We start from the raw sequence: 1153433 nt of genomic DNA, 5'->3' as shown, positions 1-1153433 counted from the left end.
CCTCAGGGCCTATGCCCACCAGCTTTTGAAACCCTGGAAGAACTGGAGCACCTTGCATTATGTGCTGAGCAAACATGGTGGCCTCGAACACTTAGGTAAAGAGAGCCTGGTTCATTCTCACTGATTCTTCTCCGTTAAGTGTGGGGAAGGGCAGACAAGATGTCAAGAGGGTCAGCGCTCCACAGAGGTCTGGGGTCAGGCTAAGAAGGAGTACATGGGCCCCATGATTGAGGTTGCAGCAGGACCGTGGACTCAGCAGCAGACTGAAGGGCCCGGCACCAGGGACCCACCAGCCCCAAGAGGTGCAGGGGCCTTCATCCAAAGCCCAGCTGGACAGGACACCCCAGGTGAGCTACCACGGAGGACTCTGACCCGACCTCCCATGCTGAGGCCAGTGGCCCACACCTACCCTGATCTGCCAGAGAAGAAAGCACAGAGGCTTCCATAGACTGAATTTAAACTAAGAAATGTCTAGTCTTAAGCTGAACAATCTGCAAGAGTTTCCCCTCTAGCAGTGGAAATGAAGCCTCATGAGGAAATTTAATTCAGTTACCAAAAAATAAATCTACATTTCTCCACATCCTAATTACACTGCATATAGGTTATGTCCATTAAATGTGCACCATATTGTTCTAGAGATAACACAGGCTTGGTAAAAAAAAGCCAAGGCTACTGCCTTATTCTGAAGTCTGGGAAAAGGAAATGGGAGTTTGATGGCCTTTACATGTGGAAATACCACCCGGAAGTTTGAGGGTTGAGAGTCACAGTCTGTGCTTTATTTTTTTATTTTTATATGTTTTAATGACCAGGAGACTGAGGCTGAGGAAGACTCCATAACTCACCCAGGAAAAGGATGAATAAGTGGTGTGAGTAATATTTGAGCCCAGTTGGTCTCCAGACCCGCCTCCGCTATCCCCTCTACCTTCTCACCCCCACAGAGAGTGATTCCTGGCTCCAGCCCTACTGCAATGCCCTAGAATTACAAGTCTTTCACCTGCGGGGCCATGGCCTCCCTGGGTAGAGGGGACTCCTTAACACCTGTGCATGGCTCCACTTGGAGGGGGCCAGCTGTCCTCCTCTCCACGACCAGAGCAGACCCTGCTGTGCCCCCCACCCCCCACAAACCTGCCTCCGGCCCCCAGGGAATGGATCTTCTTGGCTTCCTGCTGGAGCAGGAAAGCTTAGGTGGAACCCAGAGCCATTGGGTTAGCCATTGGGCTAACCACGCACTCCTCTCCTGAGGACAGAAATGGGCACAAAGCCCCACCTGTTGGGGAGAACATCTGGCCTGGTTTGCCTGGAGCTAAGAGGGCCTGGGTCGTTTCGGGAACACAGGACTTTGGGTTAAAACCAGGAGGCTCCCAGGCAAACCCGGATGAGTTGGTTACTCTACTCTCTTCCATGTGGGAAAGGCCAGGTCAGGGGGGTAGGCAAGAGCGGAGATCTTTGTGCTGGCTGAGCGTAGATGGCAGGGGCTGGGAACCCTTCTGCAAGTGCCAAGTTACATAACAACAGGGAGATGGCTATGATTCATCGCCGCCACAAGGGGAAGAACATACACACACCTAAATAGAATTTACAAGTGGCTCCTCTTCATGGTATTGCACAACCGAATTAGCTCCTTTAAAAAAAAAAAAAAAAAACACACACCCACTTTAAAGCACAACAGATGATCTCTACTTATGCTCCAAAACAGAAAAGTTTGCTCTGGTGGCAGAAACGATGGAGACAAACAGGACGGGGTTTGGATTCGGTTCTAAGAGAATTGTGTTTTTATTGTACGTCACCAGGAATGAAGTCCTGATCAGCTTCCTACGTTAAATTCTGGTCTTCACGCATGCAGGGGTTCCAAGCACACAAGCTGAGTATACCTAATTCCCTGCACCCCGGGAAGGATGGATCATAACTAGGGGGGGTGGGCAGAGGTGGGAGTAGGCAGGGTTCCTGAAAGCTTGCATCTGGAATGGCAGAATTCTTGACTGTGTTTAGGAATGATTGATTCCTCCCAGGAGAAGCGGCTCATAGAGGAGGATTGTAACAGTCCACGGGGTTGAGGTTTCAAACATCTAGAACTGGGAACAGAGGCCTGGCTTGGCGAGGCAACAGAGTGCGCCCTGCTGAGTTTATTTTGGAAGTCTGTTTTGAATTTACAGCACTGCCTCTTTAGGAGGGTATTTTAAGATGCTCTGCCAACCCTCGAGGGCTCCAAGTGGCTTTTGTTTCTGTGCTCACACAGATGAGGAGCTAAACTAATTGAGAGAGTGACCCAAATTTGTGAGTGTCACAGCGTCTCACGCTTGGCCTGAATTTCCGCACCCTCTGCGCTGGTCTATAGTCATGTCCATTTGGAAGTCGCTCTTGGAACTACTGCAGACATACATCGTCAGTACATAAATTGTCGGTCCTCCGTGGTCATGTCCCAAGGTCCCAAGAAGAATCTCATGGGTTGGACTCGGCCAGGGGCTATTGCTAATGTAAACACAGCTTAGCAAAACAATGACTGTTTTCTTTCTTTGTGCAATAACCTCCATGCAGTTCCTGCTCTGATATCTTCCTCCCACTGAAATAATTTGGATGTCCTAGCGTGGATGTACCCAAAGTTGTAAGGGTAGGAGATTCACATTACAGCCTCGGAATGTTTTCATTTTTACTCCTCCAAGGATAGTTTTCTAGCCAAGAGCACCTCAAGTTGTCAACAGAATTTACTGAAGAAAAAAGGGAACAAACCCTCCTGCCCGTCTCTCCCCCACCACCCCGGCCTCTTCCCCCTTCCTCCATATATGCAAAAGAAAGGAAGGAGGCATTTCAGGTAATGGACAGGCTTGCAGGTGCTGTTGTTGGGGAGGGTGGGATGGCTGTCAGAGGGTCTTCATTTCTAATGGGCATTTTCCATTTACTTTATACATTTCTTTCTCCCGTTCCTTATTTCCAGCTTTCAATCTCCTTCATGATTAATAGATATGCCAGAAAGCTTCTTACGCTCTCTTTGGGAATTATGCTTATAACAAAGAGTAATTTGTGCAAAAAAAAAAGGAAAAGCAAGTGGCTGTGGGAGGATGGGCCAGGGATGCTTGGGAGGAGGGAAGGAGGAGCTGGAGGCAGCCCAGCCCCAGTAGGTGGGTGTCCTGCCAAGCCTGGCAGTTGGTAGGAACAGAAGGCTTCAGATGGACACCTCCAGGTCTGGGCTACAGATACACACATTTACCTGCACTGCGTCAGGCTCCATGCTGCCAAGCAGGAGTTAGTCCGGAGTCCCAGCTCCTGGTCAACTCAGCTGTCGTCCAAACCCAAACAAGTTCTTCACTCCGGGACGCTATGGTTCTTTTCATTGGTTTATTTTGTGGCCACTCTGTGGGGCATGTGGAATCTTAATTCCCCAGCTGAGGATCGAACCTGTGTCCCCTGCGTTGGCAATTCGGAGTCTTAACCAGTAGATTGCCAGAGAAGTCCAATGGTTTTTTCCCTTAGGCACAATTCAAATAGGGCTTTGGGAAAGTGGTAGTAGCTCAGTCAGGTCCGAATCTTTGTAACATGGACTGTAGCCCACCAGGCTCCTCTACCCATGGGATTCTCCAGGCAAGAATGCGGGAATGGGTTGCCATTCCCTTCTGAAGGGGATCTTCCCAACCCAGGGATCGAACCCAGGTCTCTTGCATTACAGGCACATTCTTTACCATCTGAGCCACTAGGGAAGCAATGGTAGGTTATTAGGTTGCTTTGGGAGCAGAAAAAGAAGGACTGAATCAACCACTGAATGCAGAAGTGAAAAGGAAAAAAAAAATAAAGGAAGAATGTTGACTATTTCTAGAGCTTGCTATTCAAAGTGTGGTCCCTTGACCAGCGGCGTGAACATCTGCTGGGAGCTTATTAGGAGTATATCATCTCAAGTCTCAACTCTGATCTACTCAAAAGGAATCTGTATCCGAAATCTGCACATTCCTGCTGATACATACACAGGAGAAAATGTGGAAAGGGCTGACCTGAGCCTTAAAAATTCTCCTCCAGCTCTTCTGTAGCCCCCTCTCCTGGGTCAGTGGGTCTGCCATAGGGCACAGGCCTCAGTCATTTTTAAATGCTCCTTGAATGATTTGAATGGGCATCCAGAGTTGAGAGGAGGAAATGGCAACCCACTCCAGTATTCTTGCCTGGAGAATTCCATGGACAGAGGAGCTTGGTGGGCTACAGTCCATGGGTTGCAAACGGTAGGACATGACTGAGCAACTAACACAGCTATCACTTTACCGACAATATAGTCAAAGCTATGGTTCTTCCAGTAGTCATGTACAGATGTGAGAGTTGGACCATAGAGAAGACTGAGCTCAGAAGTATTGATGCTTTTGGACTGTGGTGCTGGAGAAGACTCTAGAGAGTCCCTTGGAGAGGAGAGAGAGGAGATCAAACCAGTCAATCCTAAAGGAAATCAACCCTGAATATTCATTAGAAGGACTGATGTTGAAGCTGAAGCTCCAATACTATGGGTACTTGATGTGAAAAACCAACTCATTGGAAAAGACCCTGAGGTTGGGAAAGATTGAGGGCAAGAGGAGCAGAGGGTGACAGAGGATGAAATGGACATGAGTTTCAGAAAACTCAGGGAGATGGTGAAAGACAGGGAAGCCTGGTGTACTGCAGTTCATGGGGTGGCAGAGAGTCAGACATGACCTGGCATCTGAACAAGTTACACACTAGAACAATGATTCTCAAACTGACGTTTCCAGACCAGCCGCAGCATCACCTGGGAACCTGTTATAAATGCATATTATTGGGCCCTACCCAGACCTGCTGAATCAGAAACTTTGGGAGTGTAAGTAAGTCAGCAATCAATGTGTCTACAAACTCTCCAAATATTTATCCAGAACCACTGCCATAGAGGGCTTCCCAGGTGGCTCAGATGGTAAAGTGTCTGCCTGCAATGCAGAAGACCTGGGTTTGATCCCTGGGTCAGGAAGATCCCTTGGAGAAGGAAATGGCAACCCACTCCAGTACTCTTGCCTGGACAATTCCATGGTTGGAGGAGCCTGGTAGGCTACAATTCATGGGGTCGCAAAGAGTCGGACATGACTGAGCAACTTCACTTTCACTGCCATAGAAGGCTCCAAAACAGGAAAAACTATATATTCAACTCTACTACTCAGAAACTTACAGAAATATCCATTATCTGTGGTAGAAGGCATGACTTTTCAAGTGACACTCCAGATTCTCCATGAATTAATGCAACATGACTTACTAAACGTGTCTGCCATAATTCCCTTTAACATCTGTTACTAAAATGAATGGTTTGGGATCCAAGGTCCCTGCTAGCAATAAAACTTAGTGATTCTATGCTTCCAGAGCTATTACTTCAGCCAAGTTCATTGTCTCCCTAAATATGGCACCTTAAATGCTCAACCTTCTTTGCTTACATTGGTCTCTCTTTCTTCCCATCTTCCCTGGTCAGCTGCTGTTCACTTTTCGAGGCTGTGTACAAATGATACCTCAGCCATTAATTGGTTCTCCAGCCAGAATGAACCCCTCTCCCCACATTTCCTCCATCAGGGCTGATTGCATTTACTTTATTGTTTTCTATTAGACATTTGCCCTATGCCTTGGCTCTCAGCCATGTTTACTATTCCTTGAAACAGAACAGAGCTTTATTCTTCCTTAACTACCCCCAGCTTCTAGCACTGCCCTCCGCACCCAGGAAGTAGCACATAAATACTGATTGCACTGAAGTGAATGGGGTTGAGGGCTCTCAGAAAAATGCGGACTTAAGGTGAATCATGACTGGCTTTTCCAATATGGTACACAAGCATAGGATTCCAACTCCCTCCCGCCCCGAACAAAAGCATGGCTATCCTGAGTCTAATAAAGTTGACTCTGCTGCAAAGATTTGGTTTCAAAATAAGTCTAAGTCACATTCTCAGCTGCAATCCATAAAAAGAAGTTATGTCAAATTTTACACTGGCTGACACAGGTTAGTCATTCAATAATTATTTTGATGGATGAATATTGGTAGAAAACATTCTAGAAAAAAGTTCTAGAAAAGTAAAAATGTTTTCATTTCTAATGTGTGTGCGCGCGCGTGTGTGTGTGCTCAGTGCTCTTTGTGATCCCCAGGGACTGTAGCCCACAGGCTCCTCTGTCCATGGCATTCTCCAGGCAAGAAGACTGGAGTGGGTTGCCATTTTCTCCTCCTGGGGACCTTTTCGACCCAGGGATGGAATCTGCGTCTCCTTCATCTACCTCCTGTGTTGGCTGGCAGATTCTTTACAACCAGCACTATCTGGGAAGCCCTTTCATTTCTAATACATAGTATATTTCTAACATATATATATATATACATGCACACATATGATACTTTTTGTTGAAATTTAATTTGGTTTAACCTCTGTCAGACACATTACAAACTTTATCTGATAATCTTCATAATCCTAAGAGGGAGATATTTTTATTCATCCTTCTCTGGGTAAACTCAGACTCAGAAGGCTAAATAACTTTCTCAAGGGCCTCTGGTGAGATAAGAAGCAGGATAAGGGCCCGCACTCAGACTTTCCAAGTCCAGAACCTTGACTCTCTCCAGTGTATAGAAATGCTTGGTATTTCAAAGATCTCAGAAACTCCCCGGTCTGGGAACTGTGTGGCCAATAATTAGATAAATAAATAAAACAGGTCTCAGAGACACACTCGTCCTCCTGTGACTTTGTACACTGTGTATCTACATCTCCTTCTACATCTGTCATTGACTATATACATTTGGACGGAAAGACAACCCATAGAACTTCATGGAACGATTCTTAATGAAGTGACAGTATTAGTCCCTCAGTCATGTCCAGCTCTTTGCAACTCCATGGACTGTAGCCCGCCAGGCTCCTCTGTTCATGGAATTCTCTTGAAGTGGGTAGCCATTCCCTTCTCCAGGGAATCTTCCCAACCCAGGGATTGAACCGGGGTCTCCTGCATTGCAGACAGATTCTTTACAACCATCTGAGCCACCAGGGAAGCCTGATTCTTAATGAGCACTTTGTAAAGAAGAGATTGAAGTGGAGAGGAATAAGTGGGGTGAGAATGAGGAACAGAGCCCAAGTTCTAGGTAGAGCGTGATGGATCTGCATTTGTGTGTCTGCTATTCTTCCAAGAGCACTGTAGAAAGAGGATGTCAATTGCTTCTGGTGAAATAACTCACACACACATGCATCAGAAACCTATGGGCACATGCCCAGTGCCAAGAGCACAGGCTTCACACTGGTCTGCTGCAGGTGCCGCCACTGATGTGCTCAAGAATTCTGCAAAGTACATGATAATTTTGCCCCCAGCTCCTTTCATCAACAGCGCCATCAGCTCATCCAAAGGGTGTCTCATTTGCTCAGGCTCTGGGATACTTTTGTTTTTAAAACATCTCCCTACAGAATCAGCTTCCTTCTTGACCCTCAGCATTCCACATTTAACAATGACACTTCTGTGGGACAGATGGACAGAGTAGCACTGAAGCATATACGTTACCTTATGAAAAACAGATAGTTAGTGGGGAGTTACTGTATAACACAGGGAGCTCAACCTAGTGCTCTGTGACACCTTAGAGGGCTGGGATGGGTCCTTTAAGAAGGACGGGATCTATGTAGACCTGTGGCTGATTTACGTTGTTGTACAACAGATACCAACACAACACTGTAAAACAATTATCCTCCAATAAATTAACAAAAATAAAAATGACCCTTCTCCTCAATCTCCCACTTTTACCCAGGATTACCAGTTTGCCTTTGAGTGATAAAGTCACTTTATACTACAGAGTGGATGACTGATAGACATTCTATACTGCGGAATGCATCTGAGGGAAAAAAAAAAGACACATGATCTTAAATGAGTTTTCAGTTGGTTAAACATGTGGAATTATTTCAAAAGGTAACCTTGTAAGTATATATCTTTTGGATTGGGGGGCACTGATGTTCCCTAAATCCTTTCTCATCTAATCCTTGTTTTTCAGGGCAGGAAATTAACAACCCTCTACAAGTCAGAAGACTCTTGGTCTGACTCAGTTCTCTATGATGGGAGTTTTGTTCTAGGCTAAACCAGAGAGAATCGAGCCAAACTCATCAATATGTAAACTGAACTCAGAGAGGCTGGGGTCAAAGTCAAGCACAGTATAAAAAGAGAGAGAGGAATCGGGGATGTTGGGAAAGAAGAGCTCAGTGCCACAGAGGAGAGATGAAAGAGAGCACTGGAGTCAACGGCACCACAAACAGAAGTTGTCATGGAAACCCCGTTGGAAGGCAGGCAGTTGGATTTTGGGAACCGGATATAGCAAGACTTGATGGCACGAGAGCAGCACCGAAGCCCCAGAATGAAGTCAGACACCGAAGAGGAACACGGCCCCTTCTCCACCTCTGTGTCCAGAGGTAAAAGCGTACAACACCATTAGGAGACCGGAGCGTGACGGATCTCAAAGGCTGATCTACCCAGCTAGGAAGGCTAAGAGTAAATGTGTCAGAATCTTCCCTTTGTGGCGTTACAGTGCCCATGACTCATCCTGCAGAACAAAGTGATGGGTGGGTGGAATCTCTTTTACAAGATTTCCAAGAAGAATAGGTGGTGTGTCCATATCTAGCTAGCTTTTAGCAAAAATGATTTCTCCACTCACTCAGACGTTCAGAGTGGAGGCAGGTGAAACAACCGCTGCTATGCTTTCCTAGGCTAAACACTCCCTTTCGCCTGTGGATAGGAGGATTGTGCAGGCCTCACAAAGATTGATGCCTCTGTTTTCTGGCTGAAACAAAATCTGAAATTATATGATTACATGGACTTGTAACATTGGCACTCATAGTGCACATGGATTGGTTTGCCATAAATTCCCTCTTAAAGAAGAGTCTGTAGTACTAAATGCACACATGTGGTTACAAAAATTTTCCAGAAGAGGAAAAGCAGAGACTGAGCCAGAGCAAAGAAAGAACTCTTTCAGGAACACATAGCAACTACAGAAGGCTGATTCAAAAGCAGAGTATATGTGTATGTTTTCATACCTGAAAACGGAATAAGAGATCCTTCAGGACAGCAAATCGTATATATTGAAGAGAAAAGGTAAAACAAGCTGTCAATGTCATCTGTAGGGAAAAGAGGGTAGGTGACTTCAGCATAATGAAGAGCTGTCGTGAGTAGTTCTAACTGGTCTCTGCTTCTATGTTGAATAATATGATGTCTTTTTTTAATGACCCTAGTGACTTCTGTTTGCATTTGTGAGTTCTACCCTAACTTGAGGTTGGGTAAAACAAGACTTGAAGCACAATTAGAGGGATAGACAAGTGTTGTACTTTTAAGCAATTGACATGTTATGACTATGCCCATGACTGTCTTCCCTGAAGGACATGCTGGGACTTCAAGAACAGTAGAAGGAAAGAAAATAGGACAAAACAGACCCAGCCCATGCAAGCAAACTTGATGGCATGATTTGTCACCTGGAGAGATGAGGCAAACATCCAACCGTCAACCAACATGCACTGGAGCCAAAAAGTGAGTAAAGCATGAGAGCCGACGTTTCCAGGCAGAAATGAATATCAAAGTTGGATGATGTCAGTCCCTCGGTGCCAGGCAGGTTGTCTAGTTTGGAGCACCAGTTCAAGTGGAAGAACAGATAAAAGGACAGGGTTAAGTTCCCTGAAGTTGATTTATTTCCAGCAAAACTTAGGGCATGCCAGCCTAGTGGGCTGGGATCCACTGCAAGGATTTACTTCCTACAGAGGATTCAGAATACAACTCAGGAATGGCAGCTGAAGTGGAATCTGTGGATCTCTGCAACCATACCTGGGACAGAAGCTTGTGTATCAGTGAGCTTGCAACTGAGGCTTGGTTTGAGCTCATTTTGATACGCTGGTCATCTGACTTGTGTGAGTCAAACTTTGACCAGGAAAACAGAAACCTACACTGGATACTTCCAGAAGAAAAGGCCAAATGCAGGACGGCAAAGGCTTACAAAACCTTTGAGAGAGGAATGAGAGATAATGAAACGTGCTTTTGGAATTCAGGAAATGAGGAAGAGCAGGAATTTCAGGAAACACATCAATGACCCCAGGTGCCTGCATTCAGGTGACAGGTGACAGGTGCAGAAGCAGTCCTGGAAGTCTCACCTTGGTCTTCCAGGAAAGCTTTGAAACGTGCCCATTGCTGCTGCAAGAAGGTGTGAGATCAAATTCTCTCCTACCTTTGAATCTTGCCTAAGGTTTTCTTTCTGGAACAACCTATGTGGGAAACCTCTGGAAAGGCTTCTGGGAAATAAAGTTTCCAGTATTATGGCCCATGTGATTTGGAGAACAGCAAAAGGAGAAAGAGATGATCTGACACAAGGTCTAGGTTGGTGGCTCAGTGGTAAAGAATCTGCCTGCAGTGTAGGAAATGCAGGTTTGATCCTTGGGTTGGGAAGATCTCCTGGAGGAGGGTATGGCAACCCACTCCAGTATTCTTGTCTGGAGAATTCCATGGACAGAGGAGACTGGCTGGCTACAGTCCAAGAGGTTGTAAGGGTCAGATAAGACTTAGCAACTAAACTACTAACCACCAACCACGAAGGCCTAAGTGAGGAACACTGATAATATCCTGGTAGCTAATAGGATGTGATCCTGAAAGTAGTCCCAGAAATGGGTCAAACTGACCCATGAACTTCGTAGGGCAGAGATTGGGTGGAATTGATGCTAGGCAGTGAGGAACAGTCGCTTCTGTAGAAGTAGCTGATTGCCATGGAAGGGCTTGGAAGCATGGCCTGAAGAAGGTGTGGGAACACAAAGGGAGCTGTAGAATGGCAGGTCCAACGTGATGATCTCCAGAAGCAACACCAACCATGTTGTGTCTAAGAACTTTCGCTGGAGGATGCAGCGTAAGTGGGAAGCAGACAGCACAATTGACTGGGGGCAGCCAAGTTAGGAGGGAAATTCTAAAGTAACCCAGGCATTCATCTGATAGTTACTGAAAATGTTGTATGAATAAAATATTATTCTAGATGAAACAAAGTTGCAATGGCCTGAATTAGGGCAATGGTTGCAACTGGAAAGAAAAAGGCAGAAATGGGAGACTTTGAAAAAGAAGTCGACAGGACCTGACAACGCAGTGGAGAGCAGGGAGAAGACAGAGGCCAGAGAGAACTGGTTACCTGGTGATCAGGTAACCCTGTAGATCGGGCTTCTCTGGTGGCTCAGACGTTGAAGAGTCTGCCTGCAATGCAGGAGACCTGGGTTTGATCCCTGGGTCAGGAAGATCCCTTGGAGTGGGGAATGGCTACCCACTCCAGTATTCTTGCCTAGAGAATTCCACGGACAGAGGAGATCATCCATGTCATTGCATGACAGAGTGACCAACACTCTCATAACCCCGGGAGTGGCTTTACTAATTGCGATACAGAGCAGAGACTAAACACTGGATTTGAGGAGTTTTGTTTGGGGCCTGCTTAGTGTGAAGCATGTTACAACGTCTAAATGGAGAGGTCTAGCAATTCGCTGAAGATGGGAATGTTGTCTTAGTGGACCTATAAGGTAGGTCTTGGATATAGATGCCAAGTAGCAATGACCTACATGTGTGATTTTAGAAATTCCCCAGTCCTATTTGCTAACCCACTTTGATGTCTGAAATCTAACTATTAGCACTTCACACCATTAGCTTAAAGCTAAAGCCCCTTAAGCTTCTGCACTCGTGTATCCCTTGTAGTGTGGGGTCTGGGCAATGGCCACCTCCATCAGCCCTTAGCCTGAATATGGTCCTGAGCATGTATATGTCTGAGAGTTACTAATGCTCTCAGATCTAAAAGTATCACCAGGCAGAACTAGAAATAGAGGGACCTTTCAATCGTACACAATGCAGTGATATTCAGAGAGACAAGGAGGTTTTGTCGATAGAATGTCCCTGTGATTTCTCTTCTGTCTTCATAGGCTCCTTTCCTGCTTTTGAATTTTTATTTCTTTATTAAGAACTTGAATGCTGAAATCTCGGGAAATTCCAAGCCTATTTCTCCCATCAGAATGAGTGGAGCTCATCAGATGGAATCATGATTCCATTAACATTGAATGGAGCATCTCCATTAAACCATGATTTACATTGTAAAACAGCTGAATAAAAATGGAAGCGCTCTGCTGGAAGGAAAACGTATAAAAGAATCTTTGAAGGCTATCTAAATTACATGAAATAATATCATGAGAAAACCCAGAGAGAGAGAATTAGAGACAGAGAAAGGTACTGACTAAGAAAAAAGCAGAACTGAAAACCTGCAAGCCTGTTAAGTGGTGTGACTCATAGTCCTAGTTTTTGGTGGATGGCTGAAGCCAGAGAACATTCGGAACTGCAGACATTTACCTGAGGTGTCCTGGTAGAGCAAGGGCTCCCACATTAAAGGCCTGTCCTGTAGCTCACACGAGGTCATTATTCGTGTGTTCACTGATAAAGCTCCCAAGAGCCCCTCCCAGCCAAAAGCAATGGGTTTTACAACTGGTTTCAGGTAAACCAAAAGTATTGCTCACTTCAGTCTGTTCCAAAGAGTTCAGGAAAACATGTTAAGACCTATGTCACATGTTCCATAGAACTCTGGTTGTTTAAAATAACTAAAAAGTGGGAAGAAGTGGTAAGTAGTGATTTAAAAAGCAGAGACACCACTTTGCTGACAAAAATCCATATAGTCCAAGCTATGGTTCTTCCAGTAGTCATGTACAGATGTGAGAGCTGGACCATAAAAAAGGTTGAGCTCCGAAGAATTGATGCCTTCAAACTGTGGTGCTGGAGAAGACTCTTGAGAGTCCCTTGTATAGCAAGGAAATCAAATCAGTCAATCCTAAAGGAAATCAACCCTGAATATTCATTGGAAGAACTGATGCTGAAACTCCAAAACTTTGGCCACCTGATTTGAAGAGCTGACTCATTGGCAAAGACCCTAATGGTGGGAAAGATTGAAGGCAAAAGGAGAAGAGGACAGGAGAGGATGAGATGGTTAGATAGCATCACCAACTCAATGGACGTAAGTTGGAGCAAACTCTGGGAGATAGTGAAGGACAGGGAGGCCTGGGATGCTGTAGTTCACGGAGTCGCAAAGAGTCGGACACAACTTCAGTTCAGTTCAGTTGCTCAGTTGTGTCTTACTCTTTGCGACCCCATAGACTGCAGTACGCCAGGCCTCCCTGTTCATCACCAACTCCTGGAGTTTACCCAAACTTATGTCCATTGAGTTGGTGATGCCATCCAACCATCTCATCCTCAGTCGTCCCTTTCTCCTCCTGCCCTCAATCTTTCCCAGCATCAGGGTCTTTTCCAGTGAGTCAGCTCTTCGCATCAGGTGGCCAAAGTGTTGAAGTTTCAGCTTCAACATCATTCCTTCCAATGAACACTCAGGACTGATCTCCTTTAGGATGAACTGGTTGGATCTCCTTGCAGTCCAAGGGACTCTCAAGACTCTTCTCCAGCACCACAGTTCAAAAGCATCAATTCTTTGGTGCTCAGCTTTCTTTATAGTCCAACTCTCACGTCCTTACATGACCATTGGAAAAACCATAGCCTTGACTAGATGGATCTTTGTTGGCAAAGTAATGTCTCTGCTTTTTAATATGCTGTCTAGCTTGGTCATAACTTTCCTTCCAAGGAGTAAGCATCTTTTAATTTCATGGCTGCAGTCACCATCTGCAGTGATTTTGGAGCCCCCCTCAAAAAAGTCTGTCACTGTTTCCATTGTTTCCCCATCTATTTACCATGAAGTGATGGGACTGGATGCCATGATCTTATTTTTCTGAATGTTGAGCTTTAAGCCAATTTTTTCACTCTCCTCTTTCACTTTCATCATGACTTAGCAACTGAATAACAACAATCATAGCTATAGGATGGTATGGGGCCTAGAACATTTCCTAGTCCCTCAGTCAGGCTAGCATTGCTTTTATGTTCTTCATTTACTTATAAAAACAGGAAGACCTTTGGCCAAAAAACGATTTAGAAATCATTGGCCTGTCTGACAGAATTAGATGTTATATGGAAACAAGATGCAGAAAGAGACATGAGAAAGATCAATGGTCATATTCCCCTGGAGAGGGAATACGTCAAGGACATGCTGGAGCCAGCTCGTGTGTACCAGCTCACAAGGAACAATCATGCACAGACATCTCCTCCCAGCTCAGCATTCAGCGACTTCTCGTTAGCAGCTTGAACCTGACCATGGGAGAAGTATTTATGCCATCGAAGTTGGCAAAAGTCACCCATTAGGGCCTTTTCTTTTTCTTCCCAGAGAGCCAGTTTTAAAATATTTCTCAGCATACCACTGGAACTTAATCAAAGATGATCTGGTTGGCAAAACAGCCACAACCCTGTGAACCTCTAACCAAAGGCCTTCTGGATACTATGTTAGGGACTATGTAGAAGTTTGTAGAGAGAAGGAATGAGCTCTTCTGGGAACATGGGAAGAGTTCAAGTTTAGGCAGGCAGTCCAAGGCCCTTTAAGGAGGAGGTGAACATTCTAGATCATTCTTTCCGTGAACCTTGTGCAATAATGTATCTTACCTGAGATGTATCTTACCTTTGTTTAGGTCCTGAACTAATGATCACACAGCACAAGGTCTTACTCATGGAAATGCTTTTCTTAAGCTCTATGGTAATAATTATAATTGTAACAAATCTTGCTTGGGAACCTGTTTCTCAAGCCCTGTCCCTCTGATTACACAGTAAGAGTTATATCTCACCCAGAGATGTTGTCGGGAACTCGTTCTTCCTGGCTAATCTTGTACTGAAGTTATCTCAGGATGTATGCCTTGGGAAAGGGTCTGATGGAATTCTTTCAACCTTGAGGTATTCTTTTTATCTATTCTCAGCAAAAGCTTTGACTGTGTGGATCATGACAAATTGTGTAAATTCTTAAAGAGATGCTACTGCTGCTACTGCTGCTAAGTCGCTTCAGTCGTGTCCGACTCTGTGTGACCCCACAGACGGCAGCCCAGCAGGCTCCCCCGTCCCTGGGATTCTCCAGGCAAGAACACTGGAGTGGGTTGCCATTTCCTTCTCCAATGCATGAAAGTGAAAAGTGAAAGTGAAGTTGCTCAGTCGTGTCTGACTCTTAGTGACCCCATGGACTGCAGCCCACCAGGCTCCTCTGTCCATGGGAGTTTCCAGGCAAGAGTACTGGAGTGGGGGGCCATTGCCAGATGAGAAATTCTTAAAGAGAGGAAACTATCAAAGGCAGAATAAGAAGGCTCTGGAAGACCAGTGAAGTTTCCTTCCACTTTGAGGGGGAAGTGGATATGTTTGAATGAGTCTGGGACAAGCTGGCCTTTGCCTGAAAAGCCCTCTTTCGCGCTGTGAGTGTTTACAATGCAGGAATCAGTTCAGGCAATGAACGCACAAGGCATGGCTGGGCCATGAAGGCGGAGGTGTGGCATTGTCATCAGGCAGCCAAGCATGAGACCGCAGGCAACAGTGCTTGCTCATCTCAACCCAGGGCCCCAAGTTCAAAGGCAATGTCTTCCCCCAAAAAGCTGAGAGAACAGGCTTGTTTTCCCTAGAGGGCGGCACACTTTCCTGATGGCTTAATCTGGAGAAGTAAACTTTGCTTCCTGGAGAAAACACTGGCTTAACGCTATTAACAGAAAGGACTAGAGTACCCGAGGGCAGCTTTAAGAGCTGATTTACACAACAGATAACAAGTGTGACAGGGACAAGGACACATCAGCCCAGACGCTCACCTTAGTGCTGGGTCCTGGAGACCTGCGGGCCAGCTTTAACCTCTTAGGCGCTGGACTGTGCGGGTCCTGGAGCTGGAGGATGGGTCATTAAGTGGCAGAAGGACACCTTGGAGGAAGGGGAAGCCAGGCACTAGAGGCACCCACAATGTCCTAAAAACCCATCGAGCTGTTCCTGTACATCTGGCTATGAAAATCTAGCCACCCAGGATCAAAGGGGAACAGTCGCTTCTGGAGGTGTTTCAGTTTATATTATTGGTAAGCAAATGCCTGGGCTTCCCAGGTGGCGCTAGTGGTAAAGAACACACCTGTCAATGCAGGAGACGTAAGAGATGTGGGTTCGATCCCTGGGTCAGGAAGATCCCCTGGAGGAGGGCCCAGCAGCCCACTCCAGTATTCTTGCCTAGAGAATCCCATGGACAGAGGAGCCTGGGGGGCTGCAGTCCACAGGGTCGCAAAGACACATGACTGAGGTGACTTAGCACACACGTGTGCAAGTGCCTGACCTCGTGAGCTTTGAGCTGAAGAGCTGGAGTCTGGGATTTATATTTCTCATACATGTGTCAGATGTCATGTTGGGTTTTTATTTTCCTCTCCCTCTTAAACTTTTCCATTTTTGAAGAATGCCCTATGATGTCACGTGGATGACATTTATTTATTATCTTCTCCAACCCTGCTATGGCACTGGTACCTTGTACCTTTAGTCACAATATCCATTCGTGCTCAGCACTCTATATTTAGCAACTCTCTCAGAAAGATCTGAGTCTGCATTTAGCCCTAAATAGCTACAAATAAGGGAGTAGCAGCAAGAGCCCTTCGAAAGCTTTTGTAGGAGGTGTTGTACCAGGGGTGGTCTGACATCCCCGGAGCTACAGGTGTGCAGAACAGCTACAGACAAATGCAGGTGGGAACTGATTACAGAAACCGAGCTGTGTACTGGGAAGCACATCCCTCCACCCTTCTCTGAGACAGGTTGTAAGGAAACACTGCAGCGTGTTTTTCTGTCTGCCCAGCCCTATTTAGTGAAAAATGATTGCTCTTTGCTTCTTGTTACCATGCTCAGATGATACTATGGTAACCAGGCTGCATAAAAGGGTGGGGGGAGGAGGTAGAGGCTGCTTAGCAACTTGAAGATTTTTAAAAGGCAAGTACTCATTTTAACAGCAACAGTTTTTAAAATGCCAGTTTTGAGGCGAGGAAAGAGAAGAACATTAGAGAAAGCAAATGGGAATGAAACAGGAGAGGAGTTAAACAAAAAAAAAAAAAAAAAAGGAAAAGAGAGAGAGAGAGACATTTCCATGACACTTCTCAGAGCTCTTTCATGTTCATCCTTATGGAAATCCTGAGAGCTAAGCAGGGTCTCTGTTCGCTGATGGGGAAACTGAGGCTCCCAGGGTGAGGGATGTCCCAGGGCTCAGCTGGTTCATTAGGGGCTAGCCTGGAACTAAGATCCAGAAAAGGCTGATTTCAAATCACACATTGTTTATCACACCAGGTTTTTTTTTTTTTTAAAAAGATTCAGACAATCTGAGAAGAGGAATAAAAAAATAAAACTCCATGAAACTGTCAACAATGTGAAAAGAGACAGGCATCTGTTTTTCAGGTAGAACGCCACAAGAAGGACAAAAATACACTTAAATATATTGACAGAATTCGGCGTACACCGAGGGGCCGTTTGCTGTTTTACTTGCCTATTTAGGGCACAACGTGGCAACCAGCAGACAGTGTTGAGCTGAATGAACCGGAGGTTGCTTGCTTCTGGAAGCCAGAGCATCTGGGGAGATTCATGGACGTTGCAAGGATTCAAGTTAGCGAGGGTGGAGAGGAAGGGAAGGGAGGAGGGAAGAACTGCTCTGACTTCGGAAGAGATTGTCCAAGGAGAAAAACGGGCCTGGAAATAGATGACCACGCAGTTTGGCCCAGGACCACGTAACCAGAGAGGGTTCAAGCACCTACTCCATCCTCACTTAACCACGGTTACCAGTTCACAGCTCCTCTGCCACTCCAGCCCTCCACCCTGGGAAACACTAGATGGTTTAAAAACTAAACAGGCCTCCAGCATGGCATGATGGCGGTGTTCAGGTTGATCACAGTGCCCAGTAGCAGGTGACGAGGACAACAATGAGAAAACAACCTGTCGGGCTCACAAGCGATCTCTGAGGCAGAGCCTGCTTCGGTGTGGCGGGATGAATTTCTGTATAGTGTATTCTTTCCTTAATATCCCAGGATTTAGAGGTGCCACTCAAGACCAAGGGCTGAATCAGAACCATGCTGGTGGAAGCTTTGCCCTGTTTGGGGTGTTCCGTGGAATATGTAGATGGGGGTGGGGTGGGGGTGAAGCTTGAAAAGAGCTGCTGGCTGACTTGCCTGCTTGTCAGCCATTCGTCCATGAGCATTTCTTTTTATTTCTTTCTTTTTTTTTCAATATTGAACTACAGTTGCTTTACAATGTTGTATTAGTTTCTACAGTACAGCAAAGTCAGTCAGTCACACTAATAGAAATATCCTCTCTCTTTTAGTTTTCCTTCACATTTAGATCAAGAGCATTGAGTGGAGTTCCCTGTGCTCTACAGCAAGTTCTCCCTAGTTATCTATTTCTTCTCCCCAGTTATCTATTTTATACACAGTATCAATAGTGTCAATATGTCCTGGACATGAGCATTTCTGGAGGAATGCCATGTCCCGGGCCCCAGCGAGCTTCCCATGCTGGTTCTGCTCACTCTCACCCTCCGAGGAGAGGACCCAGAGCTCCGAGGGCCTCAGGCCTCCGAGGAGAGGCCACCGTTTCCCTTCTGCTTAATAACACGGTGCTGACAAGACAAGTGCTGTTTTGGGCTCCAGTGGTCACCACCCAGCTCCGTGCTGGCTCTTCTTGGCATTGTTTCCACTTGTTCTTAATTGAATGGATGCAGAGGCATTAAGAAACAGTAAACAGGCTTCTTTTCCCTGTCCTCTTGGTAACCTCAAGGGTCTAGGTGACTCAGAAGGCTCCTAACCAACCCGATGCCACTGAGGTCGGGTTTCTAGAGCCAGGAGTTTGAAGGCAGTGGGACCGGACAGGTGGGGCTGTCTTCCTCACAACACAGTAAAAATGCAACGAATCAACTTCTGGCTTAGTTCTAATTTTGCCATTGGCTCCACCTTCCAGTTCTTCATCACCCCTGTCCCCCTGTGGAATTTCTTAAGAGCCCCAAACAGACTTCCCTGAATCCTTTCCTACTGTCCATCAATTCATGCCGAGTCTTCTGTCCCCCGCAGGGAAATACACTTCCCATCCTGGGCGCTGCGAATGGTGACAAGTTACAATGGACATTTTACAGCATTTTCAATATACAAAATACAATTTTCAGATATACAAATCATTTTCAAATGCATTACCTCATTTATGGAAGAAACAGCTATAGTTGTTTACATAGCAACATCCCCAGTTTATAGATAATGAGAATCAGAGAGAAGTGGTATAGAGGGTCTCCTCCAATGTCAATGCAGCCACGAGACTCTAGAAAGCTAGTAAGGTTTGGGACAAGGTCCAACTCCCAATTCCCTGCTCCTTAAGGATTTGGAAGACTCCTTCTCCTGCGGCTTACCTTAATTAAACCTAAACCTGCCTTTTAGAGCAAAGCAAAACAAATATGCTTTCTCTTTCAAATACTGGCCCTCCAAATATTTGAAGGCAGCGACTGGCTGCCCTCCAGGGCCTCGTTTCTCACATTGGAAAGTGCACGGAATTCACCCCAGGGAGTTTGCGAACCTGTCCGATCTGATCTGGTAGTTTTGGGGCGTGGCCTGAGATTCTGGTTCCTAACAAGCCCTGGGTGCTCCTGCTGCTGCTGCTGCTGCTGCTAAGTTGCTTCACACGTGTCGGACTCTGTGCGACCCCATAGACGGCAGCCCACCAGGCTCCCCCGTCCCTGGGATTCTCCAGGCAAGAACACTGGAGTGGGTTGCCATTTCCTTCTCCCTACCTCCTCCCAGATCAGTTGCTCAGAGCAGGGGGGAAAACAATTGTATAAAATTAAGGAAAAGACTTTTCATATTCCTGTTTCCTGTTCCCCTGCATTTATAAAAGCTCCAAACTCACATAGGGCACTTCATAAATGTCCAATGTGTTTGGACAGAAGGGAGGCAGACGCAGTGACATAAAATACCTCCCCCTTCTTCATCCCAGCCCCATCCTTGGTTTAGAAAAAGCCTTTGCTTCTTACCCGTTACTCAACTCATCCGATTAACAATTATCCTCTCTAAATCGGGAATAACTGTAAAAATGACTATTAGGTGCCCGGTGTACAAGGAAGACGCCTAATAAATCTCAGTGATCACCCGCAAACAAAACCGAACCAAAGAAAGCAGAGACTTAGACAAGAATTGCCAAAACACTGTGTCCTCACTGGAATGAGACAGGAAAAAATGCTCCACTGGAAAGAACACGCTGCAAGGAGCGCTGGGTAGACCTCCCCCCAAGGGAAACGGCGCGGCTCGCGGGGCGCCGACCAGGCTGCGGGGGCGCCCGGCCCGAGCTCTGCTGCCCTCTTCTGGCCGGACGCCCGCCCGCGTGTCTCGTCGCATGGCCGCGGCTCCTAGGGGACCTGTATCCTCAGCTAGTAGGTTATGCAACACCAGACTGCAACCAGAGCACGTGTGAGAAAAGGAAACCACTGACCTCTTGGCGCTTCGATTAAATACAAAAGATAAGAGAAGCGGAGGGCGAGAAAATAGCAAGTGCCTTCTCAACATAGAAGGGACCGAGCAAGGATGTACTCTCTTAGAAGCAGGGGGACCACTCCTGTTTTGAATATGAAGAACCTGAAGCTGCGGGGAGATTGGGGACTGACGTTACTGAGGGAAGTATTACTAGGGAGAGACCCAGCCAGGTTTGGAAAAGGGAGGCCTTTCTGACTTCCAAATACCAGGTTTCTATACCTGGCTCTTTCATTCCTTAGCTAGGGGTCTGGACCAGATACTTGGTCATGTTGGGTCTTGATGTTCTTCATTTTTCAGATGAGGGACTGACTGAGGTGGGCTCTGTGTTGCATTTCAGTTCTCACATTCTGAGCACAACACTCCGAGAAGACCATAATTCAAACAGGCACATGTACCCCAAAGTTCACTATTTATTTACAACAGTCAGGTCATGGAAGCAACCTAGATGTCATTGACAGATGAATGGATAGGGAAGATGTGGTACATGTATTTGCTCTTCTTAAGCAGGAGTAGACTATGGGATCATCTCCCCCAGGGGGACCCTGCATTTCTCATCAAACAAAGCTACGGGGGACTAGCTTTCACACCCACCTAGTAGCACCAGCATACTGGACCCCCTGACAGATTCTTCAATTAGTCAGGTAAGTCACTCAGTCGTGTCCGACTTTGCGACCCCATGGACTGCAGCATACCAGGCTTCCCTGTCCATCACCAACTCCCGGAGCATGCTCAAAGTCATGTTCTTTGAGTTGGTGATGCCATTCAACCATCTCATCCTTTAAAGTCCCCTTTCTCTCCCTTCCTTCAATCTTTCCCAGCATCAGGGTCTTTTCCAATGAGTCAGTTCTTTGCATCCAAAGGATTGGAGTTTCAGCTTCAGCATTAGTCCTTCCAATGAATATTCAGACTGATTTCCTTTGGGGTTGACTGGTTTGATCTCCTTGCAGTCATATTCTTCAGAGGCTACCAAATTATTTCAAAGCTGTGTTCTTGAAACAAGCCTTCAAGTTTTAAATGTCTGATCACTGATGAAATTTCCCAGAGCCAGTCTTGCCCGCTCAAGATACACGGTTAATGCTGCTGAGAAATGAACATCACAAACTGAGCAGGTTCATCCATGCCTGTCAGGCTCCAGGAGACATGAACATTTTTATATTTTTTGGCACGAGTCTCTGAGGTCCCACTTAATGAGCTGGTGGAAACTTTTGTAGATATTTCATGAATACAATTTGATGTGTCTAGAGGTAAGTGTGCCCTCGAAACCATCATTATAATCAATGCCATAAATTTATCCATTGCCTCCAAAAATTTCCTCCCCCACTCTGTTTTTGTGTTTCTTTTTTTTTTTTAATCATTTGCTTCAGGCATACTTGCTTTCAGTCTGAATCAATCCTCAAGGCATTTTAGTTTGGTTCTTCACTGATAGGAAGTGGGTGGACATTTCAGTCCTGTCTAGTTTCGATATTGACTTATGACATTTTTCTAGTTCATTGTGATCTTCAGCTCATAAAATATTTTAAGGATTGCTTTGCCCACATAGGGCTGTGAAGCATCTCCGCCTCTCACACAATTTAATGGAAAATTTCAAAATCCCAAAACAAACAAACTAAAAGACACCTTAGAGATTATATGATCCCATTCTCTGATTTTATGGCAGACAGTCTGAACTATTTGTCCAAATAAGGATAGTTCTCTAGAAACAATAAAAGGAGATGGACTGAGCATATTTTCCAGGACTTTGGATGGGACCTTGCGCATATTTGGAGGAAGGCATTCGGAAAATGGAGTCAATACAGATTCAGGGCAGCTATCATAAAGTTAGGATTTGGCCTGATTATTATATTCACCAGCAAAGAAAGTTAGATCTAGTGCCAAAAATATATTAGCATCCTTCCCAGAGCTCTCCCTCTGAACATGGCGCCTGGAGGGCTACTCCAGTTTCATGAAAACACTCTCTTCAACTTATCTAAGAAGGCCCAAATGATGTCCACTCTTGAACTGATGATAAAATACCAATCAAATGCTAATCAAACCCACTAAGTCAGAGGCAGCCAAGTTGCAGTCAGAGATGGTATCTGGCAGAGTTTCCAGACTGAGAGCGCATGCCAAGCATAACTGAACATGAGTATGATAAACAACGATGGGCCTCTGACAGACTGCGATGCTGTCAGGACGAGGTTTCCAGCTATTTTGGAATTACAAGGAGATGCTTGGGAGGTGCAGCTGCATGCCCCAAATGCTGTCATCCCAGCTTAGAGAAAGTTCCTCCTCCTGTGCCTTTAAAAAATAAATAAATAACAGATTCATTCTGGTTTTCTGTTTGTCTCTTAGTTGGGTGTTTTTGTCCCATGGACTATTTTCCCTACTAACATAGAATTTCTGTGGCTTGTCTTTTATTTCATACCATGTAGAGAAATAAAAGGGCTTCCCTGGTGGCTCAGATGGTAAAGAATCTGCCTGCAATGCAGAAGATGCAGGTTCAATCCCTGGGTTGGAAAGATCTGCTGGAGAAGTAAATGGCAATCCAGTCCAGTATTCTTACCTGAAGAATTCCATGGACAGAGGAGCCTGGTGGGCTAAAGTCCATGGGGTTGCAAAGAGTCAGACATGACTGAGCAACCAACACACACACAGACACACACAGAGAAATAAAACTACACAGGAATGCACAGCTCCCCCCACCCCAGAGTGCTTAGAAGTGAGGCAGTGTGGTAAGGCTCCTTGAAGCCCCAGGATGAACTTGGCCCATGTTCCAGGAACATATTTATAACTCACAGCTTTTATTATTTTGCAGGGGAAAGAGAAAGAGATGTCACTGACGTATTATGGAGTAGTCAGTAAATTTACATGGATTTTTTTAAAAAGATAAGGCACAAGATTTTAAGGAAATTCCTTGTTTGTAGCTATTGACCTCTGAGCTGTTGGGAACTCACACATGAAAAATTTAAGATTAGACATTTCATTCCATCTACAATTTTTGCTTTGGAAATAGGATTACTACTACTGCTACCAGGACGACTTCTACTACTTACTAGTCTTACTATTAGTACAACTACTACTTCTATTATTACTGCTGCTCATAATTACAGGCATTTCCATTTTCTTATATTTTTTTTCAAGTTGGAGAAACCCCAGGTCTCCAGGAGGATAGAACTGCTGCTAAGATCTCCAGAGCCTGAAAATAGGATGCTTCCTTCCACTTCTCATCTAAAGACACATGTATATAAGAACTAATAATGGCTAAAAATAGTCAATAGTAGCACAGGCCACTCTGCCAAACTACTGGCCATCAGTGCTTGTAAACTTGTTCAAATTCACTATAGATGTCCCCTGCCAATGTCTGTGTGACACACGGGGCTGAGTGGATGAGGCTGTGCATGAAGGGTCTAACGCGGCACCTGTAAGCCATCTGTGGCACTCCAGAGCATGATCTAATTTAGCCTCCTCATGGCAGCAAACAATTTTAACAGTTTTTCAGTTAAGAAAACAGAAGACTTCTCTCTGGACTGATTAATCACAGATGTGAAGGAGCTTTTATGGGGAGAAGTCTGCACGTGACAGCGATCACACAGAAGCCTGTTGTTTTCTCTTCTGGGTTCTGAGATGCTGCTTCCCGGTGTTTCCCAAAGGTTTGTGCCTAGTTTGCTCGTCACTGGAAAAGGACATCATGGCGTTCATTTGTTCATTCCTTCAATGCACACTATGGAATTCTGCCCACGTGCTCTGTGCTCTGCTAGATCTGAGGATGTACGAGTGAACAGCCCGGACTTATTTCCTCCCTCTGAGGAGTGTTCCATCTAGAGAGGGACACAGAGACACAAGCAATGTGAAGTGAAGAAAGAGAGTGACGTGTGACACAATAAGACAGGGTGGAGGCCTGATGCCGGACATCAGGAAAGGCCTCAGGGAGGGACTGCGGCACCCAAGCTAAGGGCAGGCGGAATCAGGCAAATTAGATGAGCTTGGTGAGGAGAAGGCTGGCAGCAAAGATGGCAGCAGCAGGAAACCACCGGAAACGCTGAGGACCGGAGGTCAGGAAGATGGCAGAAGGAGGTGGAGACCCGAGTTCTGGCAAACGCGGAACTAGACTCTGCGTCGTCAGTGTGAGTCCAGTCCGTGGCAACAGGGTCACCCCCACAGCCGGGTCCGTCCTCACTACTTTTGGCTAAATAGGTCAGGCTTCGTCACCCCTGTCACTTAATTTAACTAGGCGTTGTCCTACAGACACGTTCCCAGTTGCTGGGCGTAGGAGGCTTCATGTGAATTAATACAAGTCTGAATTAATTAATCCAGTAGTTGGATTAATTAATGTTGACCACTTTCCCACCAACCTAGCCGTCCAGGTGAGTCCCAGGCCTCCAGGTGGTCACGCAGGCAGACCCAGGGGAGGGGAGTGGAGGGGAGGGTGTGCTATCCCAGCTGGGAACAGGCCTTAGGAGAAAGAAAGCAAACAGCAGGACTATGGTGCTCCCTTTACTGCTTCCTGAAATGTATACCTAGGTCTTTATGATCTCAAAAACTTATATTACAAAGTGTGTATACACATGTGTGCAGCATTTGTGGATGCGTATGCATTTATGTGGTGTGGCCTTCCAGTGTTGGGATGTACTGGGACCAGAGACACAAGAGGTTGGAATATTCCTGCTCATGTACATTCAGCTTTGATTCCGTGAAACCATAGCAGAAGCCTGAAAGCTAATTAGAGGAAATCCAGCTTGAACTGGAGCATGGACCACAGCATGCAGGCTTCCCTGTCCTTCACTATCTCCCGGAATTTGCTCAAATCCATGTCCATTGAGTCAGTGATGCTATCTAACCATCTTATCCTCTGCTGTCCCTGTCTCTTTTTGCCTTCAAGGGTCTGGCAGGGGGTGAATTTGACTACATTAGAATGCAGAACTCTTGTTCACAAAAAAATTCTACAGAGACAAAGACAAATCACTAGCTGGCACACACACATAAACCTATCTATAACTGAAGAAAGACTTAGCATCCGGAATACATGAAAACATACACATGAATCAATAAGAAAGCAACAAATAAGGAAGCATAAGATAGACTCAAAATTTTGACCAAAAGGGAAACATAAATATTCAATTACAATCTGAAAAGATTGTAAGTTTTTTAGTAGTCATGAAAATGTAAATAAAACCACAATGGGGACTTCCCTGGTGGTTCAGTGGTTAGGAGTCTATGCTGCCAAGGAAAGGGGGCAGGAGTTTGACCCCTGATCGGGGAACTAGGATCCCATATGCCATGTGGGGCAGCCAAAAGATTAAAAACATAAACAAAAACTAAACCACAATCAATTACATTTACCTACTATCAGATTGGTAAATATTCTAAGGCGTGATCGATGCCAAGTGTTGGTGAGGCTGGTGAGTTGGCAGGAGTTAATGGTACAAACAATCTGGGAAACAATTTGGCATTATCTGGACATTTTCCCTGGTGCCTCAGATGGTAAAGAATCTGCCTGCAAGGCAGGAGGCCCAGGTTTGTTCCCTGGGTTGGGAAGTTCCCTAGAGAAGGGAATGACAACCCATTCCAGTGTTCTTGCCTGGAGAATTCCATGGACAGAGGAGCCTAGCAGGTTACAGTCCATGGGGTCACAAAGAGTTGGACATGACTGAGCGACTAACACACACACACACACACACACACACACACAGACGTTTGGAGGCATATTAATATATCCCTTAGGTAGCACTATGGTAAGGAATCTGCCTGCAATGCAGGAGACCCAAGTTGGTTCCCTGGGTCAGAAAGATCCCCTAGAGTAGGAAATAGCAACCCTCTCCAGCGTTCTTGCCTGGAGAACTCCATGGACAGAGGAGCCTGGTGGGCTACAGTCCATGGGACCGCAAAGAGTAGGACACAGCTGAGCACGCAAAACTGCAAGCATCCCCTAAAATCCAGCCTTTTCATCTTTGTATGTGAGAAGTAAGAAATATTTGTGAATACTTAATTCAGGGACACATAAAAATAGTCATAGAAGCCTTATCTATAATGTGTAACACTAGAAACAATCAAAATCTAAGGTTGAATGAATAAATCAGTGTGATACACTCTTACAGTAGAATATTAGACAGTAGTGAAAAGAAATTATAGTTACAAGCATCTTTTCTCCAGGGGATCTTCCTGATCCAGGGATCCAACCCTTGTCTCCTACATCTCCTGCAATGGCAGGTGGATTCCTTATCACTGTACCACCTGGGAAGTTGTTCTGGATTACGCTTCTCAGGGAATACTGACAACATCTGGAGACAATTTATTTGGTTCCCTACTGGGAAAGAGGTCCTACTGCATCTAGTGGGTAGAAGTCAGAGATGCTGCTAAACATTCGACAATCCAGCAGCTCTTCACAGCAAAGAATATTCCACCCCCAAATGTCAGGAGGGCAAAAGTTAAGAATCTCTGGTCTTTTTTGATTTTGGCCATGCCACAAGTCTTGCAAGATCTTAATTCCCCCAAGCAGAAACTGCCCCTGCACCCTTGGTGGTGAAAGCACCGAATCCTAACCACTGGACTGTCAGGGAAGTCCCCGAGAATCTCTCGTCTTGATAGAACTGATAGGTGTGCATGCCTTTTTCTTTGTTTTGAGTAGTATCTGTTTTATAGTTTTTAAGGTTCCCTCCTAGATAACAGAAGTTTTGTTGTGATTGTGGTTCACCAACAGGGTCGAAACTATGCTTCTCAACAATCAAAGTGTCTCTTTACTTAGTAGAGTATGCCATTTGAAAACTTTTCCTTTTGTCTTACACTACTTTGCCTGTTGTCCAGCTGGGTGACCAAATTTACCTGTCTTAACTCTCCAGGAGTCACAGAGCTAAACGTGTTTCATTTTATATCACTGATGAAATTGAATGTAAATATGGAGTGTGTATCAATGTCCCAGTGACTAAAAATGTCTCCCTTTTCCTTCAAAATCCAAATGTTTCCATTTTCCAAAGCAATCTGGTTGTATTAATTCTGGAAAATGGGTGGAAAATATTCTAATTAAAAGTAACCCCCCAGTCCGTGTCCGTATCAGTATTCGTTCTTAGGCTACAAGTAAACTAATCAGAGATTACAGCAGCTTCAGAAAGGTAGTTACACTCTATGGAGCCTAAACATCAATTCTTTTATTTTAATTAACTCTTTTAGGGGGTCTGGTAGAATATTCACCTGGGTCTCAGTGAGTTGAATGCGGCAGATCATAGAAAATAGCCATGGAGAGATTTTCAGACATTGTTTTATATAGCAGCCTCCATGTTAATCCTGATAAAAATAGTATATGAAGGATTCCTGGGACAGTTTTATGAAACAAGGCAGATTACCAGACTTCACCTTGAGAGACTCAAATTACCAGGTCCAGGATGGGAGCCCAGAATACATAACAAGCCTCCCGAGGTGCTCTGATGCACGGTAAGAAAGTGTGGCTTAGAACGGCATTCTTAGACTTTTCTGCTTGACTGTCAGTACGTTATTAAAGGCATTTCTCTTTCATGTCTGCCCTTTACTGCAGAGATAAGTGATAATGAGTTCAAAGAAGTAATCTTGATTTACCACTGCTGTGGAAATGTCTGGACCTTGGCACCCTCTTTTTTGTCAAGGCAAAATGAAATTAGATGCTGCATGTGAAAATACTTTATCAATTGTAAAGGGGAAAATAAGTCTATTTTCATGCATTCAGCAAATAGATTATAGGTTGACTCTCATAAGACAAGGTGTTTGGAGGCATGACTAAGCAGAAACAAGCTACAGAATATTGAGATGTGACTCTGCGTTGTTCTCTCTCATTTAAACCTTTGAAAACAAGGAAGGATCCCTAGGGACTGTTTGCTGATGTTCAACAGCAGGAAAGGAGCCCCTGATTCAAAGAAGCTTTGAATCCTGGCAGTTTGTCAGAGTGGAAGAGGACTCAGCAGAAATACATAACCTTGCAAAGAGTACATCAGCAGATTTTTTTTTTTTTTTTTAGGAAGTCTCACACACTTGGATTTAGAATCTTCTAGAAGGCTTGGGAAGCTGGCCACTGACTGTCTTCAGTTCGACTCAGAAAATTGCTACACATCTGACCCTGACAATATCCTTGAATTCTCCAAGATGACTTTCCCCATTTGTGGCAATGAGGAAGATTTTTTTTTTACCCGAGACAGTTGGTGTGAGGATTAAAAGAAACAACATGTGATAAGAAATGTTTACACAATACTGCACCTGTTCCCCTCTGCTTGAGACCCATGTACCAGAGTATAGGATCGGGCAAGGCTCGAAAAGGACCAGGGAGCCATGCAGTGCCTCAAGTCCAGTTTATTATTACAGCCAAGTGTCATGGGAGCTTGGCATAGGGATACCGAATATACACAGTGCTAAAGGTCTGAATGGTGGTACTTGGAGTCATAGTCAATCTATCTGCTCCATCTCAATGAGTCCTCTTCCTGTACCCTCCAACACACACACACACTCAAGGGGAGAGAAGAAGAGAGGGAGAGGTTTTAGTCTCATTCTCCCCGGCAAAGGTCACTTTACTTTGGCCACAGTGCTCCTTCTACCTCTGAAGTTTTGATTACCATCTTTCAGCTTCACTGAGAGTTCACTCGTCCTAAAACTTCTCCATAAAAACCTGCACCAGTGGTCACCTCCCACCCATTCAGTCAATTATCATGGCTGCCCTAGAATTAGCAAGGCTTCATGGGTGTTGTAAATCACACATTTTTCTTGCCTGAGGGCGTGCTTTATCGGCAAAGGACAGTTGGAGTGAAGTGAAGGGTAGCACAAAGCGGCAAATGAGGTGGGTGAAGAGTCCCATAGAAATCTTGCCTTAGTCAATTAGTATGTGTTCGTGAGCCCTGGCCGTGTAAGATGGGGCTCTTCCCACCAGGAATCAGAGCTCTGACATTTATTTAAAATTACCTTCAAAAATAGTTTAAAATCAATAGGAAAAGTGAGTCTCTTCATTCTACTGGCACCTCTTTTTAAAACCATTTATGAGACTTACCCAACTTCACCCATCTTAATCCCCTGACATGGCTCCAAATGTCAGTTTTAAAAAGTCAAGTTCACCTTCACAGAATTAAAATTTGTAAGCTCTGAATATATTAAAAGAATGTGCCACAGGCTTTCAAAGAAATTCTCAGAAAGGAGTATCAGAAACGTTTTAAAATTAGAACATGTGTGTAATCTTGAAGTTAATTGCTTTGAAATGTAACATTTACGTGGAAGGGATATTTGATCTGCTTGCTTAAAGCTATCAGTTACATAATTTTGTTTTTAAAAAGAAGAATCATAGTTCTATTTCTCCAAAAACACAGCATCAGCGATTCTTTCTTTGAGCAGCACATAGCCCTTGAATATCTTCCAAGGACTTTTTTAGGCGAATTCAGGTATTAAAAGACCACTTCAACATGGCTTCTTTCTTCCCAGAGAATAAGAATGTTTGGTGTTGGATGGTGCCTGTTAAGAAAGCAGAGGAATTCAAAGAAGGGAAAGAATGTGCCTTGGAGGGATAAGAAAGGCTTCAAGGAGATTGAGATGGACCCAGAAACACGGCTTGAATTGATATCAGCAAAGGCATAGAGGAGGACTGCTGCTGCTGCTGCTAAGTCGCTTCAGTCGTGTCTGACTCTGTGCAACCCCATAGACGCTAGCCCACCAGGCTCCCCCATCCCTGGGATTCTCCAGGCAAGAACACTGGAGTGGGTTGCCATTTCCTTCTCCAATGCATGAGAGTGAAGAGTGAAAGTTAAGTCGCTCAGTCGTGTCCGACTCTTAGCGACCCCATGGACTGCAGCCTACCAGGCTCCTGCGTCCATGGGATTTTCCAGGCAAGAGTGCAGGAGTGGGGTGCCATTGCCTTCTCTGATAGAGGAGGACAGCCCTGTAAATTTACGCAGGTGGGGCTTATGAATGGACCCACCTGTTAGTACTCTGGGGGATAGTGAGAAATAAAGGTAGGATCGGGTCAAACAGTAAAATGCCTTCAAAGGTGGGAAGAGGAGTTGGAGTATTTAATAACTTAGGCTAGAAACAGTCATTATAGACATTGGTGTTTTAGTCGCTCAGTGGTGTCCAACTCTTTGTGACCCCATGGAATATAGCCTGCCAGGCTCCTCTGTCCATGGGATTTTCCAGGCAAGAATACTGGAATGGGTTGCCATTTCCTTCTCCAATAAACATTGGAGCAGGAGAAATACGGGGATAAAAGAAATGTTTTCAGAAAATTAAACAAAAAGGACATCTAGGGGTTTAAAGCAGGAAGTAGAGGAATCTATTTTAGTAATATAGGCACAAGAACGCTAGAGTAACAAGCAAATTGCTCACGGTTTCCATGCATTTTTTTTTTTTAATTTATCCTATTTCCCTCAGAATTTCTATAACATTTGTCTCTATTGTTAATGTGTTTCTTCTGTACCACCAGTGTGATTTCAAGAGCCCATGTTCCTCTTCTGCTAGATTACATATTGGGAACATATATATTTGTACTTTTAAATTAATTTTTATTGGCATATAGTTGCTTTACACGGCTTCCCTGGCAGCTCAGTGGTAAAGAATCTGCCTGCCAAGGCATGAGACCCAGGAGACACAGGTTCAATCCCTGGGTCAAAAAGATCCCCTGGAGAAGGGAATGGCAACCCACCCCAGTATTCTTGCCTGGGAAGCCCCATGGACAGAGGAACCTGGTAAGATACAGTCCATAGAGTTGCAAAAGAGTTGGACATGCCTTTGCAACTAAACAGCAACAGTTCCTTTATAATGTTAGTTTCTGCACAACAGTTTAGGTTTCTGTACAGAAAAGTGAATCAGCCATATGTATACATATATCCCCTCTTTTTGTGGATTTCTTTCCCATTAAGATCACCACAGAGCCTTAAGCAGAGTTTCCTGGACTATACAGTAGGTTCTTATTAGTTATCTATTTTATACATAGCAGTATATATATGTCAACCCCAATCTCCCAGTTTACCCCATCCCTCCTGTCCATCCTGGTATCCATGTGTCTGTTCTATACATCTGTGTCTCTATCTCTGCCTTGCTAATAACTGCATCTGTATCATTTTCTAGATGCCACACATGGGTGATATCATATAACATTTTGTTTTTCTGACTTACCTCACTCTGTGTGATAGTCTCTGTGTCTATCCACATTTCTGAAAATTTCACAATTTCATTCTTTTTTTATGGCTGAATTATATATTTATACTTTTTAATGCTTTGATATACCCCTAAAATTGCTTACTCACAGTTGGTAAAGAAAAAAAGAAAAATTATTTATGTTGACTAAATTAGAGGAATTTTAAAGAATCTTAATAAGCAATAGAGAAGTTAGGGGAGATTGTCAAGGTTCAGTTCAGTTCAGTCGCTCAGTTGTGTCCGACTCTTTGAGACCCCAAGGACTGCAGCACACCAGGCTTCCCTGTCCATCACCAACTCCCAGAGCTTGCTCAAACTCATGTCCATCAAGTTGGTGATGCCATCCAACCATCTCATCCTCTATCATCCCCTTCTCCTCCCGCCTTCAATCTTTCCCAGCATCAGGGTCTTTTCCAATGAGTCAGTTCTTTACATCAGGTGGCCAAAGTATTGGAGCCTCAGCTTCAGCTTCAGTCCTTCCAATGAATATTCAGGACTGATTTCCTTTAGGATGGACTGGTTGGATCTCCTTGCAGTCCAAGGGAGTCTCAAGAGTCTTCTCCAATACCACAGTTCTAAAGCATCAATTCTTCAGTGTTCAGCCTTCTTTGTGATTCAAATCTCATATCCATACATGACTACTGGAAACACCATAGCTTTGACTAGATGGACCTTTGTCAGCAAAGTAACATCTCTGCTTTTTAATATGCTGTCTAGGTTGGTCATAGCTTTTCTTCCAAGGAACAAGCATCTTTTAATTTCATGGCTGCAGTCACCATCTGCTGTGATTTTGGAGCCCAAGAAAATAAAGTCTGTCACTGTTTCCATTGTTTCCCCATCTATTTCCCATGAAGTGATGGGACCAGATGCCATGATCTTAGTTTTCTGAATGTTGAGTTTTAAGCCAGCTGTTTCACTCTCCTCTTTCACTTTTATCAAGAGGCTTCAGTTCCTCTTCATTTTCTGCCATAAGGGTGGTGTCATCTGCATGTCTGAGCTTACTGATATTTCTCCCGGTAATCTTGATTCCAGCTTGTGCTTCATCTAGCCTGGCATTTCACATGATGTACTCTGCACATAAGTTAAATAAGCACGGTGACAATATACAGCCTTGACGTACTCCTTCCCAATTTGGAACCAGTTCACTGTTCCATGTCCGGTTCTAACTGTTGCTTCTTGACCTGCATATAGATTTCTCAGGAGGCAGGTAAGGTGGTCCGGTATTCCCATCTCTTGAAGAATTTTCCAGAGTTTGTCATTATTCACACAGTCAAAGGCTTTGGTTTAGTCAATAAAGCAGAAGTAGATGTTTTTCTGGAACTCTCTTGCTTTTTCTGTGACCCAATGGATGTTGCCAATATCCGTTGTCAGGGTTAGCTCCCAGTTTTCTAACCTAGAACATAAAAGAACACAGGTGAGAAGTCACCCATATTTTCACTTATCACTGTCTCATTACATCATCCTATTATGACATTATTGATTACCTGTTCTGTTTCAAACATATGTTTTATCTCTGTAAATATGGCAAATGCAGGATCCATATCCATTTTATTTTTGTAGATACTACTTTATACTTTGCACTACTTTATCTTTTTCAAAATTCCTAGCACAGCAAACGATTCATGATAGGTTATCAATAAACATTTGTTATATCGGTTAGCAGATTGACAAATATTTATACGGATTTCTCAACCTCAGCGGTATTAACATTTGGAGTTGGCTAGTTCTTTGTTGTGGAGGCTGCCCTGTGTACTGCAGGATGTTTCGCACTGACGCCTGTCCCCTAGATGACAATAGCATCACATTGTCCCCTTGGGGGTGGTGACATGGCCCTGGTTAGGGAACCACTGGTTGCAACAGATGCTGGGTTAGAGATATCAACTTAGGAGTCATTTGATTAAAGATTATGCTGTAAGTCTCAGTTCCAATAAGAAACGGAACACAGGAGAGAAATAGCTGGTGACTGAAAACAAAGCCTTGGGTAATGAGTATGAAATTAGGGTTGGGGGGGTGCTGGTAGGCGGGTTTTCAAACAAATCGCTGATTCCGTGATACATCTACTTGTACCTTGTACTCAGTGTCAGTCAGCACTGTCCAGCAGAAATACGGGAACCACGATGTAATTTAAAATTTCTCAGTAGTTCTATTTTAAAAAGTACAAATAAATGGATGAAATTAATTTTAATAATTAATCATTTCATTTACTTATAAATATCCAGAATATTACCACCTTAGCATGTAATCAATATGCAAAATTATTCATGAGCTACCTTGCAGTTTTTTGTATGAAGTCTTCAAGAGGTGGTGTGTACTTTACACACGTCATAGCACATACTTGGATTGTCTATTTCAAGTGTTCTATGGCTGCATGTGATTGAGGGTTACCATATTGTGCAGACTGGGACAATTCAGTGCGTGTAAACAAATGTTTTCCTTTTGGACACCAAGGGGGAAAGGAGGGGTGGAGTAAATTGGGAGATCGGAACTGACGTATATTTACTATTGTTACTATGGACAGAGCAGATAACTAAGGAGAACCTACTATTTATCACAGGGAACGCTCCTCAGTGCTCTGTGGTAACCTAAATAGGCAGGTAATCCAAAACGGAGGAGATATAGGTATACATACAGCTGATTCACTTTGCTGTACAGCAGAATCTAATACAGTATTGTAAAGCAAATATACGCCAATAAGGTTTTTTTTAGAAAATAAACATTTTCCTGTCCCTTTAATTTACATGATTATTCTTTTCATAAAGAGAGCTACAAGAGCTAGTGATGTGTCTGAAAATTTTTATAAATTTACTTTATAAACAGTGGGTGTCATTTTTGGGGCATAGAGTTCGGTGAGTTTTGATACACACACGAGGCATGAAAACCATCACAACAGTCAGTATGGAACAGTCCTCTCACCCCAAATAATCCCCTTGTGCTGTTGTTTTGTAGTCAAATTCTCCCCCACCTTTACTTCTATTTTTTTTCTTTTTTTTCAGGAGTAAGAGTTTCCCCTTTTACCAACAACAACTATATGTGTGTGTGTAGGTATGTATACGAGCTTCCCGGGTGGCTCAGTCAGCAAAGAATCTGGTTACAGTGTAGGTAGACCTGGGTTCGATCCCTGGGTGGGGAAGATCCCCTGGAGAAGGAAATGGCAGCCCACTCCATATTCTTTTCTTGGAAATCCCATGGACAGAGGAGCCTGGCAGGTGTGGAAAAAAGATAGAAGATGAACAGAAACAGTAGAGAAGCTAGAACCCCTCGACTCTTGGTGCTGGAAGCGTATTCTTCCTAAAGCACGCTGCTCCAAGTGCAGAGAGCCTGGCTTCCCTTGCAGTCACGGGAGCCCACTCAGACAATGGGGGGCATGTGTGCTCCCCGCCCCCCATTCATCTGTCATTCCTCCGCAGGTTACAGGGAGAGGAGGCCTTTCCCAGAATACTCTGCGTGACAGATGGCAGATGGCACCAGGAGAGACCCAGAAGGGGAGCGCAGGCAAGCCCTCCACAGGTGGGAGGCCTCCTGCAGCCAAGAAAGAGGAGACCCTCGTTGCCTGTTAGCTGTTCCTGACACTCCGGTTTACGGCTTCTCAACCGCCTCCATCTTTTCATGGCCTTGCTGCTTCACTGAGGACAGAGACTCTTGAGAAGTAGCCCCTTCGTGCGTGTGCGGCTCCCATAGTGGACTGGCCGAAGCGGCTGCACTTGTCAAAGTATAGATGACCTGGGTTGTGCCAAACACCGCGAGGGCAGGTGACCCTGGGCCAACTGACAGCAGGGGCCCTGGCTTTGCCGTGCTTCTCAGCATTCCATTCCGTTCACAAAGCCCAGGAAGCAGATGGGAAGAGGCATGTGGAAGCACCTCCCTCACATACATGGCACCATTGGCCCCCGACTTGGGACGGGGAGGGCTGCCCATTTGTTTGATGTTGCTCCAGGAGCACATGCCTACTGTGTTGTCCTTAAAGTCAGGCTCCAGAAATACAGTTCCACAAGCCACTCACACACCCACAAGCACAGACACACAGCACACACATATGAGCACATTACCCATAGTTCACGTGGCCGAACATTTATCTTTGCAGTTTGCAGTTGTGCTTTTTAAGGTGTCTGTTCTTGAACAGCTCCTTAGTATTCTCCATATTTTATATACTTCTCCTAACACGTCTTTTTATCTCCTACTTTCCCTCACATAAAGTTTTGGAAAAAAAAAATCAGGAGATTGCAATGATGTAAAGGAAGGCGCTGACCTAAATATATATGCATTAACTGGCCAAGTTCTTTGAGTAATTATGTTGTAAAATTTAAGTAGGAAAGCAATGCTGTCAGAACCATAAAAATCCTTTTAGCCTCCTATCTCATCCCTCCCACAGTTTTCTAGCACTATGCTTATGCTGGAAAACCTGGAGACCATCTGAAAGCCTGCTTGTCTTCAGTGGATCTATCAGTTAGTTTACCCACATCATTTCTGCTTTACCATGTAGTTCAACAAAACCAAGTATGCTCACTGGAATGCTATGACAAATCTAGACAGCATTCTGAAAAGCAGAGACATCACTTTGCCAACAGAGGTCCATACCTAGTTAAAGCTATGGTTTTTCCAGTAGTCATGTACAGATGTGAGAGCTGGACCTTGAAGAAGGCTGAGTGCCAAAGAATTGATGCTTTCAAATTGTGGTGCTGGAGAAGACTCTTGAGGGTCCTTTGGACAGCAAGGAAATCAAACCAGTCATTCCTAAAGGAAATCAACCCTGAATACTCATTGGAAGGACTGAGACTGAAGCTCCAACGCTTTGGGGCTGATGAAAAGAGCCGACTCATTGGAAAAGACCCTGATGCTGGGAAAGATTAAAGGCAAAAGGAGAAGTGGGTGATAGAGGATAATACGGTTAAATAGCATCACTGGCTCAATGGACATGAGTCTGAGCAAACTCCGGGAGATAGTAGACGACAGAGCATTCTGGCATGGGATTGCAAACAGTGGGACATGACTCAGTGACTGAACAACATTGGTATGCACTTTAAAAGAGGGAATGTCTTATGGTCACTGGGACTTTTTAGGCAAAGAAGAAAAAGAGGAAAGTAGTGGCAGAGGTAAGACAAAGTGTTCACAAATTCCCATTTCATTTTCCTCCTGGGCTTGTGGGAAGGCCAACTATCCCCTGTATCCCCTGCCAACTGAATTCTGGCTAGAAAATGTGGACTGGAAATGACACATACCCCTTGCAGACCTAGCCCAGAAAACCACCTGCCAAAACCTCCATGTGCTCTCCTTGTGGGCCAACCCGGTACAGGACATCCCATGAGGACTCAGAGACCCCCCACAGATGGCGGAGCCATTCAGCAGAAGGAGTCTGGGTTTCTGCTTGAACTTCGCCTATTTCTCCAATTCTCAAACCCCAGTGGACTGTGAGATGAGCGAGAAATAGAACTCTGAGAGTCACTGAACTTCTGGAGCTGTTTGTAACAGCATTTTTCATTTCCTAATCCACACAGGTACCAAACACCTGATTCCCAACTGTCCTCACCTCTGGTCTCAGGGCACGTTAATCACTGTAGGTGATTAACTTGGATGTAGCTCCTTCACTTGGATGTAGCTCTGAAGGATATGATGCTTATGACTCACTGGGGACCGGGACTTGTCTCCTGCCCTGTTCAATTCTACTACTGTTCAGTTTACTACTGTCTACTGTCCAACTTTCATATGCTCGGTTCGGTCTACAGGGGAAATCACTAGCAATGAGCTGGGTCTCCTAAGATCACTGGGGCAGCGGTTACATACTTGTTAGAGCCTGATTGGTGGTGCATTGGTCAATGTTTAGCAATCAGTTCTCTGGAACAAATCATAGGCATATGTACACATATATGTATATATATACACACTATTATAAATTTTACGGATATTAATCATTTGTCACACACAATTTAATTATAAAATGTACAATAAAAAGTATTGTACATTGTATAGCCAACTGATTCTCATGGAATACTTTCTCTATTGTTGCCAAAACTTTTTTTTTTTGGCCACACAGCATGCAGGATCTTAGTTCCCTGACCAGGAATGGCACCCATACCCCCTGCAGTGGAAGCACAGAGTCCTAACCACTGGACCACCAGGGAATTCCTGATATTTGCCAAGCTCTTGCACCCACACCAACCTATTATCACAATTCAGTCCTGATTTGACAGTTACATCTTAATCTGCTAATTCATTTCCTGATACGTTTATTATTTTCAAATGTGTTATATAGCCTACTATTTCTTAGCCTCAGACAAATTATGTTCACTAAAATGAAACTTCTTTCAACTTCAGCCCTGCCTATATGGGGACTTCACTCATTTGTCAATCATGAGCAATGTTTTTTTTTTTTTTCTGAATTGCACAATAGTTTTTGACTGCTAGAAGAATATTTCTGTAAGTTTTTTTGCTACTCACAATGCAATGACTACATGCTTCACCTGTATGGTTTTCTCCATTAGTTTCTCAAATCTAGATCACAGGTTGGCAAAATTTTTCTGTAAAGGGTTAAAAAGTTTTGCATAAAATTTGTGTAAATTTTCACATAATGTCATAATCTATCATGCTGCTGCTGCTGCTGCTAAGTTGCTTCAGTCATGTCCGACTCTGTGCAGCCCCATAGATGACAGCCCACCAGGCTCCTCTGTCCCTGGGATTCTCCAGGCAAGAATACTGGAGTGGGTTGCCATTTCCTTCTCCAATAATCTATCATATCTACCCTTTTAAGTAAAGATAAATCTAGGTAATATTTTAGGCTTTGTGGTCCAGATGGTCACTCTTGAAATGATTCAACTCTGCCATTGTACAAAAGTAGTTATAGACAACACATAAACAAATTCTGCCTGGTTGTTTTCCAGCAATACTTTATAAAAACAGATCATTGGCTGAAATTGACTTACTGGCTATAGTTTGCTAAACCCCATCCAAGTAATCAGCAAAACAATAAATCAAGTCTTGATATGTAGGTTTTGCCAATTTGTTTGGAGTAAGCATTCCTACCATGGTCAGTTTCAGACTACTGTTGAGATGTTGCTAAATGCAGAGTTAGATGCAGTAACTGAGCATTATATATTTCCACCAGACAGAGTAGAAATAACTGGAAGACCATCAATAATAGTAATTATTATTAGCAACAATAAAACAATTAGATGTAATAAAATCATAATGAGTATTTATAACCTTTGCTTTTAAAAATTTATTTATTTTCAATTAAAGGATAATTGCTTTACAGTATATCACCTTTGTTTTTAATATAATTTAATTGTAATACTGGCTTCCCAGGTGGCGCTAGTGGTAAAGAACTCACCTGCAAATGCAGGAGACGTAAGAGATGCAGGTTGCATCCCTGCGTAGAGAAGATCCCCTGGAGGAGGGCATGACAACCCACTCCAGTATTCTTGCCTGGAGAATCCCATGGACATAGGAGCCTGGCGGTCTATAGTCCATAGGGTCGCCAAGAATTGGAAACGACTGAAGTGACTTAGCATGCACAAATTTTAATACCGTAAAATTTGATTTTTAATAACGGCTCTATCTAACAACTGCTCACAAAATGGCTAAAAATTTATAGAATCTCATAAGACAGTATGAAATGTTTCTACTACAGCACTCGATCCTGAAGAGTCTCTCTTCTCCATGGCTGCCGGATCAGAGTTGGAGCATGTCTCACATTGATTTATTTTCTCCTGCAGCACAGTTTGAGTTGTTGGAAGGTAAATATTGAAACAGTTGTCTTGCTCAAAAAGGTAACTTTGTCAACACTTAAAACTCAAAGCACCCATAAGTTCTTACATCTTCGGAATTATTACAGATTCATCGCACATGTTAAACCAAAAGAAGCTCAATGTTTTCCTTAAACAGAATGTGATTCTAACTTATCTGTACTTTAAAAGGTAAATATGATAGACTATGACACTCCATAAAAATTCTTATCCACAGCCTTTTACCCTTGTTAAACCTCCACCTTGAGGTGAGGAAATAAAAAACTCAAATGTAAATGCACCGCATCAAAAGATGTCCTTACACTGAATGTCTGTGCACGAGGCAACATGGCTGAACTGAAAAGGACCCCATCAGAATCAGAAAAATGTAGCCTCATATCCTCACGTTGGTAGCTCACTGTATGATCTAAGGTGAATTTTCTAATCTTTTTAAAGCCTCATTCTCCTATTCTGTAAAGTTAATCATGAGGTTGTTTTGAGGCTTAAATGAGGAAAAAATATTACCTGAATATCCTAGTGTTCAGCTCTTATAAAGCATTCAGTAAAAGGCAGCTATTAGTGTTATTCACTGATAATACTACTAATAAATAAATGTTCATCCCACCCCATTCTGCTTCAATGAAGCAATAGAAAAACCTGTAATTCTGCTTCATTGACTATGCTAAAGCCTTTGGCTGGGTGGATCACAAAAAACTGTGGAACATTCTTAAAGAGATGGGACTACCAGACCACCTTACCTGCTTCCTGAGAAGCCTGTATGCGGGTCAAGAAGCAACAGTTAGAACCGGACATGAAACAGTGGACTGGTTCCAAATTGGGAAAGAAGTATGTCAAGGCTGTATATTATCACCCTGCTTATTTAACTTCTATGCAGAATACATCATGAGAAATGCTGGGCTGGATGAAGCCCAAGCTGGAAGCAAGATTGCCAGGAGAAATATCAATAACCTCAGACATGCACATGACACCACCCTTATGGCAGAAAGCTAAGAGGAGCTAAAAAACCTCTTGATGAAGGTGAAAGAGGAGAGTGAAAAAGCTGGCTTAAGACTCAACATTCAAAAAACAAACATCATGTCACCTGGTCCCATCACCTCATGGCAAATAGATGGGGAAGCAATGGAAACTGTGAGAGACTTTATTTTTTTGAGGCTCCCAAATCATTGCAGATGGTGACTGTAGCCATGAAATTAAAAGACACTTGTTCCTCGGAAGAAAAGCAATGGCAAAACTAGACAGCATATTAAAAAGCAGAGACATTACTTTGCCAACAAAGGTTCATCTAGTCAAAGCTATGGTTTTTCCAGTGGTCATATATGGATGTAAGAGTTGGACCTCAAGAAAGCCGGGCACCAAAGAATTGATGCTTTTGAACTATGGTGTTGGAGAAGAGTCTTGAGAGTCCCTTGGACTGCAAGGAGATCCAACCAGTCCATCCTAAAGGAAATCAGTCCTGAATATTTATTGGAAGGACTGTTGCTGAAGCTGGAGCTGCAATACTTTGGCCACCTGATGTAAAGAACTGACTCATTGGAAAAGATCCTGATGCTGGGAAGATTGAAGGGGACGACAGAGGATGAGATGGTTGGATGGCATCACCGACTTTATGGACATGAGTTTGAGCAAGCTCTGGGAGATGGTGAAGGACGGGAAGCCTGGCATGCTGCAGTCCATGGGGTCACAAAGAGTCAGACACAACTGAGCAACTGAACGACAAACCCACCCCATTATGTATTGTCATCATGCAGTTGGTGATTACAGTAGTTACTTAAATGCTTATGATTATTCACACTTTTAGTAGTTCAAAATTTGGATTGGGGGCCCTGTATTTCAGGTTTCCAAATCATGCATTGGGGACCAGCAGCTGTGCTGAATGATCAAGATTTTTCAGATCTACAAGGTTGAATTGGTAGTTACCAATTATCCATGTGGGAAACCGAGCTTCTTATGCTTTTCAACTATACCTAAAAAAGCCAAAAGTGGCAGGCTACCATTGACAATAGTGTAGTGGCTTACCATCTCAATGGTTCATTTTGCTCGGTAAAGCTATCTGAGATGGCTTGCCATAGCTGATTGAATGGCCTTAGTTTCCAATCAGCTTCACCTTTCCCGTTCTATCTCACAAATGGGTCACACTAGATTTGGCCATGGTATTAAGACTGAAGCATCTGTGGCCTTTTGTGATTCTATGGGAGCATCCTAAACTATCTCTGTGGGCTTCCCCAGTGGCTCAATCATAAAGAATTTGCCTGAAATACAGGAAATGTAGGTTCAACCCCTGGGTCAGAAAGATTCCCTGGTGAAGGAAATGGCAAACTATTCCAGTATTCTTGCCTGGAAAATGACATGGACAGAGGAGCCTGGCAGGCTACAGTCCATGGGGGTCACAAAGAGTTACATACAACTTAGTGACTAAACAACAACAACAACAAAGCTATCTCCACAAACGTTCAAATAATTCTTTAGGAAGATTTCTCATATTAACTTCAATATGGGGTAAGCATGCTGCCATCATATATAATTGAGAGTTCTAACCCAGCAATTAAGGAGCAGGTAGGCATCTGTTGATATTGCTCAATATTGTCTTTCTCCAATAATCTTTTTATTTATTATAACTCTTAATGGTGACAGCACAGCCACATGAAAAATTTAATTTACTATTGTACTTTGAATCTTCCCAAGTTCCCACTGCAATGGCTAAAAATATAGAGGTGATCCTGGACCTTCAATACAATCACCTGATCTTATTGTTTTATCACAATTTAAACACCCATGCAGTGAGCAAAACTCATATCCTTGACCATTTAAGAATGGCTGATGGGGGAAAAAAAAAGAGTGGCTGATGATGTCAATCAAATGTCATCATAGTGATAGGTAAACTTGATACATTTGATGGAAGTATTTTCTCCATACTGAGTACATATAGTTGAAAAATAGCTATATGCTCATTTGCTTTGATTACTTTCAACATCTAAATAAAATATTCATCAGATCCAATATTGGTCTACGAGCTTTCTCAAAGGAAAGAGTGTGTCTTTCTTAATGATTCTTTTATTTCCTTTTTTCTTTCAAGAAATATGTACTTAAACATGACCTCTTGTTGTTGTTGTTCAATCGCTAAGTTGTGTCTGACTCTTTGTGACCCCATGGACTGTAGCACAACAGGTTCCTCTGTCCTTCACCATCTCCCGGATTTTGCTCAAATTCATGTCCCTTGAGTCAGTGTTGCTTATCTAACTATCTCATCCTCTGCCACTCTCTTCTCCTTTTGCCTTCAATCTTTCCCAGAAGAAGGGTCTTTTCCAATGAGTTGACTCTTTGCAATAAGGTGGCCAAGGTATTGGAGCTTCAGCAATCAACCTTCCAATGAACATTCAAAGTTGATTTCTTTTAGGATTGACTGGTTTGATCTCCTTGCAGTCCAAGGGACTCTCAAGAGTCTCCTCCAGCACCACAGTTCAAAAGCATCAATTCTTTGGCACCGTCTTCTTTACCGTCCAACTCTGACATCCATATTTGTTAACTGGAAAAACCATAGCTTTGATTATACGGACCTTTGTTGGCGAAGTAATGTCTCTGCTTTTTAATAAGCTGTCTAGGTTTGTCAGAGCTTTCCTTCCAAGGAGCAAACATCTTTTAATTTCATGGCTACAGTCACCATCCACAGTGATTTTGGAACCAAGGAAAATAAAACATGACCTCTGTTGGCTATATTTTGATAATCGGATACTTTAAAGCAAAGTATCTTTATTGAGCTGAGTTGTATTTTGCTGCCTGTATATTTTAGTTCTCCAACTTTGAACCCATAACAAAGCCCTTAAATATTTTCTTGCCTAAGGAATTCTTTTTTTTTTTTTCCTCTTTTTTTTTTTTATTTTATTTTATTTTTTTTTATTCTTCCAATTTTATTTTATTTTTAAACTTTACATAATTGTATTAGTTTTGCCAAATATCAAAATGAATCCGCCACAGGAATTCTTGAAGAACAGAAAGCAAAAGCCCTTAACTGTTCCTGCATTGTGTGAAAACCTGAAGACACAGAAGAGATTATCCTGGGCTTGCCAGAGGGGAACGAGAGAAAAAGCAACACTTAAGAGAGAACTTGGGCGTGGTGAGCAGAAGAAATACCTTTAGCAATGGGCTTTGTGAGGCATTATCAGAAATGTTCAGAGTGAGCAAAACTGGCTTGGTAGTTTGGGGGAAGAAATCTATTTTCACAACCCCAGAGATCATGAGAATTAAATACATGCTCATTGAGTCGCAGGGGTTCCTAGCAAGACTTGGGCAGTGGCAAACAGACAAGAAACTCTTCAACAAACAGTGGAGTTCTCTGCTGAAGAGTTTTTTTGTGGGGAGATGAAACTGTATCTAGGCAAAAAGATGGATGATACATAGATAGACAGATCTCCCCCCTTCTTCAAGGATGAAAAGATTTGAACATATGAATACATATCCAATACACTCAATATGTATTCATTTCCAAGAAGACTTATTTGAGCTCTGCATACTGGATGTACATAAGCATCTGAAAGGATAGGAAAACAAAGACAATATTATACAAGAAAAAAAAAAAAACACTGCAGTTCAAAAGAAGGGCATTATCTGAGTTGTCAAGAGGAAACAATCTGTGATGAAACACGTTTTGCACCAAGCAAAATCCAGGAGATTTTGCTTTTCTAAAATCTAATTTCTCTTCTCAATATGATTCCCTGAGATATTATATAAATGAAAAAGGAAAAAATTGAGAGCAGGGAAGATTACTTTCAGAGGGAAATTGTTGTACTAAAAGTGACAAATATAGTGGCGGACCTAAGAACAGAATGAATAGTAAATCAAGAAATTAGATAAACAGCTCAAAAAACCCTTCCAGAGCAAGAAACAAAAAACAAAACCCACAAGCAATGACTGTAAGAAAAATATAAAAGGCAAACAGAATAGATCCAGTAGAAATAAAATAGGACAGCGCTTCTCAGACATTTTCCCCCAGAGAAATAACAACATAAAATAAACATATTTGTACATATCTGTAATGGGGGTGGAGGTGTGGTAGAAAATGAGGAAGGAGAGGTTTTGACCAGGGGTAGGATATCAAGTAATCCACAGTGAGCAGCACATGTATTTTAAGTCTTCTATCTTTAAAATTCTTGCAAATGCAACTTTTACCCCCCAATATATCAAGATTCATTTATTTAACACTAGGAGGGTAAAAGAATGTTTCATAGTGCTTTTGGCTATGAAAAGAACTAAAAAAAATTGGATGAACTTATAAAGTATATTATTGAGAGTTCTAAATAAAGGCTACATTAATAAGTACCCCCAAAGTTAAGTAAGCATGGAAGATTCTTGCCTTGGTGATTTGGCAACACCAGTATACTAGAATCTTATTTTTGATGGGATTCTAAATTGGAAGAGATGGAAAAGATATCCCAGGGTCTGCACAAAATGGGTCATGCCGTAGGAGACTCTGCAACCAACTTCCTCTTCTGTCTCCCCAAAATGACTTCTGAGACTCCAAAAGGCCATATATGCATGGGTGATGGCAAATCAAAATGGCAAAGTTCGTGGAGGAATTGCACACTGGTTTCAAATCCTTTGGTTACATGAGTGATACAAAGTCTTGCATTTTGTTTAAGGATGTCATGAAATTATAGTGACCTCAGGCCCCTGGAAAAGGTAAAAGCAACTTCACTTCTTTCTGGGATGAAGTACCTTTACTGTATGCCTCAAATAATTTCTATAATTTTTTTTTTTTCACATGCAATGTAACACACAGCTCAAGTTAACTGAATACCCAAGAAAAGTAGTCTTTGAGATAACTGGATATCCAAGAGAATTAGCTTCTCCATCCGTCATTCTTCTCTCAAGTTTTACACTGGAGGCCATGTGTTCCAGAAGGTGGTATGAGATGGCAAAGGGCTGCCTAATCCACATTGAACTTGAAAGGATTAAGACACGAACCATTATTATTTTAAGCCTCTGAGATTTAAGGGCTTGTCTGTTGCAGCAGCAAACCTTGATTATCAAGACTATTACTCATATATAAAGAAGCCTGTACTCCTATGTACTAAAATATTAATTATGGTTTATATTAATATCAATAAATTTATATTAATTATAAATATTTTGAGTGAATTTCATTTTTTCTTAGTTATCATTATTTTTTAAACAAAAAACCTTTTGCATGATCTTCTCTTGCAAACCTGGGACTGAAAACAATACAGGTGTTCAGGGCTATATTAGGGTTTTTCTAACCCAGATTGAGGAAGAAACATCAATAACCTCAGATATGCAGATGACATCACCCTTATGGCAGAAAACTAAAGAGCCTCTTGATGAAAGTGAAAGAGGAGAGTGAAAAAGTTGGCTTAAAACTCAACATTCAGAAAACTAAGATCATGGCATCCAGTCCCATCACTTCATGGCAAATAGATGGCGAAACAATGGAAACAGTGACAGACTTCATTTTCTTGGGCTCCAAAATCACTGCAGATGATGACTGCAGCCATGAAATTAAAAGACACTTGCTCCTTGTAATAAAAGCTATGACCAACCTAAACAGCATATTAAAAATCAGAGAGCTGTAGGAGTTGCCTGTATATTTTTGAGATTAGTTGTTTGTCAGTTGCTTTATTTGCTATTATTTTCTCCCATTCTGAAGGCCGTCTTTTCACCTTGCTAATAGTTTCCTTTGATGTGCAGAAGCTTTTAAGGTTAATTAGGTCCCATTTGTTTATTTTTGCTTTTATTCCCAATATTCTGGGAGGTGGGTCATAGAGGATCCTGCTGTGATGTATGTCGGAGAGTGTTTTGCCTATGTTCTCCTCTAGGAGTTTTATAGTTTCTGGTCTTACGTTTAGATCTTTAATCCATTTTGAGTTTATTTTTGTGTATGGTGTTAGAAAGTGTTCTAGTTTCATTCTTTTACAAGTGGTTGACCAGATTTCCCAGCACCACTTATTAAAGAGATTGTCTTTAATCCATTGTATATTCTTGCCTCCTTTGTCAAAGATAAGGTGTCCATATGTGCGTGGATTTATCTCTGGGCTTTCTATTTTGTTCCATTGATCTATATTTCTGTCTTTGTGCCAGTACCATACTGTCTTGATAACTGTGGCTTTGTAGTAGAGCCTGAAGTCAGGTAGGTTGATTCCTCCAGTTCCATTTTTCTTTCTCAAGATCGCTTTGGCTATTCGAGGTTTTTTGTATTTCCATAACAAATTGTGAAATTATTTGTTCTAGCTCTGTGAAGAATACTGTTGGTAGCTTGAATTACATGAATTACAAAGAAAGTTTCACACAGGCTGTAATTAGATAAATACCTGAACTCAGTCGCCATGGAGATGAGAATGGGAGACAAGTTCGACATACATTTGGCAAGAATTTTAACAAAAGTCAAGACGTGACTGGATATTGGGAATGAAGAAAAATGGGTAGTTGAAGAAAAGTGAAAGTGAAAGTGAAGTTGCTCAGTCCTATCCAACTCTTTGCAATCCCGTGGACTGTAGCCCACCAGGCTCCTCCTTCCATGGGATACTCCAGGCAAGAATACTGGAGTGGGTTGCCATTTCCTTCTCCAGAGGATCTTCCCTACCCAGGGATTGAACCCAGGTCTCCCGCAATGCAGGCAGATGCTTTAAGCTGTTCACATTATTTTTCTCCAAATAGGGAGTGATAGAGCATTACAGTGAAATGAGGGTGGAGTAACACATAAAAGAAGAAAAAAAAAAAATCAGAGACATTACTTTGCCAACAAAGATCCCTATGGTCAAAGCTATGGTTTTTCCTGTAGTCAGGTATGGTTGTGAGAGTTGGACTATAAAGAAAGCTGAGCGCCGAAGAACTGATGCTTTTGAACTGTGGTGTTGGAGAAGAGTCTTGAGAGTCCCTTGCCCACAAGGAGATCCAACCAGTCCATCCTAAAGGAAATATTAATTGGAAGGATGATGTTGAAGCTAAAACTCCAATACTTTGGCCACCTGATGCAAAGAACCAACTCATTCGAAAAGACCCTGATACTGGGAAAGATTGAAGGTAGGAGGAGAAGGGGACAACAGAGGATGAGATGGTTGGATGGCATCACCGATGCGATGGACATGAGTTTGAGTAAGCTCCGGGAGGTGGTGATGGACAGGGAAGCCTGGTGTGCTGCAGTCCACGGGGTCGCAAAGAGTTGGACATGACTGAGTGACTGAACTGACTGAACCAAATGTATGCAAAGGTCAGATTAACTAAAGTTCAAATAACATATATGTTTACATTAAAGCTTTCAATGAATCAGCAGTTACTTCTTATTGATCAATGGGAAAGATCTTTACTATCAGTCGATAACTATGTATCTAAGTAAAAAATAGTAGTTGAGTCAAAATTAAGGCTCACTAATATTTATCAAAAAGTTACCACAAGCCCAGCACATCTACTAATTCATTTAGTGCTCACAATCGCCCTGTGAGATGGGTGCTGCTGTTATTGCCAGTTTCCAGAGCAGATGTAAGACAGAGAAATACAGTCATTTGCCCATGACCTCAGCCTGTCCCAACTGCCGTGAGGATGGCAGACCTGGTGGCTGGTGTCAGATCTTCAGATTTCATCTGGAATCTGCAACCTCAGCTCTCTTGTTTGTGGGCCTTCCTTTGAACTACATCACTGATTTTCCTTGGTCTCTGGCTTGCAGATGGCAGACTGTGGGACTTTTCAGTTTCTGAGATTGCATGAGCCAATACTTTATAATCATTCTCTTATACACATGCACGCATCTCCTATTGGTTCGGTTTACGAGAACACTCATACACTATGCATAGCTTGTTTATTCCCATGATGTTACCAGCCCGAGATGGTTGCCAAGATGCCCCACATAAACTTCAAGCCTAACAATGAACAGAAAGGGTCTTAAACATAGCCTAAGGAGGATAAGTCAGCAAAAGCCCATCTAAGTTCCACCCTGGGAACCCCTGATGCTGTTGTCAAAGTCGGCTACTTTGGGAGCGAGAATAGGGGTTAGGGATGGAGAGAGTGAAAGTCTCTCCTTTCTAAGACTCTCCTTGGAAAGTCTCTCCTTTCCAAGTCTATTCCTTAATATTTAGGACACTTCATTTGATAAATAACTGGTATTAAGAGTGCTATCAGGGTGATTCAGTCATGAGAGGGAACTAATAAGTAATAAATATAGACTGTTGGTAGTATTTTAACTAATCTGGCGATTCTGCACAGAGCAGTTGCCCATGTAACCTAAAGACTCTCAGGAGAAGCCTCCACAGTCATTGACTTAAATAAATCCCCTCTGCTTCTAAGTTGTTACACGAATTTCCCACAAGTGGCTGGGTTCCAAGTGTTGTCACTTCCACTCACAACTTTGATGTGGGGACCTGTGTCTGAAGATGCTTTTGGTTGCCTAGTGGGGACCTGTGTCTGAAGACGCTTTTGGTTGCCTGGTCCATGGCCTCCCTAATTCCTCCGGCCTGACTTATCCAATTCGTAGTCACATCACTTCCTTTTGGCCTCACATCAATTTCTCTGGACCACAAATCTCTAAACATAAATCTTTAACAAGCTCCTCCCCGCCCCCAGACTCTAACAATGTAAACTCCAAGTATGTTCAGGACCTGTAATTTTAATCCATCCCACTGTTATCTCCCAATTTTTATAAAATTTGGTAGCAGGTAGAAAATTGTATTTATAGAAAAATTTTCCATTAAACATGTTTATCCATTAAACATTTTGAAAAAATTACAAAGAAATATTCCCTAATATGATAAAATTGGTAATGTCTGAGTAATAGAATTAAAGATGGTTACCCTAGTTTTTATTAAATGTTAGATTACTTTAGTAATGGGAAGGTTGAATAAATAAGAAAGCAACCTAGCTTTTTTCACAGAAAGTTTTATCATTGTTAATAAATGAATTCTTAAGATTATGGCAACCCACTCCAGTTGTTCTTGCCTGGAGAATCCCAGGGATGGCGGAGCCTGGTGGGCTGCCATCTATGGGGTTGCACAGACTCGGACACAACTAAAGTGACTTAGCAGCAGCAGCAAGATTGTATTCATGTATGCATATGCACAGAAAAATGTGCTATATGTGTGTGTGTATGTATGTGCATACACATATACATATCAAGTCTTAGAGCTAGAAGGACCTTAAAAAACAATCTTGCTTCCTTCACAAAATCTAAAATTATCTGTTGTGGGCTGTGGTCATTTTAAACCTATTTATATTTTAATTTTTGTATTAATCAGCTGGTTTGCCGGGAATTGCAGAGAGGCAGGGAGTCATTGAATATCAGAGCTGGAGGAAACTTAATAGCATCAATTCAGGCCCCTGCCAGGAAAATGATGAATTTATAACCATAATAAGAAGTGACTAAGGAAATCAAGCTCAATTTTATTAACAGGTGAATCTTGGGAGTAACTGTGTCTGGGTCTAAAACCAAAGCAAGATCACTCTCTTCTTCTAAGTAGAGTCTTATGTTCGGTCCTTTTGCTGTGTTTTTGCAGCGCCAAATTGGCAACCGAACCACTTCAGTCAAAACGTCAAAATATCATGCATTTAGTTGGTCAACATGATACCAAACCATCATATTAAGAGATTTTTTTCTTGCCATAAATTGAACATGTTTTGGTATCTATTGGCATAGTCTTTCTACATGATTATTTAGGACTTCTGGAGGCTTCCTGATGGCTCAGTGGGTAAAGAATCTGCCTGAAATGCAGGAGACACAGGAAACATGAGTTCAATACCTGTACTGGGAAGATCCCCTGGAGGAGGAAATGGCAACCCACTCCAGTATTCTTGCCTGGAGAATCCCATGGACAGAGGATTCTGGCGGGCTACAGTCCATGGGATTGCAAAGAGCTGGACATGACTGAGCGACTGAGCACATTTATGACTTTCACCTTCAGATGTCCTGCACTCCCAAGTATTATACAAATCAGTTTAACTCATACAGACACCATTCAAAAGTCAATTAGTCAATTTCAGATAGCTTGAAAACTGACAATGGTGACAGATCAAATAATAAAACTTCTAAAAGATAGTATGGGGAATATTTTCATGATCCTAAGATAGGCAAAGATTTAACAGTACACATAAGAGCACTAATTAGAAAGGCAAAGATCAATAATTTGAAAATCTCTCATGTAAAGACATCATTTACAGTGAAAAGGCAAATGCAAACCACAACTAGAAGATACTTATTTCAATGGCAGAGAACTTAGATTCAAAATACTTTAATCATCTTGAAGCCTGGAACCCAAATTCTGAAAAATCCTGTGATGCCTAAGAAAGTACCAAGATTTTTTTTTCTGTCCTTGAGGCACCTAGACCTAATACAGCTCATTTTCTATCTGGAGATAACTGTCTGCCTCCAGGGTTTATAATATATCCCACATATTTGTTGCTTTGAGATTTCTGTTTTTTGGCCTTGGGCCCCAAGGAAGTTAGGGACTTCAGTGGTATTCTGATCTGAGGCCTCTACTGGTGGGACTACATATTATTATGTCATCTGTGTACTGAAGAATGGCCCCTTCTTGTAGATGTATTTCCCTTAGCTCTTTTCCTAGGGCCTGGGAGAACAAGTGTGGGCTGTCCCAAAATCCCTGTGTCAATACTGTCCAGATAAACTATTGCATTTAGCCAACTGGGGACTAGTTCACTCGAAGGCAAATAGATACTGAAATGAGAGATGAACCGGGATGGAAAAGCAGGCATCCTTGCGGTCAAGTATAATAAACCACTTGACATCCCCGGGAATCTGGACTAACATAAGAATTGGCTGCAAGGGGATGTATAGGGATTGCTGCCTCATTTCCCACCCTAAGGTCTTATACCATCCTGTATTCCCCATTTGGCTTAACAACTGGCAGAATACGGGTATTGCATGGAGACCAGCAGGACATTAAGAGGCCATGTTTTAGGAATTTATCTTTGAGGGGTTGCAAACCTTTTCTTGCTTCAAACTTTATGGGTTACTATCTCTTATTAGGATAAGTGACCCCTGGCTGAAGGCTAATTTGTACAGGTTGTAGAAATACAGGCTAATATGTACATTTATAGCTTTCCCAGGGATCCCTTTGTTCCAAACTGCAGGGTTTACTGCATGTAGAATATGGCTGAGAACAGGTCCTTGTTCTTCTAGCTGATTTGTCTTAGAGCCAAGAAAATGGGCTGCTGCAGGCCTCCTAACCATAATATGGCTCCAAGGGAACCCAGAGGGTCTCTCCCCAGAGGGGAGTAGGACGCTGAGGCACAACTAAAAAGGCAAATGCTGTTCAAGTTGACGGTATGGAGATCCCTTAAAAAACTAGGAATAAAACCACCTTATGACCCGGCAATCCCACTCCTAGGCATATACCCTGAGGAAACCAAAACTGAAAAAGACACATGTACCCCAGTGTTCACTGCAGCACTATTTACAGTAGCTAGAACATGGAAGCAACCTAGATGTCCATCGATGGATGAATGGCTAGAGCAGCTGTGGTGCATATACACAATGGAATATTACTCAGCCATAAAAAGGAACCCATCTGAGTCGGTTCTAATGAGGCAGATGAACCTAGAGCCTATTATACAGAGCGAAGTAAGTCAGAAAGAGAAAGATAAATATTGTATACTGATGCATATATACGGAATCTAGAAAGATGGTAGCAATGAATTTATTTGCAGGGCAGCAGTGGAGAAACAGACATAGAGAACAGACTTATGGACATGGGGAGAGGGGAGGAGAGGGTGAGATGTATGGAGAGAGTAACATGGAAACGTCCATCACCATACGTAAAACAGATAGACAACAGGAATGTGCTTATGTCTCAGGGAACTCAAATAGGGCTCTGTATCAACTTACAGGGGTGGGATAGGGGAGGGAGATGGGAGGGAGGTTCAAGAGGGAGGGGACATATGTATAATCTATGGCTGATTCATGCTGATATTTGACAGAAAACAACAAAATTCTGTAAGGCAATTATCCTTTAACTAAAAAAAATAAATTAATTTAAAAAAAGATCTAAAAAAAAAGGCATGTGAGAGCAAACCCTGTTCAAGTTGACAAGTGAGCGACCCCATGAAGAAATGGGTGTGAGGCTTTCCGTCAACACCAGTCACAGAGCAGCTTTTGGAGGAAAGAGGCCCAGCATGAGAAATCAAGACAGGGTAAGTGGCTCCAGTATCAGTTAAAAAAGTGATTTTCTTACCTGCCACATCAAGGATCACGCGGGGCTCCCTGATGGAGACAGACATCTCACAGTGGGCAGGAGGGGTGGCCAGACTCTCCAGGCTGCTTCAGTCAAGTAGCATCGGGAGCAGGAGCCCCCTTCCCTGGGGACAGTCCCACTTCCAATGACCTGTTCGTTTGCAGACTGTGCATGGACTGTTGGACTCTTTCATTGCTCTGGGGCCCAGTGGCTGGTTGACTTACATTTGAAGCATTCGCCCTTACTGGTTTTAGAGGACTCGATTATTGATTATCCCTCCTTCTACAGAGAGGTAAAAAATAGGCCTACTAAGTTTTTGGAGGAAATGTTAAGAGCCAAGAAACAGGAAGAACAGGTATCTGCCCCAAACTGTACCCCTGCCACTAACCCTTCTAGGTTAGGTGGGAGTTTAATCAGCTCACAGCACCACAAGGCCACGTGGTTCTTGATTAGAATGGCTGTCAGGCAATAAAAGAGACAAGACCCCTTTTTGCTGGGGGTTGAGAATAAGGATAGGGATTTAAAATGTTTCCTGTTGGTCCGAAAAATCAGGGCACTGGGGAATGGGACTTTGGACACTGACCATTCGCCAAGGGGTGCCCACTGGCCAATGGAGCCACCTGTTGTGTTTTCAACACATCAGAAAACACGTGAAGAATTAGTATCCTGCTTCTCCAGAGGCGAGGAAGTCCTTATGGACGGTGAGGAAGAGAGGACACCAAATTCTGATGTGCCCATGACTGCCGCTATGGAAAGTAAAACAGTTTGAAGAATAACGGGAAGTGGGAAAAAATGGAAACTCAGCCAAGAATAGAAAAACGGCACTTTAAGTGGATAATGGATAATGGAGACCACTATTGTCCTAAGATGCTCTCCTCAAAAAGAGTCACCTTTTAAATGATTCGATTTCACCACTAAATTGTTTGCTCATAAGATAAGTGCTCAATTAAGATAGAGAAGGGTAGAGAGGGAGTTGCATTTGAAGAGATAATGTTTCAGGCTTTTAGATCCCATGCAGAAGATGAAACACTGGGACTCAACTACTTCTTTAACCTGCCAAAATGATGCTTCCCGTCCTCCAAGTAATTGCTGCTGGGAGAGTCCAGCCTTCCTGAATTAGCATCTTGCCTGGACCACTTCCCTTAAAGCTGATTACTGGTAGGGCAGCTTTGGAGATGACCTGAAACGAACTCATAGTGTTGCCTGACAGAAGTGGTGTGCTTTGCCCCAGAAACATCAGAGGGTAATTTGTCTGTAATACTCCTTGACTGGTTGGAAATTGGTTTATTTGGTTTTTAAGCCAGGTCAGGTTCCCCAGAGTCCCGGCATCTCATCTCTGGAAAGCAAGGTCAATTTTAATGGTGAAAGTTAGAGCAAAGAGAGAAGATGAACTTCAAGGTGATGGGAAGAAGTTGTTTAAATATCTACAGCGTTTACCTTCCCCTGGAAGTTACCCAGGCATTCCTTTTTTTCCCCCTCTGGGTAGCGGATTGGCAGAAGTCTCACCGATGAGGGGAGTTGGGAGACACTGCTGCACACAAGAGTGCAGATATTAAATTCCACTTAAACACTGGCTGCATTAGTCTCCAGATTGTTCTGGGCACAGCTACTCCTGTTCCCCTGCCTCAGGAGCTCATTACGTGGAAGATCCCAAAGGAGCACGGATAGTAGTGGCTTTCCCTGGGCTTCACCCTTATCGAGTGGAAAGGCCAAAAGCAAACTGAATTTTGATGATGCCATGCATGGCCCATCAGGTTTCTGTAATGCAGGAGGAGGGCAGATGGGTTTGATGATCACATGTTCAGAGAACTGTCCAGATGCTGAGTGAACAGGTGATTTATTGCTGCAGAAGGCTGAGAAGAGATGCCTAAAGGGAACAGGACCCAGGAGAACAGTGACTCAGTGATTTCCTAACGGCCTGAGTCACTGTGCCTCCCTCCAACCCCAACGTGACAGCAGGGATTCCCTTTGGAATGATTTTTAAGATAAGAGGAAAGAGGGTTGAAGCTATGGCGAAAGGATAGCTGGGAATTCTTTTTTTTTTTTTTTTTTTTACTGATCTGATTTATATTTGTGGGGTTTTGGGTTTTTGAATCGTAGAACACTTCCTTACAAAATACAAGGTTCTGGACTCTTTAACATTCCAGGATGTGTGGATGTGTGTGCCTGCATATACGCTGTGTCGCTTCAGTTGTGTCAGACTCTTTGTGACCCCATGGACTGTAGCCCACCAGGTTCCTCTGTCCATGGGATTCTCCAGGCAAGAACATTGGAGTGGGGTGCCCTCCTCTACGGGATCTTCCTGACCTAGGGATTGAATTTGCATGTGTACACATATACACATATTCGATTTTTTTTTCAAAGGAAAAACACAATTTATTTTGCCAAATACCATGAATAAATTCATGGCACGAAGTCACATAATAATCTTAGAATTAACTACCTAATAAATTTAAAACTTAGAAATGTATAAAACATCATAAATGAAGTTAAAAGTAAACTGGAAAAAAATTCGAGCATGGCATATAAATAGAGCAAAGTGTACAAGAGATTTGGAAATTTATCAGAAAAAGATAGGAAACACATAGAAAAATGGGTAAAGGTTATCAATATACACAAGAGGAAGCCTAAACAGCAGTGTTAAAATTCATTAGCAATCCGAGAAGTGCAAGTTAAAGCAACAATGATTTATCACTCCTACCTGTTAAGAGTGGCCAGTAAGTATAGAAAGAATGCAGGGATTTAGGAACTCCCATGCGGCTGCTGGTGGGAATTCAGACTGGAATTACCATCTGGGATTGCCAAACAGAATTTATGGAAGTTAGGCTCCTCCCCTCCTACAGAGCTGGGGGTTGAGCGCCTATCTTCTGATGTTGACTGGGAACCAAAGCTAAATTCTTTTGGTAGCCTTGAGCTTTCGCAGGCAGGCACATCAGGTGGGGTTTGGGGATACGGACTTGATGTTACAAAGTGTGTTGGTGTTTATTCGTTCAAGTTTTTATAGGCCAAGGTTGAGGCATAGTTGTGAAGAGGGTGGAGGAGTCTGGCCAGCCTCAGGTTGCAGTTTCTGTGTCCCTGGAGCCTATGTCTGGCTGCCCATCTGGAAGTCTGCCCTGAGGTCCAGAGGCTGGCAGTGATGGTGATGGGAATCCAGCAGCAAGGCAGGGCTCAGACTGGAAGCCCACACATCAGATTTTACAGATAATTTCAGAGAATCTTTGTGCTCCTAAACTTACCCATTGAGCTCAGTTTAGGAAATTCTGCCTTGAATACAGTATGAGGGAAATGCTCTAAGAACAAAATTCTACCCTTCAGAAAGTTTGAAAATCTTTAATTAAAGAGGATGGGGGTGGGTATTCCTCATCAAAGCAAATAGGTAAATAGGAGACTTAAAAAAAAAAATCTCTGATTGAAGTTAAATCCCTGAGTCTTTGTTTTCAGTGCCTCTTCCAGGCTTCCCTTGTCAATTTGTCACTTCTATAATTAAATAGGAGTAAAACTTAGACATCTATTAACAAAATATGTATTTAGCATTTATAATGTGAAAACAAATATGCTGAGAGCACTGCCAAGTATGCAGAGATGAACAAGGCACATTCTAAATGCTCAAAGAGACTCTGAAAATGCTGTAGAAATGAGATACTCATCACAAAGGCAACTCTGGTGCTGCATAGAATGTGGCTACAAGACATCAATCCAAGAAGATCAAAGAGGAAAACTTTATTTCCTGATGACAAAATCTGGGAAGGCTTCGAAATTACATGCAATTTAAACTGATGTTAGAAGTGGTTTTCAAACGATTTCATCCTGAACCCTCAGTGAGAAATACATTTCATGTCACAGTGTAGCACACATACTCATATATATCAATATATTTGAATAAAAATTTCACAAAAATATTTTTTCTAGTTGTGGGTCAAAATAGTCTGTTATGTCCTGCTGCTGCTGCTAAGTCATTTCAGTCATGTCTGGCTCTATGCAACCCCATAGATGGAAGCCCACCAGGCTCCCCCAACCCTGGGATTCTCCAGGCAAGAACACTGGAGTGGGTTGCCATTTCCTTCTCCAATAAATGAAAGTGAAAAGTGAAAGGGAAGTCGCTCAGTCGTGTCCAACTCCTAGCGACCCTACTCTCCTCTATTTTGCTGTTCTCCGTTTGCTCTTGTTTAGCCCCCAAACATGATTGGAACCCATGAAGTTTATTTCACAGCCCAATTGTTGTCAATAATTTGCTAAACACTGCCTTAATGGATAGCAGGGGTCGGGGTACTTTGTATGATTAATCTTGATCTTTAGTCACTCAGTCATGTCCAACTCTTTGTGATCCCATGGACTGCAGCACGCCAGGCCTCCCTGTCCATCACCAACTCCTAGAGCTTGCTCAAACTCATGTCCATTGAGTTGGTGATGTCATCCAGCCATCTCATCCTCTGTCGTCTCCTTCTTCTCCTGCCTTCAATCTTTCCCAGGATCAGGGTCTTTTCTAATGTCGGCTCTTTGCATCAAGTGGCCAAAGGATAAATATCAACAGATATTTTCAGAAATCCTATGCTGGGTACCAGTATTATCCCTGATGAGGAAACTGGGGTTGGAGAGAATAAATCACATGTTGTAACAGGTTGGAGATCACGCAGGTCTTTGGTAGTGCAATGGGGATTGAACCAGCTCAGTGTGACTGTGTAAAAGGGCAAGATCATGAAAAGGCAGGAAGGGAAGAAAGAGTGTTCGGGGCAGTGTCCAGTTTGGCTGTAGCGTTGGGGATAAGTAGGAAAGTTAAGAGAGATGATTATAAAAGGGATCAAAGTATTATGCTTAAAAAATAATTTAAAGGAACTTACCTGGTGGTCCAGTGGTTAAGAATCTGCCTTGCAATGCAGAGGACACAGGTTCGATTCCTGATCAGGGAACTAAGATCCCATATGCCTTGGAGAAGCTAAGTCTGAGCACCACAACTAGAGAGTCTGTGGGCCACAACCTAAAGATCCCACGTGCCACAGCTAAGACCCAACACAGCCAAAATAAATAAAATAAAGTAATCTAAGAAAAATTCTTGCCTTTAATCCCTGGTCTCATTCTCAAAATCCTCCTGGAAAATCTCCCTGAAACTTTAGACTAATTCTCCTGTATTTGATTTGTGGTTACATCCATTAAGAAATACAATTTAAATTATAGGAGATAGTGGAAAACTTGTGTGCTTTATTGCTCTGAAAAACAGAAGAAAAATATATGACAAAAAGCCTATTTTCAAAAATGTCTTACTGGGCAGATAGGATCTACAAGATGAAATGACTATAGGTATATTAAACACACACATATGTAAAGTGAATTGCTATTTTTTAAAAATAAAATGTATAGACAAATTATGTGTATAATCTGATAGTCAAGAAAGGGAGAAAATATTGTCAGTTGGCTTCTAGGATACTTTAAGAAGTAGATGGGATTTAGAAAGGTAATATAAGAGGAAGGTATTCCAGGTAAGGTAATGAGAAAGTGAAAGTCGCTCAGCAATCTGACTCTTTTCAATCCCATGGACAGTCCATGGATTCTCCAGGCCAGAATACTGGAGTGTGTAGCTATTCCCTTCTTCAGGGGATCTTCCCAACCCAAGGATCGAACCCAGGTCTCCTGCATTGCAGGCAGATTCTTTCCCAGCTGAGCCACCAGGGAAGCCCAAGAATACTGCAGTGGGTAGCCTATGCCTTCTCCAGGGGATCCTCCTGACTCAGAAATTGAACCAGGGTCTCCTTCATTGCAGGTGGATTCTTTACCAGCTGAGCTACAAGGAAAGCCCATGATAAGGTGAAATCCAAAGAAATCTGGATAATGGGTGGTGGTGGGAGGCAGAGTGAGAAATGGGATGAGAGGTGGAAGGAACTGTAAGAGATTAGAAAGGTGGCAAAGAGAGTCAAGACTGAGCTCATTCTGCTGAAGACCATTAATGAGTCTTCATTAAATTATCGTCTTCTATGGGAAGAACTGACTCACTGGAAAAGACTGATGTTGGGAAGGATTGAAGGTGGGAGGAGAAGGAGACGACAGAGAATGAGATGGTTGGATGGCATTACTGACTCGACAGACATGGACATGAGTTTGAGTAAGCTGTGGGAGTTGGTGATGGACAGGGAAGCCTGGTATGTTGCAATCCATGGGGTTGCAAAGAGTCGGACACGACTAAGAGACTGAACTGAACTGAACTGATTGTTGTTGTTGGGCTTCCCAGGGGGTGCAATGGTAAAGAATCTGCTTGCCAATGCAGGAGACATCAGAGACTTGGGTTTGATCCCTGGGTCAGGAAGATCCTCTGGAACAGGAAATGGCAACCCATTCCAGTATTCTTCCTGGAAAATTCCATGGACAGAAAAGCCTGGTGGGCTACAGTCCAGGGGGTCCCAATGAGTTGGAGCAAGTGAGCACACATTGCATGTCGTGTCTGACTCTTTTGCAGCCCCATGCACTATAGCTCGCCAGGCTCCTCTGTCCATGGGATTTCCCAGGCAAGAATACTGGAGTAGGTTTCCATTTCCTTCTCCAGGGGATCTTCCCCACACGTGGATCAAACCTGCGTTGCCTTCACTGGCAGGTAGACTCTTTATTCCTGAGCCACCAGGGAAAACCATCGATCTTCTACAACTAATAGAAAATGTAGAGTATACATCTGATATAGCTAAGAATTTCATTCTTATAATAGTAGAGAGAAAAAAAATCTAAGTGTAAAAACGAAGCCCAAGCCTAGCATATGAAACCTTATTATTTTATCAATTATCAATGGATAAATACCTTATCAATTATCTATTTCATCTTTTAAGTCATCATTATTATAATTTGGAAGAGAGCAGCTACATTTTGATCTGATCTGGGGACAGTACAGATCATCTCCCTGCCGCCACCCCCCATCCCACAGTGTTTTACTAAATGCCTTCTAAAGTAACAGAAGTTAAGACCTTTGGGTAGCTGGGTTCAGGTTCTTAATTATGACTGTGACTTCAATGTTCATGCAACCACAGCTAATAATCCTCTTCCTACTCCAAAAGTAAGGATTTTATTTGTTAATGTGCTGGATTATTTGTCTTTTTAAAAATACATTGCGTGCTCAACAAAAAATAGATCTCAAAGTATCTTTTTTGATTATTTGCGCTTTACAGTCAACATCAGTATCATAGAAAGAATAATTTGTGATACGGATTCCATTTTGTCTGGTTATCTGCTGAAAGCAAAAAAAATTGAGAAGGGTATCTTTAATAACTTCCAAATTCTAAGACACTGTCCTCACTGTTTCAATTGAAAATATGTCTTCAAGAGCTCAGTACTCTCCTTCCAGAATTGATCAGGTAAAGAGAGGGAAAGAAGGTTCTTAGCTAAATATTAAAAACACCAATTTGGTTACCAGTTGGGGAGTGTGTGTGCATGTGATTTTGAGGAAAGTATTTTCTTATTTTATCTATTTTGTACGCAAACAGCTAAAAGTGGCTTGACAGTCAAGCATTTGTCCTCAAAATCCACACCTGCCTGAAATACAGTCAATTCTTGTTTTATGATAGTTATGATTTACAAAGTAGCTGTGAATACTGGTGAATACTGAATCATTGCTCCTAGGAGAAGTACAGGGTTAGGTTCCTTTTAGCTTCTGGTAACATTTTTGTCAAGTGATTAATATGTAACTGTTTTATGTGTGTTTCTGTCTGAGGACATCTTATTTTAATATCTATTACTGATTTATTAACATTGAACTTAGCCGATAGTACTAGCACTCATGCCTGAACAAAGATTAGTAACTTGAAGGGTGTCCAATATATTTAAATACTGAATAAAGGAAATTAAAGAGTAATGTGTTTAGTGTATCCTTTTCTTTTAAGAACCAAAAGCTGACAAATTTGTGTTTGCACAAACATGCAGAATAGAGTTGAAATATGATGCTAAGTCACTTCAGTTGTGTCCAACTCTGTGCAACCCCAGAGACGGAAGCCCACCAGGCTCCCCCGTCCCTGGGATTCTCCAGGCAAGAACACTGGAGTGGGTTGCCATTTCCTTCTCCAATGCATGAAAGTGAAAAGTAAAAGTGAAGTCGCTTAGTCATATCCGACTTTTAGCGACCCATGGACTGCAGCCTACCAGGCTCCTCTGTCCATGGGATTTTCCAGGCAAGAGTACTGGAGTGGGTTGCCATTGCCTTCTCCTGAAATATGATAGCACCAAGCTATTACTATTATCTTAGGGCAGTAAAGGGAGGGAGTGCAGAGAATGGTATTAACTTTTTCTTTATGCATCCTGTATTTTTTACATGAAACATAAAATAAACATGTCTTGCTAATGTGTTAAAAATAAACTAAAAAGTTTTTTATAAAATTTAATTTCAATTTATTTATTTATTTATAGAAGATAAAAGTAGAAATAAAATTAATACACCACTGGCTTCTTTAGTTAGGCAGGAGAAACCATAAATTAAAATGAGGAGGCATTATATCTGTGATTACTAATGAGGGGTTTTTAATTATTTAAATTAAATTAACATTAGACTCAAATAATGCTAATAGAATTGCAAATATTGGTAAAAGTTCAGTGTTACAGAAAATACAAATGATCAAAATGACTTGAGAAAAAATAGAAAACCTGGAAAAATAATAACTCTAAAAAATAAAAAACTCATCAAAGAATTACTTCTCCAAATAGACTAAGCCCTGATGATTTTTGCAGCCAATACTTTTAAACAGATGATTTCAAAATCATAAAAACAGTTGAGGGAAGGGAAAAAACCTATAAAAGAACCTTATTCATTTCATTGAAACAGAAATGCATATGTGTGTGTTAAACACACACACACATACACACACACTATAAAAGAGAATGCATCTATCACCTTGCGGGGAAAGAAGTGTGAAACTAGAGAACCAGAAACACTGAACAATATTTGGAAGAAAAAGCAGACTGGATCGGAAGGGTATAAAAACCAGAGGAAGAAAAATATCACACAAGGAAAAGCAATGTATGGACTAAAACCACACTTTCCCCCATTGATGCCCTTGGGCCACTTAAACTTGGAAGGGCTCACACAATTCATAGAGTAAAAAGTTGACATTGAGTTCCAGACTGAAAAATAACAACAAATTTAACCTTGTATGCATTGAATAATGCGTAGTAATACAATTTAAAGAACTAATAAAAAATAAATAATAAAAAAAGACAAATTTGTCAGGAGAAATTCAAAAGCCTTGCTAAAACAATGGAAAACTTTCCAACTCTTGAATAGACCACAGACCAAGAAAAGAAAATCAGAAAAGATACACAGGATTTAAACAATACAATTAGTAAGCGCAATCTAGTAGATATTTTGATATTACTAAAATACTCACCCACATATCTGTCAGTCGGGCTTCTCTTGTGGCTCAGCTCCTGCATTCAGCACTGCAGGAGACCTGGGTTCAATCCCTCGGTTGGGAAGATCCCCTGGAGAAGGGAAAGGCTACCCACTCCAGTATTCTGGCCTGGAGAATTCCATGGACTGTATCGTCCATGGGATCGCAAAGAGTCGGACACAACTGAGTGACTTGCACTTTCACTATCTGTCAGTCAGGAGCCAATCAAGAAAAGAGAAGCCATGTTAAATCTTTAAAACAGGGGTGAGGGGATTTAGTGCAAGAAATTGGTAACACATGTGATGGGCGAGTTGCAATGACAGATGGGTGTTCTTGAGCCAAGAGATTAGCAGCAGTAGGAAGCCACCACCACGCCAAGCTGGGATCAGTAATAATAGACAGCTTTTTCAAGCAGTTTTACCATAATTATTTGGAAAGGAATTTGGGGTCAGGGTTTGGTTTGCTTTTGCCTTTTTAAGGGAATCTCTCCCCTTGATCCTGGAAGAAGAGGTTCTGAGACTGCTCTTCATGGCTGCTGGAAGTTGGGGTCCAAAGGGAGAGCAACTTAATAAAGAGCGCATGGTGGTCCAGTCTGCTTCTTGACTTTCTAAAAAATAAAATCTAAACATATAAGGATCATTCTCTGAAACAAGTCTGCAAAGATTGAAGCAGCAGCACACTGCGTTCCAAAAATCTATAAATTCTGAAAGCTTAACACAGAGGCATATCCTGGTGAAGTGGTTGAACTTCAAAGATAAAAAATTTCTGCAGGTATCCAGACAACAGTATCGTATCACCAAAATACAGAAAGTTGTCAGGCTGGCCTCTAGCTCTCTGTGATGATGCTGCTGACTGCAGGGCTGTGTTCTCAAGGAAAGAGAGACTAAGAACTAGCATCAGGATTCTCCGGGTGGCTCAGTGGTAAAGAATCTGCCTGCCAAAGCAGGAGACCCAGGTTCGATCCTGGATCTGGGAAGATCTCACATTCTGCTGAGCAACTAAGCCCCTGGTGAGCCACAGCTATTAAGCCTGTGCTCTAGAGCCTGGACTTCCCTGTTAGCTCAGTTGGTAAAGAATCTGCCTACAATGCAGGAGACCCCAGTTTGATTCCTGGGTCAGGAAGATTGGCTGGAGAAGGGACCCACTCCAGTATTCTTGGGCTTCCCTTGTGGCTCAGCTGGTAAAGAATCCACTGACAATGTAGGAGACCTGCGTTCAATCCCTGGGTTGGGAAGATCCCCTGGAGAAGGGATAGACTACCCACTCCAGTATTCTGGCCTGGAGAATTCCATGGACTGTATAGTCCATGAAGTCACAGAGTCAGGCATGACTGAGTGACTTTCACTTTCACTAGAGCCTGGGAGCCGCACCCACTGAGCCCATGTGCCGCCACTACGGAAACGAGCGCTCCCTAGAGCCTGTGGTTCAAATGAAGAGAAGCCACTGCGATGAGAAGCCCACACACGGCAACTAGCGAGCAGCCCCGGCTCAGCGCAACTAGAGAAAAGCCCACGCAACAATGAAGACTCAGCACAGCCAAAAATAAATAAATAAATAGAATACAATTATATGTAAAAAAGAAGTAGCACACCCCAAACCCTGTCTTTCAAGCCACTAGCTACATAATTTGGGGGAGGGGGCAAGGCAAAATGAAAATGTGGAAGCCCTTATTTAAAAGAATTGGGAATTTCAAGACTAACAGCAGAGCATTAAGGCAAGCACAAGTTCCTTCTCAGTGGGACCTGTACAGTAGCACAGGTTGCACACTGATAAAGCTGGCCCTGCTTTCCAATATAAAGGAAATATGCACTCAATACATGCAAAGCACAGTGAGAATCCTCTTCAGAAAAGTATTTGATGACAAAAATCCAGAGTGAAGTAAAACAAAGAACTCAGAAATGAAGAGACTGCACTGGTGGTGAGTACTGAATTTATCTCTATGTAAAACAAATAGTAAACAACTTTGGGAATTATAGTTACAGAATATAAATATTTGACAATTAGAGGAAGGAGGAAATTGCTAATGCACTTATCTATCCCTGCAGGTAATCAGCTGATACTGCCTAAAATCGTATTATGTATTTAATGAGACATAATGACTCCACATTCTCAAGCTTTTTTTTTTTTGTATCTTTCCTTAATTTTAGAGGGAACTTTTGTAGGGAAATATCTCATGGAATGAAGAAACATGTATGTAAAGCTTAAGGGAATCTCATTGATTTTGTTCAGTTTATTTTTCTTCTATTAAATTCAGATGAATTACATTTAATACAGTTTATTGAGCAATATAATGCTATTTTTATTAAAGTCCAAGTGTTGATGATTATTCATAGATGATGGAGTATAAATATTTTACTTTCATTTTTGCCTTTTCTGCAATAACTGAATTCTTTGCATTATGTGTAAACAGAACCTAATTTGCTTTTATTTTATTTAAAAAAAATTTTTAGTCCAATATTCTCCCAACAAAAGTTCCAGGCTGGTGGATTTTATCAGTAAGGTCTAAAGCATCAAGAAACAATGTTTCTACATGCAGGTTGTTTTAAAGCACAGACAGCTAGAAAATTTCTGACTTGTTCTACAATACATCACTGGCAACAAAACAAGACGATTCATTACAAAAAGCTACCTAGCAATCATTATGAATATAAATGCAAATTGCTTTGAATGTAAATTAATATAAGAACGCTACATAAAATATTTCCAGTAGACTGGACCCCTTCCGATCTGTACATCCACGTGTGCATATGTGTAACTGACCAGCATGTCACCAAAAAGTTGGACAGTGAGACCGAAGCCTCCTTTTGCCCGAAAGTGCTGTGATGGAGGTGTTTTCTGTCCCCCACTCCGACACCCTGAAGAACCTCGGTTGGACTGAGGGATACGGGGAGCCATGGGCAACGAAGAAGTCTCAGAGATGGGCAGAACCTAGACTGGACTGATTGGATTCAAACTGTGGGGTTTTAATGATCACAATGCTTCTTGGGAGTGGGGATACCACCCAGGGTTCCTGAAGGTGGGAAATCAAGGGAGGTGGTGGGAGAGGTCCACCCAGAGTACAGGCACAGAACAGAGTGCCTTGCCTGCAGACGGTTTTAAAAAACCTGTAATGAAAACAGCTACAGTTGCAGGTTAGTCTGCTTTTCATTATCACCATGTGTTTTCAGTTCTACACAATGTCAGTGATAAAACGCTCCTCGGTGAAAAAAATCAGTTCCTTTCGGAACTAATTTTATACATATGTACATTTTAATTATCCTTCATTTAATAAACATGGCACTTTACACGGAATTTAAGTCTGAGATCTCCAAGTTATACAGTCAGCCATAAGCATGCAGAATTAGCTACCTAGGACTTTTTTAAGAGTAAGTGGTGCAATGGCTTGGAAATTTTGATCTTGCTTGGAGAACAATTTGTATCAACAACCTCAGTACTGGTACATATCCCTATGCTTTAATTAGAAATAAATAATGATAGTACCTGATGTGAACAGCTGACTCATTGGAAAAGACCCTGATGCTGGGAAAGATTGAAGGCAGAAGGAGAAGAGGGCATCAGAGGACGAGATGGCTGTATGGCATCACCGATGCAATGGACATGAACTTGGGCAAATCTGGGAGATGGTGAGGGACAGGGTGGCCTGGTGTGCTGCAGTCCATGGGTCTCGAAGAGTCGGACACGACTGGGTGACTGAACGACAATGATAGTACAATGATTATGAAGACAACGAAACAGGTTATTTCAAATTCTATCAATCATGAGAACTTTACAATTTTTTTTTCTCTGGATTTAAAACTGCAAAATAGAGAACTCACTGAAAGGTGTCATATCTTGATTTGGTAAGATAGCATCTTATTTCACATCTGAAATCTATATATTTTTCTTCATGATTATTACTAAAGATAATTTTGTAGTCCAGAGATGGGTTGGTCAAAAGGAAGCTGTCTCAGTGTGAAACACTTGCCTGATACTGAAACCCCTGTTAAAATGGTGATATGACAGAGAAATTACAGCGACAGCAGAGAAACAGAGGGGAGGAGAAAAGTCCTCAAGGCACTGAATACATTCTGGTTCTTTCTATCTCAGATGACAGGAGTCAGTACTGAGGCCTCTGGGCTGATAAGAGCCCCAAAGTATTACAAGAAGGGGATCCCAGGGAAAAAAAGAATGGATCTCTCTTGATCCGTTGGACAGAGGCTGGTATTCTTATTAATTTGAATTTTCTGTGAAGACATCTGCTTTGGCCATATATAGCAACTGGAAATGAACTTGCCTTCCCAGCAAAACAAAGTAGAAAACCACACAAAATGAACAAGGCTATTATGTTCAGAGACTGGACAACAGGCCTGTGATTAGGGAAAGAAATGAGGTGAGCCTCAGCTTTCTGTGTGGAAAGACTTTCTGGATAACAATGCAGAAGTGGGGATTGGGTTGTTGTTTAGTCGCTCAGCCGACTCTTTATGACCCTGTGGACTGTAAGCCCAGCAGGCTCTCCTGTCCATGAGATTCTCCAGGCAGGAATACTGGAGTGGGTTGCCATTCCCTTCTCCAGGGATCTTCCTGACCCAGGGATTGAATCCATGTCTGCATTGCAGGAAGATTCTTTAGTTAGTTAGTTCAGTTGCTCAGTCCTGTCCAACTCTTTGCAACCCCATGAATCGCAGCATGCCAGGCCTCCCTGTCCATCACCAACTCATGTCCATGGAGTCGGTGATGCCATCCAGCCATCTCATCCTCTGTCATCCCCTTCTCCTCCTGCCCCTAATCCCTCCCAGCATCAGAGTCTTTTCCAATGAGTCAACTCTTCGTATGAGGTGGCCAAAGTACTGGAGTTTCAGCTTTAGCATCATTCCTTCCAAAGAAATCCCAGGGCTGATCTCCTTCAGAATGGACTGGTTGGATCTCCTTGCAGTCCAAGGGACTCTCAGGAGTCTTCTCCAACACCACAGTTCAAAAGCATCAATTCTTTGGCACTCAGCTTTCTTCACAGTCCAACTCTCACATCCATACATGACCACAGGAAAAACCACAGCCTTGACTAGACGGACCTTTGTTGGCAAAGTAATGTCTCTGCTTTTGAATATGCTATATAGGTTGGTCATAACTTTCCTTCCAAGGAGTAAGCGTCTTTTCATTTCATGGCTGCAATCACCATCTGCAGTGATAACCAAGGTCTAAACAAGAGTGCAGGGGGCTCCCTGAGGTGAGGAAACAGAGATGGGAGTTTGGGAAAGATGAAGCATCCAGAATTTGTGGGGAAAATAAGAAGAAAACGCTACATGGAACAAAAGCTTGTGCAGAGGTTTCCACTGGAGTCTGAAGTTTGGGAGGTATAGGAAATGCTACAAATTGACCAAAGAATTCAGAGAGCTTTAATCTGAACAAGTCTCAGAGCTCATACAGAGTAAGGGAAATTCCAGAGCCAAACAGCCAGGGTGGAAAGCCACACACCCAGGTATTCAATAAAGACACCAGAGGAATTAAGCCTTGGTGGTGGGACTTAGCTAGACCAAGAAAAAAGACTGCTTTAAATGCACCCCAGCAAAATGCAAAAGTCTCAAAATCATCAGCTGGTCCACAAGCAACTTACGCAAAGTCCAAAATTCTCTACAGGCAACTAAGAAAACCTGGAACTCAGCAATATAAAATCCACTATGCTCAGAATTCAATAAAAAGGCACCTTGTAATTAAGTTCTCCCCATAGAAATGTCTTCACTGTTGAATTCTGTCAATTATTTAAGGAAAAAATAATACTGAAACTTCACAGACGATTTAGAAAAAAAGACCTACTTTATGAGACATACTAGCATAAACCCAAAGAGCTTTTTAAGAAAACTACAGACTAATATTCCTCACGAAAGTAGTCGCAAAGGCTTTAAAAATAACAGAAAATCAAATGCAGTAATGAATTATATATATGTACATATGTATGTATATATCAATAGCACACAATTTTATATATTAAATTTTTATAGCTTAATTGAGCTTACCGATGTGTATTATGCCTCATTTATAGTTATAAAAATATCAGATCAGATCAGTCGCTCAGTCGTGTCCAACTCTTTGCGACCCCATGAATCGCAGCACGCCAGGCCTCCCTGTCCATCACCAACTCCCAGAGTTCACTCAGACCCACGTCCATCGAGTCAGTGATGCCATCCAGCCATCTCATCAATATAAGTAATACAAATTAATTGAAAAAATTGTGACGTCTATATCTCTTAAGGGATTTGTATCTAGATTATACAAAGAACTCATAACAGTAATAAAAAGATAACCCAACTAAAAATTGGACAAAGGAGCTGAATAGCCATTTCTCTAAAGAAAAAATGCAAATAACCAATAAGCACATGAAAAATATTCAGCATCATTGGTCACTAGGAAAAAGAAGGCAATGGCACCCCACTCCAGTCCTCTTGCCTGGAAAATCCCATGGACGGAGGAGCCTGGTAGGCTGCAGTCCATGGGGTCGCTAAGAGTTGGACACGACTGAGTGACTTCACTTTCACTTTTCACTTTCATGCTTTGGAGAAGGAAATGGCAATCCACTCCAGTGTTCTTGCCTGGAGAATCCCAGGGACGGGGGAGCCTGGTGGGCTGCTGTCTATGGGGTCGCACAGAGTCGAACACGACTGACACGACTTAGCAGCAGCAGGAAAAAGAAAATCAAAACCATATTGAGATACCACTTCACATCCTCTAGGATAGATATATTAAAAAGTTAAGTAGTAACAAGTATTGGTGAGGATGTAGAGAAATCAGAACAAAACTTGTGGGCTTATACTTTATACACTGCTTGTGGGAATGTAAAATGCTGTAGACACTTTGGAAAACAGTCTGGCAGTTCCCCAAAAGGCTAAAGACAGTCTATCATTTGACCCCACAATTCCATTCCTGGATATATACCCAAGAGAAATGAAAACATATGTTCACACAAAATTGTCTTGTATACTACGTTCAGAGTGGCATTATTAATAATGGTAGAAGGTAGAAACACTCAAATGCCCATCAGCTAATGAATAAGATGAACAAACTGTGGTACACCAATATAATTGAATTGTTTTGGGGTACACTAATTCTTGGGCTTCTCAGGTGGCTCAGTGGGTAAAGAATCGCAGGAGATGCAGGTTTGATTCTTCGGTCAAGAAGATCCCCTGGAGGAAGTCTTGGCAACCCCACTCTAGTATTCTTGCTTGGAGAATCTCATGGACAAGAGGAGCCTGGTGGGCTACAGTCCACAGGGTCGCAAAGAGTCAGACAGAGTAAAGCGACTGAGCACGCATGCACACTAATGCTTACGGGGTTTCCCAGGTGGCTCAGTGGTAAAGAATCTGCCTGCCTATGTGGGAGTCATAGAAGATGTGAGTTTGACCCCTGGGTCAGGAAGATCCCCTGGAGGAGAACATGGCAACCCACTCCAGTATTCTTGCCTGGAGAATACCATGGGAGCCTGGTGGGTTCATGGGGTTATAAAAAGTCGGACATGACTTAGCAACGCACAGTAATGCTTATAGCAGCATTGCTTATAATCATCAAAAGTGGAAACAATTCAAACATCCATTAATGGATGAAATGAATAAGCAAAATGTGGCATATTCATACAATGGATTTGGCCATAAAAAGGAAGAAAGTATTTGTATGCCACTACTTGAATGAGCCCTGAAACCATGATGCCAGTCACAAAAGACTACGCATTGTATAATTCTGTTCATATAGAAATCCAGAATAGGAAATCTGTAGATGGTAGATTAGTCATTGCATAGGGCTGGGGGAGGGGATGAGGGGATGGTAGACTAAAGGGTGTGGAGTTTCTTTCTTTAAGATTATTTTGAAGAGGACCAATTTTAAAAGTCTTTATTGAATTTTTTACAATAGGATTTCTGTTTTAGGTTTTGTTTTTTTGGCTGCCAGGCATGTGGGATCTGAGCTCCCTGACCAGGGATCAAACCTGAACCCTCTGCATTGGAAGGCGAAGTCTTAACCTCTGGGCTGCCAGGGAAGTCCCTGGGCTTTCTTTTTGAAGCAATGGAAATGTTCTAAAATTGACTGTGGTTATGGTTGCATATCTGTGAATATACTAAAAAACATTGATTTGTACACATTAAAGAGGTGAACTGTATGGCATATGAAATTATATCTGAATAAAACTTTAAAAAAAAATCTGTTTTCTTAAGTCCATAATTGGAAGTGTAGCATATGTTGTCAGAGAAAGTGCCAGATTCCTAGGCCACACTAGCCCAGAAACAGCCATGCTCCTGAGAAGTCAACTTGGGACCCCAAACCACAGCCTTATATGAAAACAAGTGAGGTCAAAAGTCGAGAAACTGGGGACACCCTGACCTAGGCTCCTCCCCAGAACAACAGCTGCCAGTATAGATGGCCCCTGGTGGGGGTTGAAGGTACCCCAGGAAATGGTGAGACCAGGTCTGCTGTGCTGTCTCATTACCTGCTAGGTGGACCCAGGAGCCTCAAGGGCACCTCCCTGGGTGTGGCAGGACCCCAATTGACCTCTGGAAGGCCACACTGCACGTGTCCGGCTTAGTGGAGCCGTTGGGAGGGGTGAGGTCCCTGGCCACAGGCTCCTCTCTGGGCCGCAGGGCCCCAAACAGCATTTCCGCTTCTGGCTCCTGCCAGACCATGCCCCAGCCTCCCTATGCCCATGGCCGGCTGGGTCATGGTCACTTCCGTTCACCAGGCTTCTGCCCCCTGGCCCTTGAAAAAGAAGCTTCTCAGGTTGAGCTGCCCTGTCATATGCTCAGAGCCCAGGAGACTAGTGTCCTCTTGCAGACTCGCATCCCATGGTCCACGTCACTGGGCACATTGCTGACAGGAGGGACACCCAGCTGGTGCACTTACGCTTCCTCTCTTCCTAGAATCCAGGGCCTGGAAGAGTCTGTAAGCAATTCTGGAATTCCTGCCAGCCTCTGGGTGGTCTTGTGAGTCCCCTTACTGGAGCACTAGATGAGACATATCAGGGTTCCCAGGGCTGACCGCCTCCTACTGGACGGCCCACCCACGTGGGCACTGTGTCCAGCTGAAACGGAGGGTAATCCTCAGTTTACTCCATGGTGTCACCAGCAAAGCCTGCTAGGAATCAGAAGCATGCACGTGTGCTAAGTCACTTCAGTCGTGTCTGACTCTTTGCTACCTTATGGACTGTAGCCCGCCAGGCTCCTTGGTCCCTGGAATATTCTAAGCAAGAATACTGGAGTGGGTTACCATGCCCTCCTCCAGGGGATCTTCCCGACCCAGGGATCGATTCTGTGTCTCTTGCGACTCCTACCTTGGCAGGCGGGTTCTTTACCACTATCCTTACCTGGGAAGCCCAGGAACCAGAAGAGGGGTGGGAAGTAAGATGGAATCTCGGTGATAAGGTCGAACCTCTTCTTTTGTGCTTCGTATAGTTTCACTTACCTAAAGAGGACCGTGTGCAGAGGCCTGGCACCTAACGGGTCAGGTTAGGTTCCCAGCACAGAACCATTGTGCCTGGTACCGCAATTCAAGATGGTGGCAGCGGCAAGCCACGTGCAGAGACACTGGCTTGTGAACAACCTTTTCTTTGCTTCGGGAGTCTCAGTGTTGGGCTTGCTAGGGGGTGGGCAGACCAGCCTGGTTCTGTAAAGGGTAGAGGACTCTCAGGGACTCCAGGTCCGCCAGGACGCAGCCAGCCCAGGAAGGTAGGCTCCTCCTGGGGTCCCCCAGTTCAATGTCACCCTGGCGGCTATGCAGTGTTGCCTCCAGCCCAGGGTCCCGGTTCACCCAAACCAGCAGCTGCAGCAGGAAAGCAGCCCTGGGGTGGGTGGGTGGGAAAAGCTCATCTTCCAGTGAAATATTATTTGACTGTAAAAAGGAGGGAAGTAATGACACATACTGCGACATGGATGACTCGCAGATAATACACCAAGTGAAAGAAGGGCAGTCACAAAAGATGACATATATGCATGTGATATATGTATGAGTCTGTGTGTATGAAGCGTCCAGAACAGGCAGCTCTCTACAGGAAGTAGATTAGTGGGTGCCTAGGGATTGGGGGATGTGAGGGTTGGGGTGGGGGTGGGATGATAGCTAAAGGGTATGGGTGTTTTGGGGGATGGTGATGAAAATGTTGTAAAATGGATTGTGGTGATGGTTGCATAACTCTGTAAATATAGTAGAAACCACTGACTTGTATAGTTTAAATGGGTGAATTGTACAGTATATAAATTATGTCTCAGTAAAGATGTAATAAATACCAGAAAAGAGTGTTTAAGGATGTGGATAAAATGAGAAGTTTCAGATGCTATGGATGAGTGAATTGGAACAGTCATTACAGGAAAGCAATTTAGTAGCACATATAGCAACCCACTCCAGTGTTCTTGCCTGGAGAATCCCAGGGACGGGGGAGCCTGGTGGGCTGCCGTCTATGGGGTTGCACAGAGTCGGACAGGACTGAAGCGACTTAGCAGCAGCAGCAGTAAAATGAAAAATCACGTCCTCTGTGACTCAGGAACTCCACTTTCATGTATATGATCTGCAGCAGCACTACGCAATCCATGAGATAAAGAGCTTGCACCAGAATGTAAATAAGTGCATCACTTCCTTTCTCTAAAAAGTTTTGCTGTGAAATGTCAGGTGAAATGAAAAGTGTGCTTTGCTTCATAGTCTACCTTTTCTGTCACAGAATCCCTATCTTGCCAAGGACTATAAAATTTGTGAATGAGCACCCAGGTTGTGGACACGTTTTAAGTAGCACCAGTCTGGAGAAACTTGACCATGTGCACAAAGAAATATCATAAACAATTACAGTAGTTTATGATGCTGAAAAACTAGAAACCAACTGATAATCAGTAGTGAATGAATAAATGGATGGTGGAATATTGATTCAATAGAATGCCATCAAATCATTGAAAGGAATTTAATATGTAATTTTCAATATAAAAAAATATAATGTCATTTACATTAATAAAAAGAATCCCACACAAATCAATGTGTGGTTCCTGGAACCTTAAAAGAATTTTTGTTTTTGATAGATGGAAGATATACCTTTGGAAAGGAGAGAATTCAGACTGGGAATAGAGAGCAAAGTGACTTCAATGTAACCCATTGAATGAACCCATATAATGCTTTATTATATTTACTTTTTAAAAAATGATTTGAATAAAATATGTCAAAAAATGTTAACAACTTTCAATAGCTGGGTGGTAGGTTCATGGATACTTGATAAGTGTTATTTGTACTTTTCTATAGTTTTAAATTTCTCAAGAAAAACAGCACAAAAAGGGGGCTGTACTTTTAGTAAATGATGGTTGCATGTTACCCAGATATCTGCTCCAGTTATATTGAGAAGCAGGAAGTGTGAAACTCCACCATCTGTTCAAGAAAGTTTGACATCCATGAAAAGCATGGAAACATCAAAGACTGACGTTTATGCCAGATGACAGAGCAGATAGAGTCGAGGACGTTTGGACTACTGTAACCGTTTGAGCAACAAATCCTGGAAACAAAACTCAGATTCCTTCACAAGGAGCACTTAGATCTTCAAGATGAAGTTATCAGTGATATTAAGGTTTCATTTATGACTTTTCATTAATTTTGCTGCTGGGTAGGACCAAAGAGATTTTTTTGTTGTTTGTTTTAGTTGAATTAAACTTGTTAAAAGTGCAAGCTGTTCCAAAGAATCCTTAGGTCTATTCCAGTCGTTTATTACAGGATTAAAGTGTTAAAGTGTGGGGAGGAACCCAGCATCATTTGAAAAATCACAGCTTAAGCTCATCACCTCCCCTCCCCACTAGAAATGAATTGTTTCTGTGACTCACCTTCATGCAGATAAATGCATGCAAAGGCACTTGCATGACAGGAAGTTTATTTCTTTGCTGAACTTTTGAGCTGGAGACCTGCTGAGTATTGCTGCTGCTGCTGCTAAGTCATTTCAGTCGTGTCCGACTCTGTGTGACCCCATAGAGGGCAGCCCACCAGGTTCCGCTGTCCCTGGGATTCTCCAGGCAAGAACACTGGAGTAGGTTGCCATTTCCTTCTCCAATGCATAAAAGTGAAAAGTGAAAGTGAAGTCGCTCAGTCGTGTCCGACTCTTAGGGGCCCCATGGACTGCAGCCTACCAGGCTCCTCCGCCCATGGGACCCTCTAGGCAGGAGCACTGGAGTGGGGTGCCATTGACTTCTCCGCTGAGTACTGAGGATGGTGCAAATTTCTGAAAGTAGTGCTGGCTAAGTACTTCATTGGTAAATAACACCCCAGTTAGTAAGTAATTTGGAGAAGGAAATGGCAACCCACTCCAGTATTCTTGCCTGGAAAATTCCATGGGCTGAGGAACCCAGTAGGCTACAGTCCATGGGGTTGCAAAGAGTCTGACATGACTGAGCAACTTCACTTCACTTAGTAAGTAATTGGGCAATCCTGATGCCATTTTCTTTTGTTAACAATATCAGATATACTTATGTTCCAATTCCATCCATTGGTTTAAGGCAGACAAATCTACAAATTATGAGTCACAATATTGATTGCTACAAGCTCATAGATCTTAGAACTTTTAGATAAAAAAGTTTCGGGTTTTGTTTATTAATTCAGTTCAACCAACTTTTATTTGGTGTTTACTGAGTCCCAGATACTTTGTAAGGCATGGAGGATACAAACATGAAAATTACATTTCCTACCTTATACTGATTGTCAAATAGTGAGGAAAAGAGTTATGTAAACATACATGTAAAGTTCAGTAAGGTGGTAAAAGACAACTATGAAGACTTTTAAGCCCATAAGGACTACCTTACGTTTTTCACAGCTACACTCTCAGAACTTATCTTAATGCATTGACTATACTACATGAGTGTCTTATTTTAATGAACAAAAGTACTATAGAAGAGGAAGTGGTTATGCTGAAAGCTCTTTTATTTTTTTGTCAGATGTTATCAAGGACTGTTGGTTAATCAAAAAGTTTGGATTAAGTAGGTATTAAAAAGAGTATCTAAGAAAACATTTTATTTGAAATGAAACATCATGTGGGGGATTTTTTGTTTGTTTTTGGTCAATCCTCTAAGGAAAGGTCAAGTCTTTTTGCATGCCCACACTTCGGAAAACTTCTTGTGTATACCATGTTTCTGGAGAATCTTGGCTTATTTCCGGTTTCAGTGTATTTACAGAACAACGAATCCAAAATAACTCATCTGGAAGACCCAAGTTCCCTATCCTTCTAGATGTTTTCATGTTTTCTACTAATTTCACACTTGTTTTGCCTATTTGTTTTTGCATACTTTTTGCATTTCTGAAGACTTACCTTCAAGGAGGCCTCTCAACAGGACATTGAAATCATTTTTCAGAGAAATATATCCTTTTCTCATGCACATTTCTTGGTTTGTGTAAGCTCTAATTAAGTTACGTGATTATAATAATCCACACTGCTGGTACAAGTGGTTTGAAGTGACCCTTGGGGACGATGTGCCCTTTAACAGTGGACTTGTTTCCTATAGTTCTCCAGCTCTCCTCAAAGTAAGCTCTTTGAGCTTTCGAACTCGTGTTCTATGTGTTCATCTTCCTTGTGAAGGTTCCCCAGTCTGTGGAGCCTAATGTGTGGTTCATACCCACTGTTCTTGGGATGTCCCTCTACAGTTATGATACTCCTCCCATCTGTGGGTAGCTGATCTTGGGATAGGGCTTCCCTTGTAGCTCAGTTGGTAAAGAATTTGCCTGTAGTGAGTGTAGGAGACCTGAGTTTGATCCCTGGGTCGGGAAGATCCCCTGGAGAAGGAAACGGCAACCCTCTCCAGTATTCTTGCGTGGAGAATCTCATGGACAGAGGAGCCTGGCAGGCTAGAGTCCATGGGGTCACAAGAGTGAGACATGACTTAGCGACCAAACCAAATGTGGTGAGCACGTGCTGAGCTGATGGGAGAAACCAGCTGGAGCATAAAAGAACAGCCTTAAAGAAGGCAGCCCTGGGTACCCTGTGGGCATTTCACAGAGCCAGGGGCATGCTAGTTAATATGAAAAGCTAGGAAGTGAGACTCTTAAGGCAGACTATCTAATATCAGATGAACTGAGATCAAAGCCAAATTTAAAAGATTAAGATTTGCTAAACTAGGAAGAAAACTGTCCCAGACAAAGAGACAAGTCATGCAAAGATACAAGATTCCTAAATAAAACTATGCTTGGGGGCTTCCCTGGTGGCTCAGATGGTAAAGAATCTGCCTGCAATGCAGGAGATCTGGGTTGGATCCCCAGGTTGGGAAGATCCCCTGGAGAAGGAAAAGGCAACCCACTCCAGTATTCTTGCCTGGAGAATCCCATTGGCAGAAGCCAATGGGCTGAGTCCTGATGGGCTACAGTCCATGAAGACACAAGAGTTGGACATGACTGAGCGACTAACACTTCAGGGGGAATCTGGTTTATTGGGATGTATCCTAATAAGATTTATTTTTTGAACCAGGAATTACTTCTCTAAGAGAGATACAGCCAGGATTATCAACCACTCTTTATTAAGGTGATTAACTGAGATAATTAATATAGTTGCTATCTTCATGACCCTATTATCAAACATACCCTCTCTGTGGAGTTAACATTTGACTTGCAAGAGGGTAAAAGGAAGGAAGAAAGAGAGGGAGGGAGGGAGTATGCATAAACTGATTCAAAACAAAAATTTTCTATAAGAAAAATTCTGACTTAACACTCCTCTGTCCATGGAATTCTCCAGGAAAGAGTACTGGAGTAGGTAGCCATTCCCTTCTCCAGGGGATCTTCCCAACCCAGGGATCAAACCTGGATCTCCTGCATTGCAGGCAGATTCTAAGCTACCAGGGAAGCCCTGAAAAGGAAGGAAGAAAGAGAAGAAGGGAGAGCGTATACCTGATTTGATTCAAAATAAAAATTTTCTATAAGAGAAATTTGGACTTACATGGTACTTTACCCTGGTATCTTAATCTACGAGGTCTTTCATTTCACTAAAGTTGAAAGAGTAGCTTTAAAATTATTTTTCTTGTTCACATATATATTCATCGTTATCCACCCCCCAACACATACATACATGCATATATAAACACTCAATCCCTTTTTAGAAATATTATGTTATTTTAAAATATGACCATAAGTTCTATCATAACCTCATAATTTCAATATTATTGTATTGTAAAAAATGAGCATTATATTTCAATGCCATATGTAAATTTCCATGAAGAACCTTTCCCTCAGAAAAATGTATTTCATTATGTGGTCTCATGACATTTATAGAATTATTACTGACAAATCATTAAAGAATTACACAAGAGTGAAGATCATCCTTTAGGTGAAAGTTTTTCTTTAATTGAGAAGTTATAATTTTGTACTCCAAAGAAGAAAGCTTACAGTAGGTGGGGCAGTGGGTAAAGAATCCTCTTGGCAACACAGAAGACACACAGACCTGGGTTAGATTCCTGGGTCACGAAGATTCCCCTGGGGTAGGAAACAGCAACCCACGCCAGTATTCTTGCCTGGAAAATTCCATAGACAGAGAAGTCTAGTAGGGTACAGTCCATGGGGTCACAAAGAGTTGGACATGACTGAGCATAAATAAGAAAGGACCAGAAGATTCTTCTCTTCTGATAGTTAAATTCTTCTGTCAGAAACCTTTCTCATGTTTTGAGCATCTAATTTTATACTGGATTTTAATGGGCCCATTTCAAACTGTGCAGAAATATTTTCTCAAAAACCATGGAAACAAGTAAATAAAAACAAATATTCACTAAAACATTTTTGCTTTATTGCAGCTAGAGAATTTCTATTTTAATGCTTTCTTCAATTTTTTATGGATAAATGTGTATTTTAGTTTAACTGATACCAAAATAAAGCACACACATGCTTTTAAAAGTTAAAATTTCCAGTGTGAGAAAATAGAGCTTTTCTGTCCATATTTTCTGCTTCATTTAAAAATCTTATAGCTCCCCCCCCCCACTTTTTAGGAATTTATCTCATGTTGTTGTTGTTTTTCACTGGAGTATAGCTGATTTACAATGCTGTGTTTGTTTCGTGCTTTTGAACTGTGGTGCTGGAGAAGACTCTCGAGAGTCCCTTGGATAGTAAGGAGATTAATCCAGTCTATTCTAAAGGAGATCAGTCCTGAATATTCAATGGAAGAACTGATGCTGAAGCTGAAGCTCCAATACTTTGGCCACCTGATGCGAAGAACTAACTCACTGGAAAAGCCCCTGATGCTGGGAAAGATTGAAGGCGGGAGGAGAAGGGGATGACAGAGGATGCGATGGTTGGATGGCATCACTGACTCGATGGACATAAGTTTGAGCCAGCTCCGGGAGTTGGTGATGGATAGGGAAGCCTGGAGTGCTGGAGTGTCCATGGGGTTGCAGAGTCAGACACGACTGAGTGACTGAACTGATGGTTGATTTATGATGTTGTATTCATTTCAGTGTAAAGCAAAGTGATGCAGATACATACATATATACGTGTGTGTATCTATTCTTTTTCAGACTCTTTTCCCTTATAGGTTATTATAAAATATTCGGTATAGTTCCCTGTGCTGTACCGTAGGTCCATATTGTTTATCTATTTTATATATTATGGTGTGTATATGTTAATCCCAAACTTCCAATTTATCCCTTCCCCCTTGGGTAACCATTAGCTTATTTTCTATGTCTGTGGGTCTACTTCTATTTTGTATAAAGCTCATTTATATCATTTTCTAGGTTTCACATATAAGCAGTATCATATTATATTTGTGTTTCCCTGCATGGCTTAGTTGTCTTAGTGTGATAATCTCTAGATCCATCCATGTTGCCGCAGATGGCATTATTTCATTCTTTTCATGGCTGCATAGTATTCCATTATATATATATATATATATATATATATATATATATATATATATATATATATTAGGGTTATATATATATATATATATGATGTGGTGTGTATCTATATGTACCAAATTTTCTTTTTTCATTAATTTGTTTATGGACATTTAGGTTGATTTCGTGTCTTGGTTATTGTATATAGTGATTTTCAAAAACACACACTTTCTTTGACAAGCATATTTTCTGACTAGATATGTAGCCAAAGTTACCATTAAATTAGAAGGGAAAAGAGGGAGGACACCTCTTGTGAGTCTGGAAATAGTCACCTCACTTGAAAAGCTGCTCTCATTCGAGTTTATACTTGTAACAAACATGAGAAAGGAAGATTGTGTTACATCCCCACCTTGTGGCTATAATATGTACCGTGAGGCATAAAGAGCTCACATTCATGTGGGAGGTATATAGTTTTTCCATCGAGTTCACCTAAAAATGCATCATTTAAATCATCCCCTATCACCAGAACCCGCTTCAGGCATACCCTACACCACATGCTCACACACACACACACACACACACTAACAATCTTATTCCTCATTAATGATCTCACCTATTTATCACTTTCCCAGTTTTCAGTTGGCTAATATTTATACTTTATGCAGATTGCAATTTGGAAGATAAAATTCAAAAACTAAGGAACTCCTCCACAGATTCCCCCCACCATTTTCCCTCACCTCCACCACCCCCCAATTTCCTGTTTTTGAAAGCTTAGGATTTATCCAGTTGAGTTATGGAGTATTTCAAACTTTCACCTTCTCAAAAGCTGAATCTCTGATTTAATGCGAAATTCCTTATAGGGAGTCATACACAGGATAACATAAATTTAAATCCTGAACTCTTCAGCATTGATCGACTGCTGTGCAAATGGAACCCCATATGCAAACTTTGTCATCTCTGAGCCTCACACCATCACCAGGGTGGGGATGGAAACCACAGAGGCTCAGGCACCATCAGGCAGACAAGTCATAAAGGCTGTAGTCACGTGTCTACCAAGCTCATTGATCAATATACTGAATAAAAACAAACAGTACAGACTGTTTGCTTGAGAGAGATGTCAGAGGTTTTGAGATGCATATCATTCATGATACCCAAGAATGTGCAGATTATTGTGTTTAGAATCAGTCATAGCACCTTTTGAGATCAGCAAGAGCAGAGAGATTTATAGATAATAAAATCATCATTTTAAATCAACATGAACGATATGCCTTGGATTGTGTGGAAGTAGGGAGGGTCAGTGGTAGGCAAGATAATAATCAAAGCAGTTTTGTATTTAAAAAAGAAAAAGGAAATTGTTGTTTTGTCAAAGTAGAGACTGTAAAGCTTGAATGGAAACTTTCTGGATGGCAGCTGTGAATCTCTAGGAAGGAGCAAAGATGCTGAGATGTTCCTGTTTATCAAATTGAGCCAAGGATTAAAACTAAGATGAAATACTTGTCTAAGCATGGGAGACCTTCTTTCTTTAGGTTCCCTATTTAAAATCTTCATTAGATTGGATAGATATTAGAAGAGTGGGTTGGTGCCAGGTACAAAAAGTGCTATTGGACAATAAAAATGATCTCCTATTCATATTTTCAAACTGCCCAAGATATAATTTAATGTTTACATGGTTTCCTCTGTGTTTTGACATGTTATTATTTTAAGTTTTAAAACTCATATATGGCAATGATTTTGTGGGACAGACCCCCTTAAGACCAAAGCTGCTATAAAAAGTTATTTTAAGAAATATTTTCCATTTTGTTTTTTCACAATGAAGATTATAAGTACTTAGTATAAACAAATACAGGCTTCCCAGGTGGCATTAATGGTAAAGAACCCGCCTGCCAATGCAGGAGACATAAGAGATGAGAGTTCGTCTCTTATGGGTTGGGAGAATCCCCTGGAGGAGAGCATGGCAAGCCACTCCAGTATTTTTGCCTGGAGAATCCCATGGACAGAGGAGCCTGGCCGACCACCGTCCGTAGGGCTGCAAACAGTTGGACACGACTGATGTGACTTAGCATGCACACAGGCATAAACAAATTCAAACACTGATAAGGAGGAAAGTGAATTGATAAGGGTAAAGATGAGGCGTGAAATAAGGCTCAGAGCTTGGTGACTGAAACGCTCAGGAGTTTCACAATGTGAAACTTTACTGTCTGAGCCACCAGGAAAGCCCCCAATGTACGACAGCCTTCATCAAAAAGCCTGCGTACGAATATTCACAAGCGTGCCACTAGGGGGCAGAAAAGACTACTTATGTGATTGAGTCTTCCAGATATGGGATTGATAAATAATTTTTTGCAGATCTGATGAGGAAGCAAAAAAAAAAAAAAAAAAACAAACCCCGAAAACAAAACAAAAGACTTGTCAATTTATTAAAATAAAAAAGAAACAAAGGACAGCTTTGCTGTACATGTTTACTCAATTCAATTAAAAACACGGACAGCTATACATTTTATGTGCGTTCATAAGAGAAACATAAGAAACACACTAGTGAAATAGTACCTAAGAGTGGAGATCCCAGGACAGTCCAGGGGATTGGCTCTAGGACTCTGAGGGTACAAAAATTCTAGTGTGCTTAAGCCCTTATATATAATGTGGTTGTTGTTCAGTTGCTAAGTCGTGTCTGACTCGTTGCAATCTCATGGACTGTAGCCCACCAGGCTTTTTCATTCATGGGATTCTCCAGGCAAGAATACCGGAGTGGGTTGCTATTTCCTTCTCCAGGGGATCTTCCCTACCCAGGGATTTAACCTGCATCTCCTGCATTTACTAGAATATAGCTGACTCTTGAACAACATGGGTTTGAATGGCACAGGCCCACATACACACAGGTATTTTTCATTACATACAGTGCCTGTATTTTAATTTTACAGAGTTTTAAATTAACTAAGTGTAGAGAAAAGTTTATGTTTGATTAGTGATCATAATATGTTGGCGCAAAGGAACTGGGGTTTGAGTCCCGATTCTTTTTTAAAAAATAATTTCATTTGCTTATTTATTCATGGCCCTGCTGGGTCTTCATTGCTGCACACAGGTTTTTTATACTTATGGCAAGTGGGGGCTACTCTTTGTTGAAGTGAGTGGGCTTCTCATTGCCTGGGCTTTCATTGCAGAGCACAGGCTCCAGGATTGTAGGCTTCAGTACTTGAGGCTTATGGGCTCAATTGTTGTGGCACATGGCTCAGTAGTCCCTAGCATGTGGGATCTTCCCGGACCAGGGATCAAACCCGTGTCCCTTGCATTGGCAGGTGGATTCTTATCCACTGTGCCACAAGGGAAGTCTTTGAGTCCTGATTCTATCCAAACTGCTTCAGGTTCCTTTGGGTGAGTCATTTATCAATTCCTTGGTTTTTGAGGCAGAGAAGGCAATACCAGGATTTTGAACTGCATGGGAAGTCGGTACCCCTAACCTCCAAGTTGTTCAAGGGTCACCTGTATAAATAAACCTTTTTGAAAAGCAGATATCTTTAGCACCCCCAAATAATTGATACATCTGTGAAAGTAAAAGTCGCTCAGTCCTGTTGGACTCTTTGCGACTCCGTGGACTACACAGTCCTTGGAATTCTCCAGGCCAGAATACTGGAGTGGGTAGCCTTTCCCTTCTCCAGGTGTTCTTCCAACCCAGAGAAACCCAGGTCTCCCACATTGCGGACAGATTCTTCACCAGCTGAGCCATAAGGGAAGCCCAAGAATACTGGAGTGGGTAGCCTATCCCTTTTTTGGAAGATTTTCCCAACCCAGGAATCGAACCAGGGTCTCCTGCACTGCAGGCAGATTCTTTACCAACTGAGCGATCATCTGTAGACAATTATAATTTAAAGATATCCTATTACTTGATTATAGAATCGTTCAGAATAGTTAATGATTTTATCCTAATGTTACTGAAAGCAATGATCATGGCAGTTTTTCAGAGTAGGAGGATATTTGGGGGGGGGGTGGTGGGGGGAATGTGTAAAGATCACAGCTGTCTTTTCTGGTTGGCCAGGATTCCTTGTACCTGAAGGCAGGGTCTAGAACAGTGTGTGGTTGCCTCAGCAACCCCAGCCCCAGCAGAGGTGCTCGGAATGCTTTATGTGAGTCTCATTTCCATTGATTTTGGGACCCCCTCTCCCCCGCTGCCAATACAGAACGTTCAGCCTTTGCAAATTCCCTCCCAGTTATTTCTAGGCATTGCTAGAGAGTACCTTGCTCACCAGCAAGCTCTGTTCGCTGCCTCCCTGTGGCTCTGGCTTTGTTTTCTATCCCTCTGCTCCTCCTGGCCATGTGGAAGGAGAACGGCTGTGTACTGACCTCGCAGGAATTCCTTCCACGCATCCACAGCCTCCCTCCAGGTCCTGCCACCCCAGGTAGCAGAGGGCCACCAGGTTATCTGAAACCCACCGGGCTCTCTGTGCAAGTGGGAAACGCACTCTCTCCATCCTTGGTATGCTTCTTTGTCTTCATGCCAACGCAGTATTGGCTTGTACCAAAGACTTAGAGATTTTAGTAAAATAGCTCTCATCCCTTCCATCAAGTTTGGATGGTAAACATTCTGTGCTAAGAGGTCACAGTGACACCTGCTGGTGAAAGGAAACATTTTCAGCTACACCTTTTTTTTTTTTTTTTCAGAGTTTATGATACTTTGTAGTCTGGCCAAGATAACCCTGATAACTCAGCCGGGAAAGAATCTGCCTGCAATACAGGAGACACAGGAGATGCTGGTTCGATCCCTGGGTTGAGAAGATCCCCTGGAGAAGGAAATGGCAACCCACTCCAGTATTCTTGCCCGGGAAATCCCATGGACAGAGAAGCCATGGCAGGCTACAGTCCACGGGGCCTCAAAGACTCGGACACAGCATAGCACAGGGCACACAACACACGTGAGACGACACTGGCCGAGACAGACAGGTTCAATATCTGACTGGCCAGAAATAGTTTCTTTTTAAAGTGCTGTTCTGTGTATTTTTAATGATGAGTATATGATATTTACTATTTAAGTAACTATAGGAGATTCTAACCTATATGGGTGAACAGGTAAGGGGATAGTCTAGAAGACCTTGAAATTCTAGGTTTTTTTTTTTAACATTTAAAAATACTAATTTACCGGCTGTTTTGGAACTCTGTGCAGGGAGTTTCTACCTCCAGTTCTACAAAGACGATACACAAATGGACCTCAAACTTGTGTCCCACTCACCCAGGGTGATATGAAATGGTAATTAGATATGTGACTTTGAGAGCTACAGAGCCTGGGTTCCAATCCCAGATCTGCCACTAACAGCTACAACCTTGGGCAAGTAACTGAATTTCTCTGTGGCTCAGTTTTCTGATCTATAAAGTGAGAAGAAAGATAATAAAAGCTACCTCATGGGAGGTAGTCCTGAACTAGTACGTACAAATATGAGCAAATGTGGTCCCTGGAATATAGTAAGCACTCTGAGTTTTAAGGATTATTATGCAATTTAAGTAGTGTTATTAAAGGCTTCATATTAGTCTTGAATGATAATCTGCAGAAGAGTTGGGACTGAAAGAAATAAAACAGCTTCAGATACGTCAGATATTTTATCAAAATCAACATGAAGGCAAAATGAATCTGTCAGATAATCCTAAAATTTACAAACCTTGAAACTTTAAAACAAGAACATGTTTGCTGTTCTAAAAGTTTTATAAATTGTTTTATTTTCACTAGTCATTGAATATACTGAAAAAAAAAGTCAAGACAAAATAGAAAATCACCTTTGCATTAAAATAGAGTTCACTTGCTTTTAAAATTCCAAATGAATAGTCTTATCAGTTAAAAATTGCTTTGTACTTTATGTATTCATGGATATTAAATCCTAAATTAAATATAAGCAGATACCCAAGACTAGCATATTATTAATACATGGTATTATTTGAGTAGCGTTAATTGAAATTTTCCTAAGACAAACAAGCACTACAAGAGTGTTTCTTGATCAAGAATATTTTGTCCAGGGACTTGCCTGGTGGTCCAGTGGTTAAGACTCCACTATCCCAGTGCATGGGGCAATGGGTTTGAAACCCGAGCACAGAACAAGGACCCCACATGCCATGTGGCAAACCGCTGCCCCCCTCCCCCCCAAAAAAACAAAAAACGATGATGACCACAACAATAACAGAAATAGTTGCCCTGTGGGCAATACACATTCAGCCTATATCTCTATATTGTTTTAAAACAGAGGTTTGCACACCTTCTAGGGCCAGAACTATTTTGGAGGGACACAGACTCGAAAGAAAACAAAGCGATATCAACAATTTGGTTGTTCCCCTGCAGTGGAAGTGTGAGCCCTAACTACTGGGCCACCAGGGAAGTCCCTAGAAATCACAAACATATAAATTATAACTTTCATTGAAGGATTATCTCAATTTTCCCTACAACTGGTCTCTTGGTGTCTGACTGACGGACCATATCAGAGGACCTACCACCAGCCTGGATTATGTCTCCTTTATTCAGTCTTGATCTATTTGAAGGACTGGCCACTCCCTGAGTTGAGCTACTGACCCAGTTAAAGCCAATAGACGAGACTACAACTTTCTGCATCTATCCACTTTTATTCAGGCTCGGTTATTGATCTACAGACAGACATGCTGAGAAGTTTCTTAACAGGAGGGTTTTATGAAACCTTAATTATTTTGATAAACAGCTCATATGCACCATACCAGTTCAGTCTAACTTTCACAGTTCACTGGTGAATCCTTGGCACTGTGGGCTGAGTTCTTGCTAATTTATAGGTGGATCAATACAGACAATTTTCAAGTGGCCTTTGATATAACACACATCAGCTCAACTACTTACAGCTGTGGCCCACAAAAGATGTGTGCTAAAATATTGTCTGAACCAGGCAATTTTCTTTTTGTAGAACTGCCCTTGGCCTTAATTCATCTAGATGTATGAGATAGTACCGTGCTATTACTATCCATTAAAATGCTTTTGAAGTTATAAACATTTACTCACTCATTCCACAATCTTTTATTTGGCCAGCTATAGACTAGATGGAGTTCAAGATGCCAGGGAGAAACAAATGAACATGACAGACAAGGTCCTTGCTTTTATGGAATTTGTGTTCTAATGGAAGAAGACAAACAAGTAGCTAATAGCACAGTTTCATATACAAATCAAATATAGAAAAGAATCAGGGTAATGAGATTTACTGGGCCTGGGTGGAAGGTTAGATAGAATGGTATGGGAAGACTTCCTGTAGGAGGTGGCATTTGAATCAAAACCAAATGTGTTGTACTTTGGAATCCTGGGAAGACTGGGGAAAAACACATTTCAGGCTTTGACTGTATACCACAGGGAAGTCTGTTCAATATTCTGTAGGTTACTATATTGGAAAAGAATCTGAAAAAGAATGGATATATATGTAAAAATATATACATATATCTAAATGACTTTGCTATACGTCTGAAACCAACACAACATTGTAAATCAACTATATTTACAATATAAAATAAAAATTTGTAAAATGTTGAGCAAACATAATAAAAAAGATCAGATCAGTTGCTCAGTCATGTCCGACTCTTTGTGACCCCATGAATCGCAGCACGCCAGGCCTCCCTGGCCATCACCAACTCCCAGAGTTCACTGAGACTCACGTCCATGGAGTCAGTGATGCCATCCAGCCATCTCATCCTCTGTCGTCCCCTTCTCCTCTTGCCCCCAATCCCTCCCAGCATCAGAGTCTTTTCCAATGCGTCAACTCTTCACATGAGGTGGCCAAAGTACTGGAGTTTCAACTTTAGCATCATTCATTCCAAAGAAATCCCAGGGCTGATCTCCTTCAGAATGGACTGGTTGGATCTCCTTGCAGTCCAAGGGACTCTCAACAGTCTTCTCCAACACCACAGTTCAAAAGCATCAATTCTACGGCTCTCAGCCTTCTTCACAGTCCAACTCTCACATCCATACATGACCACAGGAAAAACCATAGCCTTAACTAGACGAACCTTTGTTGGCAAAGTAATGTCTCTGCTTTTGAATATGCTATCTAGGTTGGTTATAACTTTCCTTCCAAGGAGTAAGCATCTTTTAATTTCATGGCTGCAGTCACCATCTGTAGTGATTTTGGAGCCCAGAAAAATAAAGTCTGACACTGTTTCCACTGTTTCCCCATCTATTTCCCATGAAGTGATGGGACCGGATGCCATGATCTTCGTTTTCTGAATGTTGAGCTTTAAGCCAACTTTTTCACTCTCAATAAGGTCAAAGTTATCAACATATTTAATAAGGACTGATGCTGAAGCTCCAATACTTTGGCCACCTGATGTAAAGAGCAGACTAATTTGAAAAGACCCTGATGCTGGGAAAGATTGAAGGAGGAGGGAAAGTGGTTGACAGAGGATGAGATGGTTAGATAATATCACCAACTCAGTGGCCAAGAGTTTTTGAGCAAATTCTGGGAGATAGTGAAGGTGAGAGAAGCCTGGTGTGCTGCAGTCCACAGGGTCTCAAAGAATCATGACTTAGAGACTGAACAACAAATAACATAAGATGTATTACAGTCCTGACCGCTGGCTCCTGTGACAATGACCTTATTGGGAAATAAGGTTTCTGCAGACTACTTAAGGTGTAAAAGTAGCTGAGGTCCTGCTGGACTATGGTGGCCCCTTATTCAAAAGGACTGGTGTTAGAGAAGAGAAGGGACACAGAGTCAGATGTAGCCAAAGAGTACATCCCACATGAAGACACGGACACACAGCAGGAAGATGGCCAGGCCATGATGGAGACAGAGATGGGCAATGCATCTACAAGCCCAGACGTGTCAGGGACTGCCGGCAACACCAGAAGCCAAGAGAAAGGCATGGGACAGGTTGTCTTCGACTGGCTTCAGTGAGAGTGGGCCGTGCCAACCCCTTCATTTCAGACTTCTAGGCTCTGAAACTGCAAGAGACTGCTTTTCTGCTGTGTTGAGCCACCCTGTTTGAAGGACTTGCTTAAGACAGTCCTGTGTAACTCACAGAAGTCCCTCCTGCCTCTCACAGCCCGGCTGCTCCCCTCCAGGGGTACCTGTCGGCAGACAAAGGAGAAATGAGGTTTGTGGAGACCCATGCTTGCAAAGCAGGATAAGAAAGCATGAGCTAAGTAATGCAAATAATAGCTAGTGCAGTCTCTGAGATCGTAGATAAGTTGAAAAACTTCTACAATACTCAGTCTCTCCATGTATAAACTAGGGAGAATAATGGTATAGGGTCCTCGTATGGGTGTTGTGAGGATAAATGCACATTGTTGACTTAGTTTAGTACTTGTGGAAAGAAAGTGCTTAATAAGATACTTCTTCACATACTGAAAATCTTTAACATGAGTTGAAACTGAAGGAAAAAGTGCTTTATTTCCTGAGCAAATTTATGGCATGCCCACCCTACTTTGGGTGGGAAATAACAGCAGGATAAAATGTCAACTCGCATGACAATTAAAAAAAACCCTCTGCATTTGGAGACGGGAGAGGACACATATGTACCAAATCTACCAGGCCAGAAGATGCTACTTGGAAATCACATCCCAAATATCTGAGTTCCATAAATCCTTAATCCTTTCAGCATTTCTACTAACAAACTGAACCTGAGGGGGAAAACAGAGCAGTCAGTTTTTTAAATGTCATATAACAAGTATCAACAATGCCCATACCAAAAACACTGGACTGCTTTAGTTTTTCAAGAAGGTGCCTTCTGCTGCCTCTAACTTGTATGGGTTGGAAATTTTTATTGCTCCTGGTCACACAGCACGTTTCCTACAAAGCAAACATCTGCTGGATCATCGAAAAAGCAAGAGAGTTCCAGAAAAACATCTATTTCTGCTTTACTGACTATGCCAAAGCCTTTGACTGTGTGGATCACAATAAACTGTGGAAAATTCTGAAAGAGGTGGGAATACCAGACCACCTGACCTGCCTCTTGAGAAACTATATGCCAGTCAGGAAGCAACAGTTAGAACTGGACATGGAACAACAGACTGATTCCAAATAGGAAAAGGAGTACGTCAAGGCTGTATATTGTCACCCTGCTTATTTAACTTCTATGCAGAGTACATCATGAGAAATGCTGGGCTGGATGAAGCACAAACTGGAGTCAAGATTGCCGGGAGAAATATCAATAACCAGATATGCAGATGACACCACCCTAATGGTAGAAAGTGAAGAGAAACTAAAGAGCCTCTTGATAAAAGTGAAAGAGCAGAGTGAAAAAGTTGGCTTAAAGCTCAACATTCAGAAAACTAAGATCATGGCATCTGGTCCCATCAGTTCATGGGAAATAGATGGGGAAACAGTGGAAACAGTGTCAGACTTTATTATCTTCAGCTCCAAAATCACTGCAGATGGTGACTGCAGCCATGAAATTAAAAGACGCTTACTCCTTGGAAAGAAAGTTATGACCAGCCTAGACAGCATATTGAAAAACAGAGACATTACTTTGCCAACAAAGGTCCGTCTAGTCAAGGCTATGGTTTTTCCTGTGGTCATGTATGGATGTGAGAGTTGGACTGTGAAGAAGGCTGAGAGCCGTAGAATTGATGCTTTTGAACTGTGGTGTTGGAGAAGACTGTTGAGAGTCCCTTGGACTGCAAGGAGATCCAACCAGTCCATTCTGAAGGAGATCAGCCCTGGGATTTCTTTGGAATGAATGATGCTAAAGTTGAAACTCCAGTACTTTGGCCACCTCATGCGAAGAGTTGACTCATTGGAAAGGACTCTGATGCTGGGAGTGATTGGGGGCAGGAGGAGAAGGGGACGACAGAGGATGAGATGGCTGGATGGCATCACCGACTCGATGGACATGAGTTTGGGTAAACTCCGGGAGCTGGTGATGGACTGGGAGGCCTGGAGTGCTTCGATTCACGGGGTCGCAAAGAGTCGGACACGAATGAGCGACTGAACTGAACTGAACTGAACTGAAAGGGTCATTGCTGAATCCATTTCATTCTTTTCCAGTTATGATAACAAGCTAAGCTTTAAAATGAAAAATTAAAAGGTGAAAATAAATTTGGACATATTCTAGGAGACAACTGGAGCAAGTTTGCTCAAGTTCAGTTCAGTTCAGTCACTCAGTCATGTCCGACTCTTTGCAACCCCATGAACCATAGCAAGCCAGGCTTCCCTGTCCATCACCAACTCCCAGAGTTTACTCAAACTCATGACCATTGAGTCGGTGATACCATCCAACCATCTCATCCTCTGTCATCCCCTTCTCCTGCCTTCAATCTTTCCTAGGATCAGTGTGTTTTCAAGAGAACAATTTAAAAGGAGGTTACAGAAATATAGATTCATCTCTGTTTTCCTTAAGCATGTTCACCCTCAGAATTCACAAGAGTTTACTCCAAGGAGAGGGGCAGCATGAATATTTGGGGTCTGCAAATGTCCTGCATATATTATAGGGCAATTGTTGGGTCCTGATGATGCCTCCCTAGGTCAGACCCCATAGCTCAATTCCCACCTCCCAGCCCCTCAAATAGTAGCTCTGACTTGTTCAGTGGCCGCCATGCATCATACCCCATATCAGGCATAAGGAAAACAGAAGTGAACACAGACTTGGAGCCTAGTGGAGAAGACAGACCCTGACCAGTAATTGCATGTGTAATGATTCTTTAAGACTTCTGGAAAGCACTTGTGTTCAGGTCATCCTTAGATGCTTTAAGGCAGTGGTCTTCAACATTTTTGGCACCAGGGACCAGTTTCATGGAAGACATTTTTTCCACGGACCGGACAAGTGGGAGATGGCTTTAGGATGATTTAAGTGCATTATACTTATTGTTCATTTTGCTTTTCTATAATTATTACATAAGTTCCACTTCAGATCATTAGGCACTAGATCCTGGAGACTGGGGACCCCTGATTTAAGTGTTTTGCTTAGCCCAAACTTGTTTTTTTGAACAAACATCCAAGAGCATGGCTAAGCACTGCAGAGTGTCTGGCTTCTGCCAGCCTCCAGGGCCAAATCCCTGGCTGGATCTCAAATGTCCAGTTGCTCCAAACCTTTTAGAAATTCACCCAGGAAAGTGCCTGGCAAGCCTCTGATTTTGAGTTCCCCCCTGCTGTGATACCCTGGGGTTCTAAGAGCACTCTGCCAAAGGCAAAAACCTCTCATGGATCTCTTAGTTGCCTAAGGGTGAACATCCACTAACAAGTGGTTACCCAAACCCCAAGTTCATCTGCACAGGATTTGTGTTCAATGAAGAGCACTGGGAGCCTGATCAAACAGACCACTCACACATCAGCACCAAAACATTCACTGAAAACTCATGAATAAACTCATGAAAAAAGCCACTCAGAGAAATATCCCATTTTTCTGATATCAAGAAGAGATCTGAGAAGTTTCAGCATTACTATCTCAAGGAAGAAGTGGAAGTGGTGACAGACTTTATTTTCTTGGACTCCAAAATCACTGCAGATGGTTGACTGCGGCCATGAAATTAGAAGATGCTTGCTCCTTGGAAGGAAAGCTATGACAAACCTAGACAGTATATTAAAAGCAGTCCGTATAGTCAAAGCTATGGTTTTCCTGTAGTCATGTATGGATGTGAGAGTTGGACCATAAAGAAGGCTGAGGACCAAAGATTTGGTGCTTTTGAACTGTGGTACTGGAGAAGACTCTTGAGAGTCCCTTAGACAGCAAGAAAATCAAACCAGTAAATCCTAAAGGAAACCAATCCTGAGTATTCATTGGAAGGACTGATGCTGAAGCTGAAGCTCCAATACTTTGGCCACCTGATGCAAAGAGATGACTTATTGGAATTGACCTTGATGCTGAGGAAGATTAAAGGCAAGAGGAGAAGTGGGCAGCAGAGGATGAGATGGTTAGATAGCATCACTGACTCAATCGACGTGAATTTGAGCAAACTCTGGGACATAGTTAGAGAAGGCAATGGCAACCCACTCCAGTACTCTTGCCTGGAAAATTCCATGGACAGAGAAGCCTGGTAGGCTGCCGTCTATGGGGTCGCACAGAGTTGGACACGACTGAGCGACTTCACTTTCACTTTTCACTTTCATGCTTTGGAGAAGGAAATGGCAACCCACTCCAGTGTTCTTGCCTGGAGAATCCCAGGGGTGGTGGAGCCTGGTGGGCTGCCGTCTATGGGGTCGCACAGATTTGGACACGACTGAAGCGACTTAGCAGCAGCAGCAGCAGCAGCAGCAGCAGCTGGGACATAGTAAAGGCCAGAGGATCCTGGCCTGGCATGCTGCAATCCATGGTGTTGCAAAGAGTTGGACATGACTTAGCAACTGAACCTCAACAACCTCAAGCTCTTAAAACATGTGGCTGTGTGAAGAGTCCACTGAAATGAATACCAGATAGTCATTAGCAGAGGCAGAATTATGGGCAGGCATGTTAAAATTCTATTATTTTTACATGGAGGTGTCAGAAGCTGTAAGTGAAGATGCAGGAACCAGTGAGTTCTATCAGATTTGAAAAAGGGATGTTTGTCATTTTCTTCCACAGAGCAGCCTTCTCACTAAGACCTCTTCTCCCCTTTGCCCCCAGTTGTACACCCCCTTGATGTGTTCAAATTGCTCTTTATCATTGGACATATACTTTTGACCCTGCGAGAGCCAGAAATGCTATTGGATTCTATTTCATTATGCATGGGACCAGCATTGTTTCAAAGGAATGAATGCAAAGCTCAGTACTTTAGAGCAAAGGGGCATGATGAAAAAGAGACAGAAAGTATACCAGAAAGTATGGTGTCCTTGGCAGAAACAGACCCATGTGTGAACAGAGCTATTGGCATATGCAGGGCAGGCTTTGAGATTTCCTGGAAGATGCTTTCTCCCTCAGGCATCCATGTCTCCTGTCCTGAGTGTTCCATAAAGTCCCCCAGAAGGAGCTCTGCAGTTTAAATAGGCTCACAGATTTTGAGAGCTTCAGGGTGGAGGGGGGAGGGAGCGCATTAAGAAGGCTTAGTTTTTATGTTTAGGCTATTACTATGGCTTTTCATAAAGCTAAAAATAGGGCTCCAAGGGAAAGATACTCACAGAGGATCTTTGAAAGGATTACCATATTGATCTCTTCCATAACTAATTCTGTGGAACATTCCACTGCTACTGTCTGTAATAATGGGGGTGCTCATGCTCAGTTGTGTCCGACTCCTTGGTGACCCATGAACTATAACCCTCCAGGCTTCCCTGTGCATGGGATTTTCCAGGCAGGAATACTGGAGTGGGTTGCCATTTCCTACTCCAGTCTGTACTAAATATTTGGTGCCAATAAAAGGAGATGACATGATATCAAGGTGAAATTTGGGCTCTGAAGTTAGACATCATGGGTTTCATATAGTGGGGTTTATTTATTTATTTATTTTTTGGTGGGGGCTTTCCAGGTAGCTCAGCTGGTGAAGAATCTGCCTGCAATGCAGGAGACCCCGGTTCGATTCCTGGGTCAGGAAGTTCCTCTGGAGAAGAGATAGACTACCCACTCCAGTATTCTTGGGCTTCCCTGGTGGCTCAGCTGGTAAAGAATCCACCTGCAGTGTGGGAGATCTGGGTTCAATCCCTGGGTTGGGAAGATCCCCTGGAGAAGGGAAAGGCTACCCACTCCAGTATTCTGGCCTAGAGAATTCCATGGACTGTGTAGTCTATGGGGTCACAAAGAGTTGACATGACTGAGTGATTTTCACTACACTACCACTTAAAGAATATAACTCAGGTGCCCTACGCTGCCATGCTACTCGGAGTATGCTTTTCTTCCTTCCTCTGTAAAGCAAAGGTTTTATACTTAAGTGAGTGAGTTTCCACCTGTGTCTGCACGCAGCGCTTCTTAGAGGGAGAGCCCAGCAATGAGAACACTTCACTGCTGTTTTGCTAAAGAAAGTTGCTACTGGTGGTTCAGCAGTAAAGAATCTGTCTGCCAATGCAGGAGATGCAGGTTCGATCCCTGGGTCGAAAGATCCCCTGAAGAAGGAAATGGCAACCTACTCCAGTATTCTTGCCTGGAGCATCCCATGGACAGAGGAGCCTGGTGGGATACAATCCATGGGGTTGTAAAGAGTTGGACATGACTGAGTGACTAAGCAAAGAACTGTTGGACTTATATTTTCGGGTTTCTTTGTATTTTTAAAATTGAAATGTACTTGATTTACAATGTGTTCATTTCTGCGATAGCAGAAATAGCAAAGCGATTCAGTTATACATATGTATACGTTATTTTTTATATGTTTTCCCATTCTGGTTTATCATAGGATACTAAATATAATGCCCTGTGCTATACAGTATGACTTCGTTGCTCATCCATTCTATATAACTCCAAACTCCCAATCCATCTCCTCTCCCCTTGGCAATCACAAGCCTGTTCTGTATGTCTGTGAGCCTGTTTCTGTTTTATGGATAGGTTAATTCGTGTCATATTTTGTATTCCACATTCAGGGCATTCGTCTCTCTTTCTGAATTACTTTGCTTAGTACGATAATCTCTAGGTCCATCCATGTTAGTGCAAATGGCATTCTTCTTTTTTAGGACTGAGTAATCTAGCAGCAATACTCCATTGTATATATATAAGTACAGCTTTATCCATTCATCTGTCGATCAACATTTAGTATGCTTCCTTGTCTTGATTACTGTGAATAGTACTGCTATGCACAGAGGGGTACATGTATCTTTTTGAATTAGAGTTTTCTCCAGATGGGTTTCGTGTTTTGGATCTGCCATTTTCCTGTGGCTTCTTGACCTACAGAATTATTCCAGGTCATTGCATTTCGTTGTGTGTGTGCTCCGTTGCTCAGCTGTATCCTACTCTTTTCAACCTCTGGCCATGGGATTTCCCAGGCAAGAATACTGGAGTGGGTTGCCATTTCTTCCTGAGCGACTGAGCAGTCTTCTTGAGCCAGGGCGAGAACTTGGTCTTCTGCACTGGCAGACGAATTCTTTGCTACTGAGTCCCCAGGAAAGCCCTGCATTTCATTACCTCATAGGTAACGGGAAGATTAATAGAACCAAATTTATAGGGTGAAGTGTAGTTTGTTTTTAGCAATACATAATGTGGAGACCTAAAAGAGCTTATTTGTACCATGTACACAATCTTTCTTCCCAACTATATTGTGAGTTTCTTTCTGATAGGCATGACATCTTAGCTATTCCCCACTGCCTGGCATGGGGTTAGACACTTGCTGGTGATGCCTGACTGTTCAATAGTCTTTAACAGTTTCCTTTATGGCATCTTACTAGATGTGCAGTTTTAAAACTTGTTCAATTTTCCCATGAACCGTGAGGTAGTCAAGGAGACAGTTTCATCTCTAATTTATTATTGGGAAAACTAGCCTCCGGAATTAAATAACTTGTCTAAGCTCATTCAGTTAAGAATATCCAGAGTCAAACTCTGAACAATGGAGGTTGCTATTTCAAACTCAGTGGCCGTCCTGTCTAGGGCACTGGGATCATTTTACAGTGCTCCCTGCTAATGTCTGTGGCTGGGTGTGGTTGATGGATGGGGTCATGGGTGACAGTGAATGCTGGGCACCTGCGGCGGTCTCACAAAGAAGATGTGCAAGACACTGAGAGTGCAGTGCCGTTCTAGCACATTCTAAACTCAGCCCATGACCGACTCAATGGACATGAATTTGAACCTACTCCATGAGATAGTGAAGGACAGGGAGGCTTGGCATGCTGCAGTCCATGTGAAGATGCAAAGAGTCGGACATGACTTAGCAACTGAACACACATATATTCAGCTCTCTCCACCCGATTTCCTCAGCTTCAGGCATGATGCCCTTGGCACCCGCTCCAGCCGAAGGGAGCAGAGGTGGCAGAGAAAGAGACGGCAGCAAGAGTGGAGGAAAAGCCAACCTGGTCTTTGTTTACCCTGCACACACGTGGGGCTGAGGCCAGTGCTCAAGGGCAGGGAGGGCAAGGAGGGTCCCCTACTGCTCAGACCTCGGAACCCTGTGCCCCGTGCCCGTGAAGGCAGACTCACTCTTCTTCCACAGAGAAAAATGTGGCTGGAACGCTGCTCCCCAGAGAAACAGCGGCATCTGGCCCCAGGGTTATTTTGTTATTTCTGTTGATAGGCAAGTTCATTTTCCGAAATAGGTTAAAGAAATAAGGAATGGTTGGCAACTTTCCTGCTATGCCTGAGGAGTCCGGGTTATTGGCAGAGTCTTTGTCTCCAGTAATTTTATAAGATAAAAGCTTGAACTATGCATAGAGCCAGCTTAAAAATGTTACTTACAAACAGCTTGCTATCTCAGTCCTTGAGGAGGGACACCATGTTATTTCCTCCTCTTGCAGGTGTGTGTGTATAGGGGTGTGTATGTGTGTGTAGGTGTGTATGTATGTATATGTGTGTGTGCATGTGTGTGTATGTCTGCGTGCATGTGTGTATATGTATGTGTGTGTACTCAGTGTTGCAAGGCTTCTTTGGGGCGAGTTTGCAAAGTCCTTCTCCACAGCCCCACTTTTGTCTCTCAAGGCATTATTATCTACATATTATCCCCTTTGTGGATGAAGGCCATTCACTAAAAGCCTCTAATACATCACACATGGACAAATGCCATGTCCAAAAGACAGCATCACTCGAGAGGCCCTGAGCTGGAATGACCCAGAATAACCCAGAGGTGGGGGGTTCTGCACCTTGAGACTCAGTGAGGTGAGAAGCTGAAGGGCAAGCAGTCATTCAGACATAAAACTCTTACAGGAGCTAGAGATAATCCAGCACGTTCATAGATTATGAAATTAATTTGCGATGTAGAACAGAGCCTCCCAGGTGATGCTACTGGTAAAGAATTCGCCTGCCAGCACAGGAGATGTGAGGGACTTGAGTTCGATCCCTGGGTCAGGAAGATCCCCTGGAGGAGGGCATGGCAACCCACTCCAGTATTCTTGCCTGAGAAATCCCATGGACAGAGGGGCCTGGGGTGCTACAGTCCATAGAGCCGCAAAGAGGCAGACACAACCGAAGCAACTTAGCATGCACACAAAGGCACTTCTCTCCCGCTTTTTAAGCAAGGAGGCCCACATTTTCCCTGTGTAATGACCTTGCAAATTATAGAGCTGGCCCTGCTCAAGGCCTAATAAGTAAATAGGTCCACAGTGCAAAAGGAGGCTACATTTAGTGACCTGTCGAGGTGATGTTATCAGGAGGGAACATTTCAGGAGCTCAGCTTTCAAAGGGCAAGTAAGCAAAATCCCTGTGTACCTGTGTGAGGAAGTCTAGGCATTCTTGTGCCACGATTGGCCTGCAAGGTGGCCTTTAGGGAGAAGGTGTACATGCATTCACTTCCACCTCACACACTCTCACACCCCCTGCTTTCCACCCACCTTGGTGTCACTGGGCTGTGACCACAAAGACCAAGGAAAATCAGGTTGGAAGGCAGTTATATGAGGGAATCAAACTGGCAATGTTTATTTTTCAAATAAATGCATGACAACCAAATACAGATGTATTTCTTCAAAGAATACCACTTCGAGATTTTGTCCATCTATGGTTTTTCTAGTAATCATGTACAGATGTGAGAGCTGGACCACAAAGAAGGCTGAGAGCTGAAGAATCAATACTTTGGAACGTTGGTGTTGGAGAAGACTCTTGAGAGTCCCTTGGGGATCAAAGCAGTCAATCCTAAAGGAAATCAGTCCTGAATATTCATTGGAAGGACTGATGCTAAAGCTGAAGCTCTAATATTTTGGCCACCTGATGCAGAGAACCGACTCATTGAAAAAGACTGCTGCTGGGAAAGATTGAAGGCAGGAGGAGAAGGGGATGACAGAGGATGAGATGGGTGGATGGTATCACCGACTCAATGGACATGAGTTTGAGCAAACTCCAGGAGATAGTGAAGGACAGGAAAGCCTGGCGTGTTGCAAACCATGGGGCTGCAAAGAGTTGGACATGACTTAGCAACTGAACAATTTGCCTCTAGTTAAAATAAAACAGAAAGCTCAGATAGAAGGACTCAGAGGACATCTAAACCACAGAATCAGCGATCAATATGTTTTGATATGGGGGAGGAGGGTTACGGGAGGCTTGCAAAGGCCAGGGATAAACCACCTTTGACGACAGGATCGTGGTAAGTGAGTGAGTCACTTTTTTAGAACTATTGGTGACCCAAATAGAGCTTGAATTGTCTCTTCTATTATCACTGGACAAATGTAACGATTTCATAAAAGTCTGGGTACAGTTAAACTTACATTTGTGATTAAAGCAGGAGCTATAATTAAAGAGGATTTAAAAATGTTCAATTTAATGAAATATCAATTTGGTATAATAGGGAGGAACAATAAACAGCTTAGTGATTGTAACTAAAAATCACAAAGAGAGGACTCTTGAGGACTGTCTATGAAAAATGGAAGAAAGGAAGAAATAGCTGCTATAATTAAATTTCTTGTGTTTTCATTTTTCCCTGAAAATGAGCACTAAGACAAGCCACTCTAAGATTAGACACGATGCTATCTTTCCATCTTAGATGCGTTGCTGTGCATTTCAATCTCCTTTTATTCACACCAACTCCTCCACACGCAGAGCCTGTCCATCACAGAGATGAACTTGTCTAGCTTATTGTTCATAAAGCTCAGACTAGCTGAGAATTATTTTGGTTTCCTTACTCAAATCAGATTTCAACTTTGATTTTTCAAAGGTTAATAGGTGAGTATAGTGGTCTGTTGTGTCAACAGGGCCCTGGAAAAAAATTAATCATGAAAGCAATACCAAAAGGTCAAAGGAAGAAGTTGAAAATGCTATAATAAAGAAATTACAGAGCCTGTTATGGTGGGGTTTTTTTTTTTTTTTTTTTTTTAATTTAGAGGCATTTTAATTCAAACACAGAAGCAGGACAAATAAAATATGTATTGCTCCATGTGGTTGCTGAAAGTGAAAAGTGACAAAAGACACTGGAAGGGTGGGGAAACAGATTTCAGTAGCTCATGATCACCTAGTGTTCTCTAAGGAGAGTAAAGAAAGAGGAGAAATCCTATCAGAGGGTGGGAGGGAAAGGGATCCCTGACAAGGAATGTTTTTTTTTTAAAGTGTTAGATGATATGAATGCAATCAGTACTGTGTGCTACAGAAAATACAAACAACCATTATTTCAGCACCGAAGAATTTGAATTTCTGAACTTCCATTAGCACGTAGGAGTGATTAGTGTTCTGTTCCCATGGTGACTAGGATAAGGTGGGGTACAGAAGTTGAGGGAGACGCTGGAACAAACTTAACTGTCCTGTGCTATTGTTAGTAACGCCATTGGCATTCGTAAAATCCCAAGTTGCATTAAGGGACCCTCAGCAAAGGAGAGGGCGTGGAGGTATCTTTATATGGTGAATGGCTGTATGTGTGCATGGTGGGGATGGAGACTGTGCATTCCTTCACGATTTAGAGGATAATGCCGTGTGACAAGCTGGTATAGTCAAGTTTCCCTTCTGCTGGCAAGAGACTGGCACTGACCCCTGAATCTACTCGTCTTTCATAAAACAAGAAGATAGCTTAAGGAACCATGGGATTCTGGTTCAGCATTCTTTTTTTTTTTTTTTTTGTGGCTGTGCTAGAGATCTGTAAGATCTCAGTTCCTCACCCAGGGATCCAACCTGCACCCTCTGCAGTGGAATAGCAGAGTCTTAACCACTGGACTGCCAGGGAAGTCTCCCAACATTCTTTTTATAGCTTCAAAGTTTCAAGAGAAAAAAATGAGGAAATAGAACCTTAACCACAAGAGTAAACACCAGTTTAGTTGCCTAGTTGTGTCCAACTCTTCTGCGACCCCATAGATTGGGACTTTTCAGGCAAAAATACTGGAGTGGGTGGCCATTTCCTTCTCTAAGGGATCTTCCCCACCCAGGGATCAAACCTTCATCTCCTGTCTGTGTCTCCTAAATTGCAGGTAGATTCTTTACCTCTGAGTCACTAGGGAAGCCCAAACACCAAAAGATGAAACCTAAAAACATAAGCAAAATATAAAATAAATATAACTTGATATATAAATAAATGAGAAATATGAGCAACTAATTCTTTAAAGTAAAAACAAGAACAAAACCCACAAAGTTGGTTCTTCTTTTCAAATACTTTTCTGGGATATCTTTTTTGACTTGGTGGAATCTTGCTGAATGATTTGAACTTATCAGCTGATAAAGAATCCGCCTGCAATGAGGGAGACCTGGTTTGATACCTGGGTTGGGAAGATCCCTTGGAAAAGGGAAAGGCTACACACTCCAGTATTCTGGCCTGGAGAATTCCATGGACCACAGTCCCTGGGGTCGCAAAGAGTCAGACACGACTGAGCAACTTTCACTTCACTTCACTTATTACACATCACAGCTCAAACACTTGGCTCCCCACTGCGTTTGTAATTAAATTTGCATTTGTTACCTATTGCTACATAAATGACCACATCTCAGTGGCTGAGGAACACATGTATTTATTATTTTACAGTTTCTGTGGGTCCAGGGTTGGGAGTCCGAGCACAGCTTAGCTGGTCCTCTGCTTGGGGGCTCAACAAGCTGCTGTTGAGCTGTGGTCCAGACCTCAGTTCTTGTCAGAGGCTCAGTGTGGAAAGATCCACTTCTACTCTTCCTGGGCTGTTAGCAGAAATGGTCTCCTTGTTGGCTACGGAATTCATGATTCACTGCGGCTTGCTTCTTCAGAGCTGGCGTTGGAGAAAGGGAATTTAGTCTCTCCACAATGTGACCCCATTCTACGTTTTAGGACTTACCCATCCCCAGAACTACTCTTCTAGATGTACTTTTTCTTTAACATTCCAGCACAACTGGACCTCATGTATTACCTGAACACTTCCTTCAAATCCTTGGCCTCCGCATTTTTACATAAAGTCCTGAAAATACTCTTTAAAACATCTACCTTTGTCTGTATTTTTCTTTTTTGGGGCTTGTGGGATCTCAGTGCCCCAGATCAGAGCTTGAACCTGGACATGACACTGAAAGCACTGGATCCGAACTACGAGACCACCAGGGGACTCCCTGGCATCCTGCTGCTGTTCAGTTGTCCAGTCGTGTCTGACTCTTTGTGACCCCGTGGACTGCAGCACCCCAGGCTTCCCTGTCCCTTATCATCTCCAGGAGGCTGCCCAAGTTCATGTCCATTGCATCGGTGATGCCATCCAGCCAACTCATCCTCTGATGCCCTCTTCTCCTGCCCTCAATCTTTCCCAGCATCAGAGACTTTTCCAATGAGTCGTCTGCATCAAATGATCAAAATATTGGAGCTTCAGCTTCAGCATAGTCCTTCCAGTGAATATTCAGGGTTTATCTCCCTTAAGATTGACTGGATTGACTGGTGTGATCTCCTTGCTGTTCAAGGGACTCTCGAGAGTCTTCTCCAGTACCACAGTTTGAAGACATCAACCCTTGGGCACTCCATCTTTTTTACGGTCCAGCTCTCACAGCCGCATGTGACCACAGGGAAGACCACAGCCTTGACTATATGGCCTTTGTCAGCAGAGCAGTATCTCTGCTTTTCAACACACTGTTTAGGTTTGTCATCGTTTTCCTGCCAAGAAGCAATCGTCTTATTTCATGCTGATTTCATGTCTTGCAGTGACTTCTTGGAGCCCAAGAAGAGGAAATCTGTCACTACTTCCACCATTTCCCCTTCTATTTGCCAAGCGGTAATGCGGCTGGATACCATGATCTTAGATTTTTTTAAAATATTTAGTCTTAAATAGGCTCTTTCACTCTCCTCCTTCACCCCCATCAATAGCCTCTTTGCTTTCTGCCCTTACATCTACCTCTGTCTAAATCCCACCCAGAGTCCATCTCAAAGGTGTGCTGTATGCCTTTCTGAAATGTAATATTTTGCTGATACTTCCCATGACAGTTGGCAATCCTGCCATCTACTTTTGGTTGATTTCAGAGGAATCAACTTTAAGGAGCACTGGCTGCTGCCCGAAGATCGTTGGTCCAAGGGTTGAGGTTCAGACTCCAGAACTAGTTCACCCTCTATTGCTCCTTTTCTTTCCCTTGACTTTCCAGGTTTGTCTTGTGATGTTCCACGTCACCTTCTCAGTTTTATCTAGATGCCTGGCAGTCCAGGCTGTCATGTGATTGGTTTTCCAAATACTGATACTTTCTCTGCTCCAAGTTAGAGCTGCCCTTCCCTGCTAGGAATTGTTCTCCATACACCCTTCCTCTCTCCATTGAAACGCTTGGTTCTCATCTTCAGTTGCTCTGTTTATTCAGGAAGTGCTCTAACTCTATGAAAATCACCTGAAGAAATCTCATTAATATGCACATTCCTGGAACTCACTCCCACAGTGTCTAACAGTACATCTATTCTGGGTCCCAGGAATGAACATTTTTTTTCAAGCACCATAGGGGTCTCTGATGCAGATACTCTGAGAAAAAAGGTTATACCTATTCTACCCCATTTTCTAATTTCAAATCTTTCTCAAATTTCTCAAGTTTGCTTCTTCACAATCTCAGTCTCAATCTCAGTAGGTGATTTAGCTGAGTGGTTCTCAAACTTTTCTTTATATTATAACCACCAGGGAAGCTTATAAAAATCCCAATTGCCAGCCTACTTCCCATACCGATTACACGAAATCTTCCTTTGGGGTTAATTATTTTTAAATCAAGGTATAAATACAGTATTTATACACGGAATTTAAATATACAGTTCAACAAGTTTCAACAAACATGTTCATCTCAGTAACCGGCATCCTAATCACGATATACAGTATTGATATCTTGTTTTTATATCAGTATTTGAATGAAGCCCCAGATACAGAGTATTTACATCAGTTCCAGTACCAACCTGGAACGTTTCCTCTTGCCCATTTGGGCTAACCCTCCTCTCTTTCCAGAAGAAACCACTGCTCTAGTTTTTAACCTCATAAAAATTTTTTTTTCTTTTGCCTGACCTCGATGGAGTCAAAATGGAATCATACAAAGTAGGTTTCATTGCTTTTGGCTCTATTTTTTTTTTTTGCTCAATGTCACACTTTTGAAACCATCCATGGTTGGCAAGAGTATTCTTTAAACTTTTGGAAGTAGTTACAATGTGTAGTCAGGTTTGAGAATCAAAATGTATCCAAATCATTTTCAACTTTCTATAGAGTGTTAACCAGAAGAGCTTCAAGAAGTACCAGTATTCATGCCCACTTTCACAGGTTCTGATATAATTGGTCTGGGGTGAGAGCCAAGTATTGGCATTTTTGAAAGCTCCCCAATTGATTCTAATATTCTGCCAGCATTGAGAGTCTCTGAACTAGCCTCGGAGATAATGAAATTTCATCTCAAGTTTGTGTAGATCTTCTCCCAACCTTCTCTCCTGTCTCAGAGGAGTTGGCGGCCTTTCACTTTTCCATTTGTGCTCCTGGCCTAATCATAGCTGCTATTTTAGCAACACTTACTATGTAATATGCCAGTGACTTCCTATGTATTATTTAAGTTTTACAACAGTCATTTATCCCAGTGTGATAAATGAACAAAATAAGGTTTAGAAAGAGAAGTTCTACAGCTTATAAAGGTAGGTGCCAGAAGTCAAACACATGTTTATCATTTGCTAAGTCATAGATTCCAACTCTTATTATCACATCATGTCAAGACTAAATGGACATGCCCTGTCCATTAATTATACCTCTTCAATCTTTTCTTCTCTGTTGGCTTTTTTTCTTCCCCTGCATCTACAATAATGCTTAGGTTTTCTCTATCCTAAAATAAATAAAAATAAAAATCTTTCCTTTAAACCTGTCATCTTTGAGCTATATCCTTATTTCTTTCTTCCCATCACTCCTAACTACTTGTGACTCCCATTTTACTCTCCACCCATTGCACAAACTCGTCTCAGGTGCCTGCCATGTGACTGAGTGGTTTTGAGGTCAGCAAGGATTTCCTAATTGCCCCAGTCAATCTTTCAGCTTAGTTTTCCTTCTGTAAATTCTCAACTACTGTTTCCCCACATTCTTTTTCATATGCCCAACTTACTGGACACATGCCAGTGGGAGACAGCTTAGTCTCAACTCTAACTGAAATAACAGTATGAGCCAAGACCAATTAATCAAGACCAGTGCTGAAGCTTCAATATTTTAGCCATCTATGTGAAGAGTGGACTCAATGGGAAAAACTCTGATGCTGGCAAAGATTGAAGGCAGAAGGAGAAGAGGGTGACAGAGGATGAGATGGTTGGATGGCATCATTGCAAAAGCTGGACATGACTTAGTGACTGAATAACAATAAAGACCAAATGAGGAACCAGATTTATGGTTATAGTGATAATTGCCTAACAACAGTAGGCAGTCGTAATAGCCTACTGTGTACAGATCGATGGCTCTGTAAGTTTCAAAGAGGAGACTATAAACTCCTCTCTCTTGGGATATAGTTAGTTTTGTTGATTAGGTAAGACTCAAGTTTTAAAATCTTTGTGTTTACTCAGTCACTCAGTCATGTCCGACTCTTTGTGACCCCATGGGCTATAGCCTGCCAGGGTCCTCTGTCCATGGGATTCTCCAGGAATCTGGAGTGGGTTGCCATTCCCTTCTTGAGGGATTCTTCCCAACCCAGGGATCAAATCTGGGTCTCCTGCATTGCAGGAGGATTCTTTACCTTAATCTGAGCCACCAGGGAAGCTCTTATAATTCTATTAACTGTTTCAAAGTGAATAAATGCTGGACTGCATGGTTCAAACTACAAGTATGGTAAGTATTCAGAGAAGAGGAAATGCTTCTGGGAAAATATAACCATAGACTAGTGTTTTGGTAAGTCTTGAAGAAATTCTAAAATTCAAGCCAGAAAGATGGAAAGATGGGATGGGAAGGGTGTTCCAAGCAGGTGGCCCTCCAGGAGCAAAGGCAAAGAGCTCTTTTTCTTGATGATGGTTTTGTTAATGCAAGTTTGTGTGCCGGACCACATAGTGACCAAACAAACTGGAACATCGGAGTTTGGAGCAGAGAAAGGTTAATCGCAACACCGTGCAAAGAGATGGGTAACTCATGCCCTAAAAAACCCTGAAGGACTCCTCAAAGCATTTTTAAAGGCCAAGTGAGGGAGGAGGGGTCGCAGGATCTGTGATCAGCTTGTGCACAAATCTCTGATTGGCTGATGGTGCGGCAGCAGGGTGGTGTCACAGGGGTTAATATTATCAGTTCTTAAGCTCCAGGAGTCCTGGAGGTATGTGCTCTTGGTCAGACAGCTAACCTCTTCCATTTGTTGGAAAAGAAGGGGATTTTAACATCTGCAAAACAACTCAGGAAATCTGCATCAAATACTATTATCTAGATACTTCAGAGAGGAGCTAAAACAGGATATAAGGGCATGGGCCATGGCTTTTCTATACCACATTTTCTTTAGTTTCCAATCTGCATGTCTCCCCGCTTCCACTGGTCACCATGTACATGCATTCTAAGTTGCTTCAGTTGCGTCTGACTCTGCGACCCTGAAGACTGTGGGGATAGCCCTCTGTCCATGGGATCCTCCAGGCAAGAATGCTGGAGTGGGTTGGGTTGCCATTTCCCCTCTAGGGGATCTTCCCAGGGATGGCAACTGAGCCTCCTGAGACTCCTGCATTACTGGTGGAGTAATTATCCCATCCTTAGCTGTGCCCATCCACTCTAGCTCGGCTAGTGCCCAGCTCTTTGTCCACCTAGAAGATGCATGCTGTCTCCCAGATTATACTGGATTTGGATCTCAGGATGGAAAATCTAGTCAATCTCTTTCCTAACAGCTCTCTAACCCCAGAAGAGCCTCTTTTCAAAGAACACAGCATTTTGAAAACATTTAAAAATCATCAAAGAGTGTTCACATGGAAGCATAGCAGGGGTAGGAGAGAGGCTTAAGAGGGAAGGGATATATGTGTACTTGTAGCTGATTCACTTTGCTGTACAGCAGAAACTAACACAACATTGCAAAGCAGCTGTATATTGTCACCCTGCTTATTTAACTTATACGCAGAGTACATCATGAGAAATGCTGGGCAGGATGGAGCACAAGCTGGAATCAAGATTGCTGGGAGAAATATCAATAACCAGATATGCAGATGACACCACCCTTATGGCAGAAAGCGAAAAGAACTAAAGAGCCTCTTGATGACAGTGAAAGGGGGAAGTGAAAAAGTTGACTTGAGGCTCAACATTTAGAAAACTAAGATCATGGCGTCTGGTCCTATCACGTCATGGCAAATAGATGGGGAGATAGTGGAAACAGTGACAGACTTTATTTTTGGGAGCTCCAAAATCCCTGCAGATGGTGCTTGCAGCCATGAAATTAAAAGATGCTTACTCCTTGGAAGGAAAGTTATGACCAACCTAGGTAGCATATTGAAAAACAGAGACATTACTTTGCCAACAAAGGTCCGTCTAGTCAAGGCTATGGTTTTTTCAGTGGTCATGTATGGATGTGAGAGTTGGACTGTGAAGAAAGCTGAGGACCGAAGAATTGATGCTTTTGAACTGTGGTGTTGGAGAAGACTGTTGAGAGTCCCTTGGACTGCAAGGAGATCCAACCAGTCCATCCTAAGGGAAATTAGTCCTGAATATTTATTGGAAGGACTAATGCTGAAGCTGAAACTCAAATACTTTGGCCACCTGATGGGAAGAACTGACTCCTTTTCCAAGGAGTCACTGATGCTGGGAAAGACTGAAGGCAGGAGGAGAAGGGGATGGCAGAGGATGAGACGGTTGGATGGCATCACTGACTCAGTGGACATGAGTCTGAGTAAACTCTGGGAGCTGGCGATGCACAGGTAGGCCTGGCGTGCTGCAGTCCATGGTGTCACAGAGTCCGACATGACTGAGCAACTGAACTGAACTGAACTATACTCCAAAATTAATTTTATTTTTTAATTTATTTAAAAAAAGAAATAAAAATAAAAGCAGCATAGCGGGGACTCACTTTGCCACAGCAGTATCACACCTACTCTTCTAAGAAACTAAGCTTCGAGTTTCTCTTAAGTTTTCACAAGTGAGATCCCTTTAATCTGGAACCCACCTTGGAGAGTGACTTGTCCAACCTCTGCTTGTCCTAGATGGAACCCTAGGGAGGGAATTTCCTCTCTCAGCTAATAGAGTTGCTTTCCAAACACCACCATTCAGGCCTCAAATTTCCGTGACTCTCAGCTGTAGCATAATGTCTTCCTCCTCACTGAAGAAATATTGTAGGAATCTGGAAGGCACTGCAATAGTTGCCTAGTAGAATACAGATCAAAACCTTGCTTCATTTAAACAATGCATCTTCACCGAGCAATCCATTTTAAAGGCATTACAAAAAAAGTTAACCATTTTCTAAGAAAAAAAAAATCAAGACAATTCATTTCATGAAAGTACTGCTATCCTACCAAGACATATCAGAAGAGTTACAGAAGAGCCTGACAAAACCATGAACAGGGCTTCACATATATAGGCTTTACTACCATTCAGTGGTGGTGAAATCAACACACCAGGAGACAACTGCCATTGGAAAGGCAGTGTGTTACACTCACAGATCTCAAGAGGAAGGGTCCTCTCCCCCTCGGGAGGTCACATAGGGGAGCACCAGTACTGGTCAGGGGTAGAAGAAAAGGGGCAACTACAGCAGGAGCCCTTACTGTGGCTTCTGTGGAAAAGACCAGGCAAGGCAGGGAATCAGGCTTACGACTGGCTAGTTGGAGTAATTTCAGTGGGCTCTGTGGCACTGGGGCAGACCCTAGTAGTCTGGTACTTGGTCCTCAGATGATTAGGGATGGGGGGCCAGAGTGTGAGAGCCCCGTAAGGTGGATGAGCTCTGTATTGTTCACTGTGCATTTGACAACACACTCTCAGTTTACTTCACTCTGTATGACAGATTCTAGGTCTGCCCACATCTCTAGAAATGACCCAATTCCATTCCTTTTTTTATGGCTGAGCAATATTCCATTGTATATATATGTACCACAGTTTCTTTATCCATTCCTCTGTTGATAGGCATCTAATATCACATATTAATGCATATATGTGAAATCTAGAAAAATGGTACATAAGGATCTATTCTCAGAGCAGGAACAGAGATACAGACACAGACAGTAGACATATGGACATATGGACATGGTGGGGAAGGTGAGCGTGGGCTGAACTGGGAGATTAGGACTGACATATATACGATCACGTGTGAAACAGATACCAGTGGGAAGCTGCTGTATAGCACAGGGAGCTCAGTTAGGTGCTCCGTGATGACTTAGAGGGAGGGGATGGGAAGGAGGGTGGTCCAAGAGATGTGGCTATATGTCCACATATAGCTGACTCACTTTGTTGTACGGCAAAAACTAACACAACATTGTAAAGTGATTATACTCCATAAAAAAAAAGGTATACTCTTGGATGAGTTTATTATAGGAATTGGCCAACTCTGGGAGAGGCAGTCTCTCCCTGGTTGACAAAGTCCCAGGTGTCAAAGCATCAGAATACAGAATAGAACAGAGGTGGGTAATACAAATGATTGGGAATGATGGGGAATGATAACCAGGGGACAGTGAAATTGTAGGGTCAATATTATCACCAATTATTTGTTCTTTTCTCACTTCACTCTGAATAGGAGACTAGCATGCATGTTTAGTCACTAAGTCATGTCCGACTCTTGTGACCCCAAGGACTGTAGCTTGCCAGATTCTTCTGTCCATGGAATTCCCCAGGCAAGAATACTGGAGTGGGTTGCCACTTCCTACTCTAGGGGATCTTCCCATTCCAGGGATTGAACCCACATGTCCTGCATTCTTTATCATCTGAGGCACCAAGGAAGCCAGGAGACTAGTTGTAATCTGTATTAATATGTTAGTCCTCCTTCCTCCTGCCTTTGGAGGATGCTTCTTGAATCTGCCTTCTCTGTGGAGTCTCATACAGCTTTTTGGAGCAGGATGCTTTAAGATGTCAGTGCTTCCTAATCAGAGAAACTCTGAGTAGCCAGATTATTGTGGAGCTAAACTCCATGCCCTGCTTCAGAGGAGCAATTGCAGTGCAGTACAGGTGGTACCTGGTACTGGGTGCTCATTTTAAAGAAGAAAACACATTCTGAATGTGGGCAAGAGACCAATTTTAAGAGGAGGTTGACTTTTACCCATATATGAGTCTTTGACTTTGGGTTAGCAAAAGACTACTTCAAGATCCCAAATTTTAAGTTTAAAACATAGTCTAAATTAGTGACATCATTTGTCCAAGGCAAGTTGCTTTCAAGATATGTAAATTACAGTATTGTCTTTAGTCAGAGATGTTTAAGGTCTATTGGTTAGTATTTTATTTTCTATTTTCCTTGAAATGACAACTTTATTCCTGAGGATTTCAAGTTGTAGTAAGAAGAAATATTTACAGATAACATTAAAAGATAAAAAGACAATCGCTTGTAAAACATCTTCTTGATGGAATCAATTTAGAGTGGTGGGTTACTGCACATGGTCTTTTTCTTTTTGCCGTGCAGCGTGTGGGATCTTACAGACTTTTCAGGTGACTCAGTGGTAAGGAATCTGCCTGCCAATGCAGGACACACAGGTTTGATCCCTGGGTCGGGAAGATCCCCTGGAGAAGGCAATGGCAACCCACTAAAGTATTCTTGCCTGGAAAATCCCATGGACAGAGGAGCCCAGCAGGCTACACTCCAAGGGGTCTCCAAAGAGTTGGACACGAGTTGGCGACCAACGACAACATGTGGGATCTTAGTTCTATGACCAGGGATTGAACCTGCTCCCCAGCATTGGAAGCTTGGAGTCTTAATCATGGGAGGTCAAGGAAGTCCTAGCACATTGGTATCTGAGAGAACAGTGGCTCACATCAAATGGCCCAGCCAGCCCCAGCACAGTGCAGTCAGAACAGAGAACTGATGCCTTGGTTTAACTCAGGCCTCCCTGGCCTTGTTCTCAGGCTTGTCACTTGGACCTCTCTAATTCTCGGTTATCTCCTTTGTAAACAGAGACCATAAAAAAGGGGTTTTTAACAGAATTTTTAAATTGTGGTAAAATACATATGGCATAAAATTTACTATCTTAATCACTTTCAAGTGTATGGTTGAGGGACATCAAATATATTCACACTGTCGTGCTACCATTAGCGTGGTCCACCTCCAGAACTGTTTTCATCTTTCAAAACTGAACTCTGTACCCATTAAACAAACACATCCTGTCCCTTCTACTTCCAGACCCTGGCAACCACCACTGTATCGACATTTTCTGTCTCTATGAATTGGACTATTCTAAACATCTCATGTAAGCAGAATCATACATTTATCTTATCTAGACTGGCATATTTCACTGAATGTAATGTCCACAAGGTTCATCCATGTTGTAGCATGTGTCAGAATTTCCTTCCTCTCTAAGCTTGAATAAGAGTCCTTTGTATGCAATTACTGCTGCTGCTGCCGATGCTAAGTCGCTTCAGTCGTGTCCGACTCTGTGCGACCCCATAGACGGTAGCCCACCAGGCTCCCCCGTCCCTGGGATTCTCCAGGCAAGAACACTGGAGTTGGTTGCCATTTCCTTCTCCAATACATGAAAGTGAAAAGTGAAAGTGAAGTCGCTCAGTCGTGTCCGACTCTTCGTGACCCCATGGACTGCAGCCCACCAGGCTCCTCTGTCCACGGGATTTTCCAGCCAAGAGTACTGGAGTGGGTTGCCATTGCCTTCTCTTATGCATATACTACTTTTTACTTATTCATAATACTTTTACTGTGGATATTTGAGCTGCTTCCACATTTTGGCTACTGTAAATAACGCTGCTATGAACGTGTGTGTACCTATATCTTTTTGAAACTCTATTTTTGATTCTTTGGGGAATATATCCAGAGTGGAACTGCTGGATCATGTGGTCATTTTATTTTTTAATTTTTTTGAGAAACCATCATGCTGTTTTCCACAGCAACTGCACCGGTGTACATTCCCAGGACTGGATATTTGTAAATGTCCTTTCCACACCTAAATTTCTAGGACCCAAAACCTGTTTTAAAATAATCCCGTTAAGCCATTTCCTCTTTATCCGGACATTCTGATCGCCAAGAGCAAATGCCCAAGCATCTTTTACTTGGGAAAGCTTCTAGTAATCTTTCTCTTACAGTGGATCTGGGGCGAGAACCCTCCTGCCAGGCTGTTTCTGTTCAGTTCAGTTCAGTTCAGTCGCTCAGTCGTGTCCGACTCTTTGCGATCCTATGGACTGCAGCACGCCAGGCTTCCCTTGTCCATCACGAACTCCACTCCGGGATGCCTACTCCGGGAGCCTACAGTATAAACAGTATGAAAAGGCTGTGATTGCTCCCTTGTAAATACGCCCTTTGGGCAGTTTCGCGTAAAATAGGCGTGGAGGCTGTCCAGAGATCCCCGGGAGCAGAAGCTGATGGTCCCGCGTTGCCCATGAAAGTGGACGACCGCGGGTGGGGTCCGCGGCGGGCTGGGCAGGACCTGGGCGCGCACCTGCGGCGCGGGCTCCCGCGGTGGGAGGGGCGGGGGCGGCGCGCGGCCTCTGCTGGGACCGTCCCGCCGCCAGGGCGCAGCCGCGCTCCGACGGCCACTGGGGCGCACGGCGGCCGCGCCTGGGGTACCAGGTGAGCCGCGACCTGGGCGAGCTGGGTTCCGGGCGGGAGGGAGCCGGGTGTGGCGGGAACCCGCGCGCTCATCCGGGAATGGGGACCTGGAATGCGGGATGCCCTCACCCAGAGGGAACAGAGCCTCCGGGCCAGTCTCTGCTGCAGGACCCAGCGAAGGTGGGAGTCCCGGGCCCCCAACTTAACCGCAGGTGTAGCACCCCGCGTTGTGGTATGGAGGAGGGACGCACCTGGGGACAGTTAAAGCCTAGAATGGCCGGAGATTTGTCTCAGGGAGACCTGGAGAAGTTCCTGACTGTGGGTTTCCTCTTACCCTTTTCGAGACCAAGCGTGGGGACTCTGGGGGCAGGGAGTTCCTCTCTGACACCGATTGGTTCCCCGCTCCGGATGCCTTCTTAGCTCACACTGTGTGTTTCTGGACTTTATCGTGTTAACAAAGTCCAAAGATACTGTCTGGCAAACCCCACCACAAACAAGGGGACAAATACATTTCCCCCTGAAATGCTTTTATTATATCTTGTTTTGTTTCCTTGCTATAGATTAAGGTAACTAATACCATCTCTAAAGCTCCAGATTGTATGCAAAACTTGTGTGTGTCTTTATGGGCATTTCCATAGATTTTCTTTAATTGGGAAATATTGATGATCAAATAGCTAAAATCGCATCTTTGGGTTCCATCAGCATGACAGGTCCTCAGGGTACTGGACTTGCAGATTCTTGTCTGAAATTTTGGGTTTGTGGGAAGAGTTGGGGAGAGGGATTTCCTTCAGGGTCCAGGGCAGACAACATTCACCCTCATCACAAAGGAGGGCTAAGAGTTGGTCTGTACAAAGTACAAAGTTCAACTAGTTTATAAATATGTAGATGAGGAAACGGGGGCTTTCCAGGTGGCACTAGCGGTAAAAGAACCTGTCTGCCAATGCAGGAGACATGAGAGACTCGGGTTCGATCCCTGGGTTGGGACGATCCCCCACAGGAGGAAATAGCAACCCACTCCAGTATTCCTGCCTGGAGAATCCCATGGACAGAGGAGCCCATCCATACGGTCGTGAAGAGTTGGCTACAACTGAAGTGACTTAGCATGAAGACAGGCACACACAGATAAGGAAACCAGGATGAACCTTTGTGAATGAAAGGTGTATCCAAGGTTTCTCTCGGTAACCACATGCAACCCCAGCTGCAGGGTTTCGGAGGACTCCAAGGGAGGGTGAGAGGGCCAGGGTTCCAAGTCTGTGTCTCCCTGGTCAGCTGGCAACTTGGGGAAAGGAGGAGAGAATGGATGGTAGCTTAGCCTTAGAGCAGCACTAGGAAAACCCAGGGTGTGCTGGCGGGAGCTGCAGAGGAGTGGGTTGGGGGAGGGTTGGATAGAAGTTTACTGCAAAATTCTCAGCTACCCGAGAAAAATCACACTGCATCATTCATCCCACTGGATTTGTTCTCTCCAAGTGGGCAGGAGTCCTCCATGGATGTAAAACAGTATATGCGGCCCTGTGAGTAGACACCATGTCTGTCCTGCCTTCTTTATCCACAAAAACATGTGAGGTTCATGGGCAGGCTGGTCTTGGGCTGGAGGTCCTGAGCTGCGTGTTTTCAAAACACTGACATCCTGCAGCTAGCCTTAAACCCTTGCAATCTCTTCCCACTTTCAGAGAAAGAAAAGTAGAGGCTAAAATGATGGGGTTTTTCCATTATGAAAAAATTCCCAAATCTTTGGTGCTGGCTTTTATTTGTGTGCCATCTAGTTTGGTTGAAACATATCTATCTGGTTTTGTTGAAGCGTGAGAGATTATGATCTGTAGTTTACAGAGAGTCTGACAGTCCTACTGTAACCTCCATATGATTGAGATCCACTCTTGTGGCCAAGGGTAGGAAATAGACTGCATTATTCCACAATGTCCTTGGAATGGACATGGCTCCTTTGTGGCAGTCTGGTGCTCTGGTAGCAGCTGTGAATTGCACAGGACTCTAGGACTGATGAAGAAAGAAACTGCCTTGTTCTGCTTGGTTCATGGTCCCGACTAGTTTTCACCTCCTGTTCACACGTGTTTGGTAAACTCAAACCGTTCCTTCAGTGAAGTTTAAGGGATGGAGGTGACATTTCTCAGTCGGTCACTCTTCAATAAATCCCACATTGCACTGTTGCTTTTCGAAACAATGAGGTGGTTGTTTCTACCTACAGCCTGCCTTTTCCTGATATGATTATGCTTTAAAATGGCCCCATTAACATGGCAGGGGTTTATTTGCAATGACAGAAATTAATTTTGCTCCTTACTTTAAAGCCATTAAAAGAACCAAACTTTTTTTTTTATTTCAATAACAGTTGCTGCTTCAACTAGCTTTTTGGCACAAGATAAGTTTAGCTAATGTTACTCATGATTCTTTTATTCACAGATGTGTTTATTGAGGCCCTCTGTGTGTCAGCCCCTGGGGTAGGAGGTGACTTCTTGTTTCTCCTTTCAAGGAGTCCACAGATAGACGATGAGGTCTTGAATCTGGACTTGCTAAGAACAGATTTCAGGAGGTGCTGCTTCGGGGACTCCCTGTTTTCCTTGGGATTTAAATGACTGCCTTCTATCTGTGCATGAGTGCATTATGGCTTTTGGCCAAGGGACAGGCTGTGGTCTTCTGGCCTCACAGCATCCTTGCTGGTCAGCAGCGCCAACTCCTATCACCCCTAGTGCTGTGTCCGTGATAGTTCTGCCTGTAGCATCGTCCCCGAGGGTAAACCAACTGGACCAGGAGAAACACATTCCCTTTGGATCAGGAATACATGGTCCCAGGGAGCACTCAGGCTTCCCTGGTGGCTCAGATGGTAAAGAATCTGCCTGCAATGCAGGAGACCCAGGTTCAGTCCCTGGGTCAGGAAAATCCCTTGGAGAAGAGAATGGCAACCCACTCCAGTCTTCCTGCCTGGAGAATCCCATGGATAGAAGAGCATGGCAGGCTACAGTCCATGGGGTTGTCAGAGTTGGACACGACTGAGTGACTAACACTTTCACTTTTGGGGAGCGCTGGCTTCTCGAGTGAGGATTCTGACAACTGCCCTCCCCAACTCTGGCAGGTTTCCTATCCTTGAGCTATTCTTGCCCCAATTTATTCAAAATAAAAGTGATAGATGTTTAAATGTATTCTGAGGTTTCTCTTGAAATCCCTTGAACTCTGTCAGACCTCAGTGCCTTTGCACATGCTGTTTTCCTTGCCTAGAATGCCTTCCTCTCCTCTTGCCTGTTTCCTGAAAAGCTGAAATGTTCCCTTCTAAATGCTGTTCCTTTAGTGACCTGTCCTGTTCCCAGGTAGCTAATCCCTTTCTTCTTTGTAATATAGTGAAAGTGAAAGTGTTAGTCACTCAGTTGCATCCAACTCTTTGCAACCCCGTAGACTGCAGCCCGCCAGACTCCTCTGTCCACAGAATACTCCAGGCAAGAATACTGGAGTGGGTTGCCATTTCCTTTTCCAGGGGATCTTCCCAAACCAGAGATCGAACCCAGGACTCCTGCTTTGGAAGCAGATTCTTTACCATCTGAGTCACCAGGGAAGCCCTTGTTATATCAGTACTATTGTACAGCCTTGTTCTATTCATCTATCAAAGGACTTAGCAATTAACATGTGAAAGTCGCTCAGTCATGTCTGACTCTTTGTGACCCCATGGACTATATAGTCCATGGAATTCTCCAGGCCAGAATACTGGAATGGGTAGCCTTTCGCTTCTCCAGGGGATCTTCCCAACCCAGGGATTGAACCCAGGTCTCCTGCAATGCAGGCGGATTCTTTACCAGCTGAGCCACAAGGGAAATCCAAGAATATTGGAGTGGGTAGCCTATCCCTTCTTCAGCAGATCTTCCCAACCCAGGAATCAAACCGGGGTCTCCTGCATTGCAGGCAGATTCTTTACCAACTGAGCTATCAGGGAAGCCCCTAGCAATTAACAGCTACCATTTATTGAGCACTTATTATGTGTCCAGTGGTGTCCAAGTGTTTTTCTTGGCTTTTTGGGTGGTGGTGGTAGTGGTGGTATATTGACAGTTCTGTGAGGCAGAATTGTACTTTGTTAAAATAATTTCTGTCTATGTCCCCAAGTAGGCTGTGATAGTGGCTTGTACATCTGTGCATGTTATTCATTTGGTATCTCTAGGATCTGGCAGAGTGCCTAATTAATACACAGTGGGCACTGCATAAATATGTAAGTAGATACATTTTACCAACAGCTATTTACATCTGAATAATAAGTTAATTGTAAGTAATTCTTCTTTTAAATGAACATCATGCTGAAATACACAGTCAAAATTTTAGCAAACACTGATAAGCAAGAAGAAGAAAGTTAACGTACAACTCCCCCTCCTTCCCAGTACTGGAGAGTGTAAGCAACTTGCTTAGGGACACACAACTCCTCTTTGACTGAACAGAGTCAGGGTCAGGCCCTCTGGTTTATTGCACTCTAGCTCTTAACACTGCATGGAACTGCTGTTCTTTCTTCCCCTTCAAATGCCGAGTGCCCCCCTCCCCCCACACACAACATGAACAAATGACATTAAATGGCTTGGAAGAGCTGAAATTTGAAAATGAAATCCACCAGACACATCAAGTTGGAATGCACGAAATCTACGTTTAAAAATGTACAGTGTTCAGTCGCACCCCTTCCTATCGCACCCCTCATTTAGGGCCATCCCGACTGAGAGGTGCAGAGTGAGGCAGTTTGGAAACAGAATGCATTCTAAGTCAGACAAACGGAGGTTCGAATCCCACCTGTGCCACTAGATGTTATCAGGAATAGGTTGCAGTTTCAGTCTCTTCTGTAAAATAGAGATAAGAAGAAATATTTCTCAGCTTTTTGTCAAGTTTAGAGGTAATACTGTGGTGAAGCGCCTCATGGGTGATTATTTTGTTTTGGTGACTGAATCTTTTTTTAATTTTTATTTTATATTGGAGCATAGTTGATTAATAATGTTGTGTTAGTTTCAGGTGTACAGCTAAGTGATTCCATTGTACATATATCTATTTTTTATCAAATTTTTTTCCCATTCAGGTTATTACAGAATATGGTTCAGAGTTCTCTGTGTTATACAGTAGGTCCTTGGGGTGGGTGGGGGGAGGATCGATTAGGAGTTTGGGATTGACATGTTCAGGGGGGTGCTCAGTCACTCAATTGTGTCTGGCTCTTTGTGACCCTTTGGACTATAGCCCACCAGGCTTCACTGTCCGTGGAATTTTTCAGGCAAGAATACTTGAGTGGGTTGCCATTTCCTCCTCCAGGGCATCTTCCCAACCCAGGGATCGAACCTGAGTCTCCTGCATTGCAGGTGGATTCTTTACCCGCTGAGCCATTGGGAAAGCCTAGAATTGACATGTACACACTGCTATATTTAAAACAGATAGCCTATGCATGACTAATGGTGGATCTTGTTGTGGGTAAGTCTCTAATGGTGATACCTTAGAGCTTGCCCCAGTAGCAGCCTGGCTAAGCTGTTTTTCACAGCTACATGTAGGGTTTTCCACCCAAATCCTTCATTTTAATTCTTATGAATTGCATCATTTAATTCTTATGAAGTGAAGTGAAAGTCTCTCAGTTGTGTCTGACTCTTTGCAATCCCATGAACAATACAGTCTGTGGAATTCTCCAGGCCAGAATACTGGAGTGGGTAGCTGTTTCCTTCTCCAGGGGATCTTCTCAAGCCAGGGATTGAACCCAGCTCTTCTGCAATGCAGGTGGATTCTTGGCCAGCTGAGCCACCAGGGAAGCCCTTTTAATTCTCACAGCATTTAACTTTTATATCATTGTTAGATGTCTTTAGTAACTTGCCTTACAGTCATTTTCTTAGAAATTCAATTTCTTCTCTTTGGAGATTAAAGAGAAAGAAGTGGCCAATTGGGGCTGTTCAAGCAGTTTTTGTTTAAAAGTGGATCATTGTTTTCATTACCCTACCATTAATGTTTTCTATTTTCCTTTATCAGTGAGTTACTTTCTCTTGGTCTGTATTGCCAAACTGAACTCTCTTGTCTTCTTGCGAGATGAAAGGAGACAGCCATGAATGAGCCACTAGATGATTTTGCAAATGCCTCTGATTTCCCTGATTATGCAGCTGCTCTTGAAAATTGCACCAGTGAAAATATCCCACTCAAGACGCACTACCTCCCTGTTATTTATAGCATCATCTTCCTGGTGGGTTTTCCTGGAAATGTGATAGCCATCTCCACATACATCTTCAAAATGCGGCCCTGGAGGAGCAGCACCATCATCATGCTGAACCTGGCCTGCACCGACCTGCTGTATCTCACCAGCCTTCCCTTCCTGATTCATTACTATGCCGGCGGAGACCACTGGGTCTTCGGGGACTTCATGTGCAAGTTCATCCGCTTTGGCTTCCACTTCAACCTGTACAGCAGCATCCTCTTCCTCACCTGCTTCAGCATCTTCCGCTACTTTGTCATCATTCACCCCACGAGCTGCTTCTCCGTCCACAAAAAGCGATGGGCCATGGTGGCCTGTGTGGTGGTGTGGATCGTGTCGCTGGTGGCCGTCATACCCATGACCTTCCTGATCACAGCTACCACCAGCACCAACAGATCCACCTGCCTTGACCTCACCAGCTCGGATGACCTCACAACCATCAAATGGTACAATCTAATTTTGACCACCACCACTTTCTGCCTCCCCTTGGTGATAGTGACGCTCTGCTATACAATGATTATCTACACCCTAACACAAGGACCTCAGACGCACAGCTGCCTGAAGCAGAAAGCGCGCAGGCTCACCATTCTGCTGCTTCTCGTGTTTTATATATGCTTTTTGCCCTTCCATATCTTGAGGGTCATTCGGATCGAATCTCGCCTGCTTTCCATTAGCTGCTCCACTGAGCATCAGATCCATGAAGCATACATCGTTTCGAGACCACTAGCTGCCCTGAACACCTTTGGTAACCTGCTATTGTATGTGGTAGTCAGCAGCAACTTCCAGCAGGCCGTCTGCTCCATGGTAAGATGCAGAGCAGGTGGGGACCTGGAGCAGGGAAAGAAAGTCAGTCAAAAAAACAACCCTTGAAACACTCCATATCCTCAGCCAAATTGAAATGCTGATACTTTTATAATAACTTCTAAGAAGTCGGGACTGTCTCCCTCAGTGGGATTCTCAGTCAATATTGTGCACTCAGGTCATCATGTCCCAAAGCCATGGTGGGGCTGCTGTGAGTTCTTTGCCATCTCTTTACTGAGATCTCCCCTTGGGTAGGTATAAGAATGGGATACACACATATAAGTAAAGTATTCAGATGCCGAGTTGGAACCATGGGAACTCAGGGCCCTCTGGGAGGACATCTAGTCTCACCAGCTTTATATAAAATTACACACACACACATATTTGCACATTGTTGTTGATGTTGTTTAGTTGCTAAGTTGTATTCAACTCTTCTGCAACTCCACTAACTCCCACCAGGCTCCTCTTTCCATGGGATTTCCCAGGCAAGAATACTGGAGTGGGTTGCCATTTCCTTCTCCAGGGGATCTTCCTGACCCAGGGATCAAACCTGCATCTCCTGCTTTGGCAGGCAAATTCTTTACCACTGAGCCAGCAGTATATATATAAAAATTGAAGTTGACCTACTTGCCATAGATTTAATGCCATGATAAGAGAAAGCCAATCTTCTCACTTACATTTTTTTTTTGGCTCAGGTCTGTTTGTCATGAGCACCTAAACTACTCAAAGCCTTATTTGTGTATTTCTTAATATCCACTTTTTAAAAACCTCATGTCTTTAAATTTTTCTCAAAATTTGCTCTGAAATTACTAAACTGGTTTTCACTAGGCTTTAGTCAGTTTTGTAGATTAAAACAACTCAGTGTGATCAAAGATCTCCATGCAAATAGCTGAAACTAATACTTGTAAGATATTTGGGGAATTATGTTTTTATTGTTGTAGATCATTTAAAACATTGTTATTGAGGGTCTTCTCTGGTGGTTCAGTGGTTAAGACTCCATGCGTCCACTGTAGAGGGCACAAATTTGATCCTTGGTTGGGGAACTAAGATCCTGAGTGCTGTCCAGCATGACCGAAAAAAATTTTTTTAATAATTAAAAAAATAAAAATTCTTATTGAATTTATAAAATTTTTTTAAAGCTGTACTAGTAATTATCAACATTTCTTGGAGAAGGAAGAAGCACTTTGGGGGTAATAGAAGTACTTTAAAACATAATGTATATTTTTTCTTGTTTTTTTTGGTTGTTCAGTCATGTGTCCCTTTGTGTCCCTTTAGATATAGCCGGCCAGGCTTCTCTGTCCATGGGACTTTTCAGGCAAGAATACTGGAGTATTCATTTCCTCCCCCAGGGGATCTTCCTTACCCAGGGATCAAAACCAAATCCCTCGTGTCTCCTGCATTGCAGGCTGAGCCATCGGGGAAGCCCCATGTATATATTAGGTATTAGAAGGGGAAAACAGGATGAAATGGTTGGATGGCATCACCAACTCAATGGACATGAGTTTGGGTAAACTCCGGGAGTTGGTGATGGACAGGGAGGCCTGGCGTGCTGCGATTCATGGGGTCACAAAGAGTCGGACACGACTGAGCGACTGAACTGAACTGAACTGAACACTGTTTTGATTTCTGTGAGAAAATATTCTAGGAAATACTGATTCTCCTTAGATACCTTTTCTTTTGTGTCTCTGTTGAAAATATGTTCTCTATTGTAACAGCTGAAGCAATTTCTGAATTGTGTGTACTTAATTAGCACTAAATGTAAATATTTAAGAAAATGCCTAGCCTGGATACTCAAAACCTTGGTAAATGTGTTGATACAATTAATAAACTAATTTAAAATCACTGAATAGGCTGATAATAGTTTTCTGTGAAAATGCAGCCTTGCTGCTGCTGCTGCTAAGTCGCTTCAGTCGTGTCTGACTCTGTTCGACCCCATAGACAGCGGCCCACCAGGCTCCCCCGTCCCTGGGATTCTCCAGGCAAGAACAGTGGAGTGGGTTGCCATTTCCTTCTCCAATGCATGAAAGGGAAAAGTGAAAGTGAAGTCGCTCAGTCGTGTCCAACTCTTCAAGACCTCATGGTCTGCAGCCTACCAGGCTCCTCCGTCCGTGGGATTTTCCAGGCAAGAGTACTGGAGTGGGGTGCCTTTGCCTTCTCCAAAATGCAGCCTTACCACCATTCTATTTACTTGAAGCTTATGTTCTCCATGTTTATGGTACAAAAATAAGAACCAGTTATGGAATAAGGCTGAAGCATATGATTTAAACAAAGCAGAGTATATCATAGGAACACTTTGTGATTTTCGGGATCTTCTAGAACTTGCCATCTGACTAAGACCTAAGTGAGGATGCTTGTTGGGACACTCCAGGCAAGCAGGGGAGAAAGAGGAAGGCCAACACCTCTGCACGTGAACTTCTCTGAATGATGGTGCCTCTCCACACAGAACCTTCTGAGCCCTCTTCTCCTGGGCTTTTGGGATCTTAGTTCCCTGACCGGGATCAAACTCAGGCCCTCAACAGTAGAAACTTGCAGTCCTATCCTGAGTTGCTGTTGTTGTTGTTTTGTAAATACCACGTGGAGTGATTTACAATAGCCAGGACATGGAAGCAACCTAAATGTACATCAGTAGAAGAATGGATGGAGAAGATGTGGTACATATATGCAAAGGAATATTGCCGCCGCTGCTGCTGCTGCTAAGTCGCTTCAGTTGTGTCTGACTCTGTGCGATCCCAGAGACAGTTTATTACCAGCCATAAAAAGGAACAAAACTGGGTCATTTGTAGAGACGTGGATGGACCTAGAGATTGTCATACAGAGTGAAGTAAGTCAGAAGGAGAAAAACAAATACTGTATATTAACACATATATGTGGAATCTGAAAAAAAAATTGGTATAGACGATATTATTTGCAAAGCAGATGGAGACACAGACACATAGCACAAAGGTATGGTCGGGGGGAGAGGGAGGTGGGATGAACCAGAAGATGGGGATTGACATATATACACCATTGATGCTATGTATGGAATAGGTAGGGGCCTCCCAAGTGGCTCAGATGGTAAAGTGTCTGCCTGCAACGAGGAAGACCCAGGTTCGATCCCTGGGTCAGGAAGATCCCCTGGAGAAGGAAATGGCAACCCACTCCAGTACTCTTGCCCGGAAAATTCCATGGGCGGAGGAGCCTGGTAGGCTCTAGTCCATGGGGTTGCAAAGAGTCTGACACTTTGTCAACTCGTGCCCGACTCTTTGCAAGCCCACTTTCACTTTTCATGAAATAGCTAAGTAAGGAGAACATGCTGTACAGCACAGGGAACTCTACTCAGTGCTCTGGTGGTGGTGGTGGTTTAGTCACTAAGTCGTGTCCGACTTTTGCGACCCCATGGACTGTAGCCCACCGGGCTCCTCCGTCCATGGGATTTTCCAGGCAAGAATACTGGAGTGGATTGCCATTTCCTTCTCCGTGCTCTACGGTGACCTAAATGGGATGGAAATCCAAAAAGGAGGGAATATATGTATACTCATAGTTGGCTCACTTTGCTGTGCAGTAGAAACCAACATAACACTGTACAGCAACTATACTCCAATAAATTTTTTTTAAAAGCCCTTTCACTTGAGGCCCGACTTTTCCATCTGAGTAGCCACACAGTGTGATTTTTGCTGTTGTTGCTGTTGTTTAGTTGCTCACTCATGTCTGCTTCTTTTGATACCCCATGGAGTGTAGCCCGCCAGGCTCTGTCCATGGGATTCGCCAGGCAAGAACACTGGAGTGGGTTGCCATTTCCTTCTCTAGGGAATCTTCCCGACCCAGAAATCAAACCCATATCTCCTGTATTGGCAGGCAGCTTCTTTACCACTGTGACATTCAGGAAGCTTGAGTTGCGTTCAAATGTCCCCTGGGAACCTGGAAGCTCAGTATCTGTCCTCCCTATAAGCCCCACCCAGAGATATGCAGCTCCTCTCCTGGGCCATTACCTAAGCGTGACCAGATAGATCAGCCTTTCTACCATCATTGTTATTCTAGCTCTGGGCTCAAGCCCCTTGCCTTTCTATTTCTTATTCCAAAGGTTTCATCCACCAGAAAAAACCCACCTCAGTCTCCTTCATCTCAATCTCAACTTGTTACCGTAGCTTCTTTTATCCTTTTCCTTCTTCCCACAAATGTACAGAACAACAAATCATCTCTCTTTCTGATGCCGATTCCTCCCACTGTGTCTTTGGCCCTTATTCTGCTCTCTTAGGGACTTGCGCCAACACTCAATCCCACTTTCTCAGATTTTTAACATCTTGATTACCCCGACGAGTTGACCTTAGCTGAGGAACATGCATCATTGTCCTTTATCCTCAGAATTCCTTCGCTTGATTCAGCAGTTCTGTCATTCTCTTATCTGACCGGTTCCCTGCAGTCGTGGGTCAGGTACAGATGACTCGCTGCCCTCCAGGGTTCTGCTGATATAATGTAATCACGATGATCCTAGCTAAATTAGATTCAAAGGGTCACTTTTCTTTTCCCGAGTAAAGCGTTGTGCACAAATTGTGCCGGAGGATGCAGTTTGGAACTGAAGCCAAAAAAGAGATTGATGATACTTCTGAGACTAGAATGGGACCTGAATGCCCTTTGCCCAGTTCTCCCAGTTGTAGGGAGAAAGGGTAAGAACAAAAGAGCAGAGCTCTGGCTGTCTGCCTGGAAGGGAGCTGGCTGGTCTTCCCACAGCCTAGGGATCGGAATCTGCATCCAGACACACCTGCTCTAAACTCAGGAGACAGTAACCCCTCCACTTCATCTTCAACATGTGTGGGTGTGTGCTCAGTCGTGTCCAACTCTTTGTGAGTTGGACTGTAGAGCACCAGGCTTCTCGTCCATGGGATTTTCCAGGCAAGAATATTGGAGTGGGTTGCTATTTCCTTCTCCAGGGGATTTTCCCAACCCAGGAATCAAACCCATGTCTCTTGCATCTCTGGCCTTGGCAGGCAGGTTCTTTACCAATAGCACCACCGGGTAAGGCTTCAGATGATCACAAAAATTAGAGAAATTAGCAAGTGACCTCACATAGCCATGCCTTAATTTCACCAAGAATCAGCAATCTACCATCCTTGTTTCATGTATCCTTTCCCATAGATTTTTTTTTTTTCCTAGAACATCCAACAGCTAATCCTAGAAAACATAGTAGGCTTCCCTGGTGGCTCAGACAGTAAAGTGTCTGCCCACAATGCGGGAGACCCAGGTTCGATCCCCAGGTCAGGAATATCCCCTGGAGAAGGAAATGGCAACCCACTCCAGTACTCTTGCCTAGAAAATTCCATGGATGGAAGAGCCTGGTGGGCTACAGTCCATGGGGGTTGCAAAGAGTCAGACATGACTGAGCAACTTCACTTTCACCAATAAATTCTTCCACATTGATCTCGTTCAAAACACGTGATACCAAAACAAAATAAAAAATGATCACTTCACATTATCTAATACCTGATCCATATTTTCTCTCCCCTAGTTGCCTCAAATTGGAGAAGGCAATGGCAACCCACTCCAGTACTCTTGCCTGGAAAATCCCATGGACGGAGGAGCCTGGTGGGCTGCATACAGTCCATGGGGTCGCTAAGGGTTGGGCACGACTGAGCGATTTCACTTTCACTTTTCACTTTCATGCATTGAAGAAGGAAATGGCAACCCACTCCAGTGTTCTTGCCTGGAGAATCCCAGGGACAGAGGAGCCTAGTGGGCTGCCATCTATTGGGTCCCACAGAGTCGGACACAACTGAAGCGACTTAGCAGCAGCAGCAGCAGTTGCCTCAATGTGTCCTCTCGTAGTTTTTTTTTTTCCAAATCAGGTTCCGAACAAGGCGTATGTGTTACACTGGGTTGATATCTCTGTTAAATTTCTTTTAGTCTATTAGAGTTACCTCTCCCTTTATTTATGAACAAGTCCTGTCGTTTGTTCTCGGAAAATTTCCACATTGTGAATTTGATTGTTTGAAGTCCTTTTTGTTATTTATCAACAGTCCTCCATGCCTTGTATTTGTTTTAAGTTGGAAGGTAGAACTAGAGGTAGAATTAGATACAGGTTCGTTCTTCCCTCCTTCCCACCCTGCTCCTTCCCTCACTTCCTCCCTCCTTCTCTCTTTCCCTCTTCTACTTTTTAAAATGATATCTATTTATTTATTTGTATCAGGTCTCAGTCACAGCACTCAGGATCTTTCATTGTGGTGCATGGAATCTCTAGTTGAGGGGCAGGCTTAGTTGCTCCACAGCATGTGGGATCGTAGTTCCCCAACTAGGGATCAAGCCCGAATCCCTTGCACTGCAAGGCAGATTCTTAACCACTGAACCAGGGAAGTCCCTCTTTCCTTTCTATTTCAGACGCTCTAATCCACCAGAGGAGGTGCGTGATGTCTGACTACCTTGTAATGTGGTGATTGAGCAGGGTTTCAGGTTGTATCAGCATGGTCCTTCAATCATAAAACTAGTTTTCTAGTCATTGCTTATTGGTGTCATAATCCTTTCACCATGGTTACTTTAAAATTCAAACATTCTTCTGCCTTTGTCAGTCATGGCTTTCCTGTAAAGATCTTTGATGCCTCAACTGCCTTTACCCCTTCCACTCTGAACACATCTCTCACTGATCAGGTTTAGCTATTCCTCCACCTGTGGAAAGACATGAGGAAGGAATAAAAAGTGATATGGAAGCTTCCTCTCCAGTATTTCCTCCAAGAGAGTGTAAGTGTTGATAGAATTTCTCTCCCATATGAGAAAAAATTTTTTTGATGACCATGAATTTTAAGTTTCAATGGAGTACAATTGCTTTACAATATTATGTTAGTTTCTCCTGTACAGCCAAGTGAGCCAGCTACATGTATACATATGTCCCCTCTTTTTTGAATTTCCTTCCCATTTAGGTCACCACAGAGCACTGACTAGGATTCCCGGTGCTATCAATAGCGTTTATATGTCAATCCCAATCTCCTAATTCATCCCACCCTTTCTCCTCCTCCTTGGAATCCAAACATTTGTTCTCTAGGTCTGTGTTTCTATTTCTCTTTTGCAAATAAGACCATCTACACAATTTTTCTAGATTCCACGTGTAAGTATTAAAACACGATATTGTTTTCCTCTTTCTGACTCACTTCACTCTGTGTGACACTCCATCCATGTCTCTACTAATGACTCAACTTCATTCCTTTTTGTGGCTGAGTAATATTCCATTGTGTATATGTACCACATCTCCTTTATCCATTTCTCCATTAATGGACATTTAGCTGCTTCCATGTCCTTGCGATAGTAAATATTGCTTCAGTGAATATTGGGGTGCATGTGTCTCTTTGAACTATGGCTTTCTATGAGTCAGATTTTTGTTCTTTAACTCTTTGAGGTTTACTCATCACAGCCAAGCCTGTGATCCATAGGGTTGGAACTGTGCCCTTGGGGAAGGAGCTCATCAGAAGAGCTTTTTTACTGCTGCCAGGTTTCTCTTCCAAACCCACCTTATTGCCTTTGTGTCTCCTTTTGGGCCAGTGGAGGCCAATTTGTTTTCCCCCTAGAGGTTCTGATAAGGAGCAGAATAAGACATCATTCATAACTACAAGGCCAGGTAACACTTAGGGTCAAACATTATTTCCTGTTCTGATTTTATTCTTAAATTCTACCCAGCACCATTCAATATAATCTATCTGATGTTATACAATTAGCTCAAATTATATCATATGATAGAAGAGCAATAATGTAAAAATGACTGAAGGGTGAGAGCCATTTCTGTTACTGAGTTCCCAGGAAGAAATTAGATCCTAGTACACACTGGTGCTTCTTTTTTTTCAGTTCTGTTTCCTTTGCTATGCTTCTGTCTGAATATTTTCTATTGATTGTGCCTTGTATTCTATGCAACTTGCTATTAAGCATATCTATTGAATTCCTAATACCAGATACTATATCTTTTTCATTTATAGGATGTACATTTGTTTCTTTTAATGAACTCTACCATGTCAGTGAATTTCTTTGTCTTTTAATCTATTTTGTCCTCCTTTCCCCATATTTTCTAGAACTGAATAATCATAGTTATTTTAAAGTTCTTATCTTTCCATATCTGGGTTACCTTTGGGTCTGCTTCCATTGACTGCTATCTTCCTCATTTTTATCAACCACATGGTTCTGTCTCCTTGCATGTCTATTTATTTTTGATTGAATGAATGAACTTGCCTGTGAAAGAATCAGGCTTTCCTGAGAGGTTTTTGTTTCAGTTATTTTACTTTTCAATTGTAAAATTTCTGTTGATCTCCATTGCTCTCTGAAAGTTACACTGGTCTCATTCACTGAATAAATATTTTTTTTCTTTAGCTCTTTAAGCATGTTTAAATAGCTGCTTTAACATCATTGTCTATTAAATCCAGCATCTGGCTTGTATCCCTTTCCTCTTTCCACTTTTTCAGTTTGAGCAAACCCCGGGAGCTAGGGAAGGACAGGGAAACCTGGAGTACTGCAGTCTGTGGGGTCACAAGGAGTTGAACTTGACTGAGCGACTGAACAACAACTCTCTTTGGAGGCCAGAAATCTGAACCAAGTTTCACTGGGCTGATGTCAGGGAGTTGGTGGTCCTGCCTTACTTCTGGGAGCTCTAGGGGGGAAGTCATTCTTTGGCATGTTCCAGCCCATATGCGCCACCTGCATTCCTGGGCTCATGGCCCCTCCTTCCTCGTCAAAACAATGTGTCATCTTCAAATCTCTCTGACTTGGGCTTCTATGTGAATATCTACCATGTCTGACTCTGACTTCCCTGACTTCATTTTTTTGTAACTCTTGCAATTCTGCAGATAATTCAGGGTAATCTATTCATCTCAAAATCTGTCATTAAATCCCACCTGCAAAGTCTATTTTTCTATGTAAAGTAACATGTTTGGGACTTCCCTGGTGGTCCAGTGGTTCAGAGTCCATGCTCCCAATGCAGGGGGCCAGGGTTTGATCCCTAGTCAGGGAACTAAGATCCCACACCCTTCCATCTGTGTTTTGGGCTTTCCTGGTGGCTCAGAGGGTAAAGAATCCACCTGTAATGCAGGAGACCCAGGTTTGATCCCTGGGTCAGGAAGATTCCCTGGAGAAGGAAATGGCAACTCACTCCAGTATTCTTGCTTGGAGAATCCCATGAACAGAGGAGCCTGGCGGGCTACCATCCATGGGTCACAAAGAGTCAGACACAACTGAGTGACTAAGCACGTAGGTAAATGTTTACAGGTTCTGGGGATTAGTATGAGGACATTTTGGAAAGGTTAACATGCAGCCTATCACAGTGGTTTCTTAAAGGACAACCAGTTAAAGCAATAATAATAACAATATAAAGTGACCTAGAGGTCAATTTTTAATTGCTTTCTTTGGCTGTGGAACACATTCTTCTATTTTGTGTGTCTTGATGTTTTACTGAATACTGGGTATTGTGAATAAACCATTGTAGAGACGCTAGATTCTATTATTGTCCTTTATTCTATTATTTTCCTCTAATAGACACATCAATTACTTGCTAAGCACCTGGAAATTGCATTGACTTGGTTTTACAATTTAACAACAGATTTGTGAAAAGCCCGAGATGTTTTCCAAGCCCTTCTAAGAAGCAGAACCCAACTGCCAAATTCTGTTTTTCCTACGGTTTAGTCCAGACTTGGAGAAGGCAATGGCACCCCACTCCAGTACTCTTGCCTGGAAAATCCCATGGACAGAGGAGCCTAGTAGGCTGCAGTCCATGGGGTCGCTAAGAGTCGGACACGACTGAGCGACTTCACTTTCTCTTTTCACTTTCATGCATTGGAGAAGGAAACGGCAACCCACTCCGGTGTTCTTGCCTGGAGAATCCCAGGGACGGGGGAGCCTGGTGGGCTGCGGTCTATGGGGTCACACAGAGTCGGACACGACTGAAGTGACTTAGCATAGCATAGCAGTCCAGACTTGATTTTAGGCTTTTTCTTAAAGCATGTCTAGAACAGACAGCCCTTACTCTAGGGCATGGTCTTTACTCCTAAGGGACAGGTTTCTGTTTCTCTTCGAAAAATGAGTTAACGAGGTGTTAAGGAGGCTTTTCCTCTCTAGGTGGGTGCAAACACCAGTGTTGACCAGAAGTGTCTCTGATGCCATAACAACCTCTTCGTGGTTAATTTCAAGTAGTCTGTCCACGCAAACATGGCCCTTGGCCCAGAAGTCAAGAAATCTCCATGTATTTCTGCCCCTTCTATCTGCATCATTGGTGCTCTGCTTCAAACATTTTAGATACATCAACAATGTTAAACTCTGACCTCTGGCTCCTTGGCTCAGTGGGATTTCTGTGCTCTGGTTAGACTCCAGAACTCTGTGCCATGATCAGGAAATTATGCCTAAACAGCGAGCTGGGGCGAATGTGAGGCTCACAGTTTTGCCTTGTCTGCTGTCCCATGCCTGAAAGCCTTGGATTCACGTATTTGGCCCAGTTTTTTTTTTTTTTTTTAATTTTATGTGCTGTTGTTTCACACGTTGCTCAGTCATGAGATACTCATTTTTCTAGTAACTTTATTTATTTATTATTCTTAGCTGCGCTGGGTCTTTGTTGCTGCGTGGCCTTTTCTCTAGTTGGATGAGTGGGGGCTCCTCTAGTTGTGGTGTGAAGGCTTCTCATTGTGGTGGCTTCTCTTGTTTGCGGAGCACAGGTCTTGGGTGCTCAGGCCTCAACAGTTGCGGCACACAGGCTCAGTTGAGGCTCCCGCTCTAGAGCACAGGCTCAGGAGCTGTGACATAGGGGCTTGGTTGCCCTGAGGCATGTGGGATCTTCCAGGATCAGCACGTAGGATCTTCCTGGACCAGGGATCAATGCCATGTCTCTTGCACTGGCAGGCAGATTCTTTACCACTGAGCCACCAGACACTCTGCCCAGTTTTATTCATTGGAAGGACTGATGCTGAAGCTGAAACTCCAATACTTTGGCCACCTGATGAAAAGAACCAACCCATTGGAAAAGACCCTGATGCTGGGAAAGATTGATGGCGGGAAGAGAAGGGGACGACAGAGGATGAGATGGTTGGATGGCATCACTGACTCAATGGACCTGAGTTTGAGTAAACTCCGGGAGTTGGTGATGGACAGGGAAGTCTGGCATGCTGCAGTCCATGGGGTCACAAAGAGTCAGACATGACTGAGCGACTGAACTGAACTGAACTGAGGAGAGGCTCTCTTTGTTCTACTGTAGTCTATGGCAGGTGAGGGAGCAGGACCTACGTGGAACACTTCCTGTTTCTTTCACACCAAGAGACTGCTAAGCTTTTGAGGTTGAACCAGAAAGATTCTTGACTTGAGGACAATTTTTTGAAACCTATAATTAATACCCTCAGAAGCCTGCTTGAAACAGACAGGAGTTCAAAAGGAAATGATCATTCGAAGAACAAAGAAGAACTCTGAGATACTAAGCTGGAGGAGATTAGTGAGGTTGTATCAAACGCCCTCCATTCCCTGCCTGTGACTTGATACGTCCTTTGTACCTCTGCATCCCGCAGTTGGGCATATTTCTGGCATCTTATTTCTATTTACCCTAACTGTTTGATATCTAGAAGAAAGTCTTAGGGGCTGGTAGTATGATGCCAGTGGTGTTTCCTGATCTCAGTGCGGGTGAAGCTCTCTCTGACTTTTGTTCTTTTGTATACATTTGAGGTTTTGGAACAGTGGGACTTTTCAAAGTGTACCGAAACCACCGAGTTTCTTGCAGTTGCTTGGTTTCCTTATTTTTATTTTGTCTCTATGATTCCATATTATATGATATAGGAGTATATGGTACGTGATAATGTGACAGCATTTAATTTGTTCTCCATGATTTGAAAATGTGCCCCTAGCCTGATCATATTGTTTTTCTTTTTGGAAATGCTCGTTAACAGTACATTCATGCCTCTAAACGATGCTTTTTGGATTAATCACAATTCCTTCCAGAAACATTTGAAAACTAAATAAAGGTGCATAAACATTCTTTATTCTGTCTATATCTTTGCTTATGGAATACAGGGTTTTAAAGAACAGAGGAATACCTACATGTTTAGAATTCCTATATCATTTTAAATTTCTGTTCAGGTTAACTAACACCAGCATCTTCTAAACTTCTACTGTATGCAAAGTACTATGTTATACCCTGGAGACATAAACCCTAATAATAACCAATTTTGCTTTCAAAGATACTACAGTCTTGCAAACTAACTGTATTATACATGTGTGCCTTTTAGGTTGAGTCTTTATATTGTCTTGTAGTCAAATCTCAATAAAATGTTATCATGTTCTTTTCACCATTTCAGTTTATTATTATTCTAGTTATATCTAAAAAAATCAATCCAAAGCGCCATTTCATGAACACATATAATTATCTCAATCCCTCTCACCAATAAACCTAGGTGGTAAATCCACAGAAATTTCCAAGGGTGCTAATTGTACATGATTAAATGCCCCATTTATCTGTTTAAATCCACCTAGAAGATGAACACCATCACAGTATTTGGTATTAAATGCTTATTATTATCCCATTGTCAGAGACCACATTATAAATATCTGTATCTCACGTCACGGAAGTCAAGAAAAAATCTACAGTTTACCACAAATGATCTTCTTTGTATAAATAAACTATTCATACCTTCTTCAGCTTTTGTGAAATTTTCTCTAACCCCTCAGCCGAAGATAGCCAGTTCTACAAATTCTTTTTCTTATTTATGAAGCACTTTGGGCACTTTATCTTACAGGTCTTGGATTATCACTCTTCCGTATCCATGTGTTTCTTTTCTCCCCAGTGAGATTTTTAGCTCCTCCGACACATGGTCATGTGATATTTCCAGCTCTTGGCAATATGCTAGTAGGTGTGATATATAGAACAATAAAAGATGTGAGCCTCTTATAGAATGAGGAATACCTGCTTTTTTAATCCCAATTCTTACTCTCCCAATTTCTGGGTATAGGGGATTCATGCTTAAATTGAATCTTTGGATTGCCTTCTGATTTTGGTAACAGGCTAGATTAAATTTACTCTACAACCTTCCACTTGGAACCAGTGAAAATGGCTAAAATAAAATATTTTCATAAACACCTATAAAAATGCTCACTGAGCTGGTAAGAAACTAAAGAATCCACAAAGGGAAAAAAAAAAATATGAAAATGGGAAGCTAGAATCAGCAGACAGCGAAGCAGCCGTTTTCCAAACAGGAGCTGCAAAATCACGGTGGTTTTGAGCCTAAGTTTTTGAGCCCAAGATACCTGTGTTGGGAAGAATAAAGTGATCATACCTCCTGATTTATCCAGGACAGTACTAGTTAATGTCTGTTCCCTGGTGTAGTTATTAATTGCACCCACTTTTATTCTTAAAAGCATATGGAATGATACATGCTCATCTTAAGTATAAGAGATAGGACGTAATGTATGGAACTCAAAAAGGTAGGAGTTCTAATAGACCTTTGCAAAACTCGGCCCGTCAATGTTAGAGGGAATATTAAATAAGACTACAAAGCAGACAGGAACAGCATGTAAAATAGCCTGCATTTACTTTGACACTGGATGGAAGGAAAATGAATTTGCCCCTGAGAAATCATTGTCAGCATCAAACTCTCATGTAAATTTGTTGTTACCTGCATGTTAAAATTGAAGTTCAAGTGGAGAATTGAATTTAAAGTGATTTCCAGATGGATAGGACTACCAGGGAACTGGCAGAAAACATATGCAAGACCTCTCTGAGGGAACAGGGCTTTAACCCCGGTCTCCGAGAATTCCTATTGGTAAAATTTTCAAGGAAAATGAGAAACACATCTGAAAACAAATCAGAAGTGTCATCAGAAAGGCCCAATGGGTGAAATACATCAAAATTAGAGAATAGAAGAAAGAAATTGTCAAAGAGTTCATACGTGAGAAATATCAAACACTGATTGCAAAATAGAAGGTTTATTTTAAAAATTGAGGTTTTTTTTAAATTTATTTTTTAATTGAAGAATAATTGCTTTACAGTATTGTGCTGGTTTCTGCCAAACATCAACATGAATCAGCCATAGGTATACATATTGCTCCCGCCTGAACCTCCCTCCCGCCTCCATCCCCATCCCACCCCTCTAGGTTGTTACAGAGCCCTGGTTTAAGTTCCCTGAGTCATGCAGCCAATTGCCAAAACTGAGTCTTGGGCCTTTCCTGGTGGTCCAGAGGTTAGGACTCTGAGCTTCCAACACATGTGGCATGGGTTCAACCCCTAGTTGGGGGCCTAAATCTAGCATGCCACATGGCTCAGCCAAAATAAAAAAACAAATAAGATAAAAGACACCCCCAAACTGAGCAGCTTAAGAAAACCATTTATTTATTTACAAACTGAGTCTTGAAAAGAAGAGCGATGAAAGTGAGACTAGAATATTAGGAAGCAAAAACCCCTCAGACTTCTCGCACTAACAGACATAATAAATTAAAATAAAAATTTTGATAGGTAAAAACAGGAGACCTAACTCTGAAAAAGAAAATTGAAAATGAAATAGATAATTCTCTGGAATGCAACCCAAAGAAACAAGAAAATGAAAAATTTGAAAGAGTTCTGCCTTGAGGAGAAAGTGAGAAGGCCCAATATGTATCTGAGCAGATTTTTAGAAGGAGATAAAAAAAGAGACTGGGGAAAAAAAACAGTTCAGTAATTAGGTCACAAGTATTTACTGTATTAATTAACAAGCAAGCAAATGGATTATAGAAAGGTTTTATATAGAACAGTGATGAAAATCTGTCCTAAACTAAGGATATGATTAATTCAGTTCTGTTTACTGGGAGTTATGAGATAGAGAGATAATCAATTAATTCAAGTGAAGTCAAGAAATAAGAGGGAAAAAATAAACAGAGAAGTGGGCCAAATGAGTCCATAAAATAAGATGGAAGAATGAATACAAGTATGTCAGTGATCACAATAAATGTGATGACTAAATAGTCCAATCTAAAGTCTAGATTTTCAGCTACAATAACAAAAACAGTGTTGAACTGGCCTAAAGATAGACAGATCCATGAATGCAATAGTTTGTAAGCAGAGTGACATTACATGGTCAAACTATTTTCTAACATGGGAAAATCCCATGGACGGAGGAGCCTGGAAGGCTTCAGTCCATGGGGTCACAAAGTGTCAGACACGACTGAACCACTGAGCACACATGCACCGAGTCAAAACTTGTTTGCTTTTGTTTTGAATGATTTTAACTTTATAAAATGGTGCAAAGATAGTGCAAAGAACTCATATATTTTCCTTACTTGGTGGTTGTTGTTGTACAGTCGATAAGTCCTGTCTGAGTCTTTTGGGACCCTATGGACTGGAGCCTGCCAGGCTACTCTGTACATGGGATTTCCCAGGCAAGAATACTGGAACGGGTTTCCATATCCTTCTCCAGAGGATCTTCCTGACTCAGGGATTGAACCCACGTCTCTTGCACTGGCAACCGGATTCTTTACCACTGAGCCACCTGGGAAGCCCTTCTTACTTTGTTGCTCCTACTGTTAACATCTTATATAACTATGGTTCAGTTCAGTCGCTCAGTCGTGTCCGACTCTTTGCGACCCCATGAATCGCAGCACGCCAGGCCTCCCTGTCCATCACCAACTCCCGGAGTTCACTCAAACTCATGTCCATCGAGTTGGTGATGCCATCCAGCCATCTCATCCTCTTTCGTCCCCTTCTCCTCCTGCCCCCAATCCCTCCCAGCATCAGGATCTTTTACAATGAGTCAACTCTTTGCATGAGGTGGCCAAAGTATTGGAGTTTCAGCTTTAGCATCAGTCCTTTCAGTGAACACCCAGGACTGATGTTCACTCTTGCCATCTCCTGTTTGACCACTTCTAATTTGCCTTGATTCATGGACCTAACATTCCAGGTTCCTATGCAATATTGCTCTTTACAGCATCGGATCTTGATTCCATCACCAGTCACATTCACAATTGGGTATTGTTTTTGCTTTGGCTCCATCCCTTCATTCTTTCTGGAGTTATTTCTCCACTGATCTCCAGTAGCATATTGGGCACTTACCGACCTGGGGAGTTCCTCTTTCAGTATCCTATCATTTTGCCTTTTCATACTGTTCATGAGGTTCTCCAGGCAAGAATACTGAAGTGGTTTGCCATTCCCTTCTCCAGTGGACATTTGTCAAAATTTGAAAATAAAAGTAAAAAAAAAAGTGTAGATTTTTAGATTACATTTTCATATAACTTGTGTTAAAGGTTCCCTTGAAGAAGGAATGGCAACCCACTCCAGTATTCTTGTGTGGAGAATCCCATGGACAGAGGACCCTGGCAGGGTACAGTCCATGGGGTTGCAAAGAGTCTGACACTACTGAAGCAACTTAGCTCATACGCATGATGAAACTTATAACTTAGTGACTGAATAACAATAACAAAAATACTCTCTTAAAGAGATAAATCTAAAATGCAAAACAACTTACTAACTAAACAATAAATATATAAATAAACAAAAGAAACACACTTATAGTATTGAAAGCATTAGAAATTTTCTCAACACAATATAATCTTACTACTCATTAAATAATCAGTGCCAGTGTTCCTGGGCAGATGGTAGCTGTTGTTCACATATTCAGGGACCCAAATGCCTTTCAATTCAAGACTTCTCTACTCCCTAGAGCCTTGGAATCTTCTTAATCCCCCCCTTTTTCTTAACCACCATTCTCACAGTCCATTGGCAGTAACTGATCACAGATCTCTCCAAATGGCCTGGTTGTAGACTCATTATCTGACAATTTAGGGATTAAAAGGCTAATTTTATGGCAACTGTCCCAATCATAATACATAAAGGCAGAGCAGATCACAGATAACTGTCATATAAAAGCTCCTTCAGAAAAAGGAAAGGATTGAGACAAGAATTCTGAAATCCTACCATGTAGGCATCGTGAAGACCACTGAGCCTGAGCTGTGGTGGAAGTTTCTCTTTTCTAAAAACATTTATTTCTTACAATTCTTGACACTGAGAACTCCAAAGTCAAGGTGTCAGTAGACACCTTCATTCTTTTTTTTAAGATTTTTTTTTTTGATGTGGGCCATTTTTCAAGTCTTTATTGAATTTGTGACAATATTGCTTTTGTTGTTTATGTTTTGATTTTATTGGCTGTGAGGCATGTGGGATCTTAGCTCCCCAACCAGGGATCGAACCTGTGTCCCCTGCATTGGAAGAGGAAGTCTTAGCCACTGGACCACCGGGGAAGTCCTTGAAGTTTCTGGATTAAACTCAACTCTATTCTTTAGAAGAAACTTCCTTTGCACTGTTCCCCACTGTCCTGGAGATTCTCCTTAATTCTCTCTCCTCTGAGGCAGTGGTTTCAAGTCCTAGCAAGCATCAGAATCCCCTGGAGGGCTTGTTACAACACAGATTGATGGGCACCCTCCTGAGAGTTTTGGATAGAGTTTCTGGAGAGTTTGCATTTCTAACAAGTTCCTGGGTGATGGTGAGGCTTATGGTTTAGGGGACACACTTTGAGAGAACCATTGCCCTAAGGCTCCATCTGAAATGGGCTCGAGGAATATATCCTCTTCGAGGGCACACCATTTTCACTACCAGCTTCCTACTGGGACAAGTTTGGGCTCATGAGGGCAATCTTATAGTCACAGGCTTTTAAAAGCAGACTGCAGTTTTTAATTAAAAAAATTTTTTTTTAATTTTATTTTTAAACTTTACATAATTGTATTAGTTTTGCCAAATATCAAAATGAATCCGCCACAGGTATACATGTGTTCCCCATCCTGAACCCTCCTCCCTCCTCCCTCCCCATACCCTCCCTCTGGGTCGTCCCAGTGCACTAGCCCCAAGCATCCAGTATCGTGCATCGAACCTGGACTGGCAACTCGTTTCTTACATGATATTTTACGTGTTTCAATGCCATTCTCCCAAATCTTCCCACCCTCTCCCTCTCCCACAGAGTCCATAAGACTGTTCTATACATCAGTGTCTCTTTTGCTGTCTCGTACACCGGGTTATTGTTACCATCTTTCTAAATTCCATATATATGTGTTAGTATACTGTATTTATGTTTTTCCTTCTGGCTTACTTCACTCTGTATAATAGGCTCCAGTTTCATCCACCTCATTAGAACTGATTCAAATGTATTCTTTTTAATGGCTGAGTAATACTCCATTGTGTATATGTACCACAGCTTTCTTATCCATTCATCTGCTGATGGACATCTAGGTTGCTTCCATGTCCTGGCTATTATAAACAGTGCTGCGATGAACATTGGGGTACACGTGTCTCTTTCCCTTCTGGTTTCCTCAGTGTGTATGCCCAGCAGTGGGATTGCTGGATCATAAGGCAGTTCTATTTCCAGTTTTTTAAGGAATCTCCACACTGTTCTCCATAGTGGCTGATAATTTCACAATTTGTATGGAAATACAAAAAACCTCGAATAGCCAAAGCAATCTTGAGAAAGAAGAATGGAACTGGAGGAATCAACCTACCTGACTTCAGGCTCTACTACAAAGCCACAGTTATCAAGACAGTATGGTACTGGCACAAAGAGAGAAATATTGATCAATGGAATAAAATAGAAAGCCCAGAGATAAATCCATGCACATACGGACACCTTATCTTTGACAAAGGAGGCAAGAATATACAATGGATTAAAGACAATCTCTTTAACAAGTGGTGCTGGGAAATCTGGTCAACCACTTGTAAAAGAATGAAACTAGACCACTTTCTAACACCATACACAAAAATAAACTCAAAATGGATTAAAGATCTAAACGTAAGACCAGAAACTATAAACCTCCTAGAGGAGAACATAGGCAAAACACTCTCCAACATACATCACAGCAGGATCCTCTATGACCCTCCTCCCAGAATATTGGAAATAAAAGCAAAAATAAACAAATGGGACCTAATTAACCTTAAAAGCTTCTGCACATCAAAGGAAACTATTAGCAAGGTGAAAAGACAGCCTTCAGAATGGGAGAAAATAATAGCAAATCAAGCAACCGACAAACAACTAATCTCAAAAATATACAAGCAACTCCTACAGCTCAACTCCAGAAAAATAAACAACCCAATCAAAAAATGGGCCAAAGAACTAAATAGACATTTCTCCAAAGAAGACATACAGATGGCTAACAAACACATGAAAAGATGCTCAACATCACTCATTATCAGAGAAATGCAAATCAAAACCACTATGAGGTACCATTTCACACCAGTCAGAATGGCTGTGATCCAAAAGTCTACAAATAATAAATGCTGGAGAGGGTGTGGAGAAAAGGGAAACCTCTTACACTGTTGGTGGGAATGCAAAAAAATTTTTTTTATTGTGTTAAAAGTTACATCATATAAAACACACTATTCTACCCATATTAAACCGTACGTTTCAATGGCACTAAGTACATTCGCATTGTTATGCAATTCTCACCATCATCCATCTCCTGGATTTTTCACCTTCCTCAGCTGAAACTCTCTCCCTACTGACCCCACCTCTTGGCCCCTGGCATTTACCCACATACTTTCTGTCTCTATGAATTTGACTATTCTAGGTACCTTACTCCAGTACTCTTGCCTGGAAAATCCCATGGGCGGAGGAGCCTGGTAGGCTGCAGTCCATGGGGTCGCTAAGAGTCGGACACAACTGAGCGACTTCACTTTCACTTTTCACCCACTCCAGTGTTCTTGCTTGGAGAATCCCAGGGACGGGGGAGTCTGGTGGGCTGCCATCTATGCGGTCACACAGAATCGGACACGACTGAAGTGACTTAGCAGCAGCAGCAGGTACCTTATATGGGAAACCCTGGTGGCTCAGTGGTAAAGAATCTACCTGCAATGCAAGAGACACCAGTTCAATCACTGGAAGATATCTTGGAAAAGGAAATGACAACCCACTCCAGTATTCTTGCCTGGAGATTCCCATGGACAGAGGAGGCTGATGGGTTACAGTCCATGGAGTGGCAAAGAGTCGGACACACCTGAACACACACACAGGTACCTCATGGAAGTGGAATCAAACAGTATTTGCCTGCACCTAATGGATATTGGGCTTCCCTGGTGGCTCAGAGGTTAAAGCGTCTGCCTGGAATGTGGGAGACCCGGCTTCGATCCCTGGGTCGGGAAGATCCCCTGGGGAAGGAAATGACAGCCCACTCTAGTACTCTTGCCTGGAGAATCCCATGGATGGAGGAGCCTGGTGGGCTACAGTCCATGGGGTCGCAAAGAGTCCGACACCACTGAGCGACTTTCACTTTCGCTAATGGATATTGGAATGCATTAAAGGTTAGCTTGATACATCAGATTGTAGTTTATTTAGCAACACAGTTATCACAAATACTTAGCAGGCTTCACATCTATTTGCTTCCAGTGAACCCCATGTATGGATAACCACATTAGTGCTTCCGCTGACACAATTTTCATTTGATTCATACTTTTGCTTCCTATTCCCACCTCCCCTCGTTGCCTCTTTCACTACATTGGCAGGTACCTTGGGGCCATCTCATAAAATAACCTTGTGTTGGAAAAAAGTAATCTTAATCTGATCTTTGGCACAAGGTCTCATCCCTTCCTGTAGCTGAGAATTCCTCAAAGACCTTTGTTGCTCAAAGTTCTTTCCATTCTAATTCTTAAATCCTGGTTTAGAGTGCAGAAACAGTCAGCTTTACCATACCTTGAAACTCTAAATTTCTGGACTCTTTCCATCTCTGCTCTCAAGCCAACCACTTCTTGCTGGGACTCATTTTTCCTCTTTACACCTTGCTATAAGAAGTGAGTAGAAACCCACATATGCACTAACATTTCTAACTCCTTCCAACTGCTTCTTGCCGAGCTACACATCTGCTAGGCACTTGATCTGCTTTAAAAATTTCAGCAGGCCAAATTTTATGCCGCCAGATAACAAAGCACTGTACTTATGTCTTGCTTTATTTTTCTTGCTGCCTGTCAGCCACCCACCATGCCAAATCTGCACATTTTCAAATTTGTTAAGGCAGCTTCCCATGTCAAGATGCCAATTTCCACGTTGGTTAGGGTAATACTAGCTGATGAAACAAAATAGCCCTCCAATTTAGTGGCTAACACAATAGAAGTCCTTTTCTTCCTCGAGTGACCGTCCAACATAGGGGTTCCTGGTTGGCAGGCTATTTACCCACAGGCAGTGATTCACGCGTCTATGTTTCTTCCATCTGTGACGTCGCCACATTCAGAGTCCTTGCATCTTTGTCGATGAGGAAATAGAAGCCCCACGCTACTTCTGTAGGCACCACATCACTTCTACACATAGATCATTGGCAAGAACCAGTCATACGGCTCCATCTAAATGCAGATATGGATTAACTCTTTGCTGACTGAGCAGCTGCTTCCCAACAACAATCCTATTCCTTGGCAAAGAGCAGGGGCATGAGACCTTGGTTGGCTATTAGCTGTCTTTGAAATATGAAAGACAATTCAGTAACACTGTAGAAGGGATAGGAGCCTCTCTTTAAACCCGGGGAAGGAAAGGATCTTTAAACAAGCCACAAAAAACATACAAATCATAAAGAAAGTGTTCATAAATTCAACTACATAAAAAATTAATGCTATACAGAGTGAGTTAAGTCAGAAAGACAAAAACAAACCGTATATTAACACTTTTATGTCAAGTCTAGAGAAAGGGTATACACGAACTTATTTGCTAAGCAGAGAGACACAGATGTAGAGAACAAATTTATGCATCCAACGTGAGGGAGGGGAGAGTGGGATGAATTGGGAGGTTGGGACTGACATATGAACACTCTTGACACCATGTATAAAATAGACAACAACGAGAACACTCTGTATAGCGCAGGGAGCTCTAGTCAATGCTCTGCAGTGACCTAAATGAGAAGGAAATCCATTAAAGAGAGGATATGTGTATATGAATATCTGATTCACTTTGCTGTACAGTAGAAATTGGAAAAGACCCTAATGCTTAGAAATTTTGTGGGCAGGAGGAGAAGGCGGTGACAGAGGATCAGATAGTTGGATGGCATCACCAACTCAATGGACATGAGTTTGAGCAAGCTCTGGGAGATAGTGAAGGGCAGGGAAGCCTGGCATGCTGCAGTCCATGGGGGTCGAAAAAGAGTTGGACACAACTTAGCAGCTAAGCAAAAACAAGAGATTAACACAACATTGTAAAGCAACTTTACTCCAATTAAAGTTAATTTGGAAAAATTAAGAGCTTCTGTTCATCAAAATACACCATAAAGAGTACAAAAAGACAAGTCTGTCTCTGAAGGCTGTCTGCCAAAGACTTTGGCTATATTACCTACATATCTAGAGTAGGTAATATAAAACTCTTAAAAGTGAAAAAATAGGTAACTCAGTAGAAACATTAAATAAAAATACATAGACAGATAGTTCCAGAAGAAGCAACATGAGCAGCCAGCAGATATGTGGAAAACTGTTTAACTCGTTGGAATTCAGAGAAAAGCAAAGCTGAACTGCAGCAGACTGCCATTCCTTGTTCCTTCTGTCAGATGGGTAAGTGTTTAAAAATTGGATAATAAGAATTGGTGAGGAGATGTAGTGAAGTGGATTATCTTGTAGGACTGCCAGGAAAGGACATTTACACACTAATTTGTAAAACCTCTTAAACGGGGTGGGCAAAAGGGTATTTGCTTTTTCATTATTCTATAGTAAACCATGTGTGTGTGTGATCTATTTCACAATTAAACATTTAAAACAATAATCTTGGGGTTTCCCTAGTGGTCAGGTGGTTAAGAATCCACCTGTCAGGGTACTCAGGTTTGATTCCTGGACCGGGAAGATCCCACATGCCATGTGTCAACTGAGTCTGTGTGCCACAACTACTGAGCCTGTGTTCTGGAGCCCAGGAGCTGCAACTTCTGAGCCCACGTGCAGAACTTCGGAAGCCCGTGCACACAGAGCCTGTGATACACAGCAAGAGAAGCCTCCGCAACGAGAGCTCCACACACCACACCTAGAGGGTAGCCCCCACTTGCCACAACTAGAGAAGCCCAAATAAAGAGACGGCCCAGTGCAGCAAAAATTATACAAATTAAAAAAAATTTATAAGACAATAAACTTTTGAAATTGCACTTTAAGAATTACGGAAAACATGGTCTTGGTGGCCCCAACTTGATTACATTGGAAACATTTTGTAACATATCATCCTGCTTTTTCCTCCTGCCCACCTATTTGCAACTGGTCCGTGGTTCCATCACCGCATAAGCAGTGGGTAGCATGATTCTTTGATTGATGTGACATGCCAGTCTGAACAAATCCACTTCATCACTTGAATCTCTTGAGGATTGGTGAATAAAGGGGTGAGAGGGCAGAGCATCGAAGTCTTTTCCATCCCTACACACCATCCTATGAGGAAGCTCAGGGAGGACGCCTACCGTCTGGTGATGTCAGAGGGGTTAATTAAGAAGAGTTGGTGTCATTTCCAATAATTACTAGGGATCAGAATTTACAGAAGGCACAAAGAGGGGCTGGCAGCTGTACCAAAATGAATCTGCCCAGAACCACGCAGCCACAGCTGTTACATCTCAGAATGCATTTTTCGAATCACCTTAGCTTTTTGAAAAGTCCAACCATGAGAATAGCCTGATTCCTACAAAGTTCAGTGCACCTGAAAACAGGAAGAAGGGCCCCACAAAATGCTATATGGGCATTTCTACCCAGTGGCCTTAAAAATGGACACGAATCTATTTCTCAGAGAAGCGTATTCTGAAGCTTCATCTCCAGAATCTTGAATTTAAAGACAGAAATAGGCTCCTCTCTGTTAACTTTTGAATGGAAGTAACCAATCCTCATGGGGCTTCTCAAGAGGCACTAGTGTAAAGAACTTGCCTAACAATGCTGGAGATGTAAGAGATGCAGGTGCGATCCCTGGGCAGATTGGGAAGATCCCCTGGAGGAGGACATAGCAACCCACTCCAGTATTCTTGCCTGGATAATCCCCTGGACAGAGGAACCTGGCGGGCTACACTCCGTGGGGTTGCAAAGAGTCAGACACAACTTAGCGACTAAACAACAAAAAAAACAATCTTTATAATGAGTTATCAAGTAGTCTGAAGCAGAATTTCAAACAACCCCATGCTGGTGAGCACAGGAAAATAGGTTAGAAAAATAAAGCAAAGTCTGAATCTGTCCTTGTGGAACAGGTGGTGAAGTCCTCCTAGAATCCGCCCCCTTCCACCACTCAGAGAAGACACCCCAGAAACCACTTCCAATACTACGTGAATACACAGCTGTCTCCCTCAGGTGAACTTTGCCAGTTGTACATGACCTTGCTTCCAATGCCAGGAACGAAACAGTAACCACTAGAGGGCATAGGAAACCTTATTAGAAATCAAAGTGCCCCAGAGAAAACCATTAGCGCCTGAAAAACTGAAACCCATAAAATGTTCTCTAAGCCAAATACTGCTGGAAAAGGAAAAGGGAGGGAGAGAGGGGGCATTATTTTTTTAAATGCAATTGCTTCCTGTAAAGCCTGATTCTCCTTTTGGAATATGAATGAAATAGGTAAAATTAGTTCTTGTACCTCTTTTGCCATTGATGTGAAGCAATTTCTAACCTACCTTACAGTTTAGATTAGCCTGAAGATACCAGTGTCTTTTGAAAAAAAAAAAAATTCATCCTGAAAGGTCTTTTATGAAAAGTAATACAGTGGCTATTAAAGATTACAGCCTTGTTGGCTCACAAAACCGACACTTTCCTGACTAGCTCTGCTTAGAAAAGATTTCAGAGGTCACTTGAACCAAAGAGATGGGGCCTACTGTGGAGATTTTGTTTGGAAAATAGTATGATCTTCTCTTTTAGGAATTTGATCGTACCCTGAGCTCACCGGACTATAAGGCGATAATCACGCTGCTGGCTAATCCCTTTGACTGACTGGTTTATGGCCCTGGTTTGCACTGATGCAGGTGATGGTGGTAGCTGGTGATATTCATCTCCATCTACGTATGCCTCTTTCTCCAGAAAGTAAGAAATGCATATCAGCCTTGGAATCCTACTTTGTCAGGAAAATGGGTTGGTAGTCATGCTATGACTTCACTTGCAACCATATTTCCTCTTGTGTCTGCTGAAGTCAAATTATCTCCATATTACCAAAACCACTGGGAGTTACTAGCTAACTCTTAATAAACATAGATGCTCAAGGAAGACGAGAGCCTTTCCTGGTTCCACATCTGCCTGGGAAAGGATGGAGCAGAGGCCGTGGGCTGGAAGGAGACACTGAGGGAAGTTTTGTTTATTCCAACAGATAGTCATTAGTTTTAAACCTGCAGGAAGAATAGAAGTCAAGGGAGAAATTGTCAAGAAAGAGTAAAAAATTATCTTGTGAGTTATTTGGTTAAATGGAGTTCCTGGCAGATTAGAAGGAAAAGAAAGAGTGAAAAATGAGCCAAATGAGATTAACTCATTATAATAGAGCATATGTTGATATGGAGACTTCTGTTCTCTTTGTCTTTGGGAAGAGCATTGTGGATGAAGGGCAAACAGGAACTTTTGGGTGACACTCTCATGTCTAATATAAAGGACTCAGTCGTGTGTGACTCTTTGCGATGCTATGGACCATAGCCCGCCAGGCTCCTCTGCCCATGGAATTTTCCCAGGCAGGAATACTGGAGTAGGTAGCCATTCCATCCTCCAGGGGATCTTCCCAACCGAGGGATCAAATCTGGGTCTCCTGCATTGCAGGCAGATTCTTTATGATCTGAGCCACCAGGGAAGCCCTAGAAATAGGTATAGTTTCCAGACCAAATAATTTAATAGAATCTCATCTAAAACTCCCTGGGGTGTTAGAGGGACCCCAAGTGAATAGAAATTGTAAGAATTAAGCTCTCTCCTTAAAAGGCAGTCCTGGTGCTTAATTATTTTCTGTATACTTGGCTTGGTGTGTGCTGCAGTGGAGACATTCCAAATCAGAATTAAGAGAAACCACTAAGCCATGGGATCAGGATATGGCAGCAATGATGACGTAGGTGATGATGAGAGCAAACTCTTTGTGGTGCTTGTTTGTAAGCACCTTACGTTTGTTGTTCAGTCGCTCAGTCATGTCTGACTCTTTGCAACCCCGTGGACTGCAGCATGCCAAGCTTCCCTGTCCTTCACTGTCTCCCAGAGTTTGCTCAAACTCCTGTCTGCATCTTACACATATTAGCTCATTTAATTCTTCCAATAACCCCGTGAGTTAGTGATTATTATTAATGTCCCCATTTTATAGATGGAACTGAAGCACTGAGATTAGGAGACGGGCACAAGGTCAGAGAAGTAGTAGACAGGGGAAATGGAGTTGGACTCAATTTATCTCAGAATCTACAGTGTTAACCACTGGTCAAACATCTTCTCTAACGGATAAATACACTTTGCTAGCATTTTTATTGCTCCTTATTTTATTTTACTATATCATTGCATTCTACTATTATATTACTTTATTGTCCACTAAAAGAGAGGATCATAATATTTCCCAAACAAAATCTCCACACACTGGGCCCCATCTCTTCGGTTCAAGTGGTCTCTGAAATCTTTTCTAAGCAGAGCAAGTCAGGAAAGTGTTGGTTTTGTGAGCCAACAAGGCTTTAATCTTTAATAGCCACTGTATTACTTTTCATAAAAGACCTTTCAGGATGAATTTTTTTTTTCAAAAGACACTGGTATCTTCAGGGTGATCTAAACTGTAAGGTAGGTTAGAAATTTTTATTGTCCACTATCACTTACGATTGCATGAATGAAACGTAGGAGTGTAGTTGTCTGTACATCCATGTCATTCAGGGGTCCCAGGCCAGCTACTTGGATCCCTGGTTAAGGAGATCGCCTCATTATCACGGCAAGAACTACAGACATGTTAGGTGCAGTGCTGTAACGCAATGACCACAGGATGGAGTCTGCAGACCTGAGTCCCATCGTGACTCACCCATTTCTGAGCTCTGAGCTCTCAGCTAAGTGGCTCAGCATCCCTGATCCCCTCATGGCTTCTTTGTAAGGTGCAGAAAACAGTAACGACTACTTCTCTGACTGCTAAAAAGTTTGTATGAACTGTCACAGGTAATGTGCCTAGCCAGGAGTCTGGCATATAGTAGACAAGAAATATGTAGACGCTCCCTCCGTTTACCCAGGTGCGTTGTGTTCACTCTCCATGACATCTTATTACCGGTAAATCCTTTATTTTTCTCCCAACTGTGTAACAAAGAACACCTGTTTTCTCTTTCCTAGTCAATACTCTTTTTAAATTTCTCCTCGTGACAAAATCATCTAAAAAATTATAACTTACATTTATGTAGTGCTTGCTATGTGCTAGGCACGGATCTACATACTTCATCTATACAAATTCATGTAATCCCCACATCAACCCCCCAAATTAGGAGCTATATATGATATATTTTATACATAATTTCCACATTAATAAACTGAAGCACAGGTAGCAATTAAAATCACACAATCAGTACATGTTGGAGTCAGGACTTGAACTCAGATTCTGTGGGGCTTACCTTCTACACACGGTGCCAAAGATTCTCTGATGGCTCCTAGGGACCTCTGTCCAGGACTCTGCCGGTTCTGGGTGCATCTCGTTAATATATGACTAATAGCAAACTGACCTAATTGCATCAATATTTGCTCATTTTAGAAATGACAACACTGCCTTCTTCCCCCAGTGCAGAACAAACAGACCTGCCGTCTTTAAATAGGGTTGAACCAACCAACCCAATCCCATTCTTTCAAATGATTGCTCTTTGTGACTGCAGTTTCTTAAATGCAATTAGATAATTCCCTCTAGGAGAAACAGAAACAATCTAATATTTTCCTTCCAAATAATTGCATTTTAATTAATTGACGGAACTGAGTCCTCATAGTCAATTGCTACTCGACAGCCTGTTTCTTGCTAAGTAGCCTCAGTCATATACAACTGCTGCCCCAAGGCCTGTATGTAGCCTGCCAGGCTCCTCTGTCCATGGGATTCTCCAGGCAAGAATATTGGAGTGGGTTGCCATGCCCTCCAGGGGATCTTCCCAACCCAGGGATCGAACCCATGTTTCTTACATCTCCTGCATTGGCAGGCAGGTTCTTTACCACTAGCGCCACCTGGGAAGTCCACCTTATGTTGCTGCTGCTGCTGCTGCTGCTAAGTCGCGTCAGTCATGTCTGACTCTGTGCGACCCCATAGATGGCAGCCCACCAGGCTCTGCCATCCCTGGATTCTCCAGGCAAGAACACTGGAGTGGGTTGCCATTTCCTTCTTCAATGCATGAAAGTGAAAAGTGAAAGTGAAGTCGCTCAGTCGTGTCCGACTCTTTGCGACCCCGTGGACTGTAGCCTACCAGGCTCCTCCATCCATGGGATTTTCCAGGCAAGAGTACTGGAGTGGGTGCCATTGCCTTCTCCACACCTTATGTTGACCACTTCTAAACTGCCAGGTGTGGAGAGAATGGGATGTTGATATTTTTGCTTACATCAGCATGTTTGTGTCCACAGATTCCTGGAGACTTCTCTTTTCTAATAACATAATTATTCAAGTGTCTGCACACATTGTATACACACCCAAGTAATAATTTCAAAACACATCATATTTTTTAGAACAGATGTGCCACAACTGCCAGAAGAATCAAAACAAGCCATTGTTTGGTGCCATGAGCATACTTCTCTTAATTTGCTTTCCCCACCTCCCCTTAGGTGTTAAACGACTGTCATTATTTGCGTCGTCTCCAGAGCCTAATCAAGTTCATTCACAGCATGAAATATTTTTCCACATTAGGACATAACTTCTATTAGTTTCCCTAGGCTTGATGATATGCTTAGATTCCTAAAATATTAAAACTGAGGGTCCCTGAGGGACCACCTAATTTATCCCCCTAATTTTACAGGTGGGGAAACTCCTGGTATATGGTTCACAGTGGGGAAGAGAGGCAAGGATCTAGAATGGGGGAAGGATGCTACTTCTATTTCTTTTTCTAAATTTCCTTGCCAGCGCCGACGACTCATTTTCTTTGGAAATTTTTTTTTTCTTGCTCTGTTTTCTTTGATCTCCATCCCTCTTGCTCAGTCTTGGCATCAACTGAAGCATGGGTCACAGATCTGTCTCCTTCACACTCCGAAAGCTTCCATCATTCAGTGCTATCACCACAGGAAGGAGACTTTCTTTGGGGAGAAGTGGGAGATGCGATGGTGAAATTGCGTCTCCTGACCACATGGTAGATGCATTGAAATTGAATCTAAGATTCCTCTTTTCATGACAGCCTCCTCTGCCAACTGGACTCTGGAGATGTATGTTCCCACTTCCCACTGTGTTCCTTTTATCTCTTCAGCCCATTCCTCGACCTCTCTCCCCAGATATCTCCAAACTGTACATACTTTTTTGGAGTCACTGTCTGTGTTGCTCTTGCTAACCTGTCCCCTCAGGCGCCTTCCTTTCTGTGAACTTCAGCTTCTCCGTGCATTTTCCTAAAGAAAAACACTTCTTTCCTAACAGAAACTCTGCTGCCAACAACAAGGCATTAATACTTAAAAAAAAAAAAAACAGTTATATCACAACAGAAAAATGTTTAAAGGGCCTTTTGAACAATTAGACGAAAGCACTTCATTCCATTAGGGTAGGTTAGGTAAGGCAACGTTTGTCCTGGAAAACTAAGGAGGCAAGGTTGGGGAGGGAATCGTACTAGGCAAATAGAGCTACCTGGAGGTGGATACCTATAGAATCAGAGGCCAACTGAGGGCATGGAGGGATTTCACAGTTCCGACGGCACTGGGAGATGACGTAGAAGAAGACAGGGTCTCTTATAAGTATTTAGATGGGTACCAAGATCTGTTCCTCTGGTTCTTGAACCCCTTGACTAATCATACTTACTCTCCATCCACTCTGGTACCACCTGAGTCCAGGCTGCCACACCTTTGTCTTGGGCTATTTTGTGGTACAGATGCAAGTGAGAACATGATACATTAGGACAATGGATTGTAAACTCAGGACAGAGTAAAAACGTGTGGAGCGATAGGAGACAATCTGAGGAGATGAATAGGTGCCAAGACTATTTCCAAGGTCAACTTTGCATCTACTCAACTCTTTTAGGTCTTGGCTAACTAACAAATCTATTTTTCCAACTCCTAGGAGGGAGCATTCCACCACCAACGTCTCTCTCCCATGCCCCTCTGGAAAAAACATGAATGAATTAAGATTCTAGTAAATTTCCAGCATAGTATAAAGTTTGTTATGAAAATGAATATAAAAATAACAGTATTGTATTGATAGAGATCAAAGAAACTCGTAGCAACATTCCACATTTACAAGAATGGGTTGTAATAACATTTAGTTATTTCTGGCCATCTGTTGGAACATGGAAATAGCCTCATTATATGTAAACACATAATAACAGTAGTTATTAAAATTTGATTCCCTTTGTAGTATACTCAAACAAAATGAGAAGCAGAGATGCTAAGGTGCATTTTCTATGAATGTAGAATTAGAGAAATAATTAGATGTTAAAAAAAAGCCCTAGGGTTTGAAAATTCTTTCTAGGATATCTGAAATTTTTATTAGAAAATTCAAGATGCCCCATAGATTAACCTAACCATTAGCCTAACCTTCATCACCCAGATCTGGGTATGTCTTGTACAGGGAGGTCCACAGTCATGGATATGCTATGCCTTGCTGTGCTGTTGTACTGCTGGGTCTGTCCAAATCCTTTACATCTACTGAGGCTCTAATAAATGCTAACCCCCTGCCCTTGTTTTGGGTGGGGAAAGGGCTCTACTACCCCCACTGGATTTTTTTACTTTTGCTAGTTTTGATCTCATGTGCTTGTGTAAAGTATAGCAACAGTTTGTTGGGTCCCAAGTCTCTGCCAGGCACCCTGAGCAATATTTTTCATGTTCAGTTTCAACAACCTCAGCTATTGAATGAGTGCTCAGCACTAGAGAATTAGTAAGCTAAACTGCCAGTATTTAGTTCATCTTCTTGGTTTTCCAAAGCTAGCATTCTTCTTGTATCTTCCTGTTCTTATGCCATCAGGTTTTCCCTGTGGGACTCGTAGGCTAGTTAGAGAGGCTGAAAGCCTTTTCTTTGACATCCATTGAAAGAAAGATATCTAACACTTTGAATCAATCTAAGTTTAGGCTTTATAGTTGAAGTATTCTTACTACTCATTCATTCACGCTTGAAATTTCATTGAATACTTGAGGGCTAAGTCGCTTCAGTAGTGTTTGACTCTTTGTGACCCCTTGGACTGTAGCCCGCCAGGATCCTGTTTATGAAATTCTCCAGGCAAGAATACTGGCGTGGGTAGCCATGCCCTGCTGCAGGGGATCTTCCCCACCTAGGGATCAAACCTGTATCCCTTTTGTCTCCATCATTGGCAGGCAGATTCTTTACCACTAGCGCCACCTGGGAAGCCCCCCTTTGAATACAGGTAGTGGGAGAAGGCAATGGCACCCCACTCCAGTACTCTTGCCTGGAAAATCCCATGCACGGAGGAGCCTGGTAGGCTGCAGTCCATGAGGTAGCTAAGAGTCAGACACGACTGAGTGACTTCCCTTTCACTTTTCACTTTCATGCATTGGAGAAGGAAATGGCAACCCACTCCAGTGTTCTTGCCTGGAGAATCCCAGGGATGGCGGGGCCTGGTGGGCTGCCGTCTATGGGGTCACACAGAGTTGGACATGACTGAAGCGACTTAGCAGCAGCAGCAGCAGCAGCAGCAGCAGCAGCTGTCCTTATTTTGCAGATGCAAACTGAAACCATGAAAAGTGATTTTAATAATCAATTTTGGAAATTATGTTTGCTTCTTGATCTTTAACTTTATGTTGAAACATTAAAACCTCTCTAAGTCAGTTGTAAACATAAAGGGAAATAATGAAAATAGTAAAACAATGTGAACTTAATATACTAAAATTTAAAACACTAAGACATTGAGGGTGAAAGTGCTTCATTTTTTTTTTTTTTGTAAAAAAGTATCGAGAGTGGTTTGAACAGAGCATAGGGCTTCCCTCATGGCTCAAATGGTAAAGAATCTTCCTGCAATGCAGGAGACCTGGGTTCAGTCCCTGGGTTTGGAAGATCCCCTGGAGGAGGGCATGGCAACCCACTCTAGTATTTTTGCCTGGAGAATCCCATGGACAGAGAAGCCGGTGGGCTATCTGTCTCACAAAGAAGCCGACTCACAAAGAGTTGGACACAACTGAGTGCTCCACACTTTCACTTCTTTCTTTCACTTTACTTTCTTCGCATTGTAGAACTTAAAACCTGCATGGAAGAAGCATCTTTCCCATGTGAAGATGAATCGTCATACTCTTTTCTAAGCCTGAGTCACTTTTCAACATCCTGTTCTTGGTGCCTTCAGTGTCATGAAACATTGCTGGGTATTCTTTTAACGTGAAGCCTTTTGGCCAGCTTCACTTCCTCTGGGACATCTTTATCTTCAACAAGTTAAAAATAGACCTACCATATGATCCAGCATCTCCATTTAGGGTATATACCAAAAAGAATTGAAGTCAGGATCTCTAAGCAATACCTGCCTGCTCCTGTCACTGCAGTACTGTTCACAATAGCCAGCTTTTGGGAATAGCCCACATTCCCGTCAACATGTGAATGGATACAAAACACGTGGTTTATATTTACACAATGGGCTTCCCAAGTGGCACTAGCGGTAGAGAATCCATCTGCCAATGCAGGAGACGCTGGAGACGCAGGTTCTAGGTCTGTCATAGCTTTTCTTCCAAGGAACAAATCTCTTTTAATTTCATGGCTGCAGTCACCATTTGCAGTGATTTTGGGGCCCAAGAAAATAAAATCTTCCACTGATTCCACTTTTTCTCCATCTATTTGCCATGAAGTGAGGGACCGGATGTCATGATCTTAGTGTTTTGAATATTAAGTTTTAAGCCAGCTTTTTCATAGGTGTATATGTATGTCAAATTCATCAAGTCATAGACATTAAATATGTAGCTATATATCAATTATACAGTTGATGTTGTATATCAATTATACGGTTTAAAATTGTTTTTTTTTAACAAGACCTTCTAAGTTCAGAAAAGGAAAAGGAAATTTTCTGGGGAATCCCAAAGCCTTGTTCCTGCTTTTAGTACTATGTGAAAGAGTCATTTTTAGTCTTTCTCAACACAAATCTTTAAATCTGCTCTTCAGAGACTTATTTCTATGAACATGTATTTGCCCAGTTCTTGAAGTCAATGAAAAAAAAAAAAACCTGCTTTCACTAATATTTACTTACTGCAGTTAACAGATCTAAATGTTAAATGGCAGTCGGCCACCTTAGTATCCACTGGGAGTTTTTTATCTTCTTTTAGACATGAATTTGTTTGACTCTGTCATCCCAGACTTTCTTTGTGATAAGTCAAGATATTTGCTCATATAAATAGTTTAGGAAGAAATACAAGGAGCCTCTGAAAGAATTTTTTAAGAGGTGATAGATTTAAGTCTAGATTCGCTCTGTACTCTGGTGGCTCAGATGGTAAAGAATCTGCCTGCAATGTGGGAGACCCAGTTTTGATTCCCTGGGTCGGGAAGATCTCCTGGAGAAGGGAATGGCTACCCACTCCAGTATTCTTGCCTGGTGAATTCCATGGACGGAGGAGTCTGGTGGCCAGTCCATGGGGTCACAAAGAGTCAGACACAACTGAGCAACTAACACACTTTCTCTCCATACAACACCGTACAACACTTCAATTCCTTCTTCCTATTTTTTAAACACAGTTTTTTTTTTTTTTTTTTTAAAGATACTTCATCAGTGCAATCTCTCCAGACTTGAAGTGTCTTCTATAAAGGGCCTAAAGCAAGCCCTACTGAGGGCTGAAAGAATAGCTACCCTTTCTGTAAAATGTGGTATGTGAAGGGCGTCTGACTTTCATTGTCATTGCGCAAGGCTATATTGCAACGGAATGCAGGAGGGAGCTTTCAGAATGATTATCTTGTGATTTTTAAAGAGCGTTAATTATGCTAAAGGTGATATTTGACCAATTCTTTCAACAATGTGGAGGGGCGGGGGAGACTTTGTGTTCAAATGTCTTAGTTCCTTAATTATTTTAAAGGATCTCTGCTTGTGAAGAGGTCTTCTCCCACCTCCCCCCATGAGGGGAGCCCTTGGGCACTTTCTTCGGAGGAGGTAGTCCTGAGTTCCACCAGGCAGATTAGCCTCAAGGACCTGCTTGAATAAAAGGAACAATGGAGATCAAACTGCACAGCTGTGATTGTGAGCTTCCTGCTTCCAAACTCCCCCATGCTTTGGAGTAGATGGAAGTTCAGGGCCTGCCATCTGGCCAACAAAGAGTAATGGTTCCAGCTGTGTCCTCTCCTATACTACCCACTTATCCCTTCAAAGATCTAAGAACAGGAGTCAGATTTCGAATAAAAAGCACACAGTCCTCTTTTGATAGATCAGGACCATCTTGGCGAGGTGGAGGAAACTGTGCTTTCCCAAATGAAGTAATTCAGCAAGCCTGAATTTGTTTGGAAAAGAGCAGTGCAAACATCTTCAGGGAATTTCATTGTTAGAGGATGCTCTAAAATGGTAAAAAAGAAATTTTAAAGCAACAAAGAGGATTAGCAATAAAACTACTAGTAAGTAAACATCAAAACTAGGGACAATTAATATTAATTCAACAGACATTTAGTGAGCAAATCTTTGTGCCTGGCAAGGCTGCTCTGGATGTTCGCGCAATGTGCAGACTGACAAAATCACCTGGCTACCCACAAAGAAAGGGTTTCCTTGGTGACTCAGTAATAAAGAATCCGCCTGGAAATGCAGGAGGCACAGGTTTGATCCCTGTGTTGGGAAGATTCTCCGGAGAAGGAAATGGCAACCCAGTCCAATATTCTTGCCTGGGAAATTCCATGGACAGAGGAACCTGACAGGGTCACAGTCCATTAGGTCACAAAGAGTTGGACACGACTTAACAACTAAACAACAACTCACAAAGAAACCGTGCAGCTAGAGTTAGGAGAGGTTTTTGGGTCTCGGGATAAAATGATAACCCCAAAAGACAGTCTCTCTCCTAATAGAGCTTACATTTCAGCGGAGGATGCAGACAGATGAGTAGGCAATTATATATATGAGTGTGTCGACTGTTATGTTTGTAGAGTGCTGTGGGCACACTCACGTGGATTCTGATCCAGGTAGAGGCTCCCTAGAGAGGGTAGCCAATAGGCTGACTCCAGGAGGCAACTAGGATTTAAACAGGCCCACATGCAGACTGTGGGCAACGGGAAGGAATGGAAGTGTCAAAAACCCAACAGTGTTAGTTTGGAACTGGCCCTGCTTGAATTCCCTTCTAGTTGGAGCATCAAGGGTAAGGATAAAGCGTGAGGCTGGAGAGGTGGGCAGTCTTTCTCATGCCGAGGCCGGTTGGCCATAGTGAAACGGCTGGAGCAGTGAGCAAATGTTTTCAATCAAGAAGGGAAAGGGGCCAGGTGACGGGATCTGCATTTTGAAGAGACCATTCTGAGTACCAGGTCCTGACTGATTTTAGGAGAATGGGAGCAAAGGGAAAATATAAGTGAGACTGCTTTGAACATACCCCACATTGTGGTTTTTACTTTGAAGCCATGTTAATAGTGTGTTTCAACAACATTTAAATAAATTAAGTAATCACTTAGAGTTGAATCTAAAATAAAATGGATGACCTTAACTATGTATCTATTTGGTGACAAAACCACATGAAGAAGAGTTATTATTCCAAATGCCTTTAAAAAACAAATTGATTGTCTGACTCTGGTGAGATAGATACAGAGGCAAAAGTACTGTGGAAAAAAATTCCTATACTGTTTTCAGCAATTGTTTTATTACAGGAAATATTAATGTGATTATTCTAAGATTTTTCTGTGTGTTTTGTGAACAATATCAAACCAGTAGTTACATGAGCTTTTCAGCAGAATTGAAAGGAGATATAAAATCAATGAGGTTAGGTGAAAATTTATAGGCTTGAATTTGAACTATAAATTTATGCTACTTTTTTGTGCAGAACATAAAATTTATTTATTTACATATATTTATTATATATTTAATTTTAATATATATGTCCACTGAAAATATTAGAAACAATGGCCAACTCATTTGCCATGATACAATTAGTGCACAGAATGTTGTCTATAAATACTGAAGGGGATGAGGGATCTCTTAGGAATAAATTATCCTAGGTCTAATGCACAATGTTTACAAAATGAGCCTGGAGTATCTTTTCACACTAAAAGAGCCTGTCTGAATTAGCTCCCATCAGCCAAAGATGAGAAAACTTCCATTATAAATAAGTATGATGGATTAAAACACATATCTTAGTTTGGGTTGCTGTAACAGGAATATAGACATAGACTCGGCAGCTTATAAACAATAGAAAATTTTCACAGCTCTGGAGGCTGGAAATCCAAAATTAGAGTGCCCCATGGCCAGGTGTGTAGACCCTCTTCTAGGCTGCAGGCTGCTAACTTCTCCTGTGTTTTTACATGGTGGACAGCAGAGAGAGAAGCAAGCTCTCTGGGGAGTCTTAAAAGGGCACTAATCCCACCCATTAGAGTTCCACCCTCATGACCTTATCTTATCCTAATTACCTTCCAAAGGCCCCACCCTTTAAAAAAATTTTTTTTTCTTTTTTTCTTTTTGGCTGTGTCGGGTCTTCATCGCTGGCTGGGCTTTTCTCTAGTTGCGGTGAGCAGGGGTTGCTCTTCGTTGCAGTGTGTGGGCTTCTCATTGCGGTGGCTTCTCTTGTTGCAGAGCAGGAGCTCTAGGGCACTTGGGCTTCAGTAATTGCTGCACATGGGCTCAGTGGCTGTGGCTCCTGGGTTCTGGAGCACAGGCTCAACAACTGTGGTGCACAGGATTACTTGCTCTAAGGCATGTGGGAACTTCCCGGACCAGGGATTGAACCTCTGTCTCCTATGTTGGCACTGAGCCACTAGGGAAGCCTGGTCTCACCCCTTAATACTATCATACTGGGGAGTAGGATTTTAAGATAAGAATGATGGGGAAACATGATCAGTCTTTAACAAACTACAAACATGTTTAAATACATGAATTCACAACAAAACCAGAAAAAAACAATATGCAAACCAACAAAACAAATTCATCACTGGTCAGCACTGGGGGATGAGAATGACTGGTCTAATGACCAAAATTCCTGGAAAGTTTCAGCCATATGTAAACTCTTAGAGCAAATAGTCAGCTCCTGGATACACCTCAGATTTAAGCAGTATAGCATGTCTATGTGGTTTCTGTTTTGCAATGCTTAAAAATCTTGTTTACATGATAGGTCTAAGAGAAAGCACATTATTACTTAAAGCAATAAGCCTCACTCACCAACCTGATAGCACCTTTCTCATTACAAATGGAACTGCAGTTCTCTTTGGGCTGTTACCAAAATTTTTCTAAGGCCCTTCCATCATGTAAATGAGATTTCTTAATCAGTTATGCACAAAGAATTCCCAGCATTCTAAAGAAGCTAATTCCTCTAAGTTTAAATAAGTAAGTGTATCTTTTTAAAAATACAAACAGTGACAGCTACAGAAGTAAATATCAAACACACAAAGGCATTTCTTCCATTAAGTAATTTCCAAAGATTGTCATTTTCTTAAAGGCAAAACAAACAGAAAAAGACTAATACAAATTTTAGCTAATTGGGAAAATCTCAAAGTTTGCTAATTTATGACACCATTGTCTCTCTTTTTTTCCCTCTAAAAATGGCAGCAATAATAAGTAAAACTGTGAAGCTCTGAAAGATAAAATAAAAGTTACCATGGAGAAACATATATAGAGTGGCTAATCGTATGCATTTAGTTTGGTTAATTGATTGCTTTAATTATATTTTTTAATGCAAGAAGAGTGACATTTATATGGGGATACCATAAGACATTGGATGGTAAACCTCAGAAGTGGCCCAGTTTGTGTCCAGAATCTTACATCTCCTATCAGCCTTTGTGCTCTCTGTCTTAGGTGAAGTAGCTACCTGCAACCTAAACAGAGAAAGGACATCAACTTGCATTCTTAGTGCTCTTAATTAGTGTTTCTTACAAATCAATGAAGAAAAGCAAATGAATTAGAAAAAATGTGTGAGGGATGTGAAGTTCCAATTCACAGGACAGGAAAGCCAGTGGTCAATAAGCACATCTCATTTATAGGGAAGAAAGGAGGATTAGACAGCAATGTCATGCCATCTCTCACTGGCCTGTCAGATTGACAAAAACTACAAGTCTGACCAACAGAGGCTGGATGAGGACGTGGAGTAATGGGAACCCCCACTCAGGCTTGTCAGAACAGTAATCAACATATATTTTGAAGCAGAACTTGGCATCATCTAGAAAAGACGAGGGCTTCCCAGGTGGCACTAGTGGTAAAGAAGAGAGGCAGGTTAGATGCCTGGGTTGGTAAGATGCCCTAGAGTAGGAAACAACCCACTCCAGTATTCCTGCCTGGAAAATTTCATGGACAGAGGAACCTTGTGGGTTACAGTCCACCGGCTGCAAAGAATTGGACAAAACTGAGGACACACACATCACATCATGTATATATCTGTACACCAAATCTTGAACTTTATATAAATGATCTTATATTATATATTCCTTCCTTGGTCATGTTATTTCTGTTTTGTTTGGGCTTACCATTAGCTTTTTAGGATTCATTTATATAGCTGTGATTATATGTTCACTGTATGTTCATTTTAACTTCTTATAGTATTCCTTTGATAAACATACAGCAACTTGTTTTTCAACTCCCTATGGATGATCAGTTAGTTTTATTTTCCACTCATTTTAAAATCTATTATAAACAGTACTGCAAGAAGCATTTCTCTGTAGATGTTTCCTGTGGAAACGTGGGTGAGTTTTTCTGGGTGGACTCTAGTGTGGAGTAGATCTTTTCCATCTCCACACCTTCTCAACCCTTAATATGCACTTAACTCTTTAAAAAATGCAGATTCTGATGCAGTAGGTCTTTGGTGGGAATAGAAATTGTGCGTTCCCAGCAAGTCACAAGGTGATGACAATGTTGCTAGGCTGTGGACCACCTCGGGAGTTTGTGGAATTGTTTTCCATGTAGCTTCTTAGCATATCCCAGTGTCCATGTATCTGTGAGTTTGGAGTTTCTACCACAAATGGGATTGGCATCCTTTGCTACAGAGCCCCATGTGGCAAAAACACTGCAGGCAGCCTCTAGGAGTTGAGGGTGCCTCCCCTCCACAAGCTCCAGCAGAAAGTGAGAAAGTAAAGTCCTCAGTCCTACAACCACAGCAAGTGAATTCTGCCCACAACCACGTGAATTTGCAAGCAGATCCTTCTCCAGTCACACCTGCAGATGAGAACACAGCCCTGCCTGCCACCTGGGTGGCAACTTTGGAGAGAGCCTAGCAAAGCCAAGCCCTGATTCCTAACCCACAAAAACTGTGAGGTGATAAATGTGCATTGTTCGAATCACTAAGTGTGTAACACTGTTACACAGTGACAGAAAATTAACACAGTACTTGTCCACAAATAGTGTACATATGTAAAAGACTTATACTTTCTTTCTCCAGTCTTAGAAATGATTCAACATGGTTTTATGTATATATGGCTTCCTAGGCGGTGCTAGTGGTAAAGAGTCTGCCTTCCAATGCAGGAGACAAAAAGAGATGTGGGTTTGATCACTGGCTCAGGAAGATACCCTGGAGTAGGAAGTGGCAAGCCACTGCAGTATTCTTGCCTGGAAAATTCCATGGACAGAGAAGTCTGGCAGGCTACAGTTTATGGGACAGCAGATAGTCGGACATGACTGAACAACTAAGTGCGCGCATGCTCGCACGCACACACACACACACACACACGCACGCGCACACGCACACACACATGCACACACACACGCACGTGCGCGTGCACACACACGCACACACACATGTATTTACTGTCTTAACTTTTTAAGTCTGAGTTATATTCTAGTGATTTTGTTTCCAAATTTTATCTAACTAGTCCCATTTAATGGATTTCTAGGTTATTTTCCTGGGCCTTCAGAAGATCCCATACTGTCACTATGAAAAATAAAAGAGTGAGTTCAAATGCCTAGGAAGAGGAAACCAATTTTTAACAAACTTCTGCTTGAATTCTTGTTTACCAGTTCTTTTTGTCTATCACTTCTTCCTGCTGAGGTTTTAATCAAGGTTACTAACCTTTTGGTTTGCTCAGGACTGATGTTTTTTCTGGCATACAGGACTTTTCAGTTTTAAAACTGGGAGAATCCCAGGTGGGGGAAATGGGATAGCTGATCACCCTGTAACCCCTTTAAAAGATCAAATGAAAGGAAAACTAATCAGTTCCAACACCTGCCAGTGACTTCCTCAAAGTGACACAACTGAGTGGCTAAGCACAGCCAGTAGTGAAGAAAGGAGTTGAGAAATGGTCCTGCTCATCTCAGCTTAGAGTTCCTTCTGTGGCCTCCAAAAAATAAATATGCAGTGTCTCCTCTTTTTAACAGCATATTTTTTAATTAAAAAAAATCTTAAAAAAAATTTGGCCACACTTCAAGGCATGTGAGGTCTTAGCTCCCCAACTAGGGATCAAACCCATGCCCTCTGCTGCAGAAGCTCCGAGTCTTAACAACTGGACTGCCAGGGAAGTCCTGCAGTGTCTGTCTCTAACACAAAAATGAAAGGAAGACTGTGGATTTTCAGAATAATAATCTACTTCTTACCATCCAGAGTGATAAACCGCTCAACCTAAAAGAGTAGTATCCACACAGGGCTTGGATTAGCTCCTCACGAAACAGCAGAGTTCTTCTATTATCACTTGAAGAAAGTGGCCATCAAGCTGGAACAAATAGGCCAGGCAGAGAGAGCCTCTGAGAAAGAAGAGGATGCGAATTTTACAATGTTTGGAGTCAGACAGGCTAGAGGCCTGGAGCCAATTATGTCACGGCTCTGAATCTCAGTTTTCTCATCTGCAGGGCCTTGTAGACGGTAGGTGTTTAATACATACTGGTCCCCATTCTCTCCCTCTCCATAGCGGGGATGACAAGCATTCCACAAGGAGCAGGCAAGCAAGTTGTAACTTAATGCCGCTCCACACGGTACCTGTCCCGGGAAGCAGGCACTGAACAGAGGCTGCAGAGAGTGTGTGACCCTGCCCCCCGCACACAGACAGGTGGAGAGCAAGGCTCACTGAACGCCTAGACATGGCAGATCCAGAGACAGAGATAGGGCCGATCTCTTCAGGAGCACATCTGAGTGTTTCTGCAGGGGAAACAGTTAGGAGATGTTTCTCAGGGCTTCCCAGGTCATGCTAGTGGTAGAGAAACCTGCCTGCCAACGCAGGAGACACAAGAGACGAAGGTTTGATCCCTGGATCGGGAAGATTCCCCTGGAGGAGGGCATGGCAACCCACTCCAGTATTCTTGCCTGGAGAATCCCCATGGACAGAGGAGCCTGGCAGACTACAGTCCATAGGGTCACAGAGTCAGACATGGCTGAATGACAGTACGTATGAATGCTTTCTCATGGCTGCTGGGAAGATTTCTTGCCCTAGTTTTACGCTTCAAGTTTTGTTGTAGGCATTCAAAGCTATCCCTCTCTTTAGGAGGAGAAAAAAAAAAAAACACTCTCAGATACTGGAAGACTGTAAATTAAAGCACTTTTCAGCCTTCTCTTTCATGGACTCAAAAAACCCAATTCACATGGCGTGTCCTCAGGAACAGCAGACATATCAGTGTGGTGGCTTTGGGCCCTCCAACCGCAGCTGTCATTACACAGCTACGGTGCTCAGAGGCTCTGAGAAGAAGCTGTTACCTGGGCTTGCCAGTTCAGTAGTCAGGCTAAGTGGAAAGAAAAGGGGCCCCAGGCAACAGGCACCCTCCTTGCGCTCATGATGCTTCTAAATGGAGACATAGATGTCTGTGTTTGCTATTTTTGTTTTTGAGGGTTCTGTCTGCTGAAGAGCATTTAAAAATAAATAAACCTGCCAATCCAGGAGACATAGGAGTTGCAGGTTTGATCCCTGGGTTGGGAAGATCCCCTGGAGGAGGGCATGGCAACCCATTTACGTATTCTTACCTGGAGAGTCTCATGGACAGAGGAGCCTGACAGGCTACAGTCCAAAGGGTCGCAGAGAGTTGGACACGACTGACTAAGCACAAACATCTGTTGGGGAAGGAAAGTGAAATTATCAGTTGAGAGCAATGAAAGGCTTCTGATGATTTTTAGAATCAACAGGAATCTGGAGTCTCCCTCATTTCACATAAGGATGTGTTATCAGAAAGGGAGCTGTTGTTAAAACCACTGTTTCTGGGCCACGGGGCCAAGGAAAGGAAGCAGAAAACTTGGGAAGAGCAGCAGACGAACTTGCCTTTGGGAGTTCAGACAGCAAGGAGAAGTGAAGCTGGGGTGAGAAGGGTAAGCCATTCTGGTTCCTTCGCTATGTTTTATCCTGTTACATGGCTCAGTCCCCACTCTCACACTCTGCCTCTGAGGCCTTTTCGTGATGGGCTTCCTGACCGCGGAAACCTATATAAAGCCATTTTAGGAAGAAGCCAGGATTGCCTCCCTGAAAATGTCATTCAAGGTTTTTGCAAGAATCATTTTGGTCTCCTTGGTTACTTCAACCCATCCAGATGACATGTGCATCTTTCACAGGGACATGCAGAGAGGAGGCAGTTGAGAACTCCAAGCTTTGGGCAACAGGGTGTAAGCTACCCACATGCGATAGTCATCGCTGCAGAAAAGACATTTATGGAGAGCTGGAAAGGAACCCACTAAGGATGTGTGTTTCCACTGGGGAAGTTTTCACCATCCTAAGTCATTCATTCATTGATGAGATATTTCTTCAGCCCTAACCATTTTCCCTTTCATGTTCCCGCTTTTTGTGCAAACACCCTTAATTTCCCTTGCTCCTCCATACCAGCCTGGTCAATACCAATCCTGGAGAAACCCAATATCTACTTATTTCGTTTCTGCAGCTGAGTAGCCAAACATTGGGTTAGCAGAGCACACAATTGCATGTGTTTGTCTCACTTTAATACATGCTCATACATTTCCAGTGGGCATACAATGCTGCTTGCTAATCTCATTATAGATTCCCGGCATTCCCTTTCCCATTTCCTAAAGTGACTTTTCAACACATTGCCCTCTCTGCTCAAACATCTTGCTTCCTTTGTACCCTTTTCACTGTTGACAGAGCACCTTGCCCTAAAATTCGGAGAGAAATTACGTGCAATGAGATAAGAATTCCTTCCCCTTTTCCTCTACGAAATTCATCAACCTATAGGATATCAACCTATCCTCTTCCCCTTCCATTCAGTTGGGTGAATAATCTATTCCTGCTTCTATCAATCACATATTAACCATCCTCTTTTTCTTCCTCAGTAAGACCTTCACTCATATATGTGTTCCTTTTCTCCGGTGTCTTTGGTTTCTGTTTTGTACCAGATCATTCCAATGTAAAACAAAAGTGCCTCCAGTCTTTAATAAAATCAAAACAGAACCACAAAGACCTCTCTTGACAATTTCCCCATAGCTACCGATTCCTTACTCTTCCTTACCCTCCCCAAGCAAACATCCTTGACGAGTTGTCCTAAGTTCATATTTTCACTGCACCTTGACATCCAGCTAACACTGCTCATCAGAGTTTCCAGTGACCCTCACTTGTCCAAATTCCTTTTCTGTTGTTGCCTTACCTGATCTCTAGGTTGTATTTTGTGCAGATGGACATTCTTTCCTTCTTCAAACACATGTTCTCCTTGGCTTCTGTGATATCAATTTCTCCTGATTTTCCATTTATTTCACTGGGACCACTCACTCATACCCATCCACTCCTAGTCTCTTCTTTTTTTTTTTTTTTTGCTCCTAGCCTCTTCTGTTAACTCTTGCCCTTCTGCTTAGCTCTTACATGTTCGAATGTTCCCAGGGATATGTCCCAGGATTCCTTCTCCTCTCAATATACACTCTCCCTCGGTAGTTCCTCGTGTCTCAGTTAATTGTCATCAATAGGCTGAAAAGTCTCACATTTGTGAATATGCCAGGCTCATATATAACTGATTATTAAATACCTTTACTTAGTAACATACCTCCTAATTTTTCCCACATCAATAAGTGACACTAGAAATTGAAAGTCCAAAGGGGATGGAGTCCTTTTTGTTTTCTCTTTTCCCTCATCCCTCATACATAACCCATTAGAAGGTTCTGAGGACTCTTCCTCTAGAAGACATCCTGAATCAATCTGCTTCTCTGATTGCTATCTGTGTAGCAATTCATTATCATTAATGAATTCATTAATTCTCTGGATTGTTCCATTAGTCCCTCAAAGGTCTCCCTGCTTCCATGTAGGTATTATCTTTATTTTAAGCATGAGGAAACTAAACCTCAAAGGGGTGAAATAACTTTACATATTTCAAAGGGCTTTCCAGGTGGCATTAGTGGTAAAAAACCCACCTGCCAATATAGGAGATATAAGAGACGTGGGTTTGATCTCTGGGTCAGGAAGATCCCCTAGAGGAGGGCTTGGCAACCCACTCCAGTATTCTTGCCTGGAGAATCGCCATGGGCAGAGGAGCCTGGGGGGCTACCATCCATAGGTTGCGCAGAGTCAGACACGACTGAAGCGAGTTAGCACACACGTACACATTCATTCAAAAAACATTTCTGAGCACCTAACATGTGCTGCTGGATGCTTGCCTAGGTTGCATGATGGATAAATGGCAGTTCTAGCTCTATCTGACACTAAAGCCCTATTCTCAGTCTCATACCCTGTACTGCTATCAGGAATGTTCCAGAACATTCCCTCCAAGGCAAGAGAGAGATACATAGAAAATAATACTGGTACATTGTACATACAGACTCCAGTATGTAAATAGATCATGTGTTTCCTAAAAGTGAGAAAAGACCAACTGAGACTGAAGGCTTTGGGAAGGTTTCTTAAGGAAGCCCAACTGATCTATAGAAGTTTCTCCCAAGGAGTTTGACCTCTTTTCCTTTACCAATATGGCTTCCTCTACCCAGAATGCCTTGCAAGTCACATGCCTGGTTAACGACTACTCAACTTTGCAAAAGCATAGCTTTATCTGGGAAATCTTTCTTAACCTCTTGGTGTCAACAAAGATTCCCTTTCGGTGTGCGCCTTAGTTGTCTGAGTTCATGTTTATCGTGACACATTATGTTGTATTGCATTTTGGGTTTGTATCTACAAATGACTTAGTCAAATGCTTTTTAAAGATACTAGGTACAAATGATAAATCCAGATCTATATACTTGAAAAATCCATAGGAAAATCAGTCACCACACCAGGGTGAAAGACAAATTCAATTTCCTTAGGTTTTTCCAGTGAGTCATGTAAGACTCTTTTGCCTTTCTTAGCAAAATGGTGGTAGAGTGGTGATGGTGACATTCCCAAAGGCAAAAGATAAATCTGAAGCACCTTTTCCCTCCCCCTATAGAAAGTGGAGATCCTATAATCGAACTGCTATAGACTGAACCATCCAACTCTCAAAGGAAGTGGGAACTAGGTGTTTTGTTCTCATACACACACACATATATATTTTAGTCAGAATGACTTGAAATTTAGTTCTGGAGGATATTGAGACTCTTAATTCAACTCTTCATGTGGAATGCATCTGTATTCAAAGTTGTTTATGGGTGCTTGATGTAGCAAGTGGGACCCACACTGTGGAGAATCAAGGCCATCTCAGCAAGAGTGTTAGGATTTGGGCTCTTGTGAAGTGAGTTAGGGAAATTTAAGGAAACAAAGATACACTTTGGATAGGGCACTGCAAGAAAATAGGGGTAATTCAATAGTTGGGCTTCTTGATGAATTTTATTCAGAAGCAGAAACATGGAGTGAAATTAAAGCTTTATCTGATACAAAACAGGTAGTGACTCAAATTTGTCAGGAAGATTGCAATTTATAAGATATCCAAATATAGCTATAGATACATACATATGGTTGTTTAGATGGCCAAAGTATGTTTCTCGTATATATTTGTTCTTCATACATGGTTCCTTGGACCCCTGCAGGATGGCAAAGAAGGACCTGTTCCACACCTGAGCTTAGTGGTTAGACAAACTCCTGATGAGTGGACAGGCCTACTGGGTAGCCGCTGTGGAGCCTTCAGGGAGCAGTCTGAATTGGTCCTCCCAGTCCCCTGGGCCCTGCATGAGGCTGCCTCTAAGGCAGAAGTCTTGGGCCAACTGCCGATAAACACACTCTTGAACGTGATGTCCCAGAAGTACCATTTTTCCATGCTTCTTTCTTTCAAATGTGTACTTTCACACACAGTGGATCCCAATAAAGCCTGCAAAGCTACCACAATTTTTCTATTTTAAGAAGGCCCAGCTTCCAATTATAGGGCGGGGCTATGCATGGCAAGTGCTAATGCTGTAAACCTCAAGGATGGGTTCTGCACACGGTGACTCCTTGCTTATGAGCTTTTAATGCCTTCTTCTGTCACTGAGGAATATGTTATTTACTCTCTGCCAGAGCTTTGGCTTCTGCCCTTGCCCTGGCCATAAATGTAATAGCCACTGTTTGTGCATGATGATAAATCAGACAAGGCGAATATTATACCTCTGGTGTACAAATCTACCTGAACTCTTTTTGATCTCTTATCACAAGGTTATTTGGATATGTCAGAGTAAGAGGATTTGGTTCTGTTTCCTTATCAGTGCAAATCTTGCAAGCAAGCAGAGCAAATAGGCAAATAGAGAGTTTGATTTGAGAGGCATAGAGCTTGTCTTCTGTCCAGCTCCTTACCCTCCACAAAGTCTCTCTATCTTCTCCATCGGAAGCATTTGAAATTAGAGAGTGGATCAATGGAGGAGATAGGCTTTGTCGAGGATGGAGAGTTGCATTCAAATCGTTTGTGTTCAGTTGCTCGGTTGCATCCAACTCTTCGCTACTCCATGGATTGTATGCTGCCCGGCTCCTCTGTCCATGGAATCTTCCAGGCAAGAATACTGGAGTCGGGTTGCTGTTTCCTACTCCAGGGGATCTTCCTGACCCAGGGGTTGAACCTGCATCTCTTGGGTCTCCTGCGTTGGCAGGTGGATTATTTACCACTGCGCCACCTGGGAAACCTCCATTCAAGTCATGGTAAGAGTTTAAGTTGAAGAATCTATTATTGGTTGTGTGATTCAACAGCAGTTAGCCTGTGGTGGAGGCACTTGCTTCAGCATGGCTGATTGAGGTCAAACAGTATTGAGCTACAATTTACCACACATAGCATAGAGCATCCCCATGGACAGAGGAGCCTGGTGGGCTACCATCCATGGGGTCACAAAGAGTGGAACACGACCAAGTGACTAAGCACAGCACAGCACAGCACAGCACAGCACAGCACAGTAGGTTAGTGTCCACTTGGATCTAATAATACAGACAATTCTTTTTAGACCACATGCCCCACTGTGGCCACTACATTCTGCTTTGGCTCAGTTTTCTGCTTATGATTCAATATTAGGAGCAAAGAGCTGCCAACCTGGATCATAATGAAAAGAACTTAGTTAGAAGCTTGATAAAAAGTTAAAAATTCTAACATCCCACCTCTGAAGAACCTATGCTAGTTCCTAGGAGCACATTCCCAAAGGAGTTGACTATCAAGGAGTCTTGAGTTGGCTTTTCTAGGGCTATGTTCTAAAGGGAAGTCCGTGTTCTGACTTTGGGAAAAGAACCTGGACCAAGGTCTGCTAGCAAGCATCATTTTAACTCCAGGTGCAACTGATTGCTTTATCAAAGAATACACAGTCTGCAGGCGGTCAGTTGGCTTTATTTGAAAGATGACACATTTCAGAAGGAACCACTACATGGATTTCTAATAGCCAAACCTCAGTTGAGATACCTTGTGTTCGGTTGCATACTGAAAGTCAGAAATGGGTGTTTATTGGTGAGAAATACTGATTCGTTGACCAGTGTAAGGACTATTAGAAATGGGATCTCGTTGGTAAAATCAAAGTTTCTAAGCTATATTCGAAATATTTAGAGACATCCCTCCCACCTACTCTGCCTACCTCTCACACAGCCATAAAAGCTAGCAAGGGCTATAGCCTGTTTATGTAGGCAAAGCACCTGCGGTCCCTAAATGTCCCTTGGGCCAGTCATTGATTAGGAGGGTTTCTGAATGTCTGATTCCAGGGCCCAGAATACTGTCTCTGTAATGCTGTTGTGATTGGCTTGTTGCAAAGTAAGGCCAGAAGGCTTGAAAACTGAAAGCTGGCACTTCACTGACCTTATGAATATATTGTACATGCTTGCCTCCTTGCTTAATGTTGATTTAATAAATGTCTTGCAGGTGGATTGGCATTTATGACATACCCTCTTTAGATTCTGGTAGCGAGGTTGTGGGTGAGTGACTATTCCTTATCTACTTGAGTCATTTTTTGTAGCCACTCTTCTAACAAACAAAAACACAGTTGTATGTGATCTTTTTTTTTTATTTTTTTAAACCTATTCAAAATGTAGTTTGAAATCATTTTCTAGAAGGATAATTACATACTATGTAAGTACCTTTCTAAATATAGGAATCTATGGGAAATTTCTCTAGGGATACAAGAAACAGGCAAGGGATAACAAAATGGAATTAGAAGAAGTGTTGAGTCCTTGAAGATGGCATTCAAAGAAAAAGACCACAAGAAGAAGGCAGAGAAACAGATTTCTGCTTTGGTTCTGCCACTGGTTATCTGTGGTTAGATTTTCCTTTTGGACTTCATTATTGTCAGCTGCAAAATAAATAGAGAAAATGAATAGCAAACCCTCAAAGGTTCTCAAATTCTTTTTAAAAATTTGTTTATTTATTTGGCTGCACTGGGTCTTAGTTGCAGCATGCAGGATATATATATATATATATATTTTTTTTTTTTTTTGTCGCAGCATGTAAACTCTTAATTGTAGTATGTGGGATCTAGTTCCTTGACAAGGGATATAATCCAGTCCCTCGTGCTGAGAGTGTGGAGTCTTAGCCACTAGACCACCATGGAAGTCCCAGGAACCCCAGAGGGCAGAAGCAAACAAGACTTCCGTACTTCTTTGGCAAGTCAGCAGAAAGGTGATTCTATCCCAAGGCAACTCACCCTTCTGCTTGCCACTCAGCTATCTGGACATACACTGAGATAAACAATGGCTCCTGTGGCCCGTGTTCAAGGTCTTATCCTACTTAAGATTCTGATTCAACCAGAAGTTTCAGGAAAGAACTGAATTGTCACTGAATCCTCAAATAAAAGACGGACACAATCCTTATAGCCAAATAGTGAAAAAAGCCCAACAGTACCACTTTCAAAACCTAGGTTCAGACTGTAGATAATCCACATTTCAGAGGGACAAAATGTACCATCATGATCCTTCTGTTCACTTCCAGAAATATGAGCAGGCTGCTTCACTTTTGCCAACTCCAGAGGATCAGAGAGACCGTTTAGAATTATCCGTTGCTATCAAAAACTTTTTAGAATCTCAAGCTCCAAGTCTAATTGTACCCTATCTCTGTACCTATACTCTGTTGAGATTAATTTTCACAAGGAAATTTTTTTTGTAGTTTTTGTTTTCTTTTTGGGTATTAAGATATGAAATTTCATAATCACAGAGCAGAAAATTCTAAAGCTTTTTTGTTTTAATAGAATAGGCTCTTTTCTACTTAATAGATATATTCCTAATTGATATTTATTTCCAGTTCTAGAATTAGGGGAGTTGGTGGCAGCATGGGTGTGCCCCTTTGCCAAAAACAAAGGGTTCCTTGGGTCAAAAAGGCCAGGGGAGATCAAGAACAGAGATTAGCAGTTTGGCTGAGATTTATGGAGTCCTAAATACTGCAGATGGTGACTGCAGCCATGAAATTAAAAGACACTTACTCCTTGGAAGGAAAGTTATGACCAACCTAGATAGCATATTGAAAAGCAGAGATATTACTTTGCCAACAAAAGTTCGTCTAGTCGAGGCTTTGGTTTTTCCAGTGGTCATGTATGGATGTGAGAGTTGGACTGTGAAGAAAGCTGAGTGCCGAAAAATTGATGCTTTTGAACTGTGGTGTTGGAGAAGACTCTTGAGAGTCCATTGGACTGCAAGGAGATCCAACCAGTCCATTCTAAAGGAGATCAGCCCTGGGTGTTCTTTGGAAGGACTGATGCTAAAGCTGAAACTCCAGTACTTTGGCCACCTCATGCGAAGAGTTGACTCATTGGCAAAGACTCTGATGCTGGGAGGGATTGGAGGAAAGAGGAAAAGGGGACGACAGAGGATGAGATGGCTGGATGGCATCACAGAATCAATGGACGTGAGTTTGAGTGAACTCCGGGAGTTGGTGATGGACAGGGAGGCCTGGCGTGCTGCACTTTATGGGGTGGCAAACAGTCGGACATGACTGAGTGACTGAACTGAACTGAAATATACAACTTTCTGTCCTTGTAGATGCAATGGTACAAGAAGGAGTGCTGGAAGGGCCCTATTCTCTCTGAGTAGGAGGACTCTTTATATATCACAAGCCTGTCCACTGGGAAATCTGATTTTAGTAGGAGGTATCTTGACAACTCTTTCTCATCCATTCTCTAACTTTACCCCAGAGACACAAACTTATTAATTCCATCAAGACTAAATATTTCCATCAGGGTAATAATCTTTATATTCCATAACTGTGTTATCACACTTCTGGGAATTTAAAGGAATAATTCTAGGCAAGAAAATATAATTTTACCTGCTCTTTGTAGCAAATTGTTTATCATTGCAGGACCAGGACCATTGGTTCAACATTAAAATTGTACAAGGGGAATGCCGTGGAAACTGTGCTGCTTCCCTGATAGATCATTGACTGCAATAATTATTAAAGCCATGTGACAGTCAGAGAAAGGATTTACAGTTAAGTTTCAGTGAGAAAATAAAAACACAAAATACTACCTTTATTATGGTTGCAAAATGTTAAAGGTATTAATATGGAGCAAGATGAGAAAAGCAAAAGCCCAAATGAAAATATTTATCAGCAGTTGTTGGATGTCTGGTTGACCTTTCTTTGCTGTTTTATTTGTCCTGTGTGGTTACCGTGTAGGCTAATTCTGGAGCAGCTGCTCTACAGGGAAGCAGCTGGGACTATCTGGTCTCTGACAGTGCCACCTGGGTGTGTTTCATGGTACACTAGTCAGGTCTGGGATGTTAAGGCATCCCATGAAAACCACACCAAGCAAAATAAGAAAAGGTTTTGACCAAATGCATATTAAATCCATTTGCTATTGAACCTGTCACTATAGGGCTCCTTGGAGCCTTAAGTATGTATGCTAACACAGACTGTGAATGGCCCAGAAGGGAAATAAATATGCAGGTTTTTCACGATCTCTCAGGCTCTGATAACATCTCTCCCCTGGCACCCCTACCTGCCCCCACACGTACCCCCAGTATCCCGTATGGTCCGGGTTCTGTTGAGGAAGTCTGCTTCTGACTCACGTTGTCTCTCTGCTCTGCCAGAACTAAACAAACATGGTTGTAGTGTTCATAGCGCACTATGAGAAATTTCTTGTCATCTTTCAAGGTCTCTCTCAAGTGTCGCATCCTCTGTGAAAACCTTCGCAACCCCTCCAGGCAGAACTAATCCTCCTTCCCCTTTGTTTGCTTTCCATGCCGCCTTTTGTTAGAACACAGCATCCTCTTGGGCACGTCTTTGTGCCCGCTCTTCAGCTACAAGAGTGGTTTTCCCTCTTCGTTATGCTTCAGCAGCAGCTGGGAAGCTTAGCACAATACAGATGCCCAGTCACTGACTCAGAGTTTCAGTCTCATTGGGTCTGGATCAGCAAGATCTGCCTGGGGATCAGAGAGACTGCGTCAGCTTCTCAAGGCCAGATGTCATGAGTTCTGCTTGTTTCTGTATTACTAGTGCCTGTCACTAGTGGGCAGACACAGACTTGTGCCAAGTTAATGTGCCACTGAGAAAAAAAAAAGTGCTTAAGTACTGATTATTTAATTCCTCCTGGCGAGCTAGATTCCTTCCTCTGCCATTTTCGTAATGGAAAGATGGCGACCAAAGCCATCCACAAGATGAGGGGAGAAAGAACACAGAAAGTCAGCTTGTGGGACGTGACGAAGAGTGAGAAGTCCTTTGGTGTGAATCAAGACTACTGAGTTTTCTGTTTCACTTCAATGCCATACCTCACTGCTACTCTCAAGCTTCAAGGAATGACTACTCCTGTGAAAGAGTCCGCAGTTCAGTGGGCCAGAGCCTGGACTGGGCTGGCCTTCCAGTTACTACCCAAAGGGAAGATGGACCAGAGATATGTTGTTATTCAGTCTCTAAGTCACATCTGACCCCTTGTGACCCCATGGACTGCAGCACACCAGGCTTCCCTGTCCATCACTAGCTTCTGGAGCTTGCTCAGACTCATGTCCATTGAGTCGGTGATACCACCCAACCATCTCATCCTCTGTCGTCCCCTTCTCCTCCTGTCCTCAATCTTTCCCAGTATCAGGGTCTTTTCTAATAAGTCAGCTCTTTGCATCAGGTGGCCAAACTATTGGAGCTTCAGTGTCAGTCCTTCCAATGAATATGCAGGGTTGATTTCCTTTAGGATTGACTGGTTTGATCTCCTTGCAGTCCAAAGGACCCTCCAGCACCCTTCTCCAGCACCACAATTTGAAAGCATCAATTCTTTGGCACACAGCCTTCTTTATGGTCCAACTCTCACGTTTGTACAGGACTACTGGGAAAATCCATAGTTTTGACTACAGGGACCAGAGCTTAGACTAGGGCAAAGTGAATGTGGTACTCACTTTAGGTGCCATAATACTCAGTAATCAAGATAAATACTATTGTAAAGCCATATTTTAAAAAAATCAAAATGAAAGTAAAAAAAAAAAAAAAAAAGACTATGATGAAAAATCAACACTTTAACCATACCAGCACTTGAGGCAAAAGTAAAAATCAAATCCAAAAACATTAAATCCTCCCTTTAGAGGAGGGTTCAGGATGGGGAGCACGGGTATACCTGTGGCGGATTCATTTCGATGTTTGGAAAAACTAATACCATATCGTAAAGTTTAAAAATAAAATAAAATTAAAAAAAAATCCTCCCTTTATTTAAAACAATATTGTAAAGTTTAAAAATAAAATCAAATTTAAAAAAACCTGAAAAAGAATGTCTATATGTATAAAACTGAGTGACTTAGCTGTACAGCAAATATTGGCACATTATAAATCAACTATACTTCAATGAAAAATTAAATTAAAATATATTATGTTCATTATGGATTCTGGCATTAATTTTGATCATTTAATAGGTTGTATACACACAAACTTTGACTATATGACCAAAAGTGTAAAGAAAAAAATCCTTTGATGTATACACGTATCAGAGAGATCATTGCAAAGGGAAATACAACAGGGCTGTCATATATAGAAATGGAACTAAAGATGGCTGAGAACTAGGATATTTTATGTGAAACCTTTTGAAATGAATGAACTAGGGTAACACAAGCGATTTACAGGGATTCCTGAAGTGTTCCTGCCAGTGAAGTTAAACTAGGATGAGGGAATTAGGGAGGCAGCATTCCACCTCTGGGTCCGGAAGATCCCCTGGAGGAAGAATGGCTACGCACTCCAGTATTTTTGCCTAGAGAATTCCATGGACAGAGAAGCACGGTGGGCTTAATGGGGTCATAAAGAGTCACACACATGACTGAGTGACTAACACTTTCACTTTTTCACTTTGACTGCTGCTGCTGCTGCTAAGTCGCTTCAGTCGTGTCTGACTTTGTGCAACCCCAGAGACGGCAGTCCACCAGGCTTCCCTGTCCCTGAGATTCTCCATGCAAGAACACTGGAGTGGGTTGCCATTTCCTTCTCCAATGCATGAAAGTGAAAAGTGAAAAGTGAAAGTGAAGTCACTCAGTCATGTCCGACTCTTACCAACCCCATGGACTGCAGCCTACCAGGCTCCTCCGTCCATGTTTTTTCCAGGCAAGAGTACTGGAGTGGGATGCCATAGCCTTCTCTGCTTCACTTTCACTATCGGCTGCTTTTAGAAAAAAATCCAAAACAGCAGTCATCACTAAAAGCCCAAAGTAGCCAAAGGGTGGTCACTTCGGCTAAAATTCAGCAACAGGAGATTGTATTCCAGACACTGAGGGAAGGGGTACTATGGGAATCTCGACCTTCAGCCAGGGCACTGCCTACGGTCTGCCAGAGGTGTGTGCCCAATGAACAGGATAGCTGTAACTCATGGGAGCATCCTCCTCTCCTATTTAGGAACCCAAGTGAACAGAGTAAAAGACTGTGCACCTGTCCACCCCAGAATAGGTACACACTGCTGTATCTAAAATGAATCAACAACAAGGACCCACTGCAGAGCACAGCGAACGCTGCTAAATGTTATGTGGCAGCCTGGATGGGAGGGGAGTTGGCGGGAGAATGGTATCTGCATATTTATGGCTGAGTCCCTTTGTTGTCCATCTGAAACTATCACGACATTGTTAACTGACTATAACCCAGTGCTTCCCTGGTGGCTCAGAGAATAAAGAATCAGCCTGTAATGCAGGAGACCTGGATTTAATCTCTGGGTTGGGAAGATCCTCTGGAGGAAGAAATGGCAAAGAACTCCATTATTCTTGTCTGGAGAACCCCATGGACAGAGGAGCCTGGCAGGCTGCAGTCTATGCGGTCACAAAGAGTAAGACATGACTGAGCAACTATTACTTTCACTGCAAAATAAAAAGTTTAATTAAAAAAAAAAGAAAAAGAAAAATGTGCAGAAGCACGGGGACAGGGCTACCGGAAGCTTGTGGACTCAGTGTGGCTCCAGTGTGGACTGGTTAGGGCTCCAGGTGTGGAGAGACCATTCGGAATTCTGAATGGGGCAGATTGGCTGGACAGAGCACACGGATTACCGAGAATTGTTCTGCTGTCAGTGGGAGGCAAGGAGAGCTTCCTGTAGAGAGGGCAGCTGCCCATGCTCTGTGTGAGGAGTGCCCTTGGCTCCCAGCTCCACCTCCAAGTGGAGGTTGAACACCCACCCTTCCCTCCTGAAAAATCTGCTGGGAATTCCCCTTCTGGATGAAACCAGAACTCCTAAGAAAGAAAGAATAAAAGCTACAATAGAGAAAATCTTGGTTGCGGGTGGTTGAGAGATTCACTTCCTAGTTATGCTTAAAGTTGTTGCTTACGGTCTACAATATATGAGTGTTGTACACACATGGCTTGATGTGTGTAATCATTTTCTTTTGGGGATCAGTGAAAACAGTTATTCAAGTTCCTGGAACAAATATGTTTCCTTTCTTTCCTCCATTCCCATACATCACATAAGGGCCAGAATATGAGAATTAGATGCTCTTTCAGGGGCTGCAAAGATTTTCCTGAGAGGAGTAGGTAGCAGAAAAGAAAAAAAAAAAAAAAGGACCCCAAACAACTATTGGTATATCGCCTACTGGCAGACTTCCTTCCTACTGGGATGAGGGCATTTGGTGTTGTTGTTTGTATCAAGATACCTTGACAAACTGTTCGTGGCTTTGATAAGTGAGGGCAAACCGGAGGGACCCACCTTGCTCTGCCTTCTCAAGTGGGAGATGCTGTGAGCGTCTGAAGTCGCCATGATGGATGAGATGCCCTCGCTGGAGAGTGGAGATGAAAGGAGACGCGATAGGGAAGGCTGACTTGGGGCCAGGGGCTGCAGGGCCTGGGGACAGAAACCTGCCAGGCAGAAACCCACTCTCAAATTGGGCTGTCTGATGCTCTGTTCACAATTAATCTGCTGCACTGGGCTTCGCTGTCACCTACAGACTTGGCCTCACTTGTTACAACACCAGCGTTATCAGCAAAAAAATCTCTAAACTGGCTTCCATCAATGGTGCCTTGAAGGAAAAGCACAGCAAAACCAGAAGGGTTCATATTCTGTGTGGGGTCTCAAATACAGCGGGGTGAAAGGGAAATGAAATGAACCGTCACAGAATGGGAGCTTCAGGGGAAATTAAGAATGAAACTGAAATAAAACCTGGAAGCAAAAAGAGACGGGAAGAAACAAATGCCCTTGAAATCACCCTTGGCCCTTGGCAGGTGGGGGATGGAGGGATCAAGAATGAAGTTCCTTCCTTCTGTGTGGGTGGAGCTCCAGTCACCTCATTTCACTACTGCAGTAAAAGGGGCCCCCATAGGCTGGGGGAACTGAGGACTTACAGGTGACTGACACGGAAATGAGAGCTTAAACACCATTGCGTGTCATGCACCTAAATGGCCTAATAGACTTTCTTTCCCCAGAATAATAATAATGCATTTGAGGAAAGGCTTTTACATGAGTAAAGAGAACATAATTTCTGAATATTTAATGCAAAATTGCCATAGAATAAAATGATCATTAAATATGTAAATGCTATTTACACGTGCTTATTACTTCCATAACTCATCTCTTGCATAATCTGATCTCTGTGCCCTCATTTGTCACTTGGTCATGGGCTCCACAAATCAAAATGTGGTACAGTGTCTCAGAAAGAAGCAAGCTGATGAAATGCGGGAGGAAGATCGCTTGCGGAGCTAAGAGGAGGTTTCTACATTCGGCCTTGTTGGGCTTAATCAGAGGAGGAAAGATGGCGACCAGCCCCCTACAGAGAGCTGATGTGATGCCAGGTGGTAAAGAACTAAGTGGATCAAAGATAAGCCCAAGTACCCAATCTCAAGTACAGGCCAGTGGTCTCCATAGGCTCCTTTCATGTAGTTCTAAGAAAAGATTTTTTTTTAAATGTAAATTACCTTTTCTGTCAGCCCTGCTAAGAAACTAAGTTCATATCCCAACAGGAGGCGACCCTCTCCACAGTCCTCAGCAGGATCCCTTCTCCTTCCCCCTGGCTTCTGGGATTTTCCTGAAAGCTCCAACTTGTCCACAATTACCAAAGCTTCAGGAAGTTTCCTAGTGACTTCTTTGATTCTTCCCAGTGCACTTACTGGACTTACATCCCAGTTCCTCTCATGATTAGAACAGATTCATTTCCTAGACTAAACTGCTTGCTACATATTATTCATGGTGGTTCTGCTTCCTACATGGCACACTCATTAAGGATACAGTTTGGGAAACCCTAGTCTAGGTTGCACACATGATTAATAAGAAACACTACAAATTATCCATTTTCAGCAAGCCCACTGGCCCCACCCCTTAGAGGGTTATCTGAATGAAGTATGTACTTTTCAGTCAGTGCCCTAGGGAACGGTGGAGGTCTCTGGTAGCTGTTGGTGAACGCTCTTTATTTGCTTTATTAGAATTAGTTAAGTGGGAACAGTGGGGATTAGTTAAGTGGGGAACTTAGTTAAGTGGGGGACCTACTGAAGTCCCTTCAGCTTGGTTGAAAGTTTTAGCTCAAAAGAGGTGGAAGGTAGGAGTAAGAAGTCCCTACTTTGGACACCTCCTTCTCTGATTCTTATAAGTTTTCCTGCTGCATTTCTGGGTGATCAGCTATAAGCTCTGAGTTCTGTGTTGACTCTCTTTCGTTTGCAAACAATAGAAGCTGACTCAAGAAACTTTTGACTCAAGATGGTTAAAAATGCTGTTTTTTCCCTTGCTTAGCTGTATTTTTTTTAGAAGAGAAATCAACCAGTTTCAGGTGTGATTTGATCCAGGGACCTAATGATATCATGAGGACTGAGTTTCTTTCCATCCCTCTGTTCTGTATCCTCCTGTGTTGGGCAGGATTTCTTTCAGTGGCTCCTGGAGAGAGTTCACAGCTCTAAGTCCAGTAGAAAAAAAAAGAGAATGTCTTCTTTCTGGTCACTCAAAGACTCTGGGATTGGCCTGATGGGACCTGAAGATTGGGCTGGTGTCCTCTGTTTAGCCATGACTTCTCTACTTGGCCAAGAGAAGGTATGCTCTGACAGTCCAGGCCTAGATCATAGGCCTCAGTCCATCCTACTGGCTGCAACTGGAATATCTTGCCATGAAGTACCCTATGGTCCTGGGATTGAACACCAGTATGCAGAAGATGGTTCTTTACAGGGAAAATAAGGAACAGCTACTGTTGTTGTTGCTGAGTCTCTAAGTAGTGTCCTACTCATGGACTGTAGCACGCCAGGCTCCCCTGTCCTCCACTATCTCCCAGAGTTTGCTCAGGTTTATGTCTATTTAGTCAGTGATGCTGTCTAACCATCTCATCCTCTGCCACCCCTTTCTCCTTTTACCTTCAATCTTTCACAGCATCAAGGTTTTTCCAATGAGTCGGCTCTTCACATCAGGTGGCCAGAAGTATTAGAGCTTCAGCATCAGCATCAGTCCTTCCAGTGAATATTCAGGGTTGATTTCCTTTAGGATTAACTCATTTGGTCTCCTTGCAGTCCAAGGGACTCTCAAGAGTCTTCTCCAACACCACAATTCGAAAGCATCAATCCTTGGGCACTCAATCTTCTTTATGGACCAACTCTCACATCCATACATGACCACTGGAAAAAAACATAGTTTGACTATGTATAGATCTTTATAGGCAAAGTGCTGTCTCTGCTTTTTAATATGCAGTCTATGTTATAGCTGTAGGCAGGCACAGTCACCACTACTGGATCAAAACCAACAGATAGCTACCTCAGGCTTGCATTGTAAAACACTTAGGGTTTTTCTGCATTAGGTTTCTAGAAAGCAAATATAATAGGACATCATGGTTTCAAAAATTTTAATTCACTAAATGTTCATTGTCGAAATTTTAGAAAGTGCAGGAAAGCATAAAATAGAGAAAAAATTACAGTAATCTCACCAAGAGAAAATCATTGTAATCATGTAGGTGTGTAAACTTTTTTCCAAGTAATTTACTAAAGAATATTTTCCATATCATTAAATGTACTTCTACACCGTGCTTTTCAATAGTTGCATAGTTTTCCACTGTATGTTTCTATTTTTCAACCAGTCTCATACTGATAGGCCTTTTAATTGTTTCTAAATTACAAACACAGTGTTTAAAATACCTACATATAAATCTTTGTGACCATCTACAATGATAGCCACAGGATAAACGCCAAGCAGAAAACTTGCTGTGTTAAAAGACATGAACATTTTCCAAATTCCACTATTGGCCATCCACAAATGTTGTATCAACTTATGTTTTTTATCATATACACCATATTTTATCATATACACCACATATACACATACATTTTGCTGATTCTTCAATGACTATTAAAAGTATATTTTAAGCTTGCCAACTTGTTAAGCAAAAACAATGTCGTTGTTTCCTTGGTACTGCTTCATGAACTTAATACATTTTTTTCTGTGAACATTGGTGCTTTTATGAGGATGACAGAGGATAAGATGGTTGGATGGCATCACCGACTCGATAGACATGAGTTTGAGCAATCTCCTGGAGATGGTGATGGACAGGGAAGCCTGGCCTGCTGCAGTCCATGGGTTTGCAGAGTTGGACACGACTGAGCGACTGAGCTGAACTGAACTGGTGCTTTTATATCTTTTTCTGTAAACTACCTTTGTAGGTCACATGCCCATTTTCAAAACTAGAGTATTTATATTCCTGATTGTTCTGTTGGGTTCTTCATATTCTAGGGGTATTAATTCTCTAATATATGTTAAAAATATTTTTCCCAGTTTAGCGTATACTTTTTAATTGTTTTTAATTGAAATTTAGATTTTTCTCTTTTTCTATAGACCAAAGAATATTGCCATTTATAACTTGCCTTTAATATCATTCTTAAAAATATTTCCTTTACTCCAATATAGAAGAAAAACAGATGAAAAGAAGAAAGAAATTCCTAAGTCTCTTCCAGGCACTCTGTACTTTTAAGTAGATATTTTGTTGCTCACTTCCGGTGTGAGTTACACACCAGCTGGGGGTTCGCAGCTCCTGCAGCTGGTAAAGAATCTGCCTGCCAATGCAGGAGATGCAAGACATACAGGTTCAATCCTTGGGTAAGGAAGATCTCCTGGAGTAGGAAATGGTAACCCATTCCAATATTCTTGCCTGGAAAATTCCATGGACAGAGGAGCCTGCCTGACTCTACTCCATGGAGTCACAAAGAGTCAGACATGCTCCTGCTTGGGGCTGGTGCACTGGGATGACCCAGAGGGATGGGATGGGAGGGAGGTGGGAGGGGGGTTCAGGATGGGGAACACATGTACACCTGTGGCGGATCCATGTCAATGTATGGCAAAACCACTACAATATTGTAAAGTAATTAGCCTCCAATTAAAATAAATAAATTTATATTAAAAAAAAAAGAGTCAGACATGACTGAGTGCATGCACACACACAGATAAATTACACCATTTCTGCTGCTGTCTCTCCCAATCTCTTTACCCACTAAGGGGTAAGTTGTTGACAACTGTTTCTGATGTAATATAATGTTATTCTGCATTGTGTTTCCCAAATGAATTTGGGTTTGCTTGCATTTGAATCATTCATTTCCAATGATATGTGTGTCTGTTCTGGTCCCAGAAACACAATGTTTAATAACCACTACTTGGTAGTGTATGCTATTTTCTGCAAGTGCAAGCCACTTCTTATTATTCTGATTATGTAAAACTTGACTATTACTGTATCATTCTTTTGGATACTCTGTAGGAGTATTTTGTCAAACTAAGTTCTTCTGGGATTTTTATTGGAATAGCTTTAAATTTACGAATTAACTTTTGGAAAAGATCCTGATGCTGGGAAAGATCGAGGGCAAGCGGAAAAAGAGGCAACAGAGGATAGGATGGTTGGATGACATCGCCAACTCGGTGAACATGAGTTTGAGTAAACTCAGGGAGGTAGTGAAGGATAGGGAAGCTTGGCGTGCTGCGGTTCATGAAGCTGTAAAAAGTCAGACATGATTTAAAGACTGAACATCAAAACTTGTGGAAAAATATTTCTTCCCATACAATAGACTTGCATATCCTCCCCGCCACCCTTTTATTTTTCCTCTCCTAGAGCATCGTCCCCTATTTTGAGCCTCACAAAACCAGGTCACACCCTTCCTCTGGCATTTGGAAATCTCAGGCCTGGGGCTGACAGCAGAGAAAAGGCTCATCTTTATCCTTCCTGGCCACTCTCACCATCTTTCTGGCATTGCCAAGGCTTTCCAGTGAGGACTTGGAGCTCTCTGTAAAAATCTTCATAGCCGAATGAGAGCTGAACTTGGAACTCCAGCCCCGCCATGAGAAAGAGAGAAAACCAAGTCAGTAGGTCCCTCCCATGGTCTTTGCTCTTACAGGAAAGAAGACAATTTGCAGACGCTCAGCCTGCAGCAGGCTTCTCAAGGAAAACTGGCCAGAACTCACGGCGGCAGAACCGGTCATTTTCTTCCACCTCAGAACAAATTCTTTTAGAGCAGCAGGAAATGAAATGGTATTCACACTATCAATTACCCCAGCTGTTTACCTAATGAACTCAGCTGCCGAGACAGCCGTTTTCAAGACCAAAAGAATATAATAAGCCGATAGCAACCCTGCAGTAACAAGCACCGTGGCAAACTCAAGGTCTGAATTCAGGCGATTACAGTCTAGCTGCCAGGAAGATGCCATCCCATTATTGACTTATAATGCTATATTATTTATGGGGATAATTATGATTTTCTACCCCTCAGGGGCCCAGAATCAGAGAAAGTAAGCAATTTATGCTTATTCATTCAGCATGTGAACTAATTTCAAATTAGAATAGATCTCTCCAAGATCTATTATACGAGGAGTGGGCATCCTGCTACCCCAAAGATCACAGGGTCTAAGAGGGCATTGTGTGACTCAGTAGGAAGTTGGTTCTCCTAAGTTCAGTGAAACAAATTTCTGTTTTTGTCAGAGCAATTTTGCCTGGAACTTTCACTCCCCACCCCCAAATGTCAGCATCTTGTGCCTGCTCTCTGTGCTCCTTTATAGTCTTGTGTGTATATAAATGAAACGTTAAAGAGCATTACATATATTCCACAGAACGCAGCAAGGGCATTATTATTCCAGATGAAGAAAGAGAGGCTCAGAGTAGTTAAATGACTTCTTTGGTGGACACAAGTTAATAATTTTCATTTCACTGAACATAATTCAATTGTTTATTAACCTAATTTCCTACCAGGCTTCCAAGTCCTTGAAATCAGACATTTTCTAGTGAGACCTCAAATGCCTCAAATGCACTAGGCTCTGTTATAGTTCCTGAGAGACAGTGGGAATTTAATAAGTGTTTGTTGAATAGGGAGAAAATATTGAGCCAGTCACTAAAGTAGCCAAGTCGATAAAATGCAGGGATCCAATCTCACTTCTAATAATTATGTGCCTTTGAAAGTAGGTCTATCACTTTTCTCTGGATCTTCACTTTCCTCATCTCTAAAGTGGAGCTACTGATACCCCATACTACTGGATTGTTCTTTCTCTCTATCTCACAGGTTTGCTGTAAGAATTAAATGAAATTCAATGTGGGAAAAGGTTTGAAATATTTGGACTGCAGCCCACCAGGCTCCTCCATCCATGGGATTTTCCAGGCAAGAGTACTGGAGTGGGGTGCCATTGCTTTCTCCAATTATGAAGTATAGATAAAATTAAATCCATATTATTAAGTACTTGGTAAATACTGCATGCTGTGGTCCATGGGGTCGCAAAGAGTCAGGCACGACTGAGCAACTGAACTGACTGAAATACTTGTTAATAGGAACTGATTGGTGGCTCAGTGATAAAGAATCTCCCTGCCAATGCAGGAGATGTGGGTTTGATCCCTGGTCGAGAAGATCCCCTGGAGGAGAAAATGGCAACCCACTCCAGTATCCTTGCCTGGGAAATCCCATGAACAGAGGCACCTGGTGGGCTACAGTCCATGGGGTCACAAGAGTTGGACACAACCTAGCAGCTGAGCACAGCACAGGAACTGATTAGATAAGAAGAGACCACGATGAATCTTTTTTTTTTTAAATCCCTCTTAGCATGCAGATCAGAGTTGTTTTCATGAAATCAGTGTTTACTGAGTCTGCTCCAGTGGATCTTTTATTTTGACCATCTGATCTCTATACTCTGAATCCATTTGAGTGATGCAGTGGGAAGATCTGTGAATACAAAGGCAAAATATTCAGATTAATACTTGTTTTGCCAGTAATATAGCATGTAATCAAATTACTTAAACCGGACTTCGGTTTTTATTTTCTTTCCTATAAAACAGTGACGATGATCATGTTGGTGATGACATAAATGGAGAGAGAGAGAGATGGGAGGCTGTTGACTAGAGTACCTCTAAATTATGCTGAAACTTTATTATTCTGTGATTCTATGATTCTATGATATGTGTGCTCCGAGATTTCACTATTACAGTCAAACTAGAGTTTAGAGAAAGTGGTGTGAATATGATGGGATAGATAGAGTTTGCATCCTATGTATAAGCACACAGGGTCACTGGTGAAGAATGAATCAAGAATATAGCCATTATTTTTGTAATAACTTCAAATGGTGTATAATCTATAAAGACATTGAATCACTATGTGATACACCTGAAACTAATATAATATTGTAAATCAACTATACTTCAATAAAAAACACATAAAAAAGAATATCATGTCACCTTCTGCCCCTAAAAGAAAACATTTTACACACAGCAGTAGGAGGTAAGACCTGACCCAGGCTTGGACCTACTTTCCCTGGGGCTAGAGTTAGACTTCAAATCTATCACCAAGTACCATCTAATTGGATGGCTTCCTCCTCAAAGAACTCTTGGAGCTTTGGCAGACAGACCAGACCATCAGAACCTGAGACATTGAATCCTTCAGTGAGGGGAGGGTACTCATGGGATGTTGTCTCAGGCATCGGATGGGACTTTCTGAGGCCAGCACAAACAGTCAGCCCGAATGCTACTTTTTCCCTGCTCTGCCCACTTCTCCAGATCTTTTTCCTTCTGGAGGTGTCCCCAGCTCCAGCCTTTTCTGTGTCCCTAATGAGTATTGCCGGCTGTTGCAATTCTCCTGCAATATCTCTAAGAAATGCATCACCTTTTTCTGGCAGGCTTTGAACTTTGCTGCTTACTCAGAGGATGGGATCTAAAATAAAACTGGTTTACTTAGCAGTGGGAATAATACAAATTTCATAAAAATCAAAGTCCCATTTTCTCTGTTGTATTTCACATGAGTTTCATGCGATTCACATGAGTTGCCATATTTTACCTTAAGAAATTGATGCTGCGTGTGGGGAATAAAAAACCATGCATTTCAAGTTTTCCATGGAACCTTTTCCTATATCGACCATGTTACTGCACTTCCACGGGACTGGTTAGTTACAGACCCTGCTGAGCCCTGATTCATATTCATGGGAAGAGAAAACAAGCCTCTTAAGACATTCTTGAACTTAAGAGTGAAGAAAAATGCCTTGAGGAGATATTTCAGCTCCAGAGTACAGCTCAGAGACACCAGATCTATGAGAAAGCTGATGATGAAAGACAAAAACATTTTTTAGTCATGGATTTTATAAGCTAAACCCTGGGGATTAGTTCTTGGTGGTGGAAGACTGTGAGAAGCACATGGGCAAACAGAGTGATGAGCAATTTTAATGACCTTTCCTATGAATGAAATAGTTTTATTACTTTGTACCTTCGCTAAGGACAGGGGCTTAAGAAAAGGCAGGCAGAGCAGAGAAAGATAGTGGGCTGTGACTTCACTGGTGGAAAATGTATTCTCAAAATAATTGCACTGGGCAGTGGCGTGCCACTGGAAGGGACTAATTTTTTTTTTTTTAATTGTAAATTACTGAGATCCAAACTCAGTTGGGGTCTTAGTACCATCCAGCAGGCTTCTCAGTTTTTTTTTTCTTTTAAACTGCTATCTTTCTTTGTTCATAATGGCTATTTCAAGGTTTCTCTACTTATCTCCAAGCACCCCATGCCTCTCCGGACAGATGCCCCAGAGATGACATTGGGTCCAAGTTCAGAGTAAAAAGTAACAACCATCATGTCAGAACTCCTTTGATATCTTGCCTGCCGTGTGCAAATTTACTGCTACTTGTACCCTGTTGGTCAGTTAGGGCTGTGATAACAAAGCGCCTCAAACTGAGTGCTTTGACAACAGAAATGTATTATCTTGCAGTGCTGGAGGGCCAAAGTTCACGATCAAGGGTGGGTTCTTTCTGAAGTTGCTAGTGAAGGATCTGGTCCAGGCTTCACTCCTGACTCCTGGTGGTTTGCTGGCGATCTTTGATGGCCTCTGCGGCATCACGTTGATCCCTGGCTCCATCTTCATATGTTGCAGTCTTTGTACATGCATGTCTGTGTCCAAATCCACCTTTTTTATAAGGACGCCAGACATACTGGATTAGGTGCCCACTGTACTTCAGTGAGACTTCATCTTAACTAATTACATTTGCAATGATCTCTATTTCCAAATTATTTCGCATTCCGAAGTACTGGGGAGGGTTAGGACTTCAACATAAGAATTTTAAGGAGATGCAAGTTAATCCATAATGGGCATCCTGCCCCCATTGTTTCAGAAGTTCTGTTCCTCTTCCACGTGGCTACTCCTTCCACAGCTATTTTTGACATACAACCATTCCTGTCTCTTGAGAAACACAGGCACCTTTTCTATTTTCAATAGCTACAATTGCTCCATCCATACCAACTCTTTCCAGTCATCATGTAAACAAGTTCACTGCTCTCCCAGCTCAAGAAACAAGTGCAACAACACAAGCGTCCCATGACCTCACACCCACATCAGCTTTGCCCTTGCACTTTAATACCTCACAGCCTACGTCAGCTCTCCGCATTGCTGTCTCCTCTTGGCTCAACTCGGTGCAACCTGGTTGCCTTTCTCATAACATCACTGAAACTGTTCTCATTAAGAACAATCAATGGTTGGCTTCCTCTGTGCTCATTGCAATGGCCTCAACAGGCTTCATCTCACCTGACTTTTCATCATGACTTAACATCGGTGACCTACTCTGCAAGTGGTCGTGTGTTTCAGCTCCCCATTCTCTGGGCACTGTGTTGTCCTGGTTTTCTTCCTACCTCATGAGCTGCTACATCACAGTCCCTCTTGCTGGCTCATCTTTCTTTGTCAATCCCTTAAAATGTCAGCATTCCTCAGAGTCTCATCCTCAATACCCTAGACACCAAAGTTCCCCCATACTCCAATGACCATCAGTGTGCTGTGACTCTCAAATATATAATAGTTCAAGCTTGGAGGGCTCTCCTGAGTTCCAGACAGAAGTATCTAATTATCTGTAGTCATCTTCAGGTGGATATCCACAGCCAGCTCAAACTCAGTTTAGTCCAAATTAAATCCATTATGAATTACTCAAATCTATTTTTCTATCTATGCTCAATACTCAATCCATGGTCCTGCAATTTCCCCCAGAAGTGTCTAAGCCAGAAGCCTTGGATGCTTCTTTACTCTTTTCTTTCCCACACATCACATCCAACCACACCTATTCTTTATATCCTCTCTTGTTATCTTTTGAAATTCTCCAATTCTGCTTCTGGAAGTAGTTTATTTCAGGCTGAAAGCTGATGATTGAGATTCCAGGAATATCAGCCTGCTACCTCACTACCAACCAATCAGAGGAATGTTACACACTCTAAAGCCCTCCTCCCAAATTTTGCTTATAAAATCTTCCCTGAAACCTACCGGAAAGTTTGAGTCTTTTGAGCATGAGCCACCTGTTCTCCCTGCTTGGCCCTTGCAATAAACCATTCTCTGCTGCAAACTCTGACATTTTCATTCTGTTTGGCCTCCCTGTGCATCAGGCACACAAATTTGGGTTTAATGAAAAAACTACATTTAAAAGCTGTGCATTTTATTATGTACTTTTTTTATACCTCTATAATTAAAATTTTTTTTAAAGAAACTCCCCCTTCCCCCCCACCAATGAGGACATACAATCATAGGATCATGAATTTGAAACAATGGTACAAGAGGAACATGATGAGCATGAATCCGGCTCATAGACACAAAATCAACGATTATCCTGTCTAGTTATTTAGGGCATGTGAATATCTCTTCTCTGCTACATATAAGAAAAGGCACAGAAGTCGTGAACATTACTAATTATTGCGCAGTGGGAAACACTGAAACTTTTTAAAGTTTCTAGAGGCTGTCATGTATAGGTTCTACACATTGAATCCAAGAAAGAAGGGCTTGGGGCTGGGCAGACATGTGTCCAGCTGAGGGTTTGATGAGAAATGAAATGCAGAGCACTTCTTAGATGAGATAAACATTCTGCAGCCATTTAGCCTACAAGTATTGGCTAAATGACCACCCTCTTCTCTCAGGAGAAAGGGTAAGATATCCCTGAAGCAAAATAGAGACAGTTTGGATTTTTGCAGCCTGATAGTTACATGGTTCCACGATCAGTCGTACAGGTGTCCAGCCTGAAGTGCAAACCAGCCACCGATTCTCAGTAGTTCTCTGGAAGCTAAGGCAGTGGCTTTCAGTCCAGAACAAGGTGTTGTGTTATTAAATACTTGAGAATCACAAATAGATGTTTATGGAAGAACAGATCGGATTTGGTCACTATGTAGAACAGAATGATCTGTAACTTGCAATAAAAACAGATATTAAGAAAATATTGCATTTCCCTACAGACTTTGTTCTAAAGGTCAAATGTATTGAATCCTCATTATCCCAGCTTTGCCTCCGTGACCCTGGGCCTTCTGTAGTCAATGAGTCTCCTACGTTCTGTAGTTAATGGGAGTCAAACCCAGGCAGAGGTAAGATGGAGAAATGAGCTGGGATGTAGAGTAGAGGGAATTCTCCAGGCCTCCCGGCTGAGAGGAGATAGAGAGGGGAGACAAGGCAACCAGGGTGCAGAGTCCTGGGGCTCCAGTGCTGCATTCTCTGAAGCTTATCCTTTGCTTACAGCTACTTTCCTTACTCTTGCAGTGTGCTGGCAGCATTCTTACAATCCAGTGTTCTTTGGCACTTGCAGAAGACAAGCCCCAAAACAGCTGTCATCTTTCTAACTAATAGAATGATCACCAATACTCCACAGATGAAGAAAACAATATAATATAAATACTATGCATATAAACCCTTGTAAATCAGTGATACAGTACAAATAGCTTAGAGAAGTTGAACAAGGAAATAGGCAGATACTTTGCAAAAAACGAAATGCAAGTCTTTAATTTACACTAAATAGATCTGAGTGTCACTCATGAGAAGTCTAAAGCAAAATGAGCTAGAGCGTTTCAGGTCTCAGTTTGGAGATGATTTGGAAAATAGTCATGAGTGTACAGTAAGACAAGGCTTGCAGGACATTTGGTCCACACCCAAAGGTCTTTGATATTTGGTCCTGTCCAAAATGTCCATGAACATATGTGGTCCACATCAAGTTGTAGAAATAGACAGTGGTGATGATTGTATATTTTGAATATAATTAATGTCATTAAGTTGTACACTTAAAATAGTTAAAATGGTGACTTTTACATTATATATATTTTACCACAATAGAAATAAATTTTGAAGCATGTGGGTGAAATATGTAAAAAAAATGTGTTACAAAGTTTTGTCAGGAAGTTAATATCAATATTGTGTTACTTTTCCCCTGATTTTTGTAATGTTTGAGGTTATATTTTGTAATGTGTTGTGATTTCTCATTTTGAATAAATTTTAATATTGTTTTTTTAAAAAACCTAGATAGAGCCGACAAGTAACTGATATAGTTGTTACTCAAATGATGTATGTGTGTGCTTAGTTGCTCAGTTGTGGCAAACTCTGCGTGACCCCATGGAGTATAGCCCAACAGACTCTTCTGTCCATGGGGATTCTCCAGGCAACAATACTGGAGTGGGTTGCCATGCCCTCCTCCAGGGGATCTTCCCAACCCAGGGATCGAACCCAGGTCTCCCACATTTCAGGTGGTTTCTGAGCCACCAGAGAAGTCCATCCCCAAATGATAGGCTTGAGGAATAGCTAACCGTTCTAACTCCCTCCATCTTGTTTAATTCTGAAGCATCCTTGGGCTGTGGGTACCAATATCCTTTTGTCATGGATGAGAGAAGTGAGCTCTGGAGATAAAGGCACTTGCATCCAGCTTCTAATCAGAAGATCTCTCTGACTTAAAAGCCTGTGCCTATAGTTGTCACTGGATGATGATGCCTCTGATTTGAAACTAGTTTAGGCTATAATATGGTTGAAGAAAATAAACTCTGTGCACATTCTCTGGTTTTATTTTAAGCAAATATATGCAAAAAACTTAAAATCTTAGACTGAAAGCAGTGAGTTTTCCCTCTGAAAGAAAAACTGCCGTCCAATCCTGGCTTAACCACTGACAAGCTGGGGAGCACAGGCAAAGCCATCTAGCTGCTTTGGGCCTTGGCGACAGTGTCTGTAAAAAGCAAGTCCATAGTATTTACTGATTGCCCACAAGGCTCAAGAGTCCCAGCGAAGATCTGAAGGATGCCGAGGCAGCTCCTGGAGAACTTGGGATCTCGTTGAGGAGATAGAATCTAGTTGAGCGGAACAGACGGACCTGTAAAAGCTGGTGGAAGCCAGAGGACAGGCCGTCAATTCTGTCTGGGGAGGCAATGCCCGATGGAGTGTGAGAAGGAGATTGATAGGCGTGTAGCTGAGTCACCAGCCTTTGTTCCTTTGGGGCTCGGGGTTCGGGCTCCCAGAGGCAGTCAGTGAAATCGGTTCTTCTGGTGAGCTGGTTGGGTGAAGCCCCTGCTTTGCTCTCTGGAGTTCTCTTTGTTTACGGTGAGTGATCTCAAGTGCCTGTAGGTGATTTACAAGGGATTGGAGAGGGGGGTGTCTGTTCTCCATCCTTTAGATAGTCCATGGTCCATGGTGCTTGTGCGCGCGCGCGCACACACACACACACACACACACACACACAGACACACACACTCCAGAAAAGGTGAAGAGCTTTGCTCTCAGTTCTCAGTAGAGGAATGGCACTGTACAGAGCAGGAGACAAGTAGGAGGCTGGCGGGGAGATTCTCAGGCACAATTCAGGTCTCTGCAAGCCCTAATCCAGGGCCTCCCTGCCCCGCCATCCCGCTGCCTCCACCAGCAGACCAGCTGTGGGCCTTCTCTCCCTTCCAGAATCCAGAGAGTAACCATTAGACTCTCTCTCCCCGGTCATGGATCTGGCCCTAAACCTACTTTCTTTCTTTAAGTCCCTCCGTCCCCTGGAGTCTTGATCTCCAGCACTCTCAGGTTGGCCTTCCCTCACTGTTTCTCCTTGGTCTCAGAAAACTTGGAGTGAGCTGTGAGTCACTCTATCCCCCTTCCCCTTTGTCTCTGCTGTTGTTTTGGTGGAGGTAGTTGTGAGGGAACTTTGGGTCCTAAAAATGCAGGACGCTGAAGGGTCACTTTAAAGAAAGAGATTCTAAAAGGCAGCCTTTTTGTCTTTTCCTAATGGCACCCCACTCCAGTTCTCTTGCCTGGAAAATCCCATGCACGGAGGAGCCTGGTAGGCTGCAGTCCATGGGGTCGTGAAGAGTCGAACATAACTGAGCGACTTCCCTTTCACTTTTCACTTTCATGCATTGGAGGAGGAAATGGCAACCCACTCCAGTGTTCTTGCCTGGAGAATCCCAGGGATGGCGGGGCCTGGTGGGCTGCCGTCTATGGGGTCGCACAGAGTCGGACACGACTGAAGCGACTTAGCAGCAGCAGCAGCAACCTTTAATTACGTCCCAAGTTATATTGCCTTTATTTGCCTATTTTTAATTCTTGACTTTTTTCCCCCACAAATTTGACTACTTAAAGGACCACAGGACCATCCCAGCTCAGATACAAAGGAGAGAATGTATTTTTGGCAGAGAGAACAGACAGAACAAAGAAAAAGAGATGGAAATGTACATGGTACATTGAAGGCATGGGAACAGTCTAACCTCTGCAGTGAGTAGGGTCCTGGCAGATAGTGGTGGCAAATGAGTTCTTAGAAGTACATGAGGGTCATGCCGTGAAAGGTCCTGAGTGTTTCAGTTAGACACAGTGACTTTCTTTCTGGAGCAAATGGAAGGTGACCACGAGAAGTTTCTGGACAATTAATGATATGATTGTGTCTTTATTGATTACTTCTGATGGTTGTGTAGAATGAATTAAAGGGAGAAAATCTAGGAAAATAATGGTTTTGCTAATTAAGCAAATACTTATAAATGGCCTAGAATCTGCCAGGTACTATGCTAAGCACTGAAATAGTGAACAGAATGGACAAAAATTCCTGACCTCACAGAGTTTAAGGGCTATTGGTTGGAAAACTGTGGACTTGTGGTTTTAAATGGGGCAATGACAGTCAAAATAAATAAGGAAGATATTTTGGAAGTGCCATAAACAAAATATAGAAACTTAGAGAAGGTGATAATATAATTGACTAATTTTAACCAAGGTAAAATTCAGAGAATTATAAAGCTTTCTATAAATGTCATGTGGTTCAGCTGGTAAAGAATCCACCTGCAATGGAGGAGACCTGGGTTCAATCCCTGGGTTGGGAAAATCCCCTGGAGAAGGGAAAGGCCACCCATTTGAGTATTCTGGCCTGGAGAATTCCATGGACTGTATAGTCCATGGGGTCACAAAGAGTCAGACACAACTGAGCGACTTTCACTTTCAGACATCCTAAGTATGCGTATCTTATAAGATATTCCTTGGTGGTGTCCATAAGGCAGTTGGAAATGTGCCTGGAGTGTGGGAGATGGGTGGTAACTACAGAGGTGAGAGACATCAGAATATAGGTGATAATAGAAGCCACGGGTAGAGACGGAGTCATCCTGAGAGAATATGGACGGTGAGAAGAGGAGAACAGGAAGCTCGGAACTTTGGAGGAAACATACCTTCCGCATCAAAAGGCAAGAAATTAACAAAGGAGCGAGAAAGATTAATCAAAGAAGTAACAGGAGAAGCAGGAGAGATGGATGCCTTAGAACTCAAAGGAGGCAAGTGTTTCAGAAAGGGATGTTTCAGAAAGTGTTTCAGAAAGAGGTAAGTGCAGATGGAAGTTTAAGATGACTCAAGAGAAGATGGAGCCAGGATGAAGCCCTAAGAATGCAGGTTTGTTCGAGGAGAAAGAGGCAATGGGGACACATGATTTTATAAAAGAGGCGATAGCAAAGGGAGGCAAAGAAATACTGTAAGGCAACTCGGTATTTCTTAACTTGAATCTAGATTATTATAAAGAGTAGTTTAAGTGTTCTGTGACTTCCTCTGTGACATTTAACAATGTTTCTTTCCTATAATTTTCCCTATGAATTTCAAGAGACAAAATGTAGGGGATTCAAAAGAGTCAACTTCTTCCCAAGGCCCCCAGGGAACGTTTGAGAGTGGTCTTGCTCTCAGTCCTCACAACGCTGAACCTGGGTCCCTCCCCTGCTGTCCATAGAAAGGATGTGAGAACAGTGGTGACTTCACTGCGGTCCCAGCATCTGACGACATGGCATGGATGTGTTTCTTCTCTCACAGCAGTACAGGGACTTGGCTTCAGATGAAAGACAACCTTCCAATCAAGGCTTCTTTGCGGTCAAGACGTCCAGAAGCTTTTTGACTGCAATGCTCTTGAACATCCTACAGAAAACAGGATCCGTTGCGCATTTCAGCATCAGTATCTCTAAGGCATCATACATCAGTAACTCATCTTCTTTGGATCAGCAATAAACTGAGAGCTCTTCTCTGGACCAGGCCTGTGGGAGATTTAAGGGATTAATAACTCAATCTTTCTCCTATCCCCATGATGTCAAACTTGATGCTGTCATAGGAACACCAAGGACCTCTCTTTGTTTTTTGGTGTCAGATGCCTCTTCTTTCCTCCCATGACAGTTTTCAGTGAGTTTTGTGGCAAGCTCATACGAGTTTCGGAGAAGGCAATGGCACCCCACTCCAGTACTCTTGCTTGGAAAATCCCATAGACGGAGGAGCCTGGTAGGCTGCAGTCCATGGGGTTGCTAGGAGTCGGACACGACTGAGCGACTTCACTTTCACTTTTCACTTGCATGCATTGGAGAAGAAAATGGCAACCCACTCCAGTCAGTGTTCTTGCTTGGAGAATCCCAGGGACAGGGGAGCCTGGTGGGCTGCCGTCTCTGGGGTCGCACAGAGTCGGACATGACTGAAGCAACTTAGCAGCAGCAGTAGCAGCATATGAATTTATTTGTTCAAGTCTGCCCCCTTCAGTTTTCCACAGAGGTTTCAAAATTAAACATAACCGCTTGTCCTTTTCTATTGGATAAGTTCAGAAATTGGCCTGTTGGGGGCTCAGAGGTAATTCTGCCAGGAGCAACTGTGGCCTCAAAGAGTCAATACTGAGTAATCAGTCAGAGATCTTGGGCCAAAAAATGACAAATGTGGAGCAAGACACAAGATGTCATGTATAGAGTCAATTTAAGAGGAAAGCGAAGGAAGTGACATTTCTGAGAATAAACCTTCATCAGAAGAGGAGCTGACTGTTTTCAAGAGAACTCAGAGGGACAAATGGAAGAAAGTGTGAGGGCCTCCATTCATCCTGGGGTTTCCACTGCAAGTGCTACATCATCACAGGGGCCAAATTTATTATTTAAAAATTACTCAAAATTGTTTTCCAGTCTTATTGGATTGTTGGGTAGCACCAGCAGAAAAGAGGCCAAGAAATGCTTAAATGAATGAGAGAGAAAAAAATATAAAGTCATAATTATATGGCTTGAAAATCCCTCAGAAATGTAGTATCTAAGAGAAATAAACCAAATGGAACTGATTGTAGCTGAAATGTTCGTCATGAAAGTTCTATAAATATAGAAGTGTGTAAGAATAGAGAGTGAAAAATAGATCCTTACATCCATGGCCGATTGATTTTAACAAGGGTGCCAAGACCATTCAACAAGGAAAAAATAGTCTCTTTAAGAAATGGTGCTGGGACAGCCGAATACCTACACAGAAAAAAATTGATTTGAACACTTATCTCATGTTATATGCAAACGTTAACTTCAAATGGATCAATGTCCTAGATAGAAGAGCTAAAACTCTTAAAAAAAAAATAGGTGTAAATCTTTGTGACCTTGGATTTAGCTGGTGGCAGCTGGTAAAATATCCACCTGCAATGCGGGAGACCTGGGTTGGGAAGATCCCCTGGAGAAGGGAATGGCTACCCACTCCAATATTTCTGGCCTGGAGAATTCCATGGACTATGTCCATGGGGTTGTGAAGAATTGCACACTACTGAGAAACTTTCACTTTCAGTTTTTCACTTTCTAAGATATGATACCAAATGCACACACAAAAAGAGAAAAAATAAATAAATTAGACTTCACCAAAATTGGAAAATTTTACATCAAAGGACATTATCAAGAAAGTGAAGACAAACTACATGTGGGAGAAAATATTTGCAAATAATGTATTTGATAAAGGTCTAGACATGCAGAATATATAAAAAATACTTTACAACTCAATGGGAAGAAGATAAACAAGCTAATTTTTAAAATGGCCAAAGAACTTGAATAGACATTTCTCAAAAGAAGCTATCCAGATGGCCAGTAAGCATGTGAAAAGCTGCTCAACAACATTACTCATTCAGTTCAGTTCAGTTCAGTCGCTCAGTCATGTCCAACTCTTTGTGACCCCATGAATCGCAGCACGCCAGGCCTCCCTGTCCATCACAAACTCCTGGAGTTCACTCAGACTCACGTCCATGGAGTCAGCGATGCCATCCAGCCATCTCATCCTCTGTCGTCCCCTTCTCCTCCTGCCCCCAATCCCTCCCAGGATCAGAGTCTTTGCCAATGAGTCAACTCTTCGCATGAGGTGGCCAAAGTACTGGAGTTTCAGCTTTAGCATCATTCCTTCCAAAGAAATCCCAGGGCTGATCTCCTTCAGAATGGACTGGTTGGATCTCCTTGGAGTCCAAGGGACTCTCAAGAGTCTTCTCAAACACCACAGTTCAAAAGCATCAATTCTTCGGTCCTCAGCTTTCTTCACAGTCCAACTCTCACATCCATACATGACCACTGGAAAAACCATAGCCTTGACTAGACGGACCTTTGTTGGCAGAGTAATGTCTCTGCTTTTGAATATGCTATCTAGGTTGGTCATAACTTTTCTTCCAAGTAGTAAGTGTCCTTTAATTTCATGGCTGCAGTCACCATCTGCAGTGATTTTGGAGCCCCCCAAAATAAAGTCTGACACTGTTTCCACTGTTTCCCCATCTATTTCCCATGAAGTGATGGGACCAGATGCCATGATCTTCGTTTTCTGAATGTTGAGTTTTAAGCCAACTTTTTCACTCTCCTCTTTCACCTTCATCAAGAGGCTTTTTAGTTCCTCTTCACTTTCTGCCATAATGGTGGTGTCATCTGCATATCTGAGGTTATTGATATTTCTCCCAGCAATCTTGATTCCAGCCTGTGCTTCTTCCAGCCCAGCGTTTCTCATGATGTACTCTGCATATAAGTTAAATAAGCAGGGTAACAATATACAGCCTTGACGTACTCCTTTTCCTATTTGGAACCAGTCTGTTGTTCCATGTCCAGTTCTAACTGTTGCTTCCTGACCTGCATACAGATTTCTCAAGAGTCAGGTCAGGTGGTCTGGTATTCCCATCTCTTTCAGAATTTTCCACAGTTTATTGTGATCCACACAGTCAAAGGCTTTGGCATAGTCAATAAAGCAGAAATAGATGTTTTTCTGGAATTCTCTTGCTTTTTCATTAGATATATTAAAATCAAAACCACAAAGAGATACACCACTTTTCATTCACTAGGGTAGCTAAAATCAAAAAACAAGACCATAACAACTGTCAATGAGAACGTGAAGACACTGGAATCTTTGTTCATTGCTGCTTGGAATGTAAAATGGTACAGTTGCTGTGGAAAGCAATTTGGTGCCTCCTCAAAAAGTTAACCATAGACTTATCAGATGACCCAGCAATTTCACTCCTAGGTATATACCTAAAAGAATTAAAAACAGATAAACAGATACAGGTGGAAGCACACTCTTGGCAGCGCTATTCACAGTAGCCAAAAGTAGCCCGAAACTTGGGAAACAACCCAAATTCAGCGGATGAATGGATTAAAAAAAAGGTGGTATACACATATAAGAGGATATTAGTCAATCATAAAAATGAATGGATACATGTACATGTATATGTCTGGCTGAGTCCCTTCACTATTCTCCTGAAACTAGCATAATATGGTTACTTTGCTATACCCCAATACAAAATAAAAAGTTAAAAAAAATGAAAAGAAATGAAATATGAACATAGGCTGTAGTATGGATGAATCTTGAGCACATTATGCTAAGTGAAATAACTTGGGCACAGAAGGTTACATATTGTATGATTCCCTTTATACCAAATTTTCAGAATAGGTGAATCCATAGAAGCAGAAAAGAGTTTGGTAGTTGCCTGGGGCTTGGGGGACAGGAGATTAGGACATAACTGTTTACTGGGCATGAGGTTTCCTTTTGGGGGATGACCACATTTTGGAAATAGGTAGAGGTGGTGACTGCACCATATGGTGAGTATGCTAATACCACCTAGTGTTCACTTTAAATGGTTCATTATATTTTGTGTGGATTTCACCTCATTAGGACATAACTGTTTACTGGGCACTTTTTTATAGAGGTGGTGACTGCACCATATGGTGAGTATGCTAATACCACCTAGTGTTCACTTTAAATGGTTCATTATATTTTGTGTGGATTTCACCTCAAAAAAATTTAACTTTTTTTTATTGTGGTAAAAGTCACATAATATAAAACAGGCTATTTTAACCCTATTTAACTGCACAGTTCAGTTGTATTAAGTGCATTTGTGTTGCTGTGCAATTTCACCTTCTTAAAGAATGTTTCCGGAGAAGGCAACGGCACCCCACTCCAGTACTCTTGCCTGGAAAATCCCATGGATGGAGGAGCCTGGTGGGCTGAAGTCCATGGGGTCTCGAAGAGTCAGACACGACTGAGCAACTTCACTTTCACTTTTCACTTTCATGCATTGGAGAAGGAAATGGCAACCCACTCCAACGTTCTTGCCTGGAGAATCCCAGGGACGGCGGAGCCTGGTGGGCTGCCGTCTACAGGGTCGCACAGAGTTGAACACGACTGAAGTGACTCAGCAGCAGCAAAGAATGTTTCACCTTCTTAAACTGAAACTCTGTCTCTGTTAAATACTCACTCCCCAGGCCTCCACACCCTGACTCCTAGCATCTACCACTGTATCTTCTGACTCCAAATTTTACTATTCTAAGTATCCTGTGTAAGAGGAATCAAACAGTATTTGTCTGCACCTAATGTATATTGGCAGAGAAGGCAATGGCACCCCACTCCAGTACTCTTACCTGGAAAGTCCCAGGGATGGAGGAGCCTGGTGGGCTGCAGTCCATGGGGTCGAGAAGAGTCGGACACGACTGAGCGACTTCACTTTCATTTTTCACTTTCATGCATTGGAGAAGGAAATGGCAACCCACTCCAGTGTTCTTGCCTGGAGAATCCCAGGGACGGGGGAGCCTGGTGGGCTGCCGTCTATGGAGTCGCACAGAGTTGGACACGACTGAAGTGACTTAGCAGCAGCAGCAGCAATGTATATTGGAATGCGTTTTTAAGATTAACTTAATGTATGTCTGGGGCTTCCCTGGTAGCTCAGATGTGGGAAACCTGGGTTTGATCCCTGGGTCAGGAAGATCCCCTGGAGAAGGGAATGACTACCCACTCCAGTATTCTTGCCTGGAGAATCCCATGGACAGAGGAACCTGGCGGGCTATAATCCATGGGATCGCAAAGAGTCAGATGTGAGTGAGCAATGAACACTTTCACTTTTTCAATGTATGTCCTACAAACAGACTGTACCTGCTCCCCCTCCCCGCCCCCCGTGCTATGCAGTAGGTTCTCATCAGTTATCTGTTTATGCATAGTGACTCTCTATATGTAAATCCCTGTCTCCTAGTTGACCCCACCCCTCCCTCCTCCCTCGGTGTCCATACCTCCGTTCTCTAAATCTGTGTCTCTTTCACTGTAGCTGCGAATGTAAAGTGACACAGCCACTATGGAGAACAGTGTGGAGGCTCCTTAAAAACTGAAAACAGAACTACCATATGACCCAGCAGTCCCACTCCTGGGCGTATACCCAGAGAAAAACATAATTCCAAAAGATACACGCACTCCAATGTTCATTACAACACTATTTACAGTAGCCAAGGCATGGAAACCATGTAAATGTTCATCAGCAGAGCAATGGATAAAGAAGATGTGGTACATACATACAATGGAATATTACTCAGCCAGAAAAGGAATGAAATCGTGTCATTTGCAGGGACATGGATGGACCTGGAGAGTGTCATAGAGAGTGAAGTTAGTCAGAAAGACAACATTTTTTTTTTAATAGAGAGGTAGAGTTCATAAAATTGATATCATGAATTCCATACAGAACAACTTGGACTGTCTCTTTCAGGAAGCACTCAAGCCTTGTAATGTAAAGAAATGTATTTCCATAAAGCTTGGCCCAAGCCAATACGTCATATATTATGAAATTGCTTTTGAGACTTTTTCCTCCGCATTCCATCCCACGGAGGCTGTGGGTGGGTTCAAGGAAAATCCTTCTCTCAATTTCATCCTCTCAGGAAATCTCATGCATCTCATATGCCTTTAGCTTGGGACTCCACAGAGTGACAGCAGGTAGTAAAAGGCTCGTCAAGAATGGCAGTAAATGCATTCCCACTATAGCCACGCACTTCCTCAAGACTCTATTACCTTTCTGGGGAGCATAACAAGTGTTCCTGGGCAGAATCCCTCCTCCTCTGAGCTAGCTCAGCTTGCTCATGCTGTTAGTCTCACTGCTCTAGGCCACTTGTCAAAGGCTCAGGGCCTAGCAGAGTGGCTCAGGGCCTAGCAGAGTGGCTCAGGTGCAAGGCATACCAATGCAATGCACTTAGGTGGAAGTGCCTCTGCCAAGGGATATGCCTCACCCTCAGTACAAATGCATTGCTGTTCTTTAGTCTCTAAACTGAGTCCGACTCTTTTTGCGACCCCATGGACAGTAGCCCACCAGGCTTCTCTGTCCATGAGATTCTCCACACAAGAATACTGGAGTGGGTTTCCATTTCCTTCTCCAAGGGATATTCCCAACCCAGGGATCGAACCCGCTTCTCCTACATTGTCAGGGGGATTCTTTATCACTGAGCTACTGGAGAAGCCTACAGATGTATTGAAATGAAGTGAAGTGAAGTCGCTCAGTCATGTCCGACTCTTTGCAACCCCATGGCCTGTAGCCTGCCAGGCTCCTACGTCCATGGGATTTTTCAGGCAAGAGTACTGGAGTGGGTTGCCATTTCCTTCTCCAGGGGATCTTCCCAAACCAGGGATCAAACCCGGGTTTCCCACATTGTAGGCAGATGCTTTTACTGTCTGAGCCACCAGATGTATTAGTTTCATAATAATAGTGTGTGTGTGTGTGTGTGTGTGTGTGTGTGAGGCAGAACATATTTGCTTGCAGAAGCCTCTTCATTAACATGGATCCAATCATCTCACCAGAGAAACTCCTGTCAATCAATGCCTGTGGGCATATCAGTCTTGTGGCCACAGAACCTCTGTCCTTCAGAGAGTAGATGTATCATTCAGAAACCAATGCATTTAACCTAATTTCGCCTTTGAAATAAGTAGGTGGCCTCTCTGAGATGGAGGCAGGGAGGAGCTGGAGAAAAGTATTTGATGAACAGTGACTCACTGGTTTCTGGTGGACTGTGGCCACCAGGAGGCAAAGAAAACCGCCTACTGCTCAGCACACAACTGTGGCTCTGTCGCCCCAGACAGGCTGTGGAGGGCGTTGGGAGCTATTAGTCTCTGGCAGCATCCTTCTGAGACGGGGAACAGAGACAGGGAGTAGGGAAAGGCAATGGAGGAAATGCAACCACTGAATCAGAAATATACTTTCCTGTGCAAATCCAGAGTCAACTCAAAGACTTCAATTTTTCTCTTTGTATGAACTCTCTCTGAAAAATGTCTGATTGATCTCAAGGTAACTTCAGAACCCTGTGTGGCATGTAGCTGGTGGCGGTGGGGCTGGAAGTGTCTGTGTGTGAGCTGGGTCATTAGAGTCTGCATTCCTAGTACCCACAACAGTTTTGTCTGACTCTTTTCGACCCCATGGACTGTAGTCCGCCAGGCTCCTCTGTCCATGGGATTCCCCAGGCAAGAATACTGGAGTGGGTTGCCATTTCCTCCTCCAGGAGACCTACCCAACCCAGGGATCAATCCCGTATCTCTGGCTTCTTCTGCATTGGCAGGCAGATTCTTTGCCACTGAGCCACTGGGGAAGCCCAAGACAGAGTGAGGGTTAATTTATTTAACCTAAAATTTGAGATCTAATGTATTCCCATTTCCCCGAGCATTACTGCTGCTGCCCACAGCACACTTTGGTTCTGTGAGCGTGCAGAAATCTTGTAATTTATCTCTTCCAATAAACCCTCAGGGCAGGAGCCACTTCGCATGTGTGTGTTTTGTTAATATGTTTGTGATTGTTTTCAGTGAATACCCTTAGTGGGCCTTACCAGCTCACTAGAAATCATTTCATTGGCTTCCTCTTATCTCATCTAGTTGACTCTTCTTCGGAGGAAAGCTACCTTGAAAACAACTTGACTCAAGTTTGTGATTTTGATAAGAAAAGATGAGAAGCTGGAGTCGGGGGTGTGGGCAACACAGGGCAGTGGGAGCTGCCAGAAAGTGGGTGCATTGTCACAACACAATTTTAAAACTATAGTAAAATCAATATAAAGTCAGTAAATAGTTTATCACCATGTACCTGCAATTCTCAACCATGTCAATGTTAAAATACTCCTCCCCACCAGGGCAAATCAAACCATTGGCCTGAGTGTTAATATATGACTATGTTCAGCCTGTTCCTATAATGCTTACTGTAAACTATTTTTAAATGTAGAAACATAGAATGTGTGCGTTGTGTCCAACTCTTTGGGACCCCGTGGATTTGTAGCCCATGAAGGTCCTCTGTCCATGGGATTTTCCAGGCAAGAATACTGGAGTGCTTTGCCATTTCCTTCTCCAGGGGATCCTCCCGACCCAGGGATTGAACCCACGTCTTGTGCATCTCCTGCATTAGCAGATAGATTCTTTACCACTGTGCCATGTGGGAGACCCGTAGAAACACAGAGAGTTAAGAACAAAAGGCAGCTTAGATATGCTTTCATTCTTCATTACTTTCTTTGATGGTGTGTCCACAACTAGAGATGATGTTTACCAAGGCATGCCCTTTGTCCTTGAGAAGCTGGTACTGTCAGAGAAAGAGCAATCATGACTTTCTCAGGGTCACATGGAACATTGAAAGGCTGACTCAAAGCAGGATGGTGATCTTTTCAAATGACCTTCCTTCCTTGAGGGGTTTAGAGAAGGTAGGCCCGCACAGATGACAGGGCCCTGAAACACCTTCCAACCTTTGACCCCACACAAAAAAGTTTAACATTCTTAGTATTCTTAATGAAAAATGTGTTCCGGGTTTCGCATTTCCCCTTGGCATACAGATATTTTCTGGAACTTTGCAATGGCTCCTCCCATCCCCCACCACTCAGTATAGGGATATTTTTCCAGCAGCACATTTTGAAGTTTCTGCTTCCAAGTCAGTCCTAACAGTTGTCTCCCCAGGTGCCTGAGCTGAGTCCTCCCTCTCCCCACTACATACACCACCTCAAATGACTTTTAATTAAATCCAACTCAGTCAGTCGTGACTTACGCTTTGTGCTTCTGTTTTCTACATCTGAGGTTCTATTTATAAACCATTTAGTCATATGGGCCACTGGATCGGGAACCTAATTAGAGCTGTGTATTACGGCGTGGTGGCCCCAAACCTGGCAGCTCTTTCCTCCGAGGCAGGCTCGTCATTGCTTGTGGAGTGCTGGCTGCACTCGCCTCCCCAGGCTGTGCACTGATTGCATCTCAGAATGCACAAGATGGAATGGCTTGCTCACACCAGCCTCAGTGACTGGAGACAGGTTTTGGGAAGGTCCCAGGTCACCATGCAGGGCTCTGATACCCTAACAGTCCGCTGGCACTAATGATCTTCAAGGTTAAAGCCCATTTCTCCTCCCATTTTGGATGGAAGCCAGGATTTAAATAAAAGAAAGAATGAGAAAAAGAAATCAAATAGAAATTCAGCCACAAGAGTCAAGGGCAAGTGAAATTGATTTTAAAGGGCTGGCTTCCAGCCATAGAAACAAAGAGGGTTGAGATGGAAACTGTTGCTGTTGGTTAAATCGCAGCCATTGGGGAGGGAGAGGTCTGTAATGAGAACGTGGACAAAAATGCTTCATTTTTAGCTTGGCCGGTGTCCTGAAGACTAAGGCAGTGACGCACTCTTTGAAATTAAAAAAAAGAAAAGTGCTCCCGGAGTAGTTCTGTCTGCCTAAAACTTAAGCAAGAGGCACTAAAATCAGGACAAAATGGGAGGGTGGTGGGAAGAAGAACACAGCTTGAAATCCTTCGACTCCACATTGCTCTTCTAGGGTTTGATTTCTCTAAAATCATACACTTTGCACGGTGTAAATAGCATGTCCAAATTTAGACATTATAAACCCACTTTTCAATTGCCTGCAAACAATGTAAGATCTATGGACAGGCAACAGCCTGAATTCAAGTGTTAGCTTTGCCACTTATTAGCTGTGCGGCCTCAGGCAAATTGCTTGACCTCTTTGAGCTTCAATTTGTTCATTTGTAAAATGGGAATATACGAATCATATCTAGATAATATGAACTGAGACACGTAAAGTGGTCCAAGGCAATATTTGCACATAATAAAGTCAATATAAATGATTTGCTTTTGTTATTAAATATTAATATTTTAAGCTGCTTATCTTAAATTTTTCTCAAAAATCATCTACACAAAATATTCATGTGCCAAAAAATGAATTTTGAAGCATATTAATATAACATACAAAAATTAATTCCAGGTAAATTATAGCTATAAATAATAAAGTCACTTCATAAATCTAGAGGAAAATGAAGAAAAATGTCTTCAGTACTGTGTGGTAAGGCAAAAAAGATTTTAAGAAGGACATAAAAAGGATATACTATAAACATTATCAAAAAATTAGACTACTTTAGGATGAAGAATTTCTTTAGTCAAAAAACATATTGAAAGAGGAAAATGCAAGCTTTGGCAAGAAAAGATAGTTGCAACCATACAAAGGAGCCATATCCAGAATGTACAAAAATTCTTGCAACTCAACAAGAAAATATCAGACCATACAATAGAAAATTGGACAAAAGACTTGCAGATACCTTAGAAAACATAATTTCCAAATGCTCCAAATAAAAAGATGTTCAACATCGCTAGTCACCAGACACATTTAATTGTTAACCACATTAAAATTCTTTATGTATCTGACCAGAATGGCTAAAAAAAAAAAAAGATGCAGTGTGTACACACTGCTGTATTTAAAATGGATAACCAGCAAGGTCCTCCTGTATAGCACAGGGAGCTCTGCTCAATGTCACGTGGCAGCCTGGATGAGAGGCAAGTTTGGGGAAGAATGGATACATGTATATGTATGGCTGAGTTCTTTTGTGGTCCGCTTGAAACGATCACAACATTCTTAGGTGGCTTTACTCCAATATAAAATAAAAAGTTTAAAAAAGATGCAAAATACTGAGTGCTGGTGAGTATGCATAGCAATTGGGACTCCTATAACTACGGATTGAAGGGTACATGGAAAGAACTATTTTGGGAAATTGTTCAATAGTATCTACTAAAACTGATCCTGTGTGTGCCCTATGACACGGAAATTTCACTTCTAGATTTTTATTCATAGGGATGTTCTCCAAATGGAGAAAGCAATGGCACCCCACTCCAGTACTCTTGCCTGGAAAATCCCATGGACGGAGGAGCCTGGAAGGCTGTAGTCCATGGGGTCGCTGACGGTCGGACACGACTGAGAGACTTCACCTTCAATTTTCACTTTCATGCACTGGAGAAGGAATTAGCAACCCACTCCAGTGTTCTTGCCTGGAGAATCCCAGGGACAGGGGAGCCTGGTGGGCTGCGGTCTATGGGGTCGCACAGACTCAGACACGACTGAAGTGACTTAGCAGCAGCAGCAGCAACAGCAGCATATGCCCCAAAAGGTATGTATGACTGTTTATATCAACATTATCATTAATAGAATAAACTAGAAAGAATTCAAATTCCAACAGTATAATGAATGAATAAATTATGACAAATTGTTTATCCTACAATGAAATACTATAAAATAGCAATAAAAATGAATGAACTTTTGTTATATACAGCAATGGGGAGAAATTAAAAAAAAAATCTATAATGAAATAAGCTAGATTCATAAAATAGTAGCACTGACTGGCTCAATTTATATAAAGTCTAAAACAAACAAACAAATATATGATATTAGAAGTTAGACCTATGGCTGATTCATGCTGATGTTTGGTAGAAATCAACACAATACGTAAAGCAAGAGGCTTCCCTGGTAGCTCAGCTGGTAAAGAATCTGCCTGCAATGCAGGAGACCCCGGTTCAATTCCTGTGTCGGGAAGATCCCCTGGAGAAGGGATAGACTACTTACTCACTCTAGTATTCTTGGGCTTCCCTGGTGGCTCGGCTGTAAAGAATCTGCCTGCAATGCAGGAGACCTGGGTTCAATCCCTGGGTTGGAATCCCTGGGTTGGGAAGATCTCCTGGAGGAGGACAAGGCAACCCACTCCAGTATTCTTGCCTGGAGAATCCCCATGGACCGAGGAGCTGGTGGGCTGCAGTCCATGGGGTCACAAAGAGTCAGACACGACTAAGCATGCTGCTGCTGCTGCTGCTAAGTCGCTTCAGTCAGTTCCGACTCTGTGCGACCCCATAGACGGCAGCCCACCAGGCTCCCCTGTCCCTGGGATTCTCCAGGCACGAACACTGGAGTGGGTTGCCATTTCCTTTTCCAATGCATGAAAGTGAAAAGTGAAAGTGAAGTCGCTCAGTCATGTCCAACTCTTGGCGACCCTATGGACTGCATAGCAGAGCACTATAAAGCAATTATCCTTCAATTAAAAATAAATCAATTTAAAACCAAAAAAAAAAGAAGTTAGGATGGTGGCTATCTTTAGGGAGAGGGGTTAGTTATCAGACGAGACAAAGAGTAGGGTGCTCCTGGGATGCTAGTAGTGTTTTATTTATTCAGTGATGGTTTCAATGATGTATTCTTGAGAAATTTCATTGAATGTACACTCATGATTTGTATACTTCTTTGTAAGTATGTTATACTTCACCAAAGAAATTTACTTGAAAGTATTAAGGCTATGGAATTCTAACAAATATTAATAAATCTGCTAAACAACAAATTTAACCCTTCAGGTCTTAACATGTGGTTATAACCAATTTACCTCTAAATTGAACTGAGCGTGTTTAAGCATGTGTGTGTGCATTGCTAGAATGTAAGTTCCATGAAGACAGGGCTTCTTAACTGATGATTTATTCTTCCTGTCTCTGGCTGCTTCAACAGTGTTTGATATGTAGTGGACAATAAATATTTGTTGAATGCATGAAAAAAAATACTTTCATTTGATAAATTAGAGAAAAGTTCATTTAAAACTGTATTTGTGGACCTGGAAAATAGACAGTTTCTTCCTAGGAGGTATACATATTATGATTGATCTATTTTTATGTTTCCTCCAGCCAGTTTTTCTCAAGCAGGGTTCATAATTGGAGAGAATGATATATGAGGTACAGTCAACAGTGGGAACCAGTTTGCGAGGCCATGAAACATAAAGGAAATTAATTTCCAAGCCCACCAAGATATCTCCGTATCTATCACTTAACAGAATACATACATTCCAGTAAAGACAAGTCTAAAGCAATTGCTTTAGTAAAAGGAAATCTATTTTCCTATCAGAACTCTCAGAAGCTAAATGGATGTGTTCACAAGAAGAAGTCCTACAATAAATGAGAGTTAAGAAAGGTCTTTTAGTGGGAAAAGGTACAAGATGGGGGGTGATCAGCTTCGAGACTTACTAGGGGCTACAGGACCTACCTGTGACAGCTAGAGTTTGCTTTCTGGCTGCTGTCATTCCCACCTTGATATTTGCACAAGTTTCCCAGTCTTAGCATTCTCTGTACTCAATCAGGGAATACATTCCAGTGAGACTCTGACTTCTCCCTCTCCTCTGTACGTTTGGGTACTTTTTGTATAAAGTGAAGCTGGACTGTAATAGCATGCTTCACCTGTATCAATAATGATGTCACATTCTAGCTTGAAAACCCCTCAAGTCTGAAGTTAAAGGTTGTGTGAAAGAAATTTCTAATGTGATAGATTCAAAATCAGGTCAATCAACCTTAATTTTCCTACCGGCTGAACTTGTACCGTTTGCCTGCAGAGATTCTAAAGCAATTGATCAGAGTGCCTGAGGGGACCAATTCGTCCGAAATGGTTTCAGAGATCTTATGAGAGCAGAGGAGAGTCAGGTCAGAGTCTGAACCCACGTCTGCTACTCTTGTTGAGGGAGTGACCATGAGCTTCAGTTTCCTCATTTGTGAAACAGGTTAAAGTTCCTAGCTTGATGAGTTAGTGATTTACTGTATGTGCCCCACAGATTAGCAGCTTGGTGAGTGGTACCATCTTATTCATTAATGTCATCACTGTTTTCATCATCACCATTTTCATCCCAACAGCCAGAAAGTAGCCAAGTGCTGTGAACTCAATGAATCAGCAGTTACTGCTGATTGCAATCTGGATAGCAGGGAACTTGAATTTAGTTTCCTTCTAGCTGGCTTAGTTCAGCAGCCTGACCAGAGGCGTTAATCAGTTGAAGAGACCGGCTATGATGAAGGCTGTTTCTGGTCCTGTGGTTGAAGAGAAACTCATGACTGTGCTTCATATTTTCATCTGCAAAATGGGGATGAGCACCCACTTCCCCTCTCCCCAGCCATCATTTCAGCATTGCTCATCTTGGAAACTGGCTGTGGAATAAGCAGAATTAACAAGGCGGGCAGCAGGGAGGTAGGAAGGCCCTTGGGTTGCTGGTTGGAAGCTGAAAGCTGGAAATAATTCTCTCTGATCTATTGCCTGGAGAGCACCATGAGCCAGCTGGCCTGAGAAGATAAGAGAACTGTTCTTCTCCGGCCTGGGTGGTACTGTTACCTAACAAGGAGTTGGGCAAGATGCTTAGGGAGCAGGACTTTTACTGTGTGCCAAAGTCTGCCTGCTTTTCATCTGGATTCCAATTTTTATCCTTTGCCACATTTAAAACATTATTTTAGATGTTCCCTGGAGGAAGGGACCACAATTTCTCCAGTTCTTTTCAGACAATTTGTTCTAAGTGTAAAGGACTGAAGGTGGGGGATGGAAACAGACGTTGAATTAGCCAAATTTGAGAATGAAAAAAAAAAAATTGCTGATATTTTAAAAGCATAACTTGGAGTCAGTAGATTTGCCTAATTTCTCTAATGCCCTTCATCCCTTCCTTGGTCTGATTGTATGCTTGCTCTTGCAGTCATACTCCATCTGAATAGAAGCAGAGTCTGGAAAACTAAGAGGAAGAAGAGGAAGCTGTTGGTTTTCACTCCTGTAGGCTGGTGGCATAAGAACAGAAATGAGCAATACTGTGTCAGCTTGACTAGCGTATGGTTCCATTTGTTGGCTCCAAGACCTATCTAGATGTTTGCAGTAAAGATATTTTTCTTCAACGTGATTCACATTTAAATCAATGTGAATTGATTTAACTGACACCAATTTCAGTGTGTGAGTTTTCCAGCACCACCAAGCAATTCCCTGGTACCAGCTGAATGTCCTACAATTTAACTCAATTCTGATATTATCTACCTGGAGATAGAGTCAGATTCCATCGGGTAAGGGCTTAGTCCCACAAGACTGCTCCTCTGCGCAGAGGTCAATGGCAAGTCCACATTGTTGTCTGTGCCTCTGATCACCTGGTATAGACTGGAAGTTCCCACAATCTTCTCCTAGAATACATTTGTTAGAGCAGCTCATAGAACTCAGAGCAACATTTTACTTACTAGATTACGGGCTTATTATAGAAGGATATAATCCCGGAACAGCCAGATGGAGAAGAGATGAAGACCAGGAGGTGGGAGGGGGTGGAGAGCTCCCATACCCTCCCCTGGTGCACCCTGGCCCCTGGCAAAGGGCTCCCCAAATCTCCATGAGTTCACCAACCCAGAGGCTCTCAGAACCATGCCCTTTTGGGTTTCTAAGGAGGCTTCATGACACAGGCAGGATTGATTAAACCATTGGCCACTGGTAGTTGAACTCAATCTCTAACCCTTCTCCCTCCACCAGAAGTCAGGGTGCACGCGTGTTCAGTTGCTTCAGTCATGTCCTACTCTTAGCAAGCTTCTGGACTGTAACCTTCCAGGCTCCTCTGTCCATGGGATTTTCCAGGCAAGAATACTGGAGCGGGTTGTCATGCCCTCCTCCAGGGGATCTTCCCGATCCAGGGATAGAACCCACACCTCTTATGTCTTCTGCATTGCAGGTGGATTCTTTACCCACTCAACCACCTGGGAAGTCAGGGAGTGGGGCTGAAAGTTTCAACCCTCTAATCACGTGGTTGTTTCCTCCAGTGACAAAGCTCTCAATGTTAGGTAGCATTTAAATAGCCACTTCTTCAACATAGCGAAAGGTACCTTTATTGCTCTCATTTCTTACAGGAATCTCAAGGGTTATAGGAACCCCATGCCAGGAAGGGGTTAAAAACCAAATATGTATTTCTTATTATAAATCACAATATCACAGTAGACTTTGCGTAAATCAGATCACTCTCTATAATGTGGGTGAGCCCCATCCAGTCAGTTGGAGGCCTTAAGAGTGAAGACCGGGGCTTTCCAAAGAAGAAGGAATTCTAATACTGCAGCCTAAAGCCCTGCCCTACCAGAGTGTGTAGCCCGCTGCCCTGCACGTTTGGACCCTAGACTATAACAGCTACACTTGTTGCAAATCATCTTGTATCAGTTCTGTTTCTCTGGAGAACTTTGACTAATACTAGCATCTCACTCTTAAAGCAAAAGGGGAACATGCTGGCTCCCAGGAGGTGTGATCATAGGGGTGCCAAAAGATGGCCAATCTGCAGACATGGCCCCTCCTCTGTTTGCCCCTAGGTCTATAAGTCAGTCTGCAAATTTGTGTTGGAGAGTCACCGAGAGGGATAACAGTACCTACAGAAGGCCATAGAAGATCTTTCTCTATTAGGCCGCTGTGTCTGTGTTAGTTACTCAGTCATGTTCAACTCTTTCCAAGCCCACCAGGCTCTGTCCATGGAATTCTCCAGGCAAGAATACTAGAGTGGGTTGCCATTCCCATCTCCAGGGGATCTTCCTGACCCAGAGATCGAACCTGAGTCTCCTGTACTGCAGGCAGATTCATTACCGTCTGAACCACCAAGGAAGCCCTATTCGGCCTTTAACTTGGCAAATTGCTCAGATTAGCTACCTGGGCATTTAACCTTGTAAAGAGACACATAGTACTCACTCCTGAAAATGGAGTCCTATTCTGATAATCACAAGCCCTGAGGGTCTGGGGCAGAGAAGGGACGTCCAAAGAGTAGGAAACAGGCTTCCCTGGTAGCTCAGATGGTAAAGAATCTGTCCATAATTGAATATACCCGGGTTCCATCCCTGGGTCAGTAAGATCCCCTGGAGAAGGGAACAGCTACCCATTCCAGTATTCTTTCCTGTAGAATCCCAAGGACAGAGGAGCCTGGCAGGCTATAGTCCACGTGGTCACAAAGAGTCAGACATGACTGAGGGACTAATACTTTCACTTCACTTCAAAGAGTAGGAACAGGAATTGGAAGGGATCTCAGGAAGGAAGGTGAAGAGATTCCAAGAAGACAGTATGTTTTGTTTAGTAATATTATGAATCATCAGCACGATAATATTAATAAACCTCAGCCTGGCCATTCTGTCACTGGAGACAGATCTCAATGTGCACACATCCATACGCAGCAGTGGCGACCTGGGTACCAGAATGGCAGAGTGAAGCCCCACATCCTTGACCACTGCTAGCCCCAACTGGTCATCCAAGCAAGGAGCTGGATAACCCTGCCCTGTCAGCTATACTCAAGGATTTTGCTTTCTCGATACAAGGAAAGTCGGCTCAGAATCTTTCAACTGACCTAACTTCTCCTCCCCCGGATCTCATCCCTGGGAACCTAGACATTATACAGCAGTGAGTTTTTGCTTGGCAGTAAATGTTTTCCTCACACTTCTCAATCTTTGCTTGCATGCTCAGTCGCTCAGGAATGTCTGACTCTTTTTGCAGTCCCATGGACTGTAGTCTGCAAAGCTCCTCTGTCCATGGGATTCTCTAGGCAAGAATACTGGAGTGGGTTGACACTTCCTTTTCCAGGGGATCTTCCCAACCCAGGGATGGAACCTGTATCTCTTGTATCTCCTGTATTGTAGGTGGATTCTTTAATGCTGAGCCACTGGGGAAGCCCTCTCAATTTTTGGTCTCTTAATATTCTTCTTCTCCTTAAAAATAGTTACCATTGATTCAGTTCCTATTCTCTTATTCTCATTTCTAGCCCTTTGGTATTCATATTGCTCCATTTTGCAAAAAAGGCAACTGAAGCTGAAAAAACTTCCCAGTGTCAGAGGGCAGATGGGAGCCCAGTTGGCTGAGGGCTGCTACTTTAGCTGAGTCACAAGAGATTCCAGAAATGATGGAGAAATTCTACGGCTGAGGCACCTTGGACCTGAAAGGGACTCCACAGTCGGGCTCTGTGCACAACAGGAAGCAAGAAGAGAAAGGAGTTATTTAAAATGAAAACCCAGAGCTCTTTATTCTCTGAGTTTAAATGCAGACTTGACATTAACGGCATGATAACCCAGGAACACTGACGCATCGCTCGTAATTAGACCTTGCGAGTCTTCATACTTTGACAGATGCAGAGGATTTCAAAATATAATTAAACCTTCCAATACCCTTGTGAGGAGGCGGCATCATATTCATTTTACAGATGGGTGAACTGAGGCCAACAGAAGACAAGTCTCTGAAAGTTAACTCAGGAATTTGTAAGAAAGCATTAAGGAAACTCCGTGGTTCTTCTGCTCCTCTATACTTTAGCTCCAACCAGCCCAGAGCAAGGGCTCCAGAATTTTTAAGGAAGGAACCAAGATTCCATGTGGTTAGGAAAACTTTTGGACTTACCTGAAGGCTTAGATGGTAAAGAATCTGCCTGCAATGCGGAAGACCTGGGTTCCATCCCTGGGTTGGGAAGATCCCCAGGAGGAGGAAATGGCAACCCACCCCATTATTCTTGCCTGTAGAATCCCCATGGACAGAGGAGCCTGGTGGGTTACAGTCCATGTCACAGAGTCGGACATGACTGAGTGACTAAGCACGAAGGGAAACTTTTAACCCATATTTATCCATCAAAACATCTAAAGAAACTAAGTGACATAACAGAATGAAAGTTCACATGTATTCTAAGCCATTACAGTGGTTGCAGTAGATTTATCCAGGGTTTCTGCAAACACGCTTGGTCATAGGATTCTATCACGGTATCTGTTAATGATCTAGGTATTCTGAATTATCTGCTAGAGATTCTGATCTGGTCAGTCTGGGTGGATCCTACGAATCTCTATTTTTGAGAAGTCGCTGGGTAACATATTATAAGCAGGCACGTGTGGGAAATGCTGGATTAAACATTCTGTGGCTGCTTTGGAAGCCTATAATTTGTGTGCCTAGGACTGTGTTAGGTTCTGTAGCTCACAGTATAAGAAACAACCTCAAAAGCTCCTTTCTTCCTCTTACTCACTGTAATGGAGATTGCAACAAATGTTGAATGCACGTCTATTCTACTGAGCATGGGGTTTTTTTGGTGCCTCTGAGAGGCGGTCAGCTAGAGGGAGGTGTATAGGAGAGAGTGGTGGGAGGGTGAGGTTAAGAAGGTGGTGGGAGGCAGAGAGGAGGGGGCCTTGGTCACAAAGGGTTCTCTAGGCCATCTTACGGAGTTTTCGCTTTTATTCTGAGTGAGAAGGAAAAACACTAGAGGGTTTTAAGTAGGAGTTGCATGGTCTTATTTTTGTTTTAAAGGTGTCACTCTGAGCGCTGTGATGAGAACAGCACATAGGGGCTAAGAGCAGATGATATGAGACTGGAGAAGAGACCGCTGCAAAGATCCAGGCAAGAGACCATGGCAGCTTGGGCCTGGGTGGAGGCAATGACGGTGGCATTAATTCAGAATGGTAGAATTGATTTTGTCTTCTGAATTTGTTAAAAGGGTGGATACAGGGCATGAAGGAAAGAAGGAAGCTGAAGATCCAGGGCCTCATTCTAGAAACTGCTACAATGGCATGATTCGATCTACATTTCGGTGAAATCTTTCTGGTTTTCAGCTGGAAGGCAGGCAAAGGTTATTATAACTAGCCAGGCAAGAGATAAGAAAGGTTGACTAAGACGGGGTCTGTGAATTTCAAAGAAAGAATCATGATGAGAGAAGCTCTGGAAGAATAAGATGCAGAATTTGGTGACAAACTGAATGTGTTGGGTGTGGTTGGTTCATGATGGACAGAGTGGAAATCATCGTGGTAGAAGAGACTGTGAGTTTGGCTTTGGCTTCTTGACCTTGAGGGGTCTGTGACCATTGGTTGAGCAGTCATTAAAAGACCATGAGCAGTTTTGCTCTACTTTTTGGCAAGGAGGACATGACTGGGAAGTGGTAAAGACAACCAGTGATTTGGGATCTTACATGCTAATTTTCAGTTCAGTCGCTCAGTCGTGTCTGACTCTTTGTGACCCCATGGACTGCAGCATGCCAGGCTTCCCTGTCCATCACCAACTTCTGGAGCTTACTCAAACTCATACCCATTGATGATGGCATCGGTGATGCCATCCAATCATCTCATCCTCTGTCATCCCCTTCTCCTCCCACCTTCAATCTTTCCTAGCCTCAGGGTCTTTTCCAATGAGTTAGTTCTTTGCATCAGGTGACCAACATATTGAAGTTTCAGGTTCAGCATCAGTCCTTCCAATGAATATTCAGGGATGATTTCCTTTAGGATTGATTGGTTGGATCTCCTTGCAGTCCAAGGGACTCTCAAGAGTCTTTTCCAACACCACAGTTCAAAAGCATCAATGCTAATTTTAGATCTTGCCGAACATAGTGATTACTACAACACAGGTTGCTTGTATTTCTTAATTTAAGCATCAGGGGAGCTTAGGAAATGCCTGGAGATAGAACCATCCAGCAGCATGTCAGTGATGAGTGGAGGGGATAGTGTGGGATGAGAGAAATTCCCCAGCCTCTTTGAAATGGCCCAGCCCTACAAGCAGACTTCATAACCTGTGAGTTTTGTCTTAAGTGTAATAAACACACTCATAAATTGTCTTTGCATTTTTCAAATTTCATCCAGGATTTTTTTGTTTTACCTTTCCATTTTATATTGGAGTATAGTCAATGAACAATGTTGTGATAGTTTCCGGTATACAGTAAAGTGGCTCAGTTGCACATACGCAGGCATCTATTCTTTTTCAAATTCTTTTCCCATTTAAGTTGTTACATAATATGGAACAGAGTTCCTTGTGCTGTGCAGTAGGCCCTTGCTGGTTATCTGCTTTAAATACAGGGGTGTGTACATGTCAGTCCTACACTACCTAATTATCCCTTCCCCCAACCCATCCCCCTCTGGTAACCATAAATTTGTTCTCTAAGTCTGTGAGTCTGTTTTGTAAATATTCACTTGTATCATTTCTTTGTCTTTTTGTTTCTAAAGCATGAAATGGAGAGCCTTAGGGAAATCCCCAAATGGGCTTTGAAGTATGAGCCATATGGCATTATTTTTTCCCATTGTGCTTATAGGTTCAGAGGCTATTATTAATATTTAAAATGTTTTCTCGGTCAAGGCAGGCCAAAAGTCCGTGCCCCTTTTCCTAGCAAATGTCTTAAAGTTTACACTGGAGATAAATGAATAATATATATAAACTTCTTTCTCTGAAGTTTCTTTGTTTGAGAAGTTTGTCTCCTTAATTTGCATACAGACTTGTCCCTTGTTTCCCAAATGAGTGCGAAAAAAACATCTAATGGAAAGTTGCTGTGAGCCTTATAGGATTAAGCCACGGGGGAGATTATTAATAGATTTCCTTGTGGGCATCAATCTTTGCCCCAGGAAAGGTTATTTAAAAAGATCAGGACATCCACTCAGCTTGTGGGAAGAATTACCCATCATTACTCACAGTGGTGTGATGGTTGGTTGGAGCCAAAATCCCTTTATGCCCTCCCAGGCATTTAGCTACACCAGCTCTGGAGTCCCCATCAGTTTAAAATATCCAAGAAGTTTACTTTTGTTAGAGATCTGAAAACTGTACATCATATCTAAGTACTGAAATTTGCATCATAATATAATTAAAAGAACCAAAGCCACTCTAGCCCAGAAAGGGAGCTATCATTAACTTTGGTAGCCCTAAGATAAGCATCTCTACCCATTTGAAAGCTTTCACATGGCTGACCCATGTGATCCCCCAGGACTCTGAAGTTGGAACATGGGCAGAACTGCAGTGTGTACTGGTGACTTGAGGATCTGGAGGAAGGAAAGGGAATATGAACTTCAGTCTTGACTCTGTCCCCAGGGGCCTCAAGCACAATTATCTTGGCAGAGTCTGTGATCAATAGGGCTACTCTGTCTCACTCACAGGATGAGACTGAGGGCAATGTGAGAAAGCAGATCCAAAATCATCTGAAAAGGGACAGAGTCCTTTGATATTGTCTCAAAGTGGGAAAGAAGAAGACTTTGCTGAGAATACTTGGGAGGTAAAGGAGGTTGGAACTTGCTGAAGAATAGGGAAAGTTTTGTGCCCAGTGTGTGTGTGCGCTCAGTCAGTCATATTCGACTCTTCCACAGCCCCATGGACTATAGCCCACTAGGCTTCTCTGTCCAGGGGATTATCCTGGCAAGAATAAATGGGTTGCCATTTCCTACTCCAGGGGATCTACCTGACCCAGGGATTGAACCTGAGTCTCCTGTGTCTCCTGCATTGGCAGGAGGACTGTTCACCAATTCGGCACCTGGAAAGCCCTTGATTCCCAGAGGGAAACACAAATAGATTCACAGAAAGAGCATGCCTGGCTAATTGTGACAGGTGGCCACCTACAATGCCTTCCCAGAGTCCCTGCCTTCTGATCTTCATGGTCTTGATTGTTGATTGGATGGTGACTTACTTCCAATGCCAAGAGCTGGCCAAAGTGACGGGACGTCACTCCTGAGATGAGGCTATAAAAAGCTGTGACTTCTATCTTCCTGGCACTTTCTCACCTCACTTGCTCACTTTGATGAAGTCTGCCTACAACTATTGAGTGAGCTTAGAAGCAGATCCTGACCCAGATGAGCCTGGAGGTAACTCCACTCCCAGGAGAGACGTTGTTGATAGCCTTGTGAGAGATCTAGGCAGAAGCACCCAGGTCAGCCATGTCCAGACACACAAAAATGATTACGATAATAAGTGGGTATTCTACTAAGCTGATAAAATGTGGGATAATTTCTTACATAAAAGGTAAGCAGTTCACCAATTAACCTAGGATAACCTGGAATGGTTCTGGAGGAAAAGAAACAAAGCCTCTGATGTAAAGAAACTGCAAAGCTGTAAAACGTGACCCTGATATGGGAAGAAAAAGGGGAAAAAAGGCTCCAAGAAGAACTACGGCAGAAAGTAGAGAGAGAGAGAGAGAGAGAGAGAGAGAAAGGTAGAAATAAACAAAGGTCAATCAAATGAGACAAGCAAGGGCTATACCTTCAGTGCTTGCTGTAGCAGGCAGGCAGCCACTGTGACTTGCATTTGATAGAAACTCAAGGGCGGGCAGGAGAAAGCGATGGCACCCCACTCCAGTACTCTTGCCTGGAAAATCCCATGGACCGAGGAGCCTGGTAGGCTGCAGTCCATGGGGTCGCAAAGAGTCGGACACGACTGAGCGACTTCACTTTCACTTTTCACTTTCATGCATTGGAGAAGGAAATGGCAACCCACTCCAGTGTTCTTGCCTGGAGAATCCCAGGAACGGAGGAGCCTGTGGGCTGCCGTCTATGGGGTCACACAGAGTCAGACACGACTGAAGCGACTTAACAGCAGCAGCAGCAGTTCTCAGGATTATTATTTGTCTTCTTGAATTGTTGCTGGAGATGTAGTCGTACTTTCTACAAGTCTGACTTTGAGTTGGCCAGCCTCTGGGACTGCTTAGCTTAGATCATGGGCTGGTAGCTGCACCTTGCGGGTCAGAGTTTTATATATATGGTCTAGCCATGGTCCATTTTGGGCTTCCCAGGTGGTCCTAGTGTTAAAAAAAAAAACAAAAAAAACCCCGCCTGCCAAAGCAGGAGACATAAGAGACATAGGTTCGATCCCTGGGTCAGGAAGATCCCCTGGAGGAGGGCATGGCAACCCATCAGAGTATTCTTGCCTGGCACATGGTTAATTTGTATATTCAGTCTCATAGAAAGAAAAGTAGTTATGAGGAAATGGGGTGCTTGAACTAAATTGAGGGGATTCCACAAATGGACTTCAGACATCTGTAGACCCAGAAGGGGAAAGGATAGAGGGATCCTACTGCTTTTTCACAGACTTACAGATAAGTCTACAATGAATAACACAGAAAAAGCTTTGTCTATAACATTGCTTCAGAAATCTGGGCCCATGACAAGTCACTAGTCCAATTCAAGTACCTTGTGACCACGTTTTAGCCACACCTGTTTTTCCTTTCATTACCTGGGTCTGAAACCAGGTTTGCAAAGCCATTTCTACGATACACTTCATAGTCTTTTTATGCAGTTTTCTTTGCTCTCTGTCACGCTTCTCTCCATAGAGCTAGCATTACAATGGACTCTTACACTCCAGGTTTTTTCTTTATATTTTAGTACCAGTCCCGCGGAGAGTCTTCACCTCCGTGATCCTGAGTTGCAGTGTAGCCGTCTTTGTTGAACTCCTTTTAATACTATCTTTTCTCACAGTCAGACTTTGGGGAGATTCATTTTATTTTTCCTTTTAGATTTGCCTTTTTGCCTGCTGTTTAACTTGAAAATTACCCTCCACCTAGGAAGGTAAATGCTCTCTTCTCCTGTTGTTAGAATAAAAAATTATCTTGTAACTTTGCTCTGTCAGGCCAAACTACAGCAGATCAACATTCCCTCTTAGCAAGTGGTGACTTGCAGAAGGGGAACCCAGACCTGGATAATGACAGCAGGGCTTGTAATCTTGCCTGTGTTAATGAGGGTCACTTCCTACCTGACTTGCAGGCCTTCTCCGGAAGTTAAAGCTTCTCCTGCTCTAATTAGCAATGGCCAAAGGAGTGAGAAGGCTGCACCTTTAAAGGTACCCATCCTAGCCATTTGAACAATGCAGAGAACCATTATTTGCAGTCCTGACAGCAAAGATGGTTAATTAAAATAGTTATGATGCCGAAAAGAAGAATGACAAATGGGGGCCCCTCATTAATGAGCGTGGTCGCATTCTCTGCTCCCTTCTCCCCTTGCTCATCAGGAAATAGCAGAGTGGAGCCCCCAGGAGATTCCTGCTCAATTAGGCCCTGCAGGCAGAGGAAGCTGCCAAAGGTTCCGTGAACAGAAAATTAAACCGCCTAATTTGGGAGGGAAGGATCCAGGGCACCGGCTTTAATGCCACTGGCACTTCGAGGCCCATTGCTGATGGAACCACCACTCGAAGCGGTACCCGAAAAGGCAGACGTGCAGCATGAAGGAGAGACCGGGGTTTTGAAGTCACACAGGCCTGTGACGGGATCCTCATTCTAGTGATGTTATTCCAGCACTCAGAGCCTGGTTTCTCACTGAAAAACATGAAGATAATGACAATGACCCCATGGAATGTTGCGTGAGATGATGTGTGTGTATGTGGGCAAGTTGGCGGCAGAGGGCTCAGATCACATGGGAAAAAACTCCCTTTCCACCTTCTCATGGCCCAACACACCTGCCCTGATGGACCACCTGCCTCCCCAGCATCGCTTTGGCAACCCGCCCCTCACGGATGTGGGACCTGTTTACAATGGTCCACCCTTTGCCCCACTGTTCAGTGTTACCTGGAGGGTGGTCCTGAAGACCTTGTCCTGGGCAGTCTGTGCTATTTCTTCTAGAAGCCAGCCCTCTAAGGGCAGGTCCCGTTCCTTCTCTGTGTTTGTCATCTTCCAACCATCAGTCCTCAGTGGGAGCGATGATCCCATGGGAGTTGGACACCTCCTGTTCCCCCACTGCCCCTAACAAGGAAGGGTGACCACTTCCTCTAACAAGGAAGAGTCCTTGGACTGACTTGGGGAGCGAAAGAACCTGAATTCTCGATCCTTCAGGAGCAGGGGGAACCCTCATTGGTGCTAGCATCTGTCTCCATAGAGCAGAATCATCTTGCTATCAGAACTTTGTTCTTTCCAAAGACCCAGTGAAATTGATAGGCTGGGCAGAGATCCTCAAACTTGGCAAAAATCTAACTTTTAGGGACAGGCAGAACTACAAGCCAGATATTCCCAGGAAAAGCTGGAATATACTTCCCATTCTTCAGGAAATAGCCAATATTAGACTCTGTATCACTCAGGAAGCATGCATGCTCAGTCACTCAGTCATGTCTGACTCTTTACGACCTCATGGGCTGTAGCCTGCCAGGCAGGTTAGGATAATCTCGATGGCCTTAAACACGCCAGGTTTATTTCTTCCCCAGGAGAAATAAACATATCCATCCCAGCTTAGTTGGGGTCCTCCTTGCTCAGTGATGCCTGTAATGGTTTGCACTCTGAGGGCTAGGTGAAACAGGCAGTCTTAGGAGTATCGCTAACAGCGGGCACAGAGGGAAAGTCAGGTGGTCTTAAGCACATGGGTGGTGGCTGTTTAGTCGATAAGTCCTAGCTGACTCTTTGCAACCTTATAGACTCTAGCCCACCAGGCTCCTCTGTCCAAAAGATTCTCCAGGCAATAAACACTGGAGTGAGTTGGCATTTCCTTCTCCAGGGCTTAAGCACTTGCTTGTTCCTAAAGCATCGGCCTGAAAATGACACCTTTCACCTCATTCACGTCTCAGTGGCCAGGCTTGAGTTCAGCAGGACAGGGGGGTATGACCTTGAAGGGTGAGGATTGGACACTGCTGAGCGGTGGCACAGTCTATCACGCACCGCATTGTTCTTTGTCTCAACTCCTGGGTGCTGTTGGAATGAGGGGAGGCTGGGGGTGGTCCACTCACCTTGGATAATGATTAGAGACTAGACAGAGGACTGTGGACCCCTCTTCCTGCCCTCTTTTGAAAGCAGAGACCCAGGAAATATATCCACAATAGCGTTCACTTTGAAGGAGATAAATCAGAAGGTGATGTCTGAGCTTGACTATCAATAACATGTTTAGATCTTGGACTGAAAGTTAACATCTTAGCAGCTTTAAAAGGAGACACAGTAGGTGCTGTGTTCCCACCTCGGGCCTCTTCCCACAGGGAGTCAATCACTGTTCCAGATATAAGAGCGATTCAGAGCCTCAGGCAAAGGTTTAAGTCTTTCTCAACAATGTTCTACATTTTTGTTTGTTTGCTGGAAAAAAAAAAAAAAAGCACTAAGCGACTTGCTAGTGATAAAGGCCACATTGCCCCTCCCCGCCAAGAAAACAGAAACAGCCTTTCTGGGGCGTTCAGTATTGCCACACAGAAGACGGCCAGGGACCCCAAGCAAAGGCGAACGGCTGAGTTCTCCAGGGCCGGAGTTCTACCAGGACAGGCCACTTGGCCTCACCATTTGTATCTGCAGTGCATGGTTCCTCTTCATCCTATAAAACTGGCTTGTCTGCAACAACAAATAAAACCTCGCAGATTCTCCTTCTGGTTCATGCAGCCTCTTCTGTATGGATAAATATCAACCTACTGATTTAGACTTCATATTTCACCTACTTCTGGAAGGATTTGGGCCAGGGTCAGCTGTAAACTTCATGCGAAATAGGACAGTCGGAATGGAAACCAGAGCAGAGACTGCGGGGTGGGAGCAGAGAAGAGGTTCCCACATCTTGGGACCGCTGCCAGCCCATTGAGCACTGACTTGCCTCCGTAGGTTCTGGGCGCCGAGGCACCTAAGAACAACATTGGCCTCCTTGGGAGGTTGGTGCCACCGACAGTCCAGGTGATTATTCGGGTGAAGTGTCACTTGGAGGGCTGTCCTTTCTGGCTTTGTTAGCACTACCTGGCCCCCAGACTGGAGGCTTAGGCGAGGCTGATGGGTGACTAGGATGATGGTTTATTTGCTAAGTCATGTTCAACTCTTGTGACCCCATGGACTGTAGCCTGCCAAGCTCCTGTGTCCATGGCATTTTCCAGGCAAGAATACTGGAGTGAATTGCCATTCCTTTCTCCAGGGGATCTTCCCAATTTAGGGACTGAACCCAGGTCTCCTGCACTGCAGGCAGATTCTTTACCGACTGAGCCACCAGGGAAGCTTGATGACTAGGATAGGGGTGCAATGACATCTTAGTGCCAGCCCACCCATCAACAGTGTCCACAGACCTTTCTCCATTCTGGCCCTGCCAGGCCTCCCAGCTACCTTTCTTGGGGAAAGAAAGCCTGATCCACCTCTTTGCTCAGATGCTGACTGAGAAGACCTAAAGATAGGACTTGATCCAGGGGTTTTTGTCCAATTACATTTATCTAAAATTAAGGTATTGGCTAGCTATCAGAGCCAGGAAGTACAGAGATGAATAGGACAGAAAGTCTGAGCATGAAAACCCTTGGCCTAGGGCTTCCCTGGTGGCTCAGTGGTAAAGAATGTGCCTGCCAGTGCAGGAGTCACAGGTTTGATCTCTGATCTGGGAGGATCCCACATGTCATGCAGCAGCTAAGTCCGTCACCACAGCTACTGAGCCTGCGCTTTAGAGCCTGGGAGCAGCAACTACTGAGTCCATGCTGCAACTGCTGAAGCCTGTGTGGACTAGAGCCTGTGCTCTGCAGCAAGAGAAGCCGCCGCAATGAGAAGCCTGAGCACCGCAGCTAAAGTAGCCCTCGCTCACCACAACTAGAGAAAAGCCCGTGCAGCAGTGAAAACCCAGCACAGCCAAAAATATAAAAATAAATAAAAAATGTTAACAATTAAAAAAAAAAAACAAACAACCCTTGGCTCAGGCCACCAGGACTCCCAGGCTTAGAGGGACCACGCTGGTCCTCCTCCAGTCCTGCCCCTTCCTGGTGGGGGAAGGATTCCAGGTCCAGGAGGGATGTGTCAACTGACACCTGTGACCCTCCCTCATTTGACTCCATGTTCTGGGTACCCAGAGCCTCAGATTATCTGCCCAAACAAACAGCATGCTGGACAAACCACTCCTCAAGGTCCCACGTGCTCTGGTGGGAGTCCACCCAAGGGGTGAGTATGGCAGGGAGAGGTGGCCACAAATTGGGCTTCTGGTCTGAGATGTCCAGGGACTTGAGACCATCCCCCTCCCAAACTGGGATGGAACAAGGAATGGGAAGCAGAGGGAACCGGTTAGCTGAGCAGGTCCTCTATTGGAATGCTTGTGCTGGTCCTCAAATGTGGGGATGACCTCATGATTGGGCAATCTGGAGGGTGATGGCTGAGCGAAGGTTGGAGGCAGGAAGATCCCAAATCTAGAATGGGTTTCTTTCTACCATCAAGGAGTTAATTCACCACTGTTACCTATTTCTGATTGTTTACGGGAAGATTTGATCATGAAGGGCCAATGAAAGTGTTCAAGAGTCTGATTCTTCTTGTCTATCTAAATTACTATCTCAGGACGTAAAGCAAACCAATTTACCTGGAGGCTTTCATCAGAGAAATCCATAGACAGTCTGGGAACCACATGCTAACAAGATAGTGAGTCCTAAAGCAGGAAAACAAACTATAAAAGCCAAACTCAAACTAAAAGATATTGCTTCATGATAAACTCCCACTTGTTCAGGCTAAGGAATCTGTGGATAGCAGTATCATGGGAAACACAAATATTCTGATTAACTAAATGATAAATTAGAATTACCTGCCCTCAAAGAATTAAATAGGACAATATTAAAATTATAATCAGTGCATCTCTGTTTTGTCACTGACTCAGTAATTTTGACAGGTTGCTTTCCTTATCTCCTACCCTACCCCCAGCTTTCTTTCTTTTTCTTTTTTTGAAATGGCAATGGCACCCCACTCCAGTACTCTTGCCTGGAAAATCCCATGGACGGAGGAGCCTGGTAGGCTGCAGTTCATGGGGTCGCTAAGAGTCGGACACGACTGAGTGACTTCACTTTCGCTTTTCACTTGCATGCATTGGAGAAGGAAATGGCAACCCACTCCAGTGTTCTTGCCTGGAGAATCCCAGGGACGGGGGAGCCTGGTGGGCTGCTGTCTATGGGGTCGCACAGAGTTGGACACGACTGAAGCGACTTAGCAGTAGCAGTAGCAGCATATGTTCTTAGGGTCTCCTCCAAAGACTGGCTAAGTGTGTTAGTTGCTCAGCCATGTCCAACTGTTTGCAGCACCATGGACTGTGGCCTGCCAGGCTCTTCTGTCCATGGAACTCTTTAGGCAAGAATACTGGAACGGGTACCTATTCCATTCTCCAGGGAATCTTCTCGACCCACGGATTGAACCTGGGTCTTCTGCATTCCCAGCAGATTTATTACTGTCTGAGCCACCAGAAGTAGAAGTAGGTCAAGAGAACTTCAGTGGTCCCCTTGTTGTTATGACCAAAGACAGACCCCAAAGAACTTATCCTTAGGGAGAGTCAGTCATGTCCCTACAGGTATGGCCTCCTGCACACAGTTCATGGTTTCATTGCCATGGTGGTACCTCAATATCAGATTGGACTCTTCTCAACAATTATCTAGTGTGGCACTCACTAAAAAATTCCCTTTAATTAGAGAATTTCATTCTTCTCCCCTCTCTCTTCTGCACTGAGTATAGAGTAATAGTTGGCTACTCAGTCAAAATGGCCCCCTTGCTATGTGAGGTCCTCCACCTAAAGAAGGTCCAAGTCCCTGCTGTCATTTAACTCCCCTTCTTGTTTAACTCCATCCTTACCCATCTGATGACACGTGTATATGTTCAGTTGCTCAATCTGTCCAACTCTGTGGCCCCATGGACTATAGCCCACCAGGCTCCTCTGTCCATGGAATTTTCCAGGCAAAAATACTGGAGCATGTTTCCATTTCCTACACCAGGGGCTCTTCCCAACCTGGGGATAGAACCCATGTCTCCTGCATTGGCCGGTGGATTTTTTACCAAGAGAGCCACCTGGGAAGCCCCATCTGATGATCCCCTTAGGTATTCATTTTCCCCCCAGACAACTTGGGAGAATTCTCCAGGAATCTGTGTGACTAGCAGAACAGATTCAGTAGAGACAGATTTAGTAGAGAGCAAGATGACATCAGAGGATGTGTGGGGGGATGATGGGTCCTAAAGGCCCTGCTGCAGAGTGTTCACTTGATCCGAAGGTCAACTGGTCACCATCAACAAGATTCAGTAGGGAGGAGGACATGACCAGGTATTTGAAAAGCCAGAATATCAGGACAAGAGGAAAGGTTTTGGAGGTGGGGAGAAAATTCTCACACGCAGAACTTGGGGCTTTGGGCTGAAGCAAGTGAAAGTGAAAGTCACTCAGTCGTGTCCAACTCTTTGAGACCCCTTGGACAGGGCGGGAGGAGAAGGGGACGACAGAGGATGAGATGGTTGGATGGCATCACTGACTCAGTGGACGTGGGTTTGGGTGGACTCTGGGAGTTGGTGATGGACAGGGAGGCCTGGCGTGCTGCGGTTCATGGGGTTGCAAAGAGTCGAACACGACTGACCGACTGAATTGAACTGAACTGAACTGGACTATACAGTCCATGGAATTCTCCAGGCCAGAATACCAGAGCAGGTAGCCCTCCCCTTCTCCAGGGGATCTTTCCAATCTAAGAATCGAACTGGGGTCTCCTGCATTGCAGGCGGATTCTTTACGAACTGAGCCATCAGGGAAGCCCATAGTTGAATTCACATCCTAGTGCTAATACTTATCAACTATATATCCATTAGGTGTTTTTTAAATTCAGTTTCTTTGATCTTCAATTTCTAATTAGAAAAAGTCATAAGCCTCACAGTATTACTATGAAGATTAAATAGGTATAAGGACTTCCCACTGGTATAAAGGATGAGATAGGAGGCTGATCTAAACCAAGGCAGTGATGGGAGAGGAGATAGGTTTTCTGACAGCATCACCAGAATGGGATTTGAGGGTGACTAGGAGTTTGACCTTCAGTGACCCCCAAGTGTCCTATAGTTCATGGCTGAGTGTGGGTTAACAAAGGACAGAAGAAGAACAGATTTTTTTTTCAAGTGAAAAAAAAGCAGATAATAAGTTTCTTTTGGATAGTTAAATTGAGGTGTGAGTGGAAGCCATTTAGGCACCAGCAGTGATTAGTTCACAAAAATAGAGCTATCTAGAGAGCGTTGTCTATTTAAGACCCATCAGAATGGAGGTCCTTGTGGTCAGGATGGAAGGTGCTTGGCTTGCCAAGAGGACAAGCGGGATTCATCCTTTTGTTGATTCTTTCAGCTACTCACCCATTCATCAAACATACCCTGAGTGTCCCCTATGAGCCATGCTCAGTGATGTTAAACAGTGGTGAACAGGCGGAAGTTGTCTCTGAGCCTCAGAAACCTATCCTGTCCCAGGGCAGAGGATCTGAGGTGGCCACGGATGCCCCTGCCCTTTAGTCCTGGGTGGCCAGGACACCAAGCCTTTGTGTGGGCTGGATGCCAGGATATTGAGCAGGGCATGGAGTGGGGTAGCACTGGGCTGTGGCTGTAGGTCGTGGCACAGGGGGAGGGAAGACCGTCTAGGCAAAGAGTGTCTGAGAACAGAGGAAAATGCTGATCTGGAGTAAAGTAGGTACAACAGCGAACCAGAGAGGTGGGATAAGCAGGTTCAGATGGCTGAGGATGAAGAAATTCTCTGAGGTATTTCTTGGGAGCAGGGGCAAGGCAAGAGTCTTTTCTGGGGAACCTGCCACTTGACTGTAGATGGTAAAGGGATCGCTGAAAACAATCAGAAATCAGTGTTTTGTAACAGAAGGACCCTATTCTTTTAACTTTGGTTCCTGGCATCGTGCTTGGTAGAACACACTCAGTAACTGTTTTTTAGAATGGAAAGAAAAAAGGAACAATAAAAAGAAAAGAAGGAAAGAAACATCAGAAAGAGTTAAATTTTCCTTTTAAAGATTTTTTAAAATGTGAACCATTTTTAAAGTCTTTACTGTATTTGTTACAGTATTGCTTCTGTTGTTTATGTTCTGGTTGTTTTGGCCCTGAAGCATGTGGGGGTCTCAGCTCCCTGACCAGCAATCAGACCCGCACCTTCTGCTTTGGAAGGTGAAGTGTTAACCACTGGATCACTAGGGAAGTCCTGGAAAGATTTAAATTATCATCATTCTGGGCTCTGATTTAGATGGTAATAAAGATACTTCCGGAGAAGGCGATGGCACCCCACTCCAGTACTCTTGCCTGGAAAATCCCATGGACGGAGGAGCCTGGTAGGCTGCAGTCCATGGGGTTGCGAAGAGTCGGACACGACTGGGCGACTTCACTTTCACTTTTCACTTGCATGCATTGGAGAAGGAAATGGCAACCCACTCCAGTGTTCTTGCCTGGAGAATCCCAGGGATGGAGGAGCCTGGTGGACTGCCATCTATGGCGTCGCACAGAGTTGGACACGACTGAAGCGACTTAGCAGCAGCAGCAAAGATATTGCAGAATCTCCACTGACCTTTTATGGAGTCACAGAAATTACTATTGGGGACAAAACCCTTGCTAATCTGAGTTTGGGGACTGTTGAAAATTAATGAAAGCGTGCTCCAACGACTTTGAGTAAAATTGGTCATTAGTAACTTCAGGATGGGGGACATCATAATCCTATGAGTTAATTGTGTACCTTTTCTAAATTTCAGAATCTCACCTAGGGGTGGCTTTGTCTCCTAGAGAGAAAGAAAGTGGCATTAGCAGAAGACCACGACTCTTCAGTGGTGATCGGGATAATGTATCTTCCTTGGTGCCTTCACCTTCACGTGGGGAGTAGTGACGGGGTAGCTGGGGGTGAGTGGCCGTGGCCTGCAGCTGCATGTGTGGACAGAAGCCTTCGGGAACGGCTTCTTAGAACAGTGATACATATGCTTCTGCTTAAGACTTAACTGGCAGGCATCCTGGCAGAGCTCCTGGGCATGATGCCCTGATTGGCATGGATCTCATGACTTCTTGTCATTTAACACCTGTGGGTACACAGACAAGAGGGTATTAGTACAACTCCGGGAGAAAGCGGAGGACAGAGGAGCCTAGTGTGCTGCAGCCCATGGGGTCACAAAGAGTTGGACATGACAGTGACTGAACAAAATCGTGCCCCAGATCAAGTGAGCATCACGGATTTGTGAAGGCACTGTTTTTCCTTTGCAGAAAAGAATCCTTATGTTACATTTACTCTATAGCTGTTACTTTGATATTAACACTCACTGTTCTGCCTCAGAAATATTTTAAAATTCTATTCTTAAATTTCAAAACTTCTGTTATTAACTACAGAAGATTGTTTTGTTCCCTCTCACCTCTTTTGTGTATATTATGGATTTAGTTAGTCATAAATTAAACTTGAAAACAATTGTGCTTCTAGAGTTCTGAGAAAATTTTCACTCCTTTAATTTTTTTTTTTTTTTCTCATTGAGCAAACACATTATTCACAGGAACTGATGACATCCTGAAAGCCAGCTGTCCCCATGGCTTTCAAACACCAGTATGAGAGGTCCCGATTTCCTCTTTATCCTCATATCTTCTTATTCCACATGCAACAACTGTATGAATTATTTAAATGATCAGATATGCGAACATCACCCAGAACTGTGACGACTTTGAGTTTGAAATAGCTCAGAATTTCCAGACTAGGATAAGAACAACAGTGTGCTTAATTTACATTCTCTTATCTCTTTTTGATACAGTTATAATGGTAACTGTAGTAACACTATAACAGCAGCAATAACAGTGTACATCTCAAGTCCCAGATTACATCTAATCCTGGGTTCTTACATCAGGTAATTAAAACCAACAATTGGAAACAGGATGAGAGAAGCATGTAAATATAAACATCTTCAAGTCACACAAAGGAATGTCAGATAAATATGGTTGGATTCTTAATACTGGTTCCAAGAAAATCACTGCTTATCAGGACAACAGAACATAAAATAGAGGAGAAGCATAAGTAGTGAAATCATAAAACAAGAGAATATCAGAGGATAGCAACTTAAAAGTCATAACAACTCTCAAACTAAAAGACACAGGCTCAGACCATGTGAAGAAAAATTAAAGTGTGTGTACACTGCAAATTACAAAAAGTTGAAAATAATGTTAAAATGAAAGGAGAATTTAAAGCAGAAAATATTAAATGATACAAAGGAGATCATATTATATTGGAAATGACATCCTCATCAAAGCAAAATGGAAGTCATAAACAATAAATAACACGTCCCCAAAATATACGAGCTATAAACTATTATGGAAGGATCCAAGTACAGTTATACTGGGAGATTTTAGCAGGCACTGTGTCTTTGATAAATTACGTATTTATATATATATACATATATATGTATGCACATATATGTACATGTACACATATAATGATTATATACATGCTGTATATGCAATGATAGTTACAGTATACCTTACATATGTGTTTATATTATACATAGAGAAATTTCTGTAGATATATAATTTCATAATGCAATACATATTCTTTTCAGGTATCCATGAAATTTTTACAAAAACTGAGTACATACAAAGCCCCCAAAGAACCTCAGTATAGTTCAGAAAGTAGAAATTGTGCAGGCAGAATTACCTGACCACATGTTGACTTAAAATAGCAGGAATAAAATGTTTGTTTCAAAATAAAGAAAAGGGACCATTATAACCAACAGGGAGAAATCGAAAGAAACTTTGATAGAAAATGCACTTCCCTGGTGGCTCAGATGGTAAAGAATCTACCTGCAATGAGGGAGACCTGGGTTTGATCCCTGGGTTGGGAAGATCCCCTGGAGAAGGAAATGGCAACCCACTCCAGTATTCTTGCCTGGAAAATCCCATGGGTGGAGGAGCCTCGTGGCTACAGTCCATGCAGTCGCAAAGAGTTGAATATAACTGAGTGACTAACACTTTCACACTTGATAGAAAATTGAGTATAACAACAAACTATCTATAAAAATAAGAAGTTAAGCATTAAGAGATAGATAAAATTGGTGAGATTAATAAAAGATAAAAAGATTAATAAAAGATAAAAAGCTAGACCAATAAAACAAAGGCTTGAAAATAACTTTTTTAAATAAAAATTAAAATGAAAAACCCAAGCATAAATATAAGATTAAAAACTGAAAACAAAAATTAAGAGGTGGAAATGTAAAGTAAAATATATACAACATGTGTAGGTGGGAAAATAGAAATATCATTGAGGGAAAGAATACAAACAGGCAGGTTTTGGAAAAGATAAGCAAACAGAGGGAAAAGCCCCTCAAAGTAGAAAAGGAGGGAAAGTTAATTGTGAAAATCTGGAGTCTCAAAATAGAACATGTGATGAAGGGCCAAATAATGGAAAAGCTGTAGAAGCATAAACTCAAAGGAGATTTCAACATTTAAAAGCAGACTTGTTTCTAGGAACTTGACAAGCTGAGCCAACACAGATTCCTCTTACATCTACAAACAAGTAGAAATGTTGGACCAAATATGCCATAATAATGTTTCAAGACAGCTGAGCTCAAAAGATAGGAAGTCTGCAGGTGCTAGAACAAAGACGCCACGTGGCAGAAGGCTGCGGAGGCTAGTACTCGGAGGTCCACGGCGGGTCTTCCTTCCCGAAGAGCAGAGTCCATGTGAGGTGTGTGTCCCGAGCTGATTGGGGTCACACCTGTCGGCAGCAGGATGGGGTGGAAACAGACAGTGCCTGAGATGCTTGGCCACGCAGTCCTCAGCTGAGCCTACAGGGTGCCTTGCAGCTGAGATGTCGCCAGTCAAAAGACCTGACCTTCAGCTCCACTGCAGAGTCGTCCTATATGACCTTTCCCCAAAAGGTGGCATGACCTTGGGGGAGGCCAGGTCCCCGAGAGACTCAGCTGGGAGCTATCAGCCTACAGCCAGCACCCCCAGCATCTTTGGGAATGAGAGCTTCAATCCAGGGCCAGGAGGGTGGTTCTGGAGACATACAGATATTTTTCTTTGATTCTATGAGTAACTTTTCTTTTTTTTTTTTAATTTTATTTTTATTTATTTTATTTTTTAACTTTACAATATTGTATTGGTTTTGCCATATATCAACATGAATCCGCCACAGGTATACACGTGTTCCCCATCCTGCTCCATTTAAGTAATTTTGACCTATTTTGAATAATTTTTGAATATAATTTTGAATATTTTTTTCCTTTGGAGTCGTTGGGAAGATACAAATAATTCATCCATTGTCTTCTCTCCAAGGGGGATACAAAGATGCTGCTTGTGTACAAATATATTCATTTCAGTGTTATTTATAGTAGTGGAAAAAACTGAAAATAACCAGAATGCTCCAAAATATGGGAATGGTAAAATTATATGCTGCTATTAAAATAACGTTTTCAAAGAATGGGTGCTAAGATATTAACATATGCATTTACATTGCATAGACTGTATGGTTTTAATTTCTTAAAACATTTATTATCTAAATGTTACTGTAATTGCTAATGCGTTAAATAATAGGAAAGAAAATAGATCAAAATAATGTCTGAGTTTGGCTCTATAATTTATGAACCTTTTAATGCCTTGTATTTCCCAAATTATCGAAGTTCATATATTACTTTAATATCATAAAAAACAAATTATTTACAACATGAAGAAATAATGATATTGAATTAGTTTACTCCATTAATTTTCAAATATATATTTGATATGAAAAATGATCTGTGAAACAGTACCATATTGAAAGCATATTTTCAATAATATATTTGACATTTTTTTCAATCTTGTTTTTAACACTGTTTTCAAGGTGAATGAGACAAAGCAGTAAATCTCGAATGTTTCTTAGTCCTTCTCTTCACTTGTCTGAGGTTTTTCTTGAAAGACAAAAGTCCCCCAAATGTGTGTGTATGTGTAGATGTGCATTTAACTTCCATTTTTTGGAGCCTTTTTTATAAGCTACTGCAGTTGTTCTAGAGTCAATGTCCCTTTGCATATGATTCTCACTAGATGGAGGAACCTGGCTGAAGGACATTTTTCTAAGGCTCCAAATCGAACTAACAAGCAAGCAAGGAGGAGGTTCACAATTTCCACCTCTATAGAACAAAAAGTGAAAGTGAAAGTGAAGTTGCTCAGTCGTGTCGGACTCTTTGAGACCCCATGGACTGTAGCCACCAGGTTCCTCTGTCCATGGGATTTTCCAGGCAAGAATACTGGTGTGGGTTGCCATTTCCTTCTCCAGATAGAACAAAAAGAAAATGGTAAATTGTATCACTCAAGGGATTTTTGAATGAAGGACATTTTTCTGTCCTAGAAGTTAATTTTGTTTCTTTGTATTAGAGGAACTAGTCATTAAAAAAAAAAAAAATCTGGCAAACCATACGCATGAAAACTGGAGGGACCCATAATGGATTTCCTTACTGTTTGGGTTTTCTTCCTCTCTCTTTCTCTCCTCCTCTTTCCTCCCTTCCTCTTCTTTCTTTTCTTTTAGCTTGAATTCCAAACTCCTTTCCTTTAATCCCTGCTGTTCCTCCTCCATCATTCTTTCTCAGACCTTTGCCTCCTCCTTTAAGTCTGCGGGTTGCTTTCTGCATTTCACTGTGAATGTCAGTGTGCTGAGCGGGCACTGAACTGGGGAGCCTCACCAAGAGCCATGGTTTTAGAAGTTCACATGTTTGAGAGTCTGTGAAACCCTCCCTGGCCTCAGAGATTTGAAATTGCTTCAATCTATATTTTCTTTGTCTTTTATGCTTTTAAAGTTTCATATCCAATAACCACATTTGTATCCAAAGCATGGATTTTTAGAATTTGACAAAGCTGATCCCCTGTATTCAATTTCCACAAATCCCTTAAAGTATTTAACCAGGTCTTCTCCTTTTGCAAAAATGTCTAACAAAATCACAGAGGGAGACAGTTGTTCTTGACATCACAACAGTTTAATATGTTAACTTATTCATTAAATTGTGCTTCACATCAATGGGAATTCTCAGTTCTACAAACTATCATTTTTAAATAGCAATAAAGGTTGATAATCTCACAATACAATCTCCTAGTACCCGAGTTCATACATAGTATTGCACAGAAACATAAAGAAATATCTTAGGAGAAATCACTTACTATCTATTGGATAACTATCTTTACATCTAAAATGGGGCACCAGACACAAGTCCAGATTCTTCTTTCCACCATTTTCCACTATGGATTTGTGAAATGAAAAATAATACAAGCAAAACACAGAAGGTCTTTTTGGGGAGGGAGGTGTGGAGAAGGAAGGAAAAGAAAAGATGGTCACATGATTAAAAAAATGACAAGCTGGTGGAAATAAATGGGACAATGACTAAATCATACTGTCATTGTCACAACGACCATGACAAACAGATGCTGCTCCCTCAGTTTTCCCCAGAAAGAACTGAAGCCTTTCAGCACTGACATCTGGCCCTTTGATAAATTCCCACAAACTACAACAGAACTTGTAACCCACGGAGGCTCCATTTAATGTGCCCAAGCATGACAGCTATACTTTTGTCCATAAATGACCTAGAACACAGGCTCAAAAACATCTGTGCTCCCGTGTCCTCAGATCCGCGGTTCTGTTAGGGTACCTCCAGTCCTGGCTTGGAAGTTCAGGGGCTTTTGTCTTGCAGATGTTGCTGGTGTTCATAGTGAGGCCAGTCCTCTGGAAATCTCAGCACCTCTGCAAGGTAGGTTGGTTCTGCAGGTGTGTTGCAAGGGTGGGTCCGTATGCAGTCTGTCCATTAGGCTACAAAACACACAGGTCTCAGAACCCTGCCCATTTGCCCAGAGGGGCTAATAAGGGAGTTAGTTCAGGTGTGTCTAGGTGGATGTGGCGAGAGAAAGCACGCTTATGTCCAGTAGAGATGGAGGGAGGGGGGTGGAAGAAAAGCTGAAAGTGCCTTGGAGAAAGAACCTTTGCATGCTGCCCAGAGATGACATAAATGGGTAAGGTCATTGGACTCAGCCAGTCCCAATACCCACCTGCAGACTTTTAGCTGGAGTTCTGCTGACCAGCGGAGGCACAGTAACGACAAAAAAGAAAGATCTTAGAGACACAGCTGTGATCAGATCACAGTACCCTTTGCCAAAGTCCACCCCAGCTTTCTCTCTGATCCAGCTCCAGTTCAGTCCCTAAAATTATCTCGAATGCTCTGATCCTGTCTCACAAGCCTCAAGCCTTTTCTTGCTCTTTGCAGTGGCCAAAAGAATCCAAATGGCTCCAGACTGCCCTTGACACTGAGGATGGAAACTGTCCCCGACTCACTTTCCTATGTTTCCCCATTCCCTGGCACATCTTTCCCCCTTTTAAAGACCTGCCTGCTTTTAAAAGCCCTACTTTTCTCTGTAGCTACCCTTTCTCTCCCAATCCCCACGTCTGATCCCATGAGGATGATCCCTTCCTACAGGCTCTGCTCTCAGCTAGAAGTCCGAGTTGGAGAGGAGTCAGGTAAATCCTTGGTGGGAAGGTACTGGCTTATGAGAACTGAAAGCATTCCCTCTCCCTGGCAAATGTGCAAAGGGATTCATTTAATAGCAAATAAAAATTTTAAGAACCAAAGCAGTATGTCGCTGATAAAATTCCAGGGGCTGAGGGAAGAAGTAGAGAGGAAGGGAGATTTTTCAACCAGGGGTTCTCTTGTGCCTCTGTAAAGCATCTCTATTCAGGCTGCCACTGATTCAAAATATTTCTACCACCAAGCTTCCCTAAGGAGTACATTCCCTTGGGCTTCATCTTGAATAGTTTTTGGATTGGATGGGGTGGACGTCCAATGAGAGGTGTTTGAGTGGTGATGCTTCAAGATTTCCCTGTAACACTACCCATCTCTTGGCCGTTTCACTCTTAATAAGAGGCTTCCTCCTGGAGGCAGGGAGTTGATAGCCAACTCTACCCCTCTCCTCGGCATTTTTTGAGTCTCTGCAGTTCTATGAGAAGGCAAGGGAAGCTATAAATCAATAGAGATTGAGATTTCACAGTCTTGCAATTCTCAATCCCAATACTGATGATGAGTAGCGTAAAGTAGCAGAAAAATATGAAGTCAAAAGACTGGGGCTGTGAGTACCTGTCTTGTTAATAAACTAGAATCTTTAGGAAATCTTTCAACATCACTGAATCTCCATGCCAAACTATTGAATGGGATTAATGAGCTATTTTATATACAAGACTGTGGTGAAGATCAAATGAGATACTAGATGTAAAAATGTTTTGAAAAGCATGAAATACTATACAAAATTAGAAAATTTTAATCTTAGCCTTAGCAAAAATGGGTGATGAAACAGATGACATTGAAAAGTACTTGAAATATTTTTTCAATTCCTTTTTGTGTCAGAGACTGATAGTTTTGATCAGTATTGATTTTCACATTGTTTCTTTAATAATAGAACCTATATATTTATCAAGGCACAAGGCAACCAATAATGATGACATTTCCTGGTCTTCTTAGCAGCTAGATGTAGCTAATAGCTAGGTGTTAGCCTGTGAGATGTGACTGGAATTGATATGTGCAACTTCTCCCCGCTTCTTCTAAGCTATCTGAAATAACAATGAGATGGCAGGAGCTGCAGCGGTCATCTTGGATCATGGGTTGAAAGCTGTGTGTTAGGATGAAAGAGCAAGAGAGGGCCTGGGATTCTCGTACTATCACATGGCAGGCTAGTTTGTCTTCTAACTGAGACAGCAATTGCTTCAATCTTTTGAGGTCACTATAGTTTTCAGTTTCTCTGTTAAAGCAGCCAAATAGGAATCCTACCTAATGGACTTGTATTTATATTTTAATGATCTTTGCTCACCTCCTTGATCCCCTCTCATTCATATTGTCAGATTTTTGAACAAGTCCTCATTTCGAACCTTTGGTCAAACTATTTCTGATAAAGTTACCTTCTTTTGATGATAATAAGCATATTTTTATAATTTTTTAATAACACATGTGATAACCTTAACTGTTGCCTAACACTGATTGTTAATGTTAGCAATCATTAGAAAGAGTATTCAAATAATTCTCAGGGCAGGTTTTCTCTACTGTTGAGAGTAGGTAGCCAAAAAGTTAAAAGGAGACATAATATATAGTACGTATCTTATTCCTTAATTATAATTTAAACACACACATACATAGATAGTTAATCCCAGTCTGGTTACTGATGTTGCCATTGCCAGAGAATGAAAGGAAGGTCTACCTGGGAATTGTAGGAGTCAACAGGATGTGGAACTCCTTAGGGATTTTTCTTTTTTTTGCTTCTGCTGGGCTTTTAACACAGATGTATCTGGAATGAGTTAGTTTTGGGTCTTAATATTCATTGGCTGGACCAATGCTGAAGCTGAAGTTCCAATACTTTGGCCACCTGATGTGGAGAGCCAACTCATTGGAAAAGACCCTGATCCTGGGAAAGATTGAGGGCAGGAGGAGAAGGGGGCGAGAGAAGATGGGATGGTTGGATGGCATCATCGACTCAATGCACATGAGTTTGAGCAAACTCTGGGAGAGAGTGAAGGACAGGTAAGCCTGGCATGCTGCAGCCCACAGGGGTTGCAAAGAGTTGGACATGATTTAGCAACTGAACAACAGCAATTTAAGCAGCTGGCTACCCATGGATCCTTAGACCCAAATGCCTTCTGCTGACATCCTTTCCCTGAGCTGAGGATCACTGGGCATGTAGGTGCACCGTCAATTTTGAGAGAACAAACTGCATCCTCACCTCTTCATTTCTATCAACAGAGGACCGTAGGGAGAGGACGAGTGTGCTGCTTCAGAATGAAATGATACGAAGGAGGAAGTTCATGTCGGTCTTTTTAATTTGCTCAGCACTGGCCTCAGGCCAATACAGAGAGATGGTTTCTCCTCTGAACATCCTGATACTGGGTCTCCAGCGGAGCCTCATACATCACGCCTTCAGCAGCGAGGCCATGGAAAGCTTTTTGATAGAAACCCCGAGGCGCCTGAGGAACGGTGTGAAGTTAGCAGAGGCTGCCTTCAAGTCTCAGCTAGGCACGAATTCTCTGCCAAAAATGTAAAGTGAGTTTAAAAGAAACAATCTGAATGCTTTCTAACTTGTTTTGATTTTCCACATGACAAAACATTGGATTGTTAGCATGTGTGTGTGTGTGTGTGTATGTGTGTGAGTGATTCACAGCGACAGGCAGAACAATAATTTGCAGCTCTGCCATTCTACAGAGCATTAGATCTTAGCACTGAAACGGGAAGACAGAGAGAAAGCTGCTCATTAATCCCAGTAGCAAGCCTTCTTTCTCACTACCTTAGGAACAAATCATCAGGAAGGGAGATGCTAATATTTTGTGAGCCTAATCTCTATCAGCTAACAAGCTAAATTTTCAGCCCCTTTAACCCACCCCATCTATGGGTTAAGAAGTACAACTGCCTATAGAGCCATCAGTCTCTCAGCTCCTTGATGGATGAGTGATTTGGAGGAGCTTGGACTCACCCAAGGCAACATGGCACTGGGTCCCTGATGGCTTGGAGCTATCACACTCAGGTGGGTTAGACGCAAACTCTTCTGGACAATAATGGGTGGTTTCTAGCACGATTGGCAAGAAGCTTTTATCCCATATGGAAAACATTATGGAGACAAAAAAAGAGTTTGCCCTCTGCAGTCAGCCAAATCTAGCTCACAACCCATGAGGAAGCTACTTATTGTCTGTGAATCTCACTTTCCACATGGTGAAATTGGGACAAACAGTATCTACCTTCTTGTGAACAGATCTGAGTTATGAAAAGGGCCTCTCAAAGTTCCTGGCACAAGGGAGGTCCCAGTAATGCCTTTCCTCCCATGAGAGATGAAGCCGAGGGTAGTATCAGAAATATCTAAGCCTCTTTTCTAGAACTCTCTTTGATGGAGACACCAGGATCCCCTCTGTGCAGGCGAGTGCTCCATGAATGTGGGTTGATTAACTCTCAACCCCAGAGAGAGTATTCTGGAGGCTGAGACGCAGCTTATGTAAAGCTGGCTTAAACATCAAACATGTTGGATATCAATGAAATAGGCTTTTCAATCTGATTTAGGGGGTTCACTCATTTTGCCTTCAGCTCCTTGAAAGGATTGATCAGATCAGTCTGTTGTGAAACTTTCTACTTACTCTGATCCCCTACTAAATGCTAGGCAAAGGCTTCCTACTCCCTCTGCCATATTTCTCCCCTTATTATTCAAAGACATTGTGTTGTAGCTGTGGCTGGGAAGAGGTGAAAATAAGAAGCACTTGGCAACGCTGCATATTTTTTTGGACCACACTCTCACAACAGGTAGAGATCATGCACAGAGAAAAAAAGATTACCAGGCTATAGATATTCAAACGTTGGGAGGTAGAGTCCTTCTAAACTCCTGGAGTAAACACACTGCGTTCCATGTCTCATGGCCTAAGTCAGAGTTATTTTTTAAGTTAGTGATCTTGACTTTATTTTGCATACATGCTGGCTGAGCTCCTATACTAAAGGCCAAATTCCCTTTTAAGTGTCTTTTCCTCTATGACAGTAGAGTTTCAAACCTGGCAGTGCTGTATCAGATAAGAGGCCTGCTCCAAATAGGAAAAACTCTGAAATAGTCCTCATTAAAAAAACTAAGGTTCTGCAGTCACATTGGAAATGGTGGATAGGTAGTTATCTGCCTGCTTTTCTTCCTTCTTAATTTATCTTTTATTCCTTATGCTGAAAATAAAAACTGGTAAAGGGTGTTCTCCTTAGGTGTTTGTTAATAAGCATGTTCTCTCCCGAATGGCCTTACCCACGTTCCTTTCTCTGGGGCCACAGGCACACGTCTCCTGAATCTACTAGCCTTTCCTTAAAAGATGGGGAAGAAGCATGGCTCAGGGATAAGATGCAGAGGATGTGAGTCCGCAGTGATGGTCAATAGCAGGGTAATCGTGTTGAAAAACAACCATAACAACAAAACACGTTACACTACTTATGATTTAAACCACATTCAAATAGAGTTCAAAGATGAGAGCCAACATCTGAGAGTGTTGGCGTTAAACCCCATGGGAAGGCTGAAAAAGCCTTCTCTTCCTCTCTCTTTCAACAGCAGTATTTCCATTAAAGAGACGATATGAACTGATCAGTTTCAGCAGAACATCCAAGCCATAATTTGGCTTTTCATGTGTAACTTGGGTAGGTTCCAGTTGCGCAAACTACAACCTGGGCTCCTGCTGCTGCAAAAAAAAAAAAAAAAATCCCAAGGACTCTTTCCTTTGTTGGTGCTTTGCCCCTTGACCTTCTAAAGAGGTCTATCCCCGTTGGGTGCATTCCTTACCCTACTTAATATCACAGATTGACAAATGTCAGGAAAAAAAAATAAAAAGAACCAGATGGATCATCTCTGGCTGGAAAAAGGTGAAGACAGAGAGGAAGCCAGGGGGGCGGGTCCCAAGCAAGCCACCTACGGGCCAGACGTCCTCGGCGGGGTCCCACATTCTCCAAGGTGAGGTCAGAGGGCTGGCTCAGCTCCCCCCTTCCGCGGGAGGAGAGGGCAGGTCACCATCTCACCACCTGGCTGTTGTAGTCCTCCGTGACGGCCCCCTCGGGGTTCCCCTCCTGTTTGGGCCAGCGGTGGCCCCTGTGATCTCGCTGTAGCCTGCGCTCCCCGCGTCTCCTCTGCCGGTCCCTCTGGCGCTCCAGCTGCTTGGTGCGGTGGTAGCGCTGCTGGAAGAGATCCTTGGCGTACTCATAGAGCTGCACGTCGAGAAAGTTGAGCTCCTCGATGCGCCGGCGGGCGCCCTCGTTGATCTCCACGTTGGAAGCCCGCGTGATGTTGAACTGCGTGAAGGGGGAGATGAACTTGAGGTTGAATGTCCTCTCAAAGAGAAACTGCGTCTTGCGCTGGAACTCCGTGAGGCCGAAGAACGCCATGTTCTTGAGGTTGCTCTTGGCGCTCTGCAGCAAGATCGCGTTCCTCTCGCTCTCGTTCATGAAAGTCAAGTTGTAGCAGCCCACCAGGCTGAGGTCGGCCAGCATGCGCACCTGGCGGTTGTTGGCCAGGTTGTAGGTGCAGTCCATGAACTCCCGCAGGCTGACCCCGGACCAGTCGTCCCCCGGGTAGCAGGTAGGCAGCTCGTCCGGGGTGGGGCTCCTCCCGTCGCACATGTGGAGGGAGGTTTTCCACGTGGCCCCTCTCTGGACGTGTTTCCACTCGCTCAGGTATCGGGACACTGGATCCCGCAACATGGTGATGTAATAGAAATTCCTGGAAGAGATGAGGGGGAGAGCGTCAGTTCTCCAGAACTACAACCCTGGGAACTCGGGCCTCTGTAGCCTTTACGTCAGCACTGAGTCAATGGACTTGGCGGCCAAATGGTCACCTGAGAATTTCCTGCCGGTGCTCCCGTGAGAGGCTGTTAGGCCAGTGTTCCTCTCTGTGCATGCTTCTATAGTACCATTTGCTGCGTTTTTTTCTTTCGGCTACAGTGTGGGCGGCCTACTCCGGTATTCTTTGCCAGAAGAATTCCATGGACAGAGAAGCCTGGTGGGCTACAGTCCACGGGGTTGGCAAAGAGTTCGACAGGATTGAGCGTCTTTCCCTCACTCACAGTGTGGGGAGGGCTGGGGTTGGGAGAAATAGTTCATGCCTTCATGCAGTAATTATTCACTGATAAATTACCACCAGCAACAACACCACCTTACTTTAAGAAAACTCACCATGATTATTGATAGTTAACACCCAAATGATATTTTATCTGATCCCTAAAAGGTACTTTTGTAGTAAATATTGGGGACTATTTGATAGGGAAACGTGCAAGGGGGCTAAAATGATTTATCCAAAGTCAGGAGACTAGAAAGAGCAAAGCGGAAAGCAAGTCTCCTTAATTTTTTCTGGGTTAAGAGGTTGGTGGGGTAGGGGAAAGATGTGTTGTGTGGAGACTAATATTTACTGAGCACTTATTATGTGCTGGAAACTGGACTAGGTGCTTTGTGAGTACTGGCATAGATAACCTTCAACATAACTTGTAAAATGGGTTCTATCATGACTTAAAAAAAACCCTGAGAACACAGAGGTGAAAAATACAGCCCAAGATCCTAGAGCAAATGAATACTTGAACTGTGATAAAATTTGGGCCTATTTGATTTCAAAGCTTCTGTGCTTTCTTGGGCAGCAAATTTTAAAAACAAAAAATGTAACTTATTTTTACTGAATGCTTATTAATTGTCAGGTGCTATGGTTCCTACAATCACAGGTGTCATGTCATCTAATGGCACCTAATGGAACACAGAAAAGAGATACATTTTATAAATGGTTAGCTTCAGAATGATTAGGTAAAGATCAGGGTGCAACTGGCTCAAAAGGACAAGAGAGATGTGAAGAGGCCAGAAGGGATTTGGAAAATTGACAGATAAAGACACAGCAGTAGGCATTAGAGAAAAGCAAATATTGATTCCAAGTCAGGAAAATCCTTCTCATCATTTGAGCAGCTGCCAATGGAGTGGGCTGCCCACCCCACCTCTGTCACCAGGAGTGACACTCAGGGTTTGCCCTGGGCAGACAAAAACAGCTCTGAAAAGTTCTGAAAAGAACATTGCTTCCCCTGACAATCTAAACTGTACTAAAAAAACATTATAGCTAGTAAAAGCAGTGACAAAAATAAGGAATTGAAGTGTTAGCCACTCAGTTACGTCTGACTCTTTGCGACCCCCATGGACTGTAGCCTGGCAGGCTCCTCTGTCCATGGAATTCTCCAGGAAAGAGTACTGGAGTGGGTAGCCTATCCCTTCTCCATGGGTCCTTCCCAATCCAGGGATTGAACCCATGTCTCCCACATTGCAGGCTGATTCTTTACCATAAGACACCAGGGAAGCTGGCACTCTGCACTCTTTTTTATGCTGCTTTTAAAAAAGTAATTTATGAGGTATATTTAAAACAATACATTTATTGTATTCAGTTATTTTGAATGTCTAGCCAGTTTTGAAATGTGCTAAAGAAACTATGGTGCTGGAGAAGACTCTTGAGAATTCTTTGGACTGCAAGGAGATCAAACCAGTCCATCCTAAAGGAGATCAGTCCTGAATATTCATTGGAAGGACTGATGCTGAAGCTAAAGCTCCAATACTTTGGGCACCTGATGCGAAGAAATGACTCATTGGAAAAGACCCTGATGCTGGGAAAGATTGAAGGCAGGAGGAGAAGGGGACGACAGAGGATGAGATGGTTGGATAGCATCACCGACTTGATGGACATGAGTTTGAACAAGCTCCGGGAGTTGGTGATGGACAGGGAAGCCTGGTGTGCTGCAGTCCATGGGGGTCACAGAATTGGGCATGACTGAGTGACTGAACTGAACTGAAAGAAAATCCAAAATCTTAAGTAATACTCTCATCCCTTTAAATCAGGAAGAAGAATGTACTGAAACCACCACAGAAAGGCCAGCCTGAGCCCTGCTTTGCCAATCACCACGTTTACATTACTCTGTTGTCTTTCCTGATGACAGATTGACAATTCCATCAGTAGGGGAAAATTTCCCAAAAGATCTGAAGGGAAAGTTGAAAATGACTGACATCGTTTCTGGGCTCCACAAGGAAATGCTGACAATAAAGATTTTCAGGATATTATATGGTTGAATGTTATATGACATGTCATTATTAATCCTGCTTTGGTCCTATGTTGAAACTTATTCACATTTCAGTTCTACAAGCAGAGACTTATTTTTATTTGACAATTATATAATAAATATATAAACACAATGATGATGATAGTGGTTATAATGTAACTTGGGTGAGTTAAGGAACACAGATTTATCAGGACAGAATACCTTAAATCAGAGAGATCTTTGCTTGGACAAATAAGATCACAAATGGGAAATTTATAATTTTTCTGGTTAGTTGGATAAAATGGAAAATGCACAAAAAAGGATTTAAATCAAAAAGATGACAATCAATTGACAAGACTTAGCCCCCTTTATGCGTCTCAAATTTATACACAATCCAAATTTTTAAAATAATCATAAAAGCTGTGAGATTTTAGGGCTGAGAATGACAGATGTTTGTGGCATAAAGGGTTAACTGGAACCAGCTGCTGGAATCTGAGAAGCTGTTGTCTCACTTCGGAAAACTTGCCAAAGAATTCCCAGTGTCTTTGCTCCATCGGAAATGCACACAGTCTCCAAGCTGACTGAAACTAGCTTACACTTAAAATGGTCTTGGCTTCAAATTTTATTCAATGTAACACTACATTGAAACAACGATTAGCCAAATTGTAGGGCGATGTTTATACAAGTAAAATCGTTCTCAAATGTCTGCAGGTTCTACCAGCCAAATAGGTCAGGGGTCCATTTGTAAGTAAGACTAACTCTGACATCAAGACCCAAAAATGTACTAGTGTGACATTCATACTGATAAAGTACAGAGTTGTCCCCTCCACGGTTCTGGAGCCAAGTGCCTGAAAGCGTTTGGGTATTAAAACCAGACATATTCTCCTGTATGCTTTGTTTCATTCAATCCTGCAAAGCTGTCACGATAGAAAGCTAAAAACAATAGGATCGAAGAACGTCCAACTATTGAAGGGAAAAAAAAATCACAATTTGATTCATCAAATCATTTTTTCTCATTTCTATTTTTTTCTGTACTTTCGTTTGCTTTTCTACTCTCAGCCAGAAAACTTCAAGGTCACTGATGAAATGACGTTCACCTCCAGGCCACAGGTCCAGCCTCATATGTACAAGCTTCACTCCAGTTTCATGAATCTCCTCCCCACTCCCAAATGAGGGAAACTCATTTTCTTCTGCTCCTGCCCAATTCAGTTTCTAAAGAAAATTCTTAAAAAAAAACAAACTGAATATTTTATTTTAAAAATTTTTATTTTATATTAAAGTATAGTGGGCTACCAATGTTGTCCTAGTTTTAGGCATACAGCAAGATGATTCAGTTATGCATAAACGTGTATTTATTCTTTTTAAAATTCTTTTACCATTTAGGCTATTACAGAACATTGAGCAGAGTTCTCTGTGCTATACATTAGGTCCATGTTCATAATCTATTTTAAATATAGCAGTGTGCACATGTCAATCCCAAATTCCCAATCTATCCCAATCTAAGGAAAATTCTTAAAAATACCCTGAAATCTGCAACTTTCCTTTTCAAGCCTTTCTTGTTCAACAGCACAATGGAGGGCAAAACAGAGACCAGAGAAGGACGAGCAAGCTCCCCAGGAAAGGCCGTGTGGCCACGTGCACAGGTCCTCGCAGAACCCAGTCCCTTTTGACTTAGTCCCCTAAACAGAGGCAGAGCTCCATCTGTCAAACACTTAAACACTATTTGAACTGTTAAACACTTTTCAGTTAAACTCTCCCCAGATTTTGGCAACATTAACAAGTAAACCATTATTTTCTCCCTTCACCCATCCATTCACTCACCTAGGAATCCTCCAAACATTAATTAAGCCCCCAAGTATTTGCCAAGCACTGGCTTCCCAGGTGGCGCTAGTGGTAAAGAACCTGCCTGTTAATGCAGGATACGTAAGAGACACGGGTTCAATTCCTGGGTCAGGAAGATCCCCTGGAGAGGGCATGGCCATCCACTCCAGTATTCTTGTCTAGAGGATCCCATGGACAGAGGAATGTCTGGCGGGCTACGGTCCACAGACTTGCAAAGAGTCAGACACGATTGAATTGACTTAGCACACACCTGTGCATGGGGCTAGGGAGCAGGGACCCCAAGATCACCAAGACATGGTCCTCAAGGAGACCTCAGATACCCAGGGATTTTGGTAAAGTGGAACAGATGCTAACCACCAAGTTAAGGGACTGTTCTGCCAGTCTCCCTGGATCAGAAAGATCCCGAGGACAGAGACTTTGTCTTAATGATAGCTTGCTGCCTGCAGATTTCCTGTTTGCCACCTGCCTCTTTGAGAGTTTGGACAAATTCATGTAAGAATGTCTGAAAAGCAATTACAGCTCTTTAGAATAATTATTCTTGTGAGCCCAGGGTAAAGATGGCATAGCCTTGTGTACTCAGGAAACTTAGGGCTCTTTGGTTAGTTCAGTGATCATTTCAGCTGATGATTGTTATAGGGACCATCATGACTTACTATTGGAGAAGGCAATGGCACCCCTCTCCAGTACTCTTGCCTGGAGAATCCCAGGGGCGGGGGACCCTGGTGGGCTGCCATCCATGGCGTCGCACAGAGTTGGACACGAATGAAGCGACTTAGCAGCAGCAGCAGCATGGCTTACTATAGTGCAAAGACTAGGAACATGTGCTTTTTTCAGTCTCTTGCTCGGCTATCAGGTAATCCTGTTAAAAAATTCAAAACCCAGCACAAGGACATGACTGCCTTTCCTCAGTCTTTGACTTTACCTTTGCTCATTTGCATCCTGCTCATCTTTCCTGGCCCAGCTCAAGCCTCATCTCCATCTCCCCTGACTTTTCCAGCCTTGAGGGTTTACTGCATCACTTACTGCGCTTTTAACATGCGTATGAAAGTCCTGTTCACATCTCCCCTTTAAGTTCCTTTTTGATAACTGGACCTTAGGCCTGGTGCCCCACAGCACCTCCACAAAGTCCTGCTCACTGCAGATATTCAGTAAATGATGCTGTGGAAAAGAAATGACCTTCAAAGGAGATAAGTATATTCTAATGACTAAGGTTAATATTGCCTTTGACAAATAGGCCCTTCTTTTTTCCCCGTAAAAACTAATTGATACTATTTTTGAATGCCCAAAACATGTGAACAGAGTTAAAAGACATAAAATCTTCTAATTCATCCATCATTCAATCATGATGGTTAATATGCAGAGAGAGTCATGAGAGACTTTAGGTAAAAGGCAGACTATTTCATATACCAGATAATTATTAGAAATTAGATTTTTTAAATGCTAAACTTAGTAGTTTTCTTCCCTTCTGCTTTAAGAACCTGTATTTCGCCAAGCAGTTTATTGTATTTATAATTGCTCATTTCTTTAATTAGCAAGTCATTTAATTAACATATGGCTTATTGAGGGTTTGTGTGTATGTGTGTGTGTGTGTGTAAGGAGCTGCTCTAGGAAATGTAGATAATAAAAAAAGAATAAAATGGCCTCAAAGTGTTATAGGAGTGGTAAATTAGAAAAAAAAAAAGAGCCCTTGATTAGCAAGTCATGGAGGTAAGGAGTGGACAAAGAATACTTAAGGGAATATTTCAGTAGGTTCAGAGAGCAGAGTGGCCTAATGAGACCAGCAAGTTCATGGTGTGCATTTCACTGAACGTTTGCCAATAAATGAATGAATGAAAAGAGGGATATAAGCTCCAACTTATTGGAAAAGACCCTGATGCTGAGAAAGATTGATGGCAGAAGAAGAGGGCAGCAGAGGCTGAGATGGTGGGATGGCATCACTGAATGGACATGAGTTTGAACAAACTCCAGGAGATGGTAAGGAACAGAGAAGCCTGGTGTGCTGCAGTTCATGGGGTCTCAAAAAGTCAGACATGAATTGGCGACTGAGCAACAACAAACCAGAATAGGGGGCTTCCTAGGTGGTGCTAATGGTAAATAACCCACGATTTTGTTCCCTGGGTCAGGAAGATCCTCTAGAGGAGGGTATGGCAACCCACTCCAGTCTTCTTGCCTGGAAATCCTCATGGACTGAGGAGCCTGGGGGGCTACAGTCCACGGGGTCGCACAGAGTCAGACATGACTGAAGCAACTTAGCACCCATGCAGGCAAACTGGAACAGGATGCTGAGGCCAGTTTGTCATGAGTTCTGCATGCACCTGTGAATTGCTAAAATAGGAAAAGTGTTGATGTGAGAAGCTTCATTGAGCAACAGAATTCATGAGGGACAAAAGTAGGCAGAGACCAGGAAAGACATTGGACAGCCCTAGTGAGAAATCAGCAAGGAAGAACCCAAAACTATGGGTACTGATGAGAAAGAATCAAGGATGAATTATAAAACTATCATATGCCCCACCTTCACCGTTCGCTCCCCTTCCTCACTATCAGCCTTCTCTAAACCACCTTTTCCTCCTTCGTATGCCCTTCTTCCCTTCTATCTAATCCTTCCAATCCTTCATTTCAGTTCTGTGTTGGAAAAGAAGCATCACAGGTATGCACCCAGAAATGGTGAAGCGAGGAGAAGGCCCTGGAATCACTGTGTCTGTGCTGATTAAAAAATATTCCCTTTCATGAGCTTATGACATGCCTATCCAATAAGAACACATTTGAAGGAACCTACAAAATGCCAGGTACAAGACTGAAGGTAGGAGGAGAAGGGGACGACAGAGGATGAGATGGTTGGATGGCATCATCAACTCAATGGACGTGAGTTTGAGTAAATTCCAGGAGTTGGTGATGGACAGGGAGGCCAGGCATGCTGCAGTCCATGGGGTCGCAAAGAGTTGGACACGACTGAACTAACAGTGAGGGTTAATAAGCATATTCCTTCCACCACCAGCTTAATGCTTGTAAAATCAAGCCAATCAGTTAATATCGCCACAATCCACAATTTAAAGCATTCATAGAATCCACCTCAACTAGATACTCCTCCCTTCAACCTCCTGTGATGTCCTCAGCAGAAGGTATCCCCTGCCCCAACCCCAGCCCCGGAAACCTGTGCTGCTCAAGCTTTTATCTTCATTCTGGTGGCCAGAGAATGTCTTATCCCTTGAGCTGGCGTTATACATCATTCATCCTTCAGCCTTCAGAGCATCTGATACATGACCTTGTACGTCATGGGTGTTCAGCTGTTCAATGTTGATGGAATTAATAAACAGATACATTTTATCAGCCACCATTTTAGGAATTCTGATGGTGATTATCACCAGGAAACTGAACTTGTTGGTGCCTTAACCTGCAGAAGTAGCCCAGGCTAATGAATTCCCTTAGCCTAGACCTTATGAAATGTATAAGAAACAATTAATTTCTCTTCCTTCCTCTTGTCCTACAGACTTTCATTTTGAAACCTATTGTCCTATGTTTTCTGTTTTAATTTTTCCAATGTTGTATTCATTTCTGCTGTACAACAATGTGAATCAGCCATAATTATACATATATATATCCCCTCCTGGTTGAGCCTGGTTCCCCTCCCTATAAGGTGCCCTTGAGGACATTGAAGGAGCTCTTTGGTCCTCAGCAGGGAGCAAGCACAGATGACAAGTCCATCCTAAACACAAGCTGACATTGTAACTGACTGGGACCCCATGGGACCTTCGGGCGTGGGGGACAGGGCTTCCCCCACATCCTCTGCTTTAGCTCCTCTCTGAAGTACCTGTGTTGTTTACTTGCTAAGTCGTGTCTGACTATTGAGACCCCATGGACTGTAGCCCGCCAGGCACTTCTGTCCAGAGAATTTGATAATAGTATTTGATGCACGTTTGCTGTGTGTTTTGCAGATGTAAACAACCTCCCCTTCTCCAACCAGTGGAAGATGCTAACTACTTGATGACCTTAACAGGCTTCCTTGGTGGCTCAGAGGTTAAAGCATCTGCCTGGAATGCGGGAGACCAGGATTTGATCCCTGGGTTGGGAAGATCCCCTGGAGAAGGCAGTGGCAACCCACTCCAGTACTCTTGCCTGGAGAATCCCATGGAGGGAGGAGACTGGTAGACCACAGTCCATGGGGTCACAAAGAGTCAGACACGACTGAGCAACTTCACTTTGATGACCTTAAATACATAGCCCCAGGCCTTCTGGAACCTAAAGACGGATAAAGTTAACCCCTGTGACCCCACCTTGCTGCCTCACCATCAGCCAATCAGAGAGCTGTGCACCAGCTGATCACAGACCCTGTGACCCCTCTTACCTCCTCACCTGGCTTTTAAAAGTCCTTTGCATGCCAAGTCGCTTCAGTTGTGTCTGACTCTTTGCAGCCCTATGGACTGTAGCCCTCCAGGCTCCTCTGTCTATGGGATTCTCCAGACAAGAATACTGGAGTGGGTTGCCATGACCTCCAGGGAATCTTCCCAACCCAGGGATTGAAGCTGCATCTTTTATGTCTCCCGCATTGGCAGGTGGGGGTTCTTCACTGCTGAGCCACCCTAAAAATCCTTTGCCGAAACGCTTTGGGGAATCTGGAGCTTTGTGGGTCAGGAGTCACCCGCCTCATCCCTTTGCAGGGCCCTGCGATAAACCTTTCTCTGCTCCAGACTCCTTCATTTCAGTTTGTTTGGCCTCTCTGTACTTTGGGCACGTGAACTTGTGTTAACAATGTGTGCATTTTTAAAAAGTGAAACTTAGGTTTCCCAGCCCGCTGTGCTGTGAGCAGGAGTCATTTTCCAAAGGCTCAGAATGGAATTAATTTCTTGACTCTCTTTAGAGCGGCACGCTCATTATGGACCGCCCATTCTTCATTATCTCAGTGGAGTATTATCTGCACTGTTCTGTATCTGATAGGGGGAATCACAGCACTTAGAGCTTGGCAATCAGAATGCCCTTTGACACAGTGATGAAAAGGCCTTTTATTCCAGTCTTGAAAACAAATTAAGGGATTTAAGAATGATGTTCTAAGCAAATGGGAAATTGGGAACGATGATTGTTAAATGTTGTACTAAAGAACTCTCGGGGGCTGACAATGGCGTCTGTCAGAGCCATTGGTTTTAAGGATGTCCGGCATTGTGATGAGAAAATGGGAACATTCACACACCCTTATCTTGCCCCACACAGAAACCATGCATTCCCCCCACCCAGCTGCTGTCACCTCCTCCCTGACGGTGACTTACTTACAAAGCAGCCAGACCCTTTTGACTGAGGAATTTTTATCTGACTTATTACCCAAAGATCTTGACTCTTTTTAGTTGGGAGGATGTTGGGGAGAGGAAAGCCCATAGTTCTTCCCTCCAAGGCTCTGTGTCCTCTTTTTCCCAGGGTACTTGGTAACATTAAAGGGAGAATACTTTGGAGGTAGCTGGTCTTTCTTTTTTTTTTTTTAATCATTGATCCCCATGCCTAACCCCAGTTAGAAATGCAGTAGATTGCCATTATGGAAAATATGAGCAATGAAAAACCATAAAAACAAGAGAAGAGAATGAAAATTATTTAGAATCACGTCACTAGGATATAACCACAGTTAAATATATATTTCTTTTACAGATTTGAGATCATACTGTACATTGTATTTTTAATAAGTATTTAAAACTTAAAAGGGCATCCCAGGTGGTTCAGTGGTAACGAATCTTCCTGCTGATGCAAGAGACACAGTTTTGATCCCTGGGTTGGGAAGATTCCCTGGAGGAGGAAATGACAACCGACTCCAGTATTCTTGCCTGGGAAATCCCATGGACAGAGGAGCCTGGAGGGCTACAGTCCATGGGGTTGCAAAGAGTTGGACACAACTGAACAACTGAGCAAAACCTTAAAAATATGAGGGGAATGTATTTTCCATTTTATTTAATGTTCTTCCATAGGAGCATAGTGTTCCAATTATGGATGTACCATAATTTATGTGACCAAGCTCCCAGTTTTGGACAAATTAGCTGATTCTATTTGGAGTAGGGGCTACTAGAGACAATAATCTGATGAACTTCTTAAACCATAAATATTTGGGCAGAGAATAAATGGCTAGAATTTCTGACTGGCTTCCTAGGTGGCTTCAGTGGTAAAGAACCTTCCTGCCAATGCAGGAGACAATGGAGACTCTGGTTCGATCACTGGGTCACAAAGATCCCCTGGAGAAGGAAATGCAAACCCACTCTAGTGTTCTTGCCTAGAGAATCCCATGGACAGAGGAGCCTGGTGGGATACGGTCCATAGGGTTGCAAAGAGTCAGACATGACTGAAGCGATTTAGCATGCAGAATTTCTGAGTTAAGAAAATTGCCCCCATTGGCTTCCCTGATAACTCAGTTGGTAAAGAATCTGCCTGTAATGTGGTACACCCCGTTTTAATTCCTGGGTCTAGAAGATCTGCTGGAGAAGGGATAGGCTACCCACTCCAGTATTCTTGGGCTTCCCTTGTGGCTCAGCTGGTAAAGAATCTGCCTGCAATGCAGGAGACCTGGGTTCTATCCCTGGGTAGGGAAGACCCCCTGGAGAACGGAAAGGCTACTCACTCCAGTATACTGGCCTGGAGAATTCCATGGGCTGTATAGTCCATGGGATTGCAAAGAGTAGGACACAACTGAGCGACTTTCACTTTCATTCACTTTTCATAATCAAAATGCTGAAGTATAGCCAACCACAGTCAGCAGAGGCAAGGACAGAGCCATTCTGTGTGACCTGACATCATGGGGTGTTTGGGGACAAGTTCATTTGAAAGTAGAGGAAAAGCCATGAAACAGGCTCCTGGCTCTGCCCTCTCCCAGCTGGGCCAGGAAAGATGCCCTGTTCAGATCCTAAGCCTAAAAGATGGACATCCTAGGACAGCCAAATGAGGTTTGTGATGTGGTGCTGAGGAAACATTCTTCCAAAAAGATTTGTTTATTTTACACTTAATGAGCAGCTGGAATATCAAATTAGAGGCTAAACATTTGTGGAATCAAATCCCACTCATCAACACTGCAGCTATATTAAAGCCGACATCTAGATCAGAAAGAGGGAAGTTCCTCACCTGATTATATTCAGTACCAGGACTTCTGGACACAGCCTCCCTCTTGTGATGGAGCTTTTCTGCAAGTCTAGGTATCAACAGGGCTTCCCAGGTGGCGCTAGTGGTAAAGAACCCACTTGCCAACACAGGAGACATAAGAGACATGGGTTCAGTCCCTGGGTTGGGAAGATCCTCTGGAGGAGGGCATGGCAACCCATCCCAGGATTCTTGCCGGGAGAATCCCAGGGACAGAGGAGCCTGGTGGGTTACGGTCCACAGGGTTACAAACAGTTGGACCCAACTGGAGCGATTAAGCACACAGCACAGCTATCAGCTAACTTTAATAATGGGAAACTGCACATGTCACTAAACCAAGCAAACAAAAGCATGAAATAAGAGATTTTTGGAAGATACCGGTCATTGGTCATTTCTCTAAGAGGAATAGTCAACACCCCCACCCAGTTCACCAGAAGAAAGAAGGTAGAATTTCTCACTACGATTTCATTTTAAAGCTTGTCACATGGCTTCTTTGTATTGACACAAATCCTGGGAGCCTCAGACTCACGAAAATGCCATGATTTTCAGGTGCTTGTCATATTTGCTTTCAGTTTCCCCCAAGTGGCCGCTGCAAGAATAAATTTCAGGGAATGCATGTTCCAGGGACGTGTTTCTGCTATCTTGCTGAGTACAGTTCCTCCCAGTACAGTTTCAGATGTGCCAGGGAGGGTCCTGCTCTCATACATTATTCAGGGACTTCTGTGATTATTTGGTTCAGAGGCGCCCTGCTTTGCTCTGCCGCACTGGGGTTTGGGCAGGAGGAGTTCTCTAGGCGCTGTGCTCTGCTCTGCAAAGCTGTGGTTTATGCATGCGGGCATCCACCTGAAGCCTGGAGCAGCCCCGGAGTGAGATAAGGCCCAATTCAATCTCAGGCGCAGCTCTAATCCCCAGCTGGGCAACGCAGAACACCAGATAGTACACTCAGATTGTGTTATTAGGCCATGCGTGTTCAGTCGTGCTCGCTCTTTAGTTAATTTCTCAGGCACTGCTTTTAGGGAATGTGGGGATTTCCCGGTAGCAGCAAGGCGGTGTCTTCATTGTCATTGTTTTTTAGCAGCTGATTTGGAAAAGAGAAAAGAAGTCAATCAGGGTATTCCTTCAAGGTCAAGGCGTGCATTTTGATATTTAGGTTTATAGCTCACAGCTTGGGTACAGGTTTTCCTAAACATTGCAAGAACCAAAAATTAAATCACCTGTGTCCAGATTTTGCTATGTTCTTCCATGAAAGAGTCTTTCGTGTTAGCATTTTCCTAGATTCTGGTATTAGGTCTGGGCAATCATTTTTAACATATTTAACAAAATACTTAAGAGAGCGCCACCTGATTCCTTCCCCTGCCAGTTCTCAAAGAAAGAGTGCCTTGAAGGTCATCCCCCAGGCAACAATTTTTTTAAAAAGACTTTTTTGATGTGGACCATTTTTAAAGCCTATTGAATTTATTACAACATTATTTCCATTTTATGTTTTGTTTTCTGACCATGAGGGATATGGGATCTTAGCTCTCTGACCAGGGATTGAACTTGCACCCTCCCACCCCACCCTCCCAAATTGTAAAGCAAAGTCTTAACCACTGGACCACCAGGGAAGTGCCCCCTCCAGGCAATGATTAAAAGCAAGCTAAATGGAAAACATGGAAAGTTTCATGTGAAACAAAAATTGTTATTAATAGCAATAATAATAATGGATAACATTTATTGAAGTGAAGGTGAAGTGAAGTCGCTCAGTCATGTCCAACTCTTTGAGACCCCATGGACTGTAGCCTACCAGGCTCCTTAGTCCATGGAATTTTCCAGGCAAGAATACTGGAGTGGGTTGCCATTTCCCTCTCCAGGGGATCTTCCCAACCCAGAGATTGACCCAGGGTCTCCCGCACTGCAGGCAGATGCTTTACTGTCTGAGCCACCAGGGAAGACATTTACTGAGTACATACTATATCAAAGTGAAAGTCGCTCAGTCGTGTCCTACTTTTTGAGACCCCATGGACTATACTGTCCATTCTCCAGACCAGAATACTGGAGTGGATAGCCTTTCTCTTTGTTCTCCAGATGATCTTCCCAACCCAGGGATAGAACCCAGGTCTCCCACATTGCAAGTGGATTCTTTACCAGCTGAGCCATAAGGGAAGCCCATTATATCAAAGTACAGTTCTATATGTTTTATTTATTAAAATGAAAATTAAAATTTTTATTGAATTTTAAAATCTAATGTATTTATTGAAACAAAATTGGTACCAATAGCCATCATAATAATGGACAACATTTATTGAATGCACACTATGTCCAAGAACATTTCTAAGTACTTCTATTAATCCCAAGCCGCACTAAAGAACCTGCCTTCCAATGCAGAAGACGTAAGAGACGTGGGTTCATCCCTGGGCTGGGAAGATTCCTTGGAGGAGGGCATGGCAACCCTTTCCAGTATTCTTGCCTGGAGAATCCCATGAACAGAAAAACCTGGTGGCCTACAGTCCATGGGGTCACAAAGAGTTGGACACGACTGAAGTGACTTAGCCTGCATGCATGCATTGATCATGCAACTCAACCTTTTGAGTTACATAGGCTTTTAGATGATGTCTGACATTTCATAAAATGATGGGAGTTCCGACAGTCTCCTCCATCATCTTGTGTCAGGCTGTCGTAGAGATGCTTTGTGACTTAATGCATCGATGGTCTGGGCTTTTGTTGAAGTCAAAGCTCCAGAAGCAAAATTAGCATCTCACGGTGAGGGATCTGTGTTTGCCTGTGGGTAGATGGGAGTGAGGCAGCACATTGCAGGGGCCAGGGAGACAGGGGACCAGGCTCCTCTCAGGGTCAGAGGTCAGCTACTCAGAGCTTAGGAGCAGTCCTAAACACCGTTTTCCTGAGTTCAGCACACCCTCTCAACTGCGTAAAGAATTCACACTTGAGTAAATGATATTAGAGACAAGGGGGAATTTACTGCAGTTCCGTTCATTTTTTTTCCCTTCTTTTACCATTGTTTTTTTTCTATTAACATCTAGTTCATTTACAATGTTGTGTTAGTTTCTGCTGAACAGCAAAGTGATTCAGTTAAACAGATATATACATTCTTTTTTTATATTATTTTCCATTATGGTTGATCGTAAGATATTGAATACAGTTCCCTGTATCACTCCCAAGTAACCTGGAAGACAAAAGCTGTAGTCATCTCAGGACAATACAGCGTGGTTAGAAATAGCCATGCAAGAGAATTCAGATGAAGCCAAAGCTCCCGCGATGCCATAGTTCTTTTTCTGGTTTTAAAATAGGTCTTTTGAAACACAATGCTGCAACGGTGTTCAAAAAACATTCTGGGATCCTGACGCTGGCTGTTCTGACACCTTTATTCAGGAAGAGAACATTCAAGGAAAATACAAGTCAAGCTCAACCATCCGGATGGAACATTAGCAAACAATTTCAAACATGTTCGGAACGTCACCTAAGGTGCCATGGCAAGAAAATAGGTTTGAAGTTAGAAAGATATGGGTTTCAATGTCAGGTCCACTTCACATTTGATGTGAGCTGGTCAGCGTATACGACCTCTAGGAGGCTTAGTGTTCTCATCTAAAGAGCCAGGGTATAAATGCTTACCTCATAGGGTTGAGGGAATTAATGATTAAAATAATGACTATAGAAGGTCCGGCAGTAGCTGCTGCACAGAAGACCCTCAACATAAGTCCACACTCTCCGCTTCAAAAGCTTCCCTTCTCCCATGGATATCAGAGCTTCAGAAACTACCCAATACAGTGAAATTTTAAATATTAAACAAGCTGCATTAATAATTAAATAAATAGCTGATAGTGCTTTTCTATTTGTATAACATACTTATGGTTTTCCAAACACTTTCCTCATCCATTATTTCACTTGATTCTCAGTACAAAATTATGTCAGAGGCAGAATTTACAGATGAGGGAACTGATGCTCGCAGATATGAAAGGATGTTCCCGAGATCAAACAACCAGTGGAGCTGAGACTTTTCTTTTTCTTCTTCAGCTATGAGATGAGTTTATTTACTTACCTAAAAGTATTTGTTGATTATGTATTTGATGCTAAACACTGTGTTAGATTCTTGGGGTATAATGGTCCACAAGACGCAGCCTGACCTCAATAGCTGACTGTGAAGTCATCTTATTTTGCGCCAGTGTAGTTAAGGGTTAGAGAGAAATTATGGTATTAGCTCATTATTCTATGTTTGAGGATTCCACTGGTTTGTACATTAGCTCATGTTCTCTTTGAAAAGCCACTGAAAATGGAGAACCAGAAGAAACACTAGGATATGGATGGCTTTGTGCGTGCATGCTCGGTCGTGTCTGACTTTCTATGACAGCATGGACTGTAGCCCGCCAGGATCCTCTGTCCATGGGACTTCCCAGGCAAGAGTAATAGACTGGGTTGCCATTTCCTCCCTCTGGGGAATCTTCCTGATCCAGGGATCAAACTTGCATCTCCTGTGTCTCCTGCATTACTGGTGGATTCTTTACCATTGAGCTACCAGGGAAACCCGGATACACCTTCAGGTAATATTTGAAGCTGTGGGGAAAAAGTCATTCTGGAATAATAAATTATTGTTTCTATGTAGGCAGTTTTGTGGACTTCTGTTTGGAGGCACTAATCTGTGGTGGTTTGTCCTTTTGGGGAGCCATAGCCACTGATGATCATTGGTTAGAGCAGGGGTCCATGGACTGTTAGGAACCTGGCCACACAGCAGGACCTAAGTGGCGGGCAAGTGAGCGAAACTTTGTCTATATTTACTGATATTCCTCATCGCTCACAATACTGCCTGAGCTCTGCCTCCTTTCAGATCCACAAGGGCATTCTGGCCAGTTGTATAATTATTTCCTTATACATCGCAATGTAATAATGGAAATAAAGTGCAGGATAAATGCAGTGGACTTGAATCATCCCCAAACCATCTCCCTGCCCCCTGCCCCCCAGTCTGTGGAAACATTGTCTTTCTTGAGATCAGTCTGTGAGGATGGCCATGTTAGAGGACTGCAAAATAGTGATATATAATCTGATACTTTTTTATTCAAATATTAGCTGCCATGCTTCTATAAAGGCAAATTGTCCCAATCTCTGTAAATTATGGGATCCTCCAAGGTAGATGAATGTTTGACTCATTCTGTGTACTGGTTTGCAAAATAGCTTGCTTGCCTAGAATCCTTCAAAAGGGCTTTTTGTTATGCTGTTTGTTTGTTTTCATATCATTATGAGCTCATGAATCTAAACATATTAAATGAGTTTCAATACACTGAAGTCATTATTCTTACTGATGATCAAATTATCTAATTTTTGATCAGTAGAAACTTATGAAAGATGCAACCTGAACCCCCTGGGTGCAACCCCTGCCTGTGGCCATGTATGTGTCTTCTTCAAGAACCTTGCACCAAAGATCAAGAAATATGGTGTTAGACATGGACATTTTCTGCAGGCCCTTAGGAATGGAATGGTTTCTGCTCAGCATCTCATCCTGGCCAGTATTACCTGCACACCACAGTCTCCTTTTTTTCACTCCCCAGCAAGCCAGGTAACTGCAATTTGTGTTCATTACACCTATGCATTGAAGGGGACATGGACCAGATGCCACCTTTAACTTTCATATGTCCTATCGAGGCCTGAACAACAGGGGTTTTCTCTTTCATTTTTCTTCTTAAGCTCACAGGTATGGCATTTTCCTTGGCACTTGGAACAAAAGGCAGGGCAAGTGATTCATTTGTGACCAGATGCTAGTGTCACGATATATGCTAATCTAGGAGAAACCAAATGATGCAGCAGGAAATAAAGCAGAGCCCTAATGAGGTTCTCTCCCAAATCCACTTATTCATGATAAGAACCTGAGTTCCTTCCGGAAGCCCAGCTGACCGCATGGACACTCAGTGGCATCTTTCAGCTACTCAGCCATGGTGCATTCCAAAGCATGGCTGTAATTCTGCCTAATTAATAACACAAAGACAGAAATGCAGAAAAAAATACATGCAGGCGCATTTAAACCTCCCTGAAAAAAATCAGTTGGCTCTGTCTAAACTTTGCCTGGGGTGACCCTTCATCAATTGAAGTGCAGAGAACAGTGGCCTGAAACTGCAAATATTTTTTCTTCAGGCATGATTGAAGCCTCAGACAGGAAATAACTTTCAGTGTTCATTTCTTAGAGATTTTAAAACACTCAAACAAGGATGCTTATTTTCTCACCTTCCTCTGCTATATGTAAGTCAGGGATAATAAGCTATAAGATGTTCAAAATAATGTAGCTTAGAGCTGTGCTAGAGATGGCTTCTACCTTTGTGCAATCAATCCCTGGATTAAAAATCAGAGGAAGCATCCTTTAAGAAATGGAATAACACAACTGCAACTCCCTTGCTTTGGGAACTTCCCCAAACATATCGCCTCTGCATTTATTATTTCTCTTGGTGATAAGAATCTGAGTTTAAGAATCATAAAGAAGTAGCCTGTACTTTTAACATTGACACCAGCTACCATCTCTGCATCCTCTGTTGAAATGATGTGGAATATGCTAACATTAATCTCAAAAAAATTTCCAAACTCTAGAGCAAGCTAACAAATGTAACCGAGAAGAAAGAGGGGGAAGAATGAACGAAAAACAGCAACAATAAATCAGCTCAAAGCTTTTCATCCAGTTTTCAGGTTAGGTTTATGACAGCCACAAGAGGGCTCTCAAATCTTTCCAAATGCAAGGTAAGTGCTGAGAGATGTTTTCCTAGTAATTAATTTCCACAAATCAATATTACCTATTAATGTCCATTACAGAGACAAGCTTCTGACTTCTGACACTTTACACTCAAGTTAAAGAGAGACTTTTCTTATAAAAATTCTAGGGGCCCGCAGTGATTGTAAGTCAAAACCAGAAATGAGTTGCACCTGTGATTTCCTGTGTCTGCTCTAGCATGAAAATTCCCAACACTGCAAATTTCATCAAAGGTTAAAACTGAATTTGAAGCACTGTGTATATAATGGAATACATTGACCTCCAGTGGATTTTAAAGGCTATTCCGCCTCTTTTTGCCACATCCTGCATTCCCCAAACAGCCATGGAGGCTGACACACCAAAGTTAAAATGCAGTGACCCTCTCCTGGGGCAGTGAGAAGTTTCTGGAGCCATTAGTTTTGGAGGTTTTCAACTCCCGCTGTGAGCTTGATGCCGCTGATGGTGTTTGCAGCCTGCACCGCAAAAGACACGTGGAAGCCAGAAGGGACTTTAATTTTCTGTTCAAGCTGAAAGGTAGGGCAGAATAGAATATAGCATAATAGCTAATGCTGCACGTGGGAAGAATGGGAGGTTTCAGCAAATAAGGACAGACTGGAAACACAGCTTTCTCAAAGGTCCAGCAGAAGACAGAATAGCATCTGTCACCCCAACACAGGGAGACTGAACAGAACATCCCATCGGGTTAGTTAAAATATCAAAATCACCGGGTGCAAACTCAGAAAGCCCCTTGACACGAGAGGACTCTTCTGTGCTTAGTCGCTCAGTCGTGTCCGCCTCTTTGTGACTCCTCTGTCCATGACTCTTTGCTGATGGCCTTTTCTCTAATGGTAAAATGGTCTTAAAGACAGGTAAGGATGGGTAGCAGTTCTATTGTTAGAGGGCAGGAGTGCTTCCCTGGCACTGTGGAGATGTGGTTTTTCTGGCCAGCCTGCAGTCCTGGACCTCGGCACCAGGTGGAGGGCTGAGGAACACGGGGGTACTGGCTCGGGCCACCGTGTCACTCCTGATCAGAGTGCCCACACCTCGTGCCTTTTCATTCACTCATCTCTGAAATTAAGAATTATCATAGAGTACATTCCTAGTTCAAGAAGGTTAGCGTTCTGCCTCTGACTTGGGCACTCAAGAGAGGCGTTCCAGAGAAACAAAGTTCTGTCTTAGGAAGGCTTACACTGCTTGGCATGTGCCCCCAATACAAATGGAACCCAACCTCAGTGTAAACTATGTGGATGTTTTTAGCTAATACTTTTCGGAGTTGGTGGTTCCCCAAGTTTAATTTCCAGTTTGAAGAGCAGTAATCCCTCTTAATTTGCCTTAATCCTTCTCTTTTAGAATTCCAAAAAGTGCCTTCTAGGAAGTATGATGTATTTTTCAGATCTAATTCAGATTCCATTTAAATCCTTCCTCTTTGACACTGTGAGAGTTCCTTTCGTGTTTTCCCACATTTATCCCATCCACCATGTATACTTTTCCTCATTGACGCAGCCTTGGAATGTTGCCCTTTTGGTGGCACAAACCTTGTTAAAGCATTTTGGCCACGACCTCGGATTGACATCTAGTCTAGGGATTGTGTGCACAGACAAGAACCTTCAGCTGGTCCTGACTCAGAGTCCTGCCCTTCCAGAGTGGCAGGTAGGACTGAGACAGACCCTATTATAGAGGGGAAATCCCATCAATCAGGTAGAAACATCCAGATCCTTCATAGATCGTAGGGCACTTTAGTTTTGGACAAAGCACATCCAGTCAAGTTTAAGAATGTATCTTTGCAATACTTTTTGATCTCTGTGCTTCAGATAACTCAAGGTCATAAAGATAATTTCCCCTCCCCCCAAGAGGAGGCCAAATATTACAGGCTACATGTTTGTGTCCCCCTAAAATTCATATGTTGAAACTCTAACCCCTAATGGATGGTACTAGGACATGAGTTCCAAAGGAGGGGATTAAGTTTGGATGAGGTCATGAGGGCACAGCCTCACGCTGGGGTTAGTGTTTTCACAAGAAGAAAAAGAGACCAGATCTTTCTCTCTCTGCCATGTGAGGAGACAAGAAGACAGTGGTCTGCAAACCAGGAAGAAGTTCCTCACCACACATGGAATCTGCTGGCATCATGACCTTGAGCTTCCCAGACCCCAGACCTATGAGAAATACATTCCTGTTGTTTAGCCACCCAGTATGTGGTATCCTGTAACATCGGAACTAATTATTAGAGCAAAGGTGAGTGTTCTAGAGAAAATAAGGGAATTCTTTCTCCATTAGGCTTCTTCTCTCACAGAGCATCTGGTTACAGTAGTATGTGACCACACTAACACCAGATCTCTAAAGAAATTAAATGACTAAACAATCCATTGTAATGAAATAGTTTGGGAGTGAGGCTTGGAGGACTTGTCTTTCTCAATTTAGATATCACTAGCCCAACTGCCAGTCTTCACTAATCAACACAAATCCCATCACTGATACCTCATCAAAAAAAAAAGAAAATGTTTTAGGTTGAATTGTTTCTTCGAAAGATGGTGAAATCTTAGCTCCCAGTACCTGTGACTGGGACTTCATTAGGAAATTGGATCTTTGTAGAGAATCAGATGAAGATGAATTCATTAGGGTCGGCTCTGATTCAATACAACTGGTGTCCTTATATGCCTGCTAAGTCGCTTCAGTGGGTCTGACTCAGCAATCTTATGGACTGTAGCCTGCCAGGCTCCTCTGTCTATGGGATTCTCCAGGCAAGAATACTGGAGTCAGTTGCCATACTCTCCTCCAGGGGCTCTTCCCGACCCAGGGATTGAACTCATGTCTCTAACATCTCCTGAATTGGCAGGCGAGTTCTTTACCACTAGCGCCACCTAGTAAGCCCCGATGTCCTTATACGGAGAGGAAACTGGGACACAGAGATAGACAACGTTAAGAAGGAAGACAATGTGAAGACCTAAGGAGAATCTGGCCATCTTTAAGCCAAAGAATGTCTGAGGCTACCAAAAGCTAGGAGAGAGCATGAGACAGATAGTCACTCCAAGCCTCAGAAGAACCAACCTTGCGTGCACCTCGTTGTGGACTTCTAACCTCCACAGCTGGGAGAGAATAAATTTCTGTTATTTAAGCTTGTAGTACTTTTAACTACAGTCGCAAAACTAATGCAAAGGGAGGTTTTTATTGGAGAAACAGATGAACAGACATAATGGCAGAGGAATTCTCACTACCTGCATTCATTAAAACTGGTTTTTATTTATACATATGAATGGATCATTAAGGATGATTAAACATTTGAGGAAAAAAATGAGCAAACAGAATAACTGCCTAGAAGAAATCGGTAATTTAAGAAACAAAAATATTATTATGACTATCGAGAGAAGTGACTGCACCATTGCATAAGAATAGGATAGGAGGAAACAAAGCACAAAAGATTTCTTAGAAATTAATTTACATGTTGGGCTTGAAAATAATCAATAGTCAGAATAAACCTGCCAGATATGACAGGGAGGAGGAGGATGTGGGAAATAAGAGAAATTTAATTAGGACAAAAAGAGATAGATTCTACAAATTTAATGCTCATCTAGAAAAGATTCCCAATAGAAAGGAAAGAAAAACAAGAAAGCAAAAGGGAAAATAATAAAAGTAAAACTAGGGTATCTCCTAAGCCTGAAAATACATAAATTTTCAAACTGAAAAGGCCTGTGGAATTCAAATGGTATAAATAAAATTTTAGAAGTCTAAATATAAAGATCCAGAGAGCTTCCAGAAAGGAAGGATCTAAAAAGAATTAAGATGGAATAAAAAGCAAATTGCCAACAATTTTTAAATCAGAACTCCAATGGCTAAAATCATTGGGTCAGTGCCATTGAACTTCTGAGGGAAAATGATTTTAAATATTGAATTTTCTATCTAGTCAAATTATCAATTAAATGTAGAATGAAAAAGATACCCATATGCCCAGAAAATTTCACTCCTCTACACTTTCTGGAAAAAGAGAACTGTATTTGAGAAACTATCCCAATGTAAGTAAAAAGGAACTCAGGAAATAATGATGGACTCGAACATACTTATTTTAATGTCTTTAAAGGAAAGATTTACAATGATGACAATTCAGGCATCTCCAAGGTATATAAGGGAAAAGGGGTTCTCTTTCAACAAACACTAGGATTCTAGGATTGAATATTTTAGATAATAAATATGAAAGAGGCATAGAATTTTTCTCTCCACAGGATGAAAGAAAGGCAATCGAAATTCTAAGCAAAACACAAAGCTGAAAGACAAAGTCACAACCAGATGCAAAGCAAGCCAAAACAAGACATTATTTTAAGGACTAAATGGAATGGAATGTATGAGGGGAGAATCCACCTGACTTCAGTGGAGGTTGGAGGAATCAGTGTGCATTTCCTTTTTTTTTTTTTTTGTAAATCTGTTCACAATAGTGGATATTTTACACAGTCACATTAAGCATCTTGTTTACTGCTGTCTTAATTTTTTGTTTTTAGAATCATCCTATACAACAAGTCCAGAAGTCTATGTTACATTGGAGGATAGAGTGCAAATTTGAATTGTGGTGTTGTAGAAGACGCTTGAGAGTCCCATGGACTGCAAGGAGACTCAACTAGTCTATCCAAAAGGAAATCAGTCCTGAATATTCTTTGGAAGGACTTATGCTGAAGCTGCAACTCCAATACTTTGGCCACCTGATGCGAAGAACTGACTCATTGGAAGAGCCCCTGATGCTGGGAAAGATTGAAGGCGGGAGGAGAAGGGGACGACAGAGGATGAGATGGTTGGATGGCATCATCGACTCGATGGACATGAGTTTGAGTAGACTCCTGGAGTTGGTGATGGACAGGGAGGCCTGGCGTGCTGCAGTCCATGGGGTTGCAAAAAGTCGGACACCACTGAGTGACTGAACTGAACTGAACTGAGAGTGCAAATGTTCACAAAAGCCTTACAGGATGAAGGTGAGGCCAACATATGCTAAGGGTGAAGTGGATTGATGGGGGTGGGAGGGAAAATAATGTGCCTGAATTTCCTCATTTTCCGTAATGAGGAGTCAAGACATCTCTGGGTGATGGAGAAATAAACAAGGCATTTATTCCTTGAATGCAAGTACGTGCTGACCCCTACGGAGGCAAGAGTAGAAGCGGCATGCTAAGGCGTGATCCAGGTCCTCCTGATTGGACAGTGGCAATACCCGCGACAGGGAAGATGGGATAGATCCTTCTCGAGATGCAAAGTTGCAAGTTGATGCTTTTTGCTACCTTTGCCTTCAGTCCAAATTACATTATATGGGACAGACTTTCCTAAAGCTGAATGTAGAGTTCATACCATACCCCTTTTATCTATTTTTAACACTTTCTTTCCTAGTTTTGCTTTTATTCCTTTTTGTCAGATCCTAGAATAGCTATGAGGCAGGTAAACCTGCATTGACACTACTATCTTCCTGGAAGAAAATTGCGAAAATTTATCTTGAGACCCAACTAGCCTCAGAAGCAAAGGGTTTATATATAGCTCCTCTGCCAGACCAGAAATAGGATAAGAGAGCTGGCAGAGCTGATCTTACAGGTACTGAGCTCAGAGAAGAGGAACAGAAGGAATCAGGCCTCACCATCACCTGAATCCTAAGAAGCTGATAACCCTATATTAGATTCCTTCAGGCTCAAATCTGCAGGAGTCACTGACAACACAGAACCTTCCAGCAAACTCTAAGTCCGGTATCAAAGACACGTCTCCAGTGTCTAACACCAATGCCTACAGGGTGTGTGTGTGTGTGTGTGTGTGTGTGTGTGTGTTCGATTTTAAATACAAAGATCATTCATCATATTCAGAAGAAAAGACACCATGATTGGTTAACAACTTTATAATGATCAGTGAAAGTTGCTCAGTTGTGTCTGACTCTTTGTGACCCCATGGATTGAAGCCTGCCAGATTCCTCTGTGAATGGGATTCTCCAGGCAAGAATACTCAAGTGGGGTGCCATTCCCTTCTCCAGGAGGTCTTCCCTATGATGATCAGAGCTTCAACCAATTGTTGGAGTAATCAATATCTCAAAGCTTGAAGAATGAAATGGAATGGTTAGCAAACTAACCATTGTTATAGCAAAACCTGCCCCTCTGTGTAGCTTTTCCTTGTCCCCATGTGCTAATGAGGAAGGGAAACAGAAGGTTATCTTAAGAGTCAACCTCAGAATTCTTTGCAGGAGAAGAACTGAGTTTGCTGAGTAACTTACCTACATTGGTGTGTGTATGTGTTTACAGAGCAAAAGCTCCAGTTCTCAGCATGGAGGGGCTGGGGAGAGATAGAGTGAGGACACGGACACTTTCGAGAAGAAGCTAATATGAATTTGGAGTGAAGGGGAGTAAGAAGGAAAAAGAAGTTTCAAGGAAGAGAAAAACAATGTTAGGCCAAGCATTACGACGGAGGCAGGAGGGGAAATATTAACTAGCAGGCAGCTTCTGGAGACAGAGTGGTAGAAAGACTTGCAAAACAGAGATGACTGATTTTTTTTTTTTAATTGGAGTATAACTGCTTTACAATGCTGGGTTAGTTTCTGCTGTACAATAAAGTGAGTCAGTTATACGTATACATATATCCCCTCCCTCTTGGACATCACTCCCACCCTCCCCATCCCACCCCTCTAGGTCATCACAGAGCACCAAGCTGAGCTCCCTTTGCTAGACAGCAGCTTTCCACTAGCTTCCTATTTTACACTCAGTAGAAGGCAATGGCACCCCACTCCAGTGCTCTTGCCTGGAAAATCCCATGGACGGAGGAGCCTGGTAGGCTGCAGTCCATGGGGTCGCTGAGTCGGACATGACTGAGCAACTTCACTTTCACTTTTCACTTTCATGCATTGGAGAAGGAAATGGCAACCCACTCCAGTGTTCTTGCCTGGAGAATCCCAGGGATGGGGGAGCCTGGTGGGCTGCTGTCTATGGGGTCGCACAGAGTCGGACATGACTGAAGCGACTTAGCAGCAGCAGCAGCAGTGTACATATGACAATCCTAACCTCCCAATTTGTCCCACCCTCCTCTTCCCACCCTGGGCCACATGTCCATTCTCTCTGTTTAAATTTATTTCTGTGATTCTGTCTTGGAAGTCCTCTTTGGCACCCCAAACCATCAGTAGTCTGTTAATCTAACATCTTGCATGGGGGGAGACTGAGGCAATCTAGGAAAAGAGGTTGAATTTTTGATCTGTGCCAGAGTTGAAATCTCATTGAAGATTTGCTGACATTCAGGCTGTCAGCAAACGGTGACCTTGAAAAGAAATGAATTCCTCACTGGTCACAGTAAATTGGGGAAGGATATCTGTGCTCCTGGCTGTCCCACAAACCCCGTTTCCAATTCTAAGACCCCAGCCCATCTAGTCAACCCCAGCCTCACCTCCCAAGTACATGCACTCTCTGGTCAAGACTTCTCCATTACCTAAGTCTGTTTTGAACATATTCTTTCTGATCTAATAAAAACTGAATTTGTTACTGACTTGGACTTTAGACCCAGGTATTTCTGGTTCTTTCATACATCCGTCTTGAATTTCAAGTCTCAATATTCTTTGTATTTTCAACAAGGCTTTCTTTTGGTGGTAAAAGACTAAATTACAAAAGTAGGCACAAATAGTTATTTATTACAGGTTTTCAAATTTCTAATTTGCTTTTAATGAGGTCTCTTGTGCTTATGTTTTTATTCATTAATTCCTTCAACAGATACTTATAAGCCTACTATGTTGCTGTCCCTGTATGTTCTATTCTGTGAAGTAATCCTACCATTTTGTACACTTAATGTATTTGCTTCCCAGTATAGAAAAAGTTGAATAATATTGGCCTTTTCTTTGATATCCTTTTTACATATAGCTGTATTTTTTCCTATTTACATAAAGCTCAAGACACTTATTGAACATTTTCCAAAGATTCTTTCACACTCCAGCCAAGTGGGAGAAAAAGAATTGCTATTCTGATTCAAAGATGATTTAGGCAAAGGGCCCACATCCTATCAGAAGTAGAAAAGCCATTTAAAAATAGGCCCATTTCTCCTTGGTCTCTCTGCCAAAGCAGCACAGGGCAAGTCTCCTGACGGGGACTTATCACTTCCTAGCTTACACACTGAATGGATATTTCTTCCACAGCCCCGAGGTCAGTAACAAAAATGGCTTTTCACTTCTGCTGTTGATTTTACATGAGTAAAACTGCTCATTTTACCTCATTAACAACAAAAAAAGATTCACACCATCTAGGAGCCTGCTGCTCCTTCATCTTTGTTTCCTTATCACTTTGTTTCCTTATCACTTGTCCTAAACAGACCCGAGGGAGTTGGGAGGTCAGTGGAGAATTTGGTTTCGGATGGCCCCTATTACTAACACTTAGCATACTGTACACAGTACAGAGAGGGCTATAATTAAGCTGCAGAAAAACTTGAATCATAATTTCTTCTTTTTGAGTAACACAGGTCATAGAAAAATTACCTAAGCTCTTCAGTTACATTTTTTTTTTTTGCTGTTTTATTTTGCGTCTCATGGTCAGTTGTTCACTGGACAAAGGCAAAGCAGATTTTTTAACCCCAAGACATACACCCAAGCTTTAAGTTGGGAGCAAATTTCCCAAACTCAGGGCAACTCAGGTTTTCCCCTCATTTCAATTTAACCACTAATCCATATTTAACACTGCTCATTAGACAGGATTCAAACTTTGACACCACTTACTTGAAAAAATTATTTAACCTCTCTAAGCTCTATTTTTTTGTGTGTCTAAATGGTGATAAAAATAGTACCAACCTCACAGGGTTTCTGGTGAGGATTTGGTGAGATACAGTAGGAAGAAATCTTAGCAGAGTCGACCACATGTTGTTGTTAAGTTGCTAAATAGTGTTTGACTCTTTTGCAACCCATGGAATGTAGCTTGCCAGCCTCCTCTGTCCATGGGATTTGTCAGGCCAGAATACTGGAGTGGGTTGCCATTTCCTTCTATGGGGGATATTCCTGACCCAGGAATCAAACCTGTGTCTCCTGTGTTGGCAGGCAGATTCTTTACTACTGAGCCACCAGGGAGGCTCCCATTGACCAGCTTACAAGTACTAAATAAAGATCAGTTGGGCTTCCCTGTTGGCTCAGAGGTAAAGAATCTGCCTGCAATGCAGGAGACGTGGATTCGATTCTTGGGTCAGGAAGATGTCTTGGAGGAGGGCATGGCAACCCACTCCAGTATTCTTGCTGGGAAAATCCCATAGACAGAGGAGCCTGGAGGGCTACAGTCCATGAGGTTGCAAAGAGTCAGACACGACTGAAGGGATTAAGCACCCACCACAAGATCAGCTACTCTCATCCTTCACAAAGTTTTGTGATAAAAATAATAATAAATGATAATAACCCAACAAATACCTTTTAGGGGGCTCTTCCATTGCACTTGGTAAAGAGAGGAGACTGGTTTGCTTCCTCTTTTCCTCTTTGTCTGCCTTCCTCACTGAAGGAGGAAGAAGGAATTTCTAATAATTTTGGATAGAGTCTAGAATGTGATGGAGTTTTATTACTTTTGATAGGAAGAGCTACCAAATCTTCAAAGTGAGCCTCCATGGTGAGACCATCTTAAACTTGCTTCTCTCATGTTAGGGAGCCAGATTCCTCCAGGTCTATACCACATTTTCCAAATTAGCCTTGACTTGAATTCAGCCTTGCAGTGTATTGGATGTAGTCTCAGCCCTTCATCAAGGGGAACTCTGATTCTATTCGACAGCGCTTCCTTAGTCAGGAACCCGAATGGTAGCATTTTTGTTTGCTGGTCATAATACCATCACTTCAGTACTAAGATCCTACTCAAAACCCTTGCCCCCAGGCCCTACGCCAAGCTCCCTGGAAGCACAACCTCACTTAAGCTCCATAATCCTTAGGGAGGAAGGTGTCATTATATTCCACTTTCAGAGGACCCAGCCAGGTCTAGAGAGGTTACACACCCTGTCCCAGAGCTAATAAGTCTTGGAGCCAGCATGTAAATCCACGTCTTGCCAGTTGCAAAGCTGGCGTCTGTAAGTCTTAATATAGCTCTGCCCCGAATGTGCAGGGATTTATAATAAGTTCAGAGATACCAAGATAATGAAAATGGTGCCTCTGTTCACAGAGTTTGTGGTAGAATCTGGAGGCACAGGGTCAGTACTGTGTCCCTCCAAGTGGCACCTGCAGATGCCCTGCACACAAGAAAGACCTGGGCTACTTCTTAGCCCCCTTGTCTTAGATATTAGGGGTGCTACAACAGCAACAACAAAACCTAAACAAATGAACAACAACAACAAACCAACGACAGGAAAAAACATAGACTTGGTGGCTTAAACAATCATTTATTTCTCACTGTTTTGGAGGCTGGGACACCCAAGATAAAGGCACTGGCAGATTTGGGGTCTAGTGAGGACCCACTTCCTGGGTCCTAGAGGGCCACCTGCTTGCTGAGTCCAAAGAAGGTAGAAGGAACGAGAGAGCTCTCTGTGGTCTCTCCTATGAGGGCACTAATCCCATTCATGAACGCTCAACCCTTATGACCTGGTCACCTCCCAAAGGCTTCACCTTTTAATACCATCCCATTCAAGATTAGGAATTCAACAAAAGAATTTGGGAAGACTCAGATATTTAGTCTTCCCCTAGTCATGCTGAATCAGAATCCTTCTGAGGTGGGCATGAAAAAAGAAAGTGAAAGTGTTAGTTGCTCAGTCATGTCTGACTCTTTGTGACCCCATGGACTGTAGCCTGCCAGGCTCCTCTGTCCATGGGATTCTCCAGGCAAGAATACTGGAGTGGGTAGCCATTCCCTTCTCCAGGGGATTTTCCCAATTCAGGGATCAAACTCGGGTGTCCTGCATTGGGCAGGCAGATTCTTTACCATCTGATCCACCAGGAAACCCTTTTACTTTTTCTTTTTGAGATGATTCTTAATTAAAAGTTGAAAACTAGTTTCAAGTTTAAAAGCTAAGAGACAAGACAGAATAAGATGCAACATATTCTCAGGAAATCCTCCTAAAACATTCATCCATAACAGTTTTCTTTTTGTCAAATATATCTAAAATCTTAGCTGGAATATTTTCCTAGGGTTGCTTGAATCCAGCAAACATAATTCTTAGGAAGAATCATGTTACCATTGGATTACAATAAAACTTTTATTACTGGGCTTCACTTTAGAAAAAAGAGGACATTATTAAAGGGCTAACAAGAACCATTACTCAAATGTGATGAATGCAAAATCGGAAGTCCAAGAGCTCTTGCCTTGATTCTAAAATATTAAGCTAGTAGCTCAAAAAGTTACAGGTGAATCTATAAATTCTCCCCAGATTAGCACATATTTTGTTTTGTTCTTTTTTGAAGGAGAGTAATGCCACCAATTTGTAAAACTTTTATCTTCTCACGTCTCATCTGCACTCTGCAGTAATCTGACTGAGCTCCCTTCTTTAATTCCCATGGACTATTGCCTTCCTATGAATCATCAAATTAACTTCTCACATCTAGCTTCTATTCAAAACCAGTAATAGACTCCTGAAAGAAGTCCCCGCTTCTTACTCTGACATGCAAAGTTCTCCGCAATCTGGGCTCCCTCTTTTTTCTTTTTAGAATCCACTTCTTTTCAAAATTAAGTTTTTTCAATGGGCTGACCTACTTAAGATTCTACATTCCCATATCTGTGCTTCCTCTTTTGCCTTTTCTCCTACAAGTGCTGAATCAGTAAGAATAGGCCTGGTTATCTGTAGTAACAAAACAGCCCCTGACTCTCAATGGCTCAGAACAACAAAGGATTATTTTTTTGCTTAGGTCACATGTCTGTTATAAGCTGGCACAGGGGCTGGCCTCATCTTTCACACAACAGACTCAAGGGATGAAGTAGCCATTTTGGACATCGCTGATTGCCATATCAGAGAATGAAAACAGCTCGCTGAGACTCAGGCAATTAAATGCTTTGACCTGGAAGTGACACATGTCACTTTCACTGTCCACTCAGTCATCAGAACTAGCCACATGACCTGACCCATTAGACTCAGAATGTGCAATTCCACCAGTGACTCAAGTGGGAGAAAATAGTGGTAAATAGCATTCATGAAAGTACTGGTTCATATTCTATCAGTAATAAGGGCTAAGTTCAAACCTCTCTGTTGCTTTTCACACAGAGCCCAGCTGGATGGCAGTGGTGTCTTTTTCCCTTCACTCCTGGAACTTTTACTTTCTGTTCCATTCATTTAGTGCTGTCATATTTAAATGTATTTTGTTATTATTTCAAGCATTTATGTCTTTTCTCCTCTGAGACCAGAAACCTTGTCATTTTGGAAATCATTCACCTGAACTACCACAGTTAAGAGCACTTAATAGATGCTTAGTAGCTTGTCGAGGTATTGATTACCTTTCCAAATTACATTTAAAATACAGCATGTATCACATTATACTCGGATTTTTGTGTGTTTTGTTGCCCAGTAGTGTCCGACTTTTTGTGACCCCATGGACTGTAGCCCACCAGGCTCCTCTGTCCGTGGGATTTTTTTCAGGCAAGCATAATGGAATAGGTTGCCATTTTCTTCTTCAGGGGATCTTTCCAACCTAGGAATCAAACCCACATCTCCATGTCTCCTGCACTGCAGGCAGATTCTTTACCCACTGAGCCATTGAAAAAGTCCATTAGAACTTTGAACTCTTTGTTTAATCAGTTTAATTTTTAGGATAATCATTTCAAATACTATTTCCTTAGTTGTTTTATCAAGCACTGATATTTTATCGAATAGTTATTAAATATTTTTTAATGTTTTGTGTTCTAGCCCAAGCACATAGGATAGTGCCTGAAAAATAATAATCGCCCAACAAATATCTCATTGAATAATTCATTCTGTGTTCAAAATGATCTGATAAGAAACTATCTTCATTTTACAGATAAAGAAATTGATGCAAGTTTAGGGAAGTCTGGCAGATAATGCAGGATAGTATTCTTATGTTGCAGGCAGATTCTTTACCATCTGAGCCACCAGGGAATCCCCCAGGATAGTATTCTTAAACAAAATTAAGTTTCTTTTTTGAGCTGGGTTCTTGATGGCAATCGAGAGAAGCCAGCTTAGTTAACATTGGCAGAAAAGGAATTTTTACGGGCGGAGGGTTGAAGGGAGGAGGTAAAGGAGAGCCTGAACAGTTGATGAGCCAGTTAAATAATCAGTTCAGAAAGGAAAAGCAGGGTTTAAAGCAGCAAGACCCAGCTGCAGTCCCACAGCAGGAAGTCTGCTGAGGAAGCCAGCCCTGGTGCCCTTCCCACTGTCCCCTGGCTCCACTGCTGCTTGACTGGACACTCTGCTGTGACCCTCTGTCCATCTTCCACTCACCTTGGACCTGTGAGCCACATCCTCAAGAACGGAGGGCCTGGTACAAGCCTGGTGCAACCTCTGTACATGTTTGTGCTACAGATGCTCAATTAGGCAAGACAGGGTCCTGCCTCTCTCTCATCTTGGGAGAGATGATAAAAAGAGCAGAAAATGAACCAAAATGGCAAATTTCCAATACAGTTATGTGGGGTTAATTAGACCCCATGAGCTGGATTGGCATTCCTGACCACAAATCAAAAAACCACGATCATCAGACTGCCATATATAAAATAGAGAATGAGCAAGTACTTACTGTAGAGCACAGGGAATGATAGTCTGTATTTTGTAATAATATAATGGGAAAGAATCTGAAAAAGAATGTATATATATATGCATATATATATATATGTATATTTACAATGTTGTGTTTGTTTCAGGTTTACAGCAAAATGAATCACTTTGCTGTAAACCTGAAACAAACACAACGTTTCAAATCAACAATAAGAAGAAACAGAAAACTATAATCAACCCTTGTATCAGACACGAGAGTGCAGAAAGTGTTTGTATATAAACAATCCCTTAGGGGTGGGGAGAACTGCTGCTCTTGTTTCACGGTGGGAACACTGAGTCTTAGGGAGGTTGCCTGACCAGAACAACAGCAAAATAAACTAGTGAAGGCAGAGCCTAAACTTCAGTCTTCCTCTAACTAGACACTGTGTCCATTTTACTGCTTAGGACTATGCTGCTGCTGCTAAGTTGCTTTAGTCGTGGCCGACTCTGTGACCCCATAGACGGCAGTCCCCCAGGCTCCTCTGTGCCTGGGATTCTCCAGGCAAGAACACTGGAGTGGGTTGCCATTTCCTTCTCCACTTAAGACTATACTTCAGTCTATATTAGAATCCAGGCAAGATAAAAAGTTTATTTATAAAAGATCAAACCAAGCTTTCTTCAGTAAGAACACTAGTCCCATCTTCTTTCATGCTAAGGAACATGTAGAAAATGATCATTATCATACAACCTTCTGGGGCTCCCCTGGTGGTTCCCTGCTAAAGAATCCACCTGCCAATGCAGGAGATGTGGGTTCCATCCTGGAGTCAGGAAGAACCCCTGGATGAAGAAATGGCAACCCACTCCAGTATTCTTGTCTGGAGAATCCCATGGACAGAGGAGCCTGGTGGGCTAAGTCCACAGGGTTGCAAAGAGTCAGACAGACCTGAAGGGACTGAGCATGCACGCATGCACACGTGGGCCAAACTGAGTGATCAGGGCAGAGAAGACAGGTCCACACACACGAGGAGCTCAGATTTTCAGAGGAGTGGCAAAAAGTAAACAGAAAATTATGATGCAGTGTGGTGTGGCCACAAATCAAGGAATACTGGCAGCCACCAGAAGCTGGAAGACGAAAGGAACAGATGGTGCCCTAAAGTTTCTAATGGGAGCATGGCCCTGCCAACATCTTGATTTTGGCCTGTGCTTGTGTGCTAAGTTGCTTCAGTTGTATCCAACTCTTTGAGACCCTGTGGACTATAGCCTACCAGGCTCCTCTGTCCATGGGAGTCTCCAGGCAAGAATACTGGAGTGGGTTGCCATTTCCATCTCCAGGGGATCCTGCCAACTCAGGGATCATGCCCATGTCTCCTGCATTTGCAGGTGGGTTCTTTACCACTAGCGCCACATGGGAAACCCAATTTTGGCCCAGGGACACTGATTTCAGACTTCTGGCCTCCATATCTGCCAGAGAATACATTTCCTTTGTTTTAAGTCACCAAGTATGTGGTAATTTGTTACATCTAATAGTGTTGTCAATTTTGGATCCACATTGCTCAGAATCCCTTCCTCTGTATGGCTCTAGGTTAGAATTCCCAAGCATGAAGATAGGTGAGATTTGGGGTGTGGAAACCTGGCAACACCCCTTACACTCTGAAGTCATCACTGGGAAGAAGCTAAGATGTGTGCAGAGATGTGGTTCCCACAGGGTTCCCTCGTACCTTCTCTGTACCAACTATATCTCAGTCTCAACATCTGGCCCCACTGACCTCCAATGCCTACAAACCCACACTACATCCTCTGCCAGCAAAAGCCAACAAACCATGAGCAGTCCAGAACCCTCCATAGGCTTCTACAACACACACCTCCTGGCCCCATTATGCTAGTGACTCGTCTGTGCCTTCATGACCTCCTTGCAAGCTTCGACTCTTGCTCTATACCGGTGCTGAGCGATGAAGTTTCTTAGATTTAAAAATTCTCCCTTTCAAAATGGTACAGAGGAACTTATTTACAAAACAGAAATAGAGTAACAGACATAGGAAACAGACTTATGGTTACCAAAGGGGAAGAAGGGAAGGATAAACTGGGAGATTGGGATTGATGTAGACACACTACTATATACAAAATAGACTACTAATAAGAACCTAATGTACAGCACAGGGAATTCTACTCAGTGCTCTGTGGTGACCTAAATGGGAAGGAAATCCAAAATTGAGGGGAGATATATATGTATATATATATGGATTCCTTGATGGCTCAGCAGGTAAAGAATCTGCCTGCAATGCAGGAAACACTGGTTGGATCCCTGAGTCGGGAAGATCCCCTGGAGAAGGAAGTGGCAACCCATTCCAGTATTCTTGCCTGGAGAATCCCATGGACAGAGGAGCCTGGTGGGTTACAGCCAAAAGGGTCACAAAGAGTCGGACATGATTGAGCAATTCAGTACATGTATACGTATAGCGGATTCACTTTGCAGTATAGCAGAAACTAACACAATATGGTAAAGAAACTGTACTCCAATAAACTTTTTTAAAGAAGAAGACAAGTTCCAAACACAAGAAGTGATGGAAAGCAATAGAACAGATCATGTCCTCATCAAAGAGATGATGAAAGGAAATTAGGCACAATTTTAAATCAATATAGTTGGCATTTTGGTATAATAAATATATTCTCAACAATGCAACCTGTCAAGGCTGAGAGAAGAAGTAAAAAAAAAAGAAAAACAGCTCTAAATAATCCACTACATAGTTTCAACATTGAGTCCATAATTAAATCCTTTTGTAAAGAAAATCCCAGACATAGATTTCTTCACTGGTGAATTCTTTCATCTCTTAGGAAACAGAATACAACAATCTTACACAAAGTCTTCTAAAGGACACAAAAAGAGAGAAGAAATTTTCAATTCTTTATGAAATCAGAATAATTTATACTGAAAACAGCAACACCCTACTGAGAAAAATTAAAGATAACTTAAGCATATGGAGTAATACACCATATTGTGGCCGAGTGAGTGATAATCACTCAGTCGTGTCCAACTCTTTGCAATCCCAGGGACTAGCCTGCCAGGCTCCTTTGTCCATGGAATTTTCCAGGTAAGAATACTGCAGTGGGTTGCCGCCTCCTTCTCCAGTATTATAGCTGATAGACTCAATATTATAAAGATTTCCAATCTCTCCAAATTAATTTACATATATATTATTCAATTCCAATCAAATGCCACCAAATAAAATGCATAGTATTCCACTGTTTCTCATTATGGTGTGTTTTAAAATAATCTATCAGTACTTTCTTTAACGTTCAATACTTTTCATAGTGCATTCTGATTTTTATTCATTATTCCTTTCACTTTTAGAGTCATTTTATATTTGGAATTCTGGAATCAGTCTCTCTCTATTTATGTATGTATATGTTTCTATAAATCAATAGAAAATAAAAATAACTTAAAAATAAAAGAATGGACATATGTATATGTATAACTGATTCACTTTGCTGTACAGCAGAAACAACACAAAATTTAAAATCAACTATACTTTATTAAAATTTTTAAAAAAATTCTCCTTTTCAGATCCTTACTTTTCAGCTCCTCCCACAACTGCAGAAATTCTTATTCCTCAATAAATTCCTTCAGGCACAGTGGCTGTGCTTCTCTGAATCTTGATTGATCTGTATGCTTCAGCTGAGCTCGCCTTAGCCAAATGCATTTGGAAGGAGGGGAGATGTCAGCAAAGGTGCAGAACAATCGAGACTGGGATGGCAGGGCAGGGCGATCCCATGTGCTTGCTGAGGAAAGAGGGAGAGGGCAAAGGGGGCTGACTCCCAGATTTCTGTCTTGGTGGGGAGCTGGCGTGTATTAGTTTCCTAGGGATGCTATAACAAGCTATCCCAAACTGAGAGACTTAAACAAAAGAAATTTATTGCCTCATAGTTTGGAAGCCAAAAGTTTGAGATGGAGGTATCAGCTGGTCACGCTCCCTCTTGAAGGTGCTGGGGAAGCATCTGTTCCTACCTTCAGGATGCATCACCTCTATTGATCTCTGCCGTCAGTGCATAAGGCATTTTCCTTTTGTGTGTGTGTGTGTGTGTGTGTGTGTGTGTGTGTGTGCTGTGCACTGAGTCGCTCAGTTGTGTCCAACTCTGCGACTCCATGGGATACAGACTACCAGGCTCCTCTGTCCATGGGGGTTCTCCAGGCAAGAACACTGGAATGGGTTGCCATTTCCTCCTCTGGGGATCTCCCCAACTCAGGGATAGAACACAGGTTTCCCACATTGCAGACAGATTCTTTACAGTCTGAGCCACCAGGGAAGCCCTCCCTCTGTGTGTGTGTGTGTGCACCCAGATTTCTCCTTTTTATAAGGACAGCAGTTACACTGATTTAGGAGACTCCTCTGCTCCAGATGACTTCATTAAACTAATTACATCTGCAAAGAATCTAGTTCCAAGTAAGTCACATTCTGGGGCACTGGGAGTTAGGATTGCAATATATGGATTTTTAGGGGACAGTTAAGGAATTTAGGAAGATACATGGGGGAAAACAGAGAGCTCACTTTGTGATGTAATCGTAATAATGGCTATAATCTTTTTAAGGGCTTGCTGTGTGTCAAGAATATTATTCATCTCTTCATGTGCTTCAGCTCACTGATTCTTTGTAAGTGATTCTTGGTGGTGATGGTGGTTTAGTCACTAAGCTATGTCTGACTCTTGCAACCCCATGGACTGTAGCCTGCCAGGCTTCTCTGTCCATGGGATTTCCCAGGCAAGAATACCAGAGTGGCTTGCCATTTTCTTCTCCAGAGATCTTCCTGGCCCAGGGATTGAACCCGAGTCTCCTGCATTGTAGGCGAATTCCTTACCAACTGCATTGTAGGCAGATTCCTTACCAACTAGGCCACCATGGAAGCCCAAGTAATTCTTAACAGATGATTAAAATGAATATTTCTACTTTCCAGAGGGTTAGAAAAGACGTCACAGAGAGGTTAAGTCACTTGGACAAGGTCACACAGCTAATTAGGAGCAGAGGTTGACTTTGGACCCAGATATTTCTGATGCAGAACCCTTGCACTTAACCTTTATGACATTCCTTCTGCAGGGAAGTCCATGTAAGAGGGGGATCTAATGGGCAGTTGTGTCTGGTGAAGAAACAGATTTGGAAAATATCTGGCTTAGAAAAAGCTTGGGCATTCTGGAATCAGTCCAAATCTATATATGAATCTCATCTGCGATTGAAGTGTCAACATTTAACCTGATTCATAGTTATTTTATCGTGGGTGTACATCGATCCACTCTGTTAAGACTACACTTTACACTCTGATAACCAGGAAGACTGAAGGCATCGCAGGTGCTTCCCTGGCACTGGTTATTGTTTTAGGGAAGATTTCATAATATTTACTTTAATACGTTTTTTTCTAAACTGAAATTATGTGCCCATAACCTGATTGAATGGTAATACTCTTTTTAAATTTCAACTGAAATGCCATTTTTTTTCAGGAAAATCTTCTCTCCCATAATAAAGCAGACACCTCTTAATGATGCTCCCTGTTTGTGTACCATAAATCCATCAGATCATGGTTCTAGTGGGCTTTACTTTAATCACTTATTTAGCCATCAGTGTGGTGATGGAGAGGGAGGCCTGGCGTGCTGCGATTCATGGGGTCGCAAAGAGTCGGACACGACTGAGTGACTGATCTGATCTGATCTGATCTCTTAGTTGATTGCACACTCAGTGATGAGAGAGACTGGATCTATTTTGTTTCCATGACACCTCTAATATCTGGCACTTTGTTCTGGGACTTAGAAATGTTTCAAAGTTGTTTTATGTGGTGTGTATTGTTTCCATCCAAGGATGTTATCTGGGTGAATTTACAGAAACCTGTTTGCTTATGTGCCCTTGTTTATCTTCACCAAATTTATAAGATGGAATCAAGCCCACCTCTAGCTATGGGCTGGGTTGGAGGAGACCCAGGTTCAATCCCTGGGCTGGTAAGCTCTCTGGAGAAGAGAAAGGCAAGTATTGCAGATGTCTACAAGTCTAGGTATTTGTCAGGGAGCATAGTTTTAAAATTAAATTAAAAGCCATGAAATTAAAAGATGCTTGCTCCTTAGAAGAAAAGCAATGACCAACCTAGAGAGCATATTAAAAAGCAAAGACATTACTTTGCCAACAAAGGTCCATCTAGTCAAAGCTATGGTTTTTCCAGTAGTCATGTATGGATGTGAGAGTTGGACTATAAAGAAAGCTGAGCACCGAAGAATTGATGCTTTTGAACTGTGGTGTTGGAGAAGACTCTTGAGAGTCTCTTGGACTGCAAGATCAAACCAGTCCATCCTAAAAAAAATCAGTCCTGAATATTCATGGGAAGGACTGATGCTGAAGCTGCAACTCCAATACTTTGGCCACCTGATGCGAAGAACTGACTCATTTGAAAAGACCCTGGTGCTGGGAAAGATTGAAGGCAGGAGGAGAAGGGAATGACAGAGGATGAGATGGCTGGATGGCATCACCAACTCAATGGACTTGAGTTTGAGCAAACTCTGGGAGTTGGTGATGGACAGAGAAGCCTGACGTGCTGCCATCCATGGGGTCACAAAGAGTGGGACATGACTGAGCGACTGAATTGAACTGAACTGATAGTTTTAAAAGCTCTGAAAGAGAATATGTGGAAAATTGCTTTGGTGCTAGAACTATTCTTGTTTCTACGTGCCCTAAAATATATCCTTGGATTAAGCAAAAGCACTGAAGCCCTGAATACCTAGAACAGAAGTGTACAGATGCTTACAGAATTTCAACAAACTTCACTTGGATAAATGTAACACTGTAACAACTTGATAGTTTTTCTAATGCTATTGAATTCTTAGATTCACCAGGAGAAGATTGGGGCCTCCTTCACAGCTCAGTTGGTAAAGAATCTGCCTGCAATGCAGGAGACCTGGGTTCGATCCCTGGGTTTGGCAGATCAGCTGGAGAAGGGAAAGGCTACCTACTCCAGTATTCTGGCCTGGAGAATTCCATGGACTGTCCATGGAGTTGCAAAGAGTTGGACACGACTGAGCAACTTTCACTTTCAGGAGAAGGTAGTTGAGGAAACTGGTCGCTTTAGTTCACTGCAACTTCCTGCCGGTGATCCATGGAGCAGTATCAAGTTCCATATTCTACTTCCTTTGGAAAATCCGTTTATTTATTTATTTTCTCTTTTTTTTTCCTAAATTTTATTTTATTTTTAAACTTTACATAATTGTATTAGTTTATTTTTATCATATCATCAAGAATTGGGTTCCTTACCTGAAAAATGAGGAGAATAATAGTATCTACCTCAGAGTGTTTGAAGTGAAGTGAAAGTTGCTCAGTCATGTCTGATTGTTTGTGACCCCATGGACTATTCAGGCCATGGAATTCTCCAGACCAGAATACTGGAGTGGGTAGCCTTTCCCTTCTCCAGGAGATCTTCCCAACCCAGGGATTGAACTCAGGTCTCCCTCATTGCAGGAAGATTCTTTACCAGCTGAGCCACTAGGGAAGCCCAAGAATACTGGAGTAGGTAGCCTATCCCTTCTCCAGTGGCTCTTCCTGACCCAGGAATCAAACTGGGAGCGCCTGCATTGCAGGCGGATTCTTCACCAGCTGAGCTACTGTTTGGGACAAGATAAAATGGGGTAACACCAACAAAACGCTTACTTAGCCCAGTGCTGGGTGCATGTTAAGCAATTAGTAAGTATCATCACCATCATCAAGGTCATCATCACCATCATCATGACACCTTCACTACTTTCTTGGCATTTATGATTGGAAAGCACAAAGGGATGTTCCTGACTGTCTCAACCAAGTGAAATTTACTTGATGGACAAAATAACCTTAAGCTCACCTTCAGGCTTCCTAGTCTTAACTTTTCCCTTGAGCCAATTTTTTTCATTTACAAATTTCTAAGTGCATGTTTGTTCAAACTCTTAGCTGCTGGCTTACAATCTTTATGGAACAAACTGAGGCTTTAGTATTACAAATGCACACAGTTGTTTTCAAAGGGCAAAGACGGGCCACAGAGAGGTGAGATGGCTTGATGCAAAGTAGCAAAGGGGGAAGAATTTGAAATCTTAGCTTCAGGCACTTTTTGTCTAGAAAGCCACTGAAGGCTTTCTTTGACTTAATGTCTATGCAATCCCTTCAAAGAGTTTGATGTGTTGTTTTGCCACATTCCATGCTACTTATTGTTGAAATGAAAGCTTTCCTTCTTATTTGGCACCTTGAGGGAGGGAAGGACCCTAAGGGAACAGATCACAGTAGTTGGAAAGGAAGGAAAAAGGAAGCGTTCCTGGAGTGTTGTGTACTGCCTAGGTAACCTCAATATCAACTAGCGAACTGATATAAGCAGGGATTTTTATATTATTAATATTAATCCAGCCAGACACAGAGCCCTTGAGGATTTACAGCAACGTGCTTTTGATGCATGTAAGTTTATAAACAACATTTGTAAGCCCCAAGCTCTACCCTTCAATACATAAGGCGTCGCCTGCTTCACGCTTGATACCACACAGCCTTGGAAGCCACCTAAAGGACACTGGAGGCTGCCACCTGTCCTACATTTGCTCTACCAGGATTGAGTCTTTTCTCTGTTCTGAGCACTTTAGCTGCATATCTTTCCTGCGTCCACCACTATCACTCCCATCTCTGGCTTTTTTGCTCATATTTTCTCCATTTGTTTTTGGTAACTTGATTCCAAAGTATTGGGTTGGCCAATAAGTGTCATTCGGATTTTTCCATAAGATGCAATGGAAAAACCCAGACGAACATTTTGGTCAAATATTTGCCTTGGCACAGAGAACCAGAAACCCTTTGTGGAATGCTGACACAAGCAATTCTGCCCCTGCTCAGTCTTCATGTTTATAAGAGCACATCTTGGTCTTCAAGCTTAGCATCCCAGGTCCCCAGGATTTGTCAATAAGCATGTCCAGCGTCCTGCAGAGACAGAGGGAGAGATGGGTCCTAGATAGGCTTCCTTCAGATAAGCTGCAGCCTTTTGAAGGCAGGACCCACTTTGTTCCCACAATCTATAGGTTCTGCAGAGCTGGAATCTTGTTAAAATGTCTTTTTTGGGGGGTATGCTCTCCCCCATGCAAAGCCATCTAGAGTTATAGTCCACATGGCTTAATAAGTGCTTATTTAAGCAGATTATAGAACAGAAGCAAAATCACAGTTTTCCACTCCTGTTGTCAATGACTCCAGATAGTAGAATAAACACCCCTGTGACCCCTTCCCTCACCCCTCCCGTCACAAAACTTCTTGTCTACTCACTCTCAGTACAGGATCTTAATATGTACACAAATAAATAAATTCTGTCAAGAGCTCAGATTTGAATATAGGCTGTATGTCAGAAAATACTGAGTTCCAATCTTGGTTTTAACTCAGAGTCTCTTTTTGGTCTTTAGAAAGAAAAACAAAACAAAACACATTTCCTCATCAATTTGTGCCAAGTCATTCTCACCTGCCCCTCTGGGTACAGTGAGGATTAACGACTTCTATTTCCTAACAATCCCCCAGTCCCTCCCTGGTAGTAAGTTAGGGATATGGGCCCATTAGCTGCAAATGTTGCTCCAGTGGCCTTAAAGGATTAATGTACCTCCCAAAGCCCTTAACTTACTGGGACAAATCTGGCTCAATGAGTTAATGGGCTAATTAGTTAATTGTCAACTCTGCAAAGATGCGAAGTATTGTTATTTTGCACTTTATTAAATTCTTGAGGATTAACAAGTAGAGGGAGCAGATGTTGAGAGGATGTGAAAGAGGCTGGATGATCGTGGCGCACCACAAACTCTTGTCCAGCCTCTACTCGGGGAGAGAGCCGGTGACGCCATTAATTACGTCCTATGGGTATGTGATCCAGAGAGGTTGGAAAGAGACTGGCATCCATCATACGCAAATCCTGTGGATATGAGAGTACCTCTCCTAAAGGGTAGCAGAATAATTGTCAGCTTCGATGCTACTGAGTGAGACAGAGGTTATGCAGTGATGTGTCAACTGAAGCAAGGTCTGATCTGCAACATAACTGGATGCGTAGAATGGCGAGGTACTTTATACAGAGGCTTTATGGTGCCACTTGAAAATATGCTTTACTTCAGAGCCAAAGTAAAGAGCAAGGGGAAAGTGTTTGAAAATGTGAATATTGTATATATAAGAACTAGGTGAAATCGGCACAGGGCATCTGAGTCACAGATACTATTAACAAAGGAAAGTCACTGGAAGATGTTCCAATGGTTAGTTGTGATCAGAGATGATATAGCTCAGGCGACTTGTTTCTGAGGAGAAAACCTTAAAATCGCATGAGCCTCTGGATGATTTGGGAATGTGTTCAATCCCTCTGCATACCAGTTCATTTTGAAAAATTGGAAATCCTACACAGAACAGTCACAGACCAAATGACAGATAATTAAGCATTCCTGGTACCACGGGAAGCATGTTTTATTTAAGGCTCTTGCCAACAACGTAGCTCATTAGACTTTTGAAACAAAAGTAATGTACAAGGAACAATTGAAAAGTTGTTCTTAACAAAGTGAAGCTGTGTAGAAGGGGAAAAAGGCTTCAAAATGGAATCTACGCAAACACCAATGAGCAGTCACAGATACTGTGCCTGAAACATTCCTTGAGAGGCAGAGTCACTCGTCTGTGCAAGAGCCCTCCTTCATGATGCCCAAACCCCGATCTTCTCGTTTGCAATCCAATCTCCTTACTCATGAATCAGGCCTGGATGAGTCTAAGCCATTAGGGATGGTTCTATTGCTGCCAAGATGAGTAGTCTATGGGCACACATGTAGCCAGTTCTGTCAACAAGATTTGAGAAGATGTATACTGGTGCTTTTGAAAGTTTTCCTTCATATTAAGTTTCATAGGTAAAAACTATCTCCTTTTCTGTAGCTGGATGGTGTTCTATGTTGGTGTACTTCTGTAAGTACTTCAACCATCTTGCAATTATAAGGAAAAACAGCCTTTAGATGAAACCAACAGAGACGAACAGCAAAACAAAGAGCTGGAAGGAGCTTAGAAGCTTGAGGACATTTCTGAGCTTCTGATCTGACTGTGACTTAAGTAATGATAAGTTCACTGAGGTGATGAATTCCATTATTTCTTCCAGTTGACCTTTCTCTGTTACCTACAGCCAAAGACATTATACAAAGCTCAAAGAAATGGCCATCTCCTGACCCCAAGTTCCTGTTTGCTCTAGAAATGCAATATGGCACATGTATAAAGAACACCAGCAACAGAGTCAGACATAGGAATCTGGATAATTCAGACTCTGCCAGGGACTGTATGAACTTGGATAAGCCACTTGAACTCTAAGCCTCAAGTTTCTGTCAATAAAGGGACAATAGCCACTATTTTACAGGGCATGTGGAAAGATTCTGTAAGAGAAGGCATGCAAAGTGTACTCAGTAAATAGTAACCAAAATACAAACACACATACACTCTAAAGGCAACTCTGGCAGCTGTTTTCAAATAGGAAACAAATCAAGTGAGAAAATAAACACCATTCAAGCAGCAGGATAAATAAAACTAGAAAGGCATACGGCATCCTGGACAACATCTAAGTATAGGACTTAAAGCCTATTTTTTTTTTTTTTTTTACACTTCATGCAAGACAAAGTACAAAAATATTTCTATTTTCTTCTGATCTCTTAAGAACTTAGCATCTGAGGGGAGGATCCCTGAGGAACCCAGGATCTGAGAAGTAAGTACTCGATGTTTTAGGGCTTTGAGATTATCAGAGAAGGATCGTATAATGAGGATGAGATGGAGAAGCCGGTGATGTAGGTAGGGCAAAAATAAAATAAAATAAAATTGAATATACTGATGCAGAAGCCAAGAGAATAAAGTGTTGTTGAAAGATAGAGTGGACAACACTGTCGAATGCTGTTAAGAGGACCAAGCATAGCAAGAATAGAGATGGGAACACAGGGATTTCCATGGAGGAAGGCGATCGAAAGATGACTGGAGTGGGTTGAGCAGTAAATGAGGGTTAATAGATTGGAGACAATGACCATACCTACCTTTCACATTCTACTAGGGCAGGATAAAAAGAAACAGGGCAGTAACTGCAGGTTGCTGAAGGTGTTTTTTCCTTCCTTCCTTCCTTTTAAAATGAGAGATGCTAGGATATGTCTGAATGTTGATGCAAATGATACACTGAGGGAGAAAGTGACAGAGCAGAGAGAGTGATGATCACAAGAGTAAAGTTCTTGAGGAGAGATAATGATGATAAATCTGGCCTTAGGTAGGAGCTGGGAAACTTTCTTCATTTAATAAGATGGGAGGTACGGTGTGTGCAGACGGATGCAGGTACTTTGGTGGGTTTGGAAAGGCAAGCAGGTTTCCATCTGTTGACTTCTATCTTGGACAACAGACAACACGATATAAAAGTCAAAAGTTAAAGAATTTCCCAGAAACGGGAAAGTCTTACACATTCATCTTGTTGTGGATTTCAAAGTTTCGACCTTCCGTTAAAAGTTCAGAACTCTGAGAAAGAAGAACAGAATTCGCCTCTAACTAGAGACTACTCTAATGGTTCAGACACTGAGCTGCCTGGATGAAGGGCTCCTTTGGAGTAAGTAGAGCATAAATGCTTTGGGACAGGTAGCCATGAATTTAATAGGAAAACGATTTCTCTGACTACTATCCAATTGGTGGCGGACCAATGTAGTAGAAAGAAAACGATTTGGGGTCAGAAGAAACAAGGTGCACTCTCAGGGTTAAATCTGACACACATCAAATGTTATTGGGCCAGTATTTTACCTTCTCTTTACTTCAGTTTCTCTAACTACATGGATGATTATTTTTATGATAATTTGCATTTAAATTATTATGCTAATGTATTTGATATGAGGCTTCACAGGTGGCTCAGTGGTAAAGAATTCACCTGCCAATGCAGGAGACATGGGTTCCATCCCTGAGTTGGGAAGATCCCCTGGAATAGGAAATGGCAACCCACTCTAGTGTTCTTGCCTGGAGAATTCCATGGACAGGGGAGCCTGGAGGGTTACAGTCCTTAGGGTCACAAAAAAGTTGGACACGACTTAGTGACTAAATAACATTTGACATGAACATCAAAGTATATGGGAATACTATGAAGAATGTCCCTAACAGCAATAGGGACTATTACTAATTGGGCACCTGAGTGAGTGAGTGAAGTCGCTCAGCCGTGTCTGACTCTTTGTGACCCCATGAACTGTAGCCTACTAGGCCCCTCCATCCATGGGATTTTCCAGGCAAGAATACTGGAGTGGGTTGCCATTTCCTTCTCTAGGAGATCTTCCCAACCCAGGGATTGAACCCAGGTCTCCCACATTGTAGGCAGACGCTTTACCGTCTGAGCTGCCAGGGAAGTCTAGTATGATGCAATAATTCTAAACTCTACTTTCTGTATATTGTTATGGGCTAAATCATATACCCTCAGATTCATTTGTTAACAACCTATTGCCCAGTGTCTCAGAAGACGACTGCATTTGGACATAAAGTTTTTACAGAGGTGATTAAGTTAAAATGAGGCTGTTAGGGTGAGCCCAAATTCCATCTGTCCAATCTGAATGGTGTTCTTATAAGAATAGAAAATTTGGACACACGGAGATATGCCAGTGGTGCACACACATAGAGAAAAAGTCACGAGGACACAGTGAAAAGGTGGCCGTCTGCAAGCCAAGGAGAAGAGCCTCGGGAGAAGCCAGCCTCCTGACACCTTGATCTTGAGCTTCCAGCCTCCACAACCGTGAGAAAATAAATTTCTGCTGTTTAAGCCACCTCATCTGTGGTATTTTGTTATAGTAGCCCTAGGAATACACAGTATAGATAGATGGAGATATATGTATGTATAATACATACACATATATGTATAATAATACATAGTGTAGATAGATAGATAGATATACATGTGTGTATAATCTCTCCTTACCTCTACAAAGTAAATATTATTATCCTCATTTTATTATAAGTGAAGACATTGAATATTCCATGTTAAACCATAATAGAAGAGAATATGGAAGAGACTGTTTATATATGTATAACTGAATCCCTTTGCTGTACAGCAGGAATTAACACACCATAAATCAACTGTACATCAATAAAATAAATTAAGAAAATAAATGATGAGACTTAGAGAGATTAGGGGACTTCCTCAAGGTCACATATGTCAGGTAATTTCTTACCAAGTGCATATTGACAAAAGGATCCCTCTAAAAGGTAATTATAAAAATTGAAGTCATAGAAACAGAAATTAAAAAAAATTAATTTATCTATTTCTTATAGCCATACTGAGATCTCTAGCTTATGTGCTATGATTTCATAGTTTTTTTCCCCCATCATTATTTTCAGAGGTTTAACACCACTGTCTCTCCAAGGTTTATTAGAATTTTTAAACATCCTTCTTACTGTGCCTTTTATTGGCCCCTGGTTGCAATTCTATCACTCAAACTCAATTAAGCAGATTGTTTATTCCCTCGGCCTTTGTTCGCATCTCAGCTGGATCACGCCAGGGGGTTGCAGCATGCCAGTTCTGCCATGAGGTGCTTAGATCAGAACTCTGGGTGGGACCCAGATTTCTGGGACAGCGCTGCCATCAGATGGCGCCTGTGTCAGAGCAACCTGGGGCCTGTGGCTTTGTAAACATCTGTGCTGTCTGTTCTACTGCTGCGTTTTACTTCCGTTCCAAGTGGAGATTCGCATCTCCCTGCCTCCACACCTGGGCACTGGGTGACATCCAGTGGAAGGGTCAGTGCATATAATTAAAAGGCTTAGCCAACTGGATCTCATGCTCAGACGATCCTTCCTTGGAGGGCCAACTCTCTCCCACTCATAAATGGATTTTTTAAAGCAGGAGGGCTGTGGGAGGTTGCAGATGCCTTCAGCCTATGGATATGCATAGCTTCATGTCTCGTAAGTTGTATTCAGGGTCCTTAGGTTCATAAGGACACACCTTTATAGGCACAGTGTTAAACAGATAGTGTATTCTGCATTATTCCCTGTTTCATGGTCCCCTGCTGAAGAAATAGTCATCCACTCAGATCTAGAGAGACAAAAACAGTCATAGCTAGTTTCCTGAGCAACTAATATATGAGAGAGCATTTTTCCCCTATTCTAACATACTTCAGTCTAATTTCTTATCATAACTTGGCAAGGTGCCAATTATTATTAATGCTTCTCTCTCATTATTTAGAAGACCAAAACTTGGCAAATGTAAGTAACATATCCAAGGCCTCATAATTATAAAGTGTCTGAAACTCTCTCCATCTCCAAAGCTCATGTCTTTTCACTCTATTAAGCTTCCCTCAGTCAATCATCACTGATACTTCCCAAATATGACTTTTCTTTAAAAAGTTACTTTTTGAAAATTTATTAAGTTGAATGGTGCTTTCTTGCACCAAGAGTCTGAGTCATTCTCCTGTTTTAGAAGCCTAGATGTTCAGCGATCCTTTGAATTATTGGTTTATTGCCATATCATTCAAAAGAAATGACAGTGTGTTTCATTTAAAAAATTTCTTTTGCATCTGAGATTTTGCCCAGATCTGTTTATTGCTGTCATCTGCAAAAGGAAAATACGACAAGGCTTGAGATGTTCAAATCTGAAGTTTCCCTTTCCCCATTTAAATAAGGGCCAGCAACAAATCAAAAGGCAAGATTTCATGTTCAGTGATTGACTTAGATAAACGAAAGACTGAATAAATGCCAGATGATTTAGATGTGGTGACTGTCGCTTAAAATATGTGAATCTTGTTACTTCCGAAAGGTAACAGACTAGAAACAGATCTTCTATCAATACTAATGGTGACATCAAGGATCGTGATAATGGTAATTTGGGTTTGTGGTGCTTTTTCCTTTCCACCATCTCAAAGCTGTCCACAGATGTATCAAGGAATCAAAGACCACAAATGGACATGGACAGTGAGCACAACTGGACTGGACCACTATGCCTCATCTCCAACAAGCAACGGCCCCTTGAGGATATCCAGTTTCCTGCCATTTGATGGAGACTGCATAGGAGAATTCAGTTAGATGTTTGTTGGCCTGGGGATAAGGGTTAGGAAAAGAGCTTTTCAATGAAAACGGGTCTCCCAACATAAAACCCTTCCCTTTAGATAGGATCTTCTTTGGGTTCTCTGGGGGCCAAGCTGAACATAATTTTCAAAAACGTCAGAAAGTTGAATGAGTAAAAGTATAATCTTTAAAAAAATTTTTAGATATTTTAAATGTAACAACTTAAAAATAGTTACATTTCTACTGCATTTTTTTGTTTGAAAAATATAAGGCTGATAGAAATGAATGAAGAAGAGAAGCATCGAGTTTATACAATTCCAATAGCTGAGCAGTCAAGAGAATGAGACTGGGATTCAAAAAGACCAGCTTCAAATATTGCTTCTGCCACATGTTAGTTATATGGCTTTGGAGGTTGTCCTCAACTCTTTTCATCTTTAGTCTCTTCTACTATGTGATGGAAATAATGTTTCACTTAGAGCTGTTGGAAGACTTAAGAGCCATAATGAATATCAAGCACATTGCAAGTACCTGCCACAAAGACAACATTAAAAATAGTAGGTTTTAATATTAAAATTGGTTATTAATATCATTACAGTATTGTGATGACAAGACTAGGAAATAATGTTATCACTTAAAAATGGAGCTTTAGAATGTGCACTTCCAAAGCTAATAAAATGGATGAAAGAGAGTGAAGGATTTGAGAGATAATAGAAGAACTTGGGCTGTGATGACTTTGCTATAAACAGATTTGTTTTTTGGAGGGTGGGCTATTTTAAAAGAAGCTAAACTGCACATTTTTCAAAACTAGGTTACTAAGGTGGAAATCACAGATGAAAATCAATATGCTTTGCCAAAAATATAAACAAGAAAATTCATCAACTGGAAGAAGCATTGTTACAATGTGCATGTTGCTTCCATCTGGAAGGAAAATGCCAGAAAGAAACTTAATATTCATGACTGACACATTTTCTTTGTACTGTCAGTCAGCTGGAACCAAGATACGCAGCTGGCTGGAAAGCCCATCTCTACTTCATGTTTCCTCTGATGACCTTATACATCAAATCAAGAATTGCGGGCTGAAACGACACTCTTCATCCTCGTTTATTTTTTTTCAGAGGATGGTACAGTGACCAAAATCTGCCACAATGTACCCTGTTGCCTTTCTTCACCTTTCAAGTTCTCGTCAGAAATCAACATCAAGAATCCAAAAATAGCTGTCCACTTAATAAGCCCCAAAAATAAAAGGAAAAAAAAAAACAAACAAACAAAACTTGGTCAAATATCTTCTTTGCAGACAAAGTAATTTGTCAAATAGAAAGATTCATTTTTGTTTTCAGAGCACTGAAGTTATGTAAACATAGCTTAAATACATTTTTGAGGGGGAACTTTAACCATAAGTATTCAGAAAATCTAAATGTTAGAAAGATCTTCATTTTTAAAATATGTCTATATTTTATAGATTGTAAATTTCTGGCATCAAATTGAACCCTTCATTACACAGTTTCCTGGAACTATAATCTGCATGGAGTATTTATCAGAAAATTTTGCATAAAGTAAAAATAACTCATTTACCAAATTACAAGTTCGGGGCTATATGTTTTCACATTGAAGGAAGTGTCAAAAGTTTTACTGTTTAATCTGTCATCAGGGATTGAAACAAGCAAATTGGCAAATAAAGAATGACACTGAAGTGTCTGGTCTCCTCAGAAAAAGAATCACTGGCATCTTTCTGAGTGGAAGATGTCATAATTGCAAAATCAGTAGAAACACAAGTAGCCAGGTAAAGGCATACCTAAATCTTCCTTAAGAATCCTGCTTTTTCTTGGCATGTCATTGTATCCAGTCAATAAGAAAATATTTGGGTGATGATGAAAACCTAAAACAGAATGCATTATTACCTTTAAACAGTATTTTAGGTGGGAGGTAATTCTTACAACCATAATAATATCCTTATTCCCTCTCCAGGGGTTCCTTAAAACTAGCATACAAATCGCAGAGCACCGTAGTGGAAATAAATTCCTAGCACCCTGGCCTTCTGAGAATTGATTGCCGCTTTATATACCGTTGCTTGCTCTATGGTATAGAGCAGACTGTAAAGATACCCGGATGGTGGAACGTGCTTGTGCTTCTGTGGTCGGAGAGATTTAATTAGACATCAAATGTGCATTGTCTAATGACGGCTGTTTAAATGATCAAGAAACACACTGCAATTCTCATGCCCACAGGCCGGAAGGATGCATGAGGTAAAAATCCAGTAAATTCTCTGTTGACATAATGGGGTTCAGGGAAATACCATGTTACCGCTGGCAGGCTCACAACTCACCAGCTCTCCTTCGCTAACGTCTGGGCTCTTTTGCATCTCACGGATGATGGCGGCTTCTCCTCGGTCTCCCAGCTCCCACGTTTGCTTGCCATCACATGGAGCAATTTCGTACATTGGCTAACTTCACCCAGAATCATGGTTCTGGTTTATGGAAGCTTAGCTTCTGTGGCAAGCAACAAATACCCAGGAGTTTCCAGGGCAGCAGTGATAACTGAGCTGGAATGAGGCGGAGCACCTCCCCAATCAAAAACCAGCCTCCACTTCTATGCCCTGTCAGTCCTCACCATCCACGGAGAAGTGGTGATTAGAACCCTGCTGTGCGCAGCTGTACTTTTCAGTACAGCCTGTTGGAGGGGGTGGGTACCCAGAGGGCACCTCATTACCACGACTTTCAGGCTTCAAGGTAAAGAGTAATGTGAAATGAATCCTTTCAGCTAAAGGTCACGTGAGACACAAACTCACTTCCTTTGCAGACTAAGCAATGCGTTTCATTTCCCTCTATCCCTCTCATGCACAAGGCATGGACCACGCATGATGGGAGAGAGGCAACTCTTGGCCATGGCCGCACGCTGGTGTGGTGCCAGGAGGGAAGGAAAACTTGCTGATTAGAGAAGGATTGATGACGGCAAGTGTTTTCCTGCCATAAACCATCCAGGCAGGTGTCTTTTAACTAAGATTAATAAACATATGTCATTGGCAAGTCTCTCATTACAAGATGCGTGATAATGGAGAAGCAAAATTTTCAAGTCAAATTACCAGGCTGCCACAGAGCAAAATCTCTCCAGATAAACAAAGCCATGCCAGCTTGGATAGGAAAAACTGCCCTTCCTGCACCTGGAATATTTTATGCCCAAGGTAAATAGTCCCCTTTCTTTCTGGAAACAGTGAACTTGGACCAGAGGTCTCTCTTCCCAGGCCAAAACATAGGTTATAAAATTTCCCCTCAACTGGCAGTCTGCGCTCATATGGACCAAAACAGCCTCCTGTCCTCTAAGTTAATGCCTGAAACCAAGTAAGGGTCTATTTCAGAGACTGTCATCAAAATTGGAAATCAGGGGGCTGCAGAGATCAACAGTTTCACAGGGCAGCTACACAAAATGTGAAGATGATGGTGACAGATGTAGGAAGTGTTCCGTGGAACAACGACAGGAACACACATGGTCAATTCAGAATTTAGTTCCTCCCAGAATGTCAAAATGGGCCAGCGCTGTGAGCTCTCAGGGAGCCATCTGAGCCATAGCTTGTGTTTCAAATTCAGGGATCAAAGTGTATTTTCATTCTACAGCTCATATGTGTCAATCTATCAGTGAACACTAGTTTGCTGTGAAAATTTGGGCCAGCTCTCCTCGCAGAGATAGTTAAGTGCTTAGAAAACAGAGTATCTAATCCCCTTGTCCACAAAAGATAGTTTTTAATGTTCCCATTTCCTTGAACTTGTAGTGGAATGGCAATCTATTTTTCACTTTAGACTTAGGGCTTCCCAGGTGGCTCAGTGGTAAAGAATACACCTGCCAATGCAAGAGACGCAGGAGATATGGGTTTCATCCCTGGGTTGGAAAGATCCAACCTGGGTTGGAGGAGGAAAGGGCAACCTTCCAGTATTCTTGCCTGGGAAATCGCAGGGACAGAGGAGCCTAGCAGGCTTCAGTCCATGGAGTCACAGAGTCGGACATGACTGAACTCACATGTAGGCAATGTATATGATACATAATAGAGCATGTTGGAATGGTACGTTCCAGGGAAAGTTAGATAACCATTTATCAGGATTTCGTGACGGAATTTATTCATGAGATACCCAAAGTCACTCTGAATCCAGGTGGGGCACCAGAACCACCATGGAGACAGCTAATGGGCTTATTATACAAATCTCAATGCATGGGATGGAGGATTGTGTGCTTTATTATATCCTCAAGAAATCCTGACACGTCCCAGATTTGGTAGAAGTTAAACTTACAGATTTAAGAAGTTCATAAATCCCAAACAAGACAAATTCAAAGAAGTCCATACCCAGATACATCATAATCAAACTGCTAAAAACTAAAGGCAAAACAGGTGAAAGTGTTGTACTATATACAAAGGAATCAAATGAATCAAATGACCGAGCTTCTCACCAGAAACCAAGGAAGCCAAAAGGCGGTGCATTTTTTTTTTTAATTTAACATTTAAAGAAAAGAACTACCAATGCAGTTTTCTGTATCAAGCAAAATTATGCTTCAGGAATAAAGGTGAGATGAAGACGTTCTCAGAAGGAAAAATAAGATAATCCAGCAGCAACAGATCTACTCTAAAGAACAAAAGTTCTTCAAGAAAAAGATGATATCGGTGGGAAACTTGCAACTTCAGGAGCAAAACAGAAATGGCGGATATCTGATTAATATAGTAGGCTTTTTATCATATTAGTCTTCAAATGTGAATGATGGTTGAAGGCAAAAATTGTACTATTGTCTGACTGGGACTTAAATGTATAGAGATCACAACTAAAATGCAATGAATGATGAAGATGGTAACATAGAAGGAGAAGGGCTAAAGGACTGCTATAGTTGTAAAAATTTCCACATTCCACTAGAAGTGATAAAATATTCATTATAACGAGACTACAAAAAGTGAAGCATGTATATTGTAATCTCCAGCCAAGTGCTAAGTGCTAATGCAAATAGAAATATTTTCAAATTCCATAGACAAACTAAATTGGAATTATAAAAAAATTCAAACAATCTAGAAGAAGGCAAGAGAATGGCAAATAGAAGAATGTAAAACCAAAGAAAAAAACAAACAATAAAAACAGTAGACCTAAATCCAAGCATATCAATAATTACATCAAATATAAACAGTCCACACAGCAATTAAAAGTAGAAGATTATCAGAACAGCCAAAAATAAAAGACTCAATTATATTCTGTCTAAAATGATCTACTTTAAATATTACCAGGGATAAAAAAGGAATGACAAAATGACCCCAGGGTCAATTCATTAAGAATATATAACAATCTTAAATGTATATGCACCGAACAATAGAACTTCAAAAATCATGAAGTAAAAACTGATAGAACTAAAAGGAAAAATGGAAAAGCCACAATTAACCTCTTTTGAGTAAAACTGTACAACGTCATCAACCCATGGATCTAAGTGACATTTAAAGAAAACTCCAAAAAAAGCAGCAAAACTGTATGTGAAAACTACAAAAGGCTGATGAGAGAAAACCAAGAACTAATAATTGACCTGATATACCATGTTCATAGATTAGATGACTCAATGTAGCTAAGATACGAGTCCTCCTCAAATTGATCTATGCATTTACTATAATTTCAATCAAGATTCCGAGAGGTTGTCTTATAGGCAAGCAGATTCTAATGGAAAGGCAAAATAGTGTAACCAAAAACATTTGGGAAAAATTAATGCTGGAGGAATCACTCTACTTGATTTTAAGACTTACTACAAAGCTATATTTGGAGAAGGAAATGGCAACCCACTCCAGTATTCTTGCCTGGAGAATCCCAGGGTCAGAGGAGCCTGGTGGGCTACTGTCCATGGGGTCACAAAGTGTCAGACACAACTGAGCGACTAACACTTTCACTTTCAAGTACACTAAACTGATTTTTGACAAAACTGCAAAAGTATTTCAAAGGAGGAAGAATGTTTTCAATAAATGATGGCAGAGAGATTGGATATCCATAGGCATAAAAAGAATCTTGACCTCAACCTGACAAAAATTAAAAATGGATCATCAACCTAAATATAAATGTAAAGCTAGAAATCTTATAGGAGAAAACATAGAAATTTTCATGATGTTGGGTTAGGCAAAGAGTTCTCAGATAAAACACCAAAAGCACAATCCATAAGAGAAAATTAGATAAATTGGACATCATCAAAATTGAAAAATGTTGACAGTGCTAACAATACTGCCAAGAGAAAGAACAGACAAGCCGCAAGCTGGGAGAAAATATTTGCAAATTACGTGTCATAAAAAACTTGATTACAAAATATACAAAGAACTCTTACAATATAATAATAAGACAAATAACTCATTTTTTAAATAGGCAAAAATATTTGAACAGACATTTCAGTGAAGAAGAAATACAGAGGAAAATAAACATATGAAAAGATTCTCAACATTATTATCCATTGAGGAAATGCAAATTAAAACCAAATGTGATACCACTACATATAGTAGAATGGCTGAAACAAATTAGTATAAATGAATATGGATTGCCATGAATAAACAACAAAGCCAAGAGCTGGTAAAAATGGGGAACAACCAGTGATTCTCATACACTGTTGTGGAGAACGCAAACTGGTACAGTCACTCTGGGATACACCTTGGCAGTTCCTAAACATGTATTTTTCACTCTTGTGATAAGAATGATCTGACCCAGCCATCCTAAGTGTAAGTGTTAGTTGCTCAGTCGTGCCCGACTCTTTGTGACCCCATGGACTGCCGCCCACCAGGCTCCTGTGTCCATGAGATTTTCCAAGCAAGAATACTGGAGTGGGTTGCCATTTCTTTCTCCAGGGGATCTTCCCTGACCCAGGGATCGAACCCAGGTCTCCTGCACTGCAGGCAGATTCTTAACCAACTGAGCTACAAGGGAAGCCCTTCTGCTGGGTATTAGGGTTAGAGAAATGAAAATTTATCTTCATGAAGAAAACCGTGCTCAATGTCTATAGTTGCTCAATCTATAATTGTCAAGAAAAATTGGAAACAACCCAATGACATCAACAGGTAAAGAGATAAACTGTGTTTTAGTCAAACAGTGGCGTAGTCCTCATTAACAACACAGAAGAATCAGCACATACAACAAGTTGGCTGGCTCGCCATGAAGTTATGCTAATGAATAAAAAGTCCATCTCAAAAGGTTATGTATTGTGTGATTCCATTTATGACACTCTGAAAAGACAAAATCCCAGTGATGGAGCATAGATGAGTGGTCAAAGTAGGGGAGGATTTAAACAAAAGTGAGCACCATGAGGACATTTTGGTTCTGTGCCCTAGTTGTAGAGATTGTTAACAGAAATCTGCACATAAGCTAAAACTCATTGCACATCTGAAAAAAAGTTAATTTTACAGTATATAAATTAAAAAAAATAAAATTCTCTTTTGATCATATGTTAAATGTTCCTGTTCATAATGTTCTCATGCAAAAGTGTGCATTCTATTGTGTTTTGCCTCTGTGTGTAACTCTCTATGTACGTACCCATCAATAGGAGATCCTTTTAGTCTGTTGGAAGGAGCACATGCTTCGGGGGCAAATCTGAATTTAAATTCTTGCCCCCTAACTTTATCCATATATATTGAGCACCTACTATATGCCGGAGAAGGCAATGGCACCCTTCTCCAGTACCGTTGCCTGGAAAATCTCATGGATGGAGGAGCCTGGTGGGCTGCAGTCCATGGTGTCGCTAAGAGTCGGACACGACTGAGCAACTTCACTTTCACTTTTCATTTTCACGCATTGGAGAAGGAAATGGCAACCCACTCCAGTGTTCTTGCCTGGAGAATCCCAGGGACGGGGGAGCCTGATGGGCTGCTGTCTATGGGGTCATACAGAGTTGGACATGACTGAAGCGACTTAGCAGCAGCAGCACTATATGCCATGTATGTATCAGTTTCTTGGAATTGAAGGATAAAGAAAACAGAGGTTTAGACAGCAAGGAATTTACAGTCTTGTGAGAGAAATGAACAGTAAACAGACAAATACTAGAATGGGTAACTACAGATGATTATAGGCTGTGGTGAGTGCTATCCAGAAAATAAACAGGGTGAGGAGCTACAGCAGGATGAAGGAGGGCGGAGGGGACACTTGAGATTTGCAGGATGACGATAAACCGCTCATGCCAAGGACCAGGAGAAGAGACATGGCTGTTACAGGGAAGAGCAAGAATAAAGGAGCAGCGGAAAGACAGGGCTGGTGCATTCTGGGAACAAAGATGCTGATGAGCCTGGAGTGTTGTGATGGGCAAAAAGGAAGAGATGACGCAGTCACATCACAGAGGGCGGTAAGCCATGGCATACGGTCTGGTCGCTTTGAAGGGCAATGGGAAGCCACTGGTTTTTCTTGTGTTCTGTTTTTTATTTCTGCTTTAAAGCAAGGGAGTGACCATGATCTTGTCTATATTACAATGTGACCTTTGGAAAATTCTTTTAACTTTGCATCTCAGTCTCCACAGATGCCAAGCGGGAATAATCACACACTGAGCAAAATGTTTGTGAGAATTATATATATTGGTGTCTAGAATTGTGCACGTTATATCAGGTACTTAATAAAATTTGAGTTTCTCTTCTTCCATTGTGTTTGTGTCCTTTTATTGCTTTTATGTTTGTGTGTGAACCTCTCAGTTCTGTCTCTTTTTTCCTGCCGTTCCATCTTTTACTTATTCTTTCTGACCTCCAGCACAAGCACAGGCAAAGCTTCTGGTTTGTGCTGTCACTGCACACTTGCGAGAGCGGACTGGGAGACAGGCAGCTCTGATTCCATTTGGTTGCGCTGTATGAAACAGCTATTCGGAAGATCACAGCTGATTAATCACAGTTTTACATGATTCAGCTTCATAGCACACGTAAACGGGACCATCACTGTTCTGAATTGTTTCTTCATCTACTAGAAATTAGACGGTTTTTGAGACCCATTGCTGTCCTAAATTCTGCAATTCTATTCAGACCCATTTTCATCAAAGAAACACCTTTTCTCACTAGTATAAGTGAGTATCCTTCTCTCTGTCTCACTGCCTGGTGACCAATAGCTTGCTGGATTCTCTTTACCGAGTCACGACATTAATATACAAAGAGCTTTCGCAAGCACTGCCTTCTATGTTCGAAGCATTCAGTCCTTGCTATCTTTTTACCAGGCAGACTTCACGGCTTCATTGCCCAAAACGTCCTTTCCATCACTTCCTTGAGGATGACCCTAATAAAAGGTACAGTGAAATTAGAAAATCAATATAACAAATATAATCAGTTGATAAAATTCTAGTTTGCATGTTCAATTTAAGGCACCCAATTTATAATTCCTTGAGGAAGAAGTGTAACATCTGTAAAATACATTTTGCACAATGCTTTTTAAGCTAATTTTTGTTTGAAATAGAAATCCATTCTCCACTGCTTTTTAAGCAAAGCCAAGTCATTTTATCTGTCTTCAGGCAAGAATGACATTATGACTCCTTACCTGAATAGGGTCCTACAACATTATGTGTGTGCATCATATTAGATTTCAGCATATGTCATTTTATCCAGCTGTCTGCCTTTCCCTTGACAAAAATAAATAGATAAAAACTTTAAAGTTACAAACTCTATGAGCTCATATCCTAAAGAGCAGATTGCCACTCCTTCCCTCTTCTCCTCTTCTTTGTTGCATCTGCTAACTCCACTGTTTGAAGCACTGGCTTTCACCAGACTGGTCAGTTACACAGGTCATCTTAATTTCCGGAAGGGTTTTCATTCCCACTGTTAATCTTTCCCCAGATCCTCATGAGGAGATAATGCAGCTATTGATACAAATAAACATGCAACTTATTTATTTGTATCAAATCCCCTTTCTTCTCAGCAGGAAGTGAATTTCAGCCTGAGTCTCTAGTCTCCCAATAGTGATGAATCAAAAGGCTACAGCAGGAAGAACTTGAAAATATCAAGATGAAGAGAAGCCCTCAGGGTCTGGCTATCCTCCACTCGCTCCTTCTACTGAGTCTTTCTTCGGGGTGTAGCCATTAAGCTCATTGGTAAATGCGAGGAAACAGCATGGTGGGAGCTTCTGAAGATCAATGATGCAGTAAATATGATGGTTTTAAGGCATCCTCTTCTCAACCCAATCAATAACAACTTTGATGCGATCTCCTGATGCAGAGTTCTTACATTGCTGCCAGGCTTCTTCTGATTACATGTCATGTTCCTCTTCAAGAGTTCCTAGTGCAGAAAACTGTATTGCTCATCTCCCAGTAAAAGGAATTGGTTTATATTGTCTCAAATTGTCTGGCAAAACTTCGTTGGTTTCATCCTGACCGTAAGTTGAGATACTGATGCCTAAGACCCTGGAAGATTATCTTCCTTTCATAAGAAAGAAGAAATATCTTTACTTTTCTCATACCCCAGTTATGTGGTGGTAGCAGAATTCACATTTTATTAGTAGAAAATATAAACTATTTTGAATTTCAAACTCAGAGACAGAAAAGGAGATAGGCGGGGGGAAAATACCAGATTTTGCTACAGCCTGTGGGATGCTAAAACATTGAATAAAAAATAAATTCAGCCAGCCTTCTTGATGTTTAGTTGGTAGGGTGTTAATGCCCTAATGGGAAAAGAAGTAAAGAAGGCAGAGTCACGACCCACTATGGCTACGAATCAGCCAAGCTCAGGCGTACAAAGACCAGCTAAAGCTGCTGATGCCTAAGTAATGGCCCACACACAGCCTTTGTGCACTGAGTGTGAGGGCTCATTCAGTGCTGTGCCATATATGTTTTTATATTTTGGGGGTCATGTCTGTTGAGTTCTGCCCCCAAGGTCACAGATGTGAGCCCTGTACCAAGGCTACAGAAGTAGAGCCCAGAACCAAGATTACCTCCAAAGTGGACTGAACTCCTTTGCAACTGTTGCCAAAAGCCCCTTAAGCATCACTAACAAACTTCTGACTCCAAATTAGGCAACGATGTCCATTCCAGTAGTCACCCTATAGTGCCCTAACCAGTCACCTAACACCAATGTTCTGGCAGGAATTTTCTTTGTCATGAGGCTATAAAAATCGGCTAAAAACTCATGAAAACTGTTGACTCTTCCTGGCCTGCCAGGCATCGTCAGCCTGCTACGCATTACACCCACTTTATCTCTGCTCTTCGTTCTTAATAAACTCACTTCTTTCTACAATACTCTATATCTGGAAATTCTTTTCCAACCTGCTCTCAGATTGCCTCAACAACATTCATGTTCCCCAGCTAAGACTCTTCATTCCTAAGACTCTGTTCCTCCATTAAATAATATGCTCTATTTTGCCTTCCTTTGATCACATCGTTTGAAATAATTTACTCAAGTTACGAATTATTTCAGGTCCGATGAATTATTTTGGCTTTGGTGCCTTTGTCTGCTCTTATAGACCAGAATTCCTGGCCTCCTAGAGTTCGTCTTTCCTGCCTTTTGTTCTTGCCCATGTCTTCTGTCCCTTCCTAACAGGGACCTGGATATTCCAGCTTTAGTTATTTGGAAGGCTTTTCCTCTCTCTCTACTTAGAATGACTGATTTTAAGCTAATATCAGACAAGTCTGTTTAAATAAGCCTCCCAAATTTCAAAACTCCCTTGTATGTTCACCATTTTAGAGCTGGTGGATGACCACTTAGCACTTCACTGCCACAATTCCACGTGCAAGAAATGACACAAAAGCTGAACAGGAACAAAGAAAATGTATTTTATTTGGCAACGGTCTGATGTGTTCATGACAACCACTCTGGAGACTATGGAGAAAACTGGCAATCTTTAATTCTGGGATAATTTTACTGCCTTCAGGATCCTAAATAATTCAATCGCCTTCTTGGCTTGACCATTAACATATATAATCTGTGGAAATTGGGGCAGCAGTAGAGTTGTATGGGTAAGTTGATTATATTCTCTGAAGAAAAGCCTCAGACTCTGGGAGAAAAGAGAGAGTAGCTGAGACAAGTGTGAAATTTCATAATCAATATGGATGATAATACATCACAAAATATGCCTTATCATGTCTATGTACGTTGCTAACAGATTTCCAGGTTATCTACAACCACTGCTGTTTCACATGAAAAGTTTATATTAAGGCTAAGGGGCTACTAGACATGAGATAATTATTTGGGAACATTTATGAGAATAAGATTACTTTTTCAGGGGTTTAGCCTGTGATTTTTCCTTCAAGGTTTGACAACTAACTAATAATAATACCAATAAACACCAACAATAACACGTTTGTCATTTCACCATAATAGCTAAGTAGAAGCAATTTTAGCTAAACATGATCATCCCTTGCAAACAAGATTTGGATTCAGAAGAAATGAAAAAAGGGCTCACGTTTTCCCTAATAATGGAAAAGAGATTATTCTTGAGGCCCAAAGACAGCATAAGTTGTTTTGAATTGGGCTTCTTCTCATTATTGATATATTTTCATTTGCTGAACTGCAACAGAGTTATGATCTGCTCTGGTTTCCTGTTGAGAGTTTTATCTTTCCATTTTTATAGTACATGCTTTTTCAAAAGAGTAAACTTCCAGAGCAATTTATTTAAGAAGATACAGCTACTGAATATCAAGATCACTAAGAAACTGCCATGAATACACTACGGCTTTTCCTGTGAACGAGGCTTTGTCCTTGGCTCTCCCCACCTCTGATAGCATTTTGGAAAAAAAAAAAAAAGGCTTCAGGAGGCTATGTAGAGTTGGTCAGATTGTTCACTGAACAAGGGCATCTAGCCAAGGGGTAAGTGGACTGAAATTTGGCCCACACTCTCCTTGTTCAGTCATGTGCTCTGGCACTGGGCTGCCTCCACCTGGAGGAAGGAGGGCCTTTTACTAATTTTCACAGAGGCATTTACGTGCTAGTAGAGGTCCTTATTTAGCTTGGCAGCTGGCACTGAATATGAAAACTCAAAATGTTAAGATTAATTTTTGCTTCATAAAGGCCAGAAGGAAGAGACTGTCTCCACAAGCAAGATTCAGGAATTGGAGATAGGGAAGGAAGAATTCCTCAAAGTCAGAAAGACATAGTTTTCTGCCTCTGGATAAGTCAAAGTTAACTCCTTCTAGCTCAGTTTCATTATCAGTCAATTAGGTGTAATAATGTGTATGTGGCAAGGTAAGGGCTTCCCAGGTGGCTCAGCGGTAAAGAATCTGCCCACCAATGCAGGATGCTCAAGTTCACTCCCTGGGTTGTAAAGATCCCCTGAAGAAGGAAATGGCAACTCACTCCAGTATTCTTGCCTGGAAATCCCCATGGACAGAGGAGCCTGGAGGGCTACAGTCCATGGGGTTGCAAAGAGCTGGACACAACTGAGTCACTAACCAACAACAATAATGAGGTAAAGTGTACCATATAATTTGAACTGGTCCTGCACATGGTGTCTCTGGATATACAAACCATTTTCATGCCAAGTTCAGTCCTGTCTGACTCTTTGCAACCCTATAGACTGAAGCCCACTAGGTATGTGTCAGGGAAGATGCTTAATAAATAGTTTTATTTCCTCATATCTGTGCCCTGAGGACAAGAAATATTTAACTTTAGTCTATCTCCCTATATAATGTTTATTATAAACATATTTATAATACAAATTCTGAGTATTCGATGACCACAGCCCAGTGACAACACGGCTTTTTTGTTCTCGTGTCCATTTGCTTTCTCTGTCCAACATAAAATTGCTATTTTTGTTTCTCTTTAACTGGATGTGCTTAAGAGCATAGAGGAGTGCTGGAGTTGACCATCCATGTTCCTATTAAAATTAGGCATATCACAAATTTTTTGGCTTCCTTGGTGGCTCAGATGGTAAAGAATCTGCCTGTCATGTAGGAGACATGGGTTTGGTCCCTGGGTCGGGAAGATCCCCTGGAGGAGGACATGGCAACCCACTCCAGTGTTCTTGCCTGGAGAACTCCATGAACAGAGGAGCCCAGTGGGCTACAGTCCATGGGGTCGCAAAGAGTCAGACATGACTGAGCAACTAACACTTTACCTGTGGAAGGTGAATCTCCAAATTGGGGCTTGGCAGGAGGCCAGCAGCATCTGGTAGTCTCAGTAGCCCCAATTCTGCCAGTCTTGCTGAGCTTCACTTCCCCCTTGTGTCTCCCCCACCTTGGTTAGTATGAGCTGCACCAACATCTTGGCTGCCAGGTGTGTGCTACTGCCCATATGAAATGCTGGCCTATGCACGAAGCCAAATATCTTTCCTTGTTATTCCTTGGCAAAGCTGGAACACAGTGGAATTAAAAAAAAAAAAAAAAGGCTTCATGAAATATGAAAGGAAAACAGAAATACAACAAAGAAAGAATAAGAAGGGCAAACTCGGTCATGAGGTCATGATTATACCACACACATAGAATTGTAATATTTCAAAGCTCGTATTTCACGTCACTATCCACTGCTCATCCCTGTTAGAAGTGATGGGAAGATGGTCTCCTTGAAAAACACTGTATATATTTAGTACTTCCTGGTAGCCTTGCCTCAAGTTGACGCCTAATCAGTTGAGGGTTTTTTTTCCATCAGGATGTGATTATGAATATCAAAATCAGCCATGCCAAGATCTTCTCTAACTGTCTGGGAGAGAATGGAACGCCTGCTGTGTAACAGGAAAAAAGCTGCCAAAATCTTGGAAGGCTTGGCAGCTTGGTAGAGGAAACAATGAACATTTGTTTACTGCAACTTTCCTGAAATGTACATATGTTCTCTCAACTCGGGACTGGAATGATTAGGCTTCTCCTCCCTTAACCCCTCAGCCATTTGTGACCTGCTTATATTGTAGTTCCATGACTAGTCGAGCAATTACATCATCAGAATGCTTCCTGAATTCTTTCAAAAGATGACTCTTGCTTTTGGTATATCATCAATTTTGCTGATCCAACAAGAGTCATTCTGCCAATGGATTAACCGTCTACTATAGCACCACTCTCCTTTCAGAGACAATAACAGATGAGACATGTGTAACCTCATCAAGACTAGTTTCGATAGGGCATCCTAAACACCCCAAAAGCCCAACACCCCAAAAGGATGACCACAGATCTTAGAACCCAGTTCAAACTTGATAAACGTGAGTAATGTTTTTAACTCTTGACTTCCAATAATTACTACCCAATAATTAATCAATCCATAACTTAATACCAATCTATTGAATACTCATTGTGCCATAAAATCTACTATTTTTCCCTAACATCTCCTCCTATTTCATCATCCTCCCTCAAGAAAATCAAGTATTTTTTGTCTTGCACCATAGTTTTCAATATATTGCAGTAAGCAAATTTTTGCCTTACAAAACTACTATTCGTGTGATATGTATAATATTCAGTTAAGAATAACTTGGTTCTATAAGGCAGGCATGTAAGTTAAACATGAAGGTGTTAGGCCTCACTTATATTTGCCTAAGTTTCCAGTCATTTAAAGGGTGAGAACATATCAGCATTAAAATTACACTCAAGAGAAACTATTGAAGAATTGCTAAATGGCAAAAACCACAAACAGGATCCATTTTCAATTCAGTTCATCCATGGGAACTCCAGTCTGGCATCTACAAATAACTTAACTGCATCGGGCAAGGAAGCCAATATTTAGAGCCAATAGCTGTGTGCACACAAAGTTCTGGACAATTTATTATTCTGTACAGTAAACGGCTGGCCCATAATTCACAGGCTGAGAGTTAATGAGAATATCTGTCCCTAATACCCATAAGAAAGATAAGGGCTGGTATAATGCGGTTTATCCAGGACTTCTGAGCCTTTCAAGGGCAAGAATGAAAGCCTCTGACAGCAAAATGCAACAAGAAATATTGTACTGACCTACAGGCTTCCTGTTCTCCCATCAAAACAATCCTTGTGTACATGCATTAAGGAGCCATTCATTCTGAATAACTGTTCCCAAATAACTAGATCCTTTTTAATCGCTGGTGTAATTAACTTAATGATATAATTGTGTGGTTCCCAAAAGAAAGGGGTAGAGAAGTGATAGTAATTTATTTCTTCCTCATAACTCAGCTGACAAAACTAGAATATATATATATATTATATATTTTAAAAACTATATGTAAGTACATATATTCCATATATATTCTAGTCTAATATATATTTTATTCAAGACTATATCTATCTATCATTTATCTATCTATATTGGGATAGCAGTGAGAAACAAATTAAACAGGGAGAAAGTCCCGCAGATGACTAATTGTTTATCAGTCTAAGGGCTTTTATTACAAACCTTTAGAAAGTAAATATATGCCTGGGGTTTCATCAGAGTGGTAATAAATATTAATAATGACCAACTGATGAGAGGTTTCAAATGGCCCTTCTAAAGCAATGTGTCAGCAATGCTGTGTTCGACGAAACACAGAATGAATGTCTGCATTAATGGCTTCTCCTCTCTTCGGGGTTTTAAAGTCAGGGATGTGTTCAACGCTCTTTCCTAATGTCCCTCTAACTCTCTCTGCTATTTCCTCGAAGGTAGTTGAAATGTCTTGTAAAGAAGATGTGTTACCAGTCTATCCTGAAATGAACCTACCAAATCCTCTGCCTTAAATAAAAGCAGATTGTGTGTGTGTGTGTGTGTGTGTGTGTGTTGCCTTAGGTACCTAACAGTAAAAGGTTCTCAGTGCGGGCCCTTTGCCCTGGAGCAGTGCTCCCCCAAACGGTTCATGGGCCAGCGAGAACGTCAGGCTTTGTTCAAGCTGAAAATTCCCAGGCCCCTCCCATGGCCGACCTACTGCATTTCTGGAGCAGAGCCCAGGAATCTGTATTTACAAGCTCTGTGGGTGATGCATTTGCTCACTAGAGTTTCTGAAGTATTGATCTAGAATTTTCCTGCACTGTGAGTAAAGGGGGTATAAACAAGCAGAGATCAGCAACTAAATAATGTGCTTGCTGGCATTTTAGGTTTTGTATAAATGGCCCATTGAATCAATCGCCTTGCTTGTACACTGACTGAAGAGTTTGGATATTGCTTTTTATGAAAGGCATATTTATGGGATCCCAAAAAGTGGTATTGAGAATCTTTTTTCCCCACCTGCAGGGTGGCTTACATGGCAGGAAGGAATCTTTTCTCAGTTGAATCCTACTTCAGAGTACAAGAAATGAAGTTTGAGTATTCATGTTAAAATTCTAGCCCCTCAAACAAATGTGTCTGAGGAGAAATGAAGGAAAAGCTAGAGAAGGATGCAAAATGGACATGGCCGGAGTTCGTGATCATTTGCTCAGAAATGCTTATGTGTATGCACTTAAGTGCTGTGCCTGCAGCTGGTCCGCCCCAAATCACTGCTGTCAGTTACTTGGCTACATGGTCAACTAGCTGAGGGAGTAATGCTAAGCAGCTCCCTCTGGCATAGACAGGGTTCAGATCCTTTTCCTTTAATCTGCTGTTAAAAGCAGTTAAGAGTGGTACCTGTAAACGGAGCCAGTGTGACCTACCTTCCAAGCATAAGCAAGGTAAACAAGGAGAGGAGGAAGCTGCCACTAGTGACTGGAAAACTAATGAAAGCATTCTTCCTAGGCCCCTGGAAAGGAAGTGAGTCCCTGAGACTCTACTGGGTCTGCCTGAATGAGAAGTGAAAAAAGAAAACAAGGTATAAGAAGACCTCAAGGATGTTTTCCTTTCCACTCCCTAGCTGCATTCCTTTTCTTGTTTTAATTAATTGTTACTGGAGTATAGTTGCTCTACAATGCTGTGTTACTTTCTGCTGTACAGCAAAGTGGATCAGCTATTCACACGCGTATATCCACTCATTTGGATTTCCTTCCCACTTAGGTCTTCACAGAGCACTGAGGAGAGTTCCCAGAGCTATACAGTAGGTTCTCATTAGTTATCTACTTTGTACATAGTATCTACAGTGTACATATGTCATTCCCAACCCCCCAGTTCATCCCAGCGCCCTGCCATCCCCTCCTTGGTGTCTAGACATTGTTTGTTCTCTATGTCTCTGTCTCTATTTTCCTTTTGCAAATAAGATTCTTCTTAGCTAGAATGAGAAAGCAAAGCTACTGTGGCCTCCAGTGAGAGCGGAAGATTTGGAAGTTAACCTGATTTTAATATTAGCTCCTTCCAGGGAAACAAAGCATACCAGGTCTTCAGCCAGGCCAGGGTGATGAGTATCTCATTCAATAAAGTTGTGTTGATGCTTCATTTTTTTTTTTTCACTTTTAATCCAGGGCATACCCAATTTTTTGAACACTTAATAATTAATTTCTAGGCTGATTGAGATTTGGGCAATATATGAATCTCACTGGCTTCATGCCTTGGCCTGCATTCCTCAATTCCCAGACTAATTTCTTCATCCTGATCTATTTCACATGGCTGCAGGCACAATTTATCACCAAATATCATCCAGACCTCCCAAGAGCAGAAATTTCGTCAAAATCCTATCTGCCACCACATGCATACACCCAGCGTTATTTCAGGGCTTCAATTCAGGAGTTTCTTAAACAAACGAAATCAGTGTACAAGATACATAATAAGTTATACAAACAGGCAACATGTTTCCTGTTTTTGCACCCACACCTCCATTTCCTCCCAAAGTTATAGTTTCTCAGTATCACAACAGATTGAGACCTATCTGACCTTCATCTTCCTGAACCTTAGGGTGGGGTGCAAGTGTGCTAGTGTACACTTATATGCACATGTGTTAGTGTGTACATATATGCATATGTGTTAGTGTATACAAATGCACATGTATGTGTGTGTTGGTCATAGTGCATCACATATAGGAGGTATTTCGTAAATGTTGTTGAACAACTCGGAGAAGGCAATGGCACCCCACTCCAGTACTCTCGCCTGAAAAATCCCATGGACGGAGGAGCCTGGTAGGCTGCAGTCCATGGGGTCGCTAAGAGTAGGACATGACTGAATGACTTCACTTTCATGCATTGGAGAAGGAAATGGCAACCCACTCCAGTGTTCTTGCCTGGAGAATCCCAGGGATGGGGGAGCCTAGTGGGCTGCCGTTTCTGGGGTCACACAGGGTGGGACACAACTGAAGCGACGTAGCAGTTGAACAAATAATTGAAAATAATTATTAAATACTTGCCATATAACTAGCACTGTACTGTAGCTACAAAACAAAAAAGCCACAGAGAGGATTTTTATGTGTATTTGAGGATTCCAGGCATGATGGATACACTGTAGGCTCATAATTAATGGTTATTTATTAACTATAATGCGGGAAAGAATGCATTCAAAGAGTTCAATGAATATGCTGCTAAAAATTAGCAGGTAATAGTTGCAACTCTGCACAGAAATACACTAAAATAAAAAATACATTAAATAAATAAAATAAAAAATTACACTAAAGCCCCCTTCTCCAGGGTGTCTTCCCAATCCAGGGATAGAACCCAGGTTTCCTGCATTGTAGGCTGATTCTTTACTGTCTGAGACACCAGGGAAGTTCCCAGTAAAAATACACTAATGTTACAAACGCTTGAGACACTCAGAGACTGGCTCAACTCAAAAGTAAGAGATCTCTTATAAAACATTGTATCTAGAATGGACAATATGGTGTTGTACATTTAATTTGCTAAGAGAGTAGATCTCATGTTAAGTGTCCTTACCATAATGAACAAATATATATAAATAAATACATGCTATTCATAACAATACTTTTTTAAAAGCAAGCTATCTCTGAAGTGAATCTCTTAAGAACATTAATCCTTTCAGATCTAATAGAACAAAGCTAGTATGTAGTTTCTTGCATGAACCAGAAGAAATGTCAGATAATCTTGTCGAAGGGCAAACATCCTAGCCAGGGATGGCCTTATAGCTATATATTATATTTCAGTGACAAAGCCTGGGATGGGGGGCAGTGGTATTTTCATCAGAAAATGAAAAGAGTGATGCTGATGCAAGGTTACCTCCGAAATATTTCTCCGTGACACCCCTTACAGAAAGCTGCAATATTTCTGCTGGCTTGCATGTGGAAAGATTTCCTCTTAAAGATGCTAGAGACTCTCTGAGTCCCATGAACAATTAGCTACAATCATGTAATCAGTCACCTCCAAATGTTATCCCACCTAGGCTCATAAAACTTCGACTTAATGATTTTCTCAGGCAACTCCCTCCCAAGGGAATTTCTGCCTGAAGAAAGGAGGAGGGGGGAATAGACATATGCTAAAGAATCTTTCTAGTTAAGAGGTAGAAATAAGCAAAAGACAATTAGCACATGTCATCCGAATGTTGGAAATTGGCTGCGTTCAAGGTTTCAAAATTCGCGCTTTTAAGATGACTAACACCATATTGTCACATTTACTTTGCAAAGGGATTGAAACAGAAATTTTGCATTATATGATTTTTTAAGCATTTGTTTTAGTTTGTAAACTGAGGTTCAAAAATGTTTCTCGCTGGATAATTAGTTGTTGTCCTTTCATGTGGACACTGGGGGAAAGAAAGGGAGATTCCAATCTTCACCATCTTAACCTCTATTTTTCTTGCTTTTTTTCCCCCCTTACTACCTCATGATGGCTAAGAAAAATGGAACAGGGACCAACTTACAGTTCGGATTGATTGGCAACAGGCTCTACTGCTAGTTTATGCTGAGAATGTATACATGGAAATTTGGAAGAATTTGCCTCATACAATCAAATAAAAATCAGGTGCTACCCTGATTTCATTAACTGTAATAGCATTTATTACAGTGTCATTCCCACATCTCAGATGAAGCTTTTATCTCAAAATAGAATATGTCCTCATCTCTTTCTGAGACCTATTTCATAGTAAAACAGCTGCCAACACTCATAAAAGAAAAAAAAATGCTCTTTAAAACTCTGAGGCTATATTTAGTACACAATGCTTTTGTTGAATACATTACCATATTCTTTGTCAAGCACTTGGTTCCAACATACAAGGTGAATATATGAGAGGTACATTTTGCTAGATGGAGAGAGAGAGATTGCGGGGGAGGAGAGCCTCTGCTCACAGAATCCAAGGTAGTATTGCCAAACCCAAGAAAAGTCCTTGGGAAAAAAAAAAAAATCACAGAACGCTAGTGCCAGAGTGATCTTACAGTCATTTAATCCAAACTTTCCACTCTAGAGATGCAAAGGCTGAGGCTGAAACTGAAAGAGAGAAGGCATGGCTATTGAATGCTTGAAATAAGGCTAGTGCAACTCAGGGACTGAATTTTTAATTTTATTTACCTTGAGTTCCAGCTTCAATAGGCTCTTATGGCTAGTGACCACCCCTACTGAGTGACCCTGTAGTGGCTATTCCTTTATCTTTCTCCACCATTACTATATAGAAAGCAGAGCACCGAAGAATTGATGCTTTTGAACTGTGGTGTTGGAGAAGACTCTTGAGAGTCCCTTGGACTGCAAGGAGATCCAGCCAGTCCATCCTAAAGGAGATCAGTCCTGAATATTCATTGGAAGGACTGATGTTGAAGCTGCAACTCCAATCCTTTGGCCATCTGATGCGAAGAACTGACTCATTTGAAAAGATCCTGATGCTGGGAAAGATTGAAGGTGGGAGGAGAAGGGGATGACAGAGAATGAGATGGTTGGATGGCATCACCGACTCAATGGACACGAGTCTGAGCAAACTCTGGGAGTTGGTGATGGACAGGGAGGCCTGGCATGCTGCAGTCCATGGGGTCGCAATGAGTCAGACATGACTGAGCGACTGAACTGAACTGAACCCTTACATTTAAAGACATGGCCAATTAGTTAAAATTTGAATGAAAAAGACAAAAGTCATTTACAATGAATGAAATCCCCAAAGGTTTCTGGTCAACCACAAACATGGCAGGCATTTCAGGCAAAAGTGACCCAGGAAACAAAGACCTAGGAAAACCAAAACACTTGTGTGGACTTCACATCTTCCTCATGAGCTGAAAAGATGAGAAAGAGTGAAAGCGGCACAAGAGAAGAGGTAGGTAAGTTCATCTAGACCATTTTGCTAGATTGCACATTTATTTGCAAAGCAGAAACAGAGACGCAGACACAGAGAACAAATGTATGGATACCAAAGGGAGGGGGAGACAGATTGGGAGATTGGGATTGGCATGTCCACTCCTATGTATAACTAATGAGAACTGACCGCACAGCACAGGGAACTCTGCTCAGTGCTCTGTGGTGACCTAAATGGGAAGGAAATTCAGGGAAGAGAGGATATATGTACATGCGTGGCTGATTCACTTTGCTGTACAGCAGAAACTAACATAACATTGCAAAGCAAGTATATTCCAATAAAACAAACTTTTCTTTGCCAAATTTAAAGATACATAAGGGCTGCCATCCATGGGGTTGCACAGAGTCAGACACGACTAAAGTGACTTAGAAGCAGCAGCAGCAAGTGAAATAAATAGGTTAAAATATATACACTACTGTATATAAAATAATGAACAAGGACCTACAGTATAGCACTGGATTAGAACTATATATAGAACTATATCTACTCCAAAAAAAAAAAAAAAGGAGAACAGGCAGGAATACACTTGTCATTATGACCTCTTAACTGGCAAGAATCCTGCCTGAACAAAAATGGTGTGAAGGAAAGCTTGCTCAGATGCAATCAGTGAAGAATAAACGGGGAGCCACTGAGTAAGATGGCGGGGCTGGAAAGACGGAGAAGATCACCCTGCCTGTCTCCTCTCCTCATCGTGCGTGAAATCAATGCTCAGAGGGTGAGTAGGCAGCGGACACTAATCAAGTGTATTGGATTTTTATCGCTATGTTGGCAAGCTGGAGTATGACCTTGGGAAGCCGCACTTAACTGGCTATCTCTCTTGCTTCATCTATTTAAAGAAATGATAATGAGACTTGGTTTCAAGTACTTTGGGAAGCCTAGGATGGAAGTGTAAGATATAATCATTACTTGCTCCTTTTTCCTTTTCCATCAGGCCATACTTCTCTCTCCAGTTAATAAGACCAATCACTTTCAAACTAACAGTCCTAGTTTCTTGTTATAGAAACCCTCTTTGAAAACAGTCAGGCTTAACACTTTTTTTTAGCTTTTTTCAAAATATAACAATTGGAGCTAAAATTAGTGTTGTTCGTGTACTCAATAGAAAAGGCTTTAAAATATTTAAGGAAGGAGCAAGACCATGTGAGGAAGTCCCTAGAATCTAAAGTGGGTGTGAGTAAATGTTATTCTTACACTATGAACTATTTTTAATTAAAGTACAAATGGTTGTGATTCTGTAGGCACAGCTGCAAGAGATTGTAATTTCTTTCATTTCTACTATTTTCCAGCACACCACATTTTCCTTTGAAAATTATTTTCTATCTTCAAGGTTATCCAAGAATAATTATCTTTGAAAAGCACTTCAATGCAATAAGACTTGTAACTAACTCTCTTGTCCAATTTTTCCCCATTTATTTAACTTTTATCTATTTAGGAAACCCAATAGTGCTAGCTATATGTCCAACATTATTCGAAGTGCTTTACAAATATTGTCTCATTTAATCAACAATGTTTGAAAGTAGGAACCACAGTAACCTCCAGTTTATAGAGGAGAATGCAAAAGGAGGTTGAGAATCTTGTCCAAGCTGTGTAGCTCCTAAAGGTGGAGCCAGGGTTTGAACCCACTCAGTCTGGGTTTCTTAACCTTTGTGCTGTGCTGTGCTTAGTGGCTCAGTCATGTCTGACTCTTTGTGACCCCAGGGACTACAGCCCGCCAGGCTCCTCTGTCCATGGGGATTCTCCAGGCAAGAATACTGGAGTGGGTTGCCATGGCTTCCTTCAGGGGATCTTTCCAACCCAGGGACCGAACCCAGGTCTTCCACATTGTGGATGGATCCTTTACTGTCTGAGTCACCAGGGAAGCCCAAGAATACTGGAGTGGGTAGCCTATCTCTTCTCCAGGGGAACCTCCCAACCCAGGAATGGAACTGGGGTCTCCTGCATTGCAGGCAAATTCTTTCCCAGCTGACCTACCCAACCTTTAGGCAATGTTAATTCATTTGAGGTATACACCTATGTCAAATTTTTGACTAACCTTGGTAAAATTAACTGGCTTGGAAAACTTAGTAGGTCAAGCTTTTCTTTCCACTGCTCTTTACCTATGCCCTCTTTCCTCAGACTTCCAAAGAATCTAAATGGGCAATGTGCTACATCATTTCACATTTGCAAATCATTTCTCTCAAAAGGGACTAAACCACCCTTGTACAAGGGCCATATTAGGGGAAAAGATTGGTTCCAGTAACTTGTTTTTCTTTTTAAAATTTTATTGTATTTTTTTCTAAAAATTAAAGGACTGAAATGGAGAGAAGGCAGTCTAATGAAAAAGAAAGAGGTGGAAGGAATAAGTAAAAGAGGAAAAAGAACAGTGAAAGGAATAAGGGAATGAAGGAAGAATGCAATACCTTTCAACTTTGCCAAGGCTTGTAAAATGTTCAGTTCTCACAAGATAAATTTAGTAAGTGCTAATTATTTAGAATCAGTGACTTGAGCAGTTAAAGAACAGGTTGGACTTCAGATAAAAATATCTCATTCTCCTAAAAAGAAGCAGTCTTGAATAAGGCCGTTGAGCCAATGAATAATTCTTTGTTAATTTTATTCACAGGGCGACAAGAACAACCTGAAAGGAGAGAATAAGGTTCCAGTTGGAGTCCATATAGAGCCAGCCTGCAAGAGAGATGAACACAACTATAAAATCACCTTTTATTGTTGAGTATATGCAATGTAAAAGGTTTAAAGTTTGTGTCCTAACAACTCTCAACATTTAGAACATTTTAAAATAACTCTCCCACTCTCGTTTGATGGTATATATCTAAATAGCTACATGTTTCAATTACAAGGAACTTGACAATCTCACAAACACACACATCATATTTTCCAGTTTTATTCAGATGTAACTGATACACATCTCTGTATAAGTTTAAGGTGTATAGCATAATGGTTTAACTTGCGTATATTGTGGAATGATTACCACAAGTTTACATAGCATCCATAATCTCATATAGATGCAATAAAAAAGGAAAAAAAAGATGAAACAATTAGTTTTCCTTGTGATGAGAACTCTTAAGAGTTTCCTATCTTAACAGCTTTTCTACATATTACACAGCAGGGTTAATTACAGTCATTGTGTTGTACATTGCATCCCTAATACTTTTTTATCTTCTAACTGGAAATTTGTACCTTTAAACCACTCCAGTGTTCACCTTTCCCGTGGCTCAGATGGTAGGGAATCCCTCTGCAATGTGGGAGACCTGGGTTCAATCCCTGGGTCGGGGAGATCCCCTGGAGAAGGGCATGGCTACCCACTCCAGTATTCTTGCCTGGAGAATCCCATGGACAGAGGAGCCTGGTGGGCTACAGTCCATGGGGTCTCAAAGAGTTGACTGAGCAACACTTTCTTTTACTCCATTTCCCCAATTCCCCTTCACACATACTGCACCTTTAGTAAACAGAAATCTGACCTTTTTCTGTGAGTTGTTGTGGTTGTTTTTTTGCAGTTTTTTTGTTTGTTTTGTTTTTTGTTTCTTTTTATTTTTTGTTAGGTTTAGATTCCACATATAAGGGATAGTGATTCTATAATATAAATATAAAAACGATAATATATCATGGACACACACGGTTTGTCAGGGAATGGAAGATTTGGTTACTATATGGAAATGAATCAGTATAATTCACTATGTTCACTAAAAGAAGAAGAAAAATTATCTCAATAGTTAAAGAAAAAAATGAACAGTATTTAAAACCATTTATCATTTAAAAGTTCCCAAAGTTACAAAGGTGGTTTGACAGTAGAAATCTATAATACAATTCAGCACATTAATAAGTAAAAGAAGAAGAAAAAAATTATATATCTTAATGCATGAAGAAAAATTCATGATAAAATTAATGCAATTAGTAAGCTGGAGATAAAAGCGAACTTCTTGAGTCCAATAAAAAATAGTTCCAAAAATCCAAATCCAAAACATTCTTAACATTAAAATATTAGAAGCAATAACTTTAAAACAAATATCAATAAAACTATGTCCACTATCTGCTTCTATACAACTTACATTATGGGTTCTTGCTGTATAGTAACACATGAAAACTAAAGTTTACAATATAAGAACTAGGATGGAAAAAATATGTCATTATTCACAGATAATATAATTACCTACACGGAAAAGCTAATTACTAAATTAATAAAAGTTTAGCAATCAGGCTAGAAATAAGATTAACCCATAATCAATACACCATTGATAAAAACTTTTAAATGTACATTTTTTTTTAAAGATAGTATTTAAAATAGCAACAGAAATATAAAGTATCTAAAAATCTAACAAAAGACATAGAAGACCATTATGGACATACCTACTACATGTTTGCTAAGTGCTTCAGTCGTGTCTCATTCTTTGTGACCCTATGGACCGTAGCCCACCAGGCTCCTCTGTCCATGGGATTCTCCAGGCAAGAACACTGAAGAGGGTTGCCATGCCCTCCTCGAGGGGATCCTCCCAACCCAGGGATTGAACCTGCATCCTTATGTCCTCTTCCTTGGCAGGTGGGTTCTTTACCACTAGCGTCACCTGGGAAACTCCCTAAAAATCTAGCAAAAGATGTAGAAGACCATTATGGACATAATTTTACAATGTTATGGAAAGACATTAAAGAAGTCATAACTAAATAAAGAGATTTAGCATGTTCGGAGGAAGGAAGACTTACTATCATAAAAGGTACATTCCTCTCCAAATTTATCTAAAGATCCAAATCCCATCAGGGTTGTTTTTTGTTTGCTTTTAAGAAACTTACCCAGGTGATTCAACATGTATATTTAAAAGCAAAATGGTAAAGGCTGCTGAAAAAGACGAATAGGTTGTGAAGACTTGCCCTACAAGATCAATTTAAGGCTCCAGCAATTAAAACACTGTAGGGTAATTACAGGGATAGATTCGGGGTGGGGAGAACCAATAAGACTGAATTGAGAGAACAGATTTATGATAGACATGGCAATACAAATCTCTAGGAAAACAAATGCCTCTTCAAGAATATGCCCTGGGACAACTCGTAAGTGAAGGAAATTAAATTTGAACACTGCCTCTCACACCATTCTCAAAAATCGCCACTGAATGTTTTAACTATAAAAGGCAGCATTTTGCAGCTTTTAGAAGAAAATATACTCCTAGAAGTTGGAAACAGTTTTCAAAAGACACAAACAAAAATTTAAAAAATGATAGGTGAATTTAATTCCATTAAATTAAACTTTCATCAAGGGATATTATAAAAATGATGAAAGATAAGGTGCAAACTGAGAGAATATATTTATAACATATGTAACTGACAAGATATCTAGAATAGGCATAGAAATCTTAAATATCAACATGAAAAGACACGATTCAGTAGAAAAATGATCAAAAGACACGAATAAGTACCTCATACAGTGGGAAACACAAATGGTCTTAAAACATTTTAAAATGTTCAACTCAATTATCAATCAGAAAAATGCAAACTAAAATCACAAGATCCCATTTTGCACTTACGAGACTGGCAAAATAAGGTTCTTACACTACCAAGTTTTGGAAAGTATGTGGAGCAACAGAAAATGTTCCTACACCGCCAGCAGGCGTGTTAATTGGTGTCAACACATCGAAAAAACCATTTGGCATCATTTTCTACACCTAGACTTGTGTACATCCTGAGAATGTGCAAGTCCAGTACACAATGGGACAGGCCCAGGCATGTTAGTAGCAAACACTAGCAAATGCTGCAAATAACTCCAATATCCATCAGTAGAAAACCAGAAACACAACAGTTAAAGTAGCCCATGGATCAATCATAGAAATATTCACTCAGTGATGAAAGCATCTCTGAAATGAATACATTGACTGTGATACCATTACAGAACCTCAAAAGAAAAGCAATATAGTATTTAGAGAAACCTGGGTATAAAAATTTAAAAACCAATAAATGATTTTTTTTTAAGTCAGAGTAGTTACATCTGAAGGATATTCCAGAGTATGTAGGAAAAAGAAGACCACATACATAGCTTCATCAGTATTAGTAATAATCATGTTCTTAAATCTGGTGATCAATTCATGAGTTTTTGCTTTTTAAATTATTAGCTTAAAATTTTTCTATTCCCTAGAATTCCCTGGCAGTCCAATGATTAGGTCTCAGTGCTTCCACTGCTGACGCCTGGGTTTAATCCCTGGTTGGGGAACTAAGGTCCCGCAGGGCGTCTGGTGCAGTCAAAAATTAAAAGAAACAACATTTCTATTTGCAAATTATGCAAATAAAGTGAAAGTGAAAATCGCTTAGTTAAGTCCCATACTTTGTGATCTTATGGGCTGTAGCCCACCAGACTCCTCTGTCCATAGAATTCTCCAGCCAAGAATACTGGAATGGGTAGCCATTCCCTTTTCCAGGAGATCTTCCTGACCCAGGGATTGAACACCCGTCTCCTGCATTTTAGGCAGATAGATTCTTTACCATCTGAGCCACCAGGGAAGCCCACGCAAATAATTGTAACCTAAATAATTCTATATAGTTCTCTATATATCTTATATTATGTGTGTATATGTATATATTATACGCATTATACATGTTCAGTTCAGTTGCTCAGTCGTGTCCGACTCTTTGCAACCCCATGGATTGCAGCACACCAGTCTTCCCTGTCCATCACCAACTCCTGGAATTTGCTCAAACTCATGTCCATCGAGTCAGTGATGCCATCCAGCCATCTCATCCTCTGTCATCCCCTTCTCCTCCTGCCTTCAATCTTTCCCAGCATCAGAGTCTTTTCCAGTGAGACAGTTCTTCACATCAGTTGGCCAAAGTATTGGAGTTTCAGCTTCAGCATCAGTCCTTCCAATGGATATTCAGGACTGATCTCCTTTTACATGTGTATATCCATTGCACAATTTTTTGAAGAGTGGAATTGCAGTATACTATATATATATATTTATACATATATATATATATATGTTATATACCATATTTACCTCTGTCCTAGAAATCAGCTTTTGTTCTTTTAAAGACAATATTCAAGAGAAATCACTTTATTAGCTATGATTAGTTAGTTATATATTTACTCCTTTTGAACATATTGGAAATGGAAGTTTCACTTAAGAATGTATCCACTTGTATCAATTTCCACGTGTGTACATGTGTATTCATTTTCTAGGGCTGTCATAACAAATTACCACAATTTTTTGCCTAAAATAAAAGCTCTGGAGGCCAGAGCCCAAAATCAAGATGGCACTGGGTTTGTGTTCCTTCTAGAGACTCTGGGGAGGTTTTGTCCCTTCCCTCTTCAGTTTCCAGGGGCTTCCTTTCCTCTTCCAGATTTCCTGGGTTACATCACTCCAATCTCCGCCTCTTTCTCACCCAGCCCTCTCCTCTGTGTCATTTCCCTCTGCCTTCCTGGTATAATGACAAAATTGGATTTATGGCCCACTTGGATAAGTTGGGATGATTTCATCTCAACATCTTTAACTTAATTACGTCTTTTGTTGTTGTTCAGTCGATCAGTCATGTCCCACTCTTTGCGGCTTCATGGACTGCAGCATGCCAGACTTCCCTGTCCTTCACCATCTCCTGGTGTTTGCTCAGATTCATGTCCATTGAGTCCGTGATGCTATCTAATCATCTCATCCTCTGCTGCCCTCTTTCTGCAAAGAACATTATTTCCAAATAAAGTCATAGTGGTAGGTTCCAATGGATATCTTGTGAGAAGGGGCATCATTCAACCCATGACAGGAGGTATATCCACATAAACTGTATTTTAAACACTATTTACAAATCTGAGAAAATATTCATATATGTGATGAGGGGAAAATAGTTGTATTACTTCCTTAATACAAACACACAAAGATAGATGTCTGAAAGAGATATGGGCTAGATTATGATTCTCTCTGGGTGGAAGAAAACAGGAAATTTTAATTTTGCATTTTTCTACGTTGTTTGAAAAGGTGTTTCAATGAATGTATAATTTTTTATAAACAAAAAATGATGCTCTTTTCACTTTGGAACTAAAATGCTATTGACATGTTTCTTTTTTATAGTTTAAAAGCTTCACCAACATTTCAACTTAGGCTGACAGAATCATAAAGGAAGCTGATGATATTTCACAGTATGCTATGTCATGCCTAGTGTCTTGCCTATTGGGCAAGGTGTCCAGTCTTTCTTGAATTTCTTCATGGTTAATTGCTTTTTCTCAACAGCAGGCACATGGGTCAGACTCAGATCTGAGATCAAGGCCAGAGGACAATTCTTCTTTTAAAAAGAGCTTCTTTCTGTCTTTCTTTCTTTTTTTTCTTTTGGTCAAAGACATACAAAGCATTTTGAAAGCATTATTTCATTAACAATAACACTCCTGTTGATATAATGAAAGAATTGCAGGGAGGAGGTATGTGGCAGGTACATTTATCTTTACTTCACTGTCAAAGACAGGCGTGTTGAAGATGGGATATGGCTTCCTAGTGATGAAGGGGAGGTCAAGGACTGGACCCAAGGTCAAGGTACCAATTCCTATACAGGCTGCAGCTGTAGGATATTGCGTCTCTTATAATCCCTGGTTTTTTCCTGGGGTTGTACAGGACTAGACAGCATGTACAGAAGCAATTTCAAAAGATGGTAGTTTTAGTTATGCCATGTAACTGTCGCTGTTATTAATATTTTTTATCAACTGCCTGTCTTGTAATGCTTGTTAACTTGGTGCAGGTCTCTTCAATGATGTTGTTGTTGTAATCCCATGGAATGTAGCCCACCAGGCTCCTCTGTCCATGAGATTTTCCAGGCAAAAATACTGGAGTAGGCTGCCATTTCCTTCTCCAAGGGATTTTCCCAATCCAGGGATCATGTCTGCAGGAGACCCAATGTCTCCTGCATTGGCAGGTGGATTCTTTGCCACTGAGCCACCAGGTAAGCAATGGTACTAGAGTAATTTAAATATGTAAATGAGGGAATTTGGAACATATGATTACTATGTCTTCCAGTTGTTATAGGCAAAACACTTGTGGGAGATTTCCACTGTTATTAAGGACTCTTTACACAAAATAATTTCTTCTTCAATTTAATTATAGCATAATAGAGTGAGAGCCAAGAATTTTAAGCTTGATTTGTTCTTAGGCCCATGGCGTAGGGTAATTGATAAATTCATTTATTTATTAACTCTGGATTATGATACTGAGGGATATTTTGAATTAAATGATAAATGCAGCAGAATAAAGCTGAGGAGAGCATAGAGGTTAACTCATGAAAAATAAAATTAGAAATTAATTAACTAGAAAATTAAGAGACTATGCTGCTGCTGCTAAGTCGCTTCAGTTGTGTCCGACTCTGTGTGACCCCATAGACGGCAGCCCACCAGGCTCCTCCGTCCCTGGGATTCTCCAGGTGAGAGACTATAGAGCTGAGTAAATAAAAGTGTGAAATATATGAAGTTTTGACCAATCTGATAAAAAGAGAAATATAAATAATATTAGAAAAGTGGTATTTCTGCAGACACACAAGATGATTCTAAAAATTATCTGGGGGACTTCCCTGGCAGTCCAGTGGTTAAGGTTTTGCCTTCTAACCCAGGGGGTTTAGGTTCAATCCCTGGTCAAGGAGCTAAGATTCCACATGCCTTGTAGTCAAAAAATAAAACATAAAATAGAAGCAGTATGGTTAGAAATTCAATAAGGACTTGAAAAATGGTCCAAATCAAAAATAAATAATTAATTAAAAATGAAAAGTTATGTGAGTGTACTAAGTACAGTTGAAAATATCCATGAGAGGGGCAATTTTTAATGAACATATAAGTTACCAAAGTTGACCAAAAAAATTTAAAATGCTTCAATGGATAGATGACCATAGATGAAATTAAAATTTACTTAAATCTCTATAGCTAAAGTACAACCCAGATTATTTTACAAGGGAATATCTAAAAAGAAAACAGTGATAATGAAGAATAACTGTCTTATTCAAACAATGCCAGAACTTAGAAAAAGATTGAAAGTTTCATGCTCATTCTACAATGTTCATATAAATATTGACCCAAAACTGGACAAGGAGAGCGCAAATACATATATACACACACCTAAAGTTAATATCATTATAAATGATCTAAATGCAAGAATCTCCAATAAAATATTAACAAATCCAGAGGCATATTAGAAAATTAATGAACACATGCATTTATACATATTATTTGTATGTGTGTGTAGTTATATATAGTTACATATATATTAATAACAAGACATTAGATTATATATATTGTGTTTTTTCACTTAAAATCTTGTTAAAAAATCTTGATTTCTTATCTTCAACAAGGTTACTTTGTCAGTTGCATAGTATTCCATTGCAATCACCATGTTAAGGCAAAATAAGGAAATAATTTACTCATATTAATCACAGAGCCTATTTGCAGTGATATTAGGCAAAAAACAAACATCTGACAGTTACACATTCTATGCTAGTTTCAGTAACTCACCAAGTAACTATGAAATCAACTGTTAGTTTTCTATTTTAGTGAGAAAAACATGGCAGAAAGAGAAGGTGGACAATGAGAGGTAATTCTAAAGCTCTGGTGAACTGAAAGTAGTTCTATGTCTGGGCTATCTATTGCCTAAACTAAAGGGCAATGAGGGAGCCAGGGGTAGGAGAGACCAGGTATTTGAGGGAGAACACCAAGGGCTTTTCTGGTGGCTTAGACAGTAAAGAATCTGCCGGCAGTGCAGGAGACCTGGGTTCAATCCCTGGGTTGGGAAGATCCCCGGGAGGAGGAAATGGCAACCCACTCCAGTGTTCTTGCCTGGAGAATTCCATGGACAGAGGAGTCTGGTAGGCTGCAGGCTATGGATTCGCAGAGTCAGACACAGCTGAGTGACTGATACACACACCAAGTGCCAACTCAAATGAAGACAATTTGAAAACAGCAAGAACTTACACTGTTGTGGAGCACCTAATTTCAGAGTCTCTACCAGTCTCTCTACAAAGGGAAGAAAAATGCATGATTATTATTCTTCACAGACATTTTTGAGGTTCTACTATAAACCAGGCAGAGAAATTGGCAAGATACAGTCACTTAATGAAGCTTGAAAGTGTCCACTGTAATGGATGAGATCAGGTAAAAACATTTACGAAAAGAAGTTGTCCATGGAGAGAACGTAAGGATCGCATGTGAGACCCTTTCAAGCTAGCTTAGCTATGATATAGCTGAATAAATAGGGCAGCAGGAGTTACATTGATCGATTCTACATTTGGATTAGTTGTGATTAATTAATTTACCAGAACCCAAAGCTTCTCCTCCATATAAATTAAGAACTTTTAATTTTGGCTGGTGTTGTTCCTTTCCAACTGTATTAAAAGGTTTTGTCCCAATGACTTCCATTTTTCTAGGATCTCAAACTCCCAGATCACCGGGGAACATGGCCTTGGTCCAAGCAAGCATTGGATCTCTGTTTCTCCATCCACAGTGACTGGTCCAAGAAAGGATCTAAGCATGGCTTCAGGAAACCTTGTCCTGGAAGTTGTACATGGGCTTTGTAAGACACAGTTCTCTTTATACTTCTTTGCTCAACAAGGAAGCTGGAAATCTGGGGATATCCATAACCATCTTTCATGCCAGATGGAAAGCTCTTGTTTGCAACACAGAGGATGAAGTAAACATAAGAATGAAAGAGACAAACTGAGAGATAGATCAAGAAAAATGACCTACACGTATGAGGTGAGATTCTCCTCCAGCCTTCCATGAATGAATTTGTTTTTTACATTAGTTAAAAATTTTGACACTTACAATCAAATGCCTCCTGAATATATCTTCCTAATATCTACCCTGCTCCTAAGAGACTTTCATATGTGAATGATTCATGCGATGCCCTAGCACCACCATTTTTTGAGTATACTGTCTCCATGACCCTAAATCTCAATCTACTTCAAACACCATTGGACCCTTGTCATTACTCAAAACTGCCACACTATGAAGGGCTGCTGCTGCTGCTGCTAAGTCACGTCAGTCGTGTCCGACTCTGTGGGACCCCATAGACAGCAGCCCACCAGGCTCCCCTGTCCCTGGGATTCTCCAGGCAAGAACACTGGAGTGGGTTGCCATTTCCTCCTCCAACACGTGAAAGTGAAAAGTGAAATTGAAGTCGCTCAGTCATGTCCGACTCTTAGCAACCCCATGAACTGCAGCCTACCAGGCTCCTCCGTCCATGGGATTTTCCAGGTGAGAGTACTGGAGTGGGGTGCCATTGCCTTCTCCTGCTATCCTCTAATAATTAGAGAGATACACATATTCATTAGTAGCTGGATTATGAAAAATCAACAGTGACAGATTGCTTAATATAATTAGGTGTTATAAAGTTTTTAAAAAGATTCTTTCCTCTTTGGGGTAGTAATACGGAAAAAAAGTTCAAGGGTTCTGTATAATTTCTAGCTAAGCATATGGCACTTAAAAGAATAGATTGTGTAAATGATTTTCACAGCCCCTATTTTAAAACACAAGATATTCTTATATATTGATTGGTCTTTAACCAAAATAGACAAAAAGGGAAAACCGTATTATTCCAATCTTGCTGAAAGCTAAGTGTAATTGATCTTTTTTTTTTTCCCTTTTATATTTCTTTCAGTCTTATGCTGCATTTTTAGGAAGCATATAGAGTTAATTGAATGTGATGAGCGACTGAGGTGTTTTGAGATAGCACTGGGATAATAGAGAGGTAAGGAGCTGGGCCATAGTTAATCATAACAACATCCCACTTAAAAGCTGGAATGCATCAGCAGTCTGCTGTTGCCATATTGATTTTGCTTAGCCCTTCTGGATGGAGTATCAGGGAGATTTTCCAATGCAGTATCAGGACAGATGGTAGGGAGGTTGGGGAAAAAAATAGTCTTGCAGTGTAATAGGAGTCAAAGCAAAGCTTTTTGAAAAATATTATTATAACTCCTTGACAAACAACTGACATCAAACCAAAAACATCCATTAGTACCATGGCACAAATCAATGGCACAAGAACCTTTCACTCTTCAGCCATGTTCACTCGTTGTCTAGCTGTTTACTTTTTATCAATGAAGTTACACCTTGCAGGACTATTGGTATGAATCTCTTACAGATGAGTTTCCCAAATCATTTTAAAAATCATGATATAATACCATTAATTAGATTGCAGTTTCAGGGGAAATCTTGACCTGAAAAGAATTTTCAAAATTACATTTAATTACAGTGTTTAAATTTTATATCTTTAATAAAAAATATCATATTCATGAATCAAACATTAATGTTAATGACTCATAATTTCCTATGAGATCAATATAGAAGCTCATATCACGTTATTCTTGTGATGCAAAAAAGGTGGAAGTCCACTATTCCATAGGAAGTGATCAGTTTTATTTATTTTACCCGAAGCATTGGAAGTGACTACTTTAAGGAGTCACCTCTATATAGTTCGGAGAAGGCAATGGCACCCCAACTCCAGTACTCTTGCCTGGAAAATCCCATGGATGGAGGAGCCTCTATATAGTTACTACACTCTATCTTTCTCACATCTATCTTTCACTTACTAACATTTTATTTTTTGATTTTTAGAATGTGAGAGGAACCAAGATAATTATAATTCTATGTACTTGCAAAAAGAGCCCAGTGGGGAAAAAAAGTAGAATTTTGAGGTCAAGGGTTTTAACCCAATGCTACGACGTACTAAGTTTTTGACCTTAGACAGTTTACTTAACCTTTTAAACCTTCAACTCCTCAATGCAAAATTGGAGTGATATCAAATAATGTTAAATATTATTAAGAAGATTAGATACGTAATTATATAAAAGTGCCTGGATTAGTCCCCTTACTGTCCCTCAGTCTCAGCAAGAAAGTCTACTATCTCTTTAAAGAGAGAGTAAGGGACTGGATAATTTTCAAGTGGAGTTTCTCGCCTCTTCAATGAGTCTAATGCATTGCTTGGGTCTAGTCCTAATACCAGAGGACTGACTCCCTACATTTTTCTACAGCTAACAATTTATGGCTGTGAAGAAAGCCAATTCAGCCAGAAATTGCTGCTCAGTGCACTGCTTGGGCTCTGTCTTTCTGCAGGAGTGGCAAAGGCTGAAGGACCAAGGCCAGAGGAGTAGAAGCAGAATTTCAGGAGAAGTTTGCTTCTGCACTGGGCCAGCTGCCAGGTGGCTGCAAGAGCCAAAGAAGAATGGTCCAAGGGTGTGCATGCAATGACCTCAAGTGGGGTTAAGCCAGAGGCCTAACTAATTGAATGCACTGAAATTGGTTCTGAGAGATTAAATATTAACACTAACTGTAATTGGCTTCCCTCGTAGCTCAGTCCGTAAAGAATCCGCCTGCTCTGCAGGAGACCTGGGTTCAATCCTGAGTTGGGAAGATTCCTTCGAGAAGAAAATGGCAAACCCATTCCGGTATTCTTGCTTGGAGAGTCCCATGGACAGAGGAGCCCGGCAGGCTACAGTCCCTGGGGCCGCAAGAGTCAGACATGACTTAGTGACCAAATCACCACCACCACCACCAACTGTAATTGACCAACACAGGCAACTCTTTGTTCTCCATGAGGAGGTGGCCTTGACCTCTGCTTCTGAGCCGAAGTCAGTTCCCTGAAGGAACAAAGATGACTTGTGCCTTGCCAAAACATAGCTGTCTCCAGTCCTGCTCTGACACTCAGCTCCTAGAGAGATTTGACTTATTTTTTTTGAAAGGGTTAGAGTCATGTATATTTTGTGAGATGAGGTCTTCACTTTTACTACTTGGTTGGTCACTGCCTTAAATCCTAGCCCCTTGGTCATTACCACTCTTTAGGACTTTATTTGTTCTGTGTTTGCCTTTTGATCGCCTCCTACTGTCTCTAGAGGTAGGAATGCAGGTTCAGTTACAATAATCGAGGACATAATGCTTGAGCTGGAAAGTACATTAGAAAATATTTATGTAAACTTCCTCATTTTTACAAAGGTTGGCGGTGGTCAGGTGACTTGCAGGGATCATATGACAAATAGTAGAGACAGGAGTAGAACTCAAGATGTCTCGAGTTCTCTTTTGTTCTTATGACACAACACATTTGCTCTTGGATACAAATCATATAACCTGCTGGACACTTAGTAGGGCTTCAACTATAGGTGTTGGATAAGTCACTGTTTTATAAGTAATTGCTATGTACGACATCTGATCAGTAACTAGATTCCTCCGTGAAGCTGATGTAAAGTAGAAAATCTGATTTATGTGTCACCATTTTCTCCCTGTTTCTTTAGATGTGAGAATTGTAAAACATAGCACAAGTGGAAAGAGCTTAAGTGAAATGCATTGGCAAATGCTTGGGCAACAGCTTTGGTTTTGATGGGCAAATATGGTCTTGTTTTCCCCTGTCGTCTTGGCTACCTTGCTGCCTCAGAAAACTCTGCTCTCTGGCCTACAGTGCATTTGCTTATGCGAAGTTGATATTAAAAATCTGGTTCATCAAAAGAGGAAAAAAGATGACTGTCACAAGGGTAAGACTTTTTAGAACTGAAGACAAGCTGCTCCTTTCCAACTGAAAATGTCAAACACTTATTCATACAGTTCTTACCAGACTTGATTTATATGAGCAACTGCCAATCCTCAACCTCCCCCTCATGCAAGTGCAAATGGGAAGCCTGTTCATTCAGCCATTAATATCACGTTAGTTTTGTTTGATACCCTGAATAGAAAATCATTTCTTCCCTCCATGTGGGAGTTATTGATTTACCCCGTCATTCACTTTAAAACTCTCCTAGCTCCTAAATACGTGTGGTGTTCACCTGCAGTGTTGTAAAAAAAAAAAAAAAAAGGATTATTTTCTTTATGGTTTTCTAGAAGTTTGACTTAAAGAGATAAACATTGATTATGACCTGACTTGTAATTTGAATTCACATTCTCCAAGCCCAGTGAAAATTACACCCTTTACAGAAAGAGAAAAAAATCAAAATAAGATAAAATTTCACTTATATCATGCTTCCCAGCAAAAATATGGCTTATACACTAAAACCTATGCATTTTTCTTAAGGACTCACATATATTAAGTTTTTTTACTTCTTGTATTTCTTAGATGAGCTATGACTTTTATAGAAATATTCTTTAAATGAGCACTCCCAGATAGTGAGAGAATTAACAAGAAAAATGACATGAACACAACTGGGATAGATGAAAACAAGGTTTTCAGTGAAAATGAAAAATAAAAGGAATAAAAAGGAGGAAGCTTGGCCCTACAGAATGAGTCACTTATTTCAGAAAGAGAAGAGGGAATCAGAAAGCATGATTTATAGTACCACGGTCTAATAAATCATAGCCAGGAAAAAGAGTTGTAAGGCACAAAACGTTTCTTGTGATATGCCTCTTCAAGCACCAGATTGATAAATCTTCAAAAATTAGTCCCTACCCGCAAATGTATATTACAACTGAGAACTCCCTTGAAATCTCCTGATTCACAACACCCTCATTGTCAAACTAACAAAGACAGGACCACATGCTGTGTTTTGGTTTTATTTCATACAACACAAGGACTAAGAGCTCTAGAAAGACTATAAAGAAACAAGCCCCCGTTTCCCCACTTCAAAAAGAATAGAAAGATCAGCTATTCACTGAGCGGGATTTCCACTGTCATTACAGGATTTCGCTCACAGTATGTAGCACTCCTTCAAGAGAAGAATAGAGGGTGCTTAATGGCCACGTTCTCCAGGGAAGGCTGGGTCATCACAGAAGCTCTCCCTCCCAGTACAAATGTTCGATCCAAAGACTGCCAAAGAGGCCAGTCAGTATCAGAGTCACCCGAGTGACTGTTCGATCTTCTCTTGATATTTTTAAAGCATGAATTTTGAGTCTCTCCGCTTTTTTCAAACTCACTTTTTCCACAGTAAATGCCTTTCTTTTGAGACTCGCCTGATGAATCACTCAGAACAAAGAATGACTTGAGACATGGCATAACTTAACCACTGGTTGGATCCTAAGGAAATGAATCACCTCCTGCAGGATTAATGAAATCAGACCTGATCGTCTGAGGTTGTCAGTGAAGTATGGGAAGGATTGGAGGTCTCTTCTGAGGTCTCACACTCATTACCTCACCCCCAGGAAGAAATGTATTACCACTTAAAAAACCAGCCCCTTTGTCTCTAAGTCTTGAAGAATAATGAAAAGTTGAAAGGGGACCTACATGTTTCTCAAGGAGATTCCTCTCCACCCCAACCCTGGCAATCTGAACTGGGTTTTATCAAAGAAGCTGCCGGTCCCCAGCATTCCCTCCATTAGCGAAACAGGATACCAGTTCCTCCTGAAATCAGTTTCATATAGAATGTATCTTCTCCATCTAGAGCATTGTAACAGGAAAATGAACATTGGCAGACACGGGAATGTAATTCTAGTTTATGAACATAAACTTAGATATTGGTGTTTTCTAGGAAAAAAAATAACAACTTCAGAATTGAAACCAAGCCTGAATATTCAGCTTGGACCTGAATATCCAGCTTGGACCTGAATATCAAGGACCTGAAATTGTGGTATTTAATTATGTATTATTGTTCCTTTAGGATGTCTAGGATCTGGAAACCTTAAAGCTATAAAATATGGCTGCAGTGGCCTCAAACATTTATTGTTAACAGCCAGGTATATCTTTCTCTTTTCACTGTCAGTCTTTCTTTCCCCTTATGTTCTCTCTGCATCATTTTATGTGTCACTGATAAACAGAATATTGTGAATTTCAGTTTTTTTTAATTCAAACTAATCTCTCTGCATTTTAAACTAAAGAGTTTGTTCCTCTTATATGAAGTGAGATCACTGATATCTTCAGAATGATTTCTACTCATCTTACTTTATTGTTCCCATTTGTACTGGTTTTATCTAGGTTTATTTTATTCTCTTTTCCAACATATTTTTGAAACAAATTTTCAAATTCCACTCCTCTGCCTTCTGCCACTGGCTAGGATGTGACATACTCTATTTCTATTCTTTAGTGGCCACTTACACTAACTAGGATTCATTCAGAGTAAGTGAAGCCCTTTGTAGTTTTTCATATCATCATAACTACTGGCTTCATACCCCCTCTCTCAGCAGGATGCTGGTGTAACTTCAAAGCTGACACAACCCAACCTTGCTTACAGAGACATGGTATATTCTGTTAAACTTGTGAAACTACAGAATCACATGAAGACAGAGCAGCACAGGAGAAAAGCAAGTATATCCATCACGCTCCCATGCTTAGTCTGGGCTGAATTCATTCATCCACTCAGCCATGTATTCAAAGAGCAGATTTTTTGTTGCATGCCCTCATACTCTTGGTATACTACTTGATAATAAAATCAAATGGCTTTATATATAAAGAGTTTGTCTTCACTGACTATAGTGTGCATTTCAAAGGAACAAAGACATGGTTTTCAATTTATTTTCCATCCTTTCATTCAGTGGTTCTCAAACCTCAGTGAGCAGCAGAATCACAGGGGGATGTTTGACAGTCATGAGGGAGACCTGGGGATCTGCATTTTAAACAAGTACTTTATCAGACAGAGATGAAGCACAATCACATGGTCTGCCCAGTCAATTCTGCACTTGGTGGTGATGTGTTAAGTGTCTGCCACAGTGAGGTAGACCGTTGCACTAGAATGGGAGGAGCAGGGTGGAAACATTTGTATAAACCAGTAATTCAGATATTAATTGACAAGGTCTTGATAGTGTGCTGTACGGAATAAAACTTAATCAGAAGTAGCAATAATCATGGTTACATTTTATCTTTATATTAGTCTGACCCATTTCATTCTCTAAAGCTGTACCAAGAACTTGACTCATTCAAAATCATCTCTGGCTGAGAAGCTCTCAAAATAGATGAGGCTGATTAAGACAGCAAAGGAATCTTTGGGATTGCAAACATGTTGTCCAGTGGCCAGAAAAAATTGACTTTAAGAGAATTTCAAGATTTTAATAATGCCACACAATGTCAAATGGCAGCCAATTATACACTGTTCTAAAAGAAGACATATTTCTGGAGGTAGTCAATTGTCTTCCAGACCGAAAGTTAATGTGAGAAATAATCAAGAATGGAGTTTTTCTCTTTGTTAGTTTGTATTTCAGTGGAAGTGGGAACGCTTAATGTCAACAAGGTGCCTTTGCTCTGTTGCCGTTGTTCAGTCGTCCAGTCATGTCAGACCCTTTGCGGTCCCACGGACTGCAGCACACCAGGCTGCTCTGTCCCTCACCATCTCCTGAAGTTTGCCCAAGTTCATGTTCATTGCATTGGTGATGTCATCCAGTCATCTCATCCTCTGCTGCTCACTTCTTCTGCCCTCAACCTTTCCCAGCATCAGCGACTTTTGCAATAAGTCATCTGTGTGGATCAGATGACCAAAATACTGGAGCGTCAGCTTCAGTATCAGTCCTTCCAGTGAATACTCAGGGTTGATATCCCTTAAGATTGACTGGTCTGATTTCCTTGCTATCCAAAGGACTTTCAGGAGTCTTCTCTAGCACCAAAGTTCAAAGGCATCAGTTCTTTGGCATTCTGCCTTCTTTAAAGTCCAGTTGTCACAATCGTACATGACCACTGGGAAGACCATAGCTTTGACTATATGGGCCTTTGTCGGCAGAGTAATGTCTCTGCTTTTCAACACACTGTCTAGGTTTGTAATTGTTTTCCTGCCAAGAAGCAATTGTCTTCTGATCTCATGACTGCAGTCACCATCCGCAGTGATTTTGGAGCCTAAGAAGAGGAAATCTGTCACTACTTCCACCGTTTGCGCTTCTATCTGCCATGCATTAATGGGGTTGGATGTCATGATCTTAATTTTTATTAATATTTAGTCTTAAGCTGGCAATTTCACTCTCCTCCTTAACCCTCATCAAGAGGCTGTTTAGTTCCTCTTTACTTTCTGCCGTTAGAGTGGTATCATCTGCATATCTGAAGTTGTTGATGTTTCTCCTGCCTGTCTTGATTCAGTTGTTCAGTCATGTCCCACTCTTTGCAACCCCATGGACTGCAGCATGTCAGGCTACCTTGTCCATCATCAACTCCTGGAGCTTGCTAAAACTCATGATCATCGAGTCGGTGATGCCATCTAACCATCTCATCCTCTGTCGTCCCTTTCTCCTCCTGCCTTCAGGCTTTCCCAGCTTCAGGGTCTTTTCCAATGAGTCAGTTCTTTGCATCAGGTGGGCAAAGTATTGGAGTTTCAGCTTCAGCATCAGTCCTTCCAATGAACTGATTTCCTTTAGGCTCAGTTGTGTTCAGTCACTGAAGTTGTGTCTGACTCTTTGTGACCCCATGGACTGTAACTTGACATTTTCCTCTGTTCAAGGGATTATCCAGGGAAGAATCCTGATCTCCTTGCAGTTCAAGGGACTCTCAAGAGTCTTCTCCAATACCACAGTTCCAAAGCATCAATTCATTGACACTCAGCTTTCTTTATTGTCCAACTCTCACATCCATACATGACTACTGAAAAAACCATAGCTTTGACTAGATGGACCTTTGTCAGCAAAGTAATGTCTCTGCTTTTTAATATGCTGTCTAGGTTGGTCATAACTTTTCTTCCAAGGAGTAAGTGTCTTTTAATTTCATGGCTGCAGTCACCATCTGCAGTGATTTTGGAGCCCAAGAAAATAAAGCCTCTCACTGTTTCCCCATCTATTTGCCATGAAGTGGTGGGACCGGATGCCATAATCTTCATTTTTTGAATGTTGAGTTTTAAACCAGTATTTCCACTCTCCTCTTTCACATTCATCAAGAGGCTCTTCAGTTCCTCTTTGCTTTCTGCCATTAGGATGGTGTCATCTGTGTGTCTGAGGTTATTGATATTTCTCCCAGCAGTCTTGATTCCAGTTTGTGCTTCATCCAGCTAGGGATTTTGCATGATGTACTCTGCATGTAAGTTAAATAACTAGGGTGACAATATATAGCCTTGACGTACTGCTTTCCCAATTTGGAACCAGTCTTTTGTTCCATGTCCGGTTCTAACTGTTGCTTCTTGACCTGCATACAGAGTTCTCATCTCTTTAAGAATTTTTCACCATTTGCCTTTGCTTCACAACATCATAACCTATACTTCTAACTCTTCACAATTATGTACCAGCTGGTATATAGCAATTATTTAATCAAGTATTGTTTCTGCTCCAGTCTTGTTGCCAGAGACACTGGGTGAATCCATTTTGCAAGCAGCTATCCCTCTGCCAGCCAAAGGTTGGCCTTTGCTTTCCTTTTAGAAGGGAAGAAGAAATCATTTTGCTATGGTTCCAGAGCTAATTTGACTCTGATCTCAAGAGCCCTGGCCATCTGGACATTAGATTTCTGTAAATTCTCTTTAAAAAGTGGGTCAAAGGAATAAGAAAGAAGGAACTAGTGATGGAGAAAATCACTGCCATTCCTCCTTACTGACTTCTATTAAAATACCATATGACTAGCAGCGACGTCCAGAGCAAAAAGAATAATGAGTGACTCCAAGCAGATAAAGAATATTTCACACTCTTGGCTCAAAATCTGATACTCCATCCCAACTTGCAGGTGAGATTAGAGCCTTTATTTAATATTTTAAAATTGTTTGCAAATGGTCTAATTTGATTGTTTTAAATACATAACATGGCATAAAATTCAAAGTTTGGAACTACATGGATTGTCCATTTGTTCCCCAGAAACCCAGTTCTAACCCACAGAGAGGCCTTGCCATCATTCTCTTGGGTATCCTTCCAGAACTGTGCTATGCTCTGATAAAGAATTGATAACCCTTTCATCAATGTGTCAGGTATTGAGTATGGCGCATGTATCAATGAACAAAAGAGTCAATATTCCTTGCATTCAAGGAGTCTATATTCTAGGCAATCAAATACAATAAATGTGATAACTCTGTAGCCTATTAGAATATAATCATTCTATGGAGAAAATTCAAACAGGGAATGGGGGAAGTAAGTCTTGGGAAGATGTAGAAATGGGTGGCAAAATTTAAGAGTGGCCAGAATTAAGGCTTACAAACAAAGTGATACTTTAGCAGACTAGAAAGAGGGCAAATAGAGAGTTCTGTGGACATGAAGGAAGAGTATCCAGGAAGAGTCTGAGAGTAAAGGATGGGAAACAAGGGCAAGATACACAGTGGACCGAGTTGGGCTGAGCTGTGTTACTATAACAAACTTGGCTTTGATTATGAGGGCCAAAGCTATGGTTTTTCCAGTAGTCATGTAACGATGTGAGAGTTGGACCATAAACAAGGTTGAGCACTGAAGAACTGATGCTTTTGAACTGTGGTGCTGGAGAAGACTCTTGAGGATCCCTTGGACTGCAAGGAGGTCAGTCAATCCTAAAGAAAATCAACCCTAAATATTCATTGAAAGGACTGATGCTGAAGCTCCAATACTTTGGCCAGCTGATGTGAAGAGCCTATTCATTGGAATAAACCTGGATGCTGGGAAAGACTGAGGGCAGGAGGAGAAGGAGGTGACAGAGGATCACAAAGAGTTGGACATGACTGAGGAACTCAACAACAGCAATGACATGATCTGACTTACATTTGAGCAGGATATCCTGGATGCTCTGTTAAGAAGAGCCTGAAGACTTGGGTGAGCACTAAGAAGGACATGGCAAGAATACAGTTAAAAGATGATGACCCGTGGCTTGGACCAGAAGGCAGCAATGGTGGCAGTAAGCAGAGGTCAGATTCTGGATAGATTTTTTGAAGACAGAATTAACAAGAATAGACTATGAGTTCAAAGTGGGCTTAGAAACGAAGTCAAGTATTGAGAGCGCCTCTAGGGATTTTAGCCGAAACCACTGAGAGAAGTGTCATTACTGAAATAGGAAACCCGAAGAAGCTTTGAGGGGAAAAGGAGAAGTTCAGTCTCAGCTATCCTAAGCCCAAGATGCTCATTAGACAGCAAATTGGAGATGCTAAGCAAACAGTTGGATATATGAATATGAAATCACAGACCAGATCTGAGCTGGAGATACAAATTAGACACTTATAGGCAAATCGAGGGTGTTCAAAGCTGTGAGTTCAGAAGAGACTCTGACAGAAGTGACTGTAGGGAAGAAAGGAGTAGGGTGGAGCCCTGGGATGCTGCCATCGTTACTAGTGAAAACGATGAGGAAAAACCCAGCAGACTGGCAAGGAGCAGCAAGAGAGAGGAGGAAAGCAGTGTGAGATGTCCAAGAAGCCAAGGGAAGGAACATATTTCAAGAGGAGGCACGCCAATTGTACTTCATGCTGCTAAACGATTTATCAAGACCAAGGTCAATGGTAATATTGATGAGAAGCATTTTAGTGGGACCAAAATGAATTAGAATGGATTTAGGCCTTAGAAGCAGAAGAGAAACTTGAGAAATGTGTATAGATTAAGTCTCTTGAGGAGTTTTGCTGTAAAAGGAAGCCAAGAAGAGAGGTAAAAACTAGAGGGAGAAAATGTGATCAAAAGGAGATTTGCTTTTTTAATAGGAGAAACAAAAAGCTTGTCTGAATGCTGATGTTAATGATCTAATAATGAGGGGAAGTGTGTGTGTTTACACATATTCATTCTGTTGTACATACGATAATTACATACTAATCTGAATTTTTTTCCCCCACTTAATGACAGTACTCCATCAAGTTCAACTTTTCACTGGCCAGAAGACACACCATTATTATCTTACCGCTCTGAAAGAAAAAAATATTCTGCCACTTAAATATGACAGGCCATTATTTGAAAGACACATCCTGATTTGAGAAATGTTAAAAGGTAAAAGAAAAAAAAAGCATCTCTCATATACAAAGACATATGATCTGCATCTTGGTGTTTTTCTCCATCTCAATTCAAAGAAATTGAATTATTTTCATGGAAGCCTGAAGAATATTCCATTTTATCAATGTACCTTAGCTTATTTAGCCACTTCTTTTTGGTGATGATTTATTTCTGTTCAATTCTTTGATGTTACAAAAATGCTGCAGTGAGTACCCTAATATAAGCAATCATCTTTACCGTGTGTAGGTAAATCCATAAGGGAAATTTCTGAAAGTGCAACTGTCATCTTAAGGATAATTCAAATGGCTGTTTATAAAGGTTTTACCAACCTTCAGCATCGTCTGAGCATGCCTTTGACCCACCACCAGTCAACACATGGTGCTGTCAAACATGTTAATCTTTGGCAATATGGTGTGGAAGGCAGAATAGTTGCCTCCCAAAGATGTCTACATACTAATCCACAGAACCTGTGACTATATTACCTTACATGGCAAAGGTGACTTTGTGATTAATTTAAGGATTTTAAAATGGGGAGATTATTTTGGAGTATTTGTGTGGGTCTCACGTAATCTCAGGGCTTCCCAGGTGGCTCTGTGGTAAAGAATCCACCTGCCGTGGATTTGATCCCTGGGTCGGGAAGATCTCCTGGAGAAAGAAATGGTAACCCACTCCAGTATTCTTGCCTGGAAAATCCTATGGACAGAGGAGACTGGCGGACTACAGTCCGTGGTGTCTCCAAAGAATCGGACATGACTTAGTGACTAACGATACCAACAACAACAACATATAATCACAGGGGTCCTTACAAGTGAAGGAAAGAAGCAAGGGAGTCAGAGCAAGTGTGTGCAGAGATGTCAGCAAAGCAGAGGCAAGTGATGTGATTCGTGACTTTGAAGATGAAGGGGCCACCAGACAAAATGAATTCCTCTAGAAAATAGATAGACAAGGAAACATGTTTTCCCCTAGAGATGAGAGCTTCATTAAAATTTCCTCCATTTTTCTATACTCTGAAAAGAACAGCATTGGTATTATTTAACATTTCAGTAGAAGTGTGCTTTGAAATAATCTGTGTTACAGAAGTTGGTCTGTATAAGTTTTCTAAATACTCTATTTTATTTACAAATTTACTCTCCTCATCTATATTATTTATTATGTTTGTATAGAGCTGAGCAAAATAGACTCCTATGACTCATTTTTTACAGCATTTGTTTATTTTCAATTTTTTTTATTTTTCTTCCTCTTTTTTCTCTAAGTCAGCTGATAATTTATCTTTTTTTCCTGTTACCTAGCTTTTAGATTTACTTATTGGTTCTGTAACTTTTCAATTTTCCCATTCATTAAGATCTGTTTTTATCATTCTCATTAGTCTTGTTTTTCTAAGTTATAAGTTTAAATTATTTTTCTTGTTCATTATTAAATTATTTAGTGCTATGACTTTCTCTGAGCATGACTTTAGAGATACACTTAGGTTCTGGCATGGCATGCTTTCATCAATCCTTCTAGATGTATTACAATTAAAGTTTTGATTTCCTTATGCCTCAAGGATTAAGGGAAAATTTTGAAATTTCCACATGACTTTTTTTTGTTTTTAAATAGTTATATTTTCAAATTTCTCCTTTTATTGCAATTGGTCAAAAATGCTTTGATCCTATTTCAGCTTTGATGAACTTGCTGAAGTTTTATTTATGGCCAATATGTAATTTTTTTTTTTTTTGGTAAAATTAAAGTAATTAAATTTCCTGAGCATCTAAAAGAAGTATTCTCTGTTCTCAGGTAGTAGGTCTAATATGTGTGTGTGTATATATATATATATATATATATATATTCCATATGTATATATATGTGAAAGTGTTAGTCGCTCAGTCGTGTCTGACTCTTCTGACCCCATGGACTATAGCCTGCCAGGCTCCTTTGTCCATGGGATTCTCCAGGGAAGGATACTGGAGTGGGTTGCCTTTCCCTTCTCCAGACAATCTTCCCAACCCAGAGATCAAACCTGGGTCTCCCGCATCGCAGGCAGATATTTTACCATCTGAGTCACCAGGGAAGCCCCTGTGTATATACATATACATATATATATTCCACGTATATACATCATCTTATAAACGGTTATCTAGGCTTTCTGTACTCTTAATGCCTTAGTTGTTTTTTGTTCATTTGTTTTACTGATGATTGTAGCTTAAAGTCTCCAATTCTGCTTTATATTTCCAGTGATTTTTATAATGATGTTGGTGTTGTATTATTTCATGACTGGGTAGTCACCTGATTTGAGCTTCATTGTGGGCTGTACCCTATAGCCTTATAAAGTGCCATTCTCTATCTAGATTCTCCCCAGATTAAAATTAATCTGATATGAACACAGAAGTCAATGCTTTATTTTTGTTCACATCTGCCTGGGCTGTCCTTGTTTATCCTGTGACTTCCTCCCCTTGGGGGTCACTCAGACTCCTTTTCTATAGAATATAGGTGGGTTCTTTATTGCATTTCTGAGAGTCTCTGAGGTGAGTTTGACCAGTTTAAACTTAATTATATGATAGATATAATTATTTCATCATTTATTGCTTATACTTTTTTTAAAAAAAGTTACTCAAAATATGATAGGAGAGAGCACAGGTTCCATGTATTTATTCAATGCAGAGAACTTAGAAAGTCTGGAGAAAGGGATACACTTAAAGGCCAGAAATGAAGGTCTTGGTTTTCTCTACTATTTGCTCTTCAGATACAAAGCAGTGTTCTGACCCAATATCCTTTCTATGTTTTGAACAAGTTTTCATACTTTGAGTTTAATATCCTTCCTCAATGTATGTCAATGCTTCTTTTATAGTGAATTCTTGTAATGAATAAGAATTATTTAATTAGCAATTAGTATCGATATAGAAGTATAGTATAGTATAATATAGTATAGAAGCCACTGGACTTCCAAGGTGGCTCAGTGGTAATGAATCTGCCTGCAATTCAGGAGATGAAGGAGATACAGGTTTGATCCCTGAGTCAGGAAGACCTCTGGAGGAGCACACGGCAACCCACTCCCATATTTTTGCTGGTGAATCCCGTGAACAGAGGAACCTGGCAGCCTACGGTCCAGAGAGTTGCAAAGAGTCGGAAGACATGACTGAAGCAATTGAGCATGCACACACATAGGTAACACCTATAATAAGTTATCAACATGTTTCTGATTGCTTTTCAATGATTCCTTCCTTCCCATGGCCATGTCCTACCTCCAACACACAAAACACATAAGCTAACACATAAAAAAAAATCTCTGATTTTTTTTAAAAATAAAAATGAATTTTCCTTTAGAGATTCTGTGTGCTCCTCTGCTTTTTGTTTTCCTTTTTTTGGAAGGTGATTTTCATCATGCATCATCCTGAGCTCTTAAAAAAAATCATGCAGGTAAATAACACATTAGAACTTCTCAGCTAATGAAATGCATCCAGCTGAGCAGTCTACTGAGTTGTACAATCGAAAGCCTGATGATTTTACTTTCTTTGTCAACTTAATATATTATCTTCCTAATTTGAGTGAGTATAAATGTCAAAATCCTGTATTCTAAATAGCCCTGCAGCATCTCAACCTTCAGCTTTTGGGGAGAATGCCAGAGTTTGTTCTCTAAGATACTTCTTAACTGCTAATGATTAGCACCTCAAAGCTTGAAGGCACTCACTACTCCTCATCAGAAGAAAATACCATTAGCAGAAGCTGCACTGGTGTGTGTGTGAATGAAGAAAAAGGAATTTCTCCAGACATCGCATCCTGAAGAGAGAATCAAATGCTGGGTGAGCTGTCACTTGCTCATTCTCTGTGTTAATGCTGCTGCAGGCATTGAACATTTTAGTTTTCCATTAGCAAATAATCTTATTAAAAAGATGGTCATGATAACACTGATTGATGGAGAGGAAGCATGCCCGGTTTAAAATACTCACAATTTATAATCAACTGCACTTTAACAATGTAAAAATGTCATTTAAAATGCTGTGTATATTTAATCTATTTCTGAGGGAGCAATTACATCTATATGAAATTCTAATGATTTGAATGTAATGTTCATCAAAATATTCTCCATTTTTATTCCAGTCCCCTCCTCTTTAACAAATAGTTACTTTCATCTATAAGAACTGCATTCTTGAATACTCAGTGATTATTAAATGTCAGTGTCTGCGAATGAAGGTGGAAGCAATGTAGGAGCAATCATAGTTTCACCATTTCTCACTGCTGGATGGCTATGAGCAGTTTTAGAACACTGACTTAGAAGGGAAGTATATGATCAAGTTTGGAGAAAAGCTTTTTTCCCTTGCAGCAATAGTGCACAGTATTCCTTCATCCAGCAAATATTTTCAAGTGTTTCCCTGGTGGCTCAGACAGTAAAGAATCTGCCTGCAATGCAAGAGAACTGGGTTCGATCCTTGGGTCAGAAAGATCCCCTGGAGAAGGGAATGGCTAACCACTCCAGTATTCTTGCCTGAAGAATTCCATGGACAGAGGAGCCTGATGGGCTGCAGTCCATGGGGTTGCAAAGAGTTGGACATGACTGAGTGACTGACACTTTTACCTTCACTTTCCCATGTATTAGGTAACATGTCAGACAGTGCCAGGTATGTGTTGAGTGACGGATTGGTCCCTCTCCTGTTCAAGCTTGTGGTCTGAGGGAAGTAGGTCAGATCATAAGGAAACGAGGAGGTAGGATTTTTATTTCAAGTCAGTGAGAAGTCCCTGCAAGGTTTAAGCAATGGAGTGTCAGGCTCTAACTCTGGAAAGGTTAGATGCAGCTGTTCTGCAGGCAGTGAAATAAAGGAAAGTTGAGCTGAAGCAGAGAGACTTCAAGTCCATTGCAGCACCCAAGGACCGCATCCAGGGGTGGCAGTGGGTGAATCTGAGAAAGTGGCAGTGGTGCTTGCTATTGTTTGGACGCGAGGTGAAAGAGGAAGCGAATCGCATGTTTCTTCTAAATTTCACGCTTGTGCCATGGGGCAGAGGGACCACTTCCTGCAGGCAGGGAACGCTGGCAGGGATAGGTCCAGAGCACATCATTAGCCAAGAGTGCTCCTAGTTGTCTTACCTACATAGCTGTGCTAGCGCCTTACCTACTCTAGCTATCTGGAATGATCAGTTAAAGATGATCATTCCATATCATTAATGGAGAAACTGAAAGAGGTCACAAAATTTGCTTGAAGTCATTTCTCTCATGAGCAATAGAGTCAAAATTCAACCTTATTCTAGCTTCTAAACTCCCACTTTCTTCTCCCTCATGCCACTCTTGCCATGGTTTAGGAATTTAAAGATACGTTGCTTTCCTTTCTTTCTTTCTTGTGTTCTCTTTTGTCCTATGATGGTTTGTTTTGGTCTTACTGTAAACACGTATTTATTATAAGATATCTTAAATCCAGTTAGGAATTTGGTAGGGTTACCAGGACATTTTTAAAACTAATGAATGGTAAAGTTACTAGAATGTACACGTGCACACATGTGTGCGCACACACACACACATATGGTATTTGGATATCTTGCTTATTCTCTATATCAGTACCTGCATTAAGATAGCGTCTAAACTACAAAAAGATATGGAGCACCCTTAATCATTTAAAAGGACTAGAAGTGAAGTGAGTCACTCAGTCATGTCTGACTCTTTGTGACCCCATGGACTGTAGCCTACCAGGCTCCTCCTTCCATGGGATTTTCCAGGCAAGAGTACTGGAGTGGGTTGCCATTTCCTTCTCCAGGGTATCTTCCTGACCCAGGGATCGAACCTGGGTCTCCCTCATTCTAGACAGACGCTTTACCCGTCTGAGCTACCAGGGAAGCCCCAAAAGGACTAGAGAAAGTGCTAAAAACTGTCTTAAAAAGTCTATCCAAAAAAAAAAAAAAAGAGATTTGTATTTTTTTTTTTTTTGGTAGCATTCAGTTCAGTTCACTGTTGCTCAGTCATGTTTGACTCTCTGTGACCCCATGGATCGCAGCACCCTAGGCATCCCTGCCCATCACCACCTCCCAGAGCTTGCTCAGACTCATGTGCATCGAGTCAGTGATGCCATCCAACCACCTCATCCTCTGTCGTCCCCTTCTCCTCCTTCTTGGGGAGACCCAAATACACTGAATAAATCAAATATCTGGCCTAGTGACCCAATTTAGTTCTACTAATGTTTATCTAGTGCTTATTTTATGCAAGGTACTCTATGAGATTCTGAAACACAGTCACAAAATTAATTAAAAATGACTGAGTGTAAGCAATATCTGGAGGATTGGAAAGTGGCTGGCAAATCCTCAAAAAAAAAAAAAAAAAAAAAGATGATAAAGGGCAATGTGATGAACTGCAAAAAGATGACCAGAAGGAGCCAGGGGAATGAATGTCAGCTGCAGTTTGAGCTACAACTTTATTAATGATCTGGAAGAAGGCGTACATTAATGAAATTTCCAGATGATGCTAAATAGGGAATTGTCAAACACACCAGTGAAAACAGAGAAAGAATATTATGTGCAAAGTCTAATAATAGCAAGGAATAAAGGTTAGGCATACAGAAAAGCTATAACTGCATGGCATTCTACATTAAGAACCACTGTATTCGACATAAAGAACAAAGATTCAAAAAAATAAATAAAGGCTAATTGGATTGAGAATATACCAGAGGTGAGAGAGACAAGTAAAATAATAAAATCCAAGGAGACCAAGGTGTTATATATACAGAAAATGAAGGAAGTTGGAAAACCAATTGCTAACCAAATGGACTAAAAATATTTTGCAATGTTTTGCATATAGAAAGTATAAACCATTTTTAAAAGCCTCAAACAAGCAGTGAAACAGAAGGCAAGACTGAAATAGGTTATTGGCTGGAGCATCTGATACCATGTAGGTTCTGTCTCCTTCCTCTGTCTTTTTCTAGTTCAGAGTGCAGGGCAGCTCCCTACCCCTTTGAAGGCAGAGCCTCTTTTGGCAAACTGCTGGCTGAAATGATGGAAGAGCACTACTTTTTTAAGTCAGTGAAGGTTCTGTGTTCAAACCACCTCTGGACATTGGGATTCCAGCTCAGATTGGGCATTCTATTTATTACCCCAGAGGAGAGATGCCCTCCCCAGGGACTCTGTCATTACCTACTGCAACTAGAAATCCCCTCTTTTCATCTCCTTCTCTTTCTTAGATATACTAATTTTATCTAAGGGTGTCCTGGGATTAGACAGTGAAAGGAGACTTCAGATCTCACTTCTCAAGCACCCAATGTGCAATCTCATAGATGATTTATGGTGCTTGATAAGGCATGGATTACTCACCTACAGATGAAAACTTGCAATTTGGTATTAAGCAAATGTCTGGTTCTTTTGCTTTCTCTCCTTCACACTTATATCAGATGGAGGAAGTAACTTCCATTACTATTACTACTCGGTTTCATAGTTTGGTTTTAGGTTAAATAGTACAAAATACTGTTTCAGAAAGCAAGACTAGTTCATTTGGCAATAACTATATGCCAGACCACTGGCACACATTAGCTGTTTTATGCCCCATAACAATTATATGACATGAAGATCACCAACTCCATTTTTGGAAAGCACTTCTTTTAATAAGACCCAGAAAAAACATGTTGCTCTTCCTTGAATATGATTATTTTTCATGTATTGGACCAGGAGTGGTTGATTAAAACTGTGATTGTGGGAAGGTACCAGTTTCATAAGGTTACCAGATAAAACTTTTCAACATTTGAGCCTGTTATATTGTAAAAATTGTGACAAAAAGGGATGAAGTCATCGACTCTATAACAACGAAAAGGACTATTAGATTTTATTTAGCATAAGTCAACAGATAGAAAAATATCCAAGCAGTGGGTGCCCTCCTCCTTCCAGGAGAAGACATGTTAAATATCAGAAAAAAGAACACTGTCTTTATAAATATTTAAGGCTTTTGCCAAGTTATGTTTAATCTCACTTCTAGGGTATCTTTCTGTTTTATCTATATTTTAGGATACAAAATGATGCCATAGAGACCTGAATCCAAGTTTTAGATAAGGCTAACACAAATTTGGTAAATGAATATAACATTGGGCTTCTGTATTCTTTCAGTAAATATTTACTAAGCATAAATCAGAAGTAATATATCTCACTTCTGAACTTATTTACTGAAAGTATATCTCAGTTATTTACCTTGTATTGATGTCCTTGTCCTTTCTACTTTATTTAATCAATAAGTATTTATTGAGTGGGCCCATTCTGTCAGGCCATGTGGGACTGGTTTTGCCTTCAGGAAATTCATGATCAGTGGACAAGACAAACAAGGAGATAGACAGTTACAAAACTGGTGTTCTGGAGAGGAAAATATACATAAAGGAACTGGCCAAGATTAGGGAAAGAACCATTTTCGAGTATAAGAGAAAACATCATTTGGCTTGTCACTCAGGTCTGGGAATTGTACTTGTTCCCATTAATTAAACTAGATAAACTCAAAATTCATCGGTTCCTGAATAAAGTAATATTACCTGATCCCACCTTGAAAAAGAATAGATGCTAGACTTAAAGAATCTGTTTCCAAGAAAATTACCTGAATCCAGGTAGAATGTTTATGACTATTTATAGGAATACAAAAATACCCATCCCAACAAAGTGAAAATGACAATGCCTGGAAGCCACTCAAAAATTATCAGACATGCAAAGAAGTGACAAAATGCTATCCATAATGAGGGGAACCATCAATCAAACAGACCAATACTAACCCAGACATTAGACTTAGCAGAGAAGTGTACTAAAAGTTTTCGTTTCAGATCCAAGATCCCCTGCAGGAGGGCATGGCAACCCACTCCAGTATTCTCGCCTGAGGAATCCCATGGACAGAGGAACCTGGCAGGCTACAGTCCATAGGGTCACACAGAGTTGAACATGACTGAAGGGACTTAGCACACACACAGGATACTAAAACTATATTCAAGATACTCTAACTGTATTTAACATGTTCAAAAACTTAAGGAGAGACTTTGAAATTATAGAAATAACTGAAAATAATCTTTTTAACATGAAAACAATTTACTTGATGACACTGGATGGAACTAACCATAGACTAGAGATGGCCAAGAAAAAAATAAGAATTAGCAAACTGGAGGGTATAATCGTGGAAACTATCCAAATGAAACAAAGAGAGAAATCCTTTCTTTCTTTTTTTTTTTTTCTTTTTAAATGAGCAGAGTATCATTGAGTTCATGGACAGGAATAATCAATATGATTAAGATTTCCATTCTCTTCCAATTGATCTATAGATTTAAAGCAATTCCAATGAAAATCCCAGACATTTTTGTAGAACTTTTAAAGTTGTTCTAAAATTCATATGGTAATGCAGACACCTAGAACAGCCAAAAGAACTTTGGATTTAAGAATATATATAGAGAGAGTTTATTGTATGTCAATTATATCTCAGTAAAACTGCCTAAAAATGTACAGATAGAGCCAAAATCTCCTATTTTACCTTATTTCCCTCCCTACCCCCACATAATCAATTAAGCAAATTAACAAATTAAAGTCAGTTTGTTATCTACTCAGTGCATTTTTCTTACTTTTTCTACATTGTGGTGTACCCGTACAATGTATACCACTGTTTCGTGTGTTGCAAATGCACATAAATGTTCATATAAATGCACACTATGTTTTATTGGCTTTAATCTCTCCAGAGTGCTGTGAAGGATGTAGGAGCTTCCCTTCTGAAGTTGTACTGCCTTCTGGGAAGAAGCCAGTATAATCCTAAGAGAGAAATAAAGAAATGAAGAGAAAACTTTTTCTGAAATGGAAAAATGAGACTGAAAAAAAAAATCTGATGAAAAGTTATTGGAAGAGAGGAGACAAAGAGAAAGCCTAAAACAGTATTTCACAATGAGATATCAAAAGAGTTCTAGAATCATAAAATAGGAATTAAAGGAATTTAAGATGAAACCATTAAAGAGATCTTTAAGAGGCACAGGAAAGGAAAGTAGGATAAAGCAGAAAAGTAATGGAAAATGCTTTATGTAACAAACTACTGGTTAATTTGAGATCACATTGAAGGGCTGGGAGAAAGACGGTACCTGCCAGGCCAAGGAATGGAGAGGAGGTACCCACAGCTGGGCTGTGAATGCACCATTGGAATTAACCAATAAGCCCAAACTGGAAGGTTCTGAACATCTGCAAAGAGAGTTTATGAGTGCCAATAAAAAGCGGATTGTGAGTATAACTCAAGAGAACCAACATGTATTGAAAGCTTTAACGGTTAGAATTAGGTTCAGCTGTGTCAGAAACCCCACAATAACAGTGACTTAACAAGATGGACCTTGGATGCAAAGGCAGGCTGTGCAGCACTGAAGCTTGCTCCAAAGAGTTGTACGATGCTTCCCAGGTATGCTCATTACTCCACCAGCCCGAAGGTGGAGCCCTCTATCATGGCTCAGGCATGCTTTCTGGAGGCACCTTTTTCAGATTCCAGGGTAGAGGAAGGAACAAAGGACAAAGAGCAAACGGTACATACTGGCTGTTCCCTGCATCTCCTGGAAGGTGCCACCCAGCACTTCTGCTTTCACTTTATTGGCTGCAATTTTGTGTCATGACTCTACTCAGCACAAGGAAGGCTGGGAGATAGAGTCATTATTTACAGTGGCCCTAAGTCAGCTAAATATTAAGGTTCTGTCATTAAGCAAGACGAGAACAAGGACTGCTAACACAATTAGAAGCTTTTATCACAAAGTCCTTTAGGCTTAGCACTTTTACACACATGTATTTTTTAAGTCTCACGTAAATCCTACAAGATAAATGTTATTACTCCCACTTTAGAGCTGAATAAAATGAGGTATCAAGAGTTCAGTAAATTATACAAAGTTACATAGGATTAAAATCTAGATCTGGCTTCAAAACATACATTTTTTTTTTCATGATTAAAAATGGGGAAATTTAAGAGTCATGACTCTGAGGGCGAGATTCTTAGGAACAGCATAAATGTAAAGACAAAAATAAGGCAGGAGACCCAGGCAGAATGATTAAAAATTTAAAGACAGAACAATGTATTGATAACTTGGGGAGATTTTTTAAAATAAGAAATTGATGCCTATGGAACATTTTTTGGTTTTTGTTTGTGAAAACTTGGGCCTTTAACATATATCTTGTATACCTTCACAATCTCTAATTTATTTGCCTAATCCTCAATCTCTGAAAGCCAAACATTTTTCCCCATTTATTGGCAAAACCTGATGTAAACTGATGTGAGATGCTTTATATTTGTTACTTTGTGTTATTTGTTATTTTGTGTGACTGTTGGTAAGTTTTCCTGCAAGTCAATGAACTTGACTATAGAGACTGCTATACAACCCCCAGGTGCCGTGGAATAATGGTATATGTCCAAATAGGAAAAGGAGTACATCAAGGCTATATATTGTCACCCTGCTTTTTTAACGTATATGCAGAGTGCATCATGAGAAACGCTGGGCTGGAGGAAGCACAAGCTAGAATCAAGATTGCCGGGAGAAGTATCAATAACTTCAGATATGCAGATGACACAACCTTTACGGCAGAAAGTGAAGAAGACTAAAGAGTCTCTTGATGAAAGTGAAAGAGGAGAGTGAAAAAGTTGGCTTAAAACTCAACATTCAGACAACGAAGATCATGGCATCTGGTCCCATCACTTCATGGCAAATAGATGGGGAAACAGTGGAAACAGTGGCTGACTATTTTTCTGGGCTCCAAAATCACTGCAGATGGTGATTGCAGCCATGAAATTAAAAGATGCTTACTCCTTGGAAGGAAAGTTATGACCAACCTAGATAGCATATTCAAAAGCAGAGACATTCCTTTGCCAACAAAGGTTCGTCTAGTCAAGGCTATGGTTTTTCCAGTGCTCATGTATGGATGTGAGAAAGAAAGTGAAGTCGCTCAGTCCTGTCCGACTCTTTGTGACCTCATGGACTGTAGTCTACCAGGCTCCTCTGTCCATGGGATTTTCCAGGCAATAGTCCTGGAGTGGATTGCCATTTCCTTCTCCAGGGGATCTTCCCAACCCAGGGCTCGAACCTGGGTCTCCCACACTGTAGACAGACGCTTTACCGTCTGAGCCAGATGTGAGAGTTGGACTATAAAGAAAGCTGAGTGCTGAAGAATTGATGCCTTTGAACTGTGGTGTTGGAGAAAACTCTTGAGAGTCCCTTGGACTGCAAGGAGATCCAAGCAGTCCATCCTAAAGGAAATCAGTCCTGGGTGTTCATTGGAAGGACTGATGTTGAAGTTGAAACTCAAATACTTTGGCCACCTGATTCGAAGAACTGACTCATTAGAAAAGACCCTGATGCTGGGAAAGATTGAAGGCAGGAGGAGAAGGGGATGACAGAGGATGAGATGGTTGATGGCATCACCAACTCAATGGATATGGGTTTGGGTGGACTCCAGGAGTTGGTGATGGACAGGGAGGCCTGGTGTGCTGCGGTTCATGGGGTCTCAAAGAGTCAGACACTACCGAGCGACTGAAATGAACTGAATTGAACAATATTACCTTTAAAACCCTGATACTTTTGTAAAAGTACTATACCTGGCTCCTGGGGTTCAGATAGGAAATGTAGATTCTATAACAAAAAGCTTTCTAATTATTGAAAATCAGATAAAGTAATATCTGTGAAAGTGCATGGGAAAGACATGAGAAATTCATGAATGTGTAATATGTTATTATTAGTCTGTGGCCAGATTGGCTCATTTACCTTTGGCTCAGCAAGTCAATACCTGAGGTTTTATTTTCCTCCATAAAAAAGAATGTGTGTGTATATTTACCTTGAATATATATTTCTTAGACATTATTATTGTTAGATAAATATTGTGATTTACGCTAACATTCCAATTAGCCCCGTTCAATTTGGTTGTGGAAAAAATCCTCCTCAGAGACAACACTTTATGTGTGGTTAATCCCTGAAGACTTCTGACTGGAACACAAATCAGCCGGAGAGGCAAATATGAGGTCATTAAGTCGATAAAGATATAAAAATGCTGTGTCTTGTTCTAAAATAATATGTCTGAGCAGCTCGCACTCAGGTGATGTGCACCATAAAAACGCATAAACAGCTTGTTCTTCAAGAAGAGGAATTACCACGAGCCTCAGAATACAGGTAATCAGCTTGAGAGAGTTTTGAAGACTTTAAAACTTGGCTGCAGTTGGCTCGTTAATTCGCAGCTTCTTGGTCTCCACTATCCGCTCACCATGCGTCTTTCCACAAATGGTGTGATTTTTCTTCAGTTTCCGTAGTGGTTATCATTATGTTGTCTTGCACTGAGCACCTCTGAAGAGAAGCGATGAAGACAGAACAGGACGGTGTGCTAATGTGGATTGTTCTTTTAATGACACCCTTAAACATGAGAGACGAATGACATAAAACATTGTTTCCGAAGTGAGCAGTGAACCTCCAGATACCACAAAACACTCATCCACGTCAACATCTTAGGAGCCAGAGGCCTATCAAGGTCCTGGGATCATAAACAAAAAGAGAAAAATCTTTATTTCCATATGGCTTTTTGTCAATAGGAGAGATTGCCTTTTGTAGCACACATTGCCTTCTTTTCTTTTAACTGTTTCAGAATGAGGATAAAAACAAAGGACAGTGAAACAGCAACAAAACAGGATAGCAGTGGCTTAATCAGGCTCAAGAACCATAGCTAACTAGCCATGTTAGCTCACCTAGAAGTCAATCATTCCAATAAAAATTAAAAAATAATATTAAAGAGAAAAGTTGCTGATAATAGTCAATTAGTGAGAACACAGAAGACAAGGTCACTGAAAAGCTCTCTTAGTTCATTCTTTTCCTGACCTCCCTAAATGTCACGAGGCAAAAGAAAGCTAGTGTCAAATGCTCAGAAGGTAGGAGAATGGACAGGTCCTCTCCAGCCTGCATCAGACCAAGCAGAGGCATCTGCAGGCTTAGTCTCTCCTTTCTGAATGTCATTACCACCTACTATACACGACGAGCAATACAAAAGGGAGGAAGACCGGCTTGACCCTGTGGAGCTCATAATCTATCTTTCTGCGATAAAAGTACAAGAAGAAAACAAATTTTATCAAAGACAGCACCCATAGGTGACACCTAGGTTTTAGAACCAATAAACACTCTAGGCACTTAGAGGTGAGAGAGATTATTTAGGATTTTTCCAGAAGTCAGGGCTTCCCGGGTGGCGCTAGTGGTAAAGAACCTGCCTGCCAGTACAGGAGACATAGAGATGTGGATTCGATCCCTGGGTCAGGAGATGTGGTTTCAATCCCTGGGTGGGGAAGATCCCCTGGAGGAGGGCATAGCCCACTCCAGTATTCTTGCCTGGAGAATCCCCATGGACAGAGGAGCCTGCTGGGCTACAGTCCACGGGGTCACAGAGTCGGACATGACTGAAGTGACTTAGCATACACGTACAGAAGCCAAATGACTTCTTATCACTTCCCAGTGTCCTGGTGACCTAAAGAAGTGAGCAGGAAGAAAGGGTGAGGAGAAGGGTGACCCAGAATAGGTGCTCGGCATCTGGGCCCCAAAGACACACACATCTGATTTGTCAGCGCCTTGTCAGTGAGGGTGAGAGAGTGTCCCCTTGAATCCAGAGAGAAATGTGACTGACTTTCAGGTACAAGGCCAGCAGCAGAGAGGGGAGAAGGAATTGACAGAGAGGATGTTAGGAAGCCTAGGTTCTCGAGGCAGTGAGAGTTGTGTGGGTATTCTTTTTCTGGGCTTAACTCAAAGAATCTCTAGGACCACTTTGTGAAAGCTCCATTCACAGTTATAGGTAACCACTTAGGTGCTAAATTATTTAACCACATTTTCTGTAGTCCTGCAAGTAGGAGCACCAATAAACCTGTGGAAAGACTTGATTCACCGAAAAAGCTGAGTGCAGATTGCATAATGTAAAACAGTAATTATGCTGGCAATTACTCATTTTAAAGTCTAAGCAAGCTGGCTTTAATAAACCACAAACCACATATCACCAATACTCTCCTTTTTATTACAATAAAATAGCACTTTCAAGCTTGTAATTGCTTTATAGACTAGAAATAGAATGTTGATGAGATTATTTCCACAGGGTTCAAATATTTATGAAAATCCTAATAATTTTAAAAGTCAAAACACAAACATTACCAGAAAAAAACCAACCTCATAAAATAAAACAGCCTCTCTGTTGCTTTTTTCTGCTGTCTTTAAACCAAGAATTAATATTGGTCTCGCATTTTCTGGCTTCTTCAAGTAGGAGGTGCTTATTTGCCATTTCAAAGAAATTATTTCATAGAGAAATTTGGATGTCTGGGTTATTTCTAAAGGAACAATCTTTATAAAGGTGTGCCTTTACTAAAGTTTTTTTTTTTTTTTTTTTTTTTTTACCAAAAAGCTTTATTAAAGAAAGTTGTTAGAGGTAAGAGGAAAGAGGGGACAAAAAGTGAGAGAGGAGGGGCAGAGATGGCTGATGAATGAAATGGAAATTCGTGGCCACAATGGCTAATGTGGGTATTTACCAAATGCTTAGTCCATCTGGGTTGTTATAACAAACCAGTGTAGACTGAGTGGCTTATAGACAACAGACACCTTCTTATCATAGATTTGGAGGCTGGAGTCCAAGGTCAGGATCAGGTCTAATGAAGGTCTTCTGAGCTGCAGCTTGCTGATCCTACTCCTTATGTCCTCCAACCATAGAGAGCAGAGAGGAAGCAAGCTCTGCACACTTCTAAGGGCACTAATCCCATTCATTAGGGCTGCACCCTCATGATCTCATCTAACCTCCCAAAGGCTCCACCTCCCAGTACCATTGCATTGAGGGATGAGTTTCAACATTTGAATTTTAAAGGATACACAGATATTCAGTCCATAAAGTCAAATATAGTATTCATTCATTCATTCTCTCACTTAACAGATTTTAATTAGGGCCTCTTCAGTTGCTGCGATTCATGGGGTTGCAAAAAGTTGGACACAACTGAGCCACTGAACTGAACTGAACTGAACTCAGTTATCAGCACTAATTTTTGGAAGTTATATCAGTAGTTATTCAGTTTTATTTTCAAATTAAATCTTATATTACATCTATTATATAAGATATATTAAAGAGGTATCTTATGAAGCTAGATTGTATGTCATGAACTCAAGGTTATAATCTATTTAAAGACTTTTAAGTAATTATTAGCTTTTGGCTGAGCCAAACAAAATTTGGGATTTTAGTTCCCCAGCCAGGGATTGAACCTGCACCCTCTGCATTGGAAATGCAGAGTCTCAACTGCTGGGCCACCAGGGAAGTCCCTCGTTTATAATCTTTATTTGCTATGGTCAATCACCAAACAATATGGCTATTTTGATAAGCCTCCAAGTTTGACACTGGTAGTTAGAGCAGTCAGTGTCCAATTTATTTTTTGCCCTTCCCTTTTTGTTGTTGTGGATTCCATAAAAATCTTGATTTGTGCCAGAAAGGAGTCACAGTTGGTAAGACTTCCTTAACAGCATGATAGCATGTCCTGTCATTTCAGGGTCCTCTTCAATTAAATAGTGATGAAAGAAAAGCTTTGATCTGAGGTCTGCACAAAAATGATTTAACCTGGTATTTATTTATAGACTCAATAAGTCACTGCTAGAGATATAGTGGTGAGACGCTATCTTGATCACCTAGCTGCTGCTGCTGCTAAGTCGCTTCAGTCGTGTCTGACTCTGTATGACCCCATAGATGGCAGCCCACCAGGCTTCCCCATCCCTGGGATTCTCCAGGCAAGAACACTGGAGTGGGTTGCCATTTCCTTCTCCAATGAATGAAAGTGAAAAGTGAAAGTGAAATCGCTCAGTTGTGTCCGACTCTAGCGACCCCATGGACTGCAGCCTACCAGGCTCCTCCATCCATGGGATTTTCCAGGCAAGAGTACTGGAGTGGGGTGCCATTGCCTTCCTTTGTGAAATTTAAATCTGGCAGGGGAGACAGACATTAAACAAAATTAATTATGCAAGTCATTATTTAATAATCATTATAATAAATGCTACAGAGTACTATTGGAGTAAGTGGCTAGAATGCTGACTCAGACTGCGATCCAGGAAATCTCAGGGCTGGAGGACTGGTTGGGTGTGGAAGGCTGCAAAGATGGAAATGCTTAGGACTCTTGAATGGCAACTGAGTCAGGGAACTCCAAAGTGGGGCGGATTTGTTACTCTCATTTTATTTTGCTGGGTGGGGGGAGTCATACAAGGTGATCTCCAATGTGTTAAAATGTGGATATCACGCCTGGAAAATCCCATGGACAAAGGAGCCTGGTAGGCTACAGTCCATGGGGTCACAAAGAGTTGGACATGACTGAGCAACTTCACGTTCCATGTTCGTTCATTCCATCACACCTCTGAGTGTATTTTATTATATTTTTAAGATCCAACTAAATGACACATTTAAAACATAAAATTTGCCCCCCCCACACAAATGGAACCTAGAAAGCACCTCTCTGGGATGCTTATGCCGCCCTCCAATCACAGAAGTTTTGGGGACACATGGCCAAGATTAAATTCAAGTTCACCACCTCTAGATTGATATCTGGCAACTTCTGTCTCATTTCTGAGTGTTGATTTCCTCACCTGTGACATGAAAGCAATAGACCTACCTTAAGGAGACGTGAGGAATAAGTGAATTTAAATATGAAGGCCCCCCTGAACAGTCCTTAGTAACTAATAGCCATATATCACACATTAATATCCATTTCCTTATCTCTCTCTTATTTGCTGTGCTTAGTCAGTCATGTCTGACTCTTTGCAACCCCATGGACTGTAGCCTGCCAGGCGGCTCTATCCCTGGGGATTCTCCAGGCCAGAATACTGAAGTGGGTTGCCATGCCCTCCTTCCCTCTGCAAAACAGGAATGAGGATCCATGCTTGTCAGGGTTAATGTGAGGATTAAATGGCATGCTCTATGTGGAAGCAGGCAGTATATGGTATACTCTCAAAAAGTGTGTGCTCAGTCGTGTCCGACTCTTTGTGACACCATGAACTGTAGCCAACCAGGCTCCTCTGTCCATGAGACTCTCCAGACCAGAGTACTGGAGCGGGTTGCCATTTCCTTCTCCAAGTCTCAAAAAGTATTAGGAAGGAAAAAGAAAACTGGAAAAAGCCTGAGAAATATGGTACTTCACACTTTCTTGGTTATTCTTCCCAGAACCTGCTCCCTCTCAGCACATAATCTATCAGTTACAGAAAGGCCAATAGGTTCCTGGTTACCTACCTAAACACTAGCCCCTGGGGTGCCATAGTGGAGATTGGCTTCACGCACGTGGACAGCAAAATCATATGATCTGCCACATGAGCGTCCCTACTCTCTAAAACTATACTTTCTTTCCCTTTCTTGACTACCTCTCTTTTAGATTTATGGGTTTGAAAAAAAAACAACTGATGTACGCTGCTCACAAATTACTCCTGGAAGTTTACTGCCATCCCAGACACAAGGCCCAGAGCTTCTCAGGCTGTGGCGCTTCCGTGCAATTTCCCAGCAGAGCTCCACACTTCAGACTATGTGATTTGTGGCTGGACCTCGACGTCTGGCTCACCCAGAAGGAGGAAAGTGACATCAGGTGTTCTTCCATCACCGTTTGGCATTTAGTTCACTACCTTACAGGCTAATGGTTGCTCTTCTATGTCGCCCACTTACCTGCATTAACGGAAAAGGCAAGAGCATATTCTATCTTTATCCGTGTTTTTCTTCTTTTGCTTTGATTTTTACTGTATGCTGTTTTCATCTTTTTTTTTTAAGTTTATTTATTTTTTAAATTTTATTTTATTTTTAAATTTTACAAATTGTATTAGTTTTGCCAAATATCAAAATGAATCCACCACAGGTATACATGTGTTCCCCATCCTGAACCCTCCTCCCTCCTCCCTCCCCATACCATCCCTCTGTGTCCTCCCAGTGCACTAGCCCCAAGCATCCAGTATCGTGCATCGAACCTGGACTGGCAACTTGTTTCACACATGATATTATACATGTTTCAATGCCATTCTCCCAAATCTTCCCACCCTGTCCTTCTGCAACAGAGTCCATAAGACTGTTCTATACATCAGTGTCTCTTTTGCTGTCTCATACACAGGGTTATTGTTAGCATCTTTCTAAATTCCATATATATGTGTTAGTATACTGTATTGGTGTTTTTCTTTCTGGCTTACTTCACTCTGTATAATAGGCTCCAGTTTCATCCACCTCATTAGAACTGATTCAAATGTATTTTTTTTTAATGGCTGAGTAATACTCCATTGTGTATATGTACCACAGCTTTCTTATCCATTCATCTGCTGATGGATATCTAGGTTGCTTCCATGTCCTGGCTATTATAAACAGTGCTGCGATGAACATTGGGGTACACGTGTCTCTTTCCCTTCTGGTTTCCTCAGTGTGTATGCCCAGCAGTGGGATTGCTGGATCATAAGGCAGTTCTACTTCCAGTTTTTTAAGGAATCTCCACACTGTAAAATACTTTTAAAATTTACTTGATTTAATTTAATTGAAGGATAGTCTCTTTATAATATCATGTTGGTTTCTGCCATACATCAACATGAATCAGCCACAGGTAAACATATGTCCCCTCACTCTAGAACTTCCATCCCACCCCTCTAGGTTGTCACAGAACACTGGCTTGAGCTCCCTGAATCACACAGCAAATCCCACTGGCTTATCTATTTTACATATGGTAGTGTGTATGTTTCCATGTTACTCTCTACCTTCATCCCACCCTCTCCTTCCCTCTGCTGTGTCCACAAATCTGTTCTCTATGTCTGCATCTCCACTGCTGCCCTGCAAATAGGTTCATCTGTACCATCTTTCTAGATTGCTGTTTTTTAAAAGTCTGAAAACCCCAGGAACAGAAATAAATGGCATAGATATAGGCATATATTTGGATAGATGGATGGCTAGATAAGTGCTGGACAGATAGATGAGGAATAGATTAAATAGGTAGGTAGGCAGATAAATGAGAGCTAGATGGTAGACAGATAGACAGGAAGGAAGGTGACAGAACTGTGGACAGAATTCTCAAGGTGCCCCCATCTCCAAGTTTCTTCAAACCTTGTTTATTCAATCAAGCACTAATCTAGGTGCTGCTTTGAAGGAATTTTTACAGATGTAATTAAAGCCCCAGGTGGGTCTGATCTCATCACTGAAGCTCTTCAAAGCAGAGAGCTTTCTTTAGCTGATGGCAGAAGTTAGCAATTTGAAGTTGGAAGATGGAGTGGGCCATGCGAGCAAAAATGCAGGCAGTCACTAGTCACAGAGAGCAATCTTGGCTGACAACCAGCAAGGAAATGGGATTTCATTATTAAGACCACTAGAAAAGAATTCTGTTGACTATCTCAATGGTTTGGAAGCAGATTCTGTCTCAGAGCCTCTGGACAACAACCCAGCCCAGCTAACATCCTGATTTAGGTCTTGTGAAACCCTAGCTGACAACCCATCTAAGTCCACCCATAATTCTGACCAATAAAGCCATGAGCTAAATTTGTGGTAATTTGTTTTGCAGTAATATCAAAATAATGCAGACAGATAGACAGATAGATATCACTGCCAGTATACTGCATTAGTTAAAATATTTCAATAGATAGTTAAAATTACTCAGTGAACTGGCATAGAAGGATTATTTGGTGATAAGTCTAGATCAAGTGCAGGGCTTCCCTGGTGGCTCAGACTGTAAAGAACATGCCTGCAATGCAGGAGACCAGGGCTTGATCCCTGGGTCAGGAAGGTCCCCTGGAGAAGGGAATGGCAACCCACTCCAGTAATTCTTGCCTGGTGAATTCCATGGACAGAGGAGACTGGTGGGCTACAGTCTTTAGAGTCACAAAGAGTCAGACATGACTGAGTGACTAACATACACACACACACACACACACACACACACACACACACACGGTCAAGTACAGCCTCTGGTTATTACTAGATACAGAATTTACATTATGTTCTTGGTTGCTATTTCTTCCAGAAAGATTTTAACCTCAGTTTAATATTAAGTCAAAGATTCAAGAATTCATTTAACATGTCATTTAACAATTACGGGTTATGCTTTCAAGTAGTAGGTTTTAGATATTTAGTAGGCTATTTTAGCCTGAGCAACTTCACTTTCACTTTCATGCATTGGAGAAATGGCAACCCACTCCAGTGTTCTTGCCTGGAGAATCCCAGGGACAGAGGAGCTTGATGGACTGCCGTCTGTGGGGTTGCAGAGAGTCAGACACGACTGAAGCGACTTCGCAACAGCAGCAGCAGCAGGCTATTTTAGTCATCTGTCCAGATTCCCCTTTCCCTAAAAAATCTTTTGGAGTCATATCAGCCCCTCAAGTGGAATGCTTGATATTATGGAACATTTGAATAATTTACAGACATAATAATGGTAGCTAATTCAAGAAATAAAGGCAATTAAAATTTCCAGAAAAAGCAAAAAGCAATCTGAGATGGGAAATAAAACTATGATTCACTGTTTGGATCTATTTTAAACCACATAAAATAATCATAATAATAAAAATATTTCTTATTGATTTTGACCTTTTAGAATTAGCTCAGAGACAAAACATGGAGATTTAATTATGATTATGAAAAAGAATGCAGATGTTATCAATCTGAATAACGTTAAAGCACAAAAGATAAAGACTCAGAAGGTGGAAGGGGAGGAAAACAGTAAGAAGAATCCATCTTAGAAAGTAGAGCAAGAAACACTACCTGTAATTGATGCAATAAGAAATGTAAGATTTAAATATAATGTTATTTCTTAAAACTCAGTATGAACTAATGAAGAAACTATACAGCTTGATATATATTTAAAAATTGTGGAGGGAAGGTAGGAAGTGGTATAAGTTAGTACAATCATTAACTTTCATGATGGGAAATAGGTAATGTTTCAACAGATAGGATTTTCATGTTAACAAGAGAGAGAGCAGTAATGGCTAGAAGAAATAGCTAAAAGTAGTTAATAATAGTTGCCTTTGGGAAGAGGCACAAGGCATGGAAGGAAATCTGGAAGAGAACAATTGTGTATGTGTTTTAATTATAAATAGCTCAATAATTCAAAGAACAAATAGATAATAATAGAATAAACATCACGGTAAACCCAGTTTTATCAAAGTTAGTATATTCCCACATGTGCTTCAGATTTCTTATTTAAAAAGTGTTTGGAAAGTGTTTAATTAAAAATAAATAAAATGCAATCAAAGAACCTGATGGACATCCCTAACCCATCATCTACCCTCCCTCCCTAGAGTTAAAAACTAATTGGAGGTTAGCATTTTATTCCCCTGAATGTTTTGTTTTCCCCTTCATATGAATAAATCCATAGCATACTCAATGCTCTTTTGCATGCATGTAAACTTTAAATTTCCAGATTACCATTTTTTCTTCAACATTACTTCTTAAAGATGTACCCATGTTTTCCATGATCTACACCATTCTAGATGTTTGGTTTTGTTATTTAGTATATTTATCAAATGACTCTTTGCATTTCATAACTGCTGTACAATTTTTAAATTAATCCTTTCACCAATGGACCACTTGTCGGTCTGTTTCCAAATCCTCACCATTAGGAGCAATCATGAATAGCCTTGTAAATCCACCTGTGTGTTGATGCACACATGTGAGGGCTGTTCTGGGCTGTGTAACTCAAAGTGAGTCCCTAGAGAGTAGAGGGAATGCACTTCCTCAACATTATCACCTCTTGTCAAATTAATACACCAAATGATGCTGATTAAAATTTCCACCTGCAATGCATGATTGTTCCTATTGCTCCATAATCTTTCCAACTCGTGGCATTTTCAAACATTTTAATTTTGTGTGCTTGATAAAGAGAAATGCCATTGCTTTGCTTCATTTGCCTTTGCCTGGTCATTAGTGAGAGGCAGCATATTTTCACATGTCTGTCAGACATTGGGTTTCCTCTTTTGTGAGTATTCTAACTTAACCTTTCAATTACATTTTTTTTTCTTGGTAATATGTAGAAGTGATCTATTCGGTTGACCAAAAGTTCATACGGGTATTTCCATAACATGTTACAAAAAGACCCAAAGGAACTTTTCAGCCAACCCTGGCATAAGTGGTCTTGGAGAAGGTTGCCATTAACCCACCATAGAGCCACCAGAACTTACACAGGACTGGGGAAACAGACTCTTGAAGGGCACAAATAGAACCTGGTGTGCACCGGGACCCAGGAGAAAGGAGCAGTGACCCCACAAGAGACTGACCTAGACTTGCTGTGAGTGTCCAGGAGTCTCTGGGGAGGCGTGGGTCGGCAGTGGCCTGCTGCAGGGTTGGGGGCACTGAGTGCAGCAGTGCCTGCATGGGGTCTTTTGAAGGAGGTTGCCATTATCTTCATTACCTGCATCAGAGTTTGGCTTCAGGTCAAATAATAGTGACGAAACACAGCCCCGTCCATCAACAGAAAATTGGATTAAAGATTTACTGAGCATAGACCAGCCCATCAGGACAAGACATAGTTTACCCCTCAGTCAGTCTCTCCCATCAGGAAGCTTCCATAAGCCTCTTACCCTTCTCCATCAGAGGGCAGACAGGTTGAAAACCACAATCACTGAAAACTAACCAATCTAATCACATGGATCACAATCTTGTCTAACTCAATGAAACTATGAGCCATGCTGTCTAGGGCCACCCAACGAACAGGTCATGATGGAAAGTTCTGACAAAATGTGGTCCACTGGAGAAGGGAATGGCAAACCACTTCAGTATTCTTGCCTTGATAACCCCATGAACAGTATGAAAAGGCAAAAAGAAAGGACACTGAAAGGTGATCTCACCAGGTCAGTAGGTGCCCAATATGCTACTGGAGATCAGTGGAAAAATAACTCCAGAAAGAATGAAGAGATAGAGCAAAAGCAAAAACAACACCCAGTTGTGGATGTGACTGGTGATGGAAGTAAAGTCCGAGCTGTAAACAACAATATTGCATAGTACCTGGAATGTCAGGTCCATGAATCTAGCAAATTGGAAGTGGTCAAACAGGAGATGGCAAGAATGAACGTTGACATTTTGGGAATCAGTGAACTAAAATGGACCGGAATGGGTGAATTTAACTCAGATGACCAATATATCTACTGTGGGCAGGAATCCCTCAGAAGAAATGGAGTAGCCACCAGGGTCAACAAAAGAGTCCGAAATGCAGTACTTGGATGCAATCTCAAAAACGACAGAATGATCTCTGTTCATTTCCAAGGCAAACCATTCAATATCACGGTAATCCAAGTCTATGCCCCAACCAGTAACACTGAAGAAGCTGAAGTTGAATGGTTCTATGAAGACCTAAAAGACCTTCTAGGACAAACACCCACAAAAGACGTCCTTTTCATCATAAGGGACTGGAACGCAAAAGTAGGAAGTCAAGAAATACCTGGTGTAACAGGTATTTGGTTACAAATACAAATAACAGGTAAATTGGTCTTGGAGTACAGAATGATGCAGGGCAGAGGCTAACAGAGTTTTGCCAAGAGAATGCACCAGTCATAACAAATACCCTCTTCCAACAACACAAGAAAAGATTCTATATATGGACATCACCAGATGGTCAACACTGAAATCAGATTGATTATATTCTTTGTAGCCAAAGATGGAGAAGGTCTATACAGTCAGCAAAAACAAGACTGGGAGCTAGCTGACTGTGGCTCAGATCATGAACTCCTTATTGCCAAATTCAGACTTATATTGAAGAAAGTAGGGAACCATTCAGGTATGACCTAAATCAAATCCCTAATGATTACACAGTGGAAGTGACAAAGAGATTCAAGGGATTAGATCTTATAGACAGAGTACCAGAAGAACTATGGACAGAGGTTTGTGACACTGTACAGGAAGCAGTGATCAAGACCATCCCCAAGAAAAAGCAACGCAAAAAATGCAAAATGATTGTCTGAGGAGGCCTTACAAATAGCTGTGAAAAGAAGAGAAGCAAAAGGCAAAGGAGAAAAGGAAAGATATACCCATTTGAATGCAGAGTTCCAAAGAATAACAAGGAGAGATAAGAAGGACTTCCTCAGTGATCAGTGCAAATAGAGAGAAACAATAGAATGGGAAAGACGAGATCTCTTCAAGAAAATTCGAGATACCAAGGGAACTTTTCACGCAAAGATGGGCTCAATAAAGGACAGAAATGATATGGACCTAACAGAAGCAGAAGATACTAAGAAGAGGTGGCAAATACACAGAAGAACTGTACAAAGAAGATCTTTATGACCCTGATAATCATGATGGTGTGATCACTCACCTAGAGCCAGACATCCTGGAATGAGAAGTCAAGTGGGCCTCATGAAGCGTCACTACAAACAAAGCTAGTGGAGGTGATGGAATTCCAGTTGAGCTATTTCAAATCCTAAAAGATGATGCTGTGAAGGTGCTGCACTCAATATGCCAGCAAATCTGGAAAACTCAACAGTGGCCACAGGACTGGAAAAGGTCAGTTTTCACTCCAATCCCAAAGAAAGGCAATGCCAAAGAATGCTCAAACTACCGCACAATTGTACTCATCTCACACAATAGCAAAGTAATGCTCAAAATTTTCCAAGCCAGGCTTCAACAGTATGTGAACTGTGAACCTCCAAATGTTCAAGCTGGATTTAGAAAAGTCAGAGGAGCCAGAGATCAAATTGCCAACATCCGTTGGATCATCACAAAAGCAACAGAGTTCCAGAAAAATGTCTACTTCTGCTTTATTGACTATGCCAAAGCCTTTGACTTTGGGGATCACAACAAACTGTGGAAAATTCTTCAAGATGGGATTACCAGACCACCTCACCTGACTCCTGAGAAATCTGTATGCAGGTCAAGAAACAACAGTTAGAACTGGATAACAACAGACTGGTTCCAAATTGGGACAGGAATATGTCAAGGCTGTATATTGTCACCCTGCTTATTTAACTTATATGCAGAGTCCATCATGAGAAACGCTGGGCTGGATGAAGTACAAGTTGGAATCAAGATTGCTGGGAGAAATATCAATAACCTCAGATATGCAGATGACACCACCCTTATGGCAGAAAGTGAAGAAGAACTAAAAAGCCTCTTGATGAAAGTGAAAGAGGAGAGTGAAAAAGTTGGCTTAAAACTCAACATTCAGAAAACTAAGATCATGGCATCTGGTCCCATCACTTCATGGCAAATAGATGGGGAAACAGTGGAAACAGCCATAGACTTAATTTTGGGGGGCTCCAAAATCACTACAGATGGTGACTGCAGCCATGAAATTCAAAGATGCTTGCTCCTTGGAAGAAAAGTTATGACCAATCTAGATAGCTTATTAAAAAGCAGAGATATTACTTTGCCAACAAAGCTCCATCTAGTCAAGACTATGGTTTTTCCAGTAGTCATGTATGGATGTGAGAGCTGGACAATAGAGAAAGCTAAGCACAGAAGAATTGATGCTTCTGAACTGTGGTGTTGGAGAAGACTCTTAAGAGTCCCTTGGACTGCAAGGAGATCCAACCAGTCCATCCTAAAGGGTATCAGTACTGAATACTCATTGGAAGGACTGATGCTAAAGCTGAAACTCCAATGATTTGTCCACCTAATGCGAAGAATTGACTCATTTGAAAAGACCCTGATGCTGGGAAAGATTGAAGGCAGGAGGAAAAGGGGACAACAGAGGATGAGATGGTTGGATGGCATCACTGACTCAATGGACGTGAGTCTGAGTGAGCTCCGGGAGTTGGTGATAGACAGGGAGGCCTGGTGTGCTGAAGTCCAGGGGGTTGCAAAGAGCCGGACACGACTGAGCGACTGAACTGAACGGAACTGATATATATTCAGGATACTAATTCTCTGTTATACCTTACAGATATCTTTTCCTAGATTGTCTTTCCACTTGATATATGATAGATTTGTATATAGATGTTACACATTTTAATATAGCTTAATTTATCAATCTTTTGCTTTAAAGTTTGTGGGGATTTGTACCTTAAGAAATGTCTCTCTACCAAGAGGTCATAATATATTCTCTGAGATTTTCTTCTAAATTATTTAGCTTTTTCATTTTCACATTTAATTCTTCAGTCCACATAGAAGCTGCTTGGAGCCTAGTGTAAGGTAAGGGTATAATTTTGTCCTTGTGGATAACGAGTTATCCTAGTATCACTTACTGACTTGCCCATTCTTTATCCACTCGTATATGTTACCTTGTTATATTACATTTCCATACATGTACAGGAACTTTCTAAGGAGTTATGTTCTGTTCCAGGAGTCATGTATGTTTCACTATCAGATTTTTCAAAACATTTATTTTAACCATATATGTATATTAACTTCAAAATAATAAGTATTAATAAAAATAGAAAATCTAGTAATTTTTTTTACCACAAAGGTAGAGAATTTTTCCTTTTCTTTGAGCCTCTATTACTTTTAAAGAACTTTCAGTAAAACCATGGATGGCTGCTTCTATCAAAGCAAATTACTTTTACAAATAGTCACAAAATTGTTCCAAAGCACATGCTTTGGAAAATCTATTTTATTTAAAACACTGGATAAATTACTCAGCCATGTAATCTTCTCTCTTGATATAAAATAAAATTCATATATGGGAGGTATTCAGGATCTATTCTTGGAGAGGAGTTATAAACGGGCTCTAATGCATCTTTTGGAGCCATTAAGCCTTGCCAGGTAAATAATGTGTATTTTAAACATCCCTTAATCTATATTTACAGTCATATGATAAATGGTAATGGCTCCAAAGAGAAACCTTAAGACCTAATGGGCATTTAAAACAGCCCCTCAATATGTATTTATGCAGGGGGTCCAAAGAGACTCAAAAGCAGTTTAATTCTATTTGATCAATGGCAATCAATGGTTTTGAAAGATGTAGAATATTTAGAGTCCATATTTAAAACTTCTATAACAAGCAGACTTACAAGCTTATGGTTATAAATGCTTCTTTGTAGCTTGGGGCAGATGTGGAACTTTGAAAATATCCTATTAACATCACACCCAAAAAAGGCCAAGAAAATTTAGCACAGAAAAAGACGACATTTCACAATAGTGAAGTTGTGGTACCAAACAAGAAAAGCTGGCTCATCCTTTTTATATCCTCAATTGGATTTTCATTTCATGTTACTCAGTAGGAGTCATTTTGAAGACAATTTCTCCTGAAAATAAGCTTTGAAGCTTTACTCTTTTTAAAAATCTCATTTGATTCAGTTTGCACCAGCCTTGGTTTCTATTTCCTTTCTCTTCTCTCTTTAGAGTCACTTACATTTCCATTGTATTGTTTGCATCACACCTACCGAATTCTTTCAGTGCACTGGGTGTGTGGGGAGGGAGAGGAGGTCCCAGAACGAGATTCTTGGAAAGCCTTTATTGACTAAACAGTGTCAGAAAAATGTGGGGGACAATTGGAAGCTACCCAACAATTGCTTATCAACATATGAAATGCTTATCAACATATCACCTTGACTTATTTGGATGGTAAACCAACATTTCATACTCTGGAAAAATGGCTACTTGACATCCCCAGAGGATTAGGTGCAGTCCTGGTGGCTAGTTCCTTCTTTCATTGTCTGACTACACACAACACCTCAGCCCTCAGCCTGGATTAATAGAAACTGTAGACTTTTGCTTGGGTGAGTTTGAGATATCATTGAGTTCAATATATTGAATTTTAATCTAACAGAGTCTATCACCATGAAACTCAAATTTCCATAGCTCCAAATCATTGAGTGATACCTAATTCACCTGTTTCATCCTTTATTGGTGTTCTAAGTTCTTACAAGTCTGTCACATCAGGAGGTATCTACAGAGATACTGCTGTCAAGAAACAGATTATCTGTATCTCTTAGTGTTCATACCCTAGAACTGTGTTTAATTCTCTCTAGCATTTACCTTAGTTCAATTCAGTTCAATTTAGCCATTTTTTCACAAATCTAGGCAGCCTTGACACAATCCCTCGGCCAAGAGTTCACAAGAGAAAAATCGGGACTGGTTCACACAATAGACAAGAAATGAAATCAGACCATTCCTGGCTGGCATCTTTGGACAAATGTGCCATAGAAGAGTAAGTGATGCATCTGTTAGTCCATAAAACTGGAGTTCTAACAAGTCATATATTTTCTATTCTACTGGGACAGAGAATCAGAATAAGAAATCTTAACTTCACAGATAGAATACTCATCGATCTACTCAATCTATTGCAACTATCAGAAACCATGCTTTATATGGGATATCCCTGAGACTATAAAAAATTCAGATTGAGCACAATCTGGATTATAAAATCACAAGGTAGGGATATAAAAAAAGTATGAAGTCATAAAGAAAACCCACAGAGAGAGTGTGCCACAAAATATACAGGGAAACACATGGGAAGTCTGGAAGGAGACACGCAATGACACATAAATAGAAAATATGTGGGAAGGCAGTCCCTGAAAAAAGGCCTATGGATGTGCAGGTGCTTAATTGATGCTTTAGATGGTAGCTTAATAAGGAGACATCCTTAGAAGTTCGGAGAAAAAAAATATGTATGCAAAGTAGAAACTAAAAGGTTCATAGAAGGACATGAAGTAACAACAGCCAGAGAGAATGAAGACAGGCAAAGATGAGGACCATCTTGTCATAACTGCTCAGATTCCATTTTCATAGAGAGAATTATTTAATAAACATATCTTTGCCATATAAAAATGATTCATCTCAAGGTTAAAGTGTTTATTTATTATTATTCTATTACTACTTATTACTTTATTAATAAATTGTGCATATGTTTGGGAATTTCTGCATTATATGTCATTCAAGTGCCCAGCTACTTTGTTTTCACCATGTCATTATATGACTGATGGATGTTTTGGCTGGTCAGGCTCTGAAAACTTGAGAGTAGTTCATTCAGGCTGGGTTAGGAGGGCATATAGGTTGAGGCCAAGCAAGGGGAAAACAGGTTAGCCTAAGGTTCCTGGCTGGTACAGCTAAAAGTCTAAGAAAGATGCCCAAGCTGAGTATGTAAAAGCTTAGTTTCTACAGCCTGCTCACCTCCCTTTGGACTGGGAAGGTTACACGTAAAGCAGGTTAAGATATAGGGCAGACTCAGGACAAAAGTCATAGTTTTGTTGAAGAGACCAGCAAAAGACTAGTCAAAGTATTAAATTGCTGAGAAGTCTAAGAGAAATGCACTGTTCTGAGACCTGAATGGTCCACCCAGATCCAGCAGGCTACGGGCACTCTGAGATAGCCCTTGTTTCATCTTCAAGGGTTGGGATGGTTCACTAGGCCTGGTTTCCCAGGGCACAGGTAGGCTCAGCTTCCATCCGGAATTCTCCAGTAGGTCTTCTCCCAGATGGAGGAAGCATTTCTCTGTACACAGAGAACTTCTGGTGCCTCATCAGGGGTCTCTTGGTTTGGATTTGGAGGGGGAGGTTGCCTGGGAGGCAGCACATGCCAGGAGATGGAGGGATAATAGGTGGGGGGAGTCCCACTGCAGTGGGGTCAGCCTGGCAAAAGGAACCTGGGGGCTGGGGCTGTGCCTGGTTTAGTAGGTATTTAATAAACACGTGTTACATAACAAATGAAAGAATGAGTTATCCACCTAATCTCTGCATTTGTTCACAGAGAGAGTCTCCATTATTCTTTGCACTCTCCTACAAAATGCCAACACTTCATATGGCTCAGTATTATCGCTTTCATCTCTGGGACCTGAAGCAGCCAACTCTGGGTGGGCTGTGCTGCCAAAGTCTTGCTGGTGGGTGTGGGGTTCTGGGTAACCCAGGGCCAGCTGCCTGCAGACAGACCTCTGCTGAGTCAGACCCCCAAATGAAAGTAGCCGGCTCAGCCTGGGCACTGCACTATGGTTTAATTTCTAAATTTATTGTTAAATGACACTGCCTAATACTTCATCCTATTTCTTTTGGCTGTCTTTTTAGCCTTTTTCAAAATGTTAAACTGTACATTTAGTAGGCTAATTATATATAGTGGGAACATTAGAATAATAGTCATCGCAATAGACATTAATAGCACGAAGCAATTACTTACTATGAACAGAATTGGTTTAGCTACCATGCCTCCCTTATATGTCCCAGTGACTGAGAAAGGGCTCAGAGTGGCATTTAGGGACATGGACTGTAGATGCAGGTTCAAATATAGCTCTGCCACTTGGAGCCCTTTGCTTGAATTCTAAATTATTTTCTTTACATCTTCTTCACATTACAAAATGGTAATCATAATAAGGAAGATGCAGCTATTTCAATTTACCACTTCACATAGATATTAAAATTAAACAGTATCTTTAAGTGCTTCACCTTGAGTCATCAATCTGACACTTATTGATTGCTTACTCTCTGTGCTCAGGCTGCTACCACAAAGTACCATAGACCGGGTGGCTTAAACAACAAACATTTACTTCTTAACATTCTGGAGCCTGAAAATGTGAGATCAGGGTGCCAGCAGGGTCTTTGCAAGGACCCTCTTCATAGTTGACAAACTGACGCCTTCTTGCTGTATCCTTACATGAAATCCATCTCTCTCTTTCCCCTTCTTTCAAGGGCCCAAATCCCATTCTGGAGGTTTTCACCCTCATGACCTAAATTAACTCCCAGAGGTCCTCTCTCCAAATACCAACACACTGGGGGCTAAGGCCTCAACAAACAAATTTGGGGTATCACAAACATTTAGCCTGTAGCACTTACACTGGAAAAGGCTCCAGGGATACAAAGCGGAATAAGATACATTATACAGCCAAAACTAACACAGCATTGTAAAGCAGTTATAGCCCATTAAAAATAAAATAAAAGATACAATGGCTTCACTGAAAGCAACAGTAGTCATACGCACATATGCTTCTATGTATGAGATGGAAAAAAAAGGAGAAAGTTGGAGGGAGATGTGAGGAAGGTAGGGGTGGGGATAGAAAAAAGATGGCACTTAGGAGTAGGGTGGGGAATGGGTAGTCAAACAGTATTTTTTCTCTTGTCCTTTCTTTCATTCTATCAACAACCGAAGAGGATTTACTTGGTAACATTGCCTTTCCATTCCCTTGTTCCTCATTGACAGGCTTATCATTTTGCATCTTCGTTGCAATGCTAAACTGCTCTACAGATGAGTGGAAGGAATAATCACCTAATTCCAGCTCAGTCAATGTGGTATAGGAGAAGGCAATGGCGCCCCACTCCAATACTCTTGCCTGGAAAACCCCATGGACGGAGGAGCCTGGTAGGCTGCAGTCCATGGGGTTGCTAAGAGTCAGACACGACTGAGCGACTTCACTTTCACTTTTCACTTTGATGCATTGGAGAAGGAAATGGAAACCCACTCCAGTCTTCTTGCCTGAAGAATCCAAGGGACGGGAAAGCCTGGTGGGTGCCGTCTATGGGGTCGCACAGAGTCGGACACAACTGAAGTGACTTAGCAGCCGCAGCAGCAATGTGGTATAGTCAGGCCCGCACCACTGGGCCATTTTTTCCCTAGAGACAATCAGTCTCTGGGTTGTGTATGAAGGCTACTCAGTTAAAAAGCCTGAACTATTTGTAGAGAGGGCAGGGGCCATATGAAGAAGGAAAAGAGAGAGGACATTATTATTGGTGATAAGAAAATAAGTGAAGGGTATTAGCAATATTAGCTAATTGAATTTTAGCAAATATTAGCAAATTGAATATTACTGCATCAGTACTTTTCTGACCTTTCTCAGTGAAACAGCCTAACAGAGGCCAGAGAAAGGGACTGGTGCATGCTCGGATTAGACTGACCATGCCTTGGGAAGTCAGAATACCATTACTGAAAATTGCATGTTACACTCTGCAAATATGAGGTCTGACTTTCACGCGGTCTCATAATTTTCAGAAACTTAATGCAGTCACTAGCTGGTCTCAGATAATTATGGGGAAAAAAAATGTAAAGTGACTTCTAAGTGCAACACTTTTTATTTTCCACAAACATACTGTGAAGTAGGGGACAGGTAAACAAGAGTCCTGGAGTGATTTCTGATCGCTGTTTTCTTGAACTCATGACACCAGCACTTAGTGTTTTTCTGCAGGCTGCCTGAAAGGTTCACAAATCCAATATCCCCAGGAGTTATTTCATTAGATTTCCTAACTTTCAAACCCATGTGCAATGCCCTTATTCCTTTGCTACTCTTATTGACTGACACTGATTATGCCATCAGCAAACCTTACTAACTCCACTGCTTCATTTAGATCATTAATGGTCAATAGAGGGTCTGAGATGGTTCACTATTAACTGCTTTGCATTCAGAGGACCTTTCATTCAGAGGACTTTCCTTTGTGTTTCACTGCCTGCTTAGCTTGGCTCTCTGTTGGGAAAAGGAGAGGAGAGTGAGATAAATCCTGGATCGTTCCTACATCCTTCCTATGTGGACACCAGCCGTGGGACTTTCAGAGACCTTTTATGAGCCTGAGCACACAGAGTGCAAAGAAGTATCCAGGGAGTCTGGCTCCCGGTGTACGAATGTAGAAGCCAGAGGAAACATGGCCAGCATGAACCACTGGCATGAACTACATACAGCCTGCTACAGTAGCTCTCCAGTGTCAGCTCTTTGGTTCAGCCTGGCTGGATGCATCATGGTGTCATGGAAAGGCTTGACAACTGCAGATTCCTGGGTCACACCTCTAGAGATCCTGATACAGTAGAACTGAAGTGGAACTCAGGAATCTTTTTTTTTTTTTTTTTTTAAAGCTACCCTGGTTATTCTAATGCAAAGTCAAGTTTGAGAACTGCTGTTGAGGAAAACTTTCAGCATCTCTCCACAGCCTATAAGTGGCAAGGGAAGCCTCAATTAAGACTTACTGTTTCTAAATAAATTCAATCATTTTAACTTCTGGTCTTTGCTCTGGATCAAATAATAGCATTAATCTATAATTATCTTTCCACTTGAGACTTCCACATCAATTTGCCCTGACTACTGATGTCTGTCTTCAGCAAGATGGTTAGGACAGGCCAGCTTGGGAATGAGTCCTATAAACTCCATGATATATGCATGGAGAACCAAAAAGGCTTTCAGATCAGGGTTTAGTCTTGAAAATACCTGGTGTGGAATCCCATCTGATTTGTGTAATGTTGACCAGAGGCTGAGCTTGCTGTCTGCTGGTATTTGCTGTTGTTGTTGTTCAGTCACTAAGTTGTGATCGACTCTTGGACTGCAATAGCACGCCAGGCTCCTCTGTCCTTCACTGTCTCCCAGAGTTCACTCAAACTCATGTCCATTGAGTCAGTGATGCTGTCTAACCATCACATCCTCTGCGGCCCCCTTCTCCTCTTGCCTTCTATTTTTCCAGCTGATATTATAACCCACTAACCTCTATTTTGCGGGTCAGTGGTAAAGAAGCCACCTGCAATGCAGGAGACATGGGTTGGATCCCTGGGTGGGGAAGATCCCCTGGAGAAGGAAATGGCAACCCACTCCAGCGTTCTTGCCTGAGAAATCCCATGACAGTCTTTGGGGTTGCAAAAGAGTAGAGCACAACTTAGTGACTAACCAACAACAACAACAAAACCTTGATGTGCTTCAGGACAGACCGTGGAGTTGCCTGAGCTATTCAGGGCTAATTGGAAGTGCCTTCTGAGAACTACTGTGAGGAGAAGGACTGGGGCCAACATGTTCAAGTCAAGTTTTTTTGTTTGCTTTAATAACAAGAGACATCTCGCATGCTTTGTGAAGTGCCCCAGTAGTGAAGGAAGAAATCCAAACAAATCCAGCAAACAGAACATAAGACAGTGATTATCAGTAAGTAGTGGTAACACTGATGCCTATGAATTTGCTACGTTTTCTTTGTTATCCCCACTTTAGTCATATGAAAATATTTGCAGCAATTTTATGCTGAACAAAAAGCAAGCGCTCAATCAGGGTAAGTGCCTCTGATGAGAGCATAACATTATTTTCATTCTCCATTTTTAATTAGGATGCACCAGAAAATTACAGGTTGGTTACTCTTCTCACAACCTTAACAAATGCAGATGAGGAGAGCTGCTTGGTGGGTTAAAGCTAAAATTTTGAGTGCCATTTGTTAAATACAGTTCTTAAGCCCAGGGAAAGCCTTGATGATAGGCAATACCAGTGTCAACAGATCATGTAGGAAAGTTAGTCTTTAGTGGAAGCTATCTCATAAGATACACATGGTTTGCTATTTGGAAGCAGAAACTTCCTGGTAACAGAGCCTATGCTCAGTATTTGAATTTCACATTAATGGAAGCAATTCAGAGAGCAAATATGCCTAATACACATGAATGTTTTAAACGTGGAAGAGACTGGACCTTGAAGATTCTCTAGCTCAATCATTTTAGCAGCCAAAGTAAGAGGTCTCAAAATAGATCAGAGTTATAGAAAGTTCTGTCTAAAAGACCCTAAGTGAAAGTCACTCAGGTGTGTCCAACTCTTTGCAACCCCATGGACTATGCAGTTGGTGGAATTCTCCATGCCAGAATACTGGGGTGGGTATCCTATCCCTTCCCAACCCAGGAATCGAACTGGGGTCTCCTGCATTGCAGGCAGATTCTTTAAGCCCGAAGACTATGACTAAAGGAAGAAAAATCCCTATCAGATGCCTTGTGCATCATCTCACTGGACTTCCCCAACGGTTCAGCAGGTAAAGAATCCACCTGCAACTCAGGAAACGTAGGAAACTTGATCTGATCCCTGGGTTGGGGAGATTCCCTGGAGTAGGAAATGGCAAACCACTCCGGTATTCTTAGCTGAAAAATCCCATGGACAGAGGAGCCTGGCAGGCTACAGTCCATGGGGTCACAAAGAGTCCGACGCGACTGAGCATGCACTGGAATGACTGCAGACAGCGTTTAACCTAAAAGGAAAGGACCACACGTTCTTTAATGGTCTCATCTGCAACTCTTGATTCTTCCTCACAAATCACGTGGAGCGAACAACCAGTACTGCCTCTAATTAACTTCACCGGGATACTGAATTTCATAGATTCTGTGCAGCCACGCCTGTTCCTATTCCTCTCATCTCCCTCTTTCTGTCCTCTGCGAATTCTAATCATCACCTGATCCAGCCTCTTTTTCTATCCATTGTCTATGCTACGTATTGCTTCTTCACCTCTCTTTGCTTACAGGTAATTCTTACATCTTTCTTGTCTTTCTCATTAAATTATAAACAACTGGATCATGGAGACTCCTTTTTAAGTCCACCAAGTACCCAGAATATAGGAACACGCTCTGAATATTAAATTTTGACTGACTTTTCTTCCCAGCTCTGTGAGTTCTGTACTGTTGGATTTTATTTTTGTGCCCAGAAAAAAGAAACCTAAGGCAAGTTAAATATGTTTATTTAACCATTTCCAAGAGTTATTTAAAATCCATCCTCGTCTAGTTTTATTCTTAAACGCCATAATTTGGATTTGTCTATACATAATGCGGAATCTCAATGAGCTACCACATTATTTGATTAGTCATTCTCTATATCTTCAGACCAGTAATTAATATCGTAGATGAAATGAAAACAAAGTGAAACGCTGGCTTTAATAATATGCCATGCCATCTGTCATAATAGAAACATCGTGACTTTGGTAACTGAGGCTCCAGCATTTAATTGACAAAGAAGTATAGTACTTCTTTTGCTCAATGGTAATTTTGATTGATAGATCAACCCAGCTATTTAAAATAGCTTATTATTATCCAACAGGTTTCTTCTCTCCAAATCAGCTAAATAAAATTGTTCTGCTTATTATGATGATCAAAACAACACTGTGAGTAAAACATTCCCCCGTAAATCATGACCATGTCATTCCAGGAGGTGAATTTCCACTCGAGGGATTACTTCTCTGGATGAACTAAATGGAACTCGGATGTCCCAATGCCCTTGCCATAAAGAAGGAACCAGTTTACACTCATTAAGTCATTATCTAGCCTAACGATTAAACCCAATGAAATAAGAGTGAATCATTCGCTCTAGGGGAAGTGTGTCATCTATTTTAGGCCAAAAAGAAACGATTTTGCAAATGACCTTTTCCACTGTGACAAGCAGTCCCTTTGAAGCCAGGGGGAAATTAAGGCCTCTTCTTCCTTACAGGGGATAATATTTCCTCTTCTCCTCCACAGGCCCAGATATAATAGGATGACAAGCAAAAGATTCAAGTTGTTTCCTTGGCTTTAGGAATAACAGATTTATTAGTTTAGGTTTAATATGTTAAGATAAAAACCAGTATTCACAAAAATGCTGACAACGTACATGATGGGCTTGTTCGAGCACAAAGAATTGAAAAAAGGATAATGCAAAGCTTTGGACACAACTACAAACACGAAAAAAAGAAGGTCTGCTGAGGTCCTGAGCAGGGCAGATACGTTTTAAGGACATGGAAATGAAAAATAGTTTAAGGGCTTAAAAAGTCAATAAGTTTAACAGGATGCAGCAAAAACTATTGTCACCAAAAAAAGCTAATATAATCTTGGTCCACTGCTCAGTAGAAATAAAGTACCTGAAAGAATTATGTAATAAACCTGCAGTATTAATCACTGATTAGGCTGTATTTGGTATTTTGTGTTTGCTTTATTTAAAAATAATTCACATTTTCGAAAGTATAAAAATGCATCAGTCTCTGGAGAAAATTAGAGTAGAATATAAAAATATGCCCCCCAAGAAAATGAAATAACCCATCACTCCACCATCCAAAAATAACCACTGGCTGTTAGAATTCTGGGATCAAAACTGTTTCCCCTCACACTTTTACTTTAAATGCACCATATCATTGTCTTCAAGCATGCACTGCTGCTGCTGATACCTCCTTCAGGGGTCAGCTTTATTTTGTCTAAATTTTCTCTTCTGGAAACTTTAAGGATATTTTCTCAATTTCACATGGATATGTCTAATTCTGGTGTTAACTCATTAGTCCTAGTCAACAGTCACTGGAAACTGTTAAATGGAAGAATCTTGTCTTCTATTTGCTCCAAAAATGTTCTTGCCTTGGTTCTTTTCTAGTTTTTCTGGCTGTATTGTCTCCACTCTTTTGGTGAAACTTTTAATTGTCATATGTTGGAATGCATGGGTTGATTTTAATGTCTCTAATATTTTAGCTCATGTTTTCCTATTATTATTTTTACTATTGTTGCAATATACTTTTCTCTTTTCTGCACACATACACACATATTAATTTCTGAGGGACTTTTTTGGGTCTCATTATCTTGTTCATGTCATCTTGTTCTTGTTTTATGAATGTATCTTCTTCTCAAATAGCCCTGAATATAATAGTCGCAGTTATTGTGTGTTATTTTCTGTTTCTTGAACGTTCTGTTATTTTCTAGCAGTCTTGTCACTGGGCTTTTTCTTTCTTTTTTTCTTTAAATGTTGCATTCTTGGCCTCTTCTCAACGCCAAATGATGCAGGCCTTACTTTCATCTGTCAATACCCATGTTGGTCATCCTAATTCTTCCTAGATGTTAGTTCTACTTCGTTAGAGAAAAGCTCTCAAATTTTTCACTCAGGTTTAAGGTTAGTTGCATGATACTGTACAAGAGCACAAGTAAGAAAGATGTGGAAAAATCAACTGACCTTCAGCAAATACCTACTTTTCTGCTTCACTTCCCAGTCCTCCCTAAAAATTGTCCCTGTGGCTCTGCCAGGCTCCCTGCTCTGCTGTGGTCCCATTAAAGTATTATGTATGCTGGGACTTCCTCCTCTCTGATCGATCTGAACACTTTTTGCCATGCTGTGTCTATCTTCTGGTGTGATAGTCAGTTTCATGGGTCATTTTGACTATACTAGGCTACAGCTCAAAGCCTTCCTCAGCGATTAGTGCAAAGAAATAGAGGGAAACAACAGAATGGGAAAGACTAGAGATCTCTTCAAGAAAATTAGAGATACCAAGGGAACATTTCATGCAAAGATGGGCTCAATAAAGGACAGAAATGGTATGGACCTAACAGAAGCAGAAGATATTAAGAAGAGGTGGCAAGAATACACAGAAGAACTGTACAAAAAACATCTTCACCACCAAGATAATCACGATAGTGTGATCACTCACCTAGAGCCAGACATCCTGGAATGTGAAGTCAAGTGGGCCTTAGAGAGCATCACTACAAACAAAGCTAGTGGAGGTGATGGAATTCCAGTTGAGCTATTTCAAATCCTGAAAGATGATGCTGTGAAAGTGCTGCAGTCAATATGCCAGCAAATTTGGAAAATTCAGCAGTGGCCACAGGACTGGAAAAGGTCAGTTTTCATTCCAATCCCAAAGAAAGGCAATGCCAAAGCATGCTCAAACTACTGCACAATTGCACTCATCTTACATGCTAGTAAAGTAATGCTCAAAATTCTCCAAGCCAGGCTTCAGCAATATGTGAACCATGAACTTCCTGATGTTCAAGCTGGTTTTAGAAAAGGCAGAGGAACCAGAGATCAAATTGCCCACATCCGCTGGATCATGGAAAAAGCAAGAGAGTTCCAGAAAAACATCTATTTCTGCTTTATTGACTATGCCAAAGACTTTGACTGTGTGGATCATAGTAAACTGTGGAAAATTCTGAAAGAGATGGGAATACCAGACCACCTGACCTGCCTCTTGAGAAACCTGTATGCAGGTCAGGAAGCAACAGTTAGAACTGGACATGGAACAACAGGCTGGTTCCAAATAGGAAAAGGAGTTCGTCAAGGCTGTATATTGTCACCCTGCTTATTTAATTTATATGCAGAGTACATCCTGAGAAATGCTGGGCTGGAAGAAACACAAGCTGGAATCAAGATTGCCAGGAGAAATATCAATAGCCTCAGATATGCAGATGACACCACCCTTATGGCAGAAAGTGAAGAGGAACTAAAGAGCCTCTTGGTGAAAGTGAAAGAGGAGAGTGAAAAAGTTGGCTTAAAGCTCAACATTCAGAAAACAAAGATCATGGCACTGGTCCCATCACTTCATGGGAAATAGATGGGGAAACAGTGCAAACAGTGTCAGACTTTATCTTTTTGGGCTCCAAAATCACTGCAGATGGTGACTGCAGCCATGAAATTAAAGAATGCTTACTCCTTGGAAGAAAAGTTATGACCAACCTAGACACTATATTGAAAAGCAGAGACATTACTTTGCCAACAAAAGTCTATCTAGTCAAGGCTATGGTTTTTCCAGTGGTCATGTATGGATGTGAGAGTTGGACTGTAAAGAAAGCTGATTGCTGAAGAACTGATGCTTTTGAACTGTGGTGTTGGAGAAGACTCTTGAGAGTCCCTGGGACTGCAAGGAGATCCAACCAGTCCATTCTGAAGGAGATCAACCCTGGGATTTCTTTGGAAGGAATGATGCTAAAGCTGAAACTCCAGTACTTTGGCCACCTCATGTGAAGAGTTGACTCATTGGAAAAGACTCTGATGCTGGGAGGGATTGGAGGCAGGAGGAGAAGGGGACGACAGAGGATGAGATGGCTGGATGGCATCACCGACTCGATGGATGTGAGTATGTGTAAACTCTGGGAGATGGTGATGGACAGGGAGGCCTGGCGTGCTGCGATTCATGGGATCGCAGAGAGTTGGACACGACTGAGCAACTGAACGGAACTGAACGGAACTGAGGCTACAGTTCCCAGTTATCAAACACTAATCCAGCAGCTGCTCTACAGTTATTTGTAGATGAGATTTAAAGTTCCTAATCAGTTGAGTTTAAATATGGGAGATTATCCTAGATAATCTGGGTGGTCCTGATTCATTTAGTCAAAAGTCCTTAGGGTAAAGCTGGAGCTTCTTTGAGAAAGAAGGCATTCTATTTGTTAATAGCTGCTTCAGCCCGTGCCATGAGCTCTCCTGACAGCCTGGCCTGTGGATTCTGGAGCTGCCTAAGGAGCCAGGATCTCTGGGTCTGGGAAGATCCCCTGGAGAAGGGAATGGCAACCCACTCCAGTATTCTCACCTGGAGAATTCTGTGGACAGATGAGCCTGGTGGGCTGCTGTCCATGGGGTCAGAGAAAGTTGAATACGATTGAGGGACTAACACTTTCACTTTCAAGGAGCCAGCATAGTCTTGTAAGCCAATTCCTTGTACTAAAGCTCCTATTAATATATGCTGCTGCTGCTGCTGCTAAGTCGCTTCAGTCGAGTCCGACTCTGTGCGACCCCATAGATGGCAGCCCATCAGGCTCCCCTGTCCCTGGGATTCTCCAGGCAAGAACACTGGAGTGGGTTGCCATTTCCTTCTCCAATGCATGAAAGGGAAAAGTGAAAGTGAAGTCACTCAGTCGTGTCTGACTCTTAGCGACCCCGTGGACTGCAGCCCACCAGGCTCCTCCGTCCATGGGATTTTCCAGGCAAGAACACTGGAGTGGGGTGCCATTGCCCTCTCCAAATTAATATATATGTCCTACTGTTTCTCTGGCTGGATGCTGATGGATACCTTTAGAAATTTGTTGAACTCTCTCAACCATTCAGAGACTCCTTCCCCGGTATAGTTCTGCTTACTGTTATGGATTTATACAACTATATTTAAATAAATTTTTATGAAGGAAAAAGATATGAATATATAGTCTTAGTGTATCACTTGATGCCAGAGGCTCTGATGATTTAATTCACTCATTAATTTTGGATAATTCAGTTTTTCCAAGTTTTCATTATTAATATTATTATTATTGATGTTGTGTTGCATATCATGTGTGAACCTTATATATCTCAATGCTTTTGTATACTAAGCTCCTACAAGAGAAACTGCTGAATCAAAGAGTAATCACGTTGTAAAATCCTTTGGTTATATATTGCCAAATTGTCCTCCAGGAATTTTAAGCGTATTTTCCAATCCTGCTTGTAATATGTCTGAGTGACTATCAAAATTTCCAAGAGGCCATTGGACTGGAAACCCTTCAAATGAGACTGTCTGTTATGAAGACAGAGGATCAGAAATTGTCCTATAATCAGGAGAACTAGGGATGGTTGACCCTAGAGAAGACTCAAATGGTACAGAACAGTTTTCATTATTTTGCCTCAAAGGCATAAACTAGGACCAATGAGTAGAATCTAAGAAGAGAAAGTTTTTATTTTTGTTTTCTTCTGGCCAGCATAAGAAAGAACATTAAATCAAAATATATTTAAAAACGTTTTTTTTTTTTTAAATTTAAAAAGAACTACAGGGACTTCCCTGGCAGTTCAGTTCAATCCCTGGTTGGGGAACTAAGATCCCACATGCCTGGCAGCCAAAAGACCAAAACAAAACAGAAGCAGTAGTGTAACAAATTCAATAAAGACTTTAAAAAAAGAGAAAGAACTACGACAGTACCCTTCACTGAAACGGGTTTTCTCATCACCTGTCTTGTTTAAGCATTTAGCCGGATGCTATTACTATCAATCATCACATGTCTAGGACTTTGAACCAGAAGATTTTTAAGGATACTTTCAACCCAGAGTTTCTAAGGTGTCTGTGTTTCTGTGCAACTGTGTGTATGTGTGTGTGTCCCTTATTTTGATACATCAAGGTGGTTTTATTCTCATAAGATTTAATACTATGGACAGGGAAAGATGACATGACTGCCTGCAGAGGTGAGAAGCACATTACTGCTTCAGTTCAGTTGCTTTTGGGGTTTTAGGTCTGTAGGTTACAATCGGTTGCTGAGAGCAACATGAATTTAAGGGTCAAATCTGGGCTGTTTAATTTAAAGAGGAGTCTCTTTTACATGGCTAGAGTGAATTTCCAAATGAAAGATGTTCCCAGATCAAGAATGTGAGTATGAAAGTCGTCCCTCCTGGCTTTAGCCTTTGCCAGGGATGGTCTCACACTAGCTCTGCCTGTGCCTTGTGTGTGCCTGCTCAGTTGTGTCCAACTCTTTGCAACCCCGTGGACTGCAGCCCACCAAGTTCCTCTGTCCATGGAATTTTCCAGGTAAGAATACTGGAGTGGGTTGCCACTTCGTCCTCCAGGGGATCTTCCTAACTCAGGGATCGAATCTACATCTCCCGAGTCTCGTACATTGGTATAGGTGGATTCTTTACCACTCAGGCACGTGGGAAATTCCCCCCCCAAACTGTGCTTATAGCCAATAATCATTTTACTAGGAGAACAAGTAGCTGAAACACATTGGGTTATGCAGTAACTCCAATGCAACTCTAAAGAATTTAGCTAAACATTTTTAAATGGCATAACAAAGTCTGTGCGACCCCATAGACGGCAGCCCACCAGGCTCCCCCGTCCCTGGGATTCTCCAGGCAAGAACACTGGAGTGGGTTGCCATTTCCTTCTCCAATGCATGAAAGGGAAAAGTGAAAGTGAAGTCGCTCAGTCGTGTCTGACTCTTCGAGACCCCATGGTCTGCAGCCTGCCAGGCTCCTCCGTCCATGGGATTTTCCAGGCAAGAGTACTGGAGTGGGGTGCCATTGCCTTCTCCAGACATTAGAGAATGTTGTTCTATATTCAACAAGGAGGCTGGGATCTGTCTTCATATTTTTACTAAAAATAGGGGAAACAGGACAATAAGCTTTTTCATCTCTCACCTGTAGAGAAAGCAACCTTACCTATATAAAGGTAGATAATACCTGAAGGGTGAACTCTATCTTACAGAACTAAAATGAAACCAAGAATTTGGAATTATAGGTGGACATCAACCCTTGGGAGTCACTGCAGCTGAGTGTGAAACATTTTTTCCAACAGAAATTATCCTTTGGCCACAATGCCCTTTTCAAGCAAAAATTCCAAGATGACCTTGATAAAACACAGACCAGACTATGTCCCCCAAAGGCACATATTTTCTCTTACACAATGAATTTTGAGAATAGTAATCAGATTGGTATAAATCTGAACACAAAGTATAGGCAGATAAAGGATTATTGTGTGCTAAGTTGCTTCAGTCATATCCAACTCTGTGCGATGCTATGGACCATGGACTACACCCCATCAGGCTCCTCCGTCCACGGCATTCTCCAGGCAAGAACACTGGTGTAGGTTGCCATTTCCTTCTTTAGGGGGTCTTCCAGACCCAGGGATTGAACCCACGTCTCTTATGTATCCTGTATTGGCAGGCGGGTTCTTTACCACTAGTGCCGCCTGGAAAGCCCAAAGCATTAACAGGAGACCAAAATTAGTAAATAAGTGAGAGGAAAATATACATTTTTTGTTTACTAATTTGACCAATAATAGCTATGCCAGAAAAAGAAAAGATGTGAAAAATGAACATCTGTTATTCCATGAAACATTATTAATATTTGTATAGAAATAGATACTGCTGAATCATTGAGTGTGGAATCTTAATGTAGTTTAATTATTTTCATCTTCAGGATTTGTACAAGCTCCCTGAAAGCAATCTGTGATTAAAGTTCCCAGCAGGTTTGGGAATCTGTAGCTGCCCTAATACTGGCAAGTGTCCTTGAATGTACTAGGAAATTAGTGAGGTCCCCAAGGCTACATAATTCTGAACAAATGAAGAAATTATTTCCCAGAAATATTTGTTTGAACGAATTGGAAAATTTTAATCTGATCTGATGACTGAATGATCAACTTTCAGATTTCTAAATGTTAAGTCTTTTTCATCCTCATACTAAATTGTTTAGTTCAATCAGGGCGGTTGTAGTAAAAGGGCACTGTACTTAGGCTTAGGCTCAAGTTGGAGCGCTATTTCTCCCACATGGAAATGGCATGACCTTGAGTGTACATTGCTTAACTTTTGCCATTGTTTTTTTCTTCTGTAAAGGAAGAATACTAAGGAGAGATGAGAAGCCCTCCTTAAATGAACAACGCAAAAAGATAGAGGAAAACAATAGAATGGGAAAGACTGGAGATCTCTTTAAGAAAATTGGAGATATCAAGGGAACATTTCATGCAAGGATAGGCATGGTAAAGGACAGAAAAAGTAAGGACCTAACAGAAGCAGAAGAGATTAAGAAGAGTGGCAAAGAATACACAGAAGAACTATACAAGAAAGGTCTTAATGACACAGATAACCATGATGGTGTGGTCACTCACCTAGAGCTGGACATCTGGGAGTATGAAGTCAAGTGGGCCTTAGGAAGCTTTACTTGAACAAACCTTGTGGAAATGATAGAATTCCAGCTGAGCTTTTTGAAATCCTAAAGGTGATGCTGTTAAAGTGTTGCACTCAATATATCAGCAAATTTGGAAAATTCAGCAGTGGCCACAGGACAGAGTTCAGTTTTCATTTCAATCCCAAAGAAAGGCAATGCCAAAGAATGTCCAACTACCCTACATTTGTGCTCATTTCACATGCTAGCAAGGTTATGCTCAACATCCTTTAAACTAGACTCAAGCTACACTATGTGAACAGAGAACTTCCAGATGTACGAGCTGGGTTTAGAAAAGGCATAGGAACTAGAGATCAAATCACCAACATTTGTTGCATCATGGAGAAAGCAAGGAAGTTCCAGAAAAACAACTATTTCTGCTTCATTGACTATGTTAAAGCCTTTGACTGTGTGAATCACAACAAACTGTGGGAAATTCATAAAGAGATGGAAGTACTAGACTACCCCACTTGTCTCCTGAGAAACTTGAATGCAGATCAAGAAGCAACAATTAGAACTGGATATGGAACAATGGACTGGTTTAAAATTGGGAAAGGAGTTTATCAAGGATGCATAATATCACCCAGCTTATTTAACTTATATGCAGAGTACATTATGTGAAATGCTGGACTGCATGAACCACAAGCTGGAATCAAGATTGTCAAGAGAAATATCAAACAACCTCAGATATGTAGATGAGACCACTCTAATGGCAGAAAGTGAAGAGAAACTAAAGAGCCTCGCAATGAAGGTGAAAGAAGAGAGTGAAAAAGCTGGCTCAAAACTCAAGAAACTTAAAATATTCAAAAAACTAAAATCATGTCATCTGGTCCCATGACTTCATGGCAAAAAGAAGGGGGAAAAGTGGAAGCAGTAACAGATTTTACTTTATTGGGCTTCAAAATCACTGCATATGGTGACTGCAGCCATGAAATTAAAAGATGCTTGCTCCTTGAAAGAAAAGCCATTAACTTAGACAGCATATTAAAGAGAAGAGACATCACATTGCCCACAAAGGTCAGTATAGTCAAAGTTATGGTTTTTCCAGTAGTCATGTATGGATGTGAGAGCTGGTCTGTAAAGAAGGGTGAGCACCGAAGAAATGATGCTTTTGAGTTGTGGTGCTGGAGAAGCCTCTTGTGAGTCCCTTAGACTGCAAAGAGATTAAACCAGTCAGTCCTAAAGGAAATCAACACTGAATATTCATGAGAAGGACTCATGCTGAAGCTGAAGCTCTAATACTTTGGCCACCTGTATGAACAGACAATTCTTTGGAAAAGATCTTGATGCTGGGAAAGACTGAAGGCAAAGGGAGAAGTGGGTGGCAGAGGATGAGACAGTTAGACATTATCCCTGACTCAACTGACATAAATCTGAGCAAACTCCAGGAGAAAGTGGATGACAGAGGAGTCTGCCATGCTATAGTCCACGTGGTCGAAAAGAGTGACTTTGCGACTGAACGACAACAATGGTGATTAACTGAGCTAAGAGTTACATGAGATAGAATAGTGCTTTAAGAGCTAGTTAAGAGGTAATTTCTTCAGTGGTCATGTGTGGATGTGAGAGTTGGACTCTAAAGAAAGCTGAGTACTGAAGAATTGATGCTTCTGAACAGTGGTGTTGGAGAAGACTCTTGAGAGTCCCTTGGACTGCAAGCAGATCCCACCAGTCCATCCTAAAGGAAATCAGTCTTAAATATTCATTGGAAGGACTGATACTGAAGCTTACACTCCAATATTTTGGCCACTTATTGTGAAGAACCAACTCATTGGAAAAGACCCTGATGCTGGGAAAGACTGAAGGTGGGAGGAGAAGGGGATGACAGAGGATGAGATGGTTGGATGGCATCACTGACTCAATGGACATGAGTTTGAGTAAACTCTGGGAGTTGGTGATGGACAGGGAGGCCTGGCGTGCTACAGTCCATGGGGTTGCAAAGAGTCAGACACGACTGAACAACTGAACTGAACAGAACTGAATTTCTTTAGGGCACATATCCACTGAATTTGCTATATTTCTTTAAACTCTTCTGTCTGCTGAGTTAGTGTTCAGGTTGTTCCAAAGATATAGGATGAGAGAAAAGAAAAGGAAAGAAAAGAAAAAGAAAAACTAAGCAGAGTTGCCTGAACTGAATAGCAAACTGTCAAAAGACCAAATGTGTTATCCTACAAAGTCAAAATTTTCACTATAATAAGTTTATTCAAATACCAACCAATTGTTTCTTTCTTCAGTCCTCCCTATATGACTACCAGTATTAAGAAAAGATACAATGGGCTTCTTTCACTGGCTAACAATTTGAGAGATTATAGAGATCAAATGAGCAAGGGTAGGTGCATAGGAAAGCTGGCTACCACTCTCAGATTTAACAGTCCACGTTAAATTTTGTATCTTCGGTAGCCTGTCACCAGAGCAATCATTTACACGTGGCCCTCTGACAATGTGTCAATCATGAGACAGCTGCAAATTAAATATTTTGGCTGAAAACACCCCGTCCTTATGTCAGGACACATTTCTTTGAAATAAACATTTTGCTGGGATGTGAAATGAAGCAGATCCATTAAAGGCTACTAGTCATGTGTTTGGAATCATTACTTTCTGATGTAGTATTTGCTGTTGTTCAGACGCAGTAACCATTGACCAGTGCAATGGATTTTCCATAGGACAGCACAGGAGCTGCAAATTATAGAAGGTCTGCTGTGTGCCAAGGATGGTGGAGGACACTTTATTGTTTTATTTCCCTATAATTATCTATTAGGCTATCCTGGTGGCTCAGATGGTAAAGAATCTGCCTGCAATGCAGGAGATCTGGGTTCGATCCCTGGGTTGGAAAGATCCCCTGGAGAAGGAAAGGGCAACCCATTCTAGTATTTCATGCCTGGAGAATCCCATGGACAGAGGAGCCTGGCAGGCTATAGTCCATGGGGTCACAAAGAGTCAGACAGGGCTTAGGGACAACAACAATGTATTAGGTAGGTATAACTTATTCTCAGTTTAGCACTTGAAACATTTGAAACCTAGCATAGTTGAGCAGTGACAATAAGAATAAAAACCTTATTCAGGTTTTTCCCCTATCTCTCTTGTGGGCATTCATTTCACAAGAAACATGACCCTTTCATGTGTTCTGAATGGATTTTTCTTGTTTCCCTATTCCTAGTTTCTGTGCAGAGCAGTGATCTCTGCACAGAGACACCTTGAAAAATGATCCCAAAATGCATTTCCACAATTTCAGAAGCCCTTGACAGTGCTTGAAGGGTAATCTCTATCTGGTAGATGGAGGAAAACAACATAGGGCTGCCAAAGCCCAGAGTATTTCTTCTGCATTCCCTCCTGGCCCGGGAGACGATTTTCATTTCAGATGATCCATGAAAGTCCGAGGGAACACACCAGAGATGTCTGTGTTGTATTTATAAGATATCCCACTCTCTGGTTTCAAATACCAAGTCGGAAGGGAGCCGTGCAACAGTGTCTAAAAAAGCTTTTGTTATGAAAACTCAAAATACCAATCTATCAAACAAAGATGACTTGATTGCCTTTTGAATAGTAAACCGCACACAGCATACTGTCTGCATATAAATTATAACCCACGTAATGAATCCAAATGCTCTAGGATTCTTGTATTTTTGTCTTATGTTTGGAGTTTGTCTACTCTTTGTTTTCAGTTTTTTTCAAGGATAATTCTCTCCTTTTAGTTTCTATTTCATTTAATTCAAAGGTTCATTCATGCTTTTATTTTTTTTTTTTTTTTTTCCTCTAATTTTATTTTATTTTAAACTTTACATAATTGTATTAGTTTTGCCAAATATCAAATGAATCCGCCACAGGTATACATGTGTTCCCCATCCCGAACCCTCCTCCCTCCTCCCTCCCCACATTCATGCTTTTAAATCTAATAGTTTAAAATGGGATGGTATGAACTCCCTTTGTAAGGACTGAGTCAAAATCTCAAATCTCTGGTGTAGCAGGGAGGTGATTTCTATCCATAGTATCCACCATAGGCTTTCTTCACTGTAGGGACTGCAAGGACCTAGCACAGATACAGATAACACTGAAAAGTGGAAGTAAGCGAAAGTGTTAAGATGCTCAGTCGTGTCCTACTCTTTGCGACCCCATGGACTGTGGCCTGCCAGGCTCCTCTGTCCATGGGACTTTTCAGGCAAATGAATACTGCAGTGGGTTGCCCTTTCCTTCTAGAGGGGATCTCCCTCACCCAGGGATTGAACCTGGGTCTCCTGCATTGGCAGGCAAATTCTATAATGTCTGAGCCTCCAGGAAAGCCTTAAGATAACAGATGCTCTCTAAATGGTAGCTCTTTGGATCACCATTTAGACAGCACATGCTGGACTTTGAAGCATAAGTAGGATTCAAATAAGTAGGCAGTAATAGGAGGCTGCTTAAAATGGGGGGAGTCCTGCTAGTAAGGACATACTGTATAGCATAGGGAACTCTACTCAACATTCTGTAATGGTCTCTATGGGGAAAGAATAACTAATTCACTTTGCTGTACACGCGAAACCAACACAACACGGTAAATCCACTATACTACAGCATGAAATCCCTTTTATGAGGAATGTAAAAATAAATGAAACAAATGAGCTTATTCAGAAACAGAAAGAGACTCAGAGAACGAACTTATGGTGGTGGCAGGTGGGGATGGGGAAGGAATAAATAGGGAACTGGGGATGGAAAGGTACACACGCCTATGTTTAAGATGGATAACTAACAAGGATCTACTATGCAGTGCGCGGAACTCTGCTCAATGTTATGTGGCAGCCTAGATGGGAAGGGAGTTTGGGGGAGAATCGATACGCGTATATATATATATGGCTGAGCCCCTTTGCTGTTTATGTGAAACTATCACAACATTGTTTGCTAATTGGCTATGCCCCAGTACAAAATAAAAAGCTTTAAAGAATGGGGGGTCTTGAATAAATAAAGATTGGTGAAGCATCTTTGGTAGGTCCTAAGCCAACCACTGCGGCTAGGTGAAAGATACATGCCTGGAACTAGTGGGGCCATTTGCATGGTGATGGGCAACTTACTGAATGCAGATTATAAACATATTTATCACACTAAATAGGTAACTGTAGATGAGAGGGAGTTCAGTTCGAATACAACCTGCAGATTCATAGATTTAAGAAAAAACTCATTAAGAAAAATACACTTAAATTCTGAGGTTGTGAATTTGGCAGTTGACACAGTCAGAATAAACCTCTCTTTCAAGTAAGCATCTCTTCTGTTATTCCTTCAGCCATACTCTTCAAGACCTGAAAAGTTGGGGGCAGCAATTAGGAAGAAAGAATACCTTCAATCTACCAGCCTTTGGATCTACACCCAACTAACCGTACCTCTTCATGCCAGCAGCTGGAGGAAGTCACATCAATCACAAATCACAAAATCCATTAAAAATAAAAGCAAATTTTATTTGCATATAAAAGCACAGCATCCAGCTGAGCTCCACAGCCTTGCTTAGTACCAGCAGGGGGAGGTTTGAAAGGTTTTTGTTGACAAAACTGGAGCCAGAAGAGTCAATTCCTTTCAGGGACCTATTATCCAAATGGCACAAATGAGGACTAACCTGGTGTTCTATTGTCTCATTCATTGCGTTAGCCAATCTTTTAGCGGGAAATTGCACTGTGTCAGTCACGGTGCCTCACTGGTTTTTTCTCCTTCCTCCATTGCCCATGTCCCTAAAAAGACCCTGGGCCTCCATCCTTCCCAGATCTCCTAACCTTTACTACATCATGCCCTTTGCCACCCATCAACATGCCTGTCCTCGTCCAAGATAATATTTAGATACATCCAGCCATTGTGTGAAGTGCCTCTTGGATTGACATGCACACTACTAGATCATTTGAGAGATAGAAAGTGCTTCACATTTTTCAGAGATTGGCTGATATGTGAGTTGGAAATATATAATCATTTCTGCCCTTCATTTCCTGCAAATCTGAAATACCAAAGTGAGTTCAACTGTGAGCGTGTTTAGAGACGCTCTGCATATTGTAGTCATTTTTAAAATTCACCCTGTCTAGATGTGTTACAAACATAAGTTGCCCAAATTCAAAGTAATTGACTTTCAGCCAACTGTGACCAAATCATAAAAAAAGAACAGGCCATGTGTTACACCACAAAAACCCACCCTAAACTCAGAACTTTCCACCCCAAAGGAAACTTTTAATAGTCTGCCTTGAAATCACACACATATTCTACTGTGGATAAAAATAAGGTATTCACTGGGGGTGGAGGGTATAAATTTGCCTCACTGCACAGATTATTTTTTAACAGAATTATTTTGTCTATTTGTTAGACTGAAAATATTCACAAAAGGAACATTTTGCCATCGTGTGTAAAAAAAAATGGATAAATAAAGCCTCTTCTGGCTGTTTCAGAATATATTTGGTATTTGCTCCGTGTTTCTTTAACGAAAAGGAGACAAGAGCCTGGAGGAAAGAAAGCAGTAAGCATGCATAAATTAAATTGCACTTCTATCTCTGGTGAATATTAAATACCAAAACCCACATTTTAATATAGGTTATTATCACATGCCTTGGACTCCACAATGGGGAATAGTGTTGAAAAGTACCTATAGACAATAGACGCCAAATTAAATGCCTCTGTAACATATGGCCATGAATTCCGTTCCTCAACACCAATGTTATACAGAGTTATCTTCTGAGTCAGTTTCCGCAATGGAAACATTAAGTGCGGGAGCTATAATTTTACGTAGGGACAACGATTAGAAGACTGGAACAAACATATGGCATTTTAACTTTGCTTGGCTGTAAGCGTGCTTGCTTTATCAAGGAGTCTTTCCTTTTTCGCTATTTAGTTGCACAGATCATGAGCTTCTTGATGGAAGGGGCTGTCTGGTGCGTTCAGTGTCTCAGGAATGGAAGTTATTAGATGTACTAAATTAAAACAACAACAACAGCAATAAAAAAATGACTATCAATCCTTCTAAGACGTGCCTAGCCAACATAAGATAGAACATTAAACCTGAATAGGTTCAGTTACCTTGCATTCAATTGAAAACTACAATAACTCAAGACAGTTTTTCAATGGCTTTGGCCTCTGAGCTGGATGTACTAAGGACCATTTCAGCACTATTTACACAGGTAATAAACTATAATTATTAAAGGGGAAGAAATGCAGCACTGCAGGCTAGACCACAATCTGGTCTTTACATCAATAAAAACACCTTTTCACTTGTGACAGTTCTTTTCTGGGCTCTAAAGGTCATCATTTGCTTGAATAAATAGGCAAAGAGGAAGCCTTTCAAGCTGCGTTTGTAAGGAAAATGAGACCCCAAATTGGAGGAGACATGTATGGTAATGAGAAAGTGTGATGATGAGTTGTGTCTAAGTGCAGGCAAACACCTTCCTCCTTGTATGAAAATTTAATGATGGGTTAGTTTTCCAATGGGAAAATAATAACTTAGGTGAGCAAAGTTGTATACGCTAAAAATGAAATTATTTTCAGTTTTAAAATATAACCCCAATGCCATATACCTGTAATTTCGTCTGCCACTGTCATTAACTGAGCATCTAAAATGAACATGTCATGCTCTGAATCACTCTCTGGATTTGGTAGAGAGTTAGATAACATGACGGAGAAGGCAATGGCATCCCACTCCAGTACTCTTGCCTGGAAAATCCCATGGATGGAGGAGCCTGGTGGGCTGCAGTCCATGGGGTCGCTAAGAGTCGGGCACGACTGAGGACTTCACTTTCACTTTTCACTTTCATGCATTGGAGAGGGAAATGGCAACCCACTCCAGTGTTCTTGCCTGGAGAATCCCAGGGACGGCGGAGCCTGGTGGGCTGCCATCACCGGGGTCGCTCAGAGTCAGACACGACTGAAGTGACTTAGCAGTAGCAGTAGCAGTAGATAACATGACATGAGTGATGTGGATCACGTCACTCAACTTCTCAGAAGTCTTGGAAATTATTCTGGGTAAAGGAAAGAAAACAGGAATGAAATGCAGTAGTTGCCATCTTTCCCCTGGTCTGTGTGTAAGAGGTGATATTTTATCTTCTTGAGGGGTAATTCTACTTCTTCTCCCTCTTAATCTTGTCATGGGGCAAGTGTACTGTAAGATGTGTGCTTAGTCGCTCAGTCGTGTCCGACTCTTTGCAACCCTATGAACTGTAGCCCACAAGGCTCCTCTGTCCATGGGATTCTCCAAGCAAGAACAGTGGAATGGGTTGCCATGCCCTCCTCCAGGGGATCTTCCCAACCCAGGAATTGAACCCAGGTCTCCAGCATTGCAGGCAGATTCTTTACCAGCTGAGTTAAATACTATTAGATTGTGAAGTGAAAGTCACTCAGTCGTGTCCAACTCTTTGCAATCCCATGGACTGTATGGTCCATGGAATTCTCCAGGCCAGAATACTGGAGTGGGTAGCCTTTCCCTTCTCTAGGGGATCTTTCCAACACAGGTCTCCCACATTGCAGGTGGATTCTTTACCAGCTGAGCCACAAGGGTACTTGGGGCTGTAAGATTAGGTTCAGTTCAGTCACTCAGTCTTGTCTGACTCTTTGTGACCCCATGGACCGCAGCATGCCAGACCTCCCTGTCCATCACCAACTCCCGGAGCTTACTCAAACTCGTGTCCATCGAGTCAGTGATGCCATCCAATCATCTCCTCCTCTGTCAGCCCTTTCTCCTCCTGCCTTCAATCTTTACCAGCATCAGGGTTTTTTCTAGTGAGTCAGTTCTTCCCATCAGGTGGCCAAAGTATTAGAGTTTCAGCTTCAGCATGAGTCCTTCCAATAAATATTCAGGACTGATCTCCTTTAGGATGGACTGGTTGGATCTCCTTGCAGTCCAAGGGACTCTCAAGAGTCTTCTAAAACACCACAGTTCAAAAGCATCAATTCTTCGATGCTCCGATTTCTTTATGGTCCAACTGTCACATCCATACATGACTACTGGAAAAACCATAGCTTTGACTAGACGGACTTTTGTTGGCAAAGTAATGTCTTCACTTTTTAATATGCTGTCTAGGTTGATCATAGCTTTCCTTCCAAGGAGCAAGCATCTTTTAATTTCATGGCTGCAGTCACCATCTGCAGTGATTTTGGAGCCCAGAAAAAAATAAAGCCTCTCACTGTTTCCACTGTTTCCCAATCTGTTTGCCATGAAGTGACTGGACCGAATGCCATGATCTTTGTTTTCTGAATGTTGATCTTTAAGCCAACTTTTTCACCCTCCTCTTTCACTTTCATCAAGAGGCTATTGAGGGCCATAATTCATACATGACACACCACCTACAGAACAGGCGATTTCAACTACATAATAGTATCTCAAATATCACTGATGCTCAGCATACATTGATTGAATTAGTGAATAAATATCATGTTTATTCTCTATGCAGAATTCAACTCGAATACTTCTTACTGCTGTTATGGAGCTCACTAGGTAAATGATTAGAAACATAAACTTGTGCTTGTGATGTAAATTGGAGTAAAATCACAAAATACAATATGGCCTTTCTTCTTCCATAATCTTATGCCAGATATTTAAGAATTAACACTCTTTCTACAAACAGTTGTCCCATTTCCATCTTGTTTTTATGACCAAAAAAATAAGAATGCAGTAATGAGAAATAAACTATCTGCGTATAAATCCTGTTGATCTAAGTAAAATCAGTTTCTGGTCTACTTAGTGCCAAAGTGATAGGTTTGACCTGCATTATCTTTTCATTGGTTTGCTTTGGAATCAAGACAGAGAGAATAATAGTTAAATGACATTTCTCTATTAAAAATAGAAGACTGTCAAATTAAGAGAACCAGCCCACTGCCAAATAGATGGCTTTCGTGTGCAGTGTGCTGAATGCTTATTTTATGTATTGATCATTTTTTCAGCCATGTGTTTTTGTTGCAAGCTAAAGAACCAAATAAAAATGCCGTATAAATATGATTTTGTTGCGTATGTGTATACTACACACACACACGCACATTTTTACACATACACCCATACATACATACACACACAAAGCATTTTTCTACTGTGACTCTTCTGGTGAGCAGCTCTGAAAGGCACCTAGTAACTTCTTGCTTGGCTGGGTCTTCTGTGGGCATCCTTGCTGTCATGTGTGACTGCAGAGTGCATTGTAATTAGCTGTACATTTCATGTCATGGGGCTGCACTATCAAATGATCACAGGTTAGGGCTGTCAGTTCAAGTGTCAAGAGTATAAAGGACATTAAATGCAGAGATGACAACACAATGCGAATACTGCAAATCCAGGAGTCACTCGAAAGGGTGAGCCTCTCTCAAGCAACAGGCTACCTTTGCAGGAGAATCTATTTGTAGCATCAGCTGGCCCTCTTCACGCTTCTAGCCAATATGTGCAGACTGAGAACAAAGTTCTCAGTCTTGAGTTTTGGAGAAGCCTTTAAAATTATACACACAAGTCTACCAATCCTCTTTCCACCTATATTTCTGACTGTAAGTGAAGACATCATTTCAAAAGTATTGGCTGATATCAACAATATAGCAACATTTAATTAACTACTTAAGGCAGATCAAAAGTTAGACATTTCCTAATTGATTCTGCACACGGTGTCTCTGGATACACAGAAAGTTAATGAGCTTTGCTCAGTCGTGTCCGATTCTTTGTGACCCTAAGACTGTAGCCCACCAGGCTCTTTTGTCCATAGCATTTTCCAAGCAAGAATACTGGAGGGGCTTGCCATTTCCTACTCCAAGGATTCCCAACTCAGGGATTGACCCTGCATCTCCTGTGTGTGTCTCTTGAGTTGCAGGCAGATTCTTTACCTGCTGAGCCACTGGGGAAGTTCAGATATACAGAAATGCAGTTTAAAACAGACCACTGTTTGGAGTATCCAGGCAGAAACAAACAAACAAACAAAGGGTATGTTAAGGAAAAACAATCAAGCTAAAAAGAGACCTGAACACAAAAGATAATTATTTTACCTGGGTTCCTAGAAATTTTATATCATAGAAAATACAGAACTTTTTACTCTGAGCGAAACAGTTTAGTTATTAGGGCAATGAATGTATGTGTGAATTCAGTGTTTAACCTGGGCTACTCAAACCTATTATCTCCAAAGTTACAGCTGCTTAACAATTTCTGGCTAAGTAAATATTAATGGGTGTGTAGAAAGTGACTTAGCTCTGCACTTAACCTTTCAGATTTCCCAGTATACAAAGATCTTTTCAGTTAGAGAGGTATGTAGGGTAACTTGGCACAGAAAGCCCTACTTCTATTGAAAAACAAACATTAGGCTTCAAATTCATCCACCCACATTTCAGCTGCTTCCAGATTCTGTGTGGTTGGTAATTCTTATACCACAAAGTTTCTATAAATTGAAGATAGCAGTAATTGTGTTCTATTATGCTAAATAACCTGGCATTGTTTAGGTTTTGCTATTATTGTTACTGAAGGTGTTTTCCCTACAGAAAAATGTTAGGACTCTTTCTGGTGCAAGCAAGTAATAGTCCAGTAATACCAATAGAATTTACACATATGGGACTTCCCTGGTGATCCAGAGTTTAAGAACCTGGCTGCTAATGCAAGGAACACGAATTAGACCCCTGGTCCCAGAAGATTCCACATGCCATAGAGCAACTAAGCCCATGAGCCACAACTGCTGAGCTGGCATGGCCTAGAGCCTGTGCTCTGCAACTAGAGAAGTCACCTCAGTGAGAAGCCCGAGCACCACGACTAGAGAGTATCCCCACTGTCGCAACTAGAGAAAGTCCACACGTAGCAATGAAGATCCAGTGTAGACAAAAATAAAAATAAACAAAATAGTAATAATAATAAAGGAATCATACATATAATAAGAGGGCATTTCCCCCAAACTTAAGATGGTTTAACAAGAATGCAATGACTTGGCCAAATGAATCAAAATCTATTAGTACAAATGGCTAACAACCTTGTCTCCACAGTGCTTCAGCTAGCACTTGCTTTGAACAAATGATGACAATAAATGAATTACGCACATATTAAACCAATGATGAAATAATATCTGCTAGAATTCATGCTCTTACGATGTCTTTAATGAACATGCAATAAAAAGGAGACTGCTTTAGAGGATTGTCTCTATCAGTAAAAGTTGTGCCAAGGCACACCAAGATTTAATTAAAACATCAAAATGTAAGGGAGGAACACAATTTGACAGATAAATGTGAATATCATGGCATTGTCACTAAGCTTTTCTAATGAGATTAGATTCTTCTTTAATTGACATTTCCAACTGAGGCACAGATAAAACAGATTTAATTTTTTAGAGCAGTTACATACAGCTGGACTGTAGCTGGGTGAACGGGGTTTGACATTTAAATATCATAAACGATATTTTATACACTTCCCTCACTAATGCACTGTCAATATTAAGAAGGATAAACAGATATGTTAAATACACAAGGCACAGGAAATAGCACAAGTGATGCAAATAAACCTTACAACAACACTGGTGCATCAGACCAACTTTTGTGAAACCAATTTCATTCAATGCATGCAGGGTCTTCTGTTAAAAAGAAAAAAGCCTCACAAAGAACTCCTAAAGGTAATCTCATGTTTATAAAAAGGAGTGGGAGGACATAAAGTTTCTTCTGAAAATGTGTCAAGGATTTTTTTTTTTAAAATATCGCTAATAAGGTCCTTTCCTGGAATTATTTTCATTTTGTGCTAACAAAAGGCATGGGAAAAACCCATCAGCTAATGCAAGGTTGCATCATGATCAAGACAAAAGAAATAAACCCATCATTTATTTTAAAACGTCAATATAAGAGCTTCTTCCTTTATTGGCCTTTAATGAGCTTTCCACCATGAATTCACCTGAACCACTTCAGCTTAATGAACGGAATTTGCTATTATGAAGTCTCTTTTGTATCAAGTCTAGCATCCAGGAACTGCAGCTCCAGTATCTATGCATGATCCACTGTATTCAGTTCTCCAAGAGTCACTGGTACCCACTCCAGTATTCTGGCCTGGAGAATTCCATGGGCTGTATAGTCCATGGGGTCACAAAGAGTCAGACATGACTGAGCGACTTTCACTTCACATGCCACCTAAATATTTATGCAATATTTATGAGTTTAATTTATGCAATTAAACTCAAAATTTCAGTGAGTTTAGTATGTATTTGTGAATATGAAGAGGTTATATATTCATGTATAAAGACATATGTGTCTGCTTATGGGCAGGGAGTCTTAACAGCTAGCCTAAGCCCTGTCTATTAATTAATGTTTTCTTGAGAGGAAAGATAATTGTTAGGTATAGTGGCACAAACGGTAAAGAACCTGCCTGCAATGCAGGAGACTTGGGTTTGATCCCTGGGTTAGGAATATCCCTTGGAGAAGGGAATGGTATCCCCCTCAAGTATTCTTGCCTGGAGAATCTCGTGGACAGAGCAGCCTGGTGGGCTGCAGTCCATGGGGGCGCAAAGAGTCGGACACAACTTAGCGACTAACACTTCCACTTTCTCATGAAATTTACTTTTTTAGTTCCCCAAATACTGAAGCATCCACTACAAATATGTATGAAGTACCCTCTTTGGTCCAGACACACAGCTAAATAATACATGTCATTTGTCTCCAATTGCTCAGTCTATGGAATATATCCAAACAATTACATTAAATAAATCCTTGATTTTGCTTGAGTAGTCATCACAGACTTTGCAGAAGGGGATACCAAACAGAATACTGTACTAATGGATGAGGAAGCATTGAAACTGGCAGATTTCTAGATGAGGCATAAGAATAGGATTATTCAGTAAATGGCCACAAGTCAGCAAGCCTAAACTGAGACAAGGATTTAAAAAGTGGCTACAAGGAACCTCTTGGTACAGAAGGGAAGGCGGAGTGGAAGAAATTGAAGAATGAGTGTTGAGGACTCCTGATTCCCTATCCACAGCTGAACTACAGCAGCCCCTTTCATTCATTTTTCTTTTTAAAAAATTTATTTATTTTAGTTGGAGGCTAATTACAATATTGTAGTGGTTTTTGCCATACTGAAATTCGATTTCCTTTGAAGAAGTAGTCTGCTACTAAGAAAAATATATTTGAAAATTAATTCATTAAAGGCATATGATCCACAGTGGGATGAACTGGTGGCAATACTAAAAAGAATCTAGGTTAATGAAGGGCCTTGCATGACCAACGGGTTTGTACTTTAATCTTGGACAATGTGGCCAATGAATGCTGTAATTGGGTTAGTGACAGTTTCAGTCTGCTTTCTTGGGAGGTAAGTGTAGTAGCAGCAGAATGAAGAATAGTTCTCAGGGCGGGTATCATGACAGAAGCTAAGAGATCCATGAGAGTCCAGAGCAAAGGAAATTAGGATGGAGAGCAAGTACAGTCAAGCATCTGAGTATGAAGATGAAAGAAAAGTTGACACCGATATCTCAGATTTGACAAAGGTGACTGGTTGAAAACAGGTGTCATAATTTCCTATTTCACAAAATATTCTTACCTTGGGCAGCATAAACCTTGCTTTTTGTGCCTAGTTTTATTTCAAATATACATGCATATAATCAATCCAAACAAAATTTATATGACTAAGTTCTATTATTCTTGTTGGAACCAAAATTGTGGAGAATCTACAAAACAGAGCCTATTATCCCAGCTCTGCCGTCTATTTCCCTTTCTTGCCCTCCTTCCTCATGTTTCTACCACCTCTGCTTTTAAGTTAAGAATAGGGACTTTGGAGTTTCAGGAACCCCATTTCTTATTACACCTATACTTTCCCGATGAACTGTAGCACTTTCAAGGCCAGGACTTGTCTTTTGGAACTTTTGATCTCATTACTGGATCTCAGCAAATACCAGATCCTTACATGTTTGATGAATGAATGTCTGACATCTGCCTCAAAGAAAGAAAATGGCAAAACCAAGCTGCTGCGTACAGTATGGTTGCCACAGTAACCGGGGGTTGACCTCCATGAAAGAAGGTGTCTGTGGACACAGGAAACTAGGGAAGAGCAGACACATCCACGTGGACTTTAAGTACCTTTATGTACTCCCTCATTCTTCATCCCACCCACCACCAACGCCTACTAGAACCTTCAGCAATCATTGTCTGTATCACTTAGTGCTCAATTCTCTTCTATATCTTAAAGGTACTCAGATATACACGAGGGTGTGTCTGTGAAATTGTTTTATAGTAAGAATTTGTGTGGTTTCTGGGCTTGCAGGGTAGTGAAGAGTCTTGGTCCTACCTGTCTCTTGGGGTGAGGCAGTTGGAGATGCTGCTGTGGGCCTTAAACAAGCCTGCTCAGAGCTTTCTAAGGAGATGTTCGCGTTTCTCATTATCAATGAGCCAATTAGTTAACCAGTTGAACCATCAGTCAACTTTTGACTGTTAAGATGCTGGGATGTGAGCCTCTTGCAGATAATATGAAGATGCTCAGAATCCAAATATAAGTGTTCAAGTGAAGTTGTTCAGTCACATCTGACTCTTTGCGACCCCATGGAGCCTGCTAGGTTCCTCTGTCCGTGGGAGTCTCCAGGCGAGAATCCTGGAGTGGGTTGCCATTTCCTTCTCCAGGGGATCTTCCTTAACACAGAGATTGAACCCAGGTCTCCCACACTGCAGGCAGACTCTTTACCATCTGAGCCACCAGGGGCTCCTAACATAAGTGCTGGTCCTACCCAATAGTCTACTATGGGAACAGGTTGGTATCTGAAGGTCATATAGCCTTAAGGAAGTGAAATAACAAGCACAGTGGAACTTGCTAGATGGATGAGGGCATTGCACTGCCTCTCTTGGTCCCTACAGGAGTGACTTTGTTCTTTGACCAGTCAAGGAAAGAGATGTAATTTTCCCATCATCTCCATACTCAGGGTGAGCTTGAGCTTGGGGTTGACATTTTAACCAATTGTTTTATAAATAACAAAAGCATCCATTTGAAGTTCTGCTTTCTTCGTTCTCTTTTCCTCATGCTGTGCAGGCTGCATGAAGTGCTGAACTGATAATAAAAATAAATAAATGATGACATGCATAGTGTGGTAATTAGTAGGTGCACAGTTAATGAGGTAAATTAGAATCTGAATCAAAGTGGCTCGATTCAGAATTATCATCAATTCTTCACATCGCTTGTGAGTTTCAGAAGACCAATCTTGCTTTTATCTGGTTTTAAGTATTAGCCAGAAAGTGATAATAATGTATTATAAATAGGAGCATTACCAAGTATTGTAGGCCCAAGTCCTAAAAAATATTTCTCTATGTTAAAGGACTCAGTATGAAAAAAAAAAAACTCAGTATGAAACAATAAATAAATAAACGTTTTGATTGAATACAATATTCACTTAAATTTGAAATGAGATTTATGTGAGTCTAGTATGACTCAAGTTCTTAAGAGGAGAAAAGAGATGTAATCAAATATTTACAACACAATGTCATAAGACATATAAAAGAGTTGAGCACAAAGTGATACAGGCACAGAGTTGCTAATAATATCTTGAAAATAAATCTCTTTAAAAAAGAAATACAGCACAGGGAATGAAAATGATCTGTAATCTTCTCTTTCATTTTAATTTTTTTGAACAAAAAAAATGCTCAATATGTACATGCGCACACACACACACACACACATACATGTACACGTACATGCCTAAGTGAAATTTAAAATGCCAAGAAACACTCATGACCATTGTAGGAAGACCAGCTCATTCACGTCCTATTTAATAGAGAGGTTTTCCATACACCCAGATGCCACAATCTGCCGACAAAAAGAGGAGGAGAGACAAAGCTAGCCAAAATGTAATCAACGAAATCTGACTCACTCACCTCCTCTTTTAATGATATGTCTCATCTTATAATTTATTTCATCTTTATTGACAGAGAACAGATACACTGTCAAAGTACAAACCAATTTAATCAACTTGCTTTAATATAGAAAACTCTGAGCCTCAAGACAACAACATAGATGTTCTTGTACTTTACCCCATATAATGTAATCTAAGACTCAATATCATATGATGATTTTCCTTTAATCTGAAAATTTCCCTGACCATCCATAAAGACGACCCTTGCTCTGTCTCAGAGATCTCCTGCACATATCATGATGCAGTATTGACAGAAGGCATATATAACAGGGCTTGAGATGGCTGGATGGCATCACTGACTTGAGGGACATTAGTTTGAGCAAACTCTGGGAGATAGTGAAGGACAGGGAAGCCTGGTGTGCTACAGTCCATGGGGTCACAAAGAGTTGGACACAACTGAGCGACTGAACAAAGTAAAATAGAAAGCCACCTCATTTCCACTGACTATGATCATGATCCCTCTGCTGTTTCTAGTTCACTTGGAGACATTTTCTAACTAAAGAACCTGCTGATGACCACACCCAATGAGAAGGTGCTGGAAGAACCAAAATAACTTTTGGGGGAACAAATCACAGCCATCTAAATTACTCTCCTGACACAGTAATGGATCTTACAGATGAAAGGCAACCAAAGGTGTTATTTATCTTGACTTCACAAGACTTGTCAGATTTTCTTGGTCTTTTTTGAAGAGCACAATCATAAATAATTTAGAAAATTATGACTTAGACCTCAAAAACTTTGAGCTAGACAACCACAATCTGGAAATGTGGACTTTCAAAAACTTAGTTGTCTGTCTCTTTTTTTTTTTTTAATTTTTTAATTTTTTATTTTTTAAGTGGGTGAACATTTCCTTTTTTTAAAAAATTTTATTTAATTTTTAAACTTTACATAATTGTATTAGTTTTGCCAAATATCAAAATGAATCCACCACAGGTATACATGTGTTCCCCATCCTGAACGCTCCTCCCTCCTCCCTCCCCATACCATCCCTCTGGGTCGTCCCAGCGCACTAGCCCCAAGCATCCAGTATCGTGCATCGAACCTGGACTGGCATCTCGTTTCATACATGATATTTTACATGTTTCAATGTCATTCTCCCAAATCTTCCCACCCTCTCCCTCTCCCACAGAGTCCATAAGACTGTTCTATACATCATTGTCTCTTTTGCTGTCTCGTACACAGGGTTATTGTTAGCATCTTTCTAAATTCCATATATATGCGTTAGTATACTGTATTGGTGTTTTCCTTTCTGGCTTACTTCACTCTGTATAATAGGCTCCAGTTTCATCCACCTCATTAGAACTGATTCAAATGTATTCTTTTTAATGGCTGAGTAATACTCCATTGTGTATATATACCACTGCTTTCTTATCCATTCATCTGCTGATGGGCATCTAGGTTGCTTCCATGTCCTGGTTATTATAAACAGTGCTGCAATGAACATTGGGGTACACGTGTCTCTTTCCCTTCTGGTTTCCTCAGTGTGTATGCCCAGCAGTGGTATTGCTGGGTCATAAGGCAGTTCTATTTCCAGTTTTTTAAGGAGTCTCCACACTGTTCTCCATAGTGGCTGTACTAGTTTGCATTCCCACCAACAGTGTAAGAGGGTTCCCTTTTCTCCACACCCTCTCCAGCATTTATTATTTGTAGACTTTTGGATTGCAGCCATTCTGACTGGTGTGAAATGGTACCTCATAGTGGTTTTGATTTGCATTTCTTTGATAATGAGTGATGTTGAGCATCTTTTCATGTGTCTGTTAGCCATCTGTATGTCTTCTTTGGAGAGCTAACACCTATCCTGCTCAAACTCTTCCAGAAAATTGCAGAGGAAGGTAAACTTCCAAACTCATTCTATGAGGCCACCATCACCCTAGTACCAAAACCTGACAAAGATCCCACAAAAAAAGAAAACTACAGGCCAATATCACTGATGAACATAGATGCAAAAATCCTTAACAAAATTCTAGCAATCAGAATCCAACAACACATTAAAAAGATCATACACCATGACCAAGTGGGCTTTATCCCAGGGATGCAAGGATTCTTCAATATCCGCAAAAAAATCAATGTAATACACCACATTAACAAATTGAAAAATAAAAACCATATGATTATCTCAATAGATGCAGAGAAAGCCTTTGACAAAATTCAACACCCATTTATGATAAAAACTCTCCAGAAAGCAGGAATTGAAGGAACATACCTCAACATAATAAAAGCTATATATGACAAACCCACAGCAAACATTATCCTCAATGGTGAAAATTTGAAAGCATTTCCTCTAAAGTCAGGAACAAGACAAGGGTGCCCACTTTCACCATTACTATTCAACATAGTTTTGGAAGTTTTGGCCACAGCAATCAGAGCAGAAAAAGAAATAAAAGGAATCCAAATTGGAAAAGAAGAAGAAAAACTCTCACTGTTTGCAGATGACATGATCCTCTACATAGAAAACCCTAAAGACTCCACCCGAAAATTACTAGAACTAATCAATGACTATAGTAAAGTTGCAGGATATAAAATCAACACACAGAAATCCCTTGCATTCCTATACACTAATAATGAGAAAACAGAAAGAGAAATTAAGGAAACAATTCCATTCACCATTGCGACGGAAAGAATAAAATACTTGGGAATCTATCTACCTAAAGAAACTAAAGACCTATATATAGAAAACTATAAAATACTGGTGAAAGAAATCAAAGAGGACACTAATAGATGGAGAAATATACCATGTTCATGGATTGGAAGAATCAATATAGTGAAAATGAGTATACTACCCAAAGCAATTTATAGATTCAATGCAATCCCTATCAAGCTACCAACAGTATTCTTCACAGAGCTAGAACAAATAATTTCACAATTTGTATGGAAATACAAAAAGCCTCGAATAGCCAAAGCGATCCTGAGAAAGAAGAATGGAACTGGAGGAATCAACCTACCTGACTTCAGGCTCTACTACAAAGCCACAGTTATCAAGACAGTATGGTACTGGCACAAAGACAGAAATATAGATCAATGGAACAAAATAGAAAGCCCAGAGATAAATCCATGCACATATGGACACCTTATCTTTGACAAAGGAGGCAAGAATATACAATGGATTAAAGACAATCTCTTTAACAAGTGGTGCTGGGAAATCTGGTCAACCACTTGTAAAAGAATGAAACTAGAACACTTTCTAACACCATACACAAAAATAAACTCAAAATGGATTAAAGATCTCAATGTAAGACCAGAAGCTATAAAACTCCTAGAGGAGAACATAGGCAAAACACTCTCCGACATACATCATAGCAGGATCCTCTATGACCCACCTCCCAGAATATTGGAAATAAAAGCAAAAATAAACAAATGGGACCTAATTAACCTTAAAAGCTTCTGCACATCAAAGGAAACTATTAGCAAGGTGAAGAGACAGTCTTCAGAATGGGAGAAAATAATAGCAAATGAAGCAACCGACAACTAATCTCAAAAATATACAAGCAACCCCTACAGCTCAACTCCAGAAAAATAAATGACCCAATAAAAAAATGGGCCAAAGAACAAAAACTTAGTTGTCTGTGTCTCTTAAGGAAGGCATGGGAAACGTGAAGCAATTTATCAGGGAAACGTCTTGAGTCTGGCACTACCTACAATTGATAGGAGGGACTCTTGGATAATTCAACTTCATTTAGTTCAGTTTGTTTCATTGAAATGTAACAAAGCTGAACATCACACCGAGCAGGTCAGTTATGATGCTTGTACCTTAGGAGCTGGTTTCTGGTTCAGGCAGCTCTACCCCATAGAGCCTGTGAGGAGTTGAATTCTGTCCTCTCAAAAGTACAGAATTTGAATTCCTGGCCTCCAGTAGCTAAGAATGTGACTATATTTTGGAGATACGAGTCATTAAGAGGTAATTAAAGCAAAATGAGGTACACTCTAATCCAGTATGACTGCTGTCCTTCTAGAAAATTCGAACTCAGACACAAACAAAGGGAAAATGATATGAAAGCACAGGGAGAAGACGGTCATCTATTAAGACAAGCTAAGGAGAGAGGACTGGAGTAGATCCTTTCCTTACAGGTCTCAGAGGGAACTAACCCTACCAGCACCTGGATCTTGGACTTCTAGTCTCTATAGCTGTGAGGAGATAAATGTCTGTCATTTAAGCCATGCAGCCTGGGACTTTATTACAGCAGCCCCAGCAAACTAATACAAAGTCTAATACAAACTAATACAAACTAATACAAAGCAGCTCTGGGGTCCCTGGGGTGCCCAGGTGGCTCTTACTGGACCAGGGCTTAGCACGTGACACAAAGGTAACACATGTTTAGGCTGACTGACCCTGTGGGGTGGCCGAGGACACAGCTGAATGCCCAGTTGGACAGTGACTGAGCTGCCCAACCAGACTGGTGTGTACCAGCATTCATGTGTGGCTACGGCAGACTCAGAGTCAAAATATAAAGAAGGTACAGCTGCACACGGAGAAAAGCGACAGCACGGGGAGGGACCATGTGGGCTCGCAGTGAAAACTGGAGAGAGGGTCCTCCTTCACGCTGCCTCGGGCTGACTTCCAAGTCCAATTCCAAACCTCGTTTAACCTTACAGTTAGCTCTGCTAGCTCTCCCCTTCTTCACCTTCCCTTTTTAAAAAAAAAAAATCACTTTATATATTTTATTTATTTATTTTATGGTGAGAATACTCGAGTTCTACTCTCTTAGTTTATATAATTATAATAAAATTATACTTTAATTATACAATTCAATGTTATTCACTACAGTCACCATGCCACCTTGATCCTCAGAACTTTTTCATCTCAGAGCTGAAAATCTATGCCCCTTGACCTACCCTGCCCTATCTCCCCCACCCTCTCCACAGAACTTGGCAACCACTCATTCTATTCACTATTTCTATGAGTCTGTTTTTTTTTTTTAATTTTACATATAAGTGAGATTGTACAGTATTTGTTTTTCTCTGATTTATTTCATTCAGCATGACGGCATCTATGTTGTCACCAATGGCAGATTTCTTTCTTCATGACGGCTATATTCCAATGTATATAAATATACCACGTTCACTTAGGTTGTTTCCATGTCTTGGCTATTGTGAATAACTGCAGTGAACACAAGAGCGCAGATACTGCTTCTCGATAGTGATTTCATTTCTTTTGGAGGTCTACCTAAAAGGGGCGTTGCTGGTTCATAAGCTAGTTCTACTTCTAACTTTTTGAGGAACCTCAACACTGTTTTCCATAGTGGCTGTACCAGCTCATACTCCCACAGTGCACCATGGTTCTCTTTGCTTTACATCCTCACCAGGATTAATGGCTTGTCTTTTCAACAACAGTCATCCTAACAGCTGTGAGATGATATCTCACTCAATTTCCTGATGATTAGTGATGCTTAACACCTTTTCTTAAAACACTTAAGTAACTACATGTCCTGAAACACTTGATCTTATACTGTTTTGAAATGGGACAAAACTGTTGTTCCAAATGATAGAAGGAGAAGCATACAAATTGAAAATGAGATTTAGTTTTGGGAGAGACCATCTTTTATTTGAGAAGAAATCTTTTCTCTCTTCCAAAAAGTGGGACCTTTTTCATTCTGCAAATATGAAAAAGTTCCTGAACACTTAACCACTTTATTCTTGAGGAACTCTTATACTCAGGGAAATAACCAAAATGTCCTTTTTTTAAAATGAAATAAAAATATATCTTTTCATACTGAAAATTGAGTATAATTATATTTTAATTATACAATACAATGTTATTCACTGTAGCCACCATGTCATACCCTTGATCCTCAGACCTTATTTATCTTACAGCTGAAAAATAATATATGTATAATATTTATTTATTTACAATAACATATATATATATTTATAATATAGTGATGAATTATTGTTCCTCAAAGTCGGGAAATATAGCTCTTGATTTTTAACAAATATGGGTTTAACTTTAGCTCTTTAGGAAAAGCTAAATTTATAGAATTACATGTACACTTAAAGTTTCAATTTATATCAGTGTGTATGTGTGTTGGTCTTCTGTTTGCATTCTTGTCCAAGCACTGGCTTCTCCAGGATCAGGAATGGAGACTGAAATCCTGCAGTAAAGGATGCAGGCCTGGACTTCTCTCCATCTGACCCTGGAAGAAAGGCTGGACGGTGCAGCCAAAGCTGGAATGGATTATTCAGATGCTACATTTCCTGGTATTTCACACTAAGGTTAAACATAGTTAGTCTAATCCTTGCATTTATCTCTGCCTTCTCCTGAATTGTGACTTTTTAATTAAAAAAAATAGTAAAGAATAAAAAGGGCGTAAAGTCACAGGGATATTTCTCTTGAGAATGGGAGAGGAGACCAAATCAAATAAGAGACATCGACAAAAATGTTTAAAGCAGAGCTGAAATATCAGTCTACAGTGCATGGCGGGAGGGGAGGCATGGAGACGGAAGGGGAGGCATTGAGCTGGGGGCTGGGTTAAGAAGAAGTCAGCCCGTGAACACTGCTGACCCCGGACTCAGAAACTGGAAGCGCCATGTGCTGCCAAGGCTCTCATCCTGAAGGACTGTTTATTTCTGCTGAGGCTAAATCAGCGTGTGAACTCGAGAACCGTACATCCATTTGAGGGTCATGGAAGACAGGCTGAATGTAGAACTCATGAATGTTTGCTGCTGGAGTGCTGAGAAGCCTGGCCCTCTCCTACCAAACTCCCACAATGTTAGCTGGTTCAACCCCTTCAGGAGGATGCTAGAGGGTATCTCTCTAAGAAAAAGGACCACCAATATGAAGAAAACAAAAGAAATTGACACTTGGAAGTCACCCAGCCAAAAAAAAAAAAAAAAAGCTGACATATTTGATGATCTTCTTATAAGATTTTATTACTTACTAATAATATGAGCAATTATTCAGACACTTGAAAAAAATCTCCCTGCATAAAAGAGGTAAAAACAGACCATTATTTTTAAAGCATTTGGAAGACAAAGAAGTTTAAAACAACTAATTAAAAAATCCTAAGGGGTGAGAAAATATTGTGATCATGAACCAAGAATTGGATGCTATTGCAAGGAGGAACACGGTATTAGATATTAAAATTTTAATATCAGAAATGAATATCAACATGAGGATCAGCAGGCACAAGGTAAGTTTAAGAAATCTCTCAGAAACTGAAACAAAAAGTTCAAGAAACAGAAAGCACAAGAGAAAATGATACATTCGAAAATCAATAAGGAAAATATCCTTGAAATAAAGGACACGAGTTTCTAGATTAAGTTGCCCACAAAGTGCCTACAAAGCAAAATGACTGATAAGAAGTAACACCAGAACTAATCAGAAGTGAATTCCTGTTGTTTAAGCTGCTCAATCTGGGGTTCTTTGTTATGGCAGCCCCAACATGGGAACTGTGTCACGGTGACTGTTCTGTCTAGGGCACGGGTCGAGGACACGTCCTTGCAGTTAGCTAGGCAGAGATTCGGCTGAAGGGAATTGCCACTGTCAGTCAGCTTGGGAAGAGGGTAAACCCTGGTGCAGAAAATGAGCACCTCTTTAAATACATAAGGGAGAAAAGACTTCCTTCTGATCTGAGTTCTAAAGGATTTGGGAGAGTAGGTATGATGGCATTTGGACCCAGGACTTCTAAGTCCAGTATAAGTGAACAACCTACTCTTGAGTGGTGTACTTTCATTCTCCCTAAGTGTTCCGTAAACTCCTCCTGAAGTTCCTGGCTGCTTCTGTTGCACTGGGAGGTCGGATCCCAAGTTTCAGAAGGCCCGACCAAGGGACAGTCAGAGTGGAACATCAGTGGGGAGACCCCCAAGGCAGGCAGCTATGCTCGGCAGAAAGCACTTACAAGATCTTTTGGCTGCACGAACAGCACGACATTTTCCATTTCTGTTAGCTGCTCATTACTCATTTGACACAACAGTTTTTCAAGCATCAGTGGATTAATCAAAGCCTTGGGAAAATATCTGATTACCTGAAACAAAATCTGATTCAAATATATAAAAAGAGCAGTTCAGTATTTTATTTAATGAGCCAAATCTCTAAACATCCTCCATCTGTACTAATATATGTGACTTCCATGTGTTAAGTCGCCTCAGTCATGTCTGACTCTGCGACCCCAGGGACTGTAGCCCACCAGGCTCCTCTGTCCTGGGATTCTCCAGGCAAGAATACTGGAGTGGGCTGCCATGTCCTCCTTCAGGGGATCTTCCTGATCTAGTGATCGAAACCATATCTCTTACATCTGCATTGCAGGTGGATTCTTTACCTGTCCATATGTGACTTCTATCCAATAACAACAGACAGTTCTCCCTGGGTGGATCTAGGAACAGTACTCGACTTGTGTACTGGCTACTGTTCTCTGCCTGAAAGTTCCTTTCTCTCTAGAACCACTATTTCTCTCATTTCTCTCTTCTACTGAATTATTTCCACTAGAACACATTCTTGCTGTAAGATCTCATTGGCTTAAGAGAATTTACTCTTGATCTCTTAGTCCCTTCTGCTCTCACCCTATCCATTTCTCTTTATACTAAACTCCTGGGGAAAAGATGTCTATATTCACTAGCTCTGCCTTTTATCCACCAACCTCCCTTGAAATTATCTCAAATAGATTTTGTCCCTATTACACCACTAAAAATGACTTTGCCAAGGTCAACAAGGACCTCCTCTGACTTGACCTCTTAGCAACATTAAACACAGCTGGCTGCTTCCATGTTCTTAAAGCATTTTCTTTATTTGGTTTCCAGGACACCGCATTCTCCCAATTTTCCTATTTCATCTCTGGCCTCACTTCTTCTAAGTCTTCTTTACTGAGTCCTCCCCTTCTTTTCAGACCTCAAAATGCCAAACTGCCCCAAGGGCTCAGTTCTTTCTATAGTAACTTCATTTTCCACATTTACTCCTTAGCTGATCTCATACAATCCCATAGCTTTGAAAATAATCTATAAAGTGATGACTTTCAAATGTAAGTTTGCAGCTTCAATTTGTCTTCCCAACCCCACAGTGGTGTATTCTATGCTACTTAAGGCTCAATTTTCTGCTCCTCCTCCCAACCCTATTCCTCTCCCCTATTTTAAGGAGCTGCAACCATGGGCTGAGTCAATAGAATAGCTATAATGACAATTTCCTACTATTTTTTTCTTAAAACGAAAGGTCTTTATAATGTACCTCCCTTATTAGAGAATTTTTAATATTTTAAAATAATATCATTTTCAGAGCAGCATTCAGAGAAAAATAGTGATATGAAAAGAAATTTTTAAGTGTTAAAGAGAAGACAAAAGGTTACTTCCGTAACATAGGAAACTTGGAGAACCATCAAATCACGCATATCCTCTGGTTACCAACTCTTCGGAAACTAAAGAAGGTATAGGCTTAAACCACCTCTGCAGAGACTAAGGGAGGCATGAGAGAGAGATTTCTTGATGTGAGCCCAGATGGGTCCCAGCTGGAAATGGGCCACTAGAACAGGGAGACACATTGTCCCTCCAAGCATTTACAAGACTGGGTAGGCAGCATTTTGTTCTGGAAGATGTCAAGACAACATGTCCTTCCTGCAGGGAGAAGCAGGGATCCAATGACCTCCTGAGGGCTCCACTCGGATTCACGTGCGTCATTACATTACCACCATGCTTTGGTGACACAGTGCAATAAACATGTAACATTAAACCAATTCCCGTCTGGAGCTATCCTGGCCTAGGCAAACTCAGTAGCCATCAGGGTGTACACTCAAGGAGGTGTTCACATATGTGTGCCTCCAGCATAGCTTATTTTATTTTATTTTATTTTAATGCATAGTGCCCTTCAAGTTTCCTTTGAAGTCTACCGCAAATAACAGGTTTTAGCACATCAGGTGATATTTTGCTTCCTGAAGCATTTAAATTAATTTTCTATTACCAATGCAAATGTGTACTTTCCAATTTACCCGCTGCACAATAAAACCTAATTTAAAGCAATTAATGTTCATTAATGGCCCCATCTGCATGTTTATCGCTTTATCCTTAAATACTAGAGACATGGTATCCATATTTTATTGCTCACTTCTTATCAGGAAGAATTCTTATCCTCAAGGGTAAATGTAAGACTAATGTGCCAGTACCTCATATCTTTATAAGAAAACCACATTGCCTTTTTTTTCCTGTGAAAATCTAGATGAACAAGTTAAATGTGCATTATACCAAATGTACCTAATACCAAAAAAAGAGACGATTTGTAATGGTGTGCTTGCGTGGGTGCATGCATGTTCAGTCACTTCAGTCATGTCCAGTTCTTTGTGACCCTATGGACTGTAATATGCCAGGCTCCTCTGTCCATGGGATTCTCCAGGCAAGAATACTGGAGTAGGTTGCCAAGCCCTCCTCCAGGGGATCTTCCCAAACCAGGGATGGAACCCCTGTCTCCTACGTTGCAGGCAGATTCTTACTGCTGAGCCATCTGGGAAGCCCAATGATGTGCTTAGCTCCCTCCACTGTCTTCTTTTTCTCCCTAGAACTGGTGTGATACAGTAGTTAAATGTGCTCAGCCCAGTCCTGAAAGGATTTTACCAGGAATGGATAGAGTGTAGCAGCAGCACTGTGACCTTTTCCTACCTCGCCACCTTCAGCAGATCAGTGCCTTGTAGGGAATCGACAGGCAGGCGTGGATCTTACGACATCACAGAGCACTCTGAGCATGCGCTAGCCTCAGCCAGGTATGCTCTGCCACTCTACTAGTTGCTTTAGCTGTTCCACTGAGGGCACTAGCTTACCTTTCTGAGCATCTGTTTTCTCAACCCGCCCGATCAGGTTTTTCTCAGGGCTGAATAAGGTTGTATGCTACAGAATAAACACATATTGTGATTAACAGGGTAACATCCAATGGTCCACACTTCCTGGGTTCAAATCCTGGCTTCCTCTCTCCTGGTCTGTGAATATGTATGAACCTCTCTGTGCCTAGGTTTTCTCATCTACAAAACGGGCATCATAACAGCATCTTATCTTTTTACAAGAGCCCCATCATAGCAAGGGTTCTTGTAAAAATTAGAATGAGTTCATACCTATAAAGAGCTTAAAACAGAGCCTGACAAATAGTACAGACTTGGTGAACATTAAGAAAAAACACAGTAGGTCCTTTGGAGACCGCAGCTATTTTTATTAAAGGCTTTTCCCTAAAGTCACAGTCTGTGGTGCTAAAATGTGGCTTCTGGGCTTAGAGACGAGAATCCTGGCACAAGGAAATGTGCAGGTGGCTGGTTTCGCCGCCCCCACCCCATTCTAGAGGAAGGCATAGCAAGTACCTCTTCTGTGACACGCATGTCTAAGGCCCTTGACTGCCAAATGCATATAGAGTTCTTGAAACAGAGAGAGAGAAGGGAAAAAAAAAAAGAAAAAACCAGAAAAAAAAAGTTGAAAGTAAACAATATGTTTACACTATTGTAAGAAAAAAAGCAAATGAGTTTGGATGGGATTTTTTTTTTAATAATAATGTTGCTTAACCAAGATAACTCATCTGATTTCTCTATTCCTAAAAAAAAAAAAAAAAACATAGAAAAGCTAATAAATGTTTCCACACGTGTGATTTCAGTGAAATTTACATTTATGAGTCATTATCATTTTGGTGGAAAGCAAAATGATGTTCAGCTTGTCACTAGAGGGGCAGATGGAGATAGAGTTTAGGAAGTTGACATACTAGCTGACAGAAATGAGTATAATTTACGTTCCAACCAGCCCAATGGCAAGCAATTATCTCTGAACCACGATAACAAATGTGCTTTTTTATCCTCAAAAAGTTGACATGCATTATAGAAGTTTCCAGAAGGCATATTTCCTGTAAAGAAGCAACTGCTTCTGTATTCAACATTCAGTACAAGAGTATAATTGGATACTGACCCTTTCAGAAGATTTTGTTACAAGTTAAAGTTGGATACTAAGAGAATAAAAAAATCTACCTGGAGTTGTCTGCTACTTTCTATTTATTATTTGACTGTTTAAATATTGCCTTACAAACACGCTTTTACTTCATATTCAATACCATTGATGGATTTGGGCTTTAGCAAAATACAAATTGCTTTATGCACAATCCATAGTCATACTATTTTATGAGGATCATAAATAAAACAAATAAAAGTGGGAATTTGATGTTTATCGTGGTTTAAAAACCCTCTTAGTAGGAGAAAGACATTTTTGATTCCATGATTAGTTGACATCTACATAAGAAAAAAACACAAAAACTGGCAAATACACTGGTGTAATTCATCGTAGATGACATGATATAATTAAAATGTATTAATATAAACATTAAGACAATTTAAATGTCTTTTAGTATGAATTTTGAATGTTTTGACTCAAATTTATTCTACATAAAAAAGCCACTGAACTAGATGCACTGTCTTATCTACAAATTACACATCTTGAAACAGGATGAAATATTTATATGAATTACTTTCATTTACTTATTTTCATCAAGGCATAAAATATAGCTACTATTTGATAAAAAGTAAAATTCTGAAAATTAACTTACACAGAAAGATCAGAAATGTGCATCCACAGCCTGTTAGAAATGGAAATGACCATAGTAATTATCTAGTTCAAATCCCTTATTTTGGAAATAAAGAAGCTGAAGTTAAAAATATTGTAACATTCTAACCATGGTATTAAATAACAGCAATGGTAAAGAAAAAAATGAAACTATCTTTAGCACTTTGAAAATTAACTATAACTATTTTTTAAATTTATTTATTTTAATTGGAGGCTAATTACTTTACTATAACTGTATTAAAATCTTACCACAGCCTGGTCTAACTCAATGAAACTAAGCCATGCCCGTAGGGCCACCCAAGACGGGCGGGTCATGGTGGAGAGGTCTGACAGAATGTGGTCCACTGGAAAAGGGAATGGCAAACCACTTCAGTATTCTTGCCTTGAGAATCCCATGAATAGTACGAAAAGGCAAAATGATAGGATACTGAAAGAGAAACTCCCCAGGTCAGTAGGTGCTCAAAATGCTACTGGAGATCAGTGGAGAAATAACTCCAGAAAGAATGAAGGGATGGAGCCAAAGCAAAAACAATACCCAGTTGTGGATGTGACTGGTGATAGAAGCAAGGTCCGATGCTGTAAAGAGCAGTATTGCATAGGAACCTGGAATGTCAGGTCCATGAATCAAGGCAAATTGGAAGTGGTCAAACAGGAGATGGCAAGAGTGAACGTCAACATTCTAGGAATCAGCCAACTAAAATGGACTGGAATGGGTGAATTTAACTCAGATGACCACTATATATACTACTGTGGGCAGGAATCCCTCAGAAGAAATGGAGTAGCATCATGGTCAACAAAGAGCTCAAAATGCAGTACTTGGATGCAATCTCAAAAATGACAGAATGATCTCTGTTCATTTCCAAGGCAAACCATTCAATATCATAGTAATCCAAGTCTATGCCCCAACCAGTAACACCGAAGAAGCTGAAGTTGAACGGTTCTATGAAGACCTACAAGATCTTTTAGAACTAACATCCCCAAAAGATGTCCTTTTAATTATAGGGGACTGGAATGCAAAAGTAGGAAGTCAAGAAACACCTGGAGTAACAGGCAAATTTGGCCTTGGAATATGGAATGAAGCAGGGCAAAGACTAATAGAGTTTTGCCAAGAAAATGCACTGGTCATAACAAACACCCTCTTCCAACAACACAAGAGAAGACTCTACACATGGACATCACCAGATGGTCAACACCAAAATCAGACTGATTATATTCTTTGCAGCCAAAGATGGAGAAGCTCTATACAGTCAGCAAAAACAAGACCAGGAGCTGACTGTGGCTCAGATCATGAACTCCTTATTGCCAAATTCAGACTTAAATTGAAGAAAGAAGGGAAAACCACTAGACCATTCATGTATGACCTAAATCAAATCCCTTATGATTATAAAGTGGAAGTGAGAAATAGATTTAAGGGACTAGATCTGATAGACAGAGTACCTGATGAACTATGGACTGAGGTTCGTGACATTGTACAGGAGACAGGGATCAAGACTATCCCCATGGAAAAGAAATCCAAAAAAGCAAAATGGCTGTCTGGGGAGGCCTTACAAATAGCTTTGAAAAGAAGAGAGGTGAAAAGCAAAGGAGAAAAGGAAAGATATAAGCATCTGAATGCAGAGTTCCAAAGAATAGCAAGAAGAGATAAGAAAGACTTCCTCAGCGATCAATGCAAAGAAACAGAGGAAAACAACAGAATGGGAAAGACTAAAGATCTCTTTGAGAAAATTAGAGATACCAAGGGAACATTTCATGCAAAGATGGGCTCGATAAAGGACAGAAATGGTATGGATCTAACAGAAGCAGAAGATATTAAGAAGAGGTGGCAAGAATACACAGAAGAACTATACAAAAAAGATCTTCATGACCCAGATAATCATGATGGTGTGATCACTGACCTGGAGCCAGACATCCTGGAATGTGAAGTCAAGTGGGCCTTAGAAAGCATCACTACGAACAAAGCTAGTGGAGGTGATGGAATTCCAGTTGAGCTATTTCAAATCCTGAAGGATGATGCTGTGAAAGTGCTGCACTCAATATGCCAGCAAATTTGGAAAACTCAGCAGTGGCCACAGGACTGGAAAGTTCAGTTTTTATTCCAATCCCAAAGAAAGGCAATGCCAAAGAATGCTCAAATTACTGCACAATTGCACTCATCTCACACGCTAGTAAAGTAATGCTCAGAATTTTCCAAGCCAGCCTTCAGCAATACGTGAACTGTGAACTTCCAGTTTTTCAAGCTGGTTTTAGAAAAGGCAGAGGAACCAGAGACCAAATTGCCAACATCTCCTGGATCATCGAAAAAGCAAGAGAGTTCCAGAAAAACATCTATTTCTGCTTTATTGACTATGCCAAAGACTTTGACAGTATGGATCACAATAAACTGTGGAAAATCCTGAAAGAGATGGGAATACCAGACCACCTGACCTGCCTCTTGAGAAATTTGTATGCAGGTCAGGAAGCAACAGTTAGAACTGAACATGGAACAACAGACTGGTTCCAAATAGGAAAAGGAGTATGTCAAGGCTGTATATTGTCACCCTGCTTTTTTAACTTCTATGCAGAGTACATCATGAGAAATGCTGGGCTTGAAGAAGTACAATCTGGAATCAAGATTTCTGGGAGAAATATCAATAACCTCAGATATGTAGATGACACCACCCTTATGGCAGAAAGTGAAGAGGAACTAAAAAGCCTCTTGAAGGTGAAGAGGAGAGTGAAAAAGTTGGCTTAAAACTCAACATTCAGAAAACAAAGATCATGGCATCTGGTCCCATCACTTCATGGCAAATAGATGGGGAAACAGTGGAAACAGTGTCAGACTTTATTTTTTTGGGCTCCAAAATCACTGCAGATGCTGATTGCAGCCATGAAATTAGAAGACGCTTACTCCTTGAAAGGAAAGTTATGACCAACCTAGATAGCATATTGAAAAGTAGAGACATTACTTTGCTAACAAAGGTCCGTCTAGTCAAGGCTATGGTTTTTCCAGTAGTCATGTATGGATGTGAGAGTTGGACTGTGAAGAAGGCTGAGTGCTGAAGAATTGATGCTTTTGAACTGTGGTGTTGGAGAAGACTCTTGAGAGTCCCTTGGACTGCAAGGAGATCCAACCAGTCCATTCTGAAGGAGAACAGCCCTGGGATTTCTTTGGAAGGAATGATGCTAAGGCTGAAACTCCAATAGTTTGGCCACCTCATGCGAAGAGTTGACTCATTGGAAAAGACTCTGATGCTGGGAGGGATTGGGGGCAGGAGGAGAAGGGGACGACAGAGGATGAGATGGCTGGATGGCATCACTGAGTCAATGGACGTGCGTCTGAGTGAACTCCGGGAGTTGGTGATGGACAGGGAGGCCTGGCGTGCTGCAATTCATGGGATCAAAAAGAGTCGGACACGACTGAGCAACTGAACTGCACTGAACTGATCTGTATTAAAATCTTAATTTAATAAAAATATTGAAATAAAGTAGTATTAGAAAAAAAATCAATATATAAAAGAGATATAAAATGAGACCCTATTGTATAGCTCAAGGAACTCTATTCAGTTCCCTATGTTGATCTAAATGGGAAGGAAATCCAAAAAAGGAGATATATGTTTATATATAGTTGATTCATTTTGCTGTACAGTAGAAACCAACATAACATTGCAAAGCAACTATGATCCAATAAAAATTAATTTAAAAAGAAACAAATCAGCATGAATTAATGTAGTTCAATGAATTGATGATAATACACCTGCAGTGCAGGAGACCTGGGTCGGATCCCAGGGTCAGGAAGATCCACTGGAAAAGGGAATGGCAACCCATTCCAGCATCTTTGCCTGGAAAATTCCTTGGACAAAGGAGCCTGGCAGGGGGGTCGCAGAGTCAGACATGACTGAGTGATTGCATACGCACACATTAAGGTATATTTTTACATGCCATAAAATCCACCCATTGCATGTGCAGAATTAAATAATTTTTATAGTCACCACAAGACAGTTTTAGACCATTTTCATCACTCCAAAAAATTCCCTTGAGCCTGTTTGCACTCAATCCTGCTTTAACCCCCAAACCCAGGCAACCACGGATGCACTATCTATCTCAATAAATCTGCCTTTTCTTGACATCTCATATAAATGGAATCAAAGAATACAAAGATTTGTTTTTTTATGTGGCCTCTTTCACTTAGGATAATGCTTTTGTGGTTCATTCATGCTGTACAATGTATCGGTATTTTGCTCCTTTTTATATTGCTGAATAGAATTTAATTATATGGCTATACCACATTTTTAAATTCATAGGCATTTTAATTGTTTCCAGTTTGGGACTATTATGAATAATGCTGCTGTGAACATTTATGTAGAATTCTTTGTGTGGGCATATATTTTTATTTCCCTTGTGTAGATTCCTAGAAGTGGAATTTGGAATTACAAGGGTGTGTGGTAAGGTTATGTACATTTTTAGGAATCTGCCAAAATGATTTTCAAAGTAGATGTATCACTGTGTATTCCCACCCGAATGTAGGTGTCAAATGTGTTTCTGTGTCGACTGAGATGGTCATATGCTTTCTGTTGTTTCTTCTCTTTATGTGGTTATTATACTGACTGATTTTCAGATGTAAACCAACTTGCATTCCTAAGATAAAGCTCACAGGCTCATGGTGCATAATCTTTTTTATATGCTGGTGAATTTGTTAATATTTGTTAAGGAGTTTGCCTCTATCTTTATAAGGGACGTTGGTCTATAGTTTTCTTTTCCCGTGATGTTTTTATCTGGCTTTGGCATCAGGGTAAATCTGGCCTGAAAAAAATGAGATAAGAAGTGTTCCATTTTCATCCATTTTCTGTTTGTCAGAACTGATATTTCTTCTTTAAATATTTGATAGAATGCACTAATTAAGACATGAGGGGTTGGACTTTTGTTTGTGGGACAATTTTAAATTACTAATTAAATTTCTTTACTTGTTCTGGTCTTTTCTGATTCTCTATTTTTTCTTGAATCCATTTTGGTAATTTGTAAACAGAATTTTATTTCTGTTCTGATCTTTATTGTTCCCTTCCTTCTGCTTACTTTCAATTTGGCTTGCTATTTTCTTTTCTAGTATTTTAAGGTGAAAGCTTAGGTTACATTGGGATTGGAAACTTTCTTTTTTGGTGTTATAAGCATTTAGAGTTGTAAATTTTCCTCTATGCAGTGCTTTGGTTGCATTCCATAATTTACATCTGTTTTGTTTTAGTCTTCATTCAATTCCAAATATTTTTTTTATTCCTTTTTGGTTTCTTCTTTGACCAATGGGTTATTTAGAAGTATGTTAGTATCCAAATATTTGGCACAGATTTCTTTCTGTTTTAGATCTGCAATTTATTTTATGGTCAGAAAACAGACGTTGCATAATTTAAGTTAAAAATTGTACTGAGAATTATTGAATGGCTCAGCATATAGCCTGTTGAGTTACTTCTTATATCAGTTATTGAAGTGGATTATCGAAATCCCCAACTATTACTTCTTTAATTGTCTATTTCTCCTTTCAGTTCTGTTGGTTTTTGCTTCAAGCATTTGAGTTTCTATTATTAGGTGCATATACATTTATAATTGTGATATCTTTCTGATGTATTGACTCTTTTGACATTATGAAATGTCTTCTTTGTTTCTATAATATTACTATATTAAAATTTGTTTGATATTAATATAACTACTCCAGACCCATAATCTTTATTGTTTCATGGTATTCGTTTTCCAATCTTTACTTTCAAGCTATTTATGTCTGCATCTCTTCTAGATAGCATACAGACATCACAAAACAGAAAAAAAAAATTGATTTTTTTTCTCCTTAATTAGCACCTTACAGGTTTAAATTACAAAGCCAGTAAAGACACCATCTACCCTAAACAAGCAATTGTAAGGTTAGGTAATAAGACACAGTTTTAGCACTGTGTTCTTAGGAAAATTTGCATACTTTTTCTTTTAGGTAACTTTTCAATTTGGAAATAAGTGTTTAACTCTTCCTGGAGATCAGATATGGCTTATCTGAGTTTCTAGTCACTTCTTGTCTTCTTTTCTGCGGTCTTGATGACTTCAGATATCCTATTAGTTCTAAGGATACAAGGAAAACTTTAAAACATTTCACTATTTATATCTTAATATTCCTTCAAGAAGGCAGCTTTTCTTATTGCTTACAACATCATCAACCAGGTAAGTGACTGATGCCAACAGAGCAGGTGCTTCAGTTTTTAACCTTAACAATTTTATGACTCTGTTGGGCACTGCACCTGCCAGTTAAGATTCACTGCTGCTTTTCAGCCACTACACGTAGACACTCCATCTTCTTCTCGTTCCCAGTAACACACACGCTTCTCCCAAAGTCTGCCCTTCAAAACACATATAACAATATATTGCATTCTCTGAGAATCCAATTGCATACAATTCCCATCATTTAATATTTAGAAAATACACTGTCTCCATGTCACTTAGGTTATTATTTCCATGGACCGACATACAACAACAGGACACTGTGTTGACTAAAATGTCCCAGAGCTGGAAGTAGTGTTCAGAATAAGTCCATCTTTCTGTGAACCTCAGGAAGATAGGAATGAGAACTATCCAATGAGTTAAGAGTGAGGAGCAACATTTTGGAATGAACAAAGGTAGATACATTTTTGTTGATCTCCACCTTGGGTAGGCTCAAGATGGCAAAGTCATCATGTCTCCTACAGACAATTCTAGAATGTCTAAGAGGACCATTCGTCTGCAATGTCATTGCTGAAATTGCTAGTGTCCAAGCAATGCAAAATTATTTGACTCCAACCGTGGTAAACTAAAGGACTGTTTTATTCTTAACATTTCCCCAGGTCTTTGAATTTATGTCTGCTGCTACTGCTGCTAAGTCGCTTCAGTCGTGTCTGACTCTGTGCGAACCCATAGACGGCAGCCCACCAGGCCCCGCCGTCCCTGGGATTCTCCAGGCAAGAACACTGGAGTGGGTTGCCATTTCCTTCTCCAATGCATGAAAGTGAAAAGGGAAACTGAAGTCGCTCAGTCATGTCCAACTCTTAGCGACCCCATGGACTGCAGCCTACCAGGCTCCTCCATCCATGGGATTTTCCAGGCAAGAGTACTGGAGTGGGGTGCCATTGCCTTCTCTGAATTTATGTCTGAGACACCTTTATTAATTTTTGCAATCTAGGCTAACAAGTGTACCTACCATGCTTCATAAGGTAGACGACAAGGAACACAGGGGCAGTTCCTCTTGAAACTTTAAAATAACTTGTCTGGTTAACCTAACAATTATAGATTTAGGGGGGCTCCAATTTTGGAGATAGGGCAAGTATTTAATATATAAAAGGTTGCTACAATTTAAAGTACCTGAAGACTGGAAGTATCTTCTGAATTAGAGGCTTGTGTCAGATAAATCTATTTTTTAATAAACATGCAAAAATGATTGTCAAACATTTATTACTTATCTATAGCAAAAATGTTTTATAATGGTTCACATTTTTGAAAGCATTCCCATGTCCATTAATAGGCTTTATTCTTTTAATAATTCTTGGAGGTAAGTGTTATTATACACAAATTACAGCTGAGACCCATTCTGCACAGTTATTAAGGGGAAGAATCTTGATTGGAATTCAGTTCTTCTGATGTTGTATTGAATAATATATTTCACACTATACAACAGAGGTCTCTTCATTAAAAATTTAATTTCCTTGCTAGTCTTACCACATGTGTATGGAACAAGGGTACATATATTTCCGTATATGTAAGAAAAAATAAATTTAGTAATTGAGTTCATAGGCCATTAGGGAATTAAGTAAATTGTGGTGCTACTATAAATTAAATCCTACTCATTAAAAAGTACTATGTAGAATACCTATTAACATGAGAATATAACAACAATATGTAAGCAGAAAAAATTTACCGAAGACTGTGAAAACAGAATAGATAGTTCAGAGACAGATGCACACATATAGAGTAAATTGGTTTGTGACAAAGGTGCCAAAAATTCAGTAGGAAAAGAATTTATTTATGGTGTGATGTAATTGGGCTATTGTACATCATCTTGAGAAATCATGGGTGGGAAACATTACTGGAGAATAAATTACTAATTTCATTAATGTTCTGCTTTGCATATTACTTTTTTTTTTGGAAGAATAAAAATCAATTTATCCAGTATATAACTTTAAACTGTACCTGGCATCTAGGTCCATGACCATAATTTACTTTTCTTGCATTTGAAAAAATATCACATGACCTGGTAGCTCAGCGGTAAAGAATCTGTCTGCCAATGCAGGAGATACAAGTGACTCAGGTTCGATCCCTGGACTGGGAAGATCCCCTGGAGAAGGAAATGGCAACCCACTCCAGCATTCTTGCCTGGGAAATCCCATGGACAGAGGAACCTGGTGGGCTACAAGTCCATGGGGTAGCAAAAGAATCAGATATGACTTAGAGACTAAACAATAACTCTTAACAATGCTTTTCTCAGAGGTTCAAAGACAAGCTTCACCGTTCCCTTAGTTTATGAACAAAGACAGAAATATTAGTCTAATTTGGAAGCTCTTCAGGGAATTATACCTATAGATATGTTTCATACATTATCTGATTTTCTCTTGGCAACCAATGATTCTGAATTATCATTAAACCAAAGACTCATCATCATAACAGTGAAAATGAGTGAGATCTTTTACTACCAAAAACTATGTTCAGCTCATTCCTTTGTTCTTGAGATGCGAGTTCTCCTCTCAGAAGATATAGAGAGACTTGAGTAGCCTGATAGAAGATTGGCAAGTAAACAAAGTCAGGAGACACATCTCCACTCTGTCATACTGCGGCCTAATTTTCTTGTCCTTTCCCCCCAGCCATTCGTATCCAACTTCCAGAGACAAAATGCACATCCAGTGAATATGGAAGGAGAAAGATCTACAGGTTTTTGGCAGAGTTTCATTTTACTCTTTATCACCAATGCCTCACCTCCCACAGCACTGGCTCTAATAATACTCAGCATACAAGCAGAATTTTCTTCGTAGGGATGGCTCACCACAGAGGGTCTTTGAACCATCTTCTACACAAAGTAGTAGTTCTTTTGTACAGCCTTCCAAGAAGACTGATTACTGGGGGATAGATACAAATGAATAAACTGAAGTAAAAATCAGTAGTCCTCCCTTTGATAGCTCCCCTCCCTTTGACATGAGTTTTGACTAAGAATTTAAAATGATGATGTTTTCTATTTTGCATTTATCCTTCTGCACATAAGCCATAATCATGTGCATTTCAAGCACTTTTGTATCCCCCCATTGAACTTGACTTTGAAACTCATTTTCTAACATATATGAAATGTCCCCTGATTCAGTCTCCTTAAGACAAAGTGACCACCCACCCATGTCAGGGGTGGGCTTACGGTTTCTCGAGTCCCTGCCATCATGAATATGTGTTTTTTGTTGTTGTTGAGAAATTGGGTTGAACTGAAAAGCACAAAGTAAGGAAGTAAGATGATCATTTTATTTTTTCCTGTCAGATACTGGCAGAGAAAAAAATATAAACTTAACAATGTCCTAAGGGCACAGGTGATATTCACCCTCCACTGATAAACACCTCAAAAAATAACAAAAATTGCTGGTAAGCCAGCCATGACAGCAAAAAATTTCCTTCAACTCCTGATGGGAAAAAAACTGATTCTAACCTTGTCAAATTAAATAATCACTTCACACAGGTTAACTCTATTTTTTTTTTCCTAATAATGATGGCTTTCAGAATAGGCATATCTAAGCATGTGTAAAAGATAAAGATGAGATGCATGTTTTTATACTAATGATTAAAAATAAGCCACAGAGAGGCTAGTTCCTACAGATTTGATTTGTTTCAATTAGGATATTTCTTTTTTGCAAGTGGCATTTTTACAAACACAAATTGCAAAAGGCTTTATCCATAACCTACTATCTAGTCTCTGTTAAATGGGAAAGAATGAAAGATAAGAATTAAATCCACAGTGAACAGACAATTGGGTTTTCTAAAACTCTTGGTTCAAGATCCATGTGAGTAAAAAAGTGAAGATCCCCTGCCTTTGCATTCACCTCAGGAAAGATTTTAGCAAATGCAAGACCCCAAATAGTACTGACATTTAAAAAACTTGCTCAAAGCATTTCTATTTTCTTGCAGAGCAAACAGCCAACCATCAGAGTCTGGTCATCAATTCATTGACAATTACTCTGATGTGACTGGAATTTTGTGACACTGTAAGAAAATCTGTCCCATTTCCTTTCCCAGTGTTGCTTTTTTTTTTTAAAGAGGCATTTCTTAAAAACAACCAAATAGGAGGACGAAGATGGCCCTGCAATGCCTTTTTAAATTTACAGTTTTAGAGTAATTACGAGTGTTATCGCTGACTGCAGCAATATTTCCAGAAACTGTGCCCCCACAGTTCCTCAAAGACTGGAGGCATAATTCACATCAAAGGTTACTAAGCATTCTTTGACTGAATTTAGTCTTCCCTTCAAAGAAAGATACAGAACAATTTGTCCTAATGCACTGTACAATCAAGAACAAACAGGTGAGATGCTTTCAATCCATAAGGCTATATATCAACAATTCAATACGAAGTGATGATGGCTATTTTAGCCATCAGCTTCTTTTACTGTGTGTACCAAGTACATCAAAGCAGAGTCATATCTTAAAGATGAAGAATGAGGAAGCAAAAGATAGACAAACAGAAGGGGGAAGGAAGAGAAAGAAGGACAGGAGGGAAGGGAGGGAGAGAAACAGGTAGAGAAGAGATGGAATAGAGAGAAAGGCAAAGAAACAAAAAGTGTGTTTGAGCCTCTCTTCCATAGATGCGGAGACCATAGATGGAGAGGACGATGTGAAGACTGACTGGCAGGGAGTGGATTATCTGAGTTTGAATGAGGGAGATTAGATTTACACACAGAAGAGCATCCAGCATGTCCCAGCACTACCGTTCCCAATGCTCCAAAGGGTCTAGTCTCTTCCTTGAAAGACAGCTGCTGTCCAAGATGAAAAGAGTTAGGGATGAATAAGGGGGCTGGCCCAACAGGCACAGTGTCGGAACATCTGTGACCAAGGGATGGAGTCAACAGCTGGGAAAATGCCATATTGGCCCCCATGGAGAGAAATACGGGAGACTCTCAGCTCACAGCATGTTGTTCCCTGTGCCCACACCACTCGCTCGTTACTGCTCTCACTCACGTGGTCCACAGCCATGACACCCTCTTGTCTGTCCTTCCTGCTACTTAACATGAGGGCTTTCTTGATATATTCAGCTCAAGGGAAGGTGATAGTAAGCCTCTATTATTGGACTGTATATCAAATTTTCTATATATATTGGACTGCATGCCAAATATAAAATTGTCTACTTTATATAAGTGTGTGTATATACATATATGCACACATACAAATATATATGAATACAGTTGTTCAGTGGTGTCCAACTCTTTGCAACACCATGGACTGTAGTCCACCAGGCTCCTCTGTCCATGGGATTTTCCAGGCAAGAACACGGGAATGGGTTGCCATTTCCTACTCCAGGGACAAATATACATACAGACAGACACACATATATACACACATACATACAAATAAGCATGTATATATTACACATATATATATATACACCACTTACATACATACAAATGAATTTATATAGATATATAGATATATAATAGTAGAACTTAATTATATACATAATTATTTTTTGTTGTTTAGTCACTAAGCCACGTCCAACTCTTTGTGACCCCATGGACTGCAGCTCATCAGGCTTCCCTGTCCTTCACTATCTCCAGGACTTTGCTCAAACTCATGTCCATTGAGTTGGTGATAACTATATAACTATATGTATAATATAATATATGTATCTGAGACTAGATACAAGGTATTAAGCTTCTACATATCTGATACGTGTCATGACAGCAATGTATGGCATTGTATGTCATGACAAATATGAATTATGAGTGCATTCATTCATTCCACAAAATCTTACTAAAGATTTTGTTATGAGCAAAGAACTGAACCACATACTGAAGAGATAAGAGGGTCAATGAGAATATGGTTTCCACAGTTCAAATGAGTTTCAAACTGCATTAAGGAAAAGTCATATAAACAACTCATTGAGCACTGAAGAGTATGAAGCCAGTGTCCTGATACAGATAAAACCTGAGGCTGAGAAGAACTAAAGAAAGAAGGGATTTTCATTCTATGGTCTAGGGATGGAAGGGTACAAAGAAATGTTTCTTGAAGGGGATGTTTTAGAGTTCATTTTAACAGTTGGAAAAGGAGCAAGAGTTCTGCAAGCCAGTAGAAAAATGTGAGCAGGGCCCTGCCAGAAGGAGGGGACACCATCCCGAGGAATCGCATGGAGGTTCACCCACCTGGAGAGGAGGATGCAGCAAGGAAGCCATGCCAGGGACAAGGTGGTCTATGATGTAGACACCGTGCTGAATCTAGGTCAGAAGATGGGCAATTACTGATTCGGTCAGGGATGATAATGGGGAAGACAAGGCATTTTAACTAAGTATTAAACAATAAATATGGCTTCTATAGTCAGAAATGGGATAGAAAAAAAAAAAAGTTCCAGAAGAACAGGATGGCATTAGGAAATGAGTGTAGATAAGAACATATTGTGGACTTAGGGAATGGTAAATGTACAATTAGGATAAGAAACTTTGCTCATTCCTGGCACATGCTAGTGAAATGAAAGTGAAAGCCACTCAGTTGTGCCTGACTCTTTGCCACCGCACAGACTGTAGCCCACCAAGCTCCTCTGTCCATGGGATTCTGCAGGCAAGAATACTGGAGTGGGCTGCCATTTCCTCCTCCAGCAGATCTTCCGGATCCAGTAATCGAACCCACATCTCTTGCATCTCCTGCGTTGACAGGTAGGTTCTCTACCACTAGCGCCACCTGGGAAGCCCCAGTCACCAGTGAGGAGGGGCTAAAGGATTTTCAAAGGCAAAAGTGACAGAACCTGCACTGTGAGTCCAGAATTGACATAAAAGATGGATTAGAGAAGAAGTAGCAGAAAGAATAGCCTATCACTGTACTGTAGACTCAAATTAACAGGGATTTAGGTAACAGTAGGAATTGAATAGATGGAGATAGAATGACTTTGAAAACATCAGAAAGGTAGAACTATCTACTGCTATTACATAGCTTTCCCAGACTTACCCACCCACAAGAACACACAGTTTTGCAAGCCAATAAATACATACCGCAAGCTCTCTAGGCGTATTTTGGCCATGGTTTAGGTCTGTACACTTTATTTCCCCTCTAGCATCATTCTCATATTTTGGTCTTCTGCCCTATTAGCTCAATTGCCTGTTTCCAGGCAAGTTTCTACATCTCTCTTGGACTTAAGATAAGTTCTACTTCCCCAATTTGTGGTTCAGCATTCATTTTTGTATTCCTTCTGTTCCTGGTTACTTCAGGTAAGTGTATCCCTCATCCCAGCCTCAGCCTTTGGACCCAAACCCCAAAGGTGGCCTATTTGTTCAGAACCTACCCTATTTCTTGAGCCCCCTGGAGGTAGATCCACCAAGGAAGGAGTTAGTAGAGGAGGACTTCTGTATAGATTATATGTGGGAAGGAAATAAAAGTCAAAAATCAATTGTCTTATAAGGCAGGTCATTCCGTTATAGATATTTATAGAGCTTCCACTATAAGCCAATCATGGCTCTTCATGCTTGATACTAACCAGAGAACAAAACAACCAACATTCATTCTCTTGCGTAACTTGATTTCTAAGTGGGGGAGCGAATCAATTCGTGAGAAATGTGATAATATATATAAAAGATGGAGCCTGTTGGCTCCATAGCTCCATAGCTAAGTGCTATGGGAAAAGTGGAGCTGGGTATGGGGGAGTCAGTACTGAAGGCAGAAGAAGTGGGCCAGTAGGATGTGACATTGAGTCAGGCTGGCAGCCCTCATTGAGGAGGGGAACGATAAGCCAAGACTGGATAGAAGATGGAGGTAAATGGCCAAGTAAGTATCTAGGGGAAGAGCATTCCAGGTAGGAATAATAGTAACATGTTTAGTAAGTTCTGTAAACAGCAAGGACACCAGGATATCTCCTTCATGGTAAGTAAAGGAGAGTCTTACAGGACATGAAATCATAGTAAATCTGGAGAAAATCTTGTAGGTTTTTATAAGCCATTGTGAGGACTTTGGTTTTCACTAGGCGCCATTAGCACATTTGAGTCAAGTAACCTGACCTGCCTGATATTTTTAGGGATTACTCTGATTGTGCATTGAAGAAAAAAAAGGAACAAACTGTGAATAGAAACAGAGAGATCAGTGAGGAGGCTTCTGCAGCCACCCAGGTGAGACATGACAACGGTCGCATCAGGATGTAGCAATAGAGACTGTGAGCAGTGGGCAGAATTGAGATGTATTTCATGTCTTCCTGATGAGTTGGATAGAGAGAGGGAATGGACGGAGAGTGAAAGGGTTTTGTTGCCCAAACAATTAAAAGATGAAATTGCTATAAAAACTGAGGTAGAGAAGAGAGTGGCTGGAGCAGATTTGTGCTGATAATTGGGACTGCAGCTCAGCACATGTGGAGCAAAAGATGTCTAATAGATACCAAAGGAGATGTTCAAAAGGCAGTTGGGTGTAGAGGTCTACAGAGGGGTCTGAGTTGGAGGTATAAATTGGAACATGCTCACATATAAGCTGCATAGAAAATAATGAGACAGGATGAAATTACCAAAGGAATAAGTGAAAAGCAGAGGACCAAGGACAAGGTTCAGAGGCACTCAACACCAAGAGATTGAGCAGAATAATGGTGCTGTCCCTAAGGGCACAAGAGAAAGCCTCAGTGTTATGAGACATGGCCAATTCAATAAATGAGTTTCATTTTGTACGTGCTGTGTTTAAGCTGAACTTCGAAATTCAGGTGACCGCTAATGACGTGCTGATAAATATTTAACAACTGACTCCAGCAGAGGGGAGTGTAATTTGCAGCATTTGCCAAATTCTCCAGTGTAAATATTCCCATCATGGCTGATTGTAAGCTACCAACCAGAAGTCACAACATTTAGTGGCAGCTGGAAACATAGGGCTAAGACTCAAAACAACAATTTATTAAATGTTTTTGAATGTTTTTCTTCTCTTGTGCAATATTCTGAACATCCTACCAGTTATTTGGCTTACTAGGGTTTTGTTTTGCTTTCTGTTCCATATAATAGCATCTAATGTTGGTAAAAAAAAAATGAATATTTTAAAGTATACAGAGTGTTGTGAGTTTTGGAATTTGTGGACACAGATTTAGGAGATCACCATTCATCAATAAAATATTTTTTAAACTTTTAAATTTTGTGACACCATCTCTAGTGAAGGGAAATTAAAGTCATAGGAAAGAAAGAAATCTTCAGAGGAGAAATAGGAGAAAACTAGAGCCAAGATATTAAGGGGTCCAGGAGAGTTATAAGTGAAGAAAGCAAAAGAAGAAGGTAAATTCTAGGGATTTCCCTGGTGGTCCGGTGGTTAAGAATTCGCCTGCCAGTGCAGGACGTGGGTTCAGTCCCTGGTCTGGGAAGATCCCACATGCTGCAGGGCAATGAAGCCCACGCACCACGACTACTGAAGCCCACGTGCCTGGGCTCTGCAACAAGAGAAGCCACTGCAATGAAGAGTAGCCGCCACTCGCCGCAACTAGAGAAAGCCCGTGAGCAGTAACGAAGACCCGGCACAGACATAAGTAAGTCAGTAAAGAGGAAGCTATATTCTAGATTAATTTTTCAAGCTAGCATCATTTTGCTACTGTTACAAAGTAGCTTTTTCCCCTTTCTCTCTACATATTTTCCCTGATAGGTGAAAGTATATCAGATACAGACAAGAATTTTTCTTTTTAGCCTCTGATAGAATAGACACAAGTTTTTCACCATACCTATATAAGGATTTCAGTTTGAACTACTCTAAGAAAAAAATATACCACTTTCAGCTTTCCTTAAAATGAATGTCATTAAGACATCTAAATACTCCAACACATACATTATTTAGACTTTCCAAATGGTTAATGTGGTTTCCTAGATGTGCTCAAAAGCAGCTTTTTAAAGGTCATTTGACATTTGCTATGAGGCATTGCACTGAATAGCCAACAGGCCTGTTGCACTGATAAACACTAAGAAAAGCCACTAGAAAAAAAGGTGGTATCTAGATAATTTAGTTTGTGTGTGTGCAATTAACTTCATTAAAGAACAGAATCAAATGATTGTTAATTTTTAATTATTTAGATATGAATCATGCTGTGGATAACTAGACATTTGTTATAACAATCAGATGTATGAGACAACTTTTTAAAAGCTCTATTTAGCTTTGGGGTACAGCATATGTGTACTAATCCTGTTTCTAAAAATTTTCAGGACAGTCTTACTGTCCTCATAAATGTATTTGTAATTGTCAACCCATGTATTCTAATTTTTTTAATTTGAAAAACATTAACACTGTTAGCAGATCTGCTTTGGGTGAAATTAAATTTAGGTTCCACCCCCAGTGTCTGCCGGAGGGTGGAGAAGCCTACCCAAATCTAAGAATTCCACTCTGTAGTGGAAAACCTGTCAGAAACCTGGCCCACATGCTCTCTGGGTCTGCACTCTTAGGATGGCTCCGCTTATGATCGTGCTAAACGTTTTCTCAAATCACCATTGAATTTCTATCCTAGTTCTTAACAGAAGCTCTGATTCAAAAGGGTTCCGTGTTCTCAGAACATTGAAATTATGACTTAAAAAGGAAAAAAAAAGCAACGAAAAATCTGTTATTGTATTTTTCCTGGTTTGAAAAATCAAGTTGAAGACAGTGACCCTCTTGAAAAAGAAAAGATCATTTCCTCACCACTTGGGGTCCTTGAGCAATGTCCCTCAGGGGCCATACATGAAATGAGGACAATATGCGTTCACATAATTGATCCACTTTCATCCACATAAAGGGATGAGAAAGCCTCCGATTATTAACAGTCCAGTGCTTTTACAGCTCCCACCTACCATACACTTACTGCTTTCAGATTTCTCCTAATTGAATTACTGAGAGCAGACCAAATGACCTTAGTTGTCCAAGCACTATTTATCACATTTTATTTTACATGAATTTCATTATTAAAGGAAAATATTCTCTTACTCCATCTTCCATCTTCTAGTAATTGTATCTGTGTCGCCCTAAGTTTTCTCTGACTTCTCTTTTCAAGAAACAACTATTAACTTTCAATAAAGTCAGTGACCTTGTTTGAATGACTCTGTCCCCTCCGGTGACCTTGAGGCAAAAATTACAGAAGCATCAGTTGGGAAGTTTGTGAGCACTATGCAAAGTATGAAAAGGGTAAGAGCTCTTCATCTTGCAGCACCAGGACTCATCATGGAAAGACACATAAATAGAAAGGGCAAATTCCAGTGACATGCATCCAATAAATCGGAGACTCTTGTCACAGTAAAAGCCAATTCAGCAGTTTATAATCACAATGTATAATGTGCTTACATTACTTATTTTTTACTCTCTATGGTATTTTACTATTGTTTCTCTGTGTCATCCTTTGCATCATTGAAAATTCTAACTTTTATCTGCTATGAGATCATCTTTCTGAGCTTGTTGACTTTCACCTCGGCTGTTAGTAACAAGTCCTTTTGGAAATGACATTCCATCAAGAATCACAGATTTTGAAAAATCTGAAAGGTCACTTTGTTCCAAGTAGTGAAATTGAAAGTTGCTTAGCTGTGGCTGACTCGTTGTGAACCCATGGACTGTGGCTGACCAGGCGACTCTGTCCATGGGATTTTCTAGGCAAGAATACTGGAGTGGGTAGCCATTTCCTTCTACAGGGAATCTTTCCTGACCCAGGGATCAAACCTGGGTCTCCCACCTTGCAGGTGGACTCTACCGTCTGACCCACCAGGGAAGCCTGTTCCACGTAGACCATCATACAAAATAAACTAGAAGAGAAATAAACTATATGCTTGTTTTTAAACTATTTGCAAGTACAACAAACTCCAGAACTTCTCTTAGCAATTTGCCTGGCATTTCATCCTTTTTAGGCAGGCAAACAGAATCCAAATTCTCTTGCCTGAATTGGAGTTAATTTTAAAACCAACAGTCAAGGTGAATCATCATTTTTCAATATATTAATTTATGAACTAAAGGAGTGTATTCGACACATATTGCATTCGTATCAACAGAGTGTCCACACTAAGTGATTTCTATATTAAATGGGCTTGAATTTTTTCACATAACATGAATCCTATAACTAAAGTGCATATAATAAGGACAAACACACTTGTGGATATTTTCACATATGTTCAGGTATTCTCACCGTAATATTATATTTCACCTAAATGGAATATGTGAGGTAGAGCAGTAACATGAAACAAACATTGGGCAAAGGGGAACATGGATATGGGGTTAAGGTCCAGCTCTCTGATTCTTGAATTCCAGTAGACAGTCACCCAAACTCCCTGGGCCTTAGTTTCCTCATTCATGAAGCTTTATCTGAAGTCAGATGATTCTATAGGCCCATGTCCAATACCAGATTAATATCAGGCTTTTGCTCTTTTCTCCTAAACCAAAACAAAGCAAAGCAAAACCAAACAAATACACAAACACACACAAAATCAAAACCAACCAACTAAACAACAACAACAACAAACAAAGACAGAAAAGGCAGAAAGAACACAGCTGGTCTTAGTTGATATCCAAGGTGGTGCTGAATTTTTCATCTTGGCGATACTACTCTCCCAAGCACAGTGAGAGTATTTAGCAGCAGTGAGAAGTGCTACAGAGTTATTAAACCATGCTCTGCTGTGCCAAAGATGCTTGAATCCTGTTAAACAATACATTTCTTTTCTTAAAGTCTCAGTTTTCTGAATCTTTTTACATTTTATCTCTAGTGACTGAAGCACCTATATTAGAATTGAGCAGTTAGTATATCTGGTATAGGACTGATCCAGCATATAAGGCAGAATCTTTCCTCTACCTAAAACAGAATCTTCTTTGAGATCATCCTTCAAATGATTGTCATTTATGGAAGCATAGTATGTCATCTATGCAGAAGGAGCCACAGAGGGAAATCAATTCCAGGGAGTTCTTTTCTGAAACACGGTTGGTCTATTTGCTGTATCAACAAGCAAACGAGATGTTTGAAAATTTTGTTTTCTTGAGTAAGATGGTCTTACGACATTACTGATCCTAAGGTACAGCCATGGCTTTCTGCTACTGATTTTCACATCCTATTAGGAGTTGGCCAGCCACATGTTATAAAGCCAGTCCTCATCACATCCCAGCAAGAATGCAATCAACTTTCTAGGCTGCTTCCCCTCTTTGCACACCACCCCCTGAGGCAGTGCCCTAAATCATCCCACACAAGCCCTGGCAGATCACCAAGCCCACAGGCAATGGCGAACTCCAAACTAGACCCACTAAAAAGACTAACGTCTCCTGTCCACGTGATGCTCTTTCAGGCACTCAAGGCCTTCCCTGCCTTAAAATCAAAATTCCACTTTTTGCACTGATACTTCAAACTCCATTAAAAAAATAAAGACAGTTTGACTCAGTATACATCTTCTTTGCAGAGAAAATATATGACCTGAAATCCATATAATTGATTAACCTGACATAATTGATTAATATAAAATACCTTTCTGAGGACAGACATGAATGAGGAACCCTTCCAGCAGGTGAATTGGGAATAGTAGAGACAAAGGAGGTGGAAGACACCACATATTTTACTTCATAATCATTTGTAATAGAATAATAATGATATTCATATTATCAGGTTGTTGAGCCAATTGAGAACGATAAACACCATTAACTGAGTCTTTCAATAGTTAAAAGTAGCATCATGAAAATTTTGGTTCAGTTCAGGACACTCAGTGGTGTCCATCTCTTTGCGACCCCATGAATTGCAGCACGCCAGGCCTCCCTGTCCATCACCAACTCCCGGAGTTCACTCAAACTCACGTCCATCAAGTGGGTGATGCCACCCAGCCATCTCATCCTCTGTCGTCCCCTTCTCCTCCCGCCCCAAATCCCTCCCAGCATCAGAGTCTTTTCCAATGAGTTAGCTCTTCGCATGAGGTGGCCCAAGTACTGGAGTTTCAGCTTTAGCATCGTTCCTTCCAAAGAACACCCAGGGCTGATCTCCTTTAGAATGGACTGGCTGGATCTCCTTGCAGTCCAAGGGACTCTCAAGAGTCTTCTCCAACACCGCAGTTCAAAAGTATCAGTTCTTCTTCGCTCAGCTTTCTTCACAGTCCAACTCTCACATCCATACATGACCACTGGAAAAACCATAGCCTTGACTAGACAGACTTTTGTAGTGGAAAATTTTGGTAAGGACATCCAAAAAGCCTCTCCTCTATAAAGACAGTGAGAACACGGGTAAAAATTGTCAGAACTGACATTTTTATAACTGAAAATTTGCTATAAGCTTGCAGCAATTCATAGGGCATTTTAAAAAAGGATAAATGTCATTAAGAAGAGTAAGCTTTACAGTGCTTTAAATTGCCCTATTCCCACCCCCACCCCGAAAATTTTAGTGCCCTTGAAAACCAATAACCACAACCACAGCTAAAGCCAGCAGTTTGGCAGCCTTTGGAAAAGGAATAACAAGCTTGGAGTATCTTCAAAGCTTCATTTCCAGAGAGCTGGCCATTGTTTGACCTGTTTTGTGGTTTCCTAAAAGATCGCACTTGCAAAGCTGTCTTTAAATGCTGTAACTTGAAGTTCACCCAATGCCAGAAGCCTTTTTTTCCAGGGGTATTTGAAGATATATATATATATATATATATACATATATACATATATATATATGTATATATATGGTGATTGTTTAGTGCAACTCCCTGAAGCAGTGGCTAACAGCTGAGACAATAGCTTAACAAAAGCTTAAAAGGAAAAGATGGAGAATGAGATGTCCATAGGAGGCTTTGGAAATCCCTAATATGTTCCTGGGAATTTAGAAGCCTATGTGCATGTGTTGGGCTGTGTATCTGACCAGGACTGTCTGTGCTCAGGAGAGACTAAAACATGCTGCTGCTGCTAAGTCGCTTCAGTCGTGTCCGACTCTGTGCGACCCCATAGACGGAAGCCCACCAGGCTCCCCCATCCCTGGGATTCTCCAGGCAAGAGAATTGGAGTGGGTAATCTCTGGCTAGACCTGAGGTTCTGTGCAAGCAGAAAAAGAAGGCTAAGAAGCTGCAGCCCAGCTGAGTGCTAAAGGTGTTATCTAGTACACACACACACACACACACACACACACACACACACGCACGCACACATAGCTCTAGGCAAAGACTGGGGGACTAAGCAGTTCCAGGCTTTTAAGGAAGTCTTTGTTGAAGCATTAGCTGACCATTAATATAATTGAGCAGAGACTTTCCTGGCTACACACACAAAAGAATACAGACACTATAGAATTTGTTCAGAAAAGTTGCTGAATAAACATCAAACAGCAACAGCAACAAACCCTGGGCAAGAGGGAGAATCTGATTTCCAGAGTCGCCATATTATATGAGGCAAAATGTTTAGTTTTCAACAAAAAATAGGAGAAATGCAAAGAAACAAGAAAGGATGGCCCATACCCACAATCAATAGAAAACTGGTCCTGAGGCTGGCCAAACATTGGGACTTAACAATAATGAGTTTAAATTAGTTGTTTCAAGTATGGTCAAGGAACTAAAGGAACATGTCTAAAGATCTACAGGAAAAATTGTGAAATAATGTTTCATCAAATAGAGTACATGAATAAAAAGATAGAAATTATACAAAATCCAAATAGACATTCTGGAGATTAAAAGTACAATAAGTGAAATGAAAAATTCACTACAAGAGTTCAACACCAGTTTTGAGCAAGAAGAATTAAAGATGAGTGAACTTGTAGACCAACTGAGATTACCTAGTCTAGGGAAAATTTTTACAATTTTTTATAATATTTATAAATTGTTATAATTTTAAAAATTATCATTTTATAATGATAAAAGGGTTGTTGTAGTTCAGTTACTAAGTCGAGTCCGACTCCTTACTACCCCACGGATTGCAGCATGGCTGTCTTCCCTGTCCTTTACCATATCCCAGAGTTTGCTCAAATTCATGTGCATTGAGTCAGTGATGCCATCTAACCATCCATCCATCTAACCATCTCATCCATAAATCCATCAAAAAGACATGGTCATTATAAACCTTGCTGTTGTTGTTCAGTCACTAAGTCATGCCCAGTTGTGACCCCATGGACTGCAGCGCGCCAGGCTTCCTGGTCCTTCTCTATCTCCCAGAGTTTGCTCAAACTCTTGTCCGTTGAGTCGGTGATGCCCTCCAGCAATCTACGCACCTAACAAAACAGTCCCAAAATACATGTAGCAAAAACTGACAGAACTGAAGAGAGAGGCAGACCATTCAATAATAATAGATGGAAATATCAATAACCCATTTTCAATGATGGATAAAACAACTGGTAGATGATCACAAGGAAATGCAAATCCTGGACAGCACTATAAAACAACTAGACCCAGTAGACACTTATTGAACACTCTACTCAGTACAAGACTATTCTCAACTGCACATGGAACATTCTCCAGGATATGTCATATGTTAGGCCAAAGGCAAGCCTCAATAATCTTAAATATCTGTTACCAAAATGCAATGAATTAAAAATCAGTGGTTGGTGAATCAGAATTCACTCTGACAGACAGCATCCTCTTTTCTTTCTTCATAGGACTTTTCATAATGTGAAATTATAGTCCTGGGTCTGAAGATAGAAAAGCAGATAATATAAATACTGTGAACAAGTTGTCCTGGTTTGCCTGAGACTTCCCAAGGGTTGACACTGATAGTCCCAAGTACTGGGAATTCTCTCAGTCCTGAGAAAATCAGAGTAGTTGTCACACTAAGGAATAACTAAGCTACAAGTCTTAGCTCACTGATGCCATACAACTAGGTGTTCATAAGTCATAAGAGCTATCATCACCTAGGAGACAGTGTTGCAGTCAACCTTCCTTCCCTGACAACCCTAAGCGTCTTATAAACCCCAGGAGGGTCTCTGTGTCTACACACCACAAGTCGCCCTCCTCAGTTACCACGGAAACACCGTGTAGAAACTAAACAAAGATGGGATTTTTAACCTAGCCTTTGAAAAAAAAGAGACTCTCCAAGAAAGCACTACCATTTTGGAAGGATGGGTGAATGCATGATTGTTTCTTTGTTTATTCTGCTTCTTCCCTAAGCTATTTATTCTGTAAGAGCAGGAGATTCACATTTTTGTTCACTAACATTCAGTATCTAGCAAATGCCTGGCACCTGGTAAATATTCAATACATATTTGAACCAATGACCACAAATAATAACTTCTAAGGCCTTGCTCTTTATCATCATCTATTGCAATCCTTGATTTAATACTTAAAATTTCCTGTCTTAATATAAATATAAACTAATAGTATGAACTACTCACATAGCATGTAGGCATGATGCCATTCTAATAAATTGACAGAATAAGCTTTTGAGGTAATCATCCCCATTTTCCAGATGAAGGAACAGAGGATTAAAAAAATGAAAGAATTTGTTCAAGACCTCAAAATTAATCTATATTTGTTCAACAGATGTGTGTTGTAATTTCTTGGCTCTATCATCCCAGCAAGAACTATTTCTGTGTTCATACAATGTAAAATAAGAAATATCAGGTGATTGATAAATGTTCCTTATAGAGACCACTTATAGAGCCTCTACTATTGTTTATCATATGAATCTGGTAAGCTAAATATTTTCATACCTGACATAAAGGCAGTACCAGCCAAGCCCCTCTCCAATGAACAAAATTCAAATTCACACACAGTTACATAGGGCTACAGTAGTTGTAATCATGACCTCTGAATTCATTAAGCTGTGGCAAATTTTGAATCCACAAACCTTGCCAAAAGTTTTTTTCTTCTAATTTCTCAGAGGTAACCAAAAATCCCACTTTCATTCATTAGTTTATTTCTTACCTTATTGTCCATAACCAACATGACTCTAAAACCTCTCTTTTGTTCTTCTTTTTTAAAGGGAATCCTCAAGTGTGCATGCACACTATTTAAACTAAGTTCCCTAAAGCTGAATATAACTTGTCTTCAAACAGCAGAGAGGAAGGAGGGCAGAAATCTTCAAATATATATAAATTTATAGCAGGCTTCTGTTGAACTCCTGCTCTTGTCAACTCATTTAGAACACAATTTTCCAAATGCCACTGCTTTCTGGGAATCAGGAGACAAGAAGAGAGTTCTTTCATTTCATTAGATTTGTGTCAACTCCATTCTAAGTTTCTAGCAATAAGAACTCTCAGAAAAATATGCTGAGCTTCCCTTTGGGGCTAGGCTGCTGAGATATTGGCATTGCAAAGCATCAGAAGTAAATAAAATGACACACACTGTGTTCCAGGCACAAGGAGGCCCAAGAGATAGGATGAGAAATCCAGTTGATATGCCCAGGATCCTACCTCCAACGGCATGCTGCTGTTTTCTCCATATTCAGAGCTGCAGTCATGGCCAAATGGCTCACTCTGAGCCAAATTCTCCCCTCAGCTCCATGTAGGCAACTTTATCCAAAGTCACAAAGGTGTACAAGCACTTCTCTAACACTGACATTTGGCAGTGGGGCACTGAGTTCTCTTATGGGCTGCATCCTTACCATGCGCTAAAGTGCCTTTCTACCAGGTTCTGCACAAACATGAACCTCTTTGCTCCTCTCAGACGGCAGCGCTTGCAGCACAGTTTCCTCACTTTTTAAAGCTTTTTGTGTTTTACAAGTCAGGAGCACATTTTGCAAGTCCCTGACAAACACCAGTGTACTTTCTTCTTGGCTTCCACACTTGCGGAAGCCAGATGAAAGGAACAGCTCCCTGGGAAAGCTTCGGATTTCATCAACCTGTAGATGAAGTGGTCCTCCACCTCTCAGTCAGGTTTTCGAGGAATTGTATTTCCTTAATTGAAGGAGTAAAAGTGCAGAAGAGGGTAAGTGAAGAAAAGCATTCAAGGTTTGCCTCATTTGAGAAGTATTTTGGGATCCACCTCTCTAGTCTGCCCCCCTTAGGTTAAGTGGGCAGTTTCCACACCCCAAGTGCATCTTTTATCTTACTCTGTGGGAGTGAGACTTGCTAGGTACTGTCTGATGTGGGCTTTCTGAGGCAGAGCCAATATTGTGGTTTTGTGGGGTATTTTTAAAGATTTTTTTAATGGACTATTTAAAAAATATTTATTGAATTTATGATATTGCTTCCATTTTTCTATTTTAGTTTTTTGGCCACAAGGTATGTGGGATCTTAGCTTCCCAACCAGGATTTGAACCAGCACCCCCTGCCTTGGAAGGTGAAGTCTTAACCACGAGACCTCTAGGAGGCCCCAACCAATCGATATTTTTGACCTAGAGCAAAGAGTCCGGCAGTCAGATCAAGATGCATTTCCTGTCCACCTACTCTGTGCTAGGCACCAAGTCTCCTCCCAGGGATGGGATGTCCTTCCCTTGAGGAACTTAATGTCTACCCAGTCCATGGATGCATCAGCATAACATTTATGCACAAGGCAACTAGAGATGACATAAGGGTTTGACCAAGATGCCAAAGGAACACAGCAGAAGTATTCGTAATCCTGGTTGGTAGGATCAAGAAGACCGCTGGGAGAAGACTATGCCAGAGCTGCATCCTGAAAATAAATACAAATTAAGTCAAAAATTACTAGACAGGGAGTTCCAGGCATGGGCAGCAGCAGGCAAAAGGGCACAGAACACCATGCAGTGTGCCCTGCAAATTTCAAGCAGGAGGCTAGGAACAGCAGGCCACGAAGACTGCAGAGGTGGGCTGTATCCAGGTAACCAAGAACGTTTTTAAATCTTATTTTTGAGAAAGATAGACACTAAAAATTTTCAACTCTAAGGGGAATGGGCTCATATCTGTGCTTTAAACTGTTCAAAGTGGCAACTTAATAAAGGGACTGGTTTTATTTGTGCAAGACTGAAAACAAGGAGCTCAACTGGGAAGCAATTTTAATTGTCTTGGTGAAAGATCACGGGAGCCTGTATTGGAGGTGTTATTAGGGCTGAGAGGAAGGCTACATAAGAAATATTGACAAGGCAGAATGGGAAGGATATTGCGTTGGATTAGAGGCAGGAAGTGAGTAGCTTTATGGTCTCGTTAGACCTTGACATGTATGAGCTTGAAGTTCAGAGAAGTGTCAGGGATTAAAATTAACGTATGTGACTCCTAATTTTATAGGAGCTGAAATTATCCTTGAGAAGAGATGAGATGTCCCATGAAGAATTCTTGTTCAAAGAGAGCTGCAGCAGCTGGGAATCTGGCAGTGGGGAGGGGCAGGAAACTATGATTTAGGGGGTGATCTGGGGAACAGGTGCCCCTGAAAGTGATGAGGAGACATTTCCAGAAACCTGCATGTGAGACAAAAAGAGTGTGAGGTCTTGGAGCCTCAGAGGCTTGCAAAATATGTAAAGAATTTTATAGAAAAGACAGAGAATAGTGTCAATGCCCCACTGTGGTAAAGTCAATCTAGAGTGATGTCCCATAGCTTAGGCAATAAGGAAGTCTTTGAAGTCCTTCTCTGTGTCAGACACACACACGCGTATTGTTTAATAAATATACAAATGAATGAATGGATAAAACCAAGTCTTTAGAGACTTTAGGATATAAAAAGTGAAGCTTAATTTGTTGGGTGAAGGTTGATTTCAAAGGACCCCAAATCTCTAGCTTTATGAATCCTTAATTAGATTTAATGACACAAAACAAGTCATTCTATCTCAAGCCTTTTCTTACTGACTTTCCTTCTCCATAGCCTTGGCCATGCATATTAATAATGATAGATGAAGCAAGTCCTAAGGTGAAAATACAGAATCCAGGGATCCTTCATCATTTGTCACAAATAGGACCCACTTGCACATTTACATGTACATTTGGGGTCACAGGTCAGCAGATACGTTGACCTGGAGAACTAGATGCCACAGGTCAGAGTTTTAAAACCAGCCCTTTCCTGGAGCAGCCTGTTGCCTTAATTTGAGGTAATAGACTAATGGATTTCTAAATTTTCTTCCATAATTAAAAGTTTTTCTCGAGTCTTCACTCTCGAATGCCTTCAGAGCCTCCTAGATTCACTCTGTAAGTACTTAACAAAGACGGTGGTCTCTAATTCAGTTCTTTGAGAGGAAAAGTTTTATTCTTAAGCAAACAGAACTGTTTGCTGTTTGTTCCTGAACCAAACTGAGATTTATTTTGCTTTCTGCAGTTGCTCTTCATTTCTGCTTTCCCTATTGTGTTTGTACATATGCCTTCACTTTATATTCCTGCCTTTCTCTCTGGAAGTCTGAGAAACGCTGGTCCCCGCCAATAAGCACACCCATGCTGACTGATCCATGGAAGAGTACCAAAATCCGCTCCTCCATACTTCGACTCACTGCAGGGAGGAGGCACACCGCCAACTTTGTAGCTTCCTGTGTTCCAAGAGTGACAGGAAAGCGAGATGAAGGAGCAAGAAAAGACTTAGAAGAGGCTCTGATTATAAGTGTGGCTCGCAGCACAGTGAGAAGAGAAACACAAATAAATGACCTGGCTGATTTTACCGTCAACATGCGCATCGCCTTCACATAGTCCCAGATTTTTACATCTACTAATGTCTTGCCTGGTGTACTCACATGATGCACCATATGGACAGAGGCAATGTTTTCCTTAATCCTTAGTGTAGTGTACAGCCTGAACCATCAAAGTTCCACCACCAACACTAACAATAAAAAGAAATGGTATTGCTGCTGCAAAACAGTGATTCGCTTTCAGTATGGAAGCTGCTAAGGGCAGGAATCCTCTTTACGTTACATACTATTCTCAGAGCCCCCTTGGCGCTGACTAAGTGGCAAAATCAAGGAGGCCCTCTTCTTTCGCTGACACCATAAATTTAAGCATCTTCACAGTCACCTAATTTCCCTGCTGTTTCCAAAGGTGGTGCTTTGGAATTGCTTTGCAAGGGTTATTTTAAAAAATCGAATTGCAGAAAACAAAGCGCATTTGAAGTTTTACTAGATGATATTCTGAGACCCCAAAGTTTTACTGATATTCTGAGGCCCCAAAGAAATAATTGTCCACCAGGTGATATTCTATAATTCAATGAACTCTCAATTAGGTCCAATCAATGGAGCAGTCCCTCACTCCTGTCTTAATAAACCTGAGCTCTAACTTGCATGGATTTTCAGATATGTCTCCATGGGATTTACCAAATGGCAGTCCTTTCCACTCTGCTTGGGCATGCAGAGTTCCTTGGTTTTGTTTCAAGGAGATTTTCATGAGCTCCAAAGAACTGATTCTGACATCCTATCATTGCTAGAGATGTTTAAGAAATATGTGACATCTCTACCAATGCAAATTAAAATTAATTGGCTCTTCGAGAAGTTTGCAATATTATCTGGATATATCTAGAAAAAAACCTTGAGTTGATGTTTAAGAAATAAAACGAACAACCCAAGAATACTGATGTTAATTGCATATTAGGAACTCTGCAACATGTCTGGGATATCAATAGATAACTAAGATGTTACAGACTGGAGCTGAAAACCAGTCCTTAATGATAACAAAATCTCCCAATAGAATTACTGGTAGTAAGGGTTGATGCAGAGAAAAATAAAAATGGAATAAGTAGCTATTTCTTTTTCCAAATAAATATTTTTTACTCTTAGAACTTTCCTATTTACCTCATTAAATTTTAAGACTGTTGGACAAAATCAGTGTCTAATGTTATCAGTCTTTTGAGAATGAAATTTATAGCATTCATAGCTGTCATTTCATGACAAAAAATTAATTATTGCTATGCCTTTTGATCTAAACAGAGTCATGGGATGCTAAACTTTTATTTTTGGAAATAGAGGGGAATTGAAAAATGACACCCAGGCACAAAGGAAGGGAAAGGTTCGTAATCTGTGCTATAAAAAAGACACTCTGAAGAAATATTTGAGAAAAGATGAGCTGTTCTGTACATGCCTGACCCTGCCCTTGAAACTAAAGGGGTTGCCTGAAATATTACCTCCACCTCACAGTTCTCTGGATTACAACCCAGTTCTGTAGACCATTAATTCCTGTAGGAAATTAATAACAAGTCCTATCTCATCTGCATTTGCATTCTCACATTCAAAATGTCTCTGCCTTGAATTTACATTTAAGAGTAACCGAAAATCATTGATTTCTAATTATAATGGTTATAATTAGAGCTGCATTTATTAAAAATATGTAAAACCCAATAACATGAATTTCATTTACATCCCTTATTTCAATGGGCACATTTTTTTTAAAGCCCATCTAGAGAGGACTTCCCATTTCTAAAAGTATATGGTAGGCTAAATTTTCTGTTTCCCTTTGAAAGTTCCTGAAACGAATGAATAAAGTCATTTTTAAAGCATAGATTTTCAAAGCCATCTTGGAAGTCATGGGGCTTCCCTGGTGGCTCCGATGGTAAAGAATCTGCCTGCAATGCAGGAGACCTGGGTTTAATCCCTGAGTTGGGAAGATCCCCTGGAGAAGGGAATGGCAACCCACTTCAGTATTCTTGCCTGGAGAATTCCATGGACAGAGGAGCCTGGTTGGGCTACAGTCCATGGGTTTGCAAAGAGTTGGACACAACGAAGTGAGTAACACTTCACTGGAAGTCGTGAGTAATAAAGAAATTCCAGATGAATCAAGTCTCCAAAATGAAGTAAAAGCCGGACCCCAGAGAAGTAAGACCCCATCAAAACCTTGACTGTCCTAAGGGTACAGGCCAAATCTTGGGACCTTGACTCACTTTTAGGATAGATTGTCAGGGCATAGCAGGTAAGAGGTAAGAGTAAGAGTCTTCTCAGTGTCAGAAACTTAATAGAGTTCTAAATAAAGCTGAGATTCCAGAGTGGACGAGTAAATAATAAAACAATCCTCAACCCAAGGAAGGGGAGGAAGGGAACTTACATGATGGTACCTGTCATAACTGGACACTAGGTATGAGGAAAACTAAATCCCCCTGAGAATTAGTAATCAAAAGGCAATCCTTACAGACACTGTGGAATTTGTGACCCATGCTCATACTTTCCAGATGTATTGATAAACCATTGATAGTAAGCTTGGACATCTTCTCTAGAGGAACTCAACATCAAGTTGGAGCTCTAATAGTCTTCACGGATAATTCTAAGAAAAACAAGGCAATCACATTAAAAAAGATCACCACACACAAGAAGCACACCAAGAATGTGAGACGGCAGAATCATCCGTCAATACAAAGATTTCAGATATTGGACACTTAATATTATTAATATAAAAGAATTATGTTTACTATCATCTAAGAAATAAAAGACTCAAAAACATGAAAAATAAGACATTTTCAAAAACAAATGAATGTTTAAAAGAATACATTGGATATATTTTTAATGAAATCTAAAATTCAGTAAGATAAATTAGCGCTGAAGAGAGAAATAATAAACTTAAAGATAAATCTGAAGTAATCAATCAAGGGAAAAAATATTTTGAGTAGAAAATGTTGAAAAGATCACAGCAGCATCTAAATGGAGTTTCATAGGAACTACTGAATAAAATTGGGAGAAGGAACTATTGAAAAATATAATAACTAATATTCTCGACAATTATGAAAGACACTAAATTAATGCCAAAAAAAAACTCAAAAATTTCTGAGCAGACTAAATAAAAATATATCCACACCTAGTCATTCTTAAAGGTTGGAAAAGGCTCATTTATGTCAAATACTAACTGAAAATATCACAAAGGGGATAGAAGTTAAGGTGAAAAAAGTATGTGCAGAGATAAATGATCCTTTTTATCCTAATGATAAAAAGTTTAACTTAGTTAGGTATAACAATTTTAGACTTATATAAAACATCTCAGTAGCACAAGGTGATATACTGGTGAATAAAAGTTTATACAGAGTTTATAAAAGTTTTCCCGAAGAATTTATACTCACAAATACACTCTCACATAGATTTGGAGTAGCAATCTTTATTACAGCATAATACAAGAATCTACAATCTGAAAAATTAACATAAAATATTCTTGCCAGTAATATTCCTGAGATTCCTGCTTCCTCTCTCCACCCTAATGCCCCACCCAGACTGCATGAAACTTTAATGAATAAAGCCCCAAGAAAAATAAGTTCACCACCCAAAATGGTCAAATAATCCCCCTAAAATTCATCATGTGAAAGCCAATAGACAAGTAGAAACAGATGTCTAAAAACAGATTTCAGATAATAGAACTATAAGATATAAAATAAAAAATTAAGTATAGTTTAAATTATTGAGGACATAAAAAGAAATTAAAAATATCTTAAAATTATGAGCCCTGTCACAAAGCCAGAGAGACTTGAAAAATTACTACCTTGAATTTCCAGGAATAAAATAATTGAAATATAAAACCCAAAAGACAGATTCACAGCTAAATAAGACCCAGATGATGACAGAATCAGTGAACTAAAATATAGAGATAATAAAATTATTAAGAAAGCAGGACTGAAAAAAAGTATAAAATATGAAAGAGTCATGAAAGACATACTATGATGGCCAACATTTATTCATTATGAGTTCCAAAAGAGCTATATATTTAAGATGTGGGCAAAGCAGACAATCTAGAGACTCCTGGGAAGAGAGAGAAATAAGATATTTAGTGATTTTTGGAAGACACTTGATCAAACCTTGCCTGAAACCCTTTCCATACCTCAGTTTTTATGTTGTTAACCTACACACCCCTTAATTATTTAACCTCATTTATGTCGAGTATTTTGTTCTTTGCAAGTTAAGGTTTCCTGATATTAGAAATAATAAAATTAAAATTAGACTAAGAAAGTTTAAAAAAATGTAACTGGCCATTAAACATCTAGAATAATAGAAAGTTAACACAAAACAATACTTCTCCCCACCCACCCCCACACCATAATGCACCTGTAAAGTATCACAAAAATCCCTTTCTTTGAGTGACTACTGCTATTTTAACTCACTAAGATGCTTTGGTTTCTAAAATCATTAACTCTCAAAAACTTTGTTTGTTGAAAACTGTATCAGTAAAAACGAAACACCCCACTCTTGCCTAGAGGATCTAAGCCCCTCTGACACAGAGGCAACCTCAATTTCCAACCAAGTGCAGAGCTTCAAATAAGGGGTTTCTGGACACAACATCCCACATCTATCTTAAGTTTGTCGTTTCCAAGGAAACAGGACCTTAGATCCACTTCACAGTCCAGAGTTGATATTAAAGCCTTTGCACACAGCCCTGCTTTCCTCTGAGCCTATCCAAATACTTCTTTATTTAAGTTTAGCCTAAACTCCATTATCTCTCAAAGTCCCATAAGAATCTCTATCTTTTCCTTTGTTAGGTGCGATGTCCCACAGTTTTCCTGGAATGCAGTCTCCCTCGTTGGAATGGTGCCATATACCTGACTCTGCTGAATAAAAGGCCATTTCTGGTGATCTTAGTCTGATTAAGCGAGGACAGGAGGCAGAGTAAATGAACTAAAGAAACCACATATAAAATTGTATTTTTAGCATTTGGCTAAAGAGAGTCATGGAGAGAGGAATAGAAAAGAGGTAAATGCTAGTTAGAATCATTTGATTGGACTGAAACTAGAGAGAGATTGCATTAATGATGGATTCTTGGAGAAGGGTAGCCTTGAAGAGAGAGAAAGAACTTCCTTTGTGTTCCGTTAAAAACATGGCACGAATGGCAGAAGTGCTAAAAGAAAAAAGAAAAAGAAAAAAAAAGCCGCCTTTCTTCTGGTTGCTGGTTGCCACTGCACGTACCCTTCTAGACAGGGACAGGTCCTTGTTCCATGCTGGCGGCCCACGGGGCGCCCAGAAAACTGAGCGGCGCCTAAAGCAAGTGCCAAAACACACTCTGGGATGCAACTGCCTCCCAGGTCTCGGGCTGAGCTCCTGGGCTGTATTTGTAGCAGTGAACTGGCAGTCATAAATGTCAAGCCCTGATCAGCATGATCCCCTTAGCTCCTCCAGCTTAGTTCACAGCGAGGAAAGGAGGAAAGGTGGCGTCAACAAGATTTCCTATTTAGGGGAAAAAAAAAATTTGCTGAACTTGAATCGACATAAGATTAGCAGTGTTTATGTTCTATATGGCTTTTATCTCCAGTAGGTTTGAGATAACTCCAGCATTTGTGGGAATAAGATTCTTGGTAATTAAGGCAAAAAACAACGTTTTGGTATATTTTCTCTGATTGCTAAGGATGGTTATTTTTCAGGTGAGGGAACTAAGGAGAACATATCTGGTATAATATCTCAGTAAAAATAAATTTAAAAAGTGAAGGATCGCATTGATGTAGCTCCCTGGCAGCCTGTGTTTCAAGAAACCCCTGCTATCTCTCTTGCCTTCTTTAGGTCCTATGCCTTCAACCTTGAAGAATGAAGGTCATCCCCACAAAGCCTGGGAAAGCTGTTATGAGTGTCTCAAACTCAGAGCATTTATGTGAGTAAATATGGAGGAAAACTATACAAAAACCAAGCACAACTGCATTTTTAATAGCTTGGAAACTGCTCTACCCCTAACTAGTTCAGCTTTAGATTACTGCAGCCTCCTGGGCTCTCCCAGTCCATGTGTATGCTTTTCTAAGCAATTTTTAATGCCAAATATGTTGATTTTCTTGGCTAAAAGCATACTGAATAAAAAGCAACATAAAGTGTGTGTGTGTGTGTGTGCGGGTGTGTGTGTTGAGAGAAGAGAGTGTTGATTCTAAATTGAACACTGAAAGATTGTATGAGGACACAGCTTTGTTTTATAGCAACAGTTTGGGGCATTTTTAAATAACTCAGGTCATGCATGGATACCCTCTCTCCCCAGTGGAAAACCGTCATCACCAAACTCCATCAACTTTGCAGAAGGTGCAAAGTGCACCTCACCTGCCAATCTCTACAGGTGTCAGCCTTGCACAAAAACATGACAACCAGCATCTCAGAAAGGAAAGAGATCTGCCAATTCACCTACCTTGTATATTTCACAGACAGGAAATTTGAAAAGGTTTCAAGTCCTGAAGTTTGGTTGTTTATACTGATCCTGCCGCTGATAAGTTGCCGGGGCCTGCCACCTGTCAACTTTGTCCAACCTCCCCCAAAAGGAAGCTGTAAGGGTGCGTGTGCCATTACTGTAGAATATGGGATATTAAAATAAAAAATATTCCAGCTCTTTGATTTCCTCTGATTTTGTGGGTAATACAATAACCAGAATGAGATAGCTGAAACCAATAAAACCTGATTTATAGCATTAAAAGCAATCTTTATAGCACTTATTTATGGTACATTACATCTAAAATCCAATTTCACAGGCTGCTGTTTGAAACTTTCTGTTCAATCATAAATACACTACGTACACCGTACCTCAGTGCCATAGAGCTAGATTATATAAATGTCTGTATCCCCAGAAGGTATTAAAATTCGGTTACTATGGTGGTGAGTGAGCTTGACAGTCATTTTCCTAACCAACTCTTCAACCCAAAAGATCCAGTCAGCACTTGATAAATACTGAAACTGCTAGTACTCCTACCATTAAACCAAAAAAAAAAAAAAAATCACTGCTCAGAAAACTCTGTATTCTGGAATGAAATTAATTGAGAAGAAGTCATATAGAAATGCAATAAGTGGTCATGCTGAAGGATACTTGCTTCAACATCATGGGGTACATTTTCTAGCCAGTGAGCAAAAGTACCTCCTTGAAAGACATCATTGGTATTAAGAAGAGACACATGGCTAAGTCTATACATGCTACTTTGGAAATATAACCTTAAGTGTCTACATTCGTACACTTCAATGGAGAAGACTATATTCTGTTCAATTACTATAATCATCATCAAAGAGAGGGCAAAGAATACAAGCTGACTTTCAGAGAACTGTCATTTGAATCTTAAGCAACTTCCCATTGGTTTAAAAAGAGTTTTATCTTAAATTCAACTCTCCATATACTTGGTTTGTGATGCGTTAGATAAATGTAAGCAGAGAGGCTGGGATCTTTACTGGATCTGACAAGCAAGCAGACTCTTGCTCTGGGAGAGATCATACTCCTTGGCACTGAAGTTTCCTAAATACATTTCAGCCTCATCGTCATCCAGAAAAGTGTGCCATGCACCCATCACCTGGCTTAGGTGCTAGGCTGACAAGTCAATCTAGAATACAATTCAGAACTCAAATGTAAATGACAGAAAGTGGCAGAAATAGTGACTAGACTCAATCCTCAAATAACCGACATCCATTATGCCCCTGGCACATTCCAAGCATTGCCCTTTGCCAGGAGGGTTTGTGGCTTGAAGCTGATTCACTTAGAAGTTCTCCTTAAAAAACAAAAAATACAAATTTTGAAGCTTAATATTATTTAGTGGGTCCTTGTACAAGTGAAGGCCAGACACTTCAGTCTCATTAGCGACAAGGTAAAAGTATTCCCGGATCGTACTCTTTCCATATCATTTCTGATCCTCACACAAGTCCAGTAAGGTCAGCATTATTCTTCAGACTAGGAAGCTGAGGTTCAGATGGGTTGCCTCAGAGGACTGAGTTAGGAATCTGTTCGTTGAGATGCAAGCTCAAGTTTGTCTGCTTTGAAATCCATGCATACTCTTGCGTTTCAGTTTTAAGTTGGTTGAGGTTTGGGGTGTGTGATCTGGAGTTCCCTGAGATGGGGTTTTAGGCCCCAGAGAATTCTCCACAGCATGGGAAGGCTTGAGTATGAATCAGAGACACCTAGAGGGCTTGTGAAGCCACAGACTGTGGACCCCACCTGGAGGATTTCCCGTTCAGTAGGTCTGGATGGGGTCTGCGAATTTCCCAGGTGACACGGACACTACTAGTCCAGCGCCGCACATTTAGCCACTGACCTAGAGAAACTAAGCTAATCCCAACACTCTGTCCATCTGTTGCCTTTCCCCAGTGAAACCACAATCACTATGGCTCAAGGGCACTTTAATCAGCTCAGCTAAAATGAAGCTAAACCCATCCCTTTGTGAAAGAGTTGGGCTGGATTAACAATAGTTAGAATCCAAAGAATGCTGAGAAGAAAAAACATTACCGAAGAATTAGGTTGGAAGAACAGACATTATTAAAATGCAATTCAACAATGATAAACTCAATATATTTAAATTAGCCTCACTATGGCCCAATTTCAGAGAAGGCAATGGCACCCACTCCAGTACTCTTGCCTGGAAAATCCCATGGAGGAAGGAGCCTGGTAGGCTGCAGTCCATGGGGTCACTAAGAGTCGGGCACGACTGAGTGACTTCACTTTCACTTTCACTTTAGCCCAATTTAAAATTGCTAAGTAACTGTAGTTAATGTAAACCCACATAAGTACCCTAATTTTTCTGTAAATTAATAGAAAAATAGAATCAATGAATATGGTGAGAAACCAAGGAAAGAGAATCACCAGGTAGAGGGAAAAATAATTAAGAGACTAAGGGCATGAAATGTCATTTGAAATTGAGTTAGTAGGGTTTAATCAAGGTATTTAAATGCATTCTACTATACAGTACAACTTACATTCTGTATTTAAGTGAGATTCAATATAATAATGATGAACTTTTATTACATGAAAGCTATTCAGAGATGCTTATGAAATGATTGTAGACAAATTATCTCTATGACATACTACAAAAGTCACATCCATAAATTAGTTTAAGATGTCAGCACTAAGTACATTAAGGTTCAAAAGACTTTAGTCCACTCTGAACTCTTAATAATTCCTGAATATGTTTATGGAGAGAAGAGGTAATACTTCTGCCATTAGTAAGTATCTCATGGATTATTCTGTAGTAAACATAGTGGGTATTTGCTGGTTGGTTGGAAGCCTATGCAACTCTTTGTTCTTCCAGCAACATATTAGGTGCCAAGGTTACACAAATTAATAAGATAGCAATTCAAAGAATTAGCCAACAACATTATCATCATTCTATTGTATCTGAAGAAAGGAAATAGAATTAATATAACTATCCAGTAAGTCATCTCAGAGAAAGAAACATAATTTGAACTTTGGGTTAATGGGATTTTTCTTCTGATAGGTGTGCAACCTAAAGGAATACATGGTCAGAGATCCATAGTTTTCCCACACAGTGATCTTTATATTGGGGGGGAAAAAAAAGACTAATTTCTAGGAAAGAATGTGAATATGGGCCTGTCGTTATAATATTTTCTGCTTCTAAAGCAAGGTTCTTGGGCAGGGTTTGTGTGCATTGGTGTTCACATAGGAATTGTTTAAAGAGTAGGAATGAGTGACAAGGCTTAGAATGAGAGGAAATTAAGCTTTTCCAAATAGGATCACAGATTTTCAGGAAAAGAACCAATGATTTTCTTTGGAACTGGTAATAAAATTTAGCCTTTGATCTAAAATGATATAAAAGAAAGTTCTGCCTTGTTTTAGAAAATGTACCACCACTGGCAATAAATCTTAGCTCTGACCTCCTGTCAATTATGTAGTTTATGGATCAGTGTACAAGAAAACAATGAATTCCCAACAATTATTATGGGATACAGATACCTTCACATACAAGAGCTTTCCTAAGAAAATAAATATATGTTCTATAATATCAACATTTAATACCACTCTTCTTTTCTAGAAATGACTTCTATAAATTTATTTTTCCCTCTACCTTTCATAGGCAGATGGTTTAAAAAATACACTTTAGCAAAATAATAATAAAAAAAAAACCTCAGAACAAAAAAGTCACTTTTTCTCACCAGTATCAACTGTATTTCCATTAATCTACACTATCTGAAAATAATCCTCTCCTAACACTATTAGCAGAAAACCTCTGTAGTAAAATTAGGGAAATAAAAATTCCTATTAGAAGCAGACCGCTTGAACAATATGACTGCTTTACCAAGTAAAATTCAGGGCACATATATCAAAAGGTGCCAAGGCCAATAGGAACCAGTTTCCAGTACATTCTATCTGAAGAGGTGCTGCCCATTTGCAGGATGCCTAAGACGACATGTCCAAATGCACTTCACAGGTGTCACAAGGTCTTAAGACCTTCATGCTTCACCAAAATCTTGTAACCAATTCCTCTAATGGTTGTGTTTATTCTGCTTCTTTTACTTTCAGGTTCACAGCAAGTCTCCGCACTCTAAACTAGGAGAAGACCTCGGACATGATTTAGTCCCTTCGCTTGCAAAACATCTTCAGGTGTGATTAACGGAGACCCAGGAAAGTCTCCTGCCGTGTCCAGTGTCTACATGCGGCTGATGAAAGAGCCCAGCTTGATTGAAACCCTCATCACGTGACTCTCTGGCCACCGACGTGGCTCTCACTGTGGCACTTGATCAATGATCCTCACGGAGCCCTGACACCTTCTTTGGAATTACATGCTCTCAACAGCGATTTGAGTGCACTGCATTTTGAAGAGCCAGTAAAAAGAGAAGCAGGAATTTGTACATGGAATTCTGAACCAGCTACCCTTTATCTAACCCACAGAACAGAACTAGGATCAACTAATATAACAGAGGTAAAGTGATAAAGTAACAGGCTTTGTTCACCATAAAGCATGATACAAATACGATAAGGAATTTTCAAGATCATAAAACCTAAGATATTGTTCTGAGAAAGTTTTGTACAGGAAAACACAGATGTCTAGCCAAAGATGTAGGGGGTACCACAACATATCTGTGACAAATTGTCCCCCCAAATAAAATGATTGGATGCATTTTAAAGATATATTATAAACAAATGTTAAGAATAATCTTATTACAAAAATGTATCTGAGATGGAAACAAACCCGAAACTCTGCAAAAATTTAACCAGTATTTGTAAAAATTTGATTGCTTTGTAAAACTGTAAAAAACTGTCAGTTCTAAGGGGAAGAAGTTAAAATAAAACCATTAATTTCAGATTTTCATAATTAGAAGGAAATACATTTTCAACTGCCTATAAAATGATAACATTATTTCCTGTCAGCAACTTTCATATATAACACAGTTCTGAGCCTGCAGTAGTCTTAAAACTATTTATAGAGCTCATAAGAAATTGGATTCACACAAATTAAGAGACTTTTTCCCCCGTGAAAGACCAACTTGAACAAAGATTCATAACATAGAAAGTTTCTATTCTTCATGCTGCTTTTTTACTGCTTAGAAAGCAGAAACTCTGGGAGTTGGTGATGGACAGGGAGGCCTGGCGTGCTGCAGTCCATGGGGTCGCAAAGAGTCGGACACGACTGAGCAAATGAACTGAACTGAACTGAAGAAAGCCTGTAACCCACCGCCACCGCCAAAAGCCCCTTCCAGCTTGACTCCCAGCCCCAAGTCAGCCTTGCAAATACTCACTAACCTCTTAAGACACCTAACTGCCTCTCCTCTATCAAGCCTTTCCTGTCATCTCTCTGGCTTTACCCAGTTCTCCAAACACATAGCTCTATGTTCCTGCTGCCCCCTGGTAATAATCTTTGTACTTACTAGTCTATCATCGCCTCCTAGACTTTGAACTCCAAAGACGTAGGGGTGCCTTACAGGGCTGTGTACTTGCAGTAAGCATTGTGAATGGCACTTCTGATGATCAAATAATCTCACTCAGTTTGATAAAGCTAACCTTTCTCATCAAATATCTTTTTATCGGTTACTTCCCGCAGTGCAATTAAAAAGAGGAAGTTTTTGAGACAAGCACTCTTTTGATTAATTTGCTCAACTCAGCACATGACCATAAAAAAATCAGTCAAGTATTTAATATTTAGTATTTACTGCTGAGTTTACACTAACAGTATTTTAATAGAAAATGGCATCATGCAGGCAGATAAAAAAAATTAGAAAGCACAAAGAAGGAAAGCTACGTGATATTGTCAAAAGAAATAGTACATGGTGATTGAATACAAACAAACTTCCAAAGTAACATGGTCCAAGTTTATTTCTTCACTAAATACTGAACCAGGTCACATCCGAGGGCTGGGGAAGCAACCCAACAATGAACAAAAGTCCCCTGCTTTCAAAAGACAGCACGACTTAGTAGTGGTGAGGAAGACAACCTGGGTTTAGGTTCAAGCTCTACCACATACAAACTGTGACATCTTTTGTAAATTACTTAATCTCTCCGGGTTGCAATTTCCTAGTCTATAAAATGGGAATAATATTACCTATGTCATGGGTTGTTATGAGTATTCACTGAGTCAATACTTGCAAAGTTCTTTAAAGAACACCTGGAACGTATGATATAAATAAATGCTTGATGACATTTCAAGGTGCTTAATTCTACCAAAAAGAGACAGACACAAAACACATCCATAGGTAATTGGTTGTGTGGTGATGACTGCTATCAAGATATTAAGAGCGGCGAGGGAAGAGAGGCTGCTGCGGGTGGTCTTTCTTTCACACAAGGTGGTCTCCCCCAGAATGCCTCTCTGATAATGTGACTTCTGAACAGAAACCTTAATAAGTGAGGAAGGAACTCTGGAAATCTTGGGAGACTGTCACAGGCAGAGGAACCAGGTGAACAGGCTCTGAGGAGGGAGATAGCTTGGCGCGTTGACAGAACCACACGGAGATTAAGGCGAGGTGCTGAAGCAAAGCCAGGGAGGAGGAGAATGGCCAGGGGCCAGGTCAGAGCAGGAACGGAGAGAGGGGTCCCGCAGGGCCTTGCAGCTCACAGGAAGGACTGTTCATTTTAATGAGAAACCACAGGAAGATTTAGAACAGAAGGGTCATGTTACTGGATTTTTGTGATAAAAGAATCACCATGGCTGCTTGTGTGGAGAAGACTCTAAGGGGTGAGCCAAGAGTGAGAATAGGAAGATCAGTGAGGAAACAACAGTCTAGGTGAGAGATGATGTATCTTTGATGAAGACGGAGGGAACACGAGATGTGGCCTAGGTTAGTCCTCAGTTTCCTGACCAAGGGATGGAAGGTGGGCGAGAGGCATCCAGGATGACTCCAGAGCTTTGGGTCCAAGGTTCTGCAGTGATAAAGCTGCCATCAGTTGAGATGTGCAAACCAAGAGAAAGTTTTATTCATCATAGATCAGGTCATCTTCCTCTCCAGAAACCCTCAGTGAGCCCTGCTTACTTTGCAAAGTAAGTCCAGCCCCTGGGTCTTCCATTCGAGGTCCTATTGACACCATACCCACTTGGTCCAAGCTGTTTCTGCTCCAGCCAAGCCTGACCCTATTGCTGGTCCCCAAGCCTTCACGACTGGATGACTTTTTCATGATGTTCTTTTCCCTGGATGCCTTTCTTCCTCTTGTGTGCTTAGGAAAAGATCACTGAATCCAAGTGATTAACTTGGACTTCCACTTCTCTGATGCAGCCTCTCTGATACTTCTTGGCAGGAGACTTTAGGCTTTGTATTTTTGTCACACATACTCCATTTTACCTTAAATTATTTTACATAGTTGTCTCATCAAACAGACTGAAAGCTCTTAGCAGGTAGAGATCATATCTTATTTATGTCAGTAGTCTATAGTTCTTAACACACTACTTGCATTAAACAAACACATTTCCATCAAAATAAAACTAACATATCTTTTCAAATACCTTTGATATAAAACAACCAAGTGCTCCCTTTAAAACATGCTCATTTTGTTATTTTTCATTCCTTCAAATAAAGGTCTATTTAAAATGTTTCTTCATTTATAAAACGTTGACAGATAAATTGAAACAGAAAAGAAAGTTATAATGAAAGGGAGAATCCCTATATGTAAGATAGCAAAAGAGACAGATGTAAAGAACAGACTTTTGGACTATGTGGGAGAAGGCAGGGATGGGAAGATATGAGAGAACAGCATTGAAACATGTATGTTACCATATGTAAAACAGATGTCCAGTGCAAGTTCGATACATGAAGCAGGGCACTCAAAGTTGGTTCTCTGGAACAATCCAGAGGGATGGGATGGGCTGGGGAGGGAGGTGGGTGGGGGTTCAGGATGAGGGGCCACATGTACATCCCTGGCTGATTCATGCTGATGTATGGCAAAAACCAGCACAATATTGTAAAGTAATTAACCTCCAATTAAAATAAATAAACTAATGTAAAAAAAAGAAAGGGAGAATTGATGTGTCTCAGGTTCTTTGCTTTGTTTTTAAAGCTGACACATTTCTTTGGCTGATTATGAGGGTAATACCCTTGAGTTTTACATGATAAGGTTAAAAATGTCTCTATGATATCTAAGTATATAGTTCAGTCAATATGCCTTAAGATTTTATTTTTTCTTTCTTTCTTTTTTTTTCTTTTTAGCACAGCTACAAGCTTCTCTGGGGAACCGGCTATAACACAAAGATTTGGTACTGTCTGCCTCTTCCATTTCAAAAAACTACAAATTATGCGCTTTGAGACATGAGGAAGGAAAACATTGATTGTATAGGACATTTCAGTAGAGTAGAAGGTATTCTAATTAACATGATAATCAACACAGGCTTTTTCATTGGAACAGATTGCATAATCGAACATTTTTATGGATTTTGATAAATATACTTTACTCTCAGAGGGATTTCAAGTTTCTGGTGTGATTCTCCTTTCTGGACACCTTGGTACACAATTAAGGCAAAGGAAGAACCCAACATTAACTTAAAAAGCAGCTATTAGTGATTGACTTCATAAGGGAATAATGTCAGTCCCTGATAGTTCTGAGAACTGAATACACTAAATCCTATTGAGGGCACTGGAAACCACTAATGGCCTGAGATTCTCTAGCATTTTTATATTCATGCATGCGCATCATTATCCATCCCCAATTTATGCTTAAAAATAAATAATTCTAGCTGGGGCAGGAAGAGCAGACAATTATCTTTTTTTTTTTTTTTAACCACAAACTCTGCCACACGTGGAACCAAATATTTTATATACAAAAATCTTAATTTTCATAATAACCTGGGAGGTTGTTCATTTTATCCCCAAAAGCACAGATTGAAGCTTGAAGAGACTAAGTCACTTCGCCAAGGCTGCAGATGCCATTAATTGTAGGAGCTGGGGTTTGAACCCAGGGTATCAGATGCCAGCATCCATGCCCAGAGTTACTTCTGTACGTTACTGTCTGTGTCCTGAGATCCACCTTGTGCCTGTGCGGCCTGCACTGTGCTGTCACTACAGATGTGTTGGTGAAGGCGAGCATAAAATCTGCTGTCATGTGGCTTACCTTACAGCTCTGTAACAGGGAAAGGAAAAGGGCTTCTATGCTTTCCTGAAGATGTAAGGAGAAGGCCCTATTTTCCGTGCTAGAATATTTTCCATCAGTGTATTTTATTAGAAACATTGAAGTACTGTCTATTTCAAAGTAAAGTATGTTTGAATGGAATTATTTCTATTAAATTTACGGGAAATTTTCATAGAATATAATGATTTTTCCCGTTCTAGTCCCACTTTTGTTAATTGAAGAACATGTCCCTATGATCTTGAAAATGTAGAACAGTGTCTGACAGGGCCTTCAGAAGAATCTACGAACACACATTGGGAGGCAGTGTCAGCTGAGTGCTGGTCCAGGCAATCACCGTGTGCACTCAGTTCCCAGCTAGCTCTCAGATGCACATCACAGGCATTTGTATTCTAATGGATTGTTGTCAATAAACACCCATCTATTATTTATGCTTTGCAGCTCATAGAAACGTTTTGCGCTGTCATCTCTGTGACCACAGGTTCTCAAAACATCCATATTCCTATTTTGAAACTAAATTTTACAAGGATGTAGAAAATGAAAAAATAAAAATCCTCCAAGGTATAACCCACAGAGAAATCCTCTCTTTGCAGTTTGGTGCAGTTGAGACATTTTTATGTTCATAGTCATCCAAACAGAAATTTTCTTCTCATTTTGGGCCATTTAAATATTGACTCATTTTATTTTTGCTTCATTTTTGCCCAGTCTTCAAATTTTAATGGAAACTTCTTTTGAATAAAATGTGTAATATATATCATTCACTTTATGCATTGGGGTAGAATCGTTTCAATTTTACTAGATACTCTGGTTAGTATTGGTTGTGGGAGAGAACATGAACAATTTATGAGGCTCAAGAGACTTAAGAAAATATAAGTAGGTAATATCTCTTAGACAAACTCTAAGGAGTAAATAAAAAGCTATCACTTTAATTCATTCTGTCCAACAGAAAGAAGTTATAAGTGAAATATGATGGGATCAAAATGTGTGCTTCTAAGATGGTTCATCTACTTCAGACCTGATGATTAGTGAATTGTTATATTTTTCAGAATTTAGTCATTATTTCAAAATAAGATTAATGTAGAAGAGGCTCCTATAATCCACAGGGACATTGTTAACTAATTATTTTCCATTTCTTCTGTACAACATATTCCTTATCTTTAAAGGGAATAATAGATCTCCACTGATAGGAAAGATTACTCTCAGGTCCCAAAACATATAAGAACTGGAGTGGAGGCTTTAAAAAAAATCTGTTGATAAATTATTTAAAACTGACTGAGTTAGGAAACCACCAGAAGAGAAAATATTTACTAAATGAGGTAGAAGTCTTAAACCCATCAATGCTGGAATACTTTAAAGCCCCTTGCCTGCTCTTCCCACCTCTCCCCTTATCCACCAGTTCTCCAAATGTCAGCTTGAACCCTCTGGCCAAATCCTGTTTCAGGGAATATACTTGTGGCCTTGGCACAGCAGGCATTAAAGATGCCATTAAGCTGACATCTGCTCCTGGACACGTGAACCTTAAATGGCCTGAAAGATAATGTGCCATGCCAACTAAAGAGAAATAAAAAGCAAAAAAAAAAAGAAAGAAAAGAAATGAATTTAAAGTATACTTAAATGAAATTTGAATTTAAAGGTGTGCACTGGTGTGTGCTCATCACACGTATATACACACTCATATGTTCCACTTGCTTTAGATTCATAGCACTGGTACAGAATTGGAATGCCATAAGAGCTGCTCTGATAGTGACATATGTTTCACATTATTTTTAAAGAACTCATCCTTATACTCTTTTTGCCAAAGTGTTATATTATCATTGGTGCCATTTATATCTCTGTGACCTTTGCCCGTACAGAGAAAAGTTCTCTTCATATTCTTTTCAAATAAGCCCAAACATACATAGCTAATGCAACAAAGGTATACGTCACCCAACATGATTTGTCATCCCAAAGCACTGAAATTCTTTCCCCAGAACCCTGACTCCAAAGATGCTCTCAGTAGCTCCATCTCTAAAACGCATTGGAAATTAATGGAAAGTTGATTACACCCACTGCCTCTATTTTTAAAAATATTTTTACAAAGCGGCAAATTGTTTCCACTCAGTAAAAATGATGGATTATTGTATAGTTTGAAAAAATTAATGAACAGATGGAATATCAACCCATTATTCATTAAAATATTTCACTGGGTTAATTCAGCAAATAAAAATGGAGAAGAACAGATGGCCATTTATAGTTCTCTTGATTTCTTAAACTACTTCTTTACAGCCAGAACTGCTCCTATATTTAACTTGAAATGCACAGCTCTCACCATATGCACAGTAAGCAAGCATTCATGTGACCTCATAAACTTTTCATATAAGACAGCCATGATTTTTACAATTTACTTAAAGGAATGCTATACACTTACAAAGTAAGTTCTTCCCATAGCCTCAGTATTCTGGGGATAATTTGAATTTCCTGGACTCAGTAGATCCTTGCCATGATTATCTGGTTTGAAGTAGGTTCAAGTAGGCCCACGGGTAAAATTTCACAAAAGGAAGTGATCATCTTTGTTATAAATGCTGAAGTATGCCAAGCATGCATAAAATTATTACAGAGTAGGCAGATACAAAGTATCTCTTAAGGCGATACTTTATTTTTTCATTATATCCTAATCCTATAAGTTACTGCTTTTGAAAAAATTTTATCCTCATGTCGAGCATATGGGACTCTCATATAAGTAAATGGAATTAACCACTTTGGAAAACTGCTTGACTGCATCTATTACAGCGGAACATATACACACTCTATGACCAACAATTCCACTCCGAGGTATAAACCCAACAGAAACGCATACATAGACCCACAAAGACACTGCCATAAACATTCATAGATGCACTATTTGTAACAGGAAAACAACAGATAAAATCAGCAAACAAATTGTGACATATTTATACAATGGCATAATAGACTATGGAAATCAACAAACTTCTGCTATAAAACAACAGGAGTGAATGCTAAAAGCATAAAGCTGAGTGAAAGAAGGCAGACACAAGAGCGGGTACCGTGCAGCTCCACTTATGGGAATGTCAAAAGTTGACAAAAATCATTGTGATGACAGAAATCAGCAGAGTGGCCGCATTGGAGGAAATCCCGTTATAGAGGATGGATATGTTTCTCACAAATGCTGAACCTTCCTCCTTCTGAGGAGCGTCCTTTCATTTGTGAAAATCCTTTCCCCAGTTCTCCTCCACGTGGCCTGTGTCCCATGACACTCTCCCCAGTTCTACTGGTGAGCCATGGATGGCTCAAGCCAGAGTCTCTCTCATGTAAAATGTTCTCAGTGGGACAGGACAATTCTTTGCTGTGTGGGGCTCACTGATTGACCCAGGCACTCTCACATGGTTAGCTTCCTTGAACCTGAATCCCAGATGCCCATAGCCTGTAGGGTCTATAGTTTTTATAGCATGGAGTTCACGACTGGGCTTCTGAGACAAGAGACCAGGAATAATGTCCTGTTCACTGCTATTCTACCTAACAGTGCCTGTGCATGTTTCCTTTTCGGTAAAGGTCATTTGAAGTTATTAGGCATGTATTCGACAAATGTTCATGAGCACCTTCACGTGTGAGGCATGGTTCTCAACAATAGGGATGGAGTGATGGATAAAGCAAACCAAATCTTGCACACGTTGATTCCCTTCTAGCGAGACAGAAAGAGATGATTAACAAGTAATAAACACAAAGAGAAAAAATAACATAGTGATAAGTGCTAAGAAGTTAGGAAAAATAAGATAATATAGAAACCAATTGAAAGGGGACTGGTTACTTCAGGGGGTCTCAGCCAGGGGTGGTTTTGCCTCTGGGGACATTGGATAAGGTATTTGTAATTGTCACAGCGGAGGAGCTTTAGTGGGCAGAGCTAAGGATGCTACTGAACATCTTATAATACACAGGGCAACCCCTCTCCACAAAGAATTATCCAACCCTAAATGTCAATGGTACCAAGATTGAGAAACTCTACTAGATGGAGATGAGGGAGGTGTCCCTGAGGAGGTCCCATTGGAGTCACTACCTGAATGATGATAGAGAAATCCAGGTAAGCAAAACTTTGAAGAAAGGGCTTTCAAATCAAGGGAACAGTGAGTGCAAAAGCCAGTTGGGGTGTCTTGAAGAAAATAAGGAGTAAAGGGGCTAGCTCAGTTGGTAAAGAATCTGCATGCAATGCAAGAGACCCCGGTTCAATTCCTGGGTCAGAAAGATCTGCTGGAGAAGGGATAGACTACCCACTCCAGTATTCTTGGGCTTCCCTTGTGGCTCAGCTGGCAAAGAATCCACCTGCAATGTGAGAGATCTGGGTTCGATCCCTGGGTTGGGAAGATCCCCTGGAGAAGGGAAAGGCTACCTACTCCAGTATTCTGGACTAGAGAATTCCATGGGCTGTATAGCCCACAGGGTCGCAAAGAGTTGGACACAACTGGGCGACTTTCATTTTCACTTTCTAAGGGTCTCAAATTAGCCCGCGGGAAGAACAGTACCATCAAAAAGAGTTTGGGTAGGTCATGGTACATTCAAAATAACACTGGACAGGAGGCAAGGGCCAAATAATTTAGGGCCTTACGAGTCATGGTAAGGAGTTTGAATTTATTCTAAATACAAAGGGAAACTCCTAAAATGTTTAAAAGAAGGCCCTGACATAATCAGATTTTAAGAAAATGTCCTGCCTACTGTGTGTAGAATGAACTGTAGAAGGCCAAAGTGAGACGAATGGGATGAGTAAGAAGACTATAGCCCTCATCCAACAGAAATAAGATGACCTGGATGTATGCATGGGGAGAGTTGTCAAATAAAATACAGGCAATCATACTAAATTTGGCTTTCAAATAAACAAAGATTCAATTTTTTTATAAGTACCATGCAATATTTGGGACATAGTTAATCAAAAAAGTATTTATTGTTCATCTGAAATCCAAATTTAACTCAGCATCCTTTATTTTTATTTGTAAAATCTGGAAACTCTATGCATGCATGAAAGGACAAATATCTGCATAGGTAAACACAGAATAATACATACTCAGGAAATGAGCCAACTGGGTATTTTTCTCAAATGGAAAACTACAAGGTTGTGCATGAATGATTTCTGTATGTGAAAGAGGCATGTGTTCAAATATATATTGCTTATACAGGAGATCAATTAAGTGCCTAATCAATCTTGACATTTATATCTCCCATTCATTAGTTTAAAATCTCCAACTAACTTCAGGTTATCCCTCTAGTATCTTACTGAAAGTGAAACCATATGTAATAAATTGATTCTCATTGTTCCCTAAGCTGTTTTCCATCCCCATCAACTGGGAACCCCAAACTTAAAACCCTGGCATAGGATTCTTGCATGACTTTTATTTTCAAATGTGAATTAATAGAATGTATAAGTCCTGTCAATTCTTTTGCATTTCTCTTAAGCTAGGCTCCCCTTGTTGTTGTTCAGTCACTCAGTGCTGTCTTACTCTTTGTAACCCCATGGGCTGTAGCACTCCAGGCTTCCCTGTCCTTTACCATCTCCCAGAGCTTGCTCAAACTCACGTCCTTTGGGTAAATGATGCCATCCAATCATCTAATCCTTTGTCTCCTTAGAAGCATCAAAGAAAAGAGGGGATTGGAACTGGGCAGAACCCTGCAGGCACCCCCCAAGTATGAAGTCCCCTCCTTCTACCTGCCTTTTGCTTATAGAAAAGCTGAAGTCTCCCAAGCCTCCCTGGATCACAAAAAAGCAAGCTCAAGCAGCTAATGCTTAGATCAATAGAGCCACAGACTCACGCAACAACCTGATTCCCAGTGGCTCAGCAGGAAAAGAACATGCCTGCAATACAGGAGATACAGGTTCAATCCCTGGCTCGGGAAGATCCCCTGGAGAAGGAAATAGCAATCCACTCCAGTATTCTTGCCTAAAAAATCCCACAGACAAAAGAGCCCGGTGGGCTATAGCCCAAAGGGTCACAAAGAGTCAGACATGACTGAGCGACTGAGCAGCAGGCATGCCACAGACTCAGGGTCTGATGCACATTCCTGAGTTGTTTTATAAATACTGTAACTGCCACCAGAGGGAAAACGCTAACCGCATGATGACCAGACTGCAACCATGACATAAGCCGCTCCATCTTGAGCAGTGCTATGGTTAGCACAACTCTAAGAATTGGCCTTAAGAGAATGGGATCAACACGATTACTATTAATCTATATTATTGTGGATATCAAAGTAATTGTGGCTTGCTCATATATGTAAACAGGCAACTACAACTGTCAGCAAAGAAATACAACAGACCCATGTTGTCATCGTCCTTTCTAAGAATATGGTGCACGATGTCAGCATGAAGATGGACCCTTGCCCATTATCCCACAGAAACAATGATATTCTGACAAGTGGGGACTTGTAGTATAAGCAGCTATTGGCAGGAAAGAGCTCTCCTCAGGGGGCCCCTTTTGTCTTGTCAGTAACCTTAAACCAACCCCCACCCCACCCATGATCTCCTCATCTCCAGCCCAGCACACCTTTCAAATCCTTTGATCGCACAATACTTTGCCTAACTGTTGGTTCTTTCCATAGACCAAAGAAGTAGAAATGAAGAATAAGTAATTAATAGAGAACAGATCTCTTCCCCAGACTCCTCTTCTGTAATCTCGCTAACAAACTGTGTGAACAAGAGAGCATCTAAGGAAAGATCACGGGAAGTCGAGAAGTCCAAACACCATGGGGGAAGGCAGCAACTCTAACCCCCTCTCTCAATGACTAACTGAGATTATTCCCCCTTTTCCCTTTAAAACCCTTCATGGCCAAGCAGAATCTTCCTGAGGTGGTTTTGGGGGGATACTGAGTCCACCATCTCTCCAGATTGCTGGCACTCTGATTAAAAGCAACCTACTTTTTCATTAATACCTAAAACTGCCTCTTGGGTATTGATTTTCTACAGGACCTGAGTTCGCTAGCACTCTCAGGTTTAAACCTTCCAGGGTTCTTTATCATTGCAAAGAATTGCAGACTGGTAATTCTTAGGCTGTGTCAGACTAACAGGTACCTTTAATTTGGCTCACACAGTAGTAAAAAAGAGTCAATATTTAAGGTTAAGAGCATTTTCTTTCGATTCTGGATGTCTAAGCTGCATTTGAAGGAGAAGGCAATGGCACCCCACTCCAGTACTCTTGCCTGGAGACTCCCATGGATGGAGGAGCCTGGTAGGCTGCAGTCCCTGGGGTCACTGAGAGTCGGACACGACTGAGCGGTTTTACTTTCACTTTTCACTTTCATGCATTGGAGAAGGAAATGGCAACCCACTCCAGTGTTCTTGCCTGGAGAATCCTAGGGACGGGGGAGCCTGGTGGGCTGCCGTCTATGCAGTTGCACAGAGTCGGACACGACTGAAGTGACTTAGCAGCAGCAGCAGCAAGCTGCATTTGAAAGATCTAAAGATCTGGCCAACTGGATCTGCATTTACTAGGCTGTAACAGTTGGAGTTGAAAAGAAACTTTCTTCTTTACATAGAGTATTTAAGTCCTCACCTGCTTAGGTGACTTGATTGACATCTGATGCTGTGACCAAAACTGGATTATACCCATACGCCTCTATCGCAAATAGGAGATCTCTCAAAGCTCTTCCCCTGTTCCCCACTTCAGTCCGATAGCCCCAAAATCTCATTTTGTTTCCTGCTCCTTCAGCTCCAATAGCTTTTGTTTCATGCTCCTTCACCACATTTTCTCTTCTTTAATCCAGATTGTTTTTCCTTTGGCTTAACATTTTATTGAAATCACCAACATTGTTTGTCACCTTGATTTCCCCCCTGATAATTGACACACAGATATTCTGTTGGTGTTGTTTAGTTGCGCAGTCCTGTCTGATTCTTTTGAAGCCTGCCATAGCTCCTCTGTCCATGGGATTCTCCAGGCAAGAATACTGGAGTGAGTTGCCATTTCCTTCTCCAGGGGATCTTCCCTACCCAGGGATTGAAATCACATCTCCTGCATTGCAGGCAGATTCTTTACTGCTAAGCCCCCGGGGAAGCCCCATGCATATATTGCCTAGGTATTTGTAGGTGCTTGTCTTATCTCATCAAGACTACTCTGTTAGCTCCCTTGATACGTATTTTAGCAGTTCCGGGCATCTCAAAAGCATTAAAACATTAGGGGTTGCACGAAATGACTACTGCCGTCTAATCAATATATATGAAGAAAAATGTACCTGAATACATTCCTTTATTTTGGAGGGTATACCAGTATGCTTTGAAACTGGTTATTTTTTCTAAAATCTACTATTTAAAAAAAATAGCAGGTAAGAAATAGAAACTAAGCAAGAACTTTAAAATTCTCTTTAAAGTAATTTAATAAAGTTCCTTTATTAGACCACACTATCTCATTTTATTCCATAGATATATTTGATTCTATGACCAATAAAAACTAAAAATTTCACTCATTTTGTTCTTACTTCTTATGAGATTATTAAAACTCAAAGACCTAATTTTCCATCGTTTTAAGAAGGCTGATTCCTTAAATGTTAAAGGCTTGAAATGAAGGAATAAATTATTCTCTGGGTTTGCATGGATCTATTAAGACTTAAGGAAATAGATGGGAAGCCTGAATTCTAAGAAAAAATTTCTAGTTATATGAGCAGATACCAAAACCTATTTAAATGTCTTTGCAAAAAACAGTGAGTTTTAAATAATTTACTTTAGTCACATACCTTAAAAAGAATAAGATTTAAAGTGAGCCCAAAACCTAATATTTCCTCAATTTAAAAAATTCTTTCCACATGATAATTACCTTTAAAGAAAATTTTAGGAAGGTTAAAAGGAAAAAAAAATAATTAGTAAGAAATCCACTCACAGTAGGAATTAGCAAACAATCTATGTTTTCCTAAATCAGCTCCTCTTGATGTTTTGTCAGGATCACAAGGCATGACAAATTTAAATGGGCTTACTGCCGAGAACTAATCCATAAGGTACAACCATTTCATATGCACACACACACACACACATACACACACACACAATTTAAAGTGATGAATAAAGTAGCAAACATGGATTAACTGCTTCCATTATAGCCAGTTAATGAAGATGAAAATAATAACATTATAGACAAATCTCTTAGAAAAGGCTCATAGGTTAATATGCTTTGTGAAATATGGGTTGCGTTATTCATAAACATATATATAGAAAGAGAGCTTGGAAGATGCTTATGCATTAACAAATAAGAAAAAAAATTCCCAATCAAATTGAATCTTTGGAGGCAGTAAAGAAGAATTTAGAAAGAAAAAATATATTAAGGACATTAATTTCTAATTCTGTTATACCGTATAGTGAATCAAAGTTGGAAAAAAAAAACATGAAAAATCACAAGACAGGGAAAATTCATTATCAACTCAAATGTAAGATAGCAGTCTTCAATTATCCAAAAAAGATTATATTGTTCCTTACCCAGCACCTGACTTACTGACATCAGAATATTTGCATAGCATCATATCACTTTAGCACTTGCAATCTTAATGAGTGTCTAAGACCTGTAGTTAGAAATACCACCAGGGAAACTCCTTATAGTGATTTGTGCAAGGTTGATCAATTTGCTAGTGACAGAGGAAGGGCTAAAATGTGGGCTTCTTGCTTTCGAAAAAATATTAATATTTTTTGAATTAGCTGAGTTAATTATTTGCCTTCCTGAGATCTTGCTTGTTGTTAGACTGTTGGTTTCTTTATTTGTTTATATGAGAGCCTATTCTATCTATTGTAAGAAAGTTCGAGAAAGGTGTAAAAGGCTCTTTGATCAGGGATATGGTCGCTCAGATGGTAAAGAATCTGCCTGCAATGCAGGAGACCCAGGTTCAATCCCTGGGTCAGAAAGATCTCCTGGAGAAGGGAACAGCTACTTGCCTGGAGAATTCCATGGACCTCTAGAGGAGCCTGGTGGGCTACAGTCCATGGAGTCGCAAAGAGTCGGACAAGACTGAGTGACTAACACTTTCACTTTCACCAAGAATAGTCTGGGAGATAAGCTTGGAAAGCGAATCTATGAGAGTCTCACTTTCAACCTTATCTATGAGCAGAGCGAGGTCCAGAGAGGTTATGAGGCTTGCTCTGTGTTATACAGCTAGCTGATGGCATGAAGGGGACGGAACTCAGTACCCACATAGTCTAGGGTTCTTTTTTCTGCAACTTTTCTTTGAGTTGTGTCTTCAGGGTGAGTCTTCACTATAACATTGAAAAGGAATTCTTCTTCAAGCAAGATAATCGTTTTACATGTAAATGCGAACACCACACTCCAAAATCCGTATAAATGACTTTTTGATTATTTGGTGTTGTTCAACATATCTGTTATGCTCCTTGTAAATAGAATGGCTAAACAGTTACTGCCTTGGGGTATTACTCACGTGTCTATAATGTTCACCACAGGCAAACAGGACCCAGGCACTACCAACAACTCACAGATTTTAGAATTCAGGGTTGTATCAGGCACTGGCTGAATTAGTGCCTTAAAACTTCATTAAGTCATCCATTTTGTGGGGAGTGGCATACACGGTAGGGGCAAGCAAATCAATAAAAAAACAAAGTCAGAAATTAAATATTTTTGGAGAAGTCCATGACAATTATTTTGAAGTAAGTAAAAGTAACTACTTAAATACTGCCAAATATAAGTCCTGTAAGGCTTATTTCAATAACTGCATAACTTATCTGTAATTAGTAGATAAACTGTCTACATGCAAATGGCATCAGAAAGCATTTGAAAAATATAGCTCATCAAAAAATGTGCCATCAAATCTCATTTATCCCAAATTTCACATAGAAAACGTTTCCCTACAGAGTAGAGAGGTAAATTTTAGTTCAATTCTAGTTAAATGATCAAGAATATTCATAGTGGGATTTTCCTGACAGTCCTGTGGTTAAGACTCCAAGCTTTCAATGCAGGGGGCATGGGTTCAGTCCCTGGTCAGGGAACTAAGATCCTGCAACACACATCATACAGCCCCCTCCCCCCGCAAAAAAATACTGTGAGTAGCTCATAGTAAATACTATAAGAAAAGAAAGTGAAAGTGAAAGTGAAGTCGTGTCCGACTCTTTGCGACCCCATGGACTGTAGCCTACCAGGCTCCTCTGTCCATGGGATTTTCCAGGCAGTATTACTGGAGTGGATTGCCATTTCCTTCTCCAGGGGATCTTCCCGACCCAGGGATCGAACCCGGGTCTCCCGCATTGTAGACAGGCACTTTACCGTCTGAGCCACCAGGAAGTAAATACTATAAGTAGCTCTTACTACTATCAGAAGTGATAGTGATAATAATTTATCTCCAGGCCTCAAAGGGAGCCTATATGTAATTTTCTACTTTGTGCTCTGAGAGTGAATAGAGGTGAAGGAACTTTCTCAAGGTAGCATCCAAGTCCTACATCCTGTACCAGCTTCCAGGGGCCCTCTGACCCTGATATGTACTTTTCACTCTTCCACTTGCTCTCCACGAAGAGCACAGAGCTCTGGGTTAAACTCAATGGGCTCTGATGTCATTTTTCTTTCACTCTCTAGGTCTCTATTTCTATGGTTTTATGTGCGCTATGACCTCAAACAGAAAGATACACATTACACATATGTGCAATTGGGGCTTCAACTCACTGGGTTCCAGGGATTCTGGAATTCTCTTCCATGGCTTATTTCAGTATTTCATGGATCAGTACCTGAATTCAATAAATCCTTAAATCCTTAATCCTTGATATGAGATGAGCAAAAATATTCAAACTATTTTTGATTCTTCTGATTCTTTCTCCTGAACACTAGGTTTAATTTATAAATGAAACTGAGTCAAATATCTCTAGTCATTCTAATGGCAAAGAAAAATGATAGCTTCTTATCTATCTACCATTAACATTACCAAGACCTAAACTCATGGACAATCTCTTCTCAGGCAACAATTTCTGTGAACCCCACTTTGGCGGGGAAAAAAGAGATGCCAAAAGAAAGAATCTTGGAGATTATTTTGTTAAATAGAGAAATAACATGCATGGTAAATGCTTTTATGCTGCTAAGTTATTAATAAAGAGGAAGCTGAAATAAACATACACGTATGTTCAACTGTAGATTCTTTCACCTTATCCTACATGTATGCCAAAATCATGTCTATTATTGAGTTTGCTAATATTGCTATAAATACTGAGCTGTGTTGACAGCTCAGTTTGGAGATTCTTACTGGTGGATTGTCACCTCTTAGTCTTTGTGTATGATAAAGGAGAGATAGTGTTTGATTGATGTGTGTGCACACATATAATTGCCCAGTGACAACAGATTAGAATGACCAGTTGACTTGTAACTGATCAACATATAGAGTTGAGCAACATACACGGAGAGGAGGAAAGAAGCCTTGAGATTTAAATAACTCTGTGAACAGATTAAGTGAGCATTCCTGACATCACTCTATCAGTAATTTAGCATCTAGAATATTCAGGTTGATTTCTCACCATGCATATGCTCCGCCCCCAGGCCTCCTAAACTACTTACTCACGGTTGCTTCAACAACAATTTTCTTGCCAGTATTCCTTCGCAAATCCTGTTTTCTTGCCTGAAATAGTCCCTTTCTCCTTTCTCTTCTCCACCTACAGAATTCTACTCATCTTTAAATACCCAGTTTATTTTTCACTTTCTCAGAGAAGCTCTAATTAAGCATACGGTGGTCTCTTGGTATCTGCAGGGACCCCTGAGGAGACCAAAATCCACAGATGCACGAATTCCTTATATAAAACAGCATAGTATTTGCATATTATCTCTGCACATCCTCCTGTATTCTTTAAATTGTCTCTAGATTATTTATAATACCTAATATAATGTAAATGCTCTGTAAATACAATATAAATGCTGTGTAAACAGTTTTCAGCTTGCGGTAAACTTAAATTTTGCTTTTTGGAACTTTCTGAAATTTTTTTCAAATATTTTCAATCTGTAGTTGGTTGAATCCACAGATACAGAACTCATGGATACGGAAAGTCTACTGTATACTCATCTATACCCAAAAGTACTTTGGTCAAGTCATTCCTGTATCACTGACCATAATGTGCCATAATTACTTGATTAGTTATTACCTTACCCATTAGATTGCACATTCTTCAAGGCCAGGATTGTCATATTTCTGCTACTCCTTGGTCACATGCCCCTTACACCTGCCAACAGGCTCCCCAGTGTCTTGCAGGCTGACGGGCATAGAGTAAGTTCTATAAATGTTTATTGTCTGAACTAGAGTGGGAGTAGCCAGTGGATAGTTGGGATCTAATGGGTCGTTAGATTTGTGTGTGATGAAACCCTCCTAAACATAATGTGTTGACCCAAAGTCTCAACTCCTTGACCTTTCATTTAGGTTGTGAACCAGAGTGTATGAATCTTTGTTCATCCTTTTAATGTGCTATCCACTTAGATTTCAGGCTTACATTAATCTGGGATATTAATTCCACCAGCACTTTTGATGGATGTTATAATTTATATCACAGAAAAACCTTTCTGTAGCTTAATATCCAGAGATGTAAGAATGCAAATGACATTAACATTAACTAGGCAAAGAGGTATGAGTGAAGAAACTGTGTTCCGTGAAAGCTCAGGGCCAAAATGAAGGCTATAATATCTCACAATTAAAACAGGATGAAATGAACAAGTGCCACAGGTTCTCCTGCGTTAATCAGAAAGGACATAAACCAAACCAGAGGCACATTTATTGCTTAAAAAATCCTTAAATCCCTGAAGTGCCTATAATTATTAATTATGTATAAACAACACTGGAAGTGTTGACACTGTATATTCCTATAAAATGAAACATAAAATAATAATGCCTCAATTTTATACAGTCCCTTCAAGTTGATGGAAAATCAAAAAGGGACTCTGAAGTTTTAGGTGGGCAAGCACTGATGACCACCCAGAAATGGAATCTGTTGTGTTAATACCTCCCTTGTTTCACACACACACACACACACTCTCTCTCTCTGACACTAATACCATATAGAGACAGTATGAAGTGGTCAATCCAATCCTATAATTGCTGAGTGACCCTGAACAAGGCTTGTATTTCTTTAGGCCTAACACTCTCTATTTAAAGAATGGGCCTAGAATACTGTTTCTTTGTCCTTTCAATTTGAATATTCAATCATTCCTATTTCTAAGGTTTATTTATTGCTGCTCTTACTTTTCTCTTAGAGGAAAATGTTGGTAGTATGATAAAACATATGCAATTTTTAAGCATATTTGGTAGCTGCAGTTTAGCGTATTTTAAAATGTTATCCATTGTGATGCTTCCAGTCTCAAATAATAGAAAGTCTAACTTCACACAAGAGTATTATCTCAAAAGGAAGATATTCAGAGAGTGAATGGGCTCAGGGCAGAGTGAAAGATATTATCAGGGAACCAGGTTCTTCCCCATCTTTCTGCTCCGACTTCCTGGGTGTCAGCTTCCTCTTCAGACTTATAGCAAGGTGCTTGTCCTAGGGTACAGTGGAGAATATGAAGACCAAACTCATAAAGTCAAATCTCCTGGGAAGATGTTGTCATTCTCCTCTAAGCTAAAAACCAAAAGCTCAGCAAAGCATCTTCTTTCTGCCATACTATGAGTTTGAGAAGTAGCTACTGAACATCAGTATGATGCCAGGAGGCTTCCCTGGTGACTTAGATGGGAAAGAATCTGCCTGCAATGCAGAAGACCCAGGTTCGATCTCTGGGTTGGGAAGATCCCCTGGAGAAGGGAATAGCAACCCATTCCAGTACTCTTGCCTGGAGAATTCCATGGATAGAGGAGCCTGGTGGGCTACAGCCCATAGGGTCACAAAGAGTTCGACATGACTAAGTGACTAACACAGACAGATGATGCCAGGATTGTTTATGATACGATTTTAAAAAGTATAAAGGAAAAGCCATTCAGTCTTTCATTGTGGGATCATGACTAATTCAGATAATGAAGTACAGTTTCCCCTCAGTATCTGTGGGGATTGGTTCTAGGACCCCTACTTGGGTACCAAAATCTGATGATGATCAAGTCCCTTATATAAAATAGCATAGCATTTATGTGCAACCTTTGCATATCCTCCATATACTTTAAATCACTCCTAGATTACTTACAATACCTAATATAACTGATATGTATATAGCTGGCAGCATAGAAAATTCAAATTTTGCTTTTTGGAACTTTCTGGATTTTTTTGTGTGTGTGTGCATATTTTCCATCTGAGTTTGGTTGAATTCATGGATGCAGAATCCATGGATACAGCGAATCAACTGTAAATCTGTTTTAGAAATTTAAAGCAGGACAGAGATATTCTTGCCATGAGGTTAACCCTGCCCTAGGTGACGCTCCATATATGGTTAGACAGTGTGACCCAATTCTTACTTCTGAAGAGAATGAATTCCATACTTGTAAACTCTGTAGTCAAGGATGATTTTTCAAAAGAATTTATTATCATAGACTACATTGGCGTTACTTTTGAAGTGACCAAAGTTGAGAAATGCAGAACGCACTTCAGATTGCAACCAAGGGTTATGTGAGATGTTTAGAATAAGATTTCAGCAAGAGTAAGCATAGTCAGGTGGTGCTAGTGGTAAAGAACCCACCTGTCAATGAAGGAGAGGTAAGAGACGTGGGTTCAGTCCCCGGGTTGGAAAGATCCCCTGGAGGAGGGCAAGGCAACTCATTTCAGTATGCTTGCCTGGAGAATCCCCAGGAACAGAAGAGCCTGCTTGGTTACAGTCCATGGGGTCATAAAGAGTCAGATATGACTGAAGCGACTTAGTACCCGTGCAAGCATGATCATAACTGCTCTAGATGAAAATATATGACATATGGTATGTATAGTGCATTTCCAAACCCATTGTCCTCAGCTATATGCTGTTTTGTATTGGTAAATATTATACTATGGTCTAAAGTTGGACTGTATAATGGAATAGTAATCATAATATCCAGGTCTTAAACGTAGAGATTTGCAGAGTCAAATGGTAGTGTGTGTTTAAAGCACTGTAGTGTGAATATATTATAGAATATCTAATCATGTCCCTATTTTATATTTCCAACAACAGTGTAGCACTGCCTTCTGGAGCATAGGAGTGACAGTTTCCCTGCACTGGAGACCCGGTAGGAGAACTCCTGGGCCATAGAGTATGCACATTTTTCATTTTCATGAATGCTGCCGAATGACTTCCGCAATGGTTGTACTAATTCCCACCAGCTGTATATGGGAGCTTTTGCTTCACTAAATTCTCATAAACACACAATATGATAAGACACTTTAATTTTTACCAATCTGGTGGGCGAGAAATGGCATCTCATTTTTTTTCCTCATTTGCACTTCTCAGATTCCCAATGAGATTAAACTTAAACATTTTCTTCCATGTTCATTAGCTATGATAAGCCTTTCTTCTTCTGAAAAGTGCCTATTTGTTCTGTTTGCTCATTTTTCTACTGGAATGCTTTCTATTTCATATCGACATTAAGTTTTTCCTATATGTGTTGGTGCTTGTGTGTTAATGCTTCTTTTATTCCTTTGTTTTTATAGTTCAGTTACCAAGTCCTGTCCAAGTCCAGTGACCCCATGGACTGCATCACACCAGGCTTCCCTGTCCTTCACTATCTTCTGAAGTTTGCTTAAACTCATGTTCATTGGGTTGAGTCGGTGATGCTATCCAACCATCTCATCCTCTGTCACCCCCTTGTCCTCTGGTCTTCAATCGTTCCCAGCATTTTTTCTTTTACTCTCTTTTTATTTGTTTATTCTTGATATGTTTGAGCACTATCCCAGAGGCTAATTGTGTAATTATTTAGGTCCATGAGCAATAGCTGTGCATGGGTGATCAGTCACTTCAGTTGTATCTGACTCTTTGCAACCCCATGGACTGTAGCCCATCAGACTCCTCTCTCCATGGAATTCTCCAGGCAAGAATACTGGAGTGGGTTGCCATGCCGTCCTCCAAGAGATCTTCCTGACCTAGGGATCAAACCTGTGTCTCCTGTGTCTAACGCATTGAAGGTGAATACTTTTCCCACTGAGCCAGGAGGGAAGCTCCAAGGAATAGCTAGCTTATTTGAAAACTAAGGATGGGGATGGGGGAAGATTCAGTGTAATGAGATAGTCTTTCATTTCTGTGAATTTAATTAAGAGCTTTTTATTTTAGATTTGCCCAGATCTTCTCATGGAGAGTACATCTCCACACAAATTCTCCTGGCCTTGTGCTTTCTTTTCCTGTTACTTCCATGTTTATTTGTTATGGTGTTAAAGAGGCCCTCCTAGTTTAATAGGGAATCTGCTCTGGTTTCATGATGCTTAAGCAGTATGCCAATGAGACATTCATTATGCAAGGTGCTAAAGCAAAGCACTCAATGATCTGTGAAGGAAACAGAACTTCATCTTCAGTTTTTTGAAAGGACTATCTAAGACAGATTATGGCAGTTCATCATAAAGGGGAAAAAATAATCTCAAGTAATTTTATAAGACAAAAGAATAGCAAGGATGTACTTTCTTCACTTAAAAACACATAAACTACATGCAGTCTGAGTTTTTCCCAAAGAATTCCTGAATAGGTAGAAGAAAAGTTCTACAAAATGCATCAACCAGAAGCACTGTGCTAAATTGCCCAATTACTCATGCTGTAAAGAAACTTTCACAATGCAGTTCACACCACTCGCCGAACTTGCTAGTTTATTTTCAACTGCAAGAAACAACAGAGTAGTTTCTTTTCCCTATTTCTGGGTGGTGAAAAATGAGAAAGGTCATAAACCAGATATGTATCATTACCATTTATATCTGAAGAGGCCACAGCCAATTAGATTAGTTTTTTGTGTGTTATCTGCAGGGCAATAAATAGAGGTAGGAGAAAAGTCAAGATGTTGCTTGTACACAGGCTGGCCTGTGGAGATGGCACAGACCTCACACTTGGGAACTGAGTGGGTGAGGGGTGCACGCAAAAGATTACTTGCACTTGGGTTTACTTCTCTTACAAAAGCCCATCCTCTCAGAAGGAGGCTGTATCATAAAGGACAGGGATGAATTTGGGCATCAGGCATGGAGAAGGAAATGGCAACCTACTCCCGTATTCTTGCTTGGGAAATCCCACGGACAGAGGAGCCTGGTGGGCTACAGTCCATGGGGTCACAAAGAGTCAGGCACAAGTGCACACATGTGCATGCACGGCTGTCCAAAGCACAACATTAGCAAGTCACTTAAACTTATACGAGAAAAAGGTACAATAATACATACTTGGGAGGGACTCCATGAAGTCTAAGAGATACGATCCATGAACCACAAGCAGCAAAATGCGTTGCACTTAATAGAGGCACAAGAGTTCTTTCAAATCCCTCCTTTCGTATTCTGTAATGGGATGCCGCGCTAAAGATCGGGGCACACTGAGCGACTACATACAGTGACGTGATTCTGTGGGACAGTCAGAGGCCCCTACACTCTACACCCTCCAGCGCAGGGCCCCCACCCTCTGGGACCTAATGTCCAATGATCTCAGGTGGAGCTGCTGTAATAACAGTAGAAATAAAGTGCACAATAAATGTAACGCACTTGAATCATCCCCAAACCATCCCTCCACCCCTGGTTCATGGAAAAATGGTCTTCCTTAAAGCCGATCCCTGCTGCCAGAGGTTGGGGACCACTGTCCTGGAGCATCTCCCAGTGAGGTCTGTTGATTGTGACCTGCCCTCCTTTCCCTCTCTTAAATACTTCTGATTCCTTCTCCCAAATGTAACTTGAAGTGTTTCTTCCCACTCTTTTAAGACTTCTTCAAGGATAAAAGTAAATATCTGAAAATGGGACAGCTCAAAAAAAAATTTTTTTTCTAAGACTAATGGGTGTTCATTCTAAAAGAGTAGGGATCAAATATAATACTAATTTTCAAAGCCAAACAAATGCTGTTGGCTCTGTCACCGTCTAAGACACCTGGGGTTTGATTTCTTGTTAAGTTTTGTTTTTTTTTTTTCAGTCTTTTATAATACCTGTATGTGTGATAGGTTCAACCTTTCATCAGGAACAGGTCTGAAACAATGTGACAGAAAGAAATGTCTTTGCTAAACCACTGCCAGACCTCTGTCATGGGATCATTTTTTTTTTTTTTTCAAATTAAAATCTCTGTAGATCACTACAAGTTTGATTTATTAGAAAAATTAAACTGAGATCAAAAGAAAACATTTTATCGGTTGAGTGGCTGACTAGCTTTCCATCCTGAGGCTCCTTTTTTATTTCTTCTAGTTGAATCCATTGCTCAGCCTAGCTCCTGCTTTCACTTTCTTAACCAGGAAACCTGAGAGTTTCTATCTGGATCCCAGAGCACTGCTTTTGTGGATTTCTCCATGTGCTCCCCTCTTGACCATTTGTGAACCCCAAACAAGGCACTTCTTGGAGCTTCCAGAACACTAAGATCTCTGAAGCCTTCTACCTAATACCTTATACTACATGGAGGGCGTCTAGTTCCTTCCCTCTGGGTGGAAGTCATGCTGTCCTTCTGCCTGTGGCAGGTACGTAATGCAACACAACCCACAAAAGCCCTTGCCTGTAAAACATGTATTTGGAATAACACTGGGAAGAAAGTATATCATTTTTCCAAAATGAATAAAAATTATTTTATTGAAATTCATTCGCAAGGCAAGTTTTTGTTTTTGTTTTTTCTGTTGTAATTCTGAAAGAAAGAAATTCAACTCGCTCGGTCAGATCTTTGACTCTGTATTTTAAAGAATCTGAATGTCAAGAATAATTTGGTTTTCCCAGTGGTCATGTATGGATGTGAGAGTTGGACTATAAAGAAAGCTGAGCACAGAAGAACTGATGCTTTTGAACTGTGGTGTTGGAGAAGACTCTTAGAATCCCTTGGACTGCAAGGAGATCCAACCAGTCCATCCTAAAGGAGATCAGTCCTGGGTGTTCATTGGAAGGACTGATGTTGAAGCTAAAACTCCAATATTTTGGCCACCTGATGCGAAGAGCTGACTCATTGGAAAAGACCCTGATGCTGGCAAAGATAGAGGGCAGGAGAAGGGGACGACAGCGGATGAGATGGTTGGATGGCATTGCCGACTCAATGGACATGGGTTTGGGTGGACTCCAGGAGTTGGTGGTGGACAGGGAGGCCTGGCGTGCTGTGGTTTATGGGGTTGCAAAGAGTTGGACACGACTGAGCAACTGAACTGAACTGAACTGATTTAGAAATTGTGTGGGAAACAAATCTAAATTTACTAGTTACATATGATCTCTAGTGTTCAGCATCTTTTTTAAAGAGATACAATTTATTAGGCACTAGTGAAGAGCTCGATGCTAAGGGTTTACTTAATACAAATCATCGTATTTTATTTTCACAAGGTAACATTATCCTCAGAGGTGATTAAATAACATGTCTAACAGGTAGCCACTAATAAGTTCATTGTACATCTTTGAATTCAACCAAGAACACTCAGCAGCCCACACTCAAACCTCTCACTTCGCCTTCTTCAGTGAACAGTGTACCTGTCCTTCATTTAGTAGGTCAGATAAGCTTCAGGGTTGTTTCCAACTATAAGCCTGTGGAGGGCCTGAGCTGAAACTCTCACAGATCTCAACCCGAGAGCAGGCACAAAGGCATCTTGAATACATGTTTTTGATTAGGATGATAATAATTAAGAATAAAATTATATGAATGATCATAGGGAATACTGATTAGACCAATTTAATAAAATCTGCATCACCACTCCACTAAAGATACATTTTAGCATCTTGATGATTTAATAGAAAATTGCTATACTGCAATTCCCAGCTGCACAAAACCTATTCTCAAGCATGATCATTATAATCTCGTGCTTTATTAAACATCTGAAAGAAATGGCATAATGGTCCTTCAAGGACAGCTCCATTAGGGGGAAAAAATAGAATAATCTACAGTATAATGTGTTTAAAATGCTTTTTAAAATAGTGTTGTCATTAAGGTGATCAGCACCTGGGTTATTCTCATTGAAACAGCCTAAGGTCTGCTGATTAAAGAGAGAACTACATACCCTTTGCCTGGCCCATTAAATGAACCAAAGATATAATCTATACACGTCTTCCTATGTCTAGTTTCATTAAGATGAAACTCTTCAAAAACCAGTTAGATATCAGTGCAATAAACTAGGCTGGGGAAAGAGGAACAGAGAGACACATAGCTTTATTGACCAATAAAATTTAATTGACTATCTATATTCTCACTTAGAAATTGGTCAAAATGCCCCTCAAATTCAGTTTGATGCTAATAGAGCTTCCTTTTAAGGTCACAACGTGCTTCTCAAACTGGAGAAGGAAAAGGTTACCCATTCCGATATTCTCGCCCGGAGAATTCCATGGACAGAGGAGCCTGGAGGTCTGGGGTCACAAAAAGTCAGACACAAGTGACGAATAACATTTTCACTTTCAAGCTTTTCAAAAGGCATAAGCCTACCATTGTTCATCTGCTCTTGGCTAAAAGTATATCAGGTGTTCAGAAGGCATCTTGCCCAAGAGTTATACATTATTCCCCAATCTACCTCTTCAGTTACAGGTGGAACCTACTGGTCTGAAAAACGATAATAAGATTAATAAAACTTAACATTTCTATCATGACATAAAATCTACAATTTTCATGTCTGTTTCCATTTATAAATTCTCACATTAACAATAGTGATTCCCATTTTCCAGATGAGGAAATTGAGGCTCCAAAAGATGACATGACTGGCCTGAGATGACATTGATCTTAAATGGCTAAAAGAGAATTCCGAGCCAGAACTTCCAACTGGCCCTGGGCTCTTCATAGGATGTGATCTTTTTTCAGTGAAAAATTTCCCCTTACCTGGCACTTGCCATACAGCCCAAATTCTCTAGAACATTATTACATGCTTTGTAAATGAATCTGTAAATGGTTTGTGAAAAATGAACCTCTTATGCTCGGCAGGCAGCAGGCACTGATAACCGTTATCTGCCTGCTGTGAGGCTTAAGGCAAGTTAGTAAATCTCTCTGAAACTTAACTTTCTGTTCTTAATATCAAAATAATAACATACTTGCCTTTGAGAGAAATCAACAAAATAGCATGTCAGAGGAAGTCTCATAGAACTCGGCACATGGTGAGTTCGCAAAGCCTATTTAATATGCATCTCAGTTTGAGCATTATCAGAACCTACATGATAATTAAAGCTGTGAATGCAGTTTTTTTTCCTTTTCAAAAATGGAGCTGTTGTGGGTTAAATAAGTGCAGAGTGGACTGGATGGTTTGCTCATCTGTAAAACAGGAAATAAAAGAGTGTTGGGAAGAGACAGGACAAGAACGAAAAGATTAAAAAGCTGAGAGAATAAAAAGGATTTCAAGAAAAATGATACCTACACACATGTACATATCAGCCTATGGATGATAACTGCATGACCCAAAGCAGACAGAGTACTTAGATACTTATTACATCCTCCCGTTAACTCTATGAGATAACTGTTATAATTATTGTCCCCATTTTACAGAAGAGTAAATTGAGGAACAGAGAGGTTAGGTGTCTTAACCAAGGTCACACAGCTGAGATTCAAACCCTAGTTCTTTGACTCCAAAGACTATGCTCTTATTCCACACTGTTCTGCTCCTGGCCTATACGAGGAATCAAAAGCAGCAGAGGGGTAGATTGGATACTGAAAACATTCAAGTAGTCAACCACAGGACATCTGGGTCAACAGCAGAAACCACCTGGGTGCGCCATGGTTTAGACAGACCTGGCCCAAAGCAGCAGGTGCCTAGGAACTTGGGATGATGAGACAAAGCAGACAGTGTTCTTCAAACACTTTCCAAGGTTGTTGAGGGATCACCTACATCGAGTGGATGTGGCTGAAAAATGCTAAATTCTCCCAGCAATCCAATGTTGAGCTTGTGAGGGCTGCCCTTGCACTGAAAGCTCAGGGAGGTCTGCACAGTTGGCCAGGCTTCTACCTTGGCGTAACATCCTCAGGGCTGCTCTGAGGCCATTCCCTGCCCTCCTTACTCATAAACACATCAACTTCAGCTCACCTGTCAGCTGCTGCCTATGAGTCCCACTACCTGCCTTGCCACACAGACCCTCTCAGCTGAAGCCCTTCAGTACCATCTCTGCAGTCAGAACCAGCTCAGGCCAGGCTGCACCATTGCTGGTACAACAGGACATTTAACCTCTTTGACATCTGTGTGACATTTAACCTCCTTGACATTTAACCCCCAGAAGGACATCTCCATCTCCAAAAAGACGTACAACAGGATCTAACACCCAGGGAAGGTGCAAAGGTACAATGAGATGACACCTGTGAAAGCAATCTGGTGTTCCATAAATATTGATTAAATCTGGATGTCAGTAGCAAATATTACTTATGAATGGCTGAACTGTTTCTAGACTCTCACTGTTGGTGAATCCATCTCAACTTTAAAGATGATCTATAAATCACCTGGATTAAGTAGTTTAAGGAATTGGATGTGACATCAGAGACAGGGCACCTCTTTTCCACACACCCCACAGTGGTGCTTTGCTGTGGCCGCTGCTACAGACATAAATGTGTGCAGCTTAAATATCTTGAGCCATGATTATATATCATTAATATCACTTTTAGCATTGGAAAACTGCTCTTCTGTCATTTTATGAGTAGTGACTCACCCATGCCTGGGATGCAGTTACTATTGTTAGCTCTTCTCATAGACGCGGATGGTTTGGAACACACAAAAGAGTTGGTATCAGAATCAGGATAAAAGCTGCACTTGTATTGCATAGCCCAATCCTCTTAAAATATGCTCATAGTTTCAAAGCAAATAATTTTCTCAATTAGCCCAGAAGGACACCCGAGTAGAATTTTTTTGTTTTTAAACTGGGGTAATTCCAGTTGACAAATTTAGGGACAATGAGTTCTGGCCAAATCTGAGGGTGATATGGAAATTTGAAGATGCCCATTTAGATTTCAATTTCTAGGAATAGATAAGTAAAAATGGCAAAATTTAAATAAAATATTCTTACACTGGAAAGTAACTTTATTTTAAAGCTAACGAAATGGAGGCCATAACTCAAACGACCTAGTTACATACCTAGTTAGTAGAAAAACTGGCATTAAAACCAAAATCTCTTTCCTCCAAGTCCAGTGTCATTTTTAAAAGCATTATAAATATAGGGACATGAAAATCTAAAGCATTCCTATTACTTTATGAGCAACCAGGTCACACCTAGTCTAATATTTGAAATCCCAGATATCTCTCGAAATTTAAGAACAGTCTAGGGAGGGCACATGGTCAGTAGTGATTGATCAAAAATCCATTTCCATTGTACTATTAATAAGAATGGCCTAGATTCAAGGGATAAAGGCATAGAGCCACCTTGACTTTCAGACCCTTCCTGAAATTTTCTACTTCTCTTCAATTTGTATATACAGGAGATCAAAATATAATAATCTATAGTACTAGATTAAGGTGGCTGAGATACTGGGCAAATAAATTGTATGAAGCAATTTTCCTGCTTAAAAATTGAGAATTTATTGTCTCTGTCTGGCATTTATTGCCATTGACATCTGTGAAGATTTTCAGACAAGAATGTATTGTCTCCACATCTCGCTTCAGTTCAGTGCACTGTATTCCATTCAGGACTTTTTTTTTTTTAAGAACCATCTGTTTAAAATTACTTTATTAATTCCTTTTGGTGTATTTTTTGACATGTCTACAAATTAGAGATCATAAATTTTCTAATAACAAATCGTTCATAGAGCTCTAGGCAGAACCTAACATGAGAATCTAAATATATAGAGGTGGTATTTACATATGCACCCAAGTAACTCATACATCATGGAAGCCATGCTTGTTAACACCGAGATCACCGGTGGGCAAGCTCTGATATCAGGGATCACAGTTCAGCTGGACTTTCCCTCAGGTCTAATGAACCCTGCAGAAAGGCTGCAATTTGACTCTCATTCTACATCTCCATCTTATCTCATCGTTTTCTTTAAAAATAACATATTTGAGTTGAAGCTTAAGGCACATGTTTCCCAGGAAGTTTGCTCTCTGACCATTATCTCTTCATTGTCAACCAATGGAACGCTGGCCTGGCTTCTGGTGGTGTTCAGAAGAGCAAAAGGAGAATTAGGTGCAATACTGTTTATTTACAAATATGCACACAGCATCTCAGTTTATTCTGCAGATCGTAAAACTTTGCAACCGCTATGCACCATCAAATTCCACAGTGCCTTCTCCTAGCTCATGACTGGAAATACCCAAGGGAGGCTGGGGCTTCGATCCCCGGCCACATGCCTGCAGGGGGACATTGGCTGTTGAAAGATGGAGGGCTCATATGCCTAGCAGCAGGTGAGAAAGGGCTTTGCGGCCACCCTACATGGTTCCTTCCTTGACCTGGGGTCCACGTATAAGGAGACTGTGTCCAGACTCTTCCCCAGAGAACCCAAACAAAGAGTAATTTGTGCAGTGAATGCTGGTTTTGTTGTCGCAGAGACAGGGGACTCTGGTCGGATTTTTTTTTTTTTTTAGCTATTTACATCTGAAAGTGGATATTAATGGATATATGTACTTGTTTGGCTACAATACTCTTATTCATCTTAATTGTTGACTTTTACTGTTCTGTCTGTACTCGCACTGTAGTTAATGTACCCAAACATATTTTACAATACTTTCTATGGAGAGCGAGTTATGATACCTTCTCCATGAAACTCTTTATTTCTTGGCTTCATGACACTGACATGCTCTTGTTCTCATCCATTCTGAATGTTCCTTTCTCTGTTTCTTTCTCTTCTCCCTCATTTTTCTTCTGTCTTTTAAATGAGTATGAGACGCCAAGGTTCTGACCTCTCCTCTCTCTTAATCCCTAACACATCCCCTGAGTGGTGGTGCTGCATTCTAATTACTGAATGTGATCACATGTATTTCCAGCTAACTGCCTAATCAGGATATTTGTATTTCAGTTCTCAGCATTCATTCCCTAGCCTAGTCAAGTGCACACCACACACACACACACACACATACACACACAGGACCAACTCCTCCTCCTAATTTCCCTAATGCTATTTATTGCACCAATATTCTGAGCCAGTCAGATTCAGACCTGCACCATTCCTGATTCTTTTATCTCCATCATGAAATTGCTATCACTGGCACTTCATGACGTGACCACAGTAGCACAAGCTTTCTGACATGGCTTTCTTCTTTGAGTTGCCATTTAATTTACTCTGGATAAAACCAAACACCTCTTTGATTGTATTAATCTTATGCATAAAATACTCTGGGATGACTGCATGAAGCTTCAATGTAATTTAGTGGAATTACATGCAGAATTCACTTTATTGAATCTACTTTATGGCGCTTCACACATACTGAGGTTTACACAAGTTGAAGTTTTGTGGTAACCCTGTGTTGAGAAAGTATATTGGCATTACTTTTCAAATGGTATTTGCTCACTTCCTGTCTCTGAGTCACATTTTCGTAATTCTCATAAGATTTCAAACTTTTTCATTATTATTTGTAATAGTGACCTCTGACTTTACTATTGTAACTGGGGAGAGTATAAGATGGCACACTTAATGTGTGTTTTCTGACTGCTCCACAGATTGGCCACTCACCTGTCTCTCTCCCTCTCCTGGAGCCTCTCTATTCTCTGAGACACAACAATATTGAAATTAGGCCAATTAATAGCCCTACAATGACTTCCACATGTTCCAGTGAAAGGAAGAATCAATCAATCCAGCAAACTTGAATGCCATCTTATTTTAATAAACTGTCACAGCCACCCCAATCTTCAGCAACCACCACCCTGATTAGTCAGCCGCCATCAGGGTTGAGGTCAGACCCTCTGACAACCAAAAGACTACCTCTTGCTGAAGGCTCAGATGATGGTTACCATTTTTTAGCAATATTTTAAATTAAGATATATACATTTTTTTAGACATAATGTTACTGTACACTTAACAGACTGTTCAGTTCAGTCATTCAGTTGTGTCTGATTCTTTGTGACCCCATGAATCACAGCATGCCAGGCCTCCCTGTCCATCACCAACTCCCAGAGTTCACTCAAACTCATGTCCATTGAGTCAGTGATGCCATCCAGCCATCTCATCCTCTGTTGTCCCCTTCTCCTCTTGCCTCCAATCCCTCCCAGCATCAGAGTCTTTTCCAATGAGTCAACTCTTCGCATGAGGTGGCCAAAGTACTGGAGTTTCAGCTTTAGCATCAGTCCTTCCAATGAATACCCAGGACTGATCTCCTTTAGAATGGACTGGTTGGATGTCCTTGCAGTCCAAGGGACTCTCAAGAGTCTTCTCCAACACCACAGTTCAAAAGCATCAATTCTTAGGTGCTCAGCCTTCCTCACAGTCCAGTTCTCACATCCATACATAACCACTGGAAAAACCATAGCCTTGACTAGATGGACCTTTGTTGGCAAAGTAATGTCTCTGCTTTTCAATATGCTATCTAGGTTCGTCATAACTTTCCTTCTAAGGAGTAAGAGTCTTTTAATTTCATGGCTGCAGTCACCATCTGCAGTGATTTTAGAGCCCCCCAAAATCAAGTCTGACACTGTTTCCACTGTTTCCTCATCTATTTCCCATGAAGTGATGGGACCGGATGCCATGATCTTAGTTTTCTGAATGTTGAGCTTTAAGCCAACTTTTTCACTCCCTCTTTCACTTTCATCAGAAGGCTTTTTAGTTCTTCTTCACTTTCTGCCATAAGGGTGGTGTCATCTGCATATCTGAGGTTATTGATATTTCTCTCAGCAATCTTGATTCCAGCTTTAGTATAGTATAAATATAACTTTCCAATGCACTAGAAAACCCCAAGATTCCTATTATTCACTTTATGGTCATATTCCCTTCATTGCAATGGTCTGGAACCCACAGTATCTAGTAGATCTGTCTATAATCTGCCATTTAAGACCCTACCAAGGGTAGCCCTGAGACATGTCTGTGCAAGGGTATGTTTCCACTCTAACCTTTCATGTCCTGTTCTAAACACCAACAAGTCTAGAGGATGTCTACCTATCAGAACATCCACTCTTTTCTCAGTCTTATTTCCTTCACCTATAGCTACTGAGATGTTACCCTCTTCCTTAGCTCAAAAGAAAGTTCCTCTGAGAAACCTTCTGCACCTACTCTTGGGCACATCTTTCTCTGTCCCTGAACTGCTGTACTGCAGACCACTCTGACCACATCTACAAGTGGCGCCTTGACTTGTCCTCGTGTGCTTCCTTGTCCTAACTCACCACTGGAATGTCAGCTTCTTGACACTGTGCCTTATTAACCACAGCAGCTCCCAGGGCATCCAACACATGGACTTGATCACAGTAGGGAAGAAAATGTTGAATTTTGAACAAGGGATTTTGAGCTCCCAGGTAGAGGAAAGAGGCGCTATAAACCAAGAAACAGAAGCGTCACTACATAGAAATGACTGGAAATAAGGAAAATAAACTGCATGTGTGGGAGCTGCATGGATCCTTTTGAATGTGCTTTGAGTTTTATGAAGTCTGATGCCTTCAGTGACCCCAGTGTCCACATCCATCACTGATCCCTAATGTCAGGAGGTCCTTTCCCAGCCCCTCCCTCACTCCTGTCCTTGTAGCTGAACAACACAAACATCTACCAGACTCCACGGGCCTTCCCTGGAAATTCTGCTCTAAATCTTTTTTCCGGCCATTAAAACTGGGCTTACTGCTCCTTCCACCTAATATGCCAGTCGGGCAGCTGGATTGCTTTGCTTTATGCTATGGCTGTTAAAGTGTTAGTCGATCAGTTGTGTCCGACTCTGCAATCCCATGGACTATAGCTCGCCAGGTTTCTCTGTCCATGGGATTCTCCAGGCAAGAATACTGGAGTGGGTAGCCATTCCCTTCTCCAGGGAATCTTTCTGACCCAAGATTGAACCCGAGTCTCCTGCATTGCAGGCAGATTCTTTACCATCTGAGCCACCAGGGAAGCCCCATGCTATGGCTATCCCTTGCTAATCTTCCTGGTGCCCTGAGTTTTGGATTCTGGTTTGTGTTTCTCAGTACCATCTTCACATCTCCTCCAGCACAAACTCCTAACACTTGAACCTCACCCAGGTGCCACCTATCTGCTTCAAAGAGCTCTTAATACCCAGTGCTTGCCTCCTCCAAGGCCACTGCCACACTCCAGGTACTGGTCCACTTGCCCCCACTGGTCCTTAGTCTGCCCTCTCCCCCTGGCGCTGGCTCTTGCTGGCTTAGATATTTCCCTTTTAGCTCCCCTAGATATGCTCTAAGAACAGGCAACTTGATATTACATCCAGAGGGCCTATAGCACCCAAGTGAGAAGGTCTGAGTTATGTCCCTGGACCCTTGCTCTCAGGGACTTCCAGCTCTAGTTGACCTGGCTCTGACCTCAGATGTGACAGGATGACAGGAGCCAGCAGCAGAGAACCTAGAAACATACAGCAGAAACCCCATGCCACCTTTAGGGCACTTGGGATCAGCTATTGCCTCTAGCTGCGTCTGCTTTTAGGTGACCCTGTAAGGCTGTGGTCAGAAAAACACAAAGGAACCTATTTCAGAAAAGGGAGACATTTTTAAGAGGAAAGACATTGAAAATATCATCGCAAGCCGCTCTGTTTCTGCAATAGGTATATAGCATGTATTGAAGCAATAAATACAAGCACTTTGAATTACTCCAAAACCCTTGAAATAAACCAAATTTCATTTTTAATGCATGCAATAAACTTTTCCCCTAGGATATCAGTTAAGATGGCTCTAACTTAAAAAAAAATAACTGACTTGTTCTGTATTCCTATGGCTAAGAATAAATAGACCAACTAACTTTAAAGTTGGCAGGTTTACAGTTCTCACAGAGAAGAGAAATTAAAGCCAAACTGAAGATAAAAAGTAAGTATTTTTTTATATTTATGAAGTCTTAAAATTACAGAGCTGAACATACAAGGTCAATACAGAGCTGGCAGAGAGCTGCAGTTAGACATCTCCTACATTAGCTTTTTTTCCCTAAAGTGAGAAAATGTGATTGAGGGGGTGGAGTTGTGGGCTGAGCCAGAGAGTAGGGATGGGCCTTGGCTCTGGGGCTCTGAGCAAACTCTTCATCCTGAATAAACATTTGCAGGTAAATCCCCAACTTTAGGCTCTGCTAAATCTCTTCCCAAAGATAAGTCAAAATATGAATTGTGAAATATAATGCTCTCTGGAGTATTTGCAAATTATCTTGTCTTTATTTTGCAATTATTTTGTGTTTTTTCTTTAGATATTTGCATTCCGTCACCCACTAGCAGTAAGCTGCACAGGACAAGATTTCTGTGCAGAGAATAAAGCCTAACACGTTTGTTTCTTTATAAAAATCTGTTGAATGGATATATTTTTATTCTTACTGTGGTGGTTTAGTCGCTAAGTTGTGTCCGACTCTTGAAACCCCATGGACTATAGCCCACCAGGCTCCTCTGTCCATGGGATTTCCCAGGCAAGAATACTGGAGGGGGTTGCCATTTCCTTCTCCAGGGGATCTTCTGATCCAGGGATTGAAATCACATCTCCTGCATCTCACCAACCTCAGCACCTATTCAATGCCTCCTCAAAAAAAAAAAAAAAAATTTGCTTGTTCACTAAATATATAAGGACCATACAAGCACTATAATTTAAGGTGTCACTTTCAAAGGTAACATTATATTTTATCACTTTGAGAGCCTGTCACTGAAGCTGAGAAAGAATATTAATCTTCCTTGTATTTATCGCTCTGATCACTAGAAACTTATTAACATTTAATTGTCTTGAATTTGAATTTGGTTTCCAGGAAGCTTCAAAGAATTAGCACACTCTGAGTAAATCCTTGTAAGATATTAGTTTTTGATCTAAAGGATAGTTAATTTAGCTTGTTTACATGACAGACTTGGACAGAGTTAAAGGTTAAATTCTACCTTGGAAGTCTAAATATAACTGACAGTTGATATTAATAATTTTATAATTATGGAAACTATGATTAAAATTGTCTAAATACCTTGTGCTAGTAAAAAGTGTCGTATGATTCTGATTCATCCTCCTGAGAGATGACCTGACTTTTGGGTTTCCATTACCCTTTGAATTATCAGCTTCAAAACAGCATTTATGAAAAGAAATTAACATAAACCTTTAAATGAGTTTTTTTCTGAAAAGCTACTTGCTCATATAAAGTTGAAAGTCAAAAACGAAATTACCTAAATTAATCATTCCTTCACTAACTCAACACATAATTACTGAATGCTTGGTTTGTGTTGTTTACTATGCTAAGTTTTGGCAAATGCAAAACAAACAAAAACAAATCCATAAGACACTGTCCTTATTCTTGAGGAGTCTAGTGGGGGGGTCCGTTTTTATTTGTTGATTTCATAAGCATTGGTATTTACAAAGACAATACGGCTTAAGTTTACATGAGGCTGGAAGCTCCATGAGGGCAGGAGCTAGTCTGTGCTGCTCACCACTGAATCTCTAATGCCAGGAGTATACAAAAGTATGTGCTTCTGTGTGATGTTTTCCAAGGTGTTGGTGCAAACAGAAAGACAGATGTGAAAACAGAACAACGTACAATGTGACAAGTGAGATAATAAAAGAATGCACAGGGAGCTTTATTGCCTCAAAATTCTTCCTTAGTTGGCTTGCAGAAGGCAGAGAAATAGACACCGTTGAGCTGAAGCCCAGTTGGCACGCCAAGCATGAGAGGATGCTCCAGGCAGAAAGAACGGCATGGGAACAGGAAAAAAAAAAAAAAACAACCACAGCATACTCTAAACCCACAAAGTTTTATTACAGCTAACAAAGAAATGTCAAGAGTGCTATGGACATTATCAGGATTTTTCTCAGGTTTCCTTATAAACTGTTATCTAAGTAAAAACAATGCCTCTGCAAGTAATTGACATGAAAAATTATAAATGGACTAAAGTTGATTTCTTATAATTATTTAATCAAAGGATAAAGAACCTTTCACTATACCATTTGCAAAGTTTGAGTTTTCTTTTCAAATATTAGTTTTTTTGATGACTTTCAGAAACATAGTTCAATGGTTTTCATAATGCTTGGAATCAGCTCAGAGCTGTTGTTCCTGATACAACGAGGATTTAATATTCTAATCTTCTATACTCTGAACAAGCCAGCAGTGAAACCCCAAGCCCCACACTGCCATTTCCCCTAGTCTGATAAACTATCTCAAGTGTGTATTGAAAAACACAAATAAATTAATACATGCATTCAACCAATAATATCACAAATAAATGGTGATTCTTGGAGGCTGAAGGAGTTCTTCATTTTGTGTGCACACCCAGGAATAACTTCTCCTGAGTGCCTTAGGAGAATAAAGCTGAAAAGGTAAGTGAGGTCTGGTCATCCTTGGAGAAATGGAGAAGGAAAAATAGCTCTGTCCTTTGGGATAGGACTGTGGGGATGAGGGAGGGTGGGGCAAGGCATACGCAAGTCACAGGAGGGTAACCTGGGAGCTAGTGTATCTGACACTCAGTTGTAAGAGGAATAACTGGAGGTCTAGGGTATTTAGGTTGAAGAATTATACATTGACAGGAATAATGAATGGTCTTCAAATGATGTACGGGAAGTGTGATGGTTAATTTTAGGTGTTAGCTTCACTAGGCCAGGGAGTGCTCAGAAATTTATTTGCTCAAACATTATTCTGGGTGTCTTTATAAATGTGTTTTGGATGAGATTAGCATTTAAATCGGTAGCATGAGTAAAGCAGATTGCTCTTCCTTGTTTGGGTGGGTCTCATCCAATCAGTTGAAGGTCTGAATAGAACACAATACTGACCATCACCCAATTAAGACAGACTTTGCTGTCTGACATCCTCCCTACTGAATATATGTTATTCCTGAATCTATAGCATCTTTCAGCTTTGGACTTAAGCTGATATATCAACTCTGCAGATTTTAGACATGACAGTATCCATAATCATGTGAGCCAATTGCTTATAAATAAATCTACGTAGGTAGATAGATACAGAGAAATAAGGGACTTCCCAGGTGGCACAGCGGTAAAGAATCCTCCTGCCAATGCAGGAGACATAAGAGACACAGGTTCAACTCCTGGGTCAGGAAGATGCCCTGAGAGAAGGAAATAACAACCCACTCCAGTATTTTTTCCTGGAAAATTCCATGGACAGAGGAGCCTGGCTGGCTATAGTCCATGCAGTTGCAAAGAGTCGGACATGACCAAGTGACTAAGCACTTACAGAGAGACAGACATATCTCCCACTGGTTCTACTTCTCTGGAGAACCCTGACTAGTGTAGGAAGTAGTAGTGAAGGGGGGCTAGCATGAGAAAACAGAAGTTAAGAAAGAATAAGACATTTGCGGGTGACAGTGGATAGGTCAGTTTATGTGAGCAGAGTTCTCATAAAGGCATTGTGGACAAGAAGATGGAACAGTTAAATTGGAGCCATAGGCTTGATTCCTGCAAGTGTCCACATCACTGGATGTCTTTTGAGTGGGACAGGGATATAATTAGCACAATGTTTCAGGAAGATGTGTCTGGATACAGGGCATAACCTCCTGAAGGAGGACAAGTCCAGAGGCCTTGTGTCTAGTTACACACTGAGGAAGAGAGAGCTCCTCTACAGAAACCTAGCTTTCAACCAAAAGAACTGAAAAATACTTTCAGTTAAAAATTAGGTTGGTTAGACTGAGAAGGGGAAGCCACCATGCAATTAAAACAAAATTATTGAACAAAATGTAAGAAGTCTGGGCTTGACCTTCTCTAAAAATTACATTTTTGCAACGTTTGCACTTTTCTGCCATTTTTCCTAAATAAAGCTTCACAGTGGAAGAGACTTGTCATGACTTCCTTGGGTGCCTCTGTGACAGCTTCATCTTTCAAACAAATCAATAGGATAAAAAAGGATTCATAGGCCTTAAAGCACCCCCAATCACACTGTAAGTCTTTTAAACCAAAAGTTAACTTTAGACCAAGCAACGTTAAGACCAAAAACTGGAACTGTCCCCGTTGCAATAGGTAAACATAAGTACTCAACTACTCACAGGAAACACTGGACAATTCCCAAACAACCCAAACTACAGAAGAAGATGAGGCAGAAACAATCATGCTGGCAGACCACACGCTGAGGCGCACTAAAGGGTGTGTGCTAAGTCACTTCAGTTGTGTTTGACTCTCTGTGAGCCTATGAACTGCAGCCCGCCAGGCTCCTCTGTCCATGGGATTCTCCAGGCAAGAATACTAGAGTGGGTTGCCACGCCCTCCTCCAGGGGATCTTCCCTACCCAGACATAGAACCGCTTCTCCTGTATTGGCAGGCAGGTTTTTTACCATGAGTGCCAAGTGGGAAGCCCATATAAAGGGTAGAATTGATTAAAATTGCCTAAGTTGCATTCTTTCTCCCTCTTCTCTCTTTTTCTCTTTCTCTCTCTGCCTTTCACTTTTTCGACAACAAGGGAGCAACTAAGGTTAATCTTAAGGAAAACTGCTCTACTATATTTAAGTTACAAAAGCAATTCTAAAGAAGTAATAAACATCTCGTTAATATAATACCTTTAGTTTGTCTCAAATGAAAGGTTTCTACTGATGGTACAGCTCTCTCTCCAGTGGCTTTTAAGGAATGAAAAATACTAGACGGATGGGTTGGGCAAACCCCAAAAGGAGGACAGAGACCCTAGAATTGCTGGTGGATTTACTATGTGCTAATTTGGGCATCAAGTTGACATCCTGATGTAAATAGCTTCCTGAATCATACCAGGGGCTTCCCTGGTGACTCAGATGGTAAAGAATCCACCTGCAAAGTGGGAGACCTGGGTTTGATCCCTGGATTGGGAAAATCCCCTGGAGAAGGGAATGGCTACCCACTCCAGTATTCCTTCCTGGAGAATCCCATGGACAGAGGAGCCTGGTGGGCCCCAGTCCACAGGGTCACAAAGAGTTGGACACAACTGAGCAGCTAACACACAGCCTGAAACTTCGTCCATGCTCTGTACCCCCAGTGATTCTCTCCAGGGTTAATTTCTTCTAGAGGATATTTATAGAACCCCTACTGATAGGAGCTCTCCCTAGTATCTCCTCAGTTCTACTCAGCTCCCACTGAGCTTGTTAGTAACAGCAAGCTTTCATCCACCTTACTCCCATCAAGTAGCCCAACTCTTGCCAGAGACAACAATGCAAATCCAGACCATCATACCTTTTCACTCCTGAACTTACCATTTTCCCTCTGGCATCAGCAATGGGATATCCAGATCATATGTTCCTCCTGCTATTACCTATAAATGAATAGGCTGGAATAACTGTGGACATTGCTGGCCCTCTAGGAATTTTCCCTCCCTGGTCCCAGGCCGATGCTGAAATATGTATTCTAGGGTAAATGCCCGTTGTGACTTGGGAGTTTATTTTAAATTGAATCCTTAATATGCAAATGTAAGATTCACCTGGGGCACCATAAGAATGAAATCTATCTTCCATCCTGTCTCGCGCTTTTACATTTAAAGGAAAGAAGAGTAATTTTTAACACACCCCTACGATGGTTTTATGCAAATTCTTCAAGCTAGGCAAATTATTTTTGTGTTAAAATTTTTCAACCCCATAAAAACAGGAGTGAATTTATGTGGCATTTTAAAACGATGTTAGGCACATTGTAAAGCTATTTCATCTCATTTATAAAGAAGAGTGAACATAAAAACAGGCCATGGCATAATTAATAGTGAAATGATTTATGGCACCAACTCTTTCTCCATACATATTTATATATTTTCTGTAGATGGTACAAGTTCCTCCCCTCCAGACCCCAATCCCTGCCCTTGCCATATGAGAGAAATAGTATCAGGCAAAATTCACAATATGATGCTTAAACTCTCTAACATACCTGTACACATGCACACGCATACACACACACACACACACATCTGCATGTGCACCATACTCCCATAATGATTTTTCAAACTTGGCTGCATGCTAGAATTTTCCGGTGAGCCCTAAAAAGTACTGAAACCTGGGCTCCACCCCCAAAGGGTCTGCTTTAATTGGCTTGGTGTGTAGCCTGGGGCATCAAGATTTTTAAAAGGTCCCAGGTGAGGCTAATATATAGTCCAGATTGAGATTTACTACATTCAAAAATTTTAAGAATATGAGGCAAAGCTACTACATGGAATTTAAAGCCCCCTGTGAAATGACTTGAGTTAATTTAGAGGCCACACTATAAGGTTGCTCTATTTCTAATTCACCCTGCAATTGATTATAGTAAGCTCACCAAATATTTCCTGGGCACCTACTATGAGCCAGGCACTGTGGAAGGTCCTGGAGATACAAGAATAAACAAGACAGATGTGCCCTGTCTTCACAGAGCATAGAGTTCAGCAGATGTCTGTGGGCAGCATTTTCTACTTCCTGTATTCCAGCTAATGTTTTACCTGTTATTGATATTTAAAGTGTATCAGATGATTCTTGAAGTAGGTATTGGATTTTTCCTTTTGAAACTTCTGTTTTTAAATTTCTAATGAATACACATGAAAGCTAGTGAACTCGTATATAACAGCAATTAGAACACATAAAATAACCTTGAAACTAATCATCTTTTCAGAAATCACCAAAAGACAAATAGGAAACATTATCTCTTTATGATATTTGATCCTCTGTTGTGACATTTATCAGAGAAGCACAAGTGAACTTCCCGCTCTTGATAAGAAGACTGGTTCCCATCAGAATTCCGGTACTGAACTATATCACTTTTTCTTCCTGTGATTACTGATGTGGGCTTGAACATAATTTTAAATAAATTCTAAAATATTTGCTAAGCTTTTCAAAAGAGTTGTTTGAGCTATAAAGGGATCACTGGACAGTAAATATGCCAGCAGCATTAACGGAATGTCATTCAATTTCTCTTGACTATGTTCATCTGAGAATTCTGCTCACAAATGGTTAGATGAGGTGAACTGAAATTATTTCTTCATTTTTAATGGGAGAACAGGAGCACAACGAGGTGAGTTACCAAACTCACAATCCCACAGTCCAACATGGAACACAATTTTCAGCAGGAATGGATTCAAAAGTAAGACATATTTCAGTCCTGCCTAGAGTCCACTACAAGTATCTACATGTCCGACTCTTAGCGACCCCATGGACTGCCCCCCACCAGGCTCCTCCATCCATGGGATTTTCCAGGCAAGAGTACTGGAGTGGGGTGCCACTGCCTTCTCCGATCAATAATGCTTCAGCGAGACTGAAACAGCAGTATCCAGAGATATTCTAAAACATTTTTATTACATATTCACCAGGCAAGGAAAGCATTTCCCATTATTTATTTATTTTATAATTTCGTTTATTTTTTATTTATCTGTTTATTTTTATTTTTGGCTGTGCCGCACCTTCGTTGCTGCTCGAGCTTTCCCTGGTTTCAGAGAGCGGAACTCCTCTCCGCTTGCAGCGTGCGGACTTCTCACCGCGGTGGGTTCTCTTGCTGCCAACCACGGGCCCTAGGCACGTGGGCTTCAGCAGTTGCAGCTCATGGACTCAGGATTGTGTCTCCCGGGCTCTAGAGCACAGGCTCAGTAGTTGTGGTGCGCGGGCTTAGCTGCTCCGTGGCATGTGGGATCTTCCTGGATCAGGGATCGAACCGTGTCCCCTGCCCTGGCAGGCGGATCCTTCACCACTGAGCCACCAGGGACGCCCCCATTTTTTAATTATCAGAGATTCATTTGACTTTCTCTAAAATACCAATTTTGAAAGAAGTTTGTTCATTGTTATAATTTCCAGATATTCCTCCCAGTACAAGCTTCATTTCAAAGCAATACATGTGTGAATTTTTAACAAGGTTCATTTTTAAATAGTATAATGAGCCCAAGTCGCTCCCTGGTAGATTGCTGAGCCTTTCAGGCCAGTAGGGGCCCACTCATCTATCAGACACCCACGAGCTAAGACTGCACCGCAGAATTTGATATAAACATCATGCATGCACAAAAAGGCAGAGATATGAGGGACTCAAAGCTAGAAAATATTCATATTTTAGATTTTCCCATCTTGTGGGTCAAGGAAAACTAACAGAACATAGTCTTGAAGGTGGAAACCGGAACAAAACAGAGATAACTAAAAAGGACTTACATCTGCTTAAGCCCCTGTTTGAACATTTTCAGGGACAAAGAGCTCACCACTTCCTTAGGGAGCTTGTTCCACTGTTAGACTATTTCAGTGAAGAATTCCATCTATCCATCATCAGGACTCTAGTGCATCACAGTTTCTATTTGTTCTGCCATAAGCCAGCCATGTAAGTATTTAAAGGCACTTACCATTTTTACTATAAGCCTTTTCTTTCTGAGTTCAATTCCTCAGTTCCCAAAACAGCTCACTACATTATACAGCTTCAGATGTCCTTCCATTGGATTTACACCATTTTGAATGCTCTGTGGTCTGTAATTATTCCTGTCCAGGAGTTGTTGTTCATTGTTCACTTGCTAAGTTGTGTCTGACTCTTTGTGACCCCATGAGCTGCAGCACAAAAGTCTTCCTTGTCCTTCACTATCTTCTGGAGTTTGCTCAAACTCACTTCCTTTGAGTTGGTGATGCCATCCACCATCTCATCCTTTGTCGTTCCCTTCTTCTCTTGCCTTCAGTCTTTCCCAGCATCAGAGTCTTTTCTTCACATCAGGTGGCCAAAGTATTGGAGCTTCAGCTTCAGCCTCAGTCCTTTCAATGCATATTCAGGGTTGAGTTCCTTTAGGATTTGATAGGTTTGATCTCCTTACTGTCCAAGGAACTTTCAAGAGTCTTCTCCAACACCACAATTCAAAAGCATCAGTTCTTTGGTGCTCAGGCTTCCTTATGCTCCAATTCTCACATCTGTACATAACTACTGGAAAAATCATAGCTCTGACTATATGGACCTTTGTTGGCAAAGTGATGCCCCTGCTTTTTAATACCTTATCTAGTTTGGTCATGGTTTTTCTTCCAAGGACCAAGCACCTTGGAAGTGCTTGCTTCTGAGCATTTTTAATTTTGTGGCTACAGTCACTGTCCACAGTGACTTTGGAACCCAAAAATGTAAAATCTGTCATTGTTTTCACTTTTTCCCCATCTATTTGCCATGAAGTGGTGGGGCTGGATGACATGATCTTCGTTTTTTGAATGTTGAGTTTTGTTTTTTTTTAAACTTTACAAATTGTATTAGTTTTGCCAAATATCAAAATGAATCCGCCACAGGTATACATGTGTTCCCCATCCTGAACCCTCCTCCCTCCTCCCTCCCCATACCATCCCTCTGGGTCGTCCCAGTGTACTAGCCCCAAGCATCCAGTATCGTGCATGGAACCTGGACTAGCAACTCATTTCATACATGATATTATACATGTTTCAATTAAGCCAGCTTTTTCACCCTCATCAAGAGGCTCTTTAGTTCCTCCTCACTTTCTGCCATTAAAGTGGTATCATCTGCATATCAGAGGTTATCAATATTTCTCCCAACAGTCTTAATTACAGCTTGTGACTGGCCATGAGTTACTCTCTGAATTAGGCATAATATTTCAGATTTGAGTTTACCGGGGCTGATGTCTATGGGAATACATCCTCCCCTGTTCTAAACATTTGCCCTTTTGTTGCAATACCACGCTGTGGGCATCGGGTAAGTTCACAGTCTCCTGAAGCCCTCAGCGTCTATGGTCATGCCCCACCCACCCTGAACTTCTGCAGATAAGGTTTAAAATTGAGTGTTTTATATTTATTCCTGTCATATTTCATATCCAGGTTGAAACACATCATTCCATCCTGTTAAGAAAGCAGTTTGATTCTGTCATCTATTCTTGGCCTTGGCCTGTTCAATGTGTTTTTCTAAATAACTACAATGAACATATGTTTTAAAATGTATTTGCCATCCTTCATATTTTGTGTCTTATACAAAATTCAGAAGTGTGTTTTCTATGTGTAACTGAAGCACAATTTATCCACACTTGTCTGAAATGCTACTTAGAAAAAGAATAGATTCTGAAATTGATTCCTTTTATACAATGATTATAGGAAATGTCCCGGTCAAGAAATTGGCTTGGATCTAGATTTAAGGGAAGCTACATTAATTACAAAGTTTTTGCTCAATGTTTATGTAACTAAGAGTTAAGAGTTGGCCCATAGGGAATAGGTGGGCCGTTCTTTTTAATATCACTACAGATTTCAGTGTAAAGAACAAATATCTGCAAATCAATAATGATCTCTCATGGGCAGAGGCACCTGTGAAAGTTATGCTTCTGTTTTTCAACATGTGTTTTTTCTCATCTCTGAGAACAGTTCTTGAGGTTGGGTGCCATTACGCAATGAATGACTACCAAGATGAGTGGACCATGTGCTGACAAGGAGACCTTAAACCAACCAGACCCAGAGAGGAGAGTAGCTGAAGTCTCCCAGGGAGTTACTCTATCCTGAATAAATCAGATATTGAGTAATGCACTGCTAAGTATGCCAACCCCAGACAGTCTGAAGGGAAGATGGGCAGAGAGAGAGAATCCTGTCTCTCAGTAAGGGTTGCATTCCCCATAAGGAGCCAAATTATGGGTGTGTGAAGATATGAACAGGCCATGTAAAGAATTAAAAACCATACTGTCTTTTTTTCATAGTGCTACTTCCTAACTGAAAGCATCTTGTTTATATGATATTTTTTGAGGAGGGTTATCCACCACATTTTTGCACTTGTGTCTGAGCATCTGGGACAGTAACTAGAGAGACTCTCAATGACTATATGAGGCTACAGGGAGGGATATTTTGAAAGACAGACTGCGACCGAGTGGGACCTGAAATTAGCAGAGCAAGGACCTAGACTGTGTCCCTACGTGAAAATCCCCATTAAAGTTTAACCTCATTAGTCCTTTTCCCCTTAGTGCACACCTGAAAAGGTCACGTGAACAGTGAAGGGATAGACTGGCAGAGGTGAATGCATCACCTCTATGTTTACCACTCTGCTAAATTCATGGGAAGATACAGCAAATACAGGGGACTGTGGTCAGGAGGTCAGAAAGGGACCAGGAATGAAGTGAATGCTCTGACTGCATTAGGAATATGAGACCAAGCTCCTCTTTCCCAAATATGCCAAAAGTGGACCCTTGAACGTGTGGGAAGCACTTTGCTTAATTATATGTCTACATAATCATGAATAAAAAGCACCAAATTGGACTAAGATCACCTTGCAGGTGACATGTACCTAATATTTACATACAGGTGTTCAATCAGAGTCCATTTGACTCTGTTATCATGATATCTAGTTTATCCCTACTCATAACGAGCATATCCATACCAGTAGAAAAGCAGCTCGATATCACAATAAGAAATGAAGATATACTGTATCTATGGTTTATACTTTTTTCTTCTTTCTGCCCAGTCCAGTAATCCTACCCACAAATGTGAGAAAGTAACTTTGTTGTGTCCTGTTCTTCATGAGCCAGGAACTATCTTTTCCTTATGTAATTATTCAAACGTTATTTGTTAAGTATTTGTCCCAGCGAGTTTTGTGTCCCTGGGGATCCACGAATCAAAAAGGTTTTAGATCTATAAATATGCATAACTAATCCACGGGAGGCAAAAATATTTCCATCCAATAAACTGAGAGAAAAAGTGAAAACAAAAAACTCTCAGGAAATGCACACTACATCAAATTGTATTCCTATAGTGTTATACTGGATCTCAATTGACAGAAGAACACTTGGACAACTGTGGAAACACATCTAAATCAAAGAATACAATGAGTTATAGTTTACCAAGAAAATCATTCTCATGGATAATTTAGCAGTGACAACGATACCTTATATGTGGGGCTCTTGGGTGACTATTTTGGGCATCACAGTTACAAGCCATGACTAACAGGCAAACATCCCCAGAGGTTCAATGAGGTCACAGAGCATCAGTTGATTTGAAGAGGCTCCTCCCAGCTGGCCCTGGGCAAACATCATATCATCCCATTTTCAGAGTTTTCTCAGTAAAGTTATCATTCCCATTACATTTTGCATTTTCAGAGCCCCTGTAATCATAGCTCCCAGGCACTATACATTGTTAATTTATTATAGTCATTTCAATTTTGCTAGTTAACTCTCAGGTCTCCTTATGTGCAAAGCCCTAGAATCAGTGAAAAGAACTGAAACTCCTAAGCACTCAAACCAGTGTATGTTCTTAGCAATCAGGAGACCTGGGTTCTAATACCATATTTTCTACTAATCATCTCTGTGACTAAGCAAAGTCACTTCTGATTTCCAGATCTCAGTCTTCCCATGGATAAACTAGAAGGATTGGACTAAATAGCTTCTGATATCCTCTTCAGCTCTAAGATTTTCTGGTTTTGTATATCAGCACTCTCAGGAAGATGTATCTGACATACATCTGTGCATAGATATGGATTAATCTGTTCCTGGGGTCACTCTTACTCGGCACTCTTTAAGTGCATCATCCATCCTGGTACTTGCCAGCTGACAGCTCCCTGTGGAGGACTCTATGTCAAATCTAATTCCTTAAGGCCCTCAGAACCAGAAATAAATAGGAATGCCTAGGGCTAATTTAGATGTCCCAAGCTAAGCAAAGAGAAGTGATTTCTTCACGAGATTTATTTTAGAACAAAAATGGTTTGCAGAACGAAGTGAGGGAATGGCATTTAGTTACAAGAGCATGTTAGTAACTAATGGCATAGCTTAAAATGTCAATTTAAGGGATTATCCTCAGAGAGGAATCCATTAACCAAATTTAAACAATGTTGACGAGGCCCCTTTTGCTGAGGAAGCACTGGAGACACTGGGTTAGATAGTGAGGGTCAGATAATGTTCCTTAATGCTGCTTGCCCTTCACATGCTTCGAATTTAGCAGATAAAATTACTCAAACACGTAAGTGAAGGGACACATTATAAAAAAGAAAAAGAGAAATGTAGAGCTGACAGCACATGATAAATAGTTGGGAAATCGTGAACAAGCTTTATACCCAAGTACTGTGACAACCTTAGGATGAGCATTCAGAGAAAGTTAGAATTTGTTTTGGAAAGTGTTTTGAAAGAATACATGGGCTTCCCCAGTGGCTCAGCTGGTAAAGAACCCACCTGCCAATGCAGAAGACACAAGAGTTGTGAGTTTGATCCCTAAGCTGAGAAGATCCCCGGGATAAAGACATGGCTACCCACTCCAGTATTCTTGCCTGGAAAACCGCATGGACAGAGGAGCTGGTGGGCTATAGTCCATGGGGTTGCAAAGTGTTGGACATGACTGAACATGCACACACATGCTTTTCTGAAGGAATAAATACAAATCATACATTGGAAAGTATCTGCAAAGCAATACAATCAGGTTGAACTCATCAGAGTCCATTGTATTAATTGTACTAAGGTCTACAGCAGTGCTCACCACATAGCAAGACCCAACCTGACGGCAGATTTAACAACTCTGCCTGGATGTCCCAAAGTTAGTTTTCAATGTTATGTCTCCATAAAGGAATTCTGCACAGCCATTGGGTCTGACCCAACAGCCATGGCCCCCTCATCTGGCTCATCAATGACCTATAGTCAATACTCTGCTCTTTTTATCCATGAGAGAATCCTTGGGAGGGAAGGAATAAACAAGATTCTCATATGGAGAAGTTTCAGTGCCTGGAGTATAGGAAAATATCAAGCACATTTATGGCATAAGCCACAAAGGAGAGGTCCTTTGGATGGGTGGGGGATTGGGCAGTGCAAACTCAGAGCACTAGTTAAGGATATTACCCAGGGAACCTGGACAACAAGCAGATGTGTTACGATACAACAGGGAGCCACTGTGGCTTTCTGAACCTCAGAGCAGTTACATGAGGGAACTCAACATCTCTTATTAATCAGACAATGAGCTGAGGGTTTCCCTTTACAATTTCAGTGACATATTAAACTGTGAGGATAACAATGAAGAACCACCAGAAAACAGACTTTCAAATGAGCACTCAAGCCAAGTTGGGCAAATGCCTTCTTCCTTGGACTGCCTTTTCCAGTCTTTATAGTCATGAGACAGATACAAATGTGGTCTCAGATTAAAGTTTGTAGAGAAAACTAGTAAACCAATACAATGAATACTAGAACAGGACATAAACTGATAGGGACGTTTTGAAGTGTATAATTTCCCTATTTCCCAACCCCTTTGCCCAACGTATAAAGCATCTATGTTGTGTCAACCACTTTTTTTTCCCTAGATGTCCTGGATCATTCTCTGTTGAGAAAGACCTATTGAGAAACCTCAAAGGAAGAAGCCGCTCTCATCCCTTGATGACATTATTACAACATGCTTCCCAGGTGGTGCTAGTGGTAAAGAACCTGGCTGCCAACGCAGGAGACATGAGACCCAGGTTCGATCCCTGGCCCTGGGAGATCCCTTGGAGGAGGGCATGGCCACCCACTCTGGTTTTTTTGCCTGGAGAATCCCATGGACAGAGGAGCATGGTGGGCTATAGTCTATAGGGTAGCTAAGTGTCGGACACAACTGAAGCGCTTGGCACACACGCAGAGACACTGGTGAAGGCAAGATGTTAAGATCATGCAAAAAACACAGAACAAGAGAACTTCCCAAATGGAATTTATAGACCAGCTAAAGATGGAAGATCTCCTCTGTCCCAACTTCTCTGTAAGCCACCTTAACCGAGAAACAGTTAACTGGGTTTTAAAAAGTCTACTGAAAATACAGAACTGATAAAACTTAGAGATTTTTTGATAATTTGTCTTCAGCTTTTAAATGCTCCCAACACTGCTGAAATCAATTTCCATACACTCAACTATTTCCCTAGGACATCTCATAATGTTTTAAACCAAAACTATTTTCCTCTCGAATTGTTAATAAACTTATAATGCAAACGATCTCTGTAATTAATATATAAGGCATGGAGAAAGGCATGGCCATTGTGTGTTTTTTTTTCTTTTCCTTCAAAGTGTGATTAGAATTACCTCATAAATTATTCACATGCTGTACTAGAATAATAAAACAGCATCTCTTTCTACATAAATCACCTCACTTATTTGGAGTATGTAGTAAAATTCCCTCAAAATGTTGTTTTGACAGCACGTAAGTCAAGGCACCTCGAGCGATGATTAGTGCTTGGTTCTTCCTATTTTGAAGTCCAGAGTGTGAGCTTCACACTTGAATTAGCATCTGTTTCATCTGCACCTGTTATACCCGGAGCATAAGCTGTTAGGTATGCCAAGCCTTCGGCAGAATTGTGAGGTTGAGGGGAAGAGTCTGTTTATCTCATTCCCTCCACTTGCTTCTGGTACCCTCTTTCCCATCTGAAAACATCACTACTCACCCACTCCTCCCACCGTGTCATACACGGATCTTAAACTTCTACAATGGAAACAAACCTCTTTCTCTTGCTCCTTTATAAAGTAGATATCTAACATCCAACATCCTATACTATAAAAGGTCTCAGTTTTACCTAGAGATTATCATATTAAGTAAGTCAGAAAGAGAAAGACAAATACCATATGATATCACTTACATGTGGAATCTAAAATATGACAAATTAACTATGAAACATAAAGAAACTCACAGACATAGAGAATAAACTTGTGGTTGCCAAGTGGGAGGGGTAAAGAGGGATAGATTGGGAGTCTGGGATTAGCAGAGGCAAACTATTATATGTAGGATGGATGAACAACTATCCTATATATAGGATAAGTAAACATCCTATATATAATATCAAACTGTTATGTATAGGATGGATAGGACCTATAAATGTCCTACTGCATTATATAGGACTTTGGGGACATACATATTATATATGTCACTGAATCACTTTGCTGTACAGCAGAAACTAATACAACATTATAAATCAACTATACTTCAATGAAATAAATGTTTAAACATGTATCAGTCTTAGCATTTGTTTATTTACTAGTATCCTGGCTTGAGACATATTAATGAAATTAACTGAATCAGGCTAAAATGATTTTTTTTCTGTTGTATTATAGTTAACATTTAATGATGTGAATAGCATCCTATGGGTCATTAGATAAGTTAGGTGCATGAAACACGTCCCCTGTCCTAAGAAAAGCTTATGAACTTATGTCTATAGGGAAAGAAACACATGTGTATAAACAATGGAATGAATGGTTTGAGTGAGGGACCAGCACAGAGAGAAATAAATATTCAATACAGGATGAAGATGGAACCGGGGATGGGGGCCTCTTTTCATCATGGTCTTGATAAAGTCTTACTCAAGTCTTGGAGGCAAGAGAGAAGTACTTTAGTCCTACTTCCAGGGTATAAACTTCTCAAAAGAGTCTCACATTATATACAGAGCAAAGGGACTATAAATATTTAGAGAATAATTCTTTAAGTGAGAAGAGGCTACAATGGAGGGACCATCAGCTATAGGTAAGTGGAAGAGTCTCTCCCCAAAAGTAGGCTATTGGCATTCTTCTGAAACCACATAACTTAGGTGGCATCCATGTGGGATGGATGTTTTTGCATAAATCATTCATGGAGAAAGTATTGCTCATCACAGAATCTTTTTTTTTTTTTTAACTTTTTATTTTGTATTAGAGTATAGCTGCTTCCCCGGTGGTTCAGTGGTAAAGAATCCGCCTGCCAATGCAGGCGATGCAGATTTGATCCCTGGGTCTGGAAGATTCCCTGGAGGAGGAAATGACAACCCTCTCTAGCATTCTTTGACTGGAGAATCACCTGGCAGGCTACAGTCCATGGGGTTGCAAGAGTCGGACACAACTGAGTGACTGAACGCACACATAGACGATCAGCAATGTTGTGAAAGTTTCAGGTGAACAGCAAAGGGACTCAGACATACATATACACGTGCCGTTCTCCCCCAGACTCCCCTCCCATCCACGCTGCCACATAACACTGAGCAGCGTTCCCTGTGTTATACAGGAGGTCTTGTTGGTTATCCATTTTAAATGTAGCAGTCATCACAGACTCTCTGAAAGCCCCAAGGACCATATTTTACCTAGCTGTTTCAGATTTTCCTAAAGGAGGATAGCAAGTACCAATCTGTCCCTTGGAAACCATAGTTTTCCATCTTGTTCGGCCAACCAAAGACAGCACTGGAGGCTGCCTTTCCTCCCCCCAAGGACAGATGGAGAAGAGCCACAGTTTCCAGCTGTCTAGAAAGAAACTAATGCCCTCAGCTAAGAATGCCCTTTATATTTGATCATTCAAGATATGTCCTGATTTTTTTTCTCAATGCATCCCTGTGTGTATTATGCATGTAGAGAGGGAGCATCTTGTTTTCACGTTGTCTATAATAAATTATAAGTGTAACAGCAGGAGCTTTTTCAATACTATTTGTAAATGCAGCCAGAGGCTATTAAGTGATTGGGGTATCAAATAAATATAATTAGTAAATAGCAAAATAACATGTTTGTAAACTGCCTTTGGAAATATGTGATTAGACCAAAGACAACAATTTCTGCCAAAGCTTCTAAGTGTTTCCAAGAGATACCAGAAAAAATGCTTTAACAATTTCATAACAACTTTGAAAAATTTCTATGTAAATCTGCTAAGAAGGTAGACGGTACATTTACTTAGTCCAAATGCTTTTTGAATGCCTGATGCTGAAAATTTAAGTGCAGGGGTATACTTAAGTGCACCATAATTTTTTCAGGGGAGTTAAGATGTGCTTGATTATTGACTATAAGTCTTTAAATTGGCATTTGATGAGGTTAAAAAGAGTTATAAATATACCTCCATGTGCAAAGTGCTCTCAGGCTCTGAAGTTATTCTCAATTACTAACACTTCAAATTATTCCAGCAAGTCAATCAATTTGGAGTGAGGGGAACTCATCTTGCCCTTCTCTCTTACTGGCTTCATGAAAGGGAGTTTGCTCTGGCAATAGAAAGAGTCACCCAAACCCATCGATTCTTCCTTGAGAAATGCAGAGAGAGGCTCACATTTGTCCCTCACTTGTCTTCTTTTATCTCAACTCTGGTTTCTGCTGCAAACACTACCTCTTGCTCCCAATCCATAGGCATTACTCTTTCCAGAGCCTCATTTTTCTAAATGATCTCTGGTAAAGAACCTAAAACAGATCTCTATGCGCACCTATTAGGCCACAAGTTTAGACCCTATCTCACTCTCAAGGTTCTCCAAAATTTAGCTCCACCCACATCTATATAATTTAACTTTCTACTAATCCCCAGTCAAACCATCTACTCAAGTTAGGCTGGCCTCCTTAATATCCTCCTGGGCCCACCCAGTTCCAGGCACACCCCTGTTCTCCATGTCATTCAGGACTCTCTGCTGCAATGACTTAGCCTCTACGACCTAGATTCTCTCCCACTAACGCAGAGTTCCCCATACCTACACACCTGAGCAGGCCCAACAATGAAATTCTGTGCCTTTTGAGGGTTGTTCTGCATTTCCTTGGTATGTTGTTCTTGTATGTGTTTGATTTGTTTTTTTTATTTTTTGTCTTCTCAGACAGTTAGAAATTCCTTCTAAGAAAAGAGAGAATTTAATAAGTTTCTTACCTCCTCTACAACACAAACACTGGTGCTGAGCAAAGAGCATGTAACTAATTATAAGTGAGGATGACTTTGACTATGATGGCAACTAATATATATTGATTCTTTGTTTACATGGCAGGCCATGTGCTACTCAACCTCAATACATTATTGTATTTAAATCTCATAATAAACACATGGAATAGATATGGTTAAACACACCATTTAAACATGAGCAAACAGAGGCATACAAAGGTCAGCTAGACCTTTAAACAATTAGCTAGATTAGCTAGACAGTTAAACAATTTCAAAGAGATAGGTATACATAATTATTCTTGAGACATTTAACAATACAGTCAATGTATACATCTCCATCAAACTCAAAAATATATGGCTCTTAGAGCCCTCAGCTGACTTTCATAAGCATTTATTTACTATTTACTCATTCATGCAATAGACATTAATCAAGCTACCTCCATGTGCCATATGCAAACTTCTAAATTCTAAGGATAAAAAAACGAAATATAGTCCCTGCCCTCAAACAGCTCACAGTTTTGGGCATTCCACAAAACAACATTTCTAGTCTTATTTTCCATGAGTTGGAGCTGGGGCAAGAATACTGTGAAATGTGGGAGAAGGAACAGTTTAAAAGCAATCAAGGTACAATAGTCATTCTAGGGCTTGGATGATCAATGTCTCATAAGGTAAAGAACAAAGAGAAAGCAAAGAGATGTATAAGGAAAAGACAGATAGAATATGTGAGAGGGAGAGCTGTGATAGTGATTCTGGAAAAGCAAAGGCCAAGCAAAGATTTCTAGAAAAATCATCTCTGGCCCCCTGGGGCTATGCACTTAAGCCCATATTTATCTGTCCCTTGCAAGGGTGTGAATGTGTGCCAAGACCTCAAGGCCAGATCAAATGAGACTGTGCTTCTTTCTAGTTTGGGGGCCTCTGGGGATTACTTTAATACTGAGCACTTAGTCATCATGTTTGATGGCTTTGGTGGCCTCATTTATCAAGGATCTATAGTTAAATTTAATTTTCCTATGAGTGGAGGACAGACATGGCAGCCAGGCTCCTTGTCGCTGATCTGTCCCGGGTGATGTCTTCTGAAGTGGAAATGATGGATGCCACATGTTCTGGCTGTGATTAAATTTGCTTTGACAAAGCAGCATGGAAATCTGATTTTCAATAGACTTCTGCATTTCACCTAGTGCTGAGTAAACAGATACAGAACATAATGCTTACATGGCTGTCAGACCGACAGCTAATTCATTGTGCCCATCTAATCAGGCTGCCCATTAAATTATTATTTGTCAATAACACGCAGGATCATTTTGGAAACTCTTGAGGAATGGGAAGTTTGTTTTTAAGTAAATAAACATGGAGGGCTTGACAGTGTCCAGGGTTTTTTCTGCGTGCGTGCATGCTAAGTAGCTTTAGTCATGTCCAACTCTGTGTGACCCTATGGACTGTAGCCCACCAGGCTCCTCCGGCCATGGGATTCTCCAGGCAAGAATACTGGAGTGGGTTGCCATTTCCTTCTCCAGGGGACTTTCCTAGGAAGGGCCAAATAGCTCACCAGTCTCCGTGGCCCCTCTTCTCTGAAGAATCACAGCACCATTTAAGAAGTTTTTAGTTTCACTTCACTTGGCTCCCATTTCAAATGCAAACAACATCATCCAATTACAATAGAGAATGAAGCTACAAACATTGACACTTTAGCTCCCCAGTTTATCTTTAAAGGAGAATGAAGCAGAAAATCACATTAAGTGTGCATCTTATGTTAGAGCTTTTAACCTCCTGCCTAGCAGCACTGAGTTCAGACCACCTCCTGGAAGAAGCTTCCACTTTAGGGGGTTGTGGGGAGCGGAATGCTGGGGAGGGCTGTCTCATCAGGCCAGCAGAAGTGGCAGAAAGCATGATTAATAATGTTTTTTTTTTTTTTCCCAATCAGTGGGGTAAGTATAAAACCTGGGTTCCATGGAATACTCAGAAAGGTCCTCTTAGTTATCCTTCCCCCTCCAGCCTATTTTCATACAGACCTCTGCACTTTCATGGCTTCCCTGGTGGCTCAGATGGTAAAGAATCTGCCTGCAATGTGAGAAGCCTGGGTTCGATCCCTGGTTCAGGAAGATCCCATGGAAAAGAGAATGGCTACCCACTCCAGTATTCTCGCCTGGAGAATCCCATGGCTGAGGAGCTTGGTGGGCTACAGCCCATGGGGTCGCAAAAAGTCAGACATGACTGGGCGACTAACACTTAGAGAATCCTTGTACTTAATCTGCATTTTGGTACTTTTTAACTTACTGAAATTCCAACCAAGCATTTTCTCACACTTCTGTGAGCCCTTCTTGAACATCTGGGCCTCCATCAACACTCTGCGTTTAAAGTGACTCCTTGCTAACCACCCTTCTCCAGAAATACAACCATGTCCTGAAATACATTTGCCGCCAGAACCCAAGGACCTCATACTTTTCATATTACTAAAGCGTTGAAAGAGTGCAGTACACTTGCGGATCCATACTAGCTGAAAGGACTTGGGCAAGTTTCTTAAGCTCTATAACCGTTGCATCTCTCATTGGAAAAATAATATGCATATTAAAGTGCAGTGGCAATAACTGCAGTGCAATTATTAGATGGAATACCGTATGTGTAGAAGAAATCATTTTTTTCCTTGTTAGTTAACCCTCGTGACACATCAAATAGGAATAGGACTTCTTTCTCAGAAGTTCTGGGGAGCCAGCTATCAGCTTTCCCATCATTGTCGCCCTTCCACAGAGACGTGGTGACTGAGTGAGAAGGCTGACTGTTCTTTCAATCCAGCTGGGGCGGGTCCTATCTCATAGGACTGGGGTTTCTGGAACGGACTGCAGTCACTTTTCTGGCTCATTGGGAGGCTGATATGTTTAATTCAGGAGAGAAGCAGAAAGGATGAAACCTTGGCCTCCTGTCCAAGTTGTATTTTTCCACCCCACTCCACTGCTGATGCTTAGTCACTAAGTCGAGTCCATCTCTTTTTGACACCATGGACTGCAGCCTGCCAGGGTCCTCTGTTCATGGGATTTCCCAGGCAAGAATACTGGAGTGGGTTGCCATTTCCTCCTCCTGGGGAACTTCCTGAGCCAGTAATCAAACCCATGTCTCTTATGTCTCCTGAATCGTCAGGAGGATTCTCTACCACTGTGCCACCTGGGAAGCCCAAATTCTTGTATGCTGCTAAGCTGCTAAGTCACTTCAGTCGTGTCTGACTCTCTGCGACCCCATAGACGGCAGCCCACTAGGTTCCTCTGTCCCTGGGATTCTCCAGGCAAGAATACTGGAGTGGGTTGAAAATTCATGTATACATAGGATTAAAAAGTAGTAAGGCACATGGGTAAATAAGGATGAGGTGGAGTATTATAAATATCTGAATCATCACTAAATGTCATAGGCTCTAGCTTCAAAATATACTCTGAATTCAATGTTTTCTTACCACATCTACCATCACTACTCTAGTCCAAGAGTTCATCTCTCCCAGTTAGCCTCTATACTCTCTCTTGCAATCTATTCTGATCTCCAGTAGCTACATTAATATTTTACATTAGATCTTGTTATAGTGAAAGTCACTAGGTCATGTTCAACTCTTTGCAACCCCATGGACTATACAGTCCATGGAACTCTCCAGGCCATGGAACTCTCCAAGCCCGAATACTGGAGTGGGTAGCATTTCCCTTCTCCAGGGGATCTTCCCAACCCAGGAATCGAACTTAGGTTTCCCGCACTGCAGATGGATTCTTTACCAGCTGAGCCACCAGGGAAGCCCAAGAATACTGGAGTAGGTAATCTATCCCTTCTCCAGGGGATCTTCCCGACCCAGGAATTGAACCGGGATCTCCTGCATTGCAGGTGGATTCTTTACCAACTGAGCTATCAGGGAAGCCTTTATTTTACACCTAAATTCTACCTATGATGTTCCATCACACTTTGGATATAATCCAAATTTCTAACTCTGGATCAGCTCTTCTCAAATAAGCCTCAGGAGCTCAAAATATATCACTGCTGCTGCTGCTGCTGCTGCTGCTAAGTTGCTTCAGTCGTGTCCGACTCTGTGCGACCCCAAAGACAGCAGCCCATCAGGCTCCACCGTCCCTGGGATTCTCCAGGCAACAACACGGATTGGGTTGCCATTTCCTTCTCCAAACATATATATATATATATATATATAGCATCAATTAAATTCTTAAAAATTATTCAGTACTTCAAAGAGCTTTTGTTTATGTGGGTTATACCTATTTATCTCTGCTATATTTTATATTAAAACTAAAAAATATTAAAATCTTAATATACTAATTTGTTTATAAATATCAATAACAAATCCATTGCATGTTTACATAAATAATGTATTTTTACATAAAAAAGTGATAATAACACCCTCACAAAAAAAATCAGTGAGAAGAAAGCGATTGTTTTCTATTTTGCAAATCTTTTAAATGTCTGGCTTAAAAGATGACAGTTAGACTCATATCTGCTTCTGGATTTTATCTGTTTTGATATCTGATTTTCATTGAAAGATATGAGAAAATCTGGCTTTCAAAAAATACATAGTTGGACAAGGGAGGAATATTTTAATGTCATTTTCAGATGACTGTGGACATTTATCTTTGGTGCAAACTTGATGAGTGGTAGTGTCTTCAAGTTAGTTACAATGTGGAATCTGAAGCTTTATCAATGAAGATATCATTGTAAAATACATGTGTCTGTCTTGCACTTTGAATGAATCTTACTCAGGCATGTTTTTTGTCATTATGCATTGGTCACTGTAAACTATCAGTTCATCGAGTTATGGAGAACTTCCAAATCTTAATATAATTCATTACATGATATTTTAAAAAATCACACTTGTTAAAATTATTACTACCAATCTCACCAGTGAAGTCTTGAAAGTCTTTGGAATATTGGGTACCTGCCTTGGAAACTGATACAGATTTTCCAAAACATCTAATTTTCTCTTGAGAGCTCAAAGTTTATCATTAACACCATATAAAGATTTTATTTCTTTTCAAATGATAGCCTCACTTTCAAAGTGATAGGTTCATTCTTGAGAAAATGTCTGCCAGATACCCATGTCAGCATAATTGTTAAGTTGTACGACATTATTTCAAGTAAAAAATGATGATCAGGTCTTTAATGTGATCACTTTCAAATTTAAAAGATCCAGGTGGAAATATTTTAACTATGCTGGTAATAATTGTACAGAATACCTGAATTCTTAACACTGTTGTGTTTCAGTATAAGTGGTGACTTTTTCTTTTTATGTCTTTGATCTGGTTTTGTTCCTGTAATACAGCCACCCGATTTTGTGAGGGGGGGAATAATACGTGGTTTTTGTACCAAAAAAAAAAAAAAAAAATGATGTTCCATGAAAAACCTTGCCAGTTCAGCTCACCATCAACAGCACCAGCGCTTTTTCTTGGGACAATCATCATCGTTTGGATCCATGGCAGAAGTGTTTAAAAGTGTACTTCCCATCTCATGATAAAGAATGTTAAAGAGATGTGTATTCACAGCTCAATGCAATTAATAATTGCACTGCTTTAACAAGGTCATTCTTAAGTGAACTTGACATCATGTGTACTGGTCTTGAATGGCAATGAAGAATACAGTGACTGGTACAGTTTAGTGCTCCTGCCTTGATAGATACTAGGGCATCACCGCTGCCTTTCCATCAGGAGTACAAATATTAACACAGTAAATAGTTTTGACCTTACAGAAACCCCTGAATGGTCCTTGGATCCCCAGGGATCTATGAATCACACTTTGAGAACAACCCAGCCTACTTCTCCAAGGTATCTCTTTGTCACTCTCCCACCTCACTCAGCCCCAGCTGCACAGGCTTTCTTACTATTTCTTGAACACTCAGAGCTTGTTTCTGTCTCAGGGCTTCTACATTTGCTATTTTCTCTGCTGGCGATGCGCCTACCTGTGGTTTATCCAGCTGGTTCCTCCTTCACTTACGGTTTCTGTTTAAGTGACAGTTCCTTCCAAGATGCTTTTCTTGATTTTCCTATCCATGAGCAGCTCCATCTTCCTCAACAGAGCCTCAAGAAGTTATCTTAGCCCCTCACCCTGCTCAAGTTCTTCATATCACTCATCATTAGTTAGAATTCCATCATGCACCTACTTGCTTACTTACTGCTTGTCTGCCTCCCCAACTAAATTATAAGCTCCATGAGAGCAAGGACTTTGTATTATTCACTACAGCCATAATGCCTAGAAAAATGTTGAACATGTCACAAGCAACAAACACTTGCTTGATGAACAAACTAATTTACACTTTAAAAGATCCCTTAAATGTTCTCCCTACATTATTTTTCAGTGAATAAAAGACAGTCTTATAAGTCAATGCTGCCTAACAAAAATATAAGTCACAGATATAATTTTGCACTTTCTGGAAGCCACATTAAAGAGGTAAAAAGAAACAGATGGAAATAATTTAATAATTTTATTTAACCTAATACATTAAAATCTTATGATATAAATATGTAATCAATATAAAATTATTAATATGTTCTACTTTCTTATTTTTCTCACTAAAACTTTGAACTCTGGTGTATGTTGTACATTTACAGAATGTTTCCATTCAGATTAGTTATATTTTAAGAGATAATTAGCCACTTGTCACTACTGACTCTTGTAGAAGAAAGCACTGTCTAAGGAAAGATGGGGAAAAACTAAACCAAAGTATTTTTTTTTCTTCCAAACCTAATGGAATAAAGAAAAGTCAACAGTAGCAGCTAATAATAATAATAATTAGAGAAGCAATCAGGTAAAGGAAGAGTCCTTCATACCATGAATTTTACAAAAATTGTGGCTATGGTTGAGACAAACATTTGGCTAGCTTCCACACTTCTATCCATCCCCACCTCAACTCCCAGAAATGGAGCCAGGCAGAAAAGATGACTTACCAATTTGTTAAGAATTTTCACTAAAACCTCCTGTTTAGGAGAGAATTAGAAGGAAGAGGTGAACAGGCAGCCCAGCCCTTAACTGTCCCTTCCAGATCTCAGCAGAAATAAAATACATTCTCCACAGCACCACACTGATTCGAGGGCAGAATTCTAAGGCTCCACACAGCATCCAGAGTGACCTTTCTAAAATGCAGTCCTGATCACGACACTCACCAATTTTAAATCCTTCAGTTGCACACCTCATCCTCTGGAGAGGTTCCAAGCTTGTCAATGCATCTCACAAGCTCACTTGGCTTGAGCTCCTGTGTCCTCCCCAGCCCTTCATCCCCTTTCATCTTGACCTTCGCATCTGCATCACACACTTTCACTACATCAAACAAATGGCAGGTCTTCAAATCAGGATCCTCTGTGTCTTTTGCTGAGCTACTCTGCTTGCCCAGATTATATTCTGTCTTCCCTTTTCTTGGCGAACTCTAAAATTCCTTCTAATTCAGCTCAACAACTTACCAAAAACCTTTTGTCATCCCCCAGGTTCTCTAATCACGGGTCCCTGTGTTTACTTGGTGTCCTGGGAACCCTCGGCATCAGCACACACACAGCGCTATAACTGTGGATCTGCTTGAACACCTTGCTGAGTGAAGCACAAAATCCTTGAGCTGAAGAGTGGTACCTTTCATGGCTTTGTCACCGGAGCCTAATACAGAGCCTGATTCATCACTTACACAACACAGAGTTGTAGAACAAGTGAATTAACATGTTTAGACTTGCTGTCATCTACTGGTTCTCACCACACTTATAATAGGTACATGACAGAAGAAAATTGATAATGAAACAAAAACGTAGGCAGAATAATAATTCCGACTGAAGTTCTTTCAAAGTCACAGATTATATGAAATCATTGACAGTAAAACAGATCATTAAAGATCCAAAATTGAGTTTGGGATGTGTGTGTGTGTGTGTCTGTGTATGTGTGTGTGTGTGTGTGTGAGTATATGTGTTTTAGTACTGACACATTAGAAATATGTTTCAAGCTTTTGCACTAGAGTATTTTCAGTAGCTGGTGTGCCCCATTGGCTGTAGAGGCAAGAGCCAACCTTCCTGGTGAAACCCCAGGTTCAGAGTCCACTGATGACCAGGAGGGGTGGGGAGTGAAACAGAAAATGATACACATAATTAACAAAATACATTAATCTCTAATCTCCCATCTCCACCCACACAGGTGCTGACAGTGGGCAGCTCAGAATTCACCTCAAAGCAAAACAATAAAGACCTTATTTTTGGCTGAAAGTAAACAATTTTCCTGTGGAAAACAAGTATGGGTTGAGAAAGGGATTGAGGTTCAATTTGCTTGCCTATTTCACACCCAAACACTCTCTAATTAATGCTCAAGAAACACAATTCAGAAAACAAAAGACATCTTTAAAAAAATGAATATGATTCTCTCATATATTTAAGGAGATGTTGTTATCATAAAATAAAAACAGGATGCTATAAGAATTATATGTGAAAAGAAATAGAATATAATTATCTTATTTTATAATTTAATAATTATCACAAAATCCAAATAAAGAGTTAAAAAAAATTTTTTAGGAAATCTTCTAGAACAAAGAAGAAATATAACACTTAAGAGAGAAAAAGATTCAATCTAGGAGAGTCAACATTGAGCCCGTGGGAATTCCAAAAAGAGAGAACACATAAAAATAGAGAGAAGGGTACAATCAAATAAATGACAGAAGAAAATATTTAAGATCAGAATAAAAATAAAAAGATTCTTCACCCCAGCACATCCTTATGAAATTTCAGAACAGTCAAAATCAGCAGAAAATCCTGAGTGTCCAGAGGAAAATGCAACATGAAGATGATCTCCAAAGTATTCAGTGTATTTATTCAAAGTATTCAGTGTATTCAAAGTATTTAGACTTCTCACTATCAACACTCGATGCTAAAAGGCAATGGAACAGGGCAACAGAAACACTAGGAGGACATTCCATTATCCAAGAGAGCTAGGCCAACCCAAATCGTCTGTTACAGATGGGGATAAAACCCTCACATTCTTGGGTACTCAAGAACTCAGAAAGCCTCTCTCTCAGGGACCATTTCATAGGAAGTTATTAGTGTACATGCTCCAATAAAGTGACCTGCATTGCATGCTTGATTACAAATTGCAAACTTCCATAAACATAAATGAGTCATCAATCTACAAAAAGACATAGAGGAACCTTAAATGCATAGTTCTGATGGAAAGGCTACATACTGCATGATTCCAACTATAGAACATTCTAGAAAAGGCAAAACTTCAGAGATGGTAGTCTCTGTGGATTTGGGACAAGCAAGGGAGGATAAATAGGGGAGCACAGGGAATTTTTTACGTAGTGAAACCACATGATACTTGAATGATGAACACAGAACACCATATGTTTATCAAAACCAACTGAATGAAGAGGGAACCTTAATGTAAACTAAGGACTTTAGTTAATAATAATATATAAATACTCATTCATCAACTTAACACTAGTTAATGCAAGATAATAGTAATTAGGGAAACCATAGTGGGAGATGGTATATGGGAACTCTCTCTACTTTCTGCTCAGTTTTTCTACAAACCTAAAAATAAAGTCTGCTAATTAAAACAATAAATGACAAGGCTGCTCTTCACCCACCCTTCTAGTCTCCTTTATCTTGATTTACACTTCCTATTTTCTTTCTATCACACTCATCACCTTTTGCTGTTCTTCAGTTACTCAGTCGAGTCCAACTCTTTGAGACCCTGTGGACTGCAGCACACAGGGCTTCCCTATTCTTCACCATCTCCCAGAGTATGTTCAAACTCACATCCATTGAGTCAGTGATGCCATCCAACCATTTCATCCTCTGTCGTCCCCTTCTCATCCCGCCTTCAATCCTTCCCAGCATCAGGGTCTTTTCCAATGAGGTGGCTCTTCACATCAGGTGGTCAAAGTATTGGAGCTTCAGCTTCAGCATCAGTCCTTCCAATGAATATTCAGGGTTGATTTCCTTTAGGATTGACTGGTTTGATCTCCTTGCAGTCCAAGGGACTCTCAAGTGTCTTCTCCAACACCATACACAGTTCAAAAGCATCGGTTCTTCTGTGCTCAGCATTTTTCATGGTCCAACTCTCACATCCGTACATGACTACTGAAAAAACCATAGCTTTGATTATATGCACCTTTGTCAGCAATGTAATGTCTCTGTTTAATATGCTGTCTATGAAATTAAAAGACGATTACTCCTTGGAAGGAAAGTTATGACCAACCTAGATAGCATATTCAATAGCAGAGACCTTACTTTGCCAACAAAGGTCCGTCTAGTCAAAGCTATGGTTTTTCCTGTGGTCATGTATGGATATGAGAGTTGGACTGTGAAGAAGGCTGAGCGCCGAAGAATTGATGCTTTGGAACTGTGGTGTTGGAGAAGACTCTTGAGAGTCCCTTGGACTGCAAGGAGGTCCAAACAGTCCATTCTGAAGAAGATCAGCCCTGGGATTTCTTTGGAAGGAATGATGCTAAAGCTGAAACTCCAGTACTTTGGCCACCTCATGCGAAGAGTTGACTCATTGGAAAAGACTCTGATGCTGGGAGGGATTGGGGGCAGGAGGAGAAGGGGACGACAGAGGATGAGATGGCTGGATGACATCACTGACTCGATGGAAATGAATCTCAGTGAACTCCGGGAGTTGGTGATGGACAGGCAGGCCTGCTGTGCTGTGATTCATGGGGTCGCAAAGAGTCAGACACGACTGAGCGACTGATCTGATCTGATCTGATCTGAGGTTTGCTATAGCAATTCTTCCAAGGATCGTCTTTTAACTTCATGGCTACAGTCACCGTTGGCAGTGATTCTAACATATCTATATAATTTACCTTTTTTAATTGTTTATTTTCCATTTTCCTGGCTACAGTGGATGTTCCACAAAGATAGGGATTTTGTCTATTTACTATACCTGTGCTCAAAAGTACTGTTGAATAAATATAAAAACAAAGTAAAACTCTCAAAAAATGTGAAGTAAAATAATAACAGGGATTCCTGAAAACAGGAGACATTACCCAGCATATCAGTGAAAGAGGCTCTCTGCATGACCCCAGACTGCTGACCTGGAGAGAAGCCCATTCACATGAGTGGGGGTGCAGGGGGCGGGTAGATAGACCTTAGGCGACTGTCTTGAGATATAAAGTAGATTTAGGAAGAGGTTTAAAGTTTCACGGCTAATAACACATAAGTGGGATATAAACTCATTTGGCCAGATTCCAAAGCTATGCCTGTGTCCATTATACCATACTGCCTGCCTCCTAAGCTATATCTTGACAAATCAATGTTGTCTCCCCAAGTTAAGTGTACACTGCCCAAGGGCAGAACTATTTGCTACTCATTTTTATACACCCTTCTGTGGCCAGCTCACTATCGAATCCATTGCTGGAAGCCAATAAACCTCCACCGTTCAGACCCTGTCCAGAAATATCCATTCCTTTGCTCCTCTGTCCCCACTGGTAGGTCAGCACAGGTAAGAGTTCAATCTAGACACAATCATTCAAAGCACAGGCACAGGAGCCATCTCAAAACAGCCAATTTCTGTCCTACAATTTATGTGGAGTATATACGTCACTGAGGGAAGCCACAGTTCTTATCTAGCAAGCAGACTATCAAACATTACCAATTTCCTACCAGCCCACTAGGCATAGTCATTAACACCAACAGTTCAAGGAGAACTGAGGCTACCAGCCATTAACAAAGCAATTCAAATGCAGCATTAAGCACACTTAAGCCCTGGAAGAGTTTCCAGGTTTTCTCTGCCCTGTCCACTAAGATCACATCTTCTAAAAGCCAGGGAGAATGAACTCCATTACCTTGTGCTAAGTAAATAGCTTTTAAACAAGTGTTTTATTACTGTAGACAACTTACCAATAAAAAATAAAACAATGCACGTATTGGGATCATAAACCCTCTATTCTAAAGTCATTTTCAGTCAAGATGTGAAAATAAATGTTTTCTAAAGGCTTGTACATAGGAAGGATAGGAATAATGTTCCAGAACTCAGAAGCCTGTCCTTTTTAGAAATAAGTGAAATGATTTGAGCAGGACTGCCGCTTCATAAAACAACCTCAAAACTGTAAGATGACTTTGAATGAAGGATAGGCATTATAAAATGCAGCCTAATAAGTAAGTTCAAAAATGCTATTAGACATTTCCTTTTCAAAGACAGTTTCTTTTAATAGGAATACAATATAGATAAATAATTATAATATGCTGCCTTAATGGAGACATTCCAATTTCAACAACTTAAATATCTAGTTAACTACTCATTTAAGATAAATAGCTACTTACACCAAGAAGTAATAGAAAAGAACATTTGCAGAATTTACTTTTACCATGTGAGGGGGAGGAGAGGTAGTGGTGACATACACAGGATAAAATTCTTCTGTAATACTTTTTATAAACAATTTCCAAAATTGCTATATAACATACCCAATATATACTACATAGATTAAATAAACAGTGCTGCTTTTCTCAATATACTCCAAGCAATTGAGTTAACTAGTAGTACGCTAATTTCTTACCATAAAAGAGGAAATAAGAATTAATTTGCAGTCATGCCCACTGCCTCATATAAGACATTTAATTAATATTTGAATAGTCTTAATCAGAAAGAAATTCATGATGGTCTAGGTCTTATTGCTTTTCCTTCAATAAAAATCTGTTTAGGTGATGGTGTCTCCATTATGGAAAACAAAGCATTTCAAGGAAACCCAAAATGAGCAGAGAAAGCAGAGGCTTTAATAAGGGTGAATGGGTCACACCAATTGTCTAAATTTCTGGAACTTCCCTGGTGGCCCAGTGGTTAAAAATCTGTCTTCCAATTGCAAAGACACAGGTTAGGGAACTAACATCCCACATGCTGTGGGGCAACTAAGCCCATGCATTGCAACCACTGAACCCATGTTTCGAGAGCCTGTGCTCCACAGTAAGAAAATCCTGCACACCACAACTAGAGACAGTCTATGCACTGCAATGAAGAGCCCACACACTGCAACAAAACCCCAGTGCAGCCATTTTTTAATATTTAAAAACTAATAAATTTCTACATTAAGGAAAATTTACAAGTCCAATATGGTAGATTTGATTATGGCCCCTCTGTTCGGGTCTGCAACCCCAGCCCCAACTATATACTTCTCTGCCCCCCTGTTGTTGGGCTGGCCATAAGATTGGTTTGATCAATGGAATGTAGGAGGAAGTGATGATATGCCAGTTCAAAGCAAGACTTCTTGCCCTTCTGGAAAGACTGCTGCTGCTGCTAAGTCGCTTCAGTTGTGTCGGACTCTGTGCAACCCCATAGACGGCAGCCCACCAGGCTCTGCCGTCCCTGGGATTCTCTAGGCAAGAACACTGGAGTGGGTTGCCATTTCCTTCTCCAATGCATGAAGTGAAAAGTGAAAGTGAAGTCGCTCAGTCATGTCCGACTCTTTGCTAGACTAGAATAAATGCAATTGTTTTCAATGTGTTCATTGAGGTCCTAATACAAATGATTGTACTGAACAAAATAAGGGTTTTTCGATATTTTCCTGGGCATAGAAAAAATACAAATTAAACCTTTATTCCAAAATATGCAAATTAGAGAATATTTACATTTCATCAAAATATATTAGGGATGGAAAATATTTTGCTATTGGTTAGGTATTATTGAGCATCTATTAAGTGCTCAACAGACATGAATATACAGGTGAGAAATACAGGTTAAGTAAATACATTATTGACAGTCACATAGTAAGTATGTCATAAATATTAATGCTGTTACTATCTTCATCATCACCATCTAGACAAACAACAGCATATGTTATAATTACAATGCAATACAATAACTGCTAAATAGAACTCTGCACAGCTGAAATACAAGTATAGTGCACAAACAGCTTCTACTGCTTTAAGGGATTTGATAGTCTTGGAGGAGGCAGCACTTAAGGTGAAAGTAGGAAGATGCCTGAGAGTCTGCAAATTCAAAAGCAGTAAAAGGCATTTTAGAACATACAAAGGCACAAAAGAGGGATGTACGCAGCATATGTAGAATGCATAAGGCAGAAGTGACTCTACTATTAAAAGGTAAACAAGGCCATTCCTTCAGGGCTACCATTAGCAAGGACATCACAAGCTCAACGCCTCAGTGATAGTCTGAACCCCACAGTTTGGACTAATGGAACCTTCCTCCTGGGCTGCATACTCATTCAATGAATAGAAATGCCTTTTTCAATTCTTATAGAGGAATAAGAAATTCTACAGATCTTCTTTTTTATTAGAGCTGCATGTTAGTCATTTATTCAAGTTTACCAATATTTGGTATTCATAAACAAACACTCTATTATTTCTAGTTAATAGGAACCCAAGTCAAGAAGTACAGTAAGGAGGCCAGCCGCCACACCAGCTACGGAGCTTCTTCCTCGAAGACTGAAGTGCACATAAAAATAGAATTCTTACTAATTTCAGGAAGAATTCTTTGTTTTTTTGTGCACAATCTGTGTTGCCTTGAGGTAGCTCTTTCAATCGCTGTTCTCAGTGTTTTTTTTGCTATAAATTACTGTTAGTTTACCTTCATCATTATTAACACTTTTCCCCTGAACTGCTTGCTACTAGACAACATCACTTGCATGTCTAATAGAATCTCAAATTTAACCTGCCAAAATCGAATATTTTGATTAACAACACTACTGCAAAAATGCCTAAGTAAATTAATAAAAAGGACGTCATTCAGAGTTACCTCATTAGTCTACTCTGGCTGCCAAAACAAAAACATCACAGACAGGGTGGCTTAAAAAGCAGAAATTTACTTCTCACATATCTGGGGCCTGAGAGTTCAAAATCTAGGTGTTGCCAGGGTTGATTTCTTCCTGAGGCCTCTTTTCTTGGCTTATCAGTGGCCACCATGTGCTCCTGTGCTCACATGACTTCTTATCTTATGCTCCAGTAGAGTGAGTGAGAGAGACAGAGATCGCTTTCTCTTCCTCCTCTTCTAAAACCACCAATTTTTTCATATTAGGGCCCCACCTTTAAGACTTCCCTTAAGTTTGATAGATCCTAAAGGCCCCAGCTGCAAATACAGTTTGTTGGGGTTAGGGTTTCAACAGATAAATTTTGGGAAGACATAATATGTCCATTGGGGCAGGAAATGGCAACCCACTCCTGTACTCTTGCCTAGAGAATTTCATGGACAGAGTAGCCTGGAGGGCTACAGTCCACAGGAGTCCAAACAGTCAGACAGAACTGAGCAACTAACATACAGTCTGTCCATAGCAGTTGCTTGTGTGAGTGCCAAGTCACTTTCAGTCATGTCTGACTCTTTGTGACCCTATGGACTGTGGCCTCCCAGGCTGCTCTGTCCATGGGATTCTCCAGGTAAGAATACTAGAGTGGGTTGCCATGCCCTCCTCCAGGAGATCTTCCTGACCCAGGGATTAAACCTGTGTTTCTTACCTCTCCTGCATTGGCAGGCGGGTTCTTTACCACTAGCGCCACTTGGAAAGCCCATAGCAGTTACCTATGGTGGTAAACTGCATCACCCTTCACTCCAGTAACCAGGCCAAGAGAGACCTTGAAAGCGGACTCCTTTCACACTTTTTATATCTCACACTGAATTTATCACCAAATCCTCTGGCTCTACCTTCAATATAAAGCCCAAATCCAGTAAATTCTACCCTGCTCCAGTCTCGTCAACATAGTGAACTAGGTGTCTTCTAGTCTCAAAATTATTACAATTGCTTCCTATATGTGCCCCCCTCCCTTCATTCCACCCCTGCCCTCTCCAAATCTATTCTCTTCACAGCAGCCAGAGTAACCCATTGAAAAACAAGTTATGTCCTATCACCCCTCTATTCAGATGCACACTGGCTTTCCATCCCACTGAAAATAAAATCCAAATCCTAACCAAATCCCATAGGCTTATGAGCAAACTCCTGATCACCATGCCAACCGCATCTCCTCCCCTTGTCTATTTACTCACCTAAATACAAACACACTGTTCTCCTTTCCCTCCCCTGCACACTTTAAGAACATTCCTGTCTCATGGTCTTTGTACTTGCTTGTCCCTCTGCTTGGGAATCTTACCCCTAGATAGTCACGTGGCCCTGTTTCTCATTTTATCTCACTCATTTCAGGTCTCTGCTCAAAGACATTCCCTTAAGAGATCACGTACCTCTTCACCATGTTGAAAATATCTGCATGCCTTAGTTTGCACCACAGTACTTTTTCCATAGTAACTTGATATATATATATATATGTTCATGTATGTGTTTATTATTTATCTAGCCCCATGAGAATGAAAGCTTTATAAGGCCTGAAGTTTCTCCTTCCTCTTTCCCTCTACCCCTATCTCTACTTCCTTCTTTTCCCCACTGTATTCCCTCTACCTAGAAGAGGACTTAGACTATACTATCGATTTAAGTAATATATATTGGATAAACTAATGGATTTGGTTGTTATGGTTTATTGGTTCATCTTATAATACGTGATGATACATACTGCATCAACATTATTTTAACCTATAATTTTCCAGTGACTAGACTTGAAGATATCTGTGGGCTATGATACAAATGTAAACCATCCACTTCCTCAAACCTACACTAAAGATGCCAGCTTAACACTACAAACTTGCTTATACCTTATCATTGTATTTTTGTTATGTTGCCACTGGAAAATAAAACCTTGGAGCATGGACCACAGATAAACTGTTTGAGAACCACTGTGTTCACCAGTAATGAACAAACTCTCAGCAAAAATGAATAATCCTTAATAGCTGCACACAAAAATATCCTTATTTACATGTCATTCACGTAAAGTATGCAAGTATTTACATATTTTATGAACACAGCAATAATGTGAGACCCTACCCAAGACGCAGATGCATACCTACCTCCTCAAACCACAGGCAGGACACAGATGTTCTCCAATATGCCTGTACAGTCTTGAAAGGAATATTCAGGGATCCTTGAATTAACGTCATGAGTGAGATTTAGAGTCACAGCCATACACATGAAAGGTGGGTGAAGATTCTTAAATCACCATTGAAGACTTTGGAAAATCAGGGAAAGATTGCTAAAGGAGAAACCATGACATGCATTTGTTTCTATTGTTCATCATCTAGCTTTTCTTCAGAGAGACACTGGTCTACAAAGCAGAGGAGATGAAGAAGAGAAACATGCAAAAGCCACATGACAATAGTAAGACATCGTGACCTTTATAAAGAGTGTTGCCCTGAGCCATGGCGGCCTCTTGAACACCACATCTAAGAGGAGTGCCTAGTGAGACTGAGTGACAAGAGTTTTCAGATTATTTCATCTCCTTAAAACATCCGGCTTTCATGGTCCACATGTGCTTTATTCAGTAAATATCAGTCCCTGTTACTACAGAAGCAACCAGTTGAAAGGCTCCAGTAACACAATCACGCATAAAACCTGGGAGAACAGAGGAATAAAGAAACAGGCATATACATAACAAGAGGCAGTACCCAAGGAAACACAAGCAAAGTTCAGATAGCTCTCTGCTGCCTCAAAGAAAGTATTGACAGTGTGATGGCTCTAAAGAAAAGAGCTCAAGAAAGCGATACAAGAGTTCAAAGAATATTTAAGACAACATAAGAAAATAAAATAAGCTGGCAGAGCTCAGACAAGAAGTGGAAGGGAAAGAAACATAAAAATTCAAACACAAAAATGAGGGTTCCTACACATAAAGTCAGGATCATGGTGAAAACCACAGAAAACAAAATAGACATTAGCAACGATATTTAAATGTTGATAGACATGAAAACAAACTCCAAATGAGTATTCTTAATGTTTAGAAAGAACAGAACAGGGCAAAAATAAATGAAAACTGAAGTGCTCTGTGATACATTAGGAAAATAAATTGCTAAAATAAAAACTTGAATATTTAGATCTTATCCAAGAAAAAAAATACAGAAATATCAAGTCCAATATATATTGTGAAAAGTCTTTGTACTTCAAGAATAAGGAGAGATATTATTATATCCAATAAACCATGTTGGGGGGAGAATATATTTGACAGGGGAAAAATACAATTTGATCTTAGATTTATCCAAAGCAACAGGCACTGCTGTGTGATAGCAGTCCACAGAATTTCAAGGGGAAAAAAGGTTTTACCATAATGTTAGAATCATTCAACTGGAGTAGGAGGTAGATAGTCCAAGCTTACCAGAACAAAGGAAAAACAATTTCCATGAAGCTTTTCCTAAAACCACTGAGTAGTACTATCACTGTTTCTGGTGGAAGATCTACCCATACTCTAAGAAACCAAAAAAAGAAAAGAAATAAAAAGTTAAAGATCAGAAAAATGAGATCAAGAGAAAATGATACATTATTTATAGAGGATGTGATTGCCGACATAGAGCAATCAAACTGCTAGAAGTAATGAGAGGGTTCTGTGAGGTTGACAGAAACAAGATCAGCTTTACAAAATCTGTAGCATTTTTTACAACAACAATGAACTACTAGAAAATATAGTTAAGAATCAAGATATTCATAATAAAAATAAACTTATGAAGTGTCTAGGAATTTTAAAAGAATTCATAAGTCCTTTATATAGAAAAATGTTAAATATACTGAAGAACTTAGAGAAGGCATAACATTCCACTCTTGAATGGAAAAAGTTAATATTAACAAGGAGTCAGGGACTTTCCAGGTGGCCCAGTGGTTAAAACCTCACCTTCCAATAGAGGGGGTATGAAGTGAGTTCGATCCCTGTTGGGGAAATAAAATCCCACATGCCTTACAGCCAAAAAAGCAAAGAAAAAAAAAAAAAGGAAGCAATATTGTAGCAAATTGAATAAAAACTTTAAAAATTGTCCACATTAAAAAAAACTTTAAAAAAAATTTAAAGAAGTCAATCTTTTCTTAATCAATCTAAAATTCAGTGCAATTAAAATAAAAATTTCAGCTGATCTTTTGGAGGATTTTGATAAACTCAATCTAAAAATTTTTTTTGAAAATTTCAATGAAAGGTCCAAGAACTTTCAAGTCAGTTTAACATTGCAAAAGAAAATCAGAGATGGGGACTTGCCATAAGGAGTATTTTTTAAACACACAAAAGTCATAGTAATAAATACAGTATGATACTGAGGCAAGAAAAAGAGACTAACTGTATATTCATATATCTTTGTATAAGATAAAGTTGGTGAATGTTAGTCTGCATAGTCAGTAATGTCGAGAAAATTGACTCACTATATGAAAAAAAAAATTATATTCTCATCTAACAGTGTTTTCAAACCAAAATGTGGGAATTAAAGCAATAAAGTTAATAGTCAATGAAGTGGAAGAGAACTGTTATAACCTAGGGATGCAAAAAGAATCCTTAAGAAAAAGCCCCAAAGCACTGACATAAAGAAACAGTGATGGGCTTGATTAAATAAAAACTGAGAATTTCTGTTCAACTAAGGACATTGTGTACAAAGTTAACGACAACGAAATGATATACTGGGAGATGAGTGCAATCAAACATCAGTAAGGGAATCATATTGAGAACACCAAACGAATCAAAATCAAACAAAAAAAAAAAACACAATAAAAAATGGGCTGTGCAGATGTGTAGGCAATTCAATGGAGGAAGAAATTCAAAGGCTGAGAAGCTCAAACTCATTTGTATTTAGAGAAATTCAACATAAAGTAACATTGAGCCATTACTTTAAAGCCATCAGATCGATAAAAACCAGGAAGCTTCGGGATGTCAGCTGTTGGACAGATGTAGGAATCTGAGAATGCTGCACCACTGATAGCTTACACAGCTGCAGTCATTCTGGAGCACACACTGGTGAGTCAGCAATAGCAGTCATACGTAAACCTCTCACCCAGCCACCCTTAGGTGCAATTTCTAAGAAATTCTCATACGGTTGCATGAGGAACGTACATAAGCATATTCATCTCAGCATGGTTTGTGGCGGCAGAAAGCTGGATGGACACAATCTAAGTTTCCATGGACACAACTCTGAAAGTTTCAAATGTGCAGAAGGTCCACTGAGGATAAACTGACCACGCCTCTCAGGAGCCTGGATCAATCCCACTCTGTGTCTGTTGTCTTGAATAGGGCCCTTTCTCACCTCAGAAGTGTCCCGTTTTGAAAAATAAATTATTCCTAATACTATGCAGAGATGAAAGCAACTAACTGGATTATGCTCACAGAAACATGGATAGAACCTAAAAATATCACAAGTGATGACGGTAATTCAGTGAGGTTAGCACAATATATGTAAAACACATATATGTAAAATATAAAATACATAAAAGTTCAGTAAAATACATAAAATGTGTAAAATACACATAAAATCGCAAAATATACAGAAATAACGAAAAATACAACAGTACAAGGGGCTTCCCTGATCGCTCAAACAGTAAAGAATCTGCTCACAATGTGGGAAATCTCAGTTTGATCCCTGGGTCGGGAAGATCCTCTGGAGGAGGGCATGGCAACCCACTCCAGTGTTCTTGCCTGGAGAATTCCATGGGTAGAGGAGCCTGGTGGGCTACAGTCCATGGGGTTGCAAAGAGTTGGACGCTTCTGAGCAACTAACACTATTTTAATTACTACTACAACAGTGCCTGTTTGATAAGGAAGTAAAAACTTCTATGCATCAGACACATGGGGTATGTATCAAACATATCATAATGATTATCTATGGGGTAGGGTGAACAGAATGAAATTATCGAATAAAAGAGAATAAATAATAGTGACAACAATAATAAAATAGCGATAATAATTTTGAAAAAGAGGAATTGTGTCCCATGAACTTAAAAATGCCGTTAACTCAACCTCAAACTAAAATCAAAAATAACAGCAGTGGGAGGGTGGCTACAGCTTAACAGATTCAGCCAGTTATAGAATGAATCAAAGCAAAAGATTAAAACTCAGTAGTAGAAAGGCTCAAGGTAAGCATTCTATTAATTTAAATATCCCCTTAAAATTATGAAACCATGGGGATTACTATTACCCAGCAAAAGGTAAATGTTACAAACTTCGATAACATAAAACCTAATCATGTAACTAATAAAAATAGTGGGTGGTGGGGATAAAAGGGCAAAAGCAGGCTAATTTCCTTATCGTTCATAGCAGGGAGTATACAGATAAAGTCCAAATTTCACACATGGTCTAATAATCATTGTAATTTCAACTTTAAAAGTTATTCAGTTCTTCATTAACTCTTCTTCTTAACTTTGGATGCCTTCAGGTTCCAATGTTCCTTTCAAAGGATTTGCCTGAATTTCAATTCCTGTAGGTTAATTTAGCTTCTTTTGTTAACTTCACATAAAATTCAACTTCAGAGTTAATATTAAACTTGTATATATGGTAAAATACATTCTAAAGTTATTTCAGTTTTATTCTTTTCAGTCTATCTGCTTAGGAGAGGATCTGCGATGATGCTCATCAAATGTTGGTAATTATTAATTATATCTGAATGTTTATGTTCATTTCGTTGACTTCATTTTTACAGGAATAATAGTTATTATTAATAAAATAGAAAAAAATAGTGAGCAAGTGGTGATAATGACTAGAACCCTTCTTAAAGTGTTGGTTGCTCGGTCATGTCTGACTCTTTGCAACCCCATGGATTACAGCCTGCCAGGCTATTCTGTTCACAGACTTCTCCAGGCAAGAATACTGGAGTGGGTTGCCCTTCCCTTCTCCACGGGATCTTCCCAACCCAGGGATCGAACCTGAGTCTCCTGCATTGAAGGCAGATTCTTTTACCATCTGAGCCACCAGGAAAGCCCTCTTATTAGCTGTTAGATTATAAAATTATTATATAGATGGAAAGAGAATCACACACTATGTGTCAAGATTTTTTCACCCCATGTATTAATTGCAGAGAATTGAAAGCAAGAATGTTATTTTGCGTGAGATCTTAGTTGTTAAATTCTACTCCCCTTCCAGAGATAAGATCCATCTTAGGATTGCAGAAAGGCATATTATCCCAAACAGAGTCTGATCTTACTCTACTGTTCATGACTAGAGAGGCACAACCACAAAGGAGAGTGAACAGAAATGATGTCAAATTTGTCACTGACAACCAACCACTTTCTATTCTTCTCAGGATACACACCATCACATTTTACATTAGAAGGTTAACCAAAAGAGCTCCCAGGACTGGTGCACCAAATTGCCACACAGAATTCTCCAACACAGGCTGCCCTGTAGTCATCCTTAATATCCACAGTTATTTGAGTTAAATGAAGTCTGACATATTCCCACATGGAAATAGGAAGGAGAAACATTTTTTTTTCAGTCTATTAAATTTAATTCATTGCGTATGTTTTCCTTCCTTATCAGCAGTTCAAATTAATTTTTCTCATTGTCAACTGGCTGACAGTCTCCCACATCTTTAAATCCGAGCACACAATATTTGCTAAGACTATCTGTACCCACGGGTGTGGAAAACAACATGTTCATTCCATTAGGTCTTTGCAAGGCTCTAACAATTACACAAAATAATTTATCCCTCGATGATCAGGTACAGCTGTATCTAACTCCTCCTGTCAATTTCCATTTCAGCAGCAGAAACGGTGATGTTCTTGGGAGAGGAGTGATTGGTTTTTGGTTACACATGGCTACAGGTGAAAACCATCTGAAAATCATAATGCCTGCATGTGGATAAGTTATGTAGCAAGATAATGACATTTGTAAGTCCTTTACAAAGGCTTATCCAGGGCTATAACTATCTGATCAGTTGCACAGGCGGCAGAAATAATATGGATTACTCTATTCACTGACTGCATTGAGCACTGAAAAAATGAACACCATCTAAATGAAAGGGCAGAATTTAACAGGAAAATAAGTGATAAATGCAATGAAAGATACTGATCCTATTGAAATGAATTAATGAAAGACACCACTTGTAGAGACAATCTTTATGGGAAATTTCCCGACTCCTCTAGAGTTTGAGTTGGAAGAGGGTTGGCCATTACAGTACATCCCCTACATAAGAACAAGTCCTGTTCCTAGAGCACATTTGTAAATCCAATTTGTTTCTAAGTTCAACAGAGCTAGCCGAGGTGGGGCTTCTCCAATGGCTCAGTGGCAAATAATCAGCTTGCGATGCAGGAGCTGCAGGAGACATGGGTTCGATCCCTGGGTTGGGAAGATCCCCTGGAGGAGGGCATGGCAACCCGCTCCAGTATTCTTGCCTGGAGAATCCCATGGACAAAGGAGGCTGATGGGCTCCAATGGTCCACAGAGTTGCAAAGAGTTGGACACGACTGAAGCAAGTTAGCATGCAGGAGTGCACACAACTAACACGATTGGCTATATAGTACAGTACGGTAATACGTTTACAAATACTACATAAAAAAACAAACAAAAAGATCAAAAAAACACATTTTTAATCTTACAGTGCATATGTGCTAAGCCGCTTCAGTCTTGGCTGACTCTTTGTGACCCTATGGACTGTAGCCATAGGTACTGTATACAGTCTATACAGCACAGTGTAGTAAAGTACACAAAAGCACAGCCACTTGCAGAGGGCGATGACTGTGACATTGTATGCCAGACACAAGAACTCACTTACATGATTGGATGTGAGAACGCCTGTTCGCATCTTTGAAAGTTCACAACTTGAGGGTTCACAGGTTGGGGACTTACTGTATACAATCAAGAAAAACTCTTGGAATCAGAAATACTGTTTTTGAAAATTAATACTCATTCCAACATGTCTCTGCTTCATTTTTGCACCTGCAAAGTGTGAAAGCCAGCACTTTTTCATTCTTACCTCTAACAGGTATTTTGAGGGCAAATGGAAAAATAATTTCAAAGTGGTTAGAACTTTTGGAAGAAAAGTTCTCTGTTAATCTAAGCTATTACTATTATTATCACCGCCAACTGCAGAGTGGTTTCAAATCCTAAATCTAAAAGCTTTTTCAGACATCTATTATTCAAATCTTATTTTAAAATCCTGCATTATTTATTAATAGCTCCTTATTAGAGGTGGGTAAACTGAGGCCTGAAAAGACTAAGAAACATCCTCAAGGTCACATAATGACAGAGCAGGTAAAGAAAGAAATATTGATTCTGTGCACAACATTGCAAACACAGCGACAAAGGAAACAGAACCATTAATATCAAAAAGAGTCTGAACCAGCAGCTTTTAAATTAAAAAAAAAAATCCAATTAAAAGCACTAGTCCAGCAAAAACCTTATACCTTTGCAAAAGGAATATGCAAAACCACTTTTTTCGGCCTTTCCCAGGTCATATTTCTTGAAGTGACAGATGTTTTACTGAGAGTCAACAAAAGAGGCGTACTTCTATGTATGCAATTTTTCTGTGTCCTTAGGAAAGGATTTTTAAAAGAGTTCCCAAATTTTCTTCATTGAATAACTGGAGGTCTAATCAGGCAAAGTTGTCTTGATTTTGCAATGTATATTTAGAACAGATGAACCCAAGTAAATATTTTCCTGAAAATACATTTTCGTCAATTCATTAAAACCCAATAGTTTCCAGAGAAATCTACATATGCCAGTATTCTCTGGGTGATGGAGAGGGTTGTTGGACAAAAGGCATGTTTAGGCTGACAGCTCCATTTGTTGTTGTTCAGTCCCTAAGTCATGTCCAACTCTTTACAACTCCACTGACTTCAGCACACCATGCTTCCCTGTCCTTCACTATCTGCTGGAGTTTGCTTAAAACTCATGTCCATTGAGTCTCTTATGTTATCCAACCATCTCACCCTCTATTGCCCCCTTCTCCTCCTGATCTCCATCTTTCCAAGCATCAGAGATTTTTCTTCACATCAGGTGGCCAAAATATCAGAGCTTCAGCTTCAGCATCAGTCCTTACAATGAATATTCAGGGTTGATTTCCTTTAGGATTGACTGGGTTGATTTCCTTGCAGTCCAAGGGACTCTCAAGAGTCTTCTCCAACACCACAGTTCAAAAGCATCAAATCTTCAGTGCTCAGCCTTCTTTATAGTCCAACTCTCATATCCGTACATAACTACTGGAAAAATCATACCTTTGATTATATGAACCTTTGTTGGCAAAGTGATGTCTCTGCTTTTTAATATGTTATCTAGGTTTGTCATAGCTCTTCTTCCAAGGAGCAAACGTCTTTTAATTTCAAGGCTGCAGTCAGCATCTGCAGTGATTTTGGAGCCCAAGAAAATAAAATCTGTCACTGTTTCCACTTTTTCCCCTTTTACTTGCTATAAAGTGATGGCATTGGATGCCATGATCTTAATTTTTGAACGCTGAGCTTTTTTACTCTCCTCTTTCACCCTCATCTAGAGGCTCTTTAGTTCTGCTTCACTTTCTGCCATTAGAGTGGTATCACCAGCATATCTGAGGTTGTTGATATTTCTACTGGTAATCTTGATTCCCGGCTGTGATTCATCCAGCCTGGCATTTCGCATGATATATTCTGCATATAAGTTAAATAAGCAGGACAGCTCCATGGCACAAACTAAACAACACTCAGTCCTATGCCATGGAACATTGTAACTAGCCTGAGCCACACTGTGAAAAGTCTTAGAAATGTCTTTCAAATACAAAGTTCCACCTGAAAAGGCTTTTTACTGGGAAGAGCAGTCCTACAAAGGGGCCCCCTTTCTTGTTGCACTTGCTGTTCTGACTGTGTTTTTCATTCTAATGGGAGTCAGCCTGCTCATATTTTCTCACATTGTTTTGATAGTTCTAAACTGTAGATTCCCATCTTTGGGGAATTCTCCCACATGATTACATGGGATATAAAGTAGCAGTTACAAAGGAATAAACTTGTCCCATAGTAAAGATATTTTCAGCTGCTTGGAGAAATCATTTAGAAAGTTTTGGAAACGTTTCTATCATGTTGGATAAGCATTATTTACACCCTTATAAGGAGGATGTCACCAAAATTTAGTACTTGACTTGAGTATATATTATAATATTTTGTGTCAGAACTTTCTCTTTTGGGGATATATTTTCCCAAAGCAGCAGGCAGAGAAGCTAGACTTTCGGTCATTTGTTATTTTGAATTTTATCTGTACATTTCAAAGTTTCGGCTTGAAGTTCTAGTATTATTTTATTGAATTTTCTAGTACTATTTTCACCTTGATATTCTAGTATTACTGTTGCATAAGAGTTAGACTACAGAATTTACACATTCTATACATTTTTGTAAGCCATTCTATCGTAACTGAACTTTGACGTTTTGGTCTGACATTACAACATTCTCCTAAGAAACACATTGAAAGCAAAAACTAAAAATGAACCCCATTTTCTTTTTTTCTCATTTAAGTATAATTGCTGTACAATATTGTATAACTTACAGGTGTACAATAAAGTAATTCAAAGCTTTGAAACTTATATTCCATTTATATCTGTGTGCATGCTCAGTATGTCCAACTCTTTGCAGCCCCGTGGACTGTAGCCTGCGAGGTCCTGTCCATAGAATTCTGTCCATGGAATTTTCCAGGCAAGAATACTAGAGTGGGTTGCCATTTCCACCTCCAGGAGATCTTCCCAACCTAGGAATCATACCTGAGTCTCCTGCACTGGCAGGTGATTCTTTATCGTTATTATAAAATATTGTCTATATTTTCCATGTTGTACAACATAGCCTTGTAGCTTATCTTATACCTAATAGTTTGTACCTGTTACTCTGCTACCCCTATAATTGCCCCTCCCTCTATCCCTCTCCCCACTGATAACCACAAGTTTCTTTTCTATATCTGTGAGTCTGTTTCCTTTTTGTTATATTCACTGGTTTGTTGTATTTTTTTTTATATCCCACCTATAAGTGGAATCATGTAGTATTTGTCTTTCTCTGTCTGACTTATTTCACTTAATACCATTCAAGTCCATCCATGCTGTTGCAAATTGAGCCAATTTTCTAAGGGGGAAAGGTCCTATTTAATTATGTTAGATAATTTTGACGATGTCAAAGCCACAGAGAACAAGGATGCCACTGACTGTCATTGCAGTGAAGGTGTGCTCCACCCTGTCACTCTGTAGCGTAACCACCCTTTCCCCTCTTTTTCTCTCTGTTGCCGTATTTTCTTTGCGTGCCTCCTTATTTCTGCCTCTGTCTCCTTCTGCCCCTGGGTGTCTCCTTTTCCTGTTTACCTCCTAAGACTTGCTGAACTGTGCTGGCAACATGCATTGCTAAGCAGCTGCTAACACGTGTTCAGAATCCACTTCAGATATCTGAAGTTTCCAAGACTCCCTACAAGTATACCAGTTGTCCACAGCCACTGGCCACCAGAGGGGCAAAATGGGGTGGCCATCACAGGTCTGTTCAGAGTCATGCTGCTTGGGTTCCAAACCCACCTCCACCACTTAGCAGTGATGCGACCTTTGGGCAAGTTACTGAACTTTTCCAGGCCTTAGTTCATGTTCCGTTAAGTGGAAATAACGGTAGCGACTACTTCATAAAGTTTTGGAATCATTAAATGTACTCAGAGATACAGTACTCAGCATGTGGCAGGACACATGAGTGCTCAAGAAATGTGAGCTATTATCATTAGTCCAAACCACCCTACAACCCCTTCCATTTACTTGTTATTGTAGAACACACCATGTTCACATACATGATCACGTCTTCCCCAAGAGTGGACACTCATCTCACCGGGCTGGAATGCCTTCCCACACCTTTCCAATTACAAATGCTACCTTTCCTGATAGGCTCACCTCCGCCATGAGCTGATCTTAGATATCTCAGCGATCTCCACATGCACCTTCTGTATCATTTACACTCTCAGACCCTTTCATTGTGAATTAGAAACTTTTGCGCATAGTTTCATAGTGTTTTCCATGTATTCTTATTCTCGTCATAACTACGTGCCAACAAAGGCACTGCCCTGACCTGTGTGTGTGTGTGTGTGTGTGTGTGTGTGTGTGTGTGTGTGCGCGCGCGCGCACGCTTAGTCAATCAGTCATGTCCGACTCTTTGCAACCCCATGGACTGTAGCTTGTCAGGCTCCTCTGTCCATGGAATTCTCCAGGCAAGAACACTGGAGTGGGTAGCCATTCCCTTCTCCAGGGGATCTTCCTAACCCAGGGATTGAACCTGGCTCTCCTGCATTGCAGGCAGATTCTTTACTGTCTGAGCCACCAGGGAAACCAACCCTTACCTAAAGGGAGTTCCGAACAGGTGTCGCTTTGCTCCTTTGTGAACATTCTAGATGAGTTTGCTGTGCATGTAACCACAAAAAAGAAGCTTTCCAAATTTTCTCTTTCATTTCATTCAGTCTTAGCATTTAGTAAACAACCTGTCCATGCAGGAGGAGTTCTAATCATCACACAAAATGAACCTCACTGAAAGCCCATTTACTATAAAAAGCTCTCTTCTCACAGCATAAATAGTAGCTGGATAGAATGGATGCCATCTAGTTACGTCACACTCAGTTGTAACCAACTGCCCTAATCAGGAATTCTCAGCCCGGGGATGATAGCTCACATACTAGTCTCATCACCCTATACAAGAGATTCTGTTATCAGAGCCTGAGTCAATAGCAGAAACTTTGCTAGTTAGTATGACTGTCAGAAATAAGTTTTCACTGGTGAAATTCATGGTTTGGTCATCCACGTTAAGGACGTTAGAACTGTTCTCCTTGGTGTTTAAGATATGGGTTTGTTTAAAATATTCTAGAAATACACTTAACAGCTTGGGGGTTAATCCTCATATAATTTACAGTTAGACCTCCAGTTCCTCCACATTTACAGATTCAATTAAATGTGGACTGTGAAGCATTGTAACATTTTACTGTTGAAAAATATCCATGTATAATTGGACCCACTGGCTTCCCAGGTGGTACAGTGGTAACGAATCCACATGTCAATGCAGAAGATGCCAGTTCGATCCCTGGGTTGGGAAGATCCCCTGGAGAAGGAAATGGCAACCCTTTCCAGTATTCTTGCCTGAAGAAGCCCATGGACACAGGAGGCTGATGGGCTACAGTCCATGGGGTGGCAAAGAGTTGAAAATGACTGAGCATGCATGCCTATTACCTACTGATAAGTGGATCCAGGCAGTTCAAACCCATGTTGTTCAAGGGTGCTCCATGAACCAGAATACGAACCAAGTTCTGCCTAGGACCCTGAGTTCTTTCCACCCAGCTCACATGCTTCCTCTTCCCACACATCAAAGAACAACACATTATGTATGATTTATTGTTTTCCTAATTCATCCGTTACACTCCTGATATGCTAAGAAATCCTGATGAAGGTAGGAATATACAGTCAACAAAACATCAAATAAGTCTCATTGGGTTTGTTGCTTGATGAGCCAGTTTGTGAACTTGACCTTTGACATATACCACAAAACTTTTGTTTTGAACAACATCCTTGACTGAATAAGGTATAAAAAGTATCACAGTATCATTATCTCCGCTGTGAGGACTGGTGTCTGCTCCTGTTTCCAGACCTGGCATCAGAAGACCTCCAGCTGCAAAAAGCCACCTACAGAAATTTCCATGGTATCCTGACTTCAGAATACTGTATATCTGACTCCAGTGACTATTTCTGGCAGGGTCAGAATGTGTACCTGCTTTGTCCCTGTTTGCTAATAAATAGGTTCTTTAATAATATTTAAAAGCTCATTTGTGAGAATATGTAAGGAAGAAATCAGTACTTTGAACTGCTTGCCTGTACATGTTGAAACTTATTCTGACCCATTCCCTCTGAGAGTGTCCAACACTGTCAAATAAAAAAAAGAATGTGATATAAATGTTGACCAACATGGACAATGTAAGATACTCTGGCACTTTCCTAACCAGAAAGGTGTGAAAATCAAATCAATCAATCAATCAACCAATATTTACTGAATGTCTGCTAGGTGCCCAGAACCGTGAAACTGCAAGATATCAGAGACTGGCATTTCAGATCTCTCCTAAAATAAATCTCCAATCTGGTCAGGAATAGGAAGTGAACTGAAGACAGCAGTCTACACAGTGAGGTTAGGGTACCTGAGGGCTGCTAGAACATTGTTATTTATGAGTCCAGCTTTCCTTGAGGGGGAGAAGTTAGGTATCTGTCATGCAGAACCTGAACAAACAGTCCTGATTTACTGCCCATGTGTTTGGTTATAGGTCTAAGGAGAGAAGGGAAGGATTGGACAAATATAAGCAAGAGGATAAGGAGTAGCAAGAATTAAGTCTCATTTTCCTTGAAATGTTGCTTCATTCACCATTACAATTTTATACTAGATTATAAAAGTTTTGTGGAATATGTCAAAGGTCAAGTTCACAAACTGGCTCATCAAGCAACAAATCCAACGAGGCTTATTTGATGCTTTGTAGACTATATATTCCTACCTTCATCAGGACTTCTTAGCATATCAGGAGTGTAACGGATGAATTAGGAAAGCAATAAATCATACATAATGTGTTGTTCTTCAATGTGTGGGAAGAGGAAGCATGAGAGCTGGGTGGAAAGAACCTAGGCTCCTAGGCAGAACTTGGTTCATATTCTGGTTCATGGAGCACTCACTATGAGCCAGGTCCTACTTTAAGTTTTTTGATCATATTAATCCTCAAAACTGCCCTGTGTGGTAGGTTGTTAGTATTACCAAAAAAGTAGTGGGGCTTCCCTGGTGGCTCAGAGAGTATAGAATCTGCCTGCAATATGGGAGACCCGGGTTCAATCCCTGGGTCAGGAAGAGCCCCTGGAAAAGGAAATGGCTACCCACTCTGGTATTCTCTCCTGGAGAATTTCATGGACAGAGGAGCCTGGTGGGCTATATTCCATGGGGTTGCAAAGAGTCAGGCACAACTGAGTGACTGACACTTTCACTTTCAATAAAGTAGTAAATAAGGAAACAGAGGACAACACAGTTATATAATGTGCCGAAGGACAGCAGCTATTAAGTGGAATTTCAAACTGGGCAGTTTGGCCCCAGAATCCTTTCTCTTAACCACAGCATCTGCTCAGAGGATGCAACGAAGGCTAGTGTGGGAAAAGCATATAAATTAGTAGGCACTCAATACATTTTACTCCACTTTACTTATGTAGAAGCCAACTGTATACACTGTGCATGCTCAAAGAATAGACATGCTTCTGCAAAGCAGGTAATTAGGTTGTAAACAGCAGCATGTGCTGTGCTTCATTGCTCAGTCACGTCTGACTCTTTGTGACCCCATGGGCTGCAGCCCACCAGGCTTCTCTGTCCATGATAGCTCTCCAGGCAAGAATACTGGAGTGGGTTGCCATGCCCTCCTTCTGGGGATCTTCCCAATCCAGGAATCGAACCCAGATCTACCACACTGCAGGATCTCCCACATTGTAGGTGGATTCTTTATCCATTTAGCCATGAGGGAAGCCCAAGAATACTGTGGTGGGTAGCCTATCCCTTCTCCAGGGGATCTTCTCCACCCAGGAATCAAACTAGAGTCTCTTGCATTGCAGGCAGATTATTTACCAGCTGAATACAGCAGCATAGCATACTAAAAACAGCAATATAGCATACTAAAGATCCACCGGGCTCAGGCATCGGAACTCAAGAGATGTGGGTTGTGATCTCTCTCCCCCCTTCTCTCTAATCACCTTCAGAAGACATTTTATCATCAGAAAGATGCATCAATTTTATTATTTTCCTATATCTCTCTATCTTCTCTCATAATTCCTTCCACTCAAACTTTCAGTTTACTAAAGAAAAATAGACATTGCCCATATGTGTCATAGCTGTAATGCATTTCATAGCTGAAGAAGACTACAATTGGCAAAAGCATATAAAAACAGCCAGAAATTTATTCTTTGCAAGCCAACTACAGTTACGTTTTATGGTTCTAGTCTTACTGCACAATTGTATTTTAATACATTTCATGTTGGTTCAGTACAGTATCATTGAACAACAACAACAAAAAATCTCTCTAGAAAGTTACAGAATGTTAGTCCATTAACTATGGGTCTTTTCATGCCATTTCCAGGATGGCAGGCAGACTTGTTGATGTGCTGGGATGACATTCATCCTGAGCAGTGGCTGTCACTAGATGTCCATGGATCACCCTTATCCTAGGACTTGTGGTTTGTTAACAAGTTTATCCTGCAGTCACCATCCTCTTTCATCTGATTACTATGACAACCTTTACCTTTGAATCCCTTTAGTCTATTCTCAACAAAGTAGATAGAGTGATATTTTTAAAAGAGAAGTCATTAGGCTCACAGGTGTGTATCTAAGAAAATGAAACATACTTTCATTCAAAAACTTGTACATGGATGTTCACAGAATTATTCATAATAACCAAAAGGTTAAAACAACCCAAATATTCATCAACTGATGAATGGTTAAACAAACTACAGTATACCCTTACAATGAAATTACTGTTGCCATTTAGTTGCAAAGTCATGTCTGACTCTTTGTGACCCATAGACTTTACCCACGAGGCTCCTCTGTCCATGGGTTTGACAATAAAAGAAATGAAGTACTGATATACGCTAAAATGTGGATGGACCCTGAAACTCTGCAACACAGATGCTAAGTGAAAGAATCCAGACACACAGGACTATATGATGTATGATTCCATTTGTTTGGAACATCCAGAATGGCACCCCACTCCAGTACTCTTGCCTGGAAAATCCCATGGACGGAGGAGCCTGGTGGGCTGCAGTCCATGGGGTCGCTAAGAGTCGGACACAACTGAGCAACTTCACTTTTCACTTTCATGCATTGGAGAAGGAAATGGCAACCCACTCCAATGTTCTTGCCTAGAGAATCCCAGGGACAGGGGAGCCTGGTGGGCTGCCGTCTATGGGGTCGCACAGAGTCGGACAAGACTGAAGCAACTTAGCAGCAGCAGCAGCAGCATTGACACATTCAACACCAGAAGACACCTCATGGAACAGGAAATGCACAACCCAGTTGAGTCCATGCTGGGTTTTTATTCATGTGTCTGGTATCTCACCTGGGAAGTTTAGAAAAGTTGGAGAAGGCTGTGGGAGTTGGCAGAAGAAGAAGAAGTTGGCTGTTGGAGAAGGCATATCTCTTCCTCCATGGCTTTTCCATGAGACTCATTTGAGCATCACAGTCTCAAGTAATCAGATTTCTTACCTGACAGCTAGCTTCCAAGAAGAAAAATACCCAGACTGTCACATCTGCCATATTCTAGTGGTCAATCAAAGGCCGGCCCTTTCCAGGAGAGGGAGTACAGACCTGCCCCCGACTTTCTGAGGGTAAAGCAATGTAAGTGTTCAAGGGGGAAGGAGTTGATGGCAGCATCTTTGGACAGAAGCTCCCGAAGCTTCAGGGTAATTTCTAGGAATTTCAAAGGTTCTCTCCCCACAGTCTTCAACTCCATTCCCAGGAAGAATGAAATCTGCCTATAGTCAAAGGTGAAATGAACTACCCAGGGATAAAATGGGGATGATGGAATCCGGGGTCTTACATCTAGGAATAGGATAAAATGGATTTTAGGTGAAATGAGGTTGGAGCCTAACCCTGGCACCTGTCTTTGCAACTTTCTTCAGAAAATTTCCTTCGAACTCATTCTCCTTTCTTGTCACCCTCTTCTTAACCTGGGAGCTTAAGCCAAGGATGTCTTGGACCAGATCAGCCAGCTCACATGTAACCTGTGTCCAACCTCATGCTGAAGGGAAGAAAGGAACCACTGATGGTTCATGAGAGTAGCAGGAATATGAGAAGTCCAAACTTTAATGAGATTTTTAAATAAAAGTATGCTTTGTTCTGTATGTATATTTTCTACTAATCTAGTATTAGAAATATACAAAGGGTGATATTCAAAATTACTAAGAATTCAGATCTTTACCACAATGTACACAACTAACAATGTGTGACCCTATGAATTCATATCAATAACGCCTCCCCTGCCCTTGGCTGGAGTGATATTCGAGTCTTCCTTAAATGGCTCTTTAAGCAAAGAGGCAATATGTTCTTTTCATTAAGCTATTAATAATGTTAGCTTGAACAGGACTAAAGAAATCACTAAAAGAAGCCATCAACAAAACAAAAATAATCTCTGCACATATTCTCTGACTATTTTCCTCACCCATGGTTCTACCTAAGATGGAAAACCCCAAGTTTTCAGGGTTGAAGGCGCTGTTAAAATTCTAAGCAGGTAATGGTAAAGCCATTTTCTCTTAATAAAGCCTAGTATAAAACATGGGCAATATGGGAACTGCTAACTAGCCAAAAAATAAAAATAAAAACAAGAAGGGATGGGTATTTCTTAGAGGTAGTTATAGCTCTCAAAATGAAAATCCTCATGGTATAGCATCCTCCATGCTAGTACTGAAAGAGAAGGAATGAGAAATGAGAGTTAACACACTCTGCACCAATAAATTCTTGAATCCATGGAAAACAAGCACTGAGTGTCATAAATGGGATATGGAAAAACATATCCCCCCAAGGTGATTGTGGAAAAGAAAACAATATAACATCAGTAAGGAGGAGAGAAAGAAAGATAAAAACAGAAAAAGAAGAAAAGCAGGAGACTTCCCTGGTGGTCCAGTGGCTAAGACTCTGCACTCCCAATGCAGGGGCACAAGTTCGATCCCTGGCCATGGAACTAGATCCCACATGCAGCAACTAAAGATTCCCCATGCCACAGCTAAGGCCCAACAGGAGGCCAGCTGGGAAAAGCCAAGATGGAGAGTGAAAACGTAAGAAGAGGAAAGAAAGAAAGAAAGAAAGTGAAGTTGCTCAGTCTGTTCAACTCTTTGCGACCCCATGAACTGTAGATAACCACGCTCTTCCATCGATGGGACTTTCCAGCAGAATACTGGAGTGGGTTGCCATTTCCTTCTCCAGGAGATCTTCCTGATCCAGGGATTGAACCTGGGTCTCCTGCATTGTAGGCAGACAATTTACCATCTGAGCCACCAGAGAAAAGGAAAGGTTAGAGTAAAATAAGATGGAGAAGCTCTATACAGTCAGCAAAAACGACACCGGGAGCTGACTGTGGCTCAGATCATGAACTCCTTATTGGCAAATTCAGACTTAAATTGAAGAAAGTAGGGAAAACCACTAGACCATTCAGGTATGACCTAAATAAATTCCCTTATGATTATACAGTAGAAGTGAGAAATAAAGATTCAAGGGATTACATCTGATAGACAAAGTGCCTGAAGAATTATGGACAGAGGTTCAAGACATTCTACAGGAGGCAGGGATCAAGACCATCCTCAAGAAAAAGAAAAGCAAAAAGGCAAAATGGTTGTTTAAGTTCAGTTCAGTTCAGTTCAGTCACTCAGTCGTGTCTGACTCTGAAACCCCATGACCGCAGCACACCAGGCCTCCCTGTCCATCACCAACTCCCGGAGTCCACCCAACCCCACGTCCACCGAGTCGGTGATGCCATCCAACCATCTCATCCTCTATTGTCCCCTTTTCCTCCTGCCCTCAATCTTTCCCAGCATCAGGGTCTTTTCAAATGAGTCAGCTCTTCACATCAGGTGGCCAAAGTATTGGGGTTTCAGCTTCAACATCAGTCCTTCCAATGAACACCCAGGACTGATTTCTTTTAGGGTGGACTGGTTGGATCTCCTTGCAGTCCAAGGGACTCTCAACAGTCTTCTCCAACACCACAGTTCAAAAGCATCAATTCTTCGGTGCTCAGCTTTCTTTATAGTCCAACTCTCACAGCCATACATGACCACTGGAAAAACCATAGCCTTGACTAGATGGACCTTTGTTGTCTAAGGAGGGCTTACAAATAACTGTGAAAAGAAGAGAAGCAAAAGACAAAGAAGAAAAGGAAAGATGTACCCATTTGAATGCAGAATTCCAAAGAATAGCAAGGAGAGATAAGAAAGCCTTCCTCAGTGATCAGTGCAAAGAAAGAAGAAAACAATAGAATGGGGAAGACTAGAGATCTCTTCAGGAAAATTAGAGATACCAAGGGGACATTTCATGCAAAGATGGGAACAAAAAGGAAAGAAATGGCATGGATCTAACAGAAGCAGAAGATATTAAGAAGAGGTGGCAAGAATACACAGAAGAACTACACAAAAAGATCTTCACAACCCAGGTAATCATGATGGTGTGACCACCTAGAGCCAGATATCCTGGAATGTGAAGTCAAGTGGGCCTTAGGAAGCAACAAGACGAACAAAGCTAGTGGAAGTGATGTAATTTCAGTTGAGCTATTTCAAATCCTAAAAGATGATGCTGTGAAAGTGATGCACTCGATATGTCAGCAAATTGGGAAAACTCAGCAGTGGCCACAGGACTAGAAAAGGCCAATTTTCATTCCAATCCCAAAGAAAAGCAATGCCAAAGCATGTTCAAATGACCACACAATTGCACTCATCTCACACACTAGCAAAGTAATGCTCAAAATTCTCCAAGCCAGGCTTCAACAGTACATGAACCGTGAACTTCCAGATGTTCAAGTTGGATTTAGAAAAGGCAGAGGAACCAGAGATCAAATTGCCAACATCCACTGGATCATTGAAAAAGCAAGAGAGTTCCAGAAAAACATCTATTTCTCCTTTATTGACTATGCCAAAGCCTTTGTGTGGATCACAATAAACTGTGGAAAATTCTTTGAGATGGGAATACCAGACCACCTGACCTGCCTCCTGAGAAATCTGTATGCAGGTCAGAAAGCAACAGTTAGAAGAACAATTAGAACTGGACATGGAACAACAGACTGGTTCCAAATTGGGAAAGGAGTACATCAAGGCTGTATACTGTCACCCTTATTATTGAACTTCTATGCAGAGTACATCATGAGAAATGCTGGACTGCATGAAGCACAAGCTGGAATCAAGATTGCTTGGAGAAATATCAATAATCTGAGATATGCAGTTGACACCACAGAAAGTGAAGAACTAAAGAGCTTCTTGATGATAATGAAAGAGGAGAGCAAAAAAGTTGGTTTAAAACTCAATATTCAGAAAACTAAGATAATGGCATCCGGTCCCATCACTTCATGGCAAATAGATGGGGAAACAATGGAAACAGTGACAGAATTTATTTTGGAGGGCTCCAAAATGACTGCAGATGGTGACCGCAGCCATGAAATTAAAAGACACTTGCTCCTTGGAAGAGAAGTTATAACCAACCTAGACAGCATATTAAAAAGCAGAAACATTACTTTGCCAACAAAGGCCTGTGTAGTCAAGGCTATGGTTTTTCTAGTAGCCATGTATGGATGTGAGAGTTGGATGATAAAGAAATCTGAGTGCTGAAGAATTGATGCTTTTGAACTGTGGTGTTGGAGAAGACTTATGTGAGTTCCTTGGACTGCAAGATCTAACCAGTCCATCCTAAAGCAAATCAGTCCTGAATATTCATTGGAAGGACTGATGCTAAAGCTGAAACTCTAATACTTTGGCCACCTGATGCGAAGAACTGACTCATTTGAAAAGACCCTGATGCTGGGAAAAATTGAAGGTGGGAGGAGAAGGGGACGACAGAGGATGAGATGGTTAGATGGCATCACTGACTCAATGGACATGAGTTTGAGTAAACTCCGGGAGTTGGTGATGGACAGGGAGGCCTGGTGTGCTGCGGTCCATGGGGTCGCAAATAGTCAGACATGACTGAGCAGCTGAACTGAAGCAACTTTATCACTAATCCAACAAGACTGGTGCCATAAGAGGAAAATGCCACGTGGGCACAGAGACACAAGAAGCAAAGACAGCCATGAGACAATGAGGCAGAGAATGGAGCGATGCCTTTACAAGACAGGAGGCCTGGCATGCTGCAGTTCATGGGGTCGCAAGGAGTCGGACACGACTGAGCAACTGCACGGAACTGAGAGTAAAATAACTGGGCCCATCACTGTAAGCAGTCAAACTCTATTTGTTCTTACAGCAAAAATATTCCTAATTATTCTTCATATTGCTACATTCTTTAGCATGCATCAAAGAGAGGGCTCAAAGCAAGGTGTCTGGACAATACTAGTCACAAGGAAGCGTAGGTTACTTGCAGGACCAGTAACAATATAGAAATCAGTCACGTCATTACCCCTTTGTTAAAACCCCACCCTAATGGGTTCCTCCAGTATTTGTGCTCAAAGGCACACTTTTCTTCTTAGCCTTTTCTTAGTGGGTGTGTATGTGTTTTGGTGATTTGAAATTTGATACTGCAAAACTTCCAATTGAGTTTGATAAAAGTACTAATTCCTAGACTCCACCTTCAGAGATAGTAATTTACTAAATATGTGGCAATTCCTGGCATTTCTAATCATAATAAGCTCCAGAGGTTGTTCTGACACATCAGACTAAAACTTACCAGCATGGTAGAAAGACTTGAACAGAGATTAAGGATATTCTACTTGAGTCCTGACTTTGAACTAACAACTTTTAAGAAACTACCTAAGACCATGAGTTCTTAGGTAATCAATTACTATGCAAGATTTATAATAATATTTAGTCCTTATGTTAAATATATGAGATATTGACATTTCAATAAATCATGCTATTTATCTCATAATTTTTTATGAAAGTGAAAGTGAAAATTGCTCAGTCTCTTTGAGACCCCATGGACTATACAGTCCATAGAATTCTCCATGCCGGAATACTGGGGTGGGTAGCCTTCCCCTTCTCCAGGAGTTCTTCCCAATCCAGGGATCAAACCCAGGTCTTCCGCATTATACATAAATTCTTTACCAGCTGAGCCACAGAGGAAGCCCAAGAACACTGGAGTGGGTAGCCTTTCCCTTCTCCAAGGGATCTTCCCAACCCAGGAATCGAACAGGAGTCTCCTGCATTGCAGGTGGATTCTTAACCAACTGATCTATCAGGGAAGCCCTAATTTTGAATACCTATCTCTTTTTACCATTCTACTTCTCTGTAATTTCTAGCACATGGCATTTGAAGTTTAAAAGACACGACCATAAGAAAAAATAAGCAACAACAACGAAGAGAAAACTCACCCTTTTGTCAGAGGTTTTGACAAAGCAAATCCAGGACGCATGTCATATTTTGCTACTGAGGAAACAATGTTCATATTCTGGCATGCTAACTTTTCCCCCATGATATATAAAAGTCAAGAGGGTAACAATTTTATGTAAACTATAGGCCCAGAGAGAAAAATTACTCCATACTGTGCCACCACCATCACAAAGAAACACCGTAACATTGATTTTGAGAATGGTTATGAAGAATAAAATAATGAGTCATTAATTAATAATGGTAAACCCTGTAAAACATTCTAAAATTTAAGTGATGATCATTATTAGGTATATATGTAGCGAAGTGCTCTACTGTGATTCTTACATATGTATTCTATCAAGAAAATGAATCAAAGAATAATTTTGAATTCTTTGAGGAAAACCTTGAGGAGAGTGACTAGAGGGACATACAGAGTCCTGTACGCAACCTCCCTCAGAATAGTGAACCGACTGGAAAATGGGTATAGACAGACCTTTTGTGTTTTAAGAACAGAAAGAGAAAAGCTGCCCAACTTCCAGGTAGAGGTCTCCAGGGGCAGTAAGAAAATAATCGGTTCTAGTTCTGAAAAGGGATGAAATTAACCGAATAGCAAGAACCATGACCTTGGGAAGCCAAGTAAAGGGCAACCTTGTTGAGTGTGGCTCTGAGACATTAAAGTTGTCCTCGCTCAAAAGTCAACACTGGCAGAGTGCCCTTGGCCAGTGTAGAGATGTGAATTAGCAGCATCTGTCAGAGCAGGGAGCAGGGTTTTGTCAACAGCCACCCAACTTGGCAGCCGCAAGCAATAGCATTAGCAAACTGAAGAGGATTCAATCTCTCCACTCTTACATTGGAAATTGAGCTGAACTTTCAGTCCCTATTTGAATTGGAAAAGCCCTCAGGTTTCATGGAAATTTTAAGAGAGAGAGGCTCCCCCAATGGGTAACTACTGCACTTCTGATCAATATATCAGAAGACTCAGATTAATTTTAATTTGTGTTGAAAAGTCATGGAGGAGTACTCAGTTATCTACTCACACACACACACACACACACACACATATATATATATATATACACACACACACATTGGGTCTCAGTAAAGGCCATTCTTCTTTTTTAAAAAAGGAAACGTTAGAAATGGTGCTGATATCTTAGGATTGACCTGTAGATGCTAAGACTAAGACCCTACAAGGAAGAAAAGAGGTACAGAATGCTCAGCAAGGCAAAGTACTCAAGTTACTAAGGAGAATTTGAAGGATATTCCCCCCCAGCGTCAGAGCAGGTCAGGACCAGGGAAGAGATGAACCTCAGACTGAGTAGTCTCACGCAATAGCCCTATGCCCAGCCCCTGGACAGCTGGTGGAGGTTCCATGATAGAACAAGTTTTGAAATAAAACGAGAAGCTAGCCTCTCTAAAGTTGGCCAAGAGAACTGAGATCTTGCCCAGTTACTGTAGAAAGAGTGTCACTGCCTGGGAATGTGTGGATTTAGCAGCAAAGGCAGTGAAAATGAGCCAAGTCCCTGGAGAATGTGGACTAAATAACAAAATGGTAGCATCTGCGACGCAGCAGTTGGGGTGTCATGGTGGGAGTGGGCAGAACACCACCATCAAAAGCAACCTGACCCATGCACGATTCACAGGAGGAGAAAAAACAGATGGTTTATCCTCTAGAATATAGATACCCCCTTGAAGAGGATAAATGTATAGGATTGGCCAAAAACTTTGGGTTTATAACATCTTACAGCAAACCCAAATGAAATTTCTTGCCAATCCAAATAGAAGCCCCAGAGTTATTAAGGAAAACACTCTCATAATGGGAGCCAGAACTGAAGTACTAGTAACAAAATATGGGTTGAGATTAGATCTTCCCACTCATTCTTCCACCAGCTTTTAATTTTTATTTGATATTTGTTGTTGCTCAGCCACTAAGCCGTGTCCGACTCTTTCCGACCCCATGGACTGTATCACAGCACGCTTCTCTGTCCTTCACTATCTCCAGGAGTTTGCGCAAACTCATGTCCATTGAGTCAGTGATTCCATCCAACCATTTTATCCTCTGTCGCCCCCTTCTCCTTCTGCCTTCAATCTTTCCCAGCATCAGGGTCTTTTCCAAAGCAGTCCATTTGGTATAGACTTAGGAAATCAGAGTTTCATAATAAAGGTGCCTTACCTGAGAGAGATAAATCACTGGTGATGAAAACATCTACTGAGCTATTGTGAAGATTAACATAAATGGACCCGAGGAGACAGTACCCTTCATTTCCAAGGCCAGGCCTTCACAGTATCAGGTAGCCAGACTGACATAACAAGATACATACTAAATATAGCAATGGACAGTCAAGTCTCTATGGATTACACACAAACTCACAAACTATCAAGAAAGTAGAAGAGTAGTACAAGCGTATCTAATTACAGTTATCAAGAGGGGTGAGATTTCTAGTGCCGGACAAGAAAATGTGTGAGATTTTTCAATTCAGTTGAACACCTTTGGGAGTCAATTCATTTTTATGTGCCAGGCATACAAAACTAATCATGGACCAAGTACTTCCACAGGAGGCATAGACCAGGAAGAAAGTCAAGGGGAGACTGTAACTCAGGTGAATGTTGAACCAAATAGCCGATTATTGGGTAGAAGTTAGAATGAGGCATGATTAAGGAAATGTAAGATGTGTATTTGTTTATATTGATTACCTGGGTAAGGAGACTAGTTGGGGGAGTGGCATGGAAGGATTTATTAATAAACGTTAATTATGACTCATATTGTACAATAAATTAATTCTCTGGGCGTGGGGAAATGATAAACAAATGATAACAAAGTGGTCTTTGAGACACATCTACCAGCAAAAGTGGCTGGCTGGAACTGAAAGATCTGAAAGTGAGGGCAAAAGTGAGCACAGGCTCCATGACCGTGGTCTCACTGAAGGGTTTATGATGAGTCCAGAAGAGACCGTATGTGTATAGGTTGGCTAATAGGAAATAACACTGACAGCCAAGGTGTAACATTGTCAGAACAGCCCCAGATGGGCTCACATACATACTAGTATCCAAGCAGACAGTGGCAGAGTATCCATTTACAAATGATGTCACATTCCAGGGCAGACAGCTGGGAACTCCTAGTTTCACTACATTCTTTTCAGAGTCTCATAACCACACAGCTGCACTGTTCTGGGGGTCTTATGCACAAGAACACTACAATTACACAGTTAGTGATAACTCTATACTAGGACAACTCCCTTCCTCCCTTTGAAAACATAGTGTTTCTCTATGTTCCCTGATCTTTCATTAATTATATTGAGAAATGCATCCCTGAGTCCCTCCAGCCCGCACAGAGTACTGAAGCAATAACCATGAGAAGAAATACCAAATGTTATGCATATGGCTTTGGGAACAAATTTCAGCATAGTTACTTTGGTTTCTTTTTTGGTTTTGATTTTTGTTTTAGCTTTTCAAAATGTGTTTAGCAAAAAATAATAATTCCCTCAAATAAATGAAATCTCTCCCTTGAACTTCACTAGTTACAGCATAACACTCCAATTAATGTGGGTCTTCTTCGGAAGTGGCCCAAGAAAGTAAATTACGCTAAGAACTGGCTGATACCTTATGGTCCCCTAGCCTGATTATGAAGAAAGTCCTTATGGAAGTACTCAGGATGGCTAGCAGTCACCAGTTACACACTCGTGTCCTAAGTACATAGTAGCAACAAGAGCCCTTGTGTGGCTCAGCATATGTGGATCCCCCGGCTGTCCAGATGTGACTCAACATTGGCTGCTAGGACAACAAATAGCACAACATGCTGTAAGACTGGAAGCAGCACAGCCGGGCTGTGCAGTACAATAATAGAAACGGAGCGTGGGGCGATCAACGAGCTTGCCTACCAACTCTGCGGATGCTCTGAGAAGATCTATATTTAATAATTTACCACTCCGTAGACATTCTGGGGAGTTCTATTTACAGACCAGATGATTCAGAAGAGCCAATAAAATATGTCTCTCAAGTGACATCATGACCATGAAATGCAATTGTTTGGTATTTGAAAAGACCATGTCATTTAAATATCCTCAGCACTTTCAGCTGTATTACATGTATTAATATTTTAGATGAGTTTGTAGTCTGGTCAATGCAAACTAGTCCTTTCATAAATCTTTCAGCATTATAAGACTGCTTTCATTTGAATCATGCTAATACCCTTAAAATTCTGCCCTGCATTTTTGTTTTTACTTATGACCCTCAAAAATACATTAAACATATTTGTTCATGGTTGAACAACTTATGACAATTCTGACTTCAGTTCATTCTCTGAGATTTACACTCATGTACACACGTTTCTACTTTCCTTTTTAGGATGCTACCATGCAAAGATGCCCTTCTTCTGTTGTATACCATAAACATGCAACAGTTCTAGAATTAGGATTCTGGGTCTAAACTAATTATGGATGTTTTCCTCTTGAATTAAGCTCAGCTGCAGCTAAATCCAAATATGTTTTAAAGGCTCTAATTCCATGAAATTGTACGATTGATTATAATTATTGCCTATATAACTAAAAGACCTACTTCTAGAAATTTAATATATTTGCCCCTATATGAAACGATTGAATGCATCACTAGGTTTCTTTAACATGCAAAGGAAGGCTCAGAGCTGAGAGTGAGGGGAAGAACAGGATGGAATCAATTTGCTGTATACAAGAAAACATAATGAAATGTATTTCTGTTTATGTGAAGAAAGGAGCAGAAGGGAGAAGACAGAAAAATGACTGGTCGAGCTGTATGGAGGATGCAATTTTAAGAAAAGTATTATTTGACATTCCATGATATAAATGTATTCTTCCTCCTAAACATTAACAGAATCTGCTCCAAACATATAAGAAGTATTGGAGTATGTGCGTGTAGGTACAATTTAAACAAGTTGACACATGTCTGGCACTTGGGAAACTCTTAAAGAACATTAGTTCTTATGATTCATATTAAAGTCATCTACCACTTACAATGTTGCCTAAAGATAGCAACACAAATACTACAGTACACATAAGCAGTGCTGTTGAAGAATGATTTTTTTTTTAGAAAACATGGGGAAATATTCGGGATTAAAAAAAAAAAATCTCACCAGCAACTGCAATCAGCTAGTTACTATAATTAAGAATAAAATTTAATTCTATGTTTCTTAGTTGGTAGTTGAAAATAGAAACACAATGTTTTGTTTGTATCTTTTACTAATTTGAGAAATAATATATATGTTTATATATTCAGAAAAAAAATTCCTGGCACAAAATCTTGTGAGTTTATTGTGTGTCTTGATGAATTAAGAGTCATTGAGTAATACGAAGTGCTATTTACTAACTTTAGCTTGTTCTCTAAGTAGTCATTTTGCAACACACACACAAAAAATCTGGCTGGATAAAGGCTGAAAGTGTAACATTAAATCATAACTTCAAAGGCAGTTCTTTGGGGACAAAAAGCTAATAGAGGCTAGAAACACTATTTCCTTTACATTGATAATATAAAGATATATCTTAAAGCACGTAAAGGAATGGTTTGGTTAACATACCTACTGTAATATAATTTACTATTTTTCATGAATGTTTCTGAGTATCATAAACTTTGTTAAGTATGTGTCTCCTTAGTAAATAAACCACACGCCCCTCAGAGAGCACACATACTGTATTACACATATGTCCATTACACATATTCTCTTGAAATCTTTTTGTATGTATTTTCCCCAAGAAGTAAAGAAAAACATGCTTTTTTAAGATTCCAAAATTTAGGGGGAAGTGGTGTGAAATATATTCACATGTATCTAAAGTAAGACTGATATGGAAGCATTCAAAATAACCAAGAATATTATTTTAATAACATGTGTGTTCTACTTGAAAAAGGAAAGCAACTATACAGATGGTGGGGATTATTCACTGTATCAAAGATGATCTGATGAACACAACTTTTTATGGTCACATTCTTACTCACCAAATGCCCTTTTTCTGCTGTTTATAAGTAGCCATTACTTGATGAAGATAAAGCTAGAGAACAAAGAAGCTCAGCTTTGAAAACATAAGTAAGCATGGCCAATGGGCATTCAGTCAGACACGACAGTAGAAGTCAAAGGGAATGATGAATCAACTCCCAGTCTAATTTTCAGGAATCCATCCCTCTTACTAAAAACACCTTAATGTACAAATACCAACATATGACCTAATAACACTGGATAGTATATAGCATCAATAATTGAAAGATTTCATCTTAGAGGCATCCTCAGAGTCATCAGCTTTCAAGCGTAGGAAGATATTCTCACCACATTAAAATACAGCAAATGGAAGGGATACATCATCTTTTGCACTAAAATTAACTGAAGCACAGAAGAAAATATAAGCAGACAAATTGTCCTTCTTACCTGTTACAGGACGGAAGAAGTCAAGTTTGTAGGGTCCATCCAGATGTGTACATCCAGAGAGAAAGTCGAAGAGGGAAGAAAAAAAGAGAAAAGAAGAAAAAGATCATTTGGGGTAACATTAAAGTGTGGGGTAACAATAAAAATGAAACATTTTGCAAAGAAAACCATTCTCCTTCAATGGCATCTGATTGCATGGATTTGTTCAGTTAAATTATTTTTTTCTGCCAAGTAATTTGTCTGTAATGTGGCTGATCTCTTACTCCAGACACTCCCAGCTGTGCCTACTCACAGGGAGAAAAGTACAGGACCGGTGTCACATTTGGAACATCATTCTACAATACAGAAAACTCTAGCAAAAACACTAATGACATCAATGTCATATATCAGCTGCAGAAACTCTGCAGTCATGTTCAAAATCACAGTGAAAATGGATTCTGAATCTGATGTGAATACAGCCATACATCAGAGACCTGGCATGTTAGGTTCCAGACCACAGCATAAAGCAAATATCGCAATAAAGTGAGTCAAACTTTTTTTGTTTATTTGTTTCCCAGTGCATAGAAAAGCCATGTTTATTTCCATGGACAGAGGAGCCTGGCTGCTACAGTCCATAAGGTCGCAAAGAGTCAGACACGACTGAAGCGACTTAGCACACACACAGTCTATTAAGTGTGCAATAACACTACGTCTAAAAAACAATGTGCTTATCTTAATTAAAAATACCTTATTGATTAAAAACACTAACCATCATCTGAGCCATCAGTGAGCCATGATCATTTTGCAACAGTACCATCCAAGATCACTGATCATAAATCATAACCAATACGATAATGAAAAAGTTAGAAATATTGGGAGAATTACCAAAATCTGACACAGGCAAAATGAGCCAATGCTGTTGGGAAATTTGGTGCTTTGATTCACCTAATATTCTACATGAACATGACTTTCATATCATATAAATAGTAGTAACTGGAGACCATCCATGAGTTCTGGATTTGACATCACTGAAAAGGTTCCCTGATACCAGCCCTGCCAATAAGCATTAGTCCCTGTTAAGATTCATTTTTCACCTTGCAAGGATAGCATATTTGGAACTGAAATTTAAGCATGGAGATATTCCAAGATTATTTAGTGGTCACTGATCAACCTCTTAGGCACTGAGGCACCACTCACAATCCCAAACCAACATCATCTCAACAGTGCTCAAGGAAATCTCAAGCATCCCATCAATTTTACCTTTAAACATAGTTCTACTAGAATTTTCTACTTTTGTCCTTAACTATTTTATGTTATTTGGGAAGGGTCAAAAAGGAAAATCCACATGAAAAAAGTCAGCTCTTCCTTTAAGAACAAACTGGATGCAACTCCATTGGGTTTAAAATACTTCACAACAAACTGATCTTAATCAACAGGGTTCAAACGTATCCATCTTATCCTTATCCATCTTGTATGGAACCTTTCCAAGTAATGTTTCACCTCTTAAGTTCCCCGTCACCCTGTCCCTTTACTCAACTTTTGCCAGAATTTGCATTCCCTAAACTAGAAATTCTGTCTACCTGTGGAGTCTGATCCAGTGGCATCTTTGCTACTGAAAAACACCAGCTATCCCAGTTTATTGCCTGTATATTTGCAATGTCATTTATCAGGTGAGGGCTGCTCTAAGTCCAGGCTCGCAGTCACTGATTTCAATCACTCTGTATATCTAATGTATCTATTCAAGGGCTCCTACTAAATAATAGAGAATTCACAAGGAAGTTCATATACTTCTGAAAGGAATTTGAGAGCTATAAAGTATCTTAGACTATCTGATCTGGCCAAACAATTCCATACCTGTTCATAACACTAAGGTTCATTCATTCATTCAAATCTCTCCCTCATCCATTCATGTACTCAACAATTTAATAATCCCCCAATGTGTTCTAGGCATTGTGTGTTAAGTGCTAATGTATAAAAAGATGTGAAGATAAAAATATCCTTCTCTCTCGATGTTCATCTGTTGAGTGAGAGAGTCACAAAGATACATGATAATATAATGTGATAAATGATTAAGAATGGTGAGCCAAAGAACCATATGCTGCAAATTTCTCAAAATGAATGTAATTCCTAATTCTGAGAGCACACTCTATACTTCTTTCACTATGAATGTTTCTTTTAAAATTAAAAATCGGATTGTGTCATAGTCCTATTTAAAGTGTTTTAGACAATTCCCATGATCCCTCTCCATGGATAGTCCACCTGTCCTCAGATTCCTAGCTTTATCCATCTCTCTCAGCTCATCCCAAACCACTGCCTGCCTTGTTCTCTGAGCTCTAATCACAATGTCCTGCTTTCAGTTCCTCAAAGATGCACCTCAAAGGCCCACCACTGGGCCTTTGCACTTGCTGTCCTCTCTTAGAGGAATTCTCTCCTCACAAGCTACAGCTTCCATCTGGGTAATTCTTATTCACCCTTCACATCTGTAGGATCACTTCTCTGATTGCCATACCCTCAAAAATCTGGTCATTGCCATGGTTAAATGCGTTCATAAAACCAGATTCCTTTCCTTCAGATCTCTGTTTGCTTACATAGTTTCATGAGCACGATTAACTCCTTAATGACTGTAAGGTCTGTAAAATGGAGATTACATCTGCTTTGGCTCATTAATCTTATCTTCAATGCTAGTATCTGGCACAATATAAGTGCTCAGAAAACACTCCTTATTATCAAATCTGTTGATAAATTAAGACATTAGTTAGTCTATGGCATACTTAAAGTAGACTTCCCAGGTGGCTCAGTGGTAAAGAACCTGCCTGCAACGTAAGAGACACCAAAAATGCAGGTTCGATCCTGGGTCAGGATGATTCCCTGCAGGAGAAAACAGCAATCCATTCCAGTATTCGTGCCTGGAGAATCACATAGGTACAGGACCCTGGTGGGCTACAGTCCATAGGGTCGTAAAGAGTCAGACACGACTGAGCACACACACATACTTAAAGCAAAACTACAGGGAAAAAACAACATTTGTTGGGACACATAGAAGTCAGAAAAAAAAAAAAAAGTACTCAGCATTTAAGGCATGGCCATATCTGTAAATTATCTTTTCTATTTAACAATTTTGCTTAGGGTCTCCTTTGAATATAATGGTATCAACAACCAAAGGGAACATGTGCATGTGGACTAATCTGTCTAGTTTTATACTTTCCTACAGATTTCTATTTCAGCTACTTCCGTATATGCAATGTCTGATTGCACTTGAAGTGGGGCGAGACAAGTGCTATCTAGGATTGAAGGAAAGTCATTTTGAAAGCTGCTCAGGATCTAGACAGCCTAAGCTGTCTCAGCCCAGGAAATGACCTTAATCAAGTCACTGGATGTTACTGGCTTCTAACAGTGCCAGCGAGGAGACCAAATAAAAAGTTAGTTTCCATAGGATAGACAGTATTATATCCAAGCTGAGCTTTATGGAAAATAAAAAAAAAAAGCAGGAATGTGAATCTTATGATATTGAAAAATATTGTCGCAAGAGCAGAAAATACATTCTGTTTGGTTTCAAGGAGTCAGATTTGAAAGCTAATGACTCAGTATCATAACCTCCCAAGCAACTTCAGCCTCCAATCAGTCTCCACTGGGAAGTACAGGAAAGAAAGCAGATTAACAGAGCACCATAATGAGCTTGCATTTGCCCCAGGAGAAAAGCCCCTGAAGATCAGTGATATAGGTAACTAGTAAATACCATCGCTGATGCAGAAATAGATCACTCTCTGGGTTATTATGAATAGGAATATTTATAAAGCCTCTACAGTGTATGAGAAGCCCTGTGAATAATATACTTGAGGACAAGAAGGAGAAAATAGGAAAGAGCATTGTGCTGAAACTTTCAACAGTAGTAACAGATCTTTTCCCCCATTCGTATTCTTTCAGTTGGGGAGTTGATGAAGCACACAGGGTGAGGATCTAAGAGCAAGGAAGTGAGCTTGTTGTGAAGAGAACAGAGGTGAGTAGGACACAGAGAGAACAGAGAAAGGAAGGAAGAAACAAAGGTGAGCAGGGTGAGAGCACAGGCAGAGAAAGAGAAATTTGACAAATAATTAGTTTCTCTTTAGAGCTTGTTGCAGAGTGCTTTCCAGTTTCCAAAGCACTTCATACACACCACTTTATCCTGCCTCATGTTAAGTCTGTGAGACAGACTGGGCAGGGATCACCACCCCGGTTCTTTTTCAGCTGATTACCTGAGGCTCGGAGAGGATGTAAGTTACCTGAAGTCTCAGAACCAGCGAGTGGAGCAGTGGGATGGATCTGCTCTGTTTCTGACAGCAGAACTCATCTCTGAGGGTGGGGGGACAAAGAAACTCCACATTTTGAGGTTGTCAGAGCATGAACCTGGGCTTCCCTGGTGGCTTAATAGTAAAGAATCTGCCTGCAATACAGGAGACCAGGGTCCAATCCCTGGGTCAGGAACCTGAAGGGCTACAGTCCATGGGGTCACAAAGAGTCAGACATGACTGAGCAACTAACACTTTCAGAGGAGGAGCCTGGGTAACTGCTGGTACTATACTAGTCTGGGGGTTAAGCAAAGATGCCTCTAGAAAAGAAGAAATCCTTTAAATCTCATTTTTCTACCTTTAACTGATTCTACCAACGTTTACTCCAAACCTACTCTAGAGAAAAATGGATCCTGAATCTTCCCTGAAAGGAACACACCACTTTCTTCTCTGCTTACACAAGAGGAAAAGCAAGAAACACAGTTCTTGTCATGATTGCCTTTTGTAATCAACAGACACATTTAGATTCTCACTTTCCATCCTCAGCTTTTCTTGAGAGCCTTGACAAGAATCCTAGATCATGTGCTCTCGGATTTCAGAAAGTTCATCTGACTTCAACTTAACCGGTATCTAAGCATAGGACTGAGATGTGCGTGATATATTTGGATGACGCAGATCTTGAAATGCTTTATGCAAAGGAAATAAGAAATTCTAATTCCTACTAAAACCCTAAATCATGTTTTAAAGTAGAAAATGAGAGTTTTTAGGTGGAGAAGATATTGGTATGATTAATCGATCTTCTTTATGGTTTAGAATGAATCTAAACAAAAAAGTGTCTAAATCATTTAGTTTTTCTACAGTACGATGCCCTTTTCAAGTGCGATTAAACATTTCTCAAGCATAGGGCACTGCGGGCTCCTAAGCAGACTGTGACCACACTCGAATCCACAGTCAGGGGTAGTTCACACAAAGGCTGAGAAGCAAAGATGATCCAGTATTACATTAAACTTCCCCATAAATCATTTTTAAGGAACACTTACACCAAGATGGCAGCTGGGCGGGAGTGGATTTGTGGAGTAGCGAGGTGGAGACCAGAGCCCCTGAAGCCTCAAGGATACAGTAATGGGCCCTCAAATAAATATCAATCATCATCAAAACAAAGCAGCCAAATTTGTGAAAGCTGCCAAAATCTACACGCTGGATCACTGGGTATGTGTGACAACTACCTGAATAGTCGCCTAGACCTACAAGGGACTCTGTATGAAAAAGAGATAAGCTTTTGTTATGCTAAGGAGACCTTGGTGCTGCTTTTTATAGCAATGTAACTTAGTTTAACCTAACTAATTCAGTCCACTTTTCCAAATTATCAATCACCAAGTTCTCTTAATTTCATCTCATCAGTATTTCTCAAATCCACCCACTAACTGTAACCACTGTCACTACCTTACATCAGGTTATCATTTCTTGGCTATCTTAACGGAACAGGTCTCCCTACTCTCATCTGGATCCTTTCTAATCCATTTTCTATATAGCCAGAGTCATCATTCTAAAGTGCTCAGACTTTATCTAAAACCAAACAATGGTTCCCCATTGTTCCCAGTGGAACAAGAGTTCCTTAATATAAGTGTTCCTTCAAAGCTCTCAGTAATCAGACCTCTGTTTACTTCAGTTCCATAACCATCTGACCTCCCTGGAACTACCAACATGTAGGATCATCGTTTCTTCTTCCTAGAACACGGTTGTCCACCATGCCCAACTTTCTCAGTTAATCTCTTAGAAACCTATTCAGGTAACACCTCCTTTCTTGTGGTCTTAAGGCTGGATTGAATGTTCCAGAGTCAACCTCTGCTCAGCCCTATTAGTGATCATTTCTTTGGGACATATAATTGTCTCTCTGCTTGACACTTCTCTGCTAGAGTAGGGGAACCTTGACATAGGGACCGTTTTCTAGTTGTTATTCCATCCTCAGGGTTAGCACACAGTAAACCTTTAAGGAGTATTTGTCAAATGACGAATGAATGAAGACTTAAATCTAAGAAGCCTCTCTCCCAGCTTTCCTTCCCAGTTATTTCAGGCATTTAAAAAAAATAAAAAAAAAAAGGAAAGAGAAAAGACTTCAAGTCTGATCAATCTGGCTTCAAATTCTTCTTCTACCACTTGCAAACTGTGTGACCCCAGGCAAACAACTTAATCTTTCTTAGCCCCCAAATCTCCATTTGGGAAATGTAATCACATTTCCATGGAGTAATCACATTCCATTATGGAGTTGTAAAACTTGGAGTCATGAACATAGAACAGCCACAGAGTGACAGGCGCAAAGTAAATGTTAACTATAAAAGGTAGGGATAATATTATTCTTGTTATTATTGATCATATAAAAACTAGTCCAATGGCAGCAGCGGAAATGCACTTACTTGGAAATGAGATGAACTTTTATTTCAAGCAGGAACAAAGAATAAACAATTAGACTGGAAATGAATCCAGGGAACTATATGGGAGATAATGGACCTCTTCTCAGCAACCCTGCCAGCCTCCTCTGTCCTCCTCATCCTTTATAGTTTTCTAAATACATTAGTTTTTTAAGCTACTCCCAATGTTCTTTCCTTTCTTGCCTCTTAGGATTCCTGTCATTAGCCCCTGCATTCTCCATGTTCTTGTCCCCTGTCATCTTTAAAACTCCTCTCTGCAAATTTCCTTTTTGATAGCCCTGACCAAGAGGAAGCAGACTGTCAATGAGCATAAGAAAGACTGACCAATCCATCCTGACTTAAAATACTACGTCTTAATCCCAGGTCTTCTAAAGTCTGTATCAGTCATTTTGCACACGTTGCTTGAATACCTACAGAGCGAGGCCTGGGGCACTGAGCTAGGTGCTTCTTTCTTCTCTAAACAAACATTAATTAGTTACAGACTACTGGCCACATCTAATTAGAATAAAATTTCTTGGAGAAAAGCCAGTCCCCTTCCACACTGAGGCTTCATTCATACCCAGACAGAGGGGGTTTATTTTGTTATTGTTGTTGTTTTGAGTAAATCACATAGCAAATGGTAGTACACACGATATTTCATTTTTATATATGTGAAAATAGGCAACTATTCGTGAAAATTAGGCATTTGTTTGGTTGAACCAAAGGCATAAGGACTTGCATGCATGTCCGGCTCTTTGCAACGCCAAGCACTGCAGCCCGCTAGGCTCCTCTGTATGTGGGACTTTCCAGGCAAGAACACTGGAGTGGGTTGCCATTTCCTTCTCCAGGGGATCCTCCCAGCCTAGAGACTGATCAAGATTATGTGTCCTGCAAGTCTGTACTGTGGGAAGATTCTTTACCATTGATCTACCAGGGAGAGAAGTATAGAACACGGTCATATATTAAAGCCCATGATAATATTTTTAGGGATTATATTGCTTTGTATATTTTGAAGTAATATTTGGGTATATTGGGTAAAATGTATTATTTAAAATTAATTTCATTTACTTTTTAAATTTTTTTAATTGAAGAATGAAAGTGAAAGTGAAAGTGAAGTCGCTCAGTCATGTCCAACTCTTTTCAACCCCATGGACTGTAGCCCACCAGGCTCTTCCATCCATGGGATTCTCCAGGCAAGAATACTGGAGTGGGTTGCCATTCCCTTCTCCAGGGGATCTTCCCAACCCAGGGATCGAACCCAGGTCTCCCTCATTGCAGGCAGAGGCTTTAACCTCTGAGCCACCAGGGAAGCCCAACTGAAGCATAGTTCCTATGATTTAGTAATTAATTTAGGGGTGTGTGTGTGTATGTGTGTGTATGCTACCACATATTCTTATTCAAATTTTCAAATGTAAAAGTCTGATTTTTCCAATAGTGGCCTCTGGTTAACTTAGTCAATGAAGTTTTAAAATTTATGGTTGGCCCGCTTAATTAAACAGAGGTGAACGTCTATTTCCTAATTTGTTGTTTGACCCTATGGAAACTACTTAATTTCTTATCTTTTCTATTTAAATAACTATGTGCCTGCAATTCAGGAGATGTAAGTTGGATCCCTGGGTCGGGAAGAACCCTTGGAGAAGGAAATAGCAACCCACTCCAGTATTCTTGCCTGGAAAGTCCCACGGACAGAGGAGCCCGGCAGGCTGCAGCCCATGGCATTGCAAAGAGTTAGACATAACTTAGCAACTAAACAACAGCAACAACAAAATAGTTGATTTACAATGCTGTGTTAGCTTTAGAACTTCAGCAGTGATACAGTTATACACATACATTAGTTTTACGATTATTTGTCATTATAGGGTATCACTAGATACTGTGCTTTACAGTTCTATTCAGTAGGTCCTTGTTGTTTATCTATTTTGTATGTTGTTGTTCAGTCGCTCAGTCGTGTCTGACTCTTTGCAGCACCATGGACTGCAGCATGCCAGGCTTCCATGTCCTTCACCATCTCCTGGAGCTTGCTCAAACTCATGTTCCTCGAACTGGTGATGCATCTCATCCTCTGTCATCCCCTTCTTTTCCTGCATTCTATGTTACTCAGCATCAGGGTCTTTTCTAGCAGTGTAATTCTGTGAATCTCAAACTCCTAATTTATCCTTCCCACTCCCCTTTCCCCTTTGGTAACTCTAAGTTTGTTTTCTATGTCTATGAGTCTATTTCTCTTTTTAAAGTAAGTTCATTTATACCATTTTATTTTTAGATTTCACATATAAGTGATATCATATATTTATCTTTGTCTGACTTGCTTCACTCAGTATGATAATCACTAAGTAGGGACCTGATAATTTTTTTTAACTTCTCACTTTGTGGAACTTGAGACTGTCACTTGAGGTCTGATGACTAAAATAAAAAGTCAGGTTATACTGCTCTCTTCTTCCCCATGTATTCCTCTCCTCTCCCCCGGTCCCCCATCACACTGCCTTCTGTGCAAACTAAATGAAGCAATAGCATCCTGGAGAGTATGCTGGTCCAGAATTCCAAAGGTTTACCTTCCTGTACCGCTAATTAGAGCATGATAGGTGGGGGAAAAAATAGGCCTCTGTTAGTCTCAGGGTCCTCATGAAGAAAATGAAAAGAAATGCCACATGATCAAAGTTTTACCAAAACTGGTTGATTTAAAGCAACAACAACAACCCACAAAGGAAGTTGATGAGTTACCAACCTTTCTTAGTAACTCATGTCCAATATGGAATTCATGAAATTCCTCCTTACAACTTCTTCCAACCCTCAGTATGTGTGAAATACTCTAAATTATTCAGGGGGACTCAAAGACACTATCAAAGCAAGCTGTTGTCAATGTAATCTCCAATCCACCATCCTTTGAAATGAACTCTTGCTTAAATACTGGTTTCCCATCACCTTCTGCACAAATATATTTCTCTTCCTATGAATGAAGATACTTCACCACAAATAGACCCCATCCTAGTGAACCACATTTGGCAACATCCACAAGATCTAATGTCACCACGGGTAGTAAATACTTTCAAGGAATGATTCACGTCTTAGTTCTCTGCCTCCTTAGGCAACCCATCCATCAGATTTATCTAGGGATTCTGAGTAGCTGTGGAAGAAAATTAGCCTAATTATCTGTGTTCTTGGAGTATTACGGCTCCAGCAAAGATGAAGACAGACTCTTCTTATCATGTCCATGTCAGAGTTACTCCTTACATTTAAGAGTTTTCACTAGTTATGACAAAGCACCACTCATTCCTTTCAACAAAAGGATAGTTCTAGCTGTTTTCAGATGGTGGTTGCTCAAGCAAAAATCTACCAGCTGCCTAGATCACTGTGCATCTCTGCAGGTGAAATTATGTTCTTCTAAAGCAGTTCAAATATTAGGGCTGAGAAGACCAGAGTGAGGTTTCTTTGTTCATTTCATGGTTCTTCGTTCCTTTTGTGGATGAGGAAATTTAGATGAGGTTAATCTAATTGTCATTAAGGGCCATTTTCGACTTCTGTATTCCTCATTTTGCAATATGACCACAGATGTCTTTGTGCCTTACCAGGTTTACTGAGGGACAAAGTTAGAATGATTTTAGGTGATTTTCTTCCCCCTGTGACTATAGTTGGATGAGTAAAGTCCCTCATTAACTAGTGCATACCATTAGCAAAACAAATTCAGGAGGTTTTTTATTTTTTCTGTGTAATACTTGCTGATGGGTAATGCCACTATTTTCTCAAGGCAATATTCTAGCCAAATCACTTCTGCTCATACGTGCCTTAACAGACTGCTGATGGTCAAGGAGAGGATAGAGGTTTCCAGGGAAATAAAAGGAAACTTGTGAAAACCCACCTGAAGAACACATTACACATTTATTATCAAGCAACTGAACTATTAGGTTGTATTAGTGTTCCGGGTCTTAAAAAACGTGGAACCTATTTTAACAACTGCTATCAACCTCCCGTCATCCCTGTGTCGTGTGTCCAGAGCTACGTAAGCACAGACTGTCCTGTGGAAAGGCACTGCTGAGACCCAGGAGCCGACCTTTAAGTCACCTCCCACCGCTTATGTCCAAAATCAAAATGTATAACACTGAAGAGGAACAAGAGCTCAGAGAATTAAACATGTTCTAAACCCAAGAATATTCATGACACTTTGGTCCTAGTTATCAGAGCAAGAGTTTCCTAATGAAAGACAGAGGATGAGATGGCTGGATGGCGTCACTGACTCGATGGACATGAGTTTGAGTGAACTCCGGGAGTTGGTGATGGACAGGGAGGCCTGGCGTGCTGCGATTCATAGGGTTGCTAAGAGTCAGACACGACTGAGCGACTGAACTGAACTGATAGAAACAAAATAAATAGCCTCGTTGGTGAGAAGAGAGTTGCATTTTAGCTTTTTGAATCTTGCTTTTCTCAACTTGGGAAAATTCCAATAACTGTTGACTGTGCCCCTAGAAGGTAATGTGTTTCAATAGCCAAACAATACATAAAATGTTTAGGGTTTTGAGTTCTTCTCTAAGAAGTTCTTGCATTTAGCTTCCATTTGATAGTATGTGATTAAAAAAACAAAATCCTGTGCCTCAGTTTCTCATCTGAGAGTTAAAAATAGGGAGAGCAATATAATGATTATTCAAAAGAAATAACTAAAACAAGTTTTAGCTAGAGACAATACTTGCTGTACTTACTACAATGTTTATTTTATCCTGTTTGTATTAATTTGAACAAACCTCCCTTGGGCAAACACTCCAAGAGATCGTGATTTCTGAGCTTCTAATTTCTCTTCATTATGAGAAGTTGATTCTTCCCCATAGTACGGTGATGAAAAACATGCCAATAACTCCAAATAAATAACTTAATATATTAAATTTATACTACTGTAGACTAAATGCTTTTTTTTTTTTTGCATTCTCACAAAACCATCAATGCAGTAACATTGTGTTAAGCCAAAGATGCATTCTAAGTCCTATGCATGCGTGCATGCTAAGTCGCTTCAGTCATGTCCCACTCTTTGTGACCCCATGGACTGTATAGCCTGCCAGGCTTCTCTGTCTATGGGATTCTCCAAGCACGAATACTGGAGTGGGTTGTCATGCCCTCCTCCAGCGGATCTTCCCAACCCAGGGACTGAACCATATCTCATGTCTCCTGCATGGACAGGTGGATTCTTCACCACTAGTGCCACCTGGGAAGCCTTGTAGGTCCAACAACTGGCCCCATATGGATTTGACATTACTCACTTCCCTGGGCCCTATACTCATTCTGTTCTTCATCTATAGGACCTGTTACCAGTGTCCTTGATTTTGTTTGTTTTAAATGCTTCCTATCCATGTGAACATGATCCATCCAGTCTCGAAGCTAACCTAACGAATCCTAATACCATGGTCCCCGTCCGTCCATTGTATCAGATGTTCTCTAATGAGAAAGCAAGCATCACCGTATCCACGCCTCAGCTTCATCTCACCGTGCTCCTCAGCAGACTGAGCATGTTGCATCCCTAACAACTTCCTATGGCCCAAGAAACTGGCAGTCTCAGTACCATGCTTGACGCAGGGCAGTGACATTAAGATGTGTTCCCAAGAGGGAAAAAGTATTGAGGGGGGGGGGGTGTATATAAAATGAAGAGGATTCATTGACTAGCAAAAATCGATGAAGCAAAAATGGACCGTTTTCCTCTCATTGATTTTCACCGCTCATTGTGTGTTGACAGCCATCTCTGCAACTTTTCATTCATCTTGGAGTTTCCGGGGAGGCCACGCAAGGCTACGGGAACATTCACAACACTTGGCCAGGCCCTTCCCATTCCACTGAGGTATAACACCACACCGGAAAGAAAATTCTCACTGAGGAACAACTACAGTTTCTTACTGAAGAGTAAACTGCAGCCAACGCGTTAGTGAGCAGCGCTGTCCTCGCTGGATTCTGATGAAATCACATCAGGACCTTCGCTCGGTGGCCTCTTGACTTTATCTGGCCATGTTCTCAGTTAGGCTTTCCTGTGAGAGCAGAGACCTACCCTCTTCCGGACTCAAGCTCCCAGCAGTCCAGAGAAATCGCACTCTACAAAAAGGGTCATCCATCATCTGTGAAAGCCAAGCAGCTTAAGATCCTGCCAAGAGCAGGGGCAGGGATTCTGAGTAATTGGACGTTGCCTGTGTGAGCCAAGTGCCGCCAGCAGTTGAAGACAAGAGGTGAGGTGAGGAGAAAGCATCCCCCCTTCTTCCAGAAGAGGCTTCAAGGCCAGACCTCAGCTGCCATCTCCGAGGCCCTCAGGTGTGTGTCAAATTCCCTACCTATTTTTAAATAGCACATGCATTCGAAAATAAGTCAGCATGTACTTTTTGAAGGAGTTATCTACCATGAGTTGGCATGCAGTCTTAGGCTCTAGAGAAGTTCAGATAAAGATTAAACTCCTTTTGATACAAGCCAAGAATACGGAGGAACCCAGCCCTGGCTACATTCTTCCCCTTTTGTTTATCCAATAAAGAAAATGATCTAAGACCAACTAAATCCCCATTTCCTTATTACCATTCCACATACCACCAGGGGTACTCAAGACCATGCATGTAACTACCTGTCAGTCAATAACAAAGCAAGAGCACTCTGTGTTAGTCCACTCACCCATGTTCATGCAGACAAGGTGGGAGTCACAAAATACTTACAGGAAAGTGAGAAGGGCACAAACTTGGCTTTGGGAAGAGACTGGTGGTTTAGCCATGTACTTGGAGAACTACTCCTCTGTTCATGGGATTCTCCAGGCAAGAATACTGGGATGGGTTGTTATTTCCTCTTCCAGGGGATCTTCCTAACCCAGGGATCGAAAGCTCAGCCCCTACCTCCCCTGTAATGGCAAGTGGATTGAGCTGCCTAGAAAGACCACTAAATGTCTAGATAGTCTCAATGGGAGAACAGTGCCTGCTAAATTGAGCTTACCATGCTACATTGATTAAGATCCAGCATCTCTCAACTATAAAAATTAAGGTATTCCTACATAAGCTCCCCAGATGAACCCAATGAATGAGCAATACTACAAGTAACCAGCCACCATCTTCCCTTCCCCTATCTTTCCGCTCCCCGCTCCACCATCTGGCCTTTTCATTCTTCTCCTGTCCTTTCACAATGCTGACCGGATGCCTGTTTCAGGCACTGTGTTAGTCCCTAGGGATTCAAGCTGATTAGGCGTTACTATAGTCCTTGAGAAACTTTCAGTTCTGTCCGGAGAACAGAGTTACAGCAATGATATGGCACACGGGGTAAATACAATGAGAGAGGGAAACGCCAGACACTAAGAAGCACAGAGGAAGGGCATCAGGGCCAGTTTAAGGCAATCATGGGTGGCTTCCAGGAGGAAGTGTTTCCTTGACCTTAGTTTTAAATGGGAGTTTGTTCATATAGAAGGGGAGGAAAGCCCAAAAGAACAGCCTGAGACAGTGTGAAACATGGCAGGTTCAACAGTGATCCTAACTGGCCTCAGTCACACTGTTCACACATGAGGACAAATGAGAGGGAAACCAGGCTCACGACATCAGCCCGAGGCAGTTACAGACTTAGCAGCTTAGCATACAGAGCTAAGAAATTGGAACTTACCCTTAAAAACTGAAAATCCACTGAAATATTTTAAGTGATTGAGGACTATGGTCGTCGACTGCTGTGTCTCTGACTTTATAAACAATAGGACAGTTGCCAAGTCTGAACCCAAGTCTGCAGAAGCAACCCCTATTTCCACTCAGGATTCTGCCCAGGAGGAGCAAACCCCACAGAGCCCCTAGCCCTTCAGCCCAGGTCCTGAAATGATCGGACCCACACCTGGCTGCATCACGTTCAGTCAGAATCAGCCAGACCTCAGCTCCTGCAGATCCCAGAGCAAGAAAAACATATGCCTGTGCTGTCAGCCCCAAGATTTGGGTCACTGTTCATCACACTGCATTCCCGTAGCAATAACTGACTCATAGAAGTACTGAATCCATTTCTCCCACTTTTTTTTTTAACCAAAATAAGAAGACGATGGTCTACTCAGACTCCAGAAGGAACTCATTTCAGATAAAAATAGCTCTTTTGATAAGGACAATATATCCCACTGTGGGACTAAGGGGAGTGGAGAGGAAGGTTGAAGCTCTGCTGGCTAAAATCACTTTCTTGTCAGCGAGAAATATTAGTGTTTTGAGAGTTTAGATTGCTTAAGGAAATGAGAGAAGATGGGAGAGAGATGCTCAGTCATTCACCAGATTTTTAAGAGCCTGCTGAAATGGTCATGTTGGCCTGCCTCCCCCTCTCCTGTGAGCAGACCACAGACCTTCTGGGGGTCTCTGTCATTCGTCCCTGATCCCCTGGCACAGACAATGGGCACTGAGGACGGTAAACCCAGGGGAGCAAAAGGGAAGCTGATAAGCAGGGAAAGCTGGTCTGTAGAAAGGGAAAAAAAAAAAAAATGGGGGCGAAACAGACAAGGAAGCAGGAGTTCATAGTTCTTTGGCTCCAGAGGGCAGAGTACATCTAAGATCAACTGTCTTGGTTCCCAGACATGCCTCTTCCTGTTTTCAGTCCCCACAAGGCCTGGCAGTACTTCCTGCTTTTTTGATCTGAGATGTAACACTGAATCACAGTAATAAATCCTCCATTTGCCTAGTCAAGTAGTGTTATCGCTCAGTCGTGTCTGACTCTTTGTGACCCCGTGGACAGTCCGCCAGGCTCCTCTGTCCATGGGATTCTCCCAGGCCAAAATACTGGAGTGAGTTGCCATTGCTTTCTCCAGGGGATCTTCCCACCCCAGGGATCGAACCGAGGTCTCCCTCATCTCAGGAAAATTCTTTACTGTCTGAGCTACCAGGGCAGCACCTTCATTTGCTTAAGCTCAAGAAAAGAGGTGCTACTCAAAATTGAAAGAAATGTGAGGAAAATAGTCATATATGTGCTAGGCATGAGGAGTACAAGAGAGGCAGGACAGATAAATGAATAGATTTTGGCCAACAGTTCAAAGTTGTGATATAAACACAGATGCTCTGGAATAACCTCCCCAGACTTGGACGAGTCCAGAAGCTGGCTATCGGTCTAACAGTTTATCAGAGAGGGTATAATAAAACAAGGTCTCATGCCATCTAGATGACCAGGAAGAGTCTGAGGAATGGGCTCTTGGTTGAGCAAAAATCAGTTCAGTTCAGTTGCTCAGTCATGTCCAATTCTTTTCGACCCCATGAAATGCAGCGCGCGAGGCCTCCCTGTCCATCACCAACTCCCAGAGTTTACTCAAACTCATATCCATTGAGTCAGTGATGCCATCCAACCATCTCATCCTCTGTTGTCTCCTTCTCCTCCTGCCCTCAATCTTTCCCAGCATCAGGGTCTTTTCAAATGAGTCACTCTTTGTATCAGGTGGCCAAAGTATTGGAGTTTCAGCTTCAGCATCAGTCCTTCCAGTGAATATTCAGCACGGATTTCCTTTAGAATGGACTGGTTGAATCTCCTTGCAGTCCCAGGGACTCTCAAGAGTCTTCATCAACATCACAGTTCAAAAGCATCAATTCTTCGGCACTCAGCTTTCTTTATAGTCCAACTCTGACATCCATACATGACTACTGGAAAAACCAGAGCTTTGATTAGACAGGCCTTTGTTGGCAAAGTAATGTCTCTGCCTTTTAATATGCTGAGTTTGTCACACGCTAGTAAAGTAATTCTCAAAATCCTCCAAGCAAGGCTTCAACAATTTGTGAACCGGAAATATCTATTTCTGTTTTACTGACTATGCCAAAGCCTTTGACTGTGTGGATCACAATAAACTGTGGAAAATTCTGAAAGAGATGAGAGCACCAGACCACCTGACCTGCTTCTTGAGAAACCTGTATGCAGGTCAGGAAGCAACAGTTAGAACTGGACATGGAACAACAGACTGGTTCCAAATAGGAAAAGCAGTACGTCAAGGCTGTATATTGTCACCCTGCTTATTTAACTTAAAGGCGGAGTACATCATGAGAAACGCTGGGCTGGATGAAGCACGAGCTGGAATCAAGATTGCCGGGAGAAATATCAATAACCTCAGATAACCGCAGATGACACCACGCTTATGGCAGAAAGTGAAGAAGAACTCAAGAGTCTCTTGATGAAAGTGAAAGAGGAGAGTGAAAAAGTTGGCTTCAAGTTCAACATTTAGAAAACTAAGATCATGGCATCTGGTCCCATCACTTCATGGCAAATAAATGGGGAAACAGTAGAAACAGTGGCTGACTTTATTTTAGGGGGGCTCCAAAATCACTGCAGATGGTGAGTGCAGCCATGAAATTAAAAGACGCTTCCTCCTTGGAAGAAAAGTTATGAGCAAAAACGGTCCTTGGCTAATGTTGAGGGGAAATTTGCAGAGTGATCAGGACAGAATCCAGACTGCAGCGGGCTGAAGAGAAGATGAGAAAGTATAAACAAGGGGAGACAACTCTTCAAACACTTCTGAGAACCAGGACAGTGGAAGAGGCAGGGCTTCAGGTGGAGGGGACATGGGCTGGGTTGAAAAATTATTTTTTCCTGTTGTTGTCTAACAGGAAAGATGTGAGGAATAGGTGTTACAGGTCACCTCTCTAGAAGAGGAAATCTTTTGTGGAAAACAATGAACAGAAGGAACAATACAGTGAGATTGGAAAATGATGTGTCAAGAAGATAAAGACAGCCCACTCTGAATATGCGAGTTTAGTCAAACTAAACTCTTCTTATTATAAACCAACTGCTTGGGAGGAGATTATTTTGGGTGGAAAAATGCATTGCCATACTCAAATGGAGTGTCTGAAAACTAATTACTGTTCGTAACTTATTCATCCCCAATACCTTACCAACATGATCCTTCTGTAATAGATTCATATTTCAAAGTGTGGAATGGAAAAAAAATGTGCCAGCTAGCAATGACACAGAGACCATAATCCCAGGTATAAATGCAGTGGGAAACGTGAATATGGGGAGATTTTTAACACGACTTCATTTACAGGGTTAATTTTCTTTTTATAACTCTCATTCCCCAAGGGTACTGAATGTGTGCCCAACAAATCACTGAAAATGTGTTTTGCTGACTTTGAAGTATCTTCTAAATGTATGTAGCATGTTTGATAAAGACTTCCCTTGTGAAATTAATTGTATTTTTAAATACAGAAAAATATTACTATAGAAAGAGGACCACCTGTTGTAAATTGAGCAGTACAGAGAGAAAGTGTTGCACCAACCATATTTCCTAGAACCTCAACTGATTTTGATGTTTTTTAAGTCATTGCCATACCCCTTGTACCGCCACCATCACCGCCATTACTTAGCAACACCACCACCATCATCACCATCACTAACACCAGCTCACCACCACCGCCACCACTACAATCACCATCACCACCTCCTCTGTCACCATCACTACCATCAACCGTCTCGACTACTGTTCCTACGACCGCCTCCATCACCCTTACCATCATCACCTCTACCAATAAATCATCACCATTAGCTGGTTTCCCACTATAATTTCTGAACCATGAGTTGCTCTTTGGATCAGTAATTTCTGATAGGGCTCATCCAGTTGCAAAACATTTCTGTGCCACTTTGTCTCCCTAAGCTCCTTTCATTCTCTGGCGGTGGTGGTTTAGTCGCTAAGTCGAGCCTGACTCTTGCAACCCCATGGACTGTAGCCTCCCAGGCTCCTCTGTCCATGGGATTCTCCAGGCGAGAATACAGGAGTGAGTTGCTGCTTCCTTCTCCTTTCCTTCTCTATTTGTATAATAAACGATAATCAATAGACAAATGTAGGCCAGCACCCAGGGCAGAAGTGCAGAATGAAGGCTCGGGGCAAGGGGTGGAGGAGCAAGTACCAAGTAACAAGGCTGCAACAATGACCTGGTTTTCAACACACACTGATGGATTTGTGATAGGAACTTATAAAAGTAGCATGTGCAGCCAGGGCTTTATTTTTAATGTCCCAGCATTGATCAAAAAAAAAAAAAAGTGGGGGGGAGGGGAATTCAACTAAGCCAATGATGGAGAAAACTAATTTCATGGTAAAATAATTCCAAAATGTATTTAAGGTGCACTGGCAAGACCATTTTCAAAGAAATCTGCATTACAAAACATGCACGGGAATTGAAGACTCCATTCAGATAACCTCCAGCTGCTAAGGAAACACTGTTTTCTTTTGCTCTTTCCCACTGTTTCCTGTAAACAATTTTATGAAGGGGAAAAGCTTCCTTACCACATCTGCCCTTGTCAAAAGAAAGGCACAGCATGGTGCAAATATGTTGTTTTGTTTCTTCCATTAGCAAATATTTCTTTTCTCTCCTAAAAGACATGAATAAACAAGAAGAAAACAGTGGTGCTGAAATTACTCACTAGTCTCCTTGAAGGAGATCAATATGGAACAGTAATCGAAAATGGACGTTTTTAGGTCTTGTCAAAGAGAGGAGCTTGGTGAAGGCAGCTCTTCTTGTGAATTACTGTATTTTACATTCACTGCCCCAAGATCCAGGATAAATATTTTATGTCTTAAAAACATCTAAAATTCTAAATGATCACTTCATAGCCTCTATAAACAGAGCTCCATAATATATGCACAGTAGATTTGTCTTTTTGTTTAAATGGTGACACCTTGACTCAGCATAAGTGTGTTGGGTAGACTTAAACTTTCAGTGGGAAAAAATCACTCAAACACAGTTATGGATTAGCATGGATTTTACTTTCAGCATCCCTATTTTCCTTGCAGAAAAAGGACATCTGATTAACCACATGATGGGGGTGGGGTGGGGTGGTGTAGTCTATTAAAATTCAAATGACCACGCAAAATATATTCAGCCAAATGACCACAAAACCAAATAAATTCTTCATCAGTTCAATTTCTATGTTCTTACTCACACTTTTTTCAATTTAAAGATGCAGTTTCTTGCTTTCTGTGCTTTCTCATAATTCATGAGGGAACCCATTCAAGATGCCTAGGGCATCACATCGTACATTGTTTGCACGCTTGCTTCTAAGTCTGATTTGTCGTTTTCTTAAACTTAAGGCACGAAGTTTTCCTTTAGGATGGTGTGTAGCAATTTCTGACATTTTGAAGTATAAACAGTCTCTGAGAAAAGTCAACATTTAGATATACGTAAAGAAAACAGAAGTTTTAATCATTAGGAAGACACAGACCTTGAATGTCAATATAAAAAAGCACAGCACTGACCAACACTGACTACACCACGCCAGGAATGGGTCTTTAATGAAGTCAGTTTCAAATTCCCAGGTTTCATTTGGTGTCTTGACCCTGACGAGTACTACTCTCAGTCCATACCTAATCCTTGCACCAACCTTATTTTCAGCTTTGTTTTGCAGTGAACTTGAACACCATATATGTAGTGGGTTCTAACAGTGGGTCTAAGTCAGGCTACCTAACCACGAAACTAAATAAGTGTTCCATCCGTTCAATTTCTATGTTCTTACCCTTTTCTCAGTACATCCAATTTCTTGCTTTTCATGCTTTCTTATAATTTATGAGAAATGCATATTCAAGATGCTGACTGTACCTTTCAGTGGTTTTAAATTCTGACTGTGCCCTTCAGTAGAACTATAACTTGGGGCACATGATGTGATGTCCCAGTCTCAATTCCCTCATCTGCAAAATGGTATCAAATAACAGCCATGTGATGCAGTTGTATGAATATTAGATGACTTAATATATAAAGGCTGCTTATATAGAAAATGCTGAATTAATTCTTTGGTTGTTATTACCATCACTTATAATAATAATTATCATTACTTTAAATATTGTATATGTTTGAAGTGTCTACCATGATGTTTTGATAAACATACACAGAATATAGTCATAATAACTTTGGCTATTGTGACGAATGCTGTAATAGTACTAAAAGCTCAGGCAAAAAAAGCAAAAATAAACAATCAGGACTACGTCAAACTAAAAAAACTTCTGCCCAGCAAAGGAAACAATCAATGAAGTAAAAACAAATGGATGAATTGGGAGAAAATATTTGCAAACCTAATATCTGATTAAAAAAAAAGGTTAATTCAAAATATGTATCCAAATATATAAGGAACCCCTATAACTCAACAGCCAAAAAAACACCTCAAATTTAAAAATTGGCAAAGGTCTTGATTAAACATTTTTCACACCTCTGAAAATGGCTATTATCAAAAAGAGTTCAGTTCAGTTCAGTCGCTCAGTCGTGTCCAACTCTTTGTGACCCCATGAACTGCAGCATGCCAGGCCTCCCTGTCCATCACCAACTTCCAGAGTCCATCCAAACTCATGTCCATTGAGTTGGTGATGCCATCCAACCATCTCATCCTCTGTCGTTCCCTTCTCCTCCTGCCCTCAATCTTTCCCAGTATCAGGGTCTTTTCTGATGAGTCAGCTCTTAGCATCAGGTGGCCAAAGTACTGGACTTTCAGCTTCAACATCAGTCCTTCCAATGAATACCCAGGGCTGATCTCCTTTAGGATGGACTGATTCGGTCTTCTTACAGTCCAAGGGACTCTCAAGAGTCTTCTCCAACACCACAGTTCAAAAGCATCAACTCTTCGGCACTCAGCTTTCTTTATAGTCCAAATCTCACAGGTGACAAACGCTGGCTCTACCAAGGTTATGAAGAAGAGGGAACCACTGGGCACTGTTGGTGGGAATGTAAACTGGGGTAGTTACTATGAGAAACAGTGCGGAGTTTCCTCAAAAAATTAAAATTAGAACCACCAAATGATCCAGGAACCCCACTTCTGGGTATATACCCAAAGGAAATGACGTCAATACCTCAAAGAGAGATCTTGTGCTCCCAAGTTCATTGCAGAATTATTCACATGAAGTACTATTATTAGCATGGTTGTCTGTCCCTTTTGATCATAAGGGAAAAGAGCAGGCCCTGTATATTTGTACAGCTTGAACAATGCCTTGTATAAGGTGGGTGCTCCATAACCTATCCAGTCTCTGGTTTTTGCAATGGCAGCCCACTCCAGTACTCTTGCCTGGGAAATCCCATGGATGGAGGAGCCTGGTGGGCTGCAGTCCATGGGGTCGCTAAGAGTCGGACAGGACTGAGCGACTTCACTTTTCACTTTCATGCATTGGAGAAGGAGATGGCAACCTACTCCAGTGTTCTTGCCTGGAGAATCCCAGGGACGGGGGAGCCTGGTGGGCTGCCGTCTATGGGGTCGCACAGAGTCGGACACGACTGAAGCGACTTAGCAGCAGCAGCAGCAGCTACTGAGGTAAAGATAAAAATGACTAGAGGCACAATTATAAAAGAATAATGAGAATTCCAAAAATATCCCATTTTGCAGCATGATCTTGCTTCTCTTTTCCCACAAGACTAATTAAAAGGAAACGGGACTAAGGACAGATTTAAGCAGATGATGGTGCCACTGCTATGATGGCTCTCCTGCATGTAATCCTGCCATCATTTTTCCTCACATCGTATTAGATGACCATGCTTGAGAAAGACCTCTCTGCTGAAATGCAAATAAGTACACAAGGAGAGTTGGAAGCGCTTTCACGTTTTGAAACCCTGTACACAATGAGATCCATATATGCGATGCATTGAATTATAGCCAGCATGGAGGACTCAGAATTAGAAGGCAAGTTGGTAAGTACAACCACTAATGTACGAAGGATTCCTTAGACAGACTACTTAATGCCCACCCATCCAAAATGAAAAGCAGTTCATGATGTCACGTTGAGGGAGAAAAAGCAAAAAACCAAAAAAAAAAAAAAACAACGATCTCCCTCTCAGTTCAATAAGCATGTCTTCCACTTAACTTGCAAATGGGAGGAAGAAAGAAGAAACTAGAAACATACATGTAAAGCCAAAACAATTGAAGTCAAGGAAACTAGCTTCAAGTGACACTGCATATTTTTTCTAACCTTTTCCCCTTACAGGTCTTGCTAAGAAAAATAAAATTCTCAGGGGCACCAATCATTTTAATCTATGACCAAGGATTTTTCATGAGTGATGCATGTGTCTCCTCTCATTAAAGAAATTTTTTCCAATTTAAAAATGCTAACATGCATGTTTGCCAAGTTGTTTCAGTCGTGTCCGACTCTTTGCAACCCTATGGACCTTAGCCCGCCAGGCTCCTCTGTCCACGGGGATTCTCCAGGCAGAATGCTGGAGTGAGTTGCCATGCCCTCCTCCAGGGGATCTTCCCAACCCAGGGATAGAACCTGCATCTCTTATGTCTCCTACATTGGCAGGGAGGTTCTTTACCACTAGCGCCTCCTGGGAAGCCGTGTCATTTCTTTTCGACTATCATTTTCACTTGAAAAATATTAAGAAAAAGAAACAAATCAAAATTATCTGTAATTCAATGGCTCAAAGAGAGAGTTATCCTCATAGTTTGGTTTCATATTTCATTTTTACATTTTTATTATTGTAAAATTGACCATGGTATGATCACATGGAGAAAACATATGAAGATTTTTAAAAATTATAACAAAGTAAGCATCCGTATCCATCCAGTCCATCCTAAAGGAAATCAGTCCTGAATATTCATTGGAAGGACTGATGTTGAAGCTGAAAGTCCAATACTTTGGCCACCTGATGCGAAGAACTGACTCATTGGAAAAGACCCTGATGCTGGGAAAGATTGAAGGCAGGAGGAGAAGGGGACGATAGAGGATGAGATGGTTGGATGGCATCACGGACTCAATGGACATGAGTTTGAGTCAACTTCGGGAGCTAGTGATGGACAGGGAGCCCTGGTGTGCTGCAGTCCATGGGGTCACAGTCAGACACGACTGAGTGACTGAAGTGAACTGAATTGAAGCACCCGTGTAAGCACCACCTAGATTCAAAAGTATAAAACTGCACCATCCTTTAGAAGTTCCTTATTGCTCCAACCCCAGTCACCCTACCCTACCTCATCACCCCCATCCTCTCTTCCTGAGCCTAACACTTCTTTTGACACCTGTGGGTTGCATCTCTAAATAATGTGTTAAAAGTTTCATTTGTTAAAGATAAATTGTACAACAGAGTGAATCATAGCCATTAACTTGTAGTAATATGTGATGGTAATCTGTAAAAATACTGAATCACTACACATACTCTGTATGCCAGAAACTAATATAATATTGTGAATCAATTATATTTAAATAAAAATAAAAAGCAAAGTAAAACTTTTGTTTCTTAACTTGACAGAAGTGAAATTATACACTGTGTATTATTAGAGGCTTGCTTCTTTTCATTCATCATTATGTCTGTGCAAAACTCATCCAAATTAAAGCACAAGCTACATTTCAGTTATTTTTATAGCTGTGTAGTAGTCCACAGAGTAAGACCTCATGTAGATTTTGATTCTAATACTGATGGTCATTTGGGTTGTTTCTATGTTTTGATGCTAAGGTTATTTTTATGCATGTGTCCCAGTGAAAATTTGCAAGCATTCAGGAGAGTTTCCACTTAATAACAAGTACGCAGGGTTTAAAGGTTATATGCAGGTTCAGATTTCCTCAGTAATACCAAAATGTTTTCCCAAGTAGTTATACCAATTTCTACTCCCAAAGAAGTGGATGAGAGTCCCCATCTACAACCTAACACTTAGTCTCATCCAACTTCTTAGCTTTTACCAGTCTGGAGGGTACATGTTGTTTAAATACTCCAACTTATTGAGTTGGAGCCTCTTTTCCTATCAGCTTTGCCATTTTGAGTTTCTCTCTGAGTGTTTCTGTGAGTGTGCATAAGTGTGTGAAATGTCTTGCCAATATCATAATATGGTTATAATGGATACTACAGATGTGCTGTTTTCAAACTAAGAGAGATAGGAAGTACTTCTCTGGTCTTTTTTGGCTTTAAAGCTTAAAATAAATACAGAAATGATTAGAGAAACTATCATGGTCAATAGCACCACTATTGACATAATTGTTCAAACTAGTAGTGGAAATCACTCTACCTCTTTTTTCCATTACCCTATCTTCCTTCCAGAAGGTAGAGTCTCTACTATCTTCCAGTAGGTGATCAAATTCTATTGAGACTACATCTAAATTGCATAGTTAGTTCCAAGAAACCTATGGTTCCTCTCTTTCCATGATATAAATATATGCTGCTGCTGCTGCTAAGTCACTTCAGTCGTGTCCGACTCTGTGCGACCCCATAGACGGCAGCCCACCAGGCTCTCCCGTCCCTGGGATTCTCCAGGCAAGAACGCTGGAGTGGGTTGCCATTTCCTTCTCCAATGCATGAAAGTGAAAAGTGAAAGTGAAGTCACTCAGTCGTACCCGACTCTTAATATATAAGCATACTTATTTTGGGGGCTTTCCAGGTGGCGCTAATGGTAAAGAAGCCCCCGCCAATGCAGGAGACAGAAGAGACTTGGGTTCAATCCCTGGGTTGGGAAGATCCGCTGGAGGAGGGCATGGCAACCGACTCCAGTATTTTTGCCTGGTAAATCCCATGGACAGTGGAGCTTGGTGAGCTAAAGTCCATAGGGTCACAAAGAGTTGGACATGACTGAAGTGACCTAGCATGCAGACATACTTATTTATAAGCTCCACTCTTGTCTCCAGAATAGCTGTTATGATCTACAGTGTTAGAAACATTTTTGTACAATGTGTATAAGCATTTCTCTATGATGTATATTAAAGTGGTGTTTAGGAATATGGGAGTGTGTGAATGTTTTAATTACTAAGAAATTCCAAAAGTGAATGAGGGTTCTCCACTGCTATTCCAACCTCATAAAACTCTTTTCTTGGTAGCTTTAGTGAGTCGGTAGGGCTTCCCTGATAACTCAGTTTGTAAAGAATCCACCTGCAATGCAGGAGACCCCGGTTCAATTCCTGGGTCGGGAAAATCCCCTGGAATTGAACTAGGCTACCCACTCCAGTACTCTTGGGCTCCCCTTGTGGCTTAGCTGGTAAAGAATCCGCCTGCAATGACCTGGGTTCAATCCCTGGATTGGGAAGATCTCCTGGAGAAAGGAAAGGCTACCCACTCTAGTATTCTGGCCTGGAGTTAGAAACGACTCTTGTGAGTCTTTTGGACTGCAAAGAGATCAAACCAGTCAATCCTCAAGGAAATCAGTCCTGAATATTGATTGGAAGGACAGATGCTGAAGCTGAAGCTCCAGTGCTTTGGCTACCTGATTCAAAGAACTCATTGGAAAAGACCCTGATGCTGGGAAAGATTGAAGGCAGGAGGAGAAGGGGATGACAGAAGATGATGAGATTGTTGGATGGCATCACCAACTCGATGGAAGAATTGATGCTTTGAAACTGTGGTGTTGGAGAAGACTCTTGAGAGTCCCTTGGACTGCAAGTAGATACAACCAGTTCATCCTAAAGGAGATCAGTCCTGAGTGTTCATTGGAAGGACTGATGCTGAAGCTGAAACTCCAATACTTTGACCACCTGATGCGAAGAGTTAACTCATTGGAAAAGACCCTGATGCTGGGAGGGATTGGGGGCAGGAGGAAAAGGGGACGACAGAGGATGAGATGGCTGGATGGCATCAGTGACTTGATGGACATGAGTTTGAGTTGGTGATGGACAGGGAAGCCTAGCATGCTGCAGTCCATGGGATCACAAAGAGTCGGACATGATTGAGTGACTGAACTGAACTGAGAGAGTGGGTAATGGTATTTCATTGTGTGTTTAATTTTCATTTCTCTGAATAATGTTATTTAACACATTGTCATGTGTCTGTGAATCTTATAATTTTCCCTTTCTTTTTTAAATCTTGGGGATTTTTTAAATTTTGTATTGGATTGTCTTTTTCTCACCAAATTGAGGAGGTTCGATTTGTTATGCGGGTACTAGTTGTTTGCCAGTTGTATGTGTTGCCAGTTTGTGGACTGTATTTTCACTCTGTTTACCAGTGCCTTTTGATAAAGAATATCTTAATTTTAAAATGATGAAATTAAATCCTCCCTTAATGATTTGCATTTTGGGGTCTTGCATGATTTGTGTCTTTGTTGAAGAAATCTCTTTCTATCCTGTGATCGTGAAAACATACTCCTATATTTTCTTCTAAATGTTTCATAATTTTCTCTTTCACTTGCAAAATTTTAGTCACTTTAACTTACTTTTTATAAGGATATAAGGATATAATGAGAGTTGGACTGCGAAGAAAGCTGAGCGCCGAATAATTGATGCTTTTGAACTGTGGTGTTGGAGAAGACTCTTGAGAGTCCCTTAGACTGCAAGGAGATCCAACCAGTCCATTCTAAAGGAGATCAGTCCTGAATATTCATTGGAAGGACTGATGCTAAAGCTGAAACTCTAATATTTTGGCCACCTGATGCAAAGAACTGACTCATTTGAAAAGACCCTGATGCTGGGAGGGATTGGGGGCAAGAGGAGAAGGGGATGACAGAGGATGAGATGGCTGGCTGGCATCACCAACTCAATGGATGTGAGTCTGGGTGAACTCCGGGAGTTGGTGATGGACAGGGAGGCCTGGCGTGCTGTGATTCATGGGGTCGCAAGAGTCAGACACAACTGAGCGACTGAACTGAACTGAACTGAATAGGCACCAAACTTCAATCTTACCATACAATTAACTAATCACTTGTCCATTACTGTTTATATTTACCCCCATTCTGTAATGCTATCTTTATAAAGTTTTCATATATACCTCTCTGCATTTTACTCCAGAGTTCTACACATTCAACTCTGTACATTGTCTAAATATGGACAATGAAATATAGACTTAAATACAGATTTAAAAGAATATGCCTCATCTATTCTTCTTCATGGGTGTCCTGGATATTCCTTGGACTTTGTTTATTCAAGTAATTTTTTAAAGCATATCTAGTTATAAAAATACCTACCATAATGTTGAGCTTTTTACTGAATTGGCATTGAATTTATAAATCAACTAGGAAAAGAATAACATCTGATCAAGACTCTGACATATGGCTCCCCATTTTTTGAGATTTTCTTTAATTTCTTTGCAATAAAATTTATAATCTTCTACATTTTTTCCTGCATTACATTTGCCTAACTGTACACATTGTTTAAATAGGAATATAGTATTATAAAACTTCTATCAGATTTATTCATTATTTCTTACTACTTTCAGATGTTGTTACACTAACTTCTCAGGGTTAGCCTATAGAAATGAAACTCACTTTTAGACATTGATTTTATATCCAGCTACCTGCTAAACTGTCTTATTAATTCTAGTAACATATTTACATATCTTTTCATGGTTCCTACATAGATAAGTTTTGAACAATAACAGTTTTGCTTCTTCTTGCCAATTCTTAGTTTTTGTTTTTTGTCTTATTACTTCAGCACAAACCTCCAGTACAATATTGAACAGAAGTAGTGACAGCTCTTGGCCTTAAAAAGCTTTCAGTATGTCACCATTAAGTGAATGTTTGCTGTAATCTTTGGTATAGATTCCTTTCATCAGACTTTCATACTTTTTTGAAGTCATAAATAGATGCTGAATTTTATAAAATTCTTTTTCTCCTGAATCCATTGGAAGTTTAAAAAGATTATTGTGTTTTGTGTGATAGATTACTGCTAAGTCACTTCAGTCATGTCCGACTCTGTGCAACCCCATAGACGGCAGCCCACCAGGCTCCCCCGTCCCTGGGATTCTCCAGGCAAGAACACTGGAGTGGGTTGCCATTTCCTTCTCCAATGCATGAAAGTGAAAAGTGAAAGTGAAGCCGATCAGTTGTGTCCGACTCCTAGCAACCCCATGGACTACAAGGCTCCTCCATCCATGGGATTTTCCAGAGGTTAATCAATTTGTTAACATTAAATAAACTTTGTATTCCTGGGATAACACTATATACTATCTTTTTTGATGTTATCTGGATTCCGTCTGCTACAACTTTATACATTTGCACCTAATTTCATGAGGAGAATAGCTAAAATTTTTCTTCTAACCTACTTGCCTTTTTGCCAGGTGTCTGTGTCAAGGATCTGCTTGCCCCATATAAGAGGTTTCAGACTGCCCTCTTTCTTCCTTCTTCTCGGAAAGAGTTCATGTAACATTGATATTACCTGTACCCTGACTATCTGAAAACACTTGGCCCTGATGAGAAATTTCAAGGTCTCATGGACTTGGCAGAAACCCCTGAAGTGGAAGCTAGCTTTGGAGCTCACCCAACTTCCAGAATTCCAGATCTCACTTGAGTTTGGGTCTCTTAAGATTTGTTCAGATTGTATTAGCTCGGCGATGCATTTGTAAAAGATTTTAAATTTATTTTTCACTAGCTTGTGATTATTTTAATCAAGTGATCTTTGATAACATCAGAAATGGAAACACCAATGATCTTCTAATAGGATTTGACCTGTCCTTACTTCTCAGACCAGATATACTCAGGCCCACCTACTATACGCCATGTCTACTCTTACATATAGTAGAGGTTCAGGTAATATTTATTAAATGAGCAAATGAATATTTTAACTGCATTCTATGTATTTTGTTATTGCCCTTTTCTCAGCACATTATAATTTTTACTTACATGTTTATCACCCAAGCAGAACTGTCAGTTTTTGAAGAATATGAAGCTGTTTATATCTGTTTATATGTCTTCTTATCCCCAGTGTCTAGCACATAAATTTACTGAATAAACGAGTGAATAAGTATACAGACAAATCAATCACTGTAGTTAATTTGAATATATGTAGGTTAAATTTTACCCAGATGCTTTTTAATATGCTAACAAATAGGTAATTAATGCAATGCAGGGAAACCAAGATATAAATCATCGATTTCTGCAGCAAAGTAAATGTACTGTCATTTAATTGGGTGTATCTCCCATTTCATGGAGTGGCTCATGTAAATTTCAGATAATTAAAAGCCTACAGTGAGCTGTTCAATAGCACTCAGGATGCTTTTTGTTTTTTGCCCCCAGGCAGCTTGCTTTTGGCAGAAGATGTCCAGTCTAGATGCATTATATGAACATAAGTTATACTTCTTGACAAGATGCTCTGAACCTCATCACTGAAAGAGAAGGGATACAAGAAGATGGTGCAACGCAGGCATGCTGCCAGACCTATTTCCTTAACTGAAAACTACCTGCAAATAAAATTTAGAGTCATATGAACTGTCTAATTCTTAAAGCCTCTGTTATGTGAAGTAATGGCCTCCTACAGTTTACCCCCAAGTATAGATACATGAAAAATCAATACCAATGCACAGACAGTTCTCTGAAGAAGAGCCAATGTTCCTGCAATAACTAACAGTATTCAGTCTCAAAGAGTGTAGAGACCAGGTCAATGGCTGATTGACTCTGCTGCATTCAAAGCTGGAAGACAGCAGCCCGTTTCCTAACCTGAAGTTCAGAGAATATAAAATAACTAAATATACCTTTACAAAACATTATGGAGTCTTACAGAAAAACCTATGAGCACTGAGAAGGAAAGTGCTCTAGGATGACGCTTAGTTACCAAATTCAAAGAAACTTGTTTCCTGTATATAAAACAATCAACAACTTAAATAACGAGTGGAAGAATTCCAAACAAATCAATTCACTTTCATAGTTAAACTCCTTTCACTTGTTTAAGTTCCTGGTAAATGTCTGATCATTGAAAGCCAGACTTCTCTGTTCATTGTTGGGTTTGCTTTCCACTCCCACAGACTAATAATGGCACAGTGACCTGGTTAAAAACCCACAGAAGAATGGTTCAATCCCGGGGAAAACAGCATCCTTTCACAGAAATTATTTCTTTGGCTGTGGTGTCATATACAAAACCTTGAACTCCAAGTGAAAGAATCTACTGAAACTCTTGCCTTTCATAATTGCAATATAGTGAATTTAGCTACTCAAAAGTAGTTAAAATAAGCCAATTTGCTCATTAATCATCATTATAGTTACAAAGAGAATCAAGCAAATAACCTTTCAAAATGTTTCTAGGGCCAAACTTCAAATCACTCCAGCAATTTTCAAACATTGAACTGTAGAGGGTTCTTTACAAATACATGCACAGACTATTACCAGTTAGTTAAAGCAGATCTTAATGATGACATTATCAATTTATCATTTTTAAGTTACAAAAGCAAGTGTGAACACCGATCAATCCCTTTACAGCTGGCAGGGCATCCTTCTCCAGAAAGAATTTATTGTCATTCGTGTGCCTAAAGCCAGGGAAAGAACAGGCTATGTGGTCCTATCAAGAACTGTTGAAAACAGGAAGACAATTAAAATCACCCGTTTAGCCCAGTTAATAAGCAAGAAGGAACACAGTGCAACACTACAACCATGGACACATCAGAATTCATCTTTATTCCAAAACTACATGCCTAGTCCTGATATCAGAGAAGGCAATGGCACCCCACTCCAGTACTCTTGCCTGGAAAATCCCATGGATGGAGGAACCTGGAAGGCTGCACTCCATGGGGTCGCTGAGGGTCGGACACGACTGAGCGACTTCACTTTCACTTTTCACTTTCATGCTTTGGAGAAGGAAATGGCAACCCACTCCAGTGTTCTTGCCTGGAGAATCCCAGGGACGGGGGAGCCTGGTGGGCTGCCGTCTATGGGGTCGCACAGAGTCGGACACGACTGAAGTGACTTAGCTTAGCTTAGTCCTGATATCAGGGATATAAACTGACCTACTTAGAACTGTAAGGGTTGCACTATTTAGAACTGTAGACTTTGCTTGTGGCTCAGATGGTGAAGAATCTGTCTGCAATACAGGAGACCTGGGTTCGATCCCTGGAGAAGGAAATGGCAACCCACTCCAGTACTCTTGCCTGAAGAATTCCATGGACAGAGGAACCTGGCGGGCTACAATCCATGGGGTTGCAAAGAGTCAGACATAACTGAGTGAGTTTCACTCACTTTCAGATATAACCAGGGTTTATCCTTTATATGCTACCCTGAAACCAGTATGACTTCCACAGTTTGTTCACATCTCCAATGCAATGACCAAGACTGTCTTCATTATCAGCAACTGGATGATGATCTTGACATCCTTTTTTTTTTAAATCATCCATGTCTGTCAGGCTCAGAACAAGATAACATGTATATGTCTTTCTTCCTTTGCCTGATGACTACTAGAGAAATCCATTTGGGTTTTTTTCTTCAATATTTATGATAAAATTCATAAAAACTGAATGGGTATGAATTATAATCTCGAAGAGCACTGACTGCAAGGATTCCAGTGTCCCTCCTGTCAAGACATTGGAGTAGACACACTGTGTCTACTGCAGTCTCCACTTCCCTGATGATTTTAATAATGTCACAGCTCCTTCAGGAGGAAATAGAAATATGATCTGGGAATTTTAACTCTCAAGCTACAGTTCAAAAATCATCTTTTTTTTTTTTGTCTTGAGAACCTGGCGAATGTAACAGATTGGGGAGAACAGTCTCTTAGAATCTATTTCAAATGTTAAAAAAGGAAGTCAAATCAGAACCAGAGCACCCTGAGTCTGAAACACAGCTGTTTGCCAAGGCTTTGTCCCTTTTGATTACTCCCTACTCCTTTGAGTGAGCCTATCTCAGCACTTAGAGAAATGGTTCCATTAGAAGAACTGAGCAGACAACATCTAGGAAAACTTCTTTGGGTGTTTTCTTAAAAGATGAAAGTATCATAAATCAGAGCCAATCCATAAACCTTATATAATTTTGTTACTACAATTTTATGAATAAACGTGTAAAATAGAAAAATATAATTTGGCAATCCTAATGTGCTATGTTGGAGAAGGCAATGGCAACCCACTCCAGTACTCTTGCCTGGAAAATCCCATGGGCGGAGGAGCCTGGTAGGCTGCCGTCTATGGGGTCGCACAGAGTCAGACACGACTGAAGCGACTTAGCAGCAGCAGCAGCAATGTGCTATGTATTCCATTTAAAAAAAAAAAAAGATTTTTTTTAATGTGGACCATTTTTAAAATCTTTATTGTATTTGTTACAATGCAGCTTCTGTTTCATGCTTTGGTTTTCTGGCCAAGAAGTATGTGGGGTCTTAGCTCCCTAAACAGGGATTGAACCTTCAACCCCTGCATTGGAAGGCAAAGTCTTAACCCCTGGACCACCCAGGAAGTCCCACAATGTATTCTTGATTCCAAGTTATCAACCAGGTACCCCTGAGCATAGCAAAATTCAGTAAATGGGTTTTGAATGCATAAGGGTAAGATGGCAGTGCAGGAATACAGAATACAAAACAGAAGTGGATTAGCTGAACTACAATAAAAGAAAAAATCACTACCTTGCTATTGGTCAAATAGTTCTTTTCTTTCAAAATTCTATGTTTTCCCAGTTCCTAAAACTACATGCAATACTATGGAAAAAATGTTTCCACTGTAGCAGCATAGAGTAGAGCAGGGGTATGGTACACTAGCTAAGGCCCTCTTACCATTTTTATTCAGAAAAAAATAATCCTCAAAGAAACACCTGACATGTCAAAAACAAAAAAGATAAAAAATTTACTGTTAAAAATGCCTACCTGGAATTTATATGTTAACTAAAACGTGTGAAATCTTCTTACTCAAGAGTATCTAATGATGAGATTTCCAGGCCTAAATTAACAGAGCTACTTCTCCCTGATACAGAAATAGGTTCCTATTGATCAAATTCAGCAGAGGGCAAACTAAGCAGTCTTGTCTGCCCATCTGTATGTGTTTTGCCAGCTCAGACTATCCCTAAAGAGGAACAGAAGTGCTTGGAATCAATACTGTCCAATTCAATTTTTTTTCATGGCTATCAAAAAGAGTTTGGTAATTAAGAAGCAATCCCATTAAAATGTCCAGCACCTATACTATGATCAACAGAGTCTTAGATGGTTCTCTGTTTCTGAAATACTATTTACGTGTTCACTTTGTACGTCACATTTATAGAACTGCCACATTGTCACCAAGCAAATAACTATTTTCTGTTTGTACCACCTATGCTGCCAGAAGTTGCCAGTTAAGGGAAATCATTTTATATGGTTTGCAGTTTGAGATTCTTTTAAAGAGACCCAACCTGGGATTATCAAGCTTGTGATGTTAGGCATTTTTGCAACTTAAGCTAAGTGTTTCCATCAAGTGTTTTAAAGATAAATCTCAATCTTGCCACATTCAAATGACAGAAATTTTCCATTAAAAGGATAAATATGTGTTTGACCCTTGAAGTATACATCCGAACAAGGACAAAATAAGAGGAGAGATTCTAACCAGGGCCATTAAACTAATTGTATTCAGTCTCCATGAAATTGTTAGAGTTTAAACATATCAACATTTTTTGCCTATTATTTTGCTACTTTATTAAAATATTGCATCCATAAATACTAAAGATGAGAAATTATTTGCATACACTACGGGTAGCTATGGTAATAATTCAAAAAGATTAATTTATTTCATAAATATGCAAACATTATAATTATATACAGTAGCTACATTTTCCAAAGAGAAAACTCTAGACAGCATCCTAGTACTTGACCTCAGACTGAAAAATAATATTAAAATCAGGACTGTACAGTAAAATCTATGATTTATACCAAAAAATTAGTTGTAAATATAAGTAACTGAGCAACTTCCCTTTCACTTTTCACTTTCATGCATTGGAGAAGGAAATGGCAACCCACTCCAGTGTTCTTGCCTGGAGAATCCCAGGGACAGGGGAGCCTGGTGGGCTTCTGTCTACGGGGTCGCACAGAGTCGGACACGACTGAAGTGACTTAGCAGCAGCAGCAGCAGCATAAGTAAATTTTACAATTTTATATAAACTAAGTTATAGGGAACTTAATCTAGGAAAGATTAATGCAGATTAATCTAAGAAAGTGTTGGTCTGTCAGTCATGTACGGCTCTGCGACCCTATGGACTGTAGCCCACCAGGCTCCTCTGTCCATGGGATTCTCCATGCAAGAATACTAGAGTGGATTGCCATTCCCTTCTCCCTAACCTAAGAAAACCTCAGTTTAAATACCATCACTAAGGCAAAAAGAAGCCTTTCTAAGCCTCTAATTGTCACTTTCTCAGATGACTTTAAGATAAATGAGACAGAAGTGAAAGTTTCTCGTAGGAACTTAGAATCTAAATTCATCATAGCATACAAAATTAAGGACATGTATAGCAGACATATAAAATAAATGTATACAGAATATATAAATAAGATTACATATTGTATAACTCATTACCAAGAACAATACACTCACTACTTACAAAAATGTATTTACATCTCAATAATGTGTGTAACTGAAGTAGAGGGCTGTTGGACACTCAAATCTGGATATAGTGGGCCACTTGCCTCATCTGCAAACTGACTACAAATGGATAATGCATGTTCTGATAAATCTACTGATTTCTAGTTTTTCACAGCAGAAACAATTTATAACAAAGGGTAAAAATGGTGATTATATAACTACATCAATCCTAGTATCTTCAGTCTCACATGGTAGTAATCATAACAAAAGGTTAAAAATACTGATTATATAGTTACTATATACATGTTGTCTTTACCACATTTATCCCAACACATCCAGATAATAAGGAAGAAAATGAATTTGTCCTTTCAAAAATTTACCTAGAACAACCAAGGCTCAGAATCCAACTGAACATACACATAATAAAAAGCATTCAATGAAGTTGACACTTCCACAAAAGATAACACAGTCTCATTACTCTGGCTGGAACAACTCAGAGGCTATACCTAACTCAAGAGGCCAAAGTTAAGCTAGCAGTTTTTAAAAAGGTATTTTTCTACAGTAATTCCACTGGCCTGGTTACTTCTGTTTCACAGAAGTACAGGATTTCTGTTTCCACTATAAAATCACCATTAGAGTTTTAAACTAACCTAAAACCAAGGGATAACTTGACCATGGATAAACAGTTCACACTGTTTTATAATAAAGACAAAGTTCAAAACGACCTAACCACTAAAATCTTATTTCAAAACTATACTAAAAGTACCAAAAGGAGACAGTGATTTCAGTTCCATCTCCACAAACACCTGATTTCTTTCCATCTTGTTTCCTCTATCAAGTTCTGGGGAATGAAATGGGTGGCCTGCACATTCAACACTCAGTAATTAAGAGACTGATGCTCAGTCATCCCCTCCCAGTGGTGAAAACACTATTCTTTGGAGAAAATACCTAATGGGACCCCTCTTACTGTATTAAGACACCTTACTGTGTTTCTCTTCATTCTAACTTGATGGCACACTAATAAACTTTAAAGCAAAGTGGTCTTGGGTAATACACATTGCTAAAATTAGTAGTCAGACTGACAAATATAAAGGGGAAGGCTAAGTCCTGACTCAGAAAGCAGGAAAAAGAGGACTTTATAGCGCTCATCCTCCCCCACTCAGTTAATTCCTTGAACTTCCATTTATTTCAGCATATCAAGGATATTGTATATCCTCTGCCTGGGTGGCCTGAGGTACACATCATATTTTCTAGGGTTCAGTAATATCATGCCTTGGTAAGAATAGAAGGGGCAGAGATAAGAGGTATGCATACTAAGTCACTTCAGTTGTGTCCAACTCTTTGCGACCCCATGGGCTTTTTGCCTGGCTCCTCTGTCTATGGGATTCTCCAGGCAAGAATACTGGACTGGGTTGCCATGCCCTCCTCCAAGGGATCATCCCAACCCAGGGATCGAACCCAGGTATCCTGAGTATTGGCAAGCAGGAACTTTAGCACTAGCACCAACTAGGAAGCCCCCAAACAAGAGGAGGATTAGGTAATTAGCCATTAGGCTTAAAGTCTTAAAATGACAGCTCTCCTACTATTCCTAACCATTCTCCAGGTGGCACAGTGGTAAAGAATCTGCCTGCCAACAGAGGAGATGCTGGAGACAAGGGTTCGATCTCTGGTCGGGAAGATCCCCTGGAGTAGGACATGGCAACCCACTAGTCTTGCCTGGAAAATTCCTTGGACAGAGGGGCCTGGTGGGCTACTGTCCATGGCGTCTCAAAGAGTCAGGCACGATTAAGCGACTGAGCACGCATGCATTCCTCAAGATGCAAGGATTCTACTGTTCATAGTGACCCACAGTCAGCCTGCCTACAAATTTATCTTTTGCAATGCAAATGAATCTCTCCATCCATGAAAAAACCCCAAACATTTTAGGCTGTAAGCAGAAAGCCCTGCTACTTTAGCAGATGCCCATCCAAATGAAGATGAAGCATCGCACAGGGCAGATTTTAGTGTAATCATCAATGCAACTTAAAAACATTGATCTGACACATATTTAGTATTATGAATAATCATTGTGCTGCCTGGTAATTAGGGATAAATGTTAAGTTGTTCACATAAACTACTAAAATTAATATTAGGTTTACACAGCAAAATCAAATTTTCATGGTACTACACTTTTCATTGAATTACACCCAAAATCAATGACTGCTATTATATATAGTGGGGCCTCTCAGGTGGTCCCTGGAGAAGGAATGGCAACCCACTCCAGTATTCTTGCTTGGAGAATTCCATGGACAGAGGAGCCTGGTGAGCTATAGTCCACAGGATCACAAAGAGTTGGACACGACTGAGTGACTAACGCTTTCCCAGGTGGTGCTGTTGGTAAAGAGTCTGCCTACCAATGCAGGACATGGAGGAGATGCAGGTTTGATCCCTGGGTCGGGAATATTCCCTGGAGGAGGAAATGGTAACCCACTCCATAATACCTGCCTGAAGAATCCCATGGACAGAAGAGCCTGGTGGGCTACAGTCCATGGGGTGGCAAAGAGTTAGACAGGACTGAGCAGAAGCAGCAGTAGCATCTATGGGGACATCTCCACTCTGCATTAACACAGACTCCACTATGATATCTTTCATGGCCCACAGCTGAGTCCCTAAGATACGCCCTAATCTCCAGACCCTTGATTCTCCTTGAAAGCACCTAGTGGAATATAGTCAACTTTTGACATCACTACTGGCCAAACACCCCGGCATATCCATCTACAGCCACTCAGGTTGGAAATTTCACCAGCTCTGAGGAACCAGGGCAAAAAGCCTGAGTTCAGAAGGTCAAAAGCAAGCTGGCTGAAGGTCAGAGGTTAGAGGTTAGACTAAAGATGAGAGTCTTCTCCTTTCCTATCACCACATTTTCAAATATCTCATACAATTCTTTCCAATAATAACCAACAGGGTAAGATAAAGAGAATAACATACAGGGGAGGAGGCCCAGAAATGGAAGTGCAGTTATCTTTAAGATACTCATTTCTCTATTAACATTTTGATCAAACCTGACTCAACAATAGTCAGCAAAAGTTGGCCAGGAAATATTCAAAATTACCAGACTATTCAGAGGTGGGGGTGGAAAGGAGTTTCAGGTGTTAGGAGGTGCTATGGCAAATTGTAGTTTCCTGTGGCTGATTTCCAGGTGTGCGATGACTTTTGCATGATCAAAGGAACCAGGCACCAACGATGAACTTGTGACTGTAATAAAAATAGTATACTAGAACCAGTTTAGCTCTACTTCCATGTGCCACTGAAAGAGCACCCGATACACTATTTGTGGAGAAGTGGATGCAGGCAGAGTCCAGATACTTTCACTTAGCAGTTCAGTTCAGTTCAGTCACTCAGTCGTGTCCGACTCTTTGGGACCCCCTAGACTGCAGCACGCCAGGCCTCCCTGTCCATCAACAACTCCCGGAGCTTGCTTAAGCTCATGTCCGTTGAGTTGGTGATGTCATCCAACCATCTCACCTTCTATTGTCCCCTTCTCCTCCTGCCTTCAATCTTTCCCAGCGTCAGGGTCTTTTTCAATGAGTCAGTTCTTCACATCAGATAGCCAAAGTATTGGAGTTTCAGCTTCAGCATCAGTCCTTCCAATGAATATTCAGGACCGATTTCCTTTAGGATTGACTGGTTGGATCTCCTTGCAGTCCACGGGACTCTCAAGAGTCTTCTTCAACACCACAGTTCAAAAGCATCAATTGTTCAGTGCTCAGCTTTATTTATAGTCCAACTCTCACATCCATACATGACACAATTCTCCAAGGTGTTTCTCCACAGCTTTTGTTTGGCCTATCTTTTCAAGGGTATTTGGATGGCAAATATCCTTAGAAGATAAAAATAGTGTTTCCTTCCAAGGTAAAGGTTGGTCTGGTTTACACACAGTCCATCATAAAACATTGGATCTCCTATACTCAGAGGTCCTCAGCTGTGCCACAAATCCACTGTGTAACCAGCACCCCACCTCCATGGGGTGACTTGGGGCAGGAGAGGTGGGTGGGGGCAAAGGCAAGCAAGGGGGAAACAGAGAAGAGAACCAAAGCACCCATGATGCTCACGCTGCTTGTTGTGCTGTGAGTGATAAAGTCCTTTGTCTCTGAGCCAAGGGTCTCATATCTTTGGCCAGCATCCCTGAAACTGTGGGAGGCTTGAGTGATAGCTTACAAGCAGGGTAAAATCTCTTCCCTACAAGGAGTAAAATCTTACCCCTGGGAAAATAGGATCATCCTCCCAGGTATCAAGGTAGGAAATTGCTATGGATTCTCCAATCCCCCTGGGAAAAAAATACAGGCGTGTGTCTTGTCCCAGCATAGGCAGTTCTGGTAGTAAAGGGAGAATAAAAAGCCAGGTTAAGAACTTCTCCAAGACCTGAGAGACAGTCACATTGCCTGCTTCAAATACTCTAACAATTCCCTTTATTGCTTATTAGAAAAAAAAAAAAAGATCACTTTTTAAGACACAAGGCTTAATTTTTGATTCCTAATAGAATTAGAATAGTAGGGAATTCAAAGAAAATTAAGACACATTCAGAAAACAAAATCTTCTTAATACTCATTTTTAAAAATAAAACTTCAATAGCATTGAAATCAGACTTTTTATGGCCCTATATATTAAGGCAGCCTTCCCACAAAATATTAACCTTAAGTTCAGTCATTTTTCTGTCTCTATTTTTGGTCAATATTTTGAGATGAAAAAGGGAAACTTACAATTCCCTGGAATATGAAAAAATGTCTCCTTCAACACTTGGGTCTCTTCTGCTCAACTGTGTCATTTGGTTGCAGCGCAAACTCAATGATACTGTTTCAAAACATGGCTATTTTACTCTCAAGTTCTGAGCCTCTACGAATTTCACAGGTTTCCTATATAGATTCTGTTGATGATTATAGTTCTCCTTGGTTAATTAATGCTCTGCAACATTTAATTTTGCATTACACAAATACCAGTAAAGAGATTGAAAAATAAAACTAGATGCAAATTTTATGCTCATTGCAATGCACAAATTAGGGCATACAAAAATCCCTGGCTGGATTCAGAGTTTTCTCATGCCAGCTAGAGCCTCAAAAAAAAAAACAAAAAAAAAAGTTAAATTATTTTTCACCAAATCAACAGAGGTAAAAACAATCACATAAAAACCAGACTAAACAAAAACAAGTCAATGAGGCTGCTACACATAACGCTTTATACAAATGAAGTACTGTCAAAATACTCCCAAATGTCAGAAATTAATTTAGAAATGTATCTTTAAAAAAAACTGTCTTAGTGTAAATCTGTTTTCTATAAATTTAGTCCCAGCCTCTCATTATCACAAAAATATCTGTCTTCTCAATTTCTAGAACTGCTTCTATAATGTTACTTTGAAGAGTACATGTAGTCTGCCAGTGTTATCTCTCAAAGGTGGCCTCCTTGATCAGAGTGTTTGAAGAAGATAGCCTCGCAGGACAAAATCGTACACAAGAACAATCAACCCTGAACAAGATGGCTTTTCAGAATCGTTTTTAGACATGCATAAATCAGAGATGCATTTGTGTTACCTAATTACCACTAATGAAGCATGAGCAGAGAATTCGAACTTCAATATTTAGCTAAAATTTCAAAGTGCAGCATCTGAATTAAAGTAATATCATTGCTTGGAAAGCTAAGATAAGGTGTTTCCACATTTTCTAGACAAACACTCAGGGCTGGATAACAGGACCATGTTTGTTACATTTTAAACTAGAACAAAATTAAAATGCAAACAGATGTAAAACCATCTTGATTAATTTGGAAATTGAAAATTTTAAAAGGTATTTTGCCTTTTAAAATAAGGGTCAGTTCAGTTCAGTTGCTCAGTTGTGTCCAGATCTTTGCAACCCCATGGACTTCAGCACGCCAGGCTTCCCCGTGCATCGCCAACTCCCAGAGCTTGCTCATACTCATGTCCATTGAGTCAGTGATGCCATCCAACCATCTTATCCTCTATCGTCCCCTTCTCCTCTTGCCTTCAACCTTTCCCAGCATTAGAGTCTTTTCCAAGGAGTCAGTTTTTGCTTCAGATGGCCAAAGTATTGCAGTTTCAGCTTCAGCATCAGTCCTTCGAATGAATATTCAGGATTGATTTCCTTTAGGATTGACTGGTTGGATCTCCTTGCAGTCCAAGGGACTCTCAAGAGTTTTCTCCAACACCACAGTTCAAAAGCATCAATTCTTCGGTGCTCAGCTTTCTTTATAGTCCAACTCTCACATCCATACATGACCACTGGAAAAACCATAGCCTTGACTAGACGGACCTTTGTTGGTAGAGTAATGTCTCTCGCTTTTTAATATTGCTTTTAAGTTGCTTCAGTAGTGTCCAACTCTTTGTGACCACATGGACTGTAGCCCACAAGGCTCCTCTCTCCATGAGATTCTCCAGGCAAGAATACAAGAGTGGGTTGCCATGCCCTCCTCCAGGAGATCTTCAGAACTGAATATTCCTTTAGGATGGACTGGTTGGATCTCCTTGCAGTCCAAGGGACTCTCAAGAGTCTTCTCCAACACCACAGTTCACAAGCATCAATTCTTCGGCGCTCAGCTTTCTTTATAGTCCAACTCTCACATGCATACATGACTACTTGAAAAACCATATCCTTGACTAGATGGACCTTTGTCAGCAAAGTAATGTCTCTGCTTTTTAATATGCTGTCTAGGTTAAAATTATGTTATCTACGTCAACATCATTGAGGGTTTTTCTTTTTAATTGTAGAAAAACGAGCAATATGACTACCATCTATCTCTTTTTCCCGCTCTAACATCATGTGATTTTTGCTATGTTGGAGGAAATCGTGTTCTATGAAACTTGAAAAAGAGCCAGAAATAAAACCACACAAGTATAGCTGCAGCCATAAGAGAATAAATCTCCTTCCATAATTTTGGTGGGTATTTTGACATGGCAAAAATCAGCCATTGGTTCCAGCTGGGGTCTTCACACAGGGGTTTCAAGAGTCTCCATTATGATTTCACAAGTCATAACCAAATGTTAGTCTAATGCCAGCATACTTGATAGCCGCCCAGGCTGTTTTGCCAATAACATAATTTTACCTCTTTAGCAGAGCTGCCACATGCTGTATGACAGTCTACAACTGCACTTTCGGCCACATCTATTTCATAATGAACAAGAACAGTTACTGCCTTTCCCTCAGCAGAGAAAATATCACCAGAGCATAATTTCTTATTAATCATAGGCACTGTTTCTAAGGACAAGTTAGCCAGAAACCTCTTGGGAAATTTGTATGCTCAAGACAATCATCTCAACTTCTTGAGGGACTGGTAAATATTTGTACTGAAGAATGAAAGATGGATAGCTAGCCTCCAGGGCATGGAAAGAACACTCAATAGTTATACCAATCTAGCCAGGAAAAAAAAAATAGCTTAGAGGTAGGCAGGCAGGAGTCTCTATTCAACACCAAATGTTTAAAGGCATCTTTACCTAAAAATAAGCAGATCTCACAACTCTATAAATAGTCAACAATGGTGAGATAGTTCACAAACATCAATGTTCTGTTGAGATGAATAGACAAGTTTTTAAATGAGTCTCAAAACAAATCGTAAAAGTTCCTATGGCAAATACCAGGGGGAAAACAAGAAAGTAACAGCCTATCAAAAAGGCTCATAAAACTGATAAAACGCCAATAGCATGACCCCAAAAATATGATTTTGTTCAAGCCAACTCTTTTATGAGAACCGCCTATCTCTCAGAGAGAGTTTCAGATTCACTGAGCAAAACATTTGTTTGAGGTCAGAGGAAAGTAGGCACCACATGGAAGACCAGTGGGGTCTCTGGGAGCAGAAGGCATAAAAAGGTCTTGCTAACCTGGGGCTGCTCCACAATGCGTTTTTTTAAAATCCAAGCTATGCACTTGTTGTATAGTTTTCTTAAGTCCAATTAGAGTTTTAGCAAATAATATAATGTGGGGCTTCCCTTGTAGCTCAGTTGGTAAAGAATCTGCCTGCAGTGCAGGAGACCAGGGTTCAATCCCTGGGTTGGGAAGATCCCCTGGAGAAGGAAATGGCAACCCACTCCAAAAATCTCATGGACAGAGGAGCCTGATGGGCTGCAGTCCATGGGGTCGCAAAGAGTTGGGCATGACTGAGCAACTAACACTTACTATAATATAATGTATAACACCTTTTATTTGTACAAAATTCTTTGAAATTCCATGATCTCTTTTTATATTGGAGAAGGGCAGCAGAAGGACCTGATGTTGTTCATTGTTTTTGAATGTGTTCTTAAGAAGTAAACCTATTGTAATAAATAGCTGGACAGCCTGCTACCTGCATTCTCTTTACTAAAAGACAACTAGATCACTATAGTGTTGTGAAATTTACATATATGGAGGTGGGTAGATAGATAAATGTTAGAAACATTTTTAGGTATTATACACACACAGGAGTAGGGTCTTCTGAAGATAAATCTAGGCATGCATGCGTATTTACTTATTTGTCTGTTTCAGATTTAACATGGCCCTAGTCTATAGAGAGGTCTGTTTAGTAGTGGTATTTGGTAACAACAGAGCCATTGACCATGAGGTAAAGTTGAGTAAGGGAGCCAGAAGACTGAGTCAGAAGAAGCATCCTGTCTCATAGAAACTCTACAGGAACTGGGATCATGCAGACTCATAACAAAGGCATAATTTTTATTTCTCCTGGTTTACCATGGTAGATGTCATAGAGAGCATTAGCAGTGTCTTCCTGGGCTGGGAGGGGAAAGAGAATGTTTTTTAGACAATAGTTCATACTCAGCATGACTGCTCTGAGGTTTCCAGACTATACTTGGTCATCCTAAAAAGTAAGGGGGAAAAGATATAAAATTGTACCTCATCCAAAAATTATGCTCATTCTGTACCTGCTAAATTGCTAGACATGGCATGTAAAGATGGAAAAAACAAATATTCTCATAATTTAACAGAGACAGGCAATTAAACTGAACTATAATACAGAGTAAGTGCTACAGGGAAGTTACGGAAATAGCGTGGAAGAGCACCTTGTTGGGGAGGGCTTGGGCATTGGGTGGAAAGGCTCCCTAGGAGAGGCCCTCCAGAGTAAAATCTAGAAAGTCAAGATGGGAAGGAAGAAAAGCTGCAGAAGCATTAGATGGAGGGAAAAGCCACAGGAGCGAAAAAGAACATGATTCCTTAGAAGCACAAGTGATGGGACAGATAAGAACTCTTTTTAGTATTTCTTAGGTACCATGCCCTGCAACAGACATGGAAATATCCTGAACAAAGCTGTGCTCAAGAGACCTATGTGAAATAAGGACTGAAAGTTAAGCCAGAGACACACTAGGACAAGCATTAGATGCCATTTTAGATATTTTGGTCTTTAGTGTAGATGATTAAAAAAAAATGACAAATTGTAAGCAAAGGGGAAATATGATCTTACTTGCATTGGAAAGAGACATTTTGGTGGCACATATGGGGATGGTGGCACATATGGGGATGGTGACAATGGCTGATTATTTAAGAAATACATAGGAGTAAGTAGGTCCATTGATATAAAATAAGTACAGAATTTAAGATTATTTAGTGAGCTGATTTGTAAAGATAACTCAGAAGCTTTGAGCCAAGAGAGAAAAATAAGTTCTATCATCCTCAAGTTTTTAGGCCGGAATGAAAGAGGACGTGGGAAGAGCAATGTACCATGGACAGTTCCACAGTGGGCACCGGAGACTGCATCTTCAGGAAGAGCACCCCCTCCTCAGAGGAGACTTAGGTGGAAATGAAGAAAGTTCTCTGGAGACAGGAGTGCACCAGGAAAGGACTTCTGGGAGCTGAGACACAAAAGAGAAGAATAGGAGAGAAAGAAGAGGTGGAAGAGGAAATGGGCTTTGGCAGTTACAATTGAGGAGAATTTGAGAAAGCTGATGACCTTGCTATGTCAGTGATACCTCCAGGTCTCCTTCAGCTGGTAAATTTGAATGGGACTAAAGCAGAAGTTTAGCGTCCTTATATAGGGTCTGGGGAAGGCCCACCATGGAGTCCGGAGCATGGAGAATACTACTGCAATGGTCCAGATACTGAGGGTTGTAGAGAGGATATGGGTGAGTTGGAGATGAAAGAGGCAGAAGAAAAGAGGACTTGGGGAAACACCTAGAAAAAGAGGTATGGAAATGACAAAGGAATTCCAGGTTTCTGCTTGGATATGATGCTAGCCTCACAAACTGGATTAAGCAAGGCAGAACAAGGACCATGTCTAGAGGGCAAACTGCTTGCCTTTCTGGATCTTGGTTGCCTTTCCATGTCTATGGAATAACACCATGGTCCTAGTGGATGCTAATGCCCACACCAGTGTTGGCTGTCTCTGCAAATAAGAATTCATCAAGAGCATTCTGCTTTCAAATAACAGATCTCACCCACACAGCTCTCAGGGGCCCACTAACATTCTTAGTCTTTTTCACTACCAAAGCTGTGCATGAATTCAGTAAAAAAGAAATCCATGGAATAGGAATAATGAAGCCCAGTTCCAGGCAGTTGGGAGTGTCAAGTATTCTTTTTTAAGAGGGAGGTCACACCAAAGACCTTGTCAATCATATTCTGTTATCATTATGAGAGGAGAAAAATACTCCCACTTGTAACCCTGCACTAGTCTTCTCTCACATACAGGATTCTTTTACTATTAAATAGCAGTTATAATACAAAAACATACAAATTTGAAGGTGTTACTATTGGGTAGGTCAATATGCATAATAAGATGTGGCTGATTTAATTTAGTTTCAGTTCAGCGGTCTAAAAAGAAATCCTATACCTTAAAAAAAAAGATTAACTTCCTCTGGAACTCATTTTTTTATCAAAGATATAGATTTAAGATTGATAGCTATCTTGCAAAGAATTCCATAAATAAAACTTTAGAAATTAAAATCCCTAACATCATAATTTTAAATTATTGTTTCTACCAAAGTTATATAATACAGGGTACTCTCACAAGGCTGATTTTCAGTCTTTAATAAGTAATGTTTTGGTAATAATGGATATTATTTGCCCTTTGAAAAAGGCATTTTAGGTTTCATAAAATATACTCCATGATTTCAAATTATTTTTTAAAAAACCATAAATGTTAACTATAAGTGAACAAAACTTTTTGGTAGTCATAAACTCTGGTTACCAACACTGATGTCAAGATTCCCTCTGACATACATTTTGCCCAACCGATTGTTACATTTCATAAAAAAGCATAACAGCTTCAGCATTTTCTTCTTCAGTAAACACTGGGTGATACCTGGTTCAGTGCTTTTCAGTACAAAATTACGCCAAAGAAAAAGGCCCATGTAATAGGTTTGACCTACTGTTTTTACCTATTTCTTTCCAATTTTCACAACCTATTGTAGCACCCAGCATCCCTAATGCAGGGTGATTCATTTCTGACTCCACAATTGACCCCTAACGACGCTGAGGTCATTCACTACATTTGATACCCCATGTTTTTTTTACAGCTTCTCCTTACATTTAGATTACATTTTTATTTAGACTGAGTATAGTATGCTCTAAATCTTGTGATCGTCAAAGAATGCGTTTACAAGCTTCAAGTGCAGTTTGAAATGAGAGGAAAAAATTCTTTAAAATGCTGTTTCAGTGGACACCATCCATTCAGTCTATTTATAAGAAATTACCAGATGAAACCCTTGGTCTCGCATCAGTATTCTAAGAGACGTCACATATATAAATAGCAGGGTAACAATATCTGTTTTATATACCATATAATTGTATACTTGATCATGCTCAAATCCTTTTATTGCCCATAAAAAGGTGAAGTCTACTAAATATATTCCTACATAAGAAGCCATATCATTCAGGTATCATACTGAATCCAGAAAGCACAGTATAAAATGTTGCTTGCATACAAACCCATTTGTATTCACTAAGAAAACTAGAATTTCAAGATTTTAGTATTAAGAAATTAATATTGATTACTGAATCATTAAGCTGTTCTTGATGCTTAAATTTCATTCACCTCACAGAAATAAGAGTGAGACCTCACTGTTTAAGTCAATTTTAATTAAACATGTAATGTCCATTAGTAGAAAGCCCTCATTATAATACAACTTTCTTTTTGGCTTATTCCCATATTAGGGTCCATTCCAGAATAACTGGTTAGTGTTCTGAAATTTACATGCCTTGTGATATAGGCTATCACCTTGGTCATTTCCAAGAAAGCATATGTATATGGTTGAACTGCATGAAAGTGTACAGTGGTTCCCTTTATGCACCCCAACCCCACATACAGGCTGCATTAGGAAACTCACTTTTACCTTCAATCAAAGCACACATGCCCATGACTTAAAAAGCAACCTGCTCAGAAGGGTCTACAGTCAAAAGAAGAGACCCCTGCCCCACACTCTATACTTTTCTCCACCTCTCCTCGTCTGTTTCTTCCAGTTGATATGGAAATCTGTAATGTGGGAAAAACTAGAGTGCAACTAGTTCAGAGTGAGGGGTAAATGAGTCCATATACGTCACTTCTTAGAGGGTCAGGATCATAGCACACTCGGTATAAATAAAATCTGTGATGATTACATTTGCATTATCAGAACTGAAAATATCAAGACCTACCACAATTATATTCTGTACTATAACTAGAATTAAGTCTTTGCCTACATGTTGACTCTGGAAGCTGAACACTAGGAAAGGGCACTCACTCTATCATAACTATGGGGAGATTGTTTTCTTCCTCGTCCAAGCTGCACTCCTTACTACGGGCCAGACACTCTTCTACCTCCTGGGAACACAGCAATGAACTAGACCAACATGGTGCTTGCATTCTAGTAAGGAAGAACACTAAACAAGCAAACAACTAAATAACACAATTTTAAATGGAAATTGGTGTCATAGTCTCCCTGCTGTGCCTTGTGATTTTTGAAAGAAAACATTTACAAAGTTATTCCTTCTTTTAACAGTCCATGATTGCTCTAAATTAGCTAACATTCTAGTTTGCTTCACATTGGCACATGTTTTCCTCAAAACTTTTCCATACTTTGTTTTTTTTTTTTTTTTTTTTTAACAACAGATTACCGATTTATTAAACAGATTGATTTGAGCATCTGCAGTGGTGAATTCGACCCTGACTCCTGGCTCAGTATCAATGGAAATGAATTGCTTTACCATCTCAGAAGAATTGTGCAAGTCAGTGAGTCACTTTGAATTCTCATTCAAACACTATCCCAAGTCTTAGAAGCTTCGCCATACCCCTTCCTCTCAAAGTCTCCACAGCGAGTCTTGCTGGGGTTCTTCAGGTGGAACCACTGTCTCCTCCACTGCTCCAGAGGCCACATATAGTCATAATAGTTTACATCATGAAAGGCAACAGGATTCGGAACCACTGGACCACATAGATAATTTCTCAAGATTCTTGAGAAGTTTTATCAGCATAACCTGCAGGCATTACTGGTCTGGAACAACCAGGAGGTCTTTGAATGGAGTCAATATACTTTTAGTGAAGTGGTGTTTATAGTAAGCCAATTCCTCTGATTAAGACATGGGAATAACATTGGAATGCCCAAGTAACTACTCTATAGTGAGCTAAAGTGGGTCAAACAAGAAAGAGCCAAATAAGGAAAAAAAGAGAGAGAAAAAACACAAGACTAGAAGTTACAAGATCTGGATATGGATTCTAGTTCTACCCCTATGAAATGAGATCTTAAATAGGGCACTTCACCTTTCTGGATCTTATCTGTAAAATAAGAATTCCACATGAGAAAAAACAGCATGATGAAATACCAAGTTACACGCCAAGATCTTTGTCAGAACATGGTTAAAATTTATGCATATGTTAAATCTGAAAATGTACTTGTTTTATATACCTAAGGTGGAGGAGGAAGGAAATTGAATTATTATAGAATAAATAGACACAAGAACCAGCTTGAAGTGAAAACAGACATGAGTCCCTCGATACAACAGAGTATGTATTGAATGAATGAACAAAAGGCGAGAAACAGACGTTTAGAGCAATGAAACTCTTAAAAGACGAATGTTGCTGACATTTGTAAAGAGTAAAAAGTCATGACATCATAACAGATGTCCCCCAGCGAGTTCACTGTTAAAAGTGTTACTCCTCCCTAAGATGGGTTGGAGATTTCCAATAACATTTGTCTGTGCCTCTGACTGTCAAAGGAATTTATTGTGCATTTACACAAGCAAGAAAGAAAAATTAGAAAAGAGACCCATTCTCATACTTTTTAACATGAGAAGTATCCCCACCAGAGTTACTGGGAAAACAAAAGTTCCCCTTAAATAATTTAAGTACCTTTTCATCAGATGCATTGAACCGTCAACAGTAGTTCTGTTTCCCCTAGCATATCATGAACTGACTACAGCAAAAAAAGACCCTGAGCAAGAAAAGGCAAAAGTGTAGTGTCACATAATAAATCTTCCTCTGCATTCAAACAGTCTATTCATTTCCTACATGTTGATACTTCCTACCAGCCCTGTTTCTAATCCCTTGTTTCTACTTTAAATAGTCATGAGGAATCAGAGTTGCCAAATCCTCTGAACTTAATTCAAGATGCAGGATACAGGAAGCTTGGGGCTGGTGCACTGGGATGACCCAGAGGGATGGTATGGGGAGGGAGGTGGGAGGGGCGTTCAGGATGGGGAACACGTGTACACCCGTGGTGGATGCATGTTGATGTATGGCAAAACCAACACAAAATTGTAAAGTAAAAAAATAAAAATAAAATTAAAAAAATAAAGGGTAGATAACCCCACAATCTTGCAGTGGAATTAAAAAAAAAAAGAATTTAAAATAGATAACCAATAAGGATCTCCTGTATAACACAGGGAACTCTGTTCAATACTCTATGATAACCTACATGGGAAAAGAATTTGAAAAAGGATACATGTATGTGTCTAATGGAATCACTTTGCTATATACCTAAAACTAACACAATATTGTTAATTAACTATCAGATCAGATCAGATCAGATCAGTCGCTCAGTCGTGTCCAACTCTTTGCGACCCCGTGAATCGCAGCACGCCAGGCCTCCCTGTCCATCACCAACTCCCAGAGTTCACTGAGACTCACGTCCATCGAGTCAGTGATGCCATCCAGCCATCTCATCCTCTGTCGTCCCCTTCTCCTCCTGCCCACTCCCAGCATCAGAGTCTTTTCCAATGAGTCAACTCTTCACATGAGGTGGCCAAAGTACTGGAGTTCCCGCTTTAGCATCATTCCTTCCAAAGAAATCCCAGGGCTGATCTCCTTTAGAATGGACTGGTTGGATCTCCTTGCAGCCCAAGGGACTCTCAAGAGTCTTCTCCAACACCACAGTTCAAAAGCATCAATTCTTCGGCGCTCAGCCTTCTTCACAGTCCAACTCTCATATCCATACATGACCACTGGAAAAACCATAGCCTTGACTAGATGGACCTTAGTTGGCAAAGTAATGTTTCTGCTTTTGAATATGCTATCTAGGTTGGTCATAACTTTACTTCCAAGGAGTAAGCGTCTTTTAATTTCATGGCTGCAGTCACCATCTGTAGTGATTTATTCCCATATAAAATAAAAATACATTAAAGAGAATTAAGCATCCCCATGTGTTCAGTGGTACAATAGCTCCTTTGGGATGAGGATGTGGCAGAGATGGTGGGAGAAGAGGAAAAATGAAAAAGAAGTGATACCACTTCCCTCGCCTCCAGAATAGAAAAAATCTTTGAAGCAAAGTAGACAAAGCATTGAAGTGGTTGAGCGAGGAAATGAAACTGACAATGATATTCAGCCACCGAGGAGCAACCTCAGTGAATAACATGAACAAGGGACTGAGGCTGAGAAGCAAGAGATCAGTGCAGACTGAGTAGTCAGGGTGATCTCCAGGAAGGAGGGTAAATTAACATCCTGCAGGTGAATGGGCCTGGTTTGCATATGCGTGGAAAAGCAGGGAGGCAACCTGAGTTGGGAAACTCAGAACTCAAAGAGCAGAACTAAGATTACATTAGTAAAGAGACGGGAGAAGGCGATGGCAACCCACTCCAGTACGCTTGCCTGGAAAATCCCACGGACGGAGGAGCCTGGTGGGCTGCAGTCCATGGGATCGCTAAGTCAGACACGACTGAGGACTTCACTTTCACTTTTCACTTTCATGCATTGGAGAAGGAAATGGCAACCCACTCCACTGTTCTTGCCTGGAGAATCCCAGGGATGGGGGAGCCTGATGGGCTGCCGTCTATGGGGTCACACAGAGTCGGACAGGACTGAAGTGACTTAGCAGCAGCAGCAGCAGTAAAGAGACAAAGAGGGAATGGACCACAGAGTGGTTTAGGTTATTTGAAGAACACACATACGGTATTTGGTAATAACCATGGTCTATGGGCTTCCCTGATGGCTCAGACGGTAAAGAATCTGCCTGCAATGTAGGAGACCTGGGTTCGATCCCTGGGTTGGGAAGATCCCCTGGAGGAGGGCATGGCAATCGACTTCAGTATTCTTGCCTGGGAATCCCACGGACAGAGGAGCCTGTTGGGCTACAGTTCATGGGGTTGCAAAGAGTCAGACATGACTGAGGACTAACTAACTTGGCCTTCTAAACCACTGCCCTGAGGACTGTTCCCACAAAAAAATATGAGGATAACTAGAATGGCTAAAAGAGAAAAAGGGAGGGCCCTTACCCCCTTTAATATTTTCCAACTCTATCAATAAATACAATATATTTGAGTGCTTACTTTTGCGACTGGGTTGTTAGTAGTTTGCTACTAACAGAATACAACAGACTGAGAGGCTTAAACAGCAGAAACTTATTTTCTCACAATTCTGAAGGCTGGAAGTCCAAGATAAAGGTGTCAGTAAGTTAGTTTTTCCTGAGCACCTTCTCCTGGGTTTGCAGATGGCCACCTTCTCAGTGTGTCCTCATGTGGCCTTTCCTCTCTGAGCACACATGCCTAGTAATTCTGTGTCTAAATTTCCTCTTCTTATAAGGATCCCAGTCTGATTGAATTAGGGCCCATTCTAAAGGGCTCTTTAAAGACCCCATCTCCAAGTACAGTCACATTCTTAAATACTGGGGGTTAGGGCTCCAACACAGGAATTTAGGGAAAAACAACTCAGCCAATAACATGTATAACTTACAAATATTTTTAAGTGTTTCGATCATAAGATATATTACACTGATAACTATCCACTGTACTATAAACACAGAATGATAAGATGGTCATAGACATAAGTGATATGTCATTTAAAAATACAGATTAATACAAAAGTACAGATAAATGCAGCTTGAACAATTAAACTCCAAAATTTTACAAGACATGGGAGTTACAAATTTAAACCAGAAAATGATAATGTTGACCCTTGATTTCCCTTCCTTTGGACTGATAAAATATCTGAATAGCTACATTTGGGGGTAAGGCTTTTGGTAAAATGACTGTGCCCTAGAAGAATGCAGGGCAGGAGTGAGTAATGTAGTAGAAAGAGCCACAGATTGAGACTTGGGCATTCTGGAGTCTGGTTCAAGAAAGAAAAGGCATCCAAAGAGAATGATAAAGAGAAAAGAGAGAACTTAGGAAAGAAGTACATTTTAGAAGCAAAGAAAATAGAAAGTGTAAGAAGAGAAAGTCAGCCAAGAGTCCACTGCTGTGAACAGATGAGACAAATAAGGCCCGGGAAGACTCTATTACCATTGCACTTTGGAGTTCACTCATGACCTTCAGAGGAGCAATGCCAGTAAAGTAGAGACAGTTAAAGGCAGATTTAATGAACTGAGAAGCAAGTGGGAAATAAAGTATAGAAAATTCGTGATTTCTTTTTTTAATACCTGTCTTCTTTTTTAAAAATCTGACCACTGGAGAAATATGGTGGTGCTTTAGGGGAAAACTGGACAAAAGGAGTTTTTCTTTTTTTCTTCTTCTTCTTCATTTTTTTTTTTTTTTGGCTTTTTTATTCTTTTTTCCTTTTTTAGTTTTCAAAGATGAAACCAGAGTTTATTTGCAAGTTTAAGGAAAAGGCTCTGCTTAGAAGTGGGGTTTAAGAGATCAAAGGAGGAAGGAATTCTCCTTGTATGGCTGGAACCCATGTGTGAGAAAGCCTAGCATTCTTTTTATCATTCTCTGCTTTTAGAAGTTGTGGAATTAGCTGGGATGCAGACAGTTACCCAGAGTTATGTGTCTCCGTGGCTGAAAGTCAAACTTTGAAGAAGACACAGAAAAAGGAGAATCTAAGTGTCAGTCGGGAGTCTGAGAAGATTTTTTGGAAAAGAAAAGTTGGCTGGATGGTCAGTGTGTCAGGCTAACACAAGAGAGGCGACATTTCACACAGAAGAGTTTGTGCAAAATCAGAGTCATGGAAAATACAGACAGACTCCCAGGAGGGGCCCACCTCGGAAAGGAATGGAGACACTTCTCTCTTGGAGAGGAAAGACAAAAGGAAATGTGGAAATCCATGTGGTCAAGTTTTGAGAATGAATGGAGGGAAACCAAGGACCATTTCATCTGTCATCTTTTTAAACAACATTAGCTGTTGGTCATATTTAACCACCACTTTTTTTTTAAAGTGGGATCTTAGTTCCCTGACCAGGGATTGAACCAGGGCCCCAGCAGTAGAATGTGGAGTCCTAACCAATGGACTGCCAAGGAATTCCCTAACCACCACATTTTGAATTTTCACTTTTAAAACTATTGAAGTGTTTCAAGGTATTGTCTACCATCAAATATTGACACCCTCAGAAACCGAGAACATCAGATGGATTGGGTTGAGGGTAGTTTTTAGAATTTACCTATAAGAAAGGCAAAAAAAAAAAAAGTCAAGACAAGCAGACAAAAATGGTTCTGTCCATCAAGACAAAAAGCTCAGTTATAGGTGTAAAATGGAATTATTTGATCAAGAAGGGAGGCATTGAAACTAGAATTCTTTTAATTAACTTTTTATAATTTATAAAGAGAATTAGTTAAGGCTAATAATCTTACAGAGGAGATAAAACATAAGCAAAAAATACTGGTGTAGAAATTGGGATATAAGTACATAAAGACCTGGGAAACACCTGATGCTGGGAAAGACTGAAGGCAAAATAAGAGGGTGGCAGAAGATGAGGTGGTTAGATAGCATCTCTGACTTAATGGACACTAATTTGAGCAAACTCTGGGAGATAGTGAAGGACAGGGAAGCCTGGCATGCTGCAGTCCATGGCATCTCAAAGAGATGTGACTGAGCAACAACAAAGACATAAAAAATAAGGAATGTTCATCCCTCATAAAAGCAACCAAATTACAGTTAATTCTATCTAGAGACCAGATCATCCAGAAAAAGTTCAAGAGGAAGTGTGGGAAGCTTGGGGAGAGGAGAATAAGGGATCTTGGTAAAGCTGGTAAGGCCAAGACCTATTAAGGTTAGAGGCAGGGCCACCACAGCAGGAGAAAGGACTGTGATATGGAGCCAACTGGAACATTCCCTGGGACCCTTCAGAGCTAGCTCTCAAGTCTGGGTGAACTTGACCTCTATTTGGAGGTCAATGGGTCATCGGACTAGAGGGCAAGGGTGCTGCTCCAGGGAGTCATTCAAACAGCTAAGCCCAAGTCAAGGCAGCCACCAGTCAAGGTAAGGAACTAAGACAACTGCTATGATGGTTAGGATTGACATGTAGTAAAGTAAGAGGAAGAAAAGCCTGGGTGATGGAGCAGTTTCTTAGGGCTGCCGTAGGAAGTCCCACCGACTGGGGAGCCTAAACAACAAAAATTCACTTTCTCACAATTCTGGAGGCTAGAAGGCAAAGATCAAGGTTGTAGGGTTGGTTTCTTCTGAGACATCTCTCCTTGGACTGTGGATGGCCACCTTCTCTCTGGACCCTCACACCATCTTGCCTCTGAATATGTGTGTGTGTTCAAATTTTCTCTTCTTATAAGGACACCAGTCACACTGGATTAAGGCCCACCCTAAAAACCTTATTTTAATTTAATTTAATCTTTAACCACATTCTAAGGTTCTTGGGATTAGGCAATATTAGTTAAAATTTATTAATAATCATAGGCATACTTGCCTAGCTTTGGAAAATGTAGAAATATTCAGATGACTACATTCTCCACTACAAAGATGACACCCTTGCTCAATTGAGGAACGAGAATGCTAAGTACAATATTGTTACAGACTTTTTCTTATCAGAACTGAGAATTTTATCATCATCCAATTATTTCACCTCAAATAAAGACAGAACACAAATTCGTGGAAAACGCTTTTAAGAAAAGTTAAATAGACCATGACTTTGGCCAATTACCAAATTCATTTTTCTCATCATTTATTAGCTAAATAAGACTTAGGATTTTTTTTGACTTAAGATTTAAAGTCAAAAAAAGGAAGGAAAATTGCCATGCACTCTTCACTTATGGTTTTCAATATTTTAAAAAGAGCTTAAAGACCTTTTATTTTACACAATTGGCAGTAATTGTCTTTATAGTTTTATTGGTATTAATTTCATACAGCTCATTTAGAATGTCAAGCCACATATGCAACATAGTAATAAAGTTATTATTACTGCATAGAGATATAATTATAAGTAATTTTGATTCTCTCATTTTTTTCTTTCACATTCTTCTCATTTCTGCCTATGTTTTATAAGAATGAAGATGAGTTTGCTGACCTTTTGCTAAAGAACATTTAGTATGAAGAAACTGATGATTTCATCCTGACTGAGTGAGGCTGGTGAAACTTATTTTCTAGCTCCATTAGCTTTTTCAGAGTAAGCCTGATTATAATATTGCTGCATTACAAATAAACTGCTAAATTTGGAGGAGAATGCAAATGCTACAAAACAGTAAATAATTCAAATAATATGGAGCCTTTTAGCCAATGAACCATAATTCAATACAATGGTTTTCTCTTTTATTAACAATTACTAGAGAAGATATTATTTAAAAGAAAAGAACAAAGGGGTAAGAGGAAAAATAAAATTTCTCATTATTTGTTAAAAATGTCATAACATACATCATTAAGTATAATATAATAAAGTTTCTAAGATCAGGTCAGCAATTTAAAATATGTAGTAAATATAATTTATGCCCACTAAGGGAATTTGCGTATTTCTACTGACTTCATCAGCTATAATTTTGAAGGACTTTGTGGATCTATTAATTCTTACATAAGAGAGCATACTAGCTGACCCAAGGTAGGGATAAGGTATCATTTGGGCAAATATTTTAGTCCCAAATGTAAAGGGGAAAAGGCAAAAAGAAATGGAAAGTCCTATTTCCCGGCCATGTGCTATGGTGGGGACAGAGTAATGTTCCCTTCTGGGTTAACGGATTAGAATCTGCAGTCTTATGAGGGGGAAAAACCCACTAATTTCAAAGCTTGTACCATTGGGGGATGAAATTTGAAGAGTGGAACATACCTTAGTGCTGACCCTGCCTTTGTTCTAAAAAGACACAGGTGTAGATCATTAATTTATGCTAATATAAAACAAAGGACATACTGCACATTCAAAATTTTGAGAAGCTAGGGCTTTGAGGAACAAAGTTGACCCACATGAGACAGTTTGTAAAATACAAGAGTTGTATCTCCACACACAGTCTTCTAATTGGAGAAATGGGGAAGGCAATGGCACCCCACTCCAATACTCTTGCCTGGAAAATCCCATGGACGGAGGAGCCTGGTGGGCTGTAGTCCATGAGGTCGCTAAGAGTCGGACACGACTGAGCGACTCCACTTTCACTTTTCACTTTCATGCACTGGAGAAGGAAATGGCAACCCACTCCAGTGTACTTGCCTGGAGAATCCCAGGGGCGGGGGAGCCTGGTAGGAGGCCGTCTATGGGGTCGCACAGAGTCGGACACGACTGAAGCGACTTAGCAGTAGCAGCAGCAGTGCTTGGCAAGTATTGCTTGGTCTTCTGGGTAAGTATATGTTTTATTCAAGCTGTTTGCTCCCAAGTAAGCAGAGCCCAAGATCATTCAGATGGTAGAAAATCTCTGAAAAGGAACTGAACTAGGCTCGACAAAACTCAGCCTAGAAGTTCTATGCTCAGCGTTAGGTAAAAAATGAAATCCACAGACACTGAGGAATTTCTTAATTAAAGGATCTGTCTTTTTTTTGTAATTCAAAAGAAAAGCTGAGGAAAAAGTTCAGTACTGCGGGACTACAGCTTTCTGGAATGTGACTGTCTTTGGGGAGAGAAAGGTTAAAGTCACGCCCCTGAGTGGAGGATGGGACCTGAAGGGATTGGGTGTCTTCACTGTCAATCACCTTGGAGACAAAGACCTTGAGCCTTGGAAGTGGAAATAAACTGGGAAGACAGGAACTCCACCTTTTCTCTTGGTATTATTTTCTTAGTCTGGACCCCAAGGAAGATTCCTCAAAGGTAGACAAAAATAGTGGCAGAAATATGCCTCTGAAAGATAGAGACAGGCAGGGGGCTGGCCAAAGAGCACCCCGTGATCAGGAAGGGCGGTATGATATGACTGAGCAAGGAAGCAACATCGGGTGGAATGACTGGATGGACTCGTGACCTGTGAGAGGAGCCATGAGTGTGTGCCTGTGTCCTCGGTTGCGTCCGACTCTTTGCAACTCCAAGGACTATAGTCCACCAGATTCCTCTGCTCATGGGATCTCACTGGAGTGGGTTGCTGTTTCCTCTTCCAGGGGATCTTCCCCTTCCAGGGATCAAACCCATATCTCCTGCATTGGCAAGCAGATTCTTTATCACTGAGCTACCTGGGAAGCCTGAGAGGAGCCATAAGTGAGTGACCAATGAGAAGTCTGTCTGGGTGGTGTACTTCTCCTGGGTCATTTCTGAGCTGCTGCTCTAGGGAGTGACTGGATCTCCATGGTGGTAAAGAGAAGATCAGGGCCCTCTGAGGCCAGCAAAGAGGGCAGCAGAAGCCCAGGTGGCAACACAAGCAGATATTTGGGATGGAGGCTTTAATCATGGCAACATTGAGGAACAGGAACCGTAGGCCAGGGAAACCCTGAAGTCAGCTCTCTTTAATGGAACAAAGGCCAGGCAGTACCCAGCCTGGCAGCACAGGCTCACGGAGGCACTGTCCTGGAAAAACATTAGCGAAAGGAGGTCATTCTAAAGAATCCAAAAGGAAGAAATTTCATGTACTACAGTGTACCAGGCAAAGGGAGCAGTTTGAATTTAATTTAAATGTGACATCTTTTGTATTCCTCATGCTGGTGAGGTCTAGGATACATCTGCATACACTTAAAATCAATAACCCCCATGAAGCCAGAAATTAGGGCTACTTTAAATTCATCCATGGGAAATTGAAAGACTGTGAGATTTTCTCAAACTTAAAAGTGTAATACCCCAAATTAGAGCCCAAAGCTAAGCAGAGACACTGGCTGCAACGTTGTCTCAGGCAGTGAATACCCAGCAGGCAAACTACAGCAATTTCTGAAGGCATAGTGATCAATGTCAATTTGGATTCCATGAACGAGCCTCTAGATTTTACATGCCTTTCTGTCGGGGTTTATTATCTGTTAAGGAGTTTAAATCTACAATAGAAAAATATTTCTGTGAAATCCAGTAATACACGGTGGTTAACCGTAGCTGAATTTTATAAACTATTATTTGTCAAATAATTCAGGCTTTTTCCCAAACACAAGCCCCTGCATTATTCTGACAGCAAAAAGAGTTTTACCTAGTCCCTATAATTTTGCATTGAACTGACAGCCTATCTGTTTTACCTGGATTCTCAGAAGGTTAGGCATTTAGGCCCCAAAATCACTTTGTGATAGAAAATGTAAAGTCTTCAGAGCTAAAAAGGCTGGAAATATCATTTCTTTGAACTTCAAATAATATCATATATGCCAGTTTAGATTGAGCAGAGCATACTGGCTGCATCTTTTAGACACATCTAAGAAATGAAATTATACAAGGGAGTAACAATCAATCAAACTAACAATTACTGAGTGGCAAGTTCTCTTCTCCATCTGCTAAATTTACATTAAATCTGCTAAAATTATTTATAGTAGCTCATTTCAGCCTTAAAAATAATGAGTCTAGGGTTTAAGTTCTGGGTCCAAGATCATACAGCTAAAAGGGGGAGATGGTAGCTAAAACAGAGGTACCTAACCCCAACACCCGTGTTCTTACAAAATCATGCTTCTTCCATCTGTTATAGAACCGGTATTTAACCACCAAAATTTTATGTCTGAAAATTGTTATTCTATTCTACTCTAAATCTCATTCACTGCCATTTAAGTCTGTTCACTTGAAATCTGTTCTTGTAAAGTTTTGAAACAGCTGGTCACTCCTCGGTTTAAGAACTCCCTCACACACTCAGTCCTCCGATATAATTAAATCCCCAATCAGCAATTTCTTTTTTTGGCTGAATAAGCCCTTTTTCAGTGTTTCTTTAAAAAGATTTCTGTCCCTTTAAATATCTTGCAGCATCCCATATCATGCTGACTTTTACAGATGGAGTACTGGCACACAGTTTTTTTTTTTAGACTCATTTAAAATTCCAAGGCATCATCGACTCAATGGACATGAATCTGCACAAACTCCAGGAGATAGTGGAGGACAGAGGAGCCTGGAGTGCTATAGTCCATGGGGTTGCAAAGAGTAGGACATGACTTAGCAATTGAACAAGTTAATTCCAAGGACCAAGCCTTCCACCCAGAGAAGGCAATGGCACCCCACTCCAGTACTCTTGCTTGGAAAATCCCATGGACAGAAGAGCCTGTTAGGCTGCAATCCATGGGGTAGCTAAGAGTCAAACACGACTGAGCGACTTCCCTTTCACTTTTCATTTTCATGCATTGGAGAAGGAAATGGCAACCCACTCCAGAGTTCTTGCCTGGAGAATCCCAGGGACGGGGAGCCTGGTGGGCTGCCGTCTATGGGGTCGCACAGAGTCGGACACGACTGAAGTGACTTAACATAGCATAAGCCTTCCTCCCATCCCCATCATGTTCTTTAACCAACTATCTTCTATTTAATGCTGAAGCAGCTTGGTTCTCCATTGAGCATTTTGTCCTCAGTGAATTTCATTATGATTGTTGTGATCATTCCCACCAATTTGCCAAGAAGCTGCTTCTGTTTCCCAGTATTGAAGATCACTCATCATCCTGGTGAAATCCTTTGCCACTTCCATTTCAGTGTATGTCCCTGCTTGAGAGGCACCTGTGATGGGCTAAACTGGGTCATTCCCCTCATCTTGGAAAATCCACATGTTGAAGTCCTAATCCACAGTGACTGTGTTTGGAATTAGAACATTTAAAGGTAACTAAGGTTAAACAAAGTCAGTGGGATGGGCTCTAATTTAATATGACTGGTTTCCTTATGGGAAGAGATTAGAATACAGAAATGCATTGAGTCAAGACCATTTGAAAACAATTAAAAAAAAAAGCCACCTACAAGTCAAGGAGAAGTGGTTGAACTCAACCCTGTCAGCACCTCAATCTCAGACTTCTAGCATCCAGAATTGTGAAGCAAATTTTTGATGTTTAAACCATCTTGTCTGTGGTATTTACTATGACAGCCCTATGAAACTAATAGAGCTCTCTATAAATTTAGTGAATATAATTATATGATTATATAAATTATATATATTATATATAATTTATATAATTATATAAATATATATTATATTATAATATAATATATAATATATATAAATATAATATATTATATTTATATATTATAATATAATATAACTAAATATAATATTAATTATTTAAACAGCCCTATACATATCAATATCATCTACCTAATACTGACCAGGGTATATATCACTTTGGCAGTATTCATGTCAAAAATACATCAACTTTACCCATAAATAGGCATTAAAAAAATCTTAAAATATGTGGCATTCTCCAAAATAACTGACCAGTGCTTTTCAAAATGTCAAAGCCTGAAAACAAGGATAGATCAAGAATTGCCACAGAATGTAACAGAATGGGAAAAAGTAAGGAAATATGACAACTAAATGCAATGTGGGATCCTGGACTGGATCTTGGGAGAGAAAAAGGATGTTAGTGGAAAACTGGTGAAATCACAATGAAGTCTGTCCTCTAGTTAATAGCATTCATTGTATCTATGTTGACTTGTTACTTTTAAAAAAGGTATGACTGTTGTACAAAATTAACATTAGGGAAAGCCAGGTAAAGGGTTATGAAAATGCTCAGTTCTATCTGTGTACTATTTTTGCAATCCTAAAATTGTTTTAAAATTAAAAGCAAAATAATAATAAATTCATGATAATAAACAATATATCATAAAGGCAAATCACAATATTTCATATCATAAAGGCAAATTATAATGCTTCATAATTTAAACATTTTATAAATTTATGTTATAAATATATTATAGAATGATACATATTACACATGATAATATAAATAAATAAAATACATGAACCACTTAATAACCACCAGCAAAGTAAAACCACATATTTAATCACTGAAGTATCCTTTGAAATACTCTATATTAAAGAAGGGAAGAGAAACGAGCTGAAATTCATGGAGATCTGTTGGATTTTAATTATCACAACAACACTGTCATCTGTGAAATGTGACAACTGATAAAACAGGAGCTCAGAAGCATTTGAGTAACTCTTCCAAGGTCACATACCATGTGAGAGACCTGGATTTCAGATCCAAGTCCATTTAAATCCAATGCACGATGTTTGTTCTAAGGATTAAGCAATAATTTATATAGCCTTACCCACTAAACATTTATCTAATTATCTAACTCCATGCTTCCCATTCTTGGCTGCTGTTAGAATCACCAGGGGAGATATAAAAACTCCTGAGGATCAGATCCCACCCCAGAAGATTCTGATTTAATTGTTTTGGATTTCAACCTGATCTCAGGATTTTAAAAGTCTTCCCAGATGATTCAACAGGTAGAGAAGAATAACCCTACTGGTTTTTCAATGTTAAGATCATACAAAACAGAACTAAAACCTTCCCAAAGATAGGGCAGTCAGATCTATTACTTTGGCCACCTGATGCAAAGAGCTACTAGGAAAGATTGAGGGCAAGAGGAGAAGGGGACAACAGAGGGTGAGATGGTTGGGTGGCATCACTGACTCAACGGACATAAATTTGAGCTAGCTCCAGGAGATAGTGAAGGACAGGGAAGCTTGGCGTGCTGCAGTCCATGGAGCTGCAAGAAGTCAGACATGACTGAGCAACTGAACCACAAATCTGTTATTTGTCTGGGAATAAGCAAGTATCATCAAAATCAGTTCACTTTGATCTGTACAACATATTCCTTATGGGGGAGAATGCAATGTCACCCCACTCCAGTACTCTTGCCTAGAAAATCCCATGGATGGAGGAGCCTGTAGGCTGCAGTCCATGGGGTCGCTAAGAGTCAAGACACGACTGAGCGACTTCACTTTCCCTTTTCACTTTCATGCATTGGAGAAGGAAACGGCAACCCACTCCAGTATTCTTGCCTGGAGAATCCAGGGACAGAGGAGCCTAGTGGGCTGCCGTCTGTGGGGTTGCACAGAGTCGGACACGACTGAAGCGACTTAGCAGCAGCAGCAGCATTCCTTATGGGAACAACAAGAGGAGAAGAAACTCTTTAAAAGACAGAGACCAGTTGTAGAAGGACTGTCATCAGCTAATTGCACATAGCACCAAGAATTTAGAGACAGCTGACTTAAGAGAGAAATCTCCAAACTCTTCCCATAACAGAGGAGAAAGCAGTAATCTTTTGACTAGTAAAAGTCAAATGACTTATGTCTTTGATTTTAATTTCCTCGGATCCCTTTAAGATGGGAAAGGGAGACTATCAAGCTATGTAAGACTCTAATTGAAAATAAACATTTTCCTACTTTTGAGCAGAATTAAAGCTGGGAAAAAAACGAATAGCTTCAAGGTGAGGAATGAAACGGGAATGCACCATCAAGAAGGCTGCAGTGAGGGTGTTTGGAAACCATTCTGTTTGCCGAATTGTCAGCCATGCAAATGCTTATAGACAATTACAACCTCAAAAAAACAAATAAAAAGTGTGTAAGTAGGCACTTTGATACTTCTTCCTAATTATAGGGTTTACGAGCTGGATTCTAAAAACACAAATAGAGGCAATGCAAACAATAGTAGCCCTGAAATGAGGTTATGAAGCTTATTAGCTGTACATAATTACACAGCTGTGACAGGTTGAAGAGACCCCAGCCTGAAACACAGTTCCTCTCCTCTTCACTATGGGGTCTTAGAGCAAGGGCGCCAGCTTTTCATGTTAGCAGAATTTTTGTGTTTTTAAAAAGTATAATTTAGGGTCAATCTTATGGGACTGCCAATATTTGACCTGTGAAAATGGTAATTCCATATTCTGAGTGACAGTATGAAGATCTCCTTCAACTCCCTTGGGTTTCTCAGGGGCATGGACTTGTTTTTCTAGAACCTTTCAAACATCCACAGCACCAACCAACCACAAAGCCTGCTGATTTAGGAAAGGCACCAACCAACCACAAAGCCTGCTGACTTAGGAAAGGCATATTGCAATAAATGAAAGGATCTCACATACTCTAGAGAAAAGCTGTATTTTCTAAAATCTAAGCGATTGAAAAGCCCTGGAAACCACTATTTGTGATATATAGGCCAAATAAAATTTCATTCTGGTAATTGGCCTGGGTACCAAATTGCACCGGCAAATCAGCTGACTGTCTGGGGTTGATAGAGAATGGTTATTTACTGTCCCTCCTGATTTTTTTGTGTGCAAAGCTTTGGAATTCAGTTAGGATAGTTTCTCTCTCACTCTCTCTGTCTCTCTCTCACACACATCCATATATAAAAGAAGGCTTGTAATTACCAACATTACATATCCATAACTTAACAAAGGTTAATAATTGACTTTTCTTTTTTTAGATGTAAGAAGAAAAGAATCTCAGGAAACAAACAAACAAAAAAAGAGCAATCCACAAGCAAGGCACAAATTAATTCCAAGTTGTCTATTTTTGTTTTTGTTATTTATTTATTTTTTTTAGTAATGAAAACCTCTGTATGAACTCATATGTCACACAAACATTTTATGTTTGAAAAGTCAAATATGAGCTTGGAAGATTTTTCTCATATATGCCAAAGGGAGATTTACCTAGGAGGTTTCATTCAAAAGCAGAACTGCAAAGTTCTTCAAGGCTTCGGGCAGCAAACTGCAGGATAGAATAATAAAAGCTCACATTTGTTTTGGGCTTGTCGTGTTTGCTGTTCTGATGCTTTAAACATATCACTTATTTAATCCTCACAATAATCTTAAGAGGCTGGTACCATGTTTATTCCATTTAGTGGAGATGTGAGAGGCGGCAATAGGTTATTTTCCCCAAACCACATGCCTCTCTATTTTTTAAGATTTATTTATTTCATTTTTGGCTGCCCTGGGTCTTCATCACTGTGTGTGGGCTTTTCTCAACTTGTGATGAACAGGGGCTGTTCTTTGGTTGCGGTACAAGGGCTTCTCATTACGATGGCTTCTCTCGTTGCAGAGAATGGGCTGTATGGCACTCAAGCTCCAGCTGTGGCACATGGGCTCATTTGCTCCATGGCATGTGGGATCTTCTGGACCAGGGATAGAACCCATGTTTCCTGTGTTGGCAGGTGAATTCTTGACCACTAGGCCACCAGGGACGCCTAACACATGCTTCTTAAAAGACAAGCATGGGCTCTGCCAAGGCAGCCTCTCCCCAAAACAAGTGGTCAGACTCACCACTCACCTGTTCTCACCTGGGTAGCTCACGCCAGTCAACCTGCTGCAATGTATCCACAACAACATACCAGACTCACATAGCCCAACTGTGCACTATCTTGATGCATATATTAGTTTATTACCACCTACCTTAAGTTTAGCTCAATGGGAAAAAATGAGAGGCATTAATCTTCCAAAGAGGCACACAAAAGTTTCTTTTATTATGTTTATCAATTCAAAGTTGATTGCAAGTTCATGGTGTAAAAGAGTGCTGGGCTAAAAACAGTATGTAGCCAATGCTTTTGCACTATGTTTCTACATGAAATGCTGGCAAACAACTTTAGGATTTGCAATTATTGCAATTTATTACAATTTTTTATTGCTTTGTGTTTGGAAACTGATTAACTGAAATCATTTATAAGTACAATCATTAAATAAGAATTGCTATGCAATGCTATGCTAAGTCACTTCAGTCGTGTCCGACTCTGTGGGACCCCATAGACAGCAGCCCACCAGGCTCCCCCGTCCCTGGGATTCTCCAGGCAAGAACACTGGAGTGGGTTGCCATTTCCTTCTCCAATGCATGAAAGTGAAAAGTGAAAGGGAAGTCGCTCAGTCACGTCCGACCCTCAGCGACCCGGTGGACTGCAGCCTAACAGGCTCCTCCATCCATGGGATTTTCCAGGCAAGAGTACTGGAGTTGGTTTATTTCAATTCTTGCACTGGATAAAGCATAAACTGGAAACAAGATTGTGGAGGGAAATATCAATAATTTCAATTATGCAGATGACACCACCTTTATGACAGAAAGTGAAGAGAAATTAAAGAGCCTCTTGATAAAGGTGAAAGAGGAGAGTGAAAAGGCTGACTTAAAACTCAACAATCAAAAAACGAAGATCATGGTATCCGGTCCCATCACTTCATGGCAAATAGAAGGGGAAACAATGGAAACAGCGAGAGACTTTATTTTCTTGGGCTCCAAAATCACTGTGGACGGTGACTACAGCCATGAAATTAAAAGATGGTTGCTCCTTGGAAGAAAATCAATAACAAACCTAGACAGTGTATTAAAAAGCAAGGACATTACTTTGGCTACAAAGGTCCATAGAGTCAAAGCTATGAGTTTTCCAGTAGACATGTACGGATGTGAGAGCTGGACAATAAAAAAGGCTGAGTGTCAAAGAATCATGCCTTCAAACTATGGTGCTGCAGAAGACTCTTGAGAGTCTCTTGGACAGTGAAGAGATCAAACCAGTCAATCCTAAAGAAAATCAACCCTGAACACTCATTGAAGGACTGACACTGAAGCTGAAGCTACAATACTTTGGCCACCTGATGCGAAGAGCCAACTCATTAGAAAAGACCCTGATGCTGGAAAAGATTGAGGATAGGAGGAGAAGGGGACAACAAAGGATGAGATGGTTGGATGGCATCACCAACTCAATGGACAAGAGTCTGAGCAAACTCTGGGGGAAGGCTGGTGTGCTACATTCCATGGGGTTGCAAAGAGTTGGACACAACTGAGAGACTGAACATCAACATGTTTTACCCATTGAACATAAAATATACCCATTGAATATACCCATAAAATATACCCATTAAATACACTGTGAGACATCTTGGGACCTCCCCGGAAGTCCAGTGATTAAAATTTCACCTTCCGATCAAGGGGATGCAGGATGGATCCCTGGTCAGGGAACTAAGATCTCACATGCCTTGGTGCCAGAAAACTAAAACATGAAACAGAAGCAATACTGTAACAAATTTAGTAAAGTCTTTAAAAATAATCCACATCAAAAAAAATCTTTAAAGAGAAATAATCTGAGTTGTCTTCATTTTCATTGGATATATTCCATTGCTCTGTAATTGGTTGGGTAATGTCAACATTGGGTAAAATGTACCTGTGATAAATGTGATCAGTGCAATTAGATTTCATGATACTGGACTGGCTGGAGAATTATTATGCTTTATGAGAAACATACTCTTGTAATCGGAGCATGAATAGTCCCTGTGATAGCTTCGAATCCAGTCTTCATGAAGTGTAAAATTGGGATAACAGGCTTAGAGTATGCAATGCATGTGAATAATCTGGATTATCACTGCTAAGATACAAGTGCATGTTTGGGAATGAAGTAGGTTTGGAAGGCCACAGGCTCTGTTATCATTCAGTCACCTGGAGAGCGACAGCAGCCTCCTAATTGGTCTCCCTCATTCCACATTGTTCACCCTCTGTAGCTGACTCTCTGCACCACAGCCAGTAAAACACAAGTGACTCTCCTGTAGTGTCCAGCACCACCAGAACACAGCATAAAATCCTGACATGGCCAACAAGGTCCAGCTCCTTTCTGCTCCAGCTACACTGACCTCCTTGTCATTGGTCCTCACCCTGGCGACATGGGCTTCAATCACAGAGTCTCTGCACCTGCTGTTCCTTCTGCCTGGAATGCTTTTTCCAAAGAGTTTCAAAAGGCTGGACTCTCACTTCATGTGGGTGTTCAAATGTCACTCCTTGGGGCCTTGCTGTTCCCCCATCTCAGAGTCACCTTCACCCACCCCAGCACACTCTCCATGAAGTTAACCCATTCAACTTCTCACTTACTTTTCACTACCTGAGGGCATTGTTTGATTCCTACTTTTTCCACTAGGAAATAAATCCACTGAGAGCAAGGACTTTAAGATGGATCCAGGAACCAGAATACCAATAAATCCACTGAGAGCAAGGACTTTAATCTGAATCCAGGATACCAGAATTAGGGGCTTCTCTTGTGGCTCAGCTGGTACAGAATCCACCTGCAATGCGGGAGAGCTGGGTTCAATCCCTGGGTTGGGAAGATCCCCTGGAGAAGGGAAAGGCTACCCACTCCAGTATTCTGGCCTGGAGAATTCCAGGGACTGTATAATCCATGGGCTCACAAAGAGTCAGGTACAACTGAGCCACTTTCACTTTCACCAGAATTAGAGTAAAGATGGGGCCCACATCTTAAAAGAAAGCAGAGTTTGCAAGTAGATTCTATATGGATGCTCACTTTTCAAAAACCTATAAAGCCTGGGGAAAATATATGTGTTCCTAAAATATAAGTAAAGGAGGTTTTGTGTATTTCTTCTATTACTCATTGATGATTTTTGTGTCAATTATACATTCATTTCATTTTAGTGCTATTATTTACTGTTACATACTTATGCTTCTCTTAATGTCCACATTAGAAGTATATTACCTATGATGTTATTATAATATTGTATAAGCTAAGTGATAGGACCAGATGCTTAAGAAAGTAAGGGGAAAAGCCAAAAATGCTTTAAAAATAAAAGATAAATGAGAGTGTTACTTTCTATTTTGGCTTCCTGCCAGTTTGTTGTTTTGGATCCCTCCAATCATGTTCTTCACAAGCTTGCATTTTATTCCAAGAGTATGCACACACCTCATTTAGAGGATAAGAGTGGGGGATGGTGTGTGCATTCCTAGATAGGGCTCTAAGAAAATTATCACTAAGGCAAGTCACATGACAAGAAGTCCCCATGGACATCCCTCACACACAGCCAGTTCCTCCTTCAACCTCCTCAAAAATCTCGTGGAACCATGGAACACCTTCCTCTATAGACTCCTCCAGATGTCATTCTTAACTGATCCTGACCATATACAATCACTGCAAACCATCAACTTGGGTTGACAGGGATGTATGCGTACTCTTCATAATGTCAAAGGACTTCCACCAATCCCTAATTTCCTGATCAATATTATCTTCTATTGTCTAGAACATCATTTGAGGAACTTTCACACCACTTTTATAAAGCCCACATTTCAACATTTAAAAGGAAACTCTTGTTTTGAAGAAAAGTTCATCAAAGTCTTATAAAAACAAGTGACACAGAGAGAGAATGCTACGGACCAAAGTTCACATATTGCAGAACCCACTCAACTCAGAATGGTCCAGCGGGCTTATTGGTTAGTAGAGTTTTTAGTGTGATGTGCTGAGGTAGCCAGGCCAGAAGCATGCAAGACAGTCTGCCGAAGTTCTCCATTCTTATTGCTCAGTCACTCAGTCATGTCTTACTCTTTGTGACCCCATGGACTGCAGCACTCCAGGCTTCCCGGTCCATCACCATCTCCTGGAGTTTTCCCAAACTCATGTCCATTGAGTCGGTGATACCATCTAACCATCTCATTCTCTGTCATCCCCTTCTCCTCCTGCCTTCAATCTTCACAAGCCTCAGGGTCTTTTCCATTGAGTCAGTTCTTCATATCAGGTGGCCAAAGTATTGGAGCTTCAGCTTCAGTGTCAGTCCTTACAATGAACATTCAGGACTGATTTCCTTCAGGATTGACTGGTTTGATCTCCTTGCTGTCCAAGGGACTCTCAAGAGTCTTCTCCAGCACCACAGTCATAGCTCTCAGAGTACATGGCAAAGAGCACACATTGAGAGTGTGCTGTAACTTTGTTTTAACCACAAAAATATTTTTAAGATAAATAGTGTTATAAGAAATCAATGTTTGACAGGGAAGCATGAAACGTCTGATATATTCAGATGAAGGTGATAATTATTTCACAAATGATGAAGCAAATTATGTAAAGATATGAAAAACTGAATTGTGGAGAAAATGAGCCAAGGCATGAAAACATGCATTCATTCAATAAACATTTACTTATCCATGTGCCAAAGGGCATGTGCCAAAAAACGTAGTCCATTGGAGAAGGGAATGGCAAACCACTTCAGTATTCTTGCCTTGATAACCCCAAGAACAGTACAAAAAGGCAAAAAGATAAGACACTGAAAGATGAACTCCCCAGGTTGGTAAGTACCCAATATGCTACTGGAGAAGAGTGGAAAAATAACTCCAGAAAGAAAGACGGGATGGAGCCAAAGCAAAAACAATACCCAGTTGTGGATGTGACTGGTGATAGAAGCAAGGTCTGATGCTGTAAAGAGCAATATTGCATAGGAACCTAGAATGTTAGGTCCATGAATCAGGGCAAATTGGAAGTGGTCAAACAGGAGATGGCAAGAGTGAACATTGACATTCTAGGAATCAGCGAACTAAAATGGACTGGAATGAGTTGGACAAGACTGAGCAACTGAAAAACAACAATAGAGCAGTTATAATCTTTTTCCTTTCACTGAGAAATTCGGACACTGATAGTATCCTAAAGTTCTCCACCAAGGAGCAAGGAAGTCATGAATGAATGGATGACTTAGTATTTTACAAATCTCTGTTCTCTTCTACCCGTGGTAACAAAGCAATCCTAATTTTATAGGTAGCCTAAACAAAGGGTGTTTTGTAAAATAATCCAAAAAAAACCAAGGTTTTAATAATTCAGTGGTAATTAACATTTGCGATTTATGGGGTCGCAAAGAGTCGGACATGACTGAGCAACTGAACTAAACTGATTAGCTTTCTGATGCGACTCTAAATTCCACCCATGAATAACCTCCAGGGCAGTCAGTATAAGTCTAGCATCTGTCAGGAACTCTCAGTAAAACATCAAAAAAAGTAAATTATATGTGGTGAAATTTCCTTAACAATGGCAGAAAAACAAGAGTTAAATTGCATAAAAGGTGGCAGTGGGGTAGAAAGAAGGTAAAACTGGAATTAAAATTACTGAGGTTAAGAGCACAATCTCATTCACTAACTGTGGAAACCTCAACGAAGGGTTTACACCGACTCAACATCCAGCCAAAATGAGGATAACAGTACTATTCTCCAACTATGCAGAACTGTTTCCCAAACCAAAGGAAAACCATGCAGGTAAGTCAAAAGCACCAGATACAGATCTATATAGCCTTCACCTAGAGCCAGACATCCTGGAATGTGAAGTCAAGTGGGCCTTAGAAAGCATCACTACGAACAAAGCTAGTGGAGGTGATGGCATTCCAGTTGAGCTATCTCAAATCCTGAAAGATGATGCTGTGAAAGTGCTGCACTCAATATGCCAGCAAATTTGGAAAACTCAGCAGTGGCCACAAGACTGGAAAAGGTCAGTTTTCATTCCAAACCCAAAGAAAGGCAATGCCAAAGAATGCTCAAACTACTGCACAATTGCACTCATCTCACACACTAGTAAAGTAATGCTCAAAATTCTCCAAGCCAGGCTTCAGCAATATGTGAACCGTGAACTTCCTAATGTTCAAGCTGGTTTTAGAAAAGGCAGAGGAACCAGAGATAAAATTGCCAACATCTGCTGGATCATCGAAAAAGCAAGAGAGTTCCAGAAAAACATCTATTTCTGCTTTATTGACTATGCCAAAGCCTTTGACTGTGTGGATCACAATAAACTGAGGAAAATTCTGAAAGAGATGGGAATACCAGACCACCTGACCTGCCTCTTGAGAAATTTGTATGCAGGTAAGGAAGCAACAGTTAGAACTGGATATGGAACAATAGACTGGTTCCAAATAGGAAAAGGAGAACATCAAGGCTGTATATTGTCACCCTGCTTATTTAACTTATACGCAGAGTACATCATGAGAAACGCTGGACTGGAAGAAACACAAGCTGGAATCAAGATTTCTGGGAGAAATATCAATAACCTCAGATATGCAGATGACACCACCCTTATGGCAGAAAATGAAGAGGAACTCAAAAGCCTCTTGATGAAAGTGAAAGTGGAGAGTGAAAAAGTTGGCTTAAAGCTCAACATTTAGAAAAGGAAGATCATGGCATCCGGTCCCACCACTTCATGGGAAATAGATGGGGAAACAGTGGAAACAGTGTCAGACTTTATTTTGGGGGGCTCCAAAATCACTGCAGATGGTGACTGCAGCCATGAAATTAAAAGACACTTACTCCTTGGAAGGAAAGTTATGACCAACCTAGATAGCATATTCAAAAGCAGAGACATTACTTTGCCAACAAAGGTCTGTCTAGTTAAGTCTATGGTTTTCCCAGTAGTCATGTATGGATGTGAGAGTTGGACTGTGAAGAAGGCTGAGCGCCAAAGAATTGATGCTTTTGAACTGTGGTGTTGGAGAAGACTCTTGAGAGTCCCTTGGACTGCAAGGAGATCCAACCAGTCCATTCTGAAGGAGATCAGCCCTGGGATTTCTTTGGAAGGAATGATGCTAAAGCTGAAACTCCAGTACTTTGGCCACCTCATGCGCAGAGTTGACTCATTGGAAAAGACTCTGTTGCTGGGAGGGGTTGGGGGCAGGAGGAGAAGGGGATGACAGAGGAGGAGATGGCTGGATGGCATCACTGACTTGATGGACATGAGTCTGAGTGAACTCTGGGAGTTTGTGATGGACAGGGAGGCTTGGTGTGCTGCGATTCTTGGGGTTGCAAAGAGTTGGACACAACTGAGCGACTGAACTGAACTGAACTGAGTCTAGGTTATGAAGATCTGCTTATTATATCTGTCTATAGGACATAAGGTGACATTAAAAGGGCGAACATGGGCTCTGATATGATGAAATAGTCATAAATCCTATACTAGTGTATATTTGATCATCAAGGGTGAGCTATTTTTAAGTATTTAAGATGTATATTTGTTGGTTTAAAGATAGCTCTTCTTCAAATGTTAACCTACTGCCAAAAGAAATAAAAATTTCAAGTAAAATTCCTTATCCAGCAGAATCCTTCCAAGTATCATCTCACAATGCATTCAGTAAATTTCTCATGACTCTGATAAAGAGACCAGATGAGAGATAAGGAAGAAGAAAATATACAAAGATCCCCAGAAAAGTAGACATAACATAGGGACCATTTCAAATATCAAAACTTGGCTTTCTTTTTCACTTAAAGATGCCTCATGAATATTTATTGGAAGAACTGATGCTGAAGCTGAATCTCCAATACTTTGGCCACCTGATGCGAAAAGCCAACTCATTGAAAAAGATCCTGATGCTGGGAAAGATTGAGGACAGGAAGAGAAGGGGGTGACAGAGGATGAGATGGTTGGCTAGCATCACTGACTCAATGGACAAGAGTTTGTGCAAGCTCTGGGAGATAGTGAAGGACAGGGAAACCTGGCATGCTGCAGTCCACAGGGTCACAAAGAGTTGGACACAGTTTACCAGAACAACAACAGAAGATGCATCATGAATTCCTTTACATAAATGTAAGTACTCATCAGGTAATCCCAGCACCCTCCCCCAACCCAAACAGAATGAAGTGGATGAGAGGGTAAAGTTCCAGGGCAGGTAGATGTGTGTGAATTGTCAGCTGTATGTGAATTGCTGCTGGTGGCTGGAGAAGTAGAAAACCCCCACAGACAAATTGTGGCTGCAGGGTTGTACCCCAAAATTATACACAAGATTTTCATGAACCATATAAAGTGAAAGTGAAAGTTGTTCAGTCATATCTGACTCTTTGCAACTCCATGGACTCTAGCCTGCCAGGCTCCTCTGTCCATGGAATTCTCCAAGCCCGAATACTGGAAAGGGTTGCCATTTTCTTCTCCAGGGGATCTTCCCAACCCAGGGGTCAAACGCAGGTGTTCTGCATTGCCGGCAGATTCTTTAATGCCTGAGCCACCAGGGAGCAGCCCCTCAATTATAGGTTGATTTGTGTTCACCAGAAGATATATTGACATCCTAACCCCTAATCCCTACGTGTAAATATGACCTCACTTGGAAATAGGGTCTTTGCAGATGTCATGAAGTTAAGATGAAATCATTAGAGGGGACCCTAATCCAATCATAAGTAGCTCAGGTTCGAACCCTGGGTTGAAAAGATCCCCTGGAGGGGGGCATGGCAACCCACTCCAGTATTCTTGCCTGGAGAATCCCATGGACAGAGAAGTTCTGGGAGGCTACATTCCATAGTGTGGCAAAGAGCTGGGCATGACTGAAGCAACTTTAGCACTTATCCAACAGGACTGGTGCCATAAGAGGAAAATGCCACATGGGCACAGAGACACAAGAAGCAAAGACAGAAAAAAAAAAAAAAAAAGAAGAAGCAAAGACAGGCATGAGACAACGAGACAGAGAATGAAGTGATGCCTTTACCAGTCAGGAGCGCCAAGGATTGTTGGCAAACATCAGAAACTAAGGGAGACAGGGAAGGATTCTCTCCTACACATCTCAAAGGGAGCCTGGCCCTGCTGAAACCCTGACTTTAGACATCAGTACTCCAGGCCTGTGAGATAATACACTTCTGTTGTTTTAAGTCTTTCAGTTTGTGGTACCTGTTTGAGAAACACTAATACACCCTCTTATACAAAGTCATCTATCTAGTGATCTATCTCTCTCTACATATTTATCTTTCTACCATCATCAAAATAGCATGCCAAGTAGAGGTGGTGTTTTGTAAATACTCCACCACAGAATCCAGCTAGTCTCTGTCCAGGCCCAAACCAGGACAAATTGGTCAAATTTACTTTTTTTCTAAATCAGTTGTTCCATTTTTCTCCCTAGACATTTATGCAGTTTTAGTCTGCTCGTGCTACCAACACTTGAAGGATGATTCCAGATTGAAATAGAAAAAGAACTCATAATTAGTAATTTACATTTGTTGATTAATTACATTTTAACTGAGAAGCATTCATACTAAATTGTTACAACTGAATATTCTTATGATCTTTGCCTTGCCTCCATAATTACAGAATGAAAGCCTTTTCTCCTCAATAAAGGAATTACAGCATCTGCCTATTCAATGGACACTTGGGGGAAAAAAGTCTGATTTAAAAATTTGCGAAAAGCCTCAAGACAGTTAACCCATCAAGAAAGCATTTATGTGGGTCCTCCATGCCCTGTTGCTAAGCTTTGGGCTTCCAGAGATGCGCAGGTAGGTCAGGTCACTCCTGCCTTGAAAGGATTGCCAGTCAGCTGGGAAGAGCTTGGTTTCCAGGAGGCTGGGCCAGCAGGATTCTGAAATGTGTGATGACTCAGTGAAGCCTGGAGTTACAGCTGAGAAACAGGAATCTGACCCCAAACAGAGAGCAAGGTCGTGCTGCCGCCTGAGAGTTTCCACGCAGTCACCGCTTGCATCCCCTCCTTCAGCCATTTCTTCTCCAGTTCAGTATTCAGGGCTCCTGGGACGTGGTCCAGGCATGCGCATGGGCTGCTTGAGTCACTGAACCATTTGCATCTCTTGTGTCGCTTACTGAGGAGAGGGAAGAGGTCTAGAGTGCTGAGCCCTGCACTTGGACAGAGAGGGGCTTATCTGTTCTTCCTCCTCTGAGCTTGAAACTGCATCTCCAGCTTTGGATTACAATCCATCCAGAGCTAAATCTACAGTTCAGAACTCACTGAGAAAGGCAGAAGGTGCAATTTAATGTGTATCTCTCTATACAATCAATCCTCATTATTTGCAGATTCCATATTTGCAAAATCATCCACTCACTAAAATTTATTTGTAATGCCAAAATCAATACTTCCTGCGCTCTCGCGATCATTCAGACCAAATGCTCAGAGCAGCAAAAATTTTGAGTCACCCAATGGGCATGTTCCCAAGTGAGGTTGAATAGGCAACATTCTGCCTTTTTATTTCAGCTCTCATACTGCAAACAAGCATCTTTTTCGTGCTCTATTTAGTGCCATAGGTTTTTTTTTTTTTTTTTTTTTACAATTTTCTGCTTTTTTCTTGGTAATTTTGCTGCTTAAAATGGTCCCCAAAGTAGAGCTGAAGTGCTGCCTAGTGTCCTAAGCACTAGAGACACGAGAAAGCTGTTAATGTGCCTTTTGGAGAAAATACGTGTGTGTTAAATAAACTTCCTTTCAGGTATGAGTTATAGAACTGTTGGCCGTGAGCTCAATGTTAATGAATCGACAATAGACATTAAATAAGGTGTCTTTAAACAGAAACTTACATAAAACAACACTGTGTATTGATTATTTGATGAAAATGCTGTGACCAGAGATTTGCAGGCATCCAAACTTGCAATTAGTATCCACTAATTCTAGGAACAATTAGCACTCATTAATTCAGTGTTCACAGTCACTTTATAAAATGTAACTGCCACAAACAATGAGAATAGACTCTCTCTCTATATATGCACCTGTACCTATGTAAAACTGACTCTATATACACACATTAACATACTTACATGTTTGTGTATTTATACTGTTATATATTACATCATATATAGGTTATGTTATGTCACGTTATTTCACTATGCTTTTCCCTATATAGATGCTGCTGCTGCTGCTGCTGAGTTGCTTTAGTTGTGTCCGACTCTGTGCAACCCCATAGACTGCAGCCCACCAGGCTCCACCATCCCTGGGATTCTCTAAGCAAGACCACTGGGGTGGGTTGCCATTTCCTTCTCCAATGCATGAAAGTGAAAAGTGAAAGTGAAATCACTCAGTTGTGTCCAACTCTTAGCAACCCCAGGGACTGCAGCCCACCAGGCTCCTCAGTCCATGGGATTTTCCAGGCAAGAGTACTAGAGTGGGGTGCCATAGCCTTCTCCACCCTATATAGATGGTAGCCAACAAAACAGATATGGCTCCATCTCTCATGCACCTTAAAGTCTAATCAAGGAGTCAAATATTAATTAGCAAAGCCCTTTGGGCTGCCAAATTGAAAGGCACGTTCACTAATCACCTCATCAGTAGTACAAGTTGATGTGTTTATCTTTACTATTTGATCTCTCTCTCTCTCAACTGGCTTATGAGGGAGGGCAAGGAAGAAGAGTGTGCTTTGGGATGTAAGTTCAATGTAGCAAGAATCTTTGTTCATTTTGTGCTCAACCTCCAGCTCCTAACATAGGCATCGTGTACACAGTGAAAAGTGAATGTGAAAGTCATTTAGTCTTGTCCAACTCTTGGTGACCCCATGGACTATACAGTCCATGGAATTCTCTAGGCCAGAATACAGGAGTGGGTAGACTTTCTCTTCAGGGGATATTCCCAACCCAGTGATTGAACACAGGTCTCCCGCATTGCAGGCTGATTCTTCGCCAGCTGAGCCACCAGGGAAGCCCAAGAATACTGGATTGGGTAGCCTATTCCTTCTCCAGTGGATCTTCTCGACCCAGGAATTGAATCAGGGTCTCCTGCAGTGCAGGTGGATTCTTTACCAAATGAGCTATCAGGGAAGGCCTGTACATGGTGGTGACTCAATAAATGAATATTATCAGTTTACCAAACATATCAACAACTGGTGCCTGTAAGAAGAAGGAGCAGAAGCAAACTGCAAGATAAAACTAGGAAATGTATTCACATATCTGATAATAATTCTACTAAGTCCTGCCTCCTTGCTAAGAATTTATGAAGGTGAGCTGGCACAAGAAGAGTCCCCCCATATCTCTGCAAATAAGCAAGAAGCCTGTCTCTCTAAGGCAGTAGTCCCCAACATTTTGGGCCCGAGAGACCAATTTCATGGAAGACAGTTTTTTCAGGGACCAGGTTTCTGGATGACTCGAGCACATTACAGTTATTGTGCACTTTGTTTCTATTATTGTTACATCAGCGACACCTCAGATCATCAGGCATTAGATCCCGGAGGCTGGGGAACCCTGCTCTAAAGGGTGGGAAAGGAAATGGCAACCCACTCCAGTGTTCTTGCATGGAGAATCCCAGGGACGGGGAAGGCTGGTGGGCTGCCATCTATGGGGTCCCACAGAGTCAAACATGACTGAAGCGACTTAGCAGCAGCTCTAAAGGATGGTGGACAGCAGAAAATGAGATTTCCAGAAACAGGCTTTAAGAGTTTACTCCTGTAAAAGATTCTTCTTTGTGACTACCTAATACCTTTTTGTTCTCCAATCTATTTATTGAGTTCAATTGCTCAATAAATTTGGCCTGTATAACCAGCAATGAAAATACTTCAAGCACTTCAGAGATGATCAATAATAGTAAATGTCATTAATGGGGGAAAAAAAAAAAACACCCATAAGTTGTTTTGTTGTTTTTTTCATTCATAACCCTCTGGTTATTGACAGCAAAATTTATACCATTTCAGCTATTAATCTTAATATTATGCTAAAGGGGGTATTCCCCAAACCCAACTCTGCAAATGATCTAAACATCTCAACAGAAAATATTTTTTTCAGCTGACTGCAAACGTATTTTAATGTGTGCATCCCAAGATCTTGGCAACACCAACTAGATGAGAAGAGGCAGTTTGGCCAGGAGCCATTTTGTCACTAACTAAAAAAGCCAAGGACTGCTCTGCAAATCTCCTAAATAAAAAAGCAATCTAGTTTCTGGCAAGGAGATCAGCAATGGCCATTTCATATAAATGAATCTGTCATGATTTCATTTGCGCATGAGCTCGATCATCCAAAATAGCAGAAACAGCAGGCTGTGGTGTGGCTTTTCTTTATCTGTTTTTGATAGACTGCATCTCCCCCTCCTGCCCCAAATGATGACTGCCATCGATGAAACCCTGCCCTGTGAAATTGCAAGAAAATTATTCTCAATTTTAATAGTCAACTGACTTAGCAAAGAGAAATCGTCCCTTTTATTTTGTTAGGGCTTTACAGATTCCTAACACAAGATCAAGTGCAAATGCGATCTTCCCTTTATATATCTTCATCAAAATAAGCTAAGTGGAGTATGACAGACTATAAAGCACATCCTTTGCTTATTGGTATGCCCACCTGTTCCAGATCGTTTGCAGGGCTGCCAGTAACAGAAGGAAGTGGCATAAATGATACATGTCTTTTTTCAGTAAGATTCTCCTGCAAGATCCATAGAGAACATCAACCATTATTTTCTAAAGCCAATCAGAGGTCTTCTGAGCCCATATGCGCATCTCGACGGCTCTGCAAGCTGGTCTTATTTCCCCCAACTCCAGCTATTCCAGTCATGTGGTGCCTAAACTGCTTCATTAGGCAGAACCAGCAAAGACAGTGTTCGGGAAATGGTGTGCCCTTGATTCCAAATAAAAGCAGAGTGCTCCTTTTTTTTTCTTCCCTTTAAAAGGCAATGAAAACTGCTGTAGCTTAGCAAGATAACAGAAATGCATCACTGGGCTCTGAGAGGCTTAAGACTTGTGTTGGACTGTGTCCTTTCCATCCACACGACTTGAGGACTCCTCACCAAGCCCTGAGATTTCCCAGGTGAAGGAGCCGGCTGACTCTTCCTCTCCTTCCTCCTGTGCTCCCACCCCATCTGTACTGAACACCATGTTCCCAGACAACTTCCCTCCGGAACTGTAATTTTCTGATTAATGTTACGCTGTGAGAAGATGCAAAATGGATGAGCAGGTCACCCCATTCCCTAAAGAACCGTAATTGGAAGGCAGAAATACCCAGCCGGAAGTTTTTCAGTTATACATAAAATATTCTATTTTTAAATCTACATTTTTGATGTAGATTTTTTTAATGTAGTTAATTATTATAACTATGATGACTCTGTTAATGAAAATAAAATCTGTTGAATCCCCAAGTGATGTTTGGGGTTGTGTGTGTATTTTTTTTAAGGGAAGTGAAGTTTAATTTCTCGCTCAAATATCACAGGGTTCTAAGAAAGACTCCATCATTTCTTATAAAACATATCATTTTCTTTGAATACCTGAGATTCAATTTTGTGCAAAATGAAAACAAGCCCATATTTACTCTGCAAGAAGGAGCACTGGGTTAAGAAAAACTACTGAAACATGAATCAAAGAATTTGAGTAGTAGTTGAAATCAAGAAACTAGGTAAAATTTGGCTTTGGGTAAATACATCTTTGGGGGCCCCATATTTTGTGTACACAAATTCAAAGGCCAGACTTAATGACATTAAGATCCCTTCAGACTCTAAAATTCCACTATTCTAATCAACTACAGACAAAAATGATTAAAAATGATGTCTTAATTTAACACAGTAAATCACAATGGAATAAATCTCTCTGAAAAAAGTGTTCTATGTGAACATTTTTAAAAATTTTATCTCCTTAATACACATTATTAAAATACCTCATTTCTTAAGGGTAGGTCTAAGATTAAACATGGCCATACATGGAGAATTAGAACTGTAACAAAAGGAGTAAAACTCACCATATGGGTTCAAAGAGACATTGAAAATCTCATTCTTATTTTTTGACTTTGCCATCCTCTGAAGGAAATTTGGCTATTGTCCAGTTTAATTTATGTAACACTTTGTTGCTGTGTTTAACATAATTGCAAACATGATATGCATTCATAATTTAACCCTAAGCTCTAACAGTCTGTTTTTCATCTCATCAAAAGCTAGCTGTTCGAGGAAAGGAATTCTATCATGGATTTTTAAGTCAAATGCTAGACAGCAGCAGGCTCCAAAATTTTCAAAAGACATTCTCTATGTTTGTGCTACTTAAGAGAATGTTAGATGGCACTTTCTGTATCATTAAATATTATCTATAATGTGGCTAACTAATATTCCATGGGATATAACTGGAATAATTTGATTAATAATTATGATTAAGAAACCATAATTTAACCCTTTCCTATTACACATTTAATATTTAAAAAATTTTTCACTCTTAGAGATAACCCTGCAACAAATATCCAATACTTTATTCGAGTGTTATATTCACAATTTCTCCCCAGAACAAAGTTCTGTTTTTTTAAATCTTTAACAATTTTGTAGATAATATGAGACATCTCCTTATGGCTTTAATTTTTGAATATCAGTGAGGTTGTACATGTTTTTACATATGTATTGTCAATTTGTGTTTCTTTGGAAAATTGCTTGTTCATTTCTTCTGCCCATTTTTAATTAAGAAGTTATAATTTTTATTGATTTATGATACTTATCATGAATCTTAACCTACTAATGCTTATTTTGTGCTTTTCACAACTTGTCATTTGCTTTTCAAATTTTGATTCTTTTGATTTATAGAAGCTGTAAATATTTACATAGTCAAATCAATCTTTATTTTTATTGCTATTTCTTTTACTGATATTTATATACAGAATATCTTTCTACAGAGGAATATGACAAAATATTAACCTAATGGTGCATTTATGATTTTTTCCCTTTTATCCTTTTGTTTACATTTAACTCTATAATACATCTGGAATTTACACTGAAATACTGTTTAAGGTAAAAATGTAAGTTTTTCCCCACTAAAATTAACCTCATTCCTATTTATTGAGTAAACTTTTATTTTTACACATGTTTTAAAGACTATATCATCATAGACTATTTTATGCTGTGTAATGAATCCTTTTAGGAGTTTTCTGCTTCTAGACTCATTTTCAGGTCTTACTAATTTTGTGTCCTTGATTAAGTCAGTTCACTTCTGGTGCCTTTTTTTTTTTTTCTGTTTTTCTTTTTTGACCATACCATGCGGCATGTAGGATCCTAGTTCCCTGCCCAGGGATTGAACCTGCGCCCCCTGCACTGGAAGTGCAGAGTCTCAGCCACTGAACTGCCAGGGAAGTCCCAGTCCGTTCACTTCGATGTCTAATTCCGTTATCTGCCAAACAGAGCTAGATCTACTTGCAGCTCATTTTAAAGATCAGAAATGATTCATGTGAAATGCTTATCACAAGCATACAGAAATTAGAAGCAGTCAATAAATACAAGTTCCTGTTTATTATTATTTTTAGTTGAGATCTATATCTCATCTTGTACCAGTACCACAATGACAAACACATTTTGAAATTTACCATGTGCTCTGACACATCAGCATGGGGAAACTGACATGTTTACTTACCACACAAGCCTAATTATCAACAACCTCTACCCAGAAGTCATAAATTTAACAACTATTTTGGCACATACAGGATGCAAGACACTGTATTAGGCACTGTAGGGGATACAAAGATAAACGAGAACCAGGAATGCCGTTCAGCAATTTTTAACCTCAGTATCCTTCTGTTAATGCACAATGTAAATGCAATATTTTTGATTCACCCAAATATTTATTAGCCTCTGCTATGAGCAGACACAATGCTGGGGCTGAATACTAAAACATAGAGTATTCTGTGCAGGATTCCCCATATAAATCCGCACATATCAGATGTGAACAAATATCTCCAGTTTGGGGAATTGATTGAGATAATCTCCCAACAAAGTTCAACTCAAATACCTTCTCCTTCATGAAGTCCTCCCTGATTTCTCCATGAGAGGTCATTCTGTTTACTCAGAATCCTCCTGTTTCTCTTAAATGGACTCTCACGTATCACATTCCTCTGGCTTCCTAGAGCATCTGTTCCAGCTGTTTTGTATCGCTGCTGTGTTTATCTGTATGCCTGTCTGTCACTCATCCACTTTTGGACTCTCCTCTCCTCAGTGTTGGATCTATATCTTTTTCACCTTTGCAGCCCTCCATTTAGTAATAAGAACATCTAAACAATGTTCAGTTTCTTTCCCCATGTAGAATATACTGGTTGAATGAACTTATCATATTATAGGGGCTTCCCTGATAGCTCAGTTAGTAAAGAATCTGCCTGCAATGCAGGAGACCCTGGTTCAATTCCTGGGTGGGGAAGATCTGCTGGAGAAGAAATAGGCTACCCACTCCAGTATTCTTGGGCTTTCCTTGTGGCTCAGCTGGTAAAGAATCTGCCTGCAATGTGGGAGACCTGGGTTTGATCCCTGGGTTGGGAAGATCCCCTGGAGAAGGGAAAGGCTATGCATTCCAGTATTGTGGCCTGGAGAATTCCATGGGGTCACATAATATATCTCATTGTTATGTGCATATTTGTACAATATGCTCCAGGTTATGGATATTTTCCATTCATTTTTGTTTATCTAGTAGGTCATGTTAGTCCTCAAGCAGTAAACCATAAATATTGTACTTTATTTATATATTATATACTTCTAAATGTATACTTTGTATAAAAATATATATTTACTATATATATTTCATACTTATATATGTTTATACAAAGTTTATATATAATGTATATTTATATGTAAAATATGTATTTATACCTTGGCCACCTGATGCAAAGAGCCAACTCATTGGAAAGTACCCTGATGTCAGGAAAGATTGAAGGCAAAAGGAGAAGGGGACGGCAGAGGATGAGATGGTTGGATGGCATCACTGATTCAATGGACATAAATTTGAGCAATCTCTGGGAGACAGTGCAGGACAGAAGAGCCTGGCATGCTTCAGTCCATGGGGTCACAAAGAATCAGACAGAACCTTACAACTGAACAACAACAACTTCAAAATATGAATATGGACGAAAATCAGAATATCAGTAACAAAAGTGCATAAAATCCCAAATGTTACCCATATTGAAATTCTGTGCTGTGCTTAGTCGCTCAGTTGTGTCCAGCTCTTTGTGACCCCATGGACTGTATAGTCTGCCAGGCTCCTCTGTCCATGGGGATTCTACAGGCAAGAATACTGGAGTGGGTTGCCATGCCCTTCTCCAGGGAATCTTCCCAACCCAGGAATCGAACCCAGGTCTCCCACATTGCAGGCAGATTCATTACCAGCTGAGTTATCAGGGAAGCCCCCTGAAGTTCTGAGGTGTAACTAAATCTCCCCTGAATTCTGAGGCTTGAAATTTCATTTAGCTCCTAAGATTCTTATTATCTCCATCACTTACTAGAATCATTTTAAAAATTATTTTCATTAATCATTTTAGCTGTTATTTAATTCAATATTATTCTTGAACTTTTCCAATGTTCAGGTCTTATCAACCCCACCTAGAGAGTAATGTAAGTTGCTTACAGACAGGGACAGCTTCTTATTCTGCTGTACATGTCTCATGGTGTCTTGATCTTTCTAGGGCATCAAAAATCTTATTTATTGATTTAAGTAATTAGCACTTAACTCAGGAATACATTTAACAGATTACCAAAATGAGTATAACCTATCCAGCCATGTGTTTCAGAATCAATTTTGTTCTCAGAGCCCCAAAGGACTGACTTATTTATTCAATAAATAATTTAAGCATGTTCAAGACACTGTACTAAGTGTGGGATATAAAATATGAATGTCTATTGAGCTCCTAATATGTGCTTGATGCAGGGTACTTCACATGGTCCTATGCATTTAACCATCACAACTCTCTCAGGTGAATATTATTATAATTCCCATTTCACCAGATTAAAAAAAAACAACAACAACAAGGTTTAACAAAGCTGTGCATGCATGCTTAGTCACTCAGTCGTATCTGACTCTTTGCTGCAACTCCATGGACTCCAGTCTTCCTCTGTCCATGCGGCTCTTCAGGCAAGAATACTGGAGTGGGTAGCCATTCCCTTCTCCAGGGGATCTTCCCAATCCAGGCATTGAACCCTGGTTTCCTGGATTGTAGCTGGATTCTTTACCATCTGAGCCACCAGGGAAGCCCTTAATAAAGCTGCCTAAATTTAAACAGGCAGTGAATAGCTGAGCAAAGATATGATGATCCCAATCTATCCAAGAGCTATACTCCCTATAGAAGTATATGAGGATTTATCATTGAAGAGATAAATCTGGCCTATTTTTTCATCAGATGAAATTGTTAGACCCTTTAAAAACAGCTTTTCCTTATGTTTAAAATTTTACAAAAAATATTTTGCTTGAGCAGTAACAAATTATTGCAGTAAGTTTCAGTATTAACAAATACATTCAGTTCAAAGACATTCCCTAAACTTAAAGTCAAACACTTACAAATAACATCAGTTTTTAAAATCACTACATTGTAGAATGTTAATACAAATATCCAGAGGCTGATGTAGAGAATAATTATAGGATACAATTTCCCTTGAGAACAAGAAAACTCTATTTCAATGTACAGCTGTATATGTATCTTGTCTACAGAAAAGGCTTAATGACTGCGGACGTAATGAGTCAATATGAGAACACAGAGGACTTCCTATCCACTTTTGTCTCTCCTCCACAGTATCCCAAGAAAACAGTATGGATGGTCCAGACCAAAAGCCGATCTTAGAGTATCCTCTGACAATGAAGATTCTGAACACCTGAGATGCACTTTTACCTGACTGCGAGATCTGCATTGTCCCCACCCCCTGATGTGGGAAGATATGCTAGACTTAAACAGGTGGTAGTGTTCCTCTTACATTTTGCAGTTCTTTTACCTGAAAAGAACACATGCTTCTTAAAATCTCAAGCCATTCCAAGGAAAACTGAGAATAAGTATAGAGCCAGTGCCTACCTCCCTGTTAGATTTGAGTAGGTTGAAAATCTCTCTAGCTATAAAGTACACTCAGTCATGTCCGACTCTTTGTGACCCCATGGACAGTAGCCCACCAGGCTCCTCTGTCCATGGGATTTCCCAAGCAAGAATACTAGAATGGGTAGCCATTTCCTTCTCCAGAGGATCTTCCCAACCCAGGGACTGAACCTGGGTCTCCTGCATTGCAGGCAGAATCTTTACTGACTGAGCCACCAAGGAAGACCACAAATGATAGCTAGAATATTCTGATTCCAAACTTCCAAAGCTGGATGGATCCACATTGCATTTTCCTCTTCAAGTTTATAGCTAATGAACAGCAGTGGTATTTTCACCAATAAGAAAACAAAGTACTATAATTTTACGAACCTAAGCAAAATGTATATGAATTAGCAATGGTTGTATTCACTAGTATTTGAGAATAAAGGAATCAGTATCACTGTGTCAGAGAATTATGATGCAAAGTCTTACATGCTTCAGAGTACTAGTTGAATATTTTCTTTTTTCTGTATTAAGGAGCTGTCAAAATTATCTGTGTGTGATACCAGATTAATGTTTGCATAAAAATATAAAAGAGATTAGAAAAGGCTGAGATTATAATTGAACTGAACTAATCCAAAACAAACACAACAGTTTAATGACATTAGTATTTCAGCTCTTTAAATAGTTGTGGAACCTAGCACAAAAGGATTACTAATTTCAAGAAACCCAAACTAATCACATAGCTAAAAGTGAGCTGGAAAAATATTTCCCAGCCTTATGAACTGGATTGAGAATTTTATTTTCTATTGTTTTTTTTTTAATTTGTCTTTGTAAAATTGGGATACAGTTGATTTACAATGTTGTATTAATTTCAAATGTGCAGCAAAGTGATTCAGTTATACATTTATTTTTATTGTTTTAAGTTTTCCAAGTTGGGAGATTTCCTTTCTTACTGGAAAAGTAAATTGGCTCAAAACTCACCCCTGAGAGTTTACAAAGGTAAATTGATTCTTTGAAAAGTACACCAAAAAGTGTGAAAGTGTTAGTTGTTCAATTGTGTCCGACTCCACAATCCCATGGACTGCAGCCTGCCAGGTACTTCTGTCCTTAGGATTTTCCAGGCAAGAAACCTGGAGTGGGTTGCCATTTCCTTCTCCAGGAGATCTTCCCAAGCAAGGAATTGAACCCAGGTCTCCCACATTGATGGCAGATTCTTTACCATCTGAGCCACCAGGGAAGTCCACCAAAGACACTTAAAAGAAAATGTAAGCAATACTCTGAAATCCTATTTTTCTTCCTAATGTCCCTTTCTGTACAGCCAGGCCTTTTAATACCAGTGAGTGGAAACAATCCTTCCAAGGAATCTTGTCTTGCTATGCCACAGGTAATCTTTTTGCATTAGAAAGACAATTTACAGCAGCAAAGAAGGTAGAAAACGTGGCAACCCTGTAGATGCACTTCTATTTCAGAAAAAGGGCTTGCTGCACTCTATCAAGAAAAATCACTAGTAATAATAATTAAAATGTCATAATTTTATACTTATAAATATTATAACTATGAATATAATAATTATAGTAAAATATAATACTATCATTATAATAAGTACTAGAGATATAATCTGGAGAAGGCAATGGCACCCCACTCCAGTACTCTTGCCTGGAAAATCCCATGGACGGAGGAGCCTGGTAGGCTGCAGTCCATGGGGTCGCTAAGAGTTGGACACGACTGAGCGACTTCACATTCACTTTTCATTTTCATGCATGGGAGAAGGAAATGGTAACCCATTTCAGTATTCTTGCCTGGAGAATCCCAGGGACAGAGGAGCCTAGTGGGCTGCCATCTATAGGATCGCACAGAGTCGGACACGACCGAAGTGACTTAGCAGCAGCAGCAGCAGAGATATAATGTACAGCATGATTAAAATAATTAATACTGCTATACATTATATACAAAAATTACTGAGTTCTCATTACAATGAAAATATATATATATTTTTTGTTTACATATGAGATGAGAGATGTTCACTAAAGTTATTGTGGTTATCATTTTACAGTGTATGTCCATCAAATCATTATACTGTGCACCTTCAACCTATACAGTGGTATCTGTCAATTATTTCTCAGATGAAAAAAGAAAAGAAAGGCCATTATTATGAAGTAGCCAAGTCAGGTAGAAAGCTCTTGAATCCGAATTTACTCCATCCACTGATGTTCCTCATGTATCTAGAAACAAGGATTGTGTCAGACCCAGAAGGTAGGAAAATGAAGAGCTATGTCTCCTTCCTTCTAGATGCCCCCATCAATCATGACCAAACACGGTCACATCATTTTTCCAAATAAAATATAAAATTCACTCGAATCCATTTGTTAACATTATAAATGCTAATCAATTAAAATTTTGTACAGCTGTCTAAGTTTTCAAATGCTTAGACAAATGATGGTATATATGGGCATAAAACTGATACATTTAAAAAATAATTTCATTTGTCTTTGGCTATGCTGGGGCTTTGTTGCTGCATGGGCTTTTCTCCAGTTGTGGCAAGCAGGGGCTACTCTCTAGTTACACTGTGCAGGCTCCTCAATGTGGTGCACAAGGTCCAGGGTGCGCAGGCTTCAATAGTTACAGCACATGGGCTCAGCAGCTGCAGCTCCCAGGCTCTGGAACACGGCTCAATAGTTGTAGCGCACAGGCTTAGTTGCTCGGAGGCATGGGGGATCTTCCTGGATCAGGGACCGAAAACCCCTGTCTCCTGCATTGACAGGAGGATTCTTCAACACTGAGCCACCTGGGAAGCCTGGACATGAGATTAGAAAGAGCCTGTGGACAGTGTCACCTGCCGTTTCAGTAAACATTGAGTCATCAAGCCATCAGCCTCTGCAGCCACCTCCAAAGATACACCCTGAGGGGATTCAGGATGGAGAAAAACAGGATCCTGGCCCTGAAGAGTCAAGGTGCATACCAAAGAAATGATCTATTAAACCCAGGCTCCTGCATCTTCCCATACATAGAAAAGTGCTAAATTTAGTATCTTGAAATGTCTGTTTTTTCTTCAATTAGCAATAATCTTTTGCTGTTCAACTACATGTTTGGTTTTTTGTGTTTTTTTTTTTTTTTTTTTTTTTTGCAAAAATTCCTATATATGCTGGCTCCTCCCTTATCTTTTCAGAGCAGTCCCACAGAGCTGTCTGAGAGGCCGTCTCCTGGCCGTCTCAGTAAGTCCACCTAATTAGACACAATTCTCAACTTTTAAGTTAAGGGTTTTTTTTTTTCAGTCATCAGCCCTAAACCTGGTGGATATATATATACATGCTTTCCAGGTGGCACTTTACCACTTTCCAGGTAGTAAAGAACCTGGCTGCCAGTCCAGGAGATGTAAGAGATGCGGGTTCAATCCCTAAGTTGGGAAGATCTCCTAGAAGAGGGTGCAGCAACCCACTCCAGTATCCTTGCCGGAGAATCCCACGGATAGAGGAGCCTGGTGGGCCATAGTCCATGGGGTCTCAAGAAGTCAGACACGGCTAAAGCAACCTAGCACGCACATACATATGTGTGTATATATGTACATACACACACATAATTTAGCTATTCAGATGTTCCCTGCCCTGGGGACCTCCTTGTCCCCCGTCTCCCACCATCCTTCTCTCATTCATTATGGCTTTAGTGTAAGATATTGGCTGCACTGTCAGTTTTTAAGGGGCTGACCTTTTGGGAGCATTTTGGCTTGTTGTTGGTTTCATTTGGTACAGAAGAACTCCCCAAGTTTTTTTTTCCCCAAACTTTTCTTCCAATATTGCTCTTTAAAATGTCTCCCATGTCTCTCCTGCCACAATTCTCACTTACTGTAAATTTTTTTCCCAATCCTTCATCACACTGACAGATGAGAGACAGCAACAAAAGGTTCAGAAATATATCAGCCCACTCTTTAAAATGTTAAGTAATTCTTTCACTGTCGTCAAGTAAAGAGAAATATTGAGCTGGGTCTTTCCAGGACAAGTGCTGCCTCCTGAGAGTATATTAGGCTCTTCTGGAAACTACCTGAAAATTTTTGGGTCACAGCAGAACACTAAATTGTATCCTGGGGGCATATAAGGCAGAGAACATCCTCCAAAGGAATTCAGCTTCTTCCTGGGGAATAGTTTTTTTTTTTTTTTAATCCTTAAAAAATTAATGTTATTTAAAATGAAATCATTGGAGGATGACTTCTCCAGTCCTTCATATGGGATATGGAAAGAGAGTTGAGTGTTAAAAGGTATGAGATTTTAAAAAATGTTTTATGATTACAACCTTTTTCATGTGAACAACAGATGTTAAAAAAACACTATTCTGCAGGAACAGTTTATTTTAAAATAAATCAATTAGAAGACGTTACTGAAGATAAATAAAAATATCGGTATATTTCTCATTTATATTCAAAGCTAAGGATTAGGAGAACAACCCAATTATTCATCCAATCTGCCCATTTAAGCACCTGTCAACTAAAGGGATTAATATGCCTTATGTTTATGGAATTAGGGGCAGCTCTGTCACAGTCTTTGCCTGAGAACCATTAACAAACACATTTTCTAAGTATGTATTAACATTTCTTAGCTGTCATTATTGGAATGACCCTGATACAGGCTAATGAAAGCATTCACATTGCAGAGCTACGTTACTGTACATAGAAGGTAATGTTGCTGTTTAGTCATTAAGTCATATCCAATTTTTTTGTGACCCTGGCAGGCTTTTCTGTCCATGGAATTTCCCAGGCAAGAATACTGGAGTGGGTTGCCATTTTCTTCTCTAGGAGATCTTCCTGGACCAGGGCTCAAACCCATGTCTCCTGCATTGGCAGGTGGATTATTTGCCACTGAGCCACCTGGGAAGCCCACATAATGTAACGCATGTGTGCTAAGTAGCTTCGGTCATGTCCAACTCTGCGTGACCCTATGGACTGTAGCCCACCAGGCTCCTCTGTTCATGGGATTCTCCAGGAAAGAGCATTGGAGTGGGTTGCCATGCCCTCCTCCTGGGGACCTTCCCAGCCCAGGGATTGAACCCAGGTCTCTTACGTCTCCAGCACTGGCAGGCGGGTTCTTTACCCCTAGTGCCACCCGGGAAGCTCCCATAGAGTGTAATGGCCCCTACAAAAAAGAGACAGTCGCTCTCTCATCTAAAAAAAGATATGATTTAAATACTCAATTCATAGAAATTAATTACTCTCATATTCTCACAGGGATTTTTTTTCACCTTTAACAGATAAATTAAAACAAGTGTAGAAAGGGGATGATTAAGTCACAAAAGTGTAAGAATGCAGAGAACTACATTATGTAGACTTCGAGTTCCTAGAGATACCATATGTAGCATCTGTGAATGATTATCACTCTCAGATGGTAGCAACACCTGCTTTGGCTCTGGTTTTGGTGTGAAACTCTGCAGCAAAGGTACTGAAACTTCACTGAGTCTATTTGAGGATAAGTAAACCACTCTGGCAGGGATTTCCTCCCATTGACAAATGGATTAAATACATAATAAATGTGCTGTCCATATACAAATAATTTGTAACATAAGTAAGTGTTCAAATTACATTAAAATAATTAATAACAAAAACAAACAAACATTGACAAAAGACGTGAATAGACACTTCACAAAGTTAGATGTATGAATGGCCGACAAGCACATGCAAAATCCTTCTTCACCAGTCAATAGGGAAACAGCAGAAACGAAGACTATACGTAGATGAAGAGAACAAATGTATGGATACCGAGGAGGAAGATGGGGTGAGATGAACTGGGAGATTGGGACTGGCTACACAGTGCTGATATTATGTATAAGTTAGACAACTCATGAAAACATAGTGTATAGCTCAGAGAGCTCCACTGGATGCTTTGTGATGACCTAAATGGAAAGGAATTCCAAAGAAGAGGGGATCAATGTATACACATAGCTGACTCACTTTACTGTACAGTAGAAACAGCATTGTAAACCAGCTGTACTCCAATTCAAATTAATTTATGAAAAAGGAAACTATAATGACAGCCTCTTCACAGCCATGAGAATGGCTGAAATGACAGACGGAGGTCAGTAAAGACTTGGAAAAACTAGGAATCACACACTTCTACTAAGAATATGAAAATGGTAAAAAACCATTTTAGAAAAGGTTAGTTTCTTTAAGAGCTCACGTGTGTCTCCCCTGCAATTCAGTGATTCCATTACTAGGTGTTATAAGAGAAATGAAGATATCTCTTGAAAGAACATGTGATATATGAATATATGAACATATATCCACAAAAGATGCATATAAGAATATACACTAAAACTTCATTAAGAGCCGTCAGACTGGAAACTCAAATATTCATCAATAGAAGAATGGATAGACAAATTATATCTTCATAAATAAATGCCACTCAGTATATGTAACAACACAGAAGAATGTAAAAAATGTAATGTAAGATAATGGCTATAATTCCCTGTGCTATACAGTATATCTTGTAATAAATTTTAATGGAGAATAACCTGTAAAAACACTGAATTACTATGCTGTATACCTGAAACTAATTTAATATTATAAGTCAACTATAAATAAATAAATAAAATAAAACAGCCCAGAAAAATCCAAAAATATATATAATGCAGAAAAGCAGCAAGACACAAAGGAGTACATATTCTATGATTCCACTCATTTGATGTGCTATAACAGAGAAAACTAATAGAAATTAAAATGACTTTGTTTTCTGGAGATGTGATTATCTGCAAAGGGTCCACAAGGAACTTTCTGGAATGATAGAAATTCTATATCTTAATTAGACTGTGAATTACATGAATGTACACGGTTGTCAATCAGAGTAGGAAATGACAACTCACTCCAGTATTCTCGCCTGGAAAAATCCCAGGGACAAAAGTAACTTGGTGGGCTACAGTCCAAGGGGTCACAAAGAGTTGGACAGGACTGACCAACTGAACACACATGTGCACACAGTTGTCAAAAGTCATCAAACAGCAATATAAAATTATCTATTTTATCAGTGTAAAGTATTCCTCAATAAGCAAATACAGATCTAAAAATGATGTCATATTTACACTGATCATGTCAAGTCACCTAATGATAAAGGCACAGTCAAAGCTATGGTCTTTCCAGTACTCATGTACAGATGCGAGAACTGGACCATAAAGAATGCTGAGCACCAAAGAATTGATGCTTATGAATTGTGGTGCTGGAGAAAACTCTTGAGAGTCCCTTGGATTGCAAGGAGCTCAAAAGAGTCAATCCTGCTGCTGCTGCTGCTGCTAAGTCGCTTCAGTCGTGTCCGACTCTGTGCGACCCCATAGACGGCAGCCCACCAGGCTCCCCCGTCCCTGGGATTCTCCAGGCAAGAACACTGGAGTGGGTTGCCATTTCCTTCTCCAATGCATGAAAGTGAAAAGTGAAAGTGAAGTCGCTCAGTCATGTCCGACTCTTAGCGACCCCATGGACTGCAGCCCACCAGGCTCCTCAGTCCATGGGATTTTCCAGGCAAGAGTACTGGAGTGGGTTGCCATTGCCTTCTCCGACCAGTCAATCCTAAAGGAAATCAACCCTGGATATTTATTAAAAGGACTGCTGCTGAAGCTCCAATACTTCGGCCACCTGATACAAATAGCAAATTCATTGGAAAAGACCCTGATGCTGGAAAAGACTGAAAGCAGGAAGAGAAGGGGATGAAAGGGGATGAGATGGTGGGAATTGAATTGAATGGACATGCCAATTCATGTCCATTGAATTGGCATCACCAATTCAATGGACATGAGTTTGAGCAAACTTGGGGATATAGGGAAGGACAGGGAAGCCTGATGTGCTGCAGTCCATGGGGTTGCAAAGAGTCAGACACAACTGAGCGACTGAACAAAAACAACAAAAACTTACACAGAATGAATATATCCCAGTCTGTTCAAAGCACTTTACATACATTATCTTACTTAATCCGCCTAACAGTCTTAAGAGGTAAATGCTATTGGTATCCCCATTACATTGATGATAACCTGAAGGACTAACGAGGTGGCACATCCATCACATCTTATACAGACAGGAAGTCTAAACATAGCCTGCATCAGCTCTAAAGACTCCTAAACAGTTCAGAGTCTGGGTCAATGAGCTCTTTAATTCATGAACTACTGAATTATTTTTACACAAGGTTATATGGTAAATAAAAAGGTCATTATGGAGTGTCTCTGATTCATGAATGCATATGCATATGACAGTGATGTGCGTGTGTGCATGCTTGCTCCCTCAGTCCTGCTGGACTCTGCAAATCTGTGGGCTCTAGCCCACCTGGCTCCTCTGTTCATGGGATTTCCCAGGCAAGAATACTGGAGTGGGTTACAATTTCCTCCTGCAGAGGATCTTCCTGACCCAGGGAGGACCCAAGTCGCCTGCGTCTCTTGCACTGGCATGCAGATTCTTTACCACTGAGCCACCTAGGTAGCCCCATGACAACTATAACACTTAACAAATAAAGATATAGGAAACTGAGGAGAATTTTTATCAAGATTCATTGGGTACATTCAGGCACTATCAACTTGTAGGGGCAGGACAGATGGACACAGTTCTGGGAAAGTTATCAGTTTTCTCTTGAGAGTCCCTTGGACTGCAAGCAGATCAAACCAGTCAATCCTAAAGGAAATCAGTCTTGAATATTAATTGGAAGGACTGATGCTGAAGCTGAAGCTCCAACACTTTGGTCACCTGATTTGAAGAACTGATTAATAGAAAAGACCCTGGTGCTGGGAAAGATTGAAGGCAGGAGGAGAAGGGGACGAAAGAGGATGAGATGGTTGAATGGCGTCACTGACTCAATGGACATGAGTTTGAGCAAGCTACGGGAGTTGGTGATGGACAGGGAAGCCTGGCGTGCTACAGCCTGGGGTTGCAAAAAGTCAGACTGAGAGACTGAACTGAATTGAAGGGACATCCAATGAGGGGATTCTGGGGCCTGATTGAGGGTTTTGAAGGATGACTTGGGTGATGAGAAAACAAAGAATACTTATTAATGTTATACTGACCTCCAACTTGAGGACTTAAATTGTCAGACACAGTTTCAAACAACCCTTATAAGTTGGAGTTAAAAACAGAATGATGTTCAATAGTAACAAAGATAGATCTTTCCAATAATGAAAAGAAAGGAAAAAAGTGCAAAAGACAAGGACAATCTTCTATTGAAGATTTCCATTACTAGGAGTTTTCAGTCTCTTGTGTACTCTACCAGTATCCACAGCATTTTAATTACTTTGCTGTCTTCTCTATACTTGTTTAAAACAAACATTTAATAATCAACATATTTTAAGTTGGAAATACCCAGTCTCACATTCAAATATTTTCATCCCAGAAAGTTATGCTTTAAAGAATTTTTTTAAAATATATTTTAGCTCTTTACACTGTCCGTTTCTCCCTTCATTATCTTCAAATTAACACTCTGGGTCTAGAAACCAGGGGTTAATTTTACTCTTAGGAGGAAGGAAAAAACTGCTCTATAATCTTGATGGAGCATATCTCCAGCACATTATTTATTGTTGTTGTTCAGTCACTAAGTAGCATCCAACTCTTTGCAACCCCATGGACAACAGCATGCCAGGCTTACCCGTCTTTCATTATTTCATAGAGTTTGCTCAAACTCATATCCATTGAATCAGTGGTGTTATCTAATGATCATATCCTTTGCCAGCCTCTTCTTTTGCCTTCATCTTTTCCAGCATCAGAGTCTTTCCAATGAGTCAACTATTTGCATCAGATGGCCAAAGTATTGGAGCTTCAGCTTCAGCATCAGTCCTTGCAATGTATAGCAGGGTTGATTCCCTTTAGGATTGACTCGTTTGATCTCCTTGCAGTCCAAGGGACTCTCAAGAGTCTTCTCCAACACCACAGTTCAAAAGCATCAATTCTTTGGTGCTCATCCTTCTTTAGGGTCCAACTCTCATATCCACACATGACTACTGGAAAAACCATAGATTTGACTATATGTACCTGTGAAGAAAGCTTAAAGCTAAAAAATTGATGCTTTTGAACTGTGGTGTTGGAGAAGACTCTTGAGAGTCCTTTGGACCACAAGGAGATCCAACCAGTCCATCCTAAAGGACATCACTCCTGGGTATTCATTGGAAGGACTGATGTTGAAGCTGAAACTCCAATACTTTGGCCACCTCATGCAAAGAGTTGATTCATTGGAAAAGACCCTGATGCTGGGAGGGGTTGGGGGCAGGAGGAGAAGGGGACAACAGAGGATTAGATGGCTGGATGGAATCACTGACTCAATGGACATGAGTTTGGGTAAACTCCGGGAGTTGGTGATGGACAGGGAGGCCTGGCGTGCTGCGATTCATGGGGTCACAAAGAGTTGGACACGACTGAGCAACTGAACTGAACTGAACCTTTGTCAGCAAAGTGATGTCTTTGCTTTTTAATACGCCATCTAGTTTTGTCATAGCTTTCCTTCCAAGAAGCAAAGTCATTACAGTGATAGATAAATAGACAGATACATAGGTATATGTCATGGTGGTTTAGTCTCTAAGTCATGTCTGACTCTTTCAACCCAGTGGTACATATCTAGATACATAGATACATATAGATAGATGTGAGGGAAGAAACAAATCAGATGTAAACCACAACATATCTTTTCTGCTCCAGAGATTGTGAGAGAATTATCAGCTCAGTTCAGTCGCTCAGTCGTGTCCGACTCTTTGCGACCCCATGAATCGCAGCATGTCAGGCTTCCCTGTCCATCACCAACTCCCGGAGTTCATTCAGACTCACGTCCATCAAGTCAGTGATGCCCTCCAGCCATCTCATCCTCTGTTGTCCCCTTCTCTGCCTGCCCGTAATCCCTCCCAGCATCAGAGTCTTTTCCAATGAGTCAACTCTTTGCATGAGGTGGCCAAAGTACTGGAGTTTCAGCTTTAGCATCATTCCTTCCAAAGAAATCCCAGGGCTGATCTCCTTCAGAATGGACTGGTTGGATCTCCTTGCAGTCCAAGGGACTCTCAAGAGTCTTCTCCAACACCACAGTTCAAAAGCATCAATTCTTCTTTGCTCAGCTTTCTTCACAGTCCAACTCTCACATCCATACATGACCACTGGAAAAACCATAGCCTTGACTAGACAGACCTTTGTTGGCAAAGTAATGTCTCTGCTTTTCAATATGCTATCTAGGTTGGTCATAACTTTCCTTCCAAGGAGGAAGTGTCTTTTAATTTCATGGCTGCAGTCACCATCTGCAATGATTTTGGAGCCCAAAAAGAGAAAGTCTGACAGTTTCCACTGTTTCCCCATCTATTTCCCATGAAGTGACAGGACCGGATGCCATGATCTTCATTTTCTGAATGTTGAGCTTTAAGCCAAATTTTTCACTCTCCACTTTCACTTTCATCAAGAGGCTTTTGAGTTCCTCTTCACTCTCTGCTATAAGGGCGGTGTCATCTGCATGTCTGAGGTTATTGAGATTTCTCCCAGCAATCTTGATTGCAGCTTGTGTTTCTTCCAGCCCAGCATCTCTCATGATGTTCTCTGCATATAAGTTAAATAAGCAGGGTGACAATATACAGCCTTGACGTACTCCTTTTCCTATTTGGAACCAGTCTATTGTTCCATGTCCAGTTCTAACTGTTGCTTCCTGACCTGCATATAGGTTTCACAAGAGGCAGGTCAGGTGGTCTGGTATCCCCATCTCTTTCAGAATTTTCCACAGTTTATCGTGATCCACACAGTCAAAGGCTTTGGCATAGTCAATAAAGCAGAAATATATGTTTTTCTGGAACTCTCTTGCTTTTTCCATGATCCAGCGGATGTTGACAATTTGATCTCTGGTTCCTCTGCCTTTTCTAACCAGCTTGAACATCTGGAAATTCACGGTTCACGTATTGCTGAAACCTGGCTTGGAGAATTTTGAGCATTATTTTGAGAGAATTATGCTGCTCTCCAAATTCCAAAATAACAAAGCCCTGCACCACTGATGGGATATTTCTTCAGCCCTTCAGCCTCAATGTCTCTTCCCTTGTCTGTTCTTCCCTGTGGCCTCATCTCCTTATTGCATCCCTTCCTGATATGCTCCTGTTATTAGGTCTCTAATTACAGCTATTAGCAACTTCCTACTTCCCGTCAACTGTGATGCGTTCCTGTTATCAGCCCTCTAATTATATCCATTACCCACTTCCTATCCACACTAACCAATTAATTAATTAATCAGTTAACAAACATCGAATTAATACCTATGAAGTCACATTACTAGATCCTGTGGGAGATAAAAACTGGTGTATGACACTCTTCTCTAAACCTGAGACATTTATAGTCTATTTCGGGAGCCAAGAGTAAAAAGTGCGTGAGTGTGTCTGTGTGTGTGTGTGGTTGTTTGATTTCAGCACTACCAAATCAAATGGAACGTGGCAGTGTGCTGAGATGAGCAGAGACAGCAATGGAGGACTCGAGCTTCCCTGTCTCAAGGAAGAACAGAGCTTAAACTTGTAGTGAGTTGAGTGAACAAAACCCAGAGTTGGATATTTTAAGGCCAGTATTCCTTGGAAAGAAAGTGAAGAAAAACCTTACAGAGCAAGGTGTAGAGTTCTTATTCTACAGGCATAAGGAGTCAACGGCTCAACTAAACATTGCATCCTCTGCAGTACACACCAGATAAACTTATTATTCGTTGGTCTCCCAATCCTAAATCAGAAGCTGATGTACTGATAGCTCATGAGAAGGGGAATGTGACCGCTGGCACCAGGCGGTGAATATGGATGATCCTCAGATATGTCTCTGCTTACCTCCACTCTGACAACCTTCAGTGATTGTCTATAATGGGGAGAGCTAACATTAAAGTTCCTTGTATTTGTACAATGCAACTTTGGGCATTTCTTCATTTCTATAAATAAACAATATAAAGGTTATTATAAAAAAATCTCAGTTAAAACTTCAAAATGCACAGAGGCAATGGAATGCAGTGTAAAAGTGATTCCATTTTCTCATCTACAAAAGAAAAGGTTTAGACTAACATCTCTTTGAGCTGAAAAGTTTCTGTTCTAGGTCATTTTAAATATCAGCATTGAAAATTTACTAGCCCTCTGACAATTTAAAAACTAGCTTTTATTTTGCTCCAATTACAAATAAAATTTAAGATATAATTTAAGGTCTAATGCTAAAGTGGCAAAAATGAATCACAGTTTGCCAGGTATTCAGAAACTTGAACAGATGTATATATTTTTTATCAACTGCTACATAACAAAGTACCACAAATACGGTAATAGACGTGGCTTAAAATAACACGGTTTTGGTACCAGCTGTTGGGTCTTTTGCTCAAATTTTCACAAGGCGGTAAGCGTGGTATCAGCCATTCGGTATGCCTTTCTGGAGCTTGGGGTCCTCGCCCAAGCTCAAATGGCAGTGGGAATAGCCAGTACTTTCTGGATGTCATCTGGAAGTCACCATCATGCCCTAGAGGCTGTCTGCAGCTCCATGCCACATGATCTTCTCTGTTGGCCTCTCACTACACAACACCTTACTCTCTCCGGGCCAGCCGGAGAATCTGATATTCATATCCACTGAGACAAAGAATTCTGTAACAAAACATCTCCACAGGAGGGATAACTCATCACCTTTGTCAAATCTTTTTTTGCTAGAAGCAATTCACAACTTCTATTCACTGTTCAAGGCTGGTGGATTTTACAAGGGCATGACTCACTGGGGCTCACCTTAGGGTGTGTTTCCAAAATGTGGAACATAACACGACAGCATTACTATAGCAGCCTGACTTTCTTCCTATTAATTAAAAACTTTTTAAAAAATGAATAGTTAAGAACCTAAATGAGAAAGGAAGGCCACTCTTAGAAAGCTTTCTTATCATAGCAGCCGTGAGAAGAACTAGAGTAAAAAGCACATGTGCAACACTTCTAAGTAGTGAGCTTTGTACACATGGTGTTACATTCAACAGTCACGTAAGTCCACCAGGTAGATCTGCCTCATCACACAGTAAGAAAAGTGAAAGATAGGCGTAGCAGCTTGCTCACGTCCACACAATTGGAAAGAATCAGAGAATGCTCAGAACCCATAATTCAGTTCCATGTACAGCAGCTAAGGGAATTACTAGTAATTTTGTAAATCTAGTAACTAGATTTCTTAGCAAATCATAATAGCCGTAAGCCTCAGTTTCTCATCTGTAAAATGGGGGAGATAATGATACCTGCTGTAGAACTCTCCCAAGCTTGTTGTGAGGATAAAATGATAATAGAATATGTAAAGCCTTTGCTCAAAAACTGACACTTGCTAAGTAATTAACATGTGTGGTATCATTGCAGTTCTGTTGTAGGCCCTATGTAAACCCTAACTTATTATATGTATAAAGACAATGAATTTAATGGATTTTTTATGTTTTATTTGTTTGTTTCGATTGGCAGGAAATTTTCAGGATTCTTTAGCAATCAGCCCACTACTTTTCTATGGTTGAAAGGCCCTCAAGGGATAAAAAGGAATAAACAATCCATCTATCTTTCTGTAGGAGAAGCAATAAAACTCTCTTATCCACAAATAAATTGAAATGTAAAAGATGTTTTTTAACAATTCATTTTGGTGAGTCAAAAACATGAACTGATCACATTCATGTTAACAATGGTTGAGTTAGCCTTTGTTAAAATGTAAAGTACTAAGATCGGAGAAGGCAATGGCACCCCACTCCAGTACTCTTGCTTGGAAAATCCCATGGACGGAGGAGCCTGTTAGGCTGCAATCCATGGGTCGATAAGAGTCAGACACGACTGAGCGACTTCACTTTCACTTTTCACTTTTCACTTTCATGCATTGGAGAAGGAAATGGCAGCCCACTCCAGTGTTCTTGCCTGGAGAATCCCAGGGACGGGGGAGCCTGGTGGGCTGCCATCTATGGGGTCGCACAGAGTCGGACACGACTGAAGTGACTTAGCATAGCATTAGCAAAGTACTAAGATAGACAAAAATGGATTATTCAAGAGAATAAGGGGATGAAAAAATCAAGATATTCAGAAATATTTAATAATACAGTAATAGTATTACAGGTGCCCTTAATAACTCTACAACATGCTTAAAAATTCAATACCTATATCATTCATTGTCCAGTCTAAAAAGGCAGATATTTCTGAGACTTGGGGCAACATATTTCTCCTTGAGTTCCTTGGCTTTATCTTTGCCATACATTTATAGCATTTTTAATTGTTACTGTCAGATCATTGCTGGCAACAATAACATGTATTGAATTACCATACGAGATAGTCACAAATAGGACACCCATTGCCCGTGCCCAAGGACCACCTGTAAGATGGAGGCAGGAAGGATTAGGGCAGTGCTGTGCTGGCAAGTGTCTAACATCCTGTGTCTGGGAGGAAAACATTGGTCAGTTTCTAAGCCAATTTCCATTTACCAATAGGATGTCACTGTTCAGGAGATTGGAAAAGGTGGCTCCAGCATACCACACCGCCCTCTTGGAAAGATCAGAAGGACACCATTAAGAGAACATCGGATTTAGTCTAATGTGTAACCTATGTATCTACGTGCTGAAGTCTTGGAATTTCCAAACTGGACTGGGTGGGACACATTTGGAAAAACTTCTAGAGGAAGTATAGGATTTTTCAAAGGGTAAGTTTGGAAAGAAAATAATGAACCATACTGCATATTCTACAAAGGTTCTCGCACGTATTCCCTGATCAACCACAAAAGGTAGATAGTATCATTACCCCCATTTTACAGATAGGAAAACAGAGGCTCAGGCAAACAACCCCATAGCTAGTAAGCGGCAGACTGGTCCATGCTTTTGTCCCTTCCATACCTTTTCCCTACTTTTCTTCCTTTCTTTCTCCTTCCCTTCTCTCTTTCCCTCTCTTTTTCCTTCTCTCCTTTATGACCCTACTTCACTAGACATTCATCCAGCGTTTACTGTCCCCAAGACAGTGTGCCTAGAGCAGAGACTTTTAAAAAATACTACAAGTAAACAAGCAAATCTTTTAAAAATCTTGTCTTTAAGGAGTCAACACTATTGAGACCTGGGGAGAGCAGGGGTCAAGACAGATAGAAAATGTGGTTTGAATGAGGTAGGTGCCATGATAGCAGTGTGAACAGGCACATTGGGGTAAAGCCCAGGAGGTGGGAGTCACTACCTAAGTCAGTATACGAAGTCTGATCCCTAAATGCTTTCTGTTACTGCTTTGATGAGGGTAGTTTGACACACGCTGGAAGGAAAGAGTCATATGGGACCCCAAAGAGGCAAAGAAAACATATTCATATTATGAGAGCAGACTCAGCACGAGGCCACCTACTTAGAAATGAGAATGGATTTTAGTCTGCTGTTAGAGATAAATCTGACCTAACTAGTTTGTTTCTTTTTACAAAATAGGGAATGATTACAGTTGCTAGAAGCTTCACGGGGATGCTAATAAACACCCCTCTTTGTTGTTCTCCAGAAGTACTATAAAAATTCTACAATATTGTTACTATTATAAAAACACAATTTATCTTTAAAGTCAGATGCTGGAAAAAGGAATAGAGTCTCTCCAATATCCTCTGGAACAAACAGAAATCTTCCAAATTATATGAGTACATTAGCCAAAATCTTTCTTTTTGAGAAGACCACAAAGCAATAAATGAACAAAGGAAGACATAATAGAAAGATCTTCTTAGTATAACTAGGAAGACAAAGTGATATTTTAATGTTTTTGTCACATCCACCACTTAATTTTTTTTTTACAGTTAGCAAAACAAAATAATAAAATAGGTCCTGGTTTTCACACAGTATATAATACTGAACAATTCTGAGTGTTTGATATTACAGTTTTCTCACCTTAATGTATGTTTTTTCTTCCAAAGATCTAAGCCTCTCTTTGTACAAACATGAGTTTGAGCTTGCAGTATTCTCATAATATTCTGTAGCGTAGTACTAAACAATGCACAGCAAGGCAAGGAAAATTCAAATAATAGGATCACACTCTAAGCTCTTTATTACAACGATTATTGGCAAAGAGCTATATTCATCCCTTTCTTCATGTCTAACAGTGAGGATTATACAATTTTCTACAAAACCATATTTCTACCAGATATGCATGGTGTCACCTTTAAAGTTAATTTATCAAACTTGAGGCGTAGCTTTACAAAGATGACACCATGCTGATTTAAAACTGAGGCTACAAAGACAGAAGAGCCCCTCCCTTGTCAAGATAGTTAAAATGAGAGCAAGATAGGAGTTAAGACTGGAAGAGAAGCTTAATCCCTTAGTAGATCCTGAAAGAGGGGCTATAGCCCCTTATTCCAAGACTTCGAGCCATAAACACTACTGAACTCCTCATTAACAGCTGTGACCACTGCATTCTAGAAGAAATCTAGGTTCAGCCTGTCTTCAACTAAAGCACTCCTCTCAGTAGGCATTAAGGACCACAAGAAGAGCTGTGGAGAAGTGTAAGCAGTAAAGGAGCCACAGCTACAACCAGACATCTGATTTACAGTGCTTCCTCTGTGCAGACAGTAGAGAGAGGAAGCTAAGAGAGCACAGAGATTGCAATCTGCCAAGAGAGGCTGAAAATAGTGGGAAAAAGCACGTTTCTCTTTTTTGCTCAATCATTTAAAATGGATACATTATAAAAAATTTCATGGGCTTCCCAGGTGGCTCAGTGGTAAAGAATCCACCTGCCAAGTACAAGACATGAGTTCAATCCTGGGGTTGGGAAGATCCCCAGGAGAAGGAAGTGGCAACCCACTTCAGTATTCTTGCCTAAGAAATCCCTTGGACAGAGGAGCCTGGAGGGCTACAGTCCATGGGGTCACAATGAGTCGGACACGACTTGGTGACTAAACAACAACAGCAAATTTCATAGGACATAGGACTGAGATCATTCATTCCCCACAATTATTTCTTTACTGAACAATTTTCTGGCATCAGGGGCTCAAAACAGTTACCAGCATCTGGAATGCTAACCTGCTTCTTCATCCACTAAGAAGATATCTTGGTCTGTTTAAAACTCTGGCTGGCTCATTTTCCTCAACTCAACCTTAAAAAATTATTTTTAACTTGGAAGTTCACTACTAACATTTTATGAGATGACAAGAAATTTGATTCTTGCTGTTTCTCTAAACAAGCCCTTCTTGACCACAGGTTCTGCAGCCTGAGTTCTTTTTCCAAAAGAGTAACTTCAAATGTTCACTTTCACAACCAAGCGGAGCCCCCGTTTTAAATTCTTAAGTGCTTACCTTTTCTATCTTTAAAAAGTGAAGCCATGGGGTCGCAAAGAGTAGGACACGACTGAACAACTTTCACTTCACTCCACTTCAAGAATTTTATTGGCAAGCAAGCAACCTTTTTTATATACTTTAGTCAGTTCAGTCACTCAGTCGTGTCCGACTCTTTGCAACCCTGTTGAATCACAGCACGCCAGGCCTCCCTGTCCATCACCAACTCCCGGAGTTCACCCAGACTCACGTCCATTGAGTCAGTGATGCCATCCAGCCATCTCATCCTCTGTCATCCCCTTCTCCTCCTGCCCCCAATCCCTCCCAGCATCAGAGTCTTTATATACAGTATCATTATAAACTTTAGGTGTTATCAAATATACCTATTTGGCTATTAGCATTATTTAAAAATTTATGCCATCAGTATGAAGGTAATAATTATTAACTCAACTTTTCAAAATAAAGGCAAGAAATTTAACTTTATTTGAACCATTTGCTTCTTAAATTATTATACATTTTAAAGCAAATCTTCATACATTTAGTAGTTTTCCAGATAATTACAATAACTTCCTATGTGAGTCTCCCTAGGTCACCTCTAGGTTACTTCTACCCCTCTAAGATCCATTCTTCATCTGGAGGCTGAGTGATCCTTTCAGAATCCAAATACATTTATGGAAGTCCCATGTTTAAATCTCCTGAATGGCTTCCTATAGCTTGTAAGATAAGGACCAAAGCCTGCCTTTGAGACCCTGAGGATCTGCTTGCTCCCATATCTGCAGCTTCTTCTCCACCTACCAAGCTCCCATGTCCTTATTGCTCTTTGGCTGTACAAGTTACTTTCAGTTCCTTAAATATGTCACATTCCATTCTGCCACTGGGCCTTGGCACAGGCTGCACACTCATCTGAGACACTTAAAACTCTCGCCTCTCTCCATTCCCACTTCATTCATCAAGTTAGCTCCCAATAAATACTTTGGATGTCAGATCATGGGTCACTTCTTTAGGACACCACTACTTCCTTCAAGCCCATCTCTAGGTAAGGTATCATTCCTCTCCTTCACTTCCCATTTGCTTTATTATCATGGCTAATTATTGAGAGTCCACCCCTACGGTGGATTAGGACAGCGGCATCACTCTCTCCCTGCTCATCATTCCAAATCCATCTCTGATCATCATGCCTGGCACAGAGGAGATGCTCAATAACTACTAATTGAATGAATTAGTGAACCAGTCTGTCCTTTCTTGTGTGGCTGGATCCAGGTCAAAGGATAAGTTAACAGGAGTACCCCAGTGGAAAGCTGTACGGCAAAGTCGGCCTGTAAGTATGAACTGAAGTATATTGTTTATATCCCACAAAATGCTTAATGAAGTACTGTTTCTATGAAGGCAGTCTTTCTTCTTAAGTAGAGAGTGTGAATAAAGACGCCAGAAAGAGGACATCCCTGGCAGTCCAGTGGTTAAGATTCCATACTTCCAAAGGAGTAGGTGGCATGAGTTTGATCCCTGGTCAGGGAACTAAGATCTTGCATGCTTGCACAACATAGCCAAAAAAAACACAAGATGCCAGGAAAAAAGAATGACAAAGTGGGGTGGGGGTGGGCAAAGTTAGAAAAGCAGTTGCTGCAGCAAAGACTGGGCTTTATTCATTCCCGTCAAGCAGTGAATATATGGTAATAATGTATCTTCAAGTTTATGCAGCATAGTTGAAATTACACATCAGTTATCTCATTCTTCACTCCTTCTTCTCCACAATAGGGTAAGCAGGGTAGGGCAGATGTTATTCACATCGACTTTATGAATGATCAAATAATCTTACAGAATGATTTATCCAAGGGAAGAGACGCAGGGCTTAAACCAGATCGTCAATGCCTGGTTCCTTTCTCTTTCCTTTCTCTTTGCACCTTGTTAATTCCCAAGTGTGTTGTGTTACTCAATCTGAGAAAAGAGTAAAATGATTATCAATATTTGCAAAAAGGAGTTTCAGCAGATTTCCTCATTGAGACTGTTAGAATGAAACTGATCTCATGAACCACTAAACTGGAAGGGAGGAGAGCTATGAACGGTTCTCATTTACTCATCTCACCTTCCACCAAATATCTACAGAGAGCTCTCATTATTCACAGTAGTTCTGTTATACAGTCATTGCAAACACTGAAATCGTGTATATTCAATCACTGCTGCTAGGTAAAATATAGGGTTAAGTTCCTGCCAGCCCCTGGGCACAACATTTTCAACCAATCAACACATAACTTTGGTTTATGTGTGTTTCTGTTTAAAGCCACCTCATTTTCATTTATATTCTTGATTTATTAAGATATGAATTCACAGCCAACAGTATTATAGACCCTGTTTGAACTTCTTTAATATACATATTTTCCCCATGAGGTACTTTATCATTATGTTTTGGGGGGTGCATTTTAAAAAGCAGAATTGTCAATGAAATGCACAAAAATATGAAAAGGATGGCACTAAATAGACTGTTAAAAGGCCATGAGTTTACAGTATGAGAACTGAAACAAGAAGGCGCTGTCAAACCAGCTGGGAAAGTGTCCTTCAAACAACTCAGAATCTTCCCATTCTGTGTATATCTGTGAATGATCACGAAAGCATTTGTTTTGCAGTTTCAAATAAATTCTAGTGAGTAGGCGAATTCTCAAAAAGGAATCCATGAATAATGAAGACCCACTGTATTTGAGCTTCTCCAAATACAAGATGATGAGGATACATGGCCAAAAAAACATGTTCCTGAATTTATTCATACTGAGAATCAAATGTAACAAATAAGAAGGCAATCTGTCAAGGGAGGAGAGAGAAAATACACATCTTGAAGATGAAGGCATTTGCTGGCCTCCTTGGTTGGGACTGAGGAGGAGGTGGAATTGGAAAGAAAGTCCAGAAGGTCACAGGAACAGAGACATGGAGTGTGCAGCTGGTGTGTTGGGTATTGAGGATCAGATTGGGGGGAAAGGTAGAACAGGGAGATAAAGAAGCAAAGATGCTGTGAGTGATGCAGTGGAGCTAGAACTTCAGCCACTCAACAATGGGAGCAAATGACAGATTTTAAGCCATGCAGTGACTGGAAATTAAAAAAAAAATAATTTGATGATGATAAGAAGCTGGACTGCATGGGATTAAGAGAGGAGGAAAGAGATTGGTGGACAGTTAAAAAGTTGTTGCAAAAGTCAGCCCAGAGGTGATACAGCCTGAATTAGAGCAGTTTAGCAGGTAGGGGGAGAAGGCAATGGCACCCCACTCCAGTACTCTTGCCTGGAAAATCCCATGGATGGAGGAGCCTGGTAGGCTGCAGTCCATGGGGTCGCTAGGAGTCAGACACGACTGAGCGATTTCACTTTTCTTTCTTTTTTTTTTTTTTCAATATATATATTTTTAAATTTTATTTTATTTTTAAACCTTACATAATTGTATTAGTTTTGCCAAATATCAAAATGAATCCACCACAGGTATATATGTGTTCCCCATCCTGAACCCTCCTCCCTCTTCCCTCCCCATACTTTTCACTTTCATCCACTGGAGGAGGAAATGGCAACCCACTCCAGTGTTCTTGCCTGGAGAATCCCAGGGACGGGGGAGCCTGCTGCGCTGCCGTCTCTAGGGTCGTACAGAGTCGGACATGACTGAAGCGACTTAGCAGCAGCAACAGCAGCAGCAGCAGGTAGGGGAAGGAGGAAGGTATATATTTCCACATTCCTAAGAGGTAAAAACCAACAGAGTTTGGTGACAGATTGAGTGTGGTTGATGAGAGAAAGGGAAGAATGATCTAAACTTATTGCCATTTACAAATATGTTTAATATCTATTTATAAGTAGATGGCAAGCTTCCCATTGGAGAAGGAAATGGCAACCCACTCCAGTATTCTTGCCTGGAGAATTCCATGGACAGAGAGGAGTCTGAAGGGCTACAGTCCATGGGGTCACAAAGAGTCAGATACGACTGAGCAACTAACACACAAGCATCTCATAGAGGAAGATCATTCAATTCATCCTTCAGTTCAGTTCAGTCGCTCAGTCATGTCCGACTCTTTGCAACACCATGAATTGCAGCACGCCAGGCCTCCCTGTCCATCACCGACTCCGGGAGTTCACTCAGACTCACGTCCGTCGAGTCAGTGATGCCATCCAGCCATCTCATCCTCTGTCGTCCCCTTCTCCCCCTTCCCCCAATCCCTCCCAGCATCATAGTCTTTTCCAATGAGCCAACTCTTCGCATGAGGTGGCCAAAATACTGGAGTTTCAGCTTTAGCATCATTCCTTCCAAAGAAATCCCAGGACTGATCTCCTTTAGAATGGACTGGTTGGATCTCCTTACAGTCCAAGGAACTCTCCAGAGTCTTCTCCAACACCACAGTTCAAAAGCATCTATTCTTTGGTGCTCAGCTTTCTTCACAGTCCAACTCTCACATCCATATTGGAATGAATTAAATATCCTTTGCAGTATTTTGACTACTATTAAAGTTACAGACAACTATAAATAAATCTTTAGATAAAAAGTTTGTATCAATAATAAATACATTCTTACATTCAACTGAATTTAAAATAACAAAGAAAAATAAATTATTTCAAGCCTGAAGAAATACTGTTATCAATACTACAACAAAGGGTAGGAAGCAAGAAAAGATATTATAAGCCAAGTTCGAAAGTGACAGCTTGGTTTTGGTAACCTCTTACTTGTCTTCTTGCTGAGGTAGTCCTCAGTAAGCACATTATTTAAAATATTCTGCTTTCTCTTGGGATGTGGGAAGAATAATAAGAAATAGGAAGTCAAAAGTCAAAGTGTTAGTCACTCCGTCACATCTAACCCTTGCCATCCCATGGACTACAGCCTGTCAGGCTCCTCTGTCCATGGGATTCTCCAGTCAAGAATACTGGAGTGGGCTGCATTCCCTTCTCCATGGAATCTTCCCAATCCAGGGGATCGAACCCAGGTCTCCTGCATTGCAGGCAGATTCTTTACCTCCTGAGCCTCCAGGAAGTCTAACTGTAGTTCAAATCTCGACTCTATCTCTGTTAAAATCTTGGACAAATTCTTTCAGCTACTGAGTCTGAGTTTCCTCACCTATAAAATAAAGACTTTCTGCCAGTTGCCTTTGAAGATTTCTTCCATTTTTAACAGTCTTTGTGCTACTTAAAGTAGCTTAAATATTAGATACTCAAATTCTCATACATAGTACTTTTTGTAGAGAAAAGGTGAGTTTAGGGAACTAAAATTCACTAATTACCTCACAAAATAAATGTCTGAATACATATTTTTAATGCTAAGCATCCATATCAGTGTGCCCCATAGAGAGGGAAAAAATGCTATATATATCCCCCAGGGTAGATTTTTAAAATAATTCACAGTTATTTATATCAATTTGGTATATGTGTTTATTTCTAACCTATAAACTTGCTGAATATTTGACAAATCCATAAGATTTCCATAAATCTTTCTCAGATTTATTAGGGTAAGGATTCAGCCAATTATGAAAAAAAAGATCAGATTTGTGGTTATCAGAGATGGGGGTAGAAGGAGAAGGAATTGGGAAAAGGTGGTCAAGAGATACAAACTTCCAATAAAAGATAAATAAGTACTAGAGATGTAATGTACAAGATGATAATTATAATTATCATTGTTGTATAGTAAAGAATATCTGCCTGTAATGCAGGAGACCAAGGTTCAATCCCTGAGTCAGGAAGATCCCCTGGAAAAGGAAATGGCAACCCACACCAGTATTCTTGCCTGGAGAATTCCATGGACAGAAGAGCCTGGCGGGCTACAGTCCATGGAGTCACAAAGAGTCAGACACGCCTAAGCGACTAACACACACACACTGTTGTGTATGAGAGATGTTAAGAGAGTAAATCCCAAGAGTTCTCATTACAAGGAGAAAATGTTTTCCCTTCTTTCTTCTATTTCTTTGTATTGTATCTTTAGAGACAATGTTAATCAAATGTATTGGGGTAATAATTTCACTATGTACGTAATACATATACATATATGAGTCAAACCTTTATGCTGTATACTTAAAAATCATACAGTGATGTACGTTAACTATATCTCAATGGAACTGGGGAAAAAAGAATGGTACCCAATGGCAAGAAGTTTTAGAGGCTTTAAAAAGGTTTAAGATGAATGATATTTTTCTTTTCTAGTGTCAGAAATTTTAGATATGATCACATTTTTTGACATATCTAGGCCTACGGCCCATTCTAATTCAAAGGTTTGTTTATACAATGTGCTTTGTTTGCAGAAGTCTTTGAAATCACTTTAATTAATTGTTGTTTATAATCACCATCTTGTTTAGTAAATTAATATTGCCTTAACATATTCATGGAGAATATGTTTATTAGGCATAAGTATGATGGCAATCCTTTAGAAACTATGACACTCCATCCTTGTGAATATTAAACTCTTCTAATTACAATCCATGCACTCACTGTTCTTAAAACCACATCTAACTTATTACTAAAATAACTCAACAAGCATTTTGACCCATTCTGAATATCCATATAGAATATTTTCACACTTGCTCCTTGATTAAGCTCCAGAAATTCAAATGCAACACATACTGTTTGGATGTAACCAGAAGCATATGATTAAATACCTTGAAGCTTATTTTCCAGTGACCAAACCACAGATGAATTTGTGACAGTCAAGGCAGACCAGGGGGTAGTTGACAGTTTAAAAATCATCAAAGTTAGCCAAATGGTTGTTTTATACCAGAATGGGTGGTAAATTCATGCTGGGGGCTCTATGGCTCTAAGACTCAGAGGCCATGGCTATACCAGATGGCCAGCCATCGAGAGACCTGGCACAGTAACCTACAATGGCCCCTAATGCACAAAGTGGAAGAAAATACAGGCTTTATGGAACTCCCTGTTCAGAGCACCATGCAAAGCTTCTGTGCATTGGTGGATCCAAACTAAATAAATGAATGAATGAATAAATAAGCAAACAATAAAGCATCAAAGTTTCACTTTTTAGTAATTGATTAGTTCTGCATGGGGCAGATGATATCAGGGCTTTTGGGAAACTGGAGTGATCCAGTTGGCCCATGACTATAACCATGTTTTTCCCCTAATGTAGAATAATAAAGCACAATGCAAAATTTAAGAACCTTTATACCAGCCTCCCCACTCTATTCTGTTCAACATGGATGTGATGATATTATAATTCTCTGCATTCTGTGCTGTCTTTTTGATTTCCAAAGGAAAATGTGTTAACAAACATGCACAGACAGATGATAAATAGCTCCATGAGAAGAATGATTCCTGTACCGAATAGCATAACGGTTTAACCATCTAATCTTACATGTAGACAGAGGGTTTAAATGATTAATTTTGCAGGTGTGGATTATTTGCTTTGATGATCACCCATGGTTAATTTAAAAATCTGAATCACTCAACACACTTCTGATTATCTTTCCACAGTGTTCAAATGTATACTCAAGGAACACAAAGTGATCATGGTCTTAGGCAAACATAATAAGGATGACATAAAAGGATGATTTTTCAAGAGTCATGTAATGCATTCCAAAGCTATATATTATTGTATTATCTATGCTACAGCTTCTTTTCAGTGCAGAAGACTGTTAAGAATTACTTCAAATGAAGAAGACATTACCAGAATCAACTCAAAAAATGTTTCTTAAACACTGCCTTTGGTCTATCACAGTGCTGAGTTCTATAACCAACAAGAGAAAAAAATGGGAAAAAGCATACATCTGCCTAAAGGGAACTTAGAGTCTTACTGGACAAGGAAACTTGTTCAATACATTCATATACACTAACATATTATATACTTACACATTATACCATATTACAAGGTTGAACATAAGTAGTCAAAGTCATCTTACAGTTAATAGGCCACTGTTAGTGCTATAGAAATTCAGGCAGACAAGATCACTGGAAACAGTATTAATCAAAGATTCCTTGGAGGGTGTGTATCATAAAGCTTCCCTGGAAAGATACCCTTCATGTTCCTGTCACACAACCAGATCACCTAGTACAGTAAGAGGGTCACATAACAATGAATTTAACTAAAATGGATTTGCAAAACAGAAGTAGGAGAACTTTCAAGCCAAGAGAGCAACATGAAGAAAGAAAAGGTAACAAGTCAGCATATTACCTACACAGTATTTTTGCTAAAAGGTTTAACTAGAACATAATCATAAGGAAACTATCAGACAAACCAAAATAGAAGGATATTCTACAAAACACTTCATGTATATTCTTCAAAAATACCAGTGTCACAAAACATCGTCCAGGAATGTCCTATATTAAAGAGACCAACAGCCTAACACAATACAGTTCTTTGATTGGATTCTGGAAAGAAAGAGAAATGACTTTTTCCACCCAAAATTGGAGAAATGTGAATATGTACTGTATTTTAGATAATATTATAAATCAGTGCTGAATTCTTAGATGTGATAATGGTTGTGTAGGAGAACATCCTTATTTTTAAGAGATGCAGCTGAGGTATTTAGAGGTGATGTATCATGTCTGCAATTTAGTCTCAAATGGTTCACTAAAAAAAAAGAAGAAGAAGAAACAAATCTATAAATAAACACACACCCCGGAAGAGAGAGATAAAGCAAATGTGGCTTTGGTGAATCTCGTGAAATAAATAGTTGTGGGGAGAGAAATAATGAGTCAGATGGGAATAGATTAGGTGGATGGATGGCAGTACAAAGTGATGGAACTGGGGCTAAGATCTGTGAATAGGGAAGGAGTAAACAACCGATAGAGATCTTCGAATTATGAAATCAGGAACTTGGCCTTGACTTGTAAAAACAATAGGGACACAGAATGCACAATAGTCTCTAGTTTAAAAGTAAAACAGTGACTAGATAAACAATAAGGTTCTAATGTATAGCACAGGGCCCTCTATTCACCATCCTGTAATAATGGAAAATGATATTTTTAAAAAGAATGTATAAAAGGTAAAACAGTGACTTTTATACATCAGAAAAATTAATAAGGCAGTGATTCTACCAGAATTTGACCATAGCAAGACCCCACTCCACTAAGATCATTCTCACAGCATTCGTAGCCTCAGCCAGAAGTAACCCCCAATAAAAAAGCAAGCTTCAGGAGACAAGGTCTGTGTTTCTATTGTTCAACTGATGCTCAGCATTTACACAAGAGCAAAAAGGAAAGTGACAAAGAGGAACCAAAGGAGAGAAGGGGGTCAAAATGCCTGTGAGATTTCCAGCATGAAACCTGGGAGAAATGGAGACATGTGGGAGAACTTCTGGGAGAGAAGGTGTCATTTTCCAGGTTATAAGAGTATCTCTGTGGACTGGAGAAACCCCAAGTTACATCAGCAACTACCTGCAGTAAATTTCTTCCCAGCTTGTTTTTGGCACCACTTTGCTTAAAATACAGTAGATATACTTACTCACATAATTAGTTTGTCTGACTTCCTGTCAAATCAATATTTATTCTCAAGAATCAATTTTGTTGCTTTGTCCCTGAAGGCATTCGGTCCATCTGTCACCATAAAACAACTTTCCAGGGATTTTTCACCTAATTCATTTTTATTTAGATTTCAGTTTCTTTATGTCCAAATCATGCTAGAACTTTGGTTTGTGTATTTTTCTGCATGCACTCTCTGTACATAAAAAGAGCTACCTACTAGATACACGATTTAATTTACTTAACTTCCTGTTAAAGACAAGTGACTTAAATTTCATAAAATGGATACACCAACATATACCTCATAAACACTGTAATTCAATTTTAAAAATCATTATTATAGTTGTCCTTAGTATTAAATCTACTTTACTATGTAAAATAATAATCTGTGACCAACAATATCGTTGCTGTACCTTTACAAATTAAGAGATGGAAAAGAATTTCAAAGAATAAATTTTGAGGACCATTGTCCAAACTCTCTAATTCCATTAATGTCCATAGAGATGAAGTAACTTCTCTGTACTCACGTAGCTTATAAGCAGTAGGATTCAGTCCACCCAAGGTTTTCTGTCTTCCAAGACAGTGACTGCCTTAACCACTTCTTCACAATGCTATCTGGCCAGTTAAAAGCTGGAATTAACTATCAATGTTCACTGATTCCTACACATTCCTACAACGAATGCTGTGCTCCAGTGTGAACAAGGGAGCAAGAGGCATGTTAATTGAAGTCTTGTGGACATGAAATAGTTGCTGGAGCAGAAGACTTTATTTGTTCAAGGTTAGTGAAATGTCTTTTGACAATGATCAGCACATATTCTGTTTCAGAGCTAGAGTTTCTCCCTAGGCAGTGGTCCCCAACTTTTTGGCACAAGGACTGGTCTCATGGAAGACAATTTTTCCATGGACAGGAGGTGGGGGACGGATGGTTCAGGTGGTAATTCTAGAGATAGGGAGCACTAGGGAGCAACAGATGAAGCTTCACTCGCTCACCTGCCACTCATCTCCCGTCCTGAGGGACAACATTTTAACCTTGAAAGAATCACCTTAAGAGCGCTTCTTAATTATATGTATCCAAAGCAAGTTACCAATGTTTATCTTTAGGGTCTCCAACTGGACTTAAACCTAAGGAGAATCTGAGCTTGAGTTATTAAGTGCATGAAATCGATTTCTCCCTCACACACAGCCTTTGGTGTATGAAGGTGAGACTAGGTTATTGGCAAGGGGTTGTAGGTATTTACATCTTGGGGTTCTTCTAGGATGAAGGTATTAAGCCTTCTCTCTGAAGCTCAATGTTGTTGAACCCTGTCGAGTGAGCCTTGACTAAGGCCAAGTTGGAAAAGATCGAATTCAGCATAAGAAGGAACACCTCTGGCAAGGCCCAAGACCAGTGTAAGGAAGGGCCTTTCTCACCCACAGCCACAGACACTGCAGGGACAGGACTACTTAGCAACAGCAAAAACCCTCATTGGCAAAGGAAGCAACACTCCCAACTTCCCGGATATCATTCAAGACAAGATTAGTGAAGAATGCCCTTTGGTTTTCAGTTACCACCCCTGCCATCTTGGATGTAACATTGGAGGAATTTCTGGGAAAAGCAACATTAGACTTAACTGCAAGCAAGGGAGGAGCTTGGGGTTATTAATATAATTTGAAAATCACAATAAATTTAACTTTACTTATAGTCACGGGCTGAAAGACTAAGGACAACTCAAGGTAATACCATGGAATGTTATATTAATAAACTCAGTGATGGCCTGAACCCTTTCCAAACATATAACTTCAAGGTATCAAATAGCCTCCCCTTTTCATGGTTCACTTCTGCCTCTGCTGGCTTTAGGAGTTCTCAAGAGGAAATCGCCATGTGGTCCGAGGTCCCTCGGGAGCTGTCTCAATGCCACCATCTGCCCTGGACCATCTTCCTTCCGCCAGCATTTCTTCCCAGGCTGCCTGGGATACTGGAACATTTCCCAGATTGTTGCTGCCTTCTCAGGACATGACTGAGCAACCAAGCACAGGCCGCACTGACCTGCCTTATGAGGCTCTTGGACTTCATCCTGACCTCTGGCCTCCCTCAGCTGCTAGCTGTCCACTAACATTCCCCCTGAAGCCAGGACTTCATCTTGTCTCGTGATCTCCATCAGATGCTATCTGCCTACTTGCATTCACCTCGTGGCCAGCTGGCTGCTCTCCACTACTTCGTGTCCATCTCTCTCGGCCAGCAGCTCCCTTTTCTCCAGGTCCCCCTCTCCCTGAGACGTTGTGCCACAGAGCGGTTTGGCTCCCAGGATTCGGTCCTCTAAGGTTTTCCATCCATAGGTGTTCACCCCTAGTTAGGGGTTCATCAACAGGTGTTTGTGTTGGTTGTACACAAACTATCAAGGGCCTGACAAAGAGCAGGATCAGTCAGTAACCTCACACCTGACCCAGAAACACGACTCCCCTCTGACCTTCAAACTCAGTGTCCAGTATGACTCATTGCTCCAGAAAATTCTTCTCCCACGATGGATTCTTATAATATCCTTTGTACTTCTGTTGAGTCCCTTTCTCCCATCCTCACTCCATCCATCACTTCTCAGACTTGCCTCTATGTGGGCCCCTGAGCCCACCAATCAGTGGGTACTAATTTACATCACAGTGGGAAGTGGACTCTTGGCTTTCCATACCTAGTCTGTAGAGTCATCAAGGGTATGCTATTTGTAACACGCTCAGACACTCAAATACACACAGCAAAAAATTTAAAAATATATGTATGTATTATCTCACTTTCATCTGATTATTCATTCCCATTAATAAAATGCTTTTTTGTAAAAAGCAAAAAAGCAAAAATTCAAATTATAAATTAATCTTAGTTTAAGGGAGGTAGATAAGTAGAGACAAGAAATGTCCTTAATTACAGAACTCTTCATAACTTTGACATAATTTGTCAGTTGCAAATATTGATCTGAGAAGTAAACCAGCATGATCAGCCAGAAACATTAACTGATGTTTGCTATCTACAGGTAAATGTCATTAAACTCACCCTTTTCTAGAAGTTCATAGCCCTTGGGCTGTAATTACTAAAGGGATATGGCTAAGCTTGACAACTATGTTAGTTACATTATCACGAATCTTACTAAAGCTCATTAATTTTCCATATTGAAACATAATCCTTGACTTTAAAAGAAAGAAAAGAAGTTTCAGTAGGAATGTGAGAAAAATCTTAACTTATGCAGTGGAGTTTACCAAAGTATTTTTTCCATAGCATTATAATCAGAATACAGGCAGTAATTTCCAAATCATATTCAGCAATACCTTATTTAATAACTCTGCATATTTGTGGAGTATGTAACTAATAAGACACATTCATTTTAAGTCATATCTCTTTTACAGAGAGAGAAACATAGTTACAACAAGATGAAGCTGAATTACTCAGAGTCAGAGTGTAATGTAAGACCCAAAGCTAAGGTTCAATCTCATGCTGCCTTGACATCTGGTAAAATTAGTGGCGTCTTGAGTGGTTTCGGAGAAGGCAATGGCAACTCACTCTGGTACTCTTGCCTGGAAAATCCCATGGACAGAGGAGCCTGGTGGGCTGCAGTCCATGGGGTCCCTATGAGTGGTTTCACTACATGTTCCCCTCTCCTCTCTGCATCCACAGAAAACTTCCTCTAGCCAAACAGCCCTCCTTATCAAAGGGATCAAGCGCAGTTCTTGATTTTTTTCTGAGTAGCTGATTTTAGTTCCTTGTCAACCCACAAAACTATTCACACAGGACGACTCCATCCTTCCATGAGAGCTAGGAGACACCCCACCCTGTTGATACTACAAAGCCTGCCTCCCAGAGTTCCTGACTGTTGATTCTGTTCCCAAGAGTAACTCCATGTGACTCTACACAGTGCACTATCTTCCTCCTCGGGCTGTGAGTACTTGTAACTAAAGAACTGCTCTCTATCTCATCTGTCTGGTGTGAGGTGTCCTGGTTCAGCCCTGCCAACCACCCTGGCTGAGGGATCCTTCGGGCACCAACACAGTGACACAGAGGTGATCAAAACACAGAGCAAGCCCACTGCAGAGAGGATGCTCCAAGTCTGGCTTTCTGACCCCATAACCACTGCTCTTCGACTGCCTTATGATGACAATTAGCACTTTGGGAGAAATTGCTATGCGTCATGCTCTTTCTTGGCTTTTTACATGTACTACCTCATCTAAGTTTAACAACTATCCTGCGAGGTAGGTACTATATTATTCATCCTATTTTACAGATGGTAAGGCAGAAGCACAAAGAGCAGAGTAACTAGCTTGTGAGGGATGGAGCTGAGATCCCAAACCCACTGCCAAACCCACTGCCAAAGAACTTCTGGCCTCAGAATGAATGAATCCTCTGGTAAATAGATTTTATAAAAACATTATCATCAGATGAAAACAGTTGAAAATGTAAGCTATGAACAGAAAGCTGAGTTTACAAAGGTTCCTCTGATTTCAGTTCTGTTAACAATTAATAAACAGTGGTATCTATTGAGCGTACACATCTCCCTGGTGGCTCAGATGGTAAAGAATCTGCCTGCAATTCAGGAGACCCGGGTTTGATCCCTGGGTCCGGAAGATCCCCTGGAGAAAGAAATGGCAGCCCACTTCAGTATTCTTGTCTGGTGAATTCCATGGACAGAGGAGGGCAACAGTCCATGGAGTTGCAAAGAGTTGGACACAACTGAGCAACTAATACACAACATATGAATTGAGTGTAAAAACTGAAGAAAAAGTTTGCCTCAAACATGGAAGCAGCACACCAAATACGATTGTCCTCTATAGTCATAATTTATATAAAATATTTGAAAATACTCTCTTAGGTCCCATCTTTTTCCAACAATATACTCATTTTTCAAACACAAGTATAATTATATACAATAACATCTCTACAACAAGCTACCTCTGCTCAGATTTCCTGATCCAGATTCTATGCTTCCATTTACCTGATGAACATCTCAGGATAACTTGAAAGAAAGTGAAAATGAAGTCACTCAGTCATGTCTGACTCTTTGCGACCCCATGGACTGTAGCCTACCAGGCTCCTCGGTCCATGGGATTTTCCAGGCAAGGGTACTGGGGTAGGCTGCCATTTCCTTCTCCAGGGGATCTTCCCAACCCAGGGATCAAACCTGGGTCTCCTGCATTTCAGACAGATGCTTTACCATCTGAGCCACACTTCATTATGCCCATATCTTTCTTCCCTTGTAGTCTACGATCTGTTTGTGAGCAGTAACAAAGTCTTACTCATTCTTTTTTACATGGCCAAAATCTACCTCAATCCCTCAATGATTTTTTTTTTAATAAACAAATGCATGAATATAAAAGTAAATATAGTCTTGCAAGGACACATTTATTTTTGAAAATGTCAAGATGTTAGTAGCTGCTAGTTCTCTTGAAGGTTAGATTTTTTTATGAACATTTTGACAAATGTTTTGAATAGAATTTACCATTTTTGTACAAAGTGGTAAAATAGTTCCCTAAAAATAATTTTTGAAAGCTTTTCATCTTTTTAAAAAGTGTGATAATTTGGAATGAATATTTGTTATGCCATTCATATGTCATTTATGAACACAAACACATGAACATATCCACATGCATGGTCAAACTGTGGATGACCAACACTGGAACACAATCATCCAAGAAGCACTAGATTCCTCACTGAAAATAAAGTGCTTCATGACTACTTATCAAGGGTGTGGAAAACAAAATTTATGCCTGAGTAAAGATTGAATCAAATCCTCTCAAAACAGTTTGAATCACAAGACTGTGATTTTCAAAGAAACCACAAACATCTAATTATTCTAATATAAACTGATATTAGAATACTTCTTTCCCATTCATTCTCTGCTCAAAAAAAATAAATTGTTCTTTTATGTACTAGGCTATGTCCAAATTCTAGAAACTGTCCTTACAAACTGTTTAATAAAGTACAGACTCATTTTAGGCAATAATTAACCTAAGTTTGTAAGAATCCCCTAAGGAAGTTATTAAAATGCAGATCCTAAATCCCATCCCAACCCCCAACATACCTCATACCAGAGACTGTAATTCAGTAGATCCAAATATGGTGAAGAAATCTGCATTTTTGTCAGGTACTGTCTGATGGGTGGTGGGGCGTGGAGGGTTGTATCAACTACACTTGGGAAAATCATTGCTTTAGAAAATGTGAAGTCAGTTCAAACAGCAACCTTAAATTCAGGATTTTATGGTGATGTGGGGAATGATTTCAGGGGAAAGAAGCTGCAATCAAGAAAACCTATTACAATAACCCAGAAGGAAGTTTATGTGGGGTTGGGAAAAAGCATAGAATGGAAATGGGATGGTAAGAATAATATTTAAGAGATTCAATATTCACTAAATCAAGAAGACTCGGTGAGTCAATAGTTAGGCATACTGTGGTGGAGAGGGTTGGCGTGAGAGAGCAGGAGCAGTGAAGGACAAGTTAAGTTCTAGAACTCACGCTCTGGAGATGCAAGAGCTGGAGGTGCCACTGAGATAGTTTCTTATCATCAGATTCTGAGTCAGAATTGGAACTTGTGCAAGCCAGCGGGCATTTTGCCAGTTCATACAGTATCTTTGTGAAAATTAAAAAAAGTCCTCACTGTCTATGTAGAAGTATACCTCTGGGTGCATCGTGGTAAGTGGAAGACTCCTTTGGGCAAATTAGAAGGTGCTTCTGTCCATGAGCAGACGTAGCCCTGTGCCAGGACCCACAGCTGGAGAACAATCCAGTCTTTGATTTAAGCTCCCACTCATCCCTCATGCAAATCATAAATGTGCCCAGAGAGACACTAACAAGACTCAGGATGTGACCTTGGGAATGGATGGTAAAGTCACTGGAGGGAACATTTCCCAGGAATCATGAATTGATGGATGAGATGCTACATGCATGATGAATTCTTCTAGGATTGTTTACTGAATAGGCCCCCTAAAGTCTCATGGAAACCCTTTTCACCTCATCTAATAGAGGTCAGATATTCCTGAGACAAGGATCCAAGGATGAATTTAAGGGGAAGCGTCTTTGATGTAGGATGCACTGTAGTAGCTACAGGTAAGTCTCACTCGACTACAGATGAAAGAGGTCCGGGATGGTGTCTCATTCACTGCTGTATGTCTAGCACCTTGGACAGCACCTAGTTATGGTTATAAGAATTCCTAAAATCCATTCTTCGATAATATTCTTCACCCCATTTTTGGAAACATGATTTGAGGTTTTCCTAACCTTCTCCAATACTGTAAAATAGTATGAACAAGACCAATTCTATAAGTAACAATTCAGTCTATCGAGCACATCAAAACTCAACAAATAAAGGAAAATAGGCTTGCCTTGGAGATTTCCCAGTTATGAAGAAGGATTAATTCTACCAGGCATTTCACTGAGTGTCTCTGTTTACCCAAGTTGTGTGTTATTCTGTAAGAAAAAGCTTGTCCGCTGTTGACTACCTCTGGTCATGTAACATGTTTCTTTGTATACCAGTCTGGATTTTCTCTCACTCTTCACAACATTGCTTTTTTGGCACAGTCATTTGATTTCCTTATTCTTTTTATAACAGTACTTAAAATTGTTTTGACTGAAGGTGTGCATCAGACAGAAACAGCACAGATGTCAGTACCTGTATGCTAAGTCTGTGCCTTAATATATCATTTGGTTTATTATTTTATAGATTGTACATCCATAATAAAATTTGTTGCTTCTTTATTGAGAAAAAAAAATCTCAAGAACTACTGCTTTCATTCCTTTTATAGGAATATTTGTTAGTGCTCATACTCTATGCCTAGGAGATCTCATTAAAGATAGCAAAAATACCTAAAAGCTACCACCAGTAATTACAATATATATGTATGTGTGTGCTTTTTTTTTTTGCTTGTAAAATTAAGCTTCATTTTCTTAGGAAGAATAAATCCCTAACTTTCAAAAGTCAAAGTTGCTAGGGAAAGGGAAAGGAGAAAAGAGGGAACAAATCACCATTTATGCATTATATTCCAGGAATTTACAATACTTCTCAAAATATTCTCACAATAATTCTGTGATGTTCTTCCCATTTTATAGATGAGGAATTTCATACGGGCTACAGAACTTGCTGAAAATAATAGATGTCATAAACAATGTGTTGAAGATGTTGGCAAAAGGCAGATCAGGAATTCAATCCCTGATATGTCAGGCTCTTGTTATGCTACCAGGCTCAGACATTTTTGAAGCAATGCAACTTTCCCAAACAAAACGTTACAGTCCATTTTGAAAGTACGACATATCCGTGTCATGCGAGCGTAACTCTAAAGAACCAATTTATCTCTGGGTTAAATCACTGTTATCTGACCCTTGACGTGAAGGGTAACATGACGGTTCCTAAGCATTTGTCTGTTTACCAAGAGTCTGTTATAGAAGACAACAGTAACATACTAGCTTCTGTAGTTAACAACCCAAAAGCAATTTTAGATATCAACCCAGAAAAAGCACAAATGGTAGTTGTAGTGTGTTTGCACATATGTTCTATAAAAGATAAAATACACTTGTATCTTAGCTAGGCCACGGAGGCAAGTTTATTTTTCTTTATTTAGCTTAGTCTCTAGGATATTATTATCCACCCTTTTTAACTCCATCTGCTCTTATGACTCGAGTCACACCACCTACTTGGTGGAAGCTTAGATTATGTTGATCATTTGGGGTTCCATATGCTTCTGAGGGCATGGTTACCATATTGTCTGACTTGCAAAGCTCAGAAAACAGAGTATTAAGGAACTTAAATGCCAGAAACTCAAAATACTGAATACAAAATATGTAAATAAATCCAGAGAGAAATGTTGGCTGAAATTGTCACTGAAATATAGCCTTAAAAATATACACACAGAGAGAAAGTTTTATCTTTCCAAGGCCTCTGGCATCACTATTTAGATGCTAGGGCAACAAACAGCACTATTCATTAAAAAGTCTTCACCAGTAACATTTAAGTTGATTAAATCCATAGGATGTATTTTCCACATCAAGTAAATAAGAACATTCAATTTTCATTCAAGGTCAAGTGTAGTTAGTATATTACAATTTTCTAGAGTTTGGGTGGCACATGTTAATTGGCTTTTATCTCGTGTTGAGACATATTACTAAGCAATAAAGACAAATAATTGAGAACCAAAATAAGCACCCTGCTATACACATTGACCCAGGTCACCAGCTTGAAGATAGAGATTCTTCAAGGGATCATGGTAATTTATTAAATGTGCTTTATTCAAGAGCAATTTGATCTACTCAGGAAAATTTATTTATTTAGTGAAGTTTGTTTTGGATATCTGTCTATATATTTTTCTAAGCATTGAGATACAGCAGAAATAACCCAGAGAAGATTTCTGCCCTTAAAGTACTTACACGCAGACTAGAAGTCGTCAATCAAAAGGAAATAAGGAGGCAGGTGGTATTAGTGGTAAGGAAGCCACTAGCCAATGCAGGCAATGTAAGAGACAGGGATTTGATCCCAGGGTCACAAGATACGCTGGAGAAGGGAATGACCAGCCATGCCAGTATTCTTGCTTGGAGAGTCCCATGCACAGAGGAGCCTGGAGCGCTATGGTCCATAGGGTCACAAGAGTTGGACACGACCGAAGCGACTTAGGACAAGGAAGAAAGATCATTACAGATTATGACAAAAGCTGTGAGGAAAATTAGTGGGACTTGTGGTGGTCCAGTGGTTAAGAATCTTCCTTCCAATGCAGGGGACGCAATCCTGGGTCAGGGAACTAAGATCCCACATGCCATGGGACAACTGAGCCTTCGCATCACAACCAGAGAAATGAAGACCAAGCACACCCAAAATAAAAATTTTAAAGCCTTTTTTTAAAAAAGAAATAAAACTAGCAAAGTGATGGGAAGCAGCCAGGAGCCAGAGGTGAGTGGTTGAAAGGGTAGATCTTTACCCAGGGAGCAAGCAATAACTACAAAGAAGGCGGCGTATATGCCAAGTCCTGTATTAGCAGAATGAGAAGAAAAAGAACGATAGTAGCCAAAGAACCATGTGTGGAGCATTGGAAAGAGCAAGTGCAAAGATTCTGCAGCATTTCAGGGTCTTACTGTGTTAAAAGAAAAGAACACGTGTCTGTGGGATTACAGTGAGATGAGTAAGGATGAGTTTGGCTGTGATGAGGTGGGAGAGGTGCGCAGGGGGCAGAGCTTCCTGGTGTGACAGGAAAATGCAGAAATGGTCGAGATAAGTAAAAGGCCCTTGTAACCTGCTTCATAAATGAAATTAATGCAGTCTACCTGGGCCAGCTAGTGAGTTAGAAGAAAATAATAATAAAATGTAGAATTGGAGGACAGTTTGTAGATTATCTATTTCATGCCTTTGTTTCATAGATAATTGACCAGGAGACCTTGTGAGGTCAATGAAAAAGGGAGTCAGAACTCCTTGTTCTCTGATGTCTGGTGACCTTTTCATGACGCCCACAGGCTATGGGTGTTACTCCTTAAGATTCCAGAGGCTCTGTCCTAGCCCTTTTTCCCTAGCAAACATCTGGTGGAGAACAAAGCTACTGAATTTTTTCTCTGAGGATGGAAATTAAAAAGAACAAGAGAGCATTCCTGCCTGTCTACAGGAGTGTCTTGAAGGCCCTGGTGATTGCTCTTTCTTAGACAGACTACAGCTTTGAATGGCATCTATAGAAAGAGACAGGGACAAAGATTCAACAAATGCCACAAGAAGGAGAAAACTAATGAAATGACCAGAGAATGGGAAATCCCACAAGGTGAAACAGTGTTAAGCAGCAGATACCAAGATGGAAAGCTGGAAAGGACACGAAGTTTGCCAGAGAAGTAAAGAATGACAACAACAAAAAAACATTAAATAATAACCTTAAAAATTCAGTATTTAAAAAAATATCCAATTATTGAATGCTTGTTAGATCAGATTCTCTCCTGATGTATTTATTAATTTACTGGTCTTTGCCTGCACTGGGTCTTTTTGCTGCCCACACAGGCTTGCTCTCATTGCGGTGTGTGGGCTTCTCATTGTGGTGGCTTCTCTTTTTGCAGAGTTCTGGCTCTAGGACACAAGGGCTTCAGCAGCTGCAAAGTTTGCCCTTAGTTGTCCCACGGCAGGTGAGATCTTCCAGGATCAGGGGTCAAACTCGTGTCTACTGAATTTTCAGGCTTGGATCACCAGGGAAGTACCACCAACGTATTTTAAAATTCTTTTCACTTCCTTTTTTTTTTTAACTAACCAATATAAACAAAAATACTGTACAGAGCAAAATGATAATATAATCATATAAGGACATAGGATATTTTCTTGAGGAATAAACTAATAATGGTTAAGACAGGTCCTATCTTTCCGGAGAAACAGAGGTTGGACTGGCCTAGTCAAGGTGTTTGACTGCTTGGAGGAAGAAAAATAGACAAATAATTTTGTAACTAATGCTCCCCTTAAAAAAAAAAAAACTGAGTCATTTTGTTCTAATTGCACAGCATGATCAACAGGGTCAAAATTCAATGAGACGTGGAGAAAAGGGAACCCTCCATGCACTGTTGGTAGGAATGTAAACTGATGAAGCCACTATGGAAAACAGTATGAAGATTCCTCAAGAACGAAGCACAGAACTGTCATGTGGTCCAGCTATTCTACTTCTGAAGAATACACACACACACACACACACACACACAATGCAATACTGCTCAGCCATAAAAATATATGAAATCTTGCATTTGTGATGACACGGTGGACCTTAAGGATATTACACTAGTCGCATAAGTCATATAGACAAAGACCTGCTGGTTCAAATGGTAAAGAATCTGCTTGCAATGCAGGGGACCTGAGTTCAAGCCCTTGGTTTGAAGACTCCCTGGAGGAGGAAATGGCAATCCCTTCTAGTATTCCTGCCTGGAGAACTCCATGGACAGAGGAGCCTGACGGGCCACAGTCCATGGGGTACCAAAGAGTCGGGCACGACTGAACAACCAACACTTTCACTCTTCCCTATGTGGATTATAAAAAGCAAACTCCACAACAAAATCAATGAACAAACCAAACACAAGCAAACATTTAGAGACAGAGAACTGAGTGATGGTTACCAGAGGGGAAGGGGAGCGTGAAATGTGTAAAGGAGTCGATTGTGTGGTGACAAAGGGAAACTAAGGTTTGGGTGTTGAACACACTCCAGTGTATATGAAGGTAGAAATACAACATTGCACACATGAAACTTAAATAATGTTGCAAACCAACATTACCACAATAAAAATTTTTAATGTTTTTAATTCTGTGAGACAGAAGGAAAGCAGATTTAAACTAACATCATGACAAAATAAGATAACTGCAGCTTAGAAGTTGTGATAGACGCGCCAGTGTTTTTAATGTCGATAAGTGTGTCAGGCAAACTGTGATTTGTAGACCCCCAGGGATTATGCTGGGAAAAACCCTGCCACTTATTCCAATCAAATTGATGAGAACAGACATGATTGAAATAAGCAGAGGATGTTGAGGAAGATTCTGCTTAACATTCACAGCTTCACATAAAAGTGAAGCTTCTCTTACATCTCCTTAAATCACATATTTGTTAACAACATGAACAAAAATCCAAACTCGTGAGGAATGTAAGTTAAGAGACAAAACAGAAAGCTTATCCTTCATATCAGTGTTGGACTTATAAATTATTTAAGCCACAATCAATAAGTTTACCCATTCTTGTCCTTTTAATAAAAATAATACACAGCCAAATTCCTTTTTTAAACATGTTGTTGTCCAGGCCTTAACCCCTGTCTGATTCATTGCTACCCCCATGGACTACAGCACACCAGGTTTCCCTGTCCTTCACTAGCTCCCAGAGTTTACTCAAACTTGTGTCCATAGAGTCGGTGAGGCCATCCAACCATCTAATTCTCTGTCACCTCCTTCTCCTGCCCTCAATCTTTCCCAGCATCAGACCTTTTCCAATGAGTTGGCTCTTCACATCAGGTGGCCAAAGTACTGGAGCTTCAGCTTCAGCATCAATCCTTCCAATGAATATTCAGGGCTGATTTCCTTTAGGATTGACTGGTTTGATCTCCTTGCACTCTAAGGAACTCTCAAGAGTCTTCTCCAGCACCACAGTTTGAAAGCATCAGTTCTTCAATGCTCAGCCTTCATTATCCAACTCTCACATCTGTAAATGACTACTGGAAAAACCATAGCTTTGACTATACAGACCTTTGTTGGCAAAGTGATGTCTCTGCTTTGTAATATACTCTCTAGGTTTGTCATAGCTTTTCTTCCAAGGAGCAAGCATCTTTTAATTTCATGGCTATAGTCACTGTCCACAGTGATTCTCAGTTCTGTTCAGTTCAGTCACTCAGTCATGTCCGACTCTTTTTGACCCCACGGACCACAGCATGCCAGGCCTCTCTATCCATCATCAACTCCCAGAGTTTATTCAAACTTATGTCCATTGACTCAGTGATGCCATCCAACCATCTAATTCTCTGTCACCTCCTTCTCCTGCCCTCAATCTTTCCCAGCATCAGGGTCTTTTCAAATGAGTCTGTTCTTTGCATCAGGTGGCCAAAGTATTGGAGTTTCAGCTTCAACATCAGTCCTTCCAATGAATATTCAGGACCGATTTCCTTTAGGATGGACTGATTGGATCTCCTTGCAGTCCAAGGGACTCTCAAGAGTCTTCTCCAACACCACAGTTCAAAAGCATCAGTTCTTCTGCGCTCAGCTTTCTTTATAGTCCAACTCTCACACCCATACATGACTAATGGAAAAACCATAGCCTTGACTAGACGAACCTTTGTTGGCAAAGAAATGTCTCTGTTTTTTAATATATTGTTTAGATTGGCCGTAACTTTTCTTCCAAGGAGTAAGCATCTTAATTTCATGGCTGCAGTCACCATCTGCAGTGATTCTGGAGCCCAAGAAAATAAAATCTGCCTCTGTTTCCATTGTTTCCCCATCTGTTTGCTATGAAGTGATGGGTCTGAATGCCATGATCTTCATTTTTTGAATGTTGAGTTTTAAGCCAGTTTTTTCACTTTCCTCTTTAACCCTCATCACGAGGCTCTTTAATTCCTCTTCTATTTCTGCCATTAGAGTGATATACCTAAGGTTGTTGATATTTCTCCCAGCAATCTTGATTTCAGCTTGTGCTTCATTCAGCATGGCATTCCGCATGATGTATTCTGCTCAAAGTTAAATAAACAGGGTGACAATATACAGCCTTGATGTACTCCTTTCCCAATTTGGAACCAGTCTGTTGTTCCAGGTCTGGTTCTAATTATTGCTTCTTGACCTGCATACAGGTTTCTCAAGAGGCAGTTCAGGTGGTCTGGTATTCCCATCTCTTTAAGAATTTCCCAGTTTATTGTGATACACACAGGGCTTCAGATCCATACAGGGCTTCCCTGATAGCTCAGTTAGTAAAGAATCCACCTGCAATGAAGGAGACCCCGGGTTGATTCCTGGGTTGGGAAGATCCACTGGAGAAGGGATAGGCTACCCACACCAGTATTCTTGGGCTTCCCTTGTGGCTCAGCTGGTAAAGAATCCGCCTGCAATGTGGGAGACCTGGGTTAGCTCCCTGGGTTTATAAGATCCCCTGGAGAATGGAAAGGCTATGCACTCTAGTGTTCTGGCCTGGAGAATTCCATGGTCTGTGTAGTCCATGGGATTACACAGAGTCAGACACGACAGAGCGACTTTCATTTTCACAAAGTCAAAGGCTTAAGTTTAGTCAATGAAGCAGAAGTAGTGTATCAGATCAGATCAGTCGCTCAGTCGTGTCTGACTCTTTGAAACCCCATGAATCGCAGCACGCCAGGCCTCCCTGTCCATCACCAACTCCTGGAGTTCACTCAGACTCACGTCCATTGAGTCAGTGATGTCATCCAGCCATCTCATCCTCTGTCGTCCCCTTCTCCTCCTGCCCCCAATCCCTCCCAGCATCAGAGTCTTTTCCAGTGAGTCAACTCTTCACATGAGGTGGCCAAAGTACTGGAGTTTCAGCTTTAGCATCAGTCCTTCCAAAGAAATCCCAGGGCTGATCTCCTTCAGAATGGACTGGTTGGATCTCCTTGCAGTCCAAGGGACTCTCAAGAGTCTTCTCCAACACCACAGTTCAAAAGCATCAATTCTTTGGTGCTCAGCCTTCTTCACAGTCCAACTCTCACATCCATACGTGACCACAGGAAAAACCATAGCCTTGACTAGACGAACCTTTGTTGGCAAAGTAATGTCTCTGCTCTTGAGTATGCTATCTAGGTTGGTCATAACTTTCCTTCCAAGGAGTAAGCGTCTTTTAATTTCATGTCTGCAGTCACCATCTGTAGTGATTTTGGAGCCCAGAAAAATAAAGTCTGACACTGTTTCCACTGTTTACCATGAAGTGGTGGGACCGGATGCCATGATCTTCCTTTTCTGAATGTTGAGCTTTAAGCCAACAAGTAGTGTATAGATAGTGCTATTTAATTTATATGTACAATGTGCTGGGAAATATTGAAGGCAGGAGGAGAAGGGGACAACAGAGAGTAAGATGGTTGGATGGCATCACCAACTCGATGGCCATGAGTTTGAGCAAGCTCCAGGAATTGGTGATGGACAGGGAAGCCTAGCATGCTACAGTCCATGGGGTCGCAAAGAGTCAGACACGACTGAGTGATTGAACTGACTGTGCATGGTCTCCAAATACTGGAGCATTTGAAGATATTGTACTTTTGCTTCAGGAAAGTATGTATCTTGAGTGGATTGAATAGTGACCCTAAAAACAATATGTCTATATCCTAACCTCCGGGAACCAGTAAATATGATCCTATTGGGAAAAATACCTTTGCAGACATAATTAAGGTAAGGATCTCAGGATAAGATCATCTTGTATTATTCAAATGGGACCTAAATGCAATGATAAATGTCATTATATAAAAAAAACACACATAAGTAAAATATGCAGAGAAGAGACGGCCATGGGAAGAGGGAGACAGAGAATGGAGTGAAACAGCCAGAAGCCAAGGAACACTTGGAGCCACCAGAAGCCAAAAGAAGTGGGGGAGATTCCTCCCCACTTCAGAGCCTTCAGAGGGAACACAGCCCTACAACACCTTGGTTTTGGACTTCTGGACTTCAGAACCAACTGAGAGAGAATAAATTCTTTTGTTTTAAGCCACCAAGTTTGTGGTAACTTATTGTAGGAGCCCTAGAAAACCCATACATCTTTCTGTTCTTTTTCTTAATGACTATAAAAGTACTATTGCAACATTAAAGAAAGGTTTGACCAGAAGTCAAGACAAATCATCTATATGCTAAATAATCTCATTAACAGATATTTTGATTTTGGCATACTCCTGTTGACCCTTTGTCAATATACTTACTTTGTTGCACTAAAACTGAGCACATGATATTTTATTGTCCTTTATTCACTGAATTGTATTACAAGTATTTTCATTGTGTCTATAACGGCCTTCAAATGTATTTTAGTTCTGTGTAAATTCCACTGATTTAATACACCACATAGTACTTAAATATTCTGCAAGTTTTAAAGATCTGTGATGACTTTTATATTACTAATGAGTGAGTTTCTGCTGTACTCAGACACAGTCCTAGATATTTTGATGCAAAAGAATATATGCATATTGCTTGATTCATGAATAGAGAACCATTAGTCAATCACCCAAGCATTTCTTGAGCAACCACTAAGTACTAGGCACCATTTCAGGTCTCAGGAATGCTGCAGTAAACATGAAAAATTATATGGGCTTTTGGCTTATATCACAGCCAAAAGGTACACTGATAAGACATGGCTGGCATGTTTTATAAACATGAAAAGATGATAAATCAGATTACCAAAGAAGGAACAGCACTCTTAGCAAACTAGAAATGGAAAGGAACTTCCCTGATTTAACAGAAGGCATCTCTCAAAACTCTACAGCAAATAGCATGCTTCACTGGTGAAATGTTAGAAGCTTCTCCTTTAAAACTGGTGACAAGAAAAGGATCAGACATGTCACCACTCCTACTTAACATCATACCAGCAGTCCAAAAAGCACTAAAGGACAGGGAGAAAACACACCAAAATATAAGGAAAAAATAAATGACTAAGATAATTTGCAAATGATATGACTATATAAAAAAGCCCCCAGATATCTACAAATTATTAGAATCAACGAATTTAGTAAGATGGCTGGATCTTGGATATCAGGGTACAGAACAATTAAAGTACAGAATGCAGAGGTAGAAAAGAATAATGATTTTGCCAATTAAGAGGAATCATTTCTCATCAAGATAACACAGAATGATATTTGCAACACATAAAATTGATACTTCCACATATAAGCCTTGCTAGGAATTAATATCAGAAGTGGGTAAAGAGGGACTTCCCTGCTGATGCAGTGGATAAGCATTCATGTGCCAGTGCAGGGACACAGGTTCGATCCCTGGTCTGGGAAGATTCCACATGCTACAGAGCAACTAAGCCCACGTGCCACAAATACTGATCCTGTGTTCTAGAGCCTCCAAGCTGCAACCCCTGAGCCCACATGTCTGGAGCCTGTGCTCAGCAACAAGATAAGCCACCGCAATGAGAAGCCCACACACCAGAACGAAGAGGAACCCCTGTTCACTGCAACTCGAGAAAGTCTGCACAGAGCAACGAAGATCGAGCACAGCCAAGAGAAAAAGTTTCCAAAATCTAAAAAAAAAAAAAAAAAAGAAATGGGTAAAGAAGTAATACATGTTGATAAGGAAATAAAAACAATCGCTATTAAAACACGGGCAAAAAATCTTGACTGGCCTTTCATTGAAATGAAAATTCATATAGTAAGTAAACATGTTAAAAATGTTTAGTAATCAGGGAAATGTAAATTAAGACCACCCTGAAATACCAATTTATACACATCAGAGTGGCAAAAATTCTAAAGGCTTACAATATCGTGTGTCCATGATGTGGAGTGGAGTAAGGTGACATGTTACCCAATCATAGTCAGCAGGATGATCCATCAAACTGTGCTACGTTCACCAAAAATGGAACATTATACTGCAAAGAAAACAAGTGAAATACAGCTGTGCACAAGAATAACTCAAAAACAACTTCAAGTGAAAAAGAACTGTATAAGGTAGCACAGAGTATATTATTTTTATCATGCTCAAAATACAGCAAAAGCCAACCAGGTACATATTGTTTAGAAACACACTCACAGAGTGACTATAATGAACATTTTAAAAACAGAAATAATGAAGGCAAAGTTCATAACCTTGACTACCCTTGAGGGAACCAGGAGATATAAGAATTCAGAGGAACATATAAGCAAGTTCAACACTAATGGTGGGGCTCTATTTTTAAGTTCATGGGTTGTCTTTTTTTATTTTTATTTGGAGGATAATTACTTTACAATATTGTAATGGTTTCTGCCACACATCAGCATGAATCAGCCATAGGTATACATATGTCCCCTCCCTCCGGAACCTCCCTCCCCATCCTACCCCTCTGTGTTATCACAGCTTTGTGTTTCCTCGTGTTAGACAGCAAATTCCCTCTGACTGTCTATTTTACATATGATAATGTATATGTTTTAATGCTACTCTCTCCAATCATCCCACCCTCTCCTTCCCAGACTGTATCTAAAAGTCTATCCTTTATGTCTGTGTCTCCTTTGCTGCCCTGAAAACAGAATCATCAGTATCATCTTTCTAGATTTCATACACAGTTCATGGGTTTTCATATGACTGTTACGTTTTGCAACTTTCACATATGTTACATAAAATATTTTACAAATATTAGCTAGAAAAATTTTTAAAGAAAAAGTTGGAATAAACAAAAGAACTGACAAATTGCATTACTCTAAGGGGAGAATGAAAGATTGCAAATTAACAATTGCAGAATACTGCAGTTGAAAATAACTGTAAGTATAGATCTTTGGTTTGCAACCCTAGCTACACGTGAGCATCACTTGGGTTGGTGGAGGTTTTCAAAAAAGATCAATGCCTGGACCTCATCAGAGATCAAGCAAATCGTAGTGTACAGGGCTAGAAACCAGTCATGAGATTGTTAGTTTTCTTTTGTGCTTGCCTTCACCTTTTGTCAGATGATTCTAAGGTGCAGCCTGGAGGATAGATCTCTGATGTAAACCAAGCCTCCTATTTCCTGTTGAGGAGTGGAGATCAGAGAGAAGTGACTTGCTACATTAGTATTAGCGAAACCCCAAGTTTCAAGTCATCCACTAACTCATCAAACAGAATTATACTGTCAGATTTTTACCAAACTTCTAAAAAAAAAAAAATTAAGAGGTGGAAAGAGGATAACATTTTTTTAAAATCTCATTCTGAAAATAGTCACCAGTCCTCTGGCATCCTAGCTCTCCCCACACATTTTCTCCAGGCAAAAATTATTTAAAGCCTCATCTTTTTCCTTCCCTCTCATGATGGGTGGCGGGAAACCCACCCTGCTTTATATCCTTTGCTCCACTTTGTACTTATTGAGGGGCAGCGAAGCCCTAGAAATCACCCCGAAGAGGGGTCTAACAGCCTCAACCCCCGTGTTCATCCGTCTTTTTGTGCATCCGCTGTCCAGATGACAGAGGCCAGTGAGGTCCTGATAGATGTGCAGGGCTGGCTGAAAGGAGCATAGATTACAAAAATAACTTTCAGCATCTTCTTTCCCCGGGCTTTGCCCAGAAAGGTTTCTGTGGCAGCTCACTCGATGGCCATATCGCAGGATCCCAGATTATCCTCACGTGGAGTCATCAGACATCTGTTAACAAGACCTGAGGCAACTGGGGATGTGAAGGCGTCTGCTTTCTGCTTCACTGTGCAGAAAACTGGGCAAGGAGGGGTTTATCTTTTGATTCAATAACCAAATAGCCTTCTGCCCACTCTCCTGCGGTTGGTTCTGACCGGGAGTCAGCTAGTCACTGCGTGGTAATTTTGCTCAAAGAAATTTCGGTGCCTGTCTCTACTATGCTGCAAGAGGTTTAGCCCCACTAATGGAGGGTTTGGGGTTTGGGGCTCCAGGGGGAAGGGACAGCCGGGTTGAAACCCCCTGGGTCCTTATCCTTCATGGTTATAAATGACACACACCCCCGACACACACCTCCCTGCCCCAAAAGCACAACCTCATGGAGGTCATTTTTCTTTCACAGACTTAATCCTCCTAAATCCAAACACAGTACACTCTGATGGAATTGCAGCTTCTCCTAGATCCCAGTGGTACGAAGATAAATGCTTCCTGAGGGTGAAAAGTATCATTTACACATGTTCACCAAGAAACAGAATTAGGAAGATCACAAAGACTTGGATCGTTATAACAAACATTGGCATGTGTCAACAGTTTTGACCCATCCTGCTTTTGAACCTTTATGCAACCTTTACAATATCACAACTTACTCATTATTTAGTCTCCTTTCATTTCCCTGGCGAATATAGAATGTTTTGTCTAAACTCAAAAATAAGAAAGAGGAAAATGGATGAAGTAAAACCCAAAACAGACAAATTCTAAATAATTGATAGTTGACTTAGAAGAGCAAATGCATAAATAAATATAACTTGCAAAATATCAAATTTTGACTCAGTTTTATTATGTTTCTGTTAAAATGAAGAATTATACTGTAGATCCTGAATTGTACCATGTAATTTAAAACAAAGGAGAAAATTATGGTTTTTTAAAAGCTCTGAACAACATCAGGCTTTCTGGCTCAAGTATGGATTAATGCTTATGGTGAGAGGCATCCTTTTTTCATTGGAACATGTCTACCAGCTAGATTGCAAACACATCTTCTTCAAATAAAGATTAATATAATAGACATTTACATACAACATTCTTTAATACAAAGCAGCCATTCTCTTCTTACTGAGTTCTGAATAATTTTTTATTTACAAGCATTCCATCAGTAAGCCAAAGAGGGTAGCCCTCTAACTGGAGAGCCCTGAGTTTTGGAGTCAGTTCTAGGTTTCAACTTGAAAGTGTAAAAGGAGAATCTCGATTTAATGAACTGTTACATGGTGGCTCAGACGGGAAAGAATCTACCTGCAGTGCGGAGACTGGGGTTTTATCCCTGGCTTGGAAAGATCCCCTGGAGAAGGAAATGGCTATCCACTTCAGCATTCTTGCCTGGAGAAGTCCAGGGACAGAGGAGCCTGGTGAGCTACAGTCCATGGGGCGGCAAAGAGTTGGACACAACTGAGCAACACACACACACACACACACACACACACATGCATAATAAAAGGGAGAAATCTCAGTGTGTCTAAGGAAAGGGAAAAAGTAACAAGCAATACAGGGTGGAGCGGGCATGCAGGGGATGGTGAACAAAATCTGGGAAATGTAGGTTTTCGGAGTGAAATACTGTGCTCTGTGCACTCTCTCTTTGACCTCATACATTTACAGGGGGAAACAACTAAAAATCGTGACACGTGTTTCAGTGAATTATCAATAGAAATTTGCTCAGTATGGATGTAGAGTCAGAACAGTTATTAGGGGAAAATAAAAGAAGGCAGTGGGCCAGTGGTAAAGGGAGAGATCACAAAACAAGATCTCAAAACAAGACCTGTTATCAAGCCAGCTTCTCCTTCTCCGGGAACTTCAATGTGACTGAGTCCTAGAAACTTCTGAGTTGTTTGCATCAACAATAATAATGAGTGATGTGGTTTTGTTCTTAAATTTTGCATAGAGCTTTAATGTTCTCTCATTTATATCCCTTTCATTTTCATCATTGTTAAGATCTAAGAAGTAGACAGGTCTTAAAAAATAGGGGAAAGAGCCAGTGAGAACTCAGAAGCAGGAAATTAGGGGTTTATCTCAGAGTATAAGCATAGTAAGATTGTACCAGCACCAGAATCAACAACTATGATTTTAGTAAAGTGTGGATCAATATTTAATTAAACACATTAAGTACAGGGAATAAAACATGTAGATATCAGATATGCAAAAATATATTTGAACCCTATCACCTATCACCAAAAGATTTTAAAATGCAAATCTTTTAATTATTCATTTCTCAATAAAGAGTGCTTTTAAAATATCACTGCTGTCTAAGAATATAATCTTAGAGTTATATAAAGTTTTGCCATACAGAATTAGAATATTTACTTCAGCTCTTCTTTTAAAACTATTTTTAAACATTGCCATTACATCTGTCATAAGAACTATTTATTTTACACAATAGGAAAATACAAATTGTAATTATTTGAAGGTCACTTTACAAACTTATTCTTTAAATTCACGTTTCTTGGGTGATGGTTCTTGGACCACCCAGGCCAGAAGCATGTGGGGTATGGATCCCTGGGTGTTAGCCCTAGAATTCTGGCATCACAGGTCTGGGAAACAGCCTTGAGTGTGGGGAATTTTCAAACTCCCTAGGTGATCTTGATTTGCATTCAAGATTGAGAACTACTACCCTAGACTCACTAAAGAAGAATGTCTGCTCACGGACCCTGAAATTCAAGGACCCAGATGAATCTTTAACACAACAACTATAATATGAAAAAAAAAAAAGTTTCTGATTCACATGTACTTGAGAAAGGTTCAAAGATATTCAAATGTACAACAAAATTCAATATTGTCCATTCCTTTCATTCCCTCCCTAGAGAAGGAGCAAAACTAATTCAGTAGTATGTAAGGTCATTTTAAAATAAGCATAGTAAAGAGAATGCCTCTTTAAAGTATATTAGTGAATCTGAAGGATATCTTTGTAATTTATCTCATTTAGTATGACAACAGCCCCTTTTCCAAAAAGAGCAGCAAGACCCTGCAAGGCTAGGTAAGTGTGTCTCTAAGGAGTGTGGAAGTTGCATTAAGCAACCACACTTTGTCTCATCTACTTTGCCTTCAGAAGAACTGGGCTTTTCTGTTTGTTTTTCACTTACTTTCAGCTCCTCATGGACTTGGCAGTCAGACCTTAAAGATATTCTAGCTGAACCACTTCCCAAAGTAAGAAACGCCTCTACATGCAAAATAAGCCAGGAGCCTCATTCCCTATTTTTAGCCTTATCCTTACATGGTTTTCAAGTACAGTTGGCCCTTGAACAATGTACTGACCCTTCAGTGCACTGGAAAACCCTTATAACTTATAAGGAACCCTCCACTCAAACAAGGTTCCTTTGTATCCAAGACTCCTCATCTGGAGATTTAACCAACTTCAGATGGTATGAGCTAAGTCATTCAGTCATGTCCTACTCTTTGCAATCCCATGGACTGTAGCCTGGGAGGGCGCCAAGAAACAACCCCATGGGCTGTAGCCTGGCAGGCTCCTCTGTCCATGGAACTTTCCAGGCAAGAATACTGGAGTGGGTTGCCATACCCTTCTCCAGGAGATCTTCTCAACCGGGGGATCAAATCCTCCTCTCTTACGTCTCCTGCATTGGCAGGCAGGTTCTTTTCCGCTAGCGCCTCCTGGGAAGACTAGTACTATAGTATTTATTACTGGGGGGAAAAAAATCCCTGTTTGAATGGACTCAAAGTTCAAAGCCCTGTTGTTAAGGGTCAACCGTAATTGAGACTGTCAGATGGGAAAAGGCTAGTGAGGTGTTACTTCACAAGGATATGATTTAGGATCCAAAGTCAGACACAGGAGGATGAGACGATCTTAGCTTTCCCTAACATCTTTTTAAAAGGAATCTTCAAAAATTTCTTACTAACATTTTTTTTTCTATTCCACATTATTCAGAATAAGAGGAAATAAAGAAAGTCATTCAAAACGAGTCAAAAATATTTTCATAGTAGGATCAGCAGAGCCTTATGATAAAGTAAGGCATCAGAAGATTAGACTGCAATCATAATCTTCTTCCAATGAGTCGCGAATTTAATTACTGTTAGCCTGAACCTCTTCATTCACAATATGGAGATAAAAGCATACCCCTTACTACTCTAAGGCATACCACATCCGATACTGTACATCAAAGCACTCTCTCAACTGGGATAATCAGTTCATTAGCTATTAATAGCCTAATTATTCATATCATCTGCTTTTATTTAATATACCATTCTCACATAGTGTTTCCAATAATATTTTAGACTCCAGGTTAAGCTCTCATGAATATCTGGTATATGTGTCTTTTTGCCTCCTCTTGTATTTTTAAATTATAAAAAAACATCGTAAATCATGCATGTGTGTGCTTAGTCAAGTCCGAACCTTTGCATTTCCACAGACTGTAGTCCGCCAGGCTCCTCTGTCCATGCAATTTTCCAGGCAAGAATTGGAGTGGGTTGCCATTTCCTTCTCCAGGGGGTTTTCCCAACCCCGCGACTGAACCCACATCTCTTGTCTCCTGCACTGGCAAGTGGATTCTTTACTACTTGGCTATTAAGCAACTTTGGTATCAATAGGAACCAAGCCTGACAGGATATTACCCACTCTCTGGAAATGGCAACCCACTCCAGTATTCTTGCCTGGAAAGTTCCATGGACAGAGGAGCCTGCCAGGCTACAGCCCATGGGGTTGTTTCTTGGCGCCCTCCCTGGCTCCTCCCTGTGCTAGTATTGGAGACTTGCCTTGTTCTCTGCTCCTTTCCCCAAAGCAGATGAAGGTCTAGTCTTTCCCAAAGCCCAAGAGGGATTCAACACAAATCCCATTTGTCCTACATCCAACAAAAGAGCACTGAGACATTCCCCCCTCCCCTATTCATCTCAGTATGTCCTACAAAATACCCAAAAGGTACCCAATTTTGGCCCAGAAACTAGTGTCCCCGGGGTCTTCAAGTCCCTGCAGAGTGGAGTCTCTTTTAACCTGAAACATCAAACTTCTTTTAACTTCAAAGCCGAGTCTATTTTTACCTCCCCAGGAAGAGCCACAGCTGCTGCTTTGCTTGGATAGTGCCAGCACCCAGTCCTTCAACAATGGGCCCAGCCTGTACTTTACCAGACTGTTTGCTCAGGCCCCATCCTGAGCGGCCAGGCTCACTCTACAGTCCACCTCCGTCCCGTCCTCCTGAAGTGTGTCCTCACGTGCTCTCTGGAGGACCCAGCCGAGGTCCCTCTCCCGGGCCCCTGCCCAGTGCTGGGATGAGCTGGCTCTCGTGTGTCCCATCTCTTCCACCCTAAGCCCATTCCTCCCTTACCTGGATACTCATCTGGTAAATCTTCCCTTGGCCAAGGCTGGAGGGATCAATCCACTTCCTGCAGCTCTACCTAATTACACCAAATCTCCCAGAATTTTTTAGTGCTTTCATCATGTTCAGACCAACGGTATGAAGAATCCCAAAATTGGTGTGACGTCCTTCTGCACAGCAGCAGGTTCACTGGTGGCCATTTCTGACACCTATGTGTCAATGAGGGGACCTGTCAATTTCATTCATGAAAAGCTTATAAAGCCAGACTAAGGGCTTCCCAGATGGTGCTAGTAGTAAAGAATCTGCCTGCCAATGCAGGAGACTCCAGAGACACAGGTTTGATCCCTAGGTGGGAAGATCCCCTGGAGAAGGAAATGGCAACCCACTCCAGTGTTCTTGCCTGGAGAATCCCAGGGATGGGGGAGCCTGGTGGACTGTCGTCTATGGGGTTGCAAAGAGTCGGACACAACTGAAGCGACTTAGCAGCAGCAGCAGCAGCATACAGCCTATATTCAAATTGTTCCAATTGTTCTCAAAGCTCCTAAATAGTTTTTGTCGTTTCCTCTCTTTATTTTTAATCCAGCATCTAAATTTCATGGAATGCATTAGGTCTCTCTAAATCTTTTTAATTTAAATATTCCCTCTGCTTTTTTTTTTTATGAATCATAATATTAACTATTTAAAGAATCCAGGCTAGCTGTCTGTCACAATCTCCCTCTTTCTGGATTTGTCAAATTGTTTCTTCATGATTAGATTCAGCTTAACAAAGTTGGCATGAATATTACCTAGGTGATATTAACATCAAATCAGGAGACATACAATGTCAGATTGTTCCACCACTGGCAATATTAGGTTTGATCACATGGATAAGGTAGCTTTCACTGTACAGATGTATTTTTTACTCTGTAAGAGATAAGTAATCTGAGAGAAGAGACTTTGAGATCATGTGATTATCCTGTGAATACCATCTTCCTCCAAAAGGTTTAGTATCCACTGATGATCCTCAACTGATCAGTCACTGAATTAAAGCTTGTCACATTGATTTTCTTATTCTGTCTCCTCTATAATTATTAGTTATCACTCTTCTGTTAAAAATGGATCTCTCTTTATATACTATATATGTAAATAATACACATAAGCATATATATCTCTGTGGACTTATGCTTTTACTTTTTATTTAATGCGTTATGATTCACTATTATAATTGTTTTGATGTTCATACTGTATGAATTTAGCCAGTTATATCTACTTCATCCCAGTTCCCAGAGGCAGACACTTTCTCATTTTGATTAGTGTTTTGTTGAGTTGCTTAAATTTTTCAATGGACTCTCATTTTAATGGATTTTTATATTTTCTATGAGAAATTATTTACATAGATTAGGTAGGTGGGTAAATTATTGATCATCTAAAGTTAGCTTGAATCAGAAGATATTTGTTCCAAGACACTCCACAGATACCAATGTTCAAGGGTGCCCAAATCCTTAATATAAAATGGCACAATATTTGTATATAACCTATACATATCCTCTGATATACTTTAAATCATCTTCGGATTACTTATAATGTCTAATACAATGTAAATACTATGGAATAAAAATAGTTGTCATTGCATGGAAAATTCAAATTTTGATTTCTGGAGTTTTCTGGAATTTTTTGCCAAATATTTTTACTCCTCTTCCTCTGTTACAGAGGATTGACTGTAGTCTGGTTTAGTACACTTGGAATATTGACATACAATATGGTTGTATATTTGATAGCAAATAGTTCTTTAATTCCATTTTAATGGGGTTTATTTCAGACTACTTTATTTAAATTAAACTAGTAATACTAATAGTAAAGTGGTATTAAAAATTAAAATTTAACCAGAATCTCACAATCACTACATTAACTTTTCTTTTCCATTTTGTCACCTCTATGCATTTTATATTATAATAACAATAGTTGTATTATTTGTTGTTGTTATCTGCTAAAAAGAAAAAACAGTAAAATTATTTACTTTTTCAGAGGAACCAAATAGAAACTGAAGATGTATGGAGTTTCATATCACATAAAACTAAGCCCTATCACAGATGAAAATTTTAAATTATTAATACATTTTTATTATAAGAATAATTTAGACAAGACCAAAAAGAAAAGTTTAAAAGGACAAGGTGAAATACAGTGAAATTATGTTTTCCTTCTATACAAAACCCTTTATCTCGGTCCTCAAAATCAACAGTAGTTCATGAAAGACTCCAATCCCAAACCATCCAGCTAAGCTGCTCCCAAATTCCCGACACACAGAAACTATGTAAATTAATAAACATTTGAGTGAGTAAAGTCGCTCAGTCGTGTCCGACTCTTTGCAACCCCATGGACTGCAGCTCACCAGGCTCCTTGGTCCATGGGATTTTCCAGGCATGAATACTGGAGTGGGTTGCCATTTCCTTCTCCAGGGGATCTTCCCAACCCAGGGATTGAACCCAGGTCTCCCATGTTGTAGGCAGACACTTTACCGTCTGAGCTACCAACGGTAAAGCGTCTGCCTACAACAAACATTTAGTGTTGTTTTAAGTCATTAAATTTGTTATGCAGCAGTAATATATCTTCTGACTGGCAATTTTATTGGGAAGGCATTGAATTTATAGACTAGTTTATAGAGAATAGACTTCTTCATAATATTGGACATTTCTATTGACGTGGAACTTCTTTCCTTCCATGGAGTCCAAAATTAAGTCTTGGTCATCTATGTCTGGCACATTTCTCTTATTAATTTTGTTGCCTTCCTTCTATTTTATATGCTGAATTGTATTGATACTGTCAATTTTAATGCTGTTACCCTTCTATTAACTTTGTAACCAGCCAATTTGCTGAATATCATCATTTTTCTAGTAATCAGACAACTGACTGTTTGGATTTTTCAGTTGTGCAATCATATCATCTATAAACAATGATAATTTTGCCTCATATTTTCCTTTTTATAGCTATCATTTCTCTCTAGCTATTATTATTTTGTAGCTATTATTTTGTAATTGCAATGGCTACGGAATAAATATTAGTTCTAAAACCATATGATGGCTGAAGATACTTTATATATCAGCAATATTTATCAGTTTGATTTCTTCTATTATTCTGAATATTACTGTAATTAAAGACTGATAGATCCCCCAATTTGGCTGAAATGGTTACCAATTTTAGTCTGTAAAATCTCATTTTTAACAGAAATATTTAACAATTAATTTTTAAGTTATACCAAATCAAACCTTGTTTTCAAGATTTTAGTAATATGACAAAAAATGTAAAAAGGTGACTAAAAGGTGACAATCACTGTTGTCATAGTTCACTATCTTTCATTTACTATCTTTAATCCTACTTGACCTTTAACCCGGAGAAGGCAATGGCACCCCAGTCCAGTACTCTTGCCTGGAAAATCCCATGGATGGAGAAGTCTGGTGGGCTGCAGTCCATGGGGTCGCTAAGAGTCGGACACAACTGAGCAACTTCCCTTTCACTTTTCACTTTCATGCATTGGAGAAGGAAATGGCAACCCACTCCAGTGTTCTTGCCTGGAGAATTCCAGGGACGGGGGAGCCTGGTGGGCTGCTGTCTCTGGGGTCGCACAGAGTCGGACACGACTGAGCGACTTAGCAGCAGCAGCAGCAGCAGCAGCAGACCTTTAACCAAAAGACTTAATTATCTTCCTAACCCAAGGAAAGTTGAAATTTAAACTACATAAATAAATAAAAACATGTTCCTAAATGACAGTTTAATATTGAGAAGGAACAGCATCTTGGTACTGCTTAGGAAAATAAAAACTTCTCAAACAAAATCTTCTTTTAATAACATTCAAAAGTAATACAATTTTTGAAATACATAAGCTAAAAAAAAATTTCAAGATGAAAGAAGCAGGGAGGAAGCAGTGGGGAGTATTTTTGATACCCAGGAAGATGAGAACTCTACAAGGTTACTGATAAATGGACTTTTAATAATGTTAAAACCTTGCAAACCCTTTCTCTTCACTGTGCTGCTCTAAGAGAATACACTTGCAGGTATTAAAACATCCGCCAAGGATTTTCCATTTCATTAGTCTATCCATGTGAAGGAAAGGAAAGCTAAAATAACACCTAGGTAAGGAAAAGTTTGTTATTACCTAGAGTCGGTTAGCATCAATTTTTTTTTTCCTTATCTGTGTCCAGCAGAAGAACGTCTAGTAATTTATTCAGAAGGCAAAATGAACATGTAAGTTTCGTTGGAGAGCCTGCATTTTACAGGTTCTAATTCTAGAAACAGTATCTCGCATATAAATCATAATTCTGCTCCAGAAGACCTTTTTCTGTGCTTTTCAGACGGGTGTGATGCCAAGACTTTCCAAAGTGACTTATCACAATGCCAGATTGATAAGCAGGTTTGATCAACACTAGCAGAATCATCTCACACCAAACATTACAGGATTTACAAGAGTACAGACCGTGACGGTAACATGTAAGCTGGCTTTTTCTGTGCTTAACTTGGAACGGCAGACGTGTTCAGCTCCAACCTTTTCAAGTCTTAACATCTGTTGTGAGCATGATGAAAAACAATAGACTTGGGAAATTGGATTTATTTCAATACTAATTTCAGTGAGCTGAGTCAATGTAGCTACAGGATTGACATGAATAATGATGAGAACAAGAAAGACTATTTAATCCAGACAAGGAAATTAGGGTTTTGGGGGACTCTGCAGATTTGGATCCACTCTTAGGAGGCTGCAGAACAGTATTTCAAATACTCCCTTAAGAAGCCTGGTGTAAGATTTGTTGTGAAACCTTAGTCAATAACTAAGGGGAGAGGGTTTCATTTTTTACTTCTTGTACCATCTGAACCAGGATTATATGATTTCTCTTGAAATAATTTGTTGATTTTCTGTACCCCTTTGCACAACTCCAGTCAACATTTACACCAACAACATTTAGTTTTTATAAATAACTGAATCAAAAGTCACTCTCTTGTGTCCAACTCTTTGCAACCCCATGGACTATACAGTCCATGGAATTCTCCAGGCTAGAACACTGGAGTAGATGGCCTTTCCCTTCTCCAGGGGATCGTCCCAACCCAGGGATTGAACACACATCTCCCACATCACAGGTAGATTTTTTACCAGCTGAGCCACAAGGGAAGCCCAAGAATACTGGAGTGGGTAGCCTATCCCTTCTCCAGCAGATCTTCCTGACCCAGGAATCAAACCAGGGAAAGCAGATTATTTAACAATTGAGCTATCAGGGAAGCATAGATTCTCCTTCAGTTCAGTTCAGTCACTCAGTCGTGTCCGACTCTTCGTGACCCCATAAATCGCAGCACGCCAGGCCTCCCTGTCCATCACCAACTCTCAGAGTTCACTCAGACTCACATCCATCGAGTCGGTGATGCCATCCAGCCATCTCATCCTCTGTCGTCCCCTTCGCCTCCTGCCCCCAATCCCTCCCAGCATCAGAGTCTTTTCCAATGAGTCAACACTTCTCGTGAGGTGGCCAAAGTACTGGAGTTTCAGCTTTAGCATCAGTCCTTCCAAAGAACACCCCAGAGCCGATCTCCTTTAGAATGGACTGGTTGGATCTCCTTGCAGTCCAAGGGACTCTCAAGAGTCTTCTCCAACACCACAGTTCAAAAGCATCAATTATTCTTTGCTCAGCTTTCTTCATAGTCCAACTCTCACATCCATACCTGACACTGGAAAAACCATATTCTCATTAATCTTTGCTAAATAAACACATCAAGGTCTTGGCATTAAAAATTCAACCACACTTTATTTGTAAAATTTTCTTTTCCTCTCTTAATTCTACTGAACTGAAATGAACAAAATGGTTTAAACATTTGTCTTGTGTTGCAATAAAGTCCTATAACACGTATTTGAAAACTAAGCTTGCTGTATAGAAAGATGACTGGCAAGCTAAAACTTGCACTAAGCTACATCATCAATATACTATTAGAAGTGGAGTGAATCTCAATCTTCATGGGGTTGAAATACAATACCCCTGGATATTTACTTTTTCAGGAGGTGTGACATTCCATTTAAATTTTTGAAAATAATATACAGCACTTTTGGAGAGAGTTGTTTGGAAAGAGAGAGAAATAAACTTAATCAAAGAAAAATACAATTCAAACACAATCATCACCACAATAAATTCCTTAAAAACCTAATACAGAATACACAAACACACCTGACTCCACTTATTTATTTAAAATATGGAGAAAAGCTAAAATCCTGTGGATAGATTGCTTTACTTTTCAAATTTAGCAGACCAATGCCCATCAATAACAGAAAATTGAAAATTGCACTAATACTTTAAGATTATTGCAACTTCAGAAGAAAATTCAAATCAAACACTGGACTGAATGTGAAATCAAATCTTTCATTTAGGTTTACAAATTTCTATGCATAGGGAACAGAATACTTAGGGTATCAGGAATCAGTTAAGGACAGATTGTTGCAGGATATAGATTGTCATGAAATTTTAATTTTGTAAAAGCTTAATTTGTTTACCCTCTTTTCCTGTTGGTTGCCTGTATTCAAAATATCCCTAACTTTTACCTGCAACATCATCAGTAAAAACCAGCTGCCACATATAACAAAGGAAACTCTGATTAGTTATCAGGCTTTTCTTCACTTTTATTCCTGAGAAAACAACTCTAATCTTCAAGAGCATGTGTGGCCGAAAGAGATCTAGACATGAGGAGATTGGCTGTTCTGTAAGTGCCCACCACGATAAAGAGTGCCTTGGGAAAGCAGTTAAGACCTTTGTGAAGCTGGAGTATCCTAACTGTGCTGGATGCAGGGTCTCTGGATGACAAAACAGATGTCTGCAGTCGTAAAGACAAGTCAAGGTCCCTCTGTGAGACAACCTTTCACAACACAACATTTAGCCATTGTTCATTGAATCCACAAGCATACATGTTGGTTTCAATAATCTTGACAAATTGTCTTTTAGGAAAAAAAAAATTGTTACAGAAGGCGTATTTGCCAATTATGTCACAATCAGAGTTACGTTTCATCTTATGTGGCTAGTCATTGATTAGCATGATTTCAAAAAGCTGAAGTACTTTCCCAGGCATATTGCTCAGATCCTCTAAATGTGATACAATCCACAGCTTTTAGGGTTACATGAATAGCCAACACCTCCTGAAGCTGGGTAATTGGAACCACGGTAACAGGTCCTCAAAGTGACTCTAATGGATTTTGAATGTTATACCACCCTTTTCTTCAATAAATACTTACTGAGTGCTTACACTATACCAGAGAAAATGCGAAGGGCTAGAGATACGGGATGGATAAGAGATCTATGCACCTTGCCTCATGGGGCCTGAAGCCAATTGGGAAATACCAATAATTAAACAATAGCTCTTCAGTAATAGCACTTTAGAAAGCTAAAGTGGGGGCACTCGGTCTAGTCAGGAGGAAGGAGAAGTGAATAAGGGAGTCTGGGAAAGTATCTAGAAAAAGTGTCATTTCCAGGTGGTGCTAGTGGTAAAGAACCTGCCTGCCAAATGCAGGATACAAAGAGATGCGGGTTTGATCCCTGGGTCGGGAAGATCCCCTGGAGAAGGAAATGGCAACCAACTCCAGTATTCTTGCCTGGAGAATCCCATGGACAGAGGGGCCTGATGGGCTATAGTCCATAGAGTCACACAGAATCAGACACAATGGAAGCAACTTAGCATGCAAAAGATGATTGGAAAAAGAGATAGGAAAAGGAGGCAGAGGAATAGGAGTGGAATTTTTCCTAATCACAGAATATGTATCATATACTCTGATCCTCTGAATTCCAAGGTCAAAAACAATGTGATATCACTGCCCAACATCTATTCCATTTGTATTATGAATTTCTATTAATGTTAACTATGGTCTAGTCAGAAGGAAGAAATTATTATGGATTCCAAACAGTAGGCAATCCTGCAACACAAAATTCTTAAATTCCCACAAATTGCCAAGATGGAATATATACACAAGGCTACTGCTTGGACCAGGCTGCCAGTTTCACTGATGAAATTAAATTTTCTGAACAATGACTGATAAAGATAATTTCCTCAAGCCTGAATATTAGGAAAAGAGACAGCAAAAGAGCATAATAAGGCATGAATACATTTGGGATGTGTGGCCAACCATTACATGCTGTGTTGGCAATCCCATCATACGTTTCATGACAGAATGAAAGTGTGGGCAGAAAAATTCACGGACACAGGCTATACCAGTTATCGATGTCTGTACAAAAATTACCATAAAACTTAATAGCTTAAAACAACAGTGCACACTTATTATCTCATAGCTTCTGTGGATCACAAATTCAGGCACAGCTTGTCTGGGTCCTAGGCTTCAGGATCATTAGCAAGCTGTAATGAAGGCATCAAAGTTGAGTCTCATTTATAGCCTTGACTTCAGAAGAACCTACTTCAAGTTTATGTGGTTGTTTACAGGATTTGGTTCTTCACTGGTTGTTGGATAGCAGTCACCCTCAGTTCCTTACCATGGGAACTTCTCCACCATGACACCTTGTTTCATCAAAGCATACAAGCCAAGAAGCCAATAGAGTCCATTATCAGGATAGAAATCATACATACACATTGTTGCTGCTGTTCTTCAGTCGCCCAGTTGTGTCCAACTCTCTGAGACCCCATGGACTGCAACAGGCCAGGCCTCCCTGTCCCTCACCATCTCCCAGAGTTTGCCCCAGTTCATATTCATTACTTAGGTGATACCATCCAACAATCTCATCATCCTCTCATCTCGTCCATCTTCTCCTCCTGTCCTCAATCTTTCCCAGCATCAGGGACTATTCCAATGAGTTGTCTGTTCACATCAAATGAACGAAATACTGGAGCTTCAGCATCAGTACTCCAGTGAATATCCAGGGTTGATCTCCCTTAAGATTAACTGGTTTGATCTCCTTGTTGTCTAAGGAACTTTCAGGAGTCTTCTCCAGCACCACAGTTTGAAGGCATCGTTTCTTTGGCATTCTGCCTTCTTTACGTCCAGCTCTCACAACCGTATGTGACCACTGGGAAGACCATAGCCTTAACTATATGGACATACACATTACTACATATAAAATAGATAATAAGGGCCTACTGTATAGCACAGGGAACTCTGCTCAGTACTCTGTAATGGCCTATATGGTAAACAAATATGGAGCAGAAGAGGTGGCAAGAATACACAGAAGAACTATACAAAAAAGATGTTAATCACCCAGATAACCACAATGGTGTGATCACTCACCTAAAGCCAGACATCCTGGAATGCGAAGTCAAATGGGCCTTAGGAAGCACCACTACCAACAAAGCTACTGGAGTGATGGAATTCCAGTTGAGCTATTTCAACTGGAATAAAGATGATGTTGTGAAAGTGCTACATCCTAAAAGATGATGTTGTGAAAGTGCTTCACTCAATATGCCAGCAAATTTGGAAAACTCAGCAGTGGCCACAGGACTGCAAAAGGTCAGTTTTCATTCCAATCCCAAAGAAAGGCAATGCCAAAGAATGTTCAAACCACTACACAATTACACTCATTTCCCATGCTAACAAAGTAATACTCAAAAATCCTTCAAGCTAGACTTCACTAGTACATGACCCAAGAACTACCAGATGAAGAAGCTGGACTTAGAAAAGGCAAGGAGCCAGAGATCAAATTGTCAACATCCACTGGATCATAGAAAAAACAAGAGAATTCCAGAAAAACATCTACTTCTGCATCTTTGACTAAGATAAAGCCTTTGACTGTGTGGATCACAACTGTGGAAAATTCTTAGAGATGAAAACAGCAGACCACCTTACCTGCCTCCTGGTAAACCTATATGCAGATCCATAAGCAAGTTAGAACCAGACATGGAACAACAGACTGGTTCAAAATTGGTAAAGGAGTACGTCAACGCTCCTTTGTCATCCTGCTTATTTATTTTATATGCAGATTACATCATGCAAAATTCTGGGCTGGATGAGGCACAAGCTGGACTCAAGATTGCCAGAAGAAATATTAATAACTCAGATATGTAGATGACATCACCCTTATGGCAGAAAGCAAAGAGGAACTAAAGAGCTCTTGATGAGGGTTAAAGAGGAGAGTAAAAAAGATGGCTTAAAACTCAACATTAAGAAAATGAAGATCATGGCACTCAGTCCCATCACTGCATGGCAAATAGATGGAGAAACAATAGAAACAGCAGCAGACTTTATTTTCTTGGGCTCCAAAATCACTGCAGATCGTGACTGCAGCCATGAAATTAAAAGACATTTGCTCCTTGGAAGAAAAGCTATGAAAAACCCAGACAGGGTATAAAAAAAGCAGAGACATTACTTTGCCCATAAAGGTCCGTATAGTCAGAGCTATGGCTCTTTCAGTAGTCTTGTATGGTTGTGAGAGTTGGACTATAAAGAAGGCTGAGCACTGAAGTATTGATGCTCTTGAACTGTAGTATTAGAGAAGATTCTTGATAGTCTCTTGGACTGCAAGGAGATCAAACCAGTCAATTTCAAAGGAAATCAACCCTGAATATTTATTGGCAAGACTGATGCTGAAACTGAAGCTCCAGTACTTTGGCCTGATGTGAAGAGTTGACTCATTAGAAAAGACCCTGATGTTGGGAAAGATTGAAGGTAGGAGGAGAAGGGGATGACAGAGGATAAGATAGTTGGATGGCATCACCAATTCAATGCACATGCGTTTGAGCAAGCTCCAGGAGTTGGTGAAGGACAGGAAAGCCTGGCATGCTGCAGACCATGGGGTAGCAATGAGTCGGACATGACTGAGCGACTGAACAACAATGTATTTGTATGGCAGATTCACTTTGCTGTATACCTGAAACTGAACTGGCACAACACTATAATTCTAATAAAAACTAAATCCAATAAAAACTTGAAAAAAAAGATAGAAGTCATGAGCTCTTAAAAGTGACAGTTCTTCAATATTACCATATCCTATAAGTTAAAAGAAAGTTACTCAAAGGGAGGGGATTATCTGAAGCCACTGATACCAGGAGGCCGGGGTCACTGGGGGCCATGTGAAAGGCTGTCTGCTTTACAGGCTGATTGGTGGTCCATTCTGGAATGATTTTGATCAGTGTGAAATGTGCTTGTTTTAGTACATTTCCAATTTTCTAGCAATAAAATGCAAACAAGTGTCTGTTTTTCTTGGCTTTACTTTTTAAAGCAATATTGAGGATGGTAACAAGCATAGCTGGTTCCAGCAGAAAACTGTATTATATATAGATAAGGAATCAAAATTACCTACTCTTTCCATATACGACACAAATGAATGACATGTAAACACTGTCCTCCAGTAGACATGAAAGAAACAAATGAAAGACAAATGATAAATATGTATTTTGGGTGTGGCCAAGATGTATTCTACTAGCCAAATAAAATTCTTTCACACCTAGTGGTTTCTGAAATCCATTGGCAACATATCCTCAGATTGTTCCAGTAAATAATACTGGACACTAGATATATGCGCACACACTTAGAAATTAATCTAGTCACTAAGACAAACCTTCTTTAGAAAAAAAGCTGTCTAGCCCAATAACAACAAAACTCTGAAACAACAATATGAATAGGAATATTTCAGGTAAATTGCTAGAGGCTATATTTTGTTTTCTAAGTAATTGCATTTCTCAAGGATTGATGATAGCCTTCTGAAAAACAAGGCACTGTAAGCTCACTTTGAGGAAGATTTCTCCCAAAGGCTGCCTAATTCAATGCAAATATATCTCTAAAAGAAAACAAACAGCAAAGTGTCCCTCAGTAACCCTCATTCTAGGGCGTTTCTCAAATTCTGCCTTAATCCATGCTGTGGGGTGAGATTATTACTAACCCAAATGTTTCTTCAACATGAAACCTGAAGATAATTTGCCTAGAAAACGTGGCTCTGTTGTATTACTCTAGTTCAAATCTACACACAATTGAAAGAGAATTTTCCTGTCCTTATTATTTGCATGCAGAAAATCAAATAATAAGAAAGCAAGACAGAAGATCATGTCATAATATTCCTCATCTACCTAAGGGCAACACAGGTGTTTGCATAAGACCTGAATCAGCAGGCTCAGTACACTGATTCTTAGGCGGGTGGTCTAGAACACCAATGACATTATTCACAAGCAATGACCTTCACTAAACAAAAATACCCAGTATGAAAGCAACTTCAAAAAGAGGACGTGAAATACAAACCAAACACTTTTTTGTAGTAGAGGATAGTTCAAGGTCAGTGTGTGTTACTAACCACCACAGGAGAGAGTACAAATTCAATAAACATACCCAAATGCAATATGCCTACTCACCATGTTTAAAAAGTAGCCAATCAATAACAAAGAGAAAGAGTGGTGGCAATGCATAACCAAATCTATAAATATTCATTAGGCAGCACAGTGTCATATGACACAAAACTCATATGCTTGGCATCCCAAGTATCTATCAACTACCAACTGTCTGACCTTGGGCAAGTCTTAATTTTGAGAATCACTCTAGGAAATGACAATTATACCTACCTCTCTGAAGCATCTCTTTCTTCCTGATTAGTCTACGGATTTTTCGGTTTCTTTTCATCATAAGTAAAAGGCATAAATAAGAAAGGATTATATAGATTATTAAAGAATCTGTGAGACAAACTATTTTCTTTAAGCCTCAATGTCCTCATCTGTAAAACAAAGATGAAAATAGTGCCTATTTTAGGACAGACTCTATTTTGTAGAGTCTTTATGAAAATTAAAATGTTAATTTTTTTTAAATGCTTCATCTGGCACCTACATATACAAGTATATGTTAAATAAACCAAAAATAAATAAAACAAGTGGATGAATAAAGGCTACTATGAATAAGGAGTGACAAGAAAGATATAAGGGGAGTAGAAGGATAATTAAAAGTTGAAGAATTAGAAGAAAAAAAGAATGAAAGTTACAATCATGAGGATAATATCCTTGCCCACAGCCCCAGCACAAGGTGTCAAGGTCCTGTCTCCAGAACCTATGGGTATGTTATGTGATGTGGCAAAGGAAAATGAAGATTGCTAATCAGCTGACCTTATAACAGAGATTATTCTGGATTATCCAGGTGGGTCCAATGTAACCACAAGGGTCCTTAAACTGGAAGAAAGAGGCATTAGAGGAGGTTTAAGTCATGCAGTGTGAGAATTGGCCCTTCCTTTGCTGGCTTTGAAGATGGAAGGGAGCCACAAGCCAAAGAATGCAGAGAATTTCTAGAAGCTGGAAAAGACAAAAAAAAAAAAAAAAAGGACTCTCTTCTCGAGTGCCAACAAAAGAGTGCAGACTTGCTAAGACCTCAATTTTAGCCCAGAAAGACAAATATTGGACTTCTGACCTGTTCTGTTTTAAGCCATTAAGTCTGTAGTAATTTTGTATGGCAGTAATAGGAAACTGACATAGGAATTGTGGGGCAAAGATAGCATACCTTTCAGACAGGAACGAAACAGACTAATGAGTCTGGTTGCTATTGATGCTGAACAGAAGGAAACTCCTTCTATTAGGACATAATTCCTTTCAGATGAAAGGAAAGTTTCCATGAATCTTTGGTTAGTTTGGCTATTGTGACAGGTCCCTTTAAGAGAAGAAAGAAACAGTACAATATTGAGTACAGAATACAGATATGGAGAGAGAAGGCATGGTATTTATCCCCGAATACTTAGAAACCCTTTCTGAAATATATCCATTTTCTCTAAATTAGAGTCACAGATGGAAGCATTTCTTTTTGAATAACACAAACCCCAACAATAGTGAGAAGAACAGAAATGTGCCCAGATAAATGAGCTTCACTTGACACAGCATGGCTTCTCTCTAGACAGGGTAAAAAATTTAGCTGATAATTAAGCATCAAATGAACCATTTGAAAATTTCAGTGCCATAAGCACAGGAAAATTAAATTAAATCAGAATTAACATATTAGGTCTGGGTTGAGTAAAGACAGATTATTGCTTTGTCTGGATTCTGTCTTGTTAAGGAGAAGCTATTCTTCAAAACATTCAAGTTAAAAACACAATTGATAGGATGGCATTAGCAAGTAAACATGATAATTAAATCATTTAAGTTCAAACTAATGTGCAACAGAATGTTCTGTTGGTTACAAGGGTAGCTTCAGGGGAACTATATGAATGTGTTTGTTATTCAGTTCAACCCAGCACCTACTGTTGAGCTAGGCATAGTATTAAATGGTTAGACTTTAAAGCTAATAAGACACAGTCCTTACCCTTCACAAAATTCATAGTCTAAAGGAAGGAGATGTGGGTGGTAAACAAGGAGCTAAACTATAACAATATGCAGAGAAATATAAACTGCCACTGGATCTCAATGAGTCAAAACATGAAAAGTAACCATTTGCTTATAGAAGCCCCATTCTATGAACGACAAAGTTAAAAAAATGCTTTTCAATCAATAAGTTCTCAGGTTGGCCAAAAAGTTTGTTTGGGGTCTTTTTTCCATGGACAATTTGGCTAACCAAAATATTATTTTTACCATCAATTGATTCATAAATCTGATGAAAATCATGGACCTTTCTTTGGGAGGAAGACTAAGGAGTCTTGTTGGCATTGATGCTAAAGAGTAAGAAACTCCTATTGATACCTAATTCCCTTTGGATAAAAGGAAAGTTCAGGGGTGAAGAGAGGGTAATGAACATAAACGTACTCACACATGAATACATTCAGTTTCAGGGGGTTCATCTGAACTCCTGATTTACAGCAAAATATATCAACCAAGATATGTAAATTACAAACCCCTTGCAGGACATTTGGTCCTGTCCAAAATGCCCATAAGACATCTGGTCCACACTAAAAGCTCCTTGATATTTGCAGGACCATTCGGTCTTGTCCAAAACGTTCATAAAACATTTGGTCCACTCCAAAATGTCCTTGATATTTGGTCATATTTGGTCCTATCCAAAACATCCATGGAGATACTTAGTCCACACCAAAAGGCCTTTGATATTTGCTCCAAAACCATTTGGCATGGACCAGATATACTCATGGATATCTTGGATAAGATCAAATTTCAAGGGCCTTTTGGCCTGAACCAAATGTCTTTTGGACATTTTGAACAGGATCAAATATCTGCCAACCTACAAATCACTTCCACATACGATAATTAAAATAGACACGCAAAATTGATTAAAAATTTTCAGTCATGGTAGAGGAGAATGAAGATGCATCGCATAGAGTTTGGGAGCCCTACTCTTAGCAAACAAGATGTAGTCTCTAAGTCCCCATTTTTAGTTTTAAAAGTGCATAGAATTTTCATTCAATTCCACAATGTATCCACTTTTTATTGTAAAAATATTACTTACCGTTTAAGAAATAATATAGCTTCAACTCCATTTCTCAGCCTCATATCTCTCAAAAAAAAAAGTTGCAGTGAAGCTGACACCTCAGGTATATGTGCCAAGAATCATATTTACCCTAGGGCTTCACAGCAACCCAGGGTGTTACTATATATCCCCAAGGTAAGAATATCTCAGTTTGAAATGCACCACAAAGAACTGGCTGGGTTATCTCTTCATAGGAAGGAATTTGTACATCACATAATTTACAAAGTATAATTTTATATATGGACTACATGCAAAAATTGAAAACTATCCATACACACACACACACACACACATATTTAGAAATTCCTCAAGATTCACTTAGTGCAAGGTCAGCCACATTGAAGAAAAACTAGTTCTACAGAATGAAATAAAATAAAATAAAAGCCTGTCCCAATAGCAGACGAATATCCTCAAGGAAAATACGCTTTAACAAAAAGTGATTTTTAACTGGTTTACATTTAAAAATTTATTTTATTGTTTTAACCTGTACATTGAAAATGCCATCTAAAAATTAATACCACTTCTATTTCAAACCACTTTTTAAACATAGTAAATGTTTTTCAAAGCAATGCTTCAGATTCTCTTTTCCCCATTTGATAACAGGCCAAATTCTGTGCACAGATCTAAATAAAAAGAACATTTTATAGATTATTTTTATTCCATAGAAAATGACTGCCATTTCCCCAAGACTGTAGCAGCTTACTCAGGAATAAATGACTTATTTTTCCACATATCCCCCGAAAAGGTTTAATTTCAAAGACCTTTCTTATTTTACTAGTTTGCCCATTACAGCTGAGAAAGTAAAATATCCAACATTTCTCTAAAAAATAAGCTGGAAGTGAAGAAAACCTAAAACATTGTTTTTACAAATGTTGACTTAAGAATGGAATTAGTGATAAGTAGATATTCATTCAGAAACCATTTACCGAACATGTGTTATACAGCACGGTATTTGGCCCAGAGACTATAGAGCTATAAGATGTGTGGTGCTGCCAGGCAGGGTGTAGGGCTGGGCAAGAGAAACAGACCAGACAGGAAAGGACATCATGGCAGAAGAGCTGGCGTGCTTAGGAAACCTTAGACTGATTCCTGAGGATCACCCGCTGTAAGCAAATGCACTAGTTTTGCTATCTCAGTACCTAGAGGCACAGCATCGTGCCTACCTCAGTTTGATTGTGGTCAGAAGCCAATCGGATGGACATAGCTGACACGGACTATCTGCTCCCTCTCTACCAGACAGGCTACTAAATGCTTCATATACACTACTTTATGGCATCTTAATACTAACCCTGGGAGGTAGGGATTATGATCATCCCCTTTATATTGGAAAAAAAAATGCACTGTGGAGAGGTTAATGTGCCTATGGGTGCAAATGACAGGTTAGATTTGCACCCTGGTTCATCTATCTCCAAATCCTCGGTGCTGAGTCAACCACCAACTGCCCCTGCTGTGGAGGTGATGTTTGGGTTGTGCTTCTCTTTGTTTTCCTACATTGAATTAGTTTCTTCCACCTGTTCCAAGTCCAGGACCTTTGAGCAACATGTTATCCACTTCTTAGACCATGAGAGAGATCTCTGCAATTCAACCACACCTCACATACCAACACAGCTCATATACAACAGTCAGTAAAAACGCAAAAACTGCAATTAAAAAAACAAAGTAATTAAGAAAAAAGGGGGACTGGGAAACACTGCCCTGGGCTTCCTGGTTCACATTATAAGCCACACCCAGCTAGACAAAAAGAGCCAGGACTCTGTTCTGAATGAAAGAACTAGTTCTTCATCAGCAAACCTGTCAAAATCTATTCTATTCTCTGGAGAGACTTTCTTGGATCCCTGTCTTCCAGAATCTGTGGTTATACCCACAAAGAATGCCATCCTCTTCCATTGTCCCCCAAATCTACACACAGATGATGCTCAAGAAATTCCTTCTCCTACCTTGCCTATCCTGTTAGTGGAATGTAAATTAATGCAGCTTCTATGGAAAACAGCAGAGAGGTTCCTCAAAAAGCTAAAAATAGAGTTGTTATATGATCCAGCAATCCCACTCCTGGGCATATCGTGGGAGAAAACTGGAATTCAAAAAGATACATGCACCTCTATATTCACAGCAGCACTATTCACAATAGCCAAGACAGAGAAACAACCTAAATGTCCAACAACAGAAGAATGGATAAAGAAAATTTACACAAAAGAGTATATGCACAATGGAATACTACTCAGCCAATAAAAAGAATGAAATAATGCCACTCGCAGCACCATGGATGGACCTACAGATTACCATACTAAGCAAAGTAAGTCAGAAAGAGAAATGTCATATTGTTAGATAGATAGAATAGGAAAAGGGAGTCAAGAATGGTGGGGGCTAAAAGACAAGGAAGGGAAAAGCCCGAGAAAATAGGACAAAGGAAGGTCCAAGGTCCGGAGTGAGGACCTCAGGTAAAACAAACAGCACTCCTGGCTGGCCCCATTTACACAGGGCAGGCCCAGGGGGAGGGGATAAAACATGTAAAAAGAGGAGCCAAAATTGGGCGGGGAGGCCTCTCTTCTCTTCACGTCTTTTGGGTCGGCATGTCCTCACGGCTCAAGGATGTATTTTCCTTTACTTTCTAAATAAAACTGAGCTGTAACATGGAGCTGTAACACTGGTCCATCACTTCAAATTTTTGTTGTGAGGAGACAGAACCAAGGAAATCACAAACTCCCCCGACAATATGATATCACTTACAGGTGCAATCGAAAATATGACACAATGAACTTATCTACTATATAGAAACAAACTCACAAATACAGAGAACAGACTTGTTGCCAAGGAGGAGGGACGTTTACCTAGAATGAATAAACAACAACGTCCTGCTGTATAGCACAAGGAAGTACATTCAATATCCAGGAATAAACTATAATAGAAAAGAATATGAAAAAGACTATGTGAATATGTATAATTGAATCACTTTGTCATACAGCAGAAATTGACACAACATTGTAAATCAACTATACTTCTGTAAAATAAAGTGAAAAAACAAACAAACAAACCACAAAAAAAGAAACCCCTTCTCAAGATTTGAATAACAATAGATGTTGCTGTTGTTCAGTCGCTCAGTCGGGTCTGACTCTTTAAGACCCCATGGACTGCAGCACGCCAGGCTTCCCTGTCCCTCACCATCTCCCGGAGCTTGCTCAAACTCATGTCCATTGAGTCAGTGATGCCACCCAACCATCTTGTCCTCTGTCCTCTCCTTCTCCTCCTGCCTTCAATCTTTCGCAGAATAGGGGTCTTTTCTAATAGCAATAGTAACCCACTGTTAGTTCAGTTTGAGGAGGGGTCGTGAGGGGACGGCAGAGGATTGTTTTAAGAGATCAACGTTCATGGGCTATATGTAATCTACTAATCTGAGTTTCTTTGGTAATCACTTCTTCAATTACTGAATAAATATGGTCTCTCTGCTTTCTGATAGTTTTACTTCTGGAAACTGCAGTGTCGCTGCTCCAGATCTCTGGGCCCTGTCCAGCCCTTGGCTTTCTTAAAAACAAACAAACAAAAACTTTTATTTTATATCAGAATATAGCCAATTAACAATGCTGTAATAGTTTTAAATGGACAGCAATGGGACTCAGTCATACATGTACATGTTTCCATTCTCCCTCAAATTCCCCTCCCATCCAGACTGTCACAGAATGGTGAGCAGAAGGCCTCTGCCTCCAGGCAGTGAGAAACCAGAGCCTTGAGCAAGGAAATACCACCCATTATGCATTCTTTCCCCTCAGGCCTGATCACTTTGCAGGTACAAAAGAGTCAGAGCTCCTGACAGCTCCGGCTCATTTTTTTGGGACCCATTTCTTCTCCTGTTAAGCATCCACCTCTCTGCCTCTGCTTGTTTTAGGGACAGAATTTGGCTTTTTAATCAACTGATACAGATTTCAGACCATAGCCAAAGTCAATTTCTTTTAGAAAAACTAATTATTCTTGTACCTCTATTTTTTAAAAAATAGACCATTTTCAGTTCAACCTTTTGTCTTTCTTATAGGATATCACCAAAGGTTTCACAGAGGAGCCAGCATACTGCACAATCTGAACTTTCCCTACTATTCCTCTAAAAGAAAGAAAGAAAGTCGCTCAGTCGTGTCCGACTCTTTGCGACTCCATGGACTGTAGCCTACCAGGCTCTTCCGTCCATGGGATTTTCCAGGCAAGAATACTGGAGTGGGTTACCATTTCCTTCTCCAGGGGATCTTCCCAACCCAGGGATTGAACCCGGGTCTCCTGCATTGTAGGCAGACGCTTTACCATCTAAGCCACCAGGGAAGTCCCATTCCTCTAAAACGCTGACTTAATAGACACGACATCTATACCTTCAGGAGCAGGCAGCAGTTTGACTTAACTTTGCAAACATATAGCAAGATCACCAGTTCCTGAATCCTTATAGATGGCCGTCTTCTTCCAATGTCTTCACAGGCTCTACCCCCTGTGAAAGTTCATGCCCTAATCTATAAGGACACCAGTCAGATTGAGTTACAGCCCATCCTAATGACTTCATTTTAACTTAATTACTTCTTCAAAGACCCTACCTCTAAATACAGTCACACTCTGAGGGACTAGGGGCTAGGGTTTCTGTACATGAATTTTGAAAGGGCATAGTGAAAGTCACTCAGTTGTGTCCGACTTTCCGACCTGTGGACCATACAGACCACGAATTCTTCAGACCAGAGTACTGGAGTGGGTAGCCTTTCCCTTCTCCAGGGGATCTCCCCAACCCAGGGATCGAACCCAGGGCTCCTGCACTGCAGGCAGATTCTTTACCAGCTGAGCTACCAGGGAAGCCCAAAAGGGCATAATTCATCTCCAAATAACCCATAGGTCAGTAGAATAATCTAAAACTGAAAAATTATGTTATTAGAAATATGAACGTAAATAGTAGAAGTTCAAATAAAGTAGCTGTCTCTGCAGAGTAAGGTGGACAGAGAATAGAAAGAAACTTTCCTGTTTTAAGTCTTGTACATCTAATTGTCTTTTTTTGAAGCACTATTCAAATACAATAAAAATAAGTCAGAGTTTTTTAATATAAAATAATTATGAAAGTATAGATAATAAATACCATGGCCAAATAGTCAAAACTTTCAGTGTATTACCAGATGCTTGCTGCTGCTGCTGCTGCTAAGTTGCTTCAGTCGTGTCCGACTCTGTGCGACCCCAGAGATGGCAGCCCACCAAGCTCCCCCGTCCCTGGGATTCTCCAAGCAAGAATACCGGAGAGGGATGCCATTTCCTTCTCCAAAGCATGAAAGTGAAAAGTGAAAGTGAAGTCGCTCAGTCGTGTCCGACTCCTAGCGACCCCATGGACTGCAGCCTACCAGGTTCCTCCATCCATGGGATTTTCCAGGCAAGTGTACTGGAATGGGGTGCCATTGCCTTCTCCGACCAGATGCTTGAGGGTGCAACAATTTATGACATTTAGAGCCTAAATAACTAAGGAAAATGGTGATAAACTAACCAGAATTCACAGTGTTTTAAAATGTCAAACATGGGTTTATTACTTCCCAGGCACCGATAAACTAAAGAAAGGCCACATTTATAAGACATTATGAGCCTAATCACAAAAGAGATTATTCTACCACTGACACCCACAAGGAGTGCTTTTCTTTGTTTTCTGTACATCCTTGGGGAAAAAAAAAAAGAATGAATTATGCAGGCCATTAATACCTTATCAAATAAGACTCTATCCAAGAGGCTGAAGGAAATAAATCTAGAGAAAAGCATTATACCAGTCCCCATGTGATTTGCAAAACTATGCTCCATAGGTAGCAACTTAGTCAACTGGAGCCATGAGGACCAGCCCAAGCTTCCCTCTCCTACATGCCTTATTCCAAAAGTTAGAATCACCATGGAAACATTTACCCTAGCAACCTCTAAAGGATAGTTGGTGTAGGCATTGAGTAGAGTCCTACTTACAGTGGTGCCAGAGACCCAAAGACACAAGGCATAAAAATGGAGGCCAGCTTAGGACAAGCTTCTGTACGGCTCAGTTGGCAAAGCCAGCAGTCAAGCATGTCACTGGGGCCACAATACCACTTAGGCTGTTCACTGAGGTCTGTGAAAACCATTGAATGACTGGTTTAACGTTTATGTGTAAATATACCATCACTTGGGACATGCTGTTGATCAAGAAAAGGCTTGGGTGAATCTAGAGACTTTTCAACCCCTTTCAGCCTGCAAGTGTTCCAGCAACAACTAACCCTGACTGTGCTTTCTACTTTATCCATTGGCATGGTCCCAAGGCTCTTTTGCTTATGGGGATGGCCCTCAATAAGGACATGACACCTCCTGCACCAGCCACTCCCTATTAGCAACAACCAGCCCCCTCCCATGCCACCAAGACCTTCAGCCTCCATGGGACAGCAAGATGCCCAATGGCCAGTTTACACACAAGCTTTGAGTGGTGTTGGGTGGTGCTCTCTAAGGTCTTTTAGTTCCCTGAATATCTGTCCTCCCCTGCCATCCACTAACCATTGGCAGAATTGAGAAGCATCATTTAGGTACTTAAGCAATTATAAAGGCCCTATATCTGCTGTAATATAGTTTCTTTGTTTTAAATGCCATCTTGATCCACTTTCGAGGTCATGGCTAGGGGCCAGTCAGTTCTCATTCCTGCCCAGCTAATTGAGTCCACACCCTTACCATTTCTTTTATCAGGCTCTCACACCATGGGCTCCAATGCACCTGTTCTAATTGTCCCCAGGCCAGTTACTGGACCACTAGGGACAGACCCTATGCCCTGGAGCCTGCAGAATTATTCAAAACATCGAATCCACAGAGAACCCATGACACCTAGCTAACCCACTTGCCTACACAAGCTACCTCCTGCAGTTCCAACCCGCTGTTATCCTGTCCATGGGAACAACCTTCCCTGTGGCCTTGCCTGCTAGCCTGCCCTTGTCGGGAGCTACAAGCAACAAAGAGCTCTGCCTTCATCTATCCAAGGGTCGATGTGCTGTATCCTGCCATCAACAGAAACTTTAAATTTTATAAAGCACCTACCCCCAAAATCCATATTTGCAGAATTTGTTTATAATGACACACTGCATCTTTCTACTCTGGACACAACTAGGGCTTCCACCCTTGTCAATTTCTCCTGCAAATCCCAGAACCACTGTTACTCCAAAAGCTTATCAGCAGCTGGAGGATGCTACAAGCTTTCCCAGGGCTCCCAGGACCATCCAGCCCCGTGAGACTCCAAAAAGAGAGAAGGGACATGATGCTCAAACTGCCACCCTTCTGCCAGCCCCATCACCTTTCCTTTGTCAGAACCTGAGCTTTACCACAAGTCCTAACACACAGAACTCTGAAGACTTTTCACTTTAGTTTAGTGACCTGCTGAAGAAGGACATAAGGTTGGAAATCGCTCTATACTCTGGACCCTGAATTATAGACATGGAATCTTTGCAGAGAACATGCAGAGAACCCAGCTTAGCTGTCATACATGCAGTTATGGTCTTAAATCTCAGCCTATGACCCAATATGTGCAATGAGTCTGCATTTCCATTGCCTTTCCACAAGCAGATATTGCCAAAGGCAAGTTTACATCTTGTTACTGATGGAACATTTAAATAGGTTCAGGCCTTCCCATGTAGCTCAGCTGGTAAAGAATCCACCTGCAATGCAGGAGACCCCGGTTCAATTTCCGGATTGGGAAGATCCCCTTGAGAAGGGATAGGCTAACCACTCCAGTATTCTTGGGCTTCCCTGGTGGCTCAGCTGGTAAAGAATCTGCCTGTAATGTGGGAGACCTGGGTTCAATCCTTGGGTTGGGAAGATCCCCTGCAGAAGGGAAAGGCAACCCACTCCAATATTCTGGCCTGGAGAATTCCATAGATTGTACAGTCCATGAGGTCACAGAGAGTCGGACACGACTGATGGACTTTCACTTTCACTGATGAAACATTTAAATAGGTACTTTGCAGGTCAGTGGATATTTAGACACTAAGAAATCACTTGTGCAAAATATGAAAGACTTTCAAGTTTGTTTCTTTTCCATCCTTTAAGTCACAACAACCCTCTCGAAATTCTCACAGATCATGCAGTACTTTTTCAAAGATGTCCTAAGACGGTCTTTACTGAGGAAAGGCCACTAAAGCCAGTTAGAAACCAAGACACCCCACCTAAATCAAGAGAAAATTTCAAACAGTGCCATGCAGACTCTAAATTCTCGGGAGAAAGAACCACATATCTAAATTTTGTCAGGCTCCACAAAGACATCAAGAGGCAAATTAAACAGACTGTTAAAGTTTTATAGATGTCAAAAACGAAATCAAAAAGGTGAAGAGACTTTCTCAGGGTCACCAGTTAGTTGGTAGTAAAGCTAAAGCTAGAACTGAGATCCAAAGTTTACTAGGCCTGCAAGAGTCATAGATGCCCAGACCTTCAGGGTTTTTATGTATTATACAAAACTGTCAAGTATCTTAAAGTGTAACAAAATTTAAAACTGTGATATAAAAATTGGAGGAAAGAAACATGAAACATGAAAGAAAGTAATCGAATATATCAGATATGTTTTAAAATTATGGATCTCACAAATAGAGCCAATTGGATAATATTCAGTATTATTACTTGAGTATATTTTTCCCATTGTCTCTAGCCTACAATTTACTTAGTATACAAGGATTCCCTCCAAGTTCATTATCACTACGGAATTTTTAAAGCCACTGTTCTCTTCTTAGATCTTTTCTTTCTTACAATAATTTCCAACTAAATTAAGTATTTAAAAAACATAGTTCTGTGTATATATTACCATATCTTAAGATGCATAATGAATACAGGAGGGAAAAGATTTTAACATAGAAAACCACTTCCTACTAACATGAAAGTCTGTCAATTTAAATGAACTTCACAGTGTCCTAAAAACTTTCTCATCTGACTTAAATGACAAAATTTAGCCCCTCAAGAGTAACCTTTACTTCCAGACTCCATTCATAGTCCCAGGAGTTAATGTTAAATGTTTAAGATAATGTGAAAACATCATCTGGCCTCAGGAAGCTCAGAGGGGGTATCATGTTTTTATGAATTGCACTTGTAGAACAATATTTCTTAAAAATAGTTCTTCACATCTAGCATTAAATGGTTACACATAATTTGTCCTTTTATTTGTAAAGTCAGCCTTATAAATGATACATTAAAAAAGCAAGTAAAATTATACTTCTTTTCACTAGATGTCTGAGAATGTTATCATCCATGCTATGATTCTACTAGTGAGTGAGTGATGGACGGAAATTTTCTCTAGATAATTAAAATCTAAAGCTCTGGGGTTTAAATAAATTATGTGTCCTAAAATAATATGTCCACGCTATATGCAGTATAAAAGTAAAATAATGAACTAGTTTCCTAGGTCTGTGTAACAAAGCACCACAACTAGGTGGCTTAAATCACAAATGTATTGTCTTAGAGTCCCAGAGGCTAGAAACCTGAAACAAAGGTGTTGGCAGGGTTACTCCCCACTGAGGGCTGAGGGAGAATCTGCTCCAACCCTTCTCCTAGTTTCTGGTGACCTCAGCATTCCTTGGCTTGTAGATGATGCTCTGTCTGTGTCTTCATAACATCACCCCTCTCTATTTGTCACATTTCCCCCTTCTGTAAGAACATAGTTCTGATGCTTCATCTCAGGTTAAGTATATGCAAAAAAAACCAAACCCACTATATCTCCAAATAAGGTTCCATTCACAGGAACCGGGGATCAAGACTCCGGTATATTCTTTGAGAGGGGGCAACATTCCACCTACATCAGGTACTAACTGTCGTGAAGTTCCTTAGCTCTGGCAAGCATCTACCTTCAAGTCTTTTGTGTGTGTGAGCTAAGTCACTCAGTCATGTCTGACTCTGCGACCCTATGGACTATAGACCACCAGACTCCTGTCCATGGAATTCTCCAGGCAAGACCACTGGAATGGGTTGCCATTACCTTCCCCAAGGGATCTTCCTGATCCAGGGATTCAATGCATGTCTCCTGCAGCTCCTGCCTTGCGGGCAGATTCTTTACCACTGAGCCACCAGGGAAGCCCTCAAATGTTTTACTTTACTACAACTAAAATTAGTAAAGAAGAAGGGTACTTTATGCCCCTATCCTGAAGCTGTTTATGAGGCCTTCAACCCTACTGGTGAACTGTTAATTGTACAGTAAAGTTTTTGAAGATGTAAAGTAAGAAAGTTTCAGCAACTTCTGCCAGCCTATTTGTGCTTAGCAGCTGCCTCTATCAATTTCCTCCTGGAGGCTAGTTTTCTACCCTCTAGTGCTGCAAATCCCCGTGACAAGCACAGAGGCGCAGGGGACTGGTAAAGTAGCCTTCAGTTCCTTAATGTGGTTCATTTAAAGGAGATTTGTCTCTTCGCATCATTTGTGAAATTACTAAGTTATAATAAGAAAGAAAGTCCAATTTAAATTCACATGGTATGCATGTAGCAAATATTTATTGAGTTCTTTTTATGCCAGGCACTGTTCTTGGCATTGAAGGAAATGGACAAAAATCCCTGCCCTTTATGAAGCTTATTTTCTACTAAGGGAGGGAGTAAAAAATAAACAAGATGTAAAATAGACAGCACGTTGGATGGTTATAAATGTTATACAAAATAGAGAAGAAAGGAAAATAGAAAGTGCCAGAAGGCAGCAGATTGCAACTTTAAATAGGTTTTTCAGAGAATATGAAGCCATGTAAAGAAAGGAAGGGGTATGGAGAATAAGGTAGCAAAAACAAGTAACAGGTGTCCTTGCTAGCTCCCAGGAAGGGGGAGATGGTTCTTTAAGTGGAGTGAAGCTAGAGGCAGATTAGTGAGTCAGGCCAGAGGGTGGCTTGGGTGGTCTGCCCATTCTCTTGGTGCTGCTCTGTGCAAGGATCATGGGCAGTACCCTGCATTTGTTCCTGGCACCTCCCTCAGAAGTGGCAGTTGATTTGGGGCCTTTTTGTATCTTATTGTTCATAATTTGCCCCAACTGCATATGTGTGCACTTATTTTTAGTGCCTTAGGCTTAGAGGTTAAAGCATCTGCCTCCAATGCGGGAGACCCATGTTCGATCCCTAGGTCAGGAAGATACCCTGGAGAAGGAAATGGTTACCCACTCCAGTATTCTTGCCTGGAGAATCCCATGGATGGAGAAGCCTGGTAGGCTACAGTCCATGGGGTTGCAAAGAGTTGGACACGACTGAGTGACTTCACTCTCTCACTCACTCACTTACAGTTTCTCTGTGTTTTGTTGCTCAAGGAATTGTTTGTCCAAGTGCAAGGGCAAGCACCCTGAGAAAGGGTCCCAGGTCCCAGCCTGTCTCATGAGGAGTGACGGAAAGATGTGCGGGCTGGCGATGCTGATTTAGACCCATAATGCATAGGTAGTATTTAGAATCATGAGCCTGGAGACTTCCCCGATGGTCCAGTGGTTGATTCCACATTTCCACTGCAGTGGGCGTGGGTTCAATCCCCAGTTGGGGAACTCAGGTCCCACATGCTGTACAGCATGGCCAAAAAGCAAACAAACAAACTCTATGAACTCTGAGTAGGAAAGTCCGCAATTCAGTCCAAAAAAGTAAGTAAATAAACATAAAGTCATGAGCCTGAATGAAACTACCAATGAGAGGGATGGAGGAGATGTCCAAAACTAGCCTTGCAATGTGCCAATAAAGGGAAGTTGAAGAGGTGAAGGGGGACTGGCAGGTGGGACTGAGAATCAACTACAAGGCAGGAGGAAAGCCCGGAGAGCATGGTGTCCAGGAAGCCAAGTGAAGACTCATTCAAAATGAAGGAAGTGATTGACTGTCAAATGCACAGATATGGCCAGAGAACTGCAACTGACTGCTGGATCTAGCTAAAGAGAGGTCACCAATGGTCTTAACAAAGCAATTTCAAAGGAGTGGTAGGAAGAAAGCCTGACTATAGTAGCTTCATGAAAGAAAGCAAGGAGTGGAATGGAGACAGTAAATTCAGGAAATACTTTTTAGGAGTTTTGTTATGGAGTAGAGTAGAGGAGAGCAGAACTTGAAAGAGATATTGAGTCAAGGCAGAGTCTTTTTTTCAACAGGGGAGATAAACAGCACTTTTATCTGCTGAGGGAGAGGACCAAATAGAAAGGGAAATTGCTCATGCAAGTCAGAAATTCCTGGAGTTCTTGAAGAGACAAAGGAGTAGAAACTACTAAATAGGTTGAGAAACTGGTTTGTTTTAGGTGCTGAAAAGTTTGTCTGTGGTCATTGTTATAAAAGCAGAGGGTATAGGTTGATGAGATGATGAGAATCTGAAAGTTCTTTCCTGATCACTGCCATTTTTTTTTCTAGTTAAGTAGAAATAAAGTCATCAGCTGATAATGAGGATTGGAAAAAATGTACTAGGAGTCTGGGGGGAAAGGTATGAGAGTGAGCAGGAAAGTTGAAATTGAGTGGACTAAGGAAGCATGGTATGGGCACATTTGAGATTCATGGTCATGACTTAAAATGAAACTTCTCAGTATGATTGTCTATTTTGTTCTGGTCACATTCACCTGCGTGGGTACAGATGCAGAAAGGTGAATATACCTAGGGTTGTGGTTTCACCAGGCAAGTACAAAGAAGTAATACAGGAGTCAGACACTGAGGCAAAAGACAAGGGAAAAAATGCAATCATTAATCATGGAATTTACTTAGTGTATTGGAGGAAAGAAAGAGCATAACGGGAGAGGGGCGAGAGATAGTGTAGTTCCAGAGAAGTTGAAAACTTTCTGGAGTCATGCTACAGAGAAAAAAATGTTGGAAACATAGGACATGGTGGTAAGAAAATGGTATTTTTAAAATTAAGATGTGGAGGAGTTGAAATTAACAGTAATAATGACATCCAGGGTGGACCAGCGGAAGAAGACTAGAGGAAAAAACTCATAACCATAACATAAGCATAATCATTTCCTCGGAGGACCAAGGAAATCAGAGGCAAGAATATAGACAGCATCATCCTCATGGTTATAGACTTCACCAGAAAATATGACACAAGTAGTTTTGAAAGAGAGACAGTGAGGTAGAGGCTCAATCTTCAAGGATCCAGGAGAAATGATCTGAGGGTAGGGAGACTTCAACATGGAGAGATCATACATTTTTTAATCCAAGAGAATCAGATTCAAAGTAGAGGGGTTAGAGAACATTTTCCCCTCAGTATTCCACGTATTAAATAAGAAAGCCAAAAGAAGATAGACCGATGTTTCTTTTCTTAAAAGTCAATTTTATTAGAGTCAAAAAGAAAATATACTGATTATTCATCACAGCCAGAAGGGATGAAAAAAGTAATTGTGGAAAACAAAATAGGACCTGGACCAAGGAAATTAGCCTTGTTCCATAGCCCAGCCCTAGGCAAGGGTCAGAAATCCACATTATAAAATCCAAAAACATGAGGCAAGTCAGTCTGATCTGGATGACCGTCAATGACCTACCACACTGGGCCTTGGCACAGAAAGGAAGCAGACTCACTGAAGCATCAAAGGTTTGAGACCAGATTGATCCAAGATCCCACTCACTATGAGAAATTGAGGTCTTGGCATCTGTTCCCTGAGTTGGGGATGCTGAAGGCCATCCGGAAGCCCTCCAACCAGCTGCGGGCCCATGCTGGGGCTGCTGGCCACTGGCAGTGTTGAAGTTAACTAAATGATGTCCCGATCAGAAATAAAAACGACCCACTCTCGTGTCAGAGAAAACTTCAAATGGGAAATAGCATGTGATGAATCTCACCCCAATTTGAATTTCAACAAGGCTCACTTTCAAACCTTTTGTGTTTCTCTGTCAGTTTTCTGTACACATTGATGCCTCAACACAGTCTATTTCCATAACAACACTGCTATGCACAATTGCAAAAGAGTGAGGAAAACATATTAGAACTGAATGTTCTCACAATCTCAATGAAAACTTCAGGGTGAGAGAAAATATAGGACCAGGCGCTTGTGAAGGTTTGTGCTCTCTTCCCCTAAAAGTTCCCTTTCAGGTCAAGAAACACACTCAGATATGCTTCAGGCTTTGAATGAAGAAGTAAACAACAATTTCATAATCTGAAGAGGAAGAGCATTAGACAACTATCTTGCAAAGAAAACAGTGAGTAAAAGATCCAAGCGCTCACTCCGGCATGAGAATGACTTTTCAGGACAAAGGAAGAAGGAAAACATGTGAAGTTGAATATTCAGTCTCCGATATATGGCCCCAGGTGGCGCAGTGGTAAAGAATCCCCCTGACAATGCAGGAGACATGGGAGATGCAGCTTCGATCCCTGGGTCCCGAAGATCCCCTGCAGATGGAAATGGCAAACCACTGCAGAATTCTTGCCTGAAAAACTCCATGGACAAAGGAAGCCTGGAGGGTTACAGTCCATGGGGTTGCAAAGAGTCAGACCTGACTGAGCACACACACACACGACCCCAAGATACTATGTCAGGGAGAGCTCTGGTAGTCTTTTTTTTTTTTTTTTTTTTCTGTTTCTGTTTTGAAAGGAGTCATTTGAGGAGTAACTGAAAACCTCACTGCCATTTTGAAGCACTCAGTGGCAAATCTCATCAGAAGCCATAACCAGAGACTCCTATGTAATGTCCTTGGAGAATGAAAAAAAACAATTTCTGGGGTAGCAAACTTGCTTTCCCAGTATTCAGAGAGCTCTAGAACTGGTAAATTTTCTGACTCCTAATAAAGAGCTCTAGAAAGACCATTCTCAAGTTATATGCAGTCAAATCTTAAACTGTACCTGATAATGTCCTAACAAGCTTGATAAATATTGGTTGCGGTGTTGACAATGTATTGTTGAGGCTAAGTATAGATTTTTATATTAATGTGGCTCAACAACAAAAACGAATGAAAAGCTCAGGACAGGGAGACACTGGAACCCTGATACACTGCTTCTGGGAAGGGAAAATGCTGCACCAGCCTTGGGAGACAGTTTGGTATTTCCTTAAAAGTTTACACATGGAATTACCATGTGACTCAGCAGTTTGATTACTTGGTATAGACCCAAGAGTAATGAAAATATGTGCATGCATGCTCAGTTGTGTCTGACTCTTTGCAACCCCATAGAACCAGGCTCCTTTGTCCATGGAATTTTCCAGGCAAGAATACTGGAGTGGGTTGCCATTTCCTTCTCCAGGGGATCCTCCCAACCCAGAGATTGAACCCCTGTCTCTTGAGTCTCCTACATTCTCAGGGGGATTCTTTACCACTGTGTCATCTGGGAAGGCCAATGAAAACATACATTTCATGAAAACTTGTACATAAATGATCACAGCAGCATTATTCATAATGACCAAAGATATGGAAACAACCTAAATGTCTACCAACAAATGAATAGTTAAAAAACACTGGTATATCCATACAGAGCAATATTATATGCTACAACATGGATGAACCTTGAAAGCACTGATAAATTAAAGAAGACAGTTATCAAAAATTACAGATTTTTATTCCATTTATATGAGATGTCCAGAACTGGCAAATCTATACAGACACAAAGTAGATTGGAGGTTGCCTGGTGCTAGGGGAGGTTGGGGAAAATTGGAAGTGACTATAATGGGCACAAGGTTTCTTTTGGGTTGATGAAAATATTCCATTTGTAATTATTATTGTAAAACTCTTGTGAATATACTAAAAATCATTGAGTCATAAACTTGAAATGGATGGACTGTGAATTATATCTCATTAAAACTATTATTTTGAAAAGCTGAGGACAAATATTAAGCCAGAATTAACATTTACCTTTATGAATATGTGAAATATTGCTTTTCTTTTTATTATATATGTCTATTTATTTTAATACATTTTTTGTTCTTTTGTTTTTTTAACTGGAGTATGGTTGCTTTACAATGTTGTGTTACTTATTGCTGTACATTAAGGTGGATCAGTCTCACATATACATATATCCCCTCTTCTTTGGATTTGCTTCCCATTTAGTTCACCATAGAGCACTGAGTAGAGTCCCCAGTGCTATACAGTAGGTTATCATTAGTTATCTATTTTATACTTAGTTATATATATATACATGGGCTTCCCTGGTGGCTCAGATGGTAAAGAATCTGTCTGCAATGCAGGAGACCTGGGTTTGATCCCTCGGTTGGGAAGATCTCTGGAGGAGGGCATGGCAACCATTCCAGTATTCTTGCCTGGAGACCCCCATGGACAGAGGAGCTTGGTGGGCTACAGTCCATGGGGTCGCAGAGAGTCGGACACGACTGAGTGACTAAGTACAGCACAGCATAGCACAGAGCAATATAGAGAGAGAGAGACATATCTATATATCTGACAGTCCTCACCTGCCAATCCCTCCCTCCCACCCTTCCCCCTTGGTGTCCATATGTTTGTTCTCTATGTCTATGTCTCTATTTCTGCTTTGCAAATAAGTTCATCTGTGTTGTTTTTCTAGATTCCACACATATGCATCAATATACACATTTGTTTCGCTCTTTCTGATGTGGAATTCACAGATGACCAGTATCTAAAAAGTGATTCTTCATGATTTAAGGGTGCCTGTCCATTTTTCCCATGTTGCTTTATGTATAATATATAAAGTTGTGAAAAAAGAGAAGGGGGATGGCATGTTTGTTCTTATGAGGAGAAGAAATGTCCAGGAGCCAGAAAAGTAGCATCTGCTCCTGCTGCCTGTGACTAAAATTAATCCCTAATTTAGCTTTCAACTAAAATTATCATAATTGAAATAAAACTAACAAACTAGAAGTGACTTGCAATTTTCTCATCATTTAGGAGAGAAGGGGCCAAATGGTAACTTGAGGATAGTGATCTTCTTCCCTGCAGGGTGGCCTTATGGTATTAGGTGGATAAAGACCATTGATGGAGTTGTACTTCTTCCCCAGTCCTCCAAATCCATGATCAGTGAGTTTATATGGAGAAAACTCAAGGAGGCGATGGAAATGAGCATCTTGGGAATGCTCAGAACCTAGAGAATTATGTCATTTTTCTTTATTTGACTGTTCTTTGGTTCTTCCTTAAAGAGAGACTTTCACATGCATTCACACTCACTCACTCACTCACACACACACACACACACTACATCCATCCGTATGTGGATTACATATACCCATTTATGGACTACTATAGGTATAAGATTATATACACACACACATACACACTGCTGCTGCATACACACTTCAGACACCCATATGTAATGTGTGTGTGTGTGTGTGTATGTGTGTGTGTGTGTATAATCTTACAGCTACAGCAGTCCACAAGTACTGATTTAAGAAAACAAAACAGCACTTGCTACAAATATGTGCTCCAAATATGTGTTCAATACAAACTGTAAATATTAACACAATGATGATAATTTAAAAATATACAACCAGAAGCGAGCACTCCAGGGTTCTGGAAAGAAGCCAAGTGCTGAAGTTATGTCTGGTTTGCTCCTCGATAATGTCAACTCTTGTTTTTCTCACAAAAGGAAAAAAAAGGGAACATGGTCTTACTATAAAGAAAACCCACTGACTTCATACACAAGTTGGAAAAAGTCACATCTCTCTTGGGTATCTATGTCACCTATTCAGAGGACTTGCAAGCTTGCTATTGAAAATACAGAGGAAAAGAATATCCTCAGCTGAAAAGGTACCAAGTCTGTGAAAATACACATAATTGTATGATTAACACAGTCTTTTATAAACAAAATGGCATTTTCATTTGTTATATTGGTTGACAAGGAGAATCAAGTAAAAAGAAAAGATATTAATGCATACAAACGGGGAAATTACATTCTAAATTATATAAAGCTGTAATTTCACCATGAGCTTTGACACTTTCTGTATAGAAAGAGCTGTTGAATTTTTCTCATTTTTCATCTCTAAAAGGAGATATTATCAAAAACCTAAAAGTAAATAGTGGCAGTTATTGTTCTGAATGTAAAGAGAGTGTTTAAAGGCAAATTTTTGTACTTCAAGTAACAGATTCCTAGCTATCAGGTTAAATAATGTGTTATGTTTATCTTTATTTCTTCTGCAACTATTAATAATAATTGGCTATATTTTAACTTTTCTATTTGCACAGAAATGATGACGGTCTGTTTCTTTATAATGGCTTGGGTCATAACCAACCAATATCAGTTGTCAAGATCTTAGAGAAATATGTCTGAACTTCGCAAGAATAATTAATCTAAATCCTTTGTGCAGACACTGGGTGTAGTATGACATGAGTCACTGATTTTCTCCTTTACAGTTGATATATTCAGCAATAAGAAAAGCTTTTTGTTTAGTAGCAATTGTACTTTATTTTTTCCCCAAGGTCAAATACATTTAGGTGAGATTTGTTCATTCACAGATAGGCCTAATGCCAGGAATTAAATTGGAATTTAAGTATTTCTGATACACTCTGCTTTGTTGATATTGGTATGTTGATGTATTTTCTTTTTGCTTTTGTTGTCTAATGGATGTATTTATTATACTTTGAAGTATAGCATACATACAAAACAGTATGAAGGATATAAATGTAATTGCATAGTTTAAGGAACAGTAATAAAATAAAATACTTGCATCTGATTCTCAGACCAATAAGTAGAATATGCCCATACATCTCCAAATTATATTTACTACTTTCATATATAACCTTAAACAATTCATAGTTTGGTTTTACCTGTTTTTCTACTTTATTTAAATTGAATAATATGAACTATATTCTCTTCTGAGATATGTTTCTTTCAAGGTATATTTTTGAAAGTCATCCATGTTGATGAGTGTAGCTATTGTTCCTGAAGCTGGCTTATTTTTCAAACAAATATCTACCCTTTCCAAAGACATATAGACTGATTTGCCTCTTTCAAATAGAATAAGCATTAGCTGAATGGGCGCAGTCTGTTGAGTTACATAATTTCAAAGATGTGATGTATATAATTCTACATTTCTTTCTTTCTCCTCTTCCTCTACACCCCACCCTTACCTTCTCCCCACACACCCCCAAAACAGGCCATTTTTTGCAGAGCTATTCTAGATTTTCTTATCTTGGAAAATTTAGAAGAAGAAAAAAAATTTAAAGGTACAGCACCAATATTCAGAAAACAGGTGGAGTCAACTGAGGAAATGCTGGTAACATTTTTGCTGCATAGTTCTTTCCTCCTGCTCAATCATGCCTCCAGAAATAGCTAGCAACAGCTGTATTTTTCCATCTGGGTTCTTACCTCCTAGTGACCACATCGCTAAAGGAGGGCTTGAAAGAAAGCACAAAGCTGGCCTCGAGCTGCTATAAGAAGATAGGTTTGAGTTAGGGCAGAAGTAAATGAAATGCCGTCATCTTAATAGAGGTTTCAGTTTAGGAAAATATCTTGATAGGTTTCTCGATGGATTAGTTAGAACCTGAGACTGTGGATCTACTGAAGTGAAGTGGGATTTTTTTTTTCCTATTGTTTAGCCCTAGAAATAATCAGAAATTTGGGGCATTAAGAGGAGAGTTGGGGAAAAGAGAGAAGCCAGAATGTTGATGTAAGCCTAGAGCAAAAGTTGGGGTGCAGGTAATCAGAAAAATGATTTCTGATGATGGGGTAGATGAATAATTTTTAAGAAAAGATATGGAAAATAATAACATTTAACTTATTTAACTTACTTTATCTTTAAAAGAATGCTAAAATAATCTAGTTAAGTTGCCTTGCCTTGCTGGATATAAATCTCGAGCAAAACATTTTTGTAAACAATAACTGCCTTATGTGAGTGAGTTTCCGTGTGAAAATTAAGAAAGTGAATTTTATATCTGGATTGATGTGGTAAGAACAAAACAGCAAGGATGGCATGTGAATATGATCCATAAACAGCTAAACCTGTGAGAACAGGAGATTGAAGACAGAGGTGAACCGGGGCACCACAGCTCTGCTCCAGCCCAGGAAGGGTTTGGGATGTATGCTCAGTGGGCAGTGGTGATTCAAGTCCATCTTACCCGGAATTCAGGAGGCAAAGAGACTCCAGCCACCTGATGGGGTAGGATACGAATATGTTAACCTCTTTCTGGTTTCTATCTGGGAATATCATAAAATTAGAGGACAAAATAAGATTATGAACCATAATGTTGTATTTCTGTGACATAAGGGAAGACAGTAATAGGAGTGCAGAAATGAAATACATCAGCAAGCAGTAGAATGTTTGTAAGTATCACATGGGACAGGAAATGTGTACCACCCTGGGAAGAACCTACGGCATTAGGAAGATGGGCAGAAAGAGAGGAGACCTTGTTGGAGCGATGAGCTAAGACATATAAATGAGAACTGACTAGGACTGGATGAAATCAGTGCTAAATGAAAGTATAAATAATATAAGGAAGTTTAGAGGAAGGATGGTTAATTTTGTCTGACACTGAAAATCTCTCTAAAAAGGAAACTTTAGAGATTTTAAGAATTATAAGGATTTAAATGGGCAGACAGTAGAGGAGAATTTTTCTCACAAGTTGATGGTTTAGTCACTAAGTCGTGTCCAACTCTTGTGACCCCCATAGACTGTAGCCCACCAGGCTCGTCTTTTCATGGGATTCTCCAGGCAAGAATCCTGGAGTGGGTTGCCATTTCCTTCTCCAGGGGATCTTCCCAACCCAGGAATCAAACCCAGGTCTCCTACTTTGCTGGTAGATTCTTTACCAACTGAGCTATGAGGGAAGCCCAAGATGCCAGATTAAATAAACTTCCTAAAAATGTTAAATACAAGTATTTTTTAATCTCTTATTTTAATTGGAGGCTAATTACTTTACAATATTGTGGTGGTTTTTTACCATATATTGACATGGATCAGACACGAGTGTAAATACAAATATTTTTAAAAAATCAGTTCTAGTGCAAGCTGACCTTGCAAGACGATAAGAAAATAAAGGAAACCCTTAAAAATAACAGAAAGCTAGTACAAGAATCCAAGGTGGCAAGAAGGTTCTCAATTCAGCAACTATACAAAGGCACTTGCCCACTGCTGGTAACCTAGATAGAAAGCAATCTATAGGCAAATACTACCCAAAAGGAAAGTGATATTGCTAATTATATTAACTTAATATGCATTTACATTTGAAGACAATGAGAATTTTTAGCAAAAAAAGAATATAAATACATACTGCTAAAAGTTTCATTCCTTCAGAAAGATGTAATAATTCTAAACTTGCATACATCTAATAAAATAAATTCCAAAGAAATAAAGCAAAATCTGACAGAACTAACAAGCAAGCTTGAAAGATTCAGTATGATGTTGCTGCTGCTACGTCACTTTAGTCGTATCCGACTCTGTGCGACCCCATAGACGGCAGCCCACCAGGCTTCCCGTCCCTGGGATTCTCCAGGCAAGAACACTGGAGTGGGTTGCCATTTCCTTCTCCAATGCATGAAAGTGAAAAGTCAAAGTGAAGTTGCTCAGTCGTGTCCGACTCTAGCAACCCCATGGACTGCAGCCTACCAGGCTCCTCTGTCCATGGGATTTTCTAGGCAAAAGTACTAGGTATCCTTCAGTAACTAACTGATGACACAGGACAACAATAGCAGTATATAAACCAAAAGAGATATAAAACAACATGAATGGAATTAACAAAAACATAAACTATAATTTATACACATCATCTGGAACATTTATGAATATCAACCATATAGCAAACCATAAACAAGTCCACACATGTTTCAAGTGACAGATATCACACATATCACATTCTCTGACTGTAATGATGAAATCAAGTGAGAAACCAAAAACAAAGACAATTAGGTTAAAATAGCATGATTTTTAAAAAATATATAAATAGCTCATGGGTCAAATAATGATCCATAATGGAAATTGGAAAATATTATATATCAAAGCCTGGGAAGTTCAACTAACTCATTACTTAGAAAGAAATGTATAACCTTAAAGGTATGAAGAGAAGATCTGAATGTGTGCATACGTGCTAAGTCTCTTCAGTCATATTCAACTCTTTTGCAACCCCAGGGACTATAACCCTCCAGACTCCTCTGTCCATGGGGTTCTCCAGATAAGAATACTGGAGAGGGTTGCCATGCCTTCCTCCAGGGGATCTTCTCAACCCAGGGATCAAACCGGTGTCGCTTATGGCTCCTACATTGGCAGGCAGGTTCTTTTCCACTAGTGTCACCTGGGAAAACTGAAGGGCTGAATACTATTGGGCTAAGCATCCAATCTTAGAATGCAGAAGCTTACCAGAAAAAAATCCCAAGAAACTGAAAAGTTGGGTCAGATTCTGTGGTGCTGATTCTACTCTATGCTGATTCTAATGATGCTACTCTATTCTACTCCAGCTATTAAGAGTCTGTGTGCTTTTCAGGAAGGAACAGGTACTGTATCATACTGTATCAGTTAGGAATCTTTCTGTTGTAGATGATAAAAAAAAAAAAGTTTAAAGTGGATTAAACAAAAAAGGAACTCAGTGGCTGTGAAAAGAAAAAGTTAACAGATTTACTTCAGAACTGAAGCCTGCTAGCTTATCCTGAAGCCCACCCTTCTCCATATTGGTTTTATTCTAAAGTTCCTCTTGGTGGCTGGACAGTTGTCAGGAGCTGCAGACTAGCATTATCCTTGGATTTACCCATCCCCATGAAAGCCACATTGCATCTTCATACCATCTCTGAATCAATTTCTCTGCATAGGACACTGTAAAATGTTCTATTTGTACAGGCCTCAAATCATGTCCACCTCAAATATATGACATATGTGCAGAAGAATCTGGTTTCTCAAAGGAAACCTAGTTTACTTTTACAAGATGAAAAGGAAAGGAAGTGAAGTCGCTCAGTCGTGTCCAACTCTTTGCAACCCCATGGACCGTAACCTACCAGGCTCCTCTGTCCATGGGATTTTCCAGGCAAGAGCACTAGAGTGGGTTGCCATTGCCTTCTGCAGGTTTACAAGCTGAGGGATGAATAATTCCCAGCCGAAACACTGAACAATCATTTCAACCTGTTCTCCTCCGATGATTCCTGGGACAAGCCTGGTAGTAGAGTCAGAGAAGGGGTGGACCCAAGGCCACTCAAGTCTGGCTGACCCCATCTCCAACTGGCCCTCTTCAGTTATGACTTTGCAAAGTGTTCCCCCAGCCAAGTGCCATGGTTTAAATTCCATATGCTTTGATCGCTTTATATATATATATATATACATGCTTCTGCTCCACAGTTCCAAAAGGTCTGAGCAGTGAAATGAGAGGACAGAAAAGAAAGAGCCCACAGGACATAACATTGCTGAGGTACTTCATTAAGCCTCAGAAATCTGTCTTCCTCGATGACACCCTGACAATGGGGTGGAGTTCCACCGAGCACTTGCCTGGTCATGGAGATATTTGGATTCCTCTTGTGAATATGGTACCTAATGTGGTGGCATTTTACAGTTTGTCAAACAAGAAAATATGATAAAATTCACTCTTAGGGTAGTTTTTGTTCATTTGTCTTCTTGGTTTCATTAGAGTTATCTGGACCCAAGGTAATAATATTTTTGAATCTGATTCCATGATTTTGAGAGGAGCTTCTTTGTTTTTTTTTTTTTTATTTTGGTGGGCATGGTCAGAAGGATCCATTCAACACAGCAACATAATATTTGCCGGGAACTGTCTAGCTTACAAAAAAATAGAAATATTTTTATAATTAAACTATAGTTCGATGAATATCCAGGGTAACTCTGTAAGGGATAAAAGACAGAAAGAACTCAAAACAGTGTTCATGCAATGTTGAAGGATGTGGAGAGTATCCTTGCTAATTGTATGGATAATACAGGAATCTCCCATTTCATCATTGGCTGGTAGAATTGACTCACTTTCTCCAGTCCATCTATTTTTTGAATCTTTCCAACTTTCAACCTGTGCCCCAAAAGTTGAGATATCCCCTCAGCCTGCTGCAAACCTCTAACTTTTAAGCAAAGGACAGATTCATTGACGATGGAAGCATCAAAACACAGGGGTAAATAAAATTTTGTTTCAGTGATATTTAAATTGTTCTAATGTCACTCAGGAAGACTGCTTTCTCTCTTTGGTTAGATGTACATGTATATATGCACATGTGTACATGTTTGTATGGGCTTCTCTGGTGCTTCTTCACAGTGGCTTCACAGTGGTAAAGAATCCACCCGCAATGCAGGAAATGCAAGTTCAATTCCTGGGTCGGGAAGATCCCCTGCAGAAGGAAACGGCAACCCACTCCAGTATTCTTGCCTGGGAAATTCCACGGGCAGAGGAGCCTGGTGAGCTAAAGTCCATGAGGGTTGCAAAGAGTCAAACACTACTTAGCAACAAACAACAACAGCAACACATGTTTGTGTATATGTACATGCTGGTGTTTATATCCAAATGTTTAAAGAAAGATAATCAGCCGGACAAACTGCAAAGAACAACTTCTAAGACAAAGACCTTCTAAGTACTATTTACTATATATATTTTTTTTTTGATAGGAAGGAACTTATAAACAAAGAAATTTATTTCTTACAATTCTAGAGGGTGGAAATTCAAGGTCAGAGGGCCAGCATAAGCAGTTCTGGTAAAAGCCCTCTTTCAGGTTACAGACTGATGACTTCTCTCTATGTCCTTAGATGGTAGAAGGGGTATATTTTTAAATAAGATTTGAAGAACAGATTTTAAAGTACAGATTTTAATAGCTAAAAGGAAAAAAATTAAATATATAAGATTCACCACCCAGGAATAATCACTACAGATCTTTTGAGGATATCTCCCTTGTCTTTATGTGTTTAGATATGTACTTATGTGAAGTATATTTAATTATATACTGTATATCTACTGTACATAAGTTTTGTAACATACTTTCCCACTTAATATTTTTAGTTATTGATTTTCTCTACCAATATTCCTCTCATTTAAAGTCTCTTCTTATGGTTAAAAGTAAGGACATTAATGTGTTCTTAAACTTTAAAACATAGAATGTAGTGTTGAACAGGAACATATGTTCTTAATTTTTTATCAAAACTTAATTCAAATGACAGCAAAGAGAGAACATGTGACAACTAACAAAATCTGGAATGTTCACCAAAACAACGACTCTGTTAATTCAGTCATTTTTTAATCTTGGTTAAGTCACAGACTTCTTTAAGAATCTAATAAAAGTTTTGATTCTCTTTGCAGAAAAATGGACAGGAGTGCAACATTTGCAAATTATTTCTATTAATATTAAATCCATCTGTAGAGCCCCAGTGGACTACAGAACTTGGTTGCAGTACCCTAATATTTGTGAAACTTTTGCTGCTAAAGAAACTAACCTTACTCAGAAGAGGAATTCAATTAAATATATCTAATAAACAAATTAGCACCAACCTCTTAAAATATTATATTTACATTCTTGTCACAGTAAAAATGAAGTTTCCTGTCATTTTGATCATCACTGATGTTGACTATCATCTTTCAATTAAACGGTACCTATCGAGCACCATCTATGTGCCATGATCAGCATGGAACCAAGCAGATGCTAAACTAAATGCCCCCTCCCTCAAAAATGTCTGACTAAGTGGGAAAAATAAATAATAGAAACCAGAAAGTTATAAATGCTAATTTAAGAGTATAATGCCATCCAAGTGCCTAATTGAGAACAATGTAAGAATAAAATTTGAGGAAAATAAATACTTGCAAACTGTGCTAATTACATATTTGATCAGAAAATTCACATAGAAAATATTTTAAATTGGTGTTTTTCCACAGTGGATGACTGTGTAAATATTTTTTACAAATATAGGAGAAACATGCCAAATATAATTTTTCTTTCTTTCCCTCTAGACAAAGTTTAATTTTCCTAATCTTCCCAGGAAATTCTTAAATTCCTATCAGTAAAACTCTCTTCCGTCAACACGTGTATGCAATTTCCCCATTGTAACAGGCTATAACGTGCATGCCACGAGACAGCAAATTATCATGGACAGAATCTTTGCTCCCCAGAATGACATGCATATTTATGAAGCTGTGAACTTGAACAGAAAAAGATAATCTTAACCAAACATGGCTGTTGAGAAGGGTTCTTGTTGGATGCCACAATGAAGAGCGTACAGGAAGAAAAGAGACAGAATGGAATGGAAATGGAAACAAGAATTAAAATGGCACATCAGAAATTACTTCCACCCCTAATTTCTCAGAGTTAATAACACAGTTAATAACATAAGCCCTGTTGATGCAATACCTACAAATTAATTATAGGAAAAAGGAAATAATGTTTATTCTTTTAATGACCTTTATATCTAATTTTTAGACTGACTACAACTCAGAGGGTTGGTTTTTATTATTATTGTTATTGTGGTGCTTATATTTTCTGTTTTCCTAATGCTTCACATCTACACCATTGTCTTGTTCCCAGCAATAAATATTTTCTATCTCATTATGATTATTTGACTAAGAAGAACTGAAATGAATCTCAATTACGCTTCTAAGTAGGATAATGAATACCAAATTCAAAGATCATCACAAATGCTTTCAAGAAAGCTGTACATAAGGAATCCATTGTGTTCCTTTTAATGTAATGTCTAATGCTGTCAGTTAAGTAAAATGCAAATCATCTAAAAAACCATCCTCTAAGTATAAGAATGACTATTTTCTTAAAGCGTGAAAAACACCCACAAAGTGCAATACTAACATTTTAATAAATGCCTTCTCTCATCTTACTGATCACCACATTAGAGCAGGAGTTAAATGTCATCACTGCTCCATAGTAATGCCCTCGACTCTTCATCTTATCTCTCTCTTTAAAATAAATTACTTCATCTCTCAACAACTGATGGAAGTGATGTAAATCCAAAAAGCAGCAATTATGCAAAAACTAAAGTCAAAACCATTTTCTACCCTCCCCTCCACCCAACAGCTTGTAAGCATAATTAATCAAATCAAGTTTCCCTCTCATTCTGGAGAGCTGTAATTTCAAAAAGCAAATCACAGCATTCTTGCAGCAGCACATACAAAGTGTATTAAGAAAAAAATGTATATGAAGTAGGAGTTGGTTCTCCGTGATAAATTTTATTTTATTAAATCTCACTCTGTATCATGAATTCATATTCATATTATATATACTGCCCATCGAAGGAGCTATCTTATTATTAGGAATTTTAAATAATTCAGTATACAATAAATTACAATATTTCCTATGCCACAATCCATCAAGCAAAGGAACATAATTAATGGACACCTCATCCTCAGGAATAATCTCAAGCATATCTAATGAATTATATTAATAAGCACACCTTGGCAGTTCATTTTTTAGAGTCCTCACATGCATGTAGAAAATAAAATGTAGCAATTTTTAAAAACTATCCATAGTGTTCCAAGTCCAGAATTAGAATATTATCAACTTCTAGTGAGATAAGATTCTTTGCAATTTTTCCAGGAAGCTACATTTAATAATTATTCCTATTATTTGCAGAAATGTATGGGTATAACTCCCACCGTTTTGAAGATTCACTATGTCTACATGTCTAAATAACTGCCCACGATGATGAATGCAAGAAAAACACCAAAATAGGAATTTGCTACCCAAGATAGGACATTAGAGAAGGCACATTCTTTCACTGAAACATATCTTAAAATCCCTCATCTTTCTTATAGCTTCCCTAGACTAATTGAATGTAGAAGACTAACAGAAATTTCATGGCTTACTACCACCCTTTCATATATAATTATTCCCCTGGGAATTATAATGCTATTAAGTTATCTATTTGATGTACACATTTTTAAAATTTTAACATTGGTTGAGCGGTCTGCATCTTCCTTGTATTTACTCAAATCAATGTTGTCCATCGACTCAGCACCCAACCCAGGACCCGCTCCAGATAAGGCACTTTCAAAGGCTGCTTGGTATCAAAGATGACAAAAAATTATGTGTTAGAATCAAGATTTCTTATCGTCTAGAAGCCAGTTTTATAAGGAAGGAGGTGCATTTTTCTTTTAAAAGTTAAAAGATTATTTAATGGGGTTAAACACTTCCAGATGGAAGTCCTGGAACAAAGAAAGGGAGCGATCAACTTGCACACTGAAGCAAGAAGGGCATATGTGCAGAGCAAGCCCCCAGTCTTCCTTATTTATTTAATTTGTTTAAATTTATTTATTTTAATTGGAGGCTAATTATTTTACAATATTATAGTGATTAGTCTTTCTGATCAGAGAAACTGACTCAGTCAACAGGGCTCCTGTGCTCCTCCTGAGAAAGAAAAACGACTAAGGAGGACTTTCATTCTAAGAGGGACTATATTTAACTCATCTTCATATAGATGATTTGAAGCAAAAATAATGTAGGCTCATTTTAACTAAGGGGATCAGTAAACCAACAATTCACATGAAGGCAAGTAACCAGTCTTGACTTATTTGCATGTCCAAGATATATTTTGTATATTCTTATGGAATACATATAGATTATAGTATAAATCACTGATAATTATTTTTATGTATAAAAATTGCTAAACATATTAAACTATTAATGATTTACATGGGACTTGGTATTAGTTGCTAAAAGTAGATATCATTTTATATAAATATGATAATGCGAAGAATGTACGTAAAATTTTCATGCATACTGAAAATTTTATATGCAATATATATATTTACACAGTAGAATCTGTACAGATTCTAAAGGATAAATTGTATAATTTATATAAATACTGAACTGTCTAAAATTTGACAAGAATAAACACTAATACAAGTTAGGAAATTCCATAAATGATGCATTTTATATGTTCTTTGTGGTTCAAGAAAAATTTACTATCAAAGTATCTTGTCTATCAAGGAATATAAAAATTAAAGCATTTATGAAGTACTTTAAAACTAAATATTTACTTAGGAGATAAATATGAATAATTTAGAAATATTTATACATATATCAAGCAAATATGAATGATATTTGAGAACTAAGTTTATCATTGTCAATAGTGTTCCTATAAATTTATTTCTTGCAAATAAAAATGTCATTAGGTTTTCTTGCCATAATAAGACCCAGGTCCACAATTCCCACAATCGAGATGTAGGAATGGATGTCAGAAGAATTATTAGAAGCCCCTGTTCTCTCCTAAGGATGGAAACATGCAATACTCAAAGCAGGAAATTATTATGAAGACACCCAGTAGTGACACTCACATGGCTGAGCTTTGACGCCTTCCAGCGTATACACTGTAAACATGTTATTTTCTCTGCTCTTCTCCAGGCCATCAGTGAGTTCACAGTGCCCTCCAAAGACATCTCCAGCTCCAAAATAACCAACTCTTCACTCTCCCAGCACCATCATTCCCAGTAACTAAGGCAGCTCTCCAATAGACGGTCACCTGATCTGACGTTGTCACTAATGTATAACAAATAAATTTACGATCCTTAGGTCTAATGACATCTAAACTTCTCTGACTCCTCAGTATGAGTCAAGTTGGATCTTGACCTTTCCTGGCCTTGTGAATTTAACAGTCCTAAAATTATTAAAACAACATATAGATCTTTATAGAATTTTTACATATCAATATTTATCTGAAATAATAATATTACAGGAAAAGGAGTACATCAAGGCTGTATATTGTCACCCTGCTTATTTAACTTATATGCAGAGTACATCATGAGAAACACTGGGCCAGAAGAAGCACAAGCTGGAATCAAGATGGCCGGGAGAAATATCAATAACCTCAGATATGCAGATGACACCACCCTTATGGCAGAAAGTGAAGAGGAACTCAAAAGCCTCTTGATGAAAGTGAAAGTGGAGAGTGAAAAAGTTGGCTTAAAGCTCAACATTTAGAAAACGAAGATCATGGCATCCGGTCCCATCACTTCATGGGAAATAGATGGGAAGACAGTGGAAACAGTGTCAGACTATTTTGGGGGGCTCCAAAATCACTGTAGGTGATGACTGCAGCCATGAAATTAAAAGACACTTACTCCTTGGAAGGAAAGTTATGACCAACCTAGATAACATATTAAAAAGCAGAGACATTACTTTGCCAACAAAGGTCTGTCTAGTCAAGGCTATGGTTTTTCCTGTGGTCATGTATGGATGTGAGAGTTGGACTGTGAAGAAGGCTGAGCGCCGAAGAATTGATGCTTTTGAACTGTGGTGTTGGAGAAGACTGTTGAGAGTCCCTTGGACTGCAAGGAGATCCAATCAGTCCATTCTGAAGGAGATCAGCCCTGGGATTTCTTTGGAAGGACTGATGCTAAAGCTGAAACTCCAGTACTTTGGCCACCTCATGTGAAGAGTTGACTCATTGGAAAAAACTCTGATGCCGGGAGAGATTGGGGGCAGGAGGAGAAGGGGACGACAGAGGATGAGATGGCTGGATGGTATCACTGACTCGATGGACATGAGTCTGAATGAACTCCAGGAGTTGGTGACAGACAGAGAGGCCTGGCATGCTGCGATTCACGGGCTCGCAAAGAGTAGGACACGACTGAGCGACTGAACTGAACTGAACTGAAACTGTATTTTAACCGAATTAGATTTTTCCAAATGATGGAAATCTCTAATTCAACATTGTAGAAAAGGGGTTAGAAAGCTTTCTGTAAAGGGTCAGAAAATGAATATTTTAGGCTTTGTGGGTCATGTGTGTGTGTGTGTATGTTTGTGTGCTCGGTTGTGCCCAACTCTTTTGCAACCCAGTGGACTGTAGCCAGCCAGGCTCATCTTCCCATGGGATTTTCCAGGAAAGAATACTGGAGTGGGGTGCCATTTCCTTCTCCAGGGGATCTTCCCAATCCAGGGATCAAACCCAGGTCTCCTGCACTGCAGGCAGATTCTTAACCATCTCAGCCACCAGTGGGTCATATCTCTATCAGAACAACTCAGTTGGAATGTAACAGGGAAATAGTCATATGTAATATGTAAATACATGGGCATGGTCATGTTCCAATAAAACTTTATTTACAAAATCAAGTAGCAAGTCTGAGGTAATAGTTTTCCAATACCTATTCTAAAACAAAATTATAGGACCGTAGAACCTGAGAACAAGAACTAGCACTATAGGAGAAGGAAATGGCAACCCACTAGCACCTAGTATTCTTGCCTGGCAAATTCCATGGACAGAAGAGCCTGGCAAGCTACAGTCCATGGGGGTCACATGACTTCAGCATGCACACCTGAGGGGGGTGGTGGGAGATGGGTTGGTAGCAAGAAACAGGTAGAATTTTTTTAAAAAAGACTTAGAATTATAAATCATCTACCTTAGCAACTTCTTTGTAGTCAAAATTGCTATATAACAGGTATTGTCCTTTGTAAAACACATAAACAACATTTTTAAAAAATTTCTAAATCAAAGGAATAAAGAGGAAAGCAAAAGTTACCTCTACTCTCATGACACTGAGGTAGCTATTGTTAACATTTTGGTGTTTATTCTTCTAGTCATTATGTATAAATCTCACATATATATAAATAAATTTCATATTTTTCATATTCTATATGTAATGTCTTACAAAGCAATTATCATACTACACATGCAATTTTGTGAACCATTTATCTATTTAACAACTTCACATAAGCATTTACTCATGTCCTTAAATAATTTTCAAGAGTATAATTTGAAAAGGCTACGTCATTTTCTCATCAGCTGCATATGCTATAAGCTATTTAATCAGTCCCACAATACTAGACATTTCTTTCCAGTTGCTACGCTAGTATAAATAACTAGACAATGGATCTTGTGCATAAATCTCAGCATGACAATCTGATAACTTCCCTATGGCAAATTCCTAGAAAGGGAGTTCAGAATCAAAGAGCACGAAAACTTTTTTCTTTCTTTTAAATTCTGAGACTTCTGATACATATTGCCAAATTGCCTCCCCTGAGCGGATTTACCAGTTTACACTCCATCATCAGTATACTGCACTACCTCCTGCCGGGCAGTCTAGTGATGTTCTTTCTATTGGCCCCTTGGATGACCTTAAAAGGCTATCACTAGTCCAACATGCATTTCTCTTATTAATGAAAAGACTCAGCATTTTTTGAAAAATGATTTTCTTACTCTGTGAATTTCAGCACTCATTTGAAAGACAAGAAGATGCTGAGGTTCAGAGAGGTTATGTGTTGTCTCATGGTCACAAAGTTAGAGAACACTTTTCACGGTCTCTGCTCCTCCCACATTACCCATCTGTAACCTGCGCATGTGCATCAGTCTAATCAGGCTCAAAAGTTACTTTTGGTTCATTTTATTACTGAGAGAGTTTAAGTGCAACACAATCAATCAACTTTCTGTTTCCTTTGCTCTTTCCTCTTGCCAAAGTATTTCACATCAAGGTCTTGCTGCACCTTGATGTGAAAAGGCAAATTATATAGTGTGTTGCTTAATATTTTGTTTTGTTTATTGTATATTGCTGAAGGATTAAAATCTAACATTGTGAATGACAAAGATACTATATATTTCCAAAGCTAAGTGAGTTGTTCTTAGATATGATCATATATCTTGGTTTGGCCAGGAACTACCTCAATTAACACCTCTTATCCAGAATAACAATTAACAGGATCTTCTCTCTCACTTTCAAAAATTTCTCCTTTGGAAAAAGATGGTAATCATAGGTGTACTTGGGAACCACTGCATAGTAACAGAAGTGTCTCCTTCTTTAAGAACACCAGGCTTAAAGGAATTCTATCTAATGGTGTTTCTGGTATTTTTCAATATCTATGCAAAGTGCAGTCCAGTCATCTTTCTAAAAAAAAAAATATTTCTCCTGAAGTCATTATAGCTTTATTACTATTAAAAACCCTTAAAAGTAAATTAAATGATGCATTATCATTAAATAGTTTTTAGTTTTACCACCTACTAGAGCAAATATGACAATTTTGTGAACATATTGAGGTGTGTATGTATATATGTATACAAGCTATAACACCATAAAGCGACTTGTGAAAAAGGCCACTTGTTAAAAAGACTGCATTTATCTTCTCTAAGCTTTTCTTTCATGAAAGAAAAACTAATCTGTTCCACTGATTTAGGAAATCTGGAAATTTTATCTTTGTAGGTAAGACTTCTTCATATCACAATTTACAACATTTTATTTGTCTGGTCTCCAATCTCCACCACCATCTTCCTTCAAAATATCAATGTCACAGTGATTTTTTTCTTCAGTGCAAACCTAAGTATACGTGAATCAATCACTTCTCCAAGTTCTTTCTCTGCAAAATCCCCCAAAATATCTTACATATTTATTCAGCTTCTGCCACGTACAAGTCATTGTGCTATATGCTAAGGAATGCAGCAATGAACACCACACCATTCTGCCTTTATGCAGTTTTACATCCAAAGTTTACATTATGTCGCCATATTCTCATAGTTGCTTTACTTGGCTATCTTAGCCAATAGATTGCAAATTACATGTAAGTAGAGACTGTCTTATTTGTCCAAGATCTGAATTAAGGCTTGGAATTTAGTAGGATTTTAACCTATCATGAGAAATAGCCCAAAGAAGCATGACATCTTGGATTTCTAATTTTTCTAGGGTAACAGATTCAGAAACAATCAGTAAAACTGGAGAGTTCAATCAATTAAGTGTACTGAAATTTTGAGCTTACTTTAAAAATTAAATATTTCAAACTAAATTTTTCTCTACCACTATTGAACTTGCAGGTTGTAAAGATATATTGTTTTCCCCTCATGTCCAATAGATATTGCTAAACTTTATTTTTTGCCTGCAATATGAAATTACCTCTACTTAATTTCAAGTATTTGATAGGACTGAAAGCTACCCCAACAAAGTTTAGGTACTGAGCCTCACTTGTGCTGAGCTGTTAGTTCCTGCCCTTAAAATAGGAAGAAGACAAAAAGGTCAATCCCTGTAACCTCATTCTTTGTGATGGATCACTTACTATCTATAAAGTTGAAATGGAGTTCAGTAATAAAAAATTTTTTGCAATCGCCATAGAACAATTTGGATGCTGCTTTATCTTGATTTAGGTAGCGGACAATCAGAGATGGCTTTGGATTCAAAGAATGTGCAAAAAAGGGCAAAGCACCCAACCTGAGAGAATCCCCTGTGAAATGAACAAATACAAACCCATGCATTCACTCTCAGAACTAGTGTTCTTTGCCAATGAACCTAATGAGAAATTGAAGTGAAGTGAAGAAGTCGCTCAGTTGTGTCCGACTCTTGGCGACCCCATGGACTGTACCCTACCCTGCTCCTCCATCCATGGGATTTTCCAGGCAAGAGTACTGGAGTAAATGAGAAAACTTACCTCTTAATACTCATCTTAATACCAAGCTTTCTAATTACCTATAACTATATTTTGAATGTCTTCCCCATTTCTCTATTTCTTTCCTTCCACCTGCTCCATGCGTTTTGTCTGTGTACATGCAAAACCACAGTCATACAAGTGCAAACATATCTCTATTTACCTCATGATTAATTCTGACACCTTAGCATTTAAGCACATCAAAGAATTCATGACATAACCATGGTTAAAACAAGATATCTCCCTATGTTTAAATCCAACAAACTTGAGCATTTCAGTAATCTAAACACACCATATCCAATCAGCTAAAGCCAGAAATTAATCATCTTCCCATCCTAACTCAGAGTTCATCAATGGAGCAGCCAAAATAGCAGGTTTATCCAAGAAATTTTCATTTAAAACAGGTATAGTTTTGTAAATAAAACTTAATAAAATGTTTGGTCTTGGAAATAAGTGATACAATTCATTTATTCACTAAAAACATGTTTTTGAGCATGAACTGAATACCAGATTATGTAGTGGGCATTATGGGAACCAGAAAAGCTGAATCAGTAATAAATTGTTATCAAGGAGTTCCCCCTCCAGTAGGCAAGATTATGAATACCAGTGGACATGATGCTAAAGTGCTTTAGGAACGCAGATAGGTGAGAGCATTGCACACTAGGGGAATTAGAAATGCCTTCATCTGGACATAGCTTTTGTCTGGATGCTTAAAAATCATTACAGATGAGGGAAGAGAACATGACATTTAGAAGGAAGAGCATCAGACAAGGCAAGAGAGTAAGCAAAGCAAGGCACAAAGAATTAATTCCATCTGCATGGACCGCCGTGAGGACTAACACTTGCAGAGTAGGTTTGAACCAAATCATGGCACACCTTGAATGCCCAGCAAAGACCTTCATTCACTTTAATCTACACTCTATGGGGGAACCACTGAAGTGAGGCTTCACTGTTTGGCCTTAGTTCAGTTATTTTGATAAAAGAAGAGATATTTCTTCCTCTGAGAAGAGTGAAAGGAAAAGAAAACAGGCAAAATGTATGAAAATGTAGAAAAGAAGTCAAGAAAACCAGCTCAATTTGTACAATAAAATAAAATACTCATTGCAAAGAACAAATAGATACAGATGAGGTTGAGAACCTATGCAAAATGGGAGAAGTTTATAAAGACTATGGATTTATTAGAAATAGAATAGGAGGGAAGGTTTAAAAAAAAAGTTTGTTGGAAATGTAGATGGAAAGTAAATGAGAGCCAGGCTGTTACAGGCCACTGGACAAGTGCTAAGGATTCTGACTGATTCAGCAAGCCAGGAATACAGAGCATGATCAAATGTGCGTTTTAGGAAGACAATCCTAGGAGCATCATTGGGAATCCACATGAGAGGGGATAAATCAGAGATAACAAACCACTTTATAGGCTAATACAACAAACTAGGTGAGTGAATGTGAAAGTCGCTCAGTCGTGTCCGACTCTGTGACTCCATCGACTATACAGTCCACGGAATTCTCCAGGCCAGAATACTGGACTGGGTAGCCTTTCCCTTCTCCAGGGGATCTTCCAGGGATCAAACCCAGGTCTCCCACATTGCAGGCAAAGTTCTTACCAGCTGAGCCACAAGGGAAGCCCAGGTGAGAGACAAGGCTATTCAATTAATTGTGTTAAAAAAACAAATCATAATCAATTCAGAATATGGAGAAGGGTAGATCTAGCACAAGAAGTGAAAGCGTTCCTTGTAAAACATTTTAATGAAACTGCATAAGCTGAAAAGGTATTTCATATTATGAAAAATATGCAAGTTGGAAAACTGGAAAATATTTGAACCCATTCACTCAAAGTAGATTATAAAAAGGGATTTCAGGATAAAGTGATCATGATCTCACCAATTTCAGTCATTTTAATAGCTATGTAAATAGAAAAGTATTAATTAAATAACATACCAAAAACAAAACAAAACAAACAAAAAAGCCTGGAAAATGTATTTTTCTAAACACTGAGAGTTTTATACCAGCTTTTATCCTTATAGTTCTGTAGTTCACAGAGATAAGTAGATCACCATAACCTCAGGAGTCTCTTGTTGAGGACTGTCCAAATATCTAAAAATGATAGCTGTTCCAAGGATTCATTCTTAAATCTCTTAGTATTAACTTTCATCCAAGGATTGAAATAATAAGCTAAAAGAAATGGGAGCTAATCATTCCTCTTGGGAAAATTTGATACTTTTGATTTTACTACTATAAATTTATAGGAATCACAAACCCATTGAAGAAGTCTTTTTAAGGATACAGTGCATAAACGGAAATTCTGTAAGCATATGGGTCTGTCGGGTGTTTAATGGTCAGCACAACGCCATTCGGTAGAATTTTCTACAATGATGGAAATGTTCTATATTTATATTACCAATACAATAGCCATTTGCCATAGGTACTTACTGAGTACTTGAAATGCGACCAATGTAACTAAGAAACTGAATTCTGAATTTTATTAAATTTTTACTTAAATTTAAAGAACTACTTTTGGCCAATCGGTCCTGTATAGAAGGCTCAGAGCTAGAGTAGAGTATGGATACACACTTGGAAACCCAATCCCAATAATTTGATAATAGCAAAAAATTCTATTAACATGTCTCTCAGGTGAACAGAGGAGCCTGGCGAGCTACAGTCCAAAGGATGGCAAAGAATTGGACACGACTAAGCACGCAGGCACGGCAATGAAGCAAAGTAGGTCCTTCATCAGCACCTCGTTTATGGGAAATCAGGGTCCCTCTTATTCCTGTGAAAGTCACTCAGTCGTGTCCGACTCTTTGCAACCCCATGGACTGTATAGTCCATGGAATTCTCCAGGCCAGAATACTAGAGAGGACAGACTTTCCCTTCTCCAGGGGATCTTCCCAACCAAGGGATTGAACCCAGGTCTCCCACATTGCAGGTGGATTCTTTCCCAGCTTGATCCACAAGGGAAGCCCCTTATTCGTGTAACTACAGTTATTCTTTCATGACAATCATCGAATCAAACCATGACGTTTCCCATTTCAAACTCAACTCAGCATCAAACATCAGACATCCTTGTTAGTGTACGCTAATGCTTTCTATTTTCCACTTACTCGGCACCAAAACTGTCCATAGAACACAAAGTATAAACACAAAGTTCAATAAAGCCTGGCAGCCTTTTAATAAGACACATGGGAACATCCTAATCGAGATTTCGGTAGGCAGATACTTCATAAAAGGTTAATCAAAGGACTGGGCAATGTGGGAACATCTGTATCAGGCTCAGCACTATTTTTTTAAAATGAGAATTCAACATCTGCAGTGGGTCAGGATCACTCCTTGGGGACAACCCTGGGCCTTAAAATGGACAGATTTGCAACTGCATCAACTGTTGTTATGTTAACGTGGCTTCTCTTCAGCAATTACTTCTAAATCACACTGACACCTGGGAGAAAAGCAAAGGAAAACGCTACTTTCTTGAGCATTTTTCTTTGTGTAAACAATAAATAAATTTGGTGAGCGTTTAACCTATTAAACACTTAAGATATATTATCACTGTTAAAAGGAAAATATTTGAGATATTGTCATCAAATGAATAAGGTCTAAGTGGAAGTATTTTCATTCTATTACATGTAACCTGTTTAAAAGGTACAAAGCACCCGGCTGTGACCATCTGGTGAGGCAGCTGGAGACTAAAACCTATCCATTGATCATCCTCCTGTGATTGTTACCACAGCCCTAGTTTAACCACATACTAGTTGTTTATTTTTAAATTGATTCTAAAAATCCAATTGCTTTGTTTCTTCCTAGGACTCCTTTAAAATAAGTTTCATTCTATTCATCCAACTAAAAAGAAAATTCTAAAGAATATAGAATTAGAGCAATGCTATTAAAAACCAGGCAGGGTTTCTATCACTTACCTACATTCTTACGTGGTATTTATATAAATTCACATTCCTCATTCAGAAAAAAATAAAACCTCAGTTTCATTATCAACATCCATATTTTCACAACCTAAAACAAACAGTACATTTTTCAACAATCTCAAGAGTAATATTACCCTAAAATGGTCACAGAATAAATCAACCTCATTTAGGCCATTTTATATGAGTCTAAGCTTATAATTGCAGTCTTTTTTTTTTTTTTCCACAAACTCTAATTTGAATACTATTGCTACCAATTTCTTCACCCACCTATTTTATTCTATTTAGGTTCATTCCACTGGGGCAAGAAAACAGTCATTCTTTTTTTCTTCCAACTTAAAATATTGCTTGTGAACCAAAAAATGTAGTCACTTCAGCCACATTGAATTATTACTTTATATAACAAATTAGGAATATAAATGCACAAACATATTGCCTGAAATATCAACAGAAGGGGCTCAAAAGACATAGGAACTATTCTGGAACTAACTTAAATGCTATGTCAGTAACAAAAAATGATCATAATACCAGCTCTCTAAATAACCATTCGCATTAGAACAATGTAAGTATATAAGTAATTCCCTGGATCGAATTTGCACTGTGTAGAATCTTGCCTACAGAAAAGCAGCATAAAATGCCAAAACAGCATTCCCAAATCCATCCAACTGTGAAAACCCAAGAAATGTAATGTCTCTTCCCTAGACATTACTAGTCCCATTACTGGCTCCCTAAGTCACAATAGGTCTTCTGTCTGGAACTATAATTTAAAGATACTGCCCCACTTAGCCACCTCAAGACTCCTGAAAATGTCAAGAGAAGTGCATGGACAAGCAATACCCTCTATCGCCCTTTTCCCTCAATCTGCGGAATCTGTAGTGGAGATGCTGTGAGTATCACTTTCCTGTGAACACTTTCCATCTCAGCTTCCTCCTTTCTGCTTCATGGAATCGGCAGTTTCTGGACAGCTTCCAGTTTATTTTTATTACCAATATTCTCCAGAGGTGATATCAAAATTAACCCTTAACTGCTTAAGAGCCAGTTGTGACCTAAATATCTGAGAATCATGTTGCCATAATATTGTTAAAGGTAAAACATTCAATATTCATTAAGTATGACAGGAATGACAAAATAGTGACCCTGGAAATAGGTACACATGTTGAGTGGGGAGTGAATATGTATATGTGTATGTGTGTTAGTGGCTGATATGAGCTTATATCCATTTTATGTGTTTATGTATCTGTGCAGACATATGAAAAGTTTTCATAAAAGTCATCTAGGGATCAGTTCACCTGAGATCACTATATGAAAATATGATGCGCTCTCTCTACCTGAAAGGGTCCCTGAAAAGGTAAGTCAGATACGCCAAACTGTTAAGTGCTAAAACCCACAATGACCTTTGTTCTGAGCTTCAAAAATAATGCATAAAACTATAGACAAGCTCTAAAAGCACCGGTACTGGAGTAGAAGACCATCAGTAGCCCTTTACAAACTTGTTATTAGAGTTGCTGTTGTTTTCTGAAAATATGTCAAATAATTGTTAGATAAAATTCCCCAAACATAGTAAATTGTGAAGCTCCTAATTAAATATGATTAATTTATAACTTTACAAGTTGTTCTTGCTCCATTTCAAGTTGCTATTGTTTCACAAATACCTGCATTGCCTCTCATTATTAATATAATCTTGACTAGAGGGAATAGTTTCATACCTCCTTCATAGCTCTACATTCTTTCAGTTCTAGAGAGAAACTGCAGGATTCATTATTACTGAAGGTCATCATCCATTAGCTGCAAAATAAATCTGTGACTTGAAAATTAGGACATGATAATACAGCATATAAAAACCACAACCTGTGTTTCGCATAAATTATTTTGTCTAAGAAACATTTTAAGTAATTTGGAATTTTTGTTTTAAAATTTGAAATCATTTGAAATGGAACAAAACTGAAAACTTGTTTTCTGTTGTCATTAATAATTAGGAAGAAGATTAAAGTTATTCTAATAATCTTGCTATTTACTCACCAAGATGAATTCTGCATTAGAATGAATTCACCTTGGAGTGAGACTTTTTCTTCCTCCCAGTGCCTATATGGTACCACAGTAAATATTCGGCAACCTCAGTAAATATTCGTCACTCCATTGACTATTTAGTTGAAATACTGTATACATGGCTTCCCTGGTGGCCCAGAGGTTAAAGCGTCTGCCTGCAATGTGGGAGACCTGGGTTTGATCCCTGGGTTGGGAAGACCCCCTGGAGAAGGAAATGGCAACCCACTCCCGTATTCTTGCCTGGAGAATCCCATGGACAGAGGAGCTTGGTGGGCTATAGTCCATGGGTTGCAAAGAGTTGGACATGACCGAGCGACTTCACTTTCACTTTCACTGTATACATAGTTTTGTATTGTTAGCATAAATATAACTGAAATTAAGAATTTCAAATACATCCATTTCTTTCCATAGATCAAAAAATGACCTGAATAATGAATAGTGGTTTGGCTTTAATTAAGCATTTTTCATTTAAATGGCCTTTCTAAATAACATTTGAAGAGACATAGCCCTCCCCCACTCAATCCATGATGAATCATTGGAAGAAAACCAAAATCACTTTACCAAAACTTAGTTTGCTAAAATAAAGTGATCAGACTACCTCTGTCTTTTAGGTAGAATGATCCTAAACTGACTTGCGTAGAATAGCATTCTCAAATAAGTGGTGCTATATAATAAAAGTGTACCATGATATGAGAATTATAACATATATCAAAACCCCTCTCAGTTCAGTCTCAGAAGTAAAAATTTTCTAAACATACATAATCTCAGAAAAATCTGTATGCAGGTCAGGGAGCAACAGTTAGAATGGGACATGGAACAACAAACTGGTTCTAAATCAGGAAAGGAGTACATCAAGGCTGTATATTGTCACCCTGCTTATTTAACTTATATGCAGAGTACATCATGAGAAATGCTGGACTGTATGAAACACAAGCTGGAATCAAGATTGCAGGGAGAAACATCAATAACCTCAGATATGCAAATGACACCACCCTTATGGCAGAAAGCAAAGAAGAACTAAAGAGCCTCTTGATGAAAGTTAAAGAGGAGAGTGAAAAAGTTGGCTTAAAGCTGAACATTCAGAAAACTAAGATCATGGCATCTGGTCCCATCACTTCATGGCAAATATATGGGGAGATAGTGGAAACAGTGACAGACTTTATCTTTTTGGGCTCCAAAATCACTGCAGATGGTGACTGCAGCTATGAAATTAAAAGACGCTTGCTCCTTGGAAGAAAAGTTATGACCAACATAGACAGCATATTAAAAAGCAGAGACATTACTTTGCCAACAAAGGTCCATCTAGTCAAGGCTATGGTTTTTCCAGTGGTCATGTATAGATGTGAGAATTGGACTATAAAGAAAGCAGAGCACTGAAAAACTGATGCTTTTGAACTGTGGTGTTGGAGAAGACTCTTTTTTTTTTTTTTAATTTTATTGATTTTGCCAAATATCAAAATGAATCCACCACAGGTATACATGTGTTCCCCATCCTGAACTCTCCTCCCTCCTCCCTCCCCATACCATCCCTCTGGGTCGTCCCAGTGCACCAGCCCCAAGCATCCAGCATCGTGCATTGAACCTGGACTGGCATCTCGGGGATGAGGGAGAGGGAGAGGGTGGGAAGATTTGGGAGATTGGCATTGAAACATGTGAAATGTCATGTATGAAACGAGATGGAGAAGACTCTTGAGAGTCCCTTGGACAGCAAGGAGATCCAACCAGTCCATCCTAAAGGAAATCAGTCCTGAATATTCATTAGAAGGACTGACGCTGAAGCTGAAACTCCAATATTTTGGCCACCTGATGCGAAGAAATGACTCATTTGAAAAGACCCTGATGCCGGGAAAGATTGAAGGTGGGAGGAGAAGGGGATGACAGAGGATGAGATGGTTGGATGGCATCAACAACCAAATGGACATGAGTTTGAGTAAATTCCGGGAGTTGGTGATGGACAGAGAGGCCTGGCGTGCCGCAGTCCATGTGGTCACAAAGAGCTGGACATGACTGAGTGACTGAACTGAACTGAACTTTCAGCCTACTGTAATTTTCCACAGAATACCAGTTTGACAAGTGAGACAAAGTGTACGTACTCAGTAGTCCACCATAGGAACAAGAATGTGTTTTTTTGCAAAAACCTCCCCCCTAAAACAAACATACAAACAATCGCTGGCATCTTCCTAGATACTGAATCTGATCATTATTTCATATGAATTTCATTGGACTGGAATCCTACCTAGATGAGCTTTCCATCCAAAAACATCAATCCTGTTTTTGTTTTTGGTTTTGCCAGCAACATTTCTCTTTCCAGTGCTAAGTCTTCAACAGAAAACTCAGACATAGCACAAAACTATACTTCCATCACTCTTCATATCATGAGATCAAGAAAGTTTTTCTCTTCAGAGAATTTATTTTTTTAATAAATATATTTGTTATTCACTTGTCAGTATCATCAATATTTTTATTAAAAACAAAAGTGTATTATCAAACTACTTCCCAATCAGACACTTTATCTTCCCAAGAAAATTTTCCCCACCTTTTCCCAATGCATAAATTTTCCTTGTTTCATATCCAGAAGATAATTTGTTGCTGTTGTTTGGTCACTAAATCAAGTCCAACTCTTTGCAACTTCATGGACTGTAGCACGCCAGGGTTCTCTGTCTCCACTATCTCCCAGAGTTTGCTGAAATTCATGTCGATTGAGTTGGTGATGCTGTCTAACCATCTCATCCTCTGCCACCCTCATCTCCTTTTGCCTTCCATCTTTCCCAGTACCAGGGTCTTTTCCAATAAATCGGCTATTCACATCAGGTAGCCAAAGTATTGAAGCTTCGGCTTCATCAACGGTCCTTCCAATGAATACTCAGGATTGATTTCCATTAAGATTGACTGATTTGATCTCCCTGCAGTCCAAAGGTAAGGTAAGAGTACAAAGTAATAGCTCCTATCATATCACAACACATGGATCACACGAGGGATGCTGAGAAGTCAATAGCTCCTATCATGTCACAAAACATGGATCACACGAGGGATGCTGAGAAGTCAGGGGTGATCATTTAAGCTCCTCACAAAATCGACCCCGTCAGAATCACCATGCCAGACTTCTTTGATTATTAATATAATTATTGTTCACTTGTCATACACATTGGAAATAACATCTCAAGCTATGGTCTGTCTATTGCCTTTCTAGCATCTGCAGTACTCAAACTTGTCATCTTTATGTAGCCTAACACTCTTCAGGAGCTTCTAGATTTCTTGCCTTGGTTAGAAAGGTCTTTACAACCTATATATTACTACATGAACTATGAATTTTGTTCTAGAATTTTATTTTTAAATTTAAATATTTTACTCAGCTTAATTTATATATGAAGTAGTGTAGCCATTTATTGTGATTTCCAGTTATGTGAGCACAATTTATTAAATAAATCATACTTTTCACAATGAAATAAAATTCAGCTTTATCACATATTAAGTTTCCCCATCAATTCCCACCCCACATATTTCTTATTAAGGTTATTTTGTAGTATATTTTGGTATCTGATAAGAAAAACAGATCTTCATTATTCCTTTTCACATTCTAATTTTTCTCAGATATTCATTTTTTGTAATCTTAAATTTTGAAATTAAATTCCGAAAATAACTTGAGATTTTAAATGAAATTGCATCAGGCTTATATATTATAATCAAGATATTAGTTCTTCTATTTATTTTTATCTTTTTTTATATACTTCACTGAAAGTGAAGTCACTCAATCGTGTCCGACTCTTTGCAACCCCGTAGACTGTAGCCCACCAGGCTCCTCCATCCATGGATTCTCCAGGCAAGAATACTGGAGTGGGTTACCACTTCCTTCTCCAGGGGATCTTCCCAACCCAGGGATCAAACCCAGGTCTCCCACATTGCAGGCAGACGCTTTAACCTCTGAGCCACCAGGGAAGCCTAAAATATTTCTTTGAGACCGTTTTTTTTTTTTGGGAGGGGGGCAAGAATACTGGAGTGGGTTGCCATTGCCTTCTCCAGGAGATCTTCCCGACCCAGGAATTGAACCCGGGTCTCCTGCACTGTAAGCAGACGCTTTACAGTCTGAGCCACCACCTTATAATTTTATTCATACAAATTTTGTGACTTTCTGGTTAAAAAAAAATACTTTTACCGGGGTCCAGCCCTGATGGATCCAGGGAATTCGAAGGGGAGATGGCTTTACATAGGCTGCAGGCGTCCTCCCATTCTCCCAAAGGAGAGGAGACACTAAGGCCTCCCCGGTCAGATTTTAGAAGCCCAGGCATAATTAGTAGGCTTGGCAAGCCTCCACGCTCCAGATGGGAATTCAGCCAGAAGGTGAGAGAAAGAACGACATGGGGAGACCAAGCTTCGGTGAGCAAGGCCAGCACTTTATTTTCCAAAGTAGTTTTTATACCTTAAGTTGTGCATAGAGGATAATGGGGGAAGGGGTAGAGTCATGCAAGGTCAGCAATTGAAGCCAGGCTTTCTTCCTGCAAACTTATTGTATGCAAAAGTTTAGGTGATTTACATCGTCTTCTGGCCAGGAGGCCTATTAACATTTTATGACCCTTTCTTCAGAAAACTTATTTTTCTCTAAAGGTGATTATTCTAAAGTCAGGCGCCACCCTCCAAAAGCATTAGATAAAGTTGCATTCCTATAGGGCAAAGGTGTGGTAGGCTATAACAAGAAAAAAATTAACTCAAGGGTCCAAGGTTACAAACATTAAAGCTAACTTACATTCCTATACACCAATTATATTAATCAATACACTCCCAGGGACACAGTAGGTAAGGGATATGGAAACTTAGCAGCAAACATTGGCCCCAAAAGTGAAAAACCCTTCATCAATACAATTTCTAATCAATCTTTTAACTGCTCAAAGGAATCTGTATTTAGACAGTTTAGAACGTCTCATGCCTCTCATGGTTGGGAAGCTCTGAACAATCACATGTGGCCAGAAGAACTGTTCAGGCAGGCTAGAGAACTCCCAAAGGAGTTTGTGAACTAAAACACTCTTGTCATGCCCAGGAACTTTATTAACTGGAGTTATAAGTTAACTCTTTTTCAGAGAGAGGTGGTAGGGGACAGCCCCCATAAAGTCAGACGTGTAGGTGAGAGCACAAAGCAGTAAAGTAGGCAGACTCTGGTTTTGGGGGTAGATGCTCGAGAATTTCCAGGGGGACTCCTTAGGCTCAATCCTGCCTTTGCGTATGCCAAGCCTCCTTCCTCATGACCTTTGCCACGGGCAGAGTTCCTCACGCTGGCTCCTGGCATACTTTACATTTTTTGTCATTCCTGTGACCGAGATACTTTCACTATTTCCACTTTTTTTCCACCAGGGAAGTCCTTTAATAACTTCTGTTTTTTTTTTTAACTATTTCCATTTTTAAGTGGCTATTAGTAGTATAAAAGTTTTTAATTAATTTTCTTAAAACTAGACTCTTTATAAAGTTCCCTTATCAATTCTAGTCATGTTTACTAGAATATGTTAGGGATTCTAGGCTAAGAAAAAATATCTTCAGCAAAAAGACTTCTTTTTCTTTGTAGCTATTATTTTATTTTCCTGACATCTTGCATTTACCTCAACCTACAAAGCAACATTAAATGATAGCAGCAATAGAAGATATTTTTCTCTCTGTCCTGATTCCAGCACATGTGGATTTAGTGTTTTACTATTTAGGATGATGTTTGCTATTGGGCTTAGTAAATAATCTTTATCATACTGTAGTATTTTTGCTTTATTCCTATTTTGCTTAATTTTTTATGAGGAATGACTGCTAAATTTGTCAAAAACTTTTTCACAGCATGTATGCATTTTTCTCCTTTAGCTTATTAATGCAGTAAATTATATTAATAGTTAGTTTTCTAGATATTGAGCCATCCTTATATTCTTCAAATTAACCATAGTTGGTCATAGTGTATATTTTTAAAAATACATTATACTGCATTGCTGATTTCTAGCTGGTAACGTTTTGAGTAATCTAGTCCACAAGTATAATATATTTTCTTAAATAATCACAGGGGTAAACTATATGGAAGTTATTTAAATCCAGGAGTTTTCCATAACTTTTTAAGAGGCAAAATAAAGTGTAAACCCTACAGGAATAAATTCAAACATGTATACTTATAAAAAGGTTAAAATCAACAACAAGAACACAATTTTCAAATTGAGTTAAGAGAAGAATGATGTGAGAGGTTCTCAAAGTGAAAGCAAAACTGTTAGTTGTTCAATCCTGTCCAACTTTATGCAACCCCAAGAACTGTAGCCCAGCAGTCTCCCCTGTCCATGGGATTCTCAGGGCAAGAACACTGGATTGAGTAGCCGTTGCCTTCTGCAGGAGATAGTCCCAACCCAGGGATCAAACCTGGGTCTCCTACATCGCAGGCAGATTCTTTACCATCTGAGCCACCTGGAAAGCCCCTCAAACTTAGGCGTGGCTGAAAATCACTGGAAGGATGTGCTAAAATACAGATTGGCAGGTCCCACTCCCCAGAGTTTCTTATTCTGTAAATCTAGGGTGACACCTAAGAATCTGCATCTCTAATAAGCTCCTAAGTGATATTGATGCTGCTGGTCCGAGGACTACATTTTGAGAACCCAGTGAAAAATAGCAAACACTAACATTTATTTAATGTTTACCAAGTGCTAGGCAATGGCAACCCACTCCAGTACTCTTGCCAGGAAAATCCCATGGACGGAGGAGCCTGGTAGGCTGCTGTCCATGGGGTTGCTAAGAGTCAGACATGACTGAGCGACTTCGCTTTCACTTTTTACTTTCATGCATTAGAGAAGGAAATGGCAACCCACTCCAGTGTTCTTGCCTGGAGAATCCCAGGGACGGGGGAGCTTGGTGGGCTGCCGTCTATGGGGTCACAGAGAGTCGGACACGACTGAAGCGACTTAGCAGCAGCAGCAGGCTCTGTTTTCATCCTTTGTGTACACCAGGTTGTTTATTTGATTCACGTAATGATGAGGAATGCTGGTTATCAGATGTTAGGTTGATGCTTCAAAGTTTAAAGCCTCGAGTTCTAAGAGGTTAGCTGCTAAGAAGGCAGACAAACACCACACCTAATACCTGTTTACTGCTGCCATTTTATGTCAATAGCTAACATACAAAATTAATGGAAAAAGAATTAAGAAGAGAAGGAATATTCATCCCTGTATGAACTGAGGATAAAAAGTATTGTAATGACTTTCAGCCACTGACTTTTAAATTCTGTGTAAAGGAAAATAAAATAAATCATCAATGTTACTTTAAATTTGACGTTAGGTATTATTCCATTTTGAATATTCACTAAATTACTTTTCACACATAGCTCGATATTAAGTAATGACTTAATATCGAGCTATATGTGGATAAAGTTCTTTAATGATCTTAAAATATCTCTAAGGAGATAATGCTCCTTAAGGATCTTAAAATAGCCAAAAATTCAAATATTTCATGGTATTATATAAAAATCTCCTGTATATTTTTATGGTCGAAACTACTTGAAATGAAATAACTTGGATTTATTTCTTAGATATTAAACATTTGGAAGTACACCTTAATAAAAGAGATTCATTTAGGTTTTTAATTAGGAATTGGACAGGGACTTGTAGGATGTTATATAGAAGCATATCTGATTTACTTTTATGAGAAAACATTGGGGATTAGGGAATATGACTGTTGGAGTCCATTTCGACGATGCTGTGCTTTGGCAACAAAGACCTCTTTGTGGTCTGAGGTCCTCCAGAGAAGAGCTTAGCCCAGTGGTGCTGCCACGGGGGCTAGGGAATTTGATTTCTCTCCCAGATCTCTTTCCCTGCTTTGCACAGCTCAGCCTGGCACCTCTTCCCCATGACACAGGCACGCACACAATCCATCTCTCCTCAGGCATAGTTAAGGCATGTGCTTGTACCATCCTGAAAGCAGCAGTATTAGGCAAAAGTTTACATAGTGAAAGTGAAAGTTGCTCAGTCATCCGACTCTTTGTGACCCCAAGGCCTATACAGTCCATGGAATTCTCCAGGCCAGAATACTGGAGTGGGTAGCCTTTTCCTTCTCCAGAGGATCTTCCCAACCCAGGGATGGAACCCAGGTCTCCCACATTGTAGGCGGATTCTTTACCCAGTATTAAAATTCCCAGTCTTCCTCTTCACTCAGCTCCTAGGGTAATGGAGTGAAATATACAAACCTATCTTGCATTACGAGAATGAAGAGACCTTTTCTGGCAAGCGTAAACTGTTCAAGAGAAAAACCTTAAGGATACTAAGGTAACTTTTGGAATTAGCATTTTCTTGACTATCAGTTCACTTCGGTTCAGTCACTCAGTCATGTGACTCTTTGAGACCCTGTGGACTCCAGCACACCAGGCTTCCCTTCTTGGCTATGATCAGTTAGCTCTTTAGAGTCCTGGGTATCTTTGCTGTTATTTATATATTATTATAGCTTCCCAGGGCTTCCCTGGTGGCTCAGACAGTAAAGAATCTGCCTGCAATACAAGAGACCCGGGTTTGATCCCTGGGTCAGGAAGATCCCCTGGAGATGGAAAAGGCAACCCACTCCAGTATTCTTCCCTGGAGACTTCATGTATAGAGGAGCCTGGTGGGCTACAGTCCAAGGGGTCTCAAAGAGTCAGACACGACTGAGCAACTGAGCACGCACACATATATCATTATACCTATCCACCTAGATATTCTACTTGCGTTTTAAAAGATATCATAGTCAATGGCTATTTGGGAATCAGATCTTTCATTTAATAAATTCTGAACAGTTTTACATTATATTAACTGTTAAATAATAGCATTTTTACTGGTTACATCAACATACACTATCTTTCCCTACCCATGCACACATTCTGAACTTCCAACCATCTTAGGTACACAGAGAAAGACAGGAAATAATTAAGGACTGAAATAAGAATACATTTTATTGATAAATAAGAGTGATTTAAGAGTTAAAGGATTAAGAGTTAAATAGTTAAAGGAGGAGAAGAGAAGAGGATACAATAAAGGATAAGACAGAAAGCACTAAGCGGTTCAGCTACTCAGAAAATAGCTCATTCCACTCTCTGAGATTGGCATTTAGCAGACAATGTCAACCTCAAGCTGTAGATGGCCAGCTTGGCCACTCCCTTCAAAGAATGAAGCCATCACCAAGCAAAACAGAACTGAGTTGCACAGAGAGAGAGAGAGAGAGTTGATAACTTAATTAAGCCCTGGATCTACCCATGCCTGAAGCTAGAGAACCAGAGGAATTTGCCAATCATATGAGCACAGACATTTCCCTTTTGGCTTTATATGTGAAATGGGTTTCTGTCACTTGCAACAAAATAGCACCTTGTCTTTAATTAAACTTCCACTCTTGTATCTCTGAACAAGCTAGAGAGACTCTCAAAACTACAACATACTTCTCAAATTCATCAATTCTTAGAATAATTGTAAATATTGTGTGAAGTAATTCACTACTTTTTCCTCCAAACACTAATGTCTCTCATGAAGGTAAACACCCATTAGAGCCAAAGAGCCCAATTCCCCATTCTAGACTGTGTTATTAAGTAACATGGAATATGTGGCCGCATTTCCATTTCTCAAAGGCTCAATGGCCCTTCTGAAATTGGAAGGTGATTGTAATTTTACAGCCTGACATTGTGAATTCAGAAGCAGAATAAATAGCACTAAGTAACAAGTATCTTTTAATCTCTCTGAATGTAAAACTATCGTGAAATTGTATATCTTTAAGAGGATCAGAAGTGTCAGCTGCTCCTTGAAATTGATGCACTGGGGAATACAAGAATGATAAATCATCTACCTATCTGTGCTGTGGATCTTTCATCTGAATCACATTGAAGTGACTCAAAGTTCTGTCACACAGTTCCCTGCTCTTCCCTTCCCCGCTGATTATCTTATACTATTAGGACCTCACCAAAGGCAAAGATTCATTTGCTGATGGAGTGCATGACCGGCAAGTAAAAACACCCCTTTGGTCTTAGAAGCCTCATGTATCGAGCCATACACAGCCAACACACATTATCATTGCCTGAAAATCCCAGCTTTCCACAAAATATGCCCAGAATTCTCCCTACAGGAACCGTGATAGAAAAGCATCCAAGAAAGCTATCACAGGGGGTAGACTGAGCATTTTTTAGACAAGGACATGGCTCATCATCGTTCTTAAGTCAAAAGGAGTCAGCCTCATAATTCTTTCCACAATCTCCATCTTTTCATCAGGTTTGGGGCAGAAATAAATGCAATGAAAATGTATATTTTCAGGAAGGTATGCTTCCCAGGTGGTGCAGTGGTAAAGAACCCACCTGCCAACACAGGAGACCTGGGTTCAATCCCTGAGTCGGGAAAATTCCCTGGAGTAGGAAATGATAACCCACTCTAGTATTCTTACCTGGGAAATCCCATGGACAGAGGAGCCTGGCGGCTACAGTCCACAGGGTTGCAAGGAACTGGACATACACACACATGCATGCCTGAGCTTATTTATTTTAGGGTAAGTCACAATCTATTAATTGGGAATATTCAGTATATTCCGTACCCTCTATACCTTCGTTGATCAAAGGGTGACAAACCAGAAACATGAACAAGAAGACCTGGGATGCTGCTAGCAATACACAGTTCAGGTCCCACTATGAATGTACTGAATTGGGATCCAGATGCTTGTACGCTCTCAGGTGATCTGTGTGCACAGTAAAGTTTAAAAAGCCCTGGTGTAAATGAAGCAAATCATGGAGGCGTCTTCAAAATATAATTTTGTTAAAAAAAAAAAAAGCAGATGATAGAAATTGGATGCAACAATATCCATTCTGAAATTTAAAAATTAAAGAAAATAAATGGTATATTGTTTAAAGATTCAGACTTATGCAATTAAAAAATAAATAAATTACAAAGCAACTTAGGACACTGGCAGCCTCTGGAGGTAGAAGAGGTACAGAGGAGGAGTAGGAAAGGTGGACAAGATAAGGCAAAAGAGAGTCGTTTCTAGTTCATAATTGAAAGGGTGGATATATGGGTGTTTTTTATAATTAGGCTACATATATTTGATAGCTGCATATCCCTAATAGCTCAGTTGGAGAAAAAAAATCCACCTGCAATGCAGGAGACCCCGGTTCGATTCCTGGGTCAGGAAGATCTGCTAGAGAAGGGATAGGCTACCTGCTCCAGTATTCTTGGACTTCCCTTGTGGCTCAGCTGGTAAAGAATCTGCCTGCAATGTGGGAGACCTAGGTTCAATCCCTGGGTTGGGAAGATCCCCTGGAGAAGGAAAAGGCAAACCAATTCAGTATTCTGGCCTGGAGAATTCCATGAGCAGTAGAGTCCATGGGATTGCGAAGAGCTGGACATGACTGAGTGACTTTCACTTCACTGTATATATTTTGTATATTCAAATATTACACAATAAACACTTCCTAAAGTGAGGAAACATAACCTCAACTAGAATGAAGATCATGCTTTGTAGACATAAAATAGCAGCTTTTGCACAAGCCAGGTATATGGGGAATTGAAAAGGATCTAGCAGCGTTGTAGGGCATTATGAAGCAAGAACAATGATTTAATCCAGGTGAGTAATTAGGAATGCTTTATTAATTAAGAATGGAAAGGTGATAACATAAATAAATAGATCAAATATTCATTTGTATTTATCTGAAAAAAATTTTTTAAAAGAAGTCCACCATTCATCACTAACATCTCTCTGAAACGAGAAGCAAATGGTATGTCTGGGGTAGCAGATGCTTGGAGCACAGTCAGGAAGAGATATTCAAGAGATGCTGAGCCAGGTTATCCATCAGGGGCTTTTGGAACCAGGGACAGCTGTGAAGTGAATGGATTTTTCCAGCCAACAACGATGCCCTCAGGTAACCAGGCATGTGTTCCTTGTTTGCAATCTTGCGTTAAACAATAACACATTTAAAAAATTCATGCTCATAACAACCCTGAATTTTAACACTATGCTTGCAAGGCAAGCAACCTGAAGAAGCAAACATGTAGCCTCAGATTTTCATGTACCCCTCCTAACCTGCACACTGCTTCACAACACTGCTTCCAACTCCGGTGCCTCACAAGAAAGTGAATCTTCCAACCATGGATCCCATGTTTTTCAAAAAACTTTACACGAGAATTTACATATTCTTGAACTAAATAGAAACTAAGTAGATTTGCACTAAAAAGATGTAGGTTTAATTCTTGGCATCCCGTGGCATGGGGAAGAACATCCTTAGGTAAGCTGGTTGAGCCCACTGACCCTCATGTGTTCCTCACTGGTTAACTGAGTAAAGCAAGCTTTTTTTGAACACATGGATCCCATAGTTAATAGGCATAGATGTACTGGGTTGGCCAAAAAGTTCATTTGTGTTTTTTCTGTAACATCTTATGAAAAAAAATCTAACGAACTTTTTGGCCAACCAGTATCTCCTGAAGTGTCTTTTCTGAACTTCACCTGCTTCATTATTTCTTAATCTCTAGGAAATTGACCTTGACCTTTACTACTGTTTGCTTGTGCTTCTGCCAAAGCAGACCCAGCTGGACTCCTGGACTTCTGACCTTGGCTGGACTTCCCCACTGCTAACTTTCTTTCTTTTCATGGGAGACTGACTCCAGAAGACTGCCCTCATCCTCCCACCTCTACTGAGATTACCCCCCTAGTGAGAGCCCCCCACTACCCTGTGACTTGGTAGAACCGGCTCCAGGTGAAGACTCATGGCAAGTTTTACCCCTAGACTCACTTGGGCAGACTGAAGAGGATACTAGGTGTGAAGGCATTTTGAAAAATTTAAAATAGTCACTGAGAATAAGAGATTTAAAATACAACAGAGATTAACATGTCCATAGAATTCATAAAATTTATTGAAATTATCTCCTAACTATGACAGAAATTGAAACTTCACATAAGTATTATCATGACCAGAGGCCTGAAGTCCAGATATGTCAGCAAGTGGAAGATGCTTATTGCAAATTTTCTTAAGCTTTTCCTGGAGCATTGATTAGATATCATTTTAATTGTTGTGCAAGCAAAAGACAAAAGATCAGACCTATCTGATGCTTCATGAAGAAGTGAAATGAAAGTTGCTCAGTCATGTCTGACTCTTTGTGACCCTGTGGACTATAGAGTCCCCGGAATTCTCCAGGCCAGAATACTGGAGTGGGTAGCCTTTCCCTTCTCCAGGGGATCATCCCAACCCAGGGATTGAACCCAGGTCTCCTGCATTGCAGGCAGATTCTTTACCAGCTGAGCCACAAGGGAAGCCCCGTGCTTCATGAGGGAAGTCCAAAAGAACTCACAGATCTAATTAACCTTGGAGAGAATCCAATACAACTCCCTTGCTTTCCAGTTTTGGAAATATACCTACAATTATATAATGGCTATCAGAACCAGAAGTAGAATCTAGGTCTCATCCAAAGACGAATTCCAGTCATTTCATGATGTCTAATAAATCCATCTGAATGCAGGCAATTTAATCACTTTAGCCTGGTGACACTATGCTGTCTTTAACACCATTAGGACACAACTTCCACAACGGCCCTCCGAATTCTACTGTAGTGCTAGAGTGACCTCATTGCTGGTCTTTTTCCTCACAGTTCTCTAAATTACTCTTGTGGCAATTTTCCCTGTTTGTTTCTGTTAGTACTGAAAAAAATCAAGCACGTCTGTGTTTATTCCTCACGCATGCAATACTCAGATTTATGGGAAACCGGCTGGTTTTCTTCTCAGAGCTCAAGGCATGAACCATCCTTAAAGATATAAATTTCCGTCCCTACACTGGAGTATGCTAAATAGAGCTGCCCTTAGGAGAAGCAGTACTATCAGAAACCAATATCTTTAATTCAAGAAGATGGGAATCTTATATTGAAACCATCATTTGTTGTATAAAGATATGGTGTCTGAATATGTGTGTTTTGCCTCTCTGGAATGTCAGTCACGTAGATCTCTTATTCCACCTCAATACTACCTCAATTCCACCTCAATACTAGCTGTTGCTTCAGAAAATGACTATCGTCTTGCAGTACAACAGGATAAATTTTGTTTAGGAAACAAAGTTTCTTTGAAGATAAGCTATAACAGACCTATCCTTTATATCACACTCCAGCTAAAAATACATCCAGCAGGTTTTGTGTTATATGATACAAGACAGATGAAAAACATAATTTACTGTATATTGATTACAAAATACATATTCTCCCACGGCTCTCTGATTGTTCACTCAATTTAGTAGAAACCCACTTTCTATTTCACTAGTCGTTGAATGGAACACATCCTGAATTGTCGTCTCTTCTTTCTCTACACTAAGTCCCTTATGTTGAAAGTAATCGATCAATTGGTTTACAATATAATACCTGATAAATTACAGCTACACATCACTTCACTGATGGGAATAATAAACCTGGAATGGAGAAATAGTAGATATTTTTTAAATGAATAGAATATAAAGAAGGTTTCATTGGCAATTTTTGGCAAATATATCATCAAAGACTAGAATATATAGCCAAGAAGAAATGGTTCATTTCTTGAGGAAAACATATTTCATCACAGCCATTAACCACCAGGTAAGAGACATGTCAAAAAAGGAAATTCCTGTGACATATTCCTTTTGCAGAACCATGCAGGAGCAGATACTATGCACAAAACAAGCTTTGTGTTGACAGACAAAAGGAAACTGCCAGTGTAACATGCTGCAAGCGACTGAGAAGGCCAAGTCAAAGAATTGACAGACCCAGAAGCTTTGCCCTCTTACAATTAAAGCCACAAGAGCAAAAATTCACGTGTTAGGGAGTTGTAATTCCCTACCATTTGTTATACAATTTAACTATTTTTTCCAAAATATATTAGATCTCTTGCTGTTGTTTAGTCCCTAAGTCATGTCTGACTCTTTGCAACCCTATGGACTGTAGCCTGCCAGGCTCCTCCATCCATGGCATTTCCCAAGCAAGAGTACTGGGAGAGAAGCCATTTCCTTCTCCAGGGGATCTTCCCAACCCAGGGATCAAACTCTCATCTCCTACTTGGCAGGTAGATTCTTTACCACTGAGTCACCTGGGAAGCCCATTAGATCTCTTCTAAGAGTGAAATACAAATAATCTTTTAAAATGAAAATTAAAGTAGCACAACAATATTAGTGAGGTGACACCGAGAAGAAACCCCTAAGCACCAAACAACTGTAGACACAATTGAGAATTTCCAACCACTGCCAAATTGTGGCCAACACAAAATGAAAGAAATATATTGACTGAATGCCAACTACTATGCTTTTTTAAATTGAATTATATAGTACTTTGTCAGTTTCAGGTGTACAACATGGTGGTTCAACATTTAAATATGTGGCAAAACGTCCACCATGAGTCCAGTAACCATCTGGCAGCATGCAATGTTATTACAGTATTATTGAGTATATTCCTTATCCTATATCTCATGCCCCTGTAACATTTACTTTATAACTGGGAAACTGTACCTCTTAGTCTCATTCATCTATTTCACCCAACCCTCCACTCCCCTCCCCTCTGGCAATCCCAGTTGTTCTCTGGATCTGTGAGTCTGTTTCCATTTTGTTTTGCCCCTTGAAGCATTATTTACAATAGGCAAGATATGGAAGTAACCTAAGTGTCCATCAGTGGATGCATGGATAAATAAAATATTATATATATAGTTATATATATATTTATATTAGAAGTAATGAATTATTATTATAACTATTCAGAGAGGCAGCATAACATAATGATTAACAGCAAAAATTCTGGAGCCTGACTGCCTGGATTTAAATTCTATTTCTTTCATTTACTATTTATATGAACCTTGGAAAGTTTCTTAATCTATCTGTGAGTTTGTTTCCTTAATGCAAATGAGGTTAATAATGTTATTTTCCTTACAGGTTAGGAGAATTAAAGACATTAATATTTGTAACGTGATTAGAAAAGTAAATAGCCATATACATGAGTATTAGTTAAGTAATTATATTTTAATGTTAATAAGATATACTTGTTTGTAAACAATACGAAATGAATTTTTTAAAATGTTAACTATGAAACCCAATTTGGCATTCCCAAGTATGACAGACCACTACTACCAACAACATGACATGTTCTACCCAATATAATTGTAAAGAGTAAAAGCAAAATCCCCCACTGAGATATCAAATAAGTTGTGAAAAATTACCTCAATGTTCCCAAACAATAATAAATAATACCTAGAAAAAGGTATGATAGTGGATGAGAGTGCAGCAAAAATGTCAAAAGATGTCAAAGACCTCCAAAAATTCTCTCTTCCATAAAAGTGATGAGAAAATTGGCAAAAATGTCAAAAATAAATTTCTCAGAACTCTGCAAATTACCCAAATGTTCACAAAAAAGTGAAAAGTATTTCTTGAAGAAGAACAGCTGAGTATCATAAAAAAATTTGTGGCATTTTACTTGCCATCCTCTGCCCCCCAGGTCAGATTTGGGCTGAAAATCAGCAGCTTGGTGCACACCAGAGGAAAGCTGGAGCTCTTTCACTGCCTCATCCCCAAAGAGTTGTCCTTATTCACCTGGGATGGCACTTCCCTGGAAAACTCACTTGAAAGTCTGTCTCCGGTATTTGATCTGACTCAAAGCCCACTCAGAGCAAAAAAAACTCCTTCCCCAGATTCTTTTCTTTTTGGAATGTTTTTCAGTAGCAATTACAGAAAATTGTTCAACTTTGTGGCTGCCTGAAGTGGTGGACAACAACTGGGGAAAATAATATGCTAACAAAAAAACTAAAAGGATTTTAGATTTTTACTAAAAAAAAAAGAACACTAAAAGGATTTTAGCTTTTTGCTAATAAAAAACTAAAAGGATAATCTGGGGAAAGAGATGCCCACAGGGAATTTGAAAAGCTCCAACATATTCCTGAGAAACTAGAAGGCCAAGTACACGTGTAGGGCTGTGCATATGTCCAGGGTTGAATGTGTGCTCAGGAAACACACAGGAGCTCTCACTTCAGCTGATCTCTAAGCAAGCAGGAAGTGAAGAGTAAGGCAGAGATAGAAACTGCCTAGCTGAGTGGTGAAGGCATACCCCAACATGCACCTAGGCAAAAACTGGGAGGCTCATTCATTCCAGGAGTTTAAGGCAATCTCTGACCAATCATTTGCTGATGACAAAGCTAACTAAGTAGAAATTCAAGAAGAGGTACATGACAAAAAATACAGAGCTTATAGAATTCCTTCAAAAAAATCACTAAACAAACAACTACTACAACAAACAGTAAAAACAACAAACCTCAAGGAAGAGGGAGGGAATCTGATTTCCTGATTTGCCAGATTATATTATATAAATTGTCAATTTTCAATAAAAAGAAAGTGAGACATGCTTAAACAAGATATTCATTTATTTCTCTTATATACAAAATTCTCAGCTGACATGACAACTTTGTTTGCTGAGGGTGACGGGCTCAGGCTCCTTTTATCTCATTCTTTGCCATTTTCACATGACTCTAATATCATGACCCAAGCTGGTTCCTCCAGCCCCTAGCTGTTTTATCTGTGTTCCTCCCAGTAAGACGGACAAAAAGCAGTAAGGGGTGAACATACTTCTTGCGTTAATGGCATGATCTGGAATTTACACACCGTCCTGCTTACAATCCATCATACAGAATTTAGATCCACGGTCACATGTAGATGCAAAAAGCCTGAGAAGTATATCCCCCACCTGCCCAGCTAGGTTCTCTTCCTATCTAAAAGGAAAGGCAGATATTGGGGAAAACTAGCAGTCTCAGCCACACTATCACTCAAATATCCACTCAAGTTCCATGTCCCCCAAATAGCTCAAAGACTATTCCACCTTCCTTACTTTTCTGAGTCACTTTATCTACAATTAACATGACAGTTTGAAAGTCAGTTATTCTCTGATTATTTTGTATGTGTCCAGTATGTCTGTTTCTCCATTTATATCCTAAGGTCTTTGAGAATAGTATCCATACCCTCTGATGCTTTGACTCACTTCTCTGCCTTTATGGTACCTGGAAATATACTGGGTACTACTATACTATTACTTGATGGTTAAGATAAAACCAGGGATTCCCTGGTGGCTCAGACAGTAAAGAGTCTGCCTGTATGTAATGCAGAAACCCAGGTTCAATCCCTGGGTCAGGAAGATCTCCTGGAGAAGGAAATGGCAACCCACTCCAGTATTCTTGACTGGAAAATACCATGGGTGGAGAAGCCTGGCCCACTACAGTCCACGAGTCACAAAGAGTTGGACGTGACTGAGTCATGAAGATCATGGCATCTGGTCCCATCACTTCATGGGAAATAGATAGGGAAACAGTGGAAACAGTGTCAAACTTTATTTTTTTGGGCTCCAAAATCACTGCAGATGGTGATTGCAGTCATGAAATTAAAAGATGCTTACTCCTTGGAAGGAAAGTTATGACGAACCTAGATAGCATATTCAAAAGCAGAGACATTACTTTGCCAACAAAGGTCCATCTAGTCAAGGCTATGGTTTTTCCTGTGGTCATGTATGGATGTGAGAGTTGGACTGTGAAGAAGGCTGAGCGCCAAAGAATTGATGCTTTTGAACTGTGGTGTTGGAGAAGACTCTTGAGAGTCCCTTGGACTGCAAGGAGATCCAACCAGTCCATTCTGAAGGAGATCAGCCCTGGGATTTCTTTGGAAGGACTGATGCTGAAGCTGAAACTCCAGTACTTTGGCCACCTCATGAGAAGAGTTAACTCATTGGAAAAGACTCTGATGCTTTTGAGAGGGATTGGGGGCAGGAGGAGAAGGGGACGACAGAGGATGAGATGGCTGGATGGCATCACTGACTCAATGGACGTGAGTCTGAGTGAACTCCGGGAGTTGGTGATGGACAAGGAGGCCTGGCGTGCTGTGATTCATGGGGTCACAAAGAGTCGGACACGACTGAGCAACTGATCTGAACTGAACTGAACTGAGTCACAGTCACTTTCACTATACTATTCCTTGATGGTTAAGATAAAACAGGTAAAATACCTGAAAAACACAAAATTACATTAACATTTCAATAAATATGTTCTACAAAGGTACTGAAAATGTGATTGCTGAAACTCATGAGTAAATTGGTAAGTTGTAGCTCCTCCAAAATACAGTTAAAGCATATACAAGGATTTGAATAAGGTTAGATAACCTATTACTTACATCATTGTAGCTATTAAAAAACCTAAGGTTAAAATTACAGTTGATTCATTTTATTCACAGTTGATTAATTATAAGACTTGATCAAAATTAAGCCGTCAATGTGAAACTTCAAAAGAAATTATTGATTCTTCTCATGAGCAACAGCCAATTAAAACAGTACAGTGTAAGACTGCTCTAGTTCTTAGTATTCTAATTTTGGATTTTTTCCTCTTCGTTTTTTTTTTTTTTAAACAAAGAACATTATATAAAGACTTCAAATTAGCTCATGGCTTTTCCTATTCAATATCAACCACTTACCGAGTGCCAATCATTTTTCTGAATCTTCTTTAAAAAAGAGTTTTGCCAGTGGCACCGCACATGAAAAGAGATGATGAGATAATCGTAGCAAAATCTTACTCCAGCGTGCTGCCTTTTTCTCCCTGATGAAAACCCCATAGGACATTGTTATGTGGGGAAAGAACATGGTGATTCAAACACCGGAAACTGTTTCTTGTCACACAAACAAGATACAAGAGTCCCCAAAAGATGTGGATCTTGAACAGAAGAAGTTTAAGGAATTAAGACTGTCATAGGTCTTGAATTTCCCATATCTTACTGGCATTGCTATTTTTGGGGGGAAATTGAAATTGGATCTTATTAGATAAGTAGCAGTATTCCAAGATGGATCTCCAAAGACATGGTAGCCTTGTTCTTAAAGTATCCCCTTTATTAAAAGAGTGTTCATTTTTGTTCAAGATAAAAGCTAAAGCAAGGCTATCAGAATCAGCTCATGCATTGAAGGCTTGTGAAGTCTATAGAACTCATTTTATTTTCCATTTCCAGAAACTGAGTACTTTTTTTTCCTTAGTTGACCACAATCCAAATTATTACCATATGTTTTTCAGTTATTATGAAAATAGCATCCTTGTATTAAAAGAAAGTAATTTGCCCATTAATCTATCACCTAAATATAACTGTCTTCATATTCACATTCTGTCCCAGCTTTGATTCACATTTTTCCATAGCTGTAATTGTAGTATAAATATAATTTTAATTATATTCTATATTCTTCACTTAGAATTAAAATAGAATCTGTGACATTTTCATGTTAATATATAATCATCATAGTCATAATTTTAATGAATGCATATATTCCATTTAATTAGCACAATATACTTAATCATCACTCTTTTCCCAGGACACTTGTAAAATCTGTCACCTATCTGAAGACGTGTTTTTTTTGAAAGATGGTGTTTGCTAAGCACCTAATGGAGGCTCCACATTATAACAGAAGTGGTATGAAGTACCCAAAAGGCTAACACATGGTCCCTGATTACAATCAATTTATAATAACAGCAGACGAGACAAAAGCAGAGGATAAAACTCAACTGAGACTTCATGGGGAAGCTAGATCCCTGGAACTACTGAAGCAAGGCTTCTCTGGGTAGGCTGAAGTTGTGTGGAGCCTGGAAATATGAAGAGCCATAGAATTTTCCAGGAGAAAATAGCTGATCAGGTTTACAGAGACTAGTTTTCAGCATAAATCTAGATGTGTACATTCAACGAAACAAAATAACTAACCTCTACACGGCAACTATCACAAGTTACACATTTTCACGTGGTTTACTGTTTTGAATCCTTACAACATCTGTTATGAGTTAGATAAGGTAACTGTTTATATTAGTCCCATTTTCTAAATATGAAAACGAAGGTTTAATTTGCTAAGCATCAAACAGGCAGGTTTGGGTACATGCTCAATAAATGTTTGCTGGATGTGGAAGGTCAAAGCCAATCAGTGGAAAATTAGGTGATGGAATTAGAAAGTGGCATTATGGTTCCTGGCAGCTGGCCTGTAAACTGGGAGTAGGGTAGGTACCAGACAGGCCAGTCTTCTGGGCCCTGCCAGCAACTGAGGGCATCAAGGCATGATGGAACCAGTGGGCAGATCCCATCAGAACCAGGCCAGCTCACTCCTACCCCGCATCCACAAGGCTGTATCTAGGCTGTGTTTAACAGGCACAAAGAGACTTTACAGATCTAATTTTATGTGTGTTTGGGAATTAATTCAGAACCACTACCACAAAAAAAAAAAAAGAAGAAGAAGAAGAAGGAGAATGTTACTGGCATTTAGATTATTTAACTTCACAGCTACTGACATTTCAGAAAAGCTATGATTGTCACCTTGAGCCTTACATAAAAGCTAGGGAAAACAAAGGAACATGACTTCAGTAAACAAAGATTTCAAAGAAGAATGCTTTTAACCAAAATGATAGCTTATGGATGCAGTCCTTTTACATAATTTTTACTCTAGATATATAATCCATTCTTAACATCATGTAGATAACTAGAGAAAGTACAATGTGATACTCTTCCTTGAGAAACATTATTCTGTTGATCAGTAATGTTAATAAGAAAAAAAAGAAATGTTAATAGGAATGGGGGAACATGAATACACAAAAACACTCTGAAAATGAGAATGAAAATGCACTGTCTTTTGCTGTATGACTCCAATTCCCCAAATAATTATTGGTAGGGTCCATTGCCATCCAGTTGTGTAAACAAAAATGAGCCCAAGATAACACCCAAAGCTCAAAGAGTAATGACAAAGGTGGAAGAGATGGTCTAGTCAGGCATGAAATTGATTTTATAATAACAAATATCTGTTGCCTTCCTTGTGCATAAGTAAATAATTCTGAAGCAGGGGGTAAAGATAATAAAAACAAAATCATTAACTGCTTCCACTAAATCAAACACAGAGAGAAACCCATTGTCATGCTGACCCCAAAGCCTGTTTAATAGCAAATTAAAGCAATTATTTTCATCAAGACACAGACCTTAATCATAGGTACCTTCAGAGCTATAGGAGACCTTGGCTGGTAACTTTGTTGGGAATAGTCTTTCTACTATACCCCTCAAATTTACATTGAAAACACAAATTTCACTGCTCATATGAGGCAGAAGAGAATAGTAGGTCTTAAACCTAGTGCTGGATCTTCAGCTGAATCATAAACCCCACAATTTGACCTTTGAAGGCTGACTTAAGATGATGTAGTCTAATTCTTTAGTGTTTTTTTTTTTTAAGGACTAAGGTAACTAATTGCAGATGGACATTTAATATCAGCTTTAAAACATCACTTTGAATGTCATTATGTCATTTATGTTCCCACAGCTCAGCTTGGTTGACTAGAATGTAACTCTACAAAGAGCAGAATTTCTGGTTCAATGCCCAGGTGGGTCAGTTGACTTTACTCAGTCTCTTGGCTTCACAGCTCATTTTTCCATCCAGCTATTTTCAAATATGAGGTTTTTATCTAAAAGGAGTCACAAAAGAGACCTGGGGAGTGGGGAAAGAAATGTCAACATTACTTTTTCAAAAAAATTTCAGCAATAACTATAGGGAGGCTCTAACCACATGACTTCCCAATGGTTTCCATCCAGTTCCATGAGTACATATGAAGTAAATATCTAGTGTGTTTTGTCTTGCTAGCACCCTACTCTTCTCCTCAAAGCTGTTCTTCTCCTTGCCCCAATGTAGTTCCAGGGATACTGCCCTGGTCTATATTATGACCCAATCTCCTGGTCTCAGCCAGCTGATTAAGAAGTTGACATCTTTCCAAATCTACTGCTGCTGCTAAGTTGCTTCAGTTGTGTCTGACCCTGTGCGACCCCATAGAGGGCAGCCCACCAGGCTCCCCCATCCTTGGGATTCTCCAGGCAAGAACACCGGAGTGGGTTGCCATTTCCTTCTCCAATGCATGAAAGTGAAAAGTCAAAGTGAAGTCGCTCAGTCATGTCTGACCCACAGCGACCCCATGGACTGCAGCCCACCAGGCTCCTCCATCCATGGGATTTTCCAGGAAAGAGTACTGGAGTGGGGTGCCATTGCCTTCTCCATTCCAAATCTGAGCCAAATGGAAATCCTTGCCTGGGATTTTTGAAACTGGATTCAAAGAACATCTATAAGTCTGTCATTCTTAATGATGGAAGCAGTCAGATTTGGGAGAAGGCAATGGCTACCTACTCCAGTATTCTTGCCTGGAGAATCCCATGGACAGCAGAGCCCGGTGAGCTACAGTCCATGCGGTCACAAAGAGTCAGACAGGATTGAATGACTAACACACACAGAGTCAGATTTAGATTTAGGAGCTGCTGGCGTCCATGGTTTGCCCTGCTATGGAGGAAATTTGGCCTTAGTGAAAAGCAGGTAGGCCCCACAAAAATAGAAGTAGAAACAGAAGGTAGATGTGAAGGGCCTGACAGCATTCCATCCCACTCCACTCTGGTTGTGGCTGATGCTCAGCTCCATCTGTGGCCTAGAACTGTTTTATTTTTTAGCTTTTCTTGGATTCCAAATGCTACAAAATTCCTTTGCTTTGCCTCAGTGAGTTTGAGTTTCTGAGACTTGCAATCCAAATAATACATATATACTCACTTAAAGGCAATAAATTAAAAATAAGAATATCATTTTCAGTTCTGGCACTGACTCCATGTATCAATCTAAATAGGAGGTTATGCTGCAGAACAAAGAACCCCAATCTCAGGAGCTGAAGATAACAGAGAATTAGTTGTATGTGATCATGTGTCTTCGTTTGCTTAAACCAGTCCTGGTTTATGCGTCTTGCCTCAGCCAAATTATTAACAAAGCCTCTTCTAAGTGTCAACAGTGATCTGGTTTGAATGAAAAATTGTGTGGTCACATTATGTACTTCTCACTCATTTTATCCATCCATCACAGAGACTCAGACCGACACAATGATCGCTCTCTGGAACACGACATAGTAGAAGGAAAAGAAATGTCTAGTATCTTAAACTAGCAATTAAATGCTCCAGACTAAAAGTATCATGTCTCCTAACAACTCATTGGCCAGAGCTGGTCACAGCTGCACCTCATAGCTTGGGACCAAGAATGCAAATTATTTGGTGAAGAGTATTGATTACAATAGATCCAAACTCTAACTCTGTCCTTACTGTATATCAGCTTTCCTATTTGTAAATCTATAATTCTTACTCATTTTTTCTAATGGTTTGTTATGTGAGTCCTGAGATTAGACCAGATTATTTTTATTTGTGCTTCCTTGTCTAAATGCATCTCTTCGACAATGTGCACTATTTTATTTGACAATCATGGGATGTCAGTTAGTTAAACACAGTGCTAATTGTTGAAGGATAACACAATGATTAAGACATGATCCCTGCCCCCAGAAACTTAAAGCACTTTTTAGTATTCTTTAGAGTATCTTTTAGTTCATTGTACCAGTAATTTATTAACTGATTCTTTTAAGAACTGCCAGAGTTAATGTCCCCAAGGTATGGTTCACTCATCTGGTAAGACCTACTATAGAAAATCCCTATGCAAATTTGACATAGCTTATTCTTCCAATTTAAGTTTAACTGTATAGCTTATATTCTTTTGCAGTGAAAACTCTGATTTTAATTAAACAAGCATAATACAGAAAATACTAACATAAAACAGTTGCTTTAATAGTATCATAGATTGTATGTAAAGTCTCTTAGATAGAATTTATTTTTCATTATAGCCAGTAGAACTCCCTCCCTACACTGAATTTCTGTCTCCAACTACTAGGGAACTCAGAACTTAACTTTCCTTATCATGACTAAATATGTTCCTATTCCTGTTACTTAAAGTTTAAACAGGAATTGGAGAGGAGGAATTTCTATAATTCTTGCCAGAGATGCAAAAGCAGAAAATGTGGGTTTGGAACCACAACTGGAACTTGAAGTACATTTTCTTGCAGAATATTCTATAAGATAGTGAGCTATTATATTATCGCTGTTACATTTCAGCAACATTATGGGTGAAATGGGCTTTCATGGACCAGTATAGAGACCTCAACACCATTTATAGGCAGAAATATGTTTTAAATTTCAAGCAAGTAAGTTATACATTAACTTTCAGAGTACTATTTCATAAGTTGGTTTATCTGAATGCTACAGGTACTAGGGAGGATAATTGAATTGAATGCAATGCCCAAATAAAACCTCTGCTGTAAAGTTGAGTACTCTTTATCATGGTTGTGTTATATACTTTCAACACCTAGGAGTCAATCATTTAACTAACACATACTGAATAGCTCCTATGCTTAAGAGAATATTCTAGGTGCTGGTGTATGCAGTGAGCAAGAGACAGAGAGAGCAACTTGAAACCCTCTCTGTTCCTTTCTGTGGATTCTCTGCATTGCAGACAACAGCCTCTGAGCCAGACTCTTCAGCCCTTCCCAGCATGGTACTAGGTTAGAATCATCCAATAGCAGATGCTCACAAGAGATGTGGACATCTCTGGTGGCAGCTGCAGGAAGACTCATGGGCAAAGGCTAGTTTCTGAGAACCTCTAAGATCAGCAGTAGCAGTTCCCATTGAGACTGGGAAAAGCAGAGACAGTTTCTTTTTGGTTCCTGAAAGTCAACTGCACCCAACCATCTGTTTCCTTTCCAAGGTGTGGTAAGCCTCTAGTTCCTTGTGTAAGGCCTTCCTATTTGGATAACTAGGTGGGTTTTGTTGTCCCTACTGCAAATGAGTGATCAGATCAGATCAGTCGCTCAGTTGTGTCCGACTCCTTGCAACCCCATGAACTGCAGCACACCAGGCCTCCCTGTCCATCACCAAGTCCCAGAGTTCACTCAGACTCATGTCCATCGAGTCAGTGATGCCATCCAGCCATCTCATCCTCTGTCGTCCCCTTCTCCTCCTGCCCCCAATCCCTCCCAGCATCAGAGTCTTTCCCAATGAGTCAACTCTTCGCATGAGGTGGCCAAAGTACTGGAGTTTCAGCTTTAGCATCATTTCTTCCAAAGAAATCCCAGGGCTGATCTCCTTCAGAATGGACTGGTTGGATCTCCTTGCAGTCCAAGGGACTCTCAACAGTCTTCTCCAACACCACAGTTCAAAAGCATCCATTCTTTGGCGCTCAGCCTTCTTCACAGTCCAACTCTCACATCCATACATGACCACAGGAAAAACCATAGCCTTGACTAGATGGACCTTTGTTGGCAAAGTAATGTCACTGCTTTTGAATATGCTATCTAGGTTGGTCATAACTTTCCTTCAAAGGAGCAAGCGTCTTTTACTTTCATGGCTGCAGTCACCATCTTCAGTGATTTTGGAGCCAAAAAAAAAAATAAAGTCTGACACTGTTTCCACTGTTTCCCCATCTATTTCCCATGAAGTGATGGGACCAGATGGCATGATCTTCATTTTCTCAATGTTGAGCTTCAAGCCAACTTTTTCACTCTCCACTTTCACTTTCATCAGAAGCTTTTTAGTTCCTCTTCACTTTCTTTTTTTTCTTTTTAATTTTTTAAACTTTACATAATTGTATTAGTTTTGCCAAATATCAAAATGAATCCACCACAGGTATACATGTGTTCCCCATCCTGAACCCTCCTCCCTCCTCCCTCCCCATACCATCCCTCTGGGTCGTCCCAGTGCACTAGCCCCAAGCATCCAGTATCGTGCATCGAACCTGGACTGGCATCTCGTTTCATACATGATATTTTACACGTTTCAATGCCATTCTCCCAAATCTTCCCACCCTCTCCCTCTCCTATAGAATCCATGCCATAAGGGTGGTGTTGTCTGCATATCTGAGGTTATTGATATTTCTCCCAGCAATCTTGATTCCAGCTTGTGTTTCTTCCAGTCCAGTGTTTCTCATGATGTACTCTGCATATAAGTTAAATACACAGGGTGACAATATACAGCCTTGACGAACTCCTTTTCCTATTTGGAACCAGTCTGTTGTTCCATGTCCAGTTCTAACTGTTGCTTCCTGACCTGCATACAGATTTCTCAAGAGGCAGATCAGGTGGTCTGGTATTCCCATCTCTTTCAAAATTTTCCACAGTTTCTTGTGATCCACACAGTCAAAGGCTTTGGCATAGTCAATAAAGCAGAAATAGATGCTTTTCTGGAACTCTCTTGCTTTTTCCATGATCCAGCGGATGTTGGCAATTTGATCTCTGGTTCCTCTGCCTTTTCTAAAACCAGCTTGAACATCAGGAAGTTCACGGTTCCCATATTGCTGAAGCCTGGCTTGGAGAATTTTGAGCATTACTTTACTAGCATGTGAGATGAGTGCAATTGTGCGGTAGTTTGAGCATTCTTTGGCATTGCCTTTCTTGGGATTGGAATGAAAACTGAGCTTTTCCAGTCCTGTGGCCACTGCCGAGTTTTCCAAATTTGCTGGCATATTGAGTGCAGCACTTTCACAGCATCATCTTTCAGGATTTGGAATAGCTCAACTGGAATTCCATCACCTCCACTAGCTTTGTTCGTAGTGATGCTTTCTAAGGCCCACTTGACTTCAGATTCCAGGATGTCGTGATAGGGAAAGGCAAATACAGTCCCTGCCTTTACAGGCTTACATTCTCATGAAGACAGTCATGCAACAACCGACCACATTCATAATTATGTAATGTTAAGGTGTGCAGGTTGTCAGAGCTCTTGACTGAATTTTTAGAATTGTGCAAGCCAGTCATTAAACAGGCAATATTAAAAATGAAACCATATAAATTTTCAATTAATTCTATGAAAAACAAAAGGAATAAATACCTTAAGCTCACCATGCTCTAACTAATTTACTGTTTTCTACGCTCTTGAAACTACTTAAATATGTATTTTCACCTTTATGGTGGAAATTCTACATCATGACTTGCTACTGTACACCTTCCCAACTCTACTTACCATGACATCACAGTGGTAGCTTGATACCACTGAACTGAGAACATTTACATCACTGAAATGAGCAAACACTACAAATCAAAGTATCTCCTATCTAACAGAGCTGGTTGTTAAACATTTACCAAAACACCACAAGTAACTGTGATAAGCACCAGAAATATAAGTACATATTAGCCCAGAAATGGAAGACTCTTCCATAACTGGGGTTTCAAGGAAATGCCCAAAAGGAAGTAATATTTGAGTTGAGCTCTAGCACTGGAATGGATGAAGAGAATTCTAGGGCAAGGAAAAACATGAGTGAACTCTGAGGAAGGAAAGATTTGGGTCCTGGCAAATGGCTGAAAAGTTGATAGGGAGAGACCTCAAAGAGACAGAGCCTGTTATTTAGCTTCATTCTGTCCAGACTTCCTTTCCTGCCAGTCACCGTGGTCTGACTTACTGTGCTTTTATGTCTGCATTTCTTTTCCCTGTTGCCCAGCAGATAATTCTGGTGAAGACAGAGACCACGTCTTCATCTTCCCCTTGCCAGGTGCCTACCTCAGTTTCTTCCATCCTCCGAGCATATTTCTAAATGAATAACTGGATGAATTCTCATAACGCTAAATTCAGCAAACATGAATAGTTAAGTTCCCAGAAATGAAGACAAAATTCATAATTCAACTTTTTAAATTAGACCAAAAATAGGTTTTATATGAAAAAAGACAATCAAATCTATATAAGTATTAATTATTTATAAGTTAGAAAAATTAAAACTGAACAAATAACTTAAAAATATTCAGTGTTAAAGGATGATATGATATGTATATTGGTCTGCTTGGACTGCCATCACAAAATACCATCAACCAGAAATTTACTTCTCACAGTTCAGGAGGCTGGAAAGTCCAAGATCAAGTGCTGGAAGGTAAGTTTCATTTTGAGGCCTCTTGGCTTGTAGGCAGCCACCTTCTCACCATGGGCTCATATAACCTCTTCTTTGTGCACAAGTAGAGAAAGAGAGATCTCTGGTATCTCATCCTCTTTTATAAGGAAGCCAGCCCTGTCCATTGGGTCATGGCTTCACCCTCAAAATCTCATTTAATCTTAATCACCTTCTTAAAGCCCCTCTTTCCAATATCACATGGTGGGTAGGACATTAACATGTGGATATTGGGGGGTGTGGAGGGACATAATAAATCATTTCTAAAATTACATCAGTAATCATGATAGCCATTACTGTATAGAGATATGACATTCTCTCTTACACAAAATTGAAATATACCAACTTGAAATTCATGATTTAGTTTTTACACTATACATACTAATAGTACATATTTTATATTATATATAACACAAAATTTTTGAAGTAATACAACCCTACACACACACACACACACATACACACTTTAAAAGTCATCCATGAAACATGTCCCTTCAAAGCTCCAGCTGAGCAGACTGACCACAAACAGCATTTCTTTCATTTCAACAAGCCAGTGGTCCTTTGGCTGGTAAGCAGAAATATCAGAAATAAAAGTACCCCGTGTACCACACTTGGCTTTAAAGCCTGGGAACATTCCTGGATTTATTTTGTGACTATTGTCCTATTCTTTCACTGTTCAGTGATATTATAACTTATAATTGGTTTTATATCCCATAACAGTATCATGCACTGAATGGTGAGGCTGTTAAATGCACCCCTCAAATCAAACACCATGGAGTGAAATTAAATGTGATTAAAAGCTATGAAAAGGGTCAAGGTTTATTTATGCATGTGTTATTTTTATGTTATTTGATATACATAAAAAGTATATTTAAAAGTAAAATTACACTAGAAATGTGGTAGATTTATGAAGTCTGGGAACGCATCCCCTCCATTACAATTTATTACAATAGGAAAATTAGTTTTGAATTATGTGTGTTTCAAACAATGCAATGTCTTTATGAATCTATTCCTCACATAAAATGTGACTGCCTCATGCATACAACTGAGAAGCATGGATATCTTGTTAACCCAAATATGGGGAAGGGGGGAGTCATTATGTCTCTTTTCATGAAACATTTGTACCTGCCTGTTCAGAAATGTACATCTCTGCAATTATTTAAATAATCTGTAATAGAAAAATTGTGTCTAAAAAAAAAAAAAAAGAAAAAAGAAAAATTGTGTCTATTTCCTTGAAGTAGCACCAGGAAGGAATTGACAAAATAGCATCAGAAATACTAGACCCAAAGGAAAGTTGTCTTTAACTCTAGCTCAGCTTTTGTTCTAAAGTCATTTGATATGTGAGACACACCTCCTTCCAGATTCACTAATGTGCAATTTTGCCAAGAAGCAAGAGGATAAGTGAGATGATCTGATGTCCTCTGCAGTCTGATAAATGAAGGTAATTCTTGGCAGTTCAAAATGTAGCTATGTTAGATTTTATCTTTTGTTGTGTCTACCTCCTCTGCTCTAATCAACTACCTCAGCCACTCAGAGAATCACTTGATAAGCCTTCTTGGTCTCTGACTCCCTGCACACAGTCCCTTCCTCCCAGCAATTTATCAAACTGCAGCCAAGGGCAACTAGACTGTGATCTTAGGTGAATGGTAAGAACCCAACTCTACCTGGTTACTGTCTCAAAGCCTGATTTTCTCTCTTTTCCCAAACTGTCCCATTCCTTTGGGCTCTTTCATGGCCTAAATACCCAGAATCTGCTGTATCTCCCTTCCTTCCTGTAAGTAAGGTCCTCACACAATCACTGCAAAAGTAACCAATCTCCTAGCAGAGTTACACACACACATTCAATTTTTGATGCTTCAGCCTACACAAGTTCTCACCTCAACTGGAACCGTCTTGCAAATGTTACAATACAGCATTCACAAAATCGGTCTCATACTCTGAATTTTACAAAACTGCTTATATTAGCATGAAGAAAATTAAGAGATGCAACCTAATAGTTGAGTTCATCATGGTACTAGAGCCAATCCCATGGTATTACACAGTGCAGAGCATTGACAAAGCCCTACAGATTTTTACTAACATAAAGATATTCAGGTAGTCAGAAGGGCAGATTTTCTTCTTTCCTGCTGAGAAAAAAGCAGAAAGGAAAACACTTAAGTAGAAACCAGAGGAGGTTTAGTTAGATTTAAAGATTTCAAAAATGTTATATAGGATTAGATGAAGAAATCTAAGATATCCTGTTGATGGATAAGAAGAGAGATGTCTGTCTATCAGGAATGCTTAGAAAACACAACTCAGGAAGTGAGACTGACAATTCCTTTGAGGAAGGCGCTGTACTTATTTTGTTCACTTCTGATTTATCAGTAATGGAAATGTGGGTGTCAGTTAGACATCTATCGAACAGACATACAATAAATATTTGTTGAATGAATGAAAGCCTAATCAAAATCTGAGGTCAAATATGCTAGTTATAGTGTATCCATTTTAGCCAATCCTCATAACTATTGAAACTGAGAAAGATCTTAGAAATCTCAAGTGATGTGCCTTTAGTCAAACAGGGAGATAGAGCAGACTGGAAACTTGAGTCTCCAGTCCTAAGCTGTGTAAATTAAACAACCAGGAACTCTGTCCAAAGAATAAGAATTAACAACTTATATTTTCTCTAGAATATCAGATGAATCAACATATGAGTGCCTTAAAAAAAAAAAAAATGAGTGCCATGAGCCCCAGTAATTGGCAGTAGATTCAGATCAACCAAACTAAAATACTTAATGTCCAATATTAGCCGAACAGTACTGTGGTATTCTCTAAAACATGCTTATTTTGTAAATTTCCATACTATTCTGTGAAGTAGGGATTTTTACCTCCATTTTAGAGATAAAGAAAATGCCACTGAGAAGTTAAGGAAACTGCCTCATGTTCCTCAGTAGAGACTGGAAGCCAGATAGTTTGATTCTACTTCAGTTCTCCTTCTACTGTATCTTGAGAAACCATGGAATTCACTGAACGATTAAATGGGATGACCATCTATCCCATCAGCCACGTGAAGACGCTCCTTGAGAATGAAAGAACCATGGCAACAAGCTCAGCTGGCTCTGCCCTGGGCAAAGTTGGAGGAAGATCACCCTGGTCCTTTCCCTGGATCTTTCCTCCAAGACAGCATGTCTGCAAGTTCCCCATAATCTTAATCATTCCATCAGAAATCTCTACTTTTGGGTCAGTCTATGTGTTTGTAATTCTTAAGATTCCTAGGTAGAATTTTTCACACTGCATGCTATATAAAAGTATCTGGAGTGTTTCAAGGAACCCTAAGTGAATTAGAGTCAGTAGTGTTATGGTGCGCTAATTAGAATTGTTGAAAGAAAGTCAATTTCTATTCAAAATTTCCAAGCAACAGTAAACTTTTTTTTTTCTATTTAGGGTGATATCAATAGTGATTTGCAGGGGGACTGAGAGAGGAAAGGGAATAGGTTAGATGTTGAGACCCCAGTTTCCTACCCAGCACCACAATGCCATTCTATATTTACATAGTGGCTTTGGGTTGGGAACTTGAAAAGAGGGGGTTATTAGCTAAGTAACTTCTCAGTGAATAGTGGAAAATGTCAATTCTCACTTATTATTGCTTAATTAGAACTTCTTAAAAGTTATTTTCAAATTCAGCATTTTGAAATGTCAACTTGTAACACTTGCAAATATTTTTTTTTGAAGCTGTGCAAACTAAGCCTTATAACTTCACCTTTTAGAAATAACCCATGGTGACACTGGGTAGCTTTGGAGAACTGGAATGCCTCTCATCTCCCCAGAGCTCACTTCACTGTACTCTAAATTAAAGCTGAGAAAAGGGCTTGAACTGGAGTTCCATAGGTGTGAGCTCAGAGTCCATCAGTTTACTTTCTGTTGCCAGCCATCTAGGAGGGTCAAGCTCTACTTTATAGGCAGGGCATCTTTAAAGAGAGACCAGTCATTCATTATTTGTTGGGGCCAGAAACAGAAGTAATCTAAATGGTTGTGGTCCATGCGCCATGTGAATTATCCCTCAGGTGTGGACAAGCTATTCTTGCCTGGAGAATCCCAGGGACAGGGGAGCCTGGTGGGCTGCTGTCTACGGGGTCGCACAGAGTCGGATATGATTGAAGCGATTTAGCAGCAGCAGTGGACAAGCTAGGACTATTTGAAACACTTCCCTAAGAATCTGAGGGGTTTTGATAACTAGGGAGAAGCTGGCACTTTGATGTACAGCCTTTGGAGCTCCTTTCTGTTGTGAGTTTTAAAAAATGGCTGTGCATGAACAAAAGGCACCATTTCCTTCCATGATCTTTATTCTGGAGACTTCATCCATCTCCTCATCTCCACACCTCTTCCAATATTTGCAGTCCATGGAGCCATAGTGATATCTGTATGAATGTGGAAGATGATTCCTAACATTTTTTACTAGGAGAAACTGCATTATTTGAGGTTTTAAAAAATTATCATAAAACACATACTTTGTGTTCCAGGTATGATGTCCGCTCATCTACATCCCATCTGATCACCTAGATGAAGCCACTAACTTCCCAACATCCAGCTAGAGGTGAGGAGGAGGAGGAAGATGTATATTCCACCCTGGCAGGCTCCCAGCCTCATGAGGTGACCCACAAAGTGGTTTCCATTCCTCAGGAAACCAGGCTCCATCCTGAACCCTGAAATGTGGCTGTCACCACAGTGAATTCCCTGACCCCTCACTAACTATGAGCTCTTTGTCAAAGAAGCTGTTTTTCCTCTTGGGAATGTCTTCAACAAGGCAATACTGTAAGTCATAATGAAATATCCAGGGACTTCCCTGGCAGCTCAGTGGTTAAGACTTCTCTTTCCAATGCAGTGGGTATGGGTTCCAATCTTGGTCAGGCAGCTAAGACCCCACATGCCTCAGGGCCAAAAATAACAAATTGTAAAACAGAATTTTTGGTTACATTTTATTTTTTTGTTACAATATTGTAACGAATTCAATAAACATTTTAAAAATGGTCCACGTCAAACAATCTTAAAAAAAAAAAAAAGAATGAAATATCCAGACATGGCCCTGGGTCAGTGGCTGCTCTGTTGTCCAGATCTGTGGTTTGTAAGCCAATAGTTGATTCCATGTAGTTAATGTCTGATCTTGGCTCCTGCCATCTATAATCTACATCAAGTCTTTTGTGATTCATTAAATATTAAGAACTAGCCAACAAATGTACAAAAAGTAATCCTCATTTCCTGAAAGCTCACAGTTTTTTTTTAATAACCTGAGATATATTAATAGTCTTATATCTTAAGGAGAAAGCTAGGAGAAGACAGGTATACCAAAACACATCAACATTTTCTATCAGGATCTAGTATTCTGGTTATATATTAAAGAATTGATTTATTTTCCACTTATTTTATTAATGTGGGGATTTGTATCCATTTTGCCTTTCTCTGTGAAAGTTAAGTCAACTGTAGAGTGTGGACTGGGGAAACTTCTAGACAAACAATTCTGAACCTGAGGTCCTTAAACTCTCAAGGGGTACAGGGATGGAAACCAGGAAGTACACTGGTTTGGACAGGGGGGAAAAACATCTTTTTCTCTACCTCCAGTGAAAATTTAACATTTCTTTCAATTATGAATATAGACAACACATCAGCACAGTATTAGTCAATCCTGTGGCTGAGTCACCTGTAGAATTTGCATACATTTTCATAACACATTAGGTTGTAACATCTGTCTCACAATACCAATTATATTCATCATTATTTCAAATTCATGGTACTTAAAAGACATCTACCCCATAACATATTTTTATTTTGTATAATTTTTTAAGCTTTTTTTAGCTTAGCTTTTTTTTAGAATTTAATAATTTATAAAAATAATTTTTTTTATTTTTAAACTTTACAAAATTGTATTAGTTTTGCCAAATATCAAAATGAATCAGCCACAGGTATAAAAATAATTTTTAAATTTACATTTTGTTAAGGTATAATTGGCATGTAACTTGTTTTGGGTGTACAATATAATGATTTGATATGTTTATATAGATAAAAGTTATATCTAGTTAACATCCATCACTACACCTAATCACAAATTATTTCCATGTGATGAGAACTTTAAGATCTACTCTCTTAGCAACTTTCAAATATTCACTTCAGTATTATTAAATTTAGTTGCTCACTTTGTACAATTTTGAAAATAATTTTTCAGTACATAAGGATTTCTTTTGTTATCCTCTGTAGCTTATTTTATGTATTTGAAAACATTATTCTGAGAAGTCACTGCAGGCTTCTATAGACCAATACAGAGATCTGAGGTATAGAACAGGTTAAAAATACTGGTAGACATTCATATTTAATAATATAAATAAATGCAGGGAGCTAATACACAAAAAAGTTTCTATACTCAAATGTTTAAAAAAACAATAATATTTAAAAATAAAATAAAATTGGAAGAATAAAAAATAAAATAAAATAAAATAAAAAAACAATAATACCATGGGACCTATTTTGAGTTAATTGCAGATTTCAATTCTCACTAGTTCTACTGATTTTCAGAAGTATTCTTTCTTGAAAGTTGAAGAAAAAGAGACCCTCCCAACTCTCTGGTCTATGCATGGTACAGTAGTAAGTGGGCTGGAGAAGGTTACATTTCTGCTCTGATCGGAGAAGGCAATGGCACCCCACTCCAGTACTCTTGCCTGGAAAATCCCATGGATGGAGAAGCCTGGTAGGCTGCAGTCCATGGGGTCACAAAGAGTCCGACTCAACTGAGTGACTTCACTTTCACTTTTCACTTTCATGCATTGGAGAAGGAAATGGCAAACCACTCCAGTGTTCTTGACTGGAGAATCCCAGGGACAGGGGAGCCTGGTGGGCTGCTGTCTATGGGGTCGCAGAGAGTCGGACATGACTGAAGTGACTTAGCAAAACCCACGATGGGTAAAGGAACACATAACTGACCATCCTGCTGGCCAGTCTGCAGACACTGCTTGCCGAGAATCTTTTCTTGTATTCTTTGTTGCCTGATTTTTCATTTCTTTAATGTGGTTAAGAACCAAATTACTTACTGTGTAAGGAACAATTATAACCAAGGTTTGGTCATAATTTCCTTGATTTTTCACAAACAAATAACCTGTTACCCTCAGTCACAAGCCACAGAGGCAGAAATATGTAACTAGAATCCTCATGATTTTCAGACTTCACCAGACATTTAAATGTAGAAGGAAATGTCAACCCACTCCAGTATTCTTGACTGAAGAACCCTATGGACAGAAAAGCCTGCTGGGCTACAGTCCATGGGGTTGCACAGAGTCGGACACAGTTGAAGGGACTTAGCAGTAGTGACTCGATGGACGTGAGTCTGAGTGAACTCTAGGAGTTGGTCATGGACAGGGAGGCCTGGCATACTGCGATTCATGGGGTCGCAAAGAGTCGGACACGACTGAGCAACTGAACTGAACTGAAGCAGTAGCAGCAGGCACTTAAAAGCCTCCATCTGACTGTTAAGCCCAAAATTCCAGATTAAGACAAAAAGTCCCTCTGCCCCCAAGAATTAAAACAAAACAAAACAAAAGACATTTGCCTTCTGTTCATCCTACTTTTATTTCTATTTTTCAGCAACTAAAAACTTACCTTTTTCTCCGTCACCTTCACTCAGTAGAGTCAAACAGTTAAACGGCCCTAATGTCCTGGGAACGCAGGTAGCTAGTTGTGATGCTGACATCTTACTTCTAAAACATGCTTGGATTACAGCTGTGCTTCGCTGTTCTGATGACCTGCACTCACCCCAAATAAACACCACAAGGGATAAATCTCCCCACTGTCATGGTTAAGTACACTTACTTTTTAAGATGATTTTAGGACTTCCAATAAAGCTTCATAAGTGCAGTTGATCCTTCTCTTGATTTCTTCTATGAGAAATTTGGTTCAGGTGTCCTGTGTACTTGGTGTAAATTTCTGACATGTTCACCAGCCCTGGCTGAAGTGGATTAGTCTAGTACCAAAAAACCCCTCTTTATTTCAACATTGAAAAACCCCAAGGACAGGTTTTCCCTATAGATCCACAGCCTCTACATATTTCTATCTCCACACCATTTACTGAGCTTCGAAGAACAACATTTCTAAAGACCTCAGAGTTGAACTATTTCATTCTCCTGGTTTCACAGACAAGAAAGATAGTCCTTAACAGCTTGAGCAACTCGTGCAAAACCATTCAGCTGCCAGAGCTCAGGAAAACACCCTTCTGTGCTTTTTCCACTTCCCCATGCCATCTCCTTGCCCTCAACTTAGAACCACTGTGTTTTCTTTTATTTGTGCACATTTCATACAGAAAAACTATTATCAATGATATTTACTAACATTTTAAAAACAGTAGCATATACCCAACGTTCTGTTTTCATTCACAGGCCCTATCACCTTTTTTTCTTCAACTGGCACTCTCCTATAGCCTATTTTAGCCCCATTTGAAGCCTACTGTTACTTACAAATATATACCTAAAATGCACTACTATAAAGTGTTTATATTAGCTTTCCAACTACTAAACAAAGAATCAATTTCTGCTATATTTTATTAAAACTTATTGGTATTTACTAACAAATTTCTGTGAAACTGAATATAAAATTTTTTGGATACACAACTCAAAGATATTTTGAAAGTAATGAATTTGTTAAATCAAACAAACTTCAAGACATCATAATGTGCCCAAATATGTGAATTTCTGTTCTTACAATTAAATCCCATTTGGCTTTTACTGTAAAACCCAGGATGTCACCCATTGTAAATGGGATTAAAATAAGAGGCAAACAGACTAAAGTCTTAGAGAATTCACTCAATGAAAAGAAAATATTTAAAAAGTCATTCAAGCTGAGATCCTAGCAAAGTAGCAATCAAGTGATTTAAGTAAGAACATCAAAGAATATTCACACATAGTAGTAGTAAAGGATCTGCTTTGGTTTTTCCACGGTCCCAGTGCCAGGGGCCCAGGTTCGATCTCTGGTCGGGAAACTAGATCCCTTGTGCTGCAACTAAGACCTGGCACAACTAAATAAATAAATAAAATATTTTTTAAAAAAATAAAAGGCTCAGATTCTTGACTCTTTTCATGTATGTAGAGGGCTCAGATGGAGGCAATATAATATAGCCATCACCAAGTGAAGGCACCACTAGATGACAATATTATGGAAATATGGATAATATTGCTACATATCCAAATATTATGGAAATATGGATAATATCGCTAGAAGGCACCACATAGATGATAATATTATGGAAAATATCGCTACATATCCAAATCATGGTTTAATACAGCCATCAGCTTAACCTTTATACTGTAATATAAATGTTATTGGAACTAATAAACAGGAAACAAAAATTTAGCTCCCCTCTCTATGACTACTCTCTGACAGAGAGGCTAGTCATTGATTATTACTCCCAATTAAACAACTGTAGGTAGAAAAAGGAGATGGATGGAAAAATCCAAAAATTAAATGATCAAAGTTGAGAGTAGTGTGGACCACACTACTCTATAAAAACATGAGCTAGAAAGAACCAAAGGAAAATTAAAAGGAAAGTAGCCCTAAACAACACAAGTGATTCATGCAAAAATCACTCAGCTCCTAGGACTGAGGAAAACACTTTTCTGCGCTTTTTCCACCTCATCATGCCATCTCCTTGCCCTCATCTTAAAACCACTGTGTTTTCTCATATTCATACACATTTAATACAGAAAAGGTTACAGTGGTTGTTTTCAGGCACTAAAACACAATCTTCATAATTAAATTAGAAAGTCTTCAATATAAAATATTTTCCATCATTATTAAAGTATAGAAGAATCCCTTTATACAGTTCAAACCACAACCGGATTTCTCTAGATTTTACACCCAATCAGTCCCAACATTCTCTTATTTTTCTATCCTAAGATCTTTAGAATCCTACCTCAATCCTCTTCCCAAAGCCACTGCGGCTCCAGAGAGTATAGCGTGCCCTCCCCCTTGTATATCTACTTGGTGGGCTTAGCTCAAATATGTCACCTTCTGTTAAACAGATTCCCCGTTTTAGCAGAGTGCTTCCTCATTCATGCACCCACAGTGTTTTGTACAGGCTCTACAATGCACTCATGACCATGTAGATTCTCTCTTTCCAATCTAAAAGACCCTGTGGGGAGGAGACCACATCACGTCCATCCCTGTTTCCCAAGTTCTTAGCATAGTAACTAACATAGAATGGTTATTCAATTAATGGTTGATAAATTAATGGATATAGTTAGACCATCATTCATTCAACACTGAATAAATATATATTTAAGATCTGCTGTATGTCAGACACTGTGTGGGATGTTGGAGATGTACTTTAAAAAGGCATGATCTCCATGACAAAGATAGTCCAGTGAATCGGAGGGAAAAGGAAAATGCCTACACCGAGTGCCACTAAGAACAGCTGCTTTGACATAAATGATTTCATTTAATCCTTACTCTGACTATATGAAAAAAGCGAAAGTGAAAGTCGCTGTGTGAGTCCGACTCTTTGCAAGTCCATGGACTGTGAATTTTCGAGGTCAGAATACTGGAGTGGGTAGCCTTTCCCTTCTTTAGGGGATCTTCCCAACCCTGGAATAGAACCAGGGTCTCCTGCATTGCAGGCAGATTCTTTACCACCTGAGACTCTATGAGGAGGTATCAGTCCCATTTCAGAGACAGGTTCTGAGAGCTTAACAAGGCTCATATAATCAATCCCAGAGTCTGAATACAGTTCTACCTCATTCCAATGCCCACACCTCTTTTCTTCTGTGTCTTTTTATTTTTCTAACATTTAAACTTCTTGGGTTCTTTGTTGTTGACTTTTTAAAATTTGACATGATGACTGGAAATTTGATAATAACATGACCTTGCTCATCCCGCCCTGAAGCAATGAGACCACTCTCTCCAGGATTTAGGAGCTGTTGCTGCCAGATTCTGCGCTGTCCTTTCAATTCTATGCATGTTTCCATTTTCCTGCTTCAGTCAGAGAACTCAACAATAGACATACTGGAGCTCAGCAGGTAAAGAATCTGCTTGCAAGGCAGGAGACAAAGGAGATGCAGATTCAATCCCTGAGTCATGAAGATCCCCTGGAGGAGGGCAAGGCAACCCACTCCAGTATTCTCGCCTGTAGAATCCCATGGACAGAGGAGGCTGGCACATCCATGGGGTCATAAAGAGTAGGACATGACTGAAGTATCTGAGCACACACATGCACACACACACGCACACACACATACACACACACACACACCCATAACAGTCTCATCCAGACTTCAATAAAGAACTATCATTCAAAACCTCTGGGTCCTGAGGTTAGACCACTGTATTTAAATGATATAGTAGACTGCCAAAAACAAAGTTTAATATAACCGATTAAAATATTGATGATAGCAATGACAATACTAAAAATAACAGAAATGATTGCAGCAGCATTCCTGAAAAACTCAATAGTGCTCAAAGAATAAAGCAAAGAAAAATTACGTTTGTCTCTTGCATTCTTTATACCTGATAAAATACTGGATCTTCCAAGAGAGAGATTTCTTCTTTAAATCTCCTAAGGAATGTATTTCCTACTGTTCTTCTCTCTATCACCCCAGTGCTATCTACCGGTCTCCCTTCTTTTGTTCTTTTCTTTACTCTTACATGTATGCCTGTGAGCATTTCAAGCTTAATATCACTAGCACCAGATAATATGTAGAAGTTTTACTTACATTTTTGCTTACAAATATTTACATAGTTCTTGCTCAGTATCACACTGTTGCAAACATTTTACCTGTATTAATTAATTTAACCCTTGCAACATAGCTATGAGGTAGGTACTATGATTATCTCCATATCATTAATGAAGAAATTGAAGGGGAAAAATTAAGTCACTTGCCCAGGGTCACAAAACTGATGTGGGCAGAGCAAGGATTCCAACCCAGGCCATCTGGCAGCTACAGTCTTGGCTCTAAACACCAAGCTGGTCTATCTCTCAGATAAATACGCTAATCCATGTAGCAATCCTGGAAAGGAATATTAATATGGATCACTGGGAAACTGCAAATAGTATCTGAATAATCCTTGGCTTTGAAGCTGAGAGCTTTATATTCCAGGGGCTACTGCAAGACTAATAGACACCTCTAGTGGATACAGAGGACGTAGATGGGGAAGGCTCTTCAGAAACCAGGGAGATTAGATTAGGAGAGGGGAATCCTCTGGTCTCTTGATGAACCTACTAATCTCAAGGTCCTAGTACCATTGCTCAGTTAAGAACAGCCAAGTGATGCCAAGCATTCGCCTCCAGAAAGATCACCAACACTTATTGAGAAAGACCGTCCCCAGGAAGATGTCCACTCATGCCTAGAATGTAGTTATGACATTAATTCAACAGAAACAGGAAGTGTTTTTGAGAACCACTCCACCTTAAACGAGATCCCAAATAATCAACATCAGCCCCGAATAGAGTGACCATCTATCTGTTCTTCTGGGACAATTCCAGATTTCAACTGTGATTCGGGAGCAAATATTCATAGCACATTCTTTCTCTCTGAAAAGCATAATGGTTAGAGTGTTAAAACATGTTGCAACCCTCACCAAGCATAACCAAGGGTTGGGTGTAACTCAACACATCCAGACCAGAATTATCTCTGCTGTTGAACATATACAGCATACATAAAAATCCCTAAACTTACGATATCTGTTTCATGACTCTTCATCTAAAATTCCATTCAACTGCTAAATCACTTGTACATATCCTGACCAGGGAAAATAATAATAAACAGTACTTCTTAACAACCTGTACAAAGACCCATAAAGGGAGGAACGTCATGGCCCCTGCTCTCCAGGTGTGTGCCATCCTCTGGTTGAGAAGTGGCTGAAGTGCCATTGCTGGCTCAGCCCACAGTCTAAACCGTGTAAACACACCACTCAATCCTCAAAGCAGCTCTGTGAGAGAACAATCAGCACTCTCTTTTTAGAAAAAGAGAAAAACTGAGGCTCAGAGGTCACTGTTGAACTGATAAAGTAAATTAATAATTTGGACACAGCTGAAATAACATGGAATTTCTAGGTCCCATTACTACTGCACTTTTGAGATGATAGAATGTTTTAATATACACATGACAAAGTCTTTGAGATCCACACCACCCTCTCCTTTCATTTATTATACAGTGAAACTCCATTCCCTCTCTACCACCTATTCCACATAGAGATCACCTGGCGAAACACCAGGCTACAATATGGCCTGATGGCAACAATATTGTGTGTACAGGAGCATTGCTGTGTTTGCATACTTAGTTGCTTTCTTCTTTTCTGTTTTTATCCAGAAGAATAGAAGACAGAAAAGTGAAAATTCTGATTGTGGTACCAATACAATTTATAAAATGTGTCTTGTCATTAAGCAAGCCAAAAGCAAGACATCAAAAGCTCATGACACATGAGCTGGTCAATTATGAGCTTATTTGTGAAGGAAATAGCATTATTCCATGACATCCAAGACATGATGGAAATTAGGTCAAACACTGTGTCTACAATTTGAGGTGTGAGGTAAAGACAATGGTGATATTCGTAAATTTGTGGATTACAGATCAATATCAGGAAAGCATTTAAGTGATTCAGAAATTGCTAGAGCTGTTGATATGGATACAGTTTTCTACAAATTTCTTATAAAGGGAAGAAAAAGACTCAGACCTTTTCTGAGCAAATTTTGTATAAAAGTTGGTAAGTCCACAGTCAAGGCAGCATCATAATTGCCTGCTGAATCCCTCAACAAATTACAACCAAAAAGCCTGCCCCACTATTAAAATACATTTCCTCTCTCTTCTAAAGTCATGCCAAGTAAATTGAGAGACCCAAAACCTCAGGTAGAAAATTATATCTTAAATACATGCACATACAGGTAGTCAATATTAAAACAATTTTTGTATGTTAGACACATATACATTGTAAAATTTAAAAAGAAAACCCATATACCATACGTGATGCCTTAGTTAGGATTTTACAACATTTTCATTTCTGTGGGATTACTCTCCACAACTCCGTACTCTTAACTTGCCAGTTTGTGTTACTCAACTTTTTAACATGACTTCCATTCATGTTTTCAACAAGACTTTCTGTAATAAGATAAAATGAAGTGAAAATTGTTTGCTTTCTCAGCAATCCTGTGGTAGAGGAGGTCCCGCTGCCCTAATTTTGACCATAGCTCCCTGCGGGTAGAGATTCACTTATCTCTCAGCCTGTTCCAGTGCCTCACCTGTTCTAGCTTGGTGGCAACTTATTAATTGCCTCCTGAATAAATTTTTTAAATAGTCTAAAAAGTTAAGGATCTTTACAAAAGCAAGAATCATAGGATGTCTTTTCTAACCTAACTTTCACCATTTACTCTGACTCACTCTTCCTGCAGTTGGTTTTTAAACTGTTGAAATCCACTTGCAATTCTTGCTGAAAGTTGGCTTTCTTATTCACTCTATGGAGAAAGCTACAAGGTCAGGATTTAAGCTAGTCAGCTTTTTTCTTTGGGTCTTCAGAACACACAGCCTTCGCTTTTCTAGAACAACTTGAAGTCCCTTCTTCTAAAAGCAATTTTTCTTTTCCTTTGAGGCAAAAAGAGCCTCCTTTCTTTGGTTTCTCCAAGCTAAACAGTTTCTGAGCTTCTCTCTGGAGTCCGTCCATCCCTTTGAGGCTTTCCACTTCTTTATACCTTAGAGGCCCCAGATGACATCACTTTCTTAGACAGATCCCAGCTTTGTTTTTCCGGCAGGAACTGTGAAGATTAACTACAAATTTCAAAGGGCCAGGCTTTCTGGAAATCATAAGGTAAACCCATAGGACTAATCAGGAGAGCTGTCCATGGTATACTTAAAAGGAAAAAGTACACCACAGAATAATATGCCCTTTTGTAGAAAAAATATATTTATAGTAACTTATATACATCCAGAAAATGGGAGGATACATTCCGAATGATGGAATTATGGGCAAGACTTGCCCTCTTCACTTTCTAAAAGTATACAATGATTGAAATTTTAATAATAAACACACTTTTGCATTTAAAACAGAAAAGAAGGATGATTAGGCTTTTCCAGTATGTGATGTTTTCTTTATGAAGGCCCTGCCCTAGAGACCAGGTTTCCCAAGTGGCTCAATGGTAAAAAAAAAAAAAAAAAAAAATCCACCTGCCAATGCAGGAGACACAAGAGATGCAAAGAGTCAGACACGGCTGAGCACACACACATGGCCCTAGAGACCAGAGCTACAGCGATAAATTAAATGCGGGCCCCGCTATTACTTTGTAAGTTTTCCAGCCTTTCCCTCTCCTCTCTCCTCCCCTTCCTTTTCTGCCATTCCCTCCTAACCTCAAATCCCTGGTCATTGTATTAGGTTGGTGCAAATGTAACTGTGGTTTAGGAGTCAATTTTAAATCATTATAACCAGGCTCAAATACATGTTTATTAATCAAAATAGAAACCATTACAATCAACACATTTTTGCCAATGAGAAATAAGCTTATTTATTCCTGTAGCATAAAAATCCATGCTTCAGGATTTGACCAACTCTTGAAAAGCATTTTCTGCCTCCTGCTGGCTATGGAAGTGTTTTCCCTGCAAAACATTGTTGAGATGCTTGAAGAAGTGGTAATCAGTTGGCCTGAGGTCAGGTGAATATGATGGGTGAGACAAAACTTCGTAGCCCAATGCATTCAACTTTTGAAGCCTTGGTTATGGTGACATGCCATCAGGAGTAGTTGTGCATAAGAATTAAGCCCTTTCTGTTGACCAGTACCAGCTGCAGGAGTTGCAATTTTCAGTATATCTCATTGATTTGCTGAGCATATTCCTCAGATGTAGAGGTTTTGCTGGGATTTAGAAACCTGCCTGGAAAATCCCATGGACAGAGGAGCCTGGTAGGCTTCAGTCCATGGGGTCGTTAGGAGTCGGACACGACTGAGCGACTTCACTTTCACTTTTCACTTTCATGCATTGGAGGAGGAAATGGCAACCCACTCCAGTATTCTTGTCTGGAGAATCCCAGGGACAGAGGAGCCTGGTGGGCTGCGGTCTATGGGGTCACACAGAGTCAGACACGACTGAAGCGACTTAGCAGCAGCAGCAGCAGCAGCAGTGGATCAGATGGGCATCAGACCACCAAATAGTGACCTCGACCTTTGTTTGATGCAAGTTTAGCTTTGGGAAGTGCTTTGGAGCTTCTTCTTGGTCCAACCACAGAGCTGGTCATTGCTGGTTGTCATATGAAATCCACTTTTTATCGCATGTCACAATTCAATTGAGAAATGGTTCCTTGTTGTTGCGTAGAATAAGAGAGAACAGCACTTCAAAACAACAATTCTTTGATTTTCCATCAGCTCATGTGTCAACAATTTATCGAGCTTTTTATCTTTTCCAATTTGTTTCAAATGTTGAACAAGCATGGAATGGTTGACGCTGAGTTCTTCGCAACTTCTCATGTAGTTGTAAAAGGATCAGCTTTGATGATCCTCTCAGATGTTCATTGTCAACTTTCGATGGCCAGCCACCATGCTCTTCATCTTCAAGGCTCTCATCTCTTTTGAAAACTCCTTGAACCACCCCTTGCACTGTACGCTTGTTAACAGTTCCTGAGCTAAATGCATTGCTGATGTTGTGAGTTGTCTCTGCTGCTTTATGATCCATTTTGAACTCGAATAGGAAAATCACTCAAATTTGCTTTTTGTCTAACATCATTTCCCTGAGTCTAAAATAAATATAAAATACACAGCAAGTAATAAGTCATTAGCAAAAAAAAAAAAATAAAGTGAGAAATGCACATTTAAATGATGTATAACATAACCACATTTAAGGATGTCTTCCAATATCAAACAGCAAAGTTCAACAATGCAAAACCAACATGACTTTGGCACCAACCTGAGATATTTAGGGGGACTCAGTTACCTTTGCTCACCTTGTCATCTGTCAACCTTCTCTCTCAGGGTCTCAATTTGCAGCATCAATTGGTTTTACAGGGCATTTTTATAGACAAAGTCCACTGCTTCCCAAATGGAATTTCTGGGGTCCGCTGTTAAGATCATATATTTCCTCCCTGCTATGTTATATTTGAAATGGCACTGGGACACCAGTGTACAAAAGCTGCTAGTTGAAAATGGGAGGCAGCGGGATGAGATAGAGAACAGAGTTTAAGATGAAGAGATCAGCAGAGCAATGAGATCAAAAGTTGTCTTCAGGGCAGAGAGGAGAGAGAAGACGCAAGGGCGCTGACCCTTTAGAACACAGGTGGAAGGAATGCAGCCAGAAATCAAGAAAAATTTCAAGAAATACACAAAAGGTTATAAATGTATTGTTTAATAGAATAGGTAGCTACATCAATTAAACTGGATGACAAATGTCAGGATGAGTCTTGCCAAAGATTTCAAGATAACTACCACTATAGCCTGCCTTAGAAAATATACATGTGTGTGTGCTTGGAACAGAAATATAGGCAGCCCTCACCTGAATCAATTCTTTTCTGAAATTATGTTACGCAGCAATTTTTGGTGGGATGCAAGCCTATCACACTGTTACTTTAATTGGGAAAATTAATATGTTCCCACCTCATCCAAACACCCATCCAGTTTCCCCAAATATCAATAAAACACCTGCAAACATCCATATAGCAATCCAAGTCCACCTAAGATTGCTGAATGATATAAATTAGATCATTTCAAACACCAATTACCCAATTCTTTAACACATAATGAAGTGTTTGGAGGGTATGTTTGCATGCAGTACATAAGGAATCCCTTTTTAGAGTATCAAATGGGAATTACGTTTCATTTTTACATGTGCAAAGAATACATACTGTAATGTAAGTAGACATGACATAATATGTTAGAGATACTAAAGATCCTATCTACATTAGACCCTGGTTGGAAATGCTCCCAGATGCTGGCAGAAAGGAACTCAGATTCAGGAAGGGGCCAATACACCGGCAAAAGGGTGAGGAAGATCCTTAGAGAAAAATGCAAAAGAATTTTTTGGCTATGCTGGGTCTTGGTTGCAGCCTGTGGGATTTTTAGTTGCAGCATACCAGATGTAGTTTTCTGATCAGGGATCAAACCCGGCCTACATCCATTAGGAGCATGGACTCTTAATCACTGGACCACGAGGGAAGTCCTGCCAACACTTTTCAACAACCTGTGCAAAGACTACAGCCCCCTCACTCGACATCTCTGGCCTGACCTCAACAACAACAAATGGTTTTCATTTTACACGTAAGGCACATTGATTATGGTGAGATGTTGATTCAGATGGTGAGTTTAGGGAAAAAAAGGACTGCAAATCCTTATGGCAAATATTTGAATAATGGAAGCTTACATACACCTGTGTACTTCAAAGGGAAAACAAGACTCTAGAGAATTAGATAACCTTAACTATTCTCATTTTATATCAATTCTGAATTAAATCCACATTTTAGGCTTTTCTCTCTAAGGGATTAATGTTACAGAGTTGACATAGAGTGAGAACACAGCTGGAAGGTATGTTGGAAACACAACTAACCCTATTATTATACCTAAAGAGATTACATAAAATTAAAAGCTCCCTCAAATTCACTAAATATATTGAAATATTAAGCCGTAGTATGTAGTTTAGATTCCCAAATTCAATAAAATTATATACCATAGATTCTCAGCTTCAATCATATTAAAATATGCTCTGTTACAGATGAATTGATAAAAGAAATGTGATGCACACATGTGCACATGTGCGCACACACACACACACACACACACACACACACACACTGGAACATTATTCAGAAGGAAATCCTGGTATTTGCAACAACATGGATGGACCTTGAGGGCATTATGCTAAGTGAAGTAAGTCAAACAGAGAAAGGTAAATACTATACGACCTCACCACTTACAGGTAGAATCTAGAAAAAGCTGAATTTTTAGAAAGAGAGAGTAGAATGGTGGTTGTCAAGGGCTTGTGGGTTGGGGAAACAGGAGAGATGTTGATCAAAGGGTACAGACTTCCAGGTATAAGTTGAACAAGTCCTAGGATGTAATACACAGCATGGTAACTATGTTTAACAGTACCATATTGTATACTTGAAAGCTACTAAGAGAGCAGATCTTAAATGTTTTCACCACCAAAAAAAAGATAATTATGTGAGGTGAGGGCTTCCCTGGTGGCTCAGTGGTAAAGAATTTGCCTGCAATGCAGGAGACACAGGTTAGATCCTTGTGTCGGGATAATCCCCTGGAGGAGGGCATGGCAACCCACTCCAGTATTCTTGCCTGGAGAATCCCATGGATAGAGAATCCTGGTGGTCTATGATTCATAGGATCGCAAAGAGTCGGGCACGACTGAAGCAACCGAGCATGCATGCATGTGAGGTGATGTGAACTAACCTTATTGGCAATAATCATTCTGCAATATTTATGTGCATCAAATCATCCCATTGTATACCTTAAACTTACAAAATGTCCTATGTCATTTGTATGTCAGTAAAGCTGGGGAGGGGAATAGGCCATGTTATGTTATTATCTGATAACACCTACTTGATGCTGGCAGTTCAACGTCATTCACTTCAAAAGAGGAAGGAAAAGTAGCGAGGGTGGGAGGCGGGGGCAGGGTGGGGTTGGCTGCATTCAAGCAGGTGTTTCCCCTACCCAAAAAGTCCTGGTAAGCAGACACCCTGCCACCAAAACGAAAGGACCCAAGTACTGGGGAGGCGACCTGCGTGCAGAACGAGAAAGAAAAGTTCTTCTGCAAAATTTTTCTTGGAAGTTAAGATTTTAAACATTACTATAGGAAAAGGAAGTGTCTGATTCGTTTTCCAAAATGTAGCTTTCTCCACCAGGGAGTAATGAAAGACAGAGTAATCTCTCTAAAATCTGTCTAAATCTCTACACATCCTCACAAAAATGGGAATACTTTGCTCTAGATTTTTCTTTTTTATGCAACCCAGGCCTCCAGGTTGGTTTTTAGCAGACACTAAGCAAAATCAATTACCATTGCCAAGAAATAGTCCCACTGAAAAATTGTTTTTGAAGCCTGTCACATCTTTCACACTATCTGGCCCATAAAGTTATAAATCCTCTCCCAATAGAAATCATTCCATCGTAAGGAAGAAGCTAAAGTTCTGTGCAGCTCACTCTTCTCCAGGGATCCAAAGACAATTTCACTCTTCTGTTTTTAAATATCTTGAAAATTCCTTACATTTGCTTAAAAGGGCAGATTAAAGTTCCCTATACACACACAGACACACACACACACACGGGAAATAACAGTGAGTTTAGATAAACTACAGGGGCAGCTTCTGTAGTAAATATTTCAATCAAGTCTATATTTGTAAATCTTTTCTGAAGTATCTGCCTTAAAATCATGTAATCTAAAAACCAGGGTACAGAAATTGACATCAATAAGCCATATCATCTCTCATTCCACAGGACTGCCCCCAAGCCAGAGCAAAAAGGTAGCTGCCTAACCATTTTCTAAAATAACCACTGCAAATGTCCTTGATAATGTATTTCAATGTTTCAACCTATTAGGATCAAAAAAGTTCATCCTGATAGCTAACCCAATTTTCTTCAATTGCAAAATAATATCATTCTCAGGCAAGGAGAAAAGAAATGAGCAAAGATTCTGAGTCAGAGGACTGACTATATTCTATATTTGCTGTGTGACTTCATGCAAGCTGTGGGTCTCTGTTTCCCAACCATGAAAAGAAATTACTGGACTAGATTGCATTTAAAGATATGGTACTGCTCTGAGAGAGAGTAACTAACTGGCTTGTACAAGCCAAACAGAAGTCATTCATATATGTATTATGACATATATAAATCATATTTTAGAGAGCTTTCCTTTACTTAGATTGACTAACCCTAATTCTTTTTTAATATTTCCTAAACTCTATTCAGTGTGTTTGTTCTTATAGAGAGCAGTATTTTTGACATATTAACTGATGCAGTTTTTCTGTCTAATCAGTTGATCCTTCAACCACAGGAATTTGAATTGTGTGGTTCCACTTATATCCAGATTTTTTTTTTCAATAGTAAATACAACAGCACCACACAATTCCCTGTTGGCTGGATCCAGGGATGCAGAATCCCAAGAAATACACAGGAACCATAGATAAGGAGATTGGCTATAAGTCACATGTGGATTTTTAACTGTGTAGAGGGTCAGCACCCCTATACTCTTCCCCAAACCCTGCTTTCCAGGTTCAGCTGTATTTCTTATTAGCCCAGGACATTCTTCCACTCCCACATTATTGCAATCTAGGAGACAGGTAGACATTTGGAGAGAGTCAAAGAAGCAAATTCTTGGACTTTTGCATCTAAAAAGCCAAGGAGATAGCATGCATAAGAGACCTACTTGAGAAAAGAATACGCTGTTTTCCAAACCAACCAGGAGACTACTACAATTTGCACAGACTGTCTAGGAACCCTAGATAAGTCCAGGGTTCACGGGATAGATGAGGAAGTGGGGGACCTAGACCCCTAATCCTTATAATCACACAAAGAAGATTTGGCGCAAACCGCAGGGACCAACACATAGGTCCATGAAGAGGACCAGGATGGACCTTCATGTCTTGGCATCTGCAAGGTCCCTAGAAATTAGTTGGAACATATGAGAAAGCAGAAACCATAGACTAATTGGGGAAACTTTGGATTGACAGCTATTACCCTGAATTGTCAAAAGACTTGAAAGGGAAAAAATTAAGTTACATCTGTTGGAGGCCCTAAGGCTTGGGTCTTAATGCCACACCATTTATACACTTCTCTGACTGATTCAATTCTCTGAGTCTTGCATAAGTAGTAAGGTCCAAACTAGACATGATGACCAAGGAGCTGGCTCTAAGTCAAGTCCAAAAATCACTTCATTGTTTGCAATGTCATGTGTTGATTGCAAACCATGACTGAAAGCTCTATTTCAATCATTTGAGATGATTTAGCAATAACACACAAAATTAGCACCACAGTAGCTGATCTCATTCATCTAAGTGGCTTATGGAGTAAAATTTCACCACTGCTGGAAGAGATTAAAATTAATGTTCAGTACATGCTGTGACTTCCTAGCATACACAAGTGAATAACATTTAAAGTTAATAGGTATTAGCAGCAACAACAATTTTATTTTCAAACACAGCTATACCTACCTTAGAGAGAAAATGCAATATATCCAGATTTCCCTTGAGGGAACTGACAACAGTTCATTATCAATGTCCAGAATATACCGTATTTGGCAGACTTCTGTTAAGAGCCACCCATAGACTTCAATCCCTAGCAGAATGCACCTCAATAATTAGCACCAGAGGCTTCACATTTCAATTCCATTTCTTCTAGTAAAAATTTAAAACTAGCTTATAATCCTTTTCCCACCTGTAAATTACCTAGAATGAGATTAAGAACACACTTCATTTTTTTCCCCTTTGATTAATACCAAAATAGAATACTTAACAACTCAATTTGCTTTGTATTGTGATAGGAATAAGCATTTCTGATTCATTACGATGACATCTCCTATTGCTGCCCCCACCTCCCCACCCGCTGCCAACACCTGGGTAAAACTTTTAGGAAATCAACTGCATCAGTTAAAAGTAAATCAGCACAACCTGATTGCTTTAACATAGTGGTCATAATTTTTTTTTTTAATCCCTGCACTCTGCAATTGCTCCAAGGATTTGTATTACAGAACTGATTCTGATATCATAAATTCATTTCAGCATAAAGTTATTAGAACAAAGTGATCACTCTCTCAACCCTCCTCCCTATTCAGTACACCTCAAAGGTTTCTAATGTCACAGAGCTGCAGTTTAAGAATTTGCAAGATTGAATTCATATCACTGCAATCATAATGATGGAGGCTAAAAAAAAGATTCCTACCACTCAGAATAATCACTGTTTTTTCATTGACCCTGCATGTAAGAGTGATGTAATTTCCCCAAAGGAATTGTTTAAAATACTGTGCTAAAGTTCAGACCAGCTTTTTAAACCCGCTTTATTATCTCCCTACATTCATTTGAGTTTGAACAAATTAAGATTCTCAAGGGGCCCTTTTTCACTTTGTTTATCCTGAAGGCCATAACTCTCATATAAAGGCTTATCGGAAGGAGATAATGACATTTTCAGAATCTAGGCAAACTTCTCTTCTCTGCCTCCCCTAAGAAACATGAAAACTTTTTAAGGGACTGGTTGGTACAGCTAAGCCAATTTATTTTTAAACCTAGGTTCTCAGAGAAGTCAAATATAAGCATGATAATAGTAACCAACTTGACAAGTACCCTGGGGAAAATTTACACTCATAATTTTTTTAAAGAGCATCTAGTATCTTCCAAAGAACTATTAATCTGTATGGAAAGATGCTCATACTTAAAATAAAAGCTGTTGTGACTGGATGTAGCTGAAAAGACACCACAGTCCCACCCTCATGATGCTCACAAATTTAAATGATTGTCTAATTACACAAGCAACAGCTATTAGCAGCCTTGTCAATTATTTAAAAGTCTGACAGCTTTGTTGTTCCAAAAAGGGCTATCCTATTCCCAAAAGGCCAGTCAACAGACTGGTATCACCAAAGCAGTTTAACAAAAATTACATTAATCAAAATAATTCAACACGTGGTAGATGGAGATACCATACAATGGCTGAGCATTAACAGCCCAGCACCTTAAGAACATCAACGAAATGCCTTTTAGGATCACATTCAAGAAAGAATCAGCCAGAAAAAATGGAACTTTTACCACTAACAATTATCATACAGATTTTCACTGTCCAATACGGTAGCTACTAGCTACATATGACTATTAGCACTTGAAATGCACTCAGTTCAAATTAAGATGTGCTATTAATGTAATATACACACTGGGTTTTGAAGACAGTACCCCAAAACACCCAGGATATAAAATATCTCTTTACTAATTTTTGTATTGATCACACATTAGAAAGATAATATCTTAGATTAAATGATTTAAATAAAGCATAGTAACATTAATTCCAACTTTTTGTTTTACTTTTGTTAATGTAGCTACTAGAAAAATAAAAATTATCTAAGTGACTTGCATTTGTCATTGGTATTCTTTTTCTCCTGGACATGGCTGGTATAGAGGACAAGTAGCATACTGGTACTTGTGTGAAAAATTCACAGAGTGGCTGACCTTTAAAGGATCCAGAGGACTCTGAAGATGGAATTAGGAGGAGAGAAAGACATGTGCCAGAAAGATGCTGGAATATTAAATGCTAGGGGCAGAGGAGAGATTGGCCTGGAAGCACATTTGTGGAGTTTGGACATTTGAGTTGAGATAAAGTTCTGAAGTCAGGCAGAGGGGGACACACACTTTTCCTAACTTCTCATCTCACTTCTGCTTTACAAACTCGGTGTGAGAGATACCACAGGGAAGTACAAGGTAAGATTAGAACATCTTCGATGGAAAAGCAATAAGTTAAGATTCCATCTGCCATTCCTGAAAGTAATCTTTGGTAAATGATTTATCATGTCTGCCTCGAATTACCCTATGGTCCCTTAATATTACATAATTTCTAGAATTTTTAAGGTCAATGTTATCTATTGACTTTGAGAATTTCCTGCCAATAAACATGTGAAGACTCTCACATACCAAAGAGATTGATACTACTCTAGGATCATGGTCAGCCAATCTGCAGACAAACTTCCCGGCCACTGGTTGAAGCTCCCATCTCCATACCAGCTAGTTTAAACATTAAACTCTCTTTGGATATTCTTCCCGACTCCACCTGCACTCTCATAAATGGCTTAATTCCAGTCCCATAGAGACAACCGACAAACCTACATCTAGCAAGCCTTTTTTTGCTTCCTTTCTTCGTTACGCTGGTGAAGGTACTGATAGCAAAACCTTTGAATAATGACGCTTCTGGGGACCTAACCTCCTTTCTCTTTTCATCCTAAGCCAGTAGTCCTAAAACGTTTATTGTCATGTACCTGCTAAAATGATTTTGAAAAATCTTTCTAATATTTTTAAGTTGACATCCAAAAATTACCATCTAATTTGGTACTAGATATCATTGGCAACGGATATAATTGCCTCTGCTTTGTAAATTTTGTAGCAACATTAAAAAGTACAACAGGTACTTCATTCTTTTTTTTTTTTTTTGCCTCAGTTTCTGATCTCTAAATTATTGCAGCTTGCCTTTGATGCATTTGGTAATGTTAGTTAATGGATGACCTGGAGAAATGTCTTGAAGTTGTAAGATGACATGAGTATCTTAAGGGGTTGAACTTTCTAGCTTCTGAGCAATTTGTTGAAATTAATAAAGTGCTTTATTTTTTAAAAATTCTTTTTAGTTGTGATAAAATACACATAACATAAAATTTATCATTTTAACCATTTTTTAAGTGTACAGTTCAGTGGCATTAAGTGCATTCTCGTTGTGCTACAGTCATTTCCATCATCTGCAGAACCTTTTTCATCTTGCAAAACTGAAACTCTCAAGCCATTGAATAGTAACTCCCCAATTCCACCCTCCTTTCATCCCCTGACAACCATCATTCTACTTTCTGTCTCTGTGAGTTTGACTATTCTTAAGTACCTAAGTATTTGTCCTTTTATAACCAGCTTATTTTATTTAGCATCATATCCTCAAGGTCCATCTTGTTGTAGCATGTGTCAAAATTTCCTTTGTAAAAATAAATAATATTCTGTTGTATGCATATTTTGTTTACCTGTTTATATGTTGATGGATACATGTGTTACTTCCACCCTTTGACAGTTGTGAATAATGCCGCTGTGAACATTGATGTACAAATACCTATAGAACTCTGCTTTTTTAATTTTTAAAAATTGACATATAGTTGATTTTACATTGTTGTGTTTCAAGTGTATAGCACAGTGATTCAGTTGTATGCATATTATATAAATATATATAACATATATATGTGTGCCTGTGTTCTTTTTTTTTTTCTTTAATAGAAAATTATTTAATTAGTATACATGTGTTCCCCATCCTGAACCCTCCTCCCTCCTCCCTCTCCACACCATCCCTCTGGGTCGTCCCAGTGCACCAGCCCCAAGCATCCAGCATTGTGCATTGAACCTGGACTGGCATCTCGTTTCATACATGACGTTTCACATGTTTCAATGCCATTCTCCCAAATCTTCCCACCCTCTCCCTCTCCCACAGAGTCCATAAGACTGTTCTATACATCAGTGTCTCTTTTGCTGTCTCGTATACAGGGTTATCGTTACCATCTTTCTAAATTCCATATATATGCGTTAGTATACTGTATTGGTGTTTTTCCTTCTGGCTTACTTCACTCTGTATAGTAACAGGTACTTCATTCTTTTAAATATGTCCAATGTTTAAAATGTGTGAAATCACTAGTGATTTTATTCCCACCTTCATCCAGTTAAAAAAATACATGAATAAGCTCTTCTTTAACATCAGAAATTGCTATATCATTCTTTTCAGTCTTGGAACTTATTATTCTGTTCTATTGTGCCAGCAAAATTTCAGTCTGATGTGATATATTTTATGCTTGAAAGTCTTTTATTGATCACCTTATCATACATCTCTACAAAAAAATATGTTGGTAAATTTAATTTTTTTAATCTCCTGGAACCATAAGTTTGTAAGTGATAACATTTTTCTTCTGGATTGAATTCTCATTAAATTACCATTACATGCAATTGATAAACACAATGTAACATATTTTATATTTTGACATATTTATTAATTATATCAAAGAGCATTTATATGGAACTATTAATTAATTAAAATGAGGTTTTTTTCAATTATTCCAGGGGTCCCTGGATAATATAACTTATTGCCAGAATTAGACAATGTTCTACATCAGGTTTGTTTTTCATTTTTCATGGACATGCCTAGAACATTCTTTGCATAAATAGGTAGATAGAAATGGAAGGATTTTATTACAGCAATGTCACTCAATTTTTTTAAACTCCTGAGTTAAATGCCAAAAACCAAATAGTCACCTAGCATTCAAAATGATTTTTGATAATCTATCAGCTGACATTTCTATTAGACATTCCTTTCATTTCATGAAAGGCAAAAAAAAAAAAAATTACTGGAGTTACAAAAGAATTCATACCCTTTTTTACCCATTTGGGTTAGTCACTTTCTCCATATAAATGCTCTTGCTCTTACATGGGGCTCACAGAGGAACCAGGAAGAGTGAGGATGAAGAATGAATTGCAGGTCTCCCCTTCTTTTGTCAACGGGAGAACCCTGTGAAAGGAGACGGATGTAAGAAGAATCTACTTGACCACAGAAGGCTTCTCAGGAACACTGATCTTGAGAAGACAACATATGGAACTTGAGGACCTAACAACTGGATTCGCTTAAAATTACACTATTTGTGTCCCACAGAAACCTTGGAGTCTTTACGCAGCACAGGTACCTCAGTTAGAAGAGGTACCTTCAGTACCTACAGTTGTAGGCCTTTCACTGATTCCCATAACTTCACCTACAATATGCCTAAATGCTGATCACTTTCAAACATACCTCTGGTTAGTCTACTTTCTTGAGATTCAGAAACACCCACCTACTGACCTACTGGCCATTCTACCTCATCAGCATTTCCTAACCCTATCCACTTGCCTTTATCCCCAACACCCACCCCATCCTTGCCCAAGAAAGCCACCACGCTTTCTTACCTGGATGCTATATTAACACCCTCCCTCCCTCATCTCCCTGCATCCAGGTTTATTTCCTTCTCACTCATTCTCCACACTACAGCTAGAATAGTTCAAAGCAGGGGGTGTCAACCTCCAGGATCTAATGTCTGATGATCTGAAGTGGAGCTGATGCAATAATAACAGAAACAGAGTGCACAATAAATGCAATGTGCTTGAATTATATCCCAAGGCCACCCCCCACCCCCAGGCCTGGAAAAAGTGTCTTCCATAAAATCATTCCCTAGTGCCAAAGAGGTTGGGAACCACTGGTTAAAAGGATAAAAAAAAAAAAAACTGGTCCACATTCTGACCCTCCTTAAAATCTTTAGAGGCATCCCAGCATTTAGATTCAAGCACAAACGCTGGGAAAGACTGAAGGCAGGAGGAGAAGGGGATGCATCACTGACTCGATGGACATGAGTTTGAGCAAGCTCCAGGAGTTGGTGATGGACAGGGAGGCCTGGCGTGCTGCAGTCCATGGGGTTGCAAAGAGTCAGACATGACTGAGTGACTGAACTGAACAAACTCCTTTGTTATTATGCACAAAGTAATCCAAACCCATTCTCAATCCATCTCCTGGGCATATCTCTGCCACTTTTCCTAACACTCTAAGCTCCAGCCAGTCTGGAGCCAGTTTCCATTTTCCAAAGGCTCCAGGACCTAAACCTATACACATGCTCTTTCCTCTGTCCTCTTTGCCTGCTGCTGCTGCTGCTGCTAAGTTACTTCAGTCGTGTCCAACTCTGTGCAACCCCAGAGACTGCAGCCCACCAAGTTCCCCCATCCCTGGGATTCTCCAGGCAAGAACACTGGAGTGGGTTGCCATTTCCTTCTCCAATGCATGAAACTGAAAAGTGAAAGTGAAGTCACTCAGTTGTGTCCGACTCTTCACAACCCCCTGGACTGCAGCCTACCAGGCTCCTCCGTCCATGGGATTTTCCAGGCAAGAGTACTGGAGTGGGGTGCCATTGCCTTCTCTGCATCTTTGCCTGACTCCTACTTAAATGAAAGCTTAGTTTTAATTGTAACTTCCTCCAAGAAGCCTTCCCTGATCTCCATGAGGTAGAACCCACATAGATGAATGCTCTCCATACTCTTAATTCCTCTAAGCTGCATATATCATATGTCATTGGAGCAACCTGTTCAATGCTTTGTTTCACCTTGAAATTTTCAACTTTATACTGCAAGAACTGTATCTACTTTATATACCTAGTACTGACCCTGAAATATCTTCTATATCTAGTACTGTGCCTGAAATATTATGAGTGCTACATAAATGGTTGGTCAATAAGACATCTACTTATTAATTCATAACTATAATTTTATTATAGGTATAGTCATCATTCCTTGACCCAATTATTTGTATGTAATTCTCCTTTATCTCATGAAGGCAAGTTCAGAGTTCCTTTCTGATGACTCAAAAAAAGCATCAAATATTCCAAAGTGACTAAATATAGAGATCTAAGCACCAAGAATTTACCTGTCTATTGTGTCAAAGATGCTGTTAGGGAAAAAGCTAGTTTTCTTGAGAGGACCCTGATTGTAGCTTTCACCACTATCCCATTTAGATATAATCATGTCAGTCATCAACATGGACCCAGGTAGGAATATTATTGATTTAAAGGTTTTTCTTCCTTGAATGCTCTACCAAGATTTAAAACAGAAGACATTAATTTCTGACAAATTTCCATATGCTATATTCGTGTCTGCCTTGCCTCCTATATATAAAGTCTTTGTGTGATAACATTCATTATTTTTATCTGCATGCTCACAGTAATTGACTATTAAGTATTTCAAATTTCTTTTGTACAGTAAAAACAAGCCAAAACAAATGTATAATTGGCTTTAATAAAACAAACGAGTGCATTGCAAAAAGTATTGTGTTTGCTAAGAATACAGTTAAATTGTATTCTTTAGCAGTGTTTGCCTTATTAAACCACCCATTACGATTGCCTTTATGGATAGCATCTTTCATATAAAGTAGTGTAATATGATAAGCCAACTGCTGCTAAATGATTGATTTCATTTATGTAGCCAGATGAAGGGATGTCTTTCATATGAACACTGTAAGGCATAAGACAGTCATCAGGGGAATTCTCTGATAACCAATAAGCATGTCATGAAAATAACCTTCCTCTTAACCATTTCCTTGGTGTGTACTCATGGACTCACTCGGTATGTAGTTACCGAGGACCTAATATCTATACAACCTTTCTCAAGTTTAATGCCTTCGTGTTTTCTGTACTATACTCTCTTCTAGGTAGTTTTGTGAATTCTGTTTTTGAGTCAGGTTGCCCAAAACATTTTTCAGTATAAGATCTCCCACAAAAGTTAGAGAATACTGAGCTCCCAGCATTTTTTCCCCAGACCCTTCCATTGCCCTCCTTCCTCATACCCGCAAAGATATAATCATTTTGTCATTTTTCAAGTTCTAAACCTCACTGTTACATTTTCCGTTTCCCATATCGTGCTGCCAATCCTTACCACTTATCCTGTGTCACCCAGGCATCACAGCAATCATCTTACAATCTGGATCATTTTTATCCTTTCTTTTCACATCATCGGCACCAAATAGAATCAACACTTGGTAAACAGGCATCTACTCATTCTGTTCACAAATACCTATTGAAAACACACTATGTACTATGCACAAGCACTGTGCCAGGAACGGGGTAAAACAGGGCCCAGAGGAGGCTTTGGTTTTATCCTTGAGGGCTTCCAGCCTACCAGACAAGACACCCAACAAACATGCAAATATACATAATTAGAGATTATAAGTGTTATTAAGAAAACTAAAATCGTTCTGGGCTGGAGAATAATAATGACAAGAAGATCGACTCTTGTCAGAAGGTTAGAGGAAAGCCTCTTGGAATTAACTACATTTAATCTGAGATCTAAAAAAATGAAATCTCAGTAGCAAACTAGATAGAGGCACACAATGAGGTAGGGATGACAGACCAAAGAACCTTCTTGCCCATAGTAAAGAGGCCACAGTTCATCCAAGCAGCAAAATGAGATTTAACTTTAAAAAAGCAAGCACTTTTGGCTGAAGAATGAATGAAAGGGGGCAAGAGTGGGAGCAGGGACACTTTGGGGACTGCGGCAGTGATTCAAGTCAGAGACTGTGTGATGTGGCTTAGAAAATTGATGACAGTAATGGGCAGTAATAGATGGTTCTGAGATATATAGAAAGTGAAAGCTATAGATCTGGGTGATAAATTGGATGTGAAAGGTGAAGGGACAAAGTAAGGATGACTCTCAGTGTTTTTCTCAAACAACTGGGTATATAGTGGTGGTCCTTATAGAGACACGGCAGACTGAAAGAAGAACAAATTTGGAGGAGGACAAAATTCAAGATTGCATTTCAGACATGAGAAACTTGACAAGCCTGTAAGACAATCAACTGGAGATGTCAAGATGGCAGTGGGAGACAATGTTAAATTTATGGTTACAGAGTGAAATCTGTAAGAGAGAAAGTATAGGGAAAGAAGAAGGGAGAGAGTCCCACTTTTGATGGGCAGGAACACCAAAATTTTGTAACAGAGGAGTGAAAAATCATAAAGGGAGAGGAAAAAAAGCAGAAAAAAAAAAGTCCAAAGTTAAAGAAATCAAAATGAGATTGTATTTCAGGAAGGGAGTGCTCCAGAGAATCCAGTGCTGAGTGAACTCTCAGATCAAAGAGAGCAAAGATGAGGCCACTGAATTGGGCCAAGTGAAGGTCATTTGTGACCTTAAGAAGAGCAGTTTCAGCTGAGTGTTCAGTTAAACAAGACTGGAAGTAAAGCACTAGAAATTGTGTAGACATTTATTTTAAAGGAGGGCGATTATCAAGAAAACAGGAAAGGAGCAAATGATTGAGCAGAATAGGGGACCCAAGCTTTTCAGTCTGATTTTACTCACTGATCGGGAAGTGAGGAAAATATTAATGAGGCAAGGTGAAGGGAGAAGGCAGAGAAGAAAGGCCTGCAGAAGGAAGAAAATTAGAGCTAGAGTCCAATGGAAAGTAAAAGTACTGAAGTTGACAGGAGGAGGGATGCTGTGTGCTGTGTGTAGTTGTGGAGACTCTTGGGGACTCGGAGTGTCTTTGAGACTCCATGCATGGTAGCCTGCCAGGCTTCTCTGCCCATAGAATTCTCCAGGCAAGAATACTGGAGCGGGTTGCCGTTTCCTCCTCCAGGGGATCTTCCCAACCTAGGGATTGAACCCGCGTCTTCTGCATCTCCTGCATTAGCCGGTGGATTCTTTACCACTGCGCCACCTGGGAAGCCCCAGAAGGAGATTATTTCCCCTATAACACTAAGAGAGACATATGTACGTGAGTGAACAGATTTGGTAGTACGAAGATAAATAAGCGTCTCTCTGATGGCTTCTGTCTTCTCAATGAGGTTAGAAGCAGGGTCACCAATCACAAAAGACGCGTGAAATGTTCTGAGAGATTTGAGGAGGGCAGGTGATAGGAAACAGCCATTCAGAAAGTGGGAAAGTGAGTCTGTAGAGAAATACAGTAAGAGAGCAGCGGAGCAGCGGTGGACTATTTGAGGTTTGTGATCATGCATTTAAAAATAAAGTTATACCAGGCTGCCCTCCTACGTGTTTTTTTAATCTAGGAATATTCAACTGCTTGGACACGGGGAAGGAGACAGTGAATGGCATAGTCATAGGATCAGAATTTTTCTCGAGATGAATAACAGAGGGAGAAAGGTAAAAAAAGTTGAGGGATTTTTCAGGAAAGGTATTTGGGTACACAGCCATGGACCCTCAACTGGATAAGGAGGAAAATGAAGAGAGTACATTGGAGGTGATGGGTGGACTGTGAGAATGTATTCAAACAAGAGATGCTTGTTTCAAAAGGTAGAGGAACCAAGCTGGATGAGTGAATGGATGTTACAGACACTGAGGAAATAATACTGACACGGTTCAGGGAGGGGAATAAGACTATGAAAATTAGGAGCTAAAACTTCCAATGAATGAAGATGGGTGACCAGAAGATCAGTAACAGATGACAGCATGGACTTGGGGTGAAAGCGGTCTGTCTATTTGGTGTAACACTCAAAGGATCAGGGGTTTTGATGTTGGGAAAGGGAAGGCTCAGTCTAAAAACAGTAAGCCAGAATAAGGGGAAAACAGCCCATGCCTTTCTTTAAAAAAAAAAAACAAAACTGTTTTGGTCTTTGTATAGGAACAGGAATTTATTTGCCACAAAGGATGATCCTACCACACCTCTTCTGGAATCAGGACATGGCCTCCTCTTTCCTGATTCTATGTTTGGCCCCAAAGCTGTCTCTCCTATATTTGAGGTACTTGGCCTATGAGTGAAAAAGCAGTTTCCGCTTGATGGGGCTATAATAGACCACCTTCAGACATCAAATGACTGTGTACCATACACAGGATGAATTCTTATCTTGCAGATCAACCACAGGACTTCTTAAAAGGCAGATTTCAGACAGTCCTTCCTTTACTATACATTTTTCTCTTAGGAAACATAATGATAAAATATCCAATATTCATCTCCACACATTCATATAAATATTTCTTGCCATGTTGTACCAACAGTTGGGTTTAGAAAACTACATCTTTTCCACTTGGTAGCCTATCATAAAGATTTTCCAACAACATTAAATCTTTTCTGCAACACAATATTAAAAAATGCATTGTATTACGTTGGATAAATCAGCTGAGATTTAGTTAAGCAATGCGCTTTCATTGTATGTCTAGGTTGTTTCCAAATTTGACATAATAAATAAAGCTGTAATAAACACCTATAGGCATAAATCTTTGAAGACATCTCTAATTATCATTGCCTATAATCAATCCCTTGAAGTAGTATAATATAGTAACAGAAAATGGATGCTTTCGGGGTTTTTGAGACATATCATCCAATCATCTTCAAAGAAAGTTTGTACAAGTAGCATCTAGGGCTTCCCTTGTACCTTACCAAGCTTGTCAATAGTATTTGTATTCTTTCTTTCTATTTTTTATTTTTCTGTAATACGTATTTTTAAATTTTTATTGAAATATAGTTGATTTACAATGTTGTGTTAGTTTCAGGTGTACAGTAAAGTGATTCAGTTATATATACATATAGTCTTATTTTACGTTCTCTTCTATTATAGGTTATAACAAGATACTGAGTATAGTTCCCTGTGCTATAGAGTAGGTCTTTATTGGTTATCCATCTTATATATAGTAGTGTGTATATTTTAATCCCAAGGTCAATTTACCCCTCTCCCTCCCACCCTTTAGTAGCCATAAATTTGTTTTCTATGTCTATGAGTCTAATTCTGTTTTATAAATAAGCGTATTTGTGTCCTTTTTTTAGATTCCATATATAAGCAATATCATAAGCTTTATGCACAACAAAGGAAACCATAAACAAAACAAAAAGCCTACAGAATGGAAAAAAATATTTGCAAATAATGTGACTGACAAGGGATTAATCTCCAAAATATACAAACAGCTCATATAGCTCACTACAAAAAAAAAAAAAAAGGCTTAAAAAATGGGCAGAAGACCTAAATAGACATTTCTCCAAAGAGTATACACAGATGAACAAAAGGCATATGAAAGACATTCGACATGAGAAATGCAAATCACAACTATAATGAGCCACCACCTCACACCAGTTAGAACAGCCACCATCACAAAGTCTACAAATAATAAATACTAGAGAGAGCGTAGAGAAAAAAGGAACCCTCCTACACTATGGAGAAAAGTATGGGGGCATATATCTGAAGAAAAACATAATTTGAAAATATACATGCACTCCTACATTCATTGCCGAGCTACTTACAATAGCCAGGAAACGGAAGCAACCTGTGTCCAGTGACACTTAGGTTATGAATGAATAAAGATGACACGATACATATATGCAATGGAACCCTATTCAACCATAAATAAGAATGAAACAATGCCATCTGTAGCAACATGGACGGACCTAGAAATTATCATACTAAGTGAAGTAAGCCAGAGAGAGAAAGACAAATACATGATACGTTTCTTTATTTTAGCAGATCAATATGTAAGGACCCAAAAGGAAGGGTCTTGTTCATAAGTCAGTCTCCATTCCAGAACCTGGGAGGCTGGCATGACTTTCCATTCCAACACAGAGTAGGGAACATCTCCTGTACTCACCCTACCATGCCTTTCTCTAGCTTCTTCCTACTCCTGTACCCTGAATGCTAATTATCTTCCCTGATGTCTTTTTAACTTTGCACAAAATCCCCCCAAAGCTCCCTGGATTAAATTTAAATGCCTTCACAATTTTTATTTCCTGTATATTGACTTGCTTAGACCCTATCTCTAACCTCCTAGATCCAAGTCATGATTAGCTTGCTTCCCAAGCTCTCCAAATACCCAACTCCTGTCAAATTTAATTTCTGGATTAAAGCTCCCAGGTAAACACAAATTTCTATCATTTCATCTTCTTCTATTGTTTCTCATTATCTCTTTTATTGTTTTCCCAATTTCCTCTGTCTCTTCCCTCTTCCTCATAACTGGTATCACTTTGATTTGTTAGGTATTTTTTCCAGACCTCATCACTGAATCTCTTTCCATTTCAGATTTATTGTGCTAAAGTTCTTCAAACTGTAGTTTCTTTCCTAGTTATTTCAAACCCTGGATAATAAAGGGAATGCTCTATATTTGTCAAGTTCAAAAATAACTTTCCCCACTGGCTATTGCTTTCAGTAGGACAGTATTACTACACAAAACACAGGAATAAAAAGAACAAAGAACCAATACTGCAAATTGTAATATCCTAACCATTCTGGAGACATGGCAAGCCTTTTGCATGTGGTATGTTTTATAGCTTCAAAAGAAAGGGGTCTGTCTCTGGATGGGATTTTATTCCTGAAAGCCTGACAGTGGCCCCACTTGGGAAGTTAGAACTTCATCTATTGTAATTTTCTCTTTTCCAATTTGTAGGAAAAAGAAATATTTCCATGGCACAATTCAAGGATAACATATTACCTAAAAACAAACAAACAAAAACCCCACTACTTAATAAGGGAAAACAGATGTATCCATCAAGCAATAAGTTATTTTGCTTTATCATTCAAAAAAATGCATAACATGTTTATCAAAATTATGGACTTTATTCTTTACAATTTTCTTGTTTTTTATGCATAAAATAAATAGGCCTCTTCTTTGTCCAACCAAGACCTTATACGGTATGGAAGATATGGGACCTAAATACCCCAACACATCTGCCTTGCGAACAGGTTTGCGGATTTCCTTCCAAGTATCTTTTTTTTACCTCTAGTCTCAGTCAGAACCCCAAGACCAGTCAGCAGCATCTCTGCCCCTTTCCCTTGCTGTCATCTTTCAGCATTGCCCCCAGCTAAACATCTTTAGGCACCAATCACTTCTCTCATTCTCATCTTCTTAAGGCTCATTCCTTCCTTCTCGTTCCTACTGATTCTTCCCATAGCCAATGCCCATCCAATCATTTCCTCTGGGTCCTTTGGAAACACCCTGCTCCTTGCCACACACTCACATTCCTGTCTTCTCAAGCTCATGTTAGTGTGTTGATTCTTCCTTACCTTAAATAGACCCTGCTTTCTGAGGATTTGTTTTCCCTATTTAGCGGGAGCCTGCTCATTTTCTCACAGCCATCCACAAGCATTCTTGAGTACAGTTTTCTCTGCCATTTCTGAACCATGACTTCTCCACCCTGTCCCACATTTCTTCTCAGAGGCACGTGGCATCTGCCTATCCCATCCCAGCCCCATCACCTCATTACTGTGATCCTGTGATCAATCTCACAGCTGATGAGGGTGTTGGCATCCATCTTTCTCTAGTTCGCAGCTGTGCATCTATCTGAACGCTTCTCTGACAACCCATCCTGATGAAAGGTTGTTGTTGAACGAAAAGACGCCAGGATTCTTGGCCCCCGGAGGAGAAGAATTCAATCCGGGGCCAGAGATGAGGCTGGATCACTCAGAGCTTTTGTGTAATAAAGTTTTATTAAAGTATAAAGGAGATAGAAAAAGCTTCTGACATAGGCATCAGAAGGAGCCAGAAAGAGTCTCCCCCTGCTAGTCTTCAGCTGGATGTTATATAGTCACTAGCAGTCTGTTAATGAAAGAAAGGAATGTCTTAAAACTCAGAATGGTACCAGGCCCCTCACCCATAAGATGCATTTTGGGATAATCTTGGCACCAAATGATTCATCCTGGGCCATAAAATGATTAACTTGAATCTTGTAGAAGGACAGATTACCATACAAATAGTTTCGTTTACTTAGATTAGGGAAACAATATCTGAGTATAACATACTGGTTTGTCAAGGAGGTTCTGAGCCAAGAGGCAGAACAGACTTGAAGACAGAGTCTGGAGTAAATGCATAGCACATTAGCATAGCTTAAGACAAACATTTCCATAAGAAAAAGACATTGGTTAACTCTAGGTTTGAGAATAGTTAACTTCAGGTGAAACCAGGTGGCATTATGGCAACACAGTATTTTAAGAGAAAACTCCTTTTGAATTTGTATAGAGAAGAAATAAAATATCACTAGTTTGTTTCCTCCTACCACTTAAGAGAGATAAAAATGTCTGACACTTGCAGGCTATTTCCTCCCTTTGGAGACCCCTGGCCTTCCTGCCTGTTACCCTCACTGACAGCCACTGTTGGATACTGTTATCTCTCAGGCTGCCCACCTCCCTCATCCCACTCTGTGAGTTCAGACTCTCAGAACACTGGCATTCCCCTCTCACTCTTGCACCTTTAGCCTTACTGCTGTGGTTTGGGGTGTAGTCTTAAATTACACTGTCTTTTATAACATTGATATTAAGCAGTTGACTTTTTCTCCATCTGAATGAAAAGTTCCTTGAAGGCAAGAATAACACTTCATATTTTTGATGTGTCCATTCCATCACTAAACACATTTTATTCTCTGCGTGTAGCACAGTGTTTCATGAAATGCATTAGAACAGGGTCAACAAATGGGCCACAGACCAAAACTGGCACACTGCCTGTTTGCAAAGGACTCACAAGCTAAGAGGTGGTTGTGATAACGAATGAACCAGGTGGTCAAGTGATAAAGAATCCACCTGCCAATGCAGGAGATGCAAGAAACATGGGTTTGATCCCTGGGTTTGGAAGATCCTCTGGAGGAAGCCAGAGCAACCCACTCCAGTATTTTTGCCTGGGAAATCCCACGGATAGAGGAGCCTGGTGGGCTACAGTCCATGGGGTTGCAAAGAGTAGGACAAGACTGTGTGACTGAGCATGTATGCACAGCTAAGGATATATATTTTTTTATATATTTCTAATTGATTTCTAATTGATTGCAAGGGAAAAAAAAGAAAAGAATATTCATGACCTGTGAAATTATATGAAATTTAAACTTTAGCATTTCATAAATAAAGTTACATTGGCACACAGCCATGCTTATTCACGTGTGTATTGTCTATAGTTGTTTTCACGTCACAACAGAAGAACGTAGTTGAAATAGGAACCATATGGCCTGCAAAGCTCGAAATATTTACTATTTGACTCTTTACAGAAAGTTTGCTGATCTCTGCACTAGAAAGTTGAAGCAACTGAATTAAATTCACTGGATTATTGAAATATTCACCCCAAATATCTCTCCCTCAAAACAAAACAAAAATCACACCAAAAAAAAAAAAACTCAAAAATAAGTAAAGAAAAAAAGAAAAATAAATGATGTCTTCCCTTAGAGTCCCCAGTTGCAATACTGTCCATGACATAATCTGATACTGTGAGATCACAAAGCAATCTGAATTCAGGAGAGAAGGTCATGTCCCTGGATCATTTTGCACCAAAGTTTCCCTTTGCACCAAAGTCTCCTCCCTTTGGGAAGAGGTGAGAGCACCCTCCATATTCTTTACCTAGACAATCCATACTGAAATTAATGCAAGAAGACATAAAAGAGCTGTGTTTCCAGCTGTTGAAACCCATGTTGTACAGAAGGAATATGAATCATGGATTGGAAACAATGAGGCTTCTTTTCTAATTAATCATTTTTATGCACTTGTCTTTCTCACTGCAGCATAGAGATCAGTGAGGGGGGAAAAAATGACCCAAAAGAATGGAAACTTCCATAGCTGCCTCGTTTTCCTGCAACACTATGAATAAATGAAAGTTAAAGCCAGTGGTGTCAGAGCACAGAGATACTTTGATCAAACAATGGGAAATGCAAAACTTGGAGACTTGACTCAGTAGTTAATAAAGTGCTGCCTTTACCCCACTGTAACATCTGTACTTGTCCAGCCATGGCCACATAGGTGCCAACGCACTAACTCAATCGGTTTCCTACCTGAAGTCTCAGCTTAATTAGGACCATTTATCAAAATGACACCTGTTTTGGAGGCCGGATCAAATTGATTACTGTTGTTCGGGCTGGATCTCCGCAAATGCTGTTAAGTACCTATTTTTAGAGCAAAAGATGGGTAAATATTTATCCCAAAGATGGTAGTAAATACAGTATGGTGACAAGAAAAAATATATCTGATACACGAAGAACATCCATACTTTAAGAGGAAAGCCGTATTTTTACTCTTGCACTGAACCTGCAAAATGTGGGATTCTGCAAAATCAATGTTTCACAGCTTTTCTTTCAGAGAGGTTGGCTAAAAACATTTCTGGTTTATATCAAGGTAAAGGGACTAATCCCAACAACCAGGGATTTAACTAAACATAATGTTAAATATAATAAAAATATTTATGCAGCACACTAGCCAGATAAAGTCACAATGGGGCACCAGGAAGCCACTGTCTGTCTACAGATTAATCAATTAATCTAAATGATGTCAAGATGAGTTGGCTTCTAATATTCATTGGTAAAAGGCTTTACCTGTGATGTACCTGGCAAAGATATCATTTCCCATCTTAGCTTAATATTTCATTTTACTCTCTGCATGTGCCATAAATATGCATTCATACCAAGGTGTATACCATAGATTATGGCCTCCAAGCACATAACTATGCCACTGTATTTCTCTTAAGTAGGAAAAGGCACTCTATATGACAAATATTGTAACTATAACATGTGTTGTTTCATTTAAATGGTACATGTTCAAGAGAGAGTTCACATTTTTTTTGACCAAAATAAAAAACACGACAACAAAATGAAAGATAATGTAATGTCTTCATTTCTTCATCTAAATTCTGAAACTGTTCAAGGTAGTTCCCCTCTGAAACAGACATAAAAGCCAGCTGTTACTTGCTTTTAAATGCTTGAAAATCTTTAAGTTAGTCCATGAAATCCATTTTTAAGTGTCTCATTCCCTCTTCAGTTCAGTTCAGTTCAGTTGCTCAGTCGTGTCCAACTCTTTGTGACCCCGTGAACCGCAGCACACCAGGTCTCTCTGTCCGTCACCAACTTCCGGAGTCCACCAAACCCATGTCCATTGAGTCAGTGATACCATCCAACCATCTCATCCTCTGTCGTCCCCTTCTCCTCCTGCTCTCAATCTTTCCCAGCATCAGGGTCTTTTCAAATGAGTCAGCTCTTCGCATCAGGTGGCCAAAGTATTGGAGTTTCAGCTTCAACATCAGTCCTTCCAAAGAACACCCAGGACTGATGTCCTTTAGATGGACTGGTTGGATCTCCTTGCAGTCCAAGGGACTCTCAAGAGTCTTCTCCAACACAACAGTTCAAAAGCATCAATTCATCCTTCACTGAAGTGACACTTTTGGTTGTGTCTTCACTTAAACCGCATGCCCAGGGCGAGTGAGGGTGAAACAGAAGCCCAGAGACTCAACCAAAAAGGACTTTCCAAGATCAGCCTGGTAGCGGCAAGATAAATTTTATAAGACATTATCTCAGGATTAGCCACAATTAATGATTCCATGCTTATAAAGTACTTCTTCGCTCTTTTAATTTTTCCCCAGCTGAAATACATTTTCTCTTATTTCTTAAATTTTAAGATACTTGATGAAAGTGAAAGTCACTCAGTCATGTCTGACTCTTTGTGACCCCGTGGACTATACAGTCCATGGAATACTCCAGACCAGAATATTGGAGTGGTGGCCTTTCCCTTCTCCAGGGGATTTTCCCAACCTAGGGATCAAACCCAGGTCTCCTGCATTGCAGGCAGATTCTTTACCAGCTGAGCCACCAGGGAAGTCCAAGATACTTGATAGTCACTTAAAAATAACAACAGTATCACAATAATATATAACTAACATAGAAGTAAAATAATTTAAAATGTAAAAATAATGTATAAGTAAAAATGACACAATAATAATTTCGGTTGTTCACAAAGACATGAAAACAAACAAACAAAAAACTGGGTAAATAGAATTTCCAGGCAAAGAGCTAATAAGAAAGAAACAAACTAATCAATTTATAAGCTGATCACTTATTAAAAACAGGAAAATGAAGTTATTTTTTGTGTGTGTGTGACTTTTTATTCTGGGCTCACATTTGAAACCATATTGTTTTTTTCTGTTTTTATATCTTAACATATAAACTAACAATTAGAAGTTACTTAGGGCTTTCTGTAACTTAGTTTGAACTGTGAGAGGTCATGACTGTCCTCCTTGAAGTGCTTTCCCAGTGTCCTTGAAGTAGATTTTGTGTGTGCCAAAGAGCCTGATTTTAGCGGTCATCCTTCGTTTGGTAACAGCACACCACTTTCCCTTAATGGACTGACTGTCGGTGTAGGTGCCCTGCCCTTCGTGGGTCAAGGACTGAGTGTGTAATTCAAGTTACACTTACTGGCTGTATTACAAAGAATAAGAAAATGAAAATGAAATAATATTAAAATCTTTTATATTATTAATGGATCAAGTAAGAATAGTATAAACATGGCAGATTTATGAAATGTTCTATCAATGATGTACTCATGCAACTAGGAATGGATGTGTAAGAACTTTAAGATATATTGCTTTGCCTTTTCCAATATCACTTCTTGCATTAAAAAATTAAAGGTGAACACATCTAACATAATTATCGAAAATAGTCCTATCTAGGCAGTGAGGAAAGCATTAAAAAGTACTGATGTTCATTTCCAGTAAAAATGTGCCACTTTTGGAAGAAACATGACTTTTAGAATGTTAAGTCTTCTATTTTTAATTTGTGGACTTTGGAAATTATTTGATAATTCAAAAAGAGAGTTTCAAGTCCCAGAATAAACTCATTGTTTGCACCTCCTAGTGGAGATAATCTGTAATGACAGCATCAGTGTTCCCACTAGGTATGTCCCCAGGATGATTTAATTAGGCCAAACTCCATTGGGTGCCGGTTTACTTCTTAAACGGCCTTGTATATGGGTATACTTGTCAGGTACAAGCAATTAAATCTCCTGTCTACACAGGATGCCTGTGATCAAAATTCACATTGTAAGCTCCTAAAATACTTATGATGCTTGGAGGAAATGTTTTATTCCTAGTGACTCCCTCAATTGCCGACTTACAAGCTAATATATTGCTGTGCATAAACCATGCATTCAACTTCAGAATAATTCAATTACCCTTTAGAAAAAATTAAATGCACTTCCAGTAATAAGGCAAACATGCTCCACTTAAACAAACATAAAAGTTTGCCCAAATTATTTAAGAATGGCCTAAAAGAAATCTAAGTAATGGATGACTGGATGATGGAGAAGATATTCATCTCTAGGGAGTATAAGATTCTCACCAGAAGAACCCTGTAGGAAGATCACTAGTCTAGGGAAATTGTTTTGTGAAACAATTACTTGGCTCTGCAACCTTGGGCTAAGCTAATCCTATCTGGCTATCTCTAACTCTGTATTCTTTTATCCTAAAACAAAGATGATTTATATTCCACCTAGAACATAAGACTGTGAACATATATAAAAATGAAAACTTTTCTTCTTAATTTCTAATACATGCCAAACATTTAATCTCAGGTTTCTCGTGTTAAAATTTAGTGCAAGCCTCAAAGTTTCACTCTTCCTTGTCCAAACCAGCAGCGCTCACAGTTATGGGGCTCTGGAGTCTCGTTTGCCATCGTTAGCCTTCAGAACCACAGCGTAACTGAAAGCACCATAGAAGCCAATATCCTGACATGGAAATCAGAACATCTTGAAAACCCACAGGTAACATGTAAAAGGAGCTAATGAGTGTGTCTCTAGGATACACAGCTTGCTGCTGTTGGGCTGAGTTGTACTCTTAGGTATTCAGTTAATTTATACTCTGCAAAAAAATAAAAAGGGTAGGGCGGGGAGAAGAGAGGAGAGGGGAGGGGAAAAGAAAGAAGAATGAAAATAATTGGACTATTCTGCTTGAGATTATATAGGGAAAGGAAATGTGTTAGTCACTCAGTCATGCCCAACTCTTTGCGACCCCGTGGACTGTAGCCATCCATGCTTTTCTGTCCATGGAATTCTCCAGGCAAGTACACTGGAGTAGGTAGCCATTCCCTTCTCCAGGGGATCTTCCCGACCCAGGGATCGAACCCAGGTCTCCCATATTGCAAGCAGATTCTTTACCGTCTGAACCACCAGGGAAGCTCATATAGGGAACTAGCTTCCATCTGAAAGACAGACTGGAGTCTTTGTACTAGATATCCAAAGGTAGCATTTTTTTTTTTTTTAACCTTCTATGGTAGCAGCTATTAGGGTCAGTTATATAACTATTTCCCATATATCCATTACATATACACTATTGTCGGAGAAGGCAATGGCACCCCACTCCAGTACTCTTGCCTGGAAAATCCCATGGCCTGAGGAGCCTGTTAGGCTGCAGTCCATGGGGTCGTGAAGAGTTGGACACTACTGAATGACTTCGCTTTTACTTTTCACTTTCATGCATTGGAGAAGGAAATGGCAACTCACTCCAGTGTTCTTGCCTGGAGAATCCCAGGGACGGGGGAGCCTGGTAGGCTGCCATCTATGGGGTTGCACAGAGTCGGACACGACTGAAGCGACTTAGCAGCAGCAGCAGCATACACTATTGTAGTGTATGTTATTGTATCCTATGAGCCACCTTCTTCCCTCTTTAACCATTCCTAAGTTAGACACAAATAAAGGAATAACTTAAATTTTTTTTTTTTTAATTTAAAGGTTTTTCCCCCTGAATTCATTCCAGAAAGAACATCCAAGGGGTTATTTTGTGACACCACAAATTATAGGTATTTCGTCCTGAAAGCAATTGCTCTCGTTCCATTCATAAATGTCAAGACTGGAGATGATTCTGGGATTCAGGCCCCAAATGAGGCATCAGAAAGATGTTCCATGTACTTCCACCTGCCAGCACCAACATGGAAATTACCTGAATGGTGTTGGGGGTGGGTTTGAGCCACTGTACAGCCAGCCCTATTGCAAAAGGAATTGGAATAGACTGTCTTGTTCTAAAGTTGGGTGCTGTTCTGAGCAGTGCGCCAAGGATGCCTATACGCCATCACCTGGGCAACAGGCATCTGCTGAACAGCCACTTTTGATGACGAAAGAAAGGTGACATTCTCTCCATTGCTACTTCTCTTCTCCAACTTCACTCATGATTCATCTCATTCTTGTCCTGGCTGGATTTCATACCTAACATACTAACACAAAAAATTCAACCAGGAAAAAACATTTTTTTTCTTTGAAGAAATAAACATTTCAAAACAATTCTAGCTTACAACAATAAGTGGCTACTTAACATGTAAAAATGTCCTACAGATCATAAACAAATACTAGGGAATATTACCTGGTTACATTCTATTTCTAAACCAAAACACAGCACACCTTCAATTCTGCCATTTCAAGATGTAACGGTGTCACAGAAGCTCCTTTTTGAGGAGGGTTGACACCTTTTACCAAATTCATTTCCATAAACCTATTGAAACAGATACACAGAAAGAACTACAGGAAGAGATGTCCCCTCTGCAAATTAATTCTAACATTAAATTGTGTGAGCTACACCAGTCAGAGGGGCCACCATCAAAAAATCTACAAACAATAAGTGCTGTAGAGGTTGTGGAGAAAAGGGAACCCTCTTACACTGTTGGTGGGAATATAAACTGATACAGCCACTATGGAGAACAGTATAGAGATTCCTTTAAAAACCTAGAAATAAAACTATCATATATGACTCAGCAACCCCACTGGTGGGCACACTGCCCTGAGAAAACCACAATTCTAATAGACACATGCACCCCAGTGTTCACTGCAGCACTATTTACAATAGTTAGAACATGGAAGCAACCTAGATGTCCATTGACAGATGAAGGGATAAAGAAGCTTTGGTGCATAGACACAATGGAATATTACTCAGCCATAAAAAGGAATGGGTGTGAGTCTATTCTAGTGAGGTGGATGAAACTAGAGCCTGTTACATAGAAAGAAACGTCAGAAAGAGAAAAGCAGATATTGTACATTAATACATATACACGGAATCTAGAAAAATGGTACTCATCAACCTATTTGTAGGGCAGATGTAGAGATGCAGACATAGAGAAGAGACTTGTGGAGATGGGGTGGTGGGAGAGAGGGTGGGACAAATTGAGAGAGTAGCAGTGGAAAACATACCTTACCATACGTAAAATAGACATCCAGTGGGAATTTGCTGTATGATGTAGGGAGATCAGTCCAGGGCTTTGTGATGCCGTCTATGGGGTCACACATAGTCGAACACGACTGAAGCAACTTAGCAGCAGCAGCAGCAGAGGGGTGGGAGAAGGAAATGGCAACCCACTCCAGTGTTCTTGCCTGGAGAATCCCAGGGACAGGGGAGCCTAGTGGGCTGCCGTCTATAGGGTCGCACAGAGTCAGACACGACTGAAGTGACTTAGCAGCAGCAGCAGCAGAAGGGTGGGATGGGAAGGGAGGCTTAAGTGGGAGGGAACATATACATACCGTGTATACCAACAAACGATTCATGTTGATATATGACAGAAACCAACACAACATTGTAAAGCAATTATCCTCCAATTAAAAATAAATTTAATAAAAAAAAGTGTGTGAGCTAAAACATGCTTTCAGATAAATGAGAAATTTCTGAAAAGAATGGATAGGAAACCATGATATGAGGTCTCAAGTTTTAAGCTGCCTAATTATTCATCTAAAATTCACTAACACACACAACAGTTCTCTATAAATACATTCATTTTGATTATTCCATTGCTGATTCAGTCACTGGGACACTTACTAGTTGTTAGGCCTGAATAATACACTTCTGTTTAAACATGAGTGCTCTAAGAATGAAATCCCCCAGAAATGAGGAAAAAATAACTAAGCCCGTTTACCTGGTAGGAGTTCAGTGGGCAATTTTCAATAAAAATACCTAGGCACGGGTGTCAGCTATCACTGATCTTGTTAACTTCTGGCTTAGATATTGACCTTGCTTCAGCTATTTTGCCTCTGGTTTTCTCTGAGCTTTACTACAATACGTGCTTTAATTTCCTGTGTTATTAATCTTCAGCCTAGGGAAAATGAAGCTGATGTACCATAAGAAATGTTGCTCATCACCTTTCCACACTGACATCTGTAGCATCTTCTTAAAGCCGGGAAGTTATTAAAGTCCATTTCAAGACCATTACTCCTTTGTCTTAGGTGATTTGTGCCTTGTTAGAATGGAAATCAATTTATTCCCTGTTACATCATAAAGTGCTAAGAGGAAAATCATATTTACTTCAGCATCTCCAGATTGTCTTAGGAAGTTTTAAATAAGGAATTGAGATTGGTGTTTTACGGTTGCCCATGGAAAAATAATCTTGATTTTATCCCATCATGTTGTCAATTTCACCATCTGTATTTCAGAATTTAAGGAATTTTAAAGTCAATGTGCTACAGTTTACTGCACAACCATCTAGAATCAATTATAAAATTAAAAATAACAATTTATTATCCTAAAAGGAAAATTTCATATTATAACTAATGTTTTTTTTTTTCCATCTTGAAGGAGAAACACAGGTTTGAACTGCACAGGTAACTCTTAGATGTGAATTTTTTCACTAGTAAATACTAGAGTTACATGATCCATAGTTGGTGTAATCTGTGGATAAGGGACAGATACGAGGAATCACAGATACCAAGACCCAACATTAAGTTATACTCAAGAATTTTGACTGTGTGCAGAGTCGGCAGTCTTAATCCCTCGGGTTCAAGGGTCAACTGTAATCCCTGTTTTCAATCATCCATGCTAAACAAGACAAATAACTGAATACAAGGGACTGTGTCAAATCATCTTTGTATCCGTCACCCCCAGTACTTCCAATCTGCCAGGTTGCTTACATCTCACAACCTGTTGATAAAAACTCCAGCTATCTGGAGTTCTAAGCAGGTAGATGTCTATGGTCGCTTTCCCTCTGGCCCATGAGATTTTTGGAACCACCTCTTACCTTGCTAGACTCTGAGCCACAGTTACCCAGGCCACTTCTCGCTAACAGCACCATATCTCCTCGACTGCTGCCTGCTAAATGAATTCTGTTTAGTGCATTCACCTGAGTCCGTTCCTCCAAATTCTAACCCCCACCATAATACTGCGGTTCAATGGAATGTGGATAACAAACTCACTTGACAAATTGAATTTATTGGTAGCTGTCATGAGCATTGTTCTTTGTGTCTGGAACACTGTCCTATTTAAGACCATCACAATTCCTATCTTGAACGCTATAGATGGGACTAAACCATGAGCAATGAAACTAATAAGTGACAATTTCAGCGAGTAGTGATCACCTAGCAAGGTTCCAGGATTGACATCACTTTGCCCTGACCACGATCTGAGTAAGGGTCATATTTGCCCCACACAAAGAGAAGGTAATTTGATTATTATTTCCCCCAAATGCTTTCCCTGACCCCAACTGCTTTCCAATCAATCAAAAGGGAAGGGTGTCACTAACTGCTTTCCCATTAAAGAAGCAGCACCTATTTTCTTCCATTTAAAAAAGAAGAAGTTTTTGCTTTGTTTTATGGTGGGGGAGGGCAGGAGGAGGATTTGAGACACAGGCAAGGCAAAGTTTCTTATTAGCTATTGTTGTCTGTTCATTTCAGTCTAACATATAATAATATTTAAAACATTCCAATGTCAAAATCGGAGAAGGCAATGGCACCCCACTCCAGTACTCTTGCCTGGAGAATCCCATGGACGGAGGAGCTTGGTAGGCTGCAGTCCATGGGGTCGCTAAGAGTCGGACACGACTGAGCGACTTCACTTTCACTTTTCTCTGTCATGCATCGGAGAAGGAAATGGCAACCCACTCCAGTGTTCTTGCCTGGAGAATCCCAGGGACAGGGGAGCCTGGTGGGCTGCCGTCTATGGGGTGTCACAGAGTCAGACATGAATGAAGTGACTTAGCAGCAGCAGCAGCATTGTTAAAATATTTTAAATTAAGCGTATGGGTCAGGATTGTAGCAGGCACTAGAAGAAGCCCTCAGGTCCAGTGATGTGAGGGAGGCTGAGGAAAGGAATTTCTTACAGAGATGAGGCAGGAGACGGGACAAACAGAGAAAGCACAGGGACTGCAGGGTCCTGAGACCTATAACTTCCGGGCTGTCACCTCCACTAGACTGAAGGGAAGGAGATGCGTTGGTTACTGCCACTGGAGTGAATGGAAGCATGGACAGGGCTGACTGATGGGCAGTATGGCCTTGGGTCAAGGGGCACAGGCAGTCCATGACAACCCTTGACTTCACTGTTCTCCCTTCTCCATCTCTTCCTGATGCTCCCCACTGGCCAGATTCATCAGTAAGCCAGAGGCAAGGAACGCCTTGATGTGGGATGCACAGGTCAGCTTCCCAGGTGTGGTGGACCAGATGTGTGTCCCCACCCCAATCCATATGTGAAGCCCTAACTCCCAATGTGATGGCATTTGGAGACGGGGTCTTGGGGAAGTAAGTAGCATTGCATGAGGTTGAGAGCAGTGTCCTCACTATGGCATTAATGCTCTTATGAGAGGAAACACTAGAGAGTTTGGGCTCTCTCCACACATATGCACAAAGAAAAGGTCATATGAACACACATCAAGAAGACTGCCATCCACAAGCTAGGAAAAGAGCTCCTACCAGACACCAAACCCTGCTGGACCCTGATCTTGGACTTTTCAGACTCCAGAACTGTGAGAAAATAAATCTCTGTTGTTTACCCCACTCAGTCTATTTTATTTTGCTAAGCAGCCCAAGATGACTAATGCACCAAGAGACTAAGCAGGTGGAAAAAGGCAGGCAGGAGACTTTGAGAGGCAAGCAGACAAGACTCAGTGTGCACAGATGCATTTTATAAATTAAAAGTTATCAACAGCATCAGTCAAAGAATGGGCTGGTTGATACTTAAATGATTCACTCAGATAATATCTTATTGCTCACGTATTCTGTATTGAGTTTCTTTTAGCTACTTAAAGATAGAAGGCTTCCTCAAATTTTTTTGGCTAGTTTGTAAATATCATTAATGGTTAAGCCAAAACTTTTAAAGGAGTTGACAAAACAAATGCCCGCTTATACTCTAGTATTATTATAGTTTTAAGATTTTTTTTTTTGATGTTTAATTTCTTTTCATGAGACTAGTGGTTTGTAGTGAACTGTCATGGTTATAGTAACAATACGTTTACCCTGAACAGAAGGTTTCAACCCTGAGGCATGAAAAATAGGAAAATCATGACATTGTCAGACCACATTAATGTCGACAATTACAAGATTAAATTCATGAATTCAGTGTAACAACCTTAAAGTTTTACATCATATGACTTAGTTTTCTAATACATGAATTTACAGAATCCCTGGGCTAGATGAAATGTCACAGGTTTATTAGGGGATATAAAATCACGAGAAGGGAAAGAAGTTAAAATAAAGTTTCAATGAAGCTATTTTTCTTTAAGATAAAGTGTCTGCATAGAGCAGATTGTCACAAACAACCTCACTAGCTGGAATAAGCCGACGGTTTAGAGGAAGAGAAAATCACCACTGTTTCTAATTAAAGCTGTTTGAGAGGCAGAAAAAGAGAAAGGTGACTTTAGATGCCTGAAAGAGAACTCCTCTACCTTGCACCCTTACAAAATGCATCTTACTTTACAACTCAAAAGCTAAGAAAACAAACTAGAAAATTTAAAGCTTTAGTGATGCTTTAAAATCATCTACTTAAAAAGGTCTTTCAAAGTATTTTCCTTTCAGATGATCTTTTGCAAGAATCTTAAAAATGTATTTATTATCATGTTTAGTATCTGAAGGAAAAGGATGACAAATGAGATTTATTAAGCAACCACTATGTGGCTGCTTTATATACATCGTCTCATCCAAACCACCACCCTCCCAGATAGACATTATTTTCTTTATCTCATAAAGTCATCTGCAGTCTGCTTTGTCTATCTCCAATTTGCCAGAATCTAATAAAAAAAAAAGTGTATGGCACTTAAGTGGTATCAATAAATGTTTTTGGAATGAATAAATGAATGTATGAATGATGCTACTGGAATTTAAGGATCTTATCTATGCTAATATGAGCTGCCTCCACTATTCACATCTGCCTCCACTCTTCACTCTGGCATATTTCATCAACACGCCATGTCGGAAGAATAGAGTTCAAATTATAGTTGCAGGAAATAATGACCACAAAGTTGTGTTCTCAGGAAACACAACCTCTATCACACACAGCGATTCTTTCATGTTATTTAGATGATGTTCCACCTTTAAAATACGGTCACAAGGATGATAAAACTACACTGGAAGTTAAAATGGATAAGAGAGAAGGAAGGAATAATGCCAAGAATCCAATAGGACAATTATCCAAGGTGGGAACCTTAAGCAGAGGTAAAAGAGAATAAGACCACCTGTGAGCCAGGTGAAGCATCTGAGATCTGAAAACATAACTTTTATGTAAGGATTTTAGTGCAAGCAGACTACTCAAGGGGAAGGGGGTATACAGGAACCTTCTAGGGCTCATGGCTGGTCCCCAGGGAAACTTCGTGTGAAAAGCGGCAGCCCTTAGGGGGAAAGCTTGGGGAGTCACTGGGGCTTTTTTGGGAAAAGAAAATGGCGCACCAGACTCAAACATGAGCAACAGTTCTAGGCTCTTCACTAAAATTATCTCCTGTGAAGTACCATGGGCTGGGAACTGGAGGGAAAAACAAAACTCGTGACAAAGACTGTTCCTGCCGGGCTTCCCTGGTGACTCGGTGGTAAAGAATCTGCCTGAGGTGCAGGAGACCCAGGTTCAATCCCTGGGTCAGGAAGATTCCCTGGAGGAGGGCATGTCACCCATTCCAGTATTCTTGCCTGGAGAATCCCATGGACAGAGGAGCCTTGTGGGCTACAGTCCAGGGGGTCGCGCAGAGCTGGACGTGACTCAGTGACTTTGCCACAACCACCACTGTTCCTGCCAAGAGAGCCAGAACTGAGATGAAGAAAGAAGGGTGCATATTCAAGCTTGGTTTAGCACCATCTGTCAAGTGATGGACAGCAGCAAATAAGACCAGACAGCACAAGACAAAAGCACTCAGAAGCTCCTGAAGCCACAGTCCTTTCCTTGCCAGATGCCTTCCTAATGAAGTGGGACCAGGCTGCCTTTCTTCCTTGCAGTCTCCATCACTGGCCAGTTCCTGATTAATGCTTTTAAACATACTCCTAATGCCCGTTGTCTCCCCGCAAGGCAACAAGTGATCAGGGTATCTAATATTCAGAAAAACTGGCATGTTCCCAGAGGAAATGTGAGGTCCTAGAAATAGCCAGGTTAGTAGAGAGAAAGACATCCTACAAAGTTATCCTTGACCACGTCTCATTCCTTGGTCCTTCCAGATCCTTCCAGGTCTCTCCACCCTGCCCTCTGTCCTGGAGGCTCACCTGTGTGGACTACAGTAAGAAGCACCCTTCCCCTGGCTCCCACTTGGACTTGGCAGGTGGGGAGCCCTGGAGGGACACTAGGGAAAGGGGAGCAGAGAGAGGTCTGGGGATTTATTCTCCTGACCCCATTCCTGCGGGGTCCCCTCGAGCTGTTGTGTCCCTCCCCTGAAAGTCATTGGTTCTCTCAAGCTGCTTACTCTTCTCTGATCTCAGCCTCTTTCTTCTCAGCCCTCCACCTTCCCTCGCCAGCTTCTTATCACAGTGGACACAGAGATGGTGAACAGCATGGGGACTGCCAGATTCAGATAATCTGAATCCCCAGATTATCTATGGTTCTTCTATCCTGTACCTTTTTTTTTTTTTTTTTAATCTCTTGGTGGCTTCCCTGATGGCTCAGATGGTAAAGCATCTGCCTGAAATTGCGGGAGACCTGGGTTTGATCCCTGGGTTGGGAAGATCCCCTGGAGAAGGCAACGGCAACCCACTCCAGTACTCTTGCCTGGAAAATCCCATGGACGGAGGAGCCTGGTGGGCTACAGTCCATGGGGTCACAAAGAGTCGGGCACGACGGAGCAACTTCACTCTCACTTTTATTTCTTATTTTAATTTTTTATTGGAAGATAATTGCTGTACAAGATTGTGCTGGTTTCTGCCATTCATCAACATGAATCAGCCACAGGTACACATCGGTCCCCTCCCTCTTGAAACTCCCTCCCACCTCCCACCCCATCCCAGCCCTCTAGGTTGTCACAGAGCAGTGGGTTGAGCTCCCTGTGTCACAGAGCAAATTCCCACCGGCGATCTATCTTACATACTAATGCATATGTTTCCATGCTACCCTCTCAATTCGTCCTACCTTCTCCCTCCCATACTGTGTCTACCAGTCTGTTCTCTGCATCTGCGTCTCCACTGCTGCCCAGAAAATAGGTTCATCATACCACCTTTCTAGATTCCATACAGAAATTGTGGTACACACATACAACGGAATGTTACTAAGCTTGAAAAAAGAATGCATTTGAGTTAGTGCTAATGAGGTGGATGAACCTAAAGCCTATTGTACAGAGTGAAGAATGATAAATATTGTATATTAACATATGCATATCCTGTACCTTTTTAATGAGTTGTTTCATAAATTCATCTTGAATTATTTTGAGAGCACCATCCCCTTCATATCTTTTCTACTGAGACCTTGACTTACATAAATGTATTCATTTATTCAACAAATATTTATTAAATACCTGTGTGGCAGGCATTATTGTATCTGCTGGAAATTCGGTGGTAAATAAAATGGGCAAAGGAGGGTTCAGGATGGGGAATACATGCATACCTGTGGCGGATTCATTTTGATATTTGGCAAAACTAATACAATTATGTAAAGTTTAAAAATAAAATAAAATTAAAAAAAGAAAGAAAAAAAAGGAAATAGAAATACGCACATGCATATACATATTCATATAGCCACACATTCACAAGTAGAGGTACACACGCAAACGTGCACAGACTGCTTCTCTACAATATAGCATAGTTATTAACAGTACAGACTCTGAAGTTAAACTACCTGGTTTCCAAGTTCTGCCCTGCTCTTGACCACTGTAAGAGCCTGTGAGAATCTGCTTAACCTCTCTGTGCCTCTGTTTATTCATGTGTAAAATAAAGCATAGATTGTGGTTGTTCAGTCACTCAGTCGTGTCTGATTCTTTTCAACTCCTTAGACTGCAGCACGCCAGGCTTCCCTGTCATTCACTATCTCCCAGAGTTTGCCCAGACTCATGTCCATTGAGTCAATGATGCCATCCAACCATCTCATCCTCTGTCACTCCCTTCTCCTGCCTTCAATCTTTCCCAGCATCAGGGTATTTTCATAGATATATAGATAACAGGAGCTACTTCCTTAGATTGCTGAGAGGATTGAGTAAAATAACACAAGTGAAGTCCCTAATAGTGATAAGTCCTCAATAAGCCAGGAATAAACACAAACATTTTTTATTGTCTCCTGGAGCTTTCCTTCTGATGGAGAGGGACAGACAATAGAAAAGTCTTGGATATACTATTAACAGGCTATGGTGACTCCAAGCACTGTGCTTTTTCAAGATTGTTTTCTCATTCATCAAGTGAAGAAAATAAACTCGATCTTGCAGTTTGTGTAAGAGTTAAATTAGATTGCATAACTAAAACACCAACTACAGTATGTCAATCAAAAAATGCTCTTCTTCTCTTTACTTCCTAATCCAGACCCCTTGCTTCTTAGACTAAAGACAGTCTTCAAAATCAGCTTCTCCTGGCCTGAGCCGGGAAAACAGCTGCCTTCAGTGTTGCTCCCCGACACCCTGCAACAGCACTAGATGAGGAAGGATCCAGAAACACATCCTGGCGTTGAGGGGAGCCCAGAATTTGAGAGAAGACACAGTGGAGACACCGGTGACCGTTAGGCAGACGGGACTCCAGGGGAGACAGAAAACCAGGCTGTTCGTGCTTCTTGTGTGTTATTTTTCTTCACCTTTTGTTTTCCCTTTATTTCTTAAGCCAATTCCCCTTTGAAAACTGTAACCTGTTTTATCCTCCTCAGAAAAAAGAAAAAAAATAGACCATCCATGCTCAGGCCAGGACAATAAAGAGTGAGAGAGAAAGAAGGGTGGGGATGGAGGCAAACTTGAAATCTTTCTGAGAGGAGCTGTTGCCAGATTGTGTCGGCCTCCCCACACCAATTATCTCTCCCCCTTCCACTCTATCAGGATACAGCATTTGCTAGCAAAGGAAAAATCTAAAGTAAATGTGGTAACACATCAGCTTGTGTTAATCGCTGTTGAGTCATGGGTGTCTCAGACTATTTTCTGTACTTCTTTGTATTGATATATATGAAGTACTGTAAACATTAAGACAAAATACCCTTGGAAAAGAATCAGAATTTTCAACAAACTGTGAGCACAATAATATGTCTCTAATTATTATGTAACAGTGAGGGAAAAGGAAAGAATCCTTAAGTGATCAATATTAAGGCTTAGAGAATCATGGTGCACCCATTCAGTGGAATACTATGCAGTCATTAGAAGAGTTAAGTTAGCACTGTGGGTTCTATGGAAAAAGTACAGCAAAAAAATTTATATGCAACATGCTGTGCTTAGTCGCTCAGTCGTGTCCGACTCTTTGCAACCCCATGGACAACATAATTTGCTAAAATGTCAGTAGGGATTGCCCAGAAATTGCACAATAATACACAATAATTGCACAATAAATAAACATTGACTTATTATTATATAGTAGATTTTATTTCATGTTATCTATGTTAACTTATTTCTCAAAACAACTCTGATTAAATACTCCTATTACCCCCATTTTATGGATGAGAAAATTGAGAAGTTAAGGAATTTGTCAAAGGTTATACAACCAGCAAGCAGCAGAAATGGGACTTGAGCCCAGGCAGTCAGTTCTGGGAGGATGTTCTTAACCTCTCTGCCACACTACCTCCCATAGACAGGCTGATAATAGCAGGACCTACCAACTGCTAAAGGCAGCACTGATCTCACAACAAACCTGTGTGTAGGTAATATCAACCTCAATAAAAAGATGGAGAACTTGGCATTAGATGGGTTAAGCGATACTCCCAAAGACACAAGAACTGAGAAATAAAATCTCACTCCATAGCTCATGTCCTAATCATGACACTATATGTTAATTCCTCTTTCTACTATTTGCTAAATCTTCTACAGTAAGTATATATATATTACCTTGATAAAAAAATAAATAAAAGAACAAAAGAAGTCCAAAAGGAAAGCTACTTTTAACAAGAAAACAATTTAAACTACAAAGTATCAATAATATAACATTTTAGATAAAAACACAAAATTTAAACTTATTTTACAGCTTTCTTTTATGTCTTTTTTAATATTCATTTCTTGCATTACCATAAAAGAGCATACACAATTTTATGTCACCAAGAAATCATTCCGACTGGTAACACTTGGGAAAGGCAACATTTCTTTATATGATCAGTTGGATAAACTGACTGCCATCGGCAGTTCGCATCTAGAATTCAATTTAATGAAATGACCAATGATTTTCTCTCCAAGCTATCCAAGTTGTGTCTCATTACCCATTAAGAACCAAGAATTACTAATCACCGGGTGAACAGAAAGCCATACATGAAACATCACAAAACAGAGCCCTGCTTCTTTGGGGAATACTGCTTGTACACAGCATCACCAATTGGACAAAACGGGCCCATGATATTTATAAGCTGCTGTTGTGATGCAGTCACAGAGAAAGGTAGGATCTGAAGAGCAAACTGCCTTCACTACATCCTCGTGTGTGTCTGTTAGTCCTTCAGTCGTGTCTGACTCTTGGTGCCCCCACGGATTGTAGCCCATCAGGCTGTTCTGTCCATGGGACTCTCTAGGCAAGAATACTGGAGTGGGTAGCCATTCCTTCTCCAGGGGATCTTCCCAACCAGGGATTGAACCTGGGTCTCCAGCATTGCAGGCAGATTCTTTACCATCTGAGCCACCACATCCTTACCCAGTCCTGAAACCTTGCTCCATCTCTGATCATCTGCTCCTTCCATGAGGTGGAGTGGAGGTGAGGGAAGGGATGGGGATTAGATACAATTTTGTCAAACTACATTCAGGCTGGCACCAAATATCTGTTATAGCCCAGCTCACATTCTAGCATCATATCTCTCTTTTTTCTCAGAATTCAGTTGTATTTCAAGAGTCTAAACCTCAAATTCTTAACTTTGCTCCTAAAGTTATAATGCTCCTCTTACTTTCATATATAAGCCTCTTTGCCTGGTTTTCTGTTTAAGATTTTGGAGATAAATATTTCTATTCTTTGTCGGTCTCCTATTTATGCTAACTGGACAGACATTCAGGTCACAATCTACTCAGGGCTCCAGGCTCAGTTATATTCTGACCAGTTCTGTGCTCTCAATAATTTACTTCCACAGTGTTTAGTAAACACCTTTAAAATAATGGTTTGTGGGGATAGGTAGCCTACCTTAGAAGCTAACCTAGTTAATACAGTCTCTATAAGCAATAAAGCTTTTTTGAACATTGCAATAATATTACCAAAATGCAAGTCTGTGCACTTGATGCACAGTGAGGCCAAACAACAACCAAAACGTCAGAGTTTGGAGCAGAGAATGGTTTACTGCAGGGCCATGCAAGGAGATGCGTAGCTCCTGCCTTAAAGACCCCACACTCCCTGAAAGCTCTTCAGTTCAGTTTAGTTCAGTCACTCAGTCACGTCCAACTCTTTGTGACCCCATGAATCACAGCACGCCAGGCCTCCAGGTCCATCACCAACTCCCGGAGTTCACCCAAACTCATCTGCATCGAGGCAGTGATGCCATCCAGCCATCTCATCCTCTGTCATCCCCTTCTCCTCCTGCCCCATCCCTCCCAGTATCAGGGTCTTTTCCAATGAGTCAGCTCTTTGCATCAGGTGGCCAGTAGTTTCAGCCTCAGCATCAGTCCTTCCAATGAACACCCAGGACTGGTCTCCTTTAGGATGGACTGGTTGGATCTCCTTGCAGTCCAAGGGACTCGAAAGAGTCTTCTCCAACACCACAGTTCAAAAGCATCAATTTTTCGGTGCTCAGCCTCCTTCACAGTCCAACTCTCACATCCATACATGGCCACGGGAAAAACCATAGTCTTTGTTGTTAAAGTAATACTCTGCTTTTTAATCTTAATAAAGCCCTTTTCTAGGAAAGGTGAGGGAGAGGTGGGGTGAGCTGTCATAAGCAGCTTGGTGTCAGATCCTTTGTTCTTGAGATCTGGTCACAGACAGAAAACCATGTTCCGATAAACCTCCACCAAACAAATGTGATTCTCTGTTCTAACAAGAAAGGGCATGGTTCTGAGGCACCACTTTCACTCTCTGAGGTCCAGGTCATGGCTGGGAAGAGGCAGATCTCAGCCGGCAGTTCCCTCAAGGCCAGGTCTCCAGATGCTGCCCGGCCATCACTGCTGTCATTACTTTACTGGCCCTCAGGCTCTTCAGATGGGGCCAGCCAAGTGGGGCTAGGTCGAGGGGCTGGGTCCCACAGACTGCAACCCAGGCTCACTGCAGCTGCTATCAAGTCAAGAGGCAAGGATCAGGGAGAGGTTCACCGCCTCCTCAGGGACTGGGCCCGGCCAATGGGTGGCCCTGGTGAGGGCTCTCGAGCCCTGCAGGACACAGCTCCCAGCTGTTTTCTGGGCCCCCAATGGCAACCCACTCCAGTGTTCTTGCCTGGAGAATCCCAGGGATGGCACAGCCTTGTAGGCTGCCATCTATGGGGTCACACAGAGTCAGACACGACTGACGCGACTTAGCAGCAGCAGCAGCAGCTCAGCTACTGACCTGAGGCTGGGTTAGCTGGAGGCCCCCAGGAAGAAGGCTGGGGTCCACCTCTTCACTCTCTACACGATCCTAATGACCATCACTCCCCTGACCCTTGGCTGAATGGGCTCACTAACAGGCCCTCATTGGCAGCTGGTTGCTTGTGGCCAGGGCCCACTGTGGCACCAACCAATGGCTGAGCAAGACCACCAATGGTGGGTTGAAAAAAAAAGTTTGACAATACCATTGCTGATGACAATATGGAACAACTGGAACTCTTATACACTGCTGGCACAAGCATAAATTGGACAGTAATTTGACAATATCTAGTCAAATTCAGTGGGGGAGGGGCTTCCCAGGTGGCTCAGATGGTAAAGTGTCTGCCTGCTATGTGGGAGACCCATGTTCGATTCCTGGGTCAGGAAGATACCCTTGAGAAGGAAATGGCAACCCACTCCAGTACTCTTGCCTGGAACATTCCATGGATGGGAGGAGCCTAGTAGGCTACGTCCATTGGGTCACAAAGAGTCGGATACGACTGAGTGACTTCACTTCACTTCACTTCAGTCAAGTTAAAGATATGTCTACCTGTGTGTGTGTGTGTGTGTGTGTGTGTGTGTGTGTGTGCGTTTTCAGTCACTAAGTGCAATCCAACTCTTTTGTGACCCCATGGACTGTAGCCCACCAGGTTTTTCTATCCATGGGGTTCCCTAGGCAAAAATACTGGAGTGGGTTGCCATTTCCTTCTCCAGGAAACTTTCCAACCCAGGGGTTGAACCTGCATCTCCTGAATTGGCAGATGGATTCTTTACCACTGAGCCACCCGGGAAGCCCCATGTAGACCTTACAACATGATGACTCCACTCTTAGGTAGATGGCCTAGAGAAAATCTCAGACTTGTGCATGTGGAAATGTACACTGCATCAACTGCCTACAGTGGGAAAATCTAAATGCCCATCAACAAGAGAAAGGATAAATAAAATCTTGTAAATTCATACAATGCATGCATAGTGCAATACAAATAAACTATATATGCACTAATGTGATTGATCTCTAAAACACAATGTTAAACTAAAAAGCAAATTGTGAAAGTACAGTAGGCATCATGATACCTTTTCTATAGATTTTAAAATATATAAATAATCTCATTTTTGTTTATATTTGCATGCAAATGTAATGCAAGTATAAAATATGCAGAAAATGATCACACCACACTTGAGCTCGGGATTACATCTGGGAAAAAGATCATGAGACCAGGAAGAATCCACAGGGATCATCACCTGTATTTGTTAGATTTTATTTTTTCAACTGGGGATTTAAGGAAAATGCTATGCTATTCTCTGTACCTTTTTTTACAGGCATAAAATATTTCACAATAATAATCAGCAAAAGAACCCCACCCATTAAGGTAAGTATAATGAGTGAAACAGGGCCATAAAGGTCTATGACACACATACTCTGCAATAATGTTTGAGTATCAAAATATCCAAACTTGGCATATGGGACCCATCTGCAAAAGTGAATACATTTTGCTTCTCTAGGAAAACAACGACATGTACATAACTTGAACATATACACACTAGATCTACATCCAAAAGCAATTCTAGGAACTTCTCAAGTTCCTGTTCCTTTTAAAGGACATTGTTTTTCAAAGGCAGATACACACTGAGATTCACTGCTCTCTGGGACCAAATGTCCTGCCCTGGGGCAGGAGTCAGTTACAGACCCCAGAGTAGGGGACATCAATTCCCCTACTCTGCACAGGGAATGCACAGGGAGGAAAAAGGAGACCCACAGAAGGATAATGCACCAAATCTTTAGGTCTGGGTGGGAGAAATAGATGAACATGTATCTCCAGCAAATTGAAAGAAAAGAGCAAAGGAAGAGAGGGACCACAGAAAGAGCAATATGTGTGGACACAGAAGTAGATTCCAATAACGAATTGTGCCCTTTCTATGGCTACATTATGGAAATAAATGACAAGGGCATGTACAAGGTGGCCAAGATTTTAAGGAAACTCTGTGGCTGTGTTATGAAAACTCCAATGAGTTAAATTAGATTTTTTTTTTCCTTTTGAAAAGTCAATATTTGGATCTGTAAATTCCAAGATAAGCCAGTACAAAATAGCATAAAAATCCCTTGACCTAACTCACAGTTTATACATTAAGTCAAACCGAAAATAAGTTATCAGCGGCTCTGTCAGTATAGAAAAATCAATATTTTCCTATCATACCATCTGCTTTAGCAGTGCAAGTTAATAAATTTAGCTGGTGAAATTTTCTTCTTTCTTTGGATTCTGGAGAGAGAAAATATATTTTCAATAGTTAATCTAGTCACTTACTATATCGAGCAATGAAAAATGAAATACTATTATTCGAACGTGTGAGTTTCCCATGTTCAGTAATAGAACTCTTCACCACTGAAATTCTTCACTTGTATTACATCTGCGATTCAGTACACTGCACCCTGGTCCTCCTGCTTTCCTGCTTCTCGACCTCTTTGCCCTCCCAAAGGGAATCAACCAATCAAAGAGAATAAAATAATCCAAACTCTAGAAAGCAACGTAGCATTTGCGACCCATCTTCAAATCTAAATACATTTTGGGTTTTCTCTGAAAATATAAAATCGACTACATTTATATAATATGCACACACATGGGCTAGATCCACAAACAGATTCAGAGAATTTGCCAAATTTTCTCAAATTTTGTAAGAAGACACTGTTACTGAGATACACAGATACACACAAAGACTAATCCTGGATAACATTTATCTTTTAAAGAAAGTAAGCTAAATATGATTTCAACTTTTAAACAATAGTGAAATACCACACAATAGAAATAGGCTTTCAAAGGAATTTTCAAAACAATAAATATGTATTGAGTACCTACTACATGCCTAGGAATATGATGACTTCATGTTTTCTTGCATGTATTGCTATAATATGCAGGCACTAAAACTGATGCCAGTATTTCAATTCAATTCTTCTTTTATAATATTTCCAAAATTCTACAAAAAGCTTTCTTTTCATTTTTGCCCTAGAGATATTTTCCTATTAATGTGCCTGGCAGCAATTGACCAGTCAGATAAAAGCCCCTTTTGATGTCAGTTTTTAAGTTTGTAGGATATTTCCAAATTGCTAGAAATATTAATTACGAAATGCTCTGGTTTGAGAAATTGTGAAATTAACAGAACTTTCTCACTTCTGATAAACTCTATCATGTCAAGAAAACTGTCTCTCTTCTATAGCTTTCTTCTCAGTTGCCATTTATCTCATCCTCTGGGGTTGTAGAGAATTAATATCTATAAAAGGTTTTGTGTTTTCTTGACCAGAAGAGAGTAAGTGAAAGAAAGGCAATGGTATATTACTGTAATGTGTAGACATTTAGGTGAGTTTCATGCAACCTGGATGTAAAATTTTAAGTTTCCCAGAAACACAATATAAAGACAGCTGTACTTTCACAGGAAAATAGCATCCTCTGTATTATCTTTTTTTCTCTCCTACCAGAGAAGAAAATAAAGATTTTTTGAAGTAAGAAAGTATCTAATAAAATAACAGAAAACAATATATTTAAAAGATTCCAGCATTCTCATAATATAAAAGACATTTTAGTTCAGTTCAGTTCAGTTCAGTCGCTCAGTCGTGTCCGACTCTTTGTGACCCCATGAATCGCAGCACGCCAGGCCTCCCTGTCCATCACCAGCTCCCAGAGTTCACCCAAACTCATATCCATCGAGTTGGTGATGCCATCCAGCCATCTCATCCTCTGTAGTCCCCTTCTCCTCCTGCCCCCAATCCCTCCCAGCATCAGAGTCTTTTCCAATGAGTCAACTCTTCACATGAGGTGGTCAAAGTATTGGAGTTTCAGCTTTAGCTTCAGTCCTTCCATAGAACACCCAGGACTGATCTCCTTTAGGATGGACTGGTTGGATCTCCTTGCAGTCCAAGGGACTCATAACTCTGTTCTCTGAAAATTGGAGTAGCTAACTCAGTTTCTGCGAAGTACTTGCTGACCTGGGATTCAGCAAAGCTGCTGTACAGACACTTATGCAAATGTAAAAGAGCAAGCTGAGAATTTGTAACCATGATGTAATTGCTAGAAGTGGTCACCAGTTACCCAACTCCAGATGGATCATGGACCATGGTTTGAAGTGGGTAGGTGTTGGGAAGACAGGACTAGCTGAGGACTGATAGTGATAAGGTTTCCAGCAGCCTAAGGGTCAGAAGTTTACCTCACAAGCCAAACAATAACCATGATAACAAAAACTGAAAAATAACAACAATAATGATGATGATATAAATAGGCAATTAAGTTGGTATCATAGAAGAAAAAAAAATACAGGAAGAAACATTTGTTCACCTTGACTTCTACTAAGGCTATGGGCATATATGTGAGCAGAGACACTGGTGAATCTCCTGGGACCCAAAAACACACCCCCAGACATGCCAAAATGAAGTTCACTGAGACTCTACAGTGGCTGGGCTTCCCTGGTGGCTTACACGGTAAAGAATCTGCCTGCAATTGCTGGAGACCTGGATTCGACCCCTGCATCGGGAAGATCCCCTGGAGAAGGGAATGGCAAGCCACTCCAGTATTCTTGCCTGGAGAATCCCATGGACAGAAGAGCCTGGTGGGCTATAGTCCATGGGGTTGCAAAGAGTCAGACATGACTAGCATTTTCACTTTTCACTTTCACGTACTATATTCTGCAGCAATGAACAAGACCAATCCACATTGCTTTCACAGAGGTACAATCTACTAAGAAAAGACAATTAAGTGACAAATAAATAGACCTGATATTTTTGAAAGTGAAGTCGCTTAGTTGTGTCCGACTCTTTGTGACCCCATGGACTGTAGCTACCAGGTTCCACTGTTCATGGGATTTTCCAGGCAAGAGTACTGGAGTCGATTGCCATTTCCTTCTCCAGGGGATCTTCCCAATCCAGGGATTGAACCCAGGTCTCCCACACTGCAGGCAGACTCTTTACCATCTGAGCCACCAGGGAAGTCCTGATATTTTTAGACAGTGATAATTCAGCAAAGGACTTTAAGAAAAAGATAGTCTGGTAGGAGGAAATGCCACTGCTACAGTATATAGGGTAGTCACAAGTGCCCCTTTTGCTGCTGCTGCTGCTAAGTCACTTCAGTCGTGTCCGACTCTGTGCGACCCCATAGACGGCAGCCCACCAGGCTCACCAGTCCCTGGGATTCTCCAAGCAAGAACACTGGAGTGGGTTGCCATTTCCTTCTCCAATGCATGACAGAGAAAAGTGAAAGTGAAGTCGCTCAGTCGTGTCCGACTCTTCACGACCCCATGGTCTGCAGCCTACAAGGCTCCTCCATCCATGGGATTTTCCAGGCAAGAGCACTGGAGTGGGGTGCCATTGCCTTCTCCAAGTGCCCCTTTTAATTGGAGCCAATTCCTGAATACTGTGGAGGTGACAGTCATGCTGCCTCTGGGGCAGAGTGTATCTGGGAACAGTAACAGCAAAACTGTATCCCTAAGCTGGATCAAAGTCCGGGTGTTTGAGGACATAAAAGCCTAGGTGGATGAGTGGCATGAGAAGAGGTAAGAGAGGTGGCCTGGACCACACAGAAACCTGTAGAGGAGCCCGGTGACACCACTAGGGGCAAATGTCACTTATTTGCCACAGATTCTCCCCCAAAGATATCAATTGCTTTCACTACTATCAGGCTCACTATCCTAAATCTATTTTCATGGATTCTTATCTATCATAGATGATGGGCTTTGGGAATAGCTTAGAGATAAACAATAGCCAAGTAATTTTTTTAATCTCCGAGGCAATCAAAAAATTGTTGGAAAGCATCAAACACATATTACATAATGGTGATCTAATGTAGTATTAATTCAATGACCTCAGGCCTTCCCTCCAAAAATCCAACATGGTTGGGTGACAAGAACACTGGCTTAGGAGTCAGAGACCTGGTTCCAGTATGAGCTTTGCCATTGCTCACTCAGGATTTCCAAGAACTATTTAACATCTCATGTTCTCGATTCTCTCACTTATAAGATCAAGTGTATAGCTAATCTGCCTTTCTATCTTTATTACTATACTGACTTCAACATCACATCTCTATTGTTACAGTTGAAAGCCTATGGTAGTATGGTATCCCAAGCCAAACTAAAAAAATCAGAAATGATCTGTTATATGATTTTGGAGAGTGCATAAACTCATGAATTTAATAAGGCACTCAGTGAAGCAGTAATTTAAAAAATAGTAGCTTCACTTCCCAAAATGGTTTCTTGCTAATTTCTCTACACATTCTGTATTTCCAAGAAGATGCTTGTACACAGAAAATGTCTGCCTTACTCTCTGTGGTATTAACATCTATTCCCAAAATAATGAGAATAAACAAAGAACCATGATAATTCTCATTTCACCTTGTACCCTTTTAGCTGAGGATATCAAAGTACATTATTTATAATAATAACAAATAAAAGGATTGCTGCCATTTAACACTGGTGAATGTTGTGTTTTGAGTTAAACATAAAATGAAAATCATATGCTATCCTTACACAGCGGTTCCTTTCAAACTCAACCACATTAAATAAAAAATAGAAGTACTCATTCTTCGGCCCCAACAACAATCAGCATAATCATCAAAAGGAAAGAAAATATTTCCTAAAAGACTTGAAACTACTTAGTCTCTGAGGAATCAATTGAATCCTAGGAAATTAGGAAGGATATTAAAATGTTAACTGTATATTTCTAGCAACTCTATTTCTGATAATTCATCTTACAGAAATAACTGCTTAGATATGTGCCTATCTAGACAATAATGCTCTGCGCAACATTGCAACTGACAGCAGAAATCTAAATGTGGCCTGTAAGTCCACCAATAGTAAAATGATTCAATAAGGAGTGACATATACATATACTAGATCCTTGGCAGCCATGAAAAGGATGATTTTTTTATGATGTATTAAATGAAAAATGCAAGTTGAGGACCAATATATTTAGCATGACTGACTGTTGAAGGAAATAAAAAATAAGATGTGGAAGAGGGCACTTTAATATTTTATTATTTTATAATTATAAAAGTAATATATACTTTTGAAATATTCAAAACATAAAGCAACAGATAAAACTATTTCAGTGACTTGGTGTGTATCATCTATCCTTTTTTAATGATTTGTATTATATGCACATTTTTAACCAAAATTAAATCTTATGACACATACTAATGTGAAACTTACTTTTAAGCCAAAAACTACCCTCTTTTTTCCATTTAACTCTTTTTGTTGAGGTAGAGCTGATGTACAATATTGTGTTAGTTCCAGATAAACAGTAAAGTGATTCAGTTATGTGTATTTTTCAGACTATTTTCCATTATCGGTTACTACAAGATATTGAATATTGTTCCCTATGTTATACAGTAAATCCTGATTGCTTATCTATTTGGGGTATAGTAGCTTGTACAATACCACCCTCTTTTAATCATCACGTAATAGTTCACTATATGAATGGACTCAAACTTACTCAATTGGGCTCCTTTTGATAGATACAAATATCTAACCTTGCTTCTTTTATGACTTAAAATCTTATGCAACACTTTAAGATATGGATATGAATATAAATGGGGATCCCCTCATGGCTCAGTGGTAAAGAATCTACCTGCCAATTCAGGAGATGGGGATTCAATCCCTGGGTTGGGAAGATTTCCTGGAGAAGGAAATGGCAACCCACTCCAGTATTCTTGCCTGGGAAATCCCATGGGCAGAGAGAGGATCCTGGTGGGCTACAGTCCATGGGGTTGCAAAACGAGTCGATAGTGACTTGACAACTAAACAACATGAATATAAATACTATACATTGAGTATTTACAGACTATAAAGGGGTTTCCCTGATAGCTCAGCTGGTAAAGAACCCACCTGCAATGCAGGAGACCCCAGTTCGATTCCTGGGTCGGGACAATCTGCAGGAGAAGGGATAGGCTACCCCCTCTAGCATTCTTGGGTTTTCCTTGTGGCTCAGCTGGTAAAGAATCCGCCTGCAAATAAATATTTTTTTCTTGCAGATAAATCTGCCTGCAAAATAAACTATTTATCGAATATAAATACTATATATTATATAAGGGGCTTCCCAGGTGGTGTTAGTGGGAAAGAATCCACCTGCCAGTAGAGGAGACACACGAGACTTAGGTTCAATCCCTGGGTCAGGAAGATCCCCTGGAGAATAAAATGGTAACCCACTCTACTATTCTTGCCTGGAAAATTCCATGGAAAAAGAAGCCTGGAGAGCTACAGTCCAAGAGACTGGAAAGAGTCAGACATAACTAAGCACCACATGCCATATTATATTATACATAATACTATATTACTAAGTACAGTATTTATGAATATAAATACTATATATAGTAATCTCTGAGAGGTAGGATTAAAGGGATGTATAGGGCTTCCTTGGTGGCTCAGTGCTAAAGAATCCACCTGCAATGCAGGAGATCCAGGTTCATTCCCTGGGTTGGGAAGATCCCCTGGAAGAGAGCATGGCAACCTACTCCAGTACTCTTGCCTGGAGAATCCCATGGACAGAGGAGCCTGGAGGGCTACAGTCTGAGGGTCGCACAGAGTCGGACACGACTGAGCGACTAAGCGGCAGCAGCGTATGGATTCTGGTTTATTTCATTTCTTTATACAAGACCAAAAATGAGGTGGAATTCTGTGTAGTATTTCCTACTTTTATGTATTTTCAGCTACTTTTAATTTGAACCCTACTTTGAACTCAGCTTCATGAAGAATGTACAAGACTAAATTCATTGCCCATGTTTGCCTCTAAGCATCATCGAAGGTTTTTGACATACAGAATATGGCTTATAGCACCATTCTCACATCAGCAAGTTAGCTCCCAAGAAAGCCATCCCAGTAAGAAGGGGTGTGAGGCTCTAATTTGGAAGTAGAGAAAGCAGATGGTAGAAATGAATTAACTTTAAAAAAGACTAAATCTAGTCTAAGATAGTGTAACAGGATTGGGGCTTATATTAAAAGAAAGGATTAAGCCCCAAATGCCTGTGTAAGAAGAAGTGTGGCTGGCACCATAAGAGACAAAGAGTAAATGAATGAATAAAGGAGTGAATGAATATGAATGAATTGGATGAATGGGTGGAGGGCTTTATCATTGATTCGTCTCTTCAGCCTTCTCCATAACCTATTAAATACAATGAATTTTTGCCTCCTACTATCACCTTGGAGCTGATCAAGTGCTGAAAAACATCTCTAAAAAGTCAGAGAGGTGTGACGATAAAGAGCAGAACTGAGTTGTCTCCAGAAACTGTTACAGGTTTTCTATTCCGGTGACCTGAGTAATTCCCTCAACGGGCAAGTCAGTTTTAAACGCCCAGCAAATCAAGCAGGATTAGACTCTCTAACCTTTGAGACTGGTTCCTAAAATTCTGAAAGGTGAAAGCTCCCTGAGAGCTCTTGGGATGGAAAAGATGATGGAAAGAAGGTCACACGGATCAGTTCTCTGCCTCTTGGAGGAATCCTGGAAGGAGCTGTGGTAGATGAATGGGGATGGCTGCTCCAACTGAATGTCATAGAGATGTATCAGGAATGCTGAAGCACAAAATATCATAAGGCAGTGAGCAAGGTGCCACAGTACCACTGGGTGGAGGAGATGACACATAACATCATTTAGAGATGGGACACTGGTGTAGATGGTTGTAGATGATAAGCACAGGAAATAAGGATGGAGGCGTTTGAAGAAACCAGTGCAATTACATAAAGAAGTAGATTGCAGAGAGGATAGTAGGTAGAAAGCATTAAAACCTTTGATCAGAAATTTAGATGGATATGAGAAGTACCCGAATAAGGAAAGTGCATTTCCCTTTTACCCCTTTAATCGTGTGATGGGGCATCAGGCATTAAAATGTAGTTCTCTGATGTGATTCATTATAATAGGTTTCACTACTGTAAGATCAATTCATTTTTTAAAAGACATTGAAAAGAGGATTTAGGGGATGAAATAATCTTTTATAGCCACTGCAATGTGTCATGGTAACTCAGCAACATGCAGGTGTTAATCTTAGAGGGCTTATTTTAAAAACGGATCTATATTAAGATGGTTTGGATGTTTAAATTCATCACAATTTTAATTTTAACTAAATGCTTCACTTTATTTCACAACATACAAATTCTTAATTTGAAGGTCACAATTCCTTTGATACAACCATCCAGTATTTGGCATAAATAATCTATTTGTATATACCTATACATATTCAAACAAGTATTTCTGTGCATTTACAGTTCAATGAATATATAGATGGAAATCTATTTTATATTGAAACCTGAAATGAAACTGTGCTACTCTTATTACCTAATAAATATTAAATACCCACCTTCATCAATTTCATGAAAAAGCATTCATATAGTTTCCACGTGGTGCTTGCCAAGTGCTATAAAAGAAAGTGATACAGAGAGTCCTCAGCTCATTATTTAGTATCTTTCCTCTCAGATCTGAAGCTCACACTCCAAGAATAGTGCTAACACCAACATACTCTGCAGTTCACAGAGCCATGTACCTGGAGCACTGGAGCAATCCTGTGCAACAGGAATTAAACATTAATGCAGCATTATTCATGCAATGGCACCAAAACACAACTCTCCATAAAAATGATGGATTTTCACTTTCTATATCAGTTTCTAAATGTTTCTATTTCGTTGCATTTCTTGTGGATTTCACAAGTAGAGATCAATATTAGTCACAGAAACCTGGGGTGGAAGATATCATTATGCCAACCAGCCTAATCTAGGATGGCTTCCTCCATGCGAGGGATTTAGAAATTTGAAAGGGAAACTAATTGGAAAGCAGATCAGCTCTCATCTGAAATTCTGATGATGCCATTTTACAGGCCAGGCTTCCTTTTAGACAAGGATTGTTGCCCCTTACATCAGGTCCCAAATCGCTCCATCTATTTAACTGCCATCATCAGAAATTCTGAGACACGCCAGAACTCAGAGTGAAACAGGTGCATCTGCAATAGAGCAGTCTGAGGGATGCACCCCCAGCCCATGCACAGCTGGGATGCGGTAATAGATGCTTGGCAGGTTGTCATTTATCAACTGAGTCTCTAATCTCAGAGATAACCAGGCAGAATACCACGGCCACCCGCCATGAGCTTGCAGCCATAAGTTTTTGGCCTGGGCTTTCTGGCCTCACAGATCCATTCATTGGTAACCCCAGAATACACACGAGAAGGAGATTATGGGATCAAGCTGGGAATGAATGACAGTCACAGTCCAAAGCAAAGTCAGATCACATACCAAACAAAAGGGTAACTTGTGAGGAATTCAAATGGGAGGCATTGTGAATGGGACATGACATATACTCTATAGTCACCCATTCAGTAAACACAACCATGTGATCCTCCAGGTACTTGAGATATATTAGTGAGCAAAGATCTTTGTCCTTATGTAGCTTGAGGAAGACTATAAAAGCAGGAGATAGAGTAAATAGGAAAATAATATAGTTGTAATATGGGAAGTAACACGACAAAATGAAATCATAAAGCAGAATGAGGAAGGTTGGGTGTGGCAGGGTTTGGGGAGAGCAGGGAGAAAGTTGGCAAGTTATAACTATTGGCTGGGGAGTCAAGATCCTGCCTGCTAAGTCACTTTAGTCATGCTCAACTCTGTGACCCCATGGACTGTAGCCTGCCCAGCTCCTCTGTCCATGGGATTCTCCAGGTAAGAATACTGGAACGGGTTGCCATGCCCTCCTCCAGGGGATCTTTCCGACCAAGGATCGAACCCTCATGTCTTACATCTCCTGCACTGTGAGGTAGGATCTTTACCACTAGCACCACCTGGGGAGCCAGGGTCAGGGCAGGGGAACTATGAGAATGTGCCATTTGAGCATTGACTTAAGGAGGACTTAAGGGAATCAGTACATGCGAATATGAAAAAAAAGTGAAAGTGCAATTCCTCAGTCGTGTCCAACTCTTTGCAACCCCGTGGACTGCAGCCTGCCAGGCTCCTCTGTCCATGGGATCCTCCAGGCAAGAATACTGGAGTGGGTAGCCATTCCCTTCTCCAGGGGTCTTCCTGACCCAGGAATCAAACCCAGGTCTCTTGAATTGTAGATGGATTCTTTACCATCTGCACTATCAGAGAAGAGGATACATTATAACTGGTTGATAAGTCTCTTGGTTTCTTATAGTCTATAGATTTCCTGTCTATTTTTTTCTTCCTGCCTTTTACATTTCTTGAAGAAATCACCTTGTTTGTCCTGTACAGTTTCTCAAAATCTGGATTTTACTGCCCGCTTCTCCATGGAGTCACTTCACATATTCCTTTACTGTTGGCATTTCTTATACATTGATAGAATTATTGCAAGCTTGATCTGTTACTGGTTCTTTTTTTTTTCTTTTCTTGGTAAGACCACTTCAAACACAGTGTGTATGCTTTCAACAGGAGGTATATAATGTCTGATTATCTCTTTTTACAAAGTTAGCAGTCATTGATAACCTAAACCAATTCATTTATTAGAATTGCATAAAGATGATATTCTTATTCTAGCATTCCTTCTTCACTTATTGTCTGGAGTACGCCTATAAAAACAAGCTACCTCGCATCTAATATTTGATTATCCTCGAGAACTTTTTATATAAGAAAGTGAAAGTCAATTCTTTCCTTTATCCAACAATTTCCTCAAAGAAAGATGAGTTTTATATACTACAAAGATGGTCCATGAACTTGGGGGATTTCTGGTGGGGAGAATTGTTTGTTTTATTATGAATCCATGGATTTAAATGTATTTGATGTGTTTAAATTTATTTATTCTTTTTGATGTGTAAACCATCCTAGCTTTGTCCAGCAGGAGCCTATACAAGTTGGCCCAGAACCCTTTCGATGGTCTTTGATAGCTTCCTTGCTTTCTAGAATGACAAGATACTGTAGGTTCATCTTCTATATTTCTTGGGTCTGTGTGCTCAGTCACATCCAGCTCTTTTTGACCCCATGGACTGTAGCCCCACCAGGCTACTCTGTCCATGGAGTTTTCCAGGCAAGAATACTGGAGTGGGTTGCCATTCCCTTCTCCAGGGAATCTTCTCAACTCAGGGATCAAACCTGCACCTCTTACATCTCCTGCATTGGCAGGCAGATTCTTTACCACTGTGCCACCTGGCAAGCCATTTCTTACCCTTGACCAGGAATCAACTTATTTTTTTTGCAAGAAATTCTTTCATTTTAGTGAAACATGGTGTTTAGAAACAACAAGCTAGGCACTGGGGTTGTTCATGGCTACTGGATTAGTCATTGTTTCTGTAGTTTTCCAGAGGAGAGAGCTAGTAATAATACATATATACACACAAAATACCTCACGAGTTCACGATGATACTTTCACTTTAAAGTCAGGACCACAGAGCTTTAATTCATCTCATTGATCTGATATCTCTCAATACTTATCCTCCACATCAAAAATCCCAGTGCTTAATAACACCAACAGAATTACTACTCTTTTATATTGCTGCTGTTGTTCAGTCACTAAGTAGTATTTGAGTCTTTGCAACCCCATGGACAGCAGCACGCCAGGCTTCCCTGGCCTTCACTATCTCCCAGAGTTTCCTCAAACTCATGTCCATTGAGTTGATGATGCCATCCAACCATCTCATCCTCTGTCCTTCTCCTCTTGCCCGCCATCAACTTTATATTGTATACGACACACAAAAAAAATCTCAGAATACAGATTTGGAGACTATCATCAACAATATAAGGGCTTCCCTGATAGCTCAATTGGTAAAGAATCCACCTGCAATGCAGGAGATCCCGGTTCGATTCCTGGGTCAGATAGATCCACTGGAGAAGGGATAGGCTACCCACTGCAGTATTCTTGGGCTTCCCTGGTGGCTCAGCTGGTAAGAAACTGCCTGCAATGCAGGACATTTGGGTTCAATTCCTGAGTTGGGAAGATCCCCTGGAGAAGAGAATGGCTACCCACACCAGTATTCTGACCTGGAGAATTCCATGGGCTGTATAGTCCATGGAGTCGCAAAGGGTTGGACACCACTGAGCACTTTCACTTTCACTTTCAGGGCTTTCCAGGTGGCTCAGACAGTAAAGAATCTGCTTCCAATGCAAGAGACGCGAGTTTAATCCCTGGGTCACGAAGCTCCTCTGGAGAAGGGAACAGCAACCTACTCTAGTCTTCCTGCTGGGAAAATCCCATGGACAGAGGAGCCTGGAGGGCTACAGTCCATGGGGTCGCAAAGAGGCAGACACGACTGAGCAACTAACACATGGAACAAGGCATAGTCTATAGTTCTTAAAGATGTTTTATTAGGAGACTTGAAACACATGAATGTAATTCATTGTCGGTGTCAGAAATTGGTTTGAACTCGTAGAACAGACACAGAAGTCTGCTACTTTGAGAAAGTTTAATTGTAATCCTATTCTCCTTCAAGCTGCTAGCAAGTTATTCAAACAATCACAGGAAATCAGAATCTGCATGTCTTTGGACTTCAGGGCTAACCAATGGGCATTCTTAGGCTTTTCTCTACCAAAATTGAGTAAGACTGTCAGGGGGTTGTTTTCCTGGTAAGCCAAGCTTCTACACTTCAGGTAACATATATTACAATTTACAAAATTCTCAGCCTTTTGAACAAGTTATAGTCTAGCTTTTAAAATTAAAAATAAAATGATACACACAGAAGCAAAGCAGAAATCAGAAGCTAAAAAAAAAAATCAATAGATGTTTAATGATTCTCATTTCTTTATAGCTAACACTCAGTTATGAAAATGAATTAATGCTGACTAGGCACTTGGCCACATAATAGCCCACTAATTCCCATCCAGTGAGCTTATAATTAATTTTAAAAATAATGTACTTCAGAGAAAATATGTAACTATCCAGAGATCTTCTGTGGTTGTTCTTTTCTCAAATAAAGCAATCACTACCCTGTACACAAAATCTCACCTTCACTACAGTTGTTCAACAACATATATGAATACATTTGCCTGTAGCCAAAGCTCTATTTGAACTCAGTGAAGCAAACTGATTTACATATTCCTTGTATTTAGACATACTTTGGCCCTAAAAGCCAAAGATAGTTTCCATCATCTACTTATCAAATATATTAGATTACCTGTCATGCTGTTGTCAGTGAACCTGCCCTGCATGAATCATATAGATCCATCTGCAGGTCACACAGAGAAAGAGCAACAGAGCTAGCAACATGAACCTCAGGATGGTGCAGAAACACTGCTCAGAAAGCTGTGTTTCAGAACAAGGAAGGCACTTCCGAACCCGGAGAAATAAAGGCTGTGAGATGATTGGCAGCTGACCATTGAGAGGGCTGAAGAGAAGCCATGACCTTGGGGACCAGCCAGGTTTCAGTTCAAGTCAAGGAGATGAGAAAAACATCTAGAGACAGACACGGAATTAACAGAAGGAAGAGTGCAGGGCTGGCTCACGAAGACAATAGCTTGGTCGTGGCGAGTGACCAGAGGGCCTTGTGTTTGTACCACTGATCAAAGGAAAATAGGACTGTGCAGCATGAATAAACTCAGCCTCATTACGTTCAGAAGGGCTTCCCTGGTGGCTATGTGGTTAAGAATCTGCCTGCAATGCAGGAGACGCAGGTTCGATCCCTGGATTGGGAAGATCCCCTGAAGAAGGGCATGGCAATCTACTCCAGTATTGCTTGCCTGGAGAATTCCATGAACAGAGGAGCCTGGCAGGCTAAAGTCCATGAGGTCACAAAGAGTCGAACACGACTGAACAACTGACACTTTCATTTCATCATGTCCAGAAGCACTGAACAGTCAGGCTTGAGGGGACTCCACTGTGGCCCACACTGGGTGCCCACCCAGTGGCTACCGTGCGAAGCTGGGCTATGATCTGCCTGGTGTCCAGTGCAGTAATAGCCGGGAGCAATGAGCAAATACAAGCATACAAGCCACAGGGCGTTTTGCCCAAAACATTGTTTGCACATCTGGTGGGCAGTTTCCACAGCTGGGCTCAGTTCTGTCATTCTCAGGGGTCTCTGGTGTCAGACAATGAATCAGTGAGAGTCTAGCCTAGTGCTGACTCCCGTGTCCTGACCCAGTGGTGGTGGGTACAGGTAGTGCTTGCCTACCCTCTTCACATCCAGGACTCCTGAGTGGTCAGAGATCCTCGGTACATTCCTCAGGACCCTAGGCCCTTGGAAAGATTTTCTGGTGTCCGGCCTTTGGTGCCTATTTTCACTTGTCCCATGTGCCTGGTGGAGAAGGCAATGGCACCCCACTCCAGGACTCTTGCCTGGAAAATCCCATGGACGGAGGAGCCTGGTGGGCTGCAGTCCATGGGGTTGCGAAGAGTCAGACACGACTGAATGACTTCACTTTCACTTTTCCCTTTCATGCATTGGAGAAGGAAATGGCAACCCACTCCAGTGTTCTTGCCTGGAGACTCCCAGGGACAAGGAACCAGGTGGGCTGCCATCTATGGGGTCGCACAGAGTCGGACGTGACTGAAGTGACTCAGCAGCAGCAGCTGCTTGTGCCTGTCCTCTCCTATCTTATATTTTTATAGTTTTCTTCTAGATGCTGTTTTGTGTAGCTGTAGACTTAACATGGACTTAACTGTGTTTTGTTATATAAATTAAGTGACAAAAAGGACAGAAGTGTCCTTCTTTCTTACCTAAAAGTAGCCCAGAGAAGCAGTCCCAGGCTGGTAGCACAGCTCCATGGTGTGCTGGGTCACCAGGGACCCAGTTTCCTAACGTGAGGGTTTTCACCCTCAAGATTATCACATCTGAGTCATAGGCCAGGAGCAGGGATGTCAGAAAGGAGACAGGGCATTCTAGTCAGTCAGATCCCTTTAGACCAGCAGTCCCCAACCCTTTTGGCACTAGGGACTGGTTTTGTGAAAGACAATTTTTCCATGGACCAGGAGATGATTTGGGGATGGTTCATGCAACATTTATTGTGCACTTTATTTCTATTATTATTATATCAGCTCCATCTCAGATCATCAGGCATTAGATCCCGGAGGTTGGGGATCCCTGCTTTAGACAATGTTCTCAGTTGCCTCACACAACCCTTCACTCACAACTCACCAAGCAAACTGTGACATGACCCCATCTAGCTACGAAGAAGCCAGAGGAAAGACTTCGATCTCAGATGGCGGTGTGTGTGTGTGTGTGTGTGTGCTTAGTCACTTCAGTCGTGTCCAACTCTTTGTGACCCCATGAACTGTAGCCTGCCAGGCTCCTCTGTCCATGGGATTCTCCAGGCAAGAATACTAGAGAGGGTTTCCATGACCTCCTCCAGAGGATCTTCCCAACCCAGGGGTTGAACCCCCATTTCTTATGTCTCCTGCATTGACAGGCGAGTTCTTTCCCACTAGCACCACCTGGGAAGCCCCTCAGATAGGAATGTGAGGAGCCAAAATCTGGGGTCCTGTAATAAAGAAAGGAGAAATGATTACTAGGTGGAAACCAGCTGTGTCTGCTACATCTGTGGAGCTCCACTTCACTTACGATCCTCTTAGAAAGCTCCCTCGGAAATCTCTGGTGTCCGCCTGGGACAGCTCTCCCTAAATCGGTACCACTGTGTGGTGGGGAAGGGAGGAGCATTCACTATTGTCTTCCCAAGTCCCTGCTCTAAGCTGTGAAAAGTGAAAGTGAAAGTCACACAGTTGTGTGTGACTCTGTGACCCCATGGACTATAAAGTCCATGGAATTCTCCAGGCCAGAATACTGGAGTGGGTAGCCTTTCCCTTCTGCACGGGATCTTCCCAACCCAGGGATCAAACCCAGGCCTCCTGCATTGCAGGTGGATTCTTTACCAGCTGAGCCACAAGAGAAGCCCGCTTTGAGCTGTACGTTTACCAATCACCAACCACTCTCAACGTGGTCCTCAAGACCTAGCAAGTCATTTGTCAGTCCTATGGCCATGGGAAGTTATTTGTTCTCTCTGTGCTGTTTAGCAGCAACTGTACAAGAAGATAATAAACGCCTACAGCACAAGGCTGTTGTGGGGATTCTGATCAACGCAGTACCTTTCTCCTTTCTGACAATAGAGAGCCGAGGAGGCTTAAAGGGAGATCCAGTCAAAAATCTAACACACAGGGACTTCCCTGGTGGTCCAGTGGCTAAGGCTCTGTGCTCCCAATGCAGGGGACCCAGACTCAATCCCTCGCCAGGGACCTGGATCCCAAAATGCTGCAGGTAAGAGTTCTGTGTGCCGCAACTAAGACCCAGCACAGCTAAGTAAGCTTTTTAAAAAAATCCAACAGCCAACATAAATACACATGAGCCGTAATCCAAACAGGCTTCCCGATGACTCAAGCAGGAAAGAATCTACCTGCAATATACAGGAGACACAGAAGACTCGGGTTTGATTCCAGGGTCGAGAAGATCCTCTGTTGGAGGGCATGGCAAATCACTCCAGTATTCTTGCCTGGAAAATCTCAAGGACAGAGGAGCCTGGTGGGCTACAGTCCATGGAGTCACAAAGAATCAGACACGACTGAGCATGTGATAGATGGATAATCCAAACAGGTGAGGCAAAGAGGGACAGAGCAGCTAAGAAACCAAAGTGATGAAAAGAATAAAGGCCAGATACGAGGACAGATCTGAACAGAAGGGTGGGAGCGTGGGTGGCCCTGGCTATTCTGTGGGGCCCCAGTGGTGGCTTTCTCAGCCTTTTCCATGGATTGCAGAGTGCAAGCAGTTAACGTGCTGACCCAGCGTGACACTCCATACTCTAAATCATTCTTCACTTTCACTTACATCTATGCTCTCAGAAGTTTACTGGAAGAGTACAAAATTATGCCTTCTACTTCAGGAAAATGCACACTAGTAAAAGCACACACAAAAATAGAAAGAAATCATTTGTTCCTGAGATTGATGAACTCAAGGAGCCTGTTCTTAAAAGCAAAGCAAAAAAAAAAAAAAAAACTGCCTTAAACTAACATTTGAGAGCATATTTTATTATGTGCCATGCACTCTGTTCAGGATGTTCTGGGTGCTTTATTTCAGCTAATCTCATAATAACTTTATTTGTGAGATAAAATAATATCCGTCCTTGGCACAGAAGGAAATTGAGGCACAGAGGTTAAAGTACCTTATGCTGTCTTTGAACACTTGGAGTCATTGGGGGGTGGAGGAGAATTTATAGAAATGGACCAAGGGATGTTTTTCAGGCATCCGCTCTACAGCAAACATTCAGTGATGTTGACCAGCATGGCGAGGAGCTCACAGCCAACCTTATAACCCTAAAAAACTAAGTACAGAGTGATCATCTGGGGCCATGTTTTACATCAAGCCCCACACACGGTGCAGCTTGCAGTTATTCACAATGAGGTCGTAGTTCCTTCCTGACAGAATTTATGCACACACTTGAAGATATGTAGGGCTGTGAAGATGGATTAAGCATGCCACTGGGAGTGCACTTATGCACAGAGACGAGAAGATGCTTTGGAAAGGATAAACTATTTCTGCAAAGAGTTGTGTTTTTTTTTTTTTTAAACCTTCGAAGCTATAGAGTAGTTCTTTTTATCAAGCAGAAGCTCAAAGATGGCATTAAAGATTTTCTCTGTTATTCATTGCTATTTTCAGGCAGCAGAGAAGTCTGCAAAAAAACATGTTCCATCTTCCAATTTGACATCCTCAAATAATATAATTTCCTACGTGGCGCTGTTAATGTTATTTTTGTTTCCCTTTTTAGTTTTGACATTTCAAAATGAAAATCCTTGAAACTGGCAGACACATCTTGAACTGGTAGCAGTGAAGGCATCATTTTTCACCCAGCACATTGCTCTCTTGAAGGAAGTAATGGTTTTATATCTGAAATCGATACAATTGCATTTTAAAATAACCATCGCACATAATATTCACATTAATTCCATGAGTAGCACATGACCTCCAAGTTTGATCAATAACAAAATGTTAATTAAAGTTTGGAAATGGGATCAATTTACCTAATAGGAATGATAGATAATTGTTATAAGAAAGGCTAAGGGGAATTAACAGAAATAAGAGGAACATAATAAGATTAATTTTCTGGGCAAAAAGATAAGCCTAGGAAATAAAGATCTCCATATTTCTCTGGGTTTATAATTGACAAAATACATCAAAGGAATTACCTGAAAAATTCAGAGACCAGGACTAAATATCTTCAGATGTATTCTGTCTCTTCTACCTCTCACTTTCTGGTTTCGTTTCATGGCCATTGGGTTTAGGCAGACACAATACATTTCCTGCAAGCAGAGTTCTGGGTCCCCTCTTCATTTTACAATTTCATATACATAATGAGATGAGGACACCAGGGAGAAAACTGTAATATGTTTGTAGCAAGATGGCAGCAAATAAGGGGAACAAGGCTTTTGAAACGGGCTGGGGAAATTCTCCAAATAGGATTGCCGCGAGGATTAATGGGGAATTGTATAAAGCTCTGAGCCCAGTACCTAGCACATTGTCAATGTCAATCGCTCATGTCTATTGTTACTATTACTGAAAAGCAACAAAATTATTCCTAGAATGCACATTTTGAAGCTTCAGGGGCTCCTCAAGGATTTACACTTAATGAAGTAGCAGATTACCAAGTGTATTAATTAGCTTTGGTGTCCTGAAAGACTTTATTCAATTTCCAAAATAATAAGATGGCTAGGAAGGGTCTTAATGAAATCCCATAAGAAACTCCAATACTGTTCTTTCTAAATGCCCTGTGCACTCAATACAATGCATGCTCAGGTAATACCAAAGCAACTGCCAACACAAAGACATGGGCTTGATCATTATTATTTTCAACTCTCTCTCTCTCCTCCCCTAACGCCCTTTTAAAAATCTGTAGCATCTCCAATTTTGAAAAGTATGCCCATACTCCATACCATCCTACATTTTGAACATACCCACAACACAGTCTCTGACCTCTTTCAATCGATTGCCATTTGGAGAGTTCAGCCCTTTTGTTTATCCTTAGCATCACCATCCCCTGTTTCACAGCTCTCTCAGAAAACTTACACCAAAGCTCCCTTCACTTTTTGTACCTCTGCTTTTACTCAACCACGTATTCCCTCCCTTAGTTATTTATACTAGCTTATTGACATCTGCAAGAAATATAGACTCAAGTACCCAATGGGAACTTAAAAATGCTGGAATGGAATTGAACCGTGGATCAATGTTCCTTCTGATTCCCATAAGCTCTGACTAGATGATTCTACTCCAGCAATAAAAACATGAGCATCTTGGTTAATGACAGACAGAGGTGGGAAAATCCACTGGGTTCACCTAACACCTAAGAAAGATCTCTGGGCCATGACAACCTTGACTTCTCTTATTGAGCTCTAAACAGAAACCTGGAACCAAACACATCAGAAGAACCAGGAGGGGTACTAGAGAGAGGGCTGCAGGGGAGGAAGTAATGGACTTCGTGTTTCTGCAATCTGCTGAGAGAGGAGCAGCGCTGAAGGAAGCAGAAGTCCAAGGCCTTTCCGAAGACTCTGTTTTTTTTTGGCCGCATCCACACAGCATTTGGGATCTTAGTTCCCCAACCAGGTATTGAGCCTGCACCCCCTGCATTGGAAGGCGAAGTCTTAACCACTGGACTGCTGGAGAAGTCGCCTCTCTGAAGACTCTTGAGGGTCATAATACTTCTGGGAGAGCTCAGAAACACTTTAACCTTTCCACATATTGTCCCATTTTTCACTTCTTCCCAACCTTTTCAAGTCATTAAACTAAATACATTCCTATATTTATTTACTATTAATATTGCCTTTTAAAAATTATCATATTTGATTGACATTATAACCCTTGGTGAAAATAGTCAAGTCTCTAGTCTTACTAATGATAATAGTAGTAATAATTGTCAGGCAATTTTCTAAGCACTTTCATTATCTCATTTAATCCTCATGGCAATGCTAAGTGAAATAAGCCAGATAGAGAAAGACACTACATGGCATCATTTATATATGTAGAATCTTAGAAAGAAAAAAAAAGGTAAATTTGTAGAACAGGGAGTTGTTATTGTTCAATCACTCAGTTGTGTCTGCCTCTTTATGACCCCATGGACTGCAGCACCCCAGGCTTCCCTGTCTGACCCTGAGTTTGCTCAAATCATGCCCATTGAGTCAATAACGCCATCCAACCATCTCACCCTCTGTCAGCGAAACAGAGTAGAAAAATGGTTGCCAGGGACTGGAAGTAGGGAAAATTGGGAGGTTGGAAAAAGGATATAAACTTTCAGCTATGAGATGAACACGGTCTGGGGATCTAATGTAAAACATGATGACTACAGCTGATAACACAGTATTGTATAATTGAAATTTGCTAAGAAAGTCAAACTTATATGTTTCCACCAAAAGTATAACAGATTTTTACAAAATGTATGAATGATGTTTGAGTAGAAAGCAATAATACAAAGGGCCATAAGCATGCAGGAAAAAAAAAACCTGAAACTCTCAGTTGCTCACTGGCATTGGACTCTTTGTGACCCCATGGACTGTAGCCCGCCAGGCTTCCCTGTCCATTGGGATTCTCCAGGCAAGAATACTTGGGAGAGTTGCCAGCCCTCCTCCAGGGGATCATTCCAACTCAGAGATAGAACCCAGGTCTCCCACATTACAGGTGGATTCTTTACCATCTGAGCCACCAGGTAAGTTCAAGGACACTGGGGTGGGTAGCCTATCCCTTCTCCAGGGGATCTTCCCAACACAGAAAACGAACCAGAGTTTCCAGCATTGCTGGCAGATTCTTTACCAGCTGAGCTACCAGGAAAGCCCTTTCTTTAACTGTGTCTAAATAAGCAAGGGCTTCCCAAGTGGCGCTAGTGGTTTTAAAAAAAAAAAAAATCTGCCTGCCAACACAGGAGAAGCAAGAGACTTAGGTTTGATTCCTTGGTTGGGAAGATCCCCTAGAGTTGGAAATGGTGACTAACTCCAGTATTCTTGGCTGGAAAATTCCTTAGGCAGAGGATCCTGGCAGGCTACAGTCCATGGGGTTGCAGCGTTGGACACAACTGAGTGAGCACAGCAAATAAGAGACGTATATATTATTTCTGTTTTAAGGAAAATGACTCAAAAAAAAAGATTAAGAAGCTTAACTAAAGTCTTACTTTATTTTCTAGAAATTTTACTTTGATTCTGAAGCAAAACCAATATTCTATATAAATTATAACGAGGACTGATATCCAGCTTTATCTGAAAATTACTATGATCACCATACTTACTAAACTATAGCCCTATATAACATACAATGTCTCACTGTCTAAAGTTTGTTAAATGAAACATAAGAGATGGTCAGCATCACTTGAGAGAGATGATTATCCCAGGGATGTGGGCCAGATGCAACTCCCATGACCCAGTGCTGCAGAAGGAAGAGGGCACAGCAGAAAATAGGTATATACTTGTTTTCTACCATATATACGGTAAGAAATTCACTATCTAACCAGCAACACTCTGCAAATGAAATGATTAGAACTTGAATTGCTAAAAGCTGGCAGTTGCCAGAAGAAAATCAGCCTAGATACCAACCTCTGCTTAGAAGAATGTAAACTCATTTACAGGTGTTCATTATCAATGGAAAGAAAGAAATTGTCCCTGAATTCTGCTACCTGGGGAACAAGCGCTTTGACAGGAGCTTGACAGATAAAGAAGTAGCCAGCCAAATCAGAAATGTCAATGTGTCCTTCAGCAGACTGGCAGACAGACTAGGACACCAACATGGCATTGATCTACCATTAAAAGGGCACTTCCTGGTGTCAGATCTATAGTGCATCAAGGTGGTGGAGATCTGCCATAAACAACACAGTTAGAGTCTTGCAAACGGTCATGCTTAACTACAGAGAGTCGTATAGCTAACAACGAAGTGCCAGAACCTATTATATAACCCATAAGCCATGGGGCACTGTCATCATGGGAAATTTGGGTCTCGATGTCTTGACAGACCTGGGGCCCAAACTGGTTTTGCAAGTGTAAATGTACAAACTGGAAAATATTGAGCAAATTGACACTGAACCTCAATTTCTTCATCTGTAAAATGGGGATAATGCCTTGCCTTTCTGGCAAAGAATATATGAGATAGCATAGGTAAGATTCCCCAGAACTACATTTAGAAAGTACTCAGCAGACAACAGTTATTTATGTCCCTAATCATTTGATCAGCTTGGAAGTGGTGTTCTCAGCAGTATACTTACTCTTCACCAGATATCGGATAGAAATGTGATATTGCAGAAGCTGCTGCAAGGTGAACAGAATTCAGGCAAGTACAAAAGGCAGAAGAAAAGTGTTTTAAAAGCACACTGAAGAACAACCTCAAAGAGCACGTTTATCCCTGCAAACCACTGATAAGCAGCTGCTGCCGCCGCCACCAAGCCACAGAACGTGTTAGGATGCCTCCCTTGTAGCAGCGGTGCTAGACAGATCATGAGAACGAAAGCCAGGACCCCCGGTAAATCAGATCTGATCATAGCCAAGACGGCCCTGTGCCACAAGCCGAGAAACAGTTTTCATAGCAAAGTACATCGCAGAAACGGTTAATCACAGTGGCCTCTTCAGTCACATCCACCCACAACACAAGCCTCATCACAGACAGCAGCATCCTTGAACTTGAAGGACAATAAACCAAAAAATGGCTCCATCGGTCCACTGTGAATAAAGGTGAAGAACACACACTGAGAGTTATGAGAATTCACACTTAGATCTATAAAACAGGAAAGGGAACTTATCTATCAGCAAGGCTGATTAGAAATAGATATTTAAAGGAACATTTTGGGGCAGAGGGAGTAGCTTTTCTCAGAAAAGTGTTTTACATATTGGCCCGCAGAGTCAAACATAACAGAAAATAGTCGACTGTGCACAATTTACTTGGATTTTCAAATATCTTTAGATAAAGCTTTAAGTCCTAGGGTGTTTTATACCCACACACAAAGGTCTCCATAGTGGAAGGCATCCAGGCATTACTTTGAATCACATCAAACTTGCAAGACCCATCCACAGAACAACCACCGAGTGCATGACAATGTAAAGTCAAAGCTTAAACTTGTGGACGTGTGCCACGCGGCTCAGCAGGAGAAAGGTCACTAGAGACAGGGGAGAGAAACATTCGATCGTTGTCTACAACCACGCGTGCTACTGCACTCAGAAGTCCTGCTGCTCCAGAAGACCCGATAGAGCAAATTCCAATGACATCCCTGGAGCTCCACCTTCCTCAGATCTTGACCCTGAGATGATGGAGCTTGTATTCTTTGTGCTCTAAGCCCGCTTACCTTTCCTCTTCCTCTTTTCACAGAGGGAACATACTTCGGAGGACCTCCTCTGTTTTCACTGCACAGATGGAAGGTGATGCCTCAAGAAAAACAGCAAGGCTAGTTTGTTCGTCAGGAGGAAAAAAATATATATGCATACATATATGCACATATGACTATATACATGTACATATGCACATGTATATACATTTATACACATTATATGCATATATACAACACATGCACATAAAATATATATGCACACATGAGTATATATGTATTTGTATATATCATATACCCACATTGTGTGTGTGTATGTGTATATACATACATATATATACTAACAAGGACCTACTGTGTGTATATATATATGTATATGTATATATAAAATGTGTGTGATGAGGGGCTACTGTATTGGAGGAGGGCACGGCAACCCACTCCAGCATTCTTGCCTGGAGAATCTCATGGACAGAGGAGCCTGGTGGGCTATAGTCCATGGGGTTGCAAAGAGTTGGACACAACTGAAGTGACTTAGCATGCATGCAAGTACCTACTGTATAGCACAGGGAACTTTGTTCAATATTCTGCAATAACTAAAAAGAATTTGAAAAACAATAGATATGTTTATATGTATAACTGAATCACTTTGCTGTACACCTAAAACTAACACCTAGAACTAATGCTTTTGAACTGTGGTGTTTGAGAAGACTCTTGAGAATCCCCTGGACTGCAAGGAAATCCAACCAGTCCATCCTAAAGGAGATCAGTCCTGGGTGTTCATTGGAAGGACTGATGTGGAAGCTGAAACTCCAATACTTGGGCCACCTGATGTGAAAAGCTGACTCATTTGAAAAGACCCTGACGCTGGGAAAGACTGAGGGCAGGAGGAGAAGGGGACGACAGAGGATGAGATGATTGGATGGCATCACCGACTCGATGGACATGGGTTTGAGTGAACTCCGGGAGTTGGTGATGGACAGGGAGGCCTGGTGTGCTGCGGTTCATGGGGTCGCAAAGAGTCAGACACGACTGAGCAACTGAACTGAACTGAAAACTAACACAATATTGTTAATCAACTATACTCCAGTATAAAATAAAAAATGTTTAAATAAACAATATATACATGTAAAAATATACACATATATGCATATACACACACTCATAGACATAGAAACACACATACATACACACACACATTATATGACTTCATTAAGACCTGCTCTATTTTGCAGCATCTCTGCCCATTTGGGGAGAAGCAGATGGACTCCATACGTGTGAATAAATGTTTCCAATCACAAACATCACATGGTAAATACCCTCACACGGCCAAAACCATGTGCAGTAAAAGCAAACAGAAAGGGACAGAGTCAAATTCAGAAAGTTAAATGACTGTAGGTGACTTTATTTTCTCTTTATTTTTCTCTAAATTCAAGCAAAATGTATAATTTTGCAATTGAGCCATTGCTGATGAAAAAGTTAGAACAGAGTATATATTTGTGTGTTTTTGTCTACTGCCAGGTGCTTAACCATTTAACATGTAAGAAAATGCAGCAAACTTATACAGGCAAAACTCACAACAAGTAAAAACCCTAATGATACATAGTTTTCCAACACTTTCAAATGATCTCCGTCGCTCAGCTTGGGTACAAAAAGCAGGCAGCTGTCATACCAAAGACAGAATAACAGACACACAGCCAACAGACCTCGGCTTGAACCCACCCTTGCTGTGCACTAGCGCTGGAATTTCAGAAATTAAGTTCTTCTATAAAAGGCAGATAATTGTACCTACTTCACTGCATGGCTATGAGGCACAAATAAGAAAACATTCTGTAAATGTTAAAGCACTCTACAAATAAGAAATAGAAAAACATAATCTTTATAACTACGCTAAAGGGGATGAGACACTATCATTATCCAACTTTCATAAAGAGGCCCAGGGTGGTCAGTCACATGTCAGACTTAATGTTCTGCAACATCCACACTGGCAACTGACTGATTCTACTTTGCTTCTCTGAAAACACAATTCCTCATTTTTATAATTATTAGTTACTAAGGTCTTATATATTAAATATCTTTGAAACAAACTACAAACACACAATTTCTTCAAGTCCATGAATATCTATGCTAGCACAATGAACTATGTGATGTATCTGAAATATTAAAAAGGAAATTATCTGTAAACTGTGAAAGACAAAAAGTTGTACAAATATATATATTGTTGTTCATTCATTCAATAAATTCACTGAAGATCGACCATGTTCTGCACCCTGAACTGGGGCTCAGGAGGTTTAGCAGAGAAGATGAGATCCCTGCCCTCATGGAGCTTTATCCTTCTGGAAGAGATAGCCAATAATCAACCAAACAAACAAGAAAAGGACATCACGTGGTAAGTGTGCTGAAGAAAATAAATATGGGTTAAGAGCGCAACATACCTGAGGCTAGGGAAGAAGGGGAGGGAGGAGGAACAGGTAGAAAAGATGGTGAGAGAGGTCCTCTGTGAAATGTATCTTTGCCAGAAGACCTGAAAGGCCAGCCTAGTGAAACGATGGAGGAAGATTGCTTCTGGTACAAAAAGCAACTCAGAAGAAGCTGAAAAAGACTTAGTTAGAGACCAGTTAGAAGGTTGTCGCAGGAGCCCAGGAGAGAGAAGAATATAAGCTCCATGAGGGCAGGGATCTCGTCTTCTCTGCTAAACGTCCTGAACCCCAGAGAGGATGGTGTCTAGTATTGGCCCCTTGTGGCACAGACAGAAAGCAGATGGAACAGAGAGATTTATTTCAGGAGGAAAATCACGGAGCAAAATCACCTAGACTTGGGGATACGCTGAATGTGTGAGATGAGAGACAGGAAATTTACAAAACACAGTGATTCTCCTTGAGAATTAATTTTACTGCAGTATATTGACTTGGATTATATAGTCTTCGACTTTTTCACTTTTGTGTGTGCTTAGTCGCTCAGTTGTATATAACACTTTGCAATCCCATGGACTGCAGCCTGCTACACTCCTCTGTCCATGGAATTTTCCAGGCAAGCTTACTGGAGCAGGTTGCCATTTCCTACTCCAAGGGATCCTCCTGACCCAGGGTTCGAACCCATGTCTCTTGCCCACATCTCTTGAGGGTCCTGCATTGGCAAACGGATTCTTTCCCACTGCTCTACCTGGGAAGCCTATATTAATCCTAACTTTTACTTGCAATTAATTTTAGACTTGGAGTCTAAAATTGCATTGAGTACCTGGGTGAATATTTTGTAGGTAACAATTAGAAAAGGTGAGTCTATCTAGTTGAGGAAAGAAATTCTAGATCCAACAGATGGCATGATAGATTTTTTTAAATTATTTTTGATTGTGGTAGACTACACATAACATTTTCAATGGACATGAGTTTGAGTAAGCTCCAGGAGTTAGTGATGGACAGGGAAGCCTGGTGTACCACAGTCCATGGGGTGGCAAAGAGCTGGACACAACTGAGCGACTGAACTGAACTGAACTGATCATCTTAACCATTTTGAAGTATGCAGTTCCCCGGCATTAAGTACATTCATACCGCTGTGCAACCATCAACCACCCTCCACCTTCAATACTCTTCATCTTGCAAAACTGAAAGTCTGTATACATAAAACAACAACTCCTCATCTCCCTCCCCAACCCTCTGGAAACCACCACTGTACTTTCCATCTCTATGAATTTGCCTATGCTAGGTACCGCAAAGAAGTGGCGTCAGGCAGTATTTGTCCTTCTGTGACTCGCTTATTTCACTGAGAATACTGTCCTCAAGGTGCATCCATGTTGTAGCATGTGGCACAATTTCCTTTAGAAGATATTTTTATGATGTGGGCATAGAAAGAGTAATAGAACCTGGAGCAGAGTCTATCTGGGCAGAAATTTAATGGAAGAAGAATGAGGGCTAATAAACTCTAAGGATGGGGGAGGAGAATTGAAAAACACCTCCAGGTACCCACAGTGATTTCTCGTAAGACACACTGAGTCTGCACAAACTAAGGTGGAGATCATTCAAAGGTTTTTTCCCCCACCTGAAGCGTCTAAGCTTCTACTGGTCACTGACACTGGGGTAAGACCCTGAGGAAATCAACACGCTTTATTTTAGTCTCTCCCACCAAACATGCGACTGGACCCAGTCATTAGCAAAGGTAAAGAAAAACCAACTTCTATACACGTTTCCCCCCCAAAGGCTTTAACATAGCACTCTGTAATTTCCAAGCTTACATTTTCAATTCAATCATTTTCCGAGAAAATGGAGGTTATCAAAATGATCGTTATTCTCCACAACACTCCGTAACAGAAAAACAACAGGGCCAGGTCCCATGTGAGTCTCTGCTGCCATCTAGAATCAGTTCTCAAACCATTTCTATCACTTCATTCACCCAGGAGGAGCCTCATGACAACCGCTCTCCTCCACGAAATGGAAATCCTTAATCTCCAAATGCTGGATCAAGAAAGAAATTGCAGAAGACTTTGAAAGGAAGCTAATAATTTAGGTTTGAATGACTGGGCTGGCTATTTTTCTGCTATTCTGTTTGATTCCTAATCTCGCAGAGGTCTCCAGTTCACAGGAGAGCCTTCAGAGATAAGAAGGAAAGACTATGACACTATTTTGCAAATAAGTACTTGTACAAGGAATTTTGTTAAGGATTTTCTTTGCTTACTCACAACATTTGATGTTACGTCTGCTGCAGAGTGCAAAGAAGTCTGTGCCTTTATTCACAACAGTTACCAAACAAGAAGAGAAGGCAAAGTAAAAATATCAAGGGCTTCACAATCATCAGCAGCTATAACAGCAAATGTAGGATAATTAAAGTAAAATAAAATCGATCCCCTCCTCATTAATATTCTTCCCAAACTTAAGAATATTACCCATGAATATCTAATTGCAGTTTTCCCTCCTGAAGTTCTATTTTGAAACCTCTGTCAAACTGAAATTGAACTCCCTGATCACATTAGTGAGCAGAATTATTTTAGGAATAAAGGATTCTTGTCTTAAATCATTAAGACACTGTCTTTATGGCCAAGCATACTTTAAGAAACTGCTGGAATCACAGTGCCCTAGAAGTCATTTTGAATTGCAGAGTTCGAAATCATTTCAGCAAAAGTCAAGGGGTTGGCAATACAGCAAAGCCTCAGAAACTCAAATTAATTGAAGGGATCAATTCATGAAAATTGTTATTTTGAAAGTGTTTTATATCAACAGCATGGTCTAGTCTCAGGACCAATAACCCTGATGTTACAAATTCTAAGCTTGATGTTCTGATTCCTTCACCAGCGAGCATGTCATTACATTAGTCCCTGACGTTCTTCCTAGCTGTAGTTTCTCACTTGATAGAATTTTTTCTGCAAACTCACAGGCTCATGGGGCAGATAGAACAAAATAGGGTAGGTGTAAGTGCTTTTAAAACCAGAAATTACTAAACTTATAAAGCTGCTGTTGTTGTTGTTCATGCCTGACTCTTTGCGACCCCATGGACTGCAGCACACCAGGCTTCCCTGTCCTTCACTATCTCCCGGAGTTTGCTCAAACTTATGCCCATTGATCAGTGGTGCCATCCAACCATCTCATCCTTTGTCGTCCCCTTCTCCTGCCTTCAGTCTTTCTCAGCATCAGGGTCTTTTCCCATGAGTTGGCTCTTCGCATCAGGTAGCCAGAGAATTGGAGCTTCAGCATCAGTCCTTCCAATGAATATTCAGGATTGATTTCCTTTAGGATTGACTGGTTTTATCTCCTTGCTGTCCAAAGAATTCTCAAGAGTCTTCTTCAGCACCACAGTTCAAAAGCATCAATCCTTCAGATTATTAAGTAAAAATAACTACTGGGTAAAAATGATCAAGTAAAACTCATATGATAGCCTGTGTAAGATTAAACAGATAAACTGAAACACAGCAGGACAGAGGTGTGGGTACAAATTCAGAGGTTGTTTTCAGTCTCGAAAAATAGTTTTCAAAATGTAGGAATTCTAACCATTGTGAGGCTGAAGGAGCCCAAGGTCAGTCCAGAGGCATGGATTCTGTTCAAGGAGAGTGTCGGGTGGTCTCCAGGGCTCTGAATGGAAGCGAAACTCTCCATGTAGAATCAGCCTTCCAGGGCATATCTCACCTCCTGGGACATGGATGGCCACAAGATGTTCTGAAAAGCAGATCATGTGCCCGAGAAGGTCTGTGAGGAGGCGTGAGGACAGCTATACGACCTGGAAGCTTCTGGCTGCTGAGCTCAAACAAGGCAGAAAAATAGTCTATTCTTTCCTGAGGAAAAATATTTGTAGGGAAGTTTTTTCCAGCCCTTGCTAACTATGATAATTGCATTTGACATTTCAGGAGCACGACTCAATAGCTAAAACATGGAAATGTAAATGACTTGCAGTAAGAAATATAAATGGGCATACATTCAAAGACCAACTGCTCCTCCTGTGAGGAAATGTGCTTCCAAAGCTGCCCACAGTTGCAAGTTAAAAAAAAAAAAAAATCTGTAATATATCATGAATTTTGAGTAGGCTTTTTTTTCAAATTTTATTAAAAGTATTACAGAAAAATAAAATCTCTAAATTCAATTGTATTGAGTAACTCATGTAATAAGATGATAGTCTTGTTTCTTTACTATGTGCAGAGTAAAATGTAGCAAGTGAAATCCAGCCAGCTACTACTGTTCACTCCATGATAAATGCATGTGATAATAGAATATTAAGTTGCCTCAATCATGTCCAATTCTTGAGACCCCATAGACCTTAGCCCACCAGGCTCCTCTGTCCATGGAATTCTCCAGGTAAGAACACTAGAGTGGGTTGCCACTCCCTTCTCCAGGGGATCTTTGCTTCCCTAGTGGCTCAAACAGTCAAGAATCTGCATGAAGTGCAGGAGACCTGGGTTCGATCCCTGGATCAGGAAGATCCCTTGGAGAAGGAAATGACGACCCACTCCAGCATTCTCGCCTGGAGAACTCCATGGACAGAGGAGCCTGGTGGGCCACAGTCCATGGGATCACAAAGAGTCGGACATGACTGAGCAAATAACGTACACATTATTACCTTAAGCTGAATGTCATTTTTTTTTTATTAAGTAGGTCATGGTATATGTACTCTCCTTAACACCAGAAGGAGGGGAGGAAGGGTGGGAGAGAGGGAGGGAAGGAAGGAGGGAGGGAGGAGCCAAGGAAGGAAGGAAAGAAGGAAGATTTATATGTGATACTTGGATACAACTGTTAAGGTTAGTTGAAACGTCAGACTCACCTCTTGATAACTATGGCCATATTATTTAATGTCTTTAATCTGCAGTAAAATAGAGATAGGAAAGGCACCTGCCTCACAGAATTGTTTTGAGGATTAAATAAGGCACTCCACAGAAAGGACTTGGCTTAGTGCCAGGTACATACAAACCCTCAATCATTCTCATTTATGTGTCAGATGCTTGCCACAAAACAATTAATCTCATGGCTTTCAAGATTCTATTGATATCATTTAGAACACCTGAAAAGTTCTTTATAAATATTTATTAACCCTTTCTTGTGTCTGTCTTTCTAGAAGGAACCCCTAGAGTTTCATGAATGAAAGCATTCTAAAGAAAAACAACACTGTAACTCAGGGGCCAGTGTTCTAACAATAAGGCTCAGTATCAGAAAAGGCAGATAGACATCATTTTCACTCTCTTCCTGGTAGGAGGAGGCTGAAAAACATGGAGGAAGGCATCAAGCTGCCGGCTGAGGGAGCCATGATGTAGTGTAAGGCATCTGGCCGTGTGCTTTAGAGTCTCTCGCTACTGGGCATGACGGGGTTCTGTTGGTTGGCTGGTTTGGGGGGTTGTGTGTGTGTGTGTGTGTGTGTCTGTAGTTAAGAAGTCACATAATTGCATTCTAAAACCAGGAAACATAAAATATATAAATAACAGTTTGGAAGGTGGCAAATAATAATAAATAACAAACAAATTGTGTTCCTAACCTAATGGAAGAGACAGATAACTATAATCCAAGATAGACTTTGGTAAGTATAAATAAAAGAGATGTCAAGTAAAAGGTGATAAAATTGAAAGCAACTGACATAGTAGAAATCCCTGTACAATGGTCCAAGAGGGAAGAAGGGTCATGGGCGACCTCTGCAAGCTCTTAATTCCGTGAGTGCAGAGACCTTGTTTACTTGACTTACCACAGTGATCCAGCACCTAGCATAGAACCTGGGAGATGTAAGCAATGATAAGTATATGCTGAACAAATGAGTGAATATATAAATTATTTCAAGATGATGAGCCCAAGGAGTGAAAAGACAGCATTACCAGGAACTTCAGGGAAAAATACAAATATGATGCTAGTTTGCAGCAGGGAGAATGCAAAGGATAGGGTTTAGTTATTGATGCAGTAAGTTTGCTGATGTTTTTGCAGAATACAGAGTTAATGAGATCTTCAACAGTACCATCTTACAGTGTAATGAAAGAATCCAGATAAAATAGGATTCTGACTATTAAAAATATAGTCCGGATGTCTTTTTTGAAAACATAACTTCTCCCAGGGCACAGTCACCCTCAACTCACACTCTTCTATCCACTCCCATCAAGACTTTCTCCATTTAGGCTGACCACCTTATCATTTTACTACTTAGTGGAGTTTGCCGTATCCTAATCTGAAAGTCCACTGTTCAAACCCGTTTCTTGATTACCTCTGTGAAAATCTAAGAATCTCCACACTCATATTTTATTAATCTGCTAACTTCATCCACTGAAAGACTCATGTATTTCCTTAGTATCAGCCAATAGCACCATTTCTTGGCCCAAAGTCAATATAATTCAGCTTTTAAAATATTCCTCTATATAAAACCTGGTCAATAACTTTACAAATCTAAATAAAAGATCCAGCGTGAGTTTTAACTTCATCAGACATGTCCTTCATGAGGCAACAGTGTCTTTTCCCAGAAGAGAACTCCAACCTTCCCTGTTATGTTGTTTAGTCGCTAAGTTGTGTCCAACTCTGCAACTCCACTGTAGCCCACCAGGCTCCTCTGTCCATGGCATTCTCCAGGCAAGAATACTGGATTAGATTGCCATTTCCTCCTCCAGGGATCTTCCCAATCCAGGGATCAAACCTGCATCTCTTGAGTCTCCCGCACTGGCTCAGATACTTTACCTCTGAGCCACCTGGGCTTCCCTGTTTTCTACTCCTGCCCATAAAGAAGTATTCCTGATCTGCAAAAGAGCAAGGGCAAAACATTTCCCAGATGTCATATGGGAATGATGCTTGGAATCAGAGAGATAATACTCCAGACTATGAGATCTCAGGTAGACTGCATTCTCAGTGGAGTACAGGATGGCAATCAAGCTAACTCACTGAAAGTTTTATTTTTTCAATTAGTTTCTATTGAAGAATAGCTGCTTTACAATGTTGTGTTAGTTTATACAGTATGGCAAAGTGAATCAGCTATACGTAACATTTGTTGTTCAGTTGCAAAGTCACGTCCGACTCTCCGACCACATGAACTGCCGCATACCAAACCTCCCTGTCCTTCACCATCTCCCTGAGTTTGCTCCAACCGATGTCCATTGAGTCAGTGATGCGGTCAGTCTCTGTCGCCCCCTTCTCCTCCTGCCCCCAATCTTTCCCAGGGTCAGGGTCTTTTCCAATGAGTCGGCTCTTTGCATTAGGTAGCCAAAGTATTGGAGTTTCAGCTTTAGCATCAGTCCTTCGAGTGATTATCCAGCATTGATTTCCTTTAGGATTAACTAGTTTTATCTGCTTGCTGTCCAAGGGACTCTGAAGAGTCTTCTCCAGCACCATGAATTGAAAGCATCAATTCTTCAGCGCTCAGCCTTCTTTATGGCCCAACTCTCACATCCATATATGACTACTGGAAAAACCATTGCTTTGACTATATGAACCTGTGTCAGCAAAATGATATATCTGCTTTGTAATACATTTTCTAGGTTTGTAATAGCTTTTCTTCCATGGAGCAAGTGTCTTTAAATTTTGTGGCTACAGTCACCATCCACAGTGATTTTGGAGCCCAAGAAAATGAAGTCTGTAACTGTTTCCACTTTTTCCCTCTTTGTTGGATTTCCTTTTCATTTAGGTCACCAGAGAGCATTGAGTAGAGTTTCCTGAGCTATACAGTAGCTTCTTACTGGTTATAATCTCCCCATTCAACCCACGCCCTCTTCTCTACCTTGGTGTCCATACCTCTGTTCTCTACAAGTGTGTCTCTATTTCTGCTTTGCAGATAAGATCATCTATATCATTTTTCTAGATTCCACTACTACTACTAAGTCACTTCAGTCATGTCCGACTCTGTGCGACCCCACAGACGGCAGCCCACCAGGCTCCCCCGTCCCTGGGATTCTCCAGGCAAGAACACTGGAGTGGGTTGCCATTTCCTTCTCCAATGAATGAAAGTGAAAAGTGAAAGTGAAGTCGCTCAGTCGTGTCCAACTCTTCGAGACCCCATGGACTGCAGCCTACCAGGCTCCTCCATCCATGGGATTTTCCAGGCAGGAGTACTGGAGTGGGTTGCCATTGCCTTCTCCACATATATGCCTTAATATCCAGTATTTTTGTTTCTCTTTCTGACTTACTTCACTCTGTATGACAGTCTCCAGGTCCATCCACATCTCTACAAATGACTGAATTTCATTCCTTTTTATGGCTGAGTACTATTCCATTGTATATATGTGCCACATCTTGTTTATCTATTCCTCTGTTAATGGACATTTAGGTTGTCTCCATGTCATGGCTATTGTGAAAGGTGCTGCCATGAACATTGGGGTGCATGTGGAAAGAGTTATTTTTAGAACATTTCCACCCTCACATCGATAGCGTATTTGTCCCAAAATGAAACCTAAGGTCTTGTCTGCAAGGAATTTACCAAGACAGACTATAGTTTCAGGGCAGAAGTGGGGGCCCCCCTCCTTCTGTCAGCTTTTGCATATGCCAAACACCCTCAAGTGAACTCTGCCAGTTAAAACTCCCCAGCCATCTACAAGGAGCTCAAAGTCACAGTGCAAAGGTCTGGTGACTACAAAGGTTCCTCTGAATTACCAAAGAAATCTGTGCTAGCTACCTATTTTTAACACAAACAGGTTTTCTGTTCTTTATTCTTTTATACTTGTAATTATAAAAAATTCCAAACATACGAAAGTAGATGATAGTATAATTCACCCCTCCATATACCCAAAAACCAGCTTCAAAATACTAATTCAAGAATTCATACCCAATCTTGTTTTCCATATGACCCAACCTGCTCCCCCAATCCACACAACTGTTTAAAAATTCCCAGACATTATGCTACTCCACCATGAAAAATTTAGGTATGTATCACTAAAAGACGAAGATTCCCTTTTCAAATCATGACCACAGTATCTAAATCACAGCTTCAAAAAAAAAAAAAATTGATGTTCATACACTTGGTTGTTCTAAAAATGACCTTTTTAAAAATGTAATTTATTTGAATCAGTATGAAAACAAAGTTGGTGGTTGTATTGGCAGCTCAGTTGTGTCCGACTCTTTGCCACCCCATGGGAGCAGCCTGCCAGGCTGCTCTGTCCATGGGATTCTCCAGGCAAGAATACTGGAGTGGGTAGCGATGCCCTTTTCCAAGGATCTTCCTGATCCAGGAGTTGAACCCAGGTCTCTTGCATTATAGACAGATTCTTTACCATCTGAGCTATCAGGGAAGAGTATACAATATAATTGGTTGACAAGACTCTTGGTTTCTTATAGTCTATAGATTTCCTGTCTATTTTTTTCTTCCTGCCTTTTACATTTCTTGAAAAATCACCTTGTTTGTCCTGTACCATTTCTCATATTTTACTGCCCTCCTCTCCATGGAGTCACTTCACATGTTCCTTTATCATTGGTATTTCTTATTCATTGATAGGTTTATTGAAAGCTTGATCTGTTACTGGGTCTTTTTTTTTCTTTTCTTGGTAAGACCAATTCAAACACAGTGTGTATGCTTTCAACAGGAAGTATATAATGCCTGATTATCTCTTTTTACAAAGTTAGCAGTCATTGATAACTTAAACCAACTCATTCATTAGAATTGCATAAAGATGATATTCTTATTCTAGCATGCCTTCTTCACTTATTATGTGGGATATGTCTAAAAAAACAAGCTTCCTCTCATCAAATATTTGATTATCCTGGGGAACTTTTTATAAAAGAAAGTGAAAATCAATTCTTTCCTTTATCCATTAGTTTCTTCAAAGAAAAATGAGTTTTGATACTACAAACATGATCCATGAACTTGGGGGATTTCTGGTAGAGAGATTTGTTTTATTATGAACCCAAGGATTTAAATGTATTTGATGTGTTTAAATTTATTTATTCTTTTTGATGTGTAAACCATCCTAGCTTTGTCCAGAAGGAGCCTATACACGTTGGCCCAGAACCCTTTCGATGGTCTTTGATAGCTTCCTTGCTTTCTAGAATGACAAGATATTGTAGGTTCATCTTCTATATTTCTTGGGTCTGTGAGCTCAGTTGTGTCCGACTCTTTGCAACCCCAAGGACTCTAGCCCCACCAGGCTACTCTGTCCATGGAGTTTTCCAGGCAAGAATACTGGAGTGGGTTGCCATTTCCTCCTCCAGGGAATCTTCCCAACCCAGGGATCGAACCTGCATCTCTTACATCTCCTGCATTGGCAGGTGGGTTCTTTACCACTGTGCCACCTGGCAAGCCATTTCTTACCCTTGACCAGGAATCAACTTTTTTTTTTGCAAGGAATTCTTTCATTTTAGTGAGAGATGGTATTCTGAAACAACAGGCTAGGCACTGGGGTTGTTCATGACTACTGGACTGGTCACTGTTTCTGTAGTTTTCGGGGAGAGACCTAGTAAAACACACATACATACATACACACACAAAATACCTCACGAGTTCACGATGATACTTCCACTTTAAAGCCAGGACCACAGAGCTTTAATTCATCTCATTGATCTGATATCTCTCAATACTTATCCTCCACATCAAAAATCCCAGAGCTTAAGAACATAATTACTACTTTTTTATACTGCTGTTGTTGTTCAGTCACTAAGTCGGGTCCGACTCTTTGCAACCCAATTGATTGCAGCTCACCAGGCTTCCCTGTCCTTCACTGTCTCCCAGAGTTTGCTCAAACTCATATCCACTGAGTAGTGATGCCATCCAGCCATCTCATCCTCTGTCGTCCCCTTCTCCTCTCGCCATCAATCAACTTTACATTGTATATGACACAAAAAACAACCTCAGAATACAGATTTGGAAACTGCCATCAACAATGTAATTGATGAAGCAGTTTAGGATATTCTTTAATTATTTTTTTCCTTGAGATGCATCTCTCTGAGGAAATACAGATCACTGTGCTTTAAAGCACTTGGAATAGTTCATCCCTGTTTGGTTCTACTGCTAACTGAATATACAATCAGATTCACTGATTTTGTCTTACTACTGACATGGGGGGATTATCTTTTATATTTTAATTTTTATCATCATCATGAAAACACATACATGGTCCCAAAGTCATATTTACAAACAGCATTGACATATCTTCTCTGCCCAAAAGCTAACATATTTTTAGATTTCATAGTTCACTCTTCCAATTCTTAAAACACAAGGATGTATGTATATATTTATATCTCCCATTTTGCAGTAAATAGTATCATACTATACATACTTTTTCCACCTTGCCTTTTTCTTAATCTAACAATATATCCTATAGATCATTCCATGAATATATATATATCCTTCTTAACATCTTCTCTATTGTATCACACAGGATCCACCCTGAAGATGTTTCACTGTTTTGTTCAACCAGTCCCCTACTGACAGATATTTGGATAATTTCCAATGTTTTCCTACTACAAATAGTGCTGTAAACAATAGCCTGGATAATACATATTTTCATGCCTTTGTCATTTCCTACAAGTGGATATCCCTCTGTTTTAAAATACAAACAGAAAAAAATAAAATAAAATACAAACAGAGAAATAAATGTCATCAAAATTTGGGGAGGGAAAAAAAAACACAAGACTGAGGAACAGGGAGAAAAACTGGCTTCAATGAAAGTAATAGTAATATTACTTAGTAATAGTAATATTATGAAAATAATATTAATATAAAATCTAACTCATGTCTTCAGAGAAAATCAAGTGAATACTGCAGTCAGAAAATAAGAATAAACTGCTTTTAGAAACATATACTTACCATATGTAAAATTAGATAGCCAGTGGAAATTTACTGTGACACAGGGAGCTCACAACTGAGTGACCTTCAGAGAGACAGAGAGACAGGGAGCTCAAATCTGGTGCTCTGTGACAACCTACAGGAGTGGGACGGGGTGGGAGGTAGAAGGGAGGCTCAGGAAGGCGGGGACACATGTATACCTATGGCTGATTCATGTTCATATGTGGCAGAAACCAATACAATATTGTAAAGCAATTATTCTCCAGTTAAAATAAATAAATTATTATTTTTTAATGAGACAAAAGGAAAGAATGCCAGATTCAAAAGCCCTTGTATTTACAGTGTTTGGGGCTGCCTCTTGCCAATTCAATTATAATAAAATTATTGCAAATTTAAGAAAAAAGAATAAATTACTTTTAAAATGTGGGAGATGTGAGAAAAAAGTAAAAATATGACCTAAAGGATGTTTGAGATCAATTCCTCTATCATTATTGGGATCAGTAGATATTGTCTCAGGTTGATACAGTAGGGGATAAACGTATAACCCATTATATACCTAGAATGTTAATGTATAAACTGAAAAATCTGGAAGCAGTTGGCTCTGGGGAGTTGTACTAGAATTGCAAAACTGTGTACTTTTCATTTAAGCCCATTCTGCATACTTAGAATGTTTTCATAATAATACATTAATTAAACATAAAATATGAAAATGAATTAAAAATGTGAACTTGTATTTATATGCTTTCATTTGAAATATGCTTCCCAGAGCACGGAGGAACAGAAGACTGTTCTTATCTCCTGAAAATCTTCCAAGAGTAGTGCTAACAGGTGATAACTTACTCTGATGCCCAAAACACAGTGTGACAAGTGTGATTTACCTACAGTTAACACGTCTCCCTTGGAGCTTTCTCAGTCTCCTGTCCATCACTCTCTTGCTCTCTTTTCCACTGTACTCATCAGAAAAACAATAAGTAAAAAATACATTACTATCCTTTATAGGTGGTCTTTCTTATATAATCCCTTAAAAATTCAGGTGAATGGAATATTTTCCTTTCCTTTCACAGAAAATGAAATTAAGTTGTTTAATTTGAAATGTGATCCCCACTTGATGTTTCTCTTATTACTAGCCACCAATCAACAAGAAAATGCACTCTCCTTCTTGAACTAAATAAATATTATTTTCCTTCAGACCCCATTGTTTTTCCAACGTGAGAAGTTACCTCATCAAAGAAGCCAAGTCTTATTTGTCCTCAGAGAAATCACTTTCTCTATCACACCAGGCAATGCTTGCTTGTCTTCAGTGATTCCACCCTCAAGATAATAGGTTTTATCTCCTTGATAAGTATGTAAAAGAGACTGATTTTCTGTAGTTCTCAATTCTTTTTTTTTTTTTTTTTTTGGCCTTGTTGTGTGATGTGTAGGATCTTAGCTTCTTGTCCAGGGATCAAACCCATGCCCCCTGCATTGGAGGTAACAAGCCTTCACCACTGGACATCCAGGCAAGTCCCATGTAGTTCTCAGCTCTTTACAGGTGGGAGTTAATGTCAGGAAATCTCAGGTACTCACAATGATACATCCACTCACACATTTCAGTAAGAATGTTCCTAATTTTATTGCTGAATTCTTCCAAGACTTGGTTGCATTGCCTCAGTTCCTTGATTAGAAATATTTGAATCCCACTTAAAGTCTTTATACCTGGAGAAGGAAATAGAAACCCACTCTTGTATTCTTACCTGAAAAATCCCATGGGCAGAGGAGCCGGGCAGGCTACAGTCCATGGGGTCACAAAGAATCAGACACAACTGAGCATGCCAGAGACGAGTAACTTAACTTCTCTGAGATTCAGTTTCATTTTTCATAAAATGAGGATACTACCACCTATTTCACAGTATATCCCTGACCACCCTTTGTAAAATAGCATCTCCAAAATTCTCTGTCCCCTTCATCTGATTTACGTTTCTTTTTTTTAAATATTTATGTACTTGGCTGTGTTGGGTCTTAGTTGCAGTATGATGGACCCCAGTTCTCCGACCAGGAGCATGGAGTCTTAGCCACTAAACCATGAGGGAAGTCCCTGATTTGTTTTCCTTAACCACGGTCTTTATCTCTACCTACTATTTCTCTCTTCTTCCCTTTGTTAACTACCTGTCTCCCATACTAGATTGTAAGTTCCTTGAGGATAGGGCTCCACCTGTTTCACTCACAGGTATACCTGTGACCCCTAAAATGATGCTTGGCACACAGCAGCTGCTCCATGAATGTTATTGAATAATTGACTGAATGAAGTTTATTGCTGAATGATTAAATGAAATAATGTATGTAAAATGCTTGGCACTTAACAAAAAGTAACTACCTAATGAAAGGTAGCGTTAATTTTTTAAATAGCCACAACTGCTAGGACATAAATACTCATTAAGTTGTTTGAACCTAACTGCTTAAGCAGAATTATTAAGTTTGTTTATTTGGTTGGACTTTGCCTAAGGGCTCCAGGAACAATGAGGTTTGGGAACCTCTGCTATATGAGCTACAAGCAAACCACATTATCACATGTAGAAAACGAAAGGTGTTAATGTGCCAAGAAGTCCTGTGAGATTGGCTGGAGGCCCCTGAGAGATGAGTACAGTCAAAGAAAAAAAATACTCGAGGGGCCTTCCCTGGTGGTTCAGTGGTTAGGACTCCATGGTCCCAGTGCGGAGGGCCCAGGTTTGATCCCTGGTTGGGGAACTGGGATCCCTCACGTACCAGGTTGCAGCCTTAAAAAAAGAAAAGATACTCGAGGAAGTAGAGAGGCCTGAGCAAGCTTCTTGGAGGGTGAATCAGGATGTGTAAATGAAACTCTCAGAGGGTATTTACGTTCCCTAAGAACAAACCCTGCAGATCAGACCGGGCTTCCCTAAGACAGAAGAAAGGAAGAAAAACCACTTGCACACACCATGCCAGCTCCAGACTACGAAACTACACACGCAGGGCTGATAGAAGAGATGGGAGATGAGAAGAGGTACACGGAGGATGACTGGGGGTGGAGGGAGGCCATAATAAATTTTCGGAAATTCAGGATTTTATGGTCATTGCGACTTTGCCCTCAACCACCTTCTGTAAGAATACTTAATTTGACATCTGGGCATTTCCTGTCATACTGGATCCTAAAATTGTGATTTAGCGGGCTTAACCAAAAATCTAAGTTCTACATTTCTTCACTAAAAGGTATTCATCTAATATATACTTAACGTCCGCTCTTATTACTGAGATTAAAGCTGGCCTGAGAATAAAGCTCTCACAATCTTTCTTTTTTTAAATAATTTCAATACAATCTCATTGACCTCTGTGGTATGTGTATGTGTTTGTGTGTGTTTTAAATAACATAAACCCCTTGGTCAGTCTGTCATTCCTATTTTCAGAAATTCAAGAGTTCCCTCTACCTAGTTTCTGTGCTACAGCAAGGCCTTACTTTCCGTCAATCGTCCAGTTAATCATTTGGGGGGTTTAGGCTTCCGGAAGAAAAACTCCTTTCTGCCACTTCCCACACATGTCAGATATTCAGCTCAATAGTTTCACTAGCTTCTCATCCCCATTTTCCACCCCCATCTTCCTCTTCCAGAGCACCGAGTTCCCCCTGACAATGCCAGTGAGGACTTTATCAATCTGTGTCTTAAGTTCTTCCTTACTCATCGGCTTTTCTCCAGCTGTTAGCTTTTTATAAAATCCATTCTCCCACCATTTTTAAGCTTCAGGAGATCTGAAAACTTAAGAAAACTCCTAGGTTACGTCTTTGCTTCGGCAGGAACAGTTAAGTAAGATGATCGTATGAAATGACTTATTTTTCAGGCAAGAGGACGAAAATCTAAGTAGGCTGAACTGTGCTCATGACAAGATGCTCTTCTCTGACCTTTGACATCTTTTCTTCTCCTGGAGGCAAGGGGCCAGGTTCAAATTCCACCATCATCACTCATTAACCTTGTCACCTTAAGGACAGGAAACTTTCTGATTCTCAGAGTCTTCATCTATAAGACAATAATACCTTTTTCACCTGAGGGTAAAGATTGAATATAAATGACCCACAGGTACAACACAGCGCACACTGTCAGTTTTCCCCTTCTTGGGCTGTTTACTCTTGATATTGTTTATTCATTAACTGCTAATCAATTCAACTCAAGTTATCAGTATGGATTTTGTGACAGATTACATAAAACAATAAGAGTGGAAAGACTAACATACAAGTCAGGTCGTTTTATTTTTATCATAAGTAAGTTCTAATTCTTCCTCAAAGCTATGCTCCCATCTTTCAGCAATACTATAAGCAATAATTCTAACTAGGTGGGTTAACAAAAATGGGCTAAATGAACACAACAAGCTTCTTTACACAGATTCCCTTGCTTCTAAGCCCTGCTATACTCACATTGCACCCCACACACATTTTTTTAATTGCTGTTGTATTTATTTATTTTAACTCTTGGCAGCACCGCACAGCATATAAGATCTTAGCTCCCCAACCAGGGATCGAACCCATGCCCCCTGCAGTAAAAACACGGAATCTTAACCACTGGACCTCCAGGGACGTTCCCCCACACATTTTGAGAGCTCATCATTGGAAAGGAATAAGAGAGCATGTGGGTATTAGAAGTCTGTTGGAATCCAGGGCTGGAGTGAAAGATTATATATTTGTTCAAGGTTCCTTTCCACTCTGTGATTTCATAACTCTACCAAGAGAACTTCTAAAACTCCAACCCTACCATACAATTTTCCTACAGTGGTGTTATTTAAATGAGAGACTTTGATTTACATGGAAAAGGCAGGATTGTCTGCAGTCTCAACCGGAACGAGAGCAAAAACACTATGCTGTAAATCTGAAATTCAGAACTGAAATGCACTTCTCTAATCGTCGGTCACCTGATCTGAAAAACATGGGCTGAGCTCAGCAAACACTTAATGTTTCATTTCAGCTTTGAAATTCTGATTCTGGGGTAAGGCTGCAGCCAGTCACCATCGTAGACACAATAACAGGCCTGAAATACACATGTGGGAACGGCTACCTTTTCAGAAGTGATCTGTGACCATCGCCACTTTCAGCAGGTTATCTCTGAGAAAGGGGTGAGGGTGGAGAAGGATAATTAAAGAACAGATGAACAGACATGGGTGAGGACCACTGGGTGCTCCCTGCTCTATTCTAAAATAATAACTTTAAATAATCGGTCAGAGATGTGCCTTTGTGCACCGGAAACATTCAGAAAAGGACTCATATCCGTCTCAACGACAATGATCCTCCATATCAATGATGTTATTGTCTTTTGGGCTCAGAAATTAACCGAACTGCTGGCTGCCATAGCCATCCTCCCTTCTAGACAGCTCATAAATTTCCTCTTCCCCAGCCCTAGAGAGTGTTTAATTAATACAATCATGGGCCCAAAATAAGTAGAAGACCAGTCCTCACTATCTAAAAGCCCAGAGTATTTTAATATTCAAGAGTAACCAAGGCAACCAGAGTTTAAGCAACACAATATCACTGCCAATAAAACTTTCTGATTTGTTCAATTTTGTAAGACAGTTATTCTTTAAAACTGGAAAAAAAAATGGTGTTAAGTTTTAACAACACTTGGGAAAATTTTTGGTGTTAACTTCCATCTTCATAATCTAACTAAGTCCACACCAATAAAATCTTAACACACTCATACACACATACACACACACACACACACAGAATATTTATATATCAAAGATATCATATCTTTAGACATATATTTATAAATAGGCCCAAAGAGAAATTTTCAAAGAAATGTTAATAACTTCCATAAAAACCTTCGCATACTGCATGACACTGCATATAACATTTTAATTAATTACCTATTCATGAACCACTTGGGGCCTTGCACAATTTGGATGATTAACGAGCATGAGTGTGAGGACTCAGTAGAGACTGTCTAATAAACCCTTCCTCGAGAGGCTTCCTATTTGCAAAGCACTGCAGCTCAGTAAGTGACCCAGTGGTCGGGCAGAAGTGCTTCAGTCTGTTCTGCCCAAGATCCGGCCTCTTCTGGTCCTGTTTGATCGAGGCCAGGCGAGTGGCATGGGAGATCCTCAGGCTATGAGGAAAGACAGAGCCAGAACACATGGCATCCTGCAGCCCCCAGAAGCCAATTCAAAAATAGATCTGTGTTCCTTCCTCCTGAACAAAATACTGGAAATGTGATTGCTGTGGGGAAATAACTCTGGCAGAGGGGAAAGAGGAAGAGTCAGAGACATCCCTTTCCTAATAATCATTACCATTTATATGTTCCCACTAGGTGCCAGCGCTGTGCACTCTACAGACATTATCTGACACTTTCTTTAAAACTCCCTGCAAAATATGCGTGAAAACACCATTTCTCTGATGGGAACCTGGAACTCAGGTAGAAAAGGAACAGAGATCTGAGCCCTAGTTTTTGCAACTTCAAAGACTACGCTCTGGCTTCTTCTTTAAAGGGACTGTTGGGAAATCTGTACTCTTAAGAGAGATTTTTATATTTGTAGCTGATAAACACAAGAGGTTTTGCAAACCTCACACATACGCTCATGGCACCTTATTGCAAAGAGCTGAGAGGAGAGAGAGCTTCCTCCATGAGGTACTGGAAGACTATTCAGAGACCTGCAGGCTGTCCTGGTGAGCCAGGGAGTTACAGTAGAAATTGAGTGGTCAGAGAAGTCTAGTGGTTTGTTGGCCATCAGGGATCCCACAAGAGACAGGAAAGAAGTGGGCAAACAGTTGCCCCAACTTTCCTTACAACACACCATCCTCCAGGTGGTGGACCTTAGAGGTTATATGGTTCTTCTGGGTTTTGCTTTGCTTTGTTTTGTTTTGTCCATCCAACCTTCCCCTTGGGTGGGTATGCTGCTACTGCTGCTGCTGCTAAGTCGCTTCAGTCATGTCCGACTCTGTGCCACCCCAGAGACGGCAGCCCATCAGGCTCCCCCGTCCCTGGGATTCTCCAGGCAAGAACACTGGAGCGGGGTTGCCATTTCCTTCTCCAGCGCAAGAAAGTGAAAAGTGAAAGTGAAGTCGCTCAGTCATGTCCAACTCTTCACAACCCCATGGACTGCAGCCCACCAGGCTCCTCTGTCCATGGGATTTTCCAGGCAAGAGTACTGGAATGAGGTGCCATCGCCTTCCCTGTGGGTGGATATAAAGGAGGTTATCTCCAGTTATGTTCAGTCCTAATGGAACTCATTACAGCTATTTCCCTACATATGGACAAATTTCATTCTGAGAGCCTATTTGTAAGTCTAATTTGTTCATAAGTCCAACAAAGTTAGCACAGGTACCCAACTAATCAGCTATATAGTATTGTACTGTAATAGACTTCATGGCAGATAGATGGGGGAACAGTGGAAATAGTGGCTGACTTTATTTTTCTGGGCTCCAAAACCACTGCAGATGGCAATTGCAGGAATGAAGTTAAAAGACACTTACTCCTTGGAAGGAGAGTTATGACCAACCTAGAGAGCAAATTAAAAAGCAGAGACATTACTTTGCCAACAAAGGTCCATCTAGTCAAGGCTATGCTTTTTCCAGTGGTCATGTATGGATGTGAGTGTTGGACTATAAAGAAAGCTGAGCACCAAAGAATTGATGCTTTTGAACTGTGGTGTTGGAGAGGACTCTTGAGAGTCCCTTGGACTGCAAGCAGATCCAACCAGTCAATCCTAAAGGAGATCAGTTCTGAGTGTTCATTGGAAGGACTGATGTTGAGGCTGAAACTCCAATACTTTGGCCACCTGATGCGAAGAGCTGACTCACTGGAAAAGACCCTGATGCTGGGAAAGATTGAGGGCAGGAGAAGGGGACAACAGAGGATGAGATGGTTGGATGGCATCATCGACTCGATGGACATGGGTTTGGGTGGACTCCGGGAGTTGATGATGGACAAGGAGGCCTGGCATGCTGCAGTTCATAGGGTCACAAAGAGTCGGAAACGACTGAGCGACTGAACTGAACTGAGGCTCATAATACTTTACATACAAATAATACATAAAAACGAACACAAAAAATAAAGACAACACTTTTAATCTTACAGTACAGTACCTTAAAAAGTACAGTAGTATGGTACAACAGCTGGCATGCAGGGGCTGGCATCGAGGGAACAGGAAAGAAGAGTTACTGACTGAAGAGGGAGAGAAGGTGGGAGATGGTAGGGCTGAGAGATTGGCGGCAATGGGAGATGGAGGGCAAGCTGCAATTTCACTCACTCCTGACTTTGATGGAACACATGTTTGCATCTTTGAAAAGTCACAGCTTGAAGGCTAGTATGCAGGGGACTTGCTGTACCCAACTTCCCGTTACCAAAGCCGAAGTTAGCACTCACTCCTTCCCCATTACCCAAGGGCCAGGGCCAGGGTATGTGAGAGATAATCCCCTCTTCATTACCCAGGGCGTGTGGCCCTGGCTCTGCCAATCAGATATTCTAAGCCATACTTGGGCTCTGGGCCAAAACTGAAGGAGGGGCCAGCTTGTATTCACAGCAGCTGCAGTACGGGGTGGTGGCAACCACATCTTTACCCAGCAGTGGACAGTTCTGGCTGTACTGTCTTTGCCAAAAGGTCGGGGGACTGCCATGTATGTTTTTTCAAATTTGGTTCTTCAACTCACATCAATTCCGTGAGCCCCCAGTAGTTTACAAATATGCCTTTTTCTTTTGATGGCAGCCAGTATTGGTTTCTGTTGTCTCCAATCAAGCAAATCACACACTCACACACACATGCGTGCGCATATATACACTCACTCTACACTATGATAGTCAGACTGTATTATTGTTCTCAAATGTTCACCAAGATAGCTTTTACAGTCTCCTTAGCTTGAATAAACTTTACACAGGCTTCTTCCTGACTCCAGGCCCCTGACCTCCCCTTTCTTATACATATTCAGTTTAGAAAACTTGTAACTATAAATTCTTTCTCTGCCCCTGTGAGATGTTAACCTTTCCAAAAGCCTCCTGCCAGTTTCACAACCCTAGACTGTTTCCTCCAGGACCTGAGAGCCATCTTTTTGAAATATAATCATGAGAGAGGACAGGGTGTCCCCACCCAGGCCCTGCCAGGGGTTGGAGGGTAAGAGCCTAAAGCCAGTGAGTACATCATTCGTGTTGTAAAACTACCTCCTGTCCAAAAAAATGAGAAACTTCAGGTTTCCTTTTGTATGGATAAGACCAGTTAGGAAACACAAATGGCCAATGATGCCCTAACCCCCACTCTAGTCCTTAAAAAAAATCAAAACCCTGCCCTTTGTTTCAAGCAGAAACACCTGCAGACTGTGATTGGGTCTCTTTCTCCTATTGCAGTAGTCCTGAATAAAGTTTTCCCTGTCTGTGTAACTTTGTCAGCATAAATTTTGCTTTGATAATATTGGCTGACCCTCCCTGAAAAAGGACCATAACTCCTCACCTCTACTGAAACCAGGTTTGGCCCATGAACTCACTCTGATCAATGAAAAGTGAGCTGAAAGGCCATTCCATCTGAGGCAAAGAGATCTGAGACGTAACCTGTAGTTGGCACCGTCTCCTTTCTACCAGACAGAGGCTGATCATCCACCTGAATTCTCAAGTGAAGAGGATAGGAACACAATCAGCAGTGACCCACATGCAGCGTAAGCAAAAAATACATCTGGGCTGTCAAAAGCCACTAAGATGTTGGTATCATTTGTTACCAGAGCACAACCAGCAGTCTTGACTGTTCACGTACCCATTCTGACCCTTGGCACCACAAAGAAGCAGCTCTGGAATACACCAATTGTCGCTGGGAAGAATGCCCTCTGACACTGCTTTCCATCAACTAGCAGTAAGCTCCGGAAGTCCTCCTGGATGAAATACCCCAGAGGGAACACAGGGTGAACAGCGGGGCTTTAAAAGCAGCAAGTGTGATCCACCAAAAAAGGTAAGCTTGTATGAATAAGGAACCAACTGAGGTCTCTGGAGAATCCCAGGTAACGTATAAGGAGACCTCTTTTCAGTGTTATTCAAAATACTTTGCTTGCATTCCTCCTATAAGAATTTTTGGGGAAAAAAATATGCACCCTTTTTACACATTTTTAAATTGTCACCCCCAAATTTTCATAAGTTTAAAATTAGGTTTTTGTTAGTAGGAGATATGAAATAGTAAATATTTTATAAGACAAAATATGAGGAGGATCAACTTTGAAATCAATATTCATGACATACTTTGATAAAATAAGCTTTAACTATCATATTGAAAACTGCACTGAATCCAAAAGAAACCACATGAAATATGTATTTGTGGTTTTATCCAATATATCTTTAAAACTTTGGTAGTCCTGGGAAACACAGGTGTTGTGTTCAAAAGAACCGACCTCGATAAGCTACACCGCAAGGACCAGCTTATCCTTATCAGAATTACGTGTAAGATACAGAAAGGCAAGAAATCGACCAGGCCTAAGTTTCCTTGATGAATCATTAAAGGAGCCGTCCTCCAAAACTAATATTTCTAATTATCCTTTTTTTTTTTCTTTTGATGTATAGGAGGTTTCTAATGCTGGAGCAAATGTACTATATTTACACATCAGATGCCCTTTCACTGTAAAGTGAGAGGAGAAATGTGCAAGGCAGACACTTTCTCAGGCAATTTTAGAAAAGAATCTGTGTGGAAGTTGAAAATCTTGAAAGCAGCATGTTACTGCAAATCATGAAATCTCCCCATGCATTAGTACCCCTGGAAGGTGTGCGTGCCTGTGTTCCAAGAATATGTTTTGGGACATCCCTGGTGGTCCATTGGTAGAGAATCCGCTTCCCAATGCAGGGGACATGGGTTCGATCCCTAGTCTGGGAAGACCTCACGTGCCGTGGAGTAACTGAGCCCAAGCGCCACAACTACTGAGCACGTGCTCCAGAGTCCCGGAGCCGCAACTCCTGAAGCCCGTGTGCCGAAAGCCCGTGCTCTGCAACGTAAGAAGCCTCCGCAGTGAGAAGTCCACGCACCACAACGAAAAGCAGCCCCTCTTGCTGCAACTAGCAAAAGCCCACGCACAGCAATGAAGATCCAGTGCAGCCAAAATTAAATACATAAATATTTAATTTTTTTAAAAAAACAATATGTTTCACACATACATGAAACACAGTTGGGGTGCACGTAACAAAGAAGCAGACAAGCAGGCTGACTCTCCAGGGTACTTTCTGGATTCACAAAACAAGTCTGAGCAGAGAGCCTAATCCCAGTTGAAGTTACTGTTCTCCAAACCCAGGGGACAACGCCTCCCTGTGCCGATATGTGCAGTAGTGATAGGAAAGCACCTGGAATCAGCCAAGGGCACCGCTGAAGACTGAACTGTGTCCCCCAGCGCTCAAACCATGTATCTTAGAATGCCAACAAGGCTGTACAGCGTTTTCCCAGTTTTATACATATTTAACAACTCGTGGGTAATATATCTAAACTCTTCTCTTAAGAAGACCCCTGCTAGCAACTACACTTTCAAATAAAGAACTGTCAACACTGGCAGATTCAGAACTTCTGCTGAGAAGAATTTACCACAACAGAGGGATCTAAGTACTTCATGCCATGCCGTAGTAATTTAATAATAATATATTCCAAGGCTAAAGGGGGGAAGGGTTTTTTTTAAATTAAGCTATGGATACATTAAATACACTATAAATTCATCCTCTGCCATTATTTCAAAGGCATTTTTGGAACAGAGCACTGTTAGTTCAACACACCAACAGGTCAGGCACCAAAAAAAAAAAAAAAAAAATGCTGTGTACTGGTCCGGTTTAAAAAAAAAAAACAACAATATCAGAAACATTTACATAACGAATGCATTAAAACGACACAGAAAAAAATTATAATTTTACACCCACCGTCCCATGAAAATAGCATGCTTCAAAACCAAAAGAGTATTTTTATAAAATCAATATCTCTCCTGCTTTCTTAAGAATTGATGAATATGATTATTCTAGCTTCATTAGGTGGAGAAGGCAATAGTAACCTACTCTAGTACTCTTGCCTGGAAAATCCCATGCACGGAGGAGCCTGGTAGGCTGAAGTCCATGGGGTCGCTAGGAGTCGGACACGACTGAGCGACTTCACTTTCACGTTTCACTTTCATGCACTGGAGAAGAAAATGGCAACCCACTCCAGTGCTCTTGCCTGGAGAATCCCAGGCAAAGATCAAAAGATCAAAGATCAAAAAAAATCAAAGCCTGGTGGGCTGCCATCTATGGGGTCACACAGAGTCGGACACGGCTGAAGCGACTTAGTAGCAGCAGCAGCAGCAGCCTCATTAGGAGTGTGGGGTCAAATCCTAAAATTAGGTTGTATCTATGTTATATGGGCTTCCCTGGTGGTTCAGAAGGTAAAGAATCTGCCTGCAATGCAGGAGACCTTGGTTCGATCCCTGGGTTGGGAAGATCCCCTGAAGGAGGGCATTGCAACCCACTCCAGTATTCTTGCCTGGAGAACCCTATGGACAGAGGAGCCTGGCAGGCTCTAGTCCCTGGGGTCACAAAGAGTTGGACACGACTACATGATTAAGCGACTAACACTCATGTGTGATATATATCAGATTTGGGGAGGAGACTTCTTATTTGAGCAATTTAGTAGCTATGATGATTTAAACACGTTTCTTTTGGGAAAGGAGTGAGGTAGAACAAGAAAAGACACATTACGGTCTATATGGGAAGACATTAGTAAAAATCAAAGGCAATAGTTAATTAACATATCAAACTTAAACTAAACAACATAATTCAAACACAAAATATGAAAAGAAACTGCAAGATAACAAAACACATTGCCTTTCATCTTCCCTGTGATCAATTTTTAATGAGACAGACCTCTTTGTACCACAATCAACTTTGATTTAATAAAGTAAAACCACACAATACAACGATGGTATATCAAACAGAATTCTTCACACCATATTTAATCGCATTTCCCATCAGATTATGCACTTGGACTCCTTTAAGAACTGCCTCCATGATCTCTTTCTTACCTTGCCTCTGTGCTGCCAGACTTAATTTCTAGATCAGTTCAGTTCAGTCACTCAGTCGTGTCCGACTTTGCGACCCCATGGACTGCAGCACGCCAGGCCTCCCTGTCCATCACCAACTCCCAGAGTTTATCCAAACTCATGTCCATTGAGTCAGTGATGCCATCCAACCATCTCATTCTCTGTTGTCCCCTTCTCCGGCCCTCAATCTTTCCCAGCATCAGGGTCTCTTCCAATAAGTCAGCTCTTCGCATCAGGTGGTCAAAGTATTGGAGCTTCAGCATTAGTCCTTCCAAAAAACACTCAGGACTGATCCCCTTTAGGATAGCTGGTTGGATCGCCTTGCAGTCCAAGGGACTCTCAAGAGTCTTCTACAACACCACAGTTCAAAAGCATCAATTCTTTGGTGCTCAGCTTTCTTTATAGTCCAACTCTCACATCCAAACATGACCACAGGAAAAACCATAGCCTTGACTAGACGGACCTTTGTTGGCAAAGTAATGTCTCTGCTTTTTAATATGCTGTCTAGGTTGGTCATAACTTTCCTTCCAAGGAGTAAGTGTCTTTTAATTTCATGGCTGCAGTCACCATCTACAGTGGTTTTGGAGCCCCAAAAATAAAGTCTGCCACTGTTTCCACCATTTCCCCATCTATTTCCCATGAAGTTGTGGGACCAGATGCCATGATCTTAGTTTTCTGAATGTTGAGCTTTAAGCCAACTTTTTCACTCTCCACTTTCACTTTCATCAAGAGGCTCTTTAGTTCTTCTTCACTTTCTACCATAAGAGTGGTGTCATCTGCATATCTGAGGTTATTGATATTTCTCCCGGCAATCTTGATTCCAGCTTGTGCTTCATCCAGCCCAGCATTTCTCATGATGTACTCTGCATATAAGTTAAATAAACAGGGTGACAATATACAGCCTTGACGGACTTTTTTTTTTCCTATTTGGAACCAGTCTGTTGTTCCATGTCCAGTTCTAACTGGTATTTCCTGACCTGCATACAAATTTCTCAAGAGGCAGGTCAGGTGGTCTGGTATTCCCATCTCTTTCAGAATTTTCCACAGTTTATTGTGATCCACACAGTCAAAGGCTTTGGCATAGTCAATAAAACAGAAATAGATGTTTTTCTGGAACACTCTTGCTTTTTCCATGATCCAGCAGATGTTGGCAATTTGATCTCTGGTTCCTCTGCCTTTTCTAAAACCAGCTTGAACATCTGGAAATTCACAGAGCATTTTAATTGTGTGGTAGTTCGAGCATTCTTTGGCATTGCCTTTCTTTGGGTTTGAAATGAAAACTGACCTTTTCCAGTCCTGTGGCCCCTGCTGAGTTTTCCAAATTTGCTGGCATATTGAGTGCAGCACTTTCACAGCATCATCTTCCAGGATTTGAAATAGCTCCACTGGAATTCCATCACCTCCACTAGCTTTGTTCGTAGTGATGCTTCCTAAGGTCCACTTGACTTCGAATTCCAGGGTGTCTGGCTCTAGGTGAGTGATCACACCATTGTGATTATCTGGGTTGTGAAGATCTTTTTTATATAGTTCTTCTGTATATTCTTGCCACCTCTTAATATTTTCTGCTTCTGTTAGGTCCCTACCATTTCTGTCCTTTATTGAGCCCATCTTCGCATGAAATATTCCCTTGAAATCTCTAATTTTCTTGAGGAGATCTCTACACTTTCCTATTCTATTATTTTCCTCTATTTCTTTGCATTGATTGCTGAGGAAGGCTTTCTTATCTCTCCTTGCTATTCTTTGGAACTCTGCATTCAAATGGGTATATCTTTCCTTAAGAATGTCCACATTGCTATTTTTCCTGCATTTTCAAACCAAAAAAAAAAAAAAAATCCAGAACCTAACTGAAATGCATTGCACACTACTTTTTTTTCTTCCTAAATTCAGTGGCATCATCACCTATTTACTCCCTTAAAAGCCTCTTCAACTCTTCCATCTTCACACACACCCTAGACCCAAACATTTGACAAGTGTTCCAACTTTCTCACATATTCAACCATTCAATACAACTCAATCCATTTTTTTGTATTCCCATTTCTCTACTTTCTCGTTTGTCTTTTTACCTTCTGTACTTTCACGTTATTATATGGATGTTGGGATTTATGAATCCATCCTCTACATCTCTTAAGTTTAAATTTTCTATCATTTTCCTTGTCTTTATTTCTACTTCATTCTGGGGAAATCCTTAGGTTTACTATTAAGGAATAGTAAGGAATAGTTTACTATAAACCATTAAGGTTTATTGGTTTACTATTAAGCTGTGTCCAAGTTATCACATGGGCTTACTTGGTGGCTCAGCCAGTAAAGAATCCGCCTTCAATGCAGGTGACTTGGGTTCCATCCCTGGGTTGGGAAGATCCCCTGGAGAAGGGAACGGCTACCCACTCCAATATTCTTGCCTGGAGAATTCCATGGACAGTGGAGCCTGGCAGGCTACAGTCCATGGGGTCACAAAGAGTCAGACACCACTGAGCAACTTTCACTTAAGCTAGTACATAGTCTACCAGCTATAATTTCACTTTAATAATTTTATTGTTTATTTCCAAGATCTCCAAATATCTATTCTTATATTACAAATACTTGTTTTGGTTTTATAAGTGTGAAGACATTTATCATTCTGAAAGTATTCAATATTTTCATTCTACACTCTTTTTCAGACTATTCAATTATCTCTGTTTCCTTACAAGCAAATCTGTGTGTGTGTAAGTAATTCTGATCTCTTTCAGGATAGAATTCTTTCTCAGGTCCTTATAATTCCCTACTGACTTCTTCTTTAATGGGAGATAATTTTCACTTGTGTTCTTATGCTTAACCTCATCTACTTCCTTCTTTTAGTGGAGATATATAACAATTGGTTTTGTTTGGAGGTTTTGTTTTTTTGGCCTTCTTGCATAAAGATTTTATTTTTATTGGAGTATAGTGCTTTACAATGTTATGCTCGTTTCTACTGTACAGTAAAGTGAACCAGCCATATGTATACATATTTCCCCTCTGTTTTGGATTTCTCTTCCATTTAGGTCACCACAAAGAACTTAGTAGAGTTGCCTGTGCTATATAGTAGGTTCTCCTTAGTTATCCATTTTATATATAGTATTAAAAGTGTATATATGTCAATCCCAATCTCGCAAGTCATCCCATCCCCTCCTTTCCCCCTTGGTATCCATATGTTTTTCTCTCTGTCTGTGTCTCTATTTCTGGTTTGTAAATAAGAGTATCTATACAGTCCATGGGGTCACAAAGAATCAGACACAACTTAGCAACTGAGCACACATACAGTTTTTTCAGATTCCACATACATGTGTTAGTACACGATGTCTGCTTTTCTCTTTCTGACTTATTCACTCTGTATGACAGCCTTCTCTTTTACATATCTCCCTGAGTTTTGTGTGGGAAGAGAAGCTTTGTATATATGCTTTCTCACCCATCTTGAATTAAAGGTCACTTATCACCCTTTCTGGAGGAGGCAATGGCACCCCACTCCAGTCCTCTTGCCTGGAAAATCCCATGGATGGAGGAGCCTGGTAGGCTGCAGTCCATGAGGTCGCTAAGAGTCGGATGCGACTGAGCGACTGCACTTTCACTTTTCACTTTCATACACTGGAGAAGGAAATGGCAACCCACTCCAGTGTTCTTGCCCTGAGAATCCCAGGGACGGGGAAGCCTAGTGGGCTGCCATCTATGGGGTCTCACAGAGTCGGACACGACTGAAGTGACTTACAAGTATCACCCTTTCAGAGTGTTTGGACAGTAGCCTCCTAATTCACCTCTCCTTCCCACGAGTTCAAATTGCAATGCACCCAGTGCTGTTATTAAAGGCTCTGCTAAGGACCAGATCATTGAGTTTGGTGTGATTCTTTCCTCTGAAGTACAGTAAAATTAAAAACATATTTTTAGATCCTTCATTCTCAATAGAAAAAGAACTCTATAGTAGAGATTTTAGCAGAGACCACAAAGGGTAAAACCCCTAAATTTTAGCCCCATCTCCTTTTCCAATCTACTTCCCTACTTTATTGTTTCAAAATCACTACCCTCTAGCCATCCTAACTACTCAGAGAATCTATGCAATTTCATGCTTCCCTGCATTTGCTGAAGCTCACTTCACTTCCATGTCCCATTCACTTGCAAAGATCCAGATAAATTCCCACTATCTATTCTGTGAATCCTCACATATACTATGGACATTTCATTATCTCAGCCTCCTATACACATTACCGGACTCCCTGTAGCTGCACTTATCTCATTCTGCCTTAATGCATTAGAATCCCTAACCAGGCCATAACTTCTTAAGGGCAAAGGTTATTTGTCACTTCTTTCCATATTTCAAGCAGCATCTTGCATAATGTTCAGCACACAGTAGGCACTCAACATTTTTCAAAGGAAAGATGGCATGACCCTTGTTCCAGTGACTCTAGTGCTGTATAGCAAATATATACTCGTAAAATTAAATTCAAGAAATTAAGCAATTAAAGGAAATCAAGACATTCAAACTAGGATTTGGTATTGTAGCCTTCAATTATAGGAAAAAGAAATTTTTGCTTCTTGAAATTCTGAATCTATACCAGCCTCAAGTACTGTCTCCCTTTCTAAAAAGCCCAGTCCTCTGGGCTTGTCTACTGCATTCTTGCCTCTTTCACTGCATTTTTACCACCCAAAGTGCAACTGTCTGTATATCCATCTACCCTACTAGATTATATCCTCTCTGAGAGCAGAACTCAAATACAGTGTTTATCAGAGCATACATAGAAAGGCTTTGACTAAATAAGTGCTTAAATGTCACATCCCTTATTTGTCTGCAGAATAATCCCAAGCTATAAGGAAAGCTGTTATTCTCATATTCCGGTAGATAGCCAGAGTAAATTCAGGTTAAATGAACTCATGATCACAGGAGAAAGAAACCTGGTAGTGAAATTTAGGTCTTCCTGAAATTAATCACCATATTTCTAAATATTCTTTATAATATAAGTCAGGAATATAAGAAAATGGACAATTTGAAACTCTTTAAAATACCCCTCAATAACACAGTAAATAAAAATGTTAGTCACTCAGTCATGTCCAACTCTTTGCAACCTCATGAGTCACAGCCTAACAGGCTTCTCTGTCCATGGAATTTTCCAGGCAAGAATACTGGAGTGGGTTGCCATTCTCTTTTCCAGGGGATCTTTCTGATGCAGTGATTGAACCCAGGTCTCCTGCATTGCAGGCAGCCATCAGGGAAACCCACTAACCTTTAGGTAACCCCCAGAGCTCTGTTCTGAGAGCTTCCGGCACATAATTAACATTACAAAGTTGTCATCCACACACTAATCAGCATGGCATCATCATTTCTAGATATCCAGAGCAACCATATTAATTCAACCTGTTCAGAAGGACTTTAAAAAGCTATAAATATTACCCGATTTAGTGTATGTTAATTTCTACCAATTCAGCATTTTCATTACACACAATATCCTCTACTACAAGCAAGATACTTCTACTAAAACCTTATATAGCTCCATATATATTAAGTTATTATTGCTCTTATTATTCATTTTATTAGCTATTTATTGAGCGTTTACTACATGTCAGGTATGTTACTAAAAGGTGCATAAATTATTTACTCCTCAGAAAAACATTATGCATTAGGTACTATCATTATCACATTTTAAAAATGAAAACAAGAGCTCAGTGATATGAAGAACTGACTCACATTAGTGTCCACTGGAAGGATATATGTGTTCAGATACTCTCATAAGTTCAACATTATCATCAAGTGGAACCATATGAAACTGCTACTTTTGTAGATCAAAAATGGCCAAATGGTTCATCTTGCTGCTGCTGCTGCTGCTAAGTCGCTTCAGTCATGTCCGACTCTGTGCAACCCCATAGACGGCAGCCCAAGGCTCCCCCGTCCCTGGGAGTCTCCAGGCAAGAACACTGGAGTGGGTTGCCTTTGCCTTCTCCAATGCATGAAAGTGAAAAGTGAAAGTGAAGTCACTCAGTCGTGTCCGACTCTTAGCGACCTAATGGACTGCAGCCTACCAGGCTCCTCCGTCCATGGGATTTTCCAGGCAAGAGTACTAGAGTGGGGTGCCATTGTAGAATGTAAATATTCTATTCTAATATTAATATCCACAGCTTTTGGTTCCTTGCCAATGTATTATTTTCTTTTTATTTTGTACAGTACATGTATTTAACGACTCCTAAAAATGTTATTATTATAAATTGTAGTCTAGAACCAATAAGACATAAACACCAGTCTGTCCCTTAAATAATTCTCCAATTCTGATCGAAGGTTGATTATATAAGAAACACATTGGCAAGATGTGACTGGGAATCTCCCCTTAAGAAAACCCTTTCCAGATCAGCATTGTAATAGAGCTTCAGACAATGACTGGTTTCTGCAAAGCTGCAAGGATTTATTAGTATATTTCCATTTCCTTTAAAATGCAAACCAAAAGAAAAAAAATACTATGAAATTTTAAGAAAATAGAGTAAAATAAAATAAATGCTACCAAATGCTAGTATCGGAGAGCAAATGTGCCTTTTGGTAAATCTTTAAAAACTAAGGCTTTCACACAATCCACTGTCCTCTTTTCCACCTTAATTGATCCCTGTGTCTTTCCTTGTCTTAGAGGAAAAAGTGCCCTGCTTCTTCAAGACATAATCCTCCTATTCATACTCTTTATCCCAACCTCTTCCACCTCCTCTGGAAACTTCCTCTGTAAATTTCCCTCTCTCAGCATCCTCCGTAGCTCCCTCCTTCCTGGCTGCAGGTCTCAGATCAAATACAAACACACTCAATTCTTCTGCATTGACATACACTCAACACCCATGGAACTCTCTGCCCCTCCTTTCTCCTCTCTTCTCTGCCAAAGGGTTAACCAAGAAATATGTTCTGCCTCCATTGGCTCACCTTCCACCCTCTCATCATTCCAAAGTAGCCTGGTTCTTGCTCTCATTTCTCCGGACTCATTCTCAGCAATGTCACCAGTGACCCCCTACCTCCTGGACTCTGAGTTCTCATCCAACTCAATTCCCCCTAGTCTGTGCTAGTGCTGCCTCCTCCATTCTCAAATGCTCTCTCTGTGATTCTTTGGGCTACACTTTCCTGGTTCTCTTCCTACCTCTACGATCATTCCTCTCCAACTCTTCCTACTTTCTCTTCCCAGGTTTCTTCCTTGACCTTTCCTTCCAAGAGTTCAAGCTCCTCATTTTTCTTCTTGCTTTACTCTTCCCAATACATACTTCAAACAACTCAAAGCCATGTTAGCTTTTCTCTCTTTAAAGTCACTCCTTCTTTTTGCCCCAACCTAGATCCACTCCATCTCCCAAAAAGAAACCACCCTGTCATTTTGAAATCTTTTCCACATTTTCTTCTGCACCCTCACCTCTTATCACTCACTCTTATCACTCATGCAACCAAGCAACCATGGAGGCATACCAGAGTCCTGGTCCTCAGGCTGGATGGTCACTAGCTTTTTTTTTTTTTTTTTTATGAGAAGAAGTTATTTTTGTTTTCATGGATTGCAATATTTCCACAATCTCCCACAGCTCCAGAAATCTCCAAACTTGTTCCATGTTGAAGAGATGAAGAAAGGACTAAAGACCCTTACCTGATGATTCTTTACAAAGGTTTATAAGAAAAATGGTGTCTGTGTTTGTCAAGAACCAACCCGACAAACAAATTTCAGCTTTAGCCAACTCTTCATCTTCTACTCCTTGACAATTAGGGGAGTGACAAGCATGGGAACCAAAAGATTGGTTCTGGAGTTCTTTCCAGAGAGGACAGTAAATAGAGCAGATACTGTTCTGGGCTTTTGATATCATCATTTGCCCGAGAAAAAAAGAGAGGCACAAAATTTTTGCTACCCATGCTATGTGATTCTTTTTTTTATTCTCTCTATAGGTTTTGTACCTTTAGACATATTGTTTCATTCACTCCATACAGCATTCAGCCTTCGGATTTCTGCTCATGTGTCACATACTTTGTGAAGCTTTCTAATCCTTCTTAGAAATATTCAGTTCCTCCTCAGTGTTTCCAAAGCACTATGTATAAACCAGTAATTTATAGTGTTTAACCAGTTGGTACTATGGTAACGTTGTAGTCCTGTCCCCTTTCACTCCTCCTCTTGTCTTCACTGTTCCTAGAAGGAACGGACTGTGTTATTTCCCCTCTGTACTTTGTGTATTGTGGATCAATTGCCTAGCCCACAGTAGGTCTTCAAAGATGTCTGTTTCATTAAGTTGATCCATCCATCTGGTCATGTTTATATATAATCCTGCTCAAGGGTAAGGTCTTATATTACGGGATTTTTGAGTCCCTTTGAACTCTAATAATTCATCATAAAAGACATCAAAAAAAAAAAAAAACCCAAGAGGTAATGAACATTGTTTTCCTCCTGTAATAAACACACTGTCACAAAATATGACCCCTTAAGGTTCTTGTTCAGAGAAGGTTACTCCCACTGAACAAAGAATACAGATTCTCTGAGAACACCAATCAGTTTCCCAAGTCAGCCAACTGCTCACTCCTGCTTTCTTAACTCTTACTTTAAAAGTCCAAAATGACAAATTATCTCACAGGTCCCTGGGCAAATACTTCATTGCTTTCTGAAATGTCAGTGCTGATGCTTTTTCCAACTCAGTTTTGCCTCATTTTAAACCAATGGAAATACCTCTTTCTGCCAGTTTACATTTTGTCTTATAATCCTTTTTCTCCTCTCTTATTTTTCAGGATGTAATTTCTTTGATAAACTCCCCCTCATTTCTAAACTTTGGGGGAATTAAAATCTCTATCATTTCATGATCCCACTGAATGGGAGAAAGACAAAACTGAGTTCCAGGTAAGATGGCCATAAAATTAAAACTGGAAAAAAATGACAGCCAAAGACCTTTCCAATGATAACATTTACTAAACGGCTTCAATACTAAAGAAATAAGAAAGTAAGTCAGCGATTAAAGACATTATTATCTAACTTTCATCTTCATGAAAGTAAATGTCATTATCCTTGTCTAACAGATCAATAAACTGAGGTTCAGAGAGGTTCAATAAGTGTCCAAGGTTATCCACATAATAAATGGCAGCCTTTTTGCCATATGTTGGTGTGACCTGAAGGAATCATCTCAAAAAATCCGACCTGCCTGCAGGTCCTCTGCTTGTTGATAAGCAGTTCCTAGTCAACCATCCTTATTCCCATAAGAGGACATCAATGCTAAACTTTGCCTGCATTTATTCTGTGCACTGTGCTACGAGCCTTCATACATTTTTGTGGTAAAGAACCTGCCCGCCAATGCAGGAGACTTAAGAGACACGGGTTCAGTCCCTGGGTCCAAAAGATCCCCTGGAGGAGGGCATGGAAATCCACTCCAGTATTCTTGCCTGGAAAATCCCATAGACAGAAGAGTCTGGCACGCTACACTCCACGGGGTGGCAAAGAGTCGGACACAACTTAGCATGAATGATTTATGAATGGGGCAGTACGATGTAAGCAAACAAATTTTAGAACTTGCAGTTCAGAAACAAATCCAAGATCTCCCAGATAGTGAAGCTGACTGTGTTCTCAAAACCAACGCTGCTGCCTCCTTTGATGGTTGCATGGCCAGTGCTGCCCTAAATCAGCAGGACCTTGCCTGGGAGGGAACAGCCCCAGGAATTGAGCTCTCCCATTCTGAAATTTGTTTGTAGCAAGTTATACTCGATCCTATGCATCTTCCAGGAGTTCTAAAACATCTTACTATAATGTTCTCCAATCAGAGCATCTTGTACCATTCACTCTCTGGGTTTCTCATAGCAAAGCCTGCCCTCAATGAGTCACTTCTGTGTTTTCAGCCACTGGGGCGGGGGGTGGGCATTGAAAGAAACAGGGAGTGCAGGGGTTAAGCACCAGGCCCTGAAACCAGGGGGCTGGATTCCAATCCCAGGTCTCTCATGTACAGTATGACCTGGACGAGTCATTTATCCTCTCTGGGTCTCAATTTATTACTCGTCTATAAAATGGGATGATGAGCCTGCCTACCTCAGTGGGCTTCTCTGATTATATAGAATGGTGCCATCTACATAATAAAGTTCACTAGATATTCGCTAGATATTTTAGATTGTTGCTGCTGCTGCTGCTAAGTCGCCTCAGTCGTGTCCGACTCTGTGCGACCCCATAGACGGCAGTCAAACAGGCTCCCCCGTTCCTGGGATTCTCCAGGCAAGAACACTGGAGTGGCTTGCCATTTCCTCCTCCAATGCATGAAAGTGAAAAGTGAAAGTGAAGTCACTCAGTCGTGTCCGACTCTTTGCAACCCCATGGACTGCAGCCTACCAGGCTCCTCCGTCCATGGGATTTTCCAGGCCAGAGTACTGGAGTGGGGTGCCATCGCCTTCTCTGTTTACAGACTGTTAGATGACTCCAAATTATGAGAAGGGAGAAACAGGAGGAAAATCATGAGGATGTAGCTTCCTGGAAGCTAAAGGGAAGCCATACTTAAAAGAAGAAGAAATTAGGTGCCTGATCCTTTCAAAGGTCACTGTATTGGTCTGCTTGAGCTGCTGGAACAAAATAACACACACTGAAATTTATTTTCTCACAGTTCTAGAGGCTGGAAAGTCCAAGACTGAAGTGCCAGCAGGTCTCACCATTTGGGGTCTAGTGAGAGCTCACCCCTTAGATTGAAGACGACCACCTTCTTTCTAAGTGCTCCCACGGCCTTTCCTCAGTGCATAAATGCAGGGAGAGAGTGCGCCAACTCTCTGTGTCTCCCCGTATAACACTAATCCATCCGATCACGACTTCATCTCTAGGACCTCTTATAGACCTCATTAATTCCTCAGAATCCTCATCTCCAAATATAGCCACACTGGGAATAAGAGCTTCAATTTATGAATTTGGGGAGGATAAAAACATTCAGTCCATAACAGTCACTGAAAAAGTGAACTTTGGGTTTGGTTTCGGGGAGGTCTTTGGTGTTCTTAAAAGAAGTTTTGACTAGATGACTTATTCAACAAACAATGTAGCATGCTTACAATTCCTCTTTATTTATTCAGGGGAACATTTTTGGAAGATTAAACACAATCCTAAATCTCCTATGTTTTGACAGGAAAGTAGTATGATAAATTACAGACCAAGATAAACTAACTGTACTTACATTGTTGGCCATGGAAAATAGTAGTACTTGGTATATACAGAAACCTTTTTCTGTTGTCAATGTTTCATTATTAAAAATGACTACCACTTATAGCTTTAAAAAAAAATCCTCAAGCTTCTTAAAGGAAAAGTTGCCAGAATAGCATGGACGTGTATTTTCACTGTGTAAATCAACCCAGTCAAAATTTGTATTAACCTTTGACATCTTCATCCTCTCCTACTACTGAATCCAGGGCTCATTAATACCTATTTAAGTATTCAGCTTTTGCCCTGGAAGCCAAGATAAACTTGTCCACAAGGCAAGAATCTATCTGCCCAATAATCAATAACAATCTTGATGAGGAGAGAATCTTTATTTCATAAAACATTTTGCATAAAATATAAGTACTACAACAAAGAAAATCTGGAGAATATACAAGGGGAAAAAATCAGCATAACACCTCTATTAGGTATAATTTAGGCTTTTCCTTTAAGTTTTTCACATATATTTTTATAAAACTTTAATTGTGGTATATATATAGCTATATATCCTGTTTTTCTCAACACTATTATTGCTATATATATCTATATATATCTATATATATATATATATATATATATATATATAAGAGTGAAACTCGCCCAGTCATGTCTGATTCTTTGGGACCCCATGGACTATACAGTCCTTGGAATTCTCCAGGCCAGAATACTGGAGTGGGTAGCCATTCCCTTCTCCAGGGGATCTTCCCAACCCAGGGATAGAACCCAGGTCTCTTGCATTGCAGGCTGATTCTTTACCATCTGGGCCACCAGGGAAGCCCATATATATATATATATATATATACTGCTAAGTCTCTTCAGTCATGTCCGACTCTGTGCGACCCCATAAACAGCAGCCCACCAGGCTCCTCCATCCCTGGGATTCTCCAGGCAAGAACACTGGAGTGGGTTGCCATTTCTTTCTCCAATGCATGAAAGTGAAAAGTGAAAGTGAAGTCGCTCAGTAGTGCCCGACTCTTAGCGACCCCATGGACTGCAGCCTACCAGGCTCCTCCATCCATGGGATTTTCCAGGCAAGAGTACTGGAGTGGGGTGCCATTATAAGCCTATACATATATATACCAATGTTAATGTCCACTACCGTGGTTAGTGGACATTAACACTGTTGCAGTCCTCATAATTTTTTAGTAATTTTTTGGGTGAACTGGTCTTCATTGCTGCGCGTGCCTTCTCTAGCTGTGGCGAGCAGGGGCTGCTCTTCATTGCAGTGCACAGGCTTCTTATTGCAGTGGCTCCTCTTGCTGTGGCGCACAGGCTCCAGGGGCAAGGGCTTAAGCAGTTGCAATGCTCAGGCTCAGCAGTTGCAGCTGGCGGGCTCTAGAGCACTGGCCCAGTAGTTGCGGAGCACTGGCTTAGTTGCTCTGCAGCACGTGGGATCTTCCCAGGCCAGGGATCAAACCCATGTCCCCTGCATTGGCAGGTGGATTCTTATCCACTGAGCCACCAGGGAAGTCCCCAGTCTTCACAGTTTTAAATAGTATTGTGATGAACATTTCACGCATATACCTTCCCCTATCTTTGTATTATTGTCTAGGTTTAACTTCCAAAGGTAGAATTGAGAGTCTACAGGTGCAAATATTTACAAGGCCCTTGATACATATTCTCAAACTGAGAGAAAATAGTTTCACCAATTCTACTATAACCTAGGTGAGTAATCAGTATCTCTAGACCCCAATTCTCTGTAGCAAAAAGTTTTCCTATCACAATAGGCAAGACATAAAATAGACATTTTGCTGTATTCATTTCTACTTACCTTATTACAGAGAACATTTTCTCCTCATGGTTATTTTCCAGTTTTACCTTTCCTTTGTGAGCCATCTATTCATTATCTTTATCTGTCCATCTATTAGAAAGCTCAGTTTTCCATTGATTCGTATGAGGCCATCTCCTTTACTCATAAAATTATTTAATACTACAGGTAATATTATTAAAAGGATCCTTGACATTTTGCTGATGTTACACTAAGCTAAGTAGTGAAATCACAGGCACCAATAAATGAAAATTGAAGTATTTTAGGAATGCTTTAACACCTAGTTCTGACATCATTTGAGGGACAATTTGAAGGCTTTGAAAGTCTTTACTTTCTCTGACACCTGTTATAATTATACTTATCCTTTGAAATTAAAATAAAGGGTTTTTTCCCCAAACATGTCACACCAGCCAATTAAAGACAAATTGTCTCATTCTCTATCCTTCCCCTGACCTTTTAATGCATTGTTGAAACAATTCAATTAATGCAAATAAAACGGATGATTCTGCCACTCTAAAACTGATGCTTATACTAAATCTCAAAGTATCTGACATTATTTAATACTAGCATTATTATTAATCACCTCCATTCACTGAAAAATTCCTAAGCACCAGAGAACATGCAAAGTGGTTTAGATAAATTATCTCAATTCTTCCTGAAAATAAACCTTTCAGATGGATACTAGCCACTCCATTTTACAACTGAGAAGCGTGGGTTCAGAACGGCTAACCACCTAGCCACAGCCAGTCAGCTAACAGATGCTGGAGTGGAATGCAAACGCATGACCTGTTCCCCTCACCACTAAGTATGTGGCCTTATATTCACGTAGCCCTTATCATTGTGATACTGTGTACTCACTACTACAGATGAAAAGAAACTTATTATAGAAACAGACATTTTATCCAATGCATTTAGTCTATGTATTCTGATTGGAAATTCCTTCACTAATAAGGGTCAACACCACTGATTACAGTTTTTAAGTTTAGCCTATATAACTTGCTAAAATTTAAAGAGGGATTTTTAATACTGTTTTAATACTAGTTATAATAGTAGCAATAATACTTATGTAAATAACATCAACTTCTCAAATTAAATACATTGTTTTTGACATATTTGGCATACAGAACATTAGGTGGATCCAGGTAAACTACACGTCCTGGACATTGATCCAATTGCTACATCTGCTTAGCCCTTTTCAGAGGAAGTTCAAGCCACTCCCCACACTCAGGGGAAAGGATGAGTACCAGAAGCCCAGTCTAGCTGGTGGGGAGATGTCCCATGTAGAAATCAATGCGTGATCCCCTACAGTGGCTCCCCAGAGCCTCTCCCTCTCAACAGAATAGCCCCAGCAGACAATGCATTTAATAAGTTGGTTGCCATGTTTGGTAATCTGCATTCAGATTTCTGTTGATTGAACTAATGCTTCAGAAGTCTATTTCATCCTCTTATGTGCTCGAATTACTAATAACTCAAATCCTGTGAATAGGGCTAACAGGATCAAGGCAGCATCCTTGGCCACTGGCAGAAGACACAGAGTGGTCATGCTGCCTTCAAGGGCTTTAAAATTTAGGGCCAACCAGTCAATCCTAAAGGAAATCAGTCCTGAATATTCATTGGAAGGACTGATGCTGAAGCTGAAACTCCAATACTTTGGCCACCTGATGCAAAGAACTGACTCATTTGAAAAAACTTTGATGCTGGGAAAGATTGAAGGCAGGGGAAGAAGGTGACGACAGAGGATGAGACGGTTGGATGGCATCACCGACTCAATGGACATGAGTTTGAGTAAGCTCTGGGAGATGGTGATGGACAGGGAAGCCTGGTATGCTGCAGTCCATGAGGTCTCAAAGAGTCAGACATGACTGAGTGACTGAACTGAACTAAGCATGCATTCATCCACGTTCTCACCCTGGACAGGGATGTGAGTAGAGCGAGACTTGTTTAGAAGATAAATGTCTCAAGTCAAGTACCTCAATGCACTTGGAGACTCAAATGAAGGTGAGAGAACATCTTACTGGTGGAATCAGGAAAAACTTCAAGAGGAGATGATAGTTCAGGTGCCAAGGCAGAGTGGTTGAAAATTTAACAGGTAATGGAGGTAGAGAGGGAGGCCATTTCGATAAAAGCAACCAGTATGAGCTAAACTGGGGCTTCCTTGGTGGCTCAGACAGTAAAGTATCTGCCTGCAATGCAGGAGACCCAGCTTCAATTCCTGGGTCAGGAACATCCGCTACAGAAGGGAATGGCTACCCACTCCAGTATTCTTGCCTGGAGAATCCCGTGAACAGAGGAGCCTGGCGAGCTACAGTCCATGGGGTCACAAAGAGTGGGACATGAGTGACTAACACTACTGCTACCAGTTAAACTGAGAATGTGGAAAAGGGCAGAGCATTCTTGGAGAATTGTAAGCACTTGTGCCAGGCTAGTGCACAAAGCACCTGTGTGAGAATTGTGAAAACTGAGGCTGGAAAGGGCAGAGAGAGCCAGGTCATGCAAGACCTTGATTGCAGAGGGAGGCTCTGGAGATTTAACTAGGAGAAGCCAGTGGAGGTTTTTGAGCAAGGGCACATTAAGAACAGAGATGCACTTTAGAAACGGAATATATTGCACTGGAAATCATAAAGAAGCACAACAACTAGATGACTAGATGGGTGTTAGAAAATGAGGGAAAAAGAGGGAAGGGGCCAATGAAAAAAATACTCTAATATCTCAGCTAGAAGAGCAAGAGTCTGAACTGGGAGAGGCAATAATAACAAAAAGGAGATTTGAGAAACATTTTATCCCGTCACGTCTTGGTGATGTGGGATTACCTGGATATAGGTACCCCTATCCTATATCTTACCTGGATATAGGTATCCAGGTAAGAATCAAAGTGGGACTTCCCTGATGGTCCAGTGTTTAAGAATAAGCCTTGCAATGCATGGAGCATGGGTTTGATCCCTGGTCAGAGAACTAAGATCCCACATGCCGTGGAGCCACTAAGCTCACACACTGGTGGCAACTGTTGAAGCCCACTCTCTGGAGCCTGAGTGCCACAACTTCTGAACCCACCCACCACAACTAGAGAGTCAGTACACTGCAACAAAAGTCCTGCATGCCTCAACTAAGACTCAACACAGTCAAATAAATACTTTTTTAAAAAGAGTCATGTGCTCAGTCGTTGAGTCGTGTCCGACTCTTTGTGACCATGGACTGTAGCCTGCCAAGCTCCTCTGTCCATGGGGATTCTCCAGGCAAGAACACTGGAGTGGATTACCATGCCCTCCTCCAGGGGATCTTCCCAACCCACAGGATCAAATCCAGGTCTCCCACACTGCAGGAGGATTCTTTACCATCTGAGCCAACAGGGAAGCCCCAAAAGAGTCAAAATAACTTTATATCTTGCTGATGAGAGATGGAAAGAAAGTATTCAAGAGAAGATTGTGTTGGAGATAAACAGATGATTAGATACAATTTGAATATGGTGACTGCCCTGGGTTGAATCTCCATATTGCCTCCCCTACTGAAAAAGATATGTTGCAGTCCCAGCCCCCAGTTCCTCAGACTGTGCTCTTATTTGGCAATAGGGTCACTGCAGATTAATTATTTAAGATAAGGTCATAGTGGAAAAGGGTAGGTCCTTAATCCAGTATGACTGGTTACTTTTTTGTTCCTTTGAAAGTATGGTTACATACTTTTGGAGTGGGGCCATTATATGAGAAACTCATATTCTCAACAAGTTCAAAGAAATACAAATGATCAGTATCGTCATCTATATTATTATAATCTTATATTCTCTCAGTCGATGACCCTTCAAGGACTGACACCAGGATTCACACACAACAGAGAAAGGGAATTGGTCCCAATGAAGTCAGTCCCCTAATAAAACGACTTCTTTTTGCACCAGCCACACAATCCTGAGTTCAGTCATTAACCTTCTGCAATGTCCTTTTCATCAGGCTCTGTGAACGAGTTCAGGCAACATCAGCCATTCGCAAATATCTCCTTAAGTGTTCTCCTGGGCTACAAAACATGTTTCCTTAGAGTGGCTGTGTGATAGAATTCTGACCACTGGTAGGAAGACCGCCATTCAGGGGAGGATGCTGTTCCCCAAATCAAAAATGAGTGGCTTGATATCAAAACCCCGATGTCCCATCAGATTCACACATCTCCCTCGCTGCACAGAGCATGGTTGGATGCTTGACTGTGAGGGAGCCATACCGAGGTTTGAGAGAACAAACTGTGCAAAGTGCCTGCATGTAGACACTGCAAGAGAGAATAAAAAAAGAAAAGGTACCTTATAAGCCTTCTCAGCCATTTTATCAGCCAGGAGCATCTATCTATGCACATAACACCAAACATATGTCTTTTCTATGCATATGCATTAGTCTGTTCTTGGCATAACTGGAAACAAACTATAAGCCTTAGGAAAAGACTCATTATTATATTCAGTATTTCACTTACACTAATGTTAAAAGCAAGCACAAACTGCTACCCAAGACCATTGTATCAACTACCGCAATTGGGGGAAAAAAAAAATCCTCTTTCCATTCCAGGCAAGGTTGGTAAAAAGACAGCATGGGCTATGAGAAAACTGGAGAACATCTAACCTAAATGAAAGTGAGAGTAACTCAATCGTGTCGGACTCTGAGACCCCATGGACTGTAACCCACCAGGCGCCTCTATCCATGGAAATCTCCAGGCAAGGATACTGCAGTGGGTAGCTGTTCCCTTCTCCAGGGAATCTTCCCAACCCAGGTATTGAACCCAGGTCTCCCACCTTGCAGGCAGATTCTTCCCCATCTGAGCTAACAGGGAAGTCCAAGAATCCTGGAGTAGGTAGCCTTCTAAAGGGGATTTTCCTGACCCAGGAATCGAACTGGGGTCTCCTGCACTGCAGGCAGATTCTTTACCAGCTGAGCTACTACAGAAGCAAAAAAAAAAAAAACTATGTTTGAAAAAGAAATGCTCGCTGCCTCTAACTGATGAACTTCTCTCCCAATTAACTGACACTGGTGTCCTTATACGAAGAGAAATACACACAGGGAAGAGAAAGCCATGTGGAGACACAGACACGCAGAGGGAAGATGGCCATGCACACAGAGGCAGAGAGACTGGAAGGGTGGCGCAGCGAAGACCAACAAGGCTGGAGAGCAACAGGAAACCAGAAGAGGCAGGGGAGGATTCTCCCCTACAGGTTCCAAAGAGATACCACAGCCATTGGACACCCCGATTTCAGACTTCAGACCTCAGAACTGTGGGACAGTACAGTTCTGATGTTGTAAGCCACCCAAATGGCAGGACTTTGTTACAGTAGCCCTAAGAAACTAATAGGTGATTGCTTTTTTAATATTTACTGTTTTTTTTTCCCCTAAGTGCAAAAACAGTCACCTACAACCCCTCCATCAAAGATTATTGACACTGTGTATAAATCTACCCAAACCATATGTGTGTGTGTGTGTATGTGTGTGTAATTATTTAAAGGAATGTGCATTGTTCATATTATTTCATATCCAGATATTCTTTACTTAGCATACTGGGGATCACATGGAAGTCCCATAACTTAATTTCCTACCAATGGGCATCTTTAGCATTTAGGAGGCATCTACCTAGAAATATGTTCAAGCCATTAACCCACAGGCCAAAAGGAAATGGTAAGAGATTTGCCATGCACATTTCCTCATTCAATTTCCCCTTAAGAATATGGAGATATATATATACATACAGAGAGTGACACAAAAGTCTGGTCCATTTAGATCTTATATGTAGATTCTTTACACAAACTTTCAAAAAGAAACAGCAAAAGAGACACAGATGTAAAGAACAGACTTTTGGACTTTGTGGGAGAAGGCAAGGGTGGGATGATTTGAGAGAATGGCATTGAAATATGTATATTACCATGCGTGAAATAGATCGCCAGTCCAGGTTCAAGGCAGGAGATAGGGCACTCAGGGCCGGTGCACTGGGATGACCCTGAGGGATGGGATGGGGTGGGAGGTGGGAGGGGGTTCAGGATGGGGGACACATGTACACCCATGGCTGATTCGTGTCATTGCATGGCAAGAACCACTACAATATTGTAAAGTAATTAGCCTCCAATTAAAATAAATAAATTAATTTTTAAAAAAGAGAGAGAATTCAAAAGAGAATCCGAGTGCCTGAGAGGGTCCTTCAGGGGCACCTAGCCTAGGGCAATATGAGGACAGAGAGTTGAAGTGTCCTGGCCAGAGTCACAAGAACCACTCAGATAGGAATGCAGTCTTATTTCCACTGCTGCTACTGCTCAGTATGCTGTTTTTATGGCAGGGGAACTACTTTAAACAACGATGTGGACCTTCCTCTACAACTTCTAGATAAAGTGTGGATCTTTACCAGAAGTTTATTTCTTTTTAAAAAAAAAAAAAAGTGAATATATTCAATCAAACTTCCACTACTAGTGAAAACTAGCTGCCTCCAGATAACTAGCTGTCTTCAGATAATTAGTTGTCTTCAGGTAACAGGTTATCCTCCACGGGACTGATTCATTCTCAGGCATCTTAAGAGCAAATACATATTAAATTATATGTGTAGGCATTATTCCCATGGACAGGGTAGCCTGGTGGGCTACAGTCCACAGGGTTGCAAAGAGCCGGATATGATTTAGCAACTGAGCACACACACAGGCTGCTGGTGGGGGATCTTTGAAGCTCTTCGTGGAAGTTTGCTAGGTTCTTCAAATCCCTGTAATTGCAAAATATAAAGTTGTACATGGCATTCTGTCATGGACATAATAAAAAGCTATCTTTACAGGGGAGGATCATATAATTTTTTTTTAATAGATACATTATATATTTTTCTTTAATCGATCCAAATAAAATGCTTGCTTTTTGAAAATAAGACTGGAGAGCAAGCCATCATCCTGCGATAATTTATAATGAAGTGTAATCTGCAAAAATACTGAATCACTATGCTGTACATCTGAAATATAGTACTATAAATCAACTATGCTCTAATAAAAATAATATGCTTAAAGAGGGGTACTGCCATGGGTTCATGTTTTGGTCCACTCCTCTCTGATGCCCTGGATGCTCTGGGACACACAGATGGGCTTTTCTTGCTTGAGACAAATCTATAATTCTTACTGTGAACACAAATCACCCTAAAATGAGGTGAACTTTTGTCCCATCGTATCCCATCGATACAGGAAAATGGAGATAACACTTCGTTGTGGAGGAAAAATGCTATAAAAATGAAGGCACTTGACAAAAATGATCATGAACTACTTTCATAATAAAAAATTAAATTTCCTTCTGTGTCCTTTGACATAAAGCATAATGAAGCAGGCACTAACAGCTCACGGTGATGTAAAAATCACTAAGAATAGTTTTCTACTGTAACAAAAAGATGTTATTTTTAGCGCCACAGAGCCAGAATCATCAATAATTGGCATTCTAATTTGAAGGTCATCAGGATCTGTTTGTTTAAATGATCTTTGATCAATTTCCTGTCAAGTTGAGTTTGTTACCTTGCCTTTCAAACCATAGTTTGCAATTTCATTTTCCAAATTATACACTGTCTTTCATCGAAAAGTCTCCATTTTCTTAATGAACAACTGGATTCTGCTCTCTGTTTTGGTACCAAATCTCTCTTTCTTTGCATCTAATAGAGGAAATTTTCTTTTTTCAGTCTTCTGTGCATACTTAAAAAATACTTTTTGTCAATTTTGGTGTACTTCCTGTTCTATTCACCATGTTTCCTGGTTTTATTCTCACTTGCCCTCACCGATATGCCCTGTTTCTGGTCTACTATTCCTTTCTAATCCTACTCTTCGCGGCCCTTGAAAACTGCAGCTCTGCATACCTACCCCGGGTTCATCCTGCTTTCCTGTCCTCTCACTACTTTATGAGCACTGATTTAAGAAATAATCTCGTTTGCATGGATTCTTCCACTTACAGATCTTTTTCTTATAATTTATTTAAGCTTACTGAAGTTGACTTTCCTGAAATTCATTTTCTTAACATTGCTGTTTTCACTTCTTTGAAGTTTACACAAAGACTACCAACCTTTATATGAAGTTTCTTAATTAACTGAGATGTTCATTAAAGAAATAGTTTTGGTATGCAGGCCAAAAATCAAGAAGAGGTAAATACAGCACACTCTCACCTCTCTCCCCAGAGCCTACTCAGACGTGTTCCTATCTGACTATGTTCCAGATAGACTCTCCTGCCATTAATTCATTGACTGTGCTATAATTCCCCTGTTAAATAAACAGTTATGTCCAATATGCACTTAGGCTGATGGCTAATGAGTCTTCAATCTCATTATGACTTATCTATTCAGCTGAAACTTCACAACATTTGTGAGAGATAGCTAATAAACTGGTCAAAGGGTCACTAAGTAACCTGAAAAATACAGGGTAAAATGGGGAAAATATACAGCTTTAATGAATGTGGATTTTTTTATGAAAGAAACTCCCTGCAGTGATCAATAATCAAGCTAATCCTTCACAAGGTGCTCAGTTGATCACTATCATGAATGACAAAACACATCTGCCCTTCTGGCCTTTTTTCAATTAAAATAGGGAAAGTATTGAATATGTACAGATTTTGAGAAAATAAAAGTTGTACTTTTAAAAGGTCCCTCAACCACACTGAGTCACTCCACTGGCTCTTCTGTCTCTCTGCATCTCAATTCCTTATCTGGAGACTACAGTGAACTTTCCTTGTGTCTTGACGATAGATGGTACAGCAATCCTCTCCTGTAGCAGTATTCTCCCAGTCAACACTACCTCCTGCCTGATTCACAGTTCAATTCCATTAACAGTTCATGCATACATGCTAAGATTTCCCAGGTGAAGCTAATGGTAAAGAACCAGCCTGCCCATGCAGGAGACATAAAAGATAAGGACTTGATCCCTGGGTCACGAAGATCCCCTGGAAGAGGGCATGGCAACTCACTCCAGTATTCTTGCCTAGAGAATCCCATGGACAGAGGAGCCTGGAAGGCTACAGTCCACAGGGTCACAAAGAATCGGATACAACTGAAGCAACTTAGCATGCATGTATGTTCAGTCATGTCCAACTCTTTGTGACCCCATGGACTTTAGCCCATCAGGCTCCTCTGTCCATGGGAGTTCCCAGGCAAGAATACTGGAGTGGGTTGTCATTTCCTCCTCCAGTCTTTCCAACACAGGAATCAAACCCATGTCTCTTGCATCTCTTTCATTGGTAGGTGGATTCTTTACCACTGGCGCTATCTGAGACACCCCATTTAACAGTTCAGTGCTCACTAATGCAATCTCTCTCTCTTTAGTCGCTAAGTCGTGTCCCACTCTCGTGACCCCATGGATTATAGCCCGCCAGGCTCCCCTGTCCATGGGATTCTCCAGGCAAGAATACTGGAGTGGGTTGCCATTTCCTGTTACAGGAACTAGGCCCTGTGTGCTCTGAATTTTTAAAAATAACTTTAAATAAACTATAATACACTCGAAAAACAATTTTTCCAAGAGATTTCTCCACAAAGTGATTGCACCTGGATATGAATTAGTTTATGAAATTGCTTCCTTCCCAGGCGAGCATGAGAGGCCTAGGAAGCATAGCCAGGCAGGAATGAGAAGAATAAGACGTAATCTCTGTGACATGATTTATAACTGCATTTTCAAGAAATCCAAAAATATACTCCAGAGCATCTATCAGAAGTTTCTGATTTCTTTGAACATCAAGGTCTTCTAACATATTTAAATTTCTACTTTTTCAAAAGAATTTTATATATAACCAATTCCAGGATCATATCTGGTCCACAAGTTACATAAATTGATATCTTTTTATACATGACTATTTGACAGCGAGTACAACCTAAGGAAAAACTGAGGTCTCTAGAGTTATCACTTTGAACGTTCCCTTCTGTGTTTGTCTCCTAATTCGTGGAAATCCTCTGTGCATTAAATAAAACTGGTACATCTTAAATAAAACCGGTAAAACTGCTTGTCTATGACTGAGAACCACCACCTTCATGCTATGCTATGCTATGCTAAGTCACTTCAGTCGTGTCCGACTCTGTGCGACCCCATAGACGGCAGCCCACCAGGCTCCCCCGTCCCTGGGATTCTCCAGGCAAGAACACTGGAGTGGGTTGCCTTTGCCTTCTCCAATGCATGAAAGTGAAAAGTGAAAGTGAAGTCGCTCAGTCGTGTCCGACTCTCAGCGGCCCCATGGACCGCAGCCTAGCAGGCGCCTCCGTCCATGGGATTTTCCAGGCAAGAGTACTGGAGTGGGGTGCCATCGCCTTCTCCGCACCACCTTCATAGGATTATGTAAATAACGGGTCATTACATTTATGTGTTAAAACTCCGACCAATGATATTTCTGATAACTACTTTTCACAATATAGTTGGCAATCAATATAATCAAGTAACAAGTCTCTAGTATTGAATATGTTGTAATAAACTGAGAAACACATCAGGTAAAAATTGTGCAATGCTGTATACCAGATTTTAACATATATTATTATTAATTCTCAAAATAACTCTTTATGACAGATATCTTATCCTCCATGAACTGATGAAAAAACAGAAGCTAATAAAATAAATTACCTTTCCAAAGTCCTACAGTTAGTAATGGCAGCGCTGGGATTTGAACCCCATTGTGTCCAATTTCCAGAGAAGGCAATGGCACCCCACTCCAGGACTCTTGCCTGGAAAATCCCATGGACAGAGGAGCCTGGTAGGCTGCAGTCCATGGGATTGCAAACAGTCGGACACGACTGAGCAACTTCACTTTCACTTTTCACTTTTATGCGTTGGAGAAGGAAATTGGCAACCCACTCCAGTGTTCTTGCCTGGAGAATCCCAGGGATGGAGGAGCTTGGTGGGCTACTGTCTATGGGGTTGCACAGAGTTGGACACAACTGAAGCGACTTAGCAGCAGCAGCAGCAGTGTCCAATTTCAAAACTTTTCACTATATCTTGCTGCTGTTATTTTTCAATTAAGTTTAGAATCCTCTAAGTTAATGAAAGACACACATACTATAAACTAAATCAACAGTACACTGAAAACCTGATTTTAACTAACAGCTTTTGGGAAAAACATTTTGCTAACGTTAATAAGAAAAACACTGACTCATCTAACTTCTGTTTTTTAGGCATTTCGCCTCTATCACCCAACGCCATTAGGATGGTGTAAACACTAATATGAACAGAAGGTAGACAGCAGCCAGAAAAATAAGAGAAATAGAAAGGGTCTGAATAATCTTACAAACTGGGTAAGCACCTCACAAACAATCAGTTGTAAACTGCATTAAATGATTTGTTTAGAGGCTATCTAGAAAGACAAAACAATTCGTTTTAAATACAAAGCAGTCTTCATTACTTTTTCAGTAAACTGTATTCATTTTAAAAGTGACAAATGACCTCAAGTTCTTAAATCCTACGAAGTGTTTTTTTACACATCTCTTCAACTTAAATAATTTAGGGAATCAATTCTAGTCACTTGCAGTAAACCATATCCAAGTATTTAAGATTATTCATGAAACTACCCTGTTGGGAGGGGGGTTCAGGATGGGGAACACATGTATACCCATGGTGGATTCATGTCAATGTATGGCAAAATCAATATAATATTGTAAAGTGATAGCCTCCAATTAAAATAAATAAATTTGTATTTAAAAAAAAGAAAGAAAGAAAAGCCACACATCTGCAGATACATAGGAGCAGCTGAGACACAGTCTCAAGATAAACATGCTCTGTAGCAGGCCCACAGTCGCAGAGAAACTCAGAAATTATTCATCTTGAAATAGCCTAATAGAAAAATATCCATTGAATTTACTTCTTTTCCACAAAAAATGCCAGAAATACGTTGAAACTCTATATGTATAATATTGAAGGAACTTCCTTCACAAAAGGCTTATTATATGACAAAAGTTAAGGTCAGAATAGACTTTCTACCTTGTCAAAAAAAAAAAAAAGAAAGAAACTACCCTGTTAATACATCCAGATAGGATCATTAACTTAAAGAGGTTAATGAATATTTCAAAGTGAAAATGAAAGTTGCTCAGTCATGTCTGACTCTTTGTGACCCCATGGACATTCTCCAGGCCAGAATACTGGAGTGGGTAGCCTTTCCCTTGTCCAGGAGATCTTCCCAACCCAGGGATCAAATCCAGGTCTCCCACACTGCAGGTGGATTCTTTACCAGCTGAGCCATAGGGAAGCCCAAGAATCCTGGAGTGGGTAGCCTATCCCTTCTCCAGCAGATCTTCCTACCCAGGAATCAAACCAGGGTCTCCTGCATTACAGGCAGATTCTTTACCAACTGAGCTATGAGGGAAGTTTTACGTATCACTATTTTTACTCCAAGTTTTTGTTTTGATCTGTGAAAAGTTTGGGGCAGCTCTGTGCATTCTGAAAGCTCATTGTCTCATTTCATAGTGATAATAGCTCCATGACGCAATGAGAGTGAAGCGTTCAGTGACTGCTATCAATAGGATCTGTGTTCATCCACACAGTCATTTCAAATGAAGCAAAAAACATTTACAGACTACATTATGTTATGATAGTGAATGATTTTAAAAGATGTCAAGTTCTGCTTAAGGAGTTTTATATGAAATAGCATTTACATTAGAGGAAGGTTTGGGGGAGGTGAAAGATGTAAGTCATCAGATTTTCATTTATTTTTAAATACATTTAAGCTCTCAGAGCATCAGCACTTTTAACTCAGAAATATCTCTTTTTAAAGACATTACTGAAATATCATATTCCTATTTCTTGATTTTTCTAATGCATCCCTGAAAATGAGTTCACATTAAGAAGTGGGAGGATTTGTGAAGAAAACTAAACCAGAAGCACAAAGAAAGGAAAAAGTGTTTAATTGCATTAACTGTACTTTCATGATATGCCTTTGTTTCTGGCATATATCTTTACCATGTTTACAAATTTCTAGAACAATTCTATTATAAGACATCGTCATGTGCATCCAAATTGCCTGTATTCATGATTCACATACCTTATTACAACAGGTAAAAGAAAGTAAAATATATACCCTATTGTGCAAAGGACCATCCTCTTCCTTTGAATATTATTCTCTTCCTGGTGAATATTATCTTTCATGCAATATTGGTTTACACTTTCGTTAAGACTGTAATAACTGTCTCAGTTCTTTCAGCTATTGACCTGATCCCAGATTCAGTCTCATTTTACTTACACTAATCTGGAATTTGAATGCAAAATAATAAATTATTACTTCTTTGCAAAAAGTGTTCTCCAGGAGAATGATTTATCCAAAAGTAAGAAACAACACTACTACTAAAAATAAGTAAGAAAAAAAATGCTGTGATTTTCATTTTTTCATAGAATACAGTCTCTTTTTTAATGATCTAACTTTTAACGGAAGTTGAGAATGGTATTGATCTATGCCCTCACTTTCATTTCCTCCTACTATACTGCTGCTGCTGCTGCTGAGTCGCTTCAGTCGTGTCCGGCTCTGTGCGACCCCATAGACAGCCGCCCACCAGGCTCCCCCATCCCTGGGATTCTCCAGGCAAGAACACTGGAGTGGGTTGCCATTTCCTTCTCCAATGCATGAAAGTGAAAAGTGAAAGTGAAGTCTCTCAGTTGTGTCCGACGCTTCACGACCCCATGGACTGCTATACTAATGGGTGAAAATAAGACTTGCAAATACTCATTTCTTCTGGCTCAAAATAGATACTTGGCTTAAAGCCTAAGTACTACACCTAAAAGAATGCACTAAACTCCACATGTCTTGTGACCAGACATATTAGTTGCTCATTTTTATAATCTTCATAGCACTGACCAGAAGCCTACTAACACTTAATAGGTAATTACTAGTTTGCTAAATTCAGAAGTAAAAATAAATATACAAACTTTATTTTTATTTATATTACACATGCTACAAGTTCTACACAAAACTAAAGAAGACAATTTTATTTTTTACAATGAATATTATTTATAAAAATGTAATTTGCTTATATCTAACTTATTTTAATTTATATGTGCTTTTTTTTGCTGAATCTTTCAGGATTTCAGGAAAAAAAGTCTTTATTCCCAACTGACAATCAGGAACAGCAGTTCATCCTTAATTCATTAAGTGCCATTTTTTACCCTCTTACATTGTCAAATTATAGGATTCATTATAACAGGGATGTAGCGTTATGGCTTTAGCTCTTTTTGTTCTAATCCTTTTTTCATATATTCTTTCTTTTGATTTGTGACCTTCATTACCAAGAGAGCTCCCTTAATGCTTTCAGTTCAGTTCCAGGAGGATAAGCAGTCAGATACTGTAGGAATTATTTTACATACCATACTTATTAACATGATTACTCAGAGAAATTATATTAATATGCAAGGCACTCCAATACTTCCAGGAAAAATAAAATGCTCTTTATCAGAATTTTTCCTTTAACACAGAGACACATTCTTCACTATTTACAGTTAAAATCCCTAAGTGAAAGCTTCTCAGTCAAGCAGAAATGTATTATAAAGAGCTCACTGGAGACACAGACCACTTCGTTCATTGATTTCTTTATTTTGGTTTTCTTTTCTCATTGTAAAATAATGTATTCTGATTACACTGAATTTAGAAATTAGAAAAATAGTATAAATTAAATAAAATCACCTGCAATCCCACAAACCCCAAAATAAACATATGATTTGAATGTTTCTTTTATCTTTTTTCTATTTATGTTAAAGGTACTTAGGGTATGTATATTTAAAATTGTTCCATATTTATAATTTTACATCAATTTTTTGCACCTAGTTTATGAATACCTCCCCTATAATTGTTCTTCAAGATTATTATTCGAACAGAATATAAATGTACCATAACTTATTTTAACAATCTGCTACTGAAACTCTAAGGCAAATTAATATATAATGACAGAAAGCTAATCAGTGGTTACTGAGAGTAGGAGAAAAGGCAGGAGAGAAAAATTTTAAAGGGACACAGGTAAACTTTTGGAAATGATGGATAAGTTCGTTATCTTAGTTGTGGTGATAGCTTCATGGTGCAAACATGTAAAAATGTATCAGATTTCACAATTACTCACCAAACTAGTCACAGTTATTGTATGTCAATCATGCTCATAAAGCTAATAAAACTATTTCTGTAATATTCTCCTATTGGACAGTAGGTTGGTTCCAATGTTTAGCAATTATAAATAAAGTGGCAAATATAATTCACCACTTTCTTTCAAAGAGAATAGTTTGTATATTTAAAGCAGATTCATGGATTTGATAAAGAGATTTCAATTCCTGTGCAATTTGCAACAGATGTTGTTAAATTCTTCTGAAACTCATTTTACTAACATATTTACTATACCATTAAAGTTCAGGACTAAAAACTATTTGGACAAAATTAGGTAAACTGCTAATTGCTATTACTAGAGCTCACTTTCATTGAAGACTTTTTCTGAGCTGGAGACTGTATTCGCAATTTATATTACACAACTATCTTATTTGTTTTTTTCAATAAAAATAGGCAAAATGAAGTAAAAATATGACAATGCTAGGTAATGAGGTCAGGAAGAAGCTTAACTACAGAATGCAAAGTCTTTTGGGAATGTTCAACATTGTCCCTTTAGGTTTCAAAAAAAATAAAATCTCCAGAGAAGCAAATCGACAATGAAATACAATAAAAAGGAACAAACTACTGATCCTGTATTAACATGAATGATGAACCTCCAAAACACTACAGTGAGTGAAGAAAGCCAGACACAAATGGATAAGGTTATAGGATTCTATTTATATGCAGCCCTAGAAGAGGCAAAACTGTAGCTACAGAAGTCAGAAAGTGTAGGATCTATGGGAGTGAGGATGGAGACGAAATCAATTAGAAAGGGATGTGAAGGAACTTTCAAGAAGTGGCTACAGGGTTGTATACAATGGTCAAAACTCATCGCATGCATGTTCAGTCACTATTCTTCTCAACTCTTTGGATTTCCCAGGCAAAAATACTGAAGTGGGTTTCCATTTCCTCCTCCAGGGGATCTTCCCGACCCAGAGATGGAGCCTGTGTTTCTTTCTGCGTCTCCTGCATTGGCAGGCAGATTCTTTACCACTCAGTCATCTGGGAGGGCTTCCCCAATGAGGCTGATGAGAAAGGACTGCCTCCTCACTAACAAAAAATAATTAAAATCAAATGAGCAAACCTATTTAAAAGTCAAACACCCTATTTGAAATAAGCTAATCCGATCATTTACAATCTGATTTAAGGCCACAGGTAAAAATGAACATAAGGCCAAAGAGTCACAGAACCTTCCAACTCCCCTCTCAAATAAGCCTGTTGTGGATCATTTTGATCACAATATGGTATATGGCTGAACAGTTTCCATATCCGAATTGCTTTTCTTCCACAAACACAGCCGAGGTTGGCTTCCTGTAAATTTCACCCACTGCATGGAGTTCCACCCTATTTAGCAACCCCCTCTTCCATGTCAGTCCAGGGCTATCTGCCAAGAGTAGGCAAATCTCGTTTAAGTTCCTGTTATAATTAAACTAAACAGTTCCCTCAACTATTCCTCATGCAGCATGATTTTTAAGTCACCTCACTATTCTATTTAAAGTGTATGTCCCAGATCAGACTTAATGATTCCATATGTGGTCTAATCAGAACACAGGGCAGCGGAGTTCTATGTTCCCTCATCCACACTTCTATTTGATGTTTTCAAAAACGAAAAGGAAACTTCTTCATGATTATCACAGCTCACATCCATAATGTGAGAAGCAGACACACCCAAGATACTCCCATAAACCTGCAAAGAGGGCTGGCAGGTCAAACTCAACATACAAAGCAGACTGACATAGAACAGATTTCAGGAGCATGAGGGCATGAATGTGGTTTCACCAGAAAGCCTCCTTCCAGAATGGGCTTTTGAAAGTTTTCTCAGCAAAGCCAGGCTATGGAGGTGCTTTTCCCCTACTGACCTCTTTTTTGAGCAACACGACACCCTGCTGAACAATGCTTGTGTCAGATAAAATGGTTGTGAGAATACCCAGCCCCTCAATAAACAATAGGCCAATATGAGATTCAAGGAAAGAAAAGCTCACTAATTTTAATATAAAATGTGCCTCTTCATCAGGAGGATCATGACTGCCTTTGGATAATAAATTTATCATATGCAACTCTGCAGCTATCAATGATAATATTACTTTTTCCTGGAGTATCAACACTGAAGGGAAACACTTCCCTTCAAGAAAGCCAAAGGAGCAACTATTAGGGACAGTCAGGAGAAAAACATCCAAACACTGATTAATAAGAAAAAATTTCTTAGAATTTTTGCCCCCAACCAAATGCTTAGGTGTCTGTAATTTCTAAAAAATAATAATAAAACAAATTAAAATACTATAATAGGAAGCCAACAAATAGACCAATAATGTGAAAGGATTTGGAGGATTGCAATGCAAGGAATTACTAAAATTAAAATCTATAAAATAGATAAACTCAAAACCTCAAAATAAAGAGAAAACCTATTATATTGATAAAATATAAATGAGTAAAAAATAATAATCAAGGGAAAAGAGCAAAAGTAAAAATATCAAAGAGATAAAAGGAAGATGAAAAACTACAACACTAAAAAAAGTGGGGGGAATATGAGACAAGTGAAAAATAATAATTATATAGAGAATATTAAAAGAATTTGAAAAAGAAATTCAAATATTAAAGATACATAAGGCCATAAGCTGAGACATTTAAGAGTGTAAATATGCTAAGATAAGAGATTTTGACTTTTTAAAAATTAATATGATAAGCTCTCAACAAACTAAGTATAGAAGGAATGTACTTCAACATAATAAAGGTGTATACAACAAGTCCACAGCTAACATTATATTCAATGGTGAAACATTGAAAAGTTTTTCTCTTAATCAGGAAAAATGCAACTCTTACTCTTGTTACCTCCTTATAGTACTGGAAGTCCTAGCTGAAATAATTAAGAAAAAGATTAAAAGGTATTTAAATTAAAACAAAGTAAATTTTTTTCAAAGCAAAATATATGTACATATCATATGATATACATATGCTGCTGCTGCTGCTGCTAAGTCGCTTCGGTCGTGTCCGACTCTGTGCGACCTCATAGACGGCAGTCCACCAGGCTCCCCCATCTCTGGGATTCTCCAGGCAAGAACACTGGAGTGGGTTGCCATTTCCTTCTCCAACGCATAAAAGTGAAAAGTGAAAGTGAAGTCGCTCAGTCGTGTCCGACTCTTAGCGACCCCATGGACTGCAGCTTACTAGGCTCCTCCATCCATGGGATTTTCCAGGTAAGAGTACTGGAGTGGGGTGCCTTTGCCTTCTCCGGATATACATATGACATATGGTAAATTGATATGGACAATGGAATAATGTTCAGCCTGGTGGCTCAGCTGGTAAAGAATCTGCCTGCAATGTAGGAGATCTGGGTTCGATCCCTGGATTGGGAAGATCCCCTGGAGAAGGGAAAGCCTATGCACTCCAGTATTCTGGCCTGGAGAATTCCATGGACTTTATAGTCCACGGGGTCGCAAAGAGTCGGACAGAACTGAGTGACTCTCACTTCACATCCATATGCGACAATATGGATGAACCTTAAGGACATTATGCTAAGTGAAAATAAGCCCATCAGAGGAAGACAAACCCTGCATGACTCCATTTACATGAGGTAGCCAAAATCATCACATTCATCGAATCAAAGAGCAGAATGGTGGTTTCCAGAGCCTAGGGGGAGGGGAAATGTGGAGTCACTAATCAACAGGTATGTGGTTGTTGTTGTTATTTAGTTGCTAAGTCCTGTCCAACTCTTTTGTGACCCCATGAACCGCAGCCCACCAGGCTCCTCAGTACATGGGATTTCCCAGGCAAGAATACTGGAGTGGGTTGCCATTTCTTTCTCCAGGGGATCTTCCTGACCCACGGATCGAACCAGCTTCTCCTGTATTGCAGGTGGATTCTTTAACAACTGAGCTACTGGGGAAGTCCAAACAACAGTAGTTTCAATCAAATAATAGGCATAAACTCTTCAGATCTGCTGTGAAACATTGTACCTACAGTAACTTTGCAGGCTGACTCTTTACCATCAGAACCACCAGGGAAGCTATCACAATAATATTTTGCACACCTAAAATTTGTTAAGAGCATAGATCTCATAAGTGTTCTTTCTACAATAAATTAACAAAAAAATTAATATGATAAAGAAATGAAAGAATAACAAAATAGAAGTCTTTTTAAGTTAAACTAGGGAGTTTTTTAATTTTTAAATAGAAAATATGATAAGCATTAAGTGGACTAATAAACTAAGACAAACAATGCTAAGGAAAATAAACAGTAAGTTTAAGCAAATAGAAGTTCTTTGCTAAAGTAAAGATACATGCTCCTCTTGGACGCATTTAAGAACGTGTTTTGACTTCAGCGCAAAGGCAACAGATTGTATAGATTTCACCCTCCAAGACATAACAGTCTCTGGCAAAGGATTTCAAGATGGTTTAAATTGGGAAGCCAAGGTCACTGAGCTGATGAAGCGTAGAAAAATCAGAAACAACACACATGGCACATTCTCACCCAAGCTCTGACATCATCTGCTTCTCAAATACCCTGCTTGGGGGTAAAAAGAGGAGGGTGAAGAAATGATTAAAAATTCAGGCAGTTGAGATGGACTGCAGGGCTCTATGGAGGCGTTTGGGTAAAGCTTGAACATTTTGAGTAATACAGGGAATAAGGCATTAGAGAGGAGAAGGTTGAAAATCTGAGAGCAGTGATAATTGAAGGAGGAAGTTCCAGACTAGATTGGATAGGATAAAGAGCTCAGAGAAAGCTGCAGAGAAATTCATTAAATGTAAATCCTTTTATAAGCAGTTTTTAATGCAATACTACAGAGCTCACTGAAAAGCCCAAGGCTTAACCAATAGGGCCAATAATGAATGCAGATTTGGGGATATGCTTGCTTCTGGCATGACTTCAAGAAAAACGAATCAAAGAAAGACAAGTTCACAAACACTGGTTAGTTATTTCTCCCCATGATATTCATCCCGTGTTTCATAGACCCTAAAACCTTGCCCAACTAGAATGTGGTAACCCCTTCCCTGGTGGCTCAGATGGTAAAGAATCTACCTGCAATGAGGGACACCTGAGTTCCATCCCTGAGCTAGAAGTTCCCCTGGAGAAGGGCACGGCAACCCATTCCAGTATTCTTGCCTGGACAATCCCCATGGACAGAGGAGCCTGCTGGGCTACAGTCCATGAGGTCACAAACAGTCTGAGCGACTAAGGACAGCACAGCACAGCAACCTGGTTGTTGAGTGTCAACAACTAATTAAGCCTCGGGCTTCCCTGGTGGCTCAGGTGGTACAGACTCTGCCTGCAATATAGGAGACCCGGCTTCCGTCCCTGGGTTAGTCACTGAGTGACTAACACTTTCACTTATAAAAGAAACCCCTTATCACTTTGGAAAAAAATTATATCTCTAAATAAGGTCACATTCTGAGTTCTAACCGAGGGCTAAGATTTGCAATATCTGAATTTGGGGGACATACAGTTTAACCTGTAACACATACTACAACAGATATATCTGTATACATGACTATTACTACCACTTATAATATTAATCCAGATGAATTTTTTGAAGATAAAACTAAATGCTCCAAAATTAACTTTGACGCTTGGTCCCAAGTCATTCTTGGTTTCATAAAAACTAGCAAAGATATCAGAGAAGGCAATGGCACCCCACTCCAGTACTCTGGCCTGGAAAGTCCCATGGATGGAGGAGTCTGGTGAGCTGCAGTCCATGGGGTCGCTAGGAGTTGAACACGGCTGAGCGACTGCACTTTCGCTTTTCACTTTCATGCATTGGAGAAGGAAATGGCAACCCACTCTAGTGTTCTTGCCTGGAGAATCCCAGGGACAGGGGAGCCTGGTGGGCTGCCGTCTGTGGGGTCGCACAGAGTCGGACACGACTAAAGCGACTTAGCAGCAGCAGCAAAGATATAGATCCCAGAGACTTTCAATGACTTTACTGTAATATAATCACAAGAATCAAAATAGAATGTGTTTCAACAAATAAAACTTCCAGTTATGTAAAGCAAAACTTTATGCTGCAGCTTCTACAGTCTGTAATTTAGTCATTAGATTATCTGGACACATGCTTGCCTGCCAGAGCATCCTTCTTGAGAAGTGAAAAATGAACTTCTTGCAGAAACAAAACAATCGTGGCCAGAAGAAACCACTCAAAATATTGGCTACAGCCCATCACAGTTGTCATGTTTAAGAAACAGCTTTGAAGGAGACATCTTAGAAAGCAAGACAGAGAAAATGTTATTTCCAGAATTCCTCTTAGGAAAAGGACAAGAAAAAAAAATCTGAAAAATCTTTTACGATGAAGGGAAAGTCACAAGCTCACTCAGATTTTTAAATGATCATTATTAAGCTCCCTGCATCAAGCAAGGAAGGGAATGTATAAAGCTCTTAGCAGAGAGAAGGACCAGGATGAGGGGAATATAGAGAAGGGAGAGAAGCAGAGAAAGTGGAGAACTGGAAGACAAGAAAGGCTGCAGGGCACAAGACGTAATTCCTACTTGAACCCTCAAATCACCAGTAAACTCACAAAAGGAAGTGGGAGCTCTGAGAGCTTGAAAGGAGCTGAGCTTTGCAACCACGTGAAGCAAAACCATTCAGCTTTCCAGAAGGAGCCAGGGAGAATGGAGCTCCTCAGCTGACTTCTGGGTTATAGGAAATAACCATCTAGTTATCTCCTGGTGCACTTTAACTATGAAAAACCTAGATAGTGTATTAAAATGCAAAGACATCACTTTGCCAACAAAGGTCCATATAGTCAAAATTATGGTTTTTCCAAGCAGTCATGTATGGATACAAGAGTTAGACCACAAAGAAAGCTGAGCACGGAAAAATTGATGCTTTCAAACTGGGGTGCGGGATAAGACACTTGAGAGTCCCTTGGACAGCAAGGAGATCTAACCAGTTAATCCCAAAGGAAATCAACCCTGAATATTCATTGGAAGGCCTGATGCTGAAGCTCTAATACTTTGGCCACCTGCTGTGAATAGCTGATTCATTGGAAAAGATTCTGGGAAAGACTGAAAGCAAAAGGAGAAGGAGGTGGCAGAGGATGAGATGGTTGGATGACATTACCGACTCAATAGACATGACTTTGAGCAAACTCTGGGAGACAGCAGAGGACAGAGGAGCCTGATGTACTGCAATCCATGGGGTCTAAAGAGTCAGACAGGACTGAGCGACTGAACAACAACAACCCTGGGTACAACAGGATCCAGCATTGCTCAAAGTCAGAGACTGTCTGTGAGAGGACAGCTACGGGACACTCAGAAAATCCCTGTCTTTGAAACATTCTGGGTCACCATACTGTTAGTGCCTCATAAGATAGAATCTAAGACTGCCTTAACTCTACTAGCTATAAACACATAACTGGGCAAGGGAAGAATTGGGGATAACCTTGATGGGCCAGTTTTCTTGATGCAGTAGTGACGCAATGTCATATACTAAGGGTTGACAGTAAGAGACAGAGGTTAAAGGGGGAGCCTCAAGAGAGAGGTAAGACTTGGGGCTCGTTATTAATGAGACAAGTATGGGTGAACTAGTGACACTGAGGTTCAGCTGAGCCAGAATCCTAAGGTCATGGCAACAGCCTACACAGTTGTGTGGTCTTCTCCATCAGGGTTCAGCAAATACGGTCATGGGGAGAGAAACAAACTGTAGCATCAATCTTGATTCCAGATTCTGCTGAGCTGACTAAGTCTAAGTCTACATATACCTTTTGCCCAAGAATAAGGATAGCACAGCTGAAGTTGCTGGTGAAGAAATAATAGTTTGGATGATAGAACACATGATCCCTACTACGTTAGAAAGGAATAGAAATCAAGAGGGGAATGATTGGTAGATGGAGGAAAAGGAGAGAAGCTAAGAGATTAATGATCTACTTGAAGTCAAGAAGCAAGTACAGTGGGAATGGAATTATGAGAGTTGAGGCAGGAAGGAAGGATATGCATTTACAGAACTAGAATTAGTCATGGCCATTGGTCAAAATGGCCTAGCAGAAGCTTGATCACATGCTGTTACTTGTATAACTTTATAGTCAATTATAAATGGCCATATTAAATGATTCTGTATACATAACAAAAACTACAATTGAAGATCATTCCATCACATCGCTTATCTTTGTCTACACTGTACCTTATGCTATGAGGGATTCAAATAACTTACAAAGTTATAAAAAGCATAATAGAATAAATTTAAGATAAGTAAAAGATGTGGACCTGATAGCCACTAGACATTTCACTTAAAACTGCCATCTCCATAGTTAATTTCATGCCTTAAAAATTATTTTTCAATTTATCCTATTCTAAAATCTTTTCTCTTACCTTTCTGCACATGGCAGACTGTGACAAGGTGAACTATCCTCTGTGAGTTTGGCATATCACTACATTTATCGGTTTATTTTCACAAGTGGAGTATCATTGAAAACATTCTGTATGTTAGATCTACGAGTTGTATTGCTTGTCAGCACACTTTTCTTGTTGTCAGCACCCTACCTGCCACTGTTTATTTGTACCCTATCATCAAAAAGAAGAATCTTTAATAGATGGAAGTAAGGAAAGTTAGGAAAGGAAACTGCTTATTTATACTAGCTCTTAATACAGGTGACTCACTAGATCAGCAAAATGTGTCTTTACCTGGTTATGCCCCCATCCAGTAACCCATGGGTCTCTTGACAGTCCCTTGGACTGCAAGGAGATCAAACCAGTCCCCCCTAAAGGAAATCAACCCTGAATATTCATCAGAAGGCCTGATGCTGAAATTGAAATTCCAATACTTTGGCCACCTGATACAAAGAGTCAACTCATTGGAAAAGACCCTGATGATGGGAAAGACTGAAGGCAAAAGGAGAAGGGGTTGCAGAGGATAAGATGGTTAGATAGCATCACTGACTCAATGAATATGAACTTGAGCAAACTCTGGGAGATAGTGGAGGATATAGGAGCCTGATGTGCTGCAGTCCAAGCGGTTTCAAAGAGTCGGACCTGACTTAGCGAAAAACAACAAGCTTCTAGCAAGTCACCTGTGGGCCTCTGGCTCAACAGTAGAAATTCAGAGTAACCCCTAATACCATACCAAAGGATTACCCGTCACCCCTGCCATTAGATGCTTATAGGCCTTTTAAGTAAAGGTTGCTTACACATTTCGTTATTGAAATGGGAATAAAACAATTTCTACTTTATTTTCTCTCTTTAACTTCATTTATTTCATTTTAGTAATTTTAATGAGTCAATAACAAATGACCACATTAAGTGATTCTGCATTTCTTATGAAGACTGCAATTGAAAATTCTACCATCACACTGCTTATCTTTATTTTGTATACATTGCTATGGGGGATTTGAATGGTTTTCACGTGTATTCAACTAAATAAGAAATGGGAAGTACCAAAGTTAGGCAGCAGACTGGTGGGGTCCATCTGCCAAAGATGCTTGGCTGAATGATATTTCCCACAGGGACCTTTAATATCTGAAACCAGTTCTCCAATTCAAGTCTCCAGTGGTCTCCTTGTCCTAAAGGATAGCCCTCTTGAGATGGTTAATAACTTTACACCTAAAATCGCTGTTCCTGGCAATTCAGTGGAACAATGGGCTAGAAATTGCCATCAAGAGAGCAATAAGCTCCACTTCTAAAAACTATTAAGGAAAGCTCCTGAACGTTTTACTTTCTTTTCTTTTTAATATCTGGGATCAGTCAGTCCCTATATGACAAATATGAGAGCTTAAGTCCATAATCTTCAACAGGCTTAACCTTATGATATTGGCCAAACCTCCTTATCAGCCCAGGTATGCAACAACTAACGTTTCAATAAGCTCTGCATTTTTAATTTTCAAAAACAACCAGGTGGTCCTTTTCTATAATGTTTCCATGAGGGAGGCACAATAGAGGATTGTTATCCACACTATTTTGAATTCTCAAACCAGCTTCTCTGGAATAAGCTTCAAAAGGAATTTTCCATCATATAAATCTTTTATCTGCATCCTTTGCTCATGAAAATTAACAGATAGCTAGATATAAAGGTAATCAAAGCCTTGGCTTTGCCCTTTTCACAAAAGCTATCATGCCAAAACTCCTTTGGTAATAAACTCTATTTGATAATCCCAGACTCCTTCAAGCAAAGAGAATTTATGTATATTCTATTTATACTTGAGTGTCCCTTGTGGTTCAGCTGGTAAAGAATCTGCCTGCAATGCAGGAGACCTGGGTTCAATCCCTGGGTTAGGAAGAGCCCCTGGAGAAGGGAAAGGCTAGCCACTCCAGTATTCTGGCCTGAAGCATTCCATGGACCATATAGTCCATGGGGTCGCAAAGAGTCAGATTCAACTTCCACTTTCACTAGCTATACTAAATGCTGGATTTCCAGGAATATTTTTCCTCAACAACAAAAACTAGTGTAAAATAGATAGCTAGTGGGAAACTAGGGAGCTCAGCTCAATGCTTTATGATGACCTAGAAGGGAGGGATGGAGGGGCAGGATGGAGGCTCAAAAGGAGGAGATATATGTATACTTATAGCTGATTCACACTGTGTACAGCAGAAACTAACACAGCATTGTAAAACAATTATCCTCCAATTAAAACTTTAAAAATAATTAAAAAGTAGTTGAAAATTTTCTTTAACAGTCATATAGCTTTCAATAAGGGAGACAGAAGGTTTTCATGAGTGGACATAAAGCAGTTCAAAAAAAAATAACCAATCTGAAGAGCCTAAGCATCAGCTCCAATTCCCTTTGTCTAAAAATTTTTCTATTTCTACCAAAAATGTCATTCATTTACAAGACCATTTGTCTAAGGCTCAGTCTGTTCAGTCTAAGTACTTTTTACTTACCAGCTGATGGGAAGAGAGGGAATCTATTGCACTTGAAGAATATGTGTTCACCCTATTATTTAAGAAGACTCAATTTTTAAAAAAAAAGACAAGCCAAATGAACAGAATGTATGGAACTCGAGAAATGTGATGCACAGAAAATAAGTAAGCTAATAGCATAAGTGAAGAGGCAAAACTTAGAGGATGCATTAAATACAAATAATGAATAGCTTATGAGACAAGGTATATAATGATATAAATAGTAAGTTAGTAACCCGTAAGACATGTTAGAGATATTAATAGAATAAATGGAATGTATGGCAGAACAAGGATTATTACTTTTGGATTGGAAGGTTCGGAAGGACCAAGTTTTAAGGTAACATCACATCATTCTGGGCTGACAACTATGTTATCCTTAATCTGTCTAACATGCTTCCATTTTGGCGCCACAAGTGTTCTCCCCAAAAGAACACAGACAAAACCCAAAGCTGTTCAGCAGGCTAATTGGCAAGCAAAGCTATTGGCAGGCATGCTTGCCCTTGCATCTCTTTGACAGAGCAAGTATGTGCCCCCAGACACCTGCCATCTGTCTGTCAGAACCCCTTTCTCAAACCACAGTCTCAGCTTCATGAACACAGCACCAGTTTGGAGGCTGATTCAGCAAAGAAGAGGTAAGATATATGAACACTGTATAACCTAGAATTCAGGTTGTGATTTTCCTTTCACCCCAACTGAACACTATCATGAATGCATGAACTTACCCCACCTTTTTCCTCTTGATTCTCATTATTTATCTTAAACTGATTTAACAAACCATGTGATTGGGTCATCTTTTTTTTTTATCTGTGAGCCTTTCTTTTCAGTGGTCTCTGGGTATTATACTGAGAGGCTACAGTGTAACTTCTCATACAGCAATGTGAGTGGGGAAAGAATTAGGTTAAACAGAAAATATATATGATGTATTTGGTTACAGGGTTTGCAAAAGTATAATCATGAGATTACGTTAATAGAAATATAACATACTATAATCATAGATTTATAAGAATATGTCTTTATCTTGTAACATTGGAAGATGATCATCAAAGATGTAATTGGAAAGAAACAAATACATATAACTAAGTTTCTGGGCTATTACGATCAAATGCAAAATGCATTAAGAGGTAAATGTACAAGCTCCCGAGATCAAATCCTGGCTTCACCACTTCCTGTCTTTGTCATCTTAGGAAAGTTTCCTCTTTGTGCCTCAAATTCCACATCTGCAAAATAGAGACAATGATAGAAATAAAATAATAGTAACCCTAGCTGAAAGGATTATATTGATGATTAAGAGTTTACCAGCATATATATCTCTTATGATAGCCAAATCATAGGAATGCTTTATATTTTTTAACTATTAAAAATGAAAGAGTGAAGGTTAGAGTATGACCAAAAGGAAAAAAATCTTGGATGACAAGTTGCACAAACATTACTTCCCATTGACAGGATCCTCTGCTCATGCCAGTGCCATTGTAATGAGTACAAATCACAACATATAAAGCGTGCATTCATGCTAAGTCACATCAGTCATGTCCAACATTTGTGACCCTATGGACTGTGACCTACCAGGTTCCTCTGTCTATGGGATTCTCCAGGCAAGAATACTGGAGTGGGTTGCCATACTATCCTCCAGGGGATCCTCCCAACCCAGGGATAAAACCCACATGTCCTGCATTGCAGGTGGATTCTTTACCACTGAGCCACTGGGGCAGCCCATACAAAGCAAGAGTCAGTAATCAGTATAGAGTAACAAGAGATCTTGTGAGTTCTTCTTCAGGGTTGGGATGAGTTTGGGGAGAGCTTGAGTACTGGACAAAAGAATGAGTTCATCTGAGCAAGAGGTTGCGTGGTAAGTGAAAGGTGATTCAGGGAGTCCAGCATCTGGAAAATTGGGGGGCAGCCCCAAGACAAGCTGCTCCTCCAAACAGAGTGACTGAAGCCAATAAAAATAAGCCAAGTGTTCATGAATATGTAATGTCCTATACATAACTACCAGTCCATTCTGAAGGAGATCAGCCCTGGGATTTCTTTGGAAGGAATGATGCTAAAGCTGACACTCCAGTACTTTGGCCACCTCATGCGAAGAGTTGACTCATTGGAAAAGACTCTGATGCTTTTGAGAGGGATTGGGGGCAGGAGGAGAAGGGGACGACAGAGGATGAGATGGCTGGATGGCATCACTGACTCAATGGACGTGAGTCTGAGTGAACTCCAGGAGTTGGTGATGGACAGGGAGGCCTGGCGTGCTGCGATTCATGGGGTCACAAAGAGTCGGACACAACTGAGCAACTGATCTGATTACATAACTACAACCATTGCCACCAGGAAGAGACCCTGGATAGTTGGAGAACTAAGCTCCCTCTTCAGGTGGCTGTTATGACCTGGCCCGGGCCTTTAGCAATTGTATCCATCTGCTGCCTCATTATTCCCCATTCCTTGTGGCATCAAGAGGTTCCAGCTGCCCAGAGGGAAGGAGAGTGGCCACAGATGTCAACCTACATTGTAACTTAATAACAGCAATCAGAGTATGCCTTTTCTCCAGACATCTGCACTCTGCACCACTTGGGGTGACCCTCTCTTCACATATCCTAGCTCCTCTGTGCATTTGCTTGACTTCTTAATAAACCTCTGATAAACCGTACCAGGAAGTCCATAAAAACCTACCCACTTGGATATATCTCAGTCCAGCTAAATTAAATTAGTCCCAATTCAAAACATTAGTAAATCAGTAACTCTGAAATGGCATACTTCAAAACCCCAAAAGGTGGTTGGGAACACACTTAACAAATAACTAAAAATATTCTTCAGATAGGTGTGCAAACGAATTTAAATCCTCTGTGACCAGTTTGAACAGTTTCTATTTTAAAAGGTCTGGGATTTGGGAAATGAAATTCTTGGTGTCCAAATTTTATTAGGTGCTTTTCCTATCCAGCCCATGCCATACCATTTCATTTTAGGCCAATGAATCTCCATTAGTTTCAGAACCTCCCACATTCATCCCAAATTTATCCAGTTTCCAGATGAGACTTATTTGCTATGTCTTAATGTATAACTTTCTCAATTTTTTCTTTGTAATACAGGTTCTTCAGATATGTCAGCTTCCTATATTTTATACATTCTAAATGATTTGTTAGTGTTAGGCCTCTTGCATGCCAGAGCTGGTAATGGCTCTGCCAAGCTCCTTGCATAGAAATTTAAATTTCAAAAATTGCTTAGAGTTGTGTATTTTTCATGAGAGAGCATAGTTGCCTAAGTCACAGAAAGATAATGCCAAGTAAAATACATTTTCTTCAAGAAATTCACATGTACAGATTTTTGCCTCCTTATAAACTTTGAAAAATTCCGAAAAATGTAATGAAAAAAATTGTCCTAAATGCTTCTTGTCATAGAAAACAAGTTTTAACAATATGATGTATAGAATACAAATTGGAGGACTATACCTAGGTCCATTTGTGTATTTTTAGATGATAGGAGTTAGAGCATACAGAATATTTTACATACCACCTTTTCAGTGATTAATATATTGTGGTCATTTTTTTCATATCCTTAACATACTCAAGAATATGCTTTAGGGCTTCCCTGATCGTCTAGTAGTTAAGAATCTGCCTGCCAATGCAGGGCACACAGGATCGATCCCTGGTCCAGGAAGGTCCCATGGATGAACTAAGCTCACACACCATAGCTACTGAAGCCCACAGGCCCTAGAGCCCATGCTCCACAATCAGAGGAGCCACCACAAAGAGAAGGACACACACCACAACTAGAGAATAGCCCCCTCTTATCACAACTAGAGAAAGCTCATATGTAGCAACAAAGACCCAGCACTGCGCTTCAGTCATGTCCGACTCTGTGTGACCCCATAGACGGCAGTCCACCAGGCTCCCCTGTCCCTGGGATTCTCCAGGCAAGAACACTGGAGTGGGTTGCCATTTCCTTCTCCAATGCATGAAAGTGAAAAGTGAAAGTGAAGTTGCTCAGTCGTGTCTGACTCTTAGTGACCCCATGGACTGCAGCCTACCAGGCTCCTCCATCCATGGGATTTGCCAAACAAGAGTACTAGAGTGGGGTGCCATTGCCTTCTCCAAAATTAATTAAATAAATCTATTAAAATACATATTTTTAAAAATAACCTGCTTTAAATGTCTTCAAAAACAGCATAGTCCTTGAATTTGTTTCCTAGGGCTGCTGTAACAAAATGCCACAAACTAAGGTGGCTTAAAACAATAGAAATATATTCTCTCTCAGTTTTGGAGGCTGGAAATCTGCAATCAAGGTGTCAGCAAGACCATGATTCCTCAGAAACCTCCAGGGAAATCCTTCTTAGCTCTCTTCTTAGTTTCTGGTGTTGCTGAGAATCTTTGCGTTCTTTGGCCTGTAGCAGCATAACTCCAATCTTTCCCTTTACCATCACAAGTATGTCTGTCTTCACACAGTCATCCTCTCGTAAGGACACCAGTTACACTGGCTTAGGCTCCCACTGTACTCCAGATTGACCTCATGTTAACCAACTGCACCTGCTTAAAGTCACATTTTGAGATACTGGGGGTTAGTATTTCAACATATTTTCAAGGAGAGAAGACAGGACTCAAACTTTTTAAAGACTTCTATGGTGTATGCGTGCATGTGTGTGTGTATATGTGTGAGTGCTCAGTCGTGTCTGACTCCTTTCAATCTCTGGCCTGCAGCCCGCCAGGCTCCTCTGTCCATGGGATTTTCCAGGGAAGAATACTGGAGTGGACTATTCAACATAGTTTTGGAAGTTTTGGCCACAGCAATCAGAACAGAAAAAGAAATAAAAGGAATCCAGATTGGAAAAGAAGAAGTAAAACTCTCACTGTTTGCAGATGACATGATCCTCTACATAGAAAACCCTAAAGACTCCACCAGAAAATTACTAGAGCTAATCAATGAATATAGTAAAGTTGCAGGATATAAAATTAATACACAGAAATCCCTTGCATTCCTATACACTAATAATGAGAAAACAGAAAGAGAAATTAAGGAAACAATTACATTCACCATTGCAATTAAAAGAATAAAATACTTAGGAATATATCTACCTAAAGAAACAAAATACCTATATACAGAAAACTATAAAACACTGATGAAAGAAATCAAAGAGGACACAAATAGACGGAGAAATATACCATGTTCATGGATTGGAAGAATCAATATAGTGAAAATGAGTATACTACCCAAAGCAATCTATAGATTCAGTGCAATACCTATCAAGCTGCCAACAGTATTTTTCACAGAACTAGAACAAATAATTTCACAATTTGTATGGAAATACAAAAAAACTCGAATAGCCAAAGCAATCTTGAGAAAGAAGAATGGAACTGGAGGAATCAACCTGCCTGACTTCAGGCTCTACTACAAAGCCACAGTCATCAAGACAGTATGGTACTGGCACAAAGACAGAAATATATGTCAATGGAACAAAATAGAAAGCCTAGAGATAAATCCACACACCTATGGACACCTTATCTTTGACAAAGGAGGCAAGAATATACAATGGAGAAAAGACAAGCTCTTTAACAAGTGGTGCTGGGAAAACTGGTCAACCACTTGTAAAAGAAGGAAACTAGAACACATTCTTACACCATACACAAAAATAAACTCAAAATGGATTAAAGATCTAAATGTAAGACCAGAAACTATAAAACTCCTAGAAGAGAACATAGGCAAAACACTCTCTGACATAAATCACAGCAGGATCCTCTATGACCCACCTCCCAGAGTAATGGAAATAAAAGCAAAAATAAACAAATGGGACCTAATTAAACTTAAAAGCTTTTGCACAACGAAGAAAACTATAAGGAAGGTGAAAAGACAGCCTTCAGCATGGGAGAAAATAATAGCAAACGAAGCAACTGACAAAGAATTAATCTCAAAAATATACAAGCAACTCCTGCAGCTCAATTCCAGAAAAATAAACGACCCAATCAAAAAACTGGCCAAAGAACGAAACAGACATTTCTCCAAAGAAGACATACAAAGGCTAACAAACACATGAAAAGATGTTCAACATCACTCATTATCAGAGAAATGCGAATCAAAACCACAATGAGGTACCATTTCACGCCAGTCAGAATGGCTGCTATTCAAAAGTCTACAAACAATAAATGCTGGAGAGGGTGTGGAGAAAAGGGAACCCTCTTACACTGCTGGTGGGAATGCAAACTAATACAGCCACTATGGAGAACAGTATGGAGATTCCTTAAAAAACTGAAAATATAACTGCCACATGACCCAGCAATCCCACTGCTGGGCATACACACCGAGGAAACCAGAATTGAAAGAGACACATGTACCCCAATGTTCATCGCAGAAATGTTTATAATAGCCAGGACATGGAACAACCTAGATGTCTATTGGCAGACGAATGGATAAGAATTCTGTGGTACATATACACAATGGAATATTACTCAGACATTAAAAAGAATACATTTGAATCAGCTCTAATGAGGTGGATGAAACTGGAGCCTATTATACAGAGTGAAATAAGCCAGAAAGAAAAACATCAATACAGTATACTAGTACTCTTGCCTGGAAAATCCCATGGACAGAGGAACCTGGTAGGCTGCAGTCCATGAGGTCGCTAAGAGTTGGACAATACTGAGTGACTTCACTTTCACTTTTCACTTTCACGCATTGGAGAAGGAAATGGCAACCCACTCCAGTGTTCTTGCCTGGAGAATCCCAGGGACAGGGGAGCCTGGTGGGCTGCCGTCTATGGGGTCGCACAGAGTCGGACACGACTGAATCGACTTAGCAACAGCAGCAGCAATGCATATATATGGAATTTAGAAAAATGGTAACAATAACCCTTTATGCGAGACAGCAAAAGAGACACAGATGTATAGAACAGTCTTTTGGACTCTGTGGGGAGAGGGCAAGGGTAGGATGATTTGAAAGAATGGCACTGAAACATGTGTATTATCAGATGTGAAATGGATCGCCAGTCCAGGTTCAATGCATGGGACAGGGTGCTTGGGGCTGGTGCACTGGGATGACCCAGAGGGATGGGATGGGGAGGGATGTGGGAGGAGGTTCAGGATGGGGAACACATGTATACCCGTGGCTGATTCATGGCAATGTATGGCAAAACCACTACAATATTGTAAAGTCATTAGCCTCAAATTAATAAATTTATTTAAAAAATAAAACTAAAAAAATAAAAGTAATAAGTTCTTTTGGAAAAAAAGAAAGACTACTGGAGTGGGTTGCCATTTCCTCCTCCCAGAGATCTTCCCAACCCAGGGATCAAACCTGTGTCTCTTGTGTCTCCTGCCCTTGCAGGCAGATTCTTTACCACTGTACCACCTGGGAAGCATCTATGGTAGAACACAATTTCCTTTTTTTCACTGTTATATTTAATGCAGATAAGGAAGTCAATCTGAATAATCCCTGTAAGGACTGATACTGATGCTGAAGCTCCAATATGTTGGCCAACCGCTGTGAAGAGCCTTCTCACTGGAAAAGACCCTGATGCTGGGAAAGATTGAGGGCAGGAGAAGTGAGTGACAGAGGATGAGATAACATCACTGACTCAATGGCCATGAGCTTGAGCAAACTCCAAGAGATAGTGACGGACAGGGAAGCCTGGCATGCTGCAGTCCTTGGGGTCACAAAAAGTGACACAACTTAGTGACTGAACAACAATAGTCTGTGAAAGTAATGTTAATCCTGATGTACTATTTCAGGGCCCTTTAGTCCTCACAACAACCTCATCCCCACTTTATAGAGTGAAAATTGAGCAGAACTAGCAAATAACTGCCAACGAGCATCCAGAAAATACGAGAAGAGCTGCCAAGCTCTCTGGTACCATAGACTTTGAGATTAACCATCCTGTACAGTAGGGACTGGAATAGCGGCAATGCAGATTTCATTTAATCAAAGATTCAAAATAGTTGATCACTGAGCAATTAGGCATTCCTTATTTATCTCAATCCTTAAGTATTTTGAGTTTATGCAGGATCAGTCATGTCCAATTCTTTGTGAACCTATGGACTGTAGCCTGCCAGGCTACTCTGTCCGTGGGACTCTCCAGGCAAGAATACTGGAGTGGGTTGCCATTTCTTCTTCCAAGAGATCTTCCTGACCCAGGGATTGAACTCATGTCTCCTGCGCCTCCTGCACTGGCAGACAGGTTCTTTACCACTGAGCCACCAGGGAAGCCCAGGTAAGTATTTTTGACTATTTTAAAATCTCAGTTCAGTTCAGTTCAGTTCAGTCGCTCAGTCATGTCCGACTCTTGGCAACCCCATGAATCGCAGCATGCCAGGCCTCCCTGTCCATCACCAACTCCCGGAGTTCACTCAGACTCACGTCCATCGAGTCAGTGATGCCATCCAGCCATCTCATCCTCTGTCGTCCCCTTCTCCTCCTGCCCCCAATCCCTCCCAGCATCAGAGTCTCTTCCAATGAGTCTACTCTTCGCATGAGGTGGCCAAAGTACTGGAGTTTCAGCTTTAGCATCATTCCTTGCAAAGAAATCCCAGGGCTGATCTCCTTCAGAATGGACTGGTTGGATCTCCTTGCAGTCCAAGGGACTCTCGAGAGTCTTCTCCAACACCACAGTTCAAAAGCATCAATTCTTCAGCGCTCAGCCTTCTTCACAGTCCAACTCTCACATCCATACATGACCACTGGAAAAACCATAGCCTTGACTAGATGGACGTTTGTTGGCATTTTAAAATCTACTTCCCCCTAAAAGTTATCTTAAGTCCCAATTTTGATATCCTAAATTCTAATGATAAAAGAATATCTAGCATCCAAATCTTTATAATTTATAAAGTACATCAATATCTATTATATTTAATTCTATTTAATAAAGATATATTATAGTCATTAGCATACTTAGTAAAATCATTCTGGAGTAAAATACTATTCTCTTATTCCCAGTTTTTTAATATTTCCCATTATTTTAAATTCCTTTAAATAGCTTTTACACCTTGTAAATTGATAGTTATTCTATATAATTTTACATTTATAAAGTGATTAATCTTTACTGAATTTCAGAGGTGTTGTTCAGTTGCTAAGTCATGTCCAACTCTCTGTGACCCTGTGGACTGCAGCATGCCAGCCTCCTCTGGCTCCCAGAGTTTGCTCAAATTCATGTCCATTGAATTGGTAATGCTCTCTAACCACCTCAGCCTCTGCTACGCCTTCTCCTATTGCCTTCAATCTTTCTCAGAATTGGGGTCTTTTCCAATGAGTCAGCTCTTCACATCAAGTAGCCAAAGTATTGGAGCTTTAGCATCAGACCTTCCAATAAATATTCAGGGTTGATTTCCTTTAGGATTGACTGGTTAGATCTCCTTGCAGTGCAGGGGACTCTCAAGAGTACCACAGTTCAAAAGTATAAACTCTCCGACACTCAGCCTTATTTATGGTCTGACTCTCACATCCATATAAGACTATGGGAAAACTATAGCTTTGACTAGATGGACCTTTGTTGGCAAAGTGATGCCTGTGCTTTTTAATATACTGCCCCAATTTGTCATAGCTTTACTTCCAAGGAGGAAGTGTCTTAATTTCATGGCTGCAGTCACCATCTTCAGGGATTTTGGAACCCAAGAATATAAAACCTGTCATTGTTTCTACTTTTTCCCCTTCTATTTGCCATGAAGTGACAGGACTGGATGCCATGATCTCAGTTTTTTAATGTTGAATTTTAAGCCAGCTTTTTCACTCTGTTCTTTCACCCTCATCAAAAGACTCTCTAGTTCCTCTTCCCTTTCTGCCACAGGTGTATGGATACCATAGGTGGATGAAGTACTAAAAACTATGGATTTATCTTATGCTATAATTGTACTGAACTCTTATTACTGTAACAGTTTTTTAGTAGTTTTCTCAGCTGATTTTTACACATACAATGATGTCTGTACTTAGTAACATATGTTATTTATCTGGTCCTTCATGTTTTTCCACTCATAGTCCTGTGACAAGCATCTCTAATACTGCTGATTAGGAGTATTGATAGAGGTAAGTTCAACACTTTTCCTAGTTCTCCTTTCATAAGTTCTCCTTCTCCAGGCTAGAAGTCTCTACTTCCTTTCTATAGTTTTCATCATCACTCTTTCTTTTCATGTTTTGGTTTGCTAGAGCTCCTGTAATAAACTATCATAGACTAGGTGAACTAAACAACAGAAATTTATTTCTTTACAGATCTGGAGGTTAGAAGTCCAAGACCAAGGTCCTGGTAGGGTTGATTTCACTCTATGGGATTTCTCTTTAGCTTGTAGATGGCCATCTTCTTTCTTTGTCTTCACATTGTCTGCTCTCTGTGTGTATCTATGTCCTAATTTCCTCTTTCATAAGGAATCATATTGTGTTAGAGCTCCCCCAATGAGCTCATTTAATCTTAATTACATCTTTAAAGGCCCTATCTCAAAATATAATCACACTTTGAGATGTCAAGATTAGGACTTCAACATATGAATTTTGGGGAGACACAGTGCAGCTCATTACAGTGTCCCTATTCTTTAGACATTTATCTCAATCTATTTTCTATATTCAAGCAACCTATTATATATTTTTAATTCAATCACATAGTGCTACCTTTTATAACTAATGTAATCTTCACTCCAGCACTCTACGCCTATCCTTTGCACCCTATCTTATTTTCTGGGTATTTCTGCAGCATTTCCATGTGCTGCAGTCATTCATCTTCACTACATGTTTTTATAGATAATATACCTTCTTTTCTGTCTTCTCAAGTGGATATAATCATTCAACCTTGTATCTTTGTCATTTTTAATATTTTTTCCACTTCTGCCAGTGCAAATACTTGGTCGTACAAATGTGCTCTTCCTCTTTGGTGTTAAAATATTTTCACAGTGAGATCTGGTTGTTTTTTAAATTTATTTTAAATTTTCATCTATTGCTTTTAAAGGTTATTTTCCCTCCGTGACACTTATTATGATTTCTGTAATTCTCTTGCTATTATTTTGATATGTTTAGACCACAGAGGGCATTTTACCATGTTAATCCTTTTAGCATTTTCCTGGAAGTCTTTGTCTTATGAAATATTCAGTCTCTTTCATGCTACAGAAATCAAGACTCTTAGGACTCCACTGAGAACTCTCAAAGCACTTAAGGAGGTAGGAAGCAAGAGGAGAGAAAGGGAAAGGAATTAAATTACTAATACCTACTACATCCTAGAAAATTTATTTACAATCTCATTTAATACTCAATCCTATAAACTGTATTAAATTATCTACCTCATTTTACAGATGAGTACATTGAGGCTCAGATAACTTAGTGACTTTCTCAAGTTCCTATATGTAGTAAATGATAAAGCTCAGGCTCAAAATTAATTTGTATACTCCAACACCTATGCTTTTCCCATGACTTCCTACAAACTCCCTTTGATCCCTAAATATATTAAGACCTACCTCCAAGTTCCCCTAAGCCTATCTGCAGGAGGGGAATGATTAGAACACAAGTCAGGCACACCAAAATCACAACAGGACTGTGGTTCTGCACCTGTACCTCTCTAGCTTTCATTTTTAATCAAGTTTAAAATAGTAGTGTGCAGGCATTCATTGGAAAATTTACTGCAATTTAGCACTTGCTGTGAGAATGAACTAGAAGACATTTGAAAGTTCAGTTCAATAAATGCACACTGAGTACTTTCTGCATGCCAGAGACCACACCAGTGGTTTAAGATACATGGATGAGTAAGACACCCATCCATTATTGAAAAACTTGTGATTTGGGTATTGAGTGGGGAGGGGAGATTGCGACACATGAAACATGAATGGAGATGTTTGTTGTATCATTGTTCCCTTCTCAAGGAACCTGCCCCAAGCTACATCTCTGATGATTAGGATACACCCACGTGTACCTCATCGCTATGTCATTCCGTCACATCACCCACACACTCTAGTTGGGTCAGGTAAGGTGGGCCAGTTAGAGTTCTCAGCTGAAAATTTATAACAGGCATATGAGAAGCATGTCAGGTAGTAGCAGTAGAAAAGAAGCCAAAACAAGGAAAAAAATACGTAGCCATGTCAGTGAAGGAAAATTAGGTTTCATGATTCCTGCTGTCTGGTGCCCAAATGTAGATTCTGATGACTCTTCCTGACACCTGTCACACAACAAAAAAACTGTTGTTTTACTGTCTGCTTTCCAGAAACGTTGTTGTGGCCTGCCAGAATCTTAAACAAACATCACTTTTTGTATGAGCTAGTTAGATTAATTTCTGTCACTTGGAAGTAGGTGAGCCCCAACTAATGCAAAAATGTAAGTCGAATGTGATAAATGTTATAACAAACCTATCAGTAGAGCTGTATGTCTGTCAAGAAAGAGTTCTTGATCGAGCCTCAACAGAGGACTCCTCAACTGAGTCCTGAAAAACTAGAAGGATAAGCAAAGGCACAGAGGTGGAGGGAGGAAGAAGAGGCACAAGTTCAAAGAGGAAAAACTCCTATGGTTGCCCAACTATTAAGCCAGATCATCAAAAAGTCACATATCTGGGCAATTCAGTCAAAAAACACTTATTGATTGCCATGACCCAGCATGTTATAGAAATGGATAAAATTAAAGTCCATGTGCTAGTGAAAGTCACAGTCTGGCCCCAAAGTCTTTGCTCTCAACACAAAGATTTGTTGCTTATTTTTTCCAGGTGGCACAGTGGCAAAGAATCTACCTGCCAATGCAGGAGATGTAAGAGACACAGGTTGGATCCCTGGGTCATGAAGATCCCCTGGAGGAGGAAACGGCACTGCACTACAGGATTCTTGCCAGGAGAATCACCCAGATAGAGAAGCCTAGCAGACTATGGTCCATGGAGTTGCAAAGAGTCAGACATGACTGAGGATCTGAGCACAGAGCACATTTATTTAGTCACTTTTGGCTGTGCTGGGTCTTCATTGCTGCACCAGCTTTTCTCTAGTTGTGGACAGTGGGGGCCACTCTCTAATTGCGGTGCTCAGGCATCTCATTATGGTGGCTTCTCTCGTGCAGCACGGGCCCTAGGTCTCACAGGCTTCAGTAGTTGAGGCATGTGGACTCAACAGTTGCAGCTCCCTAGCCCTAGAGCACAGGTTCAACAGTCGTGACACTCTGGCTTAGGACCTCCTCCTATGTGGGATCTTCTCAGATCAGGGATCAAACCCATGTCTCCTGCATTGCCAAGCAGATTCTTCACCACTCAGCCTCCAGGGAAGCCCCACACAAAGATTTATGAGAAGTCAATGCCTATTTATTAGGCCTTGGGATGGTATTTTGTGACAACAGCATTTTATTGGGGGATTTTTCTAGTCTTTTGTATCTTATTAGAATCAACAGTACACTAACAGCTAATACTGACACAATGCTTTATATATGCCTGGCACTTTTCTAAACACATTCCAAATATAAACTCATGTAATTCTCACAACTAACACAGGTGCTATTATTACCCCCAATTAATAAATGAGAAAACTAAGACACAAAAATGGTAAGTAGCTTTCCCCACAGCTAGTAAATAGAACTGAGTTATGTACTTACTCTTTGGCTAACTAAAAATCTAATCTTCTGGTGTGGGTGTGTATCTGTGGTATTCCTACAGGAACCCAGCCCTCTTCTTTTCCATTTTATTCCAGTTCTATTGTTTTCACTGTGCATGCTTCACATTTTTAACAGAGATAAATCTTGCAGGCTTGTTCTTGTGCTTTCCTTTATTGCTTCATTTTTGGAAAGGAGCACTCTTTCCAAAGCACTCAAATATGCCCAATTTTGTATTATCCCAAAGCTTATATTATAGTACTTTTGTATGCTTAAATATAAAATTCATTTGGAAAATAATTGGTTCTGTGATATGTAATATGGTCTTGAAAGAGTCTGTCCTAAATGTTGTTGGGAGACTGGTTATGAAGCAACTACTTCTTTTCCTATTGTTCTGTGATAACTACAACATCATACATTCAACTCACAAATATAATCTTATCAGTTTTTGGATCTTTCCATCCTATTTATGTATATTTCCAGTTATGCATCAATAGATATAGTTTTTTCACAATTGCTATAAATTTTATTTAATAGCAAATTTCCTACTATTTTCACTGTAAAATAAATTTAAACTTTTAAACTTGAAAAACGTACATTTTAGAATTTTTTCAACACAGAATGTTAATGCTGTTTCATATTGTGTGGACAATGCAGTATCTAAACATACAATAGAGAAGGTAATGGATTGTCATTAGTGGAAAGGCAATTAGCTGAAAATAAGATTTGCAAAAAAAAAAAATTGTGTCTTTGAACCTGAGACTTTGACCACTCTGAATATTATATTCTTCTACCCCATGAAAAGGATTAATTTTTAATGGACTGGTTTCTGAAACCACATTGAGAGGAAAGGAAATTCAAAAGAAAGCATTCTCAGAAATAAATGAGCAGGACTTTCCTGATGATCCAGTGGTTAAGAATCTGCCTGCCAACACAGAGAATCCTGGTTCGATCCCTGGTCCAGGAAGACCCCACAAGCTGCAGGGCAGCTGAGCCCGTGGACCACAACTACTGAAGCCCGCGTGCCCTAGAGACCGTGCTCCACAGCGAGAAGCCCCCGCAATGAGAAGCCCCCGCAAGGAGAAGCCACCGCAACGAGAAGCCCCTGCAACGAGAAGCCCATGTAATTCAACTAGAAAGCAGCCTCTGCTTGCTGCAACTAGAGAAAGCCCACGTGGAGCAACAAAGACCCAGTACAACCAATAAAAAATATAGAAAAATAGTACTTTAAAAAAATACATAAGTAGACTACTGATCTGCAAAGAATATTTGCTCAAAAGGTGACAAAAATTACATGAGTTTTGGTAGCCACGTCCTTTTGCCAACTTTTCACAACAGGTGTTTTCCGGGCTTCAGCAAAATTTGACACATGGACCCAGGCTAGCAGCTCTACATTCAGATGCTTGTGTAAGCCTGTAGACGCAATTTTACTTATTTACTTTCTAATGTGGTTACTCCACTATAACATGGAGTAACTACACCTCTTCACTTTTCTCTTTGAATGATATTTCTGGTAGGCTGAGGTTTGTTTTTTTCAAAATGTTTTAGAACGATTTTATCAAGAAAAGACCCAGCAGATTTTCTTTATTCTGAAACCTATTAATTAACTTGATAAAAAATTTTACAATATTTATTATAGTCATTCTTCCATTCAGGAAACAGTTCTCTGTTCATTTATGCTTCAAGTATATCTCCAATGAAGTGCTGTAGTTTGCTTTATTAGGGATGCCTAATAAAGCTAATTCCTAAGTATTTTATGACTTCCCTGATGGCTCAGAGGATAAAGCGTCTGCCTGCAATGCAGGAGACCCGGGTTCAATCCCTGGGTCGGGAAGATTCCCCCCTGGAGAATAGCAGTACTATTGCCTGGAAAATCCCATGGACAGAGGAGCCTGGTAGGCTACAGTCCATGGGGTTGCAAAGAATCGGACACAACTGAGCGACTTCACTTTCACTTTCAAGTATTTTATATCTTTGTCATTACAGTGAGTATGATCTTTTCATTATATTCTACAGTCATTTATTGCTAATATGCCAAAATCTTTGTTTTACAGAGTTGACGTAAGTAACAGCCTTTTGAAGAATGTTCTGTATCCTCTGCAAAACTATCATGGAAACGTTGTTCTTAGTGTCATTCCATATCCTTTTAAGCAATAAATTTCTTCCAGAGGTCAGAAAGGTTTATTTTTCCCCCGAGTCAAACTTAACCCAATGACAAAAGCTAAGTATTTTGCTTTTTGTCCTAGAAGCCAAGATATTAAAAGCTTGAGTTCATGTTTAACTACACAAGTGAACTAAATTTACATGCCTGGCACACACATTTTTCTGTTCCTTTTAACTGGTTTTGGTTTTACCCATATTTTTAATTGTCCCATTTTAATTCTGTAATCCACCTTAAATTGTCTTTGGAGGTAGGCAGTTTGCTTAGGAAGGTTGTGTACCTTAATATGCACATTCACAAGTAATTAAGCTGTATGATAATTGAATAGTATTGTTCATCTGTTCCTAATTATATATGCTAAAAGCAGAGTAATCAACCTTTTTCCTCAGGACACACTCTAAATCTACCCTTCTATAACATACTCAAGAAAGCATTACAGAACCTAAGTATAATCCCACAGGTCACCTTGGGTCCTTTTTCATCTTTAAAAAAAAATCATTTTTCATAAACTGGTGCTTCCAATATTTTTGGTGATAAGTCACTTATGGTCCCACATAGTAACTGGTCAAAGTGTAGCAAACAGCATGGCATCAAGACACATCTGGACACAAATGGGTAAAGAATGGGCAGAAAATGATTTTGGAGAAGTTCCTTGACAAGGTGAAGTCATGTGCAGATCCTGATCATAACTTGTGAAGTCTTTACCATAATCTTTGGACAAAATCCTCCTCTCTTTATCCTGAGTTCTGATGACTCTTTATTATTACTCCATTCCCTCCAGGCAAGCCTTTCCTGCCCATATAGGCTGTGCCTCACCCCTTTACTCTGTTTGCACTTCACCTACATTTCAGCCCATCCTTCGCTTTATTACAATTGTCCGCTTTTCAGTCTGTCCACAGTAAGGTCCTTGAGAATGAGGACAATGTCTCAGTCACCCTTGATCTCCCGCACCCAGCACAGTACTTAGCACTTTCCATCTCCTCACATTGTATCCTAATTATTCATACTGTTGTCCCCCATTAAGAGAGAGAGGTTTTTTGTTTTTTTATCAGCAGGGCCTTAGCCACCTCTGCAAGTCCAAATCTGTCATATACGACCAAACATCAAGGGAAAGGGCTTAACAAATACTGGGTCCTGTGCCTTTCCACCATTTTTTAAATTTATTTATTTAGTTTTGACTGTGCCAACTAGCACGTGGGATCTTAGTTCCCCGACCAGAGATCGAACCCGTGCTCCTGCATTGGCAGCACAGAGTCTTGACCACTGGGGCCTCAGGGAAGTCCCACCCTCAGCCATTACTACCTTCTTATTCAAGCTTTCTTGGGCCATTTTTGGATCTTATTCCTAGGCCCGTTCTTGATCCCTCTAAGCCTTTTTGATGCCTCAAAGTCACCAACACCAGGACGTCCTTGCTGGTCCAGTGGCTGAGACTCCATGCTCCCAATTCAGGAGGCCTGGGTTCAATCTCTGATCAGGGAACTAGATCCCACAAGCTGCAATAAAGACCCTGCATGCTGCAACTAAGACCTGGCACACCCAAATAGAAAAGTCACTAACACCAGTGTAACTTCTTGTTCCACCTGCATGCCTTCTCCACAACAGAACAAGAGGATATCAGATTCTGGATAAATGTAAGTAGCTCTCCAAATGTGAAAAGAATCCAGCTTCAGACAAAACACAGGCCGATCCATCTATGAACAAGGCTGCCTCCATATATAGGCAATGCAAGACCTGTTGGAAACCATAGTAATTACCCCTTAATGCATCCTTCTCCTGGTGCATCTCATCAAAACCACAAGTGCTTTGAAATAGTCTGACCCTCCTTTATGAATGTGAGTTGTCTCCTCGAGAAACCTTTATTTCTCAGAAACCCATCTACTCAGATACTGCCATAGGATCTGCTGAGTCACAGCATGTTTCTGGATTCTAGGGCCCAGCTCGTATCCATGGTCACACTTTATTTCCTCTGAGGTCATCTGTCCATTAGAAAATCTCAGGATTCCGGCAATATAGGGACAGGGCTGTGCTGTGTTAGGCCCACAGGGGGCATAATAGAATCTCAGTCCCTTTGGCACCGAGGCTTAAAATAAAAAGTGTTTTTAGATAGAAAACTTTATTAGTATTATTCACATTTCTGCTATAGAGAATGCCTAATAAAACTCTTTTTAAGATATTTATTGACTTATTTATTACTCATTGGCTGTGCCAGATCTTAGTTGTAGCATTTGGACACAGTTGTGTTGTGTGGGGTCTAGTTCACCGAGCAAGGATCAAACCCAGGCCCTCTGCTTTGGGTGTGTAGAGTCTTAGCCAATGGACCATCAGAGAAGTCCCCAAAACTGTCTTTCGATCACTGCAATTAAGTGACATCGAGAAAGATCATGCAAGTCATTAGACTTCGCCTTTCCTGGAATGCTGCCCTCTAACCTTACTGTCCTGGAGCTTCTGTGCCCCTAACTGAAGGAGGAGGAGCTTTCCCCTTCTCTGCAGACATACTTGGGTCCTACCACCTCTTTTTTACCTTCCTATCTCTACTTCATTCCTATCTTATTTTTATTCTCTGCTCTCTCCTCTCTCCTTTGTCCCTTTCCTTCTTGATTCATCACAGAATCAACTCAACAGCCTAACAGTCTGACCTGAGGGTCCCCTACCCATGTGTCATTCCTTATCACCTTTAACCCATCATGGACCTCCTCACCTTCCTCACCAGGCTCTCAATTCTCCTCTCCTACTCAACTTTTGTCCTCATTCTTGACTTCAACCTTCCCGTGAATAATCTATGCAACATCTTGTCCCTGCCATTCTTCTACCTTCTCAGCTCCAAAGATCACTTCCTCCCATACTTCAGGGCCCCCTTCACGTGGATCACAAAAGTTACAGCCCTCCCTCCAGCATCTCAACTCCAAACACCCTGTTCTCTGGCCAGCATCTCTTCTAGACCACCACCCCAGCTCTCCTATTACAACTCCCCAAACAGACCTCTACTATCAACACACTGTGAACCCTACCACTTTTCTTCCTATCCATCATCCACCCTCATTTCTTTCCTCAGTTCAGTTCAGTTCAGTCACTCAGTTGTGTCCGACTCTTTGCAACCCCATGAACTGCAGCATGCCAGGCCTCCCTGTCCATCACCAACTCCCAGAGTTTACTCACACTCAAGTCCATTGAGTCAGTGATGCCATCCAGCTATCTCATCCTCTGTCGTCCCCTTCTCCTCCCACCTCCAATCTTTCCCAGCATCAGGGTCTTTTCAAATGAGTCAGCTCTTTGCATCAGGTGGCCAAAGTACTGGAATTTCAGCTTCAGCATCAGTCGTTCTGATGAACATTTAGGACTGATTTCCTTTAGGATGGACTGGTTGGATCTCCATGCAATCCAAGGGACTCTCAAGAGTCTTCTCCCATACCACAGTTCAAAAGCATCAATTCTTCGGTGCTCAGCTTTCTTTATAGTCCAACTCTCACATCCATACATGACCACTGGAAAAACCATAGCCTTGACTAGACGGACCTTTGTTGGCAAAGTAATGTCTCTGCTTTTTAATATGCTGTCTGGGTTGGTCATAACTTTTCTTCCCAGGAGCAAGTGTCTTTTTATTTCATGGCTGCAATCACCATCTGCAGTGATTTTGGAACCCCAAAAAATAAAGTCTACCATTGTTTCCACTGTTTCCCCATCTATTTGCCATGAAGTGATGGGACCAGATGCCAAGATCTTAGTTTTCTGAATGTTGAGCTTTAAGCCAACTTTTTCACTCTCCACTTTCACTTTCATCAAGAGGCTCTTTAGTTCTTCTTCACTTTCTGCCATTTCTCTCCTAACCAACCCAAATGACATGACCCCACACTATAAATGCCTCTAGGTAAACAGCCATAACCCTCCTGCTCCTTCCTTGGTAAAACCTGGTTAAACCCAACTGTGTACTTAGCCCATGCCTCCACCAGAGCAGCTTAATGTTGCTGAAGAAAATCTCAGAACCACATGCCAAATGGACTGGTTTCAAATGTATAATCACAGGACTTGAAAACAGAATTCAATTCTGTCAGACAGCTTACTTCCCTAGGGAACGTGTTTTCCCAACTTCCGAGATCATTATTCATATCTTCTCTGTTCTCAAATTTCTAGCATTCCTTCCTCTCCTTCCCACTCTCAGCTAATGACCTTGCTTCATACCTCACAGAGAAAAGAGATGCAATCAGATTAGAACGACCTCATCCTTCAACTATCAATTCACCAGCCTTCCCGTATCAGTACACAAATGCTCTGCCTTCATTTCTGCTCAAAAGGGAAGAAAACAGATGAGATCCTGTGTCCTGTGATCAGATCACCTCTCATTTTAGAAACATCACTCCTACCATCACCTGTCCTTGCTTTATCATTTCTGTGAGCCCCTTTAAACACGGCTCAGGTGCCCTGACAAGGTTGCAATCTCTGCAGACTAGATGAGGCCTGAAGGACCCCCCTGCCAAGCTCATTTATAGGAGGTTTCATTTCCTTGCCATGTGGGCCACTCCATAAGGCTGCACAGAGCGCAGATTCACCCAGGACAAAGGATCCAAAGGAGAGAGAGAAAGAGAGAACACCTAAACAGAAGCCACGATCCTTCTATAATCCAACCTCAGAAATGGCGTCTCATCCCTCTGGTTGTATTTGACTCATTAGAATCAAGTTAGCGAAGTCAACACTGAGGGTGGAGACAGGAACAGAGCTTTGCCTCTGGAAGAGAGGAGCATCCGAGAATTTACGGACATATTTGTTAAACCATCACTGTTTAAGAATTTAACATTATTCTAAATTTGATACTGAATCAGAATCACTCCCTCAATCTAGTATATATTCAGGGGTCTCCATAAACCATCCCTCATCCACCCCAGTATCACCTGACTCTTCAGCCAGTTCAAAGCCTTTATTATGTGCCTTCTTCACTCCTGCACACATTCACCCTCTTTCTTTGAGCACATCTTCTTCAGAATTTCTATATCTAGCTCTGATTATAACACCATGAACTGATTTAAATGTTGTGATGTAAATATTTCCAACTCATTTTATCTATGACTTACATATACTATGATTTCACTCCTTGAGAGCCAGGACTGAGTCCTCTTCTCAATCTGTCTTCTCCAGTGCCTGGTGTTAGCTATGTACAATTATGAATCAACCAATCAATCAAGCTAGCTAGAAAGAAAATGACCTCAAAATAAAATTAGATATGTTATATCTCTCTTGTTAACCAGTCGGTGTTTTTTACAACATTGCTTAAAATTACAAGTAATGGGCTGTCTCAAGTTTTGCTTGCTTTTGAGCTTTATACCCCTTCCCTTCTCTCCCTGCCTCTGCTATCTATGTCCTCCTGTAGCTTAGAACCATCTGGCTTAAAGACCTGGTCCCACTCCCATCTCTACAACCAATCCACAATCCTGATCATGGATATGAGGGCACTGATTACCCTAATCCTGAATCCAGACTCCACTTGACCTTGCATCTGTACTCTGACACCTGGTTTCTACACTGATTCAGAATCTACTTTTCATCACTTTTGTGCTTCTGATTAAGTAGATTCTTTGTCCTATGTTTGAGTTCCAATCTTGGGGATGGCTTTAAGGATACCTGGAATTTGTTTTAATCTGGTAGGGTAAGGCAAGCAGAACTATGGACAGAGGTTTGTGATACTGTACAGGAGGTGGTGATCAAGACCATGCTCAAGAAAAAGAAATGCAAAAAGGCAAGCTGGCAAGATGTCTGAGGAGGCCTTAAGAATAGCCAAGAAAAGAAGAGAAGTGAAAGGCAAAGGAGAAAAGGAAATACATACCCATCATAATGAAGAATTTCAAAGAAAAGCAAGGAGAGATAAGAGAGCCTTCCTCAGTGATCAGTGCAAAGAAATAGAGGAAAACAATAGAATGGGAAAGAATAGAGATCTCTTCGAGAAAATTGGATATACCAAGGGAGCATTTCATGCAAAGATGGGCACAATAAAAGGACAGAAATGGTATGGACCTAACAGAAGCAGAAAATATTAAGAGGTGGCAAGAAAATACAGAAGAACTATATAAAAAAGATCATGACCCACATAACCATGATAGTGTGTTCAAATCATAAAACATGATGCTGTGCAAGCGCTGCACTCAATATGCCAGCAAATTTGGAAAACTCAGCAGTGGCCACCAGACTGGAAGAGGTCAATTTTCATTCCAATTCAAAAGAAAGGCAATGCCAAAGAATGCTCAAACTATGGCACAATTGCACTCATCTCACCCACTAGCAATGGAGAAGGCGATGGCAACCCACTCCAGTACTCTTGCCTGGAAAATCCCATGAATGGAGGAGCCTGGTAGACTGCAGTTCATGGGGCCGCTAAGAGTCGGGCACGACTGAGTGACTTCATTTTCACTTTTCACTTTCATGCATTGGAGAAGGAAATGGCAACCCACTCCAGTATTCTTGCCTGGAGAATCCCAGGGACAGAGGAGCCAAGTGGGCTGCCATCTGTGGAGTCACACAGAGTCAGACACAACTGAAGCAACTTAGCAACAGCAGCAGCAGCACCTGCTAGCAAAGTAATGCTCAAAATTATCCAAACTTGGCTTCAAAAGTATGTGACCCAAGAACTTCCAGATGTTCAAGCTGGATTTAGAAAAGGAAGAGGAACCAGAAACAAACTGCCAACATCCACTGGATCACTGAAAAAGCAAGAGAGTTCCAGAAAAACATCTACTTCTGCTTTATTGACTATGCCAAACCATTTGACTGTGTGGATCACAACAAACTATGGAAAATTCTTCAAGAGATAGGAATAGCAGACCACCTAACCTGCCTCCTGAGAAATCGGCATGCAGGTCAAGAAGCAACAGTTAGAACAAGACATGGAACAACTGACTGGTTCCAAATTCAGAAAGGAGTACATCAAGGTTGTATAGTGTCACCCTGTTTATTTAACTTCTATGCAGAGTACATCATACGAAATACTGGACTGGATGAAGCACAAGCTGAAATCAAGATTGTTGGGAGAAATATCAATAACCTCAGATATGCAGATGACATCACCCTTTTGGCAGAAAGCAAAGACGAATTAAAAAGCCTCTTAATGAAAGTGAAAGAGGAGTGAAAAAGCTGACTTAAAACTCAACCTTCAGAAAACAAAGATCATGGCATCTGGTCCCATCACTTCATGGCAAATAAATGGGAAAACAATGCAAATAGTGAGAGACTTTATTTTGGGGGGCTCCAAAATCACTGCAGATGGTGACTGCAGCCATGAAATTAAAAGACACTTGTTCCTTGGAAGAAAAGATATGACCGATCCAGACAGCATATTAAAAAGCAGAGACATTACTTTGCCAACAAAGGTCCATCTAGTCAAAGCTATGGTTTTTCCAGTAGTCATGTATGGATGTGAGAGTTGGACTATAAAGAAAGCTGAGCACTGAAGAATTGATGCTTTTGAACTGTGGTGTTGGAGAAGACTCTTGAGAGTCCCTTGGACTGTAAGGAGATCCAACCAGTCCATCCTAAAGGAAATCAGTGTTGAATATTCATCAGAAGGACTGATGCTGAAGCTGAAACTCCAAGACTTTGGCCACCTGATCCGAAAAACTGACACATTGGAAAAGACCCTGATGCTGGGAGAGATTGAAGTCAGGAGGAGAAGGGGACAACAGAGGGTGTGATGGTTGGATAGCATCACTGACTCAATGGACATGAGTCTGAGCAAGTTCCGGGAGCTGGTGATGAACAGGGAAGTCTGGCGTGCAGCAGTCCATGGGGTCGCAAAGAGTTGGACACGACTGAGTGACTGAACTGAACTGAAGACAAGCTGACATGAAAATGACTTCATATCTAGAAATAAGAGGCACAGTATGCCACACAGGGCCACAGAGGGAAGCACCAGGGTCATTCAGGAGACGAGGAAGCAAGGGGGGAATGTGGGCAAGAGTCTTTGCTGTGGTTTACCAGGGAAGAGCAAGTGAAGCAGAGTGAGTGGGTTCAGGCAGGACTGGCTAGTCTGAAAAATTTTAGTGGGCTTTGGGGAAGAAGGGTCATCCCAAGTTGCCTGATACCTAGCCCTGGGTGATTAGGGCAGAGGGGATAGTGGCCTGGAGTATAAAGGCTTGAAAAAGAAAACAGTTGTGGGTATGGGCTCTGGTTGGTTTGCATATGAAATCATGCTCCTTTATTAGCTGAAAAAATGAAGCAAATTGAGGGAGAAGCAATCCCTCAAGCATCAGCAAGGCCCCAGATGTCAAAGCACGAAATACAAAAACTAGAAAATGAGGCCATTATAGTAGCCCACCTAGGTCTACCTTGGTCCTGCCTTCCTCCTGCTGGTACTCTTACTTCTTGCCTAGATAGCAGTCAAATACACACAGTATCAGCACAACCTCGGATAAGGGAGGGGGTCCTGAAATCAGACACACCTGGGTTGAAACACCTAACTGCTTCCCCAGTGATTAGTTCTGCAACCATGGAGAAGTCACTTAATACCACTGAACTTCATTTTCCCATCTGTACAATGGAGATGACAATACCACCTACCTAATGCAAGTACTTCAGAGAAGGCAATGGCAACCCACTCCAGTACTCTTGCCTGGCAAATCCCATGGACAGAGGAGCCTGGTAGGCTGCAGTCCATGGGGTCACTAGGAGTCAGACACGACTGAGAGAGTCCACTTTCACTTTTCCACTTTCATGCATTGAGAAGGAAATGGCAACCCACTCCAGTGTTCTTGCCTGGAGAATCCCAGGGACAGGAGAGCCTGGTGGGCTGCTGTCTCTGGGGTCGCACAGAGTCAGACATGACCGAAGCAACTTAGCAGCAGCAGCAGCAGCAATGCAAGTATTTATATCCATAAATCACTTTGCCTAGAACAGAGTAACCAGTCAAAATGGCAGCAGTAATCACTTTTTCTTTTCCCTCTGACTTCCCTTAACTTGAACTGTAAGTAATTGGTACACAGTAGATACTCAATAAATATATGTTGAAGTTAACTGAACCAATAAAAGAAAAAAAAATCAATAAACAAATAAACAAAAAAATCAATAAACCCCTGTCCTGGAACTTCCCTGGTGGTCCAGCAGCTAAGACTCCACAGTTTCAATGCAGAGGGCCCAGGTTCAATCCCTCATCAGGGAACTAGATCTCATATGCCACAATTAACATCCAGTGGTGGTTTAGTCGCTAAGTCATGTCCGTCTCTTGCAATTCCATGGACTGTCACCTGTCGGGCTCCTCCGTCCATGGAATTCCCCAGGCAAGAATACTGGAATGTGTTGCCATTTCCTTCTCCAAGAAAATAGTAAGCAAGTGGTGATACTGATTAGAACCCTTCTAATAGTGTTAGTCGCTCAGTCATGTCTGACTCTTTGCAGTCATGGATTGTAGGCTGCCAGACTCCTCTGTTCTCGGAATTCTCCAGGCAAGAATACTGGAGTGGGTTGCCATTCCCTTCTCCAGGGCATCTTTCCAACCCAGAAATCGAACCCAAGTCTCCTGCATCGAAGGCAGATTCTTTACCATCTGAGCCATGAGGGAACCCATATATCCAGTGCAGTCAGATAAATAAATAAATACTTTTAAAAATAATAACAACCCCAGTTCTTTGACCAATCACATAAATGCAACACTTTTAGCAGACATAGGTTAGAATATTTAACAGGCTAGAACTTGGAAGTGAGCCCTGGACTGGAAGTCTAGCTTTACAATTTAATCCCATGTGACTCTCTAAAACAAGATGGAGATGGTATTGATAGACTTTCCAACATCCATCCCTCCTTTCCTTTGCTGGGAGAGCCCCCAGTTTGTTCTGCTGTCCACATGTGACTCAGGGGAGGGAAATCCTAGCCCCATCTTCAGGGACAGATCCTGGAGGGTCTGACGCCATTGCCAGCAATTGGTTTCCCAATGGGGATGTCACCGTTTCCACTCTAGTCATTGTTCATGTGGCCAGGAAATTCTCCGTGCACCCACTGCGTTCTAGCAACCACGAGGAAGGCAGCCTATGGCCCAAGTCAGCAAGCTCAGGGTGGCAGAGTAAAGATGTGGAAAACCACCTGGGTCCTCAGTAAAATAACACCAGCTAACATTTAACAGTCTGTTTGAGAGGTATATTGTCACGCTGCTTATTTAACTCATATGCAGAGTACATCATGAGAAATGCTGGGCTGGATGAAGCACAAGTTGGAATCAAGATTGCCAGGAGAAATATCAATAACCTCAGATATGCAGATGACACCACCCTTATGGCAGAAAGTGAAGAGGAACTAAAATGCTCTTGATGAAGGTGAAAGAGGAGAGTGAAAAAGTTGGCTTAAAACTCAACATTCAGAAAATGAAGATCATGGCATCTGGTCCCATCACTTCATGGCAAATACATGGGGAAACTGTGGAAACAGTGTCAGGCTTTGTTTTGGGGGGCTCCAAAATCACTGCAGATGGTGACTGCAGCCATGAAATTAAAAGATGCTTACTCCTTGGAAGGAAAGTTATGACCAACCTAGATAGCATATTCAAAAGCAGAGACATTACTTTGCCAACAAAGGTCTGTCTAGTCAAGGCTATGGTTTTTCCAGTATCATGTATGGATGTGAGAGTTGGACTGTGAAGAAGGGTGAGTGCCGAAGAATTGATGCTTTGGAACTGTGGTGTTGGAGAAGACTCTTGAGAGTCCCTTGGACTGCAAGGAGATCCAACCAGTCCATTCTGAAGGAGATCAGCCCTGGGATTTCTTTGGAAGGAATGATGCTAAAGCTGAAACTCCAGTACTTCGGCCACCTCATGCAAAGAGTTCACTCATTGGAAAAAACTCTGATGCTGGGAGGGGTTGGGGGCAGGAGGAGAAGGGGACGACAGAGGATGAGATGGCTGGATGGCATCACTGACTCAATGGACGTGAGTCTGAGTGAACTCCGGGAGTTGGTGATGGACAGGGAGGCCTGGCGTGCTGCGATTCATGGGGTCACAAAGAGTCGGACATGACTGAGCAACTGAACTGAACTGACTGAACATTTAACAAGTGCTTACTATGCTTCAGGTATTCTCCTAAATATTTGTGTGCATTAACTCATATATACAGACTTCCCGGTAGTCCAGTGATTGAGAGTCCACCTGCCAGTGCCGGGGACATGGGTTTGATCCCTGGTCCAGGAGGGTTCCACCTGCTGTGCAGCAACTAAGCCCACGTGCCACCACTATTGAACCTGTGCTCTAGAGCCCACAAGCTGCAACTACTGAAACTCACGCGCCTAAGGCCTGTACTCTGCAACAAGAGAAGCTCCGCAATGAGAACCATGCACCACAACGAAGAGGAGCCCCCACTCAGCTTAACTAGAGAAAGCCCACCTGCAGCAACGAAGACCCAGGACAGCCAAAAATAAACATAATTTTTAAAAAAGATCGTATGATGCTCATCACTAATAACTGGTAGGAATGTTTTTTATCACTGTTTTACACAAAGAGAAAGAAGCCTGAAGAATTCAGCAATTTGAGCAAAATCTCATAGTGAATACATGCTAGAGTCAATCTTTAAACCCAGGGTTGAGTTCCAGAATTTATATTCTTCACTTAACTGGATCTGGAAAATGCTACTGAGACAGAATCAATCACTTCCCTCTGGGCTTGTTATGAGATTTTAAAATGCCTTAATAAGGCAATTTGAATTTGAGTTTTTGCTAAATGCTGCTGATGGCATCCTAATAAACATATACAGATTCTTCATCTTCAAAATGGGACACTTCTCCGTGCTTCCGAGGGCTGCTGTTAAGATGAAGAGTTCAATAAATGATCATGCCGCCATCAGTTCTGCCAGATCACCTCCTACCACAGGCATCACGCCTCTCGTGGTTTCCCATCAGTTTGCTGGAGTCTTCCAAGACTCCACCCTAGGTCAGGGGCTGTGTGTGCTTCTGGGTCTCTGCCCATGCAAGTGTGTATATCCTCTGGAAGCAATCAGGCATTGCCTCATGTATAAAAATCAACTCATTACTAAGGAAAATTATTCTCCTAATAGATGTGTATTATCATGCAAACTCTAGCCTCTGGAAGATTTTATTTTATGTTCTTCATAATTAGTTGCAAAACCAAGTTATATAGTGAAGAGCTCAGTGGATCATCATATCCTAAATCAGCTCAAATGAAGAAGTTACATTCTGAGCTCACTTGCAAGACATATTATTAACCAATAGCCTTAATTTATAGCTGTCATGTGAAAATAATGAAAAAGAATGGATACAAAATTTAAAATATTAACTCCTGGAAGACTTTCTCAAAAGGGTAAAGCAATGGGAGAGAAAAGAAACTTTATATTTTATTTTTTAACTTTACAATATTGTATTGGTTTTGCCATATATCAAAATGAATCTGCCACAGGTATACATGTGTTCCCCATCCTGAGCCCTCCTCCCTCCTCTCTCCCCATACCATCCCTCTGGGTCGTCCCAGTGCACCAGCCCCAAGCATCCAGTATCGTGCCTCGAGAAACTTTTGTACCTTGATCCGTGCCAAATCCCTGGGGGAAAAAAGGGTTTCCTGATAGTCTAAGGAAAAGACTTATGTGTTCTAACAAGCCTTTTAAGATATATTATGTCCTGTTTTAAAAGAAAGTGCTCATTACTTCAACAAGTTATTGAGCTGAATGTGTATTTTGCATATTTTTCAACTGCATCTTTGTCATTCCCAATTTTTGAAGCTCTCTATAAAAGCTGAATTATATATGCAGCACACTTCCAAAATCCAACTTTCCTTCCTTCTCCATTCTATATCAAATGGATTCTCACTGTCAATATAAATTTAAATTTGTATAGTACTTTATACTTTATGAAGTGCCTTCAGAGTCATTTCCTTAATCCACAACAACTCTTAAAAAAGAAGACAGGATATACAGTCTTATCCAAATTGTCCAATAAACCTGCAAATTTATTTATGCTTGTTTTCATTTTATTCAGTCATTTACTTGACAGCCATAATGTACCAGCACTAGTCTAGGCACTGAGGATGCAGAAGGAAACAAAACAGTCACCATCTTCAGGAAACTTAAATTTTGTCAGGAAGGCCAAACAATAAACAGCAGATCAATGAGGAAGTCTAGATTCAAACTCTGGTTGCCTGATCCCAACTGTAGAGCTTTTTACAGGATACCACTTTGCTTTCCTGGTCCAGATTCACTGATGCAAATGTTCTCTTTGCCATGAAGACAGTTTGTGGACAGTTTGACTTCTTGGACTTGAATCTCACTGGGTTTCCAAAAGGTCTCAGAATTTTGTCCACTCTCTTGAAATAATCCAATGGACAACAGTCAAAATGGCATTTAATAACCAACACATTTAGGACACTATTATATTCCCCCAAAGAAGAGAACCATGGAGATAAAAACTGAATTACAAAAGTAACATATGCACACCTGAGTGTTTGTGTGCCTTCACTCATTTGCTCATCATCATTAATCATTGGAGGGTGTCATCTAGAGGATGACCCAAGAGCTGGACCCAAGCAATCAGAGGCTCCTCTCCCATTCCCTGGTCCTTGAAATGGAAGTGCTATCCACTGTTCCCACCCTCCAAGCTGTTTCAAAGACACAGTCTCAAGAGAGTAGGATGGCCAGCCTACTCTGGACAGCCTCTATGCATGAACCTCACTAAAACCTCTATATAAACTCTATATAAAATTTCGATATTTGGCAAAGTTTAAAAATAAAATAAAATTTAAAAAAATAAATAATTAAATAAAGCAAAATACGATTAAAAAAAAAAAAAAACCTCTATATAAAGATTCCAGTAGGTGGGCACAGAGGTCTACCTATCTTGTTACCACTAAAGACAAACCTCACATGTGACCTTCCTTGCTTATTACACCTGCCACCTACCCTGGAGTGATCTGCCTCTTCCTCAGTCTCTCCCTGCTCGCCATGTATGATGCCACCTTCAGATTTCACCTGGCAAGTCCCCCAGGTTGCAAACCCACACTAACACCAGGTAGGAAGGTTTTCATCACTGTTTTACAGATTGAGTGTGTGAATGTGAGCTAATTTACATAGTAATTCGTGGTAGGATCAGGTCTGAGTGTGCTGTGTACTCAGCTGCTCAGTCATGTCTGACTCTTTGCAACCCCATGGGACTGTAGCTTGCCAGGTTCCTCTGTCCATGGAATTTTCCAGGCAAGAGTACTGGAGAGGTTTGCCATTTTCTACTCCAGGGGCTCTTACTGACCCAAGGATGGAACCCGTGTATCTTGTTTCTCCTGCATTGGCAGGCATATTCGTTAAGGCTGAGCCACCAGGGAAGCCCTGGTGGGTAGAATCAGGGCCTAAACCCAAATCTGGGCTTCAGAACTGATGTTCTTTGCCTCTTGGCTTTACTGGATCTAGGAAATGCTGTTGAGACAGAATCAGCCAGGTAAAGGCCTTTCTTTACCTGGAAAAAAAATAGGTTCACATTAAGTTTGGAAGTACAAATGAATGTCTTGCAAGAGTCTGCTCATTTAGCTATCAGCAATTGTCTGGCTACACAGAGTTCTATAGGACAGCGTCTCAGATGACTGCCCTCAACTGTTTTCTACCTCACAGCACTCACTAGCAAGTTAACCTGTCCCGTGTATCATTAGTAATTCATGACTTATTTGCGAAAGTGCAGGAACAGCACTACTACAGACCTAATACAATGAATATCCTATTAGGAAGAAATTAACAAATGAATTGTTGCTGATCAATAGGTGTTGAGGAGAAAATTACAATGATAGTAAAGCCTAAATAATTTATACACGATATTGATTTTTTCATTACATTAATTATTCCTTATAGCACACATAAGGAACTAGGAGAATAAAACTTTCAAAGCAAAGAAATTTATCTACCGTAGTGGATTGTAGCCTTAAGTATGAATTTAAAAGACAAAGAATGGATCAGGATAGTTGACAAATATTTTCAGACTAAAAATGCATCAGGTAATAAATTTGACACTTCCAACGTTGTTAAGTTCCTTTGTGTTGCCAGACGTTTTTATACATAATGCTTTTGATATTCATTTATCAAGAAAAGTATTAATAGCATGTTTATAAATAGAAATATTAGAAATAGAACAATCCATTAATCTACCTCTTTCATCTTATATAGAAGGCACAATGATAAATTTAGTGAAGCTATGTGCCAAAGAAAAATTTCTCTGAAACTTCTCCCAGAATCCTTCAGTTGACTGGACTTAAATCCAGTTGAACAGCATGCAGGTTCCTTACTGCTAATGGCTTTCAAAGCCAGGAGAAAATAATGCCCTAAGCCCATTTTTTCAGGGCAAGTCACTTTCATACAGATGTACGGGCCTGAAGATGATCCTTGCATTTACAGAGCATTGCTGACTCTAACCTTGTCATAAAATGCTGTCCCAGAGAACGACAAAAATGTATTGTGCATAAGAAGGGCCGTGAAAGAGGATGGAGGTTGGTGTGTTCCTCACAGCGGATGGTGCTCCCAGCAACACAAAATCCACCCTACAAATCAGAGAAATGAACTTAACACCAATCTCAATCCATGCTCTAGGTACAGACATTGTACTAAAAATGGCTTTTGTCATCTACAAATTCAAATGTTGAACAGCATTTTGCTCATGGCTTTATGACTCTGTAAACTCAAGCAGGGAACTGATGATTTCTTTTTCTTTTTCTTTTTCTTTACTGAGTTTTCTCAGATACCAACTTCATTTCACTATTTTTCAGTAGCCGTTCCCTTCTCCAGGGGATTTTCCCAACCCAGGGATCGAACCCAAGTCTCCCACATTGCAGGTGGATTCTTTACCAGCTGAGCTACCAGGGAAGCCCAAGAATACTGGAGTGGGTAGCCTACCCCTTCTCCAGCAGATCTTTCCAACCCAGGTATTGAACCGGGGTCTCCTGCATTGCAGGTGGATTCTTTACCAACTGAGCTACCAGGGAAGCCCACATATAATATTAGGAGATTCCAGGTTCATAATGTTTTTAAACAGAGTTTCATGAATATTTACTTTCAAGTATATCCTTGTTGCTATTGTTTAGTCGCCAAATCATGTCTGACTCTTTGTGACCCCATGGACTGTACTTACCAGGTTCTTCTGTCCATGGGTTGTCTCAGGCAAGAATACTGGATTGGGTTGCAATTTCCTTCTCCAAAGGATCTTCCCAACCTAAGAATTGAACCCATGCCTCCTGCTTAGCAGGTGGATTCTTTACCACTGAGCCACCAGGGAAGCCCCAAGCACATCCTATCCCCCTCAAATAAAGATGGAAATAGTGTTTCAAAAGCCTTTTAAAATTAAAACTGAAAACATTAGAATAGTTTCAAGTGTGATATAATTTTTTCCTCCCTCACCTGTTACCTTCAGAGACTTAAAGCCACATTAATACTATTTTTAATGTGCTTAATGTTCTTAGAAGAAAATCTAAGCAGCAGAAAGCATCTCATCTCATAAACTGGAGCCAGTTCTGCAAATTATTTTGTAGTGTCTTAACCAGTATTGTTATGTAACTTCAAATGTATAAAGTACCACACAGAGATATAATTTAAAATGTATATTATCTGGATCTGCATCAAAATACAGATCTAACTGCTCAAATATTTCATGATTGCCAGTCAATTCTGGGGCACCAGGGGGACAAAACACCCGAATTCAGAATTGTTTTTATTACTCAGTGAAAAGTCACTTGTTATGGTGACAGCTCCACAGACAGCTCTGAGCTTTCTTTGCTTCTTCCACCATTCTTTGGGCTGGAGACTAACGGTCCATATAGAAAACATGTGCTACAGGTTCTAAAGGAAAGGGTACTTGTTCTCAGTCTCATGTGTAGGATTGAACGGGGCATTCATAAAATGAATCAGAAGAAATTTCCAACTATTTTAAGTCACTGTGCAAGTTACTGTCCATGTTCATACCTGCTACCTCGGCAACCCCAAATCCATTCTCCACCCTTCTCTGCCTGGTGAAGCATGTGGAATGAGAATCACACGTGTACTTTAGCTGCCAGGTAAATCCAGCCACTGGAAGACAATGGGAGGACAGGTGGGAGGGGAAGGAGACAAGGTATTTCCTCCCCACCCCCTCCTCTCTGCCTCAGCTCAATATGCCGGCAGGCAGCCCTTCCTGAAGGGCTGAGACTGTAGCTCTTCTTGTAAGACACCTGTAGACATGGAGTGTTGACACTGCCTGCCCAACTCCGCTACTTCACGCCCAGGGCAGTTAACTGCTTTCCTTGTTATTACTTACAATGAACCTTATGTCCAATGTTTGTACCGTTCCTCAATCCCTACCTCTGTTAATAGTCCCTTGGCAATCAGAAAGGGTGCCTGTTTGCTGCCAGGACCTACAATACAGCTACCCATGTTTGAGACAGCAACCTGATACAGAAAAAGAATGTGTAAGTAAATACAAGTACAGCAGCAGCATTCAAATACACCAGGCTGCAAGTCAGATGGCCTCTTAGATAGGTGCTTATTAATGCTCCCCGTAAATGTACTGATGAGACAAATCATTGCATACAAGATGCATCTCTGACCTCTACTCTCAATATCACCATCTTTCTGATTCAGTTCTTTAAGGATTTCAAACTTCGCCTTGACTACTTTTGTCCTTCTCTCCTCACCCTCCTCTGCAGCATCCTTCTAATTTACACTCTGCATTATCACTGTCTGTTCTCTCTTCCTTGACATGTCACCTTGTTCTTTACTGTGTTATATGGGTCCTACCTGCAGATTTCCACACACAGGCCAAGCTACCACATACTGATGTTTACAGTTATGGTTACTCTTTCTTCTGGGTCTATGTTTTCAATTTAAGTAAATCTATACAATTCTGCAAGTTTCTAACTAGAGCCCACAAAATACGCAAGCTGCCATCCAGGTTTACAGTCGTACATCCACAATCTTGAATTCTTTGGAAGAAATACTCTGTAAAACATAATAGATGGATATGGAGGCCATCAAGGTGGTTAGCTTTTCTACCCTCCTTTGTTTGTAAAGAAACTAGAATGCAGAGGCAACCATGAACATGTGGTATTAAAGGCAAGCTTCTGACAATAAATGACCCCGTACTTACCAATAAAAGCATGGTGCTATATTAACAATAGCAATAAACTACAAATATTTATGTGCCCACGGGCAACTAATTCAATTTCACCGCAGGATTGCTTCATTTATGAATTTAATCGTATGTGTTTAAACATTTTTGTTGCTATTTCATTAATATCCCATAAAAAATAAAATGATATGCTGAAGAAAAGAAAGGATGAAAGTCTCTAAGCACAGCATTAAGTACCCACTGCATGCCCATGGTATCCAGAGAATTAACACTTACTTTTAGCATTTATGGCTTTTCTCTTGCATCATACCTTGCAAGTTCATTTTTGCATCGTTGAGGATGAAAAGTTGCAGATTCAAAACACAACATACAGGTTTACCTATCATTTTATTTTTATACAGAACAGCACAGATGTTTGAGAAAATTTTTTAAAAAGAGACTTTTTCTGTGCCAGGCTGTCTGAAGAATGCCACATGCATTCTTAGCACTCACCGTGAGATAATATCATTATTATTCCTCCCATTTTCCAGAGCAGGTGACTGACTTCTTCAGGATTACGTGACAGCAAGTGGTTGAACCCGGTTAAAATTGAGCTAATTTGACTTCACAGCCCCTACTCTACACATGACCCTAATTGCATTCACAAGCTGGGCATCAGCATGATTTTCAGGAATATTCAGAGGCTAGTGTATTTTTCTGGAGAAGGCAATGGCAACCCACTCCAGTACTCTCCCCTGGAAAATCCCATGGACGGAGGAGCCTGGTAGGCTGCAGTCCAATGGGGTCGCTAAGAGTCAAACATGACTGAGCAACTTCACTTTCACTTTTCCTTTCATGCATTGGAGAAGGAAATGGCAACCCACTCGTGTTCTTGCCTGGAGAATCCCAGGGACGGGGGAGCCTGGTGGGCTGCCATTCTATGGGGTCACACAGAGTCAGACACGACTGAAGTGACTTAGCAGCAGCAGCAGCAGTGTATTTTTCACGGATTTTCTCCAATTTCTGCTGAGGACTTTTTTCCTAATTCAAGGTCTCCTTCCATTGCTCTCCAAGATGACTATCGCTAACCACAACCACCTCGACCATCTGGCTTTAACCAGGAATAATTCAGAGTCTACATTATTGGTACTTTTCTCCTCCACCCATCCTACATCAGAGTTCTCATGCTCTTGGTTTCGGCACATTCTTTTCCTACAGTGAGAAGGAACGATGAGGCTAACCTTCCCAAGAGGCAAGACCATCTGTCTGTACCCAAATGAATTTCTGATCTGTGGCATATTAAGGGGAGAGACCCCCTAGAATGTTCTAATAAGCCCTGGGCTGAATACTTACTTTGACAACTCTTCTGGCAAATAAGAGGAATTGACATCTTGCTAATTATGAAAGGCAACTATTAACAGTTCAAATTTGCATGACACAAAATAAGAGAGGCAGGACGCCAAATGTTTGATAATCCCAACTTTCAAAGAACCAAAGTCTTGTCAAGTTATGCTGATATTTTTTAAAAGTAATCTAGAACATAGAGTATATGTTTAGCTAACATTGAACTTCTATAGGTCAGTCTCTGTGCTGGGAACTTTACATATGTTTTACTGCATTTGCTAGAGGAAGATACAAACAAATAACACTCTCTAGGTTAACAAGTATTTGGTACACTTCCCAACACATATTTAAATGCTTAGCTATAATTAAAACAAAGTTCTATTAGCCAATTAAAATCAACAGGAATTTATCCATAATATCCATAATTTAACAAACTCGAAAATAAGATAATTGATTAATACAAAATATTAATTTGGGTTCCCCATTTACTTGTTTTCATACTAAACCTATTCCTTGGCCCAATAATTTATTTCATGACTCTTAAAATCACATTAGGATTTGCCAGTCTCAATTAAACCTGTTTAATTCATTATCAAGCATAAATAACTTTCAAATGGCATAAGCTTCTGATTGTCCTTAGTCAAAATGAGACGGTAATAATTAGCTTTGGGGAATAATACTATAACAGTCTAAGATTAGGCAAATCCACGTCGCTCGTGGCTAAATTTACTTAGCTTCCAATTATTACACAAACATTTATATTTCTCTGAATTCAACCCTTTCAAAAACCCCAAGGTAACCAGCAAGGAAAATGTAGAATAAGCCATATCTTAGCATTTACCATTTCCAGTTTTATCTTCACAACTCAAAAAAAAAAAAAAGAACTGAATGAGTTTAATTCAGCTTCCTTCTGATTTATAGCAAATATCAGAGGTTTGAACCAGAAGCCATACTTTAAGAGACCCTGTAATGAGCATATAAGTGGATATGGCATATAGACAGAACAATCTCTTATCTCCTTGGTTTTATACTGCACACAAACCTGATGGTGAAAATTAACCTTCTTTGCAGTTCAACATTTCTAATTAGAAGAGACATCAAAAAGATTATCCCTTAGAAAGCAGTATGGGCCATAATATTCTAGATAGCCTTTGAAACAGAGCTCTGCTGCTTCCTGTGTATTTTAGACTGCTGTCTAAAGGAAAAGCAATAACCAGATGATCTTTCAAAGCGGTTATGGCTTTACGTGCCAAGTTGTGTTATATTTTCTCATCGTACCTTTTTATACTTATTATGAAGAAGCAGACATCCTCATATACAGGACCTATTTATTGCTTTTGGCACTGAATATGTAAAATAGTCTATACCATCAAATCATGCTGTACTAAAAGTTTCCTTGGTAGAAATGTTTACAAATCTTCAAGAACTGACTAGTCCATTGAGAATCCTTTTGTGCCTGTGAGTGTGTGATGGGGGCTGTTTTGTTTTCTCTGTACAAGGCAAGAAAGGAGAGGCAAAAGATGCTCTGAACTCAGCTTAGAACACAGAACCTTCAAATAAAAGGCCACACAGGTTAAGCCCTTCCCCAGGAAGAAATTCCTTTCCAACATCAGTGGTTAATTAGCTAAAAATGTTCACTGCTGGGGAGCACACCACTTCACAAAAGAGTTCCTTCTCTTGTAGACAGTTACACGCTTTATGAAGTTCTTTCTTACTCTGAGTTGAAATCCTTGTCCTCTCAGTTCTCTCTTCCTTATCCTAATCTCATCCTTTGGCGAAACACAGACCAAATCTCCTACACTTTCCATATCTTCCTTCTTAGAGTATTTGAAAGCAATCCTTATGTCTCTCCTATTTTTCCCACCTCCATATTAAATATTACCAGCTCCTTCAATTATTCCTCCTATAACATGGTTTCCAGATGCTGCAAATAAACTGGAATTGTAGCATGACTCAAAATTTTTCTTAAAGAATTTTTAAAAGAGATCTGAAGGTTATTTCTCATTTATTTACAAGCATAACTGACACAATCACGATGACTATCCAGAACCCAATGATCTTCCCAGAAGCTGTATTTATGCTAGCTCCCCTTCTTGTAATACACACACACACACACACACACACACACACACACACACACACTGCCACCTCCACCACCACCATTCATGTGACACAAATTGGGTCAGAGAACCTCATCTCCCTGGCCACACTGATTGGCTGAAAGAATAGTCATAAGTTCCAAGCTGGACCAATCAGAGTCATTCCCCAAGGTTTCCAATTGGAACTCAGAGAAGGCTTGCTTTCCTCTTAGCCCCAGATCTATTAGATTCAATAGCCATTTACTCATTTCATGGAATAAGCCATTTTGCTATATTGAGTCCAATATGAAAAGGGATGTGGAAAAGGGTCCAATATGAAAGACAGGGTGTACCTCTGTCTTTCCTGTGTTCTGGTTATTAAGCCAGAATTTCCCCTTTGTCTGAACTGAGTTTGAGTCAAGTTTGTATCATCTGCAACACAGAGGGTCCTATTGAAGACAACATTCATAACCTTGCAAGCAGTCTAACAGGACCAACAAAATGTGGTCAGAAAAAATTTGCCATCCCACCCTACAAAAGGGATGGATGGAATCTCCTTCCATCATAATTTTAAGAATGAGAGCAATACTCGCTTACTGAAGAAGATCAAGGTCTATCTTGCCTGAACACCTAAGTTCATAGGGCTGACACTATTTGCTCAAACTATATTCTGAGGCCTATCACAGGGCCTGGCACATAGTAGGTGCCTAAGACACCCTCCACTATACTTGTTAAAGTGAACAGAAGAAATGGTGGGCAAAACATTGAATATAAATGATCAAAATGAAGACATGAGTTCCCTGTGGAAACCTTAGATGTATTTCACATCTTCTTAGTATTAGATAACCCATTGACCACACAAATTATGGAACCAGATGATCTCTTCAGTCTTTTTTAGCCATAAAATATTAGGAGTTTATCCATACTCCACCAAAGGTAATGAAGAGACTTCTAAAGACTTAGGCAGGCAGACAAAAATGGGAAACATACTGAGATAATGAAGGAAGCAGAAAGATGAGAAACAATAACCTACTAAAGAAATAATAGAGAAAAGAAAGAAAAAGGGAAGAAATCATCACTAATACGATAAAAGAGGTCATTTAGACAAGCCATCTTCCTATTACCTTCCTGTCTTATTCTAACCGATTCCTATGCTCAGAAATGCCCTCTGTACTGGACCTAAACTGCCAGCCCCAGAGCCTTGCTCCTTTCTGGCCCCTTAAAACACACAGGATGGCTCCTTCGACTCTGCCAAGAATCCCCTTCCGGAGTTGGCTTCCCGCTTTGGCCTTTGGTCCCAGCTGTCCCCAAATCCTCGCTCAGCATTCCAGTTTGTCTTTGTCACCCACAGAAGCCACTTACACGGTGTGCTTTCCCGTCCCTGTTTCCCAGCCTGCACTCTGCAATGACTGCTGCCCAAACGTTCATAATTTTCAATTTATTGATCAGTGTTCTGAACTTAGGATTTTGTCTCCACACAAATAATCATAAGATGGCATCTCTATAAATTAAGGTGGCCCATTTGCATCAAGCTGCTTGAGGAAATGACCTCACACCCTTTTGTGGAAGAAGACCTTGATTAGGGCAAATACTGCTATTACAATTAGCAACTAATATTTAAATATTACTATATATCTCCATACCAAGTATTGACTCCAGTACTCTTGCCTGGAAAATCCCATGGATGGAGGAGCCTGGCGGGCTGCAGTCCATGGGGTCGCTGAGAGTCCGACATGACTGAGCAACTTCACTTTCACTTTTCACTTTCACGCATTGGAGAGGGAAATGGCAACCCACTCCAGTGTTCTTGCCTGGAGAATCCCAGGGACAGGGGAGCCTGGTGGGCTGCCGTCTATGGGGTCGCACAGAGTCGGACACGACTGAAGCAACTTAGCAGCAGCAGCAGCAGCAAGTATTGGGTGCTATGTATCAATATATTATACTATGCACAGATATTACGACAACACTATGTGAAGCATTTTACATGCATTTGCTCTTTTAGTTCTCATAAGACCTCAAGAGGTTAAGTACCAATTATTATCCACATATAAGATGAAGAATCTGAGGCTCAGAAAGAGCAACTTACTAATTTACACAGCTAATAAGCACAAGAGCCACATGACCTGACTCCAGAATCCTCACTCTTACAGGTATTCCACGACCCACAAGGACATTGATCCCTGTGAGCAATGGAGAGGGGGTACAGAGGAGGAACCCAAAGCAAAGAGACTAGGGCACCAAAGTCAACGTGATCTACTTCTTGATTTTGCTCAGAGTCAGCCCTATTTGAAGTAGAACCTTGTTCCCATTATGTAGCAATAGATTATCTGCCATTTTGCATTGTGGAAATGTACCCTCCATTATCCAGGCTAATCTAGTTGACTGTAGAACGCCGTACACAGATACTCTAATGACAGACAACTAATTCGATCTTCTGTGTGAGGAAGATGCAGCTGAACATCTCTTCAACTTTTTCCCTATCACTTTTGATGCAGGGTCCTTTACATACACCACAGCTATTCCTCCCTACAGCATCCAGAGGAGAAAAGTAATTGAGAATAACAGGAAAAGGGAGAGGGGGTGAGGATGAAGAGGAAGAAAGATTATAAAAATGGTGCCCCCCCAAAAAACATTATTAGAGATTTTTTTTTAAACAAGCAAACCAGCGCAGGTTTATCTGAAAACTTCTGATTCTGAGAGAAAAGAATCTATCATTAAACAAAGACAAACATTTGACTGTGCAATAGAAACCCTATGTTCAAATAGCCAAGGTGGCATTCTCCTCCATTACCCAGCAGAAAGATGGTATTTCCTCTACCATCTGAGCCGCCAGGGAAGCCCTTGAAATAGTGAGTACTTCCTGTAGAAGTAAGACCTCGCTGCTGTAACCTATGCAGGATCTGCAGTAGCAGCAGCATGTCATCACTAAGCAAAAATCCAAGTATTCTTAAATTTCATAGTCTCTAATTGCTCTAAAAGCTTCATCTATTCACTAAAGGTTTTATGGACATTGATAGAAAATAATGCCCATCTCTACTGAAGAATCACTAGCTAGGTCTATGTGATAATTAGTCTCTAGTTTAAGTGAAATGGAAGCTGAGATTCACACTAGTAAACTCTCTGGGGTCATTCAGGAGTTACTACATAAAGGTATAAATACAAAAAGTATAATTTGTGATGAAATGTAGCAGAGACTGTCTCTCACTGAAACAATAGCCTCCTTTGGTAGGAAGTTTGGCAGTCATTATCAACTGAAAAACTGCTGCAAGCTAAAATACAGGGGCAGGATCTAAAACACTACACAATTAGAAATCTTGAAAAGTTAAAGGACCTTAAAATATGCAAAGGAAGGAGACTTGTGCTTTCATTTCAAATCCAACCAGTTTCTTATTCTAAGCAATTTCCATTAAACAGGCAAAAGAGCAGGGAGGAGAGAAAGTATTTGAAAAACTGCCAGAGTAAAAAATCCCATAATGAAATTTTGCTCATTCTTGGAGAAATGAAGTAGAATTAGATGCTTCAGTGGTGGTGAATTCCAGAATCTGGGTAGCTTCCAGTAAATGAAGCTTTTCCATAATGTCAGAGGCAAAAGCTATCTGATATTAACATATTGAGCTTGAGTTTTTAAACTCCTATTTCCTTACACCAAACTGTTTGAAACCTTTGAGATAAAAACCTCAATAAACCAGTGTTCCAAGCTTTTAATATTTTAGTCCCTTGAGCAAGCATGTCAGATTAATCTTCAAATTGCAATGGGCAGAAAGAACATTAAACTGAAATTCTCAAGCCCAGTGCCTCTCTGCAAGGATGTTAATAAGGTAAGCAGTTTCATTGGCTATTAAGATTTCAAACTTTCCTAATTCTCAGCTGCCTTACCACTTTAAAGTGGGTGGGGACAGAGGTGGGAGAGGAAGCTAGGGATTTGTTTCTGACATCTTTGTATGCATCTAGCATTGAGCACACTGCCAGGCACACAGGAAGCCTTTAACAAATGCTTTCAGAATGAGTTGATGGATTGGTCTGAGGGGGAAGAGTGGAAATATTGCTGAGAACAGGAGTCCAGATACTGGCCCTGCTCAGCAACAAAGCCCATCTCTAGAATTAGGGTTATGGAAGTGGAGCAGAAATTCTAACGTATGTCTTCAAAGCAGCATCAAGAGCCTTGAGAACAGCCACCAAGGAGCCACTTACAGAGGGATGAGACTCGTCTCTGGCTTCGCCATGCCTGGAAAACTCCTACCCTGTCTCTCTATGTCCAGCTCCCTCTGCCTTTCACCGGGTTTGAGTTTCCTCTAGCAGAACTTAGGTTCAAGATAATCGACCTCGCTGGTCTAACCCAGGCCTCCTGGCCATTCCAGGGGTTCCACGCACAGAGAGAGATCACACCGTGCTAGGCATAAGAAATGTCTCTCTCTCTCACTCACTCACTCTCTCTCTCACACACACACACAACGACGACAGCTCTCGACACCTCTGGGGCGGGGGAGAGAGCGATGGGGGCTAGGGGAGGAGCGAGTTCAAGACCAGGACACTTTGCAAAGGTTTCTTCTCCCTCTCCCAAAACCTCTGCCCGCATCGCGGGACGATGCTGGGGAACCACACGCCCGGCGCCGCCGAGGGAGCGCGGGGTCGCCCGGGGCGGGGGGGTGGTCGGAACTGGGGTGGGGCGGCGGGGTGGGCTGAAGGGGGAAGGAAGGTGGCCGGAAGCGAGACGACACGGCGGGGGGACAGTACCTGGTGTGGCTGTGGTTGCGGGGACAGTCTTTCTTCTCCATGATGGCCGGCACACAGTTGGTGAGCTCCGTCCAGTCGGCGTGCAGCCCGCAGCTCCAGCCGGTGGAGAAGCGGGAGAAGAGCCACGTCTCCTTCTTGCCGGGCCGGTGGCAGGTGCACTTCTTCTGGCCGGCTTTGCAGCTGCACGGCTGCTCCAGCCGGATGTTCTTCACCAGGTGTCGGCCGAACGTGGTGCCCCCGGTCTTCTGGATGTGCAGGAAGACGATCACGTCGCGCCCCTTGATGTTGAAATCCACGAAGCGGGTCAGGTCCTTCGGGGTGAAGTTGAAGCGCGGCACGAACCGGGGCAAGGAGCCGTTCTCGGGGGCCTCGGGGTCCGGTTCCTCTTCCTCCTCCTCCGCCTCCTCCTCCTCGTCCTCGGGTTCCCCCGGCTCCTCGTCCTCGTCCTCCGGCGCCGCGGGCCCCCGAGGTCCCTCGGGCGGCCCCCGGGGTGGCGGGGGCAGCTGGGGCCGCCGCTCCCAGTCCTCGGGCGGCGCCTGTGCCCGGCGGGCTGGACCCGGGGCGGCCGGCTGGCCGGCTTCTCCGGCGCGGGGCTGCTCCCCGAAGTTGGCGCAGGAGCTGGAGCAGGAGGGGGACACGTACTGGTACATGATGACCACGAAGAGGAGAGTGAGCACCGGCGTCAGCAGCCACTTGTTGAACCTTTCATCCATGGTCCCGCTCTCAGGCCGGCAGGCTACGCGGCGACAGCGGCAGAGACGCGGACGCGCGGCAGCTCGGAAGTTTCGGGGACTCCGGGGCGCGGCTCCGAGCCCGCCGCTCCTCCATGCCCCTGACGCCGGGGCGAGCTGCTGGCTGGCAGCCCCGCGGCACTCCGGCGCTCCGGGGCTGGCAGAGCCGGGCCTGTGGATCGAGCGGGGAGACGGGCGCCGGCGCGCGGCTGCGGCGGCGGCGTGGGGCGCCCTGCTCTCCCGGGGGCGCCCGGCTCCCGGCTCCCCGCCCCGGGCGCGGCTCAGGCGGCGCAGGGCATCCCGCCGCCGGCGCTCAGGCGCTGGGGAGCGCGGCTCGGGTCCCGGACCTGCCCCGGGCGGCCGGGCAGCTGCGGCCGCGAGCGCGGGGGCTGCATGGGGCTCTCGAGGGCGCCGGCCAAGGGCGAAGGCGCGGCGCGGCCCCGCCGACCCGGCCGCCCGCGGGCCCCGCGAGCCGCACGCGCTCCAGGCGCCTTTGCCCTCGGATCACCAGGTGCGGGAGCCACGAGGACGCACGGCGCCCGCCGCAAGTTTGCAGAGGAGCTCCCCGCAGCGGCTGCGGGCGAGGCGCCGGTACGGAGCCGCCTCCCCCGGGCGAGGCGCACTGCTGCTCCGGGTCGGTCCGCCCAGGCGCGGGCACGCAGACACACTCGCACACACTGGCTGGCACCGCCACAACCCGCCAGCCGGTGTGACAGGAGCCCTGCTACCCGCAGCAAAAAAAAAAAAAAACCTGCCCTAGGTACGGAGCATGCGCCAAAGCCTTCCCCAGCCCCCGAGGAGTTTCCAGGGGAGGAGTCCGTGGCTCCGCGGGGCTCCGAGCAGGCAACTGGGTGTGGGAATCCCTTCAGCCTTGAGCGTGGAGAGATTCGGAAGAAAGGCAAAAGCAGAGCAAGGAGAGGATGCGAGCAGGTCGTCGCTGGCGCTGATCCGAGACCTCCAAATCCGCAGCTTTCTCCATCTGAGAGTGGACAGAAATCTGGCCAGGCGATTTGCACGAATAACACGTGCCCACTGCTGGGCAGACCCACCTAGGCAGGACTTCGCACAAGTTGGCTGGTCCCTTGCTGGCAGGGCATATTGGCTCAGGATTGCTTTTCATCTCTACACAAGACGTTCTAACTGGTGCTCAAGTTTTATTCTGGTCCTTCCACAAGTACAGACTCGGTGTGTTCAATTCTACAACTTTATTCAACCAGCATCTATTCATCGATTATCCATTAGGCGCCTACTGTGGATCTGGCTTTGTGTTCACAGCACACTTCAATGCTTCCAGTACCAGACAGTCCAGTCCACAACCAGAGAGGAGTTTAGGGGTCACCTCTTAAAATTCCCACTAAATTCCCTCCTAAAATTCCGACTACCACACACCGAGCTCCCCAATATGCAAGTTTCGCCCCTCCCCCACCCCAATATGGACGATAAGATCTCCACCTGTATTTCACAAGCTCAAAAGCTCTTGATTAGATGCAGATTTTAACTTTCTTTGTCAAACATCTTTATTTTGCATTTATCTGAGAAGCAATTCTTTGTTTAATAACAGTTTATCTTTTTCAGATAATGAATGGAGTAAAAAAGAAATTGAAATAACTGCCCCTCCCCAATGCCTGGACTTGCTCGATGCCAAGTTGAGAGTGGCAGTGTACTGAAGGTGGACACAGTGCAACCTGAGTCCGTGGCTCAGGCCAACGTGTCCCTCCTGGGTGCCCTGCCAGTCCTAGTCTCCCAGCCCCAACACCCCAGTCTTCATAGCAACCAGCGTTCCCTCCTGGCCTCTTCATGGATCTATCCCTTATTTGTCTCTTCCTGAGACACTGTGCTGATTTCTTTCATTTGTCAGACTGTCCCCATCACAGCTATTAGTTAAGATCCAGATCTCTTTCAGGGTTGCTAACACTTGCCCAAAAGAGGCCATTTATATTGTTCTAGGCAGGTTGGACTCTTCTAATGAACTTCCCTCTGTTACTTCCTTTCCTATTTTCAACTCGATTAAACCAACCACAGTGTCCTTCCTGACACTGTATGAGACTACATGAGTAAGAAAGGTGTTGGGTAAGATGAATCAGTTTCTTTAAAGCTTACTTGATCCCATTTCTTTTTCTCACACTTAAAGTTTAAAATCCTATTAATGGCATCACACTACTCTCCAAAGCCAGGAACTGTGATAGAACAAATCCCAATGAAACCCAACAATTATTTCCTGAATGCATTAGTTAATGGTGTTACTTATGTTTTAAAACATGCCTTTGCATTGGCAAAGTAAAAACCTGTTATACCTTGTTGTATTACTTTATTTGAGAAGTTTTTCTTGTTTTCTATAAAATCACTTGATATCACTTGGATAAATATAACTTCATTAGCTACCCAAATGGAAAACCTGAGTACTGGTGGCAATTTCTATAGTGGAAAGCACTTTCCTAGCCATATCTTGTTTGCTCCTTGGAACAAGGAAATAAGAGAAGTACAACCCTCCCTCTTTATAGTTGGGGGGAAAAGAGTTGGTATTAAGATCCCTCAAATCCCGGAATGCTCAAGTCCCTTATATAAAATGGTGCTGTTGTTGTTCAGCATGTCCAGCCGTGTCCAATTCTTTGCAACCTCATGAACTACAGCAAGCCAGGTTTCCCTGTCCTTCACTGTCTCCTGGAATTTGCTCAAATTCATGTCTATTGAGTCAGTGATGCTATCTAACCATTTCATCCTCTGTTACCCCCTTCTCCTCCTGCCCTCAAATCTTTCCCAGCATCAGAGTCTTTTCCAGTGAGTCGACTCTTCCCATCAGGTGGCCAAAGTATTGGAGCTTCAGCTTCAGTATCAGTCCTTCCAGTGAGTATTCAGGGTTGATTTCCTTTAGGATTGACTGGTTTGATCTCCTTGCAGTCCAAGGGACTCTCAAGAATCTTCTCCAGCACCACAATTCAAAAGCATCAATTCTTTGGCACTCAGTCTTCTTTATAGTCCAACTATCCCATCCATACATGACTACTGGAAAAACCATAGCTTTGACTATACAAACCTTTGTCAGCAAAGTGATGTCTCTGCTTGTTAAAGTGCTGTTTAGGTTTGTCATAGCTTTTCTTCCAAGGAGCAAGCATCTTTTAATTTCATGGCTGCAGTCACCATCTGCAGTGGTTTTGGAGCCCAAGAAAACAAAATCTGTCCTCGTTTCCGCTGTTTCTTTTTGCCGCAAAGTAGTTATATATAACCTACACACATCTTCCCATATACCTTTAAATCACTCTGCTGCTGCTGCTAAGTCGCTTCAGTCGTGTCCGACTCTCTGCGACCCCAGAGACGGCAGCCCACCAGTCTCCCCTGTCCCTGGAATTGTCCAGGCAAGAACACTGGAGTAGGTTGCCATTTCCTTCTCCAATGCATGAAAGTGAAAAGTGAAAGTGAAGTTGCTCAGTCCTATCTGACTCTTAGCGACCCCATGGACTGCAGCCTACCAGGCTTTTCTGCCCATGGGATTTTCCAGGCAAGAGTACTGGAGTGGGTTGCCATTGCCTTCTCCATTAAATCACTCTAGATTACTTATAATACCTAATACAATGTCAATGCTATGTAAATAGTTGTTGACACACAGAAAATTCAAGTTTTGCTTTTTGGAACTATTTGGACTTTTTTTCAAATATTTTCAGTCCTTAGTTGGTTGAATCTGTGGATGAGGAACCTGGAATACAGAAGGCCAACTGAATAATATGCCATTTCAGAGATGAGGAAACTTAACCAAGGAAAACTAGGTGAAAACAGAACCAGAATTAGAAACCACTATCATCCCTGAAATGCATTCAAATCACCATTTAAGAAATCCAATGAACATCAACAACAGAGCCCATAATTTCCGTTCTCCTCTCTTGAGATCCTTTGAGTCAAGAGGCAGGAAGAAACAACAGAACTGCAATAGAACAATTAAATTATTTTTCTCTCTCCCTCTGGCTTTGTAGGGAAAGCTGAGCAATCTCTACGTCTTGCGTTGTTGTGGAACCTAGTCTGTGACTTTCCAGATAAACAAGGGAATGACAATAACAATCTTAACATGATTAGGTCATTGTTAGGTTACCTAGGAGCATTTCAGAAGATATTACAGCAAACAGATATAACAGCTATGTTGCTAACAAAATGTATGTTTCTATAAATAAGTGCACTTTTAACCTTTTTCAAAGAACATTATCCCAGAAGATCTGTTTCTGCTTTCAGTAGAATAACTAATGCAGTGCCACCATTTCCTTCAGGCAGACACAAGAAAAACAATCCGTAGCATCACGCAATTACATCGATAATTCAGGCATAGACCCAAGCATTCGTTTTTAATGATAGGTAACTTTAGTTGTGTAAACAGTCTGTCTCAGGTGTGCTCTTTCTATTATAATTGTGGAACTTGGTGTGAACCTAATCAAAGCTCTTAAATCACGAGCAATAAACAGGCTTTCTTATCTACGTGGGCAGGCCTCACATTCAGGCAAAAATGAATAGAAACTTTCTAAAATTGAATGCTCTCCAGGTAAAAGGGAAAACATGTTTGCATTCAGCCTGCTATAGTTACTCCACGATGACACCAGCTGGCAATTGTTTCTGTCTAACAGATTGCAGCTACTATGATTCCTACACAAATTATTAAAATAATAAAAATAATATTTTCAAAGAGCTTTCTTCCACTTTCTCTGCCAGTCCAGCGATGAGCTTGACACTATCTGTGAAGCAATTTGTTCACCTAATTTTAAGCCTATTAATAAGCTTTACAGTTATTTTCTTGCCTGATGTCTTCTCTACCTTAACTTTGGTACTCTTCCTCCCGGTTCTTCTCAAATATCCTCAAACCTGTTAACAACACTGCAGTCCCGTAGGATTCAAACTTTTGATTAGAACAGTCCCCATTTAATCAAGTTCAGTTGGGAGATAAAATTGCATCTCAACTTCTCCCTTTCCCTTTGGTGCGAGAAACTGCCTTTGAGAATGTTGAAGAAACCCTGGAGAGATTAACAATCGAAACAATCACAGAGAATGGTTTCAGATCCTCTACATTTGCACACACGAGTATATGGATATGAATGCCCTTCAATACAGAGGAAAAACAAACTAGACTATACAAGTCATTGGCATCATAAATCTCTCCTTCAAGAATACAAAGTACTCTTATACACTGAAATAACACTTTTTTTTTCATTTTTGTAAACAAACCCGCCTGCCAAAAAAAGAAAGAAAGCCCCCTGGGGTAAGCAGTTTTGCAAATAACCAGCAAAGCAGTAGCTTTCTTTTTCCAAAGGAAGCTAAGCAGAAGAGTTTGTATAGATAGGGGAAATTGCAGGAAGAATGGTGACGTTTACTGAATGTATTCCAGTTCACTACATGATTGTAACTTTGGGGCAACCACAACCTTACATACTGTTTCCCATAAAGTTCTATGTATGTGAACAGTTCATCTCCTGCTTTATTGTATGACACCCTTCATCCACCACTGATAGGTGCCTGAAAGTGATGAACGGAGATTATTTACCTGTGTGCACAATGTATTCATTAACTCAGTATTATATAAGCAGATGCAATACCATTTTCATAGACCATATTCACATTCCTTTAAGAAAAAGTTGTTAAGCACTTAGTATACACCAGGTGCTCTTCTTGAGTGCTTTGTATATCCCATTAAAAAGACCAGTAAGGACCCTGCCTTCATGCAGCTTTCATTCCAACAGGGAAAAAATAAATGATGAAAAAGGAAACAGGAATCACCCATTTACCCCAAGGTTATTTACTGAGCCCCTACTGTGTTACCAGGTACTTCCAGGTACTTGGGAAACTTTAGTGAACACCAGAAACTACAATTTTTGTCCTCAAGAGTTCAAATGCAAGCAGGGTAAAATAGCTGGCCTTTGTGGGCTATTGGAGGACATTTAGTGCAAAAGAAATAGGGAGCCAATGGGGGGAGGTTGAACAGTTTTTGAAGTGTCATTTTAACTGTTTTGTTCAGAATAGACTGTAGGAGGACCAACATAGAAGCAGGAAAAGCAGTGAAGTGGTGCAGTAAGTCCCCTACATACAAATCACTCCCATTCTGAGAGTGCTTTCATAAGTTCAATTTGTTAATAAGTCCAACAAAGTTAGCCTAGGTACCCAACTAACACAATTGGTTATATTGTACTGTATTGTAATAGCTTTATAATATTTGTCACATTAGTAATACATAAAAAACAAACATAAAAATTTTTAAGAACAATTTCAACCTTACAGTACATTACCTTGAAAAGTACAGTAGTATAGTACAACAGCTGGCATACAGGGCCTGGCATCAAGAACAGGCAAGAAGAGTTTCGGACTAGAAGAGGAAAAGGAGATGGAGATGGTAGAACTAAAAGATCATCAGCAGTAGAAGATGAAGGGCAAGCTGCAATTTTACTCATGCCTGACATTGATGGAATCCTTGTTCACATCTTTGTAAGTCTGCAACTTGAAGCTTTGCATGTAGGGGACTTACTGTATTCCATAACCAAGAGAGATGATATGGCTTAGACCAAGTCAGGAGGCAAAGGAGACATTGGGAAATGGTCAATAGCCCCCATTTTCAGGGGGAAAGAACCATCAGTGTTTCCTGTTGGATTGAATGTGGGGTATTGGAGGAAAGAGGAGCCAAGGATGATGCCAAGGTCTGGAGCCCTCGAAATTGGAAAGATGGAGTCGCCATCAACTGGGATGTCAGCTGAGACAGACCATTGCAAGTGCTATCAGGGTAAATAAGGGGGGTGCTGTGATACTGCATGGATGGCAGGGATGGAGAGGAGGAGACAGTCATTTCCACTGGGCAGTCAAAAAAGACTGTTGTTATTCAGAGTCCAAGAGGATGAGCCCTGGATGATAACAAGGAATCCGCCATGCCAAGCATTCTAGAGAAGAGCTTTCTACACAGAACAACAAGTGCAGAGGTCTGGAGCAGGAAAGCAATTGGCAGGCTCAAGGGAGAAATGCAACATCAGGGAAGGAAAGCTATGACAAACCTAGACAGCATATTAAAAAGCAGAGACACCACTTTGCCAAAAAAGGTCTGTATAGTCAAGTCCATGGTTTTTCCAGTAGTCATGTACAGTTATGAGAAAAGACCCTGATGTTGGGAAAGATTGAAGGCAAAGCAGAAGTGGGCAGCAGAGAATAAGATGATTAGATAGCATCACTGACTCAATGGACGTGAATCTGAGCAAACTCTGAGAGACAGTGAAGGACAAAGGAGCTTGGCATGTGCAGTCCATGGGGTCACAAAGAGTTGGACTCGACTTGGCAGCTGAATAACAACACAAGAGACAGTGGTTGGGAAATATCATTCAAAGCCAGGATAATGGTGCAAAGGAGCTGTCGGGGAAACTTCAAAGTAAGAGAATGATGTGACTGATGGATATTAAAGGCTCACTCAGTTCTATGAAGAATAGATTATGATTAGGAAGGAGAAAGCCAGGAAACCAGCTAAGAGGTGAGTACAGTTTTCCGATCAAGAGAAGATGGGAACTTGGAAGAGAATGAACAGTGGAGGAAATAATTTACAGTCATGAGTCCACAATCTGTGTGAAAAGAAGTCATTTTTTTCATTTTCAAATAACAGAAAGAAATTTTGCCTTCAGGATTCCATTTCCTGAGAAAGAGGAAAATGAAAGCATTCAACTTAACTCACTCTCTTCTCAGTTACCCTGTCTCTTTAAAGTAAACTGTGATGCTGGTACTTCTCCCCTTCTCTTTCTCTTTGCCTTCCTCTAGGGTGATCTGAGCTAAGGGAGTTTATGGAGCATCTTTGCATAGCCTGAAAGAGATACAGTCTGTGGGGAGTATCCTATTCCCACAGCCTTTGCCCCAACAGTGTACAATCAGTCTCACCTGGACTCAAGTGGAGGTCTTGATTTCTGCTGGGTCCTCTGCTGCCTTTTTATGACCTCAGCTGTCATGTCCACATGATCTACATCTTACTCAACCATACTGTGGGGCCCTTTCTGTCTGCTAGTCTCTTTGGCTTTTCCTTTGGCCTCTTCTCAAGGGAACACTTCCATCTAAATCAGTGTTTTTAACCCCACCAGACAAAGCACTCATTTTTATTGAACCAATGTTTTAAAATAATTCCTTTAATAATCTAATTTTAAATATCATAGATAATAGAATCTACCTACATACTTGTGCCTTCCCTGGTGGTTCAGATGGTAAGAATCTGCCTGCAGTGTGGGACATGTGCGTTCAATCCCTGGGTCAGGAAGATCCCCTGAAGGAGGGACTGCCCACCCACTCCAGGATTCTTGCCTGGAGAATCTCACAGATAGGGGAGCCTGGTGGGCTACAGTCATGGGGTTACAAAGAGTCAGACACAACTGAGCCACTAACAAACATACACATACACACATCTACACACACAGTTTACCAAACTAACCTAAAGTGCTCAAATTGTAACGTTGAGATACAAAAATAAATTAATAGTAGAACACTGTATATTTTAAAGCGTAAAGGCTCAGACCTGACTTCAGTAGATAACATAAAGAAGTAGTCAGATGCTTGTGTCTCTTAGATACCTTGTTTGAATACAAGAGAAGTAAGATCAGAAGCCATCCCTTTCAAGAAGAACTTGAAAGATCAGAGGTGTTGGTGGATACTAGAATTTAAAATAGTGCTAGAATAAGTAAGAATAGCCCTGATTTATAAATATACATATGATAAGAAGAAGCAAAAATAATACACCAAGACAAATCGCAGATTTTTGGAGTGAGGAAAATAACGAAGTGTGATTCTCATCAATGAGCTAGATTTTCTTTTTCAATGTTGGATCAAAATACTTCTCCATAATATAAAATAGCTCAAAATAATCTACTTTCTATCTCAAAAGCATACTATACATCAAGGCTACTCCGATTTCAAAATGTAGTGGAATATTTAAAAGTCATGTAGAAGCAAGACAATTCTCTCATTGCAACCATCAAATAAATGCAGTAGAGTCTCCACATTCTTGTGAGAAGCCCAGACACCCCCAGGGCATTAATACCACTTCTATTGATTCTGGTTGAGTTCAGTTCAGTCGCTCAGTCGCATCCGACTCTTTGCAACCCATGGACGGAGACACGCCAGGGTTCCCTATCCATCACCAACTCCTGGAGTTTACTCAGACTCGTGCCCATTGAGTCTGTGATGCCATCCAACCATCTCATTCTCTGTCATCCCCTTCTTCTTCAATATTTCCCAGCATCAGGGTCTTTTCAAATGAGTCAGCTCTTTGCATCAGGTGGCCAAAGTAATTGGAATTTCAGCTTCAGCATCAATCCTTCCAATGAATATTCAGGACTGATTTCCTTTAGGATGGACTGGTTGGATCTCCTTGCAGTCCAAGAGACTCTCAAGAGTCTTCTACAACACCACAGTTCAAAAGCATCAATTCTTCGGCACTCAGCTTTCTTTATAGTCCAACTCTCACATCCATACATGATTACTGGAAAAACCATAGCCTTGACTAGAAGGACCTTTGTTGGCAAAGTAATGTCTCTGCTTTTTAATATGCTGTCTAGGTTGGTCATAACTTTCCTTCCAAGGAGTAAGCGTATTTTAATTTCATGGCTACAATCACCATCTGCAGTGATTTTGGAACCCCAAAAAATAAAGTCTACCATTGTTTCCACTGTTGCCCCATCTATTTGCCATGAAGTGATGGGACTAAATGACATGATCTTAGTTTTCTGAATGTTGAGCTTTAAGCCAACTTTTTCACTCTCCACTTTCACTTTCATCAAGAGGCTTTTTAGTTCCTCTTCACTTTCTTCCATAAGGATGGGGTCATCTGCATATCTGAGGTTACTGATATTTCTCCTGGCAATCTTGATTCCAGCTTGTGCTTCATCCAGTCCAGTGTTTCTCATGATGTACTCTGCATAGAAGTTAAATAAGCAGGGTGACAATATACAGCCTTGACGTATTGCTTTTCCAATTTGGAACCAGTCTGTTGTTCCATGTCCAGTTCTAACTGTTGCTTCCTGACCTGCATACAGGTTTCTTAAGAGGCAGGTCAGGTGGTCTGATATTCCCATCTCTTTCAGTATTTTCCACAGTTTATTGTGATCCACACAGTCAAAGGCTTCGGCATAGTCAATAAAGCAGAAATAGATGTTTTTCTGGAAATCTCTTTTTTATGATCCAGCAGATGTTGGCAATTTGGTCTCTGGTTCCTCTGCCTTTTCTAAAACCAGCTTGAACATCTGGAAGTTCATGGTTCGTGTACTACTGAAGCCCGGCTTGGAGAATTTTGAGCATTACTTCACTAGCATGTGAGATGAGTGCAATTGTGCAGTAGTCTGAGCATTCTTTGGCATTGCCTTTCTTTGGGATTGGAATGAAAACTGATCTTTTCCAGTCCTGTGGCCACTGCTGAGTTGTCCAAATTTGCTGGCATATTGAGTGTAGCACTTTCACCACATCATCTTCCAGGATTTGAAATAGCTCAACTGGAATTCTATCACCTCCATTAGCTTTGTTCATAGTGATGCTTCCTAAGGCCCACTTGACTTCACATTCCAGGATATCTGGCTCTACGTGAGTGATCACACCATTGTGATTATCTGGGTTGTGAAGATCTTTTTTGTACAGTTCTGTGAAATGCAAAAAAGCAAATTGGCTGTCTGGGGAGGCCTTACAAATAGCTGTGAAAAAAAGAGAAGAGAAAAGCAAAGGAGAAAAGGAAAGATATAAGCATCTGAATGCAGAGTTCCAAAGAATAACAAGAAGAGATAAGAAAGCCTTCCTCAGTGATCAGTGCAAAGAAATAGAGGAAAACAATAGAATGGGAAAGACTAAAGATCTCTTCAAGAAAATTAGAGATCCCAAGGGAACATTTCATGCAAAGATGGGCTCAATAAAGGACAGAAATGGTATGGACCTAACAGAAGCAGAAGATATTAAGAAGAGGTGGCAAGAATACACAGAAGAACTGTACAAAAGAGATCTTCACAACCCAGAGAATCACGATGATGTGATCACTCACCTAGAACCAGACATCCTGGAATGTGAAGTCAAGTGGGCCTTAGAAAGCATCACTACGAACAAAGCTAGTGGAGGTGATGGAATTCCAGTTGAGCTGTTTCAAATCCTGGAAGATGATGCTGTGAAAGTGCTGCACTCAATATGCCAGCAAGTTTGGAGAACTCAGCAGTGGCCACAGAACTGGAAAAGGTCAGTTTTCATTCCAATCCCAAAGAAAGGCAATGCCAAAGAATGCTCAAACTACTGCACAATTGCACTCATCTCACATGCTAGTAAAGTAATGCTCAAAATTCTCCAAGCCAGGCTTCAGCAATATGTGAACTGTGAACTTCCAGATGTTCAAGCTGGTTTTAGAAAAGGCAGAGGAACCAGAGATCAAATTTCCAACATCCGCTGGATCATTGAAAAAGCAAGAAAGTTCCAGAAGAACATCTATTTCTGCTTTATTGACTATGCCAAAGCCTTTGACTGTGTGGATCACAATAAACTGTGGAAAATTCTGAAAGAGATGGGAATACCAGACCACCTGATCTGCCTCTTGAGAAACCTGTATGTAGATCAGGAAGCAACAGTTAGAACTGGACATGGAACAACAGACTGGTTCCAAATAGGAAAAGGAATACATCAAGGCTGTATATTGTCACCCTGCTTATTTAACTTCTATGCAGAGTACATCATGAGAAACACTGGACTGGATAAAGCACAAGCTGGAATCAAGATTGCCAGGAGAAATATCAATAACCTCAGATATACAGATGACACAACCCTTATGGCAGAAAGTGAAGAGGAACTAAATAGCCTCTTGATGAAAGTGAAAGTGGAGAGTGAAAAAGTTGGCTTAAAGCTCAACATTCAGAAAACAAAGATCATGGCTTCCAGTCCCATCACTTCATGGGAAATAGATGGGGAAACAGTGGGAAAAGTGTCAGACTTTATTTTTTTGGGCTCCAAAATCACTGCAGATGGTGACTGCAGCCATGAAATTAAAAGATGCTTACTCCTTGAAAGGAAAGTTATGACCAACCTAGACAGCATATTAAAAAGCAGAGACATTACTTTGCCAACAAAGGTCCGTCTAGTCAAGGCTATGGTTTTTCCAGTGGTCATGTATGGATGTGAGAGTTGGACTGTGAAGAAGGCTGAGCGCCGAAGAATTGATGCTTTTGAACTGTGGTGTTGGAGAAGACTCTTGAGAGTCCCTTGGACTGCAAGGAGATCCAACCAGTCCATTCTGAAGGATATCAGCCCTGGGATTTCTTTGGAGGGAATGATGTTGAAGCTGAAACTCCAGTACTTTGGCCACCTCATGCGAAGAGTTGACTCATTGGAAAAGACTGATGCTGGGAGGGATTGGGGGCAGGAGGAGAAGCGGACAACAGAGGATGAGATGTCTGGATGGCATCACTGACTCAATGGACGTGAGTCTGAGTGAACTCCGGGAGTTGGTGATGGACAGGGAGGCCTTGCGTGCTGCGATTCATGGGGTCGCGAAGAGTCCATACAAAGAGTCCATACAAAGAGTCAGATACAACTGAGCGACTGAATTGAACTGAGTACTCTGTAAATATGTGTTAAAGGAATCTCTGAAGGACTAAGTAAGCAGTTACTATAGTCCAAGTGAAATATAAACAAAAGGAGTGGTAGTGGAAGAAAAGAGCAAATATTTGAGAAATATTCCAAGGGCAGAATCAATAGGATCTAGTGATTAAGTCTGAATATATGAGAAAAGAGGAAATTGAGGGTGACTTTTCTTTTTTTTTTTTTACCTTTTTGGCAGTTTATTTCGTTTATTAAACTGTCCTGAAGGTTCATCGTTGTTTAGCATATTACTGAATTTCCTTCTTTTTAAAGGGTGAATAACATTCCATTATAGGTATATTCCACATTTGGCTTATGGACACTTGGGTTTCCTCTACATTTCAGCTAATGTGAACAATGCTACTATAATCATGAGTGTATAAGAAGCTCTTAAAGATCCTGACCTCAGTTATATCCACAAGTAGCATTGCTGGATTATACATAATTGTATTTTTTTAATTTTTTGAGGAAATGACTGACATACTGTTTCCCAGAATGGTTGTGCCATTTTACTTTCCCACCATTAGTGCAGAAGGGTTCCAATTTCTCTATGTCCTTTCCAACACTGTTCTTTCCTATCTTTTTTTTTTTTTTTTCAATAGTAGCCATCTTAATAGAAGTGAGGATGTTCCAGCTGGGAAGGCTAGATGAGTAGTAATATCATTACCACAGGAGGAGAAACAAATAAAGGACTGAGAGTGAAATCAGTGTAGATAATTATTAATTCATTCAGCAAATTTAAATGTTTGCATTTTTCAAAAGGGTTTGAGCTTCAAAACCTTTACATTTCATTTTAAGGAAGACAGCTTTAAAAATAGACTTTCATTTTTCTGCGGTAAGCCAGATAAACTTAGTTTAATTATTAGCTTTGGAAACTAAAGTCTATATAGAAGTATGTTTTGTAAAGACTATTTTCTCTTTTCTAACATTTCATATGATAAATCAGGATGCATTGCTCCACTTTTCCACACTGGCAATGAATTTCACCCTTTCTCTCTCTCTGTCTGTCTCTCAGTCTCAGAGAGAGAGACCTAAGATACACCTCTATCTGTATAACTGATGAGAAATCAAATATCTAAAGTAAACTCTAAGAGATATTGGAAGCAGCTGTGTTTTGCTCCATTAGGATGGCATTTTCCAACAAGACAGGAACACAGGTGGAGGGAAGCTCCCTGAAGACAGCCTTTAAGTAAGACTCGTTCAAAATCACTTAGCACAGTGCTTCACACTTAATAATCATCTGAATAAATGTTCTTTGAATAAGTTACAAATAAACATGCTCTCCTTTTAAACTGCCAAATAAGTTTTCACAAACTCCCTTCCTAATGTGTGCTTAGCCTCAGACTCCATGTTAGGTGAAAAAAAAAGCATCCATTCCTTTGGCAAGTTATTCAATTGTGTTCCTACTACTACCGTCATTCCATGGCATCTAGTGACACCAAAATGTCCAGATGATCAGAGTCCCTTTTATAAAACAGCTGAGTACATTGAACACAGTTGGCCCTTGGTGTCTGTGGGCTTCCCATCTACAGATACAACCAAATTTTCATTCATTGAATCCCCAAATATGAAATGAGCAGATACAAAAGCCAAATGTACTGATAAAAGTCTTAAGTATGACCTTTTGCTACTATTTCAACCAATGTTCCTAAAGTCTAATGACTTATACCATATAAAAGCAAAATTATAATATAGATATACATTCTAATATGTTATATATATGAGATTTTAATATATATTCATTCATCAAAATGACTTGTCACTTTGCCATGGAAGCATACCAGACAAAATTAGCTATTAGACAAAATTTTTACCACCTTCTAACAGGTATCATACAGAATGTGATTATCTTCAAAACTTTAAAAATTATTTCTTTTTTCCCCTGAGCAATTCAATTAGTTCAGTCACTCAGTCGTGTCCAACTCTTTGCGACCCCATGAACTGCAGCACGCCAGGCCTCCCTGTCCATCACCAACTCCCGGAGTCCACCCAAACCCATGCCCATCGAGTCGGTGATGCCATCCAACCATCTCATCCTCTGTCGTCCCCTTATCCTCCTGCCCTCAAGTTTTCCCAGCATCAGGGTCTTTTCAAATGAGTCAGCACTTCGCATCAGGTGGCCAAAGTTTTGAAGTTGCAGCTTCAAAATCAGTCCTATCAATGAACACCCAGGACTGATCTCCTTTAGGATGGACTGGTTGGATCTCCTTGCAGTCCAAGGGACTCTCAAGAGTCTTCTCCAACACCACAGTTCAAAAGCATCAATTCTTTGGCACTCAGCTTTCTTTATAGTCCAGCTCTCACATCCATACATGACCACAGGAAAAACCATAGCCTTGACTAGATGGACCTTTGTTGGCAAAGTAATGTCTCTGCTTTTGAATATGCTGTCTAGGTTGGTCATAATTTTTCTTCCAAGAAGTAAGTGTCTTTTAATTTCATGGCTGCAATCACTGTCTGCAGTGATTTTGGAGCCCAGAAAAATAAAGTCAGCTACTGTTTCCACTGTTTCCCCATCTATTTCCCATGAAGTGATGGGACCGAATGACATGATCTTAGTTTTCTGAATATTGAGCTTTAAGCCAACTTTTTCACTCTTCTCTTTCACTTTCAATAAGAGGCTCTTTAGTTCTTCTTCACTTTCTGCCATAAGGGTGGTATCATCTGCATATCTGAGGTTATTGATATTTCTCCTGGCAATCTTGATTCCAGCTTGTGCTTCCTCCAGCCCAGCGTTTCTCATGATGTACTCTGCATAGAAGTTAAATAAGCAGGGTGACAATATACAGCCTTGACGTACTCCTTTTCCTATTTGGAACCAGTCTGTTGTTCCATGTCCAGTTCTAACTGTTGCTTCCTGACCTGCATACAGATTTCTCAAGAGGCAGGTCAGGTGGTCTGGTATTCCCATCTCTTTCAGAATTTTCCACAGTTTATTGTGATCCACACAGTCAAAGGCTTTGGCATAGTCAATAAAGCAGAAATAGATGTTCTTCTGGAACTTTCTTGCTTTGTCGATGATCCAGCGGATGTTGGAAATTTGATCCCTGGTTCCTCTGCCTTTTCTAAAACCAGCTTGAACATCTGGAAGTTCACAGTTCACGTATTGCTGAAGCCTGACTTGGAGAATTTTGAGCATTACTTTACTAGCATGTGAGATGAGTGCAATTGTGCAGTAGTCTGAGCATTCTTTGGCATTGCCTTTCTTTGGGATTGGAATGAAAACTGACCTTTTCCAGTCCTGTGGCCACTGCTGAGTTCTCCAAACTTGCTGGCATATTGAGTGCAGCACTTTCACAGCATCATCTTTCAGGATTTGAAATAGCTCAACTGGAATTCCATCACTACCACTAGCTTTGTTCATAGTGATGCTTCCTAAGGCCCACTTGACTTCACATTCCAGGATGTCTGGCTCTAGGTGAGTGATCACACCATTGTGATTATCTGGGTTGTGAAGATCTCTTTTGTACAGTTCTTCTGTGTATTCTTGCCACCTCTTCTTAATATCTTCTGCTTCTGTTAGGTCCCTACCATTTCTGTCCTTTTGAGCCCATCTTTGCTTGAAATGTCCTCTTGGTATCTCTAATTTTCTTGAAGAGATCTCTAGTCTTTCCCATTCTATTGTTTTCCTCTATTTCTTTGCATTGATCACTGAGGAAGGCTTTCTTATCTCTCCTTGCTATTCTTGGAACTCCGCATTCAAATAGGTATAGCTTTCCTTTTCTCCTTTGCTTTTCACTTTCCTTCTTTTCACAGCTATTTGTAAGGCCTCCTCAGACAGCCATTTTGCTTTTTTTGCATTTCTTTTTCTTTGGGATGGTCTTGATTTCTGTCTCTTCTACAATGTCATGAACCTCAGTCCATAGTTCATCAGGCACTCTATCAGATCTAGTCCCTTAAATCTATTTATAAATCTACACTTCCACTGTATAGTCATAAGGGATTTGATTTAGGTCATACCTGAATGGTGTAGTGGTTTTCTCCACTTTCTTCAATTTCAGTCTGAATTTGGCAATAAGGAGTTTATGATCTGAGCCACAGTCTGCTCCTGGTCTTGTTTTTGCTGACTGTATCGAGCTTCTCCATCTTTGGCTGCAAAGAATATAATCAGTCTGATTTCAGTGTTGACCATCTGGTGATGTCCATGTGTAGAGTCTTCTCTTGTGTTGTTGGAAGAGGGTGTTTGCTATGACCAGTGCATTCTTTTGGTAGAACTCTATTAGCCTTTGCCCTGCTTCATTCTGTACTCCAAGGCCAAATTTGCCTGTTACTCCATGTGTTTCTTAACTTCCTACTTTTGCATTCCAGTCCCCTATAATGAAAAGGACATCTTTTTTGGTTGTTAGTTCTAGAAAGTCTTGTAGGTCTTCATAGAACTGTTCAGCTTCTTCAGCATTACTGATCAGGGCATAGACTTGGATAACCGTGATATTGAATGGTTTGCCTTGAACAGAGATCATTCTGTCGTTTTTGAGATTGCATCCAAGTACTGCATTTCGGATTCTTTTGTTGACCATGATGGCTACTCCGGAGCAGTCAGTAAACACTTACTATCTTCAAAGAATTTTCTTAAAACTTTCAACTCTTCTCATTATTGTTCTAGTTTTGTATTTTATCAAGAACGCATATTCTAAGTAAAGACAAACAACAACAACAAAAACCCCACAACTGTTTAATGTAGCTACAAACTTGCCTACCCAAACTCAAGTCAAGGTCCTACACACAACCTCAGAAGTGTGTATCTATTTTTATTCAAGTAAAAACATAAGTGTTTTTAAAATCAGGCTATGAAATGCATAGGGCTTCATCCAATTAATTCTTAACTGTGCTTCAGACACCCAAATTCAATATACTTTTTTTGCAGAAAAAGCTGTTTCAAAACAGTTGCTCTTTCTTTTTCCTCTCTTCACGGAACGGAGCTGTCTGTGGATGCTTCTTCCCAGTGAATCGCTCTTAAGCAATTTGTGCTAATTCTTCCCAACTACTGTTAGTTAAGTGTTGTTCTTGTGATTTTATAAGGCAATGATACATCATTTACGTATCTAACACTAAAGTGCTGTCCTATGTCCTAATATAGCAAATGCAGAGACATCTCATTCCCCTGAGGGGGGGGGGGGAAAGAAATTGAAACATCTGTCTTAATGGGTCTTTGTTGTAAGAAGTTCTGTTTGCCAAAAACACAAAATGGTAGAGCAAGCTTCAGACAATGGCTACTTATTCAAACCAACCTGTATACTTATCTCTCTAGACGGGGTCGTCAAGTCCCCTCGTCTCCCTCTGCCACATTCTGGTGACAAAGACCCGTGCCTCTCTCTACCCCCAACACACACAATTCCTGGCATAGGTCGATAAGGAGTCTTCCACTCAGGATCCATCTTACCCTTCCACACTCAGCTGAAACATCTCCTCTTCCGTAAAGCCACCTGGACAGTCCAGAAGCCTTCTGTTGCCGATGAAGTTAATTATCCCTTCCTCTCTTCCACCTCACTACTGTTATGTAGCTCTAGTTGTTGTTCAGTCGCTAAGTTGTGTCTGATTCTTTGAGATCCCATGGACTGCAGCATGCCAGGCTTCCCTGTCCTCCACTATCTCCCGGAGTTTGCTCAAGTTCATATCCACTGAGTTAGTGATGCCATCCAACCCTCCCATCCTCACAGTGGCAGAGGATGAGATGTAGCCCTAGTACCATTCTGTATTTAAATTACATTCATATGACTGACTACTAAGTGAGATTGTGAACTGCTTGTAGGCAGGCTGTATTGATTACTGATCTCTGCATCTATGTAGCTGAGGTAGGCAGAATTTTGGGTTTCCCGGGTGGCTCAGTGGTAAAGAATCTGCCTGCAACGCAGGAGACCTGAGTTCAATCTCTAAGTCAGGAAGACCCCCTGAAGGAGGGAATGGCTACCCATTCCAGTATTCTTGCCTGGGAAACCCCATGGACAGAGAAGCCTGGAGGGCTACAGTCCACGGGGTCGCAGAGAGTTGGATACACCTGAAGCGACTAAGCAGCAGCAGCAGGCAGAATTTTGGACTTCCCAGTTAGTGCTAGTGAAGAATCCACCTGCCAGTGCAGGAGGTACAAGTGATGCAAATTCGATCCCTGGATCAGGAAGATCCCCTGGAGAAGGAAATGGTAATCCACTCCAGTATTCTTGCCTGGAGAATACCATGGACAGTGAAGACTAGCGAGCTACAGTCCATAGGGTCACAAAGAGTCAGACAGAACTGAAGTGGCTCGGCACACATGCATGCACGCAGGCAGAGTTTCAAGGTAACTCCCGATGCCCCTCGCCCTGGTTTCATCCCATCCTGTTGAGTGTGAGCAGAAGTGGTGATTCTGTTATGTTAAATGGCAAAAAAGGAGATAATTCGAGTGAGACCTGAGTCCTCTGAAAGCAGAAAGTTTTCTCCAGCTGGTTGTAGAGGAAGAAATCAGAGAGATTCATTTCTGCTAATGTGGAGAAAGCAACAATAATCATGTTGTGAATTGTCCATGAGGGACCACGTGGCATGGAACAGCAAGCAGCCTCCAAGAGCCAAGAGCAGTCCTTGACCATTAGCCAGCCAGGGACCTCAGTCACACAGCCTGAAGAAGCCAGATTCTGTCAAAGCCTGAATGAGCTAGAAAGCAGATTCTTCCTTGACACCCCCAGACAGGAAGTTGGCGCAGATGACAGCTTGATTTTAGTGAGTGATTGTGAGTGATTAATCGGAGAATCCAGCCTGGACTTATTACCTATGGAATTATGATTTGTTTTAGGCCACTATATTTGCGGTTATTTGTTATATTGCAATAGAAAAGTATGCACTAGCCCAGTGCCTGATACATAATAAAATATTGACTGGTTAGTTATTGGGTGAAATGGTTTGAATTAATGAATGAGGTTATGGAAGGAAGGGAGGAAGGAAAGAGAAAGAAATATAATAAGTGGAAAAAAGGTTGTCCATTCAAGGACAAAAGAATTTTCAGAGAATGAATAAAGGAAAGAATAAATAAAGAAAAATCATTCTATAAAATGATTGATGGGCCTTTCTGAGCTGAACAAGTGTGGCAGACATACTATGTCTGTTTATATTAGTTTTCTCTTTTTTTGTTTTTCTGTTCAAGTTTCTAACTCCCATTCCATTCCTCATTCCTAATCTACCCTTGACCATTTTGTTATCCCTACCCTGACCTGATCCCAACGTGTCTGGTAAGAAAGAAAAACAGCATTGACAGCTGTCTGCCGGTACCTGGCTTTATTGCTACCAGCTAAGCCAGGGTGTTTTCCTGTTTTATATAAACAGCTTCCCCTAATATCGTCATCATGTGAGGACTCCATGGTTATGAACAAGATAGAAAACACGACCACTCCATAAACAAGCCTGAACACCGTGCAACCACACAATTACCAAACACCTCCTTCTCCCAGAAAGAACAAATGACAACTGCTTCTTTTCCAATGACAGCACTCGCCCTGTAGATTTAACCTTCTAAATACTCCTTAGAACATAATAAGCTGAACTACTATTATCCACTGCTTTGGTTCACAGTTCATCCTGTTTTTCCTGATTCTGTGTCTTTCTATCTATTCCTTACCCTTAAGTTATAATACTCTCCTCATATATCTGATCCATATTATTCTCCTTTGTACAATGCTTCAATGGCTTCTCACTGCTTTGAAGATAATGACCTAAATCCCTAAGACGGCCCTCAAGGCCCTCTTTATGCCTGCCTCAGCCCCCTCACTATCTGTACTATGGGCACAAGGGTCTTCTTTCATTTTCTAGACCTACCATGGATATTGCATCTTGCCTCAGGACCTTTGCATGTATGATGTGTCTCCTAGAACACAATACCACCTTTCCCCAACGCAGAAAGTTAATTTCTACTTCTTCAGGTCTCAGTTTAAACGTCATTTCTTCAGAGAAGTTCTAGAGCCATTCCACCACCACGTCTAATCCTTCTCTTATACAACACCTCTTCTTCTAGCACCACGCACCTTCATTCCACAGCATTTTCACTGCTTTTAACTGTATATTTATTTGCATGTTATTTGGTTAATTATTTCCCTCTTCTGTACTAGACATACGTCTAGTAAAGGGCATCACTGTCCAAAGGGCAGTAATGATGTTTTTACTCATCAGTGTAACTATTGGCCAGCATAGTGCCTGGCACATATTGAACATTCAATAAATATTTGCAGAATGATTGAATCTAGACTTCCTGAATATCCTTACCCTGCTCATCTAGAAAGACAACTTTTACTCTGGTCTGTATGCACTCATTATGTGCATACATTAGGAAGACTGACATCCCTTATTTTGGCAAGAGACAGCTCAATTCATATTTGGACAAAGGATAGTAGGAAAGTCTTTCTGCATTTTAAGGATGCATGTTTCTTGCATCCCAAAGTTTCCTTTTCCTTGTTAATAGCTCTTCAGTCTGAGGTATATTATATGTCACTCTCACTCCCTCTGCTAGAAGTGGCTTGGTACAAATGTCTCTTGAGAACTGGAGACTAATTTATTATTGTATCACCAATAACCTCTAGGGGGCACCAGAAACAACAGCTATTTCAGCAAAGGGACTGCAAAGGAATTTGTTCAGTGTTCTCTAAAATAGCAAAAAGGAAGCAAGTTTATGTAACACCATATGCTACAGGGTGGTATGTATAAATACCCCTTTGCTGTATTCTGAGACAAGGCATGAATCTACTCTCCCTGTTGGCTCTGGCAACACACCTTTCTCTGATTGCTTCCCAAATTCTTTCCCTGCACCATCCATTACCATAGAGGACAATGAATGAACATCTTGCCTGATGTGGGGTCAAGCTTAAAATGGCTCACTGCAAACAACAACTTTCTTCCAAGACGTATATTTTATCTTAGAAAGCTCATGCAAGTGCTTTGTTTTATTCCATTAGATATTGCAGTATACGGAGAAGGCAATGGCACCCCACTCCAGTATTCTTGCCTGGAAAATCCCATGGACGGAGGAGCCTGGTGGGCTGCAATCCATGGGGTCGAGAAGAGTTGGACACAACTGAGCTACTTCACTTTCACTTTCACTTCATTTTAAAATGTTTGCCCACAACATTTTGACTAAAATGCTATATCTCAAATGCTATATCTACCCTATACTCTTGCATAACCCTTAACACAACTCTTTACCAAGCTGATATATATATACACACACATCAATTTTGCAATGGGACTGTGGAGTTATGATTTATATTTATATTTAACATTAATAATATAATATACACAAAGATGTACATAACATACCGATATAGTTTTACAAAGCCACCCAGCCAGCTTAAGAAAGAATATATTACCTGTATCTTTGAAGCCCCATATTATTTCCTCCTAAATTTACCTTCCCTTCCACCTCTTCAAAGAGGTATAAAGTTCACTTCTTCAATTTTGTATTATTTTTTATTTTCTAAGGTTTAATACTATATGTATATCTCTCAACAACATATTGTTTTGTTTGCTCTGTTTTTTAACTTTATGTGAGGGACTCATCCTGTCCATTTTCTTCTGTGATTTGCTTTTTCACTAATCAATGTGTTCTTGAAATTCATCTGTGTTGATATATATAGCTGTCGTGCATTTCTCTGAGAGCCTATTATTTCTTCCAAGCAGTGTCTCAAGTCAGAATTTCTCTTCTAACTTTTTGCCAGAGGGCACAGGGACAATCTGAAAACTGAGAAATGTGCACAGCCACGAGTATCCATTCTTTCCACAGGGGAAAACCGCCTCTAATTATCACCTCAGGTTACTTACATTTTCTGACTCAGGGGTAATTTGTATTTTACAATTCTTCTTTTAATTTAAGACACAGATAGATAACAGCAAGGACCCCCTTCCAGGCTCATAAAATTCTTTAGAATGACACATTTGCTGTCTTTCACTTCCACACAATTTTACTTTGTAAATATATTTCCCAAATGATGAGCACCTATTATAATTTAGTTATTGAAGTACAAATAGTGTCCTCTAAAGGATTTCTTGATTATTTTTTTAACTTGCCTGTTTTAGAACTCTAACGATGGTTGCAATTTGTTATTGCCAAAGTTACCTCTCAGGATTGTACTTTGGGAAGGAAATTTTACCCACAAAATAGCTTTTAAAAAATAACCAGTAAGTTCTAAATGAAAATGCAAACAAAAAAAAAAAACTATAGTTGGTGAACCAAGTGCGTATTGTTCTTTAGATGTTTACTGAGTATCTGCTAAGTGTACTGATTGAGGATTTAGGCTGGACTCTGGGATGCATAGAAAAGGATATCTTCATAGGAGGGGTTCACATGCTCAGAATAGAGACACCCACTCGTCTGGCTGTAATACAGGACAGTGAGTTGAAAGAGCTGCAAACAGAGGATAGGAATTAAAGAGGAAAATAATTTCCAGCCAGGGAGTCAGAGAAGGTTTTAAAGAAAAGTTGGTATTTAAACTCTATAAATTTAGAAGGATTTTAATGGCCTGGAGGAACGGAAGTGACAGAGGATATTAAGGTTTAAAACATAAGCACAAAAGTGCAGAGATAAGAAGGGGCAAAAAGCTCAGGAATCTGTGAGTAGCCTCATTTGACTGTAGTAGGTCATTTAGAGGACACTCAAAAAAGTGTTCCTATTTTTCTCTCTTTTTTTAATTAAAAAAAAAAATTTTTTTTAAATCTTCTGGGCATGTTGCATGGTATGCGGGATCTTGGTTCCCCGACCAGGGATCGAACTACACCCCCTGCATTGACAGCACAGCTTTCACCACTGGACCTCCAGGGAAATTCCAAGTAATTCGTATTTTTAAATAATTTTTATAATATTTCTGCGATCAGAGGATAGGAATTAAAGAAAGAAATTTCCTTGGGTCTTACTGGGTCAGTTCTGCTTTTACCTAATGCTCAGTAGTCTGTATTGACATGACAGATACATACACACACACGCGTGTGTGCGCGCAGCATTCAGTAGTTCCACTAGAAGTATAGATACGGAGAAATATCCTGGTGACTTAGACGGTAAAGAATCTGCCTGCAATGTAGGAGTCCCGGGTTCGATCCCTGGGTCAGGAAAATCCCCTAGAGGAGGAAATGGCAACCCACTCCAGTATTCTTGCCTGGAGAATTCCATGGACAGAGGAGCCTGGTGGTCACAAGTCCATGTGGTCACAAGAGTCAGACACGACTGAGTGACTAACACAATCTATAGATAAGGAGATTACGTCGTGCATTCCATAGCAACCTTTACCATGCATTTCCTTCCCCGCCCCCAGAAATTCCCGCTGCCATTTAGCTGCCCACTTCTGTAGTCCTCTGCACCAGAACATACTTCTTTTTCCCTCTCCCAGCCTCTTGTGGGCAATCACCCCTCTAGCCTTCAACCCCTTAACTAGATTTTTCCTTCCGAAGTTCTCCCTCCCCTTTTATCATGAAGACTCACTAGTTGTATAGCACAGAGAGCTCAGCTTGGTGCTCTGTGATGACCCAGAGGGATGGGATGGGTTGCGGGGTGGGTGGGAGGGAGCCTCAAGAGGGAGTGGATATATGTATACATATAGCTGATTCGCATTGTTGTACATCACAAACTAACACAACATTGTTAAGCAGTTATACTCCAATTAAAAAAAGGCCCATGTGGCTTTCATTGTCTCCAATTTTTCTTCCCAACTAGCAGCAAAGAAGGCCTCAGAGCTTCAGAAAAAGAAAAGGAAGATGAGTCAAAAAAGAGGAGGAGGAGATGGAGATGGAAGAGAAAGATAAGGATGGAAAACAAGGAAAGAAAAAGAGAGGGAGGAAAGGTAAATAATTTCTTTGCTAGAAAGATGATAAAACAAGGTTACAAATACTTAGACTTCAAAATTTCTGTGAACAGTCACAAAACTTGGGTTCATCTCCAGCATTCAGACAGTGTGGATGAATTGTAGGCCGTCAGGGTCCTCCATGTATTCAAGAGCACTGGTTGTGTGGTTAGTTGCTGGGTTGTGTCCAGCTCTTTGCAACCCCATGGACTGTAGCCCACCAGGCTCCTCTGTCCACGGGATTCTCCAGGCCAGAACACTGGAGTGGGTTGCCATGCCCTTCTCCAGGGGATCTTCCCACCCAGGGATCGAACCCAGGTCTCCAGCATTGAGGGGGATTCTTTACCGTCTAAGCCACCAGGGAAGCCCTTCAAGGGCACTGGTCGATATTAAAACTTGGTATTAAAGCTTGGTATCAAGCTATCATCTTGTAAAATCCTGCCCTAATGGTCTCTCCCATTATTCCAGCTTGTCTATCCTTAATTCCTACCTCTCTATTTGCAATAGCCTTTGTCGCCCATTCTTTTCTACCGTATTCATCGCTTCTTGTTGATTTTTCCCATGGGTGGCGTAGTCAGGCAGACCATGTTTTGAATATTCATGGCTCAACCTGTGCAATGAAAACAGAGAACAAGGAAAACAGCTGTCAAGAACTCTACAAAATTCTATTTCTTGGATTAAGACCATAGGACGCACCTGCAGATAAATGTTATTACATCTTTTTTTTCCTTTGCATACACCTATTAAGCAAAGAGATATTGTACTCATTGATTCCACAAACCCTGTTAATAACCGACTGCATCAGGTGCATGCAAGTAGAAGGTAGTTAAGCACAACCTGCTCCTGCCAAGAACAGTCCCCTGGAGCCTCCCCTGCCTAATCGTTTACTCCTACAAACACACTAGACAAGAAAGTCAGTGCAGAACTAACGTAAAACCCAGGGGGCAGAAAGTAATAGGAAACTCAACTACTTAAGCTTCCTGGATCTCGGGAGAAAATCACTTCTAAACAATTACAGTATATTTTGTTAGCATCATCTCCTCCAAGCCAAGAAACAGAATTGCTTTTGATTAATAAGCAAAAGAGAAAGCAGATACGGTAAAATTAAAATAGCAAAGCTTGCATCATATGTGTTGATTAGAGAATGGTCTGTTTTTTCCAAGATCAGCTTACTAAAGATTTTCTAAATTCAAAGGCAGTGCTTCGTATAAAATCAAATATTAGACAGCTTCAATGGGAGCCTTATCATTGTTGGTTATCATCACTGTTTCAAAGTATGCACCATCCAGCTGCTAAGCCTAAAAAGGCATTCATTGGCATAAGTTGATGTATTACAAATATCAGAGACACTTGGGAAACTCTGGAATCACCAATTAGCAGATTGTTTCCATTTTTATGACTTATGGGGTATGTGTATGTGTGTGTTTGTGTGTGCATGGATACTAGTGAACTATCCTAAGAAAAGAGGTTTTAGCTGTTGCAAAATCTGAGGGAAGCAGGATATTTATGGAAACTGTTAAATAAAAATCCACTTTATCCCTGAATACACATTCTCTTAATATGAGAGCCTGGGTGATATTCTGACCTGACTTGGAGTCAGACAGAACAAGCTCTGTCACTCACTAGCTGAGCGATCTAGACTGAGTAAACACCTTCTTTCTGGAACATGGAGATAGTCCTTCCTACATCATGCTGAGACTGAAAGCTTTAAAAGAAGAGTTGCCCATTGAAAAATGTCTGTTCCCCCTTTCCCGTCTCTTGCCTATCCTTGACAATTAGCATCTTCTAAACATGTGCATTTTCTTGATGAAGTGTGAAAAATTTGTCTCTAGAATGGGACTAATCTCTGAATAATGTGAGAAGATGCTCAGACAAGCAAAGGAGCTTTTAGTACAAGAATTTGGATTTGTTGGCTCATTGGTTGGTTGGTTTGATGTGGGGGCAAAAGAGAGAGCTTACAGGCTAGTATGATTTTTATTCTACCAAGAGAAAAACAAAGAATCCTTTATCTTCCCTACTTTTTCAGGAATCAAGCTTAGGTCTAAAATTCAATTATATTTAAAAGAATGGGACAAAGACAGTACATGACAACACTAAGGTGTTTTTCTTTGTTTTGAATCCTCTGTTTAAGCAACAGACTGGCAACAGGGATACACAGGATATATATGGACTAGAAAAGTCAAATTATCCTTTCATATTTCAGGTAAAGTGCTAGTCACTCAGTCGTGTCTGACTCTTTGAGACCCCCATGGACTGTGGCCTGCCAGGCTACTCAGTTCATAGAATTCTCCAGGCAAGAATACTGGAGTGAGTAGCCATTCCCTTCTCCAGGGGATCTTCCCAACCCAGGGATCGAACCCAGGTCTCCCACACTGCAGGCAGATTGTTTACCATGTGAGCCACCAGGGAAGCCCATATTTCAGATAAACAAACTGCCTATTTCAGGTAAACACTATGGAACTGAATTCTGTGAGTTCTTTTAGGCAATGTATTAAAAAGTAAATAAGTACTTGATCACTACCTCTTCATGTCTTTTATCATTTTATTTCCCCTAGTACTTCCAAAGTATTAGATGCAATAAGACACTCCCCATTTTTTGAGATCATAAAGATTAGACTATCCTAAATTTTTGTTCCATTCTCCACTAGGACATTTCAGCAAAACACGCACATTGTAATAATAAAACTTCCACAGGGACAAATCCTTCATTGGTTCAATAGATCACATTTGGTAGAGAATTCAAGGCCTTTGGCACTGATCTTGTTCCAACTTCAGCCTTAAATGTTGACACATACAATCCTAGATACATCCTTTCACATTTCAAATAACTAACTTTACTCCTCTTTGCCTGACTTATAATAAGCTAAGTGCTTTTATTCATTTTTTTAAATTGTGGTAAAATGCACATACTATAAAATTGTTATGAGCTTGAGCAACACATTTACCCTCTCCTATTTCCCAGATTTTCTCATTATTTGGATTCCAAACTCTGCCACCTATGTCCTAAATTCTTGCATGGAGATATGGACTAATCAGGAATTCAGCTGACCCTACAATTCTATAGGCCTTTTGGACCTGCGTGTGTGCTCAGTCATGTCCGACTCTTTACCACCCCATGGACTGTAGCCCACCAGCCTCCTCTGTCCGTGGAACTTTCCAGGCAAGACACTGGAGTGGATTGCCATTTCCTTCTCCAGGGAATCTTGTCTTTAGAGTTACAAAAACCCTCTAAGACTTACCTTTGGTGGACATGTTATGTAAGTATCCAGAAACAGCATGTTATGGCTTAATGAATTCTTCCGTCACCAGACAGTGCAGATGACCAGCACATCAGCCATGATATGGAGGGAACTCTCATTGCCATTATCCTGCTTCATCACTATAACCAGTTCCACATGTCTTTCAGTTTCTGTCAGCCTCTGTTGCATACAGTCCTACTCCTGAATCCAGCTGATACTCATATTTTGGTTGCAAGGATCGTAGAGTCCATTCACTTCATATTTGATGGGATCCAGGAGTCAGACTGGAGAGGAGAAGGCAATGGCACCCCACTCCAGTACTCTTGCCTGGAAAATCCTATGGATGGAGGAGTCTGGTAGGCTGCAGTCCATGGGGTCGCTAAGAGTTAGACATGACTGAGCGACTTCACTTTCACTTTTCACTTTCATGCATTGGAGAAGGAAATGGCAACCCACTCCAGTGTTCTTCCTGGAAAGCTCCCCAGGGACGGGGGAGCCTGGTGGGCTGCCATCTATGGGGTTGCACAGAGTCGGACATGACTGAAGCGACTTAGCAGCAGCAGCAGGAGTCAGACAGGGCTTCCCTGGTGGCTCAGACAGTAAAGCGTCTGCCTGCAATGTGGGAGTCCTGGGTTTGATCCCTGGGTAAAGAAGATCCCCTGGATAAGGAAATGGCAACCCACTCCAGTACTCTTGCCTGGAAAATTCTGTGGATGGAGGAGCCTGGTAGGCTCCATGGGATCGCAAAGAGTCAGACATGACTGAGCAACTTCACTGGTACTGTTAGGAATCAGACAACCAATCTTCCTTCATGAGAGGACAGGAAACTTGGACAAGTTGACTCAAAGAGGCAGATTTTCCTAGGGCCACCAGAGCAAAGTATCACAAACTGAGAGGCTTAAAGCAACAGAAATGTATCATCTCGTGGTTCTGGAGACTTGAAGTCAGAAATCAAGGTGCCTTAAACCTGTAGGGGAGAACCCTTCCTTGCCTTTTCCCAGCTCCTGGGTGTTTGCCGGCCATTCCTAGCATACCTTGGCTTGCGGCTGCAGCATTTCAGTTTCTGCCTCCATCTTCATATTCTTCAAGGCGTTCTTCCCTTCTTTCCCTGGCTTCATATGGCGTTCTTCCCTTCCTATGAGGACACCAGTCACAAGAAATTAGGGCCCACCCTAACAGCCTGATCTTAACTTGATGACATCTGCAAAGACCCTTTTTCCAATAAGGTCCCAATCACAGGGACCAGGTGATTGGACTTCAACATTTGTTTTGGCCCTACAATACTGGAGTGGGTATCCTATCCCTTCTCCAGCGAATCTTCCCAACCCAGGAATTGAATCAGGGTCTCCTGCATTGCAGGAGGATTCTTTACCAACTGAGCTATCATGGATGCCCATTTGTTTTGGGGAGAACACAATTCAACTCAGAACAGAGTCTCACCTGGAAGACTGTGGAGAACTAGCTCTAGTGACTAGCTTACCTTGCTACCATCTCAGGGGACACCAACTTTAAGGATCCTTCTAACAATTTCCCCCTATTGACATCTTGCAGCTTTTTCTCACCTTTTTAATAATTTTGTTCCACCTCCCAACTGCTCAGCTTTCCCTGAAGCTCACATTCAAAATCAGAGAATATGATTATTCTAATGAGTTACCTGCTCTTCTCTTGTGCAAAACTCTCAATTCTAATCACAAATCAGGCCTTTGACAAGTCCATTCATTACAGAAAGCTGGGGAGGAAGCCTGTCCACCCTTTATCTCATCTGTGGCCAAGGGAACAGGGTCGTGAGATGTCACTATGGCCCTTTAAACTTATGCAATCATCTAGGGCTACTTTGCATGGCAGGGGATCCAGTGCAGGAAGTGATTGACTGTCCAGGACACAAAGAAAGCCTATAAATATAGAATAGAATTATTAAGCATAGACATCTATCTATGCCTAATACTTTGAGAATGTAAGTTATGAAGTTTAAAGAATTCACCACATACACCATAAATCCACCTCGCCACCGAGATGTATTGTGATATAAATTTAATATACAGTGCAGTGATTCATAACTATCTGTATGTTAATGCTGCTTAGGGAATCATAATTTTTAATTACCTGGATTTTACACATTTAAATTTGCATATATATTGTTCTATTATTTCAGCTTTAAAGACTATATATGTACTGTATGTATATGTGAAACATTATAATGTGTATGTGTATAATTATAATTGAACTCAAGGGATCCCCATAATGATTCAATAACAGAGAGGGAAAAAAATGAAAGCCAAAAGCGATAAATCCATTTTAATTACATGTTTAATAGCTCATGGCTGCAGTTTTTTTTATTCTCACTCATTCTTATATACCTTTTTTATTTTGCAGTGATTTTAAAGCTATTTCTTGGATGTTTTATAACCATGACCCTACGTAAATCAGCTCAGTTGAAAATTTTACATATTCAAATTAAAGGGAAAAGATATGAGATGTTCATTTATGTTACTGAAAAGTAATTGTTACATGTTCACCATAGATGTGTTCAAAATAAGCAATTGCATGGACTCTGTGATTAAATGACTGTAAGTTAAATGGGCTATGTTTAAAATCATGAAAATGATAAGTTGTTATATAGACTCAATGTTTTTGAGAAGAAAATATTTAATTCATAATGGACTCTTTAGTCTACCAATTTGAAATGCTATAATCAGAATGTGATTTATTGTATTTCCCAAAGCATGAATCAGATATCCTGATTGCCTGAGAATGTCTTGGACTTACTTATCAATATATTTTCCAGTTTTGTTTTACTGTGTTTGAAATATATGAGGATTTGATTTTAATAGGGACATGAGCCTCAATCCTCATTTGGCTAAAGCTGAATATAATACTAGAACTTGTGCAATATGTCTTTCTTATCCTCACTGGAAATTCAGCACCCAGAAATCGCAGTGGTGCATTGAAGAGCAGCAAATGGAGAATAATGTTATTGCTTGTTTTTGCTTGAGTATGGTGTAGTCTCCGTTTATACATGGCATGAGAGAGCCATCTACAGAAAGTTAAGAAAAGAACCGTCTCGTACAATAAGACCAGAAAGTCCAAGGATGTCTGTTAGAGATATTACTTTATGGTGACATGTGAAACATTGCGCTGTCACCCAGCAGACACAGAATTGGAGCCCGGAATGGGCTCAGGTGATATTATATTGATGTTGGAAGGATTTAAAACCACCTTGTCATGGTAATACAGGCCAACACCCCTGCTGGTCTAAAGTCCAGAAAGATCTGATGACAAGCAAGGGACAGCAGGCATCACCAAGAGTCTGGGGTGCTAAAATCAGGAAGCAAATCATCAGCCTGACACAGGAAGCCCTGAGCCAGCATGTAAAGGACTGTTTAAGACTCCGTCTGATCTTTGAGGTAGGATCCTTCCAAGATGAGGAAACCCAACCTTCTGAGGCGCTGCCTCTTTGTTTTGGCGGAAACATGAGCACAACTTCCTCAGAATTCTGCTAGCTTCTCTGTGATTTTTGTTACCTGCAGTCAGCAGCTTTCTCCTGGTTCCCCGAGACATTCAGTGGGGTCTTGGAAAAGTGACTTCTGTGATTACATTTGCTTTACTAGTTATTTTTATCACTGGCTGTTTATCTTTTACACCAGCTAGACTGAAAACTCCTTGAAGGGAAGGGCTTTTGTATTTGTTTTTTTGTTTGGTTTGGTTGTTAGCCTGTTTGGTTGGTTGGTTGGTCATTCAGACATGGGTTTGCTCAGGGCTTATAATGGGGGTTCAATAAATTTTGAATAAATCCTTGCAGCACAGGATGGAGTGCTGTGTTAAACACCCTATTATGTTTAATCCAGAGTGATCCAGGACCTAGACGATTTGACAGAGCAGGTGTGATAGCAGTGCCAGAAAAACTAAAAGCTAAACACAAATAATGTTTGCTCTGTAAATGCATCTCCAAGTCCCCTAGGTCAGCTTGCCACCAGATTACGCCCCTCTGCCCCTTTTATGTAGAAACTCTAGAGGGCTGAAGTAATCAGAATGATGCTTTTATTATAAGTGATAGTGAACACTCACTGAGGTTTATGTGCTTAAGGCAGCAACTATTATTAAAACTTGTTTATTCTACAGATTCATTTGAAAAGTATCATTTGATGTAGATTATGCACTTCTCAATGTTATTTACCTTGTTTTGATCATTGTGCTATGATCAAGAGGCTAACCTTTAAGGATGCTTGGTGAAGGCTAAGTGGAACTCCACCACTTTCATAACTTTTTTGTAAGTCTGGAAATTTTTCAAAATTAAAAGCTTTTGCAGTATTATTTGAGCACTCTCTATTGCCTATGTGTGTTCTAAGCCTTGGGGACACAGGAGTAAAAAGAACAAAGTCCTTGTTCATGAATTTGGAAACTGAAACAGAGAAGTTACTCCAGAGCCCACACACATAGCCATTAAGCTATAGTGTATTCACAATACCGTAAAGGAAAAATTAAGTACGCTTGTGCAGGGAAATTAAATTGTGCAAATAGAATTCAAGAAATAACTTGTATAGATAGATGTTATGGTTCATTTATAAATATAATGAGACCGTAATGGCATGAAAATGATTGTGCTAAGATCAAATATCATTTTAAACTCTCTCCTAATTTACAATATTAAAAATTTTTTATTTTGAAAAATTTTAATCATATATGAAACTTGAAAGAATAGTGTAATGAACTCTTGAGTTCAGTTCAGTTCAGTTGCTCAGTCATGTCCGACTCTTTGCGACCCCGTGAATTGCAACATGCCAGGCCTCTCTGTCCATCACCAACTCCCGGAGTTAACTCAAACTCAGGTCCATCGAGTCAGTGATGCCATCCAGCCATCTCATCCTCTGTCGTCCCCTTCTTCTCCTGCCCCCAATCTCTCCCAGCATCAGAGTCTTTTCCAATGAGTCACCTCTTCACATGAGGTGGCCAAAGGATTGGAGTTTCAGCTTTAGCATCATTCCTTCCAAAGAAATCCCAGGGCTGATCTCCTTCAGAATAGACTGGTTGGATCTCCTTGCAGTCCAAGGGACTCTCAAGAGTCTTCTCCAACACCACAGTTCAAAAGCATCAATTCTTCGGCACTCAGCTTTCTTTATAGTCCAACTCTCACATCCATACATGACTACTGGAAAAACCATAGCCTTGACTAGACAGATCTTTGTTGGCAAAGTAATGTCTCTGCTTTTTAATATGCTGTCTAGGTTGGTCATAATTTTCCTTCCAAGGAGTAAGCATCTTTTAATTTCATGAACTCTTATAAACCCTCAATTTCTTTTCAATAATTTTGCCAAATCTATGCACCATATTTTAATCATATGAAAGTGTGTCACAGATATTTTAAACTTTGTACATCTGTAAAGAATAAATCTGTTCTCCTATATAACCAGTTTCCTTATCACAACTAAGAAAATTATTTAATTAAATTAATTTAAACTGTTTTACAATGTATCTAAATATCCCACTTATGCTCAAATTTCCTCCCAGTTTTTCCCAAAATGTCCTTAATAACTATTAGTAGTTTTTGTTTTTTAAAAACAGGGATCCAGTCACGGCTCTGACATTGTATTTTGTTGCTACCTCTCTTGAATCTCTTTTAATCTAGGACAGTCCCATCATTTTTCCCCATAAGGCATTAACCTACAGAAGTTCAGGGTGGCTCTATTGGAGATACCCCCAGGTCCTGAATGGCAACCCACTTCAGTATTCTTGCCTGGAAAATCCCATGGACAGAGGAGCCTGGTAGGCTGCAGTCCATGGGGTCGCTAAGAGCAATTTCACTGTCACTTTTCACTTTCCTGCATTGGAGAAGGAAATGGCAACCCACTCCAGTGTTCTTGCCTGGAGAATCCCAGGGACAGGGGAGCCTGGTGGGCTGCCATATATGGGGTGGCACAGAGTCGGACACAACTGAAGCGACTTAGCAGCAGCAGCAGCCAGCTCCTGAATTTGTTTGGTTTTTTTCTCACAACATTGTTTAACTTGTTCCTCTCTTCCATATAGTTCCTCTAAAGTGGAAATTAGTCTGAGAGTTTTTAACAGATTCAGGCTTAATATTTTAGCCAGAAATACTCCATCATTGATTTTGGAAATGTCTGATTTCACCTCATGAGAAGGTACATGACACCACATTGCCCCACTCTGTTTAGTCACTAAGCCGTATCTGACTCTTGCAACCACATGGACTGTAGCCTGACAGGCTCTTCTATCCATGGAAATCTGCAAGTGAAAATCCTGGAGTGAGTAGCCATTTCCTCTCTCGGGGTTCATTCCAACCCAGGGATCGAACCTGCGTCTCCTGCTTAGCAGGTGGATACTTTACCACTGAGCTACTTAGGAAGCCCCTTGTCCCACTCTTTGAGATGCTGAATGTGGTCACTTGGTTAAGGCAGTGTCCCCATCCACAGTTGACAGTAACCAATTTTAAAGACTAAATTGCAGAGTTGAATTGCCTCACAGTTAAAATTCAGGTGAATAATTTCTGATGAACACTGGCTAAAATGGCTTCTAAGACTGGCACGATGCCATTATCATCAGTGACAAAATGCTGATGTCTTCTTTTACCTCCACAAAACCACAAATGATGTTTTACTTCCAGCAATTAATCATGGACTAGTTGGATATCACATTCAGGGCCTTTTTAAATGGAGTCAACCAAAAATAATAGCTAGTCTCTGGAGCCCTCTATATTTTTCAGAGTGATTTAAAATATTTTATTTTAATCTTCAAAAAAAATCCATGTTTTGAGTCCAGATCCATAACCCAACTACCCATAACCTATCTCTGTTTGGATTCCTCACAAATCCCTCAAACTCAGTATATCCAAAACTCATCAGTTCTCCCTGTTCAGGGATTATCAACTTGCCCAAGCTGGAGTACTGAGGATCAGCACTTACACAGTTATTTCTTTAATGTATTCTTCCCTACACATTCAACCAATGAAGATTTTGCATTCCAATATTCAGAAAACTAAGATCATGGCATCCGATCCCATCACTTCATGGCAAATAGATGGGGAAATATTTGCTGACTTTATTTTGGGGGGCTCCAAAATCACTGCAGATGGTGATTGCAGCCATGAAATTAAAAGATGCTTATTCTTTGGAAGGAAAGTTATGACCAACTTAGACAGCATATTGAAAAGCAGAGACATTACTTTGTCAACAAAGGTCCATCTAGTCAAGGCTATGGTTTTTCCAGTGGTCATGTATGAATATGAGAGTTGGACTATAAAGAAAGCTGAGCACCAAAGAATTGATGCTTTTTAACTGTGGTGTTGGAGAAGACTCTTGAAAGTCCCTTGGACTGCAAGGAGATCCAACCAGTCCATCCTAAAGAAAATCAGTTCTGGGTGTTCATTGGTGGGACTAATTTTGAAGCTGCAACTCCAATACTTTGGCCACCTGATGTGAAGAGCTGACTCATTTGAAAAGACCCTGATGCTGGGAAAGATTGAGGGCAGGAGGAGAAGGGGACGACAGAGGATGAGATGGTTGATGGCATCACCGACTCAATGGACGTGAGTTTGGGTGGACTCAGGGAGCTGATGATGGACAGGGAGGCCTGGCGTGCTGCAGTTCATGGGGTCGCAAAGAGTTGGACATGACTGAGTGACTGAGCTGAACTGAACCGAACATCCTAATATCTTGAATCCTACCCATCTCCTCACCACATTGCACCTCAAACTCAGCATGTCCAATACTGAACTCATGTCTTTTCCTCTAAAACCTGCCCCATCTTCTAGGTGAATAGAAATCCCTCCATCAAGTTGTCAGGCCTAGAAACCGCATGTCCGTCTGGATCCCTTATGTTCCATACAAATCAGACACCCTTGTGTTTTTCTTTTCCAGTCCTACTCTACTGAACTATTTCAATCATTCTTTTTTATTTTGGCTGCTCTACAGGGTGTCTAAGATCTTAGTTCCCTGACCAGGAATCAAACCCGTGCCCCTTGCAGTGGAAGTACAGAATCCTAACCACTGGACTGACAGGGAAGTCTCTCAGTCATCGCTTTTCTGGACTTTGGGGCTTGAATTTGCTCTTCATGTTGCTGCAGAATAACCTTTCACATATGTCTGATAATATACTCTCCACCTGAAACCACTCTCAAATGTGGCATAGAATTATGTTGAAAAACAAAACTAATGCACTGCTTTAAAATTCAGGTTGGTGGCTACCTTTGCAGAGAAAGCCTTGGGTAGTGACTGTTAGGAGGTGGGAGGGGTGCATACTGCCAATATGTACTATTTTGTGATCCTGGTAGAGGTTCCACGAATATGATAGATGTACGAAAATTCATTGAGCTATACAAGTATATGGGGTCACTTTTCTGTATTTATTTTCTTTTGATTAAAAGTCAATTAAAACATAATTAATTAGCCAGTTACCTTCCTATTAGGATGAGTGATAATTTCCATTTTTTATGAATACCTTCATCATGGTGAGTTTCTGTTTCAATTACACTCAAAATCTAGCGTTCTGCTCTTAATATTTAATCACTGATGACCTGAAGAAAGTCCCATACTCATTTATTACAGATAGTTGGAATTTATTGATTTGTTTCATGTCATTGTGATAATGCAGCCCCTCACTGCGAAATATTCTCTCTTCCAACAGTAACTGTGTATCCACTCTACGAGATGATTCCTATCTGCTGCCTTTTGTCACTACAATGCTTAATACCGATGTGCAGCAGTTTTGTGAGACAGAGAGACATTTTGGTGTCACTAGCATCAATATGCTGATGCAGGAACATCAATATGCTGATATAGGCTCAACTCTGTGCCAGCTGGTATTACTATTCTACTCTTCCAGCCTGGCTGAACTCAAGATAAAAATGAAAGCCAAATGCTTAATATAAATCCAGACAAAACAGCAGAGAAACTGATCGGCAATGAGATACCTCCTGAGTCAATGACAGAAATTATTCTGACATTTTGAATTAAAGAAACTTGGAACATAAATTTTAGATGAAGATATGACTTATAATTCTCAGTAGGATTAATAAAACTCCACACTAATGTACCCACCAGTTAGGGAAATGCATGAACAGAAAACTCTGTGGTAGGAATATGAAAATTATAACAATAAGGAACTGAAAGATAATCTCATAAAACATCTATTAATGATGAAGTGATATATTGCATTATAACAGGATATAATTGTTATATAATATGATAAACCTATAATAGGATGATATGATCAATTATGTATTTGCATTTTTTTGTGCCTGCCATGTAGTAGGCATGCACGAGGCATTTTAGAGATTACTTTATTTAATGAAATTTTACACCTACGACCTGGGGTGCATTGCAATGATATAAGTAACAGTGAGAAGGTCTCCCAAGTCAACGTGCAGTGCCATTGTTCTTAGAGTTCTTATACTCTGTTTATTGTTTTTTGAGTATCCATAAAGTGCTCACATTGGCAGTTCAATCTTTACTATAATCACATATGTTAATATAGTAACATAACGCACTAAAATACCTAAATCCCCAGTAGCCAACTGTTTGGAAATTTTTGCCTCACATCACTGCCACCCAGCCACCATGCACCCTCTGATTCATATTTACCTAAGGCCTAGCACCCTCTGGAGGGCTTTCCTGGTGGCTCAGATGGTAAAGAACCTGCCCACAATGCAGGAGACCCAGGTTCAATCCCTGGGTCGGAAAGATCCCCTAGAGAAGGAAATAGCAACCCACTATAGTATTCTTGCCTGGAGAATTCCACGGGCAGAGGAGCCCAGTGGGCTACAGTCCATGTGTCACAAAGAGTCAGACACGATTGAGCGACTAACACATACCCTTAGCACCCTCTGAGATGTTTCAGAGAAGTACATTCATCTGCATCTCACCTACCTTTAGAAGTTCTAGCCCCACACATTCTGGATGCAAAATGATTCGGAACAAAAAAATTTCTGGGGCAAAAGATGAAAGTGGTAGTCTACTGGGTGTTTTATATAGTTTGGAAGGAGGAAGCAGGACCACTGAACTAAAAGGGGCTGTTGTGAAGAGAGAAGCTTGAATTACAGGGGAAAGAGTGTAGAAGCCAAAAATGGATAAAGCAGGGATCCTATAAAGGAGAATAACCTGTGCTCTCTCAGGTCATGTCCAGATCCCTTTTTCTTACAGGGTAGCTGTGAGCAGGAACAGTGAATGACCTTCAAACATGCCAGACAGCTCTTCCAAATAACCGCCACCCCCCACCCCTCCCCCGACCGCCCACCCCCAGCAACTCTAGCTTAGGTTTGGAAATGCATTCACACTTATTAAAAATGAGTGATATCAGATTAACAGCAGAAGGGGAAAAAAGAAGAGATGGGGCCCCAAAGTGGAATGTAGGCGAAAAAAGAAACTAAAAAGTTTACTAATATTGTAAAACCCCCTCTCGCTTTCTCTCCACCTTTGCTTCTCACTCACCGTCTCCCTGTGACATACTCGTAAATTCCCTATTTGATGTGCTACTGGAAATGCCTTCACGCTTCTTTATTTTCCAGAATCCTTCCTCCCTAATGCTAGAGCTGAATTACACCTTCAGAATCAGAAGAGAAAGTAAGTGGGAGCAATGAATTTCCCTGGTCTTCCTCTAGCTAGGCAAGAATAATTATTTTGGCTTTTGAAATAAAACAGTTTTTTGATTATATCAAGATCAGTTGCTGGGTCAGGAGAATTTTAAACCAGAATAACACAAATGACCTAAGTTTTCTTGGCTTATGATACTCGATATAATTAATTTTAGACAAAGTGACTTTTTAGCATTTTCAGCTTCAAATATAACAGATTGAAGATAACAGTTAATATTAAATTTTGATATTTTGTTACATTTGAATCATAGTATTTTTGAAATAAACTCATGTCTTAATTTACAGCCATCTGACTTGCAAGTGATTTTTCAACCAATTAAACCCACATTACCTGCTGAGCCATTGAAGAAGCCCAGTATGAATTTCTATATGATCCAGTAATTTCACTTCTAGGTATATACTTATATTTATATATCTGGGTATATATTTATGTATCCAAAAATTTGAAAAATTGAAAGCAGTGTATCTAAGGGACACCCATGTTCATAGCAGCACTAGTCACAATAGCCAAAAGATGAAAGCCTCCCTGATATCCAACAGATGAAAGGATAAATAAATGTGTATAAAAACAGTGAAATATTATTCACCTTAGAAAGATAGGAAACTTTGACATGTTCTACATCACAGATGAACCTTGAGGACATTATGCTGAATGAAGTAAGCCAGCCATAAAATGACAAATACTGCATAATTCCACTTATATGAGGTTTCTAGAGTAGGCAGATTCATATAGACAGAAAGTAGAATGGTAGTTGAGAAGACCAGGAATGGGGGAGCAGGGTGAGCTGTGGTTTAATGGGTATAAGACTTCCAGTTTTGCAAGATGAAAAAGTTCTGGAGATGGGCTGTACAACAATGTGAATATACTTATTACTGAACAGTACACTTAAAAATGGTTGAGATGACAAATTTTATATGTGTGCATTTTACCACAGTTAAAAAAATACTTCTGCCAGTTGTAGCATCTGATGAAGTACATATCCACTGAAGTGGGACTTTCTAGGGTGTTTGTTTCAATAGATAAATTCTGAAATGTTTGTTTAAAATTCATTTCATTGCTTCATAGTCATTTGGGATATGCATTTCATTGAAATCACTGAAAATTATCGACAAACTGAAAGAATATAGAGAAGTTACAATTCTATTCCATTCCTCACTTAACATTCAATATATATTAGTTGAGCACTTATTATAAGCTAAACTGGAGATAAATGGTGACTAAGACATTATATCCTAGTAAAATTTAAAGAAGCATGGACTTTCCTGTCAGACTAGAGGCAAAAGAATGAAAGTGAATTCCAACTAAAAGTTATAAAATTCACATTAAACAGAATACATAAAATGGGTTGCTAAGCTAAGAAAAGGGAAACAATGTTAAGAATAAGGAAAATGATACTGTGATTGAGAACAAAGGTGTATATGGGTATAATGGTATCAGAGTGTTAATTTTTTTCCATTTTTTTTCAAACACAAGGAAAATAAAATAGCTATAGAAAGATTCTCTAAAAACTTAGCCATTCCAGGAGAGGGTATTTCTAAACAGCATGGCAGGATTTAGAACATCAGCAGAGGATCTTCCAGGAAATGAGAAAACATAGATAATATTCAATTATGGGATTCCCTGGTGGCTCAAATGGAAAAGAATCTACCTGCAATGCTGGAGACCTGAGTTCAATCCCTGGGTTGGGAAGATCCCCTGGAGAAGAGAATAGCTACCCACTCCAGTATTCTTGCCAGGAGAATTCCACAGACAGATGGGCCTGGCAGGCTACAGTCCATGCGTACTAAGTCAGTTCAGTTGCGTCCGACTCTGCAACCCTATGGACTGTAGCCCACTAGACTCCTCTGTCCATGGGGATTCTCCTGGCAAGAATACTAGAGTGGGTTGCCATTTCTGACTCCAGTGGATCCTCCTGACCCAGGGATCGAACCCGCATCTCATGTCTCCTGCACTGGCAGGAAGGTTCTTCAGCACTAGCACCACCTGGGGAGCCCTTGTGGTCACAAAGCTATTTAAAACCTAAAGTCTTTCAAGCAGTGTATACGTGAGGAATTTCATCTTAATTTTGCAGACAATGAAGAAGCATCAAGGTTTTTTAAGGAAGGCATTGACAAAATTCATCTTGCGGCTTTTTCTTTCACTTTGTAAAAAATATGAACCATGTCACCAACAAGTAAGACCCATGTACCCACCACCTTTCCTAAGACTTAGACTACTACCATTATCTTTAAAAAGCTCTCTGTGGGCTCGTCTTTGATCTTACCTTTTTTCTTACCCAGAGACAATAAATATACTGAATTTTGTGTTAATCATTCCCTTCCTTTCATTAGTTTGGATGTATCCCTAAAGTTTATATCATCTGGTACTATCTCAATTTGAACCCCATGTAATAGATTCTTTGTACATGTATTCTTTGATGACTTGCTTTTTCACGGACATGTTTTCAAGATTCACCTATGTTTACCTATATAGCTGTGACTCTATTGTCACTGTTAGTATTCCATTGAATGAATGAACCACAATTTATCATTCTACTTCAATGGATATTTGAGCTGCATCCAGTTTTGTTGTTGTTACCAAGAATAATTCTATGAACTCCCTTGTATAAATTTCCTGTAAAACTTTCTTTAAAGCAAAGATGGACATACTGTAGTTCATGGGCCAAATATATATAACCCAAGAGTTATATATTTTTTAATCTTTAAAAAAGCAAAAGAAGATTATTTTGTGATATGTGAAAATAGGGAGTTCAGAGTCCATAGTAAAGTTCTTTGGAACACATCCCCATCCATTTTTTACATACAGTCTGTGGTTGCACTCTCGCTGCAGTGACAGGGCTGATATCTAAGTCATCCATACTTTCCTCAAAGTGTTCTGTGTTCTCCAATTCTGTGAGGCTTTTCTCGAGACAGTCTCTTCCTTTAATTCCCGTCAGTTATTATAATGTGCCAGAACTTCAGATCTTATCACATAAAACTTATTAGTTACTTTTTATGTACTGCACTATTATATACCTTTCTAACCAAATGACAATATTCATGACAAATGTAAAGTAGCTACTGTACACATGCCTATTTTTGTGGTTGAAAATCATGGCAATGTATTTCAGATGCTTCATTGGTGACTGAAAGAATTTGTGCAGCTTCTTAAAGGGCTAGATTTAAACAGTAAATAACTTTAAAGGGAAAATTTGCTAAAGCTGTTCATTTGTTTATTGGTTCAACAAGATTTCTCTAAAATGTATCTTATGGAGTTTTGTAAAATTTTATTAACTTTTCTCTTGTAATAATACATCAATATATGTTCTTGTATCCTTACTATGGCCTTGGAAGACATTAAACATTTTATCTCAGTAATTTTTTCCAATTTTTGATGCAATCACCTTCCCATAGATGATATACAATTTATCTTGAAGAAAATAATGACTTTGTGCACATAACTATACAAACTTCTACTAGAAGATGTAAAAGTAGAATATACATTTCTTTGTCTTCCACCAATACCATTCAATCCTGAGTGTTTTGTTGAAGAAACAAATTTAGCAAACCTTGAACACATAATCATAAAATACTGACCATATATATAAGAATAGAAAGCTGCTAAAAAGCAGGTTTAAAGTTCTAATATCATGCCCCAAATAATTAATTTAAAAATTACATATTTCACATACTTAATTTGCTGTTTGAAAATTTCATCAAACATTCCTTAAATCGCACATTTATGAAGCATTTGTAATCTATTTTAAATAAAATATACAAACCTATAAAGATCAAACTTACTGCTGATACTTAAAGGAAACTAAACCATTACTAATTTCATTATGTATGGGTGCTTAGTCACTCAGTCCTGTCCAATTCTTTGCGACCCTATAGATTGTAATCTGCCAGGGTCCTCCGTCCATGGGAATTCTCCAGGCAAGAATACTGGAGTGGGTTGCCATGCCCTCCTCCAAGGGATCTTTTCAATCCAGGGATCAAACGCAGGTCTCCCAATTTGCAGATGGATTCTTTACCATCTGAGTCACCAGGGATGCCTAAAAATACTGGAGTGTGTATGTCTATGCCTTCTCCAGGGGATCTTCCTGACCTAGGAATCGAACTGGGTTCTCCTACTTTGCAGGTGGATTCTTTACCAGTTGAGCTACCAGGGAAGCCCAGTTTGATTATGATTTGGGGTGATCTTGCTCAGGGAAGAAAAGCATAACAAATCAGTAACTAAGTCTATAAATTCTTCCCATCTGGAATGAAGGGCAAGATTTCAGTTCAGTTCAGTTCAGTTCAGTCGCTCAGTTGTGTCTGACTCTTTGTGACCCCATGAATTGCAGCATGCCAGGCTTCCCCGTCCATCACCATCTCCCGGAGTTCACTCAGACTCACGTCCATCGAGTCAATGATGCCATCCAGCCATCTCATCCTCTGTCGTCCCCTTCTTCTCCTGCCCCCAATCCCTCCCAGCATCAGAGTCTTTTCCAATGAGTCAATTCTTCACATGAGGTGGCCAAAGTACTGGAGTTTCAGCTTTAGCATCAGTCCTTCCAAAGAAATCCCAGGGCTGCTCTTCTTCAGAATGGACTGGTTGGATCTCCTTGCAGTCCAAGGGAGTCTCAGGAGTCTTCTCCAACACCACAGTTCAAAAGCATCAATTCTTTGGCGCTCAGCTTTCTTCACAGTCCAACTCTCATATCCATACACGACCACTAGAAAAACCATAGCTTTGACTAGACGGACCTTTGTTGGCAAAGTAATGTCTCTGCTTTTCAATATGCTATCCAGGTTGGTCATAACTTTTCTTCCAAGGAGTAAGAGTCTTTTAATTTCATGGCTGCAGTCACCATTTGCAGTGATTTTGGAGCCCCAAAAATAAAGTCTGACACTGTTTCCCCATCTATTTCCCATGAAGTGATGGGACCAGATGCCATGATCTTTGTTTTCTGAATGTTGAGTTTTAAGCCAACTTTTTCACTCTCCTCTTTCACCTTCTTCAAGAGGCTTTTTAGTTCCTCTTCACTTTCTGCCTTAAGGGTGGTATCATCTGCATATCTGAGGTTATTGATATTTCTCCTGGCAATCTTGATTCCAGCTTGTGCTTCTTCCAGCCCAGCGTTTCTCATGATGTACTCTGCATATAAGTTAAATAAACAGGGTGACAATATACAGCCTTGACGAACTCCTTTTCCTATTTGGAACCAGTCTGTTGTTCCATGTCCAGTTCTAACTGTTGCTTCCTGACCTGCATATAGGTTTCTTAAGAGGCAGGTCAGGTGGTCTGGTATTCCCATCTCTTTCAGTATTTTCCACAGTTTATTGTGATCCACACAGTCAAAGGCTTTGGCATAGTTAATAAAGCAGAAATAGATGTTTTTCTGGAACTCTCTTGCTTTTTCGATGATCCAGCAGATGTTGGCAATTTGATCTCTGGTTCCTCTGCCTTTTCTAAAACCAGCTTGAACATCAGGAAGTTCACGGTTCACATATTGCTGAAGCCTGGCTTGGAGAATTTTGAGCATTACTTTACTAGCGTGTGAGATGAGTGCATTTGTGCAGTAGTTTGAACATTCTTTGGGGTTGCCTTTCTTTGGGATTGGAATGAAAACTGACCTTTTCTGGTCCTGTGGCCACTGCCGAGTTTTCCAAATTTGCTGGCATATTGAGTGCAGTACTTTCACAGCATCATCTTTCAGGATTTGGAATAGCTCAACTGGAATTCCATCACCTCCACTAGCTTTGTTCATAGTGATGCTTTCTAAGGCCCACTTGACTTCACATTCCAGGATATCTGGCTCTAGGTGAGTGATCACACCATCGTGATTATCTGGGTCATGAAGATCTTTTTTGTACAGTTCTTCTGTGTATTCTTGCCACCTCTTCTTAATATCTTCTGCTTCTGTTAGGTCCATAGCATTTCTGTCCTTTATCGAGCCCATCTTTGCATGAAATGTTTCCTTGGTATCTCTAATTTTCTTGAAGAGATCTCTAGTCTTTCCCATTGTGTTGTTTTCCTCTATTTCTTTGCATGAAAAGGCAAAATGAATGGATACTGAAAGAGGAACTCCCCAGGTCAGTAGGTGCCCAATATGCTAGTAGAGATCAGTAGAGAAATAACTCCAGAAAGAATGGAGGGATGGAGCCAAAGCAAAAACAATACCTAGTTGTGGATGTGATTGGTGATAGAAGCAAGGTCCAATGCTGTAAAGAGCAATATTGCATAGGAACCTGGAATGTCAGGTCCTTGAATCAAGGCAAATTGGAAGTGGTCAAACAAGAGATGGCAAGAGTGAACATTGACATTCTAGGAATCAGCGAACTAAAATGGACTGGAATGGGTGAATTTAACTCAGATGACCACTATATATACTACTGTGGGCAGGAATCCTTCAGAAGAAATGGAGTAGCCATCATGGTCAACAAAAGAGTTTGAAATGCAGTACTTGGATGCAATCTCAAAAATGACAGAATGATCTCTGTTCGTTTCCAAGGCAAACCATTCAGTATCACAGTAATCCAAGTCTATGCCCCAACCAGTAATGCTGAAGAAGCTGAAGTTGAACGGTTCTATGACGACCTCCAAGACCTTTTAGAACTAACACCCAAAAAAGATGTCCTTTTCATTATAGGGGACTGGAATGCAAAAGTAGGAAGTCAAGAAACACCTGGAGTAACAGGCAAATTTGGCCTTGGAATATGGAATGAAGCAGGGCAAAAACTAATAGAGTTTTGCCAAGAAAATGCACTGGTCATAACAAACACCCTCTTCCAACAACACAAGAGAAGACTCTACACATGGACATCACCATCACCAGATGGTCAACACTGAAATCAGATTGATTATATTCTTTGCAGCCAAAGATGGAGAAGCTCTATACAGTCAACAAAAACAAGAGCTGACTGTGGCTTAGATCATGAACTCCTTATTGCCAAATTCAGACTTAAATTGAAGAAAGTAGGGAAAACCGCTAGACCATTCAGGTATGACCTAAATCAAATCCCTTATGATTATACAGTGGAAGTGAGAAATAGATTTAAGGGCCTAGATCTGATAGATAGAATGCCTGATGAACTATGGACGGAGGTTCATGACATTGTACAGAAGACAGGGATCAAGACCATCCCCATGGGAAAGAAATGCAAAAAAGCAAAATGGCTGTCTGGGGAGGCCTTACAAATAGCTGTGAAAAGAAGAGAAGCAAAAAGCAAAGGAGAAAAGGAAAGATATAAGCATCTGAATGCAGAGTTCCAAAGAATAGCAAGAAGAGATAAGAAAGCCTTCCTCAGATTTCAATTATCTGTGATTAACTGTGTCCAAAACATTAAAGGGAAAATTCCAGAACTAACTAATTCATAAGTTTTAAGTCTCACTCCATTCCCGACAGTGGGATGAAATCTTGAACCATCCCACCCAAGAAAGAGGTGAATCAGCCTTTTGTCCAGTGAATCCAGCCAGTTAGTCACTTAGTAAGTGTCTGTCTGGCTTATTAGATCAACTGTTGGGATATCGTAGTGCTTTACACTCACACACACACACACACTCTCTATATTACTTAATAATGGCCCCAAAGCATAAGAGTAGTGATGCTGGCAAAGCACATATGCCAAAGAGAAACCATAAAGTGCTTCGTTTCAGTGCAAACTATAAATGAAAATTGATGACATTAGCAGTTTTCATTGTATGTGGAAGAAGTGATTAATGAATGCTATATAATAAGAATATTGTGTTTCATAGAAAAAATCATATTGACTTTTTTTAGTTCTTGCCCTAATAAGGGAAAAAAAATCACATATACCGCTGACAGCATGAGGCTGCTAACATCTATGGTAAGAATGACTCTACTGTCCGTGAAATGGTGAAGAAGGAAAGAGAAATTTATGCTAGTTTTGCTGTCACATCTCAAGCTGCAAAAGTGATGGCCACGGTGCCTGATAAATAGTTAAGGTGGAAAAGGCTTTATATTTGTATAATAAGGTATTTTGAGAGGAGATACCACCTTAATATAACTTTTATCATTGTATGCTGTTATAATTATTCTATTGTATTATGGGTTATTGTTGTCAATCTCTGTGTCTAATTTATTCTAAGTGTGTGTGTATAGGAAAAATATAGTATAGTGGGAGTACTATCTATGGTTTCAGGCATTCACTAGAAGTCTTGGAAAATAACCACCAAGGATAAGGGAAAATTGTTGTATTTAAGATACTCAAATTAACAAATGAGAATAGGGTCTTTTTTTAATAAAAGAAATCTGGAAGACGTAGGAGTGATAATTTTAAAAAGCTGCTGTAGCTCTGAGACTTTATTTAGGTGAAAAAATTGAAGTTTTATTCTACTTACTATGTGATAATTTGGCAGTGACTTTATCCTTACAGAGCACCACTATTTTCATTAAATAAGTATAGCCTATGCTGTCTAAAAAAAGTCAATATGATTTATTCTATGAAACACAATATTCTTATTATATAGCATTCATTAATCACTTCTTCCACGTACAATGAAAACTGCTAATGTCATCAATTTTCATTTATAGTACCCTGATGTGAATAACTTTGAATAACATTTTGCTAAGCAACATTAAAGTACAATTGTGTCCCTGAACTGCATTCAGTTTACAGCCAATCTGTGCCAAAGGATTATGGATAATAAAGGTTGGAATACTTTGTTGCTCCACTAACTTGAGTGACCTTTTTGAGTCACTTAATTTTTGCATTTTAAGTTTTTCTATCTGTCCTTAGAAATGACATATGAAAGAGACCTCAAAGTTGGTTCAGAACCTCAGGAGTTCCCCAGGTGAAATTAGAATCTGGCCCCCAGATACAGATGGCAAAGAGAGACCAGAGAATTAGAAAGACCACTCCAGATCAGTAGGTGGCAGTTTTTATCAGCAAGAGAACTTACATACCAGGCTTGTCTTGGGCAGCTGTAAGATGAGTCAAACTCTGCACCCACCTGCTAGTATCTTAAAAATTCATAGAGACCTTAATGGGGTTCAGGCATGGATACAATCCAGATGGCCTCAATAACATTATTTTCTCAAGGCTGCTTCCTTAAAGTGGTTCCTAGCGTGGGAACAGTGGGTGAAATGTACATCCAAGGACAGGGCGGGGGTTAGGTGTCTCTGATTGACCAGGTCCCGCTTAAAGATCAGCTGGTGGTCATGTCCTCTTGGTGACCTTCTCCAACATTTAAATATCATTTAGTCCTACTCTTTCTTTTGTTCTGCAGTAGAGGAATGCCCAGGAATGACCTGTCTGAGGAATATTTCAAATCCATTTATGTGTCTAGGAAAATACTATAAAAACTAAAATGTATAATATTTATGTAAACAAATAGCCCTGCATTTGATTAATTTCATTCTCTTTAAAAGAGAAATGTAGTATTCCTTACTATCCTGAACTCAAATGTATTGGAATGTTTAATATGTTTTAGTAGTATCCTTTGGAGAAGGCAATGGCACCCCACTCCAGTACTCTTGCCTGGAAAATCCCATGGATGGAGAAGTCCGGTGGGCTGCAGTCCATGGGGTCAGGAAGAGTCGGACACTACTGAGCGACTTCATTTTCACTTTTCACTTTCATGCATTGGACAAGGAAATGACAACCCACTCCAGTGTTCTTGCCTGGAGAATCCCAGGGACGGGGGAGCCTGGTGGGCTGCCGTCTCTGGGGTCGCACAGAGTCGGACACGACTGAGTGACTTAGCAGCAGCAGCAGCAGCAGTAGTATCCTTTAATAGTGTATTTCATGTGCCTTTTTATATGGGGAATCATTTCTTAAAGATTTGCAACCCATCAGATATGCTGATATTTTACATTCACTGCCAATAGTTTATTTCCTTTATCCCACAATCTCAGTCAAAAATTCAGTCCAAAAATAAGTGTAAATAAGGAGTTAATTAAAGTAAATGTTTGTGAAGGGTTCATAATATATATATATTTTTCTTATGCTCTATGGACAGAAATAAAGTTCCTTACTCATCTGCCTTAGATTTCTGCCTACTGACCCATAAAACAGGAACTCTTCAATATTTATTTAGCCTCAATAACATGTACTATGCTAGGTACTGCAAGAGATGCTAAAAATGAATAAGGCATGAGACCTCAGGGAATATATCATCTCTAGGAGGAGAATAAATAAGCACTGTATTCAAATTCTAAAGTGAGAATTATAAGTGGTATATGGCAGTTAAAATAAAGAACTTGTGGGAATTTAGAGGAGGGATAGATCATACCAAGTGGGAGAAATCAGGAAATGAAGCCTAACCTCAGGAAGTGAGACCTGAATAGAATTTCCAGAGCAAGGTCTTCCAAGGAACCAGAATGCTTACAAGGATGAGGGGAAAAGAAAAAGTGGAATGATCATGTTTCAGTAACTTGGAGAGACCCAGATTCCCTATAGTGCAAAAGAGTAAGGGGGAAAAAAGGAATGGCCCACGAGCAACCCCTAAACTAGTTATCCCAGCTGCTGCTTCTATTTACCATATATTGTAATATATACAATAAATTTACTCTCTTCTGAATAGAAAAAGGATAATTCCTGACTAGGAGCCAGAATCTTGAGGCTCCACCTCTGCCCAGTTAAATAAAACTGAATATTTTGACTTACTGAGTCATACCTACTGGAAAAACAGTTAACTCTGCTCCAAGGCTTTGTCATTGAACTGGATGTACTAAATTCAAGAGTTTTGAGGGTCGGACAGTCCTTGATTGAAAGTGAGTTTCAATCACAGCTGATAATGATTTTGGCTGATAATGACAAGAGCAACTATCACTTTTCTATGCATTTTCACCTGTTTTTTCTCTACACTGGCTCTTCTGAAAACTTTAATGAGCACAGATATCACGGGAGGTTCCTGTTACGCCAGGGGTTTGGATTCAATAGGGTTGAGGTGGGGCCTGAGATTCTGCATTTCTAATGAGCTCACAGGTGATGCTGACGCTTCAAGTATGTGGACCACTTTAGAGGACGAAGGCTTTTGCACAGCTCCCAGACAGCAGAATCAGCATTACCTGGGAACTTGATGGGTATGAAATGCGGATTATAAGACCCCCGCACCAGACCTACTGAATCAGAAACACTGGGATGAGACCCAGCACCTTTGTTTTAACAAGCCCTCCAGGTGACGTCACTGTTTTTCGAACACACTCGAAGCACCTGGCAGGAAGGCCGGGTAAAATACTATTTATTGAAGACCGAATCTCACCCCCAGATAGTCCCCTGTAACTGGTGCGTGTTGTGGTCTGGGGAAACGGGCTGTCTAAAAGCTCTACCAGGTGACTCAGATATGCAATAAAACTTGAGAACCCCACGAGGGAGGTATTTAACTTTTGGAAGACCTTCTTTTTCGCCTATGTAAAGAAAGCCTTCTTTCCACGCTGATTCCTGCCTTCGCGTCCAGATTTTGCCATCTTCAGCCACACTTAGTCGGCCAAAATCCCACTTCAGTCTCCCCTCCCGGTGTCCCACATCCTCGGGCCGAGAGCCTGAGGTCCCGGTGGCGGGACCCGCCAGGGCACCAGCCAAGCTCCGCACTCCGGCGCCGCCTTGCACGTACGTGGCCCAGGGGGCCGCCCTCGGGGGCTCCGGGGACGGCGGCGGAGCGCTCGGCGCATGCGCTCGGCACCCGCCAGGCCCCGGCCCGTGTAACGGACTCGCGCTCCCCCCACCGGAAGTGGGCGGTCGCGCGACGGGAGGAGCCGGCGGTAGCGTGGCGGCTGTGGGCTGAGGGCGCCGGGTCTGAGGGGCTCGCGCTTCCCTGTCCGCACCATGGCAAAGGCCGCCGGCGTAGTGCGGCTGCTCTTGGGCTTCATGGCGCTCTGGCTCTCGCTGCTCGGAGCCCGGACGGCCTCCGCGTCCAAGGCGGTGACGGCCCACTTGGCCGCCAAGTGGCCGGAGACCCCGCTGCTGCTGGAGGCCAGGTGAGGAGTGCGGGCCGGACCCTCCGCCGAGCCCGCCCGGAGGGAGGGTGCGGCGGGGCTATGGGCGCCCCGGGACCTCGACGACGCCTCGGACGCCTGACCTTCAGAGCATCACCTCCTCCCCTTGGTACCCTGGGCGCCGCACTCACTTGCGGCTCCTTTTCCCCTCCATTCCTACTTGGCCTCACCCACGGGTTTGAAAATTTTTAATTCCTTTGGATTTTCTTAGCATTTACGTGAGAGAAAAGGAAGACTGGGAGGTGGACTGTGGCGTTTAGTACAAGCTCTGCAATTGATGGAGGCAGTTCTCGTTTTTAGGAACCGGTATTTGAAGCACCTAATTTCTCATACGATGGGTTTCTATGGAGAAGAGAGCGTCCCAAAGCTCTGACTTGTTTCTGAATCTCCTCAGTTGGAGTTAGTGCATAAGGTATCATGTACCTTATGTGGAGAAACAAAACTGGGAGATAATGAATTTTAATCTTAGTATTCCAGTAGTTAAACAAAATTTGAATTTTCTTTTTCCTTTTTTAACCGGCATGAAGTTTTGTTGGCGTGAAGTTTTAATGCTAGTTGCTTTTGTATTAATACTTCACCAGAGCCATAGCTTTTGGTTCCAAAGAGTCTTCATCACCTCCGTGAAGTTGCATATATAAGATACGAAAACAGATTTTTTTAATTGAGCTATAATTTATGTAAGGTATTAGTTTCAGGTGTGCAACATAATGATTTGATGATGTATTCACATGGTGTGAAATTATCACCATGGACATAAGTCCAGTTAATATCTGTCAGCACACATAATTACAAAGGTTTCTTTTCTTGTGAGGAGAACTTTTAAGATCTCTCTTGGCAGCTTTCCAATATGCAGTTCTTTAACTATAGTCACCATGCTGTACGTTACATCCCCATGACCGATTATTTATATTGTAGCCAAAAATTTGCACCTTTTGACCACCTTCACTCGTTTCTCCCACCTCCCTGCTTCTGGCACCCAATCTGTTCCCTGTATAGGAGCTCATTTCCTTACTGTGTTACGTTTGTTTTAAGATTTCATAGGGTATTTGTCTCTGACTTATTTCACTGAGCAAAATTCCCTCAGGTCTGTCCAAGTTCTCACAAATAGCAGTATTTTCTTTTTTTATGGCTGAATAATACTCGTCTGTGTACATTTTCTGCACTCTGCAACAGCCCCAAATGCTTCTCCAGTGTCCCGCACAATTTCCCTTATAAGGGGAACTGACCTTCAGGTCCCCCACCCTCCCATGTGCGGGTACAGTCCTGCTCACTCTCCTTTTTTCCCACTTCTCCTTTCATCCTGCCGAATTTTGCATGGATCTGTATACTCCTTTCTAGTGGTCAGGGACTCTCGCCCACTCTCAGCTGATGTTCTGCAAGACCTTCTGTGTCTGAAGGGGTATTCCCGATACATCCATGGAGAGAGATGCACTCCATGTTCACCTGCTCCTCTGCCATCTTCCTGTCTCTACATTTTCTGTATTCATTTATCATTCAGTGGATTCTTAGGTTGTTAACATATCTTGGCCATTGTAAATAATGCTGCACTGAACATAGGACTGCCTGTATTTTAGTTACGGTGTTTTCACCCAGAATTGGAATTGCTGGATCATATGATAGTTTGTAAAAATTTTTTTTATCTTATTTTTTAACTTTACAATATTGTATTGGTTTTGCCATATATCGAAGTGAATCCACCACAGGTATACATGTGTTCCCCATCCTGAACCCTCCTCCCTCCCCATACCATCCCTCTGGGTCATCCCAGTGCCCCAGCCCCAAGCATCCAGTATCGTGCATCGAACCTGGACTGACGACTCGTTTCATATATGATATTATACATGTTTCGATGCCATTCTCCCAAATCATCCCACCCTCTCCCTCTCCCACAGAGTCCAAAAGACTGTTCTATACATCAGTGTCTCTTTTGCTGTCTCATATACAGGGTTATTGTTACCATCTTTCTAAATTCCTTATATATGCGTTAGTATACTGTATTGGTGTTTTTCTTTCTGGCTTACTTCACTCTGTATAATAGCCTCCAGTTTCATCCACCTCATTAGAACTGATTCAAATGTATTCTTTTTAATGGCTGAGTTTGTAAAAATTTTTGATGAACCTCCAAACTGTTTTCCATAGTGGCCTTATCTGTTTACATAACCAGCAAGGGTGCACATGGATTCCTTTTTCTCCACAGCCTCACCACACTTGTTATCTCGTCTTTTATATTTATATGATTATATATATATAATTTTATTTATTTTTGGCTCTACTAAGTCTTTATTGTTGCATGGGCTTTTCTCTAGTTCCTGGGCTCTAGAGCACAGGCTTAATAGCTGTAGTGCGTGGGCTTAGTTGCTCTGCGGTACATGGGATCTTCCCAGATCAGTGATCAAACCAATGTCTCCTGCATTGGTAGATGGATTCTTTACCACTGAGCCACCAGGCAAGCCCATCTCTCTGTTTTTTTTTGCTCTTGTTGTTGTATATGGCCTTTATTATGTTGAGAAGAGAGAGGCTGCCCACTCCAGTATTCTTGGTCTTTCATGGTGGCTTAGACTGTAAAGAATCTGCCTGCAATGCAGAAGACCTGGGTTCAGTCCCTGGTTTGGGAAGATCCCCTGGAGGAGGGCTTGGCAACCCGCTCCACTTTTCTTGCCTGGAGAATCCCCATGGACAGAGGAGCCTGACAGGCTATACAGTCCATGGGCTTGCAAAGGGTCAGACATGACTGAGCAACTAAGCACAGCACATGTTGAGGACATTCCCTCTATACCCATTTTGAGTTTTTTCATCTTGATACTGATTTTTTTCAAATGCTTTTTTTTGTGTGTGTCTATTGGCCACCTCATGCAAAGAGTTGACTCATTGGAAAAGACTCTGATGCTGGGAGGGATTGGGGCAGGAGGGGAAGGGGATGACAGAGGATGAGATGGCTGGATGGCATCATTGACTCGATGGACGTGAGTCTCAGTGAACTCCGGGAGTTGGTGATGGACAGGGAGGCCTGGCGTGCTGCGATTCATGGGGTCGCAAAGAGTCGGACACGACTGAGCGACTGATCTGATCTGATCTGATTGGGATGATCATGTGATTTTTATCTTTAATTTGTTAAGGTGGTGTTTCACATTTGTATATTTGTGGGTATTAAACCATCCTTGCCTCCCTGGAATAGCTTGATTATGCTGTATGATCCTTTTAATGTATTTAATTTGCTAATATTTTGTTGAAGATTTTTGCATTTATGTTCAGCAGGAATGTTGACCTTTAATTTTCTTGTGTCCTTTTCTGGTTTTGGTATCAGAATAATGCTGGTCTTATAAAACAAGTTTGAGAGTGTTTTATTTTGGAAGACTTTGAGGATTGATATTCTTTATTTTTTAAGTTTATTTTTAATCGAAGGATAATTGCTATACAATATTGTGTTGGTTTCTGTCATACATGTTTGGTAGAATTCAACAGTGAAGCTATCTGGTTCTGGACTTTTGTTTATTGGGAAGCTTTTGATTACAGATTCAGTCTCCTTACCAATAATAAGTCTGTTTGGATTTTTCTATTTCATGGGTCAGTCTTGATAAGTTGTATGTTTCTAGAAGTTTATTCATTTCTTCTAGGCTGCCCAGTTTGTTGTTATTTAATTGTTCATAGTAGTCTCTTACGATCCATTAAATTTCTGTGGTATAGATACATCTGTATAGATGTTACAATACATAGATATTTAGATGTAGTATAGAAATTACAATAAAACAGTTTTTATTAAACAAAATATTCTAGTTTAAAATATGTCCTATTCCTCTACCTTTTCCCCAGTTTCTTCCATACTTTGCATGGATATGGTCTCACACTCAGTTCCAAATCAGTCTAACTTCTTCCAGTATTAGACTGGCAGTTGGAGTGTTTCAATTTCTACTTGCCTCAAGGGTCTGAGAACTGGAACTCCCATAGAATGCTCTAAGGAGCATCCCTGGGTTCTTCACAGTCTAGTCCCACTCTGATGTACCAACCCCATAACTTGTAGTGGGTTGAAAGGTGGCTTCCAAAAAGATATGTCCACATCCTAACCCCGGGAACCTGTGAATGTTACCTTATTTGGAAAAAGGCTCTTTGACAATGTAATTAAGGGTCTTAAGACATGATTCTTGTGGATCTGGATGGGTGCTAAGTCCAATACGCTTATAAGATACATAAGAGAAGACACAGGAAGAGGAGGACATATGAATAGAGACAGAGATAGGATTGATGTAGCCACAAGCCAAGGACCACCTTAAGCTTTCAGAACGTGGAAGGTTCTCCCCTAGAGCCTTTGGAGGGAGTGTAGCCCTACCAATACCTTGATTTTGGACTTCTCCAGAACTGTGAGACAATAAGTTTCTGTTGTTTTAAGTCACCAAATTTTTGATAATTTATTACAGCAGCAATAGGAAACTGATTTGATTTTGTACCTTGAAGTAGGGTACTGCTGTAACAAATACCTAAAAATGTAGAATTATCTGTTGAATCTGACAGAAGCTGGAAGAGTTTTGAGAGGCAAAAAAAGCCTAGATTTTCTAGTGGTAGAAAAAGCCTAGATTGCCTTGAGGAGACTGTTGGCAGAAATACAGAATACTGGAGTGGGTTGCCATGTCTCCCTCCAGGGGATCTTACCAACCCAGGGATGGAACCCAGGTTGCCCACATTGCATGCAGATTCTTTACCATCTAAGCCACCAGGGAAGCCCAGGAATGCTGGATAGCCCAAGAATACTGGTAGCCTATCTCTTCTCCAGGGAATCTTCCTGACCAAGGAATCAAACCAGGATCTCCTGCATTGAAGGTAGATTCTTACCAGCTGAGCTACCAGGGAAGCCCTAAGACATTTATAATTTAGTACTATTTGCTAGGGATGTTTATAGGCTGGTGAGATTAAATTTTTCAACACATATACCATAACTTAAACATTTAAACCGTATTTATTCCACTGGTGTTGCTCTTACTGAAAATATTTTTTGAAATAACACTTATAATTACTGTCCAGCTCTTTAGTATGTGTAAAATCATCCTCTACGGAAATTTTTTTTTATCTATGTTAGAATAGATAAAATTCTTTTGGGAAGAAACCTTGTTATTTGGTGCTAAAGAGTCGGACACGACTGAGCGACTGATCTGATCTGATCTGATTATATAAAACAAGTAAACAAACTGGAAATACCAGAATTTTGGATTTTTTTTCCTTTTAAAAATTTTGACCAAAGTAATAACTTACATTTTTGGAAGGTGAGATGCTGATTTAGATGGTCTATCAAGGATATTTTCTCCTCTAAGAGTAGTGACTGGCAAATTACCCATGAAAGTAATTCAAGAAGCGTTCTCAAAGTGTTAGAGCAGTGGTATAGTGAAGGAGTAATTGTAAGGGAATACTTTAGTAAGGTGATTACTTTGAAGGATCATACTCATATGTATAAATTCTGACATATGGAAGAAGTGTTTTTCCCATAGTTGCACAATATATGAGCATTGTCAATAGTGTTTGGTCAAGTCAGTTAGATAATAAGTGTTGTGCTCTACTTTTCTAAAGGTTTTGTACCATCACTTTTTGGTTACATCTATTTAGTGTTTCCCATAGTTTCCTTCCTTTTAGCCTTTTTGTGTGTTTGTTTGCCTGTTTTAATGCCATTGAGTTGGACACCATTAATAACAAGGGTTGCCTTGGAGTTACTGCTTTAAATTCATATACCTGTCATGTTTAGTATGTTGATGAATTAATCAGTTTTCTCACCTCCTTTTCTGCCTTTACTGATCATCTCAGACTTATAAGAATTAGCTAACTTTGCATGTGTCTTGAATCTCCTCAATACTTACCATTTATATTAATCATTAGGTTTACTGAGGCTAAAAAAAAGATAAGGTGGGCAATAGCAGAATCTGTACCGTCTGTTTGGTTATATCTTTTCTAGTTTAAATAGTTAGATCTACTTGTTTTTGGTGTCTTGCACTTTGTTCTAAACAAGACTAAATAACCTTTCACTTATTTCACTCTTTCCAAAAGGCTTTACATTGCTTTGGCTAATTTTTCTTACCTATGCTCTTTGGATAAATGGCAGTTTTGGGGGGGTTTCCAGGCCAAAGACCTAATGCAGTGTATCAATTTTCTGTTAATTTTTTGATTAAGGTATTTTCTGTTTGAAATAAAATTGTCTACACAAATAGGTAGCTAAATAAAAACAATAATATTGCTTTCTAAAGATGTTTATAAGACCAGGTTTTGTTTGTGAAAAATAGGCTGTCTATTTTTTACCTTTTTTACTTTTATATAACACTATCTGTATTGCCATTAAATTATACCTCTCAGGGCATTACACACGTGTGCATGCTAAGTCAGTACAGTCGTGTCCAACTCTTTTGCAACCCCATGGACCGTAGCCCACCAGGCTTCTCTGTCCATGAGATTTTCCAGGCAAGGATACTGTAGTGGGTTGCCATTTCCTTCTCCAGGGGATCTTCCTGACCCAGGGATCAAACCCTATATTGCCATTAAGTTATACTTCTCAGGGCATTTCACATAGAGGACAAAATAAGTTATCCATTTTTTACCTAATAAAGAAGAAAAACCAAAAGTAATTTGTCATATAGTCTTTTCTAGTTACGATTATATGCCTATAGTTTAGAATGAAAACTCAGGTAAGAATCATCAATGTGTTCTCTTTTTGCATATAGTAGATGGAAATCGCTAACTTTAGTTTTGGGAGTTTTGGTTTTTACCAGAAGCTGTAATTTGGATCTGAAATACATTTTATAGTATCAAAATCACTTTTATTTTCTAGCTATTAACTGATTACTTTTATTTTTAATAGTGAATTTATAGCAGAAGAAAGTAATGAAAAATTTTGGCAGTTTTTGGAAACTGTACAAGAATTAGCAATTTATAAGCAAACAGGTAGGTGATGTACATATTTCAGTTTTCCAGATACATATTTTTGTGCCTATGTTAGACATGTTTATTGTTTTTAATGGTAATGTTTAAGTGTGTATACTTAATTAGGCTAGTAAATCTGAATATTAACTTTGAAGATATTTTAATGGAAACTATTCCAATCATCCATTTTCAAACGTATAAGGTTTTAATACTTTATTATAAGAAAACTTTTATAATTAGCAGCGTTTGGCTATTACATTATAATCAAGAAATAGAAATTGTTGAATTATGGTTTTCTTTTTACCTAGATTTCTTTGAAATAGTATTAGTTTTGCATGTAATAATAGTGAAAGAATTTTTTTTGCCATAATACTTTTACTGCTGAACTCTTAAAACAGATTTTTAATTTTTGCCCTTAACAAGTCAGATAACCTGTATACTTTCATTTCATAATTTAAAAAATGGAGTTAATCATTCCTGCTTTTTATACCTATATATACATACACACACACACACACACACACATACACACATACATATATAGTTTTAGAATGAACACGTGTTTATTACTGTGTTTCTTAGGGAATATCAGATGCTGAAATTAGATTTTAGCAGTGGAGGCTGAAAGGTTAATTATTGTTATAAGGAAAGGTTAAAGAAAAAGATTAGTTTACTGTCTCTACAGAGAATAGAATAAATGATGTTAACATTAAAACCCTCAAGAGGAATTTTCTCACCTTTTAAGCATAGAGAAAACTTCATAGTAGGATGATTAAGTAGTTTAGGATTTTATTCCTGAGTGTAAATGTAAGATGAACAATGGTTTTGAATATTTTAAGTGTTCATTTACTAGAGCTTGTTTGGCTTAAGTGGCCTTTAAGTTCAACAATTTTATGATTTTATAAGATAGGGTTAAGATAAAGAGAACAGACATACCTTTAATATTGTAAACTGAAATTATTTCCAAAAACAAGTAATTTACTCTTTGAAAAAACTTACTAAAAACCTTCATTATTCGGTTATCATTATTTGAATCATGAGAGACAGTATGCACTGCTTGAGATACTGAGAATACAAACATGAATAAATGTGATCTATGTTCTCCAAACCTGTAATATGGAAACAGCAAAACCGCTACATGTACTAGTAAGTGATCACAGCTTTACTAGGAATGGATATGTGTAACATGGAAATATGTAAAGAGGGGCCTGGTCAGTATTTCAGAGAACACGACAACCTTTCCAGTGGTAAGTGCTGGAGTTGAGTTTGGATGACAGGATTTAGTGAAATCATAGGGAAAGGAAAACAAGCAGAAGAGACAACAGGAGTAGATTGCAAGGAGAAACTATGACCACTTAGAAGTCTACTTGTAAAGCAGTAGATTTACAACAATGGGAGATTGTTGGTTTTGTATTTATACCAGTTGAGCTATTTCAAATCCTAAAAGATGGTGCTATGAAAGTGCTGTACTCAGTATGCCAGCAAATTTGGAAAACTCAGCACTAGCCACAGGACTGGAAAAGGTCAGTTTTCATTGCAATCCAAAGAAAGGCAATGCCAAAGAATGCTCAGACTACTGCACAATTGCACTCATCTGACGTGCTAGTCAGGTCAGGAAGCAACAGTTAGAACTGGACATGGAACAACAGACTGGTTCCACACAGGAAAAGAAGTACGTCAAGGTTGTATATTGTCACCCTGTTTATTTAACTTATATGCAGAGTACATCACGAGAAACGCTGGACTGGAAGAAACACAAGCTGGAATCAAGATTGCCGGGAGAAATATCAATAACCTCAGATATGCAGATGATACCACCCTTATGGCAGAAAGTGAAGAGGAACTAAAAAGCCTCTGATGAAAGTGAAAGTGGAGAGTGAAAAAGTTGGCTTAAAGCTCAACATTCAGAAAACGAAGATCATGGCATCCGGTCCCACCACTTCATGGGAAATAGATGGGGAAACAGTGGAAACAGTGTCAGACTTTATTTTGGGGGGCTCCAAAATCACTACAGATGGTGACTGCAGCCATGAAATTAAAAGATGCTTACTCCTTGAAAGGAAAGTTATGACCAACCTAGATAGCATATTCAAAAGCAGAGACATTACTTTGCCAACAAAGGTTCGTCTAGTCAAGGCTATGGTTTTTCCTGTGGTCATGTATGGATATGAGAGTTGGACTGTGAAGAAGGCTGAGTGCCAAAGAATTGATGCTTTTGAACTGTGGTGTTGGAGAAGACTCTTGAGAGTCCCTTGGACTGCAAGGAGATCCAACCAGTCCATTCTGAAGGAGATCAGCCCTGGGATTTCTTTGGAAGGAATGATGCTGAAGCTGAAACTCCAGTACTTTGGCCACCTCATGCAAAGAGTTGACTCATTGGAAAAGACTGAGAGGAAAAGACTGCTGGGAGGGATTGGGGGCAGGAGGAGAAGGGGATGACAGAGGATGAGATGGCTGGATGGCATCACTGACTCGATGGACGTGAGTCTGAGTGAACTCCAGGAGTTGGTGATGGACAGGGAGGCCTTGCGTGCTGCGATTCATGGGGTCGCAAAGAGTCGGACACGACTGAGCGACTGATCTGATCTGACGTGCTAGTAAAGTAATGCTCAAAATTCTCAAAGCCAGACTTCAACAGTACATGAACTGTGAACTTCCACGTGTTCAAGCTGGTTTTAAAAAGACAGAGGAACCAGAGATCAAATTGCCTACATCCGTTGGATTATCGAAAAAGCAAGAGAGTTCCAGAAAAAACATCTATTTATTCCTTATTGACTATGCAAAGCCCTTTGACTGTGTGGATCACCACAAACTGAAAAATTCTGAAAGACATGGGAATACCAGACCACCTGACCTGCCTCTTGAGAAATCTGTATGCAGGTCAGGAAGGAGCAGTTAGAACTGGACATAAAACAACAGAGTGGTTCCAAATAGGAAAAGAAGTACGTCAAGGCTGTATATTGTCACCCTGCTTATTGAACTTCTATGCAGAGTATATCATGAGAAACACTTGGGCTGAATGAAGCACAAGCTGAAATCAAAATTGCTGGGATAAATATGCAGATGATATCAGATGAAATATGCAGAAATATCAGATGTGCAGATGACACCACCCTTATGGCAGAAAGCAAAGAACTAAAGAGCCTCTTGATGAAAGTGAAAGAGGAGAGTGAAAAAGTTAGCTTAAAACTCAACATTCAGAAAATGAAGATCATGGCATCTGGTCCCATCACTTCATAGCAAATAGATGGGGAAACAGTGTCAGGCTTTATTTTTGTGGGCACTGCAGATGGTTGACTGCAGCCATGCAATTAAAAGATGCTTACTCCTTGGAAGAAAAGTTATGACCAACCTAGACAGCATATTAAAAAGCAGAGACATTACTTTGCCAACAAAGGTCCGTCTAGTCAAGGCTATGGTTTTTCCAGTGGTCATGTATGGATGTGAGAGTTCGACTATAAAGAAAGCTGAGTGCAGAAGAATTGATGCTTTTGAACTGTGGTGTTGGAGAAGACTCTTCAGAGTCCCTTGGGCTGCAAGGAGATCTAACCACTTAATCCTAAAGGAAATCAGTCCTGAATATTCATTGGAAGGACTGATGCTGAAGCTGAAACTCCAATACCTTGGCTACCTGATGCGAAGAACTGACTCATTTGAAAGGACTCTGATTCTGGGAAGGATTGAAGGTGGGAGGAGAAGGGAATGACAGAGGATGAGATGGTTGGATGGCATCACGGACTCAATGGACATGAGTTTGAGTAAACTCTGGGAGTTGGTGATGGACAGTGAGGCCTGGTGTGCTGCAGTCCATGGGATCGCAAAGAGTCAAACATGACTGAGCAAGTGAAATGAACAGTAATTTTAGTTTTGCTATTTGAGCTTTTTTTAAAAAAGCTAAATTAATATATCAGGTTTTCATGATAGTTAAAAAAAAGAAACTAACACCAGATTTTCTGGCTCTCACTTAAAATCCTGAGTGTCCCTATCTCAAATTTTTTCTTCTCAGTACATGTTTATGGACTTCTTTGGTGACATTTTCTATTGGAGAAGCTGTGTTGAAAATTACTTTTATAAATTTTGAACCCTTTAAGTCGCTTAGGTTTATTAGCATATTTTATCCCTAAATGAAACATCATGTCTGGACAGACTGGAGGCAGGTCATTAACAAGTTGGAATATAAGCTCAGGAATACCTAAACTCAAGCATAGAAGATGTATGTATTTCAAGGTTGAACAGCTAAAATGAATTGTATTAAGATTTACTAACAAAAATATAATTCTGTTGAAGTTGTTCATAATGGTGAGAGTCAAATGCATATTGCTGCCTCATTGCTGATCTTGCTAGGCATAGGAAGAAATGGTATATATGAGGAATTAAATATGTTTAAAACTATCAGACTTCACTGAATTTGTTTTCAAGTCATTCTGTAGGATACATTAAAACCCTTAGTTACTTATAATTTTCTAGGTTGTTGAATCTCCATGAGGCCTTTTAAATACTCTTCACTGAAGAATAATTTCAGTGATACACTTGCCTAAAACAAATTATAGATGTTGAACATTAACTTTTTGAATTCAGGTGCTAGTTTCCTGCTATTTCATGAGGACAGTTTACATTATGTGCCAGCATATTAAAACCTTTTAAACATTGAATTACCTGTTTTTAAATGATTTTGTATGGTTCTGCCACAGAGTTATGTATTTATTGATGTCTCAAAATAGTTAGCTAACCTGTATTGTTTTGTGTGGTGAATCAGAAATGTCAACCAAGGTTTATCTGACTCCAGAGTCTGTCTATTTTCATTTTTCCATGTTCTCAGCATATAAAAATTCTCAAAGTCCATAAAGATTTTAATAGTTTCTACACAAGTAAAGTTGTCTATATATTTTAAAGGAAAGATTTTTAGAAAAGGTTATGACATTTCTAGCTTAGTTACTTATAACTGAGAGCCAGGTTTGGGGTAGGAAAATGTTTGCTGTCTGGATGTGTCACATTTGAAATGCTTGTGGAATATCCAAGTGAGGATATCTAGTAAGCTGATACGAGTAAGAGATTTAGGGTAAAAAATCTAAGCTAAAAGATAGGATTTGGAAGTTAGCAACACCAAGAAGGTAGTGGCAGTTACAGGGAGAAAGGATGGAATGAGAAGAAAATAGATAAAGAACACCAGTGTTTAGGAGATTACCAGAGAAGAACATGAGATAGAGTCTAAGGAGTACCAGTGGAGGTAGGCAAAAACCTAGAAAATGTGGTATGATGAAAGCCATGTTGAGTGATAAGTGATAGATGTTATCAAATACTAAAGATGAACCAAGTAATATAAATATTAACCTTTAGCAACAGAAAAATTAGTAATGAGTTTGAGAGCAGTTTTACTGGTATAGTATTGAAAAACTATAGTAAGTTGAAGTAGAGATAAAGTATTGTTAAATTTTCCAGGATTGCTGCTGTTGCTGCTGTGTCGCTTCAGTTGTGTCCAACTCTGTGCGACCCCATAGACGGCAGCCCACCAGGCTCCCCCATCCCTGGGATTCTCCAGGCAAGAACGCTGGAGTGGGTTGCCATTTCCTTCTCCAAGGCATGAAAGTGAAAAATGAAAGTGAAGTTGCTCAGTCGTGTCCGACTCTTTGCGACCCCATGGACTGCAGCCTACCGGGCTCCTCTGTCCATGGGATTTTCCAGGCAAGAGTACTGGAGTGGGGTGCCATTGATGAGCCAGTACCTAACTCATCAAGTGCTGCTGTGGCTTTAAAAAAAAAAAAGAGTGATTTATGTATATTAAATGCCAATATGTAAAAAACTGAGTGAAAGGTGAAACTAAAGATGAAAGATATTGAAAGAGCAAAATCATTATTGGCAGGTTAGTTGGTGAGCAAGGATTTAGTTATTTTTAAACATTACCTAAAACATAAAATAGTCAAATGCATTCATGATTGTCTTGCAAGTTAAGCCTAAAATACATGTTTACTTTCTGTAAACCCCTGAATCCTATATCTGTTACTACATTAGAGACAGTTTGGTGGCTCAGATGGTAAAGAATCTGCTTGCAATGCAGGAGATGTGGTTTCAGTCCCTGGGTCAGGAAGATCCCCTGGAGGAGGGCATGGCTACCCACTCCAGTATTCTTGCTTGGAGAATCCTGTGGACGGAGGAGCCTGGCGGTCCACAGTCCATGGGGTCACAGAGAGTCGGACAGGACTGAGCAACTTCACTTTCATTTTTCACTTTCATGCCTTGGAGAAGGAAATGGCAACCCACTCCAGCGTTCTTGCCTGGAGTGCAACTAATAGTGACCTTGACAAATTTTGATGTCTCTGCCTGGTACTACTCAGATTTGTTTCTGTTGACTCAGTTCTATATTTTCATGTACAACCAATCCATTTTGACTGATGTAGTCTTATTTTTGTTATGTGATTAAATTTTGACTATGTTATTGACCCTGTAGTGATTAGGATTTTTTAAGATCCATTTTTAAGATAATATCTCTTCTTTAGTTGCTTTTGTGTTGCTTTTACTACCAAAGCAAATCTTGCATTATTTTTTTGACTGTTGGAGGGAAACTCAATATAACTTCCTGAAAAATCACCTGTAGTTTGTTGAAGTAGAAGTGAATGAGCACACTGAGTCTCATATGATGACTTTTTGAAATACAGGGTTAGGAAAGTATTATTGGCCTTAATGAAAAGGTCTATTCACTTCTTAAATATTAATTCCATAAATGTATTAAATGTCTATTTTGTGTGCCAAGAGTAGAAAGGTATAATTGAAAGACTAGAAAAGATTCCTGCCTCAACAGCTTAGCTTAATGGGAAGGACAGCATTAAACAAATAATTATACAAATAATTTTTAATTGCAGTTTAAGAATTGGTCTAGAGATGGTGTAGAGTTCTATGCTGTTCTTATCCTCCTCTTAAATTTTAAGTAGGGCCTATATCTTATCCCGGAGAAGGCAATGGCACCCTATTCCAGTACTCTTGCCTGGAAAAGCCCATGGATGCAGGAGCCTGGTAGGCAGCAGTCCATGGGGTCGCTAAGAGTCGGATACGACTGAGCGACTTCACTTTCACTTTTCACTTTCACGCATTGGAGAAGGAAATGGCAACCCACTCCAGTGTTCTTGCCTGGAGAATCCCAGGGATGGAGGAGCCTGCTGGGCTTCCAGAGTCGGACACCACTGAGGAGACTTAGCAGTAGCAGCAGCAGTATATCTTATCCATGTATTATAACTGCAACCTGGGAGTGAATGTTGGTGTCTTCCACTTAGATTTTAAGGGCAAGATTATTTTCATTTAGACTTGTATTAATTGCCTGGACTTCACTAGAAGGTACAAATGAAGTAAATAATAAAATGGAGATCTTGATTTTCCCTTTTTCTGTAACACCTTCTATTCTAAATTTAAAATATGACATTAGTTTGCTGTACACTGAGAGATGTGCTAATGTGTTGAAATACAAAATACTAACATCCTTTTCTTTTGAATTCTTTTTTACAGAATCAGATTATTCTTACAACAACTTAATCCTGAAGAAAGCTGGACAATTTTTGGACAATTTACATATCAATCTCTTAAAGTTTGCTTTCTCTATAAGGGCATACTCTCCAACTATTCAGATGTTTCAACAAGTATGTAAAAATACCCAGACTGTATTTGACAAAGAAGCATACTAGAATGTAAATAAATTTCTTAATGTGAATATCTTTAGTTAAAAAAGATCTACAAATTTATAAACCTGGTTCCATAGCCTATGATTGATTATATTTTCATTGTTACCATTGATTATAATATAATTAAATATTTAATGTACTTTTATAGTTATTTGATGTATACAAAAAGGCAAAATGGTTCTCTGAGGAGGCCTTACAAATAGCTGTGAAAATAAGAGAAGCGAAAAGCAAAGGAGAAAAGGAAAGATATACCCATTTCAATGTAGAGTTCCAAAGAACAGCAAAGAGAGAGAAAGCCTTCCTCAGTGATCAGTGCAAAGAAATAGAGGAAAACAATAGAATGGGAAAGACTAGAGATCTCTTCAAGAAAATTAGAGATTCCAAAGGAACTTTTCATGCAAAGATGGGCACAATAAAGGACAGAAATGGTATGGACCTAACAGAAGCAGAAGATATTAAGAAGAGGTGGCAGGAATACACAGAAGAACTATACAAAAAGGTTCTTCACCACCCAGATTGATGGTGTGATCACTCACCTAGAACCAGACATCCTAGAATGTGAAGTCAAGTGGGCCTTAGAAAGCATCACTACGAACAAAGCTATTGGAGGTGATGGAATTCCAGTTGAGCTATTTCAAATCCTGAAAGATGATGCTGTGAAAGTGCTGCACTCAATATGCCAGCAAATTTGGAGAACTCAGCAGTGGCCACAGGACTGGAAAAGGTCAGTTTTCATTCCAATCCCAAAGAAAGGCAATACCAAAGAATGCTCAAACTACTACACAATTGCACTCATCTCACACACTAGTAAATTAATGCTCAAAATTCTCCAAGTCAGGCTTCAACAGTACGTGAACCATGAACTTCCAGATGTTCAAGCTGAATTTACAAAAGCCAGAGCAACCAAGATCAAATTTCCAAGATCCGCTGCATCATTGAAAAAGCAAGAGAATTCCAGAAAAACATCTATTTCTGCTTTATTGACTATGCCAAAGCCTTTGACTGTGGGGATCACAACAAACTGTGGAAAATTCTGAAAGAGATGGGAATACCAGACACCTGACCTGCCTCTTGAGAACTTTGTATGCAGGTCAGAAAGCAACAATTAGAACTGGACATGGAACAACAGACTGGTTCCAAATAGAAAAAAGAGTATGTCAAGGCTATATATAGACACCCTGGTTGTTTAACTTGTATGCAGAGTACATCATGAGAAATGCTGGACTGGATGAAGCACAAGCTGGAATCAAGACTGCCGGGAGAAATGTCAACCACCTCAGATATGCAGATAATGCCATACTTATGGCAGAAAGCAAAGAAGAACTCAAGAGCCTCTTGGTGAAAGTGAAAGAAGAAAGTGAAAAAGTTGACTTAAAACTCAACATTCAGAAAATTAAGATCATGGCATCCGGTCCCATCACTTCATGGGAAATAGATGGGGAAACAGTGGAAACAGTGTCAGAATTTATTTTGGGGGGCTCCAAAGTCACTGGAGATGGCCATGCAATTAAAAGACGCTTACTCCTTGGAAGAAAAGTTATGACCAACCTAGATAGCATATTGAAAAGCAGAGATATTACTGTGCCAACAGAGGTCCCTCTCGTCAAAGGTATGGTTTTTCCAGTAGTCAATTATGGATGTGAGAGTTGGACTATAAAGAAAGCTGAGCGCAGAAGAATTGATGCTTTTGAACTGTGGTGTTGGAGAAGACTCTTGAGAGTCCCTTGGACTGCAAGGAGATCCAACCAGTTCATCCTAAAGGAAATCAGTCCTGAATATTCATTGGAAGGATTGATGCTGAAGCTGAAACTCCAATACTTTGGCCACTTGATGTGAAGAACTGACTCTTGGAAAAGACCCTGATGCTGGGAAAGATTGAAGGCCGGAGGAGAAAGGGATCGCAGATGAAAAGATGGTTGGATAGCATCAGTGACTCAATGGACATGAGTTTGAGTAATCTCTGGGAGTTGGTGATGGACAGGGAAGCCTGGTGTGCTGCAGTCCTTGGGGTCTCAAAGAGTTGGACACAATTGAGCAACTGAACTGAGATAAAGAAATAATGAGGACAAATCACCATTGAAATTAACTATAAAGAATATTTTAGTTTAATGGTACATTTTCAATAATTTCAAAGCATATTTTCGTACTATAAAGTTGATTTTGTTAAATTGTTAGATTCTTCCTCTGTATAGGTATTTTTACTTTAATTAGAGCAATAACTTAATAGTAGTTGATAAGCTATTTTAATCAAAGTAATGTATGAGTTTTAAAAATGATATTGTAATTACCAGCTACTGTAGTTAAGTGTCATCTTTGAAATCTTAGATTGCAGCTGATGAGCCCCCACCAGAAGGCTGTGCTGCATTTGTGGTTATCCATAAGAAATACACCTGTAAAATTAATGAGATTAAAAAGCTGCTGAAGAAGGCTACTTCAAGGTAAATTAATGATAGCCTGTAGTAAAAGGAGCAGTTTATAAAAAGAGATGAAGGTTGAAATAGAAATTTCTTGCAATAAAAATTGTAATATTCTAAGACTGTGTTTAAAAAGAATGTGCTCTAAATATTCATCCGAGTCTTAAGTCCTTCTCTAAAATATATAAGTACTTTCAATATTTTGTCTTGATTAGCTTTTGATTTTAGAATACCAAAATACCATAAAACACATGAGAGAGATATTTTATATACATAAGTTATTTTTTTCAAATACAGACAGACCTCAAAGATATTGTGGCTTCATTTCCACCTCAATAAAGTGAATACTGCCGTAATTCACTTGAAGTTTTTGGTATTCCAGTGCATATGAAAGTTACGTCTATGCTAAACCATAGTCTGTTGAGTGTACAAATGACATTTTGTCTAAAAAATGTGTCTTACACATTTTTGTGTAAGACATAAATTAACATTTTGTCTTAAAAACACTTTATTGCTAAAAAGTGCTAACCATCTGAGCCTTCAGCAAGTCTTAATCTTTTTGCTGAAGGAGAGTGTGAAATACTGCGAGAATTAGAGAATCACAAAAATGTGACACAGACAGGGAGTGAGCAAGTGCTGTTGGAAGAATAGTACCATAGACTCGTTCAACAGAGTTGCCACAAACTTTAAGTGATTAATGCAGTTGTCTGTGAAGTGCAATAAATGAAGCAAAAAGCCCAATAAAACGAGGTATGCCTGTAAACATACATAACTGTGCATTTATCTAGACTATATCTCTTTAAATATAAATTGAATGTGTACCTTGGAAATTAAAAATTAATAACAAAAATACAGAATTACCGTTTTATAAACACATTATTCAAAACATTTTTCTTCTTCCAAGTATTTAATGCAAATTAATATGAGAAGTAAGAAGGATATTATTAAGTTAGTAGTGATTTTTACAGAGTAGTATCCACCAGTAAGTGTTTTACTGCCTGATTGTTTATACTTTAAACAGTATTAAAGTTGTTTCTCTAATCTTGAAAGAGTTATTTATATATTAGTAATGTATATTTAGTAATTCATATTAGTACTTATTTGTTGGAATCTTTCAAATATTTTCTTATATTTCATATTAATTTTAATATACAGAAACTTTTATGTAGCCTGATTTTTCCTTTATGTGTGTATGTTTTTATACTGAGACAGTTTTTTCCAAACCTGAGTAAGTAAGAGATTTTACTAATATTTTCCAGTAGCTTTCTTAAAGTTTTTATTTTACCTTAAACTTTTAATATATATATAATTTATTTTCATAGGAAGGCAAGTATCCAGTCAGATCTTTCCCCCCTTCAGGTGCTAGTCAGTTGTTATAGTCATCATATTTATGCTATGATCTATTTTATAACTGTTTGTTTTATACTGTTATGTTTCTTGTAACAGTGCTATGTTGTTAGTATTTATTGCTTTAATAATTTATTCCAGTGTCTCACAGGACAATTTCCTCTTCATAGCTGCTTTTTTCCCCCCTCCAAAAGTTCTTAGCTCTGCGCTCGTTGATGCTTTCAAACTAACACTAGAGTCCTTTTTCTCCTGTCAAACTGACTCCCTAAAAAACCTGGGTAGAGTTTTAATTAGAATTCTGTTAAATCTATTAGTTAATTTAAAGAATTTAAATGTTTACTATATCAAATCTCAGTGGATAACATCATATGTCTTCTGTTCACTCCTTCTTTTAAAACTTTGAAGTTTTATACTCTTCTCTGTTTTTAGAATAAGAAATAATTGTTTTATTTTATGAACTGTTTTTCACCTATTAAGATGAATTCAAAGTGTCTCTCTTTGGACATATTGTGTAATATATTTTAAACTATTACACCTTCTTTGTGTTGCTAGGGAAAACTTTGTTAATGGTGTGGTGTTAATTTTTGTTGATTGCTTATGCTTTTATTAAGGCTCATTTTTCTACTTTAATGAGATTAGCTGTTATTTAAACTATGCCAATTTTAATGTTATTCTAACTTCATATAGTGAATTAGGCAACCATGTTATTCTGTAAGAGTTAATTTAGCATAGGAATTATATATTCCTCTAAAGCATTAATAGACTGACTCCAAAATTGTCAGCCCTAATGTGTTTTTTTTCCTAGTTCATTTCATAAAGGGAATTTTGATAACTTTTAGTTTATAATTGCTATCGGTTTCTGACTTCTGATGTCTGATGTTTCAATTTTCTTATGGAAACTAAAATTAAATTTAAATATTTAATATTTAGATATTAAGTCTAAATTAATATAAGATTTAACACAAGGTTAACATCAAGCTGTTAGGAGAGGCACCCTGCCATAGACCTTGTGAATTCCTGCATATTCTTGCTGGGTCTGACAAGTAAAAAAGGCAAGAGCTGGACTGCTTTTTACTTGAACCATTTTTCATGGTTGTGTTTGTAGTGAGCAACCTTGAGGAATTACATAATTCCTAATTTTGAGAAGAAATTTCAAAATTTTGCTTTTGAAAAGAAGAGTGGGCATGTTATAAAAGGATGATTTCCCAGGTATGGTGTTCCTTGTACACCCAGTGTTTGTGTAGTATCCATTTGGGTCCATATTTTGTTACACACACCCTGTTGTTAAACTTGGGGAGGTGTAATGCTCATTCTGCTTGCTATGTCCTAAGCAATAAAGTTCTTTGTCTTTGACACAAGAGTCTCATGTCTTCTGCCAGACATGAGGCATGACAGAAGCCCAACTTATTACTTTGTAAGTAAGCTGAAACCAAGCCATAGCCCTTTTACATTTCTTGACAGTTTTAGAAACAAGGGTGGAATGTTGACAGACAACATGGCTTTCTGGGAGAGGAAGGACAAGGGCCCCCTGGGTTTGGGAGACTCCCCTCTCTCTCCCCTTGCTGTTCTTCACTCCCTGTGCCTCTGGCTAGGTGATAGCAGTCTTCTGATACCTGCTATTGTAGCTCCTCATACAGAGTTTTAGGTCTTTGTTACTTCAGGAAAAGGCACCCAGACTCAACTGATGTGGTTTGGAATATGCGCATAATGGGAAAGGGTATTAAAATGATCTCTAGGCCAATCCGGGCTTCCCAGGTGGAGCTGTGATACAGAACCCGCCTGCCAGTGCAAGAGATGTAAGAGACGTAGGTTGGATCCCTGAGTGGGAAAGATCCTCTGGAGGAGAACAACCCACTCCAGTATTCTTGCCTGGAGAATGCCATGGACGAAGGAGCTTGGTGGGCTATGGTCCATGGGGTTGCAAAGAGTCAGACACGACTGAAGCGACTTAGCATGCACACTAGGCCAATTCAATGTACTTTTATTTTTACTGTTTTGGTTCCCACATCTGAATCTGTAACTGGTATTGATATTGTACATGTATATGCTTTGAGTGATGTGAATGCTTATGAAGTCTAGAGGGAGACGCTCTCATCGTGAGACTACCACATGTAGTACATTCCCAGGTGGTCCAACAGAAACAACATAGAATCCCAGGAGAAGAGGAAATCACAACTTCAGTTACAGACTGAATGGCTGCCTGAGTGCACAGGAATGCAGTTTCTGAGTACAACAGCACCACCTGCCTGACTCAGCCATCAAGTACACCCCCTTTTAAAAAGATAACTACTGCTAAGCTTTAGTTGAAACTGAACTCCTGACTCAGGAAGCCTTGTAACTCTACTATCTGATGTTTACATTTTGGCCTAAGTCAACTAGGATTCAATGACTAATAGGGTGGAAGGGACCCAGCAATTGTCTCTGGTCAACTGGAAACAGTATATTCAAGAGCACTGTTGCTTTGACCTTTTGTGATCTTAGGGTTACATGGTAAAGGGGCAGCGGTTCTCCTTTGGGACAAAGCACATGCCCCAGTCCCTTACCTGAAGTAAAATTTCTGACTCAGTGGGGCCCTCAGTTCTGTTATTCCCTTAAGGCTTGCATCAAGTTATTGATACATTCAGCTCAGTTTGAAGTTGATGGTGTCTTAGGGTTTCTGCTGCTGTCCATCCAGGCTCTGTGTGTGCTAAGTTGTGTCAGTCATGTCTGACTCTGCGACCCCATGGACTGTAGCCCGCCAGGCTCCTCTGTCCATGGGATTCTCCAGGCAAGAATACTGAAGTGGGTTGCCACGCCCTCTTCCAGGGCATCTTCCTGACCCAGGTATTGAACCTGCTTCTCTTATGTATTGTCCTGACCCAGGGATTGAACCTGCATCTCTTATATTTCCTGCATTGGGAGGCTAGTTCTTTACCACTGATGCCAACTGGGAAGCCCTCATCCAGGCTGCATCTATGTAAAACCAAAAGCAGATGGGCAGGATTCAAGGCAGTTCTCTTATCCCTGAAGAATCCTTGACCTCTAATGAAACTTGCTGCATTTTTACTGACCCTGGGCTGTTGCCAGTGGCCTACCTATCTGGTCTGCCGCTTGGAAGATGACCAACTGGCAGATTAGAGGCATCACTTTTTGGTTTCATGATTTATTTCTCATATGCTCTTTACTTTCAGTTCTTGTTTGTGTTTTGTTTTCATTTTAGGCCCAGACCGTATCTGTTTAAAGGAGATCACAAATTTCCCACAGACAAAGAGAATTTACCAGTGATTATTCTCTATGCAGAAATGGGTACAAGAGCATTTCGTAAATTTCACGCAGTGTTGTCTGAAAAAGCTCAAAATGGGGAAATTCTTTATGTTCTTCGGCATTACATTCAGGTACATGCTTGCTTTATTCAAGATTACTTTGGCTATAAAAACTTTTTTATAACTACTTTTTATAATTTCTCTACTAGATTTTACATAATAACTTCTAGAATACTTATATCTGATAACACAACTATCAAATGTGAATTTTATGTGGAAAAATATATTGGGATTCTGTGTCTTTTCTGGAAAGTATCCTGTTTATGTTTCTTTCCCTTATCATATATATATCTGGAACAGATTTACAACTTGGATAAAAAACAAAACCATACAACAATAGGATGCATAATATTTGGTAGGACTAATAAACATAGTTACTTTTAATTAAAATGTATCCATAATGAGGAAATCTAACTTGATATATTGATAGTATATATTAGTTCATTGTGCTAAGCATTGTACAGGAATGCTCTCAAACCAATCTGTTTGAAAGGGTGCTTACTTATTCAAGTTTCAGATCAAATGTGTAGTATTATCCCCTACTCTCCCGACTCTCACTGCTATCACACTCTACCACATTATTCTATTTTTAATGACTTCATAAAACGTATTACTATGCTATGTCAAATTTTATTTAACACCTCCACCCCCCACCAACACACACATACAACCAAACTCTCAACCTCATACACTAAAATGGCTCTTAGAAGGACTTTTCTTTTTTACTTCTATATTCCAAACATGGAAAGAGTGTTTTAATTTGCACTTCCCAAAATATTCATGCTAAGTATTAATATACAATTCCTCTGTATCCATGGTTCAGAATCTGCAGGTTCAACCAACCAAGGATTATGTAATAGTGTAGTTTACAATTGGAAAAAAAATCCATGTATAATTCGATCATTGCACTTTACACAGTTCAAACCTATGTTGTTCAAAGGTTTGATTTGATTTGATATCAAATCATTATATTTATTGTACACTGTAAACTAATACAATGTTATATGTCAGTTATATCAGAAAAAGAATATGAGATTACAGTATATGTTTATCTTTTTTAAAGAAGTCCCCAAGTGATTTTAATATGCTCCTGCTGGGTGGCATTTTCATCTATTAAGAATCAGTGTCCCAGGCTGTTCTTTGGAGAATGTGACCATTAAATATACTTCTGTGAAAGCATACTCAACAGTTATCTGGGTACTTTGTAGCATCAAATTATAACCTATTTAATTAATTACATATTGTGCATCCAAAATAATTATACTGTAAATCTAGTCAACATGTAATTCTAATAAAAACAGAGTTATTCACGCTGCCTTTTGAACAGATGCCTTTTTTGTAGGGAAAGAAGAAATAAGATGATTAAGAAAGATTCCTCTCAACAGTTGATTTAGCTTGTGAGAATTTTTGGTTTGCAAATCCAAAGTTATTAAACTACAATTCAGATTTTTATATTAATGCATTTTCAAATAGAGAAAGTAAATATGAAATTAATGACCATTTATCTTTATTACTGAGGAGCTAATACTGTTCCAGAACTGATGATAGAAATTGGTTATGTGAAATTGCATTTCTTTCATGAACTATAACAAGATATGTGAATTTAGAGCATAGCCACCAACTAATTGTCTTTTGAGTGGACAGTCAAAATGTATTTTTAAATTGAGCTGTATGAAATTGAAAACTCTTTAAAAGACTTTAAACTTTTCCAGATTACTATAATTATAAACAACCCAGTTTTCTTATGCTATCTTTTATTATAGCATATGCCTGAGAAATTAGCAAATTAAATTTTAGTGTAGGCAGCAATGTTAAACACTTTCTGCATATCTGAAGCTAATTCTTACATCATCTTATTTAAAAATAAAACAGTCCAGGAATAGTCACTCAGGTTATATACTTACTTATTTTTAAGACTTGGGGGCAAGTTTAGGGAGGAAAGAAGAGTTAAAAGAGTAGTATACTATTAAGATTTCTTTTCCATTTGGTGTCTGCCTCTTCCTCTGTCATGTGTAGGATTGGAAAACTGCCCTCATCCAGATCGTAGTTAAGCCCAAGGCATAACATCTTCATAGTTCAGTTCAGTTGCTCAGTCGTGTCCGACTCTTTGCGACCCCATGAATCGCAGCACTCAAGGCCTCCCTGTCCATCACCAACTCTGGAGTCTACCCAAACCCATATCCATCAAGTCGGTGATGCCATCCAGCCATCTAATCCTCCGTCTCCTCCTTCTCCTCCTGCCCCCAATCCTTCCCAGCATTAGGGTCTTTCCCAATGAGTCAACTCTTTGCATGAGGTGGCCAGAGTATGGAGTTTCAGCTTCAACATCAGTCCATCTTCACAGGAGTTTGCTAAGTACTAGGTTAAATAGGTTTTCTAACCCATGGAAAAATATGCCAAATGGTAATGATTATAGCACAACTGATAAGAATTCAGTCTAGAAGCCAGAAAGAACCTTAGACATCTTCTAAAGTTTACATGTATTCATCCAGGTTGCTTACTTTTTTAAAAAAAATGACTTTTTTTTCTTATGGTAATTTCTAGAAGTACATTTTATGTTTGCCCTTAATATATAAGGTGAAAGAAAGTAAGGTACCAAATTCTGATCACAAATACTTCAGACAACTCAGTTTTAGGCAAATTGTGACCTCTCACTGCAAGGATAGGTGCTAATCTGTGGCATTTGGTATATTTTAATCATCGAGAAACATGAAGAAAGAACTGAATAGGTTGCTCAAGGCACTGAGTTTTTTTGTTTCTTTTGCCTCTACTTTCCAGTATTTGCTTTTGGGGACACTCTAGTTGCCCTCCATCCAGACAACTAGCAAATGAAAGCACTTACTGGTTTAGGAAATGTTGTGTAGTTCTCCCCAAAGAGTACAGTTTTGTTGAAACTCACTTGTATTGGATCCTCTGTTAATTAACTCATGGGAAAGATGGCAAAATTATTATGGTATAACAGAAAAAGATCAGATACTTTTTTCATTGTAAGAGTAATTAAAACATTAGTGTCATGACAGAGGTTTTAGAAAGTAAAGAAGTGGTCATCAATAAGTTTCTAGTTCCTTGATAGACTATCTCTAAAGAGAATATAAATATCCCCTGAATAGCAGTATTTCACAGTGATTAAAAACTTCAGTATTAATGATTTACCCTCATGTCCTAACACACAGTCATTCTGAATTCAAAAGCAGGTGTTTGACAAAATATTTTCTTTCTTTTTAAAAAAAAAATGTGTTTGAACAGAAACCATCCTCACAGAAAATGTATTTATCTGGCTATGGTGTGGAGCTAGCGATTAAGAGTACAGAATACAAAGCATTGGATGATACTCAAGTCAAAAGTAAGTTTATTCTCTATGTTTGTGCAGAAAAAATTTGGAGGGTTACATACTATCATTTAATCCTACACATGTTAATTTGAGGCTGGAGGCAATTTAATTTTAAACTAAAATGTATTTCATGTTATTATGCTCTCAGAAATTTCAAAAATTGGAAGTAGCATATTATTTTGGTTATATTCAATGGCTTCCCAGTCATTTTCAGCAACATATAAAAATTGATACTACATATAGGATTTGTAGAAGCAATAGATGAGGCTGCTTATGACTACGAGGGGGCTCACCCAGTTCAGACTGGCCTGTGATGTACCTAATCATCCCCTGGGGGCAAAGATTGTGGATCTAAAGGGGTTGTGTCATGGTAAACCTGAAACTCACTGGTAGCACTGCTTTACAAAGCTTGGTCTGAAGTATTTATTTTTAATAAAGTTAGTTTTGTATTGTGTTTTTGTTTTGAAATGGGATGGGAAAGTCCTGTGAATATTTGGTTAGATTGATTAGATCTGCAATCTACCAATCCAGTATCTATGTTCTGTGTACTGAGTGCATGCTCTAGATGAAAGAATCTGGAGATCTAAAAACGGTAAAGAATTTTTCGGATTCTTATGGAAATCTTTTATTACCTGGCTCATTGGAAATGTATTTATACCTGATTCTTGGTTAAGAATTTCTAATTCATTCTGTTACATGCTCTCTGATGCTGCTTCTGCTTCCGCTTTGTTTTTCTATTCAAGCTCTGGTCCTGGAGGCCTTGTTCTGATTACAGCTTAGCTCTAGTCCCTCCTACTGAGTGTGCTACAGATCAACATCTGTATTATTGCAATTGAAATCCTGCTGGTTACTGAAAAAGTATAGCAGAAATAGTAATACCCAGATTTTTTATATTTCCATATAGCTTGTATATTGCTCTACAGTGCTTTATAATTTAGTGTCTTGTTTAGTGCTTCCCACTGGTAAAGAATCTGTCTGACAGAACAGGAGACATAAGAGACTTGGGTTCAATCCCTGGGTCAGGAAGATCCCCTGGAGGAGAGCATGACAACCCACTCCAGTACTCTTGAATGGAGAATCCCGTGGACAGAGGAGGCTGGCGGCCTGCGGTCCATAGGATTGCAAAGAGTCGGACACGACTGAAGTGACTCAACACGCACATGCACACACACATCTTATTTAACAGTCATGGTAGTAGCATAGGCATTTTCTAACTGTCCTTGGGCTTGTAGAAGTTTCTTTAAAAAGTCATGTGATATTCAACAATAAAACAATTTTAAAAAGTCATGTGATTACATATATTACCTATATTACAAACTGCAGGTTAACTTTTATCATATATTTGGAATATATCTTCTCTCCATTCTACTTGCCACTCCTTTAGTTCACTTCTTTTTTCCCCCCTCTGCTTATGACTATCAGTCTTCCAACTGACCTTCTCTTCAGGACCCTTAATCCTCTTATCTCCAAAAGAGAATAATCCATCTGTTCTCCACAGTACTTTCTGATTGAACTTCCTGTGTTCAATCAGAACTTCTGACTTTGTGATTCTACCAATTAAAAACCCTTAGTTACCTAAATAACTAAGTAACCCTAGTGGTTCCTTGTAACCTCCTCATAAATTAAAGTCCTATTACACAATGGAGCTTTCCACAGCTTGGCCTCTTTCTGCCTTCTTACTGCCTCTCAGACCTCTCATTTGTACCCTGTGGTCCTGTAACACTGCACTACTATACAGAACAATTTTCTGTTTCCTGGATGGGTCCATGTATTGCTCTGTGCCAAGGCTTTATGACCTCTGGAGTACTTTCATCCCTTAGCATATGCTGTTCCTCTGTCTGAAACCTTCCTTTCACCTCTTACTTGTCTGAGGCCTGCTCATCTTTTAAGAATTGTATGTCTCTGTCAGTACCTCTGAGATGGCTGCCTATGTTCCTGCTCTGTCAGAGGAGGATTTTTCCATTTTCTGTATTCCATATATTTTGTCCTTCCTTTTGGAAAAGTTTTAAACAGTCTGTTAAAGCTGTCTATTTGTCTCTCTCATTTACCATCCAGTAAGGTTTGTGTCTTTTGCATGTCTCCTCCTGGTGTCTATCTGGCAGGCAGTGGGCATTATAGAAGGCAGTCAGTAAATGTTTACCTGATTAAAGCATTCCAGGGTTTTTAGTTGTGGTCTTAGAAGTCCAGACTCTCAGACGAATAAGAACGGAGAAGTGTACTTTATGCCCTCTGATGGAACATAGCCCCTTGCTGTAAAAGGTCACAGATTCTTACAACCTGAAGTACCCTCAAACACACCCTTACTACACTGTATACTATAACAATTTGGTAAGTAAAGGAGAGGGGAAAGGAAATGAATATAAAATATATCTTTATCCTTTGAGACCATGAGTTTTGGTGTCTATCTAAAGGTTTCATGATTATGTCTGAAGGTGTCAGAAATATGTGAAAACTCCTGTATGTTTTAGGGTTTAGATTTCTTGTTGGCATAAGAATAAGCCCAGGGTTTCTTGCAGACTTGTTGGTTTATCTGTTCACTCTAGTTCAATTGCTCATTAGAGTCTGACACTTTGCGACCCCATGTACTGCAGCACACCAAGCCTCTCTGTCCCTCACCAACTCCTGGAGTTTACTCAAACTCATGTCCATTGAGTCGGTGATGCTATCCAACCATCTTCTCCTCTGTCGTCCCTCTCTCATCATGCCTTCAGTCTTCCCAGCATCAGGGTCTTTTCCAGAGAGTCAGTTCTTCGCATCAGGTGGCCAAAATATTGGAGTTTCAGCTTCAGCATCAGTCCTTCAAATGAATATTCAGGACGGATTTCCTTTACGATGGACTGGTTGGATCTCATTGCAGTCCAAGGGACTCTCAGGAGTCTTCTCCAACACCACAGTTCAAAAGCATCAATTCTTCAATGCTCAGCTTTCTTTATAGTCCAACTCTCACATCCATACATGACTATGGGAAAAACCATAGCTTTGACTAGATGAACCTTTGTTGGCAAAGTAATGTCTCTGCTTTTTAATATGCTGTCTAGCTTGGTCATAACTTTTTTTCCAAGAAGTAAGCATCTTTTAATTGCATGGCTGCAGTCACCTTCTGCAGTGATTTTGGAGCCCCCAAAAATAGTGTCACTTTCCACTGTTTCCCCATCTATTTCCCATGAAGTGATGGGACCAGACCATGATCTTAGTTTTCTGAATGTTGAGTTTTAAGCCAACTTTTTCACTCTTCTCTCAAGAGGCTCTTTATAGTTCTTCACTTCCTGCCATAAGGGTGGTGTCATCTGCATATCTGAGGTTATTGATATTTCTTGCAGGAATCTTGCTTCCAGCTTGTGCTTCATCAAGTCCAGCATTTCTCATGATGTACTCTGCATACAAGTTAAATCAGCAGGGTGACAATATACAGCCTTGATGTACTCCTTTCCCTGTTTGGAACCAGTCTGTTGTTCCATGTCCAGTTCTAACTGTTGCTTCCTGACCTGCATACAGGTTTCTCAAGAGGCAGCTCAGGTGGTCTGGTATTCCCATCACTTTCAGAATTTTCCGCAGTCTTTTGTGATCCACACAGTCAAAGCCTTTGGAATAGTCAATAAAGCAGAAGTAAATGTTTTTCTGGAACTCTCTCGCTTTTTCAATGATCCAACAGATGTTGGGATTTGACCTCTGGTTCCTCTGCCTTTTCTAAAACCAGCTTGAACATCTATCTGGAAGTTTACGGTTCACATACTGTTCAATTTGACTTGGAGAAGTTTGAGCATTACTTTACTAGCGTGTGAGATGAGTGCAATTGTGCGGTAGTTTGAGCATTCTTTGGCATTGCCTTTCTTTGGGATTGGAATGAAAACTGACCTTTTCTAGTCCTGTGGCCACTGCTGAGGTTTCCAAATTTGCTGGCATATTGAGTGTGGCATTTTCACAACATCATGTTTTAGGATTTGAAATAGGTAAACTGGAATTCAGCCACCTCCACTAGCTTTGTTTATAGTGAGGCTTCCTAAAGCCCACTTGACTTCACATCCCAGGATGTCTGGCTCTAGGTGAGTGATCACACCATTGTGTTTATTTGGATCATAAAGATTTTTGTTCTTCTTGCCACCTCTTCTTAATATCTTCTGCTTCTGTTAGGTCCCTACCATTTCTGTCCTTTATTGTGCCCATCTTTGCATGAAATGTTCTCTTGGTATCTCTGGTTTTCTTGAAGAGATCTCTAGCCTTTCCCATTCTATTGTTTTCCTCTATTTCTTTGCATTGATCACTGAGGAAGGTTTTCTTATCTCTCCTTGCTATTCTATGGAACTCTGCGTTCAAATGGATATATCTTTTCTTTTCTCTTTGCCTTTTGCTTCTCTTCTTTTTATAGCTATTTTTAAGGCCTCTTCAGACAACCATTTTGCCTTTAGACATTTCTGTTTCCTGGGGATGGTCTTGATCACTGCCTGCTCTACAGCGTCACAAACCTCCATCCATAGTTCTTCAAGCACTCTATCAGATCTAATCCCTTGAATCTATTTGTCATTTCCACTGTATAATTGTAAGGGATTTGATTTAGGTCATACCTGAATCATCTAATGGTTTTCCCTACTTTCTTCAGTTTAAGTCTGAATTTGGCAATAAGGAGTTCATGGTCAATGCTATAGTCAGCTCCTGGTCTTGTTTTTGCTGACTTTATAGAAGTTCTCCATCTTTGGCTACAAAGAATATAATTGATCTGATTTTTGGTATTAACCATCTGGGGATGTCCATGTGTAGAGTCTTCTCTTGTGTTGTTGGAAGAGGGTGTTTGCTATGACCAGTGTGTTCTCTTGGCAAAACTCTGTTAGCCTTTGCCCTGCTTCTTTCTGTACCCTAAGGCCAAATTTGCCTGTTACTCCAGCTGTTTCTTGACTTCCTACTTTTGCATTCCAGTCTGCTATAATGAAAAGGACATCTTTTTTGGTTGTTAGTTCTAGAAGGTCTTGTAGGTCTTCATAGAACCGTTCAGCTTCAGCTTCTTCAACATTACTGGTCAGGATATCAGTTCAGTCCAGTTCAGTCTCCCAGTCATGTCTGACTCTTTGTGACCCCATGGACCGCAGCACGCCAGGCCTCCCTGTCCATCATCAACTCCCGGAGTTTACTCAAACTCACGTCCATTGAGTCGGTGATGCCATCCAACCATCTCATCCTCTTTTGTCCCCTTCTCTTCCCACCTCCAATCTTTCCCAGCATTAGGGTTTTTTCAAATGAGTCAGCTCTTTGCATCAGGTGGCCAAAGAATTGGAGTTTCAGCTTCAACATCAGTCTTTCAATGAACACTCAGGACTGATCTCCTTTAAGATGGATTGGTTGGATCTCCTGGTAGTCCAAGGGACTCTCAAGAGTCTTCTCCAACACCTCAGTTCAAAAGCATCAGTTCTTTGGTGCTCAGCCTTCTTTAATGTCCAACTCTCACATGCATACACGACTACTTGAAAAACCATAGCCTTGACTAGATGGATCTTTGTTGGCAAAGTAATGTCTCTGCTTTTGACTATGCTGTCTAGGTTGGTCATAACTGTCCTTCCACAGAGTAAGCATCTTTTAATTTCATGGCTGCAGTCACCATCTGCTGTGATTTTAGAGCCTGAAAAAATTAAATCTGCTGTTTCCACTCTTTCCCCATCTATTTGCCGTGAGGTGATTCTACCAGAAGCCATGATCTTAGTTTTCTGAATGTTGAGCTTTAAGCCAACTTTTTCACTCTGCTGTTTCACTTTCATCAAGAGGCTCTTTAGTTCTTCTTCACTTTCTGCCTTAAAGGTGGTGTCATCTGGATAGACTTGGATTACCGTGATAGTGAATGGCTTGCCTTGGAAATGAACAGAGATCATTCTGTCATTTTTGAGATTGCATCCAAGTACTGCATTTTGGACTCTTTTCTTGACTATAATGGCTACTCCATTTCTTCAAAGGCATTCTTGCCCACAGTAGTAGATATAATGTTAATCTGAGTTATTAAGAGGTGGCAACAATACACTGAAGAACTATACAAAAGAAAACTTCATGACCCAGACAGTCATGATGGTGTGATCACTCACCTAGAGCCAGACATCCTGAAATGTGAAGTCAAGTAGGCCTTAGGAAGTATAACTACGAAAAAAGCTAGTGGAGGAGATGGAATTCCAGTTGAGCTATTTCAAATCCTAAAAGATGATGCTGTGAAAGTGCTGCACTCAATATGCCAGCAAATTTGGAAAACTCAGCAGTGGCCACAGGACCAGAAAAGGTCAGTTTTCATTCCAATCCCAAAGAAAGGCAATGCCAAAGAATGCTCAAACTACCGCACAATTGCACTCATCTCACACGCTAGTAAAGTGATGCTCAAATTCTCCAAGCCAGGCTTCAGCAATATGTGAACAATGAATTTCCAAATGTTCAAGCTGGATTTAGAAAATGCAGAGGAACTAGAGATCAAGTTGCCAACATCTGCTGGATCATGGAAAAAGGAAGAGAGTTCCAGAAAGTCATCTATTTCTGCTTTATTGACTATGCCAAAACCTTTGACTGTGTGGATCACAGTAAACTATGGAAAATTCTGAAAGAGATGGGAATACCAGACCACCTGGCCTGCCTCTTGAGAAACCTGTATGCAGGTCAGGAAACAACAGAACTGGACATGAAACAACAGACTGGTTCCAAATAGGAAAAGGAGTACGCCAAGGCTATATATTGTTACCCTGCTTAACTTATAGGCAGAGTACATCATGAGAAATGTTGAGCTGGAGGAAGCACAAGCTGGAATCAAGATTGCCGGGAGAAATATCAATAACCTCAGATAGGCAGATAACACCACCCTTATGGCAGAAATTGAAGAAGAACTAAAGAGCCTCTTGATGAAAGTGAAAGAGGAGAGAGAAAAAGTTGGCTTAAAGCTCAACATTCAGAAAACTAAGATCATGGCATCTGGTCCCGTCAGTTCATGGCAAATAGATGGAGAAACAGTGACTGTATTTTTCTGGGCTCCAAAATCACTGCAGATGGTGATTGCAGCCATGAAATTAAAGACGCTTACTCCTTGGAAGGAAAGTTATGACCAACCTAGACAGCGTATTAAAAAGCAGAGACATTACTTTGCCAACAAAGGTCCGTCTAGTCAAGGCTATGGTTTTTCAAGCAGTCGTGTGAGCGTGTTAGAGTTGGACTATAAAGAAAGCTGAGCGCCAAAGAGCTGATGCTTTTGAACTGTGGTGTTAGAGAAGACTCTTGAGAGTCCCTTGGACTGCAAGGAGATCCAGCCAGTCCATCCTAAAGGAGATGAGTCCTGGGTTTTCATTGGAAGGACTGACGTTGAAGCTGAAACTCCAAAACTTTGGCCATCTGATGCAGAGAGCTGACTCATTTGAAAAGACTCTGATGCTGGGAAAGATTGAGAGCAGGAGGAGAAGGGGATGACAGAAGATAAGATGGTTGGATGGCATCACCTACTCAATGGACATGGGTTTGGGTGGACTCCAGGAGTTGGTGATGGACAGGGAGGCCTGGCGTGCTACGGTTCATGGGGTCACAAAAAGTTGGACACGACTGAGCGAATGAACTGAACTGAACTCAGTTAAATTCACCTATTCCAGTCCATTTTAGTTCTCTGCTTCCTAAAATGTCGATGTTCATTCTTGCCATCTCCTGTTTGACCACTTCCAATTTGTCTTGATTCATGGACCTAACATTCCAGGTTCCTATGCAGTATTGCTCTTTATAGCATCAGACTTTACTTCTGTCACCAGACACATTCACAACTGGGTGGTGTTTTTGCCTTGGCTCTGTCTCTTCATTCTTTCTGAAGTTATTTCTCCACTGTTCGCCAGTAGCATATTAGGCACCTACTGACCTGGGGAGTTCATGTTTCAGTGTCCTATTTTTTTGCCTTTTCATACTGTTCATGGGGTTCTCGAGGCAAGAATACTGAAATGGTTTGCCATTCCCTTCTCCAGTGGACCACGTTTTGTCAGAACTCTCCACTATGACCTGTTCATCTTGGGTGGCCCTAAATGGCATGGCTCATAATTTCCTTGAGTTAGACAAGGCTCTGGTCCATGTGATCAGATTGGTTAGTTTTCTGTGCTTGTAGTTTTCAGTCTGTCTGCTCTGATGGAGAAGGGTAAGAGGCTTATGGAAGCTTCCTGATGGGAGAGACTGACTGAAGTGGAAATTGGGTCTTGTTCTGATGGGTGGGGCCTTGTTCAGTAAATCTTTAATCCAATTTTCTGTTGATGGGTGGGACTGTGTTCCCTCCTTGTTATTTCAGTTCAGTTCAGTCACTCAGTCACGTCCAACTCTTTTCGACCCCATGAATCACAGCACGCCAGGATTCCCTGTCCATCACCAACTCCTGGAGTTCACCCAAACTCATATCCATCGAGTCAGTGATGCAATCCAGCCATCTCATCCTCTGTTTTCCTCTTCTCCTCCTGCCCCAAATCCGTCTCAGCATCAGGGTCTTTTCCAATGAGTCAGCTCTTCACGTGAGGTGGCCAAAGTATTGGAGTTTCAGCTTCACCATCAGTCCTTCCAATAAACACCCTTGTTATTTACCTGTGACCAAACTATGGTGAAGGTAATGAAGATAATGGTGACCTCCTTCAAAAGGTCCCATGCACGCACTGCTACACTCAGTACGCCCCACCCTTCAGAGGCCAACCCATGCCTCTGGACTTGGACACTTTGGGCAAGTCTGGATCAGTCTCTTGGTTTATCACTCTAGTATAAAATAGAGCTTGACTACAAAATGATCTATAGAGCATATAGCTGGTTGTAAAGTATTTAGTATTCAAGCTTGTTTACTAAGAGAGCACACTCTTATATCATTAGACTGATCCATGAAAGAAAAGGTAAAAAAAAATGCAATTTGATTTTGAGTTCTAATTTTTTGTCACATATTCCTCTTCCAGTCTGAAATATGTTCATTTTATGTTTTTGTTTCCAAAATATAGCTGTGACTAATACTACTGCAGAAGATGTTACTGAAACAAATGAAGTTCAAGGATTTCTTTTTGGGAAATTAAAGTAAGTCTGAATAGAAATGAAACTATTACTATACTCTTAAGCTTGTTTTTAAAGGAATAGATTCAATATGTTGTGTTGGCGTATTTTTCACATTCTAAATGTACATATTACTGTTTTTATTACAAAAGTAACACAGGGTTAATGCAAAAAAGCTCAAAATTGAAAAATAATCACTAATTCCACAGGACAATGAGTACGATTAGAGATAATGGAAATTTAAAATGATCAGAGTTATCTCTGGCAAAAACTAAAAAAAAATTTGTAGAATCTTTTCTGATGGGTTACACAATTCATAGTTTTTATTGGCTTTTTAACATAAAAAAATCAGCACTTTTATGTCTTAAAAGAGAAAATATTTATTTCCCTAAATTTCTGTCACAAGATTGCCATATTAAATACCTTTTAACTTCTGGTCTTCATTTTATATACACATATAAGTAACCTTTCCAAAAGTAAACTTCTCCTGCTTTGCTTTTCCTGCATCACTGAATGAAGACAAGGAATAGGATGGTGAGTGCTCTCTGAATGTTAACGGATGGGAATTTTAGTTTTATGTGTGGTTTTTCTTATTAACAAGAAGGGCAAGTTTGTGATTCCATTATAAAGGCAAAATTAATTAAAAATAAAGAACCATTTTTATTAATATCTTTAGTTCTTATTTAATATTACAAGTATGTATAAAGGATACTTACGTCAGTTCTGTGAGGAGATAATTGTACAGAGCAAAGGGAACATTTTTGGACATTATATTGCTTTATACAGATGACTGAATTACATTTCTGTAGTTTGCTGGACAAATTCTATGCTTGTAACCTGTTAATGCTTCTTGTAAAATGGATTTAAGGAAGGTTTTTATTTAGTAGATAACATTTTTATTCCATTTCCAGCTATGTCTCACATCATAGAATCCATACTTTCTTAAACATAACTATTTATGGGAATAAATTGCTTGTATTCCAAAAAGCCTTTGGAACTCTGGGATATTAGTTTTTTTGGAGAGGAAGTATCCAGGTTTTACATAATTGTTTTAAGCAAAAAGCTTTTGCTTTGATGTATTGTATGAATAATGTCTTTTTGCCTGGATTACATACATAATTTTACCAGTAAAAATTATCATTAAGCTTATGATTAAAGATGAAAAGCAACACAACAGCTCTTACAAACTTAATATTACTCTGTAACAAAATATTGTGAAAGGAGTGGTAAACTCATAGTGAACCTCTTTTCAAAGAAGTTCTATTGCTTTTTCACTATAAGAGCAGTCTTGATTAGTTTTCAAACGTAGTCCCACATTGGAATAAAATTTCAACATAGGACATTGCAGTACATGTATTACAGTTAACTATGAGATGACTCCATTTATGTTTGCATGTTCTGTATATTTAGTTTTCCTCTCACTTTAAAATACTCATTTCTCCTTACTGTTGAAAATACAAAATTTATTTATAAATTGTGCCAATAGCTAGATAAACTTTTTAAAAAAGAATTCTCTCTAATCATAGGAAGTGGTACTATGTGTTGAGTTCATGAGAGATTGGAGAATAAGATGATAATTTTTATTATATGTATGGTAAAATGCCATTCTTCTGCATTATTATTTGTCAGTCTTTAAGAATACCTCAGTTCAGTTCAGTCGCTCAGTCATGTCCCACTCTTTGCAACCCCATGAACCGCAGCACGCCAGGCCTCCCTGTCCATCATCAACTCCCGGAGTCCACCCAAACCCAAACCCATGTCCATTGAGTCAGTGATGCCATCCAACCATTTCATCCTTTGTTATCCCCTTCTCTGCACGCCTTCAATCTTTCCCAGCATCATGGTCTTTTCAAAAGAGTTCTTCGCATCAGGTGGCCAAAGTATTGGAGTTGCAGCTTCAGCATCAGTCCTTCCAATGAATATTCAGGACTGATTTCCTTTAGGATGGACTGGTAGGATCTCTTGCTGTCCAAGGGACTCTTCAGGAGTCTTCTCCTATACCACAGTTCAAAAACATCAATTCTTCGGTGCTCAGCTTTCTTTATAGTCCAACTCTCACATCCATACATGATTACTGGAAAAACCATAGCCTTGACTAGATGGACCTTTGTTGGCAAAGTAATGTCTCTGCTTTTTAATATGCTATTTAGGTTGGTCATAACTTTCCTTCCAAGGAGTAAGCGTCTTTTAATTTCATGGCTGTAGTCATCATCTGCAGTGATTTTGGAGCCCCAAAAAATAAAGTCTGTCACTGTTTCCACTGTTGCCCCATCTATTTGCCATGAAGTTGTGGGACCAGATGCCATGATCTTAGTTTTCTGAATGTTGAGTTTTAAGCCAACTTTTTCACTTTTCCTCTTTCATTTTCATCAAGAGGCTCTTTAGTTCTTCTTTGCTTTCTGCCATAAGGGTGGTGTCATCTGCATATCTGAGGTTGTTGACATTTCTCCCGGCAATCTTGATTCTAGCTTGTGCTTCATCCAGCCCAACATTTTGCATGATGTACTCTGCATATAAGTTAAATAATCAGGGTGCAAATATATTAGCCTTGACGTACTTTTTTCCTGATTTGGAACCAGTCTGTTGTTCCATGTCCAGTTCTAACTGTTGCTTCTCGAACTGAATATAGATTTCTCAGGATACAAGTCAGGTGGTCTGGTATTCCCATCTCTTTAAGAATTTTGCACATTTTATTGTGATCCACACAGTCAAAGGCTTTGGCATGGTCAATAAAGCAGAAGTAGGTGTTTTTCTGAAATTCTCTTGCTTTTTCCATGATCCAATGAATCATGATCAGCAAATTGTAATATGTAGATATGTTTAATTGGGCAAAATTATCTTATTTAAATTTTCTTTATAAGTTTCAAAGATGGAACTTTTCAGAAATAAGCTAAAATTTTATGGGACGCATTGATGTCTTTCTTTATAAAATAATGTTTGTTTTTAATTATAAAAGCAAGACTTGCAATTTATAAAATGTTAAAGACAACATGTATAACATAAAAACTAATAATTCTGTCCTCATCCTTGGATCCCTTACAGGTAATGTTAACAAATGACAGTATATATCTCCATATTTTGTTTTGTTTTATACATTGAAAAAAAGAAGACATGCATGTCCCCTTCTGTATTTTTAAATTCTGTCACTATAACTGCATCATTATTATTATCTTGAACCATTAGTTTGTGTTTAAGTATTAGGAAGAGATAATTTCAAAAATATACTGCTTGTATAATAGTGGTTTATAATATGTGATGATAATTAACATTACTTAATATTCTAATACAGAGAAAGATATTCAGATCTTAGAGATAATCTGACAATATTCCAAAAATACCTGATTGAGAGTAATAAAGAAATGATGCCTTTGAAAGTCTGGGAGCTACAAGGTACAGTATTTCAGTCTATGTTAAAATAGCATATTGGTAACTGATTTGTTTTATTAAATATGCTTTTATATAACATGATGTAAATTATTTCTTAGGCAATAATAATTACTAATTATGTGACTAATATGCATTACTTTTTGTGGACATAAAATTTAATTGAAATGTTATTCATCAAGTAAGTTATATTTTATCTCTGGAAGATTTAAAATTATATGATGTGCAGTTATCTGGTATTACCCAATCATTTTTAAAGTATGTATGAGTTATCTTGTATGTTCATCTCAAATATTAAACTATATTTCAGGGTATCTACAGCACTGGTTAAAAATCCTGATTAGTAAGTTAAGAGAAATCAGAACTAAATCTTAGTTTTCTTCTCTTTAAAATTTTCATCTTTAGAGGCCATTGCATATTTCATTATGACCTCAAAATAGCTTCTGTACTGACATCCTATAAGCAGGTATTTTGAGACCAAAATTTAGTTTGGATTAAACTGTAATTCCTTTTCAGTTTTTAATTTTGTATTTTATTTATAATTTCTAGTGGGTCATAGTGATGTCCTTTTTCTGTGGAATCCATAACTTTTATTATATCTTATCAACTTCTTTTAATACAACAGCCAATTGAAATATACTTGATGCATTATACAGTTCACCATTTAAAGAGTAGAATTAAGTGTAGTATATTTTTAGAGATTTTTAACTGTCACCATACTCAGTTTTAGGGCTTCCCTGGTAGCCCAGTGATAAAGGAACCACCTGCAGTGCAGGAGGTGCAGGAGCTGTGCGTTTGATCCCTGAGCTGGGAAGATCCTTGGAGAAGGGCATGGCAACCCACTTTAGTACTCTTGCCTGGAGAATCCCTTGGACAGAGGAGTCCGAAGGCTACAATCCATAGGGTCACACAGAGTCGGACATGACTGAAGCAACTTAGCACAGCACACACAATCAGTTTTAGAGTATTTTCCTCACCCCTCCCCGAAGAAACCAACATACCCATATTCAGCCACTTTCCATGACTCTCCAACTCTTCCAGCTGTAGATAGACAACAGTCTACTTTCTTCTCCAAAATGTTCTCCACCATGCCTTCCTTCAGGGGATCTTCCCAACCCAGAGATTGAACCCATGTCTCCCATATTGCAGGTGGATTCTTTAATGTCTGAGCCACCACCACCACCAACAATGTGCATGCTTAGTCGTGTCTGACTCTTTGCAACCCCATGGACATGATTGCACAAGGATGCACACTGTTGGTGGTGGTGGCTCAGGCAGTAAAGAATCCACCTGCGATACGGGAGACCTGGGTTCAGTCCCTGGGTTGGGAAGATCCCCTGAAGGAGGGCATGGTGGAGAACATTTTGGAGGAGAAAGTAGACTGTTGCTTTCCACCAGGGAAACCCAAAGTGTTCTCCAAGGGACCCATAATTTAGAAAAGTGTAAGTAATAGAGTGCTTTTAAAGACTGGTAAACAGAGAACATGCATAGTTAGCTTAGTTTTAATTAACCTCCGTAATGTCTGTGTAAGGTATATTTGAATGGACTAGAAATAGGAAGTCTAGTTAAGACATCATTGAATTAGTATAGTGAGAGACAGAACCTTTGCTGTGGTAGAGACATAGATGAGCAGGCTGGATTTAGCAAATATTCAGGAGATTAAAAGACTCAAAGATGACTTTAAAATTTCCAGCTTGGAGCCTCTGTAGAGAGAATATAAAACAGGCTTGGGGTTGAATACAGGGTTCAGAAATAATCAGACTGGCATTTAAAAAATTGACTTAAAGTAATTGTGACATATTCAGATGACCAGTTCCAGGGGTGGGGTGAATACAAAGTCCTTATACTGAAAGGAGAAGATTTTAAAAGTGGAAAATGTTAGCATAGAGGTTTTTTGAAGGTGGAGGTGCTAACTGAAAGTGCAGAGTAACCAAATTAGTGCACAAGGGAGAGTCTGCTCATTTATGTGGGACAAGCAGACACAATGGAATGATGATGATGAGAGATGGAAGAGCATGTCACAGAAGCCAAGGAAATAGATTCAGGAGAAGGGAAGTGACCAAGACCTTTTCCTTTTTTGATTGATTTAACAAATATTTATTGAATTTCTGCTAGCAATCAGTAATGTCCCTACAACCGTGGTTTTATAATTTTTGGCTGACACCTGGAGTAGGAAATATATTTTACATCAAGACCATACAACAAATGTATAATGCGTTAATACATAGATACACTTAAAAAAAAAAAACTTCACTATAGATATGTATGTTTACTGTGTGTGTGTATATGTGTGTTAGTTGTTCAGTCGTGTCTGACTCTCTGCTACCCTATGGACTGTAGCTGACCAGGTTCCTCTGTCCATGGGATTTTCCAGGCAAGAATACTGGATTGGGTAGCCATTCCCTTCTCCAGGAGATCTTCCCAACCCAGGGATCGAACCCAGGTCTCCTGCATTGCAGGCAGATTCTTTACCATCTGAGCCACCAGGGAAGCCCCGTATACGTTTACTGAAAGTGAAAGTGAAAGCCACTCAGTTGTGTCTGACTCTTTGTGACCCCATGGACTATACGGTCCATGGAATTTTCCAGGCCAGAATATTGGAGAGGGTAGCCTTTCCCTTCTCCAGGGGATCTTCCCAACCCAGAGATAGAACCCAGGTCTCCCTCATTGTAGACGGATTCTTTACCAGCTGAGCCACAAGGGAAGCCCAAGGATACTGGAGTGGGAAGCCTATCCCTTCTCCAGCGGATCTTCCCTACCCAGGAATCAAACCGGGGTCTCCTACATTGCAGGCGGATTCTTTACCAACTGAGCTATCAGGGAAGCCCAATACTACATTTTATTAATTCTGATAAAACTTTCATTATACCCTGTTTCATTTGATTAAAAAAACCTTCCCATTACCCATTAATCTGATTTCACTACCGACTAATGGGTTGCAACTGACACTTTGGAAAACACATATTCCAAAGGTAAAAAGAGCTAAAACAGACATCACATTTCTTCAAAGGATGTGGATAAACGTAAACAGTTTTAAAAACCAGTGTAAAAATCACTATCACAACTGCTGCAGAATAAAGGAACAAAAGATTAAGAAAAGCATATGTCAGGAAGATCTGAGTGGTGAGATAGGGGCAGAGAAGGGGTAACAGAAAAAGGAGGCTTCCTCAAGAAGGGGTGATTGAATAGAGGTCTGAGGAAGGGTTGGAATAAATTCGAGGGTGGGTTATTTAGAGAGAGTATCAAAGACCTTTGTGAGTGTTGGAAATGGAGTGTGAGGGAGAAGAGACACCAGGAACAACTGCTGGATTCATGGTTTACCCAGCTGGATGGACAGTGGTGGATTTGTTGTAAAGAGAAGACCAAAGAGGACCAGATCTGGGCAAAGTTGGGAGGAATATCACAAATTTGTTACTGAACATGTTGCTTTTGAAGTATCCAAGTGATAAAACCAAGAAGACAGTTAAATATGAGAATCCGGATTTAAGAGGCAAAGTGAAAGACTTAAATAACAATTTGAGTCATCTAGGTATGGAACAGTTTAGAGAAAAGCAAAAGCTGGTAATGGACTCTGATAATATTATATTCATTTACTTGTTATTTACACTATCTCAGATTTTATCAGTAAAGGTAAGTTAAAACTTATCTTAATTGGATGGAAGTGATAGCTTTCCATTTCATTTAAAAGTTCTGAATAATGGTAAGTATGAGTGTTTTTTAATGTTTCTATATATGAATACATGGCAAGAAGGGTTATTTAAATTACATGGAAATGTCACAGGTCTAACATGTCAGTTTCTTTAATGATATTTTTTTCCTTCCAGATCTTAGTTTTCAAGCAGCTTCTCAAATAATGTCCACTCCAGTTTATGATGCCATAAAATTAATGAAAGACATTTCGCAGAACTTCCCCATAAAAGCCAGGTATATTAAAGGTTATTGATTGGATGATAGCCAGAACTCTTTCCATTAAATAAATTTTATGAAAATGGCTGATTTCGTTCAACTTAATGATGTCAGTTAATTCTGGTATCTATAGTGTTTGTAGAATGAGGGTCTCTATTCTGTATATTGGTTTTTTTTTTTAAACTAGAGCAAAATATTGTCTTGTGCATGCATGTTGTTACATACTACAAAATGGAACTCTTGATCACATCTCTCCAGTTACTCTGATGATTCATTGCTCCATGAACTTGTAGATGCTTCCTCAGCCTGAGGATGAAACAGATTGCATTGGTTTCCTCCAGACCCCATCAATGGCGCAACCATAATTAATGCCCAAGGCTAAAAATCTTGCCTCTATTTATGTTCAGACTTAATAAAAGGTTTTTATTTTTCTTTAAAAAAAAAAAGTCACTCTGTAGACAACCAGGAAATGTTCATTGAAATGAAATACTTGATAAATGAATGAAAAAGTTTGCATTATCAAATTTTCAGTTGTAGTTTTATCTCAAATGCTGCCAAATTTTAGGAAATAATACAGACTTATTATGGATTGTTTTAAGATACCCTTTCTGTTTGAGTTTTACTTAATGTCAGCTTTTAATTAACAGTCTTTTAACTTTTAAATCTTTCTTCTATGCATAAAATTGGCAGACATATAACTAAGCATTCTTAGGCATTATTAGGTCAAATAAATATAATCAATAGACTTATTTAAAAAACATTTGTGCTGTTTTTAAATTATAAAGGAGTTATAAGCTCTTCAAGAGTAAATATATGAAGTCAATATTATCAGTATTTTAGAATTTATATACTCTGGTCTAGATCCCAGGTTAACCAAAATTCTTTATGTAAAAATATTCTAAAATTTCTTATTTGCAGCAACACATATAATGACAGTGGTAATTTCATACAGAATTTCTGCCCTATGGGCAGAACAACACAAAACAACATTTTCAATCAAGAATACTTGAAAAATAAATACCTAGTAGTAAACAAGCCCTGATAGTATATAATGCATGCAGTGGGTGTGCATGAACTTTTTTACAGTCTCTGTTCCACATGAATCAAATACGTTGTCAAGTGAAAGCCATTGTGCCATCCATCAAATAGGCTGTATGGAAATGTGTGCTTCTCAGTTATAATGCCTTTAGAGTTTTAGTTCCTCATCCAGAGTATTATCTTGCATTGAATCATAGTTTAGTCCTAAACATTTAAGGAAGAATGAATTGTATCTCTCTATGTTCCCAGATATCTGACCAGAATTGCTGTAAATCAGCTTATGAGGGAGGAAATACAGGAAAATCAAAAGGTTAGTTTGAATTCCTTTTTTAAAGAAATTTACTACACTAATAACACTGTATTTTAGACTTTGGGTCTTTAATTTTCATATAAAAAATATTAGCTTGTACTTTTTGATATTAGAACAGTTCAGGTTGTTCCATTTTTATATTGTCTGCTTTATATAGCATACAGTTTGTTATTCTAGCCAATCTTTCCTGACATAGATCCTACTTACTTTCTCATTAACCTTACATACTCCAAATTTTCTGCCCATGCTGTATGGTTTTCTTCACAAAATAGAGAATAAAGGCTATGAGATAAATCTTCTGTTTCCTATAAAAGTTTTGCTTAAAAGCTTGTGAAGATTGAGAAAAATTTAAACCACTGGAATGTTACTAGAATCCTATAGCATATAGTATACAGTTGATCACAAATTTGATAAGATTCTGCTAAATGGTCTCTTAAATTACCTACCTCAAGACTCTAAATGATCCTAATTGTGTAAATACTTAGGGAGTGCTTGAGAACACTGCCTGGCTTTATTACATAGGATTTAATTTGGCTTTAAGTAATATAATGCCAGGCACACAGGGCCTTAAACAGTAGGAATTCACTTTTCTCACATTAAAAAGAAGTCTCAAAGTAGGTTGCCACAGACATGTTTTGTTTTTTTTTTCTCTCTCTTTTCTGGTTGCAAAATGGCTGCCACAGTTCCAGACTGCTTATCTATATTTAAAGCAGAAAGAGGTAGGAAGATCAACCATGTTCATCTTGACTAAAGCTTTCCTAGAACACTTCAGCCAACTTTGACTTCTGTCTCATTGGCCAAAATTTTGTAATGTGGTTCTTCCTGGCTACGAGGGAACTAGAAAAGTGCCGTTCCATTCAGTTGCTCAGTCGGGTCTGACTCTTTGCGACCCCATGAACTGCAGCACGCCAGGCTTCCCTGTCCATCACCAACTCCTGGAGCTTACTCAAACTCATGTCCATTCAGTCGGTGATGCCATCCAAGCATCTCATCCTCTGTCGTCCGCGTCTCCTCCCGCCTTCAATTTTTCCCAGCATCAGGATTTTTTCCATTGAGTCAGTTCTTTGCATCAGGTGGCCAAAGTATTGGGAGTTTCAGCTTCAGCATCAGTCCTTCCAATGAATATTCAGGATTGATCTCCTTTAGGATGGCCTGGTTGGATCTCCTTGCAGTCCAAGGGACTCTCAAGAGTCTTCTTCAACACCACAGTTCAAAAGCATCAGTTCTTAGGCGCTCAGATTTCTTTATAATCCAAATCTCATATCCATACATGACTACTGGAAAAATCATAGCTTTGATTAGGTAGACCTTTGTTGGCAAAGTAATGTCTCTGCTTTTAAATATGTTGTCTAGGTTGGTCATAGCTTTTCTTCCAAGGAGCAAGCGTCTTTTACTTTTCTAGTAATTGAGGCAATAAGAGGAGAAATGGGCTAGAGATGATGATAGGTTAGCCAGTTAACAGTGTCTGTCACACCAAGACAGAGTAAGCTCTTAGTAAATATAGGCTGTTTTGATGATGACGAAGGACTACAATGATGATAATGAAGTAGATACACGGTTCATTGGAGATCAAGTGGTAGAAGCCACAACACATCATCCCTACCTGGGATATTCTTTGCTTCACTGACCACCTAACAAATTCTTGCTTATCCTTTAAAACTAAGTATTACTCCTTTCTGTAATTTTCCTAGTTGCTTTCACCATTCTTCAAGCAAAATGCATTTTTTAAAAGAATTTTTGTTTTTGTTTGAATAATGCCACTTACAATAAGGAAGAGAGATTGGGAAAGAAAGGAATGCCAGTGTATCAGTGGCATCACATAATCCAATTTATTTTTTGCTCAGTTAAGAGTCCAAAATGGTTGTTCCTGGTCATCAAAGCTTTGATCTGTGTGATTTTAATTCCAGAGGCTGAAGAGTTTCATGAGGTTTAAGAGGTGATATTGTGGGAGTAAAAGAGATAATTGGAAAGACCAAATGGGATTCTTGAGCTTCCCTGGTGGCTCTGATGGTAAAGAATCTGCCTACAACACGGGAGACCTGGGTGTGATCCCTGGGTTGGGAAGATCCCCTGGAGAAGGGAATGGCTACTCACTCCAGTATTCTTGCCTGGAGAATTCCATGGACAGAGGAGCCTGGCAGGCTAGGCAACTTTCACTTTCAAATGGGATGGTTCCAAAGATAAACCACTTTTGATGACATAATCACAGGATGACAGTCAAAGCTAGCTGCTGAAGTAGAATGGAAATGAAAGTTAGGGGAAATGAGTAAATCAGAAAACTCTTAACCTAGAGGTTTGAATGGCCATAGTATCTGGCACAGAGCATTCCACCAGAGATATTTGTTGAATTGAAAACTTGTGAATATTTAGTTTACCTATAACAACTTCCCTGGTGGCTACATGGTAAAGCATCTGCCTACAATGCGGGAGACCAGGGTTCAATCCCTGGGTCAGGGAAGATCTCCTGGAAAAGGAAATGGCAACCCACTCCAGTATTCTTGCTTGGAAAATCCCATGGATGGAAGAGCCTGGTAGGCTACAGTCCATAAGATCACAAAGAGTTGGACATGACTGAGCACGACTTCACTTTATAAAACAGTCTGTATTTAGCAGTATGTAGTTTTTAAAATGTTTTATATATGGTAGCTGTTGTAAATATCCTAATGTATAAACTGAAATCCAGTGATTTATTCTGGGTCACAGGATTTGTACAAGATGGAACCAGAATTTGTGCCCTGGTTTACAGCTCATTTCGGAACAATTTAATAAGAATTCTGAATTTTTCAATTGCCAGTCATCTTGATAGGTGATTGGAAAGATATTTGAGGAAATTAAGAAATTTGATCTAGTCACTTTTCTTCTAAAAATTTTTTTCAGTATTTCCCATTGCCAGAAGAAAAACATACAGTGGGCTAGAGAAATGTATTTAAATAAAACCAAGTGGGAAGGAAGAGGCTGATATAGACTGTCAGCTCCTCAACAAGAACTCAGCAGGGAAACTGTTGCACAGGCAAAGCTGAGTTTAGTAGACTGGCTGCAGTGAAGGAGAGCAACCTTGATAGACTCTTGTTAGTGTCTCAAAAGGAGGACGTTAGGGTAGAATATTTAGGTTAGAGAAGGTCTTTGTTCAAGTGGTTTAAGTTGGGCTAGAACTGGAAGAACTTTGTGAAGATATACAAAGTAAAAATAAAAGCATTTCTGAAGTAAAAACTAAAATGATAAGTGGCACAAAGGAGAACTGACCCTATAGGAAGCACAGTAGAAGACAGATAGAAATAATAAATGCGGAGGAAAAAAAAAACAGGATTCAAGAGAAAATGATAAAGTACAGGCAGGAAAATGAAATCCTGCCTATACTAGAGTCACAAAATGGAAAAATAAAACCAATGGACAGAATAAGTGCTTAAGACTACAATTAAAAATTTTCTGAAATGAAGATCCAAATCCACAAATTAAAAGATGCACTGTGTAACTTGGTACAGTTGACCACGAATGGTCAAAATGAAAACATAGACTATTGAACTTTATAGGAAATAAAGGGAATTAATTATTTATGGATTTATTTAAGAAGATTATAATGAAAGAAAATCAGATTGGTGTTAGACTTCTCAAAAACAAATTCAATGTCAAGAAACAATGAAGCTCTACTTATAAGATATTCAAGGAAAGAAAAATTGTCAGTCAAGAAGATATGAATATATGGCTACAAAGATGTTAAACATCCAAAAATTCAGGGGATATTGCTCCCAAGAACACTTTCTGAGGAATTTCTTTGGGCGAAGAACTGACTGAAGATTCCTGGGCAGAACACCTGCCTTTTGGGCATTGAATATGTTTATGTGAACACTGAAACTAAAAAGTGAGGGACAGGGTAATAGTGTAGTATGAAAACAGTACCTATTCTGAGAAAGATAAAATATTGCTACTGGTAAATATAAGGGGAAAGGTAGAAAATAGAATAAACTTGCTGATTCTGTAACTGTAAACATAGGAATCAAGGATATAAAGCTGAAAAATCAAGCAGTGAAAGCCTAAAATTATTAGAAAGTACATAGTTAACCACTAATGACTAAAAACTATTGAGTAAAATTGTCCAAGAGGAAAAGCAGCAGGAAAAGTTTAAAGGCTTATTCTATTATTTTTTGCAACAAATCATTAGCTATTGGTTAAAAAGATGACGGAGGGTATTAAATAAATATGCATGTTTGATAGTAACTAGTAGAGAAAAGTCTAAATCTTCTGAAGCATGAAGAGAGCTGAGTGAACAAGAAAAAAAAAAGAGAACTTTAAAAATGCATCTTGAAAGAGTAAACAGCATGAAAGAATCCCGTTTGAGGCTAACCAAGTCTAGGATATCAATAAATGTAAATAAGCTTAACATATTAGCAAAAATTTTCTGTTTGTTTCATTAGGTTTGAAATAAACACACCTAATGTTTGTATGTGAAATAAAAACCCTTAACATGATTCAGAAATGTCAAAAAAGAAAGGATGTGCAAAGGTATATCAAGCAAATACTATGTTCTAAGGGTATGATCTTAAAATGCCATGAAGCCAAATTCAGTTCTAAAAATATTAATGACCCAAAAATGGCCCTTTATAACACTAAAGGATACAATTCATAATGAAAATAGAGCAGTTTAAGATAGCTTTACATCAAAACACTGCAGCACCATAATGAAACAAACTACAGGAAATGGAAGGAGAAGTATAATTTACCTCTCTCAGACTAATGAAATGGTCAGAAAGTGAGTAAAGATACAGAAGACCAAGTGAAAGTAGTAATTGCAAAAATTCCAGAAAGTGGAATAAATAGGAAAAAATTCTCAGTCTCAGTGCAAACTAGAAATCAGTAACAAAGTCAGAAAAAGTTTATTCACTTGAAGGTTAAAACCTGTTTACTCTTAAGTAGAAGAAAAAATACATCAAAATTGTAAAAATTCTTGGTAACATTTGAAAGCATAAGATATTAGAATTTTTACATCAATATTTATATCAATAAAAGTGAAGTTTTAACTAAAAGTTAACATTGAAACACTGGTTTCATGGAAACTTACGTAGAGTGATTGCTAAATATTTACACACACACCAATGTTTTGAGTTCTGGGCTATCAAAGAATAGGAATGTGCCAGCTGTCAAATGCTAAGTGTTTGTGTGTACATGCACATACAGTATAAAATGTAATAGGTAAGTAGTAGTTGTAGCATTAGGAAATTAATATCACATATTACAAAATCAAAATACTCAAGTATTGTCTCTAACCTTTTATAAGATTCCCATCAAGTGTGGGCAGTACTACCCACATAAAGGCCAAATATGGGCTGCGGCCTGTCTTAATGCATAAAAGTTTTATTGGGAACATAATCATGTTCATTTGTCGATTGCCTGTGGTGCTTTTGTGCTGCAGGATGGAGTTGAGTAGTTGGCAAAGCCTAAAAATATTTACTATCTGACTCAATAGAAATAGTTTGCCAACTCCTGACACAGATTAACTATCATTATATCATTTGGTTAATTATTTTCTCTATTTCCAGCATCTTCAAGATAAATTTGATATTCAGCCAGGCGATGCTGGTCTGTATATAAATGGACTTCGTGTTGATATGGATTCCTATGATCCTTTTAGGTAAGTATTAAATTACTGATAGAAACTCTGGTTTATGTGTAAAGGTGCACTTTTGTTCTGAATTTAGTATTCGTTGAAATGCAGATATTCACTTTAAAGCAAATGTATCTTTTTGACTTTGCAAAGCAACTCTGTTATTTTGGTAGAAGATTCTCTTAAGTGTCTGAATATCAGAGCTGAAAAAAGTCTTGGAGAAATTTATTCAGGTGATAAAATTGAAGTTTCTGAATCCTAGACTTGTTCTTGTCCTATTATTTGAAACTGTCTTTAATTGACAAGTAGGTCTATCATTAGCTTGAAAGTTTCTTGGGCCAGAGTTGAGTAGCTAGGGAGTTGTACCCTTCAGAAAAGATGTGAAAGGAGTATGAGATGTTTTCCCAGAATAAAGAAACAAGCAGGAAGAATTTTAAGTGCTTGTATCCCTCAGAAAGTAAACTTGAAATGTTAGATTGCTAGGGACTTCCCTGGCAGTCCAGTGGTTAAGACTTTATGCTCCCAGTGCTGGGAGCATGGGTTTAATCCCTGGTTGGGGAACTAAGATCCCCCATGCAGCACACACAGTGTGGCCAAAAGAAGGAAATGATAGATTGCTCGATACTGTCTCTTTAGGTCAAAAAAGTTCCCCAAAATGCTCTAGTGCAGAATTAGAAAGTATTGTATTTATCTTGGCCATTAACCTGTAAATGAAAAGCCATGGGCCACAGAAGAGAAATCAAAGTGAATTTATTTTACTTTTAAAGAGAGTCATAAAACTACTTTAAAAATTCATAATTAGAATATAAGATGAATTTAGTAAACACAATATACTTTATTTCAAATATTTAGTTTTAATTGAATTCAGTTTGCTTTTTTTGAATGTAAACTTTCATTTTCTTAGCAAGTTTAGAAATATATAGGAAAACACAGGAAAGATTGAGAAGTTGGATTCAAGTGGAGCTTTTATCTTTATTTAGTTGAGTTTTTGCCCCTAATATTGGGAAAATGCTAATCTAAGATGTGAAGGATAGATACTACACATAGAGAAGAGCAGTTGTTAGCTCCTGGCTGTAAGCTTCAGAGTACAGAAATTACATCTGTGCTCAAGAACAGTGAAAATAGATTTAAAAGAGGACAGAATTGGTACGTAGATTTTGAAAAGTTTTCTGTGGCATTGTATGGGGAAATTTTTATAGCAGGAACACTTTGAGACGTAATTTATCAATGGAAAGGCTACAGGTTATTTGAGAAATAGAACCCTCTTGGGTCCTCTCCTGGTAATTAGTGATCTGCATGATGTGTGATACATTATTGTTCTTTCTTGTTGGGATCACTAGTTGAAACTACTGTAATTCCCTTAAAGGAGAGAAAAGAAAATATGTGAGGATATTTATATCACAGTCAAAGAAAGTGGTTCTCAGGAAAGATCAGAGAATGTCAGATAAAAAAGTGTGAAGAGGCTGATGAATGGAAGAAAATGATGCAAGAAAGAGGAGAGGAAGGAAAATGTCCTAATATTGAAGTTATGTCCTAGATCTGGAGAGAGGTGCTGTGCAACCAGTACTGTAGAATTTGGGGAACGAAAGTGAAGGAGGAATAATTTTTCTCTTTCTTCCTATCTTCTGCATTTTGGGGTTGTGGAGAACTGATGTCATGCCCACAGCCCAACCTTTCTTCCTGTGATCCCAGAGGAGCCAAAGCCCCCATGCTTAGGGTCAGGCCAGCACTGGTTCACACAGCATGTGCCCAAGCCTTACTCTCACCCCCAGGGAGACTAGGGCAGTAGGAGGCAGGGGCAGAGACTAGGGAAGAAGGCAGATAGGACCAAATAAATTAGAGGAGTTCCATGAATGTGTTTTATATATCTACCTTAGATACATCTACCATAGAGCTACTTAATAGTCACCCCAGCATCAGAGTGACCAGAGTCTGGTCAAGTAGAACTGCCCAAGAAATTGATTCTGGTAACATATAGGATGTTACTTATTTTGATAGCCAGCCTGTTCAGACTTGAGTAACGTCAGTACAGTATAACCACCAGAAAGAAAGAGGTCACAAAGGTGTATTGATGGTCCCACTTGTGTAATTATTTCTGTATCTTAGTGAAGTTGTCTGGCTCAGAGTTTGAGCTCTGGATAAATATGTATCTGTAATGTGGGAAGATACATAGTGAATCTTGACATTCTAGGAATCGGCGAACTAAAATGGACTGGAATGGGTGAATTTAATTTAGATGACCATTATATCTACTACTGCGGGCAGGAATCCCTCAGAAGAAATGGAGTAGCCATCATGGTCAACAAAAGAGTCCGAAATGCAGTACTTGGATGCAATCTCAAAAATGACAGAATGATCTCTGTTTGTTTCCAAGGCAAACCATTCAGTATCACAGTAATCCAAGTCTATGCCCCAACCAGTAACGCTGAAGAAGCTGAAATTGAATGGTTCTATGAAGACCTACAAGACCTTTTAGAACTAACACCCAAAAAAGATGTCCTTTTCATTATAGGGGACTGGAATGCAAAAGTAGGAAGTCAAGAAACACCTGGAGTAACAGGCAAATTTGGCCTTGGAATACGGAATGAAGCAGGGCAAAGACTAATAGAGTTTTGCCAAGAAAATGCACTGGTCATAACAAACACCCTCTTCCAACAACACAAGAGAAGACTCTACACATGGACATCACCAGATGGTCAACACCGAAATCAGATTGATTATATTCTTTGCAGCCAAAGATGGAGAAGCTCTATACAGTCAACAAAAACAAGACCATGAGCTGACTGTGGCTCAGATCATGAACTCCTTATTGCCAAATTCAGACTTAAATTGAGGAAAGTAGGGAAAACCACTAGACCATTCAGGTATGACCTAAATCAAATCCCTTATGATTATACAGTGGAAGTAAGAAATAGATTTAAGGGCCTAGATCTGATAGATAGAGTGCCTGATGAACTATGGAATGAGGTTCGTGACATTGTACAGGAGACAGGATCAAGACCATCCCCATGGAAAAGAAATGCAAAAAAGCAAAATGGCTGTCTGGGGAGGCCTTACAAATAGCTGTGAAAAGAAGAGAAGCGAAAAGCAAAGGAGAAAAGGAAAGATGTAAGCATCTGAATGCAGAGTTCCAAAGAATAGCAAGAAGAGATAAGAAAGCCTTCCTCAGTGATCAATGCAAAGAAATAGAGGAAAACAACAGAGTGGGAAAGACTAGAGATCTCTTCAAGAAAATTAGAGATCCCAAGGAAACATTTCATGCAAAGATGGGCTCGATAAAGGACAGAAATGGTATGGACCTAACAGAAGCAGAAGATATTAAGAAGAGGTGGCAAGAATACACAGAAGAACTGTACAAAAAGGATCTTCATGACCCAGATAATCACGATGGTGTGATCACTGACCTAGAGCCAGACATCCTAGAATGTGAAGTTAAGTGGGCCTTAGAAAGCATCACTATGAACAAAGCTATTGGACATGATGGAATTCCAGTTGAGCTATTTCAAATCCTGAAAGATGATGCTGTGAAAGTGCTACACTCAATATGCCAGCAAATTTGGAAAACTCAGCAGTGGCCACAGGACTGGAAAAGGTCAGTTTTCATTCCAATCCCAAAGACAGGCAATGCCAAAGAATGCTCAAACTACCGCACAATTGCACTCATCTCACACGCTAGTAAAGTAATGCTCAAAATTCTCCAAGCCAGGCTTCAACAGCATGTGAACCATGAACTTCCAGATGTTCGAGCTGGTTTTAGAAAAGGCAGAGGAACCAGAAATCAAATTGCCAACATCTGCTGGATCATCAAAAAAGCAAGAGAGTTCCAGAAAAACATCTATTTCTGCTTTATTGACTATGCCAAAGCCTTTGACTGTGTGGATCACAATAAACTGTGGAAAATTCTTCAAGAGATGGGAATACCAGACCACCTGACCTGCCTCTTGAGAACTTTGTATGCAGGTCAGGAAGCAACAGTTAGAACTGGACATGGAACAACAGACTGGTTCCAAATAGGAAAAGAAGTACGTCAAGGCTGTATATTGTCACCCTGCTTATTTAACTTATGTGCAGTGTACATCATGAGAAATGCTGGACTGGAAGAAACACAAGCTGGAAGCAAGATTTCCGGGAGAAATATCAATAACCTCAGATATGCAGATGACACCACCCTTATAGCAGAAAGTGAAGAGGAACTAAAAAGCCTCTTGATGAAAGTGAAAGTGGAGAGTGAAAAAGTTGGCTTAAAGTTCAACATTCAGAAAACAAAGTTCATGGCATCTGGTCCCATCACTTCATGGGAAATAGATGGAGAAACAGTGGAAACAGTGTCAGACTTTATTTTTTTGGGCCCCAAAATCACTGCAGATGGTGACTGCAGCCATGAAATTATAAGACGCTTACTCCTTGGAAGGAAAGTTATGACCAACCTACATAGCATTATCAAAAGCAGAGACGTTACTTTGCCAACAAAGGTTCATCTAGTCAAGGCTATGGTTTTTCCTGTGGTCATGTATGGATGTGAGAATTGGACTGTGAAGAAGGCTGAGCACCGAAGAATTGATGCTTTTGAACTGTGGTGTTGGAGAAGACTCTTGAGAGTCCCTTGGACTGCAAGGAGATCCAACCAGTCCATTCTGAAGGAGATCAGCCCTGGGATTTCTTTGGAAGGAATGATGCTAAAGCTGAAACTCCAGTACTTTGGCCACCTCATATGAAGAGTTGACTCATTGGAAAAGACTCTGATGCTGGGAGGGATTGGGGGCAGGAGGAGAAGGGGACGACAGAGGATGAGATGGCTGGATGGCATCACTGACTCGATGGACGTGAGTCTGGGTGAACTCTGGGAGTTGGTGATGGACAGGGAGGCCTGGCGTGCTGTGATTCACGGGGTCGCAAAGAGTCGGACACGACTGAGCGACTGAACTGAAATGAACTGAATGCGGGCAGCTTTAAAATTCAATGTGGTAAAATCAGTTCAGTAATAAATTTCGATTTGGCTAATGTCTGAATGCTTTCTGTGATATAGAGACTGCTAGGTATTGGGGGTATAGTGGTGAACAAGACAGAAATGTCTTAAACAATTTAGGGTCTAGTGGGATAATTGAAATTTAATAATAATTATATTGTGATAAGGTTTCTAAAAAATAAAGTGTAGTGCTTTGAGAATTTTAAACTTGTTCTTGATGGGGGGAGTGGATATCAGTTTTCTTCAAGGAAGTGATATTTAAGGATGAATCAGGCAGAGTAGAGAGTGGAGGTTGTGCAAACATGACATATTTGAGAAAACGCGTGGTCTAATATGGCCAGAGTATGCAGTGAGGAGGAGCTGGACAGTACTTAGGTTGCACAGGTGGACAGATTGTGGAACCAGGTTTCACATTTTGGCCTTTTATCTTGAGGGCAGGAGAAGCCAGTGAAAGGTTCTAAGCAAATTTAATGATCATTTCAGTTCAGTTGCTCAGTCGTGTCTGACTCAGACTCGTGTCCATTGAGTGGATGATGCCATCCAGCATCTCATCCTCTGTTGTCCCCTTCTCCTCCCTCCTTCAGTCTTTCCCAGCATCAGGGTCTTTTCCAATGAGTCAGTTCTTCACATCAGGTGGCCAAAGTATTGGGAGTTTCAGCTTCAGCATCAATCCTTCTAATGAATATTCAGGACTTATTTCCTTTAGGATGGACTGGTTGGATCTCCTTGGAGTCCAAGGGACTCTCAAGAGTCTTCTCCAACACCACAGTTCAAAAGCATCAATTCTTTCAGGTTCAGCTTTCTTTATAGTCCAACTCTCACGTCCATACACTACTTGAAAAACCGTAGCTTTGGCTGGATAGACCTTTGTTGACAAAGTAATGTCTCTGCTTTTTAATATACTGTCTGGGTTGGTCATAACTTTTCTTCCAAGGAGTAGGTGTCTTTTAATTTCATGGCTGCAGTCACCATCTGCAGTGATTTTGGAGCCCCCCAAAATAAATTCTATAACAGTTTCCATTTTTTCCCCATCTATTTCCCATGAAGTGATGGGACCAGATGCCATGATCTTAGTTTTCTTAATGTTGAGTTTTAAGCCAACTTTTTCACTCTCCTCTTTAACTTTCATCAAGAGGCTTTTTAATTCCTCTTTGCTTTCTGCCATAAGGGTGGTGTATCTGCATATCTGAGGTCATTGATATTTCTCCCGGAAATCTTGCTTCCAGCTTGTGCTTCATCCAGTCCAGCATTTCTCATGATGTATTCTACATATAAGTTAAATAAGCAGGGTGACAATATACAGCGTTGACATACTCCTTTCCCAATTTGGAACCAGTCTGTTGTTCCATGTCCAGTTCCAGCTGTTGCTTCCTGACCTGCATAGAGGTTTCTCAAGAGGCAGGTCAGGTGGTTTGGTATTCCCATCTCTTGAAGAATTTCCCAGAATTTTTTGTGGTCCACACAGTCAAAGGCTTTGGCATAGTCAATAAAGCAGAAATAGATGTTTTTCTGGAACTCTCTCGCTTTTTCAATGATCCAGCAGATGTTGGCAATTTGATTTCTGGTTCCTCTGCCTTTTCTAAAACCAGCTCGAACATCTGGAAGTTCATGGTTCACATGCTGTTGAAGCCTGGCTTGGAGAATTTTAAGCATCACTTTACTAGTGTGTGAGATGAGTGCAATTGTGCAGTAGTTTGAGCATTCTTTGGCATTGCTTTTCTTTGGGATCGGAATGAAAACTGACCTTTTCCAGTCCTGTGGCCACTGCTGAGTTTTCCAAATTTGCTGGCATATTGAGTGTAGCACTTTCACAGCATCATCTTCCAGGATTTGAAATAGCTCAACTGGAATTCCATCACCTCCACTAGCTTTATTTGTAGTGATGCTTCCTAAGGCCCACTTGACTTCGCATTCCAGGATGTCTGGCTCTAGGTGAGTAATCACATCATCGTGATTATCTGGGTCATGCAGATCTTTTTTAAATAGTTCTTCTGAGTATTCTTGCCACCTCTTCTTAATATCTTGTGCTTTTGTTAGGTCCATATCTTTTCTGTCCTTTATTGCCGGGGACCAGCCCCGGCTGAACCAGGGTATTCGAAGGAGAGACGGCGTAGGCGAAGATCAGGAAACAATTGCTTAATTAAACGTTAATTAAGGATATAAAGAGTAATAGAATGAGGATAGCTCAGTAGGAAAATTCAGTGGAGAAAAGAGGCTGAGATAAGGATAGCTCAGTGAGGAAATTCAGTGGAGAAAAGAGGCTGAATAATTCAGCCAGAAGGTAAGAGAAAGAACGACATGGTGAGACCAAGTTTCGGTGAACAAGGCCCGCACTTTATTTTCCAAAGTAGTTTTTATACCTTAAGTTATGCATAGAGGATAATGGGGGAAGGGGTAGAGTCTTGCAGCAAACCAGGCTTTCTTCCTGCAAACTTATCATATGCAAAAGCTTAGGTGATTTGCATCATCTTCTGGCCCGGAGGCCTGTTAACATTTTAAGACCTTTTCTTCAGAAAACTTATTTTTCTCTAAAGGTGATTGGTCAGGAGCCACCCTCCAAAAGCATTAGATAAAGTTGCATTCCTACAGCGCAAAGGTGTGGTGGGCTATAACAAGAAAAAGAATTAACTCAAGGGTCCCAGGTTACAAACATTAAAGCTACTACTTACACCAACTATATTAATCAATACACTGCCAAGGACACAGTAGGTAAGGGATATGGAGACTTAGCAGCAAACATTGGTCCAACAAGTGAAAATCCCTTCACCAATACAATTTCTAATCAATCTTTTAACTACTCAAAAGAATCTGTGTTTAGACAGTTTAGAACATCTCCTGCCTCTCACAGTTGGGAGGCTGTGAACAATCACATGAGGCCGGAAAAACCTATTCAGGCAGGCTAGAGGATTTCCAAAGGAGTTTGTAAGTTAAACACTGTCACACCCAGGAATTATTAACTGGAGCTGTAAGCTAACTTTTTTCAGAGAGGTAGTGGGGGACAGCCCCCCGTAAAGTCAGAGGTGTAGGTGAAAGCACAAAGCAGAAAGTAGGCAGACTCTGGTTTTGGGGGTAGATTGCTCGAGAATTTCCAGGGAGACTCCTGAGGCTTGATCCCGCCTTTGCGTATGCCAAGCCTCCTTCCTCATGACCTTTGTCATGGGTGGAGTTCCTCACGCTGGCTACCGGCAGTGATAGAATTCCAGTTGAGCTATTCCAGATCCTGAAAAGTGCTGCACTCAATATGCAATATGCACTCAATATGCAATATGCACTCAATATGCAATATGCCGGCTCCCGGCACTTTATTATGCCCATCTTTGTATGAAATGTTCCCTTGGTAGCTAATTTTCTTGAAGAGATCTCTGTAGTCTTTTTCATTCTATTGTTTTCCTAGTAACTATTAAAAGAGAAGCATGAAGAATAGTTTTTGTTATTTAACAATACAGAGATAAGTTTTTCTGATAAACATATTATATTTCAAGAACCAGGTTTTTTTTTTTTTTAATTTTGTATCCAAAATTCAATATTTGAAAAGAGCAAGGAAGAAACTGGTGCTGTTGAGAGCAACTGTGTGCTTAGTAGTAAATTCATTTAATCGTAATATCCTATCAGGTGATTCTTGCTGTTCTCTTTTTATGTATGGGGAAACAAAGACTCAGATCTCACATAAAGATAGGGATACAACTAGCAAGTGGTTTCGAGGTTTGAAATCTCATGCCCTTTTCAGTGTACCACACCACGTAGCTCTATCTAGTTTTTCTGTTGATATGTTTCCTTGAAAACTAGGTTGTGATAACAAAGATGGTAGTTACAGAAGCTATGAAGAGTGTTATAATTCTATCACATAAAAAGTATCTCTTCAATAAGCATCATAACATTTTTTAAATGGAGAGAACATTGGCAGTGCCATCCACAATTCTTACTTTACAAAAGAGAAATTTTAAAGGGATTAAGAACTTTAAGAAGCTACACTCAGTGCAGTGTTATAGCCCCGACTAAATCTTATTATTGGTAATTTATGATATTCAAGCTGGTGCTTTTTTTATCACACTCATCTTCTAATACATTTGGAGGGAATGGTACAAAGTCTACTTTGTAATACAGTCAGAACTGTCTAGGAACACATGCTGAGCTGATGTCATATGGGCCAGCTTGAAATACTTCTAAAACAGCCTTCTTAGGAGTTTAGATATTAGATCTCTTCTCTTTAAATGTAGATTTCTATAGTCCTCCCTAAGAATATATATCTAAAACCCGTATATCACTTTATTCTGATTCTGTTCATTTCTGAAAGGCAAGGTGATTTCCATGAATGGATTTTTGAATGAAGCACTTGGGTTAAATATAATAAATAGAAACACTTGTTTTCAAAAAGTAATAATCAGAATTCCTCCTTGCCTAGTAGATTTTACCTTCCCCAACATGAACATATTTTACCATGGTCTGTACAGCCTTACCTATTTTGCAGATGGCCTTCGTGTCTCAGCTCTGTGAGTCCACTGGCTGAGTTCCTGGGCAGGAGGTTTCATCTCTCTGAGTCTCATTGGCATCTCTTGAGACTTCCTGAGGTTGTTATGAGATCCAGAGTGAACCTGATAAGCAGTGGTTTAAAGTATCAAATTGCCCTGACTCTTTGTCAATAAGGTCCTTTACTGATGATGATGTTACTTTTAGCAATGATACTTTCTAACATTAGTAGTACTAAGAGCTATCAAATTATTATATATGCAATTAGAAATTTTAATATGTATTCTAAACATGTGAACTTTCATACTTTTATGAAACTTTGTATTTTAGGTCATGTTTGATCTTGTTTTTTGTATCAAGAGAATGACCTCTACTGTATTTTTTCCCTTCATTTTTGGCTTGCTCAGGAATGAACATATTTTCACTTCCTTGGTGAAGGAATATAATATATATATACCTTAATGTCTTGCCCTTTAAAGAAGATTTTGTTATAACTTAAAAAAAAACTCAGCATAGTTTACACTAGATAACTAATTAGAAATTCTTGTCCTATTTGTTAATGAGTTTAATAATGTGTTTTTCTGCTATTAATAAAAATACCAGAGAGACTTGTTTCTAATGCTTTGAGATATTTATGAACTTTAAAGGATTTAATAAAAAATTTTGGCAAATCAAAGTAAAACATTTCTTTTCTTTAAACCTAAAGTCTTTTGGATATGCTGAAACTGGAAGGAAAAATGATGAATGGTCTTCACAGTCTTGGGCTCAAAGGAGAAGATATGAGCAAGTTTTTAAAATTAAGCACACGTAGTTGGGATCATACCTATGCACTGGATATTAGACATTCTTCTATCATGGTAAGTGCTCCTGTAATTTCTCATTTTAAAACACCAATACAGTATACTAACGCATATATATGGAATTTAGAAAGATGGTAACAATAACCCTGTGTACGAGACAGCAAAAGAGACACTGATATATAGAACAGCCTTATGGACTCTGTGGGAGAGGGAGAGGGTGGGAAGATTTGGGAGAATGGCATTGAAACATGTAAAATATCATGTATGAAACGAGATGCCAGTCCAGGATCGATGCACGATACTGGATGCTTGGGGCTAGAGCACTGGGACGACCCAGAGGGATGGTTTGGGGAGGGAGGAGGGAGGAGGGTTCAGGATGGGGAACACATGTATACCTGTGGCGGATTCATTTTGATATTTGGCAAAACTAATACAATTATGTAAAGTTTAAAAATAAAATTAAAAAAAATAAATAAAGTATCAACCAGTCAAAAAAGAAAAAAAAACCAAAAAACCTTTAGTAGACTTAAGACTTAAAACCAGATATTGGCAGACTTTAGAATTAATTTAAGCATTTTGAAAGAGGTTATAGGAGTGAGAAGAAAAAGTAAAACCAGACTCATTCCTTCTCCCCCGTAGATCTTCCTTTCCCCTTTCTTGTATTCTCTGTACTTCCTCAGGAGAATATCTACGCAGCTCATTCAGTATCCTTTCCAGCTTTAAAGGTAAAATGAGAACAACAGAATAACTGCCTAAGCAACAGCAGCAACAAAATACCAAATGGTTAATACCTGAGGAATATATGAATACCACCTTAATATAGTGAAAATCTTGCCCAACAATTTGTGGTGGCTTCCTGATGTTCTGGTCCATGTATTACAGCCTAAGTGAATTTTTTTGATATCTGATCACATCACTTTTCCTTCTTTAAAGCATAAAAATAGTCCATGGTATGGCCTAATAGGTGGAAATGGCTTATTTCCTCCTTTTCCGGCCAGAACAATCTTCCCACCTATAGAGTTAGTCAGCCATCCAGGAATCAGGGAATGATAACAGCACCAAAGAACTGCTGCGTTGCCTGAACATCAGAGACCTCAGACTGAAGACAAACTACATCTGTTATTTGTTAGTTGGACCATTGTATTTTCTAGGACAGTTTTATAAGTTACTTGTTTGTTGGCTCCAGGTTGTTTTTTTTTTTTAACTACTGTTTAGACCATGTCCTCTCACTGACTGAATTTTACTCTTACTTGGATCTCTTTATACTCAATAACAGATATCTTTTTCTAATAATGTTTTTATCAGTAAGAGGAATGACCATGATAGTTACTTTAATTCTTTGTGCCTTTTATTTTAAGCATTTATGCTTTTGACCATTTGCACAAAAATTGGGGTGAGATAAAATGAGGGAAGTAATTTTCAAAGCTATTCTCAACATAACAAATAGACCTGTAAAGAAACTTTCCAACTCCATTTATGAAATAGCATCCTTATCCTCCAAGGTTGGCTGTGGAAGATGGTCAGTCACATGGGGGGAGCAGTCTCCTGATGCTGTTCCCATTGCCCACACCGCCCACAGAGTCTCCTCCTGTATGCTATAAAGCCTCCTCTCTTGCCCAGCTCTTGGACACTATGAGGAGGCATTCTTTTCCAAGGAACTTCTTGGAAGTAATTTTTATTGAGGTAAAATATAATATAAGGTAATGCTCTGTTAGGCATTTTAAGTCTGTAATTCATTGGCATTCAATATATTCACAGTCTTGTCCAACTGTCACCATTATCTGTTTCCAGAACTTCATCATTTCAAATAGATACCCATTCCCTTCTCCCTTAAGTGCCTGGTAACCTCTGTTCTACTTTTTGTCTCTGTGAATTTGCCTCTTCCCATACTGCATGTAAGGGTAGTCATATGATATTTGTCCAATTATGCCTGACTTGTTTCACTCACCATGATGTTTTCAAGGTTCATCCATATTGTAGCATGTATAAGAATTTCATCCCTTCTAAGGCTAGTAATTTTTAAAGTATCTATTTTACATACTATTAAGGGAAGCTTTATGTCTCAGATGCTTCTATTTTTACACTTGGAAAGTGCCTGTCTGAATAGAAAATTGTTTCTGAGACTTAATTCTCTAGCTACCTCCAGAAAGATTAACTGGCACAAAATGCAGACCTCTGAGGTCTCAGTACTGTTCAACTTGGTCTGTTAGAGCAGCAAAATTAGCTCACACGTAAGCTTTATTTTTGCTTCATAGCATTTGCTACCACCCATTATGATATGTATTCGTTTATAATCTTTTTCCAATGGAATGTAAGTGCCCCCCACTCCAGGACTTTGTTAAATACCGTCAACATTCATCGGTTCGGTTCAGTTCAGTTCAGTCGCTCAGTCGTGTCCGACTCTTTGCGACCCCATGAATCACAGCACGCCAGGCCTCCCTGTCCATCACCAACTCCCGGAGTTCACTCAGACTCATGTCCATCGAGTCAGTGATGCCATCCAGCCATCTCATCCTCTGTCGTCCCCTTCTCCTCCTGCCCCGAATCCCTCTCAAAAGCATCAGAGTCTTTTCCAGTGAGTCAGCTCTTCGCATGAGGTGGCCAAAGTACTGAAGTTTCAGCTTTAGCATCATTCCTCCAAAGAAATCCCAGGGCTGATCTCCTTCAGAATGGACTGGTTGGATCTCCTTGCAGTCCAAGGGACTCTCAAGGGTCTTCTCCATCACCACAGTTCCAAAGCATCAATTCTTTGGCGCTCAGCCTTCTTCACAGTCCAACTCTCACATCCATACATGACCACAGGAAAAACCATCTTATTTAATAGGAAGTACGCCCCCCCAAAATTGCTGAATATCTTAATGTCAAAACAAAGTTATTCATGAATGAATGCAGTACTTTGCTTTAAATTGTTTTCCCCCCGAATCTCTCTCCTTAGTTTTTGTCTTTACAGACAAAGCTGAGTCTCTGAGTTAAGTCATTTCTGATTTCTATGTTTATACCCTCCCCCTCAAAATATGAGGGGTTGGCAGTTTATTTCCTAAAAGTCTGGTTGAGAATTGAGGAAGAACTTAAGGGTTATTAGTTTTCTTCCATCCCTGACTTATCATTTCAGGTTTCTCTATCTCAGACTTCAGGAGTCACAGTTTAGATTTTATCTACTTTAATTGCTGTGTGTTTGCAGCCTTTATATAGTACCTCAGGTATGTGAAAAGTCAGTAAAAAGTATCATAGGATTATGTGTTTGGCTCCTCTGGATTGTAATTTCTTTTTAGTTCACGGTGCCAGACCACCCACAGTGATGGGGTCTTTGGTCATATTGTAGCAGAACTACCCTTACAACTATTTTTTGTATTTTAGTTAAGAGTGTAACTTGACAACCACACCCCACAGTCATAAAGGCAAATTTCCTTGTCCTCGTCCAATAATGATGCTGTTAATCAGTTGACTAGACATGTGGGTTTATTTCTGGACTTTGAGTTCAGTTCTGTTGATCTATATCTCCAGCACCAGACTGTTTATTTTTTTTACTGTAGCTTTGTAGTGACTTTAAAAATTGTGAATTTTTAATTTTTAAAGTCCTACAACTTTATTCTTCATCTTTAAGATTGTCTTGGCATTTTACACCTTTTTCCTTTCTTTTTGAATTATGGAATGAGCTTGTCCATTTCTGTTAAAAAAAAAAAAAAAGACAAGCTGGAATTTTAATTGATATTTTGTTGAATCGATAAATTATTTAAGGAATATTGCCATTTAGACATATTACAGTTACTATTTAGACATCTTCCAATCCGTGAATGTGAGGTGCCTTTCCATTTATTTAGCGTAATTTCTTTCAACAGCGTTTTGCAGCTTTCAGTGTAAGTTTCAGGGTTGTTAAATTATTTTTAAGTATTTTACACTTTCTGATGTTACTATAAATGGAATTGTTTCCTTATGTTTAATTTAGAATTTTTCATTGCCTTTTATTTTTTTTTGTTGAAATACTGAATACTGTGGCACTTCCTAGAAGTCAGATTCTCACCCCTCCCTGGGATTTGTGATTATTGCTGTTTGCTGTTGTTTAATAGTGACTCATTTTATAGAGTCTGTATTCTTTTTCATGTGTGGCCACAGAAATCTCTGTTAGGTTAGCCTATTCATCTGCTAACTACTGGACCGAGATTTTACTTAAATACCTGGAACCAGAAAATCTCCCAATCTTTGCATCTGGACAGAGGTGCTTTGTGTGTGTCACACGTGGAGGGAGGGAGAGTAGCACACACTGAACATTCAACCAGGCGGTCTGTATCTCTGCATTCACCTTCAATTCTTGTTTGCATAGAGCTTGAAAGTCAACCAGAAGTGAGAATTTTGGGCCTTCTCTCGGTCTTTCCTGAGCATGTCCATGGCCTTGTACATTCCCAGGAATTCATCAGAACCTCTCAAAGCCCTATTTCCCATTTCCCAACCTTTCCTCACTAGGTTTGTAGTTACTTCAACGTGTATTCCAACGATTTTCTATTTCAGGAGTGTCTAAACATTTTCCAGTAAATGTTTTACATAAGTTAGAGTAACAGCTTTCATACTAGGCAAATTATGAGTGAGGCAGGGTAAAGGCAAGACTCTTCAGAAGGTTTTCTAGGAAGTCACCAGACAGTTCAGACAAAAAGTTACAATTCTTTCAGAATAAAGCCCATTCTCCTGCTTCCAATATTGGTACTGGAATGTGAGCTGTCATTTTCAAGGCTACTGTTTAGGCTGGTAGCAGTAAATGGGATTGAGGTAAATTATTACAATACCACAAATCTCAGTGTTCTTACTGAGATTCAGCGTTTTTTCTTGAATAAACACTCTTAGGGTTGCTGTAAAATTTTGATTGGTTTTCATGGTTCTGAAAATGATCATTCCCACAGATTTTCTAGTTTTTCCATGTTTTTGTATAAGGATGAAGTTTTGGAATTTCTTACTTAGATGTTTTAGCTAATGTCACTCCCCCAAAAGAACTCAAAAGATGTGAACTATAAGTCTTTTCTTCCTTCAGAATGAGTATCAGCCTCTAACAGATTGACCTATCCTGTGATTCTTTGTTGACTTGTATAACTCCCTGGACGTTGAGGTTGTTTTACAGGTTCTAATCAATAAATGACAACATCTTCTTTTCAGTATCTTGGAAGCCTAGTAGATAGCCAGGGCCTGAGTTATGACCAGCAGAACAGATGGAGGTAGATCTTTGGACTGTCAGTGCCAGTTCTGCACACGACTTTGTGAGGCGCCCTTCTAGTTCCTGTTGCTGCTTCTGTGTGTATGCTCACCTGAGACTAGAGGCAGGGCAGTCAGTGTCTGGGGACCTAGTCAACGTGATTTCCCGTGTTGTCTCCGTAGTTCTCCAAAACGGATCCGGATATCACCTCAACTGCTTCACCCAGCACTCATGGCCATAAATTGTGTCATTTCTATAGTTTTCTAACTTTAGTATTTGTGATAAGAATCACGTAGGGCACTTGTTTTGAATGGGAATTATTTAGTAGGTCTGAAGTGGTGCCAAGGAATCTGCATTTTAAATAAACCCATTCAGCTGTTTTGATCCACATCAAAAGCTACTCAACCTCCAGTCGTGAATTCAAGTTCAGTGGGACTGGTGCATAAAGCATAATGCTGGTTTCTCACTTGAAATAAAAAAAATATAATTCACCACCAAGGGGATAAGATACTCACATCATATATCTTTTCCATATTGGAGAGCCAGATATGACTGTCATTTGCTGTTTGAATTATCTTCCTTCAGACTGCAGTTGTGAAAATGCCCCCGGGAACAAAATTGAGGTGAATGTGGTGCTTGCCTCATGTTCCTCCTGCTTTCAAGGGTTGTAGCTCCTTAGTTCTTGATTGTTGATTGACCCATACCTCAAAGCCTCTAAACAATGGTTTTCTCTTCCTGTTGTCATTGTTTCAGGAGAGAGGGCCAGTTAAATATAAGCTATTCCACCTTGATTAGAACTGGATGTCCTAAGTGTCGGTTTTAAAAATTTAATTTTTCTAAGTCATTTTATTTTCCTTACGTCCAAACTTTTAAATTTTAGAGAGGTGAATGACCTCATTGCCTCCTATACCTTAAATGGTTTATGAAGACTATTTAATATAGTTTAATTTTTTAATATGAAAAACAAACAAGTAAATAGTCAATTGTTTCAAAGGAAATGTAAAGGCTATGGGAATGTAAAATTGTTGCACATAATGTTTGTTCCTTATAGAATATTCATCTAGCGTCTTATACTTAATCAGAAATGTAGAAAATCTTAGGTATATTTCACTTGCTATTTGATAAAGTCAGATTTGGCTTTGAAAATGATTTAAGTATTAATATAGCTTTCACAGCTTTCTGGATTCTTTTCTAGTGGGTTAATAACTTAGAAACTGATGAGATGTATTTAACATGGCCTTCAAGTTACCAGGAACTTTTGAAACCAGTATTCCCTGGAAGTATACCTTTCATAAGGCGTAATTTTCATAATTTGGTGAGTTTTATATTTTGAAATTTTGTGTGCATCTTTTATAAAGATATCACTGGTTTTTTTGGTACTACCTTGCTGTTGGTAATTAGTCATCTGAGTAATAAGAAAGTATTTGCCTAATGTAATAAGCTTGAGGTGGCATGGCTGACTAGGTTTCACAAGCTAGCAGGCCTTTTATTGTTTTATACCTGTTTATTGTTTTATTGTTTATACCTGCCTTTTATTGTTTTATCCCCATGTACTTTTATAATACCAATATTAAGTTGATGGGTTACTATTAAATTTTCTAAAAGGAATTTATGATCAAACTTTACTTCTATAAGAATTAATAAATTTCAGTACATTTAAGGGAAAAATAAATACTACTTTGTAATCTGTGCATATAAATGTTCATTATTACAGTGTTAGGTAACCTTACAGAAATTTAAACTGTGGAGAAAACATCGAGGGCTTTTACAGTTTTTCACATAGTAAGTGAATATCTTAGTTCCTACAGCAGATGTTAAGCCATTATTTTTTTGGTCAAAATTCAATTTGTTTCTTTTTTTAAAAATTTATCACAGAAAATCCAGTGAAAACTTAGAATAAGGTATTTCACTTCCAATAAAAAAAAACGAAAACATTTACTTTGAGCTGTGCTTCAAAAAGAAGATGAGTAATCTGATTAAATTTCATGTATTATTATATTTGAGTGGATAGCTTTTAGAAATTCATCATAAACTATGAAACTCCTATATACATTCCTCAAAATTCTTTACTAGAAAGTTTTAAGAAATTTACCTTGAATTTCATACTTTTAGTTACAGAAATTATATTAAATTTCAATTTCATAAAAATTCTGAAGTGTTAAAATGGTGATTATAGACTGTCTACTTTTTTTTAGGTTCTGTTTATTGATCCTGCTCAAGAATATACCATGGATTTTATAAAAGTTGCTGAACTTTTCTATCATCATAAAATTCCTCTTAGGTAATTGTCAATTTATAACTGTCAATTGAAGGAAATCCAGTGATGTTCACGTTGTGTTACACAGGGTGTTAATGTGGAATTCAAAGTGATGTTATCTCAGTGCTGTATGTTGTGAAGAATCATACACCCTTATGATAGACTCTGTTAATCACACCTGCTTGCTAATCTTGTTTACTGTATTACCTTCCTGAGAGAATGATCTTGTCACTTTGGGTGCTTAAAGATAGATCCATTTCCTATGGTTGTGTTAAGAGTACACTTCTCGGCCCCCCCTTTTTTTTTCTGGAAAAAAAAGTAGCCACTTGATAATGTCACTACCAAAGAGTTTTACATTTTGGAAGACTCCTACAGAGATGAGAATTTTGGTGAATAGTCATTACAAATCAAACCTTTTCAAACAGTGATACTCTTCTTTACCCCATCTGTTAACTCATTCCCTCCATCTAGATGTTGAAGTCTAATAATGTTTAAAATAAGTGGTTTGTTATGGTTCAAGAGGGAGTTGTAACATTTCTTATTCATCTTCTTTCCTAGAATTGGTTTTGTGTTCATTGTTAATACAGATGATGAGGTTGATGGAAAAAATGATGTTGGAGTTGCCCTTTGGCGAGCTTTCAATTATATTGCAGAAGAGAATGGTGTATCACAAGCGTTTATGTTCATAGTACATGTGAGTTAATGCACTACATATAGTTTCTTCAGAATGTAGAGTGTTTTTGTGTTATCATTATTACTATTTGTTTTAACATTTTAGTTTATAAAAACTGTCATGATAGATTAGTGCACAAGATGAATGATTCTTGCAACTCTCAGCTTAAGTACACAATATTGTCCCCACTTTATAAACAAGGCAACTGAGGCTCAGCCAAAATCTGAATTTGTTTACGTTTACCCAACTGATAAAGGAACATAAATTCTATACATAAATTTAGAGGAAGCATATTGATAGAAAATAATTAGAGAATTCTTGAACTGGGTTTTGACTAAAATCATGAATGGAGAAGATTATTTCAAATTTAAATGTTCTAAGTGACAAAATTTATAAGACTTCGTAGAAATTTTCAAAGGAGGAAAACTTCATGGCAGCAAATTGGTATCAAAATGATAAACAATAAGATTGATACTGAATCTGACAAACTAAGACATTGGTAAGAATCTGATTAAGGAAGTAACATGAGGTAAGAAGATTATTTTATAATGGTGGCTCTCTTATGGCTCATAATGGAAATATAAATGCATTAAAGAACTGTATTGTTGGTGTGAAGAGAGTCAGATTATAGCTTTAAAAATCTATTGATTTTTATATTTATTGTTCTATGGCTTGTCAACCATTATTATAACTTCCTATCATATTGGAATGGACTTAAACAGCTGGTAGCTGGGCAGTTAATGATAATCTGGTACAAACAGATAGGATCTCACACCTTATGTAAAAAATAATATCAGGTAGTTTAAAAAGTTAGTGTGAAAAACAAAGCATTAAGATGTTAGAAAGAAATTAGGACCCCAAAGGAGTTAAGGTTCCTCAATAATATTTTAAAAATTATGAGTCTGAAGGAGAATACTGATAGATTTAGCTACTTACAAATGAAAACCAGTGCATTGTTCATCAGATATCATAAAACAGATATCACAAAGTAGTGAAGGAAAAAGTTCCAAGGAAGAGAAATATTTGCAGTACATGATATGTATTAGATTTCCTGCAAATTGAAAAACCCAATGAAAAAAATACATAAAGAGATTTTTCAAAATATTAGAGGATACATTAATGTGAAGCCAAAATGTATTGAAATTATTAAAGTAAGTAAATGTTTATTCCAATTAATGGTAACTGAGTATCTCGGAAATCATAAAAATGCAAATAAAGCTTACCCTGAGATATATCTTATCTCCGATAATCTGGCAGTAATTAAGAAAGCTGACAGTATCATACATTAATGAGAATGGATAACAATGGAAATTCCTTTACACTGTTACACTGCCTATAAGAATATGAATTGGTATAACCACTTTGAGAAACAATTGTAGTTCTTCAAAATTTGAGGTTAAATTTGCATATTCCCTACACACATGCACACACACATACTTTGAGACAAATCGTTGCTGTAGACTATTAGCAGAATCATGCACAATAGCAACAAACTGGAAACTACATATATATGGTATATTGGTATACTATATATATATATATATAATCCATATTAATCAGTAAAATTTAATCATTTCACATGATGGATCATGATATGCTAAAATTATGGATGTATTAGAGGCATAATGAAAGTATAGAAGGCCGACATATTACCATGTACTATTTAAAGCTCAAAAAGCAAACAAAACTAAATATCATAGTGCCTGGAAATATATTCAGATAAAACTCTAGAACTTAAAAGGTAAGGAAATGGTAAACATAAACAAGATGATGCTTGCTTCTGAGGGAATAGAGGGAGATGACATTGGGAGGAAAATTGTGCTTCACCAATAGATTGCCAGGAGAAGTATCAATAACCTCACATATGCAGTTGACACCACCCTTATGGCAGAAAGTGAAAAAGAACTAAAAAGCCTCTTGATGAAAGTGAAAGAGGAGAGTGAAAAAGTTGGCTTAAAGCTCAACATTCAGAAAACGAAGATCATGGCATCTGGTCCCATCACTTCATGGGAAATAGATGGAGAAACAGTAGAAACAGTGGCTGACTTTATTTTTTTGGGCTCCAAAATCACTGCAGTTGGTGATTGCAGCCATGAAATTAAAAGATGCTTACTCCCTGGAAGAAAAGTTATGGCCAACCTAAACAACATATTAAAAAGCAGAGACATTCCTTTGCCATAAAGGTCTGTTTAGTCAAGGCTATGGTTTTTCTAGTAGTCGTGTATAGATGTGAGAGTTGGACTGTGAAGAAAGCTGAGCGCCGAAGAATTGATGCTTTTGAAGTGTGGTGTTGGAGAAGACTCTTGAGAGTCCCTTGGACTGCAAGGAGATCCAGCCAGTCCATTCTAAAGGAGATCAGTCCTGGGTGTTCTTTGGAAGGAATGATGCTAAAGCTGAAACTCCAGTACTTTGGTCACCTCATGTGAAGAGTTGACTCGTTGGAAAAGACTCTGATGCTGGGAGGGATTGGGGGCAGGAGGAGAAGGGGACGACAGAGGATGAGATGGCTGGATGGCATCACCAACTCGATGGACGTGAGTTTGAGTGAACTCCGGGAGTTGGTGATGGACAGGGAGGCCTTGCGTGCTGCAATTCATGGGGTCGCAAAGGCTCAGACACGACTGAGCGACTGAACTGAACTGATATTATAATCCACAGTGATGTTCATTTTCAGTGTTATCTGGTTTGTTCGTGGAGATGGTTCGTTTTGTTATACTTCATAATGTCCCATACTTTTTTTGCTTACCAAGTTACATAACATTTCTTAAAATTATATATGGCTGAGTCCCTTTGCTATTCACCTGAAGCTACCACAACATTGTTAATAGACTATGCATGCGTGCTAAGTCACTTCTGTCATGTCCAACTCTTTGCAACCCTATGAACCATAGCTTCCCAGGCTTCTCCGTCCTTGGGATTTTCAAAGCAAGAATACTGGACTGGGTTGCCATGTCTTTCTCCAGGGCATCCTCCCAACCCTGGGATTAAACCTGGGTCTCCTGCATTGCAGGCAGATTCTTTATCATCTGAGCCACCAGGGAAGCCCATAGCCCAATACAAAATAGAAAGTTTAAAGTTTGGGGAAAAAATTTAGACATTCTGAAGCCAAGCAATTGGAGATTGAATCACAAAAATTTGAAATTATGTATGATGTTCAAAGGTGTAAGTCTGTAATATTTGGGTTAAAGTACTTACATATCTGCAAGTTTGCCTTCCTAACTAGATTATAAATTTCACAAGATTGAAAATCTCTCTCTTGTGCTTACAAGATGTTACATACACATGTTAATGAAAATGAAAGGATTTATATTTTTATTTCAGGTCTCAAATTCTCATAGTGTATTAATATATTTAGATTACACACAGTCTTTTGCTTTCCATAGGAACAGAGTTGGTTTAAAAAAGGATTGCATTTTTAATAAACATTTGCATATAAACTGTGTTATTTAAAATGTGAATAAATTGCATGGCATCGCAAATTCCTCAAAAAAAGTTTTTGAAATTATAAATAAGAAGATTGAATTGTTATGTATCTAAAGTAGCTTATGTAAGACATTCTAGCTAACTTAGATACCTTAGGAATACCTAATATTTTTAAAGTAACAAATTAGTAAGATGACTGACCTCAAAGACTTTTCATATATAACTTTTGCTTTATTCAGAATTTTATTTTCTAATCAGTTTATGTTTTACAGAAGGCTGTACTTTCCCCCTTTTTTTGAGTTATTAAGATCATAGTGGAAAATGTGGAAAATTCTGAAAGAGATGGGAATACCAGACCACTGATCTGCCTCTTGAGAAATTTGTATGCAGGTCAGGAAGCAACAGTTAGAACTGGACATGGAATAACAGACTGGTTCCAAACAGGAAAAGGAGTACATCAAGGCTGTATATTGTCACCCTATTTATTTAACTTCTGTGCAGAATACATCATGAGAAACTCTGGACTGGAAGAAGCAAAAGCTGGAATCAAGACTGCGGGGAGAAGTTATCAGTAACCTTAGATATGCAGATGACACCACCCTTATGGCAGAAAGTGAAGAGGAACTAAAAAGCCTCTTGATGAAAGTGAAAATGGAGAGTGAAAAAGTTGGCTTAAAGCTCAACATTCAGAAAACTAAGATCATGGCATCCGGTCCCACCACTTCATGGGAAATAGATGGAGAAACAGTGGAAACAGTGTCAGACTTTATTTTTTGGGCTCCAAAAATCACTGCAGATGGTGATTGCAGCCATGAAATTAAAAGACGCTTACTCCTTGGAAGGAAAGTTATGAGTGACCTAGATAGCATATTCAAAAGCAGAGACATTACTTTGCCAACAAAGGTTCATCTAGTCAAGGCTATGGTTTTTCCTGTGGTCATGTATGGATGTGAGAGTTGGACTGTGGAGAAGGCTGAGTGCCGAAGAATTGATGCTTTTGAACTGTAGTGTTGGAGAAGACTCTTGAGAGTCCCTTGGACTGCAAGGAGATCCAACCAGTCCATTCTGAAGGAGATCAGCCCTGGGATTTCTTTGGAAGGAATGATGCTAAAGCTGAAACTCCAGTACTTTTGCCACCTCATGCGAAGAGTTGACTCATTGGAAAAGACTCTGATGCTGGGAGGGATTGGGGGCAAGAGGAGAAGGGGACGACAGAGGATGAGATGGCTGGATGGCATCACTGACTCGATGGATGTGAGTCTGGGTGAACTCCGGGAGTTGGTGATGGACAGGGAGGCCTTGCGTGCTGTGATTCATGGGGTCGCAAAGAGTTGGACACGACTGAGCGACTGAACTGAACTGAACTGAAGATCATAGTATGTTCTACTTCAATATAAGGAGAAAACTTCCTCATAAACTGAGAGACTCATAAAATCAAACTCTAAGAGCTACTTTTAGATCTGTCACCTCTTAAAGGGATAGGTTACACAGTTTATAGTGATAAAAGGAAATTGCAGAATGCTAATTCCTTACTCTGCAGAATAATATGAAGATTCTGTCAGTCATAATATGAGGATTGTCTCTGGCAATAATACTTCAAGTGAATTGGGACTAAAAATAATATTCTTATTTGATATATCAAAATACTACCTAATGATGTTTGTACTTACTAGTTTTTCCCCTCTGCTTGGTAGGCTCTTTCCCCAGAATGTCTTGGCTCAAGTTCACATTAATGTTTCAGTAAATCATCTGCTCAGAAATACCATCTTTCTTGAGGCAGAGCTGTCTGTTTTCCCCATGTGGAACAGTGCCTGGGTCATGGTAGAAGATCTATAGTGAAGGGGGAAATGGGGAAAAAAATAAAGGGGTAACAGCTTACTTTATGCCAGTATGATTAAAGTATTTTGAGACTGGAGAAAGAATGGATGTATAGAAAAGAAGCTAGTTAAGATATTTACTAAAGAACAATTGGAAATGAAAATAAACATTTCTGAAATAAGTCATTTAAACTATTTGTGTGTGTGACCCCGTGGACTGTAGCCCATCAGGCTCCTCTGTCCAAGAATACTGGAGTGGGTTGCCATTTCCTTCTCCAGGGGATCTTCCCGACCCAGGGATTGAACCCAGGCCTCCCACATTGCAGGCAGACACTGTAACCTCTGAGCCACCAGGGAAACCCATATATATATATATATATATTTTTTTTTTTAATAAAGGTAACCATTGTTTTATTAAGAATTATAGAGTCTGGCTTAATCAAAATAGACTAACATAGAAACTTGATACGGTATTTTGAAAGCTATAGAATATTCACAATACCATTTTAGTTAGAAGATGATAGATTTTATTGTTAAAATAGTTTGCTTATCTCTGTATGTGGGGGTAAGTGTGTATATATAAATGAATGTATGTAATATGCTTAGAACTTAGAAAATATGAAATAAGTTCTTTGTAAATATTCATGCTAGGAAAAAGAAACAAAACTAATTACTGTAAGATGAAAATCATAATATCTTTATTTTCACAGATGTACCAAGAAGTGGAGAATCACAAAATACTCACTGTGAACAATGTCAAGCGTGTTCTCCAAAATAAATTTCCTCATGCTAATATTTGGGATATTTTGGGAATTGATTCTAAATATGATGGTGAAAGAAAGGTAAGTTGGAATGCACATTTTAAAAAATATGGTGAAGTTTTTATTATCTCATGAATAGATGATCTTAATATAACTAACTCTACAATCAGATTTAGATTTTAAACGTTAAAAAAAGGGAAATTTATACCTTTGAATGACACGTTTTATACAGTTTTTAAGTTACCACTATTGACATCAAAAAAGTTACTTCTCAGAACTAATAGTGTAGAAAATCATTAAAACAATTAACAAAATGGCAATATGTACATACCTACCAATAATTACTTAAATGTAAATGGACTAAATGCTTCAATCAAAGGACAGTAACCAGATGGATATACAAGCAAGACTTGTGTATAAGCTGCCTCCAAGAGACTTAACTTCAGATCTGAAGATACACACAGACTGAAGTGAGGGAATTAAATAGGTATTTCATGCAATGGCAATGAGAAGAAATCCGGGGACCAGTTGGCGTCAGATGAAATAGAGTTTAAAACAAAGGCTGAAATAAGGGACAAAGGAGGATATCATATAATGATCAATGGATCAGCCCAAGAAGATATAATTGTTAATATATGTAACTCCTTCAGTTCAGTTCAGTCGCTCAGTCATGTCGGACTGTTTGTGACCCCATGAACCGCAGCACGCCATACCTCCCTGTCCATCACCAACTCCTGGAGTCAACCCAAACCCATGTCCATTGAGTTGGTGATGCCATCCAACCATCTCATCCTCTGTTGTCCCCTTCTCCTCCTGCCCTCAATCTTTCCCAGCATCAGGGTCTTTTCCAGTGAGTCAGCTCTTCACATCAGGTGGCCAAAGTATTGGAGTTTCAGCCTCAACATTAGTCCTTCCAATGAACACCCAGGACTGATCTCCTTTAGGATGGACTGGTTGGATCTCCTTGCAGTCCAAGGGACTCTCAAGAGTCTTCTCCAACACCACAGTTCAAAAGCATCAATTCTTCGGCACTCAGCTTTCTTTATAGTCCAACTCTCACATCCATACATGACCACTGGAAAAACCATAGTCTTGACCACATGGACCTTTGTTGACAAAGTAATGTCTCTGCTTTTTAATATGCTGTCTAACTTGGTCATAACTTTCCTTCCAAGGAGTAAGTGTCTTCTAATTTCATGGCTGCAGTCAGCATCTGTGGTGATTTTGGAGCCCAGAAAAAGAAAGTCAGCCACTGTTTTCACTGTTTCCCCATCTATCTGCCATGAAGTGATGGGACCGGATGCCATGATCTTCGTTTTCTGAATGTTGAGCTTTAAGCCAACTTTTTCACTCTCCTCTTTCACTTTTGTCAAGAGGCTCTTTATAGTTCTTCACTTTCTGCCATAAGGGTGGTGTTATCTGCATATCTGAGCTTATTGATATTTCTCTGTTGGATCTCCTTGTAGTCCAAGGGACTCTTGAGTCTTCTCCAACACCATAGTTCAAAAGCATCAATTCTTCACTGCTCAGCATTTGTCATAGTCCAGCTCTCACATACATGACTATTGGAAAAACCATAGCTTTGACTAGATGGTCCTTTGTTGGCAAAGTAATGTCTCTGCTTTTTAATATGCTGTCTGCTGCTGCTGCTAAGTCACTTCAGTCGTGTCCAACTCTGTGCGACCCCATAGACTGCAGCCCACCAGGCTCCCCCGTCCCTGGGATTCTCCAGGCAAGAAATCTGGAGTGGGTTGCCATTTCCTTCTCCAATAATATTCTGTCTAGGTTGGTCATAACTTTTCTTCCAAGGAGCAAGCATCTTTTAATTTCATGGCTGCAGTCACCATCTGCAGTGATTTTGGAGCCCAAAAAAATAAAGTCTGTCACTGTTTCCCCATCGATTTGCCATGAAGTGATGGAACCAGATTCCATGATCTTAGTTTTCTGAATGTTGAGCTTTAAGCCAACTTTTTCACTCTCTTCTTTCACTTTCATCAAGAGGCTCTTTACTTCTTCTTTGCTTTCTGCCATAAGTGTGGTGTCATCTGCATATCTGAGGTTACTGATACTTCTCCCGGCATATATATACAGTTATATATATATGTAATATAGCTCAGAGATAATCTAGTTCAGTGGTTACAAGTTCAGACTATTTGTCACACACTTGTAAGTACAAATTCTGTTTCCAAAATGTAGTAGTTATATGACATTGGAAGTGACTCTCTGTATGTTTTATCATCTATAAAGTGAATATAATAGTACTTAGCTTCAGAAAGTAATTATTAATATGTTGGCTATCATGACAATTTTATTGATACATAGTGTTGAGTAGTGAATGAATTAATTAGTGATACTGTATCATACAAGATAAAATCCAGATACTGAAGACCTTCATGATCTAGCCCCTCCACCCCTCTGGCCTAATATCTTCTCCCTACATATTAATAACTCCTCCCTCTGTAAACACAGGAAACTGTTTGCCATTACCTGAATATACCATATTCTCTTTTCCCTTCTATTCCTTGCAGTGCTGTCTGTTTTTGCTTGGAATGTCTTTCTCCACTTTTACAGGACAAGCAAATTTTTACTTGCCCTTTAAGATTTTGCTGTTATTCCCTGAAGAGGGTTTCTATGATCCCTTCTCTCCACACTCAAACTTTGTCACTTCTTTTCTGGGCTCCCATAAAACCTGGTATATGGCCTCAGTTTTGCTTGTATATATGTGAGCCCCTCGAAGGCAGATATTTTAGCTTTGTACTCGCAGAGTCTAGCCAAACACATGAATTCAATGAATGTTTACTAAACAAATGAACATAGAGATAAATTAACCTCTTATGCAGGTAGATGTATTTTTTAAAGTAAAGTCATACCCTTTTATCAAAGGCCAGAAAACTACAGGCCCCAAGCCAAATCCAGGCTTTCCACCACCGTTTTTCCATCTGTTTTTATAAACACAGGTTGTTGGAGACAGCCAGGTTCATTCATTCATTTGTTGTGTGTCTCTGTAACACACAACACTGTAACATTAGTTTGCACTGTAACATCACGATTGAGTAGTAGTGTCACAGACCAGATGGCTCACAAAACCTAAAATATGTGTCTGGCCCTTTTAAAAAAAGTTTTCTGTCTTGTTCTCTGTAGGTAAATTACCTTCCTTTAAGTAGTGTTGCAAAGAACAGATAAAATTAGCAAAACTAACATTTTTCTATGACATACAAAAATGTTGCAGTCCCTTTATGTATTTCTTTTTCAAACAGACATATTCTGTTTAACTCTCTGATATTTTTTTAATTGAATAGGCAGGAACAAACTTTTATAAGATGACTGGCTTGGGTCCTTTGCCTCAAGCTCTTTATAATGGTGAATCCTTTGACCGTGAAGAGCTGAATTTTAAGGAACTAGAAATGGCTGTTCTTCACAGAATGATGGATACAACTGCGTATTTACAAAAGGAAGTTTTTATGGTAAGTAAGCATGTATGAGAAAATGTCTGATGAATGATATTTCTAAATTATTTCTATATTACATTAGAACTATCTTAATAGCTAAAGTCAATTGCATAAAAGTTTCCATTCTAATCATTTAGTAGTGCTTTTTAAAGTAGTAATTAAATTTATCTGTGCATAATTACATCTAAAAATTGCTTAATTGGAAAGAAACTCCAAAGTTTTACAGGAAAATTTATTATAAGAATCTTAAATTGACTTATTTTAGATTAAGCAATCTTTAAATGTATTCTCTGCATCATATTAAAACATATGCATATAAATTGCCTATATTGCCTAAATAATATTTTGTTATTTTAGGGTGCCTTAAATGATCGAATAAATGCAGTTGACTTCCTAATGGGTAAAAATAATGTTGTGCCCCGTATAAATCCTTTGATTTTGCACAATAAATGGCAGTACCTTAATTTGATACCTACATCAGGTAAAATAATCCTTCCTTTTCTACAAATGTTTATTGAGTTGTGAATGTTTTATTAATTCATTATTTAACATTTAACATTAAAATTTTTAGTAACTGCTGATGTTGAAGATTTCTCTACTTTCTTGTTCTTGGATACACAAGATAAGAGTGCTGTAATTGCAGAGAACATGCACTATGTAACTGAAAGAGGTAATAAGCATATTTTATTTTCCTGAATTTATTCCTAAGTGGTAAAAGTTAATAATTTTATTAAATGTTTGCATAACGCATTTTTGTATGTTGATATTTGATTAGAGGCCTGGTTTTCAATTTGAGAATTTGTAAATTGTTAGGATAAAAGGATTTTGCTGAGAAAAATGATGCCGCCTATCCTAGCTAATCATATATGCAGGGGTTAATCTTATTTCTTTGCTTTTTTTTTAAAGCTAGCTATTCTGTTATTCTCCTTTTTAGGAAAGTGGTAAAACACTTCCAAGATTAAGTAACCTGATAATCTTATAAGGCATGAATAAAAGTGTAATCCCCAGATGAGAGGAGACTAGTTCTGCATTCTGGTTAAACAGTGTCTGAATGTTTTGCTTAGGATAGCGGTCATATCCAAAGGAAGGGGGACCAAGACAGGAACATCTTTGGAAATAACGATTTAGCCTAGATAGGAAAACTGCAGTATGACCACAGACTTGTGAGATACCATGAATTCTTCAGATAATGGAGTTTGGTTGGTTTGAGTTTCACTTTGTTTTGTTTGACCCACTTTGTTCTGGAGAGAACACAGAGAACCCATGCATGAAACATAAAAGAAAGCTGATTTTTATGTTGTTATATAAAGTGGTAACTTTCTGACAATGAGTGATCTAAAGATGAAATTACTGTGAAATAAGGGGTAATTTTTATATATGAAAGAGATTTAAGCACACAGCTAGTTTTTGAGAATGCTATGGGGTGAATCCAAATTAGGACCAGATCACCTTTGACTTACTTTCTAACAGATCTGTGATTTTATGTTCATAAAGTGGTCTGTCTACAAGAAATTCAACAAATAATAAAATATAATTCAGTTCCATTGTATGGCAGGCTAAGGTCCTGAATGTGTCAAGTGAAGGGAAAAGTAGACAGAAAAACAGGGAATAAAAAAATAGAAGAAGTATATTTATCAGGTTCTGGATTGTATTTCAAAAATTGCTTCGGGGCATCAGAATAGAGTAAGTTAGCCTATAATTAATGCCCTTAGATTAAATCTCTTTCAATTTAAAAGAATAATTAACTGAGAAACACCTTATTTCTTTATTTTTATGGGATCAAGACCATCCCCAAGAAAAAAAAATGCAAAAAAGCAAAATGGCTGTCTGGGGAGGCCTTAAATAGCTGTGAAAAGAAGAGAAGCAAAAAGCAAAGGAGAAAAAGAAACATACAAGCCTCTGAATGCAGAGTTCCAAAGAATAGCAAGGAGAGATAAGAAAGCCTTCCTCAGCATGCAATGCAAAGAAGTAGAGGAAACCAACAGAGTGGGAAAGACTAGAGATCTCTTCAAGAAAATTAGAGATCCCAAGGGAACATTTCATGCACAGATGGGCTTGATAAAGGACAGAAATGGTAGGGACCTAACAGAAGCAGAAGATATTAAGAAGAGGTGGCAAGAATACACAGAAGAACTGTACAAAAAGATCTTCACAACCCAGATAATCACAATGGTGTGATCACTGACCTAGGGCCAGACATCCTGGATTGTGAAGTCAAGTGGGCCTTAGAAAGCATCACTACAAACAAAGCTAGCGGAGGTGATGGAATCCCAGTTGAGCTATTTCAAATCCTGAAAGATGATGCTGTGAAAGTGCTGCACTCAATATGCCAGCAAATTTGGAAAACTCAGCAGTGGCCACAGGACTGGAAAAGGTCAATTTTCATTCCAATCCCAAGGAAAGGCAATGCCAAAGAATGCTCAAACTACTGCACAATTGCACTCATCTCACAAGCTAGTAAAGTAATGCTCAATATTCTCTAAGCCAGGTTTCAGCAATACGTGAACCGTGAACTTCCTGATGTTCAAGCTGGTTTTAGAAAAGGCAGAGAAACCAGAGATCAATTTGCCAACATCCGCTAGATCATCAAAAGGGCAAGAGTGTTCCAGAAAAACATCTATTTCTGCTTTATTGACTATGCCAAAGCCTTTGACTGTGTGGATCACAATAAACTGTGGAAAATTCTGAAAGAGATGGGAATACCAGACCACCTGATCTGCCTCTTGAGAAACCTATGTTCAGGTCAGGAAGCAACAGTTAGAACTGGACATGGAACAACAGACTGGTTCCAAATAGGAAAAGGAGTACGTCAAGGCTGTATATGGTCACCCTGCTTATTTAACTTCTATGCAGAGTACATCTTGAGAAACGCTGGGCTGGAAGAAGCACAAGCTGGAATCAAGATTGCTGGGAGAAATATCAATAACCTCAGATATGCAGATAACACCACTCTTACAGCAGAAAGTGAAAAGGAATTAAAAAGCCTCTTGTTGAAAGTGAAAGAGGAGAGTGAAAAAGTTGGCTTAAAGCTCAACATTCAGAAAACTAAGATCATGGCATCTGGTCCCATCACTTCATGGCAAACAGATGGGGAAACAGTGGCTGACTTTATTTTTTTGGGCTCCAAAATCACTGCAGATGGTGACTGCAGCCATGAAATTAAAAGACGCTTACTCCTTGGTAGGAAAATTATGACCAACCTAGATAGCATATTCAAAAGCAGAGACATTACTTTACCAACAAAGGTCCATCTAGTCAAAGCTGTGGTTTTTCCAGTGGTCATGTATGGATGTGAGAGTTGGACTGTGAAGAATGCTGAGCGCCGAAGAATTGATGCTTTTGAACTGTGGTGTTGGAGAAGACTTGAGAGTCCCTTGGACTGTTAAGGAGATCCAACCAGTCCATTCTAAAGGAGATCAGTCCCAGGTGTTCATTGGAAGGACTGATGCTAAAGCTAAAACTCAATACTTTGGCCACCTCATACAAAGAGTTGACTCTTTTGAAAAGACCCTGATGCTGGGAGGGATTAGGGGCAAGAGGAGAAGGGGACAACAGAGGATGAGACGGCTGGATGGCATCACCGACTCGATGGACATGAGTTTGTGTGGACCCGGGAGTTGGCGATGGACACAGAGGCCCGGCTTGCTGCGATCATGGGGTCGCAAAGAGTTGGACACGACTGAGTGACTGAAATGAACTGAACTGAAACAAATATAAAATTGGGAGAAACTTGCTTAGCAGTTTTGAAGTATTTCTCAGTTTACTATTTGTAATTGTAAAAATGCTGACATTTAAGAAGGCATGAGAATTCTTTACCTTCCTTCTTTGAAAAGAATGTGCCACCACTGCATTACTATTAAATTGCTTCTGAAGGATTGCAAGGAGAATCAGTGTGTCCTTCATTTTGTTACATATTTGTTTCATTAACCAAAGCCAGCTTTTGCATAATTATATATTACTGGGTATGGAACGATAGCATCACCTACTCAGTGAATATGAGTTTGAGTAAACTCCAGGAGATGGTGCAGGACAGGGAAGCCTGGCTTGCTGCAGTCCATGGGGTTACAGAGTCGGACACGACTTAGTGATTGAACAACAGTGATAGAACTGTAACTTCACATCTATTCAGGTGTAAGTTTTTGGTGTAGCAAACTTTCTACAGTTATTTTAAGTGGGTCATATGATCTAAGGGACTAATTTTTGTATAGGTTCAATGATATCCAGACAAGTATTATTTCAGATGTTATATGCTGAGGTTGGATGAAATTAAACCAATTTAACTGTGACTGCAGAATTAAAAATTGTTTCATCTTGTGGCTTCCAGATTTTCAAATGTTTCTGGAAAAAAAATGTATTGATGTTTTTGGCATAAGGTGATGTGAATTAGACTAAGTTAACAATAGCCAGAATTTTTGAAATACATGAATCATAAGCTAATAAAATATTGCTGTTTCCAGTATCTGCTAATAATTTATTGTGTGTGGTTTTACATTATGTAAGGCATAAATATCACTTTTTTTTTTTTTACATATGTAGCTGGAAGGCAATTTTGCATGCCAACAGTGGAACCTTAGTAAGCATAATACAATTTTCTCTACTGGCAAAAGTATCCCATAGATGTGTTTCTTGGTGACTATTCTTTCTTTTTGGTATCTGAATTTATACAAAGTTTATAAATGAATTACTCTTAACATTTTCTATGTATTTCAGTCTGTGTGTGTTTAATTTTTACCAATACTTTCTTATTTTCAAAATGATTCATTTTAAAAACTATTATTTTATGTATTTTGTTAACTGGAAATGTTCCTGTCTTTGCTTTGATTTTAAGAATTAGTTTATACTGTTTGAAACTTTCAGATGATGATGTAATTTCTTCAGTTACTTTCTGGATTGTTGCTGATTTTGACAAACCATCTGGGAGAAAACTGCTTTTTAATGCATTAAATCACATGGTGAGTGTTTGGACACTTTCTACAAAAATTAATGTGTTGTAATTTTGAGAAAGCAGTATGAAAAACGTGCGTTAAGTCTTTATTTTCCTTCATGTTAACATTTTCAGTTCCTTAACTTGATTAGAACATGGTGCTAAGGCAGGAATTCAGATTCTTTCTCCATGTACGATAGTGACCTTGCCCCAGAAAAGACAGCCCTACATGTCTTCTGTGATTCATGACTTGTATGTTCTCTCCTAATACTTGCTGTTGGACTTACATGTACATGTCTAGTAGCATGTATGTGCTGAATGTTTGTGTCCCCCCCAAAATTTATAGGGCTTCCCTGGTGGCTCAGATGGTAAAAGAATCTTCTTGCAATGCAGGAGACTCAGGTTTGATCCCTGGGTGGGGAAGATCCCCCTGGAGAAGGCAATGGCAAAGCACTCCAGCATTCTTGCCTAGAGAATTCCATGGACAAAAGAGCCTGGCAGGCTACAGTCCAGGGGATCACACAGAGTCGGACACTACTGAGGGACTAACACTTTTTTCTTTTCTTTCAAAATTTTTATGTTCAAATCTAATCCTCAATATGCTGATATTTGGAGATGGGACCTTTAGGAGGTAATTAGGTTATAAGGGTGGGGTCCTCATAAATGGGATTAGTGCTCTTACAAAACGAGGTCCTAGACCTAGCCTACTCTCTTTCTGTCATGTAAGGATCCAAGGAGAAATTAGAAAATGCAACCAGAACAGGGTCCTCACCAGCACCTGCCCATGCTGGCACACTGATCTTGGTCCACCAGCCTCCATATTGTACTAGTTTTTTATATATCTGTCTCAGTAATAAGTAAAACAAGTAAACAGAAAATCAATAGGGATGTACAGATGATTTGAATAATAAAATCCCCAAACTTTACCTAATGAATATTGATAGAAAAATACACATTGCATAGTATATGTTCTTACAAAGCACAAATGTACTATTTAAGAAACATTTGTAGATGCTGGGCTGTAAACCAAATCTCATAAAAACTAGACTGATGTTCTAGTTTTCTTTTGGTTATTGATTTCTAAATTATACTGTAGTCAAAGAATATACTTTTGCTCTTTCAGCTGCAGGGTTTGAACAGCATGGGTCCACTTATGCACAAATTTTTTTCAGTAGTAAATACTACAGTATTATGTCATCTGTGGTTGGCTGACTCTACAGATGTGGAACTTTGAATACGGAGGACCAACTATAAGTGGATTTTCGACTGCTCAGGGGGTCAGTGTGTCTGACCCCTGCATTGTTCAAGGGTCAAGTGTACTTTGTATGATTTTAGTCTTGGAAAATTTTATGAAATTTACAAAATTCCATTGTAAAAGGATATGTAAAATACTGATCTTTATCACCTTTAAATGTGTTTTGCAGAAAACAAGTGGTCATAGTCGGTTGGGGGTTATTTATAATCCTACATCAAAAATAGATGAAGAAAACACAACTATTTCTAGAGGAATTCTGGCAGCTTTTCTTACTCTGAAAAATAGCTTTTTGAGAAACTTTCTCAGGAAACTGGCAGAAGAAAAAACTGCTGCAGCTATTTACTCTGGAAATAAAATTAAAACGTTGCTTACTGAGGTTAGTAGCTATTTGTTTGAAGTAATAGATACATATCTGTTGCATATTTCAGTGTGCTTGGAGATATGTTGCCAAAAAATCAATAAATATAATCAAATGGGGATCATAAGCTTTACAGTGGGAAATGTCCTCATTAAATGATATGGCTTTGCATAGAAGCACTGAACATATCAAATTTCAGATATTTCAGCTACTACTCAATGATCTTAAAGTTAATGGCTTTCTAGTTTGGATATGTATTTATGTGAAGAATTGGGAGTTAAAAGAATATGTGAATAATCCTCAGTTATTTCACTGAAGGGATCCAGTACAGGGAAAAATTCTAAGGTAAAAGCTGATGCTCTGGAAGAAAGACTCATTAATCCATTCCAAAAATTTATCGATTGACTCCCAGACAATGGGGATAATACTTGTGAACAAGGCAGATAGAATCCCTGTTCTTATGGACTTACGTTGTAATGGGAAAGAAAAGGTAAATGGTGCTAGAAAAAAAAATTATAAGAAAGTATACTGTTTGAGGGATGTTCTTTTAGCTGGAGTGGTCAAGGGAAGGCATCTCTAAAGAGCTGTTGTTTGGGCAAAGCTCTGAATGAAATGAGAAATCAAGCCATGGAAAGTCTGTAAGAGGAATGTACCAGATTCAAGAATACAGTGAATCTGAAGAAAGTATTTATAGGAGGACATGGTCAACTATGCCAGATGTCTTGAAATTAAGCTTCATGAGGGACCATTTTATTTGTTAAGGTGGTTGTTGGTGACTGATAAGAATAGTTTCAATGAAGTAGTAGGTATAAAGGTGAACTAGAGTCAAGAGAAGGCGATGGCACCCCACTCCAGTACTCTTGCCTGGAGAATCCCATGGACGGAGGAGCTTGGTGGGCTGCAGTCCATGGGTCGCTAAGAGTCGGAGACGACTGAGCGACTTCACTTTCACTTTTCACTTCCATGCATTGGAGAAGGAAATGGCAACCCACTCCAGTGTTCTTGCCTGGAGAATCCCAGGGACAGGGGAGCCTGGTGGGCTACCGTCTATGGGGTCGCACAGAGTCGGATGAGACTGAAGCGACTTAGCAGCAGCAGCAGCAGAGTCAAGAGAGAAAGGGAAATCAGAAAAGAGAGACAGCAAGTATTTGTAGCTTTCTAAAGGAATTTTCCTATGTGGAGAACAGAGAAATATTGTGTAGCTAGAATAGGACTTGAGGTCAGGGAAGGATTTTACTTTTTTGGTATGCTAATGAAAACAGTCCATCCAAATATGAGAAAGGATGATACGGAGAGAAGGGAGCAAAGTCAGAGGATGTTTCTTGAGTAGAAAAGAGGTGCTGGGACCCAATGCACAAGTTGTAAGTATTGGTTTAAGAACAGGGTAGATTTATTTGGTGGTAGCAAGATAAGTACTTCTCTTCTGATTGATTCTGTTTTCAAAAAAAAGTCAGATCATTAGCTAAGTATTAGGATGGGAGCAGGGACTCATTGGAAAAGACCCTCATGCTGGGAGGGATTGGGGGCAGGAGGAGAAGGGGACAGCAGAGGATGAGATGGCTGGATGGCATCACTGACTCGATGGACATGAGTTTGAGTAAACTCCGGGAGTTGGTGATGGACAGGGAGGCCTGGCGTGCTGCGGTTCATGGGGTCGCAAAGAGTCAGACACGACTGAGCAACTGAACTGAGGTGCTCTTAGAGGTTGGAGGGAAGAAGAGAGACTGTCAAGTATTTTCCTATTGTTCTGCGAGTGAGAAAGTGAATCAACAATGGTATAGGAGAATTTCTGAGGGCTCTCAAGATTAGTGACCATAACTGAAAGTGAGATCAGTATTGGCCGCACGTGTTTCTCCAGCCATCCTAACACTGTTTGGATCCTGTCACAGAGTAAATAGATTTATGTTTAACCAGAGTTGAGGTTTTGCCAGGTGATTATAACTGAGAGGAGGCATTCAAGGGAACTGAGTATGCACTGTTTTTGCTATGGTAAAGGGCTCTGAGGTAGAGCTTGGTTAGGAGGAAAATTATGATATGGAAAGCACAATAGACAATAAGTGGTTGGATCAAGGGACTAAAGGGTTGACTAATGGTTGTTCTGTTGACACTGGAGTGAATGAGCTGGAGGGTCAGCAGCTTGTGATCAGAGAGGAGTTAACTGAGAGATTCTGAAAGTGAAGTTCTGGGGCTGCACTGTCTGATACTGTAGCCACCAATTTCATGTGGCTGTTTTAAATTTAAATAAAATTACAGTAAATTTCTCAGTCATACTAGCCAGATTTCTAGAGCTCAGTACCCACCTGTGGCTGTGCCTTGGGCAGGCAGGGAACCTTTTCTGGTATTGTGGGTGTTCCAGGAACATGATAAAAATGCAGAAGGCCAGGCCCACCCTGGATCTACTCCAGTACAGCCTATATTTTAACAAGACACCCAGGTGATTTGTATGCGTATTAATGTTTGAAAGAATCCACCTGCAATGAGGGAGACCTGGGTTTGATCCCTGGGTTGGGAGGATCCCTTGGAGAAGGGAAAGGCTACCCACTTCAGCATCCTGGTCAGGAGAATTCCATGAACTGTATAGTCTGTGGGATTGCAAGAGTTGGACATGACTGAGTGACTTTCACTTAATGTTTGATACACACTGAGATGGATAATATTACTTTTGTATTTCAGAATTTAAATGCACTATTACTAAATTGGTTTTGTGGGATTGAAATGAGACCGAGTATTTTTATTCTAACCAGTATTTTTTAGTTGAGCACACCAAAATGGAAGTACTGAGTTCAGAATTTAATAAACATTGTATTTTATTTTTTAATGTTAAATTTTTTAAAATGATGTTCCCTAGCATTTTATTAATCAGTAATCCACCCCACATTCTCAACAAATGATAGCAAGCTATCTACTTATAACAGGATTTACAAATATTGTCATTGCCTTGCCAAGAAGGATTCTATTTTTAAAATGTGATTTCAGAACAAGATGGTACTTTTAAAAATCAAAAGTTAATGTAATTTTAAGTTTTATAATGACTTATTAAAGTAAGCTATGTTAAAAATTATTTTGTGTATTTACTGTTCTCTTATTGGTTTTATCATTCTTAACTTATGCCTTAGGGGATGGATAAAAATGCCTTTGAGAAAAAATATAATACCATTGGAGTGAATATTTTTCGAACTCACCACTTGTTCTGCCGAGATGTACTTAAATTGAGTCCTGGAGAAAAAGGTGTTGTCAGCAATGGGAGGGTAAGTAGAAAAAGCGATTGCTTACTTTTTTCAGTGACACTGTGATACAAAGGTCTCAAACATTTTCTATTACAATACACCTGATGCAGTACACACAGAGGATGATGCTCACGCCAGACAGGTCTCAGCATAAATAAACTGGCCTCTGAGATAATCTAGTTCATGGCACACTCCCTGTGTCTTCACCCCTACCCCCATCGGTGGTAACATTGGATGTGGCTGAGGATGTTCTTTGGGGATAGCTTTTATAAGGTAAGTATTAGAACAAGCAGTTTAGTATATATTACAACGTTGTAATTGAGAATCACTGTTGTAAATGTGTGTATAAAGTACATTTTAACATCTTTTTTCTTTTTGTAGCTTTTTTCTACAATTGATAATACCTTTGTAAGTGTTGTGGTATAAAGTTACATGTATTAATATAATTTTTAAAAACTGTGGGGAAAGTCACTCTTACTACCACCATCCTAATAAAGATTTTTTCTTTTTTAAAAAAATTTATTTATTTTTAATTGGAGGATAATTGCTTTGCAATATTGTATTAGTTTCTGCCGTACATCAACATGAATCAGCCATAGGTATACATATGTCCCCTCCCTCTTGAATCTTTCTCCTATCTCCCATACCATCCCACCCTCGAGGTTTTACCTTCAAATCCTTTGTTTCTACTCTGCATAGCTTTGTCTGTTTTTTAAATACATAATTATAATCACACTTTTTTCTCTTAATATACTAAAAATATTTTTCCAGTTGATTAGGGAGTTGTAATATATACATACAAAATTAGTGGACAATAGCTACTTATTAATATTTTTAGTATGATAGTCTAGTTTTCTTTCTCAGGTGTGATTTAAGTTTTTAAAAATTGAATCTGATGCTTAAGTATTACTAGAAATCAGCTAATGCAGTCTGTTTGACATACCTCTGCTTGAACCATCAAATTGTATATCCCTAAGTCATCATCAACGGAGAAGGCAATGGCACCCCACTTCAGTACTTTTGCCTGGAAAATCCCATGGACGGAGGAGCCTGGTAGGCTGTAGTCCATGGGGTCGCTAGAGTCGGACACGACTGAGCAAGCGACTTCACTTTCACTTTTCGCTTTCATGCATTGGAGAAGGAAATGGCAACCCACTCCAGTGTTCTTGCTTGGAGAATCCCAGGGACAGGGAAGCCTGGTGGGCTGCTGTCTATGGGTTCGCACAGAGTCGGACACCACTGATGCGACTTAGCAGCTGCAACAGCAAGTCATCATCAAAGGTCAGTTTTCTACATTTTTATGAGTTCTGTTCCTCTGTGCTCCATTCCCACATCATCATTCCCTTAAAATTATGCTTTTTTATTCTTTCTTATTTGAGTCTGTAAATAATAGAAATTGGAGAATAATGATATCATCCACAAATTAGGTATTTCTTCTTCAGTGTAACAGTTCTTGTGCTAATTGTGTCAGCTCCTAAAGGTAGTTAGACTCAGGTGCATCAGTGTACAGTGCTACTGTAAAATTGGTGACAACAGTTGGCATTTATGGTTACAATACTGTAAAGTGTTAGTGAATTTTGATAGCTATTTGAAAGCCTAAAAATGGTGTTGCTTTTTTTTTCTTTAGCAATTGCTTTGGGAAGAAATAAACTTTTTAGAACAATTTTATAAAGTATAAAGCTACCTTTGACTTTGTCAGGCATTTTAAGGGATAAAAAGGAAAAAGTTACAGCCTGCTGTATCTATTAATTTGCCTTTTGGTTATACATAATGGAAAAGCTACTCTATGTTTTCTTAGCCATGATATTATTATCAATATTAGTGATAAAATTATAGTTATGTTCGGTTTATTTCTTTTAGAACTCTTTTCTTCTCATTTTCCTTGAAATTGACAAAAGGATTTAGCTGTAATCTTTCCATGAACCAAACATTCTTCTGGAATCCAAGAGTATAGTAGTGAAAAAACATGTTTTTGTGGAGTTTACATTGTGATGTGCAGGGAACAAAAACAAATAGTGTCCTTATTTATACAGGGTTATTTGGACAGAGAACCAAAAGATGTGAGAGAGCAAACTGTGTTGCATGTCTGAAAGAATGTCCTAGGTAGAGGGAACAGGGAGTACCAAGTCCTGAGATGAGCTTATGTCTGTGTGTTCTAAGAATAGCAGATATGAGGAGAACAGGAGAGAAGTAGCTGGGGGCCAGATCAGATGCGGTTTTACTCTGAATGAGTTGAGAAGCTCATTGTTCTGGAGAGGGGATTGACATAAACTGACTTACATTTTATTTGGATCATTAGTGGCTATTACATTGAGAATAGACTGTAGAGGTTGGGAAGCCAGTTAGGAGCTATTACAGTAGACCAAGTGAGAGCTGATGGTGGCCTGGACCAGAATGGCTCTAGTGGAAATAGAGAGAAGTAGGCGTGAGATGTATTTTGAAGGAAGGGTGAACAGGAGTTGCTTACAGATTTGCTGTGGGATGTGAGAGAACTGCATGACCAGCAGAATGAAGTTGCATTGTTTTAAAGTAAGGAAGACTTGCAGGAGGAGTGGGCTTGTTCAGAAGAAAAGGAAGATCAGATAGAGAATTTAGTTCTGCATATAGTAAGAGCTCAGTGTTCCGTCCTGGACCTGTGAGTAGACTGGTTGAGTCAGCAACTGGACATGAGTTAAGTTCAGGGAAGAGGTCAGAACTGGAGATAGTTAGGAAGTCAAATATGTTGACTTTTTATGTTGAGTAATGAAAAATTATAATTTTAATTGTATTTGTAGGATTGTGGTTTGAATAGAAAAGTGTGATATATCTGAAAATAAGTACTGTGGTTTCTGAACTATAATGTAATATTTAGCTTATCACTGTGTCTCAAGAGTAATGCTTTTATAAAACACAATAATCATAGCAATTGTAGCAAGTAGCTATAATTCTGAACCAGATAATTTAATGTTCAAAATAATTCTGACATTTTAGAATCAGTCTTCATTTTGAACCTGTCCAAATGTACATTAAAATTGAAACATTCAAAGTTAAAATTGTTTATAAATGATCAAAACTAGGGAGTGTTGATCTCATACTTTCTTACTGACATGCTAAAGAATTTAAAATCTATTTTAATATTAAATAAAACCCTAAATAATACTGTTGCTGTTGGTTTGGCCAAAAAGTTTGTTTAGGTTTCTCGATAACATCTTATAGAAAAATCTGAATGAACTTTGTAGCTAACCCAATATAATTACACTTATTCTTATTACACCACATAGTAAAATAAATAAATTTGCCAACAAAGGTCCTTATAGTCAAAGCTGTGATTTTTCCAGTAGTCATGTGTGGATGTGAGAGTTGGACCATAAAGAAGGCTGAGCACTGAAGAATTGATGTTTCTGAACTGTGATGTTGGAGATTCTTGAGAGTCCTGGGACTGAAAGGAGATCAAACTAGTCAGTCCTAAAGGAAATCAGTCCTAAATATTCATTGGAAGGACTGATGTTGAAGCTCCAATACTTTGGCCGCCTGATGCGAAGAACTGACTTATTAGAAAAGACCCTTATGCTGGGTAAGACTGAAGCAGGAGGATAAGGTGACAGCAGAGGATGAGATGGTTGAATGGCATCACCAACTCAGTGGACATAAGTTTAAGCAAGCTCTGGGAGATGGTGAAGGACAGGGATGCCTGGCATGCTGTAGTCCATGAGGTTGCAGAGTCAGACATGACTGAGTGACTGAACAATGGTTGTGCCACATATTTACAAATTACTGAAAGACATGGCACAGCAGAGAGTAGGGAAACAAGCATGGCCTTTTTGTTTAGCAGGACAGTTTGGATTCAGATTCCAGTTACACCATTAATTATACGACCTTTGTCATAAAATTTGTTCATTAGGACAATAGAAAAAGTAATAGTATATTTTACAAAGTTGTCAGAGGATTAAATACGCTTTTATACCAAAAACACATAGAATGGCTGAAGGCTATCATGAGAAATAGTGGGTACTTTTACGGATTTTGGTGGCTCAGAGGGTAAAGCGTCTGCCTGCAGTGTGGGAGACCTGGTTTCCATCCCTGGGTCAGGAAGATCTCTTGGAGAAGGCAGTGGCAACCCACTCCAGTATTCTTGCCTGGAAAATCCCATGGACGGAGAAGCCTAGTAGGCTACAGTCGATGGGGTCGCAAAGAGTCAGACACAATTGAGCGACTTCACTTTCACTTTTCACAGATTTTATGTTCATTGAGAGTCAGTATAGAGTCAGGGCCAATGGATGAAACTTGAACAAGTAGGGAGAGATTTTTACTCAGTATGTGCATGAACATTTTAATAGAGTTTTCTAAAATGTTAATGATCTGTCAAAGGAGATAGTACATTTCTGTTATAGCAGTTATTCTGTTTAACTGAAGTCACATTTCTAAAATGTTGTAAAGATTTAAGCTCCAGATAGGTTTTATTGTACTATTACATGATTTTCAAATCTAATGTTCCATTTCTCAATTTGGCCCTTATGTGATTTTACACTAACATTTTATTCCACAAACATTATATTCAACTTTAAGTAGAACTAAAGCACAGAAAAAAGAGAGTTTCTGCTAGCTATTTGAACTTACATAGGTAAAATAGTGCCAATTTTCTGGTGAATTTAATCAGTACAGATTCCCAATCTTGTTAATCCCCAAGGAAAATAATTTGAGATTTTATTTCCTTTTTTTTGAGTTATTAACAAAAAACTATTTGGTCACTAGAAGTGGTATAGATAAAATTCAGCTATTTTCCAGGCCTATCCCATCCATAGTCCAAAAAATATAACATTGATAAAGTGCTTGGAAAGTTAACCTTAAAATTGACAGCCATCTTAAGGAAATGAAGTGTTGATATGTGTACTTTTAGTATTATAGCACCTATTTTTTGTACATTTAAGAGACCAGGTTTTATGTTTAAAGTGAAATGTGGTATTTGTTTAGCTGGATGCCAGTATTCCAGCTAATTTCACCTTTGTTATGAGCAAATGAGAAAAGATTGAAGAACTATACTTTATTAATTTTTATAAAATATTAATTGCAGAAGCATATGCAGGGGAAGTAAGAAAATCCACTTGCAACTGTTTCATTGTGGTCTTTTGCCAAGGGAAAAAAAAAAATTCTGGTTGACATGTTTTCTAATTGTCTTTAAGTCTAATTGTTCATAAGACTGTGCCAGAGCTCACCTTCTATATCAAGGCTTATTATGGTCATACTATTATGATGATGATGCACATATTAGCTTCCCCCCAAAATGGTAATAGTAGCACATTTGGAGTGGTTTTGATGGGATAGACATCCTGAGAAATTAGGTGTTTGGCAAGTTTACAGCTTCCCACTTCTGCAGTTACTGATTGAAAACTAACCTACATGACCTTGCTGTGCTCCAGCAAGTTTATACATCAGTTAGATGAAGAATGGTTGATATTATTAAAAAATTATGTGATTTGTCTCTTGGTTTTGATTTTTTATGCCTTATTTATATATTCATATATGTATAATATGGACTACAATTAAGAGATTGAATAGTAAATGTTGAAAGTAAAAGATTTATGGAATATAGATAATTATTTGAAAAATTTACTTTAAAATGAAAAGTCTTAGGTTTTTGAAAGCATTATGTTTCAAAGTAAAACTTTCAAATAGAAATAATTTGCTGATTATTTTTTGCCATGTTGATTTTGGTATTTGTACAAATGTTAACTTGTAATCTCAAAGTGAGGAAATACTTTTCTCATGTTTCCCAGTGGATTTAGTAAATGATAAATAACCACTATCTGTTTAATCAGTTTTTGCTTAAAGAAATATCTGTTTGATAAGAAAATATCTGTCACAGATTAGGATCTTGGAGAAGGCAATGGCACCCCATTCCAGTACTCTTGCCTGGAAAATCCCGTGGGCAGAGGAGCCTGGTAGGCTGCAGTCCATGGGATCACTAAGAGTCGAACACGACTGAGCAACTTCACTTTCACTTTTCACTTTCATGCATTAGAGAAGGAAATGGCAACCCACTCCAGTGTTCTTGCCTGGAGAATCCCAGGGACAGGGGAGCCTGATGGGCTGCTGTCTATGGGGTCACACAGAGTTGGACACGACTCAAGCGACTTAGCAGCAGCAGAAGACACACAATAATATAATTGTTTTTATTTTTAAGTTCTTAGGCCCTTTAGGTGAAGACTTCTACGCAGAAGATTTTTACTTGTTGGAAAAGATAACATTTACTAAGTTTGTAGCGAACATTGAAGACATTGTTAAAAATACAGAAATCAACTCAAAGAAGTAAGTATTTAAAATCATAAGAGCATTTCATTTTGGAGTTTGGTATTTTGCCTCTGATTTCTTTTTAAGATTAGAAAGTGTTTCAGGTACCAACCGAAAATACAATAAAAGACATATAGAGAATATAAAGAAATAGTAGAAAATACCATTTGCTCACCACTACCAAACTGTAGATGTTAATATTTTATTTGCCTTGGATCTATCTCTTTTGTTTTCTTTCCATCTGTCCCATTTTCCCCCCTCCCCAAGAGGTAGCCATTTTCTTAAATGTTGTATGCATGATTCCTCTATTTGCCTTTATACTTCTGCTTCATATGTAATTATCTATTATTAATGTTTATGGTGTTAAAGCCTTGACTTTTTTAGAGATATGCTATTATACATAGGCTCCTTTTGCAATCTGCCTCTGTAGGAACTTTATCCATTTTCCCATTTTCATGTATATAGACTGAACTTATTCACTTCAATTTCTTTCTAGTATTTCGTGAATATATTGCAATTAATTTATATACTCCATTACTGAAGTACAATTAACTTGCCTTTAGTTCGTTCAGTTCAGTTCAGTCGCTCAGTTGTGTCCGACTCTTTGCGACTCCATGAATCGCAGCACGCCAAGCCTCCATGTCCATCACCAGCTCCCGGAGTTTACCCAAACTTATGTCCATCGAGTCGGTGATGCCATCCATCCATCTCAGAACTGCCTGGTGATGATGGAGCAGTGGTGGTGGTTATACAAACCTAAACAGGGAATGAAACTGCATAAAACCACACACACACACACACGAGTCCGTGTGAAAACTGAACATGATCTGTAGTCCAGTAAACAGTATTGTTTCAATGGTGATGTCCTGGTTTGGTGTATGGAGTGTCTCCTTTGAAGGAAGCCAGATGGAGGGTTGAAGAGCCTCTATGTACTAGCTTGTGAGTCTATAATTATTTCAAAGTAAGTTTGTTTTTAAAAAAAAGAAAAAAGCTCTCTGATTTATGTGTGTAGCACAAAGAATGTGCTAACCATCAGACAATTGTACTCATCTCCTATGCTAGTAAGGTCATGTTCAAAATCTTGCATGTGAGGCTTCAGCATTATACAAACCAAAAACTTTCAGATGTCCAAGCTGGTTTTAGAAAAGGAAGAGGAACCGGAAATCAAATTGCCAACATTCGCTGGATCACAGAGAAAGCAAGGGAAATTCCCAGAAAAACATCTACCTCCATTTCTTCAACTATGCTAAAGCCTTTGACTGTGTGGATCATAACGAACTGTGGAAAGCTCTTAAAGATATAGGAATACCAGACCATCTTACCTGTCTCCTAAGAAAACTGTGGGTCAAGAAGCAACAACAACAACAAAAAAAAGAAGCAACAGAACCCTGTACAGAAGAACTGATTGGTTCAAGATTGAGAAAGGAGTACGACAGGGCTGTCTGCTGTCATCCTGTTTGTTTAACCTATATGCTGAGCAAATCATGAGGAATACCCAGCTGGGTGAGTTACAAGACAGGAACAAGGAACCCTATATGGAATCAAGATAGGCAGGACAAACATCAACAGCCTCAGATATGAGGATGATACCACTCTAATGGCAGAAAGCGAAGAGGAATTAAAGAGCCTCTTGATGAGAGTGAAGGAGGAGAGTGAAAGAGCTGGCTTAAAACTAAATATTAAAAAACTAAGATAATGGCATCCGGTCCCGTTCAGTTCAGTTCAGTTCAGTCGTTTAGTCGTGTCCGACTCCTTGCAACCCCATGAATCGCAGCACGCCAGGCCTCCCTGTCCATCACCAACTCCCGGAGTTTACTCAAACTCATGTCCATCGAGTCGGTGATGCCATCCAGCCATCTCATCCTCTGTCGTCCCCTTCTCCTCCTGCCCCTAATCCCTCCCAGCATCAGGGTCTTTTCTTTTTTTTCTCTCTTTTTTATTTTTTTATTTTTTAAACTTTACAATATTGTATTGGTTTTGCAAAATATCGAAATGAATCCGCCACAGGTATACATGTGTTCCCCATCCTGAACCCTCCTCCCTCCTCCCTCCCCATACCATCCCTCTGGGTCATCCCAGTGCACCAGCCCCAAGCATCCAGTATTGTGCATCGAACCTGGACTGGCGACTCGTTTCATACATGATACTTTACATGTTTCAATGCCATTCTCCCAAATCTTCCCACCCTCTCCCTCTCCCACAGAGTCCATAAGACTGTTCTATACATCAGTGTCTCTTTTGCTGTCTCGTACACAGGGTTATTGTTACCATCTTTCTAAATTCCGTATATATGTGTTAGTATACTGTATTGGTGTTTGTCTTTCTGGCTGGCTTCACTCTATAATAGGCTCCAGTTTCATCCATCTCATTAGAACTGATTCAAATGAATTCTTTTTAATGGCTGAGTAATACTCCATTGTGTATATGTACCATAGCTTTCTTATCCATTCATCTGCTGATGGACATCTAGGTTGCTTCCATGTCCTGGCTATTATGAACAGTGCTGCGATGAACATTGGGGTACACGTGTCTCTTTCCCTTCTGGTTTCCTCAGTGTGTATGCCCAGCAGTGGGATTGCTGGATCATAAGGCAGTTCTATTTCCAGTTTTTTGAGGAATCTCCACACTGTTCTGCGTAGTGGCTGTACTAGTTTGCATTCCCACCAGCAGTGTAAGTGTAATTCTCCACACCCTCTCCAGCATTTATTACTTGTAGAGTCAACTCTTCGCATCAGGTGGCCAAAGTACTGGAGTTTCAGCTTTAGCATCAGTCCTTCCAATGAACACCCAGGACTGATCTCCTTTAGGATGGACTGGTTGGATCTCCGTGGAGTCCAAGGGACTCTGAAGAGTCTTCTCCAACACCACAGTTCAAAAGCATCAATTCTTCAGCGCTCAGCTTGATTCACAGTCCAACTCTCACATCCATACATGACCACGGGAAAAACCATAGCCTTGACTAGCCGGACCTTTGTTGGCAAAGTAATATCTCTGCTTTTGAATATGCTATCTAGGTTGGTCATAACTTTCCTTCCAAGGAGTAAGTGTCTTTTAATTTCATGGCTGCAATCACCATCTGCAGTGATTTTGGAGCCCCCAAAAATACTATTATGCAAATGCTATCATGAACTTAGTTTACATGTCTCCTTGTGCAATGTATGAGTTTCTCTAGATTAAAGGAGTGTTGTTACTGGGTTTAGGATAGACATACCTTCAGCTTTATCAGATATTGCTAAAGGAGTTGGAACAGTTAAGACTCCTACCAGAAATGCATTAGTTCTTGTTTCCTGAAGTCCTCACCAATACTTGGTGTTACCCAACCTGTTCATTTCCTATCTTATGGATATGAAATTACATCTTGATTTTTTAAATTTATTTTTAATTGAGTGATAATTGCTTCAAATATTGTATTAGTTTCTGCCATATATCAATGTGAATCAGCCATAGGTATACATATGTCCCCTCCCTCTTTTTTTTTTTTAATTTTATTTTATTTTTAAACTTTACATAATTGTATTAGTTTTGCCAAATATCAAAATGCATCCGCCACAGGTATACATGTGTTCCCCATCCTGAACCCTCCTCCCTCCTCCTTCCCCATACCATCCCTCTGGGTCATCTGAGTGCTCTAGCCCCAAGCATCCAGTATCGTGCATCGAACCTGGACTGGCATCTCGTTTCATACATGATATTTTACATGTTTCAATGCCATTCTCCCAAATCTTCCCACCCTCTCCCTCTCCCACAGAGTCCATAAGACTGTTCTATACATCAGTGTCTCTTTTGCTGTCTCGTACACAGGGTTATTGTTACCATATTTCTAAATTCCATATATATGCATTAGTATACTGTATTGGTGTTTTTCCTTCTGGCTTACTTCACTCTGTATAATAGGCTCCAGTTTCATCCACCTCATTAGAACTGATTCAAATGAATTCTTTTTAGTGGCTGAGTAATACTCCATTGTGTATATGTACCACAGCTTTCTTATCCATTCATCTGCTGATGGACATCTAGGTTGCTTCCATGTCCTGGCTATTATAAACAGTGCTGCGATGAACATTGGGGTACACGTGTCTCTTTCCCTTCTGGTTTCCTCAGTGTGTATGCCCAGCAGTGGGATTGCTGGATCATAAGGCAGTTCTATTTCCAGTTTCTTAAGGAATGTCCACACTGTTCTCCATAGTGGCTGTACTAGTTTGCATTCCCACCAGCAGTGTAAGAGGGTTCCCTTTTCTCCACACCCTCTCCAGCATTTATTATTTGTAGACTTTTGGATTGCAGCCATTCTGACTGGTGTGAAACAGTTCCTTTCTAGAAGACAAGGAAGTGCATCTTGTTTTAATTCTACGTCCTGTCTTCTAGTAAAGTTGAATATCTTCTCATATGATTGTTTTAGTTTGCTCTTCTGTAAAAGATATGTTCATGCTTTTTGCTTAATTATTTGTTGGATTTTCTTTCAGTGATTTATAAACATGTGGTATATATATCTTTTATCAGTAATAAAATACACTATTGCAGTTTGTGGCTTGGCTGTTGAATTGTAACTTTTTACAGAGAAGTTTTTTTTTAATGTCAAAATATTCTCTGGGTTTTTCCTTTGTAATCTGTGATCTGTATGTCAAGTGAAGGGTGTGTACTCATATGTGTGTGTGTATAGGGTGTATAAATATTTCCCTTGGTCTGAATTCGTAAAGGTATTCTCTTTTATTTTCTTCTAAAAGTTTTACAGTTTTGCTTTTTTCTGATGTATGTCTTTAATTCTTCTTAGATCTTTATACTGTTCCACTGATGTCTTGCCTTATGCAGTCCCACATTGTAACTACCACAGCTTTATAATAAATTTCAATATCAGATAATGAAAATTACTCCTGCTACTTCTTCAAAGTTTTCTTGACCTTTTTTTTTGGCTACATTTTCATATAAATATTATTAGGACCAGAATAACAAGTTCTACAGAAAACCTTCCTGCTATTTTTATGGGAATTTATTTGAATTTATTGTTTAAAAAGAATTGCCATCTTTATGTGATATTGTATTATCTTACCCATTAAATATATACATATATTATTTATATGAAACTACACATACATACATACATATATATGTAGGTAGATAAGTAGGTAGACAGACGCACTTATTCGGGGTCTTTAGAGTTCCTTTTGGGCTTCCCTGGTGGCTCAGCTGCTAAAGAATCCGCCTGCAGTGCAGGAGACCTGGGTTTGATCCCTGGTTGGGAAGATCCCCTGGAGAAGGGCTTGGCAACCCACTCCAGTGTTCTTGCCTGGAGAATCTCAGTGAACAGAGGAACCTGGCGGCCTACAGTTCATGTGATTGCAAAGAGTCGAACACAACTGAGCAACTAAGCATAGCACAGTGTTCCTTTTAGATTCTTCAGTGAAGCTTCCACTTTTTCCCCCATGAAGTCTTACACATGTGTTTTTAACTTTATCCCTAGTACTTAGGATCTGGCTTTCCTAGTAACTCAGTGTTAAGAATCCTGCCTGCCAATTCAGGAGACGCAGGTTCAGTCTCTCCATCAGGAAGATTCCCTGGTAAAGGGAATGGCAACCCATTCCAGTAGTCTTACCTGGGAAATCCCATACAGTCCATAGCGTTGCTAAGAGTCAGACACGACTAAGGGATTAACACGTTCACTTTTCCTCTCTTCAGTTCAAAGCACTTTTCAAAACGACAAAAATTGACCTGGATAGCTGAAAATTCAGAAAATCTAGGGAAAATTTGTTGGAGGCCTCAAAGATTTTCTTTTTTTTGTCTCCCTCTCCTCTAAGTACATAACAGCCCAGTTTAAAAAACATGGGGAATATGTTGTCCATAAATATTTCCTCCATTGTGCCTACAATTTTACATATTAGAGATTGTGTGGCTAATTTAACCTTAAGTTTCTAAACCTTTAAGGAAGTTTAGGAGTAGATTATGATTTTGATTAATTCTTTTATGTTTATTAAGTGGCAATTAAATGCAATGCTCTGTGAAAGATATGGTTTACAAATAGAAATAATATAAAGTGTACAGGAACTATATATCCAGCAAAAAATGATGCAGTAGAGAAATACTTACAAGGTTCTCAACCACTCTGATTCTGAATTTCTTTGTTTATAAAATGGAGATGCCTATTTTTTCTATTTTTCTTTTTTTTTTTGTACTTAAATTTCAGCTAACATTTTCTGTTATCATTAAACATACACATTTTCATATTTTAATGATATATCAGCATATCATTAAATGTACACATTTTCTCTGTCATAGATTTATGAATTTGATTATATTTAATCTAGGTGTTTATTTTGTACATTTTTAGTTTTTGAATGAATTTGAAACCGTAGAAATCTGGGCTGCTTAGCTATATTAAAAATTCTATGAAAGTAGATATCTTACCATTTACTTTTTGTTTTTCCTGCATGCTCTTCTTTCTTCCTTATGTGGGTCTAAGTGCTTGGATACATAACCAGCAACTCAGCAAATTTTGACTAATTGAATGATTCTCTATATCATTATAGACACTATTAGGAATATCACTTAGGTGCTTTAGCTATCAATCATATCAAAGATAAAAAATAGGTTGACCTTAGAAGCAGCAGTCATTGTACTTTTGATAGAATCTACAAGTTTGGAAGAAAAGTCTTTTACATACAGTTTATCTACTAGAGATACTTTGCAGTAAATTCCCTTTTCTTAAGGTGTTATATGATAGATGAAATATGGACCTTTCTTCCCCCAAAATTCATTCATTGTTTATCTTGTTTCTCTAGCTTGAGTGACCTTGTTATGAAAATTGATGCTCTTGTTTCCTCTTTGCCTAAACGTGCCTCTCGGTATGACATCACATTTCTTAAGGAGAGTCGCAGGTAAGAATATATTAATGCTGTGTTTTCTGTCACTGCATCCTGTACTTAGTTATGGTTACATTTGTGTTCATGATATAGCCAAAGTTAAAGTAGAATTAAAAGTTGTTAGACAATAAATGTTTTTGATAAGATTAGGAAAAAAATTCTAGTCAATTGTATTCTGGTAAATAAATTATTTTATATATATATATAATTTGAAGTTTCAAGTAAGTAAACCTAATATGATTTGTCTTACTTTCATCTTTCTTCCACACTCAAGTTCATTTGAAATTTTGCAGTATAATCATTATAAATAATAATAGCTTTATGTTGTCATTGTATAAAAGACTCCGTTACCAAAGAATTCTGCTTAATTAAATGTAGACATGTACAAAAGAATATCCCAAAATGTGTTCTATGGAACATTACTCTGAGATGTTGACAAATATCTTCTGAGGGAGGACCTATCTAGTCAAGTAAATTTAGAGTATACTTTACCCTTTGGGGTGGAGGAGTGAGATTTTCAGTGTGCATCCATATATTGACAATTATGAGATGTGGTGTAGTTAAAAGAAAACAAAAGGTTCGTTTTGGGTAAACTGTGCAGTTGAGTAACTATTCGTGGAACATTTCTTTGTTAAAAATTTATTATTCCTTAAAAAATTAGATTTCTAAAAACAGCCATCAGAGAAATACTGTTTTAAAATAATAAACTAGTTTATAATTTCACTATATAATACTTCTCCTCTAAGATATTTGAAATAAAATTCATACAATTATCTGGGTACCCAGCTGGAATTTTTTTTAAATTTAAGGACCACTGAGAATAGGAAAAAATAATCGGTTAGACATTATGTGACTATAGATTTTATTATCTTTTTCCAATCAGTGGTCTTATAAAACTAAATTGAGACAAATTAGTTTATCATAAACTTAAAATGGCTGGCACTTCCTTATTTTCTAATTTTATACCTCTCAAAAAAAAAAAAAAATACCTGACTTCCTATGTTGTTACAATGTTAAAACAGTAACTCAATTGGACTAGTCTGTACTTTGAATTAAATATATACTTTAAACTTTTCATTGAATTAAATGTAGGATTTATTATCTCATACTGGCCTTTTCTATACTTTAAATAATTTTCCCAACTTTTTACTTTAACATATAGTTCATCTTCTGTCTTAGAACTTGTTTCAGTGAAAGACTGAATGGAAAGGACAGAGGGAAGGAAGTGTGGAGAGGGTGACTGAGGTCAAGATAATATAATACATTAGGGTGTTTTTCCCCTGAGCTTTCCTGTTAATAATATGTTGGGTTTTAAAAACTATTAAATTTAATAAAAGTACTGAGTAATTTTATCATTCTCAAATCTGAGGAAATACAATTAACTTAACAAAAAAGCATCTTTGTTTTATTTTTTACATTGTATGATCCATGAGAATTTGAGGAGCTTTAAATTATCAGTTTTTTCCACTAAAATAGTATTGTTCTCTGAAGAGTTTCGATTCATGGGGTCGCAAAGAGTCAGACACGACTGAGTGATCTGATCTGATTCATAATTTCTTACTTTCATTTTCTCTAATTTGGATTTTCTGGTTTATTGAATGCAGACATTAAACTTTTAAATTTGCATTTTCTTCTATGAAGAAATAGCCAGGATTTTTTAATCCAGTGAGAAAGAAATTTATAAGAATGTACATAGCTGCTGCTACTGCTGCTGCTGCTAAGTCCCTTCAGTCATGTCCGACTCTCTGCGACCCCACACATGGCAGCCCACCAGGCTCCACCGCCCCTGGGATTCTCCAGGCAAGAACACTGGAGTGGGTTGCCATTTCCTTCTCCAATGCATGAAAGTGAAAAGTGAAAGTGAAGTCACTCAGTCGTGTCCGACTCTTTGCGACCCCATGGACTGCAGCCCACCAGGCTCCTTCATCCATGGGATTCTCCAGGCAAGCGTGGGGTGGAATGGGGTGCCATTGCCTTCTCCATGTACATAGCTAAGATTAAGATTAATTCAGTAATTGAGTAGACTTAACTGATCATCTTTCACCTTATTTTTCTAGCATTATAAAGATAAATTCTGTAGAGAATGATATGTCCTTTGATGTCATTGCTATTGTTGATCCATTGACAAGAGAAGCACAGAAGATGGCACAGTTATTAATAGTAAGATAATTTTACATTTTATTAAACAGTATACATGTATTTATTATCTACTTTTATTTTGAAATTCATAATCTTTTCAGGTTTGTTTTCAAGTATAATCAAATGTTTGGTCTTGATTCTTTATTTCATGCAGCATTCTAAATAGATTGTTGTATATCAATGTAGAAAATGAAATGATAGAGCTGTGCCTGGGGTATTATGGCAGGACCAGATTAGATGTTAATAAGGACATAATTGTTGTCCCCATCACCCCAAAACCCTCATCTCCAATGTGACTGTATTTGGAAATAGGGACTTGGGTAAGTAAGTAAGGTTAAATGAAGTGCTATAGGTTGGGCTGTAATCCAGTAGGATGAATAGCCTTATAAGAAGAGGAGAAGAGATCATTCTCTCCTCATATACAGAGAAGAGGTCATGTGAGTACACTGCAACATGGCAGCCACCTAAAAGCCAGGAAGAGAGCCCTCTTCAGGAACTGAGTCTGCCAACACTCTGACATGAAATAAATTTCTGTAGTTCAAGCCACCTGGTCTGTGGTGATTTATTATGGCAGCCTGAGCTAACTGATACAAGTGTCTTCCCATGGTCATCTTTCTTTCCCCTGGTGTGGAGAATGGCTTCTGGAGAAGCAGATGTCTAAGCTTAATGAGTATGAAAAGTTTAGAATATACTAAGTAACATTAACCATACAGGGGAAGCTAGTGGAAGAAAAAGCAAAAAAGTTGAATTCAAGAGGTTTGGCCACTGTGACAAAAGCAAAGTTCCAAAGAGTTCCAAAGAAGAGCAAGCAGAGATAAGAAAGGCTTCCTCAGGGATCAGTGCAAAGAAATAGAGGAAAACAATAAAATGGGAAAGACTATCTCTAATCTTCAAGATTAGAGATACCAAGGGAACATGTCATGAAAAGATGGGCTTATAAAGGACAGAAATGGTAGGGACCTAACAGAAGCAGAAGATATTAAGAAGAGGTGGCAAAAATACACAGAAGAACAAAAAAGATATTCACAACCCAGAAAATCACAATGGTGTGATCACTCACCTAGAGCCAGGCATCCTAGAACGTGAAGTCAGTGGGCCTTAGGAAGCATCACTACAAACAAAGCTAGTGGAGGTGATGGAATTCCAGTTGAGCTATTTCAAATCCTGAAAGATGATACTGTGAAAGTGCTGCACTCAATATGCCAGCAAATTTGGAAAACTCAGCAGTGGCCACAGGACTGGTAAAGGTCAGTTTTCATTCCAATCCCAAAGAAAGGCAATGTTAAAGAATGCTCAAACTACCGCACAATTGCACTCATCTCACACGCTAGTAAAGTGATGCTTAAAATTCTCCAAGCCAGGCTTCAGCAATACGTGAATGGTGAACTTCGAGATGTTCAGGCTGGTTTTAGAAAAGGCAGAGGAACCAGACATCAAATTGCCAACATCTCCTGGATCACCGAAAGGGCAAGGGAGTTCCAGAAAAACATCTATTTCTGCTTTATTGACTATGCCAAAGCCTTTGACTGTGTGGATCACAATAAACTGGAAAATTCTGAAAGAGATGGGAATACCAGACCACCTGACCTGCCTCTTGAGAAACGTGTATGCAGGTCAGGAAGCAACAGTTAGAACTGGACATGGAACAACAGACTGGTTCCAAATAGGAAAAGGAGTACGTCAAGGCTGTATATTGTCACCCTGCTTATTTAACTTATATGCAGGGTACATCTTGAGAAACGCTGGGCTGGAAGAAGCACAAGCTAGAATCAAGATGCTGAGAGAAATATCAGTAACCTCAGATATGCAGATGACACCAACCTTATGGCAGAAAGGGAAGAAGAACTAAAGAGCCTCTTGATGAAAGTGAAAGAGGAGAGTGAAAAAGTTGGCTTAAAGCTCAACATTCAGAAAACAAAGATAACGGCATCTGGTCCCATCACTTCATGACAAAGAGATGGAGAAACAGTGGAAACAGTGGCTGACTCTATTTTTCTGGGCTCCAGAATCACTGCAGATGGTGATTGCACCATGAAATTAAGACACTCCTTGGAAGGAAAGTTATGACCAACCTCAGTTCAGTTCAGTTCAGTTGCTCAGTCGTGTCCGACTCTTTGCAACCCCATAAATCGCAGCACGCCAGGCCTCCCTGTCCATCACCAACTCTCGGAGTTCACTCAGACTCATGTCCATAGAGTCAGTGATGCCATCCAGCCATCTCATCCTCTGTCGTCCCCTTCTGCTCCTGCCCCCAATCCCTCCCAGCATCAGTGTCTTTTCCAATGAGTCATCTCTTCGCATGAGGTGGCCAAAGTACTGGAGTTTCAGCTTCAGCATCATTCCCTCCAAAGAAATCCCAGGGCTGATCTCCTTTAGAATGGCCTGGTTGGATCTCCTTGCAGTCCAAGGAACTCTCAAGGGTCTTCTCCAACACCACAGTTCAAAAGCATCAATTCTTTGGCGCTCAGCCTTCTTCACAGTCCAACTCTCACATCCATACATGACCACTGGAAAAACCATAGCCTTGACTAGAGGGACCTTTGTTGGCAAAGTAATGTCTCTGCTATCTAGATTGGTCATAACTTTCCTTCTAAGGAGTAAGCGTCTTTTAATTTCATGGCTGCAGTCACCATCTGCAGTGATTTTGGAGCCCAAAAAAATGAAGTCTGACACTGTTTCCACTGTTTCCCCATCTATTTCCCATGAAGTGATGGGACTGGATGCCATGATCTTCGTTTTCTGAATGTTGAGCTTTAAGCCAACTTTTTCACTCTCCACTTTGACTTTCATCAAGAGGTTTTTAGTTCCTCTTCACTTTCTGCCCTAAGGGTGGTGTCATCTGCATATCTGAGGTTATTGGTATTTCTCCCAGCAATCTTGATTCCAGCTTGTGTTTCTTCCAGTCCAGCGTGTCTCATGATGTACTCTGCATATAAGCTAAATAAACAGGGTGACAATACACAGCCTTGACGTACTCCTTTTCCTATTTGGAACCAGTCTGTGCATATTAAAAAGCAGAGACATTACTTTGTCAACAAAGGCACGTCTCGTCAAGGCTATGGTTTTTCCATAGTGGTCGTGTATGGATGTGAGAGTTGGATGGTGAAGAAAGCTGAGCGCTGAAGAATTGATGCTTTTGAACTGTGGTTTTGGAGAAGACTCTTGAGAGTCCCTTGGACTGCAAGGAGATCCAACCAGTCCATCCTAAAGGAGATCAGTCCTGGGTGTTCATTGGAAGGAGTGATGTTGAAGCTGAAACTCCAGTACTTTGGCCACCTGATGTGAAGAGCTGACTCATTTGAAAAGACCCTGATGCTGGAAAAGATTGAGGGCAGGAGGAGAAGGGGATGACAGGCTGAGATGGTTGGATGGCATCACCAATTCAATGGACATGGGTTTGGGTGGACTCCAGGAGTTGGTGATGGACAGAGAGGCCTGGCATGCTGCGATTAATGGGGTGTCAAAGAGTCGGACACGACTGAGCAACTGAACTGAACAAAAGCAAAATACCTTCAAGTCTGAAGTGATTTCTGTCATCTCACCTTCCAAGTGTAAGCCGTGTGAAGGTGCCAGGGAAGCTCAACAGTGTAAGGGACTCGGGCACCTTCTGTTGTTCAGCTGTCCTCATGAAGTAGCCTCTCTGTGGCAGTCTAAGATCACAACATCATCTCTATCACTGCATCAGGCAGTGCAGACAAGGATGCAACCCCAGCCCCAAATATCTTCCATCGAGTCACATCCCATTGACCAGACTAGCCAGCAAGCCGGCTGCACCTAGTCACAAGGGGCGGGGGCAGACACTGTGTAAACCTGAAGATTCCTTCACTAGGAAGTAGTGTGTTAGTTGCTCAGTTGTGTCTGATTCTTTGTGACCCCATGATCTATAGCCCACCAAGCTCTTCTGTCTATGGGATTTTCCAGGCAAGAATACTGGAGTGGGTTGCCATTCCCTTCTCCAGGGAATCTTCCCTACCCAGGGATCGAACCCTGGTCTCAGCATTGCAGGCAGATTCTTTTACTCCTGAGTCCCAAGGCAAGCCTATAGTTTCCGTCAGTGGGAAGTAGAGAATGAATATTAGAATACAGATAGCAGACACTGAAAGAACATTCTGTGGTTTTTCCTGTACTTATAATCTTAAAAGATTCAATTTGTGATGCAGCTTTCAGTACTTAAATTTGAATAAGCTACTCATGTTGGAAGGCATATTTTTTCTAGTGATGTTCAAAATTTTTAGATACTCCTGTTTGAAATTAGTGCGTTTTTAAAAGACATATCAAAAAATATTCTCGAAGTGGAAACTATTCTATGACCATTTACTTTTGTAAACAAGCAAAAATAATTAGGTATCAAGTCTGGGAAAAGAAGTAAATGATCAAGCTGGGTCATACTGATGTATGTATACATCATACATATTGATGTATCATACTGATACATTCTTTCAAAATTTCAAAATGCTATTTCTTTCCGAATTTGGTGTGCCCTACCAAATCATACTGGGAAAGTGGGTAATAGGTATCTCTTATAAATGCATTTCTTAATGTGTACAAGCAGTTTTGGATCCCCTTTGTCATTATACCTATTCAGTGTATAACCAGGGCAAAGTTAATTCTGTAGTTGATTTACTTGCCTTATTCTTTCAGCATTTCTGTACCTTCAAACTTTAACTTCTTTAAAGCACAATATTATTCTGTGGAAAACAGAAATCAGTAATCATACTAATAAGGAATGAAGGTAGTATGATGCATTTTAGTATATAAATTCCCTATTCCTATGGAGACTCATTATTCAGAAAAAATTGCTTACCTCTGAAGCTTTTATGTAAACATGGATTTTAAGAGTAAGAAATATGGATTATACAGAAATACAAGATATGGAATTATATTCTAGTTTATATCATTGGTAATAGTAGCATACTTCATTTCAGAGCAGCTCAGAACTTCACATAACTTATTTCATTCTATACAGAAATTTTATGCTATAATTTTGTGCCATAAAGCATAAATTAATTTACTAGAAGAAATGGGTAGTGTCTCATTTAACACTTGGGAGAAACAATGGCTCAGCAGCCTCCATTGTAGCTAATAAGAAGAATGATAGAATGGGAATTAAAATTCAGAGCTCTTAAATGCTTAGTCTGTATATTGTAATTCCTCCTCAAACATGTATCCTTTCCGTTCCATATATCTGTTTTATTCTCCTTTTACATCTGTCCTGTGTTGTCTAATATTTTCAAATCTTCACTGACTTGTTGCCTGTATAGATGTAAGGACTATCAGAATTAAAAATTCTCCTACTTTAATGCTCTAGGAAAATGAAAAGAGACTATTTTATCTGTATGTAGCCAAGACCTTCCTATATCTTTTACAACATAGGTGAAATTCCATAAGGATCAGGGCACCCTTGCCATACAGTTGTGAGGTCACTACTTTGTATTTGCACATTGAGGTTCTCTCAGATATGCAGACGACACCAACCTTATGGCAGAAATTGAAGAGGAACTAAAAAGGCTCTTGATGAAAGTGAAGGAGAGTGAAAAGTTGGCTTAAAGCTCAACATTCAGAAAACTAAAATCATGGCATCCAGTCCCATCACTTCATGGCAGATAGATGGGGAAACAGTGAAAACAGTGGCTGTCTTTATTTTGGGGGGCTCCAGAATCACTGCAGATGGTGATTGCAGCCATGAAATTAGAAGACACTTACTCCTTGGAAGGAAAGTTATGACCAACCTAGATAGCATATTCAAAAGCAGAGACATTACTTTGCCAACTAAGGTCCATCTAGTCAAGGCTATGGTTTTTCCAGTGGTCATGTATGGATGTGAGAGTTGGACTGTGAAGAAAGCTGAGCACCAAAGAATTGATGCTTTTGAACTGTGGTGTTGGAGAAGACTCTTGAGAATCCCTTGGACTGCAAGGAGATCCAACCAGTCCATCCTAAAGGAGATGAGTCCTGGGTGTTCATTGGAACGACTGATGCTGAAGCTGAAACTCCAATACTTTGGCCACCTGATGCAAAGAGTTGACTCATTTGAAAAGACCCTGAACCCTCCTCCCTCCTCCCTCCCCATACCATGGGGAACACATGTATACCTGTGGTGGATTCATTTTGATATTTGGCAAAACTAATACAATTATGTAAAGTTTAAAAATAAAATAAAATGTAAAAAAAATAAATAAAATTAATTAATTAAAAAAAAAAAAGAAAAGACCCTGATGCTGGGAGGGATTGAGGGCAGGAGGAGAAGGGGACGACAGAGGATGAGATGGCTGGATGGCATCACCGACTCGATGGACATGGGTTGGGTAGACTCCGGGAGTTGGTGAAGGACAGGGAGGGAGGCCTGGCGTGCTGCAATTCATGGGGTTGCAAAGAGTCAGACATGACTGAGTGACTGAACTGAACTGATTGAGATTCTAATAATTATTTTATTTGTTCTTCAGTAGTGAAGAAATTTAAATGCCATGAAAGGAAGTCACACTAGGCAAAAGGTAGGCAGTATAACCTTTGGGCAATGATATCAACTGTGTGGATTCAAATCTGACCTCTGCCCTGACTTACTGTGTGATCATGGGCAAATTGCTACATCTGTCTGTGTCTCAGCTATAAAAGTAGCTACCTCAGAAGGACGTTGTGAGAATCAGATGAGTTAACAGATGTCAAGTATTAATATAGTTCCTGCTGCTGCTGCTGCTGCTAAGTCGCTTCCGTCGTGTCCGACTTGTAGCGACCGTGTAGACGGCAGCCTACCAGGCTCCTCTGTCCATGGGGTTTTCCAGGCAAGAGTACTGGAGTGGGGTGCATTGCCTTCTCCGAATATAGTTCCTGGTGCATAGTAAATACTCAGTAAGTGTTAGCTATTAATATTAATTTCACATATGGGAATTTTTTTCTAATAGGTCCTTGGAAAGATTATCAACATGAAGTTAAAGTTGTTCATGAACTGCAGGAGTAAACTTTCAGAAGCCCCTTTAAAGAGGTTGGTCTGTGTGAACATAATTTCATTTTGAAAACTTTGTACATGCTACAAGGGGAAAAAACTTAGTTACTACACCTGTTTTTTCCTTCACAAAATGCTTAGTTGAAATAGATCAGAGATAGTTTATTGATATAAAATTAAGGTAACCTAACCAGTAAAATTCACCCAATATAATTGCAGAATTTACATGGATTATTTTCATCTATGGGTATTTTTAAAAATTTGATTTAGAAGTACCTATTTAGAAGTATACAGTGGGTTGCAGCAACATGGATGTACTTTGAGATTATTATACTAAGTGAAGTAAGTCGAAAGACAAATACCATATGATATCACTATGTGTGGAATCCAAAATATGACACAAATGAAGGTATAGGTGACATTTATTACCTTACTAAGATTTTTGTCCTCGTAATTCATTCATTTTTCATACTTATTTTTCTTTTGTATTTCAGATTTTATTATGTGTTTCTAAATCTCATTTTAGCCACTAATTGAGAGGTCTTTCCATGAGTACAGAGTTTTTACTCACACAAGTAGGAATCCTCTCCACAAAGTCTCTGTAAAGCTTTGGGATATATGATAAAGAGTGAGAATATTAAACATAATCTAGCACAGTTTGTTAGAAGGGAAAGAACTTGACTTCTCTAAAGTGAAATAACACCTAATATACCAGATAGATGCTGCAAGTGGTTAGTAACAGTGCATTAGACAAAAACTGTTGAATTTGTTTTAACCTGTGAGTTCAACAGAGTCTTATATACTTAGTAGCATATATTAAGGAAACTAGTTGACACATTAATTCTATTGACCTAAAACAAATAGATTGTTAGATATTTCTCCAGAAAATATGGGTTTATTTAGGATCAGGAGAGTTGCAATTCATGGTCAGCAAGCACAGAGTGCCATGTACAAGTCTCTACACAAGGCAGAGGAAGGAGAACTCTTAGAGAGGAAAGGAAGTCAGGGTAGGGGAGTCTGTAGTAAACAATGAGCCCATGGCTTCTCATGTCTGAGTCCTTGCCAGGGAAGAAGAGAAGTCTTTCTTCTTCCTGTTGGGCTATGTTATCATCAGAGGCTGTGAGTACTGCCCAGTGTAGTCTCCTGATTGTGAGATTTCTGTTTATTAACTTTTTTTTTTTTTTTTTTTTTACAATTCATAGACCTTAACTTATAAAATACTGTCTCATTCTTCTCAGAGATGACAGAGGTTATGGGCAGGAATTCTCTCAGTTCCTCCTGTCTCCTGTACCTTTCCAGGCTTCCTGTGTGGTATGGGAAGAGTTGTCATCTTTCCTCTTGGTTAAGGTGTTCCTGTGTTTCGCCATTTATATCTAGATCCTTCCTTTTATCACATAGTTCTTGTTCCATGTCTCTAACCTCTCTAGTAGCCTTTTTCTTTCAGTCTCAGAGTTATTCAATTTTTAAAAAGAAAATAAACTGCTCCCTTAACTTCCTCTCCTCTAGAGCCCTACCTCTTCCTTCTCTTCTCCATTCTTGGTCATGTCAGGTTCTTAAGTGTGGCCAGCCCCCCTCTTCATCTCTCATTCACTTGTACCTCCCACTGAAGTTAGTCTTTATCCTCTTTGCCACTGAATTATTTTTACTAATTCACAAATTGCTGCTCGCAAAATCCATAGGATACTTCTTAATGACATTTCTGCTGCCTTTGATAGTACCCGGTACTTGGTTTGGACTGTGTTCTCTTCACCGTCTCCTCTTACTCTCTCTTTTTTGACTCTGCCTCTGGGGATTCACACCCTACCTAGATTCTCCTTGAGTGCCGGTTGTATGTGATGATTTGCTTCTAATGAATAGGATATGGCAAAAGTGAGGGAATGTCTCTTCTGCAATTAGGTTATAAGAGGCTGTGACTTCTCTCTTGCTGGCATTCTCTCTCTCCTGCTCTTGTGTGCTTCACTAAGCTTGCTGGAAATTCTCTTGTGCTAAGGACTGAGTGCAGTCTCCAGCCAAGGACTAGTGAGGAGCTGCAGGAGCCTGGGGGGGATTCCTCCCCCATGGAGTCTTGAGATAACCACAGCACAGCTGACACCTTGATTGTAGTCCCAAAATAGTGAAAGTCACTGTTCTTAGTAATGTAACTGTTTCTTACTGTGTAAGACATAAGGTTAAAATACACTATGTAAGACATAAGACATAAGGTTAAAATACACTAATAATTGCTGATACTTCTGAAAGTTCTGTTAATAAGCAGCTGCTTTGAACTCACTCCTGTTTGTTTTTAATTGCACTTTTTAAATTAGTACCAGAACGTTAGCTTAAATTTTACTTGCTTTCTGCTTATCATTTCTCTTAATATTATTAATAGAGCTAAGAGCTAATAAAATCACTAATAATAGACCGTGGTCACATTTGAAGAAGGATCAGTGAGTGAATTCAGATCATAAATTCCTGGAACCTGCATAAGTCAGTGTATCTTAAAGGGATTCATATTCGTTAAGAAATAATTAACAAGGGTATATAATATACACAGTCTTATAATAGATAATAGTATAAACAATAATAATGATTGTCTACCACTCACATAAGCATTAACTTCAGTATAGTGTGTTTTTAGTCTTTTTAAGATTTTCTGGTCATGTTTTTAAGCCATTTGCGATTTTAAAATATTTTAGAAGAAATCTCAGTTTTGATTACAGTATATATTTTATCTGTTTCTGCCAACAGCTTTTACCGTTTTGTTCTGGAACCGGAACTGATGTTAGCTAATGATATTACTGGACCAGTGGCAAAATTCTTGGATATCCCTGAATCACCCCTTCTAACCCTCAATATGATCACTCCTGAAGGCTGGTTGGTTGAAATAGTACACAGCAACTGTGACCTTGATAACATTCATTTAAAAGATGTAAGTTATAAAGTTGTATAAAGAAAGACAAAATGCTTTAGGGATTATGGATACAGGTTAATGAAGTATATGAAGTTCATCACTAGAGTAGTAATAATTCAACAACTGGTTAAGAACCCAGCTAAAGTTGTTGAAATAAGTACTGTTTTCAAGAAACTACTTATTTTTTGTTCTTAAAAACAGTAAACTGGACTCAGCGAGCACCCATCTGTGCTCACATCTCTTTTATGATTGTGGTGCATATATGATGATGGTGGAGTAGAGCTGGTATTACAGGAATGGAAGAAAATTAATCATAAGCTTTAGTGTTCAAGAATTTCACTCAACTGTTAGGTTCACTCAGCTAAAAGGAAGACTTGAGACTGCCCCTGAAAATACTTTGGCTAATAATAAAATAATCACGTGTATTTATTACAGAATTTACATTATGAGAATTACTAACCCCAAAACAATGACCTATGTCCTCCTAGATTGAGAAAGCTGTCACAGCAGAATATGAACTAGAATATCTACTACTCGAAGGACATTGCTTTGACTTAACGACAGACCAACCTCCTCGGGGTCTGCAGTTTACTCTGGGCACAAAAAATAAACCTGTTGTAGTAGATACAATAGTGATGGCCAATCTCGTAAGTACATACATACTCAATTAGAAATTTTGGTGAAATCCTCTAAGTTTTCCTAATAATAAGATGAAATAATTTTTATCCTGCTGTTGTTGTATAGGTCCCAGGGGAAAAAATCCTTCAATATGGTAATTAAAACAAAAATGAAGGGAGTTGTACATTCAGAATATGCTTTTATAGGTTATTATAAAATCTTCTTTCTTGGAATTCATTTATGAAAATTATTCCACAGTTAATGGAATACTGTTGGAGTATTCATGAATAATATTTCTTGAACAGTTGGATGTTGTTTTCATTCATGTAACTGTGATCATATTTTTCTCATCTTAAAAGGGATATTTTCAATTAAAAGCAAACCCAGGTGCTTGGATACTGAAATTACGCCAAGGAAGATCTGAAGATATTTATCAAATAGTTGGGTGAGTTATATAAACAACTTTAAAGTTTTTATATATAAAAAAGTTTTTAGTGTGACATAACAAAGATCATCAAAACAGCTAAAACATTCACAAATATCATTATTATAAAACAAAAACTCCTTATAAAACTGTAACATTTATTCTTATTGTTTTATTTCAAAAATACAAAAGGTATGCCTAATGTATACATCTTGTTCTTTACTCCATCTCCTTTACTTATTATTTTCTGTAGATTGTGGTTGTAATACTATTTGAGTTCTATAATATTTCTTTAGCAACGTTTAAGGAAAACATGTGAAATAAAATTTTTTCTGATGCGTAAAAAAAAAAAAAAGAAAGAAAATAAATAGCATCAATCATAAATTTTGTTTAAAAAAAAAAAATGAATTTGCTTACCTGTCCATCTCTCCCAGTAACAGTGCAAACTCTGATTCACCTCTGCACCCTCAGCATATTGGACATACCTGGCACAGGATAGGTACTCAATAAATATTTGTTTAAATGAATATTGTCCAAACAACTGAGTAGGAATTCACAATGCCTCTGCCAGGAATGATGGATTATCACTTTTTGCCAAGTGTCGTCAGTCGACCACCCAGAAATGTGCTTGTTTTCCCTCAGACACAATGCATTGAGATTCTGCCATTTCAAATGCAGCTTGTGTGGTTGCAGTCCACTCATTCTTGTCCCTTAACTAATAATTATTGAGCACCTATTGCGTGCCAGGCCCCATGCTGTGCTCCATATAGTGTACCACAAGTGGCAACTGGCCAGGCTAACTTAGTGCCTGCATACTTTGTTGAAATAACCTATTTACTACAGAGTCATTTACAACTGAAGATAATAAGCTCTTTGGTTTGATTACTTCATTACAGTGGTAGAATCTCAGGGTAGGAAAGAATGGTTTTCCCTCCCATCCAGGCAGCCAGATAACACTGAGCAGAGTTCCCTGTGCTACACAGTAGGTCTTTGTTGGTTAGCCATTTAAAATATAGCAGAGAGGGGTATTCGGGGGAGAATGGATACATGTGTGTGCATGGCTGAGTCCATTTGCTATTCACCTGATACTATCACACACTGTTAATCGACTATATGCCAATAAAAAATGAAAAGTTAAAAATTATTATTTTTTAGTGGAGTCCTTAGAATAATAAGTTAAAATCAGGGATCTGACTGCATAAGTTAAAATCCTTGCTCTGCTTTGTACAAGGTGTTAAGACCTTGGGCAAGTTACTTAACCCCTTGAAGCCTCAGTTTCCGCTTCGCTGGTAGCTCAGCTGGTAAAGAATCTGCCTGCAATGCATGAGATCCTGGTTCAATTCCTGGGTAGGGAAGATCCACTAGGGAAGGGATAGGCTACCCATTCCAGCATTCTTGGGCTTCCCTGGTGGCTCAGCTGGTAAAGAATCCACCTGCAATGCAGGAGACCTGGGTTCAATCTCTGGGTTGGGACCATCCCCTGGAGAAGGGAACAGCTACCCACTCCAGTATTCTGGCCTGGAGAATTGCATGGATTGTATAGTCGATGGGGTTGCAAAGAGTTGGACACGACTGAATGACTTTCACTTTCAGTTTCACCATGGAGTAAGATTGATGTATTAAAAATAATAACCCACATTAATAAAAAAAAAAAAAGAATTTTCCATGTTAACACTGTAAACATATTTATCGTTTAATGATTATATAATATGTATATCTTATCTAGAAAAGCCATTATCTTTTCATTATGTTCAGTTTTTCATTTTTATAGATAAGAATTGGTGTCTCAGTAAATTTCCTACTCATCAATGAGCCTAGTACAAAGCAGATATCATCATATTTTTTTTTATAAGGAACCAATAAAAAATATTTACTGTTTGAGGGCACATATGATTTTTGCCAATATTGTTTTTTTCAACAACCATTTTAAAATGTAAAAACCATTTTTAGTGCAGGGGCCATACAAAACTCACCCACCAACTTGATTTTGCTCACCAGCCATAGTTTGCCAACACCTGTTGTTGTTCAGTCGCTAAGTCTTGTCCAGCTCTTTGCAGCCTCATGGACTGCAGCACGCCAGGCTCCTCTGTCCTCCAGTATATCCTGGAATTTGCTCAAATTCATGTCCTTGAGTTAGTGATGCTGGCTTACCATCTCATCCTCTGCTGTCCCCTTCTCCTTTTGCCTTTACTCTTTCCCAACATTAGGGTTTTTTCTAATGAGTCGGCTCTTTGCATCAGGTGGTCCAAGTATTGGAGTTCCAGCTCCAGTGTCAGTCCTTACACTGGATATTCAGGGTTGATTTCCTTTAGGATGGACTGGTTTGATCTCCTTTCTCTTCAAGGGACTCTCAAGAGTCTTCTCCAACACCACAGTTCAGAAGCATCAATTCTTTAGCGCTCAGCTTTCTTTATGGTCCAACTCTCACATCTATACATGACTGCTGGAAAAACTGTAGCTTTGACTATACAGATCTTTGTTGGCAAAAAGATGTCTCTGCTTTTTAATTCACTGTCTAGGTTTGTCATAGCTTTCCTTCCAAGGAGCAAGCGTCTTTTAATTTCATGGCTGCAGTCACCATCTGCAGTAATTTTGAAGCCCAGGAAAACAAAACCTGCCATTGTTTCCACTTTTTCTCCTTTTGTTTGCCATGAAAAGATGGGACTGTCTCGGGTGACCCTCCTGGGCATGGCTCATAGCTTCATTGAGTTATGCAAGCCCCTTCTCCACAACAAGGTTCTAATCCATGAAAGGGTTGCCAACACCTAGTAAACTTTTTTATACCTCTTAATATCTGTAGGAGGAGGTTTAGTCACTAAGTCGTGTCCAACTCTTGCGACCCCATGGACTGTAGTTCGCCAGGCTCCTCTGTCCATGGGATTCTCCAGGCAAGAATACTGGAGTGGGTTGCCATTTCCTTCTCCAGGCTTAGTATCTTTAATTTTTCATTTATTTCAGCAAGTATTCATTGAGCACCTATTATTATGCAGTATGCTCAACAAGGATAATATAGGGGTAGAGGTTATTGTGCCTTTTGTCCATTGTTTTTCCCCTTTTCCTTATAGTGCCTAGAACATGGTGTCATTCAGCAGACATGCTTAATAATTTAAGTACACAAAGCTGAGAATGCTCAATTCTTTTTTAGTGCTTTTCTTTTTTACTGAATGAAAAGAGTCTTTAAATTCTCGAGTGCTTTACAATTTTCAGAAGTTTCACACACATAATTTCATATAATTCTATAATAACTCTTTTCCCTATTCCTCTAGTGCTCTGCCCTCCTTCCCTCTCTGCACTGGTAACCACTGCCTTGTTCTCTATATCAGTCAGTCTGCTGCTTTTTTGTTTTATTCCCTAGTTAGTTGTATTTTTTAGATGTCACAAATAAGAGATCGTTCAGTATTTGTCTTTTTCTGTCTGACTTATCTCACTTAACATAATGCCCTCCAAGTCCATTTGTGTTGCTGCAAATGCAAATTTTCATTCTTTTTTAATGATTAAATGGCTGCACACACAGACAGCCCACCCCGACCCCCACGGCTTCTTTATCCGTTCATCTGTTGAGGGATATTTAGGTTGTTTCCATATCTTGGCAATTAGAAGTAATATTGCTATGAACAATAGGGTGAACATCTGTCTTTTCAAGTTAGTGTTTTTGTTTCTTTCAGGTATATACCCAGGACTGAAATTGCTGAGTCATATGGTAGTTCTATTTTTAGTTTTTTGAGAAATCTCCATACTGTTGTCCATAGTGACTGTACCAGTTTACAATCCCACCAACAGTGTAAGAAGGTTCCCTTTTCTCCATATCCTTGCCAACATTTGTTATTTGTGTTCTTTTTTTTGTGTGATAGCCATTCTGACAGGAGTGAGGTGATAGCTCACTCACTGTGTCTTTGGCTATTTCTACTTCATAAGTTGGAATACTTTTTTTTTTCCTAGTGATTATATTCCTGGGCAGGGCTGTGCCTCCTACTGTGGTTTAGGCACCTCATCAGAGGGACTGGGAGTGAAAGTCAAGGCATATGATAGTCAGCGTAGCCCTAGAATCCCCAGGTTTTCATTTTAGAAAAATTTTCAAGCGTGTGTTATAACTCTGACTGAATGCAAAGTATCTACTAATTTGACATCTGCTGTTTTCCCTCTTTGAAAAAATTCAGTTTTATTGTAAATGTTCTTTACAGTAGCATTTTTCAGTTCATAGTGAAAATACTATAAAAATTTTTTGAGCAAAGTTGTCATATTTGATTGACTTATGCAGTGTTGAAAACTGACAGGGAAATGCATAATGTGTAATATAAAATAACTTCAAGTGATGCAGATGGACATGAGAGACATATTTTCAGTATTATAAGTTTAACAATGTGCTTCAAATTTTGGTATTTGAAAATGGCTAATAGATACTGAAAAATAGTTGTATGGTGTGCAGTTCCTTTTGTTATGCTTTATAAACAACTGACAGTCTAGAAAATATTTCATATTTTAATTATTGTAATATATGAAATATTACTTTTGTGATAATCTTAATATACAGTATTAAAGATAAGCTATAATCTACTTTTCTGAGTTAGGTGATATCAAATTTAGTGAGTTATTTGTGTATAATCTTATTTATATTAAGTTAAAATTGGGTAATTTTGAAAATTATAGTATATTGCAGCATACCTTAATTGACTATACAAACAGTAAATATTACATATGTACCAATAAGATTATACTTATGATTATTTCAGAATGAATTTATTCTGTGATTTATATGATTATAATTGTATGTCTTTTCTTAAATTGGGCATAAACATTTACATGTTTTTATGCTTCTAGGCATGAAGGAACTGACTCTCCACCAGACCTAGAAGATGTCATCGTTGTTTTAAATAGCTTCAAAAGCAAAATACTGGAAGTACAAGTGTGTGAGGCCAAAACACTTCATAGACTTTGTTCTTAATATTAAGAATTATCTTTTTTGTTCTCAATTTATTTTACAAATAATTTCACAGTGTTACTACCTAAAATGTCATATTGAAACTCTGGCAATGGAAGGAGGAAGAGAATTAAATCATGAAGGGAAAGCAGCACACTTAAACATAGAAGAAAAGAATTTTTTTAAGTTATGATGTATCTACTATATTTGCAGCCAAATAATGTTATAAACTGTGCTTCACTGGTGGCTTAGCAGTAAAGAATCTGCCTGAGATGCAGGAGACTTGGGTTCAGTCCTTGTGTCAGGAAGATTCCCTGGAGGAGGGCACAGCAACCCACTCCAGTATTCTTTGCTGTTGTATCCCATGGACAGAGGAGCCTGGCGGGCTACAGTCCATGGGGTCACAAAGAGTCATACATGACTGAAGCGAGTGAGCACGATATTATAAATTAGGCTTTGGAGATGAGATTAGGAATGCATGATGAAAAGCTATCCCTTTCAACAGGAAAAACAGTGATTTTTCTTTCCTTGACAGAAACAAAAACCAGCAAAATTTTTAATGACGGCAGCATTAATTCTTTTGGATGAACCCACCTACTTAATACTTGAAATCAGTAAAAAACAAAAACTTGTTGGGTGAAATGTTTATTAACATTTTAAAAGCAATGAGGAGCTGACAGTAATGATAACAAGGAAATAGAAAACCAAAATTAAACAGAAAATGAGAGCCTAGTGAAATGAGCAAGCACAGAAGATTCTTATAACCCAAGAAAGCTACTGTTGCCCTCGAACATTTGTCCGTTTTGGTTCACTTGAACTATCACTGTGATTTAATTTGCAAGGTGATAGGGACAGAAATTAAAACCCTTGACCCTTACAAAGTGGGTAATCTATTAGAAGACCCTCTCTGCTATAAGCTGGCTATAGCTCAGGGGAAGGATGAACCATAGTAAAGCATATCACACAGTCTTTTAGGCAAAATTAATAGCATCTAAATAATGGCGAAGGATAGGGAAGCCTGGCACACTGCAGCCCATGGGGTTACAAAGGCAGGGATGACTTAGCAACAACAACATGTTATTGTTTGAATAACAACAACAAAGCAATCGGGGGAACCCTGAACCTTGAATTTGTACTAAAATGGTTCCAGATAGATAAGGTTTTACAGGCATCTGACAGAAATATTCATATATCTCTGGAATAAGACTATATCCAAATACACAAAACCAGCAGAAACAGTGAGTAACAGAAAGCAGATATACGAACGCTCCGTATGTCAGCATTATTGACAGAGACTCTGAAACAAGTATGCCTACAGTGTTTAAGAAATAAAAGACAAACTTGAAAACAATTGCAGGGAATAAAAAACTATAAAAAGTGCGTATCTGACTTTTAAAGTAGAACTTCTAAAACTGAGCAATACAATGACAAGAAAATTCAGTTTTTGGCTTTAACAGGCCTCAGGAGATAGTGAGTTGGAAGATAGACCAAAAGAAGTATCCCATATGCAACAGAGACATGGAAAAAGAGGAATATACAACAGAGACTATATAAAAGGCATAGAGAACAGAGTGTGAAATCTAAGACACCAGGGTTACATTTAAACCTGGCTCTGCTATTCGCTTGCTGTGTGACCTTGGACAGATTGCTTAAACTCTTTCTATGTCATTTTTCTTATCTATAATACAGAGTTAATAATGGAATCCTCCTTATATGTCTACTATAAGGGTAAGGTAATTAAGCTTTATAAAATACTTTTGAGTGTTTAATAAAATCCATTTAAGTGGCATTCAAGAAGGTGATGAAAGACAGAATGAGGTACAAGTATTATTTGAAGCATAATAGTAGGCAACCAGAGCCCTTAACTTATATACTGCATAGATCTTAAACTACCAAATTAATCAGAATTTGCCTTGAATCCCACATTATAACCTATTTCTTATCACCTCTGCTCTTTATCCTTGATCAGTGTATTCACGTTGTTTCAGTTCAGTCGCTCAGTTGTGTCCAACTCTTTGCGACCCCATGAATCGCAGCATGCCAGGCCTCCCTGTCTATCACCAATTCCCGGAGTTCACTCAGACTCACATCCATCGAGTCAGTGATGCCATCCAGCCATCTCATCCTCTGTCGTCCCCTTCTCCTCCCAGATCAGAGTCTTTTCCAATGAGTCAACTCTTCACATGAGGTGGCCAAAGTACTGGAGTTTCAGCTTTAGCATCATTCCTTCCAAAGAAATCCCAGGGCTGATCTCCTTTAGAATGGACTGGTTGGATTTCCTTGCAGTCCAAGGCACTCTCAAGAGTCTTCTCCAACACCACAGTTCAAAAGCATCAATTCTTTGGCACTCAGCTTTCTTCACAGTCCAACTCTCACATCCATACATGACCACTGGAAAAACCATAGCCTTGACTAGACGGCCCTTTGTTGGCAAAGTAATGTCTCTGCTTTTGAATATGCTATCTAGGTTGGTCAGAACTTTTCTTCCAAGGAGTAAACGTCTTTTAATTTCATGGCTGCAGTCACCATCTGCAGTGATTTTCGAGCCCAAAAACATAAAGTCTGACACTGTTTGCACTGTTTCCCCATCTATTTCCCATGAAGTGATGGGACCGGATGCCATGATCTTCGTTTTCTAACTGTTGAGTTTTAAGCCAACTTTTTCACTCTCCGCTTTGACCTTCATCAAGAGGCTTTTTAGTTCCTCTTCACTTTCTGCCTTAAGGGTGGTATCATCTGCATATCTGAGGTTATTGATATTTCTCCTGGCAATCTTGATTCCAGCTTGTGCTTCTTCCAGCCCAGCGTTTCTCATGATGTACTCTGCATATAAGTTAAATAAGCAGGGTGACAATATACAGCCTTGACGTACTTCTTTTCCTATTTGGAACCAGTCTGTTGTTCCATGTCGAGTTCTAACTGCTGCTTCCTGACCTGCATACACATTTCTCAAGAGGCAGGTCAGGTGGTCTGGTATTCCCATCTCTTGAAGAATTTTCCACAGTTGATTGTGATCCACACAGTCAAAGGCTCTGGCATAGTCAATAAAGCAGAAATAGATGATTTTCTGGAACTCTCTTGCTTTTTTGATGATCCAGCAGATGTTGGCAATTTGGTCTCTGTTTCCTCTGCCTTTTCTAAAACCAGCTTAAACATCTGGAAGTTCACAGTTCACATATTGCTGAAGCCTGGCTTGGAGAATTTTGAGCATTACTTTACTAGCATGTGAGATGAGTGCAATTGTGCAGTAGTTTGAGCATTCTTTGGCATTGCCTTTCTTTGGGATTGGAATGAAAACTGACCTTTTCCAGTCCTGTGGCCACTGCTGAGTTTTCCAAATTTGCTGGCATATTACACTCACCTTTGATACTGTTTTTCCTATATTGACCTTGGCTTCTTTTCTCAGAAATGGAAACTTACATTCTGGCCTTGATACATTTCCTTCTAATCATTTCAAATGAAAACCCCATAAACTCAGAGCAGCTCCTTAAGTTACCAAGTCAACCCAAGCCCTTTAGGACCAGCATTCCAGCTAGTATTATCCTAGCCCTACAAACAGGAAAGGAAAATATTATTTCTGCTGGGAGACTTGAGGTGTTTTAAATTTGAGGAATTTTGACCATTGAAAAATTATTAAATTTTCTTTTTGATGAGCTGAATTTTTTCACTCTCCTTATTGGCTCTAATTTTACCTATTCTTGCCTGGTATAGAGCAGGTCTGACTCTTTGACCAAAGTCATCAAATATTTGTTGAGGGTGATAGTCATGCCATGCCTGAAGCATACGTTCTACAGCCTAACCATATCTAGGTCCTTTACTTGTTTTTTAATAACAGTTCTATCTGTTCACCTTCCTTGTTTCCAAATTACACAAAAGGATGGGAAAAAGGGAAGAGAAAAGATAAGCAACATAAAGGGTCAGCGCATGAATTCCAGTAGCTCACCAGTTAGGAATTCCAGGAAGGGAGAACAGAAAGTGGAGGCGGCAAAGTATTCCACAGGTAAAGAGAGGCAAACATATTCGCATCGAGGGCTCCACAAATCAGAATGCGTGAGAAATGGCCCACACCAGAGCCTAGAAACTACCAAAGAGAAAAGACGAGTCACTTCAGTGACCTTAGAATGACTCTTAACAGTAGCATCCGATGTTTTATTTTTCAAGACAACAAAACAAAGACTTCAGTGTCTTGAGAAGTATTTTGAACCTGGGATTCTTTAGTCAAATATTCTCTGAAGGGTGAAGATTTAGAAAAATTACCTTTCACACCTGTTCTTGAACATGTTTGCCATCACAAAGAGAATAAAGAACAAGAAAGAGGAAAATGGGTATTTCAAGAAATGATGAAATTAATGTGAAAACCAATGCAAAGAATGCTTGAAAGAGGCAGTTCATTGTTAAGCCCAAAGAAAAATGTCTTCAAGAAGATAGGAATTCCAGATGATGAATAATAAACTGGAAAATATTAGGTATATGATAAGAAATATCTTTTCCACAAGAAAAATACAATAAAATTCCAAGAAAAAAATACTTACCTATTGATGTGAGAAAGCAGAATCCATGTGAACCAAGAAGAGTATGGTGGTCATACTTTTGTAACTGTGGGGGAAATGTAGTAACCTTTGAGACTTAATTGAGCAGTATTTACAGTGTCACAATATGTACTTTTTATTGATTTTTCAAGTTGTAGAATAAACAATGCAAAAGATAGTTATATTGACCAAGGTAAATGTAAATTTTATCCATATTTATAATGCTAAAGTAAAGGTTTAGCTAATGTAAGTTGAGACAAAGGGAAAAGGTAGAGATGCTAGTATCTGTATCATAGGATATGTGCAAGAGAAACTGTTGAATTTGTTGGAATAAAAAATATAGATTTAAGGATTACTTAAAGTTAGAAAAATACTCAGTAGAAAAACTAATGATAAAGATAATATTACTAGAACCTCCAGACAAAGAGGGGAAGGGAAGAGTGATACAAGTAAGCTACTCGTCTTTTTGTTACAAAGAACGAATAATGTCTAAACTCTGCGAATCAGATATATGGTAGATGACATCTACAGTTGATAAATCAGTAAGTACAAGTGTAAGCACATTATTTAGCAGTGTGGAGGTTATTACAAAAGAACTGAAAATGAGACTGAACTGATGGTTGAAACCAGATTGTGTCTATAAAGTACTAAGATCTTTTTTGGCTTCATTTACTATAACTATTTAGGGCTTCCCTGGTGGCTCAGTTGATAAAGAATCCACCTGCAATGCAGGAAACCCAGGTTTGATCCCTTGGTGGGGAAGATCCCATGGACAGAAGAGCCTGGTGGACTACTGTCCAAGGAGTCGCAAAGAGTCAGACATGGCTTAGTGACTAAACCACATCTTAGATTTACAAGAGTCACCTGCCCAAGATATTTCTATCCATGCAGCATAATATTTAAATCTATAAAATTCTAAATTTTTTCTTTACCATGCTATCTAGGTACGGAAAAAGCCAGATAAAATCAAGGAAGATATCCTTTCCGATAAAGGTGAAAAGAAGAGAGGAATGTGGGATTCCATTAAAAGGTAGTTACTAATGGATGTTTTAACGTATAACTATAGACCCATCAAGAGTCTAGTGTGTGGAAGCCCTCCACATGGTAAACATTTAAGTTATGCACAGATCTTCTCTGGAAAGGATAAGACAAATACATAAATGTTACTGATACAGGATAGGAAAAGAGGAGGAACCTCAGAAAAGACTGTGGAGGAGTGCATGACTAAGATATATTCTAAAGGATGGACAGAGAGAGAAGGTACCTGGTTACCTGAAGCTAGAAAGATTGGGTATATTTCTCACAGAACAGGAAGTAGCCCAGGTTAGCTGAGATGTTAAATATTTTGGGAAATATTTAAGTTAGGTTGGGACCTGTATTAATCAGAAAAGGAATATATAGGCTCACACATCTAGAGTTCAGGAGCAGAGCTGACTTTGAGCATTCAGGTGATGTGGCCCAGAAACTCTTTCTCCAACATATAGTTCTGTTATCTGTGCTGCCTTCACTTTCAGACACATGTTTACAAGAAAGAGCTTGCCCAATTTAGGCCTCTTTTTCTGTAAGTTGACTTCTTGTTTGATGAGAATGATGTTACTGTCCCAGTATGCTGTTGAACTGGTTCCCGATCGAGAAAGTCTCAAACTCACTCCTTTTGAGATGAGTTCTGTGTAGACTTGTTTAGAATCTGGGCATTTTAAAGAGTATCTGTTCGTTAGCTTCCATTGAAACCAGAAGGTAGAGACAGAAAGGAATAAAGATATTGTTAAACTATGGCGTAGCCACTTACTATGCAGAAGGGATACCAAAACAAAGCACTGCTTTGTTAGAAAGAGAGAAGATAAGTCTTGGGGGATAGTGACTCCTCCAGATACATAAGTGTATGTTAGAGTGCTTTCACTTTTATATCTTAGTTTTAATCCTAACTTCAAGTGATTTTTTTCTTCCCCTCCCTGAATCAACTTAGTTGGGGGTTTACAGTGAGAAAAGATTTCAGAAATACCTCTGTCGTAACAAAAGCCTCAATACATTGCATGTGGCCATAGCATGCTGCAACTCATTCTGTGCTCTTAAGATAACTTTTGTAACTCACAAAGATTCAAAAGTATTATCTCATTAACCTACAATATAATTGTATTCTATGTTGTCCATTTTTTAAAAATCATAAAATTTCAAGTTATATTGTCATGTTTAAATATAAACCATAATTTTTAGGGTAAGTACTTATTTCAGTGTACTAACCCTGAAAAGCATTCCTGTTTTTTATCTCTTATCAAATTCAGTACTTTATTTAGGTATGTAAAGTGTGCAGATGTGTTTAAGAAACTAATGATCAGTAGTTTTTTTTTTATTCCAAGTTTCACAAGGAGCCTGCATAAACAAGAAGATAATAAGGAAAAAGATGTTCTAAACATTTTTTCAGTTGCTTCTGGCCATTTATATGAACGCTTTTTAAGGTAGGTATTTTTTTAATCTAATGTTTTGGAAAGGAATACACTTACATGGTCTGAAAAAAAATTTTAAGTTTAAAAGAAGGAAAGAAATTACAGTGAAAAAAAACTCCCACCTCTGTTCCCTTGATTCCCCATTCACTTTATCACAGGAAACCAATGTTATTATTTTCATACCTGCCAAAGATATGTATAGACAAGCTCAAATGTATATTTTTTAACTCTTTTACCGAAATAACAACACAGTACATACTACTTTGCACCTTGCTCTTTTTTTTTTAACATAAAATTATGAGAGATGTATATTTTCTAAACACAATGAAATTTTAAGTTTGATTTGAAATGTCAGTATTCTTTAAGGTTAGAAAACGGACATATTTTGTAGTAAGATGTGAGAGAAAAAAGAATATATAGTAAATTTTCTGGCAAAGAAATACCTTGTTTTATAAAAAGGAGGAGGAGTCTGAGAAGAGGGAGAAATATTTATAAACTACAAAGGGCTATTTTTTTTTTAACTGTATATATAGAAGGATCATAGAGAATGCCTCAAAAATATTTGAAGATGTTGACATTTTAAGATGGTACTTTAGATACATCTGTATCTTCTCCGAGCAGAGGTCTAGAATAACAAAACACATGACCTATCCAGTGAATTTATCAAGACAGACAGGCTGTTCAGGCCTTCAAGGTTTACATACCTTCTATTAATGACACAGGGCTTCCCCAGTGGCTGTCAGTAAAGAATCTGCCGGTAGAGCAGGAGGCACGGGTTCAATCCCTGGTCGGGGAAGATCCCCTAGAGGAGGGCATGGCAGCCCACTCCAGTATTCTTGCCTAGGATATCCCATGGACAGAGAAGCCTGGTGGGCTACAGTCCGTAGAGTTGCAAAAGAGTCCGACACAACTGAGATAATGACACAATAATAGAGCCAAGATTAGACTTTGAGTTCAGTTCAGTCGATCAGTTGTGTCCGACTCTTTGTGACCCCATGAATCGCAGCACACCAGGCCTCCCTATCCATCACCAGCTCCCGGAGTTCACTCAGACTCACGTCCGTCGAGTTGGTGATGCCATCCAGCCATCTCATCCTCTGTCGTCCCCTTCTCCTCCTGCCCCCAAAGCCCCCCAGCATCAGAGTCTTTTCCAATGAGTCAACTCTTCACATGAGATGGCCAAAGTACTGGAGTTTCAGCTTCAGCATCATTCCTTCCAAAGAAATCCCAGGGCTGATCTCCTTCAGAATGGACTGGTTGGATCTCCTTGCAGTCCAAGGGACTCTCAAGAGTCTTCTCCAACACCACAGTTCAAAAGCATCAATTCTTTGGTGCTCCGCCTTCTTCACAGTCCAAATCTCACATCCATACATGACCACTGGAAAAACCATAGCCTTGACTAGACGGCCCTTTGTTGGCAAAGTAATGTCTCTACTTTTGAATATGCTATCTAGATTGGTCAGAACTTTTCTTCCAAGGAGTAAACGTCTTTTAATTTCATGGCTGCAGTCACCATCTGCAGTGATTTTCAAGCCCAAAAACATAAAGTATGACACTGTTTCCACTGTTTCCCCATCTATTTGCCATGAAGTGATGGGACCAGATGCCATGATCTTCATTTTCTGAATGTTGAGCTTTAAGCCAACTTTTTCACTCTCCACTTTCACTTTCATCGAGAGGCTTTTTAGTTCCTCTTCACTTTCTGCCTTAAGGGTGGTATCATCTGCATATCTGAGGTTATTGATATTTCTCCTGGCAGTCTTGATTCCAGCTTGTGCTTCTTCCAGCCCAGCGTTTCTCATGATGTACTCTGCATATAAGTTAAATAAGCAGGGTGACAATACACAGCCTTGACATACTCCTTTTCCTATTTGAAACCAGTCTGTTGTTCCATGTCCAGTTCTAACTGTTGCTTCCTGACCTGCATACACATTTCTCAAGAGGCAGGTCAGGTGGTCTGGTATTCCCATCTCTTTCAGAATTTTCCACAGTTGATTGTGATCCACACAGTCAAAGGCTCTGGCATAGTCAATAAAGCAGAAATAGATGTTTTTCTGGAACTCTCTTGCTTTTTTGATGATCCAGCAGATGTTGGCAATTTGGTATCTGTTTCCTCTGCCTTTTCTAAAACCAGCTTAAACATCTGGAAGTTCACGGTTCACGTATTGCTGAAGCCTGGCTTGGAGAATTTTGAGCATTACTTTACTAGCGTTTGAGATGAGTGCAATTGTGCAATAGTTTGAGCAGTCTTTGGCATTGCCTTTCTTTGGGATTGGAATGAAAACTGACCTTTTCCAGTCCTGTGGGCACTGCTGAGTTTTCCAAATTTGCTGGCATATTGAGTGCAGCACTTTCACAGCATCATCTTTCAGGATTTGAAACAGCTCAAGTGGAATGCCATCACCTCCACTAGCTTTGTTCGTAGTGATGCTTTCTAAGGCCCACTTGACTTCACATTCCAGGATGTCTGGCTTTAGGTGAGTCATCACACCATCATGATTATCTGGGTGGTGAAGCTCTTTTTTGTACAGTTCTTCTGTGTATTTTTGCCACCTCTTCTTAATATCTTCTGCTTCTGTTAGGTCCCTACCATTTCTGTCCTTTATCGAGCCCATCTTTGCATGAAATGTTCCCTTGGGATCTCTCATTTTCGTGAAGAGATCTCTAGTCTTTCCCATTCTCTTGTTTTCCTCTATTTCTTTGCATTGATTGCTGAGGAAGGCTTTCTTATCTCTTTTTGCTATTCTTTGGAACTCTGCATTCAGATGCTTATATCTTTCCTTTTCTCCTTTTCTCCTAAATCTCTTAACTAAAGATTAGACTTTAGTTAAACTAAATACTGTTTCAAACTTGCTTCTTTCTCTTGTCAGCTGGAACAATCAATCAGTTTAGTCTATATCAGGTGTTAGTATATATATATATATATATACACACACACGCACACACACACACACACACACATATGTATGTGTATCTATATATATACACCTATATTATATTCTTATACGTTATATACTGATGAGCAGCCATAGTATTTGAAGACACTTCACTCTATTTCTGCATAATTTATAGTGAAAAACTAGTTAATATCTTTAAATACTTAAATGCCTTAAGAGAAGTAGGATGAAATCCTATTAATGTGAGTTTATTGTTTTATGCAGAATTATGATGCTTTCTGTTTTACGGAACACAAAAACACCAGTGAAGTTCTGGTTTCTTAAAAATTATCTCTCACCAACATTTAAAGTAAGTACATTAATTTTTTATATAGAGTGGTTAATATTTCAATAGTAAGTTATTTATATCATTGCAACATTTACATAACATTTCTTTTTTTAGAATGTGTCTTTTGAAATGTATATTTACTCAAATTATTATATATAATCAATTAAAACTTGGTATTCAGTATTTTTATCTGGCTTAAAAATTCTGTACAGCTTTTATTTAAAGCAGTGATGAAAAAGACAACAGGAGATGGTTTAAAGTAAACTCAGGATTAGTGGATTTTCCTGATAAAAGTTGGCAATGAAAAATATGTGCAGATTGTTAATTTTAAAACTTAGATTTTTGTTATATTTTTACAAAGAAAGGAAGAACAGTAGTATCCAGAACATATGAAAATTGTACCACAGGAAATAGTTTGATAAAGCTGAGAAGAGTGAAGCCTCTGGTGTCGCATGCAGTGCGTGGTTGCTGTGGTCCTGCGGACACTACAGTTAGTGTCTGTGGCATTTTATGTTTAGCACGTCTGTTCCCCTTTACTTAGCCCCACACTTTTGCCCTCTTTCTTCCTGTTAATCAGATTCCTGGCAAGTTAGGGTCTGTTTTGACAGCAGTTAAAGGAGTTCTCTTTCTAGACCCAAACCAGTGGTGAAAGCAGAAATAAAAACAGTCAACCATGCTTTTATTCCTTGGTATTGCCAGGTACATTTCTGAGTACTTTACCTCCATTATTCAGTTGCTCTGCATAAAGTGCTATTCCCAGAAAAACCAAGACTCAGAAGTTACACAGCTGACTTGCACAATTGAGAGGTATCCAGGACCACCCCTAAGTTCAAGAACCCAGTAGGTCTCACAGAACTCAGAAAAGCAGTTACACTCAGAGTTACATAGTTCTTTACAGCAAAAGGATGCAGATTAAAATCAGCAAAGTAAAGAGACGCATAGGACAGAATCCAGGGGAGACCAGACCAAGCTTTCCTTTTCCTCTCCCAGTGGAGTTGTGTGCACAGAGCTTGCATCTCCTAGTAGAACTGCGGCAGCATACATGGAGTGTTGCTAAATAAAGAAGCCCATTCAGACCTCGTGTACAGGGTTTTTATTGGGGGTTGCGTTTTTAATCCTTGAAGCAAATAGTCATAAATCTCAGATACTTATATCAAGAATATAATTTATCAGTTTACAACTCATTTTGTGTGTGTGTGTGTGTGTTTTTTTTTAACACCTTTCACATCTTCTGCCTCTCTGATCAACCAGCATGTGGACATGTGCATGAAGTGTTTGATTCATAGGTGTTCCAAGATCCAGAGGCTTTCTTTTCTGTCATTAAGTTTTCAGATCAGACATTAGTAGTAAAACTAGAGGAACAGTTATCTTAATTAATAACTCTGCTAATTAATGTAGTGTACCTATTTTTTTAATGTCCTTCAAGGGCTTCCCTGGTGGCTCAGCTAGTAAAAAATCTACCTGGAACTCAGGAGACCCGGGTTCAATCTCTGGGTCAGAAAGATCCCCTAGAGAAGGGAATGGCTACCCCCTCCAGTATTCTTGCCTGGAGAATCCCATGGACAAAGAAGCCTGGCGGGCTACACATCCATGGGATTTCAAAGAGACACAACTGAGTGACTAACACTTTTTTTCATTTTTCATGTATACTTATATTTTTATATTTGTCAGCATCATCATATTTCTTATTAATAGGTATAAGTTGTAGATGACAACCATTTTAGACATTTTACCAATTCATTTGTAACAATATGTAGTAAACTCTAACTTTTAAAATGTTAACATTTTTCTATGAAACAAAAACTACTTTCTGTTCCTTAAACATATTCTTTGATTTGTATGTGTGTTTTAGGAAGTGATCCCGCACATGGCTGAGAAGTATGGCTTCCAGTATGAACTAGTCCAGTATAGGTGGCCCCGGTGGCTTCATCAGCAGACAGAAAAACAGCGGATTATTTGGGGTTATAAGATTCTTTTCCTTGATGTCCTTTTTCCTCTTGCAGTGGACAAAATCATTTTTGTTGATGCTGACCAGGTAATAAGATTAACTATTGTTTTTAAGAGTACTTTAACTTTTTCACACTTCTAAGTATTCAGTTCAGTTCAGTTGCTAAGTCGTATCCAACTCTGCGACCCCACGAATTGCAGCACGCCAGGCCTCCCTGTCCATCACCAACTCCCGGAGTTCACTCAGACTCACGTCCATCGAGTTGGTGATGCCATCCAGCCATCTCATCCTCTGTCGTCCCCTTCTCCTCCTGCCCCCAAAGCCCCCCAGCATCAGAGTCTTTTCCAATGAGTCAACTCTTCACATGAGATGGCCAAAGTACTGGAGTTTCAGCTTTAGCATCATTCCTTCCATAGAAATCCCAGGGCTGATCTCCTTCAGAATGGACTGGTTGGATCTCCTTGCAGTCCAAGGGACTCTCAAGAGTCTTCTCCAACACCACAGTTCAAAAACATCAATTCTTTGGCGCTCAGCCTTCTTCACAGTCCAACTCTCACATCTATACATGACCACTGGAAAAACCATAGCCTTGACTACATGGACTTTTGTTGGCAAAGTAATGTCTCTGCTTTTGAATATGCTAGGACACACTTTATGTTGCTGCTGTTTACTGCTATCTTTGTTGCCATGCTATGTAAACATAAGACATAATTTTGATATATAAGGAAAATATCTTTTCTAAAGATAATCTGCATTCCAGGGGAAAATCAAAAGTTTTGCCAGAAGTACCAGTTATTCCTTAAGACATGGCAATTTTTCCTCTGAGGTAGTTTTTTTTTTTTGGTAGTTAAAAATAAAACAAATACTTATATAAATCATCACAATAAAAGTAGCTATATGAATTCCTGTGAATATGAGCTGAAATTTGTTTAAAGTGAACTGTTTCTTCTTGCTGGAAAAGTTAGCAATTACACACATTCACCTCTCTTTTTTCCCCCTTCAGCAACATTCTTTGACAATTAGCAATAACCAAATCCCATTATTCTGGCACTTAAAAGAAGCCTAATTTGGCCAAAAAAAATTATGGTCCTCAGCTTTCAACAGAAATTTTTATGATTTTTACCCTTCCCTCCTTACCTGCCTTTGTAATCATGAATGGTTAAAAAAAAAAAAAAAATAAGTACTTTTAAAATACACAGAATTTTTCTTAAAGCCTTTAAAAATATGCAGAATTTCTAAAAACAATAGTATGTAAATATAAGTGTTATTTTAGTTAAATGCACAAGTTAGTATATTATTTAGTACTAAAGTATATTTTCAAATCCTATTTTATAATATACTTCTATATTATATCTATATATCCTAAATTCTGTTATCTTTGTATTGTTTTCCAAATTGATAAATGTGAATAATTATAATGAAAAACTAAGAAAGTAGGCAAAAGTGTAATGAAGTATTTTCAAACATACTAACATAAAATTGATTTCTCTTTCCCATTATATATGCATTAATATTTTTCTAGCAGGCTAGAGTCTGTTACAAAATCAAACATGCTAATATTACTTCATTGAAGCTATTGAGAATAATCAGAAGATTTTTCTTTATGATTCAAACTAACATTTGCCAATGTATTTACAGTAATAGATATATACCATAAAAATTGTTTTGAATTATTAATCTATACCTTGAGAAATTAAGAGCTGTGTACTTATATATTTAATTCCTTACCAAAATATGTTTTGTTCAGAATACCTTGATTATAAATCAAAACCACAATGAGATATCACCTCACACATGTCAGAATGGCTATCATCAAAAAGCACAAATAACAAATATTGGTGAGGATGTGGAGAAAAGGAAACCCTCCTACACTGTTGGTGGGAATGTAAATTGGTATAGCTACTGTGGAAAATAATATGGAGGTTCCTCAAAAAAACTTTCCATAGAACAATCATGTGACCCAGAAATCCCAGTCCTGGGTATATAGCTGAAAGAAACAAAAACACTAATTCAAAAAGACATATATACCCCAATGTTCATAGCAGCATTATTTAAAATTGCCAAGATATGAAAGCAATCTAAGTGTCCATCAACAGATGAATGAATACAGAATGTGATACATATTACTACTCAGCCATAAAAAAAGAATGGAATGTTGCCATTTGCAACAACATGGATTGACTTGGAGGGCATTATGCTCAGTGAAATAATTCCGACAGAGAAACACAGATATGGTATCATATCACTTATATGTGGCGTCTAAAAAGTGCAACAAACTAGTGAATAAAACAGAAAGCAGACTCATAGAGAACAAAGTAGTGGTTACCAGTGGTGAGAGGGAAGGAAGGAAAGGCAAATATATGGGTAGGAGATTAAGAGGTACAAGCTCTTAGGTATAAAGTTAGCTACAAGAATATATTGTACAACATGAGGGATTTACCAATATTTTATGATAACTATAAATGAAATATAACCTTTAATAATTGTGAGTCACTATCATATACCTGTGACTTATATACTATTATGTATCAACTGTACTTAAGTTTTAAAATATCTTTATTAAAAATGATGTAACAAACGATTCTTATTAATGAATAAAGCCACTAACATACAGACTAGGTATGTACATTTTAGGTTTCTTTTAACCTGTGAGGATAAGGGGGAAAAGTAGAAACTCGGTAAACTCACGCTGGATGAAGGAACTGTGGGGAAAATTCAGGTCTCTGACTTTTCTACAACAAGATAATAATGACTTGAGAGTCACATTAAAAGGGCTTCTATTATTTTATACTCTTCATCAGAGAAACTGTTCTGTTATTTAGATTGTGAGACATGACCTGAAAGAACTTCGAGATTTTGACCTGGGTGGAGCTCCTTATGGGTATACTCCCTTCTGTGATAGCCGCACAGAAATGGATGGATATCGCTTCTGGAAAACAGGCTACTGGGCATCACATCTTCTAAGAAGGAAATACCATATCAGGTAAGAAAATTCATACTCTTATCCTTGAGTGAATAACTTTTTGAATCACAAGGATCAGTTTTCTTTGAAATTCTAAAATAACAGCAACCAATTATATAGTGCTTATTACATGCCAGTCACTCTTACAAGATTTAAAATCTATTAACTCATAAAATCTCTATGACAGCCTTTTGATACTGTTATCATCCCTATTTTATAGATGTGAAAACTGAGGCATATAGCATTTTTGTGCCTTGCCCATGCTTACGCTGCTGGTCCAAAGCTGAGCCAGGAGTTAAGCCCAAGTAACCTGACTCTACTCTCTGTTCCTAACTACTGCAGAAGATTTAAACTTTGTTTATCATGTAACAGAATGAAGATACTGTCTTCAAAGCTGATATTATGAGGACTTCCCTGGTAGTCCAGTGGTTCAGACTCCACGCTCCCAATGCAGGGGACCTAGGTTCAATCTCTATTATGGGAACTAGATCCCACATGCCACATCTGAGACCTAGCACAGCCAAATAAATTTTTTTTTAATTCGAAAAAAAAGCTATTACTGTTTTGTAGGGCCATGAGTTTCAGGAGATCTTAGAAAAAGTTGGTAGTGACCCTAAGAGGATGTGGATCCTAACAGCATCAAATCAAACCTCAAATTCCTTGGAAAAATTATGAAAGGATTCATTGTTGTTAGACCCAAGCATATCTAAAGTTGATACCATCACTGTAGATAGACGCTGCTGCTGCTGCTGCTGCTGAGTCGCTTCAGTCATGTCTGACTCTGTGCAACCCCAGAGACGGCAGCCTACCAGGCTCCCGTGTCCCTGGGATTCTCCAGGCAAGAACACTGGAGTGGGTTGCCATTTCCTTCTCCAATGCATGAAAGTGAAAAGTGACAGTAAAGTCGCTCAGTCGTGTCCGACTCCTAGCAACCCCATGGACTGCAGCCTACAAGGCTCCTCCGTCCATGGGATTTGCCAGGCAAGAGTACTGGAGTGGGTAGACACTAGAGGAAAGTAAATATACATAAACAACACTGGCTGTCAAGGAGTATACATTTCTTGCAGTGCCTTATACGTGGTGGATCTTAAGAAGTTCAGGAGAATTGCTGCAGGTGACAGGCTCCGGGGCCAGTACCAAACTCTCAGTCAAGATCCAAACAGTCTTTCAAACCTAGATCAGGTAAGTGAAATATTTATGGAATAATTTTCAGTACACATAGACTGCTGTAACTCCCTGCTTATAAACATCTAAATCTTGTATTTTCAACCTTTCTTCCCTTTATACAATTTTGTACATATTTTTTCACTTTAAGCCCAGCATTGTCAGAACTGAGTGTTTGATCTTGACTTTTCCATCCTTAAACCTCTTTCCACCATGTGTCTTCACTATGTTACCTGTCTTTTTCTCACTTGCCTCCATCGTCATTTAAACGTGTCTGTCTCCCTCCCTCACTCTTCCCCTTTCTCTTCCTTTCTCTCATTCTCTCTGATCTCTAAGATAAATTCCCTTCATCCTTTGCCCTCCCTGGATACTGCCTTACATTTTGTTTTTCCTCACAGACAAATACTTTTTTCCATGTCCTCTTATTTCCTCACTATGGTACCCTTAATTTTCTCAGAAGGGAATGGCAACACACTCCAGCTTTCTTGCCTGGGAAATCCCATGGACAGAGGAGCCTGGCGGGCTACAGTCTATGGGTCACAAAAGAGTCAGACGCGACTTAGCAACTAAACAACAACAACAACAAAAAGACCCTGCAGTCCTTAGTGTCCGCTATTCCTTCTTTCCAGTGAATAACAAATATAAGTTCTTATTAGAACCATACATATTTGTTCATTCAGTCAGCAAGTATCTGTTAAATACTTACAATGTGTCAGATACTTTCCTAAGCCCTGGGACATCAGAAAACAAAGCAGAGATCCTTAGCTCTTGGTGGTTTCATTCTAGTGGTAAAATAACCAAATAAATCAATGAACAGTATTTAAAGGTAATGCATACTTCAGAAAACAGGAAAACATGATAGAGTTCAGAATGGTGAACAGGGGTTAGAGTTTGCTGTTGTAAATTGAGTGGCCGTAGACCTGTATGAAGGTGACATTCCAATGGAGGCTTAATAGCTGACTGTGCAGATACTGGTGAGAATTCCAAACAGAAAGACTATCGAATACAAAGGTCCCAAGGTGAGAGTGGGTCTTACATGTTTGAGGAATAGTAAAGATGGGGAGAAAATAGTCTGATGTAAGGGAAGAGAGGTGACAGAGGGTCTAGATAACACAGAAACTTCAGGCCCTTTGTTTAAAAGTCAAGCAAATGTAATATACTAATGATTGATTCAAGACCACAGTGATGAAGGACCGATTTAAAAAAAAAAATCATTCTTGAAAGTTGAGAGAACTCACCATATGTATGTGTGCAAATGCAAGGTAGTGTCTGCAATATTGCCAATTAGTTACCAAAAAAATGATGTTGAGTCCGCAGTAAACCCCAGTGACGTTCCAGATTTAGATTATGAATACCACATTTTTATAATTCAGTCATTTCCCTGGTGGGTTAATCATAAGGAACCCTATCTGCCTGTGGATAACTGAAGAAAAGACCAGTTTTTCAGCAAGCATCTCAGGAACTCTCCCAGAACAGCATCACTGTATTTGGGGAATAGTTGTCCTTTCTTTGATATGTTTGACTCCTGTTCCTGCCAGTCCAGTAAATGCTTCTCTCTGAAGTCAGAACAATATCTTCTTATCCAGTGAACACTTTTTGCTTATTTACCTTCTTTGCAACACAAATGTTTTCAACCTCACCTTTTTTTTTTTTTTTTTTCACCAATTGATGTGTATTTTAATCGCAGCCATCAGTTTACTATTTTAGTGTGAGAGTCAGTCTTTTCCTGGTTGGCCATTTCTAAGAAAGCAGACCTCTAGAGACACAGTTCTAAACTGTCTGACCTTTTCTATTCAGTTACTGGCTGCCCAGCTTGTACTTCTCCATGGTCTCTTTCTTGGGTGGCTGAGGTTACCTTCTCTTTTGGTTCCCTCCTTCTTTGACTCTGCCTTATATTTTGGTGCCCTCTTCAGCTTTGATTCAGTTTCTTACGTGCACAGGAACAGAAAAAACAGTTTGGTTTTCTTGTTTTCTTTTTTTTTTTTTTTATCAATTCTTTACATTTCCATTCATGTTTTATTATTTTTTTTCTAAATTATTTGAGGACAAACTGGAGATAACTTTGCCACTTTACCTTGAAATAATTTAACATGTACTCCCTTGGAACAAAGACATTTTTTTATATGACCACAGAGCAATTATCAACATTAGAAATTATATCATAGATACAATGTTATTATCTAAATTCAGTTCATTCTCATATTTTATCAATTGTACTATTAACCGCACCTTTCTTGAAACTCCCTTGGCTTTCATAATACCAAATCTTCTTGCTGCTTCTCTGATGTCCATGACTTTCCCACTGCAGTTTATTTTAGAGCTACTCTTTTTCTACCTCTTATTTATATGTTGCTGTCCTCTAAATTTCTGCTCATGGCTCACTTCTCATTCTGTGCCCACTCTATTAGCACTCCTACAAACACTCAAGGTTTTAATTCACAGCTTTTCTATCAAGAATTCCCAAATCTTTGGCTCTTCTCTCTCCTCTGAATGCCTGACTCATATATTAAATCTATTGAGATAGACACAGTAATGCCCAGAACATTTCTGAAATTAAAAATCAAAATTCAAGCTACATTTCTCTTCCACTATTCCCTACATCAGCAGATACTATTCAGCTGCCTGTTACAGGTTAGGTTATCCAGTAAACAAACTGACTCTAAATTAGCTTGCAGGAAGTTTATTAGGACGTGCTTTCAGGACCAATAGCTCTTAGAGAAGGAAAAGAAGCAGAATTGGGCGAATTCTACAAATTCAACAAAGGCCTCAGACAACCCCTACAGGGGGCTCTAAAGCTGATATGGCCTTTCTTGATTGTCACAGTTTGTTCAGGGGGGCTGGATCTTTGTTCCTTCACCTAGATTCCCCAAACCTAGTGATATGACCCAGAGCCTCCCAGAGTTATGAGGATAATAGGCACAGCTTCCCCAGGAAGCTCACTGGGAGGGATAAGCAGGGTCACTTCTACTTTGTCCCCTTGAACCCATGTCCTTGCCTTTCTGGGCCCCTGACCAATCAACCAAGCCATTCACCATTTCATATGAATTTATATATTTTTTAGCCTTAGGCTACTTCTCTTCTGTATACAAGTAAATGATAAGTTACATCATCTGAAGTAGTTAAAATAATTCTTAGAAAAGCAGTAGCACAAAGTACTGTATTGAAAAGAAAAAGGATCTCAAATAACCTCAGCTTCTACCTAGAAACTAGGGGGAAAAAAGCAAATTTTAAACCAGAGTAAAAAAGAGGGAATAATTAATGAGTGGAGTGGAATCAATGAAAGCAGAAATCAATGAAATGAAAAAATGGAAAAAATTATGTGTTTCAGTAGGTTTTCTTACAAACAAAAGCTGGTTTTTTGATAAAATTAGCAAAACTCAAACCACTAGCCGGACTGATCAGGAAGAAGATAAAAGACACAAGTTACTAATATAATGTAGAAATGAGAGACATGATAGCACAATATCTATAGATACTGAAAGAATAATGAGAAACTATTATGAACAACTTGATGGTAATAAACAACTTCGATGAAATGGACAAATTACATAGAAGACAAACTATCAAAATGCACTCAGAATGAAATAGATAACCTGAAGAACACTGTATCTATTGAAGAAATTGAATTTAGCACAACTTTCCAGGCCCAGATAGCTTCTAATTTCTACCAAACTTACATGAAATTCTACCCAGTATTAAAGAAAGAAATAATATCAGTTTTCCACACACTCTTCAGAAAAGTGACATGCCATTACGTTTGCATGTTCTGTTGTTAGAAGGAAGTCAGTGGGTCCAGCCACACTCGAGGAGGAATACTTGCACAAGAGCGTGAGTACTGTGAGGCAAGGATCACTGGGGGCCATGTCAGAAGCTTCCTGCCACAAACCCTGATATCAATCAAAACCAGATTGAATAAAAAAGATTTTACTCAATGGTAAAAAGGTATATTTACTGAACAGTAAAAAGGGTGGAATTATTCATCATATACATAACAACTTTGATGAATCTAAAAATTATGCTGATCTAATTAAACAAGCCAGGCCAAAAATATACATATTGTGTGATTCTGTTTATATAAAATTCTAGAAAATGTAAACCAATCCACTTGGACAAAAAGCAGTTCATGTTTGCCCAAGAACTGGCTTAGGTGTATGTAGAAAGGACAGCCCAGAAGGATTGCAAAAAGGCACAAGACACTTGGGGGTTATGTATATATTCAATGAGCTTGATTGTGGTCATAGTGTCAGGAATATTTAATATGTGAAACTTATCAAATTGTACCCTTTAAATATGTACAGTGAGTGGACTGACATAAGGTTAGACATATAAATCAATGGTATAGAATTGAGAGTCCAGAAATAAACTGAGAGTCCATGTATCTATGCTCACTAGATTTTTGACAAGCATACCAGGATAATTTAAAGGAGAAACAATCGTTTTTTTCAACAAAGGTGTTAGAACAATAAGATATCTACCTCCAAAGAATGAATTGGACCCCTTCCTAACACCATACACCATATACAAAAACTTAACTCAGAATGGATCAAATGCCTGAACGTGAGAGGATGAAGTGTAAAACTCTTACAAAGTATTGACATAAATCTTTCTAACTTTGGATTAGGCAATGGTTTCTTAGGTATGAAACAAGTATAAGCAACTAAAGAAAAAACAGATAGGACTGCATCAAAATTAAAAACTTTGTTCATGAAAGAACACAAAGTGAAAAAGACAACCCACAGAATGGAAGGAAATACTTGAAATCATATATCTGATAAGGGACTAGTATCCAGAACATATAAAGGATTCATAATTTAATAACAAAAAGACAACCAATCTTTTGAATACTCAAAGGATTTAAATAGATATTTTTCCACAGAAGGTACACAAGTGGCCAGTAAATGCATGAAAACATGCTCAGCATCATTGGTCACTAGGTACTGCATTAAAACTACAAGATACCACGTCATACTCACTGGAATGGCTATAATAAAAAGATGGTCCATAACAGCATTGGCAAGAATATGGAGAAATTGGAACCGTCGTACACTGCTGATGAGGATGCAAAAGAGTGTAGGGTATGTGTCTGTGTGTTTTTCCAGCCATGTTTAGTTGGATGGGGGCAGGTCAGAGTTTGGATTTAACCAGAACTATTTTGCCAGACATATCCAACTAAATGAGAGAAGGGTAAGACAATTGAGAATCTATTCAAGGGATTAAATATAAGGATTAACCATGGAAATTGAAGAAAGGAGAGTGAAGACATCAAGGATAAATGACAGTGAAACAGTGGTGCGATCAGGTCTAAAGGGGATTGAAGGATGTTGATATCTGAGTACTTGATGGAGTAAGCTGAAAATCTAGAGGTAGTCAGAGAGTGGGAGTATGACGGGAGAAAGTGGCTAAGATGACAGACCAGGTTATTTAAGGATTTAAAGAATGGATTTCCAGGAAAAGGGGATTCAAAGAAGGAATAGTCAAACTTTTATTTTTGTTTAATTGATAAGACTTTTTTAGAGCAGTGTTAGACTTACAGGGAAAAAAATGAGTAGAAAGTACAAAGAATTCTCATATTTCTGGGCTCTATTCTGTTCCATTGCTGTGTTTGTCTATTATTTTACAAATCTCCATGTTTTAATTAACTAGAGAATTTATATGAAGATTTTCAAATTCAGTATTATCATCCTGTTTGTTATTCTTCTTCAACCTTGGGTTGGCTATTCTGGGCTTCTATGTAAACTTTAGAATCAGTTGATATCCACAAAATAACTTTCTGGGACTTTGATTAGGATTGTGTTGAATTTATAAATTGAGTTGGAAAGAACTGACATCATACCAGTATTGCTGCTGCTGCTGCTAAGTCGCTTCAGTCGTGTCCGACTCTGTGCGACCCCATAGACAGCAGCCCACCAGGCCCCGCCGTCCCTGGGATTCTCCAGGCAAGAACACTGGAGTGGGTTGCCATTTCCTCCGCCAACGCATGGAAGTGAAAAGTGAAAGTGAAGTTGCTCAGTCATGTCCGACTTTCTATCTGTGAATATGAAATACCTCTCCATCTATTTAGATGTCCCGAAGTTTCTTTCATCAGAATTTTAGTTTTCCTTATGTAGAGGAACATTCTTTTAGATTTTTACCTGGGTTTGTTTGGTGGGGTTTTGGGGTGGTGGGTAGATTGTGCTAATGTAAATGATGGTATGCTTTCAATTTTAAATTCGACTTGTTCATTGCTGGTATATAGCACTTGACTTTCTGTATATTAACCTTGTATCCTGAAACCTTGTTACAATTGCTTATTCATTGCAGGAGTTTGCTATTGATTCTTGTCATCGTCAAACAAAGACAGTTTTATCGCTTCCTTTCCAATCTGTATACTGGTTTATATTTCCTTTTCCTATCATGTTGCATCGGCTAGGACTTTCAGTATTATGATTAATAGGAGTGCTGTGAGAAGAACCCTAAAATTATAAATCTTGGACCTTAGATGGGACATCCAACACAAGTACCCCTGGTGCCCTCTGGGAGAGAGAGGAAACATGCCCTTTGCTCCGGAATGCAAACAGATACTCTCTGGGGACACATAGGGACGGGCTCTACAACCCTTGACGTATAAACAGATACCTCTGCGAAAAGGGTCTCTTGATGTCTCCAGAGATCTGTCTTTAACTTAATAGGTTCATTTGCCATTTAAACATCCTTTTACCCAGGTGCCAGCAGTCTTTGCTTAGAAAGCTGTGAGTGTGCAGAAGTTTCCTGATAGGGAACTGAAAAGTCACCTCAGAATCTGGAGAGTGTGGTGGTGACCACATAACCAGTAAGATACGGTGTAAGTGATTAATCCTGGTGTTTCAAGGCAGTTGGAAGTAGAAAGGGAATTGCAAAGGTGGGTTCTGGGCCCCCCTCTTCACCCCCAATGCAGGAGTAAAGTCCAGAGCAGGTGTGTGCTTCCTCCCAGTGCACAGGTTCATTCACGATATGAGACCATTGGGTCAAATTAAGTATTTAAAGCTTAAAAATATGACCATATCTCAGATTTGGGTATGTTTTATAGAATCCATTTATAATCTAAATGACAGCTTCAACTTCTTCCACTCTGACTCTAATTGAAATTCCTCTGTGTTGAAATCATTCTTTTTCTAATAGGACCTTCCCAATAATATGATTTACCAAGTTGCCATCAAGTCTCTTCCCCAAGAATGGTTGTGGTGTGAAACCTGGTGTGATGATGAATCCAAGAAAAGAGCCAAAACAATTGATCTGGTGAGTGTTTGCATTTTCCTTTGTATAAGCAGATATGAAAATGTTCCAATAGAAGTATTTTCTGTTTTACAAATGGCATGGCACCCTGTGGCTCAGTCTGTAATTTACTGTTTTATTTACCTACGTTGGCAGGTATAGGGCTGTATCAGGGGCTCCCAAGACCACCCCAGGTTTGATGATTTGATAAGAGGACTCTTAGGACTCAGAATATTTCATGGCTATGGAAATATTACAGTGAGAGAATACAAAGTGAAATCAGCAGAAGGAAAAGGCGCATGGGGTGAAGTTCAGAGAAAACCACATCCAAGCCTCCAAGAGTCCTCTCCCTGGGAAGTTACCTGGGACAACCCTCATTCCTTAAGCTCCAAGAAGTACACCACCACGTGTGAAATGTGGTCTATCAGGGAAGCTTACCAGAAAGCCAGTGCCCAAATTCTTATTGGGAGCTGGTCATGTAAGCAACCCCTCAGCCTGGCACGTGCCAAAATTCCCCATATCTAGAAAAAAGGCAGGTGGTCAGCATAAATTACAAGTTTGCACAGTTTAGGCACAGTGAACTGTTCTTATCAGGGAATGCTGGGAACACGCCTGAAACCCAAGTTCCCAGAAGCCAGCCAAGGGCCAGCCTTGTAAGCACAGGCCTCTCAGAATAGCAGCCTGTGTTAATAGCAGCCTGCTGCGTTCTTTTCTGCACAAGGCCTTTTCAAAGAAAGGCCATCAACTGGCTGAAATGTCATAAACTAAACATATGATGAGTTATCATCTTAACATATCATCAGTTTAGTTCTTATGCCAATAATTTCCCCAAATAAAGACAGCCAGAATAATTCCAGCTACTTGCTGCTGCTACTGCTAACTCGCTTCAGTCATGTCCGACTCTGTGCGACTCCATAGACGGCAGCCCACCAGCTCTGCCATCCCTGGGACTCTCCAGGCAAGAACACTGGAGTGGGTTGCCATTTCCTTCTCCAATGCATGAATGTGAAAAGTGAAAGTGAAGTCACTCAGTCATGCCTGACTCAGCGACTCCATGGACTATAGCCTACCAGGCTCCTCCATCCATGGGATTTTCCAGGCAAGAGTACTGGAGTGGGGTGCCATTGCCTTCTCTGGCAATACTTAAATTATCCTATACGTCTTTTTATTCATTATTTTTGAGAAATTTTTTTCTTAGGTTTTCATTGTAAGCAGTTTATGCTACACAGTTTAAATCTAGACATGAAATATTTTAAACTAGTTGATTTCTTGTCCATATGTAGACATTATATTCCAGTACTGTATATTTTCTCTAGTAGTACAAGATATTATCATTTTTTTCCTGACCATATTTTTCTGTGGTGATATAAGTTTAGAATAATTGTGTACAAGATCTTCTTGTACACAAGATCTTCTTTGAAGAACAAACTGTCAAAATTTTAGACCTCATAGTTTTTAACAAAATAAGACTGGATAACAAAATAAAGGGATGTTTTACCAGATATGTATAGAAAGTAGCATGCCAAAATATAATTAGATTGCAATCATAGGTGATAGAATGTAGCAGAAACAAGTGGTCATCGGTCAGGAAAAAAACAAGGGAAATTTCTAAAGAGTGGATAAGGACATTACCGTGTTAAGGTTGTGTCACATAAGAATGTGACTCATCCGTTAGTTGACATAAGTCTCCTTGGGATTTTTAGTACTTAAATGAACATGAGCTACTCTAGCAAATGCCCAAATTTCTGTGGTTTCACGTACACCCAGGCCCAAGTGGGTGTCCTGTCAGTGAGTGGCTTCCCTGTACATCATGACTCAGGGACCAATCTCCATCCATCCTGGGACTTCTTCATCCTCCAGGGTCCTGTCATCATCTGTGTCCATCTGAAACCGATCCATCCAGTATAGCAGCCACTTCCCACAGGCAGCAATAAAGTACTTAAAATGTTGCCAGTCTAAATTGAGGTTTGCTCTAAGGTATAAAACACATCAGATTTTGAAGACTCAATAAAAATGTAAAAATATCTCATTACTAATTTTTATATTGATTACATTTTGACTAGATAACATTTTGGAAATACAGTGTTAAAATTTATTCCACCTGTTCCTTTTACATTTTTTTAATTTGGCTGTTTGAAAATGTAAAACTGCATTTGTGGCTTCCATCATATTTCTGTTGGGTAGTGTTGATCTGGAGGGTAAGAAGAGAGGGTGGAGGATGCATCCTGATCCTAAAGACCTTGGCCCCGTGGTGGCAGTTGGTTGTGTGTCTACATCCAGTTATAAAAAGAGCTGAGGATCATCATTCCTGGATGGGCAGCCACTTCCTAGCAGTAGGTCTACTGAGAAAATGGATGGGTGGCATAGATTTTGGTGGACAACATCATCTCTTCGACAGAAACATTTAAAATAAAAAAGAACATGCTGTTTTTGGTCATCTTAGGGGAAAGGTTAAAAAGGAAAATCAGGAAATGGCCTAACGGAGAGGAAAAAGCATTATTGACCTTAGGAACTATAGTTCTCTGTTGTGAGGGCCGACTTGTGCAATATAGGATGTTTAGCAGCATCCCTGGTCTCTACCCACTAGATGGCGATAGCTCCCCCCAGCCCCCAGTTACAGCCATCAAGTACCTCCAGACCTGGCCGCAGCTCCCCTGTGGGACATGATTGCCCCCTTGAAGCACTGCTGATAGAGATTATGCTTCCCAATGGCTTAGCAGGTAAAGAATCGACAATTGTAGCATAAGCTAAGGAAAGAATAGTACTTTGTTTTTTGTTTCTGACACAGTTAGAAAATCCGTTATCTTGTTTATAGAACACATTATCTGTGAAGTTAATTTGTACAGAGAAGTTCCTGTTACCCACTTACTTCAGAAATACATTACTGTAGGAAAAAATCCACAATGCAATGAACTGGAAATATTTGGTGAGGAAAGGATTAAGATACCAGGCTTATGGGTCATAAATAAGCTTTCCCATAAGGCATGAAAGATGAAGCAGGTTGGGGCTACCATGAGAAAGTGCCACATAGAAGTAAGCTTCAGGACACGTGCTCTATTAGTGTGCTTTGTGAAGAGCAGACGGATGCCTGTGTGGCTCTGTGAAGTTTGTGCTCCTCCTGTAACCTTTCTTTACATTCCTCAAGCCAAAGACACTGGAGTCATATTTGATGCCTCTCTTTCTCACAGTTCACATCCAGCCCACTAGCACTGTCAGCTGTATCTTCACATACATCCAGAGTCAGACCCTCCTTAAACTCTGCCTTTGCTTTTTGCCTTTTAAACTTAATTTCCCAAGAATCTTTATAGTAGAACCAATTGCTAATTAAAATTGATCAAGTATTAGAGGAACCTTGGGGATAACCTTGTTCTAATTTCCTCGTTTGCCAATGAAAAGACAGGTTCTGCCACTGGTGCCCACATACGCACACACACAGTTTGGTGATGTTTACAGGTCTCCCTACTAGTTTAAGTGGGACTGTCCAAGTCTTAACTGCTAGTAAGAATTGGAACCATGAGGATCGAGGATCCCTGTCCATTGTTTTTCCACTGTGCCTCTTAAACAGACTACTTAAATATTCTTAAGGCATGGAGATTTATAGGCTACTCTGAATTTCACAACTATCAGTATTTTGCCAAATGAATTCCAGTTAACTGATTTTAATACCACAGCTGCTAATCAAAACAGAGGCATAGGAAAGAGGACAAATGCTTTTGCCAAAGAAACTCGAGACATTTCTAAAGGCTGACAATTAGTTCTACGTATGAAAAAAAAACTATGTAAAACCAGGTTTTAGTCCAAAGAAAAGGCAAGAAAATATTTATTAATATAGTCTGCTGTGCTCTTTTACAGAATGGTCATATAATTGGCTTCTTTGTCCAAATATTTTATAGAATTGTTTGACAGACTTCTTATGAACCATCAGAAAATCTTCAAATTTTTGTTTAAACTTCTGATTGAGTGTTTGCATTAAACACTGCTTACATAAACTGCAATTTGTCATTTCAGTTGATCCTTTCTCTATTAAACTAATTCTAATATTTATATTTTCAGTGCAATAACCCCAAAACAAAAGAACCTAAACTAAAAGCTGCTGCCAGGATTGTCCCAGAATGGGTGGAGTATGATACTGAGATACGGCAACTGTTAGATCACCTTGAGAACAAGAAGAAAAATGCAGGTGAGTTGTTCTGCAGTTGTGTATGAACCACATGTTGCACTAAGTGAAATTAGAATAATTACAAAATCATTTCTTAATGGTTATCAAATGATTACGTCAGAATTTCTTTACCAAAGTCTGTGACATGATTACAGATTTTCTTTTTGTGTGGACTAAGTTCACAAATTTAAAACATGGATAGAGAATCTATTCCCCTATGGATATAGCTTCATATCATCACATAGATAAGCAGCATAGTATTAGTCTCCTGACCTAAGATAGAGGTTAAAAAAAAAAAAAAGTAAAAGAAACACTCTAAGATACACTGAATTTCCTAAATATGAAAATCCAAGCCCCGAAGTTTAATAAAAGCCTTACACAGCCAAATAGAGTATTTCCTCCTGTCTCCTTAATTAGTGACACACACAGTATGTTTCCTCATAGGAAGCTGGTTCCTTATTCCAGTAGCCTTTATCACAGACCAGAGGATGGTTTGAATTAGTTTCCATTTCTTAGATTTAAAAAACTGAAATTACCTTAGCATTTTATCACCCTACATAAACCCTTAACACCAATAAATGTGTGTTGGATATTCTTTTAAAGCTGATATCAGCTTCTTGATTCCTTCATGATTCCCTTTCCTGGTCAGTACCTGTCTCTATTGTTCTTTGCTCTTTTTTAAAAGTAGTATTAGCCAGAAAGAAAAACACCAATACAGTATACTAATGCATATATATGGAATTTAAAAAGATGGTAACAATAACCCTGTATACTAGACAGCAAAAGAGTCACTGATGTATAGAACAGTCTTTTGGACTCTGTGGGAGAGGGAGAGGGTGGGATGATTAGGGAGAATGGCACTGAAACATGTATAATATCATATATGAAACGAGTCGCCAGTCCAGGTTCGATGCATGATACTGGATGCTTGGGGCTGGTGCACTGGGACGACCCAGAGGGATGGTACGGGGAGGGAGGAAGGAGGAGGGTTCAGGATGGGGAGCGCGTGTATACCTGTGGCGGATTCATGTTGATAATATGGCAAAACGAATACAATATTGTAAAGTTTAAAAATAAAATATAAAAAAATTAAAAATATAAAACTTAAAAAAATTAATAAAAGTAGTGTTGAGCTGCTGTTGTGTTCCAGTCAGTATGTTAAAGACTTTCACCGGTTAGACTAATTAATCCTCATCATAATTCTTTCCAGTAGTTCAGAATATAATTCTTATTGTCCTCAACTTTACTTTTTAGGGAGGCTGAATTTCCTCACATAAGCATGAAATTGTGTTTTATATTGACTCTGTTTTCCTTAACAAAATCAATGTGTGCTATCGAAGAAGTTCAGTATTTTAAACACACCTGAGTATTTTTAATAATCTAATAATATAAAGGTGCCATTTCAGTTCAGGAGAAAGATTATTATGTAAGTGGCATAACTGTTTTCAAAGGGAGAGAAAGATAAGACAGGATGGAGGGAGAGAAGAAAAGAAACTAAAAAAGGAAAGAAGAAAAGAAAACTCACATAATTACCTCACAATAAAATATAAATGCATGAAACATTGAGATGAAATGTTTCTCTTATCAAATTGGAAAGAGTTAAAGGATTAACAATATCCAGCACTAGCAAGAGTATTGACAAGTAAGCGTGTATATACATACATATAGTAGCTGTATAAATTAAGTAAATTTTGTAATATACATAAAAATTCAAATACATGCCATTTGATCCATGAGTTCATCAGAAACTTACATTTAAACAAAAATGTGTGTGTGTGTATGTTTGTCACAACATTGTCTTTAATAATGAAATAGAATCTGTCCAACAATAGAGGACTGATCGATTGCATAATTCCAGTGGAATTTAGTGAAGAGAGAGAGAAAGTCTGCCATTTGGAATTGTGGAACAGGATCCGTTTAAATTGTGTTTTAGTTAATTTCTGCCTGGAAAATATCATTTTGAATTCTCACGTGTCTTAAATCCATTAGTATGTGTAGCGCATTGATGCAGGAGAAAAAAACATTTTGAACTCTTAAGTCTTCACTGGTATTGACTTTGATTCTCACAGTTATATAGTATTTTTTCCCGCGTTTGAATGCTCTGCCCGCTCATCTTAGACAAAGACCACATATGTCTTCTGCTTTTTGTTGTTCCATTACATTAATGACGGCATACTTTGTACCTGCTGAGAAATCTATTTTTCACCATCAGGGTGCTAGGTCTTGGAGATAACAAAGATGAATAAAGTATTGTTCTAATAGACTCATGGGAGCTCACTTGTAGGTGGGTAAAAGGGCAAGTAGTTATGCTCCCATATGATCGATGCCATGGGCTTCCCTGGTGGCTCAGTTGGTAAAGAATCAGCCTGCAATGCGGCTGACCTGGGTTCGATCCCTGGGTCGGGAAGATCCCCTGGAGGAGGGCATAGCAACCCTCTCCAGTATTCTTTCCTGGAGAATCCCCATGGACAGAGGAGCCTGGCGGGCTACAGTCCACTGGGTCACAAAGAGTCAGACACAACTGAGCGATTTAAACACACAACAATAGATATAATGTACAAAGAGCTGTTCTCACTGTCACTTAATGAAGCGAGTAGGTACTAAACTAACAAACAGGAAGATCCTCGGTGAGCACCTACACTTTATGTTAATTCATGCCTCAGTGAGGTTTAACTAATTTGATATTTAAGATTTCAAGAGCTAAATATACTTTCCTCTCCTACAGTTTTGACACATGATGAACTCTAGCACTGGCTTGTGTAAGAAGATGAGAAAGTATGACAAGAAATCTGCCACCTGCTGGGGAAATGTGGAACTACTTCCAAGACTTGTCAAAGTTTCATTAAGATCAGTGACATATTCTTGGATTTAAATTATATTATTTAAAAGTAACATGTATTTAATGTATTGAATAAACTTAAGTTATATATTGTAAGAAATGACCATTGAGTGTTTAAAATTAGATGGTTCCTCTTTCCTGATTGCATAAAACACTGGGTTTTCTTCAGTTAAAGTGATAATTTTGCCAGATAACCAGGTTGAACATATCTGACTAGCTGGTCCTCATGGAGATTTATCAAACCGTCTACATCTTTGAATATTCCAGCTGTATTTATTTATATATTTCTTTATTCAAAAGATGCATTTAAATTTGAGAGACCTATTTTGTGTTTTTTTTCTTCTGAGAAAGAAGGACGTATGGTTATCTCTGAATAGTATTTTTAAAAATTAAGCCCATTTGTACCTTAACTATTTGTTTTAAAATGAAAGTAGTGCCACACTGTAACCACTTAGTTTATTTATCTTAAACCATATGATGTTTTAATCCTATATTTTTTTTAACTGGTTCTAATTTTTATTTTTATAAAATTATATTCGCGGGCTTATGGGATATGTATGTATTCTTTTTAAAAAAGAACTGGTTAGTTTTATAGAAACTAAGTTAAGAATATAAACAGCTTTTCTCTTTTATATTAGATGAATAGGAATAGTAAATGTTCAAAAAAACTGTCCAGCTACTCTAGAATCATAGGATCTTGGGACAGGAGAAGACCTGTGTCATTTTGGACCCTGTCCTCTGAAGAAGCTGATTCACTGGGGCTGAGGTGAGTGTGGGAAATCATGATTGTTCCGGATGACCCTGTTGATAAGTGAGGTTTGAGGAACAGTTAATAGAGTTTAGCCTCCAGCCAGTGTGTCAGCCCCGCTTCCAAGGCCCTGCCAGGTGGAGCCTCATGCCATCCTGGAAGCTTCCAGGGCCATATGGAACTGTCTGCTCCTAGAGCCGGACTGCTCTGTCTTTGGACAGTTCTATGCAGAGTTCCATGGTGAGCCAGAAGCTGTCTACCACGGGTCTATGCTTGTTTCTCTGAACCCTTCTGAACAAATCTACCCTTCTCTATTGGATAACAGCCCATAACATTTGAAAATAACTGCTCAGCTCCTCGCAGCTTCCTTCTTCCTGATAAGAGATCACAAGACCTCACTCCCTTTTCCAGTAACCACGTCCCTCCCTGGTTACTTGTTTGGGTTTTTCTGTGATGAAATGGGAGTGCTCAAGTACAGGGAACAATGTAGCTCCTTGAAGGAGAGAATAGAATACTTCCAGGAAGCACCACAGGCCATCAGCCTGGAGTTACAGATAAAATTGGACTTTTCTGTATGAATATGTAGTTTGATACAAATGGGAGCTGCCCATAGAAATGGTTGCTTCTATGGGCCAGGCCCAGCCCCTGGGACACAACCAAACATGCAGTTGCTACTGCCCAGGAGAGGTGTCAGAAACCCAGATGAATAGCGTTCAAGGCAACACGTGTATGTCAAGTCAGACTGTCTTCAGTCACTAAAGCATGGCTAAGAGAATCTCTGAGATTCAGCAGCAAAGAAGATAGTAGCATTTAACTTCCCCCTAGAACAGAAAGGACTATTCATTGAGGAGCTCTGACATCTGTCTCAGATCCCTGGTTCACAGAGCAAGTGGTAAGTGTGCCACAAAATCTGTCACTACCCAGCCCCTCTTGCCCATTTCTGTTCAGTAGTAAGGGGGTCCACCCTCTTCCAAGGGGCTTCCCTGGTGGCTCAGCAGTAAAAATCCACCTGCCAATGCAGGAGACCTGGGTTCAATCCCTGGGTTGGGAAGATCCCCTGGAGAAGCAAACAGCAATGCACTCTAGTATTCTTGCCTTGAGAATCCCACGGACAGAGGAGCCTGGCGGGCTACAGTCTGTGGGGCCACAAAGAGTTGAATACAACTTAGCAACTAAACAGCAACCACCCTCTTCCAAAGAATCAATTGATCTGTTAAGATCTTACTTTTGGTGGCAGTTAAGGAGTTGAGGCACAAAGGACCAGGACTCGGATTGATCCACGTTCAAAATGCAGGCAACTTTGTGATGGCAGCACATGGTTAGGGGCACCCAGCCCACCCTGTAGCCACTCAAAAAATGAGTCTTGAAGTGTTAGATAATGGGACAGCTGTTCCCATTATCTTTGCAGTTTATTAGCCCAGTATCAAATGTAAAATTCTAGTTCCTGAGAAATTCTAGAGTGAGGTCTCTACTTAGAACCTGCTGTTAACAACTTTGATTATAGACTTCAGATTTGGAGAATACCTTGTCCCCTACAGTTCATAATTACTTGCATTTAAGTTTTTTACTTTAGTCATGTGATCCTGCCCAACTGTATAAGGTTTGTATCCTGTTTGATGTGATTTCACTTTTTTAAAAAATTTATTTCTGGCTGTGCGGGGTCTTTGATGCTGTGTGTAGGCTTTCTCTAGTTGTGGCAAGTGGGGGCTACTCTCTATATGCTTGGGCTTCTCCTTGTCGGGGCTTCTCTTGGGGAGCACAGGCTCTAGGGAGCACGGGCTTCAGTAGTTGTAATATGTGGTTTCACTTTAAAATCAAAGGTTTTGCTTAAAATCTGGATAACTTTTCATCCTTAAATTCTAAAAGACTGGTTCAAAACCCAAATGTTTGAATGGAAACGGCCTCAGGTAAACCTAATGTTCAATTTAAAACTGGGGGCAGAGCTAGAGAAGGAGTAATCTTGGTGCCAGTCTTGAGTAGGATGAATTGTGAAGTAGACATAACTGACCATACAGTGGTGTCTAGCCTCAGAGCATTGTGCTCAAACTCACTTTTATACAAAAGTCAACAGACCTACCACTGGTGTATAGACTTCACTTTGTGTTCCCACGGTCTGCTTCTACCAGAAAAATGTTTCCAGTTTTGTTCAAAGGCCAGTAATCTAGGTCTTCCTAACCTGCACAAACCCAGCAGATTTTTAATGACCTGTTGTGTAACAGTTGACATGTCCTTTTGAAGTTACAAGTGTAAGTGGCATTAAATATTCAAATGAAAATGCTGGAAAGGGAAAGCATCAGAAGGCCCGCAGAAGTGACACTGGATGCAACGTGCAGGAGGAGGAAGTGCAAGCCAGGCAGAGCCAGCGTGGAGGTAGGTTTCTTCCTTTGAGGACAAGGAAGATGGGTGTGGGGGGCTGGAGCCTGGCGCACAAGGTCACACGGTGGGGGTTGTAAAGCACGTGGAGAGGCTTGGTGACTTTTTCCTGACGTGCAGTGAAGCACTCTCACACTCCTTGGTGTTAATCCAGAATCTCTCGGGGGGTATTTTTATGCCAGCATGTTTCCTAATATTACGTTTATTCATAACATCTGTCCTTACTATTATTGGGGAAGAGCTCTTGGATAAGAACAGATAGACTTATATGGGATCTGAAGATGCCATTTTTCATTGCACAGTGTCCAAAACAAACTTCCCCGGCCTAAGACCATATGGTACAGGCGCTCCCTGCGTGTGGACCCACCAGGAGGAAGAGAAGCTAGTTTGTTTGCCCTAAAACTGTACAACTGTGGAATGAAGTCTTTCCACTTTTAAGAGGTGTTTGTAACCTGAGGTAACAAAAGCATAAACACTGCAGGAAATCCAACATTGCAACAGGTGGTATATAGGAAGGAGTATCAGTAAAACCCTAAAAAACTGTAATGATGGTGAAAGGCTGTTAGAAGAGTTATCCTTTGCTATCTTTAAAGACTCTTTCACACCAGAGAGAAAAATCACATCCGTTTAGGAAGACCAGTCTTTTTAAAAAAAAAAACAAAACTCTTCACACAGATACACACACACACATACAAATGAGACACTATCTTTATAGAAATCTCCTGGAATAGCAGGGAAGCATGCAAAGAACACAAACTTAAATCCCCTAAGAAATGCTGCAAGCAGTGCTTTCTTCCTCGTGCTTTTTAACAACGTATAACTCCAGCTTCCTCAGGAAGACCTTGGAACTCGCTTTGCTAGTGGCCTTCAAATCTGGCAGCTCGGTCCCTGGAACAGCTAAATCAGAGGCACTTCTCCCAGTAGACGTACCCTAGTGAAGGTTGGAAACGTGTTCTGAACAAGACCGCGACCTCGGAGTTGTCAGCTGGATGCCTTTTTATTTTTGGCTGTGCTGGGTCTTCGTTGCCGCACAGGCTTTTTCTCTAGTTGTGGCAAGCAGGGGCTACTCTCTAGCTGCAGTGCGTGGGTTTCTCACTGTGGTGGCTTCTCTTGTTGCAGGCACAGGTTCTAGGGCGCAAGGGCTTCAGGAGTTGCAGCACACGGACTTAGTTGCTCCTTGCCATGTGGAATCTTCCCTGACCAGGGATCGAACCCTTATCTCCTGCATCGGTAGGTGGATTCTTTACCAATGAGCCACCAGGGAAGCCCTGGACGCCTCCTCATTAGAAACTGAACCCTAGTATAAGGTAGTGACAGATGAATGTGCATCTCTTCTGCTGCTGATCTCTTGA

The 1153433-nt window shown here is 40.2% G+C and overlaps 3 protein-coding genes and 1 non-coding gene across 5 annotated transcripts; 2 read left to right on the top strand and 2 right to left on the bottom strand.

Moving 5' to 3' along the window:
* Positions 1-116778: 116778 nt before the first annotated feature.
* Positions 116779-119726, top strand: OXGR1 (oxoglutarate receptor 1). The gene has a single exon (XM_061435237.1). It carries the CDS (start codon positions 116940-116942, stop codon positions 117951-117953), a length of 1014 nt encoding a protein of 337 aa, XP_061291221.1. The 5' UTR covers positions 116779-116939; the 3' UTR covers positions 117954-119726.
* A 112147-nt stretch (positions 119727-231873) lies between these two features.
* On the bottom strand, positions 231874-951714 carry HS6ST3 (heparan sulfate 6-O-sulfotransferase 3). Its single transcript, XM_061435236.1, has 2 exons — positions 950813-951714; positions 231874-235841 (listed from the first exon to the last, which is right to left on the bottom strand). The coding sequence occupies exons 1-2, from the start codon at positions 951523-951525 to the stop codon at positions 235133-235135; spliced, it is 1422 nt and encodes a 473-aa protein (XP_061291220.1). The 5' UTR covers positions 951526-951714; the 3' UTR covers positions 231874-235132.
* TRNAC-ACA (transfer RNA cysteine (anticodon ACA)) lies at positions 695818-695889 on the bottom strand. The gene has a single exon. It is a non-coding gene; the product is annotated as a tRNA-Cys (tRNA).
* A 49675-nt stretch (positions 951715-1001389) lies between the features above and the next one.
* Positions 1001390-1149504, top strand: UGGT2 (UDP-glucose glycoprotein glucosyltransferase 2). 2 transcript variants are annotated; one of them, XM_061435226.1, is made up of 39 exons: positions 1001390-1001647; positions 1008495-1008577; positions 1016051-1016181; positions 1018549-1018661; positions 1023184-1023358; positions 1026533-1026629; positions 1035569-1035641; positions 1038907-1039007; positions 1042826-1042925; positions 1044195-1044255; positions 1049790-1049881; positions 1059994-1060144; positions 1066462-1066581; positions 1067462-1067547; positions 1068082-1068217; positions 1074147-1074278; positions 1077497-1077661; positions 1078004-1078127; positions 1078218-1078316; positions 1082504-1082598; positions 1083995-1084201; positions 1087300-1087431; positions 1093571-1093695; positions 1100451-1100546; positions 1102589-1102691; positions 1109570-1109649; positions 1112338-1112518; positions 1112989-1113147; positions 1113478-1113563; positions 1118361-1118445; positions 1123934-1124019; positions 1125329-1125445; positions 1128595-1128679; positions 1130511-1130693; positions 1133429-1133589; positions 1134636-1134750; positions 1141870-1141986; positions 1146016-1146142; positions 1148847-1149504. In XM_061435226.1, the coding sequence occupies exons 1-39, from the start codon at positions 1001496-1001498 to the stop codon at positions 1148867-1148869; spliced, it is 4554 nt and encodes a 1517-aa protein (XP_061291210.1). In that variant the 5' UTR covers positions 1001390-1001495; the 3' UTR covers positions 1148870-1149504. The 2 variants fall into 2 exon arrangements, with proteins under 2 accessions (XP_061291210.1, XP_061291211.1); XM_061435227.1 differs by having other exon boundaries at positions 1001391-1001647; positions 1125347-1125445.
* Positions 1149505-1153433: the final 3929 nt, after the last annotated feature.

The sequence above is a fragment of the Bos javanicus genome, chromosome 12 (assembly GCF_032452875.1).
Source record: "Bos javanicus breed banteng chromosome 12, ARS-OSU_banteng_1.0, whole genome shotgun sequence".
NCBI lineage: Eukaryota > Metazoa > Chordata > Mammalia > Artiodactyla > Bovidae > Bos > Bos javanicus.
The sequence above is the reverse complement of the archived record's forward strand: the minus strand, read 5'-3'. Positions and strand labels throughout refer to the sequence as shown.

Excerpts from the sequence above, each read along its gene's own strand:
- HS6ST3 (XM_061435236.1), bottom strand. The coding sequence starts at position 951,525 with ATGGATGAAAGGTTCAACAAGTGGCTGCTGACGCCGGTGCTCACTCTC. Across the intron at positions 235,842-950,812 it reads CGCAACCACAGCCACACCAG|GAATTTCTATTACATCACCA; the intron begins GTACTGTCCCCC and ends CATCTCTTCCAG.
- UGGT2 (XM_061435226.1), top strand. The coding sequence starts at position 1,001,496 with ATGGCAAAGGCCGCCGGCGTAGTGCGGCTGCTCTTGGGCTTCATGGCG. Across the intron at positions 1,018,662-1,023,183 it reads CTGAAGAAGGCTACTTCAAG|GCCCAGACCGTATCTGTTTA; the intron begins GTAAATTAATGA and ends TTTTCATTTTAG. Across the intron at positions 1,067,548-1,068,081 it reads CATCATAAAATTCCTCTTAG|AATTGGTTTTGTGTTCATTG; the intron begins GTAATTGTCAAT and ends CTTCTTTCCTAG.
- OXGR1 (XM_061435237.1), top strand. The coding sequence starts at position 116,940 with ATGAATGAGCCACTAGATGATTTTGCAAATGCCTCTGATTTCCCTGAT.